The sequence below is a fragment of the Castor canadensis genome, chromosome 19 (genome assembly GCF_047511655.1).
Source record: "Castor canadensis chromosome 19, mCasCan1.hap1v2, whole genome shotgun sequence".
Lineage (NCBI taxonomy): Eukaryota > Metazoa > Chordata > Mammalia > Rodentia > Castoridae > Castor > Castor canadensis.
Window position 1 is genome coordinate 2,051,545 of NC_133404.1, and position 988,722 is coordinate 3,040,266.

General features: G+C 44.9%; 6 protein-coding genes, 3 long non-coding RNA genes and 1 other non-coding gene across 22 annotated transcripts; 6 read left to right on the forward strand and 4 right to left on the reverse strand.

Annotated features, from left to right (window-relative positions):
• Positions 1-39,746: 39,746 nt before the first annotated feature.
• Positions 39,747-126,456, reverse strand: Uaca (uveal autoantigen with coiled-coil domains and ankyrin repeats). 2 transcript variants are annotated; one of them, XM_020185681.2, is made up of 19 exons: positions 126,242-126,456; positions 77,973-78,106; positions 73,232-73,320; positions 70,764-70,828; positions 69,960-70,017; positions 65,615-65,685; positions 65,408-65,514; positions 63,321-63,502; positions 62,401-62,438; positions 59,405-59,473; positions 58,307-58,414; positions 57,147-57,179; positions 56,587-56,685; positions 52,336-52,366; positions 51,472-51,524; positions 46,890-49,628; positions 45,338-45,490; positions 42,288-42,353; positions 39,747-40,477 (listed from the first exon to the last, which is right to left on the reverse strand). In XM_020185681.2, exons 1-19 carry the CDS (start codon positions 126,308-126,310, stop codon positions 40,406-40,408), a joined length of 4,236 nt encoding a protein of 1,411 aa, XP_020041270.1. In that variant the 5' UTR covers positions 126,311-126,456; the 3' UTR covers positions 39,747-40,405. The 2 variants fall into 2 exon arrangements, with proteins under 2 accessions (XP_020041270.1, XP_020041271.1); XM_020185682.2 differs by lacking the exon at positions 126,242-126,456 and adding an exon at positions 80,181-80,743.
• Positions 126,457-179,905: 53,449 nt separating this feature from the next.
• On the reverse strand, positions 179,906-195,278 carry Larp6 (La ribonucleoprotein 6, translational regulator). Of its 3 annotated transcripts, none has more exons than XM_074062074.1 (4): positions 194,980-195,278; positions 185,568-185,657; positions 184,634-184,841; positions 179,906-181,434 (listed from the first exon to the last, which is right to left on the reverse strand). In XM_074062074.1, exons 1-4 carry the CDS (start codon positions 195,177-195,179, stop codon positions 180,367-180,369), a joined length of 1,566 nt encoding a protein of 521 aa, XP_073918175.1. In that variant the 5' UTR covers positions 195,180-195,278; the 3' UTR covers positions 179,906-180,366. The 3 variants fall into 3 exon arrangements, with proteins under 3 accessions (XP_073918175.1, XP_073918176.1, XP_020041263.1); XM_074062075.1 differs by having other exon boundaries at positions 185,574-185,657; positions 194,980-195,277; XM_020185674.2 differs by lacking the exon at positions 185,568-185,657 and having other exon boundaries at positions 194,980-195,276.
• Positions 195,279-195,448: 170 nt separating this feature from the next.
• On the forward strand, positions 195,449-197,363 carry LOC141419195 (uncharacterized). 2 transcript variants are annotated; one of them, XR_012443852.1, is made up of 3 exons: positions 195,449-195,627; positions 196,004-196,143; positions 196,826-197,363. It is a non-coding gene; the product is annotated as an uncharacterized lncRNA (long non-coding RNA). The 2 variants fall into 2 exon arrangements; XR_012443851.1 differs by having other exon boundaries at positions 195,449-196,143.
• A 36,360-nt stretch (positions 197,364-233,723) lies between these two features.
• On the forward strand, positions 233,724-359,891 carry Lrrc49 (leucine rich repeat containing 49). Of its 8 annotated transcripts, none has more exons than XM_074061912.1 (18): positions 233,724-234,100; positions 234,741-234,797; positions 236,787-236,883; positions 241,052-241,249; positions 241,551-241,653; positions 245,254-245,457; positions 247,629-247,695; positions 249,046-249,189; positions 265,853-265,914; positions 301,869-302,016; positions 310,742-310,825; positions 314,100-314,263; positions 325,630-325,867; positions 327,195-327,380; positions 330,289-330,398; positions 343,035-343,188; positions 352,942-353,051; positions 359,026-359,891. In XM_074061912.1, exons 1-17 carry the CDS (start codon positions 233,987-233,989, stop codon positions 353,023-353,025), a joined length of 2,214 nt encoding a protein of 737 aa, XP_073918013.1. In that variant the 5' UTR covers positions 233,724-233,986; the 3' UTR covers positions 353,026-353,051; positions 359,026-359,891. The 8 variants fall into 8 exon arrangements, with proteins under 8 accessions (XP_073918013.1, XP_073918014.1, XP_073918017.1 ...); XM_074061913.1 differs by lacking the exon at positions 359,026-359,891 and adding an exon at positions 356,969-357,631; XM_074061911.1 differs by lacking the exons at positions 352,942-353,051; positions 359,026-359,891 and adding an exon at positions 351,461-352,067 and having other exon boundaries at positions 233,725-234,100.
• A 24,689-nt stretch (positions 359,892-384,580) lies between these two features.
• LOC141419223 (uncharacterized) lies at positions 384,581-401,861 on the forward strand. Its single transcript, XR_012443924.1, has 4 exons — positions 384,581-384,654; positions 387,760-387,959; positions 396,752-396,866; positions 400,423-401,861. It is a non-coding gene; the product is annotated as an uncharacterized lncRNA (long non-coding RNA).
• A 2,948-nt stretch (positions 401,862-404,809) lies between these two features.
• Thsd4 (thrombospondin type 1 domain containing 4) lies at positions 404,810-956,982 on the forward strand. 2 transcript variants are annotated; one of them, XM_074061754.1, is made up of 18 exons: positions 404,810-404,912; positions 426,858-426,964; positions 441,325-441,394; positions 485,246-485,583; positions 517,675-518,122; positions 534,577-534,679; positions 667,303-667,439; positions 857,696-857,900; positions 915,747-915,922; positions 918,709-918,805; positions 923,613-923,888; positions 929,413-929,542; positions 930,741-930,945; positions 931,357-931,530; positions 935,038-935,211; positions 942,517-942,696; positions 944,749-944,893; positions 950,922-956,982. In XM_074061754.1, exons 2-18 carry the CDS (start codon positions 426,936-426,938, stop codon positions 951,062-951,064), a joined length of 3,030 nt encoding a protein of 1,009 aa, XP_073917855.1. In that variant the 5' UTR covers positions 404,810-404,912; positions 426,858-426,935; the 3' UTR covers positions 951,065-956,982. The 2 variants fall into 2 exon arrangements, with proteins under 2 accessions (XP_073917855.1, XP_073917856.1); XM_074061755.1 differs by lacking the exons at positions 404,810-404,912; positions 426,858-426,964; positions 441,325-441,394; ... (2 more) ...; positions 534,577-534,679; positions 667,303-667,439 and adding an exon at positions 765,175-766,609 and having other exon boundaries at positions 950,922-956,981.
• On the forward strand, positions 434,609-434,681 carry Trnag-acc (transfer RNA glycine (anticodon ACC)). The gene has a single exon. It is a non-coding gene; the product is annotated as a tRNA-Gly (tRNA).
• Positions 554,083-555,907, reverse strand: LOC141419211 (uncharacterized). Its single transcript, XR_012443874.1, has 2 exons — positions 555,747-555,907; positions 554,083-554,848 (listed from the first exon to the last, which is right to left on the reverse strand). It is a non-coding gene; the product is annotated as an uncharacterized lncRNA (long non-coding RNA).
• Positions 644,805-647,311, reverse strand: LOC141419196 (uncharacterized). The gene is made up of 2 exons (XM_074061607.1): positions 645,676-647,311; positions 644,805-644,926 (listed from the first exon to the last, which is right to left on the reverse strand). Exons 1-2 carry the CDS (start codon positions 647,195-647,197, stop codon positions 644,922-644,924), a joined length of 1,527 nt encoding a protein of 508 aa, XP_073917708.1. The 5' UTR covers positions 647,198-647,311; the 3' UTR covers positions 644,805-644,921.
• A 21,791-nt stretch (positions 956,983-978,773) lies between the features above and the next one.
• Nr2e3 (nuclear receptor subfamily 2 group E member 3) lies at positions 978,774-982,887 on the forward strand. The gene is made up of 8 exons (XM_020181930.2): positions 978,774-978,867; positions 979,303-979,429; positions 979,583-979,686; positions 979,774-979,995; positions 980,099-980,256; positions 980,952-981,198; positions 981,390-981,495; positions 982,755-982,887. Exons 1-8 carry the CDS (start codon positions 978,774-978,776, stop codon positions 982,885-982,887), a joined length of 1,191 nt encoding a protein of 396 aa, XP_020037519.2.
• The last annotated feature ends 5,835 nt before the right edge of the window (positions 982,888-988,722 follow it).

Genomic DNA, 988,722 nt, shown 5'->3' on the forward strand with positions numbered 1-988,722 from the left:
ACCGCTGGGGCTCAGGATGAGTGGGGGGTTCCATCCAGAGCTGCAGGAGGCCTTTCTCTCCCCAGGCGTCTGGGACCATTTCCAGCTCCACTTCCCAGCCCCCAACCCTCCCCCGTCTGATCCCAGGCCAAACCCTGGCTCCAATAATAACAAAGAGTCCCAGAAGATGAAAAGCTCAAGTCCTTTCCCTTCCAGCTGAAACCAGGTGTGATGCTGGCAGGGAGAGGTTCCAAGCTTGGCCAAGCCAGATGAAGGAGTGCTAAAGCAATAACCCGAAAACGAGCCCCATGCAGAGCCAGGTGCCCAGACCTTTCACTTAGTTTGCTATAAATGAGTTTCCTGGGGAAAAATAATTTCTTCCTTCAAAGAAAAATCACAGTCAAAGGCCAAAGAAGAGAAAGAGGAGGGACGGGGAAACCAAAGGAGAATAGGAGAAAGGAGGCCAAGGAGGAACCTGGCATGGACCTTCAGGACTTCCCAGGGAGCAGGGCCAGGTCATGCAGAAGCTGTGATGCCCACCATGGTGGGAAGCCCCAGAAGCTTCCCCAGACTTTGGACTGATGGCTTGTTCCTCATCACCGAGCCAAGCCTTTGGGACTGTGTGCAGGCTTCTTGGAAGAACAGGGAAACATGCCCCAGGAGGCTGGATCTTCTGGGTGCCTGGGAACTGGCAGACTCCCAAGGGAGGTGTGATAATCCCAGAATAAGGCCTGAGGGTGGGGTGCAGACTTCAGAGTGAGGTAGAAAGCTGCTTCACCCCTCCGTGCCCTGAAAGCTGCTGATGTGAAGACGTAGGAGGCAGGCTCCAGTCCTCCTGCCTCATACTCTCAGCTTCACACATACTTGAAGCTCTGGGCCCAACCTCAGAATGAAAGCCATGTGCCAGGCCAAGTTACACTGCCTAGTCATGTACAACGGGTACACTTCAGGTTGGGCCAGAGCCAAGAAAGGGGTGCCTTCAATGGTGGCCAGAAACGGGGGCAGCTCAGTCATGTAGACAAGAATGATTTGTCTGGTGGCTGACATGCTTCCCAAGGCTAGATCTTGAGCCACCATCTTGAACCAGCACCTTCAGCACCAGAACAACTATCCCATATTCTGGTCAGGATCAAGCTCCGACCAGAGTTAGGGGTCAGCTGAGCAGGGACACTGAGCAGAATTGGACTACAGGGAGGGACAAAAGTCAAAAGAAGGTAACATTGGAGAAGCTGAGGCTCATTCAGTTCTCCTGCTGCTCCCCTCGATGTGCCTCGCTGCCCACTTAGATGCTGAAGAATATTCCATCCCCTCCATACACACACACACACACACACACACACACACACACACACACACACAGCTCAGGTGTGCAGGGGCCCTTGCTTTCTCCTACAGGTGCACCAGCTCAGGAGTAAGGAGTCTTCTGAGCCTCCCAGCAAGCACAGCGAGGGATGCATTTGGCTTTTCTGCAACAGTCTAATGGAGGGTCCCAGAGGGCCCCAAGTTCTGTGAGTGTTAAAAGCTGGGCAGGGCCCTATTAGGCAGGCAGGGACAACAACAATGTGGACCTAGAGCTGGAGGCTGTGGGGCAGGATCACAGCCGCAGCACAGCCACAGCCCAGTGGCCAGCCAGATATCCGGTATTGTTCTAGAGGAATCGCTGATGCCTCTGGGTGCTGAATTTGCTGCCCTTTCCATCTCTCCAATGGGTTTACGTGTACTGGGCTCCCTCTATCAAATCACTTTCTGCCTAAGAAAAGATCAAAGTTCAAATTTTGATGGATAATCTCTACTGAATGCATATTGCTTGCAACTTTTGCACCACTATAAAGTTGCAAGCTGAACCACTGTAAATGGGGGACCATCTTTATTTAATGAAGTGTGAAACCCTGCAGAGCATGTAAGATGAGCCTAGGAAACCATTCTGAGTTTGTCAGCATCAGAATCATTTGGAGTAGGAGGCTGAATGGTTAGGGAGCAAGATGAGACAGCCGTCCGCCGGAGAAAATTCTCCGGAGAAGTTCCACGGACTGCAGGAATAGAGGGAAGGTGGGCTCCAAAGGGGCTTTTTAATATGGGACGCTTAGACCACTTTGCCTGCTGAAAGGAAACTATAGAAAGAGAAGGGGATTGAAAATACAGGGAAGAGGGTAAGGGAAAAAGAAGTCTTCAAAGGCCAGGAGACATAACCCAGGGTGGGTGGAAAGGCAGCCTTTGAAAGAAGGAACGAAATTTCCTCCATTATTAACAACTTGACGTTCAAAAGCCAGACAGCAGACCAGCTGGGCCTGAGGGCCTATGTTGGGAGATGTGAGGGATAAGGTTGAAAAACAAAAGGAAGCCAAATTGCAAGGAGCCTCGGATGCCAAACCAAGGAATCAGACGTCCTCCTGAGGACACACAAGCTTCCAGCCAGAGGATGGTGCCAAAGCAAGCATCCAAGGAAGACCCGACAAGTCCACAGGAAGGAGAACCTCTGCTCGCACAGACAGCCAGATATATTGCCAGATGGTGGGCTGGCTTGGGGCTGGGGATGTGGATGAAGGAAACAGCAGAGGCTGGAGCAAGCACCAACTTTGGGATCAGATGAATCTGGGTTAAAATGCTATTGCTAATGGCTGTGAGATTTGGGGAGAAATTATCTGACTTTTCTGAGCCCTTAGTAAAATAAGGAGAATCACTGGAATGAGTGCTTTACCTTCCCTAGTGCATAAAGAGTAAACGCTTACTGAATAGTAGCCACTGAGACAGAATTCCTGGGTGGGAAAGGGGCTTGGTGTGCACATTTTAGAGGTGGTTCAATGGTGGCCCCTGAAGCCTGCAAAGAAGATTGTCAGTACTTTCCTATGACCGGGCAGATATGAGGAGGTTGCTAAGTATCTGTTGAATAATTAGATGATAGATTAGATAGATTGATAGGTAGATAGATAGATAATAGGTAGATAGTATAGATAATAGGTAGGTAGGTGGATGGATGGACAGATGGGTAGGTGGGTAGATGGATAGGATAGATAGATAAATAGATAGATGGTAGGTAGATGGATGGATGGGTAGATAGATAAATAATAGGTAGGTAAATAGGTAGATTGATAAGTAGATAGATAATAGGTAGGTAGGTAGGTAGGTAGATGGATGTATGGATGGGTGGATGGGTGGGTAGATAGACAGATGTTAGACAGAATGAACACAGACAGCTAAGTACATAGAAGATAGAGCAGCTATAAAAATTAGTCTTGACTTTGAACATCACAGTTCAGAATCTTCTTTGTGAGACCTCGCCTACCTCCTGTAAATAACAGGGCCATAGTACAGGAATCATTTCCGTTTTTGGAGAAAAAGCCAAAGGAAGGGCACCTAATCACACGGAATCTAACAGTAGGCAAGGCCGACAGACTAACACCACAAACTAACAGCATGCAGGCTTGTTACCTCCTAACAAGACCATCAGGGTTTTCAGCAACATCCTGCAAAGCTGCTCTGTCTGAGACATCTGGAAGCAGGACAATTCTGTTGGATCTAATTACATCGAATTCACTTGTGGATAGAACTTGTCCCTTCCATCCCAAGATCTGCTCACAGTCCCGCCCTTGCCTGGCAACTCCCCACCTAGCAGAGTCTGCAGCCCCTCCACAGCCAGGCTGAGTCAGGCAGGAAGCATCCAAATTTGGCCCTTGCACACTTTCACCAGTGCCTTATCATCCACCTGATTTATTAGTGTCTGAAAACCAAAGCTTTGGAATTGATATAATTTAACTTCCTCCTACAGGCCTGGCAACTCTCCTGAAGTTTAAATAAGCCAAAATCTAAGCGTGTGGGGGGTGAGTGGGGTGCCAAGAGAAGAAAGTCCAAGGGAAAAACAGCCTGCCTGACATTTCCTTTCAGGAGAATGGTTTCTGGGGCTACTGTGCTCCCTCCTGGTCATTCTGAGTGACTGTCAGTTTGAATTGGCACCTTTTCATCACCCTGGATCTGCTGTTGACTCATCATCCTTCCTGCAGATCAGGAATTTTGAAAGGTCAGAGGCAAAAGGCTCAAAATCGCAACCTCTGAAGGTCTCGGAAGCCAGATTGCATCTCCTCCCACACTGTTTTTGGCAACTGGAGGTTGGCCTCTGGCAACGAAGCCCCCTCCAGAAGGGACCGGTGGCTGCAGGGGGCTTTTTTGGCTTTTAATTTTTCAGGGAACTGGCATTTTGAACTCAAAGCTGGGATGTTAATAAAGTTGGAATTCAGAATGGAGATGAGAATGACCTGAAATTGACAGACTCAGTTTGGAGGCCAACTGTTCCTGCCACTATTTTCTGCTAGCTGCCTGGGGGTACCAGGGAACCTGAAGGAAAATGGGACATGTTTCAGATGAGCTGGTGGCCTTTTCAGGCCTGAGATAAAGCTTCAAAATATCATTCCACTTTTATTTGAGCATGGCAGCCCAGAGCAGCAGAAATTAAAGGGGATGGAATCCTAGCATGTCTATGAACTGGCAGTGTGACCTTGGGCTGTGTGACCTCAGCCACGCTGCTTAAACGCTCCACACCTCAGTGTTCTGGCCTGTAAACTAGGTTGGGGTGAGGCTGCTTCAGGAGAACAGTGAACAATACGAAAGGCCATGTGGAATGCCTCACAGAGCTCCTGACCTGTGGTAGCTACTCAGGTCAAGTTAACTCTGCCACCCACCTTGACCTTCTTCCTAGGAACCCAAGGGGTCCAAACAGGCTCTTGTCAGAGAAGCTCACTCCTCAGGAAAGTGCTCTTCCTAAAGTTTTCTCCTTGAACAGATTCAATAAGCAAAGGCTTCTCTGATGTTCGTCAGAGGAAACATGTCTATGTTACAGCAGGTTCAAGACCAGCCCCTTACTCAGGAAGAGACAAACAAGGCACTGGGATTTAAGTTCCTTTGACAGCTGAAAGATAATAGTTGACACTTGGAAAAGAACTGTCTTACCTAAAAAACTAGCTAGCATTTGTTGCCCTTAACGCAGAGAAACTAAAGCAGATACCTTAAAAGCAACTGAGGCCAATAGGAAAAGGGGACCAGGAACTAGAGAAAAGTTTAGATCAAAAAGAATTAACCTAGAAGGCAACACCCACGCTCAGGAAATCAATGTGAGTCAATGCCCTGTATAGCTATCCTTATCTCAACCAGCAAAACCCCTTGTTCCTTCCTATTATTGCTTATACTCTCTCTACAACAAAATTAGAGATAAGGGCAAAATAGTTTCTGCTGGGTATTGAGGGGGTGGGGGGGAGAGGGAGGGGGTGGAGTGGGTGGTAAGGGAGGGGGTGGGAGCAGGGGGGAGAAATGACCCAAGCCTTGTATGCACATATGAATAATAAAATTAAAAAAAAAAGAAGACGCATGAGAAAAAAATAAAAAAGAAAAGAACTGTCTTAAACTTGGATTTTTTAGAACATAGTAAGTGAACTATACAGTATCATATTTTCTGTGCACAGAGTTTCTACCCATAAATAGTAAATCTCTACTCATATTTACTTCCTTCCCTGCAAAGACTTGGTATCTTTGAAGAATTCAGGCTCCCCTCAGGGCCACACATCCTCATCCACTGCTCAGAGCTTGCTACCATCCACCCAGCAGTGGGCGTTTTGAGTTTTGCTTTAGAAAAGTTGTACTTTTAAGAAACAGAGGTCCCAGGATTTCTGAAAATCTGCTTCTAGACCATGCACACCTCTCCTCTCTCCTTGCGGAACCATGGGGTTCCCCATCCTGCAAATGAAAAACTATCCTCCTCCGAATATCCTGTGCCTACAAGTCCTCCACGTGGGTCCTGCCTTTTGTCTGGCTCCTGCACAACTGGGGAGCCTAACGCCAGCTGCTGACAGTGCGTAAGGAATGAATCTCTATTCATAAATTTCAACACACAGCGAATGTAAGTGTATTGCCTTTCCTTATCTGCAGGTAATTTCTACACCCTGAATCCCTGAACTCTTCCAGAGGGTCCCCCATCCTGGGGCCTCCTGCCCCTCCTTTTGGGGTCGTGCTGAAGTTCTGGGCTCTCATTCTAACAAGGATTGGGCAGGAAGGTGACTGCAACTGGTAGGTGTCCACCTCATTTGCCTGGTTGAATCCCCTAGTGATGGGGCCCTAGGTGGCTTCACGTCCTCCCTAAGGTAGGCAAGGCTGTGATGGCATCTTAGTGCACGTGTCTCACGAGGCTCTCTGGCGTTCAGAGTGCTGGCTGGCCTAGGGCACCCATGTACCCAGTACCACTCTGCACGGCCCCCCTGCCTCACCAACACTTGGCATAATGGGCCTTCCCAGTGTGTGTCAACCTGATGAGGGGCATGTGCCTGTCACATGCTTTTTCCTTTCTGTGACTATCAGTGACGTGGGCGTGTCTTCATGTCCTTAGCCCCAAACTGTCCCTTCTCATGTCTCTTAAAGACATTTTGTCTGCTCGTGCTTTTTCTATATGGTTCACTTTTCTGTATGGTTCTTCATCTTTTTAACTGTTGACTTTCAAGTCACTTATATGCTATGAATTTACTGCTCTTTCTTCAACCTTTTATTTTTGAAGGACTTCAAACTAACAAACATTTGTATGACTATTAGAGAGCAGGTTTTCAAATGATTATTTTCCAGGTATGTTGCACTTATCTTTCTGTGAGTACAAAAGTATGGTGCGCATATTAACGTACATGCTATGTACGTTATGTGTATTGTGCAACACACACACGAGTCACATGTTGGTGACGGTAAGACTTCTTGGGTGATTTTTGGAGGCTCTGGGGTTTGAACTCAGGGCCTTACACTAGACAGACAGACACTCTTAGGCTCGAGCCACATCCCCAGTCTTGGTGTTAGCTTTTTTAATTATTTTTTTGGTAACCCAATCCCCAGTTAATTGCTTAGTTGTTTTGTTTTTGGATTTTTTTGTTTTTTTATTGTGGTAGAAAAAAAACCATAAAATTTATCATCTTATCCATTTACAAATGTACAGTTCAGAGTGTGAAGTGTATTCACATCGTTGTGAAGATATACAAATGTACTTCATTGACATGTATGAAAGTAAACTACCAATACGTGTGTATATATATATATATATTTGGTGGCACTGGGGTTTGAACTCAGGGCCTCACACTTGCTAGGCAGGTGCTTTACCATATGAGCCCCTCCGTCAGCCTTGTTTTATGTTGGGTGATTTTAAGATAGGATCTCATGAACTACTTCCCTAGCCAGCTTCAAACCTTGACCTTCCTGACCTCTGCTCCCAAATGGTGAGGATTTAGGTATGAGCCATGGCTAAGCTACCCATATTTGAATTTCGATACATCACCACTAAATATTCAGGGTAAATCTCCGGAAAACAAAGCCCCTCTCCTATATAAACCATGGTACAATTTCCTCTCTCAAATTTAACATCATGAAACCCTCACTTAGGGTTCCTATCCAACACTCCAATTTGTGCAATAGCTTTTGACATTGTAAAAACACCTCCCCATACTCACCTGCTGATTAACTTCATTTATGAAGACCTTCGTGTAACAAAATCTAAACCTGTTGTTGTCAGGTGTGTACATTTTTCTCCCTCAGGAGAGAGGTTTGGGCGTCTTAGGTAAGAAGTTCTTGGCTGTCTCCAAACAGCAAAGATATTTTTCAACAATTTCTTCCTTTAGTTTTTGGGTCTTTTCTTTTTTTTTTTTTCGGCATTGGGGTTTGAACTCAGGGCCTCCACCTTGAGCCACTCCACCAGCCCTTTTTTGTGAAGGGTTTTTTTGAGATAGGGTCTCAAGAACTATTTGCCTGGGCTGGCTTTGAACCGCAATCCTCCTGATCTCTGCCTCCTGAGTAGCTGGGATTATACACGTGAGCCGCCAACGCCCGGCCCTTCTTTTAGTTTTTCGGCTTCACAGTTTCAATCTTAAACAGACAGGGGCTCACCTTTGTATGGGGTAAAAAATAGGGGTTCTATTTTTTTATTCATGGTGGACAGGTTTATCCAGAGCCACTTATAGCCAATTTATTCCTTCCTGGGTTGTCCGCGGCGCTCTCACACGCAGGGCTGCACGAGTAGGGTCTGTTTTCAGATCCTGCTCCCCACACACTTGTCGGCCCACTCCCACACAGGAGCTGCATGGGTTCACTTCCATAGCATTGTGCCCTCACACCCTTGTCACGGATACCAGCTTCTCTCTTTGGCTCTTGGTCTTCAAACTCAGCAGCTATGTGAAGACTTTAATTCTTCTACAGAAAGTTCAGGTGATGGTTCCTCAGTTCTTCAAACACTTTGCCCATAGCCAGCCACTGTGGTAGCCTTGACACACTGCTGGCTGGCCATCCCTGGGGCAGCTGACCCTGCTGGGGGTGGCAGAAACTTCAGGTCAGGTCATTTGGGGCCTCGATCCTTTTCCTTTGGGGTGGTATTTGTGTCTGAAGGTCTGTGACAACCACAGCCTCCATAACAGGCATCACTGTGGACCCTGGTAATTCCACCTGCCTCTGCCAACAATCCTCCAGTCTTCCCTGTTTCTTCTGTCCCTCTGTCAGGCTCCTGAGAACCTCTGTGTCTGTGTGGAGGGGACTGAGAAGTGCCAGGACGCTCCATTTACCCAGAGGCTCCATGGAGTCATGTGTTCTCCAGGACTGAGGCTCCAGCTGGAGTCTGAAGTCAGCCAGGATGCAGACAAGATCTGAGGGCGCCCTGCTGGAAAATTCTCTCTTGCTGAGAGAGAGCAATCTTTTTGTTCTGTTCAGGCCTTCGACTGATTAGATGAGGTCCACTCACACGGTGGAGGGAAATCTGCTTTAGTCGAAGTGTACTGATTTAAAAGTTAATCTCACCCGAAACACCCCCACAGAAACAGTCAGAATGATGCCCAGTGAAGTATCTGCCCCTCTGCAGGACAGCCAAGTTGACACAAAATGAACCATCAAACCCTCTTTGAATAATATCTTATCCATCAGGGGCTGGTCAGATATTGCAACATGGAAGATTGATATTTTTCATGAGATATACTTTGCATGTCATAGAATTTACTCCTTTAAGGTAGGTTTTCATATATTCTTAGGGTTGTACAACTGTCTAATTGCAAAACATTTCCATTGCCCCCAAAAGAAAACCCATGGCCATTAGCAGTCAGAAGAGACTTGGCTGGCCAGGTGTTATCCATTGCTATGACATAATACCTGAGGCTGGGTTCTTTGGAAAGAAAAGAGGTTTGTTCTGGCGGTAAGAGTCTGGCACTGTGGTGAGGCCATGGAGGATGACATCCCAAGGACAGAAGTGCATGTAGAGTGTACTGCATGGTGAGACAGGCTGCCAGAGAGCTGGGAAGAGCCAGGCTCAGTCCTTATTACAACCCATTCTTGCGGGAATAACTGGGGTCTCACAGAGAACCACTTATTCCCTTTCGAGAACAGCACCCCCAGTGATCTAATTTCCTCTCTACCCTCCCACTTAAAAGTTCCACCACCTCTTAACATTACCACATTGGGGACCAAGCTTCCAAAGCATGAGCCTTCCAAGAACACATTCAAACCATATCCAAACTGTAGTAGGCATCAAAGGACCCTGAAAAGCAGAAAAGCAACACCAGTGTCTCACACAGCCATAGCAGGAAACAGCCTGTAGCCTAGGACTGGGGAGACAGAGGGGAGTGATGGGGGCTATTGCAACCCAGGGCCCTGGAGGGCAGACTCAGAGCTGCAACAAAGACCTCTTGGAAGGGGGCACAACCCTGCTGGTTTTGGTGGCCCTTGGAGGCTGGAGGAGGGAGTGTCACAGGGTGGGACCCAGACCTCAAAGAGCGATATGCTATCTTACAGCAGCTCAGGAGGGTCTCTCTAAGTCAGGACTTTGTCCCCTAGGAGGGGGCACTGCTGGTGCTGGGGTGCCTCTCATGGGGCATGGTGGCCAATGGCAAGAACTTAAGAAAGGGTCAGCACTGACAGAACAGCGGGCGTGGGAAGGAGCTGACCCTCTCTGGTCTTCCCGTCTCCTCTGGGCACCTGCTATTGGAAGGACTTAGCATAGCCCTGGAGGGAGGAATTGCATTGCAAGTTCCAGGCTCCCTTTTGCACAGGGAGTGTAGACGGTTGTTAGTTGCTGAGGGTTGATGATTTGGTGGCACCGCAACTCCGAGCTCTCGCTGCCTAAGCCCAGACCAGGTGGGGAAATTCTTACCTGGAGGGGTGGAGGACTAGATGGCAGAAATCTTGCTCCTGTCCATGACTTTTCTTCCAAATGATAGGTGTCTTTTGTAATATGTCCTCTGCCTAGTCAACAACCGTTAGCATGATTCCTAGGCATACCTGGCAACTAGCCTCGTTCCAGCCCACAGCCATGTGTGGAGACCTGGGGAGACCAGGATGACAAAAGAGGACTGTCTTCAGGTCGCAGCAGGCTGGGTCACACTGTGTGCTCTTCAGGGTCATGTCCCAAGATTGCTGAAGGGCACAGAACTCAGGTGAGGTGGCTTAGCACACAATTCCACTGACCCACTGCAGAACTGCATGCACTTTAAACACGGAAATATCTGTGTGATTAAACAGGCAATGACATCCAGTCATAAGTACAACCGCACTCGTCTTCAGCATGAATGGTGGCTTCACGGTCAAGTCTCACGAAGGTCCAATGAGACCCTCGCTCAGAGGCTGTCACACACAAGTGTGAGCCAATAATGCACGTCCCTCTCCCCCTCGACCCCCCGCCCCATCTCCTGACAGCATGGCCTCCTTCTGTGTGCTTTAGGTAAGCAAACACTGTCTGATTTACCCAAGGAACAACCGAGTCTGGGTTTTCTTGTAATCCAAGGTCACCGTGGACATTTGTCAATACAGTAATGCACTTGTACAATTTTCCCATTACCCGAAGAGCTTAAGTTTTGAAATGCAAAAGGCTGGATGCGGGGATCCTTTTTCTTTGCAGTTTGTTACAATCTCACCTCAGGATTCAGAACACAAAGCCCGGTACTTCAATGGAGAAGGTGGAGCAGGCAAGAGACCTGGTGTCATGCATGCTCTGGGGAGGAAGTTTTTGCAGATTGATTTTGCAATAGGACATACATTCAGTTTGCAAAACAAAGGCTCACAGCTACAAAGTGAGCAGCCCTGTGCTACCCAGGGCAGGAAACAGGATACTGTCAAGTCCCAGAAGTCCCTGTGTACACCTGTCCATGTCAGTAGCATCTCCAGCAAACTGAAACAGTGGGCCTCCCTTTCTACAGGTTGTCACAGTGAGATGTGGTGACAGCCAGACCCAGGAGTCCCTGCCTTCCCCTTGTGTGCCACATCCAGTTTGTCCTTCTGATGCAATCCTTGTTGAACCGACAGGACCTGAGATCATAGCTAGACATTTGGCTACAAATCCTTCTGCCATGGTAGCTGAGGCATGGTCTCCACTGCCTCCATCCCTCCAACAAGCCACTCTTCAGTCTTGGTCCCAGTGGCCTCAGGTGCCTGGGTTCCAGTCTCCCAGAAAGCTCTGAAGGGACCACGCCATATTCAACAGTCCTGCAGGGGACGTTCAGTAGCGGTTCTCTGTCCCTTGGTCCATACTAAATCTATAGCTTCTTCCTAAGTGCATAACTGCCCTGGCGAATCCTGCATTTTTGCAGTAATTTCTAGATTTAGTTTCCCTGACAGAACCCCAGAGCGAGTCTCACTCGCTTCCTTTTCTTTATGTGTTCTTATCTTCTGAGCCTGCATCCTGAAACACGACAGCTTCGTTAGGCTGTATATTAGTGAAATTCATTCATTGTATTTTGTGCCCAGCTTTATTTACTCAACATTAGGTTTACAAACATCCTGCACATCGTTGTGCAAAGCTGTAACTGATTCATGCTCTTTGCAGCGAGATTTTCGTGGCACAGATAGCTCACACTTAATTCTTTCATCCTACAGTTGAACGTTGGGGTTGTCATTAGGACCATTGTAAAAAATCTTGCTTACGTGTCTTAGTGCACCTGCGTGCTCTCCTTGAGCACGTATACAAGGCCAGGACTGCCGAGTCACCAAGGTTGTCTTCAAGTTTTGAGGGTAAAAATCCAACTGGTGCTTCTTCCAGTGTCCGTTCCCGCCGTCAGAATTAGAATTATCAATTTTTTCATTTTGGCCATTCTCATAGATGTGCAGGAGGGCCCCTTATGTTTAAGAGTGCATTTCACCGACAGTGATTCTGCTCACATCTGTATCTGTTGATTAGCCATTTTTTTTCTTTTCGGTGGCGCTGGGGTTCGAACACAGGACCTCACACTTGCTAAGCAGGTGCTCTACCACTTGGGCCACACTGCCAGCTCGATTAGCCTTCTTTGAAGTGTCTACTCTGTTCTTTTCTCCATTAGGTGTTTGATTGGTTTTTTTCTCATTGGCTTTAAGAATTCATTACATATTTGATATTACTGAGTATAATAATTGATATTTAAGAGCTCATTCCAAATTTTAACATTTCTGCAATATATTCGCTATTGAGGTCTACATTTAGTTCAATGAGTGCCCACGAGTATGTACCTGTTGTGGAAGACACCACCCTTTCTGTACCGAATTCTCTGGGCAGCCTTGTGGAAAGCCCGTGGACCTGTGTTCCTATCTGACCCACTGTCCTCTGCTCTGTGTCTATATCCTTCCACGTCTTGTTCATTACAGCTTTAGAGTAAGTCTTAAAGTCAGATCATGTAAGTCCTGTAACTTTTTTTCTTCTTTTTCAAGATGGTATTTGCTGTTCCTGGTTGTTTTTGCAATTTCAGATTTGAAAAATCAGTTTGTCAATTTCTGGTTTAAAAGCCTTCTTGGATTCAGACTGGTTCATAGATTCATCCTCCCAATTTGGACAGAATTGACATTTAGCAGCGAGTCTTAGGCTGCGTGAATATATGTTCATCTACTTATTAGACCTTTAATTTCTCCCAGTGATGGTCTTTAATTTTCAGTGTACAGGCCTAAGTATTTCCTATTTTTGACATGGTAGCAAGTGAATCCTTTTATTTCATTGTTTGGTGCTAGTATATAAAATTGCAATTGATTTTTGAATATTACACTTGGATCTTGTAATTTGCTAATCTACTTTTATTTCTTGTAGCTCTTCTGTAGATTCCTTGAAATTTTCTCTAAAAATGTTATCACTTGAAAATAAAAGCAGTTCTTACCCTTCAATCAGTGTCGTTCCTGTGTCTTTTCCCTGCTTTGTTGCAGTAACTGGCACCTCTAGTGCCAGGCTGAGCAGTAGCGGTGAGAGTGACAACTTGATCTAGTTTCCAGGCTTAGGGGCGAGGTGTTCACTCTTTCTAAGGATGACGTCAACTGTAGGGTTTTCATTAATGTCCTACAGCGGTTTGAAGAGGCTCTCTTTTCTCCTAGTTTACTAGGAGATGTATTACTCATCGCTTTTAAGTTTTGTCAAATGCATTTTCTGCACCCATTGAAATTACCTTGTTCCTCTCCTTTATTCTGTTAATGTGATGAGTTGCACTGAGTGATTCTCAAACGTTAAGCCAATCTGGTATTGGTGAGATGGACCCCATTTGGTCATAGTGTATTATCCTTTCTGTTGAGTTAATCTGTTAAAACTTTGTTAGTAATTTTTGTGTCATTGTTCATGGGAATATTGTCATGGAGTTTTGTTTGCTTGCTTGTTTGTTTTTTAAGGCAAAGCCTCACTATGTTACCCAGGCTGGCCTCAAATTCAAGATCCTCCTGCCTCAGCCTCCCAAGTGCTAGAATTACAGTGTGTCCCACACCTCATTTAGTCTGTATCTTATTTTATTTTTGGAGTATCTTTCTCAGATTTTTGCATTAGGACAATACTAACTTCCAATAAATAATTAGCTAATGGACTCACCTTCTTTATTTTCTAAAGGATTTAAAAAATAAGATTGGTATTATTTTATTCCATGCTTAACTTTTCTAAATAAAATTTACCAATAAAGCTACTTGAGCTTGGAATTTCCTTTTATGGGAAGCTTTGCTTTTCAAGCAACAAACGAAATTTATTTAATAGACACAGGCTATCCTGAGAGTCTGTTTCACCTGTGTCGATTCTTGTACTTTTGTTTTTTACTTTGTCTATGATGTTGGATTTGTTGTGATAAAGTTATTTATAGTACTCCCTTCTCTTTTTTTAATGTCAGTAGTATCTGTAGAAATAACAAATTTGTTCATGATATTGGTCATCTGTCCCTTCTATATTTTCGTACCCAGCCTAGCTATGGAATTCACCAGTTTTATTTATCTTTTCAGGGAAACAACTTTGGCTTTATTAATTCTTTGTGTTGCCTGTTCTCTCCTGTATTGACTTTTGCTTTTGTCTTTTTCTTCTATGGTGCATACTTTAATTGTTCCCTTTTTGCTCTCTCCTGTCCTTTTAAAGGATAACTTTGGACATTGACTTTAGACATTTCGTCTTCTCTAGTGGGAGCATTTAAAGCAATCCCCTCTAAACACTCGTTTAGTCAAATCTCACAGATTTACATGTTATGTTTTCATTATCACACAATCTGAAACACACTTTCATTTTCTCGGGATTTCTTCTTTGCTCCATGGGTTATACAGAACTGTATCGTTTAATGGAGATTACATTAGACGTCATTGTTACAGATTTCTCATTGAGTTTGGTCAGAAATTCTGAATTCAAAGCCCCAAATTCTGAATTCATCTCTCTTTGGACTTCTGTTACGTATCCCTCCCACCCAGTACATCTGACCATGATGTCAGTTAAGTGGAATCCAAAAGCAGATTTTTATTTTTATTCTGGATTTTCTTATTGTACTCAGGGGGAGAGTTAATCCAAATTACCTAGTCCTTCCTTGGTAGAAGTCAGTACATTTGCTCTTACAGACATGCAGCATTCAGCAAAACCAACTGAAGCTATGCCATCAGTGCTTGTGGTGAATCCTTCTATGCAGGACGAATGACTGTTCTCGCAACAGGAGCCAAATGAAGTTTGGGCTAGAAGCATGTTCTCCCTCTTCTAATACAAAATTCAGAATCAAACCTAGGCAATCTTTCCACAAGGATTTCTGAGAGGAGCTCAAAATGGGAATCTTCTGCCTCAACCATGGATCATTGCCTGTTCAGCCTACAGCAAGGTCTTCAGCACTTATTAAATGGTATTACTGAAGAAAGAATTTTCATTTCTTCCTCTTCTGTTACTTGATTCCTGCTTTACCAACCTAAAAAGCTCATTTTAGACTGCATTCCCTTCAACAAGCGGAAATTCTGTACGTTCTATCTCGACCCACAGCTTTTCTAAACATTGGTGTCATTGTCAGGAGGAAAAGATTATTCTGCACTCACCTATGTAGCACTCTAAGTAAGGGGCAGCATTCTTTGTAACACTTCTGGCCTCCTCACATTGGTGACAAAAGAGAAACCGGCCATGTGCACTGAGCCCCTTCTGCCCTCTTCTCCCTCCAAGGCGTTGGTTCCCCCGGGAAGCAGCACAGCTTTTGTTAGGCTCCTCCCAGGGCGGAAGTCCCCAGGCCAGTACTTCTGGGCATTCATCATTTACTGACATCTGACACTGAGAATTGAAGAGCACAAACCAGGTTCACCATGGATAAAGGAGACACTCTGATCTTCAGTTGCCTGATTCATTCAGAAAGGAGAATTCACTAGGTATGCCAGCACACCCTCTTCCCAACGTGGCCGATCCACCCTTTGTTTTAAAAGGCAACATTCCAGTGTTCTCAGCCATTCCACCGGCAGATGGCACCCCTGTTGAAGTGGGTCCTTGGTGCTTGGACACATGTGTAGAATACATTCCTGTGTTAAATTTTTATTGCATAAAAATATCCAAATCTTTCCACCTCATGAGTCAGCGCACCATATCCACATGATACTGACATCCACAGATAAATTTAAACTAAGGGGACTTAACTGTGATAAGAAAGGCCAAAACAGGAGGTGGAGGAGAATTCAGCCTTTGGGTAAGTTGAGGGCCATTTTTAATGAAAGAAAGACACAGGTCTTGAGACCCAATGTGCTGCAATAGGACAGAACCCAGTCCAAACTCCAGCTCTGTGACTTTGAGCAGACACTTGGCCTCACCAAGTCCAGTTCTCTCCCTTGTAGAAAAGGGCAAATGGTGCCTGTTTGGGGGGAGGGTAGACAAATGACAGAAGGTACTAGCTAGTCAGAAATTATACGACTGTTCTATAATGGTGGCTTCTTTTTCCTTCCCAAACACCCACCGGGCCCAAATTCCCTCGATTATTTTCCGGAAGTCTTGGGGAAGACTGTTGATAATACCGAAACCCAAAGAAATAGGAAGGTTGACAAAAACAAAACAAGCAAAAGCCACACAGAGCTCAAAGAAGGAGGAACATGGGAAATGTGATGTATCTGTACGTTACTGTCCCTCAAAGGGCTGCCCTGGCACTTGATTTCAGTCTCACAGTCGCCTATGAAACTGATGGGGCAAATATTTCCAGATCCATTTGACACGTGAGGAAATGGAAGTCAGGAAATACATACAGCTGCTTATGGCAGCTCTGTGTCCAGTCCCATCTACTTTCCCATGATGCCCTGGACATGAACCAGTTACTCTGAAACAATGACCATAATGATGTCACCCATTAATTGCACACCTCTGGCTATTTCATAGAGGAGCCAAAGCCTCGGAGAAGCCAAGCCACCAGCCCGATAACACACAGCTAATGTGGAGGCTGAACTCTGGCCTTCTGACAAGTCTCCCATGCTCACGGGCTATGATCACACCAAGGTAGCTGAGGATACTGAGGACGGGTGGGTAGGTGGACCACTGGCTGGTGGCCAGTGGCCAGGGTAAGAGCAGAGTACATTCCTCCAGCTCTCTGGGTGCAGTGTTGCATGAATGCCTCTGGTCCTCGTGGTCACAGTGACTGGCCCAGCCGGCACTCTGCCCGGGTCATTTAGCATAATCTGCAGCAATGTTGTGATTTATTGATGGCTCTGATTCCCCACTGGGCCGGCATGAGAATAATCAGATGAATAACGAGCCTGCGAAGATGGATGCACCGCGAGCCAGCTCCCGCAGAAGGGAATTACACGCTGGGATTCTGCCTGGAGCAGCCCGGGACGATGGATGTCTCTGCGGAAGGCTGGGTCTCGTTTGCTCCTTTGGCAGCGGGCTCTTCTCAGTCACAGAGTGCTTAGGAGGTAATAGCGCTGGCGCCTCCCCATTCCAAGAGTGGAGATGAGATGAGCGCTGATGGTCCCAGGGATGACAGAACAGAGCCCCATTCTGGGGCCGAGGGGGAGGAGGGAAGAACGGCACTTCGCCCTGCGGAGGCAGGCAGGAAGGCTCCCTGAGGTTCTGCAATACACAGGTAGCCGCCCTACTGGATCGCAACCATGGCCCTTCCCTGTTGTGCAGCCATTCTGAGTGTGTTATCTACCGCTGAATCCCAAACCCCTCCAAAACTCAGAGACTTCGAACAACCATTATTTTATTACCCACAGCTCTCTGGGTCAGAATCTGGGTGGCTCCACCGGGACAGCTCCCCTCTGCTCCATGCTGTGCTGGCCTGGGTGGCCCAATGATGCTGGAGAGCCCACAGTGAGGCCACCAGCTGGGTGCCTCAGTTTCCCCACACAGTTTCCCTCCAGCAGGCCAGCTGAGCTTGTTCACAGGCAGCAAGGGTCTAGAGCAAAATTGAAACTCCAAGTTCACATACTGTGGACCCAAGTCACTGCTATGCACTGCCTTGGTCAAAGCAAGAAAATAGTGGAAATTCATCCTACATCTGGCTGGGAGAAGCTGGGCAGTCTGTGCAAAGAGGAGGGAGAAGAATCTGTAAGTGAATTCAGAGCTGGAGTCTAAGAGCAGGCTGGCTGTGGAGGGGCGACCTGAACAGTCACCTGGGAAGGCACAAAAGTGAGAAGGAAATGGCAAGCGATCAGGTCCAAAGAGATCCTTGGCTGACACCAGGAGCACATGCCCTTCATAGCTGTCCCAGTGGGCCAAGGTGACCAGAACATACACCTGCAGTGAAGGATGTGTGGCCATCCTGGAAAGGAGTGTGACTTTGGAGTGTTCCTGAAGGTGTTGATCACTGAGGGTCACCTCCCTGTCCCTGGCATGACTCTCCTTCACACTCCTCCCTGGCCCTTAGATCTGGGTGCTTTCTTCACTCTGATCACCACAGCTGCTCTATCTATACATCTCCCTTCCCCATTCTTCCTGTCTTCAGCTCACTCCTCAGTGGACCTATTGCCTTGGGAACCTGCCCAAACCCCAGAGCCCATCCCTTGTCCCTGGGGCCCTCTGCCCCTATTCAAGAGGTCTGCACCCAGATCCCTGTCTGTCCCCCACACCCTAAATCCACAGGGTACCTGTGCTCATAGGGCTTAGAGCAAGCGTCATGCAGAGTGTGTGTGCAGCACAGAGCAGGGTACAATTTTACGTCCTCTGGGCTACACTGCTTAGCTGATAGCTGAGTGGCACAAGAAGGGAGGAGAGGACTCAGTCTGAGTCCTAAGTTAGGACAACAAGCCCCAGGAGATGAATGCTGTCGTGAAGGAAACAGCGTTGCCCTGGAAAACGTGCCTGGCCCCAGATGGTGCCCACCAGGTGCAGCTCAGCGAGTGCCCAGCCTGTGGCACAAACTGGATCAGAGCAGTGCCAGCTGGAGGACTCCCTGCAGGAGCAGACAGGCTTAGGATCACATCCAGAGCCCCACTCCCTTCTGGGCGGCCTCACCCTGGCAGAGCCCTCAACAGTTCCTGCTGCCGTGAGGTTAAGTGCACAGTGTCATCCTTCTGCCCCAGAAGAACACTGGAACCCCAGCACAAGGGGACTGCTCATCCTGGCAGAGCTCTCACTAAGGGCCAAGTGATGCCTGCTGCTCTATGTGAGGATAGCTGTCTTCAATTTCCAGGTTCGGAAACTGAGGCTCAGTGAGGTGAAGCTGACTCCTCAAAGTCCCCAGACTTAGTAATGGCAAATGCAGGATTGGAAGCCAAGTCCTAGGTCCTGTCTTGGGTCTGCTGTGAACCCCAGACTTTACAGGAGCCCAGCCGGGCCACATGGAAGGGTCAGGAGTGGAAGCTGCCCACCAATGATGATAGGTCACAAAAGTCACATTTCCAACCTGTATGAGTAACACCATCTTATACTAACACAGGACTGGAAGACAACTTGCAGACTACCTTGTCTGGCTACCTCCATTTCTGTTGCTTTATTTATTTTTTATTTATTTTAGAACCCAGGGCTGTGGTTCTAAGACCCACTTGCTCTCCTCTGTGACCATCTGGTTCATGGCTTTAAATGTTTCAGCAGTGCAGCCTGCACTGCTGCCCACGGCTCAGGGATAAGCACCCAGATGACAGCTCGCTTCACAACCTAGTTGCAAAGGACACCACAGTCACCGCTCTGTTTTTAAACCTGAGAAAACAAGGACCAGGGAGTGGGGACAGGCTGGCATTCTGCATTCATTCATTCATGGCAGGTATTTCCTGTCGGCTCCCTCATCTCTCAGAGTTCATTCAGTAAAAAAGTGCTGACTGACCTTTCTTGGGTCTGGCATCCTTATCTAAGTCCTGTGGCTAGGGATGGGGCATTCTGATAGGCTGAGACTGATCACGTGACCACCTGTGCCTAAGAGTGAGTGGATCAGTTCCTAAGCTACCTGTAGGGATGGTTGGAAGGGGGAAGGGGCAGAGAAAAAGAGTCTTGGTGAAGAAAAAGAGCAGGTGTCCATGCAAGGACTCACGATCCCTCCCAGGCTGGGGACACCAAGGCTGATCATGTGGCAGTGCCCTTGCTGGGGGTGAGGGACATAGTGGAACTCCCAAAGCATGGGAGGCCCAGCCTGGTCACCTGGAGATGTGCACCCCCTGCAGTGAGCACCCAGGAAGGGCAAAGAAGCCGAGGCCTCTCTGTCCCCCTGTAGTGCTCAGCAGGGAACAGCAGGACTCCTGTGTACACACCCCTCTCCCTACCTGGTCCTAAGCCACAAACGTTACCAGGTTTGTGCAAAAGCCAACACAGACACGAAGGGAGCCCTCTTCTACCAAATGCAAAGCCCTACCCTGGCTGTTCCATCTCTCAGGACAGGAACAATGGCTTCCACAAACTGACTCTGGCCAACAAAGAAGTGACTGTTGAAATGGCAGGGAAAGGAAACTGAGAAAACATGGCCATCAGCTCAGAATACACTTGGAGCTGAGGAAGGCACCCATGTCTGCCACGATCCCGTTGTCAACTGTGAACACCTGCTCCAAGGGTGGCCTGGAAGCGCCTGAGTTAGTACGTCACAAGCTACGTCCAGCATCCAGAGGGGAAGCTGGTAGCGGTACCCCTGCGGGTCCCCCAAGGCACTCCAGTGGGTCAAGCTTTGATTGCCTATGCAGTGACACGCAGAATAACATGACTTCAAGAACTTCCTTTCCTTAATGCCTTGCTTCTCCTCTCCCCTACTGGGGATTTCATTCCAGAAACACTTCTTGCACTTCAATCTTTCTCTCAGGGTCCACGACTGATAAGACTCGAACAAAGACCAGGTGACAACCAAGAAAGTAAATTGTAGAAACCTGGAGTCATAGTAGCAGAGTGTGTAATCCTCCAGACTTTGGACGGTCTATGTTTGAATCTGGGTGACTGGAATGCAAAGATTTAATATTAAAGTAATTGTTTTCCACCAGAGACTGGGTGGCTTAAACCACAGAAACTGATTTTCTCACAGTTCTGAGGCTGGAAGTCCAAGAACAAGGTGTTGACAAGATTGTTTCTAGTGAAATCTCTTTCCATCTTGCAGATGGCCACCTTCTCCGGGTCCTCACCTGGCCTTTCCTCTGAGTGCCCACAGCCCTGGTGGCTCTTCCTCTTCTCGTAAGTACACCAGTTCTACTGGATTAGGGCGTGCTGTAGTTTGGATCTTACCTGTCCCCTAAAGGTCCATGTGGTAAAGGCTTGGTCCCCAGGGTAGCACAAGTGGGGAGTCTTTAGGTCATTGGAGCATGCTCTTGAAGGAGATGGTGGAACCTTGGCCCTTTCCACATTCTCTCTCTTGCTCCCTGGCCAGGAAGTGAGTGGTTTTGCTCTGCCACACACACCCTGCTCCATGGTATGTGCTGCCTTACTACCAGGCCCCGAATACAATAGGGCCAACCAGTCATAGACTGGAATCTCTGAAACTGTGAGCCAAAAAAGTTGACTATCACAGATAGTCATTACAGTAACAGAAAGCTGGTTAACACGGCACCCACCATAACTACCTCATTTAACTGCCATTACCCCTTACGGCTCTGTCTTCAAATCCAGCACTGTGGTACATCAGAGTGTGAACATATGGATTTGGGGAGGACAAATTCCGTCCACAACAGATGGGACAATGTAAACTCCAGACCCGACAGCAAGCTCCTGACAAGCAACGTGGCAGACGGTGTCAGGGCACGATTCTGTCTCTGGGATTGATAAAACAGCAGGGGTCATCCAATCCACCACGGGCTGTTACAGGGATGAGTGTGTATATCCTGTGAAGTGTGGAGGCAGTGTTTGGGTTTGGTGGTCTCTACATATGTGTTATTTTGTAGTTCTTGTGATGGTTTCACAGGTGCATATATGCACGTCAAACTTCTCAGAATGTATACTTTATAAAATATATGAAATTCACTGTATGTCAACCATCCCTCAATAAAGCTGTTTTATAAATAGAAAAAAAAATAAAATAATTGTTTTCAGACTTTAGGAAGGAGGTTTCAAGAGAAGCACAGCTGGGCACTCTAGAAAAGGAAGATGGTTCAAGCAGGTTGGGAGAGTCCCTAAGTTCTGAGAACACACAGATAATTCATTCTGCAGAGGCAACTGCAGACATCCTGTGGCTGTCAGGACACTCTGGGAAGCCATAGGTTTCCGGGGTGGGGTGGGGGTTGAAGTGCAGAAGGGGCAGTCCTAAGCAAGACAGAGAACAAAGGCCCTCACCCCCCAGCCTGTAAGATGAGTATTGGAGAGGCCAAATCCCAGAATGTGCTGGCTTGCAAATAACCAAGGACAATAGACAGGGCTTTGTCAAAGCTCCAAACAGGGAATGAGGAAGTGACATGCCAGCACTTGGGGCAGAGTGCGCCTTCCCCGTCCCCGCTACATACCTTGCCAAGGTGGACACATCTGGACACCATTTTTAGCTGTTACCGCAGAGCTAGGGAGGGGATGTGACTGACATCCAGTGAGTAGAGAGCAGACACGGTGTGTAACTTCCCACAATGCTCAGGACCAACTCCACCAACAAAAACTACTTGGTCCAACGTGTCAACAGCACAAAGATGGAAAAACCCCAGGGTAAAAAGATGACTGCGGAATGAATGAGCAAATGAGTAAATGGATGGATGAATGGGACTCTGAGCACTGCTGCGTGCTCTGGGAAGACAGAGATGAGTAAGACACAGTTCATAATACAGTACTGAAAAAAAATGAGTGAAAGTTTGGCCAGGACACAAAGTAGAGATGAAGAGTGGATGGGGATGCTCAATGTGTCTGGTGTGTTAGGGACACCACAACCCAGTGTGCTTGGCAGTGCAAGGTCCTCAGGAAAGAACAATGGAGACAGGCCTAGGTGGCACTGAACGCCACAGTGACCTCAACAGGTTCAAGAACACAGTTAAGCATGGTAACACGGTCAGATCTATCTCTTAATAAGAGAATGCTTATTACCTCTGGTTTAAAAAAATTCTTCCCTCCAGCAAAGAATCATTTGTAAGTCCACCACGATGACGTCATACCAAACAGTGGAACATTCTGGAACCTTGGGAGAAGACACCGAGAGAGTCAGCACTGTCCACACTCATCAGCCTCCCCTTTGCAATTTGTGCAATTTGATAATTTTTAGTAATTTTACAGAGTCATGTAGCCATCACTGTAATCTAGGTTTAGAATGTCTCTGTCACCCAAACAGTTCTCCACGTGCATTGATACTCAGTCACCACCCCGACCCCCAGCCAAAGATGACTGCAAATCTGATTTCCACCTATTTGCCGTTTCTAGAAATTTCAGATGAACGGGCTCCTACAATGTGCAGTCTTTTGCCTCCAGCTTCCTCTGCTCAGCATAATGTTTTTGAGGTTCATGTGGAAGCATGAATCAGGGGCTTGTTCCTTTTTATTGCTCACTGATAGCTCAGTCAGATGTCTATTTAAAAGGCAATGCTGGTTACAGAATGAAAGATGGGGGAGAAGGGAGGAGAAATCAAGAGACAGGTTAGGACAAAGAAGGCCTGAGCTGGAAAAGTAACTGGGCCCAGAGAGAAGGAAGGCACGAGGCTAGGGCCCAGGGACAGTGAGCTGTCAGGAGGACAATGTCGGGGCTCACTCAGGGGACAGGCTCTTTCTGGGCAAGGAGAGACACCTGAGAGGGGTTGAGAAGGGGTCTTGTGAGCCACTTGCTCCCCTGGTCACAGTCACACCTGGCTGGAGGGTAGAGCCCAGCAGATCCAAGCCAGTCTGCAGACACTCCTGGTGTCCTGCAGAAATGCTGGCTCCTTGGGCCACTGGGACAAAGATAATGGGATGTTTGTCAACTGCACCAGTGACACAAAGCTATGAGGTACAACTGGGGTTCTAGCATTCATGGCGATCTCAGCAGACGCAGATAATGTACCTGGCTGACTCTACACAGCTCCCGGCTGTCAGAGCTTCTGGCCTGGTATGTCTGCTTGCTTGTCTGTCTTCCCAGGATGCTGTAAGCCTCGTGAGAACCAGGGCAGGTCTGTGGCACATGAGGACAGTATCTGAAAGCACACTTGCTCTGGGTCATCAGGGCCACAATTTCCTGTGGACCCAGGGTCCTTGGCTCCAAGAAGAGGGGCTGTTCTGCCTGAAACCCCCCACAGCTCCCATGAAACTCATTTGCAAGGTTGTGGCTCTCCTGAACCACTCCCCCAAAGATTATCTCCCCTGCATGCCTGTCTCTCCTTGGGGTATTGAAAAGATGAGGACTTCATGTCTTTTTTTGTTGACTGTGTTAGTTTACTTTGTGCTGCTATAGAAAAATGGCTAAGGCTGGGTAACTTACAAAGTAAAAAAAGGCTTATTTAGCTCATGATTTTCGTGGAATGTCTAAACAACATGGTGCTGGTATCCTGGTGAGGGCTTGTACCATAACCTGGCAGAGAAACAGAAAGGGAACAGGCTACATGCAGAGGAGGTCACACGGCAGGAAGCCAAAGAGATTCAGGGGTCAGGCTTAGGCTTTTTTATAACAATCCACTCTGGTGGAACCAACCAGGGTCCTACAAGAACCCTATTAATCTCTTCTGTGGGTAGTACCCCCAATAACCTAATTACCTCTCACTGGCCTCCACCTCTTAAAGGTCCTCCACTTCTCAACACTGCCATCTGAGACCAAGCTTTGGGATAGAAACTTTGGGGGACACACCCAAACCATAGCACTGACCTTTGCTTTGCAGATTTCCTCCTAACCCTGCTCCTAACCCTTGCTGTGTGCTATGTAGAAATTTATCCCTAGCTGTGATACATAACTCATGACCATCACAGGAGCAGTGAACAGAGCCCAAGAGTGATGCCACCTTTGTGTTACCCATGCCAGAAGAGTGCCAGCCCATAGTCAGTGTTTGATGAATAACAGACGGACCACGGAATGTCGAGACCACTGGGATAATGGGGACCTTCCTTACAGGAATCAGCTCAGCCTTTGAAGTATGAAGCAGGAACTCATCGCTCTTTTCACTGTGCCCCGACTCCTGGAAACTGGAAATTCTGATAACACTCACTGCATTTTCTTTTCTAATGGTATAAGTAGCATATGCTCTCTGAGGCAGGTCTGAAAATATAAGCAATGATAACTTTTGATTAATTTCTTTCTCCCTCAATGTAGAAGCGTGTTCAGAATATTCATTCATTCGTACACACGCGTAGCTGCACATGAACTCCACAGATTTTTTACTACAGAACTGGGACCAACAGTATGATTTTTAGTTTCAAATTAAAAACACCTTTCTATCATCAAGAGTCTTTGAAAACACTCTCCATAATCAGGGTATACATTCCACCAGAGGCAGGGTACCTGGTTGGTTTGTCCCTTTTCCTCCCACTGCCCTTGTGGGCTGTTTCTGGATCCGGGATCTAGCTTTGGTAACATCTAGGTCTGGGGCTGCATTTCCTATGTAGGGCTTGTTTGTCCTCCCGCAGATACTTGATTCTGCTTCTGCCTTTTACCACCTACTCTCAGGTCCTGCAACATCTCCTCTCTGGCACCTGACTCTGGGGTCTCTGTGTCCCCTCCCCTTGCCCTGCTGCTTACCTCCAGGGACTTCTGTCCTGGGTTTCTGTTTTCTCCCATCAGCCTTCACAGTCCTGCAGAGGCTACCATGGCTCTCTCCTGCCACCTCCTGCCCATTCACAGTATCTCCGACACTGGCTTCATCCTTACAGTGCTGGGCCAACTGGGAAAGGACTAAACCAGGATGAAGGCATTGAATGGTCTAGACTGTAGCTTTCCAGGAGTGCTTCCTTCTCAGCTACCTGCATCTGAACACGACAGGCCTGATATAATTGCTCAGAAAACAGAGCTCAAGGCATTGGCTGGCAATAAGCTTAATAAGAATTAAAACTGGAATGTGACTGATCAAAAAAGGAAAAGAGAAAGAAAAAGAGAGGGGGAGGGGAGGGGAGGGAGGGACTGAGGGAGGGAGAGAGGGAGAAGGGAGAAAGGGAGGGCTGTAGGAAGAGGACTCCCATATGGGCTATAGGAACATGGGGCCTGGTGTCTGCATGGACCTTTACTCAGCCCCTCCCCTGGGGTCACGTGGGGTACGGAAATCTAGGAAGGCCACAGAGGGGTGTGGGAAGTGCTCCCTGAGGTGGATCCTGAGAGGCCTGGCTTTTCACCAGCTGTTTGTTCTTACAGAATGAGACAGCACCCAGTGTCACTCACTGGACAGTCACAGGTTGGGCAGTGGTCTTCACGTTCCCTAAGCCCCGGGGAAGGCAGAGGCCAAAGGCCCCAGCTGCAGCTCCCACATGGGCCCCATGCTGCTTTGCCACTGCCTCTGCACTCACAGGAGCCACAGCGACTCCCACGCACGCACACTTGCCTGGCACTCATTCAGCACACGCCCTTCCTCTAGCCTGGTGCGAGAGTGGTTTGTGAGGGTGGCTCCTGAGTGCCCTGGAAAAAAGGGGGAAAGGAAGCGTGTCTTCAGAGCGAAGGCAGGACACGTATGAAAGGATGGGTCTGTTGGCTGTAAATAATTAAGTGCACAACTGTGGGAAGCAAAGAGGACAGGGACATGGAGCTGGAGAGAACGTATTCAAGCCGGCCAGTGGCCTAGTGTGACTAGGGCTGCGTATGAGACGTGAAGCAGGAGAAGCAGGCAGTGTTTTCGATCTGTATTCTGCCACGCTAAGGAATATGGGTGTCGATCTGAGGGCCGCCGGGAACCACAGAGAATGGTGGGGGCGGGTTTGCACTTACACAAGGCAAGCTGGTAATGCTGCACAGGGGATTGAGTACAGACAAGAAACAGAGTGGCCAATTAAAGGAACATCACACACATCCCCGGGAGAGAAGTGCCCAGCCCCTCACTGGAGCAGTACGGACTGGGAGGAGAAGGCAAGGGTCTATCTAGAAGTATTGCAGGATGGTTCAGAGGAGGCTCAGGGAGCAGAGCAGAAGCTGGTCAGCCCTGTGTTTTCTGACTTGGACAGCTTCATGGATGGGAAAAGCCATTCCCTAGACAGGGCAGTCAGGACTTCAGATGTTCTGTCTTGTTGCCCTTGCTCAGGGGAACTACGTCTTGGAAATGAATAACATACATGCTAAATAGGTGATATTTCTTATAGTTTTGGATGTTCAGCATCTGAAACATTTCTTTTTATTTCTCAGTGGTACTGAGGCTTGAACTCAGGACTTTGCACTTGCGAGGTAGATGCTCGTGCTCTACCACTTGAGTCATGCCTCTGATCCTTTTGCTCTTTTTATCTTTTTCACATTTTATCCAGGCTGGCCTGGACTGCAATCCTCCCATTTTAAGCCTCTTCTATAGCTTGGTATGACAGCTGTGTGCCACCACACCCAGCTATTGGTTGAGACGGGGTCTCACAGAATTTTTGCCCAGGCTGGTCTAGAACCAATTCTCCCAATCCCAGCCTCCCAAGTAGCTAGGACTACAGGCATGAGCCACTAGTGCTTAGCTCTGAGCCGTCTCTCTCTTTTTCTCTCTTTTACTGGGGTTTGAACTCAAGGCCTCATGCTTGCTAGGCAGGCTCTACCACTTGAGCCACTCCACCATTTCTTAAAGGTGGAGCCATTTCTTAAGTTTGAAAATTCCCTACACTGTGCAATGAGAGCCCAGATGAAAGACAAAGCCTTTCCACCTCCACAGATGCTGAACACACTAAATTCTTGCTTCCCAGATCCCTTGCAGTGAGGGTACAGTTACATGGCTTGAATTCAGATTCCTCTGTCCAGGACATTAAATAAGGACTGGACACAGAAGCAGAGCTGGTGACTGTAGGTCATAGGGTTTCTGGGGGCTCAGTGCAGTGACATTAGCAGTGTCCCTATGTCTGGTCATGGTGGTACAGTGACAGCAGACTTCTGTAGAAGTTTGGGTATCATTCATGTAGCCTCTGAGCCTAGTCCTTCCACTCTCCCAGCAAATTTGTAAGCTACTTTGTAATCTTGCAAAAATGGTTTTCCTCCCTAAATTAGCCAGAACTGGTTTTTGTTGCATGCAGTTCTGAATCCCTGGCTGTAAAAAGCCACTGAAGGCAGAGGTAGCTGCAGAAACAGGTCCACTTATGTTAAGGGGTGAGATTCTGGAAGCCCGTGCATGCAGGGAAGAAATGGCAGATTGAAACACCACCTTCTTAGCCGGGCACCAGTGGCTCATGCCTGTAATCCTAGCTACTCAGGAGGTAGAAATCAGGAGGGTCGCGGTTCGAAGCCAGCCTAGGCAAAGAGTTCGCGAGACTCTATCTCGGAAAAAACCAACACAAAAAAGGACTAGTAGAGTGGCTCAAGCAGTAAGAGCACCTGCCTAGCAAGCATGAGGCCCTGAGTTCAAACCCCTTGCTGCCAAAAAATTTCAAAACAAAACACCACCTCATTACACTTGGAAGAAAGTACTGAATAATGAAGGGCACTGTAGGAGGTGGGGTTACAGCCCCAAAGATCTCACAGCAGAAACCTTGGGCCTTGGCCTGATGTGTTATCAGGTAAATGGTAAGAGGGACCTTGCAGATGTAGTGAGGTGTGCTAACCAGATTGTCCTGAATTACCCAGCTGGGCCAAAGGAACCATGTGAGCCCTTAACCACAGACTCACAAGGGGAAAGTCAGAGAGGTGACGCCCAATGTCATTGCTGGAAGCAATGGAACGGCCATGTGTCAAGGAATTCCTCCTCCTCCAGGAAGCCAACTCTGTCAACAACAGGAGTGAACTGGGTAGGGGATTCTTTCCCCAAAGTCTCCAAAAAGGAACTCAGCCTATGATGCCTTGATTGAGACTGTGAGACCCCAAGCGGTGACGTCAATAACCTCGTGCCATCATTTTGAACTATAGAACTGTGAGGGGAGAAATGGCCATCTGTGACACAGACACAGAAAATTAATCCAGGTGCTGAGGAGGCTATGGTCAGAGATGAAAAGCCACTAGAGAGTGGGTGTATCCTTTCAGAGATATGACCAGCTGGGACAAAGAACAAAACACTCTGACTCCTAAACTCTTGGTCTAACAGGCTCAGCTTGACAACAGCAGTGACCCCTGAGTTCCTGAAGCATGAGAGAGAGAGAGAGAGAGAGAGAGAGAGAGAGAGAGAGAGAGAGAGAGAGAGAGAGACTGGATTTGCTTCTATCCCCATCAGACTCTGCCAGTGCCACCATGTATGGACTCACCCTCCAGACCTGGTAGTGAAGATTATATTGCTTCAATGGAAAAACAAACAAACAAAACAAAACATTGATAGTCTTCACACATGAAAAGGCAGCTGGCCTTATAGAAAGATGTAATCACTTACGAAAATCTCACAGTATTCAATACCTAATGAGGTTAGAGGCAGATGTACAGAGTACAGAACATTCGTCAAACCAGTAAGGATATAAGGAGCCAAGGGGTGAAAGTGGTAACCTCATTACCTCTCCCACCCCAATTTTTGCTTCCCAACCTTGCAACTCAGAGCTCTTCAGGCTTAAGGTGTTGGTCTTGAAAGAATGCTTTTTATCAGGAAACAAATAATTTCAAGAAAGGAGTTGGTCAGCTGATAAATGTAGAAAAAGCTGAAGATGCTAATTACACTGATTTCCTCACTGGACATTGTATGCACATATTAAATTACCACTGTATGCCATAACTATGTATACCTATTGCGTCAATTAAAATATATTAGAAGAAGAAACGTAGCTATTTCTTAAAAATGTGGTCATTTCTAGCTCCCGGTACAGCTGTAGCTGTCACATAGCTGCTACCTAATGCAGGCAGAGAGGGTACAGATAGAATGTTGGTGTCCTTGGATGTCCTCATACTGAGATAGTCAGCAATAAAGTGAATGGAAACCATATCTGGTGGGACTGGATTGCAGGTTCTGCCCATTGGGTTGGTGAAGAAAACTCTTTCCATGGCCAACTTCAAGCTATCAACATGACATTACTGGACGTGCAGTAAAATGCACAGTAGCTTCATAGCTCTACTCACACATACAAAAGACATGGATAATCTCAAAGGGATAGGTAAGGAGAGAGGCATGTATTACATTTTTAATATAACGCACTTGATAAGTTTATATTTAATTTTTAATAACGGCTGTTTTTAAACAAATGGCCCACAACATTGTTGAAAATTGTGTAATTTACAAACTGGTACAAAACAGGGATATACCAGTTCTATATGGAAATGGTCATGAAGAGTTCAGAACCCTCAAGAATAAAGTCTGGGGTCACCCCTCCTGGTTAAAGAACCCAGCTGAGGGCACAGTGAATCTTATGTAGGCTCTGGGGGGAGAAAACTCATAATTATAACCCTGAGTCCAGGTGCAAAACTTAAGGCTAGAGAGCACTTACCCATATTTTCTTCCATGCTGTGTATTGAGTTTGATCTACTTTTCCTTGTCTTTCCTGTCATTATGCACCACTCTAAGGTTAAGTGACTTTGCAATTTAGTCTCTAGATCAGGTCACAGAATTCTAAGAATATGCAGAAGTCAAGATGGACAGGGCACCCAGAGACCCTGGACTTGGACTTGGAGCTGATCACAGTTCTTTTTTTTTTCATTTTTCTTTTATTATTCATATGTGCATACAAGGCTTGGTTCATTTCTCCCCCCTGCCCCCACACAGTTCTTATGGGATGCTGTTTGCCTCCCTTTGAGAAACGGATGAACTCACTTTTTATTATGCAAGGGTTAAGATGAAAGGATTTTTGCCTTGAGTGTTTTGTTTTTGTAGCATAAACACGGAAAGGAGAAATACTGTTGATACAGCAAAATCCCTTGATAAGCATCATCTCACACTGCAAATTTTGATATAACACAAGTAGACATTGCCTCAATCCTCTACCCAACCCCTGCTCTCAAATGCAGGAAGACTTGACTTCTCATCTCCTGCTTCTACAGCAGGATCAGGGAGGATGGAGGGAGATAAAGCCAAGGAGGGGAATGGCAGCTCTCCCCTCCCCGCCGCTGCCCCCACCTTGGGGAAGATGAGAGGCAGAGGATGTTACCTGGACCTGGTCTCTCCAGTGACGTGGGGACCAGCCTAGTCGAACGGTTTAGAATCACTGCACTGTTCTGGAATCCTTTTACACTGCAGAATCCAGAATCATTCTCAGGCTGTCTATGCTGGAGTTGACAGCTGGCCCAGATGGTAGCACACGACAGCATGTGACTCTCAGGACCCAGTTAGCCAGCTGTGCTGTCCCACCCAGCTCTCCAGTTTACTCCCAATACCCCGCATTTGACAAGCTTTATTCTTTGTGTAAAATAACCAGCATTTATAGCAAGATTTTATGATACCAGACAAACACTAAAGGGAAAGACTTTCCTAGGTACCTGTGTTTTGTTTAATTTTGGCTCCCCTGAACTTGAGTTGATTTCTGTAACTGTGGAGTTCCCACCTTCTGAGGAATTTGGGCCTGAGCAGCAACTGTGGCAAACCTGCCCAAGTCTGACCTGCAGGCATGAGTGGTGTCTCCACTGTTCCCATCCTCATAATTGGCTGCAGAGCCCACACAAGTAGTCCTGCCATCTTTCTAAGGATTCCATCAGCCATCTAACTTTTTTTTCAATAAGTACTTCTGAAATCAAATGTTCTTGTAAACAAAATTCTTAGTCTATAAACAGAATCTCAGGGGAAGTAGCCAGAGTTTCATCCCATGACAGTGACATAGGGAGCACGGCCACTGGCTACAAGGTGCAGGGTACACAGTGGGCAGAAGACGACGACTATGGAATCCGTTTTGAGTGAGTCTGTTTCTAGCAAGGACTTGCTGCTTCCTTGGTAAGTCCTGGGGATGCCCTACCTGCAATTCGCCTTTCAGAGGGCTCAGCTTCTGGTCACTATGGCCAAGGCAGCAGAGGAGTGCTCATGTCCACAGTGCTGAGTTCTCTGAGATTTTCCTCTCTGTTAGAGCACAAAAGCTCATAACCCCCTCCAGCCCAGCAACGGGGAAGGATTCAAGACATGCTTGTAAGTGCAAAAATATCTCAACCAAGTTTAGCAGCAGAAAAGCAATTCTGAAGTTCATAATCTGGAGAAAACAATAAGAACACTTTTAGTGCAATGCCAAGACAGACAAACAATCATGCCACAAATAGAACCTCAGAAAACTGGTGTGCCAAGACATACTTCTGTAATAATTGAAATACCTCTGTTCTTTTCAGGTCCAGACACTGGTGTTAATAAGTTAGCTACTCAAGTTCACACCAGGAGTTTATATAGGAACCAGAACCAAGTCTGATTTACATTGGTCCAGTTCACAAAACTTTGTAAGTTCTCATTATTAAATATGTCCTGGGAGGATCCATAGATAGGATCTAATCTACATACACACACACGCACAAACATACACGCACAAAAACATACACGTACACACACACTGCACACACATGCACACAAATGTTCAAAAGCACATGTACACACTGTCCCATAAGAGGAAGAAACTTTCTCCAGAAAGGCCAGTCCCAACTTCCAGCTAAGCCCTGTGCTAGAGTTCTCCCACCATGGGCCTTGGTTTCTCCCATGGATCATGGTCAAGGGACAAGGAGGAATCCAAGTTCTCAGACATACCCAGCCACACATAGGCAGAAGAGGATCAAGGTAGGCAGTGCTCCGCGTTTCCACCGTAACATAAAACATCAGAGACTCTTCATCACTCACGTTCTCAAGATGCTGTCATGTGGATTTAGAGGGGAGGCTCAAAACCCCTACCAACTCACATTTTTCTTGGGTCTTTGGGAAGTTCAGAGCTGACTCTGTGGCCCAAACTGAGTTACGGCATGTGACCACGGAGGCAGAGACTGGAATGACACGACCACAAGGCAAGGGATGCCAGCAACTCCCAGAAGCTGGAGAAGCAAAGAATGGATCCGCTCTTCCCCCAACCCCAGACCCACTGGAGTGAGTGCAAACCTGGGAGCACCTTGATTCTAACCTAGTGAAACTGATCTCTGACTGCTGTCTTCCAGAATTGTGAGGGAATACATTTCTGTTGCTTTGGGTCACCAAGTCTAAGGCAACTTGCTAACAGCAGCCATAGAAAACAAGGACATTCCCTACAGCTGAGACAGTACCTTCTTGACACAAGCAATTACTCAAGAAATGTCTTAGGAACTTTCACTGAGTTCAGAATACGGGAAAATCATGTGGAGAGGGAATTTGTGGAAGACTTAATGTAAGGAGGATTCCTGCTATTTCCTTAATAATGCAGTGAATTACAACAAGACAAAATGGAGCAAGAGGTCATTTCAAGGGGTGTAGTGCAGAGGCCAGAGAGCCCAGGCCTGCAGCAAGCCAGTGTTGCTGGGATGCTGGCCCACTGTGGTTGGGTGAAGCCATGGAGGGTTCCGTGCTATGGAGAAATTCCATCCGGGGGGTCCATGGGCATCTTTGCCAGAAAGGACAGGAAGAGCAGGCCTGCTCCTCTGAGAATGACTGGTCAACTATTTAGCATCATCACCTTCCTGCAATAGCTCTAACTCAGGAAGTCCACTCATTAGCTTACTGTGGACATAGTCTTCCACATGGAAATGGACAGGCTTGTCCCTGCTTCCAGGGGCTCCAACACTCACTTCAGTCCCAGCATCCAAGAAGGAAAATGCAGTCCTATTTCATTCTCCAGTATTCCGAGTGAGCTCATTGGCTCATCTACAGCAGTAACAGTGTTCTGATGTTCTCAGGGTTAGAGTGGATGATTTTCTCCTTCTGTCTATACATCTGAATTTTTCTAAGTTGAATCTACTTTGTCTTGGAAACAAGGGGAAAGTTTATCAGCCCAAGTAAAACAGAAAGGGACTCTGGCTGCCACAAGCAGGCAGGTTACCTGTGAATCACACACCCAGCGTACCACTGAGTGACAGATGTGGATACCCAAGCTGGGGCAGAGCAACAGAAATGAGTGTCCAAGCGCTCCTGAGAGCTTGTCTAGTGGGGAACCAGAGCTGTCCTGACAAGCAATGGATACTAGTCCTTGCGTCACCTATGTCTCTGCACCGGGAGCTCGACTTTTATTTCTGCTACCAGGAAGACAGATGGGTAACACTTCTGCCTCTTCATTGCTGCTTAATCCCCTACACAATGCCAAGGGTGCCACTAGTTGAATGACCTGGCCTGGGTCCTGTGCCTGCACCAGTACCAACAACCATGCGAGGGCAACCAATCCCTAGACATTTTCAGTCTCTCTAACCAGATGTCTCTTCATCTTTTCAAGACTGGTAAGGCAGAGATAGCTAAATATACAAAGCTGGTTCCTATGCTGAGTAACCATCCCCCCACTAAAACATTTCATAAACATACAGAGCAAGGAAGGACTCTACAAAAAAGTAGGGACGGTGTAGGGAGAATGAGGCAGAGATGCCTTCCGCTAACCGAAAACCATCTTCCTGTCACGATACAAACCTTCCACCTGGGTTTATGATTCTCCCTAAGACTCATTTAATACATTACTGAGAGTTAAACATGATTTTTATCTCTTGGCAGCACTGGGGTTTTAAACTCAGGGCTTTGTGCTGACTCTCTCCCACTTGAGCCATAGCCCAGCACTTTTTGGTTTAGTTTTTAGATAAGGTCTCATGCTTTTGCTTAGGTTGGTCTCAGTTTTCAACCTTCCTACCTCCACTTCCCAAGTAGTTGGGATTAGAGGCTCAAAGCACCACACCTGGCTTGTTTCTTGAGCTAGGGTCTCACTAACTTCTGTCTAGGCTGACCTGGAACCACAATCCTATCTCCACTTCTCAAGTAGCTGAGGATTACAGGCATGCACCATCACACCAGGCCCCATTTTTTCTTTAAATGAGAACCTGTTTACAATGTTTAACATGTTATTGATAATTTAAAACAGGTATAAATTAATTTGGCCACACTGTTTTAATTCCCCCCTCAGAAAACTAGACCAGTTTTCTATCTTTGAATGGAAGTGAGACACATAAAACAGGAGCATGTGGCAGTGGGCACAGGATGCACAAATGGGGAGTTTATGGTATGATAAGCATACTAAAACAGTAATTATTCAGTGATAACTTAAAGCACGGTGGTTTTGTTCAGAACCATTGTGACCACATAGGGACCACTGAATGGGGACTTACAGTGGGGGAGACAGGGGCTCAACTGTGCACACAGCCTGGGCCGGTGGGAAATCACAGCCAAGGAGTGAGTGGGGTCAGAGGTGAGGGGAATTCATCAACCAGCCTAAAGGAATTCCCACTGAAGACAGGCTAGGGGGACCAGACCTCCAGGGAATGGTGAAGGAATGGTGAATCTGATCAGATGCTGAGGTGGGGGAGGGGGAGGGGTTCCTGCCAAACTGACTTCACAGAGTTCTTTGCTCAGACTGGATTTTATAAGCAAGTACAAAAATGGGCCTAGGAAAATTTTCCAAAGCCTGCCTAAAGTTTGGCTAGGTAGACACAGAGAAGGCCTGAAGAGAAGGACACAGGCAAGGGAAAAAGAGAGCAGAAAGGAGGCAAGAAAACACCAGAGACAGATAGCAACTTTAGAGATTTGTTTGAAACATTTGTAGACCAAGAATAAGATGAGGAAAAAAATGGTTTTTTTCTCATGGCCCAAGTAGACCCACAATGTAGACTACTAACTCTAGTTCAGCCATCTCATAAATTAAATGACTCCAAATAAAAATCCAGCACTTGGCACTATCAAACCCAATGGAAGTGACTGGGAAGACGTGTGCCCAGGGAAGCACATGCCAACCCCAGCCTGAGAGGAAAACCTACAGGCATGCTGGACCCACAGGGCCAAGGCAACAGGCAGGGCTTAGAAACCAGGAACAGCTGTATCCTTCCTAGTTGGACACTGTGCCTCACCAACCTGTTCTCACTCATGTGCATGGTAGTAGGAAGTTCAGCCAATCTGAGGTCACTCCAGAAAAGGCAGGCAGGCAGCCTGGTATTCAATGACATGTTTTCTGGATCTGAAGCAGCTACTGGATTTTCCCTCCAATTTATTTACCAACCCCCCACACCACCCCCCACCTTTTCTCTCTCATAGTAAAAGTTGCAGGCCTCCTCAACACCCTGTTTGTAATGCTGCACAGCAAAAGCAATAAATATGCACAATGATGTTTGCTTGGGAGCCTAGACTAGAAATTGAAGGCACAGGCTCCTTATTTTGGTGAGACATCAAACCACAATTAAATCTTCTTCAAATTCTCTGTTGTCCTGGTAACTGCTCTCTGCTTAGAGAACATGGAGGGCAAGATGACCCTAAAGGGTCTGAAAAGGAGAGGGAAAACTTATTAAGGGATTCTCTCTGATGCTTACACACACACAGGATGTGCCAGGCACCAGCACAGTATTGGAGAAAAGCCCTCCTTCAGGTTGTCCCCATCGCTGTGGTGTGTTCTAGGTTCTGCTGCCTCTAAATGACTATGTATGTTATAACAACATGCTTGGCAGCGGCACACCAGGAAAACTGACAACAAATAGCCTTTGGAATAACCAGACTGCAATCCTCTTAAACACATTTGGCTCCAATAGATATATTTAGACTTAGATGAAGAGTAGCTGGAGGATTTTTTTTTAAAGTGTCAATTGGTGTGAACGAATAAAGATGATTTTAAAAGGAGTTATACTGCTTATGGGTTTAGACCAACTGGAACAAAAAAAAAAAAAAAAAAGCCCCCAAGCTCAAGAGTGTAGCTCAACATTTGATTGTGGCAGACACTTTAATCCTGAGGTCTTGTACTGGCAGTCCTTCGGTGGTTCATTTCTCTGCATTTATTCGAAGAACTCAGACTTCTAATTGTAAATACACAAGAACTTTCAACTCCTGGGACACAATGTTCGTAAGCAACAAAGAAGGAAACGTTTTAAGTAGCAGTCATTTTTATTTTGGTTTAACAGATTTTTAGCAAGAAGACTCTGAATATGAATTGACTTCATTTTTAAATCCTGAAGAAAATTTCTAAGCAGCCCATAAGGTTCTACTTCAGTCACAGGCAATTAAGAAAAGCCTAGAATAGCAAGAAAGAAAAATGACAAAACTTGTTTGGACATTGGAGAGAAGAAAAAAAGTCACCAGTTACATTAGCCCCATTCCCACACCCTCCCCAAGCCTCGTGTCTTTATATTCCTACAAACACCTGTTCCCATGTTTGGGGTGGGAATGGAGCAGGAGAGATGGTGAAGTGAGTCCAAAAAAGCACATCATAAGACTAGTTTTAACAAAGTAGTATGAGCATTAATAAACATGACGGCACAGACTCTCCCCTACAGGCAGGCCATTCTTCCCAAGGGTTCAGTTTCAGGCCCTGCGTGATCACTGAGGTCTCACTGGACAAAGTAAACACTTGTTAGACTTTGGGTCTTTGTTTTAAGGTACTTAAGGACCCCCGGGGAAGGCATTTTCATATACTTCTTGACGACATACAATAAGCTTACAGATCTATGGGGAAATGACCTGGACATGGGCACTCAGAGTGCTACCCCAAACAGAGCAGCCACAGCTCCTCAGATTTCTTGCAGGTGGCGTCTTAAAGTGGCCTTCACCCTATTCTCCCAGCCTCTAGGAAAGCTACTTAATGATGCATAACACTAATTATTATAAAATAAGCCTGAGTCCGGATGGCAGCTGATCACGCGGCGGAAAATCACACTTTTTCATGGCCTATTTTCTTTTAAAACGTGTGCCCTTTCCCCATGCCTAATGCATTCTGTATATGTAAAATAAATACTCTTCCCAGCAGGCCTCTGGCTCCAAGGCCTTAAACCTAATAAAGGAGTTCTGTCGTTTAATGGCCCTTAAATGCTCAACATCTTTTTCACTTAATGTAAAATCCATCTGATCTAATAGCTGTGACTGAATTATAGAGATATAATTTTTCCATTAAATGTTAATCTTCGGACTTGGCAGAGCAATACACGCTCTAAATTATTAAGAAGGCAGTAACCTCTCCAAACTCTTTCCAGAACATCCCCAGGACGCCACCATGAACAAACTTGCACACCTGTGTAAAATATAAAATAAAAATCCGGCCAGTTAGGTACAACCTGATGACGCTGTTTTTATTGTCTCCTCCACTATTTCGATGAATGGTATATTCATGTTTACATACTAACATGTCCACACACACAACATGATTGGGCACGTTGTGTGTGCATATCTCTGGGGAAGCAGCCCTCGAAAGTCCTGTCTCTTCCACTGACACATGGTAAGAGCAGGTAGTTCCCATGTTTGGAGGTGGGATGGGGCAGGAGAGACAGCGAAAGGAGTACGAAGCACATTCTAAGACTAGTTTCAACAATGTAATATGAGCATGTTATAAACACCACGGCACAGACTCTCCCCTGTGGGCAGGCCATTCTTCCCAAGAGTTTAATTTCAGGCCCTGAGTGATCATTGCAGACTCACTGGACAAAGTAAACATTTAGACTTTAGGTCTTTGTTTGATTAGGGCCAAGACAAAAGATGCAAGTAAAAAGCAAGCCATAAGAAAGACTCAGCTTCCTGTCACTGTGGCAAAATACCTGAAATAATCAACTTAAAAAGAGGAAACTGTTAATTTTGGGCCTCTGGGAAGCAAAGGGAGAGAGGAAGGAGGCAGGGTCCCAATGTTCCCTTCAAGGGCACCCCCAATGCCCTAACTTCCTTCTACTGGGCCACATCCTAAAGACTCCTCCACATCCCAACAGCGCCCCAGGCTGAGGACCAACCTTAACACGTGGGCCTTTACCGGACATTTAGATCCAAATCATAACAAAGACTAAGCTAAGTTCACCTGGAATTTTAGAATACAGGTATAGCTAGTGGTTACAGTCACTGTAACATTAAAATTTAAAGAGTTCACTGCATGAATATTTGACTTTAATACATATTTCTTCTTAACATTGACTCTCAGACAAAAGAAATGAGCTTTTCTGATGAAGCAGGAGTGGTAGGAAGGAAAATGAGGACAGAAGGATGAAGGAGAGCACTCCTACTGGAATCCTTCATTCTCCTAGGGAGACTTGCAACACTCAGACTAACAGCCCACCTTCTTGCATGTGACACAGTCTTTCTGCGTACAGAATGGCAAGGGCCAGCATCACCTACCATCTGTGCTCAAATTGTCTACTAACTAGAAAGCTTCAGGGTCTGTGTTATATACACAAGCTCTGCCTCTCATATCAAAAGACGGGTGACCAAGACAACAGGACTGGCTGAAGTGCCTATCATCACCTGCAATGGACCCCACTGTTTTCTAACTCCAAATCCTCCAGACAGGAAATGGCCTAGTTCCACTTCCAACTCTTCTAGAAGGATGTTCAACAATATTCTACAGAAAACATTTTATTGATGGCTGAAGACACAATAAAACTTCCATACGGCTTCCCTTCCCCCTCAGGAAGGAACACACCACCAAACAGGAGCGCTCAGTTTCGCACTTTGCTCCACTGTGGAGCAGGCGCTGACCTGGAACAGGAAACAGAACTCATGATGAGAGACTTATGTAAACTGTAGGCATTTACCCAGAGAACTAAAAATGAACCCAATCCTGACTTCTCACTGCTGTTTCCACACCAAGGAATCATGACGACTTATTCTGTGGTTATTCTGTGGTGTAAGCAGCTATTCTGATGGGCCTTTTCCCTGTTACACAAAGATGGGAGGAGAAAGACTCTTTTGAGCATCTGGTTCAGGATGCTCGAAGGTTATCATGAATGATTTAAGAGCCCTTGGCTGGAATGGCCATCTAGGTGGGTGTTTGCTAAGAGGCAAATTAGTAATTTCCTGTGTGAATAGTAAATAAAATAGCAATAAAAACAAGACACACAAACTTTCCTTAATGAGATGCAGTTAGCAAAAAATAGTTGGTTAGAGAATTTACTATAAACATGTCTGATTTTATTACTTTCTTGCTATTTATATTCTTACAGCATTATGGCACTTTTGTCTAAAATCTTAAAGACCTACTTCCTAAAATCAATTCTCTGACGCAAACTTCGAGGAAAGCTGCTCTTACATTATTAATCCCATCAGTACAACCTTCCTATAAATAAGCACAAACATTTGGAGACTGCATAATGAGTGCTTGATTACTACAGTAGCAAACGTCAAAGTAACTGCAAAAACAAAGTGCAAAGTTTTTGACACTTTGAAAAATCTAGCGTATCATTTGTCATTGCTCTTGTTTTAAATGCCATGGCAAGAAAAAGCGCTACAAGTAAAATTAAGACACTGTCATAGAGATTACGAGGTAATCTTTATTAATTCCTGAACTATTCCACCCTGCCTGTTCTTAATCTAAATGTAATTTAGCACTGCAAATCACATTCATCTGAAAAGAAACTTGCTTTAAAAGGCATAAAAGACACCAGTGCAAGAAGGGGACCTCTGCCTCCACAAGAAGCCAAAGGCACCCAACCAGCACCTCAGCAGATGCAGCCTGGTCAGCCAAGCCACAGCACTTCACAGCCACACCAGGCTCAGGGTGGACAAGGACCTGAAGTCTTCTCATCCATGCAAAAGTGCCCACCAACCAAATTAGCTTCTTTGAAATAAATCTTCAGACGATTCTTCCAGCCTAACCCGTCTTCGTAAGACCCATTCACATGGCTCATGTTTTGTTAGGGATTCCAAGGCCTGAGAGTATACTGTTGACTCAGGGCAAAGAGTTATGTTGCTTGCCAAACTGCAAAATTAACATATATAGAATATAAAATTTGAACTGATGCTGAAAAAGTCAATAACATACTCATCTAATTAAAAAATAAAAATCTACTAATGGAACAAAATATATTTTATTTGAATTATACTACCAGAGCAAGGCCCTGAGAGCCCTAGAGTCGCACCAGAGCGCTGAGCACCAGCAGGGTAAGGCAGATGGCTGGGCGGTGGCGGTGCTAGCACACCAGCCCTTGCCGCATTTGTATGATCTGCAGCAGGGCTGCCTGGACATCTTCATCCATGTGACCCTGGAGAGAAAGGAGAGCAGGAGCCATGCTTCATCTCACCTTCACTTACACAGAGTTTGAAAGACAAAGGCTTCATCACAGGAATCCCAGGTTGGCTGTGATTCACCCTCATCATCTTCACAATATCCCACAGGAAAAACTGCCAAAGGGAGGGGAACTCTTGCAGAAATGAAGCAGGGAACTACCTGCTCTTGACATCCAGAAAACAAAGGGACAAGCCTCCCTCCCTTTTAATAATGGCTCTGGTAATTAGGGACGTGTAAATCATAAATGAACTAAGCAAACTGGTTTTGTTTTTTTTGGTGGTAACGGTGTTTGAGCTCAGTCGTGTACTCTACCACCTGAGCCACCCCCTCAGCCCTTTGTGCTCTGGTTATTTTGGACATAGGGTCTTGCTTTTTGCCCAGCCCAGCCATCACTGGGATGAAAGGTGTGCACCTCCATGCCCAGGTTTTTTTCCATTGAGTTGGAGGTCTCATGAACATTTGCCTGGGCTGGCCTAAAACCACTATCTTCCCAGCCTCAGCCTCCCAAGTAGCGAGGATTACAGGCGTGAGCCACTGGGTGCCTGGGCTGAGGTTTTTCTTTTTGGTTGTTGTTGTTTTAATTAGAAAGGTAATAAAATCTACAGGTGTAATTTTTACATAAATAGAATCATAATGAATCATAATATCATTTGGCAACTTGCGTTTTCACTTAGTGTCACAGAAATCTTTTTCCAGAGCTACTAATCACCTTATGGTTTTGTATGACATCCTGTCCTAGGATGCGTTCCAGGTCTGCACGTATTTCTCTAGATGGAAATTTAAGGTGTATCGATCTTTAGCATAGGTACAGATCCTCGTGGCTGTCCACAGCGTTCTTTACTGATTGCCATAGACTTTCCAGTCCCAGCTGCTTGTCTCTCTACTAAAGACAGCACTAAAGATCCCCTCTTCTGTCAACCATTCATTCTTCCTGTTGCTCCCCCTCCACTGCCTACCAGGAAAGGCAGGATTACTGTCTTAAGAATTGGCTGTCAAAAACTACCTTCATTATTTGATCCAGTTCTCCTTTTAAAAGTGATCTTATGTTCAAGCTTCCTCTTAACACTTTCTTTCCTGGTTGTTGTTTTTTTTGTTAACAGTGTGGCCTAACACATTTCAAATCAAATAATGCCTATTATTTTCACTTGTCACTCTAACATTTGTCTCTTTTAGTAAAAAAATCTATTTTGAGAACTGGGGGATGCTGTTCATATGGTTTCTACAGAGTGTAACAATACATCCATTACGTGTTAAACTTGTCTTAGGTATTTGATTGTTTAAATGGCTTTCTCAGTACATCCCTGAAGAAGAGCATTTATAATCAGAGTTTAAAGTTCAGTAAGTAAATATTACCAACTATTTTTCTTTAATTATTACAGTTCTATGCACACCTGCTTGTTACTGTCACACTTTTCCTAAGCTACAGGGAACACATGAAGTCCCTTCTGCTCTCCTCCTAGCCACGTGTGGATGTCAAGACCTCCCTCCAGCTGGCGACAACTGTGAGCGTGTGTGGCCGTCACACGTTGCCAAACTGTCTAAAGAATGAGTGACAAGCAGATGGAGACAACACTAAATTTAAGATGTTGTGTTGCCATATAGCTTTGTAAATTTTCTGAGAGATATGCAAGCCATGATTAAAAGAAACACAATTATTTTTAAATAAGCATATGGGTACAGCTACTTTAAATGTCAATTACTTTCACATAAATTTACTTAAAGATAAAACACTACTTCATTTTCTGTAAAATAACAGCCTTTACAAAGGACCAACAGTTCCTCACCTGGACAGCACTGAGCAGGTGTGTCCGGTAGATTGCGATTACCTCCTGGTGCTGCCTGTCAGCGTCCTGCAATGGGAAAGATGACAGATCAGAAGTTCAGTGTTCACATATCCACACACAGAAGCCATGACAATGCTGTCCTCAGAACTGACGCTACAGAACTGTGACATTGTGACTAAAGGGCTCCTGCCACACGTGGAACAAACCACCCAGGGCCCTACCAGATGCTGAGTTCTACAAAATGAAATAGGATAACCCTTTCCGATGAATACATGGGACTACTCACAGAGAAAGCAATGTCACTTTCCCAGGTGATGCAGAATTATGGCCTTGGTTTACTGCCATGACCTTGTCCAAACACTTACAACTTAGGTACTGGATTCCTGCTAAGGCTTCTCACCTCCTGAAAACTGCCCGTGTTCCTTACCATGCCTTCGAGACCAAGATAGCTCTTCCCCCACATCACTTTTGGTTCAGAAACCTTGGGTGACACTTCTTCACAATAAGAGATCCAACCTCATGAGCTTGGTTCTCAATGTCCTGCAAATGTGGCCTCAAATCTTTGCTCCAGACACACCCTTTTCTCACTCCTGGCCACACCACCTGCACTCTATCCCCAAGGCCCTATTCTCACCATTGCTTTACCTGGAAAGCCCTCTAGCTTCCTTTTACCTCCAACACGCCATCTACCTTACAAACTCAGGCTAAGAACTCCCTTCTCTGAAGCTAGCTTCCCCAACAGCCCTCTTTCCTTCCTGGGAAACTGCTGTAGTTTGGATGTGCCCTCACCCCACCCCCGCCCCTGAGTTCGAATGCCCTCATTGGATGGATTAACCTAACTATCACAGGAATAGGTTCTTTACTACAAGAGTAGGGTCCTTATGAAGGATGAGTTGGGCCTCCCTCTCTCATTTTTGCTCGTCCATGGGATGCCTTCTGTCTGCCATGTGCTGACAGAGTGAGAAGGCCCTCACCAGATGCAGCCTCGCCATCTTGGGCTTTGCAGCCTGCAGAACTGTGAGCCAAGAAAGCTTCTGCTCACCATATATTACCAGGCTGTGGTATTCTGTCATGGCAGCACAAGTGGACTAAGACAGAACCCTTGTCACTTAGAATCTGGTACTGCATCTCAGATCTATGTTTGACATCTCTCATCTTGCTATTTTCATTGCTATGGATCTACATTTTGTGTCTCTGATTACCCAGAACTCCTTGGGGACAGGAACGGTGTTTTCTCCTTAGCACAGTGTCATGAACATAATATATAATAAACAAATATTTCTAATTATTGGAGGGACTACCGCATTCTTGTGATAAGATCCAATCAGCATTTTGCTATCATTAGTTTGAAGACCACCAATACTAAAAAAGCAAATGCTTTAAAAAATTATGTCATGATAAAGTGAGAGCACACAAGGGAGGGATGAGGATAGGTAAGACACCTAAAAAACTAGATAGCATTTGTTGCCCTCAATGTAGAGAAACTAAAGCAGATACTTTAAAGCAACTGAGGCCAATAAGAGAAGGGGACCAGGAACTAGAGAAAAGGTTAGATCAAGAAGAATTAACCTAGAAGGCAACACACACGCACAGGAAATTAATGTGAGTCAATTCCCTGCATAGCTATCCTTATCTCAACCAGCAAAAACCCTTGTTCCTTCCTGTTATTGCTTATATTCTCTCTTCAACAAAATTAGAGATAAGGGCAAAATAGTTTCTGCCTGGTATCGAGGGGGTGGGGGGGAGAGGGAGGGGTGGGGCGGGGGGGGTAAGGGAGGGGTGGGGGAAGGGGGGAGAAATGACCCAAACACTGTATGCGCATATGAAAAAAAAATTATGTCAATCAGCTTTGCACAACTTCAAAGAGTTCATTTTGACTTATGGTTCAGAGGTTTCAGCCCATGGGTGGTTGGCGCAGGTGCTTTTGGGCCTGTTGTGAGGTAGTACATCATGGCAGGAAGCACAGGGTGGAGCAAGCCATTCATCTCATGCAGGACAGAAAAAAAAGAGGAGGAGGTGGGTCCCAGTAGCCCTTTCAAGGGCACACTCCCAATGACTGGAAGGCCTCCTACTAGGCCTCACCACTTAAAGTCTCCAACTACCGCCCAAGGCACGAGCTGAGGACTAAGTCCAGATCCACACTACCAATAACTTTCTTCTATTCAAAACTAACTCATATCCAATTCAGCAGAATAGGAAAGTTTTAGCAGGGCCTACATCTGATTGGGTATGTTTTACTTAGCATTTCAATGTACACTAGCTCTTTAATTAGGAATGCAAACAAACAAGTTATCAGTTTTTATCAACCTATTTTATGGATGGGAAGCCAAGGGCTAAGGAGAGTGTTCCATGCCCTCACTCTTGAGTGGTAAGACGTAGACCAGAGCTCCCATCCTTAGCTTCTGTGCCTTCTTGCAGTGTGTAAGCTATGAGGTACAGAAGGTGATAAACGCCCCCTTTCTGTAGTGGACTGACTTTAGAGTGCATTTCAGGAGAAAGATGCTGGATTGGGAGTCAGCCATCCCAGTGCCTGACCCCATGCATCAAGTACTTCAAGCTTAACTTCTTAAGAATTAAACAGAGAGCCGGGTGCTGGTGGCTCACACCTATAATCCTAGCTACTTGGGAGGCAGAGATCAGAAGGCTCAAGGTTCAAAGCCATTTAAGCGGGCAAATAGCTTGAGAGATCCCATCTTGAAAATACCCAAAAGGGCTGGTGGAGGGAGTAGCACAAGGTGTAGGCCCTGAGTTCAAGTCCCAGTACCACAAAAAATAAAAAAAGAAAGAAAGAAACAGAGGGAATAAAACCTGTTTTGTAGGGTGGTAATGAAAATAGTTTAGAGATAAAGAAAGTAAAATATTTAACCTGGTGCCTGGCATAGAGTAGGCACCAAATAAACAATATTACCATACTACCAATAGAGGTAGTTTTTGTCCAGAGTGATTTCACACTTGGCTGTGAACAGCTACGAGCTATGAATCCACCAGATTCCCACAGTTCCCATGTCAGTCCCACACCCCCTCGGGGTGGCCTGTGCCCGCTCACTCACAGCCAGCTGCTGTTGCAGGGTCTTCACTTGGTGCTGCAGAGTGTCCACCAGCTGGCTCTGCCGCCTGGTGGGGCTGCCACCGCTATAGGTGAGCTGGGAGAGGCCGCTGAGCGCCTGCTTCAGTCTTTCTACATCACTGAGCAGTTCAGTTATCTTTGGAAAAGGAGAAAAACATTGTGTGAGAAATGCACATCATTCATGTATTCATTTACAATCACCACTTCACACAGAAGTTATGCCTTACCGGAGATGCAAACTCTGTCTTATGAATCAGAATACTGAGGTGGAATATGGCTGAGAGAGTCATCAACAGTATAGACAACATATAATTAGTATAATTTCTTAAATTCCTCTCAGTACATTTCCTACATAGGCAATGCCAAATTAAGAATAAACATGGTATATATCCTAAGATTTGAACGCAAGCTTAAGTCTTGTTACTTTTAAATAATAGGATTTGTGAAGTATAAAAAGTATTTTCCAGGCAATGTTTGCAACATAAGAAGGGAGGGGTTTCTGATCAACAGAGTACAAAAAGCAAAAGAGCATGTTTCATGGCACCTGGAATTAACTTTCGTGCCTGGTTCCTTCCAGGAGTTGTATGATTGAACAGATGGCCACACAGAGAAGCAGGTATGATAAGTATGTACTCCTCCATTCCTAACTGCCTTCCACACAAAGACAGAATGTGAATTCTGGATCTTTGGGAAGATGTGGTGGACAGCAGTTCAGTGCCTCTCCACTAGGGGGCTAATCTGAGCCTGCTTCACTCACGGCTGTTTTTCCAGAACATTTAACAATCAGTGAATGGGTAAGACCTCAGTCAATCTTTGACCTCATCTCCACAGCACAGACACTGACGGCAGTTACACAGCTGTTGAGTAGCCTACAAAAAAAAAAAAGCTGAGTAACTAGCCTCATGTACCATGAGGAGGAAAAGAGAAACAGCGGGGTGGAGGGAGGAAAGCGGGTAACTCTAACATGGTAATACACATGAGCTAAATGCATGGCAAAGCCAGATGAAGCATGTGTCCTGGAAGAGACCATGACTGCTGGCTGGCCTGGACAGTGAAGGCTTTAGGCGGGAGGATGAGGTGTTACGGAACGCACAGAAGAAGGGGCCGGGTGCTCTGTAGCGAGAGATGGGGGACAGATGTACAATGACTTGAAGGGCTCAGTGTACCGGTATGGCTAAGTGCTAAGATCGAGTTTGGACACTCCCCAGTGGCTTGGTTTCTTGAGCCTACCCACAACTTTTGTCCCTCCTCTACAACACATTCTCCAGGTACCCTAAACCCACTAGATTCTGACTACTTTATCTATGAGGCAAATGAACCTTGGTCTCCCCCATCTTTCTTTGACTCTTAGCTGTACCAGCTGAAGGAACAGAATTAAAAATACTTTTCAATTCAGAACCTTTGGCACACCTGTGGTCAGACCAGAAGGTGACACTTTGCTCCTCTGTGAACCAGTCTGTGGGATACTGCCCAAGTGCGCTGGCAGCCCTGTTCTGGGGTTTCTGAAGACAGTGCACAGACAACTTCATGCCTACCTTGCGATCTTTCACCTCCAGTTGTTTCGCGGATTCCTGTATTTTTTTCTGCAGCTCCGTGATGGTTGTTAAGGACTTATCACATCGTTCCTTCTGGTCCTCAATCTCCTGCTCAATGCTGAGGTGAAGGGATCCCTTCTCATCTTTTGCAGACAATTTCTTCTTTTTGGCATGCAAAACCTCCTCACATACTTCATCATATTTTCTATTTAGATTGGCCAATTTTTCATTTAAGTTGGAAATCTGAGTCTCCAAATCACTTTTGGTTGCTTTGTATTTAGACAAATCTACCACTTCTCTGGTCTCTAATTTCTTTAGTGCCTGTTTAGTGTTCTGAACCTCAGTCTGGAGCTTGGAGACTTCCTCGGTTTTACTTTGGCTTTCTTCTTCCTTCTGTCTCAAGCTAGCCTTCATGAGCCCAACCTCTTTCTCGAAGGCTTCCTTAATCTGCAAATGCTCAGTGAGGGGCACAGAAGAGTTCTTCTGATTCTGCAGCAGTTGCTGCAGCTTGCTCACTGTCTGCTGCTCCTTCTCATAACATCTCTGCTTATTCTTCAGCTCCTCTGTTAAATTCTCAATTGTGCTGTTGAGAGACTTCTTCAGAGCCTCAACCTGTTCCAAGGGGATGTGCTGTTTCTGCAGGAGATTTTGGGTGGCGAGGGTCTCAGAAGTCTGTTTGGCCTTTTCTTCCATCAGCTTCTCCTTCTCACTCTGCACCTGGGTATATTTCTGTGACAGATGTTTCAGTTGTTGGCTCAGCTCTCCTGCTTTCCTGCTTAGTGTTCTCTCCACGTCCCGGGCATTCTCCATCACAGCATTCTTCTCTTTCACCTCTTCCTGAAGAGTGGAAATCTCCATCTTTAACCTGTTGTTTTCCTCCCTGCTCACCTTGACCTCCTCTTCTCTGATACTGCACTTGTGTGTCTGCTCGGACAACTGCTCTCTTAGCTCTTTCTCTATTGCTTTGAATTTCCGCTCACATTCTTCAAAGCTAATAATCGGAGCATACTTTAGCTTGATGCATTCCTGGATCGTGTCAAGTTCCTTCTTCTGGGCCTTAATTTCAGCATGCAGCGTCCGAATCTCTTCCTGGCCCTGGTTGTAGTTAGCCAGGATGGCAGCATTTGCCTCCTGTGCCTCCTTCAGGCTCCGACTCACAGTGCTCATCTTCCCCTCGTGCTCCTCCAGGCTGATGTACTCGGCTTTCATTTGGTTCTGAGTGTTTTCCAGGTTCCTTTTTAAGACTTCATTCTCATCTTTTATTTTTACAAATGCTTGATTTACATCTTCAAACCTCTTCTTTACATCAAGTAATTCCTTGTTAGTCTTCTCCAGCGTGCTGCTCAATGCAGTTTTAACATCTTCATGGGTTTTGGCTGGCACATACTGGTTACTCAGAGACTTTTTCAAGCTAGTGTTTTCAGACATGAGTGCGTGGATTTTCTCTTGGTCTTCACCACATTTCTTATTCAGTTCAGACAGCTGTTTCTTAAGTTCGGCGATACTGGATTTCAGAGCTGTTATCTCCTTTTCATGCTTCTCGGGAGGTATGAACACAGTTTCCAGGCGGTTGACACTCCTGCTTAGCCTGTCATTTTCCATCAGCAGCTTCTCAGTTTCCAACTTCTTTTCTGTGTATTTTTGTGTAACCTCTGAAAGCTTTTTATTCAAACCATCAACACTGACATCATGCGACCTTTTCATCTCTTCACTTACTTTTACAGGGATGTAGTGATTCTTCATTTCGGCGGTGAGGTCATGCACCTGCTGGCTGAGGGCCTTCTTATCCACATGTGCCTTGTCCACCTCCTTTTGCAGAGCCTGGTTCTTCAGTGTGAGCTCGGTGACCTTTGCCCCCAGCTCTCCTGACTTCTGCTCTAGCCGGCTCTTGAGCTGCTCATGGTCCTCTGGTCTGATGTGCTGAGCCAGCCTGGCCCTCACATTCTCAAGTTCCCTCTTCAGCTGTCTGATCTCGCTAAGTGACTTCTCATACTCTTTCTCCATCTCTACTAGTTGTTGTGCTTTCTCATTCACTTCACTGGATAGCAGGCTCTTCATGTTTTCAAACTTTTCCGTTGGAATGGAAAAGGCCACTTTTGCCAACAGTTCCTTCATTTGCCCTTCCATCTCTGTGACCTTTCTTCCTTTCTTCTCTCGGTCCATTTCACACATGCTAAATTCCTCCTGCAATCGCTTATTCTCTTCCATCAACTTGCCTTCATCCCTCTTAAACTCTTCCATCAGTATCTCATTTTGTTTGATTTGGTTTCGTAACTTCCCCAGCTCTGCGGAGGCACCTTCATACTTGGCCTTCAGGTCTTTCAGCTGGTCCTTCAGCTCCTCCGTGGCTCTGTGGTTCCCTGCAGTGGCCTCACTGGTGAGGTGCTCCTTGAGGGCAAGGAAATGTGTCTGCATCTGCTTAACCTTCCCTTCGGACTCGTACATCCTCTTCTGGACATCTTTCAAGGCATCCTCCAACTGCTTTATCTGCTCATCTGAGTCCTCCTTGACTCTCTCACACTCTAGCGCGAGGGCCTTGCACTCGGCCACCTTGTGAGCCAGTTCGTTCTGGAGCTTGAGTCGGTCTTGCTTTGCTGAATCATAGAAAGTTCGCATTGTTTCCAACTCTTTCTTTAAAATCTCACTTTCAGAGTAGGAGGTTTGACTGGGTAAAGAGAACTCCAGTGGTCTTAACATGGATCTGCTTTGCATATGGGCTGGCACACCTGTGGAGGTGCACTGAAAAGGAGGAAAAAGACAAGATGTCAATCACAAAGGAGACACTTACTATAATTATCATTACAGAAACGTACAGAAAGTCTTCACATCATTGGGAGTTCAGCAGTTTCAGATTAAGAAGATGGGAACATCACAATACTGATTGTTGTGGTTAGAAAAGCAGTTCTGGGAGGATCTTACCCTTACCACACTCACAACACTCAGTTCTGCTCACTTACATCTATTTCTGGAAGATCAAAGGAGAAAAGTAGTGTGACCTCTGGCCTCTCTTTCTTTCCTGCTTTATAAGACTCACCCATAGCACAAGAAGATCAATTCTATGAAAACATATTTAACATTTCCATATTCTATGGGATAAAGTGTGCTCAGAACTCTTAAATTCTAAAGTAAGCAATCAGTACTCTTGAATAAAAGTACTGTAATTTTAATATGCAAGTAATTTCATAGAGTTACATATCATTAAACTTCTAATAAAATATATGACTTATGAGCACCTTTGCTATTAACTCCAACATGTTCTTTAAATTTTAAAAATATCACCAAAATAAATGTAGCTAGTGTGAGACTTGTCAAGGGAATGTCAGCCAACTCACGAGAAAAAAAAAAAAGAAACAAGAAACAAATTTTCTTCTCTCAGGAAGATAAATTAGAATTCAGTACATAATCTTAGTACAGAATTTGATGGATATCTTGTTCCCTCTATTAATTAGTGCCAACAAAAAAGAAGTATAATTACTGAGTGAAACAGTCAAATATCAGAACACATAATCATGAAAGACTCAATGTAACCATTTTCCTTTTCTCCCCACAGCCAATCATGATGCACTTTACAAGTACTAGCTCACTGAGTATATCCTACCACTTCAGCGGCAAACTTTACCGTTGTTCAGTTAAACTGAAACTGAACAACTCCATATGAAGAGAAAGAAAATACTTGAATGTGAAATGATTTCCTAGCCTTGATCCACTTCTACATTGTCTCAATTCTTTAATTATCTTTAGATTAATGTGATCTGCCAAGAAATTATATCCAGTGTCACAATTTCCATGCTCGTGTTAAGTATAACCGAATATTTAGCCAATCTTCTTAAGTACTGGCGACCATCCTCTCCACTTAGACTCTTAGAATGTTCCGTCTTAAAGAGATTTTAGACATCATCTAGGCCTCCTTGCTTGCCTACCAAGGGAGATAAATAAAAAGGCCTCGGAGGCCCAGTATTTATCAGTTCTGCAGGCTGCAGAAAGTACAAAACACACAAACCTTGTAGCTGGTAGAAAATAAAGGTGAGCTGCAGAAACATGGGTGAGAAAAGCAGCCAGCTCTACCTCTTACAAGTTTCATTTTGAGGTGAATATCCAAAGCACAGAAGGTAGATTTAATGGTAAGGAAAAATACACTTGAAAGCTAAAAAATGCTTTTGAAAGCTCCTATGTCTGTGGGCTTCTGGAGTGGCTCAAGCAGTAAGAGCACCTGCCTAGTAAGTGTGAGGCTCTGAGGTCAAACCCCACTAGTACCAAAAATAAGTAAGTAAAATGGGGAAAAAATGATCCTATGTCTTCCCCTTTCTATGGAGAATATGAAGAGTTAACTGATGGTTGGCATGAAGAGAGGCTTTGCTACCAAGGACAGCACACTGGATCTCAGTGTCACCGCCCACATGCTAGAGGGCACCAGATACAGCAACACCTGTTATTAAAGTCAAGGAAGCAAGACCGGCTTTGATAACAAAAACCATACTCAGCATACACGCTTAATAAGTATACAATTCTGCTGCTTCTTTTTATAAAGGCACAGATGTGTTCTTTAAAAATTGCTTAAAATTAAAAAAAAAAACAGTATTACCTGTGTGTCTGTCATATACATTTGACCTTGTTTAAGAAGTGTATCTTCTCTTCCTAAATAAGAAATACAAATCAGTAACACCTTACCTTAAATATCCACACCAAATAAGCTAAGCATTATTGGTATAATTTCCTATCCTTTATTATGTAATCAAAGAGCAACAGGTATAACATAATTTTTTTTGTTCTAAAATATCCACACTGATTTCTATAAATATAAGGAAAGTATCTGCAGCCTCCTGAACAATAGATGCTAAGTTGGTTTTCAGTAACATGTCAAGACAGGCTACATTGCCTACATGATTATTATGAAATACACAGTCAAGTAAAAATGGTATTCTTTAAAATTTACAGGATAAACATTACTGTTGTACTTAGCTAGAGAGTAGTATAATGCTCACTAGAAAAGGGAAAGTAGATTTTCTAGAAAATTTGTGTAAAATTAGAGAGTAAATGAAAGTGAAGACGAATTATGTTTAGTCCCAAAACAATTAATAAATAAGTAACTGCTTACGGAACTTGTAAACTGCTTATCGGCAGTGAGACTGATTTTTTCACAAACAAAAAAACAATCTATTTCCACGAAAAACAGCCCCAAATGTCACAAGATAAATGTCTACTACTCAACAAGGCAAACATGGTAGTTATACATCATGCCATTTAAAATCCAGGTGGTAAGGAAAGTCAGAGCCCACTGACCACCAGATTTTATACCAGAGGCCACGGGTCTCCCGTGAACCTCTCCCATGCACACAAGCAGGCACTGAAGTGCACCAGCAGGAGCCTTTCGTACAGTCAGACAAATCAGTAACTGGGTGAACCTGATCTGGGAGAACCATCATGACATCTATACACTTATACTTACTGAAATGACTTCCTGATCCTGAGTGATCACTCTGAAATCAGAAGCACAAATTGAAACATTTTAGGATGCTTCATTTTGTCATGCTCTGTCTATCTTATCTCTAAACAATTTGGTCATTTTAAAACCACATTTTTGACATTCCTTGCTTTTCTCCAGAGTATTATTCTACTCCACAAAAAGACACAGCACCAGCAACAGAGAGGTCAGTTCAAAATAAACCGCTTCACTAAGCGTTTTAATAAGAGCAGCCAAGGTTTCAAGGAGAACTTTATGCTGGGCCCCAAGTGACCGAAATAACTGTCAAAGCCTAGCCCCGGTGCTGCTTCACTTCAGAAGGAAGGAAGGGCCACACTGCAGCAAGGGTCCTTCACCCACCACCAGTAGAGCAGGAGCCCTGCCTCATGCCTCAGAGACACCAGTGGAATCTCTTTTTTCAGAATTTATACAACACTGTTTACTTTTAAAAGCAGGAAACGAAACTGAGGCAAAGACCTACACACAGTAATAACTCCAAGAATGCATCAGTTAGGAAAAAGAGAATCACAGAGATACTTCAGATGCCCTGAACAGATTTCTCTTTCTCCCCAGCAGGGAAAGTACAAAGACTCTATTATATAAGTTAAAATACTGTACTTCAAAGTAAGGGTAAATGGGGGGAGGGTGAAAAAAGTAAGGATAAGCAGACATAGCTAATGTGCCTTGAGTGAGTTAGTACTAACAGCTACATAAAACACTGAGTTAGGTGACGACCATAATAAAAACAGCCCAGAGTGTCATGCTAAATTAATGTCACCTCTACTAAACCATAGCACCCCAAGTGTATATAGAGGTATATGTAAGCTTATTCAAGCTCTTTGTTCTTTGGAATATTTAATGCTAGAGTTTGTATTTACTAAATGGGCTTACATATTATGGTGGGGGCCTCTGCACATAAGGACTGCAAAAATACTTAACTTGGTTTTATTATCTTTCCTTTACTTCTCAAATGAAACCAAATGCATACAAAGCAAAGTATCAGACTCACTGTTTGTTTTTGGGTTTTGTTTTTGGTGGGACTAGGGTTTGAACTCATGGCTTCTCTTAAAGTGGGTGCTCTACCATTTGACTTGAGCCACACCTCCAGTCCAGTTTGTTCTGGTGATTTAGGAGATGGGGTCTTGTGAACTATTTGCCTGGGCTGGACTTATACCATGATCCTCCTGATCGCAGCTTCCTGCATAGCTAGGGTTGCAAGTGTGAGCCACTGGCACCCAGCTTAATCTTATTCTTAAAATATCTATATTTCTCCATATTTTATATAAGGGAAATAGTACATATTAATTATTACACATAACTCATAGGACAACTGTTAGCAGTTCATGAAGTTTTTAAGCATGCAAGATGGCACAGTGCAGTGTATAGTCACATCTATTCTGGGTATCCATGGGAACTGGTTCCAGGACCCGTGGGTACCCCTGAGGTAAAATGGCACTGTCTGCACATTTAACTACACACCCCCTCACTTTAAACCCTCTCTAGATTGTTTGTAATACCTAACATAATGTAAACACTATCTAAATACTAAAACCATTTAGGGAAGGACGACAAGAAAAATGTCCATACACATTCAGTACAGATGTACCTGTTTCTCAAATACTTCTGATTTACAGTTCTTTCATCCATGGACACAGAACCCATGGACATGGAGGGATCACTGCAAATGATGAATTCTTAGTTTTTAATGGCTGCTTTCATAAATACTGGCCATACATAAAGTGGACCTGGAATTTTCTTCCGAAAGTAAACAATCATCCCTGTGTAAGTGCACCACAATTAGTATTTACTGACTGAGGACAGTGTCCCCATTCTACTGAATGGGAAGCTGCAAAGCAGGATGCAGACAAGGCTCCACCCGCGGAGCGAGTGCATAATGTGCTCAAACTATGACAAGGACTGCGAGGACACCAGGGTTGGGTGCCAACAGATGAAGATTATAGATGTTTGTCTTTTTTGCTTTTAGTTTAACTGTATTTTTAGCTTCAAAAAATAAGAACATCATGTATGTAAATGAAAAAATGAGATCTGTTGAAACTATTCCAGGAATGGGGGCAGGGAGGGATAAAAGGGAACAATGGAGGGTGTGAATACAAGTATGATATATTTGATGTATTATTAGAACTTTTGTAAATGCCACAGTGTACCCCCAGCACACCAAGTAAACAAATAAATTAAATAAGTACATATTGGTTTTATGATAAGAAAAGTTATTTTTCAATACAAACTTAACTAGAATTTGTCTACAGTTATAGAAAAACATCTCATTACTAAGACATGCAGAGAATCAACCTACCTCCTAAAAGAAAATGTAACGGTGGTACTCAAATTACAACTGTCAAGACTTATGAGACTGTATTTTCTCATTCAACTGGTGCTATATGTAAAACCAGCACAGCAGTTAAGAGCTGAAAGGAGCCGGGAGCCAGTGCCCAGATTCAAGTTGTAGCTTGCCACTTCTACCTGTGAGGCCCTACTGGAGAAGCCTCCACATCTCAGACTCTGAGCTGAAGTGCAGATGACAACAAGCCTACCCCTTGGGGCCATGTGTATCACACAGTACAGTGTACCAGCAGCTCTGGACCCATGGTTGGTGCTGTCACTAGGCCTCACTACCAACCTCACCGGAGACTTCAAATGTGAGACACACAGATGCACCACGGCTAGCTGGTTCTTTAGCTTATAAAACCAGTTTCTGAATAATCTCAATAATGCAATCATAAATATAAACACAACTTTGCTGCTTTTGAAAATGTATAAGGCATAACTCCTGCAGTAAAGTACCCCAATAGCAAGTGTCCAGTACAGTAACTTTCCACACATGACATGCAGACCCTATGACCTGGCATGTCAGGTCAGGACGCAGGAGCTCCCCAGAAGCTTCTTCATGCTCCACCCCTGCCATCAGTCCCTCAAAGGATGGCCTCTGTGCTAACCTCCAACACTACAGACTAGACCACCTGCTTTTGAACTTCATAAAAACAGACTGGTGCAGTGTGCACCTTGTCTAATTTCTTTGATGCAACCTGAGGTCTGTGAGGTTCGTCTCACTCTTTCCATAACTGTGCATGTAGCTTCTGACTTATGAAGAAGAGTTACTTTTTGCCATGGTCTGCATGTTCCTAAAATGTGCTGAAACCTAATTTTCATTGTGGTGGCATCAGGACACAGGACCTACTGGGAAGTGATTAACTCACAAGGGCTCAGCCTCCAGGAGCGGGTTAGTGCCTGGGGAGAGGTAGAGAATGAGCTTAACCTTGTGCCTTGCAGCCTCCTGCCAAGTGAGGACACAGAGTTCCCTGCCGCCATGTGAGCACACAGTCAGAAGCCTGCCAGACACCACGTGCACTCTGACCTGGGACTTCCCAGCCTCCAGAACGACAAGAAATGGATGCCTGCTCTTCACCAATTAGTCTCAGGTACTTTGTTACAACAGCACAAATGGGCAAAGACACTTTTTTTACTGTACTTTGTTGGAGTCAGATCCCCAGTAAGCACAAATTAGCACTATGGCCTTGCAAAGCGCATCTGTGCAGTTAGGTCAGGAGCATGGTCACCATGAAGGGAAGGCAGGGAGACTGAGGAATGAGTAGAAGCTGGCGGGAGAGGGGCTTCTGTAGGCTTCTGGGTGCTGCTAACATTCTGCTTCTCAAACTGGACATGGAAAAACTGTGAAAATCCATCAACTAAACAGTTTTAACCTGTGACTTTTTACTGTCTATTATATTTCAATAAAAAGTTAAAAATCTAAAAATGGACCGATTAAATCAAAACACTTATGTGATCTGAGCCCTGTTAACATCGCTCTTGCTGAGGTGTTGTTACACCTACTCCACTTGCTCCTTCCTGAGACAGCCCTGGATGGACCACCTCTCATTCATGTGATCCTTCCCTGTTAGTACCACTGTAAGCACTGCATGCTTACAGGAAAAGATCTGAAGCTCGGAAAAAGCAACATGGACATCAAAGAAGGCTGGAGAAAGGAACTGGAATGGAAGGAGAGGTCAGTGGCACATCATCACCTGAAATGAACTGGGCCTCTACCACCTGTGCAGAGAGGAGACATCACCCAACTTTGCCAAAGAGGTGACAAACTCAAGAGACTTCAAATAAACTGCCTGGGCTCACACGCAAAGAACAGCCTGGGAGTCAGGCTCTCCTGTCACGCCCCTGTACCACCCGCCGTGAACTACAGGCAATCATTTAAGATGTCTATACCTCAAAATATTTAAACCTATTTTTCAGAGTTTCAATCGTTCTTAGGCTTTCTTCATGTTGCTTTTCTTTAGCTGCCAAAAGGGACTTCAGCTTTTCTCTCTGAAATGGAAAGGAATAAAGACAGAGTAAATCATCCTGTGCTTGAAATTGGGTTAAAACATGTGTTTTAGAAAAAGTGAATCAGAATTACTTTGAGGACTGGAATTCATGAAATCTCCAACCTGGTCAACTTTAACTATGAGTATAGTTGCTAATTTATAAATATACTAACAAAACAAGTAATACATACAAAAATATTATGAAAAACTCAAATTTCTATTGTAATAAGTCAGTATTTTTAGACATTCTCCTTATAATATTTAGAATTTTTCATCTTTTCACAGGCTTCAGAGACAACTATATTCAAAACAACTTTACAGTCACATACAGATTTTTTTTCTCTTTAAGCAATAATCAGAAATAGAATACTGGTCTCCACCTCAACTCTGGACTTAAATCTTTTCTACAATACCATCCTTGATTTACAAAACATTTTTGTAAAATAAGATTCATCATCCTACCTCACTTTCCAGATCATCAGCAACCATTACTTCCTAGATTTAAGAAGAAAAACACCTTAGTCTTCGAACATGTAAAGGCAGGAGCATGGCAAACATCTAAAACGACTGGCTTGAGAAGGAAATGTCCGTGTGCTACCAAGTCTCACTAATGTCCGAAGAGCTTTGCTTCCTTCCCACCAGGGTCTGCTTGCTCTTCCTCCTCATGTCTTCTGTCTTCTCTGTGGCCTCATTCAGGCCTCTGATCTCATCATACAACTAAACGAGTGATAATTGCTTTCTTCTGTCCTTAAAGCTCTTTTTCATATACATGGTATGAGCTTTTTTATTGTGAAGCGTCATAGACACAAGTGCATTCACTGTCCTATTTTGATGCTTTTAACCATTATTTAGAGCACAATAAAAAATAAACTCTGTACCACTATCCTTGCATATTTACTTAGAAGAGATGTATACATAGCCTGTGTTTCTAAACTCCAAGGTTAACCATACGTGTTAAAAACAAAATTGTTGTTTTGTTGTTGTTCACAGCTGCTGTGTCATTATCTGTCCTACAGGAAGCCCCTTGATAAGGGTCCTGTCCATCAGCCTGGAAGCAGACCCTTCAGCTCTTCGGACATTGAAGCTACTACCTCATGAGGGGCCTAGCGCCAGACCTCACACTAAGTCAGTTCAGCAAGTATATGGGATAGGAAACACCTTCCAAAAACAATGACTTTGGATGTCTTACATTTCCAATTTTTTTACAGAGAATATAACACAGACCCCCTGCCTCTGTGATTCTGCTAACAGCGCTTTCTGGACCAGTTCCTGACTCCCTCCATTCCGTGAGAATTCAATGGGAGTAGCATCTCCTGCAGAAAGGTCCTCTCTCCCCTGACTGTCCCTTATACTGGCCTCACTTGTCAGCTGGCTTCTGCTACTTCACATCTAACACTAAAGGTTTCAAAGTGAAGGACTCAGGCCTCGTCAGACACAACTGTCCTCATGAACAAGGACATGAACTAGATTTTCCCTCTTGTAGCACCCAGACTTGAGGTGACAGGATTTTCCTCCTGTAGCACACTGATTTGAGGTGACATGCAGTGGGTAACGATCTGCTATTGGCGATGGCTATAGCTGGTAAATTCTTTTTGAATTTTTAAATGATGCTCATTACTTACCTCATTCAGTTGTAACTGTAAGCCATTGACTTTATCCAAAAGTATTCTCTGTTCTTGCTGAATTTTTCTCAACCTCTCTTTCAAATCTTCATTTTCAATCTCCAGATCCTTAACAAATAAAGAAAAGAGATCATCTTAACAAAGAGCAATGCTTACGGAAGAAATTTTTAACAGTGCTCCACTACCATATACAGATACATATGCAAAAGCGCTTCGAGTACAAATGATACAATAGCTTCGATGAAACTTAAGTAGCTGAAAATTCACACCAGTAATAAGACTATGTCCTGTGACAGCTAAACACAACATATGCAGCAGAGCAAATCGCTGCGATTCCAGTAAACAGAAGCAGCAGGTGGAGCCAGTCAGGAAGCAGAAGAGCCCAGTTTTAACTTTGCCTGAGACCGCCAAGCCTATGACACCACGCCAAGGTGTCCCTTCATCACTGAGCAGGGCTTTGATAAAACACTGAAGTCTACTTTTTAAGGCTACAGTTCACTATCTTAAGGCTACATGGTAAGGTAAGAAACCTGAATAAAATGCTTTTTTTTTTTATTATATTGAAAACAGTTACTCAACTTAAAATTTAATGGTATATCAGACATAAAATACAATAGTTGTGGGTTCTTCAACATAACTGAATAATTACTTTGGGAAAACTTTGAACAACATAAAAGCTGAAAAGCACTGTGTGGTTAGTTTAGCAGAATTATTTTTCTTAATCAAAATAAAGATTACTTAAAGTTCAGATCTGATAACCATCACTTTTACAATTAATTTTCCAAAATGAACATAAATATTTGGTTTCCATCAAAAATGCATTTAAATCAACAGCTATGAAGTTATTAAATTAAAACAATACTTTCTACACCACCCTGCCAATGTTGCAGCATTTACTCATCTAACACTGACTCAAACACTCTTACAACAGTAGGTTCTCACAGAAGGGACTGGGGAAGAAAGCCATCACAGCCTTGGACAAGTGGCCCCTTCCCCCTCCTCGCCGCTTCACCCACTTCCTGCTCTCCTAGCCTCCTCAGCCCACTACAAACAGTGCTGGAGTTCTCCTTAGAGACACCAAGTGCTTTTCCCTTTTACCTGCATGCTTTGATGCTCTCTCGGGCTACACTTCATGTTTACTTCCTCTTGCGTGTGTGTCAAATTCCGCTTTGGTCAAACATTAAGGAAAGACAAGTTAACATGTGAGGATATGGAAAAATTTTCCTCAACACAGCGTAAGTGCTTTGCAGTTTATCCAACATCTAATTTTGCTGAATATAACACAAGGTGGCAGTATTTCCACTTAAAAACCCCTGTGATACAGGTTTCAAATAAAGTACAATTTATTTTAAAACACTAGTAATTTTTAAACGTAAGGACTTAAAATCACAAAATTTTAAAAAGGAAAATCTGTGCTGGCAGACTGCCTCAAGGGGTAGAGCCCTGCAAGTGTGAGGTTCTGAGTTCAAACCCCAGTGCCACCAAGAGAAAAAAAATTAAATTAAAAAATTCATAATTACCACTAGTGACACCAATGCCATTAAATTAAAAGGTGTGAAAATATCCATAGTAGACAACTGACTTATAGATTCAAAGCAATCTCCTCCAAAATAAAAATACCATTCTAAAAAAGACAAATGTATCACGGACACAAAAGGTGAGTTGTGCTATAAAGATCACCACTCCCAAAGGAAGAATTTAGTTAAAAAACAAAACAGAAAAGGTGGGAAGAGGAAATCACAATAAGCTGGAAAGACAAGAGGGTCCTTTACTTCTCCCAGGCCTGTCAGGGACTCCAGGCACACAGAGCTCTCTAAATAACTCCAGGGTGGAGTTCTGTTCTGTACACTGATTGCTTTGAAACTTTACTCCAGCTTAGAGACTGCTTTAACAACACAACCCAGTGATCTAACAAGAGAACAACCAACCGTGCTTTTCACCCAAATGGTCTTTAAATCTCCAGAACAGTAATTTAGAAAGCAATAGCTCTCTTCTTGAGTTCTTTCTAAGCTATTGTTTTAATTCTCCAAAACAATTTTTTTTCATGTTTTGTGAGTTTTACACTATCACTCTAATGAATTTGGATAGAGAATCAGAGGGACAGGTCCCATTATAAAGAGGCTCTGTGTCCTGTAAGACACTCAAAGGCCTCTGTTACATGAGTCATTATTTCAGGGTTCTGAGGAAACATTAGTTTTGGTGCAAACCACTTTTCTAGCTTCCTTCCTTCTACCAAAAGGCTGTTCTACACCAAGTAGAGGCCAACCTCCTCACACAGCTCACTTCAGCACATGGATTTCATGCCAGCCAGAAATCCTCATGGACTCACTGCCTCCACTCTCTACCCAGCCCACTCAGACACACTAAGTCAACCCCATCCACCAAGACCAGTTCCTTGGCAAATTCCTTAAAGAATGTGCCTTGTACCTTGGCTCCCTAAGCAAGGCCTGCCCCCCTGATTAGGGGCTCATACCCTGCCTTCTGCTGGACCTACAGTCCTGGGCAATACATATCCAAAGTTCAGCTTAATCCAACACCTGGTAACAGGTGCTTCTTCTCCAGCTTCCTCCACCCTGTGCACACTGGCCTTCCTTCTACTGTCCATGGTGAGGCTTCTCCCAGAGGCTCCCTCCTGCCTCGCACCTTCATCCTGTTTTCCTTTACAGCATGCGCTATGACTGACGAGTCACTTGCTTATTGTTCATCTGCCTCAGGAACCTGAGGGCTCCCTGAGGGCAGGGACTTTGCACTACAGTGTCCCAGAACGTAGGACAGCAGCTGGCACACTGCAGGTGTCCAGCAATCTTCCTTTTACTGTAGGGTCCTTGATCATGAAGCTTACATGTCCCTAAGCATGAGAATAAATCCCATCTGTGGCAGGTGCTCTATTAGGGTATCCAATAACAATGGAAGCATGGGACCTAGCAGTCTTGCTGTTCTGGTAAATGCTAACTCCTTGTTTTCACTCAGGTACTTCCTATGCCACTGAGCAAGGCTCTGTTTCCATATTAACAGCCAACGCTCCATTTTCAATAGCTATACATTTCAGAACTCTCTCAGCTTCTATGTGAGATGGCTCAGACAGACTTACAGTGTGTATACACTTTAACTCTACTCCTCTTAGGCAATCTGAGGAACAGGGAGAAGTGAAAACAGTCACTCCAGATGAAAAGTACCACAGACATGATCCATGCATGAATGTATGACTTAATTCTGATGGAGGGAAGAGGAAAGCCAGCTTTGACTGAGCTTTCAGACTCAGGCAAAGGTAGAGAAATGGTGCGAAATGGTGATGGGAGTTGCTTGGAAGGTACCTGATGACTTTCTCCTCAGGGATGAAGTGCCCCGGTTCCTCACTAGAGAAAAGCTGAGAGCCTGGAAGGGAAAAGCCAGCAGAAGAGGAAGGCTGCCTACACTAGCTTTGGAGCCAGAGTGTCTTAAACCAACCCCACTCTAACTGAGAGAGAAGAGGAGAACACAAGACACAAACCCAGGGTTAAACTGACTTCTTAATAAAATTAGCATAAAGTATGACTTGTGGGGTAATATGCTATCTTTTAAAGGCAAATCCTCAATTAAAAATGCTCAGAAAAAAAAGACTAAGAAGAAATAAAAACGTTAACAATGGAACTGAAGCCACAGCACACACAACATATAATCAGTCCTGAACTCTGGTTTTGGTCAGGCATGAGGCTGCATGCCTGCAATCCTAGCTAGCACTGGGAGGCTGAGGTAGGAGAACCTCAAGTTCCATTATGGGCCACACGTAATGAGTTTGAAGCTAACCTGGGCCACATAGTGAAACCCAGTCTAAGAACCCACCAGTTTTCTTCATCTCTTATTGCACTAGAAGAACTTTCAGAACAGAACACACTTGGCTCTGTTGTTAAACTGGAAAAGGAAAACTGCCTGTGATCTCCAGGCTAACTTTTGTTATTTCAGAATCTCAGTCATGAGGACGGGACCTCACTGACTATCTGAGAGACAGCACATGCTAAACTCAGAACAGTTATGTGTAATTGTCAACCACTTTTACTAAGATTATTTAAATTGCACAACACAGAAAACTTTTAAACATTAAAATTAAGACCAACCTGTTGCAAAGATGGTCCTTTCTTCCAAAGTTCTCTCCCTGAAGATTTAAAGAGAAGAAACCAGTGGAACAACACAACAGGGTAACCTGGCAGGTATGCATTCCCTAAGCATATACGCCGTTGAGGAAGCTTTAAAGTTTCCTCTAAAGCTTACTTCTTAAGTTTTATTTTAAAAAATTATGATTAAAACAATAGTGAAATAACATTTTTACCTACCAAATTAGCAAAGGTTATTTATTATACAATAATATTAAGGTAAGCTGAAAGGCAACTTGCTAATATACTCCAAAAGCTTAAATAAATGTCCTAAAACCCAGTGATTCGATTGCTAGGAATTGATCTTAAGGAGAAAATAAAAATATGCCAAAATATTTACATATCAGGACATACTGGTGAAAAACTGTAAATAACTAAACACCATCTGTAGAAAATAGCTTTGCTAAATGCGATTTATAAATGAACTCTTCTGCATCAATGAAAACTATCTGAGGGAAAAGTCTTCAAACTCATCACACAGAAAGTTAAGTTATGACAGCGTTATCAAGGACCTCAATTTTGTGGATCAGGAAGACTGAGTTACACTTCAACACGCTGACCAAAGCTCTGTAGTGGTGGGGTGAATGGCTAGATTCATTCATCTTCCGTATTTTCCAACTTCTCTTTCATAAACAGAAAAATACCTGGCTCAGACATTTAATGCACATCAGTTGACTATTTTACATGCCTGTGTAAACAATGATTGTTTCTTCATAAAAGTTAGGAGCTTAACTCTTCCTTATCAAAAATACCTATATAATTTCTTTTGTGTCAATGAAAAACTCTTAGTAAAGTGAGCTGCTTCTTTGTCCTCAGTTCTTGAGCTCACCCGGGGGGAGGGCTTACTTGATAAGCTGGACTCTATGTGACAAAGGTGCCGGTACCTTTGCTGGTATTTTCTGACGCAGTCTTCAGTAGTGTCAGAATGTCCAGGTTGTCACCGATTCTCGCATAGTAAGGACTATCATGGCCAAGGGCGTCCAGCAAGCTTACATCAGCACCATTCTTAATTAAGATTTCTACCGCGTCTCTGCAACCATACTCACAACCCAGCATGAGAGCAGTTCTAAAAGAAAAGCGGAAGAACACAGGACCTTGAGGAAAATCCAAGGAAACACTCCAGAAATCCCGTGTCAGAACCCCTTCTTCCACCTTAAGAAGTTCTGCTTGCCAAAGACAGTTTACTTTATACTGTTATCTTGTATTCTAAACTTCATCACATTCATAAAAATATTTGCATTGTGTCTAGCAGGCAGAATGCAATCTTCTATCATCGTACATACTTTAATTACTGTGACCACCAAACAAACCTAGTTCACTCTAGTTCTTCAATGTCCTACAGATAATTACTTCCAAAATCTTCCACAGCTAATATGGTGAGCCATCTGCTCAAAAGCCAACTATTCGAGGTCCCTTCATGAGTTGAACGACATCCTGCAAAGCCCCTTCTCCCAAAGGAGTGTCAGATTCTGCTCATGTTCCCTGGCTTCGGTTCAGACTTGTCTCAAATAAACTCTTCTTGGCCATGCCCGCCACCAGGGACCACTGCTTTATTCTGCCATCATAAACCCATTAGCACTTAAAACATTTCACAGCATGTTAGCGAAGAGCAATCCTGCAACAATACAACTAAACCGTGGGAGAAACTTAGAAGGATCCTAGAAATTATTTTATCGGATCCTAGAAATTATTTTATCAGATCCTCTATTTTTATTGCAGAGGGAACCAACACCTAACAAAATAAAGTACTTGGACCGTGTCTAACTCTGCTTTTAATTGTGAGTGATGGATTTCACAAGAAAACTTCATTCTTGCCTTTACTCTTCTATATAGGCTCTCTTTCTTATATAACCATCCCTCCCTCCATCATTGCTGGTATAAAATTCTGTACAAAATGGGTGTTACTAAAGTTTTTGATACTAGGTCAAAAATGCTAAAGATAAAACAGTAAAAAACCCTGAATACAGTGTCAAAACTTTTATTTTACAAACCATCTGCTGTCAAGTCTACACAATCTCTATTACCCTACTTCACTGGGTTGCTTTTCTTGTTGCTTGTTTTTGTTAACTTCCAATGCAAAAAAAAGTGCTTTGAAAAATATAAGATCTAGGAAAATATAATGCATTATACATGCATCAACCAGATCATGCCTTTCTGACCCTACAATTTAATTTTAAAATCAAATTATTCTAATTATGTTTAGAACCAGATAATAGTATCTGCAAAAATGAAGTAATATGAAAAAGGTACTTTCTTAACCACATTAATGATTTAATTGCTTAGGAATTTCCTCCTTTGAGGTGTCTGAACAATAAAAACAGTAAGAGCTACAAGATCTGACATCTAAAGATATCAGATTTTTTCTTCTTCCAACGAACTACAATGGGATACATGTTTAGAAGAGTAAAATCAAATAAAAAGAAAAGAACACTTTAGTTGTAAACCAATGTACTAACTCAATTAAGCAGGGGTTGTATTTCTGATCCTTGTCATCAGAAACTGCATTATAGCAAGTACCACCATACAGTAAGACCCAGAGAAGGAGAGGAGGGGTTATGGATAGATATGACTGGAGCATGGTGCTAAAATGCATCAAACACAGAAGGGAAGCATACATGCACAGTGGACTCAGCCCTGGCAGAGGTAAGGAGACAAGTTAAGAAAATCTAGACATGGAAGGTTTCAGGGCACCCAAGAACCGCTTTCATCCCAACAGACTCACAAGTGAAGAAATTTCATTAAAGGTCTTCGCTAAAATCACTGGGAGTTCTCTTTCCTGTGGTTCCCTAACCTAATACTGCTTTTACTCAGCACCATCCTGTCATCTTCCCCTAGCTCCCTCTCCTTCCCTCTTCAGCAGACAAGAAGAAAAGGGAGAAGTAATGCTAACTCCCAGGAAGAGGAGAGCCACAGGGTGGCAAGGCCCAGTCCCAGCAGCAAGGTTACCTAGGAGCCATGAGAAAAGGATTACCTGTTCTGTTTGTCCCTGGAATTAATTTCCGCCCCTCTATCTATAAGCAGTTGGCATATTGCTGGCCTACACATCTGAGTCGCCAGAACAAGCGGTGTCCGCCCATCCTAAGCAACAAGAAAAATAAAGGAACATCAAGACGACAAATCTCTCCAAATGTAAACTTAGGATACATGAGCAGAAATGAGAAGAAACAAATTCACTTACTATGTCTTTGGCATTCACAGAGGCCCCATGGTCACACAGCAGCTGGATGCTAGAAGGACAGTCTGCCATTGCTTTAAAAGACAAAGGAAAAGGATGAATATAGGACACATGCATTTTTCTAGGTCCACAGAAGGCAGCAGCAGTTCTTCAATCTCTAACCTAACAAGCTTCACACCCTTTACTCCACCACATCACAAGCATCAACTTTCTATCTTAAAAGGGACCAGACAAGACCACCTTATAATTTCTCAGTCATATTTAAGGGATATTGTGATCCTTACTACTAATCTAAGGGTAAAGACAGATAATAAGAGTCCAACTTAAATTTTCTACTTACAGTACATTTTTAAATATGGCTATGACTGCCTTGATTCTTGAAGTTAGCTCAGATTTTTAAAGAATCATTCATTTTTGTAGAATAGCCACAGCAAACAAAGGACAAACCATAAAATTCCTGTTTCCTTTCAAAAGCAGAGGTTGCAATACCTACCCTTTAACAATGCAAAGTAAGTCATGCTAAAAATTACACTGTAAAATCACTTAATTCATATTTACATTAGGAAAAATGTTTGTTACATTCATAAAATAAGATCATTTACACTCCCTATGAGTTGACAGAAATAATTGGCATAAAGAACACATAAATCAGCACTCTTTCCCTTGGTGAAACTAAATCAAACATACAGAAGAAAATCAAGAAAATTTTCATTTCCTGTGTCTCTGTCCCCGACAATCTTTTATCTAAAACGCATGATCAACTTAATAAGAAGAGGAACTGAACACATTCATTCAGAAATTATAAAATGTACAACTACCCAGGTCAAACTATAAATGAGAACAAAGAAAAGAAAAGCCTAATAAATTCCAGAGTTAGAACATATTAAATACATAAAGTCAGAATTAAAGGTTGTATGGTAGGGAGTATTAACTATTTGCCAAACTTGGACCACCCTTTCTTCTAAGACAGTAACCACGTATTCTGGGCACGTGGTAACTCGGCTACAGCTAGGTGTGGCCACGTGACCAGGAGCCTACCAATGGGATCTCTCAAGTGCTACCTCCAAATCTCAACCTTAAAAAACTGGTTATGCTTCTGGCCACAGTGTGTTCCCTTCCTGTAAGTGGGAACAAAGAAGCACCTGGTACCAGCCTCAGACTTCAGGTTGAGGACTACACTAGAAGATGGTAGAACCACAAAGTGGAAGAGCTCCAAGTCCCTGAGTGACCCCATGGGACAGAGCCACCAGTCAACGTAGACACCGGGTCTGTGACAGGAAAGAAGAGTGTGTAGTTTTGGAAAGCCAATGTTATTTTATGGTTTATTTCTTATAGCAGCCTAGTCTTAGCTCCAACAAAAACAAAAATTGCTATCAAGTGGGGTGCTACTGTAAAAATACCTAAAATACACAGTACCTCTTTAATGGCTGAGTACTAAGTGGTGAGTAAGCATATTTCAGGCTAGAAATCTGGTGACTGTTAAACTGTGTCCACATATTTTACAATGCTACCACCTGTGATAAGTATAGAAAGAACTCCACGTGATTACGGAGACTTACATGAGGCAATAGAAAGAGCTGTATCAGCAGCAAATCAGTGTACAACTGCAGCTACTTGTGGTTTTTAGCAAGGTATTACAGGAAAGAGAAAAGCTCGGGCAAGAATTAACCACTACGTGAACTGAGCTGGACGGAAATGGACAGCACTCAGGTATCTGAAACCTCACAAGTATGGTGAAGCACATCAAACAGGACACAACAACACTGTGCTGCTTTTTTGTTCTCAACAAAGGACTCAACTCAAGGACTTTGCTCAACGTCCTTCTGATGGTAAAAAAGGAAAAGGGGAAAAAAGAAAAGAAAAAGATAAAGTCCTGGAATAAAGATCAGATTGAGGATGTTGCATACAAATTCAAGACTATTTCAGATGGCCTTCAAGTAAGGAGTCATGAAAACCAAGTAGAAAATCTTAAGTCTAGAAATAGGGGCAAGAAATAAAAGAAGACTAAGAATCGTATGCCCAGAAAATCACTTTGCATGTGGTTCTTGGCACACAGAAGTGGCTGGCAAGAAACCGACCCAACACCAACAAGGTTTTGAGGCACTTGCTTTCTTTGCAAGGCCAGAGCCCAGCTGGCTAAGACTCCTCCCTGTGCCACTCCTGCACAGAAGGAGCTTCCTCCAACCTGACTCACATGACTCTGGAGAACAATGGGTCAGTCTGACTCCCCCAGAAGGCAGAGCCAGGAGCCACAGAGGACAGGGGAGAAGGGATCCCCAGAAAACAGAAGGGGAAGTGGCAGCAGCCAGGAGAGCTACATAAACTCCAAGGTCTCAGCAGGATTTGATTCTAGTCACTGGCCAGTGACTGCTGTTCCGTTCTCCCCTTCTGAAGGGGAGCCTTGATTTACTTACCCTGTTCCTGCTCCCTCACTTCATACTGCAAGGTATACAAATCTTCTCTTTCAATTTACAGACTATTGGGCCACAAGGGCCAGCCACCTCAGAGCCAGAAAGAAAACTACACATCATCCAGAAACACTAGACTCTGAGCTGGATGCGTAACCAAATTGGTTTGTGTGTCCTCTCCCTTGGGAAGGGGTGAAGGGTCTTATATGTGGGGAGCAAGGGCTACAGAAATATCTGCAAGGCCAGAGATTGGACTGCAGCAGAAACTGCCACGTTTTCCCAAAATCTGCTCTCCCCTCCACTATGTGAGAACGTGACTCTAGAGTCTCTGCATCCATCCAGAGCCCAAATTTCTGAACCTCCCACAGACATAAAAACAGTCAACTGACATTGCTCTAGCCAGGAAATGAGCCGGGGTTCTCTACCACTTCCAAGTCTGAGCGCTCGGTGCCCTGTGCTCTGCTCCTACTCTGCTGGCTGAAACATGGACATGACGATGACGGCGTTTCATTCACAGTTCAGGGTGATGCCCAGGGGAAAAAGGAGCAATGACAGGAAAGAATTCATTCAGGAATAACCACAAGTCACCTGCCAGCCTATACCACATGCAGCAAGTGTTTGATAAGCTGATACTAGGGTTCTTTTGGTACAGCAACTAATTACTCTCCATCTTACATGTACTAAACAAATACAAAGATTTAAGTTGGTCAAGTTGTACCAGTTTTAAATATAAGCATAACAAAATTCTTGGGAACGTGGAGGGGTTCATGGTGAGGTTCAAATGGCAATGAATGTAAAAATGCTTTGCAGACAACACCACTCTCTGTAAAAATAAGAAAATGCACTGAAAAATTTAAATATCACAACAGCACCTAAAATGCTGGGGACGGTATACATGCTTATAATCCCAACACTTGGGAGACTGAGTGAGGAGGATCCAGAGTTTCTGACCAGCCTGAGTTATGTAGCAAAACCCTATCTCAAATATCAAAAATAAATATGTAAAAACCTAAAGTCCAAAAAGGAAAAACTGAAAGAAAATTAAGGTATAAAAATCTGAAGAAGGGCTGGAGGTGAACCTCAAGTGGTAGAGTGCCTGCCTAGCAAGTGCAAAGTCCTAAGTTCAAACCCCAGTGCTGCCAAAACCAAAACTTCAAAAGATCCAGGCTCATGCCTGTAATCCTAGCTGCTCAGTATTGCAAAAAATAAATTGAAGGACATCTGAAGTCTCTTTAATACAGATCACTTTAAGCTTTGCAAGTATTTCTTATAAGTGAAAAAGATGGCAGATCAGTTTCTTTCCTTGTCCTTTAATAAACAATAGTTATATAAACTATAAACATTCCAAAAATACACAAATACCTAACTTCTGACAATGTACTTTCTTTATGACCCCTGAAGAATAAGTCTTTTTTAAAATGCAGTACATTACAGTGATATGAAATCAGTATTTACACAGAAGTCAAAACAATCACCATCAACTCAGAAATTAATAAATGACAGGTATTACTTATGACTTAATTATAATCAATCATTGCCTCCAACTCTATCCTCCACCTCAGCCTCCTGAGTTACTGCAGGATTATTAACTCCATTTCCAAGTGAGAAAAATGAGGTTCAAACATGAATTAGGTACACAAGTTTTTTAGAAAAAGAAAAAGCCTTTCCTCTTTCCCCCTTCTCCTAATTTTCACACACACATGCACGCACAGGCACACACACAAACAGCAGGAGTAAGCTTTATTCATCTTTGTGCCTTCAGTGTGTGGAAAACTATTGGCTACATGAACCCTTCTAAGCTGAACAATCAAATAAACTTCAATTCTGCATATACAAAAATGTCAGTATCTTTATTTCTCCCTGGATTATACAAATGTGTGTGTGTTAGAGCCTTGGGGTGAATTTTCACATCATTTATGTCCAGGTGGAGCCTTGCATACCTGCATCATGAAGCGCCGTCCTTCCCTGCAGGTCCACATGCTCGGTGGGACAATTGTACTGTAAAACACAGAAACTTGGTCATCTGGGGGGAGTGTCACTTCAAAATTCACTCTCCATACTCAAGTGAACAGCCATTATTTCATCTTAAGATACTCCACTTATCAAAGAAAGTGAAGATTCAGATAATCTACTAAATATTTTGACATAAAACAACCATAATATCGTGTAACTGTAAATTTAACAGCACTTCACCCAGCAGGAAATATATGGCAGGTTACAATAGCACAGAATATTGAAGGCATGTTATTGTCTGGACTTTTCAGCATAAGAGTAAATCCGTCCTGCTGTGAAACTGAGCAGCAATATGTGTAACTGCACCCCGTGAAAGCTCAATTCAGCCCAGCAGGCCAAAGGATGATGTGATGCCAGGTTGCAAATTCACCTAATGATGTGAGTATGACGTGGGGCAAGTTATCTATGTTTGTACAGAAATACATAAATCACACGCCCTATTACTTTATCTTATGTCACATTCTAGACAGCAGAAATTCCAGTCTCCAGCTAATGTCAACAGGAAGGTCAAGTCCTTATTGTTTATTTTTAAAGCACTGAGTTATGCAGTTCACTTCCCTGGAGTTCTTGTTCTTATTGTTCACATTTCTTCACAAACAATGGGTAAATCCATGTAGCTAACAGTCAAAGTTACATTACTATTTTCTTTGATCTCAAATTCCAAAATGACAAGAACATGCTGGTTATTTTCAATCAAATAATGAAGCTAGAGTTACAATCGTCTCTACTACCTGTAGAAGCTTTTGCAGGCACAACGCATGTCCGTACTTAGCAGCCAGGTGAAGAGCATTTCTTCCTGTTGAAGAAAGAATTGCAAAAGTGTGGGAGCTCTCATAGAAACAGGACTCTTCTTCCACAATTAGCTGACAGCATACTTCATTTGTAAGCAGGCTTTCAGTGTCTAATGTGTTTCACCTAGCTTGATATAGAGATAACGCACACACCAAAACAGTGACGGTGGTAAGAAAAACTAATCACCCACAGGCACAAAGAGGGGAACCTTGTCTCCGGCACCTACAGCTGGAGAAGCAGTGTCTGAGACAAAGTAGATAAGCTCAATGTTGGCACAGGAAACAGAGGGGAGGAGAGAGAAAAAGAGAATGGAGAACAGGAAAAGGAAAGAAGTGCCAGACTTTATGTGTCATTGCCAGATGGGCCGTGGGGCACCAACAATGGAGAGAGCTTAGAAATCTAAGTCAGAGAAGGCTCTAATTTTTATGTCTCTGCTAGAATTCAAAGTGTATTGTGAGACTGTGTCTTTAAAAAAAAAAATCAGCTCAGAGCTGAGGAAATATCACATCCAGCTACTTGAGATACAGCAACAAAAACTCAAAGAAATGCGGGAATTAAAATGTGCAGTTTTGAGGGAAATGCCACAGGGGCAACACCTCATTTCAAATTTACTGTCACCGAAAATAGGAGTTAGGACAATTCCCATACTCATGCAAGTACATATGTATGTAAGAGTGTGTGTATTTATTTTATTATTATTGTTTTTTTGAGATAGAGTCTTTCTATGTAGACCAGAGTGAACTCAAACTCATGATCCTCCTGCCTCAGCCTCCCAAGTGCTGGGATTACAAGCGAGTACCACACCTGACTTATACACACACACAGTATGTGTGTGTACATATGCATATATGTGTGTATGCATACATACATATATTTTTAGGCAAATATCCATATCTGTATTAAAACAGACACTAGAGCAATTAAGAAAGGTCCTTTTCCCAGGAAAGGACAACTTTAGTGACAAACACAATAGTAAAACTAAATCAAAACACAGCTCACTGCAGCATCAACAGGAGAGGAAGCATGAGGAGGGCATGTTGGGATGCGGTGTATGAAGATGTCTACTGAGCTGTAGGTGGGGAGCTCCACCTACATGAGAGGAAAAAGGGCAAGAACCACTGGATTAGCCAGCAAAATGTCCAGACAGAAAACACACAAAAAGGAAGACACACATTTGAACTGGAATCAGCACATATACTAGTCTCAAGACTTCTGAAGAAGCTTAAATTTGTAAAATTTCTAAATATAAATGTGCTATCCACTGATGTAGAAAAAGAGTTGAGCAAGAAGCACATTTCTTTCTCTGTTCAAATGTGAACAATAAATTGAGTTTTGTCTTTAATTTAGAATTTGACGCATCCTCCCCAACTCAATTCCCTTTCTAAGTACACTGCTGCTTAAGTCATTTCACACATAGGGTCATGGGACAAAATATTACAGCTGTTAAGGAAAGTCTCTGTTTAGGTCAACTCCTACATTTAGTTGAATAACAAAGCAGAATTACAGAGATCAAAACTGTTAAGAGTCCCAGAGAGGACAGAATGTTTACCCCGATGACAAAAAAAATAACGCTCTGGCTGAAGAAAGGCAACAGCTAAGTTTGAGTCCTCCCAGGTCCATCTTGGATGAGCAAACTGTGCTCTGCAATTTTAAAGGACAGACCTAGGTACCACCAAGGGCAAGCAGAAGACTGTCTCTAAAAATACAGCTGTGCAAACAGAGTGTTCCTTCTGAGGTAGAATGGCTGTGAACACAGCTCTAACTGTGTGCATCTCCATCTCATCTCCTGCAGGCCCCAGCAAGGTGCTGGCACTCAGGTTCACAGCTCACTGGGTCAACATGAAGATCAAGTGAGTTAACACATGCAAGCACGTAAAATGCTCAGCTTAGCAGAGCAGCTACAAGAATGTTATAGAAATGTCAGCTCTGCTTGCATTCACCAGGGTTGTTGACGTTGCTGCTGTTGTGAGGCAGTTAGTTCTCCAGACCTTGCAACACAGAGAACTCACATAGAACAGTATATGGAAACAAACCAAATAGACCCGAAAGTGTCTTCAAAACCCTAGATTTTAGGATCCTGTCAGACTGCTAAGACTACCACTAGCCACAGGTCTCCAATTTATCAGTCCAGTAATCCTTCTCCTAAATGTCTTACCTCTCCCCACGACACCACCTCAGGTATTTAAAAACAGAGCACTTAGGACTTCTCCATTTTAAATCACATTTGATCTGACTGAGAATTCTAGTGGTGGCTGGAGGGTATTGCTCAATGGTAGAGTGTTTGTCTGCATGGGCAAGGCCTTGGGTTCAATCACCAACACCGAAAAAAAGAAAATAAAAGAATCTTAGCAGTGGCAGTGTGTGGAACTTCTTCATGTTTCTTTATTGACTGTGGAGGGAGACATACCTGCAGTATCACTGGTTGTAATATCAATTCCATGAATAAGGATGGCATTCAGACACTCAAGATTCCCCTTAGAGGCCACAACATGGAAGCTAAACAAAGAAAATATTTGTTATGCCACAGAAACTAACAAAGGCGATTTAAATGTTACACTGATATTGTTCTTTATTTTATAAATACACACATTCTTTTTCTTGGGGGGCGGGGAGAGGCACTACTTGTGCTTGAACTCAGGGCCTTACACGTGCTAAGCAGGTACTCTACTATTTGAGCCACTCCATCAGCCAACACACACATACTTTATTTTTTTTTTCTTTTATTATTCATATGTGCATACAAGGCTTGGTTCATTTCTCCCCTCTGCCCCCACCCCCTCCCTTACCACCCACTCCGCCCCCTCCCTCTCCCCCCCACCCCCTCAATACCCAGCAGAAAATATTTTGCCCTTATTTCTAATTTTGTTGTACAGAGAGCATAAGCAATAACAGGAAGGGACAAGGGTTTTTGCTGGTTGAGATAAGGATAGCTATACAGGGTATTGACTCACATTGATTTCCTGTGAAGGCACACACATACTTTAAAGACCACATTAGAACACACACATGCACATACACACACACACACACACACACACAGAGTGCATCTCTGATCCAAAACTCTGCAATCTGTCCACAGCAGGCCAATGCATTCTAGAAACATCTCCTTAGAACAAGTGAAGTATCCTAATATTCAAGACCCATAATAACAGAAAAACTATAATATCATTAGCTCTATAATTTATTAGTTCAATAGCAAAAGCACTGAATGCATACTAGAAAGTTTCTATCTGATTATTTTGTTTGAGTTCAAATACACTGAAACTGCTAAAATAAACAAAATTATAGCAGAATGCTGAGGCCAAAGACAAATAAAAACATCCACCCATTCTCTTCAAACTAAACCTGACATAGAAAAAGCCTTCAAAATAAGTGAAAATACACTTATAGGCCACGTAGAACTGGTGCCTTCCTCCTCCCACACAGTGACCAATGACTGCCTAATTCCTGCGCTCACACCTGTATGACTAGCTGATGTCTCTCACAAACAGACATAGAGAACAAGTTTTCTAATAAGCCTGATTAAGAAACTAACTTTAAGCCACCAAGGACCCAAGATGCTAGTTAGCAGAATATTCCACTATTGCTTTGATCATCTCACATTATTAATCTACAAATAGAAATTTTCTGTGTGCAATAAGAAGTGACTAGCACTCTACCAAATCCAGCTTGGTAAGTAGAGTAGGAGTTGGTGGCAAAGGACACTGACTCTGGATGGACTAGAACTGTGGCCCAAAAAAGCAGTCACCACCTAAGGGAGACAGGTGTGATGGCTCAGCACAAGGAACCTGAACTCAGCTGCACTCCGCACCTCACTCTTCACAGGCACTTCTTCCCTGGATACACCATCCCTGAAATTGTAGGACTTCTCCCTCTCCCACCCCTGCCTTTATTATCTATGCAAACTTAGCATTTAAATGATATATAAAGTCAGTATTTATTTTCTCTGTAGCCTATTAGTCTCTTCCCACTCAATTGTAAACTCTGTAACAGCAGAGATTTTTTTTTTGTCTGTTTTGCTTCCCCAGAACCAAGTGGCAGAGAGTGGACCCTCAAATATTTGAATAACTAAATGCTTACAGACAAAAAGATGTAAAAATCTTGCAAATTAATTTCCAGATATAACTCAGTCATGTGACTCTATTAGTATTATGACAGATAAATAAAATGCAAACCAGAGATAAAGCACTCCTGAATAAGGCTGGCTTGCATACAATTTGAATTTTAGGGGAAGAGCTCTTTCAAATAAAAGAAATACAGTATTCCTAAGAGTCAGACTGGTTCTCCTTTTAGTAGAATAATTAAGGCTAAAGATATCCGTCAACTCCTCTGCAACCCCAAAGCAGTGATTACACTACGAGATGAGCCAGAGAACATGTGTGGGGAGAGCTGCTCTCCTTCCTGTGAAGGGACATACCTCCCAACGGTCCTGTATAAATGACCCCGCATCAGATACCACTTTTTGTATGGTTGCTTGTTTTCATTTCTTAGTTCACAAAATTTGGAAGATTTCTTTCTTCAAAATAGATCACAGTGACCAGGCACGGTGGCTCACTTCTATAATCCTAGCTACTTGGAAGGTGGAGATCTGGGAGGACTGAGGGTGGCAATGGCTAGATGTGCCTGTCATCCCAGCTATGAACAAATATGAGGAATCGAGGTCCAATACGGGCATAAAGCAAGACCCAATCTCAAAAATAGCCACTGCAAACACCTGCCCAGCAAGTGCAAAACTCTGAGTTCCACCCCCAGTGCTGCAAAAAAAAAAAAAAAGAAAAGAAAAAAGGAGATCAATGTTAAATGGACATTTGTTACATGGGCAGACATCACAACAGATCTACAATACTTTATTAATGCTGGTGTACTATAAACAGTAGACATGCTTCAGCAAGAAGATGTAGCATTTAAATGTAGTGAAGGAAATAAGGAAATGCTGTATAGGAATACTCCCTGGAAATTAAAAAAGCAACTCTAAGTTTCTTTTTTGAAAAACAAGACATGAACTTCAGCCTCTAATGGAAAATACACATCAACTGGACAATGCTACCTTTTCTAGTTGTCTGAGCACTAGAAAAGCTTCAACAAACTGTAAGATAAGCCTATGCCTGAAGGCATCATTGAGCTGACAAGACAGGGGAACATCACTAGACCAGGATGCAAGGAAAGACAGAGGCCCAGAGATGCCAGCTATGTCTGAGCCACTTCCTCCCTAGAAGCACCTGTTGACTCCAGAGAAGCGTAGGGAGCCTTCTGGCAGCCAGGCTGATAGGGCCAGAAGTGGAACCCACAGCTGTACCTCTAGCAAGTTGGCAAGCAAGGGGCACTGGGGAGCCAACTCCCCAGGGGCTGGGAGCTCAAAGGGCTCCTGTTCACCCTAACAGAGGTAAACAGGAAGGAAACAATCCCTTGTAGTGGCAATGCTAGGCTTAAAATATTTCTCTTTTGTAACCACAGTAAAGTCAAGAAGTACTTGTTTTTTCTGTCTTAAATTTCAAAATTAAAATAAAAAAATCAAAATCAAAATACAGAAGATTTGTAACATGTTCTAAATACAAAATGCTTTAAGAATATAGTTTTTGTGAGTAAATAAAAATGTTTTCTCCTGTGAAGGCAGGAGTTCTACTTCCTATTGTGAAAACCTCAAACATTATCAAATATTTCATACTGGAGTTCACAGTTCACCAAGTAACACCCAATTCTTATAAGCCCAACTAGTAATACAAATAATCTCACTCAAAGCTGAACCTTAGACAAAAAAAAAAAAAAAAAACTGAAAAAATCTCAAGCACCCATTGATCCAAAACATTGAAAGTACAGATTAACAGAACTAAAAAAAAACAGATTTCATTGAAAGACGACTCTGGTAGCAACTGGGGAAGAAGAAACTGGAAAAACAGCATCACAGACATTAGAATTTCACTATTTGTAGCGTGGCTTATGCCTGTAATCCTAGCTACTCAGGAGGCAGAGATCATGAGGATCACACTTCGAAGCCAGCCTGGGCAAATAGTCTATGAGACCCTATCTCGAAAACCCTTCACAAAACAGGGCTGGTTGAGTGGCTCAAGGTGTAGGCCCTGAGTTCAAGCCCCAGTACCGCAAAAAAAGTTTCACTATTTGAAAAGTTTAATATTTAGTAGAAATACCAGAAGAACTCAAACTATGTTTCCTTAGCTACTAAAGTGCTACTTGATACAACTGAAACACTGTAAGCTTAAAAAAAAAACTTTACTGCTCTTAAACACTACTTAAGTTATAGTCAGGCTTTGCTGTCTTCACTGTATCTACGTATCTACACATTCCAAGGTAGTGACCTACATCAAACATTAACTGCTCACTTCCTAACATTCATTTCTATATTTAGTATCTGTTTCCAGTCATAATATTCTGAATAAACTTGTGCAAGCTGAAGGCTAAGGAATGTCAGGAAATGACCTTTTCACCTCTAACTTTGGAAGGGTTTCCACATAAGGCTTTAACTGATATAATTTTAGAGCAGAAGCTACATCTAGCCTTTAACCCAACTTCTTCCCACCCTCAGCAGCAAGAGAAAGGATCAAGACCTGGGATGGGTAGGCAAAAGGCACATGGTTCACAGGTATACAAACAGGAACAGTCCTCTCAGTGACCTAACAGCAAAGGGTGGGCTCGCCACCTGCATCTCCCTGGGCCACACTAGTTATTCTGCCTGCTTTCTGCTCTGAACATTCTCATTTAAAATAATTATCCAAGTGAAAATTCAGAGTAGGAGTTCGGGGGGAAAAGAATAGTTCTCCAGAGGCAGAATGGCTGGTTTCCCGTGCTAGCTCTGACTTTTCATGAGATAAGAACAAGTGACTTAATCTGTAAATTTTTTCCTACTTGTTTTATAGGGTTGCCTAGAAGGTCAAACATGATAAGGAATTTGAAAATGCCCCCAAAAGACCACAGCTGTGGTGTGCCACGGTCTAAACAACTAGACCTGGGTGGTCTGCTTAGTGTTCTCTCTCCAGCTCAGGCATCTTTTACATCGAGAACCAGTATTTGCTTGCAAAATTCCATACTGTGAGTTTTGGTAAAGACTTCTGAAATAGGGAAGTTGAGAACCACAACTCATAAGTTTCACCTGCAGCCCTAGTTCCTCCCACTGGGACACAGTTAATACTTACGCGGATCTGCCTTCCACATCTAGCTTGCCTGGGTTTACTCCCTTTTTAGCAAGGATGGAGGACACTTTTTCCACATCCCCTCTCTCTGCAGCTTTCATCAGCCGGTCATCATATTTGTTCCATTCTGCTGCATGCTACAAGGAAAAAGAGGAAACAGGCAGGCTATGTCAGTAGAATGTGCTAGCAAAGCAGAAGAGGAGAAAGGGAAGCCGCACGTGCCCACTGCATCCCACACTGCCTTCTCTATGCTGTGCTAGCTTCACAAGAATAACAGCTACGAAACCTTCCCCAAACACAGGAACCCAAGAAGCATTTTATATTTCACTTCCAGGTACCGACTACCCTGTGCCAGGCATGACCATGACCAGCTCAATCAGCATGGCACACTAAAATTATCATCTCCACTGCACAGCAGAGAAAATCAAGCCCATGGACATGTGATGACATCAGTGCCAAGCCCACCCTCAGCTTCTGTAGTCTCCAAGTCAGTGTGCCCTTCCTGGTCCCTAGCTAACACCTTTAAATACCTGTAGGCAAGTTGTACACAAACACACACATGTATTCATTATGCTTATATGCCAGGATTTAAAAAACAGTTCCCACAGACAAAACTAAAAAGAAAGACTCTGAAGGATGAAGCTCTTAAACTCCTAAAATAATAGGATTACAGATGACTCATTTTCCTCCTTCTTTTTATATTCAACACATTTTGATTTATAAAAAAGATTTTCAAGCCAGGTACCCTGGCTCACGCCTGCAATACCAGCTATGCAGGAGGCATAGGTAGGAGGATCTCTGTGAGGCCAGACCTTAATAGAGAAACAACTAAAGCAAAAAGGGCTGGTGTTTCAGTGGCTGGAGCATCTGCCTAGTAAGTGCAAGGCCCTGAGTTCAAACCACTATACTATCACAAAAAAAAAAAGTTATCATTTTAACAAAAACTTAGTACACATTTATTTCAAAGGAAGATAACATAGTTTTTTTAATAAGAGAATATATTACAGAACATATATTTTAATTACGCAATACATATTTTAATTTAATATGTGTTTTTTATATTTTAAGGTTATCTTTTGCTTCAATTGGAGAAAATATATTCAAGGCTATCTAAAGTCAATAACTTTGGTCTTTTCTCAGTAAGCAAAAATGTCAGCATGCAGAAATAAGGTGTGAATTTCTTAAAACTAAGATTTTAGCCTATTAAAATATTCTGTCAGCTTACTGCTAAATTCTATGCTAAATCCAATACTCTCTCTAGAACAAAAGAAATCTATGTATTTGTCACATAACTTACAAAGCAAATCCTATTCTCACACAAACTGTAACAAATGGAGAAATAAATCAGGTGCAAATAGGTCCTCCACCTGCTGATCTACAGGACTATTTTATACCTGCTGTCCTCTCCAAACAAGAAAAAAACAATTTTCTAACCAAATAAACCATGTACTCAATAAACACTTGAAACAGAAAATATGAAAACTGAGGATGAACAACATGAACACATACAATTTTAACGATCTCCTGAAATTTAATATTTTAATGGAATCTGGTTCAAGCACCTACACAGACTTTGAAGTGTTGTCTCAAACTAGTTAAATTTGATGATTAACCCATTTCCTCCTAACTTGGGAAGTTCAAACTGCCAGGTGAGTAGAGAATAATGCTACCTACTGGCTTGAAACCCGAAGTGCATTTTTGACAGGCCTTTCTGCCCAGCTGGAGGAGTGGGAGTGGGACAGACCTGTAAGAGGCACTGCCTCTCAGATGCCCAAAGGAAGACGTCATGTTTAGCACACAAATACTTGCTCTAAACCGATAAGTTTATCCTTACAAGTAATTACAAGTCTTTATTTCCAGGTAAACTTGCTGGTGGAGACAGAAGCTATTTAAATCACTACAAGGTTGTAAAATTCCAAAGGAAGGCCTTATTTCAAAGATCCTTGGATGTGATTAAAGTCTCCCATTAGCCTGTGATTTTCAGTTCCGATCCAATGTCAGTTAACAGTAATACTACTCAGTTATCATAATTCCATCCTGTGCTTTCTACACCCGGAAAAACAAGCAAGAACTCATTTGCTATCACTAACTCCACAGGCCAATCAGGAAGAAAACACTTGCACAAAGAAGCCGAAAGCAGTGAAGCAGTACACTGTAGAAGAGGAGACAAGCCTGGGGAGACTCAGGCTCCACCGCCCCGGGGATACCCACTCTGTTCTTAGGAGCACAAGACGCCCAACAGTTCATCCTGGGCAGGATCCGCCAGCCGCCAGTCCCTGGGCACTAAGCTACAAATCCCTGCGCTCACAGCAGGCCGGCAGACGGTATCCTAGGGAGGGACTGTCCCTTGCATGCTGTGCTGCACTTAGCTCGGCTCTCCAGCAGTATTTTCTTCGTCTTCCGGATCCTTGTCTGCCTTCATAACGCTTGGAGTGACGCTCCTTACTGCCGAGTCCGTACCACAACTCCTCCTCTTTCTTAGTCTTTAGAAGCTGTCTTTCAAAGTTGTCCTTCTCAGGGAACCCGCTAGAAACATTGACCAGCCCCACATGGCTGCACACAGGCTGTCTGCATAAGAAGCCGGCCAGTGACTGGTGTGCCTGCCTCCCGCTGGTGCATTCTATTTTGGATTCCATAGGACTGACAGCTGAGTGACACAAAGGAGCAGCTAAGAATACATCGCAAATGCATGCTTCTCCTCTGAGTAATAAATTTCAGGTCTGCTGGAGAAATGAGTCAGTCATGGTGTAAAACATGCTTATTACACCAAAACAACTATGGTGAGCTAATCACAACACTGCTAAGAAACAAATTCGGTTATTCTACAAAACAGTACTTAACCCCAGTTCCGGTCTTAGTATCATTTATCATGAAGTTATAATAGCTCTGACAAACAGAACAGAAAACTCTATTTAAAGCAAATGTGTCACACTTTAAGGAAACGCATGCACACACAGCCACACTTTCAAGTTTTCTCCATTTTAAAAAAGCACCCTACCAGGCTCAGTGTGCACACAGCAAGTCTCAGCTTACACCTGCTGCCAGTGTGTCTCCTGGCCTGTCAGATGAGGAGAGATGGAAGTACTGCCAAGTAGACTGCATCACAACACTCTTCAGCAAATTTTAAACTTAACTCTACCCTTAATTTCCAAGGTTAGTACCCTGCCTGCTATAGCAAGTAAACATTTTATCAGTGGAAAGTCAAATTATCTGGATTCAGTGAATAAAAAAACAAATGAACTGATTAAACACTAAAGGAGGCAGCTACACATTAAATGCTGAGCCAGACCACAGATAAAACTCTGAGGACGAAGTACACAAGTTCCCCACGTTCTCTGAGACACCCACACCTGTACCCATGCTCCTCACACCAAGGCCAGCACAGCTGCAAGCATGGGGTTGTTCTACTTACCACAACAGCATCAGAATAATTTCTATTTCCTCCAAAAAGACACACTCAGGAAAACTGTTTGATGGGAATGTGAAACAGCCCACACATGTGTTTATAGGAAGACAGTAACTCCTACAACCATAGGTCATGTTGCCAGTAAAAACTTGTTATAAACTTCAATAAGAAATCCATTTCCTACTATTGAAATTTAAAAATCAGATCTATATTCTAATTATAAAACTCATAAGGTCATATACCATAAGGCATTGTTTTCAACAATGATTTTCTTCCACACCACATGAGTGCCACAGTGGATTCATCTGGCTGAACATGAAAACTTGGTTGGTCTATTCACCCCCTCAGAGAACATCTGGATAGAACTCAGGCTCTGTCCTATGGTCAACAAAGCTATCACATTCTTTCTAGAAAAAGGACAGCATAGTAAAGAAAATAAAAAGAAGAGGGAAACCTGTAATGAGTAACAAAGCCATATAAGGAGCAGATCCATGACCAGGCAATAGGACCTGTGTGTCCCAGTGTACAATGGCTGTCCTGAGCTGCCGCCTCCCCAGCTGCCTAGCAAGAGCCCTAGGCAAACCATGCCTCTGCTGTCTCCTGTACCCCTAAAGCTCTGCCCTCACTTCATTCGGTTCTTCTCAAATGTCCCTTCCTCAAAAGGGTCTCAGCCATTGCATCCAATCAGCCACTGTGGCTATACCTACCTCTCTTGATTCTCTGCCCTTGACTTTTCTTCAAAGTGCTTAATAGACTCTACCTTTACAGCTGTATTTACCTGTTCAATGACTTACTGCCTGTCCCCTGGAACCGCTCAAACTTGACAAGATATCTGGGGTCTTTTCTATATACATTCTGAAACTGTAAAGCTGATTTCTAAGTAAGTAATTTGGCAGTGTCTAGATTCCTACCCATGTTAATGGCCAGAATCCAAATCTGCTCTGTGAGTCCTTCTCATGGATGACACGGTTAACTAGGTCACATCTGGATGATATTTATTAGCAATGCACTTTCTCCTGTACAGACAACAAATACCAACCCACCTGGCAGACAGGAAGCCCAGTGACAGTGAATGAGCAGACAAACCCCTCCCTAGTCAACAACAGTTCCTCCCTGGCCTAAACCTCCTCCTGTAATCTCTACCTCAGCTCTTTTTCCACTTCTCAAATCCCCCAGGATCCCTCACAAAGTGCTCTAAATAGTGGCTAAACAAAGTTGTGAGTTGAGCATGGTGGATCAGAAGGATGGAGGTTCACAGCAAACCCAGGCAAAAAGCTGGTAAGGCCCCATCTCAACCCATGGCTGGGCACAGGGGCACATGCCTGTCATCTGAGCTACACAGAAAGCATAAATAGGAGGATTGCTGTCCAGGCCAGACCAGGCATAAACACAAGACCTTATCCCCAAAATAACCAAAGCAAAAAGGGCTGGGCATGTGGTTCAAGTATTAGAGAGCCTGCTTAGTAAGACCAAGAACCCTGCGTTCAAACCCAGTAGCACCATAAGTAAATGAATGAATAAATGAACACACTAACTAACACGTCATGCTGATGGGTAAGCCTGGATTCAGGGTCCATCTCTGCCCTCACCTGCTGTGCACTGGTGGGAACAGTGTTCATGCCTTCTAAGCTCAGTTTCCTCAACTACAAAGCAATGGAGCCATCTGTACAAAATCAGTGAAGTGTCTACGAAGGGCTCAGCACTGTGCGTGCAGGTGTCAGTGTCCAAAACTGGAGGCACTCGTGACAAGAGCTCCTGGAGAAACATAGTTTAAAGAAGTGAAAAAATAACAGCACTTATTTTGCCTTGCCTATGTCTGCTATTCCATGGGGTAGCCAAATAGCTAATGAAGGGAAGTCCATCTTTACAAGGATTTACTGCCAATAAAAAGAAAAAAGGCAGAGCTAGACTTTAACCATTCTCAAGCCCTACTCAGTCAACAGTTCCAGGGAGTGATCCCGGGTGGCTGCTAACATCACAGACAGACGACAGGCTAACAACACCCTCATGTCATGCTCCTCCCCTAGGAGGGTGGTTCAAGCAAAACATTAAACATGAAAGTCCATCCATTCTTCTGGAACTAATAATTCACAAGAAATACAGAGGAATATGATAAACTACATCACAAGGATATAGTCAGACACAGCCAGTATGGAAGAAATTACAGTTTCTTAAAATATGAGGAAAAAAAAAAAGATAGAGTGGGTCTATGCACTTAAAGTGACTTCAGAAATGTCAATCAATCACAGGCATAGCACTTAAATATCCTGATTTAACAAGCTACTTTAGGAAATGTGGCTATTAACTGCATATTTGATGAACTGAATAATTACAAGAAATTGGGGTTTTGGTGTGATAGAAGTAGTATAATTTTAATCCCTATTTTTTGAAAATATATACAAAACATTTTTAGATAAAAATAACTAAAATGTCTGATATTTGCTTCAAAACTAACCAAAATAATCAGGGGTGAACCAAATTCAACAGCACAGCTTAGGGATTACATACCATACAAAGTCAAGTACGATTCATTCCTCGAATGCACGCTGGCTCAAGATATGAAAATCATTCAGTGTAATACACCAATTAACTGGATGAAGGCTATCATCACAACTGATGCAGAAAAGCATCTGATAAGATCTGACAGCCTTCAATGATCAGGAGGAAACTACTCCAACATAATACAGACCATACAGGGCCAAGTGTGGTGGTTCATGCCTGTAATCGCAGCTACTCAGGAGGTGGAGGTAAGAATAACACAGTCTGAGGAAAGCAGGGCAAAGTTAGAGAGACCTTATTGGAAAAAAAACAAACTAAAGGCAAAAGGACTGGGGACGTGGCTGAGTGTGAGAGCAATCACCTGCCTAGCAAGCATAGGCCTGGGTTCAATCCCCAGCACCACAAAAATAAAATAAAATACAGATCATATATAAAAAGGCAACAGCTAACATCATATTGAATCATGAGAGACTGGAGGCTTTTCTCTAAGATCAGACACAAGGCCAGGGTGTTCACTCCAGCACGTCTATTCAATGCTGTATTGGCAAAGCAAAGACATGAAACACATTCAAATTGCAAAGGAAGGAGAATGAAACTTCTCTGTTCACTGATGAGATAACCCTATCTGTAGAAACTCTAATGTTGCTGCACCAAAAAACCTAGAATATACAAATTCAGTAAAAATGTAGGATACAAATTAACACCCAAGTTAGTTGCATCTCTATACACTAGCAAATGGACAAGCTGAAAACAATTCCATTCATAACAGCACCAAGAAGAATAAAACTATTCAGCCAAGGAGGAAAAGACTGGAATACTGAAAACTACTACAAAACACTGCTGGAAGAAATTAAAGAAGCCACAAATAAATAGACAGACATCTTGGCTTTTTGGATTTGGAAGGTTTAACACTGTTAAAATGTTAATATATTTTAATACCCAAAGTGACCGAAAATGATCAACACTACCAAAATCCCAATGACATATTTCACAGAAGTAGAAAAATCTACCCTAAAATTTGTACAGAAGCTCAAGAACAAACAAACTTGAAAACAGGAGACCAAAGCTGGGCACGCCACACTTCCTGATTTGAAAATATATCACAAAGCTTCAGGAATCAAAACAGTGCAGCCCTGGCATAAAGACTGGAGGAAAGAGAACAGAGATAAATCCTCACGTACGTGACCTTGGATGTGTTCACTGACAAAACAGCCTCTTCAACACATACTGCTGTGAAAACTGCCTGTCCAACCACACAAGGATGAGGCTGGACCGTTGCCTTACACCAAACACAAAAACTGACTGAAAGACCCGATGTGAGATGTGTAACTATAAAAGTGGAAGGAAACACAGGAGAAAAGCTTCATGACACTGGATTTGGCAATGCCATCTTGGATGTGACATCAAAGGCAAACAGACAAATGAGACTATATCAATCTTAAAAACTCCATGACATCACAGTAAGTAAAGAAATAATCTAATTTTTAAAAAAGGTAAAGAACTTGACACATTTCTTCCAAGAGAATATACAAATGGCTAACAAGTGCATAGTGATGTTCAATGTTACCATCACTACAGAAACTAAATCCAATCCATAATGAGACACCCTTCTCACTCCTTAGAGTAACTAGTATCAAAACTAACTGAACACAGAAAACAGTATACAAAGTGAAACAAGCCAGTCACAGAAAACCAAACACTGTGTATGATTCTGCTTCTGCGAGGTACTGAAAGTAGACAAATTCATAGAAACAAATAAAATAGTGGTTTCCCAGGGGCTGGAGGGGGAAGGAGGAGTTACTGTTTACTGGGTAGGATGAAAAGGTTCTACAGGTCAGCTACATAACAATGTGAACACACTTAAACTGACCTGTGTTGCACCTATAAAAATGGTAAAGATGATATGATTTTATGTTACAATTTTCAGAAAAATCATTTAAAAGCAGAAATGCAATTTTTCACAATATCACTAACACGATCAATACACATTTATAATAATTTTTTTAGAACCAGAAGGTTGAGGGGGCAGATGAAACAAGACCAGCCATTGGCCAGGCATCGGTGGTCCATGACTGTAATCCTAGCCACTCAGGAGGCAGAGATCAGGACAATGGCAGTTCGAAGCCAGCCCAGGCAAATAGTTCCTGAGACACTATGTCAAAATACCCAACAAGAAACAGGGCTGGTGGAGTGGCTCAAGAGGTAGAGCACCTGCCTAGCAAATGTGAGGCCCTAGGTTCAAATCCCAGCACTGAAAAAAAAAAAGAAAGAGAGACCAGCCCTTGGTTATAGTGACTGTTAAAGCTGAGTTACATCACTGCTCCGATGTGAAGGGATGTGACCCCTCCAAAACTCCTATGAAGTTTGGTCCTCAGCATACAGTGAGGGGTGGCAGGGCTGTAAGAGGTGGCTGAGCCCCTCACATGGATAGGCCTTTCTGGGAGGATGGAATCCCATGGGAGCTGCCAGGTACAAGGTGAAAGGCCTGGGCTCCGTCTCTCACACATGCTCACTGGCTCCTTCACTTTCCACCACGTTACTAGGCCCCCCTCAGAAGCAGAGCTGATGCCTGTGGCCTACACTGTTCCTGGACTTCCCAGCCTCCGGAACTGACAGCCAAAATAAGCTTCTGTCCTTTGTAAGTTACCAGGTTCCAGGCATTTAGCTACAGCAATAGAAAACAGATTAGGACAAGTGCATCACAAGCCCCAGGGTGTGGCCTGTGCTTCTGACCCACTGGCTAAAAACCACAGGGCCCATGACCCCCTCCTCCAGTTTGATTCATTTGCCAGAGCAGACACAGGACTCAGAAGACACTCAAGTTTGTCATTTACTATACAGGCTACTAAACAGGGACAAAGAAGAGCAGCAGATGAAAGAAGCATTGAGTGGGGGGATGGGGAAGGGCACAGCACCTCCTCACCATCTCCTGGAGCCACTCTAGTCCCCCCATCTCCACCCCATGTCCAGAATTAGGGTGCTCTTGGAGCCCTGTCCTTGGGTTTTTATGGAGGTTTCATTACACAGACACAACTGACCCCATCGCTGGCCTCCTTCAGCCCTCTGCCCCAGACCCCTCCCACACCCCGCCCCCTCCCACACCCCACCCAGGAGAGGACAGAGAATTTTGTGTAAGGCAACTAACTGCAGGTAGCTGTGGAATGATGAAGCTATTTCCAATTCTCTAATCATTCGGGAAAAATTTCTTTGGTGTGAAAGAAAATATCTCTTGAAATGTAAACCTAATAAACTCAGATGTCCTTTATAGCAAAAGGCTGGAAACCTCCACACTCACAATGCAAACCTTTATCAAGCATCTACCAGGTGCCAGGCACGACACTGGACTACAGAAGGAAGACAGCCAGATGGAAGCTGAGGCTTGGATGGGGAAAGGCAGAAAGGAAAGAGCTAGGTAGGCCTAGGGAGGTGGGGGGGGGGAGGAGGGCTGGGGCAGATAATAGGGACAGCTGCTCTGAGTGCCAAGGAACAGCCATCCTGGGAGGATTTTATCCCAAAACAGCAGGGATGGCTCAGGAAAGGAGCCCAGCATAGCAGAAGGAGACCTGTGCAGCTGAGGTCCAGTCAGTAACAGGGGCCCAGGTAGAGGAGTAGAGACGGAGGCAGGAACCACTAGATTGAATTATGGATTTCTCTGTTTTAGTACAAACATTTTTCAGAAGGGGCTTCTTCAGGGTTAAGGTAACTGCCTGCTCAGGAGGATCTTTTGGCCACTTTAGAATCAAGTCTCAAAACCAAATCCATCCTCACATATTTTTTTTTTCCACTTCTAAGACTTTCTGTTGAGCAGTAACTGCTGAATCTTAACATGTCTTGAAATGTTTACAAGACTAATCAGTTACTTTAAACACAAAGGCATCCTAAGCCACCTTGGTCACTTCAGACTGAAAGCCCTAAGCAGACTATGCAGCTCTACCAAAAATCCACCATGAAAAACAGCACTCACAAACAGTGCCACCTCACCTAGAGGTGAAAGTCTTTGAGAAAATCTTCTCCAGAGGAAAAGTGTGTGCACAACCCAATCAAAACACAACAATGCCCTCTGAAACCAGGTACAATAGCCTGGCAGCACCCTGTAATTACCTACATTTCCCATTAATGAGCCGGCTGATGAAGGAGCAAGCAGACAGGCTCACCAAGGTGAGCTTTCCTTACAGATGATGATATGCAGCTCATGGGCTCACAGTGGTCAGAAATGCAACCCCTCTCCTCCACCCCATTCCATTTATTCCAAGGGTTATTTATTCCCCCATCTTCTACAGCAGCAAATTAGAGCTTATGTAACAGATAAGGAAGAGACAAATGTTAAAATGAACCAGGAAAACAAAAGCTGTGCAACCAGCTTCTTTCTCCCTGGCTGATTCTCTTCCCTTCATGACTCTCCTTATCCCCATCTAAGACACCCCATCTGCTTCTCCCACCCACCCCAAGGGACAATCTGACAGCAGGACGCAGCAGGGCAAACAGAGGAAAGGGAAAGGCTACTCCAACTAACAGGCTTGCTCCTGCTTTACTGGAGTTCTCTATATAAAAACACCAGAGAGAAAAAGCCCCTGATGATACTAAGGACCATGACTGAAATAAGAAACTAACCTCTTCTTTAGGATCTCACTTGGCTACAAAATCAAAGAGGTTTTAAAGACCTGAAATAAAAACGACTGAGAAAGCATTCTTCTGCTGAGACTTCCTGGCCAACCAGTCTGCTTCTATTCTAGGTGCTGCTTAAATACCAGACTGTCTGCCCTTCCTAACACAGGTATGTGTTCCTGTATTAGAACTGTCTAGGCACTCAAAATAATTTATTAAAAATAAAAGACTGGCTGTGGGCAATGGGTCATGCCTAGCTATTCAGGAGGCACAGATAGGGAGGTTCCAAGTTCAAGGCCATCTCAGGCAAAGGAAGCAAGACACCATCTCAACAAAACAAGCCAGGCATGGTGGTTCACAGGTGTAACCCCAGGTATGCAGGAGAAACAGGTAAGAGAATCAAGGTCTGAGGCTGGCCCAGGTTAAAAAAAAAAAAAAAAAAAAAGCAACATCCTATCTGAAAAATAACCAAAAGCAAAAAGGCTGGAAGCGTGGCTCAAGTGGTAGAATGCCTACTGGCAAGCATGGGGCCCAAAGTTCAAAATCCAGTACTGCCAAAAACAAATTGTTTTTCCTCTAGTACATTAAGCAAGCAGTGACATATACAAATGTATAAGTCTTCCTACACAGATATTTTACAAAAAGGAGTTCTTTCCAGTAAGTCTTAATATATGTCTCCCATATTAAAAATACATGGCTAACTTAACAATGAAAAAGAATACTTATTCTCATCTTAGGCCCAATAAAAATACAGTACCTAAAATGAAGCTTCTCTTTCGAAGTTGTTTAAGGAACACTACTAAGTGCGCACATCATTGTCAAACTTTCAGAAGAGCCTCTCAATGGAATTTGCATCACCATTTCTATATTCCAAATAGGGTATGGAAAGCAAAGTGCTTGGATGGTGGGCTGTACACTATTACTGCCCCTCGCTCCTGCAAAGCTGTCCCTTTGCAGTGCAATTCTGCCATCCTCCATTCGGCCTGGCCTGTAACTGACTTTGTTTGACAGAGTGCAACAGAAGTAACCTTCTGAGACTCCTGCAGCCAAGCCTCAAGAGACCCCTCAGCTTCCACACTGGCTCTTTGGGAATACTGCCAGCACACTACAAAGAACAGGCCAGCCCCCAAGGATAAGAACGTGAAAGAGAAAGAGCCCAGTGCCAGTCACCAATATTCCCCCCATCTCCCCCACACTCCCCCCCCACCCCACACCCACTGTGCTGCAGAGTCGGATGGCAGACCTGTCAGTGCAGCCCTCACAGACACCAAGGCCTAGTGAAGCCGAAAGACAACTGCAGCCACAGAAGGACCCAGGCAACAAGCAGAACCCAGCCCAGCCCAAAATGCTGATCAAAAGTCAGCAAAGAAAAGAGTTGCTATTTTAAGTCACTAAAATTAAACCTAGAACTCCATGGGTCCAGAGTCTATATTCACTGCACTAAATAAAACTGCAATTGATTCTTTAGTATGGAGATACATCTTTTAGTCTAATTAAACTTTATAGCTATATAAGCACAACCAAATTAAATAATTATTTATACTTTTCTTAACCATTATTTAAAAACAGCATGAGCTGGGTACAGAAATCTTTTTGCCCTCTTAAAAGAAGGAAAACAAATACATACATTGAAATCTATCATTTTAAGAATATTAGGCTGATAGTTTTATAGAAAAAGTACTTTCCCTAAAAATATGCAAGTATTGATTTAAGGTCTGCCGGCATTCACGTGTGCTCTGTCCATGAAAACTGCACCCAGCATGTGACCTAAAAATCTGAATGGCTGTACAATAAAAATAATATTTTAATCTAATAAAATGTGTGGCTTTAGACACTGAAACTTTACTACTGTGGTCTAAAGTGAATGCAAACACTAACCTAGGAGTGTATCCCAGCAGAGGAGGGTCAGCACCTTCTCTGTGTATCCTTCAAGGCTTGACTAGCCTTTTCCATAAAAGGCTGTATAGTAGTTTTAGGCTGGCTGACCACAGTGACTCTCAGTGACCACTCAACTCTGTTGCTGCAGAATGAAAACAGGCACAAACGCCATGTACTGAGTGAGTGTAGTTGTGCTCCACTAACACTATATGTAAAAACAGACAGCAGACCAGTCCGCCAATCTCTGTCTTAGGTCCTCAATGCACTGTCGCCACTAAATACACCTGGTTCATTAACTCGGATCAAACTAGTTCGTGTGCAGACTGCTCTCATAAGACTTGCTGGACAGCATTCTGTATGCGGGGTCTGCTACCTGCCAACAGCACTCTCTGCACGTGATGTCCAGTCACTTCAGCAGTGGTGCCCAGCTGTGGTCAGAGATGAGCATAGGTTGTGAGGGAGGTGCTCTGCAGATGTGATTAAAATCTAAAATTAGTTGGCCTGAAGTAAGACAGCTTGTTCCTCATAATGTAGCTAGGCCCCATTAATGCCCCCAGAGAAAGGGCAATTCTGCCTCCAGACTAGTGACAGAAATCCTACCCAAGTCCCTGGCTTGCTCTACAAATTTCATACCTGTCATCTCCACAGTCACATAAGGCACTTACATAAAACGGATCTCTCTTTATTTATGCATGTGTATAGATACACGGTTTTATCTGTTCTGTTTCTCTGGAGAGTAGTGATTGATACAGTACAGTAAGGTAATATGCCCTTAAGTTAAAAAGAAGAAAGGATACACTCTTGTGTTTTGCCCCAGGTCTACAAATGGAAGAACAAACACCCATGGATTACTGATTTGGGGATCCCCATGGGACACATGTGGCCAGCAGAAGGGAACAGATGTGATGTGCACACATGTGAACAAAGCCGTAGCAGCAGTGGGAGCTGGGCAGCCTTCCTGCGTCGATGCTCTTCAAGAGTGGGCAGGGCTGCTCCTCCAGCCTGAGTCCCATGAGAAGGATCTAGAGTAGGGCCATAGTCTGGGGCAGAGCCAGAGCTGACTGACAGGCCACTGACTTTAGTCAACAGGAAATACAAATTTTTCATTTCAAAAAGTCAATGATTTGAACACTGAAGAAACTGGTACCAGAAGTGGGCTGCTACCTTAGTGAAAACCACCACCAAAAATAATGAAAATGTCGGCTTTGGAGCCAAGGAGAAGACTGTCACCAGAGACTGGAGTGATAGCAAACCAAGTAGTGCACAATGATAATAAAGCTCACACGTGAAAACTCGTACAGAATGTAGAAGCGTGCTATGGCTGTCAATAACTGAGTTTGACCGAGTACTATTAGAAAAAGGAGCTCAGGAAAGGACCTGCTTGCACACAGAAAGGGAAAGAACCCTGAAGATGATGGACCTGCATGATAGAAGCTGGCAGCCCTCCCAATCACAAGGAGGCCCAAGAAGATGTAAACTCAGGCACAGACCAAGCCACAAGCACAGCATGACACTGTTTCAGACCCTTCCACAGACGTGGCCCCGGCAAGCCCATCAGAGGAACAAGGTGGCTTAGAGAGTGACCCACACACCAGGGAAGGGACTAAGAATGTGGTCCCACAGAAGTCTAGGAAGCTCAAGATACTGATTCTGAAGCCTGGAGGAAACTACATGTCAAAGGCCTGAGGAGGTATCTACTGACTCATACATGTGACTAAAATCAAACAGATGAGACAACAGGAGCCAGCCACCCAATAACCCCCAGCTGACTTAAGGAGCCGTTACTCTAGATCACCTGTGGCCAAGGCAGGCAGAGAGAGCTTGGCTCCCTAACAAGGGGGAGAGAGCAATCACCCCCAAAATTCTGTTCAAATGTGGGCAAGAGAGATATACTCAAGGAGACACCTCACAGACTACACAGCCAAGATCCATGAAAAACAACAGACTGCGGAGCTAACACCCTGTGACATTAACCCAACAAGACTTTCAGAACTGCTAGGGACCCTGCTTGCCATGTGCTGCCACTCCTCCCCTTTCTCACCAGGAGTGTTGCCGGTATCCCACCTCCACCCCACCACTGCACGTAGGGGACACAGAAGGCAGAAAACACCTGGTCTCTCAGATCATGATCTCCAGCAGAGGGAAATCTACATACATAAAAGATGTAAAAATTGCAATGACTTCAAGATTAATGGGATTGAAGGAAGTTCTGAGGGTATTTTCCTTGAAGAAGGAGTCAAAATGAGAGATTATACCTCACTGCTCACTGTTCACCACCCCATCCTGGAAAGAGGCCCAGTGATTTATGACTTGCCTCTCTCTCCAGTGGGAAGAACATAAGTCCCTCAGCCTAGCTGACTTTGAGCTTGACTGTGTGACAGAAGCTATAAGAGATATTACAAGTGGCTGCCAGCCCGCAATTCTGCTCACTCCCGTGCAAACTGCAGGTGGAGACAGGGGCCACTCCTTCACTCTGGGCCTCAGAATAAGACTGGGAAGGAAGCCACCATGCACCAGCAGTCACAGCTGCCTCCAGCTGCTGCAAAGTCGTTACAAGCCACAGGACTTGGGATTGTTTGCTTCTTAGCAAAGCTGACTAATAAAAAAATGAAATGAAACAGAAGACTGTGTGTTACATGGTGGGCACTCCTCCTGCAGGTGAATACAGAACAAGATGCCTATGGCTGCAGATGAGGACAACTGCTGGAGGAACGTCTGGAGTGACTGTGGGCATGGGTAAATACTCTTCAAAGGAGAAATCAGCTCATTTGGTTTCTGGAAGTAAGGCTGCAGCAAAAATAAAACAAGGTTGCAAACTGGATAAATCCACATTTATTGACCGTCCAAGTTCTCCCATCCAAGTACTAACCAGGCCCAACTCTGCTTAGCTTCTAAGATCAGATGAAATCAGGCAGGGTCAGGGTGATATGGCCACGTCACATAGTTCTCAACTGTAATCAAGACAGACTTTTATTACAGTATTCATTTTGCATTTAAAGAAAAGGAAACTTAGAGAAGTCCAGTGGCTTTTTAACAGTAAACAGCTATTGTCATAAGTGACAGTTAAAACTCACAGTTTAAGTCTCAGGATAGGTAACCCAGCTAAGTCCAGGAGCACACCAGTCATTCCAGGACTTGAAAGGCTGAGGCAGAAGCATCAAGAATTGGGAGGCCAACAGCCAGCATCCCAAATACATAGTAAGACTTCATCTTGAATAAAATAAATGAAATTCAAACATAAGGGTAATTCTAAAGTTCAATTTTTTTCTATATCATGTTGTCAAAAAAAGGGGTACAGATTGTTTACCCATCATTTATAAAAGTGCTTACTTGATGTAACGCCATTTATCGATTCTAATAAAACAGATGCAAGAGAAAGTTTATACCATAAACCCAGTTCTAAATCTGAATCCCATCAAATAAACATATTAATTATAATGAATTTTTCTCTTTTTTTTGGGGGGAAGCAGTACTGGAGGTTGAACTCAAGGCCTCGGGCACACTCTACCACGTCAGTCACTCCTGCCAGTCGATGAATTTTTCTTTCATCCTCTAAAATATTCTTATTAATTTAACCAAGAAGATAAAACAATAATATTTTATCTGTACTCAATAAGTCTTCTTAGACTACAGTAATTCAAATAAGCGATGACCTAAATTTAACTTTTCAATACGAAAAAGATTTCCCAGACAAATTAACACAATACAATTAATACAATACATGTTCAAAAAAAAAAAAAACAAGGAAGAAGATGGGAGGAAAGAAAGAACAGAACAAACACTAAGCCAATTCACCACTACAGACATTATGACTTGTTACCCATCTTCCCAGACCTCTTTTCAAGACCTTAAACTTTTAAGTCAGAATGAGAATATACATTACACATACTTCACTTAAATGATTACTCTCAATGTAAGTATCAGAATTGCTTATCGATGAGTACTCCTTACTAGGAGAACTATGAAGCTTATTAAAATATCAATCTTTCTGCCTCCCTCTGGTGGTAGCTCAGAGAAACTTTTTCTCTCATTTAAATGACCTAACTCAGAGAAGCACCAGTTTATCACTAGCAAAAAAACATCTTCATGAACCTATCTGAATGCACAATTAGGCCAGAAAATGTACAGTGGACAATTTTTGAGTGAATTCCTACTATTCAACAGAAATTTGGTACCCCAGTTACCTGGAGTGAGTTCACAGTTTGGCCAAGTATTTGCTAATTCACTTTGGTCTAATTACTTCATGCATCTTGAGCTTCAGATTCATAATGTATTAAAAAAAAAAGCTAAAATCAACTGCCTCATTAGTGATCAGAAGTGCAATTAACATATTTGTGCTCTGAACTGTGCTCCACAGTATTGACACGGGAAAAATGCAAGGCAAGTGGCAGTGAAGTATTACTACCACCACCACGACACTACTTATGATTGCACAGCATCAAGAATTACTACATAGCTGTCCAATTCAAATACCTCAATGTCTGAAATGCAAAATTTTTCCATACCCGCATTCTTTTACTAACTTCTTAATGCCTGCAAATCCACAATCTTTAACATGATCTCTAGGATTGTTTGCGGTCTGGCCCTTCTGACCTCTGAATTTGGAACCCTGGAGGTGGATGTTCCCCTGTAGCCCTCAGTGTCTTCATACAGAAGTTGTTCAAAAGTACCGAGCTCCCTCACAGGGCACCTGGGAAGCATCCCCACCTCTACACAACCTAACTTTAGCTCGACTTTCAGCAAAGCTTCCTCTGACTTCCCAGCATAAGTGAGCACCGCCCCCCCAAGCCTGCCCCACTGTTGCTCTATGTGTAATGTGTAAGTGTGTTAGCAGTGTGGTCCTGTCTTCCCCGCTCACCTAACAAGCTCCTCATGGTCTGCTTACCACCCTAGCCCTAGAACCCAGCCGCTTGTCTACAGTGGGAACTTACGTATTTGCTAAGTGACTGAATAAAGTGAAACTAACAAACAGTGAAAATAAGGAACTCCTTATAAAGCAGACTCCTTCAGATAAGGAGTCACATAAATACTAACGATATTCCACACAGCATGCTTCATACTCTTCTCAGGGTGGCTGGCATTCGTAATGCCTGAAAGTCAGACCCAAACAGAAATGTCTGACACAAACTCACATGAACAGTTGTGACCTTCAAGAAGATCCTAAGCGCACAGGAACTGAAACATACAACAGTAGACTTCAACACCTCAAATCTAAATTTGAAAAACATTAGTATGTGCAGTTTGCTTCTTGTAACGAACAGTCAACTGAAATGATGTCTGAAAACTCCTAAGTACGTAGGGGTGTTTCACTGTTCAAGGAAATCGGTGGCAAATGAGCACATGGGACCAACAATTACTGGCTAAGGATGGCCTAGAGCCTCCTTTGAAGCTGTGTGCATTGCAGGGTTTCAAGCCAGGGCATGCCTGCACCATCTCAGAGTGTGGCTTCTACACATAACCCTTGCTCTATATAGTGAACGTTCCCAAGTACACAGCAAAGTTTGGCCCCGAATGATACTGTCCTCTATTCATTTACACACACACATACACAGAGAGAGAGAGAGAGAGAGAGAGAGAGAGAAAGGGGGACGGAATCTGGAAGGCCCCAATGAGAAAAATTTACAAGGTCTACAATACATCTCTTACATTAAAGTCTTTATTTCATAGGATATTTGATAGATATATCTGATAGATTTTAGGCAAATCTTAAAACAGTAATTATTCTTTTCCCCCCCACAAGCTGCATTATGATGTAGAGAAAATCCAAAAATTCCTTCTCCTGTTATGTCAAAGGAAATTAGATTTTCAAATATAGCTCATATTTGTAATAAAAATCAGGCCACCCTCAAGGGACGGTCTTTTCCAACAACAGTAAATGTGCCTCTCCTGGAAAACATGGACAAATCCATCTCAGCACTGCTTCCTCTAACCAGGCCCTCCTGGTTCCTGAAGATTCAGTAGTAGTGAGTGATGTATGAAGAGCAAGACCATTTCACTGTCATGGGGAACGTGTGCCATCAATGGCTGCAGAGGGAGGCAGCCAGCAACCTTAGGGAAACCTCCCACTCCTTCTGAAAAGTAAGTCTTTCAGCTTTCTCAGAAGCCTCCCGGCCCAAAGGAGAGCCTCACAGGGCAGCCTTAGCTCTCCAGTCTCCACACAGAGGAAAGACTGTGAACTGACTCATAGATCATTTAACCAAGAAACAGGAATGCCACGGGACACACTCTCACAGTGAGATGGGAGTACAACAGGGTGGCTTTCGGGAACTCAGGTTCATAGACGACTCTCTGCAACTGAACTTCCCCTTTCATCCCCGTACCTCTACCGTCCAAGCATCCTTGCTGGAGAAACAAATGGGAGCACCACACTAGTCAACTACTTAGTTCTCATAAGACGATAACAAGACAACACTTTATCCACCAGGAACGTACAGTGCAACTCTGTACCTCTAACCCCAATCAAGATCAGGCTCTGCTAAAAACAGGGCCCAGGTGACTTTGTCTTGGGTCCCCTACCAAGACTCTGCTTCCAGCCCTTATAAACATTTAACATCTGAGCAGCCAAGAGGAAGCCATGAGAACTAAAATGGCACCGGTTTTCTGTTCAGCATAGAAACACATTCTTTGCTGTTCTTTTTATTATGAAACAGAGTCTCTCCAAAATTCAGATCTTAAAAGTATATGTTCACTAGTTTCTCCAGTTATTTTCATTTTCTTCTGAGCCAGGAAGAAGATCAGAGCTCGGCATACTGAAAAGGCTGTGCGATCACAATTTTAAGATGCAACGCTCCAAAAGATAAGGAAATAACTGGCAGTAACAGCTATGACATGTGGACTGGAGAAGACTTGTTTTCTCTCAATTTTCTGTATTTTCTACATCTTATACAATGAATACTGTTCTGTCTTTGCAAGAACAATAGCCATTCAGCTGCCTTAAGAAAGCCAGGATTTATCATAAGATAAAGAGCCATAGGAAATCTCACACAAAGAATATAATGGAGCCCCATAAGGCTGAGCCCCAGGTCCAGGTCTGGAGAGGGCCAGTGGCCTGTCAGCCAAACCCACTCTACAGTCTCAGGGAAGAGACTTCTTAGCTCTGCACCACATACCCTGTTCAGCTCTTGTCCCAATGTCCCTCCACTGTCACCACCAGCTGCAAACACTCACTCCTCAGCTTCCTCAAACTCCAAACTTCTTTAACTATGGGGCTGTGGCTGAAGGGTAGGAGGGTGGGGGTGTAAGTAAATTAATTTCATTAGATTATTAACACAGTACCTCCATGGCTTTTAAAAGCCCCAGCAGTGCAGAGAACAGTACATGAAAGGAAAAGTTTCCTGCACTTTCCCTGGCATTTTTTTTCAGGGAGGGAAAGAAAATAATTTATGACATGAAAATTTACATTTGTTTCTAAAAACCATAAAAATATTATTTAACAGACAATATCCTATAACGTTGTCTGTTTTATTACATAAACAAGTACTTATGAAAACTGAACAATGTAGATAATCAAAAGCAAAACTAGGCCAGTTTAAAAAGGCATTACATCACACTCAAATACTGTGAAGCACTTTCAAGCACTCACAGGGCAGGTGGCTCATGCCTGTAATCCTAGCTACTCGGGAAGCAGAGATTTAGAAGATGGTGGTTTGAGGCCAGCCTAGGCAAAAGTTCATGAGACTCATCTCAACCAACAGCTGGACTCAGCGTCACACACCTGTCATCCCAACTATGCAAAAGGCCAAGAAACTGTGGTTCAGACAGCTTAGGCAAAAAAGTTCACAAGAGTCCATCTCAACAGAAAAAGCTGGATGTGGTGGCACAGATAGAAGGATCATAGTCCAGGCTGGCTCAGGCAAAAAATGAGATGCTACCTCAAAAATAACCAGAGCAAAAAGGGTCAGAGGTGTTGCTCAAGTGGTAGAGCGCCTGCCTAGCAAGCACAAATCCCTGAGTTCAACTCCAGTACTATACACACACACACAAAAAACCTGATTATTTCTATTTCAAGAAGATATTTTTCTGACTTTTACTCCCCACAGGGCAGATAAATGAATATTAACAAGTTATTTATAAAGTACATTACGTAACCTCATCACTGTTGAGAGATTTTAATTCCTCACACATTTTTATCAGGTAAAACATGATATTGTAGAATGGCTAAATCAGCTAATTAGCATATACATTACCTTATTGCAATTGTTTTTTCTCTCACACACTTTTAATCTGTCTTATTCAGTGGCTCAAGAGAAAAAATTGCAAGAGGGTTCTCAAAACCTAAAAATCACCAAATAACCACATTAGAAATATTTCAAGCCCTCAAAACTGTCCTAGAACTTCTCCTTGATAGGGTCAGTCACCTCAGAAGCAGTTTTCAAATCTTTCTAATTGCAGAAATTTTCTTGGACGACGCTTTGAAATGAACAAAGAAAGGGGTGTTGCTGTGGGGAAGGCAGGGGCCCCCAAGGCTTGTTTCTTCCCCAGTGCCTGCACCATCTAGGACACTTCTTAAGGTGGCTCAGGCAAGGCAGTGGGCAAGCCATGTGACCAAAAGGCCTGGCAGAGGTGGTTAGTGAGAGGCATTCACAGTCTCTGCATCCTGAACCCCTTTGTAACACTTGGTGCCGACTCTGCTGTGCTTCTCCCGGCTAAAATCCCTGCTGACTGCGATTATACAGCACACTGCCCTCCAGCTGGCTGCTCTCAAACACCTTGGCCATGTTGACGCATCAGCTGATCACTTCCAAAGGTTTTCAATTTCCTACAGGTAGCGACAACGAAGATTTCTAAGAGGTGTCATAAATGTTTTAGCTTTACTATTTTCGTTACTTCAAGCACTGGGAGTAGATTTTGAAATTTAGCTGCCAGATTTTTAAACTCGTTAACTAATTTAACTTTCATGTTTTAGAAATAGTGAATAACTGTTCTAAATAATTCTGAATGCTTTACATCGTATCTTCCAGCAGCCCGCCTTATCTATGGAAGAATACATTCCAAGACCCCCAGTGGATGTCAGAAAATAGCAACCCTACATGTACCGTTGTTCCTGTATCGATATACCTCCGATAAAGTTGAATTTATAAATTAGGTACAGTAAGAGATTAATGACAGTTAGTAAAGGAACAATTATAACATGCTATAATAAAAGTGGTCTCTCTCAAAATACCTTACTGTACGTACCGTACTCACCCCTCTGGAGTGAGTTCCTTTTTCCTTCTTCACAAGTTCACAGATGCGTTTCCAGTTTAAATCGTAGCAACCTCGGCATACAACTGTTCCTTCCTTATTAAGTGAAGGACTCTGACATTTTTACTAACAGAGGCACTTTACGACGTCTCTGAGATACAAGGAAATTGTCAGTGCCACTACTGTTACTGGAACATAAACTAGCAGTTCTGATAACTCACACAGCTACTAAGTGGCTGATAGGCAGACAGTGTATACAGTGTGGACACGCTGGACAGAGGGAGTGATTCCTGCCACCACGTGAGATGGAGAGAGGGGCGAGAGACTTCCCCACACTACTCAGATGGCATGCAATTTAAAACTTATGAGCTGCTTCTTCCTGAAAGTTTCCATTTAATATTTTTGGACACAGTTGACTATGGGTAACTGAAATTGTGTGAAGTAAAACTCAGATAAGGGGAGACAGCCACATGTGAAGAATAACTTGAATTTGGCATAACATGGAAGGAGCATCTCTACTCACATGGTTTGAGCGTTTTATCCTTATAGAGAGGTTCCTGTTTACATCAAACTCTAAAACTTGTATTTTACTACACAATTAGAATAAAGCATTTGGACTGAATAAAAATAAAATGCTGAAGAGGTTCAACACCCTTTCCCATGTGCGTGTGCAATTGCCGTTACCTGTGCTGACATGACTATCTTAAATTAACTGCAGCAAATCAATGCTGACATGCAGAACCTCTCAGCTGATGGTGACAGGGCTCCTGGCAGGGCTAGGCACTAAGTGTAGAAGGAGTTTCAGCTCCCTGCATCTCAAATGTTGGCTTGGAACACTCAGGCACTATTAGGAGGTGTGAGGCATCTCATATCCACCATGTCTTCTTTAATTTCAGGGATGTAGAAAATGTCTGATAATGAGCAGGTCTGAGGCTTGGAAGGGTGGAGGTACTTCAAAATCACTGCTGTTCTGAGCTGGAAGCAGGAGGCCTCAGGACTCAAGAGTCCTTGAGGCTAGATGTTTGGAAAAGTTTGGTGCCTTTTGAGTACAACAGTACCAGTACCGTATTTGGGAACCATTCCTACGTTATGAACAGATTAAAAAGAGCAAAATATTTCATCTGGATTAGCACAAGTATACACTTTAAATTAAAAACTTGTTTTTCTTGAGGTCCAAATCTTCAATTTTATGTTACATTCCTTCTAATATCTTTTAGTTAGTCTTAGCTTTGCACAGGATCTTACTGGTTTGGATGTATTTACTTAATACAATTAGTGTCATATGTGAGACATTCGGATATCGTGAATATCTTTTGAACCTCAACCATAACCTTTTACTTAAAATCAAGAAAAATCTTAAGAAAGAACTGCACTCACTAGCAGAGCCCTAGCTACTGGGCCTGGACAGCAGCCCGGCCACACTTACAGGTCAATCCAGACAACACTTGGCTGAACTTTAGCAGGAGTGTAGCTAACACCACTTCAGACGCATTGTAATTTCTTACCACACCTCACTCAGACATCTTCCTAATATTTTGAGGGAAAGATGAGTTTTTAAATAAACTCATGAGTATACTACTTTAAAAGAGCATTTTCTTGAAAACACAAATTCATCATTTCTCAAGTGAAGTATGTAGGAATATGCAAGTGAAAGATTTTGTAGAGTCTAGAATAAAATTAACTTGTTAATCAGTGGTGATGAAACTGTCATGGTGTAATGTGCTTTCTGGTTTCTGCATCCTACTATCCGAGGATTCCACTAATTGGTTTCCCTGCTTTTGCTTCTGCCCTCGTCTCCCCTACAGTTAACCTAAGATCATGTCTCCTCTTTGTTTAAAGTCCTCCAGCAATAGTTAAAATTCTTACCTTAAGCTAAATATCTCATTATCAAATTTTGATCTAATACTTAGGAAGCAACCATACAAACTCAAATTGTACAATGTTTAAAGAAAACTGACCTTGCTGGGGGAGTGGCTCAGGTGACTTGTGTACAAGTACAAGGCCCTGAAGTCAAATCGCAGTAGCACCAAAAAAATTTTTTAAACTGATCTGCGTATCTTGGAGTGGGATCCAAACATAATCCAAAGTCCCTACCCATGCATAACCCCAGCCCCTGGGAGATCACCAGTATAAATCTTCCACTTTCTCCCTTTGCTCCCCTCAATCCTGATCTACTCCTGTTTCTAATACAACCAGATAACAAATAAAAAATCATCTCAAGGTCTTTTGCCATGCTATTTGTTCTATCTGGAATTATTACTAACTAGGAGAAAAAACATTACTATGTCATAATAACAAATCAATTATTGCTGGAAAACCTAAACAGGGTGCTTAAAATAGCTACCCTTTAATACTGTTCAAGAGTCTACAGGCCTTCTGGACAGTTCTGCTGGGCTGGGCCAGGCTCAGATTCCCATCTCCCACCTTCACAGGCGTCAACAGCCAACTGTCAAGCTGGGTAGGGACTGGCAGTCTAGGACGGTCTCTTTCCATGTCTGATGCCTGACTAGCTATTGGCTGGAGCAATAGGGACAACTAGTAACCAGCAACTAGTAGTGGGCTAGCCAGGCTACCAAGGCTTAGATTTATTATTTTCATAACACAAGTGCATAAGAAATACCATGAATCTTTGTAAACCAAATCTGCTTGAACATTCATGTACAAATCTGTGACAGCACTGGCCAAGAGAAGTCATATATACAAGAACCAATTTAAAGACCTTCATTCTGGAGTTTCTGGGGGTGGGGTGGAGTTTCTCCTTTGGAAAAAACAAAACCCCTTTGCTACTGGGGTGATGCACCAATGAACAGACCAAGACTAGATGGGAGAGTAAAGAGCCTGGGTGAGAAATGAAAGGAGGAATTCACTCTCAGGACCAGGCAATGAGCCAAATGTGACAGGTCTCACATCTGTGTACCTCTCACTGCCAATTCAGCAGGAACTGTATTTAATAAGCACTGTGATTCCTGCACCCTGAGGTCTGGCCCCCAAACCTCCACACTTACACTGTGCATCATCTCTGGGTCCCTTCAGAGAACCCCAGGGCCTACCAACTGTGTGCCAGAGATGGCAGAGAAACCCAGAAGGAAGAGAGCAGAGAAACCCAGAGGGAAGAAAGGACCACCTACAAGCATCCAGTGGGGATACTTGCCAACACTGTGAAACTGGAAAGGTACAAGAGGGGCACTTCAAACCTATCCTTTATAAAGTTGGCCTTATATTTAAGAGTGGTAACAAATATACTCAATTTCAATGCAAATGTTATCATTTTAACCATTTTTTCCAATCATTGCTATTTAACTAAATCAGTGTTACCACACATGGCTAGGAATGTTAGTTTTAATAAAACGGTTTCATGCAAAAATGACTACAAATAGGATTCCATTTTCCTATTATAGGAATAGCATCCATCCCCCACCCCACCCCAGTTATGACCCTCTTTAAGGAGTATCTTAGATTTTAAGTAGTTTAACTCACAGAACCACCACCAACAAAAGTGTGCAGTATAGGACAGCCTCATCACATTAAATGAGACACGGCATTTTCTTAGGAGTACACACAAACACACCACCACACCCAAAAGTGTTTATAATGGGTCCGAAGTGTAGTTCCTTCCTCCTTCCTGACTCACCCTTCCCACCATATCAAAACAGTTCAACAGCAGGAATGCAATTAGATCTAAGCAATTAGCCAAATTTCCTGTTGTATTTCCTCAATGTGTGTACAGAAAAAGCTCTGATCAGTAAGGCTTAACTTACAGGACCCTCTCAACACAGTTCTTTCATTAATGCTAAATTAACTCACACTTAAGGTAGCTATGAGTGCTATCAGGCACAAGTCCTTTCATGTCTTTATTTTAAAGGGCATACATAAGCAACATGAAATACACATCTCCTGCCATTTCACACTTCTACACCGAATCTTCAAAACATGTGCAGGCCTGGGCATCTCCCTAATGGACATAGGACATTAAAAGCTATTTTCATCATTAAACTAGTGACTTGGCCAATGTTCCAGAATGTAGGATTTCCTATAGACTTTTTTTTTTTCAGTACTGGGGTTTGAACTCAGGGCCTCATATTTGCTAAGCAGGAACTCTACCGCTTGAGCCATGCCTCCAGCCCAGATTTCTGTTTCTTTATAGAACTTCTTCAATGCTTCCAAGATGGCCTGGCATATTAGTTTCCTGACTATAACAAATCACTACAGACTAAAGACTTAAAAACAATAGCATTTATAAGTTCACAGTTCTATGGTCAGAAATCCAGGATCAACTGTATTCTCTGCTTAGGGTTTGTTCTGTCAAAGCCAAAACCAAAACCAATGTCCAGCCAAGCTTGGCTGTGTTGTCTGGAGAAGAGTCCATTTCCAGGTTCATTCAAGTTGCTGGCAGAACGCAGGTCCCTGCATTTATAGGAATGAGGTCCCTGTTTCTTTACTATTTGTGATCCAGGAGACTCTCAGCCACTTAAAGCCATGGGCATTCCTTCTCACATGGCCTAGCCATCTTCAAGCCAGCAACACTAGAAAAACTCCTTCTGGTCCTTCAAATTTCTGAATTCCAGGTCTGCTTCCAGCCAGAGAAAAAGACTGCTTTTCAAAGGGCTCATGAGGTTAGGAGAAGCCCACCTACATAATCTTCCTTTTGGCTAACTTCAAGTTGAGAGTTGACCCAACTCTCCCTAGGACACTAGAGCAAGGGTTAGGCACTGTCAAGCATTGTGAAGTGCTGTTAAGCATGCCAAATGCTGTTGAGAATGTTTGTTTTATGTTGAGCTCTCTTTAAGTCTTTATTGTAAGCACCCTATAATGTCTTTTTTTTTCCCCCTGTGAATGAACAAGACCACTGAGTGAGTCAGTGAGGTCCTCCTGTTACCAGAACTGGTAACACTCCAGGGAGGAGGACTCCAAAAGTGAGGAGGCCTCTGGCTGGCCCTTGGGTACTGAGTTTATGATGTTCTTGCAAAAAAGAATTTTAGGACACAAGGAGGTAGAGACCAAGAAAGTTTACTAATAAAGCAAGACAAAGGAAAGATAGAAACAGTACACAGCCCAGACATGGGTGTGGGCACATCTGATAACAGGTGCAAGTGCTCTAACAGGAGTATTTATGGTGAAAAAGTGGGTTGGGGTCTGGCTCAAATTTACCTCTCCGTTCTGACACTTGGTATAATTACTTGCTTTTGCTGTTACCCTGTCTTATCAATAGGGCCCAAAGACTTCAAGGTTGGCCAGCTAATTTATGGGTCACAATGTTTGAACATCCTTTTAAACAAAGGCTGGTCCTGCCAGGCACTCCCCTTAACAGGCAATCGTTCTTACAAGAATTTTCCTTTGTGGACACTTTTTGTGCCTAGAAGAGTCATTTTCCCTTGAGTTCTTTCCCAGGATAAGCGTCTTTCTTTAAGGTATCCTTGCTCAGGTCTCAAAGCACACTGTTTTTTGGGCAAGGGTGAAAGGTCAGAGGGAGAGAGCTCCCCTACCCCTTTTTTTCTTTTTAGTAAATGTGGTTTATTGAGGGAGTGGAAGGTTTAAAGCATAGAAAGCGGTATCTATGTGTTTTTAATCAAGCTATTCGTTTGTGCAATGCTTATTTGTAAATTTCTTACTGCTGTTTCCCATGCCTCACTTTCCCTGATCTACCCTGCCTTGCTCCAACAACAGCATACGATCCCTTCCCTTACGCCTGGCAGCCTGGAATGAGGAACTGTCAGCCATGCACTTCCTTCTCTGGCACCTGGCTGGTTGTCCTCAGGGCAACTAGGTCGTTTAGGACACTTAACCATCTCTCTGAGGACCCCACTGTCACTGAAGTTACAACTCCTGCTCCAGGAGGCCTTGGCCCAATAACCCACACCAGACAGCCTGCATAGGCCTGGGAAGACAGCATCCCAAGCAAGATACACCTGGGTGAACTTCAGGTGACCCTGCAGCTATTCTCAGTCAAGGTGGGCAGGGGACACCTCCTTGCTAGCTCAGCAAGAAGCTGATCATTGGCAGAAATGGAAGCTGTGCTGCAATTGGTGCAAATACAATTCTTCAGCTCCATGCCATATGCCCCCTCCTGGCTACACAACCAGGCTGTTCAGCCAGGAGGCAACCTCATGTGCTGATGCTGGCTCCGGTACTGCAACAGGGGTCCTTAGGTCCAGTATAAGGTCTTTTATTGCCTATTTGTGATTTTCATCCTAAGTAGAGTGGACCAAGCTGGTAACACCACAAAGAGGAGCAGCAGCAGAGGCTGTGACAGTGGCCAGGGGCAAACGTGAGGGCAGCGGAGTTAACTATGGACAGTATAAGTATGGAGAAGACGGAGTCAAGACTGCAGAAGTCACAAGGTGGTGGACAAAAGACTGCAAGGCCCCAGATGCAAGAGTTCCTGGGAGCCATCAAGCCTGGAATACTGAGGGTCCCAATGTCCGAAGCTTGAGAGCTGCCACACCAGCCACTGTGAAAGCCTGGGGTCCAGACATTCAGTGCTTACAAGCTGCAGCATGAGCTGGCGATGACTGCTGCTGAGAGCCGAGGATTGCAGGAGCTGCCAAAGGCCTGGCTGCTGGCAAGTGAGACCCAGAGCAGTAGGCCTCTAACCCAAGCACCTAGAGCTATAAGCAGCTGGCTCCTAAGTCCTGGAGCCACAGCCTCACATGTCAAGGCTTGCAAGCCATAAGCCTCTGGGCCTGTCAGCACGGCCTGTGACCTTTTGGCATTTGGGGCCCAGGACTGCCAACACTAGAACTGCTCCTCACCTACTTCGTTTCTATGGAGTAGAGCCAGATCACTGTAGAAAAGTGATTAGGAGCCTTCACTACAGCATCGGCTTGCCACCTATCATTACAGCATCGTGGGCAGATTTTCTGGTCACATTCAAAGCCTGGGGATTAGTGTGGAAACCAGGCTGGGTCACTTCTGGAATCCTGCCTACCACATTTCTGTATTACAACACAACGTGCATTTCTCACTGTAGGTTGTGGTCAAAAAGCTTAAAGATCATCTAGCCACTGGACCAGAAAGCTTTAAGTTCCCTTGGAAGCCTAAAAATCTAATATTTAGACATACTGAAGAAATAAAATGCAAGATTACTTTAAAAATTAGAAAGGAAGAAATTATGAGTTTAAAAGTTAGTTGAATCAAAAAGGGTATTGAAGCTTCTAGTTTAAAAAAAAAAGATGTTTGCAATCAATTTTTTTGACCAATTTTCTACTTACAACAGGAGGTTGAACATTTGGAGAAGAAAGAAATCCAAAAACAGAAATAAAGGTTAGTGCCACCCAAGTACCAAATCCTAACGCTCAGGAAATCCAGAAGCACAAAACTGTGAAGCAGTGACAATTTCCATAGTACAAACTCCAGTCTCATTCTAGGTATAGAGGTTAGAGGAGGTAAAGGGACCAAATGAAAATTAGATCACATTCAGGCTATTCCACCCAGGACCACTATGGGGAAACCATGACCAAGGACACAACTGGGGATCAGGTTGACTGGCTGCCATGTAAGACAGTTCCATCCCTGCCTGGGAAGGAGGAAGAGAGGGAACAGAGAGGAAGGGAAGGAGGGAAAGGAAAGGTTCGAGGGAAGGCAGAGAAGGAAAGGGAGCACCTGGCATACAGTAGGAGATAAATAATTGTTTTTTGAATGAAGATATGATATAGGCTTATAAACACAATGTATGGCCTTCATGAACTTCACCTCCCTAGACAGAGAAAAAGAACTATTTCCAAACCTCAGCTATTAGGGGATAAAAACGCAGATATACTGAGCTAGGCTGACCCTAGACCCAATGTACAGCAGCCTGCAAGGGTGCTGGACAACAGTTCCCAGGAAAGACAGAAAAAAGTGGGGGTAGGAAATAAAAGTATTCAAACCGAAAAAAAAAAGTCTTAAAAATATTAGTGGAATTAATTTTGCTGAAATTTTTATTCTCAAAGTAAACATAACATGTACAATGGCAAATATCTAAGTAGATTCGGGGCCTCAACAGAATTTCAAATGCCAGCAAAATGAGCCAGAATTCTCATATTAGTGTCTATCAGCAAGGAGAAAGACACTGAGGGGTTGGGTGTGATAGGCCATGCCTATAATCCCAGCTACCTGAGAAGCAAAGATCAGGAGGCCATGGTTCAAGGACATCCTGGGCAAAAAGTTAATGAGACCTCCATCTCAACAAAAAAGCTGGGTGTGAGCGCTCATGCCTGTGAGCCCAGCTACACAGGAGGCGTAGATAGGAGGATCATCATCCAGGCCAGGCCAAAACACGAGACCCTATCTGAAAAACAACTAAAGCCAAAAGAGCTGGGGGGGGAGGGGGGGTCACATGGTACCGTGCCTGCCTGGTGAACTTAAACTCCAGTATCCCCAGCAAAGAAAAAGAAAAAAAATTGACAGCTATGGAATCAGTCGCTCAAACAGTCACAAATTCAGAACACTTCAGTGCTCCATCAAATGCACAGCTGTAATGTTTCCCACAGATTATAAAACACTCTAAGTTGGGGGCTCTCATTCTCTGCTCTATCCTGTGATAAAAATCTAGTGGGGTAAATGGTCATTTTGTCACAGTTATAATTCAGCTAAGCAACTGAAAATGACTTTGTACAAAACAAAAGTTGTATTCTTATTCTGTCATGGAATCACTATGAAAAGCAACCGACTTAGAATTCAGATCTTCTCTTGAAAGAAAGCAAGAAACCTTACTTTTCACCTGAAAATGTACACTAAGCGTAACATTTTCTATCTTCACAACTGGGCCAGTACAATTTCAGATACACCTAACAAAAACTAATGCACTAGTTTAATTTACAGATAACAGTCACTGTTGGAATTTCTGTATGTATTTTTCTCCAGCTTCCAACATGTTTTCATTCTCTGCAGAGCCAAAGTTTCAGGCAGAGCAGAAGAAAAAAATGATATTATCCTATCTTACAAAAGCAAAAACTAAAACTTACTGAGATAAAGGCTTTGTTCAAAGTCACAAGGCTTCTTATCAGTGGCTGGACCCAAGCCAAGATTTTTTAACAACTTATCACCCTTGATCTAATTGCCTATAGAATTTCTTTCCTTAGGGGGTACTGACATAAAGTGAAAGATTAAACACTGAATTTCCTGTTTATGTTTGGGCAACAAGGCACCTGGTACATGAGGAATACTTGAGGGTAAGTCTGGGTAAATCAACCCATCGACAAGAAAGCATGTGCTTAGCTGGAGAACAGAGGAGGAAGCCTCTCTCTGGGTGTGGCCTACACATCACTACTCAGGTGAGGCCTCACTGGCACAGGAGCAAATGTGGTAGCAACCTGCTGGCAGGACATTCCTTCTAAGGTACACACCACTCCATATACTCCCACAGCAGGGACAGCCACAGCAGTGAGGTGGGGGTTAAGAGATTAGAAACAGAAGAAAAAGGCCCAACAGGCCAGCTCCAATGCGCTAGTCCCTCCTCAGCCTAGTGACAGGGCCAGCAGAGTACAACTGCTCACACAGAGCTTATAGCCACATGCCTGACACCAACACTGGCTTCCCCGCCCTTTCTCTTGCCCTTTCAAGATGCCCATCAGAGATGCTCTCTGTGTTTCACTCAGCGGCTGACACACATATCCTCTTTAAATAAGTGTGTTTATATTTGTGCTTTTTTTAAGTGAACCAAGGTAAAAGCATGAGTAGCACAAGTGTTCCACAAATGTGACAAAAATACATTAATATTACTAGAATTGAAAGACAGTGTGACCACATACAATGCAAGATAAACAGGCCTGAGAAACCAAGAAACACTGCTCCAACTCTAACTTCCTATCACCTAAGTTTCTTTGCCTTTATATAAAAGTTACAGTTCAAACATCACTATTATACAGTAGATATTGAAGAAGATGCTCTGGGGAGACAAGGCAAGATGGCGGAGGAGTAGAAGCTTTCTCCATCAGACTCCTGTGAGCAAGAGTCTGGATAAAAAGAATAACATAGATACAGAAAAGCAAAAGCAAGGAAGAGCACTGAGAAACACAAGAGTGACAGGAGAACTGAAAAATATGGTGAAACAGGAAGGTGCCAGAGTAAATTAAGAGACATATTGCACTCTAGCCCCGAATCCAGTCTCAGCTCCCCCTAGGGGAGGGGAAGTCGAAGCCCTCTCTCATACTATTACCTCCTGTACTTTCTTCCCCTTCTTTCTATCATCCCACCCTCCCTCCCCACCCCCAATCCCTTAGATTACCCAATTTCCAATCCTTATACCTTTCAAGGACTGTTAAACTCCTGGATCGTCCCCCTATGTACCAGAGTTTTGCTCCCATACAAACTTTATGGGGAGACAGATAAGGGTTCCAATTGTTTCTTACTAATATTTGATTTATTACTGAATTGTTTACCTTGTTACTGCACCAGGTTCTACACTCATGCAAGGAAGAGAGAAACTTATCCCAACAGATGCACAAATCACACTATAGAAATTTAAATATGAAAAAGTCAGGCAGTGTCTCCCCTCCAAGACCCCACAACAACTCAACAACTGAATCCAAAGATAATGAATTGACTGAAGCATCTGATAGAGACTTCAGAAGCCTACTGTTGAAAATGACCAATGACCTCAAAGAGGATTCAAATAACAGATAAATCAAGTTAGTAAGTCAATCAAAGACCTAAACGAGAAAGTCAGCAACACAGAAGAGAAATTCAGCAAGAAAATGAAAATTACGGGGGGGGGGTGAGGGGGGGACAAGTAAAAATGTTAGAAATGAAAATCTCAAAAATCAAATAAAAACCACAGTGGATGGTATTATCAGCAGACCAGATCACACAGAAGACAGAACATCAGAGATGGAAGACAAGACTGAGAAACTACTGCACACAGACAATCAGAGATTAAAAAGAATGAAAACCTACTGGTGGAGTGGCTCAAGTGGTAGAGCACTTGTCTAAAAAAGAATGAAAACCTAGGATTACAACATACAAGAACTCTGGGATATTATCAGAAGACCAAACCTAAGAATTCACAGGACGGATGAAGGAGCTGAAATACAAACTAAAGGAACAGGAAACCTGTTCAATGAAATCACAACAGAAGTTTCTCAACTCTATGAAATGGTATAGACACCCATGTACAGGAGGCATTTGAACTCCAAATAGACATGACCAGAAAAGAACAACCCCATATCATATCATAATTAAAATGCCAAAATTAGAGAACCAAACAAGGTTACTGAAAGCTGCATGACAACTCCAGCTTATGTAGAAAGGTAAACATATAAGAACCCCCACAGATCTCTAGCATAAACCCTAAAAGCCAGAAAAACATGCAGTAACATAAATCAAGCTCTAAAGCAGTAACTGCGAACCATGAACATTATATCCAGCAACACTATCCTTCAATCTCTTCTGCACTCAGAAGACAACTCAAACATTTCACACAGAAGAGGAAGAAAAACAATCACAAACACAGAGGTTAGGAAAGAATAAAACTCAAAAGGGAAACTGATGAACCCATTAGAGCTAGGAAAGTATCAAGCATGATCAGCTCAGTTAACCAGCAAAACCTGAAGATGAGCAATGCCAAAAGTAAAGATCGTTCTACAGGCAACTCTGTGCGGGGGAGGGGGTGGGGAAGCAATAGAAACACAGGAATCAGTAAATGGCTCTGAGGCATAACCTGAAATTTAAACAAACTTAATTCTCCAATCAAAAGACACGGATTGTCTGACTGGATCAAAAGCAAGACCCAACAATCGTTGTCTACAAGAAACACATCTCACAATCAAACACACACATAAATTAAAAATGAAAGGTCTGGGGGGGAAAATATGCCAGGCAGGAAACCAAAAGCAAGCAGGAGTAGCTATTCTCCTATCAAAGAAAATTTTAAGCAAAAGTTAGTCAGAAGAGATAAAGAAAGTCACTACATGCTAATAAAGAGAGCAATTCAGGAAGAAGATGTAGCAACACTAAATATACATGCACCAAATGTCAGCGTGCCCAAGTTCATAAAACAAATACTTCTGAGCATAAAGGAACAGATAGGTCCAGATATAATAATAACGGGAAATCTCAACACCCCAATCTCATCACTAGAGGGACAAAAAATTAACATCCAGACAAAAAATTAACAAAGACATCCTAGAACTAAACAATACCATGGACAAAATGGACTTAACAGACATTTGCAGAGCAATCCATCCTACAGCAGCAGATTACACATTTTTCTCAGCAACCTAGCAAACTTTCTCCAAAACAGATCATATCCCTGGTCATAAAGCATATTGAAATAAGCCCCTGTATCCTAACAGACTACAATAGAATAAAATTAAAACCCAATGGCAAGGAAAATCACAGAAGTCATTCAACTCATGGAGATTAAACAACACATTTTAAACAACCAATGGGTCACTGTAGAAATTAGAAATTCTGACAGTCAAATGAAAATCAGGACACATCTTACCAGAACCTGTGGGACACAGCAAAGGCCATCTCAACATGGGAAGCTTACAGCCATGGGCACCCACATCAGAAAATTAGAGAGATCTGAAATAAATAATCTGATGATGAACCTTCACTCTTAGAAAAACAAGAACAAGCCAATACCCAAAGTGGAAAACAGACAGAAATTATCAAAATTAGGTTAGAAATTAATAAACTGGAGACCAAAAGAATGAAACAAGGTCAATGAAACAAAAAGTTGGTTCTCTGGAAAAAATAAAGATTGACAAAGCTTTAGCCAAATTAACCAAAAGAAGACTTGAATTAATAAAATCAGACCTAAAAAAAGGAAATATTACCACACACAGCAATGAAATTCAGATCATACAGGAATTTTTTGAAAACCTGTACTTCAACAACCTAAAAAATTAAGAAAAAATATATAAATTTCTTGACACATATGACCCACTGAAATTGAACTAAGAAGACATAAACAACTTAAACAGGTCTATAACAAGTGAGATTGAAACAGTTATAAAGAATCTCCCAAAAAGAAAAACCCAGGTCCTTTAAAGAAGAACTAGCACCGATGTTCCAAAAACTATTCCAAAAAATACAAAGGGAAGGAATACCACCAAACTCATTCTATGAAGTCAATATTAGCCTACTTCAAAAACCAGGTAAAGACACATGAAAAGAAAAATAAAAAGAGAAAAAAGTTCTAAGCCAATATCCTCTGATGAACACAGACACAAAAATACTGCTAACTGAAACCATCATCACATTAAAAAGATCATACATCATGATAAAGTAGGCTTCATTCCAGGGATACAAGGATGGTTCAACATATGCAAATCAATAAATGTAATATAGCACATAAACAGAATCAATACATACAGAGAAAGCCTTTGACAAAATTCAGCATCCTTTCATGATAAAAACTCTGAAGAAACTAAGAATAGAAGGAACATACCTTGACATTATAAAGGTACACACGACAAACTTACAGCCAACATCACCCCGGGGGGCAAACCAAAACCGTGTCCTTCAAAGACTGGAATTGAACAATGGTGCTCACTCTGCCCAATTTTTCCCTCTGCTGGAACTAGGGTTTAAACTCAGGGCTCTGCACTTAAAAAGCAGGCACTCCACTGCTTGAGCCATACCTCCAGTCCATTTTTTACTGGGACTATTTTAGAGATGGGATCTTTTGAACAATTTTCCCAGGTTGACCTCAAACTCTGAACCCACTAATCTCAGCCTCCCAAGTAGCTAGGATTACAGGTGTGAGCCATGGTACCCAGCATCCCACTCTTATTCAATTCCTAGCCAGAATAGAAAGGCGAGAGAAAGGAATAAAAGGGATACAAATTGGGAAGGAAAAGGTCAAATTAACTCTATCTACAGATGAGATGATCCTACATTGAAAAGAACCTAAAAACTCCATCAAAAACTCACATCTCATAAACATGTCCAGCAAACTAGAAGGATGGAAAATCAATATACAAAAATCACTAGCATTTCCATGCATCAATGAACAGTCTGCAAAAGAAATCAGGAAAACAATACCATTCACAATAGCATCAGAAAAATTAAAATACCTTGGAGTCTGCTCCTATTTCCTGCATGGGGAAACAGGAAATGTTTCTCTTTTTCTCTCCTCTACCCCTTCTCCTATTATACTAAAATCCTTGCTAAAACTTAAAAAAAAAAAAAAAAAGAGAATACTTACAAATAAATTGAACAAAGGAAGAGAAAGACCTGTACAATGAAGACTACAAATCAGTGAAGAAATCAACGAGACATCAGAAGACAGGACATCCCATGCTCATGGATTGGCAGAATCAATATTGTGAAAGTGGCTATGCTACTGAAAGCAATCTATATGTTCAATACAATCCCCATCAAAATTCCAATGACATTCTTCAGAGACAGAAAAAAATCAATCCTAAAGTTCATATGGAAGCACAAAAGGCCAGGAATAGCCAAAGCAATCCTGCACAAAAAGAGGTATTACAATACCTGACTTCAAACTATACGACAGAGCCATAATAAAAACTGCAGGGTACAAACGCAAAAACAGACATGAAGACCAATGGGACAGAAGACCCAGACACAAACCCACTAAACTACAGCCATCTGATTTTTGACAAAGAAGCCCAACACATGTGTTGAAGAAAAGACAGCCCCTCTGATAAACGGTACTTGGAAAACTGGATCTCCACCTGTAGAAGACTGAAACTAGATCCCAGTCCCTTACCTTGTACTAGTATCAATTCAAAGTGAATAAAAAATCTTAATGTAAGATATGAAGCTACTATAGAAAAGAATAGGGAAAAACTGGAATATACCAGCATAGGCAGTAACTTCCTCATTAGGACTCCAATAGTTCAGCAATTAAGAGAAAGGACTGATGAATGGAACCGCATCATACTAAAAAGCTTCTGCACAGCAAAGGAAACCATCACTAGACTGAAGAGACAGCCCACAGAATGGAACAAAATCTTTTGTCAGCTATACATCTGACAGGGATAAATAACTAGCAATACAAGGAGCTAAAAAAACTAACCCCACAAAGAATCAATAGCCCACTGAAGAAAAGGACAACTGAACTGAACAGACAATTCTTAAAAGAAGTACAAATGACCATAAATACATGAAGAAATGCCCCACATTCTTGGCCATAAAGGAAATGCAAATCAAAACCACATTGAGATTCCACCTCATTCCCGTCAGAGTGGCTATCCTCAAGAGCATAAACAACAAATACTGCCAAGGATGGGGGATGGAGGAGGAACCCTCATCCACTGTTGGTGGGAATGTGGGAATGCAAATTAGTACAACTGCTATGAAAAGCAGTATGGAGGTTCCTCAAAAACTAAACATGGAATTACCATGGGATCCAGCAATACCACTCCACAGCATATACCCAAAGGAATGTTAAGTCAGGATACAACAGAGCCACTTGCACACCTCACGTTTAATGCAGACTACACACAAAAGCCACGCTTTACAAACAACCCAGAGGCCCTACAACTAATGAAAGGATTAAGAAAATGTGGTACATATATACAATGGAGTATTTATTCAGCCATAAGGAATGAAATTATGTTGTTTGCAGGTAAATGGATGGAACTGGAGATCATCATTTTAAGTGAAGTAAACCAGGCTCGGAAGGACAAAGGTCAAGTTTTCCCTCATATGTGGGAGCTAGACCTAAAAGATAAATGTAGGCACATATATGATCTAATATATATGTGTGTGAGTGTATATGTGTGATATATACATGTGTGAAACACCAAGGCGAAATTCTTGAACAATCACTATATACTTTAAAAAATGAAGGACAGGAAGGTAAAATAGGTCCCATCGGGGGGTGGGGACCAGTGTGGGGGACAGTAAACAGAGAGTAAAGGAGGGGGAAAATGGTGGATGATGAAAATAGACAGGGAAAGCTGTGGAAACTGTTTTAAGGAGAAGGAAGAAGGATGGGGGAGAATGATGGTGGGGGTGAATCTAATAAGATATATCGCGAGCACATATGTAAATGTCACAATGAAATCCTCCTATACAACTAATATGCTAATAAAAATTGTTTAAAAGATACCCTACTCTTAAGTGATGCATGCGATAGTATTTAAAGGTGAAGTGTAAATCTCCAGTTTAGCTCCAAATGGTTCAGTGAAAAATATCACTGTACTATCTCCCTGTATTTGTGTTGTGTGTATGAGGAGAGACAAAATGTTACCTTCTGAATGTAAGCAGTGGGCAGGCAGATCCTAGTTCATTGTGTTCTCTTTTATGTATGATTCAATTTTTCATAAGCGAGTTGAAAACAAATATAAAAATATCTGTTTGTGATTACTAGCACAGTAAGTTAACCTTTCAAGGATATTTTTTCAAACATCATCAGACAATGAGGTATTCATCCAACTGACTATAAATTAGTATACTCACAAACGAAACAAGCTACTGATACACGGGAAGGCATCGGCAGTGTCCCCTCTCCCCCTTAGAACATAACTACCATACAATTGTGGACCACACAGGATGTCAAACTAGGGGACTCAACCAGAACCAGGAACTGCCAGGGCAGGTAGTAGGCAGGAGTGGGGCAACTTCTCTGGATCTAAGTCTGTCCTCTCTATCCCTTCCAGCACTCTTGATTCAGGCACTGGCTAACTCTTGCCTATGCTACTGCAGTCGCTTCATAACTGACCCTTAAGGTCTACTGTAACAGAGCTACCAAAGAAATCCAGGCAACACACATTAGACCATGTGACTCCCCACCTTTGGGGCCCCGGGACAAAGTCCAATACTCACTTTAAGCCACTCCAACTTCCTCTCCTGCCTATTTCTCACACAACGCCCTTGCTATTCTTCTGGGATCCACCAGGGCTGAGCTGACAGTCCAACTGCCTTTCCTCTCTATGCCTTTCCCCTTCCCCTGAAAGCAATTTTATCCTTCCTGGATCCATCTCTCAGCACCTGTTAAGCCTCAGGCTCCTGGCTGCCAGAGACTAAGAGACTAGGAGACTAGGGGAGTGAAGGAAAGAGGCTGGAACTAGACACAGATGGAGTCTGCTCACTTAAAGGCGATCAAGTCTTCGCTATGCAAGTGTCACCTCAATTTTTTAAAAGTGGCAACAGCTTACCTTGAATAGAAGCCTCACCTTGCCCCCGCTCCATAGCCCCCCATGGGATGGGGACATGGCACATTACGCTCTCACACAGCTACTACTTTACCTTTCACAGGGCTCTTCGGCAATGCTGGGAGTCTCTTGAACTCCTCATCCTTCACCTGCAGTGCCCAGCCCAGGGAAGTCTGGGCCCTCAAGACCTCTCTCTTTTCCATAATTGAAAAACAGAGACCGCAGCTATCTCCTCAGGACAAGAGGCTGGAGCGGCTGACCTCTGGAAGGACTAGGTTCCATAGAAGCCTAGGAGCTGTGTTCACTGAAAGAACACCAGGAGGACCCTGTCACCCACAGACAGCAAAGGAGAAGCACAGCCAACATCTGGGTTGGTGACTGCTCCGAGCTGACCTTTACCAAATTAACCACACTAAGGCACTGTTCTGCCAAGTGAGCCTGATTTTGCCACAGGCAAAATCACAGCTCTCTACGAAGTAGAGAAATCACAGCTCAAATGTCACAGCTACTCTACGAAGTACAATTATTAACCCCACTTTGCAAAGAGGAAGCAAACACATTCAAGCAACTTGCCTAGGATCACAAAACTGGTTACCAGAAGTGGCAAGACTAAAAGTCAAGTCACCAAGGAGCACAGCATGACCCAGGACCAGGCCCATCTACACTCTACCCCCACCCCCACCTACCGCAACACGCACACACTGCTCCAGATGTAGTTCCCAGATCGAGGGCTCGACACTCGGCAGTCCACAATTTGCCTCTGCTAAAGCTCACAAGGCATTTCATTTCCTCACTTACCTACCAATTCATTGCCATGAGCGCTGTTTATATTTCACACAGTGCTTTTTAAAAATAAAAAATGTTAATTTAAAAATGTACCATCAAAAAAAGAGATGAATCATTAAAAAGATCTCTCATCTAGTACCACCAAAAAAAAAAAAAATCTCTCACAAGACCTCACACATATAAATCAGCAAACAGTTGTTGGCTGTTCCTCCTACACAACAAAAAATCTTGGAAAACTTGAGAAAAACTTCACTAGAAGCACACCCAAAGGCCTCCCACTGAAGGTTCACTTCCAAAGCATTCTGCAGGGTAGGCACCCTGCAGATAAGAAAACCATGAAGTACAAAACCAAGATGAAGAAGAATTCTATATTCTCACTTTTTTAGTTCAGAAAGCATGACTGCAGGGGCTGGTGTAGCTCAGTGGTAGAGCACTCGCCTGGCGTGGGTGAGGCCCTGTGTTTGATCTCCAGCAGCAAAGAAAAAAAGATATATGATGTACATGTGCAAGGGTGTGTGAGTGTGCATGCATGCTCACTCTCAGAGAAAATGTCAAAATCTGCTAAGAAAAAAAAATAACCAACATTCACGGAGATTTAAAAAAATATTTGTGCAGAACTAATGTCAAACCTTATCAAGTTATCAATGGGTCAATATCAAAAATATGTCATCTCCTAAAGCATGCACCCTTTAGACACATACACCACCCTGCAGATGGTAACCCACACAACTTTCAGTTCTGCTGGATACTCCTAATGTACTACATCCACATATCCTCTTAAATACTGAATGCTAAAACCAATGATGATAGGATAATATACTGCGTACATGTACATATGCATGCAAAAGGAAAAGTGCAGGAAAGACCATGTGACAGTATTAATACCAAGCAATGTAGAGTTCAAGACAAAAGTTGTAATGGGGCACACTGGAGACTTCTATAGCACTCGTTACACTCTACATTACTATAAAAGAGCCAAGAACCTTCATGTAACAACTATAACAAAGTTAAATGCACAAACTGAAATATAAGGAAAGGTAACAGAAACTCACCATGTAGTAAGAGACACAAACTACTCTCAAAACTATGCCTGGCCAAGCAGCAAAAATGAAGCTACCACAGGTCACCGATGGACAAGGCCTCAGTAGAAGAAACAGTCAAAGCCCATGCAAGAACAATTTCTCAAACAAGGGGTGAAAGTAGCCAACACCATGGGAACATGTCTGCACTGCCTAAAAATCAAAACCTGAGACGAAAGCAGTATTTTTCTTGTCAGCTTGATAAACATCCTTGAACTCTTCATCCATTTGGGCATGCGCAGGGGATGCAGCAATTTCATATACCATTGGAGGAGTGCAAACTGGTTTTGAGACTTCCCACAAAAGGTCTTCTTTCCCCTGAAACAGCCCTCCCTGTTTTATTTCAATTACAAATCCCATGGCTTTAAATATGAAATTGTATCAGTTCAGAATGGTAAGGGCAGGGGTTCCCCAGCCAGGCTACCTAGCTTCCTGTTAGTCACAACTTATACACCTTGGACAGGAAAACACTTGACTTCCGTCTGAAACCATGGCAACAGTACCTATGTCTTAGGGTTGTTATAAGGACTGAATGAACAAGAGTCACAAAGCCTGAGCCACATGTGCTTAATAAGTATTAGTTATAGGCACTTGGACTTCTTAGGAGCAATTTCTTCCTAAGTAATTCACTAGCATTTACTAAGTACTTCTAATGGTATTTTTGTATACCATTTGTATACTTTGAAATCTTTTCAAAGTACTTATAATTTTCAAGTACAAAGTTTACTAGAATAAAATATTCAACAGTTGCACATACCATTACTGTGGTATCAAGGTAACTATATGTTAATCCAGTAAGAAAAAGGCAGTATGGAATCTTTTAGGCAGGCACAAACCAGTAGTTTAAGAGCACAATGAATGGTACTGTGGGTGACTTATTTTGTTTTTTTATCTTTGACTATATTTTGTTTTTTACAATGAACACATATGACCTTTTTTAGGGTGAGGGGTTGTTTGGTAATGCTGGGACCCAGGCCCCCACAAATGCTAGGCAAGTGTCACACTAAGTCAGTTTCTAGAATAGTAGGCAGCCTTTTATCCTAAACTGGCTAAGTCACACACTACTGTCTCGAGGGCACTCCCAAGTCTGACTAGCTGATAGAACTACCATTCATCACATTCCACCTTTGCCAGAGCCCCTCACCCACATCAGGTTCACTTCTGCACATCCTTTAGGAGATGTTACCTAGAAAAGAAGTCAGCCAATGTTAGTGATACTTACCATTTCTAAGAATAAAACAAGGCCAATACACAACTATGCTGTCGTCACAACTAATCCAATGTTTGTGTGTTTGTGCTGGGTTTTTAAGCCTGGAAAGATATGTACATTTCCAAATACATAAAAGCTACATAAAGCATTAACTGTCTTACAGTTTAAGGAAATAGGGCGATAAGAGTATACTATTCCAGTTCTCCATTTACAGTTTCAGGAAATGCATTTAAGCCATCCATTTTTCGGCAAATTCTCTATAGAAATCAGTTAGACTTCTCTCACATAAATGAGTTCATGCATGTCAGCAATATAGTATGTCCCTTAGGTGAGAAGACAAATGTTTAAATAACCATGGTGAAAGAGTAAGTTTCCATATGACAGGTGACACAGAATACACAAGCTATAATGTTTAAATCAAGCATTCTTCACCAAGGACAGTCATAAGTTGAAAGTGGCTGCTAATAATGAAGTTTTGCTGGCTATTGGCTAAGTCTAGGGAGGAAGGGAGAAGAAAAGGGGTGAACTTGTTAGGTCACTATTACTAGGAGGGCTTCTGAAGATCAAAGTTTAATAATCTTATCCGCGATCTCCCTAAATAATGGTTGAAACTTGTCAAGTAATTCAAACTCTTAATTCAAGTTAAAGAGAAAGAAAAAGGGAGGAAGGGAGACAGGGAGGAAAAGAGAGAGACAGAAAGCAAGCAAACAAGCAAGAGAGCAAGAGGAAGGAAAGAAGAACGGAAGGACAAAAGGAAGGGAGAGAGGGAGAGAGGGAGGGAGGAAGAAACCTACTCTTACACACTGAATTTATGCCTCATCCGAGTTGTAAAACCAGTTCATTTCCAAAGCTGATGCTCCTCAGTGAGGATCTCACTGTGCTGAACCTCAGCACCTGCTGCTCCTTTGCCATTCCAATTGTCTTTCTGGCCCAGGCTCAATCTTCACCTTCTGACCCGCCCTGCACATCCTGCTCTCCAGCCACTTTTATAGACTGCTATTATGGTTCTGGAACATATTATTGTCTCTTTGTTTTGTTTTTTTGCAGCACTGAGATCTGAACTCAGGACCTCACGCTTGTCAGGTAGGCCCTCTACCACTTGAGCCACTCCACCAGCCCAAGATAAAGATTCTTTATAAATGTAATCAAACACAACCGTTGTCATATTTACATAATTCTGAATCAAGTATACAACTGGTATTCACACTTTGTCAACTGTCACTAAACTTTTACTTTTCGTAACATTTTTTTATTTTTTTTTAAATCAGGGTCTAAATAAGGCCCGTTATTACAGCTGGTTAATATGTCTTTTAATCCCTTACATCTCTTATCATTTCTAGGTTTTGCCACTATCTTTTTCCTTTTCTTAGAATTTATTTGGAAGAATCAGGCTATCTTTCTCTAGAGGACCCCACATGAGATTTTTGTGGACTGCAAGCTCACGTTCCTCTGTCCTTTGTTTTCTATAAAATGGTGGCTGTCTACGCAAGGGGCTGTCTGTCGTATTATCAGGCGTGGCTCTTGGCAGGACTACCAATAAGCAGTAATGACATGTTTAACAGGAGATCAGTCATGTCTGCTTACCCTTTTTGAGGCATTAGTAGCTTCTAGATATCACTCTAAACCCAGTAATTCATTAAGAGCTGCAAAATTATAACATACTGATTCTACCACCCCTTCCTCATCTATTAACTGAAACAGAATATGTGATAAACTAGCTGTATCACCCCTTCTTCACCTACTAGCTAGGATAAAATACCTTTATTATTAAAAGAAACTTTCCCTTATGGACTATTTCCTTACCCTGAGGTACAGTTCCCATAGGAAAGCCCCACAAATGTTTTATTATTCCCTTTATTTGCAGAGCTTAAAAGAAAGCAGCAGTTCTCTAGCATCCTGCAATGGACCGTTTTTAATTCTTAATCATCATTATGAAGTCATGACTGTGAAGATTCAGTCCACCCAGTTTTTATCCTTACCGGGGCTCAAAAGGCCCCATCCTTGACCAGTGGAGCCTCTTCAGGTTGGCTTGAGTCCAGAGCTTCGACAGCTCACTGCATTCTAGCACGATGAGGGACTCCAGCTGCTCTTAGCCTCTTCTGCCCTGACCTGGGATCATCCACTTCTTCAGAGGACACAATTATTAATTCAGTCTTGAGTCTAACTTACATATTCTACTTGTTTTCCAAACTAAGTAAGGTGACTGCTAGCAAAGTGCAATGCCTAAACTAATCATTTTAAATTTGAACAGTGTGTATCATGCACAATAAATAAAGACATACACTACTGCTTCACCCTTATTAAAGGCGGCAATTAAAATCCTAGCGCTCATTACCTGAGCTCTGGACTCATTAGGCACCAGCAGACCCAGCAGGACAACTTTGGTAAGCCTGTAGCCACGCCGGGGCTGAAGTGCAAAACTATGAAAAGAGGTCTACTGTAGTGTCACCTTCCTAAAAGAACCGCAAGAAATGTGAAACACAATGCAGGCATAACAACAGGAAGTACCTAAATAAAGTTTTAATTAAGGTAAACATTTTTAATTAAAGGTTGGCCTCTTTAATGAAAATGAGTAAACGGTGCTAAATTAAATTAAGCATATGAGTTTAGAATGAAGATAACAATTTGTGATCTTAATTAGTCACATTATCCCAAGTCATTGTGAAAACACCATTAACATTTTTTCAAATGCATCCAAATTCCTAAGTATAAAACACAAAACCGTCACAAGACAAACCCCAAAATCATGTTTAATCTTTACACTTTCTAAACATCTCAAAGTACCTCCTTGGTGGGAATGAGAAGCAGCTTTGTGAAGGCTTCATCCAGTTGCTATGTTGGAAACTCTATTCATTCAGAATCTTGGTATTTTTTTCAGGGTGCGAGGCACTGGCAAGATGCTTTAGAACATATGCAATTGCTGGCTTATAAAAGCCACTGCTCCACTTACTGAGTAGTCTAGAGAAAAGGCAGCAGGATTAACCACTGCAGAGCCTCGCAGGCCAGAGATGCCCACTCTGCTGGAAGAATTCACTCTGCTCTAAGTGTTGGTACCCTCCCAACATGTCTGCTTACAGTGTTCACTTACAATACACCTCTACTAGTTCTGGAATTATCATCCCTTAATTTTATTACTCTCACATTTCCTAATCTCAACTAGGTGAAAACGGAACAAGCCCATTCTCACTGTACATATAATTGCACATAGCTGGCTATATGCATAATTGACATAGATCTGGGATAGTATTTACAGTCACATAATTATCGCTCAGAAATCTGAAGCTCCAACTCAGTAATTAAAAGTAAATAAAGATATTACAGTTTATGGTTAAGAGATGCAGCCATTTCCAGATTTGACTAGTAAAGTACTAACTTGCACACGTACTGTACCCACAACTTATAATCGTGGGACAGTTTTATTTATGTGTGTGTATAAACACATCCCCACTGACTGAGCTCTGAACTCATTCACATTTATAAGAATGGTACTGTTGAGAATATTTTAAATTACTTTTTTCCTGCACAGAATTATAATTTAGCATGTTAAGCTAACATGTTGAATTTCACATACATCATAGCATGTTTACATAACATACATCTGTCTATTGTTCACGTATGTTCTTTAGATAATAAGCTTAAATAAATACATAAACTATGACAGAAACATTTTAAAGTTTCTTCCTCAAATCAAAGTTGTACAGAGCAAATTGTCATCATTTCTATAACAATTAAATGGAGGAAGTGGAGGGAGAAAAAAGAAACTATTATGTCTATCCTCTTGCCTTACACCAGAATAAATTTCATATACATCAAAGACTCAAATCTTAAAAAAAAATTATTTAAAAAACTAGAAGAAACTTCAGGGATCTTTGTTGCTAAATATTACACAATGAAAATGCCAAGATGAAAAATAAATCTAAAAGTCACAAAATAAGATGTTATAAATTCAATTATATAAAAATAGCCACCTTCTGCATAGCAAATGCCACCATTAAAAAGTCATGACAAAAAGCTGGGCATGGTGGCTCAAGCCTATAATCCTAGAGGCAGAGACAGGGAGGATTCAGGTTCAAGGCCAGACTGGGCAAAAAGTTCAACCAATGACTAAGCACTGTGGCAGGCACCTGACATCCCCAGCTATGTGGGAAAGCACAAATAGGAGGATTTGGGTTTAAGCCAGCCCAGGCATAAAAGTGTGACCCTGTCTCAAAAAATTATCAATGTAAAAAGGGCTGGAGGAGTGGCTCAAAGTGGTAGAGTGCCTGCCTAGCAAGCATGAGACCCTAAGTTCAACTCCCAGTAGCACCAAAAGGAAAAAAGTCATGACAAATAACCAATAAAGAATTCAAATTAGTTAATAATACTAATTAACTGATATTAAAAATATAGGGCTACATTTAAGTAATATCAGGCTACATTTAATATCAGGCTACATTTAATATCAGGCTAAATTTCCCTGATAAAAGGAACATACAAATGACTAAGAAAAAACATTAATAGAAATGGAGAAGATAAAGTGTTCACAGAAAAGAAGGTTCAAGAGGTTCGTAACACTCTGGATGGATGCTCAACTTCATTCATAATAAGGGAGATACAAACCAAAAGTGTCCTGAGATACCATATTCTACCTGTCAATCCAGCAGACATCAAAACATGCTAACGGAAATAAAAGGTCAAAAATATTCTCATACACTGGCTGTGTGATGCAGGAAAGGAAAGTGGACTACATCCTTCAAACTTAGCAGCGCAGCCATCCTTTAACCCAGCAATTCCACTTTTAGAACTGATCATGCAGATAGGTACATTTTCTCTCACCCCCCCCCAAAATAAATACAAGCTTATTAGTTACAGCACAGTAGTTCACATCTAAAGATCTGAATGGGAAAGCTCTGAATGGGCCTAATTTACAGCTTTAAAAAAAAATACAGACTATGGAACAGCAAGTAGACATGCTACCTTTTCTATAGAGGGTGAGTACTGATATTCATATCTGCTTTCTCTGGAGGGCCATGCAGGCAGCTAACACCCAGTGACTTCTGAGGAAGGTGGAGCAGAGTGGCTGAAGATGTAAACATTTTTGTTCTTTGCAAATATTAAAAATTATCCACTCAAAAACTCTTTTAGAGAACTAGGCCCAATCATAACATCACGGAATACACAGACTGAAAAGCAAGAGGAATCTATTTTGCTGTGCATTCACTCTATTCTGTCCAGCTTGCTTTAGTTTTACTAGTCATCAGACTCATTTACTTTCATTTAAATCTTATGAAATGTATTCTATTATTTAGCAAACTGAGAACAGGTCTTGTGATACGACCTATTTCATTGTTACACTGATATTATTAGCAATTATAGAATGCTCAATTTAGCTACAGGTCTATGCTCATACAATGGAAACAGGGATACTGGCAATCCCAACAACTGCATACTTTCTCTGACTTTCTAGAAGAGAAAACAGGATAAAATTAATAAGCCTTCAAATGGAATATGAATCCTTAGTGTAACCAAACAAAACTGGGAAACACAGCCAATAAATGTAGAAAAGGCGTGCCCTCTACAAAGCTGGGACCACCTGAGTTCAAGTGGGATCTTTAACTCCACTCTTGTGACCCCCGTATTACCACCTATTTCTGCCAATTGTTACTTTCTAAAAGCGAAACAAAAAGAATCTTTCTATGAGCTCATAAAACATCTTCATGCTTTAATAAATATCAAAAATCATGTCACCTGAATCCATTCTTTCTATTTTTGAGGTGGGAATTTAAAAGCCTAGCTGTTACACACTTTCCATTACGGCCAAGTAAAATAGTCCTGGAAACAGTCCAGTGGAGAGGAAAACAGAAGTCTGAATTTCTTCAAAAGTGGATACAGATTGATTTGTATTATTGAAAAAAAAAAAAGCATATATATAATTCTGCAGTAAAAATCTGGATAAAATTATAAAAGTCCATTTTAACTTCCACCACTTGGTAGTAAGTAGGCAGTCTGAGTGGCACGACTCGGAATTTGACTCCTCCAGGCTTTTTAAATAAATGGCATTTATTTCAATGGCGTGGAATTTATGATGCTGCCATTCGTCTGACCAGCCAAATTATCTCCATCCCAACACGTGCGGTCGGGCTGTTCCAAAATTTCTGATCTCCCGCCACCCTGAGGCCGTCCCCGACTTCGGCCCTGCCCCAGAGGCCAGGTCCCAGCGGGTCGCCTGCGATCCCGCACGGGTGATGTCCCTGCGGCCCGCGCGGGTGAGCTTCCCACTTCCCACGCCCACAGGTCAGGCCCCGCACCATCCCGCACAGGTGAGGTCTCCGGGCTCGAAGTGAGCCGAACCCCCGGGGCCTCGCTGAGAAGCAGCGACAGTGGACGGCACACCGCGTCCGCGGCCCCCCAGCCCGAGCGTCGGTCAGACCGGGCAGGTCCGGAGTCCGCTCGGGCGCGAACCCCGGCCGGGCCGTGCGGGGAGCAAGGGTCCCCCGGAAGGCTGGAGGTGAGGGGCGCCCGCGGCGGGACCTCGGGGGGGAGGGGCGGGGCCGGAGGGTCGCGCGGCCGGCACCACGGCCAGGCGCGGGACTCACCGGACTGGCGGCTGCCGACGCGGGGCCGGGGGCGTCCTGCCTCCTCAGACGGGACTTGAGGCTCTTCATGGCCAGCTTGCGGCGGTGCCGTTCCCGCCGTTCGCAAACCGTCCGGACTGCGGGGTGCGAGCGCGCGACTCCGACGAACTGGAGGACCGGGAGGGAACCGCGGGGGCGGTGCGCCGTGCCCGCCCCGCCGGCCACCTGGGGCCCGGCGGTCCCTTCTCCGGGCCTGCGGCGGGGACCCCTCGCGCAGCCAATCAGCCTGCCTCCTGAAGGGGGTGGGGCCGGCCCCGGCCACACCCCGGCCAATCGGAATCCGGGAAGGGGGCGGGACTTCCCTTTTGAACTTCATACCCTTCCTCTCCCCGCGGGAGGAAAAGTTGCGGAGCTCTGGCTGGAGCTCGGCCCGCGGCCTCTCCCTGCTCCTGGCCGTCCACCCGGGTGATGGAGCCGGAGGTCTGGAGAGAGCTTGGGGTCCAGCCTGGGCCGGCTCGCAACTTCCCGGACTCCCCTCCCTCCTCCCACCCACGTGCTCTTTCCCAAGGCTCCCAGAAAGGACTCTGGGGACCTGGACCTGGACCAGCTTTCTACAGCCACCAACCTTCTGCTTCCTGGTGTTGAGAACACAGACCCCAATAATCAAGAAGCCTCTAAGAAATAAGGTGCTGGAAGGACATTTTGTTAAGAAGACTTTGACCCACTTGGTAGTAGATCACAGCGTGTGTTGGGGGTTAAATTATTTGTTGGGTGAAGACTTTGCTGCTTTGGAGGGAAAGGTGGGATGAGGAGGCCAGGAGGGGCGCCATCAGTAGATCAAAGGTGCCCACGTAGCTGACGTGATAAAAGACAGACAATACTGTGTCCTTTTCCTGTAGAAACGTCACAGGTAAGAATGTTCAGTGCAATGAATTCATCCTACTCGGAAATCTAAATTAATAAAAGTTACTGAAGGAAAGGGTGGTGAAATAGTCTGGTGAGCAACGCCCAGTAATTTTCTTGTAATGTGACAGCTTCCTGAAGTCAGTTTTTCCAGCAAAATGTTTATTCTAGCATGCACCCATTTGAAAAGACAAACAGTCCATGGTTCTAACAAAGGGCTCCTCTGAAAGGCCACTTGCTTTCCTTAAAGTTTCCTTAGAGTAGCTCAAAGTTGTATTCAAATACTGTTAAGTTTTCAGAACTCTCTCGGAGACACAAGACACAGTCAAAAACTGTTAATTCTTAAAAAGGAAAAGTACCTGAGAAAGTTAAATTTTCTCTTGATTAGATCTATTGAAGAAATTTTTCTTTAATTCTCCCTTTTCCTCAAGATCCACAGCCATGCCATTTTTTGTTGGCCTCTTAAAGTGTCTGTGATGGCCGATTACTCTCCATTCTCACCGTCACTACAGAGCCAAAATGATGTCATGCTTGGAGTATTGTAGAAGGCATCCCGACCCATATCCCAACCTTCAGTCCCTCACCTTTCCTGTCACCAGTAAATGACTAACCATCATCAAAAAGTATTACAAAATAATCCTCTTTGTTCAAAAACCTTCTGCAGATAGAAGCTGGGTGTGGTGGTTCATGCCTGTAATCCCAACACTCAGTACACCGAGGCCAGCCTAAGCTACACATAGCAAGACCCTGACTCAAAAAATAAAAGCACACAAAACACACACAAACTCTTCAAGAGACCAGTCCTGTTCTCCAGCTGGCACTCTAAGCAAATTACTCGTCAGCTCATTCCTCACACATTTGTTCCCCTTCGTGCATACTGAACAGCACTCTAGTAATGTTCTCTGTGCCTACATCCATCTAACAAAACCCTGCTCCCCCAAGAGTGGCTGGATGGGGAACAGGGGGCTTTGGGAGTACTGTGCGATGCTATCTGAGTGCTGTTTACACAGCTAGAATATTCAGTTTGTGAAAATTCCGCATGCTTGTGCTCCGTGTAGTGAACACTCACGTATGCTTTGCATTCATTAAAAGATGGGTTTTTAAATAAAGCATTCATCCCTTCTGTGTGCCCTCCTCTATACTAGAACCTTCCCTCATCACTCAACTGGAAGCGATCACTCTCTATCCTCCAAATAGTCTGAGAAATTGTACAGTATCCCTAACACATAGGATCCAGATTTGCTGCTGGACTTCAAATTCCTTAAAATCAGACAATAGCTGACATTTATTTCTGAGTGGATTCTTAGCATGAATTGCCATTTGTTCTATGCTTTCATGTGACATACAGCTGGGACCCTCCCAACTGTGAATGCAGGTAGAGTGATCAAGGGCTGTGCTTCTGCTCACCTGCTTGTACCTCAGTCAGCTCCTTTGTACTGAATTTAAGATAAGCACCCCCACCATCCAGTCCCCCATGGAATCTTAAATGTTGACTGCCTTCGGTAGCACCATCTCCCCTGTGTAATTGACTGTTCAGTTAATTGCAGCCTTGCTTGCTGGTGTCTCCTGGAGCATCCAACTGATCACAGCCCTGGTGACTGGCGTCTTTTCAGTTGTTATTGGATAAAGTAAAGGAAACAGAGCCACAAGTATAGCTTGCATCAGGTTCCAAAAATGTTGGGCAAGTTATTTTTATGAACTGTCTGTGTGATGTCCCCATGGTGTCTGTGTCCAGTGGCCTTTGGATTTTTCCAGGCAAGACACTTGATAGCTGATGTCTGCTTATTTTCATTTCAGAGCAACTCAGTAAATAGCACTGGGCCGAACATGCGGCAAGCCTATATGAAGTGATGTTACTATTATTGGCATTTAGCCAGACAGGTTTGATTTGTTTTTCTCAGTGATTATCACTATTTTTTTAATCTTCCCATCAGAGCAAAGGGCACTTATCAAAACTAAATGGATTCCTTTGTTACCATAATGAATTTGTATGAAATGCTTTTTTGTTTTTCTTATTTTTATAATATACAACCAGGAAGAGTAATGAACTTTTAGAAATTATCTGAAGAGGTTAGGTATACAATGATAAAGAAATCTCAAAACAAAGGGGTACTGTTAGCACCCCTATCTCTTAGGCTTCTACTAACAAGGAACTTGTGTGCAGATGAAGGGAACAAGGCTGTCATATATAGATCAGGTGGACTTACTAAGCTGTATAGTAGGATAACAGGTGTCAGTAGTATTCAGGGAGAAAAAGAAATTAGAAGGTGAGTTTGCAAGCAGAGAGGAGCCCAAGGCTGGGTATCCAGTTCTTGAATGCACACAAGTGAGAAGTAATGCCAGGTAGGCCGAAAATAACCAGGGACCTGCCAGGACAGAGCATGGCTGGGAGATGCTCAGATGATGCTAACGACAGAAGCAGAAGAATAAACAATGAACAGACCAAAACCAGAAATCACACAGGAAATGACTCCTTTCCAAACAGGAAGCTCTCCTTCCAAACAAGCTTCAATTATGAGTATCATGACCAATGAAGCCAGTCAATAATTCCCAGGACGGACCCAGGACAGCATCATTCTCTCCTGGTTCACATGCCAAAGCAGAGAGCTGGCAATGCCTCACGTGGGCGGGTCATGTGGAAGGGCACCCCCACCCAGAACTCACACAGCCCCAGAATGAGAGACCCAAGGCAGTGCTCACACCCTCTTCTCTTGCCACTCTCAAAGCTAAAACACATTGCATAAGAGAACTTTAAAAAAAAATAAGGTGGTCATCTTTGGCATTAATTGTAAAACCAATTTGTCTTTTGAGTAAGCTGTCCTATGCCCATCCTGGAAGACTAGAGTGGGAAGAGAGGTAGGTTCTGCCCTGTGGAACCACACAGCTTTCAGCTGGTTACTCAGCACTGACCCTTCCAGGGATGTCAATTCCCTCTTATAGAAACAACTTCTTTAATGTCCCCTTCTGAGGGTTGTTGTGTGTTTAGCTATTGCGATCTTGAGTTTACCAGTAATCACGGGAAGAGGACTGCTTTCTACCTGGCTGTCAGCGTTTACAGACTACCATTGATCCAAGGCACGTGGAGAGTGCCATTAGTTTCAACATTGAAAGAGAGAACCAAAAGCAAGTTTTTGTCAAGAGCAAAACTAAGACACCCCCCCCCCAGTGTATTGACCTTAAACCTAAAAGCAGTCGAGATACCCACCATTATTTCTTTGGATACAAGTTCAGAATCAAGAAAACTCAACCAATGTCATGTGGTGAAAATGAACCTTGTTATCAAGTCTTTATTACACAAAACTCCAGAAACATCATTGCTTTTCTTTAATGAGATTGATGGTGTGACAGGACCAAGGCAGAAACTCTTGATTGCCCCTTTGAAAGCAGGCCACTCAGCCTGGAGCCTAGATGAATGTCAGGAATTTAGTTCAGGGACTGACAACCATCTGATCTATAGAAAGCTTTCCTGGGTCTTGGGGTTTTCTCATCTCAGCCAGGATATCAGGGTAAGTGCACACGACAAGTAGAAAGACAGTGGAAACTTGAACACTCTATAATAACTTGAACTGAAAAGTTTCTTTCTTTTGAAACAAAAATATAGCAAATAAAGGCTTTCTCTCTAGAGACAGTTTGACTTCTCTTATACTTTTCCCTTTCAGATCTCCAAGGGGCCTTCTGAAGTTCTGGCAAGGTATTCAGTAAATATCCCTGATTGAATGACTAAATTACCAATAAATTATGAGACTGGTTCTGTACCACAACGCCAACCTTTGCCACTCATCTTACAAAAGAACCCTGCAGAAAGAAGAACCCAAGCTAAATCTCACTTCCAAATGCACCTGGAAAATGACCTGATAGTCACTTAAATCAAAATTACTGTTGACTATATCAGTTTAAGTTATGATGAAAGAAAGATCATAGGCAAAATACTGGATAGATACAGGTTCTAATAAAGTTACATGTAAGCATATTTACCATGTAATATGTGACATTATGTATTATACATTATAATATATTTTATATTATATGCGATTACAGGTACTATTTTATATATTTTAATGTGCTATTTTTAATTCTTTCATCAAGTATCTTTACAAATTACTTTGCCCAGTGTGGAGGTTTACATCTATAATCCCAGCTACCCAGGAGGCAGAGATAGGATTGAAGTTCAAAGCCAGTCTCGGCAAAAGTCTGGGCAAAACATTTATCAAGATTGTACACATCTGTAATCCCAGTTGTACAGGCGGCAGAGACAGGAGGATCAGGGTCTGAGGCTAACCCCACGCAAAAGGAAGACCTCATCTGAAAGATAAACTAAAGAAAAAAGGGCTGGGAGCATGGCTCAAGTGGTAGAGCCCTTGCACAAGGCCCTGAGTTCCAACTCCAGTAGCTCCCTCCCCCCAAAAATAAGTGCATCTTAATGAAAATGTTGATTTTATATAAAAATTGAACCCATAAATGCAAATAAGGTGAGTATTTTAAAAGACTGTTCTTAAAAATTAGTTACTTGCCTGACCTATGATTCATAATTTGTAATACATGATTTGTTAATTGACTTTTTTTATTTGATTACCAAAAGACTCAGACTTTTGCTTCCTGGAAGAAAATAGTTTATGAAAAAAATTTTCTGCATGCCTCTTCTTCAAAATTACCTGCAGTAATGTATAAATTTTCATTAAAAATAAAAAGATAATTTTGCCTGCAATTACTAAGTAATATTTAATTGCAGTGCTTCTGAGGGAAAAATGTTAAAGTACAATTCTTGTCTCCAATGACATCATTCCACATGCCATACTTTATGCAAACAGATTTGTCCTTATAAACTGATCATGTATATATTCTTTATATTATCTATGTCTGTTAGTACAAATATCAACAAATATTCAAGTATAATGGATCAATTTGTGTTTTTCCTTTGCCGTCTTATGAATGATGTTGCCACAAGCAAAATACATAAATCAACCAATAAATTAAAATGCCAACACACTCTGGACTTCAAAGGAATTACATTTTCATTTTGTCATGCTGGGGAGACGCATGTATGTATTATGCTCCATAAACTTCAAAACCACCCTGGCCCTAAACGGCAATTAAGAATAGCTCCTTTGAACTTCACAAGAGTGTAGTCTGTGCATTTACTTAAGATCAAGGCATAGCATTTTAAAGCTAAACTGAAAGGTGCATTTCTTTCACTTCTGAGGCATGGCGAGCTGCAAGAACAAGAAACTCTCAGGACGCATGGACTTTCTGATTCTTGACTCTGAAGTGCCCCCAAGTCAACAAATGCGAATCAACCTCAAACCCCTGACACCCAGACAGTTGAGCTCTTGGTAGGCAAGTCAAGCCCTAACTCAAGTAACTTTAGGGAATTCCCAATATGAGTCATAAGGAATCACTGCACGACAATGAAGCTTGCACACTCTGCACATAAACCCCCAGCTGGAGGCTCCTCCCCACACCACCCAACACCACTGGCTCCAAGGTAACGTCCCTGGCGGGCGCTGTCCAGTCCCCGCCCAGCGTTCACACGCGGAACGCTTTTGTTTACATCACACTTCTGTTTTTGCCCTTTTAAGGGACATCAATGTACAGGGTATGGGTGTCGTGTGATGTCGCTGTACACTTACGCATTGTGTAATGTTTCAGTCTGGGTAAATCTATCTCCTCATACGTTTGTACTTTTTTTATGATGAAACGCTTCAAAATCCTTGCTTCTAGTTTTTAAAAAGTATACAGCACATCATTGTTGTCTATAGTCACCCCCTGTGCGATAACACACTGGAACTTGTTTCTCCTATCTAATTAAAATTGGTACCCATTAGTCAACCTTTCCCATCTCCACCTCTTCTCTAAACCACACTTCTCTTCAAAAGGAAATTGGGATAATTTGCAACAAATTTCACCATGATCGTTCTGATAACAGCAGGAAAGAAACCTATTGGGGACACTAGGAGTGCTGCCCTTGGATTTGAAATTTGGCTTTCTGTTTCCTAAAAGCAAAAAACAGAAACAACAGTGACAGCTCTAACACTGGAAGCCAAGGGCACAGCAGGTTCTCAACATTTTCCTGACACAGCATTCTGAAGGGAATTTCTCATAGGGTGTGGCTTTACATACAGGACAGAGAGCATTGTCATAGACAGTCACCTCAACTACAAGAAATGGCTTTGTTGGGTGTCCATATGTTCATTCCTTCCTACAGCAATTACTGGTTAGTCACACTGAGTGTGAGGCAGTGTGGAGAAACAGCAGGACCCATTGAGCAAATAAGTGGGTGGTGCCATTTGCTGGGTGTGGATGATGAAGGAAGCTGTGCTTTGAAGGAAAGTCAAGCATCTTCTTTGGTCATATTGGTTTGAACTGCTCAATGAGCACCCAAGTAAGAATAGAGGAAGAGAGTCTAAATTATAAGACTGAAAGTCATTAGGCTGGAGACATAGATTTGGGAAACATGAGCATATAAATAAAACTTAAAACCATGGAAGGAAGAGATATAGAGAAGAGGACAAAGGACCACGATGTAGGTCCTTGTAGTTTGGAAATCAAGCAGAAAGAAGGTGCCAGCAAAAAAGACTGAGAGGGAATGTGTAGAGAATGGACAGAAAACCAAAGAATGTGTTGACACAGCAGCCAAGAGAGGATGGGAGGTGAAGTTTGCCAAATACCACTGAAAGATGGAGAAGCATGAAGACAGATGGGTGACTACTCGATTTTGCATCATGGAATTAACAATAGCCTTGACAAAACACTTCCCACCAGTTTGGAGGAAAAGAGAAAGCTGACTTAGGTAGATTTGCGAATGGAAGGTGGTAGGATGGAGATTGTGACCAATGTGGTATGGAGGGAGCCGAGAAATGAGACAGCAGTTGGAGAGTGACAGGACTTCCTTGAGAGGCTTTCTACTTTAAGGTGGGAATTATTAAGTCTTTTGTGTAGGCTGGGAGGATCCCGCAGAGGAAAGAGCTGAGGAAACATAGCAGGGGCCATCTGTAAGAGTTAAGTCTTTGAGAAGGAGAAAGGGAGACTATTGCTTAGAAATGAGCTTGGACCGTCATCTGGAGTAACAGGATGAAGGCAAAAAATGCAAGTACAGGTGTGTGTAGGGTGGCTTATTTAGTAGAAGGAACAGAAGAGGGAGTTTAACTAGATTGTTTCTGTTTTCTCATGAACCACAATCATTAACTAAAAGGAAGATGGGCAGCCAGGAAAGTGCTTTTGGAAGTTTGAAGAGAAATGAGAAGTCACAAAATAGTATTTTTCAGTCTTACAGCCCCAAATATCAACTTGGTGTATCTGATATAAGAATTACCCAATGTTATTCTGAGAGTATGAAGACAATTTGTCAACTGAGATCTTTCTACCAGCAAATAGATCTGTTCAGACAGGGCCACCAATGTTTAACTTGTGTTTCAAGGGATTGATGAAAAGATCTGTTCACCAAAGCATGACATTTCACCCTTTTGAATGTATCCCCACACTACTATTTTAACTACATAGCAACTAAAATTTATTGAACGATTACCATGTGCAAAGTACTGTGCTAAGTTCTTTCCATGGGCTGTTTCTTTTAATACTCCCAGCAACTAAATGAGCAGTGTATCCTATTATTATCTTCATTTTGTAAATGATGAAGGTGAAACTTGCATGGCTAGTTATCAGTTAGTGACTATGAAGCTGTCTAAAAATATGAGGAGAGTTAGCAATTGTTACTTGAGCCATAGTTATGAATGGAACTGAGTACATAGAAAACCATAACCTCGATATGTATTTGTGCTTGTAAATATATAACCAAAATGTAAATAAGGTGATGTATACATACACTCAGACAGAAAGTCTCTGTGGAAAAAATGGGATTTTAGAAAGCCCTCTTGACACAGCCAAGTCTGTTGGAAGAGACTCAACCAGTGGTATACTTGCAAATTTGTGTAGCAGCTGGCTTTTTGCAGCTGGTAGCAGGGGAAAGCAGGGGGACTGATTCACAGAAGTTGCCAACTTCCATGGTATAAATACTTCCACCACTGAGTTCGAGCTATTAATGTGACATCAACCAGCTCACTAAAATTTTTAAATATTCACAACTCACCTCTTGTATGCCAGCACCAGCAAGGCACTGGAAGAAACTCTGATGGAACATGAACCACCCAGGTATGTCTCCTGGGGTATGTCTAGCCGGGACAAGTTTGGGATTGCAGAACTTCAGATGGTCTGAGATTATAGCACCCCTCCTATGCACCGAGTGAATGAAATCAAAAGGGAACTCCAGGCATGAGTTATGCTGGTTCTAATGTATGGTTTATATTACAGTAAGAAAGAGGTGATAGACAACCTTATTTCAGTTCTTGCATTTTGTTTGCATTTTCTCTTTTTGCAAAGTATTGAAAGGATTATATGAATAAGACCTAATCAGACATATAAACAAACAAAACTTCAATGGAGAGCTTCCTGTGTCTCAAGGAGTTTGTGTGGTGCAGGCCTGTGTTTTTAGACAGTAGTTACATGGTTTCCCCAAGTAAGTGCCTGAGAAGTTGACATTGATTTATTGGATCATGTAAGTGACTGAGTTTTCTGTATGAAAACAATTCATTCATAGAGATTTAGCTTAATGCCATCTTAAACAAAGGACTCACTGACCTTCTATTTTCAAGCTTAGGAGTGGTAACCCTCACCGAAGTGGGGCATTCACAAAGTCATGGGTGACTGTTGTATGAACTTTCAGAATTGTGTCCTCCCAGTTGCATTCGTGATTCATGTCAGAACACATACGGCTTAGATTCCAGGGTTGAACCAGGCCTCTAGGGTGGAATTGGGTTTTCTTTTAGACCTGTTCCCTAGTTGTCGTCATTGCTACTTTTCTAAATGTCAGTGTTCCTGGTACTCTAGAAACACTAGAGTCCTTTGTTACTTAAACTAAAAATTTAGTCAATCCGTTCCCCAAATTGAGATTCTAGATAAATGTCTCAAAAGGCAAGTAAGGTTGAAAGTAGCATTCTTAAAAACAGGGAGAATTAAGCAGCGGGAGCGTTTGGGACGGAGAAAAGTCTTCATGCCCTCATTGAATGCTTTCTGAGTGCCGGTTACATACCAGGCACTATTTGCATCCTCGAGGGTCACCATTGTCTCCGAAGAAGGAGCCCAGCCTGCACTCACACAACCACATGACAAACTACCTCATCTCCTTCAATTGTCACATTTTTGTTGAGGCCCGCTTTGGCCTATTCTTCCTTTGCCCACTCCTGCCACTTTCGAACCATCTACTTTTTTCCACAGCACTGACATACGTGTCTCCTCACATACTGCACAAAGAGATTGTGCGTAGCATATCGGGAAGAGACGGATGCCAGTGTGGCTGGAACAGGATGCCAATGGGCAAGAGATAGAGGAGATGACTTGAGGGGCATAAGGTAGAGCTCAGTCAGGCTATGCCTCGTAGGACATGGTATGGGCTCAGGAATTTTCTCCAAGGGCTACAGGAAAACCCTGTCAGGTTTTTGCAGTGTCCAGGTGGAGCCAATGGCACAGCAATGAAGTGATTGCATTTTCCATGTGTCTTGAAGACTGAGCCGGTAGGAATTCCTGATGGGCCATGTGAAATGTGAGAGTCAGTTATGAATCTGAGCACCTGAAAGGATAGCATTGTAACCAGCTGAGGTGGGGAAGGCCCTGGGTGGAGCGGGTGGTAGGGAAGGAGTTAGGGAGATAAGGAGTTTAGTATTGGACATGTGTCTTACATATCCAAGCAGAAACTTAGATGTATCCATATGAAGGCCCAGGATGAGGTCTGAGATGGAGAGAGAAATTTGGGGGTCATTAGCGTATACTGCATGTGGCCACCAAAGAAGGACATACAGATAAAGGAAAGAGACCAAGGATTGAGCTCTGGGGCACTCTGATACAAGTTGGGAGAACATAAGAAACCTACAAAGACAATAGAGAGTGGTGTCTAGTGAAGAGGGAAAAAAATCAAGAGTGTGGGATTTTGGAAAGCCAGTGAAGGAAGTCTACCAAGGAAGAAGGCATGGCCGACTTCTCCGTGTGCTGGGTGAGGACTGAGAGTTACCACGGCAGTTAGTATTGTGGAGGTCACGGAACACCTGGCTCACAAACAAGTGGTGGTATTGGGGTCGTGGTTACAAAAGCCCAAGGAAGCTTGGCTTTAAGAGGAAACAGGAGAAAGATTAGAGACTACAGTAATGATCAGTCCCTTTAAGGAGTCTTACTGCAAAGAGAACGAGGAAAGGGGGAAGTGATGGTGGAGATTTTCTAAGGTGGGAGAGATTAACGGTGTCTCAAATAAATTTTATGTGCAAAGCTCCATGGAACATCCAACCTCAGCTCTTTCATTGCATTGTTTACACTTCTCTCTGCCCCAATAAATTTTGATAATATATAAATTCTTGAGGATAGAAGTTTTATTCAACTTTATAGGTTAACCCAAAGCATTCACTTTCTTCTACCACAGCTGTAAAACAACACAGCTCTGTAAATTGGAAGTCTAACACAGGTCTCACTGAGCCCAAATCAAGGCGTGGCAAAGGGTTTGGTCTTTTTTCCAGTTTCTAGAAGCAGGTCGACCTTCTTTAGCTCATGGCCCCTTCCTCCATTTTCGAACTCAGCTGGGAAAGTTTCTCTGGTTTTAAGGAGGCCTGCGATTCTATTGGACCCACCTGGATTGTCTGAGCTAAGTTCCCCATCACAAGGTCTTTAATTTAATCAACTCTATAAAGGTCTTTTCATCAGGTAAGGTAAGTTATTCACAGGTTCTGGTGATTAAGATGTGGACATCTTTGTGACTGATGCATAGGTAAATAGTGTTTGGAATACAAACGGACTTTTATCAGACTGCATTTTGGGAATTGGGCTGAATTCCTTTGAAAACCTGCAGCCTCTGTGAAAGCAGAATCTGACTTTCATCCTTCACTGTATTGCCAGCACTTAGCACCAGGCATGAAACAGGTGTAAAATAAATATTTGTTGAATGGCTAAATAAATAAATAAGGGAGAAAACCTATTCTTTGATGTGAGCTGCTAAAGCAGAGATCTCTTCAGGCTCAGTGGATAGTGTCCACTTCCTCAAGGGTAAGGGGCTCCCTCTCCTGGAGCAGGGTCCATTTATTTTCCTCGTCCATCGTTCAATGTCTGATTCTACCCTCACCACACCTGTTCCTCCGGCACCCACTGAGTTCCTGCCATCTGCTGGATGGCATTCCCCCTGGAAGGACTGGTGTTCAATTTGTAAAATAACTTTACTGTAACACAAAAAGTATAGAAGCATATGTAGATAGAGAAGCAAGAGGGCCTTTGCTCCTGTTCTAGCCACCCAGTTCCTTCCAGAGGCAATGTCCTCTGCTTGCTTGTTTGTCTCAGGGGGATCCAATCTAACAGGAATGCTCTGAGTGTGCAGTATTTTTATATAAAAATGGACACACATTTTAGAAACCTTTTCTACATTTGCTTTTTATTTAACAATATCAATCTTTCCAACAGCTGCTGGGTACGCCTTTAATAGAGAGGCAACAATGTGCTAAGCCTTCATAAAGAGGTCCCTAAAGTGGAAACTTGACGCACCCAAGGCAGAGAACACATTTGCTTTTTCTTTTGTGGGAAAGCAAATGGAAGGAACCATGGTGTAGAGCTCCCCCGCCCCACACCACCGCCTTGCCACCAAGACAATTAGAAGGCAGTGGAAGGAATTCAAATGCCAGAGGAGGAAACCAAGAGGAATAGGCACTCAGAGCTCTTCAGTGCCACCCAGCCCGGCCTGTGCAGCAGCAGCCAGCTCTGCTTCCCCGAGCACCTCCAGCCCTCTGGGCAGCTGGGTTTGCACACCAGCTCCCAGCCATCAGCACGGCACTCCAGCCCTGGGCTCACGGCCTCCACGTGTCTGAAGCACGGCTTCCCCGTTCCTGAGCTCTCACCTGCCCAGGTGTGTGGGTCCAGTGCCTGCTGGCCCTCCTACCATCTCTCTGGACTGCATTCTGTCATTCTCTGGATCCCTTCCACATCTGTTTGCTGGAGCTGCCGAAGCAAGGTACCATAAACTGTGTGGCTTAACGCCATAGAAATGTGTGAGTCACAGTTCTGGAGGCCAAAGTTCTCTCTCTGAAAGCTGTCTGTGGAGAGAATCCGTCCCTGCCTCTTCTGGCTTCTGGGGTTTGACACCAGTGCTTGGGGTTTGTGCCCTTGAATGGCTTACTACCATCTCTGCTCGAATGGTCACGTGGTCACCTTCCGCGTGTCCCTACATCAGCTTTCATCTGAGCACTTCTTCTCCCTCGGACACCAGTCATAGTGGGCCCAAGGCCCATTCGACTGCACGACAGCTTCTTCCTAACTAACTCAGCTTTAGTGACTCTGTTTCCAAACAAGCATGCATCCACCGGTTCCTTTAGGGGACACAACTCAAGCCATAAAGTAGTGAGTAGTCTTACAAAGTGGGGTGCGTCCTCTCTCAGAGTATACAAGACAATCTTTTGAGGAAAGAAAATATTACAGTTTCTATTTCTACTTCATTTTTCCTAAAAAAATAAGGCAATAACCAATCTGCACTAATAGTTAATACGTGTATTGCTCGTCCTGTCACCCCTTATATTCTACTTGTCAGAGCTCATGTTGTGCCTTTTGAGACTCGGGACCCAAGAGAACAGCAGATGGTGTTGACAGAGACGTTCTGGTTCTTATTCCATTCAGTGTGTCACTGTGTCACCGTGTGTCCCCACATACTGCAATGCATGTGCTTTGGGATATCATCAATGTGGCACTTTTATGAACACAAGACCTTTGCATGGTAGATTCTTTATAATGCTTTGTACCGAGATGAAGCACAGCCATGAAAATAATTTAAAAAGCCAACTGAAATGTGAAGTTGTACTTTATTTTACCAAGTTACAACTTTTCCAATTTTGCTCACTTTTTCTATGCTGAAAAGCAGTAGTAAGTAATATACTACCTAGCAAATAGTTTGGAAGGCACAAAACTGAGCATATCTTTTCAAGACAAATACGATATTTTAAGAATGCAAAAGAAGTGTTTTTTTCACATGGTACTCATAAGAAAAGCACTCTGAAAATGAACGTTTAGAAGCATTTCCATCATTGAATGAAACAATTGTGCCTCCTAAAATCTCTCCCAGCCTTCCCTTTGTGGCAGTAAGAAGGATGGCGTGACCTGCTGTGTTAGAGGTACCGAAAGAGTGGTTACTGTCTTCTAACACAGCTTCTACACAATCAGGGCAATAAATCAGGGTAATAAAGAAGGAAGTAAAACCCAGGTTGACCCGGGCACTGTGGCAGCCCCAATAGGAGGCTGAGGACAGGAGAGACCACTTTGGACTCTCTCCACTTTGGACTTTGGACCACACAAGCAGGGATCTGGAACTGTACACTACCGTAAAACTGAGTCCTTTATGATAGAATGCCCTAGAAAAATATTCACCCACCAGCAAAGGCACCCGGGGGAGGCATATCAGGGTTGCCCTGGCCTTTAGGGGGTCGGAAAGGAAGATCCACCAAGGGTTTTTAACCCCATGCTGGGCCAATCGGAGAACCTGCACGCATCAGTGTCTAGCAGTAAGAGCCCTCTGGGAATTTAGACCAGGTGTAAACTGAAGGAAAGAAGTTGTAAGCAGAGCTTTTCCATATACTCTCTGCTGCCACACTGCACAGCCTCCCCCATTACCAACTTCCTCACCAGAGCTCTGCATTTGTTATAGCTGATGAAATGACATGGACACATCCTAATCACCCAAAGCCCAGGGTGATTAGGGGTCACAGGCACATGTGGTGGTATGTGTGCTATGGGTTGAACAAGTGCGTATAACATCAGGTGCCTCACTACAACGTCCCACAGGGCAGCATCACCACAAAAGTGTCACTACCCTACTCCTAGCTCCCTAGCCGCTACCCCAACCTCTGGCAACCACTGATCTTTTCCTGTCCTCATATTGTTTGCTTGTTTGTTTTTTGCAGTACTGGAGTTTGAACTCAGGGCCTCACGATTGCTAGGCAGGTTTTCTACCACTTGAGCCACTCCACCAGCCCCCTTTTGTGTGTGTGTGTGTTGGGTATTTTCAAGATAGAGTCTTCCAGAACTATTTGCTCAGGGCTGGCTTCAAACCACAATCCTCCTGATCTCTGCCTCCTGAGTAGCTAGGATTACAGGCGTGAGCCACTGGTGCCTGGTCTGTCTCCACAGAAATGTCATAGGTTGGAAACATACATTATGTGACTTTTATACTTGCTAAAATGTGTTAAGGCTCTGCCATGTCATTCCATGGAGAATTCTCCTTAATATAGACTTTCAATAGTTAAAATATTTATACGATTAAACACCAGTTAAAAACGTTGTAGTCATCTGGGTTAGAGGTTATGACACATGGACCAGCATGGAGATGGAAGAGAGAAGATGAGTTTAAGAGCCTTTGAAGGTATTGTCGACAGACTTTGATGGCTCATTTAAGTGTGGGACCGAAAGATGGAAAATTAAGGATGACTAGCCAGTCTTGACCCTGAGCACCTGGGTGAATTTGTTTTTGTTTTGTGCGTGTGTGTGTGTGTGTGTGTGTGTGTGTGTGTTAGGCATGAACTCAAGCCCTTGCACATGGGCAAGTGCTCTACCACAGAGCTGCACCTCCAGCAGTAATGTTGCTTTTTACTAAGAAAGCACACAAGCAAAGCATCAGGTTTTTGGGATAAGAATGGTCATTCAGTTTGTTAAACTAGAACAACCAAAAATATAATCCACCCCTGGCAACCAGGAGGATGTTGGAGTCTGAAGCTTAAAATGGAACACTGGAGTTGCATGTGTGTTGAATCAGCTGAGCTTTGGAATGGATAGGAGTGCCTAGGAAGTGTGCAGAATGACAGAAGCCCAGGGCAGAGCTTCAGGAAACCCAAGCCAGCAATGAGAGTAAGGAGGAAAGTCAACAAACCCAAGATTCAGAGAGGCATAATGTCAGCAAATAGTAAGTCCAGTGATACTGACAGAAGTCAACAGTCACCCTTCTGATGCCCTAACCCAGCAGGCTCCTCCAATCACGGAGCTCCTGAGCCATACTTCTGCCCTATCTTCATTCATGACAGCACAAATAAGCCTGAGGCATGCCACAGCAAGGCTGTGTTTGCAGACTTGTCACATTTACACGGGACATAATGTGCTCTTCTTTCTTAGTATATCAATATTTTAATTGAACAATGTGCAGAGCAGAATATTACAGCAGCAAATCCTCTATCCTAACAAGTGCTCAGCCCGCTGGTAGGAAAACCAGAGGCTTATCTGCACAATGGTAGAGGCCTTATGAGCCCCAGTGACTCTTAGAGGTCATGCAAGTCCCTGACACATGTCCTGTGTGTGTCACATATCCCTTGGCAACCCTACTGGCTCACTTCGTACTTAAGACTACCAAGACCTGATAGGTAGTCTGTTTCTCATTCTGCAGTGTTATGGTTACTCTTAATTGTCAACTTGATGAGGTGGAGAGTCACCTAGAAGATTTGTAGTGCATGCTTCTGGGTGGGTCTGTGATGGCATTTCCAGAGATGATTAGGTCACGAGCACGCTGACCTAATGAATGGATGAATCTCTTAATGGAGTCAGAATGTGATGACATTATCAGGAGGTAATGAAAGATGGGAGGTGGGGCCTAATTGGAGGAAGTGGGTATCTGGGGGCGTGTCCTTTAGGGTCATATCTTGACCTGGCTTCTTCCTGTATCCCTCCTTTCTTTGCTTCCTGTCCACCATGAGGTAAACAGCCTCTTCCACGTGTTCCTGCTGCCATGATGCTCAGCCCATATAACGGGCTTAAAAACACAAAGCCAAGTGACCATGGACTGAAGCCCTTGAAATCAAGCCAGAACAAAGCCTTCCTTCTTTTAAGTCATGTCAGGTGTGTCATCAACAACACAAAAGTAACATCTTGGCCTGTTCTGCTCATTTCGGGAACAACTTCAGGCGGTGACTCTCAGTGTTCTTTACAAACCTTGCTGCCACCACAAACCTGTCCTTAGCAATGGGGTGTTTTCCAGCCTATGGATGTTTTCATTCGTAAGAACTTTTCTCACACATTCTCTGTCACTCACCTGGTTCTGAGCAATATCTGGTCTGAGATTAACTTCACTCTTGATATCACTTCTCCTCTGCTATGGTTTGGAGGTGGGTTTGTGTGCTGCAAGCTTGGTCCCCAATGTGGCCAAGTAGACGTGGTGGAACTATTAAGAGATGGGGCCCAGTGGGAGGTGATTGAGTCTTTGAAAAGGATTAATGCTTCTCTCACAGGAGTGCTTTCTGGATCTCTTGAGAAGTCCCAAGAGAGTGGGTTGTTGAAAGAAAATGTGGCACCACCCCAGAGTCTCTTGTGTTTCTTTCTTTGCACACACACACCTTCTGCATGTGGTTATTTCCTTTTCTGCTTCTCTGCCATGTTGTGACACAATCAAAGGGGACCCTCAGCTAAGACCCTGAGACTACAAGTACCATAGGCCAAATAAGCTTCATTTTGCTTATACATCATCCAGCATCAGGTCACCCGTTGTAGCTGCACAAAACTGACCACAACATCCTTCAAGTTATTCACTGCCATCAGGAAAGTACTGCAGGCCTTGACACCTTTCATCCATTCCTTGGAAGTTTAAACTCAACTCTGTCTTTATTATAGATGTTTAGCTATTATATAAACCATCACCAAACATGTGATTTTTTAAAAGACATAAAATATAGACATATTTTACAATTATATATTGACATGTTTATAGATATATTTTATAACCATATAAAGCGTGCTTAAAGTTTTTCTCAGGTTTTTTTGTGGTACTGGGATTTGAACTCAGGGCCTTGTACTTTCTAGACAGATGCTCTACCACGTGAGCTGCAGACCTCAGTCCTTTTTAGTTCTTTTTCAGGTAGGGTCTCACATTTTTGCCTGGGGCCAGCCTCAAACCAGGATCCTCCTACCTAAGGCCTTCCACATAGCTGGATGACAGGTATATGTCACCATGCCTAGGTTTTGACTGAGATGGAAAAGAACTGAGCCACTCGGGAAAGGAAAAGGAGAGACATCTGGGAAAGAATCTGCGACCTTCACAAGCAGCAGGCCTTTATTTGGGAAGAAAGACCTGAAAGGGACCCTCAGCCATCACAGTAGCCCTCTGAGAGGGACGAGAGTGCGTTTTTCTTACAGGCTGGGGTTTTTAAGCATCACGTGGTGGGAAAGGGGGAGGTTGGGAAGGGTGGGCGTCAGGTAGTGTGGTTGGAAGGGAGGATGGGGGAGGTGCTGGACCTTGGCTGGGAAGGCCTTTGGGGCTGGCACTTATGTCTGTTGTTTTTCTCTCACTCTTTTATCTGGGGTAGCCACATTTATATTGTTTCAGTGCTCCTCGGCATTCCAACATTCTAACATGCAGTGTCTCTTGCTAACTTGCCCAGGCTGGCCTCAAACTGCCATTCTCCTTGTCTGCGTCTCCGCAGTAGCTGAGAGTTTTAGGCATAACTGCCCAGCCAGGCCTATTTAAAGTTTTAAGGTGCAAGTTCATCCTAGTTGATTGCTTTCATTCTGAAGCCTTCGTATCGGAGGAAGACATTCACTATGTCAAGTTACAGATGCAAGATCACGTGCAGGGTAGGCACAGAGCAACTGATTCACCTGTCTCATACACTGATGTTAACAGTGGATGGAAGGCCAAGCACACCTGTAATCCCAGCTACTTGGGAGGCTGAGGTCAGAAAGATCTCTGTTTGATACCAGCCTGACCCCCCCCCAAAAAAAAAATCTCAACAGAACAAAAAGCTGGATATGGTGGTGTGTCCTGTCATCCCAGCTACTTCAGGAAGTGTAAAACAGGAGGATCGAGGTCCACACGGCCCTGTCTCCAAAATAACCAGACTAAAAAGGGCTGGAGGAGGGGCTCAAGCAGAACAGTGCCTGCCATACAAGCATGAAGTTCAAACCCCACTACCAAAGCCTCCCTAAAAACTGGATGAAAGACTCACATATCATTCGTGACAATGCAGCATCTCCAAATTCACCCCTCACTGCCTGCATGTGGTCACATAGCAACAGCTCTGAGTGGTCCAAAGCCATGGCTTGGGTTTTGTAATGAGCAGTTAGTCTTGGACAGGGATGGTTTTAGCACTATGGACGCCAGTACATAATCTCTTTGAAGCATTGGCTGAGGCCCAGCTATCAAGACAGGCTGCACTGGCACTTTGGTTAGGATGAGAAGCTGGTGGAGGGAATTAGGTCAATAGACTTTTTTTTTTCATTTGTGTGTCTTTATTCCTTCATTTTTACTTCTGGCTTTTTAATTTTATTATTTTTTAATCGTTTTTACATTTACTCACATGTGTATACATTGTTTTTTGGTTTTAATTTTTATTTTATTCTTATGTGCATACAAGGCTTGGGTCATTTCTCCCCCTGCCCCCACCCCCTCCCTTACCACCCACTCCGCCCCCTCCCTCTCCCCCCACCCCCTCAATACCCAGCAGAAACTATTTTGCCCTTATTTCTAATTTTGTTGAAGAGAGAGTATAAGCAATAATAGGAAGGAACAAGGGGTTTTGCTGGTTGAGATAAGGACAGCTATACAGGGAGTTGACTCACATTAATTTCCTGTGCACGTGTGTTACCATCTAGGTTAATTCTTTTTGATCTCACCTTTTCTCTAGTTCCTGGTCCCCTTTTCCTATTGGCCTCAGTTGCTTTAAAGTGTCTGCTTTAGTTTCTCTGCATTGAGGGCAACAAGACATTTTTGGTAGCCCCATAAATATTTCTCCTTACCCGACGGCACAATGTGAAGCATCATCAGTCAAAGGTTTTAGAGGCACTGGGCAAGAGAGAGGGCTTCTCTGCCTAGTTCCAGTGTCCTTCACCTCTTTTACTCCTGTGCTCTCCACATTTTTGGCAGCCTCTGGCTAGTTCTGCAAGGCCCCAGTGGGCTGCCCAGAAAGCCAGCACCACCCCCATGGGCAGCTTCTCAACCACACTTTCTAGCAGATGCCTCTTTGCTGACTAGTTCCAATCTATGACATCCTCTGCCATTCTTATAGCTACACCTTCTCCTGTGATCTCTTTATCTCCCTTGGGAGTGGGGACTCTCCAGATTTGTCCCTTCCTCAGGGCTCTGTGTTAGCCCCAGGGTAGGCCCTACATTGCCCCCTCTACCTGCTGTTCTTATACTTGTCAGAGTTCACTAGGCCCCTTAGAGCTAATTCGTTATTTCTTAATTCTTTCTATTAAATTTCCTCAGTTCCAAGTACTTTGTGGTTTCTGTCTCCTAACCGGACTCTGAATGATACAGCTAGAGTCAGAGGAGTCACTTCACAAAACTCCTCACTTTATAAGTGAAGATTTTGAACTAGAGGGATCAAAAGTAGAACCAGAAAAGCAAATGCATTGTCCAGTGAGCAGCAGAATCAGGAGGAAGCCACATCACCTGGTGATCAGTGGAAATGGGTATTACACCAAACTGGCACAATGTCTGGAACTTACAAGGTGTCCCATGGATACACGTCGAGTGACTGAATTGATGAGTTAAAGCTCTGAAAGAAAGTCTTGGTCAAGGAAATTCAGGGAGGAGAGAGCACGAAGGCCTAGAGTCTTTGATGGTCATGAAGACAGTTATCAATGAGATAAGAAAAGTACACCATTAGAGTCCAAAATCTCTCAGCAGTGAACTGGCCTGGCACCATGAAGCGGGCCATGCAATAGCTTGACTTCAGCCCGCAGAAGGCCAAGGGATTTTGAGTTGATGTCTTGAAGGCATTTTGCCTCTGGGCTTCTGAGTCTCAGGTGTCCTTGGCCAGAAGACATCTCTGGGCATCCCAGCACCCACCCAATGCTTCTCAGGCCAACCAAATATTCAATAAATGTTGGCAATGCCCCTGAAACGGTGTATGTGTCCAAGAGGAGGCAGCTCTCTGTTGTGGTGAAAGCTAGTGGCACTGGGACCCCACCGAGTCGTCCCATCTCCCACCCACATTCTTGACATGCCCCAGCCCACAAGGCAATGGCTTGGGTTTTGTAATGAGCAGTTAGTCTTTGACAGGGATGGTTTTAGCATCATGGACGTCAGTGCATTCTCTCTTTGAAGCATTGGCTGAGGCCCAGATAACAAGAGAAGAAAGGCCAGCCTCGCACTTTGCTTAGGATAAGAAGCTGGTAGGATGAGTTAGGCTCAATTAAACTTATTTTAGATATGTTTTGGCAAAGTTCAATGACAGGCAGTGGATCCTAGGGGCATCAAGGGGGAGTGCAGCAGTGGCCTGGCAGTTCAGTCCCAGAGGTCAAGTCCCAGCTCTGCTGCTACCTGGCTGGAAAGCCCTAAGTGAGCTGCTTCACTATTGGGGTCTCACTGATCCCTTCAGTGAGAGTTTGACCTCAACAATCTTTGGACCTCAGCAGTAACATTCTAAGACACATGGGATTGAGTGGCTCCTGGAAGCCCCACTCCTCTTCACCCACTGCTACTTCCAAGAAATTGACTCCTGTGAATTTTGGGAGTAAGCATTCTTTAAGAGTGATGGTTTCCAGCCAGCTGAGTAGTGCACACCTGTCATTCCAGCTACTTGGAGGCAGAGATCAGGAGGATCACAGTTTGAAGCTAGCCCAGGCAAAACGTTTGCAAGACCCCATCTCAACAAACAAGGCAGGTGTGGTGGGGTACACTTGTTACTCCACCTGCACAGGAGGCCGTAAGTAGGAGGATTGTGCTCTGATACCAACCTGGGTAAAAATGTGACACCCTTCCTAAAAAATAATTAAAGTCAGAAAGGGCTGGGAGTGTAGTTCAAGTGGTAGGGCACCTGCCTAGAAAGTATAAAGCCAAGGCCCTGAGTTCAAACCTCAGAACTACCAAAAAAGTAGAAAACAAAGAGTAAGAGTTTCCTGCCCTACCTACCTACCAGCAAAAGTGCCTACCTTATACATTCATTAATTCAGTTATTGTCTGAGCTCCCAGAGGCTGAAGAAAGTGGCCAACTGATTTTTCAGGCTCCCACTCAAGCCTCTTCAGCTCAGTGGCACACTCCAACTCCTTCTTTTCATTACTCAGAGCAATTGGTGTCTGTCCAACTCATTTTGGAATTGGTCTGGCCATCCCTCTTCCACTGTAGGATTAGGTCAATTAAATTTTGTTGAACTTTATGTTTATTTCTCAAAGGCATTTGCCATAGCGCTACAACTAGCCTGTGAGAGCAAACGTATTGGGGATTGTACACTGCTCTTTGTGTCCCCACCCAGGGCCTGGTGCAGCACCCTGCAGGTGGGTAGGGCTCAATTAACAGTCCTTAATCGATTGGCTCTTTGGCTCCATGGATGTACTTGTAAGTGGAAGTTCCTGTTTTCAGAAAGGATTCTGCACTGTTGAGGGAGAAAGTCCAACCTGAAGAGTTAGGTGACAATATAAGTAATGTCCCCAGACCTGTGATTCATCGTAAATAAATGCAATACGTTATGGGTTCCCACCTTTGGACCCTGGACACCTTGTAGTCTATGGGATGTAGTAGGCATCACAAGTCTTTAGACTGTAAGATGACTCAGACAGATCTCAGAAAGTTTGGATGCTTATTTTTCAAATGAATATTGTGATTGGCAAAATATATAGCATCTTGTGAGCCAGGATTTCATGCTACTCTTTGCTCATTGTGAGTTTTTATAATAGACTATCATTGAGCAATTATTACACATGTTCTGTGAGCATATTTTGAGGTTGAAAGCTGACATGCTCAGGTGGGCACAGTGACTCATGCCTGTAATCCTACCTACAAGGGAGACAGAGACAGGGAAGATCAAGATTCAAGGCCAGCCAGTCAAAAAGTTCATGATACCCTATCTCAAAAACAAGCTGGGTGTGATGGTACACACCGTCATCCCAGTTATGCTGGATACACAAATAGTAGGAAGGTTCTCCATGCCATCTCATGTATAAATACGAGACCCTATTCAAAAAATAAAGCATAAAGGTCTGGAGGCATAGCTCAAGTGGCAGAGCACCAGCTCAAGGTCCTGAGTTCAAACCCCAATACCACTGTATCTATATATCTATATCTATACATCATAGTCAAATAAGGTTGGTCAAACCACTAGCACAGAAAGCCAGAATTTAGAAAAGAAAGTGAACACTTTAGCCTAGATGGATCAAAGAGATTTCATTTGTTTGCTGGGTTTTTTTTCCTAGAAGAGATAGGATTTGAACTCTGATTTGAATAATGATTATGTTTTAATCGAAGGCCATGTCTGAGGTCCAAGCCATTTCAGCTGTCTCAATGTGTATATGAAAGGAGAAAGGCCACCAGCTTCCTTCCTGCATGCTGCAATTCTCACCATACTTCACGATCAGCAGGTTCACAGATGAATTGGAGAGCAGGTAGATGGAGACCTTTGCTTAATCCACTTCCTCCTCTAGGAGCAGCTAGAAAATTAGCAAAGGCGCAAGAATCTGCTCCCTAGTAATCACACCACTGAGCCAGGAAACCTTGCCACCTATCACATCAGGTTTTTCAAAATCTTCGAATCATAGGAGACAACTGTGTTGCACCAACCACACGCAACACTTAACAAAGGAAACATGATCATAAGGACACATGTGTCCCAGGGATCGTGTGTAAGATGACTGCTTCCAAATCAAGCCCAGGCGTTTTTGTTTATCATCAAACATGAATGAAGATATGGCACCAACCCCAGATCTGTCATAAACTCACTGCAAATCACTTCTTAGACAAGTCACTTCACTTTCCCAGGCTTTGATTTGACAAAGGGAAGAGTTGGGCCAAAGAATCATTTCGTGTCCATTCCTACTAACATGCTTTTGCCTTTCAGATGGTGACTGTGTGCAGCACATCTGTCCCCAGGGGGCTGGCTGGTGCCACTGCTCCAGCCCTGTGTCCTGCGAGAAGGGGATGAGGTAGTTGCCCAGGAAGTTGGGCAGAGGAGAAGATGATGTCCTTGTTAGCTCTGGAAAAAGTTCCCGACGGGCTGTCGTTCTGCAATCCTTGCCTACGCTGCTCTCTCTCCAAGAGGTGAAGAACCACTCTCTTTCTTTGGGCTCTCCCTTGAGGCTACAATTCCCCAGTGAGCTGATTTCTTTCTTGCTGTCTTTGAACTTGGGTTCACTCACATCAAAAATCATGTCACTCACAATGCTGCTTGGAAAATATTTTGACATGAAAGATCACAGTGCTTAAAAAACACTCAGCACCTTTTAGCATATAATTCTAATTTCAGAAATCAATCCTAAGGAAGTAATTCTGAAGGGAGTTCAAGATTGAGGCGTTAAGCATTCATCGCTGAGTTGCTTAACTGCAAAAAAATGGAAAGCCACCTAAATGTTCAGAATAGAGGGACAGCTAAGTCATTGTCCATTGAAATAATGAAATAGTGTGTTGACAAATGGTGTTAGGGAGTTTGAAATAAAAACTTGGGGAACGCTTGTTTTACAGAATTGTAAGTGGAGAGAGTGAGTTAGGAAATTGATCAGAAGCTATGATTTTAATTCTGCAAGACAGACCAAAAATAGAGAAAATATTGAAAGAAAACACACCGAAGTGTCGGCAGTGGTTTTTCTGTGTGTTGAGATTGTCTCTTGCTCATTTTCATCTAAGTTTTTATTAATAAGATTTTATTGTTACCAGAATAAAAATACTATTCAAATATAAAGAAACAAGCCTAGATTAAAAAAATAGCAATGAAATATTCCCGCAAAGGGACTACGAGGATTCTTTTATTTTCTTCTTTATATTTTTCTGCATTTTCTCAACTACATATTATTTATATCATCAAAGAAAGAAATTAAGAAAACCCACGGGAAGATCTTCACAGGGCTGGCACCCCTGCCCCCCCTCCAGGGTCCCGATGAGATGGAGTGTGTGTTATTAGACACCTGATGACCTGCCAAAGTGGCGTGGCAGAAGGTGCAGGTCTGTGCTGTCACTAAGTTTAGACTACAGGTGGCCGGAGGGTTACTTGGAGGAAGGCCTAAAGATCCAAGGGGGCAGCTGCTTAGGAAGTCTCAGGAACCTGAATCCGGTTCGTGCAGGCCCTGAATCCAGCTGTTGTCCTGAGGCTGGAGGTGAAGACACTTGTCCCCACAAAGGGCCAGCCCCTGCACCATCAGCAGGAACCAGTTGATACTAAAAGCCAGCTGGGAAGGTGAACCTACAAGAGACTCTGGGGTGTGCTCTGCTTGTTCCAAAGGCTGGCTGACTCCAGGTGCTGGGAAGTCAGGTTCCAAGAGTGATGTTGCAAACAGCCTGGACAGAATCCAGGAAACACCCGGGAGGCTGTCCGTCATTTTAAACAGCTGATATTCAGTGGAAGAGTAAAGACTATGGAGTGACAGTCACATTGGTCTTCCAGTTCTGCCACTAACTAGCAGGGGACCTTGCACAAGTTGCTTGACCTGTGCCTCAATTTCTCCATTTAGCATCATGTGTCAGACACATGATAAATGTGTCTGCACGAAGGACGAGGAGTAGCACAGGGTGGCCTTCATCAAGCAGGTCCCAGGGGGGGCTGACAGGGGCTCCTCCCTACAGGAAGTTCTGCCTTCCCACGCCATACCCTATCGATCTGGAAACGACTTCCCCTTTTTCCCATGCAGGCATTTTTCTGACTTTCCTCCTGGTGGGCAGGCACAAACCCACGATTAGACATTGCTCTGTTGGTGGGGGGTGCAGAGTGCGATAGAGTGGAGGGCAACAGAGCCCCCACCCCTGGTTGGAGGGGTAGTGGGAGCCACACTTCTCCAGCTGTATCACAATCTGCTTCCTCTGACATATTTTTATCTTAGTCTCAACCATGTTATATTATCTTTAAAAAATGTGGAAAAGCCCCCTCCCCCCAATTCCCACCACCCCTTCCCTGCTGTACTGCCTCTGGTCACATGCAGTGAGTTCATGCTTGGAGTCAAACCAGCCCCAAGGGTCAAGGGAGCCCCAGGGGACCTTAACATAAAAAGAAAAACAACAGCCCACAAGGCATTTCCCAGGGGCCAGCCAACTGAATGTGGAAACCCATGCAAGTTTCTTTAAGAATTTAGAGGGGGTGTTCCTGAGGGAAAGATAAACAGAAAGGAAAACCAGCATTGGGGGGTGAAAGTGGAGTCCACCCCCAAATGCCCAGGGTGGGCATTATCTGAGATGCAAGCGTTCACCCACCGCTCACCCTGAATCTCTGTGACCTCTGAGTAGACAAGTTCCTTGGGCACTTTTAAGCACTTGAGTAGAGACAAAGACACATCAGCAGCCAACCCCAGTGACCAGTCCACCGTGGGAATTCAAGCGCAGTGGGAACGTGTAATCAGTAGCTGCCTGGCTTTGTGTTAGTGGGGTGTAAAGCATGGAGTCTACCCATCAGCTGATCAAACCCACCACCAACACCTGCTCCAGAAGTTGGAGGACTTGGGGGGCTTCCTCCAAGCCCAGTGTGGCTAACTTAAGTCATCTGTCTGCTGGAACTTAGTTAAAATGGAGTTTTAGTAGGATTCTTCGTGCAGGCCCTGTGGTGAAAAGAAAATTCCTTTTAAATGAGGTCTCAAGCATGAGTCAAAGTAGGGTGAGAAAGCCGGTGGTGAGTAACTCCAGCACAGAGCTGATCTGGTTGGAGGGGAGATTTATGGTGAGCACACGGGTCAAACTGGAAGGAAGACTTTCCTTCCCATTCTCACTGAGGCCTGCCCTCTGCTCTCTTCCTGGCCTGCCACCATTCTGCAGAGGACTTTTTCTTACAGAATTCTTGAGCATGTCTGAATTTCAATGGTCATTGTCAAGCCCCCCCTCTTTTTCAAATGAAATTTGTTTTGTTGCCTCTTCTTATTAAAAAGTACCACTGCTCATTACAGAAAATATAGGTGAGAAAAAGAAAATTATGTTCAAATATCCATAATCTCACTTTCTTGAAACAGTTGCTAACAGTGTCATGTAATGCCATAAAAAAATAAAACCCTTCTAGACTAGAAAGATTGTTTTCCTACTTTGGTCTTATTTTTCCTCACTTAGGAATTACCGTCTCTTTTGCATATGAAAACAGGTTCATCCTATGACACTGTTCTTGTAATTTTTACTTCTTTTATTTGACATCTTCTGTTGCTATAGATACATTTCACTATGTCTCTTAAATGGCTTCATACTTCCCCATTACCTGAGGTACTAAAAAAATCGGTTTAACTAATCCCCTCTCATTGAACACATAGGCTGTTGCAACTTTTCTTGATTGCGAGTGTCACCGCGAGCACCCGATCGCACATTCTTAGCCCTTTCATGGGATAATTTCCCAGAAGTCAAATTGCTAGCGCTCCTTTGTCTTCTGTCATCTTAGGTTAGGAAAAGTCAGCCCAAAGATTGGCCTGAAATCCTACACAGACATTAAAAGATGGTGGGTTGGGACAACCCAGAATCTGAGAGCAGCACCGTTTGTGCTGGACAAGACAAGGAAGGGCTCTCCTTGTCACAGTTGGACGTAGCAGCAATGAGGATGGGGACCACAATGACAGTACCCCTTCTCGGGAAAGTGAGGACCCCAGATTGAAAGCCCTCTGCGGGAGGGGCGTGTGTGCAGGAGCTTTGGGTCTAGGACACCCGTGGGAAACGCGCCGTGTCTCACACACTGCCCACAGCGTCCTCTCCCGCGAGCATGCTGGGGCCTCGCATCTCTGGGTTTTCTTTCTCTCCTGCAGGCCACGGGTGGGTTGGGATATAAATGCTTTTTGGAAGTCCTCTAGAAGTTCTGGAGCCACTATTACACAGTGTCTACTTTTTACTTAACACCTCTGCCGTGAGGATATTTGGGGACCAGTTCAAAGACCTCAGGACAGAAGCACAATATCGAATACTGGCAAACAGGTTGAGATTCCTCCCACCCTCCACCTCAGTGGCACCATTTAAACTGAGCCGCCTGGTGGCTGCATCTACAAACTGACAAACCCCCTCCCCCAGGGACCCTTGGGTGGGGAAGGGTTGCCAGGGCCCCAGAGGATTTGTAGAGGGATCAGAGGTGGCAAAGGTGAGACAGGAAGGTGTGCAGGCCACTGAGAAGGTTTTGCCCAGGAGTAAGGAGCCGGGGCTGTTGGGTTCTGGAGCTTTGAGACTCATTTTCTGCTCTGGTCCTGTTTTTCTTCACTTAGACAGGAAGCACCATCGCTTCCTGCTCCAGCTGCTTGGTTGTTTTCCTCAATTATTTATACGAATTCTAGTAACCTGCTTCAGCAAATTCTTTTGTAACTTTTCAGTCTTCTGTGTTTTCTGAACCTTACAGATGGTTTTCCAGTAATGGATCTATGTGAATGCCATGGAGAAATACCATCACGCTTTGACCTTTGTACTTTGCAAAGCCCTCCACAAAGTGTCCAAAAGCCTTCCTTACAGCAATAAGCTCGTGTTTGTAAGGGCCGGGCATCGTTTTTAAAGCCTAGACCACGGGGCCTCCTGGAGCTAGGAATGTCCACTGCATACTTATCTCAAGAATTCTCCCTTTCTGCCCCCTTTCTGCAAGGCCTTTGAGCCACCAGGAACTTCAGAGCTGGCAGATAGATTCCGGTCACCATCCCAGTCGACAGGTGGTGGCTGCCTCAAGGGTCACACTGTAAAAGACAGAGGCTACTGCCATTGTCAGCCAGAAAGATTGTCACATCTGACATAAGCAAATAATGCTGGGAGGAGGTGCTTTTTTTTACAGCCATTTCTCACTCTCTCTGATCTAGTTTACGAGAATTGGTAAACTTGCTTCAGTCCTGGCTTTCCAATGACATCCGTGCTCCAGGGAAGGGTTACCAAAAGTCAGCCATCTGCAGGGAGATAAGCTAGGACAGAAGGAGGCAGCGAGTGCTGTAAAAAACTGTTCTTCTGCCACGTGAAGGAAAGGACACTGCACTTCCTCAAAGTACATTCTCCTCTTGTTTGATGGCTTACCCTCTTCACGTCTTCCCTTTTGCAGTACTGGGATTTGAACTCAGAGCCTCATGCTTGCTAGACAGTGCTCTGCTACTTGTGAGCCACGCCCTCAGTCCCCCTTTTTTTCACTTCAATTATTTTTCAGCTAGTGTCTCACGCTTTTTCCTGGGACTGGCCTTGGACTGTGATCCTCCTACCTACACTTCCTGCATAACTGGGATTACAAACGTTGGCCTCCATGCTTGCTCTCCAAGCCTTCTCTTGAGGGTACTTTCAACTTTTCTCCTGTGTCGCATTTTCTTTCGAGTAGCGTGGAGGCTGTGTTTTCCAGAGGTTGTCTGGATCATTCAGAGGATGGAAGTTGACACTTCAAAGAGAATCCATTATCTTGTGGGAATGACAGACAGAAGCCAGGGCTGGGGAAATGTTTGATGTCTTCTCCTTGTTCTTTCCAGGGCAATGCAAAGTAAAGCAAGATTCATGGAACTGGAAGGTGGGGAGAGAAAACCCTAGAAGATTTGTTAAAGCAGGTTTCTTAGAACAGGGGAAGTCACACATTTCTGTTCATGGTAGTGATATCTACACAGCAGGCCAGGGCCTGGGATCAGGAAGCCAGAGCTGTTTTCGCCCTGCACTCACAAAGGCAGTCAGTCCCCTATTCTGGGCCTCAGCGTGCCCATCTGTTCCACACCCTGCTCGCCTCAAAGGCTTGTGGGATGATGTGACGGGAGAAAGAACTTGAATATGCTTCGAAAAGGTGGCTCCAGCGGAGTACTAGCAGGAAGCATGGTTGTTTGTTTTCCTAAGTGGATTTGTTCCTTTGCCATCATGGCTGGAGAGGCTGTTTGGATCTTAAGTATTTGGCCTCTGAACTTTTGCTTTGGACTGGAGCAGCTGTGGGTGGCAGGAATGCAGGGAGGGAAGAAATAACAGAGTCAGCAATATGGGCCCCAGTCTCAGAGTTGGCCAGGTTTCCAGAAGGAAAAAAAAAACTCAAGTAGCTCTTTGTGGTCATGAGGAATACACTTATGTGATTGTTGTTAGTGTTTTAGAGGCTGAAGGAAAGCTTGGAGAGTCATTTGTCACCGTGGAAAACAATGGAATCACTCATGCAACCTGGGCTGCACATGGCCTGGGGGCTAGAAGAAATTATCTAAGCAATTCCGCGCCCTCTTCTTTCTAGCGTGAACAGACATCAGGCACGCCATGGTTAGTGGTATCTCATCCAGTCATGCAGACCGTGTCCTTCTTCTGCCTTCCCATCAAGTCAGAGCCTTCCCAATTGCTTTTTCTCTCTAAACTCAGTGCCAAGCGTAAGATCTGGTTACAACAGGCACACAGGAAGTTTCTGACACATGAAATCCCCCCATCATGGTTCCCAATGAGCCTTGCCTCTCTGAATCAGTGTCCCTATGTGGTTCCTTCCACGGCGGTGCTGGGCTTACTCATATGATTTGCTTTGGACAATGGGACCTAGGAAATGTGGAAAAAGCAGGGTCTTCACAAGCATTTATGCATTGGAATGTAAACACCAGGGGAGGCACCTGAGTGAGTCTGCCGGAGGTGCCCGGTCCAGCCACCAGCCAGCCATTTCTAACCACCAGCCACCCCGTCTCCATCAGGACATCTGATGGTTACAGCCAAGCAAAGTGGCAGAAACTGCCCAGCTGAGCTCAGCCCAAACTGCCAAGCCTTGGAATCATGGACAACTGGAACTGAGGTTTGAGCCACTAGGATTTGATGTATTATGTAATAATCTTCATAGAGATGCCACTTCTTTTTTGGAGGGAGGGGATTGGGGTTGAGCTCCAGGTCTAGCTCTTGCCAGACAGGTGCTCTCCCACTTGAGCCATGGCCCAGCCATTTTTTTTTTTCCTGCTTTAGTTATTTTTTGAATGGGGTCTTGCATTTTTGCCCAGGCCAATCTGGCCCAAAGTCCTCCTACCGCATCTCCCATGCAGCTGGCATCCCAGCTGGCATCCTGGCTTGTTTGTTGAGATTCAGGTCTTGCTAACTTTTTACCTTGGATGGCCTCAAACCTTGATTCTTCTGAACTCTGCCTCCTGAGTAGATGGGATTACGAGCATGAGGTACCAGCCCAGTGAGATGCACCTTGTTTTTTTATTATTATGATGATATAAGATGCTACTTCTTTAAAAACATTAACAGCAATCTTTAGGTTAGGAATAATAAACGTGTGTCCCATCTATCATTTAACTGATTTAGGTATTGCCTTCTATAAGTGCTTCCTTGAGAAGAAGTAGAAGGCCAAATTAATGGAAAAGAAAAGTTCATTAGCAGTATGTGCAAACCACAAGGCTGGAGTGTGCCAATGTTCCTCAACCTTGTTCCACGTTGTTTATCAGACAGAGGTCCACCAATAAGGAAAGCAGCATCGTTAAGGCTGAGTGGAGTGGGAAGGTCAGGAAGGGATTTCTCTGCTGGTTAGGAGCAGAACTCTTCAGCAGGTTCAACCAGACCATACTCGTGTCACTGGGGAACAAAACCATGTTCTGAAGAGACCCCAGTTTGAGACTCTGGTTGGCTCCCCAGGATGCCCGGAGCAGTGCATGCATGGGTTTCAATGGTCACAGATGGATGAACATCAGCCTTGTAGGTCCAGAAAATCAGTCAGTGCCATTGGCTCATCTGGAACTGAGTGTGCTCTTATGAACAGACTCAGAAAACGCACATTCCCGAGACACTGATAGAGAGATAAAATGAGAGGACTTTCCAGGGATGCAGTTCCTATCTGCTTCCCAGACTAAACTAAGTCATCAAAAATGTTAGGTCCCACGAAGAGAAAGGCACAGGAAGGAAGGCAGTGGGAAGACCGAGAGGGGATATTTCACATGAGTCAGGACAGCTGGATGGAACATCTCTGCCCCCGACAGTGTCCTCTCTCCAGCAGTGACCTGAGGCACAGCCGCTCGCTCCTTCAGAGGCACCCTGTGGACATGCATTCTTCTAACATCTCTGCAGACCCTGCTCCTTCTGGGGGACCTGCTTCCTCAGACATATTGCATGCAAGGCAATACAGTACAGTACAGTACAACACAACACAATATAATACAATATAGTACAGTACAATACAATATAATATAATATAATAACTATAATATATGATGCAATATATGAGCCTGTTGTCACTTTTCTATTTAGAAACACCCTCTGGAGATTCCATTATGATCAGAGTTTCATTTTCCAAGGTCCCTAACTAACCATCAATTTCACCTGACTTGAAGGCATCTTACCACTGTGAAGATTTGCACACAATGTATTGCTTTTGTCCCTGCCACCCCCCACCCCCGCCCCTGTCTTTCTGTCTGCACATTTTATTTTATCTATTTTTCCACTTAATGATTAATAGGCCCTCACTTCACGCTGGGGCATACAAAGACAGAAGAGCATAGGTCCTGACTCCAAGGAGCCTCCAAGGTGAGGAAGGGCTCAGCAAACCAGGTGAGAGACCTCAGGGAAAGAATGAGGATAACTGGAGGAGGGTGATAGGGAAGAAGGGGCAGGTATCAGAGAAGGAGAGAAGTTAAACCTTTCACCCTACCCAGTTGACTTTCATATATTATATAAGGATTCAGTTTCACTCTTCTGCATGCTGATATTCAGTTTTCCAGACACCATCCTGTGAAAGCACTGTATTTTCCTCACTCTATATTCTTGACACTTTCATTAAAAGTCAATTTGCCATAAATACATGGTTTTATTTCCAGCTTTTCTATCCTGTCCTTTGGTTGATGTGTCTATTTTTATGTAAGTACCATGCTTCTTTGACTATAGTAGCTTAATGATACATTTTGAAATCAGGGGATGTGATGTCTCCAACTTTGTTCTTTTGGCTCAAGATTGCTATCTGGGGTCTTTTCTGGTTTCATAAAAATTTTAGGATTGCTCATTTTCTATTTCCTTAAAAACAGCATTGGAGTTTTTCTTTTGATAGGTTTCTTTTTTTTTTCATTTTTAACTGATACACAAAAAACTACATATTTATGGAGTGCTATGTGCGGTTTCACTGACACAGAAAGTAAGTTTTGTGACTTTTAGGTGGCAATGAGGGAGAAGGAAGAGAACTGGGCAATTAGAGTGATTGCTAAGTATGGAATCTTTATTAGTGTCGCAATCATGATTAGTAAGAGCTGGCACTTATTAGCACTAGGCTGGGCACTGTTCTAAGTGCTTTACAATCAGAAATGCATTTAATCCTCACAGCCTGTCATCTTGTCCATATGGCAAGTGAGAAAATGGAGGCCCAGAGAAGCCAGCAACTCATCCGAGGTCACTCAGCTAGTGTGGCAAGGGTGGGGTGACTCAGGCATCCAGTTCAATGTCCCTGTGGGTGGCATCCTCAAAGACAGGAAGCACAGAAGGAAGATGTACAGAACAGTTTTAGATGTGCAATTTGAGATGCCTGGGCTCAGTCCAGTGGAGAGGTCCTGTAGGAGGGAGGCCAAGGAGAGAGTCTGCACCAGAAATGCCAGTTTTGATACCACTGATGTTTCGATGTGGTGGTGGAAACCATAGATTGGGTTCAGAATGACCTTGGGGCCAAGGTCAGGACCTAGGAGAAATCCCAGGAGTGAAGGGCATTTGGAAGAGGAGCCAGGCAGGGATTGTGCAAAGGAGAGATCAAGAAGCTAAGATTCGAATCAGGAACAAGAGGCAGCATAAAAGTGAGAGAGGGAGGAGGATCAGAAAGGAGGCAACACTCATGTAGGTCAGATTCCACCAAGGGACCTGACCCACACATGGGGCCTGAGAAGCAGCTGCCAAATTACACATTCAGAAGGCTCAGTGACTACTGGCCTGGTAAGTATGGCTGGCTTCAGTGGTGTGATTTCCAGTCCCCCAAACACCCGGACCAGTGGTGTTTAGACTGTGGTGCAGCAGAGCCTCCTGGTAGTTTATGGAATGCAGATTCCTGGGCCCCACCCCCAAGATTTGAGCACATAAGGTTTGGGGTCAGGCTTGGAAATCTGAATTTGGAACATGATTCTCCCCTCTGGGTGCAACTGACCCAAGTGGCTCATGAACTGAATTTGTACAAGCCTGGGTCCTGAAGACACAAGCATTTCTTGTCCCAGCTGCTTCAGGTTCTGACTTCCTATTAAATGACCCATGACCTCTACTGTAGGAGCTCCTGTGTGTGCTCAACCTTTTCAGTTCACACCTTCCCCCAGGGTCTTGCCTCACAGGCCCTGGTGGAACAATCATATTCCAGTACTACAATCAACAAAATGCTCACACGTAACCCCACCCTCTGCTTCTCTGCTTCTCTGCTTCTCTCTCCTCTCTCTCTCTCTCTCTCTCTCTCTCTCTCTCTCTCTCTCTCTCTATTTCTCTCTCTCCTACATAGAATAGCAGAGGAAGCCATTTACTTCAGAAATAAACACGTGTAAGTAAGTACATATGAACACACATGGATAATCCCACGAGGGAAAAGGAGACCAGAAGGAAATGAATGGTTCTCAACCACCCATGGTAAGTATTACACCCTCACATTCCCTCTTGCTGTGGAAGGAACAGATGGAAAAGTAATAAACTCACCTTGGAAGAGTTGGCCAAAGCATCCTTGAGAAGGTGACATCTAAGTTAATCCAAGTCTCTTGGAAGAGTGGGTCAGAAGAGTTCACAAGGCAGAGAAAGGGGAAAGGATTGCAGATGGAGGAGCAGCAGACACAGGAGTGCCATGCTTGGGAAAGACAATTTGCTCAGGGCCCCAGCAAGGCTGGAATAGAGGAAAGGGGGAAGCATGGAAGCCAGGGTAGAAACAGATGGAGTAACAATGATCTAAGTTGGAAAGCCACCTTTTGGAGGGTCTTCACTGCCTACTAAGGAATTTGAATTTGACCTTGGAAGAAATGGAGAGTCCACATGGTTTTGATGCAGGGACTCAGTCTTGTGTTTTGGAGAGTTGAGGTCAATGTTGGAAGCTAGAAGGTCATCAGATTCCTCCAGCATCCAGCAGAAGGGGGATGGGTAGCAGAGAGAGAATCCTGGATTCACGTTGGCCTGGCAAGCACAGCTATGAGTTTGTTTCTTCTAAGCTGGGGAAGCCAAAGACTAGAGTTTGGAAAATAAACCATGAGAACTGAGGAGGGAGAGGAAGAGGAGGGAGAAAGAGGAGGGAGAGGAGGAGGAGGCAGAGGAAGAGGAGGGAGAGAAAGAGGAGGAAAAAATAGCACTCAGCTGTTACAGAAAGATAAGTAGAATGTCTTCTTAACTAAATAGGTATTTAAAATAACCACAGAAAATAAAGTTCCATTTTTACAGGGTGGGTTAAAGGGAGGAGAACCACAAATGACCAAAGAACAACAAAGTAGAAAAAATAAGCAGAGGAAGAAAAGATTATAAAGTCAGGAAGTCTGCAAGCTGCACTTCCCGTGAGGTCATCGGCAAAGGGCTGGGGTGGGTTCTCTGCAGGCCGCAGGGTGGGGAAGGATTTGCCTGTACTGTAGCCTTGAGTACTAGAACAGGGCAGAACACAAGGTCAATGCCAGGCACAGCTGGAAATTTCAGAAGTTATTTGAATATAGGGTGGGGGAGAGGTGTTCTCAAGGTTGTCCCACTGGGTTCCTGGGTTCCGGGGTGAAGTAGGAAGGAGAGAAGCTCCAAGTCTGAAGCTAAGTCCCAGATCTGGGTTTTCCATTTAGAGGCTGTGGGACCTTGGACGAGGGCTTCCACCTCTCTGGGCCCATTTCTCTTTCTGGGATTTAGTAATGGTTGACAAAGCTTCCATGCATGGGTGGCCAAGGGACATACCGATATCCAGCTGTGTACTCTGGTATGAGCTGAGAGCAGGAAGGAAGTGAATGTGTGTGTGCTTTAACTTATTCTGAGACATTGATCTACCAGCTAAACTCAGAGACCTCAGCACTGAGGCCACCGAGAGCGGTGTCTTTTCCTCCCTCAGACCTGGAGTGTCAGTGATGACCAGAAGTAAGGAATATGGAGACACAGGGCACGAGGATGGAAGAACAGGCTGGGGTACCCTAGGAAGAGTCCTGGATGCCAAGGATAATGAACTTGGTGTTGCTCTTGAGTGAAATGGAAAGCCAGACATGCATGAACCACATGCCTCCCCCAAGCCCTTCTCCTGCCCTGGTCAGCCCCTTTCTCAGTGGAGAGCCCCTTCTGCCACCATCACACACCTGCTAACACAGCAGGTGTCACAACCACCCTGGGCATGAGTGCCATTTTGGATGACCTTCATTATATCCACTGTGATGGGAAGGGGTTGAAACAGGTCCAGCTGCCACCTCCAAACTGCCCTGGACCCACTGAGGCTGGCCCCAGGCTACCGAGAGGACCCAATACCCAACACGAAGACATAGGGAGCCAGTGCCTCAGAGCAGGACGCAGGCTCCTCTTCCTCCTAAACTGCTCCGAGGCATGGTAGCTTCCCAAAGACCAGCAAGACAGAGATCCTGGCCATGTGTCCTGTGTGCCACACCATCTCTGGAGGACACCGGGAGTCTGCGTTCTCTTCCTCTGCCTCACTCTCCCTTTCTTTCACTGTCCTGGGACTAAGTCCCTCTCTTTTCACGAGCAAAGCCTCAGTTATGTATTTTTTAGGGGTGGATGGGCTGTCAGGAATAAGAGATACCAGTTATGTTGCTGACCCTGGCAAGGAAGGGTTTATCACATTAGTGAGGTGACTTTCCTTGCTCCTGAGTGAGTTACAACAAACTCACAAGAGTTATAAATATTTAGGCCATAGACCTGGAGTCAAATAGATCAGTGTTCAAATCCTGACCCCATCACTCACTTGCTACATGAACTTGGGCTATGACTTGTCTTAGTTTCCTCCTCTGAGATTTGAATAATAAAACTTCATAGCACCAGAAACGATTGAATTTCAGGAGAGACATATGCAGATTACTTAGCTGTGTGCACAGGATGAAGCCAGACCAGGCTGGGTTTTGCTATAATGACCATGAAAATTGCAAACAAGGCACGCAAGAGACCTTCAAGTTGCATTCTGGGAGCGGCAGCTGCAGGAGGGTTATAGTCAGGTCCGTGCTGCATCTGGACCATTTCCCAGACAGGATTCTGAGCGTGGAGACTGCCTGCTGTTTCAACACAGACTGTGGCATGAACAGGGATCCAGGTCTCCCTGGAGCCACCCACGCTGACCTCAGCAGGGAGCATGTCACCTCCCACCTTCACTGCTGTTTCTGCCACTGCTCCTGTCCTAAGTTCATCCTCAGAAAGGACCGTCCTCTTGCCTGGCTTGTTTCTCCCTGTGGCCTTAGAGTTGGAAACTGAAGAGTGATTTGGTGGAAGGTGAGTCCCGGGGAGGCCTAGGACAGAGGCTCTCCCCGCACACAGCCTCAGCGGAGGCGGGCTCTGGTGTCAGACTAGATGACAAGGTTCTTGTCACAAGCACAGAGCTGTGCTGCTGCAGCTCCACTGCTGCCTCAGTGACAGACCACCTGCAGAGAAGGGTGGTGTCTTTACCCCTTCCCCATGGCTCCTGCTGGGCAATGCAGTGTGGGAAAATGAGGCAGGTGATGGCTTCTCTAGGTCCCAGCAGTCTAAAGGGAGGTTTTGTTCTGTTCTGTCTGGGTTTTTTGACAGTGGAAATTGCCAGAAAGAGAGAGAGAGATGAAGTTGGTAGAGCAAAGACCCAGAGGAAACCCCAGGGGGGTGGAAGGTGCTGGGGTCCACAGCTGTATTATAACCAGGACCACGACAGGAAAAACCATTTTTGTATAGCCAGCTTGCATGCCGGCCAGTTTACAAGGTTGGTTAAACTGCCATCTTTCCATCTTTGTCTACATGCTGGAGGATTAACTCCCTTTGCTCTCCAGTTAGGCCAGACAGCTCTCTCCCCTTACCTCTCTCTGACCACCAGAGCAGTAAATCCGCCAGCCAGGACATATGGCCTCAGAGAAGTGGTGCTGGACACCCGGAGAACCCAGGCCAGCAGCCCTGGTGGACATGCATGTGGTCACGTGGTCAAGCTGAGCTCCTAAACACTCCTTTAAAAGATGAACATTTTCTCTCAGAAGCAGGACTGCAGTGCTTTGAGAGGTTCACTCTCCCTGTCCTCCTCTTTTGCCTGACACATAATAAACCTTATTTCCTCCTCCTCAAAATCCTGCTCTCGTTATTGGTAAGTGGTGAATTGGCATTGAGGACAGTAGCTCATGCCCGGACCTCAGTTTTCTTGGGAACCAGGAAAACAGGGTCACTTGCTAAGGGGGAGACAAAAGAAGGCTGGGAATGACAGATAAGTTGCTGGAATTGCCACCATGGGAAGAGAGAGGACACCTCCTGGGGACAGGTCAGAGGACTCTTGGGCCACAGCAGCCTGTGGATTTGGGATTTATTCACCAGCAGCATCAAGCAGTTGGACCCAGGGTCCAAGAGGGTAGAGGGTGGGGTTAGTCCCAGAGTTGCTACCTGTGAGACTAAAGCACGTCGTTATGACGGGATACACCATGCCCAACCCTAGGGTTCTAGATGCTTATTAAGCCCAGACCTTTCTCGTTCCTCCCCAAGAGCAGCCAGAAGGTAAGAGGCTCAGAAAACCTACAGTCACTCTCTGGCCATTCCTACTCACACCCACATGTCCTCCCATCTTCCCCTCCCCATGGGCCAACGGCCTGGTCTTGTGGCAATTCAGGTGGCATGGGCACAGATAGCCATGAAGTTAGTCCTCCTCTGGCAGTGCTCCATGTCACTGTACCCGGGGCACATAGAGGCCCAGACACACAGGACATAGCCAGGACAGGTGGGGCCTCTGATCACCCGTGCATAGGCTCTGTAAATGCCAGGCTGGAGGTCCTCATGCAGCTGGGCCCAGGTCTCAGCTGCATGGTCATGAGAAGCCACACTGACTTCTCTCCTTGGGACTGACACAGAGACCAGACACCCCAACCTCCCTCATGCCAGGGCCAGCCTTCCCAAAAGAACATTGCTCTCAGAGGACTCATCCACTGACATATACCTGGTCCTCAGTGTTCCCACAAGTCAGTTTCCAAAACTCCTGCTTTGGGTGGGGATTCACAGGCAGAGCAACTGGACTGGGGGGCTGGGACCACTTATTGTCCTTGCACATAACATAGTTCAGTTTGTGACCCAGGTCCCCTTTCCAAGATACAGATGTCAACCAAGGGGCTCTGCCCTCAAGGGGAGAAATGAGCAAGGGATTCACTCACTGTTCCCACCTTTTTTAAACCACTGTGAATTTTGTTTTGGGGGGGCTTTTTTAGGAGTGGGAGGGGACTGAATTCAGGGTCTCACCCTTGCTAGGCAGGCTCTCTACCACTTGAGTCACTCCACCAGTGCATCACTTTATGATCCACTTGTCTAAAAAGATAAAGGTCCAAAAATAAAAACCAAGAAAAACTCACCTCTGCTTTTTATCTTTTATCTCTAGGTTCAAGGATTCCTCCCTTTCCTTTTGGCAAACAGGAGGTCTGAGCCTTGCTCTAGGGTGACCTTTGGTATGTCACCATCTTGTGGTCAAAGTGGGCAACTGCCAGTTCTTGCCATTATTTCAACACTGGCTGTAGTTGTCAGGCCTACCCTGCACTAGGCAATGCACAGTGTCACTGCTCATTAAAATAAGTGTCTGGCTCTGTGTTGGCAACCTTCCCTGGGGCTGGTTCCGATCCTCCATAGCAGCTGCATTGTGAAAACCCAATACACTCACTCCCCGTCCCTGTGAGATTTCACCCTGCGTGCTGGATGCTGAAGCAATGCTGGTGAGCCACAGAATCAACCTCACAGACACAAGCGCCGCCTCCCCCAGCTGTGGTAATTTCCAGCTCTACACATAGGGGGCACTGGGCCCCAGAGAGCCTGATTTCACAGTTCAGGGGTGAGGTATCAGTATTTTTAAAGCTCTCAGGCTGTTCTAATGTGCAGGCCGGATAGAAAGACTCTGTAAAAAGCCTGGGTCAGACATTGCCCTTTTTTACTGTTATTATTGCTGAAAGAATTACCCCCTCCACACACACACACACCTCTCCCACTCACCACATGGAGACAGAAACTGGGGAACAGGCTGGTTCCATCATCTCAGAACTCCAGTCTCAGGCTCAGAAAAGCTTCCGGGGCTCTTTGGGGGGCTCCAAAAGCTATTATAGAAAGGGGCCTGCTGGGCCCCTTTTTCTCATTTTTGGTCAGTCTAAGGAAAAACAATGCGAAAGTGGAGTGGGCAGCCAGAATTGAGCAAAGGAACAAATCCTAGTCACAAAAAGAATGTCAAGCAAGACTCCAACAGTTGCAGCATGTCATCCAGTGATGACCTGAGTCATGGCCCACACAGAACCTGGGGCCACCAGGATACAACAGAACCAGGAGGGAGGGAAACCAGAGGAAACTCATATGTCCAAAATACAAAGAGACACGCCCCTGAGGGAGGAAGGGAAAAGAGCCACTGGAGTCTCATCGTACGTGCCAGAATTCCCTGATGAGGAGGGTGATTCGGAGATGTCACCTGGCTTAGTTTTGGATACCAGCAGGATATTCTGGACGGGACTTCCCATAGATGGGAGGACATACACAGTGAAGAGAAGGTGGGTGCTGGGGATGGAACCCAAAGCCTCGCACCTGCTGGGCACGTGTTCTACCACTGAGCTACATCTCCAGCTCAGAAGGTGGCAAGTTTCAGATCAGAGGTACCAGTTGGAGAAACTGAGCAGTGCAAGAACTGCCCAAGTGGAACAGGTCAAGGAGTCCCACACTGGGGTCCCACCCTGCTTTTTTACACATAGGGAAGTGAGACCCAGAGAGACATGAGGGCTACTGAGGCCCCTGTGGCTGGAACCCACTTCTCCTGAGTCGCAACTCTGGTTCTCTTGTGTTTTCAGTGTTTCCAAGTGTCATCCTGACCCTGGTGATTTGAATATTGTCTGTGGTGAACCTATGGGAATCTCTGGGAAGTCACTGAGCAGTCCTCTTTGATGGGATTTTCTGGTGCCAATTAAAGATAAGTTTTATTGCCTTTTTTTTTAAACCAGAGTAATTACACTGTTTGTGTAGACATGGAGTTGTAACTCTCCTCTTTGTTGGAGTATGTCCAGAGACTTGGGGACCATGTGGTCACAGGGAAACCTGAAACACAGCCCTGAGGCTTGGCTGGCTGTAGTCCTCACAGGACACGGGGGCCAGGCCAGGATCTCTTGCTGAGGAGACATTGCCCAGGTGACCAGGGCACCTCTGAAAAGGAGAAATAAGAGCTGGAAGGAGGTGTGGAAATCCCTGGAGTCAGAAGAAATGATCACTTGGAAAGGAAATTGGCTACTCCAGGACAGGAAGAAAGGAGGAGCCAAGTTCAAACCTGATTCCAGAGTTCAGGCTGAAATCTCTTCCTTTTTATGTACAGTTGACATCTGTGCAGCCATCTTGTCAACCCTGACTTGTTAATTGATTGGCCTTCTTGCTGCCCGCCAGAAGCCCAGCAAACAGACACCTCTTTATTTTGTTTTGTCTTGTCTTGTTTGGCAGTACTGGGGTTTGAACTCAGGGCCTCACACTTGCTAGGCAGGTGCTCTACCACTTGAGCCACTCCACCAGCCCCAGACACCTCTTAGGCTCTTAAATATCATCCCTTTTCTGTCACTCCAGTGTCAAATATGAGGCTGCCTCCAGTCATGATTCTTGGGGTTCCCAGCAGCTGTGACCACACTCAGTTTCCAGTGTCTTCTGAGGTCAGAGGTCCAGCCTGGCCCTGGAGGCTCCATTCTTCATGGTTAAGTCCCATTTGTACTGAGGAGTTGGGATGGTACAAAAACTGGCTCCAGGAAGCGTTCAAACTTGCCCTCCTCTCCTGGGTCCTGTGTTTATAGTAACAGGGCCTGAGCTGGCCGGGGAGCAAGCGGGCAGCCATGCCTCTGTGGTCTGGGTTTTGTCAGCCTGTGTCCCGGACCCCCTGAAAAGCTTGGAGACTCCACGTTTGTTTATTCTCAGACAGAAGGACAAATGCACACATTGGAAGGAGTCCTGTCCGTGAATCATTGGAGTGAATTAGCCAAACAAGGAAATGCCAGCCACCAGGCAAAACCACACTGGAACAGCAAAACTGTTTTCTTCCCCTAACTAAATGTCCTCAGCCCGAGGTATTTGACTCTCTCTTCTCGGGGTATGATTGCTTTTCCTTTTGACTGCCTTTTAAAGACGAGGAAGCATTTTGTCCATAACTCACTCTTTCACGTCCATCCCGCACACAGCAGAACCCGAGTGTCTGCAGGGCTGTCCCCAGGCGGCCCCATCCACCGCTAGGACTTCACTGTGTGTCTCTGAGCGGCCACCATGCTGGCCTTTGGCTTATGCACCAAGCAGCTCAAGTTCAAGGCCTTGTGAGGATGTGTCGGGCCGTGTGCACACCGGAAACCCTTCTGATCGATTAGGCCCTGATGGTGAATGTCTTTGTCAAAAGTCGCACCACGTACAGCACAAGGAGTGACCCTAAAGTAAACGATGACTTCCATTAATTAATCATTAATTAATTACTGTAACAAGTGCACTTCATTAGTGAAAGCAGTTAAGTCAGGGAGACTGGGGAGGAGGGGACGGGAGGGGAGGGGAGCAGTGCTGGTGAGGATGTGGTGAAACAGGAACCCTTATTCACTGCTGGTGGGATCAACCACTACGGAAAGCAGTATGGAGAGTCCTCAAAAAGCTAGACACAGAACTGCCATATAATCCAGTGATACCACTCCCGGGCATCTACGCAAAGGAACCTAAGACCGGATGCAGTAGAGACACCTGTACACCGATGTTCACTGCAGCACTATTCACAATAGCCAAACTCTGGAAACCCAGGTGCTCTGCAACTGGCGAATGGATCACGAAACTGTGGTGTATATACACAATGGAGTTTTATTCAGCCATAAGCAGTAACGACATGGGGTTTGAAGGCAAATGGATGCAACTGGAGGACATCATATTAAGTGAAGTAAACCAGGATCAGAGACACAAAAACCACGTCTTCACTCATATGTGGAAGACATATCTACAGATAAACACATACACAAAACCAAGTTTGTGACCATACAAAAATTCAGACCTAGAAGACGTTTATGACAGTGGAAATACTCTATGAAACTCAGAAAGCAGGAAAGGAAAAAGGAATGATAGCCCATCAGTAATATCATATAACCTAATATGTGAAGGTAGAGGACATAAGGATGTATGAAAGCTGTTGGAAACGGGACGGGGTAAAGGGGGAAGGGAGAGCCTTTCTGCACACTTACATCTGCTCCAAAAACAGTCTATTAATTGAAAAAGAAAAAGAAACAGACTTGGAGCATCTTGGCACATAAAAAGCGGCACACGGTAAACGTGATCTTGTTGCCATGTAGTCTGTAAGGCTGCACGCGTCCAAACGTTACAAAACAATTAGAGCACACAGGATTCCCTCACGCCCCCACCACCACACCGATCCACTCTCTGCTTCTCCGTTCCCATCTGTTTGCCTTCTCCAGGCTGCTGCAGAAATGGAGTCAGACCGTCCATATTCTTTCGAGACCAGCTGCTCTCACTTAGCACACAGCTTTTGAGAGTCCCCCACACCGTTCAGCGTATGAGCAGCTCATCCCTTTGCACCGCTGAGTAATATTCCCTTGTGTGGGCGTGCTGGGGTTTGTTTAGCCTTCATTTGTTGGAGAATATTCGAATCACTTTCGGTCTCAGGCAACCGTGAATAACATGGCTGCACACATTTGTGTTTGGGTTTTGTGCAAGTGCGAGCTTTTACTTCTCTGTAATAAATACCTACGCATTTGATATGTGAGTCAAATGGTAGCTACATAAGTTTGCAAAAAAAGAAAGAAAGGGAAGCTGTGTTCCCGTGTGTCTGTCCTGTACCCAGTGCATTCCCACAACCACGTGCGAGACCTGCACCCTTGTGTTGTCAGCACTTTTACACTAGCCAGTTTAATTGGTGTGCAAGGGTATCGCTCTGCGGTTTTAAATTTGTATTTCCCCAAGGACTAGTGACGCTACACAGCTGTTCCTGTTTATTGCCTCCGTGAGTCATCTTTGGTGAGGTGCGTTTGCAATTTTTTTTTGCCCGTGTTTAAAAATTGAATTGCTAGTTTTGTTCTTTCTTCTTCTTCTTCTGTGAGACTGGGGTTTGAACTCAGGGCTTTGCTTGTAAAGCAGGCGCTCTATGACTTGAGCCACACCTCCCGTCCATTTTACTCTGGTTATTTTGAAGATGGGGGTCTCTCGAACTATTTTCCCAGGCTGGCCTTGTGCTGCGATCCTCCCAATCTCAGCCTCCCAAGTAGCTGGGATTACAGGTGTGAGCCACTAGGGCCTGGTGAATTGCTTGTTTTCTTAGTGTTGCTTTTCAAGGGTGCTTTATGCTGTGGGTGTAGGTCCTTTGTCAGATGTGTGACTCGTGAATACTTTCTCTCAGTCTGTCACTTATCTTTTGATTTTTTTTAGTAGTCTTTCACAGTGGTGAAGTTTTTTATGCAATGAATTCTAATTTGCCATTTTTCTTTTTAAAAGATTTTGCTTTAGGATCCAAGATCATGAAGATTTTTCTCTTATTTTTTAATCTAAGAGTTTTCTAGTTTTACATTAGGCCTAATGATTTGTTCTGTTAATTTTTGTATATGATGTGGATAAACCAAGCGTGGAATACTACACAGCAATGAAAGGAATGAACTCTGGCCGGGTGCTGGTGGCTCATGCCTGTAATCCTAGCTACTCAGGAAGCAAAGATCAGGAGGATCAGGGTTTGAATCCGACCTGGGCAAATACTTCACGAGACCCTATCTTGAAAAACTCCATCACAAAAACAGGGCTGATGGAGTGGCTCAAGGTGAAGGCCCTGAATTCAAGACCCTCCCCCACCATCGAAAACAAACAAACAAACAAACAAACCCAAAACTATAAACATACAAAACAGGTCATATTTCAATACCTACAAATGAGCAGTTGACAAATGAAACTTGAAAATAATAGTATTTTTAGGAGCTCCAAAGAGAACATGAGAGGCTTAGCTACAACTCCAGAAAGCTGAAAAGCACTGAGGAAAAAAGTCAAAGACCTAAGTAGACGGGAGGGGAGGCTTTTGTTCTTGGATTAAAAGGTTCACCGAAACTTAATTTCCCCAGCGGCGGCGGGAAGACTTAGGGCGGACTCAAGCAAGTACCCGCGTGGCTCTTTGCAGACACCGACAAGCAGGCTGCAGGACTTAGGTGCAAAAGTAAGGGAGCCAGAGCTTCCAGACCCATTTGGAAAGGACAACGTTGAAGACGCACGTCATCCAACTTCAAAGGTGCCATGATCACAGCAGTATGGGACCGATTACGGGATGGACACACGGACAGATGGACAGACTAGGCTCCAGAAGCAGACCCATAAAATGTGGTCGGGTTTCGGGACTCGTATCGTGATGTGACAGCCAACAGCACGCAGAGGGTATGTCGTCATCGGCCGGGCAGAGCTGCCATCTGGACACCATCACCCCAGTCAAGGCAGTGACCGTGTCCTCCTCCCCTGCTTCTCCCTCCCGCCTTCCCGCCGCTCTGCACCTCCGCCTCAGCTCCCGCCATGGCAGCCTGCTTTCTGTCCTGTGTATTTCTCTACATTTCCTGAGATTTTTGTGTTAACGGAATCACACGGAATGTACTTTTTTAAAAAAATTTTTCCTCCTGAACTCACACAACTCTTTGGAGACTGACCCATTGCAACGCGTATCATTCTTTCTTTACTTTTGCAGCACTGGGGTTTGAACTCAGGACTTTGCATTTGCTAGGCAGGTGCTCTACCACTTGAGCCCCTCCGCCAGCCCTTTTTGCTTCGGTTATTTTTGAGACAGGGTGTCAGTTTCCTGTCCAGATCTGCCTGGAATGTGATCCGCCTATTTATGCTTCCCTTACAGCTGGGGTGACAGGCGTGTCATCATGCCTGGCTTTCATTGGTTGAGATGGGATCTCTGAAACTTTTTACCCAGCTGGCCTTGAACTGCCGCCTTCCCAATGTCTGCCTCCTGAGTAGCTGGGATTACAGGCGTGAGCCACTGACGCCCAGCTGATCTTCTAACCCATGACCTTGCTAAATGCACTTGGTGCTAAAAGACTGTTTTGTCGATTCCCCGAGATCTTCCCCATAGAAAGCCATGCCACCTGTGATGGAGACAGTTTCATTTCTTCCTTTCTAACCCAGATGCCTTTATTTCTGTCGTATTCCACTTGCTAGGAATTCCACTTCAGTGTGGGACAGAGGTAATGAAAGCGGACACTGTCCACTCCTCATTCTTCACCAAACACAAGAGACCACCAGGTGGCTCGTCCCTCTAGGGCCAGGAAAGAGGGATGTGAAAAAGAAAAGTGGACCCGAGGCTGTTCCGGCAGGGACACAGTTCAGCCATCAAGAAAAACAGCATGTTCACGCAACCATTTAAAAAGTCACATTGCAAAAAAAAATCTGATGGAGAAAACCGCAGAACTTGGTTAAAGACAGAATCGGTATTCCTGCTTACTCCTGACTCTAGGGTTCAGATCTAACAGCCATTCTACAGCAAAAAGGAAGATAGGAAAGTGAATCCAGATGTGGGAAGTGTGGGGCCGTGGCCAATTTCCTTAATAAATTCATTATAAGAGTAAAAAAAAAAAAAGTGGGTGTGTGTGTAACCAGTGGCTCACGCCTGTAATCCCAGCTACTCAGGAGACAGAGAGCTGGATTGAGGTTTGAAGCCACCCCTGGGCAAATAGTTCTCAAACCCTATCTCAAAAAAACCCATCACAAAAAAGGGCTGGTGGGGTGGTTCAAGTGGCAGAGAGCCTACCTAGCAAGAGTGAGGCCCTGAGTTCAAACCCCAGTGTCACCAAAAAAAAAAAAAAAAAAAAGGAATTTGGAGTGCCACCTCGGCTGTTCCACAGCTGGGTTCGTTTTGAGGTTTTCTATGCCAGGGTTGGACTTTCAACAGTCAGTCATTCAGTAATAAAAACGTCTTTTCAAAGATCAAAGAAGAGATGACTAAGTTCAGTTGTAAACTCAGATGATTCGATTATGGGCTGTTTATGTCATTTTATAATGTTCAGCAATTATTTTATGATATACAGTTTTATAATCCCATGTCACATGACTTGAATAACTGTAATTGCTATTAAAATGTCAAGCTATTGTCTAGAATCATATAATTTAAAAACGGATAGAACATAATTTTATGAATTACACATTTATTTAAATAAAAGTTTTGAAAAGTCTTAGCCTTTGGTCGTTAATGATATATACTGAAGCATGTGTAATAAAATTTGGGATGTGTTTTTGAATATTTTAGCAAAAACAGAAGAAGAAATGAAAAGAGCCAAATGTGGAAAAATTTGTAATTGTTGAAACTGGGAAAAAATTAGGGTTCAGTATACTTTGGCATTTGACTGAAATGTTTTCATAATAAATTTTTTGCATGTGTGGTGGCACTGGGGTTTGAACTCAGGGCCTGGTGTTTGTTGGGCAGGTGCTCTACCACTTGAGCCACTCCGCCAGTCCTTTTTTTGTGATGAGTTTTTTTGAGATAGGGTCTCACAAACTATTTGCCTGAGCTGGCTTCGAACCTCGATCCTCCTGATCTCTGCCTCCTGAGTAGCAAGGATTACAGGTGTGAACCCCCAGTGTCTGGCTGCAGTTTTTTTGTTTTTAATTTAGTGGGGTTTTCCAGCAAAGGGTAAGGTGTGGCCTCTGTGGACTGCAGAGCTTAAGGTAGTGGGCTGTTTGGGGTCTGCAGGGCTCTTCTTTTCTTTTCTTTTCTTTTAAAATTCTTTTTGACAGAGTCTGCTACCAGGCTGGCCTCAAACTCACGATCCTCGTGCCTCAGCCTCCTGAATGCTTGGGATTACAGGTGTGCACCCAGCTTTGTATGGTACCTTTTATTTTTTTTCCGGCACTGGGTTTTTAACTCAGGGCCTTACACTTGCTAGGCAGGCACTCTACCACTTGAGCCACTCCGCCAGCCCTTTTTTGTGTTGGGTATTTTCGAGATAGGGAATTGTGAACTATTTTCTGGCCTCAAACCACAATCCTCCCGATCTCTGCCTCCTGAGTAGCTGTGATTACAGGTGTGAGCCGCTGACGCCCAGCTCATGACAGACATTTTTAAACCTGCTTCATCCCACTCACTGCCGTTCTCTACCTCATCGTCCTGTTTTGCTGCTCTGGTTTCTGCCTCGCTGCCTCCTGATAGAAGGACAGAGGCACCATGGGAGCGGGATGTCCTGAGTTTCGTTCCTGCCATAGGAAGCATCCAACCAATACCAGCACCACACTCAACGTCATTTCTCAGAGACGACGCGTAGAAGCTGGCGGGTGTTTCATTTTTGATATTATTTGGTCTCAAAGGAATCTCAACTGGGCACATGGATGTGCCAGCTCGTTCTTGGGTGGATGGCCAGAGTTGATGCATGTAGACACTAAGCCCCCTCCTGGGTTTCATGACCCCAGTCTGGTCATTTCCCCATCTATCTGCAGAGGCCATGGACACCAGGACGTCAAGTTTCCCGTGGGGCTGTGAATTCAAAGCATTTTGGGGTTTTATAAACTCCATCCTGCCCAAGTCGTTTGAAGGCTGTGCTAAACAAAGAACGGACGCTATAAATCTGTAGCTACCAACTGCTAATGGTTCTCATTTGTGACAGGGTTGTACAACTCAGAAAAACAAGTCTTTGATTCCAAAACTTAGCTACTTAAAAATACTAAGATAGTTGAAATTTCTCCTACCATATTTGTAGGGTTTTGTTTGTTTGTTTGTTTGTTTATCTCTTTTTTGGCAGTACTGGGCTTTGAACTTGGGACCTCCTGCTTGCTAGACAGGTGCTCTGTGACTAGAGCCATGCCCTCAGATCTTTTTGCTTTATTTTATTCCTTTTTTTTTTGGATACGGTCTTGAGTTTTTGTCCAGGCTGACCTCAGACTGCAATCCTCCTGATCTCAGTTTTCTGAGTAGCTGGGATTACAGGCACCAGCCACTGCGCTAGAGCGTATGACAGTTCTTCTTAAAGGTGAAATTAATCAACTTTTACTGTCTCACTTTTACTCTTTTCTTTGATGTGAGCTTTTGTATTAAAAGAATAATTTTTGGATAAGGAAAATGCTCATGTCCGTAACATCAATGCGCCTCACTGCAGTCTGACGACAGAAACCTGGGATGACACATCAGGAACGACAGAACACTGGTGCAATAGGATTCATTCCGGCATTGCTGACTGGGTCGGCACCATCACGCCCTCTCACGCAGAACAGGAGCAGTGACTTCTGAACATCCCTAGCAGCCTTTGGCTTCCATCCCTATTGTTTCTTTTTCTTTTTCTTGGTGGTGGTACTGGGGTTTGAACTCAGGGCCTTGTGTTGCCACACAGGCACGATACCACTTATGCCACACCCCCACCCCACTTCCACCCCTTAACAAAGCTCCGTCCCCATCCATCCCAGGCTCTCGCTCTCCCTGTCACACTCCTCAGGTGTGCCGAGCTCAGGAGTCCTCGTCCCAGGCTTTCTGCACAGTGCAAGCTTCTTCATACCTTACCAGACCTGTGAGGCCCGTGCACACTGCAAGGTCCACTCCAGGGCCACACTTCAGGACAAGGGAATTTATAAACCCTGAGGACCTACAAGCTGGGCAAGAGGGTCAGCTTAGATATGTGGAAACATTAAATTTATATGGGACTCTACAGTAGTTCAAGGCGAGGGAAAATAACTTTCTATTCAGCATTCACTCAGCAAATATTTCCCGAGCAACTGCCATGCCAAGGACCGGACTCAGCAAGACGTGCTGAGATGCACTGCCTCTTCCTCGTGGCTCAGACTAAGCAAGGAAATGGAGTGTAAACAGTTGATTCTACCCAGAGAGACTCGCGCTCTAGATAAGTCCTCCACATCCGTCTGACTTTGCACAATTTTATGTCTGAGAGTTTTAGCCACGACGTATGGGGAGGGGGATTTCTTTATGCTAGGATGGTGTTGAACTTTTCATGTCTGGCCTCTTTAAATCCTTACAAGAACACTGACGCTGCAGGATGGCCACGCTCAGTTTACAGGTGAAGGAAGTAGAGCTTAAAGAGCTGGGACAGGACTCATAGCTTGGCAAGAGGCAAGACTGGGACTTCAAGTAAGTTCTTGCTAGTCAGGCACGGTGGAGTACATCTATAATCCCAGCTACTCGAGAGGCAGAAACAGAGGATTGAGGGGTTGAGGCCAGCCTGGGAAAAGGTAACTAGATCTTATCTCAAAGGCAAAGGTAGCCAGACCCTATCTCAAAAACGAAATATAAACAAAAGGGCTGGGGGTCCTGGCTTAAGCGGTAGAGTCTAGCATGCCTTAGGTTCAGTTCCCCAGTGCAAGAAGAGACAGGGAGAGGGAGGGGAAAGAAAAGAAAGGAGGGAGGGAGGGAGGGAGGGAGGGAGGGAGGGAGGAAGGGAAGGAAGAAGAAAAAGAGAGAAAGAAAAGAAAGACGTTTCTTTCCCCGTCACAGGAACCGCATGCTTGGCGCTGTCAGGGCCGAGCTGTGGTCCATTTAGATGAGACTAAGTTCAGTTTGGACGCTAGAGGGCGCTGGAGCAGCAAAAGCGTGGGCAGATTTAGGATTTGCCTGTGGGGCCACCACTGGGCAGCCAGGGCCTAAGGGCCCTGTCCACAGGCGTCTTTGGAGGTGAGTTCACAGCTGGTGCAGTGTGGAGGAGGCTGTCTGAACTGATGCTGTCTCTGCACACAGGAGCACAGCCGCTGCTTCTCTTACGACATTTGTCAGCGATGTTTGCCCAATTCAGTTGGAAGTCTGTGTGGTCACAGGTACGGGTGCACCTTGTGCCGGCTCAGTTTCTGCTTCCTAGCCCGGGGTGGTGTGCGGATGGCTCATCAACCAGAAACTGATCCACGTGAGGGCAGCCAGTTCACCCAGGGGCTTTACACTCGCTCTACAGATAGCACCCACCATTCCATCCATCCCAGCTCCCAGAGCAAGGAGAGCTGGCTTGTCTCCTCCCCACTGTCACGGAGGGCTGACCCTGCGTCCTGCCTCGTGAGGATGAAGGCTGTAGCCTTCAGGATTGTTTTCTCTTGAAGGAATGAGCACCCCCAGGATCTAGGCCAGTGTTGAGAACATATCAAAACTCTTGTTGCTTCAATCCTTCCTCCCGCAGGTCTTTGCTCTCAGGGTCTGGGTAGTTTTTCCACCATGTTTATAACTCACCAGGATAAAAGTACGTAGATGATAATCACTTTAAATAAAAGCTACTTCACGTTTTAGGAGAAATAACTGATGACAATGAGTCTTCAAAGAGTGTCGTTCTCGTGTATTTCAAACTTGTGTGGCAGAAACCAAACAGAGCTGTTTTCAACCCAGTCACACCCTGGAGTGACGTAACTTTAAATGAGACAAAGACAAGGACATGTTTTGGGATGCAAAGCTGGCCCGCCAGCTCAGGATGTCGTCCTGTGCGTGTGGGGTTCAGAGCCCTCCCCGCAAGCAGCCCAGCCTGGCAGGGGGTGCGAGGCAGTTTGGCTCATGCAGAAAGAGGCAGCCAGCAACACTTTCTAAGGAGGAATGTTAAGCGACTGGGACTCTATTGTAGTAAGATGAGCTTGGTGGAATGATGGGGGAGAGGACAGAGAGGAGGACTGGAGCCAGGCAGACCTTAGGGGTGTAGGTGGGACAAATTCAGCACTGGGGGAGGGAGGAGGCAGGTAAGTGGCAGAGCTAGAAGTGGTGACCCTCGGTTCTTAGCATTTTCCATATACAAACTTTTCAGTTATTGACTAATTTTAATACACCATGGGAAGTAGGAGTTACTATTTTCCACTTTGATGGAAGGGGAAACTGAGGTACAGGCACAATGAATCCAGACAGAAGAACTCCAGAGTTCTGCTTTCTTCATGTTTGCCACACGGCCTTGTTTTGAATCTGGGTGACCCAGGAGAGGTGACATCACTGGCTGATGGGAAGTCAGGAGGAGGAGCAGGTGGGCACATTGGAGGTGGTAGACAGACAAGGGAGCATTTAGACATGGGTAGAGAGTGGATGTTCTGCCAGAACCTCAGGAGGACATGCCCTGGTGTGGGGAGGAAGCTGGTTTTCACTGAAAAGAATGAACCATCTGCAAAAATACTGCTGGCTGAGTTTGCCAGTAGAGCTTTTTGAGAAAGGTCAGCTGTGCTAGCAAACAGGAAGTCCATGCCCCAGGTGGAGGCTTGGCCAGGACTTAGGAGCGGGTCCATCAACAAGGCACTTGGACCTCTGAAGCACTGGGCGTGCCACATGAGGGGCCCAAGAGGAGACTGGGACCTCAGCTTGAGGAAGGAAGAGGAATGAAGTCCCAGGATCCCCCACTCTGTGCAACAGGCCACTGTAATCACCCAGTCACATAGGGAGCCTCACCCCAGAACCAAGTAAATCTCAGGGTAGGCTCAGATAAAGCCAACGTGAAGCCCCCCCAGCAAGAAAAGGGCGAAGTCTGTCTTTGGGGGGGGTGACTAGACAGCAGGAAAATAACCAACACCCACAAGACATTTTTAAGTGGCTGAGGCCAAGTTCACCAGCGGTCACATAGAAAGGTGAGGGGTGTGGGTGTTTTTAGAAGTAATCATGATCCACAGAAGTTTATCTAAAATACGGGGCTACAGTGTGTGTTGGAACATAAAGGGGTGAACAGCATGAATGGGACCCTGCCAAGAAGAGCTGGGGAAGCCCAGATGGCCCAAGTGGCATGGCTGCCGGGGAAAGACAAGGCAGGGATGATGGAAGTGAAGCCAGGGAGCGAGGCACAGGGTGGGACTGGAGGGGAGGACAGTACTGACACCAGCCTGGAGGCCTTGTGGCCTGGTCTAGAACCAAGCCTTTCATGGGTAGTATGGAAACAGCAAATTTGAGTGATTCCTGGAGGTGTTTACCAGGTAACAGGAATTCTTCTGGGCACTTAGGAACCCACCACTTACTAACCAGATAAGAATCACTTGCTAATCTGTACATGATTTTAAATCCAGGGTCTCCTTCCATGTTCACCATGGTTGGAGGTGGTATTTTCCAGCCTCAGCTTTCCACGTACAACTGGTATAATAAAGATCTCACAGGGGCTCTGAGAGGGTAAAGGGTGCAACGCGCCCAGCACACAGGAGGGGGTATAGATGGTAAAGCAGCACTGAGAAGAATCGTCCAGTGGTTATGAGTGTGAGCTCCAGCAGGGTACAGTGGTGCACACCCATAATCTCAGTGCCTGGAAGCACTCCTGAAGATTGAGAGATCAACACTAGCTGGACTACACAGTGAGACCCTAACGGCAGGAAGGAAGGGACGGGGGCAGTTTTCTCATGCCAGTGTTGGGAGCCTGGAGTGTGGAAATGCATGGAGCACTCTTAACACAGACACAGTGCGTTAATCAACTTGCCCTCAAGTGGCAAGTGGATGCTGGAATCCAGACCAGTGCTTTCTGCTACACTGGGACAGCTTCTGATGACATGGTCATTTGGCCAGGAAAGAAGGAAAAAGAGCCTACATCTACAGTGGACCAACTGCCTTCCGGACACTGACACCCGACGGTTCACAGGGACGCACAGAGGCTCAGACAGGTGGTCAGTTGATGTCACAAAATACAAGAGAACGTGGGGGCAAGACCAACTGGCCTGGGTCCCCACAGCCTCAGTCCACACCAGTGGTTCTCACTAGGGTGCATCAGAATCACCTGGAGAGTTTGGGTCGCTCTCCCAGAGTTTCTGATTCAGAAGGCCCAGCGTCAGGCCGGGGATGTGCATTTCTAGTAAGTTCCCAGGTGAAGTCAGGACCACATCTGGAGAGACAGCCCTCTGTCCACGCTGCCTGCTTGGTAAGATTGACTGTGATGGAACTCCAGGGACAGCCCTGGGGTACTCTGAGGACTGGGTCTCTAGGACCTCCCAACACACCACCTTGTCAAATGGACACAATCTATGACTCCCATTGGGGCGTTTTCTTATTTATTCACGTGAGGGGGAACAGACGTTGTTCCTCTCAGACATCATGCTGTTAGCTGAACTATTTGCCACTGGTCAGCAGAACTCCTCTGGGCATAAAGGAAGCCCTCACATGTCTCCCCAAAGACAGCTCAGTCACTGCAAGGGAAAACCCAGACCCACAGAAGGGACCGCTGCCAGACCTCTCCCAGGGAGCCTCTGTCCCACAGCCCTCCAGAGCCACTCCACTCCCACTGCTGGCATCAGGAGAGCAACAGCCGTGCTGGGAGGAGTGGAGAGCTGCCTAGGAGACGGTCTATGCCTTACAAATATATAAATTAGGAGGCTACGTGTATACAAAAGATCTCAAGGGGACTGAGTTCCATTCTACGTCATGCCAGGCATTTCTCAGAACCTTGGTCACGAAGGGGGTTTTCAGCGGACTTGATATCACAAAGGAGCATCCGTTTATACGCCGGCCCTGCTTCTCTCCTGCCCGCCGTGGAATCCCCGGGTGTTGTCAGGGCCTCTGGGCAGCCTCAGCACCCCCACAGGTAACCCATCTGCTGTCTGCATCCTCCTAGACATCAGGGGGCTTGCTCCCGGGCTTTTCTCCTGCGTCCCCAGCTCGGCTTGGCGACGCCTGCGCACCCAGGGGCTGCCCGAGGGCGTGGCGCTGCTGTCCGAGGAGTAATCCGTGCACTTGCGGAAGCCCTCTGGGCTGGTGCTGGAGTTCAGTCTGCCTTCCTCGGCCAGCGGGGATTTTCTGGAAACTCCTTTGCGTTGCGCCAAGGGGCTGCTCCAAGGGCTGGAGCACGGGGAAGCGCTTGGGCTCAGGAAGAGACTCTGGTGGCCGGAAGGGCTGAGCTTGGTGGTGGCCGCCTGCCGCCGGCCGGCCATGGGGGAGGTGGGGTTGCTCTCGGGCTCCGAGGAGCTGTTGGCAGAAGACTCCTCGCCCGCGTACTGAAGCTCCTCCACCCTCTTGTTCAGGGACTTGCTGAGGGGGACGCTCGAAGCGGGCTCCTCCTCGTGGCTCCTGTCTCTGACAGGCTTCTTTTTGGGTGGCTTCGTGCCAATCAGGACAGCTTTCATGCTCTCCTTGGCCTGAGATTCTGTGACCATGAACTCGTGCGCTCTGATGGCCGCTTCCACCTCCTCGAACTCCACGATGGCGCACTCCTGGGTCCCCACCTGGCTGTAGCGGCTGCTGATCCTCCGGATGTCGGGCGGCAGTTCCCTCCCAGGTTTGAGGATGCGCACGGACGCGATGACCCCGAAGGCCCCGAAGACTTGGAGGAGGTGTTCCATCACCTTCTCCTGCACGCGCCCATTCTTGTGCGGCGCGGCCAGGGCCCAGGGCGTGGGGGACAGGTGCAGGTCATAGACCAGGAGCATCTTGCTAGGCAGGTTCTCGTTGGGGAACAGAGGGACGGGGGTGGTCCTCCTCACCTTCCGGTGGTCCTCGTTCAGCTCAAGGGTCACCGAATACTTCAAGGCGTGCGCTGTGGTTCTCCAGTCCCGCGTCAGGTGTTTCACCTGAAGAACAAAAGCAAGCGTGAAATGGAACCGAAGGTCCTTGGCCACACGGGTGTCGCCCTCCCTCCCTCCCTCCCTCTCTCTGTCCCTCCCTCCGCAGCTCCGTGACACTAGTCTCTAGATCACGTTCTACCACTTCAGATGCAGGCTGAACACCCAAATCCAAGGGTCACCTCTACCTGGCAGTCAGACTGGGACAGTTACTCAGCCAGGTACTGTCCTGCTGTCCTCGTCTGTGAAAAGGACATATTAGTAGTGTCTATCTCATCGAGCTGTCATGAAGATTAAATGAATAAATAAATGTGTACAGGCACAGGCACATGCATACATATACATAAAATTTAGAAAAGTGCCTCGCTCTCAGCAAATACTCCTAATTGTGTGCTATCGTGACGTCAAGTACTGCAGGCTGTCGTTTTGTTTTGCTTTGTTTTGCAGTGCAGGAGTTTGAACTCAGGGCCTTCACCTCAAGCCACTCTACCAGCCCTTTTGTTTTGTGAAGGGTTTTTTCAAGATAGGGTCTTGTGAACTATTTGCCCGGGCTGGCTTCAAACAAAAGACCCTCCTGATCTCTGCCTCCTGAGTAGCTGGGATTACAGGCATAAGCCACTGGCACTGGGCTCATGCTGACATTTTGACAGGACTTGGAGATTTTAATATTCCAATGCTGCTTGGAAGCTGTGTTTCTGCACCTCTGCATTTGATAAGAGAGAAGCTTGCAGAAGGTCTTTGAGACTTTTCTGAGCCCTCTTCAACTTGGACTTAGGCCTTTTGAATGATGAAATGACCCCTCCCTCCTCTGCCGTTGATGGAAACTGTGTTCCAGTGCTGCAGTGTATGAAAGCTATATTTATATTGTAAGACAGTAATTTTCTGGAGGCCCACTTCCGGTGAAGGGAAAGCCAGAATGAGTCATCCCAAAGAAATGGTGGAGGTGGGTGGGGTGGGAAATTACCCTGAGTCTTCCAAGGCCAGGCCCAGTGAAGCCCACACGCAAAGGAACCGGGAAGTCCAGGCACCCCTGAGCCTCAGAGGTGGCCTGGAAATCCAGAAGGGAGGCTCCCTCCCTGGGCGGGACAAAGCCTTGGCAGAGGCTGAGTGCTCACAGGCTGCTGGTGAGATGGCCCACGCTGAGGTTCAGGAATCACAGATCCCCTACACGCATGGGCCGATCATGGTGACCCAGACCCAGGGTCCAGGCAAAGGGCTGGTTTTCAGGTGAGGAGAGTGAATTAGGAATCCAGAAAGCGACTCTTGATGGTTGCAGGTCAGTGCAGGGTTGTGAAAAGCTAGGCAGTGGCTCTCGAGGAGCAGAACATGGTCGAACCTTCTCCAAAGATAGTTGGAGGGAAGCACCTGGGACAGAAGAAGCCACTTGCAAAGGAGTACCTCGGTCCCACCACACCTGCTTCTCTTGTGACAGAAGTGACCGGGCGCCACCTCAGGAAAGGAGCCAGGGAACCTCAGTCCTGTGCAGTTACTAGAACTTTGTAAGATTTTCAGAAGCTCTGTGACTTCCCTGTCTGTAGCCTTTGTCCTGTCTGTCTCCCAGCATGCTTAGTGACCAACCTTTAGGAAGAACAGGGGCTCTGCTCAGAGTTGGGGATGTCGGGGAGTCTGTCTCTATACTGCAGCCAGTTTCAAGAAAGCAAAGTGCTGCAGAGTAGACCCAAAAGCTAGCTAAAAGAGGAAAGAAAACCAGGCCAACTGTGCAGGCCCTCGGTGTGGGAGGAATCACAGGCAGAACCCCACAAGCATTTTCCACGTGAACACTTGCTCCTGGTTTTCTGGATATAAATAGCCCTTTCCTTTTCCTTTACCTTGAAAACTCCTGTTCATCCTTCAAGATCCTTTCCCACTGCCACCACCTCTGGGGAGACCTCTTAATTCTCTAGGCAGAATTAATTGCTTTGACCGACTAGCTCCTAACAAGACTTGTTCTGTCTTTTGTGGAACTGTCTGCAGCCACACTGTAATCTTCCAGGGATCTTGCTTCTTTATTGGCAGAGGGAATGCCATATCATTTTGTGCAACCACCGCACTCAGAAAGAGAATATTTGATGAATGAATCAAAGAAAGAGAACACAAGAAGAGGACCAAGCAGACAAGTAGGTGAGGCAGGGCAGTTCTGCCAGGGAGCAAAGCTCTTCTCTGCTGTTCTCTGACAAAGTGCACAGGCAACTTGGCCAGGGCCCACTCACTACCAGCCCGTTATGCAACAGACGACTGTAGTAAATATGTTTCTCTCAAGGGAAACCAGAGTGCTGGTTCCAGCTGGTCTGGCAGCTCTCCGGGAAGCAGAGTTCAGATTCCAAATGTGCACTGCTGCACAGGGGACAGTGCCTGCTGCTCAGCCACGGTGATGCTCAGGCACCTGTGTGTCACTGCACAGGTGACAACCCTGGCATCACACAGCACAGCACCCTGGAGACGTGGAAAAGGAGGGAGCAGGCTCCTCTCCCGGAGTTCTAGGTGCTCGCTCCCTCCCAGGATTTACTCCACTTGCTAAGTGGAAAGCTAGAATGTCGTCCAATTGTAGATTAGCAGGTGCCTCTCACACCCTCAGGCACCCCTGTCCTGGCACAGCCCCAGCCTGAGCACCCTTGTGCCTACAGGAGGACCCCAACTTTAGTTGAGGCAGCATTTCATAACTGCCACCAGCTGACACTCATCCCAGAGCCCAGGACCCTTTATGTAGTGTGCAAGTACACTGTTGCCACTGCAAAACTGGAGTTTGAATTCAGGACCTTGTGCTTGCTAGGCAGGTGCTCCACCACTGATGCTTCCAGCTCTTTTTGCTTTGGTTACATTTTCAGATAGGGTCTTACTTTTTCCCTGGGGCTAGCCTCAGACTGCTACCTTGACCTCCCACATAGCTGGAATTCCAAGCATGTACCACCATGCTCAGCTTGTTGAAATGAGGTCTCACTAACTTTTTGCCTAAGCTGGCCTTGAACTGTGATCCTCCTATGTCTTCCTCCCAAGTAGTCAGGATTATAGGCATAAGTCACCATACCTGGCTGCAAGTGTGCTCTTAATTATGACCCTAAATCCTTTCTCTTGGTCATTTTTCTCTTTTGCAGGACTCAGAATACAATAATTGGTAGTCATCAGGCTCAAGGGAGTTTATTAGAACGTTTGGCCACAAGTCCAAGACCCCTGGAGGCCCCTGGAGCAGCGTGTGAGCCTCAAGCCTCACCTTCTTGAAGGAGGTGAGCAGCTTGACGCTCACGTAACCCAGCTTGTTCCTTCTCACGTGCTTCAGCAGGAAGGCGTCTTTCTCCAGGTTTTCATCAGAGAAATAGAACTCGATCTGGTCCACCAGCTTCCGGATCAGCTCCTCGTCTGGAGGCTTCCACTCCTGATCCAGGTCCTCTCGCTCATTCTCACCACCACTTGTGGTGCCACTGAGGCCAGAAGGAGACAGTGGATTAGCTACAAGTTGAACCTGCAGCCCGTGGGAGCTCAGAAAGCAACCTTTACTTATTTGGAGTCAGGGTCTTTGCAGAGGTCATCAGTTAAGATGAGGTCACAGTGGGGTAGGATGGGTCCCTGATCTGACACAACTAGGACCTTATAAAATGGGGGAGACTTGGACAGAGACACGCATGGGGGAAAACCATGAGATGAAGGCAGCAGAAACCAGGAAACACCACAGATGTCCCCAGCAGCCAGGGGAGAAGCACGGAGCAGAGGCTACCCAGTCTCTCTCAGGGAGCAGGCTTTGCTGATACCTGACTCCAGACTTGAGATCCCCAGAGCGCAGGGAAACGGACTCTGTTCGTCTCTATGACTCAGCCCTAGGAAATCCCACTGTTGCACTCAAGCTGCCATTCCCTGGAGCCCGCTGATCACATGGCCCCAAAGGGTAGGTTCAGTCCCCACCACCTAAGACATCCAGCTTTTGTTTGTAACAAGTACGGAGGATAACAACCCTCTACCTCCACTCTGTGTGCTCCGCCACTGGCAAAACCCTTTCACGCATCCTACCTGATCTTCCCTCCCCACTGTCCCCACCCTAGCCCGATTTCCAGTGGACAGCAGAGCAGAGTAACCTGATGTCTTAAGGAGGTGAGATCCTCCACATGTGTTAAAAACACAACCTTGATCTCTTAACTGGTTGAGAACCACACCTATACCTTTGTGGCCCTCTGGTCACAGCCTCCAAGGAGTCCAGTTCAGATGTGAGCCAATGCAGAGTCAAGGGTGGGCACTTGGGGGATCTGTACATGTAGAAACAGAGCAGAGAAAGGGAACAAAATGGGCGTCAGGGAGAAGACTCAGAACAGAGCAAGTCATTTACATGTGGCGGGGCAGAGAGCAGCAAGGAGGAGGTGGTCAGCAGTGACAGATTCAGCAGTGGGACAAGAGGACCAAGGGGAAGAAGTGGCAAACAAGCTCTTAGTGGGGTCCAGAGGCGGAGAGCAGCTGGGGGAGGGGGGCTGCACAGGGGAGCCTGGGACAAACTGGACTGGATGAATGCATCTTCTCAATCCAGGGTGAGACAGCTGCAGAGTGTAGACCGGGCAGACAGAGAGGCGGAGTTCACCACCTCCCTCCCTTGCGTGGTGTTTATGAGTCTACGTCCCTAATGCATCTGCTGTTACGTCCCAGCTTGCAGTGGGACTCCAGGTCTGGGGGTCCCGTTAGTAGTCCAGCTGTCTCTGATAGTCCAGCCTTTTGTACAAGTGAAACCATTTTGCCAACAGCCCTGGTCCCACCCAAAACTCTGCACTGGTCACTCTCAGCCCTACCCTGTCCTTTTTCCTGCTGTGCACTCAAATCCCAGCAGGCACCTGTTGTCATGTCACTTGGTTTAGCCTCTGTGTGTGTCCTATTACATGAAATGAGGATTTGGGGTCACTTATTTCTCAGACTCTCTACTTCCAATTACTGCTTATAATTTTGGGTTCTTCAATTAGCTTTATATATATATATTTTTTTTTAATAGTGCTGAGGTTTAAACTCAGGGCCTTCACCTTGAGCCACTCCACCAGCCCTTTCTTGTGTTGGGTATTTTCAAGATAGGGTCTCACGAACTGTTTGCCTGGGCTGGCTTTGAACCATGGTGCCCAGGGTTTTTTTTGTTTGTTTTTTTGTGGTACTGGGGTTTGAACTCAATGCTTACGAGGCTGGTGCTCTTCCACTCTATTTATTTTTAAAGAGTTCATGAAAGATGCTTTCCTCTTGAATCCACAGTCATGATTTTCAGTAATCCATCACAACAGACACGTGCATTCCTTCTGCCAATCACAAGTCATGATATTTCATTCTAGTCTCTAATGTTCCATGGTTTGTGTACAGATAATGAAAACTGAAAGTCAGTCTGCTTTTACGTTATTATTATGACTATGTAAACACGGTCCCTGCAGGACAGTTATTTACTAAGATTCTACTTCTCTTTCTTTCTTTTCTTTTTTGTGGTGCTGGGGATCAAACCCAGGGCTGTGCACATGCCAGGCAAGTGCTCTACCTCTCAGTACGTCCCCAGCCTTTGGTTTTCTGAGACAGGGTCTCACTGTGTAACCGACGCTGGCTTCAAACTCTTGATCCTCCTGCCTCCACCTCCCGAGTGCTGGGATTATAGGCATGAACCACCACACCCAGCTAAGATTATAATTCTTTTTGTAAAGTCCTAGTAAACTGACAGAGCTCATGAATCGACCTTCCATGTTGCTCTTTTCTCTCCTATTATTTGCCTTTTCTTTGATTTGCATGCTAATAGTTTTGTTGGCATTGTTTCGCAACCCTTCTTAGTGAATTCTGAATTATCAGCAGTTATTTCTGTTCTCTTTAAAGAGCATCCTGTTCTTGTTTTATGGATGTAATATCCTAAATTCTCTCAGGGTACTAACTGGAGTACTGACTTTTTAAACTCCCGATTACAACAGTATCACTTCAGTATCCTCTGCAGCCAGGTCTTCCATTTAATATTCATTGATTTGTTTCAAGTGACTAATAAATGATTTTTCTTTATTTAAAAAAATCAATAAGCTATTTTAGAATAGTCTTAGGTTTACAGAAAAGTTGTGAAATAGTACAGAGTTCTACATACCCCACAACAGGCTTGTATGTTGTTACTATCTTGCATTATTTGTTACCACTAGTGAACTAATAATCATACATTGTTATTAGCTGAAGTCTTTATCTTATTCAGGTTTTTAGGGTTTTTTGGTTTATTTATTCATTTATTCATATGTGCATACATTGTTTGGGCCATCTCTCTCCCTTGCTCCCCGCCCCCTAGGTTTTTAGCTTTTGCCTAAAGGATCTCATCCAGGGTACCACACTACACTGAATTGTCCTTGGCCTCTTTGAGGCTCTGAGTTCGTCTGGCTTTCCTTCTTTTTAATGACCTTGACAGTGTCGAGAAGGACTGGGTAGGCATTTCATAGAACGTCTCTCCGCTGGGATTTCTCTCGTGTTCTTGCCATGATGACGTTAGGGACATGTGGCTTGGAGAGGAGAATACATTACACTAGGGTAACCCTGGGCCTCCACCCTGAGTGATAATATCATTTTCTTCTCTCCTTGAAAGAAAATGCCATGTTGCCTACTGCTGTTCCCTGGCAGGTGGAGAGGCTGGGCAGTGGTTCTAAAGGAAGAATTTGAATCCTCTCAGATATTCTTATCTGTTTTTATTCTAGCAGCCATCATGTGTTTCCCAACCACAGTTTTTCTAGGGCTCCATCTTCCCACCTCCTGCCACCTCCTGTGGCTGTATTTTAAGCTCCAGCCTCCTCCACGCTGTGCCACAGTACATGTTCAAAGCACAGCGATAATGTGGCACTGATCCACCTTCAGAAAAACACTTTCTCCACTGCCACTAAACGAGATCCCAAGTCCTCAGCTCAATAGTCAGATGTGCCTGGAACCCAGCTGTACCAGCCTCCAAGCTGACTTCTGTTTATCTCCTTTCAGACCATTGGCTCAGAGCAGAAAGAAAGAGAATGCCCCCATGTCACAACTGTCCAGACTCTGTGCTTTTGTGTGTGCTCTTCTGTTCCCCTGAATGCCTGGCCCCCCCTCTCAAATCCAAACCTTAGCCACACATCTGAAATGAAACTCTTCTGGAAGGAAATCATTTCTGCTGCTGTCCCTTGTCTGTATTTATGCCCTAGCTACTTGGGTACAGACCTTATTGGTACTGAGCTGAGGGTTTCTTTGTATCAAGAGTCTTGCATGCAGTAGGGATTTAAAACTTAGCAATATAAAGCAAATAGTTTCTGTTAGGGCAAATCACAGAAGTACAGTCACTAGGAAATACATACCTCTAGCATTTGAAGACTTTAACATTTAAAGATTCTTTTTTTAAAAAAATTAAAATATTATTGATTGGGAGTGATAATGAGGTCTTTTGCTACAGCTAAAAATCTGGCTGAAATGGACACAGGGTAGAAAGAAGGGGGTACATTTCAAAGCAGATAATCAGGCTCACATTTGCAAATGATTTGGAGAAACAAACAAAATTGCAGCATAAAGCCTTCCAAACTACTTTTCTCATAAATCTCCAGCCAATCTGGATGTAGTGGTTGAAGAGTTAATCAAATGACACTCCACAAAAGGACGAGACCTCAACTAAAATGGTGGAGTCCTGAGATCGTCACTAGGGCTCAAGATTTCTTGGACTCATCCTGCATCCCTGCAGATGGTCTCAGACAGTGTTTTGGCCACCAAGACCAGGAAAGTGGTTGAGAGCCACAAAGAGGGCACAGAATACAAAGGAGAGGCATCGTTTATTAAAAATACTGGGGTCCAGACCCATCTGTGTGGACCCTATTGTACTCTCACCTCCACAATGAGGCAATAGGTTAGAAATGCTCCAAGAAGGACAGCCAAATTGACAATGTGATTTACCAGCAGGACAGTGGATTTAAAAGATGAAGAAGGTTCTGGGCTAGGGGTGTAGCTCAGTGGTAGAGCACTTCCCTAGCATGCACAAGGCCCTGGGTTTGATCGCCAGAATGGCAAATCCAAAAACCAAAGACAAAACTTCTTCATGGAGACATGGTGAAAACACTTAGGTAAGTTCTCAACTTTGGGAACGTATCACAGGAACATCACATTTTAGACGCCACTGCAGAGGTGAGATGCTGTGTTTGGGTGGTCCACTAGTTCTTATATACTCATAAGAGAGATCATGACCTTCCTCTCTGACCTTGCCTTCTTCTGGGCTGCTCAAATTTCTTTATTTTTCAATACTGGGGTTTGAACTCAGGGCCTTGTGCCTGCTAGGCGGGTGTTCTGCTACTCAAACCATACCCCTAGTCCTGTTCTGGCATAATCTATAGGCCATGGAGAAGGGGTACAATTAACAGGTGACTTTGCAGCCTTAAATAATGGCTTGGGGTCTGAGACAAGGATAGAGTACACGGAGCACTTGGTTCCACATCTGGCACAGAACTGGCTAACAAGTGGGGACTTTCCTTATTGTCACTCAGAGCAAGGAAAACACAACCCACACCACGTCCCAGTCTGAAAGAAACCAGGATGACTGAGTCTGTTAAATGAAAAGCAAGCATGCTCAGCTTTTTGCTATCCATGTCAATATTCAATATTATAACTCTGAATCAATTTGAAACATCATAACACAAAACAAACACATCAATATCCCTGGGAAGCAAGATTTTCTGTGTAAAGAATGAAAGAACTAACCAGCAAAGTCCTGTAATTGCTAGACTGGGATTGGAACCACCAAAATGAATTTACTTTCAAGCATGCATTTCTTAGTCCCATCCACTGAAAAACTGAAAATGCCCTGTTGGAAATAAGCATTTTTATTCCACGTCTTGGTTTCTAAATACCCTCTCACTCATGTTTGAAAAGCCACAATTCCCGTGGAAACGACTGGAGGAGGAAAAGTACAACTTAACCCTAGAATACCAAGTTCCCTGGAGTGAGGAAGGGCTCAAAAGAAAGCGGGCGTGTCCCCAAAGGGTGCACAGAAGACAGCTGGAAGGGCCCCGAATGTGGTACGGATGTTGTGCGGACCACTAATCCTAAAGACAGGATAAATAAAAAGCTCATGGAGGGGAGAGAGAGAGGGCTCAGGCTTGAGGCAGCCCCTTGCTTAAAGTGACAGTTACATCCACTACTCTCTCTGAAAATCTGTAAGTATGGGGGAATAAATAATTAAGCTTTTCCTCTTGCCTCTTCAGGAAGAATCTTTGATCAGTCCAGAGGAGGAGGCAAAGCTCTTTTTCACAGAAGAATGCTAGCCAGTGAGTGTACAAAGAGTGAGATTTGGAAAGCCTCAGTAAGGACACTGGTTCAGGTGAGGATCACCAGTGGATGCTGACACCAGTGGACCAAAGGTCATGGTGAAATGAGTGTCCACAAGACAGGAAACCTAGAAAAATGGGTACGTTCCTAGAAACACACAGCCTACCAAGGCTGAACTATGAAGAAATAGAGGCCCCACATGATGGCTGATGCTGTAAACCCAGTTACTCCAGAGGCAGGGACTGGAAGGACAGTGATATGAGGCTAGTCAGGGCAAAAAGTTAGGGAGACTCCATTTCAACAAACAGCGTGGTGGCCCCTGCCTGTGATTCCAGCTATGTGGGAAGCCACAGGTAGGAGGATCAAGGCCTAATAGCCTCAAGCAAAAAAGTGAGATCCTATCCAAAAAATGACCTAAAGTAAGAAGGGCTGGAGGCGTGGCTCAAGTGGTATAGTGCCTGCCTAGCAAGTGCAAGGCCCTGAGTTCAAACCCGGTACTGCAAAACAAGAAAAGAAAGAAGAAAGAAATCCGAAACAGACCAGTAACAGTGAGGGAGATTGGATAAGTAATCAAAAATCTCCCAGCAAAGAAAAGCCCAGGAACTGAAGGCCTCACTGCTGAGTTTTACCAGACGTTTAAAGAACCAATTCCAATCCTTCTCAAACTCTTCCAGAAAACTAAAGAGGAAGGAAGGAATACTTCCAAACTGATAGTGACTACAAGAAAAGAAAGGTACATCCCAGTACACCTGATGAACACAGGGGCAAAAATCCTCAGCAAAATACCAGCAAACTGAATTCAACAGCACATTAGAAGGTGTGGTTGTGCACACCTGTAGTCCCAGCTACTTGGGAAGAAAGTAGCAGAAAGACAGCTACTTGTAGCAGAAAGACAGCTTGAGCTGAGGAGTTCAGGGCCAACCTAGGAAACATGAGATCCCATCTTTTTTTTTTTTTTTTTGGTGGTGGTGGTACAAGGGTTTGAACTCAGCACCTTGCATGTGCTGGGCAAGTGTTCTACCATCTAACCCTCTCCACCAGCCCAAGATCCCATCATTTAATAATTAATAAATGAACAAACAAATATAAAAGGATTGTTTACCAGGACAGAGTGGGATTTATTTCTGGAGTGGAAGGATGAGTCAACGTATGCAAATCAATAAATGTGATGCATCACGTTAGCAGAATAAAGGACAGGAGCCCACAGGTCACTCGGTAATTGCAAAAGGAAAGACATCCCTGTATCAGAGGAATCTTAAACCAAGTCGTCACACTTAGCATCACTAATGGTGGGAAAGTCACCTGAGGTGACACAGCATAAGGGTCAAGGAGTGGCCTGCGAAGTGCTCTTGCTGGTATGTTTAATCTGAATTGAACCCAGCCCTTAGCCATGCCTTCCCAGGTACAGGAAATACAAAGAAGTAGGTTCAATGAGACCATGAGAGCATAATCAGACCAGCCAAAACACAAGACATTCAACAAGACGGCAGCCCTCTGGTGTCCAAAATAGCAAAGGTTAAAAGATTCAAAAGAGATGTAACAGGCAAATTTCAAGTTGCATTGATTGGGTTTTGGTTTGAGGGTTAAAAAAAACAAAAACAAGTTGTACAAGACAACTGGGAGAAGCTTGAGCGTGATCTTAGAAGGTTATATTAGGGAACTTCTGCTCATTTTCCTAGTTGCAATAATAGTGTTATGGTTTTATGGGGAACATCATTATTAAGAGTTGTACTTAGGCCGGGTGCCTGTGCTCACACGGTAATTCCAGCTACTCAGGAGACAGATCAGGAGGACTGCAGTTTGAAACAAGCTTGGGCCAATAGTTATCAAGACTGTATCTTGAAAATAACCAACACAAAAAATGGCTGGCAGGTGGTTCAAGTGGTAGAGTGTCTGCCTAGCAAGCGTGTGGCCCTGAGTCCAAACCCAGGTACTGCCACAAAAAAAATGAAAAAAGAATTGTACTTAGGACATAAGTCTTGTGTATAACCTAGTTCAGGAAGAGGAAGTTGGTATCTTATATAAGCACCAAACAAATATAGCAAAGTAATAATGGCAGTTAGATCTAGATGGTGGATATACAAATGTTCACAGCACTTTTCTTGCACACTTTCTTTGTTTGGAAACTGACCTTAAAAAGGAAAGACTTTTTAATGAGTGAGATATGGGGGAAGGCAAATGAATTTCTGGGTTATAAAGGTTTTTTTCCTTGTTGTTTTATTCCTTGGGGCCTTACCGTAAGCCAGGTACTGAGCTAGGTACATGGGATGTGGAGAGGCCGAGAAAAAGGCTGCTGCCTTCGGGGACCTCACTGTCAAGAGCAGACCCATGGTTCTCCTTGTGGTGAAGTGAGCATGCATTCCTCAAACAATTCCAGCGCATCTGTTACACACAGGTGCTGTGCTGGGTGCTGAGGATACAGTGAAAATGAGGCAGGCAAGTTCCTGAACTCATGGACCTCATACAGCTATGAGAGAGGGACAGCCACGGAATCACAACTACAGGAAACGCACAGAACACTATGTCAACATGGAGAGGAGCACATCCAGCTCAGGGAGGGGTCTGAGGGTGACAGGGAAGAGTCAGGATGTCTGGAAGGATGACTAGCAAACAGATGGACAGATGGGAGCACAGAGGCATGGAGACACAGAACAGCCCCCGTGATCAGGGAGCTAGAGGGCAGGGGACAGCAGCCCTTCCTACATGAAGGGAAGATACAGGTGGGGCCGCATCTTAACAAGCAGATTCGGGAATCTGGGTTTTCTATAGCCCCTGGGAGCCCAGAACATTCACAAAGGGCGGTGACTGCTGCTCACTAGGCTGGGACAGCATTTAGCTCATTCTTGGCTGCACTTCCTCAAGCTCTGGAGGCCTGCTCACCGGGCTCTGCAGCTCCATCACCCCGAGGAGCCCCAGAGATTTCCAGAGGTCACTTCTGTGCCAGTGAGCAGCAGGAAGCCCTTTAGACTTGAACGCTCCATGAGCCTCGAGCCCCCTTTAGCTAGAGGAGAAGAAGGGCAGCTGGGAAGGGAGTGGGTGAAAGGCCAGGAAAGAGGCTCACCCACCCATTCTGAGGGTCACATTCTCCTGGACCAAGAAATAACTAGAGCTTTGATGCTGGCCAATTTGGTCCTCAGGATAGCGACAGCTTTTTGCTGCAATCATAGGCAAATGAAGACAAGCCACCGGGAGCTATTTTACGTGACCTCTGAAGTGCTTTAACTTGAGGCTGTCTTCTCAAGACCACAGGTCACTAAGCAGAAGAGGGCCCAGTCAGGCTTCTTAGAATACAAGGCACTGATAGAGTTACTGCGCCCTGAACTGGGCTCCAGCATCCCTGCCTTGGGCTGTGGAGATGCCTTTGCTCCTACAGAAGCCATCTTCACTGCTCTGCCCTGCATCTCTTGGTTCCTCAGCCCAGACCTTGTAACTAGGGAAGGGTCAGCCAGTGATGGGAATGGCTGTGGCCCCAGTACTCTCCCAGAGAAGTGGATAGAAGTCTGCCAGGGCACAGGGCTACAGAGCCTAAAAGCTGAAAGTCCATGCAGAGTCCCAAAAGAAAAAGGGCTCTTATTAAAGGGCTCCTGGCATTTCCTGGAATCTGCAAGTTGTCATTGCCCTGCTCCCATTGCCATGGCTACTCCTGGATAGCTTTTCAACAGGAGACTCAAATAGAGTCCTGAAGGACCTGGGCATCAGTGCACACAGACTACTACTGTGTCTAGTTGAGGACAGACCTCAGGACCAAGGTTAGACAGGTGCCACACCAGCAACAAGGGAAGGGGACCAGGGACCAGGGTCAGGGAGAGGATGATGCAGGCTGGGGACTGGCTATGTGAATGCGGTTTCTCCTGGTTGGATGGGGTAGGAAAGGTAGGGGTGGGAAGGTAGCAAGCCCTCCAGCCACCTCCACTATGAACCCACCCCTCCTGGAAGTCCCCATCAGCCAGACACATTGGTGCCCGGCCTGCTCGGCCCATTGGCTTTGCTCAGCCTGGGAACAGATGGGCGGCCAGGGCGCAGAAAGCAGTGAAGGGCTCCATGGACCAGTGCGTGAAGAGGCGCCAGCCTCGGGGTTAGGACCTGGTGTTTGGGGGTTGGGGGGCTGTGGAAGGGGTGTCCCCCGTAAGCATGGAGAACAAGGAGGGCCCACGCAGATTTTCCTCCTGAAGCCACAGGAAGGCCCCGTCGCCGGCCCCGGCAGCCTGGTGGGATGACGGGCACCGACTCGCGCCAGTGACTCAGTGGGCTGTTCCGGGTTGTCGCGCCCGGTCCTGGTCCCCGTCCCTGCCCCAGTCCCCTCGGCCGGGCCCCGCCGCCTACCTGTGTCCGCGGCCCGGTTCGTCCTCGCTGGCGCTGCCCCAGCCGGGGCTGAGGAACCGGGCTGAGTCCCCCGCGCCCAGCGGCTCCGCCCCCTCGTCCTCGTCCTCCAGTTCCTCCACGTCCTCGGCCTCCTGGATGGCGACGCGGATCTGCACCGGCGTCTCGGGCCCGGGCAGCGCTTCCTCGCCCGGCTGGGCCATGGCGCGCTGGGACTGCGGCAGCGCGGGGTCCCCGTGCCGCGGAGCCCAGCCCGGGATCTGGGCGGCGGCCACTGCGACGGCCGGGCGGGGACGGCGCGAGCGCGGCGCGGCGCGGCCCCGCGGGACGGACTGACGGACGGACGGACGGACGGACTGACGGGGGTCGAGCGGCCCCGCCACGCACACCCCGCGCGCGCCACCGGCCCCGCCCCGACCGCGAGCCGCGCAGGCGGGGCCGCGTAAGGGAGGGCGGGGGGGTTCCCCGCTCGCCTTCCGCAGACCAGTCCCTGACCCGTCCCGGAGCCCGGGCCCCTCCGTCCGCCGAGGACACCCCCCTCCCCCGCACCTCCGATTTCTACGCTCGGTTTGGCTCTGGACGCGGCGAGCACGGCGACAGCCTAAGCGGCTTCCGTTGTCCCCTGTGTGTGTCCAGGACCGACCTGCCAAGGTGAGAGACAGTCTCCACCTTGAGGCTCTTTGGCACAGCCACCCACACTGTGCTGGGTCCATCCCAGTGGGTCTGAGTGAGGTCCCCAGACCTGCAGCATCAGCCATACCCGGGAACCTGCTTGGGATGTGGGAATGCAGATTCCCAGGCCCGCCCAGCCCTCCTCATCAGGACCGGCCACCCAGAACTTTGCTTTAACCAGCTCTCCAGGTGATCCCAAAGTTACCCCAGTTTGGACCCCGCTGCGGGATAGAGTACGCCTCGCACAAAGCGCGCCTAAGTACTGAATGGTGAATAAAGCGAGCCAGGGCAATGCCAGGACACTCCAGACCCTGCCTCTTGCTCGCATATAGCTTTAAATTGACTTTTATTTCAGCCCCCCAAAAACAGTCCAGAAACTAAGGAAAGGACATAGACATGAAGAAGACTTGAATCGGCTTCCCCCAAGCTGTTCATTTACGGCCTTGAAGACGATTTGCCATAATTTGGACTCCAAAAGAAGAGACCCCTTCACCTGTATGCTATTTTGATATAGGCTCAGGAAATGGGGTCTTTTGGAGGGAGGGTGGTGCCCCTGTAAAAGAAGACTATGCAGAAGGTCCTCGTGTATGGGGTGCAGAAGGGCAGCCCCTCTTTATCTATCTATCTATCATCTATGTGTCTTCCTGTCTATCCATTTATGTATCTATCGCTTATCCATCATCACTTGTCAATCATCCATTCATCCATCATTTATCTGTCTATCCATGTATCTATCATCTATCTATCCATCATCTATTGTCTATTTGTCCATCCATCTTCTGTCAATCATTTATCCATCCATCCATCCATCATCTATCGATCATCTATTTGTCCATTCATCCATCTGTCATTATCTATCATCTATCTACCTATCTTCATTTATGTATCTATCATCTGTCCAACCATCTGTCATTTATCTATCTGTCCATCCGTCATCTATCTTCTATCAATCATCCATCCATCCATCCATCCATCCATCATCTATCATCAATCTATCGATCATCTGTCCATTCATCCATCATTTATCTATCTATCTATCTATCTATCTATCATCATTTTTGCAATGCTGGGGATGGAACCCAGGGCCTCAGGCATGCTCCTGGTGTACTTCTACCACCATACTCCCACCCTGATGCCCCCTTTTGAGGTTTAACTAGAATCTGTGTCTTTTTGTCAGATTTTTGCAGATAGAAGTCCTAGAGGGAGTGAGTGAAGGAAGACGGGGCTCCTGGGTGCCAGTGAGCTACTGGGAAGAAGAGGCAACAGGTCAAGAATGTCTTTTCCCAAGCCAGCTGTACCTCCCTCCAGAACCACAGAAGTTACAGAATCTCCACACGCCTCTCAGGAGGAGAGATTCCCAGCAGCCTCTGTGGCTTCTTGTCTGATAGCTTTGGTTCCTGAATTTCACAAAGCAATTCCCAAGGTCTTATTTAACCACCCTGTGTGGCAAAAACATCAGGGATTCAGGTTCACACCCACTATACTGATTCACATTTGAACCAGGTTTTAGTTTATGGAGACCTTGTACATACCTTATCTCAGGGCTTCCAAATGCCTTATCCTAAGAGTCCCCTGGGGACTTTCCTGAAATTATAGATACTGAAAATGTTCTGTGAAACCTGAGAGTTGGTAGATGAAACTGGCCCACAGACATACTTTGTATTGTTAGAGTTTTGAAAGAAAATACATTGAATTTACATATCCTCCAAATACGACTGCTGACTGTTTCTGATATTTATTTCTGACTTCTCACAAAAGAATTTGGATTTAGAAGGGAGATAGATGTCATCCAGCCCTGGGCTCCTCATGGTAAGGAATGGGTCACTCTTGAATATAAACCTTTCAGGTGGCTCACACCTGTAATCCTAGCTACTTGAAAGGCTGAAGTTGGGAGAATCATGGTTTGAGACCAGCCTGAGCAAAAAGTTTGCGAGACTGATAGCTGGACGCAGTGATGTGCACCTGGCACCCCAAGATACTGGGAGGCTGAGACTGGGAACATAGTGGTCCCTGGGAAAAAGTAAAAAATAAAGTTTGTGAGACCCCATCTCAACAGAAGAAAGCTGAGTATGGTGGTGTGCACCTGTCATTCCAGCTGCTGCATGAGCATAAGAGAACCATGTTCCAGGCTGGCCTGGGCAAAAAGCAAGACCCTAGCTCCAAAATAACCAGAGTAAAAATTGAACTGTCCCAATGAAATGCTCTGTGTAGCTATCTTAAACAAACAAAAATATCTTTTTTTTCAAAAACCAGAGGACAGGAAGGTAAAACAGGTCCTGTCTAGGGGACTGGTACCAGCGGGAGGGGGAGGATGTAAGGAAAGGGTACAGATGGATGAATGTGGCTGAAATATTATATGCTCCTGTATGAAAATGGAAAAATGAGAAGTGTTGAAACTATTTGAAGAATGGAGGTAGAGGAGATAAAGGAGAGTGATGAGGGGTGAATTTAACCAAGGTATGTTATAAACACTTTTGTAAATGTCACAGTGTTTCCCCCAGTACATTAATAATATGATAATTTTAAATTTTTTTCAAAAAAAGGACTGAAGGTGTGGCTCAAACAGTAAAGCACCTGCCTAACAAGTGTGAAGTCCCAAGTTCAAACTCCAGTACCACCAAAAAAAATGAAAGTCTAAACCTTTCAACCAGAGCCCTATTAGGGAAAGATAAATATGGGATCATCTTTCTGGAATATCAATTTTACTCAAGTACTTAAGAGAAGAGACATATATGGATAGTAAAACAACTTGGAATAGCCGTAAACACAGCACTCACATGGAATTTTTAAGGCAGCTTCACACAACTCTGTCATGTGCTGCTGGTGGCTTAGCATGACACCCAGGGGAAAGGAGAAGAGAACCCCTCATCTGCATTTGGGGTGCTTTATGGGAGTACTCAGTCACTTTTCAGATGAGGAAAGCACGTCCGGGGAGGTGACAGCGAAGGGCCTCTTCTTCCTCTTCACTGCATTCTCCCCCCCATTCAGTCTAGCACACAACCTGGCGTCTGGAACCCTGCTGATCTAATTCAGCTGGTTGTATGTACACATCCAATCATTTGTGCCTGGTTTCCAGCTCCCTCCCCAGAGCCAGGGCGGGGAAGGAGGTCAGCCCCACCCAGGCTTGCCTTGAGTATCATTGCAGGCCCATTGAGATGTTAGCCAAGCCTCTTTAAACAAGCATGACCTCAGCATGGAGCGGGCCTCTTTCCCTTGCCCTGGAATTTTGAGGGCTCGTTTTCATAGCACACTTGAAATGGGGAAATAGCTTTTTCTTCAGCTCTTGAGGATGGAACAGAAAGAAACATGCAGCAGATGAGGCAATAAACTGAGGTTAGGTTGAAGCAAAAACTCAACCCTGGAAGACCTTTCCAGGACATAAAAGGATGTTGTTTTGGAACCCATTGGAAATATTTTAGTGTGTCTGGTGGCAGAGTTGAAGCCAAGGCCTTGGAATAAGCTGTTAATGTGGTGAAATTGAGATGGCGCTAAGTGCTGAAGAGAAGAGTTGGGGTGCTCATTCAAGGGTCTGGTTTTAACTGTCAGTTAAGAGGGCATTTTTATTGACTCATTTCATCACATATACCAAATATCAGACCCTGTACTGCACTCAGGTTTATAAAATGCATAAGACCTGACTCATGAGTACAGGAGATGGGAAAGCCTGGAAAAGGCAGTCTTCCCTAATAAGAATGGGTCTCCTGTAGTAAGTGCGATAATAGAAATTTGTATAAGAGGCACAGTAGTAAAAATATCACCAAGGTTATCTTGAAGCTTTCTTGAAAAGCTCCCACAGAAGCAGCAGGGTGTAATGGGGAAAAAGCACTCACTTTGGTATCTCATAGACCTGGATTGTGGCACCAGCCTCATCGCTTGCTCAGTTTTCTTGCCTATAAAGTGGTTTAAATGATCTCAGTACCCTTACCTAACTGAGCTGGGCACACAGACCAAAATAGATGGCTTGTGGGAAATGTCTAGCTCAGTGCCTGGCCACACAGACCCCAGTGCATGCTGGTGGATGTGGCTTTTCAATACCTCCACAGCAGGAAAATCTGAGCCTGAGTGGGGAAGACAAATGTTCTAGTTGCTTGATCTGAATATTACTGCATTGTAAATTAAGAATATTATGGTTTGATTTGGTTTGGGTTTAGTCTGGACACCAAACTCTTCTAGTTGAGGTAACCTGTCAGAGCCAACTTAATTCTGAACATCCTGACAAAATGAAGGACCTGTCTGGGCCAGAACCAACATCTTCCTGTAGCTTATTCTTGACTTCAGTAAGAACTAAGGTACTTGTGCATAGGAGTGAGGTTTCTTGTGAGACTTGTGTGTCAGTATCTGTTCTCTCTTGTTCAACAATATCAATCTCAAGATTTATTACTATTTTACTTTTTGGTGGTACTGGAGTTTGAACTCAGGTCCTCCTCACCCTTGCTAGGCAGGGGCTGTACAACTTCAGCCACACCCCCCAGCCCTTCAACCTCCAGTTTCAGATGGATGCAGGTCACTTAATTAGAAAGTACATTTCCTGGTCTGCCTTGCATATTGGTATAACCATGTGACTAAATTCTGGGCAACAGAATATAAGCGAAAATGTTTTCTGCCTCTTCTGGGTTGTACTTCTGGAAATGCAGGTTCGCTTCCCTGACTTGTTTGCTGGACCAAAGTCTGAACCATAATTTGAGAAAGAAAGAATGAAATTCACATCTTTCTTAGGCCACTGTTTTTTGAGGTAGCTTTATTATAGAAGCCTAGATTAACTAATATCTAATATTAATTCCAACTCCCCTGCCTAATATTAACACTAAGATTGAATGATGTAACAGGGAAGTACCTAGTTCAAGTCCCAGAATATAGTAGCCATTCAATAAATCGGTGTTTAATACGAATTATAAAAATATGAAAGAAAATTGATAAATATTTATTGTATGACAAAAGTATGAAGGTTATATGGTAAGGATGGTAGAAGATTCCAAAAGGAATGGAACATGGTCCCCTGTCAGAATGGGAGCTCGTTCATATTCTGATAGCGGAGTTGGATTCTTATTCCTTCTTCTAACTCCTTCACAGAGACAGCACCAGGTATTACCTTTATGACCAAAATTAGGTAGAATTATTTTGGGTATTATAATTTCTATTTAAATCTTAAACTTACTGGTGAATTGACTTTAGGAAGACTTGAGTAGCTCCTGGCAATAATTTAACATTTCAAGACTTGAGAACTTAATCTCCTTGAGTAATTTTAGTTTACGGAATCAGTTTCGTGATCAATAGTCTTCAGATTTTACCTTGTTTTGTGGTGGGGTTCGAATTGAGGACCTGGTACTTCCTAGGCATGTGCGCTACCGGGTGTGCCATGCCTCCAGCCCTTTCGGCTTTATTTTTTGAAAAGGGACTTGTGTTCTTGCCCAAGGCTGGCCTGGACTATGATCCTCTGTTTATGCCTCCCATGTAGCTGGGGTGACAGGTGTGCCACCATGCTCAGCTTTTTATTGGTTGAGATGGGCTCTCACTGACTTTTTGTCAGGTCTGCCCTGGAACCGCAGTCCTCTGGATCTCTGCTTCCAGAGAGTGCTGGGATTACAGGCATGAGCCACTGTTATCACTTTGTTTTGGCACATACTCCCAAGAGTGTCAAACATTACCTGCCACTTATACCCTGTGGAGGATTACTTAAGCTGTAGGGGGTGTGACAAGTTAGGAATAGATGGGTTTTATTGGGGGGGATGGGAAGAGGCTCGATCTAGAAGAGCGATCAGTAAGTGCAGGTGTAAAGGTAGTGAAGGCGTAAACATGCCAAGAAGTACAGGTAAAGGCAGTCATTCTTCTGTTGTGCAAAACCTGAAGAACTTGCATAAAGCTGTGCTACACAGAATGGGAGAGTCAACTGCCTCCCGTGGCAGGGGCAAGCCCATCCCGTCAGGGGAAGGCTCTCTGAGTTCACAGATTCTCCGCTTTGACCATACATCAGAATCACATAGTGAGCTATCAAAAAGTTGGATGCCCCAGACTGTAACCAGGCCTCAATTAAGTTGTAGAGAGGAGACCTAGGCATGAAGTCCAGACACCCCAAATATTTAAAATACATATTCCCACTCACAGGAACCTCTGTGTTAGATCTTTCAAACTCCTCTTTTTCAGGCAACTCCCAACAGATCTGGAGATCCTGGCTATTGGTTCACCTGACCTCCAGATGCAAGTAACCAGACTGATTCAAGCCCAGCACTTGCCTGAGAGACTAAGTGATTCAGGTGTACCATGTTACCTTTCAAGAATATAAGAGCTAATAAGACCGCACTCCTTCCTCACATATATGGCCTAGTGAAAGACAGACAAAAGCTGTTAGGTCCTAGGAGGAGCCCAAACTGTGACCTCTGCTAGGGTCCAGATGAGTCTGGCATATTCAGGGAACCACTAAGCACATCCACATCTCTCTTAAAGAGGAACAGATGCTCCTCCCTGGAGAACAGTCACTCTGGGGCAGTGGGAGCCAGGCACCACAAGCCTGTCCCACTTACAAAGCCTCCACTGTCAGAAGGAATGAGTGACGGGAGACAGATCACTGTCTGACGTGTTTGTTTGCCCGTGAGCCTGGCCCACCCCTTGTTTATACTCTGTGGTTACGTATCTGAGTTCCGTAGAAAGCTAGGGGACCGCACGTTAGCACTGAAAGTGCCATTTCTCTGTAACCTTTGTAAATGTTTGAGCAGAAACAGTATGACTCCACCGATTGAGCATACACATAAAGTGGGAGGCATTCTTTGCCCTGACATGACCCAACTTTTCACCTCCCAGGATCCTTATCACTTACAGCAGTTGTCCCTAGGGCCTGGCAGACACAGCTGTGCCCAAGGAAGTGTCAGCAAAGCCCAGTGGACAGGGCATTGTCTAGACTTGAACACATGTGAAGGGAATGCCAGTGATATTTGGGCAGTGTTTGGGGGGTGTGGATGGCATATTGCTGGCATTAATAGGTGAGACATGCAGGTGGAAAGAACCTGAAAAACATGAGAGACAGATTAAGAAGTCTTGGCTCCTCCTCATGTCTTTTGCAGCAAGAATTTAGAGCCTAATGGGTGGCTTCTAACTTTGAGCACAGACTAAACACTAGAGATACAAGCTTCCTGTGTCCTTAGGGAAGCAGCATCCAGAGGGAAGTAGGGTTTGGGGGCGTAGCTCAGCAGCAGAGCCTTGGCTTACGTGTGTGAGGCCCTGGGTTCAATCTGCAGCAGAAGAGAGGGAGAAAGAGGAAAATCTGGGTTGTTTCCATGGTTATCCTTTGTAATAGTCATTGTGTTTCAATTCTGTTTGGTGTCTGTGTAACAGCAGACAATAAACTCTAGGAAGGCAAGGACGTTTATGACTTCCTCATTACTCTAATCCCACTCTACCCCGATGATCCTGGTACATAGCAAGTATTTATTAAATATTTATTGAGGTCAGACCCAGTGGCTCATGCCTGTAATCCCAACTACTCAGGAAGTGGAGATTGAGAGGATTGAACTTCAAGACCAGCTCTAGCAAAACTTTAGCAAGATCCCATCTCAACTAAAAACTAAGTATGGTGGTACAGACCTGTCATCCCAGCTCTGTGGGAAGCATAAATAGGAGGATCTCATTCCAGGCTGTCCTAGGCATAAATGTGAGACCCTATTCAAAAAATACCTAAACCAAAAGGGCTGGGAGTGTGGCTCAAGTGGCAGAGCACCTGTCCAGCAAGCATGAGGCCCTGAGTCAAAACCTCAGGACTGCTAAAATTCTAGCTATATCAATATTTATATTTATATAGAATGAATGAAAGAATGGATGATATAAAGGGATTTCAGAATTGAATGAATAAAGATAAATTCAGCATCCATTTCTGAATGTCCAGCTAAGATATTTTTAAATATTAAGTCTGTAGCCTAATAGGAATCTCCATATCCCTAATCACTGAGCAGTATTAGGATAGGTGCCTACATGGAAATCTTAACAATTGTGTAAGTGGCCTTGACTCCCAGGTGGGACTGTGAAAGTTCAAATGAACTTCAGGATCACATTCAGACTTCTTTGAGTATTCATGCAATTATACCAGGGTAGATAAGGGTAGGGGGCCAGCTATATGTGAATCTGGAGACACTTAATCCATTGGCTCAGCATCACTGAGCCATATACAAAGATCCTAAGGAAATCAATCACACCTTAAGAAAATTCAATTAAATCAGGTAGAAGTTAAGAAGATAATTCCATCCAGTCTGTCCTGCTCTCTAGATTGGGATTCCTCGGGGCCATTGAGAGGACAAAGAGGGGTTGAGTTGGGACAGCAATTGAAATGTGGACTAATTTTGTTGAGAGACTGGGTAGACCTGAGTGCCAGGTCAAATGAAGGTCAAGCACACCCTTTGGGAATTCTTCTGGGCTGGGTATTTAGTGAAAGACTTGAAGTAGTGTTGGGTACTTGGTTGTAAAGCTGCAATCTTGAATGCCCAGCACCCAGGACTGGCAAATCCAAGTGGAAGACACCGCATCTCAGTGCCTGCTGTCTCCTTCCTTTCTCCTGCCCCAGAGGAAGGTCCCAGTTTGACCCAGGTTGAGTCACATAGGCCTAACTTTGGGGCAGGAATCCTTACTTCAGATGCTAACCATAGTGTCAGGAGCACTATGACATATCAAGACTGAGCAAGAGCCATTAAAAAGCTAAGAGCTCTCTAGCTGAGAAGGAATGGTGAAGTGCGTGATGAGACTTGTTGCTCTTTCCCAGCATCAGCAGAGTACTTCTGTGTCCCTCCCACTAGTGTAGGGGACTGACTAAGACATGGAAACGACTCTAGAGTGCTGTAAGGAGATGCCAGGAATGACCACTTCTGGAGCAATCACTTTGTGCTAGGCACACTCTCTAATGGAATACTTACAGCAGTCCCAGTGAAGAACTGTTAGAAACAGGCTCAGCAAAATTAAGTGACTTGCCTCTTTAGTCTGACTTTTCATTTCTGTGACAAAATCCCAAGGGAAACAATTTTGGAGGGGAAAGTTTGGCTCATAGTTTCAGATGTTTTGGTTCATCATGGCAAGAACAGCTCACCTCACATGGCCAAAGTGGGAGAGAGAGAGAGAATGCCTATGCTATTGGGCTTTCTCCGTCCTTCCCTTTTGTTTCATCTGGGCCCCCAGCCTATTGGCTAGCGCTGCCCAAGTTCGGGGGTGGGGGTGGGAGCATGTTAATCCCCTCTGGAAATGCCCTTGCAGTCACACACAAGTGTGCTTCACTAATCTAGGTACTTCTCAATCCAGTGGAGCTGACAGTAAAGATTAGCCATCAAACTTGCTAAAGGTGCCATAGTTGGGATGTGACAGGCATGAAGATTTATGTTTACACAGTCTAACACCAAATCTATGCCCTTCTCACTATACCACGTGGCATTCTTCTGGAGAGGAGATGGAACAAAGACTCGAATGGTTTCCGAGTAGGGACGTTATTAAATCCAGGTGAAGGAGACCATCATGTCTGCCATGCTAGTAGAAGGACACTGGAAAGAACTGTTTGCTCTCCAGTTTTGTCCTCCAGACCTATCTCAATGCCTGAAACCTGGGTGTGCATTGCTTTGACATAAGCACTGGGATCCTGCCTCTCGGAGCCATTATGAAGGAACTACCCTGATCTAGAGGCGGTGGGGGTGAGGCCTTCTCTTCTCTACTCTGGCACCTCTATTTTGATACATCCCAGATGTTCCAGCCCTTCCATTTCTCAGTATTCAGTGAACGTGAGAGCTTTGTGTTTTTCCTTCTCTTTGACTTGATTGTCCTTTGCCCTTGGGATAAGGGAAGGGGGTGCTAACAGCCTGGAGGGTAGCCAGACTATTTCATTTTGCAATCTTCAGTCACAACTGCTAAAGAAAACTTGTCTTGTGTTTTCATTCAGTGGGGAAAACACATTCTGTACTGCATGCTTGCATAACCATGAAACATCTGGGTTAACTTAGCTAAAAACTTCCTTTCAGTGTTACATTTGTGCTAGATGATATTGAGGCAGGCTAAAGCTAGCAAAGTTTGGGACTCATGGAAAAATATTACATCTCAGATTAACCATGCTAGGGCTCAGGGACCACCCTCACCTGGCGGGGAACCATTCAAGCCCCTCCCCACTCATTGATTACTGGATGGGAATCTCCTGGTTCCTCCCTTCCCATACAGTAGCATATATTTTAAAAGCATCTGAAAAAGAGAAGCATGCCCTCTGCTTCCTGGCTTCCACCTGTATTTCCCTTCCCTAACTTTTAATAAAGTCCATTTATACCCATGTGTCCTGCCATGGATTCTTCCCTACTGGAACACAAAGAATTTGGCAGTCTTCTGATCACAGACGCTCCCCACTGGTGACAATGTGGCAAAGCCAGCCAGCAGAAATGGTGAGCCCCAGACTCTACTTACTGGGTCATTTCTACTCTTTTTTCTTCTTTCTACACAGCCAAGGAAAATGGGCTGAGCTCTGACCTCAGGAAATGCAGCTGGGAGACCAGGGTTCACCAGGACCCAGTATCGTCTGCCAACGTGCAGAACTCACTCCAAGGCTAATGGGTGGCAGGGCAGGGTGCTGTGGTGTCCGCCCGCTGCATGTGTGGACATGCCATCCTGCACCTTGGTCCGAGGTCACCCCGAGGCACGCAGTGAGTTGCCAGGTCCCACCCAGGGGACACACACCCCAGGGGACGGACCACATTAAACCAAGATGCCCTTTTCCCTTCTTCCTCCCCACTTCTCCCTCGTCCTCCCCATCCTGCACCATGCGTGCAACACATCTCTGCACCTGGCAGCCTATAGACTCTCGCTCCCAAAAATGCCACTGTGTGGAGATCACAGGCCAAGGTCTAACCACCCAGCCCAGACAGCCTGGAGGATCAGGGCACTTGGGCGGTCTCCTCTCTGCGCCCATCCTCCACCCCCTAGGACCTGTTCCGTGCTACTGGCTGCCAGGGAGGCATGCCTCACCCAACCCAACTGGTCTCAGACTTTAAACTGCCTCTGGAGGGACCAGGGCCAGGGAACCATGCACGCCAGGTCTTAGAACTACTAGACACACACATACACACACACACACACACACACACACAAAGCAAGCCTCCACTTCAGGCCACTGGAGCCATGTGGACCAAGTCAAAAAGTCCTTGTATTAGAAACTCCCTTGGTATCCAAAGAAGGGTTCCAGGCAGCTTTCACTCTCTACCTAAGGGCAATTTTCTCTCTCTACCAGCTAGCATAGGGAAAGCCAACATAGTCCGTTGGCTATATCCTTAAATACTGGGAGTGCTGTGATCCTGATAATCTCTATTTTGAGCCTGTATATTGCAGGTAATGTGTCTTTGTGTTCCGTTTGAAAGACCCTTTGGAGAGGCCCTGTGGTCACAGGAAATGCTGCCACTGTGTTGGAACCATCACGTGTCTAGAGCCATCTTGCCACTCCCTAGAGAGAGGAAACCCTGAGTGAGGACATCTTAACATACTCTGGGGAAATTATAACTAACTGGTGATTAAAATTCTCTAAATTAATATGGTTTTACTACGTTAATCTGTTAAGGATTGGACAAAAAATAGGATTTTATCTGAAAGATCTATTATAAACTACTTAAGAATATAGCTGGCTAACCTACTAAAATGATGACAAAATAATTTATTTAAGAGTGCACTCTGGATTAATGTGATTGTTTTGTGTGTCATTGTATTCTTTCTGTGTATGTCTTAGTCTGTCTCCAACCTATGTACTTGTGGCCACTGAGTTTTTACTTTTTTGAGCTTATACATGCATGCTGAAACTGACATTTTTTTTGGCATTCCTAGGTCAAAATATCTGTGGGTATGTGTGTAGATGTTGTTAGAATGATTCTTAAATAACTTTTGTAAAGTTAATATGTAAAACTGCTACTTAAAAAGTTATCTAAAGTTCTAATCCCAATAAGGCCTAACTATCCTTTGCTTTAGGACTAAAAATTTATGGACAATAATCTGTTTCCTTCTATCGTGAGTGTAATTTACACTTAACTCTTTCATAATTAGATTTATTGACCCATGTGTTCTTATAGATTACTATTAATAAAAAAATATAGTTTAATTTTCTTCCTAAGACTTTTAAGGTATAAGGTTGCTAAGAGATTTATTAAAAATAGTGTTATCTAAATGTAGGTTTTTACAAAGATTGTTTCACGATAAAAATTAAGGTTTTAAAGCTTATAATTTTATATGTATGTGTGATTGGATTGTCTATAGTTTAAAGTTTGCCTAGAGAGTTTTCAGGTCAAAATTTAAGGTACTAATGTATATTTAAAAATGGGTTTCTGTTTTGTCAAAATAACTGTCAGAGACTTTTGGTGCTACAGGCTGACACAAAATTTTACCAAAACCAAAGTTCACCCTCCAGGTGGGATGATAAAACCTTAAGTTTTTATTGGGGTCTACTGAAGGTGATTAATCCTAAAATACTGGGTTGTACATGTCTTTAACTCTCAATGACTGAGTCTATTATTCTTGGTCTCTAGGGGCTGCATGCAGGTAAAAAACAACTCTTCTGTGAGTCCCAAGCCATTCTGTTAACATCAGCAGTCTAGGATGTGATTTCTTATCAATATCCAAGCCATGGCTCTCAGCCATTGGGTGTCCTAACTTTATGGTTACTCCCTTATCTCTGTTTCTGTATCTAATCATTTGGGACATTATTATGTATTTTTCAAAATGTACTTGGTCTCCCAAAAGTATTTTCTATTACGACTTGTACTAATGTTCCAAAACTATTCGGTTTTCTTTCACTGAGAAACTGTCTCCCCATTATTGACATCTAATTTCCATCAGCCAGGCTTCCCTTGGTGAGATTTGGATTTGGTAGGTAGTCCTGTGCTGGTTACAAAGTTCATGTTAAGATGGTTCCTATTTCACACTCAACAGACTGTCTTCCTTTATATTGTTGTCTTTTCATTTTACATGTGGTTTTGGTGTCAGTCTCTTTGCTCAGTGTATGATAGTTCCCAAATTAGTCTCTTGCCAGGTGCAAAAACCCTGAGGCATTTTTCTGGTAACACTTAATAAACTAAGTTTAAACTAAGTAAAAATTCATTTAAATGGTTCTAATACTGGTAGTGCCTTGTACATGTATCTAAATGTTATAAAAAATCATTTATAGAGTTAGAAGTGTATACATATAAACAGCTGTAGTTCTTTTATCTAAGGTACATTCTAGCTAATAAGATCTTTGACATTTCTGTTGCTTATGACAAATGCTAAGAGGCCTGCCATTTAGGCCTGATATCTGTTTGATAAGCATTGTTTTATACATATATATTATATTATATATATACATATATATAATATATTATTATATATAATATACAATTGAACATCAAAATAGGGACTATTGGAGTTATTACCTTCCCCAACTAATGAAATATTTAAGGTTTTTGATTGTCAATACAGCACTGACAATCACTAACTTATTACTTTACCTAACCAAAATTCAAGGTTTAAACTGCGATGCTGCCACTGGGTCCTTTATATGTTAAGTGTCTTTATGTTCTTCAAGTTTATAAGCCCTCTAGAATAGAGTGATAAAAAGACATTGTGCCAAGCTGGTGTCTAAGCCTCTTTTCCAAATCATAATAAGAGGTTTAATAATACTATATACAATTAAATATTATGTTAATTGCTAAGCTGTTAACCATGGTTACTTTAAGATTTGTCATTATAGTTCTGATCTTTCAGGAGCACCTTCAGACTAGAACATGAAAAATGACTCTGACAAGTGCTTATCTGCCAACCAGAACATTTTTAAGTATTGGGGTCATTTTGTATTTTCTGTGTAAAAATTGTCTGTTGACACTTTACAATTTAAAGGTGTCATTACACCCCCTATGAGAGAGATAATTAGATTACTTAATGCCAGCCTAAGAACCAGTTTTTAATAAATTTCTTTATTGCTTAATTTGGCCAAAAGGGTCTCATTGGCACTGACTTCTTATCTGTTTGATGTGTTACTTTCCCTCCTCTATGGGACAAAAGTCTGACTTTCTGGAAAAACCCATGGCTTTCGGGAGAAGCTACTTCTGGTTCCGGGGAACAAAAATGCTGAATTGGCAGAATCTTCAGAGACAACTGTTCAGAGAAACAGTTAGGACCCGGTCCCCAAGCAGTTAGCGTCCCCCAACTTCTTATAGGAACAAGTAGCGTTCAGCACCCCCAAGACTATTCTAAAGGACTGCACAAATGAGGGGACTTCGCCAGATCTAGATAAAGTCAATTACACCAGACCTCTAAAAGTAACCAAAGCCAAGAAATTAAGAAAAAAGGGCTCTATGCAGGTGCTCTAATATTTAAGCTTTCTAGGCTTCTGGCAAAAGGCAAACTCATGTCTTTGGCCAAGGCCCTCCATTTAAAGGCAATGGGACCATTTCCACTAGCTCCAGATCTGTCCTTTTAATAGTACTCAGAGCTGCTTTTACTCTCTCATATTGTACTTTCAATGGTATATAACTTCTGTTTATGTTTAGGGACGCTGTGAGTCTTCTTTCTGTATGAAACTAACTCATTGAAGTTTACCCTGTAATTGGACTGACACCTGCTCCCTGGTGCACAGGGTCCCTAATGTAAACATTACCCCCAAACAGTTAGCCCTTAACTACCCACTACTGTGGCAATCCAAACAGAGGGTCTTCTAAGGGTTAAAAACAACTAAAGGTATAAACACCTATAGGAAAGTAACCATAAGACTCCATCACTCTTCAAGATGAAAAGTTAGATTCTCTGCCCTTCCTGCTACACCCAGCAGGGCCCCTTCTGATGCTCCTATCATTGTTCATGTTTGGGTCATGCCTTCTAAACCAGATTTATCTCTTCCAGGATAAAAGCCTTCGGGACCCACATCATGAGGCAACAGGGCTATCGATCTCTACAGACGAACACAATCTCCATGAGGAACCTTAATTGTACTGGACAATAATTCAGACACCTTGTGTCCACATGAGCTCCAAGGGAAAGAAGTAGGAGAGACAATTTCCTTTTGTAGGTAGGATCTGCTGCCTCTTGTCAGCTCAAAACACACTCAGAAGAAAAAGAGAACTCCAGCCCTTCAGCAACCTCAAAAAGATTTTTTCGGGATCTTGTCTCTCAGGAGGAATTTGAGGCAGGCTAAAACTAGGAAAGTTGGGAACCACACTCTGGCTCAGGAACCGCCCTCATCTGGTGGGGAACCACCCATGCCCCTCACCACTCACTGATTATTGGATGGGAATCTCCTGGTTCTCTTCTCTCTTCTTTCTTCTCTCTCTCTTTCTCTCTCTCTCTCTCTCACTCTCTGCCTCCAGATTCCACCTGTGCCCACCATGCTCCTTTTTGTATTTCCCTTCCTTAAACTTTTAATAAACTCCACTCATACCCATGTGTCCTGCCATGGATTCTTCCATGTGAGATACAAAGAATTTGGAAATCTTCTGATCACAGACTCCACCCAGTGGCAACAATATAGAAAAATTTTCATCTTGAAATGTAAGACATCACAGCATAGCAAGTTACATATGTTTGGTTGCATACCCAGTAGGGACTCATCCAGAACTTACAACTCAGGCCCACTGACTGAAAACCCATCACCCTTACGTTACATCACAAGACCCTTTATAAATGGTCAGGGCCCAGAAAGGGGTATTTGGGCACCTGAAAGTGGGAAAACACTTGGGAGGGTGTAGAAAGGACTTGCCAATGCTTCCAACTGGTGCTTGTCAATGTCAGCGGGCATCAGAATTACTGGAAGTCTCAGATTCTGGCTCTTATTCCCTGTATCTGATTCAGCAGATCATGCAGAACTGAGCATCTGCATTTCTAACAAGTTCCCAGGTGATATTGTTGCCATCGCTTTGGGGACAGTATGATGAGAATCTCAGCTTCAAATCTGAGAAACTGGATTGGCAAAAACTGCATAGAGTGGCAGTGTCCAGTTTCATGCTTTGCTTTGGTTTTTTAAATGGATAAGATGGGGCAAAAATGAGATGGTCCCACTTCATTATTGCTGAGAGGAGTGCAATTTGGTATAAACTTTCTAGAAAAAAAAATCAGCGGTCAATAAATATTTCTCAGCACCCATTTAGTAAATCTCTCATCTAGATATCACTAAGGAAATAATCAGAGGTATGTGTAAAGATTAAGACACAATGATGTCTAATTTAGCTTTATATAAAATTTAGATACTTTGAAATCATAAGAGTATCTACTAGTTCCTAAACTATAATAATATTCATACAATTGAGTCTTAGGCCACCATCAAAGCATTTAAGGAAGGGTTTTAATGATAAGAGGAATTGCTTGTGATGTATAACTAAATGAAAAGCCCAGTACACATAGCTACATATACAGTATTATATTGTATATATGGCGTATTTAATTATATTATGCATAGCACCTTAAACAGAAACTAAGAAACGTACTGAAATGTTAATCTGACGATTTCTCCATGACATTATAATCATTTCTTTGCTGCTTAATCTTCTACAATAACCTTTCCCACGTATAACCCCCCCTCTCTACAATGCCTTCCCCAAAAGGGGATTCTTAGGCTGCCATCCTTACACTAATGGATCCCATTCTTCCAGTGGTAGGTGATTGGACGCTGTGTAGACACTTGACCCAAGGTGAATCTATCAGAAACTCTATTCAAAATTGGACTATTAAGTGGGTGCTGGGGAAACCTGCATGTAGAAGACTAAAACTGTATCCCTACTTCTCACCCTGTACAGAAATCAACTCAACGTGGATCAAAGACCTTAATGTAAGAGTTAAAACTTTGAAGCTACCAGAGGAAAACACAGGGGAAATACTTCTTGATATAGGTTTAGGCAATGGCTTCTGAATAGGACTCCAATACCTCAGGAAATATGAGCAAGAATTGACAAGTGGAATTGCATCAAATTATAAAGCTTCTGTTCAGCAGAAGAAACAATCAACAGAGTGAAGAGATAGCCTACAGAATGAGAGAAAGCTTTGTCAGATATTCGTCTGATAGGAGATTAATATCCAGAACCTAAGGAGAACTTAAAAAATTAAACACCAAAGTAGCAACCCAATCAATAAATGGGCAAATGAACGGAAACACACTTTTTGAATGAAGATGTACAAATGGCCAATTAAAACATGAAGAAATGTTCGCTATCTTTAACCATAAGGAAATGCAAATCAAGGCTACATTGAGATCCTACCTCACCCCAGTCAGATGTCTATGAACAAGAAAACAAGGGTTGGTGAGAATGTAGGGAGTGGAGTGGGGGGATAGGAGGAACTCTCATTTACTGCTGGTGGGAATGTAAATCAGCCTGGCCACTGTGGAAATCAATATGGAGGTTCCTCAAAAAATTAAAAAACAGGTTGGGTGCCAGTGGCTCACGCCTGTAATCCTAGCTATTCAAGGAGGCAGGATCAGGAGAATCCCGATCAGGAGAAAGCTGGTTCAAAGCCAGCTTGGGCAAATATTTCAAGAGACCCTATCTCAAAAAAAATCCATAACAAGAAAGGGCTGGCAGGGTGGCTCAAGGTATAGGCCCTGAGTTCAAACCCCAGTACCACACAAAGATAAAAATACAAATAGAACTCCCATATAATCCAGCCACACCACCTCTCGGCATATACCTAAATGAATCAAAGTTGGCTTACTACAGAGATACCTGAATAGTAGCCATGTTTATCGAGCACTATCTAAAACAGCAAAATTATGGAATCAGCCTAGACACCCATTGACAGATGAATGGATAAAGAAAACATGGCATATATATACAATGTAGTTTTATTCAGCCATTAAGAAGAATGAAATTATGTTATTTTCTGGGAAATGGAACTGGAGATCATGTTAAGTGAAATAAGCCCGTCCCACAAAGACAAGTATTACATGTTTTCCCTCATTTGTGGGAGCTAGAGGGGAACAAAACAACACAACCAAGGCCATGAAAGGAAAAGGGGTGACTAGGGAATTGGAAGGGCAAGGGAAAAGGGGGCAGGAAGAGGAAAATAATATGATCAAAGAGTATTAGAGGGGATGAATATGATCAAAGCACACCATATGCATGTATAGAAGTGTTATGATGAAAGCCCTTACTGTGTTCAATTTAATACACACCAATAAAAATATTGGACTGTTAAACCCACAAACTGTGACTAGATCTCCCTGGGATACACGTATGCAGATTTCAGGCTGGTGTCCATCTCAGCTGTGGATAGCAGAGAGACCACTGCAGGTCTGCAGCTTACCAGTTATCACCACCGGTGAGATACAGGCTCAGTAACAGGCACCCACAGGCACACCCACAGGCACACACAAATCCTCCTCAACACAGCAAGAGTGGGGAAAGCTGTGAGTATTAAACTGTAAGACCTTTGTTCCTGGTAAGTTTCCATCTCCCCTTTTGCCTGAAGCTAACTGGAGTGGGATTTTCTTCCTTGCAAATTAACAGATGAATTATTTATTTTTTTCTGTTTGCTCTTTCTTACTCTTGCAACCTGAGTTTTTCACTGCTTTTATTATCAAGAAATTATTATTAAAACTACAGCAGTGAGCTACAGCCAAAAAAGTAATTACTTAGTGGAAAGTCTCCTATCGGATTCCTAGATCCCCAGCTCCAGCCCCTCCTGTTTCTGACACCAAGCTTCAGAAACAGGGAGGTTTTATTAGGTTGTTTCAGTTTCGTACAAAATCCAGGGGACAGTTTATTTTAAGTTTGGAAAGCATCCATCGAAATTATTTTCCTGTACTGGGCTAGTATGATCTGAAGAGCAAAGACGGTTGCCCAGTGAAAGATGGGGAGTGAAACTTCCCCACTGATTTATGGACATGAGCTTGGAGTGGATGAGTCACTGGCAAATTGAATTGGGAGGGGCTGCAGCAGAGCAGCCCACACTTCTCAAAACACTGCTGCATTGTCACATGGTAACGCCACAGCTGTGTCTTACCGTTTTAGAAATATGAGTGAGTGCTGCTTAGCTGGTTACCCCTTTTTGGGGACTCTCTATGTTCACGTGAAGTTTTGCCAATCCTAAAAGATGACTGGGTTCAGGACAGAGCTGTTTGGAACCAGCCTATTCGGTCATTCTTATCCCTCCCAAGGTCACCATCTAAATCTTTCTCCACTGGGAGTCAAAATCTAACTGAAAAATGATTGGAATTTGTCCAAGGATCTTTTGACATGTTGTAATCTTTGAGGTCAGGGACTAAATCTGTTACATTCAGGTTTATCCCCAGTTGATTGAATGAGTGAAAAAAAACCATCCATAACTATACAGAGAGATAAACCTAGGGGATGAATGTCTGGAAGTAGCTTCCAAAAGGTCCAGTTTGGGGCCCCAGTATTGTGGTTTGGAAGCCTGGAATGGTGTAGGAGATAAAGTCATGGTGTAATTTAGGTTGAGAAAATTGTCAAGAAGGAGAAAATTATCAGCACTTTTTAGTAAAAGAGGAAATTTAAACCATAGAGAAGTTCTACAAGCAGAACCTAAAAGAAAACTTTTGTGCCCACAAAGGAAAGTGATTTGGATCTAAAACCGTAGAGTGCCCAGAGAGAACAAGGATTTTTTTTTTTTCCAAGAGATTTCAGCACTTATGAGAGAAAGGACTCAGCTTAAAACATCTAATCAGGTGGACCTAACTTTTAGCGATAGATTGCCAAGTTGAGGTAATTGAAATCTACTCCTGCAAGTGACGCAGTTTTACATAACAATTATATTCTGCTGTTCCCCAACTGAAGTAAAATATCACGCACATTCAGAATTACTAATTAGGGCTGATGGAGTAGTTCAAGAAACAGAGCATCTGCATAGCAAACACAAAGCCCAGAGTTCAAACCCCAGTACTGCCAAAACTAATTACTAAAAGTACTATGGTAGAAGAATAGGAAGATAAGGGTTATGATAAGGAGGGAACAGGAAAATAATGATTACCTTTTCCTTAGGGACTCTGATTTGCCAGTGTGTGCTGTGTAACAAATGGCCCACTACATAATAGACTAAAACAGTGTTGATTCATCTCGCAGTGTCGTGGGTTGACGGGAAAGTTCTGTCTCAGCTGGGGCAGCTGATCAGCTGGGCTTATTCACGTTCATGCAGTCAGCTGTTAGGCAGGAGGAGGCCTTTAGCAGGCTATCCCTAAGTAGGCCAGCTTGGTCTCATTTCCATGGTGGTCCTAGGGTTCCAAACACAAGTCCAGTGCTCAAGCACTTTTAAAGTCTTAGCTTGTGTTCCTTTGGCCAGAGTAGGTCTCATGGCCAACCAAGCGAAGAAGTGGAGAAACAGATTTTAGCTCTTGATAAAAGTGAAAGGATTTGTGGACTTTTTCACAATTTACCAGAACTGGATGGTAGGGTTAGTAATTAAAATAAGCCACGGATTCCATGGAGCTCTACAGCACTGTCCACTTCCCGAGTGGCCCTAGCAAAGTAGTGCCTGGTTATCACTTAGCCAGGGACTCTTGCTTAAGAGTTTCCCTGGACTTTGGTATCTCATAGCTCAGCACAGCTTCTGAGGCTCTGAACGGAGCTGCAAATGCCATAATGCAACAGTTCTGTAGGTGGCCTAGATGTCTGTGATTCTTCTGTCCTAAAACTAGCCAGGCACGGAGGATTTCCTTGGAATGTCAGCCAGCCTGTTCCTGATGGTTCTATTGGGAGAAAACCCCTACTTCTTCTTTTCAAAGGCAGGAATTAAGATCCAGGAGGTATAACATGTGGGTGAATGGGTGACAATGACAGGGTAAGTTGGTTATTTGAGCTGGGATCAGGAAAAGGAAGGGTGTGAATGCTAACCTTGCTTCCAGAGGGAGTCCTTTAAAATTAATGAAAATCTGGAAAATATGACCTGGAGGAAAGGTTAGGAACTTTGAAGGCAGGTACAAGAAGCTTCATAGTCTCTTGAAAGGAGTTTTAAACTTTTTCTTGTTTTAGCTGGGCGTGGTGGCTCATACCTATAATCGTAGGTACTCTGGAAGCTGAGATCAGGAAGATAACAGTTCAAGGCCAGCCTGCGAAGAAAGTTTGGGGCTTCTCTCCCCTCAGTTTCTACCAATAAGAGCTGGGTGTATGGTGTGCACCCATCATCCCAGCGTGAAGCATAAATAGAAGGATGGCCAGGCCTAGACACAAGGCCCTATTCCAAAAAATAACTACAGCAAAAAGGGCTGGGGACATGGCTCAGTGGTAGAATGCCTGTCTAGCAAGCACAAAGCCCTGAGCTCAAACTCCAATACTGACAGAAAAGAGAAAAAAAAAACAAAAAACAAAAAACTAAGATGATGAGCTAGGGAAGATAATAGTCTCAGCTCTGCCACTCTGTTGAATTTTCTCATGACAAAATGAGGCATTTTGATTGACTAATGGTCCCCAAGATCCTTCCGGCTCTGATGCCTTCAGGGAAGCTAGAAACAGAAAAGGATGGAAAGGAGGGCGTGAGTGTGTGTTGGGAAGAATCCCTTCAGAGAGCATTGGGAAGACTGTGATCTCTAGAGCTCTAAAAACACAGCAGATCCTTATCGGTAACCTAACAAATGTTAACTGAGTCCCTGGCAAACCCCAGCACGGGGACCGGCTTGCTCTGCCCCGTGGCTTACAGGATGCTTTGGGTCTGATCAGTGATTCTAGAGAAATTCACTAAGCAGGACTTGCCAGCATGCCCACCATCATTATTCCATCACTGCTGAAGAAGAGGGGTTGGGTTTGCCAGGAACAGGAGGCCAAATTGCTGAGACAACTGCAGGCAGTGTTCCATTATATGACCAGGTGACTTCCCTGGTCTTGGTTGCAAAACAAGCAGGGACTAGATTATTCCCAAGTCCATTTGCTTCCCAGATTCTGATCTGGTGTGCAGAAGTTCTCCGGTGTTCCAGCTCAACAACCCCACCTAGTGTCACTGCAAATAGGGAGCCATGCACATTCTAACTAAGGCGTGAAAGTGAGGGGCCACTGGAGAGAGGGCAGGGCGGAAGACAGGCTTCTGAATCCAGACCTGGGGTGGTGGCACTGGTAAGGGAATATAGTGGAGGGGGTGAACTTGTTCAAAGCACGCTGCGCGCTTCTGTGGAATTGTCATAATGCAACCCTTCATGCTGTCAGTGTGTGCTAATAACATAAAAAAATTAAGAATGGGGGAGAGGGGATAAAGGAGAATGATGAGGGGGTGAGTTTAACTGAGATATATCGTAAGCACTTTCGTAATTGTCACAATGTACCCCCAGTACAGCAATAATATGACAACAAAATGTTTTAAATAAAATAAAACCTCAAAATAAAAAAGGTCGTGTCATGTTTTTGCTCCAGCAGAATCTAGATCTAAAATAATAATAATAATAAATAATAATGATGAATTATGAGCATAAAGGGAGGACTGTCTGTGGGGGGAATCAATGGGAAGGGGAGTGGGAAAAGAGAGGGTCCTGAGAGATAGGATTCTCTACAGGAGAGAAGTATGTTACTTCAAGTAGTCATTTGCCAACTGGTATGTATTTAGTCAGATATCTACAGGCATAATTTATATGTAGTTACAATGTGTGTAACAAGGTAGCCATCACTGCATCACCACCGAGCATATCTGTGTACACCTTGATGAAGTGCGTCCCCCTGACCTGGTCACAGACAACAGCTGATTGTCTTTATGTTCACAGTTGAAATTTCCTTTTCTGCTGTTTCACGCAAACAGAAATAGAAAATTTATACTTTTATTTGTGTCTCACCCTAATGTTTTCACATTTTGTCAATGATGTTAGACGTATATGTAATACAGTACACATATACATAGTTCATATCTGTTCTATTTTGGTGCTAAGGGAACTTCATTGTGTGGCTACACTACAATTTGCTTATCCATTCATCTGCTGGTGGACATTTGTTTTGTTTTCACGTGTTGGCCTTATGAGCATTTGTGTAAAAGTCTTTGTGTGGACATATATTTTAACTTCTCCTGGGCAAATACCCAGAATCGCTTGAGTGAGACAAGTGTGTTACCTTTATGAAAGTTTGCCAAACTGCTTCCCAAAAGGGGTGATAACATTTTATACTCCCACTAGTGATGTAAGAGTCCCGGTTGTTCCTTCTCTCCCTGATCCTTATTTAAAATCTGTTACATTTTCCATATTATAACTTATGTTTATTTCACTTTCCAATTCTTCATCTTTACAGGTTGAGTAACCCATATGCAAAATGCTTGGGAACAGATGTGCTTCAGGATTTTGGGTTTTATTTTTGTATTTTGGAATAGTTGCATATAGACGATATGTTTCCTATGCAATGTGTACTCACAGCTTGGATGGAATTTCACTTAATGTTTTAAGTAATTTGGGCACAAAGCAACGTTTGTGTACATTAGACCATCAGAAAGTAAAGGTGTCAGGCTGGGGACGCATCTCAATGTAGAGTGCTTACTGAGTGTGCATGAGGCCCTGGGATTAATTCCCAGTGAAAAAGAAGACCAAGGAGGTAGAGGAGGATGAGAAGGGAAGGGAAATGGGGAGGGGAAAGAAAGCAAGCAAAAGTGTCAGGTATGGAAGTTTTTCGCTTAGGTTGTCATGTCAGTGCTCAAAAAGTTCTTAATTTTAGATTTTTAGAGATACTAAACTTGTATATAAAATCATTTTGATTTTTGTATATTGATTTTGCTAAGTTTGCTTATTTATAGTAGCTTTCTTGTAGACTTCTTTGGAGTTTCAGGGTACATGATCATGTCATCTATGAAAACTGCATTTTCCTTTTCTTCCTCCCTCCCTTTCCTCCTTCCTTCCCTCTTTTTTTTCTTTTTTGCCTTTATTGCACTGACCAGGACCTTCAGTACAATGTCAAACGTAAATACAGAGGCATGGAATCCTCCCCTTGATCTTGATCTCAGGGATAAGGCCATCAAGAAAACACTAACTACACTGTAACAACTCTCACTGCCATTCAGAGGTGGACAAAGTTATTTTCTGTTCTTAGTTTGCTGGTAGGTTTTCTCCTAACAAATGCTCTAAATCTCACAAGATGATTTTTGTCCTTTATTCTTTCAACAGCAGTGAACTACATTGATTTTCGAACATGAAACCAATCTTATATTGCTGAGCTTACACATGCTGTATATTGCAGGACGTGCTTGCTAATAGTGTGTTGAAGAAATTCACTTTGATGTTCATAGGGGACATTGGTCTGTGGTTCTTTCCTTGCAACATTGCCCAGCTGGTCATAGGGAAAGTCTGAATTTATGAGACAGGAAGTATACCCTAGTTCTTTTCTCTTGTAAGAGTTTGTATAAGACTGCTGGTCTTTCTTATATATTTGATGGAACTTAGAAGCCAAGTCATCTGGATTTTTCTCTGTGGAAAGGATTAAAATCACAAATCCAATTTATTTGATATAGGGATATTCAGACTTTCTGTTTCTTCTTATGTCAGTTTTGATAGCTAGTCTACTTTTAGTTCCAGAGCTCCTCATTTAATTTTCTACATTTCTATTTCTCTGCTGAGAGTGTTCCATCCTTCATTCATTATTACTGTGTTTTTCTCTTTGAACATTTTAAATAGCTGCTTTAAAATTCTTGTCTGTTAATTCCCATTTCTGATCTTGGAGTTTGTTTCTGTTTATTCATTTTTGTCTTGATTACGGGTCACACTTTCTAAGTTATTCACAGGACTAGTGGTATCTTTTATTTCCACTGGACATTTTGAGTGATAAATTCTGCTACCTTCTTCCACAGCAGCTGAGTTTTGTCTAACATGCCGTTAGTTATCTTGGCTGGACTCAAACTCCAAACTGTTTCACTATGATAGGTAACAGCTATTCAATCGTTGCTTTATGTTGGGCCCCTAAGGTCACAGCGCCTGCACTGCTCTGGGATCAGTGAGAGATCAGGTGGCTCTGAGCCTCCTCCCTCTGGCTTCCTCTTTACATGCTTTGTTCCAGCAGAGAATAGGTGGGGATTACAACCTGGCTCTGGGCCTTCCTCCTCTCAGCCTCTTCTTTTCTGTCCAGTGACTTCTCACTCAGGGAGCCATGAAGTCTTACTCCTCTGGCCAGTAAACTTGCAGTTTTTCAGAAATCCCAAAATATTTTTGACTGATCAAAATGACATCCTCATACTCTTTGACACGTCCATCTTCTCTCACCTAAAGTCAGCGATTATTTTTCTTGTGTATCCAATTGGGTTTCTTAAATATCAGCAGATTATCAAACTAGTCACAAGAGCACATTTACATTTAGGCCAAGGATAAGATAAAAATTCTTATTGTGGCCTTTACCACCTTACCATAGTCTGGTCTTACATATCACTCCATCAGTGTTCTCATACCACTCTGTGCCTAGTCCACACTTCTGCCCTCTTGCTGTTCCTGCTGTTCCAGGTGATAGGAAGACTATTGTGTGGCTGCTCCATACGTCAACAGGTCTCTTTTCACACATGATATCTTTAGAGAGGCCTTTCCTGACTGCCTACCTAAAACAACTGCTCAGCAAGCCCTCTCCTCCCACCCCAATTATGCTCTAACACCATATCCTACTTATTTTCTTCAAACCACGAATCACGATCTGAAATTATTCATTCATTTCTTTGTTTATTGCCTTGTTCCCTCCCCGAGAGGCAAGTGCCAAGCAGGCAGAATCTTTTCCTGTCTTGTTCACCAATATGCTGGTGGTGCCCTGGGTATACATTTAATAAGTACCTTTGAATAAATAAGTGAAGAATGATATGGGAGGGGTTGAGCTAAATTTAACTTTTCCCTATTAAATTCATCTGGCAACAAAATTAATTAATTGAAAATATTAGCACAAAAAGGAAACGTTAAGTTCCTTACATGTAATTTAAAATAAAACCAATATTTCATTTTACTGCAGGACAGTGAAACATTACATATTATACTGTAAAATCATGTGAACCAACAAAACCAAGTATAAATTTTTAATTGGTGGAAGAAAAAAACTCAAGTGAATAACAGAAAAAAGAAACAAAAGTACTGATGTAGCTGCCAAAGTTATATAACCTGCAGAAATGAAATAGGGGAGAATGGGCATGTAACCTTCTTTTATTAAGGAGAGAAACTATTTCAAAACTCAAAGGACAACAGGTACTTCTTGACAGATTCAAGAGATACATGCTTAATTTTAAAATATAATGCTCTTTTGAAACATAAAACTGTCATCTCAAATTCAAACCAAAGCAGCAGCAAAATAGCAGTAAAAATAAAAATGCTAAATGGTCACTGTTCAGGCTCACAACCGCCATTAATACTTCATTATTCCTTTCCCTAAAAGTAAAATTACACCATTCAAATGAACCCAGACATGAAATTAGCTTTGGAGGAAAATCATTTTGGGACATTATTTAAACTTTCAAGGAGGAAGTGCATACAAGTTCTTCTAATTGAGTGGAATTAGATATGTAAGGTGTAGGTGGCATCTATTATTATTCTCCTCAGTAGTAGAGGAGGGGCATACAGCAAGTTTCTCAGAAACCACGGTAACAGACTAACTATGACCATAAGTTCCCTGGTGAGTGCAGAGGGGGAGCTGATCTTTGCTGCCCTGCTCCCCGTCTCATGGAAGGCAATGTTTTGCTGATGGAGGAGACACTGACTCCTGCTGTGGGAACACAGTAGGAATGCAAAATAGGATGCTAATAATTCCAGTGGAAATTAATCAAGCTAATTAATTTGTTGCAATAGAAAATGCTGCAAATAGATTTTGTTACGGTAATCCAAGTACGTGAAACTTTATCTCTAAATTGATTCCCTTCAGAAATTTTCTGTAAGAGTTGTAGCGCCAGCAGAAATGTCCTCAGGGACTGAGCCATAAACCTAACCATCTCACTAATGGACACACCAGTAAACAAACAGCACAGAAAAGAGTCAGGAAGGTACCGTCCTAGCTCACTCCCGTCATTTACAGTCCCAGTGCGGCTGCACCCACATATTCAGGGCTTCATCTGGATCTGGAAATGCTCTCGCTGTTTGGTTTTGGTTTTATTGTTAACCAGATTTCCACCAAAAGGATAAAAAATAACAAAGCGAATAGAGGAGTTTGCGGCAGGACTGTCTTCACTGTCTTGTTAAGGAGGCAAATTTTCCTAATAGGTGAAAATTTTGCTGATAAAAAGCTGCCAAATTATCTCAAAATGAAAGATCTGCAGTAGAGATAATTATGTGAGCAAAATGAAAATCTAATGAAAAAAAAAGGTTTTTTTGCAGTACTGGGTTTGAACTCAAGGCTTTATACTTGCTAGACAGGAGCTCTGCCGCCTGAACCACATCTCCAGCCCTTTTGGCTCTGTTCTGGAGACACGGTCCTGCCTTTTGCCCTGGCTGGGCTGAACCACGATCCTCCTAACCACAATCTTCCCACTCATGCGTCCTGCCATGGCTGAGATGACAGACAAGCACCATCACACTCAGCTGTTTTCCCTTGAGGTAGGGTATTGCAAAGTTTTTACCCAAGCTGGCCTAGAACTGTGATCCTCCTGATCTCAGCCTCCCATGCAGCTAGGATTACAGGCGTGAGCCATGGGTGTGTGGGGTTTTTTTTTGTTTTGTTTTTTACCATATCTCTTTTTTTCACCTGCACAGTGATGCAAGATGGATTGCTGTTTACTCTTGACATTCCAGTCTGGGTCCATTTCTGAATCTCTACAGTAAATGACAGAGAGAGGAAGTACTAGACCAGTCCTCCTGTCTGAGCAGCTGCGTTACACGGTGTTCTCCTCACACGTTCACCTTGAAGGCCTGAAAGAGAATAAACACAGCACCTGTGATTTGACTTTGCTTTTTATATATTTATATGCAAAGGATGGATTCGGATTCATCAGTGAAGTAGAGTCAAACCATCCCCATACTACGTGACAGCATCCTTCCAAAGAAAATTGTGTGCTTTGTGCACTGGGCCTTCTTCACAGTACACAGGCGCTACAGTGACATCACTAGATAGACTATCAGCAAGGACTTCTCTGTGCAGAACTTTGATTTACACATGACTTAAAAATATAAGTCAGAATTATATCAAAGGTAAGTCTATCTCATAGGTTTTATCTCCCAAAGTTATTGGTGACAGTGTAGCTAATGCTTTCCAAGGTCATATATTAGTGCAGCTGGAATTTGAACCCAGGCAAGCTAGATTTATGAACCAAACTTTCATGAACTCTGTCATACTGTTCTTTATACTGTATGTCATAAATTCTGGTCAAGCTGAGGTCTGTAAGCTGCTTGCATATGACTCACTATTTCTCTCCATCCTTAAACAGCTGGAAGAGACAGTACTAGTAGTATGGGATTACTGGCTATTACAGCAGCAACCTTACCCTAGAGAACCTAATCACAGTAACCACAGGCCCTTTACACCTCACAGAGAGCTGCTTTAAGAAGGTCATATGTATGGCTTAGTAGCTCCCTGAGCAGAATTATACTGTGGAATGGAAATTTTGCTTTGTGGGGGGAGTAAGAAGGGTAAGCAGTAAGGTTTGGAAACTCAGAAGATAACATGAGATGGGGTACTGAAAGACTGTGGAAGAGACCAAGAAAAGACACCTGGAAAAGGCAAGGGCCTAGGAGAAGAGGAAATAAGAAGTGACAGAGATGAATTTTAAAATTCAAATGCTTGGCATTTTTACTTACAGCAGGTAAGGCAAGTAAGGAAGGAGTTAGCAGCAAACACTGGCCACTGAAAACATACTCCAGTGAGCATCCACTGGGTATCACAGGAGACTGATTCATTCTAAGTTAAAGAACGCTTGTGAAGTTTACAAGTCCCTTTGTAACACGAACGATTACAGCTAATATTATGGAGGCCTTCAATAAGCTTTTACAAAATCATGACCAATCTCCACAGGCTACATCTACTTCTAAGCCAAGCATTACAAAAGTCTAGGATAAGTACATATTTCTCTACAAAAAAGACGTATGCCTCATAAAATTAAGCTTTAGAAATTTAATCAGAATTTAAAAATAACTTTTGCTCCCTTTAAAAGATTAATATACTTTTTCACTGTGAAAAATTTGTACCATACAAAGAAGCAAAAGTATTAACTAAATATTCGTCATAATCTCACAATCTATGGCTAAAATTTCTTATTTTGAAGCATTTTTCCTTTTCTATGTATTTTTAAAAGTCAGGATCACATAATGTACTACAGCCTAGTTTTCTTCTTTAATATGTCAGGCAATGGCTTCTATGGCTATTTAGAAGATTATTGTGCACCTATGCTGTAACTTATTTAAATGACCCATATTACTAGAAATATTTCAACTTGAATTTTTTATGTCCATAGCTGATTGCTTCTTCAGATTTAAAACATAAGAGCCAAATTTCCAGGTGTGCATTTGTCTCCTGGAACATGAGTCAAAGAGGATATCTAGAACAAGACAAACAGAGACAAAAGGAAAATAAAGGAAATACCATTAGAGACGCAGGGGCATGAGATGAAAAAGTGTAACATAACATTAGCTCATGTAATCCCAGAGAAGAAAAGAGAGAAAATGGGGCAGGCACAATATTTCAACAAACAGCTGAGGGTTTACTTGAATGACACTCAAAAGCATTGAGATGTAGTTCTACAAAAGTGCTGTATTTGTCAGAATAAGAACACACTCTTCAAAGGGACACCTGAAAGGCAGAGTGCTGCCTGACCTGAGGACACAGAAAAGCTGCAGCAAAGGAGGCCAAGGCAGGAGGCTCGGGAGTTCCAGGCCAGCCTGGGATACGCAGCAAGTCCATCTCCAAAAAACAAAACAGAAAGTACAGAAAGACTGTAGTCAAAGGTTGGAAAAGGAAACAGTAACCTAAAGGAAGCTGGGTCAATGGATTAGCTCTGGTGCCTAACAACACAGTTTCAGGACATATCAACAATTGTGAGATTAAACCTGTAAGTTCAAAGCAACAGTGGAAGACTATAACATACATCTCTCAGTAATTACTCAAGTAAGTAGACAAAAGTTCTGTAAGGACGCAGGACATTTAGCCACACATGGAATATAAGTTTCAGAAAGTTTCCAAAGATTGAATCCATACATTGTATTTTCTGTGGCCACAGTAGAACATGACCTAAAAATCTTTTAGAAAATAATAACTAAAGAATGTCTATGTTTGGGAAATTTTAAATGTACTTCTAGATAGCCCAAAAGGAAAGAGAGAATTGCAATGGGAATTAGAAGACATTTTACTAAATAATAATCAAAATACTCCCTATCAAAACCCTGTAGGACTCAGTAAAGCTGTGCTTAGATGAGAACTTACAGTCTTTGGTACACAAAGACTGTAATATAGAAAATTTAAAAAGGGCTAGGGGTGTAGCTCAGTGGTAGAGCACTTGCCGAGTATGCACAAGGTTATGGGTTCGATCCCCCACACTGCAAGAAAGCAAAATGTAGAAAAGTAGACTTGATTGGAATTATTATCATTATGCAAAAAACCATTCCACCCAATATGTCTACCATACCTCCACCACAGAGGCAGCTTTCCCCTCTAGCCACCCTACTCTACTGAAGACCACATTTGGAAAACCAGCATGTGAAACCATTCACCAGGAACATTCTGAAGATCAGTGATAGCTGTAACTTTATTTATTTATTTTATTTTTTGGTGTAGTGGGGTTCATCTCAGGGCCTCACTCTTGCTAGGCAGGTGCTCTACCACCTGAACCACTCTGCCAGCCCTTTTTTGCTTTGGTTACTTTTGAGATAGGGGTTTGCTTTATGACTGGGCTGGCCTGGACCATGATCCTATTTGTAATTCCCCATATAGTTGGAATGACAGGCATGTATCACTGAGCCCAGTAATTGGTTGAGATGGCATATTGTACATTTTTTGCCTTGGTTGGCCTTGAATCCTGGTGCTTCCAATTTCTACCTCCAGAGTAGCTAAGGTAACAGGACTGAAGCTGGTTACTTTAACTTTAAAGATACTAAAGAAAGAACAGTAGAAAGAAAAATAAAAGTACAGGGAAGAAAGTAATAGAAGTAAATGAAAACTGAAAAAAGCACCATGTAGGTCAACCAGGCACAGCTGGCTCTTTGCAAAGATGTACAAAAATCAAGAAAAATTTGGTGAGGCCAATGAAGGAGTAACAGTGAAAAAGCAAAAAAATCACTTCAGAATGTACAGAATTTATTTATTTACTTATTTTTGTGCTACTGTGGTTTGAACTCAGGACCTACACTTTGAGCCACTCCACCACTCTTTTTTTTTTGCGAAGGATTTTTCAAGATAGGGTCTTGTGAACTATTTACCCGATCTGGCTTCAAACCAGGATCCTCCTGATCTCTGCCTCCTGAATAGCTAGGATTATAGGCTTGAGCCACCAGCACACCAGCACCTGGCCAGAATTTTTTTAAATAAAAAATTGTCATGAATAATTCTGTGTAAATACATTTGAAAATTTAGATGAAACAACTTTTTAGAAAAACTCAATTTATCAAAATAGTCTAAACAACCCTGCTAACTATTAGAGGAATCAAATCTACCATTAAAAATCTTTTCACAAGAAAAGTCTATGTGGGTTTAGCAGTGTGGCTCAAGCAGTAATGCGCCTGCCTTGCAAGTGTGAGGCCCTGAGTTCAAACCCTAGTGCTGAAAAAAAAAAAACAAAGAAAGAAAAGAAAAGAAAAGTCTATGTAGCTCCAGGAGCACACAGTCTTTATCAAATCAAATCAGCACTTTGTGTGAATTGATGAGCCAATACTAAAATGTATATGGAAATTTAGAGCCCCAAACAGCCAAGATATCTAAAAACATGGAAAGGTAAGAGGAAATCATCAGCTGGATATGAGCTCTTATCAGCTACAGTAATTATGACATTGAATGGTGCAGGACAGGCAGCCAGACAAATGGACAGGAGTACATGTGGAAACACACCTGTACATCCATGGACACGAGATGCACCACAGACTGACCCCACCGGGCAAGGAAGGAGAGCTGGTCTTTTAATAAAAGATGCTGAGTCTACTGGTTATCTATCCAAATAGGGAGAAATGAAACTCAAATCCTACCTTACATCACACACAAAATCAATTCTAAATGGATTGTAGATCTAAAATATAAACAAGAAAGTCAAAAACAATAAAGCTTACAGAAAGTAGTATGGTAGAATTAAGTACACAGAAAAATATGGGTTAGGTGGACCTCATCCAACATAAGAATTACAGTACATCAAAAGACAACATTAAGAGCCAAGAGATGCCAGGTGTAGCTCACCCCTGCAATCTTAGGTATGCAGGAGGCAGAGATCAGGAGAATGGAGCCTAGAAGCCAGCATGGGCAAATAGTTTGCAAGACCCTAGCTCACAAAAAAATCCATCTCACACACACACACACACCCCAAAAGGGCTGGTGTAGTGGCTCAAGGTGTAGGCCCTGAGTTCAAGCCCCAGTACTGCAAAAATACAAAACAAAACAAGTCAAAAACCAACAGTCAAGAGACAAGCCACCGTGGGAGGAGATGCTTAAGACATTTAACTGACCAAAGACTTGAAGGTGGAGTTTACAAAGATTTTTAAATCAACAAGGAACAGACAGACAGTCCAACAGAAAAAACGGGGTAGGTTGAAACAGGCAAGTAACCACAAAGGCCATGGAAATGTCCCACTAATATCTGAAAGGGCGTTTTGTCTCCTTCATAATTTCATTAGTGATCAGAGAATGCAGTAAGACCACTAAATGTGCTGGATATGCACTCACGTGAAAGTCTAGCAATCCCAAGAATGGGCAAGAATGTGCAACAGTTAAACTATCCTATACTGCAGGCGCAAGTGTAAGTAGGTACTATCTTTGGGAGTATTTGGTTTTATCGACTAAAATTTAATATATTATCACCCAGCAGTTCTAAGTACATGCCATCAGAAATGTGCATACAAGTGAACATGTACAAGAAGTGCAGGACTTACAACAGCCCCAAATCCAAGTGTTGGACAACAGTAGAAGGTAAACAAATGTTGGTATATTTATGCAATGGAATATTATGTAACAATGAAAGCAAACTCTATTTAGAACAACATGGATGTACCTCACAAGCATAATATTGAACAAAAGGAGTCAGACACCAAAAAATGCCTACTGTATGATTTCACTTATATGAAATCCAGAAACATAAACCACACTTGGCACTTTGCGGAGGGGGTGGGGCTACGACCTGGTGGTAGAGGGACTCCTGGCATATGAGTACTGACTGGCTTTTATAAGTTTGTCCTGGGTTGTTTAGTTGGTGGTAATTTAATGACTGTTCTATTTAAGATCTGTTGACCTTTCTGCATATTTGCTGTAGTTCAACTAGTTAAAGAATTCATTTGAATTAAAAACAGAATGCAGAATTAAGGAAAAACAATAACCACAGCTTTAGGAGGCAAAGTGTCAGCAGGTTACAGTGCTTCGGAGCCCTTTCTTTCATTTGAGGTGGTCTCATATCTTTCCTCGTCTCTGATGACAGGGAACACTCACGCACATATTCATCTGCACACAGCACCAACCACCCCGTGTCTGTAGTGACTCCACAGCAATGTAGAATGACAGGAAACTTGACTTTGAGTGAGTTGACTCTGGGATGGGAAGACACAAAGTAGGGGCAGGAGTCAGCATGGGTGAGCCTTCTTAGTGATGCTATTAGTGTTTCTAACCAGATCAGTAGCTTTAAATGCTATTGACTCCAATTAAGGTTATTACCTTCCATACCTTTACAGTGACTCTTATTAGAACCCACAGTTTCCTACTAACTCAGCAAGTGCATCAGTGTAATATAACTTGTTAGAAATGTGGCTGCATGTACTTACTAAGTGGAGAACAGCTTTAATATGGATTCTGGGTGTCTCTCAATGGTGAGTCTTTGCTGTATTTTTAGGTTTTGGGTTGTTTCACACCAACCTGAAGAAAACAGAAGTTTCTTCTCCAAACTTTGGCTTAAATAGCATATCTATGAGGAAGAAAAACAGCACGGGGTGTGGTTCATTTTCAGCATTTACCTCTCACTGCCCATTTGTTCTTATGTATCTATGTATGGATGCATATGTTTGGGCAAAGCTTGGAATGCAGTGATGGCAGATAGATGGTTCAAGCATGCCTTGACAGGTGCATAGCTAAAAATGGAAACTGGCAGAGATTGAAACTTTTATCATAAAGAAAAATTTTGGCCTTATGATCATGTTATCATTCCACAAATATTTATTGAATTCCTTAAATTTGCAAAACTGTACAAGGCACTGGCAAAGCAGCAGTGAAGAAATCTCATAGAGCTGACATTCTAACGATGACACCATCACTTCTTGACAGCTGTGATGGGTGCTGCTGAGGAACTTGTGCCGTTGAAGCACGTGGAGTGTTTGAAGACTGTAGCATGGAAGCAGGGAACCAACAGGAAGATATCTGAGCTGATTTCTAAAGGAAAATTGCCAGGCTGGTGGTGTGGCTCAAGTGTTAAGGGTGCCTGCCTAGCGAGCGTGAGGCCCTATACACCCAAAGGAACACAACTCAGGATACAGTAGAGACACCTGTACACCAATGTTCATCACAGCACTATTCACAATAGCCAAGCCATGGAAACAACCATGGTGCCCTACAACACATGAATGGATCAAAAAAATGCGGTGCATATACACAATGGAGTTTTATTCAGCCATAGGAATAACGTCATGTGGTTTGAGGAAAATGGATGCAAATGGAGGACATCATGTTAAGTGAAGTAAGCCAGTATCAGAAACATAAGAGCTGCCCGTTTTCTCTTATATGTGGAAGACAGATCCAAAGACAAACACAACACAAAAACAAACAATCATATACAAATTCATATGTAGAACATGTTTGTAACAGTGGAACTACTCTATGGAACTTGGGGAAAGAGGGAAAGGAAAAGAGAATGACAGAGCATCAACCATATCTAAAACATAACATCTGTGAAGGTAGAGGAAATAAGGATATGTATTGAAAGCTGTTGAAAAATAGGAGGTTGGAGGTAAAAGGGTAAGGGAGAACAATGGAAGGAGTTGAGTGGACCAAAATAAAGTATTTCCACAGAAGGGATACATTGAGAAACCCATTTGAACATCAATTTAAATATTAATAAGGAAAGACAGGACTTTAAAATAGGTACAGTGAGTGGGGAGGGTACTCGTGGGAGGGAGAAGGGTAAATGAAGGAGATTGAGGTGAGGGTATACAGATGAAGGACTTTATATACTTGTATGAAATAGAACAAAGAAACTTCTTGCAATTGCTTTAAGTGGGGAGAGAAGGGGGTCGAGGGGGAGAAACGGTGGGGGTGATTTAACCAATGTACAATATAAGCCTAACTTGGAATTGTCACATTGAATCCCCCTGTACAACAAATATATCCTAATAAATAAATAAAAACAAAAGCATGAGACCCTGAGTTCAAACCCCAGTACTGCCAAAAACAAAAAAAGAAGAAAAGAAAAAGAAAAAAATAATAATGATTAAAGGAAAAGGATTTAATTGGTGATGAGGGGAGTGGAGAGATCTCATACATGAGCAGCCGAGCAGTCTTTATATCTTCAATAGCTCTCCCAATGGAGCTATTTCTTATTGGTAGGGAAAGACCATACTGCGTCCAAGAACTGAAAAGGCTAGCACCACATGTGCTAATGAGCAACAAGGACAAGTGGCCTTCCACAGGGCTGATGTGGCAGATGGGCAACAAGCACACAGGGACAAGTAAGTTGTGTTAATAATTTGTTCTTTGTCCACATGATTGCAGGATCACACTCAAAGGTCCTAGGCATCCACTTCAACATGGGAAGCAGGTTGGCACTGGTCTGGGCAACTGGACCCACAGTCAGGTTTCCAGGTTTCCAGGTTCTTAGGAAATGAACCTTCTGGACAAGCTTCCTCACTCATAAACTGGGCTTGGACCAGAAAAGCACTGAGGTTCCTTCAGCTCTAAAATCCTACAAATATCTCCATATATTCAAAGCCAAAATGTCAGTTACAGGTCAACTGACATCTTGGTGAACTTTCCCCACCTCTCAGATTCAATTATGAGCCATAATTTAATCTATGTACTGGTGATAGGAGTGAAGTATGATTATTTCAAAGAATGCTTGAAGTTTCAGGATAACAAGTGAGGGAAGAAGGTGGTAGGAACCAGATGCAAAATAAATGTAATTTGTGTTTATAAGAAGTAGAAAAGTATGCAAAACAGGGAAAGATGAGGAAAATAAGCTCACCAGGAAATTTTAACTGAAAGGCAGCTAGTATCAATCAAGAGAAGCATAGGGCCGGGAGTGGTGGTCATGTCTACAGTTCTAGCTACCCAGGAGGTGTAGATAGAAGGATCTCAGTTGGAGGCCTGACCAGGGAAAAACAAGAGACCTTATCTGAAAAATAACCAATGCAAAAAAGGATGGAGGTATGGCTCAAATAGCAGAGGGCTTGGGCAAGGTCCTGAGTTCAAACCCATGTCCCCCAACCCCCACCCAAAAAAAGTCAGCTTAGGCTAGGAAGGGAGTGTTTATTAGCAAGCCTCATCTTCAGTTGGTAGCGCCACAGTTCCTTCCCCATTTGAGCTGATGTAGTGTTAAGCAAACATAATTTCCAGCACCCCATACTTGATATTTACTAAAATTAACTTTTTCTCTTTCAAAACTTGGGAGCAGCAAGCAAAGGCAATTGTACACTGAAGGGCAAAACCTTCAGCTCCAAAATCCTACAAATGTCTCCATATAGTCAAAGCAGAAATGTTACAGGTCACCTGCCATCTTGGTGAATTTTCCCCACCTTTCAAGGTTCAATTATGGGCCATAATTTAATCTATGTAATGGTGATAGGAGTGAAGTTTATCTCAAAGAATGTATGTGTTTGCACAGGTTTTAAGTAAGGAGAGGAAGAAAGAAGTGGCTGGGTCACTTAAGTCTAAAGTGCTGTGTTAAATGATACCTTGGAGGTCATCTCTAAAACACACTCATTTTACAGATGAGATGGAGAGGGAGATTACACCCATTGGAGAAGTCTAGCTGCTGTTCAAGGCCTTCCATGGCTCTTGGTGGGCTCTGAGCAGTCCTTTTACTTGCACAGCTGCAGTGGTCTTCCTGGCAGCTGGAAACTCTTCACCCTTCCCCTTTAGGTGGGGATGGCACTGAGTACAGGGTGGGCACAGCGCCCTCTGGGAGCCTCAGGCGGTGGGAAAAGCATAGGTCTTTTGGAGAATGGGAGAGACATCGAAACAGGCTGTGGCACAGTGGACAGAACAGCGATGGAGCCCTGGTACCAGTGTAAAAAGTCCCTAAACTGCTTTTGGTAAAAAGCACTGACTCCTTACTTGGGCCCAGGAATCAACTAAAAGCAGGAGAGAAGAGCTTGTCATCTCTGTCTCCATTTTACCTGTTGTCCTTTGTCTGAGCCATGCTCTCCTGCAGCCACCTTGGAATCAAGGAAGACAGGAATGATGGATAACATCTTTATGACAAGGGACTGAACCTAACCCTAAGGAACAGGGGAGCCTTGCAGGACAGACACCCCTCCAAATGAGGACAATTACCTACAATGGTGAGGCTGCACCCTGAGTCACGTCTAGGGAACCAGATTGCTCCTTCAAGTGACAACAGCATATCAAACTCTGCAGGAACCCTGGAAGAACAAGGACTGAGGTAATCATCAACCAGGGCCCACCCGACCACTGGTACGCACCTATGCATACCTTTTGTCCCCTGCCCCTAATTCTTTGTCTATTTTAACCTACAGCCCGTCTCTGTACCCCGAAGATGGCTGAAGATGGGCTGAGGGCTTCCTCCGGCACTTCCCACAGCACGTTTCAGGTGTGTAATAAATCAGAGGATTTATTCTTTGCCCTCCACCATGTCTCTTTATTTGGCGTGTAGGGGAGAGCCGGATTGGACATATGCAATCCCAGGAGTTTGGGCCTGGGGTGCAAAACTCCGGTTTCACCAGCCCCTCCACGGAGCGGCCCCACCGAGGTTGCATGGCTGGGCCAGGGGGAAGGGGGAACAGCGCCCTCACCTCCACTCCCGGTCGCCTTTGGCTGCCGGAAGTGTCTCCCACTGGGGGGCTGTTGAGTATCTTCCTCCTCCGCCTTGCTCCTGTCCAGAGCTGGCGGACAGGAGCGGGACACAAATTTCGCGCGGACCGAGTGGAGGCGGACCGTAAAGAGGAACGGACCGGAAGTGGCGGTTGTCATAGCCACCGAAGGGTTCGGCCGCTTCCCGGCCTTCTCGGCTGGATTCTCTCGCTTGGTTTTGGTGAGGTCCGGGAAGTAGGACGAGGAAGCGCCGACGAGGAAGCACGAGGTCCCCACACGGTCCAGCGGAGGCTACCAGGGCGGGGTCGGCCAGAGGACTTGGGAAAGGACCAGACCGGAAATGGAGGTTTCCATGGTAACCCCGGAGCGGGTTGCCTGGGAGACGACCCCTTTCGATGTCTCTTGACTGTGCCGAAGCGTCACCTGCGAGGCGGATCCGACATCCTGCGCTGTCTTCTGCCATGATTCCCGGGAAATACCGCTCGGTTTCGGGCCGGGCTGCGAACAACGTAGGTTGGGCCTCCTGCTTTGTCCTCCGCCATCGGCTGCGCTGAGGGGCGGGGTCTTTGTCCTGGTGATGGGCAGCATGGCCGTGACCTGGACTGCCAGGTCGGCTCCAGCTGTGGTGTGACGAGGCCCACAGAGCCCTGGGGCACCTCCAGTATGGAAGGACTTGGGGCTCATTCAGTGTGGCAGGACTTGGGGCGCATTCACAACCCTGTCCAGGCCCTGGCCTCCCCAGGACGGGGAGCTGCGCTGCTGCACTGGACCCAGGTTCATTGACCGTCCTGCAGACAGGCAGTGCCTTTTCTTTTTCACGTGAGGAGAGTGTATTCTGAGGCACGCCCACCTCCCTCACCTGGACATTGACTTATTTATTCAGACCTGCAGTCCCAAGTGTCCCAAGGCTGAGGTACTAGAGGTGGGTTCAGTTGGTGTTGGTATTTTGAAAAATAAACCAATGAAACCTTTACAATTGTAGATGTGATTTTATTGAGCGTGATAATTTGCCCCAAAGAAACAAAAATGGAGCGTTCTGTGGTTTTTATTATTTTTTGTTGTTGTTTTATCTGTATCTGTGCCATTTGGGGGGAGAATACGTGCGTATTAGTTAAGAGCAAATCTTACGATTTAATTTTTACATTTCAGGTGAACTGTGGGCTTCATCTGGTTATTCAAGCATCAACGCTTCCTGAGAAAAACAAAGTAAGATTTATGCACAGTGGTATTTAAATTGAAGATGTGTGTTTTATATTCTACACAAATACTAGCATGATTTAAAGAATAGGTACTGACTTAGAAACTTTAAGTGCAGTTACTTTGGTCTCCAACGTAAAGCTGATTTTTATTTCCTGCCTACATAAAACCAAAATTAGCATCTTTTAAAATCTTGATGTCATTTCATTCATTACAAGAGGTAAGTTTCTGACACTTAAATTTTTTGAAGGGAAGGTCTTTCCTAAAATCAGTGGCATGTCATAGTTAGTGGGGAAAGTCTTTTCTTTCTTACTAGTGAGTAAATACATGTCTTTACTACCAATGGCATCTTAGAAGGGAGAAAAATGGGAGGGCAGAACTACACATTCCATTTAAAATTGGGGAAGAAACACTAGGTTAGTGGGAGATATTGTTACACTTATTTTTATATGGAATATTCTCACAATATTCTGAATGTGAGATCCTTTTCCCCCACTATTTGCCCGTGATATTGCTGGTATTTGTAGAATTGCTGGCTTTTTATTTGATGTTTGAGATTTTGATAACATGTTTTCCCTCCTCTCCTGTCTCACCTCAGCGATCAAACATACCCAGTTCCCACACTGTGTCTCAAGATACAGCAAAATTAGCCAAGTTGGACACTGTTGTCCAACCATCACCATTCTGTTGTGTCCGAAAAAACTGTTGAATAGCTGTCACTGGAGGAAGTCTAAAGAAAAGCTCAGAGTTTACAAATAACAGCACAAGGAGGGGAAGAAGGGGGTTAAGGAGGGTGGACGGGAGGATGTTTGGTTAAGCAGGCAGCAGCTGGTTACAGTATGTATGTATGTGAACTTAGTGATCACTTGAAAAATAGACCATTTGACCATTGGCAATAATAGCTGTATCAGTTGAAAATATCACTTATTATAACTGGGCATAATGGATTCCCTCTAAAACTTTCCTAATTGATTTTGCTGGAAAAATCCTATTCTATTGTAATGCTTTTAGAAATTTTGTGTCTCAGTCAAATCCTTTTCTAACCATTCACTTTCTGTTGTGGACGTATCTGGGCAGAAAGCACTAGCTCTTTTTAATTAGAAGGATGGAGCTGGCAGAATGGTAGAGCACTTGCCTATAGCAAGTGTGCATCCCTGAGTTCAACCTCTCAGTACTGCCAAAAAAGTAACTCAGGAGGATATAATGCACATGCTGATGTAAAATTGATAGTGCAGATAAATGACGTGCTATAATTCATTTAAGATATATGTTTAAAGTTTTTGTGGCTGATCAGAAGAGATTGTTTTGATTTCAGTCCTTCTACCAGGCAATTATTTAAAATCAATTCAGTGACAATTCTTGGGAGGTTTACATATATAATTTTATTATGTTATAATTAGACATTTAAAGAAATTCTAATAATCATACATTTTTCAGACATCATTTAGTTTTTATTCTGTGCTTTCTACCTTTTTTTTTTAAACAAATGATTCTTTTAATCACTGTATTTGTGGTGACAGTATGGAGGGTGGGAAGTACTCAGATTGAAGCTTTCATCTGATCTCATGAATGTGGCTCTGATGCCATGTATGGCAAAATACGTAACGTATTTTCAATTTGAGTCATTTTAAGGTGCCACTCTGGCATGAAGCGCATTCACAGCACTGTGTAGCCATTGCCTCCCATGTACCTCCACGTCTTTTTTTGTCACTCCAGAAAGAATCCCACATTCATGAAGCAGATGCTCCCTATTCCCCCTTATCCAGAACCCTTAGAAGCTGCAAATACATTTCCTGTCCTTATGGATTTTCCTATTGTTAGTATTTTATATGAATAGAATTACAGCACGTGACCCTTTGTGTCTGCCTTCTTTCACTTAGCCCTGCATTTCTAAGGTTCATCCACGCTGTAGCATGTTATCAATTACTTGCTATTAATAATTGTCTTCATTACTGTTAAATTCCTTTTCATACATATTTTTTAAATAACATTTTTCAGGTTGAATTCAGGATTAATAGAGAAACACCATCATTTCCTGGTAGACTTTTACAACATGATCTTGAAAGAAACTACTCCAGTAGGCAAGGTATTGTCGGTGAGTAGAGATCAGATGTAGTTAATCCTTTTTGAGTAATATTAATTGTTTAATGATGCTGAGTTTCTAGATCCAAGTAAACTTAAATTTAAAAATGAAATGGCTCATTGGTTACCACGTTGGTTTGGTATTTTTTAAAATCAGAATTGGTAGATTATTTCCAATACAGGAAAAAAACTCATTATTTTAGTTTGAGGGTAGGCTATACTAGAGAAAAGGAAAAGAGTATTTCAAATACTATATTAGAACTAGAAGAAAAGGCTAATTAGTGAAACTAAGAGTTTGGGAACACAATATTTAGATCATAGGGAAAGAATGTAGAGTTGGGAGTGGAAAAGAAGTAGTGTCTTCCCTCACTGTCACGCATACTTACAGGTGTTTATACCACAGGCCTTAAGCTTTGGTGCATATCAATTGGGATCTTGTTAAAAATGCATCTGTCTCCCCATTTTAATTCTGTACGTTTGGGTCACATTTGGAACTGTGCATTTTAATGTCACAGTGATTCTGATAGACGTGGTTGTGGGCTGTCCTTTGACAAGTACAGCCTAATAAGATATGCTTATGTTTCTGAAATGTTTGTTAAGTCAAGGAAAAATTCCCTTCAGCACATTTGAATCTTAGTAGATTGATAGCTATCTGTGGTGTGCTAGCGTTAAGCACTACAAATTCTTATGTCCAGCACTGCCTCTCCCTCCCTGTTTCCCCCAACCCACACCCTGCAGCCACAAAAACGTTATGGACTTGCCTGTTGTGCCAAGGCATCTCTGTGAGAGGGCTGATTACTGGAGGCCCTTAGATGATTGGTTTTATTATACTGTGAGTATAAGGCAATTTTGGATATTGATTAGTCCCCCTACATCTTTTTTGGGTACTTCTGGGACTTACTCTTGGGTCCATCTTATCGGACCAGTTTTTTTCTCTGTCCTATATCCCACACTCTTGTCTTGGCCAGTTGCTGGACTGGAAACTGACCTAACTGTAGTTCCACAAGCAGAAAGCATCCGTTTTGCCTCTTCCATTCACTCAACATATATTTATAGAGTGTATACGTGTGGGGACTGAGGTATAGGTGTGGATGTGGAAATTCTCAGATAGAAGTTTTGTTATGTTTGCATTGTGAATTTCCTTTGTATTTTTAATAATAGTATCTTAGTTTTCTCCTCTAACTCATGAATCAAACTTAAATACCATCCCCAAGCTTTTCTTAGTTAGAGTAGGGAGTTGGAATATAGATTTGTAATTGGCTGGCTAGTTAGATTTATTTAAGTAGTAGATTACTAGATATTAGCTAATGAGGAAATGGTATGGAAGTATTGGTTTTGTGAACTTAAGAGATGAATGAAGTTTTAATTGTAAGTAATGACCCACACAATACCAATTCAAATACATTTGGGAAAAAATTAACTTAACTGGCTTTTCCGTAGAAGATTTTATTGAAAATGACTCTTTGTGGCAGAATACTCATCTGACTGCTGCTGTCTTAACCACATACCTACCCGGTTGTCTCCAGTGTGCCTTCTCCACAGCTCTAGGCAGTTCCCTGCAAGGAAGGCCATGCAGCTTATAACTATTGCCTTGTCTTTTGCACTCAACTTTCTATTTCCAAGGGCATAAAACTTTGGAAACATTATAAGTAGAATTTTATCAGGAAAAGCTTGGGTTCCTCTGTCTACTAAGCTGCACTCTGATATTTAATCCTTTACAGTTCATTTCATTCCATTTCTTCTCAAAATGAATCAAACATTTTACAATCTGTCATCACAAATTAACAAGTAGTGCTCTTAAGTCAAAAGTAAAGAAGCTTGATCTTTTTTTTAAGCCGTTGATATGTGATTTCTTTTAAACTTTTGGGAATGTTAAGTCTTAGCCCCTGAAACTTTGAGGTATTCCAGGTCCCAAACTCTACAATAAAATTTCATTTAACCTGGTCTCCATTGATTCAACCTTTTAATTAAGAATTTGAAAATATATGTGTGGAGGGGAAGAAACAATGCTTGGTTCCTAAGATCGTTATAAATTACGGAAAAGCCTAGAAATCAGAATTTTGGTGACAAAAATAGTCCCAAAGATAAATCTGAGTGGGCACACGTGGTAATGTGCTGTTCCTCCAGCCACCTATCTGATGTGCACCCACTGGTGTCCATCCACCCACGTATCTAGAGTACAGCACAGTGAACATTCCTGCTGATTATAGGCCATTATGCCTCTTAACACTTTGAGATTCTACTTATGGAAGAATTCATTCAGCATCTTTACACTAAAATGCAAGAATTTCTGATTTGCTTTCTTTGTAGGAATAGCACAGACAATAGGTTTCCATGCCTCAGTAAACTGGGAAGACAATTTTATCTACTGATTGCCCACTAAATTTAGATTCTACGTAGAATATAAGGAACATAAAATGAGGTCCATATCTTAAGTGCTTGCAAGTTTAATTGGGAAGACAAAGTACAAGTTAAATAGTGATATAAGAAATAAACAGTAACAGAGGAACTCTTTCAATTAAAATTTTGCCATGTAGTTGTGTAGCTTGTATGAGGTGTTTATATACCCATGTGTACATGTATACAAGAATTTACAGGTTCTTGTAGTGAACTTCAAGACCCTTCTACCATCATGATCATTTTGTCTTTTGCTGTTATACTAAGGTTTATATTCCACTGATAGCAAGCTCGTTATGCTGATAATGATTGTGGCTGCCTATCATAGGAGCTGAAAGGAGTGAGGATAAAATCTCTTCATTCACTGAATGTAAACAGGATTTAGTTTTTGATCTTTGCTTCTGTATTCCAAGTCTTACAAAGTTAAGTCTACCTCTTAAATCGAGGGTTGGCTTAAAGTCTGAACAAAGTAATTTTAAAGGACATAACCAATGTAATCATGAGAAATTGATTTTGTCTATTGTCTTGAAATGTTCCTTTGTCGTCGTTAGACCAACCATCTTTAATCAATGAATCCTTATACTACAGTTAGTACTTAGTCTGTGTTTTGTTTTAACCATCTGATTTTTGTTCCAAATGATTTTGCTGAGTGGTGGTTGCTTGGGTATCTTGCCGGCAGGTGGTCATGCCATAAGACCCATTTATTGGTAAACGTGATGTTGTGTCATTGTATGCTGGAGCTTCATTATTGGTTTTTGACGCTATCCAGAAAAGTGGGATGTGAGCACTGATTATGTCATTCAAAAAGCAAGGTATAGCTAGTCATGGTGGCATACTATGTATCCCAGCTACTTGGGAGGCAGTGGCAAGAGGACTGTGAGTTTGAAGCCATCTTGGGCAAAGGTAGTGAGATCTTTTGTCAAAAACAAAATTAAAAAAACAAAAAGAGCTGGGGGCAATGCTTAGGTGGTAGACTGCTTACCTTTAGCAAGTTCAAAGCTCTGGGTTTAATCCCCAGTAGTGAGAAAAAAAGAAAGGAGCAGGTAGGTCTGAGATATTTTGATTTATGCCTTGCAGACCTGAAGAAGTGCAGATAGAAAATACCATTGGTTTACAGCTTTTACAGGTGTTCTGTGTGAAACCTGATTTTAAGCTGTTATGTTATCTGATGGCTGAAAGTGCATGTTAGCTCCCCACATTTGGTTTCCCTCCTATTGCTTGTTTTAAGCAGCAGAACTTGTAGCAGTCTTAGGTCTGTTTCACAGCTTGTTGCTCCCATCAAATCTTCCACATCAATGTCTGCTTTCAATAGACCTCCCTATGAAGGAAAACATGGTAGATGTCCTCTGGTGTTCCTTCAACCCATTACTCAGCTATTACCTCACTTTCTGGAACTTCCTGTCATGTCTTCTAGACCATTCTATATTCTCCTAGCTCTTTAGAATATATCTTAATATCTACCTCTCCCCAAACTCAACAAAACTATTTTCATGAAGTGATAAATAACCAGACACGCTTCTGTGCAAATATATTAGTCTTTTTCATTCTGCTTCTAACCGTCTAACCAAGAGTCTATAAAACGCCCGGTGGTGTCGTGTACCCCAGCCACAAGTATGCTAGATTTCTAGCCATTACTTCAGTATTCTCTAATAACAGTGGCTGAACACACCAAGAAAATGATCATGTGAGGGTTACATCTGCTATCCCAAACCACCTTTTGTGTATTTCCTATAGCGAAGTCATGTATCGTGTAGCTTTGTGATGAACTTTTTGATATTTTGAAGGAGATGGAAGAGTAATAAGTCCTTTGCCCCGTAATAAATCATCATGCATCTCATCCACAACAAACGTGACAGAACTGTGTGGGCTGGAAGTGAAAACCGCCACGGGCTCCTTATCGGCATTCGGAGACTCCTCCATGCAGACGCCTTCCAAGTCCAGGATCCGGCAGGGCTGCCACAGTGCTGGCCCAGATGTGTCTGGTAACAAGGGCTCTCCTCCCAGTGCTCAGAGCCAGAGTCAGAAAGGGGTGAAGGTAGCACTCAAGTAGTTCTGTATTTTCAACCAATCTGCAAGGCAAGGGGAAAATTACACACACAGAACATGTAGTTTAGGTTTGAGGAGGAAAGGAAAAAACTCAAACTTAGTAACAAATTTCGAATACAGAAAGTTATGGAAACTTCCTAGAAAAGATATTGATAGGTGCCAAAGTTTTCCAAATATAAACCAACTTTAGAGATTTATCCTGACTTAATCAAGTAATTTGAACATCATTTTCAATAGGGGACCACATTAATCTAGTGAGCTCATCGATGCCTTCATTCCCTATTCTCCAACGTTCTTCGGAAGAGAAAATCCTTTACTCTGACAGACTGACCCTAGAAAGGTAAGAACACATTCTTTTATTTTTTGACTAAGTAATATATAGATATGGTGTAAGATTTAAAAGATGTGAAAGTCTCCCTTCATCCCTTCTCCTAGTCCTCCTTCCTAGATGTAATAACTTTTACCATTAATTACCTAGAGGTGTGGTAATGAAAATTCATATTTTATATCTATATGTAGAAGGACTTGACTATATTTCAAAGGAGTACTATAGTAATTCTAAAATATGATTGTGTTAGTCAGCTTTGCATTACTGTAACAAAGTACCTGAGCTAGTCAACTTAAAAAGAGAAAAGGTTTATTTTGGTTCAGAGTTTTGAAGATTTTGGTTGTGGTCACTTGGCCCATTGCTTTTGGGCCTGTGGCAAGGCCTTACATTGTGGTGGAAGTATATTGTTTGGGTAGAGCAGACTGCTCACCTCTTGGAGGCCAGCTGAGAAGTAAAAGAGGGTGAGGTCCCAATTCCCTTTCCAAGGCCATCCCCCACTGACCTAAGACCTCCCAAAAGGTCCCACCTCCCATTGGCTCCACTACCTTCCAGTAGTCCCACAGGCTGGGCCTCTGGGGGACTGTTATTTAAACCACAGCAATGACATTGATGAAAATGGACTTTTGAGTAGCGAAAAGCCTTTATGATCTAGTCCTCACATGGGCTTCCAGGACCCCACCCAAGCTAGTTCCCTGTCATCATCCCATACCTACCTCCCGGCTACCCTTTGGATACACCAAGGGTCTTATGCTGTGGAGCTTTGGTACCTGATGTTCCCTTTCCCCAGAATGCTGTTCCTTCACATGTCTGTGGGCTCACTCCCTACCTCCTACAGGTCTTTCCTTACATGTGTACATCTCAAACAGTGGGATCCCTTTCAGCCTGACATTCCTTAGCCCCTGTCTTGGCTTTATTTTCCTCCTTAGCACTTACCATCCTGTAACCTTAAATACTTCCCAATGTTTATTGTCTCCTCCTACTAGAATGTAATATGTCCACAAGCACTGGGACTTGTTCAGTTCTGTATCTCGGGCACAGAACAGAACCTGGTACAAAATAGGCTCTTGATTGAAAAAAAAAAGTGAATGATTGAGTCTATTCAGGACTCCTTTATCCCCATCTTTTTATATAAGAAGATATCCTTAATAGAATGGTGGATGAAGGATCCCAACCCTACCCTGGTAGTATAGTCAGCACAGAAATCATCCCTGCTCTTCACACCTTTACCTTACCTGACAACAAGCTGTAACGGACAGACTGTGTTGGTAGTCAGGGAAAATGGTCTCTGGAGGGTCTGCTGTGCTGTTTAGAAGGCCAAGTTACACTTGAGGGTGATACCTCCCTCTCAGCATTTTGCGAGATTAAGCAGTCTTGAGATTACAATACTACCTCATATTTATAGCTTTCATAATGCCATTTAATGTTTTGAGGGATTTTGTGGTAATTTCTCCTTCATAATTTAAGAGTCCAGGCAAGAATAACACCTCAGTTTCATGCTACTTGATATTAACAGGAACCAGTAAGTTTGTGACATAACAAGTTAGGTGCTTCCGTTGTTCTTTGGGGTGACTGGGGCAGCTGTGAAGATGGGAACATGGTGGCATGGGCCTCTAGGGTGGAGAAACAAACGTTGATCAGGTAGACCCTTGCTTATCAAGAAAGTTGGGACCAAGAGAACAGACTCTGTCTTCCAAGGCTGGTTGTGAAATGATAGCATCACAAGACTCCATTACCTTAGGCACAGTGAGGCTCAGGTGTGCAGTCAAGGAAGCTATACCAGTAGTAAGATACGAACTTAGGAGTCATTGAGAGCCAGTGGGTGATGACAGGGACTTCTGCTGTGTGGTGTGGGGTCAAGAGCAGAATCTGTCTCTGAGAAGTACTTGGAAGAGCAAGTCCCTGGCTGCTCTTGGAGTTATTTGGGCTGGAGCACTAGGAAGGCAGCCTCTCAATGCCAAGAAGAACAGAAACCAAAGCATGGTCAGTGCACATGGCTGCAAGGGAAGTTGCAACTCAAGGCTGTATGAGGCCCAGCTCCATTGCTTATTGGTTTTGGTGGAGTGACAGTGATTCACAGAGACTGAGCCATTGTGTTTGGAATCCAAGAAACATGACTTTATTTGAAGCCATGACAGTTTATCTAAGGGGAGGGTAGGATGTTATTTAGTTTCCTTTTCAGTGATAACTCAGTAATTCAAGAATTGGATGAAATGGAAGTTGGGGTTCTCATTAAGTTTAATTGTGAGAAACGGAGAAAGACCAAAGCAAGAAAAATGAAGCAATTCAAGGTTTTGCTAAGCTGGTGCACAAAAACATAAGATTTAAACTAGAATACTTATAATTAATTAATTTATAACTTACATATCAGAAGTACCAACTGTGAAGGTATAATGTAATACATGAAATTAATTCCAAGTATTATTCATACTTTAAAAGGATTAAACTATTGCCTGACCTTTTTTACTTCTGTTTTAAACTTCAGGGACTGTTTTAAACATCATCTTTTGTCAACCATTAATGTTCGCTTATTTTTTTTTTTTGGCCAATCATTCTTTTTTCATTATAAGGAGGGTTCTGATTACTTCCATAGTTCACTTATGCTTGTAGTGCTCTTACTTTCTTTAAAGCTTACATCAACTTGGTTGTTACTAAGAGAAGATACTTCTAATAAACCTCTTAGAACTGTTTGCACACACAACTCCTCTGAAGCTCTCAGACTAGTCTATCAGTACCTCCTGTCTAGCTATATTATTGTATTGGTAAACTTCTTAAAGAGCCTTGCACTTCGTTGCCTTATATTTGATACACTGTAACTTTTTGCATACAAGAGGCTTACTGTTTTAAATGCAAACATTGTTAAGGTTTCAACCTACACTGTGACACTCTAAATTTTCTGCAAAGTTCAGTGTTGAATGTGTAGACTTGACATCTAAGCCTCTGAAGACATGTTCCATAGGGACCTCCTACCACTGAGGAATTTCAGGATGAAGTTTTTTTTATCAGAATGAATGGTTGGTGGCTGAATCTTTTTGCATTGTGAAAATTGCATCCAGCTCATGAGTCTCTGATTCTAAAAGAGACCCTTTTATATGTTTTTTTGCTCTGATGACTTAGTTGCCTGGGCCATCTTTACATCAGTGTGTAATGCCAAAGGCTTTTCTCTGCTTATGTCCCAGGGTTCTTTCATGCATCTAAACTTCTGTCACAGGGCTGGGGGCATGACTCGGTGGTAGAGCACCTGCCTAGCAAGCATTAGACCCTGAATTCATACCCCAGAACTGCCAAAAACCAAACAAATAAAACTAAGGGGTAAATCTCTATGACAGAAGGCAATTACATTTGAAGGTTTTCGGATGTTAAGTCAATTTCATGTGAAATAATTGATATTGGAGGTGAGAGCTTAAACTTAATTACCCTTGTCAAAGTCTATTGACTTTTTTTGTGCATGATTTGCCATAAAATACAGGGCACATAGTGTATGGGAACTGAAAGTGATCCAATTTATCTTTTTCTTTTCACAAGATGGGAGCACACAGATGCCCATAATAATATTTGGAAGAAGAGGCAGGCTGCTGAATCAGAGTCTTACTAACCTTTGAACATTGTTCCTAGGCAAAAGCTGACTGTGTGTCCTATCATCAATGGAGAAGAACACCTTCGTTTGCTCAACTTTCAACACAATTTTATAACTCGAATCCAAAATATTTCTAATCTACAGAGGCTAATATTCTTGGACTTATACGATAACCAAATTGAAGAAATTAGTGGGCTTTCTACTCTGAAATCACTCCGTGTCCTTCTGTTGGGGAAAAACAGGTATTTTTGTAGAACAGTTTTGTTTGTAGTCTAACATCATACATAGGACTAATGTTGAGCCCTGTGATATTTACATGGCAACTCAGAACTGAATACCTAAGGAACTATTAGGCTAAAATTTTGAAAGATTGTTTAAATGGATTAAAATTCAATTACTTTTTATGAGATCCAGTCTGGCGATATTTAACCCAAGTTACATTTATTGAGTGTTTTCTTGCCATTGCTTTTCAGTGCCATATCTGATGCTGAAGTACATGGCTTTGGCCTTAACTTTGTGTTTCAGCATGTGTGCTCACTGAGGCTTGCAGTATCAGCTGCCATCCTCCTGGTGTTTGACTGGGGGTGGTCCCTTGCTCCTTTGTGATTCTTTTCAGATGGTGGAATCAGTAGGTATTATTTAGTGTTACACTTTGTATGTATACTTCCCCAATCCCTGTTACACAGCTGTCCTGTAGTGCAGCTGCACAGTTCCCAACTCATTTGTCAGGTTTATTCATGACTTTCTCTTCATTCAGATTTATTGAATGACTTTTGTGAAATGAGGTCAGGGTGTTCAGGTTACTTTCTAGGAAAAGAGCGATTCTGCCAGTGTGATGGTGAGAGAGGAGACTGATGAGGAGGTTGTAGCCATGGCAAGTATGATGTGTTTATAAGGCAGAGAGGAAGAAGTACAACCATGCAGTGATGATGCATGGAGGTTATGATAAATTTTCATATAAATTGTTGTTCTGGCAATGATGTAAGATGACTGAGATCAAGAAGAGGTAGAGATCCATCAAGTTTAAGTCTGTGTTAGCTTACGTGACTATTATCAGCACATGTATGAAGGTTCAAGAGTCAGAGTCTGCAAACCTTAGGAAGGTAGAAATGGTTCTTTGAGAAAGTCAATAATGACAACAGAAATAAGTAGTGATGGGCACATGATGATAAGGATGGTTGTACACACACACGTAAGTGGAAAAGAAGCAATGTTTAAAACTCTTCTGGGCTCAGACAAGTGGGACCACCTGGTCTTGGACTAGTGCTACTGTCTGGCTTCTTGGTTTGCAGCCCTATAGGCTGGAATAGTGTCACTGTAGTCATGGGCAAGTCACAAGCACAGAGTAGATGACAGAAGCATCAGGCAAAGGGTGGTGTGAGGTGAAAGCAGTTTCTGTTCAGTTGACAGACTTCGGGGACACTGGAAGGAAAGCCCAGCAATGAGTCATACCGTGTGGAGAAGGCCACAGGCTGCACAGCCTAATGCCCCAGGGAAGCTGAAGGGTTATCTTGCTGTGCAAGAGCAACCCATGCTGCACTGCTGGACAAAGACAATCTTCCCACCTAGCAGTGTAGAAAGGGCAAGCGTTTGCTTTAGGCAGGCAGCTACAGGAAGGGCAGTTTCTCCCTGGGAAGGAGATCATTGATAGGACAGTCTGCTTGAAGCACATCTGTGTCTTCTGGAAGCATCCCTAAGAAAACCAACACAGCATCTGGGTCAGGAACCAGTCAATGGCCCACATCCCTCTGGAGTCTCCTCTGCTGACATCTCAATTGCTTGGTCTTGATCTTTCTACCTTCAAATGCTTACTCAGCTTCCCCTTATTGTATCCTGTCTGCCGCCACCACATGTCACCACGATTGCTGCGATGTTTAGCTGAGACTTGAAAAATGTGAAGGTGTGAGCCATGTGAAGTTTTAAAAAAACACTGAGACCAAAGAACAGCAAGGACAAATGCCCTGAGGCAGAAATGTACTTGTCAGGTAGGAGTGCAGTAAGAATTCCCTGCAGCTGCAACAGCAAAAAAATGCAAGAGAGCAGCTGTAACAAGCCGGCAGGCAGTCAGAGGGCTCAGTGCCTCAAGGCAGAAGAATGGTGTTAGAGTGTATCCTAGGGTGAAGGTAGCTGCCCTGATGAGGCCTTGGTTTAAGGTTCTCAGAAGTAGAATCACTTTTCTCTAAAGAAAGGATGTTTATGCTCCCTTTCCCCTACTGGCACTGCATATTCAAAATTATAACTAAATAAAATATATTACAAGTTCATCTACAACTCTGTATACGTGCATAGAGAGGAATAGGGAGTAAATTAAAATACTAAAATGATTATGCCTTTACACCTCAGCACGCTTCAATTACTGACAGATGTGACGTCCGTATTTCTACTCAACTATTATACCTATTCTCATTTTCAGAATCAAGAAGATCTCAAATCTGGAGAATCTGAAACTCTTAGATGTCTTGGATCTTCACGGAAATCAGGTATTATAAAGTTCCTTTCTTTCTTTCTTTTTGAAAATACGTCTAGGAAATTGGATGCAAAAGTTTTTCTTTTTCGCTGGTGGAGTGGCTGAAATGGTAGAGTCCCTGCCTATCAAGTGTGAGGCCCTGAGTTCCAACCCCAGTACTGTCACATTAAAAAAAAAAAAGTAGAAAAGTTTTTCTTTCTCTTTCCTTCTTTTTTTTTTTGTAGCAGTAATAGGGTTTGAACTCAGGGTCTTGGGCCTGCTATGCAGACATTCTACTACTTGAGCCATGCCCCCAGTCCTTTTTTCTTAAGTTTATTTTTCAGACAGGATTTTGCATTTTTGTTCTGCTGGTCTTGAAAGAAGATCCTCCTACCTAGGCCTCTGGAATAGCTGAGATGGTAGGTGAATTCCACCATGCTCAGTTTATTTCTTGAGATGAGGATCTCTCTAACATTTGTCTTTCTAGCGTTTGGGTTGTCCTCAAATTGTGATCCTTTTGACCTTTGCTCCCAAGTAGCAGGGATTACAATGATGAACCACTGCACCCAGCCTCAATAACTTACTTTAAAAATCACATTATGTAACCCTGCTCAAGATATAGAATATCGCTGATTTTCTTCTACTTAGGCATTTCTCCTTTATTCCATTCCCTTACTTCTTCATCAGAAGTAACCACTGTTTTACATCTCACTCTTATCATTCCTTTGTGGAATTTTTAGTTAGATTTATCAGACTAAGGAGTTGCTGTTTTATAGCACACTATTTTAAAAGCTATAACTATAAATGAAACTTTATGGTAGCAGTATTTTTCCTAAGTTTATTTTAAATTATACATATATGAGAAATAATAAACATGTTTATATGGTTTTTAATTTATAATATGCTTTTAGCTGGGTCTGTGTCTCAAGTGGCCGGAGTGCCTGCCTAGCAGTTACTACTGCCCTGAGTCCAGACCCCAGTACCACCGAAAAAAAGAATCGCTAGGCACTATCCCGGATCTTACAGTGCACCTGGCAAGTGAACACTGTAGTTCAATCTGTGTATCTTATGGTCATTATTTACCAGCCATTATGTGGATGAAAAATGCTGCATTCCTTGTTAACTCAATTGTTATTTGATGAAATTTACTTCAGATATTTACTGTGTTACATTTCAAAACAGGATCCTTTAGATAATTCTCACTGGTTAAATAACTTCGTATTATCCACAACAGAGGAAATTGGTTATAGATCTTAAGTGTCTTCATATTTAGTAGCATATAAACTTGCCAGTAAATCTAATGACTTTGAATATCTTATTTTTACAGTGTTAATTAACGTGTATGTATGAGATACACTAATCACCCCTCCCTATTTTTGAACAGATCACCAAAATTGAAAATGTCAATCACTTGTGTGATTTGAGAGTTCTAAATCTTGCTCGGAACCTTTTAAGTCATGTTGACAACCTTAATGGGCTGGATTCCCTGACGGAACTGAACCTGCGGCACAATCAGATCACTCTTGTGGTGAGTGTGCGAGTAGTGTCCAGATGAGCCTCTGGCTTTTCCTGTACGGAATGACACGAAGGTTACAGGGTTGCTTCATGCAAAGTCAGAATCTAAGGTTATTTACTTTGCTCTGAATTTAAAGTGTAGATACAATTATTAAGCTTTGTAATGTGTTGACTTGAGAAGTTATAAGGTGTTTTCCATTTTAAAGGATGAGTATAAAATAAGAAACAATTTGGTGCTGTCACAAAGTGAATCAGCTAGTGTAGATGAACACTGAATCCTTTCTGTTTGTGTATATAAAATTAGAAAGAAAGAAGGTTGTTAGTGAATAAAGTCTAGGAATTGCTGCATCAAGAAGGAGAAGAGAAGCTGAGGGATGGGGTCCCTGTTGTTGTACCTTGTTTTAAAGAGGCTGCTTGAAGTCATGGAAGGATGCTGTGCAGGCCTCAGAGGCCAGTTCTGTCTCAGCTTTACTTCTGAGTAGTTGTGTGACTTGGGGTCAATCCCTGAGCCTTGGTTTAGGGTCTCCTAAAAACGAAGGCATTGGGCTGGGGGTTTTTTGCTTTTTTTTTTTGGCTTGTTGACACTGAAAAAAATAAAAAAGCATACAGGCATCAGAGAAGTAACGTGAGCTGGAGGAGGAGTTAGATTGTGGGGTAAAACTACAAAGAGTTCAGAGGGCTCTGAACTCTGACAAACTGATTAAGTGCTTTATGGTTTGCTGTAGGTCATCAACTAAATAGCAACCCGGTTCTGAGGTGTTTTGTGTTTGTACATGGGTGGAAAGGCCTAAAAATCTAACTGCCCAGTGGTGAGATATAACGTAAGCTAGGAGGACATACAATGACTTAGCAAAACACCTGTTCTTTTAACAAGTTTCCTTTGCTTAAATACTATAGGACAACTGCGTTAGGTTTTTTTGGTATCAGTTAAGCCCTTCTAAAGGCTCAGTCTAACTCAACTCTTTCAAGATATTGAGTTCCTTAATAATGATTGGTTTCATTCTGAAGTTTTCTTAAAAAAATCAAGCTAGAAGACTCATGTCTTCTGGGAGGTTAGAATAATTTCAGTGCTTTCTCCCAGAATGGATTGATTCCATAATTTCTAAATTGTGTCAAGCCCTATCCAGATTGTATAGGAATATTGGAACAGGGCTATTTATTTTAAAAGACATCCAGAATAGATTAATCTGCTCTGTTGCTCGATTCCCAGAAAGCACTCAGCCAGGGTCCTGACCTCAGGTAGGGATCCAGAAAGCTTTGCAGTGATGGGTAGCAGAAGTCTATTAGCCCAGCACATTCTCCTGTGTTTTGGCTTCATTTGGAAAGTACATAATGCATGTCCAGGAAACTGCTCACCGAGCTCCCTGATTAGTGTTGCCTTTTAATCATTGCTGTTACAGGCTAAGTAGCAATAACATATCAGGGAAAAGGAAATTATATCAGTTTCTCAAACTTAAAAAGACAGTAGTAAGTGCCATGAATATATCTTTTTTTTTTTTTTTTTAGATTTTTTTTATTGTTTTATTATTCATATGTGCATACAAGGCTTGGGTCATTTCTAGCCCCTGCCCCCACCCCCTCCCTCTCCCCCCCACCCCCTCAATACCCAGAAGAAACTATTTTGCCCTTATTTCTAATTTTGTTGTAGAGAGAGTATAAGCAATAATAGGAAGGAACAAGGGTTTTTGCTGGTTGAGATAAGGATAGCTATACAGGGCATTGACTCACATTGATTTCCTGTGTGTGGGTGTTACCTTCTAGGTTAATTCTTTTTGATCTAACCTTTTCTCTAGTTCCTGGTCTCCTTTTTCTATTGGCCTCAGTTGCTTTTAAGGTATCTGCTTTAGTTTCTCTGCGTTAAGGGCAACAAATGCTAGCTAATTTTTTAGGTGTCTTACCTATCCTCACCCCTCCCTTGTGTGCTTTCGCTTTTATCATGTGCTCAAAGCCCAATCCCCTTGTTGTGTTTGCCCTTGATCTAATGTCCGCATATGAGGGAGAACATACGATTTTTGGTCTTTTGGGCCAGGCTAACCTCACTCAGAATGATGTATATATCTTGCAGTGATAAGTATAATGCATATTGATTACATGAAATTGTGAATATACAGATAAGGATAAACAAGAAACTTCATTCAACTCAAGTTCATTTTTCAAAGCATCCTTTTCTGAAAAAAAATCCCAAAGACCTTTAAATCTAAGGATATATTTTTTTCCATAGGGTCCGGTATCATGCTTATTCTTTTTGCTTTTTTTATGGTTTTGATTTTCTTCAATGTATGGTAATTCTTTTTTTTTAACTTATTTTTTATTTTTTGGTAGTACTGGGGTTTGCGCTCAGGGCCTTTCTCTTACTAGGCAGGTGCTCTACTACTTGAGCCATACCTCCAGACCTTTTTGCTTTAGTTTTGTTTTTTTTTAAGCGGGTCTTGCATATTTTCTTGAACTGGCCCAAACTGCAATTCTATTTATGTCTCCCAAGTAGCTGAGGTGACAAGTACACACCACCTCACCCAGCTTTATTATTTGGGATGAGGTCTTACTTTTTGTCCTGGCTGGCCTGAACCATGGATCCTCCTATGTATGCTTCCTGCCATAGCTGGGATGACAAGCATGTGCCTTCATACCCAGTTTTTTTTCCCTTAAGATGGGGTCTTACAAACTTTTTGCCCAGGCTGGCCTTGAATTGTGAGCCTCTTGATCTCTACCTTCTGAGTAGCTAGGATTATAGATGTGAACCACCAAAGCCTAGTGGCATTGGTAATTCTTTCTCTCTCTCTCTTTCTTTCTTTCTCTCCTTCTTCTTGTTCTTCTTCTTGTTGTTGTTCTTTCTTTCTTTCTTCTTCTTCTTCTTCCTTTTCTCTCTCTCTCCCTCTCCCTCTCTCTCCCTCTCTCCCTCTCTCTCCCTCCTCCCTCTTTTCCCCCACCATAGTACTGAATTTGAACTCGGGGACTCAGGACTTCACGCTTGCTAGACAGGTGCTCTATCACTTAAGCCATGTTCCCAGCCTGGCTGGAATTCTTAAGTGAAGGCCCATGCTAGGTAGTGGCTGGTGTTCTGTGCAGTTGAGTAGATCTCTGTCTAAAATGAGCACTAGATGGTGTCATTTGCTGAGTCTCACACATTGGACTCCCCTTTAGGGTGAGTGGAAGGGAAAAGGCCAGTTCACTTGGTAATTACCAAAATAATGAAGATTTGATTTGGGGGAGAAGGACTTTGTTTCCTTTTTGAGAGTTGATAGTGCCATTCCTTTCCCTCTGGTTGTGCTCTCGCAGTCACCAGCCACCTCCATAGATGACACCTCCCCACTCTCCACCCACCTTCACAAATGGTTCTTGAGGCTCCCACGAGGGTTTCTTCAGCTGGCTTCTCTGCATGCTTGTGTGTGGGGTGGAGTGGGGCAGGTTTATCAGCAGGCCAGGAACAGCTGTGGAGTAGACAGATCTTAATTATACACACACATGATTTGCATGTTTGCCACAATCCATGCCTGCACTCCGTATGTCCTGACTGAGTGTGGGCTGTGCTGGCCCCTGCCACAAACAACCACTGTGTACATACAGCTGCGGCTCTTACTGCCAGAGGGATCTTCAGGAGGGTCCCGTCAGCCTTCCAGTAGGAAGAAACATTGGTCTGCCAGCAACAGCTGTCTTGTTTCCATGATTCCTGTGAATTTACTCACTTATTTTAGGTGTTTTTATTGCTTCGTTCACTGAATCTTGGAAGGAAGGTGAAACAAATGCAGTGTTTGCTTCACCTGCATGAGCAGAAGCCTTCTCTCATGGTTGAAGTAGAAAAATTGTTGTTTGCTGATTTATCTCTCTTTTTCATGGAAATTTCATAAATGTCAAACTAAATATCTCTTAAGTTTGTGTGATATATTTTCATTAAAAAACATTATGATCAATCCCCAGCACTGCAAAAAAAAAAAAAAAAAGAAAAGAAAAAAGAAACATTGACACATCCCCAACAGAATAGAAATAGAAAATAATATTACCAACATTTGGATACCCACCAGTCAACTTAATAAATAAAATACTTTCACTTTTTTTTGGGGGGTGGGGCTGGGGTTTTAAACTCAGGGCTTCAGGCTTTTAAGTAGGTGCTCTACCACTTGAGCCACACCTCCAGTTCTAATGCAGTATTTTCTAATGCGGTAGAGGCCTTCCATACCCCATTACATTCCCTTCCTTCCTTACAGCAGTAGCCACAGTCCTGAATTCACATTGTTTATTCCCACACATGTCTATTTCCATTTCCTACAGTTTATGTACCCCTAAACATATGTAGTAATTGGTTTGTGTGCTTTTAAATGTTTTGTACATCATCATTCTGAACACGTCTTCTGTATGATGCTTTTTTTAGCCTTATCCTTTGAGATTCATCCATGGTGATACCTGCAACTCTAGATCACGATTATTCATTGTTATATAGTACTTCATTTTGCTATTATAAATTCTAATTTTTTGTTACTACCAAGTGGCACAAATACCATCTCCATCGGTTTCTGCGTGCGTGTGTACGAGCTTTTCTAAGGACAGTACTTTCAGAAGTGGTAGGTTATACTCTAAAGTAACTAATAAAACTTATATCCTAACCTAGTGATTGCATACACATTTATATGGTGACATAATAAATAACAGAAACAAGTGTTTCATGAAGCTGTACTTCCCTTTACCTCAGTCCATTCCAGTATGTCCTGCTTTGTCCTATCTCATTAAAAAATGTTGGTCTAAACAATGTTGGTCTCAGCCCACTGAAATTATTTCTTGACTAATGAGAAATTTGTTCCTTCTTTGCTCCCTCCTATCCTTCCTTCCTTTCTGTTCTTTATAAAATAATGATCACTTAGTTCTTATAGTTTCCCATATATTAACTAGAAATAGCATGTCAACTTTCATGAAAAACCCTACTGGCCTATTTGGTTGGAATTTCTTTGAAGATAATATTTCTGTGATGCTGAGTCTTCCAGCTCATTAATGATATGATTTATCTCCATGGATAGCTTGTATGCTTTTTATTAAATTTCTTCCCAGATACCTTGTATTTTTTGTTACTATTGTAAATTTTTTGTTTAGAACTAGATTTTTTCTTACTGTGGCTAGTATATGGCACCACAGTTGATTTTTGGTTCATTGATTTTATGTTTAGTAACTTCGTTCTGAAAACTTAGTTGTAATAATATGTCTATCAGTTGTCTTGGCTTTTCTATTTAGATTAATCTATTTCTGCTAAGTATTTGAATGTGTATAACCCCACCCCCCAAATTCATATGTTGCAACCTAATCATGAATGTTCTGGCATCAAGTGGTGGGATCTTTAGGGGGTGGACAGGTGAGTGGGATAAGGACTGTTCCAAAGGAGGCTCTAATGAGCTTGCTTGCCCCTTCTGCTGGGTGAGGCACATAGACCAGACACGGTCCTTTTCTTTATCTTGGATTTCCCAGTCTCTAGGACTGGGAGTACTGAATTTCTATTGTATATAAATCCTCCAACCTAAGATGTTTTGTTATAGCAGCTTGAATGGACTGAGACTTCTTGTTTGACTGAGCTGAAAGAGCCTCTAGCACAGAACAAACAGAAGAGGGAAAGTGAGCATCTTTGAATTAGTCCCCATTTTACAGGAAGCACCCCAGCAGCCATGTGTGCTAGGTGTCATCCATGTCTGAAGAAGAAATTGTCTCCTGCTTTCAGTTTGCTTGTAGTTTGTGTCATGAATGATGGTTGGATTTTATGAAAATGTTTTTCTGTACCTCTTAGACTTTTTGTTTAACATATTAAGTTTGCAAATTTTTAAAGAAGATTTTTGAATCATTCTGTCATTCTTGGTCATTTATTATGGACTGTATTTCATATACATTCCTGGAGGCTTTTGGTAATATTTTATTTGTAATACTTTTATCTATGTTAATAAATGAGATTGAATTATAATTTCTGTTTCTTTATTGTTTTTGGTATCAGTACTTATCTCAGAATAAATTGAGGATTGCTTCTTATTTTTACATTCTCTGATTTCTTTTTTTTTTTTTTTTGGTGGGAGTAGGGTTTGAATTCAGAGCTTTGTGCTTGCAGAGCAAAGCAGGCACTTTACTACCTGAGCCACACCTCCAGTCCTCTGATTCCTTATTTCATTTTCCTACTCGATATAAGTCTCAATTTATATGAGATAAGGGTGTTATTTTCTTTGGATATTTAGTAGAACTTATCTGTATAAGAGCCTGGGTAGCTATGACTGTTGACTGGGTAACAATAATGGCTGGCTGTCTTTATGTTTTCACTTTTCTGGTGTTGCTTGCATTTTGACTGCTCTATCTATGGTCATCTTTCCACTTTTAATAATGTATTTATTCTGTCTTTTTTCCTGATAAATACTGTTTATTTTACTAGTAATTTTAAAGAAACAGATTTTGGCTCTATTGAAGAACCTCTTTATTGATTTTTAAAAATATATTTTATGGATTTTTATTCTTTTCTCTCTTGTTTATTCTATTTTCTTGTGTTGAATACTTGATATTTTAGTTTTCACTCTTTTTTTTAAGGTCTGTGTGCTAATTTCCATATCAATTGGAGCAGAAATAAATGCCAGAGTTTTTTGGTTTTGGTTTTGGTTTATTTTGGGGGTGGGAATTGTGCATACCAGGCATTCACCACTGAGCCAGCCACACCCCTGTCTCTTGAAGTTTTATTGTCAGTTAGTTCCAAATATTTTCTAAATTCCATTATGATTTCCTCTTTGGCCTATATGTTATTTAGGTTATTTAAAAATTTTGGTATGTATAATTGTCTTATTCCTTCAATAGCCATCCTTTTCTAATTTGATTGCATGTGGCTAGAGAGTGTGGATTCTATGTAGTTCGTTCTTTGGAGTTTGCTTTGTTACTGAGTTTGTGGTCAGTATTTATGGTCAATACTTACTATCAATATATTTGTCCTATGATTAAGATTTTGAAACTTTGCTCTAGATTCATTTAACTTTGCAATTGACGCTATGCCTTCATGGAAAACTGTTCATTTTATCGTACGTACTTTCTCTCTGTATTCCTAACTTCTTCAGGAACAAGTTAATTTTATGAGCAAGGGTTACATGCCAGGCACTGTTCTAGGTACTAAGCGTGCTTCAGGACACTAGTAATGCTAATTGCCTTCGTCTTCATTCAAGCTAATGTAACCATCAGCATTTTCCTGTTTTTTTTTTTTATCTCTTAATAACATTAAAAAAATTTTAATTTGGCATAATTTCAGAAAATATTATAACGGTGCAAAGTTAAAGTACCTTAATTCAGATTCTGTAACATTTTGCTGCAGTTGCTTCATCCTCTCTCCCTTTTGGTATCTCTCTCTCTCTCCCTGTTTTTTTTTGTATCTGTGAGTCTATAGATACTTTTTTTTGTCTGCCATTTTAATAAGTTGCACACAACACATACTTCAGTTTATGTTTCAAGAACAAGGAATTCTCTTATATGACCACAGTGCCATTATCAAAATCAGGAAATTATTGTTGTCATGCTAGTTATGTAATCTGCAGGTCCCTTGCAGGCTTTACCATTTGTCCCAGAGGTGTTCTTTTTATTTTAATTACCATATTACTGTTGTACTGAGCGTACATTGTTGCATTTACAAAAGTTCTTACAATATACCGTAGTTAAAGTCACCCACTTCATCATTCTCCTTTATCCCCCTCCCCCATTCCTGGAATGGTTTCAGTAGATTTCGTTGTACCATTTTCATAGTATTTGCAGAAGTGTACGAGACCCTGCTCTGCATTCAGTCGTTACGCGTCCCATTAGTCATCTTTCAGCGGGACAGTTGCTGGGTTTTGCATCTTATGACATTGCCTGTTACTCTGGATGTCTCTCGACTGGGCTCGTCTGGCGATGTTTCCTTGTGATCAGATTCAGCTCATGCTCTTTTGGCAGGAGCTCACAGAAGCGTCACTGAGTTGCCAGTGCATCATATTAAGTATTCTTTAGCTCTCAACCTTCTTTTTTCTTTTTCTTCTTTCTTTTGGCCGTACTGGAGTTTGAACTCGGCCTCATGCTTGCTAGGCAGGTGCTCTACCACTTGTGTCACACTGCCAGCCCCTTTTTGCTCTCGATATTTTTCAGATAGGGTCTCATGTTTTTGCCCCAGGCTGACCTAAGATGGCGATTCTCCTACTTGTGGCCTCCTGTATACCTGGGATGTCAGGCATGAACTGCATGCCCATCATATTGACTGAGATGGGGTCTTGCAAACTTTTTGCTCAGGTTGGCCTCCAATAAGGTCCTTCCAGTCTCCACCTCCTGAGTAGCTAGGGTTGCAGGTATGAGTCACCGCGCTTGGCCTCAGCCCTTTTTTTTTTTTTTTTTATAAAAAAAAACGTGCAGCTTCTTTTTTAACATCCAATCTGAGGATCTGTCTTTAAAGCAGATAACTTAGTCTGTAACACTGCTTGTGATTACCGATACGTGTACATATAGCACCTTGATGTTATTTTATGCTCCTCATTTGTCCTGCCCCTCTCATGCCTTCACTTTACTAGTTACTTTTAGCAATTTAAAGCACACACTTGATGTAAACCACAGAGTTATCCACATCTCTGCCTTCTCAGGTAAGATCACGTAACTCAGTACCTCTGAATTAAGTAGCTGCTGATTTTTTTTTAAATCTTTCCCAGATCAGACATCTTCATTGCTGTCATTTACTAGGTGCTTATTTGATTCATCCACATGGTGACCCAGGCCCAATGCTCTTTTCTGCATCTTTGATTTCCTTCTTTTCAAAATATATCGTAGAAAGGTCCTTAAGATGACTCTAGTAAGAGTAAAGTCTTCCAGTTTTACTTGGTGACAATGTGCTTATTTTGCGGTTGTTCTGGCTGATGAGTTGAGTTGGGACAGTTGTTAATTCTCCCACTTGTAAGAAGTTCACACTTCGAGCTTCTGTTGTTGTCATTAAAACATCTATTATCTTATTTTTCCAAGGGGCCTCCTTTTGTTTTCTGGGTGCTTTTATGATTGGAAGATTTGAAATGTGTGTTTTTCCATATTTCAACAACTCCAAAATTGGGATAGCTCTTACAACCTATGGCATCTTAAAATCACTGTTGGTTTAAGACATCCCCTGCCTTAAATGTATTGTCAACGTAGTTATGTCTGTCTACACTATCATCAGTTCAGTTGTTGGCACTCCATGCCTTGCATGTAATCACATCTCAAAATGTACTTTAAACGATTACGCCATGGCTTGGCATTGAATAGAAAGAGAGTAGCAAAGTCATAAATTTCATATTAGTGAAACAGATATTTTTCATTGGAAGAATGACGCAGTTCTGCCTGTACTTGCTAATTGACAATGAACTATTTTGAAAAGAAAACCCCAGGGTATTGATGGAGCTGTGGCCTCTCAGTACTGAGATAGGTGTGGAGAGGCTGCATGTCACATGTCACACAGCTCAACTGAAGGCAGGAGAGCCTGAGCAACCAGAGTGGGATAGACAGAGGCATTTCCAAGAAGGAAGCTGTGTGAGCAGTTCTTGTTGGTCTTTCTTTATCTTGTGATGTCTAAGTATGCTGGAAGGAAACCCTGTGGACAATGATGGAGCACGCTTTCAGGGTAGAGTGTACATGAGGATTCCCAGCAACACAGAAGGCAGTACTGTGCACTAAGCATCGGCATGTGGTTACTTAAAATAACTCAGTATGCAGACTCTTCTTCCATACTTTATTGAGGTATAACTTAGATACAAGAAAATGTACAATATTAACTAATCAATTTACTGATTTTCGGTGAGTATTTCCATGTAGCCCCCACCCAGCTCAAGGTGCATTAAGCATTTCTGTCATCCCAGAAAGTTAGTCCCTTGTTCCTGTTCCCACTCACTACTTCCCCTGTCTTAGAGGTATTCTCACTTCTGTTTCTGTGGATTAATTTTAGCTGTTTTTGTACTTTATCTAAAGTATATACAGCTAGGCACTGCATAACAATGGGAATGCATTCTGGGAAAGCATCCTTAGATGGTTTTGGCATTATGTGAACCTCATAGAGTCTCCATAAGCCTAGATGGTGTAGCCTATTGCGCACACTTTGATGTGCATTATATACCATTGTGTATGCATCAATCAGCCGAAACAACTGTGGCAACAGGACTGTCTGCAAAGCATAGTCACTCTTTTATGTACTCAATATATTATTGTAGTCATCTGTTTTGTTGTGTGTATCAGTTTTTTAATTGCTGAGTTGTATTGAGTTGTAGAAATATGAAGGTAAAAATTGGTATTCATTTTTTTGTTCACAGACATGTAGGCTATTTCTAGTTTTGTGCTTATACAAATAAAGCTGCTGTGAGTTTCCCCATAGTCTTTTACTTATGCGTTTATTTTACTGGTCATAACCCTCATTTCTCTAGGTAAATATGTAGGGGGTGACACTTCTGAGCCATAGGCAAAGCAGATGTCTAAACTGATCCGAACTATCTAAATTTATTAGATGCTAAATTTGTTAGAAAGTAAATTCATCAGAAGCAGTTGATACCATAAGTCTTCATAGTTTTAGCACTTCTGAAAATTCTCATTGTGGTTTTAATGTGCATTTCTTGATGACTTACAATGTTGACCATCTTTTTAAGCATCTTGCTACTTTTTATGGAGTATCAGTTCAAGTCTATTGACAATTTTTTTTTAATTGGCTTGTTTTTCCATAATTCTAGATTCACATCCTTTGCTTGATATATATTTGAATATATTTTGTCCATGGCGTGGCTTTTTACTTTTTAAACAGTGTTTATGACATATAGAAGCTTTAAATTCAATGAAGTAGCTTATCAGTTTGTTTTCTTTTGTCATCACTATCTTTTGTGTTCTGTTGGGAAAATCTTTGCCTATCCCAATGTTATCACTATATTCTTTTTTTTAACAGAGCCATCTGCTTGCTAGGTAAGTGCTGTACCACTGGAGCCATGCCCTGGCCCTTTTTGCTTTAAATGTTTTTCAGATAGGGTCTCACGCTTGTTGCCCTGGGCTAGCCTCAGACTTTGATCCCCCCATCTATGCCTCCTGCATAGCTGGGATAACAGATGCGCACCAAAGTGCCTAGCCCATGACTGTGTTCTCTTATGTTTCCTTCCAGAAGGTTTATAGTTTTATCCTTCTGTTTAGGTCTAAGATCCATCTCCAGTCATAGCTGATATGCTGAGAGGTGGGAATCATGCTCATTTTCCTCCATACAGATACCTAATCTATTTCCTCGGTCATCTGTCATGAAAAGGTCTTAATTTTCACATTAAATCGAATTGGTGTGTTTGTCAAAATGAAGTGGTAATCAGATGGGTCTGGACCCTCTATTCTGTTCCATCTATTTGTCTACCATTATGCTAAAACCACCCTCCTCTGGCATTATAGTAAGTACAGATGCTTTGAAAGTTGACTGCGTTTATTTTGTATAATTTTCTTTTTCTATGCGTAAGAATGATATTTGGTAAATACATGGTTAAGTAAATCTAAAAGAGTCCTTTCAGTAATAATAAAGTAAAAATTCTAATGATAGATTATTCTGGTATAGGTTAATCATTGTTATTTTCTCTAAGTCAGTATAATTGAGTTATAAAATAATATCTTTGATTTGTTAAATATGATTATTTTGTTAGCATACCTATTTGTGTTTTCTGAGTCTGTATATTCACATCTTTCATTAATTATGGGAACATTCTGTGTCAATATTTTTAAATAGTACACCTCTTCTTTCTACTAATTAAGCCCCTATTAGACATAGTATGGACCAATATTCTACCCTTTGTTCTTAATCTCTCTTTAGAATGGTGTTTCCATCACTCTGATTTCTCCCCTCCACTTCTGCTTTCTTATTGCTCTCTAGTTCTTCTGTCTTCAAAGTCAATGTCTCCTCCACTTGTTAAATCAGTCTAACCAAAGGCCTTTTAATAATAACCATAAGTTTTTGTTTCTAGAAGCTTTGCAACAATTTTTTCATAAGTGTGAAAGTTTCTTTATTTCTGATGCCTTATTTTTCTTATGTTTTTGTTTCTTTCCTGTCTCTAACAAGTTTTTACTGAGTTATTGTATTCTCTTCATTTTTTGGCAGCTCTACATTTGATGTCTGAAATATCTACTGAATCTTGATTCATGGTAATTTTTCCTTTATAGGTTAGTAGTTTGGAACAGTCAGAATGCTGCAAAACCTAAGATGAGTTTGTGTCTTTCCAGACAGTTTTAGAGGCATGAATACCAGGGATAATATTTGTCAGGGATTTTCTGAGATTGTATTTGTAATGTCAATTTGAACTACAAATTCAAGGGAGGGGGGTCTATTGTTACTTTGTTATTCTTTTCCTCTTAGCTGTTAAACCTGGCTTCCCTGGATTACTACAAGTGGGACTCTCCTTAGTGAGTTGGCGTATCAGTGTCTGCTTACTTGTCTGGTTGTTAGTTCCTCTTTATTTTTTAATTTGAGAGATTGCAGCAGTGTGTAGAAGAAAATCAGGTCAGAAAAGTAAGATGCAGCTGAGTTGGCTTGTGTCAACTGCCGGGTAAAGGGTAAACAAATACACAAAGCAATATCATACTGACCCTTGGGTAAGGGGGCTAGGTGTTGGACTTTCTTCATTTGCATTTCAGTGCGTGATTGGAGTTGTTGAAATGATGCCTTACAAATATTATTCCTCATACACCATGTGTCTGTGTTGCAAAGTGATGACTGTAGCAAGTAGTTATTTTGGAATTAATTTAATAAATGTTTTTTTGAAAATGGGCACTTTTTTTCTTTTTTCTGTTTCAGAACTTTTGTTCAGCAATTTGCCAATAAATTCACTTATCTTGTCAAAATTAAAATAATTACCCCTCTGTATTTTTATCCCAACTCTTTGTAACAAAAATGAGAGTAGCTGTGATTTTATTGTACTCATATTTGTCCTGTTTGGTACATGCCCAAACCTTGTGTCTTCACCTTGCTTCTTCCTCCTTGCTCTGTAGGAAGCTGCTCTAAAAATAGCTAGAGTCATAGATGTTCCCTCCACAGTCAGCTTGCTGAATCATTTAGCTCCTTTATAAAGCTTGGGAATGTGGAAAGCAGTGGAAAGAGTAGGAGCGTGTTCCTTAGAGGGCAAATGATTACAATCCTCCCAGCAATCCTGTAGTAAACAATTTTATTTCAGTAAATTTTAAAAGGGTTATAGTTTGAAAATATGTAAAATGATTTCGAATATCCAAAAATATTTTGAATGGGATTTTCAGAATTGTTTTGTTAAGTGCAATAATTTAAGACAATGAGCCGATTAATAGTAGGATTTATAAATATTCCCCTGTAGATAAACATTTTAGTTCATCTTCTTTTTCTCATCTTACTTATGTTAACATTCTGGCTATTTTGTAATAGTTTCTCTGCCTGTGAGAAAACTACCTGCAGAAGAGAGTTGTTGGGAGTGTTTAATGCTTAATAAGAAAGTGCAAGTGTGATAAGGATTTAGCTTTCCTAAATGATCCCTACTTCCATTTCTCCTTTTGGAAAATGATTGCAAGATAATCATCATTTTTCTGGGACAAGCAGATTGAATGCTGGCTCCTCCACCAGAAAACCTGTTGACAAAGCCCACTGCCTCTTTTAGACTTGGCCATGTTTTTTAGGACAAAGGCAGATTATGGATCTTTGAGATTTCTTGAGGTTCTAGTTTAGGGTGGGACTTTCAATACAGGGGCTTAATTAAAATTGACAAATTTGTTATATAATAGATTAGAATTGGTGGGCATAGCCAGGTGAGGTTTTCAAAATGAGTCTTGGGCCATAGTATTGAATTTTTGTTTGCCCTATGATTGATAACTAGCTCATTTTTCCCACTAATTGAGGGTTCAGTTTAGCCAGCACTAATTCATTTTCAAACTCTCCAACAGTACAGTAAAATTCCTCTCTGGATGGGCAAAGGCATAAGGTAATGTGTTTCATTTGCCCCTGGAGCTGATCTTCCTAGAGCCTCTGTCCTGTCTCTAATATAGGCGGGGTGCCATATAGACACATTCTGGAATTTCCCTTTGTCTGTCTTGTTTGGTGAATGCTACTTACCCGGATTTACCTATTTTCCATCTTTGGTTTACTCTCTCTTATTAGAGGAGCCATCTTCTAGTAGTTTTTAGGAAATCTTTTTTAAATAAATAACTTATGCATAGATAATTAATATGAATATGACAGATTTTTTTATCTATTGTACTGCTAGAATTTTATTACAAAAGTATATCTCAGAATTGCTAGAAAAATTAAAGAATAGTTATTTTCTCACAGAAATTAAATTTGGAACAGAATTAATTATGGATAATTATTTTGCCTTTTAAAGTTCTAGAAAAACAGGGCTGGGTGTGGCTCAAGTCATAGAGTGCCTGCCTAGCAGCATGAGTCCCTGAGTTCAAACCCAAGTACTACCACCAAAAAAGAAAAGAAAAAACCTCTGGAAAAGCTATGTATATAATTAGTTATTTAGGAATATCAGATATCATCTTTAGTTTTCAATTTGTTGTGAATATTTTTATAACTATCAGGAAATGACAGTTAATGATTTTGAAATTTTAATAATGATTTCTGATAAAACTTTTTCAGAGATGGAGATAATTATGAAACATTGTAACTTTACCAAATAAGCCTAAAAATCTTTTCTCACAAATTATATAGCCTGATGTAATTTGAGTTTATATTTTAATAGCAAAAAATTATGTCTTGAAAGGTGTCTACAGTCTCTGAATGCCAGAGATCAAAGACATGATTTAATTTTTTAAAAGATACCTGGATTAAAGGAGATCACACTCTGCCTCTGAGTTTCTCCAGTTGGGTATCACCAGCAATGAGTGATACCAACAACGTAGAGAGAGAGGGTTTCCAGTTTGCCTATGTCTTCATGCTTCCATAGACAGATAAGAAAGCTGCCATTTCCTTAGCACAATAGGGTCCTGGAATAAAATTGATCCTATCACCATTCTGCACTCCTCCTCCATTTGGGGGAAAACTAGAGCATGATAGATGAAAGAAGTGATTCAGAAGTTTACCAACATGTAAAGCCCATCACTCACCAGGGAAAATTTGGCTGCTGTCTTGTTTTCTTCAGACTTACACCTTGACCATGAAAAGATCTAAAAATTACTACTTCATATCTGTGGACCAGACTTGTCGGGTGAGCCTGAGAGTGATGGCGTCAAACGAATGGTATACGTGGGTAGTGTTTTCATCTTGGGCAGTTGTATTCCTGTCGTGTCTCACTGTTTAGGGTCTGGGGAGTTGAGAGACAGTTGGAGAATGGTATACACGAAGACAGGAGATGGTCTAAGCCAGCTTCATTTTTCTTGTGCTCTCCCAACAACCATTAAGACCCCACTGTCATAATTCTGTCACTTTTCTATTTTCTTTTATAACAAGTTTTTAAAAATAACAAATGCAGCATTTTGGGGGAAGCTGGGCCTGTCTCTAATTTTCATGCACTTCCCTAATCTCTTACTGAGAGGTCTTGGAAGTAGTAATTTTAGAAAGGGAATGAAAGTCGGGAGGAAGAATGATAATGACTTATGGAAAGGGTAAAACAAGTTTTGATTAGGTTTCAATATTGCTTACAAGAATATGTTAAGTGTATATACTTCTATTTGTATTATTTGAACTCATACAACTGGGAACTACAATAAATGGCACTGCCCTTAAAATTAAAGATATTTTATATGAGAGTGGCTCTGTGTAGTATTCTAAAGATCAGAGCACTGGAACTCAGAAAATCAGAGTCTCTCCTGTCTCAGCCTCTAAGACAGGAGGCACTTCTGGGTGCCCAGGCCGAAGCCACAGCTGTTCACCTTTGCTCATGGTTAGTGAGGCGGAAGCCTCTCAGTTACTGAGCTTCCTCTGAAGATCTGTCACTCTAATAAATGTCATGTTTTTCAGAAGGTTTGCGACATTTTGCTTAATGAAATTAGGGAGTTTTTGCTTAATGAAATTAGGGAGTTTTTGCTTGTACTTATTGTGTAGTTACTTTTAAAATCATTTGGGTCAAAACGTGAATGTCTGCTACGGGTAACTAACTATTTAAACAGCAATAGTATGCTCTGAACAAGTGTTCGATGACACTATAGGAACCTCTGATATGTGCTCAGAGAGAATCGCCCTTGCTGTGCCCTTCAGTGACTTACTATGATATGCTTTAAGTTTGGGGGGAATTGCGAGTGAGTGGTTCCTCTATAATTGAGTGGTCTCTCTATAACTGAGTGGTCTATTTCGTAGGGTTTGAGAACAATGAGGTCAATAGCTTTGAAATTCTTACTTTTGTTTGGAAGACAAATGGTACAAATTTTAAATGTAAAGCTTTTGAATGACTTTCTTATAAAAGTGACTTTAAACAAATGTTTGATGTTGCTGTGTTTGTGCTGCTGCAGGACATGCTGAAGTAGCATTTTGGCGTCTTTCCCAAAAGCACGCTCAGAGGCTGGCTGCAGTGTCTGCTGTGCTCTCCTCCTAGCTTTTTTACCTAGCGAGTGCTGCAGGCTGCTCTGCAGAGCACTGACCCTCCCATAAGTCTGCAGTGGGAAGAATGGAGCTCAACGCCCAGCAAACCCAGGCTGTAGCAAGGCTGTGGGAATAGAGATGGCTAGACATTTCAACAGCTGAGCAAGAAGGCATTAGCACAGGCTTTTTAACTGTTCCGTTTTTGCTCTCTGTTTCCTTCTAGAAAGATGTGGACAATCTGCCCTCCCTCCAGCGTCTGTTCCTCAGCTTCAACAACATATCCAGGTAAGGGGAGACTCCGACCTGTCACTTACTAAGAATTTGATTGTGTGCACCGCAGGGTGTTAAGCGGAGATCGTAAATGTCTAGGAAAATTTTATGAAATGAAAGATGTCGAATTTGAAAATGACAGGATAGAACAAAGTCCTTTGTGGAAAGACAGAGCTCTGTGTCTAATATTACCTCTAATGCTAAAATGATGAAATTAGTATAGTATATGATTTTTATGTTATCATACTGGAGAGTTGCTCTTCTGTAAAACATTTGCACATGGAAATTTCAACATCCATTCTGTTGTCTTTTGTTTGACATTCATTGCACTAGTCAGTTGAATTAGAATTTCTTTCATAAATTATCTGCAATTTGTACAACTACTAAGCAATTTTGATAAAGCAGACTGTATTTGTCTCTGAGCTGCATGCTAATTAGGCCATAACTGCCTTCTGATTTAGTGTCTCTGCTTAGAATTCAGGCTGCTAAGAGACAGTATATTGGAATATATAAATGTGTGTATTTTGTTTCCAGACATTTAAAGCAGAGCACCCTTCCTAGCGTCTTATTCAGTGTCAGTGCAGAAGGTTCAGAACTGAACTGAGGCACATGGCCAGACTTCAGCCTTCCTCCTAGCTCTTTGCTTCTACTTCCCTCCAGTCTCTCAGTTTGACTGGGCTTTCTGACTGCCCCTCAGCTCTGCAGTTGCACTTTGGGTCTTGTCTTTGAACTTGATATTATAAAAGGGTAAAATTAAGTATAAAGAGTTCAGAGCATATCTCTTCTTGAACTCAAGCTCTATGCTTCTGGTTCTTAAAAACCAATGTAGTTTTTGTGTATTTTTCTGTTCACACTTATTTCTTCCTCCATCTTACTTAAGTGTTAACCCCATCTTCTGATACTGTAAAGACAGCCATTGTATCAAGATGGTGAGCTTTGCAGAAGGCATTATTTCAAAGGAGATACCCTTAATTTTTCTCCTCTATGGAAATATTAGTTTTCCCATAGACGTCTCGCGTTCTTCTCATTGCCTGTAGTATACTAGCTGCCTTTCTGTCTTATTGGAGATCTAGGATTTCTTTTCTTTGGCAATGGTAGGAACTCTCAGTTTTCTTTAGGGAGTATCTGCCCAATGACCCTCAACAAGTTTAAAAACAATTGTGAATGCAAATTATGAGTACAGGACCTCAGTGTGCAAAGGATGGAGGTGGGGGAGGGGTCTGCTCAGTCCCTGGACTTTCCTTAGGAGGTGCACACACAAGAAAGAAGCTTGCCTCCTAGGAATGGGAGCTCCTTTTGCGTGTGGTGGACCTGCACCTACCTGGAGCACCGCCCTTCTTCTCTCTTAACTGTTTTCAATTGGGGAGTCAGCCTCTCCAAGAATGAGAGGTCACATTGTTACCCAGCCCTTCAATAATGACCTAGACAGTAGGCCCCCATCTACTCCAACCTTTGCTGCCTACAATTGAGGGAACATCCCGATACTGTTCCTATGACACTTCCTTACCATGTAATGACCTTATCCATCCCAGGCTCTGTAGCACTTTCGGTTTTGCTGATTACATCTGCTTTATATTGTTCAGAAATTCTGTAGTGCTCCTGTTTACTATCACAACTCTTCCTGGTTTTCTATTAGTGCTATGGATATTTTCATACTTTAGGCTCAGTTACTTCCATGAGATTTTGAAAGGGTGCAGCAGATACCAGGCAGCCATACTAGTAACTGCCCTTCCCTTGAACGATTTCCCCAAACAGGCTACAGGTAAAACTATCCTTGGAAAGTTCCTGGTTTACTGCTGTGTGATCTGCTCCTGTAGATTTGGAGTGAGGCCAGGGATCTGGGCTTTATTCACACTCCATGGAGGGTTCTAATGCCCAACTCAGTGCCAGATCTGGGGGCCATTGAGTGATGTTGCCCCAATTGACACTCTTCATCAGAATGGAGGATGCAGTTTTATGCAAAAATTTCCCTGACCCTTCACAAGGAAAAGCTTTTTATCTTATCTTTATTTTATTTATTATTTATTTATTTTCCCATAAAATTGTTTCTAAAGGGGAAAAGCTTTTTAAACAAAAATGTATGTTAGGGATAAATGTTTGCCACCTTCAGGAGCAGGCTGTGATTCTCAGCTGAAACCTAGGGGTCTTGTCTTCTTTCTGGAAGATGGCTCCAGAGCTCGGCTACCTGATGTACAGCTGAACTGTGATCGATTCTTCTCCACTTTCAATTTCCTCTCACTCTCCATCGTGGAGAGCTTCCGCAGGTTGTTTTGTTCTGATTTTTGGTTTTTTTTTTTTTTAAACAAAAGGAAGAAGGAGCTCATAATTTTAGCGCTTGATTAGAAGAGAGCAGGTGCTTTTGTTTCTAGAGCTGAGGGGAAAAGGAGTCACGCACTAGTTAAGGTCAATATCAATTTAGGATCCTTGGTCTCATGTATTCTTTTTTTTTTACAATTGTGTAAAAGACACATATGTGAAATTTACCATCACAATGATTTTTAAAATGTTCAGTGGCATAAAGTCCCTTCATGTTGTTCTGCACCCAGTCTCCAGAGCTGTTTTCCATCTTGCAAAACTGGCACTCTAGACACCTTAGCCTCTTTCCATTACCATTTCTGCCAGCCCAGAGGAGCCACACCCACATCACACGCTCTGTCTCTGTGACTTTGACTGCTTGAGGCACCTACCTCATAGGAGTGAGGTCCTACAGGATCAGTCTTTTTGTGTTTTCATTTTTCACTTCATATGATATACTCAGGGTTCCTCTGTGATGTGACATGTGCCAGAATTTCCTTCTTTTCTAGGGCTGAATGCTCATGTATTATTCTTGAGGTAGCATGAAGTAGACTAGAAGGGAACTTTCAGAGTGAGCCATACCAGCCTTCCCATCCCCATTGCCTTCCCACAGTACCCTAGGCTCTCATTGCACTGACCCTCTTAAACACCTCATGCAGTCCCCTGCTCCATCTTTGTATCTGTCTTGGTCTTTTACAATAACATCTTTCTACCTTTTGACTGTCTAAGTAACTCCCAGTCAGCTGTACCTCTCAGGTTAAGTGGCATCCAGGGTTCTCAAACATTAATGTGCATGACATGCTAACCAACCTTCCAACCTTCCAACTAATTCAGTAGTTTTAGGCTCAGGAATTGATAGCTTTAGCAAGTAATACAGCTTACTTAAAACATCACTGATCTGTGTTCTCCTAACTTCAAGTCAAAACATATAGCAGGACCCTAAAATCAACTTAGTGGTTCAAGACCAGGAAAATAAAAATAGAAAAGAAAATATCATTGTAAGGGAAAATATGGTTTTAGGAATGTTTTCTACTTTTAATTATTTATGGGTGTATCTGTCATGCACTTGTGTGCATGTGTTACAATAGAGATGTGACTGGGGTTAAAATTAAATGTTTCTTACTATGAGATAGGTTTAAAAGTTTAAAGAATATTGTGGGGTTTTGCACCTTGCTTTTATGGCTTCCTGCATTTCCATGATTATTACAGTCTTCATAGATTATTGTACTTTGATTATCACCCCCCTCCAGACCGTCAACTTGACAGGCAGAGAATATGCCCCACTGCTCATCTCATCCTCTCCAGCATCCAGTGTGTATGTGCTCCTAGCAAGAATAGTATTAATACATAAAAGTTACAAGAAGAATTTAGCCTCTCAAATAGAGAGATTTCCCATGCAGCCCGAGAACTTGTCTTGGTGTGTCCTCTTTTCATGTCATTACTGGTTCATTTAGGCTATGTTGAATGTATGTGAGGGCCTATGAGGTTTAAAGTCATAAGAAATGAAAGTTCTCTTGGCAGTCATGTCCAGCTTCTATACCAATTTGTTTATTTGTCAATAAGGATATTGCCCAGAACTTCTAGATAGAAGAAAAACCTATAGAAACTAAACTATTCAATGGGTTGTATCAGTGGTAGGTCTCCCCAAGGAACAAGCAATAAGGAACTGTGGTGTCTGTAGGGCATTTATAAAACCAACAAAAGTAGTGTTGCTTTTTATGATCACCATGCACTGGAATTTCTAAACCATGTCAGGGATGAACTGCTCCTTCATGTCAGAATGGACCTCTCATTCCTCCTTCCTTCCCTTAGGAAGACAATGCTGTTTGGACTCAGCTTTCTCTCTATGACATCATTGGAACTTTTAAACTAGATTTCCATTTTGTTTTTTCAGGAAGCAATGCTGTTCTGAAGTCTGTAATGACTTCTGATAATAATTCTGGCTAAAGGTCGCTGAGCCAGAAGCTTTCCTTCAACACCATCCAGGGCAAGATTATCTTCTGGGCTGTTTTCCAAATTTTACTGAAATTTGTTCATAATTTACCTTTATCAGTAAGTCATTTTCCTTGCATTTTTTCTGAAGCTAAGATCAGCTTTTGGTAGTCAGTCTGTATGCTGATAAATTTTTAAAAATACAGTTTCTATTTAGGAAAACCAAAGAACCCCAGACTGCCCTGAGTTATGTCATTTAGTACTAGTTGGTATTTTAAGGAGGAAACCTTTGCACTGGCCTTCTGAATGTATTGATATTTGCCATGAGTGTAGGTTGATACTTGAAAAGTTCCCATAGTTGAGAGGGGTTATTCATCCAAGGTTGCATTTATGCTGTTTGAGCTTGAGGAAAATTCTCTCTCCTTAGTTCGCCTATCTGGCACAGGGTTAGAATGCTTCCTTATTCCTAACAGATAGCCAAGAACACACAGATCTTCTCACTGAGTAAAACAGAGGAAATCAAACTATTGACAGGTGTTTTCTGACTGCCTGCTAAGAAGTTTTAAATTGAGAAATGATTACACACTGGAACAGAAATTTCACTGTCAGTACCCATTTGTCTACCTAATGAGTAAACTCCTGAGGCGTTTACTTAGTGACTGACTCCGACTTACCTTCTTACCAACATTTAATCACATTTCTAACTGTGGCAAACATCTTCTGAAGAGGAGGGCATCTTTTCCTGTCCATTGCTGTTTAGGTTTTGCGTTGTGAACAGAGCTCTGGGTATGGTGAGGCAGGTCTAACCATGAAGTTGAGCTCCTGCTTTTGAGTTCTTTTAGACAAAAAATAGATAGAAAGGCATATCCACAACTCATTTGTTCTACCACATCAGGAAAATAGACTTGGAGTGAGATGAATTCATCATGCTCAGGTTGATGTAATTATTGGATCAAAATGTATTTTATTTAAAACAACTTTCCAAAATGTTTTTTATGTGATTTACCATTATATATCTTATTTCAATATTACTTTATTACAGTGCTTTTCCTTTTAGAGATTAGAAGTAGAAATTATTCTAAAATAGAAAACTGTTTAAAATGAACCAATTTCATTCCTTCATTGTTTTTAGGACAATCTGTTTGTTAGATGATTGTGCTCTATAACACTTTACATTCTTATATGAGGTCTTATTTTTCCTCCACTAAATTAAGAATTGCAGTTTAATCAGCTAGTTATTGGTTAACTTTTGACTACTGTTTTGGTTTTGTGTTATAGTCAAAAAGAGTTTTTATTTCTGTTACTTTCAAGTGTATTGATCTCACGCTAGACAGTTTACTGACTATGCAGATGGGAGGTTAACACCATGTACTATTGACAACCGGCAGTCTTGTTGAAGACATTGGAATTTCCTTCTGGTGCAAGGGAACTGACATTATTGCCATTCACATAGAGCTTTGAGGTTGTATTGTTAGGGAGCACCTGAAAGCCAGGTGACTGCTACTAAAGGAAGGTCAGAGCTTTTCTAGGATATTGGAAAGTCAATTCCATGACCTTGTGGTACTTCCACTCCCCTGGGCTTTTCCTGTTTCCAAGCCTCTTGCCTGCTGTAGCTGTCAGCATCAGCACTGTTTTCTGAGGACAGATTTTCAGTTTATTGAAGAATCAGAGTTCATGGAAACAGAGTAGTAGAAAGAAAGAAAGAAAGGAAAGGGCACAGATATACAAGCGAGCAGGAAACTGAGGGCCTCTGTCGTGTTTGTTTTGTTCCTTTGTTTGCCTTTGGAGGAGAGAAAGGCACAAGAATCTAGTGGACAGCAGTTTCTTTTTACTGTTATTATTATATGCCTTTATGATCCTCTTTCTTTCTATCAGCATTGATAGTCATTCTGTCAGTACAAAAACGCATAGAAATGCCATCATGGATTTTATTTATACCATTTTGAAGTAGAGAACGACACCGTGTGCTCCAGCTCTCCTCACAGAACACTGAAATTGTAATTGTTTCAGTTCAAAGAGTGCCTGTCTTCAGTGGATGTCATTAGGTGACTTGACAGTGTCTCCTCCTGTTTCTTCTCTACTAACAAGTAAATAAATAAATAATTTCAAACTTGCAAGAAATTTTCCAGATATCTTTATCTGGAAATTATAAATTTATCCTGTAATTATAAAGTTGCATTTTCATGAGTGTAAATGTAATTTATGTGTGCCTGTGTTTTTCCTCAAAAGAAGGCTTCTTGAACTAAAATTAAATAAAGGCCCTGAGAGCTGTCTGTTGCACACCTTGTCCATCTGGTTTCACACATACATAGTCGAGAGGCTGGTAGCTATTCATGGCAATGAATTAGCATTTCCACTTTAATTCATTTTGAGATAGAATCTCACTTTGTAGCCCAGGCTGGCCTTGAGCTCATGATCCTTCTGCCTGTACTTCCCACGTGGTAAGGTTACAGGTGTATATATACACCATGCTGGCTTGACTTAACAGTTTTTAAAGCGTTGGTGTACCAGAGGCCCTTTAGGATTTTATTAATGTGAAGTCTTGAACCTTGAAATTACTCATGATTAAATACTAAGTGGTTGTATAATAAATTGAGACCAATTTCTATTTTGTGATTCTTTTTTATTTTGTTCTGTAAATACAAGGAAATTTAGGGTATATTCAGAAGCAAATAGAAGCTGTAGACAGATTAGGTCCAAAATTTACTTAGAAATAAACTCAGGAAAACAACTTCATCTTCTGCAGTGCTAGAAGTGCGGTGCACTTCTGTTGTAGGATCAAATCCAAAAAAGATTTGAAGGAGTGTGAAATAACAATCCCAAGGGCAAAATATTGAAATGACTGAACAAATCAGGCAGTTAGTTTCAAGAACAAGTTCAAAGTCAATCATGTTAAACCCCAGATACAAACTTCTGTCTGTAGGACTTTCAAATTTGTTCTGCTAGAGGAGCTTTGGTTTATCCTTTATGATCAAACTTGAGAGTTATTTCCTAGGTTTGGGGACCCAAACTCCAAGCAAAGAGAATTATTTACTTTTTCTACTGTCTTTACAACATAGTACAATAATGTCTCTTTTCTATGTTTCTAATCAGGCCATTTCAACTTATCACAGTATCGGTCATATCTGGTATACAGTAGACACACAATTACTATTCAGTAATGGGTCACATCTGGTATACAGTAGACACACAATTACTATTCAGTAATGGGTCACATCTGGTATACAGTAGACACACAATTACTATTCAGTAATGGGTCACATCTGGTATACAGTAGGCACACAATTACTATTCAGTAATGAATAGATAAAGTCAGATTTTGAATCTGATTTTTTCAGTATTCATAGATAATTCTTAACAGCTTATTCACCAGATTATCTTATTTAGTTGTCTGAGGACTCAGTTTGTAGCTAACTTACCATGGCTGTGCCTTGGGAAGTAAATCACTAAACGTAGGACAAAGTGACCAAATTAAGTTGGATTCCATGCTGTTGACAGTTGTTTCAGGATCTTCCAGACCAGAAACTGTCTCCAGTTGTTTAAGATAGCAATGATATACTTTTTGAATGTTTGAAAGTGTTTTTAGGCTCTCTCTTGGAAAGAAGCTCTTACTTTGCTTTAGGCAGTTCCTGAATCATCTGATGCTACGATAGGAGCGCCTCCATCATTGCAAAGTGTGCTCTTTGTGTTGTTTATTATGCCTGTATCAGATGGCTGTTTGAAAGCCCTAGCCTGCGGTTTACAGCCATGTCATCTCTCTCTTCCATATAAATTACAGTTTGCTACCTCTTCCTCATCTGGCAATTTTTGATTGTGTTAAGGGCCTTGTAGATGTTGCATTGTTGAGATGGTGGGTTTTGTTGTCTTAATTTAAAAGTATTGATTCTGTTTTGATAACGTACTGGAGAATCAGGTTGACCCTGTTGGGGCTAATTTTTTGCTTTTATATATCAAGTGAGAAAAATCGAGAGTGATACTTATTCTAGAATTTAGAGTAGTAAATTTTTATACCTATACTTGTTTTATCCTGACAGAAAACACAAGATTTCTGAATCAGCAGCAGACTGATCACTTACTGCAGTGTCTTGCATTGGTTTCTGACGCTCCATTTGTCCCTTGGGGCTGGTTATGTGACTAAGGCAGATGTCATCTACGTGTATGGGGGGGTGCTCTCACACATAAGAGGAACCCCAAATTATTAATCATACAGCTTATATAGAAGCTGTTTACAAATCTGTAAAGAAAGAGAAAGAGATTTAGGCAGGGATATAAGATAGAGACAGACAGACCTTATATTCCTAATGTACACATACCCTCTCTGAGGAGAAATGGGGAAGGGCCTCTTGGCTGATTATCCTTTGGGGTGTGAACAAATGGCTCCAGGTTTTATTATCTTTTGGAATGTAAACACATTCCATCAATCACCTTCTATCCACTTGGTAGTTTTTGTAAGGCAAATGTAGGCCCCAAAGTGACCATGTGGAGAGGAGTGATCTGGCCCAGAGATTCTTTATTGCCAGGTGGGAGAGAGAGAGAGCCGAGAGAGAGACAGAGAGAGAGAGAGAGAGAGAGAGAGAGGGGCAGGGGCTTAAATACCCCTCAGTGGGACTCAGCTTGATCTGATTGGTTAGGATCTTATGGTTCATGCCGATTGGAGGTTGGGGCAGAAAGAGAATTCAAGCTAGACTTGAGGCAGGACCATAACCCTGGAAAACAGAAGCTTAAGGGTGCAGTAAGAACCAAAACCTATCGGCACCATTATTGCCAACATTCCTCCCTTTTTTGTTTGTTAAGGAAGGGAGGCGTTGTGTTCGCTCTGGCTTCTTCGAGCTGGCAAGGGGCGGTGTAGGGGAAGGAAGGGTTAGTTGGCAGATGGTGTCGGGGCAGTGAGTCTCATGATGGCGTACACCCAGGCTCTGAAAATGAAGATTTCCTCTTCCCTGAAGCTGATGAAGGTCCCTTGCAGCCATAGGTCGTAAAGAGTCTCGAGCCAATCCTCTGACCTCCGCATGGTGGGTATCAGCCAACTATCCTCGCATTTTGAAGAGGTTGGTATCCCTGGAGGTACAACTGGTTAAATTTTTGATTAGCAATAGCAGACATGTAGTATGCTACAAGGGAGCAAGCTTAAGAATAGGAGAGCGAGAACATAGGCATTAGGATGGGCATTGGCCAGGAGAACCACTGTGAAATGTTGTTCCCTAGACAATTTCAAGAGTCCTCCAACTACAGAGAGAGAAATGGGTGGCCATACATTATCTGAGACCCAAATAGGAATATTAGGAGGAGCATAAAATGTGTCTGTTCAGGGACTGCATGCCTAGGGATCTAAATTCTGCAAAATCCTATAACTGCCAGGAAAGCTGTAAGCTGTCTTATGGTATGGGGGTTGGGAAACGGAAGATTGGGTTGATGCATTTATGACTCAGGGAGTGAGTCTGTCCCTTTATGGCCACACCTAGGTAGGTGACCTGTGGGAGGCAGGGGCTGTCAGGATTTAAATGTAACACTCTTGGATAAAAGAGAGCTTTAGCTCCTTATTTTATATAAATTGACACCTTAACCTTTTAAATGTTTGTACCATATTCAGATAACACTGTTACAAGGAGGTCATTTAAGACACATAAGCATAAGCAAATATGTAAATGAACTCTGATTTAGTAGTACTTAAAGCTTGACAAGATCAGCAGAAAACACAAATAATTTCTTTGATTAAATCTTTCTCTGTAATGGTTTTTTGTAGATGTTACTCAGAGCAGGACAATATTAAGATAACCTTGTTATTTTATAGACATAGAGGATTTGATTTTAGTTTGACATGACCCTAAAAATCTTTTAGGCAACTCTTAGATTATATTCAACTTTAACTTTATCACACACCAAAGCTTTTATTATACACTTTTCAAACTTACTCAGACCCTCATACAACATACTAAACCCTTTGATGGTTTATCCTTATCCTTCCTATTTGAAACAATCTTTAGGACAAACCCTTCTTTCCAAAATCCCTTCTCATCCAAAAAACCATTCCTTTTTCCTTTAACTTCTCAAAAAATGCATTTATTACCTATCTATATCCTTTCCAGTTGTTTACTTTGTAACTTGTATTTTAAAATTAACTTTTATAAGAATTTTAAATTTATTATAGGGGCTGGAGCAACTAATTAGTAGCCCTTATTGTTTTTAGGAATAGACATAAGGCCTCATCATCCCTCAGGCTTGAGGGGATATTGTTTTAGGTGTGGAAACTGTGAGGGATTTTTGAGTTTTATTTGAATAGGGAGGGCTGTCCTGGCTCACCCTATACTCATCTCATCAGTCCACACTGTGGAATCTTCTTTGTTCCTGAAGGAGGGAGCAGCAAGGGAGCTGCCTAGGGGGAGAATTTGAGCTTTTAATTGAGATAGTAAATCCTATCCCATCAGGGACACTGTATTTTTAGGTACTATGAGGAAAGAGTGACAGAAGAGAAGGTCTCCCCAAGAGCAGGCCAGAGGCCAGGTAAACTAGCACTCTAGGGGCTGGCCAGATTTGCCCCAAGCAATAACTTTTGTCATTGGACCAGGGACCAGGAGAAAAAGGTAAAACAGAGAAACAGGCTGCACTGTCTAGGAGGAAAATGGCCTTTTGTTTTTCTGCCATTATGGCTCCTCAACATTGATGCCAAGAAGTGGAGTGTGGCCAGGAGGCTGGGACCCATCAATACATAAGAGGTGGCATCTCACCTTCCATCTGGTGATGGGGGCACTTAGACCTCCAGTGGTTACCCTTGCAGAGGGCAGGGTCCCGGTTGGGGGTGGGGCTGTCTCCCAGGCTGTCCCCTCTTAAGCATTCTCTGCAGAAGTGCCCCTCTTGTCCACCATGGTAGCAAGTTCATGATACAGGCCCCAGTCAGGTGGGGCCCTCTCTGAGAGCAGCAATGAGGCCATGGTGTCTCTTATCTTTTTCTCTCCTGTTAGTAAGGTCCTGGACATACAGACATAGCTGTAAATACAGACATGGCTAGCTGTGTTACTTGGCTCAATGACTTTTCCCTTCAGCCACAGTCTGAGTTTTTTACGAATATCTGGGGCTGACTGTTAGAAATTTATCTTTGAGGAGAACCTCTCTCCCCTGTGACTCTGAGTCCACCGTGGTATGCTTTCTGATAGCGTCCTTAAGATGCTGTAAAAAGGTAAGAGGATTTTTTTTTAAGTTGTTGCTGTAAAGTAAAATTGTTATTTTACATTGACACCTGACACTCTGGAGAGCAAGTCTCTGAACTGTTCTGGGCCTCAGTTTCCTCGCTTGAAGAATGAGGGATCTGGTCTAGGTTAAAGTACGTTTTTCTACTATGAGATGGCTGAAGTGACATTAATGCCACTTATCTTCTTTACCTTTTTTTTTTTTAGTAATGCTGGGGAATTGAACCCAGGGCTTTGCACATGCTGGGCAGACATTCTCCCGTTGAGCTACTTCCTCAGCCCCAAATATTATTATTATTATTTTTTTTTTACTTTGGCTGTACTGGGCTTGAAATCAGGACTTTATGCTTGTAAAGCTGCACTCTACTGCTTGAGCCATATAATCATTTCCAATCTGAGTGGCCTTGGCCAGAACCCATTGCTTCTCTAATGAGATAAGAGTCTGGTCTAGTAGAAGCATAATATCCTTTCATGTCAGTTGAAAGGTTTGGATCACAGAGATAAAGGCTTGGATGTATTTGGGCATCAGTACAGCTGTTTAGATGTTTTTAAATTTCCCTTAGATCTGATAACTGGAAGGGGACATAAAACTTGCCCTCTTTCCTACCATTGCCTGTTGAAGAGGGAAGCACTCGTTAAGAGGTTCTGAGTATTAGTGTGGCTTACAAGGTAGAAATTTGTATAGGGAACCTCAGTTTACTTTTTTACTTTTATAGAAAAGGTCTAATTGGAGTATGGTATTGTAATTTAAGGAACCCTGTGAAGGCCACTTCTCTTGGTCACCCAAGGCATAGTGAGGCCAGGCCTCAGTACAGAGCTTCCAACATTTACCAGCCAGAAGACTGGAAGATGCAGGTCCCATCTAGAAAGAACAAAACGTTAGGATCCTGTCTTTTAGCGAACAGCAGGCAGCCTCTTTAATAAAGGCTACCTTTTTAACAAAGAAATCATTTGTAAAGTTAGAGAAGGGCATTCAGAGGGCATTTCAGGCCAATACCAGCACCATACGGGACAACTAGTGTTAATATTTGGAGGGAAAAATTTATGCTGAGGCCAAAGGTATAGAAAATTCTAAATGAGAAGTTTAGAGACCACGGTAATGTACATTTTGTTATTTCTGGAACTATAACCTTGAGCTAACAATTGGCTTACAAGGGCTGGGTCTGATGCCCTGAGTTGTGAGGTGGGGCTAGGAGCAGGACTTGTGCAAGGCACCACTCCCTCCACAAACACCTGGGACAAATGACCATGACTGCCTAGGCCTGACCCTGTGGCCTGTCACCCCTCCCCGCTTCCTGCATATTCTGCGTGCGTTTATTCTAGGGGAAGTGGTGGCCCAGTATGTACTGGGTCCTCTCTATGGATTTTCTTAGCTATGGCAGGCATTTTTGCTGTGTCAAGAAGCCGGCATCCTGTGCACAGGTGCACCTGTTCGCTTTCCCTCTTCCCCTTGTGGGGGCAGAGTTACAGCATCAGTATAGCAGCTGCAGTTTTTTGTAAGTGGTTTGGTAAAGCAGCCGATTCAAAGTTACTTTAGACCGAGAGGCCTGGCAAACTAGTTGGAATAACTTAAGTCATAAGGTACCATGCTACAGGTTCTTCATGGGAGGCAGGGTCCCAGTAAGCCCAGGGAGGGGAAGGCAGACAGAGACAAAGACACATGGTGAGACCATGGATGAGGCAGAAAAGGTGTGCTGACATCTTAGGTAAGGGAGGGGAAGGCAGAGCCTGGAGGCATGACACAGGCCTGAGGGATCAGCCATCACCTGTACCTCCAGGTTGCTCCCATTGATTGGTACTGGCAGGCTTTCAGGAAATGAAACCTCCACTCTCCGGTCACCAAATAAATCCGGGGCTTGGTCTCAGCCCACAGGAAGGGAGCATGAGCTCTCCCAGAGCTGGAACCGCCTTGAGGCCAGAATTGGCAAGGAGTGGCTTGCTTAACTCCATGATGGGGAAAGTTTTTCAGGAAGATAGGAGGAGATAGGTATGGTAAGCAGTGCAAGAAGTCTGCTTACATGGGGAAGGAGGAGGTTTGGGAGAGGAATTGGCTGATTTAGAAACAGGTTTACAGGCTGATAGAATCTGCACAGGGGAACAGAAAGTACAGAGGGAGGGTTCCAGGTCAGAGAGCCGGATTTAGACGGAGGTATGAAAAGGCTTGAACATAATGGGATCTGTCCCCATCGTCCCAATTGCTCACAGTAGTTATATGTCCCGTAAAAGGTTGGGATCTAAAGACCCGAAAAGGGGCCAGTGGCTTTGGTTGTCTAAAGTATAAGTGGGCCAGATTTGAGTGCAAAAGCGGATCAAATTTTTTGGTTTTATATCTGGGGTCAGACTCAAGGTGTCTAAATTATTGAGGAGGCATTTTAGTGGGGAGTCAGATGGCAATGAGGAGGTGGCCCCCATGATGGGAGCTGGTTGGAAGGATATATGGAGTCATGGGGCATCCCCATGTGGCTCAAATATCCTGAGAACAGTACAAGGCGCACGAGAAGCAGTCGTCACTGCGTTCAAGTGGCTTGTAGGGCCCCCGGGGCGCAGAGGCTGTGGGTCACCCAGCGCCGGGCTTTGCAGATGGGCGGTCTCCGAGACCGACGACAAAAATAGACCCAAGCCAAACAGAGGGAAGGGAATTCCCCTGTACCGTCTGAGTCCCAGAGATAGCCAAAAGGGGGGTGTTCAAACCCCAGAGACACTGAAGGGAGAGACCGGGAGCCCAAGAAGGGTATGTGGACTCACCAAAAGGATGTCCAGTGTTGGATGCAAGCAAGGGCGATCGGGAGGATGAGTCCTGGCCAGTCACGTCCTCAGGGTGGTCATGGGGTGAGTCGGAATCGGGGTCCCACCAGGATTAGTGGGGAGCCCCCATCCGAGTCTTACACCAAATGTAAGACAAATGTAAGCCCCAAAGTGACCATGTGGAGGGGAGTGATCTGGCCCAGAGATTCTTTATTGCCAAGTGGGAGAGGGAGGAGAGAGCCGAGAGAGAGAGAGAGAGAGAGAGAGAGAGAGAGAGAGGGAGAGAGAGGGAGAGAGAGAGAGAGAGGCTTAAATACTCCTCAGTGAGACTTGGCATGATCTGACTGGTTAGGATCTTATGGTTCCTGCCAATTGGAGGTTGGGGCAGAAGGAGAATTCAAGCTAGACTTGAGGCAGGACTGTGACCCTGGAAAACAGAAGCTTAAGGCTGCAGTAAGAACCAAAACCTATCAGCGCCATTATTGCCAACAGTTTTCTTTGCCCAGAAAGAGCATCTTATTCTTACACATTTTTACCATGCAGAAACATGAAAATCGTCACTTTGTTTTTCAGCATAGACTAGCCAACACCTGGGACATGACCTTTTGGGACCTCTATAATCTGGTTGGTCAGAGAGACCTCTGTCCTCTATTGGTGGGAAGTCCATTGTCTCCAGCTCCAGGTGGCTCATGGATGTTGTTCACCTCACAGCCCTCAGTAATTAGACCTTGCTAGGCTTTAAGGAGTCTCTCCTATGGGTGTGCCTCCTGATACTCACCTAGATACTCGAGACCTAGCACAGGGTTCTGGAGCTCCTTCTCTGCACACTGCCCCCATTCCACTCCCACAACCCATATTCCAGTGCTTGCAGCAGCCCAAACTGACCTCTGTCCCATCTACACAGTGAGACCTCTTTATCTTTTTGGCCCCACTGTTCTCCATATCCTGTGCAAAAGGATCTACAAGCTAAGATGAATGTGACTTTCTAGTGTTATTTACATTGGGGGAGTGAATCCGATGGCTGAAATGCATTTGCTGTCTTCCAGATTTCCAAATTGTCATTATTGTATGTAAGTTTTGCCATTTGGTTGCCTGTTCTTAAAGAATATGAATGTGCTTTAAGTCAATAATACATTATTCCTGCATGTAAGAACGAATGATTTAATCCAGTCTTTAATGGGTAGCTTGGCCTTTCTGTCTGAAGCCCTCCTGATAATTAAAATGAACAGTTTAGAAATGGACTCACAATTTGTCATTCAGAGTTTCTAAGCTCAACTGAGTAACTTGTGTCATTTGTCCAGGAATTCCCCTGCTTCTGTCCTTATTAATTTATTTCCCTGTACAAGTGCCTTTAAAAACTATGATTTACTTCATTTTAATCTTTATTGATGAGACTGAGGCAAGAACTAAGTAAACCAGAAACTGCAGACTCATGTCATTTTCAAATATGCCTTTTTAAAATTGTGATGGAAAAATACATGTAATGTAAAAAGCTTTGCTAAATTATTTAGGAATAAATTTATAAGGATTGTATATGTCTTTAAAAGCTGCTGACTTGATGTTTGATGGGATGATTGATAATTATACCCTTCCTCTTCTACTCTGTTTGAATCGATTGAAATGACACAGGAATCAGATGGATGCAGCTTAAAACAGAGAATGCATCTTAGATGTGGGCCTACAATCAAGCTTCCTAATACATCTTGCTTGAATTAATATTTGATCACACTCTCACTGGCAGAGGAATTAAAAAACTAAGAGCAACATCTCTGGGAGGAATGGGCATGAGTAGAACACCCCAATCCTGGATCCTGGATGGCTGGAAAGGAGCCCAAGAGAATGGAGGATTATTTCCTGTGCAGAAGGACTCTCCCAGTCTTTCCAATAACATATATCACTTCTTCTTTTGGGAGTGTTCCTTTTAAGAAAGATGTGTTAACTAGCTTTCCATGACCATAAAAAGAAAATACCTGCAAGACATCAACTTAAAGGAGGAAGCATTTATTTTGGCTCCCAGTTTCAGAAGTTCCAGATGGTTGTTTGACCCTATTGCCTGTAGGCCTGCAGCGAGTCAGTACATCCTGGTGGAAGCACATTGTGAAGAAAAACTGCTCAGCTCATGGTGCCAGGAAGTAAGGGATGGTGGGGGGACAAAATATACCTTCGGGGCTCCCACCCAATGGCCTACTTCCTCCCACAAGGCCCCACCTTCTAAAGTTTCCACCACCTCCCAATAACCCATTAAGTCATAAATCCATAAATGTATTAATTCATTGATGAGGTCAGAGCTGTTACAATCCAATCACCTCTCAAAGGCTCCACCTCTGACACTGTTGCCTTGGGGACTAAGCCTTCAACACAGGATCTTTTGGGGGACACTTAAGATCCAAACTATAGCGAAGAATGTGCGTACGGGGTGGCGGTTGATTCATTTTTAGTTTTGCAGATGAATTTTATACAGTACTGAAACTTATCTTAATCAAGATGGAAAATGATTGCTTGATATTGAAGGGCACTGGACTTAGTTAAAAGAGGGTTATTTTCTCTTTCAAAAAAAAATCTTTCTTACTCAAAAGTAAAGGAGTGGAGATTCTTTGTAAATAAGGAGGATATTTCTGGATTCCTACCCTAAGGGAAGGGAAACAGTGAGGCTTATTTATCCTGGATGCATAGAAAGGCAACATAGTGATTTAGGTGTAAACTTCCAAATATTTCATAGGATAGTTGAAACTTGTCAGATAGGTTCTGGGCATTGTTTTGTCTTGTGATTTTCAACACTTTGAAATTGGTAGAAGCTGTGTACGTTCATAGGGTTGCACATGTTGTGGGGTAAGTGAGTCACAATTCACTTTACTTCTTATGCAGATCATCTTGTGACAAAAACATTTAAAGTTACACTCGATCTTCAAGTATATAATACACTTTTATTAAATGTAATCACCATGTTATACACTACATCTCCTGCACTCACTCGTCCTGTCTAATTGGAATCTGTGATCCTTTGAACAACATCTCTGCGATCACCCTTCACTCCGCCCTGCCCTCTCCAGGCCCTGCTGACCATTTTGCTTCGATGACTTCAACTTTTTTAGATTCTACTTAAAAGTGACATCTTGTGGCATTTGTCTTTCTTTGCCTGGTTTTATGTCCTCCTGGCTTATCCATGTTGTCACAGAGAATAAACTTTCCTTCTGTTTGAAGACTCAATCATATTATATGTGTATGTGTACCACATTTTCCTTATCCGTTCATCTGTCCATGAATGCTTAAGTTGGTTCCATATCTTGGCTAATATATATTGTGCCACAGTGAATGTGGGAGGGAAGAGATCTCTTTGGTACACTCACTTCAATTTCTTTGGATAGATGCTCAGAAATGGGATGGCCAGGTCATGTAGTAGTTCTATTTTTAATTATTTTGAAGCAGTTCCATACTGTTTTCCATAATGGCTGTTCTAATTTACATCCTCCCCATGTGCAAGGGTTCCCTTTCCTCCACATGTTTGCAAATAACCTACCTCTTATCTTTTTAATAATAGCCACCCTCACAAGCATGCAGTAGTATCTCATTGTGGTCTTAATTTGCATTTCATTAATGATTTTCTTCATGTAACTGTTGGCCATTTTATATTTTTGTTTGAGAAATGTCTGTTTAGGCCATTTTCTCATAAAACTTCATTCTTATGGCTAAAAAAGAAATTGACAAAGTTGGTTGTAGAGCCTCAAGTTAAAAACCATTGTTTTTTGTTTAAGAATTTCATGGGAAGCACTGGATCAACCTGTTAGCAAGATTGACTGTTTCTTTGAGTTTGTTTTGGGAGCTTGCTCCTTTGTACTTTGGGGCTATGGGCTCATTATTCTCCAAAATGCCTGCTGCAGGGGTTGTAAGAGCACTGCCAGTTTTTCACAACTCTTAGGATTTCTGGAGAGTGCTTTCCTTTTACCTCACCAGTGTTGCTAGTTGATCTCCTTCACACCCTCTACCCCTTCATTAAAATGTCCTCTCCATCTCTTTCACCTAAGAAATTTATGTTTTGCAGATGGTTTTTGAAGGACAAGTATAATGCATCTCTTTGTGTAAAACACCAAATTTGACATCGTGGAGAGTGACAGGAGTTAAACATGTGGCTTTTGTTTTCTGTGAATGTATAATCTAATGACAATGCACAGCGCCCCATGTGACAGAAACAAACCCTGCAGCTTGTAGAAAACCCAACAGCCTGTGAGTCACAGTCTGTCACTCTGAAGCATTACAGGAAGAGCACATGAGCCCTGAAAGCTTCGGCAGGACAGTTCTGAGAGCCTAATGCTCAAAGTACGTCCCTGGACCAGCAGTGTTGGCATCACAGGGAGCTTCCTAGAAGACCCAAATCCTGAGCCCTAGCCCAGACGCTGAGTCAGAATTGCCCAGGTGATTCAAACGCACCTGCAGTTCCCACTGCAGGGGATTCTGTTGGTCCTCAATCAGGTCAGGTGCCCAGCTGGAACTGTTGTCCCCAGCCAAGGACATCAGGGCACACAGAGTGCTCAGCCCTAGGACATAAGTTCCCTAACCTCTAGGACAGTGTGTGGATTGGACTTACTACAGGAAAGAAGTATTCCATTCCCAGAGAAAGGGAAGCTGGGCAGGAAGAAAACAGCAGTCAATACTCAAAAGACCTATGTCTCCCTCCATTCTGTGCTCATATTAATGCAAGAGCTAGACATTCACTAGCCCCCTCACTTGTTTCATCCACTTCCTTCAGTGTGCGCAGGCATGTGTTCCACTTCCAGCCTCCACCACTCACAGAACCATCTGTCTGCCTGACCTAGATGTGAGAGGCTTTCCTTTCCCAGCGTGGTTCTCCCATCTCCACTGACTACACGTTAGCACATTGAGGACAAGCACACACAGATCTAAGTCTGACTCACTTCATTGCACTCTTGGAAGAGAATGTTTGCCTCACCCATTGCCTCTCTTTCTGTCACTAAGGCATTAATTTTTGGAGTTCTGCCTTTGTAAACTGTGAACTAGCTGTTAAAATGCATTTGTATTTACTAGAGTGAATCACACTTTTAGCACTCAGGAATCATAACTCCTTTTACAGAAAATTTTTACATACAAGAACAGCAGAAAGAGGTTTATAATCCTTTACTATTATTATTTGGTTTGATACTCAGAATTTCTGTGCTTTGTCAAGCTGGCTCCTGTCATCTTTGGATATGTCCTTATCTTGCTCTGGCACAAGATGTTCCAGGTTTGCCTTATACTTTTTCAGTCCTGGCCCTGGACCCAGCCATTTATCCTAGGAGTTCTAATTCTTGTTCGTGGAGAATGGTATTTGGAAACCAAGATTTTGATGTTAAGTATGCTCATAGTTACTGGGACACCATTGCTTCTAGTCCATCTCAGGAGCTAGAATATGAAAGTGTGTGTGTGTGTGTGTGTGTGTGTGATACATCTATATCTTTCTGTCTGTATATATTAAAAACTGTGATGGGAAGATACAAAGTTTCAGTTTTAAGATGCATAACTTCTGGAGATTTAATGTACAAATCTGTTAACTATTGTTAATAATAATGTTTTTTGTTTGTTTTTGGTGAGACAGGTTTGAACTCAGGGCTTCAGGCTTACAAAGCAGGTGCTCTACCACTTATGCCACACCTCCAGTCCAATAATAATGTTTTGTATACTTAAAATTGCTAAGTGTATAGTCCTTAAATGTTCACACAACACACACAAATATAATAATTAAATGATGTAACAGATATGTTAATTGTGGTAATCATTCTACAATATATACATATGTAAAAACATCACACTTAAATGTAAACAATTTTATGTGTCAAAAATAAATAGAAAATACATTTTTCCTACCAAAAAACATCAAGCAAAAGCCAGCTATGACTTCATACAATACCTTCATGAATTCATATTGAAACTTCTAACTACAATCCAGCACCACAGGGCTTATTTTATCTATCCAACACTGCTCCCTTTCCATATATAACGACCACTTTCTCTGACATTGACTCCCATGACATAGAATAATGTAGTCACTTACTTGCTCAGTCCTTACACAAAGTAGTTACCAACCCATACTTCTCTGGGGGACAAGAGAACTTTAGCCTAAATATACAGTGAAAACACTGTGTTCAAAAGTTATTTTGGTTAGTTCTTCGCCATTTTTAGCATGACTGTTATTCATTAAATAGTAAGATCTATTTGTTTCTGTTTTATATTGCATTTTTATTTTTCCCCTCTCAACTTTGCTAATAAATATTTTTACTTTTCAGTCTATGTGATAAGAACATCGTTCTAAACTCTCAACTATTTAAAAGTGGCATCACTGACATCTATCAGTCTTCCATTCCTTGCACCCTTCCCAGCCCCTCTGCCTTCCATTCTCTTTCCACCCACCTTGGTACAAGTTTATCCTTCCCATGTTCACTTTTGTACACATAAGCAGGTACACATGTACTCTGGAGGAATTCGTATGTGTTTTCTTCTAGTACCTACATGATTTCAGTTTTTATATCAGATATCTGATCTACTTGGAATTTATTCTTTTGGATGGTGTGAAGTATGGAGCTAATTTAATTATTTTCAAATGTTTTACCTGGTTGTCCCAAAGCCACTTATTAAAAAGCCCATCTTTGTCCCAGTGATTTAGAATGCTACCTTAAATACCAACCTGTGTAACATTAACTTTATAAACTACCCAAGGGAAACTGGTTTCTCTCTGTTAAGTCATCCTATGCTCCTTTGGTGTCCTTATAATTCAATCTTTGATTCTGAGATTATTTTGGCTTTTTCTTTCATCTCTTTCCTGTTCAGTCATCTCTCTCATTTCTTCCTTTTTCTTGTCCATTTCTGCTTCTATTCAACATAGCTCTTTCATACTCAAGTACCTCCTTAAGGATGTTCGATTCAGCCTGAATTGTTACATTCCAGTTTCTTCTTCATGTTTCTTTTGTGGGTTATCAGTGAGTGGGCTTCATTTTCTATTCTAAAAATAATTTGTGTAGGTTTAGTCTGGGTTTTGCTCACTTATTTTGCCAGTGGTCTTAGGTCAAGGATGCTGCTTGTGCCAGTATAGGAAAGTACAGACCTTTAGCGTTTTGATTTTGTTTTTGTGGTGGGGAGATGAGATTGTGTATCCTTGTTTTCATTTTTATTTTTTTATTTTATGATTTTTATTAGGATAGATTCATTATACAGGGAGGATTCATAGTGACAATTCCAATTCGATTTATATTGTACATTACTTACATCATCCCCATTGTCTCTCCCCTCAACCCCCGCCCTCAGCCCCACTTTAAGCAATTGCAAGAGGTTTCTTTGCTCTTTTTCATGTAGGTATATGAAGTCCTTCTACCATATACCATCACGTAATCTCCTTCATTCATTCTTCCCCCACACTAGTATCCCCCCACACATGCCTATTTTACAGTCTTGTTTTTATTTTTTGCTTCTTTAAAGCTTTCCCCTTTGCCCATCTCCCCCTTACCCATTCAGTCTCTGCAAGGTTTCTCTCTACCTTGGCCTAAAGGGCTTTCTACCTTGTCAAAAGCAATGGCGAGTCTTCCGAGTTTCCTGGGATTTCATATTTATCTTAGTACTTACAAATAACTTGATATTTGGGTATTCTCTGCCTTTTAGCTTGTGTTATCAACATTGTTTGTATGTTCTTGTTGTCCTGTGTTATTGGAAGGTTAGCCTGGATCATTCAGTTTATGCTCCTGCCTCTACCTCATATATATGCATACACACATAGTTATATTGTACATGATACGTATGTATTCCTGTTTCTCCTACAGAATTTAATTTCCTTAAAGGTAGGAAATCATTTACTCATCTTTCTGTCTATAGCAATTATCTGAAAGCATTTTGCTCTTTTTTGCAGTACTGTGACTTGAATTCAGGGCCTCATATTTGCTACCACTTTACCATTTGAGCCATATCCCCAATCCTGGGGTCTTTTTCCCATTCATGCTTGAAACAAAGTTGCAGTACAATGTGTTATTCCAGTAGTAGATATTCTCTTTCCTAAGACTGAAAATAGCTAAAGGATTATAATATGAAGTTAAAACTGCTGTGTGATTACGCCCTTGTAAGCTAGATAGCCAGCACGTGGAATGATCTAGCACTTGAGAAGGTGAACATAGAGAAAGTGCCATCTTCCCATAGTGATCATGAGATGATGCTGTTTGGTTTAGAGAAAAGGGGTATGGTTCCTGAATTGAATATAGATTCTTGTTATCATTCTTATCATCTAACCCTTTAGGAAATTTTAGATATCAGAAATCTTTTGCTTCACTATGATGAGGTAAATAACAGTGCTGCATCGTGTTATTGTATTGAAAATTGGTTGGGAAGGTCAAAAGTACTACAATGAATATTTAGTGTTGTAATGAAATCTTTGGGAAATGATACTGTATCCACCAGTACAAGCTTCACACTGAAGTCTTCCTGACAATCCTCCTGTCTAGTTCATGCAGTGAAATTTTTGTAACTTTCCCACAATAAATTCCATTGTTATTAAGAGACTGATACTTTATCTATTCATAATTTGGAAAGAGAAGAAAATGATTAGAGAGCAAACCTATGACTATGCATGAAAATTTATGGATCCCTGTCATGGGTTGAATTGTGCTCTGCTGACCGCTGTTCACATGTTGAAGTCAGAATGTGGCTGTATAGGGAGAGCTTGCTCTTTCAGTTAGAAATATGTCACATATAGATTTTTTTATTGCTAGTAGAGGTAGGCAAGGGGATAATAAAAAATTTAACAACCAGCAACATTTGTTGAAGAGGCTGTCTATTTTCCTTCATATGTTTTTGGCACCTTTGTCAAAAACATGGTGGGCATACCTGTGTGGATTCATATCCAGGTCCTCTATTCTGTTCCATGGTGTTCATATCTGTTTTTGTGCCAGTACCATGCTGTTTTTATTGCTATGGCTCTGTAGTATAGTTTGAAGTCGGGTACTGTGATACCTCCAGCATTGCTCTTTTTGCTGAGTATTGTCTTAGCTATTTGCAGTCTCTTGTGTTTCCAAATGAACTTCAGGGTAGATTTTTCAATCTCTATGATGAATGTCATTGGGATTTTCATGGGAATTGCATTGAACATGTAGATTGTTTTTGGTAGTGTAGCCATTTTTACTATGTTGATTCTACCAATCCATGAGCATGGGAGATCTTTCCACTTTCTGTAGTCTTCCTTAATCTCTTTCTTCAGAGGTTTGTAGTTCTTCTTGTAGAGGTCATTCACATCCTTTGTTATGTTTACTCCTAGGTATTTGATTTTTTTTTGAGGTTATTGTAAATGGAATTGTTTACATATATTCTTTCTCAATTTGTTCATTTTTGGTGTATAGAAAAGCTAATGATTTTTGTAAGTTGATTTTGTATCCTACCACCTTGCTGTAGCTGTTTATGGTGTCTACGAGTTTTTGGGTAGAGTTTTTTGGGTCTTTGAGGTATAGGATCATGTTGTCTACAAATAGGGATACTTTGACAGTTTGTTTACCTATTTATATTCCTTTTATTTCATCTTCTTGTCTTATTGCTCTGGCTAGGAATTCCAGGATTATGTTGAATAGGAGTGGGGATAGTGGGCACCCTTGTCTCATTCCTGATTTTAGGGGAAATGGTTTTGGTTTCTCTCCATTAAGTATGATGTTGGCTATAAGTTCATCATATATAGCCTTTATATTGTTGAGGTACATTCCTTCTATTCCTAGTTTCATCAGAGCTTTTATCATGAAGTGGTGTTAAGTCTTATCAAAGGCTTTTTCTGCATCTATTGAGATGATCAAGTGGTTTTTGTTTGCTTCTATTAATGTGCAGTATTACATTTATTGATTTGCATATGTTGAACCATCTCTGCATCCCTGGGATGAAGCCAACTTGGTCGTGGTCAATGATCTTTCTAATATGTTGTTGGATTCAGTTTGCCAATATTTTATTGAGGATTTTTGCATCAGTGTTCATTAAGGAGATTGGCCTGTAGTTCTCCTTTTTGGATGTGTCTTTGTGGTTATCTGCTTGCAGAAAACTGAAACTAGATCCATGTCTATCACCCTGTACTAGTATCAACTCAAAATGGATTAAAGACCTTAATATCAGAGTCAAAACTCTGAAGTTAGTACAGGAAAGAGCAGGGAATATTCTGGAAGCAATAGGTATAGGCAAGGATTTCCTCAATAGAACTCCAGCAGCCCAGCAACTAAAAGGCAGGATAGACAAATGGGACTACATGAAATTCAAAAGCCTCTGCACAACAAAAGAAATGGTCTCTAAACTGAAGAGACCACCCACAGAGTGGGAGAAAATATTTGCTGGCTATATATCAGACAAAGGATTGATATCCAGAATACACAGGGAGCTCAAAAAACTAAACATCCCCAAAATCAATGAACCAATAAAGAAGTGGGCAACTGAACTAAACAGAACTTTTTCAAAGGAAGAAATCCAAATGGCCAAAAAACACATGAAAAAATTCCCTGGCCATAAAGGAAATGCAAATCAAAACCACACTAAGATTCCACCTCACTCCTGTTAGAATAGCCATCATGAAAAACACCACCACCACCAAATGTTGGTGAGGATGTGGAGAAAAAGGAACCCTCATACACTGCTGGTGGGAATGTAAGCTAGTGCAACCACTTTGGAAAACAATATGGAGGCTTCTTAAAAACTAAACATATAATCTGCCATACAATCCAGCAATACCACTCCTAGGGATATACCCAAAGGAATGTGACTCAGGTTACTCCAGAGGCACCTGCACACCCATGTTTATTGCAGCACTATTCACAATAGCCAAGTTATGGAAACAGCCAAGATGCCCCACTACTAACAAATGGATTAAGAAAATGTGGTATTTATACACAACAGAATTTTACTCAGCCACAAAGAAGAATGAAATTCTGTCATTCACAAGTAAATGGATGGAACTGGAGAATATCATCTTAAGCAAAGTTAGTCAGGCTCAGAAGGCCAAAAATCGCATGTTCTCCCTCATATGCGGACTTTAGACCTAAAACAAATGCAGTAATATTATTGGACATGGGTCACACGCTAAGGGAAGAATGCGTACAGGAGGAATAGGAAAGTAAGAAACCCAAAACTTGAAAGTGTTTGATACCCCTACTGCAGAGGAACTAATACAGTAACCTTAAAATGACAGAGGTCACTATGGGAAAGTGACCAGGAAGTAGTGAAGAGGTCTGGTAGAGATGAACCAATGTGGGTTGTAATACACAAGTACATAGAAGCAATGCTAGGAGTCTCTCTGTATAGCTATCCTTATCTCAAACTAGCAAAAATGCTGTGTCTTTCTTATTGTCTCTTATGTTTTCTCTTCAACAAAATTGGAGAAGAGGGCAGAACAGGTTCTGCTTGGAAGCAAGGGAGTAGGGAGTAGAGAGAGGGAGTGGGGGAGCAGGGGGGAGAGATGGCCCAAACAATATATGCACATGTGAATAAATGAAAAATAAAAATATTAAAAATTTTAACAACCATATTAGCATGGGCACTGTCCAGTCAAAACAAATATGTCATTGGATTTCAAGACCTGTGCTCAAAAGCAAAAAATTAGTTGACTTAATCTTTTTGCTGCCAAAATAACAGGAAATGGGGTTGCTACAGAACTGGCATAGGGCTGTGACGAGGGGCCGGTATGCATCTTGAGAGCACTGGCCTTCACCAACTGGCACCGAAGTAGTTCAGAAATTTCACCAATACAGTTAGTCACCAGGTGAATTTCAGCCCTGTACATGTATCTTGTTCTTTTAATAGCTGCATTAAATTTCCTTGTATGGATTAACTTTTACTTAATGACTTTCTCTCTGATGGTCATTGATAGTTTATAATTTTTTGTTATTGCAAACAGTGTTGCAATACATATTTTTGTACCTGTTACCTTTGTGAACATGGGCTAGTATAACAGTGTGACTTCGGAGAGATCATCTCTCTCCTTAGAACTGTGAATCTTTTATTAACAAGGAATTCTGAGGTTTTGTTAGAAAGCTGTAAATCTATGGAAATACTGAAGTTTAGGTCAGTGGTTCTGAAATCCTGAGTCTGCCTTAGAATCACCTTTAGAACTATCAGGAATTAATGCATCCAAGACCCTACTCCCAGAGACTTTGGTTAGATTTGGGTTTTAGATCTAAGTACGGTTGTCCCTCGGAATCCATGGACTGCTGGCCTCCTGTGGATACCAGCATGTGTGGATGATTATACAGTGGTTTTGGTCTGAGGTTAGTTGGATCCAGAGAAACAGAACTCACAACATTGAAGAGACAACTGTGTTTATATTTTCAACAAGGTCCACAAATGATTCTGAACCCAAGCAGTATTAGAAGCTGTGGAATGTAGAAGGATTAATTTTCAGAATAGGATACAGTTTGTTAATCCCTTCTATGTGATGAAAGGTAGTTGTGGAGATGTGGACTGGCTAGAGCTCACACTCCTGTTGGTAGTGTGCAAGTCAGTAAATTGCTGGTAGAGCGTGTGGCTGTTCTATTCAAGTTGATGTATGCATACTGTGATTCAGCAGCCCCACTCCTAGGTTTGTATACCCCAACAGTATTTAACACCTTCATCCACATGCTCTCACTGCACTATTTATAATAGTCCCAAGCTGCATACGGGCCGGATATCCTCTAATAGTAGAAGCAGGAAAGTGAATTTAATGCTATTTTCATATCATGGAATACTGTCCAGCAATGAGAATAATCAAACCACAGCTACATGCAATGCAGATGAATCTCCCAAAACAAAATGCTGTGCACAAGAAGCCAGTTACAAGCAAGTACATATATGTGATGCCCTTTATGTAAAACTCAAAAACAAAACTTACTCATAGTGTTAGAGTCAGAGGGTGAGTACCTTTGAATGGGTACTGACTGAAAGAGGACCCAGGGAGACACACAGGATGCAGGTGATGCACTGTTTCGCAGTCTGGGTACTGGTTATGAGAAGTCACAGAGCTACACACTTGCAGTTTGTATGTGTGTTAAATGTCAGTAAGTTCAAATGATGCTGTGAAGATAGCAGGCCTTCAACAAAAGAAGTATTATTCTCTTGACAGAATAATAGTGATTCTTCCATTCCTTGTAAAAGAATTTAGTTAGCAGTAGGGTGCTGAAGCTGGATGGTCCTGGCTCCCTAGACCTAGACCCAGTAATATGTGTTTCTGTAGTTCAGTGAAGCTTGAAATTAGTGTCTTGGGAAATTCACCCCTAGAAAGTGGTAAATGCTGCATCAGAGCATTGTTGGATCATGCAGATTCACTCTGCAGCACCAGCTCTGTTTATCAGAAGCGGCCTCTGGGCACATCCAAGAGGGATGCCTGGAACAGACATGTTCCGAGAGCAGCTAACTTCACAGTCCGCCTTTCGATCTCTTTGCATATGGGGACATTATTTGACGAGCTTTACAACCAGTGTAATTAAACACTTAGTATAAATGTTGAAGCTGCTTAAATGAGCAGACCTACTAGAATTATCCTATCACATTCTTTTATTTTTTATCATAAACTTGAGGAGACTTATTTCTACTCCTATACCAATTCAGTAACAGAGGAAATATATATACCCTGTTAAGAACTTTAAAAAATAAATTTAAATTGATGTTAATGTCACAAATTAGTATTATAAGACCATTAGTGGGCTGGTGGAATGGCTCAAGTGGTAGAGCACCTGCCTACCAACTGTGAGGCCCTGGGTTCAAACCCCAGCACTAAAAAGAGAGAGAGAGAGAGAGAGAGACAGAGAGACATCAGCATGTCTTGAAATCTACCTGAGTGATTAGTCATTGTGAACCTCCTAGGACTGAAACTATGCTGTTTTTATTTTATTTTATTTTTTCATGAAGTGATCATTGTATCCCAGAGAAAGCCTGCAGAACGGTCATCTGCAGTATTGACATACTCAGCTCTCTGCTCATGTCTTTTACTAGCCAGGTGCATACCAACATAACAGGTACTCTGTTTATTGAATCATTATCAATTATACTCCTGTAACAAAGGATAGAGCAGATGAGCTTAATTTTTCACCTTCTTTGTCTATGTGTAGATCCAGTCTTCTATTTGTTTCTCATTAGCTTCAGATATGCAGTTCTCTGTAACCTTTTAAACATGGAAATGGAAAGTTTTAACTATTTTTATATTTTCCTCAAGGGAAATTTGGGAGTCTTTTTCCTGTATTATCTTAATCATAGTTTTGTTTGGTGGCAAAAAGAATGGCTTGTTATTAGAAAGCATATTTAAATTCCATAGAACACTATCGTTTCTGAGTCCTTACTACCAGCATGTCCTAAAAAAGAACTCTAGTGACTAACAACAGTAGACATGGGTCAACAGAGATGATGACTTGTTACTGGAACACCAAATGGATCAGGGAAGGAAGAAGGAGGGAAGGAGAAGGGGTGGGGAGAGAGGGGCAGGAGGAAGGGGAAGGAGAAGGAGCTATAATTGTTCTGTCTGTTTGGTTACTCTCAGGACATTTTGGTACAGGACAAACAGGACGAGAGCTTGACTCCCTTTATCTCTATCCAGTGTCTTTGAATTTTTTATTTCAATATTTTTTTTTACTTCTAGAACTTTAGCATCCTTCCAGTTCAGCTTGGATTTTGCTCATCTTTCCAAGTCTGTTTTTATTTCTTGAAACATAGTATATGTTTATGAATGTCTGTTTGCTACTCATTATGCAAAGTCTTAGCCAATCTGACTGCCATTTGTTTCTTCTGGCTGTCAGTCAGGCTTTTAATTCCTTTTGAACTGTGAGCTAGCTTTGTTGTTGTTGTGTGGTGGTGGTGGTGGTGGTGGTTTGGTACTTTGGGGATTCTTTGAGGTCTTATATGAAGATAGATCCCCCCATAAGGTGCTTAATCACTTTTTGTCATATTCCAATAGCCATAAGCAGTCTTGAACTTCTCCAGAAACTTGTTTTTCCTCTTAAAATATATTAGACCACACATTTAGTGTAGACTCAGGCTTCAAATTGTGTTTTGTGGTTAAAAGTAATCAGGAAAGAATTTTCCTCTCCTTCTACTTAACCCCAAATTGTTGAGATAGACAGTATTCCTGGGGTGGCAGTGGGAAAGTTTCTAACTATTTCATCTCATCTTGAGTGTCTATCCCTGGGGTCCTAAATTTATGGACACATGTCAAGTGTTAAGGTATCAAGTAAGGCTTCCCAACTTGGGTGGCAGCCTTGAAGCTCATGTAAACCAAAGCTCAAATTCGTTGGGTTCAGCAAAGGCCAGTTTCAGTTTCAACATTCTGTTTATCTCTCTCTCTGCTGTGTACTCCTGATTTTTTTTTAAAGAAGGCTGTGGATTCATTTGAGTCAATTTTTACATATATTTTATTCAGCATCTAAGTAAGGTTCATCATTCTAATCAGCAGTGCAGAGTACTGCATTGTGTGCTTTTTCCTTCAAACGTGCCTCACCCTTTAAAAGTTAATTGTGTCTCATCTTATAGATCTTTCTAGTTATCTTATGCCTGTGGGTACACAAATCCTTTTCCTAACGTGTCTGACTTGCTCATAAGTGTCAACTTTCTAATGGGAGAAACTTAACTGATATTACTTGGGAATTGTTAGTTTCATATCTGTGGAGCATGTTGAGATATGAGAGTAAGATATCAGAATTTTATGTCTTTCTCTGTATTTCATTAAGTAAGCATAAAATACACTAGCACATTTCCTTTGCCCTGTGAGATGTGAGTTTAGTCATCGGGACAGGTTGTTCGTCTATGGGCTCTTTACAGATAAGAAGCAGATGTGGCATTGGGAGGAGGCTCTCGGGGGAGCACAAGTGCATGAGTAATCTGGAAAAAGATGAAGGCCAAGCTTTGAGTTCAATGTCAGCGTTTGGGTAAAGGCTTTTCCATTCATGGTACTCTGCAGAGACAAAAACACTAAGTGTTCTGCTGAGAGAGAGAGAGAGAGAGAGAGAAAGAAAGAGAGAGAGAGAGACAGAGAGAGAGAGAGAGAGAAGGAGGAAGAGATTGGCTCTGTTCTGAAGAGCTAGTATTCTACTATGCTTACTGTTCTATTTCCCAATTTTTAAAAGCAGTCTGATTTTGATTTTCTTTGGTTAGGTCAAATACAACCCTCATTAGCCTGTATTTCTACTTAAGAGTATTGTCTGGATTGTTTATTGCTCAAAAGCCCTGCAGATGGAAATGAAATTTTGTGAGGAATCTTCTGGACCAAATACAATTTTATTGTTGCTGTAATAAAACTGTTCAGAGCATAACGATGGTATCAGCGCCGGCACTTACCAGGAAGCTGTTTTGAGGATGGCAGACTTTCTGCAGTCCCAGTGCCTTTTTCCTTGTGCTTGCATTGCTGACATAGACCGTGTGGACATCTATAGATCTCTGAGATCTCTCGGTACGTCATGATGACTGGGTTCACTGGGTGTGGGTTTTCTTCTGTACTCACAAACACTCTGTGTATTTGAGTTCAGTAAGCATTGTTGAGTTTTGTGCCTAATACCACCCGTTCATTATTAGACTAGTTCAGTTGTTATTAGGTCAGTTTTATTCCCCAGAGGAGTACTTGAGAGATGGGGCTAGAAACAGTTACTGTAACTTTGTTTTAAAATTATACTTTGCAGTGAGAAACAAATCAGACTCTCTGCTGTCTAGCCTGTAAACAGATTAGAATCCACCCATAATAAATGAAGTTATCCAACTTTTCTATGCTTTTGGGCATATTATTTACATTTTTCAGTGTATCCACCTGATTAGTGATATATATCAAGTCACACGATTCATGAATATCATATGAACTTTTAAATAATTACTTCAAGACTAGTGTAAGAAAATTCATGTATTTTTATAAGTAATAATTCTGAAATGCATTTCTGATCACATCACCCCTGATCACGGTCCTCATTCTCCATCACTGGTTTCTGGGAGAAGGGCCTGTGTGGAGTGGTAATGACTAAATGCAGTCATCCATCAGACCAGAAGTAGACAGAGGAGCTCACCGTGGAGGGGAGAGGTAAATTTGTTCATTTTAGCAATGTGGAAGAAATAAAACTTTGTCTTGGGTTTCAGTTTGCAAATTATTAGAGGTATGTCATTTGATTCCAGCTGTTTGTAAAGAATGATGTGAGAAAAACAGAAACATCTCTGAACAGTCATCTCAAATACCAAAAACCATTCTGAGATTTCTTTCTTTTTGGCAATATTAGGGTTTGAACTCAAGGCTTCACAGTTGCTAGGCAGGTACTATACCACTTGAGCCACGCTTCCAGCCCTTTTTGCTCTGGTTATTATTATTATTTTTTTAAGATAAGGTCTCACTTTTTGTCCAGGCTGACTTGTATTGTGATCCTCTTGTTTTATGCTTCCTGCTGTAGCTGGGATGACAGTTGCATACCACACTTCCAGCTTTTTTCCATTGAGATGGGGTCTCATGAGCCTTTTTGCCCAGACTGGCATGTGAGCCACAATCTTCCTGATCTTAACCTTCTGTATAGCTGAGGTGACAGGTGCATGCCACTGTACCCAGCTATTTGTTGAGATGGGGTCTCACAAAATTTGTGTCTGGGCTGTCCTCACATTGCAATCCTCCCACTCTCAGCCACTGATGAAAAAATGGATTTTTATTATGTGCTATGTGAGAAAAGTTACATTTTTTGTTTACTTATACTTAAAATGATTATTAAACTTAAATTTACACTCTCATTTTCACCTGTTTTAAAAATGCCTTTCTATAATTACCTAAACATGTCTCAAACACCATGATGTACAAACTGTGACCTCATCTTTCAGCTTAGTAAACATAAACTCTGAGATAATTTAATAATAGCAGGTGCCTTTTTACCTTGTGTGTGATGCAAACACAGAAGAAGTACTTAGTTATGACAATAAAAAGCAGTGAAATTTATTCTTGCTTTAAAACCTACTCTGACTGTTGTTACATAGGTTATTCTCTTTGCCACGGATACTCAGTGTCTTCTAACTTTTCTAAATGAGAGGAGGACTTTTCCAAATAAAGCCTGGAAACAGTATTCAGGCCTAAGTGTCTACGTTGGTTATTTGAGTCACTGACCTCATGTAAATGAGTTTACCAAGCTGCTCTGGGTGTTACTTACAAAAGTGATTGTTCCCTTCTGTAAGAAGTGAAGCCTCAGTCCAAGTTCAAGCACATCATTTTATAGATTCCATAGTTGGATGTGGGAAGACCAAGGTTTACAACAATGACATAGTGCTGAAGAGTACAGTCTGAGGATTCATACTGACCTGATTCAAGACCATTTTGTGTGGTTAAAATAGGTGACAAAACCATAGGTTCACAAGTCATACAGTCCATTGCCATACAGAAGATTACTTTTTATTCACAATGCTCAAAGAAAAGACTAGCAACAAAGAATCTCACAGGATGCACTTGGTAGATGGGAAGTTCCGATTTCGTGTGGGGTGCAATTATTATAGACTAGCTGCTCAGTCAGAATGGAGGCCTTGGTGAATGTAGGTCTGACAGAAGTTTGAGGAGTACCATTCAGTGAGAGGTTCTCATGGAGGGATGGTTTGACCACCACAGCCAAGAGCTGTAGTGACACACAGGACCCTCAACACTGGCAAACAATGCCAGTGTAGGCAGGTGAGGCTGGCAGAGGGTAGCTTGTCACAGCCTAACCTCTCAATATGTTTGGTAAACTTGTGGATTCATATGTGTTTTGGAGTCCAGTGGTTGAACCCAGTCACTCACACATGTGCCCTAATAAGGTGTGATATAACATTCTCATGGGAAGGGCAGTTACACTTCATGTTTGTACCACACAAAATGTGTCATCATGTAGTAGACTGTGGGTGTGTGGAGTCATTTCAAAGCTACATTGTAGAGACTCACTATAAAGCCACAATAATGAAGACAGAATGGCATTGGTGAAAGAACAGACACATTTCTCAATGGAACCACGAAGAAGACCTAGAAATATAGTCAGGTGAGCTTCGACAAAATGCAGACTCAATTCAACAGAAAAAGGAGTCTTTTTGACAGATGAATGATTGTATGTCCATATGTGGAAGAAATGAATATGGGTGTAGGTCTGCACTTTTCATTAAATTAACTCAAGATGGACCATAGGTCTAGACATGAAACACAAAGCTCTAGGCTCTAGATGAAAGCCTAGGTATCCTTGAGTTTGGCAATAAGTTTTCAGATGCAAAACCAAAATATAATCCATAAAGAAGAAAATCGGTAAGTTGTACATAGTTAAAATTAAAACCTTCTGCTTTGCAAATGACATCGTTAAGCAAATGAAAAGATAAGCCACAGGCTGGGATAAATATTTGCAAAACCTATATCTGATAAAGGACTTGTATTCATAATGCAAAAAACCTTAAAATTCAACAAGAAGAAAACAAACTTAATGTGCAAAAGAGCTTAAAACACAAGGAAGATAACGGACAGCCCTATGCATATGAAAAGATGTCTGGCCTCCTTTGTTGTGAGGTAACTGTATGTTAGCATAGCATGACATCCTGCACATCTGTTGGGATGGCTGAATCCAGAAATGCTGACAACTGCCAAGGGCTGGTGAGTTTGAGGCGCTGATGGGAATGCAGATGGTACAGCTACTTGAAAGTTTCTCACACAACTAAAATAAATAGTCTTACTCTATAATTTCACAGTTCTACTCTTGGGTATTTGCACAATTGAGTTTAAAGCATGCACACACAGGGTAGGACATGGTGAGGTGTGCCTATAATCCCAGCTACATAGGAGGTAGGAGGATCATGGTCCAAGGGTGGTCCAAGGGTGAAAAAAGAAAACCCATCTAAAAAATAACCTAAAGCAAAAAGGGCTGAGATGTGGCTCAAGTAGGAAGAGCACTTACTAGTGCAAGGCCCTGAATTCAAACTCCAATACCACTAAACAAAAACAAAACCATGTACACACAGAAAGCTGCAGATGAATGTTTACAGCAGCTTTATTCATTGTCACCAAAAACTGAAGACAACCAAATGTCCTCAGTTAAGTATGTTAAGAAACTGGTGCACTAATGCAGCTCCTCAGTGGTAAAAAAAACTGCGCTGTGCAGCCATGGAAAGGCATGGGCGATGCATGTTAAACATGTATTGCTAAGTAAAGAAGTCAGTCTCAGGAGACTGTACACTGGTAGCCTGTGGTTCCATTCCAGGACATTCTGGAAGTGGCAGAACTCAGAAACATTAAAAAATCAGGAATTTGGGGGGAAAGGAGGTTCAAATGGGTCAGGTGTGGGGGATGTTTTAAGGCTATGAGAATTATTCTGTATGACAGTTTAATGGTAGATACATGACATTATAATTTGTCAAAACCCATAATGAATTCTCACTGACAAAAGACTCCTAACTGTATTTCAAATATATGAAAGCCCACCCTGAAGGGTATGTGGGAGGGGCTGACCTACGTAATGCCAAAAGTGAGTGCATGAAATTAGATACGATACACCTAGACATTATACTTCGAGTGATAAAATTATTTCCCACTGAGGGCACAATTTAAACCTCCTGCTAACTCTACACATATATTCTGTAATGGAATAATTCAGTACATGGGTAGCCAATGGTGGAAGCCAGATTTTTCCTTGTTGAAATAGAAATGTTCAGAGAAGCCAGAGGAAGAGAGCACAATGACCCATTTGATAGTGGATTAGCTCTAGAGATATCAGTATGAACCTGTATTTACATTAATATAGGCACAGAGGGTTATATGGAGAAATGTTAAGACGTGCGTGTACACAGGTCAGTGTACACACAAATACTTTCTTGCGCTCTCAGCCAAGAGGGTCTAAGAAAATGATACAATAGCAAAGTCCGCCTGGCCCCCAGATCTCTGTTTCCAATACCATTTTCCAATCAAAGGAATCGGATTGCTTAGAAAATTGGCTGGCTCTAGGAAGGGGACAGGAAATACAAGTCTACAAAATCTTGTACCACAGAAATGAAGGAAGTGCTATATATTCTCCACATTGAAGGAAGTCAAGGAGCAGAAAGCCAATCAAAGGAATCTCCAGAATGGCCAAATCTGGAACACCTCAAACAACAAACAGGGACTTGCACTGTAACCCAAAGTATAAAATAAATATCTATAAGTCTAAATTGATATAAATAAATGGGCCCAAAAGACAAATCTCCTGGGAAGAAAAATTCCAAGTAATTTACTAGAAACTCTGACCTCCAGGAGGGAGAACTTAAGTACTTCTTGAGTGTGGGCTGCATGTCACATAGTGACTTCCTTCCAAAGAGCTCAGTAGGAAAAGAAGGGGAGGGAACAGTAACTTTACACTGGACAGTCTTGAATAGCACTACCTCAGCGAGGTGGTCAAGGTCAGTACCACAGTGATGTCATGTTAGTAGTGTATACCTTAACCCACCTCTAGTCGTGAGAAACCAGCAGACAAGTCTACTTGAGGGCTTCTGTGAAATAACCAACAGGTACTCCTCAAAACTGCCAAAGTCACCAAAGCAAGGGAAGTCTGAGAAACTGTCACAACCAAGAGGAGCCTCAGGAGAAACAAAGCCCAAATACAATATGGTGTCCTGGAACAGAAAAAAGAACATGAGGTGAAAAGTAAGGAAATCTGGGTAGAATCGAGTTTGGTATTGGTTAACTAATTGTGTCAAGTGTGCTATTCTAACACAAGATTTTAATAACGGGAAAGTGGGAGTGCAATGTGGGAACTCTCTGTACTATCTTCTCAGTTTTTCTGTAAATCTAAAATCGGTCGTTAAAAAGCCTATTTTAAAAAACTGAAAGTATTACTCAATGGCCTTAGAATAATCTAGGGGTTTCTGTCTCTCCTGCAGTTTTGACAGTGTTTCCTGCCTTGCTGACTCTACGTCCCTCTCAGACATCACGTTTGATGGCAATCCAATAGCTCAAGAGTCATGGTACAAACACACTGTCCTTCAGAACATGATGCAGCTGCGCCAGCTAGACATGAAGAGAATCACGGTGAGAGCCTTCAGTGTTTGCATCAGGAAGCGAGGGCGCCTGGCCTTTGCTTGAAATGCTCTTGATGTGTCACGCTCTGGAACTGGCTTATCATGACCGTATACTTCATGTTGATAAGTGGAGTTTTTACCACGTGCTCCTGTCTCCAATCTTGCTGACTAGGGCTTTTCAAATCCCTAGCCTTCTACTTTAGTTAGTCATCGTGTCTATTTCCCATTTTTGCTTAATATCCAACCAATACTTTCTTTGGAATGGATGAGTAAGAGTTTCATTAACTAGCACAGTGTAGTGGTAAGAACTCTGATACTGCACCACTCTTCCTCAGTCCACAGCCTGGGCCTGGCCACATTTTACCATGTGACCTTCAGCAGGTTACTCAATCTTTCTACATCTCATTTTCCTTCAAGTAAAGAAAGAATCATAATTATGTCTTAGAATCTCTATGCAGATAAAATAAAAGAATAAAACCTTAGGTGAGCATGAGGCACCTGGGAAGCTTTGTATGGAACTATCATGGTGTGACTCCTCCTCCCTTTTAATCATCCAGTGCCTATTTGACATTGTCTATGCTCAGATACTTTGATGTGGCTGCTGACTAAGGGAAATCAACCCAGCATATGGTGCCCGGCTTTCTAGGTGCACAGTGTGTGTTAATCAGCATGTCATTGCCCCAAGCAGCTCTGAAGAGACTTGCCTGGCTCTATTTGATTGTATCTAAGTATTTTGTGTTCTCAGAAAACATCTGTTAGTAACCTCAGTTCCATCATCTCAGCCCCAGAAAAATATCCCAAGGCTCCATCTGTTTTTTTTTCTCCTCAACTGTGCTTATTTTGATGTAGGCCCTGCAGCTAGGTTTACTCAATTGCCAAGTGACTTATTCTGTGTAGACCAGCTTTACAGTGTGTCATTTTACTTATGCCTCAACAGCAGTGTAGACGCCTAAGTGCCTAGCAAATACTTAAACATGTGGATGAATTCGTGAATACCAGGGGTCTCCTAGGGTCCTCCCTCTCCCTCTGTTTCATGATGGAGATACAGTCCTCTCGGTTTGTTTTGTATTTGGGGTACCTCTTTACCATTATCCCCATGTCCTTCTTAGTTAAGCATCCTAGGTATTTCTAATTGCTCTTCCTGGTGAGGCTGAGGTAAATGGGAAAGGACAGGGTTGACCCATTCGTATAATTAGTACTGAACTATATGTGACATCTCCATAGCAAGTCCACATCAGATTGTCTAGCCAACCAATCTTCAGTCTTCGGGGATAGAAGCCACCTTCTTTCATCCCTAACATGTTCCCTTTCCTTCTCTAGCTCACATGATGCTGAGGGTGTAGTCTAGCTTGCTAATGCTCAGAGTGGCATTTACCTGGCTTCTGTGGCTAAACAAAGGAAACTGACACTGTCCACAATCATTGCCCTTGAAAATTCCAGGTGAGAAAATGGGGCCTGGGCACCTGGCAGTGAAAGAAGACTATCTGTTCTGTAAAGAGAGAGTGACAGCATCTACAGAGCACATAATACAAATATAAACACAGAGACCAGTGGTTCCTTCTGTGTTTCATTTTAAAATTAATTTTTAATTGGAAACCATCTCACAGCTACAGAAGAGTAGTGCACTACAAAGCACTCGATGCTGAGTGGATCTCCCAGCAACTCTGTAAGCAAAGACTCCCCTATAAAACCACAACGTAACCCACAGATTGAGAGATAAACACTGGAAAAATCACTGCACCTAATTTTCACACCATATCTGCCTTTCACTGCTTCTCTGAATGATGGCCTTCACAGTTGACTTACACAGATGACTTTGCCTTATCCTCATAGCATCTGTCAGGTATTGTGTTCCTGTTTATCCCTTTCTAATGAAGGTGAGGCTTTCTCCTTGTGAACTCATTCTTTCCCTTCAGAATCCCATTCCTCATAAAAATTTCAATTTATTTGTATCAGTATGAATCTTGATAACTAGTCTCACTTTTTGTGGATAACTTTTTAAATAATTTAAGTGGGAAAACAATGTCACTCTTAAAGGACACTGTAACAGCTGTTGACAAACAACAGTCTAAGAGCTGGCCACCTGGTTTTGTAAAGTTGTACTGGAACACATTCCTGGTCACTGGATGAAGCCCACAGTTTGATGTGTCATCTGTGTCTGCTTCACACTGCAGTGGTGGAGTTGAGTAGTTGCTAAAGAGACTGAAAAGCCTACAAGCCAAAGCTTTTGCTGTGTGACTGAAAAAGGTTCCTGACACCTGTCCTGTAACTATTTTTCCTCTTTAAAAAATATGGATTAAATTTTTGTATAAATTTGCCACATAAACGTTCTAGCTGAGGTGGATTACCCAAATATTTAATGACCTATGCACGGAGGCTGAGGCTTCCACGTTGTGTCTGCACACACTGGGCACAGTGGCATATTTTTATTTTCAAGGTAACCAAGCAGTGAGACTTTGAGCAAACCAGTAGCTCATGGTAGATTGCTTCTTCAGCACTGGAACATGCTCCCTTCCTTTCTGTTGCCTAATATCTTTGCAAAGCTGACTTTTCAGTGGACATTTCAGTGGTGATAAAAACGAATACTGTGCCCAAATCAGTGGGGACCAGGAAACAAGGGGGCAGCATCCAATCTGCTGCTCAGTTTGAGAACTTTGAAATGCCCTGAAGGCCACACACAACTGGTAGGTGATCGTGGTTATTTAATACTGTAAAATATGTTTCTTTCAATTTACATGTGTTATTTTTTCAGATAGCTATTATGTTAGTAGGACATAAATACTTACTCAGTTGTTTGGGCCTAACCACTTAGTAAACTGAACTGTTATGTGTTTCTTTTGGCCTAGAGGAACTGTGAAAAACTTCCTGAAACACTCTTAAACTGAGAGGTCTCTGTGCAGCGTCGTGTTAGACACTAGAAATGACAGATCACAGTTCGTACCCTAGAGTTACTTACAGTGCCCTGCAGAAGCAAGCGTTGGCTAGATCACAATGCAAAGTGACCATCCAGTTAGACGAGAGAGCCATGTAGAAATGGATACTATAAGGCTTACAGGCTCCTCAGTCTCCAGCAACTGCTCAACTCCACCACTGCAGTGTGAAGCAGACACAGATGACACGTGAACAGCAATGTGTTCCAGTACAACTTTATTTACAAAACCAGTGGCCAGCTCTTAGACTGCTGTTTGTCAACATCTGCTATAGAATGTCCTTTCAGGGGACATTGTTTTATTCTGTGTATGGCTGTTGTAGAACAAGGTGTTAGACTGTTAGAACAGTATTCTGTGTGCACGGACCCACAAGACAAGACCCTATCAAAGAGCAAAGCAACTCCCGAAGTCCATCTGAGAAATAGGAAAGCTCTAAGGCTCAAGACCTGGAGAGACAAAGAAGGAGGATGCGTCTACAGACAGTAAAGGCAGCGAAATACAGTGGAGCTCTGAGAGTGTTCAATGTGACTAAGCACTGAGTGGACGTGGGGAAAACAGTGGGAGACAAAACGCGTCTGACAGGTGAGGACAAGGACTTTTTCTTATCATACGGACTCCAGGTATTCTTTTATCTTGGGCATGAAAGGTGGAGCCCTCTAAGTAGGTAAAATAGTTTGCCTGTTTAAAACAGTATCTTATTTGGTAGCAGCCTAGAGGATGGGTGATATGATAAGCGAAGGGCTCAGCCCAGGGTCAGCTGTGCCACCCTGACCTGAAAAGCGTCCGGAGACGTGGTGATGCTGTTCTATGGTCATCTCTCCTAGGAAGACTGGTTTTCTTCTACAAAGAATAGAATACAGATTAATAAGATGAAAGTGAAGCCAGCATAGGTGAATAAATGGGCTTGAATCCAGGCCCACATAGGGCAGGAGTTGACAAACTTTGTCTGTAAAAGACCTGAAAGTAGATGTGTTAGGCTTTGGATCTAGCTAGTCTGCTGAGACTAGCTGACTCTCCCCTTGTACTGTGAAAACCGACATGAGCAGTTCATACGTAAATGATCTGCCTTTGTTCCTTGCAGCTTGGCCTCACGGGCTGCAGTCTATCAATTACTAAACCATTGGCAGTTGTGTGTGGACATGATGCAGAGTAATAAGACAAGGCAATCTAATCCTGTCTGTTTGTCACTAAAGGCAGATAGAAACTCCCCAGACTGTGTCAGTCAACTTGATGTTGATTATGAAAGAACTCGTGTGTTATCAAAAGATGGCTTGTGAGCACTTCCAGAACTGATCACTAGGAGGCAGAATTCCTCCACTAAAAACAGCTCACGCCCCACTATTGGCTTCCTGTTTCAGACGTTTTTAACTGATGTGTGTACATGTTTGTGGGGTGTAATCAATGCACACACACAATGTGTGATGATCAAATCAGGGAGTTATCTATAGACCCAGAGAAGTGCTGTAAACAGTGTTTTGGTACTTAGGCAAAGCATTTGGCAGAGTCTTTTACGACATCATTTTGAGTAAGTACTGGGGGTCCTGGGTGGCCTCAGACCACTATCCTCCTACCTGTGGCCTTTTGCATAGCTGGGATGACAGGTGTGTGGCACCATGCTAGGCTTATTGATCAAGATGGGGGTCTTGCTAATTTTTTTTGGCCCAGCTGTCCTCCAATCTTCCCTTCCAAGTAGCTGAGATTACAGGTGTGAGCTACCATTCCTTGCTGGCTAAGTGGATTTTTGGTTCAAGTATATGTACAGAAGAATGGAGTGATGGTAGCCTTTAGAGAAATCTCTACTGACATGCCATGAGAGTTTTTCCTCTGGCTCATTCTGTTCAACATTTTTGTTCATGTCTGCATGAGAAAACATTGATGTCATTCTGATAAAGTATGTTAATGACAGGAACTGGAGAAGTTAAAGATCCTGATATACTGTGATCAAATCAGAATCCAAAAGTAACCCAATTGTGTAGGACAGGGCTTGGCAAACTACAGCTTGCAGGCCAAATCCATCCTGCAGTCTGGTTTATACAGCTGTCAAACTAAGAAGGATTTTTATATATAGTTTTCAAATATTATAGAAAAAAGGGAAAATGAAGAATGTAACTAAGGCAGAAGTGTTGACTGTCTGGTCCCGTGTAGCTGACCTCTCATCTAGAAAAGTAAGAAGAATTTAACAAGATAAAAATTAGATAAATTGAAAATAGCAGACTTTACCCCTGACAACCATCGGAGAACAATCCTCTGCACAGATGCAGGACTCTAGAAGATGAGCTTGTGTTGGAATTGACAAGTTCAAGTGGAGGTGATTACAAGAAGTGATGGTTAAAAGTCAGTGTGGCTTGAAACACTGCTTATCTATAGGAACAAAGAAATCAGGAAACCAAGACAGGCACCCCACTTCTTTCTTCAATGCTCAGATCTCACTTGCACTATTATCTTAGGGTTTAGAGGAGTGGCAGCAATCTGGGGCATTTCCAGAGCACCTGGCTTCATGAGCTAACAGAGGGGAAGGTAGAAGGAGATACTTAGTGTCCTGTCCTGCAGGACACATCAGCGTGGGTAGCGAACCTAGAAGGGGAAGAATGAAGGGACAAGAGACACGAAGGAGACAGCAAGACAAGGGTTCTGATCAAGCTGCAAAATTTTATTGTTCACACAGGGGTATTTATGTGCTGAGGGAGTGAGGGGTACGACGAGGTGCAGGCTGGTTGGCTGGTTCTGCTATAGGACTTCTGATAGGGTGCACGTTCGTGCCGGCGGCAAGGTAAACTCCCGGAAGAGAAGCAGGGACGGCGCCATCTTGTGCTGGAGGTGGAGAAGTTGGGACAAACAACCGTGAGCAAGGTCAAGACAGAATGGCTCACAAAGGGAGCCTTGTCTCCGACAACTTAGAAGATGTCATCCTCCAAGGATGTTCGAAAAGGGGTAATAAGGCCCGTGTGGTGGCCCATGCCGGTGGTCCCAGCTACCTACATGGGAGGCTATAGGTTGGAGGAGCTAAATCAAAGGCCTGACCCAGGCAAAAAAACAGGACCCTATCTGAAAAATAACTACAGCAAAAAGAGCTGGGGGCAAGACTTAAGTGCTAGAGCCACCTGACTAGCAAGAATGAGGCCAGAATACCTCATCTCAGGTATGTGGTAGGCAATACTGCGGCTGGCAACGTTTGGTTCTCTTACTTCTCTTCCCATCTGAAGTTCCACACGGTCATGTGACTTGCTTTGTCTAATGAAATGTGAGCAGAAGTAATGACTGTCATCTCCAGGCAGAAGCATCTTCTTTGTACTTTTATCCCACATTCTGGTCTTTATGGAAACATATATCCAGTTGAAGATTCTGTCCAGTGAAAGCTTAGCCACTACACTGAAGACAGCTGCAGTGTTCTTTGCATGACCAAGAAATAAACCTTAAAGCCTCACAGTAGTGTCAGTTTTAAAGTTGTTACACAAGCATAAGCTCCCATGTTCCAGCCTTCTTTTTTCCACAGTATTTGTTAGCTGATATTCCTGGGCAAGTAAAGGCCAGGTGGCATGGTTTCTAATCTTCACTTCAGCACTAAGACACTGGAAAAATCACCTGCATCTGTTAAAAGAGATTGTTTGAGTGGAAAACATTGGCTATCTCTTGAACAACAAAAACCTAATTTTATAGTCTGTTTGATATTGTTCGTACTGAAGGCAAACAATAACTGTTTATAACTATCTGTTCTAAAGAATGTTAATACAATTACATTGCCACTTAATTTTTTAATTCCACGTAGTAAATTGCTGCCTATATTAGGACTACTATTGTTTATTTTGGAGCGAAATAGCTTTTCATATAACATGTATTGTTGTCAGCATGGCAACCTGCTAATGTATAATTTAGGTTATCAAACACTGTGAAATCACTGCACTGCCTAATTAATTTGAAACTATTTCTGCATAGTGGGTCTTTGTGATCAAACTACAGTAAGGAAGAGTCCCATTTTACTGGTCCCAGCTAGATCTCTTTCTTTTGCTACATAAAGGATATGGCTTTTGTCCCAAAAATTGGACTAGTATCATGAGGGTGCCAGAATTTTACAGTTTTTTTTCTTCTTACCAACAGATTTATAGTTTATCTTCACAATTAGAGGTTTATTTTTGCTTCTAAATTTAGTTATTTGGACTAAAATATAGCCATCAAATGTAAAAATTGCTTAAAACACTCAATATTTAAATTAATTTGGTGCAAGTCCAGTTTTCCAAGGTTTAGGTTTCCTTTTAAAGCCCCATTGCCTTTAATAGAGGCTCAAGTTCTTTTAGAAAATCCGATGAAATCATGACTTAAGTATGTGCAGTACGTGATCCACACAGCTTACAGCACTGTCTGAAATTGGCTCCTGAATCACCAGTCTGTTTGTAGCTCACATCTTACAGATGAGTTAACACTGAGCATCAGTGTGTTTCTGCTGTTTTAAAAAATGTTTACTGAGATAGGTTGTACTCTGTAGGTTGTACCAAATCAAGCTATCTTCTAAAGCTAGGAAATGAAAACATTTAATTTTTTAAATTCAGCTTACTTCCCATTACCTATGTTTAGTTTTTTTTTAATTAAGAATGCTTATTTTCCACATTGTAAAAGGTACTTTAAATTCACCAAAAGTCACATTAAATTCCTATTCCCTTTAAGACAACTAAGTCATAATCAATAAAATACACTTAAATATATCTTTATTATAAAAAGCAGCACAATTTCCATTTCTTGCAGGCCATGGCTTCTGGGTCAGGTTCTGGCTGTGTTGCTACCTGTGTGACTCTGGACATATACTCACTAGCTCACTCCTTCAGTGTATATTTATCAAGAAGCCATTGTGTGCCAGGAGCTAACATGACCCACACATTCATGGAGCTCACCATGTGGGGTGGGAGGCAGGAAGGATAGTGCCAGAGATGACGAAGCTGGGAACGCCTGTGCTGTGAAGGTGTACAGGAAGTTCCCTGATCTTGTTTCTAGTTGACTGACTCTTCAACTGTGTGTAATCTGCTACTGGACCCTCTAGTGAATTTCATTTCATTTCTTGTCATTTTTCATTTCTAAGAGTCCTGCATGTTTACTTAACTCTATTATGGTTTTTACTTTTCTGTCTCTGAAAATATTTTCAAGTTTATATTTTGAAGGAAATTGTCTTCTCATGTTGTGACATCATTTTCAGTACCTATAAATGTTTTGGTAATGAGAAATTTAAAGATACATGGTTATAATTTACTCTATTAAAATTTGGCATTCTTCAGAGGGGAAAATGGTCCAGGCCATATATACAGAATACAACTTTTAAATTTTAAAGTGATACACCACGATTGTAAGCTTTGAGCTAGAGCACTGCGATTATGACTGATTCTTTTTAACTTTGTAAGCTTTGTAGTCTTGTATCTGTGAAGCTTACAAAGGGAGGCTAAAATGTATATCTTGTAGGTTTTATTTCTTCTAGATTTACTGAAGTATGATCAAAAAATAAGAGTCCAAGGAAAATTCGTATAAAGAAAAATTACACAACCCCGCTCCCCATTTCTTTCTCGTGTTAATTAGCTGTGTTCATCTCCTCTCCAGAGAGTTAAGAACACACGTAAGAATGCATGAGTTTTTAGAATTCGGAGGGGACAGAAAAGAAAGAGAGACATACCAACTTTTTCATTGAGGGCATTTTATTTTATTTTTATTTTTTAGCAAGTAGTATACCCTGTAGAAGAAAGCCATGAATCCAGGACTAAAGATATTAGCATTGAAGAGGGCCAAACATTAAACATTTCATAATGCTTTCTGAATTTTTTTATCTAGGAAGAAGAAAGGCGTGTGGCATCTGTTGTAGCCAAAAAAGAGGAAGAGAAGAAGCGGGAGAGTCAAAAGCAGTCACTCCTGAAGGTGTGTCCTGCAGCCCGCCCTGTGTGTGTGGTGCCCACAGCTTCCTAGTCCCTGTAAACAGGCTCCTCCAATGCTTGCAAGTCACCGTCTTTAAACAAACCTGTTTAAGGGCGTATGTTACAAAATACTTACCTAAGCTAGAGATTTTAAAAGAAGAGTTTAAAAATGAGTGGAAACTGTAGTATTTATTTTCGTACAAGTGCACATCTTGTGTATCACACATGTGAGCACTTCACCTTTACTGATAGCTTTTAATTTAAAGAACAGTTCCTGTTCTTTTCATGATAGCTTTTTAAATTTAAAAAGTCTCTCTATTAGCTCTTTGGATATAGAACTGGTAAAGATCTTGAGGAATTTAGGAAAGAAAATGTATTTAAACTGGCTTTTGATGATTGAGCATATCAGATATTACTAAATGACTTGGTTTAAGATGTTTTATATTAACAAAGTTTACCAAAGAGAGGTTCAAATGTATAATTGTATTGATGCATTTTAGTGTCAAGGCTGTCATCCCCATTGTCTCTGCTCATTGTGTTAAATAGGTGCCTTTCTCTTTAAAATTAAATAACATTCAGAATTCAAAAATGACAAGTAGATGTACAAAGTTGTATGATATGGTCTTAGAAAACCAGGACACATTCTGTGAGGATGAAAGTGTTCTATATCTGATGGGAGTTAGGGTTAAACAAGTATATGCATTTGTCAAAACCGATCAGACAGTACATTTCAAATCTATGAAAAAAATGATTCCTAAATTAACAGCAAACCACAAAACAAGACTTGTCCCTGAGCCAGGAACAATGACATTAAAGGTAGTTAGTTAGCTTATTAAATGTGTGGCAGATTCCTCCCCTGCAATTTTCTGTGGCCCCAGAGCGCCTCCCAGCTTTTGTTTTCCCTTATTCCATAATGAGCTGCCCCTAAGCCCTGTCCTGCCATATCCACCTTTTCACTGATTCAGACAACAGGATTCTAGTCTTTCTCATCCTGGAATACCCCTAAAAACTGGCCAAAAGTAATGTGGCTTACAGGAAATATAGCTGTAGGCAGTCCTATTAAAAATCTGAAAGAGCAAGATGACCATTGCCAGGTAATGCCATTGTCGAGCATTTCCAAGTGCCTCAATTGCTGGTGTCTGATGCATAAGTGAATGAGTTAAAAAATGAGTAAAAGAACATACACACATACATAATAAAGTTCTTGGGCATACAGAACACTTGTATGAGAGACCTAGAGAGTAGAAAACACTACTAGATCTACCTTACTAATTTTTTTTTCTGCCAACCCTTGTCAGCCAGAAAGCCAAATGCATGGAGCCAATGACCTTGGTTCTGAGTAAAAATAACAGCATTGCTTAGTTTAAGAATTTGGTTGGGCTGCGTGCCAGTGGCTAACATTTGTACTCCTAACTACTTGGGAAGCTGAGGCCAGGATGATTATGGTTTGATGCTAGACTGAGCAAAAAGCTCTCAAGATCCCATGTCACCCAATAGCTGAGTGTGTGAACAGGCCTGTTGTCCCAAGCTACACGGGAGGCTGAGATTGGGAGGATCAGGGTTCCAGGCCAGTCAGGGCAAAAAGTTTACAAAATCACGTATCAATAGAAAAAGCTGGGCATGGTAGCAAATGTCATCCCAGCTCCTGTGGGGAGCAAAAGTAGGCTGGCAGTCCGGGCTGCCAGAGCAAAAAGCGAGACCCTGTCTCCAAATAGCCGGAGCAAAAGGAGCTGGAGGTGTGGCTCAGGAGACAGTGCTCCTACCGTACACTTGTTCAAACCCCAGTCTTGCCAAAAAAATTAAAAGAATTGGGTTGGCATAATCCCCAGCAGATAACTGAAATAGAATTTAATCCTACTTGCTTTGGATAGGAGGACATTCATAAAACATCAGAAACGTCTCAAAAGTATATACGTGTTAAGGGCGACCCACTTAATTATATAGACTGATGTAAAATACCAGACAGCAGAAGAAAAGATTCCAGGCCAACAACGTTTTCAACCAGAGAAATAAAAGCCTTAAAGTTTACTTTAGGGGTTGGGAGGTGTGGCTCAAGTGGTAAGAGTACCTGCTTTGCAAGCTCAAAGCCCTGAGTTCAAACCCCAGTCCCACCCACTCACCTCCTCAAAAAAAGTTTAGTTCAGTTCAGTAAGCCACATTCCTTGTCATTCCTATCCAGTGCCACACATGCTTGCTAAAATCTTAGAAAAATAAATATAGGCAAGTAGATCTATCTAAAAATAATGATTCTGAGGGAACGGACAGACAATCTTTGCATCCATCTTCCCTGGCTCCAGAGCGAGCAGAGGGCTCCATGTCCCACTTGGCAGACTTTTCACTAGAAATCTGTACTCTCTGGAAAGAGGAGAGGGATTTTGAGCTAATTCCTATGCCATTTTACAATGCTGACTTTGCTGATGGAGACTTTACAGCAGAGTTCTTTATCACAGTTACTATAAACTGATTGCAAGTGGAGTAGAGACGTTAGTTTCCTTCATAGCTTGACCAGCTTTTCTCAGTAGGGTTTCTGGGTGAGAGCTGAGCCTTAATGCCCTCAGTGAGTGGTTCTCAGAGTGCAGTCCTTGAATGAGCAGCACTGGCAGTGCCTGGGAATTTGTCAGGCTTTCAGGCTCCTGAGCCCCACTCAGAATGCACTAGGGCAGAGTGGGGTCAAGTTCAGCCATCTGCTCTAAAAAGCCTGAGCCACTCATCACTCATCACAGCCAAGTGAACCTCTTCCTCTTCTTATAAACTATGTATCTAGAGACACTCAGCCTAGCATGGTTTCTTTTGCTAGTCTAGATAATATTTTTTCATTTTAAGACATCACAGTTTGTGTTGTGAAACTTAGAACTGATGAATCCCTCTCTTCCTCCTCCCACCCCCCCCAACCAAGATCATCCTAATTATTTGGTAGAACAATGTCAATATATTATCATTTTTTTCTTGCTTGGTTTAAAGACAGAAGCATATAAATTTCTGTCAAATTAAAATTTCAGGTAGTAAATTTTCACTCTTCAAGGTTTATATATTTACTTTTAATAAAATTAAAATCCTAAGAAGTAACTATTGTTTGCGTATAATATTTTTCCTTTAGGGTGATAGACCATTGCTAAGATGCTTGAACATGTGGGATAAATATAGGCCTCTGAACTTAGTTTTAGAGTGTGCGCAATGGTCTTTTTTGAAGCATTACAAGAAGGCACAGAATACGCTCCTTGGATTCTGTCTTCACAGATTTGCGTTATATAATTCTTGTCGCAATTAACTTTGTGTAGGAGAAGAAAAGGTTAACAATTAACAACGTGGCTCGAAAGTGGGACTTGCAACACCGAGTGGCTAACATCGCTGCAAATCAAGCTAGAAAGGACCCGGACGCTCCTCCCCAAGACCCCTGTCCACTCGACGGAGGCCCCATCTCTGCCCTTCCTGAGGACACTGGGTGCGTAGGCCGTCGTGTGCTTTAGAGAATCGCATTTGGAGTGCAGATGGGAAAACATTCCACGTGCAATTATTTTACAAGGGTAGTGTTTTGAAGAAAACTTCCTGAAGGTAGAAGTTGCAAATAACAAGTTAAGATGGAAAAAAATAGAAAGTATAAGGCTGAGTCTAACATTTCCCAAGTGTAAAAATCCTTTGGTGGTTTCCTGTTTTTCACACCAAGAAAGCCTAAATTACGTAGTGTAGCCTGGAGGGCCCTCTGGCCACTGCACTATCTCACCAGGTCACCTGCCTCTGGAACTGCAGCCATGCTGACCTTCTTCAGGTCGGTTACTTCCCACCTCAGCACAGTCTTCACTGCCATTTCCTCACCCGCTTCCTTACCCTACTGTAACTGACCCCACCTCACTCCAGGGGTCTTGTGTTCAGCCTCACCCCATCCCTAAAGCGTCCTCTAACTGGAGACTAACTATATCAGACTCCCCTTTTATCTCACCCTGCTCTTCCTCTTCATTCTAACTATCCCTGTGATTAAACCACCAAGTGGTAACTCCTGTGTCCTATCTGTTTTGTCTGTGAAAACCTCATGAGAACATCTTGATTTCCTTGACCTCTGTGTATCCCCAGCTGCCAGTACAGAACCTTACTTCTTAACCAGTAGTAGTGAGCAACATGGTACAGAATCTGAAGAGTTAGCTCCAGTGGTGTTCTGTGTCATTCCTCTATTCCTGCGACTCACGGCCTCTTTTCTCAAACCACAGAGCGACACTTCTCTTCCCTCCAGGAGGTGTACTGGAATCATGAATGAGAGGGGCTTAAAGCATGCTTATCTTTGTAGTGTTTGTGCATGTAACTTAAAAATAAAGCCTAGTCATGTAAGTTTTACTTTGAAGTACTTTCATTTTATTACCTTTGCCAAATGTTGAAACTCATTTCAAACTAAATATATTACTTTTATTTCAAGGTTTTTGGCTAGAATTCTTTTTTTTTTTTAGTGGGGCTGGGGTTTGAACTCAGAGCTAGGACTTGCAAAGCAGGTGCTCTACTGCTTGAGCCACATGTCCAGTCATGGCTAGAATTCTTTAATACTTTCATATGTGAAAAATGTACTAGAAATAATTTAAGAGGCTGGAGTTAGTCTGACATATATTTAGACAAACTTTTAAAATTTTAGTTATAGGAATTAACTTAAATGATTCAATGTATTTCCTTTAGCTTACCTGGGAATCCACAGGAATTGCTTCTCAGCTCTTTCAGATAGAAAAATAAGGCAACACGAATAGAAATTCTAATTAGGTGATGATTTATATAACTGATGACCATTCTAATACAGCTGTAGAACAATACTTGATATCATTTAAATATCAAAATATAATTTTACTGTGTAAAGATATAGTAACAACTGTGATTTTTATGTATTTATTTATTTATGGCAGTATACCGGAGTTTGAACTTAGCACTTTATGCTTGCTGGGTAGGTGCTCTGCCACGTAGGTGCTCTACCACTTGAGCCACATCCCATCCCTTTTTACTCTGGTTGTTTTGGAGATAAGGTCTCACTTTCTGCCTAGGCCAGCTGGGACCAGGATCCTACTTTACAAATCCCACTGTCACATGCCACCATGAGATGGAATCTCACTAACTTTTTGCCCTGAGTGGCCTTGAGCTGTGATCCTCTCAAGCTCAGCCTCGAAAGTAGCTAGGATTACAGGCCTGAGCCACTAGCTCCTGGCTTGTAACACTTTATAATCTTAAAACTTTATAGCATTGGGCTTTAGGTTTATAAAATCTAGTTGAAGGTGAGGAGTGTAGGAAGTGAGAGGTAATAAATAAAGAGCTGAAATAGTGGGAATTTATGGATAGTGAGTTTTGACCTTGAAGATTTTAGAGGTAGAACTTATCTAAGTAATGACATTTGGAAATATGTGATGGGTATTGTGGTCATGAAAGTGGAGAAAAATAGAAGGTCACTAGAAGAGAGACTGTCAGTTGAGGCCATTACTGTAGACTGAAGTTACTGATGGAGGAACTGGGTTGGAACTAGGCCCAACGTCTTCAACACTCCTCAGCCTCCTGCCTTCCTTGCATCCTGCACTCATCGCTCCACTCACTGTCCAGGTCTTTACCAGCATCAGCACCTACAGTAAGTGCAAGCACAGCTTCTTTATTAAATGGCTCTTTTCTCTGGAAAAACTCTCTCTGATAGATAGATTCCATACTTTTTTATGGACCAGTACTGGGGTTTGAACTCAGGGCCTTGTACTTACTAGGCAAGTGCTCTACCTCTTGAACCATGCTCCCAGCCCACTTTGCTCTGGTTGTTTTGGAGACAGGGTCTCCCTTTTGGCCCAGACCAGCCTGGACCATGGTCCTTCTATTTTAACATTTTCATTAACATATATTCATTGTGCAGAAAGGTTTTATTGTCACATTTTCATATATGTTTATAATGTACCTGGGTTAGGTTCATCCCCTCCATCTTCTCCCTCACCCCCCAATTAAAATAATCTCAACAAGTTTCATTGTTCTATTTATATCCAAGTATATAAAGTACATTGACTTTATTCCCCCTGCTTTACCCTCCCTATTTACCCTCTCCCTCCCACTAGTACTCACCCCCCAACAGGTTCTGTTTTTCAGTCAGTTCTCCTATTTTAAGCTTCCCACCATAACTGGAATGGCAGGAGTACACCACCACACCCAGCTTTTTTTCCATTTTGAGATGGAATCTCATGAATTTTTTGCCTAGGCTAGCCTTAAACCATGATCTTCCCAATCTCAGCCTCCTAAGTAGCTAAGATTAAAGACATGAGCCACTGGCATCCAAATTGGATTACGGTGACTTTCTTGACATTGAACTTTTAGTTCATATCAAAATACTCCGACTCTCTATTTAACTTAAAATTGTGGAATGTTTACTTTGATGGTCCAAAAACAAGCAATCAAGAGAAGGAAGAAGTATCTGTCAGTGAGAATCATTGTGCTCAAGTTACTGCCAGGAGTTTCTGGATTTTATTTATGTTGTTTTATTAAGAGTCTTACAAAATCCGAGACTTTTCAGCCAGGTACACGGAGGGAGAGTTGGAGGGGTGGAAAGTGACGTGCGGCTCCGTGGACAGGGTGTAGAGAGCAACAGTCATTAGCAAAGGCTTTTGCCAGGTGTAGGCTCCAACTGCCGTGGGACATGATTAGATGTTCTTATCTGACCCTGCTGATGACCTAGAATCAGAAAATCAAGCAGTCATGGAAGACACCTGTTTATGAGGGGCTAGGCACCGTATGATCAGTGAAGACTGTAATGCACGGGTACTGGGAACTTCTCGTACATACAGATTTTTCTTCAGTGCAGCGTGTGGCTGGCTGACTCCCGCAGTCTTACATACGAAGGGTAGAGTTGCTGTGCCTTTCATTGTTCTCAGCTAGGGCTCCTGGCCAGAGGATCCAGGTCGGCTGTTTGAATTCTTAACGTTTATTTTACTGACCCACCCCACAGCATACAGAACAGGTGACACTCATTATTGTTAAAGCCTCTTTTCTTTTACTTTCTTGATACCACATTCACCAAATTTCTCTCTCTCTCCTCTCTGGCAGTACTGGTTTGAAACTCAGAGCCTCGAGTTTGCTAGACGGTGCTCTACCACTTGAGCTTCAGCTCTTTTTCTGCATAGGATCTTGTGTTTTTGCCTAGGCCAGCCTAAACTACAATCCTCCTGTTTACGCTTTCTGTATAGCTGGAATAATGGCATATGCCACCACACCCAGTTTTTTGTTGGTTGAGATGGGGTGTCGAGAACATTTTTGCCCAGGCTGGCCTCAAAGTATGATCCTCCTGATCTCCACCTCATGGGTAGCTAGGATTAGAGGCATTAACTACCATGCCTAGTTTCTCTTTTTTATTCAGTGCACTTTACTGATGCCTTTTCTATCAGATCTGTAAATTTATATGATGCTATTTTTCTTTAAAAGATTTAGATATAAAACACAGACATGGTAATCCCATGCCTCTAATCCTAGCACTTGGGAGGCTGAAGCAGGAGGATCTTAAATTCGAAGCTAGCCTGGGCTACAAAGTGAGAGCCTGTTTCAAATGAAAAAGACAAAAGATTATTAGATAGAGTACTTGTTGCTATAATAGGTGAGGATTCAACTCACCTCTTTTCCTCCCAAAGCTATATATCTGTCGTTCTCTTGTTGGTAGTTTTTTAATGTATAACTAAATCTCTGTTTTATTTGCTAGAGTAGCTGTCAAGTCTGCACTGTGAAAACAAGTCTGCTCCTTCTTTTCCTCCCACTGTGTCCTCTGCACCTTCTCCCACTAGATTCTTCTAGTTTCACTTGTGCTCCTTTGTTTGACCTCTTGGTTGTTTAAGAGTATGGAGTTTAATTTCCACATATTTGAAAATTCCAGATTTCTTCTGCTACTGATTTCTAGTTTCATCCATTGTGATCACAGAAGATATTTTGTGTGAGTTTAATTTTTTTAATTTATTGAGACTTGTTTCATGGCTTGACCTAAGGTCTATCCAGAGAGTATCCCATGAGCTGAGAAGAGTGTGCCTCCTCTGTGGCTGGGCGGAATATTCTATATAAACCCATTATGTTTCGCTGGTTTATAGCATTTGTCAAGACCTCTGTTCATTGATCTTTTGTCTATTTTCCTGTCTGTCATTTCAAGTCGGGTAGTTAGGTCTTCAACTGTCATTATAGAACTGTGTCTTCACTCAATCCCATCTGTTTTTGCTTTGTATACTAGGTTCAGGTACATATATGTTTATAACTGTTATACCTTCCCTATGAATTGTTCTTTTCCAACATAAAATGTCCTCTTCTATCTCTTGGAACAATTTTTGACTTAAAATCTACTTTGTATGGTAGCAGTAGTACCACAGCTCTCTTCTCATTACTGTTTGCCTGGAATATTTTTTCCATCCTTTCAATTTTAACCTCTCTGTGTCTTTTAATCTTGTAGACACATATGCTTGGATCTTTTTTTTTTTTTAAAGAATCCATTTTGACTGGGTGTTGATGGCTCACACCTGTAATCCTAGCTATTTGGCAGGCTGAGATTAGGAGGATGGAGATTTGAGGCCAGCACAAACAGTTCACCAGCCCCCATCTATAAATAACCAGAGCAAAATGAACTGGAAGCGTGGCTCAAGAGGAATAGCGTCTGCTTTGCAAGCATGAAGCCCTGAGTTCAAACCCCAGACACACCAAAAAACAAACAAAAAAAACCCTCCAAAACCAAAATCCATTCACTAATGTCTTTTGAGAGTTTAGTCTATTAAGTCCTGATGATGAAGGACTTAAACTTCTGCCATTTTGCTCTGTTGTACATCTCTTTTGTTCCTCAATTCCTCCATTACTTTCTTCTTTTATACTTGATTATTAGCATTTTTTTAAGATTTTATTATTCCCTTCTCACTTTTTGTGGCATATTTAGTTGTTGTTTTACTTGTTACCCTGGAGGTTACAGTCTTAATTTATATAGATCCTGCTCCTCTGTATTTTTATTGCCACAATGATGTCTTTAAACATTGGGTACACATTAGCAGATTTATAATTATTTTATGTACTTGGCTTTTAAATCACACAGGCAAAAGGAGGAATGCCAACCAAAAGTACAGTAATGCTACCCTTTATCCTTACCTACCTAAGTATCTTCTTGATGCTTCTTATTTCTTCATATGGCTGCAAGTTACTATCTCTAAGACTTTCACTTCTTGTAGGACAGCTATACTAGCAGTGAACTCCCTCAGCTTTTGTGTACCAGAAAATGTCTTCACTGCTCCTTTATTTTCAAAGTTTGGTTTGTCACATAGAATTCTAGGTTAATAGTCCAGTCCCCACCCCCAACACTAATTACATCATCCCACTGCCTCTGGATTCCATGGTTTCTAAGGAGAAATCAGTTGTTAACCAATTGAGGATCCCGCATACGTGATGAGTCACTTCTCTCTCCAACCCTGGCATGTGTGGGAATGTCTTAAAGCCCCAGCCTTTCCTCCACAGACTTTTTGGTCTATCTATTGCTTGATCCAACTGCTGTCCCTTGCCCCATCTGCCTTGAAATGCTTCTGACAAAGGCTACCAAGAAGGCACCTCAGCCTGAGAAAGCATCAAGGCAAGTGAAGAAAAAGCAAACCTTTGAACTGATCCTTCAGGGAGCATGGGGCATGAAAACATAGCCACAGTTTTGCTTCCTCTGTTGCCAGTAACGTGCACCAGGAAAGTGGGCATCTTCAAGGTCACCACCTTGAAGGGAGTGAGGGGGGCGGTGATAGATAACAGGGTAAGTTAAAGTGCCACAGAACTGTCTGGTTCAAATCCAGCAGGTTTTGTTGTTGTTGTTGTTGCCTCATTCAGTGTTTTCCGGTTGTAACTTTTAGATTGGAGGATTCTGGGAAAGTCCGTCTTGACTGCTCTGGTTGGGATGTTCATGCTTTTGTTGAGGGGTGGATCTGGACATCCTTGCTCTGCCTGCCTGCTCCCTCCCTGCATGCCTGACTCCAGCTGGCTGAAGTCTGCAAGCTATGCTTTCACATCTCAAGACTGACATCATTTAAATCTGTTCTCCAGCCACAAAACTGTCAAAACTGTGGTGGCTCAGAAGTTGAGAATTGTTGCACAGTGCTCAAGTCTCTGTGCTGTATTTTTCTGCTTGGGAGTTCAGCTGTGTACTGTGATTGCATATCCCCTCTGCTTCCTAAAACACAGTAAACAGTGTGAACACTGAGTTCAAATGGCCCCTCTTTGTTACACTTCCAGAGCTGCCCAAACTTTGTCACATTCTCATCTGCTCATTGTTGGAGCTATGCCTTTCTCACATAGATTGTTTTTCCTGGCGTTTCAGGATGCTTTTCTTTTCTTTTAAATTGAGCAAAGAAATTGAATATTCCTAATTTCTTTTAACTACTTTTTTTGTCTGTTGAATAGAAGCTATTCCTCTTGAAGTCTACTGTCTCCCTGGCCTGATACACACTTGCTCTTTTCTTTTCGGCCATTCTGCACAGCTTATTATTTTATATCATATTATTAGTAGTCTTTGATGTTTTTCTGCTATTGTGTCTTTCTCATATCCTCAAGATTTCTAGCCTTTCAAATGCTAAGTGGTATAATTCTTCAGACTTTGACCTTGGGCTTTCTTCTCACTCTTTGCTTCCCCTAAGCAATTTTGTACAAACCTTTGACTTTAAATGTCATTTATACACTGAAGATACTAAAATATATACCTTTTCTTTATGGTTCACCTTGACTTTAAGAGAAAAAACAAGTTGTTTATTACACTGACATTCTAAAAATATTCTCCTGTTTAGTTTCCCTAAAGTTTTAAACTTTGGCCTTTCCTAAGTCTTTATTACACTGGGAGCTGATTTTTATGTTTGAGGTTAAGGTCTGATGGGTTTTTTTTGTGTTTTTTTTTTTCCTCCTGTGAGAATAACCACTTATATAACGTTCTCCCATGGCTCTGTGACACTACTTTACCTGTCTGTTGGCAGGACAGTAGATAGGAGTCCCTTTTTTTCTTCAGTGCTAGAAATCAAACCCAGAGCCTGTCCCTGCCAGGCATGCGCTTTACCCCTGAGCCCCAGCCCCAGCCCAGGACTTTCCTTTTACAGATCTTTAATTGGTGCTTCTGTCGTCAGTGTCTCTGCTCACTCCCGTCACATTTCTTCTTCCTTTTCCAGAGTTCCATTAAGCAGGTTGGCCGCCATGTTTGTTTTCATTCCCAGCACACATTTGCAGCTCTGCTTTTCCTTCTTCACCACTCAGTAGTCTTCACTTTCCAGCTTCCTGGCATTTGCTGAGCCCTCCTGCTGTCAACAGTCTTCCCCCTTGTGCTGTTGTTATGGGTATATAGGATTTCAATCTCTTTGCTATCCTCTAATGGTATCTGGGAGGGAGAGATTTTAAACATGTGTTCAGTTTATCTGCCATTTTACCCGAAAGTACAAAGTGAAGACTTTTAGAGGTTAGAAGTTGAATGACTTACTGCATTCTCTGTAATAAATCTTTAAAACATAATTAAAATTCACATTTAGAAAATGATAGACACTTCTCTTTTTCTGAAGGCAGAACACTAGTCCTGACAGCCACAAAGTCCCTTTGGTGTTTCAATTTCTTAATACTATATAAGGTTTTTCATTTGAAGTAGTCATTTATACTTTTTAGTATTTCATAATGCCAAAAAAAGTGGCTACTTCTTGTGTTGTGGTGTCTGTGACCTTTGGCTTATGGAACTAAATGCCTGGAAACAAGTGTCCATGAAAAAGATTATAGACCTATAAAAGGAAAAAATTCTTTAAAACTTTGCTCTATCCCATTAATGATTTCACTGTTCTCTCTACTCGATACAGTCCTCTAGTGAAATGACACAGTACAGGTTTCTTTTGCCTGGCAGAAGTGGGAAAATACTTAGTGTAATGGTTTCTTTGCTTATACTGGATGCATAGAGTAAAGCTGTTTTATTTTTGGTCATTTCCTGTCTATGAACATTGTGGTCTTTTAGCCAATACTACTATAATAAAATATAATGCATAAAATGAATTTCCACAGCTACAAATGTTATAATAGAAATTCATAAAATAGTTTTTACAGGAATCAGCACCACTTACTCATTGGGAAAAGAATCTTCCGAAAGACTTTAACTATTTCTGTTGTAGCCTGTTATATGAAGCCTAAAGATAAAAATATGTTTATATACCTAAGTGTCTGAAATATCGTCTTTTTTCCATCTGGATGTTCAGGATATGTTTTACACTTAGCCTGGCTTTCAAAAACTGATTGCTTTATTGCATTAAGTTCATGTCTTTTCTTTAGGTCCCCTACTAACTAAGAAGGCATAGAATGTTGTGATTCATCCTTACGAAGATCAAGTTGAATAGATGAACATGTAGACTTGAAATTAACATTAATTATCTTGAAGATAATCTCAATTGATGCCATATTACCTGTTGTTATTATAATTACATAATTAATGTTTGAGTTGGAGAATATAAGTGGAAATGTACTGGGACTTATGGGAAAACAAATTTAAAACTGTGGATCCTCCAGAGAAAAATAACCATCTTACAGTGAAAGTATAATAGACAGTGGTAGGAAAGTGGACAAGATGGACACACACACACACACACACACACACACACACACTGTAGAGTGTGAGTCACACGTAATTCTTTCTCTCATTCTCTACAGCCAGTCAGCCACAAAGTCTTACTTTTATTTTCTCTTAAGTATTTGGCAAATCCATATTCCCATTTATTAATAATCACTAAGTATGAAGCATGGTTTTATATCTGTATTATTTCTGATCTTCACAATTTTGATCCCATTTTACATATAAGAAAACTGAAATTCAAAGAAATCAAAAAGCTTGGCCCCAGGATCATCTATTCATCAATGGCAGATCTGGAATTTTAATTCAAGTTTGTCTGATTTTTCTGCCAGTGTCATTTCTACTCCACTTTACCACTTTCTCTGTTTGGCCCTCCTGTGGGCTGGTGGACACTCTCACACCAGTCTTCTGCTGTTCTCCTCCATCTTTGGACCACCAGCACCAGGGCTTAGATCCACACATGATACTTTGCATTGAAGGGGGTCTTACTGCTTTTCTCTTGTAAGACCTTTCTCTGACCTTCAGCCCCACAGGGTGAAAACCTGACTTTTCAGCCTCCTCTCAGCCACTAGGATGTCCCATGCATCCTATGTTCCAGCCCTGCTGAAGTTGTGCTTACTGTAGTGTTGCACACAATCAGGCTCCATGCTTGTCTCCCTTCTACTGATGAAATTCTACTGCCTATCACGCAGGGATCAGTCCCATGCTGCTTCTTTTTGAAATCTGACTGCTCCCCTCTGGAAGAATTTGTCCTTCCACACATTATATTACACTTAATGTTTCTGTTTGTACAGGATCATGATGCTTGGTGAGGGAGACCATGCCATCCCTGCTATAGTTGCTGTTCCTCAAGCCCTCCTTGCCTTGGTGGCAGGGACATGCTGGCTGCTGTCTTTTGAACTACTCCAGTCATGACTGTGTGTTCTACCCAGCACAGTGCATTACCCAAAGCCAGTATGTGAAACCACACCTTACCTTTCCTTTCCTTTCCAAGGCTAGCATCAAGGACTAGTCCTGCTTCCCCACTCCTTGAATGTTGGATATTGTCTCTCTTCAGCCCTGCATCTAGTAGAAATTTAGCCTTTTTGTCTCTCTTCAACCCTGCATCTGGTAGAAATTCAGCCTTTTTGTATTTTCTTAGTTGCATATTCACTTAGAGTGGACTGGTGTTACTCGCCAGCTTACTGCTGAATAGACAAAGGTCTAAAGGGAACTATGACAAATGACCATTAAACACTTTGAATCCTTAATAATTAAGGAATATACTGTGTGCATGAAAAGCCCAGAGTAGGCCTCAGAGTCCTCAAAGACAAAAAAGAAATGGTCTCTAGCCTCAAGGAACACACAGTGTGAAAAAGAGGCAACATTGCAAATGTAGACCGTGAATCCAGTGTGAGGAGAGAAGTGGTGTGAGGGCACGCACAGCCAGGCTGAAAGTGGAGACCCAGTCCGCAGACTAGGAACACAGGCCGATCACTGTCCACGTTGTAAGGTTGGGTGAAACAAATAGCTATGCCTGTATTCACAAAACAAAAAGTCAGGGTTTGTTTCTTTTGTTGTCATTCAGGTAATCTTTTATAGAAAGTTTGCTCCTACTTTGGAAACAGTGGCAAGTACCATATTCAGTAGAGTGAAGTGATTTTGTGCATATAATGTAAATAACTGCTTCTTCATCATTTGTTATTTCAAATTAGGGGAGAAGTCTTCATTAATTTTACTGATTATAACTGAAATATACACTTACAGAATTTCAAAAAGCATTGAAATATGCAAAAATAGAAAGTTAGAATTTGCCATTTAATCAAATATCTAAGAGGTAAACTATTTTATGTATGTATTCGATAAACATTTTTATATTGTATGACTTACTATGGAAATACTATTTTGTAAAATGCATTTTTCCAGTCATATAGCTAATTTTATAGACTAAGCAGACCTATTTGGATTGACATGAAAAGATACCGGGATATGTTAAAGATAATTCTTTATCTAATGTACTAACTAATGTACAATTAATGGAAGTAATTTGGGTTTAGAGGTGGGTTTGTTCATGGCATTCCTATTAGCAGAGTAGTGCAGAACACAAAGAGGAATAGTGCAGAACACGAAGGGGTCTATGGAAAGTTGGTCTATGCTGCGTGCTGGGCAGACAGCAGATGGACATGAAACTGCAAGCGGCCTTCCCACCTCTCCATACTGCTACTCATGCTGCCCAGAAAGGCTTCCACTTAGAATGACCCTTTGCTTCTCAGGTCTGTGGACGCAGGGCTCGAGGGTTCTCTGCAAGACTTATCTGTCATAGACTCACACCTCGTGGAGGTGGAGGGGGACACACTGTCGCTGTATGGATCAGGAGCCCTGGAGTCCCTGGATCGGAACTGGAGCATGCAGACAGCAGGGATGGTCACCACTGTCGCCTTCACGTTCATAGAGTTTGATGAAATCGTGCAAGTGCTCCCCAAACTGAAGATGAAGTTCCCCAACTCCCTGGTAAGCATCTCCCTTTATTTCCTTAAGTATTCTCAATCTGAACATGACCCATGTGCTCAGGCCAAACGCCTGTTTCAGCTGGCGGGAGAACAGGCTTTTGGTTGATCTTTTGGTGCTCAGTAGCCGTGAGTGGCTTTGCAGCTTTCTGTTAACATTGGAAATTCTCTCTAAAAAAATGATCCTTTATGGAGTAGAAAAGACCAACAAATTGTCAATTGTATTCAGATTGTCAATTTCTCTTGACAAAGCATTCAATAGGACCACACAGCCCTATATTATATTCAGGTGTTTTACATGGTATTGATAGGACATGGACATTTATTATATAATTTTTACAGTAGTACCCTAACAACATTGAAAATAATTTTACTGGCCAGGTGTGGTGTCTCACACTTGTAATCTCATCCACTCAAGAGGCAGAAACAGTAGGATCACAGTTCAAGGCCCAGCCAGGCAAAAAGTTCAATGGACCTCGTCTCACCAATACATGGGTGTGGTGGTGCATTGCTGTTATCCTAGCTGTGCAGGAGGCATAAATAGGACAACTATGGTCCAGGCCAGTCCGTGAAACTCAAGACCCTGTTCCAAAAATGACCAGAGCAAAAAGTGCGGGGCGAGGCTCAAGTGGCAGAGTGCCCACCTAGCAAGCGAGAGGCCCTGAGTTCAAACCCCAGTGCTGTAAAAAAATGTGCATTTGCAGAAACTGAGTTTTATAATGAGTTCCCTCTTGAGTTTTCATTACTGGGTTTTTCTGTTAGCCACGTGACTTTTTCCCCCTCACTTTCCCTTTGGTAGTATTTTTTTCCTACTTTGTCCTTCCTAAAGGAGAAAGGTAATATGTTCAGAAAAGACAAACTGAATTCACAAACAGACACTGCTGTACCATCCACTGTAGCAAGGTGATTTTGCTGTGGAATGTCAAGTGGCCAGCACAGTGAAGGGCGAGACCAAAGGTAATGACTGAGCCAGCTCTTCTCCGGCATCGCAGGCCTGGGTTCACAAAGCTCTGAAATTGCATTTCCAGGTTTTCCCTGTAGGTTTAGTGTCCATATAAAATACATAGAATCATCTTAGTGCCTACAAGAGTGAATTTTCTGATACTTTGACAACTGTTAAGGACCTTTGTTGGTGGTAGGCGAGGCTGTAGAGCTCGGTACTGGATGGGTCACTCTGGCTGGATTAGCTGCATAACTGTAGTGTAGTCATTTGGCTTAATGTAATTGCAGCCATATTCGCTGGGTCCAGAGCTTGCAGATCTGCTTTAATTTTGCTGTTTTGAGATGGCCACACTCCATGCTCACGTCTTTTGTGTGCTTTGACTTTGCAGCACCTTAAGTTCAAGGAGACGAACCTGGTGATGCTACAGCAGTTCAACGCACTTGCACAGCTCCGTCGCATCGAGCAGCTGACAATCGACCCTCAAGGAAACCCAGTGGTCAATTTTACACTCTGGAAATACTACGTACTGTTCAGACTGAGTCATTTCAGTATGCAGAAGATCAATGGAACCGAGGTGAGGGGGACTAAGGAGGTGCAGGCAAAAATGCTCTTTTCTAGGGAGACAGTGCTTTTAAATGGTTAGCAATCTAAGTAGTCATAACCAAACCTTGAGAAGTTCTGTTTGAAGAAAAATCTTGACATTCAAAATGTCAAAAAGCTAAACTCTATCAAAAAACCATAAAGCAACATGCAAATTTTGAAAACAAATAGTAACCAAGACATGGTGAGTACTAAATCCTTGTGCTACTATTTGTGAATGTTCAGGGAAGGAAGTAAAATGGCTGTGGGAATGACGTTTAAAAATAGAGAAAGTAACCTGTATAGGTCATGTGGTCTTCAGACTGCTTTGCAGAGGATGTGACATGGAAGAGGGGGTGGTAGAAGACAGAGGGAGGGAAAGAACGCGGGAGACAGGGAGGGAAGGAGAGAGAGAGAGAGAGAGAGAGAGAGAGCACATGAATAGGCAGGCATCAGCACTGCTTCACTGGTATTGGTAACAGCTGCCTGTGGTGTGTTTTTTTTGGTTTAAGTCAGGCCTGGAACTGAATAGCTGGAAAACTACTAGTGAAAAGTTTTTTCTAGATTGATTCTGCCAGATAACCCCCAGCTGCTCAAAGATGGTGTTCTCTTTACATATTAATTGCTTTTCCTTCTGCTGAACTTAAAGAATCCTCCACAGGAAAATATCTTCAACACAGTATCTATCAAAATTCAGTAGCTTTGCTCTTGTAAGATGACCTGTGGGCAACTTTGCTGCAACTGGGACTCTCCAGCTACTCCTGACCCCAAACTCCCAAATTCCAGCATGTTATTGGGAGCATGGAGGTCTCCAGGCTGAATTAAAAGCAGCCATATAATCACATCAGCTGTGGTAGGCCCTCAACCACGGACTTGGCCACCTGTTGAAGATGTCAGGCAAATCTGGGGCCTTGGAGAGATTCGGTCCAGTCTGGGTAGTCATGTGTGCCTTCAGTACTTCCCAGAGAGAGACTGGAGTCCAGGGTCCCCCAGGTTCCCAGAGTTAGCCTGCACTGGAAATGCAGTGGTTATTTGGCTGTGGGCAAGTGGCGCTCCCTCATTACCGGCCATGCTGTCAGCATGGTTAAGCCTAAGTTATCATGTAAATCATGTAGCCACACATGATTTAGCCACGTGTGGGTCTTAAGTTGAAGAATGCCTGTTACTATACAACTTCAAAGTAAGAACGCAGAGGGCAGTTATGTAAAGCAGAGAAGAATTAGGAAGAACCAGTGTAATTTATTTGTTCTCATTTGAATTTTTTACATGCCATTGCCAGGGATATTGGAGACTTTATTAAAACCCTAAAGTATATACCTGATCATATCCTTGACACTGTATAGCAATGGGCATTGTATTTCTACTTCTCTTTGTATGAGAGGGAACCATATTACTGAGGTGGAATTAAATCATGAGCTTCAATAAGAAAAGATAGAGTAGTGGCCTGCATTGGCCACTAGGTGACTGTATTTGACCAGACAGCTCAGTCTCAGCTGAAGGAAGGAGCTGAGGGACAGCGGCCTTGTTAATTATGAAGGTCCAGGGTAGCAAACAGTCAAGATGTTTGTGAGTTGGAGGTTTATTTTTCAGAAGATGCCACTAGTATATTATAGCTAATATGAAGAATGAATGGGGGGGCAGACATGTTGGTACATGCCTGAGTGCCAGCTAGACAGGAGGATCGCAGTTGAGGCCAGCCCTCACAAAACACTAGCAAGCCTCCATCTCAACAAGCAACTCAGGCATGGTGGTGCACATCTGTGGCCTCACCCGTGCAGGAGGCATAGGTAGGAGTATCCCCATCTAAGACTGGCCCCAAGGAAAAACCCTGCAAGCCCCATCAGAAAAGTAACTAAAGCTAAGGTGGGCAGAGCTGTGGCCCAAGTGGTAGAGTGCCTGCTGGGCCAGCCCAGGTCCCTCCAAAAAAGTAATGCAGTTTACAGGACCCAAACTTTGACTAGGCAAGGGCTTCTCAACCTCTGCTCCACCAATGTTTTGGCCTCATCATCCCTTGTACTGCTGCCCTGTGCACTAAAAGATGTTGCACACACTCCCTGGTTCCTCTGCACCAGAGGTCAGTAGTGCCCTCCACCAGTCCTGACAACCAGAAATGTCTCCAGTTACAGACAAGTACTCATGGGACACAATGGCCCCTGGCTGGGAATCAGCTAACTCTATGCAGGCAGCAACAGTGTGTTTAAGATGCAAGCAGTCTACTTTATATTGAATAAAATATGCCCAGAGAGTCTTCTCAGTCCTGCTTTCAGATTTTAGTATTTTCTTATTTGTTTGTTTGTTTGTTAAGCCAGGCTGGCCTTGAACTCACGATCCTCCTGTCTCAGCCTTCCCAGTGCTGAGATTACAGGGGTGTGCCACCATGCCAGTTCCTTTAGCACTTTCATGATTATTCTGCGAGCCCTCAAAGGACATACTTGTGGAGAGAAAGGACGACATAAATTTAGAATGAGCAGGAATGTTCTCACTAATCCAGTGAGAATTGTCCTTACAGGAGCAGGCTTGCCTTCATACGTTAATAAAATGAGTTCTCTCATTGACCTGGGAACTTTTCCCTCTAAATCATTCTAGGTTAAGAAGCTGTAGGATTTCTGAAGAAAGTCTTTAAGAATTTAAGATACCTCGAGCATAATTCTCAGGGAACACAGCTCCAAAATCAGAGCTAACTCACACCCTTCCCCCCACACAGCCCTTCCACCGCCCCCCATCAACTTCCATAGCCAAAGTTGCACATTTTTATTTTAATTGGGCTCAAGGAAGAAAGGGAAGCATCAGTGTGGGAATGCTTTCCTGGACTGAAACATTTCATCTAGACCTTTCCTCGGATTGTGTTCTTACACCCCACTGAGGACAATGTGGTCTTTGAGCCCTCTGCTGTTTCTCCTCAGGTGACGCAGAATGACATGATCATGGCAGAAAGGCTCTTTGGGGTCCTGGCTCACGTGGCCTCTTCTGAGTTACCGCAGTACCGTCTGATCTCAATTCTGGGCGAGGCCAGGTAATCTTCATTCTTACAGTTTTATAGATTACTGTAGCACTAAATGAAGAAGTGGGTTTCACATGCCTCTAACTGTGCCACATATGCACCCCAGATTATTTGGGGACTATCCCTGTTCAAGGTTTTGGTCATGAAAGGGTGAATACAACAAAGTCCTTGTTCTCACGTGGCTTGTAAGTCTAAATACATTAAAGATACATGTGAACAATGAAAACAAACATATACTATATAATTACACACACATATGCTGTAAGAGAGGGCACTAGGCACCTAGAGATACTAACTGCATTTTGACCTCACGGAGGAGGTGATATTTTACCTAGTTCTTCAGGAATGAGTAAGAGTTTCACTGTGAGTATAGACTATGAGCAATCTATAAAAATACAGGGAATTATAAATAGTTCAGTGTAACTGGAGGATAGGCGATTGTGAATCGTGACAGGAAATTATCTGGAAGGCTGATGCTGGTGTGATGCTTTGTAGTCCTTGCAAAACAGGAGTAAAAGCTTGTGATTCAAGTCCCACATACCAATTGTGTGATTGGGTTCATGTTCTGGAAAGGTGGCCATTTGAGCAGACAGAGCCTGAAGGAATGGAAAATGGATGATCTTCAAAAAAATACAGCAACCTTTAAAAAATAAGGAATTGAAAATAGAATAGCTGACCAGTAAAAGCAGAAAGACTCTCCACTGCATCCTCTGCTCAACTATTAAACTATCAGAATTAATCAGGATGTACAGCACTAGGCCAGATGCTAGATGAGCCCTCTACCAGTGCCTCGGTTGGTGACGAACCCCATCCTGGCGATCTAGCGCCCCAGTCCCCAGGTGTTTTACTAGCATTGGAAAAGGCCTCACCCTCCCACATTTCCAGTGTTAGGGGCTTAGATTTTTGCCAGGAAGAGGAGGTAGAAGAGGTGGTGGGAGGGAAGAAGGGTGAGGTAATGTTTATTTCATGGTATCACATGGTTTTCCTGCATTTCAGGGAAATTTTAATTTCACTAGCAGTGGGAAGGACAGAGTCAAAGTCCGGGTCTCATCTGAAGTGTTGACTATAAGCTGAGATCCTCCCTAGATTCAATTAGAATTCCAGTGGCTACCCCATTGGCATAAATAAGTGTCAAACATAACCCTGTCCTACTCTGAGGATTGTCCATGGACAGCTGCCTTGCTGGGAGTAGCACAGATGGAAATGACACCCAGGAAGATGAAGGAAACAGGCAGATTTGCAGCCTGAAATACATAGCTCTGGTGAGCCTGAAACAATCCCAAATGGCAAACCTCACTCTAGCCAGGTAGCTGGGAAACACAAGTGCACCTCCTTTCTGGATGCAGTCACTTTCATCCTGTCCTAAAGAATGCCTGTGAATATTTTTTTTGGTGGAATCAGAGTTTGAACATAGAGCCTTGTGCTTGCTAGGCAGACTCCCTACCACTTAAGCCATGTCCCCAGTCCTTTCTGCTTTAGTTATTTTGGGGATAGGGTCTCATGTTTTTGTCTGAGCTGGCCTAGACACAGTCCCCCTTATTTTATGCTTCCTGCATAGCTGGGATGAGAGGCATGTATGACATCTCACTAACTTTTTGCTCGAGTTGACCTCAAATTTCAATCTTCCTGACCTCTGTCTCCTGAGTTGCTGGGGATTGCAGGTTTGAGCCACAATGCCCAGCCATGTTCTTGGGTATTTTTTACGAGCAATGACCAGCACACAATGAAAATAAATAAATGAATAAACAGCCATAAAAGGAAATAAGGCACCATGTTTAAGTGCTAGCAGAAAAAAAATTGAGTACCAAAGCAGACCTGTGAATACTTTAGATCATCCATACATTATAAAATAACTATGCCTAGTATAGTTTGTGAGATAAAAGATGAGCATGAAAATATCTGGATAGAATGAGAAATTTTTAAAAGTATTCTAGCAGATCTGAAAGGAAACCAATGGAAGCTCTATACATGAAATATAACAAGACTGAAACTTAATGGAGAGATTTAACAGCTGCTCAAACACAGTTGAAAAGAGACTGAGTAAGCTGGAAGTAGGCTGTAGGGAATTTCCCAGAATGCAATACAGAAAGAAAAGATGGAAAAATCAGTGGAAAATTTGGTTAGGAAATCTGGAAAATGAAATGAATTAGCAAGTTTGACATCTGTTTGGAGTTTGAAGATACACAGTAATGAGCATGGGGCAAATGTGATGTCGGAGGAGACATTTCAGAGCTGTGAAATACATTAATCCACAAATGAAGTAAGCCACACATTATCACATCACAGTGAGACTGCAGCACAGGAAAAGTGAGGTGAGAGATTTAAACAACTAGGAAAGAGAGGTTATCTTCAAAGAGGTGAGATCCACGGTCGATGTTATAACACAGCTGCGGAAAAGACAGGACGAGGGGTGCATGCAGTGCACCAAAGGAGATTAGCTGCCAGCCTAGAACCCTCAGTCAGCAGATGTGCTCCTAAAGAATATGCATGAGAGGATTCCAAGATGGCGACTAGAGGGAGGAAGCAGAAAGTGTGCTTCCTAAAGTAAAATCTGGGAGAGACACTGGAGATACACCTTACAGGAAAAACCACCAAGAAGAGGCAAAACTCTGACTCCTCCACACCCCCAGCCTGCGCATAGCATATCCACTCCACATTAAATGGAGAAACCAGGAGGGCTCCTGTGCTGCCAGATGCCAGCTCCCAGATGGCTTGGGAAGATGCGGACCACAAGGTGAGCTAAGCGGCACGCAGTACTCCCACAAACAACCCTGGGCCGGATCAGCATAGCCCCCTGGACAAACTGACCCCCACCCAGGGGGGGATAAAAGAGAAAAAAACAAACTGAATCATAAACAAGCAGCTGAATAAAAAAAAAAAAGACAGGTGGCAAAGAGGGCGGGGCTCCCCAAGCCCCGGACATTGCGGGAGGGGCACTCCCTTGGGCAAACTGTAAAAATAAACAAGCTGGCCAGAGAAGGCAGGAGCAGCGGCACCCACCCAGCAACCTTGGAGAGGGGAAAGCTTGTAACAGTGGAAGTTGTGAGGAAAGCTCCACTGGAGAGGGGGTGAGAGGCACTTCCCACATGAACTGTAATTTAAAAAAAAAAAAAGGCGGGTAGGGCTGTATACTGGAGAAGACAAAAGGGACATGCATCCAGAAGAACGCTAAATAAACAAAGCCTGCAGCAGCAGCTGGCTGGCAGTAGGAGGCAGGTGAGCTGCAGCCTCAGATAGACATTCACAAAGCTGTCTCCAGACTCCCTTTTTTTTTTTCCTCTTTCTTTGATGAGACAAAAACATCAGATGCTGAGGGACTAACTGAAACTGTATTGCATTTGAACTTGGGATTTTTTGTTGTTGTTTTTCTTTTTTGTTTTTTGGTTTTTTTTCCCCTTTGATGAGAAAATTACAGAACTACTTCACAGACACTGAGAAGTCTTCAGGACTGGAGGCTGAAGGACTAACACCAAAATTATTAAGACTGAAACTTTATTGCATTTGAACTTGTCGGGGTTTTTTGTCTTTTTTTTTTTTTTTCATTATCCTCTCTCTGTCTCTCCAATGCCTGTTTAGCTTACTGTTGATTAGTATACTATCACTCCCTGTTTATTTCTTTGGCTCTGGTTTTTTTTTTTTTTTTTTTTTTGGGTTCCGGTTTTTTGTTTGTTTGTTTTGGTTTTTTTCCCTTTTTCTTTACCTTCTTTGCTTTCCCTCTCCTGTCACCCTTCCATTCTAGATATCACCATTGTTATTATTACAAGCTAGACAATACTGAATTACACACAGTATAGGAACAGTAACAATAGCAAGGGCAATGATGGGAAGACGGAAAAAAAAGGGAAATCATTTCCCCCCCATTAATAAATTAGTACAGGAATCAGAGAGAAATGAAGAAAACAGATACTCAGATCCAGACTCCAACAAAATGAAGATAAACTATGCCAAAGAACCCAGGTGAATCCCACAAGAACACTCTGAAAGAAGAAATCCTGCAAATAATCAATGAGAATTTTATAGGGATGATACTGGATATGGTCAACCAAAATGTACAGGAGACACTCAAGAAATTCCAAGACAACAAAAATAGAGAATTTGAAAAAGCAAAAGAAGAAATAAAAGAAACCATAGAAGCACTGTATAAACACCAAAGTGAAACAAAGAACACGATAAATAAAGAGATAAATGAACTCAGGTGAAAATAGACAATATTAAAGAGGAAGGAACTCAGGATATGGAAAACCTCAGAAAAAGGAACAAAACAGAAATGCAAAACAAAATGGAAGGCCAATCCAGCAGACTAGAACAAGCAGAAGACAGAATCTCAGAACTCGAAGATGAAATGGTAATTAAAGGAAAAACCAAAGAACTATTAGTTCAACAACTCAAGACCTGTATAAAGAAAATGCAAGAACTTACTGACTCCATCAAAAGACCAAACCTGAGAATCATGGGTGTTGAAGAATGAGAAGAGGTGCAAGAAAAAGGAATGCATAACATATTCAACAAAATAATACAGAAAATTTCCCAAATCTAGAGAAAACTATGCCCATCCAGGTACAGGAAACCTTCAGAACTCCAAACAGACCTGACCAAAATAGAACTATCCCACAACATATTATCATTAAAACAACAAGTACAGAGACTAGAGAAAGAATATTGAAGGCTGTAAGAGAGAAAAAACAAATAACATACAAAGGTAAAACCATCAAAATCACAGCAGACTTCTCAAAAGAAACATTAAAAGCAAGAAGAGCTTGGGGTGAGGTCTTTCACTGAATGAAAATAACTTCAACCCTAGAATACTGTATCCAGCAAAACTATCATTCAAAATAGATAGAGCAATAAAAGTCTTCCATGATAAGCAGAAACTAAAACAATATGTGCCCACAAAGCCACCACTACAAAAGATTCTGCAAGGGATTCTGCACACAGAAAGTGAAACCCAACTTAACCATGAAAAGACAGGCAGCACCAAACCACAGGAAAAGAAAAAGCAAGAAAGTAGACAGTAACCTCAACTTAGGTACACACAATCAAACCTTCAAACAACTAAGACAACTAAATGACAGGAATCACCACCTACCTATCAGTACTAACACTTAATGTTAACGGACTTAATTTACTCATCAAAAGGCACCGCTTGACGAAATGGATAAGAAAGGAAGATCCAACAATTTGTTGCTTACAGGAGATCCATCTCACTGACAGAAATAAGCATAGGCTTAGGATGAAAGACTGGAAGAAAATTTACCAAGCCAATGGCCCCCGAAAACAGGCAGGAGTAGCAATACTTATCTCTGACAAAGTAGACTTCAAACCTACATTGATCAAACGAGATAAAGAAGGACATTCCATACTAATAAAAGGGGAAATAGACCAAAAGGAAATAATAATTATCAACCTGTATGCACCCAATGTCAACACACCTAATTTCATCAGACATACCCTGAAGGACCTAAAAGCATATATGAACTCCAACACAGTGGTCATGGGAGACTTTAACACCCCATTATCTTCAATAGATAGGTTATCCAAACAAAAAATCTAAAGAAATGCAAGATCTAAAACATACCATAGAACAAATGGACTTAGTTGATGTCTACAGAACATTTCATCCAACTTCTACACAATGTACATTCTTCTCAGCAGCCCACAGAACCTTCTCCAAAATAGATCATATCCTAGGGCACAAAGCAAGCCTCAGCAAATATAAGAAAACAGAAGTTATACCATGCTTTCTATCTGATCACAATGCAATAAAACTAGAACTCAACAACAAAAATAAAGACAAAAAACATGTAAACAGCTGGAAACTGAGTAACTCATTGCTTAATGAGCAATGGGTCATTGATGAAATAAAAGAGGAAATTAAAAAGTTCCTGAAAGTCAATGAAAATGAAAACACAACCTACCAGAAAGGCAGTCCTGAGAGGAAAGTTTATAGCCATGAGTGCATATATTAAAAAGACTGAAAGATCCCAAATCAATGACCTAATAATACATCTCAAACTCCTAGAAGAACAAGAACAAGCAAATCCCAAAACATAGAAGGAGAGAAATAATAAAAATAAGAGCTGAAATCAATGAAATAGAAACCAAAAAAAATACAAGGAATTAAGGAAATAAAAAGTTGGTTCTTTGAAAAAATAAACAAGATCGACAGACCCCTGGCAAACCTGACTAAAATGAGGAGAGAAAAAACCCAAATTAGTAAAATCAGGAATGCAAAAGCGGAGATAACAACAAACACCATGGAAGTCCAGGAAAGCATCAGAGACGACTTTGAGAACCTATAGTCAAATAAATTCGAAAATCTTAAAGAAATGGACAGATTTCTAGATACTTTCTAGATCATCCAAAACTGAACCAAGAGGACATTAATCCCCTGAATAGATCTATAACACAAAATAAAATTGAAGCAGCAATCAAGAGTCTCCCCAAAAAGAAAAGTCCAGGACCTGATTGATTCTCTGCTGAATTCTATCAGACCTTTAAGAACTGATACCAACCCTCCTTAAACTGTTCCACGAAATAGAAAGGGAAGGAAAACTGCCTAACACATTTATGAAGCCAGTATTACATTTATCCCAAAACCAGGCAAAGACACCTCCAAAAAGGAGAACTATAGGCCAATCTCCTTAATGAACATCGATGCAAAAATCCTCAACAAAATAATGGCAAACCGAGTTCAACAACACATCAAAAAGATCATTCACCATGACCACGTAGGCTTCATCCCAGGAATGCAGGGATGGTTCAACATATGAAAATCATTAAATGTAATAAACCACATTAACAGATGCAAAGATAAAAACCACTTGATCATCTCAATAGATACAGAAAAAGCCTTTGATAAGATCCAACACCATTTCATGATAAAAGCTCTAAGAAAACTAGGAATAGAAGGAAAGTACCTCAACATTATAAAAGCTATATATGACAAACCTACAGCCAGCATTATACTTAACGGAGAAAAACTGAAACCATTCCCTCTAAAATCAGGAACCAGACAAAGATGCCCACTATCTCCACTCCTATTCAACATAGTACTGGAATTCCTAGCCAGAGCAATTAGGCAAGAAGAAGGAATTAAAGGATAAAGAAACTGTCAAAATATCCCTATTTGCAGATGACATGATCCTATACCTTAAAGACCCAAAAAACTCTACTCAAAAGCTCCTAGATACCATCACAGCTATAGCAAGGTAGCAGGATATAAAATCAACATAGAAAAATCATTAGCATTTCTATACACTAATAATGAACAAACTGAGAAAGAATATATGAAAACAATACCATTTACAATAGCCTCAAAAAAAAAATCAAATACCTAGGTGTAAACTTAACAAAGGATGTGAACAACCTTTACCAGGAAAACTATAAACTTCTGAAGAAAGAGATTGAGGAAGACTATAGAAAGTGGAGAGATCTCCCATGCTCATGGATTGGTAGAATCAACATAGCAAAAATGTCTATACTCCCGAAAGCAATCTACATGTTTAATGCAATTCCCATCAAAATCCCAATGACATTCATCAAAGCGATTGAAAAATCTACTGTTAAATTTATATGGAAACACAAGCGGCCACGAATAGCCAAGGCAATACTCAGTCAAAAGAACAATGCTGGAGGTATCACAATACCCAACTTCAAACTATATTACAAAGCAATAACAATAAAAACAGCATGGTACTGGCACAAAAACAGACATGAAGACCAGTGGAATAGAGGACCGAGATATGAAGCCACACAACTATAACCAACTTATCTTTGACACAGGAGCTAAAAATATACAATGGAGAAAAGACAGCCTCTTCAACAAAAACTGCTGGGAAAACTGGTTAGCAGTCTGCAAAAAACTGAAACTAGATCCATGTATATCACCCTGTACCAATATTAACTCAAAATGGATCAAGGATCTTAATATCAGACAACAAACTCTAAAGTTGGTACAGGAAAGAATAGGAAATACTTTGGAACTAATAGATATAGGCAAAGACTTTCTCAATGGAACCCCAGCAGTTCAGCATAGATAAATGGGACTTCATAAAACTAAAAAGCTTCTGTTCATCAAAAGAAATGGTCTCTAAACTGAAGAGAACACCCATAGAGTGGGAGAAAATATTTGCCAACTACACATCAGACAAAGGACTGATAACCAGAATATATAGGGAACTCAAAAAACTAAATTCTCCCAAAATTAATGAACCAATAAAGAAATGGGCAAGTGAACTAAACAGAACTTTCTCAAAAGAAGAGATTCAAATGGCCAGAAAACACATGAAAAAATGCTCACCATCTCTAGCAATAAAGGAAATGCAAATTAAAACCACACTAAGATTCCACCTCACCCCTGTTAGACTAGCCATCATTAGCAACACCACCAACAACAGGTGTTGGCGAGGATGTGGGGAAAAAGGAGCCCTCTTACACTGTTGGTGGGAATGTAAACTAGTACAACCACTCTGGAAAAAATTTGGAGGCTACTTAAAAAGTTAAACCTTGATCTACCATTTGATCCAGCAATACCACTCTTGGGGATATACCCAAAAGACTGTGACACAGGTTACTCCAGAGGCACCTGCACACCCATGTTTATTGCAGCACTATTCACAATAGCCAAGTTATGGAAACAGCCAAGAGGTCCCACTGCTGACGAATGGATTAAGAAAATGTGGTATCTATACACAATGGAATTCTACGCAGCCATGAAGAAGAATGAAATGTTATCATTCGCTGGTAAATGGATGGAATTGGAGAACATCATTCTGAGTGGGGTTAGCCTGGCCCAAAAGACCAAAAATCATATGTTCTCCCTCATATGTGGACATTAGATCAAGGGCAAACACAACAAGGGGATTGGACTTTGATCACAAGATTAAAGTGAGGATAGGTTAGACACCTAAAACATTAGCTAGCATTTGTTGCCCTCAATGTAGAGAAACTAAAGCAGATACTTTAAGGCGACAGAGGCCAATAGGAGAAGGGGACCAGGAACTAGAGAAAAGGTTAGTTCAAGAAGAATTAATTTAGAAGGTAACACCTGCGCACAGGAAATCAATGTGAGTCATCTCCCTGTATAGCTATCCTTATCTCAACCAGCAAAAACCCTTGTTCCTTCCTATTATTGCTTATGCTCTCTCTTCAACAAAATTAGACATAAGGGCAAAATAGTTTCTGCCAGGTAGCGAGAGGGTTGGGGGGAGAGGGTGGAGGCGAGGGGGAAGGGAGAGGGTTAGGGTAAGGGGGGAGAAATGACCCAAGCATTGTATGCACATATGAATAAAATAAGAAAAAAAATGTGCATGAAATAATGACATTTAAAAACAATGAAAATGAATCCTAGGAGAGTTCCCATTAGCATTCCTGCTCGAAAGGAAATTATAAAACTTGTAATTAAGGCTGGATAGTGACCCGTATAGAAGATCTAACACACAAGAAGAGCCACAGACAAGGACAGGATGAAACACACTAGGCAAAGCTAAATGCACACTGACTGTATGAAACAACAATAGGAACTCCTGTGGAGTTTAAAGATACAGAGCTAAAGGTTGTCGGTGTGATTCAAATGATAGAGCTCCTGCCTAGCACGTGCAGAGTCGTGAGTTCAAACCCCAGTGCTGCCAAAAAAAAACCACAACTAAAATGTACTGCAACAGTAGTATATATATATAGTAGGAACAAGTAAGTGGACACACAGTACTCCAGGACCTTGTATTGTTTAGGATAGAAATAAATATATTAAATAGGCCATTCAATAAGCTTAGATGTTAGTGAGTTCAGCGTTCATGCTGCAGTTTCCATGGTAGCTAGAGAATAAACAGGCACACAACTTTCAAACTAAAAAGAGGAATTGGGGAGAGAAAGAGGACAAAGAGAAAAAGAGCAGGACATGTGGATGAAAAAGGAAAAGTCCATGGTTGGTTTAAGCCTAAGTAGTGCTGTGTAGGCCATTCTGCTTCCATCCCCTTGCCATTACTAAGCACCCCAAAACTCAGCCACTTAAAACAAGCAGCATTTTTTTTTTCTGAGTCTTCAGGTCATCTGGGTGGTCTTCTGCCTTCTACTGGAGTCATCATGTGTGTGCAGTCACCTGGCTGGGGTAGGAAGCATTGGTGACCTCACCTGAGCTCTGGTTGTGTAGAGGTTGGCTGGCTGTGACCAGGACCTAGAGGACACTTGCCTTTGCTCCACACAGTCTCTCCCACTCCAGAAGTCTTCCTGGCTCTGCTCTCATGGCAAAGACAGGATTCAGAGAAAACAGAAGCACTCGAGGTTCTTGAAGCTGAGCTATGACCCAGCACACAGCATTTCACCTGCGTTCTGCTGGTCAAGCCAGTCACCAGGCAATACTTACAGGGCCTGGAAAAGACTTTATGTAGCTACAAAATCTCATAGAGGGCATGGCTTCAAGAAAGCTATAACAACCATTGTTGCAGTTTATGTATGTCAGTGATAAAATGCAAACACAGGCTGGACGAGGAGCAAGTGCTGAGATGTGTATTTCAGGCAATTTGACATTTGTGTGAATATCATGGAGTTCTTCCACAAACCAAGACAGCTGTGCTGTCACTAAGGTGATCCCGTCTTATGGTCTTACGGGATCACTGTCTTATTTGCAGTTTGTCATTGACTGAAACATCGTTAAATGATACATGGCTGTAGAACTGTTTGCTGTGATTAAAACCCAAAGAATGTCAAATTGAAAAACAAGAAGTTCAAATATATGTGTGTCTTGTTTTCAAGAGACACATCTGAAACAAGGTTACATAAAATTTACAAGTAAGAAAATGGAAAAGGATGAACAACATCAATACTATCCAAAATAAAAAATAAAAACACATTAGCCAGTGAAGAATAAATAGATTTCAAGGTTAAAAGCAACACTAGGAAGAGAGAGGGTAATTTCAAAATAAGAGCAGCTTCTGTTTTCTAGAAAGATTCAGCGAATTTAAATTCATGTCCGTCTATTAGCACAGGGTAAGACTCAGCCCCGAGTTGGCAGGGCTAGCATTGCCATCAGACATGAGCAAGCCCTGCCCCAAAACTGCAGAACACGCATTCTTTTCAAGCATGCATGGGACATGTATTAAAATTGACCAAACACTACCGAAAAGCAAATGTCAACAGAACGCAAAGAGTTGGAAATTCCGCATGGACCCTATTCTCTGTTCCAGTGCAATTGATCTTTAACCCAGTTACAAAAAGACAACCAAATAATGGCCATATATTTGGAAATTAAGAAACATGTTTCGAGCCCAGCATGGTGGCTCACACCTGTAATCCCAGCTATCTAGAATGTGGAGGTAAGAGGATCACAGATGAAGGCCAGCCCTAGGCAGAATCACAAGACCCTATCTGAAAGATAAATGAAGCATAAATGGACAGGGATGTGGCTCAAGGCCTGAGTTCAACCCCAGTACCACGTGAAAAGAAGAAATTACAATTTTTAGTAACATATAAAATATGTATTATATGACATTAAGTAAAAACAGTACACAAAATGAGATATTTAGTATAATCTTAACGTTTTCTGAAATTTATGGAAACACCTGCTCAGAAATATGTTAAATGGGAATATATTTGACAGCTATAGACTGGTAGGTGGCCTTTATTTCTTTATACTTTTCAAATTTTGTACTTCCCCAAACTTAAAATATTTGTTACAGTTTTAAAAGACTAAAAAAAGAAAATTTTAAGAAGATATATCCCACTGAGCACAGTTGCTCATGCCTGTAATCCCAGCTACCTGGGAGACAGAGATTAAGAGGATGGAGGTTCCAGGCAAGCCTGGGCAAAAAGTTAGCGAGCTTCCATCTCAACTAAAAAGCTGGACATGGTAGTTCACATCTGTAATTCCAGCTGTGTGGGAGGATCCTGGTCTGAGGCCAGTTCAGGCAAAAGCATGGGATCTTATATGAAAAAGTAACTAAAAGCAAAAAGGGTTGGGGTAGCTCACATGGTAGAGCACCTGCCTAGCAAGTGGAAGGTCCTGAGTTCAAACCCCAGTGCCACAAAAAAAAAAAAAAGCAGCTACATCCTTCTGCTTCCAATCTTCAGTTCATAGTAAGGTTAGAATCAGAGGAGTGATTCTAAATGAATCACTTCATTTAGAGACACCCAGATGGTGGACATCAGAAACTGGCCTCATGGCCCAGAGCTGAATTGCAGCTCTCTGGAGTTGTGGGCCGATGCCGTGAGCACTGTCTGTCGTGCCTCCTGCCTCATCTCATCGCTTAGCCACCTGCCGGGCCCTCGCCCATGTGCCAACAGCGCGGACTTGGGAGTAACGCTGCCGGACTGACCAGTGGGACTATGGCCCGCTCGTGTGATTGTGAGCTGAGACTGGCAGTTTTCAAAGTCTGGTCTGTGCCTCTTTACCTGGTGTTTTGTGCTCTGATTATTTTTTTGTTAAGGTAGGGGATCTTTTCTCTCTAGGAATATGGAAACATGTTTATGTTGACAATTGGTAGTTACAGAACATACAAATGTTGGGCAAATCCCTTAATTAGGAGAAATATTGGGTACCAAACTGAGCTCAAGCAGATGTTCAAAACACATATGCTCCCCTCTGAAGCCAATGAAAGATAGCCGCATTTTAATACATCTGATAAGTGACTGAATCTTTCTACTGTCTTTCTTCAGAAAAAAGCAATTCCGGTATCTACTAGACACCAAAGGGAAAAAGCCCTGTATTGTCAGTGAAGAGAATAATGACAGCAAAAGACTTGTGGGAGAAAACACAAACCGTGCCACCCTGAACTACACCACTAGAGAGTTTTACAACGAGAAGCTAGAGGTACAGTGCCGTCCATTCACCTTGGGATGCAGGGCTTGTGCATTTCACCCCTACTGTACAAAGCTGGGAACAGCAGCCACCAAGGAAATAGGAAGAAGTGAAGCCCCAAGAGGAAGACTACTAGCCTGTGGTCCTAATCTCTTTATTACAATAGAAAAGACGGTTCAAAAGAAATCCGTGCCAAAAATCTAGACCAAAATAGGGCTAAGGATCGTGATCTGTCTAAAGTAAGAAAAGATAGCCCATGGCAGGCACAGCACAGTCTCCTGTGAAGTTCTCTTTTCCTGGGCCCATGGCATCTGAATTCATGCATTCATTCTGCATGTGAGCTTCTTTGCTCTTAGTCACGTATCACCTGGTCCCAATAGAGTTGCTCAGCCAGAGGACTGGTACCTGTCCTTTGGTCTTCATGTGTTCATCATTATTGTTATTGCTGTTGTGTGATTGTTGGGGGTACAACATCATGGTGCTGCAGGAGCCACAGCAGAAAAGCAGGCAGGGTGTGCCTGGATGGGCTCAGCAGGGAAGGAAGCAGGTCCTCTGCGTCACAATGCAGGGTTAAAGGAACAGGGCAGACGACTCATGGACATCGTGACTGACATAGACGGACCTGCATGTCTCTTCACATAGGTTAGAGACATGCATAAGATGGAGATAATGAAGAAGTACTTCTGTGTAGTCACACACACACACACACACACACACACACACACACACACACACACACACACACACAAATCGGGGGAAGGAGAGATTTGTATAGCCCCTCACTATAGCAGAAGTGAAACAGCCAGACAAGTGGTTTTCAGGTGTTTCTCTAATAGCCATGGAACTCTTTATCAAGGTATCAAAAGAGCAAAGCTGCTGTTACAGAGGAAAGGGAGGGATTTCCTTTCATTTCACCCCATTCCCAACCCTGAAGTGATTCCTTGGAATCCATAGAGCTCTAAGGATTACAGCTTGAAAACTCAGCACAGCAATATTTTGATAGCATCCTGAAAGGGCCGGGGTGTAGGTTGAGCACTTGCCTAGCAGGCACAAGGCCCTGTATTCACTTGAGGGAAGGAGGGAGGGAGGGAGGGAGGAAAAGAGGGAGGAAAGAAGGAATAAAGGAAGGAAAAGGGGAGGGGGGAGAGAGAGGAAAGAAAGGGAGGGAGGAGAGGAGAGGAGAGGAAAAGAAAGGAGGGAGAGAGAAAGGAAGGGAGGAAGGAAGAAAAGAAAGGTTACGGTGGGTGTGGTGGCATACTTCTGTAATCCTAGATACTTGGAAGGTGCAAATCAGGAGGATCACAAATTAAAACTCCATCTCAATCAATAAAAAGTTGCACACAGTGGCACATGTCTATCATCCCAGCTGTGCTGGAAGTGTAAATAGGAGGATCGTGGTCCAGACTACCCCAGGCATAAAGGCAAGACCTGATTTGAAAAATCTGTCTCCTGATAACTTTCATTATGATCTTAGTTCCACCATATGCAGTAAAGAGAACAGACCTCTTCCACACTGAAGCAGCTGCATGTCTCATCTTAGTCCTCTCAACAGTCACACTTTCACTCATTCAAAATCAGTTTTGAACACTTCTCAAGCACACTGTGATACATTAGGGCCTAGAAGACTCTGTCTTTGCCCTTGTGAATCCCACATTCTGATGAAAGATGATTTTAAATCACCCAAGAGAGAAAAGGAGGGATAATGGACCCAAATCATGGGAGACTTTGTAGATAAGATGCAGTGTGTGTTAAGGGATAAAACACAGCTACATGACAAAGGGGGAAAGGCAGTTCTGGCAAATACCACAAGGAAATAGATGCACAAAGCAAATGAGAGAGAGAGACAGAAACTGAGAGCAGTGCATTGTGTTGGAGCACTGAGGGTGAGGCGGTAGGAGAAACTGAGCCCAAAAGGTAGGAGCAGAGCTCCTTGGCAGTGGGGTTTCCTGGTGTCCAGAAGAGGAAAGGAAAGCCACACCGGCAGGATTAGGACCCTTCATCTTGACTACACTGGTCCTATGAGTCAAATGATGTATACACTTAGAAAAGTCTAAATGCACAAGTTTCCATAAAAGAAATTTAGAAAATGTCAGGATGGTTTCAGTGAGCAGTCTGCCATGTCTTCATGAACAGATCATTAATGAATTCTCAGTTGTTCCAGAGTATGGAAAGAGGAGGAGAGCTTTCCATTTTCAAACTCAAGGCAACCAGCCTAACATTAATTCCAGAACGCACCAGGATGGCATAGGAAAAGAAAAGCCAAACCAGATATGGGAACATTGATTCAAAAATCCTTAAAATGCTATGAAGCAGAATACAGCAGAAGGTTAAGTGAATAACAAACATTACAGCCAAAGTGTCATTTATTTCAGAGATGCAAGAAAGGTTTAATATGAATAAATTAATAGATCTAAGGTGAAAAAATCAAGATATTTCTATACTCACTGTAAAAGAAACACACAACTCAACAGCCATTCTTAATTTTTTAACTCAATAAATACGGTCCATAGAAATTGGGCAGTAAGTGTTATACCTGATGAGAAGCTCTGGAAACACTGAGGCAGAATGCTAAGATAGCCCATGACTTCCTCCCATGGCATCCACGCCCTGCATGACCCCTCCCGTGGGGTCACAGGTGACTCAGTTCCAACCAGTGGAATATGGCAGGTCAAACTAACATGGTAGAAGGTACCCCCAATCCTCTAGGACTTACTTCAAGACCCCCCAAAGGATGCATGAAAACTGTTTAGTACTGAACCTTATTATACCACAGTAAAAGCTATGAGTTATTTTTCTGGAATTTTCCGGTTAATATTTTCAGATCACAGTTGACCTCAGGTAACTAAAACCCATAGAAAGCACAACCACAGATGGAGATGGACTCCTGTGGAGTTAAGATCCCTAAATCATTGGCTAAGAGTAACAGAAACGCCCAGCGCCGTCCTGGTGAGCCTGGCCTACTCCGGCAGGCCCAAGCTTTCCCCAGGGGCCTCCCATTGAAAATCAGCCTCCGTGTGCTGCAGGAAAGTTAGAAACCAAGAACACCCCCACTAGTGGCCAGCAAGCAGTGGAGTCCTGACACACAGAAAGCTAACAGATGTGTGCTGCTTAAGGCTGCCATGTCTGAGGTGACCCGGTAAGAGAACACTAATGCATCACTGAAAGGAGTCTCAGATAAGAATGCCTGACAATGCCACCATCTTTGCTTATCAGTGCAGACGATGTGGCTAGGTGAGGGGAAAGCAAACAATGTTATTGACCACCTGGAAACCCCAAGAGAGTAAACTGAGAAAGTTAGTAAGATTGTAATCAGCAGCTTCCAGGCAGAAAGAAGACATGAAGGAAAGACCTAACTCACAGCAGCAACACAGCAGACAAAGCACTAAGCTGCTGTCGGGGAGTGCCCCCAGGGTTCACGTGCTGAAACGTCCACACCGTGAGGCACTAACCCTGTGGAAACTTAACTCACGCGTGGCAGCTAGACGTAGGGCTTTTCGGAAGTGCTTAGCTCAGGTAAGGCCATCCTGGTGGAGCCTGCAGTTGATTTTTCGGTGGCTTTATAGTGAGAGGGATCAAAAGATGCACATGTGCACACGTCCTGCCTCTTGCCACGTGATGCCTACACCCCCTCGGTACTCTGCCAACAAGAAGGCCATCACCAGGTGCAGCCCCTAAGCCTTGCCCCTCAATATGTGGGAAAGACAAACCTCTTTTATTTATAAAGTAGGCTGTTCTAGCTATTTCGTTATAGTGACACAGAATAGACTGATAAACACGTAATAAAAATTATGCAAGACTACATGAAGAAAACTTTAAAACATTAACGAAACTCACAAAAGATTTATACAAATGGAAAAGCCTACCATGTTTTGGATAAGAAGGATCTCAAGTAAAATATGTCAATTGTCTTTAAGTTAACTTATAAATTTAAAGTGGCCCCAACAAAAATCCAAAAAAAGTTTTGTTGACGCTTTTTTAAATACAAAAAGTACAAATACAAAGTACATGTAGAAAAATAAATAGCCATGAAAACTAAAAAAGAAGAACAACGAGAAGGCTGGCTCTACCAGACATTATGACATAAAGACTTATCATCAAGACCAGGTGGTTGTGAAGAGATAATTTAGTGAAATGTAATCTGTTGGAAATTTTAGGTGTACAACCAAATAGGAAGATAGTTATTATGTGATAAAGAATCTCCAATAAGTCAGGCAGATTATTCAGTCAATGATGTGAGGGTAACTGAGGAACTGACTAAGTAAAGAAAGGCTAGATTCAGACATCCTGCCTTAGACCAGCATAAATTCCCAGGGGTCAGGGATTTTAAAGTTTCTAATGAAAGCATAAGAATTCTAGAAGAAGCCATGGGAAAAGCACGTGCAGCCATGGTGTGCGAACAGTGGGATAAAATAAGCAGAGACAAATGACAAGGTGGAAAAGAGAGTTTGCAGCTCATCTCCCTCAAACTGCAAAGAGCTCAGACACAAGATAGGGAAAGGCCAGCAATCCACTATCAGTCGTGTTATGTATTCAGAACTAGAGTTAAAATGAGATGCCACTTACCCTAGTCACAGACGCTGCAGCAAAGAACTGCAAAATATGTGGAAACCCTTTAAGTGGCAGTTATGGAATTTCTCTAAAAGTCAGTAAAGAAACAAACTGTTTTTGTTCATAGGTAGAAATATTCCACATTATATTCATAAACATAAGTGGAACCTCACCAGCTGATGCTAAATTGTATCTGATGGAGCGAAGGAACTACGCGCCTTAGCAGACACAGTCATTGTAGTATAGTGTTCATGCCAGTGCATCAGTGTTAATACTAATGACAGCATTGTAATGTGCATGGGGCTGTCACGGCTAAGGCACTAGAGGAGAGGGCTTGGGGACAGCAGAGACGGAGTGCTGTGCCCATGCACATGGTGGGCACCACCACCAGTGGGGACGGTCTGTGAATGGATGACACCGACGATGACGCGATGGGACGGCCAGTCAGAAACAAAATGGACCCATTCACACTAAACAACAAGCCATTAGCTCAGATCAAACGAAGAGCGGATATGAAAAGCAAAACTTTGAAGTTCTTATTTTTAAAATAAGAGAAAATCTTTATGACCTTGACTGGATACTTTATGATTTTTTTAAACACTCCAAATGCACAAACTATGAAGGGAAAAAATTGATATATTTAGCTGTCAAGGTCACTGGTTTTTTTTAAATGGAAATAGCTTCAGTGGAATCACATAAGCAAAGTCTTGACTAAAGTAGCTTGCTCAATAAGTAGGCAATGGAGAAGTAAAGCCAGGGAATGTGGACTCCCATTTTGAGAAAATTCAAAGGGAAAAGAAGGAACATAAGGCTGCATAGCATTTTGGAAAGAAAACTGGGCTAGCAGTCAGCAAACTTGGCCTGGAGGCCCCAGCACCACTTCTTACCTTATACCTGGAGCCCTGATTACCTCTTCTTACCTGGAGCCTTTGATCACCTTTGCCCAGGTCCCTTCATCCCACTCTTGTCTCGAAGCCAGGCATTCCTTCACTCACACTGTTCCCCAAGTCTTGAAAAGTACTTAAGCCACCTCAGCACAGAGTGTTCAGTCTCTCTTCTGCACTTATTAGGTTCTGGGGTTTGAACTCAGGACCTCATGCTTGCTAAGCAGGACTTCTAACACTTGAGCCATTCTCCAACCCTCCTAGGGAAGTTTTAATAGACGATGTCTAATCACAAGTACATTTCTTACTTCAGGACTAGGGACATGAGTGAGGCTGTGGGTTCAATTCCCAGGGCAGGAAGAAAAAAAAAAACTCAGCTCAATGAAATAATATAATTAATACTGTATGTACTTCGTCTTATCACATCGAATTTGTAAAATACTTATTTATGAATCCAATAAGAATATTGTGGGATAAAAACAAAACAAGCATGGGAGAGTATTTGAGAACAGAAAAACCCTTATTCAAAGAGACTAGCTCCTCGACAGGTCAAAGCAAGAAGGTGCATCTATCTGCTCCCCACAGGAGGACCTGCTCCCCAGACAGCAGTGACTTACGAGTATACTGCACCAGGCGTAGTTACTGGCTCAGAGGAGGAGAAATGGTGACATGACAGTGCTTTCAGACAAAGTTACTAAATTAAGGATTATTATAGCAGATATAATTCTGTGTCAGCATGTTCATACAGAAGCAATGGAAGAAAGTGTAGCAGGAAAATTTAAAGCACCAATTATAAAAGGTTTATTTTAATTTGTATTAGGTATAAAATACATCATTTAAAAGTTTGTTTTGTTATCCCTAAATCATTATACAAATTTGTCCAGTCTTAATAATAGAACTTTATCCTTTTTGCTTAAAATTCTGTTTTCAGAGATTCTGAAGTCTGTAGGAGACACTCTCTGCGCCTTCCACTTGTACAAGTGCCTTGCCTGCGTAGAGCATTCCTTGTTTTAGATACTGATCCCCGAGATTGTCCTCGCTGGGAGTCCTAGTGGAGCCCAGATTAGCTGAGGGCAAAAAGGGAAAACAAAAGCCGCTCTCACAGACAGCTAACGTGGTACAGTGACACAGCGTGAACTGTTTCAGTAGGAGAAGTTAGGGTGGTCAGAGAAGTAGCCAGCGGGAGCCCTTACCATTTTCCACCCACCTAACTGCATATTTTAGGATGGTTCAACCCGTGACCCATGGCTTCAGCACATGAACCTGTGAAGTCAGCATGCTGACCTCTGAATGCTGAGTGACTGCTTTGAGACGCCTTCTATATCTCTGCTAGCAAAGCAGTGCAGTGTGGACTCACTTGTTTCCATTAATTATACAGGAATTTAAAACATACTCCATTGTTTTAAAAATCATAAACACTAGAAAATAGAAGAAAGTAGGAAAGGTATACTTGTGGTGTCACATTCTGAAGACACTCGTAAAGCTGCCCACATGTATTTCTCCAGTCGCTCTCTTACTCTTACCTGTCAGTGAGGACCTCGACCCTGAGCACCAGACCTCCCTTCTACATCAGCATCACGCTCCACGGTGTGTGTCTGTCCAGCCAGCTAGCCACACTCGGTTTTTGATTCATTTCAAAATGATTGCAGGCATTAGGATACCGCTCCTTAAATAATTCAGCATGAGCATCCTTAATTACGGTTCAGTATTTGGTACTGCCTCTTCATTTCAAGTAAAATTCATGTACTGAAATGTAAATCCTGTGTACCATTGCTGTTTTGGCATTCATATAACCCAGCCCCTATCAAACATTACATTTTGTTCTTTTTTCACTTAACATTATAATGTGATTACAAATCATCATAAATGTAATTGTAACGACAATACGCATGATATTTTCAATTTAACTTTTTAATTGATGTTGAAATGATTTTGGTGTTTGATTTGAGTTAGGAGGTTGAATGGATGCTTTTCTCACATCCGTTATCTTGTCAGCGCCTATCAGTTCTTACCGCCTTCATTGATGTGAACTTCTTCCTTTCAGTTCTGATCCTGTGATGTGATGCACTGACTCTTCCATACATTTCACAGCACCTTCCATGGCTACTCTCCAAAAGTCTCAGGAGCCAAAATGGCGAATTATCCCATTAAACAAAGTGACACACCCCACCCCTGCAGTTCTGGTGATCAAAACTAGGGCTTCAAGCATAGTAGGCCAAGTGTGCACCACTGAGCCACAGCCCAGAAGCAAAATGGCTTTGTTTTAGCCTCTGTGATGAAATTGAGGCCTAATTTCCAAAAGTCCTCTGGCCCAAAACTGACTCTGTTACATTTAGAATCAGGTTTTTCATTTGCAGACCATCAAACACAGAAGCTGAGTGGGAGTGCTGTATCTCTAGAAGGCCACGCTCTGGGTCCCAGGCTCAGACATACTTCCTCTTCCTCCTTACTCACTCTTCCCCAGCTTTGTCCAGATGGTCTAGGCCATATATGTTTGGAAGTGTTCCATCGTGTGCTTCCCGCTGCTGGAGAGTGCATTCTGACTCTGCACATTGAAAGTACTGTGTGGATATTAGCTGACCTCTACCAGCAAGACTCGCCCGTGTCAGGGCCCTGACTTGAACCGCTGGAACCCCCAGATGCATGGTGCTGCTCACTCATGTGAGCAGAAGCAGTGATTACAGGACAGCAGCAACCTTTCTGACACTGTGCAGCAGAGGCAGGGCTGTGCTGAGCAGCTCAAGCTCCCTGCTGCTGGGCATGGTGGCGAGAGGGGACAGTCAGAATGGCTCGTTTCCAGTTTCTCTGCTTAGGATTGTTATGACTTGCTGCAATTTTTGCTTTTTTAACAGGAGATAAAGGAAAAAAAGAAATTCTGCAAGGTGTATGTAGAAGACCTTGTAAAAGAAGCCGCAGAGATCAACATGAAAAGCGAAGCCTTGCAGAAGCTTTGGCCGCAGATGTTCATCGAGCTGGTGAGGGACGCCGTCATAGAGGTTCACAACAAGAACTCCTACATGAAGTTCTGCCTGCAGCAGGTCACCGACCGCAAGTAGCAAGAGCCTCAGGCCAGTCCACTTGGGCAGCTTTGTTATTTTTAAGGCTGGAAATGCGAAGTTGAACATGTCCGAGACAACAGCGCTAGCCTCCAAACAGAAAGATTAATATCAGAGCACCATTGCCCCCAGTTCCAGAGTGAAGCTAGAAGGAAAGGCGGAGGCTTGTTTCCTGCATGTGGACATGAGCAGCCTTTGCAAACAGCGTGTCGGGTGGCTTGGTGTTAGGTCAGCCATGCAGCGATGGGTCCTGCTCTCCTTGCACCCTGCTGAAGGGTCAGCATAGGTTGCTTCTGCTACTTCCAGCTGATAATTTTCATTTATTCGCCTTTTTATTTTATGTCATGATTCAAAGCTGAAAAATGTTCTTTTTTATGAGTGAAGAATAAACTTAATACATTAGTATAAAAAAAAGTGTTTGCCTTAATCTGGTCAGTAATATATATTGTGTGTTCTGTTCCTCTTTGGTTGGGTGGGAGTCCCCGCTGTTCACCTACATGGAGGGAGGCCCATTCTTCTAGGGATGTATCCTCAGGGCCTCCAGGGGCACCTGGGAGTCACTGTGACCAGAGAATATGAAGAAAATGTGTGGTCTTATGGGATCCTGGGTAAGTGGAAAAAAGTCACCAGCAGTTGAGTCCTTTCTCTGAAAGGTGTTTCCTTCTGTCCTTGACTACCACTAGGCTTATTTAATAAATGTGAAAAAAAAAAAAAAGCATGGAGGATGTGTGGGTGGAAGGCTCTGATTGTCTAAATTCCATTTGAGGAAGTGGGGAAAGAAGGCGCCAGCAGAGGCTTAGTGGGAAGGGTGGTCAAAACTGTTACCATAGCTTGATGTGGTACAGCTCAGGAAAACGACCCACAGGTCAACAGACTGGGCCTCTGTTGTGCTGGAATCTCCCCACTGGCGTGCCAGCAGGATCTGGGACACTGGGACACCAGACACGGGCAGCAGAGTCTGCCTGCAAAGGTACCCGGAGGGAAGCTGGGGGCCCTGTCATCACAGTCCTAAGCCCTCCTTAGGATCTGCACATCCCTGAAGCAATGCCCAAGGTTAGTAGGCTAACGTGTTTTCTAAAGTCTCACTGTCCCAGGTTAGCAGCTGGCACTCAAACTAGTACCTTGGTGACTGAGGATCCATCTGATCCTATCTTCTCGTAATAGTAGCTACTTTGTGAGACCGTGGTGAGGATTCAGTGATATGGTATATGTGAAGCATCTCTGGATGCTGAGGAAACAGCCAGTAAGCGGAGCTATAATTATTCTTTTGGATACAGGCTGAACCATGGCGTCCAAGTCCTAGGACCAAGAGAACAGATGTTACCGCATTGCTTGATGATCCTTCAGCCTGTCCAAACTGAAACACAGCGCGTTTCTCATCTGACAGGTGAGTGGTGGCCTCCCGTGGAGATTGTATCTTATCTAGTGTAGAAAGGAGCGTCCATTTTAAGGGTGATGTTGAGAGGAAAACCAAGCATATCTTGTTTGTGGGCTTTCAGAAGGCAGGAAAGATGTAAGAACGCAGCCTCCGTAAGAGTGCAGGATGCCGTGGCCTACCCTGGGCCTCGCAGGCCCTTCAAAGTCATCCTCCCGACCCACTCTCCTCCTGCTCCTCCCACCCCTGCCACTTACAGATCTTGACCCTCACATGCGCTCTCAGCCCTCCTCAATCCTTCTGGGAACTTGAGGAACCCAAGGTTCCTTGAGTGGGCACCCTGACACTGTTTCCTCCTCCTTAGCTCTGGGCTCTGCTTTCTTTGCACAGAGTTCCCTATTATCTGCCCCCACCACCCATACTGATGGCTACTTCTTGAATCCTTGTTTTGTCTGGGCCCACACTTTCGGTGGCTGTGCTCTATTCTCCCAGTTTGTTTACCGAACTTCCTAGGTGATTGTAATCCCCAGATGAAGGATCAGGGAACGTGGGTCAACTGGATCTAGGATCAAGGAAGTGTCCATTGTCATGAGTGATGGTGATCCATAGAACGGATTGTCCCCTGTACTTGGGACTTCCATGGTTTTCAGGGCAGAGACCAAGGTTGCACACACATAGTCCAGGTTAGAGTGTACTAAAGGGTCACTTTGTTTCCAAAGGAGATCTCAAGCAGAAACAGAGTTTCTGCCTCAAAAGCAGAAACATCCACTATCCCCACTTTGGGAGTTGCCTTATCTACATTCTGGTTCTACAGCTGGATGGTCACATGTGCTGCTAGACCCGGGAATGGTGATCACAGCTGCCATGCATGTAAGGCTGGCTGTGTCCTGAGTTTGAGGGGGTGCTATACAGCTCCCCACTTCCCGAGCTTTGCTCTGTGAAGGCCTAGCTGTGAGCCAGTGCAGCCCTGCCGTGCTCCTGATCCATTCTGATCAGGGGTTCATAGTCTTCTTGCTGTTTAATAACAACTGCCATGACAGAGACTCACCAAGCAATGTATCACACCATTACAAGGTCTTTACACCTCCTAGTTGTATGCTAGTTACCCCTATGGAGCATTGGAAAGCTGAGCACAGAGTGAAGTAACTCATGCAGGATATTTCAGCCACAAAGCAGATCAGGCCAGCACTCACCATTGTCTTCAGAATCTGACATGAGGGGAAGATCTTGGTGCTCATGTTCTTTCCTGATCTGCTTTCATGCCTTGCTAATGAAAACAGAATTTCTCAAATATGCCAACATGTGTGGCACATTGAAGAACATTAAGTATAACACAAACATGAACTGTACATGAACACATGCCTTGTACGGTGTACTCGAGGTATAAGTATGAAAAGTCTAAAAATACTTGGCATATTCTTACCAGTAATGCCAAGAATGAATGTGAGAAGGGAGTAAGTGCAAGAACCAGTGAAGAGGGCCCGTGGGGCTGGTAGGGTACCAACATGATGGTGGCCCAGACCAAGGCCATGCCGCAGAGGGGTCAGGAAGTATTGTGAGGCACAGCTAACACCATCTGCTGGTAGGCTGGACGTGGGAGTGAGGGACTGGGGCCAATGACCCTGCCTAAGCTTTGGGCTGGGGATCTGAAAAGTCTGAGTTACCATCAGCTGAGATGAGAACCAGCGTGAGTGGAGTGTCTTCAGGAAGGAATAGCAGGGGCTCCATCGTGTATGTGTTGGTTTGAGGCTGTAGCTAAATATCCAAGGCCCGTGTTTAGTAGGTGGGATATAGAAAGTGAGAGTTGGAGAGAGAAGTGTGACTTGGAGTCATCAGTACATGGTACTGACTTTCAGCTTTAAGTGAATAAACCTGTCACTGGTTAAATTGTCATCAAAGATTATTTGCCTTTTGAGTTTTTGATTTACCTGTGATTTCTTCACATGGTCAAGTATCTCTTAGCATTTCTCTTTATGGGTTCTTTGATTGTAATTAAGCTTATTCAAAAAGTACATAATAATTCACCTATGCCCTTTTTTTTTTTAACATTTCTGTAGTCATGAAGAATTGCCTATATCTATTTCTCTATGAATTGGTTCCACACTTACTCTGTTATTAATGGTTTATTGACCAGCCAAAACATGTCCTGACCATCTGTTCTTTGGGCAAACCTTTTGGACTTTATTCTCCCTGATCCCACATTATTTAGTAAGATATTCTTGGGGGGGGCGGGAGGGAAGAAGGAAAGGAATGGGGGAGGAAGAGAAGGGGGAAGGAAGGAGGGAAAGAAGGAAGGGAGGGAGGAAGGAAAGGAGAGAGAGAGGGAGGGATCTGGCTAGTTAGCACGGCAAAATGCAAAATAGAATAAAGAGAGACTTCTTGGGAAAATATTAATTTTAAACTTTGAAGAACAAAGATCAGTTTTCCTAACCTGCTTTTATGGGTCAGCTGGAGATAGAGTGGTTAGTGTTGCCAAGAAACTCAGAGCCAAGTTTGAAACTTGATCACAGTAACTGTGGTCAGCCAGTATTGATGGAATATTTGTTATCTTTGATCCTGATTTTCTACTTACATTTACATTTTCCTGGCTTACTGTCTGTGTCTTTTGTTGCAAGCCACCTTGAATCCTTTATGGAAAGAGCTAAAGTATATTCACAGCTCTGAAGAATAAATGACTCCTAAAGAATAAAGTCCATTCCCTGGGGAGTAAAAGAGTTTGCAGTTTCTCCTCAGGAGACAATGGGGCTATTTATTAACTCCTTACTCCAGTCCCTCCAAGCCTCCGTGGTCAGAAGATTGACTACTTCTCTTTGTTTATCTTGAAATATTTCAACATGCAGAAATGCATGTAGAATAGTATCTCAAATAAATACCCTGAATCCACCACCAAGCATAACAGACCTTAATATTTGCTTCGGATAGCTAGAAACACATTACAAATAGCAATGGCCTCACTGAACACACTTCTTCCCTGAAGGAACCACTATGCTGAATTCCACACTTATTATTCACCAATGTTTCCCTACGATTCCTCTTATGCATGAATCCACAGGAGTTGAGTCTTTGTATTTTCTAAGTTTATGTAAACGGTATCATGCAACATGCCTCTGCATCTTTTTTCTATATTCTGTGTCTAAGGGCCATTCTCATTGGTGGTAGTAGGTCTTTCATCTTCATCGCTATTTGAAATTTGGTTGTGAGGCCAGTGCTTGATTCATAGATCCGTTCTCCTGTTGGTGGCGCTCACGAGGTTTCTGTTTAGAGCTAGTACAGATGCTGCTGTTTTGCCTAAGTCTGTCCCTGTGTGTGTTTGGGACACAATCCCAGTGGAATTGCTGAACTGTACGAATAGACACAGCTCTCCTCAGTAATATCGTAGTGCTTTCTACAGTGATTGGTGTCAAATTCTCCCAGGAGCAGAGAGTACAAGTCACAGTTGTCACACATACCCACTGACAACAAGAATTTTCATGTTTCCACTCTAATGTGTTCAAGTGGAGGGGTGTGCATGTGCGTGTGCTTGTTGGCTTTTGTGCAAAGGAGACATTGCTCAAGGCTCTCTCAATTTGCCCTCAAGGTAAGGTTCACATGCAGTGCAGTGTGCTGAAGGGTGCAGTTGGGTGAATTTTGGAAAGATGATCGACATCCCACTTAGGCTAGAAGACATTTCAATCACTTCATCTCCCACATAAGCACTACGGCTCTAACCATTTTCCCCGTTGCTGGTCTGGACCCACACAGTGTGAACTCTTGTGTTTCTGGTTTCTTTTACCCGATAGGATGTTTTTTAGATTCACCCATATTGTTTTAAGTATCAATAGCGCATTAGTTTTGGATTGCTTGGTATAAAGATACCACAATTCGTTTATTCATTCCCCTGGGTTGCTTCCAGCTTAAATAAAGACATTTTGTGCTGTCCGTCTGTGCAGGGAGCAGCTGTCAGTGTCACTTCAGAAGGCACTGCCAGACAGTTTTTCGGAGGGGTCGTAGGGCCTGACACCGCCTCTGGCAGCACACTCAGAGTTCCCTTGGCTCCTGGATTTGTGCACATTTGTTGTGAGTTTTTAAAATTTTTAACATTATTCTCATGTGGCTTTTTCAACCATCTTGTCGCTTTAATTTTATTTTCTCTGCTGTCTAATGATGTTCACATTTTATGTCTTTTGTGAAATAAATGTTCATTTTTTAACACTTGAATTGTCTTTTTATTATTGAGCTGTATGAGTTCTTTATATATTCTGGATACAATACTTTCATTTTGAATGATGGTAAAGTCCAGTTCATCCGTCTTTCATGCCAAGTGTTTTTTATGATCCCCTTAAGATAGTTTTACTGCCCCACATTTGCAAAGATATTCCTCTATTTTCCTCTAGAAACTTTATAGTCATAGCTGTCACCCTCAGACCTGTGATCCTTCTTGAATTAGTTCTTGTGAATGGTGTGAAGTAGATGTCAAATGTCTTTTCTTTTCCCAGTGGAAGCCCAGTTGCCCAGTATAATTGGTGCACAAAACTTTCCCTGATTGAACTGACTTGCCACCTTTTTTCTGAAAAATAATTGACCTGTGAATGTGTCTCTCTCTAAGCTCATTATTCTGTTCCTTTTCTGTTTTACACAAGTACTGCACTGTCTCTCACTATAGCTGTATGTTAAGTCCTGAAATTAGTTACTGGAACAATATAACTCCTTCATCTTCATCGTTCTTTAAAAAAGTTATTTGCATATCCATATACATTTTTATAATCAGCTTTTATATATATATATATATATATATATATATATATATATATATATATACGTATATATACGTATATATATATATATATATATATATATATATATATGCATATATTTGGTGGTATTAGGGTTCTGGTGGTGAACTCAGGGTCTTGCTAGGCAGGCGCTAACTTCAGACATGCCCCCAGCTCTTTTTGCTTTCACTGTTTTTGAGATAGGATCTCACATTTATGCCAAGGCAGGCCTGGACCACCAGCCTCCCTCCCAACTGGGATGACAGGTGCACCCCACCACACCCAGGTTGAGATAAGAGTCTCACAAACTCTTTGTCTTGCTGGTCTGGAACTGAGACTCTCTTGATCTCTGCCTCCCAAGTAGCAGGATTACAGGTGTGAGCCACTGTACCTCATCATGTATATATATATATGATGAGATTTTTTTTTTTTACATTTTTAATTATCATATTATTGTTGTACTTGGGGTACATTGTGACAATTACAAAAGTTCTGACAATATATCAGAGTTGAATTCACCCCCTCCATCATTCTCCTTTATTCCTCCTTCCTCCATTCCTAGCATAGTTTCATCAGGTCTCATTTTTCACACATGAGTACATAATATTCCACCATATTCACCTCCCACACCCTTTCCTTATATCCTCCCCCTCCCGCTGGAACCAGTTCCCAGACAGGTATATTTTTAATAAGACTTTAGGGATTTTTTTAAATTGGGATTCCTTTGAATTGATAGATTCATGCAACATGATATATTCTTTTATTTATTTAAATAATTTTGTTCAGCAAAATGTTGTAGGTTTCAGTCTAAATTTTATCCTGGAATAAATTTATTCCCAAGTATTTGCTATCTTAAATGTCTCCCAGAGGCTCATATGCTGAAGGTTTGGTCTCCAGCCTATGGCATTGTTGGCGGTAGTGGAACCTTTTTGAGATTGGACTTAGTATAAGTAGGCTGGTGGGGCAGTCACTGGAAGAGATCTTGGGATCCTGGTCCCTTCCTCTCTCTGCTTCCAGGCTAACATGACACAAGTGGTCACCCCAAGCCCAAAGCTACAGGACTAAGTGACCACAGACCGAAACCTCTGACACCATGAGCCAAAATGAACCTTTCTTCCTTATAAGTGGATTGTCTCTCGGGTGTTTTTCACAGTAATGGAAAACTGGCTAACAACAACTTTTGATGTATGTATTAAAATCTCATTTCCAATACAATTGACTTTCATCATCTGCAGATTCTGAATTTGCAAATTTGCTGGCTTTGCTCGGATTGATTTGTAACCCAAAACCAGCCCCCATGGTGCCTGTGGCTGCACGATGCGATGAAAACTCTGAGCTGCCCACCGTGCGCCTTCCCAGCACAGGCCAAACAAGGCACCCGCCACCTCCTTGCTTCAGTTCTCATCGAGCAAACAAGTGCTCTTTTTAGCTTATATTTAGTGTCGTGTTTAGTGCACTTTTGGTCTTTTTATTGTGACTTTGCCATTTAAAATGCCCCCTGGGGACAGTGCTCAAATACTCTCTAGTGTCCCTATGTGCAGAGGAAGCACATGTAGTGGATAAACTTTTTTACAGTGCTGTTGCCGTGAGCTTGATCTCAATGAATTAACAATGTGCATCTCAAAAGACACCTTTAAACAGAAACATGCTTACAAGATAATCTACTGATCGATTGGCAAAACAACCACTCTACAGCTCCCCAGAGTCTAACTGTGTATCCCAGAGGAGGAAATACTCAATATTCACTAATTCGATACTCACAGCAACTTTACAGAAGACAGCTCCCTTAAATGCTGACTATTTGCTATATTGATTTTATATCTGTAACCCTTAGGAGTCACCCCTTACGATGTTCCACATTAGAAAATAATTTTCTTCAATCAATGACAGTCTTTATGCCTTTTGTTTCTTCTTACTTATTGCACAATCTAGGGCTGCCAGTTCAAGGTCTAAAAGAAGCATCAGGGTACTGGCTGTTTTTCCTAATCTCAGAGTAAGAGTGTCCAAGAGCCCACTTTACACTGTTAGCTGTCAGCTTTTTATGCATCTGCTTGGTCAGACTGAGGAGGATCCTTTTTGTTCCTAGTTTACTGAGAAATTTTTTGTCATGAAAGAACATTGATTTTGTACAATATTTTCCTGTAACTGTTGAAGTAATTGCATAGCTCTTCTTTATTCTGTTACTGTTATTAATTGCATTTTTTATTTTCTTTATGGTTTTTGTTAGCATATAATAGTTCTTCCTTGTGACCTTTACTATGTGCTTACAATATATGTTGATTCCCTCCATCGTTCTCCCTCACCCCCCCACCCATTCTTAGAACAACACTGAACCTTGTATCCTAGGATAATATATATTATCCTTTTGCGTAGTACTGGACTTTATTTGCTGGTATTTGTTCAAGTGTATCTGCGTCCATGTCTGTAAGGAGTATAGGTCTGTAAGAATTTTCTTCTGTGTCTTTGTGTTCCCTCCACTCCAATTTAAAAAGGAAAGGGAACGAGCCATACCCTTTGCAACACGTCCTCAGTTTTCTTGTGATTTATTCTTTGACACAGTCGTTATTTAAAGCGACACAGGTCAACATGAGAAGGGGATCAGGAACCAGTGTAAAGATCAGTTAGAGATGAATCAACCTGGGTTGTAACACATGTGTACATGAAAGCAATGCTAGGAATCTCTGTATAGCTGTCCTTTTCTCAACTAGCAAAAATGCTATGTCTTTCTTACTATTGCTTATGTCTACTCTTCAACGGAACTGGAGAAAAGCGCAGAACAGGTTCTGCCTGGAAGGGAGGGGGGTGTGGGGGGGAGGGTTGAGGCGGGGGGCAGGAGGGATAAATGACCCAAACAATGTATGCACATGTGAATAAATGAATAAAAAAAAATAGAATCATGTTACTTAATTTCCATTATGTGAGTAACAAACCTTCCCCTGACCTCTCAGTGCATGTGGTGGTGTCAGTGTCAGCATCTAAACCCAAGTTTGAGAGGTCCATCCCACTTCGGAAAGATGACTGCAGCATTTGTTTTTATCAGTTAGGTCACAGTTCTTAAGCATGTTGTTTCAATCATCAATCTTCTTTTACTTTTCTTCTAGGTTTATCAATTATTGAAAGACTTAAAACCTCCCACTAGGATTGTGCAAACATTCATTTCTCTTGTCTTCTGTTACTTTGAGCTTTATACATTTAAGGGCATGTTACTGGGTACATACAAGTTAAAAACTGATGTGAGTTCTTTTTTTTTTTTTTGGCAGTACTGAGGTTTGAACTCAGGACCTCATGCTTGCTAAGCAGGCACTCTACTACTTGAGCCACTCCAACAGCCCTTTTTTGTTGGGTATTTTCAAGATATGGTCTCGCTAACCATTTGCCAGGACTGGCTTTGAACCTCATTCCTCCTGATCTCAGCCTCCCAAGTAGCGAGGTTTATAGATGTGAGCCTCCACTCCCCAGCAAGTTGATGTTTTTTGACATTATGAAATGACTCATCTCTAGAAATTATTTCTCCTTTAAAGTCTATTTTGTTCAATATTAATATAACAAAGCTATACCAACTTTATTTTGTATACTTTAATTTCAACTTTCTATAACCTTATGTTTTAGAAATGTTTCAAACAGCATATAATTTCAATGTATTCTAACATCTGCCATGTTGAAAGGTAAATTTAGTTCACTTATAGTTACTGTAGTTGCAAAATTGACTCAGTTTAAATTAACCACCTAGTTTGTATTTCTACTTGTCCTACCTATTCTGTTTTGTTTATCCCCACAATTGCTTTTTTCAGTTATTGAGCAGTGTGTGTTTGCTTGCTTGCTTTGCCATGTTAGAGATCAAACCCAGAGCCTCATGCATGCAAGTGCTGTAACTCCAGCTCTGCTAAAAACACACCAGGTATTTTTAACCATGTGCTTTCTCTCTTTGGATTTAGAAGTTATACACTTTGTATCTATTTTTGAATGGTTTCCCTGGGACTTATAATGTAGCTCTTTATAATATTAATATCTTTATCTTCCTTCTGGAAAATACAAGGACCTTTGAATACTTTTTTAAGTCCATCTGCCTCACACCTTCCTCCTTTGGTGTTATAATTTGGACATGAAGTGTCCCCAAAAGCCTCGTGTGTTGAAGGTCTGATTGCGCTCTGACTTAACCAACAGATCAATCCTTGGTGCATTCATAGTTTGATGGCATCATCGGGAGGTGGCAGAAGCTTCTGGACGGGACCTGGCTGGAGGACGGAGGTCACTGCAGGCATGTTCTTGGGCTGTCTCCAGTCCCAGGCTCCTTCCCAGGTCCCTCTGTGCTTCTTGGCACCATGAAGTGAGCAGCTCTGCTCCACCATGCCCTCTGCCATGATACTCTGCCTCCCAACAGGCCAGAAACTACAGAGCCAGCTGATCAATGGACGGGAACGTCTGCAACTATGAGCCAAAAGAAATCTTTCTTCCTTACTGTTTCTCTCAGGTATTTGTGACAGTACCGTAATACTACATTATTAGTCATGTGGCAATAGTATATGGATTTTATTTCTATATGTCTTTTTTTTTTAGACAATCTCTCAGTACATAGCCCAGGCTGGCCTCGAACCCATGACCCTTTTGCCTCAGGATCCCTCATGCTAGGATTACAGATGTGTACCACCATACCCAGCTTAAATCTTGTCATTAGCCTACAGTTAATAACCATTTAGAGCTCCCCACAGATCTACCTTTGTGCATGTACATGTGTGCTGTTCTTGTTTTTGCTCTTCTTTCCACAGTTCCTTGTAACTCAGAATTTCTGTCTGGAATCACTCTTTTTTATTCTAAATATTTTATAGCCTTAAGAAACTTTTAGTGTTGGTCTTTGATGCAGAACTATCTTGGGTTTCTTTTTAAATCTGAAAATGTCTTTATTTTGCCTTCATTAAAGAAAAGTTTCATTGAAATACACTCAGCAAAGTTGATTGATGGGGTCACTGTGAATCTTGGACCACCCTAAAGCAAGTTCATCTTGTGGTGGTTGGATTTTTACTTCCCTCCCCATGTCTCTGAGATGTCATCAGAGCAAAATGTCCTGGCTCTCAGAACAGGTACTATCACCAGGGTAAATGTGGTTCCTGATCTGATTCACCTTTCTGGATCCTCCCTTCACTTAATTTTCATGGTGAAATTCCTTATTGCCTCATTTTGTCTTTGATGTTTTTAAGAATGTTTTAATATATTTCATTTAGCTGTTTAAAATTTTTATCCGGTAGCTGGGCACCGGTGGCTCACACCTGTAATCCTAGCTATTCAGGAGGCAGAGATCAGGAGGATCGAGGTTTGAAGCCAGCTCAGGCAAAGTAGTTTGCAAGATCCTATCTTAAAAAAATCCAACAAAGAAAAGGGCTGGTGGACTGGATCAAGTGATTGAGCATTTGCCTAGCAAGTGTGAGGCCCTGAGTTCAAACCCCAGTGCTGCCAAAAAAACCCAAATCTTATCCAGTGAGTAGTTAATACACATAACAGCTCTCTATTACTGAAAACAGAAAGTTCCCATATTGCATAGCTTTTAAGAGTGGGGTTTTGTTTTCTGAACATATTTCTTAAATAGTGTCCTCTACTTGTGTCTTGGATCAATTTTTTTTCTTAGCTCTCTGTGTATATTAGTGACAGGCTTTTTGTTCGATTTAGGTTTTTTAGTTTTAGTTTTCTTCCCTTTGGATAGCCTTCATATCCTCCAAGTTGCCCTGTTAGTTTGCTTCTCTTTCAAGTTAAGTGGTCTGTCCGACATCACGTGACTCCATGGCCCTGGGAAGGTGGTGCACGGGTAGGAACTCTGAGCTCTGCTGGCCATTTGGCCACAACTCTTGATGGCGTTGAGGATTTCACTTGATATTTTATCTTGGGAACTTTCAGGTCCCCTGCCTGTTTTCCAGTGCTCTTGCCCAGGTGTCATACCACAGGCTTTCTGAGACAATGGCATGTTGAGGTGCTGGCATCACACATGCTGTGCTGGAAGCCACCAGGACCCTCTGTGGCCCAGCACATGTCACTTCTTCCTTACCAGCCAGACTGGCCTGTCAAATAAGGACTGGCCTGTAGAAAAACCTCCACTTCCTCCAGTCTTTGATGACAGCTCTAGCTTTTCTCACCCTTGCCAGCTGGCATCATTAAGGAGTGGAACTACCTGGGATAACTGGAGCAAAGCAAGAGGTGTCTAATGGACTGTCCTGAATATCTGGCCTCCTCATTTCCTACTCTGCCCAGAGCCAGGGTCTGTCCTGGCTGATCTGGCATCCCAGCCCCTGACTGTCAGCAACCTGGGCCTGGGTGACCCATCCTCACGCCTCTGCCTCCAGATCATGCTCAAGTCAGTACTGATCAGGATGGGGCGTTCTCCAGGTCCACAGGTCATGGCCTGCATGGACCTTCCCTTCTGTAGCTCAGTCAGAGCCACTGAAGGCCACCTGCTCCCAGGGGACAGAACTCACCTTCCCCCCATCTCCCAGGTTGTTGCTGTTTCTTCACCTTGTGTGATGAAATGCCATATTCCTAATGACTTCGCTTTATAACTTTTATTGTGTTGTATTCTCAACACCAAGAAAACAGAAACCAAGCTGGGCGCCTGTGGTGCACACCTGTAATCCCAACTACTCAGGAGGCAGAGATCAGGAGGATCATGGTTTGAAGGCAGCCCCAGGCAAATATTTCATGAGACCCCACCTTGAAAAACCCCAAAGGGCTGGTGGAGTGGCTCAAGCAGTAAGAGCCCTTGCCTAGCAAGTGTGAGGCCCTGAGTTCAAATTCCTCCAGTAGCACCAAAAAACAACAAAAAAACCACAAAGCAGGAGTCAATCTCTTTTATTAACATATTAACAACCTTCCTCCTAAAAACACAGCTGAAGTTCAATTCAATCACAACTATCTAAGTGCCTTTTCTTCACTTTATAACATAACCAAATACAGAAAGAATATTCTGCAGCCCGAGGTCCCCTGGAGAAGAATGTCATGGAGGGTCCTCCCCTTCCACCTAGCACACAAATCACCAAGATCTGATCTACACTCCACACGGCCGGCTTTAATACAACCACAGATGCCTGCTGTGTGTATGTGTGACGTATAGGAGTTCCGGCTTTCTAGTCAAGTCAGATCTTTGGCGTTGACTCTACAGCTAGCTTATAATTTCTAGACAAGAACATGGCTCACACTGTCTTACTCTCATACCTCCTCAGTGTTAGTCTTTCTTTGACCATTTTTGATAGTTTATCAATTTCCTATTGAAAAGCACTGCTTTTGTTTGTTCTGTAGAAATTCAATTTAGGTACCAAAGTTCTGCTTTGTCTGACAATTATTTAAAGTCTGCTGTTTAATAGTTTCATAATAGATAGCAAGCTAAGAGCTAGAAGTGAAAGAATCTCTGATTCAATCAAATTCAATATTTTTTTCTTCATGGGACTGGGGTTTGGACTCAAGACTTTGCACTTGCAAAGCAGACACTCTGGCACTTGAGTCATGCCTTCACTCCATTTTGCTCTGGTTATTTTTAGAGGTGGGGTTTCACATACTATATGCCCAGGCTGGCCTCAAATCTCGATCCTCCCCAATCTCAGCCTTCCAGCCAGCTAGAATTACAGGTGTGAGCCACAGGCACCCAGCTCAAACTTTTATATAGATGAAATAAATGCACTGTACTTCCCAGCCACAGGAGCATCCCTCATCTGTCGTGTGGAATACCACACATGCACTTGACGCTTCTCATCCTGTATCTGATCTGGAGTCTGCTCACTACTTAAATTTATGTTCTTTGCATTTTAGTGATAATTTGTTATGTTCGTCATCACTCTTGACCTTGCGAGTCAGCACATTTTTAGGAATTGGGGATAATCATATCACACTAGAAACAAAATTTATTGAGCACTGAATACGTGCCAGGCATTGTGCTCTGGCTGGAGTCACAGAATTGAGCTACAGTGGAGGCGCCTCATAGAATCCATTGCCAAGTGGACAGACAAGTTGCTGCACTGCCTCAGAAACCTTACTCAGCCAGCTGATTCTCAGCAGAAAACAAGTGATTGGAGCACGTACAATCTTTCCTAATGCAGAAGTAAGAACATGTCATTCTTCAGGGAAAATACAATTCATTGTATGTTCCAAATTTGTGGGGTATCAGTAAAAGTGATTTAAAAAGTAATTTTGTCCACACTGCCTTCAGCCCACTCATTTGGACTGCTAGGGTCCACCAGTGGTCTAAGAAAAATTGTTTGAGAAGCACATATAAGGCCGTGCCTTGGTTTTTAATACTGTCCTCCACCAGTGTAGCAGGGATTTGCTTGGTGTAGGATTGAATTTACTTCCTCCCCCTAGGGATGGGCCTTGGTTGACACTGGTTACACCTTCCTCTTGCTACCAGCATGGTTCACTGAGTCAGCCCTATGCCAGTCAGCACATGAAACTCCTCTAGCATCAGTAACTGGCTCAAGTAGTATCCAATCAGAGAGAAGTGAAGACTGGTTCATTCTACCTCGCTTGTGTGCTTGGCCTAAGAAAGTGGTTGGGTTGTCTCATAGAGCACAGTGGCTAAGAGCAAGTATCCCAAGCTTTATTATCTTTTATGATCTAGCTCAGAAGTCACCTAGCATCTCTGTCAGATCCAAGGGCACATAGGCCCAGCTCTTGACAAGTGAAGTATCAAAGCCACGTGTCAAGAAGAGCATGAGACCTGGGAACTACTGTTGCTGCCATTTTGAAAATTACCACTTGCCATACCTGCCTGTGTCATCTCTTTCATCTGTAGCATTGGACATTTTGTAGTATTCCTTTCTACTTTCTCACCTGACTGAATCATATCCAGTCTGGCCTGAACTTCTTTTTTGAGGGTTGACTTGTAAGTTCTTAATTACCTGTCTCTTCCTCCTGTCTATAAGTTCCCTGTCGGTGGCCTCTCCTTACTGCTCCATCTCCAGTATTTAGCAAAATAACTGGATGGGCCCTAAAGCTTTACCTGAGGGCCTGTGTAGACAAACCCGTTTATTTAAATCTGATTCCCATTTCAGAGACAGTTCTCCACCTCCAGTTTTTAATACCCTCACACCCTGCAGCTTCGAGCCCTTGGCACTGACACTCCCACACCCCTTCCAGATGCACAGTTCAAGGGCTTGCAGAGTGGCTGTAGGATTAGAACACCTGCCTAGCAAGCGTAAGACTCTGAGTTCAAACCCTAGTACTACCGAAAGAAAAAGAAAAAGAGTAAGCCAGATGTGAAGTTGAGACTTTTATTAGCTATTAATCAAAGCCATCCTATGGTACCTGGCAGGCAACTATTCAGTCTTGTCAGAATTACCATGTGTACATAGCAAAGTGAAGAGAAAAGAAAGAATCTGTAATTCTGATACTAGTGATAAGAAGTAAAACCTCACAGGTATTACAATAGGCAAAGAGGAAATCACTAAGCATGATAAATCGCCATAAAAAATTTTAAAAGGACAAAATGTAAAGAACACATACAAAATGCTGGAGCTACATCACCAAAGATGGAATCTGAAAGGCAGGGAGTTTCTCTGGATTTTACTTCTCCTCCTCCCCTTCTCTCTCCCCCTCCCCCTCCCCCTCCACTTCAATACAAAATTTTCCTGTTAAACTTTGGGTCTCTTGGCAGATTTACAAGGACACATTGAACAAAGTGAGGACCACCTATACATGACGTTCATAATGAGTCATCAGCTCCACCTGCCAAGTTTAACAGTGATTAGGCATCTGTCCTGAGAACTTACATGACAACAGTGACTGTAGGATATGTGGTCTGGGAGGAAGACTTAAGCATACCTGTGCCTGACACAAGCAGGGGATTGCACCAGGTTCAGGATTGACAAGACACCTTCTAAAATGGAAGCAAAGACATACTGCCATTATCCTAGGAAATGTTTCTTGAAGAATGGCCTGGGGATGCCCATCTCAGAATCACTGTGGGAGTCTTACAGTTCCATTGCTGTCCCCTAGCCAGCATTGCTGACTCCCCGTGTTGTTAACAGGCTCCAAGATGACGCATCTGCCCACCAAGTTTGGGGGCCAGTGTTTTGGGAGGTGCTGACATTAGAGCCATGCACCTTTTAGCCAGTCCTTGCAGCCAGGAAAGAAGTCCACTGGAGCCTCCTCACCTAATGAGACCCTAGATGACACAAGCCCCTATTAACAACACCAGAAGAAGAAGAATCAAAGAAGGCTTTTGTAATCAGCTTTGAAAATGCTAATGTTACACATTTTCAAATGTCCAAGGCCTAGGCCTCTCTCCCCAAGCTGAATGGAGCAGCAGACTTGGACAGCCATTTTTCCTCAGCCTCTGTGCAGCGGTCACGTGGTCCAGCTGAATATGAAACTGGTCTATAGGAAGGGACAAGTGGCCAGGAGCAGAGTGTTCTGCAAGGATGCGATGCAGAAACGGAGGGCTTCGAGTATATTCGTGAGAATGATGGTGACAGAGATGGGAAGAGGAGAGGACTGACCAACCATGTGTAGCGCAAGTGAGGCTAATCTCAATACCAATGTCAGAACGCAGAGATGTTTGGCACCATGGGTTTGTCTGGTACAATTTCTGATCAGAAGATTTCCAAATTTGAGCCGAGCACTGGTGGCTCACGCCTGTAATCCTAGCTACTCAAGAGGCAGATATCAAGAGGATTGAGTTTGAAGCCAGCCGGGGCAAATAGTTCACAAGACCCTATCTTGAAAAAAAACATCACAAAAAAAGGGTTGGTGGATGGCTCAAGGTGGAGGCCCTGAGTTCAAGCCCCAGTACCATAAGAAAAAAAATTTCAAACTCTTTGTGTCCCACGTGGAAGCATCAGGCAGGTCACTGGGGCATAGTGAGGGAGGTAAAGGTGTTCATTAAAGATTAAGGAAAGCAGTTACAAAAGGCCATGATGGGCCAGGTGGGAGGGGAAGCAGAGAAAGCGTCTCCTCTTTCCAGGTGCTTTTAAACCTATCCAAACCTATGGGAAGGGAAGAACCTGGTGATTCCAAACCATCGATAAGGGGCAGGGGCAGAGGGGTCCCCCGGGCCAGGTGAGGGTGGATTGAGTTGTCCCCGAGCTAGGGTGTGAGTCACCTACACACATTTGCCATTGAAAAGAAGGCTCAGAGAAAAAGAGGAATATGAAGTCAGGTATATTCCAAGAGTCCCAAACTTTCCCTAATTCCAGCCTGCCTCACCGTGATTGACAGGAAGTGAGATGGAGTCATGGAACTGACAAAGCCTGTCAGTTGGCCTGTTTCAGTGGCCAAAAAGATGGGTGTGATGATGCTGCAGCCACAGGGGGAGCCTGATGACTGATAACCTGGTGGAATCCAGGAAAACAGAATGGAAATATGCACTTAGTCCTATAGAGCAGGATCCTTAATTTGTCTATATCCCTCCTCTCCCTCCCTCTTGCTCCCTCCTCTCTCCCCTCCCTTCTCTTCTCATGTCTCACTGCAGATTCTCTCTCCATATCAATCACTGTTTCCATAGCTGCTTCTCTCCTTTTATTTTTGGTTCCAAGACTCTGTGGTCCTCTGGGGTTTGAAATCAGGGACTACACCTTGAGCCACTCCACCAGCCCTTTTTTCGAAGCCAGGTTGGCTTCAAACCTTGATACTCCTGATCTCTACCTCCTAAGTAGCTAGGATTACAGGCATGAGCCACCAGGCCCAGCTCTCTGTGGTCCTTTTGCTGTTTTTCCTTCTCCTTTCCCCTCAGAGCTTTTTCTCCCACACTTTTCTCATTAAGAAAAACCCATATCTTCCACCCTGGGCTTCCATTACCCTCTCAAAATACTATCAGACTTTCCCAAACCAATACAAAAAGAGCATTAAAGATTAGGGAAGAATTAAGAGTTACAGGAAGAGTTTGTGTCTAAAAGTTACTTACTATAACACATAAAGGGAGCATTAGACACACAAGTTTGTAAACATGAGCAGTTATCCTGCACCCTTTGGCGGTGTCTTTCTGTGGTAAACTCTGGGCTAGCCTTGGATTTCACTTAGACCTCCGTCTTTGTTTTTGTTCCTTTGTGTCTGAGTGTCTCCAGTTTTCAGTCTTTCTGCCATGAACCCTTTTATCTCCCTGTGCTCATCTCTGTTAGCTATTCCCAGTGGCATTCTGGAGAAAGAGGTAAGATATTGGGACAGCAGCGAAGGCCCCAAGGCAAGGAGAGTTGACAGGTGTTACCTCCATCTTATCTCTGCCATCATGAATCCCTCCAGGCAGGGAAGGGTTAGGAGCCTGTGTTTGTTGAACTGGCTATTGTTACTGGATACAAAGTGTTAGTGTCAGGAGACACATTTACTAAAAGAAAAGTAGATTATTATATTTTTAATCATATCATGGTTGTACTGGGGGACATTGTGACATTTACAGAAGTCCTGACAATATATTGTCGTTGAATTCACCCCCTCCATCACTCTCTTTATCCCCCATCTCCCTTTCCCGGAACAGTTTCAACAGGTCTCATTTTTCCATTTTCATACATGAGTACATAACATTTCCACTGTATTCTCCCTGCTACACCCTTTCCTTTTATCTTCCCAGAGTATTGTGATCTTTTAATTCAAAAAACCAGTGGAAACCATGAGTGACCTATAAATGGCTCCACAGTCTTGGCAGGAGTTTCACCCACCTCCTCTCAGCCACATCCTCCCAGGCTCACTGTGTAATTCTGTTGTCAGGAAAAGAATCCAGTACTCCAGAGGACAAATGACTCCTTGTCATCTGTGTTGGGAAAGAAAAAGAATCAGAATGAGCTTGGGATACCCCATTGTTACCAGAAAGTAAGAATCTTCTTTTTAAAAAGTATTAGGGGCGGTATCACAAGGAATCAATTTTTGATTGACTAAGTCATGATGTGGGAGTTCAAAATACTGTTTTTATTATGAGACTTAGAGCAAATTGAGCCTATAAAGGGCTATGAGCTCATAGTTATACCCAAAAAAGAAAAATTAGCATAATTAGTACAAAAATATGGTTGTAATTTTTTAAGTGGGTCACCAGTCATGGATTTTTCTCTGTGGGCATTGCTTTTATATGTTTATTTAGTTTCTCCCAACAAAATACTATTTCATGAAGCTATAAATACATGCATATATTTGTTTCAGAGAAAAAAGCAAAATTAATGAGCCAAACAGACCAATAGTCCCGGATAAGAACGAGTGCTCTACAGAGAGAGAAAGGACTGTCTAATTAACACTGGGATTAACGTGTAATAATTTAGGTGGACAAAAGTTCCAATTCTTAATCAAGGATCAGTGATCACATAAAATTATCAAGTAGAAGTCAATTGTTGTCTTTTTTTTTTTCTGGTGGTGGTACTGGGATTTGAACTCAGGACTTCAAGCTTGCTAGGCAGGCACTCTACCACTTGAGCCACACCCCCAGCCCTCAACAGGATTGTCTTAGTCCATTTAGGCTGCCATACCAAAATACCATAAGCCGGATGGCTTCTAAGTAACACTTACTTCTCATAGTTCTGGAGCTCACGGTGCAGGCAGACTTGGTGTGGTGTCCTCCATAGAGGCAACTTCTTGCTGTGCCCTCCCATGGTAGAAAGGACACAGAAGCTTTGGGATCTCTTTACAGGGGTACTAATCCCATTCACGAAGGCAGTCATGACCCAATCCCCTCCCAAAGCCCACACTTTCTAATACCATGGTTTTGGGGATTAGGATTTTACATATGAATTGAGGGGTGGAATGTAAATATTCAGTCCATAGCAAGGGTCTTTCAAAAAAGAGGAATTTAGCACATGTGCCACTGAGAGCCAGCAACTTCCCAGATCCAGTGCCTTTTCTCACCCTTTTCTCACACGAAATAAAACTACTAGATCACTAGATAACTCTACCCTTTTGTTTTGTTTTGTTTTGGCAGTAGTGGGGCTTGAACTCAGGGCCTCACACTTGCTAGGCAGGCGCTGTACCACTTGAGCCACTCCACCAGCCTGACTACTCATTTCAACAAACAGCAGTACAGAGTACACAATTCCTCACAAAGGTAATGGACTAAGGTAATGTACTGATAGGACACCAGTTTAGAGAACTTGGCAAAGGGACACTGTAAATGTATATCATTTCCCCAGCTGGGGATGTGGCTCAGTGGTACAGTGCTGGCCTAGCATTCACAAAATCCTGAGTTTGATCCCTAGCATCAAAAAAAAAAAAAAAAAAAAAAAGCCAGGCACTGGTGGCTCAGTCCCGTAATCCTAGCTACTCAGGAGGCAGAGATCAGGAGGATCGTGGTCCAAAACTAGCCTGGGCAAGTAGTTTACAAGACCCTATCTCGAAAATACCCAACACAAAAAGGACTGGTGGAGTGGCTTAAGGTGTAGACCCCGAATTCAAACCCCAGTACTGCCAAAAAAAAGTCAAGTACATCATTTTCTGAAACACACCCGGTTGTAAATAATAATACCTAACCAAAGCTGTGACCTTAAAAATGGTTTTGTAGTAATGCCGGAAGTGAACCCAGCCTGGCGATTATGAATCTTGGGCCCAGATTGAAAAGGGATCAGCCAGTAATCCATACCCTACAGCCCTGTGGGGCTGACCTTGTGCATTTTTTCTTTGGGGTCTAGTAATATTATTCCACCCCTGGGAAGAAATAAAAATATATTACTGAAACCCTAGGAAGATATTAAAATAAGTATACTAATATTCCCATAGGAAGTATAAAACAAGCACATAAATTATCAAAGAAGTGAATAAGGCTGCATTGTTCTGAGAGGCCTGAGAAGAGGTTCAAGTGTAAGTTTAATAATAAGCTGTGCCTTTCTGAAAGTTGTATGATATTTGAAGTGTTCAAAAATCAGCCATGGGAATTCATAACTGCATTTTAAATGATTGAGGGGAATTTCATCAAATTAAAGGCATCTTACATTATCAAGAGAACTTGTTCTTATCATATGTATCTATTAGATACATGAGTTCATTAACTTAAGAATCAAATACAATACACATTTTTAATTCCTGAAAAGAAGAGGGGACTAAGGAAGAAAGGAGAAAAATAGAGGGGATGAACCAATTTAGGTTATAATACATATATGCCTTGAAATGTGACAGTGAGACACCCTGTAGAGCTCTCTTAAATAAATAAAATTAAGAAATCTGGACTGTGAGGGTTCCTTCTCCAAACTCAATCCAGAAGGAATGGGAGGCAGCACTGGAGACCCCCTCCCACACGTTCAGAAGTGATTGATAATCAGGTCCTCCTTGGACCAAGGGCAGCCAAATCTCCAGAAGCAGAATTAGGACAGTGTTATCTTTAAAATGCTCCACTGGGTATCCTAGAGAAGAAGCTAGAAGGAAGCTATAGTCTGAGGAATTCACATAAAAAAATTGTGAGGTGCCCAGAGGATGCCAAAGCTGGTGATGAGCTGGCGTAGAAATCCATGGCGTCTGGGACTGGGGCACCGGGGGCAGTGGGGCAGCTATGCTGGGTGAATTGTGTCTTAGCTCTTCCCCACAGTGCTTTGTCAGGATTGTCCATTGCCCCATCACTTCTGCAGCACAAGAATTAGCAACTGCATCCAGATACCGGGTGAGTGTCCGTGGCAGGGAGGGAATGGAAGGACTGGGAGGTGGGAGGAGATCAGAGCAGTGTCAAGGCTTGCTCTCAGCCATGTGGACCACAATGAAGCAGGTCGTGGCCCCTTGTCTCTTGGAGATGACCTGCTTCTTTGCAAGAATTCAAGGAAGAGTTACCTGCATGGAAACACCGCTGAAGGTACCAGGAGTGGAGGTGTCTGCAGTCCAGGGGTGTCCTTAGCCTCATTCCCACGGACCTTCCCCAACCTGCAAAAGACTGGCATCGCACTAATTATGCTCTCACATTAGAAATAAATTACAGAACCAGGCGTGGTGGCACATGCCTGGAATCCCATCCCTGGGAGGCTGAGGCAGGAGGATCTTGAGTTTGAGCCTGTCCTGGGCTACATAGCAAGACTTTGTCTCCAAAAAACCAAAACAAAATAAAAGCAAACTGTAAAAGAGTAATTGTTGAAAGCAGGTCCTTGTATTTCTGGGTGTCTCCAAGTAGAAGCACCCTGGTTTTTGTTCTGGATTATCTTCTCAGGAATCTTTTATGGAAACAGCCATCTCCTAGCAAGCAGGGGCGGCTGTGTTTGCTGCCTTGCACGTCTTGGCTCACAACCCCATATAAAAGATTAAAGTTTCCTCAGCCCAGGTCCTTCAGCTGTGACTCAAGCCCACCTGCAGCGTCCTGCCCCCAAGATACATCACTCCCAGGTGGCTTGGGGGCCAAGGCCAGCCAACAAGAAGACAAAGCGACTGGGTCCTTTGTCGCTGAGCCAGGAGTCTCATGTCTGGTCAGCTTGTTAACTTGCATGTTGAACAAAATCCGTTACTCTTCACAGTTCTTGATAATAACTTTTTTAACAAACCATGTTTGGATAGGAATTTAGCATGCAATCAGACAATCTTTATATAAAAAAATATAACTCATGAAACCATTCTAGAAAACGGAGTAAACTTAAAGCACATTAAGCCAAAATTTATGGACATATCAACAGCAGTACTTAGAGGAAAATTTAAAAATTTAAGCAAATTTATCAAGATTCAAGACAGATGGAAAACTGGTGAGCAAAGTGTTTAATTGAAGATGAAAAAAAAAATGGGGCAACCAAATGAAACTAGGAGGAAGGAAATACTAAGGACAAAAATCCAAGAAAGAAAATAACATATAGCATATCATAATAGCAACAGCAAACAATAATGAAGAGCAACAAAGTTAAAAGCTGGTTCTTTAAAAAGACAAAATGTAAAATGAAAAAAGGAAATAACAGCAGATGCATAAGAGATTCAAAAAATAATAAAAGAATGTTGTGAATAGCTGAATTTTGATGTATTTGAAATCCTAGAGAGAGCAGATGTCATGCCAGAAGGTAGAATTTAAATTACTCAGCAGTAGGTAGAGTTCAAGCCAGGTCTCAGTGGCTCATGCCTTTAAGCCTAGCTACTGGGGAGGCTGAGATTAGGAGGATTGCAGTTCAAGGCCAGCCAGGGCAAATAGTTCAAGAGACCCCCCATCTCCAAAATAACCAGAGGTAAATGGACTGGAGGAGTGGCTCAAGCGGTAGAGAGCCTGCTTTGCAAGAGTGAAGTCCTGAGTTCAAAACCCGGTCGCATCAAAAAAAAAAAGAAAAAAGGTAGAGCTCAGGCATTGACTGATGAAGATGTACACCTACCTAATCCCACTTGACCCACCAGAAAAGAAGCTGCCAGGCGAGGCACTGTGGAGTCCTGAGTGAGGATCTGCTCTGCATTGCTGGGATAAAGTCAGATGCTCCAGGGATACAGAGAGCGTGCACTAGGCCAGCAAGCTGTAAAATGGTCACTGGAGCTTTCCTTTTCTAAAAAGCTGCTGCCCAAAATGTTTTCCAGGGGAAAGTTGTACAAATTCCATGGAGTTGAAGTCATTCAGCTTTGCAGGAGGGGGTAGAAAAGTCTTAGATATTCAAATATTCTGTGATCCTCCAAGATGTGCAGTGTATCTGCTATATTAAAGTCTCGCGGTGGGGTTAGATGAATATAACAAAAGGCTCCACAGGAAGGGAAGGAAGATAATAATAATAAAAATAATAAAGGATTGAGGGAAAGCTCCCTAATTTTTTCAGGAAAATAGAGAAAGTAACAACTTTCCAGCTCATTTTTACACCTTGAGAGGTCTTGGCGAACACTGGATGACAGGAGCACACACGTGCATGCTTATGTACATGTATGTGTATTTACAGTCCGATGAAACCTGCCTCTATACAGACAAGTGATATTCAAGGAGAAAAATGAAAGCAAAATCCTCCATAAGTAATGGGTAACTGAGTCCAACAAAGTATTGAAAATGCACTGTGGGATCTGATTTACCCTAAACACTGAGAAAAGCTGGATTATTCATATGTACAGCAGTGTTCAGATGTGGACAACAGGGAGGTCAGACCTAGAAAAGGGAAACAAATGAATTCTGTAGGGCTGGGGCCTTCTTCCAGAAGGTACACTCTGTGCCACACAGCAGCAGGGGGTCCCCAGCAAAACACAGGGACACAGGGACACAGAGCCCCCTCAGCCCGGGAAGGCGAGAGTTGAGGGAGGCCCAGGCAGCCGGGAGCCCGTGGGGGGATCCAGAGGGAGTGCAGGGAAAAGCAGCTCTGGCCTTTGGTGAAGACACAGCCCCACCGAGGCCCAGTGAGGTGCTTCAAGGGGTGTGTGTGTGTGTGTCCATGTGTTCATGCATGTGTATTCATGTGTGCACACGTGTGTGTGGATGTCTGTGATATGTGTTCGTGTGTGCACATGTGTTGTATATGAGGGTGTGTGAGTGTGAGGTGTGTAGTGTACAGTGTGTTGTGTGTGCATGTGTGTGTGCAGTGTGTCTGTTGTGTGTACATGTGCACAGTGCATGTGTGTGCATGTGTGCACACATGTAATGTGTGGCTGTGTGTGGTATGTGTGCATGTGTGTATGTGTGTGAGTGTGTAGTGTGTGCATGAGTGTTGCACGTGTATGTGTTCGTGCGTGCACGTGTGTGGTGTATAGTGTGTGCTTGTGTGTTGTGTGTGCATGTGTGTAGTACATGAGTGTGTGAGAGTGTGTGGTGTGTGCACGTGTGTTGCACGTGTATGTGTGTATTCGTGTGTGCACGTGTGGTGTAGTGTTACGAATGTGCGGTGCAGAATATACACGTGTATTTTCTACACTCCGCCCTCTGTGTCCTTGTGTCCTGCCTCTGTGAATTCCACTAACCTCAGAAAAACACAGTGCACCTGTGCAGGGAACACAGAGAGACTGTGTCCCTTGTCAATGCAGAATAATAAATATGTACGTAACAGTTGCATTGCATTAAGTGATGCGGTTATCTAGGGACACTGTAAGGTACACAGGACCGTGGAGCTGCTACGCAAATTGTACGTAAGGGACCAGAATATCTGCAAATTCTGGTATCCATGGGGCTGTGGACCACCATCCCCATGGATACCTAGGGACAGGGTACAGACAGTCGTATTTCTGTTCGTGTGTCTATATAAAGTTTGCAACTCCTAAAACAACTGCTCAGTATAAAGCAGTTAATAATCTCTCAGAGAAAAAAAACGAGTCCATAAAAACATTAGATGAATCCAAAAGAAGTCAATAATATTGAGAAAGTTCACAAATAATAGATCGCGGGATGAGAGAACTCACACGGCAAGTTACGACCACAGAACCAGCTGTGCGGAGCATCTAGAACCCAGGACCAACACCAATAAAAGGCAGAGATTGGCAGCCTGGAAAAAGAAGAGACGCGTGGCTGCATGCTGCCCCCAGCCCTCTGCGAGTCCAGACGTGCAGTGGCCTGAAACAAAAGAAAGGAAAACACACAGCAGACAACACGGACCCGAGATGAGGAGGGGGCAGCCGATCTAATAACCAGGAGAGTGGATTTCAGAGCAAATACCATCAGCCGGACAAGGAGAGCGTTCTGCAGATACAAACGGTCCTTTCAAAGGACAATGTTTAAGAAAGAAAGAATTTTAATTCCACACGAAAACTCTTCCAGAAAATTAAAGAAAGGAAATCCTTCCCAACTCATTCTTTAAGTCTGACATGACTCTGGTACCAAGCCCAAGAACACTATAATTTCAGTCCCAAATCCCTCCTGAACACAGACGCAAAAATTCCTGAATTTCAGTGCATCAAATGAGACAATGAGATAAAAGGGTAACACATGGTGACACTGTGGATTTCACCCAGGTATTAAGGTTGGCGGAACATTTAAAAATCCTTCCGTGGAATTCAACACATCAGGCATTGGAAAACAAAACCCAGACACGCTCCGAGTAGATGCAGAAGTGTGACTTGTGCCACCATTTCTGCCCCCGCCCCCTGCAGTCCGCCTGCAGCGTAGGGCAGGGGATCAGGAGAGGATCTAGTCAGCAGGGAGTGACAATGAGCAGTCTTTTCCCTCACAGACACCCGGATTGCCAGCAGCAGTGAGGTTTGTGTACCTGGAATGGTCCCCGTCCCCATCAGTGAGCAGACAGGGTGGCTGTGAGGCACCACCCAGACCTGCTCTGTATGGTCACCCAACCTGCACCCTGGCCCATATTTTAGGCCACTGGCTTCATTACTTGAGGTGGACAAGAGGATTTTTGGTGGCCAGGTACTTCAGCCAATCCCCACTTCCCCTGTTACTGGGACTGACACCCCCAAGGCCACCACCTCCAAGTTCTGCCCCTCCAGGTCCCACCACGGCAGCCAAGTCGGTGTGTTGGGCCTTTGCTCTGGGGAGTGAAGGAAAAGTGTTTCTGTTCAACCCACCCCACCCTTTCCAGTCCATCCTGGATGGCTCACAGCAGTGAGTTTATATTTTATTTGTTATATATTCTCAATAGTACCAACGGCTCCTTGCTTTTACTGTTCAGTCACCCATGATTTTTCACAGGATAATCTTCAGACTTTAATTGGCACAGCATTTCTACCCAGAGTTTATTGTTCACATGGCTTCTTCGATGAGCAGGAGTCTGCTGGCAGGGTTCTGGAAGAGGCCGCTGTTTTGCATTAAAAATCTTGGAAGCACTATTTGACATTTTAAATTGCAGGCATGTCATTCTTGGGTAGAATAAAGTTAAAATCAAAACCAAAAAGAGAGACATACTACACTTACTGCACATTTGACTTAGGCCCGACCCAGGCCTAATTCAGGCCTCTCTGATGGCTGTAGTGGCGTTCCTTCCCTGAGCCAACTCACAGCCCCTGGGACCAGAGCCACTCCAGGTAGGCCCTGCCAATCAGAGCCACATGAAACCAGTTTTCCACACCTGATCTTATCCATTGGCTCTGCAAACAGGTTTGGATTTTGCTTTTCTAGCTGTTTGGACTTGGTGTCTTTCTCAGAATCGTTACACACTTCTGCCCAGCCTCCTGCAGTACAGCCTGAGATACACACAACACCCAACTCACCCAACGGTCAGCGCCCGCCCAACAGAGCAGGGAGGTTACCTAGCCATAGTGGGCGGGAGACAATTCGTTTAAACAAATCCCACTGGCCCGGACTCAGGAGAGAAGCGCTGGCAGTAGTGGCTCACTGGCTGCTTGGATGCGCTACGTCTTCAGATGTCTCAGTCATTCCTGTTGGGGGAAGTGACTTCGCGTGAGACCACACTTTGTTTTCCAAGAGGAGTGACCATGTCCAACTGCTGTGGCTACTCTGTCCACTGCAGGCTTACCCCAGGTAGAGAACTCCACTCTATCCAGTGGAGGGTGCAGCCCAAGAAGCTGGAACAGCAGAGCCGGTGCCTCCTTGCCCTCCCTTCAGGAAGGACTCTGACACTTTGTTATATGACCCCTTGCAAATCCCCAACCAGAGCAATCAATCATGTCAACACAAATAGGCCTCATAAAATTCAACATTAAAGTCACCCTGACAGTTTCCCTGCCTGTAAAACAAGTAGATTAAAGCGGACATACATAAGGGTCTCTCCTCTTCTCTTCCCTCCTCTCAAATGTCATGTGACTTTATAGCTTTGTCAACAGTATAAAACACGAGCAGGAAGGAACAAGCGATTTGATGCAGGTTCTGGAGAATCAACAGAGTTGACTTGAAAGGTGAGATGCCCAAGTGTGGCTCAGGACAGCCAGAGTGAGCTTGTAAAAGGCCTCACCACCGTGTGCCTCCCAGCCGGCTCTGGTGATTTCCAGACTGACTGATAAGAATCTTTCATTCATGTAACCACACTTGTCCTGTTTGCCAAAAGTTGGGAGAAAATTGAGCCAGGAGCTGGAGGCCAGCAGTTTCCCGCACCTGCTCTGTATGCACCAGACTCCAGTGTTTACATGTTCTGCTACATTGCAAAGCAGTAACTTGAACTTGACTTCTCTGCCCACCGTCACTGTGAAGTACCATATCTCCATGCAAGAGGAGATGTGTTGTCATCCAGATCCAGTGTGCGTGTGTGCATGGGTGTCAGAGATGAAACCCAGGGCCTTGCATATCCTAGGTGAGTGCCCTGCCTCTGAACTAGACCCCAGCCCCAAATCCTTTCAGCTCAGGATGCCCCAGGAGCTGCTACCAGAGGACACCCTCGAGCTATAGAGAAAAGTTGCTTGTTCCTGGAAGGCTAACACATCCCCGATCCAGACAGACAAGCAGTCTCATGGGGGAAGGGCAGCTGTACAAATTGAGATGGAAGGGCAACAGGCACATTTTTGGAAAAGGGCTGTCTTAAGTTTGGCACAGAATTCAGGCCCAGTGCTCATTCAGGACACTGAATTGGGAACCAAATCAGCGGGATGGATGAGGTGGCCCAGAGAGAAGCAGTGTGTGCAGGAGGAGAGGACTGAGAACAGGGACTATGGGCAGGTCCCTTACTGATAGGCGTGCTCCCCCTCCTCTTCTGCCTCATCTGCCCCCCTCAGACTGGAGGAGGGTGGCATTTCTTCACTTAGTTAATGGGCCATCCATTCTTTCATCTGGTAGGTCGATTCCCTACCTACCACGTGCCCGATATCTAGGTCATGTACCAAGCTCCCCTGGGTGAACAGGACATGGCTTCTGCCCGTGGGGCTCACAGACTGGACCAGGAGACAGCAGATGACTAACCAGGTAGGTGCAGTTGCCTAGTACACACCACAGTGCACTAAGTACATGCACTGGAGTCAGCCCAGGGGGACAGCCGAGCCACCTGGGGAGGGGGACACTGGGCTTCCCCAGGGGGCTGCGGTACTCACTGTTTGAAGGTGAAGGGGATGGGGAGGCTCAAAGGGCACACCGGGTTTGAGTGCAGCTTTCACGATGCCTCAGAGACAAGGAAGAGCCTATGACGCTTGAAGGTCTCCACAGGGCTCTGCCACCCAGCCAGTGAACTGACCACAGTCCCTTCATGGCTGCCTGGAGCCCTCAGCTTCACTGGAGCCTTTTCAGGACAGCTGCTGTGAAGAAACCACTAGTTTGGGCAGTGCACGGGAGGTGGTGTCCTTTGCTGTTACTGTCTTTAGCTCTTTGGGGTTGGGTTCATGAAATGTTCCTCCTTTGGAAGAAACAGAGATTTTGAACCAGGGAGGAAATTGAAGGAGTTACTTGGTGAAGATGAGGGGCACAGTCTTTGGGAGAATCCAGGGCCCAGAGGTTTCTGGGAAAGCACAGACAGGAGGAATGGGGACCAGTGTGTCCTGAGCACCAGGAGAGACGCCCCAGGCAGCTTCCTTACTCTGTGGGCACAAGAACTTTCCAAAGGAGGAAGCAGAGCTTGGAGTTCATCAAAGCCACTTACTTGAAGTGACCTTGAGAAGCTGGTCAGGTTTTCCTGACCTTGCAGAGACTGGGTATCATCACCAAGCTGCCCTGGGTCAGATCTGCAGCAGGGGAGGAGCACAGTGGCGTGTCTGAGTAGGTGGGAGCGCTCCGGAGACGTGGGGACCAGGCAGCCACCTGAGCTGATAAACAGGGTTGCCCTGTTCAGAGCGAGGAGGCCAGCGGTGCTGTGGATTTGGGCAGATGTTTCCCATCATTCATTCATTATTTATCTAAGAACAGACTGCTAGAGGATCAGCCATCAAAACAAGCAAGGAATAACAGGAGACCAGGACCAGGTCCTCACGGGGCTTCCATTCTAGTGGGGGGGTAGACAACAAGCAAGATAAACACATTTCTGCTGCAGTGGTTCCACAGTGATGAGTACTGGAGAGAAAGGAAGGAAGGGGGTGGAAAATGTCATGGCCACTGCAATTTGAGACAGCATCACAAAGAAAGTGGTATTCGAGTAAAGACCTGAAGAAAGTGACTGACTGACTTGGGTGGACACCTGAGGGACAAGCATTTCTAGCAGAAGGAACAGCAAGGAAAGGGTTGGGTGGGAGAATGGGCCTGGGGGGGTGGGAGAATGGGGGGGGGTGGAACCCAGCTCAGAGCCTGTGTGCCAGGAGAAGCCAAGCATTCACAGGTGTTGAAAACCATAGTGAGAGCCTTGGTGTCCCCTCTGCGTGGGACTGGACAGCTTTACACAGAGGTTGACCTCTTGCCCCTTCATTTTGACACTATCAGTCTAATTACTGGGCTGAGAATCCATCCTCTGAGGGGTGGGGAGAAGAATCAGAAAACGAATTCAATAACCCAGGTGAGCGACAGTGGGAGCAGGGGATGGAGAGAAGGGGTCTGATGGCCACACATTGGGACAGTTGAGCCAGCAGGGTTTGCTGACAGACAGGAAGTGAGTGTGACAGAGAAGCCAAGGAGGACTCCGAGGATGGGGCCCGAGGTGCCGAAGGCGCCTTTAACTGAGGGACGAGGGAGGAGATGAGCGGGTCAGGCAGGAAAGTCAGGCTTGTTTTGTGCAGCTTGAGGCAGGGATGTGGGGGACGCAAAGTCGGGACAGTTCCGTAGAGGCCAAGGCAGGAAGAATGTGTCTGATGCACAGGAAGGAGAGGGAAGATGAGCAAGGAGGACAGTCGCCGGACTTGGCAAATCACAGTCCTGAGATCGCAGCAGACACACGCGGTGTGCCCTGAGACTTTTCACCCAGCCCCACATCGGGTTCTTCCGGCGGTTCCTCCCTTCTTCCCCTTCCCAGCTCTTTGCAGATGCATGCCGGCTCATGCCTGTCCCTCTCTGCTCTCCTATAAGGACTCCAAAGCCTTTTTAAATTAAAGGCCACTCCAGGGATCTTTGGAAACTGGTGGGAGGGTGTCCTGTCCCCTATATGGTATTTTTCTGTTCATTTTTATGGGTCATTTATTTTTCTGGCTAAAAACATCCCATGCCTTTCTGGAGGAAGGGGAGTGGGAGTGGGGCAGAAAAATGACTTCAACATCTCACTTAGAAATCTACAGAGGGTGGCGGTCCTGGCGGAGTCCTTACCTTCCGTGGGCGTGAGCACTGGCTCTCCGTGCCCATTCCTGGATGTGCTCACAGCGTGTTCCAGCCCAGGCCCTTCCTGTTTCATGAAAGGGAAGCGGGAACTCCCTCCCGGTGGCCTGGCTACTTTCCATTCCAGTGCATGGCACGAAACTGAGTTGACAGGGCGCAAGTGGGAGCGTCTGGTTCTGTGGGTCTTCATGATCTCATTTGTCCTGAAACGTTCCCAGCTCCCCCACCCACAAACAGCCCAGATTCTAAATTTGGAGAAAAACCCCAGAAGTGGAATTCCCACTGGGGTGATATGAAAGGGGCACCCACATGGGCTCCCATGAATGGACCAATTGAGCTGGGAGACACAGTCTCCCTGAGCTCGTTCCTTTGAAGATGGAAAGACGAATACACCATGCCCACTCACTGCGAGGTGAAGAGGGCTGAGGGTCAGGCTTTCCCACGAGCCACTGAGTCAGGCCGCTGCATAGATTCAAGGTTGACTTAGGGCGGGTAAGCTCACGTCTCCCAGGATATTTGAGCAGCTGTTTAAGGAAAATTTCACTTTGCTGCAGCCTGAGCTGTGATGAGTTTGCTTCTGAAAAGCAAAATAAAGAGCCAGCAATCTCCTGGCTGTAGCAGGAGGTGGGGGCAGAGGCTGGAACACGGAGAGAGGAGGAAGCAGAGGGAGGTGTCTTCTGTGGTCCTGGCCTCGGGAGGGCTTCTCTCTGAGCTGCACCGGACACTGCCTTCAGGACGGTCCCCTGACAGGGTTCTGCAGGGGGAGGGGGAGGTCCCCTCCAGGTTTCAGAAGCAAGGATTGGGGAGACCATGGTGGTCAGCTGTGGCTTGGGCAAGAGTGACAAATGGACAGTTGGATCATATTTAGCACTCTGATCAGGTAGGCTGCATTAACACTCAATCTGGCAAAGGGTGATGGTGCAAGGTGGTGGCAGAAGGCGGGGTGGGCAGTGGGGGTGGCATAACTCTGTTTTGCCATCTTGGAGCCCTGGACCCTGGGTGGGAGTAGCACCTTGAGTCCTCTTGGTGGGAAAAAATACATCCACATCAATCCTTGGACTTCAAGAGAAGAGAGCAAAGGTTTCTTAATACCTGAACGTGTGGCTCGCAGATGAGAACTTCCTAGTGTTACTGTCTGGAAACACTGACTGCAACCGTAGGCTGCAGGAAGAGTACACACCGCTGCCTGACACGGCCATCCGTAGGAGGCTTGCTTGCACCCCTGGACCTTGACTGGCGTGAGGGTGGAAATGTGGCCAGTAAACGGCAACCCACATTGACCTAGAATCTTCCATCCGTAGCCAGGGTCGCTCTGAGCCCACACTGCTTGTACAGTGTATTATGGTGAACACCGTCTTCCTTCTGAGAGTCCAGAATTTGGGTTCCTGTTAGGCAAAGGATGCCTGTGTGACAGCCCCCAGCACAAGTCCAAGACCTGGTGTCTCTTGAGTTTCCCTGGTGGATGTCATATCACAGGTGCAGGCAGAACCCATGGCTGGGGATGGCTGTAGCCTGTGTGATCCCACCTGGAGAGCATGCAGGTGCCAGTGCTTGGTTTGCTCTGGGGTCTTCTCCCTCTGCCCTTTCCCTTGGCTGGGTTTGCTTTGTTCCTTTTTGCTGTGATTGACCTGTGTGCTGAGTGGGACCACGAGCTGGGGATCCCCACGCAACTCAGCCGCCCCGCTGTCGGCAGGATTCTAGCATTGCTGTGCAATCCCTCTTCACCATACAGTTTGTAAAAAGTCTTTGGCCATGTGGGGTTGGAGGAGGAGGGTGACCTGCGACTCTGTCCTTGGTGTCCGGTGCCATGCTCTGTCCCGTGAGGGTGCACGCCATTCTCAACGCACCTATCGTGGACTCAGAAGCTGACCAGCGACGAGGGAGGAGCGTGCAGGTGTAGCAGTGGTGGATGCTGGGAACTCCAGGAGTGTTTTGTGCATTTTACCTCCTAGGCCAGCAGGGAGAAGGCTGTGACAAGCTGAGGCTTGGAGGAGCAGGCCAGGAGGAGCTTCCTCAGCAGGACGGGGTAGGCTCCTCCCTAGAGTGCTTTCTGTCTGAGCTCTTTGAACTTCCACTTGGCTTCCACACGTTCTTTCTTCAGATATGCTAATATCTAAAGATGTTTTTTTTGTCGTTTTTTTATCTTCATTGCTTTTGTACTGGGGGAACATGATGTGTTGGGTTTTTTTTGGTGGTGGTATTGGGGTTTGAACTCAGGGCCTCACACTTGCTAGGCAGACACTCTATCAACTGAGCCACTCCACCAGTGTGGACCTTCGTGGATTGTTGGAAGTGGCTTCAGGTCCAAAGTGGAAACCACTCAGTATGTTCTGCCGCTGCAGTTTTGATAGGCTGACCTAGGACCGAACCCGAGTTTAGGACTCAAAGCCCAAACTCCTGGGCTTCCACACGTCAGGTCTGACACTTGTCCCTGTACCTTACAGAGGCACGGCGGAGCAGAGCGAGGTTTATTACACAGCCGGGGACACACTGTAGGAAGAGGCACAGTTAGCACTCAGCTCACCCTCAGTCATCTTCGGGGTACACACATGCGCTTTAGCAGTAAATAGACAGAATTAGGGGCAGGGGACAAAAGGTATGCAGAGTTAGACGGTCCCAGTCACAGGTACAGCCTGCTTGGTCATTATCTCAGTCCTTGTTCTTCAAGGGGTCCAAAGAACACTGTCATCACTGCTGCACCATTTGAGGGGAGCGATCTGGTTCCCAAGACATGATAGTCCCGCTCCAGGGTGCAGGACTCCCTGTGACATGTGCTTTCTGGCATCTGTAGTTTTTAGCTATTTCCTCATTTTAGCGTGATTTACCCTTCCCAGTGTAAGTTCCCCTCCCCCAACATCCACAAGCTGATACCCAAGCAAGTGGCTGGTTAAACGCCCTGAAAATGGACCAGCACTGACTTTATTTCTAACAGACACTCAACAAACACTTGTAGAATGAGTGGAAATAATAATAACTAGAGTCTCTTGAGTATTTTCTCAGTGCCAGACTCTGGGATAAGAGCAATGCTTGCTGAATTTGCACAGCCACCCTGCGGGGACTTTGCTACTGTTTTACAATTTTACAGATGAGGAAACTTGAGGATAAAAACAGGAAGAAAGTTGTCCAATGTTGCACAGTTACTGGGGGACAGAACTGGACCTTGAACTCAGCATGACCTCGCTCCACAGCCCCTGCTCCCAGCAGGGCTTCACTGCCCTTTGGCACGACTGTAAGACCCCTGTGTAAGAATTCTGCACGTGGTGGGGCTGGCAGAGTGGCTCAAGTGGTAGAGTACCTGCCTGGCGAGCATGAGGCTCTGAGTTCAAATCCCAGCACTACTAACAGTAAAAAACCAGTAACAACAACAAAAAAGGCTTGGGAGGTCACTCTGGGCCTCCAGTTCTCCTCCTGCCTTCTGTAAAAGGGTGTGCAGAGTGGGCGATTGCAAGTGAGAGGGTCGTGGGCACAGGAGGCCAGCATGAGAGTGGAAAGGGAGAAGGGCTCTACCTCTGGAAGCCCAGGCTTCTGTCTTTCCTGTCCAGGCTCTGATGTACTGCAGACACTGCGTGTTTTTCTGCTGAGTTGAATTTCCAGCTTGTCTCTTGCTGCCTTCTCTTTAGGAGATACTCTCGCTCCTCCAGTCACATTCCCTGACCTGCCCTAGCTGTCACCTGGAGGCATCTCTTCAGGCCAGGGTGTCAATAAGTCAACGTACAGACAGATCCTCCAGCAGTGAGGGGCAGGAGTTTGTGGGCAACCACCCCACACCCCGCTCAATGGCAACACTGACTCATGTTCCACGGTGTCCTTCAGGGTCCCCACCTGCTCCTCGCACACCCTTATCAACCTCCCTCCCTCCCCTGCCCCGCCTCCCCCTTCCCACACCCTTCCTGAGATCACCCCAAGTAAATGAAACAACCTGGGGGGAGCTCTCCCTCAGGATCCATCTCTGGGGACACTGCCCTGTGACAGCCTCCTCTTCTACATCTGCCCCTGGCAGAGCAGGATGATGGCAGGGACTCACTGGGGAGAAGCAGCCCAGGGCCCCATCTCCCTTGCACGTGTAGGTTCAATTCCATCTTGGTGAGCTGGGGGGCTCAGGTCTGCCACAGTCTCATTTAGCACCCCAAGTTGCCTTGCAGTGGACACAGGTCAGGTAGGGCCAGCCACGCCACGTTTGTGAAAACTGGGGCTCAGAGAGGGGAGTGAAGCATCTGACCTCAAGACTGCAGGTGGGTCTCCGTTAGTGGGTACCCAGCCCACCCACGGTCCTTTTCCTTTTTTGATGCTTATTTTTCTGATAAACGGTCTTAAATTTTGTCAGTGCACTTGGGCTTGCATTTCACAATGACAGCATAGAGGCAGCTGGAGCAGTGTCTTCTCGAAGTCAAACACACACTCCTGGTTCACAAATTGCCCCCTGGACGTCATCCCTCTGCTCCTCCCAGGGTGGCACAGGAATCAGCTGTGACTCTGACAAGCTGCCCATCTGCTTCTGTGACACAGCTTCAGACCTGTCGCCTCATGTTCCCCAGGCACTATGACACCCAGGCAGCAGAGCTTCCCAGTCTCACCAAGAGAGCAGGAACCCCAGTTCTCTCCAGGAAGAGACTGGAGCCCCAGAGTCCAGCAGGAAGAAATCGGCTTTGCCCTGGTCCTCCCTGCAGCCCAGAGCGAGCTCTCTCCGAAGGCCACCCTCTGGAACTGCGTCAGTCCCCTGCCACGCTCCCCGGGGCCATGGCTTCCCCGGGTGGGGAGTGTGCGATCTGTCCATTCATGTCTTTTCCGTGACTCTGTCCTTTGCTATTCACTAATGAGGCAGATCTGCCAAGGCTACGCCCACAGTCATGGCACAAGGCCTGTTCCTAGCTGCACGGGGTGGCCTTAAAGAAGCACCCACCTGGAGATGGGACTTCAGTTGCCATCCCTGGGCACTTTCCAGAGGAGCTGGCAACACGTGCAAACACCTTTCCATTTCCCAACATGGGAGCGAACATTTCCCATCTCCCTTTAGTGCTGGGACCAGGTTCAGTAAATATGTAGGTGACTTCTAGCTGCAGGAGTGAGTGATGGAGTCATTGGTCTCTGCCACTCCCACTGGCACTGTGACAGATGTTGCTTTGGGATCTAGGTGAAGAGAAATCATGGACTCAGAAAAACAAGGTGAAGATTCTGGACCTATCGTGAAAGTGACCGAATTTTAAGGTATGGAATGGATCAAATCTCGGTGGAACAGAAGAATGAGAGAGACAGAAGAAGGAGCTGGGTCTTAAGTGGATTGATGAGATTCGTCAGCAAATTGCACAAAGTTGAAAGCGAAAGGAGGCTGAGGTTAGTAATGACACTGCGAGGTCATGATTGTCCTGGGTAACCAGGAACACATGGGCGTCCAGCCCTAGGGTCAGTCAGTCTCTTGAGGTGGTGGTTTCTTTTTTTTTTTTCTGGTAGCACCAGGGGGTTTGAACTCACAGCCTCTAACTTACTAGGCAGGTGCTCTGCCACTTGAGCCAAGCCCCCAGCCCTGTTTTGTGTTAGGTATTTTCAAAATAGGGTCTCACACTATTTCCCCGGGCTGGCTTTGAACCGCCATCCTCTCGATCTCTTGCTCCTGAGTAGCTGTCGCAGGCGTGAGCCACCTGCCGGCTGCTGGTGGTTTCTGATCTTTGCCACAGCCCTGACACTTGTGAGAGTAGGGAGTGGGGAAGCAGCAGTCCCTGGATAGAGGCCAGGACCCGAACCTGTTGTCATGTCTTCACTTGGGGGCCATCGAGAACTCCTGAAATTGCCTTCCTCCCCTTTCTCATCTTCATTCTTCCGTGGGATCAGGACTTAGATGGGCACATGTTCACCAAATGTCTTCTGGAAATTTGATAAAATTGTCAAAAGAATGAAATCAGCTATATAATTGTTGAGCCAGAGCTACAGCTCTATGATAAAAATTTTTTTCTTCATAGCTAAAACTATGATGACATCTGTAAAATGTCCCAATTTAATTACAAAACGCCTTTGTTTCCAAGCCAGTCCCTCTACTCTATGCCCTCTTACCTCTTCTGGGATCTTCATCCATATTTAAAAACAGAAGGGGTAGGTACAGTGGCTCATCCCTGTAATCCCAGCTACTTGGAAGATGGAGATCAGGAGGATCTTGGTTGTTCCAGGCCAGCCAGGACAAAAAGTTAGTGAGACATGTCTCAACCAGCAAACTGGGCATAGTGGTATACCTATGTTCCCAGCTATGCAGGAGGCACAGGTAGGAGGATTGCAGTCTGAGGCTAGCCCCAGCCAGAAACAAGAGACCCTACCTAAAAAACACCTAAAGCCAAAAAGGGCTCAAATGGTAGAGCGCCTGCCTAGCAAGTGTGAGGCCCTGACTTCAAACCCAGTGCCCCCGAAAGATTAACAAAAAATAAATACAGAAGATCAAACAACAACAACAAAAAACCTACCTTGTGTCTGGGAATCCCCATTTCAACCTGTGTAGAAGAGCCCAGCCGGGATGCCTTCCCTTTCCTCCCTCCCTTTTACTGTCTAGCCTGTGCCACCTGGGCCCCTCCCAGCCCACCTCCCCTGCGTGTTTCTGACCGCGCTGCCCAGCTCTGCCTTCATCCGAGTGAGTGCCGCCCACCCTCAGGCACACGGAGTGGTAACGGGACCCACAGGCTGTCACAGGCACCTGACTCTAAGATGGTTAAAAGCAGGTTGGATCGGGTGGCATCAGGCCGGATCCCCCCATCACAGGTCAAAGTGGATGACAGCCCCAAAGAGAAAACACTTCCCAGTGGAAGCAGCAGACCCAGGGCAGACCCAGCACGTTGGGACAGAGCACCCTGTCCCAGTTTGTTCCGAGGGGATGAGACCAAGTGCAGGGAACCACGTCAGCTCTGGAGGAGCAGGGGCTAGCGGGGTGATCCTGCTTTACTTTATTTATTTATTGTTTTATTATTCATATGTGCACACAAGGCTTGGGTCATTTCTCCCCCCTGCCCCCACCCCCTCCCTTCCACCCACTCCGCCCCCTCCCTCTCCCCCCACCCCCTCAATACCCAGCAGAAACTATTTTGCCCTTATCTCTAATTTTGTTGTAGAGAGAGTATAAGCAATAATAGGAAGGAACTGCTTTACTTTAGAAGAAACTGCTCACAAATGATCTGAGCAGCAGTGAAGCCAGTTTAAAATCACACATATCAGTGCAGCCTGGCATCAACTCTGATTTCAAAAGCCGGACCTTGAGATTAAAACCAATTTTGGGGGCTGGTGGAGTGGCTCAAGTGGGTCAGAGTGCCTGCTTAGCAAGCATGAGGCCCCAAGTTCAAATCCTAATGCCCCCAAGCAAAACCAGACCCCCAGCTTTGGTCAGTTCAGGCCAGATTGATGTCTTCACAAACATATTATGAAGTATGGGTTACAGGGAAAAAGAAATGGCGCTGAGGTTGGAAGTCAGGTCCTTTCACACGACCTGCCGCCGAGGTACACCTGGCCCCCGGGGTATCTTATAATTCACGTTTTGCTTTCATGGATCATTGAAAGATACAGTCGCCCTTCTGTATTTGTGGGATTGGTTCCAGGACCCCCTGAGGGACCCAAATCTGTGGACGCTCTAATTCCTTGTAGAAAACGGTGTGAAATCTGCCTGTGCCCCTGGCACATCCTCACACACGCTTAGTTACTTACAACACTTAATACAAGGTAAATTTAGGGACTAATGACAAGGAAAAAAGTCTGTACACATTCACCATGGATGTAATTGTTTCCTGAATATTTTCTTTCCACAGTATTCTGTGGAATATTTTAAATCCACAGATGTGGAACCTTCACACACTGCACACATATAAAATGAAAAGTAGGCTCTTAGCTGGTCGTGTGGTGCAAGCCTGTAATCCCAGCACTCAGGAAGCTAAGGCAGAGGATCATGAGTTTGAAGCCAGCCTAGGCCACATGTCCAGATCCTGTCTCAAAAAAACAAACAAAAAAAGTAGACCCTTTATTCTTGGCAGTAAAATTATTTCTTACTCTGTTTACTATCCCAAGTTTTCATCACACTGGGGAGGGCTGTTTACCAAAACTGATTTTCCCCAGTTCTATAGAGACGAGCTTCCCGAGCGGAAGTGAACTTCCGTCCTGCTCACAAAGATAATTTTTGGGAAGCTCTTTTCTCACGGGGACAACGCACTTCTAGAATTATTTCATCAAAGGTAATTCACGAGGGGCCAGACCCGCAAGAGGATGTTAGCAAGGGAAAATGAGTCCATTGCCAGGTGCAATGGCTCACACCTGTAACACCAGCACGCAGGAGGTTGAGGCAAAGGATCACGAGTTTGAGGACAGCCTGGGCAACTGAGCAAGACCTAAAAGGGGAAATGATTCTGCAGACCTGTGAGGACCCTGTGTCCCAGGCAATGCACCTTTCGTGGCAAACATGTTGACCCTCTGAACAGCTGGACAGTCCTCATGTGATCTGAATATGACTTTCCAATAGCTATCCTTTCCCAGTTTTTTCGTTTTTTCCCTCTTTTATCTTATTATTGTTGTTGTTGTAGCACTGGGGGACATTGTGACAGTTACAAAGTTCTTACAATATATCAGAATTGAGTTCGCCCTCCATCACTCTCCTTTATCCCCTCCCCCCATTCCTGGAATGGTTTCGACAGTTCCTCATTGTTCCATTTTCATACACGAGTGCATAATATTCCACCATATTCACCCTCCTGCACCCTTTCCTTACAACCTCCCCCTCCCACTGGTGCCAATCCCCAGACAGGACCCGTTTTTACCTTCCTGTCCTTTGTTTCTGAAAAAAGACATTTTTGTTTGTTGAAGATAGCTCCACAGAATTTCTCCTTGTGACATTTCCATGTTTTATAACCTGAACTGGTTCATCCCTCTATTTTTCTCCTTTCTCCCTTAGTCCTGTTCTTGTGGTGCCTTCAACAGGTGTAAGAAGTTATCTTCCCATTTTTTTATTCAAAGACCCTCTGAACCAAATTGTCCACTCTCGGGACACTGATCACACTCAGAGTGTCACACAGTGGCAGCCCTCTTGCTGATGGACAGTGTGACATGGATTCAGAGTTACGGTGACCGCCTGGCAGCCAGGTGACCGACACAGAACCACACTTATTTATCCCCGTGGTGAGCTACACAGAAGTAGAAAGGCAAGAGTGGAGACTGAGTGAGGAGGCAGGTAAGCTGTAAAGCGATGCCAGTAGGATCCTCGTGGGAGGTGGCCCGTGCGATCCGCACTAAAAACACATTTCCCAGGCAGAAGGAACACATTGAGCTCCACGTCTCAAAACCAGACACCTACATCCAGGCCTAATCAGATCAAACGTGTTTAAACAATCCGATTCGTTCTCAGTTGTTTAAAGCACTTGCAATTGGATTAAAATGAGCGCCGCCTTTTCCTGTCCCAGGGTGACCTTCAGGAGGGTGGGGTCTTTGGGCAGGGAGAAGATGCAGCCTTCACTCCAGCCCACTGCCCGCCACTCCCCCGTTCCTCTGGCCGCGGACCCCGCTTCCCAGCAGGCCGCTCTGTGCATCAGAATCCCACGAATGTTCCACGGACACGAGGGGATTCTGCTGTGGGGTGAGGGGGTCTAAAAGTGTCAGCTAGATTCAGTTGGTTGACAATGTTCTTCTATATTTTTTGTTTTGCCGTCTGCCTGTGCTATCAATTATTGGAAGAGGAGTTAGGATGTCTTTAGCACTCATTGTAGACTTGTCAGTTAGGCATTCAGTTTTTACCAGATTTGGGATTTCGTCTTCTTAAATTTTGTTGTGGAGCTGGGCACCGGTGGCTCACACCTGTAATCCTAGCTACTTGGGAGGCTGAGATCAGGAGGATCACAGTTTGAGGTCAGCCCGGGCAAAGTTCTTCAGACCTCATCTCCAAATTAACCAGAGCAAAATGGTTCAAGTGGTAGAGCCCCTGCTTTGTGAGCACAAAGCCCTGAGTTCAAATCCCAGTCCACCAAAAGTAAATAAATGAGTCTTTGTTGAGTGTGCATACAGGAAGGACAGCTCTGTCCCTTTGCGAATTGACTTTTTATCACCAGGCAACGTCTCCTTCTCACCCCTGGGGAATTTCCTTGTTCTGAAGTCTAATAATAAATATTCGGGTTCTTTTGATTAGTGTTTGCACGGCTTGTCTTTTTTCACATTTTTATCTTGAACATGTAGACGTATCATTGTGTTCAAAGTGAGTTTCTGCTGGAAAATAGCTGTGTACTGGCTTTTTAAAAAATACAATCGTTCCATTTCTGTCTCTTTGCTGGTGGGTCCATTGGCCAGACTCTAAAATCCCTTACTGATATTTGCATCTTTGTTTTGAGACAGGGTCTCACTGTGTAGCCCAGGTTGGCGTCAAACTCGTGATCCTTCTGCCTATGCCTTCCAAAAGCTGAGATTACAGATCTGCACCACCACGCCTGGCTTACTTTATTTGTTTAACTCAGGGCTTTGTGCTTGCTAGTGAGCCAGACAATAACCCTTTCTGTTTTTAGGTTATTCTTCAAATAGGGTCTCACTTTTTTTTCCCTGGCTGGCCTGGGACCAGGATCCCCCTACCTATTCTTCCCACATAGCTGTGATTACAGGTACACACCACCACACCTGGCTTCTTTTCTGAAATGGGGGATCTCACTAACCTTTTGCCTGAGTTAACGTTTGAGCCACAATCCTCCCTGACCTCTGCCTCCCAAATAGCTGGGATTGCAGGCGTGAGCCACGATGCTTGACCCCCTTAATTTTTAATTGTTATTTGTACTACATTGCTGGAAAAAAACCTGAACATTTTCTAATAGTTACTGTAGGAATTACAGTTACATCCTTTAACTCCTCACAGTCTACAAGGAATTTAATTCTATGATCTCAAGCGAACCACCATATAGCACCTTTGCCATCCAGCTCGTGTAGTCAGTCAACACAGGATTGGAACTGAATACGCCGAAAACGCTATCAGACCGTGTTATAATTTTTGCTTTTGACCGTCTTGCATGTTTTAAGGAGCTTTCATTTCCCAGGTATTTACCAACTCGATTACTCTAATTTCATTACGGCTGCTGCAAGTTTCCTTTACGCAACCTCCTTTTGCATGAGATCTTCAGGTCTGTTGGCAGTGTTTTCTCTTCTCCAAATTAAGGTAGTAGTTCCTTCCGGATTTCCACACATCTACACCGTGACTGGATCAAATCCACCCTGTTTTCCTCCCACTGCGCCTTCATTCCTGGGGACACTTTCACTGCGTGGAGGTCTGGGCTGGAGCTCTCCTGTGAGACTGGGCCTGAATCATTCTGGGTTGAGCGCTCTTTCTGCCAGAAATGCAGTCTTCCAAATTGCCACTCCCCTTTGTGACATTAGCCATTTGTCACCCGTTGCTTTCAGGAGGCTCATCAGTTTGATGATGGTGTGTGGATTTCTTTGGTTTTGTTGTGTTTGGGATTCATTGAGTTTCTTCAGTCTCTTAGTGTTCCTACCATGATTGCTTAACCTTCCCCCATTCCACACCAATACACCCTTCCTTCCAGAAGTCTAGTGACATAAATATTAACCTTTTTGGAATTTTTTCACAGGTCCCTGAGGCTGATAGGTTTCTTTTTTTCCCTTTTTTGTTCAGATCAAATATTTCTATTGATCTATCTTTAAGTTTATTTTCACTCAATGAATTTTTTGTGTTAGTGCATCTTTCCAGTTCTAAAATTTCTGTCTGATCTTTCATTTCAATTTTTTCTTCTTTTTCTTTCCTTCCTTCCTTCCCTACCTCCTTCTCCATCCCTCCATTCTTCTTCCTTCCTTCCTTCTTTCTTTCTTTCTGCTCTCTCTCTCTCTGCTCTCTTCCCCTCCTCACTCTCTCCCCCTTCCTGTATTTTCTTTAAACAGACATGTTCCTTCTCTGCAAGTTAGACCTCATAGCAGTTTACGCACACAGGAAGAAGGAACAAGGAGAGCCACTACTCCTTCTGATGTTATCCGAAGGTCTCCCGAGGTCCTGCTGACCCGATGTTCCGGTGCTGGAAATCTAAAGGCAGACTCCCCGGCATCTTCACATTTGGTGCAGCTGCATCTTTGGTGCAGGGCAGGAGGGAGGAACAGACCTGGAAAAGGACAATGTGCAATGGTGCAGCCGTGGTTACAAGAGCACTTCTGCCAGTGGACCAAGCAACCCCAACTCTGCCACACCAGCTGAGTGTCCCACAGCTTAACTCAGTTCTACCTGAGTCAGAATCAGATCCCACAGCGCAAGGGGTCATTTTCCCTACACTGACCTCACTTCAGATACTGGCCGCGTGTCTGCCCAGGGTTCCCACAACCTCTCAGGTTCAGTAACTTTCAAGGACAGCTCACAGAAGTCAGAACACTCCCCTATACTTGCTGCTTCGTTGTAAAGGATAGGTAGGAACGCCCAGGTGAGAGGTGTACAGGTGAGATCCGAACACCCAGGTGAGAGGTGTACAGGTGAGATCTGAACACCCAGGTGAGAGGTGTACAGGTGAGATCCGAACGCCCAGGTGAGAGGTGTACAGGTGAGATCCGAACGCCCAGGTGAGAGGTGTACAGGTGCATACAGGTGAGATCTGGAAGAGTCCCAAGCACAGGGCTTCGGTCCCTATGCAATAGGGGAGACCACCCTTCTGTCTGGTGAGCACATTCCTAGCCCAGAAGCTCATCAAACCTCATTGTTCAGGAGCTTTTTAGAATGTCACCCCCCCCACACACACTCCTGCCACCCCATTCCTGGAATCCATCAGGTGGGATTGACAGGTGGGAGCCCTCTACTGATTTGGTCCTCTGGGTGGCCAGTGCCATCCTGAGGCTATCTAAGGGACCCTATCCTCAATGACCTCATGAGGCTAAACTCAGATGTGGTTGAAAGGACTCATTGTGAGTAACAAAGGACACGCCTATTACTCAGAAAATTCCAGAGGTTTTAGGTACTCTGTGCCTCCAACTGTGGACAAAGACCTACTCATTTCTCTTTGTACCACCCCATCCTACCTACGAATCTACACTTAGAGCCATTGCCCCCCAAAGGGAAATCCTCAAAGGAACCAGTCCACACCACGATGGAATGTACAAGACGGCCCGCACTGGCCTCTGATTTGCGCCTGCCCTTCACATTGACAGGGAAAATCAGTGTTCCAAGAGGCCAGTAGAGCTCTGAGAAGTGACTGTGACGATGACTGCTCCTCCCAGACCTGGAGTTCTCAGATATGGACATATGGAACCGGCAAAAGGGTCTTCGCCAGGTGTGGTGGTGCACACCTGTAAGCCCAGCACTTGTGGGACTGAGGTGGAGGGTCCCTGAGCCTGAGATGTGCCTGAGCTAATGGAAAGACACTGTCTCAAAAACAAAAAGGAAACAGGGTTTTTGGTGGTGGACTGGGAAGTGGTATGTCCTGTACCTAACATTGTGCCAAAATATCCAGCAAATAGGGGCCCTGGAGTTGAGGGTCAGAGGTCAGATTTGAATAAAATTAAATAGAAATTAGAGGAGTCATTGGTTTGGACCCAGCTCTTGCGCTAGTCCTCAACAGACCAGGCTAAGAATCAAAATGGAGTCACAGGAGCTAAAGCTGAAACTAAACTGATGATCTGACCTTTGAGGAGTCGGGGGTTAGAGAGATGACAGTCACTTCCCAAATGGCACAGTAATGAAGTTCCCTCTACCTTAATCCTTGTGCAAAACAAGCTGACCTGAAGTAACCCGATGTTGACAATACGTTATTTTCCTGGCCTCCACCTTACAATCCTCAATTTGCTTTTGGTTTTGGTTTTCTTCAACCATTTTCTATGTATAAAACCAACCTTTCTGCTTGGCTCTTCAGAATACTTATTATATTTTATGGAATGGAGTGTCGCCTGATTCTAAAACTGAAAATCAAAGCCAATTAAGAGCTTTAAGTAGCTGGAATTTTGCCCTTCGACAGTGGCAGAGAAAATGAATCCCACGGCAATGATTGTGGAAGTTGTGAGGGAGAAAACCCTGGAAGGGCAGAGCGTGTGGCATGGCACAGGAGGGGTGGGCCTTTGCAGGGTGCTCTTAGCCACCATGTTGCCTGGGACTTCCTGCCTTGGTGTGGCCTCAGGTCTTCAACACCCCTCCCACTGGCTCTCCCCACTGTTCCCAGGGACACTCCACTCCCGAAGCCCAGTGAGTTTTCCTAAGGCCCTTGGAGGACACAGATGGACTTATTACCTGGAGCGGATTCCACCAGTGTTTAGGTGCCATGGCTGACCTGTTGGGTGAGTTTTCACGATTTTTCTGCTTCTGGTTCCTGCTAGAGACAAGTAGTCTGGAGTAAAGCTCTAGCTATTAAACCAGAACTCTTGCAACCCAGGGATCTCTGAAATAAAAGGGTTAGTTGAACCATGACAGATGCTACACAAAAAACCTAGGACGAGTTCTGCAGCCATGCAGCAGAATTAGAGTCGTGGGAAAAATGAGTGCTGGATCTAAGAGCCAAGAGCACTTCAGAGTGACAAGCTGGAGAAGGAAAGGCTGCATCCAGCTGTGACGCTGGATGTAGGAAAAGGGCTCGAACCAGGAATGGGGATCTGACTGTTGGTTTGGGCCATGGCTCTTAACTGGTTAACTTCCCTCATAATTAAACTTAGGACATGCCTGAATTTTTTTTAATCACAGCCTACCGCGGCCAGCCTGAGTCACGCAGGAATTTCTCCTTTACCATGAGCCTCCCAGTTGGCACAGTCACCTCCATGTGGTGAAGCAGCAAGGCTTCCTGAGCTCTTTGGCATAGCCAGGGTCTGTTTACGAACCCCAGAATCAGATTCTACTGTACCAAGGTATACTAGGCCTTGCTGCTGTAACAAAAAACTCAAGTGTCAGTGGCTGGATGTATCAGAAGACCCAACAAGGGCTGAGAGAGCCTTGCTCACCCCCGTCCTCTGATTTTCAGGCTAAGGCTCCCACTGTTCCAGCTTTGATGGGAAGTGGACATCATGATCTGTACACTGAATTCTAAAGTATTTGCCAGCGTTTAAAAAAAAAACCTTTTTTTAGCTGGCTGAGTGGCTGAAGTGGTAGGGCGCCTGTCTGGAAAGTGTAAGGCCCTGAGTTCAAGCCCCAATACCACCAAAAAAAATTTTTTTTAAAGAGAAGTCACATTCCATTACCCAGAGTCAATCACATGACTACATTTAGCTTCAGGGGTCAGGGAAGTGAAATCCTGTCTTCACCCTGAGGAAGTGGGGCTTTCCCCCCACTGCAGTCTCTCGATCAGTAGTTCCATGGGAGAGGTGAACCACTCAGACTCTACAGTCTCTTGCTCGATGTCACGCACTCAGGAGGTTAACAGAGCAAGGATCCAGGTGCTCGTTTGTTTAATATGAATCCCACGCGTCTTTGATCACTTGGATGAAACATTTCACAGAAGATGTCTCCCGTTAGCTTCCAGGAAACTTCAGGGGCTACCAAGAAAGACGTTTGACCTCCCAACTCAATTTCATCTTGTGAAAATGTGTTTCTTTTCTTCTTCCTCTTGCAATAGCTTGTAAAGAAATCATCTACGAAAGAGAGAGGAAAAGAGGAGGAGGAGGAGAAGTAGAAGGAGAGGAAGAGGAAGAGGAAGAAGGGAGGGAAGGAAGGAAGGAAGGAAGGAAGGAAGGAAGGAAGGAAGGAAGGAAGGAAGGAAGGAAGGAAGGAAGGAAGGAAGAGAAAGGCCTGTATGCCACTCTTTGACCTGCTCACCATACCTGACTTCATGCCATGGTTTTGTGGGGTTTTCTCACCGTGTGGGATTTCCCACTTATAGGGCAGGTCAGGAGAAGTGTGTATCTTAAGCTACACACTTGTTCTTGCTCGTGTTTGTTCTCTGCTTGGTCCCATACCCTTCATTCGTCCTTTGGAATGTTCCCCTGGCAACAGAAGATGATGCAGCTAGGCAGACAAAGGGATGGGTGAAGCCCGACTTCTCTGAGACTTAGCGTGCTCATTGGAGGGTGGAGGGCATGAGAGCATCTCTACTGTCATCCCTCCAATGAAGGGACATCAGCAGAGAGTGAGGGTGAGGACTGCTCTGCCCAGGAGGGTTCTGAGCCTCGTGATGTTAAGTGATTGCTCCAGGTCACAGAACCCAGATCAAAACCAGCTGCTCTTATTTGTCCCTGAGGCATGACTTCATTTTCTATCCATTCCACTCTGTAGCCTTCTATCTGCTCTCCTGCTGCTAGGAAGCCTGCCCTGACACATGCCAGGGTCTTCCCTTGTTCCTTGATGTGCACCTGCATAGTGGCTTTGTGACCAAACAGTGGTTCCCACCTTTGTGAGTACAGAGCTGAAAAGTGTAGCCAGGAGATGAAAGAGAAAAGGAAGCTTTGTTGCTTGCAGCCAGTAAGAAAGGCAGGGCTGTTTGCAAAGCAATGCTCTCTTGGAATAAAAAAAAAAAGGGAATTTTATTGGGGAACCTGTACTATTTGTATAGGAAGGCACACGTGTGTGTGGAGGAGGGGACAGTCCTGAAGTAGTATTAAGCAATTTTATAATAAGCAGAGTTTATTCTAGGTAGCCTAAAAGAATAAGTGGAGTGGTGCTGTGACCGTGGCTGGTTCTTCACAAGTTTCTGCAGAGTTTTAGCTGAAACAACAGAAAGAACAACTTTGAAGGTGTGTTGCGTCTGTTAAAGGGGCAGTGGATTTCTCCCATCTAGGCAGACATTTACTGTAAGGTGCCTGCCTTGCTTAACAGCTGCTGTCTTGGTCACCACAGAGATAGGAGCTGGGAGGTACTGAGCCTCTGGCTGCTGGGTCCTGGAGCAGGGAACACTCCCCCTGCTTTAGAAGAGGTACTTCTCAAAACACTTTCTGAACAAACCTACAATCCACAGAAGAACTCTGGGAAGAGGCTGACTTGTGGAAAGATATATGGGTGGAGGAAAAACCTTTGTTTCTTTGGTGGGACTGGGGTTTGAACTCAAGGCTTTGTGCTTGCAAAAAGCCCCAGGTGCTTGAGCTGTACCTGCAGTCCATTTTCTCTGATTATTTTGGAGATGGGACCATCTATTTGTGAATTTTTTTTTGCCAGGGCTGTCTCCGAACCACAATCATCCCAATCTCAGCCTTCCAATTAGCAAGGATTATAGGCGTGCACCACCAGTGCCCAGTGGCAGTAGGTCCATACCACTGGCCCAGCAGTCACAGGACAAGCCTGGGCAGAAGACCCAGCGCTTTTATTTTAACCTCAAAGAAGGGAAAAAGAATTAACCTGACTCCATAAAATGTGCTTCAAGTGGGGCCTAAAATGTCCATCTTTAATGTGTATGATGCTTGAAATTCATGATGCTTTTAGTGGTCTTGATGGCGTTTCTGACAGTGTGAGACACCCAGTTTTCTCTACCCCTGGACTTAGGAGGGCTGGGCACTGGAGAGGGTCTCTAAGCCCACATACTCACAGGGAAGATGTAGGTGACCTGTTTGTTTTTTTCTTGGGTCTCTACTCCCTTAACTGAAGAAGAGAAAGCTCTTCTACTTCTAGAATCCCAAGAGTTTAACTAGGGAATGACAGACTTAGGAAGAAGCTGGCCTTGGACACTGACACCTAATTCAAGACATACAGGAGCTGTTCCAGAATCACCCCCACACAGGTGCTCCCTGGGTCCCCCAAAGCCCCTCTGTCAGTGAGTCGTGGTTTCTCAGGACACAGGCTGTGGGACTTTTCTCCTGAAGCCGTACAATGCGTGGTAACTCCTACATCGCAGGGAGTGAGAGAAGCGATTTCAAATGCAGCTTGAAATTCTCAAAAAAAGAAGTCACATACTTCTCTGCATATGTCATCTTTTCACAGACGGATCCAAAACGAGGCGTGTAATCTCCCTGCCGGAGTGGAAGGCTCTTCAGAAGATGGTAGATAATTCTGCCAATAGGTAGAATTATGCTCTTCCCATTCTACAGAGGAAGTGACTGCAGTTCTGCATTATGGGGACCTCCACAATGGGCTAGCCAGAGGGTGGCACTGGTCGAGCAGGAGGTTCTACCCTCATGGAGAGCCCTGTGAACGGGACACACAAAAGGGGAGCAAAAGGACTGCAGCCCCTATGTATCCCTGAGCCAAGGTGAAGGTGAGTGAGGCAGGGTGAAACCATGAACTTGAGCCACACGACTTTCCTGTCTATAGTGTCCTAGTTCTACAAACTGCATTTGGCCAATGTCCATTGGATATGCCATATCTCTGAGACTTTATAAAAATTAATTCATTCAACAAGAAAGCCAGTTTGCTAACAAGGGAAAAATGCCAGCGAGGCCAAGGTGACAGCATAGGCAGGCACTGTAAGCTGATTAGCCTGAAACTCAGAAACTGCGACCTGGTGGCACCTGCTCACCCCGACGGCCGTCTTGGAGATTTACAGAGCGGTCACAGGAGGTACCAGGCAGCAGTGTGTGCACTGGGTGAAGGACCAGACCTTATTAGGACAGTCTCCCAGGAGGCAGGGGAAGGCAAACAAGGGCATTCCTTCATAATGATGGATTAGCTTCATTTTGCATTTCTTTTTTTCATTCTAAGAGAATTCTGGAATGATGTTTTTGTATCAACTCCCCCACCTTTAAAAGAAATAACAGAGGATTTTTTTTTTCTCTTTCTCTTTGGAAAGACACAGATCTGATGTCAGTCCCTGCTTGAACCTCTCCCAGAACTTTCTCTTGCTCATTCGAAAATGACACAAAGTCACAAAAATGGTCATAGGCGTTATGGACCTTCAGTGGATTTACATAGGATAGGTTTCTCCAGGAAGAACAATGTACTTTTGGTTGGGTGCTAGTGGCTGACACCTGTAATCCTAGCTACTCAGGAGACAGCGATCAGGAGGATCACGGTTCCAAGCCAGCCAGGCAAATAGCTTGTGAGATCCTATCTTAGAAAACCCCTTCACAAAATAGGGCTGGTGGAGGGGCTCAAGTGGTAGAGCACCTGCCTAGCAAGCGTGAAGCCCTGAGTCAAACCCCAGAACCATCACCACCAAAAAAAAAGAACAATATATACTTCTCTATCTATTGATTATCTCTTACTGTCCCCACTTCTACTCTGGGGCTTCCCCAAAACCAGCGTACAGGACACCAGGGGACTCAGGGGCCTGTCCAAACTGTGGCTTTCAACGCACAGGAAATCAATGTGAGTCAATGCCCTGTATAGCTATCCTTATCTCAACCAGCAAAAACCCTTGTTCCTTCCTATTATTGCCTATACTCTCTCTACAACAAAATTAGAGATAAGGGCAAAATAGTTTCTGCTGGGTATTGAGGGGGTGGGGAGAAGAGGGAGGGGGCGGAGTGGGTGGTAAGGGAGGGGGTGGGGGCAGGGGGGAGAAATGACCCAAGCCTTGTATGCACATATGAATAATAAAAGAAAAATGAAAAAAAAAAAACAAACTGTGGCTTTCATTGGCTCTGATGGGACAGACCTACGTCTTTGTGGGGTCAGGTGATTATCCACCATGCTGAGAAGGTTCCACACAGCCCACCCCACCTCTGCCTTACGTCCAGTCCCTCATCTCTCTCTCTCTCTCTCTCTCTCTCTCTCTGTCTCTCTCTTAGTCCTGAACACTCAGGCCTTCCTGACTCAGGGTCTTCGCAGGTGGCTTCCTCTATCTGGAAGTCTCTCCCCCTCTATCCCCCTTATTTTGAGTGACTTTTCTCATCCTCCCTTCAATCACACACAGCTGACTTCAGTATTACAGTTTGGATGGACAGGTGACTAACTAGAGGAGCAGGCACTTGCAGATGGACTTCTTCCCCCGGTCATTGTCCTCGCCTGTGAGCCTGGAGGCCACACTGTCACCTTCTCACCTGCTCAGTGTTGTGACTTCTGGAGAGGAGTGGCTTTTGACCCAAAGGAGGCTGTGAGTGCAAAGAGGCACAGGAAAACTAGTTGGAAGATGTGAAATTCCAAATGCTAGGTGGTGCCAGGCAACGCCACCTTTCCTATCTTTGCTGACCGGATGTGGGGTGACAAAGAGGAAGAGCAAAGTGAGACTGTAACCAGTATATGCTGAGGACTCCAGGACACCTCAAGGGATCGTGACAACCCATCTAGAAACCATGCTGCTTCTGTCCTCAGAGCTTTCTAATGGGGAAGCTCTAAGGACAGTGTGGGCTGGTTTGAGGGTAGTGAGTGTCGTGTCACTGCACCTATGCAAGAGGGTGTGCACCCCTGTCAACACACAGGTGGCACTGACATGCCAGCCAGACACCTGGGCTGTGGGTTGACCTCAGTCATCTGAAGCACCTACCCTTCTTAAAGGCCCCCACTGGGGTTTGAACTCAGGCTTCACACTTGCAAACAGGCACTGTTGCTAGAGCCACGCCTGCAGTTCGTTTTGCTCTGGATGTATTGAAAAAACAAAACCTAACTAAAAGACTGGACATAGTTCACGTTCAAGCGGTACAGTGCTTGCCTAACAAGCATGCAGCCCTGAGTTTAATCCCCGTGTGGAAAAAAAAATCAGTTGAGTAGAACACCTCAGATGTCCTGGCTTGTCTTGGCAGGCCTCGCTCCTATGGGTCCCCAAATGCTTCTGCTTACTCTCCAGTTGTACTCACTATCCCAGTCCAGTTTTCAGACAACATCTCATCCTCCTCACCTCACTTGGAGCCCCTTCTGGTTTTTTGAGTCTTTTTGATGGCTCTGAGATTTGAACTCAGGACATCACATTTGCTAGGCAGGTACTCTACCATTTGAGCCACACCACCAGCCCTCTGAGCCCCTTTCGGACAGCTCATTTTCCGCATTTCACCTTTCCCTCCTAGCACCAACACCAACTCAATTAACGCTTCTTAAGTGAATGAATAAATCAGCCCGGCCTGAGGAGGTTTTTATTAGTTTCACTGTTGTTTTTGAATAATACCCATCAGAGTGTCCATTTTAGCCATGTTTAAGCTTCAGTGTTAAGTGCAGTTCAGTGTCATGAACTTTTACCAGTTTTAAAAGATTCAACCTGGCCAGGGCTGACAGCTCTGTTCAGCCCACTGGCTCAGGCCCTGCGCACTCCGCCAGACACCCAGAATTCCCTGGTGGCACTCACTCCAGGAGCCTGGGTGGGAATCTCTGAGTGGGAGTAGAACTGGTTCATGTCGGTTGGGCCAGGTGGAATCGCAGACCTGGCTGTGCCCAGGCTTCCGGCACTCACAGTTGGTTCTTCTTTGGTCTAATCACTTCCCTTGCTGTCCCTTTCCCTTTTGTGATTTGTTTTTTCCCCTGGAGGGGATTCCCCCCTCCCCCCACCAGTCACTCTCCTTTCTGTTCCACACCTATCATTTCTGAGGCGGCGGTAAGCAAGCAGGCTGACTCACACCAATGGTACCTGGAACCTGAGAGAAGCTTTGAATGTTCAAGGTCACCCTGCCCCTTTCTGCAAAGCAGGGACATTTTTCTCACATTACTTGCCTTCCTACCGCCCCAGCTCTCAACACCTTGGTTTGTGCCTGTGTGTGTGATTGTGTGTGTATGTGTGACTGGCTATGTGTGTGTGTAACTGGGTGTGTCTGGTTGTATGTGGCTGACTGTGTATCCGTGGGTGACTGTATACTGACAATGTGTGATCGTGTGCCTGGGTCACTGCTGTGCGTATGACTGTGTGTGTACGTGGCCGACTGTGTGGTGTGGCTCCTTCTCTACCCTGACAGCTGCTGTGTCCCCGTGGCCTCCCCCAGCTGCAGCCTCAGCCCCATGGTGCTTCTCCCAACCCTCCTGGCATGGTCGATCCTTTCACTGCTCCCCACCAACCTCCGGCTAACTGAGGCGGCCTTCTGCCCTCAGGCCCTTCCCTACCTCCTGACCTCCGCCGGCCTCTCCCTTGGCTGTCCCTTGGACGGCCTGGTCCCCTTGTTGACATTTTCACCATCCCTCTGTCTCGTGGCCTCTGTGTACACTGTCCTCCGCTCTGCTGGACGATGTCCCTTCCCCCGGTACCCTCTCCCCCACCGTTGGTGGCCTAAGAGACCCTCTGGGGTCTCGGGGACAGGCCGGGGCCGCACCTCACCGAGGCGGCCGCCAGGGGGCGGAGGGAGCGGCTCGGATGACAGCGGGAGGCGGCGCGGGGAGGAGGAGGGACGCGGGGCGCGGATCCGGCTGTGCGGATCGCCAGCTCCAAGCCGAGCCCTCCGCGCGCCCCACTCGCCGGCCGGCCGCCCGCAGCCCGGCGCGGACTCAGGGCGCAGCGGGAGCGGTGCGGGGTGGGGCGGGCGTCCATGCGGCGGCGCTCGGGGCTGCCCGGCGTCGGGAACCACGCGGGGATCAGGCGAGGCCAGGCGCCGCCGGCCGCTCGGGGACGCGACCGCCAGGTGAGCAGAGCGCACGCCCCGCGCCCCGCGCGCCCCGCGCCCCCCGCGCGCGGCCCTGCCGGGCTCCGCGGGCTGCGGGCGCAGTGGGTGTGTCCGGGGCGCAGCGCGCGGGGTCCGCGCCACGGGCGCGCGGGTCTCCCTCCTTCCCTTCCCTCCCCTCCCGGGTCTGGCTCTGCCCTGGCGCCAGTGCTCACCCCTCCGGATCTAGGGACAGGCGACCTCGGCCGTCCTCGGCCCGGGTGGGAGGGGGACCCGCGAGTGCACGCGCTGTTCGTGCACCCCCGGCCACTCCTCTGGCTGCGCCCTCTCCGGCCCCGGGTCGGGATCCCCAACTTGGGGCCTCGGCCTCGCGGTGTTCTGTTCTGCAAAGCCTGGGGTCCCCGTGACTGTACCAGCTAAGCCACCGCAACCCCGCGCTCTGGAGCCGCCGCGGACGCTCCCAGTGCCGCCCAAGTACCTGCGCGTGGCGCACGGGCAGAATGACCACCAGCTCACCTTCAGCTTCGGAGATCTGTGAACTGACACCAGCCCTAACTTGGGAAGGGGATTTCAGGCCATCCCAGGCCCGCGTAGCATATGGAATTTATGGGTCTAGTGAGTTTTTAAGCAGTCCACACCCAACACCGTGTCCCCAGCCTATTAAAAGTGCATGCTGGCGTCTGTCTCCTCGCTCCTTTGGGACCCCCATCACACAGAGCCGCGCCTCTGTGCAAGCTCTGGGAAGTCCAGGCAATCACTGGGTACCTGTTGGGGTTTGGAATAAGAGTATGGACGGCCGAGAGAGGGCCAAGAAGTCATCTTACCTAATTCCCCTTGTGCAGACGAACGCACCCGCACAGTCTAGATTTTTTCAAAGATCTCATAGCTTATAAAACCTTGCTAAACTTGGACTGATGGAGTTGGAGATGATGGGGTCACTTGACTTAATAGAGTAACTGGGTCTCAATGCATAAAGGCGAAACGTTTTTAAAGTGGCTTAAATGCAGTTGAACTCAATTCGTATAGATTTTTGTTGGCACCCTAGTTGAATTCCTTCAGAAAACAGAATCCTAGCCCTGAAATTAATGCAAGGAAGCAGAGGGGAGTCCGGGACTTTCCCGTGAACCTCTGCAGGACTGGACCAGGGAGTTCCCAGAGGTCCTGGCCTGGAAACCTGGTTTGGGTGAACAGAACAGGGGAACTGCCACTGACAGAAGCAGTTGCATTGTCCCCTGTGGAGAGGGGCTGGTGGCTGAGGCCAGGTGATGTCCACACCCAGCCCTGGGCAGGGCACCAAGGCCTTATCTTTCCAGTCTCCCGTGCCACAAAGAAATGCTTCTCACTGGCTGTTAGAGAAGGGAAAATAAAGCAGGGAGGAGATTTTGACTTGGAGTTTCTGTTTCTGCCTAGAAATACTGGATGTGATTGCACTGAATAGTCCTCACTGAGGCTGGACACTGCCCTCTCCCTCTGTCCCTCCCTCCGCATTGCTCTCAGGGCACCACTTTCACCCTAATAGCTGGGAGCTCTGCGTTCCAGTGCCTCCAGCGCCCATCCTGTCCCTACATTTATAGCTTATCACAAAGTCCCTTCCACATTCCTCTGGGATATCTCCAGGAATGGCTTTCCTGCCCCCATCTTAAACCACGTCCAAATTATAGTAATCATCTCCCCTCTTGACTCTGGGCCACAAGCCACTTCCTTCATTTAATCCATCTTCTTCCTTGCTGACAGATTAATATTCCGAAAATTCTGACCTCACCATATCACTCCTTGCAGGGGCTCACAATGGCTCCCCAGAATTCACTTCCGTTTAGTTTTCTCCAGGAGATATTTCTGAGCATCTGGTGTGTGCTGGGGTATACACAGAGCAAGGCAGTGTCACTGCCCTGGAGGTGACAGGCTAGTAGATAAAAAATGACCACCGAGGGAGAAAAGAGAAGGAATGAAATAACCGCAGAACAACACAGGTGTGTGTGTGTGTGTGTGTGTGAAAAAACACCAGGAAACACAGACAAGGAAGATGATTCTACATCTGAGAAGCTGTACACTTACCGCTGGGCTTTGAAGCCCGAGGAGGAGTTCGAGGTGAAGGGACGTGCCAAGCAGGGGGCAGAGCTGTTCGAGTGCCTGTGTGGACATGGTTGAACCAAGGCCAACCTTCCTCTGGGCATTTCAAATGTTTCCTAATTCAAGTCAGCTTTATCAAGGGCACAGCCAGTCCGTGTCCCCTGCCTGAATGAAACCCAACGCGCCACACACCTGTCTCCATCGTGGTCTTGCTGTACTCCACTCCACCCTCCTCACCGCCAGCTCTGAAATTCAAATTTCCCCTCTTCTGATGGGGGTGTTGCAAGGCATGGTCTCTCTGCCCTGTTTTCCATGTGTTAATCAGGATCCAGATCTGGTGGACTCGGGGCTGCCTCAGGTGCTGCTCACGCTCAGGTGTGAGGCCACAGCCCAAGGCTGCCTTTACAGAGTCACCAGGACAAGATGACACCGTCCTCTATTTTTTTTTTTGATTCAGGGTCTTGATATGTAGCCCAGGCCTGGCCTTGAACTTGAGATTCTCCTACCTCAGCCTTAGGAATGCTGGAATTATAGCAGTGCCCCACCATACTGGGCTGAGCTTTCCTTTTTAACAGAGGCCTTGACGTTGGCCCTAAGGAGTCAGCAGTGGGGCATTGTGCCTCAGGCTAGGAGGACACCCCTTTTTTGGTCAAATGGGCCTTTGAAGGGTCCTGAGAGCAAAGCACCACGTCTTCACTCCACCTGAAGGTGTCTAAGTTCAGCTCCTTCCGACTCACTGTGAATTTTGTTTAAGACCTGAGCAGGTGCCAAGGGAGAAAAACAAGGGTGCATTGGTTTGAGAGCCCCACGTGTTTGGGGATAGGAAGTGGCCTGGACTCTGAGAGAAGGGCTGGACATACCACGCTAGGTGCTCCCTCCCTCACTCCCAGAGTGGGCCCTGTCCACTGGCAAATTCTCATTCATCAGGACTTCGTTTTGCTGTTCCTCCTCCCAGGTCACCATCAGTTTCCCCTGAACTGTTGGGATAGCCAACACCTGGAGGGCTGTGTGGGAGTGTATGTAGTCTCTTAGGCAAAGCCCTGGCAAACAGTATGTCTTCAGTGTCAGCCATGGTCCCGTTTCTCTTGTTTCCTTTGTGACTGATCGGTGCTGGGCAGCTACAGAGAACTGTGTTTATAATTTCAGGTCCTCTGAGGTCCAGGGGACTGTGTCTGAGGGATGGATATTGTAACCCATATTCAAATCCAGAATATGACTGTCCCCATAACCTCACTACTTCCTGTTCTGTTTCCCTTAGATCCCGAGACAAACTTAAGCAGAGGCAGGTAGGCAGCGGTTTTCCGGTTTTCCGTGGTGATCAGTCGTCCTGCGAGCGCGGTCTCTCTGTCCCTTTCTCTTTTCCCCTAATCTTTCTGCTGGGTGTTGGACTCATGTCATTTTCTCCCAGGAGCCTCTGAGGCTCATCCCTCAGCTGGTGGCCAGGCTGTGTTCCTCTTGAGCTCCACTCCTCTTGGGTGTGGTCCCCAGGGTTGTGCCTCCCTGTCTTGTCCCGGAAGGGTGGCACTGGGCAGCTCACAACCGGGTGGGCAGCACTTAGTCTGCCCTACCCTCTCGTCCAATTGGCTGGCTGCCGAGCCCTGGCCAGTGGGGAGGACCAAAGTAATGAGTGATTAATGGGCACCCCATCTAATTCCTGCCAAGGGAAATGAAGACCAGAGTGACTGCGGGCTGGTCTTGACCTGCTCCAGGTGGGCTTGGAACACACCCAGGGCAGGATGGGGATTAAGGCTTGAAAGCCAAGAGGAAATGAGATGTTAACCCTTTGGGCCTTGACCTTCTGAGCCTCAGCAGGGAGCCGGCAGGCGTGCACCGAGAGGGGACCATCGCCTTTGATTTATGGTGCGTGATCATCGTGGCGGTGGTCACAAGCCTCCTCTCTCTTTGTGCCCATTTTCTTGGAGGCCAGGTCAGGCCAGAAAAGATTCATTTCCTATGACAGTGGACACCTGGGAGGCTGCTGTACCTGCTTCCGGCTTGCAAACCTCCCGATCATAGCAGCAGGTGACAAATTCGCTGTTGACAAACATACTTTCCCCCTGAGATGTAGCTCCTCCAGCCACTGTCACTTGAAGGCAGATAAAGGAAGGAGTCCGGCCCCGGCTGGACACTTTCCAGCAGTGGAGTCACCTCCTGCCCCAGGACAGCCAGCTCCTGGAGTTCAGGCATAAGTCCCAGCAAGCTGTGAGTTCTGAGGCAGTTCCTTAACTAACATGTGGCAATTTTCGCTCCTGTTAGATGAGTACATACTAGATCCCACTCTGGATGGGGCTGAGGAGAACAGAAAACGCTTCAAACGGCCTCCAGTGTGCAGAAGCGCCCTGGAGTCTTAGCTGTCTTTTTTTCTTAGCTGTCCAGTGGATCTGAGACCATCTCTGGGAAGGGTACGTGCAGCTCCTCCTCCAGGCTCAGGCTTGCTGTGGGTGGACCCCCAGACTCACTCTTGATTGATCACTTGTTTGACCCCTGACCCCGCATGCCTTGAATTCTGACCCCTCCCCGTGCTGCTGGCTCAGTGGCCTCCCGCTGCCCTTTTGATCATGCCACCCTGCCCCTAACCCCTGCCTGCTTGCTAATGCTAGCTTTGCAGACTGCTTGGGGGCTGGGCAGTGGCATCAGCCTGCACCTGGTGGCCCAGGCCCAGGCCAGTCCAGTCTGTACCTCTGTGCTCACTACCAGCAGCCCCAAGCAAAGTAGCTGCAGGTCAGGAGCGTGTGTCCTGCCTCTTCCTTGCTTTCTCTGAGTTCCCACTACCACGTCCTTTTATTTGTAATTTTTTTTTTTTTGCAGTGCTGGGGATCGAACCCAGAGCCTTGCACATGCTAGACCAGTGCTCTACCACTGATCCACATCTTCAGCCCCGCCCTATTCCTGATCGGGGCTGATAAGAGCTACATGTCATCACTAATGACGGACTGGGAGTCAATCCCCGCGGATACAGTGCCCCTTGGGACCCGGGAGAGCAGGGGACTGGTGATAAGGGGCCCAGAGCAGGGCTGTGGCAGAAACTTCCAAGTCTCATTGCAGGCCTTCTGCTTGGTGTAGCGTCCAGCACCGGTGTCCAGGTCTGCTTCATATAGTGATGCTATCGGGGGCCCAAGACTGTATTCTGCTTGAAGTTATGGGGTCTTCCCAGCCACCAAGGGAGCTTTCAGGAGCTGCTGCCTGCAGAGCTCCATGCCAGCGGCTCAGCTTTACCTGCATTAATTCACACCACCCTCTCTCCAGTCCTGGGAGCTTGACATTACTGTTTCTATTCCATAGCCCAGAAAACAGCCCAGGGAGGCTGAGGTACCGCTCAGAATCACACAGCAGTACATGTCACAGTGAGTGTGAATCCCAAGTCGTCTGACTCTAAAACAGATGCTGGGGTGGGGAGGAGGGAGAAATAACAGACCAATTAGTCAGTGACACCTCTCTGTCCCCTGCACAGGCATTATAACCAAGCTGTATTATTCTTTACCCTCTTGACAGTTAGCCTTATATTTTAGCTCAGCATGTCCATATTTGTCTTTTCTCCAAACATGGCTTTCTGCAGGCATATCCCACCTTGACCTAGCCAGGGTTCCTGCATCGTGGTTTCCTTCGCCCTTCCCCACCCTCTGTTAGGTGTGTCTAGTTTTTCCCCAGGCTGAGACTCAGCGCTCCCAACACGAATGTTCAATTTACTGCTGTTCTCTACTTCTGACCTCATGCTCTGTTCTGGAAACTCAGTTCCAGCTCGTGTGACCACCAGGTCAAAGCAGGAGCTGTTTTCACACTTTTCCAGGTGCCGCATTGCCCCATAGAGAACACACACCTGACTTGGCCTGGGGACGTGTGCCCTGCCAGCCCTTTCCCTTTCTTGCTAGATCTCTTCCTTCCTCAGGCTCAGGTCGGAGGAACCCAACACCTCCCTGCCAGCAAGGGTGGAGAAGGCGCCAGTGGGTGGGGACTTTCTTGGTTCCACGGGAAGAAATTCTGCCTGTCAGAGGTCCCCGAAGTGGATGGTCTTGGCAGCTTTGGGGTTACACTGGTGCATATTAGTGGTTCTGATGGGTCTTGCTGTGCGTGGGGTCACTCCTGCACCCGCACTTCCCAGCCCCCATCGTGGAGCAGCAGTACTGTAACTCGTAGGAATTCCAGTCCTGGTACTGCATGCGTGGCCAGACAGCTGTCCCTTTCAGTGTCAGCATCTTGCCTGTGAAATGGACCAACAATCTCTGTCCAAAGCACAGGAAGTAGCGGAGTCAGCACGGAGACAGTGTTTGCTCGCTGCTACAGTGACCTTGTTACTCAGTTTGGTGTCACTGTGACAATACCTGAGACAACCAGCTTACAAAGGAGGAAAGGTCTGTTTGGCTCATGTCAGGGCTTCAGTCCATGGCTGCTTGGTCCTGTCACTTTGGGACTGTGGTGCCACAGGACATCATGGTGGGAGCATGTGGCAGAGAAGGCCTGGTCACCTGGTAGTGGCTGAGAAGCAAAGAGAGAGGAGAGAGCCAGGGTTCTAATGTCACCTTCCAGGGCATGACCCCAGTGACCTAACTTCCTCCCCTAGGCCCCGCCTCGTAAAGGTTCCACCACCTCTCAATAGTGCGGTGGCCTGAGGGCTAAGAGTTTAACACCTGGGTCTTTGGGGGATGCTTATTGCAACCTAGAGACATAAGGGCTTACTGGTGCACCTCCGTGAGCACTAATTAATATGTGTCCATCTCGCCGAGAGAGAGGGTGGTGGCGCTTGGAGTCAGAGGGTACTTGCAGCCTCAGTAGGGGGCAGATGAGAGGACTGTCACCTTGGTGAACATGCAGCAGAGAGTCCAGGAGGACCCAGAGGGAAGGCATCCGACTCAGGTTGGTGGGGATTTAGAGAGAGTCAAGAGGCCTCCCTCATCCCATGGGGAGGAAAGTGGGAGGGTGGGTGCTGGAGGAGGTGGACACCAGTGACAGATCAGAGCTCTCCTAACTCAGGCTTTCCCCCAGCAGGAGCGTTGGCTTGACGTGGCCTCAGGGCAGTTTGTGCTCTCGTTGTCAGCCACGCCTCTAACATTGACAGGGGTTTGCTCATCAGCTGCCCGCTGGGTAGCTCACACCATGAGGGTTCTCGGGCCTTCTTGGCAGCCACACTGGTGGCTGTCACCCTCCTCCTCTCCCCATGTGCTCAGTCTGACACTCCACCAGCAGGTGACACACAGCCTGGGCCAAGGCTCGCAGATTATTTTCTATGAAGGGCCAGAGAGTGAATATTTGGGCTTTGCGGGCTGTGTGGACTCGCTGCTTTTTGAGCAGGAACCAAGCTGCAGGCAATCCCTAAACCGGTGGGCACTAAGTGCTCCAGTGAAACCTCACTGACGGACACCACGATGGACTTTCACCGTGACAGCATCCCTTCCCCCGCCGTGCACTGTTCTTGTCTTCATTTCTGCCTATCCTCTGGAACATGTGACAAGGACAGGCAGTAGGTCAGAGTTTGCTGACCTCCAGTCTAGAGGACTATGACGTTTGAAAATGGTTTTAAGTTAGAGGAAGAGCGGGTGTTAAAATATCCAACAGTCAGCAAAGTCACAAAATTCCAGTGCTCGTAAAAGCATAGCTCAGTTCACAAGTTCTTGCAAAGATTTGTGGGTATTTAGCAGCTCGGGTGGCACTGATATAGGCAATTACTTCAATCCAATTTATAATTTATTTTGGTTTAAACTCAGGGCCTTGTACTTACCGGGCAGGCACTCTACTGCTTGAGCCATGCCTCTAACCCTTTCTGCTCTGGTTGTTTTTGAGATAGAATCTTGCTTTTTGCTCAGGCTGGCCTGGACCACAATCCTTCTAGGTTACACCTCCTGCCATGGCTGGGATGACAGGGGTACACTTCCACACCCAGCTTTTCTGTTGAGATGAGGTCTCCTGCAATTTTTAGCGCAGGCTGGCCTGGAAAGGCCATCCTCCCAATCCCTACCTCCCGCATGGCTGAGATGACTGGTGCATGCCAAAGTGCCCAGTTATTGGGTTTAGAAGGGGGCCTACAAATTTTTTGGACTGGCCTCAAACCATGATCTTCCCAATCTCAACCTCCCAAGGAGCTGGGATGACAGTGTGAGTTACCATGCCTGTCACCAACTTATAATTCTTTCAGTAGTTATTATAATGAATTAAGAAATTCAAATTACATTATTAAAAATATTGGGATCCAATGGCTTTTATTAACACAGCCTCCATATCTATGAGTTCTGTAGATCTGACCAGCTGCTGATCAAAATATTCTTTTTGAAAATTGTGTCAGAACTAGACATGCACAGACTTTTCTGTCCTTACACTCTGAACAATATGGTATAGCAATCATCTACACAGCAGTACATTACGTTTGGTGTTATAGGTTATCTAGAGACACTTAAAGCCTAGGAGGTTTATATCCAAATACCATGCTGGGTTTTTTTATTATTATTATTTATTTACCTGGCAGCACTGGGATTTGAACTCAGGGACTCACACTTGCTAGGCAGACTCTCTATCACTTGAGCCACTCTGCCAGCCCTTTTTTGTGTTGGATGTTTTCAAGATAGGATCTCAAACTATTTTCCTTGATCCTCCTGATCTCTGCTTTTTGAGTAGCTAGGATTACAGGCACGAGCCACCAGTGCCTGGCTCCATGCTGTTATATAAGAGATCTCAGTGTCCATGAATTTTAGTATCTGTGGGGGTCCTTGAACCAGTACTGAGGGACAGCTGCATTGTACCTCACTCTACTCGTCACCATATGGCACTCATATGCCACCCTGGGGTCCCGCAGCTCTGCCTGAACCCACCATCATGATGACCTACAGTGAGGAGTGTGGCCTTGCTTCTGGCTGGACTTTGTAAAAGCCAGGGGAGGGCATGGAAGGAGCCCCAAGGCACATGGTGGACGTGGATAAGCTTTTCCTCCTCCCTCCCCTTGCCTTTCCCTCTCACTCAGTTCTGTGCATTTGGTTGACTCCATGCTGAGTCTTCCTGAAGTTGTTTCTTTGCTTCTTTCCACATGCAGTAAAGTCACTGATCTTTTAAAATGGAAATAAAAACAAAAACTGCTCAGAAGCAGATTCCCCTCCTGGTCACCAGCTTTCCCCGACTGGAGAAAAAGCAGCATCGTCCAGAGACGGCCAGCCGGCCAGAGGAGAGGCCCCAGGTCCCGGGAAGGCGGCTCCAGCTGGGTGCAGACCCAGCTCTCCAGCCAGGAGCGGGGCACCTGGCTTGCCGACTGCAAGTTCCATGGCTCCTGGGTGTATCTTGGTTTGGGGGATTCCGACAGAAGGAAAGCCAGGATCCAATCCAGCCCGAAGGTGACTGGGGTGCTGTGGTTCTTCGCTTGGGAACACGCTTTGCTGTGTGTGTTGGATGGAAGGCCGGTCTTGAGCACATGTGTGTGTGTGTGTTGTGCAGCGACTCGTGGCGCACAGCCGTGTGTGCTTTCTGGTCTAACAGCATGTGCAGGGAGGCAGCGCTGTCCTTTACCACATTGGGCTGGGGACTGGCGCTCTTCTGACCAGTGGGAGACAAGCGGTTATGCTATGACCACTGGTCTTGGAACCGAGGGCATGAATGCTGAGAACCAACTTGTCACTAACTTGCCATGGGACCTCCAGCAGTCCTCTGCCACCTCTGGTAAACAGTTCCTCACTCCTGAGTGAACGGCCATAGACGAGATCATTTTGACAGTCCATTTCTCAGTCACATCGTGAGGGGGACCTGGGCCTCCTCTCCTATCCAGTGGCTGTAAGATGTCCCTTCCCCTCCCCACCAGGGTGGCTGGGGAGGCCCAGTGGACAGTCAGGACTCTCGGCACAGCCCAGCAATAACAGACCACGGCCCCCCAGCGGAGGACACCTGAGGCACCTTAGTGAGCACCCCCCTCCCAGCCAGGGAGGTGTCAGTGGAGTCCCACTGGGGAGCTGGAACCCCACCTCTGCCCAGAAGTAGTGCTGAATCAATCTCCTTTCCTTGTCGGGGTCAGTGAGGCTAACTGGGGAGTCGGGACTTCTCCCCCATTGGCCATAAAGAGGTTTTCCCTCACCACCACCTAGAGCCGGTCAGAGGACGCCCCGAAAGAGAAGCTTAGTGCTTCTAACTGTGCCCCACACATCCAGGTTCCAGTGCAAAGTGAGTTGTCACAGAGACTCAGTGACACCTTCAAGTGGAAAAAAAAACTCAACTGAGGCCACACCAAGATGACAGAGATGTGAGAGTTCTCTGACAAGGATTTTAAAGCTGCCCTTGTCAAATGCTTCAGCTCTGAAAATGCTTGAAATGACTGAAAAAATAAGTCTTAGCGAAGAGATGAAAAAGTCTCAGAAAATAGAAACCTTTACTTGCTTATTTATTTCCTTTTGGGTTGCTGGGATTGAACCCGGGACTTTGTGCATGGTAGGCAGAGGCTCTACCACGGAGCTACATCCCCAGTCCTGCAAATTTTTATCACAAATTGACATATTGTATAGTTGTGTATTTGTGGGGTGCAAAGTGATACATACTTTATGAATGCAATGTGGGATACTTATATGAAGCTAATTAAGATGCTTGTCACCTTTGTAGTGAGAACATCTGAAATCCAGGCTTAGCAGTTCTGTGATATGCTCCCTTATTAGCCGCAGGTCCTGAGGTGTTGCCTGTCAGTATCTCAGCGTGAGAGAGTCACAGGGGGCAGCAAGAGCACTGGCCAGAGTGCACAGTTTGGTCAGGTATGGTAGCGCACACCTGTAATCCCAGCGCTTGGGAGGCAGAGTCAGGATGATTGTGAGTTTGAAGCCAGCCTGGGCTACACTGCAAGACGCTGTCTCAAAAAAAAAACGAAAAACAAACGGAAGGTACTTTTTTCGGTGAGGCCTGTGCTGTTGTTGACGTTTTCCCAGTCCTGGCTTGGGTCACAGGGAGCGCAAACAAGGGAGACGGATGAGCTGGAGGAGAGCAGATTTACAGGGCACCACCGTCGTGGATGATGAAGTTCACGGTGTCTGGCGCAGCTTCCCTACTCCAAGCCCAGTTGCCCCTCGTTGTCCTCCTTGACCTCCGGGTGACCCTTGCTCCCCAGTGACTTGCGTCTCAGTCTCCTTCAGAGGATTCCTAATCTCCATGACGGCCGTTTTGTGCTATCATAGGCTTTTAATCACTGCACCGACTCCAGCTCGGGCTGGCTCCAGCCCATCACGAACTGTCAAGGCCGCACGACCAACTTGCTAGGACTCGGTAGGCGGATTCTTTGAGCTCCCACGGCCCAGCCGGGATGGCTTCGGGTCATCGGCCCGATTTCCACCGCCTAAAAAAGCAAGGACGAAACCGACGGGGAGGCCGGGCAAGTCCTTTCTCCCGGGCTCCAGAAGCACCAAGGGCGGACAGACAGTGGGACCGGCTCATTTCCGGCTGATGGTTGCTTGCCGAGCCGCGAGCCTCTGCAGGAGTGAACGCATGGGCACTGATGGCAGAGGTGAGGTCGGAGGTGGCCCAGGGCTCAGGGGCGCCTGCCGTACACCAGGGAGTGAGGACAGCAGTTCTTGGGGACACGCACACTGGATGGATGTGCAGTGTCAGAGTGGCTTAACACAGTGCGAGGACAGTGTTCCAGCAAGCAAGCGACCTTGGGTTCAAATTATATTGCTGCCTCGGGCCTGTTGCTTCCTTGCCCTCAGCCTCAGTTTCCCTCTCTGTAAAGTGAGGGTAGCAATAGCTCCTGCCTCATAGGCTTGTCTTCAGAATTAATTAAAACAGGGTTTGGGAGGTATTTAATGATAGGCTTGTCACATACTATTCACTTACTAAATGTTAAATTTTAAGATCGCTGGTCCTAGCCATAGCTGTGGTTGCTTGATAGCACTCATCTTACTTCTCTGTGGATCGTGTATTCATCTTTGAAACACTATTACCAAATAGTGCAATGCTTCTTCCTGGGAACATAGATACGACTATATTTGGGTATGTGTATAGGTAGGCCACATTTCCCATGCTCCTTTGCGGGTGAACACCACCTTAGGACCACGCTGAGTAATGGAGCACGTGAAGCTTCTAGCTCAATCCACGTGTTGACTCACCCAGTCAGTGGCTCTGAGGCCCTAGACAATGGTGGAGGCACAGGATAGAAAGAGACCAGAGCCCCGCACAGTGTGTGGAGCAGAGCGCCCCTGGCAATCCACGCGGGACAATGAACTCAACAGCAGCAACAACAAAGCAAAACAAAACCCCTTTTCTGTATTGATACAGGGTTTTGAACTCAGAACCTCACACTTGCTAGACAGGCACTCGAGCCATGCCTCCAGTCGCAAAGCAAAACAACTTTCATTGTGTTAAGCCATTGAAACTTTGAGGTGGTTTGTGGCAGTAGTTTCCCTCCCTACCTAATTGTCTAGCCAGGAGAGAGAATTGTTGTACTCTTTTATTGGCAAAGGTGTTTATTTTGTCTATGACAGGTGGGATTTTGGGTTTTTGTAAACCATCCATATGTATCAAGGCTTAGCAATTCTACTTTTAGGAATCCATCTTAAGGAGCTAAGCAGAGAAACAGACAACAGACTTTTGTACAAAAATGCTGGTCATAGTTTGTCCTACTGAACTAATGCAGGAGTTTCATTCCCAAAGTGTTACCTTAATGGGTGGAAACTGAGGCCCACCATGATGTTTAGTGGTGAGGGCTTTGGGGAGTGGTTTGATTGGGTCCATAAGGTGAAGCCCCATGATGGAGTGCTGGTGGCTTTATAAGGAGAGGGGCAGAGACTTTGTAGACAGAGACAAACAAGCTCCTTGTATGATGTGAAATAGCTGAGAGGGCCCTCATCAGAGCCTACAAAATGGTGAGCTAAATAATTCTCTCTTTATTTCGTAAGTTGTCTGCCTCCGGTTATTGTATTACAGTAACAGTAAACTTATTAATACAATGCTTATCTCATATTCCAGTATAACGAACACTGTTAGATATATTACCTGGCACCCATTGGGTGGACTATACTGTACTGATTAAAAACAGTTTTGACCTATCAGAGTAGCTCAAGTGATAGAGCACTTGCCTAGCAAGCATGAGGCCCTGAGTTCAAACCCCAGTACTGCAAAAAAAAAAAAAAAAAGATTTTGATTATTACCAAAAAGATGCTTAGGAGTTAAAGTGAAAAACAGAATATAAAACTGTAAACTGGGCATGATGTCACATCCCTGTAGTCCCAAGAGTCTGGAAGCTGGGGAGGATTGTGAGTGCCAGGCCGAGCTAGGCTACAAAGCAAGACCCTATGTCAAAAAAAAAAAAAAAAAAACAACTGAATAAAGAAAAACTGTATATGTTATTGCTTTTGTAGAAATGTTTCATGTAAAATATACAGATGACTTAAGCATCATTATATGTAGAAAAATAAATAGAAAATTTAATAACAGTTAACTTGTATTATAAGCCAATGAGTAATTATGGCTTTCCTCTTTGCATTTTTCTAGATTTTTCAGATTTTTCTCAATCCATAAATGTGGATATTTTTTCTTTTTTTTTTTGTGGTGCTGGAACCTAGGAAACAAGCATAGCTTTATTAAATTTGTTTTCTAATAAAAAAAAACCACATTAGCTATGTTTTGCTCGGCCACGAGGTCTCATCTAAATTTATTTTGTGAATGAATGCAGTGTGTACTCGCTGTTTGTTATTTCGGTGCGTGCACCTGGCACGCCCTCGGTCTCTGACACACACACTCGTGTATGTGTGCACGCAGATGCATGCAGATGCTCGCAGAGTAGCCAGGAGCCGTTCCTAGGTCACAGGATGCAGGCTTCAGATCATAAGGAAGGGAAGGTGGCCTGAGCCAATGCTACCTTTTGTCCCACGGTCACTGCCTTTGGCCAGCATGGGTGGAGAATAGCTTGGCTTTTGAAAGGAGCTGAACTGTTGTTTGGAAAAGGCCCAGGGTGGCCCATCAGGAAAGCTGCTGTTTCCCCGAAGAGCCCAGCTGTGGGGCTCATCTTTTCCCTTTGACGACAGCCCAGGGATCAGCAGCTGCTCTTGGAAGGGGCTATCGGGGAGAGTTGAGTTGGAGAGCCATCTTTCTCCAGGTGTCTTTGGCTCCTTGGTAGGGTGGCCTGCACCCCATCCTTGTTATTGAGGTGTCCAGGGCTTTAGGAGCGAGTCAATCGTGTTGTTCTGAAACAATTAGCAGCTGCTCCATGGGTTGCTGTTCGGATCCGGGGCTGAGTACCAGTGTCTTAGCATCTCTGCACCATCCTGCTTTACAGATAAGACCCCCAGCAAGGTTGAGGGGGAGCCATTGTGTCACCTTCCAACACCTGCTGTGCCCAGGCACTGTGCTAGGCACTGGGAATATGAAAAAATAACCTCCAGGAAGAGCTCTTGTGCTGAGGGAGGAAGGTCCAAGCTCAAATCATAGCGACGCCCGTGACAATTGCTAGATTGGAGTCGTGCATAGGAGACTTACACTTAGTTTATCAGTTGCTGTAAATCAAAGAACTGAGAAAGACCTGGAGAAGTTTTATTTGGTTTTGTTTTGCTTTTTTGGTGGTCCTAGGAGTTGAACTCACTTGTGCTTGCTAGACAGGTGCCCTACCATTTGAGCCACATCTCCAGTCCTTAGCCAGAGATCAGAAAGCCCTCTTAGGCCAAGTCACCAAATCCTGCCATCCAAAATTGAAAGAGCAGCTTCGTGCAGAAGCAGAAGCAAACGCCTCATTTCTTTTAAATCTCTCCCTCATCTGATTTTTCTGCCCTTGAATATTTTCCATCGTTACCTGGGAAACGTTTTTTGGAGGATTGAAAACAAATGTAAACTACACCAAAGTTACTGACTATGAAATGGATGAAATTTTCATTGAAATCCTTAGCTAGTCTGCGCTGGTCACCTGATTCTCCAGGTGAGGCAGGAGAAGCAAGGTATTTTCTTAGTGAGTAACAAAGCCCGTGGTGGTGTGTTCGCTTACAAGTAGCCAGGGAGTTTTAATACATCTCCACATTTTTTCCTAACTCAGATTCCGTGTTGCTCTGGACAAGCCAGCCAGTCTGCAGTGTCTGCAGTATGGGGGTTGATAGGAAGAAATGAGTTCTGTGGCCAAGCTTGAATATGACAGGGAAAAGGGAGGGACCCTGTGACGAGGTAGCCAAAAAGAACCAAGAGCATGTTGGAGGAGTTTTCCTCTGGCTGTCCTCCACCCGGTGGAAGGAGGCTGGAAATGTGGCCAGGTCTGAGTCTCCAGGGTCAGGCGTGGGGCAGGATTTCCTGAAAGCGTTTTGGGGACCTGGGACTGTCCCGAGAGGGCTCAGAAGGGTCCTGGAGGCAGCACCCATCTTCACTGGGTTAACTCTTCATCCCCTTTCTGCGGCAGTCTGTAGACATTCACTGAGCCTAGGCAGAAGTCACCCAGGGTCCTGCTTTCTAAGAGGTCAAGCTCTGTAAGAAATATCTGCCATTCATTCTTCATTTATGCACACATTCATTTGTTCATCCATCCATCCGCCCATTCATCAGTCCAGTCATTCCTTCATCCATCTACTCATCAATCCATTCATTCATTTGTCCATCCATCCACTCATCAGCCCATTCAGTCATTCATCCATCCCTTCATCAATCTGTTCATTCATTCATCCATCCACATGTCAATCCATTCATTAGTTCATTCACCAATTCATCAAATCTATTCATTTGTTCATCTATTCACTTATCAATCCATTCATTCACTCATCCATCCATTCATAAGTCCATTCATTTATTCATCCATCCACTCATCAATCCATTCATTTGTTCATCCATCCGTTCAGTCATACCTCCATTCATGAGACCATTCATCCATCCATCCATTCATCCTGTATTGCACGGCCCCTCTCCAGACTGTGGGGCTGGTGATGGGACATTTATAAAGGGAACTAAAACAATTCCTGACCTTTAGAAACTTCCCATCCCGTGAGGAGCAAAGGTAGACAGAAATGTCTGGCATGTATGAAAGGGAAGACCACCCGTCTCTCACAGTCTTCCTGCCTGTGATGTGTCCTGCTGCTCTCATTGTACGCTGCCATATTGACCACTGTACTGTTCATGATGCCCGTCTAAAGCCTGTGCTGCCTCTGTTCTCCTACCAGGTCTGGGGAATGTGTTCATTGTAAGCAAGGGTTGCCTTGAAGAAATGGGACCCCATTTTTTGCCTCTTAATTTGGCCACTATTCCTGGCAGCTTCCCTCTATCTTCAGTTTTCTTGGGGGCTGTAGAGACACAGCACACCCTGTTTGGACTGCCTGCCACCTCAGTGCCCTGTAGGTCCATCTTCTCCCAGTGCCCTCATCCTTGGTGTACACCCCAGCTTGCTCCTCCCTGCTGGCTCAGAAACACTGTTGGATCTTCTGTCATCAGCTCTGCGCCATTCACACTGTCCTTCTGTAAGACAGGGTTTGTTCATTTCCCAACAGTCTGTCCTGTTTTGTTTTGTCTGTTGTTAAGACCGCAGAAGCCCCCTATGCACTCCATCGGCTGTCTCTCTCCAGTCCTTGTCCTTTATGGAGGTGTTGATTTCCTGGGCCTCAGGAAACCTGACCTCACTGTGTGACCTCATTTGCACTGAGGGTTACATGGCACCCCCTGTGTGCCCTCTCAGGGGTTCAGTGAAAGCCCCTTCCCAACTCCCCTCCGCCTTCAGTACTTTGAGACCAAGGAGGCTGGGATACAGCCTGAGGTCGAACCACACCCTGGTACTTTTGTGCACAACCAGCTGGAGTATCAGGTAGGGAGCAGAAGTGACTCTGCACAGCCTGGGTCAGGGCTCCCTGAGAAGAACTGCACGAAAGGCGTCCAGGGCAGGAGGACATGATGCAGGCAATTGGAGCAGCATCTGGACCCAGTGTGGAAGCTCTGTCCTGCCAGGACCTAGAGGGGCACAGAGTCAGGGCAGGTTCTGAGAACCTGACTGGTGCTGGATGTGGGCTTTGGACCCGCCTCCTTCTAAAATCCCTGGCCATAGTTCTTTGCTGGTGAGTCACTTCCTCTCCCCAGGGACTGGTGCCTGTGTTTATCTGGGTGGCTGCTTTACATTGTGGGCGTTCCAGGGTTTGGGGGTGGGATGATGTGGATGGATCTGCCAACTGGAGTTGGGCCTTCTGGTCCTGACTTGAGGGGCTGAGCAGGCTGAACCAGGTGGGGGTCTTCCAGGAGCTCTGGTCACGCCATGAAAAGGAGGGTAGGAAAGACACCCGAGCTGAGCCTGGAAGTGGGGGCAGTGAATGTGCCCTACTTCAGGGCATGGTGGTATCCCTGGGTCAGGGAAACCATTTCCTGCTGTGGTTTAGCTTCATCATGGCCTTCCGGTCCCCTCCATCCTGAGCCAAGGGGTGTGAGGACTGCGATGGAACCAAGTCAGGTGACATACTCCTACTTCCATCCTAGGGGAGGGAAGCAAAGGCAGGGCCTCCACTCCCTGGGGAGCTCCTGCTCCAACAGGAACTAGATTGTCAGACATCTTGCTCATCGTCAAGGTTATAAGTCAACAGCAGCAAACTTCAAAGGCAACTCAGCCCATGGATGGCTTTTTACACAATTACTCAGCACACAGCTGCTGAAATCCTCACTTTACCAGGTCCCTCCCTCTGCCACAGCTGACAACCACCCTCTCTTGCTCATCTCATGGAAATTGTCCCGGCCACTTTGGGGGCCTGAGATGACACGGCTTTGCCTAGCATTCCTTCTCAGTTTATTCTCTACCATCCCGGCTGGCACCCTCCACTGTCTCAGCTCTTGGCAGTGTGAAGACCCTGAACTTTCCTGACTGTGAGTGGTCAGAACCACGCACCCTCACCATGAGCCAGAAATGCTATTTCTCTTTTCTGCCCTCATGCTTCATTGAAAACACACTGGTCCTGACCCACAGAACTCATTTCCTGACACACTCGTGGTTTCACAGGCAGAGCTGGCCCACGCAAGACTCGTCATGGAACCCCCAAGATGGCAGGACTGGTAATTCTCCCAAAGCATCCTGAAGTGAGCAATCAAATCCCACAGGAAGTTAGTCAAAAGGCAGTACAGCCATGGCCTCCAAAAATGGTTTTGGTCGTCAACATTTTTATATCAGTAAAAACATTTGTGCGTATCACTCCCATATATGTCTGACTATTGATTTACTGTTGCCCATTAATGGACTATGTGACCACATAAAAATATACCCAATATTTAAACTTTCAAAGAATGTGATAAACATGAGAGAAGCCATGTTATAAATGACACGCTGATCAAGATGACTTCCTTCTATTATCAAAAGTTACAAATGAGGTCGGTGATACCAGCAGCACTTGGAAATGTTTTCAAGCTTTTGGTTTTTTCTTGGTACTGGATTTGAACTCAGGGCCTTGCACTTGCTAGGCAGGCGCTCTGCCACTTGAGCCACACCTCCTGCCCTTTTTGCTTTAGTTATATTTCGAGTAAAGTCCTCCTACCTATACCTCCATGAAGCTGGAATCAGATGTGTGCCACCACACCTGGCTCCTCTCCAGCTGTTCCGATAACCTAAGATGTGTTTTTGGCCGATGTATTAGCTTCATGGAGGCAGCCACCCACCTGGAGACCACTGGGCCACCTCACTTCCCTTCCCTTACTGACAGACCCACAGCAGCTCGGGAGCCCTTGCTGTTGCTACCTCCATCCACTTTAGATCTGGAGAGGTCACGTTTGATGCCTCTTTCCCTTGTTCCCCTCCACCATTTCTCATCAGATACTGGGGGATTCCTGTCTGGATAGAGCCAGCTCCTTCCCAGACCCCCTTTCTTTGCCTTCCTCCCACTCCCCTGCTTCCTTCTCCTCTCATCCCTCACACACTCTCACCCCTTAAGTCTCTCCCTGGGTCTTCCCCTCCCCCTCCTCACGAGCAAACTCCTACTCATGCCTCTAGAGCCCAAGTAGAGGTCACAGTGTGATCTTAGCCGGCCATTGCCCAGGGGACTTTCTAAGGCAGCCTGGGCTTGCTCCCATGCCCTTACTGTGCTTTTGTTTTTGTACATCCTAGCATCTCAATTTGCTTGACCTGTATAGATCTCTAGCACCTAAGATGCAAGTTCTGTGTGCAGCACCCAGGACAGGTGGTCTGCATACACATTTAATATTCACAGCCACCTTATGGGTTGGCACAGCCTCCCTCACTCACAGAGGAGGATGTTAAGGGGCTTATTGCCAAGGTCACCTGGCTAAGGAATGGACTGTTGGGTTCACACCCAGATCTCTCAGAGGATAGCGTGCACATCTTACCAACAAGTCTAGATTGTTCCTTTATAACCTGCCAAGGCTAAGGTCAGATTTGAAGTCCCATCTTCCCTGATGGTGCCAGGCCAGCCCTCTACAGAGACCACTTTCTCTTGATGTAGCTTGAGTCAGACTTAGGGTCAGTGTGAACACTGCTTACCTGAGCTGTTTGGATAACACTATCCATTCCCTTAACGGTCCTTATCCCTAAATCTAGCCCGCTTAAGCCCCTATCGACTCACTCCTTGGATCCCATGGCACCCCAGAGGGGACCTGGGCTCACCTCCCGTTAGTAAGTAACTCACTGATTGCTGGGGGCTTGGCAAAGGCTTCATCCTGACTTCTAAGTTCAGACCCCTGACTTTGGGCTTACCTGTCCCACAGCCAATAGCAGGAAGGCCACGCCTTGGATTCCAAGTCCAGTTTGCACTTGCTGGCTCTCCTCCTGGTGGATCGCAGGCTAGCTCCTTGGCTGAGAGCCAGGGATTTCAGGGTCTCCAATAGCGTGAGTAATTTCGTGAGTTGCCGATAGCTAATTAGTGGTGATTACAGTATAATAACCCCCAGAAAGGGCTGGCGGTAACTTTTAAATTCTGGATTCTTCTCCCCTGTGAATGGACTTGTGTGATTCTTATGACTGTCTTTTCATAAATCCATATAATTTATCTTCCTGCCCCGAAGTCCTGGGAAGAATGCAGGAAGCAATGATCTTCAAAAGCCCTGCTTTGTGGAGCGGATCCCTGGCACGCAGCACCCTCCTTCACTAATTTGTCTTCCTGCAGAGGAGCAGGAGGCGAGGAGGCCCGGCCTCTCCACTCTCAAGTTCCCAAACCTCGCAGCCAAAGCTCCCATCCGGGCTTTCTGAGGCGACTGACCTGCTTTGCCAATGTTTAGACACTCCACTTAGTGAAGACGTCAGAATGAAGCGGTGTTCGTAGGCCAGGGTTTACCTCCCTGTTGTTACCGTGACAACACACTTTCAGTTTGGCTTGGCCTCTGCTTGTGTTGGCATCATCAGAGCTGTCGTTTACTGAGTGTCCCTCTGTGCCAGCCACTGGCTACCGTGCTGTGTGCATTTCACCTTCACTACTCCTGCAGTAGCTCTTTAGGCAATTTTTTTTGGTAGTGCTGGGAATCGAACCCAGGACCTTGTGCATGCTAAGCAAACAACTACTATGAGCCATACACCCCACCCTAGGCGGTATTTTTCAAAGCAGTTTTTTTTGCAGTACTGGGGCTTGAACTCAGGCCCTACACCTCGAGCCACTCCAGTAGCCCTTTTTTGTGATGGGTTTTTTTTTTTTTTTCATTTTTCTTTTATTATTCATATGTGCATACAAGGCTTGGGTCATTTCTCCCCCCTGCCCCCACCCCCTCCCTTACCACCCACTCCACCCCCTCCCGCTCCCCCCCCAATACCCAGCAGAAACTATTTTTCCCTTATTTCTAATTTTGTTGTAGAGAGAGTATAAGCAATAATAGGAAGGAACAAGGGTTTTTGCTGGTTGAGATAAGGATAGCTATACAGGGCATTGACTCACATTGATCTCCTGTGCGTGGGTGTTACCTTCTAGGTTAATTCTTTTTGATCTAACCTTTTCTCTAGTACCTGGTCCCCTTTTCCTATTGTCCTCAGTTGCTTTTAAGGTATCTGCTTTAGTTTCTCTGCGTTAAGGGCAACAAATGCTAGCTAGTTTTTTAGGTGTCTTACCTATCCTCACCCCTTCCTTGTGTGCTCTTGCTTTTATCATGTGCTCAAAGTCCAATCCCCTTGTTGTGTTTGCCCTTGATCTAATGTCCACCTATGAGGGAGAACATACGACTGATGGGTTTTTTTGAGATAGGGTCTTGGGAACTATTTGCCCAGGCTGGCTTTGAACCACAATCCTCCTGATCTTTTCCCTCCTGAGTAGCTGGGATTACAGGCGTGAGACACCACTGCCTGACTCAAAGCAGTTTTATTGAGATATAATTCATAGCTATCCATTCCACCAATTTAGTGTGCAATTAATTCAGAGGTTTTTAGTATGCTCACTGGGCTGTGCAATGGCAGCTATTAATTTTAGAACATTTTTTGTCACCCTAGAAGAAACACTGTACCTTCCTGTGAACTCTCCCCACCCTCCAACCCGTGGTAATTGTGAGTGCACTTTGTCTGTAGGTCTGTGTGTTCTGGGCGTTACTCTGAATGAAATCACGGACGGCCTGCTCGTCTGTATCTGGCCTCTGTAATGTCTTCAAGGCTCATCTGTGTTGCAGCGTGACTCAGTACCTCCTTTCTTTTCTTGCTAGGCAGTATTTTCGCCCACACTGAACAGTTGGGAAACCAAAATTCGTACATGTGAAATGACTTTGGATGTCCAGGCAGCCTGCAAGGATGGAGCTGGGTTTCCAGGGCCTGTTTGCCTCATGCCAGCTCCCCTATCGGTCTAGAGTCTGAGTGATTGTGCTGATAGCCATTCATTGAACATTGCCTGGGAGGGCGGGCATGGAGCTGGATGTCCTGGAAGCCACCCACCTCAAGTTCAGGCACAGTCACCTTCAGCTGGGGAGTTCCCATAGCCATCACAGGACAGTGGCATTTTTGTGTTGCCAGCTTCCAGTTGTTCACTTGTGTTTTCGTTGACCTGGATGAACTCTACAATCTTCCTAAGTAAATGATGCTAAAAGTCACCTTATCCATTTCTGTAGGACACGGAAGCTGCTTTTACCTGCAAAGGACAGGGAGCACACTGAGCAGGTCCTGCCTTAGCCAGGATCTGAGGCACCATGGCTCGCCATTTCATGGGTTGTCTTGGGTGAGTAAAGAATGTCTTTTCTTCTCTTTTTTTCCTTTTCTTTTCTCCTTCCTTCCTTCTTTTTTTTTTTTTTTTTGGCACAGGGACTCACTATGTAGCCTAAGCTGGCCTTGAACTTGTGTTCCTCCTGCCTTTGCCTCCTGAGTGAAGGGGGATTATGGGTGTGTGCCACCACACCTAGTTAAGGACCTCTTAGAAAGAAGACATCAGGACTAGAGGCATGGTTCAAGTGGTAGAGCACCTGCCTGGGTGCTCTAGGATTACAATCCTAGCTACTCGGGAGGCAGAGATCAGGAAGATCACAATTTGAAGCAAATAATTTGTGAGACCCTGTCTTGAAAATACCCATCACAAAAAAAATGGGCTGGTGGAGTGGCTCAAGGTGAAAGCCCTGAATTCAAGCCCCAGTACTGCAAAAAATAAAAAAAAATTTAAAAAGCAGGAGAACAGGAAGTATGGTATTTGTAGTTTTCCATGCATTTTCTTGAAGTGATTGTTCTTAAGGAGGTGTGTGTCACTGATGCTTTGGTATAGTACGTAAGGACTGCAGTATTTCGCATTCAGGACCTCCCAGGCCTAGGAACCACACGCTGCGGTGAGAAGTCCGGGTGCCCCGGGGTCTAAGCTGAGTGTTTTCTGAGGGAATGTCTCTGGGACTGAAACTATAATTTTTTAAGCTAACGATGGGACTAGATCGGTGGATATTGATCATGGTTTGCACCACAGAATTATTTGAAGATCTTTAAAAATATTGTATCCTGGTTACAATCCCACAGATTTTGACTTAACCTATCTGGTATTATTAAAAGGTGTCCTTTCTGGTCCCTTGTGCTCAAAACTTCTGTGACCTTCACTACATTTAAAAATCTGATCCTTATATTAACTATACGCATAGCAGTGAGTGAGTTCCATTGCCTCTACTTTGTAGCTCAGAAAATCAGTGCTTACAACCTGAATCATGGGTGAGACCTTCTCTGTATGGTGTCAAGATTGGAACTCAGGGCTTCATGCTTGCTAGGCAGGTGCTCTACCACTTGAGTCACTCCACCAGCCCTTTCTTGTCTTTTTTTTTTTTGAGAGAGCGTCTCAAACGATTTTCCCAGGACTGGCTCTGAACTGTGATCCTCCTGATCTCTGCCTCCTGAATGGCTAAGATTATAGGCGTGAGCCATGGGCGCCCATCTTTTTTTAAACTTTAAAAGAGAAAAAAGCAAAGTGGATTCTTTAAAATTTTTCTGATCATGTAGATTGCTTTTGGGAGTATCGACATTTTTACTATGTTGATTCTACCAATCCATGAGCATGGGAGATCTCTCCACTTTCTATAGTCTTCCTCAATCTCTTTCTTCAGAAGTGTATAGTTTTCCTTGTAGAGGTCTTTCACATCTTTTGTTAGGTTTACACCTAGGTATTTGATTTTTTTTGAGGCTATTTGCTCATTGTTAGTGTATAGAAATGCTAGTGATTTTTCTATGTTGATTTTATATCCTGCTACCTTGCTATAGCTGTTGATGATGTCTCGAAGCTTCTGAGTAGAGTTTTTTGGGTCTTTAAGGTATAGGATCATATCGTGATCAAAATCTTGTACAAAAACCTCAATATTATACGAAAGATAGTGACAGTGTTTTTGTTAATATAAATTTACTCTCTAAGTTAAAAAATGTTTTTTGGTGGTACTGGACTTTAAACTCAGGGCCTCACCCTTGCTAGGAAGGTCTGCTACCACTTGAACCATACCTCCATCCCTCTAAGTTTAAATTTACAATATTTACACAGGTGAGATCAGTGAATCTGTTGATAAACACCAAAATTTGAAGCCAGGATTTCTCACAGATGCTTGTGGATCTGTGTTAGCATTTAATTTATTTTGGCCACAGTCTTTTTCTTGTTTTTTCGTGGGATTGGAATTGAACTCAGGGCTTCACGCTTGCATAGCAGGTGCTCTTCCCCTTGAGCCACACCTGCAGTCCTTGGCCACAATCTTAAGAAAGTCCAAGCTCACAGAGGTGAGGACTTGGAGCTGATGACAGTCCTATGATGGAGCTCATCTTGCAACCTTCGGATGTCCCTAGAGAAACTGATTAGCATCCAGAAGGATAAGAAAGAACTTTCTGTTTCAAGACTGCATCACTAAAACTATCTTGTAGCCTTTTTTCTTCCTCCAGAACTATCTGTTAGCCTCAAACGCTTAGAAGCCATGCTAAATTGTAAAGCAGTCGATACCGCTCCGTCATGCTGTTACTGCATGCAATTCCTGAGCGGGCCAGACCCCGTGCCAAGCAGGTGCTTCTGGGCCCACGCCCGGCCCTGAGTGAGTGTAGGGCGTGTGCGTGCTTTAGTGTGTCATTGCTTGTATATCTTACACGAGTACACATGTGTGGGCCTGACAACCAGAATCCCACAGAGATCCCCGAAGTGCTCCTCCATGACACAGCCACAAGCATGTCACAGTCACAAGCATGTCACACATGGCCAGAGGAGGCAGGCAGCTTCCTTCTGAGGCCTGTGTAAGATCCAGCCGCCGACAGGGCAGCCTGAGTTTGTGTTTGGTGGTCTCTTCCTTGCAAATATTTGTTGTCTAATGAAATTAATATGTGTGTGTTTAAAAGCAATAGCTTTAAAAGCCATTTCAAATCACAAAATATGCATCTAACTTGCAGAAGCCCTCCAATACTGCTGTGAAACTGTAGCAGGGGGAGAAGTGTGACTGGGGCACCAGGTCACTTCAGGACCACAGGGCTGCGATGCTAGGCTGTCCTGGGCACAGAGAAGAGGAGGTCACAGTCCGACATTGAACTCGGTTGAAAAGAACAGGCTAGAGTGAGTGAGAGATGGGCACACTGCGTGGTAAGCAGGTGTAAGTCTGGCTGTCATCAAAAGTATCCTTAAAACACGGCAGGACCCTCAAACGTGTGGACCCCAGGCCGCACAGGACAGGCACTTCTTGGCTAAAGTGCCTTGGCAAAGCCTTAACCCATGCTCCCTGAAGGAGTCTCCTCCTCGATGCTCTGAACATGGCGGGTGGCCTCACCCCCTCCATTGCCCTGTTTCAGAAAAGTGCCATCCACGTCAGAAATGAGCAGAGTGGGGCGACTGCAGGCTGGACTCTCGACAGATCTCCATCGTCAGGTCCTAGAGAAGGGGTCACTGGAACAGGACTGCCCAGCAGGTTGCTTCGCCAAGAGTCTCGCCTTCAGGACTGGAGATCAAATGTGAATTACGAGGACAGTGACTCCACTGGAGACGTCACCCGGGAATTTCCATCAAGTCCCTTCCCACAACCCAGACACACATGAACCAGTTTGCATCTCTCTTTTGAAAGCCATGTAAATATGGCTTAACCAGAAAAACAAAAACAAAACTAGGGCATCTTTAATTTAAATGCATTTCAAAATGTTCTGGGGGAAAAAGGCTAGGATTACTTTAAGAGTGAGACATCTGCGACAAAACTGGTTGATGAGAAACACACACACATGCTAAGGGGTCTTTAACACCTACAGAGCAATTAATGCATAAGGATTATTTGGAGGGGAGGAAGGGACTCTCTACCTCTAGAGAAATGGATTGCAATTAGAAGTGAGCCACCCAGAAAAATCCCTGCGAGGAGAAAACATAAAGAGCTCACAGTACAGAGATGCAGAGACTCGGTTTAAAAATCCCTCCCAGTCCTGGCCAAACCACAGAGAAACAGAGAGCCAGCGTCCACCTCCTTGCAAGTGACAGGGAAGGCCTGGGCACAGCATGGCAGAGGATTGGCCCTGCTCTGCATCTGTATTAATAAAAAGAACGCAGTCAAACCCAGGGTAGGAGAGGCCCCGAGACTCGAAGCCTCGGTGAGCTGGTTAGCAAGTTCTTGATTCTTGGACAAGCTCGGGATGCCATGGGAAAAATTCAGGGAGTGTGAAATTCATTTAGACAAAAGAGCAGGGCGAAGATGAAATAAGGAATGTTTGTGATCGCTTACCAATTAGACAGCAAGTAGCATGAAATGATACAGAAGCGTCTATATTTCTTTTTTTTGTAGATACTCTCTCCTTAATGTTTTTATTATTGTTGTGCTGGGGGGACATTGTGACATTTATAAAAGTTCTTACACTATATCATAGTTGAATTCACCCCCTCCATCACTCTCCTTCATCCCCTCCCCCCATTCATCAGGTCTCATTTTTCCATTTTCATGCACGAGTGCATAATATTCCTCCCACATTCACCTTCTACAGCCTTTCCTTACAACCTCCTCCCCTCTCAGAGGAGCTGTTTACCTTCCGTTCTCTGTTTTTGATAAAAATACATTTTTGTTTGTGTCATTGTGACATTTCCATGTATATCTGTATTATAACCCGAATTGGTTCATCCCCTCTGGTTTTCTCCTTTTTCCCTTAGTCCCATTCTCATGGTGATTTCAACAGGTGTAAAAATTCTATGTTCTTCATGTATAAGAAGAACATCAACCATACTCACCTTCCTAACTTCCCAGAAGTGTTTGTATTTCTTCAAGACTTGCTCCAAATCATGCATGCCTTTTTGTGGATGCAGCTCGATCTGTTTGTCTGTCTGGTGATTGACTGAAGCAGAACAGAGACGATGGCTGCCCAGCACGGCCAGTCCACAATCCCTGAGCCTGGCGTGGACGTGCTCCCTGTTTACCTCTCAATGTGCTTTAGTGGAGCTGACATATTTCACATTTCCAATGAAGAAAACAAAACCACGAAGTGCCACAGAGGTGGCTAAATTGACAGGAAATAAAATTGATTTGGCGATTTTTATTTTGAACCGTAGTTTTTGAAGAAATGCAGGCATAATTAGAGTGAGTGCAGGGTTAGATGGTGATTTTTATAGTTCTCATGAGGGAGAGTTCTGGATATTTTAAGGGTTTATAGTTGATGGCCTTAGGTCAAGTGTCTGGTTTGAAACCTTAAGGTTTTTCCTTTCCTTGATATATGCCCCAGTAAAGTATTACAACTTGAATGTCTGTCAGCTACTCCACTTAGAAACAAACCAAAAGGGACGGAGGAAATGAGAAAGAGAAAAAGAAGGTCCTGCTCTCATGGCCATTGACAAAGTCCCCCAAGTCAGAACAGAGGAGAGAGATGGGTTAAGAAAATGGGTTTGCAATTCCATTTACAATAGCCTAAAAAAAAATCAAATACCTACGTGTAAACCTAACAAAAGATGTGAAAGACCTCTACAAGGAAAACTATGCACTTCTGAAGAAAGAGATTGAGGGAGACTATAGAAAGTGGAGAGATCTCCCATGCTCATGGATTGGTAGAATCAACATAGTAAAAATGTCTATACTCCCAAAAGTAATCTACATGTTTAATGCAATTCCCATCAAAATTCCAATGACATTCATTAAAGAGATCGAAAAATCTACCATGAAATTTACCTGGAAACACAAGAGGCAACAAATAGCCAAGGCAATACTCAGTCAAAAGAACAATGCAGGAGGTATCACAATACCTGACTTCAAACTATATTACAAAGCAATAACAATAAAAACAGCATGGTACTGGCACAAAAACAGACATGAAGACCAGTGGAACAGAATAGAGGACCCAGATATGAAGCCACACAACTATAACCAACTTGTCTTTGACAAAGGTGCTGAAAATATACGATGGAGAAAAAGCAGCCTCTTCAACAAAAACTGCTGGGAAAACTGGTTAGCAGTCTGCAAAAAACTGAAACTAGATCCATGTATATCACCCTATACCAATATTAACTCCAAATGGATAAAGGATCTTAATATCAGACCCAAAACTCTAAAGTTGATACAGGAAAGAGTAGGAAATACTCTGGAATTAGTAGGTATAGACAAGAACTTTCTCAACGAAACCCCAGCAGCACAGCAACTAAGAGATAGCATAGATAAATGGGACCTCATAAAGCTAAAAAGCTTCTGTTCATCAAAAGAAATGGTCTCTAAACTGAAGAGAACACCCACAGAGTGGGAGAAAATATCTGCCAGCTACACATCAGACAAAGGACTGATAACCAGAATATACAGGGAACTTAAAAAACTAAATCCTCCCAAAACTAATGAACCAATAAAGAAATGGGCATGTGAACTAAACAGAACTTTCTCAAAAGAAGAAATTCAAATGGCCAAAAAACACATGAAAAAATGCTCACCATCTCTAGCAATAAAGGAAATGCAAATTAAAACCACACTAAGATTCCACCTCACCCCTGTTAGAATAGCCATCATCAGCAACACCACCAACAACAGGTGTTGGCGAGGATGCGGGTTAAAAGGAACCCTCTTACACTGCTGGTGGGAATGTAGACTAGTACAACCACTCTGGAAAAAAATTTGGAGGCTACTTAAAAAGCTGGACATTGATCTACCATTTGATCCAGCAATACCACTCTTGGGGATATACCCAAAAGACTGTTACTCCAGAGGCACCTGCACATCCATGTTTATTGCGGCACTATTCACAATAGCCAAGTTATGGAAACAGCCAAGATGCCCCAGCACTGATGAATGGATTAAGAAAATGTGGTATCTATACACAATGGAATTTTATGCAGCCATGAAGAAGAACGAAATGTTATCATTCGCTGGTAAATGGATGGAACTGGAGAACATCATTCTGAGTGAGGTTAGCCTGGCCCAAAAGACCAAAAATTGTATGTTCTCTCTCCTATATGTGGACATTAGATCAAGGGCAAACACAACAATGGGATTGGACTTTGAGCACATGATAAAAGCGAGAGCACACAAGGGAGGGGTGAGGATAGGTAAGACACCTAAAAAACTAGCTAGCATTTGTTGCCCTTAACGCAGAGAAACTAAAGCAGATACCTTAAAGCAACTGAGGCCAATAGGAAAAGGGGACCAGGAACTAGAGAAAAGGTGAGATCAAAAAGAATTAACCTAGAAGGTAACACACACACACAGGAAATCAATGTGAGTCAATGCCCTGTATAGCTACCCTTATCTCAACCAGCAAAAACCCTTGTTCCTTCCTGTTATTGCTTATACTCTCTCTACAACAAAATTAGAGAAAAGGGCAAAATAGTTTCTGCTGGGTATTGAGGGGGTGGGGGGAGCGGGAGGGGGCGGAGTGGGTGGTAAGGGAGGGGGTGGGGGCAGGGGGGAGAAATGAACCAAGCCCTGTATGCACATATGAATAATAAAACAATAATAAAAAAAAGAAAATGTGTTTGCATGTGTGAGAAAGAGAACAACAAAGGCAGTGATGTTTGCACTATAATTGATTAGTGAAAACTGAAGTTCCCTCAGGGGTAAAGAAATATGTGGTCTTTGGAAAGGTCACGGGGAAAAGTCAGTCAGTGCCCCTTTGCTAGTGATCAGGAAGTGTGGAAAGGGGAGAGGGAGGAGCAAAGAGAGGAAGAGGCCAAGCTGGGTCACGCCATCGGACGTCACTATAGGCTGGTGCAGTGGCTCACACCTGTAATCCCAGCTACTTGGAAGGTGGGAGATAGGGAGGATTGTGGTTTGAGGCCAGCTGGGCAGACAGCAAGACCCCATCTCAGCCAATCAAAGCTGGCTGTGGTGACTCAGGCCTGTCATCCCAGCTGTGTGAAAGGTATAAATAAGAAGACTGACCGTCCAAGATGACTGGGACAAAAATGCAAGATCCTGTTCAAAAACTAACGAAAGCAAAAAGGGCTGGCGGAGTGGCTCAAGTGGTAAAGCATCTGCCTACCAAGCATGAGGCCCTGAGTTCAAACCCCAGTACTGCCAAAATATAAAAAAAAAAAAAAAAGAGAGAGAAGAAAAAGAAAAAATGAACATCACTGTATTAAGAAGGCAGGCTAGGATTTGTGTGGCTCGGATCTAACCCTCCGCCCAGCTGAGACACAATAGTATTTATTGAATATTGAGTGAATAAATGAATAATTACCTTTTATGTGGAAGAAATGAGGTGGAAATGATGCCTTTCCTGACTAGGATGGTTAGATAACTGCAAAGGTGGGTGAAGCCTGGGAATCAGACACACACACCTTTACAAGTGTGTTTAAACCCTAAAACACGTGCATGCCCGCTCACCTGCCTTCTGGTGTGGGGTCGAGGGCTTTTCTTGGAGTGCGGAGCCCTGATGGTGGTTTTTGTGGAGATCACGCCCTGCATGTTTTCTGGGGGCCCCGCATTGGGCTTCTTTACGGTGGGGCGGAAATTTAAAGATGCTAGCAAAGCAATCTGAGGTCACCATGATGCTAGATTTTATTATTTCTGCCCTAGTCATTCACGGTTGTTTCATCCACACCTAATTTGCCAGCAGTAATTTTTTTCTTGGCTGCTTGCCTTTTTGAGTCTTTCCAAAGCATTCAAGTTCATTTTTGTAGAAAGAACTTCACGAGAACTCTTTCGTTCTGTGCTCTCCTTTGTGGGTTTGAGAACTATTTGGCTATTTCCTACGTCTCCAAAGTGCTAGCAACCGACGTAAACAGGTTTGGGAACAAGGGTGACACAACTTGAACACAGCTCCTGCAGGGTGAGAAGCACTTGCATGCCAGGGAAGAAGCTTGCTTGCGAAGCTGGTGGGAGCCAGGGGAGAGGTAGGCAGAGATGAGGAGGAAATCGAAGGCTTTCTGGAGGACAGCGAGCACTCAGACGGTCCTGATTTTTCTTTACACCTGGCACAGCCCTGTTCCTGGACCCTATCCTCATCTCTCAGTACCTGACTGTGGGATTTGCTAGAACATTCTGTACCAAAAATGAGCTAAATGGTGTCAAGGTGTGTTCACAGGACTGCATCCCAGGTGGATTTCTATGCCTCAGGTTAACCTTGACCTCCTTCCCTGGGGATTAGAATCAATCTCTTCAACTAATAGAAATCTGCCTTTTAGGATTGTCATCCTTTTTTCTGCTCTTCTATGTTTCCAACAGGCAATTCTGGATGCACTTAGAAAACACTTGATAGTAGTCCTGGCCACCAAGTGACTGCATTTCTTTAGTGACTGATATTTTCTCCTTCCCTTCCTTTCCCTCCCCGCCATTCAAACCAACCCAAGACACCTGCCATCAGGCAATCAAGCCGGGGAATTGACTGAGAGGGGCTGTGTCTTAACACGACATCCCACGACAGTGCACCTCGCAATTTCAGCAGACACAGTGGCCACAGCGTGGAGAGCCTGGAAAGAGACTGAGAAAGCCAACGTGCAGTGAGAGCGGTGTCTTCACGGGCCCGCTGCAAGATGGCAAGGTTTCACTCCACGCAGGCCAGAATGGCCTTTTCCCGAAGCGTGTGTGGCCCTGGTTTGTTGCCCAAAGGTTTCTAAGGTCAAGGTGGACCTAAAGGGAGTTAAGAGAACCCAGGCCCCTGAGTACCAAAAAGTGACACCCAACAGAAGGGCAGCAGGGGGAGAGGCAGCAACTCATCGCTGATGGAATTCTAAAAGCTGTGGTATGGCTCTCACCCCACCCCACTGTGCTTCAGAGACACCTGGGCTCAGAGGTGTCACCTCCTGCTGTGCACAGCCAGGGACGCTCACACTGCTGATGCTGCCAGCTCAGGAAGGTTGCTTAATCTCAGAACTCTCTGCATGAGAAAGCAGGGGGAAATAAGCTCATTACATTTTTTAAAAAGTTTGGGATTGCTGGGGCGCCAGTTGTAATCTCAGCTACTTGGGAGGCTGAGATTGGGAGGATCGAGGTTTGAGGCTGGCCCAGGCAAATAGTTCTTGAGACCCCATCTCCAAAATAACCAGAGCAAAATGAACTGGAGGTGTGGCTCAAGCAGTAGAGTGCCTGCTTTGCAAGTGCCAATCCCTGTCCCACCAAAAGAAAAAGTTTGGAACCTTCAAGGCCCTTTAGCGAGGCTGTATAAATGGGGATTTATTGTATCTGCTTTATTTTCTGAGGATTCTTGAAAGCAATGGCAGAAAATATGACTGTGTGGCCACAGCGTTGCCCAGGTCGTGTCAGAAATGGATGTAATAAAATGTCACATGCTTCGTTTCTAAAAGAACGAAAAGTATCCTATGAAGCGCCAGAGCACAGCAGTTCAGTCCCAGCCCTGGCTCTGGCTGCTGACATTTGAAATCCACTTGCGAAGGTGTGTGTGTGTGTGTGTGTGTGTGTGTGTGTGTTTACTTCTCAGTAAATGTCTTCACTGCCCTGTGCCTCAGTTTCCTCGCCTGCAAAACGGGTATGTAAGTGTCTGATTGCATGTCGTGCAGATGAAGTGAAATGCTGCCCGGGGACCCTGTGGTCAGCAGAACCATCAAGCCTTCGTTGGCTAACGTTGGTGGCAGCCTGTCCCTCCCCGGCTGTGTTGGTTCTGGGGGTCACCGGGGAAAGGCAGAGGATGAGGTCAAAGTGACCCTCTCTGGAGTGCCCTGCGTGGGAATTGCACTTGAGCACTAAGATTCCGGCTGCCCTCTGTGAAGGTTGATCTAATTTTATTAGTGATCAGGTTGCGCCCAAGATATCTCTTGGGTTGTGTTAACCGGAGTAAAGAAGTCAAGATTGGTTTTTTCTCTGTTTCCTTGTTTTGATACGGGATATGCTCAGGTGACATTGCGGTCTCTGAGGGGCCTGAGATACACAGTGGCCATGACATGGTCCATGCTCACTGGAGCTGAGGGGGTGGGTGTAGGGCGTGGGGAGCAGGGTCAGCCAAGGCAAATACAGATGCCCGAAGCCTCAGTCCTGTGACGTAAAGCTCGTCCCAAATTTCAATGACCGTTCTTTTCGACATGAGGAAATGAAATGACAGCGTGCTCCAAGTGTAGAACAGCTGTGGGTAAATGGCCCGACTTTTTTCTCTGCGTGGATGTGAGACGGAGCTAGCTAGGGCTGCAGGGTGACCCAGAAAGTGTGGGCAAGAATGTGCCTCCCCTGCCACTTGGAGGGGAGCAGTGGTTTGTTTGCCAGAATCCCTGGTAGCCTTCCTTCAGTCTGTCAAAACCTTGCAAGCTGTGAGCAGTTTGCCAAAACAAATGATCCGAGTCAAATAACACAGGAGCTGCACACACAGACGCCTGGGCCTCCCTGCGACCCTCCCCCAGTCAGGCCGAGCTGGGCCGGGGGAGCAAGGACTTGAGTTAGATGGTCAGGGTTTGGAAGAGGCAGGACACGGGGTCAGACTAGCCATGAGTGAGGCAGGGCAAGCAGGGTGGAGTGGCCGAGCACAGAGTCCTGGGGCACGGGTGGGAACCCTTCAGTCTTTGGCTGTTCCTTTGGCCCCTGGGGTTATATATTGCTCTGGCTGCTGTTAGACAATCCAAAGACAAAATTTTCCCTCTGGGGGAATTAATTTTATTCCATTCAGAGCAGCGTCCATTTAATAACTAAGATTTGATTCCAGAATGACTCTTGTTGGGTACTCTTGTATGTTTCAGCTTTAGCAGGACCCAGCTGGATTAAGAAGTATCTGATCATCTAAGGGCCACCGTGTTGCATTTGCAACAAGAGACTTGGGCCAAGTGTTTTGGTGCCAATACAAATTCAAAAACACAACCAATTTTTATTTATTGATTTATTTATTTTTGGTGGTACTGGGGCTTGAACTCAGTGCTTCACACTTGCTAGGCACACTTGAGCCACTCCACAGCCCTTTTTTGTGATAGAGTCTTGTGAACTACTTACCCAGACTGGCCTCAAACCACCATCCTCCTGATCTCTGCCTCCTGAATAGCTAGGATTACAGGTGTGAGCCACCAGTGCCCAACTATAAATTCCTCTTAAAAGAACTTTTTTTTCTTTCTTTCTTTCTTTCCTTCCTTCCTTTCTTCTTTCCTTTCCTTTCTTTCTTTCTTCTTTCTTCCTTCCTTCATTCCCTCCTCCCTCCTTCCTTCCGTCCCTCCCTCTCTCCTTCCTCCCTCCCTTTCTCTCCCTCCCTTCCTCTCTCCCTCCTTTCCTTTCTTTCTTCTTTCTTCCTTCATTCCCTCCTTCCCTCATTTCCTTCTCTCCTTCCCTCTTTCCTTTCCTCCCTCCCTCTCCCCTTCCTCCCTTCCTCCCTCTCTCCCTTCCTCCCTCCCTCCCTTCCTTCTTCCCTCTCTCTTTCTCTCCTTCCTTCCTTCTCTCCCTCCCTCCCTTCCCTCCTTTCTTTTCTTCTTCTTTTTTTTTGGTGGTACTGTTAAAAGAACTTTTAGAAGCTCCCACAGTGTTAGACATTTAAAACTCTGTTCTTTCCCACTAGTTCCACTTACCTTGAAATTTCAGAGGTCATTGGGATGGTAGCACATCGCTCATGAATTCAGTCATTAAGTGTTGTGTAGCAGCACTGTGCTCTGTGCTAGGGCAGATGGTGGTGACAAGGTGAACTCCCTGATCGGGTGCTACATTCTAGTGGGTGGACGGAGACATTTAAATGGACCAGCGTGGTGTAGGAGACAGGGCTTTGGAAACAAGTGGTCTGGGCTGGGTGGGGTCGGGAGCCTTGAAGCAGAGACCTGAGCAGGTGAGGGACGGAGTTGACAGGCGATCTGCGATGTACTTCCTCTGAGACAGGGAACCTAGAATTCCCTTTCCTGGAGGATCTTCTCTCGCTCTCCTGCCCCAGTCCCCCGAGGGCTGCAGAGCGGTGTTTGTACGACGCACTCCTGATCGTGTTTCTGACATGCATCTGCGCTGTGTGCCAAGACCTCTGAGGGGCCGAGGTGTAGCACATTTGTGGAGCTGCTGTTTGTTTTTTTAACAAAACCACACCAACCTGGTTTCCTTTTTAACTGAGTAGACAGTGCCAGAGTGTGTTGCAAGCGGTTCAGGTTTGTAGGCACGGGTTTGTAAGGTGCTTTTCCCGGCATTAACTCATTTGAGGTAGGCAGGGCAGGTTGTATTATTCCTATTTTACAGATAAGGAAACTGAGGCAGGGACGGAGGAGGTGACTTGCCCGAAGTCATGCAACCTAGGTGTGCGGACTCCTGAGTTTTGATGTACAGGTTCTTGGCTTAGAGGACAAACTGATTCTAGTAAGGACATTGCTAGAAAATAGCCATCTTTCTCTCACCACTCGCTGGAGATGCAATGTTTTGATGCTCCTGCCCTAATTCTGGAGAGCATCTTGGTGGCTCTTCTGGTCTATTGCAAGAAGGTTTAGGGAACAACATCACTTTGAAGTGTTAAAAATTCAAAAATACTGGGCTGGGGTGGTGGCCCACTTCTACAAGCCCAGCTACACAGGAGGCATAGGTAGGAGGATTGCAGTTTGAGACTGGTCCCAGGCAAAGACATGAGACCCTACCCAAAAAATAACTAAAGCAAAGAAGGGCTAGGAGTGTGGCCAAGTGGCAGAGCGCCTGCCTAGTATTCAGGTCCCCTTGCAGGCAGCAGCACGGCGCACCTGCTGCCCTTGGACCCGTGTGCGTGCCCAGCGCTTGCAGCGCTCAGCTGTGGGGCTTCAGTTGCAGCTCCGAGAGCAGCAAAGGTGCATTCAGCCCCCCGCGGACCTCTGTCCCCTGCTTGTGCCGCAGGCCCAGCATTGCCCTGTCCGCCAGGCCTCAGCTCATTTGCATACAACAGGGGGTCTTGGTGCTTGGGATTCTTGCAGATGGGGTGACAGCCTCCTCTCCCAGATGCAGATGGGTTTCCCTCATCTCTGGTCTTATGAGTTGGGTTTTTTTAGCCCGGGGAAGTGTTTTGCACCTATCAGTTCTGTGGGAGGCTTCACAAAGGTTGGGGACCACTGTTGTCTAATCTGTCCTCAGGAGTCAGCTCTAAAAAGTCAAAGACATGGTGGCCTCCTGACATTGGCAATGGAAATGGGGACACTAGACAGTGAATAAACTGACAATACCTGTCTCTCCTCTGACTTTGCCTAAGCCGGCGTCTTCGCCTTTGTCATACCCAGCGGTCCTCACAAAAGGTGATAATGTTGAGACTTGGCTTACGGACTCAGGACCCCAGATAGGAGTGGCGGCTTGGGGACTCCGGCCTGGATGTCTTTGGACCCATGCTTCCTGCTCCCTTCAGCATTCTGCTGTCTAAGGGCCAGTCAGCTCCTGTTTCTGCACCTTCCCTTTATGGGATGACAAGCTCTAATCAGGGCTGGTCACAGTAGTGCTGAAGGCAGCCAATCCCACCGTGGAGAACATATGTGACACCAGAGAGCAGAGGAAAGGCTGTCCCCAGCCACTAATCTCACCACTGCGCTGAGGACCATCATGTGCTGTGTCATCCTGTCCCCTCCATGCCTCTGAGCCAGCATCTGTTGTCACCCACCCTTTACAAGGACGAGACTGAGGCTCAGAGGTGAAACGCCCGGGCCTAGGAGCCCTGCTGGGGAGGGGCGAGGATTTGATCCATGAATTTCCCCAAGCCACAGCTCTTCCCAGCACTGTCCCTTCCCTCCCAGCGATGCGCTGAAATGGGCCTCCCTCCGTCTGGGGACTCTGTCTGGACACACTCACAGCCCTGCCTGTTGCTGTTTTTCCTCCCCAGTGTCCCCGGGGCCCTCCTGCTGCTGGGACTCCAGCTCATCTGCCCACAGCCCTCCACTGAGCACAGAAAGGTAAGTCACGGCCGCCACAGCCTCTTTGCTCCTCTGCTAGAGGGGCCAGGTCGCTCTGGTCACTTCCCTGCGTCTAGTTCTATTTGAATGCGAGTCACTGCCTTTTCTAAATGGAAGCACTGTTTCTAGAACATTCACCACTCTTCTCATCCTTCCCAAGTCCTTGGAGCTTAACATGAAGCATTGGTGCCCAGGGTCATCTCTGATCTTGACTAGGAATGGACAGTCAGTGAGAAGATGCTGTCCGGGTGTGGCAGGCCTGAGAGTGGAGGAGGACCTGGCGGGGAGCTTTTGCCTCCTGGGGCACCTTCAAAGCCAAGGGAGGGCAAGATCAGAGAGACAGAGCTGCAGCTACGTGAGAGGACCCTAATACATGATCTTGGTAGAGGGACACCAAGGGTCCTCTCCCTTCTGCCCCATCTCCTGCTGGTGCCAAATCCAACCAGAAATCCAGAAGCCCACAGTGCAGTCCCCAAAGGCCAGCTTCCTGGGCCTCAGGGCCGGGAGGAGAAGGGTGGCCAGGGCATTTAGAAGGACAGAAGACAGTCCTGGGCACGCTCCCCTTGGGCTGGGTGCTTCACTGTACAGGACCTCTGCCCTGCGGCCCAAGCAATGTCACCTTAGACACAGGCTCACTGTGAGGCAGAGAAAGTCCTCGAACCTGGGAGGCAATTGAGACTCCAGGAAGAGAGAGGCCGTTGCTCTCTAGCTGCGGCTGGGATGGTTGGGTGCTTTTTCACAGGGCAACTTTAGGAGAGAAGGGGCCCAAGAAAAGAGAGCGCGCGTGTGGGTTTGCAGACTGACCCTTCACTTGAGCAGTGCCCGGCGTTCCTGTCTGCTTAGTCTGATTCCTTCCGGGTCTTGGATGATGTTTGCTCTGTGTTTTTCTGGGTCAGGTGTAGGCTGGCTGTGATGTGCTTCCCACTAGCCTGTCAGCGCCATGAGAATGAAATGTTACTGGCGTCATTCACTGCCATCTCCTGTCATAGGGCCTGGTACAGGGTGGGTACTCAATGAAATATTGTTGAATGACTAACTGACCTCATGAATGAAATGCCTGGCCAAGGTCTGAGCATTTAGCTAGATTCACCTGGAAATTTACATGCTTCTCTCCATTGTTTCATATCCCCATTCATAATTTCAATAATCAAAAAGGGAAACTGCTTTACTATTACATTAGATGATTTACCGATATTTGGAATTATTGGGATTACAAATTGTTGACTCATTTCATGATTTTCTTTTTGTTTTCGGTGCTCAAAAAGACTATCATGGCTAATGTACATTTCTGCCACTTGAGCCACTCCACAAGCCCCTTTTTTGTGATGGGTTTTTTCAAGATAGGATCTCGTGAACTCTTTGCCAGGGGTTGGCTTCAAAACCACAATCCTCCTGATCTCTGCCTCCTCACAAGCTAGGGTTATGGGCGTGAGCCCTGGTGCCTGGCTAAAATATTTTATAACTACATGAATGCTAGACAAGCCCTCTGCCACTGAGCTACACCGTTAGCCTCTAAAAGTATTTTATAAATGATCGATGCATTTTGCTGTCTCTCTTCCTCCTCCAAGGCCACCATACATGTGTAGGCCCAGCAAATGGTTCCAAAACGAATTCCTCCCCCTTTCTTAAAGTGTTTCTTCTGGGAAAAGGAGGAAAACCAAAAATTTCTGAATTACTTTAGAGTGTTTAAGTTAAAAAACTGGGCAAAATAGATCACATCTTGGTATATGCTACCTCCTTATCAAAGTATTAACTTGTCAGAAGAACGGTAGATTAATTTTTTTCTAAAGTCATTTATAGATTTGTCTGCCTGGAGGGTACAAATTTTAGCACAGCTCTTGGATATAATAAATGCATACATTTTGGTTGCCAGGGTCAATTCCATTCATCCAAGAGAAGTGCTTTCTTGGGTGGTGGATCTCTTTTTGATGTTTTATCAGAGCTTTGTGGCTGTCCCCACCCCCAATCTGTGCCCCAAAACCCGGCCACAGAAGCAGTGCTGGCTGTAAGTACTCACGTCCCTGCCCGCTGAGAAATAGCCGTGCTTATTGACAGGGCTCCGATGCTTGCAAATACCTCAGGCCGTCTGTCCCAACTACTGAGCTCTGCTTTTGTAGCACCGCGGCAGCTAGAGACCACACGTAAACGAGTGAACATGGCTGTGCTCCGATAAAACCTTATTTACAAAGACAAGTGTGAGCCGGATATGGCCCACAGGCTGGCTACAGTCTGCTAAAGCCAGCTTTAAAGTCAGGTCAGAGAGAAGTTAGCTGCAAGAATCATTTTTTGGGAAGTTGAAGTGAGAAATTGTCTCTTTCTGGGCCTTGAAGGGACACAAGCGACTTGGGTGAAAGTGTGTATGTATTTCATCAGCATGAGACGTGCGATGGCCATCGGGTTCTCCTCACAGCTTAGCTCCTGCTTGGTGGAATTCTTTCTGGCCCGTTGGTTTGTGGTAAAATCTACTCCCAACCTCAGCAGCAGAAAGGCTTGGGAAGACTTTTGTGACATTCTTAGGGGCATTATTAACCTGTGTGCGTCTGTAGACATAGCTGCTGAAAGACATCTCTTTCTTCCTCTTTGCAACGGTCTATCCAGCTTTAGCACGTGGGCGCATTTCCGTGGTGGGATTCTGAGGACAGGACAGAAGATGTAAATGCTGCCAGGTGAGCTCGGGGCCCTGGACACAGCTCTGAAAAACCGTCCTCAGCAGTGCAGGCCCGAATGCCCTGGGGCAGACCGTGAGGAGCTCTTTCCAGATGTTTCTGTCCAGAGCCCTCCCATCCCTGCTGTGTGAACAGTGGCACATGTTCTCTTGGCCTCCATTCTTGATCATTAATTAATGATATTTGGCAAATGATGAAATTTTCAGAACTTTTTGTGGATAGGTGAGAACAGGAGCAGGAAGAACATTTGGCCAGCACACACTGTGTTCAGGAAACAATCGTGAATGTCGGATCTTTCAGCTCCTAGACGTGGAAATGCACACGCTTTAATCACAACTGCTCAAAATTTTTTTTTAAAGTGTACTTTTTTAAAATCAAAGATGCACATGGTTTTCCTGGCCAAGGTGAGGGCCTGAGTTCTATCCTCAGTACTGACAGGAAAGAAAAAAAAGCACGTTTACTATGGAACATTCAGAAAACTAGAGGGAAGTCACTACAGGTAGGGCCACTAGCCAAAGGGGACTGCTTGCTCTCCAACCTTTTATTTATAGAAACTTTCAAACAAAGGAAACAGAGACACTACAGAATGAAGTAAGGGTGAAGTAAATATTTGTTTGGTTGCTGATAAGCAGGTCACAATGCAAACAGCAGGGCCTGGATGGGTCTCAGCCTCTGTTAGGCTGTCAAATGAGGACCAGTGACATTTAATTCCCCTCTTGACAACGTCACGTGGTTGGCTACTGAGCAGAAAGCCTGCAGCAGGGCACACCTATAATCCTAGCTATTCAGGGGACAGAGATCAGGAGAATTGTGGTTCGAAGCCTGCCCTGGGCAAATAGTTTGTGAGATCCTATCTCAAAAATATCCAACACTCCACCCCAAAATGGCTGGCAGAGTGGGTCAGGTGATGGAGCACCTACCTAGCAAGTGTGAGGCCCTGAGTTCAAATCCCAGGGCCATAAAAAATACATACATATATAAACACACATAAAGTACTTAACATAAAAGAATTGTACTATGGTGAAATTGTGAGTTTTTAAAAATCAAAACACACCACAAAAAGAGTAAAACTATTAGAAGGGGTGAAGATATTCACAAGAATATATCTGATAAAAGATTCATATTCAGAAAATAGAAAGACCCCCTACAGGTCATTAAGAAAAAGTTAAGCAATCCAATTTAAAAATGGTTAAAAAAGGGCTGGTGGAGTGGCTCACATGGTAGAACACCAGCCTAGCATGCGTGAGGCCCTGAGTTCAAATTCCAGTACTGCTAAATAAATAAATAAATGGATAGATAGATAGATAAATAAAATGGGTCAAAGACTTGAATGGACAATTCCTGTAGAGACATCCACAGGTCAATAAACACACGCACAGCTGTCCAAGCAGAGCCGTTAGTCCTTAGGCAAACTCCAGTTCAGATCCCAGTGTGTTACCATCAGGCTGGCTAAAATGGACAACTGACAGCGTCAAGTGTGGTGCGGGTAAGAAGCCGCAGACGTCACTGGTGGGAGAGTAAATGGTGAAGCACTTCTTCAAGCTGAACCTGGCTGTGCTACAACCCTGCTCATCTGCCCCAGACCCTTCCTTAGGAGATGAGGGCATATGACCATCAAGACACACGTGTACCCATGTTACATGTGTACCCATGTTCACAGCAGCTTCATTTGTGATAACTCGGAACTGCAAAGCGTCTAAAAGTCCTTCAGCGAGAGGAGGGACTGCTAAACTGTAATGTAGCGTCAACACAAGAGAATCCCAAACAGCGATGGCAAATAAAATAAACTTGTTCCAGCCAAGATGGAGTAGCCGTGGTTGCATTTACCCGACACCTGGAATAATGCTGCATTGACCAGGACAGACATCAGAGACGAGATTTCCCTGTGCACCTAAACAGCCAAGCATAGATGCCCTGGTGACATACAGGAAACAATGTTTTGCAAGACCCCGACTTCAGCAATGAAATGCAGTGGTCCCTCAGATAGGAAATCAGTGAACTGAAGCCTACATTTCCCCAGCTCACTGGCTTTTGAGAATCCCTTGCCCGTGGTGGATGAAAGGCAGAACCTGTTGGACCCCTTGAATTAAGGGGAGGCCCTCATCTCCTAAGGAAGGGTCTGGGGCAGATGAGCAGGGTTGTAGCACAGCCAGGTTCAGCTTGAAGAGGTGCTTCACCATTTACTCTCCCACCAGCACGGTCTGGATGTTCCAACGGCTGCTTACCCTGTCTGCTGGACAGAGTTCCAGAGGTGAGAGCAGTACAGACAGGACACCGCAGAGTCCTGGCAGGACCCTCTGCAGGTGCAGCTCCCCAGGACCAGGACCCAGCAGTGCGTCCATGTGAGGGAAGCCAGAAAGAGAATAGTGCCTGGAGTTCATGCAGTGACTCTTCCCAGTGGCTGGACTGTCACAGCTCACAATACAAGGGGCGTGCAGTAGTTAGAAAACGCGTGTCTCGGTCGGAACGGAAGTAACCTCACACTGTGGGCTGCTTGCACCTGGCCAATAAGTCCCTGTATCCTAGCTCAGAGCTCAGGAGTGGAGGCCACATTGGCCATGTCAGGCTGGGCATGTAGCTTGTGGAAGGGCACCTGCCTAACTTGCACAAGGCCTTGGTTTTGACCCCAGCACACTGGGAAAAAAAAGGATAGAAATATATAAAAATATTCTACAAGGTAAAGCCCGAGGTGTCTGTCACTTAGTCAAGATTACCAGGCGTGCACAGAAGCAGAAAATTACTCATATGAAGAGAAGAGCTAAACATTTGAAACCAACTAAAAACTGGCTTTAAAATTTGAAAATAAGGATATTAAAATTGTATTCCATATGTGCAGAAAGTTAGGTAGCATTGTGCAGGGTAAAAACCAAAAACACCCAAATCAACCTTCTTGATCTAAAAAATGAAGTCTGAGATGAAAAACACATTGGATAGGATCAGGAGCAGATTAGACACAGTACAAGAAAAGATAATGTGAAGATATAACAAGAAACTGTCCACCATAGCACACAGGAAGAAATAAAAACAGCATTTAAAAATATGCACAGGTCATCACCAAACCGTATATACCTTCAGGGCTAAAGTGTGTGCGACTGAAGAATGAGAAGTCAGGAGAGGAGGTGGGAGACCCAAAAATATTTGAAGAAATAATACTAGAAAAATTTCCAAATCAGATGCAAATTACAGACCAACAATATCAATGAAAACAACAATCAATGCAAAGGATGCCAATTGTAGTCAAAGACACGTTACACACACCAGAACAAAGTTAAAGCCAATTATAGATTCCTGTCTCCTGTCATTCACACCAGTGAAGCAGCATCTTTGAAAGAAATAAAACTGTCACCCTAGAATTCTATACCCAGCAAAAAATAGCTTTTCTTTTCTTATTTCTCTTTAGTGACCATGGGGTTTGAACTCAGGGCTTCATGCTTGCTAGGCAAAGGCTTTATCACTTGAGCCATGCCCCCATTTTTTTTTTTTTGCTTTTCGTTTGTTTTAAGACAGGATCTCATACTGCCTAGGCCAGTCTCACACAGTGGTCCTCCTGTCTGCGCTTCCTGAGTAGCTGAGATTATAAGCATGAACCACCACACCTGGTTTGTTTGTGGCGGTAGAGTCTCACTCACTTTTTTCCCGGGCTGGTCCCTGCAAGATCCTAAAATCTTTGCCTCCCAAGTAGCTGTGATGACAGGCATGCCTCACCACACCCAGCCATTGCAACAAAAATATCTTTTGAAAATGAAGAGAAAAATAAAGACATTTCACACATACAAATGCTGCACCAATTTCACCCTACAAGAATTGTTAAAGAAACCCATTTATGGCGGGGCCCACCTGTAATTCCAACACTTGGGAGGCTAAGGCAGGAGAATCACACGTTTGAGGCCAGTCTGGGCTAAAAGCAAGACCTTGTCTCAAAAAAAAAAAAAGAAATCATTAAAGGAAATTCATCAGCAGAATGAAAATCTGGACCACACTAAGGAGTGAAGGAAGCAGGATTGCCAGTGGTATTGGGAAAGGTGGCTGTGCCAGGCAAAACAGTCTTGAGGGACCTGCTATGGCTGTGCTCTATTGTGTTGCACATGGCTGTACATAGGATTTTTTCTTTTTATTTAGATATCTTTTAAAGATTGTCTTTTTAGCTGGGTGCCAGCAGCTCACGCCTGTAATCCCAGTGAGAGACTGAGATTGAGAGGATCGAGGTTTAAGACCAGTAGACAAATAGTTTGCAAGACCTCTTCTCCAAAATAACCAGAGTAAAATGGACTGGAGGAGTGGCTCAAACTGTAAAGCACCTGCTTTGCCAGCAGGAAGCCCTGAGTTCAAACCCCAGTCCCACCAAAAAAAAAAAAGTCTTTTTAAATAAAAATAACAATCATAATCATGTGTTGTGGTGTTTCTAACACAAACAAGTGTAAAAACAATAGTGTAAATGCCAGAAAAGGATGAGTGAAATATAATACCCTAAGGTCCCTTTAAAATAAATAAAATCTATGTCAAATGGCATCACGCCACTGCAGGTCATCTGTGCTAAGTTACGACCTGTCCTCTGTGCCCCAAAGCAGCTATCAAAGACAAAACACAGCTTTAGCTCCCACGCCAAAAGCAGGAAGTGAAGCAGAATCCGGAAGCTACTTAAATAAGTGGAGAAAATGCCATGTCTATGGATCGAGACCCTTATGACTCTTCAGTTAACCGTTTTCCCCAAGGTGACCTACAGATTTAACACAACTCCGAAAGGATTTTCTGCAGGTGATTTTGCTAAAATTGACAAACTGCTTTTAAAAAAAGCTGTGAAGAAGTGCAGAGGACCTAAAATTGCATTAATACATTTTTTTTAATTGTAAGAATTCTATTAATTATATTTAAGTATATTAATTTAAATTATGAATTATATTGAATTTATATTATTAGCTACAGTAGTCAAGATAGCATGTTATTGCCATAAACATAGGCAAATAGATAACAGGACAGAATAGGTAGGATGGGCACACAGATGACTGATTTTTGACGAAGGTGTAATTTTGTGGACAGAGGATAGTCTTTACAACAAATAATGTTCAACAATTGATTTCTACATGCAAAAAAGTGAACTCAACCCACCTCTCATACAGTAATATAGACAAAAGTGAATTTCCTAAAATGACCTCAACATGACCAGACCAAATATGAAAATCCACAGGGAGCATCGCTCAATGGTGAAAATCTGAAAGCGTTCCCTGGAAGAGCGAGAACAAGGCAAGGGATCCTGGTTTTGCCACTTGTACTCATCACAGACCTGGAAGTTCCAGGAAAAGCCCTTAAGCAGGAAAAAGAAAGAAAGGGCATTCAACTTGGAAAAGAGGGAGGAAGACAATGTCTGTTCACAGATGATATGACCTTATATTTTGGATGCCCTACAGAATCCAGGTGAAAAGTTGCCAGGACTAATCAATGATTTCAGCTGAGTTCCAGGCTACAAAATCACTACGCCAAGCAGAGATGCAGGCTCAACCCAGAAAGGTCTCTAAGGAAGCAATTCCGTCCGTAATAGCATTGAAAGCTAAAATAGTTGGAAATACTTATCCAAGGAAGTGAAAGACTTGTACACAGACAACCACAAAACATTCCTGAAAAGTTAGACATTAAAAAAATGTAGACCTCCCGTGTTCATGGCTCGGAAGACATTGTGTGAGGTCGATACCACCTGAACTTATCTCTGAACTCAGCCCAATCCCTATCAAAATGGCAATGGTGTTTTTGCAGAAATAGGAAGAATCCACCCTAAAATTCATATGGAATCTCCATGGAACCCAAATAACCAAAGGAGTCTTGAAAAATGAAAAAATCGGAAGGACTCAGACTTTGTGATTTCAAACCTTACTACAAAGCTACAGCAATGAAAACAGTGTGACACCGGGATAAGGACAGACATATCGCATGGCACCGGGATAAGGATAGACAGACATATCGCTCGGGGGGAGAGAATGGAGAGAGCCCAGAAGTAGACTCAAGCACATATAGTTATATGAGTTTTACAAGGTGCTGGGAAAACTGGGTACTCACATGCAAAAGAAAGAAGTTGGGCCCTTTCCTAACGTCATCTACAAAAATTAACTCAAAATGGACCAAACACCCACATGGAAGACCTAAAACTATGAACCTCCTGGAAGAAATCATGGAGGGAAGACAGTCAAGATGCCAGCTTTGGCAGGGATTTCTTTTTATTTCTTTTCTACTTTTTTGTTATCATATATTTGTTGTACTGGGGGTACATCGTGATGTTTACCAAAGTTCTTACAATCTGTCATAGTTGAATCTCTTCCACCATCCTCCTTTATCCCTTCCCCCTATTCCTATTTCTGGAATAGTTTCAACAGGTCTCATTTTTCCATTTTCATACCAGATACATAATCACAGTGATTTCTTAGCTATGACACCATACCAAAAGCAGAGATAACAACAAGAAATGGGTAAATTGGACTTAATTAAATGCCTCAAAGGCACATTCAACAGGGTATAAGGAAACCCACAGATTGGGAGAAAATACTTGCAAATCATCTATCTGATAAAAGATTGATATTCAGAATAGATAGTGAACTCCTAAAACTCATGAACAACAAGGGAACAACTTTATTCGTAACTGGGCAGGGTCTTGAACAGACATCTCTCCAAAGAAGACACACAAACAGCCAACAGGCATAGGAAAAGGTGCTCTGCGTTTGCAGGTGGGGGTAAGGGAAGAAGGAAGGAAAAAGGAAACTGTTAGGTGACGGATGTGTGCTTTATCTTATCGTGGTGACGATTTCATGACAAATGCATACAAAGAGACATCAAATTGTACATTGTATTTAGTTTTGGTGGTAATGGGATTTGAACTCAGGTCCCTGTGGGCTTTACCACTTGAGCCATGTCCCCAGCCATCAAATTGTACACTGTGAAAATGTACACTTCCTTGTGTATCAAGTATACCTGAATGATGCTTTTTAAAATAAGCTACTGATAAAATCAACTGAAAGCATTTCAGAGACATGGTTTTGACTGCCAGAAGCCAGAAAAAAAAGTACCTGGAGTTCGATAGCATTCAAAATAGGTAGATAATTTGCAGTGAAAATAACATCAGGACAGTGAACAGCAACGGGGGAGGGCTGATGGCGGGAGGGGGCACAAGGGCACACTCCAGGGCGCTGGAAATATTCAGTCTTCAGGAGGCGGAGGTTACAACCTGCGTACTTCTTTACTTTCTGTATGTTATACCTCGATTAAACAAAAAGCAAGAAGAGGCCCAGGAGGAGACAGTGCCCTGGGTCTGATGCCAGGGCTGAAATCGGTCAGCATGTCTGGAGCAGCGTGGGACTGCCCTTTGGAGTGACCAGGAAACAAAGATGCTCTTCAAAGAACAGCAGAAGTCCAGCCCAGAGCTGAGCAAAATTGGAAGCAGAGCAGGCAGTGTGTCTCTTCCAGCTGGTATTCGTCAAGCCTTCTTTTCTAATGGCATAAAAACAACGGTGCTTCTGAAAGCTAAAGAGTATTTCTACTTACGAGAGATGACGAGATTACAGTGAAAAGACCTTATGGAGGGGAGAATTCCACTCACTAATTTGTGCTGTGCTGAGCCCCTGGGATTCAAATGCAATGGCAGGAAATCTGACCACCACTGAAAATGGAGCAGTAAACTGAGGACTTGGTGTTGGGAAAGCCAGTGCCATGGTGAGGGAAGACCACAGCTTTGGGCTTTATGTTTGAGAACAATGGTGCAATCCTGGCATCTCAGCCAGGACTCCCTTTCAGGTCTCTGAGGATGCTTAAGACTCAGGGGGAGGTGACAGAGGTGGGACACGGAAAAAAGTGCTCTGTCAATGCTTACGACTGCCTTGACCGTGACCCCTTGGGCCCTCTGTCCTCTTCAGCTTTGTGTTGGTTCTCCATCCTTCCAGCCTTGTGGGATCTACATGGAGGAGCCTTGGTTCTGGTCATCACGGTGTTAACTGGATGCCAAGAAGACCAGAAGAAAGCCATAGCCCTGCTCCTTCCCGTCATGGTGGCTCCACCTGAGACCCTCTTCCCTCTTCAAATCCTTCCAGCTCTGGGCTGTGAAAGGAATTGTCCTCGTGTGAGAAAGAACCAAATTAAGAAGTGACACACGGAAGTCCAGTACTCAGGAGACTGAGCAAGCGGAATTCCAGGCTAGCCTGGGCAATGCAGCCAGACCCTGATTTTTAAAAGAATAAAATAAAATGACAAGAGTAGGGGAGATGGAGAGAAATACACCAAGCAAACAGTAATCTCAAGAAAGCTGGGATGGCTACACTGGCTATACTAATAGCAGAAAAAGGAGACAAGTCAAGGAGTATGAAGAGAGCAAAGGGGATGGTAACGATTAAAAGAAGCACCAGTTCCCTCAGAAGCCTGGGTCACAGGTTCTGTTTCAGAATACGCCGTGGGCAACCCCAGAGCAAGTGACACTGGGCATGAAGTCAGCCAGAGGAAACTGGGGTGCCCACTCCACTAGCCCTTTGTGTGTGTGTGTGTGTGTGTGTGTGTGTGTGTGTGTATGAGAGAGAGATAGGGGGTCTCGAGAACTATTTGGCCCAGGCTGGCTTCAAACCGTGATCCTCCTGCTCTCTGCCTCCTGAATAGCTAAGATGACAGGCATGAGCCTCCAGCACCTGGCACCTCTCTACTTGTTAATGGAAGAAATGATAGACACTGTCCCTTCCCTCTGTCCTGTCTCCTTGAAGGACTTCTTTTTTGTATTTGATTGCTACTAAGTTCAATGACAAAAAGCCCTTTTCTATACATGAATATTTCTTTTTTCCTAAGTATTTTACCTGATTCACAGAAACACCCATGGATCCAAGAGTATTTATTCCTTTCTTCGGAAGTTTGTGTCCATTTATAACAGTATTTAAAAATAAACGCATTATAAATGTGTTATTGTTGTCTGAACAAACTCTAATACCCATATCTCAAATGGGATCTTACTACGAACAAGCCAAGTTATACACAGTAGATATTTTTGTGTGTTTTGATCCTAACAGAGTGACTTTGGGACCATAAATGGTCCTAAAAAAATGAGTATTTTATGTGCTTTAATTTTTTTCCTCAAGATTTCCATTCCCTCCCACACTTAGGCATACAAAACCCAAACCATAAAAAGGTGTTTTTAAAATAACTTCTAAATTCCCACTATGTTAAGTTCCAGGCCAGATTACAGTTAAAACAAAGATTTGACAGACAGAATAATTTATCACTCAGGCCACAAATCTTAGTCTTTGGGAGTAAAATAACGTATCACAAACAGTACGGTCTCTAGGCCACTGTCCTTGAGTGTGTGCTAGTGAGTAGTCCAGGCCCTCTGAATGGTGGATTTCTGACTCATGGTGAAGGAAGAATTTGGCAGGTAGAGTCTTCCCATAACAGCTGTCTTCATTTCCTGCAAAGGATGCTCACTTCCTGGTCAGTTTGAGGACAGAGAAGTCAGTGTCCTTTCGTTTCTAAGTTCATCATCTTTGTCTTGCTTTTCATATCTGTGGTACCTGTTTTTAACCTATGTCCATTTGTTTCTCCCATTCACTCCTTCAATGTGTACCAAGTTTTCTTCAGAAGCCAGACTGCCTGGTTAAGAGCCCACTCTACTTGGTAATTGTGGAGCTTGTGCAAGGTCCCGTGCCTCAGTTTCTTCATCTGTAAAATGGGAATAGTACCTACCAAATAGATTGTTTTGAGAATTACGTGGGTCACAGTGAAACAGTTTAGAATGTTGTCTGGCCCATGGTGGACACTATGGAAGTCTTGCTGTTATCGTTAGCAGCCACTGTTGTGACGGATACCAGCTCTGCTTTGCCACCTGGGTACCCAGCACCCTTCTTCTCTGGGTGTTTTCCTTCTGATGTCCTGGGCACCCTCTCTGGCATGCCTGATTCATCTGCACCACAGTCCCCCAGCTTTGACACTAGTGGAATTTGGGGCCAAATAGTTCTTTCTTGTCAGTTTAACCTCATCCCTGGTCTCTATTCACTAGCTGCCAGTAAGACACTCCTCCCGTTGTGACGACCAAAAATGTCCCCAGGTATTACCGAATGTCCCCCAGGAGGGAAAGTCACAGCAGTTGCAAGCCACCCACTTAAACTGTAACGGCTCCTGCAGAGGCAGCCGTGGGGCCCCTGCTCTCTAGGGAGGCTGTGGGTGGCGCAGTGTCATCTGCTCCCTGGGCGTTGATGAAGACTCGTGTTTGGAGACACAGGGTCACTTCTGCTGTCATGCTGAGGTCTCCTTCGTGGGGGGGGCTCCTTTTAAAGTGTCCTCCTCCTTCTTAACCCCTTAGGCCCCTCTGGAAAGAGCAGGACGTGAGAGCCTTCCCAGGACTTGTGTCAGGACCGCCCTGGAAGAGAAGCCCAGCCTTTTCTATCTGGAGGAATTTGCTGGGGATAGCGAGGCCACCCACGTGGGGCTGGTGCTGTGAGAGATGGGACAGCCATGCTCCTAGTCTGAGGCTCTGGCTCCCTGCTGAGGGCCAGCACTGATGGTCGGGCAGGACGCCAGGGCCATGCTGAGCGCTTGCTTTCTGAGGATGGGCCTGTCCACGTCTCACGCCCACAATCTTATCCCTGTGTCACCAATGAAACCCCAGCCCACACAGAGTCCACCGCCACTGAGTGGCAGGAGCCTGGATTCAAAGTTCTTAACGCAGGTCCTTCCTTCTCTAGAAGGTGGTGGCTGGCTCCTTGCAGTGTCCCAGCTGTGCTGTGTGGATGAGGCACCTGTGTCTGTCCTGGTCATCAGTGTCTCGCATTAGCGTTGCTGACCTGCAGTGTGACGGGAGGACTCTGGTTTTGTTTTCCCGGTGATAATGTCACAGCTGAGACCGGCCTGTCCCCACTCCTGTTTCTTGGCTGTTCTTCTTGCTGGACATTGTCTCCTTTCCTTCCCTGGCTTAGGCTTACTTGGAACTTCTGCTAACTGACCACCCCAAGTGAAGTACAAACCAACTTTTCAACTAGATGAAAATAAAACTTTTGTGCTAAGCCCCAAGGCCACAGAGTTTAGCTTGTTAGGTTTCCTAATATCTACATTTCCCTAAGACTACTGAAACTATTATTTTTCCAGGCAGGGTTGTGCATGTCTATAATCCCAGCACTTGGGAGGTTAAGGCATGAAGATCTTGAGTTGGAGGCAGCCTGGGCTTCATAGTGAGACTATGTCTCAAAAGCAAAAAACAGGAAAGGCTGCACAGGCTTATTCTGGGAGGCAGAGGTAGGAGGACCGTAGTCTAAGGCTCACCAGGGACAAAAATGTGAGATCTTATCTAAAAAAATAACTGAAGCAAAAGAGGTTCGGGGGCATGGCTCAAGTGGTAGAGCACCTGCCTAGCAAGCCCAAGACCCTGAGTTCAAACCCCAGCGCCTTCAAAAAACAAGTGAAAAAACCCCGAAAATTCCGTAAGTAACACTTCACATACCTCTGATTCTGTCCCTCACAGGGCTCCATAGAGGCCACATACAGACGACCTGGAGCAGAAACAATAATAAGTAACTTCAAGAGCCTTTTCTGAAATTTTATCAAGTATTGTCCAAAATTCATCAGCCATGGGGAGGCATGGTGTCTTTTCTCCTCTGTTGCATTGCAGCTTCCTGGAGCCAGGTGCGGCTGGACCGTGGACCCGGGGGCCACCTGGCTTCCCCTGGCCTGCCTCGGTCCCCTTTCTCGGCCTCTGCTTTTAACGTCCTACTTTGAATTACAGCCCTAGTTCAAAAACACCAGCATCTGTGGAAAGCACTCAGAGGAAACGAAGGCCATAAAATGTCACAGTACGAGTGACTTATGTGGTCCGCGAGACACTTCTGAGCATCCTGGAGAACAGCCCGTTCTCCCTGTGCCGTCCCCAGGACAGGCACCTCACGTGGCCACAGAGCCCCGCAGGAGGAGCGCTCACAGCTGGCTCTGCACCCGAGCAGCGCTTCACACCGTGCAGGAGGGTTGTTGAGTGACACCGCGGACCAGGCGGAAAGGCGCCTGGGATGGGGGCCGTGTGCAGGGCGGCCTGGGGGAGCTCAGAACTTGACTGGGGGCAGGAACTAACAGCTGCGGTGCATTTGGGCACGCTGTGGCCGAGGCTGGCCCAAGAGGTTGGGTCACAGAGGACAGTGACAATGATGATGGTGACAACCAGAATTTATTAACGCTTTCTGCATGTGGGCACTGTTCTTGCTACATAGTGTCTAAGCTTTCATTCTCATCGCAGCTCAGAGTGGTGGACTCGGCTGTTCTTCCCTCCGCCCCCCTTTTTCTAAAATCTTTTTTGTTGTTCCCTTTGAAGATGAGAAAACTGAGGTGCAGAGAAAATATCTTTACGCTGAATCTAAAAAATCAAGGAAGAGTTATGCAGGAGGAATTTTTTTAAAAAATGAGCGCAGTGGCTCTCTCCTGTAATCCCAGCTACTCGGGAGGCAGAGATTGGGAAGATCAGGGTTTGAGGCCAGGCTGTGGAGTGGGGAGGAGTGCTCAACACCCCATCTTAACCAATAAAAAGCTGGGCATTGTGGGGCAGGCCTGCCATCCCAGCTACTCAGGAGGCAATAGATAGTAGAATTGCCATTCAAGTCAGCTTGGGCAAAAATGTGAGATCCTATTTGAAAAATTACTGAAGCAAAAAGAGTTAGGGGCATGGTTCATGTGGTAGAGAAACTGCCTAGCAATCTCAAGGCCCTGAGTTCAAACCCCAGTACTGCCAAAAAAATAAAAAGTACAATGGAAAAAAAAAAAAAGAAGGTTCCTAAGGGACAGGAAGGAGAGTTGACTGAGTGATAAGGTAACAGCAGATACATAGACCTGGGCAGAAGGACAAGGTGGCCTTTGGTTGCCCAGGGGGCAGCAGGAGCTGGGGCAGCTGAATCCGTTTGCAGGATCCGCTTCTGCCTGTGGTTAAGAGGTTTCGGTCGGGCGACCTGCTCTCACAAAAGAGTGGCCTGGGCTTCCCTACACCGCACCCCACCTCTCCTCCCTCCCAGGGCCAGTGAGTTATGCAATGCTCCCATGTGACCGGGCAGAATAAGTCAGTTTTGGAGTGGTCATTGAGTGACTCTGACCTTAGACCCAAGAGGGGACATAACAGCTGGGCCTCTCTGGGAAAGTCAGGGTTGGCGGGACCGGCAGGGGTGTGGATTTCTGCCTTCCAAGCTTCAAGAGGCCAGGCAAGTCACTTAACCTCTGAGACATCTGCTTTGCCTGTTACATTCCCTGAAAGCAAAGGCTGTGCCTGGTTCAGGTCTGCGTGCCCAGGTCCTGCCCTCGAGCCTGGTTCATATTTCCTGCGTGTCACTGACCTAAGCCTTTGCAGAAGCCGCTTGTCCTGGGAAACCCTCTAGCCTCAGCTCTGTGCTGTTGAGCTCATGGCAGGTGGGGACAGACAGGAGCAAAGCAGACGTGGGTTCTCCTCCACACAAGGGCCTGGCTGTGGAAAAGCGTCCCCTGGAGCCCCCTCCCCACATTGTGCCCCTTGTCTGGTGACATGCCTTGCAAGGGCTGGTCCCTGTGATGGCTGCATTGAGGTATCTAGTCCCTTCCTCCCCCCTTTTCTCCTTTACTAAATACTTTCTGGAAAACAGCGAAAGCAGTGAGGTAACCTCCAGGATTGGTCATGCCTTTGTCCGTCCCAACCTGGAGAGTAAGGCTGAGGAGTCCCTCCTCTGTGCGCAGGGGTGATGGGGACTGATTGACTGGCTCACCATGCCTCCCCAGAAGCTAAAAACAAAACGTGAAAAGCTGCCTGGTGGCATGGAAGAGGAATTGGTGGCACTGGACACAGCCTCATTCTGTTGGCGAAAGCTACATCCAAAGGCAGGGACTTTGAAAGGACCGTGGCTATGGAATTAGAGACAGAAGCTTAGTGGCATGGGCAGATATTAAATTGTATTAAACTATGCAGGCCACATTTCTCACGTGAGCCCAGTTTCAACCTTACATCAGCCCCTGGGCTGCGTCTGAGTTTCTGCAGAGGACAAATAAAGACACCGCGTGTCTCTTTCTCGTTCCTGTTCGTGACTGTTTTGGTAGCGTAGCCAGATTAACCTCCTACAGCTCCGTGGAGATCTAGTGCATGTCCCTTTATCAACTCATGATCACAAGACACAGGGGCGGGGAGGGGTGTACGGGACTCACCGTAAAGTAACCAGGAGTCCTGCTTTATCTGGGACAATCCTTGAGTATGCCTATTAACCTGATTTTAAAAATATATTTTTTTGCAGTACTGGGGTTTGAACTCAGGGCCTTGCACTTGCAAGGCAGGCACTCTGCCACTTGAACCACACCCCTAGCCCTTTTTTGTTTCAGTTGTATTTCACATGGGGTCTTATGGTTTGGCCTGGGGCCTGTCTTGGACTGAGATTCTCCTACCTACACTTCCCAAACAGCTAGGATCACAGAGAGGTGTGCACCTCTGTGACCCACTTGTTTGTGGAGTTGGGGTCTGCTAGCTTTTTGCCCAGGCTGGTCTCAAATCTCAATCCTCCCAAAGAGCTGGGATTACAGGCATGACCCATCACACCCTGCTTCAGCAATAATTATTAAAAAATCCCCCTTTCCTTCTCAAAAGTGACAGTTTGATGGTGAATTACAGTTACCTAGCCTGTGCTTGTCAAGTGCTTATAAACTAGAAGGGGCAGAGGGTATGACATAAGTTATTTCAAAATGAGTAGAAGTTGGAGTTGGAGGCCTGTGGATGTTTGGAGGAGGAGGCCACCCAGGGAAGAGGTTGGCAGGGGAGGATTTTGCAGACCCAGGACTTGACCTTGGCTTCGGAGGACAAGAGCTTCTCAGACAAAGGGAGGAGGTTCCGTGACCATGTGGAACTGAGCAACACCTGGGCGCTCAGGTTCATCAGGTCCGTAAAGATGAAGGGTCTCTGAGAAGAGGAGAGAGTGGTGGGGAAGTGGGGAAGACAGACGGAGGCCTGAGAGCAGGTGGAGACCTTGTGCCCACCATGGAGGCCAAAGACAGCCCTGGGGTACTGGCGTGAGAAACCTGAGGTGGAAAGGAAGAGCTCCCTGTCCCTGTCAAACACCTGTCACCCAACCAACACCTAGTAGCAGATAAAGGGTTTGCACCTTGGAGGGTGCCTGTGGCCTCTGCTCCCCCCTCCCACACCATTCTCTAGTGCAGTTAACAACAGTCAAACAGGACAGTGGCAGCGGGAGGCAAATGGACGGACGTCCTGCTGTCTTGGTTCCACTAAGCAGAAGCCTGCAGCCAAGAGTCAGCTTGAACTTGCAGCTTGAACATTGGTTAAAATGATTATTTTAGCATGAGTTTCAACAGGAAAAAACAAAAGGATACATTTCCAGGAGCCTATGAAGTCAGAACACGCACAGGCCTCAGGGGCCCTCAGAGATGGCTCGCCCTGGGCAACAGAGCGAAGGTCCACGTGCTCAGCAAGGCTGTTCATATTGCCTGTGTTGCTTCTTTCCATCCCCCTCTCCCTCCCCTCCCCCTCTTCCATCCCTCCCTTGCCTTCCCTCTTTCCTTCCCTCTTCCTTTCCCCTTTCTGTTTTTGAGCCAGGGTCTCTCTGTGTAACCCAGGCTACCCTTGAACTCTGGATCCTCCTGCCTCAGCCTCCCAAGTGCTGGGATTATGGATATGCACCACCATACTCAGCTCCTTTTTTCCTTTTTTCACCTAAAATCAAGTGTCCAGTACATGCCTACACCCTAAGCAAGGAGCTCTCGTGTCATGGTCCCTACAGGACAGAATGCCTTTGTTTTTCACAGGAAGAAAATAAGCCCTGGAGGGATTCGGGAGCTGCTGGGAAGTCTGCTTTATGTGTCTTGAGCAGGTTCCTGGGTAGTTATCGGCAGGTCTCCGTGGCTTCCTCATTATTTCTAGAAATGCTGTGGAGAAAACAAGCTAGCACGCGGAGAGCACTGCTGGCTCTGATACTCAGCTGGACTGCCACTGGCACCACTTGAGGACCATTTGCTACACATGGCAGGTTCTGGACTCTGCCTCCAAAGAGGAGGTGGGTGCAGTGGAGCTGAGGAATCTGCGAGGTGTTTTGTTTTGTTTTGGTGGAACTGAGGTTTGAACTCAGGGCTTTGCACTTTCAAAGCAGGTGCTCTACTTCTTGAACCACCCTGCATCCATTTTGCTCTGGGTACTGTGGAGATGAAGGTCTCATAAACTATTTGCCTGGGCTGGCCTTGAACTGCGATCCTCTCAGTCTCAGCCTCTCAAGTAGCTGGGATTACAGTAGTGAGCCACTGGCGCTGGCTGCAAGGGCTTTTTTGGGGGCCCCTAGAGTAATCATTCTTAAACTACAGCAAGTAGCAGCCTCTACTGTGGGCTCTACCCCTAGAACGTGGGCTGGGCTTTACCTCTGAGGTGGCCCGCAGGTCCAGTCATACACTCGGAACCAGTGTCCCCAAGACTGTTGGGCTTGTCCAAGCCAGGAGCTGCTCTGGACAGCCAGCTTGCAGACTCACTATGCTCTGCAAGCTCGAGTTTGATTTTTGGATACTGTGATAGGATTAGAGAAGCTAGACCCAGCCTGGCCGTGTCCCAGCCTGAGGCAGTTGTCATTTATTCATTGATCGCTGCACTGTTTTCAACTGAGTCCTGAGTCCTGGCTCAGGGTGCTTGCCATCTCCCTGACGCCCATCAGGAACAGTCAAGTGGTGTGTTGGCTCACAAGCTAAGCCTATTTTTGTTTGCTAAGTTAAGCAGACTAACTGGTACTTCCCAAATCAATCATTTAAAACATCTGTGGAAGGTGCATTTTAAGTGTGCATCAGAGAGCCCCTTGGGGTTACAATCAGCTAGGGAATTAAAACAAAACCAAAAAGACTTACTGGTGCCCAGCTCCTCCCACGCCAGTACGATCGAGGAGCCTAGAAGTGGGGTCCTGGCACTGACGGTTTTACGCGTGTCGGGGGGGGGGTGATGCCTATGGACACCCACTGTCGCCTTGGAGGCCCCCTGACAGGAGGCTGAAATGGGCGACAGCTACTGCTCCTGAAGTGTCCCAAGGACCATTCCTGTAGCAGAGCCAAAGGCACCGAATGCTAGCAGGTGTCATTTCTCCTGGCCCACTTGACTGCCTGGGGTTTTGTGAGTTTGGGGGACACTTGGTATCCCACAGACAAGAAGCATTTTCACCCAGAGACACCTCGGTGCTCAAGCCCAGAGCTTTTGCTGGCCTGGGTCTCCTTCATGGCCATCCCTCTTGCATTACTAATGTTGTACCCATGGAGGTGACTGGACCCCTCCTGCGACTTTACTGTCCATTCTTCCTGGCCTCTGGCTCCTGGGATCTCACGGTCTGCCTCCCCCGCTCCTTCTCTGTTCCTTGACTGGCTAATTTCTTTGTCTCCTCCCACCCTGAATGGGGACCCTTCCCCAGTGCCACCACCTGCATCCCTGAGCATCTTTCTGTACACTGTCCTTCCCTTGGGATCCCTTCCCTCAGATCCATGTGGCCTCTGAGTCCCAGTCTCCTGACAGCGTCTATGGCACAATACTCACTCCTGCCAACACCAGATTGGCCTGTTTCTTGGTTTCTTTTTATTCCAGCACCCACATCTCTTCCAGCCTCCCAAGGGTGGGATGTCAGCTGTGTTAAGCTTGTGTTCCAGCCGGTAGCCACGTCTGGTCTGATTTTCCTTCCTCTGCCTCCTCGCTTTGGCCTCGCTGCTTCTTGCTGGGTCACTGCATCAGCTGCCCAGCGAGCCACTCAATTTCTAATCTCACCTCCTCTATCCCTACATGTCCCTCAGGGTCCTGCTTCTAACATGTGCTTCCTCCTCTCTCTGGCTGGAATGTACTGAGTGCTGGCTGTGTGCTAAGTAGCACCATGTGTTTCCTACGCGCTGACACTCACAACAGCCTTAGGAGTCAGTGATGCTGTTACCGTCATCCTGACCTTGCCTCTGCAATGAAAGACTTGGAGATGTTAGAAACCTCAACTGAGGAGTGCAACAGAAAGTGCAGCTCAGTCTGGGCTTTGGAGCCCCTGCTTTTAAGTGCTGGACTCTGATTGCACTCATTTGCCCTGGTCACCTGTGGCTGCTCAGTACATATAAAGACTAGGATAGAGCCTGGCGCCAGTGGCTCACGCCTGTAATCCTAGCTACTTGGGAGGCTGAGATCAGGAGGATCATGGTTAAGCCAGCCTCTGGCAAATAGTTTGCCAGACCCTATCTGGAAAAAAGCCATCACACACAAAAAAAAAGACTGGTGGAGGGGCTCAAGTGGTAGAGCACCTGCCTAGCAAGTGTGAGGCCCTGAGTTCAAACCCCAGTGCAGTGACTTATTCCAGTGTCCTACGGTTCTGAGCGTGCTTCCTGGGTGCAGCAGTCCCTCAGATTTGATTGGCTCTGACTGGACTTCATGCTCTTGTCTGTGACAGCTGTCCCGGTACAGGACGACATATTAAGGACATGAGCCACCACCCTGTGCCCCGGGAGCTGTTCCGCTAAGGTGCTCGGATCCCCCAGCAGCCCTCAGCACAGCTGTAACCGCTTGCTAGATTAGTTTTCCATCCTTCCTGGGAATCGTTTTTCTTCATCCATTTCTGTTGTTAAAATTTGAGTAAAATGGAGACTTGGCTGTACCCCAGGGAGGGTTAGGAGAGAAATGAGCAGTGGGACCTCCCCCGCCAAACCTGGCTGCAAACCGCTGACTGCACAGGAATACAAATGAATTCTAGCTGGATGGGCGGGACTCAGGGGATGATCAGCCAGTCCTGCTTTCCATCAGGAGTCCAGCCAGCACTGCGACTCTGAGGATTCGTGCAACCCCCAAATAGACCCCTGGCCTGGAAGTTCTGGAGTAGATTGGGTGTCTGCAGCCAGAGGGGACCTTGCCTGGCACAGCTTGGTGATGGAGGGAGGGGGTGGCAGTGGGACCAGCGTCAGGCAGAATTGTGAGCCCCATGTGAACAGGAACCATGTTAACACTCATCACAGTGAGGCAAACCTAAAGACAGTTGGTATAACTGGAATGACCCGTAATTTAGGATTTCTAGATCTTTCAGACTCTTAAACTTTGGCTCTAGACTAATGTCACAGAATCCTGGTCACCTAAAGGACACACTGTGGACTTGATACTAACGGTCAATCTGTGTATGATCTGTTTCTTGCTTCTCTTTAACAGATGATAAAAAACGACACCCCCATCTCTTTCCCACAAACTCAGGCTGCCTTCCTTGCCACTGAGTAGAAGTTGCCATCTCTGGCTTCACCCAACCAGCTGCCAGCAGCATCAGTACCCTGCCTGCCCAAGTTGTCAGTGCTAAGGGCACCGTGGAAGGCTCTGGAAGAAATCTGCCACTTCCACTTTCTGGCTCAGGGGTGAATTTGGCCCTTCTGGGTACCTGTGGGTGTGTGAGGACACAGCCTCTCTTGCCCTCCACTCTACGCCATTTGTCACTCACTCTTTCACAGAAACCAAGTCTTGTCCTGAATGTGATCCTGTTTGGGAAGGCCCCAAAACCCATTCAGAGCCTACCAGTCCCCTCTCCAAGGCTGTGCCTGGTTTATGGCATCCCATAAGTGCCTCAAAAAAAATATGCACATCTTGGGCTGTTGGACACCAGCAGCCTTGGGTCTGCAGCACAACCCCCTGGGGGCTCCAGCTCACAACTCTCCTGTTACAAAATCCCATCCAGGGGCTTCTCAGGAGAACACGAAAGTTGTGGGCAGTTCTTACCTTGTGGGATCTTCCATCTGAATTCCAACCAGAGAAACTGCCCTGGGGCAGCCAGTGGCTGCCAGAGAGGCAGGACAGGAGTGACACAGAGCCTGGTGAGCAGGGTGCCATGTCCACAGTATCCACATCGAGGGACGGTCCCTGCACGTATCACAAGAGCTGTTTCCTTAAATCAGGAGATTCTTATTGACTGTGTTTATGTGCATTGATCTGTTATAGAGGGTAGAGAAGCAGTGCTGTCAGTGGATCTAACAGAACCCAGCCACAGGAGGTAGAAATCTGCAGATTTATCTCTATCCCGAGATAAAGGCAACTGAGCAGTATTGCGTTTTGCAGTATTGAGTTGTGCGGGGACCCAGAGTGCTTTGGGAAGAGTCCAGCAGATGGGGAGTTCGGCAGGTAGTGAGGAAATTTACCTTATCCACCACAGGGGTGTTATGGTTTGAATAAATGGTCCTCAAAGGTCCGTGTGTTGAATGCTTGGTTCCCTGGGTGGCACTGTTGAGGTGGTGGAACCTTTAGGAAGTGGATGTCATTGTAGGTGTGCTCTAAAATGGGATTGGGGGACCCCACCCCCTCTTTTGTTCCCCTCTGCTTCCTGGTATATGAGGTGAGTGAGTTTCCTTTGCTAGCTACCCACCGCCATTGCCATCTGTCATCACCACCAGAGCCCAAACAATGGGAACACCTGATCTTAGGCTGGAACCTCCAGACTCTGGCAAATAAGTCTTTTGTCTTAGAAGTCAGTTGTCTCAGGTATTTCGTGAAAGCCACAGAAGGCTTACTAACTCACGGGATCTAGGGCAAAGGTGGGAGTAGGTGAGGTTTTCTGGCCACATTGCATGGACCAGTCAAGGATGCAGAGAAGGACTGTGTGTTTGTAAGTTGGGGATAGGTGGGTGGCTGGGGACTGCTACTAACAAGTCCAGTTAAAAAGGCGAGTTGGATACAAACTGGGGAGACCTTAAAACCCATGTTTCGCACAACAGAGTTTACCTTTCAATTGGTAAGAATCCACTAAAGCCCTTTGAGCCAAGGGGAAGACACTGATGATGAAATAGGAGGGTTGCTCTGGAGGTATGTGTAAGGGTGGCTTGGGTAAGACTGGTGACCAAGAGACCAGCTGGTGATGACAGCAACAATGATGACAATACTACTATGCTTTGGGTGTGACATGTCCCTCAAAACCTCGTGTGATGTTCAGAGGTGGACTTTGGGGAAGGGACTGTTTTCTGAGGGCTCTGACCTGTCATGGCTTAGTCCACTCATGGGTTTATAATTTGAGGGCATGAGTGGGAGGTGGTAGAAACTAGAGATTGGAGGAAATAGGTCACTGAGGCGTGTCCTGGAAGGGTAGAACTTGTCCCTGGTCCTTTCCTGTTGCTTTGCTTCCTGGCTGCCATGAGGTGGTCAGCTTTGCCCCACCATGTCCTTCTGCCATGATTTACCACTGGTCCAGAAACACAGAGCTAAGAGACCATGGGCTGAAACCTCTGAAACCAAGAGCCAAAATAAACCTTTCCTCCTTTAAGTTAACTTTCTCAGGCATTTTGTCACAGCACTGAAAAGCTGACTGACACAAACACTGATGATAGCTACCAGTTATCGTTTTGGCGTTTAGGAACCCTAGCTGAGCTGTGATAGCTCTAGGTAGAATTAATTCAACCGTGTTTATGGGGACACACAGTCATCCGCTGATGGGATGACCCTGTCCCTTTGAATAACACTTTACATGTACCTGTCATTGCAGCCCTGCTCAGCCATGTTAGGAGTCAGAGCAGCATCTTTCTTATCCTGTCACCAAATCTGATCTGAGCACCTTTATGATTTAACTTCTTCAATAATATCAAGCTTAATCAACAGGCATAAGACATTCCCTTGATAGACTTTGCCTCTGTCGTCATCCATCACGATGCACCAAGAGACAAACTGGCCTCCCCAGGGCCTTTGCACAGGCGCCATGGTATGCTAGAGGCAAATCCAGTGTCCACCAAGGGATCCCCATGTGTGCACTACCACGCGGCATTTCCCCTTTGGCCTTTTGTTTTAAGACCTTTGCTCCCTCTGATTTTGTGCGCCACCCCTTTCTTCTCTCAGTTGTGCTCATGGTCTGGGGACTGGGTGCCTTTGCTTTTTTCTCCTCTGCCCATGACAGAACTGGGGCTGTACAAAGACAAAGGCTGAGAGGTGTCAACAATCTCCCCGGCTGACTCTACAGCAGGGTTGTCCACCCTCCACATCAGTGACACGTTGGGCCAGATAATTGTGTGCGTGTGTGTGTTGGGGGTGCTCACCACATGTGTGGCAGCTTCCCTGGTCTCTACCCACTAGACGCCAGAAAGACCCACAGTCCAACCCGTATCCACCCTAAGTGTTTCCAGGCATTGTCTGATGTCCTGTGCTGCACAAAACGGCCTGTGGCTGAGAGCCTTTGTTCTAGAAGCAGTGGGAACACTTGGTACTTTTGAAACCTCTGGACTTTTCCCTAGGTTTCTCCTTCATTTGGGGGTTGTAGAGGCAACTCCCACTGGGGTTGATGGAGGGCATTTTCCAGAGCCCCCTCCACATTCTTAGGCCCAGCAGGCTTCACTTTCCTTCCGGTGGCTGTTCTTCCAGCCACATTGGTCTGCTGCTGGCTGCACCTCTGTCGTCCCAGGCAGGCTGCTCTGTAGCTTCTCGGACTGGTATCAAATGAAGGAAGAGGAGGACAACAGTGGAGATCCAAGGCTGCTGTCTTGGCTTGCCTTCCCACTGGCCTTGGGACTCAGTGCATCCTCTGTCACTTAGCACTGGGTCTGAGTGCTTTTCGTGTCATCACCTGGTATGGTGGCCGGGGACCCTGCCATGTCTGGATCCTGCCCATGGGTTTCCCAAGGGAGAGACTCCTAGAAAAACAGCCGATGGGACGCACAGTGCTGGTGACTCAAACCTGTCATCCTAGCTACTTGCGAGGCTGAGATTAGGAGGATTGCGGTTCCAGGCCAGCCTGGGCAAAAAGCAGACCCTGTCTCCAAAATAACCAGAGCAAAAGGGGGAGGAAGTGTGAGTAGAACAGCTGTCTAACAAGTGTGAAGCACTGAATTCAAACTCCAGTTTATGAATAAAAAAAAAGGCAGATGGAAGCAAAGCCTGAGAAGTCTTGATCTAAATGTGTCACAGTCCTCATTCCCACTAGAGTAAAGGGTTAAGTGAGAGTTTTAGACTTGCAGTAATAAATTTTTTTTTCTGTAAGAATTTAGTAAAGTGTTTCTAATGGTCACAGGTATATTTTGGTGTTGTAATAATGCATTGTTATAATCGATAGAGCACAGCATCGAAAAAAGATCTGGGGGTTGGGAGAACACAAAAGAAAATAGTGCATCTCCATCCACAGCCACCAAGGAACATAGAAACTGAGACACCAGGCCCCAGACTGGCGTCCCACTAGGAGCTCTTGGTGACCAGTCATTATCTGTGTGATGGTGTCTGTTCTGGTTTTTAAATTCCCACTACATCTAAGTGAATAAAATGTCTGGAAACACTTTGACTGGGCCAGTGCCCAATGACTCCCAACGCAGGGTCTTGTTGAAGTTCAAGTGTAACAGAGAGTTTGAACTTGAGGCGTACTTAAAGCTTTTGGTCTTCCTTAAGCCTAAAGCAATGGCCAACATTCTCAAGTGGTTGTGAAAAGAAAACTAAAAAGGAATGGAGGACCCCTTGAGGTGCAAGAGAAGTCTAGAACATGGAAGCTTCTGGAGTGGTCCAACCCATCAGATAAGCAACTTCTAGGTGAGAATGCTGTTGCTCTCACAGGCTCAGGGTGGGATTTGTGTTCACACTAATGTGAGATTCTTACGACCAAACACAGCTAGGAATCCAAAGGTGGCTCCCATCTCCCACAGACTGGTACTGGCTGGAGCATGGCAGAATCAGTTTGCTTCAAAGGGCACCTTTCGTCTCCCGTGTCAATGTGTGTGTGTATTGGAAATGGCTGTGGTTTTTAATACAGTGATATTTCCTCTTTGGGGACTCCAGCCCCTAGCCTAGTTTCAACAAAACTGCTAGCTCTGTCCCAAGACGCAGTTCCTGTTTCTTCTTCGTCTAATAGAGAGGGTTTGCATTCGTGCAGGGTTTTTAATGGGCTGTAAGCTGTTGGCTCTGAGCTGGATTCTTGGTTCAGAGCCAGGGAGCCTTGACATGTTTGGGGAAGCCTATGAGTGCTGCCGAGGGGGCTCCTTCCTGCTCAACACGGCCAGGCAGAGAGGCAAGAGGAGCCTCCTTCTCTGTGGCACGGGTCTGGCCAGAGAACTGGGTTTCTTGCCTGAGCAAGCGATCTGGGCTGGGTCACCTTTTCCATGAATGTCTGGAGCCAGCAGTCAGATCAAGCCAGATTCTGAAGAGGGGCCCCTTTTCCTCATTCCAGAAGCAGTGGTGGGAGCTCCCACTTTGGCTGCTTCTGATGGCCTGGACCATGGAGTTCTTGAGATGGAAATAATTTCCAAAGACTTTCCCCTTTTAGGCAATGCCACACCTCAGCCATCCCAGAAAGACAAATCTGCTCTGTGTTCTGTGGTGTGCTGGGAAGGGGAGGGAAGAAGGCTTTGCTGCTTCCCTCTGTAACAGTGCCTGAAAAGATCTGTGACCTTCTGCCTTCTCACCAGACCCCTCACCTGAGGCTGTTTTCTTTCTCTCTGCAAAAACACCCTTTATGGCCTTGAAGAAGGTTGTTAGGGTGGCCACCCATTAGCTGCCTTCCTTTCTGACAAACTATTTCGAGTGGTGACCGTAACAGTGAGGGGGTTTTCTATGTCCCACTAAAATGCCCACCAGCAGGAGTATGTACATGTGCTAATCTGTGTACACATACGGCCTGTAGACAGCCCAAGGTGGCCTCCTGAAGGTTCAGTGTCCCTGAAATCTATTTCATTTAAACATTTGCCAAAAGGTGACATCCTGTCTCAAAATATAACTGGTTATTTAAAATTACTTAATATTAGAGAAAAACCCAACCCTCTCCTACCACTTAAAAACAAAAACTGCAGGAAATTGATAGTTTGGGGGAAAATACCAGGTTTTCTGCTGGGCTGTCTGGTCTGCTTTGGCACACTGCTCAGACCCCAGTTGGAGAAGCCAGGCTGGGAGCAGTAGGTCAAGACTGAGTTCTGACTGTGTCGCTTCCTACCAGCCTAGGCTCAGGCCCAGCAATCAGCTTCTCAGCCTTGAGAGGGTAGCACTGCCTACCTGTCCAGGTACAGTCATTCCAGAGCCGCCAAGCACCTTCTGTATGCCAGGCTCTGCTACATGGGTGCTTGAGAGGCAAAAGGTCCTCCCTACAGTGAGGCATCATGGCTCCAGGTGGGGGGACAGGTGACACACAGGGAAACAACCAAGAATGTTTCAGACTGTAGGGACCACGTGAGGAAGAGGAAACACCACAATCGGGTATGCGAGCGTGTCTGTGTGTGCCCATCTCCAACTGTGCGTGTCTGGGTCTCTGCGTGTATGTGTGTATGTGTCTTGTCTGTGTGTTTGTGTGCACGTCTGTCTGTGTGTCTCTTTGTCTGTGTGCGTGCCTTTGTGTGTGTGTCTGTGCATGTGTGTTCATTGTCTCTGGGTGTGTGCCTGTGTCTCTCTGGGTGTATCTGTGTGTGTTTGTGTTCTTGTCTGTCTATGTGTGTGTCTGTGTGTGTGTGTCTGCAGGGCTGTCTTTGTGTGTGTGTGTGCGTGTGCACGTGCACCCACATGCCCTCACTGGTCTGGAAGACAGGAGCAGGCAGGCCTCAATGAGGGGTGACGTTTGAATTAAAGTCTGATTGATAGGGAGGAGCCAACTCAGAGGACTGAATGACGTCAGCTGGTAAAGTGCCGGGCGGGCGTGTGGCAGAGCTCAGCAGGCGGTAGTAATTGCCTCTCTTTCTTCAAGAGTCGAAGAGATATTATTTCAACAGGAAGACAGATTTTACAGCTTGTTAGATATGATTCGAAGGCTCTCAGAAGAGGAGCCAGAGAACTCCGGTGGGTTTTGGAAATGACGCAGCTAGAAACTCTGTTTGCATCCCAAGTTGTCACACCTCTCGCCTCTTTCAAGGATGACCGTTTGGTAGTCATCCTGGGCGAGCTGAGCAGTTTCCGATGTGTGCTTACTCCTGGTTCCTGATACTCAGCACCTTTTCCTCTGTTGCAGAGGCCCTGGCTTCTGTCCACCTATTGCCATGGCCTGCTTACCACAGAGCACTTGTGATTTACTTCCTTAATCAAATAATATCAGTTTATTAAATGGATGGGCAGAACCAACATAATTATTATCTCTTGCATTTTGCAAGACACAGCATTGCCAAAGCATGCCAGCTCTTAAAAGTATTTACAAAAGTGTAATTTTTTTCCTTTGACAGTACTGGGGTTTCAACTGAGGGCTTCATGCTTGCTAGGCAGGTGCTCTACCACTTGAGCCACGCCTCGTGCCTCCCCCCTGGTTATTTGGAGATAGGGTGTTGCATTTTCTTTGGGTTTGCCTGCAACTATGATCCTCTGGATCTCAGTCTCCCAGGTAGCTAGGATTACAGGCTTGAGCCTCTGCACCCGGCTTGAAAAGTAGAAATTTAAAAAATATTTTTATAAACAATTTTGTCTTTATGTATATGTATATATATACCTAAACAATAACAGCCGAATCCTAAAGTAACCATGGCATAGAACTCTATCATCTTTGGGGCCTCCTAGCAGCTTGGAGAATTACAGCACATGCAGTAGTGAAAGCATTCTGAGTTTAGAAGCAGCCAAGCCTGGGTTCCTATCCTGGCCCTGAGCCTTGCCTGTAAATTTTTAAAAACTGAAGCAGTGTTTTGTAAGCTGAGGACCCATGGAGTCTTGATTCTGTTCCTGGTGGTCTGCATCTTAGAGTTCTTTTCAGTTTGGAATTTTCATTTTGATGGTAACTTTAAAATGTTGACATAAATCTATCCTGGATTATCTGACTGGTAGTTTATTAACTGAATGCTCCATTGCAGTGAGAAGAGATTTGAAAGTGTTTGAATCTATACAAGGGTGGAGAAGTTGAGATGCCACCTGGAGTTCCAGTCTCCAAAGCCCTTGTCGTGCAGAGGTCAGAACTGTCCTCTTTCACTTGTACTGACAGGTTCTGTCTTTTGTAGCCTCCCTTACAATAACTCCTCAGCTGTAAGTGTAGTGGTAAATAGTGAATTTTTTTTTCACCAAGCATCATTTTCTGTGCATTTTAGATGTTTTTCTTTAGTATATATTAATTATACAAAATAATGGGGCTTATCATAACATTTTCATGGGTGTATATAAGGTACTTTGATGTCATTCACCTCCCTATTACTTTCTCTTTTCCTCCCCTCCCCCACTGGTCCTCTTCTTCCTCCCAAATAATCCCCCTTCTATTTTCATTTTTTTTTTTTTTGGTGGCACTGGGGTTTGAACTCAGGGCTGGCAGATACTCCACCCCTTGAGCCACTCCGTCAGCTCCCTCCCCCTTTTTTTCTTGGTTGGGTATTTTTTGAGATAGGGTTTCATAAACTATTTGCCTGGGCTGGCCTTGAACTGTGATCCTACTGATCTCTGCCTCCAGAGTAGCTAAGCATCCACTGGCACCCAGCTTAGTTTGTTCTTTTTGATGGCTGAATTGTACTCCATTGCGTATATTTCTACATTTTCTTCATCCAGGGCACACACCTAGGCTGGTTCCACATGTGGCTATTGTGAATAGTGTTGCAGTGAACACGGGTGTGCAGGTGTCTCCATTGCATGCTGACTTTGAATTCCTTTGGCTATTCCTTTGGATATGCCCAGGAGTGGTAATCTGGGTCTACCCATCGCATTAAGTTAATGTTGTTACCTTGAAGTTTTTTGGTTTGTAGTTTAGTGCTTTTTCCATTGGAAAGGTGGTTTTGGTTTTTAGCTGCATAAGAGCAATAAGCAGAAGAAAGGTGTCCCTGGTTTTGTCTTACAGCCTGAGGTAATGTGTGAGACACACAGAAATCACAGGGGGACACAGTGAGGGGCGCTCAGAGCTGTGGACACGTAAAAGAGAGGGCAGCTCCTCACCTGAGGAGTTCAGGTCATCTGCGGGGAGTGATCAGTCTTAAAGCATGAGCAAGAATTCATCCGGTGAAGGGAGGTTGGGCAAGAAAGACTCCCAAGGTTGGGGACATGGGCAGTACAAGACAGGGATGTGTAAAGGCTTGGTGTGGTTGAGTGAGACAGTGGGCAGAGTGAAGGACGGCAGGGCCAGGGAGAGACCAAAGACTTCTGGGTAACCGGACTCAGCCCCTGATGCAGAGGGGAGGTCGGGGAGGTCAAAGAGTTCAATCAGCAGAGAACTTGGATAATATGATTTTTTTTTTTTGGTGGTTTGAACTCAGGGCCTTGTACTTGTCAGGCAGACACTCTACCATTTGCGCTATATCCTCAGGCTTTGTGCTTTAATTCTTCTTTTGCATGGGGTCTTGTGTTTTTGCCAAGGGGTGGGGGGGTAACCTCCTACCTATGTCTCCTGCATAGCTGGGATTAGAGGAGTGACTTACTGTGCCTGACCTGGATGGTGTTTTTAAGAATGCAGTTGTTGAAGTAGGGGGTGGAGTGATTGAATGGATAGAGGCCATGGGAAAACCACGGAGAAAAGGGGACGTTGTTGATGATATTTCTGGGGAAGAACCAGCAAGGTTTTGTGTCTAATTAGATGAGGGGATTAGGGGTGGAACCACATCTGGATGAATCAGAAGATGGAGCAGGGGTTCGGATCTGGCTAGATGACGCATGGAGAATGAAAGTCCATGGGTCATCTGGGTGATATGTCTATTTGGTTGTTGGGAATGTGAGTCATGCTTGGGAAAGAGTTTTGGGTTACCCATGGATAGGGGAGATGGCACCATGATAATCACTGCTGATGCTACAGTGTTTTCCAATATTCGAGTGAGTGGAGTAGAAGGCCACTAATGGAACCCCAACATTTGAGGGGCAGAGAGAGGGGATTAGACATTGAAGAGAGAGTCAGAAGTTTAGGGAGAACTGGGCACTGTGGTGTCCTGGAAGTCAAGGGCAGAGAAAATTTCAGCAGACAGGGGACAGCTAGAGAGTCAAATTCTGAATGTGTTGCTATGAAAAACAGAACTGTCATTTGGTGGTCAGTGTCCTGTCCTTCAGGCACATGGAGCAAGAAACAGAGAGGAGGCATCACAGATCACTAGTCAAGTGGCTGAGCAGCCGTGACATGTGGTGCGTGTCACAAACAAGTGGGCAAGGGACCAAGCAAGCACTTGATAAGGTTGTCATCCATTCATCATCCATCCATCCATCCATCCATCATCCATCCATCCATCCATTCATCTATCCATCCATCCATCCATCATCCATCCATCCATCATCCATCTAGTCATTCTTCCATCCATCCATCATCTATTCATTCATCCATCATCCATCTAGTCATTCTTCCATCCATCCATCATCTATTCATTCATCCATCATCCATCTGGTCATTCATCCACCCATCCATCCATCATCCATTCATTATCCATCTAGTCATTCATCCACCCATCCATCCATCCACCCATCGTCCATCCATCCATCATCCATCCATCCATCCATTCATCATCCATCCACCCATCCATCCATCATCCATCTAGTCATTCTTCCATCCATCCATCCATCCATCCATCCATCATCCATCCATCCATCCATTCATCTATCCATCCATCCATCCATCATCCATCCATCCATCATCCATCTAGTCATTCTTCCATCCATCCATCATCTATTCATTCATCTATCATCCATCTGGTCATTCATCCACCCATCCATCCATCATCCATTCATTATCCATCTAGTCATTCATCCACCCATCCATCCATCCACCCATCGTCCATCCATCCATCATCCATCCATCCATCCATTCATCATCCATCTATCCATCATCTATTCATTCACCCATCATCCATCCATCCACCCATCATCCATCCATCCATCCATTTACTGAGAGCCTGCCAGGTGGCTCTCAGTAATAATATCTCAGTAATAATAATGAGATATTATGAGAGAGTATATGGAACAAACATAAAACAAGTCACAATTCCTGCCACGGGGAGCTCGCAGTTGTTGGTATAAAGGTAATTGCAGCATCTGTGATAAATGCTGTGGGGAAAGGCTGAGCATAGTGGCCCTGGAAAGTGGGAGAGAGCCCGTTTGACATGGGTGGGAAAGGTCTGTTCACTGGCAGAGAGGAGGGAGAGCATTTAAGCTGTGAAGCCAGCTGGGATGGAGGTGGGGGAAGAAGGGGCATGTCCTGCTTTGTGTATATTGTGTGTGCATTGAGGAAAAGGGGGTGGGATGGTGGAAATGAAGGCTGAAACTAGATTATGAAAGGTTTAGAATGAATGCTATGGCAAATAAGTTAGGATTGCGTCCTTCAGGGAGTAAGAACCCAAGAGTCATTGGTAAGCAGGAGAGTAACACAGTAGGGCTGAGTGTCAAGAGAATAGCTTTGCCGGTCAATGGTGGCCAACACCTGTAACCCTAGCTACTTGGGAGGCTGACATTGGGAGCATCGCAATTCAAGGCCAAACTGGCAACTAGTTCTTGAGACCTCATCTCCAGAATAACCAGAGCAAAATGGACTGGAAGTGTGGCTCAAGCAGTAGAGCACCTGCTTTGCAAGTATGAAATCCTGAGTTCAAGCTCCAGTCCCACCAAAGAGATAAGAAAAAGAAAATAGCTTTGGTGGCACCAGAGGCCTGAGTGGGCAAGGGAAAGGGAAAGACTGAGGCAGGACACCGGGCAGGGTCCAACTGTCTCCATTTGCAGCCTGGGCACCTACTCTGTGTTCTGCTCGGTGCTGATGTTGACAAATACCTGGCAAATGCTGTGGACTTGACTTTCTACGCAGCCTGTGGATCCACATGGCCTCTTGGGGAAGACTGACTGACCCAGATGCAGGCGGCCAAATTATAAGACAGAATCTGCAGCTGGAAGGCTGCTGTTCCCAGCTCAGCCTCTGGGCCCAGAAGCCAGCTCTCTTATTTTGTGCATTACTCATTATTTTGACTGTCCTGGTTGGCTGGTGTTGCAAATAGGCAATTGCTGTTGAGAGCAGGAGGCCAAATGGACCAGCCACTGCACAAAAGCACAGCCCAGCCATCGCAAGAAACATCTGCTTCTGTTTCCGGAGTAGCTGCACGGAACACAGGCGGACTCATAACCAGGTGCCTGCTCAGTACCGCGTTGCAGTTATAACCGAGGACGCTTTCCACGTGCTGGTGATGACAGTCACCTCAGTTTCGGAAGGGGGAGTGTGTCTTATTATGCAGATCACATTCAAATATTTACCTCATTGCATTTTTTTTTTCGGCTGTGTCCTACCAAATGCATCCAGGCCTCCTTTGCACCTCCATTAGGAAAGGTCTTAGCTCAGAAACTCTTTGCTGGTGGGGCAGTTCTGGGTACAACATAGGATTCCCTCTTTTACTCTTGTGATACTTAAAGCAAATCTATAAATGGCAAAGAATGTAAGTGTTCTTCCAGGAAAAATCTGAGCCTGTTAGCACTGGGCGGGACCTCGCCTCCCATCAGGTCCAGCCAGCTCACATTTATTGATATGGAAACTGAGGTTCACAGCTACAGACTGACTGGCCTCAAATCACACAGTGAGTAAGAGCAGCTTTGAGACCAAGGGCAGAGTCCAGCCCAAAGTTTTCCACAAGTCTGCCCTTCCCTCTTCTTTCATCTTTCTATATATTCTGTTTGCTGCCATTCCCTCTGTTATTAAAAGCACATTTCCTGTGGAATCTGCTTAGTATAGACACTGTGTGAGGCAGGTGTCGTTTCAGAAATGTTTTTCTTTCTGATATGATAGACTGTGAGCCGGCTTCCTCTCGGATGGCAGAAGTTAGGGGTAGGTCACCAAACAGGAAATTTGAGGGTAATAAAATGATATGCCTGGAGTGTCTGGGGGGGAAGGAAATAGCAGCTTAGGGTGGAGGCCCAAAGCTTGGAGCTCAGTTTAGCACTTTCTTCTTTGACTCTCACTTAGGGGTATCCCCATCTGTCAGGCTTGGCTTGTCAAAGTGCATATTCCTCAGAGCCCACCCCAGAGGTCTTCTTTATTGAGTTTGATGTAGGGAGCAAAGACTCTCAGTGCCTTTGGGGTGGACTGTTGTAGGTCACTGGTAGGTCACAACTTGAGAAACACAACACAGGACTAGAAGTTCGAGGACAAGAGTGTGCCTGTGTTATTCTCCAGTGTCTGGTTCAGAGCATGTACTCAATTACGCAGGCATCGGTGCGTGTGGCAAGAGTTATCACCGACCATAGGATTCTCAACCTGGAGGACACAGGTATCCCAAGGGCCGAGGGGAGCACACTCACGAGCCTGCTTAAAGGCTCATGGGTGGCTGCATGTGGTGTTCCCCACTGTATGGCTGATTCACACTTTCTTTTCATTCGCTGCTCCTCCTTTGTTTGCATTTTGTACAAAGGCATCCTTTTAGCTGCTTTTGTTGCTCTGATTTGTAGCACTGGTTTACATGCATAACTACTGTCGGAGTGGGGGAGTTCTGATCCCCTCCCCCCAGTCAGGGCTGAGCGTGCTTTGCTCATGTTGGAGCTGCCGTGGAGACTGATGCTGAGAGGTAAGGTGTGGGGCCCTTGGAGTGTGTGGTGACAAGCTCAGCGATCAGGATGTGAGACTGAAGCCTCGGTCTCAGGGAAAACCTGAGTGGGCTCCTCGATTGAGATAAGGTGAATTGGAGGTTGCCTAGGAAGGTCTGCTACCTCCCGGGCTCCTGTCCCCCGTGCTGGGCGACACATGGCTGGGCTGAGTGGCCAGCTCCGGGGTCCTATTTTTGTTTGCTCTCAGCTATCCAAAACCTTGTAGTGTTTGCTTTAGAGTGTTGACTTGGATATGTGGCTAAAACCAAACCTCCTGTTTCCAGTCTCTTCTAGAAGGAGACTTCAGAATGTCAGACTTTGCGTGAAGCTCTCTTTCTATGAAGAGCAGATGGTGGGTTTAATGTTGTAGAAAAAGAATTAGAAACGAGTGGAATTGTACATGATTTCACATTAGGACCGAAACCAGATCCGCTGAAAACACACAACTGTGCCGAGTTACGGGTGCACTGATGACGACGAGAACTTCCAGGGCCTTTCTGTGAGTAGGACTACTGTCAACTTGTGGTTTACTCCATACCTCCCACCCCACAGGCTGCTCTGAATCTTTCTCCCTTTAAACTATTTATTTTTATTTATTGATCAAGCAGTATTGTAACCATGACTGAAGGTTTTCACATTACAAGAAAACGTATCCCGGGCTCAGTTTCAGTCACAGATGAAATGGTGGCACTTTTCCACGTTCCTGTCCAGGCTTTGCTCACGGCCCTACGGAGTCTTTATGTGCCCGTAATCACAGTACAGTTTCAGGTTCGAGCTGGCACTTTTCACTTCATGTTGTTTTACAGGACTGCGTCGGTCGATACTGCACTGAATTGCTCATGATTACATGCTCTGTTGAATCATTAAACCTCATTTATTTGACCATCTTGCAATTTGGTCCCATGTGCTTGTACCCTTTAAAAAATTTATGAGGTGGCCTGAGGGTGAGGCTCAGGTGGTTGAGTGCTTGCTTAGCAAGTGTGAGGACCTGAGTTCAAACTCCAGTACTGCCCAAAACAAAAAGTTACGACGAGAGATGTGTGTGATGGTGCACGCCTGTCATCCCAGCACTTGGGAGAATAATGCAGGAGAGTCATGAGTGCCAGGCCGCCCTGAGCTATACACCATTTATCTCAAAAAAGAAAAGAAAAGATACAGTTATGATGAAACAAACAAGGCCTCAGTCACTACGAGGGTCCCTCGTGCTAGCTCCCGTTACCTGTCCTGGGAACCGCTCAGCTCCTGTCTCTGCGCATCTCTTCCAGGCCTGGGCTCCCTTCCCACCAGGGTTTCTGAGCATCTGCCCTTCCAGCCTTTGGTCATTCCCATCGCTGCTCTCTCTCCTCCCAGTGCTGTGCCAAAGGCGGATTCAGCTCATTCCATGACATGTTGGTTACCAGGTTTTGTTTGTATATTATAAAATCCGCCATCATTTAGTTCTCATTTCGGGCTCTTCACTGCAAACAACAGAAACTAACAAAAGCAATGGAGGGATTTATGGGAAGGAGTCTAGGAAGCAGGTGTGAAGTGAGCTTGTCAGAGAGCAGCATGACACGCAAGGTTGGGCTCAGCACAAACAGTGCGGTCGCACGAGCTCTCCCTCCCTCCCTCCCTCCCTCCCTTTCTTTCTTTCTCCCCCTCATTTCTTTCTTTTTTTGCAGTACTGGGGCTTGAACTCAGAGCCACTCTACCAGCCCTTTTTTGTGGTGGCTTTTTCCGAAATGTCTTGTGAACTATTTGCTCAGGCTGAATTTGAACCATGATCTTCCTGATCTCTGCTCCTAAGTGGCTAGGATTACAGGGATGAGCCACCAGCCCGGCCACAGTTTCTTAAAGGGCCCAAGGAATGGGAGTGATTACCAGGCTGCCTTATACACACAGGTTTCCATGGATGTGATTTACGAAATGTCCGACACTTCCATATTACTGCTTGGAAACTGTTGTTAGTTACGCATCCAGCTCCAGACCCCAAGTCTTTGGGGACTTCAATTTCCCTCTATCACCATCACAAGCTATCTTTCTCATAGCCCTCACTGAGTTAAGTGGGGATGTGACTGCCCTGCTGACCTCTCACTTCCCTGAATGCCATCCCTTTCTCCTGTCACCTGCCTCGTGCCCTTTATTAACTGCTCAGACAGGTGCCATGTTATCATGCAGTGGTTTTTGAAAGGTGAAGGGGGTCTCAGAAGGTTTGGAGGGTTTTATCCAAAACTTGTATCTTTTGACCGCAGCTCACCCAGGTAGAGCAGCACATGGTACTTTCTGGAGGAAGGGTGCACTTTGAACAGTTCCTCCTTGGATTGTTGCCTTACTCCTGCACCCACCCTGTCCCCATCCTTGACAACCCCCAGTGGAGTGGAGAGAGCACAAATTTGATCCTAGGGCTGGATCTGCTTCCTATACATTGTGGGACTTTGGGCTGGTGGTGTTCTCCCAGTGAAAGGACAGAATAGGTGTTGGATGCCCTGATTATTTCATCTCATCTACTTACTGCCAGATGGGGATCAGAACCTGGAAACGAATCCTGTGGGTTTCAGGCTGCAGTTCAGGTGGACACAGGATGCTTGTGTACACCCCCTTCACCTCTTCTTGCTGTAATCCTCCACTTCATCTCCCTGCTTCTTTCCATGGAGGCTCGAAGGCTGAAGCCACTCAACGTGGACTTCACCAACCATTCCTTTCTCACACTTTGGCATACTATTTTCCACAATGGAAGTTCTCTTAGATGTGCTTGTTTTCTATTTATGATCATTTCAGTATTTTACTCTAAATTTCCTTGGGCTCACTAATTTATGGGTATAAAGTCATTTATAAGTAGTCATTCTAGGGCTGGCAGCATGGCTCAGGTAGTAGAGTGCCTGCCTAGCAAGTGCAAGGCCCTGGGTTCAAACCCCAGTACCACAAATAAAAGCAATCACTCCAGTTTTGGTGGCCTCCTGTTCACACGTGCACACCACCCCTAAATCACTCCAGACCTCCCTGGAGATCTCCACAGTAGGTGTCCCAGTGCTTATGAGCGGGTTGGCGTTTTATAAACCCCAAGACTTGTCCATTTGAAGTTTCAAGTTTTCATCTCTACAGGGAGGGAGGGAGGGTGATAATGGCACCATCGTGTGGCTGTTCTGAGGGTTAAATTATAAAATACATCTAATCAATTCGTTCTTCAGTTGCCTGTATTCTGAACTAGACAAATGGTTATTGTTGTTGGTGTCACTTGTGAAACACCTGCCGATGGCCCTGGCCTGCCAGCTGTTCTGAGGTGTGGGTGTGAGCCCCAGGGCCGGCCAGGTGGGGTGGGAAGGTGGTAGGAAGCCATGGTGCTCCTTACTTTTCATTCCTGCCATCCTGTTTGGTGGGAGATTTTCTAGGTGAGCTCTCTGGGATACCAAGGGCAGAGGACTACTCCAATTAAATCATATGAAATTTCATTTTTATAGTTAGAAATGGCCAAATATCAGCAATTTTAAAATATTTTCACCTACGACTCAAGGAAAGATATCTGCAAACAGGCCTGATCTCTTATACTGTTCTGCTTATTTGATTTTGTTTTTTCACTAACATGGTATCAAGGGCTGTCAGCTTGATAGATTTAAATCTGTCTCATTCTAAGAAAATAATTGTATTGCATCGTATGGGTAGATTATATTTCATTTAACCAAGCCCTGATTCATGTATATTTAGGTTATTTCTAAACTTTGTTTTTGTTCTTACAAATAATCACGCAACATAAATCTCTGCATATATTACTTTGGTTTCAAGTATATCTGTAGCTTATTCTAAAACTCAAAAATAGAGTTGCCAAGTGAGAGAGGATTGCATTTGAATTTTGATGGGGATTGCAAAGCTGCAGGTTAGAGTCTCACCAGCAGAGAACATTGTTCACCTATCAGGATTATCTAATTGTATAATCTTCACCAGTCTAGTGGGTATAAAACAGAAATTTGGTGTTTTACTTTGTACTAATTTTATAATATACAATTCTAAACAAAACACCTTAGACTGAGGCTTAACCAACAGGAACTGATTTCTCATCTTTGTGGAGGCTGGAAGTCCAAGACCAAGGTGCTAATTTGGTTCTCCAATGTGACTCTCTTCCTGGTTTGCAGAAGATGCTTTTCTCCCTGTGACCTTACAAGGGAGTGGCAGGGTATGTGTGGGGAGAGAAAGAAAGAGATGGACAGGAGAGGACAGGGGAGGGAAGAGGAAAGAGAGAGAAAGCGAGAGGGAGAGAGGAGGAGGGAGGAAGAGGGAGAGAGAGTGAAATACACAGAGAGAGAGAGAGAGAGAGAGAGAGAGAGTAAAAAAGTGAGAAAGGGGGTAAGAGTGAGAGAGAGAGAGCAATCTGGTCTTTCTTGCTTTCCTAGAAGGACACTAATTCCATCATGGCGGCCACCATCATGACCTCATCTAAGTCTCATTACCTCCCAAAGGCCTCACCTCCAAATGCCATCACATGGAAGGGTGGGTCTTCAACATGTGAGTTTGGGGAACACATTCAGTTCAAATCACCTGTGAGCCATCCTGCCTTTCTTCCTGTCTCCACTGGGTTGTCTTTTCGCACGGACTTGTGAGAATGTTTTATAAGTGAAGAAAGCCAGCAGTTTAGGGTACATCTTAGAAGCACCTCAGGTTTTCTGCTTTGGTCTTTACATGTCCTGTGTGCACTGGGAAAGGTGCAGTGTGCTGGCAGGTTACAAAGCTTTCAGTTGCAGTGATCTGTTTTTCTCTTCCCACGAGTTATTCCTTGGTTTTGTGTTTGCTGCTAACAGATATCCTGTTAGTTAGTTCTAATGTTAGAAATGTCGTATCTCGAAGCTCTTGAAAGTTTTTTCCCCTTGAATCACAGAAAACTCAATGACTGTCATCAGAAAGGAGGGAGGAGGGTTATCAGGACTGTGGAGAAGGGGAGGGAGAACAGAGGGTGGATGCAACCAGGAGAATAGCCCTCCTCCCTTAACTTTTGTTTTTTTCTTCCTTTCTTTCTCTTTCTGTTTCCCCTCCTTCCTTCCTTCCCTCCTGTCTGTTTCTCTGTCTTCCCTTTGTTTCTGGCTGTGTACTATAAAAATACAGGCGTGTGGTCAGATTCCCTCCATGGGGGCTGAGATGGAATTTGAAGTCACTCACCATAATTCCAAGTATGAATTAGAGAATTCGTATGGGTTGAATAGGATGGAATGCAGTCTCATGTCTCCTTCCCTCAGGGACCCTGCCCAATTTGGCAAGGGGAAACTAAATTAAAGGGGATTAGTTCTAGGAAGTGGGTCTTTAGCACAGATGCATGTCTAATGCAGATATTATAGGCAGTGTCTTGGTTATCTGTTACTGGAAAATCAGGAGGTCTGAAATCCCCAAATGTGCCAGAAATATATTCTTGCCTTTTCATTTTTTTAATCTCCATCCTCCTTCCACTAGAACAAATGTCAATGTGGAGTTATTTCTCATTTTACTCTTCTGTCTTCCAACAACAACACAGGCAGGGACACAACATCCTTCAAAAGGAAAAAAACTCATGAGGCCAGAGATAAGGAGACCTCAGCTTTAGTCCTGCCTGGCATTTCATTAGCCCAAGACCACAGCAAGTCACACGGTCTCTCTAGGCCTCAGTTTCTTCCCAGAACATAACAGCAGCCTCTCAGGTGGCTGGGCTGGGGACTGAGGGGCTTTGGAAGGTGTGACCTGGAGCCAGTGCTGCCTCCACCTGGAGCAGATCTATGTGCACAGGTGCAGTGTGCACAGTGTCCAACACAGAGAAGGTGCTCGACTATCCTTTCCTGTCCCAGAAGTCCAATTCACTCTACTACACAAACCTGAGGGCAGAAGACAACACAGATGTAGTCCCTCATCATTCCGGAGGCCAGGTGTGTAAAACCCCAGTGTCTCCAGAGCTGAGCATTTTCCTTAATTCCCTGGGGGAGGGGCTCCTTCCTTGCCGCTTCCAGGTTTTCCTGGCTTCAGGTGTTGCTTGGGTTGTGGCTGCACCACCGCAGTCTCTGCTTTTCCTCCTCCTTCACGTCAGTGTCTTCCCTTCTGTGCCTCATTAACCCTTATTCTTGGACTTCGAGTGCTCAGGCGAATCTTAGGGTGATCTCAGTGCAAGATCTTTAATTTAATCGCCTTTGGAATGACCTTTTTCCAGGAATGGCCGAGTGGCTTGAGCAGTAGAGTGCCTGCCTAGCAAGTGTGAGACTGCGTTTAAGCCCAGCACCACCACCAAAAAAATAAAATAAAATAAAATTTACCCTTTTCCAAATACAGCCACAGTCACAGGTTCTGGGGGTTAGCACATGGGGAGATCGTTAAAAGGACCACCATTTGATCCACGGTACACACTTTAGTGTGGTTTTATAGGTGAAGACTGGCCTGATCAGGCTCTTTTTTTTTTTGTCCAACCATCTCAGTGAATCCACCATCAGGCGAGTATTACTAAATCAGAGAGCCAGGTGTGGTGGTGCATGTCTATAATCCCAACTACTCAGGAGGGTAGGGAGGAGGATCTCGTCGGAAGCCAACCCAAGTGCAAGACCCTCTCCGAAAAACAAACTAAAGTAAAAAGGGCTGGGGGTGTAGGTCAAGTGGTAGAGTGGTTGACTAGCTAGTATGAGGGACCCCGAGTTCAAACTCCACTACCACAAAAAACAAGGGAGAAGAAGAAAGAACAATTGCTTTTGTTTATTTTGTTTTGTATTTATAAGCAGGCAAAAAGCTTTCTCTCCTGGATGTCCAGTGTAGCAGGACTGGGCTGAATGTATTCAGGCGCCCCCCCAAGGTCAGAACCACAGCCGTCCAGTCACTGCCACTGCCACCAGTGGTCACTCAGAGCTGTCTCACATTTGTCTGTCTCCAGCTGGCTCCCTATGTGACCTCACCTTGGCTCTCTGAATGAAGCTCCCAAAGACTGGCTGTCTGACGCCCGCTATGGACTGCCACTGACTTCAGCATGGCGGGCCCTGTCCCTCTGGTTGGACATTTGTTTTTTTCCCTGGTTTCCTGGGCTTGTTCATCCATCTTATCCCAGCTATTCCCGGACCCTTCAGGAACCCAATGTAAGCTATCGAGGTTGTCTGGGGACTTCTCTGCACTGCAGTGTGGCCAAAGGAAGGTGACCTCAAGTATACAAGCCACCTGGCTCCAAGGTGACTGACTATCTGCAGCAAAGGACTCTACCCAAGAACTGAGCCCTGGCTTTTAGTGACTTCAGTGACAGCCACGGCAATGAGCACTTAATGAACACTTACCTGAGCACACAGGTGGGCTCCTGGTCAGGTCCTCAGAGCCACCTCTTAGTCCCATCATTCTCCTCTGTGCCATGTCAAGGAATTCAGTCTTGGGTTTGTTATGTAGAAAAGCAAAGGCGATTGCCTCGCCACTCAGGTACTGTGGGGACAGAGGAAGAGCACAGCTCTGGGAGGGCAGGAGCAGCTGTCTGCTGCGAAGTGGACAAGAAATAACAGAATTTGCAGGTACTGAGAGCTGGGTACATCTGAGTCCAGCCCTGTTGCAGCCAAGTGACTGGGGGCAGGTCACACGATGTCTCTGAGCCTCAGTTTCCCTTCTGTAAGGTGAGACTGGTGGCATCCAAGGCTGTCACGAGGGCTCAGAGATTGCTTGTGTAGGCTGACATGAATAATTACAGTCATAACTGTGACTCATACTGCTTTCTCTCTGAGGCCTTCTCAGCTCCCCCACCCCCATCCAGCCTGGCCCTCCTAGGGGCCTCTAGCAACCATGTTCTCACTGGCTGCCTAGAGCTCTTGCTTTTAGGCCAAGGCAACCCATGCAGACCTGGGGTGTTTTCACCTTCCTTCTCAACACCTAACTCAGGGCCAGGCATACAGCTGGTGCTCAGAGCATGTCTATATGACAAAGGAACACAGTGCATGCGCTTGTCTCCGTGAAATGCCCAGTTCAATGGATGCCGGTGTGGAGTCACTCTCTGGATGGACTATGTAAACTTCCTGGCAATTCCCACTTCTTCTGATTTGCCTGGAAGCAGAATTCTCATTGTCTACTAACAAACACTTAAGCTCTCTGCTGTGCCCAGGATGGTGACCTCATTTAAGGCTCCTTACAGCCTAGGAGGCAGGTGCTGGCACCTCAGTCACCCTGCTAGGAGGAAGTGGCCTGGATGAGACCGCCCCTGGAAGTCTGGCTGGAGAGCATGATCTCTTAATGGTGTTCCCTTGCCTTTACTGCAGGAGACACAGGGCTGCCTTCCCTGCAGCGAGGGGGAAGTCCAGGCCCTGTGGCCTGACCCTGGAATGGGTCACCATCTCACGTTAATGGCACTGTTGCCTTCGTGGGTCTCTTTTAGGACCAAATTGGCATAAAGAGGACAGTGACCAGTTTGGATCACATTCACCTAGGTCTGACTTTAAAACAGCCCGGACTTTGGAATGGAGGATTTGTGCTCTCCAAAGCCATGGCGCTCAAAGCCAGTGCTCATTATGACTTCCTTCCTCCTTTCTTTCTTTTTTGGTGGGACTAGGACTTGAACTCAGTGCCTTAAGCTTGCTAGGCAGGCTCTCTACCACTGAGCTACGCCCCCAGCCCTTTTTGCTTTAGTTATTCCCTCACGGGGTCTCAGGTTTTTGCCTGGGGCTGGCCTCAGACCAAGATCCTCCTACCCGTGACCTCCTACATAGTTGGGATTCAAGCATGAGCCACTGCACCCAGCTGCCATCTCACGTTCCTGGCACTGTTGCCTTCGTGGGTCTCTTTTAGGACCAAATTGGCATAAAGAGGACAGTGACCAGGTTGGATCACATTCACTTAAGTCTGACTTTAAAACAGCCCGGTGCCTGCTCGCGTCCATGGCTGAATGAGCCCTTTGGATGACCGTCCCCTAACCCGCCTCTGTCTCCGCAGGTCCCGCAGCGGATGGCGGCGGCCGAGGGCGCCCCCGAGGACGAAGGCGGCGGCATGGCGGGCGTGTGGGGCGCCTGGGGCCCCTGGTCAGCCTGCTCGCGCAGCTGCAGCGGCGGCGTGATGGAGCAAACGCGGCCCTGCCTGCCCGGCCCGGGTTCGCGCCCTGGCCCCGGCTCTGCGCGCATGCGCGGCCCCGCGCGCGCCTTCGCGGGCCACGTGGTGTCGGCCGTGCGCACGTCCGTGCCGCTGCACCGGAGCCGCGAGGAGCCGCGCGCGCACGCGCACGCGCACGCGCACGCCGCCCGCCCGGCCCGCGCCCGCGGGTCCACGGAGAGAAGGTAGGCCACCCACCGCGAGGTCCCCGACCCCAGGGCGCAGGGAGGGCGGGGACCCACGGCCCCACAGCTTTCCAAGGATTTCTCGGTCACTCAAAGCGCTGAGGCAACCCCCGCCCCCACCCTGCTGTGTGATTCTGAGGCCTCCTCAGGGTAGAGCTGGTGACAGGAGGGGCTGGGAGTGGGGAGCCCAGGTGTCCAGAGTCACCCTGGTGCATAGGGGAGACACCCCTGACCACAGGCAGGCTGTGTGGGCTTGAGCCCCCTACACCAGGCAGGGAGACTTGTAGCCCATGGGCTGATCTGGGTTACCCATTCTTGGACAAGTTCAATCTATGGATAGTTGCTTCCAGACTGTGGGTTTCAAGTCCATGAACTTTCCTAGAAAGTTCCTTCCGTCCTTTCTTCCTCCCTCTCATCTCCCTCCCTTCCCTTCCTCTCTCCCTTTCTTCCCTCCCTTTCCTCTTCTCTCTCTTTCTTTCCCCATTCCACCAGCCCCTTAAAAAGTTTCTTCAGTGTATTTTAACTGAACACATTGCTTTGAGGATGTTTTTTAGTCAATAAAATGGAAACTCTAGGAATGGCATACTGGCATTAAAATAGTTGTACAGTTGGGAAATGCTTAAATATGCCAAACAAGGCAGTGTCCTTGGTGAGTACAGGGGCTGAAAAGAGCTTATCAGGGAATGAATAAAAAGACTGAGGCAGGAGAATCACAAGTTTGAGACCAGCCTGGGCTGCATAGGGAGACCCTGCCTAAAACAAAACAGAACAAAACAAAACACATTAATGGGTTACTCCACGTTCATCAAACAGTATTTGTTTGGTGTGTTAATGCCTACAACCCTGATAGATTCTAAGAGAGTACCAACACAAAAGCATTAACAACAACCACAAAAACAAATAAATACAGACAAGAAGAACAAAAAGTGTAAGGTAAGCTCCGGAGTTTAAGAAGTGTATAACTTAGATTGGTCACAGAATAGATTAAGGAGCAGAAACTTTCTCCATCTGTCCATCTGACTCCATGAATGACCAGAGTCAGGGCAACAAAAGAGAGAGAGAGAGAAAAAGAGGAATAGCATTGCAAACCATGAATGAGAGACAGGATAGCTGAAAAGCACAGAGACAGAAAGGCAACAGAGTACATTAGGAAAGAGCCTGCAGCTCCAGCCTCAGCTCCCTGCCAGGAAGGGTGGGGGAGGAGAAGCTGAAGCCTCCACCACAAGGTAAGGTAGGTGGTCTTGGCCTCAGACTTGCAGCTCTAGTAGCAGAATAAACCCATCACACTTCCTACATGCCTTAAACCCAGTGTGAGAATTTGGTGAGACAGTGACTCCCCTAGCATGGCAGGCTAGCATTTGACAAAAAAGGCATTTTTTTTTTTTGTTCCCCATATCTCAGTTGTGGCAACTGCCATCTTGACAAAAGATCTGCTCTGAGTCTGAGCTACTCACACTCAAGGAACAACCCCAGCTTGAGGAGTCTGAAACACCCAGCCACAGTATCTGGGAGGGAAATGGTCATGACAGGTGGTGGTAGAGAGGGAGAGGGTCTGATAGAGACTCACAGAAAAGTTTAAGCAGCCAGGAGCTTGGGCAGTGAAGGGCACAGTGGTTGGTGACCCTGCCCTCCATGACTGGAGCAAACTCCATTGCCTTAGGATCATAGCAGAAGCAGAACCCCAAGCCCATGGCTGATGGAGTGCTCTGCATCCAGGAGCTAGCTGTGGATGCTTGCTGCCAGGTGGGGCTGAGAGCTCTGAGTACAGGACCTGGGAATCACGCAGTATCCCCCAGCCTTCTCTTAACTACACAGTGATGAACTATTCGGCAATGTCTGAAGGCACTGAGAACTGTGGGCAGAACACCTGAGTCCTTTTTTTCTCCACTACTAGTGCAGTACTCAGTGCTCTGTTCCATTTACTATCAGATGCATTTGAGGGAAACCCCAAGGCTTGCACACATGCTGCCTCTGAGGGCACAAAACTGGGGGCTCATTCAGAAAGTGACAACCTTCCTGGCTCACGGGTTACAAAGCTCTGTTCTGCTGGCAGTGGATTCCAGTACACAAAGAAGGAACACTTCTAAGGTAAAAAGCAGCGCAGAAGTGGACAACTGACCCTTGACTGTCTCTGCCCTCAACACATGACACCAACCCATTCACAGGGAACTATAAGATACTCCAGCTAGTTTTCTTCTATCTGAGTGGTGCAGGGAAGCACTGGTCTCTTAAGCATGCAGGCAGAAGTTTGACCTCTGAGCTGCATCCTCCCCCACGTCCAGTGAGAGAAACTAGACTGCAACCCAGCCAGTGCACAGTCCTGCCTCAACAATGAGAACTCTACAACTGACAAACTTCAGGTGATACAAACTTCAGCCAGTGACTTGGCCTCAGATGTGCAAATCTCAACACAGAAGCATAAGAAATATGAAAAACCAAGGCAAGGTGACACCTTCAAAAAATCAATAATCCCGTAGTAATGGACACTAAAGAAAGTGAAGAGACTGAAAACCCAAAGAACTCAAAAAAGTGATCAACAAGATTAAAGAGGATATCTATAAATACCTTAATGAATTCCAGTAGAATACAAATAAAGCTGAATGATTTCTAAGGGAATACAAATAAACAGCTGAATGAAATAAGGAAGAATGCAGGCTATGAAAGAAGAGTTCAGTAAAAATTCAGAAATCCTGAAAAAAAGCCCTGAAATTCTGGAAATGAAAAGTAAGACAAAAAAACTCAGATGAAAGCCTCTTCAGTAGACTGGATGAAGTTGAGGACAGAGTATCAAGGCTTGAAGACAAGGGAGATGCATTAGAAAGTCAGAAAGAGACAAAGAAAAAAGAAAGAAGTGTATATGGAACATTCAAGACCTCTGCAACACTATCAAAAGACCAAATCCACAAATCATAGGCATAGAAGTAGGAGAAGAGGTGCAAATTAAAGGGATGGAAATCATTCAGTAAAAGAATAAAAGAAAAATTGCCAAATCTTGAGAAAGAGATGACCATACAGGTACAGGAGGTTTTTGTTTTCTTTTTTTTAAGGACACACCAAAAGACAAGACCAGAAAAGAAACACTCCAAGACATATTATAATTTAAATACTAAATACACAGAACAAGGAAAGAACATTGAAAACTTCAAGAGAAAAACACCAATTAAAATATAAAGGCAAACCCACCAGAATAACAGCAGATTTTCAACAGAAACTTCAAAGACAAGGAGGTCATGGAATGGTGCATTTCAAGTCCTAAAAGAAAACTGCCAACATAGATTAAACACATTCTCCTGGCTGTGACGTGTTGACTGCCAGGTGGGTCACATCCCCCAAGCCCAGACCTTCTGAAAGCACTGAGATCCACACCAGTAACTATTTTCCAGTGTGTGTTTGCTGACAGCCAGGATTGAGTCCCAAAGTGCAGATCCTCTGGGTCACAGATCTTCAACAGCTTCCTCCTCACAAAGAGGTGAACTTCTGGACTGGGTCTGGATGCACTGAGAGCAGCAGGCAGAGTGAGTAGGTTCCTCAATTCTCCCCTAGCCAGGGTAGAACTCAGTATTATATTTGCTCTCCCCATGCTGATGCATTCAGGGGTCATCCTGTGGCTTGAACACTTGCTGCCCCAAAGCTACACGCTGGGGAGTATGTGGAGAAAGTGGGAGCCTTTCCAGCTCACAGTCTGTAAAGCTCCCTGTAGTCAACCACAGCTTCCTGTAACAAAGAAGGGAAGCTTCTATAGTGAAAGCATCCCATAAACAGATAACCAACCTAGCTACAAGAGACTCCAGCTAGTTTACCTCCATCTGAACAGTGTTAGAGATAAGACCCAGTTTCCCAAGCACATGGGTGAATGTTTGGCTACCATGTCATATCCCCAGTCCAATGGGAAGAAATAGCACCTCAAGCTGACCACTATGCTGTCCTGTTTGATCACTGAGTGCATTTCAGCTGAAAGATTGCTGTTGGTTAATCCTTCCAACCAATGAGTTGGATGTAAATCCTAACATAGAAACACAAGTAATATGCAAAAAACAAGGCAATAAGTCTTCTCCAAAAGTCAACAATTACACAATAAAGGATTTAAACGACAGTGAAGCAGATGAAATTTAAACAGTGAACTCAAAAGAACTAGCTGGACACCAGTGACTCACATTTGTAATCTTAACTACTTGGGAGGCTGAGATTGGGAGGCAAGCCTGGGCAAATAGTTCATGAGATCCCATCTGGAAAATAACTAGACCAAAATAGACTGGAAGTGGGCTCAAGTAGTAGAGCACTTGCTTTGTGAATGCCTGCTTTTCAAGTACAAAGCCCTGAGTTCAAACCCCAGTCCTACAAAAAAATGATATGAGTGATCAGGGAAATTAAAGAAGACATTTATCAGCACCTGAATGAATTCAAAGGGGATACAAATAAATAGCTGAATGCACTCAAGAGAATTCAAATAAACAGCTCAATGAAATAAGGAATGCAATGCAGGATATGAGAAAGAAATTAACTAAAGATACAGAAATCTTGAAAAAAACTCAAATTGAAATCCTGGAAATGAAAAGCTCAATAATCTAAATAAAAACCTCAGTTGAAAGCTTCCTAATAGAGTGCAACACATTGTGAAAATAGAGTACAGGGATCAAAGACAAAATAGAGGAATTAGATCAATCAGAAAAAGACAAAAAATGCTAAGAAAATATGAAGGGAACATGCACGACCTTTAACACCATCAAAAGACCAACCTGCACAATATGGGCATAGAAGGAGGAATGCTAATGGCATACCTAACATATTCAATACAATAATAGCAGAAAACTTTCCTGATCTTGAGAAAAAGAGGGTCATCCAGGTACAGGAGGCTTTCAGAATAACAAACAGGCAAAAGAAGAAACACCACGAGACATATTTTAGTTAAAACGCTAAATATACAAAAACAAAGAATATTGAAAGCAGCAAGAGAGAAGTGAAGAGGAAAAAAAGTCTTCCAATGTAAACAAAAATGTAGGAAATTCATGACCACTAAATGAATACTACAGAAGACATTTAAAGGAATCTTACACATACAAGAGGAAAATAACTACAACCAGGAAAGTACAGGAAAGTCTAAATCCCACTAGATGAGTAGATTAGCAAGTGAGGATTAGGAAAGAGCAAACATTACAAAACCAACAAAATGACAGGAAATATTACATATCTTTTAATATTTACACTGAGTGTTAATAGTCTCAATTCTCCAACTGAAAGGAAAAAAAGCAAAACCTGATTGTGTGTTGCACATAAGAAGCGTATCTCATTGTCTGAGGCAAATATTGGCTTAGGGGTGAAAGGATGGAAAAAGATTTTCCAAGCAGGAGATAAGGTATAGTCATATCTGATAAAACAGACTTCAGACCAAAATTAGAAGGGACAAAGAAGGTCACTTCATATTAAAAAAGAAATGGTTCATCAAGAAAAGAAAACTTGTATACACCAGACTTTGGTGTACCCAATTCCATTAAATAAACACTACTGGACTCACAGGCAAAGATGCATGATAATGGTAGAAGACTTCAATCACTTCCTGTCACCAACAGGTAGGTCATGCAGACCAAAAAAAAAATCTAAGAAGAAACTTAGGAATTAAATGACACCATAGATGAAATGGACTTAACAGACATCCAAATGTTTCATCCAACAACTGCAGAGTACCTGTTCTTCTCAGCAGTCCATGGAACTTTCTCCAAAATATATTTTAGGACATAAAGCAAGTCTTAACAAATTTAAAAAAATTGAAATAACTCTCTGGATTCTACCAGCCTCCAAAGGAATAACACTAGGAATCAACAGCAAAAGAAACTACAGAAAAAATTTAAAAAACATGCAGAATGAATGACATTATTGAGGACTGGTAGGTCACTGAACAAATAGGGAAGGAAATAAAAATCTTCTTGGAATCTATTGCAGATAGAAACATAATTTACCAGAACCTCTGGGATACAGAAAAAGCAGTGCTAAGAGGCAAGTTCATGCTATGAGTGCCTGCATCAAAAAAACAGATCTTAAATAAATAGCCTAGTGATGCATCTCAAGCTCCTAGGAAAAGATGGAAAAATAATAAAGATCAGAGCTGAATTCATTGAAATGGAGGCTAAAAAACAATTTAAAGAATCAACAAGCTGGGCGCCTGTGGCTCACGCCTGTAATCCTAGCCACTCAGGAGGCAGAGATCAGGAGAATTGCAGTTCGAAGCCAGCCTGGGCAGATAGTTCTCGAGACTATCTCAAAAAAACCCATCACAAAAAAGGGCTGGTGGAGTAGCTTAAGATGTAGGCCCTGAGTTGAACCGCAGTACCGCAAAAAAAAAAAAAAGTAAGAAACAAAAAGTAGGTTCATTGAAAAAACTAAATAAGATTGATAAACCCTTAATAAAACTAATCAGAAGTAGGTAAATGACCCAAATTAATAAAATTAGAGTTGGAAAAGTTGACATCACAACAAATACCAGTGATATCCAGAAGGATCACTAGGGGTTATTTCAAAAACTTATATTTTAATAAACTGGAAAATCTAGAGGAGATTGATGAATTTCTAGATGACCTACCAAAGTTGAGCCAAGATGTTACAAACCACAATCTATAACACGCAATGAGATTGAAACACTAAGGTCTGTCCCACAACAAAAGAGCCTAGGGCCAGATGGATTCACTGCCAAATTCATTTAAAGAACAGTCAGTACTCCTTCAATTAGTCCATGAACTAGAGAGGGAAGGAATACTAATAAACTCACTCAGTGAAACCAGTTTTACCCCAATCCCAAACCCAGTAGGGACACAACAAAACATTACAGATCACTTTCCTTGACAAACATAGGTGCAAAATTCTCAATAAAATATATGCAAGCCAAATTCAGTAGTAACACATTAAAAATATAAACACCATGATCGAGTTGGTTTCATTCCAGCCAACGACAATGCAAGGGTATTTCCACAAACCCAAATCGATAGCATAATACAGCAAATTAACAGAATCAAGAACGAAAAGCACATGATCCTCCCAACAGATTCAGAAAAAACCCTTGACAAAATTCAGCATCCTTTCATGATGAACGCTCTGAAGAAACTAGGACTAGAAGGAATGTACCTCAACACAATAAAGGCTATATATGATAGACCTACAACCAACATTCACACTAACTGGGGAAAAACTGAAACCATTTCCTCTAAAGTCAGGAATAAGACAATGGTCTCCACTCTTCCCAGTTACTCAACAGAGTACTGAGTTCCTAGTCAGAGCAGTAAGCAAGAGGAAGAAATACAGGGTTACACATAGGAAAGGAAGATGTCAAATTACCCCTATTTCCAGATAATATGATCCTATACTTAAAAAACCCTAAAGACTCCACCATACTACTCTTAGACTCATAACAACTTTCAGCAATGTAGCAGGACACAAAATCAACATACAAAACTCAGTAGCTTTTCTACACACCGACAGTGAATAGGCTGAGAAGGAAATCAGGAAGACAAACACATTCATAGTAACCTCAAAAAATATCTCTAGGAATAAAACTTAACTAAAGAGATGAGACAACTCTACAATGAAAATAAAAAAGTACTGAAGAAATTGAAGAAGACACTAGAAGATGGAACCTCCCATGTTCATGGATTGGCAGAATTAATACTGTGAAAATGGTTTATATTATCAGAAACCATCTATGGATTTAGTGTAGTCCCAATCAAAATCCCAATGTTATTCACAGAAATAGAAAAATCAATCCCAAAACTTGCATGGAAGCATGGAAGAACCTGAATAAACAAAGCAATCCTGAGCAAAAAGAGCAATGCCAGAGGTATCACAACACCTGACTTCGAATTGTACTGCAGAGCCATTGTAATAAAGCAGTGTGGTGCTGGCATGAAAACAGGCAAACTGATGGAGTAGAATAGAAGACTCAGAAATAAGGCCACACAGCTTCAACCGTCTGATTTTTGACTAAAGCACCAATACCATGTATTGGAGAAAGGAGTCTTTTCAACAAATGGCTTTGGGAAAATTGGATATCTACACATAAAGACAGAAAATATATTCCTGCCCCTCACCCTGTACCAAAATCAATTAAAAATGGATCAAAGATCTTAACAGACCTGTAACTTAGAAACTACTGTAGGGAGTTATAGGGAAACCCTTGAAGATACAGGCATAGGGAATGACTTTCTGAAGAGGACTTCCGTTTGCTCAGGAAGATGAACAAGAATTTACAAAATGGGATTGCATTAAGAAGCTTCAGCACTCCAAAGGAAACAATCACCAGATGAGAGACCACCCACAGAATGGGGGAAAATCTTTGCAAGTTAACTGTTTGCTCAACAAAGGATTAATATCCGGAATATATAAAGATCTCAAAAATTTAAACACCAAAACAACAAATAATCCACTTAATAAATAGGCAAATGAATTGAACAGGCAGCTCCCAAAAGGAGTACAAATGGCCAATAAATACATGAAGAAACGTTCAGCCTTGTTAGTCACAAAAGAAATGCAAATCAAAATGATACCGATTCTAGGCAGAATAGCCATGATCAAGAAAACAAACAACAAATGCTGGCGAGGATGTGGTGGGGGGTGGTGTATGGGGAAGGAACTCACACACTGCTGGTGGGAATATACATTAGTGCAGCCGCTAAGGAAATTAGTGTGGAGGGTCCTCAAATGAAAATAAAACTCCCATATGATCCTGCTGTCCCACTCCTGGGCATATATCTGAAAGAATGTAAGTCAGCAGACAACAGAGACAGCTGCACACTAATGTTTATAGCAGCCCTGTTCACAGTAGCCAAGCTATGGAATCAGCCTAGGTGTCCATCAGCCCAAGAATGGACAGAGAAACTGCAGTACATATACACAGTGGAGTATTATTCAGCCATAAAGAAGAATGGAAGTATCCAGGAAAATGGATAGAACTGGAGATCATCATGTTGAGTGAGATAAGCCAAGCTCAGAAAGACAAATACCCCATGTTTTCTCTCATGTGGAGGCTAGACCTAAAAATATTAATGCTAGTTAATGTATCATGGTTGTAAAAGGGGACTGTTGGAGAAGCAACTGATGGTGGAGCTGATGGAGTGGTGGAGAGGAGAGAGTGATGGAGGGGTGAAAATGATGAAGGTGCATTTGATATATAGGTGTTTGAAAATAACAATGAAACCCACTAAAAAGTGTTAAAATGGAAGGGGGAGGAATAAGAGGAGTTAAGAAAGAGTAGTAGAAAAGGTTGAATTTGATCAAAGTACTTTATATGCATGTATGTAAATATCACAATTAAACCCTTTTGTACAATTAATTTTTGCTAGTGACTTTTTAGAGGGTCATATAAATTGGAGGCAGGGCCTGGCGTGTCAGATGAGCCAGGTGGACGGCACATCCCTCCTGTCCACTCGGGGTTGAGCATCAGCGTGGATGGCCACCCTTCCCACTGACCCTCATGCTGCATGAGGGTCACCCTTACCCAGGGCTGTAGTCTGATGGTGCCAGCCGCCTGCAGATAGATGGAAAGGAGAGGTGACCCCTCAACCTGTCCTTAACCTGGCACAGCAGGAGTGTGGAGACCACATTCAGGTAGACAGAACAGTGGGTTCCAAGGCCTGGCGTGGCGAAGTGAGGAGAGAGGCAAACTCAGGGAGGGTGCCTCCTTCTCTCTTCCCTGAAGGAAACCGAGCACCCCCATGGTCCTCTGGGTCTTCAGGCCTGCCCCTCCTAATGCCAGGGGCTTGGTGTGGGTTGAGTCCCCTCGTCCTCACCACATGCCCATAGCACAGCTCTACAGTCTCTTATCTGAGATGCCCGTGGCCAGCGCGTCTTAGAGTTCAGAATTGCAGATCTAGGATGATTTGGGGCGTATCCCACACACGTGGCTGTCCCTCTGTGGGCTGGGTCAGCATCCTATGATCAAACGCTGTCTTACTCCTACAGTGAAACATGAATGCTCACACCAGGCAGGATGACAGTAAGACCATAAACAGCCTTAAGTCATTGAAGGTCAGGTTTGCTGTGAAATGAGTTTTGTCACCAAAAAATAAAAATAAAAAGACAAGTACTTGGTTTTTAAAACTTGATTTCAAAACTACACGATTATAATCACTAAGGCGTACTGAATGGTGATTCCAGACTAGGCACTGTTCTTGTCACTTTCCACTGACATCTATGAGATAGATGCTGACATTACCCTCATTTTTGAGGTGAGGAGATAGAGGCTCAGGGAGTAGCGACATTTGCCCAAGGGCACGCAGCTGGTAGGTAAAGAGTCAGAATTTAAATCTAGACAGTTGTGGGCATAAGGACCTAGTGAAGTCGAGGTTATACACAACGCGTCGGGGACCTGGCAGGTCAAGTGACTTCCCTGAGTTCTAAGGCTGGTGGGACAGGTGGGATCAGAAGGTGGTACGATTGACTCCCAGGCTCTGCTGCACTTAGCTTCCTGCCAGGCTCAGTCTGTGGGGGTGAGGGCTGGGGTCGAAGGGGGTATGGGCAGGAAAGAGGCTTCTCAGCAGCCCCAGTGGTTGAGGTTCTGAGAGCCGTGCAGGGCGCAGCCTCTGTTGGCCTCACACCTGTGCTGCCAGCCCACTGGTCTGTGTTTTGGTAGTAGGAAACTTTTATTCTTTTAATGTACTGACAAGGGGCCAGTGACTGTTTATCATGAGGTTCCTACAAGATTTTATCTTGCTCTTGTAATTTGACAGCTCAGATTAAACAATCCAAATGTTAGCCTGGGGTGCCTATGGGGCTGACAAGTGTCAGGCTCTTCCCAGTTGACAAAAATCACGTTTGCTTATATTCATCAGCCACTAGGCACTGGCAGAGTATATGTGACCCATGGAGGAACATGTGCTCAGGATGGCTGGCTGCTCCACTCTCATTTCAGGCTTGAGGTTGGAGGCCAAGGCTGCTGGGGTTTCCATGTTGAGAAACTGTTAGGTGGCTATGCCAGGCAACTGAGGAGATAGATAACAAATAAAACCATTTAATCGTGCAGCACCTATTTATTAAGCCTCTGCTGTGTTGTAAGGCCTTGGGACAGAGGCAAAGGTGAATGAGTGTAAACCAGGTTGTGGGCTGCAAGGTTCTTATCAGAGCATTGTTTGCAAACTGACTACATGTGAAGCCTGGGACTCCTTTCTGCACAATCCATCTTGAGTGGAAGCTTGGTTTGTAACCCAGGCAAAGCTGAGCTGCCCTGGAGCTGGTTGGAGCCTCAGTGGCCTTGCTGTAGAAACCTGGGATCTGGACTCCAATGGAACAGTGGTCTTCAGTCTCTCCTGGTCACTATAATCCTCTGCCATGTGTCAGAAACCTAAATCCATATCAAACCAAGCTCAGAGTCTCTGGGGACTATCCTCAGACATTGACAGGATTCCAACCCAGCCATGTTTGGGAGCCATTGGTTTGGAGTAGTCCATTTGGAACCTTGAGATCCAAGGAAAAGAATTTGGGGATTGAATATCATCTATCAGAAGTTTCCAGGTTTGGTGAGCACATATCAGAATCTTGCACTGGGGTGGAGTGGCTTGATAAGAAGAGAACTACCAGCTGGGTGCTGGTGGGTCACGCCTGTAATCCTAGCTACTTTGGAGGCTGAGATCAGGAGGACCAAAATCGAGACCAGCCAGGCAAATAGTTCCTGAGATCTCCATCTCCAAAATAACCAGACCGAAATGATGGACTGGAGGTGTGGCTCAAGCAGTAGACCTGCTTTGCAAGCACAAAGTCCTAAGTTCAAACCTCAGTCCCACCAAAAAAATAAAAAGAGCTACCAAGTCTCCAACTCCCCTGCCAATGGGGATTCTTGTTTGTAGGTTAGTGACTTGTGTGCCCTGATACACCCCAGAGTTTGAGAATCGTGCTCTAGAGGATGCGTTAGGGATGTGCATGTAAACGCCTTACTGTTCGGCTATAGGGTGACAGTCGCAGTCATGATAGTGGGTACCATCTGGAGTGTGGCATGTGTATACAGGCACTGGCTCGCATGCATTGCAGCAGCCCACACAGTCTTATAAGGCAGAATCATAGTCACATTGTACAGACAAGGAAGCCCAGGCTGAGGAGTGGTTTGAACACTGAGCACTAACCCATGCTGGAAGCCGCAGCACTAGAATTCAAACACAGGTGTGGCAGAGCCCAGGACTCCATGACTAGAGGGGGTTTCGAAAGGGAGGCTACTGGCTTCTAGCAGGTGTGGTCAGATGCCTCTTGGAGGATGCATTGTCTGAGCCATATGTTGAAAAGTGAGTCAGGGCTTCACATTTATTGCATCCCTTCCTTGCAGGGCTCAGCTCCCTTTGCCGGGGAAATCTGCATTTATCTGGTCCTAGGCACCGAAGGAGTTTAAAAAAAAAATAAAGAACCCTGAAAGCCAGGGTCCTTCTCCTTGGGGTCGTGGTAGATGAGAGGCAAACTTGCAAACACTGCCCTTGCTGGATGATGTCAGGCCAGGGCTGAGGAGGAGGGAGAACCTATGGGAAGGAGGGATGGGGAGACTTCCCAGAAGGCGATGGTTTGCACCCAACCCTGATAAATAAGTAGGATGTACTCCCCTCCCTGCCAGACCTTTGTCTCACTAAAAATACACGTCCACACTAGGAACCCTACCCTGAAACCCGAAGGACAAGCCAGTCTTTCCTGGAGCTCTCCCAAGCATCCCTGAGGTAAGGGATATTGGACTTGTGTGAGCCTCAGTTGCTTCATATTTCAAATGAGAGTAATAATCAAATAATTAACTGAAACGATGCATTCCTATTGATTTACCCTTAGAAGATGTTCAATCAAGTGTAGCCACAACTGCCACTGTGAGTCCCAAGGCTGGTGTCACTCCATGCCCCAGGCTGTGTCCCTGTGATGGCTGAAGGGGAAGGGATGTGTAGGGTGGGAGGGCGTTTACGGGAGACCCGCAGAGCATGAAGCAGTATAGCATCTCATGCCTGTGAAATGAAAGACTTTCTCTTAATTAATGGAAATGGGTTCCTATAGACTGGAGGGGGTGGAATAGGACCTCCCCAGCTCCTTTTTTCCCTTCCAGTTAAAAAACTGTGTTAAAAATACACAAATGGAGCTGAAGATATAGTTCAGTGGTAGCTGAGTCCAGCATGCAGAAGGCCCTGGGTTCAACCCCCAGCACCACAAAATGCACATGAAATAAAATTTAAGCATTGTAATCATTTTAAATGCATAGGTCAGTGATATTGAGTACTTTCTTCTTATTGTTACCATCCATCTCTGTATCTCTTCTCATCTTCCAAAACGGAAACTCTGTAACCATTACACAATAATTCCTGTTTCCTCCTACACCAGCCCTGGCCAGCCACCATTCTTTTTGTTTCTATGGTTTTGACTATTTTTAAGTGTCTCATACAAGTTTTGGTCTTTTTTGAGACTGAATCGTTTCACTGATCATGTCTTCAAGGTTGTAGGATAAGTTGGAATTTCCTTTCTTTTGAACGCTATGTATTGCATGGATATACCACATTTTCTTTATTCATTCATCCGTCTATGGACACTTGGGTTGCTAACGCACTTTAGCTATTGTGATTAATGTGGCTGTGAATACAGATGTACATATCTCTCTGTAAGAGCTTGTCCACAGTTCTTTTTGGTGGATACCCAGAAGTACAATTGCTGGATTATGTAGTAATTCTCTTGTTTTTGAAGAACTGCCCTATTGTTTTTCCACAGTGACTGTACCGTTTTACACTCCTACAACAGTCCCCAAGGGTTCCAGTTTTTCCAGATGCTCACCAACACCTGTTTTTTTTCCTTAGTGGTCATCCTGATGGGTGTAGAGTGGCATCTCACTGTAGTTTTGATTTGCATTTCCCTGTGATGAGTGGTGGGGAGCATCTTTTCATGGGGTCGCTGTCTTTTTCAGAGAAATGTCTATTCAAGTCCTTAGAGGACCTTTCCTTTTACAAACCTTGAAACCTAGATGATCTTCATCGCTTTCTCAAAATGTCTAGTGAAAATGGTACCCAAAGACAGTTCCTGGTGCCCAGAGCCCAAGAATACCACAGTGTGTTGTAAATGTCTATTGGCCAGTTTAGTTCAGTTTCCCCAGAGAGCAGGCACAAGAGCAGTGCCCGCTCCTGTCTGAGGGTTCAGTAACTTTTTCAGCACTCTGGTTGACAAGGTCCTGTGAACAGGCCACTGTCTCTGTCAGTGGGCTTTGTGTCTTACTCTCACCTGTATTGGTCAGGTGTCCTGATCCTCCCTTCCACCTGCCAGCCAGCTGGAATCTGGGGGATGCGAGGTTCGATGGCTTTAATTCAATAACTTTCAAGAGTGGAGCGATCATCTTCTCCCAGCAGGCATTGGCAGAACACAGCTTTCATCTCCTGGAGACACTTGTGGGACTTGGGGCATGAAGGTCCCCACAATGAGGACATAGCCCTTGTCCTCATTGAGGGGAGTGTCTCATATGTCTTGGGTGTTTGCGGCAGGAAGAGATTAAGGCTATGGATTTCCCAAAACCCCCCCAAAAGTGGATCTCATTTCCTGTTGGGTGTCTGGCTGGGACAGGCTGCATAGACTGTGGTGCAAGGGCAAAATGTGGCAGCTCTCAGGTGCTGGTATTTTGATCTGCACTTCTCTGCTGTTGTCTAGAAGGAGCTGCCACTTCCAGAGAGGCTGTAACTCATGCTGACTTGGTTCATTCTGCAAGTGACAGGCGTGGATTGTCCCCCAACTCTGCCACTTCCCAGCTGTGTATCCTGCCCACCTTGCTGGGCTTTTCCCCTGATGAAAGGAAGAATGCACCTGCCCATCTGGTTGCTGTAGGTTGAATGATTCACACGAATGCTTAGCATGGTTTGAGCACCTCATAAGCTTCCAGGAAAATTGGCTGAACACCTTCCACTTGCCCGCTACCTTGGTGGTTGTTATAGTTGCATTTCAGTCTCGTCCTGATCACAACCTCTGTGGTAGACCTGATGTTCCATTTATGGATGAGACACTCTAGGATTGGAGAATTAAAGTCCTTTTCAAGGCCACATGGAGGGCAAACAGAGAGTCAGGTTGACATCCACACCTGTGCTATGTCATACACCCCTCCACATATATATCTGTCCTGCTAGAAAGCCTTCTTCAGTTAAAGGTGGCATGCGTTACTAAATTGAGTTTGATAAACCAATACCAACCTGGGATGGAAATGCGATCTTTCTCCAGTATTTACTCCGAAGCTTTTTGCCTTCAATGGTAACTCTGGAAGTGGCTCCACTATGACCCCAAATGCTGTGTGGGTAGCCCAGAGAAAGCACCAGTGTCTCTTATTAGGAAGTGGACGTGCAGAGCCTTCATGTATATAGTTTCTTGCTTTTAAGGCTGTCTCTGGATCTCTGGGCTTAACCAATAGAAAAGACTCGGGCATTGCATTCTTGTGTGCTGTGTTTCCATTTTAAACCCATGGCTGTTCCTTGTGTATTTGCTGTGCACCAGCACTACAAATACACTACATGAGGCAAATACATTACACAAGGCAGGGATAGACATGTGAAAGGGTTTCCAAGGACCTTTGTGTGCAATGTGGAAGTGGCCTAGCTGTTACCACGTAAGGGGGCGTGGTGAGCATCCTTCTTGGGAGAGAAGCAGAGGGCCGTGGGAGCACAGGGAAGTGTAGGAGGGGACTAGTTCTTGGGAAATCAAGAAGGTAACATCTTTCCTTGAAGAATGAGTTTGCATTTTAGGGTAGAAAAGATGGGAAGGAACCAGGAACAACTTGGTATAGAAAGGGGTGGCAGTGGTTTGGTGACACAAGAGAAACGAAAAATGCTTCCTGTTCTCAAGGGGTCCCTGCTGTTGGGGTGGAGGTGGGAAACAAGAGGACAGATATTCATGAGGCCAAGGGTGTCCTAGTGTAAGAGCACTGCTCACTGTGTGCGAAGGGAGGGGAGGGAAAGCAGGAGGACTCCTGAGCCCAGGAAGGCTTCCCAGAGGAGCTGAGCTTTGAGGGTTTTAGCTGAGCCCAAGCAAGGTGGGCTTTCCCCGGGCAGCAAACTGCAGGGTGTACACCTGGAGACATGAGTAAGTGAGGTGCTCTCTGGAAGCCATTCATGATTTTACAGCTAGAGCATGGGCTGAAAGTGAGGGAGTGTCCAGGCGAGCCTGGGGACATACACAGCCTCCTTTCCAGGGAATAACTTCCCAGCAGGTGTAAGGAGATTGAACTAGAACTCCTTCGAGGAGGACAAGCCCTGTAAACCTGGAAAACCCAGATAGCCAACTGCTTTCCATTTTAAAGCAGACGATGCATCCGTGCTCAGCCCATCTACATTTCTCCTTTATGCCCTGTGACTTTCACCGTGTTGGCTGTGCCCCTGCCACCCCATCTCTGTGAGGCTCTGGAGGCCAGCATGTGTTGGAGGAGCTCAGACTTGCTCCTATCTTGTTGCACTAGGTGTGTTGACTTCCTGCCGATGCTGGAGGACCCATGTGATTGCAGTGGGCATTCCAATAATACAGGTCAATCTTCTCATTTCAAGATCCTTGTCTTAATCATAACTGCAAAATCCCTTTGTATATAGGGCAACACTGACAGGTTCCAGGGGTGCTACTGTGGACACTTCTCTGGGGAGAAGGAGGTATTATCAGCTTACTGTCACAGTACAGTACTGGCCTTTTGCAGTCTTAAGAATTCCCAAGGCCAGGCCCAAGGCCTCACAGATGTAATCCCAGCTACTCAGAAAGTGGTGATCAGGAAGATTGTGGTTCAAAGCAGCTAGTGGGGTGGACCCTGTCTCAACAAATAAGCTGAGCATGGTGGTGTATGCCTGCAATTCCAGCTACACAGAAGGCAAAGGTAGGAGGATTTATGGTTCAGGATGATCCTGGACCAAAAGCATAAGATCCTATCTGAAAAACAGCAAAGCAAAAAGGCTCAAGTGGTAAAGCCTGCTTAACAAGCTCAAGGCCATGAGTCCAAACCCTAGTACTGACAAAAAGAAAAAAAAAAAAACCAAAACTGTCATGTAACAGGACACTTTCTGTGCCAGCAAGACTCTGGACCACCTGCCACCTTACCTTCTCACAGCATCCCTGCTTGTTGTCTGTGGAATTAGGCAGGGGTTTCCCAGAAAAATGAAGAGGAGAAACCATGTGTTCCCCACCCTACCCTAAGTATTTGTATTTGGACTTGTGGTATTTGTTAGGGACAGTGACAATAATGGAGTTAACGATAACAGACACCAGAGGCAGCTGGGAAAGCACGAGAAGCTCTGTACCCCAAGGCCGGACCTTAACTCCAGCTCTCATGAGTGCTGTGATCCTGGATGAGCCACTGCACATCTCTGGGCCTCAGTGTCCACACTGGTGAAGAGACCCCTTGGTCATGAAAGCCTCTTGCTGTTCCCACTGTCCCTTCTGTCACCTGGTATAACAGGACACGGAGGTGGCTGGGAGCCTCAGCTCTGAGACCATCTCCAAACACCTTTCTGGAAAGTTTGGTTTTTCTTCCCTCCATATGCAGTGGACATCACTGCTCCTCAAGTCCTCGCTTCAGACTTCTGTCTCATAATGTGAGTTTTGAGTTTTTCTTACAAGTGTCTTTACACATCTGATCTCCTCTTGCCAGTCTTCCTGTGGGGCTTCTGCCCTTTTTCATGGGAAGGGTTCCCATTTCTTGCCTTGCAGAAGTCCCTTGGCTGGGAGCCATTAGGCTCCACTTCCTGTCTCAGCTACACCATTGACCAATGGGCTGACCATAAAGCCTGGAGAGCTATGTGTCCCCATCTACCACACTGGCTTGGTGTGAGGGTCAAATGAGGTGACAGCTGTGAAAGTTTGTCAAAAAAAAAAAGCCAGGCACTGGTGTCTCACACCCGTAATCCTAGCTACTTGGAAGGTGGAGATTGGGAGAATTGCCATTGGAGGCCAGTCGGGGTGGGGTGAGGGGGAGTGGCAGATTGCAAGACCCCATCTCAACCAATACAAGCTGGGTGTGGTGGTACACACCTGTCATCTCAGCTGTGCAGGAAACATAAAAAGGAAGATCGAGGTCCAGGCATAAAAGCAAGACCCTATTTGAAAAATAACTACAGCAAAAATGGCTGGGCATGACTCAAGTGTTAGAGTGCCTGCCTAGCAGAGCTCTGAGTTCAAGTCCCAGTACTGCAGAGAGAGAGACAGAGAGAGAGAGAGAGAGAGAGAGAGAGAATCCAAAAACAACAGTGTGTAATTTTCCTATTACCACTGACCAGAGACTCTGGAGTGATTGTGTGTGTGTGTGTGTGTGTGTGTGTGTGTGTGTGCGCGCGCACATGCACATGCATATTTTAGCCTGTGAAAGGTTCATTGTTTTTGAAACAGGACAGACAGGATCAAGCCTCCATCAGAGGCTTCACCTACCCCTTCCCACTTTCCCCAGAACCCTATCCCTGACTGTGGGTAGGAGCCATTTGGGTTTTCCTGCCCACTTTTTTGGAGGCTATGTACATTCATGAGTGATAACTCCGGGACAGTATGTCGTTTCTGTCCTGGGGACACCGGGCATGGAATAAGCCCCTTCTGAATGCCATTAATTAAACTGTTGAGGTGCCTGACCCCCCATGGATATCCAGGGAGTCTTGTTACACACAAGGGGCAGAAATCCCCTGGAAAGAAAAAGGGAAGTCTTTGGCTTTGCCTGTGTTTCTTTTTGGAAAACCTCTTTGGCCATCCTGGCAATTAGACAAGAAAGAGGTACATCTGTTTGAAATGCAAGCTCCCTGTTTTTGGTGATTTTTTTCACCTTTTCCCTCCAAGGAAAGCTCTGTTTCTTTCCCTTCTGAAGCAGGAATTCCACTTATCCCCTGAATTGTTTGACAAGAAGTTACCTGTTGATGCTCCCCAGATAAGCACAGTTTTAATGCGTTCTGCTTTCTGAGTAGGAAACCTTAGCTCTGTCTCTAAGAGTCTGTACCAGAGCTGGGTCCACGGTATGTACGTTTCTGCCTGTAGGTTAGGAAAGATTGGAGCCAGATTTCTAAGCTTGAGTTGCTCTGATCTCAGACAAGCTTCAAAAGAGCCCTTGTTCATTTCCTTGTGGCATTTCATTAAGTGTCAGGAGTATTTCATTAGTTATCAGAACAAAGATCAGATTTGCTGTAAGAATGCTGAGCTGAATCTTCTCCAAGCCATTCCTAACTCTTGATTCGAGAAGAAAGATCCATGGGCTGTGGAAAAAACCTGCGTGCAACATGTGCATCCCAGAGGGGAACATCAGCTTTGCATCTGGAATCCTGTGCAGCTTCTCCCTCAGGGCTGCCTGATGGCAGCCTGAGATGCCTTCACTAAGTCCCACCATCAGGGTGCTTTGCTGTCCTGTCAGTAAACTTTGTGCTCACTTTAACTCTTAACTCCCGGTCATCTACTATGCCAGAACATGAACTCGGGGACAACAATCCAGTGTCACTGTGAGGATGAATGGGGAATTCCCTGACTCTCTTCTGCTACCTGCAGGAGTCTTGCTCGTTCTGTCATAGTCAGACTAGTCAGTTTTACAGCACCTCCTCTGTGCCACAGCATTCACTGTTATTTTAGTCTCATCCAGCTCTGATCTACAGTCAAGGATACTGAGCTGAGGCAAGGATGTCCCCCACACCCCCATGTCCTGCTCCAGTGTGGGCAGAGTAGGACTTGATCACAGGGATGCCTGACCTGCCTGAGCGTTACCACGTGGATATAGGTGGTTTGCTATGCTGTGAGCTGTCTGTGTTACTCATAGCCTCCCTGATGGTCCTCAAGATAAGGCACTCCCAGCTCTGCAAGGTCCTAGCCTTCTGACTGACCCCCAGGTCCTTTTCTGTGTGTAGAGTTCTTCTATCTTGTCTCCATCAACAGTAACAACAGCTCATGTAACTGAAGTTCACTGTGAGTAGTAGGCTGAACCCCCCAGAACCCCCAGATCCCATGCCAAATATACGAGCTCCTAACCCTGGGAACTGTAAATGCTTGCTTATTTGAAAGAAGACTCTCTGCAGATTTCATTAAGTTTAGTATCTTGAACTGGGGAGATTACCCTGGGTTATTCAGGTGGTCTTAAATCCAGTCGTGAGTGTCCTTAGAAGGATGGGCAGGGGAGATTTGATAAGCAGACACAGGAGAAGATGATGTGAAGGCAGTATGGAGACTTGAAGATGCTGCTGTTGAAGATGGAAGTGATACGGCCACAAGCCAAGGGTTGCTGGCAGCCAGCAGCGGGACTGTGATGGACATGTTTTGAAAAATGTGTCAGTAAGCAACTTATGTCATTGTGTGAACATTATAAAATGTGTCTGCATAAACTGAGATGGCTCTGATGGTGGTAGGTGATACAGTCTTACAGAACCACCATGGTGTGTGTGTCGTGGACCAGAACATTTGGTGGCACATGACTGTAGTCTGCTAGAGCGTCCAGAGGGAGCACGGCCCTTAACTCAATTTCAGCCTGACCTCAGACTTCTGGTCTCCAGAGCTGCGAGTGTTCCTGTTGTCACAAGTTCACGGGAGTGTGTTAGAGCAGCCAGAGCAGGTCACATATGTATGAGACTCTGAGCTCAACTTTGTAGGATTCTTACACATAAAGTACCTGTGTTTTTAAATGTAAGAAGCATTCTGTGCTTAGCAAGACAGAGGCAGGCTGTGGGACCCAAACTAGTCAGCTGCAAAATAGGATTTGAACCAGACACCTGCTGTAAACCCTTGTTCCTCACCACTGAGCTCTCCTTCCCTCCTGGTCCTGACTCCACTCCCGCCTGATGGCCAGGCCAGGCTTGCCTCTAGAGCCCGCCTTTCTGTCCTTCTGTCTCCAGGCTCACAGTGTTCTCTTTAGTCCCTCTCAAGCCCTCTGTGGCCCTCTGTGCCCTGTGGATGCAGAAGCAGTTAGCAGACACCTCCTCTCCCCACTGATCAGAGTACAGTTCGTGCAGGCCCAGGCGGAAATTTTGTTCTTTCTAGATTTGGAGAAAACAATTTTCCAGTAATTCCCATTTCAAATACACAGCCCTGTGATCCTCCATGAGCATGGACTTGGTATTTAAAAGCTGTCGTGCAGCTGTCCAAGCATGGGGAGCTTCCATTCAGCCGTTCATAACACTTTTGGTGGCGGGAGGGGGGGGGGCGGTACTGGGGTTTGAACTCAGGGCCTCGCGCTTGCTAGGCAGGTGCTCTACCACTTGAGCCCTGCCCCCAGCCCCACACTTGTAAATATTAAGATGATATCTGCTCACAGCCCTACCAGCGGGCTAGTTGTTCGGTGTCCTGTACACTCAGTTTTCTCATGTACAAAATAGCAGAAACGACCCACTGTGCGTTTTACCGGATGTTTGAGTGAATAACATACAAGCATAAGCACGGGGCGGGTGTTTGGTGTGGCAGCAATCTGAATACTGAATACTTTATGTTAGTACACATGCTTTTTTTGTGGTAGGCAGGCACTGTACCGCTTAAACCACACCTCTAGCCATGTTTGTTTTTGCTTGAATTATTTTTCACATAGAGTCCCCTGTTGTTGCCCAGGACTGGCCTTAGACTGTGATCCTACAGCCTCCCACATAACTGGGATGACAGGCACATTCTACCACCACATGCAGCTTATTTGTTAAGATGGGGTCTTGCTACCTTTTTGCTCAGACTGGCCTCAAATCACAATCCTCCTGATCTTTGCCTCCCAGGTAGCTGGGGATACAAGCATGAGCCACCATGCCTGGCCATGCTAAATATTTTTGTGGATGGAGAAAATTGTAGAACAGATCCTTCTTTCTTCCCCAACCCAGAGTGAAGGCTGTGCACCTAAATAGCTTCTTCTAATGCAACGAAGATGATTAATTTGCATGAGATATTTCATATTTCTAACAGAGAAGATGGAGCGATGTATGGTGTGTGAGTCCAGAGAAGGAACATGGTCTTAGAATTTGGAGTGGGAGAAACACGCAGAATGTGAAAAATAGTTTTGCTTCCTCTGTGGCTCTTTCACATAAAAGATTCTCCAGCTCCTAAGTCATGTTAGAATCATCATCCAGTGTTGATGAATTCAGCAGAACTGCAGAAACTAGCTGTTCAGCTTTGTTCAGCCTGTGGCAGGTCAGCCTCGGGGGGCAGGGGGCACTGTGGGGTTAGCCCCAGAGGAGAGGGAGGGGTTAGAAGCCCGTGTGGCTCAGCACCTGCTGTGGCCAGAAGGGCACACAGGTAATCTCATTTGTTCTCCCCTAAACCCCTGTGGACCTGGGGGCCACTCAGGTTCTGATCACAAGCCCTGCAAGCAGCAGTGTTGGCCCCAGGAGGGCTCCTCTCACTTACACTGCAGAAATGAAGGCTCCCACTGTTCTTTCCCGCTAAGCTGTCTCTGCACCTCTTGATTCCATGTCTGGCCATCTGCCTGTGCAGCCGTCCTCACATGCCAAGGTCAGAGGCTCTGTGTTACTTACCTTCAGGGCAGTGCAGCCTTTGCAGGAACTGCCATGTTTGGAGTGATCACTGGTAGCCACACCCTGTGTGAGGCACTTTACCTGTGTGATTTCACTGACTGTACGGCAGCCAGGTGAAGTAGGTATTGTTACTCCTCTTAACTACCAGAGGGAAGAGCTGTGCAGTGACTTGCCTGGTCACACAAGTCGTAAGGGGTCAATCTGGCTTGGCCGATGGCATACCTGGGCTCTTCCTGTGTCCTGTGCTACCATCTCTGTCCCAGGTGATCACTTGCACCCTTCACCTAAAGGGATGTCCTTTTAGCACAAAATTGGTTGGTGAAACCATCTTTGTGCTGAGCTTTCTGCTATTAACCCAGCCTTAGCTGGAAGCACCTCTTGCTGTCAGGCATGCTAGCTCATTTCTTGCCTTTGTGCAAATCCAAAAAGGTGCTTCACGCTCTGGTCGATTCATTTCTCCACAGGGAGGATGCACTGGATAGCAGCTCCTGGGGTGTCCTTGAGTGATGAATGATGTGCCCAACTGTACGTGGTATCCTTGCAGCCCCTTGGCCATTGGTTTCCTTTGTACTGGAACCTGTTTGCTGGGAGGGCCACCCACTTGTCCTTATTCCATCCTCAGGGTCCACACTGGATAAGGCACCTGCAAGCCTGGGGTTGCCCAGATGCACAGCAGCACCAGGGGTGCTGTGGATGACTTGTTTTTAGGGACACGGGTGATTTTCCAATATGATTCTAGAAAAGGAGAAGCCTGGAGTGTGACTCTTAAGTTCCCTCCTGTGGTCATGGGTCTGTTCTGAAGGTTATTGCTCTGTTTTGTATTGAGAGGCTGTTGTGGGGAGACAGCCCATAAACTTCACCTCCTGGGAGTCCAGGTGCTAGGTCAGTGAGAGAGTCTCTTTTCTTAAGGGGTTTGAACTCTGGGCTTTGCATTTGCTAGGTAGGTGCTCTACACCTTAAGCTGGATAGGGTCTTTTTGAAGTTTGGCTTCCTTGTACAAAAAGGGTCTTTTGAAGGGGTCCAAACCACCTTTCTTCTGCCCTTGCCTGGGGTGCTCAGCTCCTGGCTCCAGGCAGCACTTCCAAGGTCACCTGTGACAACCCTCCTTTCCTTTCAATGGGACAAAGTCATCACTTCCTCCCATGGCCCTCCCGCCCGTCCCTGCAGAGGGCTGTGTGATCCTTCTTCCCTGTAGCTCAAAGGCCACTTGACAGCTGACTCCCATGCTGGGATTTGAACCCACACCCGAACCACCTAAAGGGAGCAGAGGAAGCAAGCTTCGTCAAACCCATGGCTACCGTACATGACAGTGTAGCCACACGTCAGTCAGCCAGGGAAGCTTTCAGTCTGCATTATTTTCTTTAGACACCAGTGATTTATTGCCTTCAGCAGTCCTGGCAAGAGGTGCCGTCTTCTGAACTTCTAAGAAGACATCTGCACTCGGCCTGAGCCATTTGCTCTCGGCGTCTTTGAACTTAACACATGATATCCTTCTTCTCTTTGGCAGGTGGTCATCATGGAACAGGTTCAAGCCTCAGGAAAATGAGGCTCTTTCAGTTGGAGGGTGCAGACTCTTTCCCGTCCTGCTTGCCTTTAATCCGTGGCTCCTGGGTGTGCACTTGTTTCTGGTCCTCAGCTCTGCTCCCCTCCTAACCTTCCTGTCTTTAATTTGGGCTCAGATCATTCTAAAAGGCCACTGGCATGACAGGTGTGTGCCGTGCCCAGCATTTTAGTGTTGAGATGAAGTCTTGCCAACTTTTTGCCCAGGCTGGTTTGGAACCACGATCCTCCCAATCTCAGCCTCCCGCCACTGGCTACCAACACCATTTTATTTGCTCTCTCCTGTCCAGATGCATGAGGCTGCCTTGACTTGCTTAGGGGAACTCAGAGCCTTTTTGTCTACACAAAAAAAATAAAGCAATTGTCTTTACTGATCCAGTTAACTGCTGAGCAGGTAAGCTGTGGTCTCTTCCAGGTGTTAGTTCAGGAAGCATTCACGTACCGCGTGTCAGACCTGGGTTATTTCAGGGATTACACACATGTGGACAAACAGCAAGAAGCCCAGCCCTGGAGAAGTGAAAGGCATATGGGGAAGCCAGGCCTTTACCCAACAACACTACCCGCTACAGTGTTAATGCCCTGGTCACGGGTGTGCAGGTTGTCCCCAGAGCACTCATGTGGGGGAAGACATACGGGAGCTGATGTTCGGGTTGGACCTGCAAGGCCACACCAGTACACAACCAGGGAAAGTAGACTTCCAGCAGGGTCACAGAGCACAAGAGCCTAGGTGTCTGAGAAATGATGAAGGACCCATTGTGGCTTCGAAGAGTAGGACTGGGAACAGGCTACAGGAGGAGGGAGTTGAAGACTGTAATCAAGTTTGAGAATACAGAGCCCTGATGATGAAGGGGGTGATGAAGCCTTATGTGCCCTAAGACCCTCTAGGTTTGAACTTTGTTTTCTAGGCAGAGATGAGCTATGAAGATGTTTTCAGTAGAGGGTAATAGGCAGGCCAGTGCAGAGAGAAGTCAAAAGAGTGTGGGGTTCCACCTGATGCATGAGGATGGTTTTAGCCACAATGGGAACACACACACGGTGTTTGTCACCACTGAAGATAGAGGGTTGGACATCACAGAGTCCTGGTTCTTCCTATGTAGGAGACACTCAGACTTAGGAAGCTTCTGCCTGGGCATTCCCTGCTTATCTAGAATCTTTTGGGGACTTCTCTGTTCTTGACAGTGACATTTCAGAAGAGTATTTTCAACCCTGACTATTTCTACCCCCCAAGTCTTTGGGGTTTGCAGTCTACATGTAAGTGGATATTTTACATCTTTTTAAAAAGATACATTTGGTCTCACTGATGAACTTTGATTAACAGTGGTCATTACACATCCCACCTCCTTCTCCTCTGCCCTTGCTTCAAGTACAAGTGTAAGGAAGCACTTTGTCTCATTTATGAAAGGAGAAGGCAGAGCATGTACACTTGTTGAGTGGCCTGGAGGTGGCCTGCAGATGGAGCACCCCTTTCCCCCGCGTGTGGCTGGGAGTTCTTGATACTTACCTTTATATTTTCTCAGGCTGGTTTTTGATGCGAAAACTGGGAAGGTAAATTTGTTCCCACACCTTGGCTTGGTAGAAGTTTGATTTTGACATACAATAACATGCAAGGTGCAAATGTGGTATAAGTGGTCCCTTTAAATCACGTGAACATCATCTATCTGTCAGATACAGTAAGAGCCTGTAGGATCTCTGATGCCCTCAGCAGAATTTCCTGCAAGGACTTCTGTGCATCTCTGACTCAGGGGGCATCTCCAGAAGTGACCTTCCATCCCACAGCCCTCTCTGCCATCTTGTCTAAGGGAGACCTTCCTTCTAACAGCTCCACCTGGGTACCTGGTACCTCTCTTACTGCTGGAACCGAGAACCTCCCAGGCTAAGTCACGTGAGGAAACTCCCTGCTCAATCAGGACAGCCCAAGCTGCCTTCCCAGCTCTCTTGACTGAGTTCCTCTCCCCTCCATGGCTCCTGGCAGGCAGACAGCAGGCCCAGGGCTGCTGCTCTGTGGGACGCTGTGGTCCGTGCATGGTTGATGTTAGCACAGCTGAGCAAGGCTGGGCCTCGCAAGAAGGTCACTCTCACTGCATCCATCTCACTCTGTACTGGAATCTAAGGAAAGAGATGGGGAGCCTTTGTCTAGTTGCAAGCTGCTGACAGCCATGCCTGGGTGGCTTTCCAGCTCTGACAGGCATGCACCGAGCATCCTTTTGAGAATAAAGGCTAAGTCCCAGCCCCCGCTAGACCCCCCTTCCCAAACTGAGGGCCTGTTTCTTTTCTAGGTGTTTGATGCCAGGAATGCTCCCAACCCACCAGTGGACACTTCAAGTCCTATAGTGAGGGAAGTTGCCTTGTTCTCAGGACTATAATAGCTTGCTAATCTTTAAATAGAATGTAATATTTCACTTGATCTTAACCAAAGGACTGAGACACAATAAAATATAATATTTCATATAACAGAAATTAAACAAATGTAGTATGGAGGGAGGGACTCCCTCCTTGGGCAGCAGTGACTGGCACCCTTCATTCCTGTATTTCTGTTTTCTTTTTGAGCACCTGTTATGTGCTGGTCATTGCAGTAGGTCATTGGTTTATAAAGACAAATACGACATAGCCCTTGCCAGAAGGAGCCTGTGGTCTACTAAGCTACGGCAGGCATGTAAGCAAATAAGCTTAAGGAAAGATGGCTGGACAGGGACGGTCACACTAGAGCATCTACTCAGTGGAGTGGAGGGGTGGGTGTGGGGATTGGACCAGGAAAGGTGTCACTGAGAACATAGTGCTTCAGTTGAGTCCTGAAGTGGGAGGCTGGAAGCATAGGTGGCTGTTCAGGAAATGGCGCTGGGAAGGAAATAGATTGGACAGGGCCCAAGGAGACATGGGGGCCTGTTGGGAAGGTGCAAGGAGAGCATTGGAGAGATCTGTGCAGTGCCAGGGTGGACACTGGATGCAGCAGGACCGTGTTGTGCAGGTGGGCAGTTGAGTGTGGGCTTCCTGCTAAGAGGAGGCCGAGCAGAATCAGCAGCGGACTCGGGATAGGAGTCTAGGGGCATGAGACAGAAAAGTGGCTTTTTCAACGTGGTCACCAGATCAAGAGTATCGGTGTCATCCAGGAACTTGTTGGATTCTCAGGCCCCCGAGGCCTTGCGGGGCCCTTAGTGGGTGATTCTGGTGCCCGCTGACTTTCAGAACTTCTTGGATAGAGTATGGTTGCAGTTTTGGGGGGAAATCACAGAGCCAGTCCTGATTGCGTGGTCCCAAGTGTCAGTGCAAATGTCCAGGTAGAGCTATCCATAAGGTCCTGGGACCCCAGTATGGGAAGCCTCTCAGGGCTTGTTCCAAACACACAATCAGCCCTTTCTCACCTGCCCAATTACAAGCCATATTCTGGGGAGACGCCTCCCTCGGGATTTGTGTGTACTCCACAGGTCCTGGCCTAGAGGTTAGTTGGATGCTGAGGAGGGGCCCCGCAGGAAACGCGAGTGTGGGCGCTGTCAGTTGTTGGGAATGGGGAGAGGGTGCGGTGTCTTTGCTGGAGTCATCATGCTGACCACCCAGCATTAGCTCCACAGAGCCGCAGGGCACACATCACAGGCCCCTGGACAGCAGCCAGCCTGATGTAAGGAAAAAGCCATGGACAGCCATTACCTCAAGATGTTCACTGGGTGGACTGGGACTGCAACCTGGGTCAGAACCCTTACAGTCCACTGTTGCGAGGTTGTCATGGAGCCATGCTGAGGGTGGTGGCTTTGTGTTCACTTATGTCATCAAGGATGGAAATGTGAACAAGTAGAAAAACATCATTCACAAGGCTCAATAGCCATTCATAGACATTGCTCATAGGATTCGCTGAACGTTGCTGACACAAATGATAAAAAACTGCTTTCAGATTAAAGAACTATATTCTCATCAGTCACCTGAATTTGAGGTTTACGACATCCTTGTGAGTAGATAAGATGAATTGCTCAGGGGCTCATCTTTAAGAAAACAACAGCCTTATTGAAATATGATTTATGTGCCACAAAACTCATTGTCTTAAAGCATGTCATTCAGATGTTTCAGTACACTCACAAGCTTGTGTGACTGTCACCTCTACCTAAGGGCAGAATGTCTCCATTTTCTCACAAAGAAGCTCCGGCCCCCTCAGCAGCCACTCTGTCTCCTTTCTCCCTCAGCCTTTGGCCACTGCTTTCTGTCTGTGTGCATTTGCTTGGTCCACACGATATGCCTTTTTTGTTTAGGTTTTGGGCTTCATTCCTTTCAGAATTGAGCAGTAATCTACTGTACGAAGAGACCATGTTTTGTTTCCCTGTGCATCAGCTCATAGGCAGCTGGGTTGTTTCCACCTTTTGTCTATTGAGAATAATTCTGTTATAGACACTCAAGGGCAAGTTTATGAGTGAATGTGTGTTTACATTTCTGTTGACTGTATGCCTAGGAGAGGAATTGTTGGATCATATGGTAATACTACATTTAATTTTTTTTTTTTTTGGTGGTAGTGGGGTTTGACCTCAGGGCTTCGCACTTGCTAGGCAGGCACTCTATCACTTGAGCCACTCCACCAGCCCTGTTGGTGTTGGGTATTTTTGAGAGAGGGTCTCTCGAACTATCTGACTTTGAACCATAATCCTCTTGATCTCTGCTTCCTGAGTAGCTAGGATTACAGACATGAGCTACAGCACCCAGCCACATTTAATTTTTTGGAGGAACTTCTAGATAGTTTTGCAAAGCAACTACCCCATTTTACATTCCTGCCAGGACTTGTGTGAGGTTTATCTTCCCTGACACGATTTTAATTTTATTATCCTCCTAATAAGTGGGAAATGATCACACACTCTCATTTTGTAGGTAAGAAAATGGTGCCCATTATTTGCCCAAGTGTGTAGAGCTAGTTAGTGGCCAGTCTACAACTTTTTTTTTTTTAAAGAAAACCCACATAGCGCCCACTCTTTGGAAGGCATTATGCCGCTTGTTCTTACTAAGTCATGTCATCTTTCCAGAAACCTATAAGGAGTGCATCATCATTTGTTTTGGGTTTTCAGATTAGGGGTACTCCTCTGGTAAAGTGGATGCAAATATCCTCAAATTCAAAAATTCTAAAATCTGAAACATTTCTGGTCCCAAGCATTTGGGATGAGGGGTGTTCAATTTTGTCTTATCATTTTTATTTACAAATGAGTACATGGTCAGTACTGGGTGTAGAGTGAGGCAGAGAGGCCTGTAGGGTGATACCATCTCAGGTTCCTGCCAGCACTTGCAGGACCCAGAACAAGAGGGTACCTCCTAAAATTCACCATCTTATGTGTTTCCCCAACTGCATCCTAGTTCTGGCCCTGTTAGGAGAAACTGAGGCATAACAAAAATTGAGTAACCTGCCCAAAGTTCCTAAGCTTGCAAGTGGCAGAGCTGGGGTTTAAACCCATGGATCTGGCTTTGGGGTTGATGTCCTAATGATGACACTTTGCTGACTTCCACACACCTGATCTCCAAACAGTGCTTTTTCAAGACAACGTTTGGAGATTAGCCGAGTTTTGACAAGTAGGGGATCCAAGGTAAAACCCACCACTGGATTCTGGGAGACCGAGTAAAGGGAGCCAACTTCACAGGTCCCTGGCTCTCAGCCACATCTGTGCTTCTTGTCACAAATCCGCATAAATCTGACCTGTTCTGTGGGGCCTGCAAGTGGCCAGAGAGACTCCATCCTGGCAGGGAAGAACTAAGGTTCCTCACTGTGATTTGTCATAGGGTATACAAATGTCCTCCCAGCCAAGTGGGAGTGAACCTATTGCCCATCCAAGTGTTAGAGTCAAGGACAGAGAAATCGGATTCCTCACAACCACCTTAATGATGTTCATTCCGGTTCACCTGTTCGTCAGGATTAACGAGGCGTGTGTTTCTTTCCAAAGATGCTGTCTCAGCAGGTTTTCAGTGGTTCTTAGATTTAGGCAGAGCCTCCCATAAGGCAACAGGAATACAAAAATACACATTTTTGTACGTGTGTGTCACCCTCTTTGGGGTGATGGCCTGCTTGGGCAAGACACTTAGACAAGTCACCAGCCGGCAGCACTTTCTTCCTCTGCCCTGAGCATAAGATCACGTTGGTCTTGGTTCATGAGCGTCCACTGAGTGGGTGCTGCTGAGCAAAATTTCATTTGTGCCCCAAACTCAAGAGTTTTATTGCTCTCATATCATTACCCTTTGGTTCGGAAGCTCAGGCCCCATCCAGACTTTCCAAACTAGAATTGGCAGCTCGACAAGAGTCCAGGTGATTCCTAGGCACAGTCAAGTGTGAGAAGCACTGCTCCCTGTGTCTCCATTGCTCTGTCACCTTCAGCTAAGCTTTCCACCAGGTTCGTACTTTGAGACTAGAATTTTGGGAGACTTTCCGATCTTAAGAACATTCACGTGCATAAATTCCTTCCTTTGCCTTCTGTGATGTCATTCATTTTACCTGGCCTGCCGCAAGAAAGAAAGGCACATTGCATCCAAGTTACATATATAGTGTAAAGCTAACTCTTAATTGCATTTGTGAAAGCCCCCATCATTAACCAAGGCCCAAGTGCAGCCAAGATTAATTGAGAAATGCCTAAAGGCAAAATAAATACTGCAGCAGGGTTTATTTCAAAACCATATCAGCTAAGAATGGAGGGGCAATTAGCGATAAAGATGTTAATAATTAGTTGTGCTCTGTTAAATTTTATGTTCATGAATTTTCTCATGAGGGGAGCAATCAGGTTTCACCTTGATTGCTATTTTAATTCACTCATTTTAATGGGTCCATCCTCTAGAAACCCTTGGGCACACTTCCAATGTTACATAAATGTAGAATTAATTATTATGGAAACATATAATTTTAGAGTTGGAGCAGCCTTGATGATCATTTAATCCAGTTCAGCCATTTTGCAAATCAGTGGGAGTCAGATGACTTAAGTTCCTCCACGGAATATTGAAACCTGGGCTTCCACAGTCTCCGACCAGGGATGGTGACACCATTCGAATGCCCCCAGACTGATGTGGCCTCATGATTGTCACAGCATTGATCATGGTGTTGTGTCCAAGGCTCTTGGCCCACCTTGCGTTGTGGTGTGTTGCTTTTGATTGTAAGGTAGGCGTTGTGGGGACCATGTCTGATGCATTCATATATTTCTTCACTATTCTTAGCTCTGTAGTTTGCACTGTAAAGTTCTTCAGTGGTGTTCTGGAATTAGTTTTATTTATTTATTTATTTTTACCTCTTTGTGGTGCTGGGGATTGAACCCAGGGCTTCCCACAAGAAAAGGATATGATCTACCACTGAGCTGCACCCCTACTCCTAGCTGGTTTTCACTTACCCACTAGAGCTGACCGTATACTCACATTGATGGCTTGAGATTGACCACCCTGGTGGGAGTGTTTACACCACAGAAATGGGCAAATGCTTCAAATCAGGGCCTTTTGCCCTCTGCAAATCCAGCTGTTACACATTTATTAGCATGACCACTGTTTACAAGATTTTTATAAGATCTCACAAGGCAGCAGGTCTTTTCAAAGTCTAAAGATGCATACCAACGTGAAGACCATTTACCCAGTGCTTGGCAGGGGCTGCCTTCAGAATGACTGAGTGGCCAATCGCTCAACTGCCGTGATCTTTTTAGGATTAAAGTCAGCTCAAGTTGGTCTCAGGACTGCATTAGAGTTTCGCTGCTCAGCTCCACTTACCCGGAAAAGCAATTTGGGGCATGTATGGTAATAGAAATACCAGGCATGGTTGAGTGGGAAATCTATATTATGAGAAAAAAGTGAACAGGAAAGTTACTGTGTCTGAAATGACAATCATATCTTTATACTTCTCAAAAACTCCCAGCGGCTCCCTATGACCTAAGAAATGTCCTGACTCCTCAACATCAGAAGCACGCCCTCACCCCTGCTTACTGTTGCAGGCTTAATCCAGCCCCTCACTATTCAGCTTCACCTACACCCTACTCCAGCCTCTATGCCAGCCTCCGTGAGGTCCTTCCTTCTGGGATTCCCTCCCTCTTCCTCCCAGGTCCACCCCTGGCTCCCTACCAAGTTCCTACCTGGTCCACTCTTATGGGCCAGAGCTCCTGAGCGTTCATGATGACCTGTGTGACTCTGTTTATTTCCTCTGTTGTGTGTCCATCTTTAGGAGCAGGATCCAAGGTCCCATCGGCCCTGGCAAGTATGGCTATGGCAAGGCTCCATACATCTTACCACTGCAGACGGATACCACACACATGCCACAGAGGCTCCGGAGGCAGAAGCCCTCATCTCGGCATTCTAGGTCCCAGGGGACATCTGCTCCTAGGCATGGGTACAGCCCACCCACCCACCAGCTCCCTCCACATGGGCCTCTGTACCAAAGTGACAGTGGCCCTCGTTCTGGACTGCAGGCCTCTGAGGCCTCCATCTACCAGCTGCCTTTGACCCATGACCAAGGCTTCTCTGCAGCGTCGAGTCTCTTCCACAGCCCGGAAACAGGCAGCAACCATGTTGTGGGGGCCCATGGAGCCGCTCAGAACTTCCCCCAGCCTGTGCGATCCACAGCTATCTCGTGCATCGGAGCCTATCGCCAGTACAAGCTGTGCAACACTAATGTGAGTACACATCGTCTTGTGCCAGGCCTGGAGACGCTCTTTGCCTAGCTTTCGGTCAGCTGGCATTGACTGCAAGGAAGACAGGGGATGTTGGCTTTTGGATCATTGTCAACAGGCCTTGTTTTCTTCCTTGTCTGTCTTTTCTCTCCTCGTATTCTTCTCGTGTATGTTACTTTCTTATAAGGTCATTGCTTTAGAAACTTTCACATAACTTACTGAATCACTTAAGGGTGACACTAATTGACTATTGTTACGTAACAATTACCTCCAAATTCTCGGTGCCTTATATCAAGATTTATTCTTTGCTCATAAGTCCAGGGGTCAAGTGCAAATTGGCTGATTTAGGGTGCCAAGGAAGTGGGGGGCTGGGGAGATGCCATCCAGCAAGTTGCCTGGAGATTTCTTGTTCCTGCAGGCATACACACATCAGGTGAGTCTAATAGTAAGGTCATAGTGGAGAAGCTGGGACAGCTGGAGTGATGGACAGCACTTGGAGCCCTCTGGCCACAAGTACTAACTACTGTGGAAGTATTTCAGTAATTTAAGAATCTTTAGAGTAGTAATGGTGCATATAGGCAGAATACCCACTTTAGATGTTAGTTCAAAAATATTTATTGGTTCCATTTTCATGCATTTTAGTAACATCTACTTTTATTAAAAATTCGCAACAATCCAGGCACTTCCCACTTTTCTTACCACATTTAACCTTGCCTTGACCTTAGGAATAGGTGTTATTCTCTATCTCACAGTTGCAAAGAGAGGTTTAATCACATGCAAAAGATTCCACAGTGGGTAAATGGCAGAGCAAATTATCAATGTAAACTACGTAAGATGACCAAACATATTGCTTTTAATATCCGTTTAAAGACTATAAAAAAGAAAGGAATGAAAGACTGGTAAAGAGGTTAAGTTTCTGAGTTGCGATATTTTTCATTAATAATTTAATCTGTTTTAATATTCCATTACTGGGTAACAGGACAGCTGTACTATATTAGCTCCAATTTCCTCCTTAAAAATATATTTCCTGCTGTAGAGTCCATAGAAATGATTTAATTTGTGATCTTAATAATTCCTCTGAATGCCTGGATTGCTTTTTAGTTTATTCTTCTGCAGATCAACTTCAGGAATGATTAATTTGTATAAAGCAGTCTTTTTTCTAATCACTCAACTAAAGGTCTTAATTGCTTGTCTAGCTTCCATAGAAGATAAAAATGAAGACTTGCATTGTCTACTGCATAGAGTTGTTACAAGGATCAAATGAAGTGATGTTGAAAAACTGCTTTGTAAATTGCAGAAGGACTTAACTTGCGTCAGCGATCAGACCTGGTCCTCATTCTTGAAAATCCACTGCTGTTCTGTTAAAATGAAATGAATTCTTTTGTAATGTAGAACACATTCACCCATCTCTTAATTTTGAAAACAATCAAGAGAAAGGAAAAAAGGGAGACATTTGGGTGTGAATGTGGAGCTGACATCTGCTGAGCACTCCTTTCATTGACTTGCATTTTGAAAGCAGTTTTTACTTGGCCTCTGCTGCCAGCGCTGGGCCCTTTTCCCCAGGCTGGAGCTGTGGCTTCCCTAGGTGCTGCAGCAAATGCTTCACTGAGGAGACTGAGGTGCAAGAGATCAGAGAACTTGTGAGTTCATGATGTTCTCTGGCATTTTGAAAATAGGTAAAGGAAAGTCTCCAACCCACGACAGAGAAGGAAGTGTTGACACAGGACTGTATGGGTTCAGATCTCCCCTTTTTTCTATACCGTTTTGCAGTGTCCTCCCCAGTGCACTGCACTGCCTGAGGTCCACACTCACTTCTCTTTACTGAGAGATGGCCTTCCTTAGAGGTCTCACTATTGCATTTCTTCTTTTTGTAAACTCAGGACTTCTTGTGACTTGAGCCACATCCCATGCATACTTTAAAACTTCCTCTGCCAGGAGTCCTCAAGACCATTCCTGGGTTTGATGGTTACTAGGAGGCCACACCAGACTCAGCATGTGGTCCGACTCATGGCTATGGTTTATTGCAGGAAAGGGGTGCGAAGCCAAGTCAGCAAGGAGACAGGCACATGGGAACATGTCCAGAGGAAACCAGGCACAGGTCCCGAGAGTCCTCCCCCAGGGCAGCCACACAGGATAAGCCCAATTCCTTCAGCAGCACATTGCTACAACCCATGGGACCTGTCTGCTAGGGACACTCATTCTTTGTGCACAAGTTGGCACTGGGTTTGGGCATGTGGGATTCCTTTGTCTGCCGCATTACAAAATTCCACATTCCCCCAAGGAAAGCAGGAGTTCAGCTTAAACTAGACTGTGTGTGCAAACACTTTGGGGTGATGGGAACCCTCCTAAAATCCAAGTTCCTGGGTACCAGCCACGGGCCAACCTTGCACGCAAGTCTTTGTAAGGAGAGCAGTCTAGTCTGGCTGAGTTAAGGACATTTTGCATCCTCTCCATATGGACCAGGTGCCCTAGCATCAATGACCCCATGTGGACATTTCCATTCCTCCCTCATGTCCAACAGGAAGAGATGACATGAATCCTCCAATTATGTAAATCTTTTTACTCACAGAGGAAAAAAGTGTAGGACAATATTGTGAAACCTCTTTTCTGATCTGTCCGTGATTGGTTTTGGAGCATGTAAAAAGGGGAAGAACTCTGGGAGCACAGAGTAAGGGCCATGGGATGGGAAAGGCTCCATTGAGGGGGGAACCATGGAGTGAGACTTTCAAGGATGGCCAACACAGAGAAAAGAGCATTTGGGAGCAAAGGAACATCTTAGCTAAAAACAGGAAGGCAGGGTCTCAGGTGCTATGACGCCTGACCAGTGTCAGGAAGCCCTCCTTCCTTTCCCTCCCACCTCCTCTTTCCACTGTGAATAATCACAGGCTTGATACAGAACTTATTCTTTAACATCTCAAAGTGCAGAAGTGTCACATGAGCCTTGCCTGACTTTTGTACATGAGATGAATGAGTGAGAGATTTTTTCATACCCTGTGAAAACTCAGGATGCAAGGCTAACCAACTAGTTTAGACCTGCAAGGCAGTATGGGAAGAGCCTGTGCACTTGGCTTTGTGCGCGAAACTGAGCGGGCTGCATCATAGGGAGCTGAGTTTTCTTGGTAAGTCACTTAACCCTCCAAGGTCTATGGTAAGGTGACAGTCATTATGCTACCTGTCCCTCAGGGCTGGTGCACGGTTCAGATATAAATGAGCATGGCGCTGTCCTGTGGATAGTAATACTGACGTGGATGAGTGAATGTGACTCACCTGCCCCTGTAGACAGGAAGAGAGTCAGGCATCTCTGTATCTGAACGTTGTCAAGTCCCACGGGGTAGCTCTTGAGACTTGTAGGTCAAGTAGCCACTGCTTGGAGTCCTCCCAACAATAAAACAAGATTGCTGAGAGACTCAACTTTCAGCTGAGATGTAATCACATGGATCAGAGTTTCACCCCGACGAAAGTGAGACTCAAGTAACTTCACACCAGTGCATTCTTTGCACGTCTGGTGAGGGCGCTAATATTGAACCTGCATTTATCACAGCGTTTGGGAGTTTTAGGGTATTTGATTCAGATAAGATGCCTTCTGTGAAATTCTGTGAATTCAATGATAAATACCGGTATAATGATTTCTGAATATAGACTTTAAAGAAAAGATTTGTTCATAAAACCTACGATGTGTATAAGGAAATTAAGAGGTCACAGGGGTCACAACCTGGTACAGATAAAGGGTCTGTGGTCTTTTGAGCCGTTCTCGGTTTTACACATCTCTGAGTATAGCGCGCTTCCCAACCTGTCATGGTGGAGGCCTGACTCACCCTGGGTCTGAGTCTGTTAACAGTCACTCTTGTAGGCATTCAGCATTGACCTTGATTGGGGTCAGGGACACTGAGATTAGGGCTGGGAGTCCAGTGGGAGAGATCATTGCACAAGTAAAAACTGTGCAGATCACACAGGCCATGTAAGCTTTTTTTTTTTTTTTTCCACTTTCTGTCTTTTTTGTTGTGGTGCTGGGGATTGATTCCAGGGCTTCCTGCATACTTAGCTGGCGCTCTACCACTGAGCAACACCCCCAGCCCTACATGGGTATCTTGAAGTATCTAGATAGTCTGCATCAGCCCTGCTTGGGTGGAACGAGTCAGCCAAATGCAGACGACCCATGTGTGGGGAGGAATTTTTTGGAAGAGAAGTGAATCCCAGAAACCCTTTGCTTTCCTATAAAGGTTAAAGAGCAGGAGGGGGATGTTTGGGGAACTCTTCCTGGAATCACATGTTTTTCTGGGAAGCAAAGTCTCCACATTCACCTTTACCTTCAGGTTTGTTTTCAGCGATGAGTGAGCAACAGAGGCAGCCATACTTTTTCTGCAGCCCAACACCTTCCCATCAATGGCTAAAACTATTAAGTACTCAGGGAATCCAGTCAACAGTTCAGTTTCCTCTTCATGGAAGCTTAATGAAGCCCAGACTTAAGTGGTAAGAGTTTTGTTGGGGTGTGACGGGACAGGAAACCAAAACTCTGGTGCCTGAGGGGATGCAGTTAAAACGTTCCTTTTCTACCAGCTGTTTCCGGGATCCTGTTAGTGTTTGCTAAATGCATGAACCCACCAAGACACCTAGTGTCCTTTGTACTGGAGGCCTAGGTGTCTCTACTCACCTTCTTCTCCTAAGCACTCTGAATTCAGTGCTTCTTCCTTTGAGGGGACACTCTGGCCCCTGTGGAGGAGGTGGACTATAGCAAGTCACCTTGTGCAAGGCAGTGGCAAGGTTTTGGGTTTTAAGGGGCTTTGCAGCCAAAGGAGGCATAATCCCAAGTGTAGATGGTGCATAGTTAGTGTTCTGAGGGGAAAGACCCCTAGAAGGAGATTTTAGCAAACACAGAAGTAATGAGAGCAGGTGTCACTGACAGGCAGTGTTCAACTCCATGTGCAGTGGTTTCTACCTCAGTGTAAGAAACAGTGAGGGAGATGTTGAAATCTCAAGTGTAGCTGAGTGTGCTGGCTGGTAGATTCTAGTTCTACCCCAGTCTTGCCTAACATTGAATGAAAGCAGCTGAAATGACTTCCTAACTGCAGCTTCAGGGAGGAACTTAGAAAGTGGGCCGGGTAAGAATTCAGTGCCATTCTGTAAGGGGTCAAGCTTGCCAGGCCCTGTGGGGGACTGCACATGGTGTCTCTTGTGAGTTCATCACTAGAGCCTTCCCTGGGAAATATGTCGGTGCTTTTGTCAGCTCTGCTCTCAGTATTCATGGACCACTTGGAGTTTCCATTAAAAGGTTCATATGTTTTCACATATGTGTATGTGTGTGTGAATTTGCATTTATGTGAACTGTTTGCATTGGTCACTTTTCATGATTATAAAATGTTGTACAACAAATAGAGTATCACAATGGTAGAGACAGATATATCCTGGACCCTTTCTTAGGACATAACCACAGTTAGTCACTTAAGATTTAGTTCTTATGGTCATTTTTCTATAGCTTTAAATAGCTGCTTCTTGATATAGCAACTTCAAATTTTCTCCATCACCTCCTCACTCTGAAAGATAAAGAAATTGTAGAGATACTTAAATTGTTTTTGCTAAAAAGCACTGACTCCTTACGAATCAACTAAAAACAGGAGAAGCTTGGCATCTCAGTCTCCATTTTGTTCCTGTTGTCCTTTACTCTGAAGCCATTCTCTCCTGCAGCCACCTTGGGTTACAGGAAGGACAGGACTGATGAATAACATCTTTATGACAAGGAACGAAAACTACCCTAAGGAATACTAGAACCTTTTCCACAAAGACCACCTACCAGGCAACAGTGACTCAAGACAACAACTTCTCCAGAACCCCTCCCAGAACAAGGACTGAGATAATGGTCCACTAGAACAACCTGTGACCTGGACTGTTTAATAATTATGCATGCCTCTCCCCTGCCCCACCCCAGTTCTTTGTCTGTTTAAACCTATAGTTCACATTTGTACCCCAAAGATGGGCTGAAGTGCGTCTTTCCAAGGTGTGTCCTGAGCCATGTGATAAATGTCCTTCCTCTGCCCTTTACCATTACTATGTCTTTATCTGGCATACAGGGCCAAGTGGCGGGTCCTGACATGTGGAAGCCCAGAAGTTTGGGCCTGGGGCTTAAAATTCCATTTCTTGTTCCTCCCCCTCTGCTGGTCTCTGCCAACCATATTTTTATTTTCACTTTCAGTTTGGGTTACATATCGTGTGTTACTAATTTTTATTTTCTTGGTTTGTCAGCATTAGGATCAGTTGAGTCCTTGATTTGCAAGATTAGAAGATTCTTCCACATTCCTCCACTGTGTTACCCTCTCTGTGTTTTTCTCACGTTGGCTTGGGAGACACCTGGAAGAGGCTGTTGTAACATTCTTCTCTGCCTCACCATTTGTCACCGCACCTAACACCTGTAGGGGTATGGTGACTGTTTGCTTTTGAGTGGAATTTTATACCCTGCTGGCAGATGGCAGAGGGGAAGGAAGTCAGCTTTATTAATGAGATAACTAAAGTAGCCACAAGGAAATTTATATTCCTTAGGACACGAAGGACTGTGACTGTTTCAATAAGTTTATACTTTGTCATATACTTCCCAGTTAGTTAGGAAAAAGGGCATTTTTGTAGACCTTATATCATAGGCATATATGATAATTTAATGAGGCAGAAATAAATGAGAATTTATCCTGGAATAGGCCCAGATTTGTATGCATGAGTGTCTCCTGGGTGAATGGATGGCTCAGTCGTATTAACACCCTTTGGAAATTTGACCTATGTATTGAATGAAAAGGAAATACCGTTTTTCTAAGAAAATATTAGGAACTTCTCTTGAATGGAAAAGAAAGTGTTTGGGATTTTAGAAAAACATATTTTTTTTGGCACTATTGGAAGTTGAATTTAGGGCCTTGCATTTGCTAGGCAGGCCTCTACCACTTCTGCCAGATCGATAGCCCTTTCTGTGTTGGTTATTTTTGAGACAGGGTCTCGCTTTATCCCAGGGCCAGCATAGACCATGATCCTCCTAGCTGAGCTTCCCCACACAGTTGGGATGACAGCCATGTGCCACAGAGCCCAGCCATTGGTTGAAATGGGATCTTTCGAACTTTTTGCCCAGGTTGGCCTCAAAATGTGTTCTTTGTGATCTCTGCCTCCCAAGTAGCTAGGATTACAGGCTTGAACCACCATCCCAAGCTAGATTTAAAAAAAAAAATCAAAGTCTTGACCCAACTATTTGGACAAATTATTTCATTGACTAGAGAACCCAGGGAGTGGTGGGGGTAGCAAAAGACTTTTTGTAGGGTTGGATTTGTCCTGTGTGACTCGAGAAAGGAGATATTAGCCCATTTGGAAAATGTGCTAGGTAGCGCGAAGGACATTTTGGTGCATGGATACAGTGCACCATACTTGGAGAGTGAAAACCATTTTCCACTTCAGAGGAGAAGGTAAGGAAGAGAGTATTTCCTCAAGGCACTGACCTGCCAGAGCTCCTGGCTCTGGAGTGGTTACATTCATCTTCCATGTCCTCAGTTCAACTGACATTTATTGAGCTAGCAGCCTTGTACATTAACTTAATCCTCAAAAAAAATCCTTGAGATGGGAGCATGTCATTCTGATGTGATAATTTGGGCTTTGAGAAACGAAGTAATTGCTTCCCACGAGGTCACACAGCCATTTTCTCATGCACTGCAGGGGTATTTTCTAGATTTCTTTTTTTAGATTTCTTCAGTGGTGATGTTGAATACATCCCATGTTGCTATGGTAGCTGAACTTTTGATTGAATCCACAGCAACTTAAAGGGTATAAAAGTGCACATCTGATCCTGGCAGACTTCAAGGTCATATTCCTTGGTCTTCAGTGGGCATGATGCCCTTCTGTCTCCTGGGGAGGTGTAATTACAAAAGGTAGGTGTTTGATCACCAGCGGTGGCATGTTGAGCAATGGCGTTAAGTATGCATGGCTGTCATTTCAGATTGACCAAGGTCACTAGAAACGTAGCCCAAGTTTCCATAATACTCTGTGTGACTAATGGCAACCCCAGGCAGTCATCTCGATGGAACTTTGGATGAGGCTCATATTGCTTTATAAGGATTCAGATCGTCCTTTATTTCTCTTCCATCAAGAACATGATGGAAACATCTCTTCCTCTTTCAGGTGGAAGGAAGTCAGTGGGGGTGGTTTGCTCCAGGCACCCTACTTGGTTAAAAACTCTGACCTTTGCTGGTCACATTCTGAATGCACCTGATTTCTTTCTGCAAGGCTGTTTCTCATCTCTGTTTTCTGAGGATTATAAAAATCTGTGCCCCAGGAAAGGCTCAGCTCTCTGTAGGAAACTTGCCTGAGGCCAGTGAGGAGTGTAACTGACAAGGTGAAGGTGACTCAGTCTATGACATCAGGAAACAACCAATTTAAAAGTGAACAAATGTAAAATGATCCGTAACCTGGAAGTTTTCACTTCAGGACCTGCTAGAACAAGAGAAGATTATCTGGTGATCACAGCAGGACAAGTACAAACAGATGTAATCTACAGAAGAGACATGAAACAGGATTTCCCAGGCCTTGGGTTTAATCCTGACTCCATAATGCCCTGCTCCTAAACCTGAGGCGAGCCTCTTCATTTTGCCTTTGACACCAAATCTGACCTTGGCTCTGGAGTTCTCCTGACAGGAGGCAATAGGCTCTCTTGTCTGAAGGACTTCACAAACTAATTTTGTTGTCCACACACTCTTTGGGGCCCCCATAGCATAGTGGTTCCTTAGCACAAGTTCAGACCCAAGGTGTGTGGGTTCACATCCTGACTTTACCACTTACTAGCCCTGTGATCTTAGGTGGTTCATATAACTTTCCATCTGTGACTTTACCCACCTGTAAAAAGGGTATAATAGTTACTGCTGTGTTTAAATGTGCGGATCTACATAAATCACACAGCAGAGCCTCTGGCATTTTGTAAGTACACAGTAAAAGTTAGTTGTTATCATCATCACCACCATCACCCCAGGTTTCTGCCTCTCCTGCCTGTATGGTAATCCTGTGTCAGTAACATACATCCCTATCTGAGCGAGCCCTGCGACACTTGCATTTCTCTGGCCAAGTCCTTGTTCTTCCCAGGAGTCACTCTGCTTCCAAATGGCAGGTGGCCAGGACTCACAGGAACCACAGGGCCATGCCAATCTGCCAGGGCCCCTTGTCACCTCTTGCTGCACCATCCTGTGCCAGTTGCTTACTGGAGACTCCAGTCGACTCACTGGCTTGGCTGACTCCTGACCAAGGCTGGTGGGTTGCTGCCTCAGCATCTGACCTTCCACTGTGGGTGGAGGCCAGTGAAGCTCTCTTGTCCCAGGAGGTAACAAGGCAATGCCCAGGTATCAAGGACTTGTTGGTGACCAGGGGATATGGGATACAGAATGACTGGCACTCTTTGCAGATGTGTGTGGATGTCAGAGCATCAGACGTTGTGGGGTTTTATTACGTACCCTAAGATGATAAACTTCAAACACATGCAAAACTGGCTATGGGTCAATGCATTTGCACAATCTCAATACTGATGAATTGTCATTTTTGGTACAAAAACATTTACTGCAGAAAAATTACAAAAAACAAACTACAAACTGTGAAGAGGAAACACCACCCTACTTTCCAGAGATACTTTTAACTCCCTCTGTCTATGCACACACATGCACATGCATGCACACACGTGTGCATAGAATCATCTTAACATGTTTTCACCTAATGATTTGTGGACCACTTTCCATGTCGTGAAATAGATATTGATGTTGTCAGAGGCCGAGCAATTCTAGATGCTTGGAAGGTGGATTGGTTGTGGTCTGGCTGCTTAAGCAGTGTTTTGCTCATAGAGAATAAGGGGTTAAGCAGACCACCAAGTCTTTGTGATTTTCAGCTTCCAGTTTTGGTAAGTGACACCAGGTTAATTAAGGATGGCTTCTGGTTTCTTTTGCCTAATGTGACAGTTTTCAATTCTATCCATTTACCTGCAAATTTCATTCTTCATTATGGCTGAGTGATATTCAGTGGTGTATATATACCACATTTTCTTAATCCATTCATCGGTTGATGGTCTTCTAGGCTGATTTCAGCCCCTCCATCATTATCCTTTATCTTTCCTCCTTTCCCCTATTCCTGGAATAGTTTCAACAGGTTCTTTTGAGAATTTTCTGTTCAGTGCATTTGCTCATTAATTAATTGCATTATTTGTCCTTTTTTTTGTTTTTGTTTTTTGTGTTTTTTGGTGGGATTAAGCTTTGAACTCAGGGCTTTACTTGCAAAGCAGGTGCTCTATTTCTTGAGCCACACCTCCAGCCCATTTTGCTCTGGTTATTTTGGAGATGGAATCTTGTAAACTATTTGCCAGCGTTGGACTGGAGCTGTGATCTTCCTGATCTCAGCCTCCCAGGTAGCTAGGATTACAGGCGTGAGCTGCTGGCACCTGACTGAACGTAGTGTTTTGAGCTCTTTATATATTCTGGGTATTAATCCTTTGTGAGATGACTAGCTGGCAAAGATTTCCTACCATTGTGTAAACTGTCTCTTTACCCTGATAATATCTTCCTTTGATGTGCAGATTTTTTTTTAATCTAATGCAATCCCATTTGTCAATTCTTGCTCTTACTTCCTAAACTGTTGGAATCTCATATTCAGAAAGCCATTGCCTGTGCCTATATCTTGAAGTGTTTTCCCCTAGTATTCAAAGTTTCAGGATTTACGTGAAGGTCTTTGATCCACTTTGAGTTGATTTTTGCACAGGGTGAGAGATTGTGTTTTCTATCTGTGGATGCTCAGTTTTCCCAACACTTTGTTGAAGAGGGTGTCTTTTCTCCAGTGTATATTTTTGGCACCTTTTTTTGTTGTTGGGAATCAGATGGCTGTAGATGCAAGGGCTTATTTCTGGGTTTTCTATTTCATTGATCTGCATGTCTGTTTTTGTACCTGTACCATGCTGTTCTTGTTGCTATAGCTCTGTAGTATAATTTGAAGTCAGATGTGATAGCTCCAGCATTTCTCTTTTTGCTCAGGATTGCTTTGTGTACTTTGTGTCAATTTTTATATTGCTGTTTTTCTATTTTTGTGAAGAATGTCATTAGAATTTTGATGGAAATTGCATTGAATCTGTAGATTGATTCTGGCAGGAGATCCATTTTCACAACATAAATTCTGCTGATCCACAAACATGGACGGTCTTTCCGTCTTCTAGTGTTTAACGTCTTTCTTCAGTGTCTTATAGTTTTCATTTTAGCAGTCTTTCACCTCCTTGTTAGGCTTATTCCTAGGTATTTTATTTTTACTTTGAGGCTGTTGTGAATGGAGTTGTGTTTCCTGATTTCTTTCTTAGTATGTTTGTTATTGGTACATAGAAAAAGTACTTATTTTTATGTTAATTCTGTATCCTACTACTTTGCTGAAAGTGTTTATCAGATCTAGAGTTTTCTGGTGGAGTCTTTAGGGTCTTTTAAGTATAGGATCCTCTTATCTACCAATAAGGGTAATGTGATTTCTTCCTTTCTTATTTGTACCCCTTTCATTTTTTCTCTTGCCTGTTGTTCTGGCTAAGAATGCAAGCATTATATTGAATAAAAGTGGGCAGAGTGGACATCTTTGTCTTTTTCCTGACTTTACAAGAAGTGCTTTCTGTTTTCCCACAGTGAGTAGTATTGACTGTAGGTTTGTCACATGTGGCCTTTGTTATGTTGTGTATGTCCCTCCTAACTGTTTCTAGTATCTTCAGGGCTTTTATCATGAAGCAATATTAAATTTTGTCAAAGACCTTTCCCATTTTTATTGAGATGATCATGTGATTTTGGTCCTTGATTTTATTTGTGTGCTGTATTACATTTATCAATCTGTGTATGTTTGACAATCATTGCATCTCTGGAATGAAAACACTTGATCATGGTGTATGGTCTGTCAAATGTACTGTTGAATTTGGTTTGCAAGTATTTTGTTGAGAAGTTTTGTGTTTGTGTTCATAGAGGAAAATGGTCTGCAGTTTGCTTCTTTTGTTGCATTCTTCTCCGGTTTTGGTATCAGGAATACTAGTTTCATAGAATGAGTCTGATAGTGTTCATTTTCTGAAGCACTGGTGTTATTTCTTCCGTAAAGACCTGGTAGAATTTGGAGTGAATCCATCCAATCCTGGGCTCTTCTTTGTTGGGAGACTTCATTACTGCTTCAATCTCATTACTTGGCATACATCTGTATAAGTTGTTTTTATTCTCTGATTTGATATTCATAGGTCATACATTTACCCACTTCTTCTAGATATTTACTCATTTCTTCTAGGTATTTACCCATTTCTTCTAGGTATTTACCCGTTTCTTCTAGGTTTTGCAATCTTTTGGAATATGAATTTTCAAAATATTCCCTTATGATCCTCCAAATTCCTTTAGTATCTGTTGTAATGTCACCTTTTATATCCTCAATCTTATTAATCTGGGTCTTCTCTTTCTTTCTTTTGGTTATTTGACTGAGGGTTTGTTAATCTTTCTTATCTTTCTAAAGAACTAACTCTTTGTTTTGTTGATTTTTTATATTGTTCTTTTAGTTTCATTTCCTTCATGTCCACCCTGATCTTTATTATTTCTTGCCACTTACTAATTTGGGGTTTGGCTTTTTCTTGTTTTTCTAAGAGCTTGAGGTGCATCATTAGGTTATTAATTTGAGATTTCTGTGATTTTTTTTTAAAGTAGGCACTCATTGCTATAAACCTCCTTGTTAGAACTGCTTTTGCTACATACCACAGTTTATGGCATGTTGCATTTTTGTTTTTACTTGTGATAGGAATTTTTAATTTCCCCCCTTGATCTCATCAGTGATCCACTGATACTCAAAAGTGTATTGTTCAGTCTCCATGTTTTTGTATTGTTTCTTTCATTTCTCTTGCTTTTGATGTCTAGTAAGATACAAAAAACTATTTCAATCTTCTTGTGTTTGTTAAGACTTGCTTTATGACCTAAAATATGATCTGCTTTGGAGACCATTTTATGGACTTCTGGGAAGACTGTACACTGCAGCTAATGGATGGAATATTCTGTAGCTGTCTGTTAAGTTCATTTGATCTATGGTGAAGTTTAACTCTGAAGTTGCTTTGTTGACTTTTTGTCTGGATGATCTAATTACTCATGACAGTGGGGTATTGAAGTCACACATTATTGTTTCTGGACCTCTCTGTGTCTTTATGTCTGTAGTGTTTGTTTTATGAAATTGGGTACACCAAAATTTGGTGCATATAAATTTACAATCATTGTATCTTCTCAATGGATTATTCCTTTATTAATATATAGTGACTTTCTTTATCTCTCCTGACTAATTTTGGCTTGAGGTCTACTTTATTAGATAAGAGAATAGCTACACCTGCTTGCTTTCACTTTCCACTTGCTTGGTATATCATTTTCCATCCTTTCACTTTCAGTCAGCATGTATCTCTGCCCGGGAGGTGTGTATCTTTTAGAGTACAAATAGCTGGATCTTTTTTTTTTTTTTTTAATCTAATCAGCCAATGTTCATTCTTTAATTGGAAAGTTAAGACTGTTTACATTTAGGGTTATTGTGGAGAGGTGTTTGTTCACTCTTGCAATTTTGTTTGCTTTTCTCTGGCTGATTTGAGTACTGTTTGCTCTTTTCTTTCTCTCTTGTTTCTTTTAGGAATTTGCTAGTTTACCAAGTTGGGCATTCTTTTCTTCTCCTCACTTGTTTATCTGTGCCTGTCCTGAAAGTTATACTTTCCTGACCTCTTGTGACTGTCCCTCTTCCTTATCAGTGTATAAGATTCCTTTGCACATCTTCTGCAATGTTGGCTTAGTGGTCATGCATTGCTTTAGTTGTGCTTATCATGGAAAGCCTTTATTTAGCCATCAATTTTGAAGGATAACCTTGCTGGATATAATAATCATGGTTGGCAGTTATTTACTTTAAGAACTTGAAACATATCATTCCACACTTTTAAGGTTTTTAGGATTTCTGCTGGGAGGTCTGATGTAATTCTGATGGATTTACATTTGCAAGTAAGTTGGCATTTTTATTTTGCAGCTTTCACTCTTCTTCATTAGCAGACTAAAATGTGGCATGGAAAGGTTCTTTTCTGGTCATGTCCATTTGAATTCCTAGATTTGGGAGATTTTCTGCTATAATTTCCTTGAATGGATTTTATATGCCTTTAGTTTACATTTCAGCTCCTTCTATCCCATGGGTTCTTAGGTTTGATCACTTGATCATGTCCTAGAGACCTTGAAAGTTGTGGTCATACCTGTTTGTTTAATTTTCTTTATTGCTGTCTGAATTAGTATTTCCTCAATCTTATCTTCAGTCTCCGATACAGTCTTTCTTCTGTTTGCTCTAGTCTATTGGTGATGCTTTCCACTCTGTTTTTTATTTAATTTGTTGAGTGTTTCATCTTTAACATTTCTGTCTTTCCCCCTCCCCAGGATCTCAATATCCTTGCTAATTTGCTCATTCAGATCCTGAATTGACTTCCTTATTTCATTCAGTTGTTTGTTTGAATCCTCTGTAAGGTCACTGATCATTTTAAAAAGTGGTCTTTTGAATTCTTTCCTGGCATTTCAGCTATTTCAGTATTTTTGAATTCAGTTATTGAAGAGTTATGAACTTGGAGGAATCATATTGCCTAGCTTTTTCCTATCTCTTGTGCTTCTAGGTTGTGATTTATGCATCTGTTGGGATGAATATCTCTCCCAATTTTATTCCCTTGACTTCTTAGTGACAGTTTTCTCTTAAGGGCTCACTTTTCAGCACCACTGAAAACTAACTGTCATAACAGCAACAACTGTGCTAAGCTGGTGCTGTATGACTGGTCTAATCAAATGTCTGTTGTCAGCACTTCAACTGCATTCACTCAGAAGCTTCCCTTCCTTGCATACCTGGAGCTGCTGTTTGCTCCAAGCTTGGCAGCTCCCTTCTTACTCCGTACTCCCCAGCCTAGTCACTAAAGGAGGAGCTGTGTCTTTAACAAACCTCTTACTGTATTTTTTTCTCCAGGCCAGGTTTGGAGACTTCTGCAGGGGTGGTGCCTTTTCCAAGTTGATTAATCACATCCTAGTTGAATTTTGGCTCTGGCAGAGTTGTGAAAAACATCTTAGCTCAAATCTCTTCCTGGAGACAGCTGGTGTTTCCGGAAGCTTGCCTGAGTCCACAGTCAGGGAGACCAGCAGATGGGCTTCCAGAGTCTGTCTCTGTCTGTCAGCTTCTCACAGATTGCCAAAGTTCAGCCCACCCTGCATGTCCACCGAGCCCTTCTCCCCAATAGTTTCTATCACACTGTGCATCAAATGGCAACTTGCTCCATATGGTTTAGCTCAGGTCACAGCAGGGTTCTCTCCACCATGGGGTTCATGCCAGCAGTCTCCCTCCACTATCCCCACCAAGCAGGGGATTCCCTCCCACCAGGTCTCATTCCTCCATCTGTTCCTGCATCTTCTGGGAGACCCAGTGTTTCTGATACAGGAGATTTCTTTATAAACCCTTTAGGACTTTGAGCTATTGTATTAGCAGTTTATTCCAGAGACTTCCTTTATTCAGTGCTTTTCAGTGTTTAAGAGGCCAGTTTCCTTTCCCTTCCCTTCTGTTAAAACACACACATACTACATATGAACATAGTGTGGTTGAGTATTAAAAACATACATCATACTTTATTCACAATATGATTTAGAGATTCAGATCTTACTTTATTTTTCACACTTATTCAATGCCATACTCTGCTCTATTTACCATTTATAAATTAGAGAAAAATAAGATAGGAGAAACTACATTCTTTCTTTGAGTACTCTAGTGTCTCAGAGTCATCTGGATAAACTTGATAAAATACAGGTTGCTGGACCTCATATCAAACTTTCTGAACAGTAACCCTGGAGAGGGTAGGGGGAGAGGGATTCAGGAGTTTGCATTTCCAACATGATCTCTGGGTGATTCTTCTGCATGCTGACAGTTGGGAGCTCCTGCTTCAGAGAGTGGACAGAATTTAGATGGAGAGGACATTGAGAGGGAGACTGGTGGGCACAAGATTGTTTGGATTTAAATCCAGGCTCTATTCCTCACTGGCTGCATGACTCCTCTTTGTAAGACTATAATATTTACCTCATTAGTGATTGTGGGGATTAAATGAGTAATAGTGTAGCATGTTTAAGTGCCTGAATATGTGGACATCATTCTATGGTAGGGAAAGGGAGCACACAAAGTTAACCAGATAGAAGTGGATGGGCCTCTGCGAGGGAGGGGAGCAGACCCATCTGTCAGGATCAGAGGGCTCAGGTCAGTGGTTTTCAAATTATGCTATACAGAAAAATTAACTGGGAAGCTTATTGAAAATTTACTGTCCCTTCAACAAAATTTCAGAAACCCTGGTTTAGAGAGAAGACTGGCACTTGAAGTTGAATGGTATTCTGGGATCTGACTGGGGCTGCAGAAGGCTTGGACACTAACTGCATATTTCATATCTGTCTTATTAGGTGTGTCCAGAAAGCAGCAGAAGTATCCGGGAGGTCCAGTGTGCATCCTATAACAACAAGCCATTCATGGGCCGGTTTTATGAATGGGAACCATTTGCAGAAGGTAAGACTAGACCCAGCCCTGTCTGGAGAAACTAGTTTTATTTGTTCTCTACTCTGTTGCTTTCTGGTTGATGCTGGAGGCATTAGGGTGACCCTGGAGGCATTGAGGTGACCCTGGCTGAAGTGTCAAAGGATCAGAAAGTATGACTCTAGGGCAAAGGCAATCTTAAGGGTTTTTACCAATGGTTCATAGCTGAGATGACACTTACACTATCCTCAACAATTTGGCATTGGCAGAAACAAGCAACATCAAAGGTGTCAGGGCCAGTGGGACAGAACAGGGTTTGTGGAATCAGCTGGGGCAGGAGTTAAAGCAAAGTATGAGTGGTGAGCAGGGATGCAGTTCCTTTTTTCCCTGCTACAAGAATGGTTGTGGGGGCTTAAGAGAACATGTCGAGTTGTAGAGTGATAATTGTGTCGTTTTCATATGTGGGGACCTCTTATGTTGTTTCCAAAGGTGAGGAGTTCAAGGTAAGCATTGCCCTTGGGACTAAGGTCCCCACCACTTCAAAATGACAGAAAATCCAGAGTTCGTAAATCTTGTCAGTACTGCTTTGCACACCAGAGTTGTTTTGCTTTGTTGAAATTCAGCTACAATGGATTTTGAAGTGCGAAGTCTTTAAATACTGAGATGTTTCTTATAATGATAGAGAAGGTAGATTCAGAAGTGACTTTGGGTTATGCAAAGCCTGTGGGGCTTCAATGCTTACAGCCCAAGTGGTTGGAAGCATAGTCCAGCTGTGCGTTTTGGGCCCAGCTGAAGAGCTTTGCCTGGACAGTGCTTCTTAGCATCAGCCCAGGGCTGGGACAGCTGGTGCTGACCAAACACGGAGTGTGGGGCTCGCCACTGCATCAAGGATCTGGAGAAACTGTCTTGGAATAGGGTTTAATAGTGACTCATGCTGACTGTATTGCAGAATCAATGCCCAGGGAGGCCAAACCATGAAAAGTAGCACTAAGCCCTAAGGATGGGGATGAGGGATTAATATCCCACTGCTCTAAAATTAGATGCAAAGTTAACCTGATATATCTTGTACATAGGTTTGGTTAGATTCTCAGAGTGGCCCTTTGAGCACAAAGTTGTTAAGAATGAACTTGACTAAAAAAATTGGGACTGTCAGCTCCAAACACAAAAGTTGTACAGATGGACCTTGAGCCAGCAATTTAGTTTTTATAAAATGTATCATGGTTTCATAAGATTGGAGGAAGCTGGGTGAGGGGCTTATAGGACCACTCTATGCTATCTTGGCAACTCTTATGTAAATCTGAAATGATTTCAAAATAGATTTTTTTAAGTGTTGTATTCCCAATTAGCTAGGTCTTACACAGCAAATTCAAAGACTTAGTGTGGAAGAATGCGTTGGGTTGAATAGTGCCTTCTCACTCGATTTGTGTCCTTTCAGGAACCATGGTATGTGACCTCTTTGAAAATTGGGTTTCAAAATTGGGTTGTTGCAGATGAACTAGGCTGAGTTCTCTTGATCTAGGATGATCTAGGATGACTGCTTTACTGATAAGAAGAGAGAAAAAGTCGCAGTCATTTAAGAGCACACCAAGTGAAGGCAGAGTTTGGAGTGGTGTGCCTAGGAGTCAGGTAGCACCAAGGATCGCTGTCAGCCACCTTGAATTCTGAAGAGGTGAGCAGGATCCTCCCCTAGAGCCTTTAAGGTGAGCATGGCCCAGCTGACAACTTGCTTTGGACTTCCAGCCTTCAGAACTGTGGGAATGAATTTCTACTGTGTTAAGCCTCTGCGATCGTGGCCTTTTGTCAGAGGTCTGGGAAACTAAAACAGAGAGGAAGGAGTTAATTGTGGATGATCAAGCTCCACCCATGCGGGAAATAGAGTTGGTCTGACCAGTGTCGGGAGATGCCTCAGAGAAGTGAGACACTCAGGCAAAGTGAGAACCATCTCGTGGATCAAGGTTGACCCAAGGCTTAGAGTCACTGAGGAGCCTTCTGTAAGTGCTGAGGCCTGGGACACATGCCAGAGTCTGTGACTCAGTCACTCTGAAATGCAGCCTGGGTGTGGATTTTTTTAAAAGATCCCAGGTAATCGTGACGGGTAGCTGGGGTTGTTGACAACTAATCCACGAGGAAGGCAGGATCCCAGGATAGCTCACAGACATGAGTGTTCTGTAAACCGTGAACTGTGTCCTTATGTCAGAACAATGCATGTGGTGGACGTTGGAGAAGTGACCCTGTGTTCTGTCCGAGCTGCATTCTTGTGTTATCTGTAGTTGCGGATAACGTGTGCTCTAGTGTGAATAACTAGGAGCAGGCTGAGTCCCCAGGAGAGCACTCTGCCCAGTGCATGGTGCCTGCCATTCCTCCCATCCCCACCAGGAGCTGAAGCTGTGTTACCGGATCTTCTCTGCGTGGTTACGGGAGGTCATCAGCCAGCTCCCTGCCCCAGACCTCTGCATGTTGTCATCGCCTTGGGACCCGGGGACTCAGGTCTAATATTTATAACTTTCTCCTGAGAGTACCAAGAACCCACTGTCCTTAATATTGTCATATTACCTCCATTCCCTATGAGGCCTGTGATTGTCTGGGTTAGAATGAGTCTATTTTTTCTATTTTCTGTCCTGATTCATTCTGGGATTTAAGCACAAGACCTGAGAGGATTCATTTGCTGAACATTACATCTAACTTAGTTTTCTTTTTTTTAAGAAAATTTCACGCATAGGCAAAAGTTAATAAGCTCCTGTTCACCCATCTCTTAATTGTAACAGTTATCAACTCATGGCCAATCATTTTTTATAAATACCCCTTCCACATTTTGGGAAAACATTTGAATTTATAGTACATAAGACCACTCATTGGCTTGACACATCAGTCATGTCTTAGTTGTACATGACAAAAACCTAAATACATTTAAAAAAAAAAAAGGTATTGTGTGGTCATACTACTGAGAAATCCAAAAGGTAGGCCGGGATTCAGATTTGGCCACCATCCAGGATGGCAGCAGCACCAGGACCCCATTCTTCTTGTCTTTCTTCTTCCTCAGGCAGGTGAGCAGATTTACCTGGCTTGAGCTGGCAGTATAGTGAGACAACTCTTTCTCTCTCTCACCTGGTGCTTTGAGTTGACTTATGTCTCCTCTTTCCCCAAAAGACATGTTAAAATCCTAATCCCTGGTACCTGTGAATGTGACTTTCTTTGGAAATAAAGAATCTTTACAGATAAAATCAAGATGTAAGTTAAGAAGGGGTCGAGACCAAGTGTAGTGGCTTGTGCCTATAATCCCAGCTACTCTGAAGGCAGAGCTAGGGAGGATCACATACTGAGGTCAGCCCCAGCAAAAAGTTACCAAGACCCCATCTCAGTCAGTGAGCTGTGTGTGTCAATGTTCGCCTGTCGTTCCAGCTATGAGGGAGGCATAAATAGGAGAGTTGTAATTTGAGTCCTACCCCAGGCCCAAACTCAGGACCCTATCTGAAAAAAAACTCAAGAAAGAAAAGGGCTGGGGGTCGTGACTTAAGTGATAAACCTGCCGAGCAAGCCCAGGCCCTGAGTTCAAAAACCAGTACCACCAAAAAAAGAGAAGAGGTCACAGTGGAGGAGCGTAGCCCCTCATCCTCTCTGACTGCTGTCCTAACAAGACAAGGGACGTGGAGAACACCGCATGAAGACAGACGAGGGGAAGACAGCATGGGAAGGTGGTGACAGGGATTGCAGTGATGCAGCTCTGCCAACAAGTACCAGAAGCAGAAAAAGTTCTGGAAAGAGCCTCCTTCCCAAAGGGACTTTGGAGGGAACATGACCCTGCCGACACCTGGATTCAGATTTGTGGCCCCCAGATCTGTGCAAGAACCAGTTTGTGGGGTGTGTTTCAGCAGCACTGGGAAACACACATACGCCTGACTGTTAGTCTCAGAACTGAGGTCACATGTGGGTCCCCTTCCCATCCCTGGACCTAAGTTTGAGGCACAGGTACTTGGGCTAGCTCAGGCCGTGGGACCAACCCTCCTGTGGGCTCCACACCCCTGAAGCAGAGCTTGAGAAGTGGGGGTTGGGAGAGGAGAAATCAGCAAATCTCAGCCTGTGCTCTTGACTGCACGCTCTTGAGACCCTTCGTGAGCTAATTAGAACCGTGATGTACAGTCACAGATTAATCAACAACGCTCCGTAACAGGATAGGAGGTTCAGTTGTCCTTCAGCGTGTCCCCTGACATTGGTACTTCTCACGTACCTGGAGGGAGGGAAGAAAGGGAGACAGGGTCACTGGAGGTGCGTTTAGTTTGGCTTCGTTTAAAAACTTCTTTTCTGCTGCTAAGATTGCTTTTTGATTTTCTTCTTCTTCCTCTTAAATGACTCTCAGGCTGAGTCATGGGAGAAGGCACAGCTGTCATTTGTGCAGGCGTTCACACGTCCTGGCTGGAGTTGTCACTGGCTCCTGGCCTTGCGTGGATGTCTGCTGCTAGCCACTTGTGTCCTCTCAGGGAAACGGCCACAGAAAACGGTGAGGCATACTGCAAGCTCTGATAAACACATCACTCTCTCCAGATGGTTCTTGGGCTTCTGGTTGCCCTTCCTGGATATGGTGACATCCTCAGACAACACCTGGTATGGTCCTCAGAGCCCTAGACCTAGACTGTAAAGAGGGTGGAAGGAAAATGGAGTGCCCAGGAGTCCTTGTTTACCAGGAGGAGGAGGGTTTGGATCTGTTGCCTCAGTCCACTCATCCACTTTCAAAACTGGCTTGGACAGGACATTATGTGGCCAGCGTAGCTAGAATGGAGCAGTCTAGCAGGAAGTCTTTGGTTCAGAGGCTGACACTGGGGGACATTTACAATGATCTCCTGTTATTCATGGGGGATGCTTCACAAGCCCCCAGAGAAGCCTGAAACCTCAGTAGTATCAAACCCCACAAATATTTGTTTTCCTAGAAATTCATACCTGTGATGATGCTTAATTTATAAATTATGCATAGTAAGAGATTAAAAATAATAAAACAGGAACATTATAACAGAGTAGTCATAGATTGTAGTGAAAATGTGTGACTGTGGTCTCTCTCCCAAAATATCTTATCGTTTTATAGGTCTTAGCACCCTCAACATGGGGCATTTTTTCTTAAGAGAACTTTGGCCTCATTATGCCTTTTATGGCTTCTCTTTGGCATAGCCAGATCACCAGCGTCTCCAGTCTTGTACTGTGGGGCCGTTATTAACTCAAACAAGGGTCACATGAGCACAAGCATGTGACACCATGTGACAGATGACCTGACAACTGAGACTGCTACTGACCAGCACGTGCATAGTGTGTGGCATGGGTGTGCCATGCAAGGACAGTTCATGTCCCAGGACAGGTGGAGAGGAACGATGTGAGGTTTCATCACACTACCAGGATGACAAGTGACTTAATGTTGATGAATTGTTGGCTTCTAGAACTTTCCATGTAGTATTTTTGGACCATGGTTGACCCTGGATGACTGAAACTGTGGAATGTGAAACCACAAATGAGGAGGGGATTGCTCTACCTGTTCTCGTGTACAGAGTTTCTGCTGGTGGCACTGGAGTGTAGACATTTTCTGGGTCACAGTAGGCTGTGCAAAATATCAGCCTTTTTTCTTTACTTTCTTTCTTTTTATTTATTTATTTGAGTTGCTGGAGATGAAGTCCAGGGCCTTATGCATGCTAGGCAGGCACCCTACCACTGTGCTACACTGCAGCCTGGATATCAGTCTTAATCTGTAACCCTGGGGCAGAGACAGATTTGTGTTTGAGTGGCTTAAGTGCACCGAGTGTCATGGAAGCTGACTTAAATGCTGAATAGAAATCTAAAAGCCAGAGGCGAGGCTGAGCCAGAAATTGAGCTTGCTGGCTGGTGCCATAACCAGGGCAACAGAATTAGTCAGGAGTGACTAGCTTATGCTGCAATAACAAAGGGCCCCCAGTTCTACTGACTTAACCTGGTGCAAGTTTCTTTTTGCTCTCCTACTTGAGTAGTGTAGTGTGTGTCCTGCTCACTGGGAACCCCAGGCTGAATCTCAACTCAGGCCTCCTCTGGGACACACCCAGCCAGGGAACAAGTGAGTCATACATCTGTCACTGTTTCCACTCACATCTCATTGGCCAAAGCGAGTCCCATGTCACATTTCAAAGGGAGCAAGGAGATACTCTCCCACTCTGTGCTCAGAATGAGGAGAAATGGCTGGGCACTAGTGGCTCATGCCTGTAATCCTAGCTACTTGGGAGGCTGAGATTTGGAGGATCATGGTTCGAGGCCATGATTTGGGAGAGTTCATCTCCAAAAACAACCAGAACAAAATGGACTGGAAGTGTGGCTCAAGCAGTAGGGCACCTGCTTTGCAAGTGCAAAGGCCTGAGTTTAAACTACAGTCCCAAAAAAAAAACCAAAACAAACAAACAAAAAACGAGGAGAAATGGGTTCTCTCCCTCTCTCCCTCTCTCTCTCCTTCCCTCTCTGTCTTTCTGTCTCTCTCTCTGTCCCCCAATTCCCAATGACCAGCACAGGCAGGACACTCGAATGAGTGTCCTCTATCAGGCTGCTCTCATGCACGATACTTTTGCTCCAGGAAATATAACAAAATGGCATAGTGTCTAATATCCTCGGGCTGAGGCACTTCCAGCACTTTCTCCCCCTTGGTTGAAGTTCTGTAGGGCAGTGATGGATGTTGATGGCCTGTTGCCCAGGGTGTGCTTATAATCCCAGAGCACCTGATAGAAGCACTACATCATTTCTCATATGTTTATTCTAAACATATAAGGTTTATATGTAAAGTTTATATGGCAAATAAAGTTCTCCTGACACACACTCCACAGTGAGTGCTATGGGCTACATGCTTGGTTCCTCTAAAATTCATGAATTAAACCCTAACCCCCATTGGGGCTGTATTTGGTGATGGGCCTATAGGAAAATACTTAAGGTCCAATGAGGGCCCTGATCCAGTAGGATTAGTGTCCTTATAAGAAGAGGAATAGACCCCAGAGATCTCTCTGTGAAGAGCTCTTGTGTGCACACAGCAAGATGGCAGTCACCTACAAGACAAGAGGAGAGGCCTTGGTATGAAGACCACCTCGCCAGCACCTTGGTCTTGGGCTTGCAGTCTCCAGAACTGTGATAAATAAATTTCTGTTGTTTACGCCACCTGGTCTGTGACATTTTGTTATGGAAGCCTGAGCTGACGAAGACAACAAAGATGAAACCAATTCTAGCTATAGAGCCCCTGCAATGTGCCTGGCATCCTTCCAGGTGCTGACTACACCAAGCCTGTCAGTGGCACTTGAGTTCGATACTAATGTCAGCCTTGTTTTATAGAAGAGAGGGACAGAGTAGTGAAAGACTTGCCCTGAGTCACCCAGCCAGCAATGATGGAGCCGGGTTCAAGCCCCAAATCTGGCTACAGAATCCTGACTTTCATGAATATGAACACGGCAAGAGTTCAAGGAGAGCGAGACTCAAGTAAATAAGACCCAATGTCCGTTCAAGAATATTCTAGTACTCTTACTCCATCACTCAGGAAGATAAAGAGGGTGGCCACAGAGAATAGCCATCTCTGTAAAACACTGCCATGAAGAAAGGTGTACTGAGAGTGTGTCCTGGTTTAAGGAGAAAGAGAAAGGTTTGTTTTGGATGGCAGGGAAATGAAAAGGCCTGTAGGTTGATAGAGGCTTGTTGGCGGGGTAAGGATTTCAGAAAAGAGAACCTATGGACCTTCCCTGCCCTAGAGGGAAAGAATCAGAGCAGGCATTTACGTTTCTCCTGCAGAATGTGTGTCGATGCTTCTTTGCAAACTGTATGGGTAGATTCTTCACCATTTAATAAAAATGGATTCAGTTGGGACTGGGGGTGTGGCTCTGTGGTAAAATGCTTGCCTAACAGGCAGGAGGCCTTGGGTTTCATCCTAGTACTGCAAAAAAAAAAAAAAAAAAAAAAAAAGTCATATTCAAGAGAAATGAAATGTGTCCATAAAAAAGATATGTTTAAAAATGTTCATGAAACTGTTTTTTGCAGTGCTGAGAATTGAACTCAGGGGCTTGCACATGCTATGCAAGTTCTTTACCACCGAGCTACACCCTTGGCCCCAAACTTCTTAACTAATAATTCCACACAAATATACACCAGCTGGACTCTGAATAAGTAAGTTATGCTGCGTTTGTACACTGGAATATTACTCAGCCATAAAAAGAGCACAATTCCCGTCCATATAAAAGCCTGGTGAACCCCACAGCATTATACCGAGTTAAGAAAGCAGAGACAGAGAGCGTACTGTCCGAGTCCACGCGTCTGCATGTCTTCTGGCAGGTGCAGAATCTAGAGTTATGTTTCATGTCTTTAAAGAAGACATGAAAGTAGCAGGAGGGACTCTATGGAAGGAGGGCCAAGCTAGGGTAAGGGAGACTGAATATCATCAAAGTTTGTATGAAACCTATTATTTTGCGCAATTAGCATATGCTAATTAAAAATAGCATAATAAATATTACATCTTAAAAATGGGCAAAGGACTCAAATAAGCATGTATTTTATTTTTGAATTAGCATCCATTAATAATCCAGGGGGGGTTCATTGTGACAACTGCATACATGGGAACAGTGTACCTAGAACAAGTTTATCCCTCCGTTGTATTCCTGTCTATCTATCTATCTATCCCCATATCTATATGCATCTGTATATAGACATTTCTCAAGGGAAGGCATACACAAGGCCAACAGATCTATGATCAAATGCTCGACATGCCTCATCACCAGGGAAATGTTAATTAAACCACAGTGAGCAGTCACCTAACACCTGAGGCATGGCTGTTACCAAAGGGTGAAGGGTAGGAAGCATTAGCACGGGGATGGGCCCTGCTACACTGTGGGTGGGAATGTGAGTTAGTACAGCCATTGTGGAAAACTGGAAGTTCTTCAAAAGACTAAAAATAGAATTACCTTGGACCCAGCAATCCCATCCCTGATTATATACTTAAAGGAATTGAAACCAGAATGTCAAAGAGCTTTCTGCACTCTGTGTTCACTGCAGCACTACTCATCACAGCCAAGATCAGAAACAAGCCAAATGCCCACATCATCAGATGAATAGATGGAAAATAAACGTAGTGTATATATATACATGGTGGAATACTATTCAGCCTTTAAAAAATGAAGTCCTGTCATTTGTGACAGCACAGATGGAATAGGAGAACAGTATGCTAAGTGGAACAAGCCAGGCACGGGAAGAAATGCCGTTCCATCTCACTTACATGTGGCCTCTAAAATTTAAACTCACCAAAGCAGAGTAGAGAGAGAAGTAGAATGGTGGTCACCAGAGTCTAGAGAAAAGCAAACTGTTGACCCAAGAGTGCAAAGTTTCAGTAGCCAGAAGCAGCAAGTCTTGGTCACCTGTTGCTGGCAAGTTGGCTACAGTCACCTTAATAACAATGTGTTGTGTGTTTCAAATTGCTGTTATGTGACTTACCTCACAGATGCTAAGTGTGTGAGTGACCTGATCCCTAGCCCCTTGTTTCACGACGTACAAGTGCATCAGAACATCACGGTTACCCCGTAAATAGTACAATTTTTACTTATCCTTAAAGATGAAAATTTTAAATGCACAGTATCATTTTTAGATTCATTTAGAACCCTAAGACTTTGCTGGGCCTGGAAATCCTCAGGTAGCTGAAAAATGTGAGGAAGCAAAGTGGACTTGGGTATTCATTATTTTTGTTGTTGTTTTCTTTTGTAAGCATCAGACATCAATTTTGGGTGTCTGAACATGAAAAGATTTTATTGGAAGGCTACCCCATAGTTCAGAGAACCAACAGAAAGTGTGGAAGGACAGAATCTGGAGAAGCTGTAGGGGTCCAGGTGGACAGAATGAGTGTCTCTCCTGTGCCACCCCTGCAAGGGAAAAGTCACAATGGCCTCTCCATCCAAGGTCAGAGTCCTGGAAGCCAGGCTTCTTGCTGGATTCCCTCCACCCCAGGCCTGCCCCATGGCCAGAATAGGCAGGGACACCCTGATTTGCAGTAGACCACACAGAGTGAGAGAAGAGATGCCTAAAAAAAGCAATCCAGTTGCTGTGCCTAAAGAAGGGAGCTTACACACTGGATGGCTCTGAATGACCAGGGTGCGTGACCAAAACTCGTAACAGTAAGTGTACCCACCTGGTTTGTCAGCTGTCATGTCACTGTTAGGTGTGGTGGGGGAGGAGGGAGCTTCTTAACCCCTTTGGGAGTTACTGGAATTGGAATATAGCATACAGGTGTCACCCTTTCATTCTTCTCATTGTGTTTGCCTTTCTGAAAGACTGTACATGGGCTGGTAGAGTGGCTCAAGTGGTAGAGCGCCTGCCTAGCAAGCCTGAGGCCCTGAATTCAAACCCCAGTGCCACCCCAGTCCACCAGCTCCAAATGAAGACCGTAGAGTTAGGCCTCCTATATCATGGCTTGGCTCTGTGTGGGTCCTTGCTCCCAGTCTCTTGGCTGGTATAATTGAGGCTGGACAGTGTGCATTTATACAGGGATGAGGGCCACAGTGTTCTGTGTTAGAGGTCAGCAATGACTCTTGTTTCCTTTCCACACTTCTCCCCTTCTCAATAGGATTATTCATGGCAATCCCCTGGAACACATCTGTTCCTTGACACCGCACTCTTTCTCTGTATCTGAAAAGGAGGTTGCAGGGTGGTGGTGGTGCACCCCTTAATCTTTTCACTGGGAAATTTAGGTTAAGGAAAACGAAAGGTTGTTTGAGGGAGAAAATTGCCCTGCTCTAGGGGATTCTGAAAGATGTAAACAATTCTTGTAACAGCAGTCTTTCTTGGCACTTGAACCAGTGTCATTCTGGATAATTAGCTAAGAAAGGCCTCAGGTTCTATTTCAACATCTAATAAACAGATTATTCTGAATCTGAATAATCCTAAGGAGTTGAAACCCAAGCGTAAGACTTAAACCCATTGCAAAATGTTAAATAGCCAGACCCAATCCTGCCGTTTCTCTCTCCCAAGAACTTGGTTTTCTCAAAGCTGCCTGGCACGGTCCAGGGAGTGTGGCAGCTGGGGTAGCAGGTGAGATGCCCACGGATGTGAGAATTGAGGCTCTGGAGGGCTGGATGAAACAGACAAATGTGAATCAATGAGAAGTTAGAGAGGTTAGTTAGCTCAGCCCGCTGGCTTGAGAGCCTCAGGGGCCACTGAAGAATCTCTCTGCCATTCCATTCCTTTAAAAACGAACAAATGCACTTTTCTATGAAGACCATCAAGATTTTTCCAAGAGATCCTGGGACTCCATATAACCTCTCTCTTCTGGAGAAATGTAGTACAGTTCTCCAGCCCTCGGAGCTGATGCCACTAGGTTGTAAATTGGCAGGGGCAGGTCCTGAAGAAGGCTGGGACGTTTTTGTCGCACCTTGCACGATATCCAGAGATCCATTATCTGACCAACACTCACATGATTTTAGAGCTAGAGGGTTTACAGCTAGAAGGAAATCAATGAATGTGCAAGTGATATTTCAACTGTAAATCCAGCCCCTCCCTTATGTGTTCATCGGACACTCTCCCCCGAAGCCGTTCCTGTCAGCCTTCATTTCTTAGAAATGCCAGTGAGCACATTCCATGAACCTGTGGACTTGCTTCCAAAGGACTGGGGAGAAGTCTGTCTTATGTCTGGAGTCAGAGGGTAGAAGAGAGGAGAGAACATGTGCTCTCCTTTCTCTCACCTGCACATCCGTCTCCGCACATTCTTATTATGTCATTATAGTTCACCTAAATGATTATTTATGGCCTGGCTACCCTTTGGAACATGTGGAACTAAACTTCCCGGTAACCCCTACCCCAGATACCTGCACTTTCACCCTGCGCCCTCTTTCCTTCAGCTGATCCCTGGGGTTCTGGAGAGGGCACGTGTTGTAACAAACAGGTCTCCTCAACAGTACCAGCTTGCCGTAAGTGTGATTCTGATGAGCTGGGATCAAGGACTGTCCTGGGGACATAGAGGAGATCTTACAAAGGCACAAGAAGGGTTGATGCCCGCATATATGCTGTTTTGAACCTGTCCTGTACAGATTGTCAGTTCTTCAAATCATAGTAACATAGGTAGCAATTAACCCTGATAATTGCTTGAAAATTTGGAATAGACCTGTAATCTTTATTGGACAGGGATGGGATGAGATTTATTTTTTTTGGCAGCACTGGAGTTTGAACTCAGGGTGTTAAGCTTGCTAGGCTGGTGCTCTCCCACTTGAGCCACACCTCCAGCCATTTTTGCTTTAGGTGTTTTCAATAAGGTCTTGAGTTTGTGCCTGGGTCAGCCTGGACCACAATCCTTCTGTTTATATTCCCACATAAATGGGATGACTGGGGTGCACCACCACACCCAGCCTCTAACGGTTGAGATGAGGTCCTGTGGGCTTTTGCCCAGGCTGGTCTGGAACTCTGATCCTTCTGATTTCCACCTCCTGAGTAGCTAGGATTACAGATGTGAGCCACCGTGCCCAGTGGGATGAGATTCTTAAATGTTCATAAAGTCTACCAAATATCATTTCATGTCTTACTACAAAGTCTTCTGATTTTCAAAATACAGTAATGATGGGGGATGTTGAAAATCAATATGATGTCATTGTGTGTTGTCTAACGTGTTCACATTTAAAACATAAATAAACCAAGCTGAGTGTAACTTTCCAAGAGAAGACTCAGGCTTGATGTAGTTACAGTTTTCCTGGGCATGGTGTCTAGAGATGGAGGAGCTAACTCGAGGCTCACTTAAGAAATGTCTACTTTCCTGGCTGCATGTGCAGCTGAATCTACTCAGCAAAATAAAATGGAGATAGAAGTAATTGTTTGTATCTGAATCATCCTGTTTCCAAGCCCAACTGTCTATAGCCATACCTGTAGTAAGCACTGTCAGATACCGAAGTCACACAAGATGTCATCACACCTTTCAGCTGCAAACCTAGGCTTCACCAGATACCTAGTGGCTGAGTCCATGTAGGCTACATTTTTCTCTAAGGTCACTAATTGTGACGTATGTTACCCTGAAATACAGGCTTTCATTCACACCATCTCTGTTGTACACGAGAGACGTCTCTGGGTTGTCACTTTGCCCTCTCTTTCCTGTCCCATGACTGCCATTACTCCTCCCATCACTCTTGGTTCCAGCATCATCCGCTGATCTTTGCATGGCCACTGAAGTTGACACACTTTTCTGGAGCTTTCTACACTAAGTCTGTGCATGGCACAGGTTTTAATGATTCCCTCCAGGCAAGAAGTGACCATCACTGTTTGGTGTATCACACTGTTCCAGTTCAGTGGATGGCACTTAGTGTTTGCATTTTTTTATTACTCTCTCTTTTGAGTTACCAAACACACACACACACACACACACACACACACACACACACACACACACCATCATATCATCATCACTTTGTAATTTTGTTGGCAAACTCATGTCCAATTATGTTTAAATGGTTCAGAAGCAAAACAGGGAAGAAGGACCTCCTATGAATTCTAGTTTTGACCTAAAGATTGCTGAAGTAGACATTGTTAAAATGTAAATGATTGATCATTGGCCAGCAACTCTGGAACAGGGCAACAGAACTTACAACTCAGTTGCTACTTAGTCACGAATAAGAAAAGTTTAGGGAAACAAAGTTTTGCCTTGTATTCAGTTGATCTGTGGATGCATTGTGAGGCCAGGCTGAGGACAGTGAGATGTCCTCATAGGACCAACACGTTTCCATTAGGAGGGACCAAAGTGGCAGTGTAGAGGGGTGGAGACAGCCAGGGATGGCAGGGGTGGGAAGCGCCAGGCAAGCCTCAACATGAGTTTTAAGTGAGGCTAGAAGTCAGCAACAGCATAGCAGCAAGGAATTAGCAGTACGATCATAGACTTCACATGCTTATTGGATTAATAGATTTTTGCTTTAACATTTTATCGTGTGAGCCATTATTTATTGGGCTGAATTGAGATTTGTCCAGGGGATTGATTTGAAGTTTGGATTCTTCCCAGGACACAGCCTTCATCTAAAGGCGTGCTCTAGCAAACTGTGCTAATTTCCATTGAGCGACCCTTTTAAAATAGGACAAACTTAAATAGGACAGTGGGACTTTGGGTTTGGGGAGGACTTGTGGCACATCAGTAATGACAGTACTGTCCCTACTGTGAACACAAGGCCTGCCCACCATCAGAAAAGGGAGAGAACGCAGGAGCAGACGCTTACATTCCAGGCAATTCGTGCACCCTCTTGATGCCAAGAACTAGAAGAGGGGAAGCACCTCAGTTGTGGACAGCCCAAATTCCATTTGTGTTCCAGGTTACAAAACAGCTCCTCGTGTAATAGCCTTGGCTGTGGTCCAGCAAGCATGTAGATATCAGCAGCTTTGTGTTCCTAATAGACCCCCATCAATCAGCCGTGACGCCCTGTCCTCCACCCAGTTGCCATGTTTGTTTAAGCCAGCTTTGAAGGTTGTAGAAATGGTGTTAGCAACCTGTCCTCCCACACTTGGTGATAAATGGCACCTTTGAAAAACCCTCCAGCAGCTTTATCGCTGCTGTGTGCAGTGGTCATCAGTCTCCTGTGTGGCATCTCCTCGTGGGGAGCGTGGGGTGTCGGGACCCACCCTGGCTGCCTGAGCCGCCTGAGCCTCTGCCTTTCTGAATCAGCTAGTGTCCTGTCTCATGGGACCTGGCAAAGGCCACACAAAGGCTGCCAAGTGAAACTGTGACTCAGGACTGGACAGGTGAATTCAAGTTCATACAGAATGAAAGGTGCACTTTTCCCCTAGACCACAGAGGTCTAGGCTACAAACTGTTGGCACTGATTCTCACAGCCACCCTAGGCTGTGTGTAGGAGATCCCCTTGGGGTAGCAGGAAAAGCCGTGGGCTGAGGACACAGCCCCTGGGCACAAGCCCCAGACCACAGTTTCTTATATAGAAAATGATGTGTACAGAGCACCTTGTGCAAATGTCATAAGCTCCACCTTTGACAACCAAGCGCCTGCTGCATGCTTGTCAGCCTCGCCTCCCAGAGTGAGGTGGGCTGGGCACATGTTGGGGGGGGATGGACATGCCAGGCGGAGGGAGGGGCACAGTGAAGCATTTGGGCAACAAGCACAGAGTGTGTCAGGGAGACTGGCCAGCCCATCTTGGGTGGAGCAGAGGTGTGTGAAGGAGAGGAGTGTTGGATAAGGTTGTCCTGGCAGCTCGAGGCCAGGTTGTAGGGGGCCTCAGATGGGAGGCAGGGGAGAGTGGACTTCATTTTTCAGGCAGCAAGGAGCAGGAGGGGTACACGATCACAGCTGAGCTTCAGGAAAAAATGAATCTGGCAGCAAAATGCTGTCAAACCTTTCTGGAATCAAAGGGGCATTGATGAATAAAAATTATAAAGTTTGGCTGTGGTGTTTTGAAACGTGTGCTGAGTGTGTAAGCCATCTATTATTTTTTTTTCTTCTTTATCATCAGCAGCCAAATTCCTTTTTCATTTTTATTCTCTGCTTCTTCATTCTCTTCTCGTTTGCCATATTCCTTCTCTCCCTCTTTCTTTCTTGGCTTCTCTTTCTTTGTTCTTTTCTTCCTTACTTACTTGCTCAATCACTCTTTATTCCTCTCCCATGTGTCATTCATGGTTGTGGTGTTTTGGGGGGGATCGTGTTTGGGGGCCCAGGGACTGAGTCCTTAGAGATTGCTTCAAGAAGGCCCAGCTGCTGGGAGTCTTGTGTCTAGTGCCCCAGCTGCAGCTGGTTCCATAACCGAAGGCAGTGAAATCATCCAGGTTTGGCTTTTATCAACCCCAGACAGACAGAGTAGAGGTATTTTGAATGAGTAGGTAAACTTGGTAATTCACTTAGTCAGGGTTTCTATAACTGAACTTTCTGGACTCATCACCAGAAGACTCAGTCCACTGTGATTCTTGGGTCAGGAAGAACAATGGACCATCCATGGAGTCTGTAGACATGTCCCGTGTAAGCTAACTTAAACATGTTTAGACCACAGGGGTTCATGGATGTCAGTTTCAGGCTTGTGCCTTGTGGGTTTCCCTGTGGGTCACTGGCACATCCTTTGGATGATCTATAAATTTGAAGAACGTGCATTTCAAGTTATGTGCATGGAAATCGGCCCTGTAATTTTTTGTTCTCCACTCCTTTGTGCATTTGCAGCAATGCTTGTTGACTAATTAAAAATTATTTTGTGTCTGCGATAAATGGCAGTCCAGAGGGAGAGAACATTCGGTGAGGTTTGCAAGTATGGCTAATGCATAGCGTGGCGTGTAAGACAGTGGGCAGGAAGCTCATATGACTCCATGGAGACGGGACTTGAGGGGAAGCTGGGAGCTCTATAAACATTTTTGTACTTGTGAATCCGGGAATTTGAGAAGGTTCCGGATGTATGCCTCAGGAATGTCAAGAGTCTGCTGTAAATCCAAATTTACAAAACAGATAAATTATTGAATGACTATTCAGATTGCAAAGCGATTTTTCATTTTGTTAAATATTTACTGCACGTTTACCCTAGAGAAGTCCTTGAGTAAATAGAGTCAGTATTTGATTTATAGAAATTCGGCACATACGGTGCTTTCTGGATGCACGTGTTTTGGTCGGTGGAATTCTCTTTCTGTATCTTAGAAAATTTTGAGATAATATTTCTCCATTTGAAATATCATTTGCGTATACGAAAGGGACTCGCTCAGTAGTTACAGATTTGCTTTTTTGCTGTGAGGAAGCTTGCATTGTGAATGACTAACTTTCAAGCTCATTCTCATTTGTGATGCTCCGTCATCACCACCTTCACTGACCTTTCACCTAGGCCCATGTTGAACAGCCACAAAGCCCTGACTCTCGGGCCTACCTGTTCCAGGACCACAGGCCTCAGTTTTCCCCCTCAGGAAAATGGGGACATTAGTTTTGTCCCCCCCAGAAGTGATAAAGAAAATGAAATTATTCCTGCACCTGGCACCTGCTCAATAAATACTGGCTGTGGCATTGTTCCTGATAATATTGTTATTTTTCTAGTGCCAAGGATGAGGTCAGTTAACTTAAGCTGTGCATTATTTTATCTCTAACGGAGTTTTTTTTTTTTTATTCAGCTTTTCACATTTTGATTTTGTTCTCTCTATACGCTGTTGTACATTTTCCAAAATGAGGAAATGTTTGGCATGTAACTTAAACAACTGGTGTCCGTCAGTCTCAGGAGGCCCTGCCTTATCTAGTATTTGGATTAAAAGTGTTTAAAGGTTCACTGATTTATAGCCTTATTCAGCTGTGCCATAGCCTGGTTTGTTTGTAAGAAAGAAGTAAAAAGGAGGAGAAAAAGAAGACAGGGAGCCATGTTACCCTTGTGTAAATGTTAGGTTGGTCCTGGTCACTGTCCTACTTTAAGAATCACCACTGTTCTGTCCATTGGTTCCAGCATATTCCATCCAAGCTCTGCTCCTGGACCTTATTATTATATTAAATGAACTCATTAATACAAAGCCTCCCAACTGGTTGGAAGGCCACTTCACTGGGTCCCTTGAATAGTTTAACATTTGTCATTTCATGGTATTGTTGACTTTTAGCTTGGCTGTCTCTTTCCGATCTAAACCAGAACAATTCACGTCTACACCACAGGGCTTGACCAGGTGTTGTCACCTCCTAAGGGCCTCTGAAACTCACCCCAAGTCAGCTACAGGCACCTGAGCTCGTCATTAACTGTGTTGCCTGAGGAATTCCTTGAAGCCCTAACTTTTCTCTTACACTGAAAACATTTCTAGTGGTTTCTCTTTACAAATTTTCTTCACTGCTACCATTGCAAGAATTATTTTTCACTCAGCTTTCTTTCCACCAGCGTGTTTAAAAGTGATGTATAGGTACACGCAGATCTCCACAAAGTCTTCATCTGAGACGTGCATTCTGTGCGTTTTAGGTTGACTGTGGCCAGTTAACCCTAAGTTGGGTTTGGGTTATGTCACTGCTATTGCTGTCAGTTATAGCAGGAAGATTTCCCAATACCTTCACTGATTATTGGTTATTATTATTATTTTGGTACCAGGGTTGAATGCAGGGCCTTCTGTGTGTTAGCGAGCACGCTACCACTGAGCTGCATTCCCAGTCCTTGGTTGTTTTGAGACAGGATCTTGCTGTGTGGCTCAGATTGGCCATGTAGCCTTGGATGGCTTTGAACTCTCTATCCTCTCGCTCCTAAGTGCTGGGATTGATTTTAGATTACTTTGAGTTTTACCGTTACCATCCACATTTTTTTCTCATTTGTACTTCAAACTTCTTCTTTGACAAGCATGAGAATTGACATTCCTACGAGTAGGCCTATTCCTGTTTAAAAGCATGATATTTGGACTGGCAGAGTGGCTCAAGTGGTAGCGTGTCTGCCTAGCAAGTGTGAGGCTCTGAGTTCAAACCCCAGTGCCACCAAAAAAAAAAGGATGATGTTTGGGTTAAAGTCATAGACGTAAATAAATTAATACCAAAAACTGATCACCTGAAAACTATGTCAGAGAAAATGAAATACTGGGAAAATAAAACTGTAAAGGCAGCCAGCCTGTGGGTGGTTGAATACAGCTTGCGTTGACAAAAGGAAATGGAAGACCGACTGTTCGTCGTTTTCTAAATATTTAGAATATTTAGAATTTATTTAGAAAATTGTCCTAGCGTCAAGAAAAACTGCATCTGATCTTATTACATCCCACAGTGTTTTCATAACAACCTGCAGATCCAGACTTCACCCATCACTAGGTCTGTAATAAGCATTATGGGATGATATTAAGATTCTTACATTCTTCTCTGATATGCAGGAGGATATTTTTAAATTTAGATGTTTTATTTCCAAAGCAGTTCCAGACACTGTCCGAAAAAGCCATCAAGCTTTGGGTGATGGCAAGGTACAGTGGTATTCTTGGAAGAAGCCTTCGGGTGCAAAACCTAACATCAGATAAAGACTTCAAAAAGAACCTTTCGCACAGCACACATAATTTGCTAAAAACCATCATGCACGGTTTTGAAACAAGAACGACCCCTTGCCCCCAGGAGTCAAGGCCACTGTGGGGCGGGCGCCAAAGGGACGGCTGCATATTTCAAATGCTCTGAGCGGCTGGAGTTGGTACAGCTCTTCCTGGGTTGATAAACTCTGCTACATGTGGAGTTCAAGAAGGAATTTTTAACTCTTCTGTGTTGAAAAATGAATGATTTCCATGACTGAGGGTTAACACTCCCTAGAATCATCTGAGAAAATGTTGTCAGAGGAAATTGACTCTTTTTTGTATTTGAGTACATTTATGCACTGTGTGCAACACGATTTAGGTGATAAAAAGGAATCACACCAGTCCAGCTGGAGGCGTGGAACAAGCTGCAAAGCACCTGCCTCACAAGCATGAAGCCCTGAGTTCAAACCCCAGTACCACCAAAAAAATTTTGAAAATTAAAAAAGGAATCAATCCACTGTAAATGATGTGAAAAGACAGAAAGACACATTGGAAACTTTCTTATTATGCCATTTTTTATTCCTTTTGGAAGAAAGCATCCTGACAGCAAAGAGGCAGTGGCAGCCAGGAGCCTGTACCTATTTGATTTGGCAGTGTGGACAATGATTCTTTCTGAGAATCTGTGATCTAAAACCCTGCGATAGCAGGTGGAAACCTTCATACACATGATCTGATTAACTCCCTCCTTGTACACAGGGGAAACTGAGGCCTGGAGGTATCTGAAGGCCTGCTGGTCTCAAAGCACCAAGGGAAGGTGGGAGTGGATAAGCTCCCTGACTTCTCTTATCAGCCCTGCTCTTGCAGATCAGTCCCAGCTGAAAGCCAGGGGCCAACGCTCCTTTCTGAGGCATACAGCAGGGTAAATAAAGTCAGAGGATAGATCTGGAAAGGTAGACGGGACAACCAGCATGGCAGTGGCCTCCACGTGGAAGAGCTCCATCTGCTCAGTGAGCTTCACCTTCAATAATCACATTTAAAATACTGCCTGTCTGAATGTGTGACTTGTTTTTTTTTTTTTATTTTTATTTTATTTCTTTTGCTTGTTTTTTTGAGACGAAGTCTTGCCATAGCCCAGGCTGGCCTTGAACTCGAAATGTTCTTGCCTCAGCCTCCTAGTGCTGAGATTCCAGGTGTGTACCGTACCACCGTGCCCTGCTGAAACTGATCTAAACAGCAAGACTGCTGGGAGCACTTGTGGTTTCTGGATTCAGGCTTCCCGCACAGTAATACCATGACTTCCGGGGATCCTCAGTCTTCTTCCTAAATCAAAAAGAAAGTCGTGAACATACATGGAAATGTGATAGTGAAACCCCCTGTACAACTAATACATGCTAACGAAATGTTTAAAAAGAAACAGCCTTTCAATGGAAGGCCCCTACTGGCAGGGGTCTGTATTTATTCATTGACATTGCAGTGGTGGAATGGCCTTGGCCTTGTGTATGTTAGTCAAAGGCTTTGTCTCTGAACCTTCCACCTCCACCCCCACCCCGCCCTCAAGGTCTCTATTGCTGCTTTTTGTTTTTTCAGTACTGGGGTTTGAACTCAGGGCTTTCTGCTTGGTAAGCAGGCAGACTTGGGCCCCTCCCCCAGCCCTTTTCACTCTGGTTATTTTGGACACAGGGTCTCACTTTCTGCCCAGGCCAGCCTGGACCTTGATCGTCCTCCTTTATACTTCCTGTCATTGCTGGGATGACAGGCATCTGCCACTACACCCAGCTGTTGTCTGTCGAAATGAAGTCTCCCGAACTTTTTGCCTGGGCTGGCCCAGAAATGAATGCAATCCTCTTTATCTCAGCCTCCCAAGTTGCTAGGATTACAGGTGTGAGCCCTCAGCCCCCAGCTATTACTGCTGCATCAACCTTCGCCAATACTGCAATAAATAAATAAATTAATAATAAGGTTAGTCCTGTCTTCCTGAATATTGCTGGGATTTTGAGTTTGAGCTTTGGTTCTGAGCTGGACACTGAATGAGACATTTCTCAGGGTGCCACCTTGGGTTCTTTCAGTTGCCCCCAAGTCACTGATCTCCCTGCCAGTGCTATCCTCTATCAACAGAACCCAGTGGCTCCCAGCCTTGTGGTGCCCCGCACTCAGGGTCTTTCCTGAGGACCCCTTGGACACTCACACATGTGCTACTTAGGAAGGCTACCCCACTCACCTGTGGGAGGTGGGAATGGGGTAAATTCTCTTCCTTTCTCCCCTCTGGATGGACTGTCCTGGGTCATAGCAGTTCATGGAGCTTCTGGGAATATGGAAGCATGATGGTCAGAGACAGACGGCAAGCAGAGAGCAGCCTGGGAATCACCCCATTCCCCTTCCCCTCACTCCTTCCCTCCTGCTCTCCTTTTCCCTCCCATCTGAGTAAGGTAGTAGTTCTGCTTCAGGGAACCCAGGCCAAGATGGATTCCAGGGCCATGCCTTTGTAGGTTCTCTTCTGAGGTCCAAGTTCAAAGGACTGAGTAGGCAGTTGTTAAAGGAGCCCAGAAGACAGTAAGTGTACTAACCAACCATGTAATCACTACAGGCACGTGGACCTCCATTTCACTCTGAGGATAGTTAAACCATGATCCATACTAAGAGCAGAGATTGGTGTGTAGACCTCTTCCTACCTTATCTGACACCTTCTCGACCTTTGTGTGGGACTCATCCCTTTCTTCAACCCAGGACATGTCTTTAGTCTGTCCACAAGGATGGAGTGATCCAGGTTCATTCTTCTATTTTTCTAGCTGAACAATCCTTTGCTGTAGAAGAATCCAGAATGAGATGATGGCACCAGAACCTGGGGGTGTGTCCACATGTCCTCACCCAGCATTCCCAAAGCAGACATGCATCCACCCTGAAAGAGCGTTTGGCAGGATTTCTTCCCAGCAGTGGATGGTTGTGCCTTGGTAGAGGGTGTTAAAAGCTCTGCTTGGGACTGAACTTCCACAGCCTGGACCGTGCCCTGGTGGAAGTACTGGTGACTGGTGACGGTGCCCAGGACTGTAGTCTAAGCATTGTGCTGGAGTGGCATGTCCTCTGTTCCTAGCTGATTAGCTTCCAGGCTGGCTCTCTAGCAGATTCTGAGAAATATATGTTCCCCTTAACCCAGGTGGGATGAGCTTCGTGTTTGCAACAGAGCAGTAGAAGCACTTGAAAAGCCCATGAGCGATACTGCTGTTGGGAGTGCTGTAGGTCCCAGGCTTTTATCTGCATGTTATGTAGATCCCTCACCCCAATTTGTCCTGTGATTGTCAGTTTGGAATTTCTATGGGTTACTTAAAAAAAAAAAAGTCCTGTTTGCAATGACATCCACGCTTGGGAAAAACCCATTGCTGCCAAGAGGAAGCTAAATATATTAGAATTTATTTCAGACTTTGATCACTAAGAGGGGTGGAGTCACATCATCCACCAGTAGTGAATTTAAAAAATACTTAGGTTATGTAAGTATCCATTTGGTCATGCCATGTGAATGAGTCACCTTTGTATTTTGCTTATATCCCATAAAACACTTAGCTGCATAGAAAGCTGCCGGTTACAGGTAAGTAACGTTGTTCCTGAGCGCCAACCGTGGCAAGGAGCTGTGTCCACTGTCAGCTCCAGTCTCATGCCCTTACCATGTGGAATTGCAGACCGTAATTGATTTGTCCTTTCTTAAATTAGCTTTTATTTATAGACACGTGAGTATAATTTTTAAAAATTATATTGAAAAACAGGGTTCCCCCAAATTCTACCCCATTCCCCAGAGGCAGTTGTCTTCCTCCGCTTCAGCTGTTTCTTCTGGCATTTTCCTCCTTATTTCTAGGCGATGGAATTATGCAGTTTGGATATTCCTTCTTGGCTTCTTGTAGAGTGTCTGTAGATTTCGTACTCTTTCATGCACCAGCCCCCCCAGTCACCCCTTTGTACTTATAACTGAAAGAGTCATTGTTTATGTTATTCTGACTATGAAAAGTCTGTTCGCTACAGTTCTTTCATATGTTACCACATTTTTTTCTCAACAATTCAGTAGATCTGCATTAGCCAGGGTTCTCCAGAGAAATAGAGCCAATGGCATGTCAATAAGGAATCAACTCACATGATTATGGAGGCTGAGAAGCCTCAAGATCTGCACTTGGCAGGCAGGAGACCCAGGAAAACTCATGGTGTCCTTCCAGTCCATGTCAAAGGCCTGAGTACCAGGAGAACCACTGGTTCCAGTCTGAAAGCCTGAAGTCCTGACATCTAGGACAAGCTGCTGTGCTAATGTGAGACAGGAAAAGATCTACAGACCAATTCAAGCTGTTCGGCAGAAGAAGTCTGTCCTACTCAGGAGAACCAGCTGTTGTGTTCTATTCTGGCCTTCACCTGACTGGATGAAGCCCATCTACAGCGGATACTCAGTCTTGCAATTCAAATGTGAGTCTCAAATCACCCTCAAAGATGCACCCAGAATAATACCTGACCAACAATATGGGCACCCTGTGACTCAGTCAAGTTGCTGTATAAAATTAACTGCAGTGATAACTTCTGACACCTGGTAATTTTTCCAAGTACTCAAACACATAAAATAACCTACCACCTACCATTTACATTTTGCTTTTTCCTGGAGACCGTCTACCCTCAATCCCCCACCCTCCTGCTCCAGTCTTGGCTGGGCTGGTTCTATTTCAGGCTGGGAGCACAGCTAGCTTCCAAGTTTTTCATGGCCTCTGTCTACCACACCCCGTCTCTTTCTTGGTTCATTCTCTTGTTTGGCTAAAACACAGCCCCTACTAGTTACTTGAATTGTAGTCAAATTAGTTTCAGAAAGCAATGTTCGAAATGATTTGGCTCTGAGGATTCAGAGGGGATTTCACCAGGGTCTGTCCAGCATTCTTTTTGGCGCATGGGTGTAAGACCACTGCTGTTCTGGTTCTACTTACTTTATGTGTGACTGGAGTTTTCCTCTTGATGTTTTTAAAGCCTCCTCAATCTCTAGATTCTCACACTCCATGATGAGCAAGGCCTTTGTAAACCCAAGAGTCCTGTACATAGAGTTTCCATGGACCTTTTCCAGTTAGAAATTCATGTTGGGTCCTTTCTTTTAATATTTCTTTGATAATTTTCTTCTTTGTATTTTCTGGAACTCGTTTTTGAGGGGCGTCTCACATTTTCATCTTTCCTCTCTTCCAGCGTTTTTACTTTTGGTTCTACTTTCTGGGGACTTTGACCATTTCTAGATATTCTGCTGAACTTTTTTTTTTCCAGTACGAGGATTGAACCCAGTATTGGGTTCAATGCTAGGCATTGAACACATGCTAGGCAAGTGCCTGCCACTTGAACCACACTCAGCCTTTTTGTTTGTATTGTATTTTTTTTGAGATAGTTTCACTAACTTTACCTGTCTGGCCTCAAACTCATAATCCTCCTACCTCCACCTCCTAAGTTGCTAGGTTTACAGACATGCCCCACCACACCCAGCTGTTGAACTGTAATTTTTATGGTTTTGTAATTTCCAAGAAATCTTCCTTGTTTCTGATCAGGTCTTCAACATAGGCATCCAGTTCTACATTTATGGATGTACTATCTTAACATATTTACTCTCTGAGAATATAATCAGGGTTTTGAAGTTATTTTTATTTTCCTTGCTTTTCTCCTTGCCACAATGTTATTTTTCTGGTTTTTGACTGTATTTTATGTCAAAGGCTTTCCCCAAATGTCTGTATCGTATTCAACAGAAAGGCACTAGAAACCAGATGGAAAGTTCTGCATGCATGGGTGGAGTAGTTGGCTGGTGAGCTTTTCTTGCAGAGAACAGATTTTGAGCTGTGCTGTTTATTGAAACCCCCCCCCACAAGTGTTATTCTTCTGAGGCTATTCACTTTCTCCATAAGGGAATCCCTTTAATCTCTTGCCTGGGGAGGTGGGCTTATGGCTGGTGTTCTGAGAGCCTCTTGCCCAACTCCATTCTCCACGGTGATGGCTTCCTACATCTGTAGCAACACCTCAGTTTCTCCGGAGAATACACCTCTCTCTCACCTACTTGCTGAAGGCCCTGGGGGATACGTATGGGTCTGGCTGGGGGAATGCACAGTGGTCTGGCTGCATAAATTGAGCCCTGTAGCTCTGTTTTCCATTATGAACCTAATCCCCATCCTTTGTGGTACCTGGTCCTTCAAGGCCTGTGCTGCTGGGGCTCTCTTGGCTCAGTTGGCCTTGATCTCAGTGGTATTCTGCAGGTGGGTACTGTGTTTGCAACTCACTGTGTCCCACCTCTCCTCCAAGATTTCTGAAATCTATTCTTTGTCCTTGTGGGTTAAAACATCTTAAAATCCCTTAACAGGACCCTTTAGTAGGCTTCTGGGAAGGAGAGGAGGTAAACATGTTCAACAGAAGGGAAGAATCTAAGCTTTTCCTGCGGGTGCACATGGAGCACAGTCACTCCTGGTGGCTGCCTGGGGTGGGGTGGGGGGCACCAAGGCCACCACAAGGCCTAAGACTGGGGACATTTGCATCATATGTGTGACTGTTTGCCATTCTTGTTGTAGGTGTTGGTTCTCCTACTCTTTTGTTTTGCTTGCTTTTTTTTTGTTTTTGTTTTTTTGTATTTTTCCAGCCTGAGTCCTTTTCCCTGTCTGTCTTCTGTTCTCACTCATCCTTTGTGGCTTCGCAAAATGACATTTCCAGCAAGTCTTTAACACCCTTCTGAATGGAAGGCTCTCGAGTTCAGCTTCCCTCCTCTCAGCCTAAGCCTGCTGTGCTGTCACAAGCAGCGAGCTTCTGTTTCCTCTGTCTTCTTGTGGATCCCAAGTGACCTTCCAGAGAGAACGCCTGTTAGTCACTGTCTAACCCAGTTACCGGGAGCTGTCTGTGAGTGACACACCGGTTCCTCAGAGAGATCAGGTTTCTCTTGGATCTAATGCAGCAAAGCCTATGTGGGCTGTGTACGCAGAGTTGGGCAGGTCCCTCATCCCGGATCTTCACTCGTGTCACAGTGCCCTCCCTGTCTGATGGCACTGTGGAGGGCTCAGACCCTCCACAGGCAGGTTCAGTTCAGCCTGTACATGTTTCCTCGTGTGGAGAGCCCTGTCTGAGTGCTCCTCGTCCTGACGCAGGCTGCTCGTCCTCTCTGTGCGCATGGAAGCCACAGTGAGCAGCCCCATGGCTCACTCTTTTCGAACCCACAATGTCTGCATTCACCTTTGGGCTCTATGGTTAGTTAATGTAAACGCCTGGCCCAAAATATATGGCCTGAGTTTATCCAAGGCCCAAACAATTACCAAACATTGCTTGTAGATAGAAGACAGATTTCTTTCCTTTGGCAATGACTTCCTACTGACTTCCTACAGGATGTTGTACGTTCTCTTGGTCTTGTAATAACACCACACCCAATCCAGTACACGATGTATCCATGGCCACTTGGAAGGTTGTTATTTTTTAAATATATATTGTTCTCAGTCTGGGGTTCTCATCTCTGTAAAAAGTACAATCCCATTTTTACCTTTCCAGAGTTTGATGACACCTGGGAACTTGGTGGGACCAGATTGGGGTGCCAGTGAACAGCACCTGTGTCAGAAAATGTGTGTGCCTGGTGGCAGGAAGGGATGCCCAATTTGTGGGTAAACAGATTGGGCTGGACGTCTGTGGTTTCAGATCAGGCAGGAAGGAAATTATCTAGAACCTTCTGTTGCTTGGATTGCTCAATGTCTTCCTTATGGGGTCTACTGTGATCCGGGGAGTGTGGTGTTATCACTCTGTTTACAGATGAAAGAGCAAGGCGAGACTGAGGGAGGTGAGGGACCAGCCTAGGGTCACCATGAGCTCAGGGCCACATTTGAACACAGGCCTCCTGACTCCAAGCCCAGGGTCCTTTCACTGCTCTACAGCTGTTTCCTGAGTCCCTTTCCTGAATGGTTCAAGCAAAACATACCAAGTTTCCTGCTAGTTCAGGGGCTTGGGTTCACTGGGGACTGACTCATTGAGGTTGGTGATCCCTTTGGGTCAATTTCAACAGGTCATCTTCCAACACTGTTTGCTTCTGTGGAGCTACAGATCAGAGGCAGTCTGGCTCTGTGTAAACTCGCTTTGTGACCCTGGGTGAATCATTTCCCTCTTGGGGCTTCAGTTTCCCCATGTAAGATAAGTATATTGGAATTCAGTGGGTCCCAAATCTGCTGAATCTTCTGAGAACTAAAACAGAAACAAAAACAGAAACACTCCATTGAGGAATATTTTACATATAATAAAATTCACCTACTGCAAGTGTACAATTGAATGACTTTTAGTAAAGTTTAGTGCAACTGTCACCATAGACCAGTTTTAGAACATTTTCATTGTCCCAGTGATGTCCCATGTCCTGTTAGTCCCCATCCCCTCTCCTCTGCAGGCAGCAAGTAATCTATATACTTTTTGTTTCTGTAGATGTACCTCTTCTGGACATTTTCTATAAAGAGAATCAGGTAATATGTGGCCTTTTGCATCTGGTTTCTTTTACTTAATACACTGTGTTTATGGTTCGTTAATGCTGAACGTATCAGTAGCCCATTCATTTTATTACTCTACAGTATTGTGTTGTGCAGAGATTCCACATTGCTTCTATCCATTCATCAGGGGGTGGACGTTTGACTCAGTCGGTAGACTTAGCAAGCAATGCGTGATGCTGCTATGAGTATTCACATACAAGTTTTTGGGAGGACATGTTTTCATTCCTCTTGGGTATATACCTAGAGATAGAATTCCCAGGTCATGTGGTAACTGTATTTAATTTCTTAGGAAATAGCCAACTGTTTCCACACATGGCTGAACCATTTTACATTTCCACAAACATTGTAGAAGGGCTTCCTCTGAGGAGCTTTTTAAAACTGCTCCTAGCTGGGCCCTTGTCCCCAGTGATCTGCATGTAGCAGGGTCCCCAGGATGATGGAGATACATCTGGTTAGTGGGTGTGGGTTTGAACACACTTGAACCAGGTGACCTCTGTAGCCTTACTGGGGCCACTTGTCCCTATTAACTTGTGCCTCTAGGGCAAGACACACACACTCCTGCCAAGTCTTTCTCAGTGTTTGTCTTGGGATCAGAGAAGCAGTTAAGCTGAGCCGGGCGCTAAGCAGCGTGCTTGAGTCCACACAGCACCTGTCCTCCATTATCCAAAGCACAGGCCAAAGCTTTGTGTCCCTGGCTCCAGAGACATAAGGTTTTATCACAGGTTTTTATGTGTTATCACATCGTAAAAGTACGGTGAAATCAAGGGTCAGTGTGCAGTGCATCTGAGAGCATCCTGCTCCTTGAAGCCATAATCTTGGGGGCTGTTATTTTGGTAACTTGTTGAGAAGCCTCATCCCAACCCTGACACTTCGTAGCTGTGAGTAGGTTCTTAATGGCTCTGAGACTCCATTTTCTTTTCTGCTGAGAACTAAATGAGGCAACCTGTGATATGAGACAGAGTGGGCTTAGAGTGCTTTTCATCCCACACTACTTCTTCGCCTGAGCCCTTGTCCAGTGTTACACGTCTTTTCGTGGGCTTGTTGGCGATTTGTATAACTCTTTTTTTTTTTTAATGAAGTGAATTTCACATAACATAAAATTAATTTCCTTCGTGCTTTTGTACTTTCTCTTTCCCACACCTCCTTTTTAATTTTTTTTTCTTTAATCAGAGTCTCACTGTGTAGCCCAGGCCGTCCTCTGACTTGCATTCTTACTGCCTCAGTGCTGGGATTGCAGGCATGTACCACCATGCCCAATTTCCTTTAAAAAATTTATAGCCATCCTAGTGGATCTGAAGTGGTGTATCATTATGTGTTTGATGTGTGTTTCTTCAACGACTGATGATGTTGACCATCTTTTTTCATGTGTGTGTTGGTCATTAGTCTATCTATTTCCAGAAATGTCTATTCAAGTCTTTCATCCATTCTGTTTGTTTTTTTTGTTGCTCAGCTGTAAAAGTTCCTCATTCAGTTATGTGTTGCCTAATAGCAGGTGTATGTTCTGAGCAGTGCTTTTTTTATTATTGTTTTATTATTCATATGTGCATACAAGGCTTGGGTCATTTCTCCCCCCTGCCCCCACCCCCTCCCTTACCACCCACTCCACCCCCTCCCTGTCCCCCCCACCCTCTCAATACCCAGCAGAAACTATTTTGCCCTTATCTCTAATTTTGTTGTAGAGAGAGTATAAGCAATAATAGGAAGGAACAAGGGTTTTTGCTGGTTGAGATAAGGATAGCTGTATAGGGAGTTGACTCACATTAATTTCCTGTGCACGTGTGTTACCTTCTAGGTTAATTCTTCTTGATCTCACCTTTTCTCTAGTTCCTGGTCCCCTTTTCCTATTGGCCTCAGTTGCTTTTAAGGTATCTGCTTTAGTTTCTCTGCATTAAGGGCAACAAATGCTAGCTAATTTTTTAGGTGTCTAACCTATCCTCACCCCTCCCTTGTGTGCTCTCGCTTTTATCGTGTGCTCATAGTCCAATCCCCTTGTTGTGTTTGCCCTTGATCTAATGTCCACATATGAGGGAGAACATACGATTTTTGGTCTTTTGGGCCAGGCTAACCTCACTCAGAATGATGTTCTCCAATTCCATCCATTTACCAGCGAATGATAACATTTCATTCTTCTTCATGGCTGCATAAAATTCCATTGTGTATAGATACCACATTTTCTTAATCCATTCGTCAGTGGTGGGGCATCTTGGCTGTTTCCATAACTTGGCTATTGTGAATAGTCTGAGCAGTGCTTTTTTAGGTGATTTTTCCACTGTGCAAGCATCATAGTATGTGCTTATGCACACTAAGGTGACTGTGACATCATTAGGCAATATAATCTTAAGCAGCCTCCATCATGTACACAGTCAGTCATTAACCAGAACTTCTGTACATGACTATCCATTCTGGATACCTTGTTAAATGTATGGCTTATAAGTTCTCTGCCTTCCCATTCCATTGTGTGTTTTTTCAGTTTCTTTATAGTGTCTTTTAGTGCACAAAAGTTCTAATTATGAGATCCAATTTATCTGTTTTTTCTTTTATTATTTATACATTTAGGTCATACTCAGAATCCATTGGCAAATCCAAGGACATATAGATTTCTTTCTATATTTTCTTCTAAGATTTTTGTGGTTTTGATGCTTAAACTTAGGACTTTGATCCATCTTGAGTTAACTTTTATATATGGTGTGAGGTAGGGGTCCAGCTTCATTCTTCTGCATGTGACTATCCAGTTGTCCCAGCACCATTTGTTGAAGAGAATATTCTTTTTCCTTTGAGTGGTCTTGCTACTCTTGTCCAAAATCACATGGTCATACTATAGGTGGCTTTTTCCTGGTTTCTCAAATCTATTCCATTGACCTATATGTCTTCCCTTTTGCTAATACCACACTCTCTTCATTACTAGTGCTTTGTACCAGATTTTAAATGGGGAACTGCGAGTTCTTCCTTTCTTATCCAGCTATCCCACTGTTCTGCAGTTCTCACTTAAGAGCACAGAGCTACTTGCTCCTGACCCAAGGCTTCAGCTATATATAAGTATAAAAATCAGCCACATGTGTCTCTTCCTACTGTTTGTATTTTTCCATCTACTGAGGCTTCATTTCTTTTCCTCTAGGCCGCCTTATACATCCCCTCCTTCAATGTGACTCACTCCACCTCTCCCTGATCTGGAATTTTATGCTAATTTCTCCTCAACACTCTGGGCAACACTCATCTTTCATGCCAACCTCCTGGATGGCAGGACCTTTGTTGCTGGGTGCCTGATATGAACTTGGCTTCAGGCCCCAACTCTCCCCAAGTTCCTGCACCTTGGACAGGGCTCTCAGCTCTGGGGCCCTCTTGGGAGGGAATGTGTTTGTGTGAAGCAGCTCTGTGCCTTCCACCTTCCCCACCCGCTTTCCTGTTGCTGGGCCCCTCCAAATCAGCCAACAAGCCCTCTGATTTATTGTGTTGAAGTGTTCGTTTTGTCTGTCATTGTCCTTATACCCTTCCACATCATCAGCATATATGTTGATTGTCTAATCAGCACTGCCCCGGAGAGATGCTGGAGGATGAGTGGAGACCCAGCCTGGAACCTTCTGATGCCAATGCCGGGGACAGCTTCCTTCTCAGACAGCTGTAGTTTCTGTCTGATTCTCCATGAGAGATGATCATGGAATTCAGCTTACTGCAGATTTGATTCCAGCTCAGGCCCTTGCAAACTGTGGGGCTTCCGACACAGTTCTTAAATCCTGTGAGCCTCAGATTCTTCCTGTGTGACATGGGGATGGCCACACTGACTTTGTAAGATGAATACTCAGGTCAGATGAAATGAGGTGTGAATGCTGTTAGCCTAGTACCTGACTGGGGGGATGACTGTTTCGAGAGTCTCCCATATTTCTACATCCCACGATGGTTGCATTTCTTCTCAAATGTTCCAGCCCTCACCCCTGGGCCATCGTCTCTCACATAACCTGAGGTTCAACAGAACAGCTGTATCTCAATTACATGGGAAGTCAGAGAACCCAGGCTCCTTTGCCAGATGTGTGACTTCAGCCATGTCGTGGGTCTTTAGTTATTTTCATAAGCAAATGAGAGAGCACTTTACAAAAAGTTTCCAGAAGCACCTTCAAGCAGGCAGACCTTGTCACCAAGGGTTGGGTGGCCCAGCACTTGCTTCCATGGCCCACTCTATGGTTCTCCTAGCCCCTGCTCTTGCCCCTCACTTGGCCTTCAGCCTGGGGACAGATAACTGCATGGTCCCATCCCACTGCACCTGCCTAGTGTCTTCCCAGTTCTGCCCTGACCTCTCTGGTCTGAGTCGTTGAGTCATGCATGCTTCATCCCACCAAGCTGGACAGTGGGAACAAGAAACACAGAGGATAATAATTAAAAGAGAAGGGGCCAAGGAGGATGCCTGTTTATAGAATAGTTCTAAATGTTTTACCATATTTTGAGGTTTTAAAACTTAGGTCATCCTGTCATGTTTGTTTTCAGAGTCCTTGGTTGCTGGATAGGGATGAGCTAAGGGCTGAGGATGCTTCACTTTTTCAAATATTTGTTCTGCACTCTAGAGAAGTTCGTGCTGGGTGAAGCAGAGCAGGAAGCCCTTGGAGGCAGGGACTCCTCTGTTATTCTGGGCATGTCCCCTTGGCTGGAAACTTGAGGCCACATGTAGGAAAGTGAAAACCTAACAAAGCATTTTGGTGACCATGGACTGCCACTCAAGTGGACCTCTTGTGTTTATCATAACCATCATAAGTCCCCTCTGCAGAATAAGTCCCACCATTTACAAAACTCCTTGAAAGAAGTTCTGGAAAATAATATTTTCTGTCTCCAGTTCAGTTTTTTCAAAGGGCAAGATTTTTCCCAATGGGCACAGGGATAGCAGGAGCTTGGAATGGCTGTGTTCATGCTGACCATTAGGACTTGCTCAATGGGTTCTAGCTGGGTACTGTGTTCCTACAAGTTTCTCGTCACCTTTCCCTCTAAACCCCTCTACACATATGTAGCAGGGCCCAGCATTTTAACCCCTAAGGCCTGTGAGCTCTGCTTCCCTAAATTCTCCTTGAAAAAAGTAGGAGAAGGCTAAAAACTGCCTGGAAAAGTCTAGTGGGTATAACGTGTTCTTTTTGATTACTTTGTCTGGTTTAAACGCTTTGTGTAATTTCTGGCAGGAGAACAGTGTACAAGATTAAGTTCCAAATAAAGAAATTACAAGCAAACTAATAAAAGAAATGGGTTGTGCTGGCAGGTTCCACAGGAACATCAAAGTGCCTTTGATGAAGATCTTCTGATGAACGACTCCTTACTCCTGAAATCACAGCCAGGGAGCTCTTTGCTCTGAGATCCCACCATTCCGAAAGAATGTCTGTGTGGTTCTATTTTAGGACATAAGAATTTGCTGAAGGAGAGGCAAAATCTGAATAGAGCTTGTTTTATTTAAAATAGCCTGGTCCTTCAATGAAGGACCACGGGACACTTCTGTCCTAAGATCATATCCCCCTAATTGCTTTAAAGTTTTCTTTCATTAAAGACAGCAGGGAACGGTGTTGTGGGTGTTGTGTATTTTTAAGTAGAAATTCAGACTAAATGCAAGAAAGAAAGAAATCAGCTGCAGTCCCATCACTCAAAAATAACTGTTATTAACATCTAGTTCTCCATGTTACTTAATTTTTTAACAAAAACTGGGATCATACTCTATATGCTGTTACTGAGCCACTCCTTTGGCATTTAGCAATATATTGCAGAAGGGTTTAGTCCAATAAAGAGAGGTCCTAACCATGAATTTTAGTAGCTGCAGATACCTCATTTAAAAGCTGGATCAAAGTGCATTTTATTAGTCACCTACTGATTCTTTGTAGGCCATTGCTATTTAAAACAATGATTGAGTGAATATCTGTGAACATAGACTATTGTAGAAATAGTCATTCTTTTCCTTCTTTGCTTTGGGTAAACCATTTCCCTGCCCTAATTTCTTTTTTGAGCATCATTGCGTGTTTTCTGGCCACTTATGTTTCTCTTTTAGTGAGTTATTTCTTGTTGTTTCTCATTAAAGCTTTTCTTTAGATTTCTGTAAACTCCTTATTTACCCATGTGTATTGGAAGGGAAGGAAGCTCTGTTCTCTGCAGTCTTCTTGACCTAACTCAGAATTCTCCAAGCTTTCTAAATATGGAACATTGGGATCCATTTGCTGTCCCAACCCAAGATGTGTCATTGGTGTGGGGTGGGACTGTGGCTCTTGCCAGGCCAATCACCAAGCATGCGTCCATAGATACATATTTTCTTTTAGTATATCCCATAGACATGTTTTTCATGATTTCACTTTGAGTTCCAGTATATCTTTTATTTTGCCTTTTTAATATTTCACATTTTGCCATAAGCAGTTTTCCAAATTGCTTTTCCTTAACAGCCATCAATTTAGGCCTATGCAATACCATTTTGAAGATATCAGTAACTTATTTAAGACTTATCCCATCAATGAACATTTCAGTAGATTTGCTAGGGAGGCAGCTGAGTTAGTGAGTGCAATCACTACTTGTGGTTTAGCAGTCTGGACTTGACCTCCAAACTCTGACTGCATGACCTTGAGCAACTTGCTTAACTTTTCTAGACCTCAGTTTACCCATCTGTAATCTGGGGATCATAAAAAAGTATCTACAGGTGTTATTATCTACTTATCAGATATCTCAGGTACTATTATCTACTTATCATCTATGATTTAAAAAGTGAGTACATGAAAGTGTCCCTCACCTATCAATTGATCAATAAATGTTATAAAACCATTTCTCAGAATAGCTGTGACGGCACTCTATCATGAGACATATTGTATTCTAATAAGATTCTGTTATAGCTTCTTTTTCCTACCTGAAAAGCCTCATTCCCTTTCTTTACACCGCCTTTTTCCAAGATTCTCCCCTATTCTCCACATGAACTAGGGGTGATTCTTGTACTTTTTTTTTTAAGAAATAATTTAATTCCTCTCTAAGACAATTTTTTTTTTCTGGGCTACCTGGAGACTTCTTCCAGTAATTTGAAATTCAAATTTCAGTGCAGAGTCTCCCTAACTCAGGGTATACTTCAATTTGTATCTTGCCTGGCTACCTGTAAGCTAACGATACTCTTCTAGGTGTGGGGAATTTGAAGTACGTACATTAGAAAGATGGGGGGCCTTCTGACCCCTCCTGCATGGGGAGGCTTTAGGGGTGTGAACTCCACTGTTCTACCACAACTGCAGGACCTTCTAACTCCACACAGGAACTGGAAGAGCTGTCTGGTAGCAAGGTCACATTGGTTTATTCTGGGACATAATAAGGTTTGAGGTTTAAAATAGTGGGAGGTTCATACTCTTGCCACAAGTAAGAGGTGAACTGCCAAGAGATTAGTGCCAAGGAACACTGTGAGTCTCCTGTCCCTGGCACCTTTGGTGGGATTTCATCGATCTGGAGCTAGACAGGGATGTACTTGCCCCAAGTTGGAAAGGAGACTAGCAGTAGTGGAGGCTGGGTTGGGTAAAGGAGAGCAGACACCCAAACAGAGAGGCCAAGACCTGATGAACTCAGGGGAAGCTCAGAGGGTCCAAGAACCAAAGAGCCAGAAGCAGGAGCCTGCAGCTGAGAAGGCCAGAGTCAGAGTTAGGGACACAGCAGAACACCAGGCCCATCCCACACTGAAACTCCCTCCCGGCTGTGGCTCAGAGCAGGCCCCATTGCGGGCTTGGTGCCTGAGATGGGTATACACTGTATCTGCAAAAGGACCAATTTCGATCCAAGATCCTAGTAGGGTGGTGGCGGGCAAGGATCCTGGGGGAGTGAGCTGGGGCAGCAGGCAGATAGATTTGATCTGCCATCTCCAAACACACGGCTTTCCATGCTTTCCACTGAGCACATCCTTTCTTTGGGTCAGCAGGAAGTCAACCTGCCTGTTAAGGTTGTCTGTATGATCTGTCAGTCACTGGCTGGTTAAGCTCATCAGTTGGACAGCTTTGTGGCACCCACCTATCTCCTTCTTCCAACATTATGTCCCCCGAATATGCTGTGCCTGCTGCTCCTCTCCAGCCCTAGTTTGCTTCCCATTCTACCCTGTGCAGAGCTTTAGAGGGCCTCATGCTTCTCTGTGAATCCTTGATATGGTTCCTAGAACTGGCAGCCTGCAAGTGAATTGCACGACTCCAGGAAAGGTCTACATTTGTGAGTGGTGTACCTTTCATAACTCTTTGCCATTCTGATTCCTAAGGAAGAAACTCTGGGGAAAACGCTGGAGACTGTGTCCATAAAATGCTTTCTGAGTGCTGTGTAGTCAGCACAGGAGGACTGCACAGACATCAGGTATCACTAGTTGGGGAGCCATGTTCCCAGCCCAACCATGATGATGGCTGGACCTTCAGGTAGGGCCCCACACAGACTCTGATGAGAGGGTGGAGGAGCAGGAAATGGGCAGTTGGCATGGGTTTAGTTTTTGCAAAGCTCTGGTAGATAGTGTGTCTGCTTTGGTTAAAGAAGGGATAGGGAGGCAAATGATGAATGGTCTATAAAGTTACAAAGAATGACATGTTATGTGGAACTTAAAGTCGGGCGTGGCTCAAGTGGCAGAGAGCCTGCCTAGTAAGTATGAGGCCCTGAGTTCAAACCCCAGTACCACCAAAAAACCCAAAATGTGGAACTTGTACAAGACAATTCTATGGATAGTGCATTACACTTATGATGAGATTTCTGCTTCTTTGTTTTTGCTTTTGGTTTTGAAGGACTGTGAACCTGACAGAAGTTGATTTTGAGTTTTGAATGTTTTCTCTTCCAGAATCTTCCATTTCAGATCATCCATGTAGGTGACACTTTTTCATAACTGAATCCTGTGCTGGTGTCCCAGGTTCTTGGGCACATTTTACTGGTGCTCTGGGTTAGTCACAACAAGGCAGGGTGACTCTGGCATACTTACCATGAGGGTTGTTCACCTAGCACCAAGGCAGGGCCTTCAACCCTGCTGAGTCTTACACCTCCAGTCCTCTCTGTGGAGATCCTCACCTGGAAACCTTCATCCCAAGGACCCCCAAACAGATCTTTCATGCCTGGATCCAAAGCAGGCCTGTCTGGTTGCTTTTCCCTGTTCCACACTAGCTATCACCTTCAGGAACAGAGAACAAGAAGTTGAGAAGGATGTATCTCCAAGGAAGAGCACCAGCTGCTAAGGGCAACACTTCCAGCTACCCCTTCTTGGTCTCTTTATGGGTAGGGTGCCTCCCAACATGGCTGTCTCACCCCAGAAACCACCCAGGGGGTGAACTTGCTCAGGGAGGCAAACTAAAAAGTCTGTACCATGCAAAGGTTGGAACTTCTCTTCATGAATCATGACACAAGCCCTGTCCCCTCTGGCTGGGATTAGCTGGCTTTTGGTTGGGAAGGCCTTGCTGACCCTCACCAGGAGAGGAGTAAAGGGACAGTGGGAGCCTTGTGCTCCTTTCCATAATTGGACAGTGCCATGACTGTGGATGCTCCAGGCTGGAAACTCTCCTGGTTAGAGTTCAAGAGCCACATCATCAGTTCTGAAATTTGCCATAGAGAGAACAGCATTTCTGTTCCAGTACATTCTAATTCCAGTGTAGCTAAAATGTATGATATTGTCCTGCATATGTAATATATGGCAGTAAATTTTTCTGTCTTATCACTGAAATTTCAGCCCAAATTTTCCTTCCTCCTTTCTTATTTCTTATTCAATCTAAGGATTCTGTCATAATTTCCCCTGGGGGAAACACAAGCATATTACCTAAGATCCTTGACACCGTTTTCAGACAGTTCAGGTGCTGCTGACTCTGAAGATGTACCAACGGGTTTCCAATGATCTCTAGCCCTGTCTGGGTAAAGTGTGTCCCATGTAAGCGATCCCTGCTAAAAAGAGGTGACCAAAATGTGTGTTTGCCCCATCTCAGATAATTAATCTCCCTAATGGACTTAAGGATTTATGCGCAAAGAGAGGTAGAATATAAAAGTCATTAATCATCCTAGCATTGTGAGCTCATGTTGTTGTGAAATAAATATGCTTACTAAATGGATCCAGATGCTATCAAATACATGTTTCCAATAAAGACCATTTTCTCTCCTTGGCTGGAGCAATAAGCTTGAGACACTAGTTTCTAACTTCCATACATCACCAGTGGTCCTACACATTTTTCTTCAACCTCTTTCCCCAGCTGCTCTGCTGCTGGTGAAAGGTGGGTACGTGTCTTCTGATAAGGATTCTGGAGAAAACCCTAAAGAAGGAAGAGACCTTTTCCCATGACCAAGAGCTGAGGGGTGATAGGAAAATGGAAGTCACACAGGCAGTCATGTGCCAACCTGCAGCACAGCATTTCACTCTATTAATCTTCTTGAATAATGCATCAAAGTACAATTCCATGCCAGTCCCCAGAGGACCCCCTGCAATGAGCATGTGAGGATGGAAAGATGGAGACAGATGCAATTACAGTCAAACTCTATGTTCTTGATGTGGGTAAGCTGTCTTTCCAAGACCACCCCTGGGATGGGCTTCCCGGCTGGAAAAGAGAGGAGGCCCATGGTGATGGAGGAGGGAGTTCACAGTGAGTTCAGGGCTGTGGTTAATGTGGGTTTGGAGCCAGACGCACAGAGGTTCCGGTCCTCACTCTGCCCCTTACTAGCTAGGACCTTGGAAGGTATTCTAGCCCTCTGAGTTCGTTTTCTTTATTGGTTAATCTGGGTTGGTGGGAGGGTTAGTGGGACTGTTATAATAAACTGCCCAGTGCCTAAGGTGCACCTAAGGGTATGGTAGCATCATTACCTTCCTAACAAGGTCACCCCAGTGGGGTGATGATTACCTGGGCCACTCACCATGGGACCTGCCCTGCTGGGAAGGGCCTCCCTCATTGTCCATTCAAAATTGAACCTCCTTCAGTTCCTACCCACTGTTTCTCAGTGTTCCAGGTTCTCTGGGTCATGGGGTTGGCCCAAGGCCGCCACCATCACTTGTGGCTGACTGAGTGCACACCGCCATTGACACTAGAAGAAGTGTGAGGACAGCTGCTTCCCCTCAAAGAGACATGTAAGGGCTTGGAGGCATTCCAAAGAGAAAGGAAGGGGATTCTGCATTTTTTGATGCCTCCTTTCATGGCCAAGTCCTTGCCAAGTTACTCAAATATTTTATTACATTTTTATCCTCAGCAACCCTGAGACATGTGATCACTACATCTAGGGAAACAGGTCACATGAGAGTTATCTTTCCTAAAAGCCAGTGCTCTTTGCAGTTTACCATCTTGCTCCTCAGTTGTCTTTACTAAGAAATAAAGAAAAACAAAGAGCAGGGCAGATGCACAGAGGGTTCACGGAAGAAAGGATTCATGTTTTGCACAGTGTGGTTTTCTGTTCCACTATGTGAGCAATTTTCTCAGCCTGGTGTCCAATAAAACAGTTTGTCTCTGAAATCCTGCTTGGAAAGGAATTCATTGGCAAAATGAAGTTGGGAGTGATGCATGTCACATTGTTGTCTTGACATTTCATGTACAGATGAGCATACTAAAACTCTGAGAAGTCCTGCAGCTAAAAACAACAAACAACAATTTCTGTTTGCTCCACCTGTGTTTCCCAAGCATGCCAAAGATCCCCTGACTGACAGATGAAACACGTCAATAGCCTGTCACACCTTCTGAAGCACATGAGTATCTGTTGCACCTCCTCAGAGCTCCATTAGGAAATAATCATTCTGAAATAAATGCATAAATTTCTGAACTGTCATTGTGTTCTAACATGGGAGGATATTTAAGTCCTATCCCAGAGTTGTTCCCCCAATTCTTTCTCCAAGTGTTGCTCTGCAGCCACCTCTCAGACATACTTGAAGAAACCACTGACCTACAGGTTTGGGGGGCTTTGCCACCTTTGTTCTTGGGGGTTTGTCTCTAGGGCTCCTGTTAGGAAAGCTGCTTTTCTTAATTGAGAGTCCACTTCCTCTGGCTCACCAGCTTCTGAGCTTCTCCTTGTGGGGCAGCTGGAGAAATGTTCCCCAGTTCCATGCCCAGCAGGTTAGAGTGCCATCTTGTCTGCCACAGCAGTGGCCCTGTGGCCTCTGTGGGAGTCCCACATGTGACTCAGCACTGCACTCTTTCTAGAACCATGGAGTGCCTCTCATGTTAAGTACACTGGATGTGTCAGCATACTGTGCCCTTCGGATCATCTGCGTCAGAGGTCTCCAGCACCATCCTCAGACTTGGTGATTCACTAGAAAGAATTGCAGGACTTGAGAAACCGTTTAGACTTGCAGTTAGGGTTTGGCGCAGTGCAAGAAAACAGATGAAAATTGGCAAAGGGTGAAGGTGCCTGGAGCCAAGTCCAGGGAAACCAGGCAAGATACCAGGTACTCCTCGCAGTGGGGGTGCACAGGGACGCGCCTGATGCTCCCAGCAATGATGGGTGAGAACACACATGAAGTGTTGTGGGCCAGGAACATGTACCTGAACCTTGGTGTCTAGGGTTCTTATTGGGGTCAGTCACATAGGCATGTAGCACCTGTGTGATTGAGTCAGGTACTCAGACTCCAATCCCTCCCAACCCCTTCCACTCCAAAGCAAAAAAGAATCATTCCTCATTGTCACATTGCTAGGTTAAGCCCACCCGGTCACATTGGTACGGCATGTTCAAGATCTCAGGCCACCTGGCACTGTGACCCCAGTCCTTACACAGAGGAGCACTTTTTACCAGGACAGTCTGAGGGCTTGGAGGTTACCTCCCAGGGGCCAATCCTTAGCAAGTCCTTCTTAGGAATATGCAGGGTTTGAGTTACCCCTTTCTTAGTCCTTTCCTCCTTACAAAGGTTTAGAATATTCTGGAAAGTCGTTACTTTCTTACAGTAATCAAACTCAAGTCAAATAACAGATATTTCACATTGATGCTTTTCCTGCATGAGTGCTTATTGAAATATGATAGAGACCATTTTTGGCTCTCTTTTCTTCCTTTCTTCTTATTTCAGTTTATTTTTTTACTGAGGGAAAAGTCACAGAACAGAACATTCGCCATTTTAGTCAGTTTACAGTGTGCAATTTGATGGTTTTTAGTATAGTCACAATGTTCTGTAACCATCACCACAAACTAATTCCAGAATATTACCTTCACCCGCAAAGGAACCTCTGTTTCCCAGCCACCCTCTCCTCCTGTCCACAGCAACCGCTAATCTTCTTTCTTGATCTGTGAGTTTTCCTGTTCTGGAAATTTCGTGGAAATAGAGTTGTATAATATATGGTCATTGTGACTGGCTTCTTTCTTTTAGCTTAATGTACTTTCAGGGTCTTCCACATTGCAGAATGTATTATTTCTTCATTGATGCTAATTGGCAAATAACATTTCATCAGGTAGAGGTACTGTGTTTTGTTAGCCATTTATCTGGGTCTGGACGTTTGGTTTGTTTCTGTTCTTGGCAGTTATGAGTACACTGTTATGAATGTCCACACACAGGCTTTTGTGTGGACATGTGTTTTCTATTTTCTTGGCTAGGAGAAGATGGCAGAGAAAATGGCGGCTCCATATTTACCTTTTTTGAGGAACTGCCAAACTGCTTTCCATGGCAGCTACACCATTTTATATCTCGCCTTAGACAGAGCTCCAATTTGTCCACATCCTTGTCAGCATTTGTCACTCGCCACCTTTCTAATTTTTCACCATCTGAGTGGGGCATAAAGTTGTATCTCATTGTGGGTTTGTTTCATTTTGCCTTCATGTCTCGTGGTCTCGAGCATCTTACTATGTGCTGTTGATCGTTTGTATGTCTTTGAGAGAACACCTATTCACTTCCTTTGCCCCTTTTAAAACTGAGTTGTTTGTATTTTTATTATTAAGTTGGAAGTGTTCTTTACGTATTTTGGATACTTAGCAGATACATGTTTTGCAAATATTTTCCTCCACTCTGTGGTTGTCTTTTCACCTTCTGATTGGTGTCCTTTGAAGCACAAAAGTTTTAAATTTTGATGAATTTCCACTTATCCACTCTGTCCTTTTGCTACCTGTGTGTTTCAGAAGCCATTACCTAAACCAAGGTCCAGAGGTTTATACAGATGCTTCTTTCTATGAGTTTCAGAGTCACAGCTTCTGCATCTTTTGGGTCTTTGATCTATTTGGGGCCAATACTTGAAAGTGGTACAAGGAAGGAGTCCAACTGCACTCTTCAGCATGTGGGTATCCAGATATCCCAGGACTGTTTGTTGAAGAGACTGCTCTTCCAGATTGAATGATCTTGGCATTGCTCTTGACTATATGTGTATGCATTTATTTCTCCTTTGTTTCTTAACAAACAGGTATGTGTGACAGACTAACATCTGGCACGCAGGCCTCGCTCTGCTAAGAATACTGGTGTGCTAGATTGGCCCCAGTGCCACCTTCTGTCGCTAGGCTCTCTACTCTACCACAGGTGCTGTAACTCAGATGCCCAGTATCGATTGCTCCCACCTGCACAGGGTGTCTTCACACTGAAAATGCGTGCTATTCACACAACCCCCTGAAAGTTCAGGGTGGAACTCTGGCTGGTAGACCACAGAAAGCTGTCAGTTGGCTAGTGGTAAGGCAGTGCTTCCAAACAATGGTCCTGGCTTCCTGCCTTCTTTAGCCCAAGTACTTCTGCCCCCCAGCTTCCCATCACTTTATCTATTTAGTATGATTTCGTTTTAGGAAACCAACATAGACTTAATGACTCACTTACATCATGGGATTGGGAGAGCTCTGTTCAAAACTAGTCATCATGAAATTTAAAAAAAAAAATGCCTGGAACATTGTGTGATTGTCTCCCACACAATGTGCCTATTACATCTGCTGAGATTTAATTCAGTGTTAAAGTAGCAGAGAGCCAGGAGAAAGTGACTGAAACAAGATAGAAGTGGATTTCTCCCTTACTGAAAAACACAAAGGAAGATAATCCAGCACTGGAATGGCTGTGCTATAAGCCTGGAACTTTCCAACTCATCACTTTTCCGCCACCCCTAGGGTTTGGTCCTAAGTCTTAGACTCTGAGAAAGGAAGTCAGAGTTCCAGTCTTCATATTCTCATTTCAAGAGGCAGGACAGAGAAGGACAAGAAGGGTAGGGGATGGGGAAAGAGCACAGAGCTGCACTTCCATTGGCCACAGATGCCTCCTGCGGCCACACCTACCTTCCAGAAAGACCTGGAAATGTAGTCTTTTAGGGGAGTGGCTATTACCTTTGCTAAAAATTCAATTCTTATGAAAAATACTGGCTTTGGAAGACACTCAGTGTTCCCTGGCAGGGGCACTTCATTGACTAGCCCCTGAAATCTGGCCTCCTCCACGAAAAGTTTTGAGCTGTGTAGAAAAAGTGCTGTGCTCCTGCCTTTTCTTAGCCTGCTCCTGGGACTCACCTGGTACAGCTGCTGATTTTTTCCAACTTAGCCTTGCTTCCTGTCACCGCACGTCCTTTACCTACACTTCTGAATGGTGAGCCTAGTGTCCCGTACTGATGTCATGTATCTCTTTTGCACATGTGTACAACGCCATAAGCTTAGTCTCGTCTCAGTAAATGGTCCACTGTCACCCAGCTGCTCAAACCAAGTGCTCAGGAGTCCCACTTACTTCTCACTGCTTCTGTTCGATCCATCAGCAAGTCCTCTCTTCTCTTCCTCCTGTTTCTGTCCCCTTCTTCTCTCTATGCCACCACCCCATGTGCACAACAGTATCTCTTGTCCAGGCTGCTGCAGGTGCTTCTCACCCCTCTTCACCCCCAGCATTAGGTCCGCCTGCTTCCACTGCCCACTGCCCATATCCTACACAGTTAGCATTTATGGCACCACCCTGCTTCCTGCTGTGTTAGGAAAAAGTGCAGGATCCTCTTTGTTCCCATGAACTCTGTTAAGGACTGAATTATGCCCCCCTCCAACTCATGTATTTAAGTCCTAACTCCCAGGGCTTCAGAATGTGGCTGTATTTGGAGACAGGACTTTTAAAGAAATAATTGAGTTAAAATGGGGCTTTTGGGGTGGGCAGTAATCCACTCTGACTGGTGTCAGAGTCCCCGTAAGAAGAGGAGACTCCGACACACAGAGGCAGGCGCCAGGGTGCTCAGACACTGAGGGATGACAGCGAGGAGAGATAGCAAGAGGATGGCCACCTGCAAGCCAGTTGAAGACAGAGGACTCCACCTTGCTGCTCCTCCGTCTTATACTTCCAGCCTCCAGAACCACAGTACAACACATTTTCCTTCTTTAAGCTGCCTTGTCTGCGGTGTTTTGTTATGGAAACTCTAGCAAACTCATACAGCCTCCCATGCATACGTGACCTGTTACCTCTGGCCTCATCTCTCCTTTCCTTGCTCTCTCTGCTCCTGCACGCTGGCTGTCTTGCCATTCCTCCCACAGAGCCTCTACATCTGCCACTGGTTGTGCTTCTTGCACTAGTGATCTAACCCCGGGTATTCCTGTGTCTCCCTTCTTGTCATTCAGGTCCTGTTACAGGAATCTCGAACTGAGATAGAGGACCCTGAGGCAATTCAGCAGGAAGCAATGTTTTATTGTGCCAGCACAGACCCAGTGGACTCATGTCCAAAGGCTGAGCCCCGAGAACAGAGGGGTCTCAGTTATATACCCTTGCAAGCAGGTTACAGAAGCAAAAAGCAAGGTCTAATCCATATATGGTTATATTTAATTCTATAGGCTACTTTACCCTAGTGCTATGTGACTCCCCTCCCTCCCCTCCAGGGCTACGTGACCTTCTCCACGTTTGGATTCCTCAGGTTTTATCTCTCTACTGTATCAGAACACAGTAGCTTGTCTGTTTCTCTCTGGTCCTCCTCTCAGTTAGTCACACGTTATGCCACCTCGTCTGAGAGGCCCTCCCTGCTGTGCCCCACTACTCTCTATCACATTAACTAGCTTATTGTCTCCATGGCACTTACAAGTACCTGGGGTTTTCAGAGTCGGTTTACTTCTTCTCATGGAATGAAAGCTCCAGAAGCACAGTGACTTCCTCTGCCTTGATCACTTGCTAAAATGGTGCCTGGCACCTTCCGGTACTCGGTGAATGTTTCTTGGAATGAATGAGTAGATCGGTGATTAGTGATAGAGACACAGTGACTGTGAGAGGGGTGAATCTGAGTGGTGTAGATATACACACGTGCGAAATACCAAGAGGAAACCCCCTTGAACGATCAGTGTACATTTTAAGAACTGAAGGACAGGATGTAAAACAGGTCCTGTCTGGGGGAGGTGAGCAGAGAGGGTGAAGGAGGGGCAATACGGCTGCCGATGAAAACAGAACAGTGAGAGCTGTTGAAATTGTTCTGTGAAGGGGGTTGGGGTGACCCTAACTAAGACACATTGTAAACACATACATAAATGACACAGTGAAACCCTCCTGCACAGCTAATATATGCTGGTCACAAAGAAAAGGAAAAAATTAGTTTTTAATGTATGGACAGTTTCAAAATTTAAAGATACTGCTTTGAGAGGAGGACAGTCTGCCTTTGGGAAGAGTTTCTCTGGAAAATCAAATCATTTTTACATTTTGATTCTTCATAGTTAGGTCTGCTGTTATCCTCAATCTCCCTCTACCTTGACATCGTAGTACAGGCTATACCCCTATCTGCTTGGGACCTGAAGTGTTTGAGATCTCAGATTCTTTGTCCCTGAATTTTGGAAGATCTGCATATGCGTAATAAGATGGCTTGGGGGTGGGATTCAGGTTAAACCTGCAGTTCACTTGCGTTTCATGTCACCTTGTACACAGTCTGAAGGTAATCTTTTGTTATGGCACTGGGGTTTGAACTGGGCATCATGCTTGCTAGGCAGGGTGCTCTACCACTTGAGCCACTCCAGCAGCTCTTTTTTGTGTTTTTTTGTTTTGTTTTGTTTTGGTTTTGGTTTTTTGTTGTTTTTGAGATAGGGTCTCTCGAACTATTTGCCCAGGCTGGCTTTGAACCATGATCCTCCTGATCTCTCCTTTCTGAGAAGCTAGGATTACAGGTGTGAGCAACTGGCACCCAGCTTTGATGGCAATTTTATACAACATTTTTAATACACCTGCATTTTGCCTGTGACCTGTCACATGAGGTTAGGTGTAGGATCATATTGGATTTTGGATATGGTACTAGGATGCCAGCCTGTACTGATGCCAGCTCTCTGTGATGTTTGTACTGTTAACAGGTGTTTTGTTTGTTTGTTTGTTTGTTTTATCAGTTTTCTCTACCAGAGCAAGGACTCAATAGTTAGAAAAAACACAGCCCCAACTTCTAACAACAAAAACAAATTAAAGCCATCATTTAAATTAGTTCCAGTGCCCTAGTACATATGGAAAGGCATGTGGAATCTTTTGTTTTTGATGGGACTGGGGTTTGAACTCAGGGCTTGCAAAGCAGGTGCTCTACTGCTTGAGCCACACCTCCAGGCCAGACATGGGATCTTTTATTGGAGGGGTTCTTCTATCTGGGGGGCTTTAAGACAAAAAAGTCCTACAATGCTGCTCATTTCTAGAGAATATGGACCTAAGAAGTGCTTAGCCATAGGAACATAGCATTTATTAAATCTATGACAGTTACTATTGAAAAGGGTGCTTAAATTACACCTTGAATTTTTCCTTTTGTTTCATTTAGACTGGAATGAAAACTTGGGCTTGCTAATACAAATTTTGATGAGTTATTTTAAAGGGGAAAAAAGACATGCTACCATGCCTACAGCATAATCTCATTTGTATCATAGCACCACTAACACTTGGTTTCAGGGAACCATAGTGTAGGCTTGGTTATTTTCAATGGTAAATAAACCTCTTGTAACAGGTTCAAGAGCAAAACTCTTGCTTTTTAAAAATATTTCTATAACCAAATGCAAGTTACGAAGTTTTATTTTGAAAGCTGGCAAAATATAAACTTAGTCTTACACTTTCATTTTTAAAGACATTTTTATTTGTAAAGAGTAGTTGACAGGGGAGTTCACTGTGACATTTCCATGTATACACGTATCACACCCCCTTAATCTCTCCCCTACCATGTTCACCGTCAGTAGGGTTCGGTGTTCCGCATTCATACAGGTACAGAAAGTACATCAACCGTGTCCGCCCTCCATTTCCTCTTCCTGCTAGTGTCCTCCCTTTAATGTGACCTGTTTTTACATTCCTGTCCTCGTTATTTTAAATATGCTCATAACTTCACTCTCTTGTCTAGTTAAAAACAGTCTTTGAGGGACAATTACTCTGAAGATTCAGGCTCAAATGCAGTCAATCCAAGGCCCAGGGCTCTTCTTCTCTTGGGGTTCTCTGTGTCCCATCTCTGCACAACCAGGTCGACTTCTGGGATGGAAGGTTTAGAAAACACTGTTGAAACATCAAGGATTAGTGATGCCTCTTTCTTTTAAGCTGTGTCTGTCCTTGCTGGGAAGGGAGGACGAAGACACTTCAGCTTCAAAAGGTGCCGAGCTTTGGGGAAAAAAACACAAGGAATAAAAATGTATCAGACTGCACATCAGCAATGCTATTTAGATTTTACCATCACCACCACAAAAATACCGCCCTGCTACATTCTTCATAGCGGTACCCATGACAGTGATAACAAATAGCAACCTTTGTGTGTTACCTCATCCTCAGGAGTCACTGCAAGATGTCTTACAGACTAGAGGTCAAGGAAGCTGTGGGACAAAAGAGAAATTATGATGGGAAGCTCAGGGAGAGTTTTGTGTTTGCTGGTTGTGAGCACAGTGAGAGGCCAGGGATAGCTTCCAGGTCTGAAAATCTGCGATGGGCATTGAAGGACCCACCTGTACCATCTGATCATCTCTGCTCACATTGGACACTGGGAGGACTTCTTTATTATTTGTGCATTTGTTGATTTGTTTTGAAGAAGTGGGCTTAGTTTTAGACTCATTTACTTGGAAGTAATACTGGGCTCTTAAGGTAGAGTTGTTGGGCAGAAACTGGAGATGTGATCATGGAAACTAGAACCAGAGATCAGAAATGTCAAGAGATAGATTACTGCTTCAGCAGAATCAGGTGGTTTGTGACGTCAGTCATAAGCAAGTGCCTGGCTTGGGAGCAGAATCCCATATAGGCTAAATCCTAGACTTGACACTTTTACAAATGCATTAGTAAGGTTTGCCAGTAATACCTTCATTTTATTGTTAGTTCTGTACCAGCAGGAATCATCCCTTGAAAATAGCCCACAAGTCTGTTGATAAAGAGTAATGTGAAATCAGCGGAAAGCTGCATTTTTACAGTTATAATTTTGTAACTCTGCCTTCATCCTGAGGTCTTGCGAGTCTTTTCAATTAAATTTTTTTTGATAACACATAGGTATGTGGTTCTAACTAGGAATCCAGGCCCTGCATAGGTGAGAGATGCTGTAACATTGTGGGATATATTCAAGATGACTTTCAGCACCATCTTTATCATTTCTAAGTTGGACATCTGTGACCTTTTCCACACCACACTGCTGCTTCCTGGGAAACTTAGACCACTGACTGCGTCCTTGTGAAAAATGTCTCACGGTAGAATCGCTTGGCATCCATGTGTTGTCGTGTAGAATTACAAAATGGCGCCCATAGTTGAGTGGTCATATTGTTTTCTCTGAGTGAGTGTTTCAAGACAGGATTTTATTGAAATAAATGATTAAATAGTTACATTATTGACTGATATTTATTAACCCAAAGCTTGCTGGACACCTGACAAAACATCTTTACTTTGTGTTTCAAATAATTACTTTTTAAAGGTTGTATGTGTGTGTGTGTGTGTGTGTGAGAGAGAGAGAGAGAGAGAGAGAGAGAGAGAGAGAGTAAGGTAGCCTCAGAGTGATTTTTGTTGTTGTTTTGTGGGTGGGACAGGGGTTTGAACTTAGGGCTTCACACTCACAAAGCAGTTGCTGTACCTCTTGAGCCACACCTCTAGTCCATTTTGTGCTGGATATTTTGGAGATGAGGTCTCATGAACTATTTGCAGGAGTTGGCCTCTAGTCACAATCCTCCCAATCTCAGCCTCCCAAGAAGCTAGGATTACAAACGTAAGCCACTGGTACCCAGCCCCAGAATTTATTTTATAGATTTTAAGTAGGTTTTTAAGAGTCAAGGACTAAAGGTATAGGAAAGGGAGAGATATGGGGAACCTGCCAAATTATCTTTTTTATTTTAATGGTATTAGGATAAAGAATAAACAGACATGGGACCATGAAATGTTAATGAACTGAGTCACATGAACTCTAAATCATTAGAGTGATGAACACACTTACCTGGTAATCTAGAGATTTATGTTAACTGGCCCCTCATTCTTCTCCCAGAAGGATTATTTATGTATGGGGTAAGCATGTTGTTCTGATTGAAAGAGGTGAGTGTGATACAATGTAAATTACCTCATTTGGACAAGGGCTGAATCAAACACAGTTGGTCCTTCAGTCCTTCCACTCACAGCATAGGACTTCGTGTAATTTTGCTTCCCTTTACAGAACCTCAGTCTCCTCCTTTGTTAAATAGGAAAGTAACCAATGTGTCTTACTAATTGTAGTGAGGATCAAGTGACACAGTGTATCAAGTGCCAAGTCCCTAGTTGCACCGATATTACAGTACTCATATTAAAAGGTCTCTTGCCCATGGAACTTGAGCAGAGGGAGGTCAGGGGGAGTTACGGCCTTAGACAGCCTGTTGCTTCCTTTTTAATAATTGGATTGCATGTGTCCAAAAACTAGACAAACATCCCATCTGTCCTCCTGGGCTGAGATAATCCATGTCCAAGGGCTTTCCTTCTTGTTGCTGTGCAGCAAGCCCCCTTCTGATTCTGTGGCCCTTCTCACATAAGATTTGTTTTCACAGGCTGCATTTGAGAAATTCTGGTTAAGTCCTTCCCATCTGTTCTGACAAACTTCTCGTGTTTTAGGGTGACTTCTGACCACTGCTGACCTAACTCATGCTTTGTACTGGTTGCACAAAGGTTTGCTCAGAGAGGGCTTAGTTTATAATGATAAAAGTAGCAATTACAGCATCTTCGTTTATGGAACAATTACTATGTGTCAGAATTATGAAATGGGCTTTACAAAATAGAACGATTTCATTCAATTCTCAAAAGTGACCTATAGGATAGATCTTCTCTTCATTCTTAGAGTGGAAAATAGGTTTTAAGTATGGAAATGACAGTAAGTCACGATGTGGTGTTTAAACTCGGGTGTGCCTTGTTTCAACACTGCACTCTCACCCCCAAGTTTTGGGGGACACACTTGTCTTTGCCTTGTAATTTGGCAGTTAAATGTAATATTTAATAGTAGTTCTCGGGGCTTTTTGCACTTTTTATGATATTACTTAAATTAGAAAATTTCAAATGTAGAGCAAGCATAGGAAATAATAAATTACTGAATACTCACCACTAATATTCCATGCATGCTGCCATTTTGCCTTAATTCATTCATATTTTAAAGACACAATAACAGCGAAAACCCACCTCAGCATTTCACCCCATTCTTAATCTCCTGAGCAGAAATGCTAGACTAAGGGCAATGAGTGTCTTTCCCTGCATGGTTTTATAGTTCTGTGACTTAGGTGTGCGTCTAAACAAAACATGTAGCATTCGTTCAGTGTGTTGTAAGTTGATATCACGTCTTATGTTACCATTTGCAACTTTGATTCGCATCTGATCTTTGTTATATGTGCAATCTATCACCCCCTCCCTGTGTGTGATAGTGCGGTGTGCAAGCGCTCCACAGTTTACCTTTAAGAGCAGCCCTGTTGTACGTGTTGGCTGTTTGCATATACTCGTTCTCACAGACAATGCTCCATTGATGCATAAGTGAAATGTATACACAGTAATCTCTGTAAGTTACATGTGTCACAAATAGCTTCTAAACCAGGGCTTGACAACTTTTTTGTAAAGAGCCAGATAGTGAATGTTGTAGATGTCATGGCCGCAGTCTCTGTTGGTTTTAATGGGACTGGGCTTTAAACTCAGGGCTTGCAGAGGAGGTGCCCTACTGCTTGAGCCACACCTGCAATCCAGACATGGGATCTTTTATTGGAGGGATTCTTCTATCTGGAGGGCTTTAAGACAAATGTACTGAAAGTCCTAATCGTTCGAGAATACAGACCTATTGAAAGAGCCATAAACAGCACACAAACCAATGGGCATGGCAGTGTTCCAATAAAACTTTATTGATGAAAGAGCCATAAACAGCGCACAAACCAATGGGCATGGCAGTGTTCCAATAAAACTTTATTGATGAAAGCAGGCAGTGGGTCACATTGTTGTCCTTGAACCATGATTTGCTGACTGTTATTCTAGACCGCTGCTGACTGTTTGGTTTATGAAGTCTCTTTTTAAGCTGAATTTTTTACTTGAATATAATCAATTTTTCCCAGTGTTTTCCTTTTATTTTATAATTTTGGGTCCTCTCAAGATAGTCTTTCCCACTGTTTGTATTACTTTTTTTTCCTATTTCACTTTTAAAGCTTTATAGTTTTGCTTTTTTTACATTTCAGTTTTAATCCACATGTACTCATTTTTCCCTTTATTGTTGTGATGGGTGGGGTACATTGTGGCATTTACACAGGTTCCTGCTATGTATCAAATATATCTTACACGGATTCACCTCCTCAGCCATTCTCCTTCATCCCTCCCCCCACCCCGATTCCTGGAGTAATTTCAACAGGTATCATTTTTGCATTTACTTATCAAAACCACATTAAAATTCCAACTCACTCCTGTTAGAATAGCTACCATCAAGAACACAAACAAGAAGAAATGTTGGCAAGATTTCAGGGAAAAAGGAGCCCTCACACACTGCTAGTGGGAATGTAAGCTAGAACAACCACTATGGAAAACAGTATGGAGGCTCCTCAGAAAACTAAAAATAGACCTGCCATATGATCCCGGAACCCACTCCTAGGGATATATATGAAGGAATGTGAGTCAGGTTACAGCAAAGGCACCTGCACACCCATGTTTACTGCAGCACTATTCACAATAGCTAAGCTATGGAAACAGCCAAGATGCCCCACTACTGACGAATGGATTAAGAAAATGTGGTATCTATACACAACGGAACTTTATGCAGCCACAAAGAAGAACGTAATAATTTTTGTGTGGTGTTCACTGTGAATAGGACTGCTTATTTTTTCTTATGGCGAGGTTGTCCTCACACCCTAGTGAGTGGCTCACCTTCTTCTCCCACCACCCCTGCCCCGGATTTGTGAGCCACTGTTAGCATAGAAACGTTCATTTAAAAATACCCCTTGTTAAATCCTGCAGAGAGAACACTAAGGTGCTCCCTACTGATTGTTATCTGTGTGAAGAACCAGCCAAGTGTGAGACCTGGCAGTTGGACAAGGGTGTAAATATCCAGGAGAGGCAGTAGTGGGTACTTCAGAGCCTTGCCAGACAACAAGATGTCAGTATGTAGCTCTGTGACTTGGGTGTACGCCATGATGGGCTCACTGCTATGACAAACAAATCCCAAATCTGAGCAGGTGGGTAGGTGGGTATGTTCCAGCTCCTTCTTGCCTTATGTACCCAGAATCCCTTAGGGCTGTGGTGACCTCCAGGGGATCCTCTGTCATAAAGCTGTGTGTGACAGAAGAGAGAAAGCATAGAGTTTGATGAGAGGTTTTTTTTTTGTTTGTTTAGTTGGTTGGTTGGTTAGGTTTTTTGTTTGTTTCTTCCAGTACTAGGGATTGAACCCAGGCTCCTCCCTGAGCTCTCTTGTTTGTATTTTTTGTTTTTGAGATGGGGTTCTCAATAACTTTTCCCAGGCCAGCCTTTAACTTGTGTTCCTCCTGCCACTGCCTCCCAAGTAGATGGGATTACAGGTGTGTAACACCACACTCAGCTTTGTGGGAAGTTTCATTGACCAGGTCTAGAGGTAGTACACCTTGCTGTTACCAACATTGTTCTGGCTGGAGCTCAGTCAAGTCATACGACTGCACCTGACTACAAGAGCTCCTAGGAAATGTAACCATGTGTTCAGGTCAGGAATAAGGAATGGATTGTATGGACACAAGGGAGCATACGGACCCCTTCACTAGGCTCCAAGAGTCATTCATCATGAGAGAGCACCATGTTCATTTTCACGCCCACTGTCTCACACTGTACCTAGATTATGGCAAGGGTTCGATGCGAGAGAGAGCTGACAGGAAGGAAGATGGGGAAAGGAAAGAGGGATAAAGTGGGAGGGAGGGTGGAGATGGGGTGAATGAATGAGTGGGAAAGCCCAAGGTGTTGCTGAGATGGTCATCCCACCTCAGCACCCAGACAGACCTTTGCGGAATCGGTAGGTCAATACCAAGACTGGTATTGAGTGTCCTTATTGAGTGGAGTGACACAGAATGTGGACTTTATAGAGGTCTGTTTTGGCTCTTTAAAGGCAGAACTCCCCAAATCAAGCCTGTGGCCAGCAGGGAGGGGCCCCTCTCCTGCTTTCAGGCTTAGTTCCTCGTGGCTGATAAGCTAGACAGAACTGAACTTGGTGCTGGACTTCCTCAGTTCCAGTGCTGTAGCGGGGCGGGGCTCTCTGGACCCAATGCTGGCCCAGTGGGCAGCAGTCCTGGCTGGCAGAGCTATGCTGAAGTATCTCAGTGGAATTACCAAAAGAGAAATTAATGGCTGTCAGGGTAGATCTGGGAACTCTCCCATAAGACCTTCTCTCTGCCGGTTCTGGGAAAGCCCGCGTTGGGAGCAGCCGTAAAGTGTTAGACTTGGTGGGCATCGCTGGGGCCTAATAAACCACTGCCAAGCCTGACATTTACATTCTCTGGCAACACAAAGTGAGCATGGGAACTGCTTTGCAGAGTCCCTTGGAACATGTTGGCAGAGCCTGAAGCTTTAGATCGATTGGGTAGGATGTAAATGTTCAGACAGATTCTAGTGCTGAGTGTTTGCTTTGGGTAGGAATATCCCAGTAACTCCTGAGAGTTTGTTTCCACAGTCAGACACTGGTTTCTAAAATGGTTGAATTGAAAGTGACTGAGTCTCCCCTCCCTGTACCTCCAGAACAGATCTGTGATTGAGAGAACTGGAAATGAGGGTCCCCTAAAAGGAAAAGGGTATTTTTCCCCTGCAAACCCATTTCAGTGTCCACAAGATGATGGTAAAATGCGGCCACTGAGAAATTCGCTTTCCGTAGGATTCTCAGGAAGGGGGTGCTTGTAGAAGAGTTGAGGGCCAGGGTGGTCTGCTTTCCAACCCTGACCCACCACTTAGTGTTGACAAGTGACAAGCTGTTCATCCTCTGCAAGCTTTGTTTTCCACATCTGTGTACCTGGGGAACCATGGTCCACTTCACAGAGTTCTTAGGGCACTAAATAAGAATACCTTAAGTGCTTGATTCCAGAAGGCCTGGTGTCCCCATTGCTCAGTGATTATTGTGCTATTCAAAGAGGAAGGGGTGGAATGTACAACCTAATGCCCAATATCCACTAACCCAGTGCATTTGGGTGGTGGCAATAGAAGGAAGGATTCAGGGAGTATGGAGTTTTGTCCCACGTCTGTTGGACCACCGTTGGGGAAGCCCATGAAGAGAAGGTCCAGATTCTTCCTGGGAAGCAAGCCATGAGCTAGAGATAGTGCAGTAAATTTAGAAAGACAAAAACTGAGGATAACCAATTCTCCAAAGTTGATGTGAAATAGGACAGAATTTGTGCAGATGGGACCAAATGAAGGGCGAGGAAGTCAGTGGTGGGAGACAGACCGCCAAGAGGGCGGGAGTGGATGGATGCATTTTGGAGCAGGGTTGGTTCAGTGGCCACACTGAGATGAACTTTTCATGGGATTCCAGTCTACCTGTCCTAGTCTCACATGAAGGCTCTTGGATACATTCGGAGGAGAAAGGCCAAAGTGTCAGGGGTGGGGTGGGGGGGCTCTCAGGTGTGACCACAGAGTGACTGATGGAGCAAGACTTGTTAAGGTCATTCTGTCCAACAGGCACCGAGAGCCAAGGCTGGAGCTCAGCCCTCCCAGATTGGCCAGAACCACACTACATCATTTCACTTGGGGTTGGAAGCCACAGGAATCAAGAACCTAGGAGCAGTGGGGGCAGTGAATCCAAGGCTTTGAATACAAGGAACACAGAACTCAGGTTAACTGGAGGGGAAACACATGCTGTCTGTGAGCCTGAGCAGCAGGAGGGCAGAGAAACCAGGGCACAGGAAGCCGAGAGATCTCTGAGCCCAGGAGCCCTGGCTGCACTGAGATTATCCTAGCTTGATGAATTGCTTGATTTCTCTGGGGCTCAGTTTCCTCATCTGTAAAAATGGGAGATGACCTTGCCCAAGGTCATAGTATTGGTTAAAGGCAGAACCTAACTTAGAATCACATCTCCAGGCAGGAACAGTTAACATTTGTTCTGGACATTGGTGCTTGCAAAATACTTTCTCCTAAGTGACTATGTCTGCTGACATTTGGTCCAGGTCTGTTTCTAGCACAGCTAGTCACCTGAGGACACTTTCGCTGTGTCTTACCAAGGAAACGTTGACGTGAAACAGGAATCCCCAAATCACATTAAAATGTCCAGGTTCAAATCTCTAGCAAATCCTCTTTTAATTCAGAGCTTACCTGCTCCTCCCTAAGGCACTCAAGATACCAGAGCACTCTTTCTTACTCAACTGTTTCCTTTGTTCTGACTCTGGATTGTCCCTTGGTGGTACCCTGTTAGAAATCGGTTAGGGTGGATCCGAATGTGAGTTTTGCTAGGCCATTAATGAAAGTTTATTTGGCCAATGTGTGTTACAAACATGTGATTAAGCAAAGGTAAGCAAGTTCTTTATTAGGAGTTCTCAGACCTTTTGCTGTATTCATGGGAATTACAGATCCTCAAGAGGAAGGTAGAGTCACCAGTACAGAACCGTTTTTCAACCTGGGTGGTGGTTGTTTTCACAGAAATCTCTTTAGGCTGTGCATTGGGAAATGGTGAGCTGGAGTTCACCTTTGCTGAGCTCAGCATCCAGTGGGTTGCCCTGGGTGAACTCCTGGCTCCCTGAGGTGGCCTTTGATGAGTCATCTGCTATATCAGGGTGAACTTCCCTGATATGTGTATCAGGGTCACGTTGTCACTCAGAATGACACTTGGTGGTCTAAAGGATTAATTCTAAAATGTCTTAAGTTTTGCATACAATTTGAGTTTGTGAGACACTTTTGTACACGTGAAATTTACTAAAAACTGCCAGTTAGCCCCGATGGCAGCAACCTAAAGCTATTTGCCATATTCTGAGTGTCTCCCTATCCAGCACCTCCCCTTTTCTAAACTGGTCCCTTCCCCCTTTCCCTGAGGACACAGAACTGCCGCAAGTTGATCTCCCCTTTGGATCACAAATTACTTCTTCCTAGAGATCCCTGATGACTAAGGTTTTAAATAGGTCAGCTTACAGTTTGGGCTTTTATTAATACGACGCAGTCCACCTTGAGTCAGGCTTGGTAAAGAAACAGCATGCAAAACGGGAGGTCTGGACAGCCCAGGGAGAGCTGGTCCGGGTGCGTTGTAGGACTTTTTACTGTGTCACCCTGCCTGACATCCTCTTTCCAGAAAGTGTAGGATCTATACTGCTTGCCCCTTAATTTTAACTGGGACCGAGAGACCTCATCACAAACACTGAATCCTTGCTACAAGGTCCTTTCTCAGTTCTCTTTTAACCCCAAACTATATACATATATATATTTTTTTCTATCAGGAAAAATGTTATGTGATTGTGTCTTTAATCTCAAACTGAGCTAGCCTTCAGTCATGCCTAGGTAGGGTTTAAGACACTGCTTTGTCTTCTTTTATATTTATTTTATTGTGACTTTTCATGGCAGAAAGTGACATTGATTTTCCATGTTTCATGGTCAGATAAAATTTCTTTTGAAGATAACCTTTATAGCATGGGAACAAATGGTTCACTGTAAACACTGGAACTGCTATCCTAACAGCTGCCTTTCAGAACTGGACCCGAAATATCTCATTTTACTGATGTGTGGCCTGAGGCTTGGAGAGGGGGAATGACTGACTTAGGTAGCTGCCATCAGTTAGTCAGAGCTGGGGCCAAGATCTTCAGTATCTTCCTGAACTCTCCTCTTCAAAACGTGTCTCTCAGCCTGTCCATTAACTGAGGGCTGATAAAGTCTCTTGAAATTGTTTTTCCTTGGGAGGTGGAGATCAGGAGGATTGTGGTTGCAGGTCAACTGGGACAAAAAGTTAGCAAGACCCCCAATCTCAACAAATAAGCCAGTGTGTTGATCCACCTCTGCAATCTCAGCTACAAGGGAGATGGAGGTAAGAGGACCTCAGTCTGAGACCATTTCCTGACAAAAGTGTGAGAGACCCTGTCTGAAAAATAACTAAAGCAAAAAAGGTCTGGGGGTGGGCTGCAGTCGTAAGGCACCTGCCTAGCAATTGCAACACCCTGAGTTAAAAACCACTACCACTAAAAAAAAAAAAAATCATTTTTCCATCACTGCAGCATTTTGAAATCATATTCCAGGAATAGATTAGAACTAAATAGTTATTAAAATATTAAAAGCAGTCGTCAATGTGAGAAACTGAAACAAACATAACTACATTCTTGAAACGCTGTAACATTGGCTAGCAGTTGTTTAAAGTTAAGCATTTTAAGTGAAAAACAGCTGAAACAACTTAAAGCCTGTTAAAACAGCAAATAGGCTAATGTGAGCAAAGTTTAAAAGAATCTTAAAAATTATAGTCAATTTAATGTGGGCATTCTTTTTCTTTCTTTCTTTCTTTCTTAAAACCCCGAAAAGCAGCTAAAACAAATAAAAACCGAAGTCAACAATTCCAAATAACAGACCAGTAAGGAAAGGGAGTAAATGATCACCCAGAGCCTTTTCTTTTAATGTGGTCAAATTAAGTTGCAAAACAAGCTTGAAGTCCATTAAAATGAACGAATTTTTTTTTTTTTTACAAGATCCATCCATTACACAGTGCTGTGGAATTCAGCCTAGAAGGGATTGGTGGCTTTTTAAAACACTGAGGAAATGTACCCTAGTCTTCTGGTTTGCACCTGTTGGCTCCCTTCCTGGGATGGAAGATTTCATGGGGTAACACAACCAGGATGCTAAGACAGGCAGGCCGACCCGACAGACTCAGCCCTGGATGGAAGATACGTGGTTATCAGAACCATCCAGAAAAAAACGGGGCAAGAAGAAGGGAGGGAATTCAGCCCAAGGGACAGACCTGGATAACTTGCTAGTCTTTCTGGGTACTGTGACTTCCTCCTATTTAAAATTTTATTTTTCCACGTGGTGTTAGGCAGCAGAATTCTAAAACACAAGTGTATTTAGTCGTGCATTGTTACATAACAAGTTATCACAAATCTTAGTGGCTTAAAACAACAGTGAGTGTTTATCTCACTGTTTCTGTGAGCCAAGCATTGAGAAATGGTGTGGGCGGGTAGTGGTCCTTGTTCTGTATCTCCCATGACGTGGTAGCTTGGTGCTGCCTGGCTGGAGGACACCCTCTCCACAGGGCTGCCTGAGTGTCCTCCTGACATGGTGACTCCTCCTCAAAGCAGGTGAGGAGACATGAGGAGGAAGGTGAGTATCTACTGACCTAGTCTTGACGTCAAAAACTCTACTTTGTCCTCTACTGGGTACAGAGACTAGTCCTGACTCAGTGTGTGGAGACACATCTGTGGACCACGGACCAAAGTGTCCCCCAAGCCGTACCTCTGAACTGAGCATTTGCAGACATTCCTCCTGTCATTATTCCCTAAACAATGCACTGTAACAACTTTTGATATGTAAGTGACATTTACATTAAACAAGGTGTTAGAAGTCACCTGGAGGTGATTTAAAGTACACAGGATGAAGTCATAAATGCTATGTAAATATCATACCATTTTATACAAGGGACTTGAATAGCTGGGGAACTTGGTGTCCATAGGGATCTCTGGCACCTTTCCTCCCCATGGATACAGAGGGAGGTGGGTGAGAAGGTGCCAGTCACTGGGTATCATTTTGCAGACTGACTACCTGCTCAAGGTCAGGAATCCAGCAGAGAAGCCCATGTTCCCATGCCAGCCTTGCAGAGGGTGGAGCCTAAGAAACAGACAAATGGTGGCAGCTTGGGAAAGAGAGAGAGGGAGCCTTGGCCAGCCAAGGAGGGATAGGATGAGCACTTAGCACTGGGCAAGCCAGTCCTCCAGCTCCCTGCACACTGGCTGCGGGGTTGCATGCTGGTTGGAGCTCCAAGTTGGGGTTCATCTTGGAAAGGCCAGGAGAGCCACAGCAGACCCCACCACTAAACTGAATGAGTGCCCTTGAAATAGCAAGAGAAAGAAAAGCTGGTGGATGGAGGAAAGAAAGGACGAAGCGGCCAAAGTCAGGCTGTGTGTAATCTCTGGAGGATGAATGCCAGATTAACACAGTACCTGACTCTTAGAGATGGAGCCTTTCGTCTTCTAAGGGATAGATTTATTGTAGGAACTTTTTCAAATGCAGATAAGCAAGAAGAAAATAAAAATAACGTGTAAGCCACTCCTTGGTGCTACTAAAAATTATGTTATTTTTCCTAGGGTCGCGGATGAATCAGGGTCACTATGTGTGCATATGTTGTGTTGTGTGTATGTTCTGCCAGAGCAGTGCTGTGCCACTGTTCCCTGCCGTTCCCTCATCCTTAGCATCTCCTTGTCACAGCAATCCTGATATAGCAGCATTTCTCAACCTTCTCTGCGTCATCGCTCCCCTAGGGAACCCTTAAAATACCACCATAAAATTTTAATACCACAGATCCGCTGTGTATCTGTTTATACGTTATGGCCTTTGGAAGGCTGCAAATAACTATAATAGCTAAGGCTTCCTTTTTCCTCACAAGAACAAATGCTTGCCTCCTTTGGCCAGATGTGTACTATTGTCTCTTTTTATTCAGCTTTTTGGGATCTTGTTATATGAGTGGATAATGACTTGTATAATCAACTTGTTACTGAAATGTGGCTTATTTCCAGACCTGAGCACACAGATTATGGCAGTCATTACAACATGTGTAGGACTCATTTCCTTCATCCAGTTAGACTCTTATTTGATCTCCTCTCTCCCTTCAAGACCCTCAGTTTTCTCTTCATCACTTGCTCTGGTCATCCCCAAGTACTTACCTGGTACCAGCCAGTCCTGACGCTGGCCCTGGAGAGAGAGAAGAGGCTGAGAAACTGATTTTTGTCTGTACAGAATTCACAGCCCAGTGAAAGGAAGGAGGTGGGTGTAGGGAGGAAAAAGATTCAGGAAATGTGGGTATCCAGAAAGAAGTAAGAAGTCCTAGAAGCAGGATATGTGACAAGTCCTGGTCCTCCTTGTAACTCAAGTCAGGGTGCAAGGTCACATGATTTGTGATTTTTTTCAAACCTCGATTTTTTTTTTGTCAAATTTTTATTGCTGTTGTACTGGGGGTACATTGTGCAAACCTCAATTTCCATATCTGTACAACGAGCTAGCAATACTGACTCCACAGGGACTTTTCATATCTCCTGGGTTGGGGCTCAGCTGGTGAAATGCCAAGCCCAGATCAGAGCATAATCAAAGGAAGTGCTAAATCAGAATTCATTTGACTTTTGAGTATGACACTAATTAAACAAGAAAGTTTCCAGGATCTATAAATTGTGTTCAATGTCCAGGGGACACTGTAGATTTATGATGACATCAAAGTCAGAAATAAATAAAGATTTTCCTGGGGATATTTTATTCTTCCTTCTCATGCTGAAGTAATTCTAACGAAATGCGTGTGAAATACACGATGGCAAATCCTCTAACAATCTCCGCCTTGGTAATAAGTGTTACATTCTCGTGGGGCGAGAGCATCTGCTTAAAAGTTCCATGTAACCGCTCAGCAAAGCTGCCAGTGTAGACTTTGGTCGTCTAAGCAGAGCATGAAGCAGGTGACGTGGGAGGAAGAAAGATGCAGCTTGGACTCAGACATTGTCACTGATGAGATGTGGGGCGAGTGATTTCACTTCTCCAATCCTCGCTTTCCCTGTCCAGCAGGTGGAAATCATAAGTGAGACGTACCCGACACCGCTTGCCAGGATTTAGTGAGGGAATGCATGTAAGACCTGTGTCACTGCCTAGTGCAGTGAGTGCTCAGTAAAGGCAGTGGTGCAGTGGTGGTGGTGATGGTGCTGGTGATACAGGTGATAGTGATGGAGGTAGTGAGGATGGTGGTGATGGTGGTGGTGATGGAGGTGGTGATGAAGATGGTAACAGAGGTGGTGGTGGTGATGGTAGTGGTGATGGTGATGGAGGTGGTGATGATGGCTATGGTGGTGGTGGTGGTGAGGGTGCTGTTGGTAATGATGGAAAATCGAGAGACTATAGACCATAACGTGAATGAGGAATGACTTTCTGGTTGCTGGATGGTTGTAGTTGAGATGCAGTGGCACAAGAGAGTTGTGGACATCACAAAACTCATCCAGTCATCCTTCTACAAAACTTGTGTAGAAGGAACAGAGCTGTGTGAGACCACATTTTGTCTCCCATTCTCACTGTGGTGTCATATCTCAAGCCTGGCTCCACCTGTGAAAAGAAAGCAGCATCTTCTCCCCAAGTCAGTGACACTGAAGGAGACAGTCTGTGTGAAAGCAGCAGGTGGTGAGCAGGTCCTGTGAGTGCAGGTCTTGTTCGTGAAAGGGGTGTTCAGTAAACAGGTGAGCACTCCAGCTTCCTTCTTTTAGTTATTTATGGTGGTTTTTCTCCCTCTGAAATACCTGAGTTCCCACTGCCCTGCCCTACCTCTGCTTCCAGAAGCCCTTGCAGCCTAACCCTAGCCTTCTCTCACTGCCTCCTCTCTCAGGAGGCCCTCCTAATGGTCTGAACCAGCTGGGCTTCCTTTCTTGGGACTCTCTGAACCTCACAATTTATAAGAGCAACTCATTAATGCCTTATTATGCTTGAAGATGTGTATTTATCTATTTTACATATTAGTGTTTGTGTTTCTCTGAAGTTAAGAATCTTGTTACATTTACTTTTTAAATCCCATCTCCTTTCTTTTACCCTATCCTTTTGTGCGTGCAAGAATCGTGTGTGTGTGAGAGAGAGAGTGTAAGAGAGAGAGAGAGAGAGAGAGACAATCACACACACACATCCTCAAAATTCTTTAGGCATTCAGTAGATAAAACTGTATTTGGATTTCTTTTTATTTCTTATTTATAAATCCTGCTTGTTCTCTTGCTCCTTTTTCTTCACCCAATTCCTCGTGTCATATGCCTTCAGATACACAAAGATAACAAGCTTTCCGTTTATATAGTTAGTGACCCACTCATGAAAATAAACGTGTTCTAATGTAGGACCTGAGACACCTGATACCATTTGAGCCTCAGAATGCATCCATTAATTCAGTCCTGTCTGTGCAGGAGTGGCGAGCTCTCAGTTTAAATAAATCACTCCAACAGCCGCAAAGTCCTAAAGGGAGGAATGGGACACTCTGTCCTGCCGTGCTGATTGGCTGTATGTCCTCCTCTGCCAAACCCAGAGGCAAGCTAACTAAAAATATTAAAAACCCTGCTCAGAGCTGAGGCCTCTGTCCAGATCTGTGGGCTGCTGGGGATTCACGTGACCCAGTTAATCATCTGTGCCCGTGTTTTTGTGCCTCCTCTTATCTTTATTTCTCTTTCTAGTTATTTCCTTTGTGGTTCAATCTTCAGCCTTACAATCAAGTCCTCAGTGTAAACAGTGGTGCCCACTGGGGACCTGATGACCCGCGACACCTTTCTTTCACTGATGGCTGGAGGACACATGGCTGCACCCCAGGTGGACGCGAGGAAGTCTGATCTGACTTTATTCTGCTTGTGGCTCGGCTCTTCCTCTTGCCAGCCGCCGGTGCCGCCTCATGGTTCCTCCCACTCAGTCATTCGTACATCCATCGGGTCAGCCTGCTATTTAATAAATGTTTATCAAAGGTGTGCCGTGTGCCGGGTTAGTCCCAGCTCTGGAATGAAACAGTGAACCAAAGCCATAGTACCAGGCTCTCCAGGGGAGAACCACTCACCCATGCTTTAGTTGGAACGTTTTTTAGACTCCGAACCTTGGATGAAGTCCACTTGCCTTGACTTATTAAGTAGGTTGAACCAGATAGCTGTCATTCCTCACTAGAGATCAGAGTTCAGCAAATGTGAGCCATATGACACAGCACGTTTGATTTTATGATTTATAAAATATAAAGTCATTGCCCTCCCATGTGCCATCTGAGTCCACCATGTTCCATGGGGCAATGCAGTGTTCTGGGAAAAGGAAGACCACGATTTGTGGTTCTAAGTCACGTAAGCTTGCTGGGTCTCGGTTTCCCCATCTGTCAGATGGGGCGGTTGGATGATCTTTGAGGCTCCCTCTACCACTCCAGTTCAATGGCTGTGTGCTATGAGACCCAGGTCCCTTTCTTGAAGAGCCATTGGCGTCACTGTAGCTAGAGCAGAGCGAGGGCGTGTGAGAAATACCAAGTCTCCCTTGTGACGTGTCGCCATGAAAACATTGGCTGCCCTCCGCATGTACGTCTGCTGGTGCTGTGCTGCAGGCCAAAGTTAAATTTAGATGAAAATCAGTTAGAAGCTAAAAATATTCCCAGCTTTCCTGACAGGTTGTATCCATCATCATGGGAGGAAAGGATGTGACTGCCTGGCGACAGGGAGGAGGGGGCCTGGGTGAGGTCAGGCGGACTGGAATCTCGCTGACTTGAGAGGACAGACAGATGTGTCCTGGGAAGGCTGAGGCCGACTGTGGGAGGCTCCAGCCTGAAGAATGTTCAAGTTGGAGGGAAAGGTGGCTGGACCTCGGACTGACCCACATCGCCCATAACTTTCTAGAAGGTTCTTTTATGGACTCTTGCTCAGAATGAAATCCTGAAACTTCCTTTGCTCCTTCCTTAACAAAGTGCCTTATTAAAGAGTTTCTTCAGCCAAAAAACAAGTTTTAATGGAGTGGAAAGGTGAAGACTGAGTCGATGGAGTCTCCTGAGAGATGCCATGTTGGCAGGCAAGATGGTGCCCTGAGTTAGAATCCAGCTCTGCACAGACGACTGGCATGGTTCTGGTCTGCTCACTGTAAGTCCAAGGTAAAGCTACTCACTCAACAGGCAGAGTGGTGGTTGGCACACAATGCCATTGTCATTATTGCTTTGCTATTGTTACCCCTCCCTGAGCCAAAGAAGGAATGACTGCAGCTGTCCCTTGTGTCCCTTGAGGCCCCTGTGGAGGGCTTGTGGTGAGTGGAATAACTCAGACATGGTTTCAATCTGAACTCCCCCAGTAACAAACTCTACAACCTTTATTGAGCTTGTCTTTCTGGGTCCAACTCAGAGACACTTCGTACAGTTATAAGAATTAGACGAGGTCATGTAATTCAACACCTGGTGCACAGTAGGTATTCTAGAAAGACAGGGAGCCACACTGTCGTGGGCAGAAGAGTAAGTTCCGGTGTTGGACCAACACCGTTAAAATCCAGGTTCTGATGGGATTAGTGGGGAGATCTTGGGAAAGTTGCTTCCCCGTTCTGACATTCACTTTTTTCTTCTGCAAAGTAGAAATAATAATCACATCAGTTTTCCAGAGTCTCTGGGAAGGCGAGATGACATGGCACACCGTGCCTGGTGCATGGTGCAGCCCTCAGCCACCGTTAGCCCTGTCCTTCCTGCTCTCTTCTGGGACTCCCTGGAAAGCAGCAGTCCAGTGCTGACCTCACCGTCTCTGTGCTGCTGTCGCTAGTCCATTGCTGTGTTGTTGCCAAGAGCGAGAGAGGCTAGGTCAATGGGAACTTAAACTACAACAGACAGAGCAAGGTCTGAGTGACACAGACACAGCACATTTCTAGGTCACTGGCCATGTGGCCTTGGTGAGTGGGAGGACCTGCTGATTTGCTCTCCCACCTGCGCCTCCTGTGGCGCGGAGACTTGAGCTATTTCTCGCTCACTGCTCTCCATGGCCTTTGGCCAGCAAAGCTGTCATCTCTCCTTCCAGCTTTCCTCTACAGCCTTCTCCACAGCCTTGATTGGTTTTCCTGAGGTGGTGTCTAGGCATCTCCCCAGCCACTTAGGTACAAAAGGCAGCGTGTCTGGCCCGTGATGGTGACAGAGGGGGCAACTGCCTTTCCTAGGGCTCCTCCTGGAATTGGAGGAGCAGCTCTGAAACCTTCAGTTAAGGCAGGCCAAGAAAATTTGGATGTGGCCACATGAATGCTGGTTTCATCTGTAGACAGTCAGGTCCTGGCGGCCAAGATCGTTGGGAAGAAATGTGGCTTTGCATTTAAACTTCACATTTGTGGAGACTTGGAGTTTTCAGTCTCCACTGGTTCCAACTCAGTGGATGATTGTCTCCAAACCCACTTATTATATACAAAACCTCACAGTGGCTTTGCAGGCATAGGGTGGGGCCAGCTGCCCTGGTTTAGCCTCACTGGGATTTGGGATAGCGCTGTGCTCCGCTTCTGAGCATGGCAGGTAGGGAAGAAACCCTGACTTACATGCTGAAAACCTGGGTTTTGTTCTCTGTCCAGTATTATTCAGTTGTGGGAGCTGGGGGACATGGGAAAGCCACCTGCTTCCCAAAAAACACCTTGGAGTCATCTCCAGTGCTTCCTGTAGAAGGGATGGGTGGCCCTGATGCGTTCAGATTCACAAACAGCTGATGTGGAATCTTGACTCTTTTCTTGCTTCCTGTGTGACATTGTCCCTTGGGCTTCAGGTTTCCCACCTGTGGTAAGACACAAGGCAATTATGTTTGCCAAGGTCTTCTAAGAAGCAGATACCACCCCAGAATGAAATGTGGGGGAAATAGATTAGGAAAATGTCAGACAGCCACGCAAGTCTGACCTCAATAAAGGACCAAGGGAAGGGAGGTTGGTGGGAAGGGCCCTCAGTCACCAAGGAGGATAAGCCAGCCCAGCAGGGAGTCTTGCAGTCAAAGTCAGCTGCCAGAGAAGGCCTCAGTTCCCCTGTGGAGCTCAGTACCACCCGGGGTCTCTGCAGGAACCCAGCGGCTGCGGGTGTTGGTTGAGTTCACTGCCTGTGGTGGGAGGTCTGCGTCTGTGAAGAGCATTGGCTCTCATGGGTGCCACAGACACCTACACTGCAGATGGCTGGGAGGTGGAAGAGGTAGGCGGTGGTGAGTCTTACTTTAAGGACGGCATCCATGTGTGCATGGATTACACTCATGGCTATGCAAAGTAAAAGGAAGAATACCAAGATGGAATCAGGAAATCCCTGAGGAGGAAAGGACTTGCTCTGGGTGTCTCAGATTACCTTATTAATCCTCCCAGAACCTAGGGAAGTCCAGTGCCTGGAGTCAGTAAGTTAGAGGGCAGTGGGCACATGAACCCTAGTTCTAAAGTCTTGTGGCCCAGTTGGCAGCTTGGTGTTAAGGCTGAGCTCATTAACTGAGGGCAGATGTGTTTCAGCCCCTACAGAAGTGCTGCAGTGCCTACACAAGGCACCCCTCGGTACTGCAGTCTGAGACCTTGAAGCTTGGGGTTCAGTGTAGCTCATCCTGATTCCCTGGGAGGCTCCCTCCCAGTTAGGGGTCCATGGCAGTGCTGCTCCTGTGGGGACACCAGGATGCTTGGGTGGGAAGGACTTCTTCCCTCTTTGCTGCCCACAGGTGGGGCAGAAAATGTCAGTTGGGCATTTCTGGCTGAAGCAGCGGGATGTCGTGCAAGCGGTCGCTGCTCAACCAGGGAGCATGCGCTTCCCTTCTCTGGAGTCTCTGGGCTGAAAGGGCCTCAGAGGCGCATTCTGACACAGGCTGTTTTCACATCAGGCCTGTGTTGGGAGGGATGCAGCCCAGCCAGCAGAAAGCCCCTTGTTGCTCTCCTTGTAACTGTTACCATCCTGGAGGTGGAGACTCCCTCATCAAGATTCCCAGCAGCTGCCTCTTACCTTGGCATTTGTGATGTGTGGCCTCTGCAGCTTGAGCTTTCTCACTCTCACTATGCACTAATTAGGCTGGGCCTTTGTTTTGCCTTGGCCAGGAGCCTTGGCCTTCTGGCATTTACATTGTTGGATTTGAGTGGCTGGCAGCTGGTGGGACACGAAGGGCAGGGATGTTAGAGAATGGTCCCATGACATCCACTTGGGTATTTCTGTTTTCCCAGGAATCAACCAGGCCAAGAGTGCAAGTGGCAGTGGCTGTCACTGAGGACATGCCAAGTCTTTGCTTCACATTTTACGCAGTGCTATTTCCTGCTCAATAAAGGCAGAATTTGCATCAAATGCCCAATTTTTAAGGGTGTACCAAGCAGACAACCAACCTTTCTTTTTTGCAGGGCTTGGTGGGTGATTTTTGGAGGAGTGGTCACTTTAGTTGACAGGCTGACACTAAAGAAGGTGTAGCTTCTTCCTTCCTTTTGTCTCCCTCTCTCCCTCTGCTATCTTTATCCTCAGATAACATTTATCAACTTTCTTTTATGCCAACTATGTGGAATTCAGAGATGGGTAAGGCACAACCTCTGCCCTTAAGAAATATGCTGCCTCCAAGCCTGTTGCTTTGGTTATGAGTTGAGTCAATGAGACCATTTAAAGAGGCTGTTTTTAAGGTTTGGAACTCACATTCCACAGGACAGTGTGATAAGATACACCCAGTAAACAGGAAGCCAGAGCAGTATTTCACCAACACAAATGGTCATAAACTGAGAACTTACTTTAACTCGCCCATGAAATAATCCAAAGCAAACTCACATGGGTCATTTTTCTTTATGACACAACCTGAAATACAAGGGACTTTCACTCCTTACAGATGGGGAGGCAGAGTGAAAAGGCTTCTTCAGAATCTTAGTTGTGAGGTGAGGTGGCTCAAGTGGTAGAATACTGCCTAGCAGGCTTGAGACCCTGAGTTCAAACCCCAGTGCTGCAAAAGGAATCCTAGCTGTAAAGCCAACACTTGATCACGCCAGCAGCCTTCTCTAAGAGATAGACATCGGCAACCTTTCTAAATGAAAGCTCAGAGCCAAGTGCCGCAGCGATGAAGCGTGAGAGTGTATGCAAAGCATGTGGCTTGTTTCCAGGTGCTTACTAAACAGCCAGTAAAATCAGTAGCTCTCAGTTTTATCATCATTCTCAATCACTCTGTCATTCCCCAGTTCTGGGGGCAGCTGGCGCAAGGCTGTCACCCAGGATCCATGGATTTGTCCCCAAGGGCCAAATGACACAAGGACTGGCATCGGTCAATGCTGTGACCAAACGTTGTCCCTTCCAGGCAAACAGTTCAGCATGCTAGTGCCTGACACAAGCATAGAGAAGACGCAAGACAGCTCTCCTCTCCCCAGCCCTCTGAAGTAAGCGCTGGACATGAGCTAGATGTGCTGCTGGATGTATCTGTGGCCTCAGAGTTCTTAGAACCGTCAGCAGATGTGGTAGATGGGAGAAGGAAATGCATACCCTTCATGGAAGCCGAACTGCCCATCTGGGACAAAGCAGGAGGACGTTTCAAATCTGCTTCTTTTTGAAGCTGCACATTCAGAAATAGAATGTGGCCAAGTGACTGACTGGAGCAGATGGGCCCTGGCTGTGCCGGATTTCAGCAAGGCCTCCTCCCCCGTAGAATTAATGGAGCTCGGGTCCTGGGCGGTGAGCACACTCTTGGCGTGCAGCTGTCTTGTGTGACTTGGGTTGCTCTCATCTGTGACACACATGGGAGCTGAGAAATGAGTCTTAGATTCTGGGTCACGTTAGCGTCAGGACCATCTTTTATTAATTACACAAGACAATACAAGTGAGGTCTTCAGCACACGCGCAGGAAGCACGCCCCACAAGCACTGGCATCTTCTGGCTGCTTTGGTTGGTGGTTCTCTGCTAAATCAGGGTGTTGGTTTTGGAGGTGGTATTTCAAACAAAGTTCCTACTTTGCTTGAGACTGGAACCAAGTGCCCTTCCCCTGAAAGGAGCCCTTCCCCACCCCCAATATTTTTGGTAGAATCCTTATCCATTAGACTCGCAGCAAATGAAACTTTTTAAAAAGGCATAAATAAGGCTGGGCACTGTAGTGCATGCCTGTATTCCCAGCTACTTGGGAGGCAGAGGTAGAGGTTCCAGGTTCCAGGCCAGCCCAGGCAAAGTTAGCATGAGACCCTATCTGAAAAGCAAACTAAAAGCAAAAAGACTGGGGATGTGGCTCAGGTTGTAGAACTCTGAATTCAACCCCCGGTACTACAAAATAAATATATAAATAAATAAGAAAAAAAATGAAAGGCACAAAATATTATCTTTCTGCAAGATGTACATTCAAGACTCCACGAATAGACTAAGTCGAACACGGTGTCACAGAGTCTGCCTGAACCCCCTTTGAGAGGAATTCTGGGCTGGTCTGAGTCTCAAAGGAAAAGGAATATTATTGATGAGTGATGTCTGCATGGCTATGGGAGAAGGGCGGTTGGCATGTGTGCCACCTCTGCCTTTACCAGGGAACTTCCAAGCTCACATTCTTGGTGAAACTGAGTGCCAGTCTCGTTTCTGAAGGCACAGCCATCCGGGTGAGCAGCTGTTTAGCTTCTGGTTATGTTTCTGGTCTCTGGTTGCTTGGCTTTTAACAAGAGGTCAGTAATTGAGGGCTGGGAGTTTCCTGCAGAACTGGGACGTGTAAGACAAGCCCACAAACCAAAGCCCCAGCAGTGCTGGCATCCACTCCTCCTCGAGGTCACGTCTGGCAGAGGGATCTAGGGAGACAGAATGTGAAGGCCACACCTGAGGGGCTGGTCCACAACACAGCACCGCCACCACCAGAAGTCTCAAATCCAAGAGATGTCACCCCAGTGGACAGGTTTCACACTAATCCATTAGGGGGAGGAAAAACACAATGGCTGCTATGTCCTGCTCTTCAGCACATGTGCTTCCCCCACCCCCCCAGTTCAGAAAGGCTCACGCTTCTGGAACTAGTTAATCAATTAAGTGACTTAGGGCAGTTGTTTTTCAAATCTTAAACTAAAAAAAAACTAATTTACAATCCTGGTCTGAGCGGAGAAGGTCTGAGGACACACGTGAATAGTGGCGGGTCACGGCTACATGAGTGCTCTGAGGGTAAGTTCCCAAGTCTGGTTCAGTCTGAAACCGAGATTCCACTTAAGTCTAAAAGGAATTACAATACAAGTATTAACAAGCTAGACTCTCTCATTGGCAGTGTTGAAAGCAAGTAGTTTTATACTTTGCCGTTTTCGCCTTTTTGGAAGAAGTAAGTGGTAATTTGAATAACTATCCTCCCCATTGTTGGGCAGTAGGTGTTAGCTGGTTGTTAACCACACTCCACGCTCACCACGTCTCCATTTGCTTTGAAATGCCTCACATCCAAAAAACAATAGCTCTCAGCAATGAATTAGATCCTTTTTTGTTTTGTTTTTTCTTTTTTGCCATAGGACGGAACTCGGCCTGGTGTTTCCTAGGCAAGCCCTCTACCACTTCAGTCATGCCCCTTGGTCCTTTTGCTTTCAGTTTGCTTTTCAGATAGGATCTGACCAGCTTTTGCCTGGACTGGCCTGGAATAGCCATCCCTCTAACTCCATTTTCTAAATAGCTGGGATTACAGGAATGTACCACCATGCTCAGCAATTCAACTTTTTTAAAAGGCAAAAACATCACATTTCTGCAAGGTGTGCTTCCAGACCCAAGTCTCTGGATTCGTCATTCTCAGAGCTTTTTGGACTTGAACTCAGGTTTTTGCATTTACTAGACAGGCGCCCTACCACTTTGAGCCATACCTCCAGCCCTTTTTGCTCTGGTTACTTTTGAGATAGGGTTCTGCTATTTGCCACAGCCAACCTGAACCACAATTCTTCTATATTATGCTTCCTGCCATAGCTGGGATGACAGGCACACACCACTGTGCCCAACTGTTGGTTGAGGTGGGGGTCTCTCAAACTTTTTGTGCAGGCTGGCCTCAAACTGTGATCCTCCTGAACTCAGCCTCCCAAGTAGCCCTCAAAATATTTTTTAACTCATAAATTACTTCCCGATTTTTAATAACATGGATACAGTTTCCAAAGCAATGGATCGATTTGACCCAGATCTAATATTTCTATAAGAAGTAAGAGAGATTCTAAGAATCACACACAGACTTTTCAAGCCTATAAAATGAGCTAGACTTTCACAGTTTCCTCAGGTCAACTAGAAGTGACATTTAAATAGTGCCTTGGGGTGGCCAGGGCAATATTTGCACCAGTGCTCAGGGGCCTCCTCTTATTTGCTGAGTCCTTCCAGACCTACAGACAAAAGGGCACATAGGTGCTTTGTTTTCGTGGAGAGGGAGAAGGGGAGGAAGGGAAGGGCTGGAGCAGCTGCCTTGGTCCTGGGCCGGGCAAAGGAAGCCCGTGTGCATGAGTGTGGCTGAGCCGGGGACAATGCTAAGTCACTTCCTAAAATCCACTAAAAAAGTGAAGGGCCGTTTTCCAGCCAAGAGTGGACTGGCTGTGGGAGGAAGTCACAGGGTGGTGCTGGAATCCACAGGGCCCCAGCCTGGAGGCCCAGGGAATGGGTGGCTGCAGAGGAGGGCCAGGTGCAGAGCTGTGACCCTTGGAGGAGCCAGGAGCGAGGAGCAGGCTGAGCCCAAAGCAGCTAGGAGGAAACCTGCCTTGGAGGGCTGGGCCTTCTGTATTCATGGTGCCATCCCAGGGGAGAAACCACAAATACTTGCCTGTGAGCTAAACCCTAGGTCACAGGATCGGCTAATTAACTTGTAAGAAACTGTCCTAAACTGAAACCGGTCTGGCCTAGTACATAGCTAGGAGGTGCCTCACCGGTCCCTGGACAGCGCTTGGACAGTGCCTGGCAGGCCATTCTGTCTCGGCAGGGTTCACTCAGGTCCTGAGGTTCTGGGGCGAGAGCCCACCCACCCAGCCATGCTGGAAGATGACACGGGGAGAGCTGTTGGGTGTCCCAGATGGACAGGCAGAGGGCTGAAAACCCAAACACGCTGGTCTTGAGGGCTAGAAAATGATTTCTGAGTGTGAAGTGAAGTGATTTAGTTAGAATGGCCGATTTGAAGGTCAAACCGTGTTCTACTTTCTCTACTATGTCTGTAACTGGGTAACTTTCCGACCTCCTTCCCTTGAGAATTATGAGGACTGAACAGATAAGTCTGTATGCTCAATCTATTTCAGTCCTTAAACTATCCTCCCTTCAAGAAATTCCTATCACCTTTTCTAAGAACTGATTCTGATTCTGCAGTACATTTATTACAGGTGTTTTTTGTTTTTTTTTTTTTTCGGATGGTGGTGGTATTAGAGTTCAAACTCAGGACTTTGCACTTCCAAGGCAGGTACTCCACCATTTGAGCTTTACCCTCAGTCATTTTTGCTTTAGCTATTTTTCAGGTAGGGTTTCACTTTTTTTTTTTTTTTTTTACAGAGATAGAACTGGAGCTTTATCCTCCTACCTACTCTACCCAAGTAGCTGGAATCACAGGCACACACCACCACACCTGGCTTATTTGTTGAGACAGGGGCTCAAAAACTTTTTCCTGGGCTGGCCTTGAACCTGGATCCTTCTGATCTCCTCCTCTGGAGTAGCTAGGATTACAACCACTGTTCCTAGTCTTATTTTATTTATGGTTTTATATATTTGTGGAGAACAGTGTGACATTTCAGTATGTGTGCACACTGTGTAATGATCAAATAGGATAAATAGCATCACCACAAATATTTTTCATTTCTTCATGGTGAGAACATTCAATACTCCTCTGTCTTCCAGCTATTTTGAAATGTACCGTAGCTTATTTTCACTGCAGTCACAGTGTAGGCCTGGGCCATAGAATATCACTGTGTGCTGTTTGAGCAGTCAGAACCTCAAGCTTTGGATCCTGGCATTTCCCTAATTAGCTGTTTGTGGCCTGGAGCCAATCTTAAAGTCCTGGCATTCCATGAGATGACAAGACTCCCTTGATGGCTTAGTCACCCGAACTCTGCCCTTCTTTCTGGACACCCTACAAGAGCTCAGGAGAATCCCAGAGTGAAGAATCTGCTGAGCTGTTGCATGAAAAAATCTCTTTGGTGTAAGCCTGCTTCAGACATCAGAGCTTCACATCGTCCTGGTTTACACTCACGCGTGGACCCTAAATCGGGCCATGAGCTAATGCCAAGAATGCATGGTTGATTACAAAGTAATAAGCAGATCTGCTCTGTGGCGAGGTTCTCTCTGTTCTGATTTCTCCTTTTATGGTGGCTCTGGAGAGAGGCTGGAGCCTTGTAGGCAGTGAACTGAGAAGTTACGACCCATGCCTTCGGCGCATCGGTTCTGGAGTTGGACTTTTGAGTCATGCCAATTCCATTATTTGGGTTTGGCTTATCTGTGACCAAAAGCTGAGGTTATTCAAAGGAAAAGTCACCGGCAGCCAGCCTCATGTGGCGACAGACACTGGGCGAGAGGCAAGAAGTAAGAAGAAGGAAGATGGACAAGCAAGAAAAGGCCTCCCCATTCAGACCACCAGAGGTGCTGGGAAAGACTTGAAATCTGAGGTCCAGTGTGGCCAGGACTAAGGCCAGAGCTGACCACTGTCTGGACACCAGGGTCAGAGCTCTAGGGCTGTTGGTGAAGAGCCACCTGTCAGATACCAATAGAGGGGAGGAGGTGGAGGAGCAAACTGTCCATGGCTGGAAACAGAAGAGGAAAAGGGGCTGGGAAGTCCCACCATCCCCTCCCAGTCATGCCCCCAATGACCTAAGGCCCTCCCACAAGGCCTCACCTCCTGAAGGTTCCACCACCTCCCAACAGCACTGTTCTGTGCACCAAGCCTTTGGCACGTGGCCTTGGAGGACATTTCTATTCTTTCTTTTTTTTTTGTCAGTACACTGGGGTTTAAAGTCAGGGCCTGTGCTTGCTAGGCAGGTGCTCTACCACTTAATCCACACCCTCTTCCCTTTTTGCTTTAGTTATTTTTCAGATAGGATCTTATATTTTGTGCCCAGGCTGATCTAGAGCCTTGACCCTCCCAAACTCCATCTATGGAGTAGCTGCAATTATAGGTGTGAGCCACCACACCCAGCATTGGGGGACATTTCAGATACAAACTATTGCAACCTCAATTTCCCAATTTATAACATGGGGGAGCTGTGAGTATGAAATGATAAAGTTGCATCTGGCGCACACGTGCTCAGCAAGCCTTAGTTGTCCATTTTAGCGTGTGGAGCCTAGCTCAAAGCCGACAGGGGTTTGCCCTGTGTCATGAACCTGGCTGGGCTCTGTGCTTCTCAGTACTGCTTGTGCTGTGCAGTGGTGGCCTCACATCTGCCAGGATGGGCTTGTGATCCCCATTTCATAGGGGAGGCCTCTGTGGCTCAAAGAGGTTAAGTGACTTAGGAGGATTGCTTAAAGACCAAGATGTAGGAAGCAGCCGAGGCGCCCAACAACTGATAAACGGGTAAAGAAGATATGAATTATAGACCGTGGAATATTACTCAGCCATAAAGAAAGACAAAATTGTGTCTTTTGCAGGAAAATAGATGGAACTCAAAATTTCCATGTTGAGTGAGATAAGTCAAGCTCAGAAAGACAAATATGTTCTCCCTCATTTGTGGAACTTGGACCTAAAATAATGAAGATTATGGTGGGACACAAATGTGAAAGGGGGATGGTCTGGGGATCAGTGGGAGGGGAGGGAAAGGAAAAAGGAGTGAACAGGATGCAAGTGCAGTACACATGAATGTGTGAAGGCAGTGTGGTGAGACCCAACCAGCACTGTTTGAGAAGGAGGAGAGAGGAGGGGAATGCAATGGAGGGTGAACCACTTCAAGGTACACTGTTCTCATGTATGAAGCTATCACAGTGAAATTCCCTCATATTGTTAATGTATGCTGGTTTAAAAATACTATAAAACCAGTAAAATACAATAAAAAGAAAGCTCAAGATGGGGTACAAACCCTGGACCTCTGCATGGGAGCTGGCACCAGGGGTCTCAAATACCACCCACCCGTGCTGCAAGGTTCTGGCCTCTCAGGTCCAGCATGGAGGGGCGAACGGATCACAGAGGCTGTAGCAAGGGGCCGTCCCACGGTGCTATCTGTGGACCCCTGAAGTCCCCTTGCCATGTGACCTCCCACTGCCCAGGCTGGGCCCAGGAGCCTCCAGAGACTTCTAGTTTCCTGGGGGCTCACTTGTTTTCAGGGTCTCTGGAGCCTAAGGTGGGTGTACAGTTTCTTTCTTTTCCTTCCTCCTCCCTCCCTCTCTCCCCCACCTCTCTTCTTGTTTATTTCCACTTAGTGGATTTCTACTACATTTCTTCTAGAATAATGACCTCAGTGCCCTAATACTTTTTCTAAAAGTAGCACGTGTCTGATGTGAAGAATTCAAACAATTCAGTTAAGAACCAAAAACCAAGTAAAAAATCACTCCAAATCCTACCACTGCTAATTAACCTGCTGACAGGAGGTAAATACAGTTCCAGACATCTCCAGTAGAAGAGAGAGGCAAAAAAAAAAAAAATGAGAGAGAGAGAGAACCAGATGGAGAGGCTGATGTATCTTTTGATGGGCTGGAATGCTTTTTTGTGTATACAAAAGGGACAGTAGACTTTATTTAATAACATCTACTAAGTCCCTTTTTTTTCCTTTTGGAATTTATAAATAACGTAGCTGATGGAATCTCAAAATATGCTGTGGGCAGCAGACAGGAGAGGCCGTTGTGGGAGTAAAAGGCTTTCAGAGTGCACATGGTGGACAGTAGGGAAGGGAGCTTCTGAGATGCTCAGATGCTTCAAAGCTGTACACTGAGGATGCCCGGGAAGCCAGGAGAAGCCCCCAGCCTCCTCTCTTGACTCCGTGGACTGGCCATAGGCTTCCTCCCCTTGCCTCCCTAGGATGGGTACTCTGGCAGAAGCAGCCCATGCATGGGGTGCAGAGAGGCCCTGGCATCCCCATCCCTCCTGCTTCATCCCTGTGATCAACACGGCTGTGCCAGGCAGCTGGGGTGGAAGGAGCCCAGCCACAGCCACGAGGAGCACCTGAAGTGACCTTCCCCACCCAAAGCGCCCCTCCTCGCCCAGTGGCAACAGGCAGGGCCCAGACAACAGACTCCCAGGCCTTGTAGTGAATTCTTTCTGGGGCCCACCTAGACCCTCAGAGAGGTGTTTTAGGTGGTGTTTGAGGTCCTGAATTTGTTCCTGAGGGTCTCTGCTTTCTGCCTCCCACCACCTGTCAAGTTCTGCACATGGAAAAGAGAGAGCTGGCCTTTGCTGCACCCTCACACTGGGACCTCTGTGCCTGCTGGTGTCATAACTGGAGGGAAACTGTTTCTGCTCTGAACCACAGCGTCCCCTCCTAAACACTCTGCCTCACCAGTCTGTTAGTTTCCATAACAGATTTCCACATACACAACAGACGTTACCCTTACCGTTCCAGAAGGTGGAAGTCCACAATCACAGTCAAGGGTTGGTTGCTTCCGGGATCCTCAGAGAGCCCTTGTGTTGTTTCTTCTAGCTTCTGGAAGCCCCAGCCATCCTTGGCTTGTAGTCACATCATTCCATCCTCTGTCTCCATCTTCACATGGCCTGCTCTGTGTCTCCGTGACTCAAATCTCCCTCTGCTTTGCCTTGATATGGACACCAGCCATTGGATTTAGGGCCACTTAAATCCACGAATATCTCATCTCAGGATTCTTAACGACACCTGCAAAGACTTAAGTGAGGTCATATTCACAGGTTACGACTCGGGTATATTTGGGGGACAGGGCACCACTCAACTCACCACATTGGCAATCTGTCCAGAAGCCTGTTTGCCACTCATCTGTGTGTCACACATGCTGGGTGCCTGCTCTAGACCCTCACATCCTCTAGCCTGTCTTCCACCACACCTAGCACCATGGTCCAAGCATGGCTTAAGTTGTCAGACACACTAATTTAGAGACATGGTTAATCGTGTGAAAGTTTCCCTGGGCGTGGGTAGGTGTAGTTTCCTACTCAGGACACAGGGACGCACCAGGGTGTAGTATGAGCATTCAGAAGGCGGTCCTGTGCTCGCCTCTTGGGTGCCGTGTTGCTGTGTGTGGTGAGATCCACTCAACACACATGGCCTTTGCCCGTTACAACCATCACAGCCATAGGAAGAATTTTGAAAGTAGCATGGTATCAGCAGCTCTTTGTCAAGTCCAACACATGAGGGCTGCCGAGGTAGGACATGCCTTTGAGGTATGATGGTGGGAAAGCAAGCCAAGAGTTAGTATGTGGTCGTGAAGGAAAAGTGACAAGAAACATGGGGCTATCGGGGAGAATTCAGAGAGGGACTCAGGAGACAAGTCCCAGAGGAACTGTTCTCAGCTTTCTTGGTCGTTCTCTCTCAGTGTAGCCAGGGTCATTGACAGTGGCTGTAATTAGATATGTGATTTCTCAGACTTCGTGGTGTCCTTTTGATCTGTTTCAGTGTGCAAGGGTGTACGTGTGTGTGTTTATTGGGAGGGACTGGTGTGAGTAAGCAGCTGCCACATAGAAAGAGAGATTCAAGTGCCAACATTTGCCATCTTGGCCAGAGGAGGTGTAGGTGGGAAGTTGAAAGAAGGAGGACAATGTATGTGCCTCACCCCTTGCTTAAACAGAAGATCCAGGGTGGTGCTGAATCAGATTTAATATTTTTTTACTAAAACAATTTGGATTTGGTAATCACTCACACTCAAGGATGACAGAAGTAGCCAAATGAGGGCTTGTGAGTTCAGCATTCGGTAATGTCGGGTCTCAGAGTTTATCATGGTGCTTCCCCTTTGTGAGGTGGCTGCCACAGCGGCAGGGGTCAGCTTTGACACCGAAATAAGTCAGGAGAAGAGCACTGCTCTGTCATCTGGTCCTCTCTTTTTGCCAGGGAAGAACCTCTTTCTGAGATGCCTCTAAAGACTTCCCTGCAGTGCGATGGCCTGAAATAGGTAAAGAAGCAAACAAAACACTTGGTTGATTTTTTTGTTGTTGGTTTGATTTATTTTTTCACTTCAAAACATAGAGAATTATTTTTCTTCTTAACTGTTGCTGGGTAAGTTGCAGATGTGTTATGTCATCAGTCACCATACTCTGTTTCCTGTGAACAAAGCCACTGTGATATATAAGGGTAAAACCACCACCTAAATCAGGAAATTAATATTGGTCTGTTACCATCTACCCTCCAACATCATCAGCTTTCACCAGTTGTCTCAATGATGTTTTATAATGACCATCTGTGGAGGGGAGTGGAAATTGGGAAGTTCCGACTCATATATTGTGTTTGTCATAGCTCCTTGGTTTCCTTTGATCTGGACATTTCTCAGTCTCCCCTTGACTCCCATGACCTTGGCGTTTTTCAAGAGTTCAGACCATTATCATATAGAATAAGCTTGTCCCATGTGTCTTCACGATTACATTCAGGTCATGAATTTTTGGCAGGAAAATCATAGACGTGATGGTGGGGTCTTAATGTATCCTATCAAATGGTGCGTACTGTCAACTTGTTCCTTTATTCAGTTGTTTATCTATGTCAGTATGGACACATGGGTTTCTCTCTTACTCAGTGGGTTACCATTTGTCACTGTCATCATTTACCTAGAGACTCTGGTTGTCCTCCATCTGGCCATTGAGAGACATTTTTGGCCTGGCTGTGATGTCCTTTTGACATGCCTGTACCATTCTTTGAGCACTTTGTCACTTGCTGGCATGATAAGACGTTCCAAGCTTACATTGTACTTTATTGGCTCCAGCCCTGGAGTCAGCCATTTTCCCAGGAACTTCTGGTTCATTTTATTAGACAACCAACATCTGGGCAGTAGATGGACCAGTAACTATTGGGGTATTGCTGCTCCCAGACTCTCTGTGACAGAGCCAGGCAATATGTCTACATGTATATGCACACATACGTATCTTTTCAATTTTTCTTATTTGCTCAGTCACCTCGATTGTAATTAGTGAACCATTGCCACCTTTGCCTCTGCCCGAGGTAGACACCCTCTCAGTGCTAGGTCTCCCTCCCACGTAGGTGCCATTTCCCTCCCATGGGCTCAGGGCTCGAACCTTGTTCTGGGCCAGCACCAGGTGGACTTCTCCCAACCCCTATTTGACCCACTGAGCAGAGAGTTTGACTTTCACCATATGTAAAGCTTTGTTTTCACCATATGTAAATCTTCTCATTGAAGCCTTTCAGGCTTATCTGACTGCTACCTTTAGTGGTTTGTCAATTACCTTCCTTTGATGGGGGCCCTGCTGGTCCTCCTGGGCCCAAAGCAGGCACAGCAGCTGCCATGGTGATTTTATTGTTTATTTCTCTTTGGTTTGTGGTACTAGATGTGGAACCCAGGGCATCACCCATGCGAATCACTGCTTTGTAATTTTTTTAGACATTGTCTCATAGCTCAGGCTGGTTGAGAACCTGCTGTGTGACCCAGGCTGGCCTCCAACTCAAAATCCTTCTACCTGTGTCCCACGAGTGCTGGGATCACAGGTGTGTACCACCATGCATGACCTTAATCATGGTGTTTTTATATACCTGAGCTGTCTGGTATGATCACCAATAGTCACGTGTAGCCTTTTAAAATTAAAGAGTCAAAATCAAATAAAATTTAAAATTTAGTTTCTTTGCTGTGCTAGCTATATTGTAAATGTTCAATAGCCATGTGTGGCCAGTGGCTACCGTCTTGGACAGGGTAGATTTAAAACATTTCTGTTATTGCAGGAAGTGCATTTAGATAGCTCTGGCATATACCATATACCCCTCTCCTGGGTTTCTCCTGATTTGGCATTAATTCCCCCACCCCCCGCCCCAGACCCTGACCTGACCTCTGCATAATGTGTCATTGTTCACATGGTCAATTGGGCCTTGAAAACACACGGTAGTCCTTCATGCTGACTAGCATGTCTCCATTCCTGTGGTGACTTCCCCAGTCTCACCTCTGCATCTCGGTCTTAATACCCATGGGTCCATCCCCACCGCCCAGCTCGTCCTTTGCATGGTCTGCAAATGGAGGCCAAAGTTTTGTACTGACGCTGTCTTGGAGGATCTTACATTGGCAGAAGTTATGAGAGTGACTGAGCCGGTGGAGTGGCTCAAGTGATCAAGCATTAACCTAGCAAGCATGAAGCCCTGAGTTCAAACCCCACCTAGCAAGTGTGAGGTCCTGAGTTCAAACCCCAGTACCACCGAAATAAAATAAATAAACTGAGGGTGATCACTCCTGCTTGTTTCATTTTTAAAAAGCTGTTTTCAGGTCATTCCTGGTGACCTCAGCTCCAGGGTGTCTTCAGTTTCCCGCTCCCAGCCCTTGGCAGAGGGCCTCCTGCCTCAGACCAGTGTTTCTTACACTTTGTTATATGGAAGAAGCCCCTGGAAACGCTGTGAAAATGCTGATCTTGATTGAGTGGGTGTGGGCGAGGCTGAGACTCTGCATTTTCATGGGCCTCAGCTGTGGCTGCTGTCTGAGGACCAAGCCAACAGGTTCTGGATGTCTGAGCAGTGGGATTGGGATTGGGTTTGGCCCAGGACAGACTCTCAGAGGCCCCGGGGGCTTTGCAGTTGCAGTGGAGATTCAGGGCTGGCCGGTGTGCAGCTGCTGTTGTACAGGAGGTGGAAAGCGGGAGGGAAGGAGGGCATGGTCCGTTTCACCAGGAGCATGGGTTTCCAGGCCATTAATTTTAACGTAATGCAAATCGGTTTATGGAAGTGCTGACATGCTGTTCTGTAAAAACCACGAGTAGCATGATAATTAAATCTTCATCTATATTTTATTCTAGCACGTTTAAAGTGTATCCTTGCCTAGCTGGGGTTATAGATTTCCAGCTCTATAATTACATAAGCTGCAAAGCACCAAAAAAAAAAAAAAAAAAAAGGAAAAAAAAGTGAATTGTGATGCCAAAAACAAGGTGGGGCACATTAACTTAAGCTTCATTATTTTAAGCTGAACTTGGTTTGTCCTTGAGTTTGATCACTAAACTCACTAAAAATATCCTGAAGCTCTGCTTTCCAGTATATGAAAAGAGGGGATACTGGTGTCTGTTTAATGTTTCTTTTTGGCACCTTTGCTCTGAAATGCAATTTCTTGGTGGGAGCCCAGCGCCCTAGAATTCATACAGTCTTTCCTTGCTGAGCAGAGAAGTGGAGCACGAATGAGCTGAGCCCTTTGCTAGAAATCAGAAGCACTGACTTCTGTGTCTGGGGCCGCCAGAGACTAGTTAAGTGACCACCCCACTGGGTCTCTGGCATACAGGTGGCGCAGTGTTTTAACTTCTAAAGTGAACATACTGTGATTTGAGTTTTTCTTTTTCCTTCTTCATCCTGTAAAATAAAATTCTCCTAGCTAGATGCTGTGACTCATACCTATAATACCAACTACTCAGGAGGTGGAGACTTGGAGGATTGTGGTTCCAGGTCAGCCCAAGCAAAAAAGCTGGGCATAGTGGCACATGCCTGTCATCGCAGCTAAGTGGGAGGCCAAAGTAGAAGGATTGAAATCTAGGCAAAAAATAGCAAAAGAAAGAGGGAAGGGAAGGATGGGAGCAGAAAAGAGGAAGAATCCCCTCTTTAGGGAAAGCATATATAAATGAAACACATATTCTGTAGATCCCTTTAAAATGTATTGCTTTTGATTGGTTTTTATCTTTCAATACTGACTTTGTTCTCCATTCACAGATTTCATGAGACATTCAACCTTACTGTTTCTCTCATCCACCTATTCTTAAGTTCCTCCTTGGATACAAATTTAGCAAGCCTTTTGTAACCTTAAAATACAATTGAAACTCTATGCTTAGCCAGGCATGGTGGTGCATCCTTGTAATCCCAATAATTAGGAGGCAGAGGCAGGAAGATCTAGAGTGTGAAGCCAACCTGGGCTTCATGGCAAGTTCAAGGCCAGCTTGAGCTACATTGTGAGACCCTGTCTGAAAAAAAGAAGGGTTGGGGATGTAGCCCAGTGGTAGAATGCTTACCTAGCATGTGCAAGACCCTGGGTTCCACCCCCAGCATCACACACACACAAAATTTGCTATCCTTATCTGCTCTTTGCTTTCATTAATGATAGCAAGGTGCAGTCTGTTGGCCATAGCTACGTCTGTCAGGGGTCTTATGAGGACTCCTCTGGACATGGATATGGTATCACTTGGCCCCTCCTGGGCTGACAATAGTTTTCTGCATAGCCAGGTTGGACTAGAAATAACACAGAAACCACCTCCTTTCTGCAACACGACTCCTTGCCTGAGGCATGCCTTTACCTTATCTCCTACTCCCTCCAGGGGCCATAGAGATTGAAAAGTCAATTGCCAAATAGTGTTCATTTGTTTCTTCTGGTCTGCACTTGGGAAATCCATTTCTTCCCATCCTTTGGCTTTTCCACCCGCTGTTTTCCAGCCCTGGTTCCTTTTAACACTTCTCATGACATTTGCTCAGCTACCCAATAAAAGCTCCTCTGAAGAATCTGACAGCCCACACTTCCCGCGTCGTTCCTCTTTGGCTCCCAACCTGGGCCTGCTCATTAAACAGGAGAGAGAATTTCAGTGTGTGTTTACGCTTGGCAGGTTTGTGACTCGAGTCGAGTTGATGCCTTCCTGTTGTCTTTCTTTTTGCTTAGCATCCTTTCCCAACCAGGAACACATCGAATGCCCATTTGGAAAGACTGAAGCTTCCAGCCCGCTGCCCCTTGTCACTGATTGATTCTGTTAAATGCGGTTCTCAGCCAGGTTGAGGTTTGATGGTTGGTCCATGAGGTAAAGTTCTGGTTGGAGACTCATGGTCTGTGTTTATCCCAACACTGCTGATTGCCAGCCATTCTTTCTGAGAAGGAGACCTGTTTCCTTCCCTTAGCAGCCAGTTTGCATGAGGATATATCATAGAATGTTTCGTTTAGTCATGGTCCCATATGGAGTACAATCCATATGGGCAAAAGGGCATTTGGCCTTGAGAAGCTTGGTTCCTTAAACACCAGGTAAATTGGAACATAATGGAACCTTTCTGAGGCTTCCCGACACCTTAGGACTACAAGGGATTTGTTGGTGCCGTTGGGTTCATTTCAGAGCATTCATTGTAATCCTCTGTGTCCAGTTAGGGCTCCAAATGTTAGACATGGAGCCTGCCTTTTAAGAGCTCAGAGATACCAGGGGGAAAGAAAGAGGAATTGTAACACAGTGTCATATTGCTGAGTAAAGCTTAGCTATAGTGCTCTTGTGAGCCCTGATCAAAAATAATTCAACCGGAGTATTGGGAGAGGGTCAGGGGAAGCTTAACATGTAACCTGGGTCCTAATGGAATTTTCCATCTGGACACATTGGCGAAGGGACACGCTGGGAGAAGGGAACAATATGAGTGATAGCTCAGAAGTCCCAAATCTCTAGGGAATGCTGCTTCATCCTCATGGCTTGTGTAGCGTCTGGGTAGGTGGGAGGACCAGGAGGCAAGGCTGTCCTGGCAGGCTGTGGGCAACTTTCCAAGGACCTTGCAGGTGATAACTCACACTCATTCGACACCATCTCACATCCCTGACACTTTTCTGAGCATGCTACCTGTGCTGCTTCTTTTAGTGATCATGACATCCCAGTCAGACTCTTTTGACATCAACAGGTGCGTGACACATGAACTAGAAGCAATGTTTCTGCACTTGAAGACCACTCTATTTTTCATCCAGGGATGCCCCTCCTGGAAGAGCAGTGAGAATGAGAAAAATAAACTCTTCAGCATCTCAAGTTGATTGGGGCCAAGTTGGTTTTGAGAATTAATAAGCATCCAATTTTAATTAGTGTGCTGAATCTCATCACAAAGCCATCCATAGGCAACACAGATTTCAGCTGCTTACTGGAGCAAGTCAGAGCAGATGAGAAAGAATATGTAAACTGTGGCTTTCTTTCTAGTAATTCAAAGGTGTTTGCAGACAGGGGTCTTAAATCTGAGGTCCCTGACCTACAGGGTCCATGGGTGTCCAGGACGCCCTTGATACTGCAGACAGAATCGTTTCTCTGCTTAGACCATAGTCACACGTGCATCTTCTACAGTGAGGGCTCATGCTTTTATGTAATTCTCAAAAGGAATGGGGCTGATTTATAGGTTATCCTTAGAACATTACGTCCGCAATACTCTTCAGTGCCTGGATGATAAAATCCACACTTCTTTGCATGGGAGGCATGGACTGAAGATGCAAACCTGGATTCAAATGCTTCACCTGCCATTTGCTGTTTGTATGACCTCTGAACTTTAGTTCCCTTCCCTGGAAGTGTAGAAAGTAAGATGATGAGAGACACAGGAGTAAGTGAAGAGGGCAGGAGACATTCCAGGTGACTGAGGAGGGAAGGAACCGAGGATGGAAACCTGAGGAGTATCAGTATCCACGGAACTGTCCCCAGGAGGGGCAGGAGGCAGGAGACTGAGGAAGAGGAACCAGGGATTCCTAAGAGGGATCCAGAAGCTGAGAGAAGGGAGATTGTCTGGCAGGGAGCCACCCAACTGACTTTACCTGAAGCTCCAAGAAGGTCCCTTTAGTGATCACTCTTCTCCAGACTAGCTCAGGAAGTGTTTGATACACAGTCTTCCTTTATAAATTCAACGTAAATTTACTGGGCGTCCATTCTACCAAGCAGAAGTCACTGCTGTCATGGGACTTGGTTCATGAGGTGTCACCTCAGCCACTTTGGGCTGTGACATTATTTCTACTCCTGCATTTTCTAAGAAGCATGGAGTGTGGACAGCAGGTAGGTCCACACCACAGGATCTGTCCAAGCTTAAGAAATGCAGGCTAGAGTGTTTTTAAATGTCTTCAGCATGGACTGACTCCTCCATCTCTGTCCAGACAAGATGGGGGCGGTGGGTGGGGGCTGTAAGTACTTTACACCTGCAGCACAGCTCTTTGATGCACACAGCCCTTGGTTTTGTACGATGTCCCTCTAGTAAAACTCACCATTCTCTTGTTCATCCTTGAGTTTCTCATGTCTGTCTGCTTCCTGTGCTCGTGTTTGATGAGGGGATAAATGTTTGGCTTCTTAAGATTAAGCTCTTCTTCCCCCAGGGAATCCTGTCATTTTCACATGGAAGCATTATAAATGTTCTAGAAAGCAAAAATAAAATTTGCTGAATGTCAGTTATAAGAGAGGCCCTGTGCTAGATTCTTTCATACCCTTGATTTTGCTTGGAGTGAGAGAGAGTCCTCTTCCTGGAGATTTTGATGCAGTGCAGATCAAGTCATGTCTCAAATAAACCTTTTCCTGGTGTGAAACTGCACAGGAGGTGAGCCTTCTTATCCCCAGCACACCGAGCTCCTCTTCATCTGAAATTGGCTCTCAAACCTGATGATTTTCGAAGCAAGGCATGCTCTCCTCTGACTAGTTTGAAACTTGCCTTTTCCATGTGCATGCATGTGCATGTGTAGGAATGCGTGTGGATACACATGTCAAAAGGGAGGCTTTAAAAAGGGAGGTCTCTGCTTGCTGTGTTTTGCTGTCTGTCCAGTAGTTTCTCATCTGTGGCAAGTGTGGGCGTGTAGTCTTGAGTATTCCTGGATTATGGGTTGTTCAGTGGTGCCCAGAGAAAGGATAATGAAGTAAAGAGTGCTCCCCAGAACAGCTGGATGAAAGCTGCTGGGGATGTCAGGCTGGGCCTCAGAGAGCCAAGTTCATTGTGGCAAAGACCCAAGAGAGTGTGGTTGCTCAATTGCGTTTGGATCAGTAGGATCCAGGGGCAGGCATGAAGTGGTGTGTTCTTCCTGTGTCAAAAACGAAGTCTCAGGGGCTCTAACTTGGTTTCTTCTAATTAGCTCTAATTAGCTGCTTTTCTAATGGGGCTGATGGTTACTCTCTGCAGGTGGGGCTTCTGGGGCTCGCAGCCTTCCATGAGCAGCCAGCCTGGAGTGGCCCTGTGGTCGTCACCCCCTGTCCAGAGCCCACTAACTGCAGTCCAACATGGGGAGGAAATTCGTTTATTTACGTGTTGTCTGTCTTCCTCACCCTCAGTGGAATGGGAAGCTCTCTGAGAAGTTGACCTTGTTCTCTGCTGTGTCCCCAGAGCCCAGGAAAAAAATATTTGGTATGTTGTAGGTGACCAGGGAAGATTTGTTAGATGAATGAACAGAAAAAAAAGGGGGGGGGAGGGAGGAGAGCTTTCCCACTATAGTAACTCTTCTTTCATTAAGCAAGCCAGGCTGGGGAGACCAGGGTCCCTGAGCTCTGATGGGTATCTGTCTGTTTTCTGGAGCCCCACTGCCCTGTCTGTCCCAGGTCTGCTGGTGTCTATCGTAGCTAGTCTAGCATCAGGGAGCCTGGAACTCCCGTCCCAACCCTGACCTTCTCCACTTCACAGCTCCTTCCCAGAGCATCACAACGTGTGCCACAAAGATGCCCAGGGATGAGGAACAGGGTAGCAGGCGAGTCAGCCCAGAGGGCAGCAGAGAGGGCATGGGGTAAGCAGAGCACAGCCATGCCAACATTCCCAATGTCTTGTAGGTGCACAAGACACGATAGCCACTCCAAACATGACCTGCATTTAGCACAAGGACCTTGGCTGTCTGGCAAGCCAGCAAAGGCTCCCTGCTAGCCAGCAAAGGAATGTCCCTCTTCCTCTGCCTTCCCACCTCCCTCCCTAGCTTGGCTCAGTGCTCACAGTCTTGGATTTGGTGGCCCTGCATGGGTGGGCAGCCTACTGTAGGACATCTGTGCCGCCAGGGACTGAGAACCCTTGCGGATGGTGTCATCTTCCCCCACTCCGGTGCCTCCTCACATCAGTGGGATGTCATCGGGATGGCTGCCCAGGAGCATGAGTTTCCTGGCTAGGACTCTGGCCCGGGAGAAAGCCGACAGTCCTTGTGCCCTTCACCCTGGCACATGGACCCGCTTTTCCAGAGGGTGTGGACGCCAGCAGCCTAGAGCAGTGGGTGTAGCCTCCAGGTTTCAGAGAGTCTTTGAGGCACTGGGGCGACTAAACAGAGCCCCACACCCTCCCCTCCCCACTCGCTCTCTTTCTTACTCTCCAGCCTGCAGTTTTAACAAGGGCGGGGGCTGGATTAAGTGTCTTGGCAGAATCCAGCAACACCAGAGTCCTTTCTGGCAGAGGAAGGGGAGTACATATGGGATCACATTCCAGATGCAGGGGTGGGGATTTGGGAAGGATAGGGAAAGAGGGTGAGAAAATTAAATGTGGCGAGAAATGGATTTTCCCTTTCTGCTGTCTGAAAATAATTGAGTTATGTTATTTTGTAAAATAATCTGTTTTGAGGTTTTTCCTGTTCCCCAGCACATTACCAACTGTGTTACTGATTTGAAGAAGCGGGAAAAGAAGCCTTCATTTTGTTCCTGTGCTGTGATTCCTCCCAAACACTTTCAGCTCGGGCAGTGTTCTCAGAGGTGGCTTTGCTGTCTGTGAGGACTGTGGGATTTAACTGTGGAAAAGGGAACCTGAGGCCAGGCCTCTGAGGCCAGCGGGGGCCGTGGCTGGCTGCTCTCTCGCCTCCAAACAAGTGCTGCCCTCTCCCCATCCTCTTCTGGGCTTTGAAAAGCTGAGACACATCTGACCAGAGACCCTCTGAGGTGCTTCCGTTGCCTTTCTTCCCTCCTTCCAAGCTGTTCCTTGAATTCCGCCCCAGCCTTTCCACAGGGAGAGTTCCCACATCAGGGCTGCCCTTATGGTGAGACCTCGTTGTTCCTGTGCCATCAGTGTTTACAAACCATTGGTCACTGAATCATACTGTGCGCTGGCACACATGGAACTCAGCACTTTCTGTCCATCAGAAATCCCACAAGATGGCTCTCCATTTGGACTCATTACATGGGCCTGGCCTGTCCTTGGAGGCTGACAGACAGGAGCAGCATGGGGTTTTCGAGAACCACATTCATAAATTCATGTCCTGGATAAGCCTCTTGTCAACAATACGGTCTTGGGCAAAAAAAAAACCAAAAAACAGAACAAAACAACAACAACAAAAAAAAACTTCACTGTGCCTCAATTTCCCCATCTGCAAAATGGATACAAAAATAATATCTCCTCTAGCTGTCCTGAGGAGTAAATGAAATAATACACACAAAGAACGGTGCCTGCTACTGTTGGATCAGTGCTGCAGTCAGGCCCTGCGTCACTGTCAGTCGACAGTGGACCAGATGTCTTCCTGTCATCTGCTGAGGTCGTAGCTTGTAACACAACTTGTCACTCCCACGTTCACGTTCGTGGTGATGCTGGGCTGGAAGTGGAATGGCAATGTAACGTGCAGCACATAGGACTTGATAATAAATGGCTGTGTTACTGACTGATGGATGTGCTCACTAAACGTTTCACTGTTATTTCAGAGTGTGCGCCTCCCTGTTCAAAAGCAGTTTGCTGTAGATTTGTGTGCCGTCTCCTTGCAGCAGCAACCCCCGCACCTCTCCATGGCAGCATCTTCTCTGTGCTTGATTTGATTTCATGTGGCTTTGTTCATCATGACCCTACGTGTACAAAGTCCACTGCTAATGCTGAAGCCACGTCCAGTGATGACCTGGAGCATGAGGGTAGAAACCTGTGGTGGTTCCTGCTCGCCTGCCAGGCTCATCCCATCACCCAGAGCTGCAGACTTGAAGAACAAGACGAAAGCAGATGCTGTAAAGGGCCAACCTCATTGAAGACAAGATGAACAAAAGACTGAGAAGGGCCTACATCGGACACGGAGAGACGCCTGAGGACCTGAAGGAAGGACCAGACTCATGGGCACATCCCTGTCGCACTTTGCAGAGAAGGCTGATGTGACCACAATGTGCAATCCCACTGCTGGCTCTGGCAGCATAACCAATGCAAGAATCCTTGTCCGTGGCTTCACACTGTGAGCCAGCATGAGGGCAGTGGAAGTGCTCTGGAAAGACTGTTGTGTGTGGAGGAAAGCCACTTACTGGAGCAGGTCTGCGTGTGGACACAGGTGCCACAAAGGTCACCCATGGGGAGGCAAGCCACTGCTGGGGCTCAAGGGTCTTCAGGACAGGGTGGCCATCCCGCTGGAGGCCCTGGAGCCCTTCCTGACCTGCACAGCGAGGGCCCAGCAGGCAGTCTGTACACTCACACTGCCAGCGTGGTACAGGAGCAGCAGGACGCCATGACCCAGCTCCAACTCCAAGACGCCACCTGAATGTCGTCCCAACTTACCTCCCAAGACTTGGCTTAGCTAGATTTGTCTAAGTATGCTCTATGGTGTTCATGCAGTGATGGAACTGGCTGAAGATGCCTTTCTCAGAACTTACCTGGTTATTAAGTCATTGTCATCTTTACTTACTATTTGGGTGGCCTGGTGCCACCAGATGGCTTCTCTGAGCCTTGGCTTCCTCCTGTAGGAAATGGGTGTAATACTAAGAACTGTCAAGAAGATAATTCTTTTTGGGATAGAGTCTTACCATGTAGCCCAACCTGGCCTTGAACTCCTGATCCTCCTGTCTCAGTTTCTCAAGTGCTGAGATTACAGACATGTACCACCATGCCTGGCTGCCAAGAAGACGAAGAGAGAGAATGTTTGTGAAGATACTTAGTTGGGAGCTTGACACCTACAGGGAATAGCAAGTGAGTTCCTTCCCCATCCCAGCCTGCCTCAATGTAGCCAATTCTGTCAGCCAAGATGGAAGGACCCATTGTACTGTTGTGTGGCTGGCTGTCCATGGCAAGGATGGCAAAATTAACATAATCTTCAACCTAAATGGTCAACACCTCTGCCCACCCACTCCCAGCTCTCCTCTCTTCTGCTACAAGTCAGTCAGGCAGTTAGCCTCAAGGACCTTGTGTGTGTCCCCTCAGTGCTAGGAGCCAAGTGTCATGGAAGATGTGTAAGACATTCTCCTTGAATGTCAGACTTCCGCTCGCATTCTTTCCTGGCTGAACCCACTGCATCCTTCTCATCACCATTCTCCCATTCACCTTGAGTTACCTTTGATCCTCTGTCTACTGTTGTAATACTTCGCACACGGTAGCCATACCAAGTGACTTCACTCACACCATCTCATTGGCTTTCACAATAACCTGGGAGGTAGGGACTCTATTCACCCCACAATCACCCCTTCTTACAGATGAACAAGCTGAGGCTTTGTAAGCTTAAGAACCTTGCCAAAGGCCATTCAGTAGTAGCTGAGCTGGGGTTGAAACCTGGGCATGTGAGAAAGCATCAGCTGCATTGCCACTCTGTTACCTTGTGTCTGCTGCTTCCTTGGTGTTTTGTCTACTGTTAGAAATGAGTATTCCAATTAAAGACACGGGAAAAAGAATAGTCTCAGCAACACCACACTTTGCGTCTGGCCAGAAGGGTACCAGCGTGCACATGGGCAAAACCAGCACGAAGGGGGGTGGGCAGTCCACCCCCCCTTATATCCCTAATGCAAATAGCCTGCCTCTTGACCTGGATTGGTCCCGATCAGAAGTTCACAATCTTCTCAACTGGCTGAAAGTCTACCCACTTGGGGAAGGTGTAGTGCACAAGTCTCAATGGACTCAGCAGGAATCCAGACAAAGAAGCCAGAAATACAGGCAATTAAAATGGCAACTTTGATAGAAAAGAGTATTTTTTCACACTACTGATTGCTATGTAACAAACCATACCAAAGTGCAGTGAGTTAAAACAACACTTTGCTATTTATGATTATTATCTGTTCTGACCCTGGGGGTTGACCACACTCAGCTGGGCACTTCTTGCTTGGTCGCTCTGCAGTTACATTCAGGTGGCAGGCTGAGGCTGGAATTGTCTAAGCCTCCATCGTTCACAAATTTGCCCCTGGGCTGGGAAGAGCTGGACTGTGAGGTCATTCCTCCCCTCGTGACCTCTCCACGAGGCTAGCTTCCTCCTAGCATGGTGGCCTTAGGGTAGCTGACTTTCCCCAGGGAGAGTACAAGGACAGACCCAGTCAGAAGTTGCAGGAATGTCTTGACCTAGCTGTGGAAGGCCCAGACTTTGACCTGATATTATTGCTCAAGCAAGCTTGAGGCCAGTGCAGATCCTACGGGGTGGGCTGTAAGGCTCTATCTCAGGAGGAAATGAATTCATTGTAGCTGTCTTTACCTGTTGGTCACTACTGCCTAGAAATGATTTTTCTTTCAAAAGTCTCTCTTAGCCCTTCTGTTCTTCTGTGGCTATATTAGGAGGGTCAAATTTTGCTGGGCTTCATTTTTAGCCCAGTACAATCATGTCCTAATTGGATTCTGACTGTCTCCCCATTTCTGAACCCATTGTCTAAGGGCCTCATCAGATGCTTCCTTCATCCCTTGGTTCATCTCCTCATGGGTCTAAGAGGGACTTAAAAATATGCCAGTCCCATGCTCTCATTTTACAGAGGAGCCAGGACCCTAAGAGGCCATATTTCAAAGTCATGTAGCTCATTTTTGGTGAAGATGCAGGTCAGTCAACACTTAGGAACTGTCTTCCTTGATCTAGAAGTACAAAGAAGAACCCAGTTTCTGCCCTTGAAGGGACTCCAGTGTAATGAGGGAAATGAATTCCATAGCAATCATTTTAATAGAAATTTATGCTCGGTTCAGTATAAGCTCAGAGGAGAGGCGTGTAGCACAATTTGGGGCTCAGGGAAGATCTCTAGGAGAATGTGACATCAAAATCTAATCTTCAAGACTGTAGGAAGAGTTACCTAGGCAAAGAAAGGATATCTGGGTAGGATATCTGGTGACTATTATCAGACTGGGTAGGGGAGTGGCCTGACAGACAAAGGCAAGGTGAGGAGGTAGGGACTGGGAGAGGGGAGGCAGCAAGTGCTACTTGGTGTTGCTAGAGCCTGGAGGACCCTGGTTGTCATACCAGGGTGTGGGACTTGCCTCTGTAAATAACAGGGAGCCCCTGAAGGATAACCTGAGTCCTTTAACAAGGTCCATTTATCTGGGAAAGAGTTTGAAAGTATCTATTAGCTACCTTATTTCTCTGTCACCAGATTTTATCTTGGCCACGCCTCTTTGGATGGATTTTAAATTGTCACTCTTCTTCCCCCAAAAAAGACTAATCACCCAAAAGAAAATGGGCCAAAAATACAGTCCTTTGAGCTACAAATACAGATATTTTAACTCCATGAAAAGACGCTTAGCTTCATGCATGATGAAGAAAATGGATTTAAAACTACCCCTTAGAGCAGCAAAGACCAAAAAGGCTAGTCACCTGTGATTATCAGGCTTCCACGTACATCGATGGTGGAACTGTCACTTTGGGGTCTTCTTATGGGATGGTAATTGGGCACTATCTACCAAAAGTACAAATGTATATATTCAGTAGCCTAGCAACCCTGCTTCTCAGTCTATATTCTATAAGTGTTCTTCTTTTTTTTTTTTTTGGTGCTACTGGAGTTTTTGAGCCATGCCTCCAGCCCTTTTTGCTCTGATTATTTAAGAGATAGGATATTGCTTTTTTCTGGACCAGCCTGGATCGCAGTCCTCTTAGTTTATGCTTGCCACTGTAGCTGCCAGCCTTTCTGTTGAGATGGGCTCTGCAAACTTTCTTGCCCAGGCTGGCCTGGAACCACAATCCTCCAGGTCTTGCCTCCCAAATAGCTAGGATTACAGGCATGAGCCACCTGCCAGCTCTACTGTGATTCTTTTATTTGGAAGAAGCTACAAATATGTATGACTGTAACAATCTAAATGCCATAGAGAAAGCCGGTCAGGTAAATGCTTCATCCTTACAGAAGGTTGCTTTGAAATCTCGAAGCAAGAGAACGGTCATTTCTGTATTGCTGATCTGGATGGATTTCCAAAATACAAAGTATTGAGTGAACAAAAAGATATGTGTAAAAGGAGGCAGAAGTAAATGTGCACATGTATTTGCTCAACTGTGCGTACAACGTATGTGGAAGGAAGCATAAGAAATGCGTAATGCTGTTTCTAAGAGTGAAGGCTCGAGGACAGAAGTGGAAGAATCTTTCATTGCTTACTTTTTATACCTTTTGAATTTTGAACCATATGAATCCTATTTTTAAAAAATTAGTGAGACAAAACAAAAGCAAATATTAGAGCCAATCAACCAGTAACACTGGGAGCTTTGGATCTGGGGTTAGAGTGAGCTCCATGGAGCCTATCCCCTGCACCAGCGTCAGAGCCTGTGACCGTCACTGAGTTCATTATTTATTCCTTCTTCTTAGTCTTCCCTTCTCTGTATCCCTCCCCCAGAAGGCAAATGTTCCTGGAGTTTGTGCTTGTTAGTGTGTGTCTTTGTGTGAGTATTTGTGGTCCCTTGGAAAGCGGGACCTGAAAATGGAGGTTATTCTCTGTGCTCAGAGAATAGAATGGAATGGAACTAGAATAAGAACATAAATAGATCCTGGAGCCAGTAGCTCACACCTATAATGCTAAATACTTGGGAAGCTGAGATCTGGAGAATCGTGGTTTCAGGCCAGTTTGGGCAAAAAGTGTTTAAGACCTGATCTCAACTGAAAAAAGCTGGGTGTGGTGGTGCAGGCCTGTTATCCCAGCTATGGCAGGAAACCTGAAAGAGAAGGAGCGTGATCCAGGCTGGCCTGTGCAAAAAGTGAGACTCTTATCTCTAGAATAACAAGAGCAAAAAGGGCTAAAGGAGTGGCTCTAGTGGTAAAGTACCTGCCTAGCAAGTATAAGCGCAAGGCCCTGAGTTCAAACCCTGGTACCACTACCACCAAAAAAAAAAAAAAAAGAAGAATTGAGTTCCCATAAAGACTTCAGGCAACAGTGAAGAATGGTAAGACTAATATTTTAAGAGAAGAAAAAGTCATGATTCCCCTTCAAATATAAAACGAACATGCATGAGAGATTTTATTTAACTCACTTACCAGTGAGGGAGTCATATAATGGTGGAGTTGGTTCAGAGGAGGGAGGAGATCCCACCATATAGTCATCGGGAGCAAAATGGCCTTTGCCACCTCGGCAAATGTGGCCTCCTGGGGGGGCAGGGAAGGCTTCCATTTGCATCTCCCCTGACAAAATTCATTTGCATTATTCTGAGTCTTCTACAATTTATAGAGTTGTAAAAGTAGCTCCCTTCAAGACAGTGAGAGGCGCAGACCTATAAAATTTGATGATCCAGAAAGAGTTCCTTCAGCAACGCCTTATTAGTCCCTGGAAAATATGCTCAGAAATGTCTTTACTTTTTGCAAAGATTTCCACAGTTCTGTCTTTTAGCAAGGTGTCCAGTCCAGTTATCTCTCTAGATTGGTGGTAGAAGGTGGTGAAACCCTCACAGGAGCTTTTCAGACTGGTTTGATGGGTGAGAGGCAGTGAGAGCAGGCAGCCTGTGGAAGGGCAGGGGGAAGGAGGACAGGGAGATACGTGAAGGGCTGGACTTGGAGGTGGGCAGGGAGGACAATTCCAGGGACTTCTGCAGAGGAGAAGACATGGTATCTTGATGTAAAATGGCATAGGATTGGAGTCAGAAACCTGCCTTTGAGTCTGGCCTGCAACGTTGGGCAGAACGAGACCAGTTTGCTCATCTGTAGCTGAAGGATGTCGTCTGCCTCAGAGGTCACTTAATACTTAGCCCTTTAGCTGGGAATAGCCATTTGTAATAAATGCTAGTTTCCTACCTTCCATCAGGGCACTTGCAGACACTAATGTACCTGTAACCTGGAGTTCTAGGCCACAGGCCCAACTCAGGGGTTCTATGTGTCAGATCCAGCTGCTCGTCCCAATACAACAAATAGAGGAGTGGTCGAGAAGGGCAGAGGAAGGAGGTTTATTGGACAGGGTGGACACTCATCAGGAAGAGGCAAAGTGAGCACTCAGCCCAGTACAGATATGGACATAGGGCAGTGGGTGAGAGGTGTGTGTGATTAAGCAGTCTCAGGCAAACTGTCCTGGCTCAGTTCGGGTTCTCCAAGAGAACTGGAGAAGTTGTTGGTTGTTTTCACTATTGTTACTTGAGGGGAGTAGTCTGGTTCCCATGAAATGATTGCTCCTGCTCTGGGATGCAGCCTCCTCATCACAGGTTCTGTCCTCATTTGGGGGATGCTCTGTCCTGCAAGTCTCTGCTGTCTTTTCCTTGGGGATAGTTTCCTGCTCTCATAGTAAAAATGTTGTCCTTCGGTCCTGTCCTTCCTGAACCCAAGGTGATGGCAGGGGAGAGAGATAGATACAAAATGAATGGAGAGATACCAAGCTTTTCTCCTACTTTTAGTGACACAAGCGAGGAGTCAGTGCTGTTTAGCAATTTCTAAGACCTGTTCTATGCTCTGGTGCAAATTATTCACCTTTCTGATCATTGGCTTCTTTATCTGCTCAAATGCAGAAAGTGATACATCTCCCAGAGTTGCTAAGGAACCAGCAGGTGCTGACTTCCCTTTGGGACTGCAGAAGCCACCACGTCAAGTCTTGATGGATGAGTAGATCAGCATTTCCAGGTGTCATGAGATTTCTAAGTAGCTTACATGCAGTTTGGCTTTCTTTGTCTTCATCACACACTTTTGGGCTGTTCGTGAGCAGCACTGAGCTTTAGGGGCCCACGTGGAGACTGGAGCAGTGAGAACAGTGGGGAATCGTCCAAAACTTTTGGGAAGCTGGTTATCATGGAACACGTTACATAGGCAAATTAATGGTTACTTAAAGCTTTGTTAAATTGCAGTTTTTTGGTGCAGCCCTAATCACGAATATTCTGACCCATGGCTTTCAATATATAAATACACTAAACTACCCTAGGAGTTCTATTGTTTGGGTATCTAAACTAAATCCAGCTTTTTTTCTCTCTCTGGAAGCATGCAAAATCCTTTATCAGATCATTGGAAACAATACTTACTTGTAGTTCATGGAAATGTATCTCTGTCTGTCACACACACACACCATGACCTGTTCAATTAGGTGGACAGTGACTAAAGGAGCTGCACGAGGTCATCAGCCTCTGCCCTTCAGGGCACCGTGCTGATGGCGAGGCCCACAGAACAGCATTCCAGGAGGCCAGGTGTCCCCTGCTTGGGAGTCCTGTCCCTTGTTCTTTAGCGGGGGCTGCCTGACTGTCCCCTCTGGTAAGAGGCCTCCGTTCACCCTCTTCTGTGGGACCACCATTTGCAGCACAATCTGCTGCTCCTTTGTAGAAGTACAGGGCAGGAAGTGGGGACAGGGAAGAGACTTGTACAATGAAAGAAGGTCTGTTCTCCTCTCTTGCTTCCTTTGGAGCCCCTGGAATCCCAGAATCCTCAAGATGGAGCTCCTGAGTGCAGCCAGCAAACTGAGCAGCAAAACATGGGACGTGGCTACAAGCCCCGCCCTCCCCTTCCTTCCCTCCCAGTCTCTTTAAAGGTAACTCAGAAGGACAGTTTCACTGTTCTTCGTTGGAAACCAGGTAGGCACATGACTTTTCTGATTACTTTCAAGTAATAAAAACTCCTGGGACCTCTGGAAGTTAATAACACAGTCCCAGTTCAATTATTAACAGTTTGTTAAAATTTCCGTTCTGTTTGCTTTAAAGTTGAATCTGTCCCCCTCTTAGCTAGAGCTCCAGGTGAGGGGGTTCCTCTTTGCTTTCCTTTTACGCATGCGACCTTATATTGTTGGCCAGGGTGGTGGGAAGTCCCTTGCCTTGTTGAGTACCGCTGTAAGATGCCTTCACAGGCTGGGCCTGACTCCTTCACTCATGGGCTCCTTTTTGGTTCTCCTGAGTCCCTGAAAGGGGCCACTGAGCCATGGCTGCATTCTCTGGCTGGCCACGTTTTCTTCAGTTGTTTTACCAAGGGTCCACTCTGTGGGGCCCCTCTCGGCTGGAGTTCTGCACTGTCCCATGGAACCCTCTTAGGTGAGTTTTGAGACAGATCTGGACCAACTCCCTCCCCAGCATGTCTTCCATCTCATCCACAAGAAACACACAAACCATTTTCCCTGACCACGTCCATCAGGCACTCCTCAGCTTGTCCTGTCAGAGCAGCTGAGCTCTTAGATTTTCCAGACAGGACTTGGACCCAATGCTTAGTAGCCAGTAACTGCAGGAAGACACGCAGTGGCTCCATGGAAGCCCCTTTCCCTTACCTCGAGGAAGGAGGACCCATCCTTCCCCTTGGCAAGAGGAAATGCCAGCTTAGCACTCTCCAAAGAAATGCTCGGTCAGGCATTTCCTCAAAACCATTCTATCCTTGGAGTGAGTAAGGCACCCAAGGCATACGTAATGCGTTTTGGCTCATGGACTTTGAAATGTTTGTCTCATCAAAGTGCAGCTTCCACCATTCCAGTGTCTGACCTGGACACAAGACAGGAGCAGTCTCATTTTAGCATCCAGTTTTATGAACTTGGCCTTTGCACTATCACCATAGTAGCTGAACAGTTGCTTTCTGCTAGGCCCTCTTCCTTGTCACCTCTTCAGCCTTGTGACGGTCTCCTTTTAGGGAGAGGAAAAATGAAGAGACTAAAGGGCTTATCCAAGTGTATCCAGATAGACTTAGGGTTGGGGTTAGGACCGATTCATCTAAATGGTTTATGATTTTAGTCTCCATGGCTTCCTTAATCAAAATGTTGTTTAGAAAAATGTCCTTGCAAGTGGATGGATTAAAATAATTCTTTTATTACTAATTTTTAGGGTTCTTTTTTTTCTGTTTTGTCACAAATAAAGCCCTTTTCAGATGTAGTGAGTTTTGTATTGTGGCCTAATGCCTGGCCGGTTTTAATAACTGTCTCATTGACAAGATTATGCATTTACTTTCGTTGTTGGGTACATAGTAGTAGAGTTTGAACCCGGGGCTTCCCACTTGCTAGGCAGGGGCTCAACCTCTTGAGCCACAGCCCCCACTCCTTTCCGCTTTAGTTGTTTTTCAAATGGTGTCTCGTGCTGTTTGCCTGGAGCCAGCCTTGGACTGGGATCCTGCTACCTGTGCCTTCTGCACAGCTGGGTTTACCTGCACCACCATGCTTGGCCCAGGGCCTTCTCTTAATGCAGACTTTCGTGGCTTCTAGTTCCGGGAAATCCAACTGACATTTTGGAGGTGCTTATGACCAAAAATATCAAGTTATCACTGGAACAAACCTAGCTGCCCTTTTATGACTGCATCCCCAGTCTTTCAGGAATTCTGTTTTGGATCCATGAGACCTGGTGAGCTTTTCCTTCTGCTCACCAGTGTGACACAACTTTGGATGGTGAGTCAGAACACTGGAGTTCTTAGCCCAGCTCTCCATGGGTGTGTCCCTGTCTCTCCATGAACACAGGGGCCCAGGCACATGTTCTCAAGGTACATTTTCTTCTCAAGTCTGTGACTCGGTGAGTCTCTGGCTTTTTTTTCTGAGGGTCACGGGCAGTTCTCAAAGGAGCGAGTTCCCATTGAGAGCAAAGATTTCTTGGAGAAAGTGTTGATACACACACAAATGCTGCACCCTGTTCTCTGGGAATTAAAAATTATTATTTAAAAACTGCTAGAATGGTCAGTCTGCCATCAGTCATAAAATCACTGGGATAATATTTTCTCAGGATGTTAGATGATTGCCAGGCTGAATTCAGTTACAAACTAGGTCAGAGGGTGGGTAGGATGGAGATGCAGGATGCTGGCTTGTGTTTTCTTATCTAGAACAGCTGCACCTGGGCAGGGCCAATGCATTTCCCTCCCAAGGTGCGGCAGATATGTGTTTCTTTTTTTAAAACATTAAAATAAATGTAATTTCTTTGTTAGATGTTGCACAAGACATGGAAAACCTACCTTTTTCCCTCTGAGTAAATTTTCAACCTATAAAACATACTTTATTTATTTATTTATTTTATTGTACTGGATGGGGGTACATTGTGGTATTTACAAAAGTTCTTACAGTGTATCAAATATATCATAGTTGAAGTTACCCCCTCCATCATTCTCCTTCATCCTCCCTCCCCCATTCCTGGAATAGTTTCAATAGGTCTCATTTTTTTCCCTTCATATACATGTGTGTACAGTATTACACCATATTCCCCCTCCCACACCCCTTCCTGTCCTTCTCCCCTCTTCCACTGACACCAACCCCTTGCCCCCAGGCAGGGCTTGTTCTACCTTCCTGTTCTCTGATTTTGTAAAAAGGAAAAAAAAATGACATTTTTGTTTGTTTAAGATAGCTACACAGAGAGTTTCCTTGTGGTCTTTCCATATGTATATGTATTATAACCCAAATTGGTTCATCCCCTCTCTCTAGAGGCACTTTTCTGTGCTCATTGCTAGTCCTTCTCCAGAGGATGCCTTGGACCGTGGAGTGGCTCCAGCTGTCACATGGGGGTGCAGAGGGAAGTGGAACTCTCTTTGCAAGATGCTCAGCTCATTTTCTTCACTTCAGATGCACACTGAATCAGTATCTTCGCTATCACATTCATGCTCCCTGGGTTGAGCATCCAAATGTGTCGGGCTGAGCAATCATCAGGGGAGACAAAGATGGGTAAGAAACAAAAGGGCTGGTGGACATTTGTCACTTCCTAACCCACCTAAAGTGAGACATGAGCTCGCTGTGTTCTGTGTATGAACAAATGGGCCAGTGGGAAAGGGGATGGGGTAGGAGAATGTCCCCTAAATTTCCAAATCAGAAAGTGGTGGTTTGGAGTCCCGTTCTACCAGCTTAGCTGTCAGAGAGGCTGCCTTGACCCCAGCAGAGCCCTCAACCTCCCTGCAGCCTCCTCGGAGCTGCATTGTGGAATGAACCCTGAGGATGAGCAATGGCGTTGACCCTCACACTCTTGAGTCCTAGGAAAAAGGCTGCTTGCAGCCGGCAGCTGGGCTGCAAGGGGATGCAAAGGCTGGCACGATGGACTGCTCATCCCTTGGGCATTGATGTTGCTGGTGTAAGTCAGCTTACCAGGCTGAAGTGGTGTGTGCTGTGGGGGCTTCATGCTTTGTCACCTGTCCTGCAAGTCATTAGAGCAGTCTGTCTACTCAGCCACAGAAATCGGTGAAAGCCCACCGAGGGGGTTCAGCCAAACCCACATCTCTTCCCACTTCTTTTTCCTGTTTCTTCTTAAACTCAAAACAACTGCAGACTGTGAGCACTGAGTTACTGAGTAAAAACTGTCTGCGAGGGCCCAGCACCCTGCAGATTGCCCGTGTGCAAAAGGCACCCTCTCTGTCCAAATAGGTTACAGCTTAGATGGAGAGAGAAGCAGGTATTGCGTGTGGACACAAACTTGTGCAAGGAGCTACCCTCCTCTCCCTCTTCCCGACCGCTTCCTTCTTAGTGGGTCTTATTCTTCTTGGCCTCATCAGACTTTCTGAAGCTGGGTCAGGAGCCTTGGCTCTGTGTTCCCACAGCCACCTGTGCTCACACGGGGTACCGCTTTTCACGCTGAGTTCCCATTGCCTGTTGGCACCCCACCCCCACCCCATCCCGCCCCACTCCCAGCCCCTTACTGTAACTTTTGTGGGAGTGGGAACTTTGCCTGTCCATGTCACTCCTGGCACAATGCCTGTTTGTGGACAGATTCTATAGAGTATTGATGTGACATGAAAATGGAGTCATTTGAAGCCCAGGAGTCAGGGCTGCAGCTGGCCCCAGAGCTAAGTTACCAACAGAGAGAGATGATTTTCCCTAGTGCAGTGGTTCTCAGAGCGTGGTCCTTGTCCACAGCGTCAGCGTCACCTGGTAACCCGTGAGAAATGCACACTATGGCCTCACCCCACACTTTCTAACTCAGAGACTCTGGAGGGGACCTGGCAACCTCTAGCTGACAATGAGGCACATCGAGGTTTAAGAACCACTGACCTTGCTACTGTGAGTGTGTGTTGTTTACCACTGAGACAGGAACGCTCATATACCAACTTGGCCCCATGATGGTTGTCTGGAGCTCTGTGTGAAAGACTCCGAGGCCATGAGTGTGCCCAGGTGTGCAGGCTCAGGAGTGAGGAGCCCTCCTGCCCTTGTATCGTCCATCTCTGGTCTCTGACCCAGAACCAATCCTGGATTTACTCAGGACGTGACACATGTATGGATCTGAGGGTCTTCCTGTGGGCCCCGTTCCGATCTTCATGATCTGGTTTTCCAGGACTCGGGACCCTCTCTGTGTCCCAGTTTGGCTATCCTGCCCCTGATACTGGTCTTGGTGTCACCAGGCTTTCTGCACCAACCCTGATCTCTACCATGCTGATCACCACCTTTCTAGGTCTTGATTAATGGCCTGCCCCTGTCAGGTTTGACCAGCCCCCCAACCTTTGTTGTGAGTTACGACCTTTCTCTTGCCATCCTCTTGGTCACCCTTATAGCCAGGTCAGGTTATTTGGCCTCTCCTTGGGTGCACATAATTCTGGCCTGACTGAGAGAAATGAGTCTGTCCCCATTGCTCAGTTTGCAAACTCTTCACCCAAATCAGGTCAGTTCAGTTCATGTTCACTTCCAGTCCTGGCTGTCCCTCAGCTATCCAAAGATGCCATTCCAGGTGATGGGACCAGTAGAAACAACTGCATTGAGGTTGTAACATGAAAAGTGTGATGAGCTCCAATCGGTAGGGTCCAGAACCTAGTGGAATAAAAGGACACCATTACCAGGATCAAGAGTAAGCCTACCAAATGGGAGAAAATCTTTACCAGCTATTCATCCAACAAGGGATTAATATTCAGAACATATAAAGGACCAAATAAACACCAAAAGAACAAATAACCCAAATGACAAATGAGCAGATGAATTGAACAGATGGTTCTCAAAAGAACAAGTACAAATGGCCAATGGACACGTGAAGACACGTTCAGCACTATTAGCTGTAAATAAAATGAAAATGAAAATGGCCCTGGGACTCCATCTCACCCCAATCAGAATGGCATCACCAGGAAAACACCAACAAATGTTGGCACAGATGCAGGGCAGGGGAGGGTTGGGGGAAGGAAGGGGAGGAACCCTGTACCCTGCTGATGGGAACATAAATTAGTGCAGCCACTGTGAAAAGCAATATGGGTGTTCCTCAGAAACTAGACAGAACTGCCATATGACCCTTCTGTCCCACTCTTGGACATATACCCAAAGGAATGTAAGTCAGAATACAATAGAGACACCTCATACCCATTGTTTATCGCAGCATAATTCACAATTGCCAAGCTCTGGAATCAGCCTAGGTGTCCATCCACAGGTGACTGGATAAACCAAATGTGGTCTATACACTGTGGAGTATTATTCAGTCGTAAAGAAGAATGAAATTAGGTCATTTGCAGGAAAATGGACAGAACTGGAAATCATTATGTTAATTGAAATAAGCCAGACTCAGAAAGACAAATACCAGCCCAGTATGCTAGCTTAAATCCATAGTCTTTGCTACTTGGAAGGCAGAGATTGGGAGGATCACAGTTTGAAGCCAGCCCAGGCAAAAAGGTCATGAGATCCCATCTCAGCTAATGGCTGGATACAGTGATGTGCCACCTGTCTTTCCAGCTATGCAGGAAGTACAACTAAGAGGATTGAGTCCAGGCTAGCCCAAGCATGAAGTGAAACCCTATCTCAAAAATAATCAATGCAACAAAAGGGCTGGTGGAGTGGCTCCAGTGATAGAGCACCTGCCTAGTGCAAGATCCTGTGTTCCCAAATACCACGTGTTTTCTCTCATACACAGAAGCTAGATCTAGCTGGGTGCTGGTGGCTCATGCCTGTAATCCCTGCTACTTGGGAGGCAGAAATCAGGAGATTCACAGTTTGAAGCCAGCCCTGGGCAAAGATTCTCGAGCCCTATATAAAAAGTACCCAACACACACACACACAAAAGGGCTGGTGGAGGGACTCAAGTGGTAGAGCACCTGCCTAATAAGCATGAGGCCCTGAGTTCAAACCTCAGTACCACCAAAAAGAAGCTAGACCTAAAGAAAAAAAAAATGGACATAAACATAAAAGGGAGAGATGAGGGGGAGAGGATGGTAGGTGGGAGGGGACAACAAGAGAGTATGATCAGAGGACATCTTAGACATGTATGAAAAGGTCATAATGAAGCCCACTTTAAAGATTTGCAAGAAAGGCTAAAAAGTGGCATGGGGAGGGAGTGACAGAGGTGAATCTGGTCAAAGTATTCTCTATGCACATGTGATGCCCCCGTGGCATCATTAGTGTTGGATTGATTTGTTGGCAAACAGCTGACCAGGTCAGATTGTGGAGCTCTGTGTGCTCCAAAGCCGCAGCTGGAGCTCGGGCTGCAAAGGCTCTGGCTGGGGAAGGTGGAAGTGCCTAGGGAGCACCAATCTAGGAGCACGTGTAAAGGCCCCGTGGAGGTAACCTGGAGAGCTCCCAGGGCTTTGCAAGTGGATTGCCAGTCAGCTCCACAAAGGTGTGGACAGTTAGAATGGGCTCTGGCAGGTCCATTCCAATTCCACAAACACTCACAGAGCACCTCCTGTGTTCTAGAGAGGACCTCTGTCTGGGATACAAGGATGTGAGACAGGGTCCCATCATCCCCGGGGCTCAGAATCGCCATGGAAACGCAAGCAGGAAAGCTAAGATGATGTGGTCATCCGCAGTGGCATGTGTGAAGTGCTGGTGGGAGGTGCAGACTCGACCTGCCAGATCCGTGTTCCACTCCCGTTTCTCATTTGCTTTGTAACGGAAGATGCTTAGACGTTAGCCATAATGAAATTGATGGGTGTCTTCTTGTGAGTCACTGCTTAATCGTCCCACTTCCAGGCCTCAGAGGGTAACTTGTGAGACAGTTGTTGGAAGTCAAAGCTTAAGGCTCCTGCTTCTGGATAGGATCTGTGGTCTGAGGGAGAACGAGGTGGTTCTTTAGCCTTTCTCACGTTTTCATTGTTTTCTTGTTTTGCAGTACTGGGGTTTGAACTCAGGGCCTCATGGTTGCTAGGCAGGTGCTCTACCATTTGAGCCCTCCACCAGCCCTCACATTTTTTTTCTTTCATACCAAAAATCTTACTTTAATCTTGTAATTACATTTAAGAAGTTTTTAAACTTTTGTAGCATAACAAACTGAACCACTTCTTTAATGCTTTCTCCTTTCCTTTTTATTTTTTAATTTTTTTATTATTCATATGTGCATACAATGCTTGACCCCAGCCCTCACATTTTCATGCTTAAGATTCCTGTCCCAGTTCTTTCTCTATTTAAACCCAAAGCCCATGTTTGTGCTCCAAGAAGATAGGCTGAGCGCTCACTCTTGTCTCTTCCCACAGTGAACCCACCTCCTTTCTCTGCTCTTCACCACCACTCATCTCTTTATTTAGTGTATTAGGGTCACGGATGGGATCCCTGGAGTTGGGGTCCTGGTATAAAACTCCAGTTACATCCTGACAAGATTGAATAAATGCCAATTTACAAAAACACAGGAAATTTGGAAACACCAGAAATGACTGTGGCAAACAGCTTTACCCTTGCCACCCAAATGTTTGTGGGTTTATTTACTTTAAAAATAGAGACAAAATATAACATACTGAAAAGCACCCCTTACTTGGCTCCATGAATTACATAAAAGCAGGAGAGGTGCATGGTATCCCTGCTGCCATGCTTGTATCTGTCCTTGTTCTGAGCCATTCACCTTGCTGCTGCCTTAGAATCCAGGAAGGACATCTTTATAAGGACAGGTGGAGGAAACTGTCCCCAAGAAAGGAACAGCAGGGCTCCACAGGACAGGCCACCCACCAGGCAACAAAGACTCCCTTATCCTAACCAGATTGCTCTCCTCAAGAGATGACACCATGATAACAAGTCTACAGAGCCCTTCCCAACTTAACTGAGAGAAGGATCAGCCCTGCCAGGCCACAGCCACACTGGGACTGTAGTACCTCTCACCCTCTGCCCTAATTCTTTTTCTATTTAAGCCTAAAGCTCATATCTGTACCCTCAAAGATGAGCTGAAGTGCTTTGTTCCTGTGACTGTACCTACCAGGTAATAAGCCTCCTTACTCTGCCCTTCGCCTTGTTGGCTTTTTATTTGACGTGTTGGGGTGAGTGGCCAGACCTGACATGCAGAACCCCTGGAGTTGGAACCTGGGGCCTGAAACTCAGGTTTCAAAAATAAGCAGTTATTAAATAGTTTGCCCAGCCAAATAAAGGAACTGCTGTGAGGAGCTAAGATCATAGTTCAAAGGAATGCCAGCCCAAGTTGGACTGAGGCCCTTGACCTCCAGGTAGACAATTCCAACATTCATCAAAGGGTTTCAGGACTGACCCAAGGATGCTCCCTTGTAAAGGAGGAGGATGGGGCGGGGCCCAGCTGTGGGGAGGAGACCAGAGGAGGCCGGGAGTTTCTGCAAATGCCCTGGGGGGGAAAGACCATTGGGAAACCTCAGAGAAACAGGACAAGCAGAAGCTTTAAATTTAAAAGGGAAAACGGAAATGTAAATTTGGCATAGATTTGCAGGAAAATAAAGCAAGCATTGTCTGCCTTTAGTGCAGCAGATGGAGATGCTACCTCACGAATGAGAATTTGACAGGTTACCCCGCCCCAGACCCCCTCCTCTCTAGCACCAGAGTAAGAGGCCCAGAGGACCCCTAAAATATGTGGGTTCCTGAACTTCAAATCAGTGCCATTTTAAGAAAGGAACTTTACCAGGTTTCTAATTCAGAGGGTCAGCTTTTCAATGATGGAAACAGCCAGCCGTTTCCTTGTCTGGGCCCATCTGACGAAAGTCATTAGTTTTCTAAGCTGTGTGTTTGGTGTCTCCTGATCAACATGCATTTGCATTACAGTGCCTGCTGCGGTGGTGTGGGAGTCAAGATTGTAGGGCTTTTGCTTTTGTTTTCCTTTTCTTTCCCCCAGCCTGGTCTCTAGACATCCTTGTAGACTTGGGCCTAGGGTCAGGTTGTTTTCACAGCTTGCCTGCGTTCAGTTTTGGGGCTTCTGAGGACTTGGCCTGGGTACTTTTATCATATGTTTACAGAAATGAATAGCTGTAAGGCATAACTTATGAACATTTACAAAAAAAAAAAAAAACTGCTGATGGGCTGAAGGAGGGGCTCAAGTGGTAGAGTGCCTGCCTAGCAAGCGTGAGGCCCTGAGTTCAAACACCAGTTCTTCTTAAAAAAAAAAACAACAAAAAACAAACCTGTTGAGGGGAGCATAGAAAGGGGACTTTCTGACAGACCCCTTTGTCATCTGCATGATTGCAGGTGTTAGGTAGACATTTTCAGATCTGCTTGGGGATGGGAAGTTCCAAGCCAGATGGTGTCCAGGGATTAGCTGTAGACACTCAACCTGGCCTCAGGCTTAAAGAGGGTAGTTTTATCATTTGTTTTTCTTCCAATCTTTTTCCTAATGACAGTAAACAAAAGAACTCCAAACATACTCAGATACTTAGGAAGATAGCGATAACCCTTTCAGATTTTGGTGTTAGGATAAATCCCAGGAGGCTGGAGTGTGTTAACTATGCTGCCTAGTGTCTAACTTCTTGTCCCCAAAGCATTCTACCAGTCACAAGGAGATACCACTTTCATGCCGAGTTTAATGTCTGTACTGTCATTTAGAGAGAGTAATCTTCCCTGCACAGGTGTAGGAATAAATTCTCTGGCCTGCTCAGGAAATCCCAGGCATGCAGCTCAGACTTGATCAACAGAGGTTAGAAGGATTTTCTTGTCAGCCTTGAATCTCTCTTTCAGACTCCTCTGGGTTCAAGGAGGGGTTACTATCCTCAGGCTGGGGGACCTCTTGCTGCTGCCAGCTAGGGGCACCCGCTCTTGATCTTCTGATTTTTCTCCACCTGAGCTATTTAATAGCTCCTAGGAGAGGCAGAAGCATTTGTTATTTGGCCACAGAAGACCAGTGAAAACTGCACTCAGACTGCCCCACATTCTCAGTAAAACTCGAGACTGTCACGAGATTTACCTTTCCTTGGTGCACACAAATCAACCCTTGGATTTGTCCAGAAAGGGACACTCAGTTTGGGTTCTCAGCGCTCTCGAGGGCTGCTAGCTGCTTGGCAAGGAACTGTGGCCTCCCTGTGGTTCATTGTGCTCTCTGGGCTGTGCCAGCACTGCGTGTGGCAGGTGGAGCCGTGGGACCATCTCCAGCCAGGTGAACACTGCGGCCTGCACACCCACTTCCTTGGGTCAGGTCAGCAACCTGGGCTTGTCTCCAAACGACAATGACTTTTCCCTCTGTGGGAAGCTTTGCTTCCCCCAGGGTCTTCTGTGACTCGCTTATCTGTCAACCTGGCTTCAGGTGAAGAGGGAGGAACAGACAGAAAACATGTCCTGGGCAGAGCTTTGTGGGAGGTCATCTTGGCTCCTGGAATTTGCCACCAATCTTAGATATTTCTTTTATTAGAGTGTTCACTGGATCCCTTGGAATATCGTGTGTGGAGGGAGGGAATAGGCTGTTCGATGTTCACATGGACTCTGGCATACTGGTTTCTTTTTGAAAAATTGTGAAATACACGTAACAAACTTAAACCATCGTAACCATTTTTAAGCGTGCAGTTGGTAGTGTTACGTGTTCTCACATCGTTGTGCCATCATCTCCAGAATTCTTCATCTTGTAAAACTGAAACCATACTCCTATGCTGCACCATTCTGCTGTCTATACCTGGACATGTGACTACTGCTGGTGGTTTATACTGGGCTTGTCTTTTCATGGCTGGCTTATTTCACAAGGAATGATGTCCTCAAAAGGTCCATCCATGTTACAGGATAGGTCAAAATTTCCTCGTTTTAAAGGCTGAGTAATATTCCATTGTGTGCTGTATCACACTTTTGTTTATCCTTCCCTTCACTGATGAACGCTTGTGACCTCTACCTTCTGGCTACTGTGAATGATGCTGTCATGGACGTACAGATCTTTAAGGCTCTGCTTTCAGTTCTGTTACGTGTCCGTGTCGAGGGTCCTTGTCTTCACAGGCCAGGGAACTGGCTCGTGAGGCAGCTGAGTGATGAGTCAAAGCCAGTGTATAAAGTAGGATTTATTAGAGAAAGGAAAGGCTGCAGCTAGAGAAGAGTAGTGGAGCCTGGAAGCCGGTAGCTCACTGCTCAGGTGAAGGCTGGGGTTTTTATGGACGTTCTAACTCTGGGTTGGGGGGTTTTTCTCATGCGCCTTGCATTTCAAGGGCTTTCTCAGGTGCACTGGTTTGCTTTGCACCATTATTGGGGAGAGGAAACAATCTTGAGATCATTTTGCTTATCAGCCCTATGGCAGATCTGTATCTCTCCTTCAGGATGCAGAAATGCAGGCCTCTATCTCCTCAGGATGCAGGAATAATAATTGCCCTCCATGGGGGATGGGATACTCACTCATCTGCCTTAGGTCTCCAGACCCAACAGTTCTGTGCGGTCTAATAATCAGAAGTAGAATTGCTGGATTATATGATAATTCTATTTTTAATGTTTTGAGGAACCTCCACACTGTTTTCCACAAGAGCGGAACAATTTTACACTCCCGCCAACCCTGTGCAAGAGCTCCAACTTCTCCACATCCTCACATTCCATTTTGAAGGGTGAAATAGTAAAACGGGACACACAGCATGTCCTAAAGCCATCCATCCGTGTTTAGATAAATATACATATCAGAAAATGCTAATATTAGTCTTGACATGCCTGTTACCCCAAACCAAACAGTACAAAAACCCAAACGGACATCCCACCAGCATCGAGGCCAAAGGCTTAGAAAGCTTCTTGTCCTCTTGTCCATGTCATCTGATTTCGTTTTCATGGGACTGGCTGACTGCCTTTGGTGAGCCCTTCAGCTGGACCTAACTGGACAAGGAAACAAGGAGGAGTTGGAGGGGACTTAAAACCTAGAACTACTGGAGGATTTCTGGATTGCATAGACGGGCTAGCAAAAATTGAAGTTTTCACAAGTGTACAGTTATATCAGTTTTGGATCTCACATCTCCCTGTGTCCCCTTTACCACGCCACCTTCCTCTGACCTTCTGCACTCTGAACCCACAGAACCTGGTGTGTCCTTAACCTGTTAGGAACCGGAATCCTATTCCCCCGAGAGACAGAGAGCCAGGCGTGAATGCAATCAACAAAGCAGAGTTTATTGGACTGGCTAGCCAGGGTCGAGCTCCCACACGGACACGCAGGACCGGTTAGGAAAGCAAGACCCTGAGCCTCTTAGGGGGAAATCTTATATAGACTGCAGTGGCGTGCATATTTTTGTTATCAACATTAGACAAGCAGGCAGAGCACATCCTGCACGTACTTCACATCTTGCTCGTACCTCACATCTTGCTCGTATCTCACATCTTGCTCGTATCTCACATCTTGCATTCCTCACATTCTATATGCCCTAACTGAGCCCTGCCTCATTGCTTATCTTATCTACATGGGATGTTTGGTACTGGTTTCTCCAACAAGGGGGTTGGGGCCCGCTGAGACCTCATATTCCTTTCATTCCCCCCTTTCTTATGGCCTAAATTGAGGAATCATCCTCGAGAGGATGAAGAGCCTGATATTGTTGGCGGAGGACCAGAAGTTGGATAGTATTAATTCGACTTTTGACAAAAGTCATAAGTCGGTTTAGAATCCAGGGTCCTATGGTAACAAGCAGTAGGATGATTATTATTGGCCCTGCCAGTGCAGATAAAAGGGTAGCCAACCATGGGGACTGGTTAAACCAAGACTCGAACCAGCTTTCCCCTGCCTCTTTTTCTCGTTTTCTTTGTTCCAGGCTCTTTCGGAGTTTAGACATGGAGTCACGAACAACTCCGGTATGGTCAGCGTAAAAACAACATTCTTCCCCTAGAGCAACACATAGTCCCCCTTTTTGGAGGAACAACAAGTCCAGACCTCGTCGGTTTTGAAGTACTACCTCAGACAGGGAAGTGAGGGATTTTTCTAGGTGGCTAATGGAGGTTTCTATTCTCTCTATATCTTCGTCTATGGCTGCGCGCAGCGAAGACATCCCTTTATGTTGAGTAGCCAGGGAGGCTATGCCGGTCCCTGCCCCAGCCACCCCTAGGCTAAGTAGGGTAGCAATGGTTAGTGTAGAAATAGGCTCTCTCTTTTTTTTTTTACCTGTTTTTATATTTTAGTATGAATATAGACTTTTCTCCGAATGATAGAGGATGCGGGGCAGCACAACCACTATAACACAGAATTCTTTAGAGCTGTTAAACACCTTAGTTGATAGGCATGGGGTGAGTCCGGACCGCGAGCATAGCCACCACCCATTGTCCTTTGGAATTACCCATTTAATAGCATTTCCCCAGGTAGAACTGGCGTTAATAACAGTACATAAGTCCCGTCTGTTCTTTGGCACTTTTCCTAAGCAGGTTCCTTGGCCGTTTACCTGCTGTATGGTCAGACCTCTCTTACGGTCTCCCCAGGAACATTGAGTAGGGTTTTCCTCAGATGAGGTATCGTGAGTGGTGTTTAGCCCTATTGCCTCATAGAATGGGGGCCTCACATCATAACATAACCAACAGGAGTTAGTCATGTTAGGGTTGGTGTGGTTTAACGTCAGGAAGGCAGCACCCACTAGGTCCCAGAGGGGGTCTTTAGATGCGGTCATGAGACTGGGCCTCACCAGGGGAGGGCTGGTTTCTGATGGTCTTGGAGTTGTAACATTAGCCCGAGCTATGGTTGAGGGAAGGTGGTGAGTTGTGGAAGGTTGGGGAGATGGCTTTACATTGGGCGGCCTAAGTACCTTATTGGGGCCTACTGCTGTGGACGGTGGCCCTATGGGCTCAATTTTTAATCTGACCACTATGGTCGAGCCAGCATGTCCACCATATTTATAAAATACAAGTCCCCATACCTTACCTTGTATCCACCCAGGGGTGTCCTTCTTGCCAGTTTCAGTGAAAGTGACCTTGATTCTATCTAGATCCGTGGGCTGGCATTTATGGGTGGGTATTGGAATTCTGTGCCCCCTTAATATCCCATTTACAAAGGCAAATTTGACTAGGTCTGATTTTGATATCCCCCATTTCCATTCACTATCATTGGATGTGACACATGCCCATGACCTACAGAAGGAGTATTGTATCCCCCCACATTCCTGGTTCTTTTTGTGGCCGGGGCAGGCATAAAACCCATAACGTCGGGCTGACTCCGGGGCAGTAGACTTGTAGGCAGGATTGATGTCTCTGAAGCAGAACTGAAGCTCCGGCCACCAAGTTCCTATGGGGGCAGTGCGAGTAGTCTCGTTGAGGGTGGTATGAGTCTCCCCATCGGTGAGTATCCAGGTTTGCTTATAGGGCTGGTGAGGGTTGGTTTCTGCGAGGCTCCCGCTCTGGGCATTGAGCAAGATCAGAGCGATCAGCCACCCCATCCGTGGCTGCTCCTGAAGGCTCTGCATGTTCCCGGGGCCACAAAAGCTTTAGCTTTAATGGGTTGTCTGGGTGCCGCCGTACAGTCCACTCCTTGACCCCTTCTTGTTTTTGATGATTGGCTCGACGCACGTGGGAGTGGTGGATCCAAGGTCCGATGCCATCAACCTTGAGGGCGGTAGGGGTAGTAAACAGTACAACATAAGGTCCTTTCCATCTAGGCTCTAGGGTTTTGGACTGATGCCTTTTAACCCATACCATGTCACCCGGGACTATGCCATGTTCCGGAGCCGGGTCCCTCTTAACAGCGTGGTATGCTTGAATTAAGGGCCAAATCCGTTGTTGCACTTTAGCTAAAGCCTGCAACATGGTCAGGTAATTTGGGGCCAGATCACCTAGTTCTGGGCTTAAGGTCCTCTGAATGATGGGGGGTGGAGCCCCATACAGGATCTCAAAGGGAGTTAGCCCATGGACATAGGGGGAGTTCCGGACTCGGAAGATGGCCAAGGGAAGGAGCGTCACCCAATCACCGCCAGTCTCCAGGGCCAATTTGGCTAAAGTCTCCTTTAGTGTCCTATTCATCCTTTCTACTTGCCCTGAGCTCTGGGGGTTATATTCACAATGTAGCTTCCAATTGGCCCCCATAGTCTGGGCTAGTCCCTGCAGGACCTTACTAACAAAAGCCGGACCGTTATCTGACCCAATTGCCTCGGGCACCCCATATCTGGGTATGATTTCCTCTAGCAAAGCCTTTGCCACTACCTGACTCGTCTCCTTCTTTGTAGGAAAAGCCTCCACCCAGCCTGAAAAGGTATCTATGAATACCAGCAAATATTTGTACCCAAACTTTCCCGGTTTTACCTCAGTAAAATCCACTTCCCAACTTCTTCCCGGAGCCCTCCCCCGTTCCCGAGTACCTGTATGGTGCCCCTCCCTTCGTCCTGGTTTCATGATTGTGCAGCTGGCACAATCTTCCACAATTTGGCGGACTGCTATGGTCTGGTTCGGAAATCGGAGCTGCGCAGATGTCAACAAGTCTAGTAATTTTCTCCGCCCCAAATGGGTGGACTTATGTAAGTTAGCCAACAGGAATCGTCCGAGTTTTTCAGGCAGAATTAACTTGCCTTCCAAGTCGCTTTTCCATCCGTCTTCCCCTTCTCTAAAGGGGGAGTGGGCTCTCATCCAAGTGAAATCCTCTGTGGAGTATTCTGGTCGGGGGGGTAGCGGAGGGAGCTCTGGGACCGGCACGTCTATCGCCGCAACCGTGGAAGGTTGCCCTGTCTCCATGGGAGGACTCACCATTGCTACTCTCTTTGCTTCTTGATCTGCTCTGTTGTTACCGACAGCTTCCGGCGTCTTGGCAGACTGGTGGCCTGGGACATACATCACTGCCACTGCCTTCGGTTTTTCCACTGCCATTAATAGACGCTGGACTTCGGCTAGGTTCTTTAGATGTTTTCCTTCTGCTGTGCGGAATCCTCTTTCGCGATAGATGGCCCCGTGGACATGGATGGTACCGAAAGCATAGCGGCTATCGGTGTAGATATTGACTCGCTTTCCTTTTGCCCTCTCCAGGGCCTCTGCCAAGGCAATTAATTCCGCTTTTTGGGCTGATGTTCCGGGTGGGAGGGCGCTGCTCCATACCGTATTTCCTTCTTGGTCGACTACAGCTGCCCCTGCCCTTCGGGCTCCATCTTGGAAAAAACTGCTTCCATCCGTGTACCAGTTTAATTTGCAGCCGGACAGGGGGGTATCCTTTAGGTCAGCCCGTACCTGTGTAACTTCGGAGAGGAATTCTTTGCAGTTATGGACAGGTGTCTGCAGTTCCGGGTTAGGCAACAAGGTGGCAGGGTTCAGGATTATGGGATCTGTGAATGTGATCCGAGGGGAATCCAACAAGAGCCCCTGGTAGTGGGTGAGCCTGGCATTCGTCATCCATTTCCCAGGGGGTTGTTTAAGGATTCCCTCCACCGGGTGAGGGGCCGTTACCCAGAGGGCCTGTCCAAAGGTTAGTTTATCGGCTTCTCTCACCAGCACGGCAATGGCCGCTATGATGCGGAGGCAGGGGGGCCATCCTGCCGCTACTGCGTCTAATTTCTTGGAAAAGTATGCCACTGGTCTCTTCCAGGGACCTAGCTGTTGGGTCAAGACTCCTTTGGCTACCCCCTTTTTCTCATCTATAAACAGAGTGAATGGTCTTGTAGGATCTGGCAAGGCTAAGGCAGGGGCCTGCAAAAGAGCGTCTTTTAGCTGATCAAAGGCCTGTTGTTCTCTCTCTCCCCAACTCCAATCTGGAGCTTCTTTGGTGGCCTCATATAGGGGTCTGGCTATTTCCGCAAATCCTGGAATCCAGAGTCTACAGAACCCCGCGGAGCCCAGGAATTCTCTCACCCCCCTAGTGGATGTCGGGGATGGGATAGCCAGAATAGTCTGTTTCATGGCATCAGTCAGCCACCTTGCCCCATCTGCAATCCGATAACCCAAATACGTCACTGACCTTTTACAGATGTGAGTTTTCTTGGCACTTGCCCGATACCCCAGCTCACCTAATTCCGTTAGCAGGTGTTCAGTAGCCTTGATGCACTCCTCTCGGGTTTCTGCCGCTAACAGTAAGTCATCAACATACTGTAATAGAGTGACTCGTGGGTGGCTCCGACGAAAAGGTTCCAGGTCCTGGCTCAGGGCCTCATTAAACAGGGTGGGAGAGTTTTTAAATCCTTGCGGCAGTCTGGTCCAAGTGAGCTGTCCGGATTGGCCCCCATCTTCTTGCCATTCGAAAGCAAATAGCGGCTGACTAATTTCTGACAATGGAATGCTGAAGAAAGCATCTTTCAAATCAAGGGTTGTATACCATACTTGCGAGGGGGGTAGGTGGCTGAGCAAGGTATAGGGATTCGGAACGGTGGGATGAATGTCCTCCGTCCGCTCGTTTACCTTTCGTAGGTCTTGCACAGGCCTATAGTCCCCGCTTCCCGGCTTTCGGACGGGGAGCAGAGGAGTATTCCAGGCAGACTGACAAGGTCGCAGTACTCCTTCCTTTATTAGCCTGTGGATATGAGGGGCTATGCCTCTTCAGGCCTCCTCAGGCATAGGATACTGTTTCACCCGAATGGGGAGAGCAGAAGCCTTCAATTGTATAACTACGGGCGGGAGGTGTTTGGCGAGGCCAGTTCCCGCAGTCTCCGCCCAGGCCGTGGGAAATCTTTTTACCCAATGAGTCATGTCCCCTCCTGGTTCCTGTTGACTCTCAAACAGACGATGCTCGTCAGCCAATGATAGGGACAAGACATGAATCGGGCTCCCTTCTCGATCAGTCACAATTATTCCATCTGGTTCAAAATGGATATGGGCCCCTATTTTGGTGAGTAGGTCCCGTCCGAGCAGGGGAGCGGGGCTCTCAGGGACGACCAAGAAGGAGTGTGTGACCTGGTGTTTTCCTAAGTTCACCTTTCTTTTGGTAGTCCATGTACATAACTGCGTACCGGTGGCCCCCTGAACAACACTTGTTCGTGCCTTGTTCAAAGGTCCATGTGCCTTGTTTAAAACCGAATATTGGGCGCCGGTATCCACCATGAACCCCATCGGCTTCCCCTCCACATGCATTGTTACCCAGGACTCGGGGAGGGGGTCTGAGCCCCGTCTCCTTCAGTCCTCTTCTCCGGCTAGTAGGACTCTGGCCTGCTCTACTGCTCGTTCCCTTTCCCTGTTTTCCCCCGGTCTCCTTCCAAACCCTCTTCTTCCCTTTAACTTAGGACATTCTCTCTTCCAATGCCCCGTTTCCTTAGAGTAAAAACAGTGTTCCTTATCCGGGGTCCTGGCGTGGCCCCCTCCCCTGGGTTGGTCCCGGACACCCGCTAGGAAAATACGAGCCATTTCTCTCTGTTGCTTTCGGTTTTCCTTAGCCTGGAACTCCCGGTCCTCCTTTCTCAATTTCTCCTGGGCTTCCCTGTCTTCCTTTCTCTGTCTTTCCTCCCTTTCTTCTGGAGTTTCCCTAGCGGTAAAGACCTTTTCTGCTACCTGTAGCATTTCCCTTATAGTCATCTCCCCTAAGTTTTCCTGTTTATTGAGTTTTCTCCTAATGTCTGGGGCTGCCTGATTAATGAATGAGAGTACCACAGCAGACCGGTGGAGGTCCGCCTCAGGGTCAATCGGGGTGTACTGACGGTATGCCTCATGGAGGCGCTCTAAGAAACCGGCTGGGCTTTCGTTTTCCCCTTGAATGACTGCTTTTACTTTTGCAAAATTGGTGGGCCTTCTAGCGGCTGCTCGGAGACCGGCCATAAGAGTCTGGCGGTAGATCCGAAGACGCTCCCTACCTTCTGCGGTCCCGAAATCCCAATCAGGGCAGCGTAGGGGAAAAGCCTCGTCTATGGCCGGTTGGAGAGTTGTGGGTCTCCCATTATCCCCCAAGACGTTCTTCCTCGCTTCGTTGAGGATGCGCTCTCGTTCCTCCGTCGTAAAAAGAGTATTGAGCAGCTGATGACAGTCATCCCAAGTGGGGCGGTGTGTATGCATGATGGACTCCAGGAGATCTATGAGACACTTGGGGTCTTCAGAAAAGGGCGGGTTCTGCGTCCTCCAGTTATATAGATCACTGGAGGAGAAGGGCCAGTACTGAAACTGTTGCCCTCCTCCCGGTCCCCCTTGGCCCACCATCCGGACTGGAAGTGTAGGGACAGTTTCCTCCCCCTGTGTTGATGAGGGGGGCCCGTCTTCCCCCTCCCTTTCCCGGATCCCTCGGGGGCGAAGTCTTCGACCCATTCCTCCTCCTGCTGCCAGTCCTGTTGAGGAGGATGAGGAAATTTCCTCCTCCGGGGCACTGGCTTGGCCAGGGGGAGTCACGTATGGAGGCGGCCGATCTTCCTCTGCCCCTGCGAGGGATGGGTAAAGGGGGGAACTCTCTGGTAAGACCGGAGATGGTGAAGGAGATGCCCTAATTTGAGGACCGGTCAAGGTGGGAAGAGGAAGTTTTTCCTCCTCCTTTATGACCAAGGCGGGCGTGACTGGGGTTTTAGCCCCGGGGGCCGAACTGGAGGGGTGGGTCAGAAAAACTGTTAACCAAGGGGGAGGGTTCCTCACCAGATCCTCCCAAACCAAAATGTAAGGAACTTGGTCTGGATGGCCTCGATTGTCTGGCTGAAAAATGACTGCTTTAACCTTAGTGATCAGGTCTAGGGAGAGGGAACCTTGAATGGGCCACCCGACTCCAAAGGTGGGCCACTCTGCAGAACAAAAGGTGTCGAACTTACCTTTCTTGATGACCAGACCCGCATTTAAGGCCCTTTCTTTAACTTCTGGAAAGTGAGAAAGGATCAGAGACTTTGGGGTTGTTTGTCCCTGTCCCATTGTGGAAGGAGACTCAAACACCAAGAGAGATAGAACAAAAAGGGTAAAGGCAACAATAATTCCACACACACACAACACTCTCCAGCACTCGCTCGGACCGGTCCTTCTCTCACACTGGTGCGCACCCCATTCAACCTCCTCACCGTCCAACTGGGATATCAGGCCGAAAGGCGTCCACTTGACGGGTGGTCGGTCGACTAGCTCAATTAGTTCTTCACCTGGCGCCAGGGTTCCTAAAATGCTCGAGCCCAAATGAGAGGAAAGCCTCTCCCAATAGGACCCTGTGGTCCTCCTTGCGAGATTCCCAGAATGAATCTCCCTGGGGATTGGCCGAATCCCCGCCGCGGCCCAAATGGAACACTCAAGTTCCTCCAAATGAGGGTCTGGGATCCCCTCCCAACGCCTAGGACTTGGGATCGCCCCTGCTTTCTCGCAGGCAGGTTCTGTCTCTCGAGAAAATGAAATCTCGGTGGGACCTCCAAATGTTAGGAACCGGAATCCTATTCCCCCGAGAGACAGAGAGCCAGGCGTGAATGCAATCAACAAAGCAGAGTTTATTGGACTGGCTAGCCAGGGTCGAGCTCCCACACGGACACGCAGGACCGGTTAGGAAAGCAAGACCCTGAGCCTCTTAGGGGGAAATCTTATATAGACTGCAGTGGCGTGCATATTTTTGTTATCAACATTAGACAAGCAGGCAGAGCACATCCTGCACGTACTTCACATCTTGCTCGTACCTCACATCTTGCTCGTATCTCACATCTTGCTCGTATCTCACATCTTGCATTCCTCACATTCTATATGCCCTAACTGAGCCCTGCCTCATTGCTTATCTTATCTACATGGGATGTTTGGTACTGGTTTCTCCAACAAGGGGGTTGGGGCCCGCTGAGACCTCATATTCCTTTCAAACCTAAGCTTGCAGCTGCCCATTTGTTAACTTTCTTGTTCACCCCATCCTTATTGGACTGGGCATTTCAGAAGGGCCTTGTTAGTTCACGCTGTCCTTGAAGTCTGCCATACACTTTTTCTGACTACCGCTCATTAATTTGGTGAAACCCCTCTTTTGTTTATCTTGGGAAAGTGTGCTGTGCTGCCTTCCTTAAGGGGTCTATATTTCATCTGTTCAGATTCTGTCGTTAAGAATGCTTCTTTGTCTCCCTTGTCTAGGAGAAAGACCGCTGTGCTTTATCATCTGGATGAGAAGCCCGCTCCTCATATCTCTTTAGATGTCTGCTTTCAAGGATGCCTTCCATCTCCTTTGTCGAGCCATTTCTGCCTTTTATTCCCCCTCACATTTACTCCCTTCACAGTATGGTGTCGCCCAGGAGTATCTCTTGGATCCTTGTCTACACCTACAGTGGGAAGGATAGCAGTAATAACCGGGGTTACCCGGTCAGAAATAGTGTGTTCTTTCATTGCAACTAAATCATGTGTTCAGAGAGAACTCTCTCTCTGTTTTTCTGGGCCTCTTCAGTTTTTCAGGTGATTATGGCTGAATTAGTCTATCCAAGGGAGAGCAGGGTATCAGGCTAGGGCTATACTGTCAAGGTGAAGCAGGAACTGAATCCAGGGAGAAAACAGACATCAAAGCTTTTTGGTGAGGGCCGTATACGATGGAGACCTGTGTGCAGTGGCGGCTGCTCCAGTCTCCCCATCGCTGATACACATTTCTCAGTTTGCATATTGGTGCATACATTTGCTGAAGGAAAAGAATCTTGAGGCCCTCATTATGACTCTGGTCGCCCTGTTTGAACTTGGAGATTGCAAGGATCACTGTCCTGGGACACCCAGGCAAAAAGTTAGTGACATTCCACCTCAAGCAATAAGCCAGGCATGGTGACATATGCCTGGCATCCCAGCTGTGCAGGAGGAGTAGGTGGAAGGGTCAGGATCTGTGGCTGGCCCTGGGCAACAAAGCAGGAGAGACTATCTGCAAACTAACTAAAGGGGGAAAAAAAGGCTGGGGAGAACCTGTCTAGCAGGTTCTAGAGGTCCTGGGTTCAATCCTCAATAAGGTCAAAATAAACTGCCCCCCAAAACATCAACAACCCAAAAAAAAAACCCCACAAAATACAAAATGGAACTTATAGGTGGATGTTTACAGAAACCGTTAAGAGGGCTGGCAGCGTGGTAGAGTGTGAAGTCCTGAGTTCAAACTCCAGTGCCACCAAAAAAACAGAACCTTGAAGAGAAAGAAAATGGATTAATGAGACCCTGGACAGCATTCCCTGGGGTTGGCTGCTGAGCAGCGGGACCCTAAAGTGCAAAAAAGCCATGGGGCTGTTCGCCCCCTCCTCCTTCTTAAACTTGGCCATGCTTCTGCTACTGGGAGTTCTGTGCAGCTATCTACCTCGATCCTCTTGTCCCGAGAGAGAAGAATCCAGGCAAGCCGTGAAAATGTAGCAAAAGTGACAGCCAACTTTATTAGGAGAGGAATACACTTTCAATAGACCCATTTATTGAGGGATTCTCAGCCCCAGCTCCATCTGACCTCTGGGACATGGCACACTTCTGTGTTGGGTCTTTTTGTCTTTTTTTTTTTTTCTTTTTTCCAGCACAGGGTTTGAACTCAGGGCCTCATGCTTGCTAGGATGGCCTCTCTCTTACAGCTTAAACCACTCTGCTAGCCCTTTTTTTTGTGGTGCTTCTACCGTCCCATAGGGTCTCACAAACTATTTGCCCGGGTTGGCTTTGAACCATAATCCTCCTGATTTCTGCCTCCTCGGTAGCTAGGATTACAGGTATGAGCCACTGGCGCCTGGCTTTTTGTCCTCTTAAAATAAGCAGATTACCTGTGTGAAGTCTCAGCCTTTGGTCTGTCTGATGCTTAGGGTGCAGCTCTTGGGCCTGGGTCTGTATGTGTGTACGTATGTATGTATTTATTTAATTATTTTGATGGCACTGGAGCCTGAACTCTGGGCCTTGAGCTTGCTAAACATATTCTCTACTGCTTGACCTAGGCCTGCAGCCCCTGGGTCATTATCTTGTTAAATTAAACAGATTACCTGTGTAAACTCCCAGCCCCAGGCTGGGATGTGTTTAGGGTGTGGTTTGCTCTTGAGTAAAGACAGGATTAAGCTCTAGGTGAGCGGCAACTTCAAAGCATCCTGTGAAGTCCCCTGGCCTCTGAGCTACTTTGATCTTAGCAGACTGGTCATCTGTGGAGTTGGGAAGTTTAATTACAGTGATTTTCTTCCTCTTGTGGCCACCACTGTGTCTATCTGCTCCCTATCACTTCTACTGTAATTTTCCAAGAAAATGAAAAGAGCAGGCAGTTCCAAGACTCTGGTGATGATATTGGAGGAAGGAAGGTATGAGGGATCCCTCAGTTTCCCAGCTTCTGTGCTGATCACAGGAACTTGTGATCCACAATGAAAAGTGTTTCCAGGGGCTGCACAGAAAGGAACTTCGCAAGGTGAAGTTTAGCAAGGGTTTATTTTAGTAAGATAGGATAAAGCAGGGAGAAACAAGAAGGGAGGGAGGAACACGTCTGGCACCAACACGCAGGACATGGACGGTGAGGAAGATTCTGTGGTGGATCTGGTGTTGTTAACAGCAAGGATGCAGTCTGTGATCAGAAGACTTCCAAATTCTTTGTCCCACGAGGAAGAATCCATGGCAAGACACGGGGGTGCGAATGGAGTTTATTAAAAATTCAGGAAGGGAATTAACAAAGGGGAGCTTGGTGGTTCAGGTAAAAGCAGGACGCAGGTGCATTTAAAACTTACACTAACTATGGGAAGGGAAGAACCAGGTGATTCCCAACCAATGATCGATAAGGGGGAGGGGCGGGGGGGGGGGGCCAGGCCAGGTGAGGGTGGATTGAATTGTCCCTGAGCTAGGGTGTGAGTCACCTTGCCATTGAAAAGAAGGCTCAGAGACAGAGAGGACTGTTCAACCTGAAATACAATATTAAGTCAGAAGAGTCCCGAACTTTCCCGAATTCTAGCCTGCCTCAGTGTGGAGTATTTACCTGGGGACTTGGTACTGAATTTCTAGCTAGTCATCTGGTCCCTCATCTAGCAACTCCTAATCATCAGAGACATTGAGTTCCAGGATGGGTTTACTACCTGAAACATGCAGATGTGGTCTAGGGTCACCTCAAACACAGGGACAGCAGGCGTGCATCTCAGGACTTCTATTTGCCAGACATGCCCCTTCATTTTCTGTCTCTGCCTAATCAAGAAATTTCCAACTTCTTAGCAGCTAAAGTAGGAAGGCAGGACCAGGCTTGGTGGCTCCTGCCTGTAATTCCAGCTACTCAGGAAGTGGAGATTGGGAAGATTATGGTTCAAGGTCAGCCCAGGCAAAGAAAAGTAAGCCAGACCACATGTCAACAACAACAAACTGACCGTGGTCATGCACACCTGCAATCTCGGCTATGCAGGAGGCATACATAGGAGGATTGTGGTCCAGGCCAGCCTGGGGAAAAAAAAAATGTGAAACCCTGCCTCCAAAATAACCAAAGTCAAAATGGCTGGGGGTGAGCTCACGTGGTAGAGCACCTGCCTAGCAAGTGCAGGGCCCTGAGTTCAATCCCCAGTACCACCAAAATAAAAGCCATAAAGAGAAGGCAGATGCACATAGACCTGTGTGTCTCCCATCCTTGTAGCTTAACCTCTAAAAGAGAGGTGGGACGAGCACAGATGCTCTGTATTCTCAGGTTTTACTTCCTGGCTCTGTTTTAATTTCTGAGTCTGCCCCTTTTCATATTTATAATTTTTAATATCCTTGCTGCCTCACTGATTTTCTTGCCTCAGATTCAGCTCAACAACTTCTTACCTAGGGGCGAGGGAAGACTTTTTTGTATTCACTATAAAATTCATTGGTAGTGACAATTCCTATTAGACTTATATTGTACATCACTTTCATTGCCCTCATCATCTCTCCCCCTCAGCCCCCAAGGGAAGACTTTTTAATAGAGCTAGAGACTTGTGGGGATGACCATGCAGCCCAGCCTTTTCTGTTGAGGTTGGGTTGACACGCTGTGCTAAACCCAGGTGCCTCCAGGTCTGCCAACTGCAGCTGTCCTGTTGTTTACCTGGGCATCCAGGGCCAGGCAGAGGAACAGAAGCTGGCTTTCCTTGAGTGTCTGTGACTTCACAAGCATGTGTTTCATTGACTCTCAGTCAAGTCTTAGAAAGAAGCATTTCGTACCCATTCTGACACGTAGGAAAGGCAAGGTTCAGCTGGAGCGGTGGCTCACACCTGTGGGCCTAGCTGCTCAGGATGTAGAGATCAGGAGGATCACAGTTCAATACCAGCCTTGCAAAAAGTTAGCAGAAACCCCATCTCGACCAACAGAACCTGGGCCTGGGATGCTCGCCTGTCCCTTTAGCTACATGGGAGGTGTAGGTAGGAGGATCACGACCTGAGGCCAGCCCTGGCATAAATTTAAGACCCTATTGAAAAATAACTAACGCCTAAAGAAGTCAGGTGGTTGAGAGCCTGCCAAGCAAAGCATGAGGCCCTGAGGTCAAACCCCAGCAAGGTTCAGGGAATAATTCGTCAAGCTAGCCAGTGGCCGACTCACACCAAACCCAGGTGAGGGCCGTGACAGCAATTCTGCACCGCCTGTACCTTTCTGCCCTTCTGTGGAGTCTGGCAGGCTCGACATCTTTTCTTTGACTCCTGCTGCATTTTGAAGGAGTCACAATGCCGACAGTGGCCTCGGATCTTTGTGAGCTCAAGAGCAAGGTCCTACCTCATTTAACGCAGTGGGCGCCATCCAAGTTGTCCCCTGGTCAAGAAGCCGGCTGCTTCTCAGGCTGCTTCTGCACACCTGCTTGTGTTTCCTTTATGTCTCTGCCTATTCTTCCTCTAGATGCCAGAACACACCGCTTTGGCCTGAGGTTGCAATTAAGTCTGGCAGGATGAGCTGATGCCACGCCTGTGTGGTCCCCAGAGCATCCTTGCGTCCCTTGTCCTGTATCCTTGGAGCAGGAGCGGGCTGCTGAGTTCTCTTTTCATGTCACCTCCTTTCTCATTTGTCCAAACCCTTGTTTGTCTTTGGGGGAGTGAAGTGCTTACATTTATTTGACTGGGATGGATTGGCTTTGGAATGTAAGCCAGACTTCCTGGAGGATTATCCTGGCAGGCATTCATCCAGTTGAATGGGGAGCTGACTGGGGGGTTGGAGGGGCTGCACTGGTTTGGTAAATACTGCTGGAGAGGCCCCCCAGCCTCTTTCTCCTGGAGGTCCTGCAGATTCAGATGAGACGTGTTGAGCCTGCAGAGAGGGCCTGGAAAAGTGTCACGGGGCCTGAAAGGGTGGAAGGCGCCTAAGACCCTTCAAGTTCGCCGTTTCCATCCCAAGGTAAAAATGATCACTTCCTGCGCCTGCCGTGCAAATTCAGGGGCCTCAGGAGGGAACGTGCCAGGCCAGCAGGCTGACCTCTAGTCCCCAGGCTGGGGTGCTGCTAAGGGGAGCCACTGTCTGGGGTTCTTTGTGTCTGTCCCTGTGTCTGCGCCATGCAGATGGCCCCTGCTCTGTCTGACTTGCTGTTTATTTTGTTTTGAAAGCCGCTAGGGTCTGGGATTCTGTCTGTCTGTCCTCTGTACAGCGGTATTCAAGTGCGCTTGTTAATTCAACTGAGCAATTGATCGAGCTGTTTTCATCTGTGCTGGGCACTGTCCCAGACACGGCAGGCATGCAACGGGGGTGAGGGTGGGGGGGTGCTGTTGTCCCTGACCTTGAGCAGCTCCAGGCACCTTTCTAAGCCTCATGATCCCATTGGTCCCAGAAGGCCAGAGTAGCAGAGTTGTTAAGGATTCGTCCTGCTCTTGGAGTCTTATTGAGATAGAAAGATATCAAAGCACTGTAATCCCAGCCACTTGGAAGGCAGAGAGATAGCAGGATCACAGTTCAAGACCAGCCCAAGCAAAAAGTTAGCAAGACTCCATCTCAACAAACAAGCCAAGTACAGTAGTACATATCTGTAATCACAGCACAGTTAATTGGGAGGCATAGGTAGGAGGATCCCAGTTTGAGGCTGCCTGGGAAAAGTCCAGTTTTTTAAGTTTATCTTTCAGATAAACTTAAAGCAGGAAGAGCTAGGAGTGTGGCTCAAGTGGCAGCTTGCTTGCCTGGCACATGAGAGGCACCACACACACACAAAAAAGAAGATACCAAGCCATCAAAAGATAAGACCCATTGTGTAGAGAAACAGGTTCTTTGGTTGTTTCCAGAATAAGGTTGCCAGCAAATTAAAATATCAGATGCCAGTTAAATTTGAATTTTAGGTAACTAATTCAATTTTAAACATTTAGTATAATACTGAACATTTAACTGAGCATTCTACATTTTATCTGGCAACCCTGATCCAGAAAGATCACATACACTGGATGCTCCCCTCCAGGCTGCCTTACTCTGCTCTCCAGCCACACTGGCCTTCCTTCCATTCCTCTTCCTGTCACAGGGCCTTTGCGCAAGCTGGGGCCACCGCTTGGGATGCCCCACCTTCCTTCGCATTTCCATTTAGAGGACACTTCTTCTATGACCTCAGTCCCTCTGACATTTCTGTACCCTTGAACAAGTGACAAGATGGGGGGCTTCCAGAGGGACCTGGGTTTGGAGCCAGGGGTGGGGGGGTTGGACTTCTGGGTGTGGGATTGAAAGCAAAAGGGCCACTGAGATGATCCCACCATGGTTGTTTCCAGAGCGGCCTCGTGGTGTGCCTGAGACCCCACTGTGGAGACCAGTGTCCCCAAATCATCTTAGGGGCTGGTCACAGTCCACGTGGAGGCAGTGAGGAGCACGGCGTGCTGGTGAGGAGAGGGGTGATGAGGAGGAAGCCACTCGTGGTGGTGGCTTTACTAACCCACACAGGTTCAGGAAGCCCCCAGAGGCCACAGAGAGCAAGGAGTCGGGGCTCGCACACCCCCTGGCCTGCAGGGTGGGGCACAGGTGACGTCCAGCTCACTGGTTCCTGCAGGCCAGAGGTGAGGTGATGGGGTTCCTCACAGTCTCCCCTCAATTCTGAGTCATGACTATCTTTCCCAAAGCCACCTGAACAGTCTTCCTGCGGTTTGAAGGACAGACGGACATTGTTGAAGCCACTGCTAGGTTTTCAGGCCTGTGGGTTTTGGACATCTGCCTTTCCAGCCGTGAGCCACCCAATGAAATTAGCTGTCCTCTCTGTGACAAAACACCTGAGAAAAAGCAGCTTAGAGAGAGGAAAAGCTTATTTTGGCTCGTGGTTTGAGAGGTGTTGGTTCATGGTTGTTCTCTTGTTTGAGGCCTGTGGTTTGATCTCGTCTGTGGTGGGGGGCGTGTGGCACAGAGAGAAGGTCCCAAGGTCTCCTTCAATGTCACAGCCCCTGTGACCTCCGAAAGGTTCCACCACCTCCCATAGCACCACAGGCCAGCGACCACGCTTAGTAGATGGGCCTCGGAGGGTGTTTAAGATACAGACGTAGAACCATGTTTTGTCACTATTGCTGTTGACTGCTTTGGCCTAGAGCCCACGGACTCTGGAGGATGCATGCTTACACACACGTGTGTACACAGGCCTGCACACACGTACACACAACACAACGTTCACACGTCTAGTACAGAGGCAGGGATAGACACCTAATTTCCAAATCCATCACACTAGCAAACACACACGTAACACAGCTTACAAACACAGCCACATGTGCAGAGGCACACACCTGTGCACAGGTGAACACGCATAGTTCACTGTGGTGGCAGCAGAGAATGAAGTCAAGCTGTCCCCGGGTGTCACTGACGTGACCTCTGCCTGAGGTCCTCGGCCTCTGAGACCTTTCCACTTCCTGACTTCTTTTTCAGCAGCCTTGGTCCCCACACGACCGGGAAAGTCCAGGCCCTGCACATGGTTCTTCTGGAGGAGTGGTGTCTTCTGTGTTTCAAAATGCATGCTTGGGTGGGTTTGAATCCAGCCTGGAGAAGCGCGTTATGACCTCCTGCTGCCGCTGCCGCTCAAGGTGCTTTCCTGACAGGCAGCCAAACTGGCTTTCTGCTGAGAGAACTCCTTTCAAGCCCCTATTTTTAATGAAATCTCACATTTTAAGGTGTTAACCCTGCACCATGCCACACAGCTCGAAGAGCTCTGAACTGTGTGGTGCTTTTTTCATAATGACACTCGTTTTCAGTCACTTTTTCCAGCTGTAGGTTTGCTATGACATAAGAGAGACAGGCTACTTTCAGAAGATCAGGTCCCTTGGACAGTGTTGGCTTAGCTGTGAATTTCCGATATGAAGATGCACGCATAGGAACTTTCCATGCACAGGAAGCCACTGCTGTCCCCAGGTCTGTCTGGAAACGTGCAGAGCAGAGGGCCAGCTGTGGCACTCACAGGATTGAGCAGTGGTTATGAGTGACCTGGTGCGGGGCCACCTCTGAGCCCATCCGCCACCAGCCTGGCTCTGCTGGCTCTCCTGCAGCTGTATGTAGCCTGTGTCTCCCAGTGCCCTGTGCCAAGGGCTCGGTCCCCAGGTAGAGCTATGGGAGGTGAGGCCTAGTGGGATGTCCTTGGGTCTTAGGGTGTGCTGTCCACAGGGACTGTGGGGCCCCGTCCCTCTCCCTCTCTCTTCCTCTCTGCCTCTCTCTCTCTCTCTCTCTCCCTCTCTCTCTCTCCTTCCTGGCTTGAGATCTAACCTTTCAATCCAACATTCTCTCCCACCACTGCCATTGCTCCATTAGTTCCCATCCACTGCCCTTGTCAAAACTGAGTCAGCACAGGAACCATGCCTTTGAGCCTCCAAAACTGTGCTCTCAATAAACCTTTTCTGTTTATAACTTAATTGCCTCTGGTATTTTACTACAACAATGCAAAGCTGACTGATACACTTGCCTGGAAACTCCCACTTATCCTTCACAGTTGTAATTTCACATTGACTTTAGAGAGTAGTTGATGTCTGTGTTTCCTGTGAAATTAGAGTTTTGCATGAGGTCAAGGACCTGGTCTTCTTGTTTCCTCAGCTCTTACGATAGCACCTGGAATAAGGTAGGCTCTTTTTTTTTTTTTTAAACTCAGGGCCTACACCTTGAGCCACTCCACCAGCCCTTTCTTTGTGAAGGGCTTTTTCGAGATAGGGTCTCAAGAACTATTTCTTCCAGGCTCGCTTTGAACTGTGATCCTCCTGATATCAACCACCTGAATAACTAGGAGGTGTGAGCCACCGGCGCCCAGCAAGGTACACTCTTAAATATTGACTGAGTGCACAGATAAATGAATGTTCACTGTGCCACGAGGGCAAAGACTGTGTCTTAGAAATCCCTTTTCCATAGGTCCTGGCTGAGCATCAGGAATGCAGCAATGCGTGTTTGTTGGGTGAGTTAACGAGCATTGCCCAGCACTGCCCTTGACCTTGAGGAGGTGAGCTTCCACCTTGAGAGAGATAATATGCACTCAGATGCAAGAATTAGCAGTTCAGTGGGCGCCAAGAGTAAGAATTTCACTTCTGAGTCAAACTTAGATTTGAATCCTGGCTTTACCACGGTCTAACAGTGAGGTTTTGAGTGAGCCACTGAGCCTCTTTAGCCTCTAAGTGGGAGGAGTTGTAAACTTGCTCTGAAATATTACACAGCACGATGTGAGCTCTCTAGCCTCGTAGGAGATCATACAGCTCGTCCAGCAAACCTCTATGCATTTTGGTGTGGCCCGGTCACTCACTCAGTGACAGTGTGACTCTAAGCAAGTCTTTCCATTTTTCTGAACTTCTGTTTTCTACTTGGAAAGTGAGAGGCCAGGTGTGACATCACAGGGAAGTTTCCAGGAACCTTAGCTGGGCCACATCTGGAAGGCCAGGGGGAATTTGTTTATGCAGAGAGTAGAATGTGGGGTGCCGGGCTAGGGAAGGGCTTGTGCAAAGTCCGGGTGGCGGGGTGAACAGGAACAGGGCTGTGGTGGAAGCACAGCTGTAGGAGTGGTGGGAAAGGGCTGTAGAGCTAGGATAGGATCTTGAAGGGGGTTTGTGGGTCACACAACTGGATCTGGACAAGCAGGGGAGGGCAGGGAGCCTGGAGCCAGAATAGCCAGGAGGATGAAGGCCAGGGGTAGGGTTGGCATGAGGAAGGGGAGAATCAGTGAATGAATAACAGCCAGTGTCAGAACCACGACAGGGGTGAAAGACGTTTCTAGGATGCTTATGGATCATGGACCTGTGTCCTTTTGAGAAAACTGGGTTGTGCTGTAGCAGTGTGCATCTGTGGTTGGTGGCCCAGTGCAGGACCTCACACCCACCAGCTGGGGATTAAAAGCAGGCACCAGAGTGGGAGGAGAAGGAGGAGACAGAGGGAGGGCTGACAAGCCCTTGAATCCAGCACCCACCCTGTTCTGTACCTGTCCTAAAGTGGAGGGGAATAGGCCAGGGAACTGGATAGGAGACAGAGGTAATCTGAGACGTCAAGAACAGAGGCTGGGTGTGGTGGTGCATGCCTGCTATTCCAGCTACTCAGGAGGCAAAGCCTGGAGGATCTTGAGTTCAAGGCCAGCCCAGGCAGTTAGGTAGACTTTATCTCAAAACAAAACACCAACAAAAGGGCTGGGGTTGTAGCTCAAGTGGTAGAATGCTTGGTTAGCAGCCCCAGTTGTAGAAAAAAAAAAAGAAAAGAAGAAAGTAGAAACAAATTGAGAGCAGAAACAGGCCACTTTCTAGGGCCCCAGGAGTGAGGCAGGAAACAGGCGTCTTTTAACCAGCTGCCCTGGTGTGGGAGGGAAAGACAGAAAATCTACAGGTGCCCAAGAGATCCACACAGAATGGGGCTGACTAGGTAACGAGCCTCCAGTAGGGGCGCTGAGGTGGTGGCATCACTTTTTTTGCCATTGGCCTCACAGTGCACAGTGGGAAGCTCTGTTCAAATAGCTTCAGGTTCTAACACGGGATGGTGAGGGAGGGTGCAGTGTTAACGAGGTGAGGCCACACAGGCCTGCTCAAGGACAGGCCCCACCACTTCCTGCATGTCACTAGCTTGTTCAAATCTCAGTGTCTTGTCCTCCCTAGAGGAGGATTGGCTGAGTTAATAACAGAGTCCAGCATGTAGCCGGCACTCACACTCGTGGACATAACAACTGAGGAAGTTGGTCTAGGTTAGGCAGCTAGATCCAGTGCCGGTGCTGAGGGACAGGTGTTCCTTTCCCCTCTGAGTCCTAACGTGCGCACACACGCCAGCCAGCCAGCATGGGCAGTGCATCCCCAGAGTGTCAGCCAGAGCTCCTTCCTCCATCCTGCTCGTTAGCATCAGGGAGAGCAGTGGGTCTCAGAGCGTGGTCCTTGGACCACAGGACCAGCATCACCTGGAGGCTGGCTGAGGCCCCCTGGACAGGCTGAATGAATCAGAAAGAGTGGGTGTCGGGGCTGTCAATCTGGTGTTTTGGGGGGGGTGGCAGGGCAGTACTGGGATTTGAACTCAGGACCATGTGCTTGGTAGGTCACACCTCCAGTCCTCTGTGTTTTAAAGAGGCCTCCAGGTCATTCTGATGTGTGCTAAATTGAAGAACCACTCAATCGGTGTTGCCAACAGGTAGAACCAGGTGAAGTGTGATCGGTGCGGGGAGGAAGTTAACATCACGGAACTTTGGAGCAGTGACTTTTCAGGGTTTAATAAAGGATGTTTTGTTCAGTCTCCAACTGTCAGATTGAGTCAGATTCACTGGGGCCCTGCCGTAAACTTCTAAGGCTTCAGTTGTGCAGTTAGAGTGTGGGGTGGGAGGTTTGGGTACCAGGCAGGGGACAGAGCTGTGTGTTCTTGCATTCACACTTTAAGAGTGACATCTCCTGAAACTGCTCCCTTGATCAGAACAGGGAACATGAAGAACCAGACGGTCTGGCCCCTGTTCTCGCCATTCCAGAGCAGAGTCTGGGCCACAGACATGTTCTCCATGTCGCATTTTCCGTAACTCTGTCCTGGAATCCACAGTGTGGGGGACGTCTCCCGAGTACAGTCCAGAAGTTGGAGTTCAGAGCAGGCAGACACTTTGTGATAAACAAGAAGATACCGGGCATTGCTGCTCCAGCTGCCTCTGGATTATTCTCCAGGGCCAAGGCCATAAACCCTGCTTCCAGCAAGCACCTTTCAATTTTGCTCAAGCCGCCCCCAACCTCAGGCTGCACCCCAATATCTCCAATTCATTTAAACTCCTCCCTGGTAGCGCCCTGCCATGCCTGGGTCCTGTGGAATGCGTTTGGGAACAGGGGATCCTAGATGCTCTGTCTTAAGATGGAACTTGAGCCTGGGACATGATGGCCTCAGTGCCAAATGTGGAGTGAGCCTGGGAAGTCTGCATCTAACACTAAGGCTGGACATCACGCATGGTCCGAGGTCACATGTGCAGCTGCGTGGTCCACCTGAGCTTTCTCCCATGTGACCGAGGGGGAGAGAGTGCAGCTTGGACCTCGCTCCCCGCTACTTTGTCAGGCTGTCCCTTGTTCATTCACAGCAAATGCAGAACCTCAGAACATCAGCCACACTTGGTTCTCCTAGAAATCAACATTTTGCCCTCCAAAGCTCCAAAGAGACAGCAGGGAGCTGTAGCTTTGTGTTCATCTGAGTAAGAACCAGAAGGACTCAGCGGTGAGAGTAACTGTGCACAAGAATTCGGTTTCTGACTCAATTGTCAAGGTTATTTTTTACATTTTAAAAACTGTTATATTTTTTAATTTCAAGTTACACACATATATATATATATATTTATATCTTACAGAGTCAAATAGTTCTCTTCCTCAATGTTTTTCTTTTTGTTTTGTTTTTTTCTGAGACAGGGTCTTTCAGTATAGCCCAGGCTGGTCCTAAACTTGTGATCCTCCTGCCTCAGCTTCCTGAGGGCTGGAATTACAGGTGTGTGCCATCATGCCTGGTTCCCAATTTTTCTTACTCCTCAAGTATTTTAGCTGTCCTGTCAGCATTTACTTTCTTATTTCTAAATGATGCTTGTATTGTTCCGTCTAGATTTTTCCATTGTAAAATCTTCTGTTGAAGTTGTAAACTTTTTTTTTTTTTTGCAGTCTAGGACTTGAACTCAGGGCCTACACCTTGAGCCACTCCACCAGTCCTTTTATGTGATGGATTTTTTTGAGATAGGATCTCATGAACTCTTTACCCTGAACTGCAATCCTCCTGATCTCTGCCTCCTGAGTTGTTAGGATTACAGACATGAGCCACCTGCATCTGGTGAAGATGTAGAATTTGTCCTCTGTCACTGTCCCCTCTTTGTCCTTGTCACACCCCCAAGACATTTCCCATCCCACGCCCTCAATGTAATTTAATTTTGGTTAGAACAACATGCACCATTGCTTCCTGGGGTTGGGGGAGGGGGACTTCGTACTTTACAAGAGCCAGTGGTGCTCCACCTTAACTCAGCTCTCCAGAACACTGATCCTAGGGCCAACACCGGTGAGAGATGGCGGCAGCATCGAGTGGAGAGGTAGGACTTAACTCAGTCACCTGAAGGTCTCACCTGGTCCCATGGGAAGGTCTGAGTGGGGAGAGTCTTGCAGTGCTACTGACATTGAGACAGAGTGTGTCTTTGTACCACTTGGACCAGTGATTAGATGGGGCTGTCCCTGGGGGACGGCAGCTGCCTTAGGCTGAGAGTGAGATCCTGAAAGTCAGCTGGGAGGCCACACCACTACTTTTCCTCTCCTGAAGGCCTTTCTTTCTCTGCTGTTCACAAGGATTTCTGAATTTCGTTGTTGTTTGCAGTACTGGAGTTTACACTTGGGACTTCACACTTGAGCGGTGGCCCCAGTCTTCCTGCTTTCGCTTTATTTTTCACATAGGGTCTTGTGCTTTTGCACAAGCTGCCCTTGAACCACAACCCTCCTGTCTGTACCTCCTAAGTAGCAGGATTTTGGACATTTCCCACCAGGCACGGCTGAAGACCTTTCTCTTTTGATCACGGCTACTTTTCTATCTGTATCACACTGACCCCAAACTGTTCTAGGTTGTATAAATCTTCCTTCAATAACTTAATATCTTAAAACGTCAGTATCTTAACATTTTGGGGTATTCTATCCACTTCATCTTCTTGAGAAACTCTCTCCTGGAACCTTCTGGCTCACACCAGTCCATCCCCCAACACACACCTGGCCTGTTGGGATCTGCTTTAATCCTAGTCCTCCACATTCTTTTGCTTCTCCCATGGGTTGGATCTTTTATCCCCTGGCTTCCACACCATCCACCTTCATGGATGTGCTAGAGTGCTAGAGTACTCCAACACGAGTACCCGAGAGACGACTTGTACAAGCTAGGCAGATGCTCTACCACAGGTCCTCGCCCCAGCCCCTGGGGTTTAAAATCTATAAAATAATTTGGTTTGGGATAATTCCTAAAGTGCTTCCATCTCCCCCACTTCCCCCAGGATCACCTCTCATCTCTTTTGGGCAGCTTGGTAGGAAAGCAGGCCTTGACTTCTAAACTGGAGTTCAGAGCACACAGACCATTCAGTTTTCTCTGAACCATGCAGTCCCAGAGGCTCCATGCTATTTCCTGCTAGCAGATTTCAATGACTTTGGAGTAGCAGGAAGTTCACTGCAGTGACAGTCAGGGAGTCACACTAGGGAAAATATGATGTACTGTGTTTTGTAGGAAAAAGTGTTACCCAATTCAGTAATCTGATTTTTAGACAAAGGCTTGATCCTGGAACATGCTTACTATCGCATCAGTCCTGGCTCCAAAAACAGTTAAAAAAAAAAAAAAAACCAGTGTGTACTTGATGTGTCTGTTTCTCTTGGATATGGAAATATATTTTGCCTGAAATGTTTTTCTCTTTCTTATCTTGGAAGCAACTAGATTGTTCCTTATAGCAATGGTAAATTAGCATTTATCGAGCACCTATTGTGTGCCAGGCTCTGTGTGAAGAACTAAAGTACACAGACGGACTCTGAAGTAGGGAATACTTTAGCAGGGTCAGGGGATAGAAAGGCTTCATGTATCCATCCCTTCTTCTGTTCCTTGGGGATTTGAGGAACACTTGCTGTGTGCAGAGGTCCTTGCTGGATGCTGGGAATATAAAAGACAAAACATATGCCTCTGTTCCCTCCAGACCACACTGCGGCAGAGCCTGGCTAACCCTGTCATAGAGGAGGGCAAGTCAGCCTGGGATGGGTGGATGCACGAGGTAGGGGACAACAGGATCAAGGAAGGGCTTCCAGACAGGTGACCTAGGGGCTAATACCAAGCAGAACTGGATTCTAGTCAAGGGAGGGGAAAGCTGGAGGGACAGTCAAGCAATGGCTGGGCAGAGGAAATGCTTAGTTTGGATTTAAGGAGCAGTGGCGGGAATTGAGACCATGACAGTAGGAGAGGTTCAACTCTTGAAAGATGTTGTATCCCTTGCTTAGGACTTTGAACTTCAACTTAGGCTGATGGAGGAAGCATGAAGCTATCTTGTAATAGAAGAGTTGTTATAAGAAATTATAGCTATTAAAGAGCAGAAAGATGGGACAACTGCATAGCTTTTAAGTCCTAGAAAAAGCAGAACTTAAAAATTATGTGCTAGCCAGGCACGGGTTATTCACACCTGTAATCCTAGCTACTTGCAGGCAGAGATCAGGAGGATCATAGTTCAAAGCCAGCCTGGGCAAATAATTTAGGAGACCCTATCTTGAAAAAACCAACACAAAACAGGGACTAGTCGAATGACTCAGTGGTAGAGTGCCTGTCTAACCAGCGTGAGGCCCTGAGTTCAAACTACAGTACCACACACACGAAAAGAGAATTGTATGCTCTCTATGCTGATGGCTGATATGTAAAATATATTATGACAGTGCACAGTGTGGGAGAATGTCTGCAGCAGAATCTGTATGGTGAGGTTTTTATCATCGTTGAATCTCTATCTGCCAGCAGCTCAAGACACCACCCCTTGCCTAGACCATCAAATACGGGAGACCTAATAACTTTCTTGCAACTTTAAGGAGTGATTTAGAAATGTCCAGAGTAGGCAAATCCACAGAGAGAGAGAGAGAAAGTAGATTGGTGGTTGCCAAATCTGGAGGGAGTTGGAGTGGCGACCACCAGGCAAGAAGTTTCTTTTTAAGTTGAAGAAAATGTTCTGGAATTCAACCATGGTAATGGTTGTCCAGCCTTGGAAATATGCTAAAACCCACTGGAGTGTGTGCTTTGGTGAACATGGTCAATTTTGTCTGACGTGAATTTTATCTCAATGAAAATATGGAAAGGTGCTGGTGGATGTACAGAGATGGCTGATGAGTACCATGTCTTTGTCCTGTAGTGAAGGCCAGCCACAAGTGTGAGCTGAATTGCCAGGCCATGGGCTACCGCTTCTATGTACGGCAAGCTGAGAAGGTCATCGATGGAACTCCCTGTGACCAGAACGGCACAGCTATCTGCGTGTCTGGACAGTGCAAAGTAAGTGCAACCGGATGGGATGGGGTGTGCGGGGTGAGTTCTGGGGCATGAATCTGTGACTGCCAATCTGGTTTCTTCTTGGGAGCTGCAATGGCTCCCAGCCACCCAGGGGTCTGGAACCCAGAGCTCTGGACCACGTGGGCTGAGATGGGGTGGCTGTCAGCTCTGTGCTTGGAACCTTTGGAGTGTCATTGCCACAGCCCACTCTGGCATTTCAATCGCAAAGGGACTTACTTGTGTCCACATTGCATGCTTCACAGGGCTGTGATGATCCTTGCTGGGGAGATCTGGAGGTCCTGCCCATGAAGTGGGAGGCTCTGGACATGGTGTTGCTGTGTCTGTCCAGTAGCAGGTGGCATTATAAGGTGACATTTGAAGGAGTGGCATATTTTATTTTGCCTTCCCCAGAGGAGGCAGTCTTCCAAAGGAAAGCTTTGTGGCTCCTTTGATAGCCGAAAGACTTTCCACCCCCTTGAGCTTCTGAAGTTGTTCCAGAAACTCCCTGCCTGGTTTTCTGCAAACATCCTGGGCGTGAGAGAATCCTTGGGTGCTGGGCATGGACAGAAAGCACCATTTGGCACAGGTTCCATGGCCACATTTACTTGGGCCTGACCTTCAAACCTCCTTTCATCTATAAATGTGTGAGTGAAGCTAAGACCTAGCTGGCAAGGACTCTGGAGGCCACTCTGTCTTCATTAGTGCCCAGTAGCAGGCAGGGCTGACTTCCGTCGGAGGAAGTCTTGGCCATAGCGCCTGAAAGTTTCTGTTATACTTTGAATGTAGATTGCTGTATGTTTGATATTAAGGCTAAAATTTGCTTTAATAAGCACACTCGCCCCCATCACTTTTTTTTAAATATAAGAAATTCATTTAGAAATTTACAGTGTCCTTTAGAAAAGAGAGCGAGAGAGAGAAAACCGTCCTGGTATAAGTTTGCTTTTCTATAAAATTAATCCCAACCCCTTATTATTACAAAAACATTTGTCTTAACAATGTCCACAACTAACGTACAGAGCACAAGTGTCCGCCAGTGCTGGGCATGAGGTCATTCCATTTTCTTGGTAAAAAGTTTCAAAAAGAATGTGAAGCAACTTAGCAAGGTGGATCCACGTTCTCAGATTTGGAGTGAAGGTTGAGAAAGGTAGAGGCCGTCAGTTGATATCTGAGGTGGATAAAATGTCTTTGGAAAAGGTAAGCTCCAAGAGGGTGAGCGGCAGGCTGCCCAGAGGAGGTCTCGGGAAACATGGCGGGAGCTTGTCAAGGCTGAGTGTGTCCTGGCCTCCAGCTTTCCATCCATTGGTCTTCATGTGGCTTTTCTCTCTGAGCCTTGGGCACCGAGGAAGTTCTGTGGTTTCCATCATGAAGGTCTCTGCTCCTGAAATACCATTTAGCTTATCACACGGACCCTAGTGCAGTCTACCATTTTCTCCCCGGTTCTGACCAACTATTTCATTTCTTGAGTGCAGGTGCACACTGGGGTGAGGTGGGGTGATACAATGGCCAGCCTGCCTGAGTTCAAATCCTGTCTGTTTCTCCTGATTTGCTGTGCAACCTTGTGGAAGTTACTTCAGCTCTCTGTGCCTCTTTCTGCAAGATGAGCTGATGATACCAAAGCCCAAGTTGAGGTAAAGAACTGTGACCCTCACTCCAGGTCTGGCACTTAGGGAGCATGCTGGCTTTTGTTAATAAACATTGTCATTGTGCTCACATCTATCCCAAGAAACTTGAGTTTCTATGCACACCTTTTTTGGTATATGTGTGTGGCAGATTATAGATTTGTGAGATTCTCATTGTCTTTTCAGGCAGTGTTTTCACACTGTAGTGTTAACCCCCGGGGGGCTGCAGATGCTGCCTTACTAGATTTGGAGAAGGACCTCTAAGTCTGCTTTTCTCCCATGCTCCCCTGTAGAGGTGGCACTGCTGGCCCCTGGGTCATTCTTTGAGTAGCAAGGTTTTAAGGAGCCCATCGATTAAAATATAGTTAACAAGGGCCAGAGAGGTGAATATGGGGTGACAGAGGGAAGACAATTGGAGATGACTGAAGGGAAGATGAAATGGGTCCGTTGTCTGGGGAAGAAAGTGGTTTCATAGAGCTGAAAGAAAACCAAACACTGATGGGGACACAGATGGATGAAAACCAAACCACAGGACAGCACCTGCTGTGTGCAGGTGATACTTGCTGAAAGGCAAGGATGAACACATCCCAGGGGCGTGAGTACCTTGAGAGGACTTTGTCATCACAAGGAACACTTTGACCCACTGCCTTTTGTCCTCACATGCTGGAGCCACTGACTGGCAGAAGTCTGTTTGCTTCCCAGGCTGAAGCTCTGTTTACTTTGCAGTTTTCAAAGGGAACCGTTTCCTTGTGAATATTTGATTGGAAGCCCAGAGTTCAAACTGATAGCTCCAGCTCCCTGCCATGTGGCTGTGAAAGCTGACACAGACTGCTCATGTGTCAGGAATTGCTAGGCCTGCAACAGAAGCCAAGGAGAGGTGACAGCCTTAGGTGAGAATGGGGGGCAAGCCCACAGAGAAGCTAGGGGAAGCACACTGGCCACACTGAGGCAAATAAAGTTTCCGGGCCCACCCGGCACAAGCTCAGTTTGGCTCCAGCTCCAGGTAGAGCCCATGTTGGCCCGCTTGCCGGTCCAGACCCAAGAGCTGGAAGGAGGCGGAAGGGATGCTGATGGCCTAGGACCGGCTTGATGGGGGCTTGACCTCCAGTTCCTGGGAGGTGGGGGGGGGCATGCCTTTTCTTGACAGGGACTGATGGACCTCCTGTGTTGGTTCCTGGCCAATGGCTGCACGTAGATGTAGGTAGACCTTGAAGGGCAGGGAACTCTGTCTTTCCCAAATCAAAGAGGCTGTATGGGAGTTCTGGCCTGCTATACCCTAGCCTACCCCAGCCTCTCCCCCGACATCAATGGGAACATCTGGCCAGTGTTCAGAGAGGTCCCAGAGATGAATTCAGCCTACCCGGTTACGACTGCCACTTACAGGAATGGAGTAGCATTTGGGCTAATTACCAAAGAGCATGCTGTAATTTCTACCCTGAAGCAGCCCAGGAACTGTGTGTGCTATGATTTATTTTTTAATTTGATCTCAGCTGTAAACTCTGTGTTTTTTTAAATCTGAATTTTCAGCTGGCTGGGTATATGTCACTATTTTTTCTCATCTTAATAAAAATAGATGATACTTTGATACGAAGGTGTAGTAGGCATTTGAAAGAATACCATGTTGAGAGCAGGACTAGAAAAGTCTCCTTGGCTTCTTGGACATCAACCTCTCAGAAACCTCAGGATCCAGCCTTGAAGTATTGAAAGTAGTAAGAATCGCTTCCAGGCCCCCCTTTCCTGAAAAGAAATTAGTAAAAATGATAACGGTCTTTGGTCATGAAGGAGGTGCTCTGCAAACACCAGGCTGCTTCAGAACCAGTGTCGGGGCTGATATAAGTCAGCAAGGAGCCGCTGAGCATCTGGCCACGCACCCAACTCTGTGCTGTGCCTCACACACACACGGTTTCATGTATGCGTTTATCTTCACTGTGACCCAGGCAAACAGGAATGACTCACCCCAATTTTACCAACAACCTGTACACCCAAGTGCTACATAGGAGTTTCCTATAAACATTGGCTTTTGAGGCCGAACTGGATCAGAACAGAAAAAGCAGTATATAAGTAATTTAGGGGAAAAGAACACTCATGTGCTCTCCCCTCTTCTATGCTTATTTTCCTCCTGTCGTCTTTCTAAAACACACACCTAGACATGCTCCTCTTTTGCTTAAGTACCATCTGTGGCTCCCTAGTACTCATAGAATAAAGTGCAGGCCTTCTGGCTCTGATGCTGGCTGGGCTGGGACTTGGTACTCCCTGACCCAGGCCTCCAGTTTGTGCCTCCTCACATGCTTTCCCCTTCCCCTCAGTCTGGAGTGCTGTTCTGGGTCCACTCTTTAGCAGAATGCCTACCATTAGAATGTGTACTTCAGACAAACGTGGAGGAGACTCTAGCTGATGGGTTTCAGCAAGGGAAGTGAGTCCGGAGCCCACACAGAGTGTTCTCACTTGTGGCTTGAGGTGAGCAGTTGGGTACAGATGAAACAGGGAGGTGAAGCCTCCTTGGCCAGGTTCCCCAAAGCCCAAGGTCTCCAAGATGGAGACAACTCTTGACACCTCTCTAAGTTCCTGTCTGCTGCACATTATTTTTTCTGTTGCTTACTGTGAACATCTTGAGTCCCTCTAGAGCTGACTGCAGAGGAACCTGAGTGCAGTCTCCCTCATGCTGGGGTAGAGTGCGTCCCCCACATTGTCACCATCCACCCATACTCTTTGCTGCTGTGACAGTCCTGGGCTCCCGTTTGGACACGTCGGCAGACAGTTTCATATTTATTCAATGAATTAAGGCAGATAACTGCTTCCAAACGTTCAGAGATAAACTCGGCACTCTCATGTTGCCCTTGGCGGGATGGGTGACATACAGTCCATCTTGCTCACGCTGTTGTGCTCTCCTGAACTGGGGAAGTGAGCCTTTCTCTGCCCTTTCAGAGTTACTTTTTTTTCCCCCTCTTTTGCTTACCAGCTTGATTTCCTGGGCTTTGCTTCCAGCTGTATTGTTACTTTAATGAAACCAAAGAATGACTGCATTGGTGAATTGCCTCTTCCTTTGCCAGAAGGCTGTGCGACTCAGCCTTGAGACAGGGTGGAGAGTTTGTGAAGTACTTGACTTCCAAACTTATGTGACCCCCACGGACCCCCACCCCAAACAAGCTGTGTTCCCAGTCCTTTCCACTGTGACTATCAAAAGCTTGTCATACTCTGTTGTGGTTGTTTTGACATGTGTCTGAGCACCTGAAGGAGAGAGACTGAGTATTACACGTATTGTCTCCTCAGAAGTTAACAAATTAAAATTTTCAATGATTTTTAAAATATATGAATGAATGAAAAAGCTAGGAACTGCTTGTTGAAATCTCCTTTGCTTAAAATAATCAAGGAAAGGCTCAGCCTAGTGTGAAATTTTTGCAGTCTTTGCTGTGTTCTTATGACCTCTTCTAAACTGAGGCTGGGCCTAGTGGCTCAGGTCTAGTAATCCCAGCTCTTGGGAGACTGAGGCAGGAGGTATATATATATATATATATATATATATATATTTAAACAGGACTGAGCTGATCTGGCCGGGTGGGTGGGGTCTCCCTCCTCCCCTTTCACTCCACATGTATCCCTTTTGAAGCTGCAGACTCAGTCAAAAATATTCACCTTCCGCAACAGAGGAAGACCGTTCTTAGGTCAATGAGTAACTGGGCTTCCATCCTAGAACCTCCGCACATGTTCTCAAATGCAGGACACCATGAGGTGGCCAAGCTTCCAAGACTCCACACACATCCAAGGGAAGTGCTGCACGTGGTGGTCTGCCTTAGGAAAAAAACAAAAAAAACAACCTTAAATTGAAACTGAGTATAAGCCTGGTGAAATTACCTTATTATGTATACGCTCTGTTCCTATTATGTATCCTTTTTCTCATTTTCAACCACTGGAACAACTCTGTTTGGATTTTTTTATCTATCTATCTATCTATCTGTCTCTCTATCTATCTTACTGTCTGTCTATCTATCTTATCTCTCTGCCTATCTGTCATCTACTATCTATCTTATCTGTCATCTGTCTATCTGTAGTTGTTAATTATCCTAAGTACTTTTAATCCCACAGCACTCACTGCCACATACTAGGCTAGGCATGGGAAAGGTGATGGAAAAGGTGAATTATGGTTTCTACCCACATCAAGCCTAGAACATACTGGAGAAAGTGATTAAAAACTCAGTTAACCAGCAAAGGAATTACACGTTTTGATGAGCACATGCAGTTTAACACCAGGGCACTGAAACAACAAATGACAGTGGGAGGCACTGTAGAGACGGGGTGATCAAGGGCTCAGGGCTGATGGGCCGGAGAAGATGCCATGCCTCTTCAGTGTTGCTCACTGCTCTCTGCTGCTGAGTTAATCCAGCCTCCAACTGAGGTGCCATTCTTAGCTCCCAGGGGCCCACACATCTTCCTCAACACCTGCTGGCTGGAGCCCCGGGAAGTCTGTGTTCAGTCATTCCCTAGACCTGGAAAGACGCCCTTGGAAACTGATGGTACAATGATTTGAAATAGCCAAGATCGCCAGTGTCAAAACAGACCAAAGAGAGGTCACTTAGTTAAGATGGGGACAGGATGTCCTGCGCTCCCAATCTGCTCCACCTGGGGGCTTCTCCTATACCTGAGTGCCAGGTGACAGGGAGAGGTGTAGGGCCCCTTTCATCTAGCTTTCTAATGGAGTGACTAGCCGCTCCCAAAAAGGGAACTTGAACCATTCTATCTGAATTGGCAGGGCCATGGCTGACACTTGTGCAGAGAAATGAGGGGAAGGCTCTGGGTCAAATAGACCCCACCCCACCCCACCCCAAGCACAGGCTACCATACCACCGCCTCAGTATGACAGTCTGTCCTGGTGCAGGCGCTGTCCAGACATGAAATGCTCATAGTATCCCAAGTCATTTCTCCAGACACTGCTCCCAAGGCATGAAATCAAACACAAGGAGAGCAGAAACCTGGGCTGGGTGTGGACAGCCCCGCAGTCTCCCTTCAGATGAGAAGACCAAGGGAGGCAACGCCCCGACTCCCTTCGGTTCCTAGGCACACTCTTGCAGAAACAGCTTGTGTCACTTACTGGTAACATGGATGTCGGATCCAACTGTACTGTGGTTATCACCACCACCGTCATCGTTAGTAATTACGATTACTGTTATTGACATAGTTGATTAGCTTAATAATGACTGAAGTCGAGAGCCTGATGTCTGAGTGAAAATATGAAGGGAGCACCCCTCGTCCCAACACCAAGGTTGGGTGTCTCATGAAAGTCCCTGCCCAAAGTCAGGGGAAGCCAAGCAGTGAGTGACACCACCCAATGAGGGAAAATGCCTCTAGGTAGATATGGGGACTCGAGGACAAACATACAGATGAAATTTTCTATTGTGTTTTTTAATAGGGAAGGCATTCACAGGTTTCAAACATCAGGAGTAGGACCTTTGCCTCCCATCAGCCCCAGCTGGAAGTAACCACTCTTTGATAGTTTCTTCATTAAGATATATTTTCATATGTTCACAGGCCAGTTCGTGTTATATTATTCTCTACTTTGCTTTGACACGTGTGGTACCATGTTGAACTCATGGGCTCTGTACTCGCTTTCCTTTCTTGACGTGCTGTGGTGACCTGTCTGTTTAGGTACCGTGAGAGCAGCCTCCTTCCTGTCGCACTTGCACGGTTTGCACTGTGTGACGTAACCACGGTCTCTCTACTGCGATGTGCATGTAGGTTGTACATTTGCAAGGCACTCGTACCTTGCAAGTATTTGTTGGACAAATTCTTAGAAGGAACTCAAGAGTACATACGGCTTTGCGATTTTGACAGCTCGTAGATAGCAAATTGCTCTGCAGAACGTCTGAAACAACTCAATGCTCCCACCAGCAATGAAGCTGGGGTGGTTTGTTCTCCTCCTTTTGGGTTTTTGCCTGTCTGATTAGTGAAGAATGGTGTGCCATGTAGTGTTCAGTGGTCTTTATCTTATTTTGAGTGAGGCTGAGCATCACCTCATGTGTTTTAAGAGCCATTCGGGGCCTGGACTAGGATCAGGTGTGTGAGATGCCTTGCGTGCAAAGTTTAAGGAGGCGTTTGCTAAACTCTCAGGGTCTCCTTAACTTTGTGCCCCAGGCTCCTCACCCACGTGCCCCACTGTTCCCACCTGCTCTGTGCCTTCCTGACCCGGAACCATTTACATTCCCATGGTGTGACCTGTCTTAGAACCTTCGCACATTTTTTATTCAGTTGTTGATCCTTTCCTCAAGTAGTTGGACTTTTCATGCATTAAAGAGGTTGTTTATGATACAAATTTATGATATGAAATAAATTGCAGGGATGGGGGTGGGTTGGGTAGGCCTTTGCTTATAGGATGTTCTTTTTTTTTTGCCACATAGAAGTTTTAAATTTTTTAAATGATGAATTTAGCAACTTCCTCTTTTTTATGATTCTGAATTTTATGTTGTAGAAAGACCTTCTGCAAAAAAAATAGAGAAAAATTCTCAAGTCAGGAGTGGTGGTACATGCCTGTAATCCCAGTACTCGGGAGGAAAAAGGAGGATCAAGAGTTCAAGGCCAATCTGGGCTATCTAGGGAGACTTTGCCTCAAAAAAAGAAATCCTCCTGTGTTTTCTCTCAAAGATCTTTGGTTCTGTGCACTTACATTTTTATAGTTTACATTGATCCATTTGGAATTCTCCCTAGTGTGTGTCTCACGAGGTGTAGATTTGATTTTACTCTTCTACAGGTGGACGTTATCATAATTAAATGTCATAATTATCATAACTGAGCTGTCCACTGTTGAGGCTCCACTCTGTTACTGTGTGTCTGTATGTTTTGGGTTTTCCCTTCTGTGCCATCACACTGTGTCTATTTGTACTCACATACCGGGACGCACGTTTGGAAAAAGACACAAGACCCACACGTGTTTACAGTGATAAGGGGAAGCTTGCTCTTTGCTTGAACTCATGCGTTCAGACTTCAGATGGAAGTTTCTTTATTCATCACATAGAGGAGCCACTGTGTTTAGGGCCTGTATAAGACTTATTTACGTTACATTTTTACTTCATTGGGAACAAATCCTTCATGATTTCTAGGGTTCAAATGACAGGCATTACAGTCATGCAAGTGTTCCAGATGACAAAATAATAGTCGGCCAGATGATGGTCTCATGGACAGTTGGAGGAGGAAACAGAAAAAAAGTAATTAGCACATTTATTGAAAAACCCAGGATAAAAATTCCTGCAGTTGTTTGCTTTTAAAACAAACTAGATTTAAGAGAAGCGAAAACCCCACTGCTTCTGTGGGCAGCACAGATACTGGGATAATTCCCTTTCATTCGTAAATAGACAGCATCTTCCACAAGTTTTATTTTATATGGATCATATCAATTTTCAGGGTTTATCAACCCATTCCTGATAGTTACAAATTTACTATTCTTCCTACTTATTTATTTATTTTGGTGTTATGGGGTTTGAACTCAGGGCCTTACACTTGCTAGGCAAGTGCTCTACCACTGGAGCCACTCCACCAGCCTTTTTTTGTGATGGTTTTTATTCGAGATAGGGTCTCCTGAACTATTTGCCTGGGCTGGCTTTGAACTGCAATCCTCCTGACCTCTGCCTCCTGAGTAGTGCATTACAGGCGTGAGCCATTGGCGCCTGGCTGATGTCTTAATTTGCACAATTTCCAGTAAAATCCTAGCAATTGTAGTACACAGGAGTACTCCAGACCTGGCCTCCTAATGACATCTCCCCTGGGAGAAAAGGTTCTTTTGGCTCTTCCTGAACACTAAAGAAGAGAGATAAGTAATGGCCAAATGAGTCATGGATTCAAACATTTGGTTTTCAAATACCAGCCTCAGTTTCTCAGAACTGCATTTGACCAGACCCCAGTGTGTACTGTGTCTCTTGGGAGAGCTGTGACAGCACCTTGCTACCTCGTGGGCTTCCACTCATTCTAGAAGCCTAGTCTAAACGCTTCACGCGCTTACCACGTGAAATTCCAAACGCAGGACATAAACAAAGCACAGCGTGTGGTGTGTCCAGTGGCCGACCATGCTCACTCTTGCTGTCTGTCATTTCTCACCGGTAAAAATTAGCCTCTGAGATTTCTGTTCGTTGGTTGGCTTTTGCACAGCCGTCCGATCCTGTCCAAGCAAGGCTAGGGATGACTGTAATGGAAGTCTGTCGTGTTGCTGGGTTTCATCCTTTACAAACGACATAGCACACGGCATTAGGTAAACGCCAGGCTTCTGGTACTTGGAGGTGGCTTGTTCCCTGGTTCCTTAAGAGAAAGGAGTATCCATCCTACAACTGTTTGATACTGACATCTACCGTTCACTCCTGGAATTACAGGTCTTCTAAAAAGCCACTCAACAAAGCTAGCATAAATTACGGTTTAACTCAGGGCTGGCTGTAGAGTAAAAAGATAAATAAAATAAGTGGATCTAGAGTAAGGGGGGAGGTAAGAACTGGGGTAAACTTGAACTAAAAGAGTGACTTCTCCTATGACAGCACCTAGAGCTGCAGCTAGAACCGGGGCAGTAGTGTAATGAACACAAAACAAGCTGACATTCAGACAGACAGTGTCAAATTCAGGTTTTTAGACCAGCCCTTCTTTGCCTTTTCCCATACTGAGTGTGAGTGAAGATTCATTAGCCAGACTGCCTTGATCAAGTCACACAGTTCTCTGAGAGTCAGTCTGTAAATTGAAATTCTGAGAAAACTAAATACAGTTGCTTCATGTGTGCAGATCTGGGCTCAGTGCATTGAGTGTCCTGAACCCAGGTGGCTGAGCTGGTGGTGATGGTGGTGATGGTATAGGGGTGTAGGCTCGTTTGCACGGTCTTTAAATCTAGGGGAATAAAGGCAGACAGTGGCCAGGTGTAAACATTACTTACGATATAGTGAATGGATCCTGGGATCATGAACAACAGGAACTGTGTCATGATATGAACAAGAGCTACACCTTCCTCTCTATGTCCTTGAAGGCACTGGGTCAGCCCCTCCCTGGTCTCTAGGAGCCCTTGCTTCATTTTGGGTCCTGGACCTTTTGTTCTTTGCACCACTGCGTGGGCCACACTGGTCCCCGGCCCCTCTCACCCCTTTTCAGTAGAACTTGTACATCAATGCTAGAGGGATTCTGAATACAAGTCAGAGTCATCTACTCCGTGCTGTTCCACCACCAGGCCCCTGCTGTCCACAGGCCAAAGTACTCTGAATAGGCCCTGGCTCTGCCCCGTGCCCCTGGGCTCTGCCCCCACTGCTTCTCCCTTCTCCCTGTGCACTTGGCAGGCCTCAGCCTATGTGTCATTTCTTCTAAAATGCTGTTATTTTGGGGCCCAGAGAGGATGGCTCCTCTCCCCACTGTGCCCTAAATAGAACTCTGTCAAGACACCTGTATTTGTTTGTTTGTTTGTTTGTTTGTTTAGACAGGGTCTTGCTATGTAGCCCAGCCTGGCCTCAAACTCAGGATCCTCCTGGCTTTGCCAGCTGAGTACCAGGATTACAGAGGTGCACCTTTCTGCCTGACCCACCTGTAATTCTTTATCGCACCTTTTGACTTACACATCTGCCTCCTACAGATGCCCAGAATATGTCAGACTTGGAACCAACCTTTGGTCCTCCCCTGTCTGTACAGTCAGTCAGCACACTGTCCTTACATGGAGGCTCAGAGTGGAGGTCAGTGCCATCATTTTAGCCCACTGGGAAGAAGTCATTTAGCTGAGGGCTCAGAAAACTCTTTAAGGTCATCAGGTTCAGATGATACCCATGCCAGGGTGTGGGCCTCAGTGATATGGTGCTTCCATGTGTGACATAGCCTTACGCACGAGGGACATTTTGCTCAGCTCGGTCACGAGTCTGTCCCTTGCCCCCTTCAGTACTGCAAACAGGACAGCTCCGCCTAGATGTCCAACTGGGACCTGGAGTCAGGGGATGGATTTGTTCTCACATTCCCAGTCCCACACAGAGAATAGCTCAGCTGTATAGATGCCTCTTCCTCTGTCTCCATGAACAGCCTCAGTCAGCCAGAAAAATGAATGCCAGCCTCGATTCGTCTCTCCTCCCCTCCGCCCAACACATCCAGAATGGGGGCTCTTTGCAGGTTTCTGCATTTTACTCTTTGTCTTCCTTCCTGCCATCGCTTCTATTCTTGAAATCTTCATTGTTGGCCGTGCAGAGAAGCGAACACCTTTACGGTCTTCCTGTCTTCCTGTCACCCTTTCTTACACTGACTTGCCACTGGCATCTTCTAAAATATGAATCAAAATGTGTCATTCCCTCCCTGATGAAAAACTTGCAGTAATTCCTCCATGGTCTTCCGGTTGTCACTTTATTGTGCCAGGTCATTTTGTCCCACAAGAGTGGTCCCATGTCCTTCCACTCTTTCTCCTTCTTTGTTGGTCTTCAGTGTCTCTGCTTCTTAGACATCTCTCGATTCTTCTGTGTGTGTTCCTGCTTTGGCTCAGAACACTTTCATAGCAGGATGCCTCTGGCTGCAGATAATAGAAATCCAATCCAAATGGCTTCAACGCCAAGGGGATTTGTTGACTTACATAACCTGAGTCAGGTATGTGGTTCTGGGGCTGAGGAATGCAGCAGGTCACAGGGCTCTGCTGTCCTGCATGTGGGTCCCTCATGCTCACTTCCGTCCAGTTCTCAGGATGTCTGCCACAGGCCTAGGCATCCCGGGAATACGTGAAGTCCTTCAGAAGAAGGAAGAGCTTGTTGCTCCTGGGACATCCTCTTAAAAGTAAGTGGCTGGGCACCAATGCTCATGCCTGTACTCCTAGCTAATCAGGAGGCAGAGATCAGGAAGATCTCAGTTCAAAGCCAGCCTGGGCAAATAGTTTGGGAGACCCTATCTTGAAAAAAAGCCCTTCACGAAAAAGAGCTGGTGGAAGTGCTCAAGGTGTAGACCCTGAGTTCAAGCCCCAGCACTGCAAAAAAAAAAAGCAGAATGTGCTTGCCATCTTAGTAGTCAGAGCCACACCCCATACCCATCTCTAAAGCGGTCACCAGCAGAGGGATTTAGCCACCTTAGGAAGAGGAGGGAAGGGGACACTAGGATGAAAACCCAGGCACCATCAGGAAGAGAAGACAACCCTTGGATTAGTGAACGGTGTCTGCTATAGCCCTTGCTGTCCCTCTTTACTGGGCTAACTCCTGGATTCTCCCAAGGGGTCACCTGAGAGAGACTTTCACGGCCACCTCCTTCCTCCAGGAGAGTCATTGCTTCTGTGGAGCTGATCCCACCAGACCACAAGGGCCTCGAGGTAGGACTGTCTTTTCATGTGTGGCACAGTTCCTAGTACATGGTTACAGGCACATACTGTAATATTTGTCGAATAATAAAACAAAGGACAAAACCCAAGTTTTGCCAGTTAGGGACGCAGCAGGAACCCAACAGTGGTTTAACCAATGAGGGTTTGTTTTGCACACTCAACAGCAGTTCCAGAGAACAGAAGATGCCCTGGCAACTCATTCAGGGCCCAGGCTCCTTCCAGGGTCCTGCTCTATGACTCCTAGCTTGTCTTCCTCTGCTGAGCCCTCCTTCCAGGCTAGAGGAAGGGCTAAGGGCACAAGGTGCTCCACAATGAGACTGAGTCTTACTGTAGATCCACATGGGTGTCTCAGCAGCGCCACCTACTGGCCTCTGGTTGCATCCCCTTAGCCAGACATGGGTCTAGTTTTGTCCAGACGTTGTCCACCTAAGTATTTTCAGGGTTCCAATGGGCACAAGGGGAAGTGGGACAACGTAATTATGTTTTGATAGTATCACCTCCAAATAGTCTCAGGCTGGTTCATCCTTTATTTGATGTTCCATCTGAAATAAAATGGTGGCTGTTACAAGCTGTACTAGGAAGTGGTGTTATGTCTTAGAAATGGGCCCGTATGAATGACTTGTATGATATTGTTCTCCCTGTAAATATGGAGCAGACAACATTAAGAGTCTGAGGCTCAGAGAGACGTCATTTGCTCAAGACAAAATCAGATATTTTGGTGGCAGAGACCATTTGGGAAACAATCTGTCCTTAACTAGGTTCTGAGTTTTGTAACATTCTGGACATTTAGTGATTTCGATGCATATAATCTTGAGGTACTAGAAATTGGATCAGTTAATTTCTTTTTCCATCTTTACTTAACAGTGTCTCCAAAATCAGAGACTACAGTTCCTCGCTTGCTGGATAACAGTCATGTCCTGACATCCCAGTGTAATCCTTCCTGCTTTCTCTGCAGGACTTGTAGAAAGATGGAGGTTTGCCCACTGTGGCCTGCAGTGACCTCCACTCACACCTAGATGGTGCTCACACACCGACCAGGCAACCATCCACCCCTCTATTAACCACCTGGTAGAAACTGACAAACTCTGGCGTCACGGTGGTGAAAAGTTAAATATCGGTGGCTCTCAGGCATGGCTGGTTGGACACATTGGTCAAAGGAGAGGTGGTGAAAATGGGCTTGGTTGTAAACACATTTGATGACTACACAGAATCCCTTTGGCCTTCTGTGCATTTGCCCTCTGCAGACATGCAGGCCAGTGGGACACAGACTGGCTGGTCCATCACCTGTGCCTGCCTGGCCCAGTGATGGTAACTAATTGTCTCCTTTTTATAATAAACACATACACAAAATTAAACACATTTTTGGTAGTACATGGGTTTGAACTAAGAGACTGATGCTTGCTAGGCGGGTGCTCTACCACTTGAGCCGTTCCTCCAGTCCTCTCACTTTTAGTTGTTTTTTCAGATAGGGTCTCACACTTTTACCTGGGCAGCAATCAGACCACGATCCTCCTACCTTAATCTCCTGAGTAGCTGGGATTACAGACGGGCCACCACACCCAATTGGTTATCACAAATTATGATAGCCATAATTTGTGTTGCAAAAGACATTGAGAACAAAATGAGAAATGAAATTTGACAGTTTAACTTACATTTGAGCTAAAATAGAATTTTAGTAATCAGACTCAATTGATAGAAAATCAGTTTGCACCCAAAATATAGAATGACTAGAGCATGAAAAGCAGAGCATTTTAATACCAACTTGTATCTGTAGAATTTACTCACCAAAGTCACAGATTCATAACAGGTTTTGTAGGCACTTAGAAAAAAAAAAAACACCTAGGGTTAAAAGTAGGAAAAGAAACAACCCCACATCACGATGATACGGGAGTGGGTGAGGGTTCTGGGATAGGACATTGGCCCAGCATGGACCCAGGTGGCCTCAGGGAGATGTGATTTGCAAATTCAGATGGCATCAAAAAGGGAATAAAGGAAGGAGAGTTTTGATGTTGGACAAAGACATATGCCCAGCAGTGTATTCTGAAAAGTCAAAGGATGGCCGACCCATCACCATGGTGGTGAGTGAATATGGTAGCTCTGTGTCCCTGGGGCTCCTGTGTTCTACCCACTAGCTGCCATTGCTACCTGTGGAAGACAAGGACCTGGAACAGAGCCGGATCTCAACCTGCTAATGCCCTGGGGTTATGGGCAGAAGAGGGCAGGGCAGGTAGCTGAGGATTCTGTCCTGGCCAGTTTTACCCAGCAGAGTCAGGCCTGCCCAGAGAGGGCTGGGGAGAGTAGAACAGGGGACAAGCAGGACGCACACTGAACTTGAGCCCAGAAGAGTCACGTTCACATCCCGCTTTGTTCATGTGCAAGTTGCTTCTATCTGTAAACTGGAATTAATCGTTCTTAGAGTACCCAAGATAGTGTATGTTAGGCACAGATTGGAGTCTGTGCACAGAGGCCATGCGGCTCATCAATGAGTTCAAGTTGTTCACGAGCTCCCATTCTACCTGTAAACGTGATGGAGACACAGGCTGGGGAGGAGCCGCATTTAATCTTCCCAGTTAAAGGTAGTCATTCCTGGTTTACATGTCTCTTCTGGACTCTCCTCTTGGCAAACTCTCCTCTCTCTCTCAGAGTTCCTCAAGGGTTCCTTCTCGTCCGTTTCTCCTTGCTGAGGGTCAGAGTGTAGGGGGAAGCCTGCCCAGTGCTGTGGTCCTGAGGTTTGGCCCCTGTCCTTCCACCCCCTGGGTCTAGCTGGCCAGTTGGCTACAGAGTGTATGGCCTGGTCTTTGGGCCTGCCCCTTGTTCTCACCCCATCTGCTCCAGTCACAGCAGACATGCTCCTGGTCCACTGCGCAGCACAGCTGTGAGCTGGTGGGCTCCAGGCCTCCCTTACACCCATCCGCACTAGTCAGCTCCCCTCAGCCCTTTCCAGTGCTGCTGACGTCACAGACTCCTGCCTCTCTGAGCCTCCAGCTCCAGGCTGTCCACCTCGTGCCTCAACACCTGCCACAGCCACTCACTGGCCTCAGGGCCACTGCTCAACTCCTCTCTCTGCCTAGGTTCGCTGTGCCATGGTTTCTTCTCCCATGCAGTGGTCCTGTGTCTCTGGGGACACTCTACGAGGTGGTCTCCCAGCTTCTGCCTTTTCCATGTGGGAAGGGAGACACAAGTTCCTTTGATTTGGAGTTCTCAGAGTTCTCGGGATGTTTGTAGTGTCTCCTTCCGCTCTGGTGTTTCTGCCCTGGGCTGGACAGGGGCGTGGGGTAGGGGTGCTGAGGGAAAAGACCCTTCTGGAGTCTCTAGCTCCTCCCTCCCTGTGTCCTCACCTCTCCTGGCTCTCAAAGGGCTCTCCCCTTTATGTACTGAAGCCCCAGCTGTGACAGCATGATATTTGGAGGCAAGGTCTTTTGGAAGTTAATGAGGTCCTGAGAGTGGGGTCCCCACGAGGGATCAGCATCCCTGTAAGAAAAGACACGGAGAGCCTCCTCTATGCCTCTTCATTCACAGTTGGGACTCAGTGGCTGCTTCTGAGTTCTCACCTTGAGTCACAGCTATGAACTTGGTGTCAAAGCTATGAACTTGGTGTCAAAGCTGAACTACTGAAATGCCACTGGTCGGCTTGTTGGTGGCCTTGTCTTCTGAGGGATAAGTATGTGCAGTAGAGAGGTATAGCAAAAAAAAGAAATGGACCATGGTGGTCATTGCCTTCCTGTGTGGTGTCTGTCGTGCCCACCCTCATGTGGGCACACAAAATGAGCAAGGCCAGGCCTCTCTTCCAGGCAGAAGAACTGTGGTGTCCACGTTGGGTGAAAGCACGCTAGAATGAAAGAGATGGATGGAAAATTACTCAGAAGAAATGTATATTTAAAGATACTCTTCCTTCTCTAGGAGAGAGGTTTTTTTTGTAAAGGAATAAAACTTAATGCTCTAGTCAAACAAGGCAGTTTCTGTATGCCGATGTAACTGGAGAGTTTAAAAGGGAGGTGGGTCATCCCTGGCCTCGTCTGGGAGCCTGGCTGCCAAAGACAGAGGCGGCCTGGCCCCTCTCCCAGCCATGGGGCTCTGGGGCCAAGGAGCCTGAGGCCCCACGTGTGACACCTCGCTCTTAAGACACTCTAATTTATAGTTAACGCCTTTTAAGCAAACAAGAGGGAGAGAAAAAAATCTGGTTCATATTATGGCAACTTGCAATGAAGAGAAGTCTGGGAGTTCAAAGAAAAAATGTCCCAGGAAAAGCAGCACAGCCTGTTAAAATCCATCCCAAGTGGTCAGGAAGGTAATTGAAAAGGCTTTGTCAAGCGAGGTTGGTGGCCCAGCTCTCCTCCTCCTCTCCTGACACTCAGGTCATTCCAAATTAACAAGAATTTGTTACCATGACTTGCTACATTGAATGAATAAATAAAGTCCCCAATGCTCAGTGGAGGGGACCAAAAAGAGAGGAGTAAATACGTTCTCCTTCCAGAACAGACGCCTCTTGGACCCTGGATAGCTTCTCTGCTTGGCTCCCACACCCTCCTTTGCCGTCCACAGACATGTGGTTCACCTGCTCCCATGAGTAAGTTCCTCACTCGTTTCTTTGAACCACGCCATCCTTTGTGGTGGGGTGTGTTTGTTGGAGTTGTGCAGAGCAGAGAGGCAAGGGCCACAGAAGGAACTTTGTCCTCCTCCTGCCTACGCCGAGGCCTCCAGCCACTGCAGGCTGGGAGGTTTTCACCCCTGTGTGTGGCAGCAACACCACCACTAAGTCAGAAGGGTGCTGATGGCAGGCTGCATGGAAGGTGGCTCATGGTAGGCCTGGGTGGTCTGAGGAGGCCACCTTAGCCTGTATGTTGGCTTGCAGGGTTTGGTGGAGGAGCTGTGGAAGTAGCATTCTTTATCTCTCCCAGGTCCACCTTGGCCCTTATGCTTCCTTGATAGGGGAGGCTGCTGTCTTAGTAAGCAGCCGCCATTCAGCTCTCCAGGACAGCTGTCTCTTCGGATGGGTCCATATTGCCACTAGCCCTATCCCCAGCCTTAGGGACCCACATCTTTGACCTCAGAAATTGGTCTATACTACACTGGTGCCAGTAGCTCACGCCTGTCATCCTAGCTACTCAGGAGGCAGAGATCAGGAGGATCATGGTTAGAAGCCAGCCTAGACCGTATCTCGAAAAAAAATCTATCACAAAACAGGGCTGGTGAAGTGGCTCAAGCAGTAGAGCATCTGCCTAGCAAGCATGAAGCCCTGTGTTCAAAATCCCAATACTGCCAAAAAAGAAAGAAATTGGGCTGTAATACAAGACTGTTCTTGTACAACACGTGGCCTAGTGCAAAAGTGAACTTGGAGTTGTAATCCAGATGAACCCGTTTGGATGAGATGCAGGGGCAGAAATTCGACGTGAGTAGTTGCTGAAGGGAGGAGGGAGGTGTCTTCTCGGGTGGCCCTGGACTGAAGAGCTCTTCTCTGTGCTTCTTGTCACAGGTCTCAGAGTCTCATTGTTTGTCTTGTCCACAGTGCCCGTTCTCACTGCAGTCAGTCCCCTTTCTTTCTCAGCCTGCAGTTCAGCCCAGTTTGACCCAGTGGCCTTTGAATCCAGGTCACCTTTTGTGAACCAAGTCAGAGTGTGACTCCCTTCACTAGATGCCCTTCATGACGTGATGCTGCTGCATTTGGTTGGGGTAGGAGGAAAGGACTTGTCTCTTCCTCTGTGTCCCTCCTGTGGGTGACTTTTTGATTTCTTCAATAAATAGATTGAACACATTCCCGGCTGATTGGCCAGAGTGCTGAGGCAGCACAGCAGGTTCGTTCATTTGTTGTGCATCCCCCTCCACCTCAAGCTGTAAGCAGTCTTCTGCATTTTCCTTTCCTGGGTGATTCCTTCCACTCCAGAGGGAATTTTAGCCTTCTGCAAAAGGAGCTATCTGAAAGTTTCACTAAGACAGTGGGGATGCTGGAGGGACTGTACTTGCTAAAATAAAAAGGATTAGCACCATGTTGTGTTTGGGGTAGTGACTAAGGGACTGGACCAAGCACCTTCTCTGACCATCTCAACCTCTGCCCATGTAAGCTTACCAGCTGGATTCTACTGGATTCCAAGTTCACAGATGGGAAACCCAGCCACAGCAGTTTCCTGAGATCTTGAACCCGGTCATTGGCTGAGTTGAAATCCAACTCAGCTGAGGGCTCCAGGGTGTGGGGATGCCACCCGAGGCTGTACCCTGCTTCCTTCACAGCAAACCCGTGTCCTAGAAGTTGGGAGAGTTGGATGCAATGGGGAGGTGGAGGAGAGAGCTCAACTTGGGTTTGGATTACAATGGGTCGTTTCTAAACTGACTTGTGACCCTGTCTTCTTGAGAGGTGAGGTGATGGAGCCATGAATGTCCATTAGTCAGGGCCAAGGATGAGCAAAATGCTGCTCTAGAAAGAAGTGGCCTGGGGGTGACATGACGCAGGTGTTTCCAGCCTTGTCCATTTCACTTGGGTTAGGAAGTGGGCATTCGTCACCTGAAATTCAGGTGTCATACACTGCAAGGTCCTCAATGACCGGCTTCTTCCATGGCTCCAGCCTCCTTCCACTGTCTTCACCCAGCACCACACCCACAGCATTCTTGTTCTTGGGTCTTGCAAAGACCGTGCTGACCTCAGGGGAGCCTGATGCATGCTGTGATTTCTGCCTGGAGCACTTGACCCTGGGGTCTTTGTGAGGCTCACTCTTTATCTCTATGATGTCTCTATTCAGAGTGTTCTTCTCTGACTAGCCGGCCCCTCCGCCCTGCCTCCACTCCCACACTCTGCCTCATGTTCCCCCATCTGTGACTGTCACCTGAGCTGACAGAATTTGGTTATATATTTGTGACCTTCCCCACCAGAATTTGGGCCCCGTGAGTACAGGGTCTCAGTCTGTCTTGTTCACCATTGGACTTCCAGCACTGTGATAGTTCCTGGCACATCTGAACTGAAAGGAACAAGCCATTTAGGGGATCTGTGGAATCAACAGAATCCCTTCCCCAAGGACACCTGGGCTTTTCTAACCCTGGGATAAAGCAATGAAAGTGAACCAATCCTGTGAAAATGTAATCTTGTTATAACAAATCTTTTTTGTGGGCTGGATGCAATGGCTCAGGCCTCTAATCCCTGCTACTTGGAAGATGGAGATTGGTTGGATCTTGGTTCAAGACCAGCCCAGGCAAAAAGTTAGTGACACCCCATGAAACGGGGTGCACCTATGAAATCCAAGCTATGTAGGAGGATCACAGTCCAAGGCTGACTCAGGAAAAAAATGCAAGATCCTACCTGAAAAATAGCTAAAGCAAAAAAAAAAAAGAGGCTAGAGGCATGCATGGTTCAAGTGGAAGAACACCTGCCTACCAACTGCAAGGTCCTGAGTTCAAATCCCAGTACTGCCTAAACAAATAAATAAATCTTTTGTGTATGTGTGGATTTAATTCTCTAATTCACCTGGGTATAATACTGTAACTGTTATCAATATTTCTCTTTCCCAGATGATAAACGTGAATCTCAGAGAAATTCAGCAACTTGCTAAAAATCATATAACCTTTGAATTTGAATTTTAAGGATTTTATGACATAAATACTCTGGGAATATGATTTGAGTATCTATGTTTATACACTGGAGAGAGCTTAGGATTTGGAGCCGAAAGGTTTGTTGTATCTTAGTTTGTGTTTTAGTGGATCCTCAACAATATTATCATAGGCAAATACTTTGCTTTCTAAGCTTCAGTGTTCTTATCTCTGGAATAAGGATAATAAACTAAAACCCCTAAAAGTCTGCATTAGGACTACCTATGACAGTGTATAGAAAGTGCTTCACACAGTCAGGCATACTCTGCCAGGCACTCAACAAATGTTCCCTGAATTCTAAACACCATTTCCTCCCCTATAAAAAAAAAAAACCCTAGTCCACCGCTGGGGGTTGTGATTGAAGTCCAGTAAACTGCAGAGCTAAAAGAACTTCATGAACTGGAAAACGTGCTGTACCTGCGGTGTGATGGTCATGACTCAAAACAGTGACATCCTGGAACTTTCTAAGAGAGAAAGCAAGGTAAAATACTCATTACTCACTCCTGGGTGGTAATGGAAAGACCGTTCGAGGCATTTGTGCGACTGAGAGAGGGCCATCCTTATTGCTCCATGTATCTTGGTTTCTGCAACTTTGTGTTTTGATCTTTCACATAGAATTTTTTTAAAGTTTCTTTATTGTTTAAAAACCTCGACTCTGTTTTTCACCTGCAAAGGGATTTGGTATAAAGAATCGGTCACAAGTTCTCCGACTTGCTGGACTTTCTTGCTGGCAGTCAAGTCCTCCATTTTAGTTATCATTCAATATTTTATTGGGAATGGTATTTGAGGGAACTGAAAGGTACACTTTAGACAGCTTTCTGGAGAATTCCTAGAGTTACCTTTGTGGGTTCCCTTCGAGTCTTCAGTATTTCTGAATGTTCTTTTTTTTTCCATTTTCTGTCAGCCCAACCTTCCTCCTTCTGAACCGGTGCCTAGCAAAGGGTCCCCCAGTCCTGTCTCAGGCCTGGGTTGCATCTGCTCACCTTGCTTGGTTTGGTAGACTGGAATATTTCTTTTCTTTTTTTTTTTTTATTCATATGTGCATACAAGGCTTGGGTCATTTCTCCCCCCGCCCCCACCCCCTCCCTTACCACAGAATATTTCTTCTGTAAGTCTTCCTCTGGCTGGGCCTGTGTTGGGGCAGCATATCAGGGCAGGGAGCACATGGTCTGACTCATAGGTCATGGCCCAGATGTGAATGAGAGGGAAAAGGAAGGAGCTGGGCATCCACTGAGCCCTTCAAGGTCATGTCCAGGGACCCAAGGACCAACTCCCGGCCCTACCCCTTTTTGTTGTTGTTTTGGTGGTACTAGGACTCAAACTCAGGGCCTTACACTTGCTATGCAGGCAGTGTACGACTTAAGCTACTCTCAGCTTTTTTTTCCCCCCTTTGGTTATTTTCGAGACAGGGTCTTGTGTTTTAGCCCAGGGAAGCCTGGATCACAATCCTCCTACTTGTCTCCCATGTATTTAGGATGACAGGCATGCACCACCATGCCCAGCCTTTTTGTTGTTGTTGAGATGGGGTTTTGCTAACTTTTTGCCTGGGCTGACCTCTAACTGCAGTTCTCCCAAGCTGTCTCCTGAGTAGCTCAGATTAAAGGTGTGAGTCTCTGAACTCCTGATGACCCCACCTCTTAAAGGCTCTACCTGCCAGTATCTTCAAGCTGGGGACCCAGTCTTTAAAACCTGGGCATTTGAGGACCTTTAAGATCCAAAGGACAGTAGGCACGAATACCAGTAGGCAAGGATTACCCAAGGCCACACCATCTATGGCCTTTCTCCTTAAGTGGAAAATTTGCATAGTCTTAGTTCAAACAAAGACCAAATGTCCTGTTGCAATCCCCAGGGTCCTTCAGTATTAAATATGGCAATCGAACAGTGTCAGTGTTACATGCATCCTGTTAAAGGAGCTGTTCCTTTCCAAATATCTAATTTGATGTCTGTTGAGAAGCAAGAATGATGTCCAGAATAGTCAAGGTTAGCACTACTTTGATCACAGTTTCCAAGCCCGATTTTCTTCCACTAGGATGAGTCCGTATGCTTGCTGTCAGCTTTCTTTCTTCATTGAGGAAAGTTAAACAAACAAATCAAAACTGCACCTCCTTTCCCAGGGCTGCCATTCATGGGCTGCCATCCTGGAGTGCACGCTAATCTCTTTTGTTGGCAGCTACTCTGAAACCCATGCCCAGATTGCCTGGTGGCAAGCTCTCCACTAAGCCAAAGGACCGAGTTACAGTGAAGCATCATAGAGCCTCATCTTTCATAAAACCTTCAGGCTGATTTCCAAAGTGTACAGGTATATACTCTGAACTAAAATTGTGGCCAGTGATTATTTCACTTCTACTTTAATATCTTTCTTTGTCAAAGTTTTCAGTATCTACTATAGCCAAGTTTTATCTCTGCAAATTTTCTGACCATTGACCCTTGATTCCACCACACCCCCCGCCCCGCCTGGAGCAAAACCAAATGTGAAATTCCTTCAGATATTTGAAAATGGCTCTCACAGGGTCTTCTTAGTCCTTTCCAGGCTAAACATCCCATGTTTGTTCAGCCTTCCCTTCTTAGAAGAGTCTCCAAATTCCCTACTCCCTTCATTTCAAGGTCCATTGGAAAACGTGGTATCCATTCATTTGTGCTACAAGTATTTGTTGAGTGCTGCGTATTGGCAGGCGTTGGGCTCGTCCAGATGTCTGAACAGGACAGAGTGGGGTAAGGCTGTCTCTTCCCATCGATTTGGATGCTCTGCTCCTATTGTTATAACCAAAGATTACGTGAGCCATGTCTGTAGCCATGTCAAACTGTTGGATTGGTTTTGGCTGTGACTAACTACAATTATCAGTTTCCGTTGAAGAGAACTGTCATTGATTCAGAATTCCCAAATGCTGTACGCATGTAATTGAGTTTTTGAACCTAAATGAAAGATTTCATATTTATCTCCATCCAGTTCCTTCCCTTTGGTCCAACTCCATTGTTCCAGCCCACTGAAGTCATTTTGATATTTGCTAACTCTTAAATCTTGATTTCATCATATTCGTTCTTTCTCCCAGCTTCGTGTCATCTGCATGTTGATCAGCATTCTTTCTATCTTTGTATCCAAGTCACTCATTATAACAAGGAGTAAGATAGCACAGCAACAGTGCCATTTGGCAGGCCCCTGGATGCTGCCCCTCCCTCGTCCATCAGGGCTCTTTAAGAACAGGTTTTCAGCCAACTATGAGTCGCCCAAATTATACTGTCATCTGGTCTGCATTTCTCCATCTTGTCCACAAGAATTTCCTGAGAGACTTTGCCAAATGCCTTGATTAACAATGCATTCTGGGTCTCTGACGTTCACAGTTGTCAGTTGTCGTGACCTGCTTCTTACTCCAAAGGAAGAAAGACAGTGGAGCAAGCTGGGAACTGACCTGCCCTCTGCTTGAATTCCCTAACCACCAAACTCCTGGCTCAGACTAGGGGAAGAGTAGATTCCTAACTGTAAATCTGACAACTGACCCCTTTAGGACCAGGAGGACCTCACTGCTCATAAGCACTATGATCCCCAATAGACTCCACGTCTCCAATCAGCTGCTTTTGCCAACTACCCTGGCTTCATTTGCACTCGCCTTCTGACCTCATTCTCTGCCATGCTTCTGTCCTCAGGTTTTGGATTTTCATAATGCAAGTTCCTGTGCCAGCCATGTCCACACCATGTCACTGCCCTTTAATTCACCCTGCACAGCCTCCCAAACTCCCCAAACAGGAATCTCCAATAAGCCATCCCAGGCAGCTCCGCTCCACAGTAGAAAGTCCTTCAGAAGTAGGCCTCTTCCACCACATGCATGACTATTTTGTGATTTGCTTTGGCTTCAGGCCCTGACTGTCCATCCCACCTCGCTTCCCTTCAGGAGTGACGTCCTGTAGAGCAATCACTGTAGAGAGGGTGCACATTGTACTGCCTCCACTATGGACCCTTCGCCCGTCAGAAAGATCAAGAGAGCAGTGCTGGCTGAGTAGATGAAAGACTGGATGCCAGTTCCCAAGTCACTGATAATCCAGTGCTGTCTACTGCCTGTTAGTTCAGAGAGGTATACTTGTCCCCCACCCCTGTTTGCAGCAATGAGTCACAGTCATCATTCCTGGTGACCCCAGAGAAAAGATACTCACCATCAAGGATCACAATTCAAGGTAACAGTGTTAGCCACAGTCTTGTGTCTTGGCTTGCAGGCCCTTTAAGTGATGAGAAACCAACGCTGTGGGCTCATGAGAAATACAAGGCTTTGGTGCCTATTCCAGGAGCACACTCACTGCCTCATCCTCTCGCCTGGCCACTTCTCTCTAAAGTTGAAAGTCTGACCCTCTAGATCAGAAACTATGTCACACTTTCTCCAGGTTTGGGGACACACACTGTTTCTGCACAGAATTCATAGGGTCCTTCTCCATAGTCCCCAGTAGGTCGTCAGTTCCTGAAATTTCCCATCTGTTCCAGGATCTTCCAAAACTATGACCTTGAATTCAAGAGAGATCCCCTTGAATGATGAAAACTTCACTCTTCCCCCAAAGCCTCAGTTCCCTACTTAGAAAAGCGAACACGTGCTTTAAAAGTATGAGTTTCTGTTCTCTGATGAGTAAGTGAAAATGCACATCTAAATCCTTCCAAATTTAGTAAAATTTGTACCTGTGTGTGGCCCTTACCTAAGTTACATTTTTCTTGGTGGGTCACTGGCTTGAGATAGAAATTAAAACTCCCCACACTTGCTGGGATTTAACCAGCAAGATTTAACTAGCTCTTAGCCACTGAAATTCTTTAGTGAACCAGCCTGTTTCTATTCATTTTCAAACATATTAATCCCTTTGTGCATTTCGCTTTGAAGTAAATGAGGTTTTTATTAATTGGAGCAAGGCCTCCCATGGGATCCTCAATGTGATTGACCTAATAGCAATAAACAAATGAGCCCCTTTGAAGTCAGCAGTCCAGCTCCTTCTGCATCTTGGCTGGGCCTCCCTTGTTTGACACTTATGCCACAATTCATTAGGGTGGCTGTGAGAGGTAAACAGAGGAGAAAAGGCAGGACCGAAAAGCAGTTCCTGCTACTTTTGGTGGGGGTGGTTTCAAGGCCTTTCTAAATTGTAAAGCAAAATGACAGATTTGTGCCTTATTTTCTCCCTAACCACCCTCTTTGACTTCATATGCAGTGAGCCTAAAGAAAGAAGGAGTCATTATTTAAAATCTGGGTGATGTGCATTTAAATTTAAGATCTGCATTTGCCCAGGCTCCTTATGCTTGCAACCCAGGTTACCTGCATATAACTCAAACCTCATCCCCCATCGGGAACAGCCCAATCTAGTAGGTTTTCCCAAAACTGGCTTTTTGCTTTCTTGTTTGCAAAGTGCCTGTTGTCAGCTGGAGAGAGGAGAGAGCCGAAACAGAGGCTGTGTGTTCTTGGCATGTATTGGCCTTTTGGGCAGTGGGGGCTAAAGTTTCCTGCTGCAGGGTCAAGGGTGGCTTGGAGCAGGAACAGGGGTCTGACCTGCTCCTGGAGGATGCTGAGGAGGATGTCTTCTTCTCTCTCCTCCTTTTCCTCCCTGCTTGCTCTTAGCCATGAGGAATGGAAAGGGAGCAGAGGGCTGAGGAGGAGAAGCTGTCCCCAGAGAAACAGGGTTGGGGCTGGAGATGCTGTGTCTACTCACCTGTACCTCATGTCCCCGACCATCCCAAGTCTGAGGACTTGTGGAAGGATGACGCTCACAGAGAGGCCCAGCCCTGTACCTCCGGTGACCTCCTCCATCTTCATCCTCTTCACTCCTCAGTGTTTGTCCTCCTTCTGGACCTGCCTCCAGTTCTCACACTTCCCTGGGGAGAGGAGGAAGCCACCACTGCCTCTTGTTACCTTGCCCCCAGGGGCCTGGCTCTGGCCCTCCCTGCTTCCCACTGGCTGGTCTCTGACCACACCCTGTGCTACATCTTGGACCATCTTTCTAGAAGGCAATGCTGATTTCAGACTCCTCTAATCAAACCTGAAGACTCTACCTGCATGACCTCTAAGGTGAAATCCACCCCATGAGTTGTCCTGAGCCTTCCCTGCCTCTCCTCTGTTTGCCTCCCAGTCCTGGCTGTCCAAACCCTTCCCAGCTACGATGGGCTGTCTCGCCTCTGGGCCTGCTGCCACCAGGGGCCTCTGGTCTCCTTGGCAAGGCAGCTTTCCCTGTCCAGACCTTTACTCTGTGTCCCCTCTCAGGTACTGCCCTCACTTTTGTAACCCTGATCCCAGAAGGCGCTGTCCCCCTCACCCCAGGATACTTATGGAGCTCAGATGGAAAAGCCTAGAAGCTCCAATGCATTTCCTGTGGCTTCCAGAGACATCCATAGCTTGCTTTGGATGCCCCTCCATGTCTGCCACCCCATGTGCTGCCCTGGTTTCTGTTCTCATCCATGAAACCCACAAAATGCATTTCCCATAAAAATGCACATGGCGGGAGTCCATGTTCATACAACCACTGGGATACTGAAGACTTCTGAGATACTGAACGACTTCCTTACTGAAAACTGGGATGATGGTGAGAGACAGAGGGGAGGGAGCATCTCTCCTCACCCATCCTGAGCTGATAGCTGTGATCATGGGAGAAGAATGGCGAGAGGAAAGCATGCAAGTTTATTTAGCATGAAGTTTGGGCTAACATGTCCAAAACAACATCACAGTGACAAGTGACTGGCTATCGGGCCCTTCGCTGGCTCAGCCCTCATTCCACTCCCTTCTTCCTATTTCCTGATAACATTAGTTTTAATTGTAATAGAAAAAATAATAATATTACTAATATTTTTGCCTCACATTAAAGAAATCTAAGAGCCAAAAGTCCAGGACAGTTATGATGTCTGTAGTATCAAACCCTCTCCTGCATTATTCCTTCATGCTTTGCACTTCTGTGCCAAGATCATTGGATCACCCAAAGTGATTGCTGCAGCTCCTGCCATTCATGTGCGTTCCAGCCAGCGAGAATGGCGAGTACTTTCCCTTGAAGAATGTCCCAGGTGCTGGAGGTATAGCTCAGTAGCAGAGGGCTTGCCTAGCATGTGCAAGGCCCTGAGTTTGCCCACCAGCATGGCAAATAGATATTACACTACCTCTGCCTCTGTACTGTTTGCCAGGCCTTAGTCACATGGCTGTATCTAGTTACAAGGTACACATTATAGAGAAGAAATATTCTTCAATATACACACAGTGTGGAAGGAGCCTAGAGAAGCCCAAGCTGGATCTTGACATATAAATAGGAGTTCACTAAGCATATGAAGGTAGAGATGGAGGCTTCACAGGTGGACAAACCAATTTGTGCATAGGTGTACAGACATAAAACAATAAGTATAAGAGCTTTCTTTGTTGTTGTTGTTGTTTGTTTTGGTGGCACTGGGGTTTGAACTCAGGGCCTCATGCTTACTAGGCAGGTGCTCTGCCACTCAAACCATGCTGCCAGTTCTTTTTGCTTTGGTTACCTTTTTTGCAATAGGGTCTCGCTCTATGCCTGAGTGTACCTGGACTATGATCCTCCTGTTTGTGCTTCCCTATGTAGTGGGGGATGACAGACATGTACCTTTGTATCCCACCACTGAAATGCAGCTAAGTAAAATTAGCAAGACACCCAAAATAATAATAATAACAACAATAATAATAATAATAAAAAGGACTGGGAACATAGCCTAAGTGGTAGAGCATTTGCTTACAAACAGGAAGAGAATTTAGGTTCAAGTCCCAGTACTGAAGAAAAAAAACCAGACTTTTCACTTTTTTCTAGAAGTGACTCATAATTGCTGCTAATTCGTCAGAGTTGGAACGTTGGTTCCAAATGATAACTTGCTGTGAAGGTTATGGAACTAAATCTGGTAGTTGGAGTTCTGCCACTCCCACCCCGGGCAGCCAGCAAAGCCAGCCTCTTGCAGCCCTGTGAATTCTGTATTTCAGTAATGTCTGTATCCATGTAGGAACCACAGCTAGACAGCGACAACCACCACGATGGTTAACATCCATAAGGAGGAGAGCAGACCTGTCCAAGCATTTTACCTGAATAGACTCGTTTCATTTTCATGGTGACCTTGAGGGGAGGTTACGGTGCTGACCCATTTCATAGGTGAGGAAACTGACTGACAGAGTTACTGACTTGCTCAAGCTCCGTGAGGCAGGACTGTAAACTCTTGTGCCCTCTAGAAGTTTTGTGATGTATTCAAAGTTGTGAGGCTGATTCTTTTTCATTCTGTTTTGGTTTTTTGTGCTTTTCCGTTAAGCAGAGGGAAAACCATAAAGAGCTGTGGGTCTTGCTGGTTTGCACCTTCCCGTGCTGTGGGATTCTGCTGTCCTCTTCCTGTCCTGTCCCTGGCCTGCCCGGGTTCCTCCTGTGGCGTGTCCCCTCCCCTGCCCTTGGATGTGAGCACCCTGTGCCTCTGTACAGTAAGGTTTGGAAGTCATCACTAGGGCAAGCAGAGGGGGGGTGTCCAGAATCATGTCCGTGGAAACAGGAACAGGTGACAGGCCCCTGAATGTCAGTGTCCCTCTGAGACGGCAAATTTGCTTGATCTGCTGTGAGCCAAACCTCACACTCTCACCTCCCTTCCCCAACCCTCTTTAAACTCACTACTCCTGCAAGGTGTCAGGGTGGGTCTCAAGTGACCAGCTTGTCCTCTAGCCACTCCCTGCTCCCCCCACATCTCCTCCTCTCTCTTACCTCCGTTAGATGTTTCTTTATTGCCATGTGACTGGAGAAGTTGTCTTGTGGCTGGAGCAAGGATTGCTTTGCTCTGACATGCTCCAAATCCTGGCTCAGACCCAGTGGATTCCTCAGTTTCTTTCTCTCTGAAGTGGGCGGTAAAACCTTCCTTACCGTGTGACGATGAGGATACACGTGGCGTGGCCCACAGAGCTCCGTCTGCGTGGGCCATGAGAGAAATTCTGGCTGGTGGTGCAGAGCTGAGGCTCTGGGTCCCAGCTTGGTTGCCATCTAACCATGTGACCTTGGGTGTGTGTGACCTTGGTCCTCCTCTGTGAAATGGAGATAATAACAGTATCCACATTGCAGGATGGATGGATGGAAAGATGTTATCAGCTGGACACAGTCAAGTGCTTAGGATGCTGTCTAACACACAGTAGGCCTTCAGTCACCATTAACTGGTGTCATTAATCGTCCATCGTCACCACCATCATCACCATCATCAAGAGTTCACCCATTCTGGAGTCATTATAGCATGGCAGGACACGCCTGGCACCTTGCTGCTTCTTTTGTTTCTCTTGACTGCAGAGCTCGCTGTGATTTCAGGCAGTCAGTTCATGGCTGTAGTGGATATATTCCTCTCCTGCAGATCCCTCAGCCACGCCCTGCCATCCTGCTCTCTGCCTGCAGGAGGCGCTCTGCACAGATTCACAGCAGGCCTTCCGGATTCCTGCTGGGTTCAGCTTTCCTGCTACAAGAGGAAAGGAGGCTAGGGAGGCCGGGATGTTTATTCCCCGACTTGCTCCTCACAAGGTCATCGGAGGTGTCTAGGAGTCGTTTCTCCACAGCTACCTTCTTCCAGCTCCCTGCAGCCTCTGTCTCCCCTGGGGCCTGAGGAATCTCCTCATCCTAGTTTACTCTCCCTGTGCACTTGTGCTACTCCAGATGTCCACTGCTGTGACAAAGTACCTGAGACAGTCACCTTCAAAGGAGGAAACTGTGCTTTGTCTCATGGTTTCAGAGCTTCACTTCATAGTTGTTTGGCTCTGTCATTTCCTAGCCTGTGTCGAGATGGCACTTCATGATGCAGGGGTCAGGGTGTTGTGGAGGAAAGCTGCTCACCTCATGGCAGTGGGGAATCAGAAAGAGAAGGGGCCAGGAGTCCCAAACTCCCCTTCCAGGGCACCCTATGACCCCCTCAAGAGACCTAACTTCCTTCCATCAGGCCCTAACTCCTCGAGCTTCCAGCACCTTCCAGTAGCACCGTGGACTGCAAACAAGCCTTTAGCATATAGGCCTTTGGGGGACCTTTAAAATCCAGACCATAATAACACATGATTGTCAAAGTGTCATTGCTGAACCAGCAAAATCAGCATCAAGAGGTGGGTGTGGTGGTGTACGCCTGTAATCCCAGCACTCAGGCAGGAGGATTGCAAGCTCCAGGCCAGCCTAGGCCTGGAGAGACTCAATCTCAAAAAAAAATTGACATTCCCTGAAAATTTGTCAATAATGCAGCTTCCAGGACCCACCCAGATCTACTGACTGGGACTCTGTGGAGGTGGACCAGCACCTCCTATGTCACCAAGCTCGCCTGGTGATGCTAGTGCTTTCTCAGGTTTGAGAACGGCTGCAGGTGTCTTCCTCTGAGGCCCTACCTCGGCTTTACACAGACTGTCCTAATTCGAAGCCTGGCTCCTCTTGGGACCTGCCTGGTGCACCTTTGAGTGTACATTTTGGGTGGTCTTTTGCCATTCCAAACAGTGGCCATCATTGTTTATAGATCTGCACTTGTGTGGGTTTGTAAGTAGAGAAGCTCCCTCAAAGGAGTATTTCTGGATTAAGAGGAATGTGCATTTTAAATTCTGACATTCCCCAGTTGTCATCCGGTTTGCTGCTTACCAGCCTGGCCTCCCGTTACCTCATCGGTGACTTTGTGACTCAGCAGTGCCCATGAGTTGGGGCAGCATTGCTCAGACTCAGGTGCGTAGAGATCACCTAGAGGTCTCGTCAGAATGCAGATTCTGACATAGGAGGTCTGGGGCGGAGGCAGATGCTGCATTTTTAAAAAGGTCCCTGCTTTTACTGCTCTGCTGGTCCAGGGGCCACACTGTGAGAAGCAGGTGTTAGAGACAAAGCACTAAGAAATGGTTAGGAGATGGGCTTTAGAGTCAAATCCCAACATTCGTTACCTGTGACTTTGGGCAAGTTTCTTAATCTTCCCAAGCCTCAGTTTCTTCATCTGTAAAACGGGGACGTACACAGTGTTTCATGATGGTCCAATAAGGGGATGTTTGTATACAAAGTTCCCTAGCAGAGGACTTGACACCTATTGACATTCCTAAATGGTCGCTCGATTAGTATTTGTCTTGCCCTCGTCTGTTTCTACTGCCCCACCCTCAGTGTGTCTCGCTTAGCTCGCTCCACACCCCGAGTTTGAGATTGGCAGCTGCTCCAGTGTCCTGCTTGTCTTCAAGGCAGATCCCGGGTCCCAAGCTATAGCACAGACCCAGTACTGCTCTCTCTTAGCATCTCTAGCAGGAAGCTTGTGGAAGAACCATGGCCAGAGCCTCTGCTCTGCCAAGCAGGTGCTCCTTTAGCTAAGTGACCCTGAAGGAGCCCAGCTGCCCCCTCCGTGCCCTAGGCAGATTGATCGATCATCCTCCTTTTCTGTAGCATGGCACGAGCAAGCCCCCTGTCACACCTCTCATCTGACATGGGGGGATATCCTTCGTTTCCTCCTAGCAGTATGATGTGTCACTGAAGGACAGGCTATGTCCTGAAGAATGTATCCTTGATTGACTTTGTTGTGTACTTAAACCTAGATGGTGCAAGTCAGTCACTCAGCGTGGCTTCCTGATGTAGTCACGAGACTCTGTGCACAACATGTGGCAGGCTGCTGCCTGAGTGACGCTGTTTTACAGTCGCTTTTTTATAAGCAGATGGAGTACATTGCAAAATGATGCGGTGTAGTAAAGGCACTGTTGACTGTGAGCATCAGGTATTCTGCACACTGAGTAATCTCTCAGCTTTTGTGTACACGGTAGGTCGTTTACACCAGCGTCCCCACAGACATGTGGGTGATGTGTTGCACTGTGACACCACTAGGTGATAAAGAATAGGTGAGTTTTTCAGCTCCATTGTAATCTGAGGACTGTCGTTGCAGTGCCATCCATCGTTGTCCAAAATGTCATTATGCAGCACCACAACTCTAATATGACTCAGGTTTCTAGGGAACTTGATCTTGCATACCACATGCAGGGGTATGCATTATGATGTTTACTATGTGTTTAAAATACCTCTTAGCTGGATTCACCCCTCTCCATCTCTCTCTCTTCCCCCTCCTGCTTCTTAGAACAATTTCAGCAGGTTTCATCCTTCTGTTTTCATATGTGGATACAAAACACATCCACCACATTCACCCTCATTCCCCCTGTCCTTGTGCCCACCCCACTCCCACTGGTACCTGTTTTCCCTCCTGCCCTTCATTTTTTAAGTGTATATTGGCAGCCTAAGAGGTTTTTGCCTTGGTACTTCAGAGCTGTATATATCATGCTTTAATCAAATTAACCCCTCTCCCGCCCGTTACTTCCTCGTTCTCTATCACCAAGCTCCCCTAATACGCCACAGCTCACTGTACAGTGCGTTGTCATCTTCATGTATAGGCGGGTTGTTTCAATTTCTTTCATTCTCTGACATTTTATCTCCCCCATCTCCTGCAGCCCCTCAGACAGACTCACTAACACAATTTTGTTCTCTCTCACTATATGTATTTATGTGTGTGTGTGTGTGTATATATGATTATATACGTATCTGTATATACATTAACTTGCAGGTCTAACTTCCACATGTGAGGGAAAACATGTGACCCTGACCTTGACTTTTCAGACTGGCTCGCTTCACGTAACACCCGGCCCACACCCTGTGGAGACGCATGCAACTAGGAGTCCCCAAATAGTATGGTTCACCAAGGTCAACTACAAATAGTTTGTAACACAGGTCCTGATTTACAAAAGAAAACATGGCCAACACCAGAGCCCAGCATCCAGACAGGGATGATAGGGAACTTTTCCAGACACTGAGCAGGGCAGCAAAGTGTGCTCTGAGAGCCTGCCCCTCCTGGCCTTCCCAGAAGGGCCATTAGGAAAAGGGAGTATTTGCTGGTTAACAGAGATGAAAATTTTTGTCATTTTTCTGCAAGTGAACAGGTATTTACTGTTTCCTGAAACCACAGGTCTGCTTCCTGTCCTGTAACTGAAAAAACTGTGATCCTCAACACCAGAGAGCAGTGGTCTCCAATAGTGCAGTGGTGTCTGGGGGACAGGAACACCTGCAGGACAATTAGGCAGAGCACTTTTGAAAGCTGTGTGTCTGGATCTGCAAACACCAGCAGGTTGTGGGTGGCTTTTCTTTTCTTCCCTTCTTTCTTTCTTTGCGTTTTTTTTTTTTTTGGTTCAAATGTTTTCAATGCCTCCTACCTGAGAGACACTAGGTGGATGGATGTGTTTTGCACAGATTCCCAGAGGATTTAAATAACATTCTTAGCGTCCATGGTTCCGTGTTATTTATGGTACTCACAGCTTTGGGTTTTATGTCAAGTCCCAGTCCTTTTAATTGGGTGACTTTTCTCTCTGTCTCTCACGCTAATGAAATTGTTCTCATTGGCGTCTGCAGTTTTCTAGTCTTTGCTTCTGGATTCGGGGTTTTATGGGCAGATCAAGGACAAACCATCAAGAGTTAGACACAGGAGAGAGGTGAGTTTACCCTTGGGAAACTGTATGGCACTTATTCACAGATACCTCTAAATGTGTGAAACAAAGACTGGTCATTAGCTGATGTAAAAAACAGACAAGTTTGGGAAAGAAACAGTCTTATTTTTTTATGTTGAAAGGTATTTGATTTAACTTTTGAAGCATACTTTGGCCTTTAGTTGCTAGACTTTAAAAAAAAAAGCACCTTCTTAACTGTTTGGGAGGTTTGGAAAATTTCTCTTGTTCAAGGACAATGGCAACTTACTGTCAAGATGACATGTAAGTATACTCTGACTATAATTGCTGTAAGTTTATTCTTAATGCAAACAATAGACATTCATAAAAAAGATAGTGAAAATATTTATGTTCTTTTTACTCAGAGGAAAACACCTAACACCTAGTGTATCTTTTTCCAGGCCTTTAGCTTGTGCATGCAACACACACAAAAATGTACCTACATTTTGTATAAGTAGGAATTCATGCCAGATGCTGTGGCTCAGGTCTGTAATCCTAGTTACTTGGGAGGGAGAGTTAGAGAGAATGAATCATGGTTCAAGGCCAACCCAGGCAAAATGTTAGCAAAATCCAATCTCATCTAAAAACAAAAAACAAGCAAGGCTGAGCATGGTAGTGCCTACCTGTCACCCCAGCTACACAAGAAGATCGTAGTCCAGCCCAGCTCTAGGCATAAACGCAGGACCCTATCTCAAAAATACCAAAATAAAAGGGCCGAGGGCATGGCTCAAATGGTAGAGCACCTGCCTAGCAAACAGAAGGCCCTGAATTCAAACCCCAGTACCACCAAAAATATAAAAAAGGAATTCACACTATTATATGCATGTTTGTTACCTGCTTTTGTCCTTAATGTATGTCAGAGAGTTTTCATGTCTGTCTTATATATGTAGATCCCGATACAGCTCACCAGCATTAGTAATAATGACTGCTTAATACTGTATCATACAGTCACACATATCGTATAAGCTCCCTGGTTTTGAAATTTAGGTTGTGTCTCAGTCAATCATTGTTATAACACAGCTGCGTAACAACCTCAAGCTCTCGGTGACGTGCAGAAGTGAGAGCTTCTTTCTTGCTCATGAGTTTGGAGGATGGCTGGGTGACCTTGACAGGGAGGCGGGAGGCTCTGTATCAGGAATCTCTCATACTGCTCTGGAACCTTCTTGTGGTGATTCCAGCGAGTGCTGTATGTGCTTGCTATTGCAATGGCAATAGTTCACAGAAATGTTTCTCCAGCCTTGGGTTGCATGTTGGTCATCAGTGTTCCATTGGTCAAAGTAGGTCACACGGCCTACAGTCGGGCAAGGAAGCACACTAGATCCATGGATGGGGACACGATAGGCAGAGAGCATTTTCAAGCACCAGTCTGACTACCACAGGTTGTAAGTGGTTTAGTGGGAGCTGTCCTCCACAGACTCATGTGTTGGGGATTTGGTCCCTAGCTGTTGGCACTATTTTGGGAGGCTCTGGAAACTTTAGGAGGAAGGACCAGTTGAAGAAAGTAGGTCACTGGGGTCGTGCCTCTGAAGGCCATACCTGGTCCTGTCTCCTCCTCTCTCAGCTTCCTGTGAGCTCACGTGCCACGAACTCCTGCTGCCATGATGTTCTGCCCAAGCGCATGGGTCCAAACGACCGTGGATGGTACCCTCTGAAATTGTGAGCCAAATAAATCTTCCCTTCCTTCATTCTCTCAGGTATTTTGGTCACAGTTATGCAAAAGTAGCTAACACAGATGGTCTCCATTTTACCTGAGTGTAAACATTTCTGTGAACACCCCTATGTGTTTACCACTTACACACTTGACTGACATTTTTTATGATAAATTAATATAACTGAAATTTGGCCAAAGGTCAAAGCATATATAACTATTTTGATTTTTATACATGTGGCCCAGTTGCCCTGGTAAGACTTGTTTAAAAACAAAACAGTCTGTGGGATTTTTTTTAGCTCACTAAGCTAAAAAATGAAAAAACAAAACAAAAAACTAGGATTTGATTAAGAGAGAAAAAAACCTCTACACAATGACAAGTTTTGGCCTTAAATATAACCTTTAGATGTTGTGAAATAAGAAGCCCCAACTAGTTCTAAAAAAAAACTGCAGGGTGAAGTAACTTGATGACGGTGGAATACCCTGTTACTGGGCTTGTATGGGAAGTTCTGAGTATATCCATAAGATATGAGTTACTTCTTCAAACATATATGTGTGTGTGGCCTTGAAATTTTCTAGGAAAATTTTTTTTTTTTTTTTAAAAATAGTCATTAGAGTTTAAAAACACAAATAGACTGATTCTTTCATAGCACCACAAGAAATTTTCTAGATAGATAAAACCTTACCTGAAGTTCAAAGGCTGGCAGCAATGGGAAATCACTTCTGCTGACATTGCTAGCCCAGATAAAGAAAGCAGAAGAGGGCTTGTCAAGTCTTTCATTTTTTCTTCTCCTCTACTTTATCATTCCTCTTCCTTTTTTACCTTCTTTCTCCTTTTCAGTACTTAATTGAATCTTTCTCTCTCTCTTTTTTTTTTTTTTGACAACACTGGGGTTTGAACTCAGGGCCTCATGCTTGCTAGGCAGGCGCTGTTAGTACTTGAGCTACTCCACCAGTCCTGATTGAATCTTTAATTACCCAAAAATTTGAAAAAAGGAGAAAAAGAAAGAAGGAAAGGAAAAGATGCATCCCACATGTCCCTTATGTGTGCATGTGTGAGTATGCATGTGAATGCTTGTGTGTGTGTGTGTGTGTGTGTAGGTTCTTGCTGGATGGAACAATCATTTCCTTATACCTGTTCACCAGAGTATTACTTCCCCACTTCATTAAGTCATCAATCATTCATTCTGCAGTCATTTATGAGACTGTGGTTTCTAATAAATGAAGATTTGGAGTGAACTCCCCCCTAAGTGGACATTGAGAAGGCAGGGATTCTTGGTGGGTTTCCAGCCGTTGCTTGAAATCTTTAACTTTTGGGGGGAGTATTAAAGATCAAACCCTCACACTTGCAAGTTAACTACCACTGAGCTAAGTCCCCAACCTCACCTTTTAGCTTTTAGCACCAGAAAACCACTCAGAACCTTGACCCCCAAATTCCAACACCAACATATAGAGCCAACTTGGAAAATATGGGAAGAAAAATAATTCCTGTGCCTCTGACTGTAGTCTGATGGACACGTTTGGTTTCAAGTAATAGTAACCAACTTATGGTAGCTTAAACCAAGAGGAGTTTATCTTCCCATCAGAACAAGAAGTGTAGAAGTAGGCATTGTCACAGCTGACTCAGTGGTTTAATGGTGGTATTCTCTCTACTGATTTTCTTGACCTTTTGCCCATGGTCACTGGAGGACTCCTGCAGTCCCAACCAAGATATCTGAGTTCAAGGCAGAAGGAAGGATGGAAAGGGCAGCACTGAAACTTCCCACATCTGCTGCTCATCTTCCTGCAGAGTTCATCTTCCATCTTATTAATTGGAACTGTTGACATGGCCATCCCTAGCTATGAGGGAGGCTGGGAAAATGAGTGCTTTTGATGAAGACATCAAAAAAGGGTAAGTGCTGAGAAGAGGCGTTGAGATTGCCAATAAACTGTACCTTGTATCATAAGGAATGCAAAACACAAAAGCACTATCATTCGTAGCTAATAAAAGCACCATCCAGGGACACAAAGGAGAGAGACACAAGCCAAGGATGGTTGCATAATATCAGACGCCTCAGTTCCTCCCGAGTACTGCTATATATTGGGTGCTTCATATCCCCAGAAGGACCATGTGTTACAGACTTGTCCTGGGTGGCACTACTGGGACACTGAACTTGTGAGAGGAGAGGTCTTGTGAAGGTCCTAAGAGCCTTAGGCTCCAAAAGTGGATGGTGGGACCTTTCCTTTTATTTTTTTGTTTCCTGGCCATAAGGTGAGCAATTTGCTCCACCCCGCACTCCCCAAAACTGCCATCCACACCCCCACCAAAAGCCCAAAGCAATGAGTCTACTCATTTGTGGACTGGAACCTCCAAACCTGTGAGCCAAATCCAACGTTCTCCCTTTATAACTTATTTATCTCAGGTATTTGGTTATGATAATATGAAACTGACTAACACAAGTACGTTGTTAAACTGACCCCAGTCTTCATCCATGTGAGTATATGTAAATATGTAGCTTATACCTTATTTGAATTCTGACCTGCAGATATTGCTTTCATAATAGGTAAAACATTACTAATTACTCCTATTGAGGCATATTTGGTTTTTGATTAGTCAGAGTGATGTTCTGAAGCTAGTGTGAGAAGTGTCGGCATGAGAAGAGTGTCGTGTTGGTTGGAGTTTGCTTAGAAAATACTTTGAACTTGAGCTTTCAGAGCCTTGGCTTCTTTCTGAGGATGATGGAGACAGCATCCACCCTTCCTAGCACCTAGGTGTGGGCGGCAAATGAGAAAATGCTCTGTGAAGAGTTCTGGGCCTTCAGTACATGTTAGGGCGCGTGTATCTCACATTGGGCTCATCACACAGCTTGTCTCCGAACCTGGACTTTCTCAGGATTTGAAACCAAGTGGCAGCGAGACTGTAGTCCCCAAGGGAAACTTTAAAAACATTTCCTTATGAAATTTCTGAGCACCAAGAACATCTGTCTGCTGCCTTCACTCAGTGCACTGCATTGTTTAATCACAAAGAACGCCCCCAGGAACAGCTCTGCTTTTCTAAACCAGCTCTCAGAAAGGCGTACATGCTGTTGTTTCTCAGAACAAACTGGCCGTGGGTCTCTTTTTAAAGTGTTTTTCCAATGAGCTAGGTAACTATTATTATTCCACGTTTAAACTTGAGGAAACCAAGGTCCAAAAAGATTGTACGATTGCGCCAAGGTAGCTCAGAGCTGGCTCTTCCACCTCATCTATCTTACCCTGAGGCAGAGCTCTTAACCTTGGAGCCAAGTCCTCCTCCTCCTCCTCCAAGCACATCTCATTTAACCCTCTTCTCAACTCTGTCAGGTTGATGGGACTGTGAGTTTATTAGACCCAATTTGCAGATGAGGAAACTGAGGCTCAGAGACATGGAACAGCCTGTCCACACCCTGTGGAATTCATGATGGAGTGAAAGCTCACCCTGGGGTAAGACCTGGAGCCAGGGCTCCTCTCCAAGGCATTTAGAAGCGTTGGAATTTTAAAGCACCCTGTGTTTCTGTACTAAGCACAGAGAATTCTGGTTGCATCCACTTAAGATGCCCTGTCTTCTCAGAAGCTGACCTCTGGTCCAGCCCTCTGTTCTCCTGCTGACCATTGCTTGGTGACCTTCCACGAGTATTCTAACCATTGTGCTTCAGACGTGCCATCTCTCTAGATGACAGAGCTTCCACATTTGGAAAAAGGGTCAGGCTGAGGAAGGGGTCTAATGAGTAGCTCACTGTCACTCCTGCTGTCCTCATGTTGGTGACTTTTTCCAGGCCTCATCGGCTCAGCCTCCATGTGTCTATCTCAGGGCTGCCATTACTCAGCTGACCTGATTCTCTTCAGCGAGGTTGGCACCCTAGGCGGAGAGATGGGTTCTAGCCAAGGTCAGCCCCTGGTAGCCATCTCCCTCTCCTCTGGGCCTTCCACGTTCGTCCCAAGAAGGTTGAAGTAGAGACTCTCTGAGGAGTTCCCTGCTATTTCTTTTCCTTCCTGGGTAGAGTTATGTATGGCTCACTATCACTGCTTTTTGCCCAAAACGATTGTGGTTCAGAGGTAGAGGAGGAACTTACTGGAAATTCCTCTTTAAATGTTTTGAGACCATTCAAAGAAAACTGGACTCACCTGCTTCCTCCACATCAACCCTTACCAATCTCACCAGGTAGGAGGAGGCCCGAGGAGAGCAGATTTTGGGGCACAAGTGCTAAAGATTCTAGTCCACCCATCCTACCTCTGTGGACAAGGAGACCACAACCCAGATAACTTAGCAAGGTCCCCAGCTCCCAAGGAAACAAAACCACAAGGATAAAACTGGGTTTCCCGCAGTGCTTGGCAGTGCCTCCCGTGGCATTGTGGCTCTTTGCTCCCTGGCATTTTATGGCCACTGGTACCCTGTGAGTGCTCACTGGTACCAGCAGCGCGTGTCACTCTACTTGCGCTCACACCCTGTGAGCACTGCAGTCCAGGGCTATGGAAATAATTACGTCGTCAAATACCACTTCATGATTAAACACTTTCTTCCCAGGCCGAGCGCCCTTCTCATGGTAATTACTTGTGGCAAATACCCTTTTTTAGAACATAAACTCTGAACAAATTGAAGTCAGACCATTCTTTCCTCTTGCAAACATGATTGCGTAAGAGGTGAATTCGGTGGGGACCCAGGCAGCTTTACGCATTGCATGCTGGTTAGTCTTGAGCTCCCCTCCCCATCCTTCCCTCCGTCATAAAGACTTTCTCTTTCCCATCAGAGCTGAAGGATGATCCATCTTCTCGAAAATCAGACTCTAGCATTCTCTCCTTGCTGATGCTTTCATGGGTACTGCTTGTCTAACCTCCCTTACTCTGTCTTCTGGTTTTCAATTTCTTTCCCATTCCTTCTTTTATCTCTCAGTGTATCTTAGAAGTAGTTTTTTAGAGGCCAGGTACAGTGGCTCAAGGCTGCAGTCCTAGCTACTCGGGAGGTAGAAATCAGAAGGGTTATGGTTGGAGACCAGCGTATGCAAGAAAGTTTGCAAGACCCCATCTCAACCAATTGGCCAGCTGTAGTGGTAATCACAGGAAGCGCAAATGGGAGGATTGCAGTCCAGGACATCCTGGGCATAAATCGAGACCCTATCTCAAAATTAACCAAAGCAACCAAGGACTGGGGGAGTGGCTTAAGTGATCGAGCACCTGCCTAGCAAGTGCAAGGCCCTGAGTTCAAACCCAGGTTGCCCTCTTCTCTGGGTGTGAATTCCTTTGCTTTTTGGGAGAGCGGATGCTGGAGCAGTGGCTCTCGCAGGCTCTGTACCTTTGGAGTGTGAACCAGGTCAGCAGGTACCTGGAGATCAGTATGAGTCCTGGACATAGTGCTAGAGAAACCCAGGAGTCTTGGGTTTAAGAAAACAACTGGGCTCACCCCTGTTAGAATAGCCATCATCAAAAACACCACCAACAAAAGGTGTTGGTGAGGATTTGGGGAAAAAGGAACCCTCATATGCTGCTGGTGGGAATGCAAGCTAGTGCAACCACTCTGGAAAATAATATGGAAGCTTCTTAAAAAACTAAACATAGATCTGCCATAAGATCCAGCAATACCACTCCTGGGATATACCCAAAAGGAATGTGACACAGGTTACTCCAGAGGCACCTGCACACCCATGTTTATTGCAACTCTATTCACAATAGCCAAGTTATGGAAACAGCCAAGATGCCCCACTACTGATGAATAGATTAAGAAAATGTGGTATTTATACACAGTGGAATTTACTCAGCCACGAAGAAGAATGAAATCTTATCATTAACAAGTAAATGGATGGAACTGGAGAATGTCATTCTGAGCAAGTTTAGCCAGGCTCAGAAGACCAAAAATCGTATGTTCTCCCTCATATGTGGACTTTAGATCTAGGGCAAATACAGCAATGTTGTTGGACTTGGGTCACATGACAAGGGGAGAGCACATACGGGAGGTATGGGGATAGGTAGGAAACCCAAAACATGAAAGCATTTGATGTCCCCACTCCAGAGGAATTAATACAGAAACCTTAAATCAACAGAGGTCAACACGAGAAGGGAATCAGGAACCAGTGTAAAGATCAGTTAGAGATGAATCAACCTGGGCTGTGACACATTTGTACATGGAAGCAATGCTAGGAATCTGTCGCGGTCCTTAACTAGCAAAAATGCTTTGTCTCTCTTATTATTGCTTTTGTTTTCTCTCCAACAAAATTAGAGATAAGGTCAGAACAGGTTCTGCCTGGAAGTGAGGGGAGAGGGTGGGGATGGGGGGCAGGGGGGAGAAATGACTTAGACAATATATGCACATATGAATAAATGAATTAAAAAAAAAAAGAAAAGAAAACCACTGGGAAGACCATGAAGTTGCCTGTGGGGAGCCTGCAGAACCAGGTTTTATGTTCACTTCTAAGTTTTGGAAGACAGCATCACTGAGTGGCTCCCCACCAATTCATGAAAAGCTTTCTGCTGAAACTTCAGGTTCAGCTCCCTTCCAGCAGGGAGGTGGTTGGCTACAGTGTCACCTGTAGATTGCATTAAAATTGCATCAAATTCGTAGCCCTGCCATATTTTTTAGGGTCCGATAACACTGTAAGGCATTCAGTTTTGACTTTGTGTGTTTTCTTTAGTTCTGACACTTCGGGACTTCCCTTTCTTATTCTGCATCTGACTTTATGGAGAGGGGGTGTGCATGCATGAGTGTGTCTAGAGCAAGAATATGGACTATTTGCATCAGTTCACATCCTTGTGAGTTGGAAAACATTCCACTGTTTTCCTTCAGTACAGGAATGCGTGGCTTTTGCTAACTGCATTCAGTTTCACTGCTGTCTGGAACCTGCACTGGCAGGGTCAGCAGTGACCTCTTTGTTGCCAACTCCAGTGTCTTTCTCTGAATCTCAGTGTATACAACAGCTCTCATGACTGTCTTGACATTCTAAGCTTCAAGAGATTGTCACTCAGGAAGCAAGTCCAAAACAAAGCGGTGCAGAGCAGTTCCTGTCTATTCATGTCTGCCATCCCGCTGGGACCAAGCATAGAATCCTACATGTGGGCATCTGCTGAGTTCCAAGGGGAGAAGCTGTTTATACTTTTATGCATTTGATATGATCTTAATATGATTTAAGAACATGGAATGAGTTTCCATCCCCTTGGGGGGGCCTTAGAAATATTTTAAAGCTTTTTTATAACATGATTTTCACTATATAACTTTCATGCTGTATTATATTCCTAAGTTTTTTCACAATTTTTATCCTTTTGTGTGTTTAAGATCTGTAACTATTCATCATTCTAGTCATCATTCTACCTCCTCTTGGTCAAATTTTCTTATCCAATTGCACAGGCTACAACTGCTAGTGGAAAGTTAAATAAGAGTTAAATTCTTGTCCTGCCCTTGACATCACTAAAGATGCTTCTTATATTTCTTTATTCAGCTTAATGTAAGCTCTCAGGCGGCAGTAGGTGTCTTATTATATTAAGGAAGCATTCTCATGTCTTTGAATATTTCTACACAGAGCAGGGATTGAATTTTACTTTTCCTTCTAAACTTATTACTATGAATCTTCTAGTATTCAACTGTCTTTATTTCTAGCATCAGCATCACCTCGTTATGATGTGTCATTCTTTAAATATCCTGGATCCTGTTTGTTAATATTTCATTTAGGATTTTTGCATCATTATTCATAAGAGATGGTCTGGAGTTCTGCTTTTGAGATCTTTGTTGTATTTTCTTACTGCTCCACCAGAAAATTTGAAAGGTTTGTTTTGTTTCTGTGTTCTAGAATAGTTTACATAACTTTGGGATTTTCTGTTCTGTTGGGTGGAAATCCTATATGAAACCAGCTTGATCTGGTACTTCTTAGGGGACAAGGGTCTTTAGCAACTTTCCTTTTCTCTTATGGCAATTGGTCCTAGCTTTTCTTTTCTGGAGTCAGTTTAGGTAAATTGTATTTTCTTTGAAAATTGTCTGTTCGTCTAGGTTTCCAGAGAAATTTGTCTTAATTTTAGCAAAATAATCTTCTATGACTCTTTTAGTTTGCTTAGATTTTGGAGATATTGCCTTACAACGTTTTGACTTTGAATATTTATTATTTCCTCCCCTCTTTCCTGATTAAGTAAGCTAGAGATTACCATCTTTCCCAACAAAGGCTTTCAGTTCTATTTATTCTAGTGTTAGTGACTTCGTCCCCCTCACTAATATCTGCTGTTGTTTTTATTAATTCCTTCCTTCTGCTTCTCCTCAGTTCATTCTTCCATTTCTAACTTGTAGTCCCCAAATTCTCTGCGGTCTTAAATTAATATATTCAGAGTGTCCCAGTCATCCTTCTACCACAGTTTCCAGGCATCTTTTAGTTGGCCGAAGTTCATTTTCTAGAAATTTCCCCACAAAAGCTCACAGAACCAATATTCCCCTAAGTTTCTGCATTTTAAAAGTTACTGCACTCTGAGGTAATTGAGGCTATGCAGCCCCCAAACTAGAGGAAGAAGATGGTTTGACAGTGGGATGTTGCAGGAGTGTTGGGGAGGGGGTGCCGGGGTGGGCCAAGCACTTAGTTTCAGTTAATTATTGGAATCACATTTGTTCTGGATTTTAGTGGTGTGTGTAGAATTTATCAACTTTAAAATGACATTAATGCCATATCTCTGTTGTACCTAATTTCTTTCAAATGTCCCGTTGTTCATATTTAAAAGGGACTGATTGAGCCCCGCCCTATACAAGTTCCAAGCCAAGGACGCCTGGAGCTTCTGACTGCTGCTTCCTACCGACACACCCCCGTAGTCAGGGATGTACCGTGGTCCCTCAGCAGTGCCCCCCTCTGAAAATGCACTGGCCATAGGTCTTGATGAGTGGCGCTGCCTCCTGAATCTGCCCCTCCTCTTTTCTAAACTTTACCCTCTATGTTGTGTTTGCTTTGTGTGTCCCTTAAAAGCCTGGTGTTTGTCCCTCTAGTTTTGCCAGAAATGGAAGATGTTGGACCCCCCCACTCTTTGTTCTCAGTTTTGTATTATTTCTACCTGTGGGAACGGAACAGGGTGCTGACTTACACGATCATACTCACACCAGAAGTCCACTTTCATCATTCCGAACTGTTTTTTTCTACTTTAAAAGTTAAACACAATACACATCGTAGACAATAAGGATCCTGAGAAGTTTAAAAAAGGAAGCTGAAACCATCATCGCTGTTGAAGTCCTGGTGTATTTCTTTCCAATACTTCCCCACTTACATATTTTCTTTCCTTCAGAAATGTGGTTCCCTCGAAACCCCACTCTTACATCCTGATCACCCCTGCCCCCCGCCCCCCGTCACGGGAGCATTTTTGCATATCACTAAAAAACAAAAAGAAGTTGCAATGTTGTTTAATTTTTTTTTATCATTTTAGACACTTAGATGGTTTTACTTTTTAATTATTGTGTGTAAATTATACCATCTGGCAAATTAGTCCATAGACCAAATTCAGCCCATTGGTGCTTGTTTTGTAAATAAAGTTTTATTGGAACACAGATATTTGCTTATGAATTGACTATGGCTGTTTTCTTGGTTCAATGGCAGTGTTGAGTAATGACACAGAGACCAGATGGCCTACAGATCCTGACGTATAAATCATCTGTTCCTTTATAGAAAACGTTTCTAAGTCCAGTTGTACTATAATGAACATTTTTCTGCATTTATTTTTGTGTGTATATTTTCTCAGTATAAATCCCAAAGAAATAAAATTACTCCCATCAAAAGGATATAAATATCTTTATAGCACTTACCACACTGTCCACCAAAAGGTGAATTCACTGTTAACTAGAATGTGAAAAGTTTCCCATAACCCCACACTCTCTACAATGCTGGGCACATTGCATACAGATTTGAGAGGTTGGAGAATGGTGTCTTACTTGCCTGCCTTTGATCCTTACTGCGATAGGATGCTTTGTCATACTTGTCACCATGCCTGTTCATGTCTTTGTCTGTTTGTCCGTTGGGGGGCTCATTCTTTCCCCCATGGCCTGTGAGCACTTCATGCTTTGGGTGTTGATGGTTTTGCTTTTTCTCAAAACACACTTTCAGCATTGACAGCCACAATGGATGGGACCCCATTAGTGGTCCTTCCAGGTCCCCTCCCTCACCTGAGAGAAGAAGAAAGCTTCCAGGACAGAATTGTGACGGGGGGGAAGTCAGTGTCTTTCCCTTCTTTGCTAGAGTTAACTCAGCCTCTTGATCAGAGAGCTCGCCATTTTCCTGCAGAAGCCCCTATACTGATTTCACACTCATAGAACTGAGTGACCAGTGGCCAGCCTGATTTCTGAAGCATGCCATCTTAAATGCTTCATCCCCCTGCTACCCCCATTGGAATGTATTTTTAGGTTTTTCTTTTTTTCAATAATGAGTTGTTGAAAAGGGTTAATCGCTATATGGTGTGAAGTAGCCCATCCTCACCCCCCCAAAAAATTGCTGTAGTCATCAAACTTTCCAGGGAAAAATCTGTGCCCCCAGGATAGGCATCTCGGCAAAGACATGGACAGGAAGGCACGTGGGTGACACATGGGTGACATGTGGCCACCCCTGGTGTTGAGTACAAACAGCCTTGCTTGAGTCAGAGGCAGGGGAGACTTGGGAGGGTTCCTACATGAGGCTGTGCTCAGCCAGCCTGCCTGCATGCTTCCATGAACTCCCATCCTGGGCAAGGTGACCATAGAAAGAGTTAGAGATTCTGACTTTAAACTGTGTGGCCATCTGCATCCTCTGCCAATGTCTGGATGCCAGACCATCACTCCATCTGTGTGGCTCTCACTGTCAATATGTAAAGAACATTTTTATCCTTTCCTCTCAGTTTGGAGGGTGCCTTCTCAGATTGAAGACTCACCTGTATTTATGCAGCACAGCACAGGTACCAAGCACTTCCTTCAAGCAGGCTTTATCAGGTGAAATGTGAGTATTGTCCCCATTTTATGGCTGGGGAAACTGAGGCTCAAGAAGCTTAGTGCAACTTATGTGTGTGGACACTTGAATGTGGCCCTGGAAGGCTGGGGGTGTAGCTCAAGTGGTAGAGGGCCTGTCTAGGCAAGCACAAGGCTCTGAGTTCAAACCTTAGTACCACTAAGAAAAAAAAGAATATGACTTTGGGCTTTAGTTTATTCCAGGCTCCCCCTGCTCCTCAATATGAACAAAGAGCACAATGGGGTCACCCCCACCCCCATTGCTGTCATGATGGATTTCTCTCTGTCCCGGGACAGCTGCTCTCAGCCAATGACAAGTGTTTCTTGGGCTTGCGCTGTGTCTCAACCACTCAGCAGGGCGCCTTACACACAGGGTGTTGGATCAGCCAGGCAGTCTTGTGTGGGAGCAGCTGTTGACATCATCACAGCTGTGGGCAGGCAGGCTCAGAGCTGTGCCTTCGCTCAAGAGCACAGCTAATGAGAGGTGGTGCTGGGTGCAGATTCTGACATGGTGGCACCAGCACTGATGTGGTGGCTCCAGTGAGGATGTGACTGTCCCTCAGCCTCCGCCAGCCCTCCTGGCTTATAGCATGAGGTTCAGGTAGCACCTGAGTGACGGGACACTATCCACACTTGAAAATTGTGGGCATCTACTTGCTTGTTTTGTTTTGGGGAACTGAGGATCAAACACAGGGGTGAACATGCCATTTTTGCAGCATGCCCAGCTCAAGGATCAACTTTTTAAGGAAATTATAAATGCCAACAAGAGGAGAGAAAATTATATCTAAACCTTGACAAGTGACAAGTGGTCACTTCTGAAGAGAACCATTCTTGCATTTGCACCTACTGTTTGTCTTTGGGAGCTGAGTCTGTTGAGGGAGGATGTTACTTATTTAAATTATAATAAACTAGGCTGGATGCAGTGGCTCATACCTGTAATCCCAAATACTTGGGAGGTGGAGACCAGTAGGATCTCGATCTGAGGCCAGCCCAGGGAAAATGTTAGCAAGTCCCCCTTTCAACCAATAAGCCAGACATGGTGGCGTGTGTCTGTCATCCCAGCTAGGTGGGGGAAATAGGTAGAAGAATCAAAAGCTGAGGCTGGTCTGAGGCAAAACCAAGATCCTATCCAAAAAATAACTAAAGCAAAAAAAAAAGGCTGGCTCAAGTAGTAGAACGCCTACCTGGCAAGCAAGAGGTCCTGAGTTCAAAGCTTAATATAAATAAATGCATAATTAACTAACTAGATGACCACTGACATTTAAAAAGGGAAGGGGAGAGGACCAAAGGAATATCATGGAGTGGTGACCTTGCTCAGAGTACCCTGTACACATCTATGCTATTTTTACAAAGCAACTTCCTGGTGTTATTAATGATAAAAACATTTTTTAAAGAAATATGGTGGGTTTTTGTATCAGATATTCACTGGATGTTAGAGACTTGGTATGATAAAATAATGTAAGCTAACTTATTAAAAAATTTCGTATTGATTATATATATTATAATACTTTAAATATATTGTTTATATAAAACATATCACTAACATTAAAAGGGGCTGGGGGAGAGCACTGATCTCATCTCTGTCCCCATCTTTTCCTCTCTAACTCTGTTTTCCAAGCTGTGATGCCTTGTCCCCCAAATGTGTCAGAGGTCCCAAGTCTTACAGGAGCCAAAGCAGAGGTAACCCGCTCCCTTCGCCCCCAACAGGACACTGGCTTTTCATTCAGAGTTTTCGAAGCTTCCAGGCATGCTAAGTCTGCACTGTGAGAATTCTGATTTTCCTCTTCCTGTTCAGTATTCCGACCCTCCGCCCCTACCCCGCAGGGACCCTGAGAGAAGCAGGGCTTGGCTCCGAGCCCGCTGAGCTCCATCCTTTCTGTGAAGTCCTGTTTCAGCCCAGGACGAGGGAGCAGGCTTTATGCACCATCACCAAAGCAAAGCCCCATCAGAGGACCGAAGCCTCCACCACTGCGATGACTCCTCTTGATTTTATCCCAGTGCTAGTGAGATTTCACATCTGGTGATTAAAAACCCCAGGGACAGGGTTATGTGCTATTTATGTCCCAAGAAGCAGGAGGAATAAAACGCCCTAAAAATACAAAAACATTTTGTAAATCAGCATATTTCTGGCATCTGTTTCTCCTCCAGGGCCTGGGAAGTGATTTATGTGCCCTGATGAGGTGTGGGGAGAAAGCCCCCCACCCCAGGTCCCCAGTAAATGGACCACTCACCTTCCCAAGTATTAATTCAGCTGACCCCCGCACCACTCAGGGATAGGAGGGGGTGAAGAAATCTGGGGGCGATTTATAGCTTTTCAGGAAGCAGTCCTGGGGAAGCAGATGGGAGTGACCTCAGTCAATTGACAGCTGCCATGGTCAACCCAGCCTCATCTTTCTCCCATTTGGGAGCATGCTAAACCTGAATGCCCTCCTCCTCCTGCTCAGAGCAAAGACCCAGAGAAGACATCCCTTAAGAGAGAGAGAAGTTGGCAGAGGCAGGAAGGGACTCTGAGCACCCCATCGATTAGCAGATGATCCACAATTCCCCTCCCCACCTCCATCCTGCCCAACACACTCTAATCAGAAATCCAATTCAGCAAGCATCCTTTCTCACTGTTAGAAGAACGACTCAGCATCTAATACCCTCCACGTCAAACAGAACATACTCAAGTTCGGCAGGACAGGCGGACTGCAGGCTGCAGGTGCTGTGAAGGGTTAAAGTGGGGGATCCACAGTGATGTCTCTTTAGAAGACCAGGACTTGGACTGAGAAAACTCCCACCGGAGCTAGAGGCAGTAAGTCTAGTGCAGAACCGGGGTACAAATCCTTCCCACAACACTTTGTCTCCCCACCCCCAGGCCTCTCCAAACACCCTCTTTTTAGGGATTTAGTTCCCCCATAAGCTTCACTATGCGATTGGAAGCCCAGGCTCTGGGGTTCCCCGGCATTTCAACCCTTCAATGAATCCCCATCTCCGTACAGCTTCCTTGCGGGAAGGGATGACTTATGGCTGATCACTGTCCTCTGGTTTCTTCAGTTAAAGATCAGGTAGGGGTGTCCCTTGTTCTCTGTGACTGAGCTGAGCTAAAGGAGGGATGTGTAACCATTGCCTGAACTGCAGCTTTTGATCCTACTGTTATCTCCTGGTGTAAGGAAATAAGCTTAAAGGAAATAATATTAAACTTGACTCCGTGTGTGATGGAAAGGGTGCTGGAATAAAATAGGATATTAATTAGGATTTCAATCAGCTGCATGGACAGAAGACCCAAAATAACCATGGCCTGTGGCCCCAAAGGTGGCTTTCTTTTCCTTTCACTTGGAAGAATTCTATTCATTGGCAGCGAGAGTCTTAAATTCCTCCAATCTTTTTGTTCTTGTGGCTTTCAGTCAGGTTGCCTCAGGGTCCATGGAGGCAACTGGAGCTCCTGTCAGTCAGCAGGCTGAAGGAATAGAAGAGTAAAAAGTACACACCTGCCTGCTCCCTGCTACAAACTGTTTCCAGAAGCTCACCCTATGACTTCCGCTGACGTCTCACTGGACACCCATGCTATAAGAAAGGGTAGACACTACAGTCATTTAGCCACAGATGTTGATGCATGGAACAGAACTGTTTTTAGGAGGAAGGGAGAGTGGTTCAGAGTCTCTGCTGTGGGGATATTGAAATCAGAAGGACTTTCTATTTGGGGCTGCAGCAGCTGCCTAGGAGAGAAGCCACCCCGGGAATGCTGTCTGGAGGCTGTGGACCCTGAGCAGGGCAGTGGATTCATACCACAGAGAGAAGGAAATAGGCTGGCTGACTTTCCACCTTTGTATTCTAGAAATGGGAACGCCAGCCCTGATGTCGCACCCTAATTCCAAATAGGGTTTTGCAGACAGCAAGAAGTTCCCCAGTTTCTGAAGTTCTTGTATCCAAAGTGAAACAAAAGAATGCAATTACATGACTTTGAATGATTCTCAAAACACTCTGTGAATAAGGAACGTAGCTAAGTGTCTGAGGGCACAGGTGTTCAGAAAATAACGTATGTATCTGTAGAAATGGTGTGTACATGTTAGGTGTTCTACCACTTAAGCCACACCCCCAGCCTTTCGTGCTTTGGTTATTTTTCAGATGGGGTCTCTCATGTTTGCCCAGGGCTGACCTGTACTGTAATCTTCCTGTCCATGCTTCCTGAACAGCTGGAGTTACAAGCATGCATCCGGACACTCGACCCTAACTGTATCTTCTGGCAAGCTTACATTCAGTGCTTAGTGTTGCTTCTTGTTCTCAGAGTCCTGTCCAGAGAGATCAAGTTTAATAACCTCGTAGCACTGGCATTGCCGAGGGGACAAAGGTGACTCACCACGCTGGCCTCATTGGTGGTGTGGTCCCCGGGCTACTGTGAACTCTGTTTCAGCTGCTTTCTGTCAGTTTGTCAACATAGAATATAACTATTGGGCTCTAAAGACTTCTCAGAATGGGCTTTTTGTCCATTTTTAATCATTTTTACTAGCGTATATTAATTGTACAAAGGGTTTCGGCATGGCATTTCCATTCATGTACATAATGAACTTTGTGATCAAATTAACCTCCTCTATCACTTCCTAATCCCCTGTCCCTTTCTCACAGTCTTGGTGGCTTTCATTATGCTGTTTTCATGATGTACGTTGATCTCCTTTCCCTCCTCATTCTTGTTCCCTCCCCAAACAATGTCCCTTCTACATTCGTGTCATATTACTACTATGTTGTTCTCGAGTCTAGAGTCCATGTATGAGAGAAGCATGTGATGTTTGTCTTTCTGGTTTGGGCTTCTCTTGCTCAACTGGAAGTGGGAAGAATGTCCATTGGCTTCTGGTAGGTGAGCCTGCCCGCCAACAGTTACTACCACCCTGTTCAGAATGGGGTTTTATTTATCTCATTTTTTTTTTATAAGCAGTTTTAAGATAGTTTATTGGAGGTTTTCCAAACCAAGCTTTTGGAGGAGGCAGGAAGAGCATAGCAGGGGCATGACCACGTGCCAAGTAAAAGAGGAATTCAGGTTAACGGGTGGAGGGAAAAGGTCAACTTGTTTAAGGTCAGCTGTACATCAAAGCAATGGCTAGCCTCTTGCAGGCTCAGTTTATTAACTAACAGTACACACCACACACACCTTCTTCAGAGAAGTGGCTAGCATTGGAACCAGGAGTCCTAAGTAAGGTCTGTTAGAAGCCTGGGGTTCCCTCTGCAGCCATCTGTGTCCTAGGAAGAGGAAGCACCCCTTTCCACCTGACTGCCCTGTCTTCCAGGAGACAGAGCACCCGCACAGCACTGGATTCTCTCCCCCTCATTCTGTTCCACAGGTTGGCGGCTTGATTGGTAAGTAGATGGCAAGCAGGTGCACGTGAAACCTAGAAAGCTGGTGTTGCACAGGCCAAAGTCACAGGCTTTCTCAGACACTTGCCTCAGACAACATAATGGGTTTTTAAGGTCAGCGTGTAAAACAATAAGTGGCTTCGAGGTTCTGTGAATGACAACATAGCTTTGGGACCATGCACTAACACAGCTGGCAGATAGAAGGTCTGGTCCCTGCCAGTGGGATTTTCAAAGTGAGGAGTTAAACATGTTTGGTTCAAATTTAAGGGCAAATGAATTTGTTACAGGCAGGGGGCAGGGGGCAGTGACTCTCAGTGACTTGTCCTAACTGAGGTGGCACAGAGCCAACATGGCTTGATGATAGAAATCTAACACCCACTCAAATTTGATGGTGAAGTAAGTTTTCACAAATAGGAACCCTGCTGTTGGATTATAGTACTCAAAATAACGTTAAATTTTGTAGCCGTTCTAAACAGAAGGAGCCCCTGGGAATAATCCACGCTGCGTGGTAATCTGTCATGCTTTGCAAAGGAGCCACTCACTCTTCTTAAGAAAGCTGATTATTTCTGCCCTAATTAAAATGCTAGCATTTAGGGTCCGCTCAGGTTGAGACCCACAAAACCTTCCTGCCTGGTGCAAGTTCCTGCAGCGTATCTTGGAATAGTTCACATTTTTTCACCCTGGTTGTGCCCGTGTGTTGATGATGTCTTGCTGATAGTAGTTGGGGAACAATGTTTTATTGTTTCTTGGCTCGATTTCTAATAAAAGTGCCATGGCTTGCTGCCTGACCGGGCGCTGCCCTTCCTTGCAGTCGGTCTGTTTGGAATCCCGTCTCCCTCCCTCTGTGAGCACCCAGAGCCCAGGTCTCACTGAGGGCTCAGGACAACTGCAGAAGCCCTCACTTCACCATTTTCAGTGGATTCTGAGCACAGCAACCAAGGTCATAGGAGATGACCTTTGTCACCCGATCACCAAGTTCAAGAAAGTTTGTTAGTTGATGACGGGCCATTTAAAGATGCAGTGGCTTAGCTCCTTTCTCACCCTCTCTCAGTCAGCACCTGGCTGGCCGGGTTGGAGCGCCTCCTGATGCCAGACTTGCTGCCCACCACTTGCAATTGTGCCTAACACCATCCTTTCTGACTCTTTGGGGTTTAATTTCTGCTTCAGGGCCCAGAAGGCTCTGGCCCTGGCCACCCAAGGCTCTCTGGCCACCCAAGAAGAGTTTCTCCATCCCTGAGTCTTCAAGGACACCTTGTCCCAACTCATGCTCACTGTGTCACGCAGGATACCACCCACTATATCTTATGTACATTTATCTTCCAAGTAAGTTGAGGACTATCTTTAGATGTCTTCTTAGTGCTTGTCACAGTTGTTATTTTGCAGCACTCGGGATGGAACCCAAGGCCTTGAGCATGCTAGACAAGTACTCTGACACTGAGTTATCTCTCCAGCCCTTTGTTTTTTAAAATTGTGATTTAAAAAAAATAACATAAAATTGACTATCTTCACCATTTTTGGGGGACAGTGCTGAGGTTTGAATTCAGGCCTCGAGCTTGCTAGGCAGGTGCTCTATCGCTTGAGCTACTCAGCCAGCCTAATCTTTACCATTGTTCAGTGTACAGCACATGGTGTTAGCCATAGCACATGGTTATGTAACAGATCACCTGGATTTGACTTCCGTCCCCCTCCCCTACCCCCCCTTACTTTCTTAATTTGCTTCTCCCTCGTGGTCATTGATACTCAGCATCGTTTCATTCCCTGTTGGCCATTTGTGTGTCTTCTTTGAAGAAATCTTCCTTCACATTTGTTACTCATTTTAAAACTGGATTACTTTGTGGTAATTTTATTACTGGATTAGTTTATTGATTTACAGGCATTCTCTATGGGTTCTGGATGTGAACCCCTTCGAAGATACATGGTTTAAATTATTTCCCCCCATTCTGCTGTTTGTCTTCTGACTCTCTCCACTGTTGTTTTCTTTGCTGGGCAGAAGCTTTTAAGTTGGATGTAATCCCATTTGTCTGGTTTTCTTTTATTGCTCATGCTTTTGGTGTCATAACCCAGAGGTCATGGCCAAACCCAATGTCATGAGGCTTTTCCCCTAAGTTTGCTTCTAGGACTTTTATAGCTGCCAGTCTCATCTTTAAGTATTTAATTCACTTTCTCTTAAGTCTTGTATATGGGATGATGTAAGAGTCAAACTTCATTCTTTTTCCTGTGGAAATCCAGTTCTCCAGCACCATTTACTGAAGAGCCTATCATTTCCCCACTCTGTAGCTTTGGCACCTGTCAAAGATGAATTGACCTTGGCCATCTGTGTAACGTTCATCTCTGGGCTCTCAGTTCTATGCCACTGGCCTATATGCCTGTCTTTATGCTGGTACCACACTGTTTTGACTACTGTAGCTTTGTAATATTTTCTAAAGTTAAGAAGTGTGAAGTCTCCAGCTTTACCCTTCTTCCTCAAGATTATTTTGGTTATTCAGAGTCCTTTGTGATTTTGTGTAAATTTTTGGATTGTTTTTGCTCTTTATTCTAAAAAATGGATTTTGATAGGGATTATATTGACTTCAGGTAAAAGGATATTCAGGTAGACTTCAGGTAGATCAGGTGGTATGGGTATTTTAACAATATTATATCTTCCAATCCAGGAACATGCAGTATCTTTCTACTTAGCAAAGCTGTGTATATATAACAATGAGATTGTTTTGATAAAAGGGTATGGAAAACCCACCAACCTCTCTCTCTCTCTCCCCTCTCTCTCTCCTCTCTCTCCTCTCTCTTTCCTCTCTGTCTTCTCTCTTTCTCTCTCTGTATTTCCTTTACTGAGAGCAACACTATTTAACATCTCCTGCTATTACAGGCCATGTGGCTAGCGTGTGGCAGAGTGTGGGTGTGCCTAATGAGGGTTTGTCTCACTTTCAGCTGTCCCATTATTTTCATGCCCAGTCACCCCTCCCCCCTCCTCTGCTCCTTGCTGCCATTCGCTAATTAATCCAGAGTGTGCTGTTGACAGTCCTCATCCTAGGACTGGGGGGGTGCCAAGGCCATTGGGAAAAGGGCACCAGGCAAGGCTGAGCTGATGGAACAGCCAGGTACCCTCTGGTTTAACCCACTGAACCTTGTGTCTTGAACAACTCACATTTGAAGGCAGATTTGAACTTAAAGATGCACCTTGACACCCGGGTGAAGCCCCAGGGCCATTTTTGTTTTGGTGTCATACACACAACTCATCTCATGTCTTCTCTCCCCCATTTCCGCCTCCTACATTTCGTGCGTGTTCCCTAACTCCTCCCACCATGGAAGGACAAATCACACAGAGAATACGCTGATTTAACTGGAGTTGAGATCTGCCCAGGAATGTGGAACATGCTTAAATGTAAAACTGAGAATGAGGCTTTGACATTGATTGATTTCAGGAATAAAGTAGAACTAATCCATGATACTGATCTCATAGAGAAATATTTTCATAAAATTCCAGAATATTTGTGGGAATCAGCCCTTAATTAGAACCCCATTGTACAGGGAAAAATAACATGGTCGTTAGGGTCGAGCTAGTTACTGAAAGGAACAGAGCATAATTGGGGCAGGTCCGTGTGTTACCCACAGGTCTGTTCAGAGATGCTGAGGTAGTAATTCGAGTCTGTCTGACACATCTCCACACTAGTATAAAGTTTATCCAGATCAGGGCGGGGAAATGAACGAAGATAGGAAATGGGCTTCTTTGTGAACGTCACGGGAGAAATCATGGATCACAGGTGAAAAGGAGCTCAGTATTCCATCCCAAAGCAAGTAAGAAGGATGTTTAACCATTATAAAATCTACTGAAATCTTCCACTTTAACTGGGTAGGTTGTTATGCTTCACAAGTTAGAGAAAAGCAGGAGCTTTGACAGAAAGGAAGGAGGGGACAAAAACAGAAGATGGGTGGAGACAGGGCGGAGCCATCATGAGCCCACCGTGTGTACAATGAAGGCCACCACAGGCTTCTGTCCACCTGTACGAAGAGTAAAGGTAGGAATGTTTTCAGTGCAGTCAGAGAAAGGAGACCAGGCATTTTATAAATGAAGTCTTCCCCACTAACGACCAAATTATTAAAGTCCTCAGTCCTAACACCAGAAGTGCTGCTGCTTCAGCCTTGGGTGGGACAAGTGTCACATCCGCTCCACTCCGGCCTGAACGCAGGGGTGTGAACTATGTGCAGTCGGCTTAGATGGTGGAAGTGAACCTGAGTAAGTCATATATAATGTAGGGTATGTACAGTGTGAGTAATATTATTCAGCTTACATGTTAATGTATATAAGTTCACGTATATGAACTTATACATGAACTTTCTATCATGTATAGAAAGTGAATGTATGTCAGTTGAGTCAACGTAAACCCAACCCAGAGCAGTGCAGACTTCCAAATGCCACAGGGGCCATAAACCAGAAAGGTTTGGAAGACACTGAGTGGGTTATGTGATAATTACCCAGCATCCTTGGACTGGTGGGGCTGACACCTGTCAGGAGAAACTTGGACTGAGGTCTAGCTGGAAGCCTTCTGAAGCTCTGCTGCCGGCCAGCCAGTGGGAGCGCACGTGCACAGGCAGGAAAGGTCCCAGCGCTTTCCAGGATGAGGCACAGGGAATGCTGGGAGGGTGGCCCGGAGCTGAGGTGAGGAGCAGGCAGGAGTCAGGCCGTAAGGCTTTTTCCTCAAGGAGCATTTCTCCCCCAACCCAAGTGCCACCAGTCCTCCCTGTCATCCCAGGAGCCACAGCCAGGGCTGTGGTTCCTGATCTGCTGGACTTTGTAGGGAGCTGTTCCACCTCAGGATGCCCTGGCATCTGTCTGGCCCACAGGTGAAAAGTAAGCAAGGCAGGCTTCATGATGGCAGCATGCCTCAAGAGCCTCGACTGGCAGAATTCCATCAGCCTGGCTGGGACCCACTGCAGGGCCACCCTGCCCTGCCTTTCACATGTGCAAGGGACTGCCACAGCTCCCCAACTATGGTGCATCCAGGCTTCACCTTCTCACTGAGTTCCAGGGTCTGTGGCCAAACATTTTCACATTGCACCAATGTGAGCTGAGGCAGATGTAATAAAGCCAGAAGACACACTGGACCCACTCATGGGGCCAACCTACCTTCCTCTCTCCCAGTGGAGAAAACCATACAGTAAATAGGAAAACAGGACCTTGGTCTCTATTGTGATTTCCTAACTCAGGTGACCCTGACGGACCAGTGCACACCTGAGCTCACCTTGAAGACAGCCTGTGGAGCTCAGTTCCTCCATGAGGTATGGTTTTGGGGTGAGGGACAAAGCCTGGTGCTGGCGTGGGGAGGGCAGGGAGAGGTAGAAAGAGTGAGCAGTGAAGGTTCTGTAAACCTACTTTGAGAATGAGGTGCGCCCTTGTTCTGTGGGGAGCAAGCCAGGCTCAATTTTACCTTTCTTTATCTTGAGGCCTGAGGGCTGGGACTCCAGGTCATCTTCAGGTCAGGAGGGACAGCTCAGGCCTGGCCTGGGACAGAGCTCTGGCTCTGTGTGTGTGTGTGTGTGTGTGTGTGTGTGTGTGTGTGTGTGTGTTGTGTTGAGTGATTGCACGGGAGAATGAATGAATGTGCCATGTGAGGTTACCGAAGCCGAAACCACTAATGACTCAGATGGTGGCCATTGCTGACTTTACACAGAAGTGCTCATAAAAGATTAAAGCACTTCTTCAGTAACTCAAGTGACAACGCTAGAGGAAGCATGAAAACTAAAGTCACATTCCTCTCACAAAGCATAAGTGTAATTACAGGAGGTGGAGAAAGGACCCCAAATGACCTGTGAGCAAAGCCACAAGTTAAAGGAGCTTGAGGATTACTTATTACTTGCATTACCTTTTCTAAGTAAACATTTGTACCTTGAAACAATTTTAGCCAGCTTCAGTATCCTCTAATGAGGACAGTTTATGTTACCAAGGCTCATTTATTCCAGTGTCACCAGTTTTTCCATTTGCTGGTCCTTTTCTGTTCCAGGGTCTCATTCATAATCTCACAGTCCTTTTAGTCCTGGTGTCTCCTTAGCCTCCTGCCATCTGTGGCAGTTTCTCAGCCTGTCTTGTTTTTCATGCCCTTGGTGGTTTGAGGAGTCAGTTGTGTTGCAGAAAGTCCCTTAAATGGGGTTTTCAGACCTTTCCTTCTAGTTTCAGTGGGGGAAGAAAACCAGAGGTGAAGTGCCCTCATCACATGGTTTTAGAAGAGCACACGATACACACAGGACATTGCTTGGGGACATTAACCTTGATTAATTGTTTGAGTCCAGTCTTTGCCCCATGGTGTCCCTCTCACCATGGCCAAGCTGTCATCTTTGCAGGCTTTCCCAAGTGGTATAAGAAAACTCTCAGAGAAACACAGAACTCCATCATGTCCTCACTGTTGCCACAGAGCTTCTCTTTGACTTTATTACTAGAAAGTTCTTCCTTTATGGAGGTTCGTTGAGTATCTGTTTAAACATCACCAAAGAGGGAGAACAAAGCAGGCATGCACCTTAAACAGATTTTTCTTAGGGCTTGGGGAGGGAAACCAAAGAGCTGAAATGCAAAATTAGATACAGAAAAAGAACACGATGGGAGAGACATGGCAGCCCAAAGCAGAAGCCAAATCAAACAGGGGCAAAATTTGTGATTAAAAAAAAAACAGTGACCTAAAGCAAAAGTTTAAAAAAGTCAAAAGTTTCCAAGTTTCAAATAAAAATTTGCAAAAGTAGAGGAAATTTAAGTGATTCAGGTTTTGTATAGGAATCGAAGCAGAGATGGAAAAACGAGTTTCAAGTAGGTAAGGCAAATTTTAATGAGATGTCAAATTATACAGTTATCTGATCTTGCAAAAGCAAAGTGCCGTGACCTGGGAGTGCTGTGACCTTGGTAGCCCCTGAGTGATTAATAGCTGTTGGCCTGGTCCTCAAGGCCATTCTAAGGGTTGTCCAAAGACTAGAAATTGGGCCTGTTTCCTTCCTGGAACCAGAAGGCCTCCTTTTTTGTTTTGTTTTGAGAAGCAAACAATAAAGGAATTTGAAAACCTGGAGGAAATCTTCTAAAAAATGTTAGCTTGGCAAAATGGGGTTTTGTCTGTTTACTTTGAAGGGCAGAAGTTCGTGAACATGCTTTCTAAATGTGGCTCGTACTCACAGTATCGCACTGAACAGTTTCTTCCATGGAGAAGTCACTGTGCACCTCCACTGTCAGTCACCTGTGGCAGCTGGTCTCTGCCTGACAGGAGCTTATGGCCCACTTAGCATGCCTGTCGTACTCCTCAAGTCTCCTTTGTGGTTTTGCTGGTTTACATTTTGGGAGTCAGACTTCTTCTGCAGGCAGGTTTTTAGTTTTTTCTTTGTTTTCCCTGGGACAGTGCATCATGGGATTTCACACAGTGCCTCACCATTGGAGTGAATGACCCTTTCACTCTCTCCCGCCCACCCCTGTGGACTTGTAGGCCTGGATCACACTGATGCCTCCCTCCCTCCCACGCCCCCATCCATGGGGCACAGAGGTGGGACACTTGTCTCCACAGATCGACTCCACACTGGGACCCCCATACCTACCGACCTCACCTTGGAGGTTTGCACATGGCCGGCCTCGCTGAGCCTCTAGATCCGCCTCGCTGAGCCTCCAGACAAGCACCCCATGGACTGCCCATTCCTGTGCAAGAATGTCAATCCTGGATATAGACAGCCATGCGATGCACACAAAACAACCTAATACATTACACCGGCACGTTACAGAAAGGCGTGGAAGGTTCTACTGCACCTCACAAGCACCATTGTTTCCAGCCTTTATTTTGTTATCACTGGCTGTTTAAAAACCAGGCCACCTTTCCTGGCCTGAGGCCTCAGCCACAGCTGGACCTTCTGCCCCCTTCACGGGCTTCTGTTCTAGGCTCAAATGTCCTGTAAGAGGTTGCCTGTGCCATTACAACTTGTGTTGTAACATTAGTTAGCTCACAAATGACAGGCGAAAGGAGAAACGATGTCAATATATCTTGGAAGTTAGGGTAATTCACCCACAATCCTTCTAGGCGGAAGAGGTAGAATTACCATCTTCACCAGGACAACGTGTACACACATATACACAAGCCTGTATACACATGCACACACACACAGCACACATACACGTGCACACATGCACACACACACATACACACCCTTCAGAAGGATTCTGCACAGGCAAGAGCCTCTTCAGACCTATTTGAAGCAAACTTAAAATGCACACATGCCGGCCTCCCCTGGCTTAGCAGGGTTCCCTACTGCAACTACTTCCATGGCTGCCCTGGGCTCAGAGCTCTGCTTTGTGGCCTCCGCAGCTCCTGAGAGCCACCGGCCACTCTTCAGCTCTGTGTGATTTTAACATCCCGAGTCAGACTCCAGAACACCAAGCTTCCTGCTTGGGGTGTCACATCATAGTCCCAGGGGCACATCACTGTCTTCGCTGGCTCCAGCTGCACAATCGCATATTTTTCAGTGGTTGTCTCAGCTTTCCCGTAACTCACACTACCTTAGGACATTATTTGGTAGATCACAAGGTTTTCAGGAAGGGTAGTGAAAGGGTGGTGCTTGGCCATGTGTTTTCCTTGCAGTCACACTCAGGTCTCTGCTTCTGTTTTTTTCTCACCCGAGGATACTCACTGTTCCCTCAGTGGTCCCCAAGTTTGGAAGGTGGGGGCTGAGAAGAGGAGGGGAGGAGCTGGGTGTTCCTAAGCTCTTGCTTCAGTAGACTGTGATTTTGAACTTCACAGCACCCTTCTGCCCTTCCAGCTCATCCAAGACCAAGTCTTTGGACTCTGTGTGCCTCATGCTTGGACAAAAGTCTAGATTCGATGCTTGTCACCGCGGTTAGAAAGCCACACAAATCTCACGCTGTAAGATAGCCAAAATAGGTATTTAATAAACCCTGAAAATCCCTGAGAGGTCTGCTCTAACCCAGTAGAGCCAATTCACAGCTACCCGGTAAGATCTAATACTGTATGCTGGGCTCTCCTCTTGCAGTTAGGGAATCACCAGGTCATTGCTACCTAAAGATAAAATAGAAAGCACAGGGACACAATTGCGTCATTTGAAAATGACAGCAGGGGAAGACGAGAGATGAGTGTGGAATCGAGAAAGATTTTTCACATGACCTGTGAACCTTGTTCAGTCTGGGTACAGGAGGACACTGAGTGAACCCATCAATGGGAACTGTCCAGACGAGTCATTTATAGGGTACAGCTGCAGCCAGCCCTCTGACTGAGCCCACCTCAACCCTGTGTTTTTGCCCTGAGTTAAGCCACATTCACTGATGCGGACTGCTGGCAGGAATGGCTCACCATGAGACGTCAGGTGAAGGGAATTCACCCTCCCCATCGTGTCACTGTAGCAATGCGGGAAATCAGAGTCCAATGGCCAGCCATCATTCCCTGTGCCCCGGACTTCTCCCCCAAGTTCAGATGGTCAGAGTTGCTCCAGCCAGACCCTCCCTACTGGCCCTGCCCTGTTGCCTGTCCTGAGTCCCTAGAGGACCAGCAGAACCCACAGTATTTGGTGCTGGAGGCTCTGGGTGCTGGAGGCTGAGCTTTCCATCCCCACCTCTGAGAAGGGCCTGCTGGGGACCTGGTGCAGATCACTTAGCCTGCCGGCCCCTCAGCTCCTCATCAGTGAAGGGAAGGGGCAAGACAGGGCAGGGCATAGTTTCTTTTCTGAGTAGAAAACTGACATGACACATTCTCAGTGTAGAATTTGTGAAACACAAAAAAGTATCATACATGTGTGATGCATTTGTAGATATAAATACAGTTGGGGATCCTGCTTTTTATCTTTGTATAAAGCACTTCTCTGTGCATTAAAAAGCTATGTAGTTTTTGGTAGCTTTCTAAAACTTCAAACTGTCTGGAAAAATGCCTTCTACTACAAACATTTTAAAATGCTTTGAGCAATGATACAAAAAGTAAGAAAAAGAATCTTTGTAAAGGAAGGGTTCTGAGAGAGCGAAGCGAGAGACAGATGGCATCTTTGGATACTGGGGGTTATCACTGAATCACATTATCACTGTATTATCCCGTGTCTCCCTCAGTACGCTAGGAATAGCAACAGTGACTTCCTCTTACCTGAGCCATTCTTCAAGGTTGTTTTTGGGGTTTTTTTTATCTTTGAAAAATTTTATTGTTGTACTGGGTACATTGTGACATTTACCAAAGTTCTTACAATGTATCGTAGTTGAATTCACCCCTCCATCATTTTCCTAAATCCCTCCTCCCCCCACCAAGGTTATGTTTGCAAATCAGTCTTTGGAAGTGAGAGAAGGTCCACCTCCAGGGTCAAGAGCAGGCTGGCTCACTGCTTGGCTCTAACAGCAGTGCATCCAGAGGCTCAGGGTCTCAGCTGTGATGCAAAGACTGTACATGAGCCACCTGTCTGGACCTTTTCTGCTTTGCCCCTGTGGACGTGGACATGGGATGAAGGCAGTTTGTGCAAATGCTGACTCCATGCTCCTTGCTGTGCCACAAGTAATAGAGTCTTTTGTCTTCTTGTCCAGGAGCCTCAGATCTGCGAGCACCCAAGAAACCACAATGGGTTAACTGGGTTGGAAAGTCAGGTAAAGTCAACCCCGAGACCAAATAATCAGTACAGGCAAGTTACACGGTGCTGCGTGAGCAGCAAGAACACTTAGACTCCAAGACGAGAGATGAGTGTGCGATTAACCTCATAGTGGCAGAACTAGAATCTGTTGGACTCCAAACCCTACAAGTTTTATTTGCTGCTTTCACCATACTGCAACTTCTCATCAATAGATACCATGCAATATGAAATTAAAGTTGAACTTCAAGTGGGTCCTTCATTTGAAAAGTAGTTGGTCTTAGTTAGATGTTAAGGCTGGAGCTACTTTCCCCAGAAAACTTGACCATCTGGTCCCTATTTGGAGAACTTGCCTACCAGGATACACAACTGGTTAATTTAGATTGAGTGAAAACATTTAAATCTGGTTATTGTGGTGTTTTATTGGCTTTAGAAAGAATTTTTCTCCAGCAGGCTCCATCCTAAATATTACAGCTATTCTTAAAATGGAACATATACAGCAGGGATCATTCTGACGTCCACACTGGCAGAAGTTATAAGATTTCCTTGCTGATGTGAGGAAGGGATGCAAATAACCCTCGGGGCAGGTGTCACTGCTGTGCTAGGGCAAGAGACTTTATTGATTAAAAACAGAACTTTGCCCATTGATGTAAGACCATTGTGTTGCTAGAACACCCAGTGGTCTGGCCAGTAGCACTCTGCACAGTGTCTAGTATTTTTAGTAAGCTTTCAGTCATTGGTGGACATCATCCATTCACTGCCCATAAGTGTTTACTGAGTGTCTGTGAAACAGGCAGACGCTGTACTAGGCAGTGAGGACACAGCAGTGAGCAAGGCAGGAGTCACTGCCCCCCCACCACCCGTGGCCCTTGTATGCTGGATGGGAGACATACCACAGACATGAGTGTCTGTGAGGATAGCTGCTCTGAAATTTAACTAGAAGAAAGAGACTAGAGAGGAGAGGTGTGTGGGGGCTGTTTTAGATTATGTGGTCAGGGGCAGCTTTTGCTCAGACATGGTATCTGCTTGGGACCTGAGTAAGAATGGGAGCGAGCGGCGGGGAGAGGCCGTCACACTATCTGCATTTAGAACAAACCTGAGATTGAACCAAAGAGAACCCGGGTTTCCTCGCAGCCACCTTATTTTCTGTTTGCCGCCAAGGTGGACCTCAGCCCCTGGAGCTGGGAATAACATCCTACAGAGAGCCAGAGCCTGCAGAGCACTCGGCACTGGGAGTGGATGGCAAGAGGTCTAGTTTACCTCGGGTTGCTGTCAGAGTGTACTTGAACTTGACAAGCATTGCTCCCCACTGCTCTTCCACCAGAGGAGGAAGAAGTGATGCCGGGTGGCATGGAGGAAGGGTGTTTTGTGGAAGAGCAGGGAAGAGTGTGAGAGGGTGCAATCAGTACAGCCTGGCTTCTGTTCTCAGGTGGGCAGTGATGGGAAGCAGGAAGAACCAGGAGGAAGGGAAGAGAGCCATCCTGTTGTGGTCTGGTTATGAGCGTGGCAACCAGGCCAGTGTTCACCAGCATTTGGTGTTGGGCCAAGTTAGAGGCTGGAACCTACATCTCTACCAGGTTGCTCCCATTTTCTCTCTCTCTTTCTCTTTCTGTCTCAGTCTTTGTCTTTCTCTCTTTCTTTTTCTCTCTTTCTTTCTCTGTCTCTCTTTATCTCTGTCTCTCTCCCTCTCTTTCTCCTCTCCATCCCTCTCTCCCTTTCTCTCCATCTCTGTTCTCTCTCTTCAACTCTTCCCTGTCTCTGTCTCTCTCTCTCCCTGTCTTTCTGTCTCTCTCTCCTCTCTCTGTCTGTCTCTCTGTCTCTCTCTGTCTCTCTTTCTCATGCACCCTTGGCTTTTGGCTTCCAGCACTGAAGGAATATTGACAAATAGCTACAGTTGGGAATAATGATGGTAGGATTAGGAGGTTTTGCAAGGGCGAAGGTGTTCTCACTCAATTGAACTACACAAATTTTGTTGTCATTTTTCTAGGAAAAGGAAAAAATATGATTTTCATTGTAAATATTTTTTTAATTATATTTATTTATTTTTTATTGTTTTATTATTCATATGTGCATACAGGGCTTGGATCATTTCTCCCCCCCCCCGCCCCCACCCCCTCCCTTACCACCCACTCCGCCCCCTCCCTCTCTCCCCCACCCCCTCAATACCCAGCAGAAACTATTTTGCCCTTATTTCTAATTTTGTTGTAGAGAGAGTATAAGCAATAATAGGAAGGAACAAGGGTTTTTGCTGGTTGAGATAAGGATAGCTATACAGGGCATTGACTCACATTGATTTCCTGTGCGTGTGTGTTACCTTCTAGGTTAATTCTTTTTGATTTAACCTTTTCTCTAGTTCCTGGTCCCCTTTTCCTATTGGCCTCAGTTACTTTTAAGGTGTCTGCTTTAGTTTCTCTGTGTTAAGGGCAACAAATGCTAACTAATTTTTTAGGTGTCTTACCTATCCCCACCCCTCCCTTGTGTGCTCTCGCTTTTATCATGTGCTCAAAGTCCAATCCCCTTGTTGTGTTTGCCCTTGATCTAATGTCCACATATGAGGGAGAACATATGATTTTTGGTCTTTTGGGCCAGGCTAACCTCACTCAGAATGATGTTCTCCAATTCCATCCATTTACCAGCGATTCATTGCAAATATTTAAGCATTTGTTAGGTTCCTTTTTACAAAGGAGCTAAAACATGGGAAAACCAAATTTTCTCTCCTCTCACTGCTTTTGTTTTGGCTTTTGTTTTATTTAGTAACATTAATTCTTTGATCCTTTAACCATAAATCATTTAAGCAACTTTGATTACTTTGATTAAATAACTGCTTAGCTTCTAGAATTCTTTGTGTCGTGATTATATTTCTTGTCATATTCTGTACAATTATCATGAGGCTTTACAAAGCAAGCTCAGATGCCAGCACACCTGGACGCCTCCTGGAGCACTGTGATTTAATGCAAGTTTTTTTTTTTTTTTAACCTCTCAGGGCTTAGCTGCAGCATTGATAAGAAAAGGCTCAGAATTTAATACACATCCCCTGCAGAGACAACATTGGGAGTTTTATTCACTGAGTGTTTATGAAGGGTTTTTATTGATACAGCAGGGAGGGTGGTACCTATGGCTATTTCAACGTGCAATAGGAAATTTTGTTTGGACCATCTAACAGTGTTACATAATGACTAATTTTGGCTCCACTTTCCTCCCATGGAGGACTTCGTCTGTCTTCTTTGAAGGCTGAGTTTTGTTTTTTGTTTGTTTGTTTGTTTGTTTGTTTCGTTATCCTCATACCTTAGAAATCAGAGGTGCAACCACCCAAGCTGAAAAACACAGCAAACTCTGTGCCCAGTGCATTCTCTGGTGTGAAAGTTCTAGTTCTGTCCATAGGAGCCTGGCACCACTAGCCAGTGTTTCTGGCTTTGAAGGTTAACACAACTTTGTGAAACGTAAGACCTCCAGTTTAGCTCATGTGTTTTCTTGAACATTCTAGCAAGTTACTTTCAATTTTGCTTGTTCTACAGTGCTGGTGACTCCCACTGAGATTTATGTGGGACTCTGTCACAGAGCTTTGACCATTTGAGCTTGGTGATGTTTTCCTGTGACCCCTACATTTACAATAACTCTTGCAGACGACTATAAAATGTATATAATGAACATGGTTCAAATATTTCCCACTACTTTTAAAACGATCATTTCCCTACAAGAGCAAAAGGCCAGTGAAATGTGGGCTGGAGGAGAGGCAGCAGAAACCCTGGGTTTTTAAGTTTAAGCTAATATTTAACATGGGGTAAGGACTACTGTAAATATTAGTTTATTCTCACTCTTGTTCCCCTGGGGGCTCAATCGTTCCACCCAGAACATTGAACAATTGTTTATTATTCCACGAGTATTATAAAAACCATATTAGAATTTGTCTCCTTCTTTCTTTGTGTTTCTTTTTTAAAGAAATAAAAAGCACCCAGTGTCCCCACAGGCCAGAACAAGTGTTGAGTGACACACCCTCATAGGAATGGGACTTGCTTTATAGGAACCTGCTTCTTTGTCTGGTCTGGACACAGAGTTTTAGCTGCAGTGCACTTGAAAGAGCTCTTTTAACTCTTGGATTTAAAGGTAGCAAGAAGGATTGGTAGGAAATGCTTGCACCTACAATAACCACATGAGCCATCTCCAGTAATCCTGTCTGTTCCGAGCCCTCTGTGTTGATGGCTCTGTTCTATCCTGGTGCTCTGTGGTCACCCAGGGCACATGTGACTGTCAAGTACTGGAAATGTGATCAGTGCAAATGGAAAACCAAATTTTCAATTTTCTTTCATTTTGATGAACTTTTAAATTGCCACATTGGCCAGTGGCTACCATGTTAGAGGGCACAGGTTGAGTTTCCAAGAGTTAGTTTAATCACATCTGCACCTGCACACATGCAGCAACAAGTACATCTAGAAACAAGGGTGCTTCTGCTCTTACTGTAAGCCCCTCCTCACCTGGGCAATGCTAAGTCCTGGGACTCTGTGGATCTCCCCTTGTGGTTGAACTTTGACCTTTCTTTCTTCTACAGTCCATCTTAGCTGTTTGCTCTCTGTCTCTCTCTCTCTTCTCTCTCTCATAATGACTTGATTGAGATATAATTCACAATTCATATATTAAAAGTATATAATTCATGTTTTTCATTATATTCACAAGGTTGTACAACCACCGTCACGGTTAGTTTTATAACACTTTTCGTTACCCCAGACAGAAAGCTCATTAGGAATCACCCCTATTTCACCACCCCTACCTCCCAGTGCGAGGCCATTACTAAGCTATATTCTGTCTCCATAGATTTTCCCACTTGAATATCTCATATAAATGGACTTGTGACCATCTGTGACTGGCTTCTTTCACTCAGCCAAGTGTTGTCAAGGCTCATCTATGTTGTAGCACTTATGAGTACATAAATTCATTACATGAATATCCTCATTTGTTTATCCATTCCCCCACTGAAGGTCATTTGCACTGATTTCCTTTTTGACCATTGTGTTATTGTATTTTACAGTAAAAATGCTACAGACTGGGTAATTTAGAAACAGTAGAAGCTTATTGCTCACAGATCCAGAGACTGGAAATTCCAAGATCAAATGCCAGCAAATTCTCTGTCTGTTGAGGGCTTGGTCCCTGCTTTACAGATGGGACCTTCTTGCTGCATCTTCTCATGGTGGCCAGGACACAGGAGCTCCCTCAGGCCTCTTCTCTAAGGCCCCTCAGTCCATTCACGAGGGCTTATGTGGTAACTTGTGTTTAATCTTTGTGACGGGCAGACTCTTTCCCAGCAGTTATATCACCGAACAGTCCCATCAGCAATGGGTCAAGAGGGTCTCCATGCTGGCCCACAGTGGTTATTGTCTGTCTTTTAGGTTACACTTGTCCCAATGGGTAGTTTGAATTTGCAGATTCCTAGATGGTCAGGCCTCTCTTCGCCCCTTGTCCATTCACATTCTGTTCAGCCCCATTGGGCAGGTACATTTTCCCTTGGGGAGTTAGTTTTACAAGAAAAGGTGGGTATTTAATTATTTTTGTGCTTGGTTAGATGTCAAATACATTTACACTGTTTTGGGTCAGATTCCCAGGCGACGGCTTTCCCTCCAAACAGCCTCTGCAAGTAAAAGTAATACTGCCTGAATACCCTTTATCCAAAAGAAGTGTTTCAGATTTCAGATTTCTTTGGATTTTACAATATTTGCATATGCATGATGTCTTGGGGGTGGGACCCATGTTTAAACACAAAATTCCTCATAGCCCGAAGATAATTTCATACAATATTTTCAATAGTTTTATATGTGGCACAAAGTTCCATGGTATAGGACCTTCTACTTGGACATCATGTTGACACTCAAAAGATTTTGGATTTTCCAGTTAGGGATGCTCAAACTGTAAATCAGTCTTAGGGAACACCTAGAATGAGTCAGGTCCTGGGAGAAATCCTAAGGAATTTAAAAAATTTCTTGTAACAAAAGAATTTCCCCTAATGTCAAACAGCCACAAAATATTCCCAGATCACTTTCAAGCTGTGGGGGTTGAAATGATTCTTAATCTGCAGCATAAGAATCAAAACACTAACACAGAATTATAGTGGAAGAGAGAATTCATGGTGTAGGCAACCTCCCACTTAGGCCAGTGCTCTACCTGCAGGCAGCTCCACCTTTCCTGGCTCCTTCTTGTGCCCATTTTTTTAACAACTATCAGTGCCTATGCTGTGCCAGGCACAGACTTTGGAATTAGGACATTAAACAAAACAGCCCTGGGCTTCTAATTCACACAGCTTATCTGATATTAGTCAAACCATCAGACTGGCCAGTGCTAGGAAGGAAGGATGCAGGGCAGTCTTCGATTGAACCATCCATGCATCTGTGTTCACCAGCTTTCTCTTCTGTGACTCCCTGGAAGAGTAGGTAGTGGGAGATACCAGTTTTCCCTGGTGTCCTAGGAGGGTAAGGGTTTGGAGAACCATGTTTTTGTTGAGACCGGTTCCTGTCTTCCTTGTCATTCTGTCATATTCCCACTCATGCATTAACGCTTGCCTTTTTCAAATACTGACTTTCCAGTGAAATGTCACCATTCTCATCAATCTCATCCTGGCCTCCAGGAACAAATCTGCCATTGCTCCCCTGAATTCCGGTAGCCCCGGTACCTAGGTTATGATGCTTATATCGTGGAAGGAAAGTACTTGACTGACCTGTAGGATTCCCTCGGCAGTCAGTAAACACCAGAACAAGGTTGTGTATCTGAGTTGTTTAATATCTTCAGTCCCAAGATCAATGCCTCACATCTAACAGGTGATCAATAAATAATGACTGAGTGAATGAAGAATGAACACATAAAGAGTTAAAAATCTCATGACCCAGATTCTTTCTTCTAGCTAGGAGTAACCTAGCTAGCAATGTACGGTCAATTCTTGTGATCTCTGGTTAACATTTTTGGTGGATTCCCTCACTTAATGGGAAAAGATTCATTAATACATTTTCCTATTGGAACATTTATTTTAAAATCAACAAAAATGAGACAGGAAAAGGTGATAAGAAGTCATTTATTAAAGACCTTGAGTATTAAAGCCAAAGCTTATATTTTACCCTGAGAATCCACCTGGTGCTTTTTCAGTATTATTTCTTGGATGGGGAATGTGGAACCATGTCTTATAGCTCATGAGTGCCTGGACATGTGGGAAATGAAAGTGGGCTGGACCCAAGGCAGTGCCAAAGGCCTGAGGCCATGTGTACTGTCCATAGCCAAAGCACCTCAAACCCAGGGATGAATGGAATCCAGGTAGGCAACAAAAGAAGCTGGGCCAAGAATGGACTCGGGAAACAGCCAAGATGCCCAGTACTGACGAATGGATCAAGAAAATGTAGTATTTATACACAATGGAATTTTACTCAGCCACAAAGAAGAATGAAATTTTGTCATTTGCAAGTAAATGGATGGAACTGGAGAACATCATCTTAAGTGAAGTTAGCCAGGCTCAGAAGGCCAAAAATCGCGTGTTCTCCCTCATATGTGGAGTAAAACAAATGCAGTAATATTATCAGACATGGGTCACACACTAAGGGAAGAATGCCTACAGGAGGAATAGGGAAAGGTAGGAAACCCAAAACTTAAAAGTGTTTGATGTGCCCACTGTAGAGGAGCAAATAAAGTAATCTTAAACTGACAGGGGCCACTATGGGAGGTGACCAGGGAGTAGGGAAGAGGTCTGGTAGAGAGGAATCAATTCGGGTTGTAATACACATGTGCATGGAAGCAATGCTAGGAATCTCTCTGTATAGCTATCCTTATCTCAAACTAGCAAAAGCACTGTGTCTTTCTTATTATTGCTTATGTCTTCTCTTCAACAAAATTGGAGAAGAGGGCAGAACAGGTTCTGCCTGGAAGCGAGGAGGGTGGGAGAAGAGGAAGAGGATGGGGGAGGGGTGGGAGAGGGGGGAGAAATGGCCCAAACAATGTATGCACATATGAATAAACGATTAAAAAAAATTTAAAAAACTGGACTCAGGACAAGCAACAAGTCATGAAAGTAAATAAAAACATAAGACTTAGCTGCAAGAAGCTCAGAACCCAATGTTTTAAGAACAATGAAAGTATTAGAGATCAAAGCAAAGAAGTTGATCCAAAATTTAAGCAAAGACTCAGGAATAATGATATTTACAGAAAAGAAGTGATGCTGAGCAAGAGGAGGAGTCATGTGATAAAGGACACATCTGTGTAGCACAGCTAGCAGCTTTCCAAGATGGAAGAGCCAATGCTTCCTGTCACTTCACATTCAGGGATCATGCCATGCTTGCATTGCTTCAAGCCCCTGTTGACTGTTCCCTGTAAACAGCAGGATAACACATCATGGACTGCTACAGCATCCTGTGATTTGCTCCTCACTCTGAAGTAGGTAGGAAAATCTCTTTAAAACCATTTCACACGACAAAGGACTTGTATACAGAATATCTAATGTTAGTAAGATTAACAACCTAGTAAAAATGAGCAAAACGTTTCAATTGACTTAGAGAGACAAGGTATATGAGTGGCCAGTAATTCCACGAAGATGCTCAATACCATACACCATCAGGAAAACACGGGGAACCTTCTTTTAGTGCCATTGGTGTGACTTCACTGGAGACACCAAGTGTTGGTGAGAACAAGGGACTGTAGCCCCCAGGAATGGCTGGTGACCATGGAAAATGTTACAATGGCTTTGGAGAACTAGCCTGGTGATTCCATTTGTAGACATTGACTATAGAGATATGTTTTGTTTTATAGAAGGGGGGAGAGAGAGCGAGAAAAGAGAAGAGAGGCTATAATCACTGAGGCCACAGTTCTGTCCTAGGTATGAGACTCATAATGGCACCTGAGGTCGAGCTGGTTCCATCATGGCCACCTGCACGAGTAATTAGGAGGGCCTGACAGATGTAGAGATAAGCATCGTGCTCTGACTCACAGAACTGCAAAAAGAGCAGGTGTTAGGCTTCCTCACCGAGAGAGAGTGGGGTGAAACCAACCAGCACGCGCTGTAAGCACATAGGAAACGCCACGGTGAACCCCCTGTGCAGCTATCTACACAATAACAATGTTACTGCAAATAATAAACCTGTTTCATTTGTAAGAGCCTTAAAAAATTCTTTCTGATGTAATCAATACATATCCATTACAAAAAGTAAAATGTAGAAACAGAAATTTAAAACCTCCTTTGGTTCTGTTAGCCAGCAATAACCTATATATTTTTATTGTTTTTCAGCCATAAAAATACTCTAACAAAAGTGGGGTCATAACATATGTACTGTTTTATTATCTGCCTTCTTTGGGGGGGTGGTACTGGGGCCTCATGTTTGCTAGGCAGGTGCTCCACCACTTGAGCCACGCCTCTCACCCCTTTGGCTTTTAGTTATTTTTTGGGATAGGAAGTTGTGAGGGTTTTTTTGGGGTGGGGGGGATAGGCCTGAACAATGATCCTCCTACCTATGCCTCCTGTGTATCTGGGATTACTGGCATGTGCCATCACACCTGGCTTGTATTTCATGCCTTTTAAATAACAATCAGTGAACATATCTATTAGTGAACCCAGGCAGACATGGTTTCTCTTGGCTACATAATATCCCAAAGATGGTCATATCCAAATGTGTTTACTCAAAACCTCAGCTCTTACATATTTAAGTTGTTTCTAGTTTTTGCTACTGCCTACTACCCTGCTGTGGGAGAATATCTTTATTTCTTAATTGTTGTGTTGGGTGGTACATTGTGACATTTATAAAAGTTCTTACAATATATTGTACTTGAATTCATCCCCTCCATCATTCTCCTTTATTCTCCTCTCTGCATTCCTGGAATAGTTTCAACAGGTCTTATTTTTCCATTTTCATACATGAGTACATAATATTCCACCACATTCATCCTCCTCTACCCTTTACCTACATTCCTGTCTCCCACTGGTGACAGTCCCCCAGACAGTACCTGTTTGCCCTCCTGTTCTCCAATTTAAAATACTGGTAATAATAATAACATCTTTGTTTAAGGTAGCTACACAGGGAGTTTCCTTGTGACATTTCCATGTATATATGTATTATAACCTGAATTGGCTCATCCCTCTATTTTTTTCCTTTCTTCCTTACTCCCCTTCTTATGGTGATTTCAGCAGGCTTAAAAATTCTATATTCATTCATGTTTAGAAAGTGCAACAACCATATTCACCTTCTTGACTTCCTTCTTTTACCTTCCCTTATGAGAGAGCATCTTGTTTTCTCACTTTTTCAGTATTTCTTTAAGGAAAGTTCTAGAAGTGGGAATTCTAAAAATCTCTAAGGTATTTATTACATATTGTCAAATTTTCTTTTAAAATGGTTTTACCAGTTTCTACTCTCACCAGCCATGAGTGAACATGTAATCCTCGTCACCTACCACATGGACTGTGCCTTGGTCTGTCTTCCCACAGAAACACAATCTATCAGGATTAGAAGTGAGCCTTTGATGTTTCCCAGATCCATCCCTCAGGCCAGGCCTAAATCCCTTCCGGATTCTGCTAGTTTGAGATGAAAAATGTTTCCTTTAAAATGCTGATCTGAGAAGACAGCTGGTGTGTGAATGCTGCAGAAAATTTGAGGGAGCTGGAAAGAGAACGATCCTGGGTCTCAGTGCCTTGGTTCAGGGGTGGCTGCACCATTGTCTCTTGCCTTGCTTTCCCTGCCTGGCCCTGGGCCCCGTGTCTGGGATGAGGGAACTTGGGGGGTACCCAGTCCTTATTTGCTGTTCAGTTTTGGGTCCTGTAAATCTCTGGCCATTTCAAACTTTACTCTCAAAGGCTGGGCTTGTAAATTGAGAGTGTCAGGCTTTTGAAATGCAGCTTGTGTGGGAAAAGGAACAAACCCAGCTACTGGTTTGCTGCTGGGTCAGAATCGTGTGTTCTTTGAGAAGTAATAAATTGTGTCTTGGCTCCCGGATCTTTCCAGGTTGCCTTGGGTTTTACGGAAGAGGCTTTTTCAGGAATGGCTCCCATTGCCAGAAAGTGGGTGTTAATTTGTGTCTTGGCTGTCTTTCAGGGTGTTCTGCCAGGATCCTGGCATCTTTTTCAGAGGTTCAGCAGATCTAACGACCTGTGAGTTGCTCTCCTTACAGGAGGACAGCTCACTACATTTATAACCCAAATCAGACCTGTAGTCTGGGGCCTCTGTTCTATAATGGGCACTCTTCCTGGACCTGGGTGGGGGTTTGGACCAAGTGAAACCACCGGTCATCGTGGCACAGCAGACAGACAGCTGAGGGTTTAGCAGAGGCTGCTATCCCTTAGCGAAGTGTCCTCAAGGCTCAGAAACAGGATGCAGGTGCTGTCTTGAAGATGAGGTGACACCAAGGACAGTGAGAAGAGAGTAAACTAGAGTGACCATTGTATATAGTGGCCTGCAGTTGGTAGCTCTTTGACCTGCCCTACTGACTCCACGGTGTAATTCTGGGGTGACGTCTTTGCCATTTTGCCCCAGGTCACCCAGCAAGCACATACAAGATCCAGCGTTGATGGTTGTATCTCGACCCATGTCAGCACTCAGCCTGACGTGTCCCCAGTCTCTGCTTTCTGGCTTTTGTACTCACTTTCCTGTGACAAAAACTGGAGGGGAAAAAAAACACTTCTTTAAAAAAATTTTCTTTTTTTTTTGACAATAGTGGGTTTGAACTCAAGGCTTGCTTGCTAGGCAGGCACGCTAACTGCTTTTTACTCTGGTTATTTTTGAGATAGGGTCTTATTTTTTGCACAGACCAGCCTGGACCTCAATCCTCCTGTTTTATACTTCTCACCATCGCTGGGATGACAGGCTCATGCCCCACACCAGCTGTTGGTTGAGTTGGGGGGTCTTGTGACCTGTTTGCTTGGGCTGGCCTCGAACTGTGATCCTCATGATCTCTACCTTCCAAGTAGCTAGGATTATAGGTGAGAGCCACCAGTGCCTGCTGGACTCTTCTGCCTTCCTTTCTGTGTTCATCGTAACAACTTAAAGTCTATCAATCTTCAGAGTAATGCATTTGAATAACACTCCTCGGTCTTGTGTTTCCTAGACTTAGCCCTCACCATTCACATCATGGCTAAGTGTACTCTCTGTTATATACATGCTTGTTTTCAAATATTGCATTCCCATGTTTTCTGTTTCTAAGAAAAACAGTATCTGAATCCATCGGTTTGATATACTAGTTACAGTCTTCTGATGTATACTGTTTCAATTTCTTAGCTGTTCGGTCTTTTAAATGCTCATTTTTTATAGTGTACTGGATCTCACTTTTACCCTCTTTGATATACATCCCATACTCTGAGAAATTAATTAAAATGAAATACAGCCAGGTGTCGGTGGCTCACACCTGTAATCCTAGCTACTCAGGAGGTAGAGATCAGGAGGATCGTGGTTCAAAGCCAGCCCTGGACAAATAGTTTGCAAGACTCTGTCTCAAAAAAAAACCCATCACAAAAAAGAACTGGCGGAGTGGCTCAAGTGGCAAGAGTGTCTGCGCTTCCTCTTGCTCCACCTCTGGGTCTCCCAGCCTTTTTAATTTAATTAATTAATTTATTTTTGAAACAAAGTCTCTCTATGTAGCTCAGGGTGGCCTCAGCCTCCCATGTACTGGATTCCATTTTTGTTGCTTTTTTGTTGTTGTTTTGTGGCAGTACTGGGGTTTGAACTCAGGGTCTCACGCTTGCCAGCCAGGTGCTCTTACCACTTGACCCCCTCCGCCAGCCATTTTTCGTGATGGGTATTTTTGAGATAGGGTCTCAGCAATTGCCCAGGCTTGGCTTCAAACCACGATCCTCCTGATCTCTTCCCCCTGAATAGCCAGGATTACAGGTGTGAGCCACCTCCCCTTCCTTCCTCTCTTCAGTTTACTTTCCCAACCAGAAGTTCCCCAATTCAGAGTCTGAGTATATTTGGATTTTGTATTACACATTCTTCATTGTCAGTTGTAACATGAAACAGTGACGCCTGCTAGCATAATTCTGTAGAGAATCAAAACCTGCAGGCCTAAAACAGACCCATTTCCTGCAAGACCCATTCATTGCCTGTTCCTCCTTGATGGGAGCAGACCAAACTTCTTGCTTTTCAAACCTTGTCACACACAGCCTCCTTTAAAGAACAAAAGAAGTTTTGACCATGCTTTTCTTCCCACCCATAGAAGACTCAGACCTCCGTTTGTGAAATTTTCAGCCAGGAGTTACCTGGAAGGCTTGGTGTCACTTCTATTTTGAAAAACTGACTCCTGCTGAAGCTGTTGGTGGGTCCCAGGGGGAGGGAGGTGCTGTGCTGACTTATGTCTGCTTCTCCTGTTGGCCATGAATGTTGACAAGCAGAACAGAACAGACCCTCTCCTTATTTTAATTATCGGGAGACCTCAGGCAGGGAAGCAGAGGAGAAGCAGACCTGTGCGCCCACAGAGGTGCAGGTGCTCTGGGGCACACACTCGCTTTATGTGATTGCACAAAATAAACCATACCCGAGGAGGACAAGTCGAAAGTCCCTGATTCTTTGCAGGGAAAGATGTTGTCTTTTCCCCAAATTCTTAATACACTCAATTATGCATTGGAAGATTAAGTTTCTCTTGTTAAAGTACACAAGAACTCACCATTCCTGGGGATCCTTCATCTATCAGCCGTAAGCCCTGACACGTGGGCTCAGTTTTTCTTGGGAAGGTAATGTGACCATTTGCTCTCTTTCTGGAACAAAGGTAGGAATTTTTTCCAAAAGTAGAATTCCCTATCTGGGTGGAAGTAACAGAGACACCCTTGTGCCTAAGTTCTGCACTGATCCACTCCGAAAGAGAGGAACAGATCCCAGAGCAAGTGGACTTAATCTTGGGAAGCTTAAGGTTTGCATCACTGTCCTCTGGATAACAGTAACAACAATAGCTGTTTGTTGGTGCCATGGACACAATCTCACTGATCCTCAACCCGCCCCGCTGCTGGGACTCTCAGTCCTCCTGATTATAGATGGAGGAATTTGAGCCCCAGTTTGGCAAAGAACTTGTCAACGATCACACAGTCAATAAATTGGTAGTGCTCAGATTCAAACCCAGGTCTGTCAATGGCAGAGCTGAGGGGTCTTTGGGCCCACCATTCTGAGTTTTTTCATCCAACAAAAGTTTATTGACTCTCATGGCGGAGGCACCATTGTAGGCTCAAATGATCCTACAGTGAATGATGAAGGTGATTCCGTCAGTCTGGGGAGGAAACACAGGAAAACAGGAAGTTGCAAAACCCTCTGCCTTGAGAGGAAGTGGAGTCAGAGTTAACACTGGGTTGCTCGATGCTGGGTCTCCTGGGAGGGTTTTCTGAGGAGCTGAAGTCTAAACTCAGACCTGAGTCCAGATGTTGTAGGCAAAGGAAGCGGCACCTGCTGAGAGCTCGGGGTGAGAGACGGTGTCGTGTCTTATGGGAGCAGCAAGGCCAATGTTGCCGTAAAACAAGCTGGGTGAGCCATACAGTACGAGGACGGATGGTGACAGACTTTGGATTTTGTTCTAAGTGTAGTGGGATGCCACAGAGGGGTCCTAAATCAGAAAAGACAGAAAATATGAACTAAAATTTTTAAAGAACACTTGGTTTCTGTGTGGGGATTAGAGTGTATGGGAGCAGGACAGGAAGTAGGAGAGAAGGTTAGACCAGGGCTGAAAGGCTTGGACACCGCAAAGTGGGATGGGAGGAAAGGAAAAGACTTACTTAGCCTCCCTCCAGGGAGGCTACCTGTGCCCTGGTAGTGGGCACAGGGCAAGGGATGTCAGAAAAGAAGTCATACTAATAGGAGCTAGCTTCCCTTGAACCCACACAATCTGTCTGACAGTAGTCTAAGTGCTTCTCTTGTAGTAACTTTACTTGTGTGGTCTCTCAGTTATCCTAAGTGGTACATAGGCTCACGTGTTGAAGGCGTGGCCTCCAGCTGGTAGCACTGTTGAGAAGTGATTGGGCCATGAAGTGATGACTTCATCAATGGGTCTCCATTGATGAGTTCATGCTGAGTGGGCTGAGAGAGCTGGTTGGAAGAAGTGGTCACTGGGGTGTAGCTTTGAAAGACACACCTTGTCCTTGCCCCTTCCTTTCTCTTTCTCTGCTTCCTGACTGATATAAGATGAGCAGCCCTCTCTGTCACATGCTTCTACCACCATGATGTTCTGCCTCGCCACAAGCCCATAGCAATGAAGCCAGCTGATCATGGCCTGAACCCTTGGAAATCACGGGCTAAAATAGATTTTCTTTGAAAGTCAGGGGCATCTTTTTTTAACAATAGACCATGATTTCTGATTTGTTTGTTTTTTTGAGACAAGGTCTCACAATGGAGCCCAGGCTGGTCTCTAACGCCCCATCCTCCTGCATTAGCATCCTGAGTTCCGGGGTTACAGGTGTGCATGAGCACGCCCGGCTGGGTTGGGAACTTCTTGTCCTGCATCCACATAATAAGCTCATCACTGGCTCACTGTGACAAGTCATTCGCTGTACACCTGATATGGACCAGGGGTTTACAGGTCATGAAGGCTGCTTTAAGGTGGAGTGATGGGACTCAGAGAGACACCCAGTGGAAAATGGCAGAGCCAGCTTTTGAACCTCTAACTCCCATCTCGGGACACTTTCTTCTTTCTAAAGTAAAATCCTGTGTGTTAGATGGACACTTTATGTATGTCTTTAAACACCTCCAAATTTATTATTATTGCTACTGAGATCAATTTAGATTAGCCAACAGGTGTTACTACAGTGCGTCAGTAGAAGCAAATTTGAAACTGTCCCCTGGGCTGTCTCCCAGTCCTGTCTCCCAGGCTGTCTCCACAGTGCTGGCCAGAACATAGTAAGCAGTTCTCTGCGAAGGTGTGGGGTTAGGAATGGGGTTGAAGGATATGAGGGATGTGTGGCCATAAAGGATTAATTGATTGAGCATTTGGACAAGTGATTAAAAAAGATGTATTCCAGGTTTCATCCTTAAATGTGATCAGTTCTGTATGTAGTGCTTGTCCCTCAATAAACATTTGTTGACTGAATGAATGAATGTGGGGAGAGAAATACAAAGCAAAGTGAAAAAACAAGCCAAGAATCTTCCTCCACTCTCTGTGTGCCTCCTGGTATATGTGATTTAACTGCTCTGTCTCTAAGAGGAACTGAAAGGTTTCAGTAGCAGAGTGTGTGCTGTTTGGTGGTGGAAGTGATAGGAGGACCTAGTAAGCACAAACGTTGGAGATTTCGGAGTCACCAGCCTTCTGAGACTCAACCTGAAACGCGAAAAGGGAAAGGGGTCCTCGCACTGCGGCGTGTGTGGTTCTAACACCACAGTGATGGCCACACCATCATCTGGCCTGATACGGGAACTGAGGAGTCAGCACTTTAGGAAAATCAACATTTGCTCATGTTGCTTCATTCGTGGAGATGAGTAAAAAGCTGTCGTGATGACTGTATTCATGTTTGGTGGCTGCTTTAACAAGTAAACAAACTGGGTGGTTTAAACAACAGAATCAACTCCCCCACACATCTGGAGGCCAGGCATCCAATGTCAAGGTGTCAGCAGGCTGCACTCCTTCCCAAAGTGCTGGGAGTCAATAGGTCCATGTCTCTTCTAGACTCTGGGGACTCCAGGAGTTCCCTGGCTCGTGACTGCATCACTTTGATCTCTGCTTGGTTTTCATCTGGCCATCTCTTCTCTCTGTGTCCCTCCTCTATGTCTCTGAAGAGGACACTTGTTACTGGGTTTAGAGCATCCGGATAACCCAGGTGATCTCATCATGATACCCTTAATTACATCTGCAAAGACCCCATTTCCAAATAAGCTCACCCTCACAGGATCTCGAGATCAGGACACGGGCATATCTTTTGGGGACCACCGTTCAATCCAGTACAATGATATTGATGTATTGGAAGATAGTTTGGTGAGGAAGTAATATGGCAGGGATGGCAAGCGGTGGTGGGCGTACACACTGGACTCATGGCTGGTCTGACCAGTGGGGAGCCAGACTAGAGTGGAGACCATAGGAGTAAAGAGGAGGAGTGAGAACCAGGAGATATTGTGTGAAAGTATTTGCCAGGATCTAGTGACTAATTGGTGTGGTGAGTAAGAGAAAGAAAAATAATTTAATTTGATGTGTTTCAAAAAACTGTATGCTATATATGTTGGGTCATGGATAGGTGTTTGGAGGGAGAGTTCCAGTGACAAAACACATTTTGAGACCAAAGAACTTAGCACTCTGCATAGGCCTGTGTCTTAAGGAGTTCTCAAAATCATGCATATTGGAACCGTCTTGCTGAGGTCTGGGGTTGGGGGAAGGCAGCATTTCTTAAACCTACTTGACCTGTTCTATCAAGATTATCTCAAGGAACAAGTGGTCCGCACACCTCTGGGAAATGCTGCTCTATGGCTCCTTGCCCTCTGAGAAACGAAAATAAAAGTCAGAGTAAGAAACATGGAGTGAAGACCTTTGGTGGCAAGTCGGGCCCCAGAATATTAGGATTTGGAGGCATTCATGACGCTCAGCCTGTATGAACGACTCACTCTTAAGGCTCTGTTGAGGACGGATGGCATTGGGAACAAATTCTGTGCATGGATGTGCACTCACAGCCAGCTGACCCTCATTTGTGTCTTAGCTGGAGCATTAAGTGATCTTAGAAAGAAAGAAGAAGGAATATGGAGTGAAGAAAGATTGAATCAGTAAGTCCCCAAGATCCCCGCCAGCCTTCAAGAGAGCCTCAGGGACCAACAGCAGTAATTGGCATTTGCCAGAAGCCACTCACGGGCTGGAGCAGTGGCAGATTTTTTAGAGTCTGTGCACCTGTCCTGAGATTTGATTTCTCCTTCCTGTGTTATCTTCTCCAGTAGAAGCTGCCATTTGAGAGGAAGTGTAGCAAGTTCATTTCAATTAGGATGTCAACTCCTATTCCTTCCTGAGTGATGGATGGACCTCCTGCTGCCTGGAGAGAATGCTGACGTGCTAAGCAGATGAAGGCTGGGCAGGGAATGGTCTCAATGACTGTTGTGTCTGCCATGGGCAGGGGAAGAGGATAGGTATGAATTAGGAGCCCTTCCTGGTGTACACTTCACCTAATTGCCTTTCCCACACTCCCTCCCTTCCATCTCCACGCATCCAAAGGTACCAACCATGAGCTTGCCCCCACCATGGACATTGTAACCCTACCCTCTCCAATCTTTAGCACTTCCTGCCTCACTTATAAGAAAAAGAATTGTTGCCAGTGTCAGAAATACAGACATCACTTTTGCAACAAATAATAAAAATTGTTTATAGTTACTGAGCCCTTACTGTGCCTCAGGCACCATGTTAAGTGCTTTGCACATAACAACTCATTTAATTCTCATGACAGCCTTCAGGGAAAGGTCCTGTTAATCATCTAATATGTAGATGAAGAGCATGAGATGCAGTGATTAATTTGGTTGCTCAAGGACGTACAGCCAGTAAGTAGGACAACCAGGATTTGACTCCAGGAGAACCGATGTTAAAACGGACACAATCCTCAGTCTGTGGATTTCTGGATGTGGAACACAAATGAAAATTAACAGAAGGTGGTGGCGGGTGCAGAGCTGGGCAAGGTCAGGCAGGCACAGAGCCATCGGAAGAGGTGGTGAAATGTTCCCATGGGTAAGTCTGCAAACTCTGAGGTCTCGAGTCAGTTCACAGATTTACAGAGCACAGAGAACTCCATGCGAAGACTTTTTGCATTCATGGGATGTTTTCTCAAGCAATGACTTAGAAATAACTGACTCCTGTCATCCCAGTTTGCGACAGCACATTCCAACTGTAAGGAAACAAGATGCAGAGGCTGGAGTCTGTACCCTAAATCATGCTACAAAGTCAGAATCTATAGGAGTTTGAAAAGCAGAGAAATCTCACTGGTCTGGGAGATGCAGCAGAAAACCATGGTTCTTGATGAGTGCTGGTGAAAGAGGTCCTGTGTCCTACTGTGTCCTATAGCTTTGCAGGAGCATCCTAACTGCAGACACACTCCCTCCCCAGACCCTGTAGACTTGAGCTCCTCCAGGACAGGGGCTGTGTGTCATCCATCCAGGAGCTTCTAGCACCTGACACCCTGAAGACATCCAGTAAATAGTAGCTGAATTGATTGAGCAAGGAAATAGGAGCCCAGGCTATTCAGCTACCTTCTGTTCCTAGACCTATTACCCAATGTGAACGCTCTTTCTCTGACCGTCACTAGTTCACGGTCAATGGCGGAATTTTCCCTGGTAGGCTGGGATAGCGCCATGATGTATAGCTGCCTACTTATAGCAAATTTCATTTTGCCTTGATTCATTGCTGGCTCCAGAGTCCTTCTAAAATCTCAGTTTATGAACTGTACTTCCTGGTGGTTCCCAGAGAGAAATGAACTTGGATTCCAGGGAATGCAAATGTCTTCAAGTTTGCAGGGGCTTCCAGACTCCCTGCAAAGGTCTCTTAAGCCTCTAAGTATTTCCTGTCTTAAATCACAGGTCCCTGGCACAGGCAGAATGTTTTCAAGTTCCTTCTTGCTTGTCAGGACACAGCCACTTGTAGTTCTCATTCTTGGTGGATTATTGTGCTGTCCTGAGGATTAGTTGACTGTTTCTTTTTTAAAAAGTTGTATTTGGGGTGTTTTGTTGTTGTTGTCCTGAAACAAACAGTCTCCAGTTCTGCTGTGGGAGCACGGTGTTGAATCTCTCTTGGTGTGTTTATGGATGGATGGAGGACAATGTGACAGGAAGCTTGATACATCACTGGTGCAAATGTCATGGCTTTTATGTGACACATTTCCAGTTAGACGATGTGAATCCCTAGTGCCGGTGATGGGTTACTGCCAGCAGGGATACTCAGGCAGCCTGTGAAGTTTCTATCTGTATGTAAAATTTATTTTTGCTTCAGCCTAGGAGAGATTCTCAAACAGTGTCTGTCACATGGTTTGTGGAACGGAGCAGGTTACGAGTGTAGCACAGACTGAGGCATGGTATCACCCTGAGCTAGCACACATGAACCCTGGCCAGCACCATCAGCCACATGTCCTCCAGAATCTTGGGAAACGCCATCCCCATTGTTGAGAGGGGAGAGCTCTTGGGGGTGACTAGGTCACAAGGACTCCTCCCCCACCTTTGCCTGGGATTCAGACCCCCCCCACCCCGTTTAAAGACCTTCACCGAGGGTTCAACCTTCTAGCCTTCTGCTTCCGCCATGTGAGAACACAGCAGGGAGGCACCAGACACCAAGCCATCTAGCGCCTTGATCTTGGACTTCCACCTCCAGAATTGTGAGGAAAAAACTTATGCTTTATAAATTACGCAGTCTCAAGTATGTGTTATAGTATACACGTATACACATACACGCACACCCCACTTCGGTTAGCATTTACTATTCTTCTTTTGGATTTTCTTCATATTGTGGTTCTCTTCATTGCTGTTTTTCAGATTTGGTTGATCTGAGCTTGTTTATGCTCCAGTCCTTGCCTGCTGAATCCTAGGTGCAAACCTGGGGAGACTGTCATTGGTTAGAATGGAGGGCGCCTCGATCTCGCCAGCTCTCAGGCACACACTCAGGATTCCAAAGTGGTTATTAGTGGGAGACAGCTGGCTTGGAAATCGCTGTCCTCCCTCTACCTTCCCATTGTCAGTGACCCAGAGAGGAATGAGGCAGGTACTCATGCCCAGGACTGACAGTACTTTTCTGATAGATGGGACTCCTTGGCTCTCTGGGAGTTGTACCCCTGAGAACATCAGGCGCTGCCACTGAAGGGCTTCATCTGCAATTTCCTTCCCATCCTATAACCCATGGTGTCACCATGGTCAGGGGACTCAGAGAGCACCCAGACCAAAGTCTACCTCATTTATTTCTTTCTTTATTTATTTATTTTGTAGTTCTGGGGTTTGAACTCAGGGCCTACACCATGAACCTCTCCACCAGCCCTTTTTTGTGATGGGTTTTCTGAGATAGGGTCTAGAGAACTATTTGCACAGTCTAGCTTTGAACCTTGACCTTCCTGATCTTTGCATCTTGAGTAGCTAGGATGACAGGCATGAGCCACCAGCACCCAGTCAATGTCTACCTCTTATTACAACTGGCAGAGTTGTCCGTGCTGGTGAGCTCAGCCCCTCACCTGGGAAATGGAAATAAAATCCCTTCCCCCAGTGCTATTCAGTAAGATGATGTCTGTCTAGGGTCAGCAGAGTGACCCTCCCGGAGTGTTCTCCTCCTTGTACCCCACAATTTCCTCACTGGTGGCAGCCCCCATTTCTGAACCTGAAACACTTGAGCATCGACTGTTGAGGTGATGAGATGTGCTTCTCTAAGGAATCCATGAGATTTCTTGGCAGGACTTGGTGGGGCAGGGGTAGGGAAATCTGGATACTGTTTGTAGCTGGTGTGCAGACCTCACGGAGAGCAAGGTGGAATTCCAGCCTGTCCGAGGTCACCTTATTGGTCACCTTATTACCAACACACTCACACTATGATGAAATCCAGTATCAGTGATGGACTCCCCTTTGAGAGACCCTGACTACTATGGCAGAGACTGTTTAGCTGTTTGCAGACCTGTGTCTCTTTCTTCTTGGGCCCAAAACCAGGCCATATTTCCCAGCCTTATTGTCATTGGATGTGGCCAATGGAAGAGGGACCAGTCCTGGAGGGACCCCATTTTCTTCCCTCCCCATCTGCCAGGTGGATAGCTCTGTCCAGGACGACCTTGGAGGCCATGTTGAAGTGGCAGCCTGGGTCTCGGGCAGTGGGCCCCATCTAGACTTCACCCAAGCAAGGGTGAAATTTGCTCTGTGTCTTGCAATGGAGGTGTCAAGGTAGAGCTGTTACAGCTGCTACCTTCACCTTCACAAACCTGATGAAAAAAAGGCGAATTTTTAAAAGTTTTCCTTTCATGACACTAGTGGACATTCTTCTGAACACACAGCACTGTGTTATATTTTGTCACCACGGGAAAACAAATTTCACAGTTGCTCAAACCTAACTTGCTCTATGGTTTACCTATTCTAGATATGCTGTGTCTATTGATTGTAAGAAACACAGAAGCAGGTTCTCTGGCCGCAGAGGTCTGTTTGATTTTTACCTGTCAGCTACACCTGAAAGCTACGGTTACTGATTAACCACAAGTACTGTGTTTTAAATTAGATTAAACATTCCTGGTGCCAGGTGCTGGGTTGAGGTGGGGGAGCTTAGTGAGAACAGGAGAAACACAAGAATTTGTTTCTGAATTGTTAGAAACTCAGAAGTTAGAAAATCATTAAAATTTATACATGAGTCAGGGTGCCTGGCTAGCAAAGCATGCTTCTGAGACCCTCAGAACAAGTCATCCTTGCCAGGCAAGGTGAGGAAAGAGTTAATGGTGACAGGTGAACTGAGTGTGAGTGTTTGTGGCAGGACAGAACTAGAGCTAGAGAGAGACCAGAGAGTTCCAAGGAAGGAGTGAGTAGTGCAGGATTGGGCCAGATTGTGCTGCGCTTCCTCGGCCTGGCTAAGGACTTAATTCAGGTCCAAGGACTTCTCATTTGTTCTAGGGACAATAGGAAACATTTGAAGTAATGCAGGGAAGGACCTGTGTCTGCTTATGTTTTCAAATGTCTCTCGGGATAAAAGCTCAGAGACCTGTTAAGAGGCCATGGAGAAAGTCTAGGGAGATGGTGATGGACTGACCGATGGAGACACTGAAAATGGATAGAAGTGAATGAAAGACACATTTCAGAAATGGAGTTAACAGGACTCTTGTGGCACTGTGATTAAGTGGAGACACAGGCCCTGGGTTCGAATCTCTACTTTGCCACTCACTGACCTGTGATCATGACCAGGGATCAAGACTTCTCTAAGTCTTGTTCCCTTCATCTGCAAAAAGACCTGACCTGTCCACTCAGCATGTGATTTGAACGATATGTTACATTCTTAGCACAGCGCTTATGGGCACAAATTAAGTACTTACTACATGATATCATTACTCTCGTGTTGAAATGCAGGGAGAGGGAACAGTTTAATCCAGCTGTCACTTATTTACCTCTTTGCTCTGAGTTACATATTGTGTTCTCCAGCTTTCTGATGAAAATTGAAATATCTGAGATAATCAGCTTACAAGGAGGAAGAATGTGTTTGGGATGATGGTTTCAGTCTATGGTTGGTTGGCTCCCGTGGTTTTTGGGCCTGTGGTGAGGCAGAGCATCATGGGGGGAGTACATGGTGGAGCACAACTGCTCATCTCGTGGTTGGGAAGCAAAGAGAGAAAGGAAGGGGGAGGGAGAACCACTATCCCCTTCAGGGGCATGCCCCCCAATGACCTTACTTCCTTCCATGAGGCTGTGCCTCTTAAGGCTCCCACCACCTTCCCATAGCACTACAGGCTGGTGAACAAGCCTTTAGCATATGGGCTTTTCCGGGACATTTAAGATTCAAACTGTAATGGATATTTTCCCACTGCCAGAGAAAAGATGCATCAGAGTTCTGGGTATCAGAGCCCTGAACTCTTGTGAGCAGTGTGGGTGGAGTGAACCCAGGGCAGCATGGGAACCCCTCATGGGCTGGAAAACCAATGGTGTGTGCTCCATATGTCCTCTTCTCTAGCTCCTCAAAACTCCAGCCTGGAGCTCTTGACTACAAGGTCAGTTTGTCCAGTTCATGGTACTGTCTTCAAATCCTCAGAAATGTCTGTGAGTTCTGCAGTTCAAGATGAGGACCCAGGCAGTGTTCAGGAGTGAGCAAGATTGCAGCAGAGTTGTTCTGTAAGGAGAATGCCCCAGTGCTTGCTGGGACCTTTGGAACCTACTCTACAGCCTGGACCTGAAGGGAGTGAGGCAGGAAGCAACACGTATCCCAGGAGGGTATCAGCCGCCCACAATCCCAATACGAAACATGCAGCACCAATAGAACTCCGAAGTGGGATTACTTCATGCAGCATTCATTTTTCCCAATTTATAGCTCTTCTACCAGAGTTCTTGGCTCTATCCACTTATCATCAGAGATGTTTGATACATGCAAAGCTATTTTTTCCTTTTGATTCTCAGAAAGTAATAATCATCTGTGTTCCACTCAAATAAAAACATAGCTATTTTAATTAAGCAAACTGATATTACAGGAGGGGTGCTGAATAAGACAAATTGAAGGAAGCCGGGGGGAGAAATGAACCAAGCCTTGTATGCACATATGAATAATAAAAGAAAAATGAAAAAAAAAAATTGAAGGAAGCCAAGGACAAGGTTGAGTCCCCAATATTAATCCACTGGAAATATCTTCTTAGTCCTATGGGTGAGAGTTCTAAAGCCCTCCATCTACACAGAGCATGAACACTTTTGATGATGGAAAAGCTAGTCCTCCTGAGACATTCATCTGCACCCCTGGTGCATTCTGTAACCTGAGTTCTTGCTGAGCAGTGTGGGTCTTCCCTGGGTTTCTGGGACCAGGTGTCTGCAGTTTGAGCAAATAACCTCTAGGTGGAGCTGTTCCATATTTTGACTAAATGGGTCCCAGAAAGGAAAATCGAAAGTAATCTGAACAGTGTCAAAATCCATTCCATTACACATTACTCCTGCTTATTACAGAAATGTGAGTTTATGGTGGGGACACTTGAAGATATAGCTTGGCAAGTGGCAGAAAAATAAAAATCACCACTCAGAGGTAACTAGCATTCTTATCACTTTTACTCTCTACTTGTGTTTGTAATGAAAATGGTTCACCTTCAAATCACGTGTTGCAATTTTTCTTCACCTAAGAGTATATCGCTTTACCAATAACCACCAGTGTCAGTAGCTATTACAACTCGTTATTTGTGCAATTAAGTAGTATTCAAAAATACACAGTAAGGCAAGTTGGACCCCATGATTAAACATTGTCAGTGTTTAAGATTCTTCACTATTTAGAAGCAATGCCAAGATGAAAGCTGTTTTGAGATGGAGCTTTGCCTCCTGCCATTCCTAGATGGAACTTGGTCGTAGTTCAGAATGTATTCGTGATTAAGCCTCCTGCTTAAAGCAGCATTGCTCCAAGTGTGGACACCGCCCACCAAGGACCACAGCACCACTAGGGGTACTGGAAAACCCAGGCTCCAGCTCCCCAGACCTGCTCATCTAAGATCAAGTAGGGTTCCCGGTGATCTGTGCATGCATTGCACAGGTGAGAAGCACCTGCTCTGACTTCGGTCTCACCTGCCCAGAGCAGAAGACCCCAACTTCCCCAGACTTGCCAGAAATGTGTATTCTTCAGTCATAAAAGTTATTTTTAGTGTGTCAGGCAATCACGGCCACACGTCCTTTCTTTTCTGTTCTCTGATCACTGCCGATGTGCAGTGGTTTTTCATGCTACACTTCTGTATCATGTTTGTGTATCTTCATTTGTCAGTTGGCTATTCAGAGTCTTTCCCGTTATTATTTCATTATTTTTCCAAATGAATCATTTCAGGCTTCTTTCCTTTATAATTTTTAAAAATTATATATTTTAAAAATAACTGCAACTTAATAAGCAAGAATGTGGTAATCACCTTTTATGTTTACCCAAAAGAGAATATTAAGAATGCTTTTCTTTTTAGCAATGGCTTTATTTCATCACTTCAAAGCATCCCAGCCCGTCAGTGTCACTCCCCACCCCCCTTACCCCCCCCCGCCCCGTGTTCTTCAGGCCTAGGAAACCATTAATCTCCTTTCTGGCTTTGCAAATTGTGCTTTTTTTGGATGCTTGACACAAATGGAATCAGTCAACAAGTAACCTTTTGAAATTGGCCTCCTTCCCTTAGTGTTATATTCTTTTGTTTGTTTTGATGGTACTGGGGTTTGAACTCAGGGCCTTGCACTTACTAAGCAGGTGCTCTACCACTTAAGCCATGCCTCCAGCCCTTTTTGCTTTCATTATTTTTGAGATAGGGTGTCACTTTTATGCCTGGACCACCCTGGATCATAATCCTCCTATTTACACTTCCTGTGTAGCCGGAATGGCAGGCACATGCCACCAGGCACAGCTATTGCCTGAGATGTGGTCTCACAAACTTTTTCCTGGGCTGGCCTTGGGCTTTGATTCTCCTGATCTCCACCTCCCAGGTATCTAGAGATAAACAGGCATGAGTCTCAGTCACAGCACCTGGCACTTGGCATTATATTTCAAGGGTCCTCCATCTTTGTAGCTTGTATCCGTAGTCATTTTTTATAGCCAAATAATATTCTATTGTATGGATATACCACATTTACTCACTCATCCACTCTTCAGGTGATGGGCCTGATGAGTGTTTTCACTGTTGGGCTATTATGAATAATGCTGCTCTGAATATTTGTGTACAAGTTTTTGTGTGGCATTATGGTAGTCGTTTCCCTTGGGTACAGACCTGGGACTGGAAGACTGGGTCCCGTGGTAGTTCTACCTTTGACTTTACTGTGCAGCAGCTGAGTGCTTTCCAAGGCATTTGCACCATTTTACATTGCCACCAATAGGATATTGGTGTCCCTAGTGGGGCGTGGTGGTGCATGTGTGTTTCCAGCTATTCAAGAGTCACAGGAAAGAGGATCCCAACCTGAGGCTGGCCCCAGGCAAAAATGCAAGACCCTATTAAAAAAAATAACTAAAGCCAAAAAAAAAAAGAGGTTTGAGTTGTGGCTGAAATGGTAGAGCACTTGTCTAGTAGGCACAAGGCCCTGAGTTCAAAACCCCAGTACTGCAAAAAAAAAAAACAAAAAACCCAAAACCAAGTTCCATCTTCTACATACCCTGGCCAATGCTTGTCATTACCTGTAGTTTCAATTAGTGAGTATGAAGGGAGACCTTATTGTGGTTTGAATTGCATCTCTTTTGTGTCTATTGACCATCCAGATGTCTTTTTTAGGACAAATTTCTATTCGAATCTGTTGCCCGTTTTTGATTGGGCTGTCGTTCCTTATGGAGTCGTAAGAATTCTTTATATATTCTGGTACAAGCCCCTTGCCAGAAATGCTTTGTGCGTATTTTCTATCATTCTCTGGGTTGTCTTTTCACAATCCTGATATTATCATTAGCAGCACAAATGTCTTCAATTTTGATGAAGTCCCATTAATTTATTTTTTCCCATTGCCTTTTTTGCTTTTGGCATCAAACTCGAGGCTGTGAAATTACTCCTGTGTTTTCTTCTTCAAGCCTTAAAGTTTTAGGCTCTTACATTTAGGCCTGTGTGTTAGTGTCGCCTGGCTTCTTTTACAAAGCAAAGACCTCAAAACAACACAGATGCATCGTTTCACAGTTCTGGACGCTGAAGTCCAAAACGACTGGACTGCAATGAGGGCATCCACGAGGCTGCACGCCCGTGGAGCTCCGGCCATCTTACCTTCCCAGCCCCCACAGGCTGCCCACATCCCTCGCCTCAAGCTCCCTCTCGTCTGCAAACCAGCAATGGTAACTCATCAGACTAATCCGACTCCCTCGTCTGCTTTGCTCTTCCACATTTAAGGGCCCTCTGATTATTGGGATCTGCCACCCTAATTCCCCATTACTGTGAAGTGTAGCTTATTCACAAATTCCTGAGGTTAGGACAAGGACATCTTGGAGCCTCTCACTGTCTCTGATCCACTTATCTCATTTTATTTTTTAATACTCTTTGGTGGCACTAGGGTTGAACTCAGGGCTTGCTAGGTAGGTGCTTAATCACTTGAGCCACACCTCCAGCCTTTTCGCCTTGATTATTTTTGAGACTGGATCTTGCTTTGTGCATGGCCTCACCTGTACCATAATCTTTAGATTTATGCTTTCTGGCATGGCTGGATGACAGGCAACTGCTACTACACCCAGCTTTTGTTGGCTGAGATGGGGTCTTGCTAATTTCTGGGCTGGTCTGGAACGTTTATCTTCCCAGTCTCTGCCTCCCAAGTAGCTAGAATTGCAGGGATGAGCCACCACTCGTGGCCTTATTTTTTAATTAACAAAAAATTATATATATTTATAGTATGTTACACAATGTTTTGATATAGGTGTACATCATGAAATGGCTAAATCAAGCCAATTAACATACGTAGAACTTCATATTCTTATTTCTTATGGTGAAAACACTTAAAGTCTACTCTGTTAGAAATGTCAAGTACACAATATATAATACATTGTTACTAAGTATAGTCACTACAAGGTACAATGTATGATCCATTTTGAGTTCACTTTTGTGTGTGGTATAAGGTAGGGGACCGAGGTCATTCTTAACCATTGATGTGGCCTACTTTTGTCTTAAAGCATAGCATCAAAATGTACCATTATCAATATGTATTTCTCACATGGTCACTTTATTATTTTTAATACTTGGTAGTACTTGGGTTTGAATCCAGAGCGTCACACTTGCTAGGCAGGCACTGTACCACTTGAGCCATACCTCCAGCCATTTTTGCTCTGGTTATTTTGGAGATAGGGTCTCACTTTTTATTTTTTTCAGAGACTTCCCTGGACCTCCTTATTTTAGGCTTCCTGCCATCACTGGGATGACAAGCATGAGCCACTATGCCCAGCTTTTCTCCATTGAGGTGGGGTCTCCCAAGCTTTTCTTCCCCAGCTGGCCTGGAACCTCAATTCTCCAGAACTCAGCCTCCCAGTACCTAGCATTACAGGGTGAGCCACCAGCTCCCAGCTTGATGTGGTCACTCTAAATGGTTGGATAGGATTTCACTTTTGGTGTGCCGTAGTGTATTTTGTAACTCTCCTATGGCTGGATGTTGTTTCTAATATTTCACTGTTAAAATTGTCTTTATCTAATTTGTAAGGTTTTTTAACACGTATTATGGACATGAGCCTTTTTCCATTGTGTAGGCTGGAAATTTGCTTTGAACTTATTCCCTTCTTTTCAGCATCCTGGCTTAAGCTCTTATCCCTTTCACCCAGACTACAGCCATAATCTCCTCTCTGGTGTCCTGGCTTCTCTCTAGCTGCCTTCCAGTCCTTTCTCCATACAACACAGCAGCCTTTGCAAAATGCAAATCTTCTGTAACCGCCGCCCCTGCCCTTTCCGTGGATTCTTACTAGGATAAAGACGAAACCCTTTTTCACATACCCTGCCTTTGTCTGCAGCCCAAGCAGACTCTGTTCTCCCTCTTCCTCACCCTCTATTCAGCCACACCTGCTCCTCTCCCGTTGTCATGAGAGCCACCAGTCTCCCATCCCAGGCCAGTCTTCCTCACAAGGCCAAATCTCTTCTGTCACCGCATATCTTCCCTTTGCAGCCCTTTTCACGTTGTGACCTGAAATGCATTTGTTGGGTTTCATTATTGTTGGCCTCCTGCATAGGTGACAACTCCAGGAAGGCTGAGATTATGTCATTTTAGCTGACTACTGTATTTTCAGGCCCCACAGTGGGTACTACATTCTGAGTAAATAAACAGCTATCTATATTCTCTACTGTGTATTTGACTTTAATTATGTTAATGGTAATTTTGACTTACAGAATTTTAAAAATATACACAAATATATAAATCTTTTCTTCTATGATTTCTACCTTTGTTAGACCTCTGCATAAAAGGCCTTTCCATTCCAAGAATATAGACCTATTTTCTTAGCACTGTTTCATACTTGTATTGTTTGTATAAGATCTTTAATCCGCCTGAGATATATTTTGACATATGGTATAAATTAAAGACATAATGTATTTACTTCCCAATGGCTAGCCATATTCTCTGCCTCTTCCATCCTGTTCTTGTTGAATAGAATTGACTCATTGGTGACACACCAAACCCTTGTACATGTGGAATTAGATAAATGCTTTGTCTGTTCCATCACTGGTCATGTTTGACACTGTTTTAATTATTGTAGCTTCATGCTATGTTTTAATATCTGAAAGTTGCCCCAAGGCACTGAGTTCAAACCCCAGCACCGCCAATCTGAAAATCACATTTTGTAAAAAAAAAAAAAAGTGAAAGCCTGAAAGTCACATTTTGTAAGGAAAGTGAGTTCATAAAGGATAATACTTTGAGCTTATACAATTTGAATTGAAGTCTGCAATGGCTTAGTACAGATACATAGTAATAAATTAGAGCAGAGAATTAACAGTTAGAGTACCTGAGTGGGCACCCAACTTGTGTCACAACACAAATTGATGGGCCTTGACCTTGGAATTTCTGACTCAGTAAGTCAAAGGTGCGACCCAAGCATTTGCATCCTTAACAAGGTCTCTGATGCTGATGCAGAGACCACAGGGTGAGAAGCCCTGCCTTCAAGCAGATTCTTGAAATGAAGCCTGTGGTCAGCGTTAAGAATGGTCCTGCTGTGTACTTAGAATTCATCCTCTGGTTGTTCTTGGAGTTTGGATAAACTTGCCTAGCTTGCCTTTCATGAGCATCTTTTTGATACAGTCCTTGGTCCTACTCTTGGCTGTGCCTGACGGTCCAGAACCCAGTTGAGCCAGACAACAGCCCTGCTTCCTCCCAGTAGCTCCACGGGTGCCCGTGCAGACAGGCTTTGGAGCAAACCAGAGAAGGGTAGGGACTCAGTGACTCCGTTTGTTGTGGGTTCTCATGATGGTTCTTAGCCTTAGTGGGGAGCTGTTGGTAGAACTACAGCAGAAGAGGGCTTCCCTGCTTCCCACCTTTGTGCCATTTCACAGGCTTCTTGCTTCACACGAAGGGAGGTTTAATTACTAACGCCTGCCTCTGCTGCTGTCCCGCACATGCACCCAGCTTCCCGAGGGTGCACCAGCTCCTCGTGGGAGACTTTCTCACCTTGTCCACAGTGTGAACGTATTTAAAAGACTGAACACGGGATGTACATCCTCCTTCTTCCTTCACAAAGGGACAGGCATCCTTTCCAAGAAATAAAATGCACTCAGATGGGAAAATCTGCTGTGAGTTTGCCCTCCTTTGTTAGTAAAACGGAAGTGTGTAATTATATCTTCCATGAAATAATGTGGTTTTGACTACGGACCTTCATTTTTCTTATTTTTGATACATTTCCCTAAGTCACTTATATTTTCCCATCACCTAAAAGTTAGGATGGAAATTATTTGCATTTCCCTGAGAGCTATCTTTTGGGAACCCTTCCTGTCCCTTCTACCCCTCCTGGTTTCGAAGACACACCATTAGGACACCTCTCCTCCATCACACACAGGTGAGAGCTTCCTGTAACATCCACCTTTGCCTTCAAACCTTATTTAGTGTGTACTGAAAGAGAAGGACTATGTGCTGAGTCTGGGGACACAGAGACAGACCCATCTGTCATCAAGGCTCTGGTGAAAACAGATATGTTGTTAATAGAGTCCAGTGTGAAGAGGATTACACTGGAAGCAATCAGAGGAAGCTGGGGACAGAAGCCAGGGCCACTGCCCTCAGCAGGGCAGGCAGCATGATGAGGTGAATCTTCCAGAAAAGGGGGCACTTACGCCAGTCATTGGGAGGGAGGAGGATCTACGTGCATGTTCAGTTACTTCTGATAACTGTTATTATTACTGCTAGTGCATTTTTACTTAAATGGTGACATATTAATGTCTGGCAATTCAGGAAGTATGAAAGGAACATGAAAGTGCTGTGCAATACAAATATGATGTAAATTAAAAGTTTTCTAATAGCCACATTGTAAAAAAGGAAAACGAAACAAATGTAATTAATTTTAAAACTGTATTTTATTTAACCCAACATATTCAGAATGTTACTGTTTCAACATCTAAACATTTTCACAAGAAATTTTATATTTTGTAACAAGTCTTCAAATTGGTACAAAGTGAATTTTGCATTTATGACATTACAAGTGTGAATAGCCACATTTCAGGTTCTCGGTAGGTACATGTGGGGCCTGTGGATTCCACATGAGACAGCACAGAAAATAAATTTCCCTCCATTTCTGCCCTGAGGATTCCCATTTTCACCACCCAGGCCATTACAGTGGCCTCAAGAGTGTTCTTCCACAGAGAGTTAATACATGCTCATACATGTCTGTGTAAACAACAGGACAGTAGCTGCCCTGTTGTGTACCTTACATTTTTTTTGCTTCACAATAAATACTGAAGATATTTCTTATCATTGCATAGGAAACAACCTCAATTTTTTCCTTTTTTTAAATTGCTCCAGAGTATCTCATCTTATGAATGTCACACTTTATTCTGTCAGTCCTCACCATTGGGCATTTAAGTGTTTTCCAACCCTCAGTGCTTATGAAACTGTTTGAACTGAGTTTTCAGAGGCAAAAGGCAATGAGAGAAAAGGGGTTGATGACATCCTAGAAAAAGGAGGTAGCATGGAAGAAGGCATGTAGCCAAGGACACGTGGTAGTTTGGGGTGATTTCTTGTGGCTCAAGATGACTGGAGAGTGGAGTGTATGAACGGAAGACAGGGAGAGGAGGCTGGAAGGGCAAGAAGAGACAAGATTGCAAACAGTCTTACATTGTCGTATTAAAGGGTTTGGAATTTGTCCATAAGGGAGAGTCATCAAAAGACTTTAAGAAGCAGGGGAGCATAGATGATGGAGTTAACTAACAAATGAGAGGGAAGGGGCAAATCACCCTTACAGATGAATTCTGATTAATAAGTATAGAATCTGTGGGGGAAACAGAAAAGCATCATTAGAGTGCTACAGTAATGCTGCTGCAGACAAAGGTCCACAGATGGATATGAAAATTAGCAGGTGGAACTCGAAGGAAAAAGAAGATGTTTGCACAGCCCCAGGTGTTTACTAATTACTGTGATGGTTCTAACATATGTCCAAATGTTCTCTGATATTTGCCCTCCAGGAAGTGGGGCTTAATTCCACTAGACTCACTAACTCATTTCTAATGAATTGAATGTGGAAAAAGAAAAATAGTAACTTTGCCATGGAGAAACCTGGCAGGTACCACTTTAACCAAGTGATCAAGGTCCAGGTCACCCAAGAGAAGTCCCGTGTTGATACAATACAGCCCTGAAGGATGTGAAGAGAAGGGCATCTCATTCCATGGTATTCTTTCCCAGACCTGTTAACTCTTGTCTAATCGTGAAAAACATCAGACAAAACCAGGTTGAAGAGTAATATATAAAAAAAATTACCTGACCAGTAATCTTCAAGTGTCAAGGTCACAAAAATAGAAGAGACTAAGTCCTCGGACAGAAAAAGGATGTTTTGTGAGAAAATCTGAATAAAATCTGTAGCCTATGTGATATTAGTGCCAATGTTAACTTCCCAATTCTTGTAAATTTGCCATAGTTATTTAAGATATTGACATTAGGAAGAACTGGGAGAAGATATACCATGATTTGCTGTGCTGTCTTTGTAACTATTCTGTACATATATAATTATTTCAAAGTGAAGAGTCAAAATCAGAAGAGTGACAATATTAGACTCATATTTTAGAAGAGCCCCAGTGGTTTTTCTGGGGAGGAAGGCTGGAAGGAGAAAAGACCTGAACAAGGAGGTCGGCACAAGAAGTCAAGAAAACATAGTGGAACGTGGGGTGGGAGCAAGGGCAGCAGGAAACCAGAGAGATCTGTGAGGGAAGCTCAGAAGACCCTATGATGGCTAAGGAAGGGAGGGCATGAGAAGACTTGTGGTAACACCTGTCTTTAGCCTCTGGAATTGTGAGGTAACGATGTCATTCATGGAGATGGAAGGAACAGGAGGAACGGGGCTCAGGGAGATAGTAAGTTCTAATTTTAGACCCGATGAGTTTGGAGTGCGTTCGAGGGATCCACATAGGCACTGGGCAACTGGATCTGTGGACTTGCACATCAGGAGGAAGTCCTGGCTGTGGATTGTTTGGAGAGTCATTCCCCAATTTTGAAATGGTGAGCTGGTCCAAGGAGAGTGGGTGGGGATGAGAAGGACCCAGGCATTGAGGACCTCAGCCCAGGAGGCATCAAGGAGAATGGGGAGTGTGCAGAAAAATGGTGACAGGAGCAATGCTGGTGTTCAGAGGTGGGCTCTGCGGGTGGCAGGGAAGAAGGATGTTATGGTCAGAACACAGGTTCTGTCACCTTCCCATTGTATGACATGGCAAGTTATTTAGTGTAAAAGGCTGATGTCAGGATTATAAGAGACAGTATGGGAACATTCTTACAATAATGCTAGACTCACAGTGGCCAAAGAATGTTAGCTAAAGCAAAGCAGAGGAAAACAAGAGAGTGGTGTCCACCATGGGAAGAGAGTGGTTCAAAAAGGGGATGTGCCCTTCACGCCCATCAATATGGCTCGTGTCAAAAAAGTGGAAAATAATACCTGTATCCCTGGCAGAAATATGTAATGGTTCAGCCATGATGGGAATGGCAGGTCCTTAAAAAGTGAAGCGTAGAGTTCTCCTAGGAGCCAGCAGTTCCACTCCTAGTCACATGTCAAAAAGAACTTAAAGCAAGGACTCTAACAGACGTGGCACACGTCTGTTTGTAACAGCATTGTTCGCAGCAGCCAAAGGGTTAGAAGAAGTCTGTGTGTCCATGAACAGATGAATGAATAAGCCAAGTGTGGTGTAGTTTTACAATGGACTGTTATGAAGCAATGTTACAGAATATGTACAAAGAATGAACTTCAGATACATGAACCTTGAAGACGTCATGCTTCGTGAAACCAACGAGCCTCTTATGACGTATGCGACCAGTCTTGTGAAAGACTAAATAGGCAAATTCTCAGAGACAGAAAGTGGGGTAGAGGTTGCCAGGGGCTGGGAGGAGGAGGGAGTGGAGATTTACTATTTACTGAACACAGAGTTCTATTTAGGATAAAAAGGAAATAGTGGTGATGGTTCCACACCATTGCAAACACACTCAGTGCTACGACTTAGCTAATTAATAATGGTTAAAATGGTAAGTTTTATGTTGTGTATATTTTACTACAACATATTTTTTTAAAAAGAGGGCTTGGCTAATCTGCAGAGAGGTCAAGTAAATGCTGAAGGATTATTCTTTTCATTTTATGACAAAGAAGCCACTGGTGACGTTTCCAGAGCCCTCATTATGGGGCAGAGAAATCAAGTCAGACTGCAGTGGGTTGAGTCAAGGGTCTAGCCAGGGACTGGTAAACAGTGACCAAATCTGGCCCACTGTCTATTTTTATAAATAAAGTTTTATTGGAACACAGCCACACCCATTCATAAGTGTGATGTCTGTGGCTGCTTTTGTGCTACAGTGGTAGATTTGAGTCAGTGTTTCAGAGACCATATGGTCTTCAAAACTGGAAGTATTTACTATCCAACCCTTTACAGAAAGTTTCCCAACCCCTGGCTAGGAAACACCCCTGCTCTTTCAAGAACATTCTTAAATAATGCTTGCACTTCTGGGAGTTATTAAGTAAATGACAGCGCCTCTTCAGTTAGGTACCAGAACAGACCAAATGCTGAACAACCATAGGAATGAACAGGAAGGAGGAAGAGCAGGCGAGAGAAACACCTTCCTCCCCTCTGTACCCTCCTCACCCCCTCTTTCGCTCACAGCTCCGGAAAGAGCTATTGCAAAGTCCTCTCCCCAAATCCTGCTCACAAGTAGATCAAACGGCAGCTGCTGAGAACCAGCTTCTGGGTTGGCTGCAAGCTGCATTTAGGTTTAAAGTTTCCTCCTTACTTCAAGAAAATGTCCCTAACCTGGGGCTCTCCAAGGGTTTGTTAATTTGCTTTCTGGGGCTGAGAGCTGATACCTATTTCAGACTAGAGAGAAGGCTCATGTCTTCAGTACCCACTCTGTGTCATGAGTGATGCCAAGTTTGTGCCAAAGTGCACATTGACAGTCCTCCCAACCATTGGATGCCATTACAGGAGGGGCAGCTGGGGCTCGCTGGGGCTGCTCACCCAGAGACCCATGGGGAATTAGAAGTACAACTGGGATTCAAACCAACGCCTGCCTGACTCCAAAACCCAGGGCCGTTTCCACTGCACCATCCAGTCACCCTATGCTCTGTGACCACCAAATCCTAGGAGTGGTTCCTGGTGTGCACCCTAGGCAGGATGCAATGTGTGGCCTCTGCAACCCATTTTGAGCTGTAATCCCTGCTGTTGCAGATAAGACTTGGCACTAAAGTTCAGTCAACTGTATGTAGCCTGTAGCAAGCCCATCCCCAAGCCCCACCTCGACGGTCATTCTGAGTCCACTCAGAGGTAGCCAGCACCATCTAACGTCCCCACCTTGCCACATCATCAACAATAATTTCTGCAGCTATCATTTAGGTACAGTGACCCAGGAATGCAGCAAGAGGGAGACACACTGGTTCCCCTCCACTCCCACCCATTTATCCCTCAGTGCACAGACAGACAGAATCCTGATGACTCCTGTATCTTTCAAGACTACCCTTGATAATGATTTCTGAACCAAATCAGAACTAAAAGCCAAATCAGAACTGAAAGGCAAATCAAACGCCACCCACCTTACCCTTGATTGTACAATGAGAAAAATCAGTTGCATCCCAGAGAGGGCTGGCAACTTGTGCAGGTCCACACAGCTCGTCGGTCTCAGCTCCTGGGCTAGGAAGACCCTGGAGTTCCCAGCTCCCAGGCTGAAGGTCATCCCAACCACAGTTCACTGCTGCCTCCTGCCTCCCTGCCTGCCTCAGTTGCCTGGGCAGGGGCTGTGCCCTGCATGGGAAGTGCTTACCTTGGAGCCCTTTTCATGAATAAGAGCAGACGCAGAACTCCACATTGATCATTTCTGCCCCTCCCCTTTCTGCTTTCTGTTAAAGGCAGCCCCCCAGCTCCCAGCTGGCTCCTGTCCCCTCCCCCCAGCCGGGAGAAGTTATTCCATGAAGAGATCAGCTTACCAGTTTTCTTCAGAGCAGAGGCTGAGCTCGGAGCGGGCAGTACAGTGAGGGAGAGCCCAGCGCAGAACTGCGCGGAACTCCAGGCTGGGATCCCGGGGCACAAGTGCATCTGCTAGCTGTTAGCACTTGGCGTTCTCCTCTTGGTTAGCTCTGACCTTGGGTAATAATGTTTGTCAGCTACCTGATATTAACATTGCTCCACGTTCAAACAGCAGTGTTAGCAAGACCTGGGGGAGAGGTAAGCCAAACAAAATATCTTGTCAGAAGTTAGATTTTTTTGTCAGCATTATGTTTGCTCTTCTGTCTACCAAGAGGGACCGGGGAGTGGCTTTTATGGTGTGCAGAGAAAAATACTTTATGTTACTTTTTAGGCTTGCCTTACTTTTTCTTATATGATGTCTTCTTTTCTTCTTGGATAATCCTGTTCTTTCTAAAAATCTCACTCTGAGACGGTCTATATGTACAGTTGCTACACTGGGGAGCTGGCATGACCTTGGTAACAGACGCCTAAAACAAGCGTGTTTCTCCTGCTATTGCAAGAAAATATATATATATATATATATCTAGCCTGTCAGATTCCAGTAGGGCCTGGTGCAAAGGAGGCAGGAAAGGAAAATCCCTTTGGGGAATTTTTCTCCACTGCAGAGAAAACGCATGGAGAAAGGGTTGCGTTTCTTTCCTGCCTGGGCACAGCATTTGACTTCCTTTTTTTTTTTTTTTTTTCGCTTTGATGCGTTTGGAAAAATCTGTTTCACTTTCTGTCATAGATTTGAAGAGGGGTGGAGGTGTCCACTGGGGCTAGGAGCGCGCCCGGGCCCACGTGGAAAGGAAGCATGTTGTGTGGACTGTGGGATGGCTGGATGGTTTATTCTTGCTGGCACAGCTCCCGTGTTTACTGGGCACAGTTACGAATGCCAGTGATACCACCTGCTTGTGATGCAGGCACATTGGAAGGGGCGATCATGGAGCCCGGGAGAGGGAAGCACCTTGGTGTGTCCACCCTCCCCACAAACAAGTCTCCTTCACTCCTGACGCAAGACTCAGGGACAGATGGCTGAGCAGGAAAGCACAGCCTTTCTCCTGATCATCGTCTTTGCACAGCCAAGTGAAAGGGTGTCTCTGCAAAAAGGCTAGGACTTTCTTTGCCTTTTGTGAGCCTTGTCTGTCTGTCAGGACCCAGCCGGCTCTGCAAGCCTCAGTAATTACTTTCCCTTTCCAGGCAGAGTGGAGCGAGGCTCTGAGCCCAGGCTACAGGCTGGCTGTGGTTGTGGAGGGCTTGCTGTTATTCAAACAGACACACAGCTCCGAGGCGTGCCGTGACAGGGGTCATGTGTCGTGGGCTTTTCGCCTGTTAACTACCTATGTCCTCTAGACCTGTGGGGGGATCGAGCTCTTGAATAGACCTGGAGGAGCTGAAAGCACAGCTTTGTCCTCTGGTTGTAGTTGAAGTTTGCAACTTCCCTGTTGATTTTTTCCTGTGTGGAGTAGGTGACAAATGACCAGCCTGCCTCAGTCTGGAGCACTCCAGCAGGCGCAGCAAAACTCATATGGAAAATATTTCTGTCACTGCTGCTGGCACATGTGGCCAGGGGAGACCCCCATGCTTCACAACCCCAGTGCCCCAGCAACCCACAGCAGCACGCCAATTATTCTTATTAACAGCACCGGGAAGGGTGGCTGCGGTTACCTGCCCACAGCCGGCCCCTAGGGAGGGCCACTCTGGAACGCGCGGCCATGAGCCTGGTGTCACACAGTTTGCCTCACCTCAGATCAGCAAAACGGAGGACAGATGAGAGGAGTTACCAGGCTCCCCCCAATCCTAATGGAGAGTAGGGTAGGGTAGGATGGCTTTAGAGTTCAAGTGTGCGAGCTGAACACCAAGAGCTGGAAAAGACAAGTGGATGCCGTGCAAAGCCTGTCCTGCCAGCCCTTGACTCCACATTGCTCTGCTAGGAAAAGATCTTCCCATGCCTTTTCCTCTTTTCCGTCTTGCTTTCCCCATTGTGTGTCTGCATGTGTGTGTGCACCCATGTGTTCATCCATGTGTGCATGGTGCACATGTGCCTGTGCCCTATAAATCCGGTGCTCCTAGAAAACTGTACAATTAGTATTGCTTTCCCCTAGCTGGAAATGAACATGAGTGTGAGTAGCGCTCTCCCAACTTAATAAGAATGCCATTTATATAGAGCTTTGAAGAATGTAGCACTTATTTCTAAGAGCTTTTTTTATTGCCATGTTACTTACAAAACTTACCCATAAACATGTGGTGTTGACCTGAAGTCATCACGATTTTCTTTTTCTCTGCCTACCAGCCGGTTTTCTTTCAGGTTTTAATTATCTTCCCTTTGGACATTCCTAAAAACACATGAGGAAAGGAAGAAGGTGGGGGGGCAGGCGTCGTCCACCTAGGGCCGCTGGGCTGGCCGTGTTCTCAGCATGGGGCTGCCAGCCAAGCAGCACAGGAGTCAGTCCTCTAGGGTAGGAGGTCCTTCCAGATAAGTGGGGGACAGCAGGTGGGGAAGCGGGTGTGTGGTGCAGAGGAAGACTTGGTGGATGTCCCCTGGCTGGCACTTTGGGCACCAGTGCCCATCCTGGTGTTGGGGCAAAGTGTGAGTCAGAGAGGAACTGTTACTGCAACATTGAGCTCAGAGCTCTTAGGTCACTAGAGTGCCCTTGCCCTTCTCAAGGTCAGGGTGGGAACCAGGCATGCTTAGATAGAGTGGTCACCTTGTCCATAACATTGTAAAGCCCTTGTCAGTGTCAGGTGACACTTGGGGTGCATTTGTGAGTGTGGGGAGCAGGCTGGGTTGCTTTCTGTGTGGGATGCAGCAGAGTGGGGTAGGAGAAGTAGGAGAGGGAGGCCTGCACTTTCTTTCCTGAACTTGGGCTTAGGTTCTCATGTGAGACCCTGCTATATGTAAGGAGGGAGAGGGAAAGGCAACTAGAAACTTTTAGGTTCCATATATTGTGGTCAGACAAACTAGAAGTGGGTCAAAGTAATGTTTATTTTCATTTTGATGGATCAATGTGGCAAAATCCATCAAAATTAAAAATCACTACCTTGTGTGCTCATGGGATGGGTTTCTTTTTGGGGTGATGGAAATGTTTTGGAATTAGATGATATAGTCACACAATTTTGTGACTATACTAAAAGCCACTGAATTGTATCTTTTTCTGGGAGGGCAGAGGGGTGCTGGATATTGAACCCAGGGCTTCATGCATGCTAGGCAAGTGCTCTACCACGAAGCTCCACCTCCAGCCCCAAGTTGTATACTTTAAAGAGTGAGAGGAGAAGGTGAACTTGCTCAAATACACAGAATTCATATGTGAATTTTCACACAATAATCCTTTGCTATTTATGAGTCCTAAATAATAAAAAGAAACATATTTTATGGTATAGGAATTATGTCTCAATTTTTAAAATTAAAAATAAATAATAAATATCTTTTTTTGAACCCAGGCACCAGTGGCTCACGCCTGTAATCCTAGCTACTCAGAAGGCAGAGATCAGGAGGATCGCAGTTCAAACCCAGCCCGGGCAAATAGTTTGTAAAACCCTATCTCAAAAATACCTAACACAAAACAGCGCTGGCAGAGAGGCTCCAGTGGTAGAGAAACTTCCTAGCAAGCATGAGGTCCTGAGTTCAAACCTCAGTACCACAAAAAAAAATATAAACACACACACACACACATGTACATGTGTAGCATAAAGTGTGTTAACATGTCTGTCCACCCTCTGTGGAAGAATACAAAAGAAGACAGGGAGGAAGATGGGGAAGCTGGGCAGGAGAGCAGTTGTTAGCAATCAGGACAGCTTGTCAGAGACTCCGGGTCTAGGGTTCCATTAGGACTGACCACACAGCCACCCGCTGCTGAATGTAGCGGAGCTCCAGACCTGGCGGGAAGTGGTGCTCAGCATAAGATCTGCCTGCACAGTACCAGCACACAGAGCCACTCCTACCTACCAGTTCTGGGAATGATGAGAGCTCTTCCCAAGTCCAGGTTCCCAGAAGCCAGCCAAGGGCCAACCTCGTAAACAGAGTATTTGAAGGGACCAGTCAAGTTGGCTGTGTTAGTTCTTTTCTGATGGGCAGGTTAGCAATTTAAAAGTAAAACAGGGAGGGAGGACATTGCAAGAAGAAGGAAAACATGTGTGGAGCCCAAGAGGTAAGAAAGGATGGAACGTGTTCTAGAAACCACACCCAGGCAGCACACACTGTGCCGGCATGGGGCAGCTTGATCTTGTGAACTAGAGTGTTTCTCTGTGTCTCTGGAAGCTTCAGACATTCCGTATCTGCATTCTTAAGAGAAGCTTTGCCTGGCACAGTAGCTCTCACTGTAATCCCAGAGGATCACAATTCAAGGCCAGCCCGAGTAAAAAGTTCACAAAACCCCATCTCAACCAATAAAAAACGGGCATGGTGGCACATACCTGTCGTCCTCAGCTACGTGGGAACCATAAATAGGATCAATATCCAGGCTGGCCAGGGAGGTAAAGCAAGACCCTATTCAAAAAAGTACTTGTAGGAAAAAGGGCTCGAGTGTGGTTCAAGTGGTAGAGAGCCTACAAAGCAAGCTCAAGGCTCTGAGTTCAAACCCCAGTACCTCCAGAGAGAGAGAGACAAAGATGAGAGAGAGAGACACGAGGAGAGAGACGGTGGGGTGGGGTGGGGGAGAGAATTGTTTTATTTTGTGTCATCTGGGCTACTGTGGTATGGTGTTTTCTCATCCATGAACTATTGAAATTTTTTCCTAAGAAGCAAGTCAAATCAAATAGCAAGGGTAGAGTTGCTTTGAGCAGTCAGCCACCTTTCTAGGACACTGGTGACTTCCTGGCAACAGAAGAGAAGGGTTGTGGTAATGACCTTGAGGACTCATTCTTAGTGGCAGTTCTCAGTGGCTGCAGCTTTCTTCCTTTCTGGTGTCTAAAATACAAGGCCACTATGCGGAGCTGCCTTCCTTGATAGCGTATGACCCATCTGTGGGTGCCTTGCTGCTTCCAGACCAGCTGACTAACTCATGGAAGCTGTTGTTGTAAAAATAAGTACAAGGGAATAAGATTTATAGGTTCAGCTTTTTAAATTTTTATTTATTTTGGCAGTAGTAGAGTTTGAACTCAGGGCTTTGCTCTTGCTAGGCAGACTCTACCACTTGAGCCTCACCTCCAGCCCTTTTGCTTTAATTACTTTTCAGATAGAGTCTTTTATTTTCCCCCAGGTGATCTGGGACTGCAATCCTCCTACCTATGCCTCCCACAAAGCTGGGATCACAGAGATGCACCACCACGTCTGACTTGTTCTTATGATGGAGGGGGTCTCACATTTTGCCTGGGCTGGCCTCAAACTTTGATCCTCTCATCTCCACCTCCTAAGTAGCTGTGATTATAGGTGTGACCAACACTCCTAGCCCTATTTTTTTTTTCAAACAGTGTCTTACTATGTAGCCCATTCAGGCCTCAAACTCATCATCCTCCTACCTTAGCCTCCTAAATGCTGGGATTACAGGTGTGTGCCATGACATCTGGCTTAAAGATTCCTCCTTACCCTTGCTCCCTCCTCTCTTCTGTCCTCAGCTGAAACTGTGATTCACAGTTGGGCATCTGTCATTCTCGAACCATTCCCACATTGATAAACTTCAGGGGGTGTGCATCTGTGCATGTCTATGAGCCGATGTGTGTCTGCCTTCAACTGGTAACAGCAGCAAGGCTTTTGTGTCTTTTCTGATACAAGTGTCTCCTGTTTCCTCCTCTGGTCCCACTGTTAGGACTCGCAGGATGCTCTGCTGCACATCCTGACCCTTTCAGACTCAAAACTACAAATGCTTCTAATATTTCATCAGTAAGTGTGAGGCCTGCCAAATACTGCAGGTAGATACGTTTTATCCAGTTAGAAGCTACTTTCTGGTTTTTCTTCAGGAATGGTGTTGAATTTTGTCATACACTGTTTGCCTTCATCAAAATGCTTATGGGTTTTTTTCCCTTTAACTTATTTATATGATGAATTATATTATAGATTTTTAAATGTTGGACTGTCTGCATTCTTGGAATTGGCTGTCTTAAGCATGGTGATTTATTCATTATACTTGGTATTGGGTTGGATATGAATGTTTCAGTGTTTTTTTTTTTCCTGTAAATAAGTATCACTGGCTCACGCCTATCTTTCATGGTGCTAGACCAAGGTTTTGATAGTTTTGTAAAATAAATCCAAAAGTCTTTCATCTTTTTTGTGTGCTTTGAAGCAGTTTATACAACTGAGGAATTAGCTTTATCTCAGAGTTTTTAAAAACTCAGTTATAAAACCGCCCAGCCCTTTTGTGGAAGGATGGTCTTTGAGTACATTTTTCGTGTCTCCAAAACAAGATATAATATTACATATATATGTATGAGAATATGTGTAATGTATACGCAAGTTATGAATGAGAAAAATAAAACAAACATCCGTGTAATCATCAGCCAGCTAAAGAAATCAGGTGTTTCTAGTCTTGTCTAATCACTCCAGGTTGCTTCTCCTCTTCATCCTTCCCTCTCCCTTCTATATCCCTCCCCCTCCCCCTCTTCCTTCTTCCCTTTCCCCCCTCTTTCTTCTCCTTCTCCCCCTTCCTTCCTCTTCCTCTCCCACAGATACAAACATCACCTGGATGATCACTTTATTGCTTTTTAAATTAATATTATCACATCTCTATATATCTGAAGGTTATATTATTTGACTCAGTTGTGTTTTGAGTTGTATAAACATGGCATCTTGACTTTTTTATTCAATTTCATGTTACATGCAGCTGTGGTTCATCCGTTTTTCACTGCAGCACAGTCTGTGGAATGCATATATTTGCATATGTTGACATATATTTCCAGGTGTAAACGTATCATCTTATTTCCTGCTGGTAAATACTTGGGCTTGGGCTGTGGTATAACCATTGCGGCTGTGAACATTTTGGAACGTATCTGGAATAGGATTACTTCAGTGTGCATACCTGTGAGTTGAATTGCTGGGTCATACACTGTGGACTCGATAGCCAGCGTATGGATTTTTACATCCATTAGCAGTGTGTGAAGACTCTCAAGGATTTACTTTGTTCCCAATATTTGGCATTATCAGACAGGCTAATTTTCACTGAAGCAACAGGTAAGAAATGGTATCGGTGTGTGGTAATCATTTTCCTGACAGTTCACTGTTGCTATAGTGTGATGTTTTAACACGATGGTGGAATTTGATCAGCATACAGATCATTCATGTTTTCTCTTCTGTGAGATGCCTATTTGTGTATATCTCCTGAGTTTAAATTTGATTCTTTCCAATTTTGCTTATGAGTTCTTTATATATGTTGAATATAAACCCCTTGCTTGCTATGGTAAGTAATATCTTCTGTAGTTTGTGCCTTGTATTTGAATTTTTATAATGTCTTTTGCTAAACAGAAGCCCTCAGCTTTACTGTATTTAAATTTTTCAGTTTCATTTCTGTATGTTACCACTTTCTGCTTCTTGCATAAGAAATCGTTAATTCCAAGGTTACAGACATATTCCCCTATAATTTGCTCTCAAGTTACTGGAATGTTGTATTTCATGTAGAAGCTTTTAATACACTCAGAACTGATTTTCCTGGACAGCGTGAACAAGCAATCAAATCTAGTTTTGTCCTGTATTGGCAGTACTGTTTACTGAATAATCTTCTCCTTTCACAGTGACATGATTTATATGACATGTGTATCCAGTGTCGAGGCTCCATCTAGGTGTCTGCCCTTTTCCAGTCTCTGTGTTTCCTCTACCAGTCGTTTATGTGTCTCTGTGCAAATGACACAGCATGTCATCATCATAACTTCAGAGTAAATCTCAGCCTGTGTAGAGCAGGTCTCTCCTCATTATTATTTGGGAGTGTCAGAGCTCCTCTTAGACATGTGTTCTTCCTAATGAAATTTGATATTATCTCACCAATTTTCCTTGAACTATTCTTTAGAAATTTTTATCAGAATTGTATTGAATCTACAGACTAATATGAGAGTACCAAAGTCATTATAAAAATATTGATCCTTTCTATTCATGAACATTGTATAACCTTCAGATTCATTGAAGTCTTTTATGAAGTTTTTCAATAAGGTTTTATGATTTTCTACATAAAGGTCTTGAAGCTCTTTATCTTAGATTTATCCTACCTACCTTGTTATGTTTCATTATCATAAATTATATATATTTTTAAATTTTTTTTCTGTTTGTTGCTAACACTAGAAATGCAGTGATCTTACACACAAGCAACTTTCTAAATTATTTTATTAATTTAAATCACCTTTGTGAGGACCTTTTATAATTTCTTAGTATATCATCGTGTTATCTGGAAAAATAGTCATTTTTATTTTTCAAATTATTGTGTGTTGCCACTGAAAACAAATTTTCTATAAATTTTTGGTTGTACACTTTAACAACTTGTACACTGTATCAGATAAGCTTTTCTAGCCTTTCTAGTCCTAGTCTGTCAAGATACTCATTTCTAAATCATGAATAGGTGTTGAATTTTATCTAACATTTTCTACATTTATTAAAATGATCATTTGGTTTTCTCCTTTCATCTGTCAATGTGATAAATTATTAAAATAGATTTTATATTAAGCCATCCTTGCATCCCAGGGATAAATCCAACTTGGTTGTGATGTATTTCAACTTCATGAGTTTTTCAACATGTGACTAGAATAAGAGTTTTTTAAACCATATTTAAGAGTGACCTATACATTTTTCTTTCTTATACCATCCGTTCTGTTTTTTATGACATCCTATCAGTCTTCTAAACTCATCTCAGAAGTATTGCCTTATTTTCTAATACCTAGATTTTATATAAAATTATTATTGTCTATTTCTAGAAAATCTAGCCAATCTAAGCCTGTGAGTTTGTCTCCCTTGTGGGGAAATTTTAAATCACTGATCCAATTTATTTAATACTTAGAAAAACATTATGAGTTTTTGTTTATTTCTGGAAATGTTTAAGAGTTAAACATGTAGGAATTTGCCCATTTCATCTAAAATTTCCAGTTTTGTAGCACACATGCATATATGTGCACTCCAAGTGTCTGCAGCCTCAGGAGAGGCAGCCTTCCCTTTCCTAAATTGTTCAGTTCTGCCTTCTGTTTTATTTACTATTCTTTCCAGAAGGTTGTCAATTTTATTAGTCTTTATGAAAAAGTCAATTTTTGGCTTTTTTTTTTTAACTTTTTAAAGTCTTCTACATAGTTCATTTTGATACATATTCTTGATAATAGGATTCAGGGTCTTTAATTTTTAATTGACATGATAATTGCAAGTATTTATGGGGCATGGTGTGATATTACAATACAGATTCAATTTGTAATGACCAGTCACAGTAATTGGTATGTTTGGCACCTCACGAATTTATCATCTCTTTGTGTTAGCATTAAAAATCCTCTCTACTAGCTATTTTGAAATATGCAATTAATTTTCAACCATAGTTATCCTTCTCTGCTATAGAACATTGGAAATTATTGTGCTCCTATCCTGTGGTAGCCCTGTACCCATCCTCCGCCCTCACCCTTCCCAGCCTCTGGTAAGCGCTTGTCTACAATCTACCTTGTGAGGTCAAATTTTTAACGTGCACAAGTAAGTGAGAACATGCAACATTTGTCTTTTTGTGCCTAACTTATTTCACTCAGCGTAATGTCCTCCATTTCCCACCCACGTTGGGGCAAATGAGAGAGTTCATTCTTTTTATGGAGATATATATGTCCTACATCTTCTTTATCTATCCATGAATAGATACCTAAGATGCTTCCTTATCTTGGCTGTTGAGTTATTCCCGTCTTCTGGATCTTTACTGATGTTTGTCTGTGTCATCTGTCAATATTTGAGGGAAGCATGTTAAAATCTCCCACCGGCTACTTTGTTGGTCTGTGAAGGGGGCGGGACATGGCAGATGTCACTCTTCAGGAATTCAGTCCTGTCCATGGCCTCTTGCTCATTGTACCAGTGATTTCTGAGTTTAGAATTTCCCATCTTTGTTATGGTCTTTTTGGGGTGGTTTCTTTTGCTGTGGTTTTTAGCCAACATAAACTTTCTGATATCCAGAAATTCCTCGGAATCTTTTATCTGCGGATCATATCATTTTGTGTTTTATAGTTGTTACATGCATAAGTTTTCTGCCATTTGAAGTGAATTTTGGAAGGGAAAGAGAAAAATAAATACCTTTGCTCAGTCTGCTATTTTGACCCTTCCTAAGACATATTTTTGTCCTCTTCTCCTCCTTTTCCTTCTCCTCTAAACAAAAGATTACTGGGAAAATAATTTTTTTCTGGACCTCTGTTGTCTCTTTTGTAAGATGGGGGTAAATAGCAGCATTAATCTCAACGATAGAGAACATCAGTAAGATGATGTCAGCAAGTGTTTTGCCATCTGTAACATTTATACAAATGCAAAGGATGAACTTCAGCCTTTTCAACTTGTCTCTCCTTTTGTGTGGCGGTGTTAGAGAAAAATGATTATCATGATTGGCCTGTCGTGGTCATAAATGGCTCAAACAATTCTGTTTGCAGTTTTTGAGAAAGTTACTTTGTAAGAAGATGTTGGGTGCATTAACAGAAAATCACGTTTTATAAAGTGGAAATATTGAGTCTAAAAACTAGTTCTACAGTATTTGTCTTTTTTCTTCCTACTTTCTTATTCTGTGCTGTTGGCATGCATATTGAATTAGGTACTTCTCTTTTAAGAATAATATTTTTTAACTTATAAACCCTATTTGCTGATTCAACATATTATATAAATTTATTTACTTTAGCTTGGAAAGTTAATAGGAATTGACAAAAAGAATGCTGAAATTTCAACCCAGGCATATTTAATGGGCAAAATGCATGGTTGATGTAAAAGACAGAGTGGTTTCTATTAGAATTATTGAAGGCCGCCTATCTATATTATTTCTCGTATTCTGACATTCCAGCAAAGCAAAATAAGCAACTCCAAATTAAATTCAATAGTTATGTCTTGATCCCATTTTGTAGGCAAAGTTTCGTGCTAAGTGCGTTAGAATTCGTAAGGACTTGAGACCCCCATCCATCCTCTCCGGCGCTCTTAACAACAAGTAAGTTAGCGCTAAGATTCAAGTTACCTGAATAAAAGTATCACACCTTCTGTGAGGATCGGGAACAGCCTGGGAGATGGGACTGAAGCATGCTCAGAAGTCCCCTAGACAGAGATTGGAGGAAGGCGGTGTAAACCTCATGAACGATGTGGAAAAGAGTTCTAAGTTGGGAAAGGGAAGGGCATATTCAGACAATGGAAAAATCAATCTCCTTCCCCTCTTGGCTGGAGTGTTAAGCACACATAGCTGGAGATGACACATGCAAGGTGCCCAGGGGATGTGTCATATACACAGTACAGGTTCAGCTTTAAAAAGGATTGAGGCTTTTTATGTTGCCAAAATTACCACTTACTGCAAATGTTCCATGGAAGCTTGTGAAGATGCGCTTTACATTCATATCAGAGAGAGAAGCCTGTAACGTGTACATTCTTCCATGTAATTCTCCTGTGTGGATATGTTCTTACATTTCCCAAGTTCTATTAGAACTCACTAAAGTTAAATGATTTAAAAAAAATATGTTCCAACTTTAAAATCCTCTGAATCTGGGGTTGACCACCAAACCACAAATGCAGATCCTGAACTCCTGAATAATGTTGATTCAGTAGGAAAAAAAACCCATGAGCGCTGAGACCCCTGCCCCAGGCCTGGGATTGAATCTGGCCCACCACATTCCTGCCTAGGCAGGCCGAGTGACTTCCCAAGCATCATTGTCATCGTCTTTAAAATGGGAGTGTCCCTACATCAGAGAGTTTTCGGAAGATTAGGAGATAGTGTCTGTATTTGGTGCAGAGCAGTTACTCAATGAATAGCAGCTCTTGCTGTTGTAAGAAGTTATGATGTCTTGAGCCAAATGAAGAAGGATGTTTTGTCAGGCCAGAGGGGGTCATGAAATGCTGTGAGGAGGGATAGGTCAAATTAAAGCAGAATATAAAATGAGAGCAATGAGAGGGATGCTTACTGGAGAAGGGGAAGATTCCAGAAGAATAAAGAGAAACAAGGGATCCTGGAGAGGAGAGGTTTACAGTCAAGGACCCAAAATGTGTCTCCAAATGTCTTACCCAAATGTAATGGAGTCAAAGCCTGTGAAAGGAGAGAAAGGAGAAAAAAATATCAAGGATGATTTTAAATGGGAAGAAAGGAGTGAGCTGTTAAGAATAGCAGAAAAGAATTTCTAACACTACACCAAGTTGGTCAGACCTTCCCAGTTGGTGAAGGATAGGGTTGGGGAGTCTCTGTGATGTTTTCAGCAAAAGGGTGGAACATGAATGCCAATTAAAAAAAATTCTCCCTTCACCAGGCCAAAAAGTGATGCTAAATACTGAATTCCAGTCTCTTGAATCTTCATCCTCCAGCCTTTACAGGTCATCTGGTCTGACGCCCTTGTTTTACATATGAGGCACTTAAATCTTTTAGAGGTTTTGTGGCTTGCCTAGGACCACACAGTGGCTTAGACCGGAGTGGGAGGGCAAATGTTCTCGAAGCAACATCATCCTGACAGGCCTATTTGTGGCATCTGAGACCCTTGGGTGAGTGAAAGCTTAGGGGTGCTTGAGAACATTAAACTCGATACATTACATGTGCTCAGAGCTCTTTGTAAGAGACCTCTGCTGTGTACAGTTTGCTCCCCAATGATGCTTACCCTAAGATTTGAACATCAACTGTCCAAGCCTATTGGAAGGTAGGGAGAACGGTGGAACCAAACCTCCACTGTCAACATTCAACAGGTTATTTATGGAAACCCACCATGAACCAGCACCACTCCAGGGGGCTGGCACAGACCAGGGCACCAAGCAAAGATCCTGACCTCATGTTTTAGCTGTCTTGTACCTGGAAGTGTCACAGAGAAGTGGGAACCTGAGAATTACCAGGACCTAGCGGTGACCCTGGTTCTTCCACCATAGCTCAGTTCTGGCACTCTGCCCATGCCAGTTCCAGTCTCTAGCAGGATGCTGTGCACCCCATCTCTGGCTGAACAGTGCCTTCTGCCTTGGCAGTACTCTGTAGCATCAAGCCTCAGATCTAGTTAAGCCTCAGTGCTCTCTTGTCTGCCTCTCATTGTAAGCACTGGGAAGCCATCTCTTCTCATTCCCTCTTCCCACCACCCTACGGTGCCACCACACATTTAGTGAACTTTTATGCCACACTGGAGCAGAAAAGCTGTGTCATGATCTACAGGGACACCTGTCAGAGACAAGAGTCAGACAGTTTTACTGGGGATCCACTAGCAAAACAACTCCGAGAATCTTTGGTGTGAGTCTTGGGTGGTGAAGGGCCAGCCAACACGTTTGGAGCATATCTTCTCAATGGTCTGGAAAACCCACACAAAAGCACTTGAAATCCCAGACACCACAGGAAAGGCATGAGCACTCTGGCTGTCAGATGAAGGCACCTCTGATTATGAAGCATGTTGCTGATTAATCAGATTCTAAGCCAATGTCTAAAGCCGGACACACATCACAAGGCTGAGCCAAGCAACATTTTGGCTCATACTCCTGAGAAAGAAAGCATGCTGAAGAAGAAAGACAGTTGAGAAGAATGAAGTCCACATGTTACAGGTCCAAACACCTGATTCCAAGTAGGTAAATGATTTCCATGATTCTGGGTACAGCTGTCAGTGTCCTTAACAGATGGGGCTTGGTACAACCTCAGAAGGGTTGCTCTCCAGATACATCCCTCCCTCCCAGTTACTGCCATCACCCATAAAGTATCCAGCCCATTAACAAGCTCTTCATCCCACGTGGCAAGTGTGCGTGGAGGCCAGCCGTCATCTGACCCACATGTTTGAGGCAGTCCTGACTTGTCAGTTGTCTTGGTCAATGTGCCAGTCAGCCAGTTCTACATCACACTTAGTTTTCCTTCTTTTTACTTTTCTATACTGATGGGATATACAGTTTTTGTAGCATCACAGAGCAGATTAGCACCAAGATCTCTGTTTCCCAACTTACAGAGCTAGGTCTGTGTACCTTCAATGATTCTGTAATGTTTCTGCCCATTTTCCATCTTTGGGAAGTTGTACAAGTAAGATGGCATACTGCCACCATGCTTATGTTGGACATGTACCAGGAATTGAAGATTCAAATATCAGTCCCTGATCCTAGGGGGCAGTGAGGGGACACTTTTGCACAGAAATGACCCAGATATAGTGTGAAAACTACTGCCACGTGTATAGATCGATGTTGTGAGATCCCAGGTGACAGAGTGGCTTCTGCTGAGGAAGGTCAGGGATTGTCTCCCCGAGGGACATATTGGATAGGCAGGAGTTTGCCAGCTGAAGAAGATGGGGGCGGGGGGGCGGGGAGAGTAAGTGAGCTTTCCAGACAGACAGAGGGAATACGGTGTACTAAGTGCAAAAAGTCTATACAAGTTCACATTTCTTATCCAAAACCCAGATGTGTTTTAGAATATGGAGTTTTGGGGATATTAATAAGGTAACACGCTACCTATATTGTATATTGCATAAGACAGGTTTTAATCAAATTCACCAGTACATGCAAAACAACATTTGAATGGTCATACTAATTGGGATAAAGACAATTATTATTACACTGTGTGTGTGTATGTGTGGTGCTGAGTCGTGAACTCAGGGCCTCACAACTGCTAAGCAGGTGCTCTACCACCTGAGCCACTCTGCAAACTCACAAGTACTATTAATTGAGTGTCAGATTAAAAGATGATGACTGCGGTTCCAGAAAACTCCCAGAGCTAACTGTTGTTCAGCTGGCTTAGGCCTCATGCTGGACCTGAAACCATGGGAATAAGCGTGTTAACTAGCACAGCCCCAGGACTGGGTGTTAGGTCTCGGCTGTTTGGATCACAAGGTGACATCTTTCCAGAAAATGGGATAATTAGGTAAAAAAGTCACAGATGTGCATCATATAGGCCTCACAGATGCCACACAATGTGGACTACACCACACCGTCCTAGGAACAGATCTGAGATCCCAGAGCCCGTGTTGGAGCAGGCTGCTCCACCTGTCAGGGGAGTACCATCCTCCCCCATGTCACCACTGCTCAGACAAACACCACTTACCACAGCACATGGAGTACAGATTGCCACTGAGACGATTTAGAAAATCAGGGATTTTTGCAGGTTGGAGTTTCACAGGATGGGCAGAGCTGGGGCCAAGCGTGAAAGAGTGAGTGGGAAGTGATGGAGAAGACCGGTTATCTCTGGTTTCTGTTCGTGGGACTCTTATAAGCTTAATCACAAGCAAGCATTGCAATTAATCTGCCAGGGATGACAGGCAGATTTTTCTGGGTCTTGAATGAACCTCTAAGACCACAGGCCATAAATTACAGCAGAATGGCAACAAGGGGAAAACAGTCTCTAATTTATTGACAAGGAAAGAAAAGCCAGGAATCCATTAAGGGTTGGAGGCTCTAACTGGCTTTGGGATGCCCAGAACACAAGTGTGACAGTGGCAGACAGAAGTCGCTCTTTATGACCACATAAAGGACTCATTTATCTGCTTTCCCAGTGGGTCTTAGAATCGAAAGAGACCACAGACCTGAAAGAACACTTCAAGCGCATCTGGTCCCATGCCCCTTGATTTTAGTTACGGGAAATCTGGGGTCCAGCAAGGGAAATAACTTGATATGGTCCCAGCTAGTTCTTAAAGAAGAGTAATGAGTAAACCATTTCATTTGGTTTTATTTTAGACTTTTTTTCTTTTTGCTGAAATTCAATAGTGAATTCAAGTACCCTTCAGGCATAGTTATTCTATAACAGTGCATGATTTGGATGCTGGTGTATTTTCTCTTTAGCAGGATTTAATCAAATAAAAATGCAAACTAGTTTTGAAATAGCTGTGAGTGAAAATACCTTCTTTGAGAGTGCTGAGCAGTTTGTGGTCAGAGGTGGTAAGCACGAGTTTCCTGGATTCTGGATCAGCCATCAGGGTCCAACATTGGTATTTACTCAACGTCTGCTTTGTGGTCAGGTGTTAGTTATTCTCAGTTAATCTCCCCCATGGTCCTCGGGGGTAGGAATTGTGACCACAGGGAAATGACGTGTGCTGAATGTGACTTGTGAAAGGGTGGGGCTGGAATTCCTCCCTAACCCTTAGACAAGCTGGTCAACGCCATCCACCCTGGGAGTCAGACAACGCCAGGATTTTCCCCTTCCTAAAAACTTTAACTCATCTAACTGTGGCATGTTTTATGTCAGGAGTCTTAGAACCAGAAGGGACCAAGGACCAGCCCTCTTCTTTTAGAGATTAGGAAACATCAGGCCAAATAAAGTTACTAGCTCAGTGTCACACAGCAGTGCTGCAGATTTGTCCTAGGAAGTGGACTGCCACCCAGGGCCCAGGGCAGGGCCAGGTAGCTGCGACACTGATAATGTGGAACGGCCCCTGGCTGGACAAGAGGACCATACAAGAGGCAGCGTGTGGCAGTCATCACCATGTGCACTGGTGACATGGTGACACCACTGTTTGTAGACCCCATGGAGCCCCTGCCTTGGGTGGGTTCTCCCAGGCACAGATCCATAGCCCATGTGCCCATGGTCCATGTGGCAGGTTGTCCTACCAAGGGAAGCAACAGTAGGGGAGAGAGGAGGTTAGACAGGGAGGGAAGGCACCCAACATGCAGGGGTTATCAAGCTGGTGACCACTGTGAACAGCAAGGCTCAGTCCCGCTGGGGAACTCTGGGAGTTGGTGCATCACACACCCAGGTCAGAATGACCCAAGAGAGGAGCAAAGAAACTGGTGGGTTTGTTCTTCAGGTTATTTCTCATGATGGTGACAGGAGGATTGCTTCAGGAGCCCCTGCAGAGTCACAGGTTCCTCTGCCCTCAGAAGCCCAGCGTGGGAGGGACGCAGGGGATATGGTCAGTCTGCCACAGCGCCATCCACGAGGATCCAGAGGAGGGGGGGGAGTCCATCAGTAGTCACAGCCAGGATGACCAGAAGAGCTGGGCCGTGTGTGTATGACTCCCTGCGAACCCCAATTTTGATGATCCACTATGCTTGCTTCCCGGTTTGGCCATTTGGAACCTCTGACCCAATTTAGGTGACTCGGAAGGTGTGTTCCAACCTGACCCCATGTTTCTCTTCTCTCACTTACTGTCCTCCCGCCTGTTTCTGCATATTGACCCTAACGTTTCTTGTGGTGTGTTGAAAGCCCCCTGGAGCCCCGTGAGGTTATAGGTTATAGGCTGGGTGTGGCTGAGTACAGGATCCAGTGTCTGGTGAGAAGAGGAGAATCTGGGACCTTTCAGGCATCTGCCACGCCACAGGCTGTCCTCAGTTTCACCTGGAGAAGGTTGTGTCTTAACCAGGCTGCGAGGGAAAACCTTGTCTGCACATCACAAGCGAGAGTCCCCAGAGAACTGCAGATAAAGCGTGGCCACAGAGGGAGGAAGTCATCCTCCCCACAGGGCTATGAGTGAGGAGACTCCATCCTCATATGTGGGGGATGGAGGTCACCAATGCTGGGCTGCATCCTAGGAGGACCCTCTTCATGACAGAAAACAGGAAAACACCTCTGGCATGCTTCCTGCATGCGGTCTCGCTCTCTCTCTCTCTCTCTCCCCACCTCGCCCCACCACTCTCTCTCTCTCTCTCCCTCTCTCTCTCTCTCTCTCTCTCTCCCTGCTCCTTTGGGCTGTTGTTTACAATGTTCCTTCCTGGGCATGATTTTTTGTGACTTGTTTTTTAACTGCTTTTTTTTTTTTACTGCAAATTTTCTTCGATGAGCGTGTGTCACTTCCATATGGGGAGAAAGTGACATAGTATTTCATCTCAGCTGAGTACTTCTAACACAATATCCCCCAAATGTCTTATTTTCTAAAAGTAGCTCTTTTTCTAGACGCTCTCGAGAAGCTTCCAGGGTAAGATGCGATCTGTCACTCAGTAACCTAAGGCTTAGTTTTTTTCTCCAGGTCAGAGGTGTGCAGTGAAGATTCTGCCCTCTGATAGTCACCATTGTGGTGCAAACCACACAGACAGTCAAACGGAGGGGAGAAGAGAGGGAATGGGGGAGGAAGGAACCTAAAAACCTCAACTCCACTCTTGTTTCTTTCTTCCTCTCATTCAATATCAAAATTCAACAATGTAGACTGAGCATCTCTCAAAAGTTATTATTTATGTCTTCGTTCTAAAAACGATTTGAAACATTATAAAATTCAGTGACTATAATGTGTAAAAAAAACCCCAAACCAAACAAATTACAGAGAAAAATGGAGCAAAGAGGAAGCTTGAGTAGGAAAAAAAAAAAAAACCCTTGCCATTAGGTCCTGCTGGAGATGGGTCAGCAGTTTTACTATGAGCCTCCTAGCAGCAAAAGCAAAGAAGGAAATACTTGAATATGTGACTCATAGGACAAAAAAGTAAAGTTGATTCATTTGAGGTTGGGCATTGAGCTAAGCAAGTTGGAGGGATAAAACAAAGGGCATAACAGATATTAGGCCTTTGACTCTGGAAGTCAGTACCACTGGTTATGAGGACAAATAGTAAAGCTACCTAGTATCAGATGCACACTTCTTTTATGCCACACACCATCCTAACCAATGTAAACACAGCACAAGAACACCACGTGTCAAGGGCAGCTACTTACAATTAATGGTAGAATTTATGGGGCTGGTGTGGTGGTACACACCTGTCATCCCAGCTACTTGGAAGATGGAGATCGGGAGGATTGCAGTTCAAGGCCAGTCAGGGCAAATACCTGGAAGGACCCCATCTCAACCAACAAGCCAGACATAGTGGTGCCTGTCTATAAATGCCAAGTATTTAGGAGGCATAAGTAGGAAGATCTAGGTCTGAGGTCAGCCCCAAACCAAAAAAATAATAATAAATGAGACCATATTTTAAAAATAACTAAAGCAAAAAGGGCTGGGGGCCTGGCTCAAGTGGTAGAGCATCTGCTTAGCAAGCAGGAGACTCTGGGTTCAAACCCCAGTACAGGCAAAAAAAAAAAAACATTTACCCATGTATGTTCATAATTACTCACAAGAGCCCTGTGAGGCACGGCCAGGGAGATGCTATTTTCTGTGAGGAAGGTAAGACATAGCGAATCACAGGACCTGGCACAGGAATACAGATGGCTCAGATGCGTATTTTACAGAGAGTCATGATTTCGGGGCCAAGCCCTGGGGATGCAAATAGGAACACTAGGCTTGGGGCCCCCGAGGTGCTGTGGGGTGTTGGGCAGCCCCTTCTCTCTTGGAGCTGGGAACAGGGAGGTCGATGACTCTTTGGCAGGTCCATCTCCTCTGTGACACTGTCCTCTCCACGGCCCCCACACTGCCCTGGTGTACCCAGCCATTCTGCACGAGCAGCTGCTCTGTCATGGGACACAGCTGTCTCATGGATAACAGCCTTTTGTTGTGCCAGCCTCCTGTCTGCAGCCTGAGAGAAGCCAGCCTCCCTCCCAGCCCAGGTGTGCCACAAGCTGTCCCCACCAGCACTGGCAGGCCATGGGTTTTCTGAGGAAGATTCAACGTGGGAAGCTCCTGACGCTGGAAATCAGAACGCTTTGTTTAATGCAAACCTCTTCTGAGCACAGACGTCCCAGGTACACAGCGGCATTCCTAGCCATGCCTCCTGGTCGGGCTCCCCAGGGGGCAGAATGCAATGTGCTGCTTTCCTGTGCCCAAACAAACAAAGCCTGTCCTGGGCTTAAGGCCCCAGGTTTGCTCTTGGCACCCCTTTCCTAAAAGTTTCTGTATTGAATAAAACAGAAATGTTTAGCAAATCCCAAGAAATTCCTTATTTAATGGGAAAAAAGAGATCCCCGGGTTTATGTTTCAAAACGTGATTTCCGTGTTCCCTTCCCATCAGGGCCAGGTCGCCTCACCAAATCCTCGCTTGTCTGGGATAGTTTTCAACATTGCCTGTCCTCAGGCCCCAGACCCTGGTTCTCGTGGACTGGATTCTCCCCTAAGCCCCAAGGGAGGACAGAGCAGCTGAAAGAGGCTCCCCCACCCTGCCCCGGGCTTGTCAAGCTGGATAACAATCTGGGGAAGTTTCACTGCATCTGCACATACACTCATCTTGTCTTCCCCATGTCCTTTTGGTTTCTGGTGGTACTGGGGTTTGAACTCAGGGCCTCCTGCTTGCTAGGCAGGCGCTCTACCATTTGAGTCACTATGCCAGCCCTTTGTGCTCTGGTTATTTTTGAGAGAAGGTCTTGCTTTATACCCAGGCTGGTCTAGATAACAATCTTGCTCTTTATGCTTCCTGCCATAGCTGTGATGGCAGGTGTGCACCACCATGCCCAGCTTTTTCTGTTGAGATAGGGTCTCGTGGACTTCTTGCCTGGGCTAGCCTCAAACCACTGCCCTTCAGATCTCAGTCTCCCAGGAAGCTGGGATTACAGGTGTAAGACACTGGTGCCTATGCTGGTCTTTTTTATGCTGTGCAGTATTGAACCTCTGCCATGTCTCCTCCTTCATAACGGTGGGAGCACCAGCTGCTGAGGAGGAGGAGTTGGCTGCAAACAGCTTATGTCACTAACTAAAGTAACATCTAGAAAGTTCTAGTTATTTTTTCCTTCTTCCAGCATCTTAGAAGATGGCATTTTTTTTCATTTGCTTCGTGTCTCTGCCAATCCTAACCTGCTCTCCCTCCTGAAATGTCTGTTTGTCTTTTATCATCAAAGTAATTTAAGGTCATAGTTAGATATATATATACAGAGAGAGATTTAGAAAATACAATAAAGATAATCCCGCCGCAGCAAACCTTTTGGTGTGACGACCTAAGTATAAGATAGTCACAAATGTGTTTGCTCCTAGCCATTTATCCTTAGTCCTTGCCAACTAAGTGACTTCTCGGTTGGACGACAAGAGCTATGTAATATTCTAAGCAGTTTTCCTACATCATTACTACACAGTCTTCAAAACCTTGATTGTCACTATCTCTGTAAGAGTCATGGGTGTGAGCCATGTGCCAGTGACTCACACCTGTAATCCTAGCTACTTGTGAAGCTGAGATTGGGAGGATCAAGGTTTGAGGCCAGGCCAGGCAAATAGTTCTCAAGATCCCATCTCCAAAATAACCAGAGCAAAATGGACTGAAGGTGTGGCTCAAGTGGTAGAATGCCTGCCTTGTAAGTGTGATGCCCTGAGTTCAAACCCCAGTCCCACCACCGTACAAAAAACAGTCAGGGATATGCAGAAGGCGGTTATTTTAACTACTTCCAGTGCTGGACTTTCAGATGATGGTCGCCCTTGGCCTTCAAACCTACCTTCAAGGCGGCCACCCTGGGACTGGGTGGGCTCTGGGATAGGGAACTGAAAGACACTGGCTTGTTTTTGGAGAGTGGGGTAGGGACACTGGTGCTGGGCGTGTGTCATATTCACTCACCTGACCCTCCAGTTAGGAGCCATCCCCTGACATAGCAGAGCCCATGAGGACTGGCTGAGTGACCTTTCTAAGTTGTGTTCTTTGTGACCTTAGGCTTAGGGATATCTAAACTTTCTGAGTTTAGAAGGAGATGTTAAGGGGAGGGAGAACACTCCCCCAGGGAAGCCAGCTCTTGTGTTGGTTCTTGAGAGACACAGGGATGCAGGAAGGAGGTTGGGTGGGTGGGAAAGGCAGGAGTTGTTTCTGCAAAGACCAGCAATGCCAAGACAGGGAGCCTAACATGGCTGAGCACCTCCAGGGCTGGCATCCTACCTGAATGTAGGATGTCTGTAAGAATGTGATAGGGCTTGCTCTTGGGGTGTACAGGAAACATATTGTGTGAGGCCTTAGATGTCCCACCAAGGAGGATAACTTCATGGCACAGCTGCTGAATGTTGCACATGGAGGCTGAGCTCAGCCGACAGTACCTCAGGAAGTTCACTGTGGCGTCTGTGGGGGTTGGGGACAGAACTGAGGGTTTCTTGGGACAGTTGGCAGGACTGGCCGAACTGCCAGGACACAGGGATCATGACTTTTGCTGACAGCTAACCCAGAGCCTCATCCAGTGCCCGACACACACTAGGCATTCAGAATTGTTACATCCAGTCCAGGCTGGGAACTGTGAGGGGGACAGGAGCGAGAGTCAAAGGCAAAACCCTACTAGAAAGACAATTAGGTAGAAGCATGGATAAGACATACTCATTTTGAAGCTCAAGGACCCAATAAACTTTATTTTAGCCAAGAACAAAACTAGAACATGCCTTTGGAGAAGGCATTTGGCCAATGGCTTGCTTCTCCACCTTCCCTGCTGCAATCCCTGCTTTGTGGATGGCACAGTTTGGTCCTATTCAGTAGGTCCTTTTCTCCCCCAAATGCCACCTGCAAAATAAGTTATACGCCATATTGTTTTAATATAAAACTATTTCCTCCAGCCCACTGTATAAATTAATCACTCTTTAGGGAATCAGATAATCTAATTTCCTTCTACAATCGCCCCATTCACACATGCACCCTTGCCATGGGGGCAGGCTATGAATCAAGTCGTTCTGAAGGATTATGGCCTGTAATAAATGTCAATATGTGCCCTGATTGATGTTCCTCCAGCCCCGCAGTGGTGACATTAGTTAGAAACTTAATACTAACTGTGTCAGTGTGATTGCCTTCCATTTTCACTGTATCCCCAGCACCTACTGAGTGCCTGGAACAAGCAAGGTGCCTAATAAATGTCTGTTGAAGGAAGAAGACTTTTAATGCTTTAAAAATGCTTCCCAGAGGAGTTATAGAGCCTTCAGAGAGAATCACAGGGCAGACGGGCATCAACCTAAGAGGAGAAGACAGGATTTTGTTCCTTGAGAACGCGACACAGAACATGTCATGCTCACTGCTGTGCCACAGGACCATGGCACACAGTGAGCACTCATTGAATATGTGCCTACCTGCCCTTCTGTGCTAGCATGTGACAGTGAACCACAGCTCTTAGCTCGAGCCTGGGCCTTAGGCAGGAGTATGGCCCGTTATGCATGCACTCAGCATTGATTGAGCACCTATGGTGTGCCAACTCGGTAGTACACATTAACGATGTTTTCGAGTTTTAAAGCATATAACAGCCTCCTACACATTCACATCACCCTCTTTTTTGGAGGAGCAAAACGAGGCTTGGAAACATGAAGCTGTGTATCCAAGGTCATGGAGTCAAAAGGAAAGCTGGCTCTTCACTACGAAAACTGCCTCCTGGGTCTCCTTTCAGTGACTAAGGGAACCAGGGGGGCCACCAGGCAGAGCATCAGAGTGCCAGTGTAACCCAGGGTTTGAATCCTGGCTTCACGCTTCTTTCTGGGCGACCCTAAGTCATCACACGTGTGTCACTCAGGTGACAGGTGATGAGCTGGGGGCAGGGCCAGGGGAGAGAACAGATGGAGAGGAGCAGCCAGCTCCAAGAGCTGTTAAGGAGAAAAAGCACCTGAACATGTGGTTAATGCGATCTGAGGCAGGAAAAAGAGTTCTAAAGTGACAGTGACTTGTGCTTGTCCTTGAGTCTCAAGGTCAACTGGGATCCCTCCTGCATCTGTGGCTGGTCAAGAAGTGGCCAAATTAAGATAACCTTGCTCACACTGTTAGGAGACCCGAGGCTCGTGCTTATGGCTGTTCTGAAAAACCAGGAGACAGAATATGGAAGGAAAGAAATGTAGTCAAGGTGAAGGAAAGAGAGGAGACTTTTCTGACTCTGCATCTTCGTCTCGGGGGGGTGACAAAGCATCCAGGTGACCCTCTTGTTTCTCCCACAGCCTCTAACATTAGGTAGACATCCTGAGTCCTGTTCCAACACATCTGGCAGTTGATGGCTGTCCGACCACCAAGGCAATAAGGGTGAACGGACCACACGTCTCTCCTGCTCCACCAGGCTAGCCTAGGCTTGATGACATCATGGGTTAGTTCTAAGAAGCACGTAAGACCTTCAAAGCATGGGGAAAGAGACCCTTCTAGATAGAGCTGCAAGGAGGCATTGCCACAGTCATGGACACAGACCAAAAGGCAGGAGTACCGCCATTTTGTAATCTACAGTGACTGCCTGAGGCTGATACAACCCAGGCCATTTCTCTAGACTTCCTGGGCTGTCTTCTGAGCAGGCTGGATGACAGAGCATTACAGCTCCTCTATCAAATTACCTTTGCTACTGACCACACAAGGGAGGTCGTAGGAAACTGGACTGCACAGATCACAGCCATATTTGCTCCAGCTTGTTGTTGAGGGCCTGATTCATTCTATTACACTGTGGGAGAGATTCCTCTCCTTGCTCAGTCCTAGGCACAGCTGGATTTGTGGCTGCCATTTTCTCATCTTATATCTTTGTGACTCATGTAGTTAATGGATTCTTTCGAGCTATTTGCTAGACAGTTTAAAACTGAATATATGACCCAGGACTGTCAAATTTGGTACCGATTTCAGGTTATTTTAGCAGATCTGCTGCCTAGTGACTTGAAACTTTGATGTGTCTATCACATTGCATATTTTTCTAAATTGCCTTAAATCCTTTTTGAATACAGTAGCTGATTTTTTTAAATCACTGAGAAAGAAGAGTACCTGCATATGCTGAGAGACAGCTGGTTTGTTTTTTGTTTTAATAAACTGTATTGGAGGCCTACTCTGAGCCACCATTCACATCTAAAAACTATGGTGGTCTGGAGTTTTGAAAGCTGCAGTTACATTTGCTGCCACTAGATGACGCTCCCTAGTTTCCATCTCTGAAGTGGATCCAGTTGTGTGTGTGGACCCTTCCCAGAGGACTGTGGGAAACTTGTGAAAGGCAAATTTAAGTATTTAGCCATGGGACAAGAAAAGCTGGAGTGGAATCCCCAATGTGCGCTGGCGCCTGCCTGCAACACACTTTCCGCCCCCATTCGAGCTTCTCCAGCCTCCTCTGCAGGTGACACCGACCCTGAGCAAAGTGTGAAAATGAAGAAATCGCAGTCCCATGGGAAGCTACCTTTATTCATTTCTGTAAGTCACCTTTGTCCTGAGATTGTGTGTGTCTGTCCTGCTGATTAATGGTGTTAAAATTCCTCTTATGAAACGGTAGTAAGAGATGTTTTCCAAAGTTCTTACTTGACAATAAAAAGTAGGCAAAACCACAGAGCCTTTGACATGCTTTTGGAAATTTTTGAAATTTTGGCCTACAAAATCCAGAATTCTGAAAATTCCTGATTGAATAAGAGCTTGTACCAACACAGAAGTATTTGCTACAATCCTTCTTGCTGAACTCATGGGAACCTTAACAGAAAAAAGAGCCCCATCTCATTTTCAATCCAGCTCCTATGAAAACCTTAAATAGATATTTAGGACAGTAGTCCAAGTCTTGTCCTTTCTCCCCTAGGCTGGGAATTCTGAGCAAGTTAGAGTCTTCTGTCTCAGTTTGGCCCCTTCCACACATCACCTCGAACTGAATGACTCCTGCTACTGAGATCTCAGCTTTTATGAAGATCAAAAGATGAAACAACCAATTAAATATCTCCTTCCACCTTTGTTTTGTTGTAAAACTGTTGTTAAAGACAATTCCTCATAAATCATGCAACTTACCTTAAAGTCCTATGTAAGGAAGTTTTAGGATTCTTTTCAATATCCTACAGCTTTCTCTTCTTTTTAGGTAAAAAGATAACATGTTACTTTTTTTTTTTGCCATGGCTGCCTGTGGCCTCAAGTTCACTATGCTCAGCCGGCCAGGACAGCTTTACAATTAATACATTTTCTGGGTTTTGATTTCTTTTTTTTGCCAGCTTTATGCTGTTTTTTTTATTATGAGCCTCCCAAAGCCTATGTTGGAGTGACACACAGATACTTTTTAAAATACATAGGATTCTTTATATAATAAATGGTATTTTTGCTGGATTATGCAGTATAAACTTCAGAGAATATTCCATGATTGTGCTAGCAAAAAAACCTTTAGTACTTTATTAAATATTTCTCTTATCCAGAAATCTTTCTCCTTATTTCTTGGACTAGACTATACTACCTTGGGGGGGAGGACTTTGTTTTATTGTTTTAAATCTTTCATCGTTTCTAGGTGCACACCAAGCATAAGCTGTGCTCAGTGAAGACTGACTTGCTACTTGGCTACTGCTTTGGTCTGGTGTTTTGTGGAGTTAGGAAAACTCTTCCGGAGAGGGACAAGGAGGTGGGTGACAGAATTGCGACTCTCTCTTCATGTCAGACATGGTGGTGAGGGTGACTAGCATTCCGGGGCTTACCAGTTGTAATAGGAGACAGGAGACCAGGGAGGGTGGTGAATGACTGTTTCCAGGTTCGTGGAGGTAGAAACAAATGTGAGTGTCGGGCAAGCTTTTGAGATGGAGAAGTGCTCATAAACTGTGAAGTGCGGTGAGATTGTGCGTCTTTGGTTCACAGCCATTCAGCTTGAGCACGACTGTCATTGATGGCCTGCTTAGCGCTGAAGGGTCTGTCTTGGCATTCATGGAAATGCTTCGGCTTGGTGACCTTGAGAGCAGCTGTGGGGTCTCCAGGTGGCCACTGGGGCTGTGGGGTTGACACCCACACCTAGCTGCGTGTGCTCCTTTCAGGTGGGTATTGGAGCCTCCATGTTCGTTGCCTTGACAACTTGTTAACAGTGTGACATCATTTGCCTTCATTCACCAATCTCTTTTGACTTTACCTTTTAAAATTGCAGCCGACTTGTATAGCCGTTGAAAGTCAGATGCCTTTTTCTCAGTTTTGCTTTCAGTATACAAGTCATAGCCTAAGCAGAGCCCATCAACAGCGACTGGGTAACAACAAACAGAAAACACTTGCCTAGGTTGGGTTTCAATGCTGATATTATTCATAAGATAATCAAGGCCATTTTAGTGACATTTGGTGCTGTCTTTGCTGGTGGCTTGGGGACTCTGGATTGCAGGACTTTTCTCTTATGAAATTAGCAGTGATTAGGTGTCAGTCTAACAAGCAGCCTCTGTAGAAGGGGGCAAACTGAATTTTTTAGGGGGCATTAATACTTTATTTCTCTTGTGCTTCTCGTAAGATCTGGCTGGTCACAGCAACTGCTGTTCCCTTGCCCGAGGCCACCATGTGACCTTAGCCAACATGTCCTGTTCTCATGACAACCTACCTGTAGGAAGTCTGTAGAGTCAGTGATGAGAAAGGCAACAAGAACTGTCTTTGGGTAAACAAGTCCCAGAAGAGAGACGACACAAGTGTGAAAAATAACGACTCAAAGGTCTGAATTCCCTCTCCACAGCTTGTTAACCCAGTTTAGAAGATTTGGGTTATGGTGGGTTTTTTGTTTGTTTTTGAGGGAGGACCTCGATATGTAGCCCAGACTGGCCCCGAACTCTCAAGCCTCCTGCCTCCCAAGTACTGGGATTACAGGTGTGAGCCACCATGGCAGTTCTGAGGAGAGGAAGGTTATTACAGGGAAGTTGGTAAGGTGACATGTGAGCTGATCAGATATGGAGAAATGTAACCTTGGGAAAAGCTTAAGTCCTTGATTGCCAGGTGGTTTGGCTCCAGAGTTAAACCACTCCCTCCCTGATTTACTGAAATATAATTGATAGATATTAACTGTATGTGTTTAAGGTGGACAATTTAATGATTCTGTATATGTATAATATACACACACATTGTGAAATGGTTCACACAGTGGATCTTATGAGCAAATTTTCCCAGTCTACAAGACAGAATTGTGAACTACAGTCACCGTGCTGTACATCAGAGCCCAGGAGCTTCTTCATCTTGTAGAACTGAACCTTTGAACCCTCTGACCAACATCTCCCCATCTCCCCACCATCTAGCCCCTGGAAACCACCATTCTCTTCTCTTCTTCTGTGAGTTCCACCTTTTCCTGTTTCCGTGCAAGCAGGATCAAGCACCATTGTCTTCTCTTGTCTCTTTCACTCAGCATCATGTCTGTCAGGTTGATCCATGTCATGTAGTGGCAAATGCTAGGATTTCCTTCTTGTTTAAGGCAAAATAGTATTCTGTTGTTTAATTTGCTGCATGTTCTTCACCCATTTATCCTTGGATGGGCACTTAGTTTGATTCTATATCTTGGCTATTGTGAAGGCTGCTGCTGTAAACACGGGGATGAAGACGTCCCTTCAGGATAATCATTTCCTTTGGATATCCACCCAGAAACGAGATGGCTGGACCATGTAGGTTCTTCTTCTTAAAGCTTTTGGAGACCCTCCATACTGTTTTCCACACTGGCCCTACCAATGTACCTTGCCATCGACAGTGTACAAGGGTCTCTTTCCTCCATGTCCCGCCAACACTTGTCCTTTTGGTGACAGCCATCCTACATAGCATCGTAATATATTTTAAAGTTAGAAGTGTGACATCTCCTTTGTTCCTCTTGCTCAAGATTGCCCTGGCTCTTTGGGGTCTTTTGTGGTTTCACATGAATTTTAAGAAGGTTTTTCAACTTCTGTGAAAATTGCCATTGGAATTTTGATAGGGATTACATTGAGTTGTATATCACTTTTGGCAAGTATGGATATTTGAAAAAGTGACCTGTTCTAACCCACAGTCATGGGGTACTTTCTGTTCATTTCTGTCTTCTCTGGTTTCCTGTATCAATGTGTTACAATGTTCATGGATAGACCTTTCACCACCTTGGTTGCATTTACTCCTAAGATTTTTGTTTCTTGTTTAAAAAAGGCAAATAAGATTGTTCTCTTGAACTTTTTTGGATAGTTTCTTGTCACAACTGACTTTTGTATGTTGATTTTATTACCTTTCAACTTCACTGAATTTGTTATTAGTTCTAACAGGATTTTTGGTTGTTGTTTTGTTTTTAGTCTTGAGGGTTTTCTAAATATAAGATCAGGTCTTCTGAAAACACAGACATTTGTCTCTTCCCTTCCAATTTGGTGAGCTTGATTTCATTTTACTATCTACTAGTACTGGCTAAGACTTCCAGTCTCTACTGAATAGAAGTGGTGAGAGCGGGCACCCTTGTCTTGTTTCTGAGTTTAGAGGAGAAGACTTCATCTTTTCACTCTTGAGTTTTAACGTTAGCTGTAGGCTTGTCTTATTGTGTGGTGACTTACTCCTTCTATATTTAATCCATTAGAGATTTTTATCACTAAGGGACAATGAATTTTATCAAATCCTTTTTCTACATATATTGAGATAATGGCTCATTCCTGTCTTCTGTTAATGTGCTGTGTCTCATGTATTGATCTGTGTACTTAGATCGTCCTTGCATCCCAGAGATGAATACCACTTGACCATTTTGTGTGATCCTTATAGTATGTTGTTGAATTTGACATGCTAGGATTTTATTGAGGATTTTTGCATTGATATCCATCAGGAATGTTGGCCTATAATTTTTATTTTCTTAGAGGGTCCAGTGCAGACCTTGCTATCAGTTTCCCTTTTAGAACTACTTTTGTGGCATCTCCTAAGTTTTGGTACATCTTCCTCTCCTTTTGTTTGGCTCAGTGCATGTGTGTGTGTGTGTGTGTGAGAGAGAGAGAGAGATTTCCCTTTTGATTTCATCTTTGGCTTACTGGCAGTTCAGTGATATACCCAGAGGTATTTGTTTAATTTCCACAAGTGTGTGACTTTTCCCGTTTTCCTCCTGTTATTGATTTCCTGAGTTATACCACTGCAATCAGAAAAGATACTTAACGTTATTTCAGTCCTCTTAAATTTGTTAAAACTTGTTTTGTGGCCTACTATATGATCTATCCTGTGTGCCCTGTGTGCACTTGGTAAAAATGTATACTGTGTTATCGTTGGATGGAATATTGTGTATATTTCTGTTTGGTCCCTTTAATTTGCAGTGTTATTCGAGTTCACTGAATAAGTTTCCTTATGGATTTTCTGTCTGGATAACCTGTCCATGGCTGAAAACAGAGTATTAAAATCCCAGCCAGGTGTGATGGTTCAAGCCTGTAATCCCAGCTGCTCAGGAGGTAGAAGCAGGAGGATCACAAGTTCAAATCCAACCTGGGAAAAAGTTATCGTGACCCTAACTCAAAAACAAAAGGGTTGGGGGCATGGTTCAAGTGATAGAGTGACTCTGGATTAGCTCCTCAGTGCTGAAAAGATAATACCCTGCTGTCATTGTATTACTGTCTGTTTCCCTTCACTTGGGTAATTATTTGCCTTATTTGTTGCGTGCTCCAATGTTGGATGCACACATATTCACAGACGCTCTGTCGTCTTGATGATTGACCCCTTCATATTGCATGACTTTCTCTCTTGTGACATTTTCTGACTTAGAGTCTACTTTTCTGCTGTAAATAGACCCATCCTTGCCCTCTCTGGCTTCCCATTTGTACAGAGTGTCTTTCTCCATTTCTCACTTCTAGCCTCTGTGAGGCTCTTGTGGGCAGCAGTAAGAATCTTATTTCATCTTTTATCCACTCAACTACTCTATGAATTTTGGTTAAAGAATTTAATCCATGTACATTTAGTATAATTATTGATTAGTAAGGACTTACTATTGCTATTTTGTTCATTTTTTGGCTATTTTGAATTTGTTTTGTTCCTTTCTGCCTCTTGCTGTCTTCCTTTGTGATTTGATGTTTTTTGTGTGGTGATGTACTTTGATTCCCTTGCTGTTATCTTTTATATATCTACTGCAGATTTTATCTTTGCTCTGCACTCCAATCTCTGAACCCTGGCCCCTGTCAGTCCATTTTCGTGAAGTCAGAGCTCTCTATCCCTGACCTTCTCAGTTTTCCAAGAGCAATGATAGTCAAAACTGCCCTTTTTCTTTTCTTTTCTTTTAAAAAAACACTGAACCCTATCCTTTCCTATTTCACTTTCAGGTCAACTGGATGCCTAAAGGCAAAGCTGTAGTTTGTGTTCTTTTGGCTTCCAGAGGTGTAGAAGGCCATGAGGCTTTTATCAAACATCTCAGTGCTATAACAGTGTATTTTAAACCAATAACGACTTTGATCCCTTTGTGTTACTGATGTCACAATTTATAATTTTTTATATTGTATATTCATTAACAAATAACTGCAGCTGTAATTATTTTAGATGTCTTTTAACTTTTGTATGAGAGTTTGCAATAATTGATGTGCCATCACTGGGGCATTATAGTATTCCAGGTTTAACTATGTGCACACCAACACCAATGAGTTTAATACTTTAATCTGTTTTGGTGTTGTTATATAGTTTCCTCTCATTTTCACATGAAGATTCACATTTCTCATAGGGCAGGGCTCATGGTGATGAACTCCCTGAGAAAGTCTTTTTCTTCATTTCTGGTGGATATTTTACCAGATATAGTATCTTGGTTGGAATTTTTCTTGGAATATATTCTCTCACTTTCTTCTGGTCAGCAAGGTAAGATTTCTGCTGTGGAATCTGCTGAGAGCCTCCTGGCCGCTCCTTTGCACACGGTGAGTTGCTTTTCTCTCACTGCCTTGAGCTCTTTTTTGTATTTCACTTTTCACAGTTTGATTTCCGCATGTCTCCAGAAAGGCCTTTTAATGTTCAGTCTACTTAGGGTTCTTTGGGCCACAGGGAGCCGATGGTTATTTTCTTCTCTAGCTTTAGGGAGTTTTCTGTTGTTATTTCATCAAACAAGCTTTCTCTCCCTTTCTCTTTCTCTGCTCCTTCTGTGTTCACTTGATGGTGTAGGCTTTCTTTATTCCTTTTCCTTCTCTTTTTTTCTTTTTTTTCCTCTAACTGCATAATTTCAAATGTCCTGCCTTTGAGTCCACTGGTTCTTGAAGTCTGCTGTTGAAACACCATTGAAATTTTCAATTTGGCAGCTGAAATTTTCAGCTCCAGCATTTTCCATGGTCTCCATTTCTTTACTAAGCTTCTCATGTTTTTTGTTCTTTTTTATGGTTTCTCTTTCATTGTTACACTTCATTTTTCATGTATTGTTTTTTCTGATTTCATGAGTTGTCAGTCTATGTTCTCTTATGGCTCATTGAGCTCTTTTAAGATGATTGTTTTTGATTTGCAGACAGTTCATGGGTCTCCACTTCTGTAGAGTAGGGTGCTGGCACTTTATTAGTTCCCTCTGTTGGTGTCACGGTGTCATGTTTGCCTCATTTGCCATAATTCATGTAGCCTTGCCTTGGTGTCTGTTGGCATATATTGGAAGGAACAGACCCACCAATTCTAGTCTTTAAAGGCTGGTTTAAGCTGGAGAAGTCCTTCTCCTGACTGATGGGATTGTTAGAAGGACTGTGATTGGACAGGGTACAACCCAGGTCTGTGGGGAGGTCCAGAGTTGACAATCTGTCACCAGGGATACAAGCAGGATGGCTTCCATTATGTTCTTCAGCTTGCTCCTGGGGAGTCCTCGAGCAGGTCCTGCGTGGGCAGAACTACTTTCAGACCATAATAGGGCGGGGCTGGACACAGTCATGAAACTGCTCTAAGTTTCACAGTCAGGTCCAAGATTGGCAGGCCTGTTATTGGAGGGCACCTATGGGTGGCTTCTTCTCGGTCACTTGAATGGGTTCCTGGGTGGGAAGAGCTAGCTAAAGCTTTCAGTAGAGTTGGGCTGAAGCTGGATCACAGGGCTGCTCCAGGAACAGCAGGAGGGTGCAGAGTTGGTGGGCCCTGTTCCAGGGGGTGGGAGGTTGGAGGAGAGGAAGTGGGTGTGGCTCCCCTCTGAGTCCCTTGGTGGAAGGGAACAGTGACAGGACTGCCAATAAGTGGGGTTGCAGCTGAGTCCACAGAGAGACTGCACTGCAACCAGTCCACAGCTGGAACCATACTTTGAGGGCCTGCCTTTTCAAAGCAGCCCTCTTGGTATTGGACTCCACCAGGATTCCAGAACCTTCTACTTGGCCAGAACTCCTAAGAAAGCACTTTTGTCTGTCAGCAGCAGCCAAATACTTCTTTCTGTGGGTGGACATGAGCCAGGGACCCCCTATTCTATTATCTTGCGGATGTCACCCCCTCAACATAAATTTATTATATCACAGTTTCTTTAGGTCAGAAGTCGAAGCTCAGAATGGCTAGGTTTCTGCTCAGGGTATCACTAAAGCCAAGGTGTCCACCTTTATTCGAGTTTAGGGTCTCCTTCCAAGCTCACCGACTGCTGCCAAAATTCATTTCCTTGTAGCTAAAGGACTGAGGTCCCCGTTCCCTTGTTGGCTGTTGGCTGAGGGGTGCTCTAAGAGTTGTAAAGTCCACTCTCAAGCCTCATTGTAGAGCGCCTTTTGTCCTCAAGCCAGAAGCAGTGTGACAAATCCTTCTCACACTCAAGCCTGAGACCAGCCAGAGAAAACTCTGCTTCCGAATAGCCCATGTGAGTTGGCCAGGCCACCCAGATAATCTCCATATTTGAAGATCAGCTGTGCCACGCCCCATAACCTGATCATGGGTGACTGTCATCCCATTCAGAAGAGTCCTGTGGATCGTCTTAGAAGTCTGCCTTCCATGCTATTTCAAGTTTCCTCCAGGGGGCTGTTCACATCTCTGAGAAACACCGCTTACCAGAGCCAAGGGTCGCCACGCCCTCTGTGTTCCGGGCCCTGTGGAAAATGCTAGACGCAGGGAGGAGTAAGACTTTTTCTGCCCCCTGACCATTTTCAGCACCCTGCCACACCTATGAGTTCATCTCTCCCTTTAAAAACAAAACAAACAAAGTTTTAACCACATCTTCATTTCATATGTGAACAAACTAGAGCTCAGAAAGGTTAAAGGCTTAACAAACCTAGTGGATTAGAAGTGGGACATTTGAGTCAAGAATGACATTCATGGCTCGAAGACGAGAACTTTCACTGTGGCCTGTCTTCACCATCAAGAATCTCATCCCTGGGAAAAAGGAGACAACATTGAAGGGTAGGAGGAAATGTGATGGTGGTGCTTTTCCATGCAGCTTAAGTTCAAGGGCAGTGTGAGGCTGGAGTAGTGTGGAATCCTGCTGGGGAGGCGAGGTCCACGTCTGCAGAGAAAGAAAGAGAGCGCCACAGGCAGGGGTGCCATTTCAGCAAAGGCGGGGGAGTCTGTCTGAGGTTGACTGATGAGTGTTGACAGTTTGTTCAGGAGGTAGCTCAGTCCTGAAAAACCTCATGAGAGAGACTCAGGAATCTGCTGTGGGGTGTTCTATATTAGGGACCTGCTGTGTTTTCTGAGCTAAGGAGTGGTTTCAAATAGTAGTGTTGTAAGGGAGAACTGAATATTCACATACCCTACTATCCATTTAGTGATTCCATGTCTGTGTATGTATCCTACAGCCACTAATGGTTTAGGAAGTCAGTTTAGTGGGGTTTGGTGAACACTGAACATACAGAATAATGTGGAATGGGGTCTGTTATATTAAAGGACACAGGATGTAATAAGAGTAAAAGTCTCATTTCTTAAAACAGCTCCAATTTATGTGTCTATGTATACACACATACCTTGGGTTTCATGTAGTATACCATGATGCAAAAATGTATTTCTCACTGTGGTTGACAGTCAAAAAAGTTTGAAAAATACTGCCCAGAGAAACTCTTGCACGAGTGTACAGAGACAAGAGCAGTTGCTAGTGATGTTGCTAGTGACACTGTTTGTAATCATCAATAATTGGAAATGCTATCAGGGTCCATCCTTAGGAACACAGATAAATAAGTTGTGGATTATGCATGTAATGAGGTACAGAGTAACACTTAAAAATAAACAAAGTTGGAGTCACATGCACCATCATGGGGGAAAAAAATCAAAAGAAAAAATTTAAAAAGGTTTATGAATTACAAATATATATTACTTATATATACATTTAAAACATGCAAAATGATACTATAAATTATTTATGACTCCATATTAGTAGGAACATAAATAAGCATGAAAAAGATACATGTCAAATTGAGGCTTGTGGCTGAAAGAGGAGGAAAAGGAATGTTGGGTGACGACGAGAACCAAGTGCTCGTTGTATCACCCACTCTCTTTGTCTGCAAAGACAGGCTTTGTCTTTGACTTTAGATACTTTGTTTAGAGCAGAATTATAGGGTCATTTAAGCCCATGCAGGCCTGACTTGGAGACTTGGAATAGTGTGACTCTGAGCCCTGTGGACCTGGACGGGGGGGAGGGAGGGGCAATAAAAAGAAGCCCTTCCCACACAATAATATGTGTGATCGAAGTAATAACCACACTGTGCACTGTGGAAGGGCTTTTTGAAACAGAAAAACATATCTGTCGACATTCTCTCATTTTATTGTCACAAAAGGAGCAGGGCAGTCCTTTATTATTAACCCCAGAAAGCTGAAGTTTGGAGAACTCCAGTGTCTGCCTGCAGTAAGGCAGTAGTGTGGAGAGTAGCAGGAAGTGGAATCTGGCCCATCACAGCTCTTCCTGTCTTCCAAGGCTGGCATATTGGGCCCACCTTTGGCCCAAGATCAGGTGTGATTCTAAATCTCTTTGTTCCTCATGTATCTTCAGTATGCAAACAACACATTTCAGTTCTCACAAAGCAAAAATATGGCTGCACCTGTCCTCTCAGCTCACTTCCATCTCCAGGGTGGAGGACCAGGCTATCACCTGGACATCCCCATAGGGCATGTCACGTGTTCCATGTGTGAAGGATGGCCCTGATAGGGAGACTTTCAGGCAACTGCGTAGTGGGTTCGTGTAGGCAGGCTTTAGGGAACGTCTGGGTGCAGCTGTTGGAAGCGTGAGACCCCATGTAACCTTCTGCAAGAATGTTTGCAACTAGCCCAGAAGATGTTTACAGTGGGGCCAGATGTCCTCCCTGGAAAAAAATGCAACAAATCCAGACATCTTCCACATACCCCAAACTAACAAAAGAGTGGGTGTGTAGCAAGACAAAGGCAAGTAAGTGAATGGTGTGGTTCAGAAGTGGTTTTTACTATATGAATAATGGAAAAAAGACAAAAACGAATGTTTGTGGGCCTAATATTGACAGGCACCTTGTGTTTTAAAGAACTTTATCTCATGTAGTTTTCCACAATAATCCTAACGGCAGGTGTTGATGAAGAAAGAGAGCTAAGACATTAGTTTTGTTTGTCCAAGGTCTCCGGCCACCATTTGATATAGCCAAGATTTCAACTAGGGTTTTGCTCCTTAGTTCACTGTGTTTCTTCTGTATCAACCAGTGGTAAAACTGAAAAAGACTAGAATGTGTTTTAGAGGCTAACATGGGAATAAGCAGTTTTGGAGGGCCCAGGATAATGGAAGAGGACATTTGGGTCTTTCACATGAGAAACCATTCAAGGTTCTGGAGCAATCGTTGAGGTCAGTGCTCCATTTGGACATGTTCCATCCCACAGTGGCCAAGAGAAGGCTGCCAGAAGCTCTCTGAGTGCCTCTTCATCCTCAGAACTACCCTGGCACATGCATGGCCACCCAACCTGCTAACCCAAGCCACAGGAGTCAGGTCTTTGTGAAGATGCAGAAAAACAATGAGTGCCTGAATTGCAGTTGAATTTCCACGTGCTCCCATGGAAACTATGTTCTCCTCAGTAGTGGGCTCTTGCCCATAGAGCAGTGGCAGAATGCACTGTGTGATGGAGTGACTTACATGGGAAGGCCTAGGAACCCACTGTCACCTGTGTTTGTACTTCAGCTATCAAATAACTGTATGGAGCCTAGCTTGCTTGCTGCACTAGAAGACTGAGCATTGAGGTGCTGAGTACTCTGACTGAAGGTTGGAGAGGAGTGGCCTTCAGCAAGCAGCCACATGGGACAGGAGCTGAGACAAATGTTCTGTGAGGTCAGTAGGAGTGTATTGGTCACTTTTCTCTTCCCTGTAACCAAATACCTGACAGTAACAACTTAAGGAAGGAAATATGTATTCTGCTCATGGTTTCAGAGGGTTAATTCATGATAACTTAGCCCCCTATTTCTGGGCCCATTGTGAGGCAGAAAATCACAGTGGTAGGAATATGTGGAGGAAGAAAATATGAAGCAAAGTAAGTAAGGAGGAGACTGGAGACCAGGTATAACCTTCAAAGTCATGCTCCCAATGACCTACTTCCTCTAACTAGGCTCCACCTCCTGAAGTTTCCAGAACCTCCCAAAATAACACCCCCAGCTGGGAACCAAGCCTCCAATACATGAGTCTGCAAGGGACATTTTATATTCAAACTATAACATCCTACTCCCGGTCCCCATCTCATAATACAAAATGCACTTAGTCTATCTCCAAGAGTTCTAAAGTCTTGACAGTTCCAACATGGTTCAAAAGTCCAAATCCAGAGTCTCTTCTGAGTCGCCAGGCAGTCTCTTAGCTGTGAGATCTTGCAAAATCCAAAGGAAATGTACACTTTCCCAAGGTACAATAGCGTAGAGTAAAATAAAGAATAACAGGATAGGATTGGACCAAAGCAATCCTGAAACCCAGCAGGGCAAACACTAAATTCCATAGCTCCATATTCAGCATCCAGGTCACATGGTGTCATGATGTGAGCTCCTAAGGGCTTGGGAAGCCCTGCCTCTGTGGCCCTGCTACCAATAGCTCTCATGGCCTCTCTCTGGGGTTGATTTTGTTCACTGTCTTGCCGCTTTCCTTGACAGACATTCCACACTCCTGGCATCTCTAACTTCCTTGGGTCTCTATTGCAGCTTAGACTTCATCATCACTGCTTCATGCATTGCCCTCTTGGGATCTGCCTGTCAAGATCTTGACCCTGCCACACCTCACCTCACTCAGGAAACCCTCCCAGGGTTTCCTTTGAAGTCTGTGTGGAAGCCACTGTGATCCTGTAATTCTTGCATTCTACACACCTGCAAAACCGGCACCACATTGGATGATACCAAGTCTGCTGCTGACTCATACCATAGCTAGGTCCCCTTGGACCAGGAACCCTGGATCTGTCTTCTCAAAGTCGTTCAAATAAGTTAAAACCTTTACACCCTTATCCTGTGATAGGTGGGGTCTGGCTAATTCCTGAAGTCCTCTTAAGGCATCTTTCCTATTGTCCAGTTACAAAGAAACTTAATTTCTTTTGAATGGTGCTAATCTCCTTAGCATCCATGCCCTCCTGTCCACAACTTTATTTATTTTTAACTTTTATTTATTTAATTTTTGGTGGCACTGGGGTTTGAACTCAGGACCTCATGCTTGCTAGGCAGGCGCTCTACCACATGGGCCACTCCACCAGCCCTTTTTTTGTGCTGGGTATTTTTTGAGATAGGGTCTCTTGAACTATTTGCCCAGAGCTGGCTTCAAACTGCAATCCTCCTGATCTCCTGAGTAGCAAGGATTACAGGTGTGAATCACTGATGCCAGGCCCACAAGTTTAAATGTGCTCCTTTTCTTCTATCCAAATTGCATGGTTTTCAAATCTTTCTACTCTACCTTTTGCTCCTGAGTCTCCCTGTAAACCTGGTTAAAAGCAGTCAGCAGTCACCAGGCCACAGCCTGAATGCTGTGCTCTCTTGAAATTTCTTCCACTAAATTAATTAGCCCAGTTACTTTTAAATCCAACCTCAGGCAGAGTCTCGGAACACAGACAAAATGTAGATAAACTCCTTGTCAGAATGTAACATGCACGGCCATTAGTCCAGTTCCCATAGGAGTTCTCATTTCCACCTGAAATCTTATGAGCCTGGCCTTCTGTCTGCATTTCTCTTGGCATTCTAGTCTTCTCAGCTCCCACCAAAACTGCTCCTTAAGCTCTGCTTAGCATCCTAGGCTGTCTCTAATCCACTTCTCCAGACAGTGCCAATGGTTAAGAACCACGGGATCAGGTTTAGGCACAGCCACAACCTCACTCCTCATGAAAATCTCCACATTAGTCACTTTTACTGGGACTAGATACCTGAAAGAAACAATGCAAAGGAGGAAAGATTTTGCTCACAGTTTGAGAGAGTGCAGTCTTTGGTCACTTGACTCCATGTTTCTGGATCTGCTGGAGGCCGAACATCATGGTGGTGGGAGCCTTTAGGGAGGAGGCTGTTCACCTCATGGTAGACAGGAAGCAGATAGTGAGGAAGACTGGAGACCAGGTACGTATTACCTTCAGAGGCCTACCCCAGTGGCCTACTTTCTCCATTAGGGAGGCCCTACCTCCCTAAAGTTTCCAGAACATACCAAAATAGTACCACCAGCTGGGGACCAAGTGTTCAACACATGGGGAACATTTCATATTGAAACCATAACAAGAGACATCCCTGTTTTAGTCCTGAATGTGCCAGCTTGCTGGAGCATAAAAGAAAATAAGATACAGTTGTGGTCAAGAGGGCTTCATTGCTAAGAGGGACCGAGCAGTAAACAAAGTGTGTTTTGTTCATCAAAGACCTACAGAGAGCCTGGAAGCAGAGATGAGTGAGTAACCAACCTTCCAAGGGAGAGAGAGAACTTGGGGTGCCTTCTCTGAAGAGGTAACATCTAAGCTGGGCATTGAAGGAGGAGGAAACTTTTACAACTGTGTAGGGGCTTGGGCAATCACAATTTTGGAAACTGAGTGGGTGGGTCTGGTGTGATCAAGAGAAGTTGGTATGGAGGACAAAGATGAACTGAGTTTAAAAAGCCAGGTGATAGTTCTCCCTAAACTAGACCATGGGCCTCCCTCTTTTGGCAGGTTGGGATGGAAGCTGTGTGGTAATGCTTCTTATAGATGTAGTGGGTGATGCTGAAAGGGTACATGGGCAGAAGGTCCCAAAGACAGAACTATGAATCCCAAAGATTTATTGTAACAAACCATACAGCCAGAGCTGTGGAAATTCTAAGGGGCTAAACTTACACACGTGTGTACCCAAGTCCAGGGCAGGTAGGTACAGTCTCCCCTTGTTACTGTATTTGTAGCATCTGTTAGCAACCAACTACAAATGTACTTCCATGGAGAACAGTCTTCCTTGAGTTCTAGAATGTCCCATCACTTCCAAACCCTGCTAGCTCAGTGCTCTCCAGTTTAGATATGGTTGGTAGTTGTGTCCATTCTGCAGAGGAGGAAACCTACCTAAGGTCTGTGTAAGCGACAGGAGGATCTGAGTCCACTTGCCTGACCATACACTGGTTGACCCAAGGACGATGGCACAGCTTTTCACTGGTGATCTTTGAGCATCCCCTGACTGTTCAAGTCTCATCATGGATCCCCTGCCCAACCCTTTCACCTTTCCACCTCACCCAGCCTTGTTCCCTAAAGCCTGGGACTTCACTGGTTTTTATTTACCAGTAAAGGTTCTGTTTTGAAAATCAAAGCCAGGAAAGTCCTTGAGGTATTCCTTTTCGTGTTCGTGTTTGTTGTGAGGATTTGCTCCCACTGATACTAAAAACATGTCTGTGGAGGCATCGCTGTGTCTGTGGTGACAGCCACTTCTGTTTTGCTGACTGGCTTGAGGGGAGAGCGGCCCATGGGGCTGTGGGCGGGTTTGCAGTCAAAATCATGACATCACTGTGGTTTTCTCTCTCTGCCGTGTCTCCAAGGACAAACACATGATAATTATCCAACTGCTCTTTTTTTTATGAGAAAACAATGAAAATCCTACCCCACATTCCAGGAGTGGTCATCTTGTTTGTCTAACCCAATAAAAGCATAAAGTGCCCATCTTCTAGAGGGTTCAGTGAAAACTTTGGCTAAGAGTTCTAGACTTTATCATGCATGATTAACTGTTCAGATTGTCCACAGTGTCAAATGAGGGCTGGCTCCATGGGGACACGCTAAGAGCTTGGGTTCTGTGTGACTCTTCCAGATGGAGTCACTTTGGGCAGCTCTTTGAACTCTAAAGTCCCCTGGTATTGAAGACTGTAGGCTCCACATGGCCAACCTGTCAGTGGTAAAACCATTTTCTGCTTATTTCCTCTTTTGCATAGCATTTTGGGATCCTGCAGTCTTCCATCTGGGGTGTGACACTCTGTCAGGAGGGCTGAAGCCCATAGGAGCCATGGAGGTGGCAGAGTGGCGGTGCTTGCCCGGGCCCTGTGGTAACCCCTGTGACCCCGGCCCTCTGGGCTTGCAATGCTGTTGTTTAAGAGCTGAAGCCAGAGGGGGGGTGGGGACCAAGGAAAGCAGCCAAGAAACATTGAAGCCACAAGCTTCAGGGAACAGGGCTGGGTGAGGCAAAGAGGAACTGTTGCTAAACCAAAATATTTAACTAGATTTCACTTTTTTCTTTCAGCCCAAATTCTTTGCTTGAAAGCTGAGCTTTGAAGTTGTTTCTTTTCTTATTGTTCCAACAATATTGTGCTTTTAATCTTGTTTTTTGGGTGGAACCATAGACTACTTAGATTATTTCTAAATTATGGCATCAGATTTCTCAAATTCCTGAGTAGGCTTTCTATGATAGGCTTTTCTTGATGCTACCCTGAAACCTCCTCCCTCAAATGGGCAAGAATGTGTAAAAACAGCCTGGGTCAACCTGATGTTTTCAATCTTTAACATCTCATAGGTTTTTTGCAGGTTTTCAAAAAGTTGCTAAATAGAAATTAGATAGATAGATAAACAGATACATAGATAGATGATACATAGGCAGGTAGATGGATGGATAGATAGACAAAGAGAAAGAGATTATAAATTGATACAGCCCTTCTTCACATTTTTCTAAGTTAAATGCAATTTATTAAAAAATTTACAAACTGAATGATTATTTAAAACTGCAGAGCAGCTAAAACCAGCAGCACGTAGTAAGAACCTTAGTTTCTCTTGCATCCTTCCTGCTAAGTAAATGAATGGCACGGGTTTTTCATGAGCTCAGTGCCTCCTATGAAAAGGGTTTTTTCCATCCTTGGCCCCCTCAGGGAGGAAAGTAGACCCCTGCCCCTGCACCCAAGACTAGCTTCCAGGCCCCCAGGGCTGTATCCCACCACAGATGGATTTGTGTCAGCCCAGAGGGAGTAGGTTCAGGCACGTCCTTGAACTCCTCCTCAGATTTTAAGCGGGTGCCTGCTGTGGCCAGGTCCTGTGCTCGCCCTGGTGAGTAAAGTCTGATTCAGGTGCGTTCCTTAGTGCAGGCTGAACTGAGTAAGGAGTGCCCCAGCAGAGAGGAAGGGCTGGGTGGGAGGCACAGTCACCAGAGCCAGGGAGACTGCCTCTCACAGAACAGTCAGACCGTGAACTACTGGTCAGGAAGTTGAGTGAGAAGGGCCTTCAGGCCAAGGGAGCAAGAACCAGGGGCAGAAGGGTTCCAACCATTAGGATTGGAAATGCTAATTGGGCTGTGTGGCTACACCATGACGTCGGATGGTCAGACAGGACATGTTCCCAAGGCTAACAGTTTAATCTTTCTCTTCTGTGAGAAGAGAAGGGCCAGGAGGTACACGTGACACCACTGGAGAATCCATCGTAGAGGCCACGATCTGACCAGTGGAGGGTCAAATGCTTGTTGAGTCCACCTCCCCAGTGCCCTGCCACCTTCCCTTCTACCCCTGACCCCTGCACTTGTGCTGGAGTCTCCACTCACAGCCAGGAACTCAATGATGTTACCAGTCACGAAGGCTTTTTTTTTTTTTGAGCCAAGAACCAACATACTAGTGGGTGTGTTTGGGAAAATCCTCCCACGCGCTCTGAGGAGCACTGCTCTGACACGTAGGCCTCGCTGTAATCTCACTAATTGAATTACTGATATTCTTCAAGATGGCAGATGTCTTGGGCCAGTGCCAAGAACAGTATTTCATAATTAATTTCTCAAGTGGGAGAATAAGGATCCTCCAAAATTCTTAATTTAGTATTCTCTGGACGATAAATTAGTTCTGTTAAATGCTGTTGTCTGTTCTCAGTCCCTTCCAGCTACAAAAGATGGGATCAATTCTGAATGAACCACATTGTTTTATAATTCTAAGAATGAAAACAGGGCTTAATTCTAAGAATGAAAACAGGGCTTAATTCTAAGAATGAAAACAGGGCTTAAGCAAGTTTTGTAATACTAAGTGTGATCAAGAACAGTCCTGAGTTCAAATCCTGTGTCACCTTTGACAAACTAAACAGCGTTGGTTAGTAACTATCACACAACATTTCCGAGTAAAGAGATAACCTAATCAATAAAATTCATATAGTTTCTCTTAGAAATTGTTTTTTTAAGCCAGCCATGGTGGTGCACATCTCTAATCCCAGCTACTTGGGAGGTGGAGACAGGAGGATCCCAAATTTGAGGCCAGTCCAGGCAAAAAAAAGTAGTAAGACCCTGTCTCGAAAACAAAAGGACTGGGGGCATGGCTTAAGTGGTAGATCACTTACCTGGCATGTGCAAGGCTCTGGGTTTAATTCCCGGCACTGCAAAAAATAGGAAAAAAGAAGAAATGGGTTTTTTTCAAGATTGATGAGGGAACAACCTAGTTTCAGACACGTTTTTCAACTACCCACCTGCTCTGACTTTGTCATTTCCCCCTCTGAACTCCATGTGCACTTAACAGTCAATTCTTACAGTTTGGACCATTTAAGAACCTTAATAAAACCCTAGATGATATGGGGTCCAAGTGTTTCATATGGATTAGCTCTGTCCCCAAAGTAAAGTGCAAACACTTGAGACCAGAAACATGGTTTGTCTTTCTTTGGCATGGGGCAACATCAGTGTGCGGTACTGATTGATTGATATTGATTGATCCGCTGTATTTTTTTCCATTCAAATAGAAACATGGATGCTTTCCTTGGGGAGGGCCCCAGTCCTCTGAGCTGACACCGTGCATGGAACCCGCTTCCCGTCAGTATTTTCACTGACACTGTCACACACTCACCAACTCGGGTTGGGTCCCTGCTGTGCCAGGATCTTTGCGTACACAGCACGATGGCCTTCCTGGAGTTGAGGCTCCAACTTCCAGATCTCACTGTTCTGCCACACCTTGGCCACCTGCGAGGTCACAGAGTTGCTGAGTTGTGTCTCAAGGGTCTGAGGACCCTGGGACCGGGATCTCCACCCACCTGTACTGCAGGCCAGTTACGCACAATCAGGCTGGCAGGCCCTTCATCAAACCTGATGAGAGGCATTGAGTAAGTAAGAGCTGTGCCATTCTGCCAGTCAGCTACTCGGGAATGCCTGTGCATTCAAGGGTAAATGTCGTCTCCCCACTGTACGGAGAGGCCTGCTTTGTGCTTCAGACAGGAACATAAAGCCCCAGTGTCCCCCTCACAATGCACCCCACCGTGGAAGCGCCTTTTTTGTCTCGTTCAGAGGCACTGTGGCTCTCTGTCTGCCCGTGAGCTCTCGCGGCTGAAGTTCTGAACCATCTAGGCCTAGTTAGTGTCATCTTTCTGTTATGCCTTCATCTGGTGAAAGCCTATTTAATTTCCTTTCCAAAGAGACCGATGTGAACAGCAAAAGCATTTTTTTTAAAAACCTAAAACAGCAATTAAGGTTTTATAGCTGTGGAGCCTTGGGAAAATACCACTAATTAGCTCCAGCCCATGCTGTGGGTTAGACAGTACTCCTTGCAAGATTATCACTCACACAGAAAGCGCTGCCCTCATTTGAAAAGCTCACCCTCCTCCCAGAGTGCCTGTCTCCCAGAGTCCTGCAGTCACATCTTATCATTGCTTCACCAGCTCAGGTCCCACATCCTCCAGGAAGCCTTCTCTGACTTCCATTCTTCCATGCAGTAACATTCTGAATTCCTGTAGGGTTTTGTTTGCTCTTCTTTGGGAATTCTTTCCTTAGCTCCTTTGTCTTATCTTAATACTGACCTATCCTCTTCTATAAGGTCCACGAGGGAAGAAACTAGTCCTTGTCATCATGCACACAGCACCCACTGCAGGGTTTTGTTGCACATACAAAGCACTTTCTGATATTTAGGGTAGGTGTGGTGGTGGGGGTTGAAAAGGACCAATTAGTGGGATTAAATTAATCCCTCTCAACCATTTTAATGACAACTAAAACAACAGCCATCATTTACTGAACACTTGCTACTTTCTAGACACTGTGTTAAGTACTTTGCATGTCTCATCTCAGTTACTCCCCTGTTGTGAGACAGTCGTAAAGATGAGAAACCTGAGTTTGGGAGAGAATGAACAACTTGCTCAAGACTCCACCTGGTGGGTCTGGTGGCTCATGTCTTTAATCCCAGCTACTCAGGAGGCAGAGATATAAGGATATAGACTCAAGGCCAAGCCCTGCAAAAAGTTACCAAGACCCCATTTCAATAAGTAAGCCAGGTTTAGTGGTTTGTTCCTGTGGTCCCAGCTATGTGAGGGGCCACAGACAGGGAATCAAGATCTGAGGCCAGCTCTAGGCAAAAATGGGAGCCCATACTTGAAAAATAACTAAAGCAAAAAGGGCTAGGGATGAGACTCAAGAGGCAGAGCACCTGCCTAGCAAGCACAAGGCCCTGAGTTTAAACCCCAGTACCACCAAAATAAATAAATAAATAAATAAAAGAATCCATGAGATTGTTACAATGTGCAAGTGCTAGGAGTGAGATTTGAACCCAGGTCCTTCTCACTGCAGAACAAGACCATTAACCATTCCTTTGTTACATTAAAGGCTGTCATTGAATGGTCTCTGTGTGTGGTCTTGTCTTTGCTCCCTGGAGGGGTGGGCCAAGGGTGGTGGGAAAAGCCTTTGTGAAATCAGCCCAGAATGGAAGCATTCAGCAGCCAGAAAGAGCTGCAGGTCCTGGGTGCTCTTACAGGGATCCTCCATTCCTTGTCCCCTGGCCTCCGTCCTGCTTCCAAAACAAGCGCTAGGAAAATCAGGATGTGTTCCCAGGCGGTCTTTCCATGTTGGCTACCTTATAAATGGTTCTAATTGCACCAGGCTTTGGCGGACGACTTTGACCCTAATAAAAACGTCATCCTCATTAAGAAGCTTTCCAAGACCAATAAACTCTGATGAGGCTATAATCTTTGATGGCTCTAAATTTGTGAATTAAAAAATGTGGAAAAATATAGCTACCATTTATTGCTTCATCATCATCTTGTAATGGAAGTTTGGTTCCAAAACCAGAAACTAGTCCTGAAAATATCAGAGTGCTTGTTTTTGCTTTCTTGTGACAAAACAGCTGTGTGTGTGCAATCTGGAAGTGTCACAAAGCAAAATCTAGAATAAACACAGGTTTGATTAGCCTGGAGCCTTGGCCAAAATCTCATTATATTGGAAATGTTTAACATTAGGCTGAAAAGGCTTCTTCCCCCCTTTTCAGGAAAACCATATGAAAAACAGATTGTTTGCACGTGGGGCAGGTAGGACTTCAGCTGATCTGGATGCTGGGCTAGAGAGGCTGAGTCTAGGGGGTGAGAACAGAGAAGTGGGTGAGGAGGACAGTAAGGATCGGTGAATTGTCTGGGTTCAGGGATTCTTACTTGGGAAGATCCAGGAAGTAGGTAACACACTGTGAAATGTACTGAGGTCCTCTCAGACATCAAATGCTGAGCTAGAACCTTTACAGAGCTTGTCTCCATCCCCACAGAAATCCTGTAAGGTGAATTTACATTCAACTCAAGGATGATTAAAACTGAGAATCATTTCAGTCCATAGACACGGAAAGCAGGTTCCCAGGGCCTAAGAGAAAGAGGGGTAGGTGTGACCGCTCATGGATGTGGGGCTTCTTTTGGGAGTGGGTAATGAGGGCTGCATGGCTTTACTACAAAGTCGTGCACTTTACAAATGTATGGCTGAGCCAGGCACTGGTGGCTTCTCACGCCTGTAGTCCTAGCTACTTGGGAGGCTGAGATTGGGAGAATAGCAGTTCAAGGCCACCCCTGGGGCAAATAGTTCATGAGACCCCATCTCCAAAATAACCAGAGCAAAATAGACTGCAGGTATGGCTCAATCAGGAGAGCACCTGTTTTGCAAGTGCAAAGTCCTGAGTTCAAATCCCAGTACTGCCAAAGGAAAATGAAAAAAATTGTATGTTACATGAATTATATTAAAAAAAAAAGTGTTGGGGGAAGCTGATACTCAGAGACCTAACGACATTCCCAAGGTCACAAGTAAGCAAACTGGGATTGAAACACAGGGCTTGTCCTCTTTGCCTGTGTCATGCTTCTTACCTATGTTCTGTTGTCCCTTCAGGGCCTATGAGGACCTAGAGATGAGGCTGGCTGCAAACTTTTGGTCAAAGACTGAAATATATGTTTCCTTCAAATGCAGGACTGCCATCTGGCAGACACCTTGACAACCAGTGGGTTGTGAGACACACAGGGAAGCTTCGAGTTGTAGGTAGCCCATAGGATACTGTTTTCGGAGACAGCATTTTAGAGACCATGCCTGGGCCCAGCCATGGTCAGGATGGGGCCCTCAGCTCTGGCCCACAGAGGCACAGGGACTGGCTGAACCTAGGCAAGGAATATTTTTGGTGCCTGCAGCTGGTAGGCTGTGACAGGTAGGGTCTTGGGAAGGGAGTGGAATCCAGATTAGGGAGGGCTCAAAATTCCCCATCCTCTGTCTAGGAAATTTGAGTTTGGTACAGGGGAGAGATTTTTGTTGGAAGGTTCTTTTGACAGTGTGCAAACATGGGTGGATCAGAGGGCCAGCTCTGGCAATAGGGCATGAGCCGAGGAGAAATGAGCTCATTGGTTAAGTGGAAATGGAGAGGAGGAACGAACCAATTAGATGCAAGAAGTATAGTGGTCACCCCCCCTTCTCTGCAGGGAATGCATCCTAAGACCCCCAGTGGAAGTATAAACCACAGACTGTACCAAAGCCTATATATACTATGGTTTTTCCTACACATGTGGTAAAGTTTCATTTATAAGGTAGACACAGTAAAAGATTAACAACAATAACTAATAACAAACTAGAACAATTATGCAATATACTATGAAAAGGTTGTTTAAAACTTACGAGCTGTTCATTTCTGGATTTTTCTGTTTGATATTTATGGTCTTTGATTGACTTGTGGTAACCAAAACCACAGAGTGTGAAAAGGGAACCGGGGGTCTCCTGGAATACCTGGGCCCAGAGGAAGGAGAGGGAGGAGTTCTGGAACACTCCTGAGTTTCTCCCCTTTTAAAGTCTGGGGTTTCCAGCCTGGAAGACTAGATGCAGGAAGGCACTAAGTTTGGATATAAAATAGAATGGAGAGACCTGTCCTAGAGGAAGATCATGAAGTAAGTTTAGGAACGAATGACTATGGGGTGGTGCCACTGGAGGATGGATCAGGAGTCCCCCAACATTCACCCAGACCCTCATCCCAGAGAGGAGCCGCCTGTTCTTCCTCCATTTTCAGATGTGCCATGCCTGTGAGTCATCTGAAAGAATGATTATCCTAAATGTCCAGTGCATTTTATAGGGCTTTGTAGTTTACAGATTGCTTTGACATCTTTATTCCACTTATTGTTACACAGTTTTAGTTAGTTATTTACTTTTTGTGGTGGTGGGTTTTGAACTCACAGCCTCATGCTCGCTAGGCAGGTGCTCACCACTTGAGCCACTCCGCAGCCCTTTCATACAGTTTTATCAACTCTCTTCCAAAATGGTGAATTTGCTGTATAGAACTGTGTAATTGGATTTACTATGGCATTTCCTTCAGCAGTTTGGGAATCTCAGGTCCAATGTACTTAAATCCAAAGAAATGACCTAGGGTGAGTGACAAGAGGAGGAATGAGAAAGCCGCCAAATATCCAGACCCAAGACACAACACTCCCGCAGTACGGATAAGCTGGGCATGGTGACACACACCTGTGATCCCAGTAATCTCAGCACTCAGGAGGCTGAGGCAGGAGGGCTGTGAGTTCAAGACCAGCCTGGGCTAGGTTGTAAGACTGGCTCAATCCCACCTACCCCCAAAAAACATCGATAAATGCCGCCTTAAAACTGAAAGGAACTCCAAGAAACCTCCACCAAGCAAGAGCTGAGCCATGGATGTGCATTAGTTAGTGTCTGTTGTTTACTGTTGAAGGTGTATAAAATGTCAACAGTAGTGTGCACAGCAGGTGGCAGTGGAATGGCTTCTTTGAAGTGTGAAAGATTTAAAAACCTGCCAAGCAAGAACATTATATCCACTGAAAATGTTCTTCCTCAGTGGTGCAGACGAAGCTCTGTGACGAAAAGGAAACGCAAGGTGGGATACGCCTCGGAGTGGGGTCTCCGTTTTGAGTAGACTGGTCAGGAAGACATTTCTGAGAATGTTTGTGAGAAGAACATTCCAAGTAGAGGTTAGAACAAACAGAAGGGCCCTGAGTCAAGTTCACGTCTGACATGCTTAAGGAACATCAAAGAGGCCAGCATGGCTGCTGCAGAAGGATCAAAGGAGAGAAAAGAGTAGGTGACAGCCTGACCCTGACAGGGAACAGGTTGTGCAAGGCATTATGGGAAGGGTGAATATCCTGTTGCCCAGAACAAGTCACATTTATACTTACTGTCTGGATATCTATTGATTCTCAAAAACAGTTCCAGTTTGAATGGAAAACTTTATGGTCACCCTAAGTATAGGTCATCCAAAGGCTTCGGCCTTTGTACAGGTGGAGATGGGCACCCTTGGCACTTTGAACCAGAGGTCATTCTGATTGTCACAGCAGGAATGAGGCTGAGTGAGCAGAACAGAAGAAAGGGCTCAGCTAGATAAGCAAATCCCAGGGAGCAAGGAAGGTCCTTGAGTCACAGGATGACAGTCAACTGGTGGGATGACATCAGAGCTTTTGGTCTTGCTGAGCACAGTGATGCATGCCTGTAAACCCAGCTACAGGGAGGCTTAAGTAGGAGGATGTCAGCTAACAGCTACAATGGGGGAGGCTGGGAGCGAGAGACTAGAGAGAGAAATCAGGAACTAGATTTTGGATTAGTGGCGCCTTTAGACCGACCCTAAGCAGAAATGCTGGTCCTGGGGTTCTAGGGTTCAAGCTGGTGGTGAATGTTGAGAGACTGGATCTGATTACCAGGAGCAGACAGAGGAGAGAAGCAGCCCAAGAGGTGACCCTGGGATCCTTCAGTACTTGAAGTCCAGGAAATGGGGAGGACAGAGAGGGAAGAAGAAGGGAGGGAGGGAGGGAGGGACAGAGAGAGAGAGAGAGAGAGTGTGTGTGTGTGTGTGTGTGTGGAAGGGAGGGAGGGAGAGAGAGGAAGGGAGGGAGAGAGAGAGAGAGAAAAAAAACAAAAAACAAGAGAGCGTGCTCCTGTTAGGTAAAGAAGGACTGGGCATTGGCCATCAGGTGCAGTAGCCTGGCACCATTGATAACCTTGACAATGACAATGACCACCTGACAAGGGCAGAAGTTTGACTACAGCAAATTCAAGACAAAATACTATCTCTCTTTTGGGATTTTGGGGTTTTTTTCCCCATTCTCAAGCACTCTCCTTGGCCCTTGTGAAAAGCAAAAGAGAAAGGAACTTTCTCTGCGAAAACCCCTTCTAAATTACTCTGTGCAGCGGCTGTGCAGAGAGACCACAGAAGCTGTGTTCTTTTCTGCTGCTGGCGCCTGGCTTCTTTTCGGGAGGGCACTTTGCATGGTGTGATAATTCATTTTCTCTTCCCTGTCACTTAAGCTTTGGGGGCAGAATGAGTGCAATTTGGAGGCCGCAAACCCCAGCAAGGGAACAGGACCAAGTACTCAAAGGAGTAAGACCTCCCAGAAGTAGCATATTTCAAGTGACACTTGTGGCTGTCCTGAAAATGGAAGAAATATCTGAAAAAAATTTCAAAGGGGAAATACAGTCAGGGTTGGGTGACAGCTTGGCTTTTAGGGATGCGTGAGGGGAAAAGAAAGAATATAGCAGAGCCTTTGGGACTGCGAAAATCTCAGCAACACCTCACAGAAACTTGTTGATCAAAAAACATGAGCCACCTGGGCCCACGAGGTGAGATGAGTTTGAAGGAAAGTGGAGGTGCTGTCACTGAGACCAGAATGAAGGCAGGCAAATGTGGCTCCAGGAGTCCCTGCCTGGGAAGTGGTGGAGGATGTCATGTTTCATAGGAGAGACGTGATGTTAGGAGCCACTGCAAAGGTTGGAGCACAACCGTTTCCTGTCTTGGAAGTACATAATGATGAGGAAGATGACGGGGGATGGCCCAGCTGCAAGAATGCTCAAAGGCTAGGACGGATTGCCTCTGTAAATGACAAGGACCTTGAGAGGTGACTGCTGTAAGTTACGGTGTTGAAAGATAAGACTCGCTCTCATGCTCACTGACTAAGCGCTAAGACCCAGGTATCCTGCCTGGGACTGAGGACTCAAAGGAAAGAAAGCTGCGGCATCCATGCAGGCATAGCTCACTGTCATTTGAGTGAAGTACACGTGAGGGCCACCACAGCACCAAGCCTAAGAGCTGCAGTTGTGTGGGGGATGCTCAGGAGAACCCATTGGAGGCAGAGCCTGACCCCTGAGCACAGGTGCGGTGTGCGAGTCTTACCAGGTGTGGGCAGGAGAGAGAGACCTGTAAAATTCTTCAGCATGGACACACCCCAGGGCATGTAGAAGAGTTTGAAGGGTGCTGGAAGACAGGGGAATTGAGAATTTGAAAATGTCTGGACATTTCAATGGGAAATTGATGGGAAAGAGGCCCAGGCCCAAGCCATTGCTGACGTGCTGGAGAGCGCAGCAGAGAAAGAGAGAACGGGGTCAACAGTCCTTATGTGCCTGCGTCATAACGGGCCCTTTGCTAAGCGTTCATAGTTTTTCAGTTTAGTTGTGGTCCTTCAGTCTTCAAAAAACATGTGCTCATTGTAGATGAATTATGAAACACAAAAAAGTACAAAGAAGAAAATGACCATCTATTGTCAGCATCCCAATGTACTTCTTCCCTGTTTGATAAAAATTCTCCATTCTGTATTGCTGAACATTGCAAAGAAGACTTCGAGGATTATTAAAATTACTTACCAAGATCCTTTAGACAATATCTAATATTCTACCACAGGAATGTGTAATGATTTATCATCCCCCTCCATGCCCTCCCCCGCCATGCTGCACAAATGGGTTTCTCCAGTTTTAGGGTAATATGAATAAGTTGTGATGAACCTTCTTGACTATAAATCCCTGCTCCTGTCTTGGATTTGCCTTTAGGATTCGTTCCCATAGTTGAAATGACTGGGTTGAAGGCATGAGTATTTTGATTCCTTGATCACTATCAAAGCTAAATGGCTTTCCAAAAAGTCCTTCCAATCTGTGTTTTAACTGGCAGCATTTCATGGCCTACTCTCCAAAAGTGAAAATTAGAATTTAAAATTTGATATCACTTAATCCTCATTTACATCCTCACACAGCTTGTATTCTTATGCAGGGAGTGTTTTCCCTAATTTACAGATAAAACGTCAGGCCGATAGCTTCTTTCACCAATCTTAAATCACAGAGCTTGTAGGGCACCGAGACAGAACCAAGACCCAGTTTGGCAAACTCAGGAGCCACACCGCTGTCTTTCTGGGAAGGTGATGGAGTCCTGGAGGATTTTAAATCTGGAAAATGACAAGAAGTCTGGCCTGTTCTTCCTACTGCTGGCTTATCTGTTGATGATGAGAGTTGAGAGTCATTGTCATCTGACCCCAGAGAACTCTGACAGCACCCTGTTGTTCAGAGCATTTATGAGGACCGGTTATGTGGTGAGGGGAAAAAAACAAAGAACAACAGAAAAAGGTGCTGTAGGTTTATTAACACTAATAAGTAGTGTGTATGTGAGTGCATACAAATTAGTTAACAAACCTTATCCCTGCCGCACTTTCTAAACCGTTGTGGTTCCTAATTGCAGACAGGGTCATTTCACGGTGAAGTTAAGCTGCACTTAGCTCAGCAATGTGCTTGATTCTTCCTGCATCTCTTCAGTTTTTCAGACCTGAAGGTCAAAGGTAATACACTTCCAGGGCAGGATCACCTCAGGATGTTACTTGAGCTGTACGTGGGTTAGCCACATGAGTTTGATTTGCTCTCTTCAAAGACCCAAGAGGCCAGTAATCTCATTTGGTCACAGATGGAGGGAGAGAGTACAAGAAAAATAACAATGAGAACCAGCACTTAGTGAGTGCTTACTGTATGCCAGGCACTTAGGGAAAGCTCCCCTTAGCAAGTTTAGTGCCCAAATTAAATCAAATTAAATGCAGGCTCCCTGACATAACATCCAAGATTGTCGCCCACAATAAAGAGGTGAAAACAGTTTGCAAAGAGGTTTAAATGGTCAGTCTCCAATCACATCTTGTCATGCACATTTTCCCCTGACTTACAGAACACACTGCAGTTAAATAAGAAGAATGCATCAGACTGACAATAATAATGATGACTTGTGTGTCTCAGAGGAGCCCGGTGGGATGGGTCACCCCCAAGCCAGACCCCTTTTCTACACAGGTGCCTCTGTCCTCTCCTGTCTCTTCCGTTGGCTTTTCATTTCTTGCTCCTATCAGTGAGAGAGGACATCACACTTTGTAAGTTTATGAGAACTGCAGAGACCTACCATTGTCTGGGGAGCTCTTATTCTTAGAAAGACACATGGGGACATACTTGTGACACTGGGAATTTTTTCACCACAGAAACCCGGTGAGGGTCTGTCCTATAGTTGTGGGTAGGTACCAATTGAGGTGGTTCCACATAGTGTGTCAGATACACGGGCATTCCTGATTCCAGAGAACATTCTCTGTGCTGCTGTGTAAACACCAGTGACTTGCATGTGTTCATATACAATTTACTGTGGTATACATATACATTTAATAGACAGCCTCCTTCCCCAGGCCAATGAAGACAGTCAAGGCACAGCCTACAGCTTGGGTAAAAACTTGGAGTCAGTAATGTGCGTGATAGGATTAAGAAACAGGGAAGAGTTTGGAATGCCTGCATCACAAGGATGCTGGATGACGATGCAAATTAAGGAGAAGGGTGTCAATGGCTATAAACTAGACTAGAAGATGAGGCAGGGGTCCTGTCTTGGAGGTTTTGAGCTGAGAAGTTGAGCAGTGCTCTTTACCAAGACCTGCTAGCTGTCTCCAGGCATTTAAGCCACTGGATATTACATACCACCTGGAGCCAGAACTGAGTTATTTGAAAAGACATCTCCTTTTAGCTAGTTCTCAGGAAATGGAAAACCATTAAAGACTTGAGAAAGACTAGCTGTGTGGTCAAGGAGGGGCAGAGAGGCCTTGGAGACCTTTGCAAAGGGGTCACGAATGACCAGCATCTTTGTGCATTCATCAATGAAATCACTAAAGGGGAATTAATGCATTGTGCAGTGAGATAATAAGACTTCAGGACAAGCTCACAATTTTGACTAATCACTGTCCAGTGGGAACAAGGCCGGACTTCTGCACACCTCTTGTGCAATATGGCTCCTTGAATTGAAAATGGATGTTTCAGAGAGTAGACAGGTTGCATGGAGATGGAGGGTGTGGGAAGCAAAGTGTAAGCCAGAGAGAGCAGGAAGGACGTCCCAGGCTCCATGAGGTTGTGGAATTGTTAGCGTGTGAACTAATACTTTTGAGGCTGTGTTCTGGGCAGACGCCCATCCGCAGGGATGTCTCCATGGCTCCAGCTGTTGATACACAGCTGCTTCAGCCTCTGGCACATTGCTATGGGACTGGAGTGGAGGCCATTCAGCTTCTTCTTGTGTCTGCTGTGCCCTCTGCATTTGACAGTTGAAAGGGTCACACTCAGAATGAGGCCCCAGCTGTGAAATTATTTCCCAACAGAGAGCCAATGCACAGATATGTTTCAAAGGCCTCATCCAGGGTACTCGGAGAGTGAAGACCAAGGAGGATAAAGGTTGCTGCATGGAAATTTCTAATGGTTGCTAAATGTTGCTGAAGGCAGGCACTATTGCCACCAGAAGGAAAGAATCAGCAAACTCATAAATTGGGCTTGGGTAATAATTCTATCTTAAGAGATATTGTTTGTTTAACGCAGGCCTTTGTCACATGGTCACATATAAAGCCAGGGTAAAGAATTTGTAGTCTGCTTCCTTAACTATAAACCATTGTGACATTCACCTCGACTTATGGAAAAGCAAATGCACTTTCATTGCTAATGCCACAGTCAAGGGCATAGCATTTGCAGAGGCAAGGCTGGTTGGAGGGTCACCTTTTCTAAAACATGTTGAAGTGCTGGAACATGTTTTATATGCAAATAAATTCAAGAAATGCTGTGTATTTTATGCCTCTCTTAGGAGATTCCTAAGGCCTGCTAACATAGTAAAGACTAGAATGTGTCACACAAAGGAAGCTTCGTTCACTCTGCATAATTTAGCATTTCCCAGACTTACTGCCCCTAGCCCTTGTTTGTTTGTTTCAATTTTAACATATTTTAGAATGATTTAAGAAAATGAAGACATTAATAGACGTAGGATTTGTTGATTGGCTTTCTTACTTTTGACAATAGCGATACAGTCTTCTGCAAGGAGCTGCACATGGAGCTGCATCTGTGAGTCGCAATGTCAGTATCCCAACCTTTCCTCCTTAGCCAGACCACTTCATGTTCACAACTCCCCACACGTCCACCCCAGCAAACCGTTCTGGCCACATCTTCACGCTTTCCTCCACAACCTATGTACGGACCCAGACTCTCACCACTGATTTTGCTCTGGAGGGCTTCTTCTGTCTACACACAGGTGCACATCCCATCTAAACAATTAAACCCATGAAGAATATTCCTCCAATAAACCAGTCATGATTAGGTGAGTTCAATCATATTTGGGCTAAATTCTCAGGTGACCCGTTTGCCTCCCTTTATGTAGGTGTCAGTGTGGCTCTTGTAGCTTTGTGCTTGTGTACCTGATACTCGTCTATGGTCTGGATGGGGCTTGCTGCCTAGAGACTGGACCATGAACTCACTCAATAGACCATTTTCCCTGACCTGCCCATCGAACAGGGAATATTTATAATATTTTATAATATTTATAAAAGCAACTTTGAACAACAGAAGCCCCCTTCAGACACTAAGGTTCTGTGTTTGGGGTGGGACTTCAGAATGGTAGGTATACCCTAGAATATCCTACTTATCTTTTCTCAAACCTAGTAATTCTGTTGTGGCTAAATATTTCTCTATCTGCTCTAATAAGACGCTTGCCCCCTAAAGTGTTTGGAAAGAAGTCAACCCACTTCTTATTTCCTTGCCACAGCTACTTCTTTCTGTTGTCCAGCCCTATATTCCTGGGGATATTGCAAGGTGCCTAATTCCCAAATCCAGTTTCCATTTTCACAGCCTTATTTTTTCCACCTCCTCAGGGCCTTCTTGAGAGTCTTGTTCTCCTGACCTAAAGGACACTGGATTCTCCTAGTTCCACCACATGCCTCTGAAGTCAGCCCAGTCAATCTCCATTTCCACAAGGAGGTTTCCATCCATTTGTCTTGTCCAACCCCAACTAGTGGTGAATGTCACCCCACCTCTGATTCTTCTTTAATCCAGTAAGGGACAAACAAACAAGAAAAGTAAACCTGTGGTCTCTTCTTGGCACATCTATTTCCCTAAATGGAATCATAAATTTCCCAAGTCAATTAAATTAAAAAATATCTGCATTATCTTTGATTCTCTCTCTCCAAGAACTCTGAGGACATTTGTGACTGTAGGAAGAATTGGGAAGCACAAGGACTGATCTCCAGGGGTTATTTATTTCTTCCGTGTGCTGTGCAAATAAATAGAATTTATTCATTTTATGCTATGAAAATGTCTCACTCTCTGACACCCTCAATCATTACTTCAAAATGCTTCCTGACTTAGTGGTACATTAAGCATCAACTGGAAGATATGTATGGGGACCTCTACTTAGCTATAATTCTGGTAGCTTTCTTCTGATGAATGGTAATATCTATTGTTGTGGCTTGTATATTAAGTGTTCTCCAAAGGCTCATGTGTTGGAGACAGTCCCCAACACAGTGTTCAGAGGTGGGGCTTTAGGGAGGGGATTAGATCATGAGGACTTTGACCTCATCAATGGATTAATCTGTTGATGGATTCATAATTGAACTGACTATTGAGGTGGTAGAAACTATGGAATATGGGGCCTGATTGGAGGGCGTGGGTTGCTGGGGGCAGGCCTTCAAAAGGCGTACTGTAAACTCAGCCTCTTCCTCTCACTGTCTCTCTCTGTTTCCTGGCCACCAGAGATGAGCAGTTCAGCTCCACTATGTCCTCCATTACACCGTCTTGTCTCAAGCCCAAACTAATGGAACCAACCTACCATTGACTGGAATCTCTGAAATAGCCAAAATAAACCTTTCCTCCCGTAAGTTGATTTGCTCAGGTATTTGTCACAGAGACAAAAATCTGACTGACATATCTGTTAAGGATTTTGTGAGCCTAGACCACAGGGCTTTTTTTTTTTTTTTTTTTTCCTGTTGGCTCAACCCTGTTCTGGAGTTTTGAGGAGAAAAGAGTAAAATTTGGTTCCCACTTTATAAAGCATCATCTCATTGAAAAGGAAAGACTTAAATCAGAAATAACTTCTGAAAATGTTTAATTAAGTCCAGAAATGCTTAGTTGGAAGATATACTACAACTATAAGAAATGAAAGGTCAGTGTTAGAATCACTATAGAAAGTTCCAAAGAAAAAAATGAAATTTTGGGTGGTGCTATATATACACTGTGTTTGAAATTTTCTACTCCAACGACAAGGACTCTAGGGACTGTTTCTTCCTTCTTTTTAAAGGAGAGAGGCAGTAACCTCGACTGAAGGGAGAGGAAGCCCCTGCCACAGGGATGTGATCCCCATCATCCCAGGCTCAGGTGGAAGGCTATGTACTGCACTGGGCATGCCCTCCACCAACTTCTTACAACCGTTACAAGAGTCATGGGAAGTGGCCTGGCGGGACAGGAAGGTGCTACCCTCTACCAAACCACGGCCCAAGGCTCAAGAATGGAACCTGAGAAAGGGTTGGCATTCAGAATAGTGCTCAGGTTGTGCTTCCTTCTAGGTAAATTAACTTGTGTGGATTATGGATTCTTCTGCCCTCAGACTCGGTCTCTTTCCCTTTTAGGTGTAAATGTGAAAAATGGGCATGGTATTTCTGAGCTGCATAGGATAAAGAGCTGCTCTTTAGAAAAGTTAAATAAGGGTCCTGTGGCCAGAGACTCCAAAGGGCAGCATAGTCCCCAAGGGATGAAAGATTTAGAACAAAATGTAGGTGGGTAGGTAAATAAATTCATAAAACAAGTCAACCAGGCAAGTAATCCCTAAATTCAGTTCACAAATTTAGAGTGCCATTGAGGGGCTGGCAGAGTAGCTCAAGTGGCAGAGCACCTGCCTACCAAGCCCAAGGCCCCAAGTTCAAATCCCAGTACCATTACAAAAAAAAAAAATGACACTGAGAAGGATGGCCACTTTCAAACAAAACTGTGAGACTGTAAGTTTGATCTTCCAAAACGGTCAAGATGGTGGGTAGAAGGGGCTTGTGGACCAGGGAGAAGCATGGTAGTAGAATTTAGGAAAATGGCCATGCCAGAATCTGCTGGGACTCTTGAAAGGGCTTCTAGATACTCTGGGTGTCATGTTGACTTGTAGGTGAGCAAGTCAGAAGAACAAATGGTCAGGGTCAAGTGTGGGTTTGGAGTGTGTGAACCCTAGGTTTGATGTCCCACTGCCCATAGGCAAGGATAAAAATACCTACCTCACTGAGTTACTCTGAGGACTAAAAAGGATTAATTCTTCCCCAATGCACACATGATACAAATAAACCAACTGAATGAGAAATTGGAAGAGAAGAGACAGACAAATGTCCACATTTTCAAAATGGAAGGTGTGCATAATTTGGGAACTATAAATAGCTAAGTTTGATGGTAGCTTTTTAAAAAAAAAAAATCTAGAACAGACTTAAGTAGGTGGTGTTAAATTCTGTAATTCATCTAGAAATGATCCAGAAATTTGAGTCAACCTTCAATTAACAAACACAAGTGCCACAAGAAGGTTTAAAGAGCAAATGGAATTGTAGATTGCATCACAGAAATCAAGAGAGTTCAGCAGTCACAACACCCTTATTTTGTTGGTGAGACCTCACTCTGTTCTGTTCTGAACAGCTATTTCAAGAAGCACTGTGATAAACTAGAACATACCCAAGGGAGGGGGCCAGGACCAGTAACGCAGGGGCCCTATTAAAGAGTGCAGATGAGAAAAAGATGGTTACTTGGACAGAGTTTATAGAGGTGGGAGGAGGAGGCTTTGCCATCTGCAAAGCTTTGGAAAATTAGGACAGACCTGTTCTATGCTCCTTGCAATGGCAGAACTTGGACCAATGGGTACAAGTAACAGAGCACATTCAGTCCACCTCAAAGAAGAGTTTCCTAGAAAATAGAGTCGTGTCCAGATGCAAAGGGCACCTGTCACTGCACTTGTTCCTGCCATGATTGGCAAGCTGTTCAAGGAAGTGTAGATGGGATCCTGTTAGGTAAGAGCTAGGTGCCCCTCCATTCATCATGGATAAGATTAACTCTTTAGGAACTCTCTCTGGAATAGTGGAGTGGCTCAAGTGGTAGAGTGCCTGCCTGGCAAGTGTGAGGCCCTGAATGTAAACCCCAGTACCGCCAAAAAAAAAAAAAAAATCCCTGAGATTACAGCTACTGTGTGAAAGCTTCTAGGAGCCCCATTCATCTTGTGTTTTAGGTCAACATGTCACAGTAACCCACACCTGTCATATGGACTAGGGAGGGTTTATCCATTAGTATATGACTTTCTACCTGTCACACATCCATAATGCTAATTATTAGAAAATAATTTGTAACTTATTTTATATTACTATTCTGCAAATACTGGCAGAAATTGTTAGTGATAAATCAACTAATGTGAACTCTTCCCTGACATTTCTTAAATTCCTTAAATTTCTCTCCTCTAGTTATGTTTAGAACATTTTATAGAAGCTTCTGTCTTTTAAATAAAATCAGATGGCAGCCAGAAATAAATGAAAGGAGGCATATGAAATTAAACCATAATAATTTTTCTTAAATTATTTTAGTTTGAAATTTTTCCACTGTCATTTAGCTTTTTCTATTTTTATTGCCATTTGTTCCTTTCATTTCCTTTCATCTCCTTTTCCTGTAAGAATTTCAGGGTTTTTTTTAACATTCCCACAACTCAGTTAACATCACTTAAAAAAAATTTATGGGACAAGTGAAGTCTTGGAGCTGCTGCCTCTAATACTCACCCCCAAATCCTGGAAACCACACCTGTAGCCAAACATTTGGCTTTGGTTTGAATAAGGGAATCGATATGCAGGTGTGGTGCAAAGCTTGTCTTAAAAATACAAATGTTATTACCTCTGGGCCCAAGGACCTGGAGCAGAATGCAGCAAGCTACCCCAGAGGTGAACCAATGATCATAAATTGTTTCTCAATTCATGAGTTTTGTTGACCTCTTTGCATAATTTAGTGACTATTTAATAACACTCACAGCTCTTTGTGCTAAATTGCTAACATTTGGGGAGCAAGGTTATGTAAAACAAAATCGAATGGGGAAAACAATTTTCTACTTAGCTCTGGCATTTCTTTATTTCTGTTGATCTTTTTCCTCAAAGGAGCCATTTACCAGTTCCTCCCTGGCTGGCAGGAGCTGGTGTTCAAAGACCCCAAGAAATCAGCACACACCTCTGAACGACAAGGGTCCTTCTTTTCAAAAACAGTATGGGGGTGGGGAAAGGAAAGCAAGCTACTAGAGAGTCTTTACCATTAAGCTGATTTTAAAGAAAACACAAAGTGTACACCCCGTTTCACACATCTGGGAAGGGGAGAGGACCAGAGAAGGATACACCATTATTGCTAGTGGCTTTTGTTAGAAGAGAAAGGGTATTAAGCAAGTGTAACTCAGCTTAATTTGGTGGACACTTGGATATTATTTTCTGTATCTTTACATATTTTACAAATACAGTGTAAAGTGAAACCAGGATTTAAAGCAAAAAGGACCAAAGCACCCGGTAGGGTTCTCTGCAAACCCAGTAAACTGGGCTCGTTGGCATGTGGGAAAATAACCCAAGACCCCAACCTCAGAGAGGAGACAGGGACGGAAAAGTTTGGTTTGAGGTAGTTTGTTGTTTTTTCTATCAGCCATCTGCTCCTAAGAGTTCAGGGTCATTGTTGGATGACCATCCTGGTCACATCCCTGCTTGCCTGATAACAGAATTTGACCCATGAATTCTGGCACAAACTTTTTTTTTTGATCACACTTAGTAATGATGTAAGTCAAAATGTCCCTGTCCCTATCTATTCTGTTAGTTTGTGGCCTCTGTCTGCTCATTATATTCAAGTGTGTAGCCCCAAGCAGGACACAGTCCATTTTCCATTTCGGGAAAAACTTTTTGGTTTCTCCTTTTTTGGAACAAGTCTAGGCTCCTGAAAACTGGTGTTATAGGTGTGCACTACCACGCCACACCCGGCAGAACTTTATTCAGTAGGCAGAAATGCATACGGAGAAAGCATCCCTAACCCTAAGATTCAAAAGCTGAAACATTTTGAACCTCAACGTGATGTCTGTGTGGAAAATCCCACACGTGACCTTATGTGACAGGTCATTGTCAAAACACAGGCTCAAGCTGGCAGAGTGGCTCAGATGGTAGAGCACCTGCCTAGCAAGTTCGAGGCTCTAAGTTCAAACCCCAGTACTGCCAAAAAAAAAAGTCCATCAAAACCCAGGCTCCCAGCTCTGTCACTGTACTACCTGTGAGGCCTTGAGAAAGTTACCTAACATCTCTGGTCCTCTATTTCTCATCAGAAAAAATGGAGAGAAGAATTAAGTGAGTTAAGCAATGTAAATTGCTTGATATAGTGTCTACCTCAGGATTGAATTTGAAAGCTTGGTTATGGTTTCTTCTCTCCTCTCCCTGACCCAGAACACAGGTAGAGATGCGTGAACTCTGCTTATCTCGACAGCTATGCAATTTGTCGTGTATTAACGTAGAAGAAATATCAGTCCAGCTTTGATCAGATTGGTATATCGAGATTTTTCTGGGAATTGTAACCATACATAGTCCCTCACCAAAATGAAAGTCATCTTCTCACATTTGTCATTTGGAGGGCTGATCAAACCTCCATCCTCCTAATTGCAGCCTCCCAAGAATTACAGGCATGAACCACTGGCACCAAACCCTTGAAAACCGAATTTGATCCATGAATTTTGTGTTCAAGGCTTAAGAAGAGGCACCTGGGTGACTGGTTTGGAGCTGTGTACACCTCACACCATCCTTCCAATGTCAACACGTCACTAACACCCTCAGCTTTAGCCTCCACCAGGATTAGTGGAACACATTACAAGACCTCTAGTAAGATGGAGGGTTGAAGAGTGACTACCACACTGGGTTAACTTCTCGCTAGGCACCCTTCCCCATTAGCTACTTCTTTGGCCCTGCATTTCTTGATCTTTAAAATGGGGGTATAGGGACTAAATGTGGTGATGCATATCTGTGATCCCAACTACCTAGGAGACAGAGATAGGAAGACTGTAGCCCAGTCAAAAAAAAGTTAGTGAGACCCTATCTCAAAAAAACAAGCTGGCATAACAGCTCATGCGTGTAACCCAACTATTCAGGAAGTAGAGATAGGAGGATTGTGGTCCAAGGCCAGGCCAAGGCAAAAGTTGTGAGATCCTATCTGAAAAGATAAATCAAGGCAAAAAGGGCTGGAGCATGGCTTATGTGATAGAATGCTTAAGTGTGAGGTCCTGAGTTCAAACCCCCATGTACTGAAAATAAAGCAATTCATAATAAAATGAAATGGAGATGTGAGATGTTGGGCAAGATAATTTCTGGGTTTCGTTCCTCCCCATTTATTGTTCTTTGCACATACAGTTGAACCACTGTGTTATTGATTCTAAAATACTCATTTTTTTCTCCACATTTTAACATCTGGTAGTCAGGATGTAACTCAGTTAATGGTATTTAGATTGCTGTGAAATACTGGGTTTCATTAAATTGTGAGAGGTACTAGGAATAAGCACTACTTAATCAGAAATTAAAGACTGCTGTCAAGATGTTGACTGAAAGTAAGATTATAGAGCCCTTTCACCTTCAGTGGAGGTCCTCAGCGTGGAAAACAGACCGGTTGCGGCTAGCACAGTTGTCCCAGAGGAAGGCATGGCTTGTGTTTCCCAGAAGGTCCCTTGCAGCCCTGAGACATGAGGACCACTTTCTTTCAGTTGTTTGGTTTACTTATTCATTAACTATTCACATTTTGGGAAAAATAGAAGGAGATTCATGAGAATGACCATGATCTTGTAATGGATTCCCACTGGAGTGTGAAGTCACTGGTGTCCAGTTAGCCCAGTGTTACAAACAAGAACCTAAGGTAATTGTTTCCAAATAGATATGATTCGGGTAGTATAATGATTGAAAAAATAATTTCATTTATGTTGATAAATTTCCTTTAGATTCTTGTAGAAGCTTAAGAGTTGTTTGCTATGAACCCAGCACCAAAAGCACATATCCCCCGTGCACAAGGTAATGAAACATGCATGTTAATCTCAGTGACAGAGGAGACTTGGTGTCATTGTAACTGCTGACGTTTTTTGTGGGTCAGTTGATACGCAGAATAGGAAACCATTGGTTACTTCTAGATACCCTTGTGGCTTGATTCGTCATGCCTTCCTTGTGATCACACCAGGTTGTCTGTAGTCGTCTCATGTGGCTATTAGCGTGGCTGAGAACAGAAGTGACTTTAAACCTGACCATCTCAGGAAGAAGGCGCAGAGGTGTGATGCAGTGAATTTGGGAGTAGATTTTGAATTGCTTCGAAACAATTCCCAGTGCCCAGATCTGGGGTCCGTTATCCAAAGAGTCATATTTCAGGGCTGGGTTTGATTTCTGAGCTTTCCTAACGAACAGTAGAAATCTCACTTTATCACGTGTGGCATGAGTTTGCTAAGTCTGAAGGAATTAATCAAAAATGCTATTTCTATAAGCATTTTTATTGATTCATCATTTCTGAAATCATGCAATTTATGAGTTGGGCCTCTTCTGGGTAATAGCAAGTACTTACAAAAGCTGCTATATAATTTCTGTCAAGCTTGAATAAACCTTTTGTGCCGGGAGACTTGAAGAGTTTGTGAATTGTTGATTGTTGACACTGTGTTCCACCTATTATTCCCAAAGCGGACTCTCTTACCAGTAAAAATAACTCAGAGGCATCAGTCCCCAAATCTGGAAGCCACTTGGCTCCTTTCACACAAATTCCATATGGCCTCTAACCTCATCCCAACTCAGCATCTGCTGCTGTGTTATTTATGGGTGAAACTCATTTTTTTTCCCCGACATATTCTAAATTTTTTCTTTTTTCTTTCTTTCTTCCTTCCTTCCTTCCTTTCTTTTCTTTTCTGAGATATCCCTGTATGTTTTACAACACCCTTTTGTCAATTTTACTGAAGTGGAAATCTTTAAGGACCAAAGAGTTCAGCAACATTTTTAGGAAGTTCTGCTGAGGAGTTTCTCAAGAGAGCTCTTTAACTCAGTTATGAAACCAGAGGGCAATCTAAAACTTTAGAGACATGGTTGATGGTACAGTATTGGGAAGGCAGAAGACTGGTGCACATTAATTCCATGGGTAGCTGTGGGATTAAACTGAAAGTTAGTGGGATTGGTGGGGTCTGCTTTGAGTTGGGCAGGTTTTGGATTGACAAAAGAAGGGAGAGCAAGCTAGACTGAGCGATGGTTCAAGGACAATGAAGTGACGTCTTCCCCACTGGGACAACAGAGGGATGGCAGTGCCAGTTTAGAAATGTCTGAGCAGTCAGGAGTCCCTGAAGAATCTTGAGTGCAGGAGTGACAAGATGACAGCTACAGCTTAAGAAAACTAACTTGGTAGCATTGGAAGGAAAGAAGAAGAGAAAAATGGAGATGAGAAGACAGTTTCTACTATAATAAAGAAGGAGGAAGGTGACAACTAAGTAAGGAGAAATTAGGGTCACCAGAGTGGGTGGGGCCAGAGTTGTGCCGTTAACAACACAGCTGCTGTTTATTCTGCATGTTGAGTGTGTACCAGGCGTCGTGATGGGTGCTTCATGTGGATTATTTCATTAAATCATCCAAATGACTTAGGAGAGACACGCTTGCTCACCCCAAGTTCACCACTTCTAACCACATTTGACTTGCTCATTTCCAATCCTGAGGAGTTTGCTAGACCTCCTCCAGGAGCTCTCCCCGACTCTCCGGGTGGAACTTTATATGTAATTTAAAGCATATTTTATTTGAATCCCATTATGCAGATGGAAAAAAATGAGAGTTGGTGAAGTTAAGTGATTTCCCTTAAGTAATTGGTAGCCCTAGGATCCTGACCTAAACCATCTGATGCTTGAACCCGTGCCATCAAAGAGGGGCGTTAGGAATATTTCGAAGGTAAAAATGAGAAGTAGCCACTGTACCCAGAAACAGCATTAAAGACCCAGTATTTTATCGTAAGTGGTTAACACAGAGAACCAAGTCCTACAATAGGAAAACAGCTCATGAATTGTTGAGGCTCCCAGGATGCAGACCTTGTGGTCTGTATGCAGCATTTCACTGGAGCAAAGGCTTAAGAACAACCCAAGGTGTCAGGGGCATAGGAATAGGCAGATGCCATACAGAAAGGGAGTTGTGAGGACAAAATGACCCATCAAAGCTGACCCAAAAGAGGTGAGACAAAGGGGCAAGGCATCGAGGGCCTCCATCACCCAGTCCATGGATATACCGGCTGCCCGCAGGAAGGAAGGATAACTTCCTCTCACCGATGACAAGTCCCAGGCAGGGACTCAGCTGAGTCTCCACCTTCCGTCCTAAAGGGAATCTGGACACCGCAGCCCAGCATCCACTACAACAAGATATAGGAGCGTACGGTTTGGGATTACCTACTCTTCAACATGTAAATGCTGTCAGCCACATTTTGAGGGAATACTTTCCTTTTCAAGTACTTTTTTGGTTGGGGGGAGACATCAGTAAATCTGTCAGTACATTTCTGAGCCATGGATTGATGGTCTTACTTCTTCATGAAAGTAATCAATATGGAAGGCGTTTTGTGTTTGCTTTAACTGAAACATCTGTTTAGAGCTCTTTTGGTGTTAATGTGCAAATTCAATCCTGTTTTCACACCTGCCCTTTTTTTTTTTTTATGGTGTCTCACTCAAGTAGGGGTCTAGTCTGGCTTTCTTGCTTCGGTCTAAACACAGCTATGAGCTGCCATTATCAGCCAGCCAGGAATCTAACTCACATGCATCATGAAGTCATTTTTTGAGTCCATCGAAAATACCCTGCCAGCCTTGCCTACAGAGAGCCATGTACCAGAACTACCTAGGGAACATTCCAATATACTGCCACTGACCCTGACAGGCACTGGGCACACATGCACACCTGGATTCACCTTCCAAAGAATCTTGGTGGCTGGGGTGGGATACAGCCATTCGTGCTCTTTCCAGCCTCTGGGGGTCACCAGAATTTGAGAACCCTTCTCTAGGGGACCAGTGGAGATCTTATTCATTAATTAGTCTATTCTCCCTGGTCCTCAGAAGGGAGATCCCTCATCAAATGAGTTACAAGCTCTTCAGTAAGATAAAGAAAGTTCTTCTTAGAGGAAGTGGGGAGGACCACCTAGAAGTGAGAAAGAAAATGAAGAGAAGTTTGAAAAATTCTGTACTCAAATAAAGAAGGAAGAACAAGAGGGTAAAGAACAGAGTTAGGAGCCAGAGACAGGGATGGGGCCTGCGCCAAACCCCTAATTTCATAAATCTTCTTTAGCTTCCTTTATTTATTGTCATCACCTTATCCATTACTCTTAGGTGAAAATGGCCCTTGTGATTTTTTTTTCTTTTCTAGATGGGTAGGAAATAAGAGGGAACAGAAGAAAAGGACCTTCACTCATGCAATAAGCATCAACTGGACAGTATCTGTAGTCCAAATGCTAAGCAAGAGGGTGGGAGTGAAGGATGAGGAAAATTCCATTCTGCCTGTAGGGAGCTCACGGGCCAGGAAGGGCAGGAGACTGAGGGGTGACAGTGTGAGGAGGAGAAGGTACAGGAGTGGGGTGGCCTCACTCCTCCCAGAGGAGGTCTGGAGGACTCTGCAGGGTTGGAAATCAGCGAGTAAACGTGACTTTTCCATTCATACTTGTGGCACATATCAATGGTTATTTGCATCTCCTGTATCCTCTGGGATTTTTATGCCTTTCCCACAAAGCTCTTGTAAAGGATCTGTGATCTTAATTCCTAAATGTGTCACAGTATTTGATGTTACCATGAAGAATGTGCGATTTTACATTCCTTTTGCAATTGGTGACCACTGCTTACAGCGAAACACAATTGACTTCTGTGTGGCGCCTTCTATCTTGCAATCTCATGGTTCTGTCTAATTCCGGGAGTTCGGGGATTTTACCATGTTTTCTATGCTGGTAAGCATATCATCTTCAGATAGCAGCATCTTTTCTCGTATTTTCTGCCTCTCTGTGTGCCACTGTGCTGGCCAGAACCTCCAGGTCCCGTTAGACAGCTTGGTGGTTATGGGCATCTGTCCTTCTCCCAGAGCTGAAAAAGAATGGGTCTCAAATTTTCTGACTTGAAAGTGATATTTTCTGTAGGTGGGTTTTGGTAGATAACCACTTTCAGGTTCTGAAAATGCCCTTCTTTTGTAGTTTCCCCTAGAACTTTTATATTGAATATGAATTAGACTTTAACAAATGCTTTATTTAAATTGCATCTTTTGGGATCATTTGGTATGATTTTTCTTCTTCACTACCAGTGATGGAAGTGAGTTACATTGATAGCGTTCATCAGATTTTGTACTCTCCCTACTTTCTGGGATAAAATTGGTTGGTCATAATGATTAACATATAAATATACATATTAATACACTACTTGATTCCATTAGCTGGTATTTTGTTCAAGATGGTATCATTCTAAAGTAGGGAACATTTTCCCTTCTTTCAGCATTCTTACCCAGGTTTGGAGTTAAGGACATACTGATATCACGGAATGAGACACACAGCACCTTTCCTTTCTCTGTACTTGGGAACAACTTTTCAAGTGAGGATAATTGCTCCTTGAATGTGTGTGAGTTAGAACTTACCTATGAAGCTGCCTAGGTCCAGCCTGGGGGAAAAGAGGTGGCAGAGGGAGGTTGTCTTATTATCACATCAGCTTAATAAGTGCGTATTGATCTGTTTTCTGACGTTGGGACCCATTTTATTGAGGTGCTCATGGAAGAAAAGAAAGGTGCCTACCTGAGGGTTACAGGATGGGAAACAGTGCCCTGCCTACTGTCTAGGGAGAGCCATCCCCTCAGAATCTATGTCTGTGTGAAGGACATGTAAATGTTCCTCTTCTGATCTGTGGATCCATTTGTCCCAAGGAGGAATTCTCCAGGGGCAAGATGTTTAGCTCATGTGGGTTTGTGCTCTAGAAAAACTCTGACATCTTCATCAGTGACAGAGCCAATAATTCTTAGTCCTGTCACTGGCTTCTCTTGGATCACTGACTTGGACCCTAGGCAGGCAAGGGCCAGTGCTCCTGCAATAGTTCTCTGGGAAAATCTGAGTTTACGTAAGCTCAGGCCATACTGTAGCACCCTTCACTGCAAATGGCACCCATTGGTTAGACAATGAGTGGGCTTAATTTTAGAGGGAGACGAAGCTACTAAGTAGCCACAAACTTGCCTCTAGATGAGCTGATGAGAGTCGTGAGGGCTCCTCAGATCTCTTGTGATGACCGCCTGTTGGAGCTGGGATGGGAGTGGAAGGTGAGGGGCTTGGTAGGTGTCTTCTTTGAGAATCAATTACCAATCAATTACCAAATTACCAATAAATTTGGTGACTCAGTCTCCCACATGTATGAACAAACAGGGAGGACGAGGGAGGTGACTGTGGCATCCATCCAATTGTGGGCAGCTCCAGCTTGAGTTCCATTGGCTGCTTGTCCTGCTGAGGCACCAGCTGGGCCTCCCTGGGAGTGTGAAGAAGGGAGCCAGTGGTGATGGAAGTGTGTATGGTCGTGTAGTCACTCAACTCATTATTTACTGAGTGCCTGCAGTGAACTGTGAGCCACAAAGATAAACAAGACGCTTGTAATCTAGTGCAGGAGGGCTAAACCAAAATAGTTATCATGAGGTTTCATTGTGTGTCTAGTTTACAGCTTTCCTGGCCCAAACCCTTAAAATATGCTGACTTTCCTCCCCCTGTCAGCCTCTATGTCCAGTCTGTCACCAGGTTGGCTCGACATGAATAAACAGTGTAGCAGAGCTGCCAGGAAGCTAATGGAGGCTCCATCTATGTGAATAGAGCCAGCCAGAGCCGTCCCGCTCCCCCTGCCTGTCACTCTGCAGCTGGGCAGCTGACCGGCTTCAGATCTCAGGGCCCCATCTCAGCAGGAGCTATGACAACTGACCCTGGCCAGAAGAATAGCCAGCCAGTGGAGGAGACGATCCTGTCAGGCGCTGTTGGAGGAACCGGCAATGTTGATTCCAATATGGGACAGAAGAGCCTGAGGGACCCTGAGGGCCTTTCCCCAACTGTCCCTCTGCCTCCACCTTCCTTTAATCTTTCTAATCTCACTCAGTTACCACCATCTCTGGATGTCCCAGCCAAAGCAGCCTTCTGGGCACCTGCCAGCACTGGCTGAGTGCTTTGGGCTATTCTCAGTACAGGTCACCCTTGGTTTTACCCCCTTCATTGTTTATTTGAGAACAGGACAAATAGAAGGAAGGGCCCTTCACGGGTGACTCGCATTCCTTACTCCTTTGGGATGGGTAGACTTGCCTTGTCCACTTGCACCCTCACCCACTCCACACCCCATACCTACTGCTGCCCCAGCCCCACTGTAAGCATCTCCTTGCTGATTTACCTGATGCCTGTCCCCATCCCAAGTCTAATCCATGCTACGCACAGCTGCTGGCACTTCCTTTGGGCCTTCTGGATTTCAGTCTCAGCCCTCGTGAGTCCCTGACTCCTGTACTTTGTCCACAAAGCAGGCCACAGCCTTCTAGGCACAGTGATAAGTTGGGTCTGGGACCCCTGGAGGCTCCTTTGCAACCACATGGCCAGGCCCCCTCCATGCTCAGCTCAGAGAGGGGCCTCTGTCCCACCTGGCCAGTGCTCCTCATTCTGACTGCACTTGGAATGTGATATTGATATTTTCCACTTTCCAAGCCTCCGGTGTAAGTCTTTGAAAGCTGGCTCTCAATCCTGTTCTTCCTTCTGTTCAAGTTCATTGCTATCAAACCACACTCTAAGATCCCCCGATAAAAAAGAAAATAAACAGGAGGAAGAAAGCACCCTCCTCTAATCAGCACTTGCTGTCTTAACCAGGGCTTCAGACAAACTCCTCTGTGGCAAATGGGTGACCACATGGGTATTTCCAGAGAAAGGAAGGGGACATGGTAAGTTGGCACAGAGCTGTGCTCTGTCTCGTCACGGCACCACCTTTGATCTTTAATTTGAGCCATCCTAGGCAGAACTCAGTACGCTCTGAAAACACACTTTATGATTAAAAAATGTGCAATGCATCAGCCAAAACATTTGTTTATATTTTATCCCAATTTCAGGGTTCTTGTTTCTTGTCATGCTTTCCTTGAGAACTTTCTTTACATAATTAAAGAGGTGTGAGTGCTCTTAGCATGACTGTGCAAAAGGATGCAAAGCCGAGTCCCTGCTCTGAGGACAGAGGACACACACCTTTACAAACATGGGGCTCATAGGGTGTGGCAAATGACCTTCACTATGTGGTTTCCAGACAGTAATGACACCAGGCCAACCAGAGAGAGAAGGAGCCCCACAAAGACTGAGGGCCTAGTGCAAGCAGGCCTCTGCGGGCCCCAGGGATCTCTTTAAAGAGGTCAGGAACTTGCACGAACATTTATCCCCATTCCTATGACAGTGGCACTGTTCACCTTGTAGACTACCAACCTCTCGGAGACTGCCCTGTGCATTGTAGGACATTGAGCAGCAACTGTGCCCTCTGTCCCCCAGATACATGTAACTCCTCCCAACTGCTGATCATACAACCAAAAATATCCCCAGACCTTTCCCAATGTGCCCTGGGGAGAGCAAATCTCCCCAGTAGAGAGCCACTGTACTGGATGGACTTGGAAGAGGAGCCCTCAGAATAAGGCAAGATCTGTGTGACCAGAGTCATGGGCACACAGCAGGGTCCCCTGAGCCCAACCAGTGACCTTGACCAAGTCCATGCCAGGCCAAGTAAGGCAGAGTTTAAAGACTCCCAAACCGATTCTAGAATATGCACAAAAAGAGCTTCACAAAGAGGATGAAGCTTTGTGAACTCCATTAACAGGAGCAGTGGTTTGGGGGGTTTGGAATATTTCATTGTCCCTAACAAGGGAGCCAGAAGGAAAGGCCGAGAATGACAAACAGCCTTACTAAGTCCTTGTGTTTTCTCCTCGTGTTTTACCTCAGCAGTGAGCAGAATTCTTGACAAGAAGAAGACCCATGCTCTGTTCTTCAGGGATGACAGGAGGGAACACTGTGGAGATGAGAGGACAGTCACAGCCAAGCTGTGAGAGAAGGGGAGCAAGGGTCTTGGAGGTTTTGAAAGGGGAAGTAGATGCTTTGAGCAGAGGCATGCTGGAGGGGAAGCAACCCTGTGGCTTATTCAGTCCTTCTTGACCAGTGGGCCCCTGCTAACTGGGGGTGAGGAATACCTTCAGTAGTGGTGGCTTGGGGGTCTTGTGACGAATAGGCCCATGCTAAAGGGAGAAAAAAACCAATTGGCTACTTTAGGTCTGGTTTTGGATTTCTACCCCACCACCCCATATCCCAAAACTTCCAGCCATTTTGCACCATTATTTCTACTGTAGCAGGAGCTGGTGTGTTCCATTCCTGGCTCCATGTCTACTACCTGAGGGATCTAAGAGCAGTGAGGCACGTGACCTCTCTGAGTCTCCATTTCTCCATGTGTAAGCAATAATCATACCTAGGACAGGGAGCTGGCAAAAAAAAAAAAAAGTGAGTGAGATAATCCATGACAGAGTCCATGTTCTCATTAGCTATCATTAGTTGCCCTTGGGCTCCCAACACTCCGTGGGTCAAGAAGTCCTGTTCTCTGTTCCTTGAAAGTGTTTTTGAAAACCTGCTCCCCTCCTTCCTGTCTCTGTTGGCATTGCCTGGGTTTCGGACTGTCTCCCTTTCTCTGCCACCCAACTGACCTCTCTCCAAGTGTTTCTAGGGACATGTGACTGCTGATTACAGTCACAGAGGCTGTCTGCAACCAAGAGGCTAAACTCCAAAAACCATATGGACAGAACCTACTTCTTTGGCCCCTCTGTGGTCCCCCGGCACGTTGGAATTGTTAGCTTTGGTTCCCATGACCAGAGAGTGCTGACTGGCTTCCCTTGCTTGTGTTTTCAAGCCATGCTAAGCATTAGTCAAATGAACTTTCTCCATCCACAGTTTATGCGTTTTGGACAAAAAAAAATGTGTTGCACATTTTTTTCCTGTTATGTTTTAAATATACAGTTTTGTTTTCCCAGCAAGTGCTGTTAGTGATTTAGAAGCGTAGGCCTGGTCCTGATTAATTTCTCTTGCAGGCTTTGTTTATTTACACTAATATGAAGACTACACAAACAGCTTACACGTGAGTCTTTCTCCTGGTGACACAGAGGCTGGTGAGGAGCTAGGAGAGAGGGTGAGTTGAAATTGAGGTTCTTTGGATCTTCCTTGAGCCTGTCACTGCTACAAGCCCCCTAAATGACAAACCTTGTGCAGGGCAGTTATTTTATCTAGGTGTTCCCCACTTGGCATCTTACCTGACAGTTGGCCCTTTTTAGGGGATTAAGATGGGACAGGGAAGGAAAGAGGGCATAAAGGAAGAAAGCAGCTAATGTCAGAGTGCCTTAATTTCAAACCCTTTGGAACTTCTGGGCACTGGTTCACCTTCACCAGGAAAATGCTCCCAGAAATATTTTGCTGCATTGCTCCAAAAGTTGGACTCTTCAGATTCTTGTTCTACCAGGTCCACAAACAACTGGCTCCATCTTCAAGAAAAACACCAAAGGTACAGACAGGTCCGACTGGGGAAACACAGCTCCTTGTCAAAATCAGTATGTCCTGCTTTAAAGAAGAAAAGCCTTTTAAAAGATGCATTTTTCATTTTTAATTGGCACATAGTAATTGTACATATTTCAGTGTGATATTTCTATACATGCACACGTAATTATCACTGGACCAGATAGGTGACTTCCGTACCTATCACCTCAGACATAGGCCATTTCTCTCTGGTGGAAACATTCAAACCCTCCCTACTAGCCATGTTGAAACTTACAATTAATTATTGTCATCCATACTTCCCCCACTGTGCTGTAGGACATTAGAAGTTATTCCTGCTGTCTGAGTTCAGTCCTGTACCCATTAACCATCCTCTCTGTATCCCTCCCCTCCCCCTCCCCGCCTCTGGTAACCATTCTTCTCTCTTCTCCACTCTCCTCTCCTCTTCCTTCTCTTTTCTCCCCTTCTCTTCCCTTCCCTTCCCTTCCCTTCTCTTTTCTCCTCTTCTCTTCTTTTGTCTTCTCTTCTCCTCCTCCTCTCCTCTTCCTTCTCTTCTCTCCCCTTCTCTTCCCTTCCCTTCCCTTCCCTTCTCTTTTCTCCTCTTCTCTTCTTTTGTCTTCTCTTCTCCCCTCTCCTCTCCTCCTTTGAGATCAACTTCAGTTTCACACATAAGTGAGGACGTGTGGTGTTTGCCAGCAATGCTTTTTTTGAAGGGCCATATAGCTCATGTGGTATTTCTATAAATTATTAGTCTCTGTCTTCCAGGAATAGTTTGGATTCCTGCTGGGTTACTATACTCAATAACCGTGAGCTTATTTGTCTGTTTCTCTCTGCTACGGGGGTGGGGGGTAAACCACTGAGAAGGAAATCAGGGCAGCATCATAGATGGGATTGGGCAGCAAAGGAGTCTACTCGGGTCCTGCTTCTGCTGCCGCCCATCTCATGAGCTTGGAGGAAATTGTTTGAGTGTTCACCCTGCAAACTCCCATCTGTCACATGGGAGAGCAGTAGGCGCCACCTTGCTGGTTGTTGTGGGCATGAGGTGGGATGGAGGAAGGGGGCCCGGGTTTGGCCCATCTTCCCAAGGCCACCACCTCATCGCTGAAGAGGGATTCTCATGGAGATTCTGGAGAAGGCAGTGTCTTCTGTCTGGGCCACCAGCTTGTCCCTCAATCTCTTAGAGTGAAAGGTTCTAAAATGGCTGTGTGAATGTTGCCCCATTGTCACGTCTTTGCTGTCCTTAGTGTGAGGACTTAGTAGGCATGCTGAGTGCCTACTAAGGTCCAGGACCTTGACCACAGCTGCACAAGTGCCATCCTCTAATCCCCATGTGATTTGGAGGAAGGGGGTCTTCCCTCACAAAGAAGACCGGATCAGAGAAAAGCAGTGACTTGGGGACTGCCTCAATGAGGAATCAGGAGGAACAAGTTGAATAAAGGTTGGTCAAAATGAGAGAGCAAATCTTACCTCAGAGGTCAAGGGAGGAGAGCTGTGGAGGAGAGGACACTCATCTGTGTCAGGGTGGCAGCAAGTTCAAGGGGAGACGCTCCCATGGGAGCTGTACAGACACCTACCAAGGTCACTCGTGTAGGCATGGGGTCTCATCCAGTTGCATTGTGCCACACATTCATTTCTCTCTTTTCCAATTAGTGACTGTTGAGCTTTAGCCACCACCACAAATGACAGCTACGCTAATGGCTGTCAGCTGGGCTGTGGTTTGCTGGCCATTGTTTGCGCACAAAAGCCTGGTCCCATTAAGATGGTTCGATATTTCCTGCCATTGCATGGCCTTGTGCTCACAAACATTTGATGCTATTTAAAGCAAATACTCTTTGCAAATCCACTTTGGTCACATTTGTGTGGAGCCCATTAGTTAAGGGCAGACTGGAAACCCTGAGAGCTGTCACCTCTATCAGTGGACTGCAGGGAATGTAGAACTTCATTTTTCCAGGAGAAACGCCAATGGAGTCTTGAGTCCCTGTGGCACTTACCTTGACTTCCAGGCTTCTAATGAAAAAGCTTTTTAGACAAAAAGGGACAAAAAGCCTCTCACAGAACCATCAACTTTCTCTGCCATGCAGGACATTTATTGGTGGGGGGCGGGGGGAGCAGGCACCCACAGATGCATTATTCAAGGGACCCTAAAACAGGAAGAACCATCTGGGAAGAGTAATAGTGGGAGAAGATGGCTAGTTGGTTTTCTATGCAAGAAAAAAATGGACCCATTTACAACTGTGTTAGCTTAGAAGGTGAAAGAATTGAGTATATTTTGTCTTCTGTCTTTAAAGGAAGCACATCCAGGGTTGGTTGGAAAACTTTGTCTAGTTTTCAGGTGTTTTCATTAATAGCAAGCCAGAGACATACCATATGACAATTGCCAGTCATCGAAGAAATAAAATGCTAATTCTTTCCCGAAGCGTGACTCTGAGCAAGAGTGCGGTGCTAGAGATGATACGAAAAATAATCAGAATCCTAAAGCTAAGGTAATTCATGTTCATTAGATGTTTACGACGTGGCACTTTCAATCTCCGCTTTTTATGAATGACCTCATCTGGTAACCTCTGATGTAGTGCTAGTATAACCATTAAATAGATGAGGAAACCGAGGCTTAGTCAGCTGGAACACTGCCCAGAGTCCTGGAGGTGGAAGATGACAGAGCTCAGATCTCAGCAACAGAAGTTCCTGCTCCTCACTTTGCCTAGTCTGACACAATGGGAGGCTCATGATGGGCTTTGAAGACAGACAGGGCTTCCTCCAGGTTCTGTCAGGTGGCCTTCCACAAACCGCTTCACTTTTCTGAATCATGGTTCCTGAATGGAATGAAGTAGGAAAAATAATCGCTGCCTCGTGGACGCGTAAAAATTAAAAGAGCCAGGCATTGGTGGTTCAGCCTGTAATCCTAGCTAGTCAGGAGGCAGAGATCAGGAGGATTGCAGTTCAGAGTCTGCCCAGGCAAATAGTTCAAGAGACCCTATCTCAAAAAACCCTATCACAAAAAAATAAAAAAAAAAAACTGGGCTGTTAAGTAGCTTGATGTGAAGACCCTGAGTTCAAGCCCCAATACCACACACACAAAAAAATTAAATGAGTAAGGATGAACTAAATCCTGTAATAGTCAACAAATGTCAGCCGGAGAGTGTTCTGTGCCTGCCATTCCTGCAGCCTCTCCATTTCATTTCCATTTCAGTTAACAGAGTGTCATTTTTTTTATTAAAATGCCCCATTTGCAATGCATAACCAAAATGCACTAAACCACAAAATTTCCCTTCACGAGGATCAAGACTCTCACTTCTTCACTCTCCAAATGAGACAGTCCGTGAGTTGGCATAAAAGTCCAGTTGTAGCCCTAAAAATTGAATTTAATTCCAGAATTATTCTCACCAAGTGCTGAAGGGAATGCAGAGTCAAGTTTGGCATGCTCTTTCTTCAGGAGAGTTAGATGTAACAAAGAAGATGATGTTAGCTCTTGAATAATTTAAGCAACTTGCTGTTAAATGTGATCTTTATGTTACAGCTTTGCCTAGTCCTGGCTCACTGTCTATACCTGGACATTCTCATCCCTCAGTTCCAATAAGACTGTGCATGTCAATTGTGGATAACCTCTTTGGTAAAATAAAAAAAGCTAAGTCAGAAAAACATTCAGATTATTTTTTCTTATCTTATAATTATAATTCAGATTATTTTTTCTTATTCAAAATAAAATCTGTGCAAAATAAGACCTGTTCTAGGCACGTATATTAAACCAAATGGAATAAACTAGAAAGGAATGGCACATCTATCCGAAGTTCTCAGAGGACAGGACAGGAAGTGGACAGTGCTCAGAGGTTTCTGGTGGCAGGAAAGGGAGATCTGTTACAAGTCACAGCCTGGATGAAATGGCTCTTCACAGGCAGGGAGCCAAGCAAAACCAGACAAGGTTCTTGCAAGGGCAGAAATGACTTAGAAGGTCAGGGAGGGACACTGGCTATCTGGAAGGTCTTCAGAGATAGGCTGGAAGTGGACACAGAGGGTCCAGCTTCTGGGGCTAAACAGCCTGGGTTCCATTCCTCTTCAACATCGTATAATTGCGGACAATTTACTTAGCCTCTGTGTGCCTCAGTTTCCTCATCTCTAAAATGGGTAAAAATATCACCTACCTCCAGATTTCTAGAAGCTATGAGTTAATTTCGATAGTAAAGCATTTCTAAAAGTGCATGCTAAATCATGTAGTCCTATGGACCCTATGAAATGCTCTTATTTCTAAAGAAAATGGAATGAGGTAGGGCTCAAGCAATAGAGCACCTGCCTAGCAAGCACAAGGCCCTGAGTTCAAACCCCATTGCCTCCCCCAAGAGAAGTAAATTACAAGACAGTGCAATGGGTAATCCCAATACGCGATACAAAAAGTTTAGACATTGGTAAATGGGTTTTGTCAGTATTTTTAAATCTTGTGTCAAAACACTGCCATTTAGTTATGCAGGTGTTTAGTGAGCATTTGGTTATTTTGCCAAGTAGCAAATTTAGCACAAGGAATATGGAAAAATGTTCAGCAGCCAAGGCATTCAATTTATTTCTGAATTTTGTTTCAGTTTACAACTCTTGAGTTCTTCATCATGTTATAAATGTAGATAGGAACTCTCTTAGATTAAATGTAAGTGGGAGCTGTTTGTCTTGAGGGCTACATAAAATGAGTTAAGGAGGACTGGGGGCATGGCTTAAGTGGCAGAGCGCCTGCCTAGCAAGCACAAGGCCCTGAGTTCGATCTCCAGTACTGCCAAAAATAAACAATAAAAGAAAAATGAGTTAATACAGTGACATACAGTGTGTAATACTTCAGTGTGTACCTGGGCTGAGTGTATATGATATTTATCATAGTACTTGATATTTTTAAAAGTATGTATGAAAGATCATGAAAACATTTAAGGAGAACCTTGGGATAGCTTGAAAGACACTGACCTTTCTCATTGAGCAGACACCTGTAATAGGTTAAATGAGCTCCAGTGCCCTCTTCAGCAGGAAGCAGCAGAATCAGGCTGACCCCCAATTTCATCTGTCCTGTGTTAGACCAGGTGACTTGCATGTATTCTTCTGCTCTGAGATCCTGTGATTCTAGCATGATAGGCCTCTTGCTCACTCTGTATTACAAATGTACCTTCACAATGTACTTTTTATACCTGTACAAATACACTTTTTCTTCTCTAATTACAGAAGCCTGTTATAAAGTTCACACTTGCATTTTAAAGGATAAAGGATAGATGTCCTTTGCTTCAAATGCATTATATTTTTGCTCTGATCCATTTTAGTAATGTTTCTATAAAACAGAGAACTCTGGCCTTCAGTAGCAAGGACAGTCAGTGGTTTTTACTAACACACACTGGTACCTTAAGCTCCAAATTGACAAGGAAATCCAGATTTATCTTCATGGCCAGCTAGATCCGTGCCAGTGCCACCCTGGTTTATATTCTGTTCCCTCACATCTCAGCTTGATCAAACAAACAAACAACGCTGCTCCCGTTTGTTAATGAGTGAGACACAGCAGAGGAAAACAAATCCGAGTGAGTGTGCTGACAAACGGTGCCCAGCCACCCAACAAAGACAAATCACTTTGCGAGCTGTTGTCCGAGTGGATTTGCGTCAGCCATGCTGCCATCGCCAACGGATGTGAGGCAGCAGCTTTCCAGTGTTCAAGGAGACACTTCACGTAACTTTGGCTAGAAGTCCAGGTTGCTCCTCAGCTCAGGGCAATGCCTTGGTAAACTCATGGCACCCATTGACAACTCAAAGTCAGTATTCTACACGGCTCCTATTTAAGCCATTGACTTACAGCCTTCCCCTACTCAAGATTTCTAGAAGTTTCTTTATCTTAAAGCGAACAGGCTATTTTCCTAACATTATTTAAAAACACAAGTTGAACAAATTAAAATGATACAGTGATTTCTTTGCAGTCTGTAATCATGTATAGAATAGAGTCCAAAAAAGGTGACCCTATCCCTCAAAAATGAGGACTCCAGAGCTGCCAGGATGACTCAAATCAACCCAAAGAAAGGGCGGACCTGGAGAAGTCCTGGCCTACAATCTCATAGATTCCGTCTGATAATCAAAGAATATTCTGGAGGCCGTAGGCAGAGGGAGCCACCAGAGGAAACAGAAGCTGCTCAAAAGATGTTAAAGCCCCAAGGCCTTTGGATTTGCAGTGGGGAGAAAAGCCTCCATCTGACCCTCTTGTCACAACAGGAAGAAATGTCTGGAGCGTTTCAGTGCCAGTCTTGGACAGTGAGCATGGACCAGGAAGGCAAGGTGGTGAGAACGCGACTCCTTTCTGGGAAGAGCAAGCACTCAGAAGGCACCCAGAGCCCCACACCGCCTCCCTGACTGCACAGGTGCACACTTCCCGACAGTGGGTGTGTTCCCTTGTCACTGTCTGCTGTTCTTTCCTGGTTCGTCTCTCCATTCCCTTTGTCTTGTTGGCTTCCATCTTAACTGTCTGCTTTTGACCTGGCTTCATATCCTGGTGTCTGGCTGTGTGACCTCAGGCCAGTCACTCTCTCCTCCTCTATTAACATGGCAGTGTGGCTCAAATGATAGAGCACTTGCCTAGCAAGCTCAAGGTCCTGAGTTCAAATCCCAGTGCTGACTTTAAAGAGTAAAATGGGGGTAAATATTTTCACCTAGATCCTCAACAAACACCGGTTTCCTCTTCCTGTTGCTTTTCTCTGTGCTCACGAGCACCTTTGTAGTGTTCTCTCAGCCTTCCTTAGGGGACTCAAAGTGACCAGAGTCCATCCATTGTCAAAGCTGAGTTTTGGCTTTTTAAGTCTGGCTCATTTTTAACTTGAGTTTATTTTATTCTGCAGGAGAAGTGCTTTTTTCCTTCCATATTTGCTGTCCTTCCACATTTCAAAGTATAGGCAGGTCTAGCTAAACATTCCAAGGGAGATTGTTTAAGCGAGGAATGGATACATTTGTTTGTGTTTCTTTGAATTCGCTTCTATGTTATCTTTCGCTGGATTAAATGAAACATAATAGGCACTGAGTCCATCCATATCTCCATGCTTTTTTAGACGCATAAGCCCCTGTTACCATCACAGAACCACCCAGTAAATTTAGAATGTCTAATTAATAGTTACAGCAGCTAATTAATATGCATTATAACTTTAACAAAGTATTTTTGCTGTCAAAGCAAAAGGATGCTAGGTGATTTGCAAAACTTCTACATCTACTCAGCTCTCCACACGTGAGGTAAAGCTCATCCCAAAGCAGCTGTCTCCCCTTCCCTATTCCTCCCTTCCACCTGGAACCAGGAACTCGGATGTGTGCATAATAATGACAGGGAGGAAATAATGAGCTTGTTTAAGTGACAGCTGACATCAGGAAGCCTTCTGAGGCAGAGGAATGACATGGTGACAGCAACATCTTGGGAAGATAAATTTCACAGCCACATGCAGGATGGATTACCTGACACTTAGCCTTTCTCATGCGTGCACATCTGGGGTATGATTTAAAGGTTACAAATATGACTGGTATGTTAAAGAAGGGACTGGTGAAAATGAAGAATTCTAAGTTGCAGTGAACAAGGTGAAGGTTCAAGGTTTACCCACATGGTTTGCAGGTCTTCAGTATTTATGTACACAAGCGGGTGTTAGCGTGGTCAGTTGAAGCCATGTGTGGGCATCACACCTGCCTTTACCTTCCTTACCTTTTGCTTTCACATTGCGAGGAGAAGGGAACCATTCTCCCAACAGGAGCCAGATTCGTCTGGCTGCCACCTGAGTCATGGTTATGGAACACACTGAGTTTGACACACAACTCTGTTCTTAGCTATCCCGCACAAGATGTGGGAAGGAGTCTTCATGTTTAATTATTTCAGCCAGATTCTTTCTTGTGAGACTTCCTGAAACACAATGTCTTCATTTCTTAGCGAAATAAATATTCATATTGGATGCATGCATGGTTAGAAAAAAGAATAAAAGGAATTATCTTCATTTAATTTGTGAGTCATTGTAGCCCCAAAGAACAAGCTCTCTGATTGGGTAATAACATCTCCCAAGGAACTTCGTGTTTTTCCTTGAATCATAGCTATTCCCTAGTTAGGTGAACCAACATCTCCATCTCCAGGATGACAAATGAGAAAAACTGTGAGTGGTTTGGGGCCTTGGGAATTCGTCCTGGGAGGAAGGGCAGTGTTACAAATGTCCCTCCACTTGGGTGACATACATGGCATAGACCTGCAAGGGAGCTGGAAAAAAGGGGAACTGGAGAGAATGGACCAATGCAGTTAGTCCTTGTGGGAGAGGAGGCCTTGGACTGTGTCCCAGGGAAAGCCCAAGAACAGCCCAAGAAATGGAAGCAAGTGTTCCTTGGTCAGCCATCTACCAGGCCCTATGCTTAAAGGTAAACAGAAAAAGCAGGAGAGACTAACAAAAGAAAGTACTCTTTAAAAATAGAGAGAAATAACAAACTTATGTGAACTCTCTGGACTCCTGATTGCTGTCATCCCAGGTGTTATTAAAATGCAGTGGTCTACCTGTTACAACTCTGGCTTCAAACACCACTTAAGAATCATGAGTAAATAGAAGTGGGGTTTCAGGGGACAATGCAAACACACCAGCTCCTGTGTTGGGGCAGAAGTGTATGGACCTTGTAGGAGATAAAGGATCCTGTGGCCAGGTTGCCAAGGGACGGAGTGAGGCACTGAAGGGAGGCAGAGGCAGCCTGTAGAAGGAAGGGCTCACCACATTTCCTTAGCCGGGACTCCACGCGAGTTCTGAGCTGGGAGCCTCATCTGCATGTTGTGTTTGAGCCTCATGAGATATCTGTGAGTCATCCCTAAAGTTCCCTCATTCTACAGGTAAGGAAACTAAGGCTCAGAAAACCATGTCGCCTGCAAGTGTAGGGTACATGAGGGACACTGTTGGGGGAACAGCATGGATCTAGAGGAAGACTTCTAAATATATGGAGCTAGAGAGAGATTTTTGTTTCAGATCGTGGAAATGAAAGGGGGCAAAAGGAAACTTGGTGTGAAACTAGACACAGGACGTCAGTGAAGACTTGGGAGTGCTGGAAATAGACAAGGGTTTACATCACAGCAACTGATGCTCACAGTCATTGTCAGCCTCTGCCAGTCCTCCCTCCTCGCAGGGCTTCTCCTTGGCCCTCCAGCCTTTCCTGGTTTCTCTCCTGCCTCTGGCCCTTTCCTCTCTCTCCAGCCCTGGAAGCAGAGCCAGCATTTCTATTAAGCCCTGTCTCAATTTACCTGTTATGGTTACCTTGGTTTCTTGCAACCCCCAGACCTCAGGGTCCCTTCTTTACTCCAGAAGCTTATTCAGATATGTTCACAGTGATGGCATGCTCTCTAAAAGAAGTTGCTCTTGTTCTTCTGGTAGATAAAACTGTCCTCATGTGTTTAGGGACATAGTAAGAAAAAGAGGAAAGGACATAGGCCATTTGATGTGAGGAGACAATGAACCCGCCGTGGAAGAAGCAGGAGGGTATGATGGTGTCAGGGAAGGGAGTCTCTCCAAGAGGTCCTTTCTGCCAACTTGGAGAAGTCACTTTGCCTCCTGGTCCTTGGCTTCTCCATTTGTGAAGCCAGGGGCTGGGGTTCCAGAACCTTCCCAGCTCCTCAGGACCAAGATTCTCAGGAGACTGTGCTTGAGAACATACCTTCCTTCTCTCCACCTTTGCCCTCATTAGAGATCTTACAGAGAAGAGCCTTCCAAGGGCATTTTTGCTTTTCCATTCGAAGCCAAAGGGTGATCTGTCTTTGTTTTGACTGGTTGTGGTGTTGGTTGTCATTTGAGGCTTGGGGTGCAACTTGAGAGGAGAAAAAAGAACACGCAGTAAACAGGAAGTGGCATAGGGTCAAATGATCCTAGGTCCATAATTCCAGACAGAATGGATTGTTTTTAAATTGGCTACCAAGAAACCCGTGAAGAAGCACACATGTCCCACGTGACCTGGTCATTGACCTGTAAGTGCGTGTAGGAGGGTGTTGGGGCAGGAGCAGACAGGACAGTCAGCCCTGCTACGTAGCCAAGTTCTAAGTCTCTCTAAGACTTCTATCGAAGAGGACGGCTGTGGGGATTAAATGGGACAAATGACACATTATGTGAATATCCTGAGACACAGGGGCTCTCCGTGCACAGAAACCAAAATGAGTCATAGCAGCTCAGATTTTCAGAGGCTCCATGACTTACCAGTCCTTTTTAAATAGCCTTTCTTCATCCTCCCAGAACCTCTGAAGAGTAAACAGAGGAGTCTGAATAATAGCTTGAATGACAAGGACACACATCCTTGGAGCCAGTGAGCAGTTTGCCCAAGTCCATACAGAGAGAGTGTGGCATAGCTGGCAATAAGACCCACTTCTTTGATCCAGAAAGTACTGGAATGTTTCATTTGCTGTTTAGCTCTTTCCAGGAGACAACACCCAATGGGTTAGGAAGTCAGGAAAGGGCTTCCTACTGGTAGAAGTGACTTCCAACACCCAGACGGTATTGCTACAGCAGAGTTCCTCTAATACATGGAAGCACTTAAATGTAGAGGGTGCCAATCCCTCACACCCCAGCTCTGAGCCATCCTGAGCAGGAGTCACAAGCTGTAGCCTGAATCTGGTGATTTGGCCAGTGAGCCAAATCTGGTGTGCAAGCCAGATCCAGATGCCACCTATATTTATAAATAAAGTTTTATTAGAACAGCCATCAGCTGTCCATGGGTGCTTCCACACAATATCCAAGCTGAGTGGTTGCAATAGTGACTGTATGACCACAGAGCCTAAAGTATTTCTCACCGGGCTCTGTACAAAAGAAGCTTACCAACACTTAGATCTAGAGAAGCTCTTTGTTAGCACAATATTCACAGCTATTAAGTATCTGCAGATGGGGTCAAAACACACACTCTGATAGTCAGCCTGGGAGGGGCCAAGGTTTCTAAAACAGCCCTGAGATGAGCCCTGATCATACTTTGAGTAACACAGGTCTAGAGAAGATGAAATAATGCTTATTATTCTCAGTGATTTATTTATTTATTTTTAAAAAGCAACAAATGAGGAGTATAAAATACACTTTAGAAGGAATCTCATCTGAGCCGGATGCCAGTGGCTCATAGCTGTAATCCTAGCTACTCAGGAGGCAGAGATCAGGAGGATCTCAGTTTGAAGCCAACCCAGCCAAATAATTCTTGAGGCTCTATCTCAAAAATACCCAACACAAAATAGGGCTGGTGGAGTGGCTCAAGTGGTAGAGCACCTGCTCTACTCTGAGTGAGGCCCTGAGTTCAAACCCAAGTACCACAAAAAAGGAGTCCCATCTAATAAGCTGACAGAAGTATTCCTGCTTTTAGAGGTAAGCTCCAATGAAAGAGGGAGAAGGAGAGAATTAGTATGCCTGAGCTCAATGAATGAATTATCATAAAAGTCCACACTCGAAGCCAGGCATGGTGGTACATGCCTGTAATCCCAGCACTTGGGAGGCTGAGGCAAAAGGATTGTGAGTTGGAGGACAACCTGGGCCGCATAGCAAGTTCCAGGCCAGCCTGAGCTACACGATGAGACCCTGACTCAAGCAAACAAGCCAAAAGATCCACCCTTGCTATGAGAGGGTTCCATCAAAGCCCTTTTGGCCAGAACTGCTATTGTCTAGGAATCCCCCAAAGGGAAAGAGCAGAGGCAGCCCATATATGTTTTGTAGTAACATGGAGCTGTTCCTTTGGCCACATATGTACCAGTCTACAGGACAGTGACATTGTAGACATCAAGGGAATGTCAAAAAAGGAACGCCCACAAATGTTACCATGGCAAAACTGGGAAAGTCTACAGTGTGTTACCCAGCATGATGTTGGCGTGTGGTAAACAAGCCAGTTTAGGGCAAGAGTCTTGCCAAGGGAAGTGGTGTGGACACTGAGCATCCTACAGGTGACATTACACGGGTTTCTTGCACTGTAAGAGCCAAGCTGGCTTCCTGAAACACTCGAAGGAAAACGATCAGAAAAAGAAGATGCTGAAGAGAAAGGAGCCTGGGCTGCTGAACCTGTTGCCTATGCATTCATCCCATAACAGTGTGAAAAAATAGTAAATAAAGATGACTTCATCCCCTGTGGAGCGTCTACCTGAAGAACACTAACATCCTATGGGTCATAGACTATGTGCCTCAGTCTCCCTTAACTCCTTGCCTGCAGTGGACCATCTCAGCTCTGTTGATCCTGCACACAGTGTGTAGTCCTGTGCCCTTGTCCTCCGTTCTCATTCCATCTCTCTGGTTCAGGCCCCAGGACTCTGCCCATTCTGATGCACTTGGCTGCCCTTTCTTAGCCTCTACTCTTCGTCTCCCAGGCCCCGTCTGGGTCTGCCAGGCATCCTCTGAAGCAGCATTTCCATCTGCCACTTACTTCCCACAAGAGCCTTGGAATTGCAAGCCCTGCGTGTTGGTCACCGTCCTTCTCTCTCAATCATCTCATCCCACACCCTCAGCCAGTCTTCTCAGCTATCCCTGGAGTTCCTCTAGCGATGTCTGAGAATCCCATATGACCCCAATGTTGTAACTCATTTACACAGATTTATAACATTTTCCTAAACACTCTGGAAATGAAAGGCCTCAAACATGCCATCCACATTTTTAACATTCCACGGGAGCATTTTAAGAAATGAAATCACGTCGTCACAAGATGCCAGGATGTGGTCCGTCAGAGCACAACGAGTGTGCGGCCAGCCTGGATCACTGGGTCTCCTCTTCCTATTGGGTTTTGTAAGACTGAAAAGCATGGAGAGATAGACAAAGAGATGGCCCATTGTCAACACCAGTTTATTCAGGAGAAGAAACCTGCAGTTGGTCTCCAGCAGGAGAGTAGAGTCCATTGTCGCTTACAGACTGGGGGTTTCATAGGAGAGGAAGGACACAGTAAGTGTTGGGAGAGTTCATCCGTTGTGGCTTGTCCATTGTCCATCGTCCATCGTCCATTGCCAGGAGTAGTCAAGGAGCTGGGTCTTATGTTCTTATTCCCAGCACGGGTACTGGGAAACAAGGGTTTCCTTTGGGAACCCATCTTTACTGGAACCAAACAGCTCTAGGGTTCTGGAGGGTTTAAGATGGCGTAAGTGATGTCAAGTTGAGACCTAACAGGTTTCTCAGAGATTATTCCTCTAAATGGTTAGCCACTGGTTATTGTCCCCAAACTAGCTATTTAAGTGACTTCCAGTTTACAAAGGGTTATAGGTGCCATCTTGTGGAGAAAAATGCAAACAGGCACATTTGGAGGTAGGTTGCATGTTAAGGAAGTAACAAGGACAGGATGCAAGTCTGAGTCTCTCTCACTGCTGTCTGGTCTTGGGGAGTCACTCAGATACCTGAGGCCTCTGATTGTGACCCACACCTATGGACGCAAGCTGTCTCTGCTCAGAAGGCTGTGGAAACCAGGCTGGTGTGTGAGCAGGCCCATCAGTTCAACTCACTACCACCCTCCAACTGATTAATCTGGCTCCCAGAACTCCACCCTTGGAGTACAAGGCAGTGCCCCCTGCTGCTGTCTTCAAGAAAGTTCCTAATCCTGACTCCTTGGGGAGCCAGCACCCACAGCCTCTGATGGACCAGTCTCACCTAGGTTTTTCCTGGTGCCAGCTCCTCCTGGGACCCTAAAAATTTACAATCCAATCTGGCCAGATTTTTTTTTAGTTGCTTTAAATAGAATTCATTATCCAGGCTTAGATTTTAAAAAATAAAGTGAAAGTCCAGAGATTTCTATACAAAAACACGGATGCCTTACTTACAAAAACAGGGGGGTGCTCCAGATTTGCCCTGGAAGCTGATGTGGTTGACTGACCCTGGATTAGATTTTTAAGCTGGAGCCAAGTTTGCTCCACCTTCACGTCTGCCGTGCCGAACTCTGTGTTGACATGTGTTTGGGCTCAAATACGTTTGCTGAACAGCACAGAGGGTCAATCATATAACGGCTGGAAGATTTTAGTGAGAATAACAACTGTCCAGTATTTCTCAGAGAGTGTCATTTAACCACTTCCCTATGTTGAATGTCTTAGAATGATTGTAATTTTTTTATTCTTGATAATAATACTGTGATGAGCTCCATCATACCAAATTGTTGGCTTCATTTCCTGTCATTTCCTTAGCATAAATTCTTAGGACAAGAATTTAATGCATCAAACACCGTGCGCTGCTCAACTGCTTTCCAAGAAAGTGGTGTTGATCTGCATTCTTTATGAGTGCAGATCGTCTGCACGAGAGATGTTTTTATCACACCGAAGGATTTCTTTCAACGGAATGTCATCGATAAAAGTTTTGGCCTCCATATGAGTTAGCTCATCATAAATATAAGTAAACTGGTGCTAGCTAGGAAGCATTTTAGGATTCTCTCACACGGTTGTAACAGCCTGATTATTAAGGCACATGGTTTTGCCTTCAGGGTCATGTACCAGCCAGTGGAGGTCACCCTGTCTTGTGTGTTTATGGGGCACACACAGTAACATCTGCCTCCCATTAGGGAATGGGAACCTCTACTCTCTGAACCCCTGGCACCAGCCTCTCTGCCATGATGGACAAAGCTCCTCCCTGTGAAATTCACCACCAAATATGTCATCCATATTGCTCGTTTCCCTCAGGAAATTCCATCTAGGTTAAGTTTGGCACACAATTTTGTAGGGGGGGGGGCGAGGTAATTTTTGAGCAATTTTTTCCTGTCATGGCTTGCAGCGTGTAAAATTTTCCTACAACATGCTGTAAAAAAAAAAAAAATCACTGGAAAGACACTTGATTCTTGTCCAGTCACCTTTGTAACAGCAAGAACTGTCTCTTTTGCACTGAGTATTTCTGAGAAGTGGTAAGAAATGCTATGGAAACAGAGGTGAGTCACAGTGGTTACATGATGGTGCATTGACTTAAAAGTGAGTAGATTCCAGAAAAAGTCAAATCTATGAGGACCATCACACAGCCCAGCATTCTAAGTGCCATCTACATTGGCCTTTTCAGCCAACAGGCAGGCTGAAAAGGTGGACACTGCCCCAGCTACAGATTAAAAACAACGACAAAAACAAAAACCACAGAGGCTCAGAACAACTCTTTGCCATGTCCAAAGAATCAGCATTAAGTGGCAGTCTGACAACCTCTAGTGCCTGCCTTCAGTGCCCACTGGTGACATTTTGGGGGGCCTCTGAAAGAGTTTAGAAACGGGCCAGCACTATTAAGTCATCCCCACGAGCCACCAGTTGATCAGCCTCCTAACACACCACCCCGAAGTCAGGACACTGTGCTCTCACAGATCTGGAGGACAGTGGAACTGTTTGCAGCAGGAGGGAGAAGTGACCCATCCAGCATCACACAGAAGGCAGGGACCAACCCAGGGCTACACCCCCGCTTCCTGGTTCCAGTCCAACATCGTTCCAAACTGGTTTTCCTGCTACATGTGTCATTTATGAATCATTATGAGGTCAACTGCTTTAAAGACGCACTCAGCATGTGTTCTATGCATTTGATAATATTTCGTAGAACATACCCCCAAATAAGTGCATATAAAATTAGGCAAATCCAAATAAGGTCTACTCTTTTTTCTTTTTAGCATTTTGGTTAGTATATAATAGTTGTACAAGGGGTGCATTGTGACATCTCCATATGTACATATATTGTACCCCAGTTTGGTTCGTCCTTCTTCTCCCTCCTTAAAATGACTTTGATAGACTTCAGTGTTCCATGTTCATACATACATGTGTAGAAAATACGTCAACCATATCCACCCTTCTTTACCCTCTTATAACCTCTCCCTCCCCCGAGGGCCCTCCCCTTAACATGACCTGTGTTACGTTCCCCTCCATCGTTGTTTAAGTGTCTGCTCGATGTTCAGTGGGGTTTTGCCTTGGTATTTTACCTGTAAACCTATTGTACTTTAGTCAGTCAAACCCTCTCTATTTCGCTTCCTCATCCTTTCCCTACCCTGTACTGTTGAGCAGTTTGCAGTGTGTTTCACTGTGTCTTGTTCCTACACATTGTGGTGCATCTCAGTATTGCTCACTCCCCGTCATTCTTTTATTCCTTTCCTCCTTTCTTAGTCTCCTAGTCCCGTTCCCACTTTTGGAAACATGCTCTGTACATGTGTAAATGGCAACTCTTGCATTTGCATGTGGAACTGTCTTCCATACAAGGTCTACTTTTGAGTGAATGGCACAGCACTGACAGTTTTGACAGTGTGTGGTCAGTGAGCTATTACCTTTAGTGAAAGCTCGGTGGAATTCACTGGAACTCCCTCTATAGCTTTCACACCATCTGTGAGTCAAACTGTTTCAAAACTAAAAAGTTAGAAGAGTACAAAAGTAATGCAATAGGAAGATGAGCTAAAATATTAACTCACTATGTGTGAGGTATGTTAAAACTGCCAGTGTGGGAGAGCTTCATGGTGTGTTGGTCCTTCACAAGACTAGAAGAGGGGACTGCAGAGTCACTTCTGGGTCAAGCTTCCCCCAACTTCAATGCCTTGAACTTGTTCTCAGCACCTAGGTCACTGCCAGGAAGCAGTGACCTGACTCCTTCAGCATAGCCAGGGATCCTCTGATCCCCAATCTTTGCATAATGGTTCAAAGCATGGGCTTTGCTTTGAGGCCTTACTCCTAGCAACACAGCCTTGAGCAGTCACCTGGCCTCGCTCTTAAGTCTTCACTCCCTGTAGTTTTTAGCAGTCTCATGGTCTGCTTTTAAGATTAAATGAGCCAGGCACTGTGGTTCGTGCCTGTAATCCCAGCTACTTGGGAGGCAGAGGAAGAAGGATCAAGAGTTTGAGGCCAGACCAGCAAAGTTAGTGAGACCTTAAACCAAAAACAAAATAAAAACAAAAGGGCTGGAAGTGTGGCTCAAGTGGTAAAGGACTTGCTGGCCCCAGGTTTGGTCCCCAGAACCGAAGAAGATGTGTGCCTTTGTGCTCATGTTGCATTTGTCTAGAGAGTCCCCTGAGAAGGAGCCAGTCTGGAACAAGTTGAGTCCAGGATTGGCAGGAATGACCCAGAGGTTGGAAAAGCCTTTCCTGTCCATCTGCCCTGTCAGCAACAGTCAGGAATCTTCTTAAATCAGAATTTTGTTGTTGTTTATAGAACTGGGGTTTGAACTCAGGGCCTCTCATTTGAGAGCCCTTTTTTGTTTTAGTTATTTTTCAGATAGGGTCTTGCAGTTTTGCCCTGGAGCCAGCCTCAGACCACAATCCTCCTATATATGTCTGACACATAGATGGGATGACAGGCATGTGCCACCCCATCGAGCTGTTGATTAAGATGGGGCCTCCCTCCTTAACTTTTTGCCCAGGCTGGCCTCACCACACTCCTCCTGATCTCGCCCTCACAGTTAGTTATCTGGGATTACAGGCATGAACCACCATGCCTGACCTAAGTCAGTTAGACTCTTGCTTTGGCAGCAGGGGTTGTATTTTGTAAAACCCCTGTTGGTAGAGGCATTTCCTTCTTTCAAGGCAAGGGAGAAGCCAAGGCAGTAGGGGATGGAATTCTTGCACAGAGATATTTTTCTTATTTTCCCGCTAAAATATGCCTGGGGTGGGGGCAAGAAGTATTTGTGGGAGGAGAAATACATAGCAGACGTGGCGTTTTGAAGGACTAATTGGCTGGGGACGGACATATTGAGATGATGTTCTGTTACTGTCAGAAATTATGTTTTACAGAGAAGCTATTTGTGGTGAGATCAGTTGTTACTGATGGACTAATGTGTGCCTGGGAAGCAGTGTACCAGGAGCTGTCAATCAACCCAGAGGGGCGAGAATGGACCCCTTTCCACCCACCCTCCCTACAGGCTGTCAGGCCCCCTTGAGCTGATTCAGGGCTGTTTATCAAAATCACACGCAGACTTGAATGGCTGGCTGACCTCTCTGCCCTGGGATATGGTCTGATGACGGCGCTTGGAATTCAAGAACCAAGATGAGCCTGTGAGTTAGCGAACATATGTCTCAAGGTTCAGAAGGCCACTGTGGGGTCAGACATCTGCCCGTAACCCCAACAGTTCATCATCCGAACCCCACCATGCTGGCTTCCACCTGCTGTGGGAATGCAGAAACATGGCCGAGCTCTCCACTTAGATCGTGATTTTGGATTCAGGGACCATCAAATCATCACAAGTCCAGGGGAATCGGCTCCAGAACTGGAAGAGAGTCTATGACCATCTTCCCGCCATCCCAAAGCTTGATTTTCCTTAAATGCAAAATAAAATCGTCCTCAGGGGAACAGGAATTGTGGGGTGAGGGGGAGAGATGGAGACAAAGCCAAAAAAAATCTTGAAATGAGTGATGGGAAGAATTGGGGAGAGGGAGAGGGGAATGGTCAGAGTTCCCTTAAATGTGCCCCTGTGCAGACACTTACCATCCAGTCTGGTGAGGTTTCGGGAAGGTGCTTAGGGGCAACCAAGCCAAAGCCCTGTTGCTTGGCTTTCCGGAGCCAATTACGAGTACAGATTCAGCTCTCAAACCATTTTATTTTATTTCCTAAGAAACTGGGGGTCAGGAAACACTACTTGGTGGGGGCGGTTCTTCAGTGTCTGTAATTGAGCACAGAAGACTTGGGGGCAAACCCCAATGTTAGGTGGAGTGCTTTTCATGCTCCCAAAGCCATTTTTCACACGAAATTCCCATTGTGTCATTTACTTGTCTTATTTTCCGTCTGTGGCTCCCACCTACCCTGAGCGTATAAGTTTCATGAATAGCTAGAGAAGAAGGTTCTTTGTCAGAATGGATGCTCCAGGCATGCAAGCCTGAACTTGCTCCTCTGCAGAAACAAGAACAGGAGGAAGGTCAATTTGAGTCCCACAATGGCTCTGCTGTCGTCGTTTTCACTCCATCCCTCAGATGCTGCTGACCATGCTACAAGAGTCTTTTCTTTTCTACCTCTTTGCAGAGCATTGGCTGTGATGACTTCCTAGGTTCCGACAAAGTCGTGGACAAGTGCGGGGTCTGCGGAGGTGACAACACCGGCTGCCAAGTGGTGTCTGGCGTGTTTAAGCATGCACTCACCAGCCTGGGCTACCACCGCGTGGTGGAGATTCCCCAGGGAGCCACCAAAATCAACATTACTGAGATGTACAAGACCAACAACTATTTGGGTAAGTGTGGCCTTTCTCCAGGGGAACCTTCTGTCATTGCCAGTTGATGTGTTACGTTTGGAGTCATGAGATGAACACAGTGGAGTCCAGAGATCTTGGGACAGGTAGAATATACCATGGGGAATACCTGAGTGCTGCCTGGTCTGTCCCTTGACATAAGCTTAAAGAAAGTAAAAAAAATTCTTATTACAACTAAATGGCTAGTGTCTATACTTCAACCAGCTTTTCCTCTTCTCAAGAGAAACATGGTTGTGAAATGAATGACAGACGAGTTGTCACTCTGAGCTGGGATTTGCCCAGCAGAGCCAGGAGGTCGCCCAGTGTTTGTTCTGTTGGGGTTTGAGGAGAGCAAGGTCAGGTGAATATTCCTGCACCCCTCACTCCCTGGAGGGCTAAAGCAAATGCCATTCTTCCCTTCTTTCTGCTTCACCTCCCTCTCTAATGATAGCATGTGTGACGTCTAAACCCTCAGCTGTCATTTGGGCATGTCATCAATATTGACAGGCCATCTTTAACCCATCCTCCTGCAGAGGGAGATCTTCCCTGATCCTTCCTTCTGATTTTCGGGCTGTTTTCACTCCTTCCAGTCAAACTCCAGTCATAAACATTAGGCTTTGCTAACTCCTACTTCGTGTAAGTCTGTACAAATCAGTTAAGTAGATGACATAAGGGAGACATTTCTTAAAGTTCATTAAATACTGTTCATTAAATGAACAACAGTATTTATCTTTTTTTTGTAAGTTTTAGCGAGGATTCATTTTAGTATAACAGGATGAAATGTGGGGTGGAGGTCAAAGGGAGAAACCTTTCCTGCTCCCCACACAGGAAATGACAGTAAAGACTCAAGATGGCGGTTCTCATCAATGGCCTTTGTACTTTCTGAGCTGGGAGAATTCACTGTTCATGTCGTCTTCTGCCCCCTAATCACTGGACAATGATTCTGCTGGACAATGCATGCTGCTTATTACTCTAATCATGGTGATGGGATCTGGGTCTACCCAAAACAGTGAGAGAGAGGTAACCTTAGGACTTTGCTAGACCCACCTTCTATCTTCTGTCTCTCTATTTATTTAAGGAGCCTTTGCAGCTTGCTTCTTAACACGTCAAAGGGGAAGGCAGATGCACACAGCCCCTCTGGGTCTCCCCGTCCTCTAACTTAGCATGGAAAAGGAGGTGAGGGAGCGGAGCTTGCTGCTCCTTTTTTTCAGTTTGCTTCCTGGTTCTAATTTCTGAGTCTAGCACTTTTAGTTAAATAACGTTCCTGTCTCCTCATCTATCTGTCCTGCCTCATTTGCCCCCTAGACAATGTTGGTCCTTTTTAATCTTATAAGGGGCACAGAGGATCAAAGGTCATTTTCTGTAGCTGCTTCTGAGCTAAAAGTGGATCACTGGCTTTATCTAGCAAGGGAATCAAAAAGTCATTTCCCTAATCTTAGTTAGGAGTTGAAATTGGAAAGTCAGTTGTCAGGAAATTTAGTTGACAGGCTGCCATGATCAGGACTGGAAGACATCAAGCTATTCTTTTACTAAAAGAGAAATTAGTGAAAACCATCCTTTAAAATTAAAAAAAAATGTTATCTATATGTGGATAGGTCACTAGCTAACAGGATTCTTAAGAAGATTCATAAAAACGTTAAGGAAATGTAAACCCTATAGACTTAATGTATTGGAAACATCTGCCATCCACACAAACACAGAGCAGATGGAAAGCTACTATAAAGATGGCAACCTTATCGTCTGCCATCTTTATTTTTTGATGATTTATTGAACAGGAACTTATCTAGCACAAACTATGTGCCAGGCAATATTCTTAATGCTTTCCATGTGTAAAACCCTCAAACACTCTCAACAGCCCCAGGGCCCAAGAGCTGTTCCCAGCCCCATTTTACAGATGAAGAAACAGGGATGTTATGCAACTTGTGAAGGACGTACAGCAGCAAGAAGGTGGCAGAGCTGGAAATACAAACAGGCAGGTTCCGTCCAAAGAGATACTGCTCATGGGCTCAGCAGCATGTTCCTTTGGCATGCCATTGGCCACACAGCAGCCAATGGCTGCAGCAGCTGATGCTGTTGGCCACACAGCAGCCAATGGCTGCAGCAGCTGATGCTGTTGGCCACACAGCAGCCAATGGCTGCAGCAGCTGATGCTGTTGGCCACACAGCAGCCAATGGCTGCAGCAGCTGATGCTGTTGGCCACACAGCAGCCAATGGCTGCAGCAGCTGATGCTGTTGGCCACACAGCAGCCAATGGCTGCAGCAGCTGATGCTGTTGGCCACACAGCAGCCAATGGCTGCAGCAGCTGATGCTGTTGGCCACACAGCAGCCAATGGCTGCAGCAGCTGATGCTATTGGCCATGAGGCAGCCAATGGCTGCAGCAGTTGAAAGACCGTTGATTTTGCAACTTTCCAGCATCAGAATCACTCCAGAAGATAACTCCAGACCCAGGACTTCTTCGTTTTGCAGCTATTCCTTCCACATCCAGTCAAATGCAGCCCAAATTAACATCACTTAGTTTTATTGGCTGGAGGAGGAAGGGCTGGATCATAGGACTCTAAGACAAATCCAGTTAAAGCATTGAAATGCTTGCATTTGCTCTGGCAAATCCAGGAGCCACAAAAGTGCCCGGAAGCCTGGTTTCCCAATGACTGATTTGTATGCTCCTTTTTTTAATAGCAAAAACTAGTCTGTGTGTTTCCTGCTTTCTTTTGTCCTTTTATAAGATCACAACTCCATCAGCATCCTGCCGCCCAGAAGGGAAAATGTCCTTCCAGGGATCATTTGGAGTGTGATTATCCTCAGACGTACCCACAAACAGTGCCACTTTTTATTAGCTTTGTGTTGTTTTTAGATCATTTTCCCGGGTTATCTTTGGTCCTATTCCATAAGCATTTCTCAGCCTGGGCTCCCTGAAGATAAAATAGGAACTCGGTGAATCTCCACTGGGTGTCTGAATGGAAACGGCCCTCCATGGAGAGAACAGGACTGTGAATCTTGACCTTATCAGTGGTGGTGAGAATCAGCAGGATAGCAGGATTCTCAGGATAGAATCTGAGACCTTTTGTCTCAGAGAGTTTGTCAAGATATCAAAACCTCATGGAATAAAAATTCCTTTGCCCCCTGAGCGAGATGAAGAGGAGGCAGAAGGAGAGGGAAGTACCAAGAGTCCGTGGGAGGGTGATTCAGGAATTCAAGTTCAACTCCCTGTGCTCCTAGACCAGTGGGGCGCTCGAGCGATCCACAGAATCCAGTGTTCCCTGATGCCACATGGGTAAGGGGACAGCGTGGCCACAGAAACACTTAGCAGAAGTAGATTCCAGGGCTGAGGAAGACGACTCCTGACTGTAGCATTTATGTCACCTGAGAGGCTCTACTTTTTACTCTCTTTTTTAAAAATTGAGATAAAATCCACATCCCATAAAAAACTCAGCCTGTTCGGGTGGACAGAGGTAAGATGTTTCTTCTTCTTTTTCTCATCCTGGGCATTTTCTTTTCCTAACCCACTTCAACAGCTGAGTCTCCTGCTCTGTGGAATCTATTTTTAAAGCTATTTATAAGAGATTGCTCGAGATGTATAAGCCGCTAGAACACAGATGTGTCTAGTGACTTGTTTGTGGGCTTTCAGTGACACATTTTTCTGTTAAACTTTGCCAAACATTCAAGTGTTTCCCAAAGACCCAAGTGGAGGGCTCCTCCCTGACTTTCCAGACAACAGTCAAGGTGTCTGCTTTTCTTACCTGTGATTTCTAGCTGTGTAATTTGTGCTTTCTATAAAGTATGATGTGGTATACAACACAGCCTCAGCCATTTGAATAAACTTGTCCTGCAGAATAGACAGACTTATTACAGAAAGGAAATCAGTTGTTCAACATTTGCATCATTGCTTTTAAAACTTGCACTTTAATGAGTTTTTTCAGTCACCTGCTGTTTTCCAGAACTATCTGAGTTACTTATAGCACAGTTCAAACTTGGACTCTCCAGACTTGACAGCAATAAAAAATAGATGTCTGTGAAACAGATAGACTTGGTATTATTAGTGCTCGTTTTAAAAGATTTTCTAAAACTATCAATATTTACGTCACTTACCCCAGGATACTCAGTTTATAATAGCCATTGTACCATGCGTGTATGTATAGCACTTTAATATCCAAAGCATTTCCACACTTGTCTTCTGCCTTTTATAAGTGGATTTCATTGCAAGGTGTGGTGGCTCATGCCTGTATTCTCACCGAATCCAGAAGCAGATTTGGGAGGCCAGCCTGGACAAAAAGTTAGGGAGATCCCATCTCAACCAATTATCTGAGCATGCTTGTTCATGTCTATAATCCCAGCTTTGTGGGAGGCATAGGTAGGAGGATCATGGTCTGGGGCCAGCCCCAGTCAAAAATGAGATCTTATCTGAAAAGTATCTAAAGCAATAAGAGGGAGGGACGTGGCTCAAGTGGTAGAGCGCCTGCCTAGCAAGCACAGGGCCCCAAGTTCATACCCCAGTACCACTATTATTTACTTTGTTTGCTTCAGTAAGGCTTTGGAATTTCTTACTAAGATGCAATTATAGAGTTAGGGTATGAAAATTGAGAAAGATAATTTTTTGAGATAGGGTTTCACTATGTAGTTTAGGTAGACCTCAAACTCACAATCCTCCTGCCTCAGCCTCCCTAGTGCTGGGATTACAGGCATGTGCCACCATGCTTGACTCTGAAAATTTAAACTTAAAAATAAAAATCTAAACAGGCCCTTGCCCTGTTGCAATGCAGGAGGTCCAGCTGGGGGGATCACTGCGGGAGACAGCCCAATGTCCATGGCACCATGCCCCTGCCTTCTCTGAGCCACGCTGGAGAAACCATGACATTTAATGGTGCAGGTATTCCAGGAGCTAGGATATTTATTCCTTCCATTTCAGGCCATAAACTGCAAGAACAGCTCAAAATCTGTGTTTTTTGAAACTGTTCACATCCTCCAGAATGTAGGCCATGCGGTGGGTTAAACAGCCCTAGATCTTTTTTGGATGGGAAAGACGCTGGAATCCCATGAACTCCCCTTTGTGTGTGAATTACTTTCAATTCTGCTATCAGGGGAAAAGTTCAATCTAATGTTATTGAAATGACTGACAGTTTATATTACTTGCTTCTTACTTAATAAGAGGCTGCAGAATTATTTTAGCTGAAATATCAATGTTTGACATAGTTGGGTCAGTTCAGCTAACTAATGTCATTAGGAAATTATACATAAAAGCATTCCATGCAGAAACTGGCCCTTCAGCACCTGTTACACCTGCCAGCGGGTTCCATTGTCACAGAGCTGTGAACATGGAAGGAATTTTGGAAGGTCTGTAAGCTTTTTAAAATAAACGGACAGTGCACTGACTTTTAAGCATGCTCTCATTTTGAACACTAATGATGATAAAAAGACTATGCATGTAAAAAAATCAAGAAGCATCATGGATCATCTATAATTTAATATTTGAACAGCTTTTTAATATGGGAAAGATAGGACTGCTTAAAGAATGTGATGTCTTCCATTTGTGTGACAATTCAACCCAAGAATTTCTTCATATACATCACAAAAGTTTTATGCAGTATAGACAAAAGAAACAAAAAGATAAAATTGCCTTTGAGTACTTGATCCTCTGCCTTCAACTGTAAAGACAGCGGAGGCAAATAGTCACAGTCCAGTGAGTATTCTCTTTGTAAATATTTAGAACACATACGTTTTCTAAAATTGGTGTCACTACACTTTTGGTAAACTACTTTTGCAGTTTGCTTTTTTATTTTAATATTATATCATGGTGAACTACTGATGAAGTTCTACAGAAAGCAATGAGATTGAAGCAGTAATGAAGTCTCCCAACAGAGAAGAGCCCAGGATGGGATGGATTTACTCCGAATTCTACCAGACCTTCAAAGAAGAACTCACACCAGTGCTCCTCAACTATTCCATAAAATCTAAATGGAAGGAATGCTACAAAACTTGTTGTATGAAGCCAGTATCATGCCGATAACAAAACCCAATAAGGACACACCCAAAGCAAAAATCATAGACCAATTTCCTCAGTAAACATAGGCACAAAAAGTCTCAATAAAATCGCTGCAAACCAAATATAACAGCACATTGTAAAGATCCTACACCAGGATCGAGTTGGTTTCATTCCAGGCACACAAGGATGGTTCGACCCTGGCAATTCAATAAATGTAATACAGCACATCAACAGAGTCATGGACAAAAAAAAACACATCATCATCTCAATAGAAACAAAAAAAACTTTGACAAAATTCAACCCTTTCGTGATGAAAGTTCTAAAGAATCTAGAAATAGGAGTGTACCTCAATATAATAAAGGATGTAGATGACAGACTTAGACCAGCAGCATACTAAGGGAGGAAAAATGAATCACTTCCTCTGAAGTCAGGAATGAGACAAGGATGTCTACTGTCCCTACTCTTACTCAAATTAGTACTAGGAATCCTAGCCAGAACAATAAAGCAAGAGAAAGAAATAAAAGGGACTCAAATAAGGAAGGAAGAAGTCAAATTATCCCTAATTCCTATCCCTTTAGGAATGACCCTAAAGACATCACCAAAAAATCCCTACATCGGATAGACACACACACACACACACACACACACACACACACACACACACACCACACATATGTGTATATCCTGCAGTGTAGCAGGATACAAAATTCGCATACAAAAATCAGGAGCTTTTCTATCTACCAACAATGAACAGGCTGAGAAAAAAATCAGAACAATCCCATTCACAATTCCCTCAGAAAATACCTAAGAATAAACTAAGCAGGGAGGTGAAAGACCTCTATAATGAAAACTACAAAACCTTGAAGAAAGAAATTTAAAAAGACACTAGAAGATGGAAAGGCCTCCCATGTTCATGGATTGGCAGGAATAATATTGTGAAAATACTGCCAAAAGCAATCTACAGATTCATGCAATTCCCCTTAAAATCCCAATGTCATTCTTCACAGAAATAGAAAAAGTAATCCTGAAATTCATATGGAAGCATAAAAGACCCTAAGTAACAAAAGCAATCCTAAACAAAAAGAGCAATGCTGTGGGTCTCAAAATACCAGACTTTGAGTTGTAGTCCAGAGCCATAGGAATGAAAACAGCATGGTCCTCACACAGAGACCAATGAAGCCAGGCGTCAGCGGCTCACGCCTATAATCCTAGCTAATCAGGAGGCAGAGATCAGCAGGATCATAGTTCAAAGCCAACCTGGACAAATAGTTCATGAGACCCTATCTCAAAAAAAGCCTTCACAAAAAAAGGCTACTAGAGTGGCTCAAGGTTTGGCTCTGAGTTCAAACCCCAGTGTCACAAAATAAACAGAGTAAAAGAGAAGACACAGAAATAAGCCCAAGCAGCTGATGTCTGATTTTAGACAAAGGCACCAAAAGCATACATTGGAAGAAAAGAAGGGTCTTCAACAAATGGCGTGGGAAGACTGGGTATCCACACACAGAAGACTAACACTAAACCCCTACAGCTCACCCTGCACAAAAACCTGTTCAGTGAATCAAAGGCCTAATGTAAGACTTGAAACTGTGAAATAGCTACAGTAAAACATAGGGGAAGCACTGGAAAGTACAGGCAACTAGTTTCCTGAATAGGACTCCAAATTACCCAGGAAGTAAGAGCAAGAATTGACAAATGGGATTGCATCCAATTAAGAAGCTTCTGAACAGCCTGGTGGTACATGCCTGCAATCTCAGCTACATGGAGTCAGAGGTCAGACCTGGGCAAAAACACAAGACCCTATCAGAAAAACAATAAAGCGAAAAGAGGGCTGGGGACATGGCTTAAGCAGTAGAGCACCTGCCTAACAAGTGTGAGGCCCTGAGTTCAATCCTCAGCACTGCCAAAAAGAAAAGTGCATAAAATAACCCTTTCTCCAACTTTACCTACACTAAATCATGTGCCTAATTTTCATTACTATATATCTTTGGAGGGGGACAGTACTGGGGTTTGCTCTCAGGGCTTCGTACGTCCGAGGCAGGCCCACTACCACACGAGCCAAGTCCCCAGCACTTTGTGCTTTCGGTTCTTTGAGTAGGGTCTTGCTTTTATGCCCAGGCTGGTCTGGACCGAGATCCATCTATTTATTCTTCCTGCGTAACTGTGTTAACAGGCATGAACCACCACACCAAGCTTTTATTGGTTGAGATGGGTTCTCATGGACTTCTTGCCTGTGCTGGCCTCAAACCGTGGTCCTCCAGATTGCCAGCTGTAAGATTACAGACATGAGCCACAGAACCCGGCTTTGTTTCTTCCTCTTGTTGTACTTGGAGCTCAGGGGAACACTGAAGGATTTTAGAACAACTAAAATGACAGTGCTCTCCCTTCCCTTATTCCTGAGCTGGGCACACCTTCAGGAGACATTTGCTCCGGGCTCCGATAGAGGCTCTTTATCAAAGTGAGGATTTGCTCCATGTGGCTAGCATTGGAGTATTTTTTTGGATCTTGCCCTTGTTTTTGTTTTATGCTGCACGTCTGATAGCGGGTCCTGTGTCACTAGTGGAAAGTGGACAGTGTGGATGCATAAGCACTTCCCTGCACAATGCCCACCTGCTGTCGCAGCAGGCCTTCCCTCCTGGAAACTGCAGAAGCCCGGGCACTGCCAGGCAGCTTCCTCTGCACGCGGCAGGCGGGCAGGGTGCACAACCATTCTCACCCATGGGATCATAACCCAGATCATCACAAAGCAACGAGCTTGATGCAGCCTTTGGTACCTTATCCCATGGTCCCAATATTTATCAGTGACCCCTCCACAAAATCTAGGGCTCTTTGTGATAGCCAAACAGGAAGCAGCCTTCTCTTCTCCCCCTGCCAGAACTTCAGGGGCCAGGCCAGCTCAGGTGTGAAGCTGTGTACTTTTCTTCTCAGTCATCAAACACCTGCGTGACTCAACTTCCCTGCTTGGTTGTGCATCTCTGTGGCTTTGACCTTCACTGTCTGGCTGGGAGGAGTTCCTTCTTCCCAAAGACATGGGAATGTGAACACCTGCTGGGGTCTCCCTGCTGCCCTCCTTGTGATCAGGAAATGTTTTTTCGGGTCTCCCTGTGTCACTGTGTACTCGTCCTTCCCCCTCAGTATGGGGCTCTGAGTGGCTTTGCTCTGCTCTGCCCAGTCCAGCACTGCCCCTTGACACTGGCCTTGGCCGAGCTTCCCTTTCGCCTCAGCTTGGGATGCACTTAACCTCCTGAGACTGGGTTTCCTCATAGGTATCATGGGAGAACCATTGTGACTTCATCCAGCTGTTCACTAAAGGGAGATTTTGTGTGTGTGTAGAACACCGGGCACCCCAATAGCTGCTTCCAGTGAAGGTAACTCCCTACATCCCTCAGCAAGTGGAATCACATCTGTGTCCTTGCATCTGGCTTACTCCACTCAGCATAATGTTTTCAGATTCACCCACACATCGATGCAGATGTCTTCCTTCTTGTGTATATTCTACATTATGTTTATCCAGTCATCACTGGGGCCGTTAGCTGTCATGAACACCACTGCACAGCTACCTGTGTGGATCCCTGCCTTCAGTTCAGTTCTTCTGGGAGTCAAATCAAGTTGCAATTCTACGTTTAACATTTAGAGGACCCACCAGCCTGTTTTCCACAGCTGAACTGTGGCTTCACCATTTTGTCTACCTCCTCCCAGGGTTCCAGTTTCTCTGCACCCTCACCAGCACCCAAACACTTGAAAGGGGGAGAATTTAGGCAAGGGCTGGCACACCCACTGGTGTTCTGCTCTCAGAATGAGGGGCTAGACTGGCTTTGTGACCCTTCTGCTATCCACTAAGGTCCCGGCAGCCCCAAGAGACAGTCACACTGGGCACGCCTCAAAGCGGTGTCCTGGCCCCTGCTGGATCCTGGCAGCGTGACACATAATCGAGTATGGGTTTTGTCCTTGGCCTCAGTTCTCGCCTTATCAAAGCTCAAGCTTTTATGGTTCCTGTCCAAAACCCAATCTTTGCAAAACGAGGGTCTCTGCCAGAGACCACACCCTCTCGCTGCAATTTGAAAGAGTACTGCTGCTGTCTTTCTCACTCCTGGACTTCATTTTGCATTGCAAACTTTCCAGCTGGGGTCTGACAGTGCCTGACCCTTTGATTTAGGAGACCTCTAATGTCCCCACACCTGCCCTCAGGGGCCATGTGCCTTGAAAAGCTTTCTGATATGCTGGACCGAAATGACCAGCCACCCCTGACACTCATCCTCAGGTCATACTTCCTGCTCCTTAGTTAGCACCTAACTACCCTGGAGATGAAGACTGAGTTTGTCTGTTTGCACTTGGATTTCCCAGTTATTTTGTAAGGATTCTTTAAGCTGTGGCTTGCTTTTGCTTTTTGTTGTACTGTCTGTCTCAGAAATAGGCAAGGCAGCCACACCTGCTTTTCCACACCTACTGGAATGCCTTCTTCATGTGCTGTGCAGGAAGCAGCTGGTGAGCGGTGGATCTTTCTGGAGGCAGTTTGACTGCTCCATCCTCCTCCTCCCTGGCTTAGGGAAACACCTCAGTACCCATTGTCTGTGAGTCCTGGTGTGGATAACACTGTTTCTAAATCCAGCCATCCCCTCACTCACTTGCAAGTGCATCTAAACCTTCCTTCTTTGAATCCAAGTCTGACTTCCTACCATGGGCTGGATCACTGTGCTTCCACAGTTTGAAATTAATGCAAGGTAAGCTGCAAGAGGAGATAGCTAAGATTTATGCAACATTTGGTAAACGCTGCTGAAGGACAAAAACGGGCCTGAGGCAAACAATAATCCTGAGCTGTCATATCTGCTGGGGACAGGTCCCCCCGCCAGGGTCAGGGCTCTCATCTGGTCCTGCCTCGCCTGCTCAGAGGGCCCTCGCTTAAGAAGCCAGAGCCCTGTGCTTATAGCACATCAGTCACATTTCTGCTGTGAGCACACAAGAGTCGAGACAGTGTTCCACAAGGAGACTCTTGGGGTCCTGTGACCCAGACTCCTCATGGAAGGAATGAAAACTTGGCCCAACCCATGGGCCTGCTTACTTGATCTAAATGAAATAAGCTAAACTTGTCATCACAGAACCTTATCTCCTCTTCTCAAAGCAGAAGTGAAGAAGTGAGCCAAAGGTCTCACCTCTGGCCAGAACCGTGACTGGCCTAGCCCTTGTCTGTTCCTGGGACCACCCTCTCCCACTCTCCCGACTAATTACACACCATGGATTAATTCTGCCTGGCTTTGTTTTTATAATTTTATTAGCATATAGTAGTTGCACAGGAGTATGCATTGTGATATTTACTATGTGTTTAAAATACCTCTTAGTTGGATTCACCCCCTCCATCTCTCTTCCCTCTCCCCCCTTCTGAGAACAATTTCAGTAGGTTTCATTCTTCTGTTTTCATACACAGCTACAAAACACATCCATCACATTCACCCTCATTCCTCTTTCCTTGTGCCCACCCCTCGCCCACTGGCACCCACTCCAGAAAAGATTTATTTTTTGTCTGCCTGTTTTTAAGAAACCATGTATGAATCAAATAACACAGTATGTACTACTTTGTATCTGTCTTATTCTTTCTGTCTCTCTTCTTTGGCATAATACCCTGGGGTGTGGTTTAAAATGAGGATGTAGATTCCCCCAATAGTCAGCCAATTTTCCAACTCAATTTGGTGAATAATTCATTTATTTAACATTGGATTGCTTAGAATGTGCTCGGCCCTCATGCTTAGCCCAGGTCTGTCTCATGGCTGTTTGCTCTGTTCTGTTTCTCTGCCAAACACTTTCTGTTCCACACAGAGTATTTTGATTGTCATTGTTTTAAAATGTGCTGTGATGTTTGGCATGGCAACCAGTCCCTCCTCTTTTGCTCCTTTTTTAACGACATTTGTACATAGAGTGTTTATACCAGGTGATTTTGGAACTGTCTTGTCATAGTCAAGAAGAAAAAAGACCATTAGTGGTTTTGTGTGATGTGTTAAAGTCACTCAGTAAATGTGTATTGGACTCTGTTGGAGTGGGGGTGGGGGCTTATGACACCACAGAGCACTGGAGCATACCAGCTCCTGGTGACACATTCTGGGGTGAGGGTAAATCAAAGGGCAAAACAATAATTTCAGATGCAAATTTTGCTACAACATAAATAAAGACAGGAAAGAGAACTGTGACTGACAGTGCTATTCAAACTGCAATCAGGAGGTCTGTCTCTCAAAGGCAATAATACTTGAACCTGACGGGAATCATGCCAAGAAGGTATTAGGTCAATAAATCAATTTGGGAGGGAGAGGTATGGTTTACACATTCAGTCTAAAAACAGAATTATTTTCATTTATTCAAATAGCTTAGGTCTATCAGTAAAACTTTGTTCCTTCACTGGGCATGGTGGTGCATGTCTTTAATCCCAGCTACACATCAGGTGGAGGTAGAAGAATGAAGGTCCAGGACCAGCCCTGGGCAGAAAGTGCAAGACTCTGTCTGAGAAATAAACTAAAACTAAAAAGGACTGGTGGCATGACTCAAGTGGTCAAGTACTTGCCTAGCAAATGCTGGGTTGTGGGGAAAATGTTGATACTTTCCATGTATCAAATATATCTTGTGAACATTGGTCTTAAGAACTGAATTGCATTTTGTTGTGGGGTGATGGTGGTGATGGTGTTGGTGATGGTGATGGTGGTGGCCGTAGTGGTGATTGTGGTAGTGGTGATGATGATGGTGGTGGTGGTAGTAATGGTGTTGATGATGATGGCGGTGGTGGCGATGATGGTGGCATTGGTGGTGATGGTGGTAGTAGTGATGATGATGGCGGTGGTGATGGTGATGGTGGTGGCTGTAGTGGTGATTGTGGTAGTGGTGATGGTGGTGATGGTGGTGGTGGTAGTAATGGTGTTGATGATGATGGCGGTGGTGGTGATGATGGTGGCATTGGTGGTGATGGTGGTAGTAGTGATGATGATGGTGGTGGTGATGGTGATGGTGGTGGTGATGATGATGATGGAGAATGGATTGAGTCCTATTTTGTCTCCAAGTTTCTTATTATCGACATGTAGGAAAGCTGTGGATCTCTTGTCTCTATCTGGATGCTTTTGTTGAACTTTTGTGAGCTCTGAGCATTTTGGGGTGCTTCTCATGGTTTCCTAATGATGCAATCACATCATACAGAAATAATGACAATAGCTCTTCCACCTTTCCAACAGCCATACCTCTGATTTCTTTTTCATTACATTTTTATCCAACCTTCTAAAACAATGGTCAGTAAGAGAGAGCAGACCCCCTAACCTGTCTATTTTAATGTGAGTGTTTCTCTTTCACGATCTATAAATATTTCAGAAGAATGTGTGCAGCGTTTGGCTAAGAAAGTCTGCTTCTAATTTTGTAAATGTTTTACACCAGGCTGAGTTTTAAATGCCACTTTGGCATCCATTAAAATTAAATTTTCTTAACAGTTTTCTGCATTAAGTCATCCTTGCATTCCTGGAATGCACCAGTCTTGCTCAGTGATTCTGTTCACATCTATTGAATTCATTTTTCTAGTGTTTACTTAGATTTTTAAATCTACACTCATGAGGTTGGCCTCTTACTTTCATTTTGCCACCTCTCTGAGGTGGAGGTTAGGTTAGATTTCCATTTTTGTGCACTCTGGGAAGACTTAGCTAATACTCAGCTCCTTTAGCTCTTTTAGTCTAAATAGAAGTATGTATAATTGTAAAAATCTCCTTATTTTTTAATAATAATAGATTTAAAGAAGAGTTGCAAAGATAGCATAGAGAGGTCCCTCTACCTTTCACTCAGCTTCTCCTAATGTGAGCTCAAAAAAATGGTGATAAAATATACATAACATAAAATTTATCATTTTAAGCATATAGTTTCATAGCATTAAATACTTTCACATTGTGGTGTGACCACAGAAATTTCTTCATTTCCAAAACTGAAACTCTCTATTCATTATAAACAATTATGCACTTTAACCCAAATTATTAAGCACTTATTGACATTTACATGATTAAGTGGGTTTTTTTATGTTGTTAATATCTGATTTTATGTTTCCAAGAATGTGATCTGCACAGGTTCCAGGGCTGAGGTGAGTACGAAAAGCTGGAAACATGTTCTCCCTCTGTCTCGTGCCTGAATCAAACCTGTAGGATTTAACCAAAGGAAAATGGTAACTGCTGTTCCTCCCTATCAGAATGCCTTTGTTTTGAGATGACTGGAGCACTCTTTCTTCACCACTTCATCAGTCTGTCTTCCTGAATATACCATGAGGTCAGACAGACTCAGTGAAGAGTGAGAGAGTGAGTGAGAGCACACACATGTTAAGGTCAGGAGAGAAGAACCCCTAATGCCAAGAACAAGCAGTAAGTGGTAGTGGTAGTGATGGTGGTATGGATAATAATGATAGTTATGGTGGTTATAGTGATGGTGGTGGTGGTGGTGGTGATGGTGGTGGTGGTGGTGGCAATGGTGGTAGTGGTGGTGGTGGCGATGGTGGTGGTGGTGATGGCAGTGATGGTGGTGGTGCTGATGGTGGTAGTGGTGGTGGCGGTGATGGTGGTGGTGGTGGTGGTGATGGTGGTTGTGATGGTGGTGGTGCTGATAGCAATGATGGTGGTGGTAGTGGTGATGGTGGTAGTGGTGGTGGTGATGGTGGTGCTAATGGTAATGGTAGTGGTGCTGGTGGTGGTGATGGTGGTAGTGGTGATGGTGGTAGTGGTGGTGGTGGTGCTAATGGTAATGGTGGTAGTGGTGCTGATGGTAATGGTAGTGGTGCTGGTGGTGGTGATGGTGGTAGTGGTGATGGTGGTGGTGGTGGTGGTAGTGATGGTGGTGGTTGTGATGGTGGGGGTGCTGATAGCAATGATGGTGGTGGTAGTGGTGATGGTGGTGGTGGTGGTGGTGGTGGTAGAGGTAGTAGTGGTCTGGGTGTATTTATTGTTTCAGTGTCTGTGGATAAAGACCACAGTAAAGCAACATGAAGGTATCTAAGCATGCCACACTAGATTTTTTTCTGTAAAGGGCAGGTGGTATATGTCTTTGGCTTTCAAGCTGTCTGGTCTGTGACAGCTTCTCTGTTCTCAGGTTGTAATGCAAAAGCAATGACTGGTGTCCAATAAAAGTATCGGCAGAAGCAGTCAGCAGGCCAAATGGTAGTCTGCCATTCCCTGCACTAACTGAATGCCTGCACATCTGAAAATAGTTTGGTATGGGCAACTCGCTCTCACTAGTTGACTATCTGAAAGGGGAATTCTGCCAACACACAGTTGACCAGTAACCAGGGCAGCCTGCCTGTCTGCAGGTACTGAAGCTGGGTATTCCCCTCCTCATTCCAGGGGAAAGTTTGATAGTCAACTCTGAATATAAAGCCAGATGGAGGCCATTAACCTTTAAAGAACAAAAACTAAATGAGTGACCGCTTTAATGCTTATTCTTTAGACTACCTTGTCATGTTCTGCTGTTTTTAAACAAGAATTTTATTTTATATGAACATTATACTTATCTGCTTTAATTTTAGAGTTATGGAATCTTGACTGTTTAACCAGAAGACCATAACCAGGACATCATTCCTTCCTGACAGTACTTTCTAGTTTTGGGGAAGCAGGCATAGGAGAAAATGAACCATCACTTAAAGGGCTGGGCTGACAAGTTAACCTAAAAACTGGCACCTCAGAAATTCTTCTGTAGGAACCATTAGCCAGACAAAAATATTTGAGTGCAAATGTTTGCAAATTACAAATTACACCTGTTCTTCCACTCACTCTTGTATTCATTCATTCAATACACATTTCAGAGAGTCTGATTTAGGCACAGTGGTGGCTTCTGTTAATTTCTTATAAATGCTTGTTTTGTTCATGCATGTCCTTCTGTGTTCTGCATAGCTGCTTCTACCTTCCCTTTTAATAAAAAATGGTCCTTTAAACACAAATCTGTGTTTTTCCCATTTCTTCATAATTTTCCACAGTTCCCAGTTGGATGCTGTGTGTGCAGTAAAGGTTTAGCACTTGAACTTGACTGGCCGTGGTAAGACGCCCTTAGAGCCCCATCTTCTGTCGTGAGTCCCATGCAGAATCCTGCTCTTCAGTTTCCTATGGTTCTCACAGGTTGCAGGCAACATTTTTCCTTTCTGCCTTGAAGGGATTGTAGAGCCAGTCTCACAGGACCCCAGACGGCACCCTAACGACAAGCACATCAACACTCTTGGATGGAGTAATCCTGAGCTAATTTTCTGAATTCTGTCCGAATTTTTAAGGAGACTCCACATTGTATTTGATTCATAAAACTGAAAGCTGAAATGCTCACGTGTTAAAACTGTCATTCCAGGTAATAAAATCTTTTCCCAAGCTTTTATAATCAGTTCCAGCCCAGATGACAAGCTTATTAGCAGAAATAATGAAGGAAAAAGGGGAAATTAAAACCTTGATAATTGAAAATAACACTGTTCTATTAAGTTACCTGTTTAATAACCTCAGGGCACTTTTTCCCCCTGAGAGCTGCCTATAACTTTTTAAAACCTACTTTTGAGAGCAAAATGCTAACATCTTGGAATAATCACCTGTGCCAGGGTTTTTTGTGGGTTTTTCTTTTTCCCATCGTTCACTTTGACATTTCATTCCCAGTTGTGACAAATGTTCCAGAACCACGGTTATGAGGCTCTTCTCTAGAGCAAGGCTATTTCACTGCCTCCTTTCCATCTTGGCTGTAAGATAAAGCACACAGACATCTTTTGTCCATCTTTATTCAGATGGCAACAAGAGCCAGGGATCCTGAATTCTGAAACACTTTACTTTGCTTCCTTCTCAATGAATTTCTGATAGTTTGTCTAACAAGTGACAAAGAAATAATAATAATAATCCTACTGGAAATGTCTACAGGGTGTTTTTAACCCTCAAAAACTTTTTAGAGCTGGGTGTAGTGGCACATGCCTATAACCCCAGCTACACAGGAGGCAGGGACTGGAAGGATCATAGGCACAAAGTTAGGGGGACTCCATTTCATCAGATAAGCCAGACATGGAGGTACACACCTGTCACCCAGCTACACGGGCGGTGGAGGTAAGAGGATCTCAGTCTGAGGCCAGTCCCAGGCAAACACACCAGCCCCTACCTAAAAAATAACTAAGGGGGGGGGTGAATACAACTATGATATATTGTAAGAACTTTGGTAAATGTCACAGTGTACCTCCAGTACAACAATAATGAGAAAAGCAATTTAAAAGGAGAAAAAAATAAAATTAAATGAACATATCAGCCGTTTCCATTGATATCATGTACTATCAATTAAAATTCATTATCAAACAAAAATAAAAAATACTGGAAGTGTGACTCAAATAATAGAGCACCTGCCTAGCAAGTGTGAGACCCTGAGTTCAAACCTCAGTACTGCCAAATAAATAAACAACAATAAAAAAAAATCCCTGTCTTTATCTTGTTGCTAACCCAAGCGGATGTGTAGTCAGGTCAGGGGTAGACATCAAGCCTGGTATGACCATCCTGCTCTACTGGCCACAGGCTGGCCCCTGGGGATGCTCATAGCTCAGGCTTCCAGAGGCAACTTCCATAAATGGGGAGCGGCGAGAGCCCCAGTCATGGAGCCCCACACTGGGCTTTGCCCTGTATCTACCACTTGGCTACACTGCACTCTTGGCCATTGTTTTTAGAACTCTTTGAGTGTCCTCTTGGCACCTGAAGTGATGGCAATGGAAAGGGGGAGGATTCAAGGAGGATGTTATGGAAAGTTACCTCAGATACAAAATAAACTTGGCTTTCCTGCCTCCACTGTTGACCCTGACATAAAACCAATGAGGCAGAAGAGAAAGCCAAGCCCTTCCAGGCCTCACTCCCAACCAGAGAGCCATGTGGGGTCGAACAGCCACATTGTCCCCTTATCCCTGCTCTGGAGTTGCTGTGATATCTGGGGCAAGTTTCTGTGCCTCACCTCAGTTTTCTCATCCATAATGTGACTCTAAAACTGTCACTCCAGATGAAGTCATAGTGTTAGTTATTGAATGGGTGGTCTCTGGAGACTCTGGTCAGACGATTTCAGCTACTTGTGTCCTGCAAGAGAAGAATCCGGGCAAGTAGTGAAAATTATTGTAAAGTTTACTGAAGGTGAGGGAAAGTCACAGGAAGAAAAACCAGTGGTGAGCTCCAGCCAGGAGGGACAGAAGCCATACTGGTCTTTGTTTCAAAGGACCTTTATAAATTGAAAGGGCAAATGCAGGAAAAATCTGGGCAGTCTTGGTAGGATGGGCTAGGGTGATTGACAGGTTTGACTGACAAGGTCTTGTCGTACATCATTTCAGACTTTTGACCTTCAGAACTGTACGATAATCAATTTCTGCTGCTTTATGCCGTTGCCTTTGTAGGACTTTGTTTAGCATCAATTGGAAACGTCACCTTCTTTCTTTATCAACCTGTCCCACTACCCACTGTGGGTGTATCATTCTTTACTGTCACCTACTGGAGACCATGCCTGGTAAGGTGTTAGCAGATTCTTGTTGGGCTGCTTATCTGGACAGGAGGGAGCAGAGCTGGTGGTGGGTGCCATCACTTCCTGGCTACACGGACCTGCTCAGATTGCTTTATCTCACTCATCTGTAAAATAGAATGATGAAAGTATTAAGAGAATAATATTCTCCTGACAGAAAACCTGACGTGCCGTTGTCTCACGTGGCCCATTTTACTGAGGAGGAGTTGGGAGCGCCTTCCTTCTCCTCTCTCACCGAGAAGAGTCTTCCTTTTTACAGCGTGGGAAGCCTGGCACTAGACAGCCTGGCTATGGGTTTTCCTAGTAACACCATTTGGGGAGCTCAGGGGGACCTCAGGGGGACCTCAGGTGGCTGGACACAGCGAGCGCATGAAGCCTTGTCATAGCACATCCACAGGGAAATCACAAAGAAGCAAGAGTCAAAATTCCCAAAGATCAGGCCATCCAAGTGAAGCCCTCGGTGACCAAACGGCAGTGTGTTTGAGCTGGAATGTTCAGCCTCTCCTGGAAGGGTAACGCAATTCCAGCTGGGACTTTTACCAATGTGACACATGTGTTCTGTTCCCAATTCAAGTGACCAGAGCCTCCATTGGGACAGTTTCTGCTATTATTACTTTAATAGTAACAAAATAACTAGGCCATTAATATATGTAAAAAGAGTGTTCCAGATATCCAGGCGTAAACTGATAAAGAAAACATGGGTGTCTCCTTTATCACTGTTAACTAATTATCACTAATTAATTTACTATTAATTTCAGGAGGTGGGGTGGGTGGAGGGAAACCCAGCATACATGAGTGGACAATCAGGACCACTTCCTAGTGGCTGGACATTTCCCACTGCTGCCAATGGGTGTGCAAAGCCAGAAAGCTCCCTCACCAAGAGGCATTCCTGGGTAGAGCACAGATACTTTCCCATAGGGTGGAGGACAGGCAGTTTACAACTCAGGCTCCATCCACAAAGACCCTGGAGGAAAAGGGAAGGGAAGAAGCCAGTGTCTGAGCAGACTCTAAGTCAAAGTAATAATGAAAAGACCCCTTCAGATGAAGGCAAACCCTGGGGTGAAAACCACACAAGACATGCTTTTGGTCAGAGGCTGCACTGGGGAAAGTCCAGAATCAAATGGTTGTCCATTTGGCTCTAGTGACGTCAACCTTGTAATGTGAAAATCGGTTCATCTAGTCGTGAACATTTAGATGTCGCCTCTTCTAGTTTTTTCTTTATGAGCTATTAGAATATAGATTTTGGCCAAATGATCTATTAAAACACGGATTTGGATCTGTCTAGTTTTTCCTCAGTTGCCCCCAAGATATGCTGTCTCTGGTGATTTTTAATACAGGTCTGGCATCCTTGAAGTATAACTTTGGGTCATGATATTTTCTTGTAGCATGGTTAAGTTTTCCAAGAATTAAACATTTTCCTTCAATTTGTTCAGAAAGTTGCCTAGCAGTGTAATTTTCCCCTTCTCTGTATAGTTTAATTGAAATTTTTATTGAAATAATTACAGATTCACATGCAGTTGGAAGAAATAATACCACAAGTATTATTTCAGTTTTAAAAGACCAAAAAGTGGTTTGTGCTCCCAAACCAATGAAAAAAAACCTTTAATGAATATTGCATTCCAAGAAAGTAGTTCCACTGTCAGGGTACATGGCCCTGACTTTGTATAGCTCTGTCCAGAGCATGAAGCAGTCACAGCACTGAAGACCACCCCTGGAGACCCCAGGACCACAACAGACCCCGGCATCTGCTAGAGGGCACCTGGCAGCCAGAATAGCTCTGAGTGCAACAGGCTAAGGAAGACGGAGAGGGGAAGTGGAGAGGTGCCTTATAAACCTGCTTGTGCATGTAGCCATCCAAGCACGCTGTTCTCTTAATTTAAGCTTTTCTTGTGATGCCTCTGGAATTTATATCCCATTCTTTCTCCTCACAGCTCCTTCCCTCAAAAGTCTGACAGAACAAGTCCAGCTCACTGAGTTACACAAGGAAAAGAACTAGAATTCTGCCAGTCACCAGACACCCCTCTGCATGCCCTGTCCCAGTCACCCTGTTAACAGCAGCAGTGCAATCTGTGATCAGAAGACTTCGAAATTCTTTGTGTTCCACGTGGAAGCATCCAGGCAGGACACAGGGTGTGAATGGAGTTTATTAAAAGTTAGGGAAGGGGAGCTTGTTGGACCCAGCTGGTGGACCCAGGTGGAATCTGGAGGCAGAAAGAGTATTTCCCTTCTCCAGGTGCTTTTCAGATTTATGCTAATCTATGGGAAGGGAGAAACCAGGTGATTTCCATCCAATTATCAATTAAGGGAGTGGACATGGATGGTCCCCAGACCAGGTGAGGGTGGCCCAAGCTGTCCCTGAGCCAGGGTGTGGCAATTTGAAATGCAATATTAAGTCATATATGTTCTATGAGTCCCAAACTTTCCCTAACTCTAGCCTGCCTGAACTCTTTCCCTGTCCTTCTGACTTGTGTAGAAATCACTTCCTTGCATTTCTTTATAATTTTATCACTCAAGGTCTGTGTCCCTAGACCCTATGGTTTATTCTTGCCCATTTTAATTAGGATCTTCTGAGCCTGTGAGTCAACAGGTTTCTCTTCCACACTTTGAGTTTTCTGCATAAAGTGTGTTGGAACTCGGGGCGTTTGATTTAGGGCAATGCTTCCAAGCTGGTGAGTCTTGCTGGTTGAGAGTCATGGTGCAGTTCAGTGCATTCCACTGCAATCTGTTTTCTGCCAGTTGGCAGCTGGATCACAAGCTAAGTGAGAGTCCCTTGGTCCTTTGGGTGAGGCACCACTCCTGGTGTGGCTACCCCCTTTAGCTGATCAAACTCAGTAAAGCTGTAGCTTTCCCCTTCAGCGATCACCTCCAGTTCCAAGAGAGGGGCTGCCTGGAAATGGAATGTCCTTGCCTGAAAAGGAGACAGATCTTAGCTCTGCCAGGGTAGGGCGCCTCTACCCTGACAATCTCACAGAGGGAAGAAGGACTCCAGACTGGCCCTCCCACTGCCATCCCTACTGCTGTCCTGGGCTCCTCGGCCAAGGGAGAGATGATAGTGAGGACAACAGAGGTGGACAAGAAAGTGACCTGACTCCACCCCGCCCAGAAAGTCACAGCCCCCATGTCCAGTCAGACAAATGTTACTCTCTTCTTTCACGAGAGAAAAGAATGTCTTTGGAGCCAGATTCAAATCCTGGCTCTGCCTCTTGGTAGTTTAGTGACCTTAGACAAGTTCCCTGCCCATCTGAGCCTCTGCTTCCTCATCTGTCCAGGGGAGCTAATAATGCCCAGCTAAAGACTTTGTGAAAATTGTATATGATAATGTGTACACGTGGGGCAAATTACTTCTCTGTAGAAAGTGAATAATAGTGGTATCTTCTTCCTAATAAAATGATTGTGCTAATTAAATGAGGTAAAGCATTAAAGACATACCTGGAGCACAGTAAGTTCTCAAGTAATGTTAGCTAATTTTACTAGTATTGTATAAAGTATCTGATCCATTAAGAAAGTTCTGTTTATGGTAGTATTTTTATTTAAAGGTAGAAAATGAGGACTTCCAAATAGCTGAAGATAAGGATGGCAACTAGGTGCCCATCTCCCAACATTTCCTCCACATCAAGAAAGGGAGAAGTGGGCTGGTAGAGTGACTCAAGTGGTAGAGCACCTGCCTAGTAAGTGTGAGGCCCTGAGTTCAAACCCCAGTGCCACCAAAAAAAGAAAGGGAGAAGCAAAATGACCCAGAAGCCACTTCCTCCACATAACTTACAGGGAATGCCCAAACGTTAAAATAACTGTAACCTAAAAGAGGAAAAATGCCAAATTCCAGCAAATGAAAACTGCTTCCTCCCGCCAGCCCTGCTGCTGGGCTTTGTGGCAAGTGGAGATCACCCATAGGGAAGAGAGAAGGGAGCCAGCATGAGCTCACTGCTTCCAGGCATAAATAAGTCCACCCTAAGCCTGAAAATGTTAAATGGGAGTGTGGTATGTCAGAGTCAGTCAGCAGGGAGGATGCAAGTCCCTGTGACCTGAAGGTGGACTTTGAAATGCAAGGCTTCTGGGAGGGAAATCAGGGGAAAGAAAGGAGGCTGTCTTTGGGTGACTGGGGGTAAGGGAGGAGGGACAAAAGGGGACACATAGAGTAGGCACTGTTACAAGTATTGTACAGGACAGGGAAGCATGCAGAAGATGTACCAGAGAGAATGCCACAGGGAATATTAAAGCAGACAGCTGAAAAGAACAAAATCAGAAAATGAGGTGGCATTAGAACTACAGCCTTCCCCAAGCCCAGAGTTAGGAAATGCTTTCTTTGGGAGCGGAAAAGCTAGATTCTTAGAAATGGATAGCTAAGAACATGAATAGCTAATAGCTTGTATTTTGTCTCCTGACCTGTTTGTTATTCCTCTCCAGCTTTCAAAGCAAGGTTTCTGCAAATATTTTATTTCGGTATTTAATGATGTTATTAGCCTTTACTGTCTTTTATCTTCCCCATTCCTAAAAATAGCATACTCAAATACCCACATGCAAAAAAGAATGAAATTGAACCCTTAACGTACACCATACAAAATCAACTCAAGGTAGATTAAAGACTGAAATGAGAGACCTGAAACCAGAAAACTCCTAGAAGAAAGCAGAGGGAGAAAGCTTCTTGACTTTAACCTTGCAATGGCACCAAAGTGCAGGCAACAAAAGCACAAATAGATGTGTAGGGTCACATCAAACTAAAAGTCTTCTACACATCACAGAAAACATTCAGCACAATGAATTTGCAGCTGTGGAATGGGAGAAAATAATGATAAACCGTACATCTGATAAGGGGTAAATATCCAACATATACAACTTAGAAGCAAAACAAAAATCAAAAAATGAGGAAAGGACCTAAATAGACATTTCTCCAAAGAAGACATGCAGGAGGCTCAGATACATGAAAAATGCTTAGTATCCTTCATCATTAGGGAAATGCAAATCAAAACCACGATGAGCTGTCACTCACACCTGGATGGCTATCATCAAAGAAACCAAGGATAAATATTGACTATCTACGGAGAAAAGGGAACCTTTTCTCATAGTGTGAATTGGTAGAACCATCATGGAAAATACGATGGGGGGGGCTCTTTAAAAACAGAACTACCACATTACCTAGCAATTGTACTTCTAGATATATATCCAAAGGAATTTAAATCAGGACGTCAAAGAGATATCTACCCTCCCATGTTCATTGCAGCATTAGTCACAATAGCCAAGATGTAGAATCAGTCTAAATGTCCATGGATGGGTGGATGGATGGATAGATGAAGAAATTGGGGTGGGGGGGTGTATGTGTATAAACACACACACAATGGAATACCAGCCTTGGAAAAGAAAGAAATCCTGACATTTATACAACTTCTATGTCCTGGAGGACATGTACTGAGTGAAAGAAGCCAGACACAGAAGAGCAAATACAATGTGATGCCACCTGGACAAGGATCCAAAATAGACTCACAGATGCAGAGAACAGAGTGGTGGTTGCCAAGGGCTGGCAGGGAGGGGAAATGAGAAGCAGCAGTGGAAGGGTAACAGATAGAGCGGGAGTCAGAGGGAGATGCCATGCCAGCATGTTACTCGTACAGTGAATTTCCATGTTCATGTGACAGCCTTGTTTCATGGACGATCCTATCGGAAAGGCTTTGTGCATGGGGAGGTGAAAAACTAATTTTCAAAATCCAAATAATTTATGAATAAAAAGACAGCTAACTCTGGGACATACATTACTATGCTAAAATATTAAAAGAAAAAAATCATCTTAATATATGCTGAAAAATTGCTTGATAACATATACCTCCCAATATGTACAAAGCTTAATAAACTAGGAATAGAAGTGAAATTCCTTGAAATGACAAGGAAAATCTACTGAAATTCAGGGTTTATCATACTTGGTGGTGAACAGAGAGGCAATCCTATTTCAGGGAACAGAGAGGAACACTTAATGTCTTCATGAAGGTTCTAGCCAATGATATAAGATAAGAAAAATAAACAAGGTGTAAATACTGTAGAAAATGTGTAAAATTCCTCTTATTTGCATGAGACAACATTTTGCCAACAAAATTATTAAGAACTTATGAGAGGCATCAGACCTAATCATATGCTCTTCGTGGCAGATCCAGATAAACACTCTGAAACCAGTTGTTTCCTGACATGCAAGCAGTAACCATAGAGAACATGTAGCTTTGAAAAGACGCCATTCACTATGATAACCAAAACGTTCAATGTTCAGGAATAAATGAAGCAAATGCATGAGGGACTGCTGAAGAAAATAGTGAAACTTTACTAGAAGACATAAAAAGAAATGCAAATAAATAGAAAATGCATTATATTTCTATCCAAGACAACTCCATACAAAAGAGCCATCCATTTCCCCCAATTTAACCCCAAATATGGGCTCAAGTAGTAGAGCACCTGCTTAGTAAGCATGAATCCCCGAGTTCAAACCCCAGTACTGCCAAAGAGAAGAAAAAATTAATCCAAAATTCAATTTTAAAAAACTCATCAACATTCCAGGAAGTTTAAATGAAAGTCACTTGAATCTAAAGTTCATCCTGAAGAACAAATGTTCAAGAATAGTCAAGTTTTTGGATAAAAAGTCAAGTTTTTGGAAGAGAGAACATGTCATATGTGACATCAAAATTTTATAAGCTCTTAACAATTAGAGACACCAAAGAGACTGCAATAATATGAAATAGTTTAGAAACAGGCCCTTAGTGTGTAAGAATGTACTATATGATAAATAGTGCATCTTATTTATTTTTTATTATTGCGCTGGGTGGGGGTACATGGTAGTATTTACAAAGGCTCTTACAATGGATCAAATATATCACATTTGAATTACCCCCTCCATTTTTCTCCCCCCTCCCCCCTCCCCTGATTCCTGGAATAGTTTCAACAGTTATCATTTTTGCATTTGCATACATGTGTATACATTGTTTGCACAATATTCATCCTTCCTACCCCTTTTCCTGCCACCTCCCCCCTCCCACTGGTGGGAGAAGATAAAATGAGAAACATGACATTTTGCTAGTTTGAGATAAAGATAGCTACACAAGGCATTTCCTTGTGTTGTTCCCATGCACATGTGGATTACAGCCCCAACCGACTCGCCTCTTCCAATCCTCTTCACTCCTCCCTAGTCTGCTTCCCATGGTGGCCCCAGACAGTTTAGAATGTCTATATTCATTCCTGTACAGTGAGACATCAACCTCATTCAAGTTTTTGGTTTCCTTCCCTTGCCCTGTCACTCCCTTGCACAGCCTTCCCCTAGTGTGACCCATGTCCCATAATACAGCTGCATTTGTTTTAGGTCTGTTATTCCACATATGAGGGAGAACATGTGGCTTGTGGCCTTCTGAGCCTGGCTAACTTCACTTAAGATGATGTTCTCCAGGTCCATCCATTTACTTGTGAATGACAGAATTTCATTTTTCTTTGCTACTGAATAAAATTCCATTGTATATAAACACATTTTATTAATCCATTCGTCAGTGGTGGGGCATCTTGGCTGTTTCCATAGCTTAGCTATTGTGAATAGTGCTGCAGTAAACATGGGTGTGCAGGTGCCTTTGCTGTAACCTGACTCACGTTCCTTCATATATATCCCTAGGAGTGGGTTCCGGGATCATATGGCAGGTCTATTTTTAGTTTTCTGAGGAGCCTCCATACTGTTTTCCATAGTGGTTGTTCTAGCTTACATTCCCACTAGCAGTGTTTGAGGGCTCCTTTTTCCCTGAATTTTCTCCGTTTCTTTTTGTTTGTGTTCTTGATGGTAGCTATTCTAACAGGAGTGAGGTGGAATCTTAATGTGGTTTTGATTTGCATTTCCTTTATGGCCAGAGATGGTGAGCATTCTTCATGTGTTTTTTAGCTTTTGGACTTCTTCCTTTGAAAAAGTTCAGGTCATTTGCCCATTTCTTCATTGGGTGATTGATTTTTTGGAGGAGTTTAGTTTTTTGAGCTCCCTTTATGTTCTGGTTATCAGTCCCTTGTTTGATGTATAGCTGGCAAATATTTTCTCCCATTCTGCAGGTGACTTCTTCAATCTAGAAACCATTTCTTTTGTTGTGCAGAAGCTTTTTAATTTCATGTAGTCCTATTTGTGGATCCTTTCTCTTAGTTGCTGAGCCAATTGAGTTCTACTGAGGAAGTCCTTGCCTATGCTTATTGCTTCCAGTGTGTTCCCTGCTCTTTCCTACACTGTCTTGAAGGTTTCAGATCTTTTTTAAGGCCCTTCATCCACTTTAAGTTGATACTTCTACAAGGTGACAAACATGGATCTAGTTTCAGTTTTCTGCAGGCAGATACCCAGTTTTTCCAGCAACATTTGTCGAAGAGGCTATCTTTTCTCCATCATGTGTTTTTGGCTCCTTTGTCAAAAATTAGGTGGGCATAGCTGCGTGGATTCATATCCAGGTCCTCTATTCTGTTCTATGATCTTCATACCTGTTTTTATGCCAAAACCATGCTGTTTTTATTGCTATGGCTCTGTAGTATAGTTTGAAGTCGGGTACTGTGATACCTCCAGAATTGCTCTTTTTGTTCAGTATTGCCTTGGCTATTCGCAGTCTCTTGTGTTTCCAAATGAACTTTAGGGTAGATTTTTCAATCTCTGTGATGAATGTCATTGGGATTTTGATGGGAATTGCATTGAACATGTAGATTGCTTTTGGTAGAATAGCCATTTTTACTATGTTGATTCTACCATTCCATGAGCATGGAAGATCTTTCCACTTTCTGTAGTCTTCCTCAATCTCTTTCTTCAGTGGTGTGTAGTTTTCCTTGTAGAGATTATTTACATCCTTTGTTAAGGTTATTCCTAGGTATTTGATTTTTTTTGAGGCTATTGTAAATGGAATTGTTTCCCTATATTCTTTCTCAATGTGTTCATTGTTGGTGTATAGAAAGGCTACTGATTTTTGTAAATTGATTTTGTATTCTGCTACTTTGCTGAAGCTGTTCATGGTGTCTGAGGTTTACTTGGTGGAGTTTTCCACGTCTTTTAAGTATGAGATCATGTCATCTGTGAATAGGGATAGTTTGACTACTTCCTTACCTGTTTATATTTCTTCTTGCTTTCTTATTGCTCTGGCTAGGAATTCCAGGACTATGTTGAATAAGACTGGGGCTAGTGGGCACCCTTGTTTCATTCCTGACTTCAGGAGAAATGTTTTCAGTTTCTCTCCATTAAGTATGATGTTGGCTATAGGTTCATCATATATAGCCTTTATAATGTTGAGGTACATTCCTTCTATTCCTAATTTCATCAGAGCTTTTATCATGAAATGGTATTGAATTTTATCGAAGGCTTTTTCTGCATGTATTGAGATGATCAGGTGGTTTATGTCTTTACTTCTGTTAATATAGCTATTACATTTATTGATTTGCATATGTTGAATCATCCCTGCATCCTTGGGATGAAGCCAACTTGGTCATGGTGAATGATCTTTCTTATAAAATATGTTGTTGGATTCAATTTACCATTATTTTATTGAGATTTTTGCATCGATGTTCATTAATGAGATTGACCTGTAGTTCTCCTTTTTGAATGTGTCTTTGTCCAATTTTGGGATGAGTGAAATGCTGGCTACATAGGATGAGTTAGGCAGTGTTCCTCCCCTTTCTATTTCATGGAAAAGTTTGAGTGTTTGTATTAGTTCTTCAGTGAACAATCCATCAGGTCCTGGACTTTTCTTTTTGGAGAGACTCTTTATTGCTGCTTCAATTTCATTATGTGTTATAGATCTGTTTAGGTGGTTTATATCTTCTTGGTTCATTTTTTGATGGTCGTGTGTATCTAGAAATTTTTCTATTTCTTCAAGATTTTCAAATTTATTGGAATATAGGCTCTCAAAGTAGTCTCTGATGATTCCCTGGACTTCCTTGATGTTTGTTGTTATCTCCCCTTTTGCATTTCTAATTTTATTAATTTGGATCTTTTACCTCCTCATTTTAGTCACATTTGCCAGGGGTTTATCAATCTTGTTTATTTTTTCAAAGAACCAGTTTTTTGTTTTGTTGATTCTTTATATGTTTTTTTGGTCTCTCTTTCATTAACTTCAGCCCTTATTTTTATTATTTCTCTCCTTGTATTTGTTTTGGGTTTAGCTCGTTCTTATTTTTCTAGGAGTTTGACATGTAGCATTAGGTCATTGATTTGCAATCTTCCTGTCCTTTGCATAGTGTCCTGTGCAGTCATGGCTATAAACTGTCCTCTTGGGGCTGCCTTTGCTGTGTCCCATAGGTTCTGGTACATTGTGTTTTCATTTTCATTGACTTCCAGGAAACTTTTAGTTTCCTCTTTTATTTCATCGATGACCCATTGATCATTGAGCAATGGATTACTCAGCCTACAATTGTTTGCATATTTTCTGCTGTTGTTTTTGTTGTTGAGTTCTAGTTTTAATGCGTTGTGATCAGACAGAATGCAGCAGATTATTTCTATTTTCTTACATTTGTTGAGACTTGCTTTGTGCCCTAAGATATGATCTATTTTGGAGAAAGTTCCACGGGCTGCTGAGAAGAGTGCATATTGTGCTGTTGCAGGATGGAATACTCTGTAGATATCTGTTCCATTAGCTCTGTGGTGTCATTCAGTGCTAGGATTTCTTTGTTAATTTTTTTTTGTCCAGATGACCTATTATTGTTAATAGAGTAGTATTAAATCTTCCACTACCACTGTGTGGGAGTCTATATGTGCTTTTAAGTCCTTTAGTGTATGTCTGATGAAGTTGAGTGCACTGACATTGGGTTCATATAAGTTGATAATTATTATTTCCTCTTGATGTATTGCTCCTTTTATTAGTATGAAGTGAGAATTACTCACTTGAGTAATTAATGTTTGAAGTTCATTTTATCTAAGTGTTGCTACTCCTGCCTGTTTTCAGGGAGCCATTAGCTTGGTAAATCATCTTCCAGTCTTTTACCCTAAGCCAGTTTGTTTCTGTCAATAAGTGGGTCTCTTGTAACAACAGATTGTTGGGTCTTCCTTTTTAATCCAGTTTGCCAAATGATGTCTTTTGATGGGGGAGCTGAGTCCACTGACATTCAGTGTTAGTATTGATAGGTATGTGGTGATTCCTGCCATTTAGTTGTTTTTATTGTTTGAGGATTTGAGTGTGTGCATCTGATTCAGTGCTACTCTCTTGAGTGCTTGTCTGTTCTTCTCATGAGGTTTAATACCACCTGTCCTTTCCTGGTTATGTTTGTTTTTGTCTTCTGTGTGTAGGATTCCTTTCAAAATCTTCTGTGATGGTGGTTTGGTGATCATATATTGTTTTGGTTTCTGTTTATAATGGAAGACTTTTATCCTCCATCTATTTTGAATGACAGTTTTGCTTGGTAGAGTATCCTAGGACTGAAATTGTTTTCCTTCAGTGCTTGAAATATCTTACTCCATGCCCTTCTTGCTTTTAAGGTTTCTGTTGAGAAGTCTGCTGTTATTTTGATGTGTTTACCTTTATATGTTACTTGTTTTTTCTCTCTTACAGAGAATATTCTTCAATATCCTTTCTCTCTTCTCTGTGCTAGCTGTTTTAATGATAATATGCTGTGGGGATGTTATATTTTGGTCAACCCTCTTTGGTATCCTGGAAGCTTCTTGTACCTGAATGGACAACTCTTTCTTGAGATTTGGGAAATTTTCTGCAGTTATTTTGTTGAATATATTATGTTTCCCTTTGGTTTGCACCTCTTCTCCTTCTTTGATGCCCATGGTTCACAGGTTTGGTCTTTTTTTGGAGTCACTGAGTTCTTGTGCATTCCTTTCACAGGTTTTGAGTCTTTTGTCTAAGAATTCTTCTGTTTTTTCTTGAATATCTAATTTGTCTTTAAGTCCTGAGGTTCTGTCTTGTACTTGTTCTAGTCTGCTGGAGTGGCTTTCCCCTGTATTTTTTATTTGATTTAAGGAACTTCTTATTTCCAGGGTTTCTGTTTGATTTTTTTCCTGAGGTTTTCCATGTCTTTGTTCAACTCCTCTTTCATATTTTGTGCTGTCTTCATTTCATGTATCTCTTTTTTTATAGTCTCCTTTGTTTCACTTTGGTGTTTGTTGAAGTCCTCTCTGAGTTCATTTGTTTGTTTCTGTGTCTTCTCAAGTTTTTTATTTGTGGTGTCTTGATATTTCTTGAGTACATCTTATACTTTCTGGGTTAACCATGTCTTGTAGCTTCTCCATGAGTTTCTCAGTGATCTCATCCATAATTTCCTCTTTGAGAGATTTTTTGTGGGCTTTACTGAGATCATTGGTGATATTTATCATTGTTCTGTTGGGGTCAGGAACTGGGTATTCATTTTCTTCATTTCTCATTAAATCCTCCATTGAACTGTTCATCTTTTGGGGGGTAAGATTTCCTGGCATCCTTCTTCTCCCTATGCTTCTCTGATGTGCTGTGCTCCTATGTTGTTGAGTGGCTAATTGAGGATTTTAATCACCTGTTATCTTCCCCTTGGCTCAGTTACTGTGCTGTGACTGTCTTAGTCATTAGCTAGGTTGATGTGCTATTTCTGTTCCCTGACCAGGCAGTATAAATTAGCAACAACAAATTCACTGATTCAATGCCAGACCAATTATTTACAAAATATGTAGTGAGCTCCCTGGTGACATTATCTATAAGCTGTGGAGATTGGGGAGGAAATGGTTGTTTGGATGGAGGTGGATACTTAGATATTGAAAGAGCTGGTGCTGGGGGAAGGAAAGGAAGGGGAAGAGAAGGGGGTTGAGGCATGGGGTTTCTAGGGTACTAGGTCCCTTGCATGTGTTGAGGTGTAGTTCAGTCATTGTGGAAGAGAGTACTATTTTCAGGGATTGCCAAGGGACAGGAAGGATAGGGTAATGTGTAAAGTTATCAGTGGGTGGTGCATTTTGAGGAGGTCAAGGTAGTGGGGGGAGAGAGAGGAGGAGGAAAGGAAGGTGAGGAGGGGGAGAAGATGGAAAGAGATGAGAAAGAAAAATTGGGGTAGAGAAAGGAAAGTGGGACAATAGAGGGCTGAGTGAGTTAGCGTTAGGACAGAATGGAGAAAGGAGTTAGGTAACAGTAAGGTGGAAGAAAAAATGAAGAAAATAAAGTTAAAATTATGAATATTCTGGACTCTTCCCACTGACTTCAGGTTGAGGTTGTGACACTTTTATTTTTTATAGGGGCTTTGGCCAAGACTGTCCCTTCTTAGAGTTGGTATGTTGGGTTGTGTGGCAATGAGTGTTGCTCTTCCCTATCAGACAACTCTGGTGGGGCTCAGTTCTGGGTGTTTGAGCCCAGGCTTCCTTAGTGGGGTGGGGCTTCTGGAGAAGGCAGGTGCTTGGAAGTGGTCCTGTGAGGGGTTGGTAAATGAGCAGCCGCCAGCCCCAGCCTGTGGGTTAGAAATGAGCTTTTCTCTTGGTGAGACTGTCAAGTTTCAGCTTGCTCCTGGTTTCTTCAGGGCAGTGCAGTGCCTGGCTTCCCCCACAGGGGCTACAGAGCTGTCCACCCCCACGTGGGCTTTTTCAGCTCCATGTTGTACCCTCTCCCCCAGACAGAGAGAAATATTCCTTCCGTGTATTTGGCCACCAGTTTTGTCCAGAGGGCATGCAGTAGGCTCCCCAGCTGGGCTACAATTGAGGGTCCCTCCCAAACAGTGTGTTGCACTCACCTGGCAGGTTGGTTGGGAGAATGGGTCAGCTACAGGGCAGCACAGGCAGGTGGCAGACAGAGGTTTTGTGTCACTTGTGTTTGGTGGTCCCAGTCTTCCCAGATGCTTGCAGCATCTCTCTCTCTGCAGTTCTCTGTGTTGCGTCATTGTTGGTGACATTGCACTAAGGCACTGGTGAGAGAGAGCTGCACTGATGGGCGGTGGTCCAAGGTTCTGTGTCCACACGACTATGGTGGGTCCAGGTACTCCTGGATGCTTGCAGGCCTCTGCGGTTCTCTGTGCTGCGTTTTAGCTTTACCAACCCAGGTGGGAGGGAATTAAGAGAGAGGAAAAAGAAAAGAAAAAAAAGTGGCGGATTGGCCAGGGCTATCTGACCCTGCTCCCAGCTGTTCTCTGCTGACAAACAGACAGGCGGGCTGGCAGTAGCTGCCCAACCCTGCACCGGACTGTTATGCACTTTTAAAAGTTAGGTTAAGGGTCAGTCAATGAATATTAGGTGCCCCCTATGTGTTGGTGATATGTTGGTTGGCAGAGCCTTGCTGCCACAAAAATCTGCAGGATTTATTTCAAATCATGCAGGTCAAGGTCCCAGGATCCATCAGCTATCTGCCATCTTGATTTCAATAACACATTTTAAATAATTGAAGAACAGTAGACAATTCAATAACTAATATTAGGTTAAATAGTTGTCATGGAAAAAAATAAAGTTCGATCTCAGTTTACAATATATACCAAGATAAAAGCTCTTAATCTATCAGAAGGAAATGAAGGAAAACACGATCTCTAAAAATACCCAAGGAAAATACTTTAAAATCAGGTGGTGAGGGGAGAGTTTCTAACAAGACTCTAAGCCTTTCAGCCTTTATGCGAAATTTATAAATCTCAATTAATAAAAATTGGAGGCTCATCTTTTTCAAAAGACTATATGAAGACACACAGCAGACTGAACATGGAGCAGATAAAGACGTAAAGGCTGATACCCCTGCTTCTTAAAAATAGCTCCCACTGTTCACAAATTAAAAAGAACCCAATGAAAAAGAGGCACAGGATATGAGTAATTCCCTAGGAGAAAGAAACCAGTGATCTAAAAATATAGGAAAAAATACTTAATTAACCCAAGTAATAACCAGGACAATGCAAATTGTTACTGTATATGACAAATTTTGCCTCTCAGATTGCAGAAATTGAAGGAGCAAAATACACTAGTAGTGGGGAAATTTGGCAAGTCTCATCAAGTATTGTTGAAAATATAATCTGCCTGAGTGTGCAAACGTTGGAATTAAGTATAACCTAACTAACCAACAACAGGAAAATAATTAAAAGATGTTGTTCCTATCCTGTAGAACACTCTTTAGCCACTAAAAGTAACGTGAAAGAACCGTGAAGTGACAGTGGGCTACAAAACTTACAGTAGCGTCTCATTTTTGTATACAAATGCACCGTGTAAAATTATATAGACAATTGCATTACGTCCATAATTACGCCTGATGTGCCCAGAGAGTGTGGAAGAATCCTCACTCATTGCCTAAAGTGGTTGTTCTGTAGCTGAAGTGAGAGTGGGGCTCAGGAGAAGTGAGAACTCCCACTTCTTTTAGGACACTTAATATTTTTAATGATCACGAATTACTTCTGTGATTTTGAAAGGTTTTCATTGTTCTAATGAAAAACATATGGAAATATAAAATGGCCAATGTTTACCCTGCTGTACTGCCTGTAAGTCAAATCTGGCAAGCGTCTTTGGAGCAAACTGCCAGGACTCCTCCCCATCACAGTGTTCTGAACCTAACCCAGCACTTGACCTTGACTGTCCGCACCTCCGTCTGTGACTTCCGGGAGGAGTCTGCTCTGTAGGAATGGGGTGCTCCCATCCCTTCTCCCTGTGCTGTTGGGCAGGGCCTCTGTCGCCCAGGGCCTTCCAACCAGCCCTGCTCCCACTCACTGCCTGAGCCTTGTCACAGGATCCAGAGAAGCAGGGTGTAAGTTACCAAGTCTCTGGAGCTCATGGTCAAACTGAAACTCTTAGTTAATGGACTCATTTCGTCATTTCGAATTTACTTTTTTAATTAAATCGGATCTTGTAAAAGAATTTTTCACGTAAAGGGACCTTAGAGATCTTTTCTTAGTTCGATCCTAACTTGTTACCTGTGAGGAAAGAGGGGCCAGAGAAGGGTCGTTAATGGTGTGTTAGACTTGAGACTCTGAATGTGGGGCTCAGACTCATTTTTTATCAGAGCCAGCTTCTGCCCCGCTGGGCACAATGTTATTGCCACCTTCGGAAGGGTGCACGTGGTCACGTCTGCTCATGAGGACAAAAGCCTTCAGCAAGACCTGTTGTTTTTTTAAACCAGGTTCTTCTGACCTTGGCTTTTCCCTCTTTCTGCACGACACTCCCTACACTTCACAAGGCAGCTCCCTCCCCACACCCAGCCTCTTCCTCTTCCTCCTCTGGAGATTCAGGACACTGATCCTTGGTCTAAATTAGATCTGCTCCTCCATGGTTTTCCCTTTCAGCAAAAAGGCAGCGTCCATGCCCCTCTCTCTCCTGCCCTTTCCTTTCCATCCAACACAGTAGTTACTCAGAGTTTGTTGAGTGAGTGAATGAGCACATGCAACACTTTTAAAAGGTTTCTACCTCTTACTCTTATCTGATTGTCTCCTCAGGTAGCTCATGAGATGTGTTATCATTTGTTTTTTGCTATACAGTAAATGGAAATTATAAGCTGTATTATTTTCATTTGTATTGGATTACAAAGGACATGGAGCATATTTTTGTCGCCTCTGCCATTTTCTTTCTTAACTCTCTTTTGGCATCTCAGTGTTGTTCTCAGTTATTCCTGGATAGGGGCCTGAGTCAGCCACGGGGGAACCTGTGAGTGGTGATAATCTGACACATGTGGCAGAGAGGGGACAGATTTCACCACGATCTTAAGAGCACCAGATCCAAGGCCAAAGGCTCCATGCTGATAAACACCCAAAGCCAGTCCTGCCCTTTGACCCCTCCCCAGCCTTCCCACAGAGGCAGCTCATCTGGGCCTGCAGTGCAGAAGATGTAACAAGAGAAGCTGGGCCTCGACCTTGGCCTTGTGCACATCTGGAGTGAGAGCCAGAGCTCAGCCCAGCAGTGGGGCTCTGTTGCAGGCCTGAGGCTCCTCCATTAGTTGTTAGGGATGGAGGGAGAAAGTTCTAATCCCCAGGGAGCCTCCTCAGACACATTTCCTTGTCAGGATTGTCTTCTGCCCCTCTCTGGTGAGGGGCAAGGATATTGGCAAAAGTTTAGCCAATATTTAATGAAAAGATGTTTTTAATAAAACTGAAAGTGATTTTGCCTAAAGAACTGCTGTTTTCTGCCAAGCATCATGGCACATGCCTATAATCCCAGCTACTCAGGAGGCAGAGATGTGTTAGACGCTCTAGTTCCAGGCCAGCCCAGGCAAAGTTAGCAAGACCCCATCTCAAAAACAAAATACAAATCAAAAGACTGGAGGTGTGGCTCAAATGGTAGATTTCTTGTTTAGCAAGCTTGAGGCTTAGGATTCAATTCTCAGTACCAGAAATAAAGAAGGGAGGGAGGGAAAGAGATAGGGAGAGAAAGAAGGAAGGGAGGAAGGGACAGTTTTCTTGGTGTTATCACCTAGCTTGAAAATCACTGTGACAAGATAAAGCTGGCTCATGAATTACATGATCCTAAGCTAAGCATTTGTTTGTTTATTGTGCGTATATCCAGCAACCTCTATGAACCAGGCACTTGGCTCTGGACATGTGAAGCCAGTTAGATCCAGTCCCTAACCACAAAGACAATGGGACAAGGGACAAGAGACAGTGCAGTGAGAATAACAAAAACATCGGCGCCCAAACCCAGCTTTAATGCAGACACCTGTTGGCTGTCGCTGGGAAAGGTGTGCAAAGTGTACTTCAGGCTTCAGGTCAAGAAGAAAGTCAGGCTGTAGAGCTGCAGGTGCTGATCTTAGGTCACCTTGCTCCGAGCCCACTCCCCACTTCCTTGGGGAGTGTTCTTTCTGCTTTCACCCACTCCCTCTCAGTTTCAATAAAACTCTGCTGCTGCTTTGCAAAGAGAAGGAGGGGAAAGAAACAAAGAAGGAAAGAAGGAGGAGGAGGAGGGAGAAAGGAGGAGGAAGAAAGAGGAAAGGAACCTATGCTGTATAGAGCATCCAGGGGTGAAGATGGGAAGTGGAAGGTGGATTGTGCCTTGAAGAATGGGTAGAGTTTGGGAGGGGAAAGCAGAAGTCAAGTGCTGAAGATAATCTTTAACCATTGGAGGGCAGTCAGGAGACTGGAGCAGGAGAGAGGAGTCTGGCTGGGAGGGACGGGGCAGGGCCAGAGGAGTGAGTGCCATGGGCACTCCAGAGCTAGGAGCCCCTCAGTCTTCAAGTACTGATTCCTGTTGCATTTCAAAGAGAGGCTGAGCCCTGTGTGAGGACCATGCACAATTTCCATACCACAGAGGTAGCCACACCCACGTTCTCCAGAAGGTGTTGAATTGGCGTATATGGTAATGAGGAATCAGCCCATGGTGGAAGAGGGGATCTCTAACCCCAAGCAGCTTATAGGACACTATTCTTAGCACACACTGGTGACAGGTGGTCCTTCATCTCTACATTTCTGGTAAGATGTCACAGTCCTGGAGATAATTTAGAGCTCCTTCTAGGTTGACATCCCCAGTAGTCACTCGGATGGCCCACCCCTGATTCTAGCTCTTCCAGCCCTGTGTCCAGACAGTAGCCAGGAGGAAGTTAGAAGCTAGTCATTCATTCATTCATTCGACAACTATGTCACAGCTGCCTACTTTATACAAAGAGGGTTCGAGGAAGAAGGAAAAGAACTACATATGGGCTCTTCCCTCCAAGTTTCTGGTCAGTTAATCTGAAGAGAGAGAGAGAAGAAGCAATCAATCAATCATAGATGCCCTTACAGGAACTATCTGAAGTGCTGCAGGAATCCAGAGGGGAGACATGACTTCCAGTGGGTGGATGGGGAGGGAGTCAGAGAAGGCTGTGAAGGGCGGAGGTCACTACTGTGAGTCTTGAAGGATCAGTAGGTTTGGATGCACAGGCATGGTGAGGAATTCCATCCAGAGACTCACAAAGGTTCCGACAGTGCTGAAAGCCTTATTTTATGTGTGAGAAAACTGAGGTCCATGCTGATAAATGACAGGCTGTCAAACTCAAGCTTTACAAAAACTCATCTCCTTACCCGGGCCAGCCCTGCAGGCTGGGCACAGCGTAGGCACAGCCTGTGGAGACAGGCGTTCTGACAGCACATGGTAGAATAGGTGTTTATAACTGATTAGATATGGAAGGCTTCCAGCCAGGTGACAAGGAAGACCCATGATCCAGGGAACTGGAGGAGGCTGGGCCGGAAGAGAAAAGGATGTGTTTGCTTTGGGACTCACTGAACTGGAGGCATTTATGAAATAGACAAGGGAAAGTTCTAGAAGGCCATGGGAAACCTGGGGCTGGAGCTCAGGAAGGTGCCTGAAGATACAAATTGGAAAATCATCTCTTCAAAGTAGATAGTTGGTGTTGTTCATGGAATTTCATGGGGAGAAGAATGCAAGCTGAGAAAAATGCAAGCTGGTGGAATACTGCTAAGCAAAGCTGCCTTCCAAAGACTGAAGTAATAGCTCCCTTTGGAGAGGATGACCAGAGGCTGGGACAGAGAGGGACAGGGATGGGGGCCAGAGGTCAGAGGGGGCAGTGGTGGGGGGTGGGGGAGAGAGAAGAGATTAAAGCAGGAGCAGCCTCTGTTTCACAGAGGCACAAATGGTTAACATGCCACAGACAGGGCACCCGAGAAAAAAGACCATTGGATCAAGCAACCAGAACATCACTCATGACCTCGGCAGGTGTGAGGAGGCCAGAGTAAAAGTTCGACAGTGAAGAAGAGGAGAGAGATTAAGGGATGCCAGACTTGGGCAAGAGGAGGTTTTTCTTTTTGTTTTAATGTTTCTTGGGGAGGGAGAAGAGTTGGCTGAGAGAAGAAGATTCAAGATGGAAAAAAGAAGGAATGCTCAGTGGAAGATGGTCCTGAAGAAGACCGGAGCCATCTTCAGGACATGGCCTGTTGACAGTGGAGTTAAAGTCCAAAGCTGAGAGGGGAGGGCCAGCTTCAGAGTTCCTCCAGGTGGACCCTGAAACCCTAGGGATCAGGTCATACACAAGAAGAAAACCAAAAAGCCAAGGCTCAAAGCTTTGGAGAAACCCAAATTAAGGGTCAAATAGGCAACAAAGAGGAGACAGCTAAAAAATAACAGCATTGTGAGGTGCAGAGGCCCAACAGGCTGGCCTGCCTGGACGCTGGGGCTAAAGGAGAGATGACCAACAAGACTGACACTCATGTTTAAAGACTGATAGGATGACAAATCGAACATCCACTAAGCCACATATCAGATGCATCATTTCCCTGCTTGTACTACACTTCAACCTCCGAGTATTTTAATTAAACCAACATCTAAATATTAGAGAGACCAAAAGAACAGAGCATTATTAATTTGTGAATCAAGGTGTCTGACCACTTTATTCCTTTAGATCATTTCCTCATTTAGCACTAATCTCAATGACAAAACATTCCCCCATATATCTCCCTGGTAATGTTCTTGAGTTTAAAACCACAGCTTGCTTTGTACCCTGTCGGAGACTTCCTTCTCATCTCTTGGCCGTTGTGAAACAAGCAGTTTCCAGATCAACACTGGGCCTAGGCTTGAACAGGCAACTTCCACCCTGCATCATAGGCTTCTAAGAATTTGAGCCAAAATTCCAGGCTGGCTTTAAGCAATAAATACTGTAATTAACTTCTAACCAAGCAAGCTAACATTTTGCTTACTTTTCCCAAACAAATGCCTTTCAAATAAAAACAATTTCATGCCCTCTTTCTCCCAGCATGGTACTTTCCAGTGCTTGAAGAAACCCAGGATGCTGTGCAAGTCATATTCCTGGAGCCTGTAGCACCCAGTTTTCTCTGGGTTCACTTCTGCCGTGGAAAGTGCCCTATCTTGTTAGAAGTGCACTGTTTCTAACACAGCTAGCAGGCTCCCTTCCACCTGAACTTTTCATCTAACCCTGCTTCAATGTGACTCTTATCCTGCCTACTGCACTGGACAGAAACAGAGCCCAGGACTGTAGCAGCCATGTGTGATTGATTGTCACCCATAGCATGTCAAGGCAGTGGAGGAGGGGCAGTGGGAGGGGTCCAATCCAGCTAGGAGGGGGTGTTTTGTCATGGTGACAGTAAGAAAAACAACAACTTCTAGTCAGTTCTCCACAACACCCTCCCTCCTCACTGCCTGAACCTGAAATAGGCCATGCCCACTGTTCTGCCAATGAACGTCAGGCTTTGTCTTTGGTACCACCAATGAAATAAGGGAAGTTAAGACCTGTTGTAGGGTCAGTAGTGAAAGTTTAAAATGAGGGATCCCTTAAGATATTCCAAACATGCAGCTAGAAAACCAAAGAACAGGGAAAGAGCCAAGCTAGAAACTGAAAGACTGTGTAGTAACGTGTTCATTGCTAGAGCTGTTTTAGATCTTAGAGCAAAGGCCAGTTGGGAACCAAAGGAGTAGGCATCGTGGATTCACAGGAAGGGGTGGATCGTGAAATTTTGTCAAGTGAGTTGCACTGTCTGACCTGGTTGTGTGTGTGCATGGACGTACATGTTATGTGCATGAGTGTGTGCACACACGTGAACCTGTATGTATGTGAGTGTACGTTTGTGTGTTTTCCCTCCTGCACGTGGTGGTCTTTCTCCATGGAGGCTTTAAGTCTCTACATAATTTCTGTCAGCATCTAGAATGTTGCCCTGAAGCCTGGCCTGTGCTCTCAGCCCTGTGGCAAAGACCCGTACCCTGTGTTATGGTACTATGTAACCACAACTGTGCAGAGAGTGGGTGGCCCTGGAGCAGTGCCAGGCAAAACAGCAGCCTGAGGTCCTGTCCCAGCCTACTGGGGACTGCACAGTTCCGGGGGGCTGGGCTGGGAGGCCCTCTTTTCCACCACACTGCTACTCACTAACCGCGTGATTTGGGGGCATCCCTCTTTGGTCAAAAACTAGCTCCCTCAGAATTGGAATAAGGACAGCTGAGGCTCTGGAGAGGTAATGAAATAAGGTGTGTGGATTTACTTTGTGAACTGTAAAGTCTACGTGATACAAAGGTGAATTGTCCACAGGCTCTGGTTTTCTAGTTGTCCTTAGGCCTTGTCCAGTAATTAGTATCCAAACTCAATATGAGGGGGCCAGTTTAACAGAGGCACCTGCATGAAAAAAGAGCTTTTTCTCTTTTTAATCATGTAGCTGGGGCTCCATGGAAAACTAGCAATAGAAACTGAGTGTGGAGGAGGGAGCAGGTGGATGCTGGTGCTGCTGTCTGGGGAGGCACCACACTGGTTCCCAGAACAACCAGGCAACATGGCATCCAGGAAGCACCAGGAAGCACCAGGATTTTAACTAGAAGAGCAGACTCTGGGAGAAAAGGAATTTTTAACAGTTCTTAGGTGGAAGTTGAATTCAGCTTGTTATCTGTGCCTCCAGTGGGGGACTAAGAGCACTGCATGGACATTTCAACAATACAGATCTCAGGCCATCCAACACAATGGTTCCCAAACTTTACTGCAAATCATAATCCCCAGGGAAACTTTCAAATCTGCCATTGCTCAGGCTGTAGCCCTAACCAATTAAATCAGAATCTCTGGAGTTAGGCCCAGGTGTCAGTACTTCTTTTAAACTTACTAGGTAGGTGGTTGTCATGGGTAGGCGGCTTTGAGAAGCTGTGACCTGGCAGGACTAACTGATCGCATCTAAGCTAAGGTAAAGGTGGAAGAGCCACTGCAGAGGTTGGTGCTCCATGCCTCTGAAACTGCTTAATCACCTGCAGGTGATTAACACAAGCCTTCCATGGTCCCACCAGAATAGACGAACTCCAATTTCCTTCCCATGGCAGGGCATGGCACTGAGTCCATACTCTGAATAAGGATTTTCAATTGTCTGTGATGCTAAGGAACAATTTGTTCAAATAAAATATTTAAAACAAAGAAATAAACCCCCCCATTCCATTCCACTCTCCTCTATGATGACCTGTGAGGACAATGTGGAAATCTGAAGTTAGTGGAACTCTCTTCAGCTCCAAGGAACACAGTTTTTAAAACCACCAAGGAGGGGAAATAGGATTTCCACAGAAATGAATTTTTGTACTCAGCCATCTGTAGTTGGAATCTTGATTATTTTGATGAGTAGAAAGAGATGAAATGGAGGAGAGCCAAGATAAATGACCATGGGTTTAAGCTATTTGTTAGTTGGGAGCATGAACATTTTGTGGTTGACCCATGCCTTAAAAACTAGACCGAAGCTGATTTCTGCTTATTATATTGGTGCCACATGTGGACGTAAGAGTCACCTTGCCTGGCTCCCTAGGAATTTGCAGGAGGAGTGCTGGAATACCAGTGGCTGAAAGTTTCAGGATTTGGGTTCATATGTTGAGTTTTCAATCTGGACTGCGTGCTTCCCTTGTGACCTGCAGCATGCCACACAGGTCTTGAACCCAAATGTCCTCATTGCCAACAAATGTTACTATTTCTTTCTACAACTTTGTGGTTCCTCCTGTGCCACAGACTCTAGGGTCTGTACCAAAGCCATAATTTACATATGAGGAACAAAATCAGCTCACTATTGGGGTAAGAAATAGAAAGTGAGACTATAGTAGAGTTGAGTCTTGGTTCTGCTCTTAGCCAGTTGTGTGAATGGAGTCATCTAACTTCTCAGTTTTCTCACCTCAGAAGTGAACCTCTTGGCCAAGAGTGGTGGCCACGTGGCGGCAGAGATTGTGAGGATAGAGGTTCGAGTCCAACCGGGCAAAAAGTTAAGAGAGACCCCATCTCAACCAATAAGCCAGGCGTGGTAATGTGCCCCTGTGATTCCAGTTATGCTGGAGGCATAAGTAGTAGAACTGTAGTCTAAGGCCCACCAGAGCAAAAATGCAAGACTCTATCTGAAAAATAACTGAAGCAAATGTGTGGGGGCGTGGCTCAAGTGGTAGAGCACCTGCCTAGCAAGTGCAAGGTCCTGAGTTCAAACTCCAGTACCACCAAAAAAAAAAAAAAAGAAAGAAAGGACTTGGTTATGCCCTCTGATCTATTTCACAGGATTATTATAAGATTATGAACAAGAACCAAGGTTACATTCTCTTGAGTCCTGTAAAATGCAAACATTATAACATTGGGAGGATTTCAATGTATATACATAGAATAAGTATGGCAAATATAACAGGGAGAGGAAAAGGAACCTACACGGTTTTTAAGTTTTTGTTTTGACTTCAGAATTTTAAGTAGATATTTTCTACAGCACTTTTGGGCTCACAGCAAAAATGAGTGGAAAGGAGAGAGATGTCCTGTGCTCTCCCTCACACATGCATAGCTTCACCACATTGTTGCTTTTAAGGCTTCTACATTTTGCTTGAAATGATAAATATCAACTCTGAGTAGACTGTGACAAATGAGGTTAGTATATTATAATCCCCCTGGACAAAAACTAAAAAATTATACAAAGAGTGTTGGTGTTGGTGGCTCACACCTGTAATCCTAGCTACTCAGGAAACAGAGATCAGGAGGATTGTGGCTCAAAGCCAGCGAAGGCAAATGGTTCATTAGACCCTATCTCCAAACAAACAAACAAACAAAAACCATTACAGAAAAACAGGGCTGATGGAGTGGCTCAAGATGTAGGCCCTGAGTTCAAGCCCCAGTACTGCAAAAGGAAAAAAAAGGGTTATGACTAACAACCCAGCACACAACTTGTATGGAACACTAAACATCATTCAAGTCCAAAAGAAGAGATGAAAGGGAGAACAAGACAGCAAAACCCAAAGGAGACAAGAAGACCACTAACAAAATAGCAGACTTCATCCAATCAGTAATTAGTGTAAGTGTAAATGGTCTAAGGTAAGTTAAAGACAGATTTTGTCAGATTGGATTGAGAAAGAATTCCCCAGTAGTATGCTGTGTACAAGAAACCCTCTAAATGTAATGATATACATAGATGAAAGGACAAAAAAAGACCCCATATAACTGCTAAGTGAAAGAAGGCAGGAGGAGTGGCTATGCTTATATTACACAAAGTAGACTTCAAAACAAGGAAAAATTACAGTGATAAAGAGGGAAATTATCTAATAATAAAAGAGAAATTAATAACAATAAAAACAGCATGGTACTGGCACAAAAACAGACATGAAGACCAGTGGAACAGAATAGAGGATCCAGATATGAAGCCACACAACTATGAGCAACTTATCTTTGACAAAGGAGCTAAAAATATACGATGGAGAAATAGCAGCCTCTTCAACAAAAACTGCTGGGAAAACTGGTTAGCAGTCTGCAAAAAACTGAAACTAGATCCATGTATATCACCCTATACCAAGATTAACTCAAAATGGATCAAGGATCTTAATATCAGACCCCAAACTCTAAAGTTGATACAGGAAAGAGTAGGAAATACTCTGGAGTTAGTAGGTATAGGTAAGAACTTTCTCAATGAAACCCCAGCAGCACAGCAACTAAGAGATAGCATAGATAAATGGGACCTCATAAAGCTAAAAAGCTTCTGTTCATCAAAAGAAATGGTCTCTAAACTGAAGAGAACACCCACAGAGTGGGAGAAAATATTTGCCAGCTACACATCAGACAAAGGACTGATAACCAGAATATACAGGGAACTTAAAAAACTAAATTTTCCCAAAACTAATGAACCAATAAAGAAATGGGCATGTGAACTAAACAGAACTTTCTCAAAAGAAGAAATTCAAATGGCCAGAAAACACATGAAAAAATGCTCACCATCTCTAGCAATAAAGGAAATGCAAATTAAAACCACACTAAGATTCCACCTCACCCCTGTTAGAATAGCCATCATCAGCAACACCACCAACAACAGGTGTTGGCGAGGATGCGGGGAAAAAGGAACCCTCTTACACTGTTGGTGGGAATGTAGACTAGTACAACCACTCTGGAAAGAAATTTGGAGGCTACTTAAAAAGCTGGACATCGATCTACCATTTGATCCAGCAATACCACTCTTGGGGATATACCCAAAAGACTGTTACTCCAGAGGCACCTGCACACCCATGTTTATTGCGGCACTATTCACAATAGCCAAGTTATGGAAACAGCCAAGATGCCCCAGCACTGACGAATGGATTAAGAAAATGTGGTATCTATACACAATGGAGTTTTATGCAGCCATGAAGAAGAACGAAATGTTATCATTCGCTGGTAAATGGATGGAACTGGAGAACATCATTCTGAGTGAGGTTAGCCTGGCCCAAAAGACCAAAAATCGTATGTTCTCCCTCCTATGTGGACATTAGATCAAGGGCAAACACAACAAGGGGATTGGACTATGAGCACATGATAAAAGCGAGAGCACACAAGGAAGGGGTGAGGATAGGTAAGAAACCTAAAAAACTAGCTAGCATTTGTTGCCCTTAATGCAGAGAAACTAAAGCAGATACCTTAAAGCAACTGAGGCCAATAGGAAAAGGGGAACAGGTACTAGAGAAAAGGTTAAATCAAAGAGAATTAACCTAGAAGGTAACACCCACGCACAGGAAATTAATGCGAGTCAACTCCCTGTATAGCTATCCTTATCTCAACCAGCAAAACCCCTTGTTCCTTCCTATTAATGCTTATACTCTCTCTACAACAAAATTAGAGATAAGGGGAAAATAGTTTCTGCTGGGTATTGAGGGGGGGGATCGGGAGGGGGTGGAGTGGGTGGTAAGGGAGGGGGTGGGGGCAGGGGGGGAGAAATGAACCAAGCCTTGTATGCACATATGAATAATAAAAGAAAAAAAAAAAGAGAAATTAACCAAGAAAACACATCAGACATAAATGCATGCACACCTAGACATCAAAGCTTCAAAACACACAAATCAATAATAATAGTAATAAAATGCAAACACTGACAGCAGTGGAAGCAGAAGTAGACAAGCTCACGATGACGTTTTCCTTCCAAGACGATTGACAGAACGGGGATGCGGTTCCTGACAACACTCCCCCGAACAGCAACAGAGAACACATTCTTCAGTGCTCATGAAACAGTCACACACTAAGCCGTACTCTGGGCTTTGTGACAGACTCTAACACATTCAATAGAATTCTGATCAAATAAACAGGGATTGTTTTCACTCCTAATGTAACTTACCTGGAACTCAGTAGAATCTGGAAATTTCCCTTCTGAAGTTAAACAACATTGGAAATGAGACAACAAATTTCTGAATAATCAGTAAATTAAAGACAAAGTCTCACATGAACTTTAGAAAATATTTCAGACCAAATGAAAGTAAAAATATAAGGATGTCAAAATCTTTGTGGGGTATAACTAAAGCAGTACCCAGAGGAAATTTGTAGCATCAAGTGCCTAAATTGAACAAGAAGAAAAATCTCAAAATAATAATTTAATGTTTAGCCTTGAGAATCTAGGAAAAGAAGAGCAAATTAATCCCAAAGCAAGCAGAATAGAGAAAATACTAAAAATTGGAGCAAAAATCAGTGATGTTGAAAACCAAAACAATAAAGAAAGCCAATGGGAAAGGTGGCTCTTGGAATACCAGTAAAACTGATAAACTCAGCTCACAACTAACATCACAGTTCATGGTGAAACTCAGGCTTTTCCTCCTAGTGTCAGAAGCAAGACAAGGATGTCACTACTTTTATTCAGCATTATACTAAAGATTCAATTCAGGGCAGTTGGGCAAGAAAAAATAATAATGAACAATATCCTGACTGGAAAGGAAGAAGTAAAACTACCACTGATTGTAGTTGACTTGACCTCACATCTAAAAAACTCCCAAGAAATCCACACTGAACACCCACTGTTATAACTCATAAATAACTTCAGCAGTGGTGAAAGATACAAGTTGTATTTCCATACAGTAATGCTGACGCCTCAGAACATGGAATTAAGAGAACAATCTTCCTAATAAGGCATTGGAAGAATAAAATACTTAGGAATAAGTTTGATAAGATAAATGTAATATTTGGGGCTCTGAAAAGCTATAAAATATTTTTAAAGGAATTTAAGAAGACCTCAAAAATGAAAAGATGTCCCATGTTTATGAATTATCAGATCTCCTGTTGTTAGGATGGAAATACCACTCACACTCACATTCCAGCACAACCCTTATTAAAACCTAACTGAGGTTTTACACAGATTGACAAAGTAATCTTAAAATTCACATGGGAATGCAAGGGACCTAAGAGAACCAAAGCAAGTTTCAAAGAGGGGCAAAGATGAAGAACTCGCAAATCCCAGCTTCAGAGCTAGAATGATCAAGAGAGAGTAGTGTTGGCGTAGATCCTCAAATAGCTCCTTACACTTATGGTCAATCGATTTTCAACAAAATGACAAGATTTCCAAATGGGTAATGAGTAGTATTTTCAACAAATGGTATCAGGACAACTGGGCATCACATGACAAAGAATGAAGTTGGATACTATGTCACATCAGACACAAAAATTAACATCATACTCAAAACTGGATTAAAAACCTATGTGAAAAGCTAAAACTATAGAATTTAGAAGAAAACAGAGCTCTTCATAGCCCTAGATCAGACAGTGGTTATCACATAAGACTCACCAAAAGCAGCAAAAAAAAAAAAAAAAGATTAAAAAGATTTCTTCAAAATGAAAAGCTTTTGTGTTCAAAGGACACCATCATAAAAGTGAAAAGACAGCCTGCAGACTGAAAGAAAATAATTGCAAATCACCTATCCAATAAGGGACTTGTCGTCAGAATATACGAAGAACTGTTACAACCCAACAATAGGTAGACAAATAGTGTGATTTTAAAATGAGTGAGGAGTTTAAATAGATATTTCTCCAAAATGAAAAAAAATGGTCAATGAGCGCCATTAGTCAATGCAAATGGAAACTAAATTCTGTTAGGTCCAGTCCACCCTCACGGGCATGCCTAAAATAAAAAAGGCACATCCAGTGTGGATGGCAGGTTTTTGACCCAATTTCTAGGTTATCAGTTAAGCTAACTAGGTGTCTTTCGTGTGTGACTTTAAGAGTCCAGCTGACGCTCTTGTTTCTCAGAAATTTTTCTTTATAATCCGCGTAGTTTACCATCCTTTCTCAATGCTAACTGAGATTACTGAACTAACATTATAGACACTATCACTCAATAAAATATGGTTTTATCAAGCCATTTGTTTATTATTATGACAATCAGCATGACATAGACTCTTCAAATATGGAGAAAATGTTTTTAAATGTCAAGTACTACACAAACTTTTCTGTTTTGTTTTCTTATTTTATTCATATGTGCACACAGGGCCTGGGTCATTTCTCCCCCTGCCCCCACTCCTCCCTTCCACCCACTCCTCCCCCTCCCTCCCCGCCCCACCCCCTCCCTTCCACCCACTCCATCCCTTCCCTCTCCCCCCACCCCCTCCCTTACCACCCACTCCACCCCTCCCCTCCTCCCCACCCCCTCAATACCCAGCAGAAACTATTTTGCCCTTATTTCTAATTTTGTTGAAGAGAGAGTATAAGCAATAATAGGAAGGAACAAGGGGTTTTGCTGGTTGAGATAAGGATAGCTATACAGGGTATTGACTCACATTGATTTCCTGTGCGTGGGTGTTACCTTCTAGGTTAATTCTTTTTGATCTCACCTTTTCTCTAGTTCCTGGTCCCCTTTTCCTATTGGCCTCAGTTGCTTTTAAGGTATCTGCTTTAGTTTCTCTGCGTTGAGGGCAACAAATGCTAGCTAGTTTTTTGGGTGTCTTACCTATCCTCACCCCTCCCTTGTGTGCTCTCTCGCTTTTATCATGTGCTCAAAGTCCAGTCCCCTTGTTGTGTTTGCCCTTGATCTAATGTCCACATAGGAGGGAGAACATACGATTTTTGGTCTTTTGGGCCAGGCTAACCTCACTCAGAATGATGTTCTCCAATTCCAGCCATTTACCGGTGAATGATAAAATTTCGTTCTTCTTCATGGCTGCATAAAATTCCATTGTGCATAGATACCACATTTTCTTAATCCATTCGTCAGTGCTGGGGCATCTTGGCTGTTTCCATAACTTGGCTATTGTGAATAGTGCCGCAATAAACATGGGTGTGCAGGTGCCTCTGGAGTAACCTGTGTCACAGTCTTTTGGGTATATCCCCAAGAGTGGGATTGCTGGATCAAATGGTAGATCTGTGTCTAGCTTTTTAAGTAGCCTCCAAATTTTTTTCCAGAGTGGTTGTACTAGTTTACATTCCCACCAACAGTGTAAGAGGGTTCCTTTTTCCCCATATCCTCGCCAACACCTGTTGTTGGTGGTGTTGCTGATGATGGCTATTCTAACAGGGGTGAGGTGGAATCTTAGTGTGGTTTTGATTTGCATTTCCTTTATTGCTAGAGATGGTGAGCATTTTTTCATGTGTTTTCTGGCCATTTGCATTTCTTTCTTTGAGAAAGTTCTTTTTAGTTCACTTGCCCATTTCTTTATTGGTTCATTAGTTTTGGGAGAATTTAGTTTTTTAAGTTCCCTGTATATTCTGGTTATCAGTCCTTTGTCTGATGTATAATTGGCAAATATTTTCTCCCACTCTGTGGGTGTTCTCTTCAGTTTAGAGACCATTTCTTTTGATGAACAGAAGCTTTTTAGTTTTATGAGGTCCCATTTATCTATGCTATCTCTTAGTTGCTGTGCTGCTGGGGTTTCATTGAGAAAGTTCTCACCTCTACCTACTAACTCCAGAGTAGTTCCTACTCTTTCCTGTATCAACTTAAGAGTTTGTGATCTGATATTAAGATCCTTGATCCATTTGGAGTTAATATTGGTATAGGGTGAGATACATGGATCTAGTTTCAGTTTTTTGCAGACTGCTAACCAGTTTTCCCAGCAGTTTTTGTTGAAGAGGCTGTCTTTTCTCCATCGTATATTTTTAGCACCTTTGTCAAAGACAAGTTGGTTATAGTTGTGTGGATTCATATCTGGGTCCTCTATTCTGTCCCACTGGTCTTCATGTCTGTTTTTGTGCCAGTACCATGCTGTTTTTATTGTTATTGCTTTGTAATATAGTTTGAAGTCAGGTATTGTGATACCTCCAGTGTTGTTCTTTTGACTGAGTATTGCCTTGGCTATTCGTGGCCTCTTGTGTTTCCATGTAAATTTCATGGTAGATTTTTCGATCTCTTTAATGAATGTCATTGGAATTTTGATGGGAACTGCATTAAACATGTAGGTTACTTTTGGGAGAATAGACATTTTTACTATGTTGATTCTACCAATCCATGAGCATGGGAGATCTCTCCACTTTCTATAGTCTTCCTCAATCTCTTTCTTCAGAAGTGTATAGTTTTCCTTGTAGAGGTCTTTCACATCTTTTGTTAGGTTTACACCTAGGTATTTGATTTTTTTTGAGGCTATTGTAAATGGAATTGTTTTCATACATTCTTTTTCAGTTCGCTCATTGTTAGTGTATAGAAATGCTAATGATTTTTCTATGTTGATTTTATATCCTGCCACCTTGCTATAGCTATTGATGATGTCTAGAAGCTTCTGAGTAGAGTTTTTTGGGTCTTTAAGGTATAGGATCATGTCGTCTGCAAATAGGGATATTTTGACAGTTTCTTTACCTATTTGTATTCCTTTTATTCCTTCTTCTTGCCTAATTGCTCTGGCTAGGAATTCCAGTACTATGTTGAATAGGAGTGGAGATAGTGGGCATCCTTGTCTGGTTCCTGATTTTAGAGGGAATGGTTTCAGTTTTTCTCCGTTAAGTATAATGCTGGCTGTAGGTTTGTCATATATAGCTTTTACAATGTTGAGGTACTTTCCTTCTATTCCTAGTTTTCTTAGAGCTTTTATCATGAAATGGTGTTGCATCTTATCAAAGGCTTTTTCTGCATCTATTGAGATGATCAAGTGGTTTTTGTCTTTGCTTCTGTTAATGTGGTTTATTACGTTTACTACTATGCACTTTTAAGAAATGGTTTCAGGACTGTGTGTGGTGGCTCACACCTGTAATCCTAGCTACTGGGGAGACAGAGGTCAGGAGAATCGTGATTCAAGGCCACCCTGAGCAAAAAGTTAGCAAGACTCTATCTCAATAAACAACCTGGGGATGGTGGTACATGCCTGTAATCCAAGCTACATGAAGGCATAGTAGGAGGATCATGGTTGAGGGATAGGTAGGAGGTAGAGTCAGGGAGAATCTCTAACACTAAAAGGAACTAAAAGACCTAATATAAAACAGTTAGAAAAAATATCAGTGAAACTTACTAACATTGCCATCTAAAATAAAGACCTGACTTAGAAACCATTCTAAAGTGTCCTCTGTCACATAGAAACCTTGTCTGATCAATCCAGCCTGGAGGAGCATCAGGTATTTTCCTGCAAGATTGCAGATTTGTCTGTGAAACTAACTGTTGAGTCAGCCTAACCCTAGGGTCACTGTCAATCCCCTGGTCAATACTGAGGCAGTCCACTCTCTCCTGCCAAGGCAACCTGGAAAGCTTAGTTAAAAAGACTCAGCCCGTGCAGGTGACAGATGTCCTGGTCCAAGGTCCAGCAGAGCCCTTTACTCTGGTCCCTCACGAACTGCTCTGCCCTTGTTCTCCAAGGGCTCTGATGGCCACTGAATCGAGGTTCCCGCACCCCCACGGCCTCAGCCTCCCCCATGTGGCCTCCTGGTTCTGTAAGGAGACAGCCTGGCTTACAGAATCTTATCCTTATTAATGTCATGCTCGGTGTCTCCTGTTTAGCATGGAGGCATTTATGCTACAAGGATTTATGGAGGGCTTTGTAACAGTCCGCAGTCCTCTCCCATCACCATGACAACCAGGATCCCATCGGGGATGCTAAGCCTACTACTGCAACCTTTGCCACCAATTTGGAGATCAAAGTTGAATTTAGCTGTAAAGATTCATCCTGCCCCTAACCCAGAGAAATTCAGCCTCCCGAACACTTGGATTAAAGGCGTGTGCCACCACACACGGTTTAGTGTTTTAAATTTTTGCGCTATGAATTGAAGGCATCAGGATGGGGCGAGAAAGATGTTGGATTTATTGCTCAGTGAACTGAGCTACGGATGGAATTTTCCTCCTGGAATTCCTTCTAAAGGTGGCCATGACCTTTCCTGCCTGAAAAGGAGAATGCGGCCTTAGCTGGGGCTGTCCCGGGTGGGGAGAGGTGTGGAAGATTTCAGAGCTTGTTTATGCTGTGAATGAACCTTTGGACCTCATTTGCTATCCCTCTTCCCACTTAGCAGCCACCATTGGCTCCTGAAACCAGATCTCAGCTGCCACTGTTCTGAACAGGCACCACCCATGGCTCCCCAGCACCCACAGTCAAACTTTTGTGGTCTGCCCAGGTCTCCCCTCCTTCTTCACCTCCCCGGACCCTCACTGTATACCCGAGACTCCCCTCCTCCAGTTCACATCCCTTCCCGTGCCACACTCCTTCCTGCCTCCACCTTGGTCCCTGCTGTTCTCTGTCCCCAGTGTCCTCTGCCCTCTGTCTGGCGAGATCCCTGCCTAAACGCCCCCTCCTGAGAGCCTCTGTTCCCCGGAAATGTGAACGGCCTCTCTGCATGGTGTCCTGGGCCCAAGGGACTTGGAGCTCCCAGAGTCATGCGGCCCCCCCCAAAAAGTGCTTTGCCAGCTTCTTTTGTTACTTAACCATGGGTGGGATCGTTTCATACGGCCTTATTTGAGGATTACAAACACAACCTTTCTTTAAAGTAAGGATTCAAAGGAAATTTGGAGTCAAATCAAAGCTGGAATAGGTTAAAGAATGAGCATTAGCTATGCTCAGCTGTCATTCGGCAACACTAAGAGCAGAGTGTTGATGTTCTCCTTCATCAGACCCCACAACCTGAGATGCACAATGCCCAGAAGAAAGACAGCCTCCTCTCTGATACTCTGGTTCCCAGTCCAAGTGTGTTGCATCTTGTGGTAGAAAATCACACAGGCTCGAGCCTACTCAAAGTCAGAATGCCAAAGTGAATCTGAAGTAAAACATTACTGTGTGATGTGTGAATACTTGTTTAACAGAAACCATAATCAGGACATTTTATTGTACTTGACCTGGTCTTCCTAAGAAGATGTGTTTGTTTGCTTTTTAAACAAATTTTTAATCAAAAAGGAAGCCATGGATGGGTGTGGTGGTGCACACCTGTAATCCCAGAGGCACACCTGTGCCTCTGCAAGAGGCAGAGGAAGGAAGATCGTGGTCTGAGGTCAGCCCTGGGCAGAAATAGGAGACTCTGTCTGAAAAACTAAACTAAAAAGCCAAAAGGACTGGGGATGTGGCTCAAGTAGTAGAGCGTCTGCCAAGGCCCTGAGTTCAAACCCCAGTGCCACCAAAAAAGAAAGAGAGAGCTTGATACTTTTAAATAGAATTTTAATGCATCACTGCATGTGTTTACTGTTTTGGTCTGGAAGACAAGGGACATTTCTAAGATGAGAATTCTCAAATAGGAGTGAATATCCAGATCCCTTCTTGGGACAATCTTTCAAATGTATGAACTAAAGTACAGAAGAGAAGGGTATCATTTTGACACATAATTATAAAAAATTAAAAAGTATTTTAGTATAATAACATGAATTTTTAACATTAAAATCAGAGATCCCCTAGAGATGTACAGATTGCTATAATTTCAGGCACCAGAGTTTTAACTAATATTCCCAAATATCTGTGGCACCTGCAAGTCATGTGAGTTCGTATATGACTTCTGCTTGTTGTTTTTATTTTTGGTGGCATGGGGTTTGAACTCAGGCTTCACGCTTGCTAGACAGGTGCTCTACGACTTAAGCCCCAGCCCACACACATGATGAATTTGGTGACATAGTCACAGTGCTGGGTGCTATCGTGGTTTGTTCCATTCATAACAGAAGGAAAAAGTGAATTTCCTTTGGAGGCTGGTGGCAATAAAAATGGCATTTAAGGAAAATGTGGCCAATGGTGTCTGGCCACCTTGGACTTGGGTTTGTTTTGCTGCTTCCCCAGTGGATCTGCTTGGCATTTTGCAGCTAGGATGAACTTAACTTTGTCTTCCAAAGGAAGGATCAGACATCAAGAGCACGCTGATTTTTTATCGCAAGGAAGTCACCTTCTTTGCTTGGCTGTATGAGCAAGGGCTTTGCTCACCTCAGCAGTGGACATTAAGACTGTGAGAGCAAGCCAGGTGTGGTGCAACATTGCCTGTAATCTCAGCACTGCGGAGGCTAAGGCACGAGGATCAAGAGTTCAAGGCCAGCCTGGGCTTGATTGTGAAAGTGAGGGCATGAGAATCAGGGCTTGGGTACAGAAGGTATTTGTGTATTGGAGAAGGCCATGTTAGCTGACATAGTTTAGGCCAAAAATGTAACTAGCTCGAACTTCTAAAACTGGAATAAAACGCCATGTTGAGGAAGAGTGAAGATTTCCTCATGGTGACACCGCTGTGCGGTTTCGTTTCAAGCCGGCTATGCCAGAGTTTGGCCTTCACTGAACACACTCTCGAGCAGGAGCCTCGAGCCACCTGCACCTTTTGTGGGTAGCTCTGGACACCATTACCAGGCCTGGAACTGCTTACACGCGCATAAATCGTAGGCACAGCTGTTTTCTATATGCAAGGCCAGGAGGGGGCTGGGTTCTAGCCCGGCAGAAGCCATGAGCGTACAGAGTTAGGACCACATTTGCTAAAAATCTCACAAGTTTTCCAATTATTTGCTATTGGACGGTTGAAGGTTCATCTAAATCTTTAGAGGGGGTGGTAGTAAACGGTTACAAAAAAGACTCAGGGACCCCATCTTTTGTTTCTTGGGGTAGCTGTTGCAGCTTTCTCCTGTGCGCTATCTCAAATGGCTCTTTAATGGACTTTGGGTTTCCAGATATTGCCATTCTCAGCAATAAAATGTTAGCCAGAAACCACCTCAGTTCTGAGCTTTGATGCTGTGCATGGGATTTTAAGGAGATGCTGTAAAAGGGGGGGGGGGGATGGGGGATGTGTAGACCCGCAGGGGAATTTCTGCTGGCACCACGCCCTTTATATTAATTAAAAACTTTTAACTTAATGAAGGTAGTGCGTACATATGGTGAAGCAAATTTTAAGTGGTAGAAGAAAGATAAAATGATAAATGATGTCTCCCTTCTCATCTCTCATCCCAAACTAAGTCCCAGCTCCTGTCACCAAATGCTGGCCGTTTTATGACTGGACTTTTCTCAGTCGTTTTATGTTCATACTTGGTGTGTATGGTGATATTTAAGGTATACACAAATGGGATCATACCAAATGTGTTTCTGCATTTCTGTGTCACTAAAAAATTGTGATTCAACATGGTTCAATAATGTATATGAAGTTCTTCCATGTGCACAGACTGCTCTCATCCTTTTTTAGGGCCACTGAGTCTTCCACTGTGTGGTAGCCAGTATTAAAATCTCCTTAAATAATCCTTTACTGACGGACACTTAAGCTTGTTTTTGTTTTTCTCTATTTAAAAAAATTTCCAGGGACTATCTTCAATACAAGCACTTTTGTCTATTATACAAGTTTACTGCTCAAGCAGCTTCTCAGAAGTAGAATTCTTGGGGCAAAGAGTCTAGACAGTGAAAGATTTAACACTGTAATCGAATCGCCCTTCAATGTGTCCAAATGGGTTTACATTCTCACCAGCCCTGTTGTAGGGACTGACTGCTCACACACCAGGTAACACTGGCAATACTAGTAACACTGAATTTTTTTTTATGTTGGCCATTTTGGTAGGTCAAAAATATCTCATTTGCATTTATTAAATTTTAAGTAAGGTAGAGTAATTCATTTGCTTACAGAATACTTGTGGTTGTCTTTCTGTGAATTGTCTTGTCATCTATCATAATTTGCCTGCCTTTCTCTAGAGCGCTTTGCCTTTTTCTACCAAGTATTCTTGCAATCAGCAAATGTGTATTACGTTCCTGCTTTGCGGTGAGCGCGTGGCTGAGACCCAGATCTGCAAGGGTGGACAATCACCCTTGTCTTGGCCCTTAGGGTGCTCACGGTGCACTGGTAGACAAAGTCAATCAAATAATTTTCCGGACGGGTGTGTATGCAGACTGAGTCAAAGGCCTTGAAGGAAGGTTCTGGCGTCTCTTAGCGGATGTGAGGGAAGAAACAGGCTGGACGTCCCGGGAAAGTTGGCATCGAAGGAATGAGTAGGATTTGGAGTGGGGCAAAGCATTCCTGGAAGAAGGGATATAGCATTATGAAGATAGCATGATGTGTTCTGGGGGGCAGAGGACAGAGGGACGGGGGGCAGTGACACAGTTAAGGCCACATCACCTGGTACAACAAATGATTGGGCTTGTTCTTCTTTGCCCCTGAGCAATAGAAAGCCATTGAGGGAGTTGAGCCGTGTTTGGTGATCTTATTTGCGTTCCGAAACAAATTGTTATGACTGAGAAGAGAAACAGGAAGAGCAATCAGAAGGTTCTTGAACTCGTCAGACAAGATCTGATGGTGGCATGGTTCTGAATTACGAGCATGAAGAGTAGCAGATAGGCTCAAGAAATACAGAGGAGGAAAAGTACAACTTGATGATAGATTAGGTGCAGAGGATGAAGTGCGAGGGTGTGTCCAGGCTGATTCCTGGGTTTCTGATTGAATGAATGATGGTACATGTACCAAGATAAACACTGAACAAGGTCGGGGGTCAATTCAGTGTTAAAGGAAACATCCAAGTGAAGCTGTCCCGTAGGCAATTAGCTATGAAAGCCTGGGGCAAGTGACAAAGTCTGGGTTGGGAAATTAATTTAGAAGCCACTGGCACATAGTAATTAAAGCCCTGGCATAGATGAAGTCGCTCATGCCCACAGCTGGTCAACTCTTAATCTTTAGAAACTTTAACAGTTAATGGCTGCATAGAGAAAGATGAAGCAAAAAGAGAAAACAGAGATGAGCCATCCTGAGAACAGTGGAAAGAAGCTGAGATCAGGTCCTGGGAGCAAGTGGGAGAGGTTTCAAATAGAAAGAAGCAGTGCCAGTGCTGCCAGTTGTCTAGCAGGAGCAGGCATGGAGGGTGCCATGGCACTTAGCGGCATGGAGTCCTTGTGACGTTGATTTGAATTTCTCTAGTGGAATGATGACGGCAGGAGCCAGGCAAGGGGACAGTTGAGGAATTAGTGGGAAGTAAGGCAATGGACCACTCTCAAGAAATGTAATACTTCAATAATATTTTTAGTTAAAAAAAAAAAAATCTCCTGACCTGTTCTTCCTCACTCTCTACCCTTGACTCGTCTTTGTCACTCAATAAGCAGAACTGATGTTGCAAGTCAGTATTCAAATTCCCCAGCTGTGCTCCCCCCTGTAGCCATGGCAACCAGCCAGCCACTGATGGAGTGTGCAGGAGAAAGATGCCTAGGGTGGAGACTTCTGTCGCTTCTCGAAGCTTCTGTCTACACAGGACTGGTCTCTCTGGCAAGGTCCATCATAGAAACACTAATGAAATGGGTTTAAGATTTTAACAAAAAGAGTCCTTATGTTTTTGTTATATCAAGTACAAAAATTAAGAATAAGTGGTGGCTGGGATTTGCAAGATGAAACAAGAGAAGACATGGATTGATCATTGTTGGAGCTGGGTGATGGGTGATGGGGGTTTATCATACTGTTCTTTCTGCTTTTGATTGTGGGTAAATTTTTCTGTAATAAATTATAGGAAGTCAAATTTACATATTTTGTAAAGAGAAGGGACAGGGAGCCCTTGGTCCATACACACATGGCATTTAAATTTGACCTTCTCTAAGCCCAGTCTGCCATTGGCCATGCTTTCAGCTGTATCTGAAGAAAACCTGTTCTCAGATACTGCCCTTCCTCTCCTATTAACCCCAACACCTGTTCCTTACCGACCTCTTTTCCTGCCTCATCTCCTCCTGAATGTGGACTCCAAAGCCACATCTGTCACCTACAGTCCTAATGGACTTGAACAAGTTCCCTTACATCTCTAAAGAATGAGGATAATAATAACTTCTTAGCAAGATCTTAAGGATTCCAGGTGACAGTGTATGTGGAAGTATCTAACACAGCTACACGCTCAAATGTGCACAGAGTCCAGAAACCATCCATATTCATAAACAAATGCATAGTAACTGAGGCTTAGCCTCAGGGTTGAAGGATAACAGGGAGTGATGGGACTGGGGCATATCAGAGCATGCCAGTTCCCCATAAAAAAAGACAGTCCTCCTGAGCTCCAGGTGCTCACTGCTGTGAGGGGATGTGGAGCCAATGTTAACATGTCCTCCTGGTTTACAAGAAAAGCTGGGACTCTAAAGTTTTTATGTGAAATCTCCCAATTTTTAAACTTAGGCTCAATTATTTTTCTTTTAAAAAAAAATCACACTACAAAAGCCAAATTAAGCCCATCTCTGAGCCAAAGTCAGCCTGCGAGCTGCCAGTGCACAACTCTCACCTTAGTAATGACGTATGATACAAATCAGCTTCCCTTCCCCCTCTTCTTCCTCCTAACTTATTTCCCTTTGGTTTTCTCCAACCCTTTTCTGCTAACCACCCATCCTTCATTTCTGTGCTAAGTCCAAGAGGTGAAGGGAACGGGGTGGACTTGGAGAGGTGAAGGATCCCTAGGGGACAAGCTCGCAGGGCCCCGGTCAGAGCCTGGCACACGGCAGGTTATGGTGAGGACTGGATGGAGGTCAGACCACCCTGGGGGAGTCAGTGGGTTTCTCTCGCAGCCCTGAGCTCACCAAGGAACCTCCTGCTTTGTCTTAACAGCACTGCGAAGTCGCTCTGGCCGCTCCATCATCAATGGGAACTGGGCGATTGACCGTCCCGGGAGGTACGAGGGTGGAGGTACCATGTTCATCTACAAGCGTCCAAACGAGATTTCCAGCACAGCTGGGGAGTCCTTTCTGGCAGAAGGTCCCACTAACGAGATCCTGGATGTCTATGTGAGTTTGGATGTTTCTGGACTGTTCTCTGGATTTTGTGTCCTGTGGGTCCCAAGGAGCACACTTAGAACAAACAAGCAACAAATTGTTGCCCAGGCTCAGTAAACTCGTCAGCAGGGCCCATTTGGGGTACCCCTTCAGTGCTTGGCATTCATCTGTGTCCTCTACCTCTGACCATACCTCGCACACAGAGATCTTAAGCTCTCCAGATGTTTGTACCTTCAGAGTTTATTGACCCAGTAAAACCAATTTTACTTGTTGAACCAAATCACAGGCAAACATATCCTTTATGAGCACTGGGTTTCCTCCAGGCCCTTTCCTCTTAATACTAATTTGGTGTGATTTCTTTTTATGTCACACACACAAAAAAAAGTAAATGCCAAGATCAAGACAAGATGGCTCATATCCTAACTCTCTCCAGAATCGCAGAGGAAGGCACAAGCACGCTAGGCAACACCAGATGAAATCATGAAGCTCTGAATGACAATGTCAACCTATACTAGATGTTCCCTGCCTCACAGAAGAGAGAACTGTGAATTACTTTACTTGAAACCAAAATATTAAATTGCCCAAGAGTTAAAAATGGTCTCTATTTTTAAAAGAAACCACTAGAATCTGCTCTTCTGAAAAGATCAGGGAATAAAGTGTGACATGAAATAAAAGCCTAAAATAACATTTGGGTAAAAAGAATGAGCTCACCGGTAAATACACTTACCATCACCAAAGCCATGCTGGTCGATGTGACGTTTGTGTGTCAGAGTTTTGGAAATATTAATTGCCTGGTGATTACTTCTCCAATTCTACAGTTGCTCTGGGTCTGTTCCTCTTGGGTGCCCTGGACTAGAAATTACAAAGGAGGCCTTGTTAGAGTTAATTTGGGTGGTTTTTTTTAAAGGCTGTCCACTTGGTTGGTTGACTCCGGGTAAATTTTGAATGGTGTCAGAGGTAAAGCTCAGCTTGTGAAAGGCTACTGTGGGTGGTCCAGCTTGGGGGCCAACAATAATTTCATAAACTGGCAGAATCCAGTACATTTCCTTCACACAGAATTGGTGGGGGAGAGGGACAGAAGGAGTAACAGATCGTGTGAAAGGAGCTGAGGAGACTGGATAGACAGCAGGAACCTGAGATCACACAACTGTGTCTCTCGAGGGCTCTGTGTTTGGCCACACATTTCCACGAGGCCCATGAGTTAGGCTTGGTTTCTGGCAGAAGGAGCCCAGGCCATCGTGTAGCTGCCTACCTCTGGGTGATCCATAAGATGGAGACCCGTCTCACCCAAAGGAAGGGGACACAGATGATGACAAGAATGACAAGAACAGACACAGGACTCCCTAATGTGGGGCTAGGGGTGGCTCAGAGATGCTTGTAGGTCAACAGGACTTAAGAAACCAGCTGTGACTCTAACTTCTTCCTTCTCCAAATGTGGGATCCAGAGACTTGCTCTGAGTTATGAGAGCCACTGTGTAGAGCAATGGACAGAAATCTCAAAACATGACAGTACCTCCTGGCTTGGCTCCTATTTACACTATAGCTTCTCCTTTATTGGTTGGTGTGGCCCACCGCCCTGCCCCTCACCATGACAGCCATGGGCCTGAAGGACCTGTGCTGCAGAGCCAGTAGGCGGTGGCTGGCCTTGCTCGTGTATCCTGAGTCTTTGTCAGGATACAGTCACTGTTCAGCTGTTGACTTCCACAGCCCTACACAGCTTCCTGTTTGCTGTCCTGTTGGGTTTTTTTTGTTTTTTGGTTTTTTTTTTTTCTGTCATTGGTTCCTGAGACATGACCCACAGAGACTTTTCTTATACCTTTTTTTCTGACCCCATCTCTTTGTGGTTCTCGGGCTTTCCTTGAATTAAAACAAGTGGGTCCTGGAAAACCCACAAGGGTTAGACCTTGTGCCAGCCTCCAGAGACAAGAAGAAGACGTTAATAAAGGAGCCTGATGTCCAGGCCAGCCCTGCCAACAAGGTCTTGTCCTTGCTGTGTGACTCTGTTGTGCCACCTAGTGTTCAAATGGGTTCCCTGCAGTGTAAACATGTTACATGTAACATTTCCAGGGCACTGAGCTAAGCCATGGTGTCTGCAGGAAGACTTGAGCCAGCAGACAGGTTCTGCTCCAGTTGCTCCTGCCTTTCTCCTTGGAATTTATCAAATCTCGACAAATGAAAAGAAGCTGTCAGAAATAACATCATGTAGCCTGTCACAAGTGTACTAACATGACTAGATGAAAATGACACACCTGTTTAGCTGTATAGTAAGCCCATGTTATTCATGCATTTACTACTTGCAGTTCTGACCAAGCATGATCAAAAAATAATCAGTGAAATCAAAAGCAATTTCAAAAACAAACGTTTTAAATTCCCGTGCATGCATGAATTCTATAGTTCATTCCGACACTGTTTTCGGTTGGGTTTAAATCATCATGTGATATGCTGAGTGTTTCCCTGCCCTCCATTCTGTGAAGATCTGTCTCCCAAAAGGCAAACGGTGTCACCAAAGTGCTTAATTTAAGTGATAATCAAAAGATCTGAGGCTTGTTGGAAGGCATCCTGGCCTGTCTTTAGTAGGATTGGGCAGCAGGAGTTATGGGAAAAATGAATCCAGCACCAGCAGTACAGCGCTGGACTCTGTGCGCCCTGGCATGTGTGGGGCTGCCTCAACTGTGGTCCCCTGACTCCACATTCCCACGGGTCAAGAGCAGGGCCACGTAGGCCATTGAAACCCAAGCTAGCGGGAAAGGGGATGAGCACATGTACAAGTGCAGTAACATTGACTTTTGTGTGCTCAGATGATACACCAGCACCCGAACCCAGGAGTCCACTACGAGTATGTGATCATGGGGACCAGCGCCATCAGCCCACAGGTGCCGCCTCACAGGAGACCTGGTAAAATCCCTCGTTTCCCACCAAGTCACTTCCTCTTAAAGGCCTCTCTCTCTTCTTGTCCCTCAATACAGAAAACCCATAAACACGTATTTCAAGTCAGTGGACTTGACCTCAGAGCACACTTCACCATTTGTTGAACCCTGCTCATAAGACAGTTTTATTCCCTTGATTCAGAGCCAAAGCAAGCTTCCTGACCTGTCTTCCCAGTCCAGCATTCCGCCATGTCTTCCCCTGGCTCTCCATTGTTGCTCGAGGAAATTACCTCCTACACTGCTGGCTGAGGGCAAGACACATTGGCTATTGGGGCCAAGATCAAGGTGTCAGCAGACCGGGCTCCCTCTGCATGCTTGAGGGGAAGTCAGTTCCTTCCCATTTTCAGCTTCTAGAGACAACTGCCTTCCTTGGCTCCAGACCCCTTCCAGCAGGGAGACCCCTTCAAATCTCACTCTGGCCCTCAACCAGCCTCTCACCTCCTTCTCTTATTCTTATTCTCCTATCTTTTTCCCTTGTAAAGACCCTTGAGATTACATTGAGTCACCCACATAGTCCAGGACAATCTCTCAAAATCCTTCACTTAATCACATTAGCAAAGTCTTGCTTGCCATATAAGGCGACATATTCACAGGTTCCAGGGATTAGGAAGAAGACCCTTTGGGGGAGGGGGGACATTAGGTACTATATTCCTTTTTTCTTGGTCCCCTGTTGCTCCTATTAATAATGCTTTGACCTATCTGAAAGGGTTACTGAGTCCCCACCGAACCAGCCTCCTCGGTACTTCCTGGGAGGCACTCCCGATGGAAGAGAGCAGGCATCCCATCTCTCACCTGGTGCTAAGCATGGAACTTCTCTCTGCAGACATCACCTCACCCAGTGATGGCGGAGCCTGCCACCCAGTGGAGCCCGGGAAGCACTGAGAACAGTAATAGCTCACAGGCACTGAGTCCTAGCTCTCCAAATTCTCACTACAGTACTCCGAGGGAAGTACTGTATTGGCTTTATTTTAAGAGTAAGGAAGGTTAAGTAAATTAAATTCCTTGTCCAGGTCCCACACTGGGCAGTGACCTCAGGCCAGCCTGTGCAACTAAGCCCTGTGCTTGTTACACTGCCTGGAAGTTGCCTCATCCAGTGCCTGTCCTAGGAAGAGGAGACAGATGTCAGACCTGGCCTGTCCATCCTTCCCTGGGCCCTGGCTGGATGATAAGTTTATCTGATTGTCACAGGTTGGGACAGAGCCACCAGGCTGCCTGGAAGCAGGTGTAAGTGGTGTGGGTCCAGCATGTACAACTGGGGTGCTATTAACGCTCCAAGTCAGCACACCTACCCAGACAGAGTTGGGTATGCCGTATCCAAGAGCAACACACAGTCTGAGTCTGAGAAACCAAGTTTAGGTGACAAAATACAGAAACTTCTGGAGTCTGTTACTAATTCATAGGGACTGTGAGACAAGCTAAAGTCAAGTGCAGTGGTGATGACTGACGACAGCCTCGTGGGAAGAGCAGGCCAGAAGGGTCCACTGGACACAGTTGATGAGAACAGGCTTTATGAAGCAGACCCATCTGCTATGTCAGCAGTCAGGAGACCGCAGTCTGAAACCGCTCTCTTCCTGTGCACGCTCAAGCAAATCAGCAACGTCTCTGAACACATCCTGCTCTACAAAATAGAAGGGAAAACTACCTTCAGAAGCTCTCTTTGGGGGGTATGGATGCAGACTGAATAATAAAGTGTCCATTCTAGATAGCACCCAGCACATACCAGGTACTGAAAAGATTAAAAAATGTTTTTGTCTTATGACATCCTAGGCAGGCTCACTTAATCAACATGCCTGGTCTAAACTGCAGGTGATATTTGAAACCACACAGTACTAGAATTAGCCAACTAAGAAAGTGCTGCTGAAAGGGTGGTGAGAGCTGTGATATTTTTAACTGTGTTCCGTAGTAACCTAGAACTCTCCTCCTGACTTTGCATAAAATGATACATGCGTGAACAATATTCAAAATAGGAATAAAGTCAAAACAGCTGCCCCATGATTGCCAAAACTTGGAAGCAACAAGATGTCCTCCAGACAGTGGGATAGAAGAGCCTTCAGTGGCTCTTCAGTCTGCCTTTCAGCCACCAGAAGACATGGAGGACCCTGAAGTGCCTGTCACTAAGTTAAAGGAGACAGTCTGCAGAGGTCCTGTGAGGATCAAGTGCAACCACATGACATTCTAGAAAAGTCATCATTATGGAGCCAAAAAAAAATCAGTGGTCCCCGGGGTGGGAGGAAAGAATGAGTAGGCAGAGCCCAGAGGATTAGGACAGGTGGCCCTGCTCTGTGTAGTACCATAATGGTGGATGTAAGCTATTACACATTAGTCTTACTCATAGATGGACCCCACCAAGAGTGAACCCCAGGGGAAACTGTGGAGTCTGGGCTACATGGCGGGCAGTTGTAACAAATATGCCCTCCATGTGGGATTTTGATAGTGCCAGTGGGGTCAATGGAGCTCTACCTTCTGCTCTAAAAAGCAAAACTAACAACAGCCTCCAGTCACATCCCCTTCCCCATCTCTTACAACTGGATGGGATTCTGCCTGGCCCCCTTCTGCACATATACAAACATATTTGCAGACAGTTCAAATCTTTGTCTGCCATCTGAGTGTACAAGGAATACACAATATCACTATTTTCTATTAATTAATTTGAATCTAACTTCAACGTTAGCCTTTGAAGGTGGTGGAAAACAATCTCAGTCAATTAGGGGACACCACACACACCACTCCAGGGGGAGGAAGGACCCCAGAATGGAAATGGACCCAAGCCCTGGCTGGGGCCTATGAAAGTCTCTATTACCGAGTCCACTGAGGTGCCACAGGAGAGGCCACAAGGGCTCCGCCCCTTCCAACTTGTGCTGGGCGCACAGGACGCTGGGTAAGCTTGACAACCAGCCCCCAATCCCCTTACAGAAACGGCCTCCTTCTGGGATGTTGCTGGGTACATGTCAGGGTCAGTGGTGCACAGGAAATCCAAGACCTCAGACTTCGACTTCCCCTTCCTTAGAAATATCTGTCTGAAAAAGCCCTTTCCACACTTTCGTTGTCTTTGTCTCCTCCTTCTCCTCTTCTTCCTCCTCCTCCTTCTCCTCCTCCTCCTCAAAGTCCACTGTAACCTCACTGAGAGCCTAGGTTTGCACCATGGTAGGGACAACTGTATACCTCAAGCAGCTTTCATTTTCTCCCCTGGAAAAAAAAAATTCTGAAGACATGGCTGCTATTTCAGACTGGGATAGGAGGAAGAACAAAGGCAGAGAACCAAACACAAGTCAGTTCTCAAAAAGTCAGGGCTGGAGGTGTGGCTCAAGCAGTACAGTGCCTGCCTAACAAGCATGAAGCCCTGAGTTCAAACTTCAGTACTGCCAAAAAAAGAAAAAAGTCACCTGCCACATCTGTGCAGGTGTGTGTCTCTGTGTGTATACAAGTGGAATTTTGTGCCTTTCTTGTACACCAAAAACCTTATCAGATTCCTGTTTTCATGTCAGAACATATGTGCTGCAGTCTTTCGTGTGAAACCACACAGCTGTAGCATAATGTATTTTAACCACCACCGCTGGTGAACCTTAAAAATACTTTACTACTTCAAATAATACTTTAATGACCATACTTTTATGTGCAACTTTACATAAAAAGAATGAGAATATTTATTCTAGAAACTGAGTAACTAGGTCAAAGGGTATGCATATTTAAAACTTAGATATTGAGAGGCTGAGATCAGGAGGATTGCAGTTCGAGGCCAGCCCAGGCAAATAGTTCAAGAGCCCCCCCATCTCCAAAAGAACCAGAGCAAAATGGACTGGAGGTGTGGCTCAAGTGGTAGAGCACCTGCCCTGCAAGGACAAAGCCCTGACTCCAAACTCTAGTCCTACCAAAAAAAAAAAAAAAAATTGGATAGCTAGTGCCAAAGTGTCCTCCAAAAATTGGCACCTAACTCATTCATGGTGAGTGAAAATGTGCTTTTCTACCTCAAGAGATGTAAGGCTTTCCAAACTCTAATCTTTACTGTTCAGTAAATGAAGCACTCTGTGTCCTTATTCTTGTTTTCACAGGAAATTCTTTCAGCAGGAGTGAGTCTGAGTTTGAGTATGACTTTTAGCTGCTGGCACTTCTTTTTTGTGGGAACTGTTTCTCCATAGCCTTGCCTACTTTTCTTATTGGGAAGTTTGTCTTTTTCTTATTGATTTTATCTTTTTAATTAATTAATTATTATTGTTGTACTGGGGGTACATTGTGACATTTAAAGTTCTTATGATACATCATAGTTGAATTCACCCCCTCCATCACTCTCCTTTATCCCCTCTCCCCTACTCCCAGAACAGTTTCAACAGGTCTCATTTTTCCATTTTTCATACATGAGTACATAATATTCCACCATAGTCACCCTCCTGCACCCTTTCCTTACATCCTCCCCCTCCCATTGGTGCCAACCCCCAGACAGGACCTCTTTTACCTTCTTGTCCTCTGTTTTTCTATATTTAAAAAAAACACATTTTTGTTTGTTTAAAATAGCTATGCAGGGAATATCTTTGTGACATTTCCATGTACATATGTATTATAACCCAAATTGGTTCATCCCCTCTATTTTACTCCTTTCTACCTTAGTCCCCTTCTTACTGATTTTAAATAATGTTTTGAATATTGAGGGAAATGAGTATCTTCTTACCTTAAATATTGTGATTATATCCTGCGGATCAGAAATGATCTCTCGTTACATCATTTCCGAGATAGAAGCAGTTTCCTTTCAACTCTGTGTGCATGTGTGTCCCCTTTCCTAGGGGAATCCTTCAATGGCCAGCTGGAAACAGAAGACAAGAACCAGGAAGATGGAGAAGAGAAAGAGAGGAACAGGGAGAAGGAAGACTTGCATGGGGGGCCACCTGAAATATTCACCTCAGAGTCAGCACAGACCTTCCCAGTCAGGCATCCAGACAGATTTCCTTCCAACCGACCAGACAACTCGGTGCCACCAGCTCCACAACCCCCAAGGCGAAGCCGGGATCACAACTGGAAACAGTTGGGGACAACAGAATGCTCAGCCACCTGTGGGAAAGGTGAGGCCATGTGTAGGGTAGGAAGGCATGGACACAGCAAACTCACCTCTGTGAACCTACCTGCAAGATCGCTCCTTGGTGTGACACAGTGGGTTGGTGGTCCCAAGGTGACCCTCAGGCTCAGAGAACCAACAGGACTTTCAAGATTCAGAAAAGCTGCCGGGCTCGTAGCTTCCCTTTATTATAGAATACAAATTAGAGTCAGCAAGGGAAAAAGGCGCATGGCAGGGTCCCAGGGGTCCCTTCCCAGTGGAGTCACTCATGGAGGCACTTAACACTCCTAACATTGATGGGTGACAGCACCTGCCAAGTATTGACAACCAGGGCTTTGGTGTCCAGGGTTTTATGAGGAGCTAGTCACATAGATATACAGTTCCCATGTGGCTGACCTTGACTATTCAGACCTCAGTACTCCAGAGGAGAAACTGTTACAACATGGTAAGGCCTTGGGCATCCAGAAACAGTCCCTGGAACTGAACTTGTTGCATCAGTTATCTTGTCAAACTCACACAGCAGGGCCCACATTCTCGGGCACAGAAAACACCCTTGTCCAAAGGCCCCAAGATTGTCTTCCAGGAGCTGCCAAGGCCAAGTCCTAAAGATGGGTTTTTCATAGAACATGCAGGGTTTGTGCAAACCAGGCCTTCCCTGACCACATATGTTCATAAATAATCACAGACATCGTCCCGTGCTTCAAGGTCTAAAAGTTGATGTACAAGTCAAGTTTGCAGCAGACTCTAACCTAAGGGATAAAAGAAAGCATTCTGAGGACTTGGAGCTAGCTAGCTTTTATCCTCACCAACTCCCTTCTATATGCACCCAGTGAAATCTTAGTGCTTGGTTATTCCCTGTCCTAACCAGCCAACTAGGTCCTTCAGGGATAAACCTGCAGCCTCACAACACCAGGTTTATCAACTGTCAGGAAGGGGACCACACTCCAGAGGAAGGTTAGGGACAAGGGAAGTTTCAGTGAGATTTAAATAAGGCAGTTTTGATAGGTTCAAGGTAAAGTCTGGCAGTGTGTCAGCATCAGCCCTAAACTGTGACACAGACCCAGGGTCCCATTTCCTTGGAAACCAAAGATACAGTAGATGTGGCATGTGGTAACCCAAATACTTAATGTGACCATTGGGCCCCTGGCTTCTATTTCAAGGTGACCAAGCTCCTCACTTCGAGGATACCCAGAGGATACACTTATAAACAGTGTCATTACAATGTGCTTCCTGTGTGTGACAATAGCCCCTGGTTTGTCCAAAGTTCTATTGTTGCCCAGAGGCAGCTGTTCTCTGAGGGAGGTCACTACAGCAACAAAAAGACTGTACCGCAGGACTTTCTACAAACTGGGAAGCTGGGTGACACACTCAGGGTATTGCTTTGATACCTGTTGCTAAAGGTATGAAATTTGGAAACTTTGACATAATTAGCCTATGGAAAAAATCTCTCACCACCGTTTCTAATGCTTTTATCCTTTTCATAAGCATGATGCTTTACTGGCTTTTGAGGATAGCATCTTAAGTCTTTGTCTCTTTGCGGGGCTGGAAGCTAAAACCTCTGCAGATCCATAAGGACTGGGTAACTGGAGGGTTGACTTAGAGAGGTTGATTGCACCAATTTTATTTGTACTTGATCCACAGGCAAAGAATGTGATCTGGAGTCATTGAACCAACTTTCTTTGTTAGCTTTGTGAAGGAAAATTAAAGGCCTACACAATGTGTCTTTTGACAAGGGCAGAAAGTTTGAGCTAATTCTGCATTAAGTCCCAAATCATTTTAATAAGATTGTGTTGCTGGCATGTAGAGATAAGCAGTGTATCGCGTAACTGACTCCCAAGATCAAAAGGTCGTGTTTCAAAAATTATTCCTCCATATACCTAGTGGCATGGTGTTCATAAAAGCAACCAAGTACACCAGGCAACCATGAGGGAGAGTCATAAAGAGGGTGAAAATTGTCATCGTGTCGTTCTATATCATGGGTGTCAAGTGTAGAAGATTCTTTGGCCCCCATCAGAGACTGTAAGGCATTGCTTTGTGGACAAAATGAGGTACAGACAAAAGCATGTGCCTGCTCACACCGACCCGTGCTCCTGCGTGGACGCCATTTCCTCATCCAGATGGCCCTTCAGCAGGCTCTCTCCAACCTGTACCAGACATGATGGAGAGACCTCAATCCAAGGGTTCCAGGCATTTTGGCCCCCAACGCCCCTTCGGTGCATGATCCACACTGAGATAATAAGTCTCCCTTCTTCTCTTTGGGTATCTGGCCAGCAAATTCCTACCCATGCTCCAAGATCTAACTCAGTTACCTTCTTCCTTTCCCAAGGAAAAAGGTAGACTCTCCTTCGTTGGCAGCCACAGCGGTTCAGGACTCATTTCCGTGTGTCCCTGCTCGCTGGGTTGTCGCCACGAGTGCACACTCCACAGCCTCTGTATGTGGTGTCACAGTGAGTGCATGGGACGCGCTCCTCAGATGTTGCTTGGATAAATGAATGTATCATATTTCAAATGTGGAATGTATGAACTATTAAAAAAGAGGTTAGGGTGGTTTTTAACATCTTTAGTATATCCTAAAGAGACAGGTCTGTTCCTGCGCTTACCCACACACTATCTCAATAGCACGAGAATGTGGGTTTATGTATTCAAAACAGAATAATCTTGGTTCCCTAGATTTCCCTGTGATTGTCTGTAATCATCTAAGGCTGCATTTCTCCTTGTGTGGTAGACACACAGGTTTGCACACACAGACTCCCTTACTAAGGCATGAGGGGTGGGATTTAACTCCCATGGTACCCAATTCAAATATTTAGCCTGTACATAGCTGCGTGTACACGCTCACACCACACTTAGCATCTGCTGCTTAGAGTGTCTGAGATGACAGTCCTGCTCTTCTTTAGCCTGGCTTTCAGGCCCAAAAGATAGACAGAAAATAAAAGAAATATAGGTATGCACTGCCTCTCCCTCTTCTCTTTCTCTTCCACGTGACAGGAGGCAGGAGCCCATGGTTGCCCCTCCTTTGTTCCCTGTAGAGTGAGGGCAGCACACGTGCAAGGAAGGTGAGGCCCTATGGATATAAACACCTAGCTCACCTCTCAGTGGTCAGCAGAATGACAAGTGTGCTGTCACCAAGAGACTCCAAGCCTGCCAGTACTACCAGCCTCCTTGCTACACAGCTTGGGATCTCACCACTTGTCCCCTAACAAACCTTCTCCAGACTCTCGCCAGTCCTCGTTGGTGAAGCTGACCAGATCACATGTGCCCATGCCTCGCTGGTACACATCACCCTTTCAAGGCTTCATCCCCTTGGGGGAGCACCCAGGAGTGACCCTTACTCAACATGATCACTATCTAGATCTCTGCCAGACCCTGGCTTGGCTCAGTTGATTCCTGCACTGCCAAGTCTGGACTCATTTAATTTTTTCTTGGTCCTTCTTTTGTCTTTCCCTCCGTAATGTCACCCATTTGTTACCGATGGCACAGTTCCCACCTTCAATGTAACATATTTCTCTTTTGACCAGTATGCCAACATACAAGCCAGACAAGCCAACTTCAGATGGGTCCTGCCACCTAAAGCCTAGGCAGCCCCTGCCCTCCATTCCTTGTCTTTGCTTGCTAGTAATCAAAGCAATCCTCACATCACAACCTTGAACAATGGGAGGCGCCGTTGCTCTGAGTGACAGGTCCCCCTTTCTGCAGATATTAAAACTGACCAAAGAAAGAAGCTGTGGCAGTCCCTGGAGTTAAGAGCTGTCCATCTGGCATTTTCTCACCATCAGAGAGACAAAGAGCCTCTGATTGCATTCCCTTGGGTCATTTCCAATGGGCAGTGCACAGACTGCAGTAAAATGGGGCAGGAGGGAGGCCAGCAATGGCCATCTGCCAGCCAGCCCCAAGCAGAGACCATCCTTCCAGGGCATTCCTATGGTGTCCTGTATCCTCTCAGCTACAAATATTAGGTTCCCCCTTGTGTAAGGGCCAAGAGGTTGGAGTAATGCCTTTTGCCTTCCAATCCACAAACTCATAAGCAGAAAAGTTAAATCCGTACAGTCAGGAGGGGAAGGAACAGGCTAAGATCTTTGCTTAATCCTTTGCTAGCTGGGTCTCCAATGGTGCACAGCGAGCTGTGAACTGAGTCTTACAGTGTGCTGTTTGTTGAATTTAATTAAAAATCTCTTCTACTTAATGGAAGGAGATATGTAGGTCAACAAAGTTGAGCTCCACTGAAGTTTTTGCTTCCTGTTCGTTTTACAGTCAGTCCTGCTTTTTATTCAGCTAATAATTAGGCTTAATGGCAAAGTTGTTTTAAATAATAGTCTCAAGTTATCGCCACACTGTAAATTTTTACAGCAAAGTAATTTCAACAAATGATCGTTTTGGATTTGAAACTGTCTTACAAACTGTCAAGTTTCTTACAAGAACTGCAGGATCAGCGGGGAACACCTACGTTTTTTCATGTTATAATTAAAATTTTAACAAGTTGGAGGCCTGAAAAATACAAGTGCCTGGCCAGTTAGCAACAGAGATAAGCAGAGTTTTGGAGTACGTGACCTTGCTCTTCCCAGCAAGAACTGTGTCTAAAACCCGACTGAGGGGCAGACAGTGCATTTCAAGTACAGTTGTAGTGCCCAATGCTGCCAGCAGGTGGCAGCAGAGTGAGGAAGGCAAAATTGAATTGAGAGCTAGAAATTCCACTTAATTTTTTATCCAAAATAGTTTTATCCTTATTAAGTCAATGAAGCCAGGCTGTGTATTTAAAAACAACCAGAGGCAGTTATTATTTGTTAGCAAAGTACTGAAAACAAATATTAAACCTCTGATAAATACTCAACAAACTGCCAGGTGTGGGGTTATAGAGATAAACAAGAACTTGTCCTTTCCCAGGGCGGCTGGCCGTCCTAGGGGAGATGGGAAGCAGATGGGCACTCAGATAACTGAAATGCCATGGGATCAGCACATTACTTAGAGGAATGTATAAAGTGCATCCTTGGGGAAAGGCAACTGGCTATTCTCAAATGGGCTCACCTCTCTCCTTCAACCTGGCTCACACACATACCTGACATAGCTGGCCAGTTTGTGAGACCACCTGGACAGCCCCCTTCCCAACACACATGCACGCCCCCCCCCATCCAAACCCCACCCTTTCTGGACCCCCCCCCCCAGGGCACTTTCTGCCTCCTCCGGAAAACCTTGGAAAAGTTACTACTCCTGTTCACTCTATAATCACTCCCCTGCCGAGTGAACTCTTGTTATCCTGAACTGCTAGGAAAATTGTTGTATCTGCCTTCGAACGTGTTCAAACCATGTCCACGTAGAGACTGTGAGCTCTTGCCGGGCAGGGACTGGGTGTGATTCTTCTTGCCCACGCACTGCCCCTGGTGGAGCCTGGTGGGTAGGTGTACATCACCACACAGTGAGGGAGGAGCGTGGGGGCTGTCCTCGTGGGTTCTGTGCCCTCCTTCCTGGGCATCTCCTTGTAGCCTGGCTTTTGAGGGTTCAGAACTGTCCTGCAGGTCATTCTCGTGTCCTTGCAGGATCACAGTATCCTCTTTTCCGCTGTGTGCACAGAAGCACCCACGAAGAGGCTCCTGAGAGCTACTGCGACTCCAGCATGAAGCCCACCTCGGAGGAGGAGCCTTGCAACCTCTTCCCCTGCCCAGCCTTGTAAGAAGCCCCTGTCTAGGTCGCCGATGTTCGGGCCACTTCTGGCTGCAAGCTCATGAGATCTTAGTAGCAATCTAAATCTGCTGTAGGAGCACAGCCTATGCCAGCGTGTGACACAAGTCTGTCAAGCTTGCCTGTTCTTCAGGAGGAGCCCAGGAGCCTTTAGCAAGTGGGCACAAGCCAGCAAGCCTGACCTTGGAGAAGCAGGATAAGTTAGGTCCAACCTGGCAAGGGAGACGAAGAAGGAAGGAAGGAGTGGGGACCCAGGGGTCAGCGGTGTAAGTGAGCTGACAGCCAGCCTGGAGAAGACAGGAGAAGGGACCAGGGAGAGGCTTGGGACTGGTTATTGATTGATAAGTAGGACACATCCAGAAGAACAGGGGAAAGTAACTAAAAGGTTGAAACCTAATCCCCTAAGTAATAAAAATATAAATCCCGTCCAAATGCACAATGGATGCGTGCTGATGACTCGTTTAACTAATTAAGGAGGCTGGGATGGTGGCGGAGGGTAGCGAGCAAGATGTGGAAGCAAGAAAAGCAAAAGTGCCAGAATAGGGGTCTTAGTTTCGAAAACTGAGCAGCCTGATGTTCTATAGGGTAATAAAACTAGCCTGTGGCGGTGGGTGGGGGGGTTAACTAGACAGCCATTTGTCCTGCTCAGTTTTCTGTAACTTTGTACAGAATCTGGGCAAATGTGGTCAGCAGTAAACAGCACTTCAGAGCGTTCACCCTTGCACAACCAGATGGACTTTTTTTGGGGGGAGGGTGGGAGTAACTAGGATTTGAACTCAGGGCCTCCTCTTGCCATACAGGTGCTCTACCACTTGAGCGACTCCCCCAGCCCTTTTGGCTTTAATTTTTGGGTAGGGTCTCACTTTTTGTCCGTGCCAGACTGCAATCCTCCTACCTCCGCCTCCCTCATAGCTGGGATGACAGGCGTGTACCATCACACACAGCTGATTGGTTGAGATGGGGACCTCAATAACTTTTTGCTTGGGCTGGCTTTGAACTGCGACCCTCCTGATCTCTGCCTCGTGAGTAGCTGGGATTTCAGGCATGAGCCACCACACCTGGCCCTAGGCAGACTTTTAAGCACTGCTCTGGGAAGAGGGTTCCCCAGTGTCTCTGAAAATATGGACACAGGCTCAGTCCTGTTAACGGAAGCCCTCTCTCCCTCTCGCCCTTATTCCTGAGCCAGCTGGGATATCGGGGAGTGGTCTGAGTGCAGCAAAACCTGCGGCCTGGGCATGCAGCACCGCCAGGTCCTGTGCCGCCAGGTATACGCCAACCGCAGCCTGACGGTGCAGCCCTACCGCTGCCAGCACCTGGAGAAGCCGGAGACCACGAGCACCTGCCAGCTTAAGATCTGCAGCGAGTGGCAGATCCGGACTGACTGGACCTCGGTATGGTGTCTCTCTCTCCAAGATCCACCACCACTCCCCCACGGACCACAGTCAGGGTGACCCTCGGCTCCCTGGGAGGGATGTTTGCCGTCCATAGGACACACCCACATCTGGATGGGGGTAGACTCGTGTGTGGGCCGCCCACCGCCTGCAGTGGTTGGTGTCTACTAGCAGAGCCGACTACTTCCAGTTTTCTGTTCCATTTCACAGATGGAAAAACTGAGGCCGGGCGGGGTTAGGCATCCAAAGTCTTAGCGCTGCTGCCTGTGGTGTTTCCCAGGGCTGAGAGTCTCCCCCAGGGAGTTAGGTGCATTGTAAGGGATCCAGCCACACAGAGGAGCCCCACATCTGTTCCCCCATCTGCTCAGGGGGGCAGGTGACAAAGAATGATGTGAGCTTGCTGTGTTTCAGTGCTCGGTGCCCTGTGGAGTGGGACAGAGGACCCGAGATGTGAAGTGTGTGAGCAACCTTGGGGACGTGGTTGACGACGAGGAATGTAACATGAAGCTCCGACCAAATGACATTGAGAACTGTGACATGGGACCCTGTGCGAAGAGCTGGTTCCTCACTGAGTGGAGTGAGAGGGTGAGTGTGCGGTGGCAGAGGGGCTCAGACCAGCACCTGCATGTCACAAGGTGTCCCCAAACTACACAAAGACCGATCACTAGATCAGATTCTTAGGGCAGACTTCTGACTGTATTGTCACTGGAGAAAGGTCAGGGAGGATCTCAGCCAGGCCTGGTGGCACCAGCTTTTAATCCCAGCTACTCAGGAGATGGAGACCAGGAAGACTGTAGCTCAAGGCTGGCCCAGTAGAGACTTAACAAGACTTTATCCAAATAAATAAGTCAGCTGTCATGGCGTACGTCTATCAAAAGGAGGAATAGGTAGGAAGACTGCAGCTCTAGGCTGGCCCCAGACAAAGGCCAGACCCGCCTGGAAAACAACTAAAGCAAAAAGGGCTGGGCAGTGGCTCAAGTGGTAGCAGGCGGGGGCCCTGAGTTCAAATCCCAGTACCATGCACACACATTAAAAAAAAAAAAGGAGGATGTTAGTGAGAGGAAGGTCCTGAACTCATTACCAGGTTCCCGGATTCAAGGCTTCTGCCTGGAAGGGTCTGAGGCCATCTCACTCATTACGGGGTCTTGTGACATGGTGCTTGTTCCCTGTAACTTTGGGGGGAAGCTGTTGATCAAAAGATCAGGCATTCTGAAGTCCCGTGGGACAGTCAGGAGCCGAGGGGTGACGGCTGGAGATGCCGGGGAAAGGAGCGTGCAGTGCAGCTTGCCTTGCTTAGCGCAGTGCTTAGATTGACAGTTTTAGCTCCTGCGTGGGGCTTGAGGTCACCAAGTATTAGCTTGCATTGTAGTCCTCGTGTCACCTGTCCCTGGGCTAACCTGCCTGAGAATGACTTAGGGGCTTCAGGATTGAGGAGCAGGTGTGACAAAAGTTAGCTCAACCCTGGTCAGCACTCAATATCATCAAGAAATGCTGAAACACTGAATCAGCTATAATTATGTCACACCACGCCTGTTTTGTGCCTGAAATACAACAGACACGCCGTGGACGGCTGGTGCCTCCCCTGCTTTTCAAGGCTAGACACTCTCTGCACACCGTCCTCTCCCCAGTAGTCTGGGGCCCTCGGGTGTCGACAAATAGCTCAAGAGTGTAGACAGTTCGAACTCAGAGCCTTGCGCTTGTCAGGCAGGTGCTGTTACCACTGGGGCACGTCCCCGGTCCTTTTCACTTTAGTTGTTTATCAAATAGGGTCTTACGTTTGTGTCCCAGGCGGCCTGGACTTGCCTATGCCTCCTGTGTAGCTGGGGTGACACGTGTGCACCACTGCACCCAGCTTTTATTGGCTGAGATGAGGTCTCATGAACTTTTTTGATCAGGCTGGCCTCAAACCTTGATCCTCCCAATCGCCACCTCCTGAGCAGCTAGGATTACAGGTGTGTGAGCCCAGCTCCAGGTTTGTACACAAATCTTTACGTGCATCCATCCTTCATTCCCTAAAATATTGTTTAGGAAGTGGAATTATTGAACCAACTTTTAGGAATTCTAGAAGTCTTAATGAATTTTGACAAATTTCTCCACAGAAAGATAACTTTTGCTTAAAATATCCCAAGCATCAACTGAGAGCTTTGTTTGGTTGGTTTTGGTACTGGGGTTTGAACTCAGGGCCTGCACCTCGAGTCACTCCGCCAGCCCTTTTTTTGTAATGGGTTTTTTAGAGATAGGGTCGCACGAACTGTTTGCCTGGACCGCGATCTTCCTGAGCTCTGCCTCCTGAGTAGCTGGGATTACAGGCGTGAGCCACCAGCGCCTGACTTGCACCTACTTTTAATTAAAAGTCAACTTTATCAGACTTTTTCTGCAAGTTTTAGTTCATTTACTTTCTAGTTCTACAAATCTGTGGCAGGCGGAAACACGTGCAATTTTTAATCAGAAGCCTGTTAGAAAGCCCACCAGCCTGTTCCGTAATGACTGTCACTGTCAGTGAAGTTTCCAGGGAAGAAACGAGAGAAGACATTGAGTTGTTTAGGTCACCGCACAGCTGCACACGCTCAAGAGTAATGAGAGCCCGACCGTCCCGGGACACGAGAGGCCAAAAGCGGTGCTCACAGCTTGCTCAGGGCCCGTGCGCCTCCGTGTTCAAGCCGCGATGACGGGCCAGGCGGAGTCAGGTCCTTTCTGAGCGCTGGAGCAGATGGGCCCTCGTTTTGGGAGCGTCTCTCGGGAACAGCGGGTGTGGGAGGCCTGGGACCCTTGCTGCGGGGACAGGCTCCTGCCCCTCGTTGCTGCCCAGAGGCCTCCTGGGCCAGCCCCTGCATGGGCAGCCGCTTCCCAGTGTCAATTCGTTGTGAGTTTCGCTCTGCTGGTCCCACCAGCGCGGTGTCCCCTCCTCGGACACTGGCTGGCCCCCTGACATCCTTCTTTGAAGCTGAGCACGTGGGAATGTGGAGACGTCCCCGGCTGCACGCACATTGTAGCTTCGGAAAGGGGAAGATGAAGTTAGCTAGGCAGACGGAGACCAGTGAGAAGAAACGCTTTTAGGGTTTGAAACAGTGACGACTGACATTTTGTTATCTTTGATTCCCTGTAAGAGATTTTAAATATCTTGAGCTTAAAGTTAGGAAAAGTCCAGATCACACACGGCTGAAACAAAAAGTCCTCTAGCTAGACTACTCCAGTTACTGTAACAAATGACTCTGCTTCCTGGTCACCACGATGTGAGCACTCTGCTCCCCGATGCCCTCCCCGCCATGACAGACCAAACCCCCCGAAACCTCATCCTTTCTGTGTCTGCTTATTTCCCTCAGCGTAATGTCCTCCAGGCCCATCCATGTCGTGGCTGATGGCAAGATCTTGTTCTTTTTATGGCCAGAATAATATCCCATCATATACACATGTTCCACCTCCAAAACTAAAACCTCTGAGCCAAAGACACCCTTCCTTCCCTTAAGTTGTTTCTGTCAGGCATTTTGGTCACAGCAACAAGAAATGTAACTAATTCACCAGAGAAGGACTTAAAGATCATCCCATAGTCCCTGTCCTCACAAGCCTACTGCTACAGTGAACAAAAAGAACAAAGGAACTAGACAAGACACAAGTGACAGTAACACAAAGGAAGGAAGCAGAAAGAGGAGACGGTGTCTGAGCTGAGCCTTAAAGGATTCTGGTGAAGGGAACAGCTTTCCAGGCTGAGGGAACAGCACAGACAAGACTCTGTGCATGTCATGTGACTTGGGAGTCACAGCCACTGCAGCTTTGTCCAGCATGAAGTGTGTGGGAGGGAATTGTCTAGGGACTTCAGTCTAGAAACATGTGCTGACTGGGACCACTTAAAACTTACGAAATGCTTCTTTCTGAAATTTTCCATTGAATGTTTCAGGCTGCGTTTGGCCATAACCGACTGAAAATGTAGAAAGCAAAATGGTGGATAAGGGGCAGGAAGGATGACAGTCATGGAGTGCTTCGTGCATAAGAAGTTGTCAGACATTTCTAGAGTCTGTAAGACAATGAGGCGTCCCATCCCCCCTGACGTCCTTTGGGATGTCCCCTCTAACGTGCCCTCCTCCCGTCTCACAGTGCTCGGCGGAGTGTGGGGCTGGGGTGCGGACCCGCTCGGTCGTGTGCATGACAAACCACGTCAGCAGCCTGCCCCTGGAGGGCTGTGGGAACAACCGGCCAGCGGAGGACACCCCGTGTGACAATGGGCCCTGCACGGGCAAGGTGGAGTGGTTTGCTGGGAGCTGGAGCCAGGTTAGTAGCCACAACTGGATGTGTCTGTCTGTCCCTCGCAAGAGGCAGCGTAAGAGTGGGGCTAGGAACCACGACTTGGGGCAGGTGTCCCCCCTGCCTCCAGCTGTGCCACCAGCCACCCGTTGTGAGCCTGGTGACGCTCTGGGCACCCCATTCGGTCAGCAGCGGTCAGGGAGCGCCTCCTGCACACTCACTTAAGCACTTGGGCGAAGTCGGGGAGCTTGTTGTCGGGCTTGGTTTCCTGGTCTAGAAAATGCTGGCAGTCACGGCACCTTTTGGGGTTGTTTTAGCAGAAATGACATAATTAAGAAGCACGGAAAAGTGCCTGGCACACAGGACACGCAGGAAGTCACCGCTGGCCACCGCTGCTTCTGGCGTTCTTGCTGGTGACAAAGCCACTTTGTCTGCACTTGATGGAGTCCAAACTGGAATTTCAAAGGCTGGCGTGGCGTACTGGTATAAAGAACAGATGCTGCTGACGCCTTTAATAAAATAGCCTAATTAATTGATGAATTAATTTTCCTCATCTTCCAACATTGGCTGTGAACCCCTAGGAAAAACGTGAGCCGTTCCCTCACGCGGTTAGAATTCCTCCCAGGGTTCGAGTCCCCGGCCCACCTAGTGTGTCGCTCCCAGGGCCGCTGCCTCTCCGAAGACCTCTTGGCTGGTGACTGGGACACACGTTATCAGGACCCCTGGCTCCATAGTGAATCTTGTTTTTAAGTAGCTTTCAAAACAGACCTTGAAAACAATGGACTGCCTAGTCCTTGTAAACTGACAGGAGCCATTTGGAAAATAATTTGGTAATAAAAGTCCATAAACCATAAAAGTGTGCGTTTGCCCGCTCCCAGTCAGCGCCCTCCCGGGGGTTCGTTTAAAGGAAAACGAGCTTTTTCAGCAGATGGTGGTCACAGCAGGATGGTTGGGGATATTTATTAAAGCTTGTCATAGCTCAGTAGAACAGAATGTGACAATCAGCAAACCACCAGGGGTAAAAGCTGCCTGTGACACAGTGGTGAAAGACCTCGAAAACATGACCTGTGAACCCAGCCACTCAAAATAGAGTTTTCGTGTAAACAGCCCGGGAAAAGGTTTTCTTCTCTTCATTGTTGTTGGTTTTTTGTTTCTTTGAGACAGGTCTTGCTATTGTAGCCCAGGCTCGTCTCAAACACACCATCCTCCTGCCTCTGCCTCCCAAGTGCTGGGATTACAGGGATGTGCCACCAGGCCTGGACCAAATTTTCTTCAGTGGTCTTAGAATACAGTCTGTAAAACACAGAAAATTCAGAAAGGAAGAGAATTCAAGTAAGCATCAAAGTTAGGCACTTTGATAACTGGTCCCAGCTCCACTTCTCTGACCTGGGGCAGGAAACCTGACATCTCCGAGGCTGTTTCCTCACGTAAATATGAGAAGAATAACAGCCTCCTTAGGATAATATGGGGTTTCATAGGTGCATCACATACAGTGTGTCACCCATTGCTGGTGACAAGGGAAGTGCTTACTAAATATTAGCTCCTTTCTCTCCAGATTTATTAACTTTTTTTTTTCTGCCAGGTATTTTGTGCCTTTGCCCTTGGCTAAGCCCAAAGAGGCTGGACTTCCTGCCCAGAGCCATGGCAGGGCTGAGTACTCAGAGTTCTTGGCTAAGAGACCAGGGTGACCAGGTACCAAAGTGCACCAAACCCCCAACCCCAGGCCAGTGTGTCCAGAGCACAGGGTTTGGGGAAGGGTAGCTTTGAACAAGATTTTTTTCAATCTCATTCAATAATCAAGAGGCGAGTGTAGATAAAACAATTATGCTAGCCATCCACGGACACCAAGGCAGTGGGTGGGGCCTGTGGGAAACTGTAGTGTCATCATAACCGTCCCACACAGTACAGAAAAGCAAGACCACCGGGCTCACATGTCACCTGAGCTCAGAAAGGCGGTGGGAGCTGGATGCAGGGCCTTCTCTGCATGCAGGCCTCCATTGGCCTCAGGTAGATGCTCAGAGAACTGAAAGTGGAGTGAACCCTGGCAAAGGCACCTTTCTTTCTGCTGAGGTTAAAAACAAGGTATCAGTTACCCTGTGGTCCAGAAGGGTCAGAACGTAACCTAGTGCGGATTGGGCTTTGGTTACACAGCCAAACTTTGGAATTTGACATCATCCTTCTCTGCTCCCCAAAAGAGATAGATCGGGCTGGTCTCACAGAAGATAAGTCTCAGGCATTTATAAAAATAAATGTTCCTTCTGACAATTTGAGAATTAGAATGACCAGCCTGGGGTTAGTGATCGGGGCAGGGTGGACACAGGGCCCACACTTTCCCTGGGTCTTTGCACGTGTCCTTGAGGGAAGTGGTGAGCTTTGGTGTCAGTTTAGTGGCTATTCCGAGGCTTGTGGAAAAAGCCAACCTGAGAAAAATGAGACCTAGGTCCAGAGAGAGGCAGAGACGAGGTTTCCACCAACAAAGGAAGACATTGAGGGCTGGTGATGTAGCTCGGTGGCAGAGCACCTGCCCAGAGTGCACAAGCCCTGGGTTTGTCCTCAGCCCTGCAAAAAATTAAGTGAATAAATAAATAAAGAAGAAGAAGAGGGAAGACATTCGTTTTCTGCTGCTCTCAGATCCCTGGGTCCCAGCTAAGACAGCGTCAGCCTTAGGAAGTCCACTCCTACCTGTTTATTCCACTAGCATCTGGACCACCCTGGCCTCCAATCAGTGACCCAACCAAATCCTGCCAGCAGGAAGCCACCGGGTCAGGGCAGAACTGTGCCTGACCACCCACTCCTCACCGGGGTGTTGATCCCTATTAAATGTAACCTTTTGTCTTCTGTGCTTTTTCTCCATGAATTACATTTTTTAGCAGTTTACTTTTATATTTTTATTTATTTATTTAAAGTTCCAATATTTTATTAAAATAACATATTTAGCCACAGTTAATCATGAGTACATTAACCCCACATACACACACCCTGGGACACACAGCACAACACAGTAGTGATTTCATGGTAATCAGCAGAAGTATTTCAAAGTCAAGTTTGCAACTCAGAACTAGACCTTGGACAAATTCTGACTAAGAAAAGAAACATAAAGCTCTCAAACAGAATTCTTTTATCTTTCCCAAAATACGAGCTGGTGCACCACCCACCTGACATGACTGTGGGTTTCACATTCCCTATGTCTCATTTATAAGTACCTACTTTTATAAATAAATTCACATTTTTTCATTCCACTTAATGTTCCTTTTCAGCTTCACAGAGCAACCAGTAAGTAAAACTGTCAAGGACAGTCACGACATACACTCTCACAGCAAGAGAAAATACTTGAAAATATGCAGAGATGTGTCTAGAATATTTTACTTTAAAAAGAGAGACTCAAAAGATGCAAGGCCAAGATGCATATTTTTTCTTTTTGAGGGAAATTTTAGGCATATCCCTGTCTGCATCCTTCATGACACCTGTTCACAACCTTCTTAAAAAGCAAAAAATGCATCTTGTCAAATGGATAATTTAGACTGGCTGGCTTATCAGGTGGATGTGGTCACTGCTTTTAACTTACTGTGTGGTTGAGGAAGAGATTGTGCTGGCAGCAAAAGGAGCTTCAGTTCTGCCCACTCCTGTGCTTGAATTATTTGTCTTAACTACAGCCTAATGTCTCTGCAGGGAGCTTTTAAAAACTGCATGGGTCACATTTTACCAATACTCGAATTACTCTATCATCTGATCTCTCATTGTTGATTTTCACTCAGTACATCTTTGCTAATGTCTTAATTTCCAAACCTTCCATGTTTTTCAAGGTATGCCTTTTGTATTCAGGACTCTGTTTGCCTTTGTTTGTTACTATCTGCAAGTCTGTTTTTTAAGAGTTAAATTTTAGCCATTTATGTTTACTGTAATCACTTATGTTTGAACTGTTACTATTGTCTTTTTTTCCCCTTTGGCAGTACTGGGGTTTGAACTCAGGACTTTGCACTTGTGAGAGTTACTCTGCCGGCTCTTTTTACATTGGTTAACTTTGAGATAATGTCTTGCTTTATCCCCAGGCCATCCTGGACCATGACCCTCTAATTTGTGATTCCCCCTATAGCTGGGGATGACAGGCATCACCCATGCCAGACATTGGTCCAGAGAGGTCTCAAAAACTATTTATTCAGGCTGGCCTTGAATCTCAGTCCTCCCAGTCTCCTCCCAATTAGTAGGATTACAGGCTTGAGACACTGTGCCTGGCTGCTTTTTCACACATTTATATTGCTCAGAGTCTCTTTTTTATTAGCATATTTTACTTTCACAAAATAGTAGCTTCATTATGACATTTTATATAGGTATATAAAGTACTTTGGTTCCCCCCACCCCCATACCCTCTCTTGTCCCCTCTCCCACTGGTCCTTTTCTCTTCCCAAATAGTCCCTCTTCTGCTTCCAAGTCTTTCTTTTTTTTTAAATCCAGATTCCATATATGAGAGAAAACATGTGATATTTGTCTTTCTGAACCTGGCTTATTTTGCTCAACATGGTGGTCTCCACTTCCCTCCATTTTCCTGCAAATGACACAATTTCATCTTTATGTGTATTTGTACCACATTTTCTTTATCTACCCATCTATGGCTGGGCGCCTACGCTGATCCCATAGCTTGGCTGACATGAATAGTGTCACTAGGAATGCAGGTGAGCAGGTGTCTCCATCGTTGCTGACTTACACTCCCTCAGGTCTACACCCAGAAATGGTACGGCAGGATCATAAGGTAGTTCTCTTTTTATTTTTTGAGGACCCTCCATACTGATTTCCACAGTGGCTGCTCTAATTTCCATTCCACCGACAGCATGGGTTCCTTCTCCCCCGCACCTCCGAATCCTCACAGCATTTGTTGTTGTTCATTTCCTTGGTGATAGCCATTCAGTCAGGCTCTTCTAATTCCATTTTCCCCCTAACATTTTGGAAGTGATTTTGGAAATCACCTTTTGGGGAAAAAGTGATCATTTTTCCCCCTCTAGTAACAACACTTAAATTTTTAGTGCAAAGTTTTAAACTTTTAATTTTTATCAGGATTAAATTATGAATAACCACATCCTCCCCTAAAAGGAAAGAGGAGAAAACAGAAGCTTATTTTTTGTTTTCACCTCCATTCCCTCCATCTCCAGTCCTTCCCAAACACATTAACTTCATCTGAAGTTAGAGTCAATCTAATGCTAATTAATTTTCTAGAAAATACTGGTTTTCTTTTTAAGTAGCTCTCTCTCCCCCAAAGGTTATTTTTAACTGAAGTGAAGTCATACGCCATAAGAGCTGCTCTTTTGGCATACACAATCCAGCAAGTTTTACTATGTTCATAAAATTGTGCGGCCATCACCACTAGCCCAGAACACTTTCATCACCCTAAAAGGGGACCTGTATCCATTATTAGCAATGACTTTCACCAGAGTCCTTGCCAACTGTTGCTTTTATGGCCTATGTGTTCTTGGCTTTTTTTTTTTTTCTTTTTTTTCAAATTGCTGGAGCTCTAACCCAGTAAGTCCTTCAGACAGGGGCTGTAAGGGTGATTATGGTGAGCCCTTGGTATCTAAAAATGGCCTCACCTTCCCCTTTCACATGCATGTCCTGCTAGTGGCAGGTGCCATGCCGCTTCCTCTTCCTTGGCACAGTCAGGCCAGCCTGACTGCACCTGTCAGTCACTCGGTTGATTGCTCATTGACCCAAGGCCCCTCCTCACCCTCATACCCACCACCCACCTAGCCAAAGGCGCCTCAGCCCTTCTGTCTTCGCTAGGGGTCCTCCTCGGGTGGGTCCTCCTTCAGTTTAATCTGTCTTTCACTGTTCAAGGACTCCCCAGGATTTCTGGCCCACTGAGGATAAGCAGACTTCACTGCTGTCACATTCCATCTCAGGAGCACACAGATCCCACACACACACACCATAGGCAGCCACTTGTTCCCACAGTCTGCCATGAGAGACTTCAGGCTGAGATCGAGCTTGACAGCCAGCCATGCTGCCAGGCCTTCGGTACAGAGGTAAAAACCCACAGCGCTATGGGGTCTGCTGAGCCCCTCACCTTGCCAATGAGACCAGAGACCTGGGGTGGCACAGTGGCTCAACCAAAGACATAGGGCTACCCAGTGACACTGTCCCGATCACAATCCCTGTCTCCTGACTGCATCCCAGGTTCCATCCCTGCCCCTCAGCCCCATACACCTTGTTCCCTCCACAGGGTGCTCACACCACATCCTGGCCTCTCCCCTGCTTCCAGTTCTCCCACTGTTGACAGAAACTTTTAAAAAGAAAAAAATGTGAACACAATCCAAATCAGTTCATAAACCATCAGGGGACGAGGGGGAGCCTAGGGAAAACAGAGAGGGAGGTCTGTCTTCTGGATGCTACAAAGAAGAAGAAAAAAGACACCCTGCAGAATGTGCTGGTGGTGATAGCTTCTGGCCACCCTGTGACCACCCTGTGGGACAAAGGCATTCTCTGTCGATTTGGGGTTTTCTTTTCTGCAGGCAGGTGCTTTTCTTTCTCCCATTTTTATTTGATCTTGTGGCTTCAGGCAGACAGGAAAGCTGATATTAAGCGTTTGACTTTAGACCCTGTGACAGGCTTTTCTGAGCAGTAGTAGATTCTTTGGAGTCAATGAAAGTCTACAGAAAACAGCTTTAAAATCTTGTAATCAGAAAAGTACTAAGAGGAGAAAAACATGAACAAAAACCTTTTACAAAGTAATATATTTTAGTAACTAGGATCATCTGTGAGCAAACATCCTGTTTGTATAAGCTAACAAATTGCACCAAGCTGTATCATTGTCATCTACTCAGTCCCTGTGGACACTGCCACATGTGTGAGCATAGCCCCCATGCCAGGAAGCAAGAGAAGTGAACACCATGGCGGAGTTCCTGCAGGCCAGCCTGTTGGAAAGGGAGGGTTAACCACAGGGGACAGTGTCCTAAGTCCAGGATCTTCTCAGTTTGTGTGTTCCTAGAATCCTAGTTTAGCTCTTTGTCCCCAAATGTGCACCTCTGAGAAGTGACAGATTCTACTGGACAGAAGCATCCAAGCTAACTGGCTGGCCGTCCCTGTAGGGAGCTTAAGGGAGCCTGTTTCACTCTCAGTGCAGAAGGCAATGCTGCCTCAGAGACTCTGACAACCCAACTCTCCATTCTCGGGACAGAAGTGCTAGAAAAATGGAAATTCATATGCAGCATCTCCTCCAGAAACATTGTCAGCTTCCCTGGGTTCTTCCTTGCTAGATTGGTGGCAGAATTGATGATGCCCCCCAATGTCAGGACGGTTCTGGTCCCCATTCCATCACGTGACCCTGTGTCTCTGCTTCTCTCTCAGTGTTCCATCGAGTGTGGCAGTGGGGCGCAACAGAGGGAGGTGATCTGTGTGAGGAAGAGCGCAGACACCTTTGAGGTGCTGGACCCCTCGGAGTGCTCCTTCCTGGAGAGACCCCCCAGCCAGCAACCCTGCCACCTCAAGCCTTGTGGAGCCAAGTGGTTTAGCACCGAGTGGAGCATGGTAAGGCACCGAGCCATTCATAGAGAGTGCCTCAGTGTCCTGCGTCTGCGGGCCTCCCACAGGCACCTGTGTGCCAGGCCCTGGCCCCAGCCTGAGAGTGGATTACAGATCACCTTATCAGTCCCGTCACTGCAGGGGTGTCCCCTTGGCAGAAACCTGACGTTTGCATGAGCTGCTTTCTGCAAGGCAGTGGTCGTAAAGCAGGAACTCACAAGCTTTTGGGTGCACAGAATTATTGGGGATCTTGTTTGAAAAGACTGACCCTGGGCCCATCCTGGCCAAAGATTTTGCCTACTTAACAAGCAGAACTCGGGCCTTAGACTGCTTTCTGAGAAAGCCTGCTGCAGAGACGATCATTGAAAGGATTCAAGGATGCCGTTCGAAGTAGTCTGTTGCAGCAAACTTATGAATTACCTTTAAAAAGTTACTTCCCAGCTTCATGCACTGAAGGAGCTAGAGACAACCAGGAAGCTGGCAATAAAGGGCCTTCCTGTCACCCACAATGTGACAGGTTTGAAATACCACTTCCCGCTAAAAGGAGCCAGGGAGCCTTAGAGACACGCGGGCTCCTGATCTGAGGTGGTGTGTATAAGTTAGACGGGAAGATTCTTTTTTTGGTGGAACTAGGGCCCTTGCACTTGCAGTAGGTGGCAGTGGGTGGCCAGGCAGCAAGGAACTTCTCAGAGTCAGCTGAGCTCAAGTCCAAAGGCCTCAAGAGGCCACTTCTAGAGACTCTGCTGGCCACTGAGGGACCAGGCATTTCAGACATTAATAAGAGCAATAGCTACAACAGAGTGAATGAAGCCATTGTGTCTTAAGCCCATCCATTTACAATATAAAAGCATAGCAGATCTCTCAGAAACTGGGGAGACGACAATATCAGCATTTTCAACCCCACGTGGACTAAGAGATTGGGACCTTACAGGTACATGCCCAGGACAAAGATGGCCACACACTTCTGTGGATCAAATCTGCCCAACAATACTTCTAGATCCAACCAACCATTGACAGGAAAAACAGAACAGGGGAACATGCCAAGCTGCACCTGGGGTGCAGTCAGCAAAACCCAGGCATGGGAAAGCCACAAGACAAATGATTCAGTTCTTTTATCTAAAAAAAATATTTTTGGGGTCGTAGTGGGGTTTGAACTCAGGGCCTCATGCCTGGTAGGCAGGTGCTCTACCACTTGAGCCACACTGTCAGTCTTTTTTTTTTTTTTTTTTTGCTTTAGTTCTTTTTGGATAGGGTCTTGCTTTTTTTGGTAGGGGGAAGGCAAGGCCAACCTCAGATCATGATCTTCCTACCTACAGCCTCCTATATGCTGGGATTACAGGCATGCACCACTGCACCCAGCTATCAAAAAATTTTTAAGCCAGACATGCTTGGGCATGCTTGTAATCCCAGCATTCAGGAGACTGAGGCAGGCAGGAAGAAGTTTGAGTCCAGCCTAGGCCACATAGTGAAACCCTGTCTTGAAAAACCAAGGACTGGGTATGTAGCTTAGTGATAGAGCACTTGCCTAGTATGCATAAGGCTCTCCTCACACCACAAAGAGAAAAAAAGCTTCACGTTCAACGGGAAAGAGACGATGGAGAGAAAACCTGCAGGTTGAGGTATAAAAGACACCAACCAGATCTGCAATGTGAGATCTGATGTAGATCCTGATTTTCAAAGGCGAAAACCATCTTACAATCACGAGGTTTGTAAAATGAGTGCGAACAGGAACAGTAAATGTGTGTTTCAAGACAATGCAGAGCTGTTATAAATTTTTAGGGGTAGCAATGGCATTGTGGTGAGTTTTAAGGGTCCTTGTTTTTCAGAGCTACAAACTGAAACATTGCGGAAGGAGCAATGTGACATCTCGATTGGGCTCTACACTGTATGAGCAGGGCTGGGGGGTACAGACGGGTCACAGCGTCCCTGAGCTGCTGGCTATTGAAGCTGCTCCATCGGGGCACGGGAGTCTGCTTCAAGTCTACCTCGTTTGTGGAGATGTTTCAAATTTCCCGTGTCTTCCCTCTCTGGTGACTTCTTCCCTTTCTTGCCACACAGTGCTCCAAGAGCTGCCAGGGTGGCTTCCGAGTCCGGGAAGTGAGGTGTCTGTCAGATGACATGACCCTGAGTCATCTCTGTGACCCTCAGCTGAAACCGGAAGAGAGAGAGTCTTGTAACCCTCAGGACTGTGTCCCTGAAGTTGGTAAGTAGGGTTCCTGTGTTAGAGACCAAATGGGCTTGTCATAAGCTCTGTTGGGTTCTCCAGTGTGGAGATGCCAGGCCTACCCAGGTCTCCTTGTGGCCTTGTGCACAGTCCTGGAGGTTAGGGGTCAAGGTTCTTTTGATATTATCAGTTTCATTAGGAGAGATGACTCTTCATAGCATGGATGACTGTCCAAGCCACTCAAGAAAGACAGACTTCAGTGTGAATTGATTAAAATGATGATAATGCAGTCACAGATTCGTTTCTGACATCCATCCATAAGGTCAGAGTAGTCAGATGTCAACGTTTGTGCATGCAAACCAGTGTCAGCTTGTCCCTGAAGGGTGACCCTGTGACCTCAGAGGCAGCTGGCTGAGAGGGGAGGAAGGAGAGAGACCAAGAGTGGCAAGAGACAGAGATGGAGCGTCCATCCAGAGGAGAAAGGACACCATAACTAGCCTGTAGAAGGGGGAGAGCACAGCAGGGCCACCAGGCCACACTGCAGTTCAGAAGTCCCCAACCTGTCACCCTGAGCCAGGAAGGTACAGTGAGCTGTAGCGAAGTCAGAGCCTCTGGTGGGCTGTGTTCATGAGGAAGGGCCCAGTCCTGGTGGTCAGCAAACCAAGGAAGCTGCCTTGAACGTGGACTGGGCAGAGAAGGAAGATGCTGGATGCTGCAGGAGTCTACTCAGAATACACTTCCGGCTCGCTCAGGACTGGCTCGGAACAGAATGGGGCTCAGGCTCCTGAGTACAATCCTTCATGATCTCCTGGGCTCCAATAGCCTCCTTGTCACGCCAAATCAGAGGATTCACTACACTGACCTACATCCTTCTCATCCCAGGGCATTTGTGCCAGTTACAGAGTAGGAGCTGTCATCAAGAGCTCCTGATGTGCCCGCCATGCCTGACCTACAAGTAATCATTATGGGAGGAATTATTCCTGGTAGCAACCAAAAAATAAAAAGTACATTCCACAGGAGAAAATTAATAAAATGTGTATAAGAGCTGTATAGAAAAATAAGCAAAGTATAAAACTAAGACCACTGTGCTACAGAATATAAGATGAAACATGATCCAGGTGCTGGTGACTCATGCCTGTAATCCCAGCTACTCAGGAGGCAGAGATCAGGAGGATCGTGGTTCCAGGCCAACCTGGGCAAATAGATCACGAGACCCCCATCTCAAAAAAAAACCAACACACACACAAAAAAAGGGCTTTTGGAGTAGCTCAAGTGGTTGAGTGCCTGCCTAGCAAGCATGAGGCCCTGAGTTCCAACCCCACTACTGCCAAAAAAAAAAAAAAGGAAACATGAATGGGCAAAAAAACTTAACATTATAAAGCTAATAAGTTTCTGAGCAGAGCTTACCTTATGTGCTCATCAGCTTTCTGTTTCTGTAATGAAATATCCGAGGCAGGCTAACATTCTAAAGAAAAAAGGTTTATATCTATAATCCAGCATCAAGACTCTATCTCAAAAACAAAATAAAAACAAACAAAGGGGCTGGGGGCATAACTCAAGTGGTAGAGCACTTTCCCAGCATGCCGTAGGCTCTGGATTCAATCCCCAGTGCCACAAAAGAAAAGAAAAAAGGTTTATTTTGTGCACACTTTGGAGTTTCTGGAATGTGGTCCTAGCATGAGCTCCGTTCTAGCGATGGCCTTTCTGATGACAAAAGCCTGAGGCAACACAGGGCAAGAGACAGAGGACACACATCTACATCCGTGACTCCGGTCTCGGTCCTGCACGAGGATTCAATCGCGGGAATGCCACTCTGATGACTTTCTCGACACCTAGTCACTTTCCAAGGCCCCTCCTGTCAGCAGCACGGCACTCTTGTGTGCGCTTGGGGACAGACGGTATCCAAGCCATACAGATTCCTGCGCCTTCCTGTGTCGGTGCTGATACAGGCAGAGACAGACACACCGACGCTGCACTGCAGAGTTCTGAAGCAGGCTCTTCGTACCAGAAGCATCAGCTGTGATAAAGATCGGGAAAGGAGCGACCTCCTTCGTATTGAGACAATCAAAACCCTGTTCTCAAAAACACCTCAAGTCTTGCATGAAATTAAGCCGCATACAAATAACACAACGACGCCCAGTGGAAATGAACGAGCCCGTCGCTTGCAGCAAAATGGATGGAGCTGGAGGACAGCACCACGTGTTCAGGCTCAGATGCAGAAGCTAAGAACATTGACCCGGATGTAGGATGGGAGGCCCAGGGGCTGGGAAGGCGGGGAGGGAGGATAAAGGGAGGCTGGATTTGGTCAGGGCAGGCGATTCCATGTATGGAGCTATCACCCATCAGTATGTCCAAAAATAAAAATGAAAGGTAAAAATATCCCAACAAAAAATACACTATAAAATGTAGAAAAAAAATATGTATCTTTGAGTTGTTTAAAGACTTCAAAAGCTTACCCCAAATCCAGAGCTTTTGTTGGTGGCTGTGAGGCCCTACTACTTTAAAAACTGTTCTCCTGAGGACACTGGGCACCGCAGCCCAAGGTGGGAGGAAGGAAGGGAAGAGGAAGAGAAGAGACTAGGAAAGACGGTGAGAAAATATTTGAAGCACGTCTTAGGAAAACGTGTTTCAATCAGTGTCAACGACAATGTCAGCCAAGAGGCTGAGGGGTCAATACCGATAGGATTTCCACAGCCCGTGTTCACTGGTGACGCCACCCAGGTGGAACTTAAATTTGGGCCACCAGTTGTTCCGTGCATTGTTTAAGGTTGTGCGATAATGCAGCGTCAAAAAGAAAAGTTGTGTATATGCAGTTGCCTGCTCGTCTCAGGCACACAGACAAGAAAAGGAGAGACAGATTGTCACATCCTTCCTTGGCACCGACCATGTAGGTTTCTAAGAGAGAAATGACTGCAGAAGGAATCGTAGCTCTGAAGGCCTGTCAGAGGCTTTCCAAGTAATAAGACGTGAGGTGAGGTTTTGTTACCACTCTGACTGGCTTGTCTATATTTATCTATGGTCTTTTCGGGAAGGAAATTGTTTAGCTTCCAATTATATAAGATTCAATTAAGGGAGGGAGTTGAAATGACAAGATTAGCAAAATAGAAATGTCGACAAACTTTGGTATTCTTTGATAAGCTTCAAAATTATGCCGTCAAAACTAGAGTTATGCAGAGTGGTGGCGCACACCTGTAATCCCAGCTACTCAGGAGGCAGAGGTAGGAGCATCACAGTCTGAGGCTGGCAGGGCAAAAGTGCAAAACCCTATGTGGAAAGACAGAATTACAAAATCATCTTACAACTGATAGCATCTTAGAATGAAATAAATGCCATTCTAGTAAACAAGGAATTAAACCCCTAATACACACAGAGCTCTCTCAAATTAACTTCACAAAAAAGGCAAGCAATTCACTTCTACAAAGAACAAGGGATACAGACAGATCTACCAAAAGAGGCTGAAAAGAAATGCTCAAACCAGTAGTAAATAGAAGTGCAAATTCAAAAAGAATAGAAGTCCATATTTTTCCATTAAATTAGAAAAATGATTTAAGTTAGACAATATTCAGTGTTGACAAAGTTATAAGGGAAAGGTCACGCTCCAACTTGTCCTTGGTGTGACCTTTTGGGAGAGCACTGTCACCATCTGTCAAGGACACAGTGCTCGTTTGCATGGACTCAGTCATTCCACTTCTGGGAATTTATGCTAAAGATATGTTTTCCAAAATGTACAAATCCCCCTGTGCTCAAAGAACGGGTCTCAGTAAACTGCACAGATGAATAAATGAGGAGGGGCTGGAAGTGTAGCTCAGTGGTAGAGTCGTGCTTAGCAAACGTGAAGCATGGCTTTGACCCCCAGCACCCAATAAGTAACGTGATATAGCATGTGAGATATGATATGATATGACATGATATGATATGATACGACATGATATGATATGATATGATATGACGTGATATAGTTTCTTGGCATTCACAAAAATTGAAAGCCATTACACGTCCATCAACAAAAAGAAATGATTAGCTAAATTACATTATAACACTTGTGCTCTGGAAAAGACTGGTACACGCTGTGAATCAAAATGTAGCTAGGGCTGAGAACACAGCTCAAGTGGTGGAGCGCTCGCCTAGCAAGTGGGAGGCCCTGAGTTCAAACTCCAGCACCACCAAAAAAAACGTCTCTCTCTATATTTGCAAGTAGTGTAAAATAAAGCAAGCAGCTGATATGCATATTGTCAATCCTTTCCCAAATTAATCTGTCCACTCAAACAACATTAGTCAAAATCCACACAGGGTTTTCCACAGAAAAATCTGATAAACTGAGTGTGAAGTTTATTTAGAAGAACATGAGCAATGAACCAAGACCTGCCAGGACAGGGGTTTTTTTGCTGTTGTTTTTGTTTTCTTGTGGTACTGGATTTTGAACTCAAGGCCTTCACCTTGAGCCACTCCACCAGCCCTTTTTTGTGATGAGTATTTTCAAGACAGGGTCTCATGAACTACTTGCCTGAGCTGGCTTCGAACCTCCTGATCTCTGCCTCCTGAGTAGCTAGGATGACAGGCGTGAGCCACCGGCACCTGGCTCCAGGACAGTTTTGATAGTGAAAAATGTTGGGGGCTTATCTACCATTTATCAAAGTAGGCTGGCACCGGAGAAGCCAATAAACTAGCAGGACAGAATAGAGAGTCCAAAAAAAAAAATCACTTGCCTCGTGTGTGGAGTTAGCATTGTGAATCTGAGGGGAAATACGAGCTGTGAAGTGATCACGAGACAATACATTTGCAAAAAACAGTGAAACTGATTTTGTAACACACACACACACCAGTGGGTTGGGCAAATAAATGCCATGATTTAAACTTTTAGAAGAGACTATGAGGGAGCTTATTTTTTAATTCAGAGTAGGGAAGAATTTCTTAATGAAAAACCAAAATTCCTCATATACTAACAAAAATGCTTTAAAAAAAAAAAGAAGTACAGAAGGTAAAATAGGTCCTGACTGGTTGTGAGTACACTGGGAGGGTGAAGGAGGGAGCTTATGGTGGGTGTGTTTTATATTCATATGTGAAAGCAGAACAGTGAAACCTGTTGAAATTGCTCTAAGAAGGGAGGAGGAGGAATGAAGGAGAGCATGGAGAGTAACTCTAAGATACATTGTAAGCACATTTGTAAATGTCACAATGTACCACAAAGGAAAATATAACAATGTCAGTTACATTAAGATATTAAGTCTCTGCTTATCAAACACTACCACAGGCTTGGAGAAGACACTTGTAACACAGCAATTCAGAAAGATTTGGTCCTATTACGTGAAAAGAGTTTCCATGAATCTTTAAAAAAAAAACTTAGCTAAATAGAAAATAGGCAAAGATAGGAAAAGTGCTCACAGAAAAGGAAACCTGAGTGACAACTGTGTCTGTGTGATGGCAGGCTCAGCCTTGCGTGGAGATGTTTACATTTACTAGTTCAGAAAAAAAAATGTAACATGGCCAAAAAAAAAAAAAATGGAGCTGTGTGCTCTTCGCCAAGCGGAATCCGAACAGTGCCACTAGCGGAGAAAGTGAAGGGATCATATTTGAAAAGTGACAGCAGGATTGGGACAAAACCGCTTAACGGTTACAATAGAAAAGAAAATTACAAACTACTTAAGTGTCTATCAGTGGAAAATGGACAAATAAATTGTAGAACATATCTGCCAGGATATGCTATCCAAAAATGAAAATGAACTAGGCAGATCATTCATTAAATAGGAATGAATTGCTTAAATTCAGTGTTGAACAGGTGGCCAAGGAAGGCATGCAGTATGTACCTGGTTTTTTTTGTTTGGTTTTTTTTTTTTTTTGGCAGTACTGGGTTTTGAACTCAGGGTCTCACGCTTGCTAAGCAGGTGCTCTGCCACTTGAGCCCCTCCGGCAGTCATTGTAACATTTAAAGAAAGCCAGGGAAGCTCTGAGCACACGCCCACACCTCCCGTGGCAGTCCAGGATGAAAAGCCAGGTCCATCGCCCTTTCTCTTCCCGCTGGTGCAGCCGCCCCTTGGGCTCAGAGGCTTCTCTGTTCTCTCCTCTGCAGACGAACACTGCAAGGACAAGTTCTACAACTGCAACGTCGTGGTGCAGGCACGCCTCTGTGTCTACACCTACTACAAGACGGCCTGCTGCGCCTCCTGCACCCGGGTGGCCAGCAGGCACACGGGCTTCCTGGGGAGCCGATAACTAACGCCAGCCTGGTCGGTAGGGCACCTGCCCCCGGGGGACTGGAAGCAGTGTGCCTGGCTGACTGCTGCCCCACCAGGGGGACCCAGGCCCAGCCTGCCAACTTAGTCACCACCCCTGCCTTCTGAAGTACCACATGGCCCCAGGAGCCTTGTACCCAAGATGTTAGAAAGCCACAGTCAGTCCTTTAAACACGGCTATGTACTGATCACCCCATCCTTGGACCTGGCACCTGCTAACGGTGCTCTGTGCACACCAAGCAGTGGGACATGGCTGTAGCTCTCAGCCCAACTCCTGTCTGCTACTTTCCAAGTCAACAGATGGCCAAGTGACCGAGTGCTGCCAGGTCCCTGGTGCTACCAGCCTGTCCAAATCAAGCACCCCTGGAAAGTCAGAGGGGGCAGCCCCCCACTGCCCAATCCCAGAGCCCCACTAAGCCTTGCTGAGACACGCCCAGCCTTCTGTTACCTCCGCCCAGCTGTGCCTTTCTGTTTTCATTCTCAAGACAGTAGGTGGGACTGTTTCCCTGCCTCGGGACACAAATATCTCACACCAACGGGGTGCTTTGGTGTTGAGCAGGTGTATCCGTAGGTATGAGCTCATCAGCAGTCACGATAGCCCAGAGCGGGGGCAGGGGATGAATTGCGAACCCACTTCACTGACAAGGACACTGAGGCTCAACTCAGGTAGTTGACCTGCCATTCAGAGGCAGAGCTAAGTGTCTTCCCTAGTTGCCAGAGCACAAGGCTCACCTCTGCCGTAACCAGCCTGGGGCCTCGAACTGAAGGATCAGTGGCTTCATTTCTGACCGGGAAGCTGAGAAGTTTCCCATTTGGTGAACAAAGCCTAGAATTCTTTCCTCTGCTCAGAGGTCAAGTCCTCACCCCCACTGCTCAGCTATTTCTCTGTTTCCATTTTTCTCTTCCACAGTCATAGACCCCTCCTGACAGGACTGTGCAGATTTGCCAAAGTCCATCTGCAAGGGAACTGTCCCATGTCGTGAGAAAGCCAGGCAGCTGGTTGCCTGACATTCTGGTTGCATTGCATGTGATCTGTCCCAGCGGCCACAGGCTTTCACGGGGCAGACCAAACTCCCGTGCTTTACCAAAATCTCTCCCAGTGGAAGGCCTTGGGCAGTTGGTCCCAGCAGGAGCTCCTCTGTGACACACAACCCTCGCTCGCCCCAGACTTGACCACCACAGTCTACACTCGTGCCACCAGCCTGGGAAGAGCTGTGAGCAGCCACCGCCTCCCCACCCCCTTTCCCTCCTCATTTCATCCAGACCTGGGGTGGGGGGCGTGCTTATTGAAAGATGAGCCATTGGAAAACCAATTGAGAGGAGTATTTGTTTTCTTTCATCCACTAAGAAAAATGTCAGGCTAAACCAATGGTAAGCTGGCAGATATTTTCTCTTCTTTTTGGTCCCGGCATGTTCCTCTTTTAAAGAAAGCCTGCATCCTTAGCAACTGCGTTCTTCCCATAATCCCTTTCACCTGAAACTCTCACAGTGTGACCATCATGCAGCCATGGAGCAAAATCACCAGCTGATCTGATAACACTCCATTGGGGTTCCACCAGCCTTGGCCTTCAGAAGCTCTATTTGGCTCTCTGTGGGTTTCCTTCCAGCTTCTCTTCCCAGGCAGCCCTAGGCCCTATGCTCCAAGCATCAACCCTTCCCCTCGATGCTCCCTTGAGTCCTGCCGAGGCCCACCCTGCCGTGCTGACCAAGCACAGAGACACCAGAGAAGCCGAGCCTGTGGATGGCTTCAGCCCAGTACCTGCTCTTTCCTTCTCGCCGCCGGCTTTTTGTCCAGTTGGGAGGTTTCCTTTATGCAGCTGCTCTCGGATCTTACTGAACAAGCCAGGCATGGGAAGGGTTACTTGGAAAAGGTTTCGTTTACATGCTGGAGGGCAGTGCATGGTTGATGGGTGGAAGAGAGGAAGGCTGGTTTTAGCTCAAATAAAGGAGAATGTTCTAACTATCAAAGCCACATAATAGAGAAGTGAGTCACCACATGGTAAGGGAGCTCTTGACCCTAAAGGGACTTCTCTGTCAGGTGTGTATGCGTAGGGGGACAGCCTGGTCCTTCCTGCCCAGGAATTCTCATGGCCAGGCTGGTTCATGACGGCTGTCTTGTGGTTCCTAATGTTACCTAGCACTACTTTAACATTACAGTGCTTGCCGGGCCAATGGCTCATGCCTGTAATCCTAGCTACTTGGGAGGCTGAGATCAGGAGGATTGAGGTTTGAGACCAGCCCAGACAAATAGTTCATGAGATCCTATCTCCACAATAACCAGAGCAAAATGAACTGAAGGTGTGACTCAAGTGATGGAGCAGCTGCTTTGCAAGCACAAAGCCCTGAGTTCAAAACCCCAGTCCCACCAAGAAAAGAAAAAGAAAAGAGACAATGATCCTCCCATGAGGATGGTCATATGACCGTCCTGCCAATTGTGGGGCTGTGGGACAAGTGGATCAGCCCCAAGTCTCTGGGGAGGAAAACTCCTCAGCTGAGGGACTGTCTTATTTCTCCCGACAGTCCGCCCTTCTCAGAGTTCATTCAACTTTGGAAGGTTCATCTAGATTGCTGGAACAGTGTTAATCAACTCATTTGTCTTGCTAATTTCTTAGCTTATTTCGGCACCTAAAAGCCCTGCTCCCTAGCACAACGGGGCAGGGCTGGGGGTGTCCAGTGGCCACTTTCCTGGGGAGGGATCTCGGAAGAGCCCAGTTCGTGAGGCTGTCTCCCTCTGGCAGCCCTTTCTCTCGTTGTCTGCCATCTTCTCCTCGGGTCCCTCCACATCCCCTTCGTGTGGAATGTGGAGTCGAAATTTATATTTTAATTCTGCTTTTTTTTTTCCTGGATTGCCTTAATCCCTACTCTGAATTTCAAAATTAGATAAAGTATTTTATGGCTTTCTCACACACAAAAAAATCAGCAAAGCTGCAAACACAGGAGAAGGTTGCTTTTTTCTTTCACTGGTTGGAAAAGGAAATTGTGCGTGCTGGCGCCAGGCAGAGGTCACGTGGTAATGCTGCCCATCCTGACCACGTGCAACTCTCCATAGAGAACACAGCAGGAGAAAGTCACCGCGCAACGAACCGCCCTGTAAACATGGCCACTAGAGGGCGACAGTTCCCGTGATCAAGCCCTGGCTGGGCCTGGGCTTCCAGGGCAGGTGGGAGACTGAGGGGAGCAGGGCTCGCCCCATCCTCAGGGAGCCAGGGTAGACAGGAGTGCTCAGAACGGTCCCCGTTGTTCTTTCGTCTTGCCTGTCTGGCCCAGGGTTTTGCTCTGTTTCCTCATTGCCTTGAGTGTGTATTGTCCACACATTCTCTTTCAACCTTCTTTCCTTTCAAAAGAGTGGCTTTATGAAGGAATGGAAAAGGAGAGGTTCTAACGGTTTATTGTCATCAAACGGTATGGAAGAGAGAGAAGCTCAGATGCTGCCATCCCTCTCCAAGCCAGTGTCTTTTTGTCATTAATACAGCCACTTTGGAGTTGGAATACCCATTTCCTAATGTGAAAGAAGACGTAAATTATAAGTGGCAAAAAAGAAACATGAGCTGGAGGAGTGGCTCAAGTAGTAGTGCTCTTGCCTAGCAAGCATGAGGCCCTGAGTTCAAACTCCATACTGCCAAAAAAAGAAAGAAACATGACATCCTCCATTAAGACAGGCTGCAGTGTCTCTACCAGCCAGCAGGTAAAGACCAACAGCAGATCCGTATGACTTAAACCGGGAAACAGATGCTTTCCCAATAATGTTTGTGAATGACGAGGTTGGAGAGTAATGACTTGGGTAACAGGTTCTGGATCTAAAAGGATCAAGGAGACTAGAATGAACACATACTAGCAATTCACTAGGACGCCACGTACAGCTCCACCTCTGGGTTAAAAAAAACTACACTAGTAAAAGGTGAAGGAGAGGTAAGCTTTTCAGTTAACTAAACTCGGTCTCAGCCAGGTGGGATGGAGCCATCAACAATGAACCAACCCCAAGCTGTTTAGGAATAGATGGGACAACACGGGCACAAGTCATACCACATTTTGCTTGGTGGAGACACGTTTTTTACACTAGGGACCATGGAGCATTCAGGTGGGAGTGTCCAGTGCAGAGCACTAGAGATGATAGAAGGGACCTCGTGAGGTGTCCAGGCTGGAAATGAGACTCACACACCATAAGAGCCACCCTAGGACCAGGAGGTCAAAGCTACAAGGAGGCAGAGCCAAGTTTCTGCAAGTTGGAGCTTTCAAGTTGGAGCCTTCTGAAGCACGAGGGAGTTTGGGGTAGGTGACAGCAGACACCGAGTGGCCATGTGTCCAGGATGTGGGAGAGGCATTGCCACATCTGTCTGGACTTGATGTGCAAGGTCATTTCCAAGTCTGGGCTTTGGTGCTTCCAAAAGCAGACAGCTTTAAGTGACTTACCTGGTCTGGCACAACAAGTGTGTGTTTCACTTCCATCCCATTCCTAACCTTTGCCACTAATGTCAGCCATTTAAAACTCACTGTTGCACCCTCCCCCAGCTCTTTGTGGCCTCTTATATCAGAGAAACCCTGGTGACTTGGTCAGGGCTGCTCTTTCTTGTCTTGTTTCACAGAGGGGTGTGTGGATAGGAGCATGGCTAGCTGCCTGCCCAGGGCCACCCACCTGGATGGAGGCAAAGCCATGCCTAGCCTGGGTCCCTTTACCCATCTGTCTTTCCCACTCATCCTGCTTCCCTAAACTTTTGCTGGTGCAAAGTAATTCTCCCCACCATCGCCTCCCTGTTCCTGATTCCATTCAGACTCCCATCGTGCTGTTGGAAAGTGACCACAAGAAGGTGGAAACTTCCAGCCATCTTCCTCAGCATCTTCCAGACGATGGGCCCCTGGCCTCAGTGAGAGGAAACCAACTCTGTTACATAAACCAACTCCCTGCAGACCCCCAGCTCCCCACCATCCAGTTGGACAGAAGGATATACTTTGTTATAACTTATTATTTTGTTCTTTGTAAATACAAGATGTTTATAGGAAATGTGTATTCCAAACTCTATCTGCAGAATGAGTCACTACACCAAAATAGTTCTATTATTTAGAGTATGTTAATTTTAAAGGGACCTAATAAGTATTTATTTACATATGCCATCCATATTTGTATAAAATCATTGACTCATACTAACCCAGCTTCCTGGAATGTCACTACACAGTGACGTCTTATTTGAAGTCCATTCTTACAAGTGTTTAACACACTGACTAACCAAGCTCCTTGGGGTTTAAGATGGAATAGAAGTGATCCTGCCTTTTGATGCACTCGGGAGCTGTCCCCCAGTACTGTGCCTGAACCGGGTTGCCACCTTTCTGTCTTAAATCTGGTATTTCCTCATATAATCTGCTCTGTCTACATCCCCAGACCTATGGAGAAGGACGTGCGACTTGTCAGAAACTTGTCTCACCTCTTCTCTGTGTTGGCCTGCCCTGGGAGCAGACCTGTGGGTTAGGCTGCCAGGGTCAGGGAGCAGCTTGGAGGCACAGGACAGCCTTCTCGCTCTGATGACACCTCCTTGGTCCCTGGGGCCAGGACCTCACTGTCCTGTGAGCACATAGCCAGAGTGAGAAACCCACTAGGTGGTCCATGGACCCCCTGTCTCCTTTGTAGTGTTAAATGATTACATAAGGAGGTGGAGGGTCAAAGGTGAATTATATGAGTAAATACGGTCTGTTTTCTCTTCAGCAAAATGACAACTATTTTTGTGTATGACTAATTTATTTTTATTGTAAAAATGCAATAAACTGGTTAAAAGAGCTGCTGTGTGAACAGGTTTGGATTTTCTCTGATCTTATTCATGCTGTAACCACATTTCTTCTTCAGAGGCTTGTCAGGCACTGGCTTCGGTGCTCCCCGGGGGGCTGGGCCAGATGAGAGCAGAGCCAGCCTGGAGAGGAAGAAATCCAGCCTGTAGCACCCATGCCTCCACCTTGACTGTGTTACAAAGCACGTGAGCAACTTGACCCTTCAGGCACATCTACAGCTTCCCAGGAGGGCACACGCATTGCTTTGAACCTCTGGGGGGGCTCTGCTGAGCAGAGGAGGCTGGGAGAGTCTGCTGGTTCATGTGGTTCCATCTCTCACTTGAATGAAACACTTCAACTCCCCTGAGATGACTTCACCTTGGTCCCAGTCTTAACAGTGTTTAGGAAAACATTTCAGGTCTTCTTGGTGCCTAATAAATAAAGTGAGATAAGACTTAGCTCATAACAGCAGCTGAAAATCACCCTGGAGTAGGCAGAGTCTCCAGTGCAGAGCCCGTTAGCTCTGCTCTTGACTCTGTCCTGTACAGCATTTTGTAACCCTCAGAAACTTATTCTGCCTAAGATGCTACCTTCCACCCCTCCCGTTCACCTTTTAAAATTCATTTAACTTAAAATTTACCATTATAATCACTTTCAAGCGTGCAATAAAGTGGTATCTGGTGTATTTACGGTGTTGTACAACCAGTACCCAAATCAGGAGTCTTGTCTATGCCTGATGATGTGCTGACCACTCAACTCCATCTCAACTTTAGCTTCACAGCAGGCTGATGAAGTTACAGTGTGGTGACTCAGAGGTTTAATGTCCCAGCTAGCACTGGGTGGCCTTAGGAAGCTACAGCTCCCCCTAGAGGCAGGGGCACACATCTTCCCCATCTTCACCTCCCCAGGACAAGTGCTACAATGGGTATTATTTCTGGTCTCTTTCTGCACATCAGTTCCAGCCAATGGACATCAATTTGTCGAGTACTGGATGAAAAAGTCCAGTGCTGTTTACCCAGGCTCAGTGTGGCCACTATGACTTTAGGCTGCATTTGAAAGTACACAACCACCCTGGTTGGGGGCAGGCAATAAGCCTGCTAAGGGTCAGACACACTCTGAGCCCCCTATCTGAAGTTCTAGGGGCCACACAACATGTAGAGTTACTAATTAGCAGGAAAGAGCCCAGAGGTTGCTGACCAGGTTGTGGTGGCTCTGGTAGGAGACTGTCTTAGACTTTTCAAGGGTGGTCAGAGACAAGTGACAAGAACTTGGTACACACCTCTGGAAATCAGGGCAAGAAGTGACAAGGAGTCAGATGCAGTTTGAAATGAGGTATTCCCAGTAATCAGAGATGTCTAACAGTGGGAAAGTGTTTTTAAGAAACAGTGAGAACACACCACAGGCAGAGGTGGCCAAGATGGTGGATTAGAAGTGTCCACTGTCTTGACTCTGCATGAGAAGAGGTAACTCAGGAGAGGCTATATTCTGAAAAGAGAAGCACGCAGTTCCAAGACGATCCCCAGCTAACTAGAAGGAAGAGCGGAAGGTGAAGACACCATCTAAAGTAAGACAGGCCTCCCTGGTGACAAACTGGGAATTCTAGCTGCAAGATAAACCCACAGCTCCCACTAGCCTTAAACCCAGTGTGGGGATTTGAGAGACAGTGACTGCCCCAGTGTGGAAGGCCAGCCTTGGTGAAAAAAGACATTCTGCACACACACCCCCATCTCAGAGGGAGTCAGTGAGGTGCCATCTTGAGAGAGGGCCTACTGTTTGAGACTGAGACACTTCAGGGACCTGAAAAAAGGAACACTTGTGACTCAGGGAGTCTTGGGACACCCTGCCAGAGTCTGGGTGAAAGACAAGAGGCGGCAGAGGAGAGGGACAGAGTCAGATGTGGTCCTGCAGAGTTCAGCTCAAGCTGTAGGGAAGTCCAGCAGTGAACGTCTCAGGCCCCACCCTCCCTGGTGAGAGGAAGGAGGGAGGAATGCCATCCCGTTGCCTAAGGCTCCAGCAGAAACAAAACATGGAGCCTGTAGCTGGCTTACTATCCAACCTCCAGGACCTGCCTCCTGGCTGGATGTGTTGGCCACTTGGTGGGTTAGAGCCCCGAGTCAGGATTCTGGAATCACATGATACCCATACAGGAAGGTGAACGGATGAGCAGGGCCCACAAGCACTGACACCACCACCACCACCAGCAGCAGCACCCCAGGAACTACATTCTGGCCTCTGTGTCCTGCCAAGTGAATCTGAGGGCCTGGACACCAAGTCTTCCAAATCACATGATATCCACAGCACACAGGGAGGTAGGTAGATTCTGGGCATTAAGTTCCATCTCCAGGAACTATCCCAGCATGTATTAGTTGCTAGGCAGGACTGAGGGCCCACAGTGCAGACCCTCTGAATCACGAGACTTCCACAGCCCCCTCTCCACATGAGGTCAGCTGCCGGATGGTGTCTGTAAGCACTGAGACCAGGAAGCAGAACAAGTAAGTCCCTTAGCTGATGCACTCAGGGGTCACCTCAAAGCATGGATGCTTGCTGCACCTGGGGACATACTGAGAGGCTTGTGGCACAGATGGGAACCTGTCCAGCCCACAGGATGTAAAGTCCCCTGTAGTCAGCAGCAGCTCTTGGTACACAAAGAAGGGAAGTTTCTATAGTGAAAGCAGACCAGAGGCAGATAATCAATCCTTCCATGAGAGACTGCAGTTAGTTTAACTCCATCTGAGTAGTGCTGGGGATCAGGCCTAGAGCCCTGAGCACGTGGGTGAATGCTTGGCTACTGAACTGTATTCCACAGTCCAGTGGAGAAATAACACCTCAACCCAGCCACTTCACCATCCTGCCTAAACATTGAGACTATTTCAACTGAGAGACTACAGGTAATTAAAACTTCCAAGCTTGGCCTCAAATGCATACATCCCAACATAGAAACACAAGTAATAGCAAAAAATAAGGCATCATGTCCTCCAAAATAAAGGACTTGAATGATAGAGAAGTGGATGAAATTTAAAACAACGAAGTCTCAAAAGAGCAATGATAAGAATGATTGATGAAATTAAAGAGGAGCTGAGTGAACATAGAAGATACAAACAGCTGAATGAACTCAGAATTCAGATAAACAGGGAATGAAAAGGAAAGGTAATGCAGGATATGATAGAGGAATCCAATAAAGGTATAGAAATTCTACAAAAAATCAAACTGAAATCCTGGAAATGAAAAGCTCAATAACTCTAATTTAAAAATTCAGTGGAAAACCTTGCTAATAGAATGGAAAACAGACTATCAGGAAATGAAGATTAAAATAGAGGAATTAAATATATTAGACAAAGACAAAGAAAAAGTGCTAAGAACATCCAAGACATTCTGGACACCATCCAAGGACCAAACCTAAGCTGGGCACTGGTAGCTCACATCTGTAATCCTAGCTACTTGGGAGGCTGAGATTGGGAAGATTATGGTTCAAGACCAGCCTGGACAAATAGTTCATGAGACCTCATCTCCAAAATACCCAGAGAAAAATGGACTAGAGGAGTGACTGAAACAATAGAAAAGCCTGCTTTGTAAACACAAAGGCTTAAGTTCAACCCTCAGTCCCATCAAAAAAAGACTAAATCCATGAATGATGGATATAAGAGAAGAGGTAGGTACAAGTTAAAGCATGCATAGCATACTAAAAAATGACAGCAGAAAACATTCCCAATCCTGAAAACTAGAGGGTCATCTAGGTGCAGGAGGCCTATAAACACCAAGCAGATTAGACGGGAAAAGAACCTCTCGACTTCATATCATACTTAAAACAGTGACTACACAGACCAAGGAAAGAACACTGTAAGTTGCAAGAGAGAAGCGATAAGTCACATATAAAGTCAAACCATCAGAATAACAGCAGATTTCTCAACAGAAAGTCTGAAGGCACAGAAGGCATGGAATGCTATAGTCTGAGCCTTAAAAGAAAATAAATGTCAGTGTAGATTACTGTGTCAAGCATAATTGAAGGAGAAATAAAACTTTACACAATAACAAAAGATAAAGGAATTCATGACCACTAAACCAGCACAGCAGAAAACATTTAAAGGAATCCTACACAGAGAAGAAGAAGATAAACACAAGCAGGAAAACACAGAAAAGAATAAGTCCCACTGAACAAGTAGATTAGCAAATGAAAATTAGGAAAGAAACAAACTTGACAAAAATGAAATAACAGGAAATATAACATACCTCTCAATATTAATGGTAATGGTCTCAATTCTCCAATCAAAAAACACAGAAAGGTGGGTTGGATTAAAAACTAGGTTCTGACCATTGGTAACCTATAAGCAATATATGTCAGTGACAGACAAACATTGGCTTAGAGTGAAAGGTGGAAAAAGATTTTCTAAGCAAACAAACCCATGAAAGCAGGCATGGCTAGCTATACTTATATTCAATTAAGTAGACTTTGAACCAAAATTACTCAGAAGATACAAACAAGATCACTTTATATTAATTAAAGGAACGATCCATCAAGAGGATTGCTAGCATGTACAATTTTGTTAACATAACAAATCGAAAGATGGAACACCCAGTTTCACTAATACAGGTGCAGACAGGCCCCAACACAGTAAGAGAGGAGACTTCAATACCCAATCGCACCAATAGGCAAGTCATCCAGACAAAAAAAAAATCAGAAAAACTTCAGAATTAACACTGTAGACCAAATGATTTAACAGATATCTACAGAAAATTCCATCCAGCAACTGCACAATACACATTCTTTTCAGCAGCCCATGGAACTTTCTCCAAAATAGATCAAAGTTTAGGACATAATGCAAGTTTTAAGAAATATAAGAAATTGAAAACACCCCCTGTATTCTGTTGTGGTAGGTATCAACAGCAAAATAAACCACAGAAAATGTTCAAACACATGAGACTGAACACTGTTGAATAATCAGTGGGTCATTGAAGAAATAAGGGGAGGAAATCCTGGAATCTAGTGAAAATGAAAACAGAGTTTATCAGAACCTTTGGGATACAGCAAAGGCAGTGCTAAGAGGCACATTTATAGCTTACAGCCTCTCCATCCAAAAAACAGAGATCTCAAACGAACAGCCTAATGATACACCTCAATTTCCTCGGGAAAACAAAAAGCCAAAGTCCAAATTAGTAAACAGAAATAAATAATAACAATTAGGGCAGAACTTAATTAACTGGAGACTAGAAAAGCAATAAATGAAATTTATCTCTTCTCTTTGAAGAGATAAATGAGACACCTGGAACCTGTGTCTCGTGACTATAATCCTAACCACTTGCGAGACTGTGATCAGGAGGCTTATGGTTCAAGACCAGCCTGGGGGGGCTGGAGGGAGGGGAACTTCATGAGATTCAACAGAAAAAGCTGGGCAGGGTGGTATACATCCGTCAACCCTATCTCCAAAATAATCAGAACAAAAAGCTGGAGGTGGAGTTCAAGTGGTAGAGCACCTGCCTGGCAAACATGAAACCCTGAGTTCAAACCTCAATATGGTCAAAAAACACCAAAAAGGAAAAAAAAATAGGATGATAAACCCTTAGTGAAACTAACCAAAAGAAGGAGAAAGAAGACCCAAATTAATAAAATTGGAGATAAAATAAAATTGCATATCAAAACAAATCCTACTGAAAAGCCTAGAATCATTAGGAAACACTTCAAAAACTTATATTCTAATAAACTGGATTTTCTAGAAGAAATGGACAAATTTCTAGATGCATATGCCCTACCAAAATTGAACCAAGAGGATATAAACCACTTAAATATGTGTATGTATAAAACAAGCAATGAGACTGAAGCAGTAACAAAGAGTCTCCCAGCAAAAAAGAGTCCAAGATGGAATGGATTCACCGCTGAATTCTACCAAACCTTTAAAGAATTAACAAAGCTCCTCAGCTAGTCCATAAGATAGGGAAGGAATGCTACCAAGCTTATTCTATGAAGTCAGTGCTACCCTAATACAAAAACCTGCAAAGCACACACACACACACACACACACACACACACACACACAAATTATGGACCAATTTCTTTGATGAGCATTGACATAAAATACTTGCAAACCAAATTCAGCAACACATTAACAGCATGATCAATTTGGTTTCACTCTACTGATGCAAAGATGGCTCAATATATGCAAATCAATAAATGTAATACAGCACATAAATAGAAACAAGGACAAAAACCACATGGTCATCTCAGTAGATTCAGAAAAGGCCTTTGACAAAATTCAACATTTTTTCATGATAAAAGTGCTGAAGGAACAAGGAATAGAAAGAATGTACCTCAACATAACAAATCTATAAACAACATCACTCTAAACAGGAAAAAAAAATGAAGCCATTTCCTCTAAAGCCAGAATGACACAAAAGTGTCCACTCTTCCCAATCTTATTCAATAGAGTACTACAATTCCCAGCCAGAGCAACAAAGCAAGAAAAAGAAATAAAAGAGAGTCAAATAGGGAAGAAGTAAAATTATCCCTATTTGCAAATAACATGACCTATACTTAAAAAACCCTAAAGATTCCACCAAAAAACTCCCACGTCTGATAAACACTTTAAGAAATGTAGTAAGGTACAGAATTAACATACAAAAGCTAGTATATATACCAACAATGACCAGGCCGAGAAAGAAATCAGGAAAATAATTTCATTCACAATAGCATAAAAAAAAGAACCTAGGAATAAACTTAACTAGGGAGGGGGAGACCTCTACGATGAAAACTATAAAACTTTGAACACAGAGATTGAAAGACACCAGAAGATGGCAAGACCTCCGATGTTCGTGGATTGGCAGAATTAATATTTTGAAAACTGGTACACTACCTAAAGCAATCTACAGAGCCAAAGCAAGTCCCCTCAAAATCCCAAAGTCATTCCTCACAGAAATAGAAAAATCGATCCTAAAATTCATATGAAAATATAAAATGCCCGAAATAGCAAAAGTAATCCTAAGGAAAAAGAGCAATGCTGGAGATACCACAATACAGGACTTCAACTTGACAACAGAACCATAGCAACAAAAGCCAGCATGGCACTGGTGCACGCACAGACACGGAGACAGGGACAGAACAGAAGACCCAGAATCAAGCCCACACAGCTACAGCAATCTGATCTTGACAGAGGAACCAAAACCACTAGAGAAAAAGCCTCTTCAACAGATTGTTGGGAAAACTGGATGTCCACATGTAGAGGACTGAAATGAGACCCGTCGCCTCTCACCCTGTACAAAAGGCAATTTGAAATGAATCAAAGACTTCACGTAAAGTCCTGAAACTTTGAAACTACTACAGGGAAACAGGGAAAACACTGGAAGATAAAGGTACAGGCATTTATTTTCTGAATAAGACTGCAGTTTCCCAGGAAGTCCAAGCAAGAATTGATAAATGGGATTGCATTAAATTTAAAAATCTTCTGCCCATCAAAGGAAACAATTACCAGAATCAACAGGCAGCCCACAGAATGTAAGACAAATCTTTGCTAAAAATTCAATGGATAAAGGATTACTATCCAGAATATACAAAGAGCTCAAAAATTAAACACCAGAAGAACAATCCAGTCAATAAATGGGTAAATGAATTAGAGAGTTCTCAAGAAATACAGGTGGCGAATAAACAAATCCTAAGCCACAGAGGAAATGCGAACCCAAACCACACTGGGATTCCATCTCTCCCGGTCACAATGGCAATCACCAGAAAACAAACAACAAATGCGGGCGAGGGTGCGGGACAGAGGGAAGCCTTCACGCCGCCAGTGGGGGTGCAAATCAGTGCGGCCACTGTGCACATCAGCATGGAGGGCCCTCAAAAGCCAACTAAAAATAGACCTCCCTTATAATGCTGCCATACCACTTTGGACATATATCCACAGGAATATTAATCTGCACACCCATGTTTACTGTAGCTCTGTTCACAATAGCCAAGCTCTGAAATCAGCCTAGGTGTCCAGCACCCAAGGAACAGATAAAGAAATGTGGTATATGTACACAGTGGAGTACTATTCAGCCATGAAGAAGAACAAAACTATGTCATTTGTAGGAAGATGGATGGAACTGGAGATGATCGTGTTGAGCGAGATAAGCCAAGCTCAGAAAGCCAAATAGCGAATGTTTTCACGCATATGAACAACCTAAACCTAATAATAATAATAATGGGACATGAGTGTAGAAGGGGAACTGTCAGGAGAGCGTATTGGGGATAAAGAGGACAAAGTGCGTTATAAATATACGCCTATATACGTATATGCAATTGAACGTGGCACACTGAAACCTGCCACACATGCTTGAAAAGGTCAGTTAAGGAACAGAGCCGAGGAGGTGAACCGGTCCGCGGTACCCTGGTCACATCTGTGGGATTATCACAATGAAACCCCCTTGTTCTATAGTGTGACATTCGGAGAAAGTCCCTCAACAAGGAGCAACCTGGAGCATTCGGGGGAGGGAAACTGCACTCTGCATAGGATGGCCCGGGGGCCCCTGCAGGGCTCAGATGTGGGCTTGGGGTTTTGTCAAGAGCAGCGTGGGAGGGAGGTCCTAGTGACGAATCTCACGGGGTCTGTCACCTGCTTTTACAGCAGCAGGTAAAAAGTGAGTGAGAGGGTGTGGAGGGAGAGGCAGAGAAGGGGGGGAAGGAGAGAGACAGACAGACAGACAGCTGGGGGGTGGAAATAGGGAGGGACAGAGGGAGGGAGGGAGACCCAAATAAGGCGAAATGCATTTCCGTGACAAGCGTGTCCCCGCGAAGGGCGTGTGGGACCCAAAGACTCAAATTTGCTCTAACACACACAGACCAGTGCCACCCTCAGCCGTCTCACCTTGACCCCAGCATTCCTGGCTGCCCCCTCCACCTGAGCCTGGCGTGCTGCCAACCTGGCTCTCCTACCATCTTTGCCGGGCAGCTCCCTGAGCTCAGAGACATGTCCCCACGTCACCCTCCCAGGCAGCAGTACCTCGATTGTGCTATCTGTAATCCCAAACTACTCCTAGCCCAGCTCCACCACTGATTGCAGTTCCCGAACCAGGCTGTCCTAATTGTCATGGGCTCAGCCACTGTGAGAAAAATGTCACCATGTGGGCAAACGTAAGGGGCTCATTTCTGCCACCCCAGATGCTGTGTGCAGTGTCTCCTCTCCCCTTGCTGAGAGGAGCGACCGAGTTTCAGCAAAACATTGTCACTCTTACATGAGGTTGGTTTTAATTCCGTGTTGATTCTTTCTTTAATCCACTTGGCAATTTCCTTTTGATCATACACAGTAGGCCCTTGGTATCCGCGGGTTCCCAGGAGACCTTGGTTGAGGGAAAACCCGTGTGTGCTCCGGGTGCAGAGCCCAAATGCCGCCCAGTGTCTGTTCAAGTGAGGCCTCCTTCCAACAAATCTCAAAGTGTCACTTTATCACTTAAGGACATTTTGTGTCCCTTTTTGGCTTTGAAGGGTTGCCATAATTTTTACCTGGCTTTTCGGGTAAAATTTGCTTTCAGGAAGGAAGATTGTCACAAAAGGAAGGTCAGGGAACATTCACAGGTCACAGAGCTTATACCCAACTGCTGAGAGCATCTCCCTTTCCACTGAGCTGCAGGACACGCGTGGAAACTTAAAGTTTTTGTTTTTGAAATTTTTTTTCTTTTTTTAAAAATTATCATTGTACTGGGAGTACATTGTGACATTCACCAAAGTACTCAGATTCCTTTTCTTAAGCCATAAAGTGACTTTCCCACTTCTTCACTGAGTCACACATGCATTGTCTCCGACAGTGCTCGTTCAGGACTCGCCTGCTGCAGAAGCTGCGTTTGATTTTACACTGACCGTTTCTTCATTGTCTGGGCTACCAGGTTCACGCTCAAACTTAATCCTAAAATTCTGCCTTTCTTACTGCAATTTTTTTATCAGATTATTGTTGTGCTGGGGGGACATTGTGACATTTACAAAATTTCTACAATATAGCACAGTTGAATTCACCCCTCCATCACTCTCCCTTATCCCCTCCTCCTATTTCTGGAGCAGTTTCAGCAGGGCTCATTTTTCCATTTCATACATGAGTATATAATATTCCACCACATTCATCCTCTTGAAATTTCTTTTGATTTTTTTTTTGTTTTTACCATGCCTGTCTCAAAACTGTGCGTGATAGATCTGCAAATAAGGCAGGCTCACTGTGGTTATTTAAGAGTTGCTCGACTTTAACTGATTCTTATATTTGTAGAATGATAATTAAACAGTAAATGATTTAATTTGCCACTGGAGGTCATTATTTTCTCTCAGTTACCTGCGTATCACTCGGGTGTGAGCAGCTTGACATGTGGGGACAGCCCCTGGTCCCCCGAGTGGGGAAAGGCTGGGGTGTCTCCACTTGCCCGGCTCTGCTGGCGCACCCTGGCCTCCTCATGCTCCTTGCAGGCTGTGGCCCGGGTGCCAGGTGGGCAGTCCACTGGTGGTGACCGCACGAGGGGCCCCCTGCTCTCAGACTCAGGTCTCCAGGCCCCTCCCCAAGCAGCTCCCAGCTCCCTTTCTCTCGGGCCAGGGCGAGTCACTTGCCGGCCTGCGCACTCCATCCTGCCTGCTCCGAGGTCTTCAGAGTAGGACGACCATCCTGTTTGTCACTCTCGCACTTCCTTTCCCTTCCCGTCAAGTGCAACGCGACAAAGACTCCTGAGCACGGTGACTGCAGAATTCCATCAACAGCAGGCTTTCTGGCCTTCACTCAACAACAGTGCCGCCTTACCTCGGCAATGTCTTCCCTGCTCCAATGGCCTCCCTGCTCCAATGGCCTCCCTGCTCCAATGTCCTCCCTGCTCACGGCTCCCCTGGTCCTGGCGGTGATCGCCTGTAGAATACAGAAAAAAACACTGTCTAGCCGAAAAACTCTGTCTCTGGCCATTTGGATAAATCATGGCGCACAGCTCTTGGGGATCACAGGAAATAATTTTTCTAGAGAATCCCATGTTTGTCAGTACCGAGGTACAGTTCAATGATTCTGTCCCACAAGCCCAAGTGTGCTCCGTCCAGCACGTCTGGGTGTCTCTGAGGGGTCAGGATCTCTCGCACCAATGCATCTCAGAGCACGGCAGGGCCACCTCGGGCCGGAAACTGTCGCAACGCCTCTTTGCTGCTTTGGTAGAGAAAACAAAATCGGGCGTACAGGACGTCGCCGGGCTTCGTCAGCGAGGTCTTAATCCCGCTGCCTGGATTTGAGAATGAAGTTTTCTCTTCTGCAATTTCAAGCCCAGCAAGGAGGAGGTGGCACCAGCTCTGAGGGAGGCAGATGCTCTCATGGGGTAGTGTCTTCACCTTGTGGCCGGGCCTGGTGCTGCGGGGGTGCGAGTGTCATTTTGTGAGCGGGTACAGGAAGTCACATCTGACGACTTGGGCTGTCATTAGTTCAGTCCTCACCCAGGTGAGGTTTGCTGTGTACTCCTGGTGGCAGTCACGAGAATGGAAGACACTCCTTCAAGGCCACCCTGTTAATTAGCAGTCTCTTGTTGAGGCCCCTGCAATCCTTCTGACCCTTTTAGGAAAAGGATTTTTTCTTCAAACAATCCCACCCAGAATAAAAGGGAAGCAGAGGTGAAGGGCAGAAGGGCAGAAGGGCCGCCCCTGCCAACCCAGCTTGGACTGCGTCCTTGCACACATGACTGCTTCTCTGGGGGAAGGGAACCCTGGGAGAAAGGTGTCGGATCCCAGGGACCTCATTCCTGCCACCGACTCTGTTCCAGCGACGAACCCCTTCTATCCAGGCGGCTCTTTCTATCTATCACCAGCGACTCTTCATTGTCACCTCCCTCTTGTCAGTCTCCAAATTGACTTGTTCTCAGTTGCAAGTAAATGTTTTGATCCCTTAGGCCTGAGTGACGGGCACTGCAGGTGGCAGAGGTGCACGGCAGGTGCAGCAGGTGGGCAGGTGGGCAGGTGCATGTGGGCAGGTCAGGTGGGCATGTGGGCAGGTGGGCAGGTGCAGGTGGGCAGGTGCCAGTGGGTGGGCAGGTGCAGGTGGGCAGGTGCAAGTGGGCAGGTGCAGCGGGTGGGCAGGTCAGGTGGTGGGCAGGTGCAGGTGGGCAGGTGGGCAGGTCAGGTGGGCAGGTGCCCTCCGTGTCCGGCGCTGCCCCCTTCTACTTAGCTCCCCAGCAACCACAGAGCAAGAGAAAACAGCCAGTGAGGGCAGATTAGGGCTGAGAGTGGTGGAAGAAGGGAGGAAGAGGAAAAAGGATTTGCTGAGCTACCATCCCTCTTCACTAATTAGTTTGTAAAGGGTTTGGGGGGCCAGTGCTGGGCTCAATCCAGAGCCCTGTGCATGCCAGGCAAGTTGTCTAACACTGACCTACAGCCCAGCCCTCAGCTTCTTAAAAAATAAAACCAGCCTTTTTTTTTTAAACAATTTTTATTAGCATATTATTAGTTGTACAGGAAGTTTCTTTGGAACATTTGCATATGTGCTTACAATGTATTTTAATTAGATTCACCCTCCATCATCTTCCCTCTTCCCGTTCATGAAACGTTAAAAATTTCATTTTTTCATACACATACACAAAGTACATCCACCAAATTCACCCTCCCCCTGGTCACCAGCCTGTTTTGTAAATTTAAATTTTTGTTGTAAACTTCCAAAGCAAATCAAAGACACCGAATTACTTCTGTAAGTACTGCAGACTGTGGGACTGGAGGTGTGGCTCAGGCACAGAGTGCCTGATTTGCAAGCCTGAAGCCCTGAGTTCAAACCCCCTCTCAAAAAAATGAGGAGTAGGGCAGGCTGTGCCTCTAACAGGTAGGGGCTCTTTTTTCTTAACCATAAGTGCGCTGCCACTGCCAAAGCAGACTATTTCACAATTTTACTTGCATTTGTTTTAAAGCATTTTATTCTCAAACTAACTTCAAACCTCCAGAAAAGGTTACTTTAAGTTTCAGTGTCCTACACAGGAATCTTAAGATTGTGTTCCCAGTACGGTGATGCAGCCTGCTACGCTGGGGACACAGGGAGGAGGATCATCGCAGTTCAAGGTGGCCTGGCAAAAAGCCAAGGAGCCTATCTGAAAAATGACTAAAGGAAAAGGGCTGGAGGCAGGACTCAGGCGGTAAATCCCCTTGCTACAAGGCCCTGAGTTCAAACTCTGGTTGCACCAAAAAACCAAAAATTGATACAGGCACAGACTTAGCAACTTAGAAGGTGTCTTTGAAAATAGGCTGTAAGTGAAGCAGTCTTTCTGCTGAAGAAACATTAAAAAAGTCAGAAACAAACGACCACTCTGTAACACGATATTCCATTCAATACGCTGTTATGTATTTAAATGCTTTCACTTAACCAGCGGGCCTCTGACTCAGAGCTAGCTACTTCTGCTCTTGCGGGCAGATGCCACGCTGAACCTCGCTGTTCATCGCAGCCTTCTTCCGGCTTACACTGCCTTTCAGTGGCACAAAAAGCAGTCTTGGAAATGTACCGTAATTTATTAAATTGACTAATATAGTTCACTATTTCAGTGCTTGGTGACAGAAAGTGACATCTTGATGCATCATGGGGAGGAGTTTGTATAAGAAATTCAGTATCGAAAATTCTCACTAAGGCCTGCGCCTGTAATCTGCCTATTCAGGAGGCAGAGATTAGGACTGAGTTTGAGCCCAGCCCAGGCAAATAGTTCTTGAGAACCTAGCTCGAAAATACCCAACAAAGACAAGAGCTGGGGGCGTGGCCAAAGTGGTAGAGCACTTGCCTAGCAAGCATGAGGCCCTGAGTTCAAAACCCAGTACTGCCAAAAAAAAAAAAAAGACAAAGAAATTGTCACTAGGGCGAGGCAGGGCATCGCATGCAGTGTTCCGCGACTCGGGAGACCTCGTGGCTGGGTTGTGGGACGGGCAGCCAGGCTAAAACGGGAGGCAATGCCCCCCATCTAGCCCCACTCCAGATCGTCCTATACCCCTATGTCTAGGGGAGGACTGCTGTGAGCATGCGTGCTTCCGATGTCCAGGAAGGACACTGGATAAGTCACCTTGATGTTGCATTTTTGCCAATCGGTCAGAGTATTGGAAAAGGAAAATATGCCACGCGTTACACGTGTGCACTGCCCATCGAAACCCTCCCATCTGGGACATTTCTACAAATCCTTGCAGCGGCATTGCTGGGGGCCCAAGAATAAACCCCAACAGACAGAGGCAGTGACATCCTTGTGACAACACAGAACGCGCTCAGTGCCTCTCTGTGCTCATGTGACAGGTGCACTCCTGCACACACGCGCAAGGTCACAGGGAGGCCCAGGCAGGCGCTCACAGCCCCACTGCCAGTCCGCGAGAGCAAAGGAGACGACAAGCGCCTCCCTCCCAGGGAAAGAAAGCCCAGCTTTTCTCTGTAGGCTTTGTCACCCGTTCGAGTTTAGGATCTGCATCTTGTGAGAAGCTGGGGACAGAAATGCCAGTTCGAAAGTGACTTTTCACAGCCTGGATCGTCTGTTTCATCCTTTCAGTCCTCCTGGAGGCGAAATGCGTCTGGGGGAAGAGACTTTCTTTATAAAACGTATGACACTGTGCCCACAGGTTTTCTCTTTCCTTTGGCAGGGACGTTCTCATAAAGCAGCTAGCTGATCTGATTGCACTTGGGCCTCGGTCTGTCACTTACTAGCTGTGTGACCTTGGGCCGGTAGCCAAACCTGGCTGTCATGTCAGTCTCCCTGTAACACGAGGCTTGTGATAACAGCTCTGTGATGGCGACACTGTGAGGATTTAAGTTCACACAAACACTGAGAGCTGGGTCGGCCGCACCATTTCTTTCTAGGTATTTCCTGTGTGGCAATTATTACTCGTATTTATTTCAAATTATCCAGTCTCTTTCAAAAGCATGAGAAAAGCTGTACTTTATCTTGGTTATAATTGTAATACAAGGCCACGATTCAACACTCCTCAAACACTGCAGAAAACTCTAAAAAGATAAACTAGTAAAATTCTTCAGAGAAAACTCTGTGCACGCTCTGAGAGCCTTCCCGATGGTTCCAGGACCTGCACCTGTGTGAAGCACATTGCATGCCTGGGGGCCTGGGGTTCCCTCACAGTGGCCACAGGACATGCTTCCTGTGTGCCAGAACAGACGTGGCAAGCAGGGTGGGACACACAGCTCAGGCCACAAGTGTCAAGTCACCCTGTCAAGGAAGGTGAGGTGCCAGGGTGGCACCTGGCAGTGTCTGGAGATGTTTTGGTTGTCACACTGAGGGAAGGGATGCTACTGGCCTCTGTGGGTAGAGCCCAGGGCCCTTGCTCAGCATCCTGAAATGTATGACAGCCTCCACAGCCAAGAATTAAAGCTCTCAAAATGCCAAGAATGGCAAGATGGAAGAACCCCCTTCGGCTGTTTTCATTCCTAGGAAGTGGTAAGTATCGCATCTTTTGCCTCAGCTAGTGTGCACTTAACATTGTTGTTAATTGCTGTTAATTTTTTTTTAGCTGGGCCTGGTGGTACACACCTGTAATCCCAGCACTTGGGAAGCTGAGGCAGAAGAGCTGCAAGTTGCAGTCCAGCCTGTGCTGCAGTGAGATCCTGACTAAAGACAAAACTTTTTAAATACTTCTATGCTGGTTTTCAAATTGCTCCTCACCCTGTTCCCACCCCTCCCTACCCCACCCCACAGATCCCCGCCATGGCCCAGCAACTAAAGGGGGTCCACTTGGCATAGCAGGTGGCAGGGAGCCCTGGGGTGGACCTGGCCCCACTTGCAGGCAGCAGCTGTTCCCATGAACCCAGGCTCAGGCCTGACCAACTGCTGTACATGTCGGCCTCTTATTTCACAAAGAAGAGAAAATAAGGGTGCAACATTCCACCTATAAAATCTTAATTTCTTCAGGAACATTTTCTATTAGTAGGCAATAGTGATCTTAAATTAGCCATTCTCTTTCTTGCTGTGGCATCTTCCTAGGGAAGTCAGGAGGCCAGCTCTGGGAGGGCCAGGGGACAGGAGGAGCTGACCTGGAAAGGTCCCCACACCAGCCCTGCAGTGGAAGAAGGTTCCCCAACGTGGAGTCCCAGGACAGTGTTTTCTGTCTGTCCTGAGCGAGGCAGGCTCGGGCCTGTGAGACGACTGGGAAGCTGTGCCAGGAGGAATTAATTCCGAATGTTATCTTGAGAAGAGAATAAGAGGCTTTGTGAGAAATGTTCCTGCCAGTGTTCTGAACCTTCCTTCCCACTCCAGAAAAAGATCTCATTAATTCAGTTCGTCCAGCCAAGGAGACAGGCGTCCCATGGTCATTGGCCAGAGATTCTCCTGGGACACATGAAGTCGATCTAGAAACGCTGTTTTGTAGATGGCTTTGAAGGAGGAACACCACCTTTTGCAAGGGGTGCGTGACGCCCCACTGCGGGGCGGGGGGCATGTTGAGATAGTTGTTTGCAGATGGGTGTTGCACTAGAACTGATGCAGAAGCGCCCACGGAATTGATTTTTCTAGAAATTTTCCACGGGATAGGTTCCTAGAAGTGTACTTAACACTAGGTCTTCCAAACCAGTGGGGACACCTGGGGTGGGAGCAAGGGGAGCAGTTAGAAATCCTGGCATGGAGGGTAGACATGGTGACACACACTGTAATTCCAGCTACTCTGGAGGAAGAGGAAGGAGGATTGCAGGGAGAGGCCAGCCTGGATAAAAGCATAAGACCTGAGAGCCTATGTGAAAACCTAAAAAAAAAGTGAAAGAAGGAGGGAAGGAAGGAAATAATGACTGGGAGTGTGGCCCAAGTGGTAGAGCACCTGCCTAGGAAGTGCGAGCCCTGAATTCAAACCCCAGTGCAGTCAAACCCATGCTCCCAGGGCCCAGACCCGCTGTTGGAATGGAGCTGGGGACATGCACGGAGTTGGCCTGACCAGCAACCAGGTCCTCCCAAGAGCTGCCCCTCCTCCCCTGGGCAGGGGCAGCCGCGCCTCGGGCCTCCTCAGGGAGGTGTTGACGCGGTGTCTGACAGCCTGGTGACACAGGGACAAGAGCTTGACCCGCCAGGGCCCTCAGAAGGAGGTCAGTTCTGCAGCCTGAACCATGGACACCACCTTCTTGCTCGCCCCCCCCCCCACATCCCCTAGGCCTCCGGGGAGTCAGAAGAAGTTGCTGACCTGTCCCCTGGGGGAAATAATTGTATTAGTGATAGGGTGGCCTCTGGTGGCTTTGTCAGCAGATTCGAGGCTTTGAGCTGAGTAATCCTTTGGCGTCTGCCCCAGCAGCTGGCGGTCACAGATTGGGGGAGACACCCCCCCACCCTCCTCCAGGCTCTGCCCAACACAGGGCTTGGTGGCAGCTGTGCCTGACCTGCCAAAGAATGGAGGGCCAGGCTGAGAGAGGAGCTCTCGGCATGCAAAGGATGAGACGGGGACAAGACAAAGTGAAAATAAGTGCGTCTGTCAAGCGGCGGGTGTCCTTTATTTGGCGGGTTTCATTGTTGATATTGTTTTCCATCCTAAGTACCAGCCACGACAGAGTGTCAGGAAGTCACAGCCGAATTTCAGAAGCCTTCCTGTCCAGTAAGTGCCTTGAGAGCCACATGCGCAGCTAAACCAAAACCCTGGAATCTCCCATCTGGACGTGCGGACCCAGAGAGAGGTGCAGCTTAAGGAGCAGACGTGACCTCTGACATGCACTCTCTACAAGGGGAGAACAGGTGGGCTGAGGAAGGGCGGATCGGCAGGAACAGCAGGTACAGCAGGAGGGGCCCCTCTTCCCCGCACAGCCCCTGCCTGACTCCTGCACCTCCCCCATGGGCTGCCTGGTCCGGTGCCCTTGTGGGGAGGAAGCACAGCCATGGCCAGTCCTCGGTCACCTTCTTTTAGTACCTGCCACCCTGCTGAGGATTCGGGAACAATTCTGCCCCTTCCTGGGGCACACGCCTGTGAAGGCCCGGTCTCCAACCTCAGCTGGCTGCAGACCCCCCCCCCCGAGTCCCTTCCTCACAAGGCCACCTCAGAAGTTGTCCCTCCTCGACCCTCAAACCAGGCCTGCAAAGACCTCCTCAGAGGGAAGGAAAGACTCCGACCTCTGCCCTTTGGTCCCAGCCCTTCCAGCCCCAGAGCCCCTTCCCAGTGCACCTCTTGTGATCCCATCAGGGCACACGCACCCATTTGAGAGATGAGGAAACTGAGGTGCAGCAGGAGCCCAAGCACGCACAACCAGGAAGATACGAAGCCAAGCTTGAGAGCAATATTCCCACCAAGCTCCTCTTAGGCCCTGGGTCCTGATTCCTTCAGGTGACACCTGTGTCTACACAGCAGCCCCTTTCCTGGGGCTCCGGGTGCCCTCCCGCCCAGCCCTCCTGCTTGCTCAGGGGCCTCACTGGAAGTTCTGGGGTGAGTTAGCACTGAGTCATACCCACCTCCAGTTTCCCTCCTCTCCCTCTTCCTGGCTCTTTCTCCTCCGTAGCTCCCATCTTGAAACAAACTCCTCTCCCACAGTGTCTTTCTTTAAGCTTGTCCTTTTCTTAATGCTTCCCTCTGCCACCTCCTCAGTCCTGTCTCCAAGATTTGTGCTTCCTATTTCTCCCTCCCCACCCTGGCCCCAGCCCAGCTACTCCAGCTGCTAAAGTCAAAGGAGTGTTCTGAACACCCACAGAGTGGGAGAAAATATTTGCCAGCTACACATCAGACAAAGGACTGATAACCAGAATATACAGGGAACTTAAAAAACTAAATTCTCCCAAAACTAATGAACCAATAAAGAAATGGGCAAGTGAACTAAACAGAACTTTCTCAAAAGAAGAAATTCAAATGGCCAAAAAACACATGAAAAAATGCTCACCATCTCTAGCAATAAAGGAAATGCAAATTAAAACCACACTAAGATTCCACCTCACCCCTGTTAGAATAGCCATCATCAGCAACACCACCAACAACAGGTGTTGGCGAGGATGCAGGAAAAAAGGAACCCTCTCACACTGTTGGTGGGAATGTAGACTAGTACAACCACTCTGGAAAAAAATTTGGAGGCTACTTAAAAAGCTGGACATCGATCTACCATTTGATCCAGCAATACCACTCTTGGGGATATACCCAAAAGACTGTGACACAGGTTAGTCCAGAGGCACCTGCACACCCATGTTTATTGCGGCACTATTCACAATAGCCAAGTTATGGAAACAGCCAAGATGCCCCACCACTGACGAATGGATTAAGAAAATGTGGTATCTATACACAATGGGATTTTATGCAGCCATGAAGAAGAACGAAATGTTATCATTCGCTGGTAAATGGATGGAACTGGAGAACATCATTCTGAGTGAGGTTAGCCTGGCCCAAAAGACCAAAAATCGTATGTTCTCTCTCCTATATGTGGACATTAGATCAAGGGCAAACACAACAAGGGGATTGGACTTTGAGCACACGATAAAAGCGAGAGCACACAAGGGAGGGGTGAGGATAGGTAAGACACCTAAAAAACTAGCTAGCATTTGTTGCCCTTAATGCAGAGAAACTAAAGCAGATACCTTAAAGCAACTGAGGCCAATAGGTAAAGGGGACCAGGAACTAGAGAAAAGGTTAGATTAAAAAGAATTAACCTAGAAGGTAACACCCACGCACAGGAAATCAATGTGAGTCAATGCCCTGTATAGCTATCCTTATCTCAACCAGCAAAACCCCTTGTTCCTTCCTATTATTGCTTATACTCTCTCTACAACAAAATTAGAGATAAGGGCAAAATAGTTTCTGCTGGGTATTGAGGGGGGGAGCGGGAGGGGGTGGAGTGGGTGGTAAGGGAGGGGGTGGGGGCAGGGGGGAGAAATAAACCAAGCCTTGTATGCACATATGAATAATAAAAGAAAAATGAAAAAAAAAAACAAAAAAAACAAAGGAGTGTTCTGTGGGGAGCAGGAGTTTGGGGACCGAAGCCTGTCATCCCCAACCTCCCCACTGCTCAGTAGCCACGTGGCCTGAGGCAAATTACCTCAGCCACTGCGAGCCCTGGGCCCCAGTGTCCTGAGCTGTGAGTTGAGGGAGGGTCGCTACGATATTTGAACAAGTCCTGCAGGTCCTGACGTAAGAATCCTCACCAGTGCTTTATATTCTCGCTATTGGCACCAGGTCTAGCTCAGAGAGACACCACCTTGACGGCTTCTCTGGCTGGCGTAGAGTGGTCAGGGAGGCCATAAATCTGCATGAGCTTGCCCAGGGAGAGGGTGACAGGCCTGCTGGGGCCCACCTCAGGGCTCATGGGGCAGACCCATGTTCCAGAAGAAATGGGAGAGGGGCTTCAGGAAGGAGGGAATGCTCAACCAAGGTCAGGGAAGGTGCCCTTGGCTTTGGCGGCTAGGTGGAGCTAGCTGGAGACCTGTGACCACGGATGGTTCTGAGGGGCTTCTCGGTGGGAGGGGTGAGGACAGGTGACAGGCCTCAGCCCTGAAGCCTCCATCTTCTGAGGCACCAGAAAGCGGATTACCCTGCAGAGGCTGAAGCTGACTTTCCAAATCCCCAACAGTGCTTCTCTGTCACAGTGAGGGTTAACCCCGCTTACTTAAGGGGCGGACACCGCCCCCCCAGCCCCTTAACTCCATGATCCTTCCAGAAGCTTCATATTAGTTCCTGAGATCTAAGGGTGAGCCTGCCCTGCCCCAGATTGTCTCATGGTGAGCACATGAGGATGGGGATGGGGGATGGGGGCCTCCCCAAAAGAACATGGGGCTCTTAGGTCTGTGTTGGGCCTAGAGTGGGCTTGGGGAGGGGGCAGAGAAGCAGGGAAAGGAAAGGAAACATGGCCGATGTTGCTCTGATGGTCTCAATAACCTGAGAAGTATAAATAACGACAGCACCCACTGTATAGTGTGCTCACTAAACTCCAGGCACCATGACACATCCAGGAGTCATCCGGTTCCACAGCGACACTACAGGACAGGCACTTTTGTCAGCCCTTTTCACAGAGGGGGACAGTTCACACAGCTAAAGTCACGTGCTCTGTGATGCGTGGAGTGGAGTGGGGCTGTGAACCTGGGTCCATCCCCGCCCTCCGCTCCCTCCCTGCTAGAGTCTGGTGCCTGGTCCAAGGAGGCACAGGCTCCCCTTCACCCTCCCCTGCCTCAGAACCACCATGGGCCTGGGCGGGAAGAAGGGCTTAGGGCCTGCCTAGGAAGGGGAGGCCACTTGGGAGCATGGAGCCAGCTCTGGGTGGCTGTGTCCTCACCCCCTCCTGGCCTGGAGACCCTGCTGTCCAGGTGGGTGAGAGGAAGTCCTGCCAGCCACCTGCCACCTCACAGGCCTCCAGCCATCCCAGACCCCACAGCCCAGTCCCCACTGGACTCCAAACCACAGACCATTGCTAACCTTCCAGTGGGTGGGACAGGAGCCTCAAATGACAGTCCTCATGTACCCTTTTATCAAGGGACTTGGGTGAGAACTACCAAAGTGACCCCCACATACAGGGACCCAGCCAGGCATAGCACAGCATGGGTGCACACCTGCACACACACACACACACACACACACACCAACCAGTGCACACCCTCGGACATGTGCCACCTGCCACAGAAAGAGTCAAGTCCTGGGGGACGTGAAATCCACACTCCACCCTTCAAAATTTGGCTTTGAGTGACCAAGAGCTAAAAGCCAGGGCAGACAGGACTTGAGGACAGGGGACGGGGACAGCAGGACAGACTGGCTTCCAGGGGCACCTTGGTAGCACCGCAGGTGTGGCCAGCTGATCCCCTGCGAGACAGTAAAGATTAAGAGGATCATAACCTGTGCACAGCGCAGCGGCTGCCCAGGAGAGATCTCAGCCAGAGCAGCAGCCATAGGGCCTCGGGAAGCAGAAGCTCCTGATTGGGACAGGAGGGACGGGAGGCAGGGAGACAGAGGAGATACAGAGGCCAGGGAGAGACACAAAGACAGAGGGGGACTGCCAAGGCCAGGGAAGGGAAAAGCAGAATCAGAAGGGGGAGGAGAAATCGAGCCAGTGACTGCCCTGTGACCGTGCAGGGCCAGGCCAACAGCTCTAATGAGTTCCACCATGGCTGCAGCAGCGCCTGCACCTGTGACCACATCCAGGAAGGAATCTCCAAGCAGGTGGGGTCTGGGGGAGGATCCAACAGGTATGACTTTTCCTGGAGGTGAGGTCTGGGTCCTTGGGGAGCAGAGCAGGGGCCAAAGCTTTTCAGGGAACATGAAGGGAACCAGAGCAGCTCAGTCCCAGCCCCAAGGGAACATGGGGCAAAACCAGAATTCTAGAACACAGAGGCTGGCAGAGCTGGACAGGACAGCTGAGCTGAGCTGCTGGGGAAGGAAGGACTGAGACGCACCCTTGGGGCTTGTCAGCAAAGAGGAGTCTCCCGTGGGGAGAGAAGGGGAGCCGGGGAGATGGAGGCAGGACGGCTACCCTTGTCCCAGAGAGGGGAAAGAGGACAGAGTGGGGAGATGTGTGCAGGTGCGAGAGGCGCAGTGTCTGAATACCGGAGGGCCAGAACCCGTGTGCTGGGAGGGGGATGTGAGGGGAGTGCGCCCCACCCCAGCCCAGCCCTGCCCCTTAGGCGTGGGCCCCCTGCTCCAGTGTCGCGTGTGTGGGGACAGCAGCAGCGGGAAACACTATGGTATCTACGCCTGCAACGGCTGCAGCGGCTTCTTCAAGAGGAGTGTGAGACGGAGACTCATCTACAGGTGGGACGAGCCCTTGCCCACCTGTCCCCGGGGTCCTGGTACCTCCTGGTGGAGGTTGTTCGGGGAAGGTGGGGCTAGGGCAAAAATGACCAAAGCTGTGGTCCAGGGCCTGGGTGAGACACTGACCGCCCTGGGGCTTTCTGTCTTCTGCAGGTGTCAGGTGGGGGCAGGGATGTGCCCAGTGGACAAGGCCCATCGCAACCAGTGCCAGGCCTGCCGGTTAAAGAAATGCCTGCAGGCAGGCATGAACCAGGATGGTAAGTGGGGCACAGCAAGGGGAGGAAAGACAGAGAGACAGGCAGCGTGACCACTGCAGTGGTCACTGACCCTTCCTGCCTCCCCAGCCGTGCAGAACGAGCGCCAACCCCGAAGCACAGCCCAGGTCCACCTGGACAGCATGGAGTCCAGCAGTGAGTCCCGACCTGAGCCCCTGGTGGCCTCCTCGACCCTGGCAGGGCCCAGCCCACTGAGCACCATGCCTGTGTCTGCAGCCAGGGCCCTAGGCCACCACTTCATGGCCAGCCTCATATCAGCCGAAACCTGTGCTAAGCTGGAGCCAGAGGACGGTGAGTGGGAGGCCAGCCGAGGGGGTCCCTGATTGACATGGGTCTTCCCTGACACCTCTAGAGCAGCAGTGAGGTCACAATCCTCCCTCCCACTCCCCCATAGCCGATAAGAATATTGATGTGACCAGCAATGACCCTGAGTGCCCCTCGTCCCCCTGTGGCCTGGACAGCATCCATGAGACATCAGCCCGCCTGCTCTTTATGGCTGTCAAGTGGGCCAAAAACCTGCCTGTGTTCTCCAACCTGCCCTTCCGAGATCAGGTACAGTGCAGTTTGCCTGCTGGAGCTGGGCCAGGCTGGGGACACATGCACCTCTGTGCCATGAGCGATGGAGATGCACACAGCTCAGATGGGACAACGGGGAATGCACACATCACTGAGCTGAGGATGGTTGGGTTTGCGTGGTCAGGGTGGTAACAGTGGGATGCACACATCTCAAAGAGGCACACCTAGGACCGTGATGGCCAGAGACACATGGGGACCTGGGGTTTTGAAGGCCATGCCTGTGGCTCCCTGGGTGGGCGTTCCTCCTGGACAGACCCTCAGGTCTGCAGCCATTCTGTGTGGGACAGTGCAATCTGTACTCTCTGAAAAGCTCGAGTTCCCTCGTGGAACACAAGTGGCCAGGACTTCACGGCTGAGGGTCAGCCTAGTGTTTAGATGGAGCAACTTGGAGGAGCCAGCCAGTCTCTTGGGCACATCCCTGAGGCCACCCAATGTCCCCTGCCTCTCTAGGCTTTTCTAAATGTCCCAGCTGCAGTTCTGGATGGAACCTGTAGAGTGTCTGGGAGCCTAGGCCAGAAGGGGGAGAATGCCATAGTCTCTGTAGGCTAAGGTCAGAAGAGAATTCTGGAACCTGGGAGCCACCCTTCAGTCCTGAGCAGGTGGCAGTGGCTCCAGGCTAAACTTGAGTTGCTGTGTATCCATCATTACACGTACACCCTCCCTGAGCACAGGTGATCCTGCTAGAAGAAGCATGGAGTGAGTTGTTCCTCCTCGGAGCCATACAGTGGTCTCTACCTCTGGACAACTGCCCATTGCTGGCCCTGCCTGAGACCTCTGGCGCCAGCAGCTCTCAGGGCCGCCTGGCACTGGCCAGTGCAGAGATACGCTTCCTGCAGGAAACCATCGCCCGGTTCCGGGCACTGGCCGTGGACCCCACGGAGTTCGCCTGCATGAAGGCCCTGATCCTCTTCAAACCAGGTGCTGAGTCTTGGCCCAAGCCGAGAGCAAAGGGTGGGAACTCCAGTGACTTCCTTCTGTTTCTCCTTCCACAACCCAACATGGGTGCAGAGGTGTGGCCTGGCTCCCTTCTCCTGAGGTCCCCTGCTAGTGACTGTGGGGTGCTGGGGAGCCCCCAGGAGGGGAACTCACTGGTGTTACTTCTCCCCTAGAGATGCGGGGACTGAAGGATCCAGAGCACGTGGAGGCTCTTCAGGACCAGTCCCAAGTAATGCTAAGCCAGCACGGCCAGGCCCACCACCCCGGCCAGCCTGTGAGGTGACCTGAACATTGCCTCCTACCCGTCTCTCCCTTCCCCTCCTCACCCTGCCCACTGCTCCCTCACTACCTCTGGACTCCCCTGATTGGACAGGGTAAGGGTCTTATTTCACCCAGCATCTATCCAACATCTGTGGGCCAGGCACAGTGCCAGGCCCTAGGAAGGGAGCGAAAGGCACAGCTGCTGCCTCTCCGGATGCCCAGCACAGTGATCGCAGTGAAGACGAAAACTACCCGTCACATATGGAGGACTGCCTGTTTCTGAAGGAGACGGGGACTCATGGGGGCGCCAGGTCTCAAGCAGAATTGAGAGGGACTTTGTGGACTTGGGAGGAAAGACAGGGTGTAACAAAAGAGAAAACTTCATTTAGAAAGAAAGAGAGAGGCTAGCACAATGTGTTCTTAGACAGGCTCCCCGTTTGGAAGGTTCCAAAGATTCCTGCCAGCAAGAAGGTAGCAGATTAACCCGGGCTTCGGCCTCAGCAGGACTTTGAATGCTTGCCAGAACTCACATCTGATGTGTGGGGGGGGGAACCTCATGTGGACTGGAGTGGCAGTGGGGACAAAATGTCCTCCCAGCAAGGATGTAGCTCGGGGCCTCCCACAGCTCTCCGGGCAGGAGCTGAGTGAGCGACTGCCCCTTGGGGTTCAGTCTCAACTCAGGTGCAGTCTGGCACCCAGGGAAGACCTAATCCTAATCCCCCATCCACCTTTCTCGTTTCCCCGAGACCCCTGCTTTAGCAAGTGGTTCTTCTTTTAAGCTGCAGCGAGCGTTTTTCCGGGCGCGTGTCTTCAGAGCTCTTGCAGTAATGCCTGCTATCGGCTTAGGTGTTTCCCAGCCAGGAATTTATATTCTTCTCTATGAAAGGCCTCCTAATTATAAGCACGTGATAATTCGTACAGTCGCATGCAGGATTGATACAAATAACCTCTGAGTCTGTAACCGTCACACAGAGTGAGCGGTGCCTGCCCGGTCTCCATCGCACTCCTAACTCGGGGTCGGGGAGGGGAGCAGGGGTACTGGGGGGGGGGCGGTACTGGGGTTTGAACTCAGGGCCTCACGCTTGCAAGGCTGGTGCTCTTCCACTTGAGCCCGCCTCCAGCCCGGAGCGCATGGGGTCTTTCCTGAAATCCCTCCTGGTCCTGGGACCTTCATCTGTCCTCTCCTTCCTTCTGCCTTCCCCGAAGGGCACCGCCGAGGGCTGTGACTCACTCGGTGACGCTGGCAGTGAGCCTCACGGTGGCCTTCTCCTGCTCAGGTTTGGGAAGCTGCTCCTCCTGCTCCCGTCTCTGAGGTCTATGTCGCCGGAGCGCATCGAGCTCCTCTTCTTCCGCAAGACCATAGGGAACGCGCCCATGGAGAAACTCCTCTGTGACATGTTCAAGAACTAGCGGGCAGCGGGACCCTGGCACCCGGCGACGCCCATCCAAGTACGTGCAGCTGGCGAAGGTGTCCCCAAAAGACAGCATAAGAATAGTCATAGCAGCATTAGTCATGATGGCCCCAGACGCTCCACTGCCCGTAGAATGGTGGCACCGCTGTAGAAGGTGAATGAAAGCAGCCAGGCACAAGTTCCATTTGCACAAATCCAAGAGCAAGCGGGAAGTCAGTGGTAGAAGTTGGAAGGGTCGATACCTCTGGGTGGGTGGGTGGCGAGGGGTAGCTAGGAAGGGGCGCGGGGAGCCTTTTAATGTACTAGAAGTCCCCTTTATTTTGACCGGAGTGAAAAATTCATAAGGTATTCACGCACTGAGAAGGCGTCAACCTGTGCACTGAAACTTGTATACTTCACTGTATTTTGTTTGGCCTCAATAAAAAAGTGAAAAATAAAAACCAGAAAACGTACATTGTCCAGGCTCTCTCTCCTTCTGAGGACTGGGAAGGAGTGAGTCCAAGGTCTTTGAGATCTGTCTGGTTTCCACTCCCGGTCAGAGGCCAGGTGCGAATCCCCCACGGGCTTTGCCAATCTGGCTGTCTCCAGGAGCACCAGCTCATCCCACATCTGTCCTTGTCTGTCTTCTGTCCTCCTCTCCTTCCTAAAGAAAGGTGGGCGCCCTGCGACCACGCAGACACTGTGAAAGGGGTTCTCCATCCCTTCTAAATTCCTCGGGGAAATGAGGCCCAGCCCAGTCTCACCCAGAACACACTTTCAGAAGCTGACTACAGCAGGCAGTGGTGAGCACAGAATGCGCTGCTATTTAATCCCCGGGTGAACTCTGGTGGAGGGACCGGTTGTTGCCATTTACAAATAAGGAAGAGAGGCCTGAGTACTCACATACCCACACCTCAGTGTGACCTTACTGACTTCCGACAATGCCTCTTCCCTACCGCCCCTCTCCCCAACCAGTGGGACAATTCTGTCACATTTCCTGCCTTCAGAGAAGAAATACAGGAGTCTGGAAGGAAAAGGTCGTGTGAAAAACTTGCAAAATCCTAGGGTTTTGCTGCCCTCTGGCCATGTTTGACTTTCCCCAGCTGCAAAGCCATCCTGGCTGCTCTGGAGGTGACCAAGCTAGGCTGGGCCCAGTGAGGAAAGTGTTTGGCACATCCTCCCAGGCAAAGCTTGGTCTGTCTCCTGAAAGCAGCAGCTGGCCTCAGCTGTTTGGGACACCCAATGTCAAGGACGCCGTTTTCATTCGTAATTCCCCATCTTAAGCTTAACTTTTATGATTTCAAAGCCTGAGCAGGGCATCTTAGCAAGAACCATGGTTGAAACACAGGCAGAAAGCCCAGGTCATTTATCCTACAGGTTGGCTCGTGGGAAGGCCGTCAGACAGCAGAGACGGCCTACTGAGGTTTGCAGGCTAGCGTGTGGGATGTGGGGTGCGATCTGCATGGGGACACTTCAAGAAGGTACATGAGCTGGATTGTTGGCTGTCAGCCTGACCTCAACACCACCTTCCACAAAGGGTTTGTCTTCATTGTAGACACGCCAGGCAGGAACCATGTGTTTTGGTTGGGACCTTAAGTGTTCCCCACGCCCAGTGTCAAGGGCTTGATCACCAATCTGTGGCACTACTGGGAGATGATGGAACCTTGAAGAGGTAGTGCCTGTTTGGAAGGAAGCCAGGTCACTTGAAGGGTATTGGGATCTGAACCCCCCTCTCTCATTCTTTGCTTCCCAGACCACCAGCTTTGCTCCACCACACTGCCTGGCACGATAGGCTGCCTCTCACAGGCCGCAAAACAACAGAGCCAACTGACCATGGACTGAAACCAAGAGTCAAAATAAGTCCTTATAAGCTGGTTACATTAGGTATTTTGTCACAGCAACAGAAAGCCAACGTGCCACATTTCTCAGCTCCCCTTCCCTACAACTTGCTAATGGTAGATATTCATGTGAGGCAGGGAACAAAACAGAGGAGTAGCAGCCAGAATGGGATGATGGGAAGTTTCACAGCAGTTCCTGGCTAGCTCTTCTGCAGAGCTGAGAGCTTGGGAACGCTGGACCTTTCAGTTAGGACCTGTGTTGGCTCTTGACCCCTCTGATGCTGGTCCCACGTTCTTCCAATGTTCATGACAGCTTCCAGTTGTAGGCTGAATCCTTCTCATCTGGACTCCATGGCTGCCTTGATTTCCTGAGTAATATGGGACGGCTGTCAGCTGATTCTGAGGTTTGTTCACCTCTGTGCTGTAAATGCGCCCTACGGAAGTGCTGATGGGCAATTGTGATTGCACGTGGGGGCCTTGCTAGGTGGCAATAACTTGAAAGCTTTCCTCCCCCCTGGATGCCAGAAAGGTCTTTGGTTGAGACACCCCATGGAGGACGTTCCTGTGGGCCTACCTCGGCCTTCCTCCCACCTCGACTACAGCTTCAGATTCACGAGATGCTTGTCTCCTCCTGAGGCAGGAGTCAGGGAAAGAATCCCAGGCGCCGAGAAGTGCTGAAGTCAGTCCGCACACACTGAGAGCGGAACCCAGGCCCTGTGGACGTCTGCTGTGCATCTGGTGGACATCTCCGGTTCTCCCGCTGCAGTGTGAGGTCCGTGGGGAGCTTTGCTTCACAAATGTACCGCCAGCACCTAGGAGAGGGTGTGGGTGCAAAGCCACACGGAATCTGGAAGTGACACACTTTGTCCAAGATACCCACGAGATTCGGCAGTCAGATGATTACTGTAACGTGTCTACTTCTGTGACTCCGTCCCTGGCTCTTGTGTGCGGTGGCTGCCACACAACCCGGGAGAAAGAACGACTGGAACAGACAGAAGCTCTGGTCTGTCTGAACCTGCTCCTCCTTCCACCCTTTTCTTCGGGTCTTCATATTCAGAGAGGTTGGTTGTAGCCTCGATGACCTCAGAGCGAGTCTTAAAAATGCTTCTAGGTTTTATTTGGCCAGTGGAGGAAGTTTAAGAAACAACCTAACATTTGCTGTCTTTATCTCACTGTAATGCAAACTGAACATAAAACGACTGGGAAGGATTGCCTCGGAATTTTAAAGACTGAATAAATCCGGCAGCAGTGTTGTGGCGTTCGGCTCAGGTGCAATGTAGTCGTCGGGAACTTTGTCTCGTGTGATGGAAGAATGAACGTCACAGTCCGCAGGGTGGGCAGAAGAGCAGAGTGTCGTGCAAGCAGACATAAAACGGCTCTGACAGGCCTCTGGCTCTATTTTCACACATGGGAATGACTTCAGCCGTTCTCCTTCTCCTTTCGCCTCCCCCCACCACTGTAATCACCCCAACACACGACCTACCTGACATTCCTGTTCCTCATCTTTAAAAACGAGATTCTGCATATGAGGGAGAATGTGCGGTATTTGTCTTTTTCAATCCGGCTTATTTCACTTAACATAATGAACTCTATCCAGCTCCATCCAATTTCCTGAAAATGACGTAATTTCATTCATCTTTATGGCTGAGTAATCCGTGTGTGCGTGTACTATATTTTCTTCATCTAGTCACCAGCTGATGGACACTGAGGCTGATTGCATGGCTTGGCTATTGTGAAGGCTATAAACGCAGGTGTGCAGGTGTCTTGACTTTTGTTCCTTCAGCTATGTGCCCAGGAGTATACCAGGATCATACCTTTAGTTTTTTGAGGAACCTCCATACTGATTTCCATGGTGGCCGCACTAATTCACATCCCCCCAACAGTGCATGGGGTCCTCTCTCCCATCCTTGCCAGCATCTGTTGTTTTCTTTTTCTGCGGCACTGGGGCTTGAACTCAGGACCTTCACCTTGAGCCACTCCACCAGCCCTTTTTTGGTGTTGGGATTTTTTGAGATAGGGTCTTGAGAACTATTTGCCCAGGGCTGGCTTCGAACCACAATCCTCCTGATCTCTGCCTCCTGAGTAGCTAGGATTACAGGCGTGAGCCACCAGCACCCTGCTGCTGTGTTCTTGATGATGGTCATTCTGAAGCAGTGAGATGAAATCTCAGTGTGGTTTTGATCTGCACTTCCTTTATGACTAAGGACGTTGAATTTTCTTCATGTGTTTGGTAGCCATTTGCACTTCTTTAGAAAGCTGTTCATTTGCTCATCTATTAATTTGATTATTTTTTTCTTTTGGTGTTTAATCTTTTGAGCTCTTTATATTTTCTGGGTATTAATCCTTTACCCAATGAATAACTGGCAAAGACCTATCTCCACTCAATCAGTAGATTTTCTTTGGACCCTGGTAGTTGTTTCCTTGGCTGTGCAGAAGCTTTTTAATTTGGTGCAATCCCATGTTTCAATTCTTATTATTTTCTGAGCAATCAGGGGTGTACTAAGAAAAGCATTACCTATGACTCCATCTTCATATTGGCCCAGTGTTTTCCTCCAGCAGTTTGACAGTTTCAGGCCTTACACTAAGATCTTTGATCCATTTAGAACTGGTTGTACAGGGTGAGAGACGGGTCTAGTTTCAGTCTTCTACATGTGGATATCCAGTTTCCCCAACAGCATTGGTTAAAGAGACTATCTTTTCCCAGCATTGGTTTGTGGTGCTTTTGTCAAATATCAGCTGGCCATAGCTGTGTGGTTTTATTTCTGGAGCTTCTATTCCATTGATCTACCTGGCTGTTTTTATTGCCATGGCTCTGTAGTATAGTTTGAAGTCTGGTATTGTGATACCTTCAGTGTTGCTCTTTTTGCTTGGGATCATTTTGGGTATTCAGAGTCTTTTTGTGTTCCCAAATAAATTTTAGGATTGATTTTTCCATTTCTCTGAAGAATGTCATTGGAATTTTGATGGAGATTACATTGAACCTGTAGATTGCTTTTGGTAGTACAGCCATTTTCACAATATTAATTCTGCTGATCCATCTTCTAGCATCTTCTTCAATTTCTCTCTTCAGTGTTTTAAAGTTTTCACAATACAGTTTTTTCACCTCCTTAGTTAGGTTTATTCCTAGGTATTTAATTTTTTGATGCTACTGTGACTGGGATTGTTTTCCTAATTTCTTTCTCAGCCTGTTCACTGCTGGTGTATAGAAAAGCTCCTGATTTTTTTCAGTGTTGATTTTGTATCCTGCGCCTCTGCTCTAAGTGTTTATCAGAACTAACAGTTCCTTTGTGAAGTGTTTGGGGTCTAAGTATAGGATCATATCATCTGCTGATGGGATAATTTGACATTTTCCTTTCCTATCTGCATCTCTCTCATTTCTTTCTCTTGCCCTATTGCTCTGGCTGAGAAGTCGAGCACTATATTGAATAAGACTGGGGAGAGGGGACAGCTTTGTCTTGATTCTGACCTTAAAGGAAATGGTTTCATTCATTCTCCACTTAGGATGATTTTAGCTATAGGTTTACTGTAGAATTTTTCAAAGGCTTTTCTACATCTATTGAGATGGTCCTTGACTGTGTTTATGTGCTGTATTACATTTATTGATTTTCAGGTGTGGAACCACCCTGGAATGAAACCAACTCGATCATGATGCTTGATCTTTTCCATGTTTGGCTGAAATCAGTTTGTGAGCATTTTATTGAGAATTTTTTGTGTCTATGTTCATTGGGAAAATTGATCTCTAATTTTTTAGTCTGTCATGTCCTTATTCAGTTTTGATATCGGTAATACTGGTTTCATAGAATGTGGTTGGTAGCATGACTTCCCTTTCTATTTTTCAAACTACTTTGAGAAACATGGTATTCGCAAATTCGCAAATCTTTAAAGGTTTGCTAAAATTTGACAATGAATCCATCCAGTCCTGGGCTCTTCTTTGTCAGAAGACTCTATTACCGCTTCCATTTCATTGCTTGTTATAGATCTGTTTTGATGGTTTATATCCTCTTGGTTCAATTTTG

Excerpts from the sequence above, each read along its gene's own strand:
- Larp6 (XM_074062074.1), bottom strand. The coding sequence starts at position 195,179 with ATGGCCCAGCCGGGCGAGGAAGCGCTGCCCGGGCCCGAGACGCCGGTG. Across the intron at positions 185,658-194,979 it reads GAACCGGGCCGCGGACACAG|ATCCCCCAAGTGCCCACCCT; the intron begins GTAGGCGGCGGG and ends CTACATGTACAG. Across the intron at positions 181,435-184,633 it reads TGCTCACCTCCTTCAAGAAG|GTGAAACACCTGACGCGGGA; the intron begins GTGAGGCTTGAG and ends TTTGTTCTTCAG.
- LOC141419196 (XM_074061607.1), bottom strand. The coding sequence starts at position 647,197 with ATGAAACAGACTATTCTGGCTATCCCATCCCCGACATCCACTAGGGGG.
- Lrrc49 (XM_074061911.1), top strand. The coding sequence starts at position 233,987 with ATGTCTCTTGACTGTGCCGAAGCGTCACCTGCGAGGCGGATCCGACAT. Across the intron at positions 249,190-265,852 it reads ACAATCAGATCACTCTTGTG|AAAGATGTGGACAATCTGCC; the intron begins GTGAGTGTGCGA and ends GTTTCCTTCTAG. Across the intron at positions 325,868-327,194 it reads TGAAGTTCCCCAACTCCCTG|CACCTTAAGTTCAAGGAGAC; the intron begins GTAAGCATCTCC and ends TTGACTTTGCAG.
- Uaca (XM_020185681.2), bottom strand. The coding sequence starts at position 126,310 with ATGAAGAGCCTCAAGTCCCGTCTGAGGAGGCAGGACGCCCCCGGCCCC. Across the intron at positions 65,686-69,959 it reads GACGGCGCTTCATGATGCAG|CAATGGCAGACTGTCCTTCT; the intron begins GTATGCAAGGCT and ends TGTCTTTTAAAG. Across the intron at positions 56,686-57,146 it reads CTGATGATCTGGAAAGTGAG|AGAGAAAAGCTGAAGTCCCT; the intron begins GTAGGATGATGA and ends TTTCCATTTCAG.
- Thsd4 (XM_074061754.1), top strand. The coding sequence starts at position 426,936 with ATGGCTCGCCATTTCATGGGTTGTCTTGG. Across the intron at positions 426,965-441,324 it reads CATTTCATGGGTTGTCTTGG|TGTCCCCGGGGCCCTCCTGC; the intron begins GTGAGTAAAGAA and ends TTTCCTCCCCAG. Across the intron at positions 931,531-935,037 it reads TCACTGAGTGGAGTGAGAGG|TGCTCGGCGGAGTGTGGGGC; the intron begins GTGAGTGTGCGG and ends CCCGTCTCACAG.
- Nr2e3 (XM_020181930.2), top strand. The coding sequence starts at position 978,774 with ATGAGTTCCACCATGGCTGCAGCAGCGCCTGCACCTGTGACCACATCC. Across the intron at positions 979,687-979,773 it reads GGCAGGCATGAACCAGGATG|CCGTGCAGAACGAGCGCCAA; the intron begins GTAAGTGGGGCA and ends CTGCCTCCCCAG. Across the intron at positions 981,199-981,389 it reads CCTGATCCTCTTCAAACCAG|AGATGCGGGGACTGAAGGAT; the intron begins GTGCTGAGTCTT and ends CTTCTCCCCTAG.